The sequence below is a fragment of the Mauremys reevesii genome, linkage group 18 (genome assembly GCF_016161935.1).
Source record: "Mauremys reevesii isolate NIE-2019 linkage group 18, ASM1616193v1, whole genome shotgun sequence".
Classification (NCBI taxonomy): domain Eukaryota; kingdom Metazoa; phylum Chordata; order Testudines; family Geoemydidae; genus Mauremys; species Mauremys reevesii.
In genome coordinates, this window is record NC_052640.1 from 20,952,095 (window position 1) to 22,022,500 (window position 1,070,406).

The 1,070,406-nt window shown below is 44.1% G+C and overlaps 30 protein-coding genes and 7 long non-coding RNA genes across 154 annotated transcripts in view; 18 read left to right on the forward strand and 19 right to left on the reverse strand.

Annotated features, from left to right (window-relative positions):
- Window positions 1–13,943: 13,943 nt before the first annotated feature.
- Window positions 13,944–92,479, reverse strand: SLC5A1 (solute carrier family 5 member 1). 19 transcript variants are annotated; one of them, XM_039505571.1, is made up of 20 exons: window positions 92,420–92,479; window positions 87,687–87,816; window positions 73,031–73,142; window positions 69,723–69,856; window positions 61,479–61,581; window positions 56,978–57,049; window positions 51,036–51,101; window positions 43,030–43,134; window positions 39,926–39,985; window positions 39,452–39,556; window positions 33,732–33,837; window positions 33,424–33,504; window positions 31,335–31,555; window positions 30,470–30,605; window positions 29,555–29,662; window positions 28,551–28,701; window positions 27,700–27,868; window positions 19,526–19,741; window positions 18,460–18,562; window positions 13,944–16,086 (listed from the first exon to the last, which is right to left on the reverse strand). In XM_039505571.1, exons 10-20 carry the CDS (start codon window positions 39,545–39,547, stop codon window positions 15,869–15,871), a joined length of 1,605 nt encoding a protein of 534 aa, XP_039361505.1. In that variant the 5' UTR covers window positions 39,548–39,556; window positions 39,926–39,985; window positions 43,030–43,134; window positions 51,036–51,101; window positions 56,978–57,049; window positions 61,479–61,581; window positions 69,723–69,856; window positions 73,031–73,142; window positions 87,687–87,816; window positions 92,420–92,479; the 3' UTR covers window positions 13,944–15,868. The 19 variants fall into 19 exon arrangements, with proteins under 19 accessions (XP_039361505.1, XP_039361494.1, XP_039361492.1 ...); XM_039505560.1 differs by lacking the exons at window positions 51,036–51,101; window positions 92,420–92,479 and adding exons at window positions 91,883–91,949; window positions 92,055–92,116; XM_039505558.1 differs by lacking the exon at window positions 51,036–51,101 and having other exon boundaries at window positions 73,052–73,142.
- On the forward strand, window positions 32,704–54,018 carry LOC120386341. The gene is made up of 3 exons (XR_005589667.1): window positions 32,704–32,942; window positions 51,653–51,726; window positions 53,922–54,018. It is a non-coding gene; the product is annotated as an uncharacterized LOC120386341 (long non-coding RNA).
- Window positions 92,480–116,665: 24,186 nt separating the features above from the next.
- Window positions 116,666–128,300, reverse strand: YWHAH (tyrosine 3-monooxygenase/tryptophan 5-monooxygenase activation protein eta). The gene is made up of 2 exons (XM_039505183.1): window positions 127,834–128,300; window positions 116,666–118,117 (listed from the first exon to the last, which is right to left on the reverse strand). Exons 1-2 carry the CDS (start codon window positions 127,918–127,920, stop codon window positions 117,461–117,463), a joined length of 744 nt encoding a protein of 247 aa, XP_039361117.1. The 5' UTR covers window positions 127,921–128,300; the 3' UTR covers window positions 116,666–117,460.
- A 9,327-nt stretch (window positions 128,301–137,627) lies between these two features.
- Window positions 137,628–156,548, reverse strand: LOC120385884 (anomalous homeobox protein-like). 8 transcript variants are annotated; one of them, XM_039504406.1, is made up of 11 exons: window positions 156,339–156,548; window positions 155,524–155,543; window positions 153,359–153,403; window positions 152,950–153,223; window positions 152,082–152,206; window positions 151,726–151,849; window positions 148,768–148,954; window positions 147,402–147,537; window positions 146,722–147,032; window positions 142,297–142,384; window positions 137,628–139,228 (listed from the first exon to the last, which is right to left on the reverse strand). In XM_039504406.1, the coding sequence occupies exons 4-11, from the start codon at window positions 153,196–153,198 to the stop codon at window positions 139,222–139,224; spliced, it is 1,227 nt and encodes a 408-aa protein (XP_039360340.1). In that variant the 5' UTR covers window positions 153,199–153,223; window positions 153,359–153,403; window positions 155,524–155,543; window positions 156,339–156,548; the 3' UTR covers window positions 137,628–139,221. The 8 variants fall into 8 exon arrangements, 7 of the variants coding, with proteins under 7 accessions (XP_039360340.1, XP_039360338.1, XP_039360341.1 ...); XM_039504404.1 differs by having other exon boundaries at window positions 152,950–153,220; window positions 156,339–156,547; XM_039504407.1 differs by lacking the exon at window positions 155,524–155,543 and having other exon boundaries at window positions 152,950–153,220; window positions 156,339–156,547.
- A 957-nt stretch (window positions 156,549–157,505) lies between these two features.
- Window positions 157,506–220,104, reverse strand: DEPDC5 (DEP domain containing 5, GATOR1 subcomplex subunit). Of its 14 annotated transcripts, XM_039505639.1 has the most exons (45): window positions 220,033–220,102; window positions 218,816–219,637; window positions 217,899–218,027; window positions 216,885–217,002; window positions 215,699–215,786; window positions 215,014–215,060; window positions 214,540–214,625; window positions 213,902–213,985; window positions 213,100–213,149; window positions 210,383–210,452; window positions 207,451–207,529; window positions 207,028–207,089; window positions 205,811–205,880; window positions 203,706–203,778; window positions 202,757–202,860; window positions 202,390–202,464; window positions 201,545–201,679; window positions 200,816–200,877; window positions 200,644–200,717; window positions 199,328–199,397; window positions 198,377–198,413; window positions 197,482–197,602; window positions 195,990–196,213; window positions 193,070–193,273; window positions 192,269–192,404; window positions 189,966–190,063; window positions 186,441–186,506; window positions 184,678–184,861; window positions 183,173–183,333; window positions 181,982–182,099; window positions 181,648–181,815; window positions 180,389–180,608; window positions 179,355–179,488; window positions 176,706–176,814; window positions 173,892–173,954; window positions 171,989–172,140; window positions 171,039–171,116; window positions 170,488–170,620; window positions 169,311–169,419; window positions 168,628–168,855; window positions 164,095–164,264; window positions 161,080–161,251; window positions 159,650–159,710; window positions 158,733–158,815; window positions 157,506–158,306 (listed from the first exon to the last, which is right to left on the reverse strand). In XM_039505639.1, exons 4-45 carry the CDS (start codon window positions 216,940–216,942, stop codon window positions 158,011–158,013), a joined length of 4,812 nt encoding a protein of 1,603 aa, XP_039361573.1. In that variant the 5' UTR covers window positions 216,943–217,002; window positions 217,899–218,027; window positions 218,816–219,637; window positions 220,033–220,102; the 3' UTR covers window positions 157,506–158,010. The 14 variants fall into 14 exon arrangements, with proteins under 14 accessions (XP_039361573.1, XP_039361578.1, XP_039361577.1 ...); XM_039505644.1 differs by lacking the exon at window positions 217,899–218,027 and having other exon boundaries at window positions 184,678–184,834; window positions 195,990–196,210; XM_039505643.1 differs by lacking the exon at window positions 217,899–218,027 and having other exon boundaries at window positions 184,678–184,834.
- Window positions 220,105–220,165: 61 nt separating this feature from the next.
- On the forward strand, window positions 220,166–250,839 carry PRR14L (proline rich 14 like). 5 transcript variants are annotated; one of them, XM_039505659.1, is made up of 13 exons: window positions 220,167–220,346; window positions 221,130–221,243; window positions 221,409–221,526; window positions 223,652–223,717; window positions 223,876–224,411; window positions 228,924–229,005; window positions 233,347–233,412; window positions 233,695–239,461; window positions 244,261–244,329; window positions 244,863–245,031; window positions 245,652–245,758; window positions 247,531–247,602; window positions 248,458–250,839. In XM_039505659.1, exons 5-13 carry the CDS (start codon window positions 223,911–223,913, stop codon window positions 248,732–248,734), a joined length of 7,110 nt encoding a protein of 2,369 aa, XP_039361593.1. In that variant the 5' UTR covers window positions 220,167–220,346; window positions 221,130–221,243; window positions 221,409–221,526; window positions 223,652–223,717; window positions 223,876–223,910; the 3' UTR covers window positions 248,735–250,839. The 5 variants fall into 5 exon arrangements, with proteins under 5 accessions (XP_039361592.1, XP_039361593.1, XP_039361588.1 ...); XM_039505654.1 differs by having other exon boundaries at window positions 233,347–239,461; XM_039505655.1 differs by lacking the exon at window positions 220,167–220,346 and adding an exon at window positions 220,571–220,645 and having other exon boundaries at window positions 233,347–239,461.
- A 3,847-nt stretch (window positions 250,840–254,686) lies between these two features.
- On the reverse strand, window positions 254,687–278,508 carry LOC120386386 (melanotransferrin-like). Of its 7 annotated transcripts, XM_039505676.1 has the most exons (20): window positions 278,359–278,508; window positions 277,410–277,481; window positions 275,863–275,965; window positions 273,114–273,257; window positions 271,903–272,066; window positions 270,510–270,609; window positions 269,121–269,297; window positions 267,925–268,087; window positions 267,747–267,811; window positions 266,896–267,053; window positions 264,488–264,674; window positions 264,190–264,338; window positions 263,162–263,252; window positions 261,925–261,984; window positions 260,809–260,991; window positions 259,574–259,730; window positions 258,570–258,652; window positions 257,037–257,221; window positions 256,420–256,606; window positions 254,687–255,526 (listed from the first exon to the last, which is right to left on the reverse strand). In XM_039505676.1, the coding sequence occupies exons 4-20, from the start codon at window positions 273,169–273,171 to the stop codon at window positions 255,486–255,488; spliced, it is 2,208 nt and encodes a 735-aa protein (XP_039361610.1). In that variant the 5' UTR covers window positions 273,172–273,257; window positions 275,863–275,965; window positions 277,410–277,481; window positions 278,359–278,508; the 3' UTR covers window positions 254,687–255,485. The 7 variants fall into 7 exon arrangements, with proteins under 7 accessions (XP_039361610.1, XP_039361609.1, XP_039361607.1 ...); XM_039505675.1 differs by lacking the exon at window positions 275,863–275,965 and having other exon boundaries at window positions 277,414–277,481; XM_039505673.1 differs by lacking the exon at window positions 275,863–275,965.
- Window positions 278,509–278,545: 37 nt separating this feature from the next.
- On the forward strand, window positions 278,546–318,728 carry PISD (phosphatidylserine decarboxylase). Of its 6 annotated transcripts, none has more exons than XM_039505681.1 (9): window positions 278,546–278,668; window positions 282,846–282,943; window positions 286,442–286,552; window positions 294,031–294,206; window positions 311,744–311,980; window positions 312,588–312,726; window positions 314,411–314,557; window positions 316,375–316,535; window positions 316,912–318,728. In XM_039505681.1, the coding sequence occupies exons 1-9, from the start codon at window positions 278,619–278,621 to the stop codon at window positions 317,134–317,136; spliced, it is 1,344 nt and encodes a 447-aa protein (XP_039361615.1). In that variant the 5' UTR covers window positions 278,546–278,618; the 3' UTR covers window positions 317,137–318,728. The 6 variants fall into 6 exon arrangements, with proteins under 6 accessions (XP_039361615.1, XP_039361617.1, XP_039361616.1 ...); XM_039505682.1 differs by lacking the exon at window positions 278,546–278,668 and adding an exon at window positions 280,824–280,873; XM_039505684.1 differs by lacking the exons at window positions 278,546–278,668; window positions 282,846–282,943; window positions 286,442–286,552; window positions 294,031–294,206 and adding exons at window positions 300,505–300,717; window positions 301,654–301,783; window positions 306,261–306,494; window positions 309,233–309,398.
- A 94-nt stretch (window positions 318,729–318,822) lies between these two features.
- SFI1 (SFI1 centrin binding protein) lies at window positions 318,823–372,820 on the reverse strand. Of its 5 annotated transcripts, none has more exons than XM_039505662.1 (35): window positions 372,669–372,731; window positions 371,721–371,775; window positions 369,991–370,099; window positions 368,503–368,682; window positions 367,570–367,641; window positions 364,874–364,984; window positions 362,831–362,925; window positions 360,066–360,183; window positions 359,725–359,827; window positions 358,131–358,287; window positions 355,656–355,817; window positions 355,139–355,209; window positions 353,219–353,311; window positions 352,540–352,637; window positions 351,732–351,798; window positions 350,998–351,128; window positions 346,243–346,324; window positions 345,828–346,006; window positions 345,500–345,575; window positions 342,970–343,065; window positions 342,443–342,519; window positions 340,544–340,646; window positions 339,911–340,007; window positions 337,202–337,362; window positions 336,652–336,726; window positions 335,925–335,999; window positions 335,347–335,523; window positions 330,317–330,579; window positions 329,559–329,654; window positions 325,912–326,194; window positions 324,979–325,132; window positions 322,173–322,271; window positions 321,948–322,071; window positions 320,769–320,880; window positions 318,823–320,323 (listed from the first exon to the last, which is right to left on the reverse strand). In XM_039505662.1, the coding sequence occupies exons 3-35, from the start codon at window positions 370,074–370,076 to the stop codon at window positions 320,216–320,218; spliced, it is 3,981 nt and encodes a 1,326-aa protein (XP_039361596.1). In that variant the 5' UTR covers window positions 370,077–370,099; window positions 371,721–371,775; window positions 372,669–372,731; the 3' UTR covers window positions 318,823–320,215. The 5 variants fall into 5 exon arrangements, with proteins under 5 accessions (XP_039361596.1, XP_039361597.1, XP_039361595.1 ...); XM_039505663.1 differs by lacking the exon at window positions 372,669–372,731 and adding an exon at window positions 372,317–372,493; XM_039505661.1 differs by lacking the exon at window positions 371,721–371,775 and having other exon boundaries at window positions 369,991–370,096; window positions 372,669–372,820.
- On the forward strand, window positions 372,556–375,254 carry LOC120386389. The gene is made up of 3 exons (XR_005589697.1): window positions 372,556–373,079; window positions 373,197–373,302; window positions 374,781–375,254. It is a non-coding gene; the product is annotated as an uncharacterized LOC120386389 (long non-coding RNA).
- Window positions 375,255–376,324: 1,070 nt separating this feature from the next.
- EIF4ENIF1 (eukaryotic translation initiation factor 4E nuclear import factor 1) lies at window positions 376,325–414,388 on the forward strand. 7 transcript variants are annotated; one of them, XM_039505665.1, is made up of 19 exons: window positions 376,325–376,480; window positions 377,554–377,672; window positions 386,193–386,266; window positions 387,955–388,082; window positions 388,932–389,227; window positions 391,565–391,766; window positions 393,771–393,967; window positions 397,639–397,774; window positions 398,129–398,308; window positions 400,684–400,913; window positions 403,526–403,597; window positions 404,080–404,263; window positions 404,798–404,877; window positions 405,435–405,574; window positions 406,632–406,716; window positions 408,600–408,732; window positions 410,981–411,313; window positions 411,611–411,775; window positions 412,478–414,388. In XM_039505665.1, the coding sequence occupies exons 2-19, from the start codon at window positions 377,580–377,582 to the stop codon at window positions 412,717–412,719; spliced, it is 2,970 nt and encodes a 989-aa protein (XP_039361599.1). In that variant the 5' UTR covers window positions 376,325–376,480; window positions 377,554–377,579; the 3' UTR covers window positions 412,720–414,388. The 7 variants fall into 7 exon arrangements, with proteins under 7 accessions (XP_039361599.1, XP_039361600.1, XP_039361603.1 ...); XM_039505666.1 differs by having other exon boundaries at window positions 411,626–411,775; XM_039505669.1 differs by having other exon boundaries at window positions 400,684–400,877.
- A 1,448-nt stretch (window positions 414,389–415,836) lies between these two features.
- On the reverse strand, window positions 415,837–424,532 carry DRG1 (developmentally regulated GTP binding protein 1). Its single transcript, XM_039505688.1, has 9 exons — window positions 424,335–424,532; window positions 423,840–423,963; window positions 422,720–422,895; window positions 421,572–421,641; window positions 420,247–420,416; window positions 419,658–419,788; window positions 419,263–419,430; window positions 418,020–418,142; window positions 415,837–416,906 (listed from the first exon to the last, which is right to left on the reverse strand). The coding sequence occupies exons 1-9, from the start codon at window positions 424,374–424,376 to the stop codon at window positions 416,807–416,809; spliced, it is 1,104 nt and encodes a 367-aa protein (XP_039361622.1). The 5' UTR covers window positions 424,377–424,532; the 3' UTR covers window positions 415,837–416,806.
- A 12,976-nt stretch (window positions 424,533–437,508) lies between these two features.
- On the forward strand, window positions 437,509–461,460 carry PATZ1 (POZ/BTB and AT hook containing zinc finger 1). 8 transcript variants are annotated; one of them, XM_039505696.1, is made up of 8 exons: window positions 437,509–438,900; window positions 440,767–440,830; window positions 444,356–444,391; window positions 444,973–445,044; window positions 447,971–448,142; window positions 457,703–457,775; window positions 458,522–458,644; window positions 460,011–460,179. In XM_039505696.1, the coding sequence occupies exons 1-8, from the start codon at window positions 437,639–437,641 to the stop codon at window positions 460,042–460,044; spliced, it is 1,836 nt and encodes a 611-aa protein (XP_039361630.1). In that variant the 5' UTR covers window positions 437,509–437,638; the 3' UTR covers window positions 460,045–460,179. The 8 variants fall into 8 exon arrangements, 7 of the variants coding, with proteins under 7 accessions (XP_039361630.1, XP_039361631.1, XP_039361632.1 ...); XR_005589699.1 differs by having other exon boundaries at window positions 437,516–438,900; window positions 457,638–457,775; window positions 460,011–460,148; XM_039505697.1 differs by lacking the exon at window positions 458,522–458,644 and having other exon boundaries at window positions 437,511–438,900.
- Window positions 461,461–463,382: 1,922 nt separating this feature from the next.
- On the forward strand, window positions 463,383–484,535 carry PIK3IP1 (phosphoinositide-3-kinase interacting protein 1). Of its 3 annotated transcripts, XM_039505113.1 has the most exons (12): window positions 463,383–463,520; window positions 466,512–466,627; window positions 467,435–467,530; window positions 472,929–473,020; window positions 474,085–474,147; window positions 475,656–475,813; window positions 476,380–476,629; window positions 477,375–477,491; window positions 477,663–477,779; window positions 480,374–480,562; window positions 480,707–480,785; window positions 483,075–484,535. In XM_039505113.1, the coding sequence occupies exons 7-12, from the start codon at window positions 476,563–476,565 to the stop codon at window positions 483,280–483,282; spliced, it is 777 nt and encodes a 258-aa protein (XP_039361047.1). In that variant the 5' UTR covers window positions 463,383–463,520; window positions 466,512–466,627; window positions 467,435–467,530; window positions 472,929–473,020; window positions 474,085–474,147; window positions 475,656–475,813; window positions 476,380–476,562; the 3' UTR covers window positions 483,283–484,535. The 3 variants fall into 3 exon arrangements, with proteins under 3 accessions (XP_039361047.1, XP_039361048.1, XP_039361046.1); XM_039505114.1 differs by lacking the exon at window positions 475,656–475,813; XM_039505112.1 differs by lacking the exons at window positions 463,383–463,520; window positions 466,512–466,627; window positions 467,435–467,530; ... (1 more) ...; window positions 474,085–474,147; window positions 475,656–475,813 and having other exon boundaries at window positions 476,013–476,629.
- Window positions 484,536–485,706: 1,171 nt separating this feature from the next.
- LIMK2 (LIM domain kinase 2) lies at window positions 485,707–528,623 on the reverse strand. 4 transcript variants are annotated; one of them, XM_039505427.1, is made up of 16 exons: window positions 528,450–528,623; window positions 523,019–523,118; window positions 507,143–507,278; window positions 504,897–505,006; window positions 501,996–502,184; window positions 501,291–501,396; window positions 499,745–499,941; window positions 498,710–498,896; window positions 495,424–495,510; window positions 494,471–494,602; window positions 494,094–494,150; window positions 493,817–493,882; window positions 492,610–492,784; window positions 489,905–489,960; window positions 488,015–488,172; window positions 485,708–487,718 (listed from the first exon to the last, which is right to left on the reverse strand). In XM_039505427.1, the coding sequence occupies exons 1-16, from the start codon at window positions 528,463–528,465 to the stop codon at window positions 487,562–487,564; spliced, it is 1,929 nt and encodes a 642-aa protein (XP_039361361.1). In that variant the 5' UTR covers window positions 528,466–528,623; the 3' UTR covers window positions 485,708–487,561. The 4 variants fall into 4 exon arrangements, with proteins under 4 accessions (XP_039361363.1, XP_039361361.1, XP_039361362.1 ...); XM_039505428.1 differs by lacking the exon at window positions 528,450–528,623 and adding an exon at window positions 527,605–527,626; XM_039505429.1 differs by lacking the exons at window positions 523,019–523,118; window positions 528,450–528,623 and adding an exon at window positions 514,730–514,797 and having other exon boundaries at window positions 485,707–487,718.
- Window positions 528,624–530,478: 1,855 nt separating this feature from the next.
- Window positions 530,479–549,435, reverse strand: RNF185 (ring finger protein 185). 3 transcript variants are annotated; one of them, XM_039504943.1, is made up of 7 exons: window positions 549,236–549,435; window positions 541,102–541,333; window positions 539,251–539,269; window positions 538,423–538,535; window positions 537,805–537,859; window positions 535,243–535,360; window positions 530,479–533,083 (listed from the first exon to the last, which is right to left on the reverse strand). In XM_039504943.1, the coding sequence occupies exons 2-7, from the start codon at window positions 541,281–541,283 to the stop codon at window positions 532,986–532,988; spliced, it is 585 nt and encodes a 194-aa protein (XP_039360877.1). In that variant the 5' UTR covers window positions 541,284–541,333; window positions 549,236–549,435; the 3' UTR covers window positions 530,479–532,985. The 3 variants fall into 3 exon arrangements, with proteins under 3 accessions (XP_039360877.1, XP_039360878.1, XP_039360879.1); XM_039504944.1 differs by lacking the exon at window positions 549,236–549,435 and adding an exon at window positions 545,601–545,747; XM_039504945.1 differs by lacking the exon at window positions 549,236–549,435 and adding an exon at window positions 543,549–543,671.
- Window positions 549,436–552,065: 2,630 nt separating this feature from the next.
- Window positions 552,066–557,725, forward strand: C18H12orf43 (chromosome 18 C12orf43 homolog). The gene is made up of 6 exons (XM_039504942.1): window positions 552,066–552,276; window positions 554,085–554,130; window positions 554,862–554,960; window positions 555,782–555,855; window positions 556,209–556,299; window positions 556,626–557,725. The coding sequence occupies exons 1-6, from the start codon at window positions 552,129–552,131 to the stop codon at window positions 556,993–556,995; spliced, it is 828 nt and encodes a 275-aa protein (XP_039360876.1). The 5' UTR covers window positions 552,066–552,128; the 3' UTR covers window positions 556,996–557,725.
- On the reverse strand, window positions 554,781–577,131 carry HNF1A (HNF1 homeobox A). 4 transcript variants are annotated; one of them, XM_039504936.1, is made up of 10 exons: window positions 576,772–577,131; window positions 568,970–569,169; window positions 567,880–568,066; window positions 566,989–567,227; window positions 565,415–565,572; window positions 563,116–563,317; window positions 562,028–562,219; window positions 561,606–561,727; window positions 561,109–561,250; window positions 554,781–555,621 (listed from the first exon to the last, which is right to left on the reverse strand). In XM_039504936.1, the coding sequence occupies exons 1-10, from the start codon at window positions 577,104–577,106 to the stop codon at window positions 555,407–555,409; spliced, it is 1,992 nt and encodes a 663-aa protein (XP_039360870.1). In that variant the 5' UTR covers window positions 577,107–577,131; the 3' UTR covers window positions 554,781–555,406. The 4 variants fall into 4 exon arrangements, with proteins under 4 accessions (XP_039360870.1, XP_039360869.1, XP_039360872.1 ...); XM_039504935.1 differs by having other exon boundaries at window positions 565,415–565,617; XM_039504938.1 differs by lacking the exon at window positions 554,781–555,621 and adding an exon at window positions 558,128–560,183.
- LOC120386101 lies at window positions 563,264–587,783 on the forward strand. Of its 5 annotated transcripts, none has more exons than XR_005589531.1 (6): window positions 563,264–563,375; window positions 570,572–570,691; window positions 578,535–579,130; window positions 584,343–584,460; window positions 585,270–585,392; window positions 586,775–587,782. It is a non-coding gene; the product is annotated as an uncharacterized LOC120386101 (long non-coding RNA). The 5 variants fall into 5 exon arrangements; XR_005589528.1 differs by lacking the exons at window positions 563,264–563,375; window positions 570,572–570,691 and adding exons at window positions 573,872–575,454; window positions 585,105–585,158 and having other exon boundaries at window positions 576,703–579,130; window positions 586,775–587,783; XR_005589530.1 differs by lacking the exons at window positions 563,264–563,375; window positions 570,572–570,691 and adding an exon at window positions 573,872–575,454 and having other exon boundaries at window positions 576,703–578,591; window positions 578,990–579,130; window positions 586,775–587,783.
- Window positions 587,784–592,302: 4,519 nt separating this feature from the next.
- Window positions 592,303–739,930, forward strand: SPPL3 (signal peptide peptidase like 3). Of its 4 annotated transcripts, XR_005589526.1 has the most exons (15): window positions 666,807–666,928; window positions 686,132–686,220; window positions 690,302–690,421; window positions 692,937–693,015; window positions 694,867–694,979; window positions 712,308–712,414; window positions 713,438–713,601; window positions 719,145–719,344; window positions 720,474–720,583; window positions 721,377–721,541; window positions 725,151–725,536; window positions 730,092–730,205; window positions 732,207–732,327; window positions 736,058–736,277; window positions 737,963–739,930. XR_005589526.1 is itself a non-coding variant. In XM_039504941.1 (11 exons), the coding sequence occupies exons 1-11, from the start codon at window positions 592,732–592,734 to the stop codon at window positions 721,446–721,448; spliced, it is 1,155 nt and encodes a 384-aa protein (XP_039360875.1). In that variant the 5' UTR covers window positions 592,303–592,731; the 3' UTR covers window positions 721,449–722,726. The 4 variants fall into 4 exon arrangements, 2 of the variants coding, with proteins under 2 accessions (XP_039360875.1, XP_039360874.1); XM_039504941.1 differs by lacking the exons at window positions 725,151–725,536; window positions 730,092–730,205; window positions 732,207–732,327; window positions 736,058–736,277; window positions 737,963–739,930 and adding an exon at window positions 592,303–592,754 and having other exon boundaries at window positions 666,851–666,928; window positions 721,377–722,726; XR_005589525.1 differs by lacking the exons at window positions 725,151–725,536; window positions 730,092–730,205; window positions 732,207–732,327; window positions 736,058–736,277; window positions 737,963–739,930 and adding an exon at window positions 721,640–722,726.
- ACADS (acyl-CoA dehydrogenase short chain) lies at window positions 739,653–752,366 on the reverse strand. The gene is made up of 10 exons (XM_039504939.1): window positions 752,236–752,366; window positions 751,389–751,552; window positions 747,569–747,718; window positions 747,233–747,344; window positions 746,692–746,843; window positions 746,088–746,258; window positions 744,380–744,517; window positions 744,009–744,104; window positions 741,463–741,519; window positions 739,653–740,487 (listed from the first exon to the last, which is right to left on the reverse strand). The coding sequence occupies exons 1-10, from the start codon at window positions 752,279–752,281 to the stop codon at window positions 740,335–740,337; spliced, it is 1,239 nt and encodes a 412-aa protein (XP_039360873.1). The 5' UTR covers window positions 752,282–752,366; the 3' UTR covers window positions 739,653–740,334.
- Window positions 752,367–753,768: 1,402 nt separating this feature from the next.
- UNC119B (unc-119 lipid binding chaperone B) lies at window positions 753,769–763,361 on the reverse strand. The gene is made up of 5 exons (XM_039505808.1): window positions 763,110–763,361; window positions 761,017–761,130; window positions 760,206–760,317; window positions 759,737–759,909; window positions 753,769–758,792 (listed from the first exon to the last, which is right to left on the reverse strand). Exons 1-5 carry the CDS (start codon window positions 763,315–763,317, stop codon window positions 758,680–758,682), a joined length of 720 nt encoding a protein of 239 aa, XP_039361742.1. The 5' UTR covers window positions 763,318–763,361; the 3' UTR covers window positions 753,769–758,679.
- Window positions 763,362–763,444: 83 nt separating this feature from the next.
- Window positions 763,445–770,364, forward strand: LOC120386466. The gene is made up of 3 exons (XR_005589728.1): window positions 763,445–764,806; window positions 769,536–769,640; window positions 770,241–770,364. It is a non-coding gene; the product is annotated as an uncharacterized LOC120386466 (long non-coding RNA).
- Window positions 766,597–785,443, reverse strand: MLEC (malectin). Of its 3 annotated transcripts, none has more exons than XM_039505806.1 (5): window positions 785,273–785,443; window positions 777,787–777,965; window positions 775,618–775,794; window positions 775,387–775,444; window positions 766,597–773,670 (listed from the first exon to the last, which is right to left on the reverse strand). In XM_039505806.1, exons 2-5 carry the CDS (start codon window positions 777,949–777,951, stop codon window positions 773,441–773,443), a joined length of 630 nt encoding a protein of 209 aa, XP_039361740.1. In that variant the 5' UTR covers window positions 777,952–777,965; window positions 785,273–785,443; the 3' UTR covers window positions 766,597–773,440. The 3 variants fall into 3 exon arrangements, with proteins under 3 accessions (XP_039361740.1, XP_039361741.1, XP_039361739.1); XM_039505807.1 differs by lacking the exon at window positions 785,273–785,443 and adding an exon at window positions 784,151–784,281; XM_039505805.1 differs by lacking the exon at window positions 785,273–785,443 and adding an exon at window positions 784,626–785,226 and having other exon boundaries at window positions 770,296–773,670.
- A 12,230-nt stretch (window positions 785,444–797,673) lies between these two features.
- Window positions 797,674–832,055, reverse strand: CABP1 (calcium binding protein 1). Of its 7 annotated transcripts, XM_039505801.1 has the most exons (8): window positions 831,323–831,355; window positions 814,351–814,468; window positions 808,594–808,770; window positions 803,192–803,222; window positions 801,864–802,007; window positions 799,828–799,937; window positions 799,085–799,232; window positions 797,674–798,273 (listed from the first exon to the last, which is right to left on the reverse strand). In XM_039505801.1, the coding sequence occupies exons 2-8, from the start codon at window positions 814,393–814,395 to the stop codon at window positions 798,248–798,250; spliced, it is 681 nt and encodes a 226-aa protein (XP_039361735.1). In that variant the 5' UTR covers window positions 814,396–814,468; window positions 831,323–831,355; the 3' UTR covers window positions 797,674–798,247. The 7 variants fall into 7 exon arrangements, with proteins under 7 accessions (XP_039361735.1, XP_039361732.1, XP_039361734.1 ...); XM_039505798.1 differs by lacking the exon at window positions 814,351–814,468 and having other exon boundaries at window positions 831,323–832,055; XM_039505800.1 differs by lacking the exon at window positions 831,323–831,355 and having other exon boundaries at window positions 814,351–814,546.
- A 48,598-nt stretch (window positions 832,056–880,653) lies between these two features.
- POP5 (POP5 homolog, ribonuclease P/MRP subunit) lies at window positions 880,654–883,311 on the forward strand. The gene is made up of 5 exons (XM_039504632.1): window positions 880,654–880,793; window positions 880,871–881,013; window positions 881,820–881,969; window positions 882,716–882,799; window positions 883,031–883,311. Exons 1-5 carry the CDS (start codon window positions 880,774–880,776, stop codon window positions 883,138–883,140), a joined length of 507 nt encoding a protein of 168 aa, XP_039360566.1. The 5' UTR covers window positions 880,654–880,773; the 3' UTR covers window positions 883,141–883,311.
- A 1,491-nt stretch (window positions 883,312–884,802) lies between these two features.
- RNF10 (ring finger protein 10) lies at window positions 884,803–908,577 on the reverse strand. 2 transcript variants are annotated; one of them, XM_039504631.1, is made up of 17 exons: window positions 908,024–908,577; window positions 898,539–898,741; window positions 896,866–897,065; window positions 895,540–895,630; window positions 894,198–894,382; window positions 893,981–894,117; window positions 892,542–892,702; window positions 891,715–891,849; window positions 891,268–891,517; window positions 890,891–891,024; window positions 890,324–890,441; window positions 889,818–889,919; window positions 889,107–889,241; window positions 888,245–888,345; window positions 887,860–887,920; window positions 887,563–887,721; window positions 884,803–886,428 (listed from the first exon to the last, which is right to left on the reverse strand). In XM_039504631.1, exons 1-17 carry the CDS (start codon window positions 908,184–908,186, stop codon window positions 886,352–886,354), a joined length of 2,412 nt encoding a protein of 803 aa, XP_039360565.1. In that variant the 5' UTR covers window positions 908,187–908,577; the 3' UTR covers window positions 884,803–886,351. The 2 variants fall into 2 exon arrangements, with proteins under 2 accessions (XP_039360565.1, XP_039360564.1); XM_039504630.1 differs by having other exon boundaries at window positions 891,268–891,520.
- A 4,310-nt stretch (window positions 908,578–912,887) lies between these two features.
- COQ5 (coenzyme Q5, methyltransferase) lies at window positions 912,888–923,912 on the forward strand. 3 transcript variants are annotated; one of them, XM_039504582.1, is made up of 7 exons: window positions 912,889–913,109; window positions 913,948–914,097; window positions 915,887–916,111; window positions 920,510–920,616; window positions 921,622–921,710; window positions 921,951–922,062; window positions 922,693–923,907. In XM_039504582.1, the coding sequence occupies exons 1-7, from the start codon at window positions 912,941–912,943 to the stop codon at window positions 922,792–922,794; spliced, it is 954 nt and encodes a 317-aa protein (XP_039360516.1). In that variant the 5' UTR covers window positions 912,889–912,940; the 3' UTR covers window positions 922,795–923,907. The 3 variants fall into 3 exon arrangements, with proteins under 3 accessions (XP_039360519.1, XP_039360516.1, XP_039360518.1); XM_039504584.1 differs by lacking the exon at window positions 912,889–913,109 and adding an exon at window positions 913,207–913,360 and having other exon boundaries at window positions 922,693–923,909; XM_039504585.1 differs by lacking the exon at window positions 921,951–922,062 and having other exon boundaries at window positions 912,888–913,109; window positions 922,693–923,912.
- Window positions 923,913–925,366: 1,454 nt separating this feature from the next.
- DYNLL1 (dynein light chain LC8-type 1) lies at window positions 925,367–930,493 on the reverse strand. The gene is made up of 3 exons (XM_039504596.1): window positions 930,338–930,493; window positions 928,764–928,901; window positions 925,367–925,696 (listed from the first exon to the last, which is right to left on the reverse strand). Exons 2-3 carry the CDS (start codon window positions 928,893–928,895, stop codon window positions 925,559–925,561), a joined length of 270 nt encoding a protein of 89 aa, XP_039360530.1. The 5' UTR covers window positions 928,896–928,901; window positions 930,338–930,493; the 3' UTR covers window positions 925,367–925,558.
- Window positions 930,494–930,626: 133 nt separating this feature from the next.
- Window positions 930,627–932,761, forward strand: LOC120385965. The gene is made up of 2 exons (XR_005589459.1): window positions 930,627–931,908; window positions 932,659–932,761. It is a non-coding gene; the product is annotated as an uncharacterized LOC120385965 (long non-coding RNA).
- Window positions 932,762–945,746: 12,985 nt separating this feature from the next.
- SRSF9 (serine and arginine rich splicing factor 9) lies at window positions 945,747–958,451 on the forward strand. 3 transcript variants are annotated; one of them, XR_005589450.1, is made up of 4 exons: window positions 945,747–946,210; window positions 949,012–949,181; window positions 956,906–957,035; window positions 957,464–958,451. XR_005589450.1 is itself a non-coding variant. In XM_039504587.1 (4 exons), the coding sequence occupies exons 1-4, from the start codon at window positions 945,996–945,998 to the stop codon at window positions 952,502–952,504; spliced, it is 702 nt and encodes a 233-aa protein (XP_039360521.1). In that variant the 5' UTR covers window positions 945,769–945,995; the 3' UTR covers window positions 952,505–952,885. The 3 variants fall into 3 exon arrangements, 2 of the variants coding, with proteins under 2 accessions (XP_039360522.1, XP_039360521.1); XM_039504587.1 differs by lacking the exons at window positions 956,906–957,035; window positions 957,464–958,451 and adding exons at window positions 950,944–951,116; window positions 952,361–952,885 and having other exon boundaries at window positions 945,769–946,210; XM_039504588.1 differs by lacking the exon at window positions 957,464–958,451 and having other exon boundaries at window positions 956,906–957,194.
- GATC (glutamyl-tRNA amidotransferase subunit C) lies at window positions 954,660–959,186 on the reverse strand. 2 transcript variants are annotated; one of them, XM_039504589.1, is made up of 5 exons: window positions 958,974–959,186; window positions 957,980–958,030; window positions 956,325–956,491; window positions 955,339–955,442; window positions 954,660–954,915 (listed from the first exon to the last, which is right to left on the reverse strand). In XM_039504589.1, exons 1-5 carry the CDS (start codon window positions 959,130–959,132, stop codon window positions 954,857–954,859), a joined length of 540 nt encoding a protein of 179 aa, XP_039360523.1. In that variant the 5' UTR covers window positions 959,133–959,186; the 3' UTR covers window positions 954,660–954,856. The 2 variants fall into 2 exon arrangements, with proteins under 2 accessions (XP_039360523.1, XP_039360524.1); XM_039504590.1 differs by lacking the exon at window positions 957,980–958,030 and having other exon boundaries at window positions 958,974–959,163.
- TRIAP1 (TP53 regulated inhibitor of apoptosis 1) lies at window positions 959,175–964,626 on the forward strand. Its single transcript, XM_039504597.1, has 2 exons — window positions 959,175–959,482; window positions 963,734–964,626. Exons 1-2 carry the CDS (start codon window positions 959,336–959,338, stop codon window positions 963,815–963,817), a joined length of 231 nt encoding a protein of 76 aa, XP_039360531.1. The 5' UTR covers window positions 959,175–959,335; the 3' UTR covers window positions 963,818–964,626.
- Window positions 964,627–967,728: 3,102 nt separating this feature from the next.
- Window positions 967,729–971,244, reverse strand: LOC120385961 (cytochrome c oxidase subunit 6A1, mitochondrial). Its single transcript, XM_039504598.1, has 3 exons — window positions 971,140–971,244; window positions 969,753–969,892; window positions 967,729–968,761 (listed from the first exon to the last, which is right to left on the reverse strand). The coding sequence occupies exons 1-3, from the start codon at window positions 971,240–971,242 to the stop codon at window positions 968,675–968,677; spliced, it is 330 nt and encodes a 109-aa protein (XP_039360532.1). The 5' UTR covers window positions 971,243–971,244; the 3' UTR covers window positions 967,729–968,674.
- Window positions 971,244–990,126, forward strand: LOC120385963. The gene is made up of 5 exons (XR_005589456.1): window positions 971,244–971,663; window positions 974,184–974,308; window positions 974,774–974,897; window positions 977,352–977,496; window positions 989,970–990,126. It is a non-coding gene; the product is annotated as an uncharacterized LOC120385963 (long non-coding RNA).
- A 31,199-nt stretch (window positions 990,127–1,021,325) lies between these two features.
- LOC120385962 lies at window positions 1,021,326–1,032,242 on the reverse strand. 5 transcript variants are annotated; one of them, XR_005589452.1, is made up of 4 exons: window positions 1,032,160–1,032,242; window positions 1,023,897–1,024,040; window positions 1,022,584–1,022,767; window positions 1,021,326–1,021,679 (listed from the first exon to the last, which is right to left on the reverse strand). It is a non-coding gene; the product is annotated as an uncharacterized LOC120385962 (long non-coding RNA). The 5 variants fall into 5 exon arrangements; XR_005589454.1 differs by lacking the exon at window positions 1,032,160–1,032,242 and adding an exon at window positions 1,026,267–1,026,402 and having other exon boundaries at window positions 1,023,897–1,023,972; XR_005589453.1 differs by lacking the exon at window positions 1,032,160–1,032,242 and adding an exon at window positions 1,025,875–1,025,940 and having other exon boundaries at window positions 1,023,897–1,023,972.
- MSI1 (musashi RNA binding protein 1) overlaps window positions 1,023,437–1,070,406 on the forward strand; it is a 51,640-nt gene continuing 4,670 nt past the window's right edge. For 4 of the 13 annotated variants that reach the window (XR_005589449.1, XM_039504569.1, XM_039504570.1 and 1 more), the window contains exons 1-13: window positions 1,033,200–1,033,320; window positions 1,036,120–1,036,170; window positions 1,038,141–1,038,275; window positions 1,039,697–1,039,737; window positions 1,040,132–1,040,213; window positions 1,040,337–1,040,421; window positions 1,045,540–1,045,581; window positions 1,047,551–1,047,643; window positions 1,061,063–1,061,111; window positions 1,064,468–1,064,550; window positions 1,065,144–1,065,261; window positions 1,067,063–1,067,143; window positions 1,068,451–1,068,507. Coding sequence is in view for 12 of the 13 variants with exons in the window: in XM_039504569.1 (XP_039360503.1) it covers window positions 1,033,202–1,033,320; window positions 1,036,120–1,036,170; window positions 1,038,141–1,038,275; window positions 1,039,697–1,039,737; window positions 1,040,132–1,040,213; window positions 1,040,337–1,040,421; window positions 1,045,540–1,045,581; window positions 1,047,551–1,047,643; window positions 1,061,063–1,061,111; window positions 1,064,468–1,064,550; window positions 1,065,144–1,065,261; window positions 1,067,063–1,067,143; window positions 1,068,451–1,068,507 (1,036 nt within the window). In the remaining variant the exon portion in view is untranslated. Of the gene's footprint in view, window positions 1,023,608–1,023,901; window positions 1,024,029–1,033,199; window positions 1,033,321–1,036,119; window positions 1,036,171–1,038,140; window positions 1,038,276–1,039,004; window positions 1,039,209–1,039,696; window positions 1,039,738–1,040,131; window positions 1,040,214–1,040,336; window positions 1,040,422–1,045,539; window positions 1,045,582–1,047,550; window positions 1,047,644–1,061,062; window positions 1,061,112–1,064,467; window positions 1,064,551–1,065,143; window positions 1,065,262–1,067,062; window positions 1,067,144–1,068,450; window positions 1,068,508–1,070,406 lie in introns of those variants that run through there. The other 9 variants (XM_039504574.1, XM_039504575.1, XM_039504577.1 and 6 more) reach the window with 8 other exon arrangements.

Genomic DNA, 1,070,406 nt, shown 5'->3' on the forward strand with positions numbered 1-1,070,406 from the left:
GCCATCCACTTCCTATTACTGTTGTGACCAAGCAGCGACATTTCTCTGCCTCCTGATGCCACAGAACTTTTGTACTTAAGACCCAACAGTGCCACTTCCCAACTCTCCCCCCTCCCCTGTCAGGGTCCCAAGAACCAGCACTTTCTGGACCCTCTCTCTGCTACAGGGCTACACAAGAACACAGGACAGGTCTGTCCCCCAAGCCCCTCGTACACAGCTCTGTCCAGCCCGGAAAATCACACAATCAGAGGAGCTTCTCGCAACATTGCGACAGCTCCTCCTGCGGGCTCCAAAATCCTGTGACTCATAATCAGTTCATGGGAGTTGGCCTCACTACAACATTGCCTTCCCCTGGCTGCTCAAAGGGGGTGCCATTTACCCCCCACTGCTCCCAGGATAGGGGGAGGCATCATTCCCTCCCTTCCATCTCTCTCCTGCCCATCACTGTCCTCTGTTTCCCTCTCATCCTTCCTCCAGCCCCCAATGCTCCCAGCCCCCCATTCCCCTGCAACCACTAAATCTACCTCCCTCTCCCCACCTATCTTTCACAGTATCCCTGTTGCTTCTCACAGCTCCCTTGCCCTGTCTAGCCCCTGAATGATAGCGTGGCAGCCATTTTTCCTGTGGGCTGGCTTCGACCTCCCTGAAAACAGCGAGCAGTGGCAGCCATCACTGAGGGCAGCCTCTCTTCCATATGCAGAGAGCCTGTTGGGAAATGGCGACCACCTTGCTGGCTTCAGCCCCATTGACAGTAACAGAAGATGGTGGCCATTTTGAATGAGGGAAAATCCATGAGTTGGAGCCTTTCATCATGTTTTCCACAGACAGGTTAAAAAAAATCGCGTGATAAAATCATGAGAGTTGGCAATATTGGGGATATTCTGTTGAGAGCAGCTGCAGAGAGACATGTTCCTGCAGCAGCAAAGGTGTTAACTATCACGGCCTTTCATGGGCAATCTTAATTCTGGCATTAGGTAACTTTCCTGGGCTTGACCTCGCAACCTTAATCTTCTTTTAATTTGTTTTTAACGCAATCTCATGACATTTGCCTTAGTTTCCGTGGTAGGGTTCCTAACAGTCCCTTATTACAAGGGACGTCCCTTATTTTTTCATCTCTGTACAACAAGCTTGGAAGTTGCTGAGTGCTGCAAAAAGCAGCCAGAAATACACCTGGCAATGTAGGTAAATACGCATAGTATTAGTATTAATACTAATCATGATAATACTAGGAGGATGGGTGGAGCAGGGGTGCTAAGAAAACAGTCCCTTATGTTTGAAATACAATGTTGGCAAATCTATAATCCACGGTGTGTGCGTGCCCAGTAGCTCGGGTGGGGAGTGCCGGGGAGAGGAATGCTGCTCCCAGGAAGTCGACAGCCAAGGCCAGGCTCAGCCTTGTCTCCCCTGTCCCTCTAGTTTGAGCAGTAGAGGCCTCTGCCGCCTCAGGGGAGTTATTGCGGCAGGTGACTGGATGGCCGCCAGCACACCTTCTCAAAGGAGGCAGCAGAGAGAGAGAGAGAGAAGGATTACATTGAGGATGATGGACTGGTTAAGCCCAGAGAAATGGAGCTAACCTAACCAATGAGGAAGATGCTTGGAATAGGCCATTATCTACCATCCCCAGTTAAGGAGGGAATAGCTGTGTTGGGAAGAAAGGAAGAACCAGCCACTGAAAGGACGTCCATTTTGGTGAGCTTGGGTGTCCCATGCCTGCATGCAGGGTCACCCTTGAAAACTGGCCTCTGGGTACTTGGCAACAGTATTCCTAAATTCACTCTGGTCCTTGTGGAAAGGAGCTCTCACTTTGTAGGTTTCAGCTGGGAAAGCCCCCAAACTAGTTTAGGACTAAATTCATCTCCTAGCTGTCTAGCTAAAGCAGTAACTTCTAGATTTCTAACTAAAGCAGAAATACTTATTGTTGCTAGACCAGGAGTTCCTGCTTGTTTTAACCTACAGTTGGGTTTTATAAAATAAGAAATGAGGAGTTAGGATTTTTTGAATTATTTTTATATAGTCTGTACCTGTTCCCTGAGTCTCTCCATTGGGAGAGATACCTCAGAGGTAGAAGCTGTATAATTTGGGTAGTAAAAATATTTCTGTATAATTTTGGTTAAAAAAAATATTCTATACAACCAGCTTAGGATAGCAGGGACCTTGACCGAAACAGCCTTTGGTTTGTGAATAGTAAAACTTTCATGGAAGTTAGTGGTTAAAAGTAGGTGAAGATAAAATGGCAGGCCATCTTTATTTCACACCATCTAGTTTATTGCTTTTCTTACTGGCACCTTTTGAGGTGCCAGTACCAAAACTTCTGCATTCCTTGTGCAAGTTACACGGCACCCCTTTTGTACATCCAGTGAATGCCCTATTGAAGCAAGTTAATCTACTTACATACTGTTTTCTAACCAATTTACATCTGATATGTAATGTAAACCATCACTAGTTTAACTGCAGAGTCTGGCCCATTGTGTTCATGAGGAATTTTTTCTTCGCATCTCAGCTTCTCCTGCTTCATCCTGTAGTGAAGTCAAGAGCCCGTGTTTAGACGTTACAGGCTACTGGCATAAAAGTTATTCTGATGTAACAAATTCAGCATTAGGACTTTACTTCAGGATCAAAAAGGAAGAGACGATTGGGAGTAAGAGAGGATTCACTGCTTTAAACACAACTGATCTCTTTCTGGATATTTGAAACATACCCCAAAATTATTAATCAGTGTGAGAAAGTTCTATTTCCTGGGCAATAAGAAAGGGGGGGAAACATAATAAGCACTTACCAGGTGTAAGAGAAAGCTACACCTACCAGTTGCAAAATGGCTACTATAGTAGTACTGCAGCTGTTTGGCTCTGCCAAATTTAAAAGATCAGCCACAGAAAGGAATGCTGGGGGAAAAAATCCTATAAGAGAGCAATCCCGAGGAGTGGAGATTTAGTGTAAAACTAGGAAGTCACTAATGGAATGGGGACTGCTTTGATCTTATGCAATAGTGGCAGCTACAACACTAATGGATTATTCGCTCAGCTCTATTAACCTCTCTAAGCCCAGTTGAGTTTATGAGAGCTGCTATTAGTGTTGTCTGCATCATTGGAGTTTTTATTTTTGTGTGTGTATATATATATATATATATATATATACATACACACACACATACATATACACACACACACATTTCGTTTCATGAGCCTTTTTCTATCATAGCACAATCACAGTGAAAGTTAGGCCACTGAACTTACTTTATCCTCTTTGCTCTTAAAACATCAAGACAAAAATATCACTTTATTCCATGGGTACGTATAATGTGAGTGTTAAAAAATTGATGTTTTATTAATATAGTCTGACAATTTTGATTTTATGCCTTAATCTTCCAAATGTCATAGGGGAGAAAATATGGGGTTTTTGTTTGTTCATTTCAAGCAACATAAGAACACATATTGTAATCCTGTGAACTAGAGGCCCCCTCAACTAAACCTTGAGTATTCCTGGGAACCACACACACTTCTTTTTTCTTTTAAAAAAAGAGAGCAATCAGTTAAACACCCATTCTGAAGAATAAGGCTGGCTGTTCCATAAATGCCACTATGTTTTTGTAACCATGCTGTGACACTCTCATCAGACCTGGTTACAACAAATACAGTTGAGTTGGTTTGGTTTTGTTTTGTTTTTTTAACAATATAACTGTCTCTCATCTGTATTTGTGCATCAACACCTATTATGCTGCCTAATTCTGTCAGTGCATTTTAGGAAAATGCAAGCAGTTATTTCACACTGCCTCAGTAAAGAATTGAAATCCTAGAGAACATGCACACAGAGCAGGATGAGCAACGCATGAGGAGTGAACTCTAGAACGTTGCTCAGAGAACTAGGGAAAAGGACTGGCTAACCTGGTTACTCAAACCTAGTAAGGGAGTCCCACCTACATAATAAAACAACATTGTTTTGGTTACAGGAAGAAAATCATGTGACAGCCTAGGCCACTAACAAGGACATGATTAGCTGATATGGGTAGTAAAGAGCCATCTATATCACTAACTAGTTTCAAAGTTGATTAAATGTTAAAGTGTAAATGGGATTTAATTCAGCTAATGCCAAGCCAGATGCTTTACTAATTTTTGGACCCTGCCACAAAAATATCACATGACCTAGTTCAGGGTACCTGTCATGTGGACATAGTCGGATCTGTTTAATGATGTGAGAAATAGTTATTACTTTTCTGATTACAATCGTTCTTTTTTGACCGTCATAACTTAATCATGTTCAACTTCTCAGCAACCTCCATCATAGTTACAGATTAAGTTTGTCCCCCTGATATGTGGAAGCAAATTTTCAACCATACAACTGGCCTCCAGAGGTGTATGCCAATTTTTGAAACATGTAAATACAGTAGTTAGTTCCCCACTGTCTAAAACATGCAGAGAAAAACAAACATGCCTGTATTTTTGTGAGCACAGACATTTACATGTGCAAAAATAGATGCTTAGAATTTGAGGTCAGTTCTGAAAATTTGCCCCTTGGTGTGTCTGTTGGACAATGTGATCCATAGCAATTTGGCTGGCTCTAGTCATGGCAAAAACATCTTTAGAAATGGTTTCTCTCCTTTCTCAGTGTTTGCTATACTGCATGATAAGTAGGAGTTCAGAGGAGAAATAACTCCATCAATGAAATGGGTTTGAGGTCATGGAGAAATAGGGGAGGTTTTGAGCAGTAGTGCTTACAGGGTTGGATTGTATATTATTAAATAAATTATTCATAGGATTAAACTCTCAAAATATATGTCCACTCTGATATGGGACTCTAGCAAGAGTTGAGTTTCTGCTGAGCCATCAAAAATAATCATGTGAGCTGCACCTCTGGAAAGCTGTTTCTTTCTGAAATTATGGCATTAGTTTTGTTGGCTGTAATTTAAAAAAAATATTTGATGGTAGGAAATGTTTGAAGTCTAAGGAAAGTGGAAAATGATGGCCCAAATTAATAGATAGCACTTTTCAATGCTCTTCATTAACTAAAAATGACAATTGAAAAAGCTGAGTTCTTCCACTGTACTTTTTTAGGGAGTAAATTCTGCTCACAGTTACGATTGTGTAAATTTGGAGTAACTCACATAACTAATTGGGGTTATTCCGGATGTACATGAGAGTAAATGAGAATGGAATTGGGTCCTCTCCTATCATATGCTGTGTATTTCTTCCCTAATCTGAATTTCTAGGGACCACATGGGATGAGAAAGAATTTCAGTCTCTTTGCTCTTGAGTCCAGAGTTTCCCTACTGTACTTGTCTTATCTTAACGATAAACTGAAATTTGGACTATAGCCACTGTTCTTCGAATCTGGAAAGATTACTGAAGAGGGTGAATTTTGAATATGGGCTATAAAATATAGGCCAAATTCTGCTCTCAGGTATCCTGAAATAAATCCGGAGTAACTTCATTAAGGGCAATGGACACAAGGCCAGTATCCCTTGGGCAGGTCATTTTCACTACATCAGCAGCTTTCCTTCCCTTACTATTTTTCTCCCCCACACAGTAAAACATTTCTAGCTCACAGTGAGATTCAGTTGTGCCTTCAGCCAGCAAAACCTCCCTCTATTGTTTCAAAATCACAGCTTTCCCTCCTCCCTTTCTCAAATTCCTTCCTATTCAGAAAACAGAGGAGAGTTATGCTAATCCTTAATCTGATTTAAGAGAGCCAGAGAGAAATGCTGAGCATTTCACTTACCTCCTCATGGCCAGGCAAGCAGGAAGCCTCCACCTCTTCAGTTCATCAGTACAAATGTTCACATCCACTAGAGCTTCCCTGTCTCTCCTGTGGCCCTTTTTCACATCAGTATCTAGCTGGACAGCAGCTGCAGAGGCATAAAACCAAAAGCCCAGGTGATGGAGAAAATTCGCTTGTTTCCATTTTCTTCTTTAAAAAAACAAATAAACAGAATCACTTGTCTGTGTCCCGTGGTCCCCTGGAGTGAGACAGGGAGGTGTTTAGTGATCACACAGAAATAATAGGACTGGGGGAGTTTTTTGGTAGCTGTAGTGGGAGGAGTCAAAGGCAGAGAGCTTTTTTTTAAGTCAACAGAAGGTGGGGGTACACTAGAGTTATCACTAGGCTGGTATTTGACCAGCCTGGCTGGGTTTTTATTATGAGTTTGCCAGTTACCAGGAAAAAAAATGTAATCTGCCAGGGTATTTTACATGGGTCTAAATATTTGCTTTATCATCCCAATATACTGGGATATCTAATGTTAAAAGTTTGTGTGCCCAGCTAATGATACTGCAGTGTTCCCAGTTATGCAGTTTAAGCAATAACAGATCAAAACTGTTGAAAATACAGCCGCTGGCTGCCCACTAAAACACAAGCACACTGGGCATGTGTGAGAGAGAGATTAAATCAGAGTGAGTAGACCTCCAACGTTATCAATCTTATCTATATGTTTTGCCTCTCTAGACAGAGCTTGGATTGTCACGTGCTCTCCAATGGAATAGCTGGGAATGTGCTGCTGCTTAGGAAGAGGAAAGACAGTGCTGGAAGCATGCTCCTTGGAGCACTTCACTTTCTCCTCTTTGCTCTGTCTGTCTGCTAGACAGGTCTCATTGTATAAGGAGCTAGGTCCCTGTTGTATTGCACACACATTATATAATACACATGCACATACACACACTGTACTGCATACTTTACCTATGTACGTACACACACACACACACACACTTTACTCTTCCATTTTTTTCTGCAATTGGACAGACATGCAGGAAATCAGCACCAGGCTAGATTAGTGTTGATTATTTTTATTAATCATTTTACTGTGCATATTTCTTTCTAAGGCAGTGATGCTGTAGTACTAGACTCCGCTTACATACATTTTAGAACAGTTCCCTCGAGAGAGAACAAAATTCAGTTTAGGTAAGGGGGGGATATGATAGAGGTCTATAGAATCATGACTGGTGTGGAGAAAGTAAATAAGGAAGTGTTATTTACCTCTTCTCATAACACAAGAACTAGGGGTCACCAAATGAAATTAATAGGCAGCAGCAGGTTTAAAACAAACAAAGGATGCATTTCTTCACACAATGCACAGTCAACCTGTGGAACTCTTTGCCAGAGGATGTTGTGAAGGCCAAGACTATAACAGGGTTCAAAAAAGAACTAGATAAATTCATGGAGGATAGGTCCATCAGTGGCTATTAGCCAGGATGGGCAGGGATAGTGTCCCTAGCGTCTGTTTGCCAGAAGCTGGGAATGAGCGACAAGGGATGGATCACTTGATGATTACCTGTTCTGTTCATTCCCTTTGGGGCACCTGACATTGGCCACTGTTGGAAGACAGGATGCTGGACTAGCTGGGCCTTCAGTCTGACCCAGTATGACTGTTCTTATTTGAGAATACATTTATTTTTCTGTTTCTTGCATTTTTCCTTCTCTCTCTCTACTTCACATGTATTTTCTTCTTTGACTTTCCTTCCGCTTTGACATTTTCTCAGTGTTTATCCCTTTTACATATATAGAATTGACAGACCATTGCACTTCTTTCACAGATAGTCATTGTCTAATATCAACATCTTTCAATCTTCCATTTACATTAAATAAAGAATTTCATTGCCATGTTAATGCCTACATTAATAAACAAGGAAAGTAATGAGTAGGATAATGACCTTTTCTTTAATCCTCTGTAGCTGGCCAGAGAGACTTTTCATAAAGATGCATATAGCCAGGGGCGGCTCTAGGCACCAGCAACTCAAGCTGCCTAGGGGCGGCAGGCGCAGGGCGGGAGGGTGGGCGCGGGCATGTGCTGGCCGGAGGTCCGCGCGGCGCACCGGCCGGACACCGCCGGCATGACCGCGGCGGGCGCGCGGCGCGGCTGGACCTCCTCGGGCTCGGTTGCCGCTCCCGCGGGCATGAGCCGAGCCGCGCGCCCGCGGCCCGCCGCTCCCCGGCCCCGCGCCGGGAGGTTCGCTGGCTCGGCTGCCGGTGGAGCCTGCCGTCCATGCCTGCGTCCGGTCGGGTCCCCCGTCCCGCTGGGTGGACCTGCCGGGGAGCTCAAACGCGGGGGGAGGGACCCGCCCGCGCGGGACGAGAGGGGGCGCAGCACACCGCGCTGCCTGGGGCAGCCTATTTTCTAGAGCCGCCCCTGCATATAGCATATTAGTAGCCTCAAATACTATGTGGTCCTCCTGCCCAGGTCAGTAAGGCCTTTTCTTAGCCATATTTCACCACTGGTACATCTCCAGTGGAAATAGCAATGGTGGAAGCTGTAGTGTAGACAGGACTTGGGAATTTTTAATCAGCAAGTACATCTAGACTACAAGGTGGTAAAAGCACATGAGTCCTGTCTACATTACCACTTTCACTATTGGTCTCACCAGTTGAGCTGCACCATTGACGGAGTTTTCAGATGTAGATACGGCACAGAAGCAAGAATATATAGAAGCACAGAAGCACATAAATAAAAGGCAAGCATTGAATCGCAGAGTAAAAGGGACATTTTTCCCCCAAGCTGTAGGCTTTGTCTTCTTCAGCATTGTTTATATTAGAAAGGTTTGCCAGTACAGCTATACCTGCTATATCTCCTAGCATAGACACAGCTTGGGGGGTGGAGGGAATCCTTTTCCCCATATTACTTATACCAATTCCCCAAACAGAATATGTTATGCCAACTAAAACACGTTTTTTCCTGTATCATTGCATTTCCATTAGAGCTCTTGTCAGCATGGAAGAGTCATAAAAACAATCACATCCCAATCAACATTGTTATACCAGCAAAAGTTTTAAGTGTAGTTCTACCAAGTCTTAGTAAAAATTATGATCACTAACAAAAAATCCTGGGAGATTATTGCTAGAACTTTTAAATATTGCAAGGTACATGTGTATTAAAAGACAATGAGCAGTTTTGAAATCTTACTCTTAATTAATTAGTCTCTTACAGTTGGTATGGGTACTTCCACCTTTTCATGTTCTCTGTATGTGTAAATATCTTCTTACTGTATGTTCCATTCTATGCATCTGATGAAGTGGGCTGTAGCCCACGAAAGCTTATGCTCAAATAAATTTGTTAGTCTCTAAGGTGCCACAAATACTCCTGTTCTTTTTGCTGATACAGACTAACATGGCTGCTACTCTGAAACTAGAAATAATGTTTTGCTTTTAGTTTTCAATATTCCTTTTCCTTCCCATTGTACACAAGGCATTTCAACTACAATGCCAAGGGAACGCAACCACAGAACAAAGTAAAAAAGTCAGTTTCCAGATATGTGAAAGGACAGTACATGGATAAAGGAACCATAAAAAAGTGTGCAGGTTAATCTGCTGTTCCATAAAGAACAAATACTATAGTTATTATAGAAGCTGTCACATCACTTGGTAGTGTATCTTCACAATAGTACATTTGAGAAACAGCACCTATAACACTAACCAACTTTCAAATCAATTATAGTATCATCTACAATGCTCTATAGGATCATCTTTCAACATATTTTCTCCAGATTGTATTATACACAATGTTTCTCCAGATTGTGTTATACACAATGTTTGCTTTTGAACATTTTGAGGGAAGAGACACAAGGGTAGGAGACTGAATATTAAAAATGAAGCAGTTGAGGCAAATCAACATTGTGGCAGCTCTCTGGTAACAATTTTAGTTTTGTTGTGACAGTGCAACAGTATGGGCACTATTCATATCTCCCCAAATGTTCCCATACAAACTCATCTAATACAGGCAAGAAGAGATTCCGATTCCCTTTGCTGAACACAAGCAAATCTTTCCCTCAGCTCTACCTCCTCCTGTAAACAGGAAGTCTTCACTATGGCATTGTCCTTTTGAATTGATTCCATCATAGACACTCCTGCTCCCACAATAATTTTAAGGAAGCTGTAGATGGCTCTTACAGGTGATTAAATGCTTAAGTGAATCTGGGGAATTTAATAACCACAAAAAACATCTATTGTTAGTAGATTTCAGTGTTATAAAATGTTATTCGGAGTATATGCCCAGATTTAAAAAAATCCCTAAACCCACAATACAGGTTGAAAACTTTTTGTCCCTTGAGATTGCTGGAAGATTCTGTGCTGCTGCCTTCTTACTCATTCCATAAGTGTCATTTTGTGGGGTGAGAGTCAGGGTGAATAACTGTTTGAAATTGCCATCTATTTGAGATGATGCAACTGGACTCTTTCACCTCCTAATGCCCCCATTTAGGGCAGGCCAGAATTTTACCCATATTGTCAATAAGAATTTTGGTGTCAGTCTTAAGGGATAATGTTTAATTAGCAAGATGTAACTGAAATCCTTCTCTTGTTGTATACCTGGTATGCAGTATGACGGGGTCCATACTTGCCCAAGTATTTCTTCATCTTTACATTGCCATTCATTGACCGAAGTTGAATCCTTGCTTGTTTACTGTCATTTTGGGGAAGAATCAGTTTCTCAGGCGAATCAAAATTCAAGAAGAATATAGAATTCATATATGTTTAGTTTCAAGGTAAATTCTCATAAAATAGAAATATGTTAGTAGTAGTAGTAAAATCCAGTAGGGTTGTTTTTTTTAAACTTATTTTCACTGACTTTATTGCACATGAACAAGAATAAAAACAGTGTAAGGACCAGAGGTATCCCCTCACTTTGCCTTTTTTATATTTCAAAAGTTAGTTACAAATAGTTTCATTTCATTCAACTTTCTATCTAGTATCCTCTTTTTAATGAGTAATTTTAGCTCTGGATTAGTATATGTAGAAAAGCCTGTGATTTTTTTTTTTAGCACATGAAGAATTTGACAGAACATTTAGAAAAGAATACAAGTATCTGTATTTTTATTTTTAACCATTTTTCCTCACATGAAGTAGTCTGAATAGAATCAGACACAGATGACTGGATTCTGATATTTATAACTTTCAGTGATATTGCTGCTCTGATAGCACTGATTTCAAGATAAGGGAAGACTGCATGAATGTCCTTTCCTGAAGGTCATATCTGCCTGCCTTCAGAAGGTGGGATCCCTGTTAGGGTGAAGTTTTTATCTCAGTCAGGATTTCACATTTAGGCCCTGATCCTGCACCATTAAAGTCAGTGGGAACTTTGCTGGAGATCAAGTCTCACTTAGTCTCACTGTCAGGTTTGACAGCGAAAGACCAATTTTGAGGTTTTGAAGCCAGATGTCCCACGTGGTACTGCTAATACTATCAATAGGCTAACTGGGATGTCCTTTCTATTTCTGTATCTTGAAATCAGGTATCCCATGAACAAAATGGAACATAAAGCTGTTTCTCTGAACTGAATGCATCTGCAGATCAATGACTATGTTGAGTAAATTTTTTTTTAATTGCATCTACATCTCCCAGTCATTGAGTCAAATACCAGATCAACATTCACCACTGTAGCCAAGTCTATAGTAACAAGCATTAAATCCTGCAGCAGGTGGGAGCTGGCCTAGAGCTCTGAAAGATATGCTGGCTTTAGCTGTGCAGTTAACATTACATAGCAGTTTTCACTTATCATAAGTTTCATGATAGAAGCCTCATGAGCTTCATGATAGCCACATGACATTCTGATAAGTAAGCTGGACTAATGCTGGCTTGGTAAAACTACCATTAAGTGGATACATAATTGGTTAAACAACCACAAACAAAGAGTAGTTATTAATAGAATGATGTCAGATTGGAGTGAGGTCTCAAATGGGGATCCACAGGGATCTGTTCTGGGTCCAGTGTTATTTAACATCTTTATTGATGACCTGGATGTTGAAGAGAGAACATACTGATCAAATTTGCAGATGACACAAAGCTAGGGGGCGTTGCAAACACTTTGGAGGATAGAGATAACATTCAAAGGGGTCTTGATAAATTGGAGAACTGGGCTATAGTCAACAAAATGAAGTTTGACAAAGACAAATGTAAGGTGCTACCACATGTACAAATACAGAATGGGGGATAACTGGTTTGGTAGCAGCACTGCTGAGCAGGATCTGAGAGTTATGGTGGCTCACAATCTTAACATGAGTCAACAATACAATGCTGTTGCAAAAAAAACCAAGTGCAATTTGGTTTATTTAATAGAGGCATAGCATGCAAGTCACAGGAGATGACAGTACCACTCTGCTCGGTGCTGGTTAGGCCTCAGCTGGAGTACTGCGTCCAATTCTGCTCACCAATGTATAGAAAGGAAGTAGAGACATTGGAAAGAATCTAGAGGTGAGCGACAAAGATAGTCAAAAGGGTTGGAATGCAAGCCATATAAGCAATGAAGACTAAGGGAACTAGGTATGTTTAGTTTGGAAAAGAGGAGATTAAGGGGGAGGACATGATAGTGGTCTTCAAATACTTGAAAGGCTGCCACAAAAAGGATGGAGAAAAGTTGTTCTCTTGCCACAGAGGGCAGAACAAGAGGCAATGGGTTCAAACTATAGCATAGCAGATTAAATCTCAGGGAAAACTTCCTAACTGTAAGAACAGTAGGACAATGGAATAAACTGCCCAGGGAGGGTGTGGAAGCTTCTTCACAGAGGTTTCCAAAAGAAGGCTGGATAGCCATCTGTTTTGGATGATTTAGAGCCAACAAATGCCGCATCTTGACAGGGGATTAGACTAGATGATGCTTGCCGTCCCTTCTAGTGCTATGGTTCTCTGATTTTATAGAAACATGAGCCCTAACTCTTTCAGAGGACAATATCTGTGAACAGAGATTGCAAAGAAATGTAATTCTTTGTAAAGCACCCAGCCTTCAAAATGACAGCACCATTGTGGAGCTGCTTTGATTTATGGAAACATTTTGGAGAACATTGTAAAAAAAAATCTGCAAATTCTAAATTATGTTTTTCCCCTCTTATTTACTAATGAAGACAAATGTCTGAAGACAAAATCCTTATCCCTAAGGAACAACTACAGCCATTCAGCACAACCCAATAGTCAGTCACAAGATAGTAATAATTTATAACATTTTAAAGCTTATTCATGGTATTTTCTTTTTTAAAACCAACCTTAAGTTTTATGTTTATGTAATACACCTCTACGCTGATATAACGCGGTCCTGAGGAGGCAAAAAATCTCACTGTGTTATAGGTTAGACCGCATTATATCAAACTTGCTTTGGTCCCCCCAGTTCCTTGTTCCCTGACCACCCTCTCCAAAGACCCCCTGTCTCTAATCACCCCCAGGACCCCACCCCCTACCCAACTTCCCTATCCTGATTGCTCCAACCCCTATCCACACACACACACACACACCGCCCCCTGACAGGCACTCACCAGCAGTGGCGGGAAGCGGAGCAGCCTGGCCCCAGCCAGCTCCACTCCGCCATCTCCCAGCTGCGGCACTCCACTTCCCACCGTCAGTGAGTGCATGGAGGTTGGGGAAAGGATGCCCCCCTGCACTCACCTGCGGCGGGAAGCAGAGTGACACAGCCCCAGCCCGCTCTAGTTTTCAAATGTCTCTCTCTGCACTTCCCAGTCTGTGATTTCAAAAAGCTTTATTATTCAGCCGGTGTGGAGAAATGGTGGTAAAAAGCAGCAAAGAGCCTGACGACAAAGAGTACCCAACAAGGGGGTCATTCCATGGCATAGGCTTCTCAGCTGGCTGGGGAAACCATTTGTGTTATTTTTGCCTTTATCTAAATGGTCTCATCATTTCAGTGTTTTCAGTTTAGTTACAAATTGTAGCTAAAAAGGAGCTGCATCATCCACAAGAAGGGCTCATTGACCAGTTTCTCATCCGCTACAGCAACCATAAGAACAGCAAAGTACGGACATTTCCCAGATATGCAAATGATCAAGATTGAAGACATCTGATTTCGCCTTTTGATCAAGAAACTTTTTTTTATATTTTACATTTTCTATTGTGTTATACAGAGAACTCTTGACTTTCCGGTCCCCAAACACATTAGAAACATTTTAATACATACAAACAACCTTCATAATTAATGAAATATAATGAATTCCATAACATAATACAATGACGACTGTTAAGATGCTCCCTACTGCTCTATTTATTGTAAGACTGTTGGCATTAGAATTCAGATTGTATTGATGATTTGGCACGATACAGTACATGTCAGGATACTGCAGGGAAATAGAACATTATACTGAAGATCCTAATGAAGCTACATGCAGTAAGAGGACAGCACATTTTGCTATGGACTCATCTGAATATGCTGTCAGAAGACAGTGTATCACGAAAGTAATAGGGATTTGCAGGAGTGCAGCATGCTTCAGAAAGACTGTATTGGTTTGCTTGTTACATGTTGCAGCACAGTGCAGTGTGCTGTAGAATACTGCAGGAAGATGAGATGCATGTTACACTGAATTGAGACATTGCAGGAAGCTGTGGTACACGAGGCAAAAAGGATTGTAATACAGATTAGCTGCAGCAACTGGGAATTTCCGATGTGCCTTCTCTGTATCTATGCCTCCTTGGGAAGATGAATTAGGTGGTAAAAAATTCTGGTTTCACTTTTCAGCCTGGAACTGCTCTCCATAGCTTCTTACTAGTCTCTGAGACCCAAGCCATGGTCATTGCCTAGGAGTTGTCAACTCTTACTGAAACTATTCTGGGAGATATTTTTTTCCAACATGTCAATGTCATTTTCTTAAAATATCCTATTAAAATCTCCTGGATTCCTTTTAGTAGTCACCGGGAGATCAATGCCAATTCTGGAAGACTCCAAGCCAAACCTGGAGGGCTGGCAACCCTATCATTGCCTCATCAAGGTCTCAGCCTGGTTTCTCACTCCCAAACAAGGTGAAGACAATTGGAATGGTTTAGATGATGTCAGAGCAGTGAATAGTGTAATAGTCTTACACAGCATGAATGAAATTTCTTAACAAAACTGTCAGAGAAGGAAGATTCATAATTTGGCAGGAAAAATACTGTAATGTCTTAGTGTACTTGGTAGCAAGACACAAAGCCAGAATTACCAGGTAGAAAATCCACTAACTAAGAAGGGGAACTAAGAGAACACTACTGCCTTCCTTATAAAATGGAGGTCCACAGTAAATGTAAATGGAGTCTAATTTTGACACATCATGCTAGGGAATCAAAACTACCATGAATATATTTTTATAAATAAAGCTTTCACATTCAAACAGATTCATATTAAACTAAATGCTCAGATTGCATTAGAACCTTTAAAGCTAATCTTGAAGAGTCAGGCATAACCACGACTCTTATTAGGGCTGGTCAGACTTAAGTTTGCCTAATTTCAAACCCACTCAAATAGCACAAGTTAAATTCAGATGGTACTGGGGTTCATATTCCACTCAGAAGAAAAAGTGATAAAAGAGGAGAGAAGAAAAAATCCACTAAAAACAGTGTAATGTATGGAACAGATAATGGAAAGAGAAAAGGGCTATTAAAAATAGCGATAGTATCAAAGGAATACATCAATAAAATGTCATCCAGGGGAACTCACCTAAGGCTGCCTTTATTTTGAGGGGATTCATTTATCCTAAACCCATAGCACAGCTCTTCATATAGCTGAACTTAAAAAAAAAAAATCACCTTGGGAAAATGGCCAGAAATTTTTGCCAGTTCCCCAAAATAGTTCACAAAATCATGAACTCCATGCAGCTCATCCAGCCCTGGTTCTCATATTCTGAAATTGAGCTGTGAAATGTATTTTGTAAGAAGAGAGATTTATTGAATTCTCCCTGATGTACTGGATTGAAATTCTACCCTTTGGGACTTTAGTATGCCTGCTCTTTAGCCAAAAGATGTTTAATTACCACTATATAACCAATGAATAAATCAATGTATTCATACAATCTGACTGTACAAATCTCATAAGTATATCTAACTGTATCATTTAGAAAACATAATTTATTTTGAAGAATACAGTGCAATTTCAAAAGGAAAAGGGACTAGAGTTAGACCTTCATGTAAACTCTGGAGTGTGAGAAGAGATTTATGCAAAGAAGGCATGACAGAATACAGCCACGGTCAGTAGAATGATGCCGTTTATGTTCACAACATTTCTCCAGATTGGCTTCTCGGAAGTGTCAGTCAGTTTCTTCTCCATTGCTTCCTGCTCCTCTTTGCTCAATTTGGGACCTTTTTTCTGATCTAAACCACAGAACCAGTTGTAGGCCTTCTTACAGCATCCTTGCTCTTCATCACCTTGTTCTGTGATAGAAAAAAATAGCACAGTGGTCAAGTAATGTGGTGTGTGTGGCTCCATAAGACTGGTATTAAAACAAGGTCTCAGTGATGCAGAGTATTCTTTAGAAAACTGTTTTTCAAATGTGGCCACTATGGCCTTTTCTTGCAGCCACAGCCTCCTGTGCTGTGATGGGGGTTGGGGGTGAGGGGCACAAGGCAGTGGCCCCTCTCCCAGGGTCACTCGCAGTGGTTGGGCCCTGCCCCCCCCCAACCCCCAGAGACCCAAACGCTGGAGGTGCAGGCAGCTGGTGAATTCCTCACTTTCCCATAGTGGGGTAAGGGAGGCAGGCTTTGGCCACAGGGCTTCGTGCTCCATGCACATGATGGCAGGTTCTGGTTCCAGTCTCCGGAACCAGACTCGCCACCCCCACAATTGTTCCTGGGCCCCATTGCCTCCCTGCCCACGTCCCCATCCAGGGCTTAATTTGTCCCAGGGCTTGTGGGGGCTGAGTAAGTCTGCTGTGAAAAGTGATATTAACAAATAGTGTAATAGTCACATACAAATATCACTTTTCACAGCAGAAGACTTGCCAGAAAAGCAAAAGAAACGACAACAAAAAGACAAGAACATGCAAAGCACCTTATTTGCGTTTCTATTCTGTTTAGGTCCAGTAAAGAATACAGACAACTGTAAATTATTTTTATTATTGAGTCTGAAAAAAACCCCTACATAAATAAAATACAATGATTTGGACATGTATATGTGCATATTTATTTGTTTTTCCTAAAGTTAATTAAATATTTTAGGGAAAATTGCCAGCACAGCCATCAGCAAGAATTGGTGGCCGCACTCTGAGGCCACCAAAAAAATTGTTGTGAGAACCCCTGCTTTAGAGCCTCTTGTAACTGAAATAACAGCTCCAATTTGTGATCTTAATGATGAAAAATGCCTAAGGAGAGATGGGGGTGTAGAATCAGATCAACATGATGATTCCATGGCAGACATGCAAAGTGAGTCATTTATGATCATCAAGTAACTCTGTAGCTATTGCTAATAATTTTGAACCCTACAAACCCCTGTGCTTTCCAGTTCACTAATGGTTTGTTCTCAGCAGTGATATAGTTTAAAATACTGGTAGCTCACAAATGCTAGAAATCACTAAGTTGATTCATGCACATTATAAATACTTAAACATACAGGATTGAAAAGTGTTGGGTACAGAGTAATAGGCCAGATCTTCACCTCCTGGCCCTCCCCAACTACACCTCCTTATGCGTTGTGCTGCTTTGCAGTTGGGGAGAGAGGAAGGGGCCACAGGGAGCCATCTGGGGCTCCCTGGGTCAAGGCTGCACAAGGACAGCCCTAATTTACACCAGTGAACAATCTGGCACTGCAAAGGTCTGCTCTGCCACATCCACTCTCCTTCCTCATTATGCCTTGCCTCCAACTTGCTCCCTCTTTCCCTTACATGGGGTAAAGTTAGGGAGGGCAGCTGTGTAGGAGGCAGCTCCAACTTTCTGCTTGCAGAAAGATCTCCTGCCGGGGGGGATTCTCCACCAGCTATCTCTGGCTGATTTAAGGCAACTTTCCCCTGCTTACATGGTGCACACAGGCCTTAGAGGATAAAGACACCGGCCATGTCTCTTCAGCCTGAGATTGAGAAGTAGGTCGCTGATTTGTGAAGGGTTTCTCTGCTTAATCAGATGTTGGGTTTTTTTTGTATTATTGACAAAGCCCTGGCAGGGATGATTTAGTTGGGGATTGGTCCTGCTTTGAGCAGGGGGTTGGACTAGATGACCCTCTGAGGTCCCTTCCAACCCTGATAGTCTATGATTCTTTTTTATTAAATGGCTGAATTCACCGATGCTTTCAACCTTGTGGAAGTGAGTTTTGTGTCAGAGCCTGGAGCCAGGCAAAGTTTTGTGTAAATTTCCCAATGCAGTTCTGGCAAAACACCTTCACCCTGCTGTGCACCACCTTCATTGTTTCAAAACCTAACCCCTACACACCACTTCCAAATGCATCTTCATTCTGTCCTTTAAAGTGTAAGGCCCACACACAACTCTTGCAACCACATCGCTCCTGAGCTGTACCACCCCAGTTTGTTTTAGCCCTGGGCTTCTCACCTAATTATATGAAGGCTTTTGTGCTGTGCACAAAAATCAACTGGAACTAGATTGTCATTGTGTAATTAATTTCACCACAATCTACACCAGACCCAATTAATAGACAGTGGTGAAAAATTTGTGCATTAACTTTACCTACTGGCCCTTTAGCATCTGAGTTTTCATGGGAGTATAGGGCACTTTCACTGTTTCTTCTGTACTGAAGTTGGGAACCTCAAATACACTGATGGCTTCCACAGATCGTAAATGAGAATGTTATTTAGAAATCACCTGATACATCGTCATTGCTCTCAGGTTCCTCAATCTTCTCATTTGCATCCAGGTCAATACGTTCCTCTTTGCTGTTCCGAAGAGACCAGCACAAGCGGTAAAGCTGCCATTAAACAAAATGAGTTTACAATGCTGCAAGCCTTAGAATGCTGAGATCAGCACAGGATTTGGGGGTCTCATGAATGTTTGCTAAATAATACTCAGGGATTATTAGGGATCTCGTAAGACTGGGGACAGATAGTGTAGGAGACTATTCCTCTTTCCCTTTCTTAACACCTTCATCCCTTAAATCTTTGTTTGCTACAACGCACAGTATGCACCACCTATTGTGTGTCTCTCTCAGAAATCAAATTCCCTTCTTATTGTGTATTTTTGCACTACAGTAGAACCTCAGCATTACGAACACCTCAGGAATGGAGGTCGTTCATAACTCTGAAATGTTTGTAATTCTGAACAAAACGTTATGGTTGTTCTTTAAAAAGTTTACAAATGAACATTGACTTAATACAGCTTTGAGAGTTTACTAAACAGAAGAAAAATGCTGCTTTTAACCATCTTAATTTAAATGAAACAAAGAAACAGTTTTGTTACCTTGTCAATTTTTTTTTTAAATTAACACTTTTAAGTAGTTCACATTGAATACAGTACAGTACTGTATTTGCCCTTTTTTTTTTTGTCTTTACTGCTGCCATATTGCATACTTCCAGTTCCAAATGAGGTGTGTGGTTGACTGGTCAATTCATAACTCTGGTGTTTGTAACATTGAGGTTCCACTGTATATAATGTCTTCACGGTGTTAGTAGTTACAGAGTACTCTCCAGAACATTTGTTTTCCTAGCAGTGTGCGCTTCATTTCCAGAGATATCTGGACCAAGGAATAATTTGAGAAAGATGCAAAACTTCTCTCTGAACCCAATTAACTGGAAGGATCCTATATAATGTGTATAATGTAAAATTCCAGGGTAGAATATACTTAATGCTACTTTTACAGTGTAAATTAAAGTGATCAGTTTCATAGATCTCCTCTAGCTCAGGGAGCAGGAGAGCAAGAGACAGTGATACTCACATGTACATCCGGAATGGGTTTAGTTATCAGTGAGACGCTCAAGATGATGATGACGGAGATCCCAAAAAGGATTATAGCAAAGTATAAATAGTGAATTCCACAAATGATCATTGGACAATTGCTGGGGTTTACACAGCTGCCAGTTCCATAGGCAAATTCTGTAATCATTCGAGACAGCCCAATGACCAGCCCAATGACCAAGCCCCAGAAGGCACCCTGCAAAAGAAAGTGACAGGCAGATTTATCAGAAAGCTGTTGTGGATATGTAAATACATTGCCTTCTTTAACCTACTAATGTCAATGCAATGTGCACTACTGCCAGTGGACACGTGAGCAACCTACATCACCAAGGGATTAAGAACAGGGAGAACATAAGCCTTCTTATTAACCAGAAGCAAACCAGTTATTAAATTGAACTCCTAATGTAAACGCACATCATGTACTGGCTAGGAAATCAAGAAAATCTCCAAAAGTCTTTGAAAAGGTCAAAGTGCTTTTCCTGGCTTTAAAAATAATTCTTTTCTTTATATAACCGCACCTTAGAACGCCGCCTCCCTCCCCTACAAATGTAGGGTGACTGCAGGGTGGCTTGGGAGCATTAGCCTGTACATGCTACTATGTTATTGAAGGTTTGCCTATGAGTGCCAGGTTACTGGCAAGAGCAGCAGCACTCCAGTGTTTGTTTTGAAAAGAAATTGTTGCTCAAGAATTACATGAAGTTTGCACTCAGACATTAGAAGAAAAGGCTCTGCAACCTTGACATGTCTCAATAAAATTGCTAGGAATGCCCTGTCCCAGCTCTGCATGAGATTCTTTGGCCTGTGATATGAAGGAGGTTAGATGAGATGATCACAAAGTTCCTTTCCGGCCTTAAAAATCTATTAAATCATTACAATCCTCTGCCCCCACAGCACAGCTCATTCAAGCTGGTTTTGAAGTTTGCAGAATGTCAGATGAGCTTCTAGAATTTTAGATCCTTATCTGAACCAAACCTTTGAAAAGAAGGTTACTCATGCTATGCAGTACCTGAGGTTTTTCGAGACGTGTTTCCCTACAGGTGCTCCACTTTAGGTGCAGTAGCATCCTTGCGCCTGGGATTGGAGATCTTCAGTAGCAGGGCCCGTTAGGCCGCACATGCACTCCTCCCCATTTCATGCCGAGAGTGGCGTCTATATAGCACTATGTGGTCCAACTGCTGTCAGCTCCTTCTCTACTGCAAAGTCAATGTTTGAACTCTGAAGCAGAGGGGAGGAGGGCGAGTAGTGCAGCACCCATAGGACACACATCTCAAATAATCTCAGTTACTGCATAGGGTGAGTAACTTTCTTCTCTTCAAGTAGTGTCCATATGGGTGCTCCACTGTAGGTGACTGTAGAGCAGTGCCCATAGTTGGAAGACTGGGAATGATCGCTACTGAGGACAACAGGTCTGTGTGTCCTAGCAGGGCACCTGATGCTGCGTTGTGGGTGAAAACATAATGATGACTGAAGGTGTCTGTGGACACCCAGGTGGCTGCCTTACAAATGTCAGTAATCAGTACTGTATTCAGGAAAGCTATTGATGTGGACAGCAATCGAGTGCCAGATGGGGGCTGAAGTTTGTGATGTTGGTAGCAAAGGTGGATGCACCCTGAGATCCATTTCAAAAGATATTTGGATATTGCTGAACCTTTTGATCATTCAGCGATAGAGAGGAATAAATGTGGTTATTGTCTGAACAATTTGGTTCTGTCAAGGTAGAAAGCTAGTGCCCGTCTGACATCTGACCTTGGGCTGATTGCTATGTGGCTCAGGGAAGGAGGAGGGAAGGTGGATAAGTTGGTTTGGATGGAATGAAGGTGGTACCTTGGGTAAGAACTACTGGTGAGATCATAACGTGACCTTATCTTTATAGAAGATTGTGTACGGGAGGATATGCCAACAGGGCACCAATTTCTCCTACCCGTCAGGCAGATGTATTCTTTATGAGAAACAGTTTTCATGGATAGGTGCATGTAGGAGCAGGAGACCATTGGTTCAACTGGGGGCTGGTGATACAGAGTAGAATGAGGCTGAGATCCCAAAGTGGGGTGGGGTCTCATACTTCAGGGTAAAGGTTTTGGAGACCTTTAAAGTCTTTTTGTCACTGGGTGGGTAAATACCAACTGCCCTCTATCTTGGAGTGGAATGCAGTAATGACGACCAGATGTATGCAAACGGATCTTGTGGATAGCCTTAATCTCTTGTGTTCCAGGATGTAATCCAGAAGGACTAGTAAAGAAGTGGCAATTGATGGGATATGTTTGGTGTTGCACTAAATCCAGAACTTTTTCCATTTCTGTAGGTACGTATATTGAATTGTCGAATATCTGCTATTTAAAAAGAATCTCCTTTACACCTTCAAAACAGGTTACCTTCGGATCCTGGAACCATGAAGGAGCCAGGCCTTCAAATGGAAGTTCTAGATTTGGATGGAGAATCTGGCCTGTCTCCTGAGAGAAGAGGTGTGGTGTTGACTGCAGGGTAATCAGTGGACAGACTGTCATGCACAAGAGGTTAGGATACCAGATCTGTCATGGCATGGGGCTCCGAAGACGGCTCTCGCTCATTCCACTTGTATCTAGTTGAGCACTTTGAATGGTAGGGGAAAGGGTGGGAAAGCATAGAGGAGTGGTGCATCCCACAAAATGTGAAAGGCATCCCCCAGAGATTGGTGACCTAGACCTGCTCTTGAGCAAAATTGTAGGCATTTGATGTTTTGGGGAGTGGCAGACAGATCTATGTTCAGGAATCCCCAGCGACTGAATGTGTGTTGTAGGGTTCTTGTGTCCATCTCCCACTCGTGTTCTGTGAGAACCTCCCGCTCAGTGAGTCTGCCATGGTGTTTAGGTGTGTAGGTATGTGGCAGAGATGTCGATGCCATGTTGGATAGACCAGTTCCACAATTTCAGAGTTTCTGTACATAGGGATTGGGACCTCTCTGCCTCCCTTACACCCCATCTGTTGATCTAGAACATGCAGGTGGTGGTGTGCATCGTTACTCTTATGGTCCTTTGTCGATTATTGGCAGAAAGTGTCAGCATGCACATAATTCTAGAAGGTTGATGTGCAACATGGATTCTGACAGGGACCACTTGCCCTGTACTGTGTGAGTTTGTAGATGTGCTCCCCATCCAAACAGTGAGGTGTCAGTTGTCAATATCAAGGACAGTGTTGGTTGGAGGAAGGGAACCCACATGCAGACATTTCAGGGTTGCATCCACCAGTCTAATGAGTCTTTGATCTTGATTGGTATTGAGAGCAGTGTGTTTAGGCTATGTCTGTGGGGTACGTACGCTGTTCGTAGCCATCCCTGAAGACAGCGCATGTGCAATCTTGCATGTTTCACCATGAACTTGGCCACTACAATATAACCAAGCAGCTATTGACAAGTCCCGGCGGAGATCCATGGGCAGGTTCTCACAGTGGAGATGAGGGTGATTATTGTGGAAAATCTGTGCACTGTGAGAAACGCTCTGGCCTTTATAGCATCCAGTTGGGCCCCAATAAATTCCAGATGCTAGGCTGGCATCAGTATCAATTTTTGTATGTTTATTTGGAGGCTGAAGTCTGAGAAAAGGTTCATCTGGAGGGAGACATGAGGAGACAGTCGTCTCCGTATGGAATATTACAATCCCTTGTTTGCAAAGGCGTCACCACCACTGCGAGGACCTTGGAAAATATCCTGGGTGCCATAGAGAGGTCAAAGTACCTTTTATTAATGATGGTCAGACCCCAGATGAAATCTGAGGAATCGCTGTGGGAAGGGTGATGTGGAAGTACGTGTTTTGGAGGTTGAGTGCCCAGTCCCCCTGTTTTAGTGCTGGGATTATTGTTGATAGTGTGACCATCTTGAAGCATTGTAATTTGATGAACTTGTTGAGGGTTCCTCAAGTCTAGGATAAGTCTCCACCTGCTGGGTTTCTTTTGGATCCAAAAATAGTGGGAATAAAAAACTTTCCCTCTGTGTTGGAATGGGACCAGTTCTATAGCACCCAGTTGCAGAAGGCGGTTTATTTTCTTTTTGTAGAAGGTGTTTGTGAGAAGGGTCCCTGAAGAGAGACGGGGAAGAGGGGTCGGTGGTTAGGAGAGAGGAACAGAATAGAATACCCCTTGCTGATTATTTACATGACCCACTTGTCAGAGGTAATTTTTCGCCATGATGGCTAGAATGGGGTCAACCAGTTGCCAAACTGAAGGATTACTGGAGATGGTTTCAGCAACTGGACCAGGGGAGGCATCTCAGGGCCTTGACCACATTTTCAAAATTGTTGTGTAGAGGTGGATGGGTGGGGTGTAGTTGCTTGTGCCAATGTCTGTCTGTGCTTGGGAGGTGGTCTCGGTCACCTGCATTGTGTATCATAAAGCTATTGAAGGGTGGAATGTGGAGGTTTAGATCTTGGAGTAGATTGATATCTACCTGTCTTCTCTTCAGCACTGCTGTATATATGCCAGGAGAACTCAGTGTCACTCTAGAATCCTTTAAAGAATGTCAGGAGTCATCAATATGCTCGGCAAAGAGTTTAGATCCTTCAAATAGTAGATCTTCCACTATGGTCTGCACTTCCCTAGGGAACCCTGAGAGATGGAACCATGAGACTCGTCTCATCACTACAGATGCCGCAATGGAGCGGGCCACCATGTCCGCAGCATCCAGAGAGGCCTGTAGCACCGTACAGGCCAGAAGTTGTCTTTCCGCCACCTGCTCCTTTTAGGAAATGTTGACTGACCTCATGAAACTTGGAATAGTTCATATGGTTATATTTAGCTAGGAGAGCCTCATAATTAGCAATTCCTCTTCCTGTCATAAGGGGCTGTCCTGGAACGGTTTTGTCATCCTTTCTCCTGCACCACATTGACTATGAGGGAGTTTGAAGTAGGATGAGAAAATAGGAATTCCATGCCCTTAGCAGGGACATAGTATTTCTCATCCACTCACTTGCAGGTAGGGCGGTTTGCCAGATCAACTTGTCCGGGTCCAACAAGGCCTCGTTGATCGGAAGTGCGATCTTTGCCAATGTGGAGGACTGCAAGATGTCGAGCATCTTGAGCTTTTGTTCTCTAACTTCCTCCAGGGGGATCTGGAGAGAATCCACAATCCTGGGGAACAGTTTGTGGAACTGTTTAAAATCATCTACTGATGTTGGAGGTGATGGCATGATGGCCTCATTGGGGAAGGACGAGGAAATGTGGGCTGGTGATGTAACCTCTTCCTCTGTTTCTTCATCATGCTCCTCTAGCAATTCTGGTTCAGAGAAAGAGGCCTACAGTCTGACAAGGACAGAGAGTGTATTTGTCCCTGTCTCTGCTCTGCACATGGTTTGGGAAAGTGTGACCTATATGCAGCCCAAGGCCAGTGTAGGGGAACAGGCACCTGGGGCTGCATCCAGGTGTGTCCATAACAAGGACTTGTGTCATTTCTGGTCTCTAGGTATCTAGGGCAGTAGTATGATTCTGTGGAGCCCTTTGAGATGATCGTGGGATGAGAGGCATGATGGAGTACTCCTCCTCTTTTTCCTCGATGGAGAAGGGTGGAGCGGTATTCGATGGTGAAGGAGAGCGGTGTGTGACAGATGTATCTCCAGGGGAGAGGCGTGGACTGTTGGGAGCTTGGTACAGAAGAGCGGTGATTCTGGAGTGTCAGAGAGGATCAGGTCTCTCAGGTAGCGGAACTCTTGTGATACCAGCAGGAGCATCATCGGTATTGATGGCTATATATGTATTTGTGCAGACATAATGGATAGCGATGGTGCAGATGTTAAGTGCCTTCTGTTGAACAACCAGTAGATGGCGCCAGGGGCTTAGTGGGCGCTAACGCACTCAAAGTCATTGAGGGAGATTTTAGATCTGTCCCTCTCAGTCCCAAGTGATTGTGTGTCTATTTGCGGTCCTGCCCTCTTAGGGCCCTTGGATCTCAAGAGTGCTGGGACTAGAGGTGTCTGGGATGTCACAGGAGCCAGGTCTCGCCCCCAAAGATGTCGAGGCTACCGACCTCATGGGAGTTGCCTTTTTCCAAGGTGGCTCCTTGGTGAGTGAGTTGGGGCCCGTCTCTTCTCTTGATGGGGAGAGTGAAGATTTTCTTTTTGTGGTGTATGGTGAGCAGGGGTCGGCAGATGACCATGCTGATGGTGACTACCATGAAGGAGAGGTATTGGGGCCAGGGTCAGAGGCTAGTCGCAGTGAGCTCTCCATTATTAACATTTTAGCCTCAATTCACGGTCCTTTCTGGACCGAGCCTTCAGTTTGAGACATTTTGTGCATTTCTGTGGTATGTGCCTCTCACCCAAACAGTGTGCACTATCAGTAGCCATCGCTCACTGGAATTGCCTCATGACAGGAGAAGCACCTCTTAAACCTGGAAGATGTGGGCATAGCCCCAGGTAGGCAGAGCTACCCAGTAGGGACGGGCATAGAAAAGGAAACCTATGCTAATCTAAAAACAATGGGGAGGAAAGAGCCAAAGGAAAAAAGATATTTGTTGTAAGAGGGGGTAAAGGGAATTTTAAATTTTTTAAGAAAGCAGCTAATAACTAAGAAATAGTAGTGAAAACACTAGTATTATGAAGGACAATAAAGACATATGCAAGACTCTGCTAAGGATTCGGTCACAGACCAAGGCAATTGAGATGGAACTGAGGGCAGTTGGACCACACAGCACTGAATAGATGCTGCTCATGGTGCAAGACTGGGCCTGTATGGCCCAACGGGCACTGCTAGGGAAGATCTCCAATCCCAGGTGCAGGGACGCTACCGCATAAGGACACTACTCAAAGAACCACCATCAGAGATTTGTCCTTCCCCATCCATGTGTTTACCCTACCTCCTAAATACAACAAAACCAACAGACATACAGAGCCAAAGTCACTCCTGGAGTAAGCAGATGTAGCCCTCTGATTTTAGTCAAGTTGCACTCATTTGAAGTAGAATTTGGCCCATAGGCTAAACAGGAGACAACTAATGGTACAGAATTAAATATCCTGCTGGAAATTTTCGAGTTTGAACACATTTTATTTTGTGACTATTATTGTTAAATGGTCAGAAAAACCACAGAAATATATTGGAATAAGACAAGGTGAGACACTCACTTTACAGTAGAAATAAGAATCTTTCTGAAAAGTCTAATCTGGAAGATACTAATAAAAATGGAACTTTGATCCAGACAGTGCTTCAAATTTCTTCAGCTTTTACTTGATCCCAGTATTTTTTCTAATTAGGAGTGTGCTTTGGACCAAATGCTGAGGATCTTACTAATTCTTAATCCATTTTTCTTCAGGACCTCAGGATTTGATCCATTACATGAGATTCAACCAAGCAGTGACTGGAAATGGAATATCCCTGCTTGGGAAATATCCACTACTTCTACCGTTAGTATATCCACCAATCTCCAGAGAAAGGAGTCAAAGTAACTAGAAAGCTCCAACCCCACCTGGAAACAGTGTTATATTGTTTATCTATTGGCTTTCCTCACCATCCCATCTGTGCACTTCACAAACATTAATGAATTTATCCTCATGGGGACCATAGGCAAGTATTATCCTCAACATTACAAGTGGGCAAATTGAGCTACAGAGCTATTATTGGAGTGATTTTCAGAGGTGCTGAGCGCACAGTTCCCACTGATTTCTAAGGGAGTTGTTCTGAGTGCTCAGCATCTCTGAAATTCAAGCCGGCAGTGACCTGCCTAAGTTCTCACAGGGAGTCTGTGGCACAACTGGGAATAGAACCCAGATCTCATGAGTTCCAATCCAGCAGCTTAACCAGAGGACTTTCTCCTTCCTTGTTGAGGCCTACCGAACCCACGGAGAACCTAGAAGGTTGCAATAAAGCACTGTTTCCCAGAAATTATCCCTTCAACACAAGTCACAGTGGAAACAGTAGGTGGTTCCAGCTTCACAGCTGTCTAGGAGCCAATGAAGTCCAACAAAGTCCATGCACATTTACATATATGTGGTGGAAGAGGAATATGAGGATTCCTCAGCTGAGCTAAGAGCCCCTCAAGAATTCTGCTTTGGACCTCAAGCACTGGCCTGTAGCGGAAATAGCCTCAAAGAAATTGAGAATCAAATTGAAACTAAGAAAGGGCAGTTGTTCCAGTGCACAGATGAATGTCTTTTGTGAACTTCTGCACACAGAGCTCTTCTCCTAGCCTGTACTCACCTCCTCATTGACCCTCTTACAGAAGATAGCAAGCAGGAAGACAGCAGCAATGGGTGGCCCCAGGTAGCTGGTGATAGACTGTATATAATCAAAGAGCTGCCCGCTCTGAGCTGACTGCACCACAGGAACCCAAGCAATGCTGATACCAATTAAAGCTAAGATAAATAACCTGCAAATACAGCCAATCAAAAAATCTGTTAGCCACCTATTTATAAACATCAATCAGAAATACAGAAATCACAATGAACCAATCAACAATTTAACAATTCATTGTGTTATTCAACCAGCATTAAAACATCAGCAAAAAAAAACAGTAATCAACCATCAGCACTGGGAGTAGGGTGGGGTGGGGCTGGGGGAAGCAACCAGCAATGAGATCTTACCAGATCCCTTAGCTCTTAGTCAACCCAAAATGAGACCTCTGCTATCAAAATAATAAATCACCTATAATAGGAAGTCATCTATAAATACAGCTATCAATAAAACAGCAGAGAGGGATGAATAAAAGAGAAATCAGCGCATAGCTAGTGAATATTACTGATGCTGTAGCTTTGTCTGACTGGCATCTTGGAATGAAATTTAAATAGATCCCCTGGGATATCTTTAGGGAATAGACACCTCAGATTAATCTTTAAATAAGAAACATGGCTGGAAACTACCCCACAGAATATCGAGAAAGACACACATGGGATTAAGCTGTCAGGCCACAAGAGGTCACTGCTGCATCACATGCATTCAGTGGAAGGTTGTTCATCCAGGCACTTTAAGGTGAACTTTGAAGGGTGCAGTCCGTGATGGCTCCAATATTTCATTAGGTTCCTAATGCTGGGAAGGGGGGCAGTAACACTTACCTCCCAGCCAGCATGAGCTCTTTCTCAGATGCCCGGGTTCGTATTTTGGTGTAGATGTCCATGGTGAACAGAGTGCTAGCACTATTAAAAATGGAAGTCAGGGAGCTCATGAGAGAGGCCAACATGACTGACAACATCAGACCTCGCAAACCTGAAACACAGAGAGAGACACCACCTGAGCTGGGGAGGGTCAGTCACTGGGAATGCTCCATAAGTGACATCTCTGAGTGCATGGTCTGACCTCCCCAACCCAGCTATCTGTTAGTAAATGAAGCATGCCCAGCTTATGACAACTTCATGGTACCCTACTGCAGATGGAAGGTAATGGTGCCTTTTAGGTCAGGAAGCACAACATTTTCAATACCACATAATACCCAGGGTGGGCTGTTAGGAGATGGATAATGGCTGAGTGTATTTACTCAGATAGGAGTCCTTTGTGTACAACGTGAGGGGTCAGAGACACCCCCCCAAAAACACAATCTTGTTGTTTATACTGCCTGATTGGACTCCGGGTCAGTGGGAGAGCAATATCCCCAAGGGGGCTGCACTTTCTCTTCCCAGTCCAGTGAGTTTAGCAGAGGGACTGCAAGCATGTCCCTCAACAGAGAGATCCTGGCAGTGGCCGCCTCTTAATAACTGGCAACTGTAGGCCAGATTTATTTCTCACACTAGGCTAACTCCAGCAGCATCTTACTGCCTCATGTTTGCAAATAAGTAACATTGTCATGGCTAGGCTGTAACCATCTGGCATCTATGGTCACATTGATCATAATGCTTGGCATGTACAGGAATAAACTGTATATTGGAATGATCTAGGGCCTATGATAGCTGAGCCCTGATAACTCAAGAAACTAGTGATGTCAAATCGACTAAATAAGAATGCAGGCCCCAAGTTCTGGTAGCTGAATTCCAGCCCTGGGACCTCTCTCCCCGTCAACAACTAGCTTCTATTAATCTGCCATCCATGTTTTACCCACAAAAACTCTATCACAGCAACAGCTTACCATTCGGCATAAGGTCCACCACCATTTTTGGATAAGCAACATTTGAACAGCCAACTTTGGTGCCACAGTATTTCTCACATTCTGAGGGCACAACACAAGCCACCGTATCTGAAAAAAAGATAACAAGACAGGGTTACCTGGGATCATAGCAGCAAGTTACCCAAAAATCAAGAGTACTTCCCAAACCCATTTCCATGCTAAACCACTGGATTTAGTTGCCGGATATCACCCTTGGCTCTGCAGTTGTGGGAAGGAATTCCATTCCTGCATCACTTCTTTCCTAGCTGGGGAATAGTGATGTTGCTGAGGTCAAGCCACCAAAACTGCATCCGCAGAACTGCACAGGAAGTCGGGACTGAATAATGTGAGGACTACAAAACTGGGACCAGAGCAAAGTTAATGTGTGCTCTGAAAGGCCCTCTCCAGCTCAGACCACCTGCTCTCCTCTGTTGTTGTACACACATCTCAGTGGAGAGGGAAAAAAACAACTGGTATTGTGCTCACACTGAGCTCAGGCAGCATGCAAATCACAGGCACTTCCATGAGCTGGGAACACTTCTCTCTGGGATCCAGGCACCACTCCCTCTGCCCTGTGAAGTCTGTCAGTCACAGACAGGAGTGTTTCCCACCCTCTCAGAGCAGGAATGCTGTAACAAATTCCAACAAAGAGGACACACCCTCTAGGATTCCTGTCCCCACAAAGGACAGTAAGAGCATCATCGGGAGCCCTGAGCAGGGGAAGGAGAAAGAGCCCTGTCTTCTTACTTTGTGGGAAAGGCTGGTCTGTGTATGTGTTTTCATGGTCTGAGTCAGGAGAGGGACTGAAGGAGCTGGAGCAGGACAGCAAAGAGAAAACTGAGTGGGGCTGGAAGAGGAATGAGAAGAGAATGAGGGGGCTACAGTACTAGGTCTTACCTGTGTACAGAATTCGACTGATCATCCCAGGCATCACCATCAAAAACATGGGCAGCAGCTTCAGGTACCCACACAGGACACAGCCGGCCTTCACATGGGACATGTTCTTGGCTGAGAGACATCGCTGAACAATAACCTGTCAATGAGACAGTAGATGTGAATGACTCCAGTTCTGTCACCTACACATGATTCCGGGCACAACAAGGCACAAATGACTCTATTTCAACTGTATTCCAGCAAGAAGTCTTTGCTCTTGCTAGTAATTACAAAAATACAAGGGCATTTAAAGGCTCGATAACACATTTAAATGGTTAAAAGTAAATACTCTATTGTCTAACGCAGGGGTCAGCAACCTTTGGCATGTGGCTCACCACAGTAAGCACCCCGGCGGGCTGGGCTGGTTTGTTTACCTGCCGTGTCCACAGGTTTGGCCGGTCACGACTCCCACTGGCCGAGGTTCGCCATCCCAGGCCAATGGGGGCGGTAGGAAGCGGTGGCCAGCACATCCCTCAGGCCATGCCGCTTCCCGCTGGGAAGCCAAGTCTATACCCAGATTGATAAAGGTCATATTTTTAAAATTGGACCCTCAATGTTCATCCACAGCATGTTGCAAGAAAGGGGAGGGGGAGACTCACATACACAGCATATGTCCAGAATGGCATGAAAAAATAGTAAAGGAACATACACATCCTATTCACTTAGCATAGAAGAGGCTGAGACTCTAAAAGCTATAGAGGAAAAAAAAATTTCCTCTCAGGAGATAATCGCCATTTTTATGGCACAGGGTTGGGATGAGAGAGATCAATCCAACTACACTGCAAATTTTAGAATGCTCTGAATTTCCCAGATGTTGCCTTTACACTACCTGATCTGTGCACCAGTACCACAAAGCAAGGATGCTCAAGCCAATGGTAAGGCCCGGCCATGGTAGATCTCCAGTGATCGGGTCTCGGAAGATGTGGAAAGAATCTGCCCGAGGGGTGTAGCATTTTGGGTCAATGGTAATGTTTCCATATGAGGTGTTGCTTGGAATTGCTTGCATATATTTCTCCATAAAGGTCTCATATCCTCCTACTTTGGCAAATGCTGAAAAACAGAACGTAAAGACCCTATCATGGTACTGGACACTTGAAATTCTTGATGGAGCTGAAGAGTCCAAGGAGAAAACTCCATGCCACCAATGACAGGTTTCAGAGTAGTAGCCGTGTTAGTCTGTATCCGCAAAAAGAATAGGAGTACTTGTAGCACCTTAGAGACTAACAAATTTATTGTAGCATAAGCTTTTGTGGGCTACAGCTCACTTCATCAGATGCATGTAGTGGAAAATACAGAAGGAAGACACACACACACACACACACACACACACACACGGAACATTAAACAATGGGTGTTACCATACATAAGGAGAGTGATCAGTTAAGGTGATGTGTTGTCAGCAGGAGAGAAAAATAACTGTTTGTAGTGGTAATGAAAATGGCCCATTTCCAGCACTTGACAAGGAGATACAAGGATCTGTGGGGGGAGAGGGGGGGAGATAAGCATGGGGAAATAGTTTTACTTTGTGTAATGGCCCATCCACTACCAGCCAAACTGGACAGTCTCTACATAAAAGAATAAATGGACACAAATCAGACGTCAAGGATTATAACATTCAAAAACCAGTTGGAGAACACTTCAACCTTCCTGGCCACTCGATTACAGGCCTAAAAGTCGCAATATTACAACAAAAAAACTTCAAAAACAGACTCCAATGAGAGACTGCTGAATTGGAATTAATTTGCAAATTGGACACCATTAAATTAGGTTTGAATAAACACTGGGAGTGGATGGGCCATTACACAAAGTAAAACTATTTCCCCATGCTTATCTCCACCCCTCTCCCCCCACAGATCCTTATATCTCCTTGTCAAGTGCTGGAAATGGGCCATTTTCACTACCACTACAAACAGTTATTTTTCTCTCCTGCTGACAACAGCTCACCTTAACTGATCACTCTCCTTATAATGTGTATGGTAACACCCACTGTTTCATGTTCCCTCTGTGTACATATATCTTCCTTCTGTATTTTCCACTACATGCATCCAATGTAGTGAGCTGTATTGTATGCTACAATAAATTTGTTAGTCTCTAATATGCCATCAATGTGATAAACCTGCCCCAATAGAGATCAACATTGTCAGAAACAAAGAATGTGCTGTGAAAACTCTCATTAGCAAGAAGCCACACTGGCTTTCCTTCTCAGGTTGCTATGGAGCTCTAAAAGATTCCTTTACACTCCACTGTCCTTCCCATGCCCCAGACCCAAGCTTCCACTTTGTCAGGTATAATATCTCCAGGCTCCCTGACCCAGCTAAGGACCAGAGGCAGCGTCCACCTGATTAAGTCAATCTGAAATATTGTTTATTGTGAAGAAGGGGGACAGCTTCATTCAGTGAAAAGTTTACACAGAGGAAGTCCAATTAGAAGCCACAAGGTAAGGGGGAGGAAATTGCAGCCTCACAGGACTTTTCTACCTCCTCTTGATTAATTATGTAGACTGAGCCCTAAATACCAGGGTTCTGTTTCACAGGATGGATTGCATTTTAGTACCTACGATATCACATGGACACCTGGGCCTCCTATTCACAACAACCCAGCCCCTATTTTGGGGAGTTCTATAGGCTGTTATACAGGAGGTCAGAATAGATGATCACAATGGTCCCTTCTTGCCTTGGAATCTATGAATCTCCTCTCCCATTGTCATTGGAATTACATCCCTATGGCAACTATAGAACTTGGGCAGGATGACAGGAGGGCTTAGCAATGTCGCTCTTCTCCATCCCTGACAAATACACGACGCAACGGGCGTTCCTTAGCTGTTAACCTGTTAGGACTCGACAATGCTGGATCCACTTCCACAGGACACTGGGGGCTGTAGCTGATCATTCCAGCTCTCGTTCATCAGATTTACTTACCAAATCCTGTGAGAATACAGGATCCCACCAGCATGATGATCGTCTGTAAGGTGTCTGTGTAAATCACAGCAGCAAGGCCACCTAAAGACAAAGAAACGCCATTATGTGAGCCTCTCTGCTAATGCCTTCATGGGAATTGGCCTCTCCTTGACCTTCCATATCTCTCTCTCTCTCTCTCTCTCATATGCACATACACCTTTCCCCTTTCATGCTCTCATTTCTTCCCATTTACTCCCCGCTTCCATTTTCATATTTCTGGATCCCCTTTTAACTTGTTTTGAATGTATCAATCTGTTCCACAAACTCACCTGTGATAGTGTAAAGACCAGTAATACCCAGCAGTATGATTATGGCCAAATAAAGATTCAACCCCATGGCTATTTGGATAAATATAGCTCCAGAGAATATATCTGCCTAATAAAAGGAAAGATGACAGTTTAGGGAATGCTTAAGATAAAAATAACATTTCTATTAGTATCTATTGCTATCCTCCCCACCCCAAAGCACTGCACAAAAAAATAAAAGCATATGCAAAATAAAGACAAATCCTGTCTCCTTGGTCACCTAGACCTGCTTTATTTTAACTGCCAGCTGCTTTTTGAAGTTCACTTCTTAGTCTCTGTACTTCTTACAATAGTTCCCAGAAATGGGTCAGTTATTCCCTCCTAGCCAAATCTGGCTACCCACTCCTCCAGGCCTGTGAAGTTATATATGGGGAAACAGTTCAGCAAAGTTCTTAAATCCCAGACCATGCTAACACCCAAGCCTTTTGATAATCTTTACATTATATCCAGGAAGAGTTTTGTTAAATAAAGACAAAAGAACCATTTATGTCTTTGCTTTATGCTATTCTTCACACCTCACCTTTCCAGTTCAACACAGATGTTTGGTATGACTGCCCAGTTGAGGACAAACAGGAATAAAAGGCAACACCTTACTTAACACAAGTTCCATGAATATCTGTCAAAGTAATTAGCATTCAACTGGCCAGCTGGAGAAACAGTTAGCTCTTGCGCTTGTATAAGGACATGGATTTTGCAACTTCATGAGTAAATCCTGGGATTGTAGTTACCAACACAGCTGCACCAATGCAAACTCCTAAAGTAGACATAATTTGAAATCAGAGTAACCAGTTCCAATCCAATTCATGCCTCACCAGTGTAAATCATATCTCTGTTAGGGGTTGGCAAGTGCAACATGCTGCACCAGTGCTAAGGCGGGTAGGGGGGATTTTCCAAAGTGCCTACATGTCTTAGGAGCAGATGTGTCATTAAAAGTCATGTCACTGAATTTGTGCTCCCAAATCACTTAGGTGCTTTCGAAAAACCTCACCCTAAAATCCCAGGGCAGACAAAGCTTAAGAGGGATGTTTAGTCATCAGCTCTTCTGGATTTTAGGGCAAACATTTTTTCAAGGAACACAAAGAGTGCCATCTAGTCAGGTATTCTGCCACAAGGAGAGGGGTAATATAAGTCACGCATCTGGCTAATTGTGCCATGCTGTACATAACACTACTTAGCACATTTTACCTTTAAAGCTCTTTACAATCAGTAAGTAACATATCCTCCTGACTTCCCAGTCAGCCAGGCAACTGAGCATCATCCTCCGCATTTTACAAACAAGGAAACTAAAACAAAAATATTCATGGGCACTCGGCCTACATAGCTGGGCAGATGCTGGAGGAAGAAAACCTCTCCCCCAGGCCACTGAGGAAACTCCTCCTTGAGACTGTCACCACCTCAACCCCCCTTCACTCCTCCTGCCTTCAGGGCAAGGAGGAGACTTGTGCAGCTGCAGATCCTCCAGCCCTGCTCCCACCACCAGCCACTGCATGCTCACATACAGAGTCATTGTGGAGCTGAGCTGTGCACCACACAGGGTGTGAAACACATGCACGGTCCCACCAACAAATTCTGCCTCTGCCTTTGCCATCTGCAGCCATGGAGGCTGGGGTTAAGATGCAGGATTTTGTAGAGTGTAATCCTACAGGCTAACTGTGAGACCATGCCCCTTTAGGGGAGAGGATTCCTTCCTGACCCTCACAGCAGATCAGCTTATGCCCCAAAGCTTGAGGTTCATTTATTTTTAATATTAGCTTAGTTTGCATGGCTACTAATATTACTGGTCATAAAATGATCCCGCAAGGAAACATAGTTAATTATTTAACATCCTGAGCAATATGTAAACTCCTTGGCTTCGTTGAATCACCTTCCGAGTTCACCTCTTCTACCTCCCAGTTACATTAATTTACTACTGATATTTCCTTGTTACCCTATTAACTCTCTTTTATGGATACCATTAAAACCTTATCCTAGCTCTGTTTTTTGCATGGAGAAGATTTAGTACATTCAAACAAAACACATCACTCCCGAGCTATGCACACGTAATTCAGGAAACACTAGGCAAAACTACAATGACATGAATGTCCTTTTACAACTACCATTACATGCCAAGAACTCCAAGGAACACTTGCAACACATTTACCGACTCGAGTTTTAAATTCCTTCAGACTATGGGGGAGCATCCAGTTACTTGTTTCACCAGATACTTAGTCTTAATTTAGTCAGTTACTGGTCACCAATGCCTTGCTACACCGCAAGAGCTTCTTAAAATTGCCCATCTTTTCTACCACTGGTACAGCCCCACTGGTGACAGCAATGGTAGAAGCGCTAATGGTTTGCAGCTCCAACCCTGAAAGCTACCATGGGAACAGCTCACACAGCAGTGACACCATGGAACATACATACAATATGGGACATTACATATGGTGTTTGAGATTTTGCCCAAAGTGGCGTAAGTGAGGAAGCAGCATGTAAAAAGGCACCATGGATGCAAGATCCTTCTGAGATGCAAATATAAATTGCATCAGCACTGTGACTCAAACTGTTAGGTGTGACTTGCTAGCAAGTGTAAGGAAAGCTGTCCTTTCAAAGCAGGATGACAAAAGCCTGAGGAACTGCAAGGCAGGGAGCGTCTGCAAAGGCAGCAGCCAGGGAAGCAGCATGCAAATCTCTGAAATCTCTTGGAATGTCTTGGCTCACGCTGTGTCTGTCTCTGGCACCTAGTGTGAAAGATTCCCACAGAGCCATGTGCAGCTTGTTTGCCATCCTGCATATGCCACCTGCAATGATGCACAACAGATGTATCTACATAAACGAAACCTCTTATGTACAAGAGCTCGTGTCCACTGTCCCTCTCTATTTATCCTTTTCCTGGTAACATGCTGGACTGATGGGCACTTGGCCACACAGCATGGTGTGCTGCCCACGCCAGATAGCTCCTTGCCACTGCAGCGGGCATACCTCCCAGCCCCTTGCTGTGCAGCAAATACACCTGAATTTCCACAGTGGTCACCACTGGACAAGCTATAATTGGAGTGGCATTTGGACTGTGCTGCCCCTCTTATTCCGGGGCACGTGGGCCATTCTTTGGGTTAGCTGGGTCCACAACTTTGTTGATGGCTGGTATAGCTCAGGTGGAACAATCCCCTAACTTACAGCAAGTTAATTTAATGCCTTTCCCCTCTTACACCACTGCACGTGATCTTATCCTTTTGGCCTAGACATGCCCCCTTTCTCTGCAGGCCATGATCCTTTTCTTCCCCCTGCTCCCCCCACTTACACCTTCCTTTCAACTTTTACATGATTGGGCTGGTGCATCTCAATGCTCATGCTTTGCCCAGTTACACAGCTCAGGGGTGTAGGCATAACTGAACAAGATGCCATTTACAGCACTACAGGATTTGGCTTTTTAGTGATCAAGATGCTATCCTGCACCTTCAAAGCTCTCTGCCTCCTCTCATTTCCTCCAATTCCTTCATTCTACCTCTCTCTCTCCTCTGTCTCCTTCACCCAGTCTAGACTTTATGTTACACCATACGCTTGACACAATATTAATTTGCACCGTTCACCCTCCCCTTCCACCAAGCAGATGCTAAATACCCACCTATTCCATGAAGCATCACAGCTTTCTGGTTTGTGCTCTATTGTATCTGCCACAGCTTTAGTTCATCAGCAAGCTGAGGGTGGTGTCTTGCACACTATTGTACACTAACAGTGCTTCATAACTAATAAGAATGGAGATTGAGTCCTAATAAACAGAATACTGTGTGTACATCCAGGGAAACTCAACATGTAAATCAAACCTTCAGTTCGTTCTTGAAGACAAATCCTGTCCCCTTTTCTACAGCTGCAGAGGGCCACAATGCAGCAGAAGCATTAGGTGCATTCAATACAGTGACAAATTGTGAGGCACTCAGATACTACAGTAATAGAGGCCGTACAATTACCCAGGAGTCAGACAGACAGAGGAAGAGTGGTTCTGCTGTATCAGGAGAAGGGGCATAGTCTGGGGAACTTATGCAGGAGACAATACCCCCGAGTGCCAGAAAACAGTTCCATAGTGGCTCCCTGGGAGTACTTATGCAGCTCTGTTTGTGGGCAAGGTGGGATGATTGTATGGTGGAGCCAGACTGGGACCAATTGATGTGTTGCTGTATAGATCCACCAGCCATTGCCCTGCTCTGCCCTGAAAACGGAGGGTGCAAGAACATAAGGGCAACTTCATTTTCAGGTCTGTAATAACAGCGAGTGAGTGGAGCCCCTCCATTTGCTTGGGAGGAGGGTCCCTCTGCTGGAGTTGATGGAAATCCCCAATGCAAAGTATGATATGTACGTTGGACACACATGGAGGAAATTTACCCATAAAAAGGGAATTATTTTTGTGAATCTGGCATGTAGGTAGCAAGTGATTGGGATCATACATAACACAGAAATATAGATATAGGTTTTGGATTAGAATGATGAGCCATTGATCTGTATGGATTCACTCCACATCTGCTAGAGTTGCAGGAATAATACCATCCCCTGTGAAATGGATGCAGCATTTCCAATTACAACTGCATACAAAAACAGTTATGTTGACAGCTCCTCACTGAAATAAACAGAATGCAAAATCCAACTTGAGGTTTCCTGATAGTCGCAGCCTGTTTAATTTGTAACCCTGATAAGAATCAGTTATCGTAGGAGAATGAGAATGAGAGCAAAAGGCCAGGTCTTTTAGGTTAAATTGTACTATTCACTCAGCTCCTATGCAGAGGGCAAAGAGTAAACTTCCATGGCAACTGCAGGAAAACAACAGACTCAGGTCTGCTTGACCTGTGGACTTGTATGGAGATTTAATGGTTTCAAAAAGGGAGGAAAATCACAGCTCCCTTTGCTACTGCTGTGCCCTCGTTAGCCACACTTCATAGCTCAAGCTGATCCACAGAAAGACTCTCCTCTGCCTTCCCTTTCTTCCCTTGCTTTTCTCACTCCCGTATTTTCTAACCCCATCTCTCTGTCTCTTCCCCCCATCTGCCTTCCTCTCTCGTTTCTCACTTTTGCTTCATTAATACTAACAAGCTGCATGTTCAGCTGAGGATACCGACGGAAGGATGAGTGTGAAAGGCCTCTTTTCTCCCACGGGAGCCAAAGGGAGTTACTCATACCCTGTGGCAGGAGAATCTAGCTCAGGAGTCAGAATGGGAGACCTTGGGCCCAGATGGTACACAGGAAGCTCTAAAACTAAATGCTTAAATGGGTGAGCGAATGTTCCTGGGTAAGCAGCAGCAATAGTTACCCTTGGAGGACGAAGGCAGAGAACTGGGTACTAACTCTAATAGCTTGGAACCTTCTCTTCAGTTATCACTGATGCCTGAGATGTAGCATACTGTATAGTACAAGGCTCCAGCCAGCCTGACCTGTTCCAGAGGAGAGCACATGTGGAAACAAAATCCTGGGAAAAGAAAGCTAAATCATAACCACCATCTAGAGAAAGAGTCCCCTGGTATAATCCAACAGGCACAGACACACAGAGCTGTAGAGCGGATTTGGATGGTCAGCACTGCTAGATGGACGAGTGACAACATGGAAAGAGTTTTTTATCTGAGACAAGTGAACCAGACAGGTAGAGAGATTTCATACAAGTGTAAAATAATAATAGATAGGAACTTCACTTAGAACAGAGGAACTGGAAAAGCTTAACTCACCGAGATCTTGGTGAAAATATAGAGGAGCAGAGAAAGGACTGACAGATACATCTGAATCCGTCGGCCGCCAAACCGCTTCTTGAGATACTCTGGCATCGTCACCACCTGCAGAAGAAGAGGGAGAAGAATTCAGACTACGATCAACAGACACAACTACTATAGTTCATCAGCAAGCTCTGCCACCCAGAAACCACACTGATAAGTGCACTAGAAATTAAGAAGGCCAAGGAGCAGCGGCCTCCAAGAAACACAGAAAGGCAGAGTCAAATGCTGCTCATCTTGGGATCTCAAAGACAAAGAGACCTTGTTGTTTAAATATATACAGACATAACATATGTAGCATGCCTGACACATCCAGGTCTCTCTTCCCTTTGAGAATGGTTTTGTGACGGTGTTAGACCCCCACACACAACAAAATGAAACAAAGATTAAAACAGGGAACCATAAAAGATATAACCTAGTGTCCATACTTACCCCAGCCTTGATGTAGATGGGCACAAACAACCAGCCAAGAACAACCACAAATATCAGGGCCTGTAACCAAGGAAAGAACAGCTGAATTAGCCTCTGGTCCTGTCACCAGCATTTTCCAAAGCCACGTATCAGGCTGAATGCCAACTATAAACATTGCAGTGAGTAAAATAGTGGCCAGCCTCATTCTTTCTACCTGCCTAGCATTTTACGGTCGGAACTCCAGGGGTGAAATCTTGGCCTTATTGAAGTCAATAGGTGCTAGAATTTCACCCCAGGTGTCCAACATAAGCACCTGAGGAAGAGTCCCCCACTGCAGCAGACTTACTGGAGTATCAAAAAGAAGATTGCTTTGGCATTTGCCCCATGTCTGTCCATGGGGAAATACATTTGTAGTGTGTCTAACACTGGTCTTAAAAGAGCAGGTGTAGACAACATGGTGGTTAGAATACCTGCAGCCCACAGAAGCCTTTGTATGGTGACAGATGACTATTGCCATCACCAGGAAATTTTAAGAAAGTCTAGCACTGCCCCGGTCCCCTTTACTTAGTCCCTCGATCCAGTCTCCAAGCAGCAACCAGTACAGGAAACATTCCATCCCCAAACCCAAGTGTGTTATGATCATGTCTCATCTGTGATTAGCTTTGCTAGCCCTGGGTGTTGGAGAGTGGAGCTTACTTCCATACCCTTGTCACCCATCAGACTAGCCCACTTCTTTAGATAAAATGCAGGAGTAATTAACTGCCTTCTGCAGTGTGGTTCAGTTATAGGATCACAGAAATGTTGGGTTGGAAGGGACCTCAAGCCCAGCCCAGCCCCATCCACTGAGGCAGGACTAAATATACCTAGACCATCCCTAAAATCTAACATAAATCTCTCTTGCTGCAAATTAAGCCCATTGCTTCTAGTCCTACCTTCAGCGGACAGAGAAAAATTGATCATGGTCCTCTTTATTATGGCCCTTAACATATTTGAAGACTGTTATCAGGCCCCTTCTTGGTCTGCTTTTCTCAAGTCTAAACATGCCCCTTTTAAAAAAAAAAATTCTTCACAGATCAAATGTTCTCAAATCTTTTATCATGTTTGTTGCTTTCTTCTGGACTCGCTCCAGTTTGTCCACATCTTTCTTAAAGTGTGGAGCCCAGAACTGGACACAGCACTCTAGCTGAGGCCTGCTTATGAGGTGGCTGCGAGCATTATAAAAGATGTACTATATTCTCATGTATAGAACTATAGACTGTCAAGTATGGTAGCTCTGTTAAACTATATACTGTATATTCTGTGCATCAGATATTTTGTTGTCAATCATACATTATAATTTTTCTGACAATGTTAGCAACTTGTTTTATGCAGAGCTGTGCACATTCAGACAGATAAATACAGGTCAAAATGCTGCTCTCAGAGCTGCGTGCTAGATCTCTCATCCACACACTAGTTCTTTATTGCAGATCTGAAGTTCTGCTCATATATCAAGCACAGGCTATGCTAGAGATATTGGACCCAATTCTGCTCTCTTACACTGGTGTAAATCAGGAGTAACTGTACTGAAGTCAATGGAATTACACTGACACAACGCCAGTATAAATGAGAGCAGAATCGAGCCCAGTTCTCTCTTTTGGTAAGAGAATCAGTGTGGATCCAAGAGCAGCATTTTTCCTGTGTATGTTAGCATGTTTATCAGTTCCATTGTGTTGCAAGTATTGCAATGAGCTAACTAGCTGGCTTGTGTCTGCATACATGTAGATGTGTACACAGGCATCACTGTCCTCTACTGGACAGAATCAAGACGATTCAACCATGTGTCTAAGGCTGCATACTACTATCAGTGAGGGGAGAGTCTCCCCTTTAGCGCAAGCGGTAGAGTCCTGTACTTATGAAAGAGGATCTGGATTCTATCCCTTCAGATGTCATGAAGATCCAGTAGCATTGGTATGGAGCCTGGATTTGTTACAGCAGTGGCAGCAGAAAATAATAAAAGGTGACAGCTAAACTAACTGATTCCAATGTGTGCATTTCTCTCAAGTGAGCTTCTACTCCCTTCCCCATGCACAAAGAAGTTCAGAACTATATGGGGACGTATTTCATACCCAACACACAACTCTATTTTTAAGAACACCTAAGGAGGGGCTTGCAATGGAGTGCAACAGTCAGGGGGCACGGCCAATAATTCTTCCAGCACCTAAGGATCCAAGGGAAACAACAGGGCTGGATCCCAAGGATTGTGCTCATCCATGTTCCCCCCCTCACGACGGGTCATCCCAGAGCACCAGGTAAACATCAAAATGCTCTGCAAGGAGCTGACCTCATAGTAGCTGTGCCCCCAGTTCCTCTCCAGGGCAGCAGTAACATGTGATGCAAATTGCACCTTATGACCTGCTGATCTAAGAGGGGAAATACAGCATAAAGGCAGCGTTCCGCAACTCCTGCATCTCCTCCTGGTGCACATACTAAGTCCATGGAGGGCTACAGATAGACTGATTGGGGAAAGGAGGCACATTATCTTACCCTTTTCCAAACCCTTACGGCCCTTCTGCCAATTCCAGGCAGTAGTTGTAGTCATTTTAATCAAGTGAGGTGTTTGGTTATAGACAGGATCTGCCCCCAGCAGGCTGAGAACAGAACACCACTGATAGCGGATTACGAGGTAGCCTCTGAACTCCTTCGCAGCTGTCCCTTCATGGGAGGGGAATGAGAAGACAGAGAAGGAGAAAAGGGCTCTTGGGATGAAGAAAGGAGTGAAGACAACATTGAATTCCTCACTGCTGGGAAGAAAGGAAAAACGATGACTCCCCCCAACTCCTACACACCAATCTCCCAGAAAAATTATGCAAAGGAGATCATGGTTTCCTAATATAGCAATGGGCTTTTCTTTCCCCACTAGCTGGACTGGAGATGGGAGTGGGGAGAGAGGCTGGGGGAATGGGAATTGACACGAAGCGTTCTTGTGGTGGGTGGTTCTGCCAGTCGCCAGCCCTGAGGGAGGCAGGTGCTGCTGGGTGAGGCCTCTGACAACATTAGAGTGAGTTGGATTTTTAGACAATGTGGACTCACCTGATCTCTTTGGATACCCCTGAGGTTACAATTTTATTTAAATGTGTACCACTTACGTTCCATTCGAATCCTCCAGTGGCGATTCCTCCAGCCGCTCCTGTGCCTGCCAAGCCCACAAAGTGCCCACTGCCAATGTTACTGGCAAACAGAGAAGCACCAATCTGGAAACAGAGAGAAGAACAGACTTGGGTCATTGATCCTGGGCTCAGGACAAATATCTTCAAAACTCGTGCTTATTTAGTGTTTTCAGACTTCCTGTGTGTCATCACTTAGGGATCTGAGTGCCTGACAACCTTGAAGATCCCCCAATATTTTCTCCTCTTAAAACCCAACATTGCAGCCATCATCCCTACAAGCCAGGAGGACGTAACAGGATGTTTCATATTAACTCATCCAGAGGGGAAACTGGTGAATGATAATACTCCCTCCTCCACTGGAGGTGAGCACGTGGCCTCCACCCATACAGAATTATGACTCTTTGGCAAACTTGTCCAACACACACATGGGTGATGTATTCCAGAATGAGCAGCCAATGGTCTAGGCCAGAGGCCCTGGCAGCTAGGGCAAAAGGCAGATGTGATATGTCTAACCTGCTCCAAGGACAAGTGGCTGATTCCTCAAGGAAAATCAGATACAACTCTTTGGATTTAAGATCCAAAAGCCATTAAGGCCGGCTTGTGTCTCCAGTGGGAAACACCCTTTTTACACTTGGTTTGCTTTCGTCAAGGGGGCAATAGGTTAACTGAATTAGATTCTTGCAGCTGCTATCATAGGTACAGCACTGCACCCAAGGGCATCTGCAGTACATGTGAGCGACACCTGATCAAGGATTTGCAAATGAGGAATGTTGATATCTAAGACCTGTACACATTCTGTATCAATCCCACAGAGAGAGCAACTGCTGATTGGAGAGATGCCAAAGAAAGAGAAAAAAGTTAGCGCTGTATTAAAAATAGGCAACAGAGATTCACAGGAGGGAGATCATACCTAAAATGTCTCATTCTTCATCAAACAACTCAAAGAGACAATGGAAGAAGATGGAGAGAGAAGCTGTGAACATAATTTCCCTGTATTGAGAGTTTTGGAGGCAGCAAACCATGATTTACAAGATCAGGAACTGAAGTATTAGAGGTCAGACGCTTGAATAAGGGGTGGAAAATGACTGGCTTGGATATTGCAAGCAGAGGGTACACATGAGCTGCAGTGATTAGAAATTAAAAAAAGACGGTCAGTGAAGTGTTTTTCCCCACTCCTATTTGTTCTTCAAGATCTAGGAGAGACACAGAGAAAAGGAAAACTGTAAAAAGAGGAAATAAAGAAAGAACAGTGTATAAGGGAGGGGGTCTGAGTACTGACCAGTTGCTACTGCCCTTTGATAATTAAATATAATAATCACCTCTCATATCTAATATAGACCATTCATGTTAAAGGATCCCAAAGGGCTTTACAACACATATATAGAGCTCCTGTTATTAACATACTTTCCTCAGGAGCGGTGCCAGGGTTTTTGGCGCCCTAGGCAGAGGTCCTTCCGCGCTCCTGGCTGTTGGCGGCAATTCTGCGGCGGGAGGGTCCTTCCGCGCTCCCGGTCTTTGGGGCACCTCGGTGGCGGGTCTCAGAGCGAGTGAAGGACCCACCGCAGAATTGCCGCCGAAGACCCTGAGCGCGGAAGGACCCCCCGCCGCCGAATTGCCGCCAAGGGTGGCAAAATGCCGGCCCCCCAAATCCTGGCACCCGAGGCGACCGCCGAGGTCACCTAAATGGAAGTGTCAGCCCTGACTTTCCTCATCCACTGTACAGTCAGTTGGAATAAGTTTACATATCTATTGTAAGAGGGAGAGAGACTCCGTGCCTGCCACTGAAAGAAAGGTTGTAGGGTCCTGGGGGTCTGAAAGGTAGGGGAGGCAAAATCCCCCAAATCCCTAATCACTGCAGTGAGCTCTGCAGTGTCACAACAAAAAATAACTACATCTTCAATCTTAACTTCAATCTTCTTTTTTGAAACTCATGTGGATAGGAGGCAGGGGCGGCTCTAGGCACCAGCAAAACAAGCTGGTGCCTAGGGCGGAAAAATCTAGGGGGCGTCCCCTGCGGCCGGGGGGGGCGGCAGGCTGGGCCGGGGGACCTGCCGCAGTCATGCCTGCGGGAGGTCCACCGGAGCCCCGGGACGACTGGACCTGCCGCAGGGATGACTGCGGAGGGGGCGCTCGTCCCGCGGCTCGGCTGGACCCGCGAACCATCCGCAGCCGCGGGAGGTCCAGCCGAGCCACGCGGGACCAGCGGTCCCTCTGCAGTCATGCCCGCGGGAGGTCCGCTGCTCCCACGGCTCCGGGGCGCCTCCCGCGCATGACTGCTTGGGGCGGCCAAAAACGTAGAGCCGCCCCTGATAGGAGGGGGGATTTTAGTATAGAAATTAGCTACCGAAAATGAGTCTTATATTAGTGAGAATATGTCAAAGCCAGGAATACACTCTACAGCTCCTGACTGCCAGTCCTGTGCTTTAATCACTAGATAGTTCTTCCTCCCACATTTTATATGTAAAATATGCCATGCATGTAACAAACAGAACAGAGAATTCCATAACTTCTTTCCCTATCCCTATTTTCCCCTCATTTCTTCATTGTGATCTCATATTTTCTTCCAGTCTTTGTGTGAAGGAACAGCTCTCTCAGAACTACACGGAATTTCTGTGTTTGTTCAATCGTAGATTTCCTCACATTTTTCCGATCAGTCTTGCCATCAAGAAACTTAACCTCTTTGTGACATCATATCATAGTAATGATCTGTGATATAACAAAACACTAGTGACATCAGTGAATGAGTCAAAGAGGAAGGGCAGGCTAATTATAAAGATGAAAGCTCCTTCATGTGGCCAAGACTATAACAGGGTTCAAAAAAGAACTAGATAGGTTAATGGAGGATAGGTCCATCAATGGCTATTAGCCAAGATGGGCAGGGATGGTACCCCTAGCCTCTGTTTGCCAGAAGGTGGGAATGGGCGACAGGGGATGGATCACTCGATGATTACCTGTTCTGTTCATTCCTCTGGGGCACCTGGCATTGGCCACTGTCAGAAGACAGGATATGGGGCTAGATGGACCTTTGGTCTGACCCAGTATGGCCGTTCTTATGTAATGTTCTTAAAGAGAAAGGATTCGTTGTCCCCATATACATTCAATCCTGGACTTCCCCTGTGCTTTCCTATCAGGGCCCCAGAGTGAGAATTAAGCTTTTATCTTCCTTCGGACCTGTGAAAACATCTAAGAATAACAGCTCAGCAATGACATTACATGCCAAATTCTGAGAAACTCAGATCATCTACAATTCTCACTGATGTCAATGGGAATTGTGAATGCCCAGTACCTCTCAGGATTTGGCCAATGGGCCTGATCATGTTTCCATTGAAGTCAGTTGCCACTGCCTTTAATGGGAAAGGAGTCTCTAAAAGAGAGAACAATGTTAATGTCTTTTAAAAAGAGAAGTAGGCAGGCTTTTTCCCCTCAAAGAGAGATTTTAGCCGCACCACCAGCAACTGGAACTCATTGCTGAGAAGGCTGGCTTCTGGTCAAATATGAATGTTTTTTATCAAAACTTTATTGCTCTACTTGGGGGAAATTCTACATCTTAACCTTTACCTCATCATCAGCTGTTGTTCACTCAATCCGCTGGAAATAAATTATTAAACCTCATTCTGAGTTATTAGGAATGCAGTCATCAGAAATTATTAACCACATTATCCTCTGATTCTCATTAAATCTGTTCCTTCCACCCTAGCTCCTGCTTTAAAAGCTCAAAATAGCCTTTTTAACAGTCACACTGCACTTTCAACAGCTTCAGGTGACAAAAGCAGCCAATGAAGAACCCAAAATGACAGCTCCAGCTAGTGTGCCTGGAGTGCCCCTAAATGTGGGGCACATTGGAGCACTCACCCTCACAGGAACATTTCCAGCTTTACCCAAGCAGTTCTGTATTTTCTTTGTTGATTTTTAAAGAAAAATACAAAGCCAAACAAAAACCAATGCAATTAGCAAAAGATTTCAGTTAACACAACAGTCATTATTCCTGGTTTCAGAACAAAGCAATGAAAATATTACAAATCTATTGCTTTGTATTCTGTTTCTCTCTCTGATATAAGAAAGACCCTTTGCTGGAGGATCATAAGATCAGCGTATATTACTTACAAATGTAATTACGTATATATATATATATATATGTGTGTGTGTGTGTGTGTGTGTGTGTACACACACATCTTTGAATTCAGAACTGTGAAAATAGATTTCCATTGTTTGCTCCAATACTTTTGTAATTTGTAGCAAGAAAAAGTTCTGTGTTTGAGGTTAGGTGATGGTTGGCAGCATCTATGGCAGTTACTATGATTAAGGGTACATTTATGTCACAGAGGTCATGGAATCCATGACTTCCAGAGACCTCCCTGACATTTTCTGCTTCAGCTCCTGGAGCCCTGGGACTGGAGCTGGCAGCCAGTGGGACCCCCACAGGGATCCAGCGAGGGGCGACAGCTTCCTCAAGGTCCCCCTGCAGGATTCCAGTACAGGCAACAGCCTCCCCAGGGGGCCCTCCTCAGGGTTCCAGCAACAGATGATAGCCTCGCAGGCGTGGGGGGGAACCCCACAGCTCCCAGCCACCATGGAGCTGCAGCAGCAAAAGTCACAGACAGGTCACAGCTTCCGTGAATTTTTGTTTATTGCCCATGACCTGTGTGTGACTTGTACTAAAAATAATCATGACAAAATCTTAGCCTTAACTATGATTAGCTAAACTAGAACATATACGTAAAGCAGGTGTCTAAGGGATTCCACTTAATATTTAGAGCTGGGATCTTCAAAGGAGCTTAATTCCCTTAGGCTGCTTGGTCAATTCCAGCCTTGTTGTAGAAACATCTTAAACATCAAGAGCTGTACAAGGTAGAAAAACTGAGACTTAAACTTTGGATTGTCCCCAACAGGGCTGGATACTGAATCTGATCAGTCAGAGTAGGTGGGTACTGTAATATAACCCTGCATTAGCTAAAGGATTCTGATCTATTTTCCAAGCTACTCTATGTTTCCATACAGTTGTTCCTTCATGACAGGGCCAGCATTACAATTTTCCGGAATCTGGCCATTAATCACCTCCCCTTATTTCAGAGGTATGACGAGTTAGACCGGGTGTGGTTTTTTCTTTTTTCCCCTGGACTGATCTAAGGGTATGGCTACATTTGAGAGTTGCAGCGCTGGTGGAGGCTTTCCAGCACTGCAATTAGTAACTGTCCACACCTGCAGGGCACATCCAGCGCTGCAACTCCCTGGCTGCAGCGCTGGCTGTACACCTGGGTCTGCTTGGGATATAACGATTGCAGCGCTGGTGCTACAGCGCTGCTCGAAAAGTGTGGCCACACACCAGCGCTGTTATTGGCCTCCAGGGTATTAGGAGATATCCCAGAATGCTTTTAACTAAATTACTCTCTTTGTTTTGTTATGCTTCCTCTCTTTGTTTTGTTGTGAACTCGGGGCTCCGGGAGCTGCTTATCTAAAAAACAAACACAGCTCCTGTTTGCTGTGATCAATCTGTAACTGACTGTGAACAATCAAATGAGATAACCCACTACCTTGATGTGAATGAGGCAGGCAGGGGGATGAGTGTTTGCTTGAGGATAGAAACAGCCGGGGCAGGGGGGAGAAAGGGAGTCCGTTGGAGCAGCTGCTTATCTGGTCTGCAGGCTGTTTGCAGTTAAGAGTAAGGAGTTGGGAAATTTTTCTGATTTTGCAAGGCAGGGAGCTGATACACAGTGTCGACTCCAAAAATCCACTCTCTCTCTCCCCCCCGGTCCCTGTCACACTCCACCCCACCCCCCTCTTTTGAAAAGCACGTTGCTGCCACTTGAACGCTGGGATAGCTGCCCATAATGCATCACTCCCAACAGCGCTGCAAATGCTGCAAATGTGGCCACACTGCAGCGCTGGTAGCTGTGAGTGTGGCCACACACCAGCGCTTTCCCTACACAGCTGTACGACCAGCGCTGTAACTCCCAGCGCTGCAACTCTCAAGTGTAGCCATACCCTGAGAGATACAGAGCTTGCACAGGCTGCGAGGCCCTGAGGATACACTTGCTCAGCCCGCTTCCCTGCTGAGGGAATAGCAAGGAGTAGGGTTCCCTCCACCAGTTAGCACTGTGAGGGCTTGGCTACACTTGAGAGTTACAGCGCTGGTGGTGGCTTTACAGCGCTGTAACTTACTCCCCATCCACACTGGCAAGGCACATACAGCACTGTATCTCCCTGGCTACAGCGCTGCATGTACTCCACATTGACGAGAGAAATAAAGAGAACAGTGCTGCTCTTTCAGCACTGGGGTGCCAATGTAAACAGTGATTAATCTTACTACGCTGTAACTGACTTCTGGAACCTTCCCATAATGCTTTTTAAGTAAAGATAACATTCTTTGTTTTGTTGTGATGCCTCTCTTTGTTTTGTTTTGAACTCGGGGCTCCCGGAACTGCTTATCTAAAAAACAAACACAGCTACTGTTTGCTCGAGCAGAGGGGGATGAATGTCCACAGCTAGTGTTTGCTTGAGGAGAGAAGGGGGGAGAGAGGGGTAGGGGAAGGGGTTGAAACTTTTAAAATGATTGAAGGTTGGTGCTGCGTATCTTCAAGTCCTTAGAACTTGCAAGGCAGGGAGCTGACACAGTGTCAGCGCCAAAAATCCACTCTCTCTGTCTCCCCCACACTCCCTGTCACACTCCACCCCACCCTCCTCTTTTGAAAAGCACGTTGCAGCCACTTGAATGCTGGGATAGCTGCCCATAATGCAACACTCCCAACACTGCTGCAAATGCTGCAAATGTGGCCACACTGCAGCGCTGGTAGCTGTCAGTGTGGCCACACTGCAGCGCTGTCCCTACACAGCTGTATGAAGACAGCTTTAACTCCCAGCGCTGCACAGCTGCAAGTGTAGCCAAACCCTGACTCTATTTCAGGAAGGATAGCCTGGAACTAGGAGAGGGCAGGAGGGTTTGCAAAGGAAGGGGTCAATTGTTCAGCTAGTGAGTGAGAGTGGAAAGAGAGGAAATGAAAGATTAGAGGAAGCAGGGGGACTGGTGGCAGGGAAACAGGGTAAAAAAGTGAACTGGGAAGAGAGGAGGAGAGGAAATGTGGAACATTAACTAGTTTAAAATCTTTTGACAAGGGCTCACTATTCAGGAAATTACCATCAGGCTGCAGCTATATGAAAGTAACTATACTTTACATGTTATTCATTAATCTATTCACCTTATTATTTTCATTCACTTTTTGATGCCCAGAAGTCCTGGTGCTTGCTGCCCCCCAGGCCTCATAAAGAGACTTTGCCTAGCAGCCTAAATGAAAAATTCCCTAGTCCCTACAGTGTGATATACATACCACTCCTCTCCTAACCTCATGCTGGGCCTCTTTTGGTGGTGACTTGACCGTTGTGGAATGAAACTGGTTCTTCTACTTCATTCTTTTGGGACACAAGTGTATGAGTTCAAATCTACAGCTCGCCCCACCCTTAACCACTCGGAAAACCTGCATATTGCTTAGCACCTCTGTAAAATCTCATTGTATATCTATCAAGACTCAGCTCCTTGAGAAAGGAAAGCAGGTTTGCTATTCTGCTGCCCTCCTAAGGGCTCCATATGTTCTACATTTTGCATTTTAAATGCCACACAATTCTTTAAAAGAGATGGACATGCATCTCTCAAGAATCCTAGGCTTTATTGCACTGTGTAATCACCTGTGTCCCCCTTACTGAAGTGCAATTATTTACCTCTTCAAACCTTCAGTTGTTTAGGCATCTCACTGGGATTTCATATAAGCATGATGGGTGTGAGATCAACACAGCTGCTGCTACTTGCTAGCAAGCCAGCTTGATACTTTACCTTTCCACTCTTAGATATGCAGGCACCAGACCCAATGCCTCCCATCTTGGGAAGAGGCATCCCACTGAAGGGCTTGGAGAAATCTATAGGTGTTTGATTTACTTCATTTTTTTCTTTCCTATGAAAGCTTCACTTTGATTGAATGTATGGTTGGTCTTTTTACCTTGAACCATCATCATTGTTCACCCTATCTCTTGCCCTGTGCCAAGATTAAAACTGTCCACATCACCTAGGGACAGGAAACAAAATATTTATCCCCAGTAGCCACCCCTAGGCTGCTTACAGTCCTGCTAAATTCAACAAACAGGCAGAACTTGGAGTATACAATAATCCTCTGGACACAATGATCAGAGAAACCTATCCAGTGGGCAAGAGCGAAGCATGGCCATGTTAAACTGAAGTGAAAATTACCGGAATGTCCCAGTTCTCTCCCTTTTCTGACTGCTGAATGTTACTCATTTACTGCTGCCCTAAGCCTTGGCCTGTCCAGCCCATAGGTTAATATGTCACTGATCCTGAATGGGAGAGCTAATTTAATTTCTGTTTTAAGGGTAACACACAAACAAGTCTCCATATATTTCCCAGTTACCATTAACTAAACTCTTCATGTTTAACAATAACTTCTGATCCCTAGAGAATTTATGTTATTTGGTTTCTCTGCTCCTTTAATACTTATTCCTTAAGAATAGATTAGGTTCTGACATTTCTTTGTGAACCAGAGCTCCTTGGTATTTGAGGCCCTGCCTTGACATTTTTATTATTGTGTATGTTTATTTCCAGGGCCCTGTCAATACTGAGAGATTGGCCACATACCCAGGATATCAAGATTTCTGTTTGTATACTTCCCTACACTGGTAAGACAATGTACTGTCTTCAGCCAATTATCTAGCTGAACTCCACCCTTCTAACTAAGGGGTGGGGTAAGGAAAACTCAGTTTCCACGGTCAAGGGTTATGATGTTGAAAGTTGGCTTTTGAAAGGAGCCACAAGTAGCTACAACCAGGGGCGGCTCTACAAAGTAGGCTGCCCCAAGCAGCGCGGAGCGCTGCGCCGCCCTTCCCCAGTCCCGCGGCGGGTCCCCTCTTCCCGCGGCTCCGGCATCCTGGGGAGGGCGGCATTTCCACCGGAGCCCGGGACGAGCGGACCTGCCGCAGTTATGCCTGCGGGAGCTCAACCGGAGCCGCGGGAAGACGGGACCCGCCGCAGGCATGACTGCGGCAGGTCCGCTAGTCCCGGGCTCCGGTGGACCTGCCGCAGGCATGCCGGCGGGAGCTCCACCGGAGCCAAATGACGCCCTCCCCAGGATGCCGCCCCAAGCGGGCGCTTGGCCCGCTGGTGCCTAGAGCCGCCCCTGGCTACAACTGAAGTAACTGAGGTAACCTTGAGAGCTAAGGGTTACCAGGTCCAGACACACGCACTGATTGTCAGAGCCTTAGGCACATGGGACCCCAGTAACGAGCGAGTGCTGAGAGAATGTGGAATCAGTCAACACTACACTCGGTTGATGCGGCAACTCATGGTGTCGGACACCATCAGGTGGTCAAGGGACATCTACATAGAATGCACCATGGACATCGGCAATACCAGGAAGGATGGGCTCAAATGCCGAAGAGAAGCACAGTCAGCAGCAGCGGCTCTAGGTATTTTGCTGCCCCAAGCACGGCAGGCAGGCTGCCTTCGGCGGCTTGCCTGCGGGAGGTCCCCGGTCCCGCGGATTTGGCGGCACGCCTGCGGGAGGTCCGCTGAAGCCAGCGGACCCTCCGCAGGCATGCCGCCGAAGGCAACCTGCCTGCCACCCTCGCGGCGACTGGCAGAGCGCCCCCGTGGCTTGCCGCCCCAGGCATGCGCTTGGCAGTCAGGAAAGTAAGAAATACTTTCCTCATGGATTGTATTTTCTAAATGGACAACCAATCTAATTCTCAATACTGAGGGACAATCTCCACTCATTGATATATTTTGCTTTCCACAACCAAATCTCTGTACAACCTTTCATGAGTGATGTACCCGAGTATTCGGCTTCTAATATCTAAACTGTATTGTTAAATCTATGCACCTAAATTTGGGTTATTGCTGACTACGTACTCTATGTATCATATGACTTTTAAAAACTAACTTTATAGTTGTGGATAATCTAAACACTATACCCAGATGTACAGACACTCTTTTCCCAACCTATGTATTATATAATTTTTTTAACATTAGGTTAAGCCTTTTATTGGACCAACTTCTGTTGATGAGAGAAACAAGCTTTCGAGTTTACACAGAGCTCTTCTTCCAGCCTGGGAAAGGTGCTCCCAATCTCACAGCAAAATGCAAGGTGGAACAGATTTTTTAGCATAAGTAGTTAGCACATATTCTAAGGGACATTCAAGGTAGAGTGGCCCGTTAACACCTCTGCAGTCATAGGACATACATGTCTTTCCTGAACATCTGTGCCTAAGGGCTTGGCTACACTTACAAATTTGCAGCGCTGCAGCAGGGTGTGAAAACACACCCTCTGCAGCGCTGCAAATTGCGGCGCTACAAAGCGCCAGTGTAGTCAAAGCCCCAGCGCTGGGAGCCGCGCTCCCAGCGCTGTCCGTTATTCCCCACAGGCAGGTGGAGTACGGACAGCGCTGGGAGAGTTTTCTCCCAGCGCTGGCGCTTTGACTACACTTAGCGCTTCAAAGCGCTGCCGCGGCAGCGCTTTGAAGTTTAAGTGTAGCCATAGCCTGAATCCCCAAGAAGAGGCCACAGCTTCCATCGCCTATGGGAATGAACCATGGACCTCTGGCAATCAATGAGAATGTGAGTTAATGAGAGGATTCAGTGCAACTATTGAAGCTATTGAATCCAATTAATCTCTGGCACTGCTGACTTAAGGGGAGCAATACTAAAGGATTAATTGGGCCCACAGACTGGATGGAACAGCTAACCAGTGCACACTCTGTGCCTCATCCTGGTAAATGCCAACCATCCTCAATTCCCATTAAAGTCAATTTTTAAACCAAATATTTGAGCCAAAAGTGGGCAGGTTTTGCCTATTCAACTGCATTATCCCCCTTTACAGTCAGAGAAACTAGACACAGAGGAGAAAGTGACTTGTCCACTCACACAAGCAAGACAGTGTCAGATGCCAGATTTCACTCCAATTCATCTGACTGAGGTAATAACTTTTATTGGTAATATCTTTTATGTTATTACTTCACCCATCTTGTCTCTCTAATATCCTGGGACTGACCCGGCTACAACTACCTTGCATATAGCCCCTCATCTAGTCTACTAGATCACAGCTGTACCATTAAAATTAACAGATTCATATTACTGTTCCTATCAGGAAGTTCTCCTGGAGAAGCCACAACTAGAAACTTCTATGCATGTGGAATCAACAAAGAACAGGGAAAAAACACCATCCTCATTTCTTTTCTTAATCCTCAACCTATGCCCATAGCTGCTTGGTATAGCAGGGAACATGATGACAACTGAAGCATGAAATTAATCCAATGGAAATTTAATTTCTATACTAAGTTATTAGAAATATATTTTCTTCTGTTCTCTGTTGCAGAAAGCAATGAATTGATTAAGCAATTCAAAAGGAACTAGTATACTATGGTAGGAAGGGTCCATTTATAAAGCAACATCCAAATCTACAGACTTGGGAAATAACTCACCCAGGTTTCCCTGGAACATCCTCACATGGTTATAATCACACATGGCACTGCCCCAGGGTGAAAGAAGGAAGTGGCACTTTTCTAAAATATTACATATTGCATTAGCTGTGCCAGCATGAAGCTGGTATTTCCTGCTTTGTTTGAACTTTTTATGTTATTTTTCCTCCTGGGAGGCTCAAGCCCCCCTCCCCCACTCTAAAACCAGGAAAAGGGGTTTTCAGAATCTCTCACTCCCTTGAGCAGATAAGCCCTCCACAAGAGTATTGTTAATGTAAGTGTTTAACTAGGGATTTGAGAGCTTGCCATATCTTTTGCTTTGGTGCTGCCAAGGGTGCGGAGGAAGACATTTCCTGTTAGGTCAGAGGGAGGTATGTAGGTGTTCCAAAGTGAAGGACTAATGAGAATGTAATCAGGAATGTAGCTCCTCAGCTGCACTGAGCTCACAGTGTAGCAGAGAGGCAAAGATGGCTCTAAGCAAATGTTAATCCTAGAGACAATTCTGGCAGTACAAGATCATCCCCTCTGGCCTCCGATACGCCTCCTACATGGACAAGGGGCTTAGGCGATGTAAAGCTGGCTATATTGCTTTATGTCCCTGGGGGACTCCCCTGTGTCAGGGGAATTCCCAGCTGCCCCTTTAGGGAAGCTTCAAGCCTCCTTTGTTCTTTAAAATAGTGCAAAGGGGCTCACCGAGGCCTGACGGTCTAACCCATGGTGGTCTTGCGCTTGTAGACACTGGGCTGGATACCCCCACTGCCTTGCACCTTGTGTTGTCATTTGCACCTGAATGAAGGTTGTTTTATACTCACTGTTCACAGGTATAAAGAATTACACAAGATGCAAAACAGCAGAGGATCAGGTCTAGTGCATTTACAGTCAGTCACGCAGGGGTCCTGACTTACCACTATTATCCATTTTCATGGCAGTGTCACTCCATTGATTAAACAAAACAAGTTTACCTTAAAATAACTTTGAGATTCTCTATTTCACAATGGTTTCTATTAGGACCTGAATTTTCTCAGGCCTAATCTACTCATGAGTTCCTCCTCCTGCTGGGAAATACAATGCTTTTATCATTACAATGGCAGCCCCAACTCCTCCCCAATTCAGGCAACACTGAATGGAGACATTGAAAAAGGGGCAGGAATTTCTGAAAGCTTTTTTGAAAATTCCTACAGTCAGTAAATATTTATTTAGTTCTCTAAGCCCCCAATCACGTCATTGGATTCACATGGACAGAGCCCTGCATCAAATTCCTCTCAAGTGCAAAGGTCCTGCTGCATGGGTCCAGTTGCAGGATCAGGGGTAGGTTTTATAACAAATCACTGAAGTTTTCCTTCCAAGCTGAACTGGAACGATGATCACGAAAGTACCATATTAGTGACACCTAGACAATTCATCACATTTGTCTAGAAGATTTTCTTCTTTGCAAGGAAGTTTCATTCACTAGAGAAAGTGTGACCTAATGGAAAAAGCACTGGACTAACTCAGGTGACCTGGATTCTAGTCTCAGCCCTGCCACTGGCTGACCTTAGGCAAGTCACTTCTCCTGTCTGTGACTCGGTTTCCCCATCTTAAAATGGGGATAAAAATACTTATCTCCTCTGTAAAGTGTTTTTAGATATGCAGCTGAAAAGTACTATTATTATAAATGTAAACTCTGATTTATCATCAGTAATTTATTATGATACAGTCCAAGGTTCTCTCCTTGCAATGTTACAACAAAGGATTAGATTGCACAGCCACATAAAGGCAATACAGCAGGACCAAAGAAACCACGCCTACAAATCATTTCCTCCCTATACCTTGTACCTAACAGCAATCACCTCATACGAGCCAGGCGCTCAGTGGAAAACTTCAGTGTGTCCAGAGAAAATAGTAACTACACAGCATTCAATAAAACGCTGAAGTGATCAAGTGATGAGCAGCCAAACATTGTGTGGGGTATGGAGTGAAAGTACAGTTCTTTTGTGCGTACACACACACACACACACACACACACACACACACACACACACACACACACACACAGAGTGTGTATTGCCAGGGGCGGCTCTAGAAATTAGGCTGCCCCAGGCAGCGCGGTGTGCTGCGCCGCCCTTCCTCGGTCCCGCGGCGGGTCCCCAGCTCCCGCGGCAGGTCCACCGGAGCCCCGGGACGAGCGGATCTGCCGCAGGCATGACTGCGGGAGCTCCACCGGAGCCGCGGGAACACCGGACCTCCGCTTGAGCTGCCGCAGTCATGCCTGCGGGAGGTCCAGCCGAGCCGCGGGACGAGTGCCCCCTCCGCAGTCATGCCTGCGGCAGGTCCGGTCGTCCGTGGCTCCGGTGGACCTCCCGCAGGCATGACTGCGGCAGGTCCACCGGCCCAGCCTGCCGCCCTCTAGATTTGGCCGCCCTAGGCAACAGCTTGGTTTGCTGGTGCCTAGAGCCGCCCCTGTGTATTGCAGACTTACTGGCCACCACACCATGCTCCGTCCAGCAAGGAAGAATCCACCCACAGTCCCTCGGTTTGTTGAGAGCATGGCCTGGAAAGAAAAAAAAAACTGGTTAAAATGTTCAGCTTTAATAAGCCAACTATAGCCTGATGGCATCAACAACCAGGGCAGCGATGAGAAAGAAGAATCAATCAAAAAGGGCCAAGGAAGAAAGAATCTGAAGGGAATAGCATGACCTGACAATGACTGAGCAATGATTCTTATATCAATCTATAAATTAACCAGTCAAGCTTTATCGCTTCAACTTTCATTACACGAAGCCTGCAAAACCCAAATCTAAACACCGCACATGTTAAAATACAATGAACTATACAATACAAATAAAACACAAGAAATGCATCACTAACCAAGGGCCTTGCCGGCAAACTGTCACTCATAGGAGCACTCACTCCTTCACGTGAGCAGGCCTCAAAACTGCTGATGTAGTGAGTTTTATGTTCATGCACTAGAGATGCCATACCTAGCTTTCTTACTCAATACTAGCGTGCTCCAGAGTTTCTCTGCAGGAATCTACTGCATGGCATTTAAACTTTCCTGTTGTGATAAGCTCATCAAGGTACCTGCACTTATTAGCCTTTCTTCACTTCCACAGAGTAGCAGTTAAGAATTACATTCCTCGCTCTCATTTTATATGTCAGGAGTGACTTTATGGAAAGTTTCCCTCACATTTTTCACAGGGCCTGATCCAAAACCCTTTGCAAACAATGATTCTTTGGATTGGGCCCGGAGAGGGTGTGAGAAAAAGTGAGCCAGATCATTGATCCTAATATAGAAGAAAATAAAACAAACAGGGGCATGTTTCACTACATACAATAGTTGAATCAAGAGACACGTTTAACATTAAGCTTCTTAGAAACTATTCAGAACTACAAACTTCAACGCTCCAGTGCCTGACATGCCACCTACCAGCAGCCAATTCAGGGCCCAACCCCCCCGGGCCCGCGCCAGCCCCCCCCCCCACACACAAGCCCTAGCGCGCGCCTCCGCGCGGGGCCGGGTGGCAGGGCTTCAGGGGGCCTGCAGCCCAGCAGGGGGCAGCAGCCATGGCCTGGGCCCCCAGCAACCACTGCTGCCCCTCCCCCAGGCCTCTGGGGGGGGGGGGCTAGTCTGGGGCTCCCAGCTTTATGCCCTCCTCCCCCTGCTCCCTGCCCCCCTCTGCCTGCCCTGCTGGCTAGCCCCTGCTATTTTGCCAGGCTCCCAGGGGAAAAAGGCCAGCCCCCCAGGCCCTTTTGCTGCCCCCTGCTGCTGCTGCTACCCTGGTGGGAGGGGAGGAGGGAGAGGGCAGCTGCTGGGAGGAGGAGTGGGCCCCTGTAGCACCCCCCTGCCTGCCCCACCGCCGCCTGCCTGCCCTGCCTGCAGCCAGCCTGCCCCCTGCGCCAGCCCCGCCTGCCACCTGCCCCCCTCCCCTGCCCCTGCGCCCCGCCCCCTGCCTGCCCAGCCCCAGCCCCAGCCAGCCCGTGCCCAGCGCTGCCACCCTTGCCCCACCCCCCTGCCAGCCTACCACCAGCCAGCCAGCCCCACACACCCCCCTGCAGCCAGCCCCCCCCCCCCCCCCCCCCCCCCTGCAGCCCCCCCCCCCCCCCCACCAGCCCCCTGCCTGCCCCCCCCCAGCCCCCCAGCCCCCTGCTGCCTGCAGCAGCCCAGGCAGTGCACCTGCCAACAAGGAGGGGGCAGGGGGGGGGGGGGGGGGGGGGGCCACACACCCCACCACAGAGCAGAGAGAAAATGTGAAAAAATGAAACAGGGGTGGAGGGTGGAGGAGGTCTATATAAGAAAAAGAAAAACCCAAAAATCCCTAAATCCTATAAAAATCTGGACATCTGACAGCACACCCCACCCCAGACACACACACACACACATGAAGCGGAGCTCAGTTCTAGTTCATTAAAAAAAAAAAAAAGAGTCTTTTTTATCTACATCTGTATTTTCCCAGACATGTCCAGCTTTTTTTTTTTTGGTTCTTAAATCGCCAGGAGGGAGGAATTTTTTAAAATACGGACGTATATTGGTACTAAAAAAAATAAAATATACATACACAAGCCCTTCTTAAAAACTTTAACAGAATACAAAGAGAAAAAAATTTTTTTTTTTTTTTTTTTTTTTTTTTTTTTCATGCTGCCCCGCCAAAAAAAAAAATCAATTTGGGCCCCGCACTTCCTAAAGCCGGCCCTGCCTACCAGCCCTATTCTGCCCTATGAGTTTATGTTACAAAGAATTACAGTCAATAACAAATTACAATAATCATACTTCAGGTCAGATTGTACCTTTAAGGCACAAGCCTGGCTCCCTCCCAGAGCCCCCCAAGATGCGATGGAGGCATTTCTGCCACAAACACTCCTTAGAGGAGAGCATGTTGCACCCTTTGAGTCAATGGACAGCTTGGCTGGCTAGAGTGGGCTTATGAGGGTTGGGGGGACTCCTGGTCCTGCCTCCTCCCCATTCTTCCCTGCTCCTTTGAGGTTGCTTGCGCCCCAGGGTGCACTAGGAAGAAGCAGTGCTCTCATGAAAGGTCTGGGCCCTCAATTGTGTTTTGCTCTGCGGGAGGTGGCAGGGGGAATAAATGGACAGACTGTCTGGTACAATCCAACCCTTGGCATCCAATACACTCAGCCAGAGGTACAGGTGCAGGTACTTCACATCTTCAAAGTGCTGAACAAACATTAACTAGTTAATAGACCTCAAAATTAATCACTTTTCAAAACTGTCAGGCTGCTAGTGTGAAAGATTTTGCCTGCAGCTGCCTGCTCTGTTCTATGGCATGGACTCCTGGGTTATTTCAGGGGAGTGCACAGGTCACTGAGGGGCAGGTTTCCCTGACTCATTCTGTTAACTGCTGGCTCTTTCCTCAAGGCACTAGCAGAATTTTTCAAAAGGACAGTCTCTGATTTCTCCTCAGATAGAATACAGACACTGTTCCTGAAAGGGATATCAGCTCTTTAATCTAGTGACACACAAGTGTTTTCCGCTAAGGTAGCATTAGTACAAATACTATCTGTCCTTTTCCTTTGAACCGTGCAGAATCAAGACTTATTCTAATAGGACAATATCTGCCTTTCACCTATTCGGTGCAAAAGAATTCTCTTTCAGGCTGCAGTCTCTGTACTTCCCTCTGCATCATCAGCATGCTTCAGGAGGAGGCACCATCGTATCTGGGCTTTAAACAGAAAAGACCCTGCACCAGCAGCACTTGTCCTCACTGAGATTTGTTCCTCCTCAGTGTCTAAATGCACCTGCTCTCCACAGTGCAGTCCTACTGATGAAAAGTTGTCATTCTCCTGTGTCCAGACCTTGTCTGTGCTCTCATCCATTTCATATCCATCCTGCAGCAATGCCCATCTCCCGCTCCATTACCATCTCTCCTCCGCCTTTAGCTCTATTCCAATCCACACCATTTACAACTCAGTCCAGTACTCACACCCACTTTCCTACCACAATCAACCCCACTGCAATCCCCATTCACCCCACCTCTCACGCTTCACCCCAACTACTACTCCATCACAAATTCCCATTTGCAGGCTCCTCTGCTCCATCCCCACTCACCATCCCATTCCTATTTTCACCCCTACTCTGTTCTTTACCATGTCCCCACTCTAATCTGCTAAAAATGTCTACTTCACCATTATCCTGATCTTCATCCATTGGCTCTCTCCTATAGTCCCTTCCCCATCCATACCTCTCCCTCACCTCAGCCCCATCTATTCTCCCCTCCACTACCATTTCATCATCTTCACCCCCAGTCCAGATCTCATACCAGGTCCTGCTGCCCCACTGAAGCCCAACTTAATCCCCATCCTGCCACCTTTCACCCCATCCCCCAGTTAAGCAGCAGGCAATTTACACAATTATAGTTTTAATATACGAAGCCATTCTCCTAAAACCCAATAAACCACACTTTCATTAAGAAAGAAAAATCCAGACATACCCATAGTCCCACTGCTAGGACTACCACAAAATAGATGACTATAACTGAGATGTCAGCAGGGTTATTGATTTTTTCGGAGGAGTCCATCCTGCCTGCTTCTCCAGCGGCTTTCCTCCTTGGCTTTCCTCCTTCTTCTCGCCTTATAATGTCTCTCACAGACTTCAGGTTAATGATAAACCCCTGTCGTCCCCCTCTGTCTTGTATAATATATAACTTTAGATTCACTTGTATGGGTACAAAGTGAAGCTGATCCTCTTTCCTTAGCTGTGACTGTCTCCAAAAAACTGCTCTCCTATTACAGCTGTTGCTGATTTCAGAGCCAAAGAGCGACCCGAATTCACATCCCCTGATGAAGGTGCTCAGAGTTGTTGCAGACGGAGAGCAGGTGTCTGGGAAGGAGTGAGCTGTGGAAGGAGTGGCTTGGACATAATATACCCAGTGTATGCACCTCACTGTTTGCAGATACTCTTCCTGGATAGGTTGTTCCTGTAAATCTGGTCATGGAATTAATTGTTTCCTTGAGAAATTGACACTTACCAAGCCCAAAGAAAGAGTGACTGACACTTAGGGAAACCCCACAGTTCCATGAGCCATCCCTCATTCCAGCAGGAATACACAATGGAGGTACAGCCCAGCATTTCTGGAACAAGACAATAGGAAGCCACTATTACATCTAGACCTTTATAGTGTTGTGTCTCAGACATAAATTTGAGATACAGAAATGAATGCCTCCCTCTCCCCTGCCCCCTGCAGTGTTCAAAACCAGGATTTTTGTTCTGCCCACTGTGGCAAGCTATGATGTTCTAATTCCAGATTTGAATAACCCCCAACATTTGGTGTTGCTTACATATGGTCTCATATGCAGTTATTTATTCTTTCTTGGACTTGAAAATTAGACCAAACAAAATGACCTGATGCAAAAGAGAACTCAAAGATGTGGGGCAGGCTGTGATTGTCCATGGAGCTTCTAAGTCACTCAGAAACAGCCCCTGAAAAGGGAAGTTTCCTCAGATCCCTGTGATCCTCTCTCATTGAGCAGGAGGTGGATATCACAGCCAATATCAGAGGGGTGCAGGAGACATAGGCAATAGACAGGTGTAAGAATTTCAAGGCTCTTGGGATATCTGAAAGTCTGTCTCCACCTTTGCTTTACCCCACGCAATCATAATTCATTTACAGTTCAGTAGGCTGCCAGCCAGAAATTGATTGCCACGTTATATTTACCCTAAAGAGAATGAACAGTACAGAACATACAAAGCATTGTGATCTTGTACTGGTTATACATCATTGATTTCAGTGGAATTACTCCTGATTTTCAGAAGTGCAACTGAGATCTGACCCTCTGTTAGGGAATCCTTTCCAAGGTGTAATTATCCTGTAACATTTTGCTTTTTTATTATTATTAGTAGTAGTAGTAATAGTAGCTAAACAGAAGCATATCTATATGTAAAATACCATAACAAATTACCATTAATTTGAAGTTATAGTGTAAAACAAGAACTCCGTCTTTCTCATCTATACATTGCAATGAGAAAGGCACCTACAAATTTCCTACAAAATGCTATCCTCTGATAATTTAGGCACCTCTTCAGCACAGACTTTTATTTGGTCTACAGACAGGCAGTGAAAATGCTATTTGTAAAGCCAATAGGTGAAAAAAATAACCCTAAGAGCTGCTTAGCACCCACAATTCCCATTAACTTCAACCTTTCCTGTTGTCTGCTCTAGAGAAAAAGGTCTTATTTACTAACCCTAATTACCAGGCAACAGTTTGTCTAAGGTAGGCTGTTGCTGACCTTTCATACAAAGGCTGATGCAAATGGATTCCCATGTGTCCTTGTAACAAATGGATTGTTTTAATTTTCACTCATTCTTAGTTCATGAATTGAATCCCAGTTTCAGCTACTGTAGCCACAACAAACTTTAACATAAGAAAATAGTAGGTTGTGGAGCACGTGGGCCTGATTCTCCACTGCCTTGCCCCCTGAGTTGTCATCCACCCCTGTGCAAACCATCACTACAGAGACTGTAAGATGCTACTACTGGCATAAGTGAGTGGGAAATTCTGCTTTACACCCACTGCACACACTTTGGCCAGGTCTAGATGATTCCACAACATGCAAAGACAGGAGAGACTCAGACCCCAAGAATAAATAATCACACAATTCACATCTTTACCTGTGGCGGCTGTATTGGTTTGGTTCTGCATTCTCCATGTCAGGTACAGACATAACTGGGACACTGATTACAGACTGGCTGTGAGGTAAACACAATGCTTGTGCCTCCATATCCTCATACCTGCAGTTCATCGGGAATCCCACAGAGGCGTTGTACTCGGCACTATGTCAGCACAGCACAGCCCCTCTCACACACAGCACAGACAAAGTCAGCCTGTGGAATTCACTGCTCCGGGCTGTCAAACACTCAGGTACTCTAGCTCAGTGTTTCTCAACAACCGGTCCGTGGACCGGCGCCGGTCTCAGATTTCCCTGACACAGCTTAGGAAGGCAGCAAGCCTGTTCCCGGCATCAAAAAGGTTGAGAAACACTGCTCTAGCGGGTTTTAAAGAAAAGATTGGCCAACAATCTTTGTACTTATGCATGCACAGATACAAGTAACTAAACTTCCTGCTGCAAGGTGAGAGCTTCTCAGCAGAGGGCAAGAAAGAATCTCTTCCACCACACACTCCTGAGCAGGGCATTCACAACTAGCTAGGTGCATTATTGGTGTCACGGAGTTCACGGCAGTCACAGAGTCCGTGAGTCTACCGGGCCTCTGTGACTTCTTCAGCTTCAGCTGTCAGCAGCTGGAGCCGTGGCTGGGGCTGGAGCCAGGGCTCTGCTCCCCACAGTAACACAGCCCCATGGTGGGGGCCGCTGCTGGGGCCATGTGCCCCTCTGCCCCACAGCCAGGGCCATCCTTAGTGGGGTGTGGGACCCGAGACAAACCCCACTCCACCCCTTTCCCCAAGCCCCTGCCCCCAGCCCACCCCTGCTCTGCCTCTTTCTGGCTTCTGCCCCTTCCCCCGAGAGACAATGGAAACTGGTGGGACAGGGCAGGGCGCAGCGCGCTGGGGTCGCTGCTGCCGCTTCCCACCGGTGAGTGTGGGCCTGACCCCCGCTGCCATTGCCAGGCCCTCTGCTAACTCCCAAGGGCAGCCTGGCCCCCTGCACCCTAACCCCACCTCCCCGGGCCGGCCTAGCACCCTCCCGCACGACACACACACAGAGCTGTCCCTAGGGTACGGCAATTCAGGGCGGCCGATACGGGGCCCCGCCAAAGTGCAGGGGCCAGGCTGGCTGCCTGAATTTGCCGTCTCGTAGGGATGGCTCTACCCGGGGCTTGCGCCGAGGGCTGCCGCCAGGGCCGTGCACCTCTGCCCCACAGTGGGAGCTGCAACTGGATCTGTGCGCCTCTGCCGCAGCTTGTCCAATTATTTTCAGTAAAAGTTTTGTTTGTTGCCCCTCACCTGTCTGTGACTTTTACTAAAAATCATTGTGACAAAATCTTAGCCTTAATTATTGGACATTTTCATCTTCCTGAAGTACCAGCTCCAAAACTGGGCACTACTGGAAGCAGGATACCAGACTTGAGTGACCAACAATCTGATTCACTATGGAAAATCCAACATTCTTTTCTATGGGGCCAATTCAACTCCCTACGTCTACGGGAGACTTTCCACTGATTTTAATGGGAGTGGGATCAGTCTAGAGAGACTATATCAGCATAACACGCAGAACCGGAAAAATGTCCTGAGCCTGAAACTCAGCTGTCACACCATCCACCACTGCTAACCCTGGTTCGGTTCCATTCTGTGTTTACAATATTAGGAAACCTAGTATACATGGTAACTGGGGCTGCAGGCATTTTTAGGTCCTTGCTGATTACATTTGCACTCAGTAGGACTGGATAAAATGCTGGTGATGAATCTACATTATGGTTCCCAATGTGCTTCACCATTTGAGAAGAAGCTGCATTCGCAACAGTGGGAAATTTTCTAAACAGGACACTAGAGCAACCAGCACACACTTAATACCTCCCTCTTTTTATTTGTATTTGTGTTCATCCATTACCTGATTTATATCTCACTAAGCTCTACACCTTCCATAGACTAGCTCAACTGCATGATTTTAATCCATGCCTACACTTCATTATTATATCCCCTATCCACTTTCACCTGACCGGGGTAAGTGCTGAAGAATAACACTCCACAAATAGTCACTCAAATTTTTACATGAATTTGCTTTGGACACACAATGTGTTTGCTTCCCATGAATATTTACGTTATTGAATAATTGTTAAATAGTGATAACCATTGACAACAGTTAGAACAAGGGCTGCAAAATCTTTTTCCACAAAGCTCAGCCAGCGAGGCAATCCCAACCTGTTGCACCTTCTAACAGGTCACTTTTGCATCCCCACACAGCTTTGCTTGTCCATTGCGAACGTCATATGCAACAGCAGTGTTATTTCATTCCTGGACCCCAGACAGTTCTGTTGATGCCCCTTGTTTCTCTTGACTCAAAATGCCTCTGCTAGTCCAATCTTCAGGCCTCTCTCCTCAGCAGATAATTATTGCAATGAATAGTGTGGTAGGCATGTGATGTAGATAAATAGCCACAAGTGTGAAATACATGCTTGTTGATAATATTGCATTTAACAGTGTACATTGATGTAGTTTTTCGGTGGGGATTGGAGCCCACAAAAAGGATTAACAGCACTGCAGATGCATCTAGTTGAGGACTGAGTTGGTTAACCAATGAGAATAAATTCTCTTAAACATGCTGTACTAGTAACAGCAGACGCTCAAATCCTTTTGCTGATGAGGAAGGTTCTATGAGATAAAATGGGTTTCTTGTTGCAATGCAAAACAGTCACAGGGAAGGCAGAGGTGAAAGTAAGCCAGTATGGTCCGGTCCAGCGTACCGGCAAGAGCCAGTACACCGTGCTGGACTGCACCGGCTTCCGCGGCGGGGATTTCAAGGGCTCTGGGCTCCCTGCAGAGTCCTTTAAATCTCGCCCACAGCTCGGCGCCCGGGCTGTGGCCGGGATTTAAAGGGCTCGGAGCTCCCGTGGCTGCGGGGATCCCAGAGCCCTTTAAATTCTCCCCCGCAGCTCCAGCAGCCGGGCTGGGGTCAGAATTTAAAGGGCCCAGAACTCCATGGTGGCCAGAGCCCCGGGCCCTTTAATTTGCCCCTTAGCCCCAGGGGCTCCCAGCCACCTCTGCAGCTGAGAGCCCTGGGTTGATTTAAAGGCCCTGAGGCTCCCAGCCACAGCCGGTGGCCCAGGGCCTTTAAATCTCAAGATGCACCGCCTCTTCTGGCTGAGGCCACGCCTCTTCCGGATGAGGCGACACACCCCTCAGGACTCCTGCAGTTCTGGTAAATCCTGTAAGTTACTTTCACCCCTGAGGGAAGGTGACACACCTGCCCAGCCCTGGGAAAAATCCAGGCACTTTGGACCGCAGGTGGCTGAGGCTGGTGCCCTCCCAGGTACACGCTCTTAGGAGAGGACTTAATGTTCTGGGGAGGAGTTCTGACACAGTCTTACAAGAGCTGGCCACCCCCAGACTAAAATGTCAGATCATCCCTTGTTGTTAGCCTTCCTCCTGAAGGTGGCAAATGATGCTGAAAATAATAAGTAAAATAAATGATAAAACACAAGCAAAAAGAGAATTTTACTAGTGATGAATTAGATTACCTGAAGCCCACAGATTACCTTCATGTCAGAGAGGTAAACAGCTGATACTTTGAACCATCATCCCACGTGAGGAAGCCTCCAAAAATGGAATTATTCAGGATGGGAAGTGACAGGGCTTATTCTCGGGAGTGACACTGGAAATGGCATGGAAACGGGCATCTCCACTAAGCTTCTTCTTACTTCACTCTGCAGTAATATATTCTATCACGGTAGAGAACTCATCAATGGCATCATCCCTCTTTATACACAGTGGCATATATACAGTGGATAAGGGGCAAACCAAGCTGAAAACATGCAGATATTTTACTCCCATATGCAGGAAGCCATGCAGCAGGTTGGTATATTCCCTTCTCTCCATTTCCTGGTTGAGTCTTTATCCATTTTTAATAATATTGAAGTTTATTTAAGGAAACTACCCTGGGATGGTGCTGAATGCAACATATCACTAGTACTAATCAGGAAGTGTCTGGAAGTGGACAAGACAGGAGTTCATAGGCTTCCAATGGGTTTCGCTGAGATGGCTCTAATAATATGGCAGCTGAAGGACAGCAGATGTGGAGCACTTATTGTCACTTCTCTAGTGCTAGGTGTTTACACCTTTGTGCAGTCTTGTTTATTATGAGCAATATTTGAATTTGACTAATTTGAGCAATTTCACAGAAGGGGAGCAAAATGATGACAGTTTGAAAATTAAACCCGTGTGAGGGATTTTAAAAAATAGAAATGTATAGTTTAGCGAGAATGGAAGACAGTAACCCTTGTCTAAAAGGATGTCAAAAAGAAGATTGGGCTCATTTATCCTCATTAGCTCAGAAGAGCAAATCAAGAAGCAACAAGCTTAAGTTATGCACAGGAAAAGCTTAATAATTACGTCACAGTTTTAAGATCTGGACAACAGGTGAGGTTATTTCTTTTCTGGGAGAGAAATGAATGGCTATGAACACAGAATACTGTATTTCTAATCTAATTTTCAACCAAGTATCTATCGTTGGATAGGGCTATTGGAGGACAAAATCAGAGTGCAGTTTATAAAGCACAAATGTAGCACAATTGAATTCAAACAAGCAGCTATTTTCAAACCTTCAGCCAATTAGTGATCTCCACCTATCTATGCGTTTATAATGTGCCCATCTCCATGGTATCTGAGCATTACCAGGATTATAAAAGCAAACAGTACAAAGATTGTATTCTGCCCAGGTGACATCCTGAGAAAACAAGTGAGATAAAGCTGTTTTTTGTTTAGTTTATTAATTCATTTTTATTTTAGTTTTCGTCATTTGTCATTTTCAGGGGTTACTGTGGGAAAGCTAAGAACAAGAGACGGAACTGGCATTTCCATCTCAGAGTGCTAAATTTTACAAGACTATGTTCTAACTCCTCCCTAAGAGATTAAAAATCCCAGCCCAAGAGTATGTGCCTGGAATGGCAACACCCTCAATAACCAAAGGGCCAAAGCAGCTGGGTTTTTCTAAGGGCTGTGCAGGGGTGTCACCCGCCTTGTCTGTTTCACATTGCAACATAAAACCTATTTAAACTCAGTGACCCTCCCTCTTAAAAACAAGAGCATGAGTGTCTTCTGTTACCAGTACATCACGTTTCAGAACACTCAACAATTAACCCAGGGGTTCTCAGACTTTTCTACTGGTGACCTCTTTCACACAACAAGCCTCTGAGGGCAACCCCCCTTATAAACTAAAAACACTTGTTCATATATTTAACACTATTATAAATAGTGGAGGCAAAGTGGGGTTTGGGGTGGAGGATCACAGCTCATGACCCCCATGTAATAACCTCACAACCCCCAGTTTGAGAACCCCTGAATAACCCAACGGGACACTGAACTAGGTGCATCTGCAGTGGCTGATAATACTTTCCATAGGCTCTCTTCCCAACCTAAAATATGTTTCCTGATGAAGTATTATAGCAATAAATGGGAATTTGCCACTTCTGTCACAATTACAAGAACAACTAAATAATGGAAAGGACTACCAAGAATGGATGCAGAATCACCATCACATCACTCACAACTATGTCTATGAGGGATGTTTTAGGAATAATTAAGTCTCCACTGATACAATACAGGGCAACAAAGTCTAGTAGATGATTTTCTCAATGTCCCTTCAACCCTACATGATTCCCTGATTGTTATAATAATGAAAACACCATTTACTGGTAGTTGGATTTTGTTTGAAATAAACAATCAATCATTCTAAAACAATGTATGGCGCCGCTCCTGTGGAGCTGCTTTGATAGCTCTAGAGCCGTAAGCAGTAGCAATTATATTATTATTATTATTTATTACATTTGACAGTTTTATTTGATTAAAGAAATCTCAGAAGGAAATGGAAAATATAATCTGCTAATGTATGAGTCTGATAGCTATTATTTGCTCTACAGAATCCTTGAAACATTTCAGCTAGCCTCTTATTTGTGCTTTGTTTTGAAAATTAAAAGGAGATCTGAACAACACTGCTATCTCCTTGAGGTGCAAAATTTTGAAACCTATGGGAAAGCTCTAAGCTACAGCAAACCCTTTTGGGGGTGGGGGAGAAGGTGGGATAGTGAGAGAACCAGAGGAAAGACTATTAGATGAGTATGAATTAGAACAGGTAGTAAGCACATTTAATACACGTTAAATAATTGTTCCAGCAGCGTAAAGGCCCCAGAAACAGCCCTCAAGGATTATCCCCAACATAAGGGAGATCCATGGCAGCAGAGCTAACAGAATGGCCCCAGATCACCTATCACTCCAGAGGTAGAAGAGTCCACAGTTAGACAATATATTAAATGATCAAGCCACAAGTTTTATTAGCTTGTCAGTAGGACTTAGAAGAGACAGACGGATGGACTGAAATTGAAAACAAGAACAGCAGACCTATCCAAACCAAAAGAAGAAAGGAAGGAACAGAAAGAGAGAGGAGCACAGCAAAAAGGAAGAAATCTTCTTTTTGTTCTTTTGGATTAGAAGTAAGGATCACATTTGAGAGACTGAGAATTGGGAATAATGAACAGGGAAGAACCTTTGCGTACTGAATGAAAACCTTATTAGCCGAATCTGGAAATAAACGTTAGCAAACTTACCCCACTGTCCAGATGTTTCTTTCAGCTAGTCCCCAATTTCCTTACACATCCAGAACAGAAAAACAAATGTTTCACACTAAGTGTAGTTTGGCATGTAATAGGGTGATATATAAAGTATCAATCATTAAGTCACACTGAAAGAAAGAAATTATACACATTTCTATATGTTCAATACCATTTACAGACTTAATGCTGGATTTGTAAAGCTAATCACCTGCTCTTATCTCAGAGAAAAATAACAATATAGTCTGCTAGCTAACATGCAGAGTGTTTTGCAGATCCCAGACTATCCCAGCATGGATACCCTTCTTAACAGGTGGTGACGTGACAGAAGCCAGAGTAGCTACCTGCTCTGGTAATCACAGAGGATGTGGACATAACATGAAGATTCCAAAAATACTGATGATCACAAGAATCCTCAGTGACCCTGGACCAGATCCTGAGAGCCTCAGGCAACCCTCCACTGAATTACATAGTAGTTTTGCCTCAATAAAGACTCATTAAAACCTGAGAGGAAGGAACATCGCATTGACTCCTGAAGTGAAGCAATACAGTGATTAATCCAAGAGATCAGCCCTGTGCTCTACTGCTAAATTCTTGAAGTAGAAGGAACCAGTGGATCCCACAGAACTGACTCTGTAAGAGGCACTTGGGATGACAAATATTATAGGCTTTTTAACACAGCAAAGAGTGACCTCATCTGAGTAAAGCAATAGTTAATCTGATCTCTCTGATTTGAGAGTGCCCAGTTACATAGTATGTGTATGAATGTGAGTGTCTCTATGAGTGTTTTAGCATGGAAATGCATGTATAAGTGTTGGCATATGGATTGGTGAAAGTCTTTCAGAGACTGTAACTGAGGCAAGAGTAAGTTGTTTATGTTCTATGGGTGTGCATTTGACAATACCAGTGTACAGGAAGTACTCCATCCTCCCAAATGAAAGGCAAAGCTTATGATTAGTCTCTCTCTATGGTCCTTTCTATACTAGGGACATTTTAAAAAATGTCTAACTGTTGCTACTACTAATCAAGCTCACCTAGTGTTGGCAAGGCTGAGAGCCCTGGTATAGGCAGACTGTTGGTGTTTTAAATGTTAGGTTTAAACTTCTGCTTAGAGCTCTTCTAATTGAAACAGTGGCAGCAGCAGCCATGGAGCCTTCTGTGTGCTCCCAGTGTTGCTGGGAGCTGAACCAATGCCAGCAATGGTAGGAAAAGTGGAAAATGTCCCTAGTATAGATAGAATCTATGGATTTCTTATAAAGGGGCAATGAGGATCTGACATGTTCTAACACACACAGCTGTTGTGCTCATGCACAATAAAGAACAAACCTTCTGGCTGGTAGCTGGGCCCTCCCTTATTCCCACCCATAGATGGGATCCGTTGGTAGGAAGGGGAAGGAACACACACAGCAGCTGTAACCACTGGGATGCACAAATCAGCAGGGAAAAGCTGGAATGTACTCAAGAGCACGCTGGTTTCTAAGGGCCACATCTTCCTCTAAGTCAGTGGTCCCCAAAGTGTGGGGCACGCACCCCTAGGGGGCATGGAGGAGAGTTCAAGAGGACACAGCCGGGCCCAGGCCAGCCCCCATTGGCAGTGGCGAGGGAGTGCCACCCAGCCCCACTCTGCCTCAAGCTCTGCTCTGGCTCTGCCCCAGCTTTTGGCCTGAGCCTTGGCTCCTGGCTCCCAGCCCAGCCACAGCTCTGGCCCCCTTACCTCTGCCCGTGTCCGCCCCCCCCCCACCCAGGAGCTGGGGGGGCCTCAGCCCCACTTCCAGCCCTGGCTCCCAAATGTAACTCCCAGAGTGAGGCCCAGACAGGGGTAAGGTGGGGGCGTGATGTGAAAAGTTTGGGGACCACTGCTCTAAGAACTAACAGCCCAAAACAGACAGCAATCCAGCTTAACTGCCTAAGAAAGAATTCCTCCCTCCATGTAGAGACACTATAGGAGGCTTTTCCAGAAGAAAGGAGATGTGGCTGGAGCAATGTTACACTTTGGTTATTCCCTACAGCTGGAAATGTGATTTGTGGCCACAACCCCCTGAATCTGCTCTATGTTGTATCAGGGTCCAAACAACCCTCTGGACAGCCATAGGATTGGAAGGGAAGAAGAGTGGTGTAAAATCATTATTGCATCATCCGCTCCCTTGCTCCTCACCTATGTCAGGCACTGCTCCAGTGCTGCTGAGGATCTGGGCTGTAGCCTTTTATTGTATTTAAAGTGAACATAGTGATGTTGTATTACACCATCACGGGTTCAGCTCCAGATGCTACAGTTTCAAGCTCAATAGAGTGAAATTGCCTCTGGCACGTCTCTCAAATTTGGAGGCTCTAGGAACACACAGAGTCCAAGGATAATGACCACAGACACAATCACAAGTACAAAGTACTATGTGTATGACAAGCTACATTAAAGCAATAAGTAAAGTTACAATTACCCATTCATATAGAAATCCTACAAAAACCTATGCAATAATTATAACTGTAGTTATACTCATATCCTCAAAGCTATTCTAGGGTCCGATGGACCTCTCACTAACTGATCATCAGTAGAGGGATAGTCCCTGCTGGGGTTTTCACAGGGATATTCCCTTGGGTCTTCCCACTCTGACAATACTGTATACAAGAGGATTCTCTGGTTGGGTAACTCTGACTAATTCTGTAATTCTACATCTAACACCCTATGCATATGCATTAAGGTGTCAGCCCTCTTTTCCTTATCTGTACTTCCATACCCCATGAATATTGGGGTGCCCTGTTTTTCATAGGTTGTTTGTAGTTCCTCTTATTCTCCTTAGCATCTACACATGACATATACTCTACGGTCAAGACAGACATTCAAAGATGTTACAATCAGGTTTCTCGTTGTCTTGGACAATACATTGTAACCTACTGCAATACATTTTTTCATAACCTCATCTATTCACACATCTTATGCGGTAACCTTGTGACCTTGTTGGCATAGGGTTATTCCTAGGTCACTCAACTCACATTAAGTATTCTTAAGCCTATGACAGTCTGGCTAATCTAAAATCTGACAGGTCTCAGCCTGTAGGCCTTGTGTTTCAGCCATGCTTTACTAATATTATACTTCTATATTCCTACAATTTAAATCTATTCAGCATACATTGATTGTACATGAAATAGCATATAAATTGACCATAACATCACAAAGTTCATTTTATCATCCATTTATCATTGCACTAATTGGCTATAGCCCCTAAGTCTATCCAAAGAATGGGTGTCATTTCTAGTCCTGCAAATAATATCCCTTCTAAGAAAGGACTCCCTTTTGCATCTCAACTTACTGTCCATTGCCGATGATGTACCTGTTTCTCTCAGAAAGTACTCTCTCCAAAGAGTAATGGTTTTCATTTGTCAGATGCATTGCTCACTTTCCAGATGACTTCCAGAAGAGACCTATTTTTACATCAGGACACATATTACATTAGTCAGTTCACAGTAAACAACAACATTGTGTAGAAACAATAACAAAATTGTGTATGGGAAAACTAAGCCAATTTGGTAGGGCGGGGGGCTGGATGGAGAGGAACTGAGGAACCTCCTGAGATTACATCATTTTTGTTTACTAATAACCAAGAGCCAAGGCTGCCATATCTCCACCATATTGATTCAAGTCATCCAATTTCCCTCTCTAAACCAAGAGAAGGAAGCTATTGGGCCTCATTGGGAAATAGAAAACAAATTTCCATTAAAGCTTGTACAGGTAACAGGACATAATAGGCCTACCTGTCTCCAAGGTAAAACCACCAACACAGGAAAGAGTCTGAGACTCGTATCACAATTTAACTGGGTCAGGCAGCTCATTAAACAGCCTGAAAGCTCAGAACCCCGTGAAATTTTTGGCCCGAAACTGATGTGACAGGTCATAACTAGACCTGGCCAATCTTCATCTTCTCCGTAGCAGTACTTATTGTATTACTTGCATTTCATGTTGTAATTATTATGTATTTAGCTGCATCTTAGAACACTTAATCACTTGTGACGGAAAACTTACACCCATAAATTTATTACACCAGACATAATAGGCTTCCAGAAATTTGCATAAGCAAAGGCATCCAGAAGATGTAAGAGCTATTAAACATAGCTCCTGAAAGTCCAGAATACAGACAAGAATACTGCCAAATGAGCTGAGTATTAACATAACAAGGAAGTTAAGTATTTTGATGACAGCTTCCTAACATACACGCCCACAAGATAGGAAGATCGTTAGCCACACATGCTGATACAACAGCCTTTGCAAATTTCCCAGTTTGAACTTCTGTAACAGGGGAGATGGGTATTTCTAGATAGTGTGCTGCATTCCAAAGGGTGTGTAAAATGTTGAACAAGTTAACGCATCATGTCTTTGTTCACAAATGCTAGTTTATAGGCCAAATCCTGCAGATCTTTCAGGCAAAACACCCATTAAACCAATGAGAACCTTGTTTAAATAAGGATGGGAAAAAAGAGTTTAGGGTTTGGCCCACATATTGGATTGGCTTTTTATCTGAGCAGAAACTGAAGGAATCAAGCCATACTGCAGTGTCATGGTTTGCTCTTTCTGGGCTTAATCCTGAAATCCTTACTCACCGTTTTCTTAGCCTTTACTCAGGCCAGCATTTTCTGGAGCAATGGGTATTTTGTCTGAGCAAGGACAGAGCTAAGGTGACTATGGACTTCAGGATTTAACCCGTGAACAGCCCTAGTGTATTGCTTTATTCATTCTAAACACTTTGAGCATCACTTGGAGCCCAAGGTTACCTATCCCAGTTATTGCACTCTGTAACCTTCTTTAGCCCTGAGGGACACTGGTGAAAAGGAGATATTACCTACCTGTACAGTAACGGATGTTCTTCGAAATGTGTAATCTGTGTACATATTCCACAGCTGGTGAATGCACATCCAGTGCACACATGTCGGAGAATTTTCTAGCCAGCACTATCTATTGGGGCAGCACATGTAACCCTTCCTTTCCTCATTCACTTCACAAAAGGTACAATGGGCAGAGCTGCCTCATCACAACCAGTTCCTTCACCTCCACAGGAGACTGACATCAGGACTCTGAAGTAGCAGGAATGGCAGGTGGGCTGTGGAATACGTATACGGACTGCTCATCACAAAGAACAACATCAGTTACTGTACAGCTAAGTGACCTCTTCTTTCTTTGACTGCTCATCTGTGTACATATTCCACAGTTGGTGACTCCCACGCAGTACTATCACTGGGGGCAGGTACAGGAAGTCTCTGTAAATGTAGACTGTAACAGAGCTCTTCCAAATCTTGCAGAGTCCCTGGCTACATTCACCAACTTGTAATGCTTCATAAATGTGTGACCAGGTCACTGTTTTCCAAATATCCTCAATTGGCAAGTTTGCTGCAGAGACCACGAAGGTGGAGTGTGCCCTGGTGGAGGCAGCTGTCACTCTGTCAGGCAGCTGCCTACCTGCTAACCAGTTATATGACCTGTTGCATTGAGTAATCCAGTTTGATATTCTTTACATAGACATGGGCCGTCCTTTGATTCTCTCTGTGTAAGCAAGAAACCACCTGGGAGACTTTTCAAAGGCCTTGTCCAGTCCAGGTAGAATATGGCCCAGTGGATGCCCAGTGGGTGCAGCCTCTGCTCTGCTCTCCCAGCATGAGGCTTGGGGTGGATGATCTTGCTGGTGTGGAATTCAGACACAACCTGGGGAAGAAATCTGGGGTGTAATCTCATAGAAACTTTGGAGACTCTTTGGACACTATGAATAACGTGGCTCAACCATCAGAGTCTGCAGTTCCTGGCCCTCCTGACAGATGTAATTGCCAAGAGAAAGGACACTTTTATGGCGAGATAGGGCAGTGAGCCCATAGCCATAGGTGCAGAAGGGGCATCCATCAGCTTTGAGAGGACCAGTTTAAAGTCTCACACTGGGGCCATGTCCCTGACTGGTGGGTACAGTATCGAGATGCCCTTCAGGAACCCCTTTGCCATCAAGTGAGAGAAGACTGAGCACTGGTCACTTGGTGGGTGAATCATGGAAATGGCCACCAGGTGAACCCACAGTGAACTCAGAGAGCCCAGAGTTCTTCAGGTGCAGCAAGATCTCTGGTATCCCAGAATGTAAAGGGTATATCTGGTGCTCTTGCACCCAGCGGGTGAACCTCATCCATTTAGAAGGCTAGCTGAACCTAGTGAAATCCTTCCTGCTACTAATAAGGATCTGATGAAAGGCTCTTCTCCACTAGTGTCAACCAGTGAGCAGCCATGCTGTCGAGTGGAGGGAGCTGAAGTTCGGGTGCAAGACTGAGCCCTTGTTCCAAACTAGGTCAGGGATCAAGGGTAGAGGGATTGGCAGTATTCTAGAGAGGTCATGGAGATCCCTGAACCACATTTGGTACAGCCAACCCAGGGATATCAGGATTAATCCAGCTTTCTCTTGCCTGATCTTCCACAGCACTTTGGGGAGCAGGGGAATGGCAGGGAATGTATAGAACAGTCCACTCATCCATGTAAGGAGAAGAGCATCAGAGAGAGAGCTGGGACTGTGCCCCCTCCTGCACGAACAGAAGCAGCAACACTTGTTTTTTGCCACTGTTGCAAAAAGGTCCAGCGATGGGGAGGTTCCCCACATAGAAGATGTCCTGAAGGATTCCCTCATGCACTGACCACTTGTGAGTGTTCTGAAAGTATCTGCTCAGGCCATCTCCCTTCACACTGTTCATCCCTGGGGAGGGACTGCTGTCACGGTAAAGTCCGAAAGCTGGAGGGCCTCCTGGCACAAGACCTGAGACTAGCTCCCTTCCTGCCTGTTTAGATAGAAGACTGATGCCATATTGTCCAGCATTACCAAGAAAGGCCAAATATTATCTGTATATGGACCTGTATTCTAGAATATTTATGCATAAAGCTGTCTTCATAATTGACCACAATCCCTGAACTATGAGACTGCCATAAGAATCCCCCCATTTGAACATGGAGGTTTCCGTGATCATGGTTTCCCTGGGCAAACCGGGGCTGTATGGGTCCCCCTTGCAAACAGTGCCAGGGTCCTTTGATCGGTCTAGTGACTGAAGGGAAATGCATCACTCTGCCTAGGTAATGTGTCTTTTGTGTACTACCCAAGACAACATCCCTGAAGTCACCAGAAGCAGAGCCTTGCCTATGGGATAAGAAATGTACATGCCACCATAATACCCAATAGTCTGAGCCAGGATCTTACTCACATCACTGGCTGGAACAGCATGCGGAAACAGAGATTGTAGATAAGCAGTTGTCTGCATGCAGAGTACAGCCCCAATCAACTTTATCTGCCATGTAGGTGTCAACAGGGACTTCTTCTCATTCAACAGCAGGCCCATACACATGTGAATAGCTAGAGAATAATGTAGGTCTGGACTCAAGATACTGAGTGGCGCCTGACCAGTCAGTCGTCTAAGTAGGGGAACACTTGGACACCTGACTTTCTGAGGCAGGCTGCCACCAACCATAAAAATAAGGGCCCTGCAGAGAGACCGACAAGTAAAATACAGTACTGGTAGTGACTGTCGTCCAGCACAAACTTCAGGAAGTACTTGTCTGCAGGGTGTATCATGATGTGAAAATTTGCATCCTTGAGGTTGAGGGCTGCATACCAGTCCTTCTGGTCTAGGGAGGGATGATAGACAAGAAAGAGACCATCTTGAACCTGAGTTTCTTGATACAGGTGTTCAAGACTCTGAGGTCCAATATTGGTCAAAGCTGCCCAGTCTTCTTGGGAAAGGGGAAGTACCTTGAGTAGAAAATCCTCTATACCACCCAAAGGAAAGAGGGGGTGCACTTGTTAAAGCAAGCTTTTGTTGGAAGGGTCTCTGAAGAGGGATGGTGAAATTGGGGGGCAAGGGAGAGGAACTGAATGGCATAGGCTCTCTGGACCAAATTCCAAAACCTAGTGGTCTGAGATGATGCTGGACCAGGCCTGGTGGATGTAAGCCAGACAGTTGCTGAATGGAAGGGAGGGCAAGGATAGCAGAATTAATTGTGTGCTGTCTTCAGGCACCGAATCAGATCTGCTGCCTAGTCAATGCTGAAACAGGGTGGTACAACTGAGAAGTAGACTTCCCCCGTGGATTTTATTCTCATGGGCTTCTGCCTGTGGCCCAGGGGCTCAGACAGCCTATACTGGAAGAAAGGCTGCTACTGATAAGGTTGGGGACTGAGATGACTTCTTTTGGAAGCCAGGGCATAGACCTCCAAGGATCTGCAGGTGGCCCTAGAATGTTAGAGGGATCTCATTGCTCTGTCAGTCTTCTTGTGGAAGAATGAGCAGCCCTTGAATGGCAGGTCCTCAGTAGTCACTTGTCATTCTTTCAGTGTGCCTACTGAGGCTAGCTGGGGGAGCTGAGTGGCGTGACCACTGTTGCCGTCATCCTGGACACAGTCTACTGTGTCCAAGACAGTTTTTTGTGCAGTTCTGGCCAGCAAACAACCATCTGCCAGGATAGTTTGGAAATCATCCCTGCAGTCCTACAGCAGTTTGCCAATGAATGATTGTAAGACATACCAGTTAGATGTGGTCATATTTTGCCAAGACTGCCTGGTAGTTTGAGATCCTCATCTGGAGGCTCAAAGTGTAGTACGATTCCTTCCCCCCAGCAGGTCAAGCCACTTTGCCTCCTTGATCTTGAGGATTGTTTGATAACCCTGATGGATTCTTTTATTGGCCATCATCATCATTAGGGATTCTGATACCTGGTAAAATCAGAACTGTTTATAGCTGGTAGTCAGGACCTGGTACCACATTTCCGTCCATTTGGACATTGGTGCCAGTGATGCTGGTTTTCACAATAGGGCTTTCATAGGCTCCAATAGCCCCTCATTGATCAGGATGGCTATGCATCCCAGCACCAGCAAGTGTAGGATATTGAGGAATAAGTATCTCCAAGGCCACTGCTACCAGTCTCATGAACTCTTGGATTATCTTGCAGTCCTCAGCGGTAGCTGACAGATCTTGAAGCAGAGCATCATCTGGAGGTGACAGGGTCATGAGCAGCAGCATCTGTCCTTTGCCCTGGACCCACTGGAGCCACCTGCTCCTGGCTCTGGTCCCAAGGATGCAGAGGGGACATGTCAGTCTCTGGCACAGGGGTGACTGTTTGCATCATAAGTGCGGTGGAGAGGCTGGTCCCAGGTAGTCCTGCGATCCCTATGGGACCCACATGTTCCACAGGCCCCACAATGTTTGGTATCATATTCCACCCTCAGCTGTGGTTACACACCTCTTATTTCCCTGGGCAAGATCAAATTTGCTGAGCCTTGAACCCTGACCAGGCATGGCTGACTACTTTCCTGAGAGTTAGAAGATGAGAGAAAGAACAGTCTTTTAGGAAGCGTGCTGCTTGCACCATAGGCGTAGGGAGGCCCTGACTGGATGGTGGAACCACCAAAGTCACTGGGACCAGGAACCTGCACTGCGTTGGGGTGAATGTGGGTCCAGAAGTCACACACAGGTCATTGTGGAAGGTACCACATGGGAGCTGGTGCTGTAGGCAATAGAATGGCCAGCACCAGAGTCAGACTTCTACCCAGTACCACACTTGCCAGTGATTTTTCTGACTGCCTTGGTACTGAGGAGGCTAAAACAGCCATGGCATGGCTAGGCAGGGCCTCTATTGTGGACAGATCTGCTCAGCTGATATTGGCTTCAAAGTGCTCAGGAAAGTTTTCCTAAGTTTTGAGACACTCAACGTCTGACAGCCTGGTAGCCTTATGTGGCCTGGAAGCCAGATCCAGGGAGGCTGATTTTTACCTCTTCTCCTTTTAAGACTTGTAATCTGAGATTGATCCATCTGTGCTTCCCAGACGAGGAAGCCACAGGCCTTAGTGACCCTTTGTCTGGTTTTGAAGTTGATGCTGGGACAGATTTCAACTGCCTCTGGTCCTCCACAGATCCAGGCATCTGGAATCTGGGGCCAGAATTTGCTCTCACCACCAACTCCATGAGGAAAGCCCTCTGGTGTACCTACCTCTAGTGTTGTGTCTGCTTCAAGAAGGACCTGCAGATTTCGCTGCCTCACATGACAGGAAGTTCTTAAAGGCTGGAGACTTGCCATGGTCAGTATGGGCAAGATCTGCACCTGCGACGGCTCCACCCGGGCCCATGCCCTAGGCTTCAAGGCGCTCCACAGCAGCCCTCCTACTCGTCACGGTGTAGCCCCCACGGCTCTCATTGCTGGCAACAGCCGGGTACGGGCCTGGTGCTCCAGCACCATCCATTTTCAGGGCTAGTTGATTCGGCAGGTGAGTTGTTACACACTCCTTAGCAGATTCCAACTTCCATGGCCACTGTCCTGCTGTCTATGTCAACCAACACCTTTTGAAGCCATCGCCCGTCCCTTCGGAACGGCACTCGCCTATCTCTTAGGACCGACTGACCCATGTTCAATTGCTGTTCACATGGAACCCTTCTCCACTTCAGCCTTCAAAGTTCTCGTCTGAATATGGTGGCCGATACCACCAGTGACGATGGGGAAAGGAAAGAAGGAAATCTAATTTTAAATTTCTAAGGTATTAAAACAAGCTAATATAAAAACATTTCCAATTGTCTAATTCTCTCCTTCCCCGTTTTTTTGTTTTGTCATATTCTAAAGGTTCTTCTAGAAACCCTGGCCCTGATCCTCCTCCGACTTACATTGACTTTACACTAACATGACTGCACTGTCTTCAGCTGAGTTAGTCCTGATTTATAACATACGTGGAGAATCAAGCATTCAATACATTATTGATGTGAGGGAGAAAACACACCAACGCCTCCACTCCCATTTGCTCTATCCCAAACAGAGCTAAATGTCTTGTAATTTCCCATTTCACCCTTTCATTCCCCAGACACATTGTTTCCATTAGCTGGAAGAACGCAAGACTATTTCATTAGGGTTTTCACAGCACTAATAGAGAAAGAATGTTTACAATCACATTTATTTCTTATAAATTATGCTTTTGGAGTTTAATGGCTCAGGTTTCCTTGGCAACACTTCATTTGCTGTTTCAATAAATTTTGCATATGTGTTGGGTAAAGTAGCCAGCCAGAGATCCCAGTTGACAAGGTTATGGTATATTTGGCACCTGGAGAAGTGGTTCATACTTTGGCCAGCTGAGGGCCACACTGGCAACTTGGCAGGGGGAATGAGAGCCTCATCTAATTTTTATAAAATGGTGCAGATTGCAGATCCCTTTAGATTGAACATAGTGAAGGAGTCTGTGGGAACCATCAGTCCCAGCATGCAATGCTCTCTCGATCAGAGCAAAAGTCTGTAGTGTAGAACTTCTAGCCTACTCTGACCTACAGAGAAAAATCAAGCCTCCTAACCTTGCTTCATTTCACTCCTTAGGCCTCCTTGTTACTAGCGAACAAGCAAAGACCTTCTTTGAACAAGATGTTTCTTCAAGTTCTGAAAAGATCATAGGGCCTTATCCTGCATTAATTTAAGTCAAAGGCAAAATTCCATGGATGTCATTGTCAGGCTAATGAAGGATAAGCCTTGGCACAATCATCTGCAGTGTGCCATTCTTCAGTGCCTCACCTTTCTGTTTAGCAACAAAGATAAAGATACTGAAAAGCTGAGAGGAGACACAGAATCAGGCGTCTGTGTGGGTGTCAGCAACATACCTCTGTTCCCAGTCTTCCCTGTGAATTTGCCTCAACCCTTCTTTGGAGGGGACCAAACTTAAAAATAAGAGAAGAGTTTAGTTTCCGTGTCCTTACGTTCCTTGGCATCCCTGCAGACTCTTTATGGGGCCAGCAGTTGTCATGATGGTGGTTTAAATGATGGTAGATGAAGGCCGGTGATTGTTTTAGGAATACGGACACCTACACCTGTCTACCAGAAACTGAACTGAGGCTACCCAATTATCTCACGTATGATTTATAAACAATTAATCAGCCATCAGATGACAAGGACTTCAAATCACTACCAGCATGGACTGGATTTGACCTAGAGAGTTGAAAGGCTACTGCAGAGGTAGAAGACACTTTGAGCCATCCAGTTCCCTTTGTTTCTGTTATATGTTCCAAAGAACACTGTGTCCATGTGCAGTACACCCATCCTAACATAGCATTTTTCCCCATCATAAGCCCACTACAACACTCCAATAGAATAACAGGTGTGAGGGTAAGGGGGTTCCTTCCTATCTGAGCTGGCTACATTGCTCCCGTACATGAACACAGTATCCCTAATATTTTGTTCACTTCAAGGAAAATCATGTGGTTAATCCATCAGAATGACCCCATGAGCATCTTCTGGCTGAACTATATAGACACTTGGAAATAAATAAATCTGAGAATAATGTAAAAAATAATTTAAAAAAAGGACTAAACTTGCAGATGGAGAAAGTAGCAAACAAGCTTTGTATTAAATGGAGCTGGAGGCGGGCAGGTAACACTGAAAAAGTGACAGATGTGTGTCATGTTCCTAGGAATAAGTAATCTAATTTGAGGGCAGATAAATGCTGAAGAGATAGCTTAATGGACTTTAACCTCCATACCACAGCATAAAAGAAGATGTGGTAAGATGAGGCCCTGAAACATAAACCCATGTATCAGAGAACTGGTATGAGACCTAAAGCCTGAACTAAAATAATGGTCAAGACTGCTGACATAAAGCAAAGTTAAGCTGTGAGCCAGAGGCATGCCCTGCTCACAGAAGTTGGCAGGAAGGCTGATGTTGCAATTATACACATACCTAAAAGGTACTAAGCACTAGTGCCAGGATGGTACCAGAACATTATGGTACAAACACATTCCACATAGATAACAAGGAACATGCTCACCCATCCTAAAGACAGGGATAAAAGGGTAATATGATGGATAGAGATGTTTTGTTCAAACCAACATGTACAAGGTGAGAGGCAGCACCTAACACGTAGAGGGGTTGTATCTCTATACGTTGGGAGTGATGTGTAACTTGTTTGTACCTGTGTATTAAAAAGTGTACCCCAGAAGAGTTGTCTTTGTCTGGCCTAGGGGGCAGTGTTAAGTCCTGCCACTGACTGAGCCGGTCCATTGTTGGGGGCACATATTCGTAGTATGTCCTGTAGAGTCTGCGGGAAACTATTACTGTGCTTCGTTTGACAATAAACCTGTCCGAGTGCCTTCGTACCTTATTGCAGTCTGTGATCATTGGGGGTTCTCTCGGGGTCTGCTGTGTCAGTGATCTGCAGAACTGGGGCAGCACACAGAGGGAACACAAGCACGCAGCCGACTGTTATCAACACTGAACAGAGCAGAGCACCACACCGGTGACGTCTGGTGACAGAATACAAGTGTTGGAACAGGGAGTCTTTCATGGAAGGTGTCAGATAATTAGATCATTTATACTCTCATATTGTTGTTCAAATGGTGTCATCTGATATAACAAGGTAAAAGTGCTGCCACTTGCCCTGTATAAACCTGAATAGCAGTGACAGGCAGCATTCTACACAGCACCCACAGCTGCAAGGAGCTCTGCCCTAATTCTGGGCTCAGCGGGAGCTTGGAGGAGCTGACCCGCAGCACGGCTAATCGGGGAGTGGAGCTCATTGGCATGAAAGCTTAACCTAGACTTTCGAGGCTTGTTTTCACTAGAAAGTTCGGCCACATTTGAGGACTCTCATTAACGAACCTGAAGTTAAACACGACTTAATGGTCAGCGTAGACCAGGGCTGTTGGGTTTCAGATCATGCCAGCAGGTTGTGAGTAAACCTTACTGAAACCAGCATTACCTATGACCAGCTGACTGCAATTAGCCACACGACTTGTCCCCATCTACACTGACTGCAAAGTTATGTTCTACATCACAGAAGTTAAAGCAACTACTCATGTTTGTGTGCTAAACTGACCTAATTTTCTAGTGAAGAAAAGTCCCCCTCGGTTAGTTAGCTGTGGGCTCTTGATTAGGTTTGATTGTTACAGACCTGTGGAGGGGCAGGTTCTTGATGACCCTATAGAAGCTGTGTATGTGAATAAATTGTCTGGACTATTTTGTGCTGAGCTCAGGCTATATCTCCTCCCTCCAGCCCATCTCTCTCCCCCCCAGATACCCCAGAATTAATACTCTAAATCGTGCTTTTTGGTAAGGTCCAAGCAAAAATGGAGAATTACCTCTTGCAAAAAATGGATGCATCTCTTTTGGGAATGGGGGAGGTTATTAGGCTCTTTAATCCTAAAATATAAAGTATGGCCTTCAGTACGGCCAAGATTGGGGCAAAGATACTACACTCACCAACTGATCGTGGGTATAGGCAGAGTCTCTCATACCACTGACAATTCCACATCTATTGGACTCTATCTATTACAGGAAATTAGTATCCTTCTTCCTGTAATAAAAGCTACTAGATGTATTTGAAGAGAATTAACTAGATCCACATGATTCAGGCCTTTATTACTTGCTGAATCAATAGACTCATAGACTAAGGTCAGAAGGGACCATTATGATCATCTAGTCTGACCTCCTGAACAATGCAGGCCACAGAATCTCACCCACCCACACCCGTAGTGTGTGCAGTCTGTCTTTCTGATAGAGGGAAACTAAAGATGTGAAAGTTCATATGGCAAAAGCATTATGTGGGGCTCTTCAGGGAGCTACAATGCTAACCCATATCTTGTTTACAGAACTCCATACAAGTTATTCGCAGACACGTCAGTCAATTTTGGCAGAGGTATAACATATAATCACTGTTATAGTTGATGTAACTAGGCTAGATTTGAGAGTCACTTCTAAGCCCTCATCTTTTGGCAACAGATTGATTCTTGAAGATGCCAACTACAGCCATCTCCACTGTTTTTTGGATATACACTTGCCCCAGCTGAAGACAATATGGGAATAGAATCGGACATTTAACATCTTGGAGGACCACTGTGATGAGGCTGAATGTCAGACACACCACTTCTGACCTCCAAGGTTAGGCTCATATAATCAGGGGTGGCTCTAGGAATTGCGCCGCCCCAAGCAGGGCGGCACGCCACGGGGGGCACTCTGGCGGTCGCCGGTCCTGCGGCTCCGGTGGACCTCCTGCAGATGTGCCTGCGGAGAGTCCGCTGGTCCCGCCTGCAGCCCTCCCGCGGCACGCCGCCCCAAGCACGTGCTTGGCGCGCTGGGGTCTGGAGCCAGCCCTGCATATAATAAAACTTATTTTGACAGTACCCCAACCAAAATACATGAAGTGGGAAGCAAAGATGCCCTGTTGTCTGTTGAAGATATCAAGCATCTATACTTCTTTGGTACATCTGCTGTGGGAATGCCTTTTGGTAAGATTTCTCAGGAACATAGGTTCATAGACTCTAGGACTGGAAGGGACCTCGAGAGGTCATCAAGTCCAGTCCCCTGCCCTCATGGCAGGACCAAATACTGTCTAGACCATCCCTGATAGACATTTATCTAACCTACTCTTAAATATCTCCAGAGATGGAGATTCCACAACCTCCCTAGGCAATTTATTCCAGTGTTTAACCACCGTGACAGTTAGGAACTTTCCTAATGTCCAACCTAAACCTCCCTTGCTGCAGTTTAAGCTCATTGCTTCTTGTCCTAACCTTAGAGGCTAAGGTGAACAAGTTTTCTCCCTCCTCCTGATGACACCCTTTTATACCTGAAAACTGCTATCATGTCCCCTCTCAGTCTTCTCTTTTCCAAACTAAACAAACCCAATTCAGTTTGGAAAAGAGAAGACTGAGAGGGGACATAATAGCAGTTTTCAGGTATAAAAGGGTGTCATCAGGAGGAGGGAGAAAACTTGTTCACCTAAAAATAAATAAAAATTTTAAACTAAACAAACCCAATTCTTTCAGCCTTCCTTCGAAGGTCATGTTCTCAAGACCTTTAATCATTCTTGTTGCTCTTCTCTGGACCCTCTCCAATTTCTCCACATCTTTCTTGAAATGCGGTGCCCAGAACTGGACACAATACACCAGTTGAGGCCTAACCAGCGCAGAGTAGAGTGGAAGAATGATGTCTCGTGTCTTGCTCACAACACACCTGTTAATGCATCCCAGAATCACGTTTGCTTTTTTTGCAACAGCATCACACTGTTGACTCATATTTAGCTTGTGGTCCATTATAACCCCTAGATCCCTTTCTGCCGTACTCCTTCCTAGATAGTCTCTTCCCATTCTGTTTGTTCCTTCCTAAGTGGAGCACTTTGCATTTGTCTTTATTAAAGATGTGGGCACAAGAATCAAGCTCATGCTCAAAGTGACTTCTGCCCTCTCTTACTTTATTTTTGCTGGCAGCAATCTTTAAATCATTTAGATTCAGATTCTGTCAACAGATGGTTCCTCAGAGCCTCACCTGTAAGCAAAAGACTGGATCCTCAACACTGGAAGGTGACAACAGCTCCAAGATCAAAAGAATGGGAAAATGAAACAAAGAAAGATGGCAGATTTGGGGACAGCCACTTATTAAAGCCTGGACAGTCTCAATAAATTAAAAACAAATAGTTTATACTTTGGGACTTTTTCACAGGAATTGCTTCTGGTGCAATAGAACTGTAAAACTTAACTAGGTTTGTCTGTGCTATGCTGTAGACATCTGACTGATCACCTTTTCTTTTTCCTCAAATAGCAGCACATGGACCCTTTCTTCTCTTTGTTCTTCAGCTGGCTCCCTCTCAAACTTAACTGACTTATTCGCCAGGGAGGGAAGCTCTGCAATCTATGCTTATCTGCTTGGTTTGTTTACCAGAAACAATCAGAAACTTTAGTCAGAAAAAAACGGTGTTTAACTGTTGCATTTGAACAAGAGAAACAGTGTAAAGATTATAAAATGAATGGAAACCAGATCTGAAAGACAGGTGGAAAGAAAGGGGATAGAACTATTAATAAATACAACAAAACAATTAGCGTGGGGAACCTCCTGTATTCAAGGTTAACTGAATAAAATAGGTGTGAGTAAATGCAACTTGTACTGAAACAACAGAGGGAGCTTAGGTGAGGAAAAGGAAGAATGGAAGAAAGCAGAACTGTTCCAAATGGTGAGTCTGTTTAAATGAACCTGTTTAATCTCTTTCACCACACAAACACGAGCCTGATGCATGCAATCAAGATTGCTGTCATTGTGTCATAACAAGCCTTGCTGAATATCAAACGTAAGATCAAATTCATCCGCTTTGGCTTCAGTGGAAGTACACTAGGGATCAATCTGGTGCATTAGACTACAGCATGATCAGCTGTAAAACTCAATCAGCAACTTTCAACAGTGAGTGCAGCCTCTTTGAAGCCTGCAGACTGGGGCATCAGTCACAAAGGTTCAACAGGGAACAGTAATACTCTTCTGTGCAGTAAATCAGCTTATCACGGTTCTGCAGAGGGGCCAGAGCACAGAAAGTTTCCAGTGAAAACAGCACTGATATTGCAGAGCAGTTTCACCAGATGGATAAATAAATCAGCAGCAATGTTCAGTCCCCATCCTTCCAGCATCCATGGGTAGTTTGATTTCCTGACAGGCTCCACACACTGGGTGCCTCAGCTCATTAGTCTCCTACCTTTCCTTTCCTGAAGTAGGCAGTTTGCTCGTATTGTTTATGGAGCACAACACTGTGCTTAGTACTCTACAAACATATAAAGAGGCATAGTCCTTGCCCCCGAAAAGCTGACTTCGTAAACTTCTTTAGCAATTATTTTCACCTAACATTATACTATCAGATACCATGGTTAAAATATACCAAATCAATTCCACTCAGTAGACAGAAGTGGTCTGGTCCAGTGTATTGGGAGGGATAATGATGCTAATAACCCTGCTTTGTAAGGCACTTTTCACTCTATATTATTAGATACTAAATTAATCAATCTATATATTGATGACCCTTATGGCTTTTTAAAAAATCACCCCTATAAATATAAATATATCAGAGCCTTTCCTGTCCATTGCAAGGCAAACACCCTGCCTTCTTGCATCCATTCCCCTTTATGGGTACAATAAGTCTCACAAAGCCTATCCATTCATCTCACTCTCTCTTTTTCTGATCGTACTTACTGTGCCTATTAGCCATTATCACCATTTTACCAGATGAGCAGGTCTTGCATTTGCACTTCACGAGGGGGCCAGCCATTGGTTACTTTAACTTCTTCACTGTCATCTTGTCTGGATTCCTCTCCTCCGGACTCTACATGAGATAAATGAAGAAATTAATCCCCTTGGCCTATGGCAGCTTGTCAACAGGCCTCTGGCCTGCGAGCTCCCCTGCCCACCTCCAGCACACTACCTGAGCAGGCTGCACATTCACCTACTGTTCCATCTCTGAACACCACCCAGAGCCTCTTTTTTATGGATAAGTCTAAACTGCAGTCATGAGGTATAACATACCAAGCTAGTTTAAATCTGTCTCTTGCTGAGGCTCCGGCTGAAACTTTTCCCCACACCTGCTCTCTATGCACACTCTATTCCAGGCCCCATTAAATCACAGGACTTTCTCATCAACCTCCTCCCTGCACTGGCCAAAATGGCCATCTAGTTATGAAGGAGGATTTACAGGCTCTCTAACGTCTCCTTTTCCATTCCCTGGTCATTTCATGCATCTGGGCAGAGACTCCTCTGGGCTACATTCACAGTCTCCTTGGACTCCTTCATGGAGAAGTGGACATTTTTGGGGATACTGAGCAGAGAATCTCAATCTGCTTCCCCTGTTTCACACCTTTGACCCACTCCCATTTCATGATCCATTGTCCGTGTTCAGTTTATTCCTGGCTCTGTGGCCCCTTCTCCACATCCTTCCAGGATTTCAGATAGGCTAGCACCTTTCATGATCACTAAATTCACTTAAATTGGGGATTATCCCTGCTGACTGCCAGACACTTCCTTCCAGCCCCACCCTGTTAGCATACTATGAGTCAGTTACAGCTCTTCCACCCAAGAGATTGCTGCATGTATGCATGTAGTTGTAAAGCATTTGGAATCCTTACAGATGAATTACACTCTGGAAATGTAAATTATATTAATACCATATCTGAGCAAAGGATATATTTCTGAACTAAATGTTTTAAATATCTAGATTCAGACTTAGCAAACAGTTTTACAAATATCTTTCAAATTTAAAAGTGTGGCATCTACAGAGCAGTTTCTGTGCTTAAGTCACTTAAGATGCCAGAAGAACTATCCTTGATTTTACTAGCATAAGACCCCAGATCTCATTTACAGGGCACAGTACAGACTCAATGTAAAAACAAAGTACTCCACTAGGTGGCAGTATTGCCCAGTAAAAGCTGAGTTGCATCATACACAGAGCAAGCTATCTGCTCAGCATTGCTGCATGCTACTTCTCACTCCCAACTCCCTCTCCTCAGGGTTTTACTAACCCCGGTCCCTTGTGCTTCCTAATTGCTAGAAAGCAGCGTAATCTCTTATTAGTCTGACATCTCTGGTTATTAGTATCTGATTGTTCCTGGAGGGCTGGCTGTCCTGTACCCAGTAATAAAAGAGGACATGGGAAGGGGGCACACGAGGGATGCAAAGCTGAGCAATAAATCAGGCCTATTTAGAAACTCTACAGAAATCTTTATAATTAGTGATATTGAAATGGAATTACCTCGGCCAATGAGGACCCAGGAAAGCTGTACAATTATAGACCCACATAACCCAATTATGCAAGTCCCTGATGTCTGATTGGCTGAAGGGGACTGATTTGCATATTGAGTCTAAGGTTATTTCTCAACGTCCCAATATGCAAATACTTGTACTCTGATTGGATGAAGACAATCATAAAGCCAATGAACACTCAAACCCAATCACAAGTTTCTACACTACACCTTTCATAGCAGGAACCCTGGAATCCTACACAAATCTCAGGGGTCCCAAAATTATCCTGTTTTGAGCTCTCAGATCAGGCTTGCCACTAGTGGCAATGTTTTCTCCAATGGAATTCCTGTTTCCAGCTCAAAATGCAATAAAATTAGTGTGATTTTGGGTTTTTAACTTAGCACATGAGTTCTCAGCCTCCAGGAGGGCCATTAACCATCCTCTCCGTACAGCTAGATGAGAGGAGGTATCCCAAAACTATGTGAGGAAGGGTCCAAATTTTTTTTTCTGATGTAACACACCATGGTATGAAAAAAATTGAGAATCACTGGCCTGGAGATGTTGGGAGTTAGACACAAGGCTTCAGGGTTCACTTTATCAGGACACAAAAAACTGCATACACTTCACTGGTACTTTGTTTCTGCTTGTTCTCCATATCAGGGAGTTTGGTAACTGATTATTTTGGTAGTTATTTAACTGAGATGACCTCTTTATCAAGACCCTCTCCTCTGCTCCTTTTGAGGATGCAGCTAGTATGGAACAGAAGATCTGAGTTGCATATACATATCTTGGCTCCGTAGCAGATGCAGAGAAGACAGAAATTATGCTTATTAGCTAATGCTTCTGGCAGATTTCTGCAGCTGCTTAATGCCACTGAAACGCAGTAGCTTGCAAGCTATAGTTTCTAATAGAGCTCTGGAAAATTTGCACAGACATTAAGAACAGAGAATTTGTTCTGCTGTCGTGTAGAGTTAGTTACTCCTATGACTACATGGAGAAGAAGAAATTCTTTTGAAACACAAATTGGCTAGAGAAGCAGCTTTCATAATAGTGTCTACAGGCAAAACATACGCACTGCTATACCAGAGCTACTCACATGCACGTACATACACACACACCTGCCATGTGATGCCATTCCTACCACACAGCCACATTCCCATGCACACTCAAGTGCATTCACACACTGTCCCACACGAAATCTCACACGTCTCTGCATTTATTCAAATGTACACGCACATAAGCACACACCCCTGCAAACACTCCTACACATATACACATTCACGCATACTCAAGCCATAGGCACCAGATCTTTTGATGTCCATTGATAACGTTAGAATTTAAGTCCTTACCTGAAGGACTTGGTCCAATGTTTTCCCAACAAGCCATATATGGTCAATATTAGAAGAAGATCCATTCTAACAGAACATTCAAACAGCATTCTGAGTCGCATGCTATTTTGGAGCAACAGGCTCAAGCCACCCATTTTACCTGGACACATCAGCCTCCCCATCCATTCATGTCTCCAACATTAACAGTTTTGTTTGGTGAGACAATGGGTCAGCTTCTCAGGCTTCATAAGGCACTTCTGTCTAATGGAGCAAAAACTGGCTTACGTGTTCATCTGAAAAGGGCAGAGGGAAATCCTCAGATGGCATATAGTTTATTCCATGCCACTCCCCTGCATAGCCTTTGGCTTAAGGGAATGCTGCAGTGGATTGTATTCCAGTGATTCCTCAGGTGCCACAACAAGTCCCTGTGGACTACTGCAGGTAGCTGTACATTATTTACTGCATTTATTGAAGCTGCTTTAAATTATTTTGGAGGCCAGGCAGACCCAACAATGGAGAAGCACAAAGATGGTATAAAGTCACCTTTCCTAGCCCCCAGGTCTTGCACCAAGCACAGCTTCGCCAGACCCAAGGACTGAAGCCAATCTTACCACTGCAGGACAGTATCAACTTAAACATATCTCCTACTTTGGCACAAACACTTATTGGCTGGGTAAATCTACATAATTTATCTACATTATGTATTTATAATATGGCCATTTATATATCTGAGTGCCTCCCAAACTTTAATGCATTTATCTTCAATTCCCCTGCGAGGTAGAGCAGTTCCATTATCTCTATTTTACAGATAGGGAAACTGAGACACAGAGAAACTAAGTGACTTTCAAGAGGTCACAGAGTGTTATTGGCAGAACAGGGGAATCAAACCCAGGTCTCTGACTAGCACCCCAACCACTAGACAATTCTTTTCCTCTTTGGCTGGCTCAGTCTTTGGCTCAGATGAAGTCTTATTTGCTATTTTTGGTCATTTGTTTCTGCGGGAAAGTTCGTCTCAGATGCTATGCGGGTTGGTCACAGAGATTCCTAGCTTTTTACATATTGTCCTGCTGGGCTGATTAAGGCAGAGGCCAGATATGTTGCCTGAGAAAATGCAGTGATTCAGTGCTTCATCCAGGATATCAGAACAATCCTCTCTCTCAAACCTTTTCCCCAATTACTTGACCATATTGTATTTTAAAGTTCTGAACTCCTGCAAACCTAATTCTGCCTGCTACACCTTTGTGGTGTTTTCCAGAAGGGATTTCACCTGGAGTTGGCCATTATTGACCTATAATGGCTGCATCTTCCTTTTTGTTTAACCTGTTTCACCTTTCATGTTAGACATTTCCTGGAGCTGCTGGAATTACTACGGTATGTTCCCATCATCAGTGATAGACTGGAAACAGAAATGGGGAGGCAGAAAGGGGGGAAACTCAGATTGCTGGTTGAGGTACAGAACTATATCCCCCTCAGCCACATGCAGCTCACATATGTAACATACCATAGATATCTGTGTGGTCAGTGACTGGGCTGGATTATTCATCATGGAAATGAGAGGAACCTGACAGCAAGAGAGGATGGACAGAGCAATAAAGATAAGAACCCTTCCCAACAGGGAACACAACTGGACTATAGCTTATTCCACTGTTATTATGGCCAGATGCTATCTATGGTGACAGGCACATTAGGAAATACATGAGAGAACATAGATAAGCTGAGATGAGTCTAATTGAGTATTGTATATCAAGATAAACTGAAAACTGAGATTTTTGAATCTCAGGCAGCTTCTTTTTCACACACACACACACACACACACACACACACACACACACACACACACACACACACACACACACACACCCCTACCTCTCTCTCCTCCTTAATGGGAAGTTTTCCTGATGTGTGTCATATGACAGCCCCTGTTCCCCGCCGCAATCACCCTAGCAACTGTCTCCAGTACAATGACATCACGCCATCTCCTAGGTAACAGTTCCTAGTACAATGACATCATGACATCACCATAGTGATGCTCCATGAGGCCAGGGAGAAAATATTTTAAGTGGGTGGATTGTGGGGAGGAAAGCAGAAAGAGGCTTCTGTTGGGGGAAGCTGGATAAAAGATACCTAGGGAATGGAAGATAAAGCATGAGACTTGTGAGGAGAAAGAAAAGGGAGGAGGAAGAGGAGAGGAGGATGGGGAATGGAGTGGAAGTTTGGGGGAGGAGGAATCTAAGAACATTTTATGTAAAAACAAATAAATAAATCACACAATAAAGACACTCTGATCAACCTTAACCGATAAATTATTTAAATCAGACTGTGGCTTGAGATATTGGAGCGGAGTGAGGAGGGGCCACGCAGCAGCAGGAGTCTCCACAGAAATTGCGAGAATTCCTCCAGGAAAGCGCTGACTGGAATGGGAGCGTAGTCACCCACAGTGCAGCAAGTCCAGTGCAGAGGAAGGGCTGCGTCACAGTCCTACCCTTGACCATCTCCTCTGGGGAGCTAATGTAGCAGTGACATTAACCTGACAGTACTCATACTCCTAGGCAGGGCAACAGAGTGAAAGTTCAGTTGTCCTCCTCTCCTTACCCCTAGTGCATCCATGCAGGACCAGCCACAATCTGGCCAATTATTGCTAAAAATGTCCTGTTTCCATTGACCAGAAGCCCTTTCAGACCTCCACAGAGAGGGGAATAAAGAGGTTAGTTGTCCCTCTTTTCTCTTCCTTACCTTTCTAGATCTTTTCCCCCCTACTTACATATTTTTCAATGTTTGGGTTTGTTGAAAGTTTAACCTTAGTTCTGAATTAGCTTGCTTGTTAATTCTGGATAGTCTCAGATAATGGGTAATATTGACAGCAGCCTCTTCAAGCTACAGATGTAAACCTCATGGGGAAAATTGCTTACCCTGGCACCTGGAACTCTTGATACTAAGTGATACCACAGAGTGCCATCAGTGTACACAGCCTTGTGCAAAAGACAAAGAACAAATAACAGGTCCCTGCTTTCAGTCTAAAGCAAATAGGACAATGTCCTTGAATAAATTTTAACTGCATCAAGAGTTAGGGCCACCATAAACTTGCAGAACCCCAAGAAGTCCTGACTTTAGCTTGGAGACAGAAAAACAACAATAAAACATTTGTTTCTTAGTTCTGGGCTGACTTTGTGTTGTGTTGCTGTTGCATTGTGTTGTAACATCACAACATGATGCAAGAACATGGCAACAAATCACAACACTTTGGATATTCATGTTCTGAAAAGTAACCTCGTCGTGGAAGCTAATTAAAGAAAAGATCCATTTATCCCCTCAAGCTTCTGAGATAGCAGATCCTACCTGTTTTTCAGTCTAGTGAGCAGACACTGTGATAAAAGCCATTTTTAAAGTGATGGGTTAAGAATGAGTGTGTGCACATTTTTCTAGCCATGGAGGGCATAATAATAGCACTAAAGGCAAGGCTCTCTCATGACTTGAGAAAATTCCAGCTCAATTTCACACTCACACACACAGAGCTAATAAGGTTTCTGTTCAGCTATGTGCCCTGAAGATGCCTCCTCCACCTTTCCTTCCCACACGAGGGCTTAACAAAGGACAAGAAAACTACCAAACAAATCTGCAATATGATAACGTGGCTGACTTCTTCGACCAAAAGGGACACAGTTCATTTCTGGTCATTAGAGAAACTCAAGTCACAGAATTCAGATCCAGATTTCAACTACCACCAAAGTTCAGGACTTTTGGGATCTGAAGTTTTGGTTCAGGCTGTGGGTTTGGATTTCAAACATGCCCAATGAGAGAGAGATTGTGGTGGTGATGGTGGGGGTGGGGGGTTTAGAAACAGGTTTTGGTTCAGACCTAACTCACAAAAAAGCAGAATGGAAATGTCAGTGCTATTAGAACTTGTGAAAATGTCTATAAATTTCAACTGAAAGGAAGATGGGGGGTTGGGGATGAGCATATCAGATGTTTTGTAGCAACAATCAGTAACTAAACAACTTTACATCCCTCTGAACAGGTACTCCTGCACCAGACCATTATCATTTGAATTGCAGCAGTGCTTTTAACATACTAGGCACTTTCAAAACACACACGCACACAGGCAAGTGTAGTATAGCCTGGCTCCTATGAGCAGTGCATTTTGAGAGACAGCCCTACTGCAGTAATTCCCACAAGAGTCTCATTGCGAAACTCTGCAGTCATCAGGCTGGAAATATTCCAGGCGCTTAATCACAGGCAGGGTGAGAGTGGAGAGAAAGAAAATCTCACAGATAAGCAGCAGCACAAGGATGGAGATGGGGAATGATGGAGAAAAACAGGAAAAAGATAGGGGGAGAGAAAAGGGAGAAAAGAAAATCTCACATACTGTTGATGAACAAAAACAAACACCCTGTCTGAGAGACAGGGGCAGGAAAGCAGGGCCAGCTTCAATTCAGCAAGGTTATTTTTGAAGGCTCTCATTGTCTCCCTCCCTCCCTGAAAAATGCACTCAGAGAATAGCAAATTACACATGCCCCATGTACAATTCATGCCTCTCATACAAACTGAGAGTTCTCTTAGAGTTCTCCTAGCCCAGCCTATCACCCATGGTTTTCACAAGTTCCAAAAGCTGCCTCTGCAGAAGGAAAAGTAAAACGGAGATAATCTTAGAGAGCCCAGCACCAACGCGAAGGGAGAAGAATGCAAAAGAGAGAACAACAAGTGGGAGAAAGGGGAAAAAACATGTTTGACAGGTTTGAACTGTAAGGCTGCAGCAGCTGCATGAATGGAGACCTATGTTTCATTCCAGGCTGTCATATCTCCAAAAATAGGTATTTTTAAGGATACAGAAATGGTGGCAAAATATAAGCCAGTTTCAGTTTTACTGCTGATTCCCTTAGATTTTGAGTTCCTATAAAGACAGACAACACCCCACACGTGTACATCTAAAAATCTGCCAAAGGTTCAGCTCCTAGGTGGTGAGGAGAAATGGGCTAACCAAAGAAAAGAAAATTCACTACAAGGTTCTTTTAACTACATTTTCTTAACTAATTATAATAATGAATAATATATACAAATGCCTAATAAGTTAAAATTACCATGGCAAATACTACATTTTATATTTGCACATATAGGTATAATGCAGCCATTAAGTATGAGCCAAATTCTGCTCTTATTTACAACAGTGCAACTAAGCAAAATTTGGTCCACTAGATATCACAGAGAAAAATCCAACTTTACAGGTATGAGCAACATCAATTTAGTGTGATGTATTAATAAAGCCTAATAAATGTGGAGACTCAAAGCCTCCTTTATCAGTTGCTACAGTGCCTGTGGAGTTTTAAGTACATAGGAAATGTGGGTATATGATGCTACGAGTTATTGATTTCTTTTTTTTCAGTAAATGTGTATTGCAGTAACAGAAAGCATAGACTCCAGAGAAAAAGCCATTCTAGTTGGAGATTAGCACCCAGACATAATTGTGACTGGCACTGGGATAGATGGATGAAGAATTTGTAAAGTTTCCCACCAGATATACAATGCCATCAGCACTTCCTATTAAAGCCACAAGCAATCATTAGAAATGTTTTGGGGGAGTAAGCAATATACATACCATACAAACAGAATAAATAAGCATTTCACACATGATTAAGACTGAAATACGAAGCTAAACTCAAAACCATCTCTGACACTCCCATTGTGAACCTTCTGCAACTGATACTAATCACAGTGACACTTCATGGCACAAATTTTGTGTCATGCCTGTGTGACATATTGTGGAAACATATTGCATGAAGGTTATGAATAGCTATGTATCACTGTGGGCCAGGGATTATATGTAGCTCCAAGGGGAAGAGTTGCCAGAAGTCTGTCAAAAAATAAAAACAGTGGGATGATTAAGGTGCATCACCCTAGGTTATAAACACCTCCAAAACACCTCCTTGGCTTATAAACACCTAAGGAGGCATGCATATACTGTTTCATTTCCCCACCCCCACAAACAGGCAAAAAGGGCTTTTGATTTTAAAAGGCTAGGTTTAAACTGACTCAGATCCTTCTTTCTGAACCAGCAAGTGGACAGGGGCCTCTAGCTAAGGTGGACTCCAACCCTTCTGCAAGGGTTGGAAAGACTTTTGCCTAATACGGCTCCACAAGACTGATGGATGACTCCAGGTATGTTTAGTGCGTGTCAATTTGTTTACTATTTTAATTACGTTTCTATTAATGCATTTACCTTATGAATATAAATATGCTTGCTTACAAAGACATGTGGTAACTTGTAACTATGGGCAATACACAGTTCATAGCCCTTTTATACTGTTCATAATCCTTGGAGAGAGAGCAAAGGACAGGCACTGACCTTTTTAGGCAGTCTGGTTTGATGGGTATATCACAGTGTAAGGCAGAGAGCTGTGCAGCCTTAAAACCCCCTATCAAAAGGGAGAGATGTGGGTCTCCACCCAAGAGAGGTGACAGCTGGGAGCCAGAAACCTTAAGTGGATGTCCTTGAGGGTCCCTAGGGGGGGAATAGAAGTGTGGTTACCCTGTAACTGTAACACCTGTTATTTGCAGATTCTTTCATCCTCAGAAAGGCTAAACTGACCAGTTAAATATTGTAAATTCCAGGCTCTCTACATGTCCTACTGACTGAGAAGAACATGCCTGCAACAAAAGATTGCAGGACAAAATAAAGGTAGGACAGGGTGCTGACGGTCTGATTCTGATTTCATTTATACTGTGTAAGGGCTTTCCTACACTTGGAAGTTTACTGAAATAGCTATTTTGGAATAATTATCAATTCCACTTTCAAAGTGGAGTAAGCTAAAATCAGAAAAAGGCACTTTTACTCTGGAATAAGAGTGCCCACACAGGGAGCTATTCCAGAATACCTATTTTGGTAAATTTCCAACTGTGAACAAGACTTTAAGGACTGATGCACTGAAGACAATGAAGTTACACATCAGTAATACAATTAGTCTGAGATCAGATTCAGGCCCTAACATATCTCATTATGGAAATTTTGTTTCTGTTAAAAACTCACTCAAATCAAAAGAAAAAGCAGCAGCTCTGAGGATATTACCCTGAAAAGATACGTAACATCTCAAGCTTAATTATCTATATCATATGAAATTGCTTAAAATTTTAAACTAATTTATCTGTCTTTTTTTGCTATTTGTTCACATTTTGCATGTCAATTTGGGCAAGAGAAACTTAAAAATTTCACTCATTTTTTTAGTTGGTTTTTAGTCAATTTCACTTTCAACTTCTCATTATAATCCAATATTGGCTTTGAAAAACAAGGAAACCTTTGGTTTTTTTTGTGTAGGTGGGTGGGGAGGGGGTAAAACCGTTTCCCTTGGAATAAAAAAAGAAAGGCAGGAAATTATGTTTGTTTCTAGTTATTATTTATTTTTTTTTAGAACGAAGCCTACACATTTGCCATCAAAATATAGCCTGACAATATTGCTAAGATACCCAGCTACTTGGGCAGGCAGACCCCTACACCTGCGTGGAGCTCCTCTGAATTCAACGGGGTTCCATGCCGCTGAAGCAGTCCACACACATGATGTCACTTGCATGATCAGAGTCTTGTTAGACCCATAAAGTCAAACTTTCCCCTCTAGGTTATGGCTGTGCACCTTGTCAGAGTTTCAGGCCAGTAGTTGGCCAGCTGTCACCAAATATCAAAGAAAAGCTCAGGCATGGAAATTGGATAAGGGGCCTGTTGAGTTCATACCCCTTATCCTTCAGTTTCTAACCAGAACAGATAGATAAGCCTAAAACTGCACAATCAAATGTTTTTACACTCAATCAGGAAAATGAAATCGCTTATCTGTTTCTTTTCCCATCTGAATGTAGACGTTATGGGATTTTTCATAAATCCCATGAAATTTTAGATACAGATTGCCTTGTATTCCAGTGAGTGGCACTGGTTCATAAAATGAGGCAGAATAGCACTATGTTTGTAAACTTGAAATACTGTTGATTTTTATTATAAAGACATACTTTTTACAATTTCTTGTTATGTTTGATACAATGTTAACTACAAAAACAGAAGAAATGTTAATTCAAGGAAAGAGAATTGCTAGGGCAAATAACTGAAAACCAAGAGAACTGCAAGACCTCAGATATGGAAGCCAGGACAAGTGTTAACTCAAGATATCAAACCACTTTTGTGCACTAATGTTGGCAAATTCTTTTTATTTACTGGTATCATCAACCAATATAACAGATGAGAGCCAGCATATATGTTCCTTCCCTAAGGACATGCTGGATTTCCAACATGGCTACACTAAGTCACCATGCTGGCCAACCAGCAAAACGTTTGGGAGACAGGTACACTATTTCCAGGCAAACACACTCATGCCTCCATCTCTGAATTCAGGCTGCAGAAACAGTAATGTGAGATCTTTACTTCAGCACTGCTCTGGTTGCTATGGAGACAGGAAGCTGCTGCAGATGGTCCCTGATTGTCTCTTATAGTCCTCACAACATTCAGTCCCTGGCAGCATACATCAAGAATTCACATATTCTGACTAAAGTATTGAGGTCCTCATTCGATTTATATTGAGCCCTCTCTCAGGCAAAACTCTCATTGAAGTATTGAGAATGTGCTGGAGTATAAATTAAGGATGCCAGAATTTGGGGTCTCTAGTATTTTTTTTTAAAATACAGTAAACATGGAGACTATATGTTATTTTCTCGTCCCAGATGGAGCACTTTCTCTGTATTTAATACAGCAGAGCCAGTGAATCTGTTTTTATGCATTTCCACCAGCCATTGCCCCTTGCAGAGCTGGGCTTCAGGAACCATTGGCACTACTGCAATGCTGCAATACTGATGCTGCAGCAACAGAGCTCAGCCTGGGGTTAAAATTCAGAAGTTTAAATTTAGTTTCAGATTTTTTAAATGCCGTAGATTTTAAGTCCTACTAATACATGCTCAGTTGGAATGGAGGCATTGGCTCAGACATTCGCTTGCGCCATTCAGAACTCCACTCAATGCAACCAAGTGGGGTGCAAAAGTGGCTATGCAGCCATACGTGCACTCCCCCAATCACTAGGGCTTTCTCAGGTTCCTCTAAATTATGTTGGCTTACAACACCATCTCTAAGGAGCCATTATGCCAACAACAGCAGCCTAAACCACAACATGCTCCAGCCACACACACTCCCACCCATGAAACGCCCTCTGCATTAGTGGAAGCTAGGAGAGTGCAGTGTGGAACCTACTTCACCTGCTGTGCACCAGCTAGGGATACCCCAACACTAGCAGATTCCTCACAGCTGCCCTGTTTGGACAAGCTTTATGTTCCCTTTGCAACACTGAAGGTGTGTAACGGTGTTGGAGCAGGGTCTAGGATCCAGCCTGTTGACTGCGGTGTGTCTTGAGCTACACAAATGTCTCATCAAAAAATGAAATTCACCTGGAGTAATGGTTACAACTACTGAAAGTATCACTGTGGTTTTTGAGGTTTCCAGTATGATCCTACTGGAACACATGTGGAACCTGTGGCTTTGTTTATTTCTTCCCTTAGACCCATTACCAGACAGCTTACCAGAACAGTTCAATTACACCTCTACCCCAATATAATGCTGTCCTCGGGAGCCAAAAAAATCTTACCGCGTTATAGGTGAAACCGCGTTATATTGAATTTGCTTTGATCCGCTGGAGCGCGCAGCCCCCCCCCCCCCGGAGCTCTGTTTTACCGCGTTACATCCAAATTCATGTTATATTGGGTCGCGTTATAGCAGGGTAGAGGTGTACTAGCAGACTGCCCCCAAAGTGGGTTTGACCATTTTCAGTGGATGTCACAACACACCAAATATAGTTCACATTCCTTTAAATACAAAATTGTAGGCATGTAATCCTTTGGAAAATGGTCTATAAGAACAAATGCATATATGTGCCAGTCATTAGATTGTAGATATTACCCTGCCACACCTTTCACCATTAATATACTCTGGGCTGTACAGCCAAATACCAAGCAAGAAATAAGCTCTCATGTGGCCACAGCTTCTAAATTGGATCAGAAGAATTTATCTGCAATAGTGAAGTCTGCTAGAACCAGATATCACAGCTATCCAAAACATACTTCAACTACTGATGGATATTCCAAACCTATGGCATTTAATATCAGTTGCAGAAGTGCTGCCAGTGGAAGCTGATGTTTGCAGGAACCATGTCATACCATTAACCAATCAGAGCTTGCTGATGCTGAGGTCTGATTACAAGAAATACCTCTGGGAGTGGTACTTATGGCAATGGTAGCATGGATACAACATTACCTGACTTACCTGGGGCATCTGAACACCACAGAATTTGGATGTTAACCATACTATTCAAGCAAAGCTGCTTCACCATCCACTCAACCATCTGGAACTCAGGATTATTAACGGATAGATGGAAGGGTTTCTTGTATATTAATTCACATACCCAGCCTTTCATTTGATTGTGTCTTTAGATTGTAAACCCTTCAAGACAGGGATTCCCTTTTGTCTTTGTTTGTTCAGCATCCAGCACAATGCAGCCCCAATCCTGACCGGATCGTTGTGTGCTATGTTATAAAATATTTACTACTAGTAATAATGAATAGAGAATGAAAGACAAGGGAGAAAAACCCAAACACACACACAATGTGGCAAAATCTAGTGACAGATAACCTAGCCCCTTATGGAATTAGGAATGTCTAAATGCAGTCATATCCAAACGTTATAGAGGAAACATTAAATGACCAGAAAACAACACATATGTAAATACCATCCTTCACACTCATGCCCAACACTAATGTGCAACTAACTATAGAATATTTAAGACATTATCAGCTATAATAAGCGTATCTTTAGCCTTCCCATTTATGACAAGAAAGAATAAGCATCTCTAATCGCAACAGTGGCTCAGTCATGTCTTGGTTCCTATTGCCTCTAGTTTTCAACTGGGGGAAATCTAATAACTTGTTGATTCTAACTGTAAAATCCATCAAAGAGACTCCTGCGGGCAATGAGGGTGAGAATCCTGGGCCTTGATCCCAAATCATAAATACTGATAGCCACGTGTCCTAGATTGATACGTGTCCCTATCAAACTAAGTTATTCCCAGCCACCACCCTAGATCTCCACAGAGCCTGAAATGTTGAAGTCACAGTGGGACATACCCACACATTCTTGTATCTGCTCACAATTTGCTCCTTCCACAAGTTTTTACACTTTTTCTTCTACATTATACCTTATGCATGGACACACTTCCTGAACTGATCCATATCCTTACCTTCAAATCCCTCCTCAGGACTTACTTCTGCTATGACCCCTACGACAAATCAGACAACATATGAAGCTAGGCTGAAGAGCACTTGGGAAAAGTCAATGTTTATGGAACTAAAAACAAAAAAGCAAATATACATCAAATGGCATGTTTGATTTGTTTTCCTTCGCTTTCCCACCTTTTTATGCTGCTTGTACGATTGTAAGCTGTCTGGGGCAGACACTCCGCCTACCACTCTGTTTGAACTGGGCTTTGACCCCAAATGGATCCTCTGGGGCTTGCTGCAATATAAATATTAAATCATTTATTGATATCAAATATGATTTCCCAACTGAGTACTTAATATGTCACAGAGGCATACCATACTATATCATTTTCTCTAACACAAAAACCTCTAGCAGTGACTGTTTTTCAAGTTGGTGATCCCATGTGAGGCATATAACATTTACTTTTCTAGGAAACACTTGAACATCTAATTAAACTCTATCTTCTGAACAGCAAGCCTTATGAAAAACTGAAGCAGATTGGAATTATGCACAATTTCCAGTGGGAGTCAACTTTTACTGTGTCTAGCTTGAATACCAATGCAGAGTATGCTTGAAATAAATATCCCACCCTACTGCATAATCTCCTTAGTAGTTTTCATGCTAACTAAATTGTGTTTTGTTTTCTCTTTATTTTGCAAATGTGCAACAGGTTCAATCCTTTGGCCAATTTCTAGACTTAATTACACATTACAATCAGACATTAATAAAACTTTCAAAGATTTTGCATGGTTCATGTATAAGATGTGTGTGCATGGCCAATTTCAAACAGGGACAAAATATGTCATTAAGATTGGTGCATCAAACTGCATCAATGAAAGAACAAGAGTCTTGTATAACAGCACCACTAGATGTGGAGCTGGTAGGCTTTTGTAGCATGGCTTTTAACCCCTGTGCATGTGTCCAGATTGGACCACATTCTTTTTGATATTAGAACACTGCAAGAGAAATCTTGAACTCTTATGAAATTTGGAGATGGGCATATTTCATCCTCTAATCTTCCTTTTCATTTCCATTTATAATTACCCGCTTAACATAAATCCCTCTTTTATATTGCTAATATAAACATTTCTGATGTAAAAGCAATGTTTCCAAGCTTAGATTTAAGTAAACACAACAGAAGGAAGATAGGGCAAGGAAAACAGTTGATGTGCGGGTAGTACACTGAACAGGGAATATTCTTTGTCTTATGACATTTATGCCTAGCTAGATGGGCCTTTCACCTAAACAATTATTGCTATTTATATTGCAGTAGCACACAAAAGCCCCAGTCAGGATTGGGATCCCATCATGACAGGCTGTCAAGGTTCCTCCCCAACTCTGAACTTTAGGGTGCAGATGTGGGGACCTGCATGGACCCTTCCAAGCTTAATTCCTAGCTTATATCTGGTAACTCTGCCACCAGCCAAACTTCCAGTGTCTGGCACACTCCCTGTCCCCACCAAACTTTCCCCTCCCTGGGCTGCCTTGAGGCTTTTCCACCAAGTCCCTGGTGATACCGATCCAACCCCTTGGATCTTAACACAAGGAGAAATTAACCATTCCCCCGTCCTTTCCCCCACCAACTCCTGGTGAGTCCAGACCCAATTCCCTGGGATCTTAAAACAAGAAAGAAAAAATCAATCAAGTTTTTAAAAAGAAAGCTTTTAATTAAAGAAAGAAAGGTAAAAATTAGCTCTGAAAAATCAGGATGGAAAATACTTTACAGGGTAATCAGATTCAGATAGCCCAGAGGTACCCCCTCTAGCCTTAGGTTCAAAGTTACAGCAAACAGAGGTAAAATCCTCTCAGCAAAAAGGAACATTTACAGGTTGAGAAAACAAACATAAGACTAACATGCCTTGCCTGTGCTACTTACAAGTTTGAAACATGAGAGACGGATTCAGAGAGATTTGGAGAGCCTGGATTGATGGCCCTGGAGGTTTTTCGCCTTCCTCCGAAGCATGGGGCAGGGGTCGCTTGCTGGTGGATTATCTGCTACTTGAAGTCTTTAAATCATGATTTGGAGCATTCAACAGCAGAGTCAAGGGAGAGAATTAGTTCAGGAGTGGGTGGATCAGCTTATGTGGCCTGCATCTTGCAGGAGGTCAGACTAGATGATCATAATGGTCCCTTCTGATCTTGAATTCTATGATTCTATGATGTCTGGTCCCTCTCAGTCCCGAACTGAACGAACAACCCACAAAACAAAGAGCACAAAACAAAGACTTCCCTCCACCAAGATTTGAAAGTATCTTGTCCCCTTATTGGTTCTCTGGTCAGGTGTCAGCCAGGTTTACTGAGCTTCTTAACCCTTTACAGGTAAAAGAGACATTAACCCTTAACTATCTGTTTATGACACAGGCACTGTACAAATACATAGAAAGACATAGCCTCTGCCCTGAAGAGCTTAAAATCTAAACAGAAAAAAACAAATGGAGAGGGGGCCGGATACAACTAGCAAAAATGTTGGAGATACTAGTTAATGAAAAACAGTCTCAAACACAGTAAAAACATGAAACACTATAGCATATAGTACCTCTACATACATTATGTTAAGTCTAATAAGCATGCCACTACCCCGAAATTACTACACTGATTGTAACCCTTCTATGTCAAACAAAAGTCAAAGTCAAAGACAAAACAAAATAAAACTGAAAAGCTGGGGTTAGTTATAAGCACAATAGAATAAGACAAAAAATCAAACAGATAGAAAAAAGGCAAATTATGATTTTTTTAAACACATATTAGGCCAGTATTATTTTTTTAAGACTAGAACTAACAAAATCTAATGGCCAAGCGTCTCTCTGACCATTTGTCCAAAAGCTGAACCTAAAAGGGAAATCATTTTAAGATTGCCATGCTGCTAAGCTACAACAGGAAACCAGGATAGGATCTACTACTACTTCTGGGAATTCACTTACTCCTGAGGGCAGTCTGTGCCAAAAAAATAAAAATTCTGTGCACAATATTTCAAAATTCAGTAAAATTCTGCAAATGTTGTTTGTCAAATAAATGTGGAGGCACCAGCATGGCACTGGGGAATACAGGCCACTGGCTGCACAGAGGTAGATCGCACTGCAGCGCCCCCTTGGGACATGGCTCAGCAGTGAGGTTGCACCCACCCTGACACAGCGCAAGGACCAAGCCTGCCCCAGAAACCCCCCAGAGCCCTGCCCCTCCATGCCAGGTGCACTAGGTGTGGGCAGGCAGGCTCAGCCGGGCAGGATCCAAGTGTGGAGGGGCTTAGTTTGGGGGGGATGCAGGTGTAGGTTGAGAGGGTTCTGTGTGGGGCAATCTGGGTGTGGAAGGCTCAGTGGGGGATCTGGATGCAGGGAGGATCTGGATGCACAGGGGCTTGTTGGGGGATTCTGGGTGCAATAATAAGAGACTCTTCAGGGAGAGTTCAGGTGAAGGTGGTTGGGGCTCAGCAGGGCAGGGTCTGGGTGTGGGAGAGGATAGAGTTCGGCAGGGGGGTTGGTGTGGGGGGTTCAGTGAGGAGTGGTGCTGGGGGAGTGGGGCTCAGTGGGGGGGGGATCCAAGTGGAGTTTGTTGGGACTCAGTGGAGTGGGGATCTGGGTGCGGGTGGCTTGTTGGGGTGGTCCAGGTGCAGGGGGAATAGGGTTCAGCAGAGCTTCTGTGGCGGGGGGGAGGTGAGACTTGGTGGGAGGGTCTGGGTATGAGGGGGGTCTGGATCATGGGGGTTGAGCAGCTCCCCATACTGTGATCCCCTGCAGCTGAGGAGCGGTGGGGAGTTTGCACAGCTTCCTGTAGCCTGGGGAGAAATCTGGGGGTGGGTCTGAGGAAGAGGAAGTCCCATCTTCCCCAGCCCAGCCAGGACTAGCAGATGAGCCTGGTGCAGGGTAGGAGCCACCAGACGGGTCTTCCCCAGTCCCACCCCCTCCCGCTCCCCCACAGTGATTTACCTCTCTGCCAGCTGCCCTGGGCACCCAAAACGTACTGCTGGGGAGGGTTGCATGACTGCTTGTGTGGCTTCCCTTTGCTTTCCATCAGAAAGTAATTTTTCTGCGGGGAAGCAAAGAAATCTGTGAGGGACATGAATTCTGTGCATGCACATTGCCGCGTACTTTGCACAGGTGTAATTCGCTGTCCACTACCAAAAGAGCCATGGACATAATTAGAGAGAACCTGAGGTGTTTTGAGTTTGTTGCCCAGAAAAGTTGAGAAATACCATTTTGAATGAAAAACTTGGTTTTCAAATATATTTTTATAAGAGATGTGCACTTCTTACCTTTCAAGCTTTTGGGTGGCTGAGCTGTGCTTAATGACTAACCTAAAATAGTTTTAAGCCTGAAGATGTTTCTAAATGATTGTTGTTCATCCATGTATGTTTTTCTTTCATTATCAGAAGAAACTTATCTTTTTCTCTAATAAATCTGCCCATTCAGCTGAGCTCTGAGGGAGCTTATTGGTTAAGAGCTAAAACAAAAGTATATTTCCTGAGCAAATCCTCCTATGGATGCCTCGAATTCCAAAACTAGAATCTATTTAGATTTATGTTAATAAATTTTTTAAAACATTTTGGTTTCAAAACTGATGTGCACAAAGCAATAGCTGAATCATAGCAACATAGTTGGAGTTTAAATGATCAGCCCCACCATCATTACTATGACAATGAAGTAACTATCTGAAATAAGCCACACATAAAAAGAGTCTCTGCAACATTCATGGAGCAGCAGTAGACAGTATTCTGCTGCATTATCCGCTGTTACAGCCTGGCCTGGCAACCCACTGTACAGTCACCAGTCATTTGCAAGTGGACCTAATTGCTGGGTCACATGTGCTGCTAAAGCAACTGGGTCTGGATAGGGTCTACTCACTGTTTCCAGCTCTGGGTCTATAGCAGTGGTCTCCAACCTTTTTACACACAAGATCCCTTTTTGAATGGGAGTGCAACCCAGGATCTATCCCACCCCTTCCCCAAGGCCCAGCCCACTCCACACACCCGCTCCACTGCTCGCTCTCCCCCACCCTCACTCACTTTCACCAGGCTGGGGCAGGGGGTTGAGCTTTGGGAGGGAGTGCAGGCTCTGGGATAAGGGGTTTGCAGTGTGGGAGGGGGCTCCGGGCTGAGCCTGGGGCTGGGGGTAGAGGTGCAGGAGGGGGTAAGGGGTGTAAGCTCTGGGAGGCAGTGCAGGGTGCTGGCTCTGGGAGTATGGGTGCAGGAAGGGGCATGGGGTGCTGGCTCTGGGAGGGAGCTCAGGGCTGGGGTAGGGGCTTGGGGTACTGGAGGGGGCTTGGGGTGCTGGCTGTGGGAGGGGGCTCAGGGCTGGGATGCAGGCTCCCACTGGGGGGCACTTACCTTGGGCAGCTCCCAGTTGGCAGTGCAGGGGGCTTAGGCAGGCTCCCTGCCTGCCTCGGCTCCACTCAGGCACATCGGCACCTCCTGCCCCTCATGAGCCAGGCCACCCCCCCCACACACCTTGCCAGCCACTAGTGCACCACGTGGGCACGCTGATCCTGGAAGGGGCCAACATGCCCCTGCGGGGTGCACGTGGCTCTGTGTGCTGCCACTCTCTGCAGGCACTGCCCCCACAGCTCCCATTGGCCACAGCTACCCATTCCCAGCCAATGAGAGCTGCAGGGGTGGTGCTTGCAGGCAGGAGCAGCATGCGGAGACCCCTGCCCCCTCCCCTCCCGGGGGCATGCTGGCTGCTTCCTGGAGTGGCATGGGGCTGTGGCAGGCATGGAGCCTGCCTAGCAGCAGCCCCACTGAGGTGCTGTGGCTGGAGATTGTGATAGACTGGGAGAGTCTCCGTGATCGACCGGTTGGTGACCACTGGTCTATAGGGTACACTCCCAGGCTCAGACCTCCTGTTTGACAACGACCCTCCTTGAGCCACAGCTGCTCAACCACTTTACACCCCTCCCCGCCTCAAATCAATGTTTGAGACATCCAAACCCTCCTAGTCACTTATCCAAATTTCCCCAGAGCTCCACCTAGGCTGTTGGCTCTCCGGGCTTCTAGATTAATGCGTATGGGGAAAATACGAACGGAAAGCAAAGAACACTGGCTTAGCAAAGCAATTGCTTAACTGTAGTCAGTTTACTGTTAAAAAGCACTGAAGAGTTACAGATCTTTGAAAAACAACAAGGTCTGAATTACACTTTCCAATTCCAAGGTTTGTCAGCATTTCAGGCTGGGCAGTATCCCTCCTGTCTTTAATCCTGAACTTCCTGCCTACTTGTGGCAGTGGTTGGCCCTCTGCACAGAGCATCACCCACTTTTAAAAGGAGTCTCTGTCTCTCTTGCCATGTGATCCACGTAGCATGCATGTCCCGTCCCCCTATGGACTCCGATGTAGAAAATCCATTGTTCCATGGGGATAGGCCAGTAGTTCAGAGACAGAGTCAATGGCCCTAGATTGCCATCTTGAAGAACTATCACCAAGAAGCCATCAAAAAGGTGTCTAGCCCTTTTCTTGGATAGTGCATTGTCTGGAATGCATTACAATAAGTTGCCATGGACAAGTTTATATATGTGATATGTGCAGTAAATAATACAAAATGCAGTTTATAATTGGATATAGACGCATCCCACTGTCACACCCATCCCTTATGTGGTGGGGGTGTCACATGTTTAAAGGTAGAGGCATAGCTACTTCTTGCCACCTTGTCCTTATGTTTTTTTATAAACCTTTTTTAGAAATAAAAGTGTTGCAGATTGTGTGCATAGCCTTTATCTTGTTTAAGGTTTCCCTCAAATTGACAGAACCTGCCTTTGGTCCTGGAAAGTTACTACACACCTGTTCCCTCCACATCTTTCCCAGTAAACCTATCAACACAGGAAAACAAATAGCTTCTATTTATTGAACCAGGTGGAGACAGTCCAGCAGAACAGATCTCTCAGAACTTCAGCTTCTGAATGACTTTTATGGTGACAAAACATTTACAAACTGATAGAGCCTTCTCTCAAAGATCAGCAAAAATAATAAAAAAAACTATACATTTTGCCCTCCTAAACATGTAGCCATTGGGTGTGTCTGGTGATTTGCAAACCCCTTCAAATAAACACAGAAAGCCAATATTGAAATTGGATTTTCAGTGACCTTTTCTATGCTAGAGAGATAATCCCATACAGTGGAACAACAAATTTATCTAAAAGTCCTGAGTTTGATACTTGAAAGTCTATTCTACTCTATTTTACTGGCCAGTGGCATTAGAGGTAGCATAGTTTATATTAGATGGCTCTTCTACTAAATGAACTAGATTCAGATTTCAGTTATACCAAAGTAAAACCAGACTAACTCCACTAAAGTCAAAGGAGTTACTCCATTTACACTGTGAGATCAGATCTGATCTAATATGTCCACCAATTTAAGCATCAGCCAAAGTATCAAGATATTAAAAAGAAACATTACAAAATGGCAGTTTTAGTAACTAAGAAGTAATATCAGATTTGAAAAATACCAAGCTCGCTAATTTTCACTTTTGACCCTTTGGGTCACTCAGCAATTGTGCTTTTAATTTTCAAAGCTCTTTACAAACATTAACTAAATAACCTGAAGAACAAAATCAAATCAGTGATAGGGAAAAATGATTTATTTAAACAAAAATAAACTAAAATTAGGATTATGGCTGTTCACAAGAACTACTCCAAAGCATGTTGCCTCAATTGGCTCTTGCCTCGTACGCTTTGATTTAAAGTTTTTTTCATCATAAAAGTTTTCAGACATGCAAAGATTCACAATTTTATATCTTATTTTGAATGCAAAATGAAACTGAATTGTCATGTAGAGCCAGAGACAACCTTGTTGGCCTTCAAGTTCCCTACTATTAGAGTATCAAAAAGATTTTAAAACAGTAATCAAATGTGCATATTCACTCCTTAAAATAGATGATGATCAGTCATGTGATAACATCTGGCTCACGAATCCAGTGTAATATCACATACGACAAAATGAACTATCAAATAAAACTAAGGAATTCGTTTCTTTTGGGAGCAGCAAACAGAAGGCTGCATTGGTAATGCATAACATTTACAGAATAACTAACCCTTATATAATTTATCAAGTCTGTCCCTCACCACAATATTCTTACCAACAAGAGTGAAACTTTCGAGGACTATTGTCCCAAAATGCACTTGTTGGACTGGTTGTCACTCACTCACTAATTTCTGTGCCTCTGATTCATGAGTCACCCAGGGTGTGGAGAACTATTAAAACAAACAAAAGAGAAATTGTGCTTTGATATTCTAGTATAATATGAATGGAGACTGGCAATGCAAAAAGATATTCCTTGCACTCTTCAGTACTTAAAGCAATTAGATTAACTTTATGTAAAGACAAAATCAGATTAATGCTTGAACTGTGGAAACCGACCATTTCCCCATCAGTCATACCACAATGAACCTGCCTTCAGTATTTAAATATGAAGAAAGCATGTTGGAAAGTGACTTCAGAGGATCACACCCTCCTTGAAATACTTTGGGGAGAGTTACCAACAAAATCAAAATATCAGAGTAACAAACTTGGTGTGACCAAAGCAAAATATTTCACATTAAAGCAGCAACTGTAGTAAAGGTGTCACATACAGGAGGGCTGCCAAGAGACTGATCTTTATTTCCTGTTCCCAGTCACCCAAAATCAGATCAGGATTACAAAAAAAAGTATACCCCTGTCACACAGTGGGATTCAGTAACCATTGATTCCAGTGTTTATTACAGCAATATACTTTATGTTCTGAGATTTTAAACTTTGGCGAAAAGTGGTTGTTTTTTTTTAAATTAGCTGTAACTATCCTTTGGATGGCTTTTATAGCTATTTGTCAGCTCAAAATATATCAAACGCAGCCAAATAAGGCATTTCAGGGGTATGGCAACAATTCCAGTAATTAAAGGAAATGTGAAAGGGGTAAGGAGCATAAATCAAAACTCCAGATCCTAATGACTGTGTAATTTACTCCAAGTACACCACTGACATGGGACAAAATCCTTAGAAGAGCAGACTAGAACAGAAGTTCTCTCTATAGCCAGGGAGCCACATCCCTTTACCTTTCATATCCTAGAAAAATTATCAGAGCTGACATCAGGCAGGTCCCATTCAGAGCTGGTCTACACAAGGAACTTATCCCTGAGAGACATAGCTGTATTAACGTGTGAAAAATCCACACCCGAGAGATGTAGCTAAAACCAACAATCACCAGTGTAGACAGTGCTAGGTCAATGGAAGAATTCTTCATTGACCTAGCTACAACTTCTCCAGGAGATACAGCTGTGCTGCTGTAGCATTTTAAAGTGTAGACATTCTCTTTGTTCAAATATTTTACCGTATACATAGAGTTGTATGACCCTTAGAGGACTTACAGACCCTCACAATCACATTGTGAAACTGAATGACCAGGTGCTGTGGAATAATACTCTGGTTGCGTGCCATTACCAAGGAAACATAGGATATAAATTCTAGAAGCTAGCTCTGCAGAGGTGAATGAAAAGGCAATTAAGGTCAGTTTTGGAACAACCTTTGATGAGAGCAAAACAAAACCAAATTTTTTAGTACACTGAAGGGCTGAGTACTTAGCCCAAAAAGGCTGAGTCATCTTGCCAAAGACTGAAAAATATGACAAGTTACATGTTGTACAGTATGGTCTATCATGGGATCCAACTGTCAAATCTCCACACAAATTGAGGAATGTAAAACCATCAGAGTATTGGAATTATATATGAGGAAAGAGGTAAGAGTTATAACTCAAAGTCGCACGGGTTTCCCACCCGTAACTACTTACATGTTGGTTCAAAATATTTTGTTTCCTCCAGCATGTTTTATTTTTTTTGCTATTGTTGCATTCTTGTACCATGAACAGTAATATTGGAACCTGTAAATAAGAGTAATAATTTATGTTCACCTACCTGGCGGAAACTATTATAAGTAGCTATAGTAATATAGACAAGAGAACAGACTATTAGGATTACCTTTCAAATATGCTATTTGGTATTCAGAGGGATCCAAAGAGACTACCTTTAGTAGAAATAAAATTCTGAAAAAAAAATTTGGTGACTGCTAAAATTTAGACTATTCTACCTTCTAGTAAAAATATCCACCTAAACCAATGTTTTCAGGCTGACATATTAGTTGCTGTCCTTTGTTATTCATCTTCCCACAAAATATTGTATGGACACCTAGCCCCATAAAGAAGGAAATACCTGGAGATCCCAGGGCTTATAGTCTTGGAATCCAATGACTGGGTGCTTCTCTAGAGTCTCATCTTTAACCTTGTATTACTCAAAGTTTATTACTTATAACATTTTATATTGTATTTTAAATTTCATATTTATAAATTATAATTTTATATCAAATACCTTGCAAACATGGATCTCCAGAAGAATCCTCTTTGTTAATGAGACTGTAACAAAGGAAGTCTGGTCTGGTGGTGCACACTTTTTTTTAGCAATCTTATTCTCCTTAATCATTTTTCCCTTCCTACTATCAAACATATTGCTTAGCTGCTATTTGCTCTTCTCTGAAGTTATTTCACTGGATTCCCACACATGGGTCCTGAATTTCTAATGCGATACAGGAGGGAATTCTCATAGCCCTTTAGGTTCCTTGCCCCCCTTAAAGTATTTGCCAGCATACCTTACACACAGACCAAATTCCACTAACTTTTCTCTATCTGAAAGCATAAGCATGAAGAGACCCCAGTGAGCAACTGACCTTTAGGTAGGCCCCATGCAAGTGGCCTGGATGATCACATCTACATGTTATTCTTATGGACATGGTTGTGAATGTTAATCACCATTGTAAAATGCTGAGGAAATACCACATTGTGCTAGCTTGTCAGAAAGAGAATCATATCTCAGTAAGGCACCTAATTATTTTCTTGATATATCAGTGAATGGTGGATGTCTATAGTACCTTATTCCTCCAGACACTGGCTCTTTAACATATAAAACATTGCAAAGCCAGGAAAAGAGTTTTTGAAACAAACAAACAAAAAATAAAAAAATCCATCTATCCCAACACCCTAAGAAAAAGAAAGACTCAGAACTAAGACCCCCTTATATCCACATGGAGCTTTAAGTACTTCATGTTTTTCCATACTAATCTCTTCAAAAAACTGTACTATTACACCCGTAGCCCCAGATTTGGCAAAGATCGGCACATACGCTTAATTTCATACACTGTGCACATGCAAAATTAAGAATGTGTGCAAATCTCTGCAGGATTGGGAACCTAAAGCAGAGTATCTGATAATTGCTGTCTTTTGTTGCAATTTTTAAAGAGAAAAAAGTGAATATGATACATAAAAGGGAATGGTCATTATAAAATGTAAGTTCCTAGGCATTTATATTAAACCACAAGCCCGGCATTTTTGGATCACTTATTGTCAGATCTATGCAGTGGTAGTTGCCAGGGTCAGCTTTTACACTCTGGATGAAGGGTATGCTTTTGGAAGAGAACCACAGTGTGATTTGGGGAGGTATTAATAAAACAGTCTATATTACACTTTAGAGAGACTATTACACGAGAAGGTTCAAGCATAAATGTGATTTGTAGTGGAATCTAAGTTTTAATTCTCTCTCCTTTAAAATAAATATTTGTTTCAGATGCACATTACATTAGGTTTGATGTTTTTGCTTTATTTTGGACAGCAGTGCTAAAATAGTTCAGTATTTATGGGTGTAGAGAGATCTATACAATATTTTCCAAACAAAACAGGATAGAAATATATGTTGCCTTACAGGTGGAACACAGAGCATCCAAATTTGTTTTTTCCCTGGTACCCACTGCCGCTGCCACCTCCTCCTCCCTCCCTTCCTCCAATAGGTATGCTTAAGGATTTCAAACTGGCCCCAAATGTTACAGAATATTTGGTAGGTTACATTATCATCAGTTTTCACCCACACCTTAATTCTACATTATAATTTAAATTATGTTCATTACATGCATTTTTTAAACCAACAACCCCTTTAGTATGAGCAGTCTTTCACCTCCATCCATCATCCTGCGCAAATGTTGAAGTTCACCATAGTGGGCAAACAACATTCCCAGGACTAATATGCAATTCGTGCCAGATGCTGAGAGGTCCATGTAAGTAAAGACAATATGTATGCTGTCTCTCTTTGGATAGACAATGGCAGCTCTGTTCACCTATGAATAGACTGTAGCCCAACCAACCAATATTATGGATTTGAGTATTAGAGACTGGACTGTCATGCGGAGAGGCTAGAAACATGAGTTTTTATCTAACAGAAGTACAACGTTGGAGAGTACTTTAGAAAAGTTGTTCAACAGAAAGAATAGTTGCCCACCTTACATTAACATGGTTCTTAGAGATATGTTGCCCACATGGATTCCATGACCCACCCTCCTTCCCTGCTACTACAGAGTCCTATTCCTTTGGGATTCTGTATGGCTAAAGGAAGAACTGAGGGACAGTTCGGCCCATTCTGCACTCTGATAGGGAGGCCCAGCTCCGACAGACATTGCGGGCCAAAAAAAGTATGCAGCCCAAGAGTGACCATATAGACAACACATCTCAGAGAACCACGTTTACCATAAAGAGAATGGTGAGAAATGGGCGTACTGCTTAGACTACAGGACAGCCCTACCAGAATATTGTCTTGAAAAGGTGTGGACCAAGCCCTAAATAGCTGATCTAGATTTCAGAAATAAGGATATCTGCCAAACAGACAGTAGAGGCTGACGGAACTCCAGTGGAAAGTGCTGATGTGGTTAGATGGATCAAACCTGGCTAACTCATAACATGTTCTTATGCAGTGATCGGTTTCGATAATTTATGTTACTGCCTGACCCTTAACCCTTTCAGCAAATGAATGCCAGTGTGTTCCTGAATGATTTTGTCCTGTTACAGTATCATAATACCCTTAAACATCACATATTTGTTGTAGTAACTTTCCCCACAGTTGGGTGAAGCTTGAAGACTAGATGAATGAATTGGTTCATATGGAACTCAAACAAGTTTTGGGCAAGTACTTGGCATGAGGCCTCAGAATAACCCTGTCCTTATGATACATTGTATAAGGGGGCCCTGCCATGAGGGCCCAATTCTCCCCTACCCTTCAAATTGATGAAACAGCTGCCAAAAAGCCAGTCTTCATTGGTAGGTAGTAAAGGGAATAGGTGAGTAAGTTTCTAAGGGCTCCAACACAAGGATCCATCAACCCTGTTAATATTACACTGAGGTCACAAGAGGACCAGGAAAAAAAAATTTCATTTGTGAAATAAAGCACCTAGATGAGAACCTCATGGAGAAAAACAAGCATGTCTAAATTAAGAATAAAATGAGTTTTTTAAATCAATGGTTTATACAATTCCCTGAAAACTGAGAACTACTGGATGTAATTTATAGAGGCTTTGAAAAAGGTTTTGATAAAGTCTCTCACAAGGTCTCAAAAAATAGTTACCCAAGGGCATTCCTTTAGTATTTGAAAAAAAAAAAAAAGTGATTTTCCCCATATTCCTGCAAATGTTTAAGAAGCATCACCACCTCACACATACCCCTCTCCTGTTCACAGCCCTATTTTCCCTGCAGCCAAATTGATGCCACACAGAGTATTCACACACCTTCAATTATAGTCTTCCACTGTCCAAGGTAACTCTTGCAGGAAGTACTCTTCAATCCCTATAAGGCTGCTACCTTCCCACATAACTTCTTAGAGCACGCCTTCTCCCTCCTCACATTGCTCACAGAGATGACCATACAGCTGCTGTCTCCTCCTGGAAACACTTGTAACCATTTTTAATAGCTGCATAGCATGCAGTTATAACAGTATTACTTGTATTACTAATGTTTTTAACTGTAGCGTATGAAGAAATGGAGGTGTTTTTAATACTGCAACAGATAAACAGCTGACAAAGTGTAATTGAACTTGGTAGGTTTTAACACAGAAAGGACATAGGACGAAGCTGCTCAGAACAGCAGCTGTTTGTGAGACGACCACAGCCTTTCACAGTAGAAACTGGGTGGGTAAACTATGATACTCATCAGCTGAATATTCCTCCCTCTACATAGGACATTGTTAGCTGTGAGCAACTGGTGAGAGAAGCAAGGTATCAAGCAATTCCTGAGACGTCTGTGGCTGACTGGCCAGTTGCTGAATCAGAAAAAAAGGTTTATTCAGCCAAGACTCAGCCAGCTCAACTCCACTCCAGAATGGGACTCTGCTGCCTAGGGCTCTCAGGAACTGCAGAGGCTGGCTGGACAGCACAGTGACCTCAGGCTGAAGTTAAACCACAGGGTGAGGGGTGATGGCCTGTTATGGATAAAAATGTGTCTGAGGTCAGAAAAGAACATGACTAAATAGGTTAATGCAAGAGCACACAAGGAATCACATATTAACTAATTTGTAAGTGGAGATACAGCAAATGAGTTAATTTGGGGGATCAGATTTAGGTTAGTTTGAGAGGAACTCCTTAAGATCCAACACTAATTAAGCAACATGATTGCATTTTGTTTGTATAGACAAGTGTAAGATAATGCTATGGTTTCTGTTAAAGAAACTTAATTCAAAATTCATTAATGGGTATAAGCAACTCGGTTGTAATTTCTAAGGAAAAAAATGTATAAGTCATCATGGACAGAAGCAGTACATACATGTCTTTTCTTACCTAATTAGTATGTCAACAAGCAATACTCTTTAGAATCTTGTAAACATTGACCGGCAGGCTTGAATTACAGCTGAACTAGCAAGCTACTGCACTGAATACGCAATTGGCAGCCCCACTGGGATATAGGTGAGCAATGTTACATATTTAGTTTGGATTGCTACATTTTCTTCAATGTATTTAGGACTGTATTTGCAGGCTGGACACCTCTATAAATCTCCATTCTTATGAAAAGATGACAGGACAGCTCATGTAGAGATAATATTTCCGAAGCAGCATTTTATTTTATTCATTTAATTCCAAAACATTAAATTTAGAAGTCTGGCATCTTAGAGAGTCATCCATCTTAACATGGGCTAACACTGACATGGTGCTGTCAGAATACACAGACAACTAAACAGCCAAAGAGTTTACAAAAAATAAATTCATGATATTTCAAAACAACTGCAAAAAAGGTTACAAGTATCAAAACTTTTAAGTAGATGCATTGCATTAAATGAAAGTCTGTGCACATCATAAGTTAAAGAGGCAAAAAGCAAGTTGCTACCAAAACCTCACATTCTGAACAGTTTGTAAACTGATAAATAGAATTAAGTTGTCACTTCACATCAGCTTTTTAACTGTTTTCATTGGTTGAAAAAGTTTTCGGGGTGGCTAATTTGCTTTGCATGCACAAGATGTACTGCTCAACAAAACACTATCAGCTCATTTCAAATGGAAAATTTAAGATTAGACTTTTGATTAATTCACTTTCCATTATTCTTGCCCATATTTGATAATCAATAGGCAAACTAAAATGCCTCTTTAATATGCATCTTTCTGCACCATTCAAGTGCAACTATGATAAACAGGGCAGATCAATCAATCAATCCAGCAATGCTCATGAAGACTTATCCAGAACTGCCTCCTGATAAAGAGGACTGCAGATCTGAACAGCTGTGCTGACAATACAGATATGCTTAGCACTAGATATTTAGTGAAACTGTGGCAAGGAAATATCGTGGGATGGTGATAATGGGGATGGTGGAGTGGATGAAGAAGGGCTGGGACGAAAGCTCTTTAGTTATTGCCCTCTCCTGCTTCCTCATCCTGCTGGTCACTTGTCCAGAGAGTGAGGTTGTCTCGAAGTAATTGCATGATAAGTGTGGAGTCCTTGTAGGAATCCTCATTTAGTGTGTCCAGCTCAGCTATGGCATCATCAAAGGCTTGTTTGGCTAAAAGGCAGGCCTGCTCAGGTGCATTCTGGATTTCATAGTAGAACACTGAGAAGTTGAGTGCCAACCCAAGCCTTATCGGGTGAGTGGGCTGCATGTGCTCTTTGCTGATTTCAAAAGCCTCTTTATAGGCAGCCTCTGAAGCTTCCACAACACTGTTCTTCTTCTCACCAGCAGCAACTTCTGCCAAATAGCGGTAGTAATCTCCTTTCATTTTCAGATAAAAGACCTTGCTCTCATACTGGAAGTCATTGCAGTTCTTGATCAAGAACTTATCTAAGAGGGCCAAAACATCATTGCAGACTGTCTCCAGCTCCTTTTCGATCTTCTCCCTGTATGCTTTAACTTTTTCCAGCTTCTTCTCATTCCCATCCGCCATAGTTTTCTGCTCTATGCTGCTGATGACTCGCCAGGAAGATCGTCTAGCCCCAACAACATTCTTGTAGGCTACAGACAGCAGGTTTCTATCTTCATTGGAGAGGGGCTCATTCAGCTCAGTCACCTGCAAATATACACAGAAAGATCAACTTAAAATAACTTGGCTTTGAGGAAGAAGAAAATGCAATCATTCAATATGACTAATTTAGAAACTGCAAGAGGAAAAAATTCCTCCTAGACATGATGGCGTTCTTGTTCACTTTAACAAAAACTGAAGACCTGAGTGCAAGTCAATTCCTTTAAAAAAAAAAATCACATTTCACTTTAAACTTTACCATACCATCTCCCTAAGGTATTTGTAAACATTTATACTACACTTTTAAGTCTCATCAAGGAGACTTAAGAACAGCCACTGAACAGTGTGCATCTAACTGGCAAGATGCAGAAGTATTCAAGAGGAAGACAACTGATTTGGAAACTCTTTCCAAAAAGGCAAATACACTACATACTTTTCCTATTGAATTCAAATGTGTTATACTGCCCAACAGCCTAGTGGAAGTACAGGACAGTGCCAGACAATTCAGTTCCTCTCCATATTCAACCCTGCTGTGGGGTCCTAGGTGCATGCTGAAGAAACGGTATGCTCAGCCACTGGAGGAGAACTGGGTTGTACTGCTCCACAACATGTCCTTCACTGCACCTTCGGGACTGTAATTCACACAATCTGATTAAAATTTGTCCTGTTTTCAGCTAAAATGGTGGTTGCAACCCAGGATTTCAAAGCTGGGCAAGGGAAGAAATTATATAAAATGGAGTAAATTGGAAGTTCAAAAGATAGAGGAATATTCCTTGGGAGTAAATTAAAAACACATATTGCAATAATTACACAATGAATTGTTACTGACTCATGAACCTTCAGTAATATTTTTAAATATCACATTTATAATACATTTGATTCACTGCACTCTACTACAGTTTGTGAAAACAGTTTCTAGACTCTATAGATTAGGATTAGTTCTATTTTAGCAAACAATTGGAGGTTCTAAATTGGGGGGTGATTCTTGGTGAATGCAAGTGCTTTGACTTATCTGAGTCTACAATACTAAGCATATTTCATTAGCAACATCATATTAAAAATTTGTGACAACTGTGGAAAAAAACCTAATGTGGCAAAGGAAAATCGTTGCTTCCCATTGCCAATGAGATGAAGCCAACATGATATCATAACTATTAAAAGAAATTTAAATATTTACACTGCAATATACAGGCATGCTACAAATAATGAAATCAGAAATTTAAATTTCTCCTCGCCAAATTCAAGAGGATAACTTCTATTTCTAGAGTACCACAGTAACAAACTATTCAAGAATGGTGTCTAACTTTTCAGATATAAAATAGTTCATCTTAATGAAAAATTAGAATTCTAAATGTGGTGCAACCATTATTGCCATGAGAACCTCTGTAGAGACAGTAACTAACTTCTTTAATATGTGCTTGCTACCCATTCCTCCATACAGCTCAGTGACTCAAAGTCTAAGAGTATGACAGGGAGCAGCATTTTCCAAGGCAACCTAGGGAAAGCTAGGTTCCCAAGAACCAATTACAGTCCTCTTTAATGACATCTTCATTTAAAGAGACAATTTGAATGATAACCAAAGCAAAACTATTTGTTGTGCTTGCTATTTAGAGAAACTATACACCATCTTTAGCCTCAGTTCATTGTATCTATAGCATATTTCTTAAAGCTAACGTAACCCATCAGCTGTCCAACTTCTTTCCATGCCCATGCTTCTCATGCTCCTGCCTTTCTCTCTCCCTCCCGCTTAGTTTCTCTCTACTTTCCAAGGCCTTTCTTTCCACTTCAAACTTAAGCATCCCTAATTTCCCACAACTGTGTTTTTAAATTTTCATTATGCAATGTGAAAGTTGAAAATAAAGTGCATTATAACACATGGATACCGGACAGCAAATTAGTACATATTAATTACAAAACCATTTGACAAAAATAACTGAAGAACTCTCCCTCTCCAATCACAACAGAAACTCAAATTATGTACATACCCTCCATTAAGCAAAAGGGTGAGTAACTAGACTACTTAGAGGACTGGTGCAAAAGTCAAACTGACGATCAGACCAACACAGGAAAGCTCATAGCATCAAAAGACCTCAACTGAGAACTTTCCTCCAAACCCCTGGCAACTAACAACCTTTAAAACTGACTTAAGTGTCTCAGTGGATCTTAATTTTCACATAAAGCATCAGTCTACACAACAGCCAGGATCCAAACCACACTTGGTTTTATAGCTCAAAATGAACACAATTTATTATACCTACAAGAAAAATATCAGGCTGTGCAACTTCCAGAACACAGGTCTAACATGCTCCACACAAGAAGCACCAGTTAGTAAGCCACTAGATTCTGTATCACCTGAAGCTCCAAAAAGGTGTTTAGCACAAACAAGTCACAAGCATGAGGCTAAATGGGAGCATGTATTACACAAGAGGAAGGTTGCACCTTCCTTACCAGAGGCACCAGTGAGGAAAAAAAAACATTATCCAGGATCTTCTCACAGATAGGCACCTAATGGATTTGATTAAAAGACTGAACTGGGTATCACCAGCACATATGGCTACATAGCTCAAACTGTCTTAATATTTCTCCTAGTGGCCTATTATGTACTGACCAGGAGGAACTGACAGAACAGAATCTAGTGGTATACCACATAAGCAGCAACCTCAAGGCAAATAAGCAGTTTCCTCAACACCACTCTCTGGAGATCTTTTAAGTCATTTCTGCAAGCAGGTCAACTGGAACAGAGGCTGCTGAAAGATATAGAAGCAGCAGTATGGACATCCAATTCATATCCATCACTGTAATGCCACTAAGCAAGGAGACCAGCAGTGTCTTTGTATCATACTCCAATGCTACATTAAGTGAGGGGTTTCAGAGGAAATCAGAAGATTTTGTTCTGCCATACATACATTTCAAGATTTTTTTTCCTATTAAAGGAAATTTAAGAACAGCTTGGTAACTTCAACATCCCAAAAATAGTATGACAAATAGGGCTTGCTTTCCACACAGCTGTTCTATAGATACAGTCCCTTTGCAAATCCATACTGGGGAAGTCATGTGGCAAAACATGCAATTCCCACAGTGAGTGCAAAGCCAGGGTCATGAAGGATAATTAGCATTCAAGTTGAAAGAGGCAAATACCTTGACTTCTTGTAGAAAAGATATTAAAAAGGTGATTTAAAAAAAAAAACCTAAAAAACATTGTGGGTACTTTTTTGCTGCTTTATGATTTATTAAGGTAGCCTGAAAGGGAAGGCGTTTTTGTTAATAGAAGATTAGTTCTGACCCTTTTTTCTTTTTCTTTTTAAAATGTTAGAAGTTTTCTGTCCTAGGAAGACTACAGATGGTGGAACAAGAAATAGGATTTTAAGATTGCAAGTATCAAGGAAGTGAAACCTGATTAACTCAGTTATTTTTATTCTTAGTTCAGAACTGTTACCACCACCAGTTTTCTCTCAAATATTGTGGTTAGAGATCATTATCAAGGATTCAGCACCCATTCCTTTAATTAAGGGAAGAGAGAACTTCCAGAATACATCTGAAACCTGCAGTGTGTGAGAGAGAGAATGAGAGCTTTCAGGATGTCTTTATACATCAAAAACAAAAAAAGTACAAAAAAGAAGTTTCTTTTTTTCCTTTTTCTTTTTTAAACAGGGTACCTTTAACTATCTCACCCAGTAGTGGTCTCAACACCACTTCCCATTTGCCTTTGTCAGACATGAGAGGTATGGAATCTTGTAGGCTGTATGCTGAAGCTATCTATGCATCACCATGAATCTTCAACCTGGAATCATATTCTGAAAATATGTTTTAGATGAGGAATACATACAAGTGAAAAACAAACCCACACCATTCCAAAATCTGTGTGTTCCATGCCCCCCCCCCTTCACCACAGGGTTATAATCAGATTAGTTTCATGTAGAAACTGACATTGACATGATTACCTTCAAAATAGGCGTTGGCACATTCACCTCTGTACACAATGGTGACTACAATACAGTATGTGGTACATACAGTGCCTTAAACTCAGTGTAGAATTAGTGACCATACACTGTTAAATCTCAACAGAGTTTTGGAAAGATCTGTTTTTTTAATCGGGGCTGCCTGGGTGGAATAAAACTACACTGTAACCTCAGCTCTTTAGCCTGTCAGTTGTCTACAACTGAGGAAAAGGGACTCACGATCTGCAACTCAGCAGTAGCTCATGCTAGGGGGAGGCTATTCAGTGTACTGAGTTATTTCAGCACTGCTCTTGTTCTGCTCATGGCAGGAGTTCTCTACAGTGTTTCTCAATCTTTCTGATTCCAGGGACCAGCTTGCTGCCTTCCTAAACTATGTAAGGGAAATCTCAGGGACTGGCACTGGTCTGCGAAGCATTCCCTGAGAAACACTGCTCTACAATTTCTGAAGAAGCACTCCCTGCCTTCCCGTGATCAACTGATGGGTACCCCTCCTTTGTAATGTAGCCGTTGCCCTATGTCCCAGAATATCACTTTTTTCTGTCAATTTTCTTTTTCCTGCACAGTTTTCTCATTTGTTTTTGGAAGGGGTTTTTTGCACTATTTTATTGTTCACTCACTCTGCTGTCCATTCATTTAGAAGGCTACCTGCAACTCTGGATGGGTGGGTATCTAACAGGAGTCTCAAGGTTCCAAATCACATTACTCCTGTAGTTTGCTTCAGTGAGAGAAGTAGGGTGTTGCAGGCCTGCATATTTAAGTTTCTTCAGTGGCCAACCGTATTAGGGTATACTGTGGGAGAAGGTGGCTGTCACTGTGTAACCTCCTGCTTTACCCACTGCAGGAATAAATTTTCATTGGTGATGGATGATACACATTTTGATGTAATGAAGAGGTCCATGGCAATGCAGACAGCTTCTCAACCTCACCATCTCCCACACGTGGTTGAAAAACACTGAATTGAAGGACAGAAGGCAGCTTTTCTTCCCCTATACCCATAGCCATCTCTTGCTGGAGGTGGAGGGCTCTTGGGCTTTGCAGTTGGTAAACTTTACCTATTACCTGATAGTCAACAAAAAACATGCTCTCACATTACTATGGTACAAGCCACAGCAGTGCTAGGAATAAGAAAAAGAGCCACTGACAGTGTGTCTTCATGCAGTTAGCTCAGGTTCTTACTTAGGTGTGCTCTTAACCCTCCTCCCATCCACATAAAATTGGAAATTTGACCAATCCAAAATTAACTGGTCAATTGCCCAGTCATGCTTGGTCAGATGTCAAAAATGGTCAAATATTTTCAAGCACTAGTTTATTAGAACAGTATCAACAGTAACAAAAGGAATAAGACTTTATGGTCTCCAATAAGATTAGCCTCAGATAGATAGTTATACCTCATTTACAAAAAACAAGTTACTTAATGGAGTTATTTTAACTCAGAAAAATGCAAAACAATAAAATTCTAACACACTCCCCCCAAAGAAAAAAGAACGGCACCATGATGCAATCAAAAAGATAGGTTGGCACCTATATCAGGACATTCTTGCTGAATATTTGATGGTCAAATAATAAGTGGTCAAGTAACCTTTTTGACTATTCAACTGACCACCTTGCCAAGCCTACTTCCACACAGAAAATCCACTCACCTGAGTCTACCTGTGCTTTCAACTCAGGCTAGCTGGCCTGTCTGGGAGTGTAGATTAAAGTACAGGTGCCGATTTAACTCAGGCTGGTAACTGCCATACTGTGCAGTGGTGACATTGACTAAATCATGAGTACTGACAGTTCTCTAATGTCTTTCTACAATTTGACTCCCTTCTCCCCAGGTCTGACCAACTGGACACCCAAGTTCTCCCACAACTGACTCAGAAAGAATCAGAGAGGCTCAGCTTACCATAGCATAAAGAACATGGGATGAGACCCCAAAAGTCCTAGAGAAACACAGGTGACAGCATCATCAGGGAGAACACAGTAACCTGGGTATGGCTTTGCGGTGTGGCTGCTCACACCTGGGCAAGGCTAACTTGGAAGCTAATCTCACGAGTTAACTCTGTATTGAAAACATACCCTTAGTATCAAACCAGCACAAAGCACTAGACAGTCTTGCAGCAGGCAGGGGTAGCACTTAGATCAAAAGCATCCCTGCTTCTCCACACACACAGTACTACCAAAAACGGACAATCACTGGAAAGAGAAAAGAGCCAGATGATGTAATACTGAAAGTGCAAGTCTGTCAAAATTCTTTAACACCTTATATGAAAGAGGAAATTTCAAAAGCTCCCTACAAATTAAGTTAGAGCCCTATTATATTATTTTTATTTCTTTATATGTATAACTGAAAATGGTGTGCATACCATATTCATTAATGTTATATATTTTCTTTTCATCTGCAGTGAGCCTTGGCAAGGAGTTCAGTATTCCACATATCACACAAGTATTACTCAAGATTACTTCCTCTCAAATTAATAACTCAGTTCTACTTACACTAATTTGAAATGAATAAGTTATTAGATATGGTCACTATGTTGCTACATTAAATAGCAATACAGACTAATCAAAATCTTGAGCAAAATGCACAGGAATTCATATATTTTGAGTTCTACAGCTCATGTTGTAATACAGCAGAACAGCTTAACTCCTTTTTTTCATACCATTTCTGAAATTCATTTGAACAAAGCAGCATTTAATGCAATATTGCTTCTTCATATAATTGTTCAAACGTCACAGACATGTGAAGTGCCATATTTAAAAGTAAATAAAAATATGCTTTTAGTATACCTGGTTTTTTTTCCACAGCTATGGCCTGTTCCTGTTCTCTGTATAATAATTAAAAACGTCAATACGGAAGTCCAGCACAAGAAGTAATGTTAGTTTGCTGGAGCCCTAGAGAAGGGTTTACTTAAATGAATGTACCACACCCTTTGGCAAAATACCATTTTACAGAGGTACATTTAACTGTATTTCTCATGGAGGGAACGTTAGGGTTCTGAAAGAAAACCGAACTCACTGTCTATGTCACACCGCAGTCTTTTATCTTCCTCTCCTGCTACTCATCATGGTAGGTGGGAAACAGCTGGCATTCAGCCAAGAAGAAAAACTCAACAGCAGTTAATGATTGTACTATTACTTTAACAAATATACAGTATTTCCTATCAGGTTTAAATTATTAGAATTTCTACTTGAACTAGCTTTTTACAAAACTACCATTAACTTGTAACATACTGCTAAAGTCTTTAGTCTATTTGGCAGAAAACGTGGGATGTATTTCTCCCACTATACACAAGTTTTTTTGCATCCTCATATCAAGAAATGTCTTAGTTTAAGACTATTCACATCAGTTTACATTTGTGTGTGTAATTGTCAGATAGCAAATATTTCCCTCTGTAAATTAGTTTATTTATTATTTTTTTTTACAGGGGTAGGGCTACTTTAAATGATAGAAGCTTTTTGTTTAGGTTATATGTACTAAAATTAGAGGAAACATTAGTTGTGTGTAATTGTAAGAGCCCACATAACACATTGTCTTTCACATAAAAATGTAAGCTCCCACTCTTTCCCCCAAACCTGCCCAAAATGTAACTTCTAGAACATCCTTGTACATCATGTTTTAGAATGAAAACCTGCAAAAAAAGTATCCAGCTAACCAACATTTTATTAAAAATATACTTGGAGAAACTGGAGTTAACTATTTTTGTATTCAAGGAATAACTACAGTTTTCATCATTTGTAATAAAGTGGAAACATTTTAACTTCCATTTTAGGTATGTTTATAATTGTTTATGTGAGGTATATATTAAAGATGCAATTAGCACCTTTGTCTAAATTCAATGCATTGAGACAAATATTGAAGTTAGAGCCCTAGAGGAACTGCATTGTCATATGCATTATTGGAGGGTAAAGGAAATATGGAAAGTGAAGGCAAATGATTTTGAAGCAGGATGGAATGATAAAAAATAGCAAAATATTTTTAAATTTAAAATGGTCTATTAGACAAACACTAATTATCTGCAGCATTTCCTGAAAGACGGTAGCTCCACTCTGCTTTTGTTTTCTAATTTCATGCATTCCAATATTTGAATAGGAAATTTTAAATAGTAAAAATATTTCAGCTGTATTTTTATATTTCTAAATTTATTCCAATTTTACAAAGTATTTCCTGGATCACCAATAGACTTCACTAAAACCTGTACATAGGCTTGGACAAGTAAGTATTTTTTTAGAATGAGCAATGAAAGGTATTTCTAAAGGCAGAGTCATTCCCATTTCAATTAGCAAATCTAGTAGTGCCATTAATATAAATTTCTCACTTCAAACATAATAGCTCTGTTACAGACATATCCAAGAGCACTTTTGTGTAAGAATTCTATTAGCCATAAGAGGTTGTGCTGTATGAGATTACATACAAAGCAGACCATAAAAATCAGTACCAAACAAAATGAGAGGTTTTTGAATTTTTATTTTAAAGGCATGTGATATTAACAGAGTCTGATGTATTATAACATTTTGGATCATGGATGGATTGATTTTGTTATAATATGAACTCCACATGAAGCCCAGTTCTTTGGGGCAGGGACTGTCTATTTAGACAGCACCATTGCACAACAGGGCTATGAATTGGCTGGGCATCTGGGTGCTAACACAATACAAATTAATATGATCATAAATAAGAATTAGGTAGAGCAGACATGTTCTGGAAGGATATTGAATGTTAATTTAATATTTAATTTTTAAAAGCTAAAATACTCTTCATGGGATCTCACATATAGTTTAGACCTGAGAAGTTTGGTTTGCTAATTTATTATGTGTTCAGCACAAGTTACTGTTAAATGCTTCATTTTAATTTAAAGGTTTAATCTACCTTTAAATACTATTTGAATGCATTTAAGTATTCAAAATTATGTGCAGATTGTAGGCAATACAGCAAGCAAATTCTTCTACTGCCTTGAGAAAAAGAAAGGCATGCCTTGAAGGATCTTGGGCTGTGAGTGTTTATGTTCCTGGATGCAGCTATTACACGATCTTTGAATGAAAGCTCCCCAGGTTGGTGGGTAAGGCCTCCTCCAGTTATGCCTTCTTGATGCCATAGAAACATCTAGAAAGGAAAGGGTCGTCTTGCCATGTTAGGCTTCTCCAGACCCACCTCTAAGCACAGAGACTGACCGGGCCATACATACAGCACCATCAGCCTACGCCTACAGCTTTAGGACTGGTCCCAGGTTACCTGGAGGCGCTAAACCAACACTCCAAGGTCAAACCCAGCATCTCCGGCCCACCCCGGAGGATGGGGGGGGCCCTGGGCCGGCGTCAGACAGGGGCGGGGCAGGATCGATGGGGAAGAGGAAGTCCCCCCCCGGCAAATGAAGGACAAAAGCATTATGCCATCCGCTTGCCCCGGACACGCGCCGCTGAGAAAGAAAGAGGAGAGGCACCCGAGCACACACCCTCTGTGAGGAAATGTCAAGAGCGTACCGGGGCGGGGGCTCACACACCGCTGCCGGAGAGCGGAAGGGCAAGGGCTGGACACCCCGCTGCAGCGGTGGGGAATGGACCAGCCCCCTCCACTCCCAGCTTTGCCGAAATAGATCCCAGGCGCCCCGCGCCGACTCACAAGGCGCCACCCATGATTCTTGAGGGGAGACAGCAGCGAGTGTGCCGTGCTACGGGACTCCACTGCGCCCTGCTTCCCTCAGGTGGGACCCAAAGGCCGGCTGCATCCTCCCCCCCACACCCCGGGGCCCAACTCCGCCTTTGCCCAGCTTCCCGCTTTCCTTCCGCGTGGGACCCGCAGCCAACACCTTGCTCCCTACTCACCGCCTTCATGGCTGAGGCCATGTCGTCGTATCTTTCCGCCTGCTCGGCCAGGCGGGCTCGCTGCAGCAGCTGCTCTCGGTCCCCCATGGCCGCTTCCGTAGTGACTGCCGGGCTGGGCACTCAGCGGCACCCCTCTCACGCGGGGACTAAGCGGAGAGTTCGCGCTTCACGGGTTATCTAGCGCGCGAACGCGCTCACTCCGCGGCCGTTGGCGCCTTGCGCTCAGTGACCGTCGGGCTTTTCGGCAGCCGTTGGCGCGTCGCGCTCGCGGGGCAGTGGTGGGTAGGTACCTCAGTGCCTGTGGCAGGGGGAAGATCGCGCGCTCGCTCTGTTCCCTCACCAGCGTGTACAGCTCGCGAGTCGCGCCTCTCTCTCCCCGCTCTGTGCCTCGCGCACTGTTGCCGCCTCCTGCGCCTGCGCCCTGTGAGGGCAAGAAGGGGGCGGAGTTGAGGAGACCGCAGGGGAGGGGAGGAGGCGCTGCTCCCCCGCGTTCTATTTCTAGCTGACGTCACTTACTATAAATAACCACCCCAGGACGCGACTGGTGCAAACGCATGCGCACTACGAATGCTGCATTTTACTGCTGCAAAGGTGGAGGTGGGAGAGAGGGAGGGGGTAGTGCAGAGCAGCTGAGGAAAGGAGGCGGTGCTGGGGCTGGCCTGCTGCCATGCATACACACTATAGCTATAGCACTAAAAGTAGCTGTTACTAACCCCTTGAAAGCAAGGGCCTGGCTGCCATGAAATCCACTGACCGCTCCAGAGAATCCCCACTAGTCAATGTCCAGGCACCCCTCAGCTGGTGGCTAATACCTCACAAGGTCACACAGCAGTGTTAACTGTATGCCAGCAGCAATCATACAACACATCATACCTTGCCTTACAAATATGTGTGATTTTTCTCCTATGTACAATTTTGCTGGGTGTAGAATGTTTCTATGCACAGCCATCGCCTAGGTGGTATTTTCTCCAATGCGTGATTTTACCTGTGCATTATTGGTATTGTGTATGAGAAATAGAACACAGAGTTCTCCCTTCAATATAAGCTTTGTATTTTTCACATTACCCCCCCCACACACACACACACACTTCACTGAAACTTGTGGTCACTGTAAACGCTGCATACCAGCTATTATGACCCTCCAATAATGGGAATATGCCAGTAACATTATGCTGCTTAAGTGATGGCACTAATTTATATTTTAGTATATATTTTATTTCATAGTATTAGATATTTACAGAATTGACAAAGTAAATGGTGTACATAAAAACTACTTCTAGATGCTGGCAGAGCCTGCAGAAATGTTAGCAACCACATTGTTCATTTGCAGAAATAAAAATTAAAATAAATAAATATCAACCCAAATATATATCTTGTCTATCCCTGAAGCTCATTGTAGTCAGGGCAGACCAGCAGTGGATTGTTATCCCACTTCATGCTTCCGAAAAGCTCAGTCTCATTCATTGCAGTGTCGTTAAAAGGGTGTGTGCTTATTCCCTACCCACTCCCCAAATATGCCCATTTATCACTTTCAAATATATATACCGTACAGTTTTTTAGTATTCTGTTGGGGCTGCATTTCCTGTAGTAAGTGGATACAATATTCTTCTTCTGTTCACTTAAATAGCTCTGCTGCCGTAGCACTTCAGTATAGACAGTCACTACAGTGACAGGAGGAGTTTGCCTATCAGCATAGTTAATCCATTTCCCCAAAAGACAGTAGCTAGGTCAATGGAAGAATTCTTCCATTCACCCAGCACCGTCTACACCAGCAATTAGGCTGGCATAGCTCCATCTCTCCGGGGTGTGATTTTTCACAGCCTGGAGAGATGGAACTATGCCAAAGTGAGTTCCAAGTGTAGACATACACTGAGGCACACAAAGTTGAAAAGTGTCCAAGGTGTCTCAGAAAGTGAGTGACAGAGCTACTAGACCACACTGCCTCCCTAAAAATGTAGGGTGACATCCAGGCTTTACCAACAAGAATGGGAAAAGCTCATCCATATGAGTTATAGGGAGGTGGTGAATTCTGCTTGCATTCATGCCAAGTATAATCCCATTGTTTTCAGTGGTATTTGCACTGTTGTAACCAAGAGTACAATTTGGTCTATTAAGTCAATCTTAAATTTTAGCCTTAACTCCAAATTCCCTAGGAGTTTAGGTTAGACCCTTAATGTTAATTGTAATATTGTAGTTAGTTTTAAAAAGGACTAGATAAATTTAATGGCCAGTAACAACAAACTGTAATTAGGCATAAAATATGGGTGATAAAAATCTTATGTTTAAAGATATAACATTGTCAAAAGTATTTTGACTTGTCCCAATGTGGGCCCAGCCACCCTCAACGCCACCCTCATTACCATCAAGGCACTGGATCGGGATGAAGGGCCCAATGGCACAGTTGCATATGCCATCGCAGAGGGGAATATCGTGGGCACCTTTCACATAAAGGTCTCCTCTTCAGGAGGCTGCCCTCCGGCAGTGCCCACTACTCCTTTCTCACCCCCCCTTCTGGGGTCACAGCACTCCTTTGGCTTGCACCTGCCACGGGGGCCAACCACAACCCAAAGTTTAGCCCCTCACTTCTGGGGCAAGTTACAGTCTGTACTGGACATGCTCCTCCCCAACCAGGTGCAGTGCAAGGGAGAAGGCGGGGGGGACACCCAGGCCCACCCGCTACTCTAGGTCCTGACCTAAGGACCCTCTAGCAGCAGCCTCTCCGCCCTCCTTCTCCCCGCCCTTGTCTGCCTATCATCCCTGGGCCACTTCCCCTTGGCTCTTGCACCTTCCTGGCCCTTTCTCTGGCAGGGGCCTGCAGCCTAGCAGGTGAGCTCTGGTCTGTTACCTCACACTCCCCTGAGCCTGCCCAGCACTGCTCTAGCTCAGGTGCTATGCCTAGGAGCCAGTCCTCTTCCCTTGCTTCTCAGGGAGAGACTCCCCTCTGCTCTGCTGGGCAGCTCCTTCTATCTGGGCTGCCCCAGTAGCTGCCTCCTAACAAAGCCTCGCCCTAATTAGCTGCAGGTTTCCACAACCTCCCTGGCTGCTTCTGCCTCACCTGCCCCACGACACATCTTTTCCCATGAATTTACAAAATGGCATGTCACATGATGTCAAACATCACTCCTTTAAAATCAAAGACCTTTCCGAGTCGGACAGTGGCAAAATCGGTCAAGATTTTATCTAGCATGTGGATAGCTTGATTATAGCCAAAGAAGGGACAGATCATTGATTTAAAAACACACAAGCTATTTGGGCAGGAACTGTCGTTTTGTTAAACATATGTACATAGCCTAGCACAACGGGGCCTCAGTCCCTAATGGGGGCCTCTAGGAGCTACCACAATACAAATAAGAAATAATCATTAACATGTCACTAAGAACTTGGTGCACTGAGATTCATTCAGTCACAATATCCAGGGGCTGAATTATGAACCCCTTGAAAAAATGAGACTAAACGGAGATGCTGACAGACCCTTAACCAGAGCATTACATGTAGCGTACCATGCTGCAGAGTGCCAGGGCTTCCCACGCAACTCAGACTCCAGGCATTTTGCATAATGCTGCAGAGCTCCAGGGTTCCCAGCAGAGCTCAGAAATATTGTTCTTATAAAATGGGATTCAAAGTTGTTGGCATGGTTACCACATAGACAGGGATTTATAGCTGGAGAGATTGGACATTTATGGTGCTGAGAATCTCACCACCACCTAGGGCAGCACCAGTACCTTGTTGGAATGTCAGACAGCTGTAAAGAACTGACATGCCACACGGGGCTGGCAAGAGTCCCTTGTTAAAATGTCATTTGTCCTCACTGCTCTGCTACATACTGGAGCAATAGGAAGAGCAAAGCTGTCTTAGATCAGTTTCTTTCATGTTACTGACATGGAGCAGGAATGGAGTGCAGCAGATGGGGGCAGAGCTGCAGGGGCCATTGGCAAGGAGGAAGCAGGTGGCAGGGAAAGCTGCCAGCACCCCCTCCCAGAACCATCTTCTCTCTCCCTCATTTTGCTGCAAGGCCAACCTCCTTGGTTGCAGGTGGTAAGAGGCTCTGAAGCATCCTCTTCCTTCCCTGTACCCTTGAGGGCAGCTGGAGAAGCAGATTGAACAGTGGAGGCACACACTTCTGCATGCCCTTTGGGTCATGGGAACACCGCAATGGCAGCCTAAAAGGTTCCTGCTGCTGACAGCCTCTTCATCCCTGGAGCAAGCAGCCCTCCGTCTGTCCTCCCCCTGCAGTAAGGAGACCTTTTCCCCTAGGGATTCTGATAAGCAGAGAGAGGAAAAGGAGCAAAGCACTGAGGAAAGGAGAGTGAAAAGAGGCGGAGTTATCAAGTGATGGGCAGGTGAAGCTAACTAGCTCCCCCCCCCGTGAAGAATCTGAATTTGCCAGGAAGTAAAGAGGGCAGAGGGGTGAAGAGAGCGAGAGAGGGAGATGATGAGGGTCTGAATTGGGACATGTTGGGGAGTTCACCTGGGACTAGGGGGACTGGGTGATACTATGATGATGGACTGTACAGTATAGCAGGCTAAGAGCCACCATTTTTACTGTATTAAAGTGAGAATTTCACATCAGCGAGGGCAGAATGCTGCAAGCAATGGTCGGGTCAAAGCAGAAGACAGGAGGGGGCATAGTTTAAGTATCACACAGAAAAACGGAATCTCTCTCAAACTAGGAAAGACTGTAATTCAATCACATATTTCTAGTCAAGCCATACATCCCATTTTAACAACCCGTAGAGTCCCCTAAGCAGTCATGGTATGGTTTATAATTCATCATATTTCACCTTGATCATAATCTGTAAGCCATTTGCATTGAAACGTCCTCACAACTGAAAAGGATGGAATAGAGTGAAGCATGAGAAAGATTATGCTGGGTTTGACACAAAAGCATTTCAGTCGTGCTGTGAGAACATATTCAGCAAATGTGGGGAAGTACTCAAGAGAGAAGGGAAGTGGATTCTGCAAGATCAATGAGGCTATTACTCACTAAGGTAGTGGGAAGGGAGGTCTGTATAGTATAGTGAAACCTGCCTGGGGTCATTGCACAATATTCAATAATGCTGAGTATTTACAAAACAGTAGCCCTTTGCGTGTTCAAAGCACTATCTCATGCCTGGACAATGATAAACACCCCTCACAATGTGAAATACAATATTCTCAAGCACTTTTCACTTCAGAGTCTAATGAAGAATGAGCACTATGTTTGAATAAAAGATTATGGCTGTGATTTCCCTTGCCAGAATGATTCAAAGATATGCACAGGGAGCTGTGAAGCATACTCAGTAGTGGAATGTTTGTGCAATGGCAAGCACATCGCAGCTAATGCAAAGCAGCTTTATCTTTAACTCTTAGAGGGCTGGTTCAGACCATAGTGCCCTCCACGGTCCTGTCGAGACAGGAAATTAAAAAAAAAAAAGTCACGATCATGTAATTAATCAAAAGTAACTAATTAGAGATACAGGAATAAATAGGAAAACAAGATAAGTTGTCATCACAAAAATTCACTAGAACACACTAGAGAAGAATAGGAAAGAAAAATCTTCCGTCTATAATCAGTAAACATCAAAAGGGAAAAAATTAGGATATTTTACGTGTTTTTCCAGCGGGGCTGAGGATGTACAGCTTCCTTTGGCTTCATATACAGTTTCAGTGTTCAGCATTTCTGAAATCAGGTCCAAGGTGACTTGGGTTGGGCACCCAAAACTAAAGCACTAGAAATCAGTGGCCACTTTAAAAAAATTGGCCCACATCTTTCACAAGAAATAATTTTTATGGCTGTTCAAACCTTACGATCTATTTTGAGTCATGAAAGACCTTAGGGATAAGATGAATGAGGTGCAGAGACAAAATGAAAGTACTACACCCTACATTTTCCAAAATGGCTTCTTATTTTAGAGGCCCAGCTAGAGTCACATGGTGCCTGATTTTTAAAAGTGCTCCTCTGAAAACGAGGCCAAAGTTGACTCAAACTGAACACCAAAAATTGAGCACTGAGTGGCCACTTGAAAATATTGGCTTTGGAAGCTGCCTCTTCTGCCATTTGTTTAGGATAGGTCTCTGATCAACCATTTCAATACGATTGCTGGCAGAGACTGCGCAGGGGACCCAAAGCAGGTAAATCTATTTCCTATATAATTAATTCTCTTTGGTGTTTGAGTTCAGTAGATTGAGTTCAGAGAAACTTTTCATGGGCAACTGCTGTGCAAGCCTCCTCAAACTGCCGGGTAATGTACTTCATTCCTAACCCCGAGGACCACCTTTGCAAGCAAGGTGACAGCTCAGTCTCCATGTCCCACTCAGTCCTTGGCCTCTCTGCTGGGACTGTCAGAGGTGCTGATTGTGGTGGCTGTTTTTTTGTTTTTGTTTGTTTTAAGAAATGTGGATACTTTCCTATTTGGAAATGGATGGAAACCACTCGTCTCGTTGCAGAGTGACTACTAATCAGGATTTGCAGAAGTTGCTTATGGCAGATTTCCATCTTTTTTTCCATGATCATTTAACACAGTGGGTACGCAGAGACTGGGTTTTGTTCTCTGGGGTCATACTTACATTTTAACACAGAAATGCTGTAACTTTGGTTTTTCGATTTGGGGCAAAATCTTTCCTTTGCTAGGCTGTGCCATGTTATAAGGGTGGAGGAATGATAGCAGTACCAGCACAGAGCAGAGCAGCAACATGCTCAGCAGCACTTCTTACTGCTGCTCCAAACAGAAAGACCACATACACCCATATCCACAGCCTGCTACATATGGCAGCATATGCATGGAGGAGGGAAGGACCTGGCTATTCCCAAAACAGGTGTAGCACACTTCTTGGGTCAACATTGTGTTAGCTGGGTCCTGGTCTAGCACTGAAGGGAGCACAGGACTGTAATCCTACCCTGCTGTTGCACAGGTGAAGATTTTCTTTGCATTCATTTTCCTTCGAGCACACCCACAGTAGGCAGGACAGGATTTTGCCCTGGTTGGGCTACTCTGAACCTGTTTAGTTCTGCACTCCTGTGGTTTCTATTGACTGTATTGTATCAACAGGCAAAACCTTTAGGAAACCACAGCAAAATATCAGGGCTGTAAAGCACAGGAAACTAGAACAAGGCAAGATGCAAAGTGGATGATTTTAATACTGACCCAGATAGTGCTAGATAACGTCATTTAAATAATTTCCCTGCCTTCTCCCTTAAAGACTAACTCCTCTCAGCACTACTTTTTGTAGGGCAGGGAGGATCAAGCAATAGTGGTCACTGATGTACAGTGCTGACTCATTGGCTTTTCTTCTATACCCTGACCATGGATCCAGTCTGCCAGCTTACAGATGGGGAAACCATCTCTGAACTCCACTCTGCTCCCAGGAGGTCAACATGAAAAGCCAGATCCTTTGAGACTTTCTGCAAGAATGTCTTTTCCAAATACCTGTTCAACTGCACTTAGCTCCTCAAAATCTCTCATAAAAATTCAGTATTATTGAGGCTACATGATGCAAAGACTGGCTGGGGGTCAGATTGGGGTTCTGCTTCAGGCACCTGACTTCATGTGTCTTGCAGATGAATATGAAGAACACACTTTTTTGATTTGTTGGGTACAATAGACCAAGACTTAAATGATCAGATAAGAGAAGTAATAAAATATTTCATCTGGGAAATGACCTAGAAAATTCAATTGTCCTCTGAAGAGCACTTGTACCAAATTTGGAAACTTAATTAATTAATTAAACTGTGAAACAGAGCGGTTTTATTCCTGCTTTAAGAGCAAATTGTCATGTAAATTTCACTATGGAGTAGCTACCAGTGCCTCCAGATAGTCTACCTCAGGAATTCTGAGGATTTGAGCTTCATTCTTGCATCACAAATAACCCCCTAAATTCTTGGATAGTTTTAAAAAAATAAAACAATACAAGGTGGACAGCTGTTGTAAGGTAAGAGATCAAAGGATAATTGCCTCCAGCACTCAAGAAGTATGATCTCTCAAACAACTGCATGCCTTGGCATGTTATTTCTCTTAGAAAATGGTGTCTTTAATTGTAATCAATAAGAATGTAGGAATTGCTACACTGGGTCAGACAATGGTCTAATAATCCAGTGCTCTGTCTTTGACAGTAGCCAGTACCAGATGTTTCAGAAGAAGGTGCCAGAAATATGCCTCACTACGGCACAGGCATAATTTTCCTTGTAATTCAAGGCATTTCTCCTCAGTAACAGTGATATGGAACCCTCCACGGTTCCATGCATATACATCACATACCACAGAATGACTGTATCATAGATAATGACATCGGAAGATTATTCTGTTGGGGTAAATGATAAAATACCTTCTCTGGTGTTCTATGTCTACATTTACCAGGATCCCTCATGAATGGGGTAACAGAAGGCCATTTCAACTCTGGATTTTACACCAGAGTCACTGAGATCACAATGGAGCCCTTTGTTCACACTGGAAATGCCTGTTATAAGCATCTTCTGGACGTGCGTGCTTATTTTTCCATGTCTTGTGAAGATTCCAGCATTTCCTCCAGAATATGCTTATTTATTCATTTGCCACTTGCACATTAGATACACAAGGGACGTGCCCATTGCTTTATTGTTCTTGTAAGATACTGCAGCCTAATGTATCTGTCAGACAGAGCCATCTTCTGCTGTTGCTATGGCTCAACAGCATGCTACAGCCAATTGCAAAGGAGATGGATATATTTGTCTCTGTTGCTAAAGGCAGACCAGGATCCATACCCAATCAGGAGGCAGAAGGAAGCAGGACTGAGACTTGCTTTGAAACATCAGCTCTCTAAAGGGACCAGCATTTTCTTCTCTGCATTTTATTATTTATGTAGTTTTTAAGAACAAGAGGCCTGTGGCAGCCCTTCCATGCTGCAAGACTATTCTACACATGAGAGGGATGGGTTAACTAGCCAGTGTTGAAAATGACAGCACAAAGCCAGTCTGTTACAATAGGAAGAACACATTTCAAAATGACTTGAAAGAGGCCCTCTGCCTCCACTACATCAAATGACTGCTTCCTTCCTGACCACATATACACTCCAATTCATCTAAATCCCCCTCATTAAAAAACAACAACAATCTCATATAGCCCCCTCCAAACACAAGTGTCTCAGATGCAAAAGGTTTGGAAACCAAGTTAGAAAAAGCAATCAAATGCCAGTGCAGGTACTGAGACTTTGGTAAGAACCACAGAGATGGACTCCTGAGGGAGCTGCCTGCACACCCTGCAGTAGCACAAATATATGCTTAGAAAGACCCCCAGGCTCAATGTAGAGACCCCAACTGATGGAGAACGTTCCACAGCCCTTTGTAATCTGCTCCAGTGCTTAATTCCTGTGCATGTCATTTCCAGTTTGAATTTTTCTAACTGCAGCTCCCAGACATTTGATCTTGGTCTGTGTTGGTCTGCTAGATTAAACAGCCCCCAAGTACCTGCTCTTCTGCCGTGATCAAATCACCTCTTACCTTCTCTTTGATAACACGGCTGTTCTGCTTCTCTCTCAGCTCCAAACCCAAACAGCCCAAGTGAAACTCAGGGCATGTCTACAGTGCCCGGCGCTCAGACTCCGGGGGTGCAGACAGCAGGGGGCACCAACGTGCTGTGCTGTGACTCCCCCGCACTGACGCTGCGGGCGGGAACTTCCAGGCCCTGAGTTGGCACTAATGTCGTTCTCTGAAGCCGAGGGAGGGGGGTGGCCTTCAGAGCCCGAGCTCCAGCCTGGTGGAATTATGCTTTTTAAAAGTCTTTTTATAAGCACATAATATTCTACTCTGTGGAAAATGAACCATAGAGAGAGATGTCCACTCATAACCTTTATTTGCAAAATTACTTCATTACAAGAGAGTCAATGTGGACATCAGCCTTCACTCTGGGCAAGGAGGATCCTCTTTTGTGATCCACAATCTTTTTAAAAAAAAGTACACAATTGTGGTAAATACTTAAAAAGCTAAACAATGATTTGCCCCTCAGTGTTTTTAAGCCTGGGTGCAAATGAACTCCCCTCCCCTATTTCTCTCACAATTTCCATTTTCTAGCTCCGGGATGAGATAAAAGGAAAACCGTAGGGCTCCTGATCTGTGATATAACAAAAAAAAACACAATGGAGAGGAGGCAGAAGCAGATGGCTTGGAGGCTGGTTTGGGAAAAAGTATCTGAACAGAGGAACTGTTAGCAGTGTACTCCTCTGATCAGAGCTGTGAGGAGCCTCAGATATTTGCCCAAAATTCAGGTATTAGACTTCAGCTGAATACAGTTACCAATTTCTATTAGAGGCCACATACTCCTGCAGTCTGAGGGAATCTGGGGCTGCACAACCCAAAAGCTGCTTTGCAAGGTACTTGGGGACATACAGGGCCTGCTTCTCCACTGCCCTGCACCTCAAGCTGTCAATGTGTACCTGCAAAATAAACGCAAAGTCAATTTAATATGCTACCAAATGAAAATGGCAGTGTTCTACATTCACTTTGTACAGGTGTAAGTGCAAGGCAGTAGAGAATCAGGCCTTCATTTTCACTCTTCTGCAGACTGTGGGAAAGGCAACCATTAGGACCAGTTGCAGAGCTCCTGTCCAGCTGGAGTTGGGAATTCTAAATGTGGACTGAAAGAGTTCAGATGTTCCCACCCTCTCCATTCCTCTGACCTTCATGGGGAATTCAAGGTCCACCTGCTACTGGGCCCTGACACTCTGGCTTTCCCCATCTCATCCTCTATAATACAGTTTTGTTGGGTGCTATGAATTAGATAGTGCTCCAAAATGTGCGATCTGTGGCACTATGGGATTTGGAGTGCCCCAGAATTCATAGCACAGGCGAACTGCAGAGGTGGGAGGAGACAGCTTTGTATCAAGGCTCAGCTAGGTCCCAAATTCTCCAGCCGTAACAAACCCACAGGGCATCCACACTGTAGATGACATTTCTGAGGTTTTACTCCCTTTGAACTGAGGGGCTTTTTACACAACAACATCAATAACAACAATAGAGGGACCCAGAACCATCTCGTCCAGATACACAGTTACGAATATGGGGTGACCTGAACAATTTAACTTCCATAGAACCAGTGACTAAATACTTGCAATGGCTACGCAGTTTCAAATTGTCCCAGTTAAAGTCTGTGATCTGCAAGAACCACAGGGAGCATTGCTTTTGTTTGTTACTTTTAAAACTCTTGAGAAAACTGTAGCCAAAATGAACTTGGTAACAATTAGAAAGGTCTCCTTGCCCAGTTAACTACATTGTGTTATCGGACTGCCTCTTTTGGCAAGAAAGGGGCAATCACTGCAGAACCGCAGACCATCATACAAAGTCTCACTGTGCGAGTTACATCCGACCACCGACTGAGAATTCAAAGAGTAGCCACGCTGCCCAGAATGTGTCGCTGGTCATGGGATCGCTTAGTGGATTCTCTAGCCCCTGAAAGACAATAAAAAGACCACGAGCTTCATTGTATACTTCCTTTAAGGATGTAATTACCGTCTGCAGAGGAGCTCCTATTTTCCTTCTTGAGCAGAGATAGGAGAGCACAGATGTGTGTGTGAGTACCGGGGTGACAATGGGGTATATGTACAGAGGGGGCTGAAAGCAAGAGGAATTCTTGTTCCATTTCCTGAGTACCGACAGGGCAAGTCATCACACAGAATGAGAAAGTGAAAGGGAAAAACTGTTTACCCACAATGTCTCCCTTGCAGATGGGAGAAATGTGAAAGCTCTAGCAACAGAGAGACCGTGAGCCCTGGAAATCTTAGAAAAGACTCATTCATCATCAATGTCCAAAGCTTTCTTACTCATCTGGTTCATGTTATGGCTGTAAAAAGGTCATTTTCCAAGATAAAGATCTTCATCCTGCCACTCTTAGAGGCTCAAAGGGTGTTTCTGTTACTGTCTTCAGAGCTGCAGCTGCCTCCCACAATAGGGTTAACAGACATTTAAAAATATATTTTCAAAACATTTGTTCCAGCACATTATCAGTATAAGAAAAACAGAAACTGATGCTAAGTGCTCTCTATGCTAATAAATCTGAGGCCAAGATATAAATGTGACAGGTAGTTCAAGATGGATATCAGATGGAAATTTCTTAGGTTGTACTGTTTATTATCATCCAATTCAGAAATGCGTCAACCACAACTCTTGGCACAATGAATTTCTTGCTGCCATCCTCAGGGATGTTGCAGCCTTAAAAAGCAGTGTTAAAAAGCAGGTCATCTAGTAAGGAAACTAACTCATTTGTTTTGTTTACTATTTCCTATCGCAGCATTGCTTTCTGCTTCTATAAGATGGCTGTTACGGGGGAAAAAATCCCTTTTCAGGGACAGTAAGAAACATTTTGTAATGAATGTCATATCTAAAATGCTAATGACACTGGGAGAATAGTTTCAAACTAGGGATGTAAATATTGTTTTTAAAAGAACCTATTTAAACTATTCAAATATCGGTTAATGGTTTGATCGTTAACAAGTTCACAATCTACCCCACGTATATGTTATCTTCGTCATTTTTCAGAGGCCGAACTAGCCTAGTACTGGCACCCAAGTGAAGATTTGTGCTTTAAATGTATTATTTTTGACCTGACTGGGTCCCTTGAAAGCCGCTGCAGACACATGGCAAACAGGCCAGCAGGAGGGGGTGTGCAAATGGATGCAGTGATCCCCAGAGCCCCAGCCTGTACAGCAGCCGCGGGAGGCCACGGGGACAGTGGGGCTGGGTGCCCAGACACACCCGTGCCAAGCACACAGAGAGTCCTGAGGGAGCACGGGCTGCAGCTCTCTGAACTGTGTGGTTAGGGGGCCAGGGACAGGCTGTGGCACCATGAGGCAGAGTCACACGCTCACATATCGGGTCATGCCAACAGCTTGGGTGGAGCCTCATGCGTCCCCTCCCTTCCCTTCCTGGTTGGTGACAACTGAGTTGTCATAGTAACATTAGAACTCACAGGCTGGGAAAGTTCCGCTTCTGCAGCCCCATCCCATTATGTGACACCCCCACCCCCAACCCAGTGTTAACTGCAATATATTAACAGTGAGACTAATACTTACTGGTTAACCATTTAACCATTTAATATTTCATATCCCTAATTCAAACCATACAGCTGCTGCGTAGAAGGTGCATACCATTTAAGCATGCACAATCTAGGGTGGTTAGCTATACACAGTTCTGTGCAGACCTCCTACAGTGTGCATAAACAGTGAGTTAAATGATATGTTATAAGAATACGGGCTGCTGGATCAGCAGCTACAGTGACACATGTTTAATTTAACGAGGGTTGGATAAGCAATTTACGTGAAAGAAAATCCCTCTCTAGTACTTGGTGGACACTGCCCAGGGAATTGACTTCTGACAACTTGCCTAGATTGGGTTTGAAGACCTAGGGGCAGAGAGGTGTCTCTGAGCATTAAAAGGAGAATTGCTAGGACATGAATCAACATCTTTAATATGCCACCAGGAGCTAATCCTTCCTGAATGCCTACTGGACTCTGTGACTAAATAATGGGACTGAGCAACAGGGGATTCCCCATAGCAGGCTTCTCAGTCAGAGACCCAAATTGCTCATCGGCTATTTCCATTTCAAGGGTTTGCCTCTGAGCATGCAAAAGCCAGTAAGCAATGGACAGCACTAAAGGAGTCTATATTCTTCCTAGGAAGAAATCTTATCACGCTGTAAATATCCTGAGATTACAGGCAGTGCCCTAAATATCCAAGTCAATGTGCATGAATGTCAGAGCCAGGCTAGCCTGCCTTACATAGGATCCAAGACCTTTAAGGGACACAGGAATCAAGGTAATAGTAAAGGAGAAAGGAGAACACTAGTCACACCTGCCTCACAGCTCTCAAAAAGAAACACTCCAAAAATGTACCAATATCTTCACTTTCTTTTATAGGCTGGGACATGATGTCATGGCTGAGGGAGGAGCTAAAAACAAAGAGATAAATCCCACCTGTACTGAGGGAGAAATCCAGTGGAAATTAAACCTTAGACATTCAATGCTCAATCTCCTAAAGAAAATGCCACCTTGTAAAAGGCTGTGGCTGGAATAGCTAGATGGCTCCCTTGCAAGGAAGGCTGGATTTTCTGAAGAGCTCAGCTCCTATATGGAGTTCAGCACCCCCTTTCAAAAGAGCCCAGCACCCAACATGCACTGAATGTGCTGAGCTCTTCTGAAAATGAATGGGAATTATGAGTGCTCAGCATCTATCAAAATCAAAACACTAAGTTATGTGCTTATACCAATTTTGATGACTAATTTTAGGCAGCCACATTTGAAAATGTTGGTCAGGGGAGGGGACCTACCTCTGGTGGGAGAGCATGGAAATAGAATACTTTTTTTCAGCACATCCTAATAACATCAGCAATGGGATATGCTGTTGTTACCTGTCCCATCATGATGATCCTTAAAGAACCCCCCTACTTTCTACGTCACATCTCCATCAGGAGAGGATTACGCTCCAGATGTCTCTTCCTTTGTAGGTTGGGTGCATTCTCTTACCTCGCTGTGTCCCAAGGCCTGGATTTCCTCCAGATGGGATGTGGAAACTGGTGGGCACTGGGATTTGCCAAGCACAGCCTGAGGGGAACTGGAAAAAATATCAGAACAAGTTAGTTCACATAAGAACCTGGGATCTCCTTGTGTTCCTTTTGCAATCATGCACAATCCACCATTTACTTTAGCCTCCCAGCAGCAGGTCTGGAGGAACGTTTGCAGGAGAAGGTTCTGTGCACATACTGGTGGTGAGCACTACATAAACCCACACCCCCTCCCCACCCTTATTAGAATGATTAAACAGATCCTGCAGTGAGAGTACTGTCACTGCCAGGAGTGCTAAAGAGGGCTGGCACATAGATTCCAGATTTTGCTTATGTACCCAGAACACACTCTACAGCAAGGAGATATCTACCAAGGATTGTGTCTATCCTGGAGAATATGATAAAAACAATGATTTTAGAGTCAAAATACACAGCTTTTGGAACTAACCAAAACATCCTCAGTGCCGCCTCTACAGTCTTTCAAGGCCTCTAGCAGAGAGTCTCAGATCTCAGCCTGCAGCTTGCCCCTCATCCAGACTTCACATCTGGGCTTTCCCAAAGGTCAGAACAGAAATGCTGGCTATGCTCAGAGCCACAGGTGCTAGGGAATGCATCTCTCCCTTTCTCTCAATAACCATCTCAAAGTCTCAGAGGTACATCCAGATCCTGCCTGCTGTGTTTGCAGCACTGTCCATCCTGCTCCCAGCAACACTCCTCACTGTCACTTGGCTTACAGCAGATGCAGAGCAGAGGACCCATTGCTAGAAGCATTCCCAGCAGCCTGAGTTAGGGTCCCAACAATGCAGGCAGCATCCACAATTTGCAATGAGCATCGAAGCATTTGTATATCCTATACCAATATGCTGTCTGTAATATCCAGGTTTTCTTGCTTCATGGGGGTGAGTGGGCTTTTGTTTCAAATGCCCATCACTAGGGAGTTTTGCTCTGCATGAATCATGAGCTGTGCCAAATTTCACTCACTCCAACCAGAGGAGGAAGGAGGATACAGCAAGGTTGGCCATTGCTTGGGGACCCACACAGAGCCACAGTTTACTTGCTGGACACAACTTGTCCCACCCAGCAGCATGACCAGATAGTCTGATTCCCTCCCCCACACTCCTTCCTTGCAGCCCTGGGCCCTGCAAATCACAAAGCCGGATTTGGATACAGTCCAGGGGCTTAAGACAGACTATGAACAGATGCAGGAAATCTGCAGTTGTTCTAATGAGCTTTCAGGCTGAGTCCAGTCAGGGTGAGCACCTTTACAATGAGACAGAAGCAGACTGAGGCTCCCTCGGTTGATCTGTAGATCTGTCCCTGTAACTGTCACCAACCAATTAGGGATAGAGGGTGATCTAGTAGTGAGACCATGTGGTTGGAAGTCCATTCCAGGCACTGACAGCATGTGACCTTGGGTAATTCATGTCCCTCTCTAGGCCTCATTTTTCTCATCTGTAAAGTGGGGACAATGCCATTGACCTGCCTTACAGGGTGTTTGAGAGGCTCCTTTCATTAATAGCTGAGATCCTCAGATGGAAGGACATAAGTGTGATATTATTATTCATTACTGTTGTTCTAATTGAGTGGAAGGAACCGGAGCTTTTCTTCTGAGTCAAAGATTAGCTGGGGTTACAGTGGCCCACCAAGCACAAAGATTTTCCCCTCTCACCATTGGGCCAGATGTCCACTGATTAGCAGTCTAGCCCATGCCAATTAAGGACAATCCTCTGTGGCTTCCAGTCTCCATGGGTAACATTTTCAAAAGCACCTAAGTGACTAACGAGCCCCTAAGTCCCACTGGCTTTTAATGAGACTCAGGTCCCTAAATGCCTTTTGAAAATTCTACATCTTGTGCCAATTTCAGGACTCTCCTGGGAGAAACTGAGGCAGGTAATAAGTCAATGTACAGCAGTCGCAGCAGGGACAGGAGAAGAGGAAACTAACTCTATCCTCATGACTAGGTGTCCTTGCAATCAGCAAGTGTTACCATTGCCAGGAGTATGATAAGGAGGGATGGCATGCAGCTTCTTGACACTGGCTATGTACTCAAGTCACATACTGAAACAAGGAGACATTTACCATATATTTCCCCTAATTGCAGAACATATTTTAAAAATAAATATGATTCATTCTAGAAACAGAACATACGGTTTTAAATCCAGCCAGAACGTCACCAGCGGCTCCTCTATGATCCTTCTTGAATGTTAGTTGCTATTTAAGACTGTGTGAATCCCAGAACTCAGCCTGCAGCCCTGCCCCATTGTGTCTATTACAATCTCCAGGCCTGGGCAATCCCAAACCACCTAATATAGGATATTTGAAATGCTAGTCCTAGCATGAGCTGCAGGCACCAGGCCAGCTGGGGAAGACAGGAAAAGTATCAAGATGTTTCAGCAGGGGACTGGGAATGAGAAGTTTTGAGTTCTATTCCCACCCCTCACACTGACTCCCTTTGTGCCCTTGGCAAGTCACATAACCTCTCCATGCCTCAGTATCCTCATCTATAAAATGGGGATAATAATGCTTACCTACCTACTAGGACTTCTGTGAGAATTAATTACATAGTGTTTGATAATGTCATTATTACACAAATGGTAAAAAAAAAATGGAGGAGAAGGGCTGGGATAGGAGGTTGCGGCTTCTATTTTGTCCTGCAGGTCAGCAAACAAAAGCAACTTCATGATATTTGCTCTGTGGCATCTACTGCTATGTAACATCATGATGGTACCAGGACATTTTTGCATCCCATGAGCTGCAAAACCTGCAGGGCGAAACCTGCAACAATGAAACATCTGGTACAGACAGAAACCTTGGCGCAGAAGGAGACAGACGGCGCAGCTGGAGTTCAGGGGCTGCCACCTCTGATAGCCTGCTGTATGGAACAAACTTGTCCTGATGCTGTGCATCTCCAAAAGCTATTTCAGGTTGATTCACAGGCTCCATAGACCCTACTGTCAGGATTGAGGATGGGCCCATCACAGTCAGGATGTGTGGCATCCACTGTTAGAAACAAGCTGGGCAAGCAGTTCAGATGCTGAACCCAGTTCAGATGGGGGTGGGAGGAATGGATTTGCCCCTTCTTGTACAAGACTGGGGGCCTGATTCTCCTTTGCCCTGCACCATGTGGAGCCGTTTACGCTGCACACAGTGAGTGCAATTATGTAGCATTTCACACCACTGGGCACAGATGAAGACGTCAATACAAGGCCAGGGCAGTGGGAGAATCAGGCCCCCAGAGTGGGAAGTATCATCACTGCTCCCTACTCAAAGGCAGGGAGGCTGGAGACCAGGGAAAGGACTGATCACAGACCTCCATTCTCAGTTGTCCTCCGCTCCCGTTACCTGTCGGGAAGGATGGCTTCCAGGGACCCTAGCTGTCCTTCTCTAAGCACGAAACTTTCAATCTCTAATTCTGCCTGGTGACTGATGCTTTCTGAACTGGCCTCAATAGAGCCACCTTGAGGGACCCTGCTCATAGAAGCTCTGACACCTGCTGGAGTAAATGCCAATGTTAAGAGAGCTGCAGATAACAAGGCTCAGCCCACAAACCCAGCCTTCCTCATCAGAGGCTGCGTGACTGACGCACCACAATCCCACACCCGCAATTATGGCCAGCCACAGTAATTAGCTGGCACCTAGCTGCTGCACAACTGGCTGCTCCTCTCCCCACCTGCTTCCATCCAACTTCCCTTCTCGGCTCTGGAGACATGAATTAATGTGTCCAAATGAGACCATTCCAGAGAAGGGGGAGAAGACAGGGGGAAGCTGCAGGATCAGTGAACTACATGGGGTGAGACAGGATGGAGCAAGTGAGAAGGCAGGGGAAAGGAAGGGAGAGGTACGAAAGACAAAAGGAGGAGTAAGGACAAAAGAAAGTGAAAAAGGGGGTGTTTCTGAAGGACTGGTACTCTCTGCTAGCAGGAGGGCTTGGGTACCCTGGAGTGACACACAGGCTGGAGGTGAGAGCCTGCTGAGAGGGATTGCCTAGCCAATGCCAGGGCAAGCAGCACTCGGCTGTTGAGAACCAAGGGGGTTTAAATCCTTAAAAGCCAGCAGCCGAGTAAGGTGAACAGCGAACAGCTGAAGGGAGTTGGCCAGAGGAGCAGCTAAGGCGTAAGCGTGGCTCCACAGAAGTGGCTGGAGGGCCAGCAGCCCGAGCAAAGGGGTACAGGGGTAAAAATAAACCCACGTCAAGTCCAGTGGTCTAGATTTTCAGACTTGCTCCCTGACCTGTTGGGAGCAGGACCCAAGAGCTCAGGTTAAGCCCAGCTCCCCTGCTTGTCACTAGACAGAGGAGCTGCCCATGGAAGCAGGAAGGTCTAAGACCAAAAAAATCAAGGAGTTTTCAAACCAACAATGGCTCTGAACAGAGGGCAGTTGCACTAACCTGCTGTACCAGGGCTCCACAGGGGGCACTGGCTGCTTGCGCCGGAGACTCCTTCTGCACTGGGAGTTGGCTGCCTTGCGTCCAGATGTTCTGTTTGGAAGGGATGTGAGCCACAGGAGCACAGGACAACGTTCTCCAGACAGGGGCTAGTGGCAGTGTAACTTGACGTCTGTCTGGTCTCCATGGTGGCAGAGCTAAGGCTTAGTCCGTGCTCAGTCTTAGTGCAGAAAGCTGCTGGCTCTTCAGTGTTGAGAGGGGTCACTGAAGTTTTAGTTGACCTCATTTCCTGTAACTCACTGCTCTGCAGAAAGCTGTGGTGATACAGAGAATGAGAGTATCTTTACTGCTCTACTAAGAGCATCATCATCTCTTAATGGGAGAGAGTGCTGCTCAGTACCGATACCAGCTCCACCCCAAGCCCCCTCTCTCCTAGAAAGGAGTCACTGCCCACTGAACCCCGGAGCACCAGTCCAGGAGGATGGGGAGTTTGTGCCAGCTGCTCAGAATGGCTGAAGCTGATTTGGGGGCACTGATCACTCCCATCTATGAAAGGAGTCAAGGCTCCAAACTGGTCTCACTGGGCACTGCCAGCTTGATGGGAATGTTAGTCCTGTGCGGAAGGTTAAAGTCACACCGTCACTGCACTTCTGCTAAAATGATGAGTCTCCCTCATACATCACCTGGGTTCCAGCAACTTTGAAAAGGTCCCATCAGCAGAACAGTCCAGAACCGCAGCTGAATGCTCCCACCCAGGACCACAGGGCCCAAGGGTAATAATCTCTTTCTGATCTGAGCCAACGCCTGCATGAAATGCCTCTGCAAGACATAGAACAGGGCCGGTAACACGAGACTCCTGGGAGCCCTAGGGTCAGTACAGTTGTGATGCCGAAAGGAAACTAACAAAGGTTGGTGCTAGTGGGCAAATACAACAGGGCTCTCCCCATCGTTATTAATGATTGAATTCTGGTTATGACCCTGGAAGGGTGCACTGGAAATGCTCAGGTTTGGTATTGAGTTTTACTGGAGTGAATTGCGGGTCCAGGGTCACATGTCTGCACTGGGCTACCCTACTTATTAGCTTGCGGAGCGGGATTCCTCTACTTATTAACTATTATTGTGTTGCTAGCAACTCTTAGTATTCATGACCGAGATAGGCGCTTTGCATCCAGTCCAATCCTTGATAAGGCATTTGGGTAGCGTGAGAGATGTAGGTGCAACCTTCTGATTTTCACTTCCCAGGTTGGTGAAGGGCAAGACATTAGGAAAGTGACATGCTACATCCATGGAGGTGTGGGGTTGGAAGGAATCAGATGCCAACTTCACCAATGCATGAGCACTGTCAACTGCCATGACACCTGCTATACCCTCTCCAGAGTGGTGTCTACCATGGTAACAGTTGGATGCAGCAGTAGGGAGCAACTCTGCTATAACCCTTTTGATACCCACTGTGTCAACAATGATGCCCAACAGGAATAGAGTGCTGCAGGGAGGAGGTGACTGATACACTCCCTATTTCCACACACTGATGGCTAAGGGGGGTTCCAAAGAGGATGGAGCTAGGCTGTTCTCAGTGGTGGCAGATGACAGAACAAGGAGCAGTGGTCTCAAGTTACAGTGAGGGAGGTCTAGGTTGGATATTAGGAAACAATATTTCACTAGGAGGGTATTGAAGCACTGGAATGGGTTACCTAGGGAGGTGGTGGAATCTCCTTCCTTAGAGGTTTTTAAGGCCTGGCTTGACAAAGCCCTGGCTGGGATGATTTAATTGGTGTTGGTCCTGCTTTGAGCAGGGGATTGGACTAGATGACCTCCTGAGGTATCTTCCAACCCTAATATTCTATGAGTCTGTTATTCTAACAGCGCAAAGGGGAGGCCTGTGTATCAGAGCATAATCCTGCCATGTCTGCTTGATTCAGTAATGCTGAGTTACTGATCCCAAGGAAGCAGGGGTAGCTAATAGTGCCCCTCTGTTTATCATGAGATGATCCCAAAACAGGCTTCCTTTTGCCTGGACCCACATCCCAAGCCTACTGGGAGGAGACCAACCTGCAGCTTGTGGAATGCAGGATCCACTATCAGGCTGATGTCTTGCTTGGTGAGTTGAAGGCTCCTCATCGATTGAGCTGATGAGCTTTTCCAGCCGACTGAGCCGCGTTTTTTGACGACGACGGTAATTGGCAAACCAGTTATAGACCTGACTTGGCTGCAGGTTCATATCCTGAGCCAAACTCTCCTGCAAATCCAGGTAACCACGGGAAAAAGAATAAACCACAACCAAATAACCATGCTCGTCCCTCCAGTTTCCAAAAGCAATCAGACAATATGAACTTCCAGACCATCATGCAGGTTCTTGGAAAAACATGCATGGCTCCCACTGATTGATCAGCTCATAAGGAGGAAGAGAACAGAAAAAGTTAATTCTCCCTTTACATCCTATTTGAGAAAGGGAACCCCAAGAATCCCAATGGGTTTTTGCCTTATTTGTAATTTAACTGATATAAATAACCAACTAATGGAAATAAGCACATTTTTAAAAGTGAAGGTAATTCACCATTGGAACACAAATTACTGGGCTCAACACAGGAATCACTGGGTGAAATTCTGTGGCCTGCCTTATGCAGACTAAACTCTCATAATGGTCGATTCTGGCCTTAAAAAATAATCTACGACAGGTCTGTAAAATCTCTGGTGTATCTCTTTAAAATCTCTACATTAAGAGAACATTTGATTTAAACCATCAAAAGTCCAGAAATGCCACAGTTAAGGTTGCACATATAACCTTTACTCTTCTCCCTTGTATATATTCATTACTATAATCTTTCATTAAATGAGCATAGATTTCTTAACTACAGCATAACATTTTTTTCTATGTTAGATACATGTGTAGCATCTTGTAATATATTTTCATACTTTTAAATTTACTATATTATTATTGTGATAATGAAACTATGTCTTTATTGATTTTGGCTATTTATATAATAGATTTTCTTCTCTCTCAAGTAAGTAATTTAATAATTTAGTCAACATACATGTATTATATATTTTCTTTTCAATCAGAAGTGCAACCTTCCTGGGCTGTAATTCAGGGAACAAGGAAGTTAACTACAAGGCTAATTTAGTCACAAACTTGGGGGCCTTATACATGCTAGCAAATTTCACTATTATTCTATGTTGTTATATTTTATCAGCGGAATACTGCGTAAGAATAGCTTGTTCTGTGCATTGCATAAAATAACTTTAAGAGACTCAAAGTAGTACACATGCACATATCTAAGGCTGCAGAAAAATTATCTATAATATTCAACTACTTGATAAATTACATGATCATGTATCATAATGCCCACACTCAACAGGACAATGTTATGGTCTAGTGTGCTACTTTCCACTGTCATTTCCTGACTTTTAAGTGCTTAACTGAGCAACCGTAGCACTCTCTTAACACAGATTTTTGTAAGTTGCTGCTGTTTTAATGAAAAATATTTAAAAAAAACAAAATTCACACCGCAGAACTAAGCTAAATATGCCCAGAATAACCTGTTCCCCATAAACCTTGGGGGCTTGAAGGAGGGAGCACCTTGTGTGAAAATTTTAGGAGCGCTGCAGTTTTTACCTTATAAAACAGTGAATCAGACAAGGATTCCTGCCAAGTCCTGGCTCATTCAGAGGCCACTTTCACTACATTTGTCTCTGTCCAGCTAAGCTAGATGCACATATGCACAGGGCTGACTATCTTGGCTGCAAACTTTACAAGTCTAGCAAGAAAACAAAGGGCTTGGCTACACTTGCAGGTGTGCAGCGCTGGGAGTTACAGCTGTCTTCCTACAGCTGTGTAGGGAAAGCGCTGCAGTGTGGCCACACTGACAGCTACCAGCGCTGCAGTGTGGTCATATCTGCAGCATTTGCAGCGGTGTTGGGAGTGGTGCATTATGGGCAGCTATCCCAGCGTTCAAGTGGCTGCAACGTGCTTTTCAAAAGAGGGGAGTGGGGTGGAGTGTGACAGGGAGCGTGGGGGAGACAGAGAGAGTGGATTTTTGGAGCTGACGCTGTGTCAGCTCCCTGCCTTGCAAGTTCTAAGGACTGGAAGATACACAGCACCAACCTTCAATCATTTTAAAAGTTTGGACCCCTTCCCCCACCCCTCTCTTATTCACTAAATGCAAATAGCCTTCAGACCAGATAAACAGCTGCTCCAAAACGGACTCCCCCCTCCCCCGCCACGCCGTGTTGCTTCTCTCCTCAAGCAAACACTAGCTGTGAACATTCCAAAAGAATCCCCCTGCCTGCCTCTGCTGGAGCAAACAGGAGCTGTGTTTTGTTTTTTAGATAAGCAGCTCCGGGAGCCCGGAGTTCACAACAAAACAGCAGAGTGGCTGAACAGGCATTCTGGGATACCTCCGAATACCTCGGAGGCCAATTACAGCGCTTTTGGTGGCCACACTTGCGGAGCAGCGCTGCATCACCAGCGCTGCAATCCTTATACCCCAGGCAGAGCAGGAGTATAGCCAGGGAGATGCAGCGTTGTATGTGCCTTGCAAGTGTGGACGGTGACTAAGTTGCAGCGCTGTAAACCCACCACCAGCGCTGCAACTCTCCAGTGTAGCCAAGCCCTCAGTGTACTTTTAAATGGGTTATAACTCAGTCAAATCACAACCAGTTAGCACCAGAACACCTACAGTGCTTCTTAGTGATAGCTATTTCCCTGCCAAATTTCACCCAGCCATTTCCACACCTACAGCTGTTAAAACACTATTATAACAGGGAAGACTTTTTCTCCCACTTCTTTGCTCCACAGAACAACTGAATTTATTTTCCTTAAGCTTAAAAAAATATTAAAATGCCCTTTGGGCAGCGATCAAACATGAGAAACTTCAGTCCAAACTGACTGAAACAAGGGATTAGATTGGAAACATTTAGGTTGCCTTGATCACAGTAGTTGCTGCTGTTCCTGTGCAAGGCAACATTCAGCAACAGCCTATGTAACACTGTGACATATAGCATCCATACCCGCTGATCCTTGTTTGGATTCATTGTCACGTTTGCAGCAAATCTGTGCAGCTTTTGGCGCACTCTTTCTGGATAGTTTCGATTCTTTATGCCTTCAGGACACAGGGAAACTGGTGGAGGATTCCTGTGCAAAAAAGAAAGTATAATCACCAAGGTCCCAAAACTGTGCCATTAAACTCAATGGAAGTTTTGCCATTGATTGCAATAGGAGTAGGCCAAAGTTTCAAGCTAACGGTGAAACCTGTTCCCCAAGAAATGTCCATCTTAGGGTGCGAATACAGCCTTTTAGTTTCCATCCACCACACCCCCAAATCACAGTAAAGGAAGAGCACCAGATCATCCCACTGCCAAGGTACCTCTTCCTGCACCGGAATTTCTGCACCGGTGTCAAGGAATCTATGTGGTGTTTCTCCATGACTTTGTGGTAGTGGATCTCATTCCAAAGTTGCAGCAGCTCCTTCTTTTCCTTCGCCCTGCAACACTAAGACAATGGCAGGGCTGAGCACACCCTCTCCAGACAGTCAACCAATGACTTTTACAGAGGGGAAAAAAAACCTCAGCATCCTGAAATGTACTGAAAGGGATTCACACTGGATCAGCTGAGTTGGTAGCATTCCTCAAAAGTATGAGTCTCTGGCATGGCCCACTGTTACTCCTCTAACCTGCACAGGACACCTCGTGCCAGAAAAGAGCTCATTATGCACCTATTGCCTTTTTTAAAAAACGGTGAATTTAGACCTGGTGAATGGTCCTAAGCCGACAGCTCTGGAAACTAAAGTCTCTTCTCTCCACAGAACACACACAGCATGATCACTGGCAGCCCAAGCTTCCTCACACCATCCCACCCATGGGCTCAATCCTACAAGTGGTGGAGCACTCAGGACCTGATTCAGCAAGACACTTAAGGACGTGGTTGGTAAGCTTTAAGCACAAGAAGGATCCCAATTCCAATGGGAACTGCACTTGTGAGGTCCCTGGAGTCTTTTACATTCCAAAAATTACTTTCTTTTACTAACAGATGTTTTGTCCATGATTTCCCTACAGAGCTCAGCATTGTATACTGCTCCCTCAAACTCCTCAGGGACCCCAACAGGCTAGTCTCCTACTTGTTGTTGCTGTAACACTGATGTTCTGACCCCTGACATGTATGTTATCATAGCTTGTCTAACACCACTTCCTGCCCTCCCTGTAGTTTCACTGAAGTGACCAAGAACACAATCCTACCTCCAGGAGTCTGCAGGCTGTGTCATGCTGACCTCTGTGGATATGGACAAGCACACAGGCTCGGACTACATTGATGTTGGTGAGGAAATATTCCTGAAGCTTGCACCCCATCATTGCCTCAACCAGCTTCTCCAGGCTGGGAGACATGCTCTGAAGATCGTGGCAGAGTTGTCCTGCTAGATCCAGCAGCTTGGCCTGTGGAGGGTCCTTGTTTTTATTTTTATTAAGCAGCGCCATGAACCGCTTCATGCTTACATTCCTCTGGACACCTCTTCTATGCAACAAAGAAACAGCATCTGATGTTTGAGCTGCTAGATGAACACTCCCCTCCCAATCAAGACGCATTGCTAACTTCTAATTCTAATTACTATATGTTAAAATACTTCGCTGCACTTCTATAGCACTTTACCTGAGTTTCTCAAATTACAAAGAGTAATTAAGCCTCTCGATCCTCCTGTAAGACAAGCAGCATTCCAGGTTTGCAAGTGGGAAAACTAAGGCACAGAGAGGTGCAGTGACTTGCCCCAAATGACAAGACAGTGGAACACTTTGTAATCATCCAACTTAGAGAGCAAAGGCCCTTTCTTGCTAAAATACAGGGCAAATGAGCATCAGTAAAAGTTAGAGAGAGCAAATACATTGAATATGTGGGATCTTTAGAATAATTATTTATAAAAATGCTCCTCCCCCAAAACACTTAGTCTGCTACATAAGTATAACCACCATCCAGGTTGAGCAAAATCTAATTACCTAGCAGAATGGAATAACTAAAACCTCAGTCCGGATAGGTGAGATCAAGTTACTTACTGCCCATTGGAGCATATAAAATTCCACAGTGCAATAAATTACAGGCACAAGTGACCTGTAGCTGATTCACTGGTCTCTTGTATTCTTGTAAATGCCATCCAGTGGTAACGGCTCTGCACACTGGACTTTGGAAGAGGTACCTACAGAATTAGCCATATATGCTCCTCTTGAAGGAGAGGATAGAACTGTGGTTCTCAAGCTGTGGCTTGGGTCCCCAAAGTGTGTTGCAAACCCATTTTAATGCGGTTGCCAGGGCTGCCGTTAGACTTGCTGGGGCCCAGGGCAGAAGCCCAACCCCCACTGCCCAGGTTTTGGCTTTGGCCCCTCCCCCCGGGCAGCAGGGCTTGGATGGGGGCTCAGGCTTCGGTCCCCCTGCCTGGAGTCCTGGAGTAATTTTTGTTGTCAGAAGGAGGTCACAGGGCACTAAAGTCTGAGAACCCCTGGGACAGACTGCAACTGGCTAAGAGACAGAGAAGGAGTTTAGCTAAGTAGACCAGACCAGTGGTTCTCCCGGGAAAGCCCCTGGCGGGCCGGGCCGGTTTGTTTACCTGCCGCGTCCGCAGGCTCGGCTGATCGCAGCTCCCACTGGCCGCAGTTCACCGCTCCAGGCCAATGGGGGCTGTGGGAAGGGCAGCCAGCACATCCCTCGGCCTGCGCTGCTTCCCGCAGCCCCCATTGGCCTGGAGCGGGGAACCGCAGCCTGTGGGAGCCACCATCGGCCAAACCTGCAGACACGGCAGGTAAACAAACCGGCCCGGGCCGCCAGGGGCTGTCCCTGAACAAGCGACGGACGGGCTTTGAGAACCACTGGACTGGACCACGTGGGCAAGTCATCCATTGCCGACCCTCAGGCTTTGCCTTCACTGCAAAAAAGGTGTGGTTTTGCATCGAGGTGGCCATCTCACTGTATTAACCTAGTAGAGATAAGGCACGGGTAGTTGATCTCAGGTTTCACTGAGGTGAAAACTTCAGAGCCTGGTCTCCACTAGGACTTCACATTGAGATAACGACACTGATTTAAGCACACACTTTTTACTGCAGTGAAGACAAAGCCGTATGCCTTTTCTTGATGAGGAAAAGGGTGTATTTTTAAATTTGTTAACTAATCTGTGTTAAAATCCTAGCAAAGACAAGGCAGTTGTAGGTTTTAAAACGTATTAGCTGGTCAAGGTAAACCCTGGCATTTAATCATTGTTGGCCCATGCTTAAGTCTTCTCCCGCCCCTTTCCCCCCACCTTTTTATGTAAATGATGCCTTTATTTGGCTGCTTAGCATTAGTTTTATTGTTAATCTATTTCTTGAAGATTAGGAAATTCTACTGTTGAGTTTACCTTGACTAGCTAACATGAGTTAAAACGACAACCTTGTCTTCACCAAGATTTTAACACAGGTTAGCTTAACATGGGTTAACAATGCACTTTTTTTTTTTTCTAGTGAGGACAAAGCCCTAGTTGCATTGACAGTGGTTCTGAACTGGGAGTCCAGTTTTCATTTTCAACCTCAAGTCAGACAGGAACAAATCCAACACCCACTGAAGTCAATAGAAATCTCTCCACTGACTTCAAGGGGCACTGGATCAGGCCCTCAGCACGCACAGGAATTTTAAGTGCTGATTGGCTCAGCAGCCTTGTCCTTGAGGTAGGGACATGCAATATCCATACAACAGATTAATTTTAACAACTCATCTTGGCTCCAGAAATAATCAGGACAAACACTTTATCATCAGACAACCACACTGTCGATCCCAGTTGTCCTTGAACAAGTCACCTTAAAATGAATTTCCTAGCCTGCAAACAATAGGTGAACATTAAAATACAAAACCAAAAGCATATAAAGGCATCACTTAAAAAAACCCAAAACACACAGGTGGACAGGTGGGAGGAAGAAGTCATTCTACACGAGCCCACAGCAATTAAAACCGACTGCACATCTGAAATTGTGTTTTTGAATATGTGCAAAGTTGTGAAAGAGTGGTATGGGGCATGCCCAGGGGTTGGAAATCCCACACGCCGTGGGCCAAGAAGAGTCTCCCGGGCACAATGGGGAAACCCCTACAACACCCGTGGTGTGACAGCGCTAATACTGTTCTGATGGAGGCTTATGAACTTCCCATGTGATATCCACTACATACAAATGCAGCTGTGAAAACTCCAGGAACTCGGGATAAAAAGGCCTTCTCTTCTCCCCTGGCTAACAGGCCGAGCACACACCCACCGAGGCCGGGGCATGGCAGAGTGGTTAAGCTAATGCCAGCAGGAGAAGCCAGGGGACTCAGGCCGTTACACGACACCCAGGCAGAAGCCCCCCAAGGTGTCTGGAGGGGTCTGGAACAGCACTTTTAAAACCTCTTTTCCAGACGCGTTTCAGGTGCCGGCAGAAGCTGCTGCGCTGCGGCCCCTACCAAGCCCGCCTCCCCCAGCCCCTGCCCGCTCTCCCCGCAGCGAGGGCACGGGCCGGCGTGCGCACCCCGCGGGTCCCGGCCGGGGCGGGCTGCGTTGGCCCCGGGGAGCCGGTCACTCGCTGCCCGGCCTCGAGAGCCCCCCGGGAGGCTGAGCCGCCCCAGCCCGCGCCCCGCGCTGTACCTCCCGAGGGCGGGCATCGGCTGCCGTGGCGCCGGCCGGGCTCCGAGTCCCAGCGGCGCCAGGCGCTGCCGCGGGGAGGAGCTCGGGGCCCCACCCCGCCCACGCGGCGCCCGTGGGCCGCGCCCCGGGCAAACACCCACTGCAGGACCGGCGCTGGGGCTCTGCACTCCGGCGAGCGCTCCTGCTGCCGACCGATTGATTCCTGGCACAGCGCCCGTAACCGCTCCAGGGCCCAGGGCCAGAGCGCTCGTCCCACCCCACAGCACCCCCCCAGTGCTGCAAGAAAAGCAACGCACGGGCTAGTAGAGGCGGCGCAGCATTTTCATTCAAAGTTAGGTTTCTGAGGGACTTACAGTCTAAACATATTACAGTGTAGACTGGACCTTCCAGAAATAAATAGAGCTGCTGAACGCTAGAGACCAACAAATAGCTGTGACGGGGTGGTCTCATTTAAAAAAAAAAGGGGTCGTTTATAAACCTTTAAGTAAACATTCCAATGTGATTTGCTTCCCCCCTCCCCACACACTTCCCTGTACATATACAATAGCCACTTAGTGTAACTAAGCTTTTTTTTCTATGTAAAAGAGGTACTTTTCATAGTAATCCAGTTGAGTAAACTAGGTGACAGCAAGGTATGTGAATGGTAGGAGATAACTTTAAAAAAAATCATCTAATAGGAATCAGACATGCACTGGTAATTACAATACACTTAGATGAATTAAATGAAGAGGGTGGTAGGCAGAGTACTATCTGATATCAGATATAGTCACTCAAACAATGAGTCTCGGATACAGAAACTTTTTTGTGATAAAGACACATTTTTGTTGAAACAATGTTTATGATCTTTCTCTCCTGTCTGTTCACAATCTTCCTCATTCCTGTAATCAGCTGCATCTTATGTTTAGCTGTCATTGATTTCTCCCTAGACTTGGATCCTTGCCTACAGCAACCGATTCCTTGCTCCTGCAGCATGACACACATCTCTGGGTCCAGAGCCCAGAACAGCAAGTCCTGAAATCTTAAAGGGCAGAGACCCACTTCAACTGAAATGTAAAGTAACTGTGACCTTTTCATGATCATTAAAGCTTCATGCTTGCTATAGGAAAGAACTTCCTTCTCTATTTTACTCACTGCCTGAACTATGGCAGAACAACATTACACGTTTGATTTTCTGCATTTTTTTATTTAATATATTAAAACATATAAACACTTACCATGACTGTATATTACAGTGTATCTTACATATGCACACAAACATACACGCCAGAGATGTGAGGCATGATTTTGCCTGACATGTCACAGGCTTACAACATCTGGTCATTTCCAAAGATCACAGAAATGTATGGTGACCTCTTCCCTGTAACAAACCCCGGGTCTCAAAGTCTTGCCTTCACTCAGTTTAGCTGAGTTCTGGCAAGTAGGGGATGCAACTATTTGAAGCATGGCTCTGTTCAAGTGATCAGTATTGGTGGGATAGGAGTGGCCCTGGGATATAGTCTCTTCTCCCAAAAGCCAACTCAGATTCTATTGATTATCAATAGGAATACTGCTCAGATTAGGCTGGGTTCCAAGGTAAATTCACCCTAAGAATGGTCTTATCTGGTTGTTCTCTGCATCTTCTTCCTCATCACACTCCCAAGCTTTTAATTTTCAATCCGGCAGATGCACTATCTCATGGTGCACTGGCATGCATCTTATCCAGACAGCCAGTCCAGAACAGAACGAGCCGGCCATCTTTGTTCCAGCAGAACTCTGTGAAGTCTTTCAGCAACCGATCTGCAAACTTCTCATCCCCTGTGGCACTGGACCGCCATGTTTTGGTCAGCATGGTATTGTAGGCCCAGTTGTAACCAATGCGCTCTTCACAAAACATGTTCTGATTGGTTGAGCTGGTGGAGTTGCGCCGCCGTCGTTGCTGCCCACAGGAAAATTTCCGCTTGGAGTAAGGCAGCTGCAGAGAAACCGTCCCTGTAGGAAATGGACAGGAGTTTAATCTGTGGTCAAGTCTAGGTCCTACCATTGTCAGCTGACCCAAATGGTTTCTAAAGGAAAACTAGACTGAGTTTCATTTATTGTCTCGGGTAGCAGGTAAAGATGCACTCAGCATTACCTCACTGCTACCTGCAAGGGTAACGAGGCTCAGAGATTCCTTAAAGCAGGTACTCAACCTGCTGCTTTTTACTAATGGCAAAAGTAATAATGCTTTATACTTATTGTAGGACATGACTGGTCTCTCCACTGCTTTCTGTTTATGCCCCTTTGTCCCAGTTGCTACAGCTATTTGCCAGCTGATCAGTGCTACTGAAGGAGAACATTGGAACTAGGAGTGCAAGAATGGCTCTCCCTTGCCTATAATCCCCCCATGGCTCTCACTGCCTACCAAGCATTGCTTACCTGTGACATGGATGTACTGGGGTTTGTTCTCAGATGGGAAGTTGAATGCAGAGGCAGAGTATTTATCTTGCACAAATCCAAATCTGGGGAAACAAACACTAGAAAGAATGAGGCTATTCCTGTTGGGACTCCTACAATCCATGGGATGGGAAAGGGGGAGAAGGGGGTCGGGGGGTTATTTCCCCAACACATATGCACATCCTTCTCATGGCCCAAAGGGAAGGAGGCAAAGAGGGGAGGAAGGGATCCCCAGATTCTCCAATCCTGTTTTTTCCTGAGCATGGGGGTGGGGTTGGTCTCCTAGCTAATGTATGAAGCAATGGAACTGATAACCCAATCTGGGATGTTATCTGGCAGTCTGTTAAAAGGGCCCGTTGTGTGTGCGTGCGCATGTACACACATACAAAATTAGGAGAAAGCTACAGAAAGGCTTCCGGTATGGTGCATCAAGTTATAGGAATTGTTTGGTTAGGCTGGACAGTCCTGTCAGATGTCTAGTACTGCTTTGGGAACACACAGTCCCCTCTGGGCTGAAGAAAACACCATTTTGAAGCAAGAAAAGGTCCATTCCAAGAGCCAGCTTCTCTATGATAGAAAGAGAGCCTGAGTTAAGCACTATGAAATCAACTGCCAGCCAGGGACCACATTGAAGGCTTTGTGAAGATCCATAACAGGATGTTACACAGCCAGCCAAAGGCAGGAATGATCGGCACTGGGAAGCTTACTTGTGCCTTCCAATGACCTCCTCCACCCTTACTGGCCTGTCTCACTAAGCAGTGTTCAAAAGAACACCTTCAATTCCTCCTCAAATTGTTCCCGGCCTCTCACTACAGGTGTCAGATCCCAGTTACCTGCTTATTATCAGTCACTTAACCCAAAGATCTATTTAACTCTCATCTACCCTGCTCAGCACATACCTGTGTGCAATTGCCTCCTGGAGCAGATGCATGCGATCCCAGTAAGTTTCAGGTTCAAAGCCTGAAACAAGAGAACCAGACAAAGGCCAACTGAAACCATTTAATCTTTACCAACCCATAAGAGGCTTTCCCAGGCCAACTCCATTGTGTGCTTCCCCCTATTCCTTTAAACCACCTCCTTTGGTCCTATTTTATCTGTCAGCCCTTGCCCTGAACTCCCCGCATCCAATTAAGAGGGTTTTTTTAAAAACACCAACAGTTGATTCATAAACCAACCCTGGATTTGGCTTTCGTGACCCTGGAAGGAACATACATAAAACAGTAAATACATAGGATTTGAGAGGGGCAGTTTCACGGTTTGTTGCTCTTGTGATACTATCGAAATATTGTCCCATGTTTCCACTTTGCCCACCTTTGGGCATCAAGATCATCTTCGTTTTGGCAATGGGAAAGGCCTGGGGTTAAGACCAACTAGCCCTCCATGAGGGTCCCTAACCCCAAATCATGAATACATTTTTATTTAGTGAGGATCAGAAAAAAGATAAAAATGAGCGTGACCACCATTTTGAGCACCACAGCATTAAAAATAGCCTGTTTAAAGCCAGTGGGGCTACACCTGTACCACAACCCGTACAGAAATTCATTGTTCTTTCTGCATTTACAGTCAGACTCCAGGAAGAGTGTTACCAGGGGTGAGAACAATTTAAATCAACAAAATGACTTTTTAAAATTTGTAAACCGTGTTCCTTTTCAGATCATCCCTCTGCACCAGCTGTATGATGGATCTCTCTGTGCTGGGACCCATGAAACTCTAACCTCTGGACAAGGCTTACAGTTGAGGCTTATCACAATAGCGTCACTAGGGAGGGAGAGGTCATGCTGAAGAAAAAAAGGATTGCCGTTCCTAGCACTTAATCTCATGAGCAAACCTTCCTACCCAGAATGTAACCATGGCAACAAAAAGGATGCCAACCATGGAAGCCAATGTAATCTCAGAGAGGAGGGAACGAACAAACAAATGCAAGATACAACTGCAGACTGGCTAGTGGGAAGGATGGGAGCTGCTGGCAGAATGGGCTTTTATAATTTTGACAAAATGACAGCAGGGTAACTACCTGATATGGTTTCTATAGGAGCATTCAGCGTCATGGCAACAGAGGAGAATGAAGGACATGGAACTCTCCCTGATGATGGGCACCTCTCACTACCAACATGATGCCGTGGTGTGTGCCAACTGCCCTGAAGTACAGCTTCCCTCCACATCTTTCCCCCTTCATGCTGAATGAGCTGTATCCTTAACAGTAGATGGGGGAGAATGTAATGGCAGGCATCTTATCCAGCCAGTGAACATACCGTAGGTGTGATTCACATCCCAGGGAGAGTTCTCCCTGCAAGAAGGTACCCAAAGCTGGCTGGGGAATATTTCTTACCATCAAACAGATGCTCACTGCCCTCCTTCAGCAAGCAGCTAACATTGAGTGGGATGAACAACTGTGCTCGAAGTGGGTCTCCATATAGGTAACTGGGCAATGCAAATGGACCCTCCAGGACTGGAACCAACAAGAAACCACAGGATGTAGCTTTCCGATGCCAACCCTGAACCTGTGAAGGGATTCAAATAATGAATCACATCATGTATAGCTGCATGGAAAGGAGTACTTATGTGCATAAGAGCAATTTGTCTCGCCAAAAACAAATCAGACATGCTCAATTACCAAGGGGCTTTGCCTGCTTTGCATACTGAGCATGCAATCATCTTCATAAGCAAAGCAGCACAGATAAAAAAAATACAATTTTGAAATCTTGTAAGGCATGCCACATAAATCAGAATGATCAATTAGATCAGGCCGGTGCAGAGAAGCTAACTGAATTCTTTGTATCAGTCTTCACTGCAGAGGATGTGAGGTAGATTCCCCAACCTGAGCCATTCTTTTTAGGTGACAAATCTGAGGAACTGTCCCAGACTGAGATGTCATTAGAGGAGGTTTTGGAACCAACTGTTTAAACAAACAGTAATAAGTCACCAGGACCAGATGGTCTTCACCCAAGAGTTCTGAAGGAACTCAAATGTGAAATTGCAGAACTACTAAGTGTGGTATGTGACCTATCATTTAAATTAGCTTCTGTACCAGATGACTGAAGATTTCTAATGTGACACCAATTTTTTTAAACGGCTCCAGAGGTGATCCTGGTAATTATAGGCAGGTAAGCCTAACTTCAGTACCAGGCAAACTGATTGAAACTACAGTAAAGAACAGAATTATCAGAGACATAGATGACCATGATTTGCTGGGAAAGAGTCAACAAGGCTTTTGTAAAGGGAAAACACGCCTCACCAATCTATTAGAATTCTTTGAAGGGGTAACAAACAGGTGGTCAAGGGTGGCCCAGTGGATATAGTGTACTTGAATTTTCAGAAAGCCTTTGACAAGGTTTCTCACCACAGGCTCTTAGGAAACTAATTAATCATGGGAGAAGAGGAAAGGTCTTCTCATGGCTCAGTAACTGGTTAAAGATAGCAAAAAAGGGTATGAATATATGGTCAGTTTTCAGAATGAAGATAGGTAAATAGTGGTGTCCCCCAGGGATCTGTACTGGGACTAGTGCTGTTCAACATATTCCTAAATGGTTTGAAAAAGCAGTAAACAGTGAGGTGGAAAAATGTGCAGACGATACGAAACTACTCAAGATAGTTACATCCAAAGTAGACTGTGAAGAGTTACAAAGGGATCTCAGAAAACAGGGTGACTGGGAAAAACTGGCAGATGAAATTCCGTGTTGATAAATGCAAAGTCATGCACATTGGAAAACATAATCCCAACTATACATACAAAATGATGCACTCTAAATTAGCTGTTACCACTCAAGAAAGATCTTGGAATCATTGTACATAGTTCTCTGAAAAACTGCACTCAATGTACAGCATCAGAATATTAGGAACCATTAGGAAAGAGAGAGATTATAAGACAGAAAATATCATAATGCCATTATATAAATACACAGTACGCCCACACCTTAAATACTGTGTGCACTTCTGGTCACCCCATCTCAAAAAAAGATTTATTAGAATTGGAAAAAGTACAGAGAAGGGCAACAAAAATGATTAAGGATATGAAACAGATTCCATATGAGAAATTAAAAAAAGACTGGGACTTTTCAGCTTGGAAAAGAAGTCGGTCGGGGGGGAGGGGGTGGAGAATATAATAGAGGTATATAAAATCATGAATAAGGAAGTATTATTTACTCCTTTACACAACACGAGAACCATAGGTCACCCAATGAAATTAATAGGCAGCAGGTTTAAAACAAAAACAAAAACTTCTTCACAAAACACACAGACAACCTGTGGAACTCATTGCCAGGGGATGTTGTAAAAGCCAAAAGTATAACTGGGTTCAAAAAAGAATTAGATAAGTTCATGGAGGACAGGTCAATCAATGGCTATTAGCCAGGATGGTCACGGATACAACCCCATGCTCTGGATGTCCCTAGCCTATGGGTGCCAGAAGCTGGGAGTGGACGACAGGGGATGGCTCACTCGATGATTGCCTGTTCTGTTCATTCCCTCTTCTGTTCATTCCCTCTGACGCACCTGGCACTGGCCACTGTTGGAAGACAGGATACTGGGCTAGATGGTCCACTGGCCTGACCCATTATAGCTATTCTTATGAATGCACTTAAAATGGGATGTTTCTAAGGAAACTGATTTAGCCTGATTACAGTGAATGGCCAAGGACTGCTTAACTGGAACAAAATTTCCATTTGAAAGAGGATCTACGTGACCAATGCTGAGAGGTTGAATGGGCAGTAAAAAGTCTGGGATTTCAAGCCAGTCTCTTGATACAGAAGTTGCCAAATAACAAAAAGAAACAAAGTTAAAGTAAACAGCAAATGTAGAGAATAGTTTTTCTTGTATTTTTATCCTTGGTGTTGTCAGTGGGTTTTTAAAAAGCCTCTTTGCTGAACTGGGACAATAGGCTGCCTACCCAAGGGGCTCCATTAAATCGTTTTCACTGCTCTTCATTTTAAAATTCAAGGCAGAGTGGGTTAAACTGTGCTAGCTCTCTGCACAGGGTCAAAGCCTACACACAGTGGCTCAAGCAGGACTTAAAATGATACCTTGGCCTCATGCTGGCCCTCTGCACAGGGTGAATTTAACCCATTAGAAGTAAGAGAATGCTACAGCTAGGATAGAGTGACTAAACACTGATTTATAGCAATGATAAGAGACACTCAAACTCAGCAACACACATCCATAGCAGTGGCAACAATCAGCAAAATTGTCCTTCAAAAAAGATACAAACTTCACTCCACAGCATCTGTCCTAGCACTTTTCACTGGCTTCCCACTAATTGCCTTGCTGAATTTCCCTGCAGACTCAGGTAAGGACAAACATTTAATCAGCCTGGCAAGTTTGAGAGCATCCAGGACACAAGGACCCTTACCATCTCAAAGAGAACAGCTGCTGTTACTGCCATCCAATGCAATTTGATCTCGAAGGCAGCATTCAGCGAGAAATTGCCATGGTAGTAACAACTGCACCATTCCAGGCGGTCAGTGCGGTTATTCACATCCACATCCAGCGTCACTGTCCGCTGCTCGGGTACTGTGGCAGCTATGCAGATATGGAGTCAAGAGTTTTTTTAAAAAATTTATCCAGGAGGGGGAAGGGGAGAGAAAGAAAATTAAAATGAGACATTAGTTTTAGGCATGGGTTGCTTCATCCGCCTGCCTTGCATTTCAGGGACAACAAAAATAGTCCAAGAATCTTGCTAGCCTAAATCACAAGAATGAAAAGGAGAAGAGAATTCCACCCACACCAGGGAACTCTGCTGCCCCAATTCCTTTCCTCCAGAAAATATTACTCTAAACAGTCCAGTGACATCTAAACTGGGGTAGACAGGGACTCTCTCCTCTAGGAAGTGAATCAGTCCCTGAACCTACTAATTAAAAGTGGAGCTGTTCTATAATTTAGTAGTATTCCAGTGTGGAACAGAGGGTGCTATGGAGGGCTAACCGTGTAACATTTGCCTCTGAGGCATTCCAATTTGATGATAATGTTCTTTACATATCTCCATATAAATCACAACACTGCACATTTTTACATCAGAGGAGTATTCCAGAGTCCTACAAAAGTGGTCTGCATTAATGCAATGTTAAGGCGGCACATTAACATTTTTAAAAAGGCAAAAAACCAAAAAGGTTCCTATAGCATTATCATCTTTAGCTTATTGCATTTAGGTAACATTCTTTTCCTTTTTTAAATTAGTATTTTTGTAGTGCCTAGGGGCCCCCTCCAAGATCAGGGCCACATTGTGTGAGGCCATATAGTACAGTCACATAGTAAAAGAAGGTCCCTGACCCCTAGAGCTTGCACTCTAAATTAGTGAGGGCTTGTCTACACTTACAACTAACTCGGCATTGCTGCGATCAATGCAGTGGTGTCGATTTAGCGGGTCTAGTGAAGACCCACTAAGTCAATGGGAGACAGCTTTCCTGTCCACGAAGAGCAAGGTAAGTCAGCGGGAGAGTGTCTCCCGTCGACACAGTGCAGTGTAGACACCTCTGTAAGTCAACCTAAGTTACATCAACTTCAGTTACGTAACTGAAGTAGCGTAACTTAGGTCGACTTACAGCTTTAGTGTAGACCAGCCCTAAAACACAACGGGTGGGAAGGGAAACAGAGGCACAGGAAGGGGGAGGGACTTGCCCAATGTCACACAGCAAGTCAGCAGCAAAGCCAGGAATAGAACCGAGGTCTCCTGACTCCCAGTCCAGGGCCCTACCCCTTAAACTAGGCTGCCATTTCTTGTTTTTCTTATTACATGACTTAGTTTAATATGTTTCTATGCTGTTCAATATTGGACATAAAAACACCAACGATATGCACTATGGCTGTGTTAATATTGCTGTGACATTTCCCAAACTGCATATTTGAACTGTTTTTCATTAACTGTTTGGTATTTTTAAAGCAGAGAAAAGGAATTGCTCATATTTTGTAATCTTAGCATTTAAAAGTTCCCAATTAAGTTTTGAAATTCACCCCCAAGATGGAGGGAATTGGGGCAGAGGCAGAGTTCCCACTTTTGCTTCTGTTCTAATTTGTCTGGAGACCATTTTCTGGGAGGCTGGTTAACAGTGCAACATCCTATTGTTTATGCTGCAATTACTTTAGCTTGGCAACGGAAAAAGAGATAGAAATAAATAATAATAAATGCCAGAGTGGTCATCTTGGAGAGCACCATGCAGATGCTCTTTTGTAAATAAGTCTCATCACTTCCTGGCAAAAATTTATCTCCTCCAACTCCCATCTAGGCCAGGTATTGTCAGACATACCAAACGTCTTATTCTTTTATTTTTCTTGCTGCTTTTTACTCAGATATCACTGAAGATGCACTGTTGTGGGTGGCTTGGGGGCTCATCTTAACGTTACAATACCAGCTTTTCAGGAGCCATGCAATGTAACGTAAATGATGAACCACCACAGAAACCCAGTTTGGGATGTTTGAGGGCAGCATCCCAATAGGAGGTAAAGCAGAAGCAGCTCAATCAGTAAGGAAGGCAGGTGCTGTCTGCCAGCGCAGCTGCCAGACACAATAATACACCAGCCAATTTGTATAAATTAGCACACGCTGAAGAATGAACTCCCTGCTCCACTGCTAGATGGTTCTGCCTCCAAGTTACTGGTAACACAGGACTCTCCATCAAGACTGCCAACTGTCTTGTTCTACCTTACCCGGTGCCTCTATTCACAGACCAAACAACTGGAGGCAAATCCCCATAGGAGCACTCCTAACAATCCCAAAACTTCAAAACTATGACTGGATTAGCATCTTAAGCGTCTCTAAATTTAGGAGACTCAAATGGGTTCTTAGAAAATGGTCCTAATTTGACGTTATAATAGAAGACCTCTGACTTTCCATACACTTGGCTGATTTTAAGAGAACTCACCTGCTTCCCAACTGTGTCTTGTACCAGTATTAACTAATGAGTTATAGTTCACATTGGAGAGGAGCAGACAGGTTATTCTTCAACCACAGATTAACTATGTACATGATTATAATTACTAGTGTAGCATGCATTGGTATAAATCATAAGGGACAAGATGACGTATATCACAGATCAGATTTTCATTGGGAAGGGAAAGGGGACAATCATCAGGCAAGTGACAGGGAAGTTGGCAAGGATAAGGATTTTACGGGTACACAGAGCTTGTTCCAGAGCTCCCAACACTTGCATGCTGTTTCATATCACAGGCTGACATTTAGGGAAGGTGGAGGAGGGGAAGAAATCAAATGCAGCCAAAGCCAAGAGAGGAACAAATGAAGTCACGTGGACCGGCTGCCATTGGGGTTAGTAAAGCTTCCTGCCTCAGATGTACTGGTAATGTTTTTGGAGTGTTTAGATGAGAAACAGCACTGAAGTGGCACACAAACTTGTTTCCTTCTGAGAACAGGAAACACCACATTGTTTACTGTAGGAAAATCCAGTCATCCTTTAGAACAAACCATAATGGACAACAGCAGCAGTATGGAAGCGCTTTTCATCCCAGGACAGCAAAACTGATTACGGATCATTATCCCCATTTTATGATGGGGAAACTGAGGAACAGAGAAGTGAAGTGGTTTACCAAAGCTGCACGGTGAGTCAGACATAGTGTCAAAAGCAGAACCTAGGTCTCCTGAGCCTCAGTCCTCTGAACCACACACTATCTGGACACCAGCGTGGGCTCAAGTTCACCTGGCTCATTAATTATGCCAATAAGGTTTTGTACTGGCCAAAATGATAGCTTTAGTGTGTAGTAGGTAAAGAGCCTCCTGCTCACATGGTAGCTTAAGATAATAGAATTGTTAGCTTATTGTTCTAGACCCCTCCCCTCATTTTTCTATTTCTTATGCTGTTCCTCTTCGAATAAAGCTTTCAAAAATATAGACAGATTACCATAGCTTCAGATTTAGAAGATACAGTTACTATACAAGAAGAAGGGTGATGTCACTTCTCTTCAGAAGTGTCAAACATATAATAGAAGAGCATTGGGGATTCTCTCTTTCTAATTTAGATGGGACTTTATAAGATGCATCTTATAAATCTGAAGTTATGGCAATGACTTTTCTAGCATGTTTTACAGGGAACATATAGCATATGGCAGGAGCAAGTGACTCAAGCTGGCCTAGAAATGCAACAAGATGACAAAGCACACATATTAGGACATATAACTAGTGAGTTTCACTGGCTGTTAGTGGTAGAAAAGGCACCATCTGGTCTCTGTGGCACTCCAGTGAGAAGTGCTTTACAATGGAAGGAGATTTCAAGATTGGATAAGGATACTCACTCCCATTGCATGCCCTGATGTTCCAGATTCAAAACCCCAGTTCATTCACACTGCTGGTATCTTTTGTAATTGTGGCCCCAGGTGTCTGACCTGGAGTTCTTCCCCATTACTCAGGGTTTCAGCCTAGACTGATGCCATCACAGTCTCCAAGTGTCACAGTACACAGGACTCTCCTACACTCCACAGGAAGAGCATCACCGGGCTCTTGCCACCGGCAAACACTTGTTGAGCAAGTGTTAGACTTTAGACTTAGTTAAGTGAAGTTTTGGTGCTCTGTTGTTCTTACATGTCATCATTTTCATGTGCACAGCAGGGACTGAATTCCATCATGTGGTTCTGAAGAGTCACACCAGCTCCCCATGAAGATGGGAGATGAGTATTAGCTCTTCCTCAAACTCTAGAGGAAGGTGGGAATATTTTACTTTTTTGCTTTTAGGTAACAAAGAGTACAGTTTGTTACTCTCAGCCAGTGAAACGCATCCCAGAGACATGACAATGAGACCACCTGCATGACAAATGTACGGCCAGCATGAGATCTGCAGCCTGTTACTGGTCCACGTGAGATCATACCCTTGGGTTGGCTGCTATTCCCCTTCAAAACTACTCCCTTGTACTTCACCAGATGTCATCTGTGTTCCGCATCTACCTAATAGTGCGGCTGCCTGGCTCCGTCCTCCGAAACTGCGGCTAAAGGAACTGTGCCTACTTGCATAAGAGGCTGGGCGGCTGGGAAGCCAGGGCAGGAGGAATGCTGGGATTTCTGAGTGCAAGAGCTCTTCTGCCACAAATGCCACCTCAAACCATTTCCTCTGGAAAGTGGAGAAATCGTCCATTGCTGCTGTGTGCCACATGGTGGGTGGCTGCTGCATACCCACTGGATAAAGGCAATGGGAAAGAGTCATCAGGCAAGAACAAGGACCCCTTAACACACAAGGCTACCATTACACTTCCTGAGTTTCTAGAGCCTAGGTTCAAAGGGAGCTGGAGATCTCACATTTGTCCTCCGATTCCCATCCTATGAGTTGACAGTTCAAGGAAATGTGGTGATCTTTTCTAAAGGGTATGTGGTGAGGAGGATGGGGAGAGTTGAATTGTCCATCTGTCATTAAATTACCCTTTATTTTTTGGTGTTAAATTCACAAAGGCTAGGGCATCTTTGGATCCCTATACACTATCCCCCATCCTCCAAACATTTATTTAAGAGTGCTCCCCTTTCAAATCTCTTATCAGGATACACTTCTGCTGCAACACCTACAACAACTCAACAAAATTCAAGGTCTACACTGAGGGGCAATAGGGGAAAGCTCAGTAGTTACATAAAAGTCTGACCTCGGTCTGGCTCCTTATCAACGACAATCTTGTAGAAGTAAAACCCATAGATGAAGGTGCGCAAGGCCTCTCCAGATGCGTGAACAATCAGCTGCTCATCCAGCATTTTCTAAAGAAAAAACAAATGAAAAGCAGCTTTCAATGGTGAATTGGGGCTTTGGGGTGGGAATGGGGAGACATTAGGAAAGTGAGTCTTTCCTTTGGAGACATTAAAGGTTCAAATGTCTCACCTGTAAAGATGAGAACGGCAGCAGTGCTTCCCTAGACGTGCCGAAAACACAGCAGGCTAGTAGGGAACAGGGTCAGAAGTCCTCATCTTCCAGATAAATTGTATTTTGTCCCTTCGAAGTTCCCTACTAACTAGTCTCTTTCCAATCTGCCTACTACCTCCAGCGTTTGCCCTCTTACTTATGTGCCTTTGTCTTACATATGGGTTTTCAGGGAGCTGCAAGTAGCCATCACGTGGCTTCAGGGCTCAGAAAGGTTCTAGGATTCTCTGTGCTAACTGGTGTGGAGTCTCAGTAGAAGTGAATTCTAGAGCATTTCTGAGCCTCAAAACACAAACCCTGATGTGGTTCAACAGGGAAGAGAAAAAACTACCATATGAAAAAAAAGAAAGAGAGAGAGAGTGTGTGTGTACGTACTTATTTAAGTATCCTTGAACAGAACAGTTTTATACTCACTGTTCTCGTGACAGCTCCAGTACCCACAGCAGTTAGAAGAAAATACAACCACACTGCAGTGACTTACACTCCTAGCTAAAATTAAGGCTTTTGGTAATCACCAGTCAGTGTGATATTGTATGTAAAACTGCCACCATCACACCAACAGGGACAAAAATGCAACACCTATTGCACATCATCATGCTGCTCTGTGATAGGACATCTAAAATCAAACCATTGAAGAAAATATTTTTTCCAGCCAGTATCTGACTTACAAAACAAACATTGTTGCATATTTATTGTGATCTCCATCTCAAGCGAACACTTATTGGGGGAAGGAAAGGTATAAAAACCTGGTGAAAGTGGTCACATTTCCTTATACATACATATTAGTGAAGACACTCTTGAAAAATATATTAGTAAGAGGATTTTAAATAAGAGAGAGAGAGAGAGACTTTCCCCAGTGAATGGGACATTTCTGGCTCATCCACCTGCCCTCTTGTCAATTCTCTCACCTGCATGATGTCAATGGCCATAGCCTGGGTCTGCACCCCTTCCAGGTTGTTCACCAGCCAGTGGACTACCTCAGCACTGATGAAACAATACGGAGAGAGGCCCTTCTGTTCAGAGAGAAGCTGGATCCCTGTACTGAATCCCAACAAGTTAAGCATGTAATTAACATGAACTGAAGTCACACAGAAACACAGAAAAATTACTACTGCAGAATGAGAATTCTGAAGTTCTCTGTAGCTTGTGTACCGTTAGTCTCTGAGACTGCAGAAGTTTGTATTTTGCAATGGAGAAGGCTCCTAAATTACTCCCTCTACAGTGATTCCTGCTTAGGCACACCTGGGACTGCAGCACCTGAACTCTGTGCAGCCACATTTGTACCTTAATTTGTACAGTGACTCCTGCTGGGAGAGGCTAGAACTGAATAATACAAAGATTGCTAAAGAAAAGCTATTCCACCATAGACCATGAAACTCTTCCATTGGGTGCCCACCCATCAAATCCTGCTTCAAAGCCTCACAGTGAGATTTTAGGCATGTTTTGACTCAAAACTTACGTGGGGTGCTTCATGGCTTCAAGAATCTCGATCAGAGTGGAGGAAGAAGTCAGGGAGCTTGCAGAAGACTGCTGAGAGCTGGAAAGTAAATAAAATTGTGTTTAACAGTCCTGTAGCTGCCAGTCTAGTTTGGCAGATGTTTAGGAGAGCTGCTGTTTCTTCTCTTCACAGCAATAATTGTTCCATGTTTTATCTTCGGTTGTTGGCGCATGTGCCAGTAATTTGCAAAAGGGAGGAGAGTCCACGCATGTAGCTCTCGCCTCAGGAAACCTCCTTAGTGAAGCACAGAGCAAAGGGGAGGAGTTAGTTACCTTTAAGGAATAAACAGAGATGACTAAAGAACAGGTGAAAGCTGTAAGCACATTTTTGCACTGGATTTACTCATGCTATACAAACCCAACTGAATGCACTGTAGTTCAGAAGCAATTCAAAACACGCCATTTTAAAGATACTAACATGGGAAACAGGTGCTACTGTAGTTTATTTTTAATACCACTTCCCCCACCGTGTTTCACCACCAGATTGGAACCCTTGGATTCCAACAACCCACTTGATCCAACTATGCACTGGAGGGACCCCTTTCTCCTCACAGAAGAGAAGGTATTAATTTCCATGTCCATTCAAACCCTGGCTTGGTGCTCTGCTAATAGACCACAAAAAAGTTCTGGAAGGAGCAGACTGTTGGGGTGAGGGAAATCAGGCTCATGCCCATTCAGTGCTGGACAACTGGGCTAGAAGACTGGTTTTAGCGCCACTACTCAAGGACAGCATTCTTCATCTAAGTCACAGAACATGGTCTTCAAGTGACATGTGCCTTCCAGTGCTGACACATGACATGAGCACAGCACATACTGTCCTATGTTTCCTATGCTAAGTACCCCCACCCCTGTTACCAGCAAGAGGAATGTATTGAACAGACTATCGTTACAGAACTGCTGTGCTCTTCTTACCTGTTCTCAATGGAGCCAGTTGTGGCATATCCCTGGTCTCCTACATTCTGAGAGCTTCCAAGGGGCTGAGTGCTGCCCCTATCAGCTGACTGGCCTGTGTTTATCAACATGTTGCCATCTAGGGCTGGAGGAACCGTCTGATCTACAGAGACCTGTAAGGAGCGCAACATAGCAACACCTTTATGTAATTCACAGCACAATCCTTTTTCCACTACCCCAGCCTCTCGTAAGCACCCCAGCTCAGACTCTTCCTGGCGCAAGCAGTCCTTTATGCAACCATACATATACAACAAAAGACAAACACAGTCTTGTTTTGATCAGAGCTACTGACAACTCTGCAATTCGTTACATCAGTGTCCCAAATTGACCCAGATTAACATAAAGATCATCAAGTAAGCAGCAACCGTGCTAAGAGAACTGGTGGCAAGGCAGCAAAGCTGGCTGCAGTCTGATATTTTCAAATTTTAAAACGAACAAGAAAGGATTTAGATTTAAGAGAATAAGCACCACCACACAGCCATGGCAACTGATAGAACAGGATCTCAAGTCACTGAATGGAAGCGATGAGCAATTTAGAAGATAACCTCAGCTCTTCCTCTGAGATTGAAGCATGTGAATTCAGCAGAGGGATTGCAGCTTTCATTATGCAAAACAAAACAAAGCACACCCATACACACATCTCTCTTTCTCTCTCTCTAAAAAGAAGCCATAATCCATCTATCTTTGATTTTTTTTTAGGGTAGTATCGGGAGACTGATTGGCACTCGCCCACAGCCATGTCACTGAGTGATACTACAGGACACTTTCCTCCCGCAGGAACACTTGTACTAGACCATGGCAGACTGAATAGTTAGCAAAAATTAACATAAAAGCCTTTCAGAAAGAACAGGAATGCAGAAAGATTCAGCAAAAGACAGGCTGTAATTATCAGCTGCCATCTGCCATTAACACATATGGCTTAGGGAAAGACAAATTATGTAAAAGCTACATAAGAGGAGTGGGTGAGGGAGACGAACGGCAGAGAAAGTCTAACTCAAACAGGTGTACAATTAGGGTTGATCTGCCTTTGTGATTCCACAGTGCCCAGATTCAAGCACAGGGCCTGACTGATGGCATACAGCTCCTCTTGGCAGGGAATTTGATGGAAGATGACAGACAGTTCGGGGGGGTTGGAGAAGGCTTTACTCTGTGTCACCTCTCCCCACTGCCACCACCCAAGCTCTCACACTTTGCAAACTGTGCCCTTTCGAAACAGCCAAAAGTGGCAGATGTTCCATATTGAAGTTACAGCACATTCATCCCTCCCAACCCCAGAGCTGGCTTGGACTAGCAGCACCCTCTGAGGATGTATTACCCTGTAACCAACTACTAAGGAGTGCGCAAATGGCATCTGACACTACTACCCCATGAGACCACAGTGAATTCCACAATGTTTTCATCCCTGAGTGACCTAAGAATTCTAAGGTGGCACCTTGACCTGGTTCTCTACAGCACCAGCTATCAAGCAGATACCACAGGAGATATTTAACAGAAAATTAGACAAGTAAGAGCTATTGCCATCCTTGTTTAGTGAAGGAAGGTGGAAATCAGGAACTTACTAACGACGTGAAAGGAAAAGTTTGGAGTATTTGGCAAATAAAGAACAACAAGGAAGAGTACAGGAGTATCCAAAACACAATACAAATACAGAGCTGTGGATGGAGATAAGTGCATTTACCAGCAGTCCCTTTATATTAATTACTCTCCTTTTAGTGCAATGCACATCTCACCACTGCAGAAACCAGTGAGCACATGTGGTAATTAGCCCAGGCCTAGTTTCCTCAGTTACAAATTCAGGATCTGAGGTGCACTTCATTGTTTCAATCCAGATGCCAGGGATGGGAAGATCTGATTCAAAACTGACCTGTGGGTGGAAGGTCGAAGCTGTGCGTGGGCTGCGAACAAACTCCATAAAGAAGGCCCCATCCTGAAGGCATCGGAGGAAGTAGAAGCAGTAGCAGCGGCAGCAGTGACAGGAACAAGGAGGTGAAGAAAAGCAAAGACAGTGTTGTGCAAATGTGCAGTCACCACAGGGAAGGAGTGAAAAACCAAAAAGACACCTCCGTCCAGATAGGCAGGCACATCAGAGTTCAGAGCATCAGCAGACTCTGCTCTGAGACATTCTGCCTCCTTGTTACAGATGCCCCAGTCAATCAGATTAGACCATCACACTGATCAGGGGCCTGTCCAAGCACATGCAGCTCTGAGCACAGCCTCAAATTCTATTACGGTGCAGGGGAGAGGGAGAGAAATTCACTGTGGAGAAGCTATTTCACCAATGTCAAAGCATGCACAAATTAAATGGGCACTCCCCCTCCTACACACATACCTGGCATGGACTCTTCCCTTGCTGCTAACCAAGGACTTGTGCCAAGATCCTCCTCCCACAAAAGATAAAGCAATCGATCCTCTCTAGGTTTTCATTTGTGTTTCCATTCTTTGTTGCCTTCTTTAGGCACAAGCCTTTCTCCAGTCTGAAGTTACTAAGCTGGGCCTGTATCTGGGGTACATGTACACATGACTTATGTCCTCAGGAACTTCACTACATGGTTATAAACCTGGCACCTTCTTTGGTGCAGGAACATGGCAGGTGAGCTGTGGCCCCAAACACACATGCTAATGCAAGCAACTTTACAAACTGCCAGGTGTTCCCCAGATGGCTTTGGACCAAGCTAACTCATCATGCTAACCACTCATGGTTGTCTGAGAACTGCCTGCTGAGTTGATCCACCATAGTGTCCTGCAGCCTGGGAAGGTACATTTTGGTGTGACTGACTCAGAATGCTCCCTTTTGTCTGTTGATATAACACACAGCTGTGGTCGTGTCTGTCAGCACTTGGATTGTTGATCCTGGGGGTAGCAGCAAGGATCCCTTGCATGCCAGGTGGATGGCTCTGAGCTCTAGGATGTTTATGTGATGCATGAGGTCATGTATTCCAGAAGTCTGAGACATGCTCTTATTGATGTTTTTGGGTGAGTCTGAAGTTGCTTGATGAGGTTTGCTATTGTTCGGAATCTTTCATATACAAATGGAAACATTTAATTGTAACCTGTGAATGTGAAAATACCTGTTGCTTTCTTTAAAATCTCTGTTTGTAGGTATTTATAAAAAAAGAGTTTATCACTGGAGTATCCAAGTACTGCCAGTGACTGATGAACTTGTCTGAACTCTACACTAAATCTTCCATGAAGGACAGATTTTAACATGGTTACTTTTTGATTATGGCCAGCAGCATTTGTGCTTAGAGCAAGGTCTCCTACGTAGCATGTGATAAAATACTTTGCCAATGGAGTCAGCAGGAATCACTGACAGCCAAGCTATTCCTTCCTCCATCTGTAGAGCATGCTGGTTCCCCATATCACTCTCCTCCCCCGCGTCCTGCTATGCGAAATCCCAGCAATGGTGCAAAAAGCAGTGTGGTTTTTAAACTAGGGAAGAGGAGTGAAGAAGTGCAGGTTACTATGCAGTAGAGGTTTAAGATGAGATTTTATAGCACAAATTAGGGTCTGAAGGTTTGCAAATGTACTTCAGTCTTCATATTCGGCACCTAGCTTTTCCAAGTTTAAGTGTATTGACCCTCTCCTCTCAGGCAGCTCAGTGAGGTCCATGTCTCCGAATTAGTGAAAAGGTCAAAACTTCAGAGCCAGTTCAACTGACAATACAAACTACATTCAAACGCAGATCTTTATGGCGATGCTGTATATGCCCTGGGTACTGTACCATTGACACGTTCTTAATGGTCAGTACCAAGGTACCAAAGGGGCCCTTCTCAGGCTGTTGGCTGCCCCTCGACAGTTAATCCCGAGACAGGTCAGACTTATGAATCTTGTGTCTTGACTCAGTAGGAACCTGTGCCTCAGCTCTGGAGCAGTGCTCCTTCCGACCCCATCAGATGTCATCAAAGCCAGAACGGAGGCAAATAACGGGAGCTTCTTGGTCAACATAGCTCTGGAGGCTTAGGGTGGAATCTCAGCTCCCCGGGGCTCTTGAGAATGACAGACTGGAGGACTGAGGTCTAGAGTGAATCCTTCCTTTCAGTGTCCAATGAGCTTGCAGAGTGCTCCAAGAGGCACAATTTTAAGCAGGTTTTTCTAACTTTGAGTTTGCTTAGAAAAAGAGGTGATATATGGTACATCGCTCAAGAATATGTCCCTCTCCTAAATAAAATAGGCACTTAAAGAGCCCATCATTAAGTGGCATTGAAGCTTCCCACAAGAGGCAGGTTTCAAACCTCAGAGATTTAGCTTCTGCCATTTTGCCAGAGCCCCTGTATGGGGCTGTGTATGTGGTGTTTCTATCTTAAAACCTGAACCTGTCTAAAATAAAGCAAAACAAGTTGTGTGTTGCCAACGGGCAAGACGACTAACTTAGCACAGTGCATAGAGAAGCAGGCCAATGCTGCAAGGGTTCTATCTGGCTGCCACAGGTGTTAAGAATGAACTGAGGGACAGCTGGACCTGCCCCACCCTTTCTGCCTTTTTGTGGGTGGAGAGATGCACAAGGACATCTAGGATGCAAAGCAGCAGCCCCAACAGAAGTTGCTAGCTTTAAAAATATCTGACCTCACATGCATGGCACATATGCGAATCAAGAGTGTACAATCACTCCAAGAACTCTGTTAATTTCAGAAGAGACTCTCTCAAGTATCAACTAGAGACTGGGCCAGAGTGTTGTTACCTTGCGTGGGCTGTCCACATAGGTGGGAGTGATGGCAATGCTCCCACTCTCAGCAGGTTGGGAAGAGCTCTTCCCAGAAAGCATTGCTGCTTGCTGCTCCCCCAGGGTCCTAAAACAAAGGATCAAAAGCCATAAAGATTGTATGGTCCAACCTGGGACACCATGTAACACTGGCTGAAAACTATTGTTTTGGGAGGAAGCATTGCTGTGCTTTCTAGAGACAGATGCTTTCCCACGCACTCAAAGGGGTCTAATCAGATTAGAAAAGAATGATTTTACCCCATATACACAATACCTTGGAGTCCTGAATCTATTAACTGCTTTTCCTAGTGCACAGTAGTTGCTGCCCTCTGAATATGTTCAAAGCTCTCCACTAGTACACTAGCATCAAACTCCTTGTTTTCAGTGGTATATCTGGTACCAGCTCTCTTGGAATTTACTCACCATCATTCCTAAATTATTGCTGGTAACATATCTACTTAGCCTCAGTTTTACAGCCATTTTAGGCAGACACTTTTGTGCAAATGCAGCTATCATAGAGCACTTTCCATAGGGATTTGCAGAAGGAATAGTACTAGAATTTAAAAAATGCGACTAACTCTGTTGTCTTATGACGGGAGTTGTTAGAGTGAAAATCTCCTACAAGTAGCTGAGCATTTCGTTTGTTTTTAAGAGGAAAATGGCAGTTGGGGCTGCCAAAATATATTATTAATCTTTTTTTTTCCCCATGAACCTATAGACTATTTCTGCCTGAGCTAATGAATCTCAAATATGGACATTCAGTCAAAACAGAGCCAGTATGAACTGACACAAACATTTTTGAGATACAGAAAAGAAGATCACTTGACATTTCATGAACAATGAACAGGTGCTTGCCCCCATCCCACAATGTATTGCTAAGCCCAAGACAAAAACAGAGGGAACAGGTAACTAGGAGGTTTGAGGCCTTGCTTATGCTGAGTTGTTAGCGACCAGTGCAGCCACACCCATACCTAATCTTTAGTGTAGATGTGATTTAAAACAAGGTAGCTCAGTTTCTAAAATGCACCAATATAAATAGCACTGCACCAGCGCAAGACATGTCCATTCTAGAGGGTTTGCACTGGTGCAGCTACACCGGTGGCTGAAATCTCAGGTGTGGACAAGGCTTTAGTCTTGCACCACAAAATCAAACACACTGAAGCTATTCCAATAGAGAAGGAAGGCAGCTCACAAAGCTAGCATGCAAACATAGTTAACCAGTAGTGTCTCCTACAGTGTATGAGCTGTGGCTTCAAAAATCCTTCTGCAAGACTCATCTCCCTGCTGGTGTCACCTGCTCAAGGACTTGAATTAATTCTCTCCTCATGTGGGAAGGTGCATGCGAGTGTGTGCGTAAAACTGATTAGCACGAGTGGGCGTTAACAAGGAGTTAGAATGTCTGTGATAATGGGACTTACTCTCAAATCCACCCACAGCACTGAGAGCAAAGCAGACTCTAGTGTGATCACAAAGTGGAATTTGGCATAACACCAGCAATTCCCTGTTTAGTCTCTTTCCTCCCTGTACGTTATATTTCCTGAGTTGAAGTAACTTTCCTACCACCTCCTCTGAAGTGTTTTAGTTCATAATGAAGATTTTGAATATTCTAACAACATTAATCAGGAGTTTCCAAATAAATTCGTTATGTCATTAAAGATCTTGGTTTTCATCCATAAAGATCTCTACGGTTTAGGATCTGGTTAGCTTAGAAACTGCCTCTCTCCCACACACCCAAAGGACAGATCATCTGAGGAGCTATGGCTGTCAGTCATAGATGGGTACAACCAGATTGGAAGCCGGTTGTCTGCAACAAGGGTCTGGAAATAGTTTTGTTTGCACTGACATTGCTACAGCTTTCTTGCTAGCTTAGTCTTAATATATCACACACATTCCCATATGATGCTTAGTACCCTCAGAACAGTAACAGTAATGGATATAAGCATGAACATGAGCTTCATTACTGGAATGTGAGTGTAGTTGAGAGACCTGCTGTTGTCTGATGTTATAACTCAAGGGTGTTAATGATATATTACTGGACTCGACAAACCATATCCCCAAACATTTTATGAACAATTCTATACAAAGTAATGTTATACTGACTGTGTTGTATCCTACCAGCTGGATGGTAGGATCTCAAATGTGGAGCTCAATCCTTCTGAACTGTCAGTGTCAGAGATGGTCATCCTTCAGAGCCTAGTGCAAGGCTCATCTTTTTAGCCAAGACTATGCTGGGTAGATCTAAATGAAGGCACTTCCTTACCACTTCCTCCACTTTCCTTATTTCTCTCATAGTGGGTAGGTGATTCATTCGGGGGCAGGGCCAGTATTGTTGCCCGCAGCAAGTGATACAAACATGTTTCACGTGTGATGCACCAAGATATTATGGTGATGATGTCTTTGTAAATTACTAATATAATCTTATCTCTTTGCTACCCTTGCACTTGTACAGATGTAACATACCCTGTCCTACTGAAAAGGATGCCATTTCCCCACTGTTGTAACTCCTCTCAGGGAGCAAAATCTGAGGTGCTTCCTTTGTTTGATGATAAATTCCCCAATGTGCTGAAGCCCGTGCCAGGTGGGTGCTCTGTGATAAGGGTGTTTATTAACTGAAGCGTTCAGACTCACTTCTGACTGGCTTCCATTTCTAACAGGGCTGACAGAGCTGAGGTTCCCTTCTTCCCAACAGGAGGCCCAGAAGGCTCCAGAGAGTGAGAGGAGATTGGGCCAGCCATCTGCAAGCCTTTCATAGCAGCCCCTTTCTAAGTAAAAAGGAACAGAAGAGGAAACAATGAGTCAAGGTCTTCAAGGTTCAGCTGATCAACAATAAAGTCACACCTGATAACAGTGATAATAGTTTGGAGACAGCGCTTAACAAAAGAGCAAGGGCTTCTCTACACGGGGAAACTGACTAGAATAGCAATTCCAGAGTAGCTCCCCATCGGGGGACTTTTCCAAAATAAAAGTGACTTTGTTCTGGAATAATTACTGTGCTCACAAAATGGAGTAATTATTTCAGAATTTATTCCAGAACAGTATCTCCACACAGGCGAGTTATTCTGAAATAGGTATGTGGTTCATTCTCCCCCTTGCAGACAAAACCTAAGATGGGAAAAATAATTAGACCCCCCTGAACTAGCAAAGTTACTAAACATACTCTCCTTCATTTATACATTTCCTAAGCAGCACAGGACTCCTTGGGTGAATTTCATACACCTGTAAGCAATAGCTAATAGTATTGGCCATTTGGTGACTCTAAAAGTATAATTATAGACAATGGATCCACCGACCTGTATGACTTCCTTTACCCGAGCTGCTGAGTGCAGCACTCAGCCTGCTCAGTTCAGAAAAGTAAATCGTTTCATTCCATAGAGGACGAGGATCTTCTGAGCATCATTCCCTTAGGAGCAGGATGCACAATGCCCCCACATCCACCATTGCCACAGTACAAAGCAGTGAAAGAGTCCATCACTGGATGGTGGTTCCCAAATATCAGGCTTGTTTCAGCAACAGACTGTCTCTGAGCAGAAAGCAATGAAGCCAACAGGCGTAGTGTACAGTACAGTACTGCTTACTGCAATGCCAGTCAATTGGGAACGTTACTAGAGGGCTAGAAGTGCTTCAAAAATTCAGCCTCCCACCCCACTACAACACTGACTCACCCTGATCATCCGGTCTGATCGATGGCGCCGACGAATGCGATTCAAACCCTCCACAAAGCGGATGAAGCCATCCAAGAGCTGCCATTCCTCTTCATCAGAGCGGGGCTTGTCTCCATACACATCACAGTGTGCTTCACCTTCTGTAATGCGCTTTGTGGCACTGATGCAGGCTGGGAGCAGCAGAAAGCGCGTCCTCCAGAATTTCAGTGACTCAATAAGGCTGGAGGAAGGAACATGGTGGACAAATTAAAAAAGCAGAGAGGGTACAGCATATCTCTCAGCTGTGAATGAGAGATTCTATACAACATGGTTGTGTGCCAACTTGCTTAGAGTCCAACAAGTAGATTACAATATCACTGAGTTACAACTGCAAAGATCACCACGTCCCCACTGCATTCCCACTTCCATTAAAATCATGGATGTAAGCGAGTATTAACTCCGTTAATTGATCTCATGGCTGTGCCATTAGGCATCAAAATGACCTACATATGATGGGGCATTCAGCAGGATGAATGTCAGTGGGAAGTATTTACCACCAAGCATGTTGAAACACAGTACATAATGTCACATGGACCTTCACTTTTAATGTAACGCATTAGGCAATGCTGTAACAAGGTTCTACTGTAAAAAGCAAAAGGAAAATAAATGTCAGAGATACAGGCTAAGGCACAGAGGATTTCAGTTGAGACTTGAAATGAGATGGAAAGATACAAGGAGGCTGGTTCACCCAACAGACGATACAGAGGAAAAGGCGCTCAATACCTTTGGGGATACTCTGTGAAGGGACAAAGAGAAGGCCAGTTTTAAAGTCGACAGAGGGGAGGGAGTAGAGTCAAGCAAGGTCTGTAACTTGAGCAAGTCCACAGAAGGTTTTAAAAGCTAAGGAAAGAAAATTTGAATTGTATCTAGAAATGAATGAGAAGTCAGGGAAACTGTCCAAGGATGACAAAATGTCATCATACTTTTTTGCATGCACGGGGGATGGAGGAGGGTAAGAAATAGATCACAAATACCAGCATGCATGAGGCTTTGCACCAAAATCAGGCAATGCAAAAATGGTGCTATGTAAAATTCAAACAAGGGTAACAGAGCTGATAATAGCATATCAATGAAAGCAGGTCAAACACTCCCTCAAGTACCATGTCACCAGAGCTATTCAAGCCTTTACAGAGAAAAATGTTGGGTCAATTGTAGATCAAAAGGAAAAAAGAAAAAAAATAGGACACAGAGCAATCAGGATGGAAAATGAGATCTCTCACCTGAAGTCTTCAGAGCCAGCAGAGCAGATATACTGATCCAGGTAATTCCACTTGTATTCTTCCAGCCGCTCGTGGGAGAACTCGACCCAGCAGGAGACAAATTCAGAGTCAGAGTGTGAAGGGCACAAGCTGTAGGTGTAGTTTATCTGAGCAGACTCATAAGGATACCTGACAAAGACAAAGCAAGCCTCACCAATCCTGGCACTATCAACGGCAGCTCCTCCTTGTAACAGAAGGCACTGAATACAGTCATCCAAGCAAATACAGGTAGGAAGAGAGAGAGCAAGTCTGCTGGACAGGTGGTGCTAACTTACTTGACTGGAGAGATACTCACTTTGGCAGATATCGAGTGACTGTAATTATTTTGTCCTTCAAGATGACTTTGTGGAACGTGCGGCCCATGCTCAGCCAATATTGATCCTCCTCCTCAGGCTGATTTCGTGATACAAGGCCTATAAGTAATGCATAAAGAGAACATCTTTCTGTTCACCTATGTTAATAGTCACAGCTTGTTGCACAAACTGCACCTATACTGTAACATTCCATGAATGAGACTCCAAACACAAATTGAACCAAGCGTCATCTTTAGTACCATTTCTTTGAGGAAGGCTTGCTCAGCAAGATCAGCAGCAGACATGCTGCAGGAAGTGTTGTGCACCTAATTGATGGGCTAGTAATTTCAGCATCATTTTCCATCCTTCTCTGTGCTTCGTTTCTGGAGCTAATCCCTTAATGTGTTGTTTTTCCAAACGAGTCTCACCATTTAAGCCTCTGCTTCCCACCCAAAACCACAAAGGGTAATAATTCTCGTTCCTACCCTCACACATTCACCTCCCTCAAGCCTCCCCTTAATGATGTCTTTGGGACAAAGTTAAAGTAACATCATTTTAAATCAAATCCTGTATTTAGACTGTGATTCCAACAAGGGAAGTGGGACCGCATTACCCCACATAATCTAGAGACCATCTACATTGGGTATTAAACTGCGTTAGCTGAAGCATGGTTTTAAGACAGTTCTGGCTAACCTTGCCCACTCTGGCCTGGACACAGCCATTTTTAAGTCATGTTTCAAAAGACTTATTCCAGACTAAAATTGAAAAAAAAAAGTTTCAAAAATAGCTGTACTTGTTCTACAGTGACTAGGCAAATTGTATTTAAACCTGTGTTAGCCCGAACTATGTTAAACTGGCTCACCTACATATTTCAAACCCCAGTGGGTACAGGGCCCATTTCTTATAAGTCTCCAAACAGAGTTCAGAACTGCTTTCCTGGATACACTCTACCTCCCCAACCCCATATCCATCTCCTGCAGTCACAGCTGACTCTCCATTGTCTGCACTTGTGCTGCCCCCCATCTGGAAATCTCTCCCTCCAAGTAACCAAATCACATAAGACAAAGTAAAATGTGAAGAGAAAGAATGAGTCTGACTGATCACTGTGGAGGCTGTTGGGGGAAGAGGAGTGAAGGAAAGATAGGACAGAATTTATTATGGAGTAAAGGAGCTACAAAGCAGGTGACACTCACCTCGGCTGTAGAGGGGGCTGCTGCTCAGAGGGGGTGGTACAGTGGTAGTTGGTTTCTGTGGTTTGGGATGCACAATGATTTGATATCCTTGCATGAGACGCTGACAAATGAACTCCTCAAACACTTGTTGGGCTGTCATCTGCACACCTTCCTCATCTCTCCTGAGCACAAGGGGTTAATCACAAGACCAATCAGCGTAAGGAACTGGCCACACACCTGCTCGTTTCCACTTTTCCCAATTGAGGCCTTATTACTGCAATGGAATCTGCACAGGTGGAGCCTTGTGCCTGCACAGATCTACTTGCAAGATCCGGATGTAAGACAGCTGCATTTCTATTGCTTCTATCAACAGTTCATGGGGATGGATATTACCAAACTGTCTGGAAATATTAGTTGGCATTTTGCAAACAATTCTGAAGCTAGTGAGAATAAGAGGCATTATGACCATCAAGATTTATTTACAACAGCAGCAGTTAAACTTCTGACAACTGTATTTTTCAGCACTCGTACTATTTAGCAAATATAGTCATAATGATATTCACTTTTATAAGACTTTCCATCAGAGAGTCTCAAAGCAGCTCGGTAACATGAATTAAAACTCAAACACCTTTAAAATGGTGAGAATACTTTCCTTCCTCAGAAAGGGGTAATTTAAGGCACAAAGAGGTTAAAAGATTGGCTCATCATTGCCAATCAGCAGGAGAGCTGAGAATAAAACCCAGAAGCCCTCACTCCTGGTGCTCTGCTGTAGCCAACAGCCCCTATATTCCCTTCTTCTCCTGAATACCGGTATCCTGCTCTTAAAGGGGCAGACATGTCTCCAAGCAGATTAATTTACTTTAATAAAGCCATTTATTATACCTTCTAAGTGCCTAAAGTGTAAGATTTTAGCCTCTCATTGTGAGAGGTTTTATTCCTCCCTAACAGGGCAGTAGCCAACATAGCTCTGTTTTGTTACTTCATAGTTGGTGGGAAGTTTCAGAGATGTTGAAAGGAAGATGCATGGTTTCGGGGAGAGTATTCTGCTATCTGGTGGCTACTGCAGAATTGCAAGAGAATCTCAGAGTGTCTTTTGGTTTATCACAGCACGATGATTTTCCTTCCAAAATTCTCTCAACAAAGCATCTCTGGAAATGCGATGGAGGAGTGTTTTTTTTGTTTGTTTGTTTGTTTTATATAAAGAGATACTCAGTATTCCAGGACATTTATCACAAGAAATATGGGGGTTGTATTTTTTTTTTTGGTAAATAAACAACCATGTCAAGTTTTGTACCCAAACTAATTTCTAAATTTCTACAACTGACAGATGTTACCAGTGGACAAGGTGCAAAGCTGTCATCTAGAGAGAAAGGCTATCTATTCCACCACCAACCATGTTGGCAACTCTATATATTGTATGAAAGTCACAAAATGTTCATCTTCCACCAGATTATCCCTGCCTGGGATTATCTGGAACCTTTTGGTTCAATGCAACAAACTGTACAAGAGGACGTGTTGGCACAAACCTGTCAATGTCAGCTTCTGGGAGCAGATCATAGCAGCCCTCAGTGTAGTCATTCTGCAAGCTCTGGCGGTCTGGGAAGTAGTCCGTGGTGAGAGGAAGGCATGCCGGAGTTGTGAGAGATTTCCAGTCCACCCCAACTGTACAACAGAAGCCTGGCACTACGGGGGGAGCAGACAGTGTCAGAACTGCCTCGTTGCATCACGGGGAGAAGACAATGGGGGCACGTGTGGTCACGCATGAAAAATTAGGGGTGGGGAGGGAGAAGGAGGACGTGTGAAGAGAAGAAAGTTGGAAAGAAAGGTAAGTATAAGATATGAATGAAAGTCACCAGCAGGTTGGATGGGGAGGGAAGGAAGGCGAGTAAGAGAGAAAAGGGGAGGGAGAGAAAGACACAGTTTGTTAAACAATGCAGTGCACATGCTAATTCAATCCCATCATGCAAATGGGATTCAAAGTTAATACCTTAAAATTATCTGTTGATTGTAAGCTAGAGCTGAAATAGCTGCTGTGCTGCTGAGGTTACTGCAGATCAGGTGCAATTTCATATTATTAAACATATAAAGAAAAAAATCAACATTCCAAGTCTGGACAAGCAAATCAGACCAGCTCCTCCTCCTGGATGATTGTAGGAGAGGTTGGTGAGGGAAAGAATAACAGCCTGTTTCTGGAATAGGTAGCATACAACAGCAGAAAAGAGAACATTTCTACAGTTATAAAAATAGAAGACAGCCAGTAGAGGTGGGAAGAAAGAAAAAATTGTATCTTGTAACCTGCTTTCCCCCCACACCCCTCTAAATTTAGGCTATTGTTGTAAGATTCTGGAGATCTAAAACACAGAAAATTCAACATCAAATAATATACATCAATCATCATGCCTGAATCAACCTGCCCTAAGAGCTCTGGGCGATTACTGTTACATAAATCATTGTTGCACAGATCTCATCCATAAAGCTGTTTCACTTTACCTTAAACATTTTATTTTAACATTAATGAGGGGGGAAATATTGTTGCAAGAAACTGATACAAGACAAACTGTTGCAAGAAATGTTCTCTGAAGCAGAGTCATGCCCTCACTCTTGTAATAGACGGAGGCATATAAGCTTCAGTAAAGGGTATCTTGTACATAAAATGCTGGCCTCCCTTCTCTTTCATTAGATTGTCCAGCTGGCACCAAACAGAACCTTTATGGTTCAGAGGCAGATCAGGAGAATCCAACAGCCTCTTTAGCTCTTTACGTAAAAATTATGGGAATTGAGGAAATGACATAGCTATTGATTTAATTAATTCTTAGACAGGAACAAGTAAAGCCATAGTATATAAGGGCTCTACAGAGAGCCACTGACAATCACAGGAAAGCAGAATGTAAACCTGACTGCTGCCACATACTCAGGGCATAACTACACTACAGCTGCAGTGCCATAATTTAATGCTGCATCAATGGACGTGGTTTTTCCATCAATGAAGTTAGATTAACTACACTGATGGAAAACTCTCTCTGAGAGGTGGTAGCAAGGCAATGGAAGAATTCTTCTGTCGACCTGCACTCTTTACACAGGGGGTTAGGTCAACCTAACTAGAGCGCTCAGGGCGTGAAATTTTCCCCAGCCCGTAGCAACATGGCTACATCGGTCTGATTTTTATGTGTAGACCAGGCCTCACTAGACTCCCAACTCCTTGCTCACCAACCCCTAATGCCTTTGCATATGCACACACCCCAGCCCTTGTCAACCCAGGCCTCCTGCCCAACCCTCCCCTCCTGCTTACTTGGATCCAGAGAGGTGGAAACAGCATCTTCCAATGAATCTTTGTTCTGGGTTTTGAGGTTCATCCCTATGAAAGGCAGACATGTATTTTATTACAAATCATTTGTGCATAACATTCATTCCTCTTCCCTCCAAGAGAAATGCACACAAACGTGCGTAAAGCTCAAAGTAATTGTATAATGCCTCTCCCCACCCTCAAGATATTTAGGGCATTGCATAACAAAGTATGTAAATACAGCCAACACATAAAAAGCCACCATCTTTAAATTCAATTAAAGTGGTCCAGTACTAAAATGGATACCATGGTGATGGGCAGCTTTATAAATGCTTGCAATAAACAATAATTGAGAGCGACCCATAATTATTTAGCTTGCTAACCTCTAGATTTCACATTTAAAGGCTAACCCAATTTTTCCTAAATTGGGCACTTTTTTTGAACACGCAGGATGTTTCTATTAGATTTTTTTCTTACTTAAGGAAAAAAAGTGAGACGAATTAATACATACAGACTGTATCGAGGAAGATGTTAAAGTTAGTAAAAACAAACAATGGAAACTGCCACAGAAATATTTATATAGCAAAAGAGGAAAAATAAGATTTACTACAGAGTTCAAATAACTTATGAGAGTAGATTATGGGGATTCAAGGTAGCCCAGATGTTTTAGACACAGACTACCAGTGTACATGCCTTTCTGAGAAAAAAACAGATAGAGCTATACTGGCTGAATCCAGAGGACCACCAGGCTGCCTGGGCACTTACTGAGCTGGAAATTTGGAAAGCGATGACCCTCTAAGAATTATTGCAATAGATTACATCTGCAAAAACAAACCAGTGCTAAAATATCTTTAAGTGGAGAATATTTGTGGGTGATAAAAGTAACCAAGGTGCTGAAAATATGGACAATCATTTATAAACTGTACTTTCTGCACCATTCTAACATAAAGGGGAAAAGAGACAATATACCCATGATCAAGAAGGAAAAATTACAACTGTTGTGGGCATTTTCAGATTTTGAGCCAAATTTTCCTCTCTGTGCTAGACTTGATCAAAATTCAGAGGGGTAGCCGTGTTAGTCTGGATCTGTAAAAGCAGCAAAGAGTCCTGTGGCACCTTTATAGACTAACAGATGTTTTGGAGCATGAGCTCCACGAAAGCTCATGCTCCAAAATGTCTGTTAGTCTATAAGGTGCCACAGGACTCTTTGCTGCTTTTACTGATCAAAACTAACATTGAGTTAAACTGAGTTACTGTAGATTTATGCTAATGTAACTGACTGCAGAATTTAAACTTTTGTGTTTAACATCTTAACTATAGTGTCAATGATATGAAATGGACTCATAGTTCAGATGACTTGGAGAACGCATACTGGGAAGAGTTTCTAAATATTCACAGGGGCTGTTTTTATAAAGTTGGAACCCGCTGCTTTTCTTGGATATTCATTTATTGGATAAATCATGTTCTCTACATTATATAGCAATTACTGTAAGAACAGATGGGTTTTTGATTCCATGATGATGGCAGGAAATCAGAAGAGGAGGCAAGGACAAGTTGCCATTAATCTTACATCAAACCCGTTAATGACATCCGCCATCCACTTAGGAAAATGCAATAAGACTTGTTTTCTCTAAACTGTCATCTGGCATCTGCTGGACAATACAGATAACATGTTGAATGCCAATGTAAATAGTTGGGGTAATTTTTTTACTAAGGAGGCACATGTTGCAATACCTGAATGTACTATACTTTAGGCAGGAGAATGATGCCCCGATGTGATTCACTAAAAATCATTGTTGGAAAGATCTGTTCTGAATCACAGATGACTCATACCATAGGAAATGGAAAGATATAGGCTGGAGTCACATCCATGAAGTACAGGAGTACTTGAGAGAGTTCAGTTATGAAGAGATGCTAATAGGGAATTTTAAGAAGCATGATAACTGTAGACATAATTTTCTCTATAAATCACATATGTAGTGGCTGTTACAGGGGTTTTGAGGCTTCTCAAAACAATACAGTTGAAAAAGGAAATAAATTATTACTAGGAAAAATTATATATTCTGTGCATTCATGTTGCACAAATTATATACAGTATTTGAGGTGCAACAACTACCAGACGCAACAACTACCTGAACAAAAATATGAAATCAACTTGGAAGATAGAAAAGTAAGGTAAGAAAATTAACCAGGAATTCAAATGAAATTCAAATGTTCAAATTAAACCCTGGGAAGGACATGAAATAGAAATTAATTTACAGTGGACTAGTTAACTGATATGGATTTCCACACAATTATAGCTGCAAAGAAATGTTTTTGGCAGTAAGTTTGCTAGCAAATTGTTTTGGACACTGTGGTGTGTGGAGGGATGTGTATAGTAAGTGCAAAAATCATAACTATACATTGGAAGGCAAAAACTCAAAATGAACCTGTGAAATCAGAAAGAAGAGAACAAGGGGAGTCTAAAATACTCTGTTCAAAGTGTTGGGAAATTCTACCATTGATCACGTTTCATCTAAATAGTAGATGATACTTTGAAAAGTTGGGCCACAAACAGATAGTTACTGCAACAGAATGCTTAGTTTGGCAAATCTGTTTTTACTGGCTTTAAGAGAGTCAGAAGAAATTTTCAGTACCTGAAATTTTCAGTAATTTTCAGTATAAGAGAGACTCCTAATAATCTGCAATTTAATGTTTAAAAGTGCATCTTATTTCCTCAAGTACAGATTCTCATCCAATTGTTCACACAGGCCCAAATCCAAAAAAGCAGCTGATTACATAATGTGATCTTGTTTAAAAATAGGCACATGCTTAACTGTTTAGTTGGATCCGGGCCTTAAAGGCTGTAAAAAGCTCTGCAACCCAGCATCTACAGTTCAAAATGGAAAACCTTATTTACAACTTCTCTCAAAAGCCTCTAGCTCACTACTAATTACCACAGACTTTATTCTCTGAGAATTACTAGAAAGATGGAATCATCTCAGACAAGCAACTCAGATATTTTAATACATATTCAGATTCATTTTGCTTTAACCCAAGAAGGCGAACACTCAATATATAGCACAGTAAAGCACATCATGGAGCATTAGAGAAAAGTTTGATCCAGTCCCACCCACCATGTCTGGACACCAGATTTTGCGTTAATGGAACAGATTACCTTACTTTCAACTGAACACACTGTAAGAGATTATTTGTTAAGCACAAACAAACAATGGACATCTTTTCTATACCAAGACATTTATAAAATGTAACTAGAGGAGCAGAAAGACAGATACAAAACAATGAGGGGATAATGGACATTAATTGCTTAATGTACAGTTGTACATTAGTTTGGAACTATTAAGTGCTTAGTGTTATTCATCACCTGTATCCTGTAGCTCCTGGACCCACCCATGTTCCATGGTTCCTAGCTCTGTTACTTTGTGACGATTATCCTCTTACATAGCATCCTCCCACAGCTCCATATCACTAGTCCTTTCATACTTCTATTTAAAATCCCCAAGCCTGCTGTGTTGACTAGTACTTTATTACCTGCACCATTACAGCCGACCAAACTGCTTGAAAACTCATCCGTTCCACTGAAGCTCAGGAAAGAGATGCTGTCACCTGGATGACGAGAAGTGATGTGCCTGGAGAGAACAAGATGCTGGCAGATTGGTTCATTACAGAGAAACAATACCCCCTCTCAGAGTTAGGTCAAGTCTTTTAATCAAAACTCAGATGCAAAAGCAACCTGGGATCTAAGCTCAGCCTTTGGTGAATCAAGGCTCCATACAACACACAGGGACCAGGACAAACCTGGAGGGATCTTAGGAGATTCTGTACCAATGCAGAATATTGATCCCTATAATTTGGTACCCAATCTCCAGCAGTGACCTATACTATATTTTCACAGGATAATGGATTTCATAGGTAACTAGCTACCCACGCACCCACTAGGAGACAAATACAGCTAAACAAGGATGAAGAAGATTCCCATGTTATGCACAGGTCCAACTTTAAAAAATGGAAATTCCAACCAGGTCCAAATTTATCATGGATCTATATATGTTCAATAGGGAGGAACCAACTGAAACTATGCGAGTAGGAAAGCCTGATGTTAGTGACCATAATTTAACATGTAAGGAAAGGCTTCATATGAAGTATCATGCAGCGTTTATAGATTTCTTTTTTAAAAAGCAAAATTTGGGAATGAAAACTTGGTAAGCGTAGAGTAATGGGAATATTAAAATCCATCATGAGTGGGAGGAGGCTAGAGAATTGTAAAAGACATGATTGTTTAAAAGGTGAGACTAAAGCTTGTCTGGAAAAGAAAATTGCAAAGAAGAATTAACCAGTGTGACTTCCTGAAAAACTAATTAAAGATTGGAGGGTGAAACAATGCTGTACTGGAAATAAAGAAGGGAGAGGAAACTAAAACAATGAGGGTCAATCAAAGTGAGGGCTTGAAGTGAAATGCCAGAGCAGCAAAAAGTAAAAGTTAATGTCAGCCAAGAGATGAAAGGGGAACAATATGGACTTTTACAAAGGGTATGTCTACACTACTCGCCGGATCAGCGGGCAGTGATTGATCCAGCGGGGGTCAATTTATCGCGTCTAGTGTAGACACGATAAATCGACCCCTGAGCGCTCTCCCGTTGTCTCCTGTACTCCACCGCCGCGAGAGGCGCAGATGGAGTCGACGGGGGAGCGGCAGCAGTTGACTCATCGCAGCGAAGAGACCACGGTAAGTCGATCTAAGTACATCGACTTAAGGTATGTTATTCACGTAGCTGAAGCTGTGTAGCTTAGATAACTCTCTCCCTCTCCCCCACCCCCCAGTGTAGACCAGGCTAAGACTTAAGAGAAAGTATTGCTTGAAAGGAAACAGACCCATTAAAGTTAATGACGGAGGAAAGAGATTAAATTAATGATAATTCTAAAGTGATTAAGTTACTGAACATTAAAAAAATTTAATGAAAAAAGTGAAAAACATGGATACAGGAAATAATAAAGACCTTGTTAATAGAGATGTAGCTAAAAAGCTAGTAAGGGAATACCTTGGTGGGAGGAGTCGGGGAGGATAACTCCACAGCTCAGCAGATAGACCCATCACTAGATCTAGGCTAACTTCCGAAAGAACTTAAAAAAATAAATAAATCACATACATAGTGACTACTGAATGATTTAGCTCTCTCAGGGGGCAAGATGCAGTGACTATGCTGATACTGCACGTCTGTGTAAGCTCCCAATACTGTTTGGTGCACTGAATGAGATTTATAGGTAAACAGAAATCTTTAATTTAAGAACAGCTAGCCATTCTTACAGGCAGTCCAGATCCGTACCCTGTCAAACATGGCTTTATTTCTCACCAGGTCTCAGTAGTGGGGGAAAAGAGGGGTAGGGCTGAAATTGCTTAAACAGTACTATAAGGCAAAGCCTTTTCCTATGCTCGAAATATACTTCTCTGGAATGGCAAGTTACAGCTTTTGAGATAGCAACTGCTTCCCTGCACTAAGCAGTAAGGCAGTTATTGAAGGCCTGGGGCACCTGCCATGGCCATTTCCTGGATGATCCCAGGGGCGATCACTGGCCTGACTATGGGTCTCAGACATTCAGCAAGAAGTAACCTAAGTATGGATGGACTGTGGGAAAATAAGCCCTATTTCCATGCTTGCTCCTGGGGCCTTATGCCTGACAATAAAAATTATGGCATAGGTACACAGAGCTGACACTGCATACTACAAAATATGTATGTCCTGAACCTTTATTTTCTTTATCCGATACGTGGCTAGCCTTTCACACACTTTTTTTTAAAACTCAGATCAATTTCTTTACTTGGGGGATGGCCTTACCTGCCAGTTGCCTCATGGTAGGCTAGCTCCAGCAGCTCAGCAGAGGAGTGCGTCAGATCCCGCTGCCCGTTGCCCTGCATTTCTGCCATGTTCTGACGAGTTTGGTGGTGGATCTGGATTGCTTCTCCTGACGGACCTATCCAGTTATATATTTATCAGTCTCACCCAATCTTCTCTTGTTGTGTTAGTTTTCCCCAATTCACCCCCAACTCTTTCTCCACAGCAGAAGCACCACTAATTGATATGGAAGACTACAATGTCCCTTGGAAATTTTGTAAGACACAGTCCTCTCAATCTGCAGGAGGTATCAAATGAAATACTGAAGATTCTCATTCTAAAATACAGAGACACTTTTTGGAAGGCCTTTTTACAAGACTCAAGGCAAGCTGGGCATAGTTCAGATTTTGAATCTCAAACCTGGAACATAAACGTGTGCACTTCCATAATAATTCACTTATTGAGCTCAGTCACAGCCCCGCCAGAATCTCCTGTCTAGTAAAGGCCACCAGAAATTCCCATCTGCTGCAGACAATAAAAAAGGAGAACTCTGGGCTTCCATATCCTCCATCTTCCATAAACTTGCTCCATGATATCCAAGCACTGTGGACACTAGCAGATGACAACATTCTCAAGAGACAACAGGGCATCAGGCTGTGTCAGTACTTGGCTCAGTCCCCACTGTGCTGCATTCTACCTCAGGAAACCAGAACAGTTCACTCTGCCAGCTTATCTAGAGGGGTGCCCTCCCCATATTAAAGCTCAAAGCTTTAACAGTTTCAAAAAACATACTATAAGACTCACCCACAGGAAAAGTGTGCATCCAACGCCTCCTATTGGATGTGAGTTTCATGGGCATGCGGGATGGTGCAAAGGGATTTATTAATGCCCGCTGTGGCGTATACCCCCCAGGACGAATGTGCAGCATGGATTCTGCACTGCCTACATGAAACCTCCCTGGTGCGCTGGAGTCTCGCTGCTGTGACTCTAGCATATTCTCAAGGACATCTGCAAAACACAATTTTCAGTTAACATAAGACCAAACTAGAGCCACACAAAAGAGGGTGCACTACTTAGTAAAACAAGGGCCACTAGGACAAGTGGGGATGTGCAGAGGAAGGCTGAAGGAGGCAGATGGTACTAATCCAGAAATTACACTATAACTGAGAGTACAGACAGGACAGAACCAGGATTTTCTGCATTTAAAAGCATTAAAGTAGGAAAGCCAGAGAGGAAGCAATTTCTAAACAAGCCATGAAGAACTGTTATTTCTTCCTATTTTTCCAATAATAAACAAGGGGTTCTCACCCAGAACTCTAGACATTCCTGACAAGTTATAACAAAATACTGATGAAGCAGAAATTTAAAGACAGCAACTGCAGCAAAGTTATAGGAGATTGGGCAAAGGGGAGATCTAAGGAAGTAAAGTACTCTATTTTTTAAAAAAATGGGCAGTTTCAACCATTGAAAGAAGAAGTGGTAAGAATCATTACACTACAGCATGCTTGCACCACAGGATACAAGATCTTGGTGAGCTCGTTTAAGTCACTACTATCTGATGCACAGCACAAAAGCATCTATTTAGAATTAAGTGTAAATGAAGGAAAGAAATGAAGGAAGTGGTGAGGACTGGAGAACACAGAAGAAGTGTCTTAGACAAAGGCACCTAAGGGAAAGTTAGTGAAGAAGTTAAGAAAACGAAAAGGTCCAGACTATGCAAGAGGAAACTCAAGGCAATAAAAGTGTGGAATGCAGAGGAAACTGCAAACAACAATGAAAGAGGATATTTAATAAGAAAACAGAGTTCCCAAAAGCAGTAAAACGAAAGATCCAATTAAAGAAGAAAACAGGTGTGACAGAAATACAAATGGAAGAGCTAATAGAATACATCCTGGGCATAGTTATAGCAAAAAAATGAGATGGGAGAAGAAGAAGCTTAAGACCCTACCCATATGGGGCAGACACTCCTGTATCAGGTTTAGCGAGGCAAGAGGGATAGTTTCCAGGTTACAGAAGATGACATACATTGATATCCATCAGTAGGAGCAGATGGGCTCCACTGCAGAACTCTTAAGAACCTAATAATAGCTAGCTAGCTTATATAACCCTTTTCATCCATAGATGAAGTACATTACAAAAGGTAAGTATCAATTATCCCCAGTTTACAATGGGTAAACAGATTCAGAGGGGAGGTGACTTGCCTACGGTCTCACAGTTGGTGAGTGGTAGAAATGGGAATAGAATCCAAGTCTTTGACCCACTCCCTCAGTACAGTCCCCCCCAGATATTGCTTTACTTTTAAGGAAACTATCTGAAATACCAGCATCTTTATTTATATATTGCTTGATATAGGGAAAGTACTGGAGAACTTAAGCTGCTAAAGCAGTAGTAAGTTTTTAATAGGAAAGGAGGCAGTTACAGGCCAGCATGTCCAACTCCTATCACAGGGCAGATACTGGTGTCAGATGAGATGGCAAGACCTCAGTGAAAAAGAAAACATAAGCAGCCTTCATTAAGAGCAGATTGAGTTAAAAAAAATCTGACTGATTTCTTCTAAAGAGCTTCAAAGTACTGGTGAAGGGTGGACAGAGAGTGCAATTTACCTAGATTTCAGCAGGGCTTAGGAGAAGGCACCACATGCTGTCAGAGGACGAAATTAATAAAAAAGGGCAGGCACCAGTGCTAACATAGCAAAATGGCTCTGTTAGCTGGCAGGAGGAAGAATCCAGAAAGTTATAGTTAATGACAGTAAATCCTCATGGAGACAAGTTGCAAAGGGGGTCCCACAGGACCCACTGCTGAGAACAATTGTATTATGCAGATCCATAAGTGGCTTGGAAAATGAAACATTAGTTGCACATATCCACATCACAGATGATCCAAAGGTAGGAGGGGACACAGAAGAATAAAGATCTCCTAACAGGGAAGGGAAATGGGCAGATCTGTGTCAATGCCTATATAGGAAAAAGAACGAGGAGTTCTTGTGGCACCTTAGAGACTAACAAATTTATTTGAGCATAAGCTGTCGTGGGCTAAAACCCACTTCATCGGATGCATTCAGTGGAAAATACAGTAGGAAGATATATATACATGAAGAACATGAAAAAAGTAAAGTAAAACAAAACCTATTTCCCCATGCTAATTTTTTCCCCTACTGTTACTCACACCTTCTTCCCAAATGTTGGAAATGGGCCATCCTGATCATCACTACAAAAGTTTTTTTTTCCTCCTGCTGATAATAGCCCACCTTGATTGATTACTCTTGTTACAGTTGGTACAGCAACACCCATTTTTTCATCTGCTCCGTTATATCTTCCTACTGTATTTTCCTGCATGCATCCAATAAAGTGGGTTTTAGCCCACGAAAGCTTATGCTCAAATAAATGTGTTAGTCTCTAAGGCGTCACAAGGACTTCTGTTCTTTTTGCGGATACAGACTAACACGGCTGCTACTCTGAAACCTGCCTATATAGGGTGAGCCAATAAGAACACAAAAGGGAACTGGACGAGTATAAAGGGACTGACAGCACTGAACTCAGAGCGCAGAGGTGTGCACTGTGGATAAACACATTTTCAAAGCTGTAACATGAATGCTGAAGTGAAAATTGCCCCCTCTGTGCTGCTTTGGAAGTGACTGACTTGAACTCAGGACCTCTCTCTTCCTACCCCAAAACCAATGCACAGCGAAGGGACTTCCCTATCTCCATTCGTGCCTCAGTCTGACCTCGGGTGCTGGTGTAGCCCAAGGAGCTGCTGACTTCGTATTGGTGCAAATGAGGCCGTGGGATCATCAAGATGTTGGAGATCTTCCCCAGGGAGCTGTCATCGGAAGCTTGGCTCCTCACCTCCTCTGGGAGCAGGGTGCGGCTCTGCACGGAAGGGCTGGACGAGACATCATAAGAGCTAGAGCTCTTCCTGGTGCGGCTCTCTCTTTCCCTCGCAGACCTACTGAAGGATACATAGGCTCAATAGCACTGAAGTGAAATCCCACTTCCTGGGCAAATCAAGAGGATCCAACAGCTTCCCACTTATCCAGGAACCTGTAGACTGATAGCTGAATCCAAGCATAGTGCTAAAGGGTTAGTGTCACCATCTTTGAATATATGGAGTTCAATGGCACATTTGCCTTCCCTGGCTAGCATATTAAATAGTTATCCAACAACACAGGATACTGAACACTAGAAATCTCCTAGCTAGGCCGCAGTGCTCCAAAGGAAGCCTGCTCAGCACCTCCCACAATTCTGCAGCCATCAAGCCAGCCATGGCATTGATGGGATTTGGAAGGAACCAGGCCCAGCCCTACACAGCTAGAAAACCAGACTGGCCAAGGAGTTCTAGAGCTCCCTTAAAATTAAATTAAAGGTCTTTAAAAGGTACTGGCATCTTTCCAAGCTGAGCTCTATCAGCTCAGTACATGAGTGAATGAATCCATGTATGCAGATGTTTGTGTACAAAGCTCCCCTAGACCAATACAATGCCTCCCAAGCCCTGAAGCAAAGATATAACTGACGACATGCTGAAGCAGCCCCATTAGGCCCATCTTCATGAAACTGCACCAGGAACTTAGGGAGATTGAATGTAATTAGCCAAAAAAAAAAAAAGCATCTGGCCAGGACATCAGGATGAATACCCTACTCAGGAGGAATGCTACAGAAATTTTCAGTGACCCCATCGTCATGCGCTCTATTTCAATTCACATCCAGAAATTAACCCTTTCAGTTGTTAAGGGATTCTACACCCCTGACCCATCCTGTTTGGTATCATCTCAGAGGACAGAGCACCAATCTCTGAATGACCATTTCCACTTCCAGCAGCTCCGATGTGTTCCTCAAAAGTCATCCAAGTATGAAATCAGCCTAACCATGTTTAGCTTGCAAAATCTGACAGGAGCACAGGAAAAAGAGAGATGGCTACAATAATTTTTCTGTTTGAACAAGCAAGCAAAATTTAAATTGGATGGAAATATATTGATAGTTATTCCTTTTACTTGCTCCCATAGCATTAGTATGGCTTCACAGTAGCATGGTGCGAGGGCCGCCAGCAGGAAGCTCACTGATACCAGCTGAAAATATTAGTTCTAAACATTATTCTGAGACAAGTTTTAAGCTCTTGGTGTTCAGCCTTCCCCATCTTTCCCAAGAGCATTTTATATATGTCAGCAAATGCACTGAAGTGGTGAAGCTGAACCAGAATCAGTTTGCTTAAAAGCTTCCTACCTGAAAGTGGTACAGCGCTGGGCTCGGGATGGGCCAGGCAGTCTGAACACTTGGGCATCATAGCCATCATAATCAACTTGAATGGGAAGGGCATTCTCAGCATCTTTAGGAGCCCCTAATGCTGGAACACAGAACATTTAATACTGGAGTCTCTTTTATAATTACTGTTAAAGATCTGAGATTGCTGGACAAATTAGAAGCAGCCAGCTATCACTTCAGAGACAAGGAACTGTCCGCAAATATATGGTAAGGAACCGCATAGAGGAGTCTCATGTATAGAACAACTGAAACAGATCCATTGGCTCAACTGGGAAAGCAATCACCTGGGAAGCAGCGATTTAGACCCACTATTAATTCCTCCCATACATTCAGTCATTCGCTGACAAGTCTTCCTATTTGTATGAGGTGTTGTGACCACCTCCAACCAGGATGTGCAGGTTTGCAGAAATGACCTCATGTGTAAGAACAAAATAACTCCCCCTTCTGTTCACACGCACATTCCTGAAAAAAGGTGGTATTGCAGCATGAAAGCCAGAGATTATGTAATTCTGTATATAAGGCATTTCTAGCACCTCAAGCACGGCAGTCAAGGCCCATCCCTCCCTCGAGCCACACTGCTGGAGGGCAAAGGCCTATACATCAACTTGACACCATCTCCTCTAGCCACTGACAAGCAGTCAGGGCTAAGAACCTACCCCATTGATCACATGCCAGGAAGTCAGCTTAGATACCTATACCAGCAGCCCAGGGCACAAGTCTTGTTTTGCTGCCTTTTGCCACAATTAGCCCCTTTTCAGTCCCATCAATAGTGGTTTCATTGCACTTTCATTGCCTTGTTAGAGTCATTTATTGTTTTTTAAAATCAACTGGGTCATTCCAATACTGAATTACTCACAGGGGTCTCGACCGTTTTTCACTTTCTCTGTCAGCAACTGGAGGAGCAGACACAGGAAATGTGATAAAGAAAATAAAACAGGTCAGCATGTTCCAAGGAAATTTGACCCCACAGTGACTGAGGGTCAGATTTAACACTTGGTATCAGACTACAGGGTTTATTCTGCTGACTCAGATCAGGCAGCCAGACCATCTCAGTGATGCAGAAATTTGACACCCAGTCACAACCCCCACAGACATTTTTTTCCTCCTCCCCAGTGTCCCTTCTCCCTCAAATTTTCCAATGATAGACAGAGGCTTTCTAATATCCCATATTAGCTAGAACAATTCACTTTTAAATACCATGAGCTTCCCTTCACCCCATACTGGGAAGCGCAAGTCTTCAAACTAGCCCCACTTTCATAATCGCTATCACACCAAGGGTACATACTGCAAAGTAAGGTGTAACCAGTGTGGTACTGGCATGGGTAACAGTAGAAATGAGGATATTGCAACATGGGCTTCCATACAGGCTAGCTGGTCAAGTACAAGCCTGCTGGATACTCTGGCTATGTACTTGCGTTCTGGCCTGTGCTCGGTTTCATGACACCACATCTACACTGCTATTGTTACCTGCACTAGCTAGATTAAAGCTGGCGTGCGTATGCCTACACCATGCTATTACACATTAATTTCCAGTGCAGATGTACCCCAAGAATCACAGCTTTGAATTCTGTCACTAGCACAGAATCCAGTTAGTCACCACTGACAGAGCTAGGAAAGGGCTCTGAAGCCTGGCACCAAAAAGAATTACAAGTATTTTTTGAACGATAAGGCGGCTCCTTAGGTCACAATTGAATTAATATGGACTAGGGGCCATGTGGAAAAGACAAGGACTGAACACCATGGCTCAGCTAAGGAGACATCAGTTTGTCCAGATGACAGGAAGAAGAGATCCCAGTGACCAGCCTACCTTCCTTCCTGCCAGTTTAATCCGTGGGGTGAAGCTGTTACATAGGAGCTGGCTTTTGGATGTGTAGAAACTGGAAAGGAAAAACAAAAGCTTGTTTAGTTAACTTTTAGGAAATGAACATTTTAAATAAAAGTGTTGAGTTTGGGTTATTTTCTGCCTGACCAGGCTGGGGCAAATGGAAGGATTTTGAGCCAGGCTCTTTCTGGAAAAGAGATGAAGTAGACATCAGGAAAGATTTGGATAGATGGTTACAAAGGCACTTTAGGTCAAGAAAAAGCTGGAATCTATAAAGCCCCACCCTTAGACTCTCAAATGCAACTTAACTCAGAGTTCACCTCAATAATCTAACAACTGAACTCACTCATTCCCTTCCTCTTTCTCCAGAAAATTGTTCACTTCCGTTAACTTTTGCAAGATGTGATGCTACGTGCCATTGGTGACTCTCTCTCTAATCGACTTGCCCCTAATGATAGCACCATAATTGTTTATAAGCTACTCCCCACCCAAGCTTCTCCCATCTGAATTTGTAACCAGTCAACTATTTGCGATAATGTGTATCCTGCAGTAAGAAAAGATTCAGATGAGACGTCCTAGAGCACTCTTTCATATAAGGCAAAGAGCTATCAGAAGTTCAATCTACTTGGACGGACAGAATATGACAGAATCTGTGTAAGTGGTTACTGGTCAAGACACCCAGGCATGCAGAGACATGAAGAGGAAACTTACCTATGCTAGCAGCAGCTATATGGATATTGTTGAACGTGTGCACGTGTGTGTGTATGTGTGGTGGGGGGTAATTCAACCCCTGGCCCAGCCTCTTATTGTCAGAGTACTTAACAAAAAGATACTTGAAATAATGGAATATAACCATACCATGGCTTGGTGGTTGAGAACATCACACTACAGCCCTCAGTGTTTCACTAGGATCATATGCCTGCTCCAGTCTTTACCCACATCAGACCCATTTTCCTTACCCATAACAGCTTATTCAGGATTTACTCCTGAGTTGCTTGAAGTGATCTGACCAGTCCAGTCTGATTTGCTTAACTTCCTGCATTTGCCTAACAAACTTCAAAGACAGAAATGAGTCCGCTGGACATGGAGCCTCAGCAAGACTCCTTCCTTTACAAGTTGTTCTATAACCTTACAAAATTTTGTATGTATACACTTTGCTCTACCTGTGCTTTGCATGCATAGCAGGAGAAACTAACAACATGGAATGAAATGAAGAATTCAGCAGGTCAGTAGAGAAGAACATGCAGCATGAAGGCTCAGCACTAGCTGATATTTACCTATAACCCCAACAACACACCTACCTATGGTTTATCCAGTGTGGAATATTGTAGTCATCTCCTAAGCGAGAATCTCCGGGACCACTGCGATTGTGCAGCTAAGAGAAAAGAGTTCAAAGATGCAATAATTACTGAGAGTTTTGGCCAGCTAGTCTCATAATAAGCAGCACTTTCAGGGGAGCCAAGATTCTGTTACCTTGAAGAGTGGAACAGCATGCAGTGGTTGCTCCCCCATGCACACTAAATCTACACCAATCCCTGAAAACAAAGAACAAAGGGGTTAAGCCACATACGATCCAGAACTGTTGCTGCTGGCCTAATCCAAACAGGTCATATGTCTGAGTTAAAGTTACATAAATCTGCTATTTTTGAACCAAATTTTTAAATCTGATTACAATAAACTGCTAATGATCCCATGCTTTCTTCGCATTAACTACCATGAAGCAGAAGCAGCCTTCTTTATAAGCAGGCTGCTCTTTCTAGTCTAGTATTTAACATAATGCATTTGCTTCCACGACAGTGATCTGCAATGCCAAAAATGATAGAGAGCACAGGTGTGCCCAGATGTGGTTATTGCTTTGGTTTACCCATACAGAGTGCAGGAAGGGAGATATGCATTAGTCAAGGGGAAACTTTTCCTATCAGATAAAATTGTCTTTCAACGGAAAGTTCCTCATGGCCTGATTTTAAGAAGTGCTGAGAACTAATTTTTAAGAAGTGCTCAGCATCTCTAAAAATCAGCCTATTACTGCACTTAATTTGGAAATAAGTTTTCCAGCTATAAACTGTCTTCGAGATGGATACAGGACCTTGCGATGGTGCCTTTTGGAGAGCTAAGGGAAGCAATGGACCTGGATGAAATTAAGGTTGTTTGCATACACAGAGATTGTAAAACATTGCCAGTTAGTTAGGAAAACTATTCTACCATTATCTATCATGCGCTGTTTGGTCAGGATCATGAGGAGACGGTCCACTTCAAACACACCCACCCCAGGTGTGATAACCACAGACATCTGTCCAGTCCGGTCAAAGTTGCGGTTTATGTAATGCTTGTCAAACACTATGAGATAAATCAGAATCAAGGAACAGACATATTTTAAAATAAAATTATGTTAAATATTTCATGAGTGCTCAAGAAATAACTAACTCACTACTGATGGTGCTAGGAAGCAACCTTCCCCAAACACGAGCGCAGCCGGTTAGTGGCTACAAGGCCATGACCAAAAATGTTTTCCCCCTGATTTTGAAAGACATGGTGGATTGGCAGTAGAGGTAGGAAGAAGGGCAAAAGATGATGGGTATAGGCATGCATATACATGGGTGCCTGTCCTGTCTGCTAGAGTTTGCTTTATTGCCACTTAGAAAAGATGTCAAACACAGTGAGCAACAGGATCAAATAGTATGATATGCCTCTCTACAAAAAAATAAAGCCACCACATTATGGTGACTGGAGGACTCTGATGTATAGAAGCCACACCGATACACATTAGACAAAGGAAAATAAAATATTTAATGCAGACAAAGCTTTGCAGTTGGTTCCAAGAACCTAAACTGCCAAACTTCAGATCTTTCATTTTTAATACCAGTTCTCACTGAAATAAATACAGACTAGTTACTGTTGAATGAAAGACGTGACACCTTAAATAGTCTTCCCCTCCTTGCTTTCACAGGTAGTGCTAGGCAAGCAGCACTCCACAGAAATCTATTGGCTGTAGCTTTCTGTGGTCCCGCCTCTCTATACTTTGCACAAGTTTATTCTTCACTACTCACCATTGAATGAAAGATTTATGGCCTCCAGGTAGTTCCCTTGTGCTGAGGTAGAATTATACCCTGCGGGGAAGCCATCTGGACAAGAGATTGAAAGAAATAATTTCATTTTTAATATATGCAGACAAATGGACATTTCCTACACTTTAGAGTTATTCCCACACCTCTCCCTTATACAGAGTCAGAACTTGTGCTTCCCAGGCCATCTCAGACAGAGCCACAAGAAACTGGAAGCAGCAAGAATGTCATTTGTGGCATAAGCATTGGAACAGGCAACCTCAGTGTAGAGTGTTGCTAGACCCAGAGCTAGAAGCTTTGCAGCTAAGTTTCATTTAAAAAAAACAAAACAAAACAAAGAAGATCTCCCTACCTGCCTGTTCCAATCGCACCAGCACCGGGTACTGAATAAAAAGTTTTTTAATGGTCACAAGCAATGACGTCCACTCTTCTCGTCTCTCATTCTGTACTACAACCCTAGGAAAGGAACATAACTTTTGAGGACCATAGAAGGAAGGAGAGCATGAGGCTTCTCAGAGGAAGTTTTAAGAGGGAGAGAAGGATGCACAAGTTACAGCTTGAGGAAATGAATGATAAAGAGGAGAGTGGATATTTCTACAACTCTGTCTCCCAGGTGAGATAGCTATGACACATCCATCTTATTATGTGTATTAGCATCCATTCATACCCACAATGTGCTAGGTGCTGTACAAACATCAAGGCAGGCAAGGTCCCTGCCCTGAAGACCTTACAATCTGTGGCTTATACAAGATCTTACATTATAGCCTACATGTAGGAGAGAAATATAGTAACATGTTCTATGTTTAATATGAAAAAGCATCATTTCTTTTTAAAGGAGGAACTGGCATTCCAAGCTAGACCAACTTTACCAGCTGAGGAAAGCTTCAATAACCATATCCCATCCTGATCAGCAGACACAGGACTCAAATACTTAACTGGAAATATAATCAAAGTTTCAGCGCTGGCACCCCACAAAGGGTTCATCTATCCTTTGGCTACTCAAAAAAGTAAACATTCTAAAGACAGCCAAGTCTTACATAAAATGCTACCAGTAGCACTCCAGAGAAAGCCCTACAGCCTCTGAAGTTTGTCATCGATTTCTGTAACTAAGTAGCAGCAAATGTGAGCGTGGGAAGAACTGGTCAATTTGTCAGGACTCAGAGAGCGATGTTTCTCATTGTGCTAAGATCTTGCCCTTGTGATGTATTCTAGCAAGAAACATGTCTCATCAATAAGAATTACATATGCGTTTGTTCAAAAATATCCCTTAACACACAAAACTGTCACAGGGGAAAATATACTTGTAGAAATCTTCATAAAATCTTCCCTCGTGATCCTCCCGAATTGAGGCACGGTGTATCTCAGGAAACTCATCTGAAATGGAGAGGAAAGCAAGGATGAAGATGGTTCATTCAGAAATCTGAAGGGGGCCCCCAATACGCTTACTCCCTTTTTTAGGGAAGGGAAGTTATTTCTAGAGAACATCTAAATCTGCAAGGAAAAAAAATCGGCTCTCTCTGACAATATTAAATTTGGTTTAAAAATGAAGTCACAGGGATCTTTCTACAAGAGTGAGTACTTTAGGAACAATTTGCATATAAGCCCTACATCCTTTCATGTATCGAGGGGTAGCCGTGTTAGTCTGGATCTGTAAAAGTGGCAAAGAGTCCTGGGTCTCAAACTCAAATGACCACAAGGGCCACATGAGGACTAGTACATTGGCCCGAAGGCCACATTACTGACACCTCCTCTGCACCACCCTCGGCCCCACCCCACCTTCCATGAGGCTCCGCCCCTGCCTCACCTCTTCCCACGCCTTCCCTGCCCCCATTCCAACCCCTTCCCTGAAATATCCACCCCAACTCCGCCCCCTGCAGGGGCTCAGGGCAGGGAGTTGGGGTGTGGGGTGCAGGAGGGATGAGAGGTGTAGCAGAGGGTCAGGGCAGGGCATCAGGGTGCACGAGGGGTGCGGCAGGGGGCTCAGGGCAGTGGGTTGGGGTGTGGGGTGTAGGAGGTGCTCAGGGCAGGGGGTCGGGTGCAGGGTGCGGCAGGCAGCTCAGGGAAGGGGGTTGGGGTGCAGGAGGGGTGTGGGATGCAGCAAGGGGTTCAGAGCAGGGGGTCAGGGTGCAGGGTACGGCAGGGGGTCAGAGTGCAGCAGGGGGCTCAGGGCAGTGGGTTGGGGTGTGAGGTTCAGGAGGGGCTCAGGGCAGGGGGTCGGGAGCAGGGTGCGGCAGGCGGCTCAGGGAAGGGGGTTGGGGTGTGGGATGCGGCAGGGGACTCAGGGCAGGGGGGCAGAGTGCAGCAGGGGGTCGGGGTGCAGTAGGGGGCTCAGGGCAGTGGGTTGGGGTTCAGGGTACAGCAAGGGGCTCAGGGCAGGGGGTTTGACTGCAGGAGGTGGCAGGGCAGGCACGCATCGGGGGCTGGGCAGGCACCCTGCCTGCCTGCCCGCCCTGCCCCTGCGCCACTCCAGGAAGCGGCTGGAACGTGGGGGAGGAGAGGCGCAGGGGTTTGTGGATGTTGCTTCAGGCACCGTCCCCAGTATCTCCCATTGGCCGGGAATGGGGAACTGCGGCCAATGGGAGCTGCTGGGGGCGGTGCCTGAAGCAACATCAACACACACCTCCGTGCCTCTCCTCCCCTACCTTCTTTCCGCTTCCCGGAGCGGCGCAGGGGCAGGCAGGGAGCCTGCCCTGCCCCGGTGCGCGTCGGGCCGGAGCCGCTCTAGGTAAACTCTGGGGGAGGGGGGGGGGGGGCCGTGAGGAGCTTGCGGGCCGCAGAAAAATAACCTCACGGGCCGCATGTTTGAGACCCCTGTTATAGACTAACAGACATACTGGCGCGTGAGCTTTCGTGGGTGAATACCCACTTCGTCGGATGCATGTTAGGTTTTTCCTTAAAGGATTCACACAGGGACTGATCAAGCACCCACTGTGTATGGCATGGACTCCTTTGGACAGAGAGTGCATCCACCTAACACAAAGAGGGAAGCTGTGCTCACCTTGTGAAATATACTTGAGTTAAGGTACAAGAAAATAAGGTTCTCTACAAGTTTACAAATACACTGATCCCTTCTCTTCCCCACCATTTCTGAGGAGAACAAGGACTTAACAGAAATCATAAAAACAGACGCAGAGTTGTACAAGTTGTACATATGCAATATGAAACCATGGAAGACAGAGGAATGTCTGCATCTCCTGAAGCATCCATGGTCATTGATACTCCCTGCATAATACATTCCTAATGAACTACAGAACAAAGTACCCAATAATGAAATTAAGTTCTCCACTGGCACAAACTACTGTTAGCTAACACCAGCCTCCAAGAGATAAGGGGGACAGACTAAAGGCAAGAGTATAGAAAGAGGTGTGTGTGTGGGGGGAGAAAATATTATTCAATAGCTTCTTACCTATGGATTTTGCATCATAAAAAGTTCTAGAAAATAGAACCACTGTCACCTCATGGCTGCAGTTCTTCTCCTGTTCAAGAGAAATAGAAAGAAGTGGGTGGGGAAAGAAAAATAGTTCTTCTCCCTGAAATCACATACTTATCAGTAACTAATGGTGCGCACACACAAAAGAATAGGGAGCAGAGATTATCACAAACAAAAGGAGAGCAAACACTGATACACCTGTAGTAAACAATGCACAGGGTTTATATGGCTGTGCAACACTGCTGTGTAGGTCCTGTAGTGCCAAGCTACAACAAATGGCACTAATGAGCTGTAGAGAGCACCTTGACCAGATCGCCCAGTCTCCCTTCAGAAGGGAAATATGGGCCCAGGTGAGGAGTGAAGAGAAAGAAACACTGAGCTATCCAATAGGATAACCAGAGGGCAACTTCTCATCCTCTCCCCTCATTCCCAACATGAAAACAAAATATACTCACAATAAAACAGACATCTCACATAGCTTCCAGCTGCATAAAGTCTTACACGGCTCCTATCAATTTCATAACATTGCCAAAAAGCAGCATGGAGATGAGACAACCCTAACATGCACACTCCTTGCCTCCTGGACACCTGGCAATGTCAGTCACACTTTGCATGCATTTGACATTTTCAAGATTTAGGGCTCTTGAGGATTTAAATGTATCCTTGCCCTCTAATTTGTTGATTTCACATTCACTCCCATCTTAAGTGTCTTATTCAAGATTGCTGTGATTTTCTTATTTAAACTCAACTTTTTGGTGCCAAGGCCCTTGTTTGTGAAGGTCCATGGCTAAGGGAGTCATGGCCACTGGAAATTACAATTGATAACTCTGTAAATAATAAATAAATAAATAAAAATCAGGTCTTAACTTTGAATAGTCAGCTTGTGGCTCTTTTTAAAGACGCTATCAGCACATTAGATAAACAAGTGATACCGGAGAATGGACAAATACACCTCTACCGCAATATAACGCTGTCCTCGGGAGCCAACAAATCTTACTGTGTTATAGGTGAAACCGCGTTATATCGAACTTGCTTTGATCCACCGGAGTGCGCAGCCCCGCCCACCTGAAGAGCTGCTTTATCGTGTTATATCCGAATTCGTGTTATATCGGGTCGCGTTATATCGGGGTAGAGGTGTACATGGGATGACTTGTTCTTTTAGAAGCAGGCTCTATACAAAATTGCAACAGTACCTTCCATTTGGTGAAAAGATCAGCAAGGAAACCGTTCACAGCTTTCTCAAAGTACAGGTCCCCTGTAAAAAAAACCAAAACAAAACAAAAGCAACACAAAGGCATCAGAAAGCTGCCATTTTTATTACACACAAACCCACACACACCCTTGTTTTGAGGTAATTTTACCTTGAGGGTTCCAGTACAAAAAGTTGTATTAGCATCAGGGCAGCCCACCTTACAGGCATTAAGAGTCACTACTGATGTTACCAGAGAAAGGAACATGGCAAAACGATAACAAGCAGGGCTAAGGTTTTAGGTGATGGAAACAAAAGCACAGCTTTGGTGTCAATGGCAACTGACCCTAACTTCATATTTCCAATGCACTGTCTATGTACAAGGTAGGACATTTAAATCATAAGTGAGAAAAAGTTATCTACATACCATAGATGTCAAAGTCCCACATTTCACAGCTCATCTGGATAAAGATGTAAACCATGGCTGAAGTTGAGCGGAACACCACCTACCAAGGAGCGAGAGAGAGTGTCAAGTGGTGACATAGCCTTATGACACCTTCAGCAGGTATTAACTAGAAGGAAGCTGTCTAGCTCCTGAGCACTTATCTCAGCATTCTCTAACACGGGCATTAACTATTAAGCTACACATAAGCTCTGCCTACTAGACAGACAGCACTGCAGTCACTTCTGAGGGGTTTGCTTTTCAAAGTCCTGTGCAATTCTTAATATAGTTGAACTCATTGCACTGACGGTGTTAATCGTGTGATTTATGGAATTTGTTCTTATTCCCCACATCCTTCATAGCCAGCAGCATGTGTCACCATTAATTTGTGAGCAAGCAATAATGAAAAGGAACTTCACTTAAAGCAGTGAGTCTCAAACTTTTTTTTACTGGCGACCCCTTTCACATCACAAGCCTCTGAGTGCAACCCCCCCCCCCCCTATAAATTAAAAACACTTTTTATATAGTTAACACCACTATAAATGCTGGAGACAAGCGGGGTTTGAGGTGGAGGTTGACAGCTTGCAACCCCCTATGTGATGACCTCGCGACCCCCTGAGGGGTCCCGACCCCCAGTTTGAGAATCCCTGACAAAGTATGTTAGTGAATGGGGCAGCACATTGTCCCTTGGTAAAATTCCATTTTGTTCAGAGTTTACATTTCAGCATCCGTGTTATCCTTTCTGCCAGTTCAGAAAACAAAAAACAGTTAATAAATGCTTTGTGCTAGGGCTGTCAAGTGATTAAAAAAAATTAATCACGATTAATTGCGGTGTTAAACAATAGAATATCATTTATTTAAATATTTTTGAATGTTTTCTCCATTTTCAAATATATGGATTTCAATTACAACACAGAATACAAAGTGTACTTTGCTCACTTTATTTTTTATTACAAATATTTGAACTGTAAAAAATAGTATTTTTCAATTAACCTAATACAAGTGCTGTAGTGCAATCTCTTTATCATTAAAGTTGAAGTTACAAATGTAGAATTATGTACAAAAAAACCTCTGAATTAAAAAATAAAACAATGTAAAACTTTAGACCCTACAAGTCCACTCAGTCCTACTTCTTGCTCAGCCAATTGCTCAAACACTTTTTTTTACATTTGCAGAAGATAACGCAGCCTGCTTCTTGTTTACAAAGTCACCTGAGAGTGAGAACAGACATTTACATGGCACTGTTGTAGCTTGCATCACAAGCTAGTTACATGCCAGCTGCACTAAAGATTCCTATGTCCCTTGATGCTTCAACCACCATCCCAGAGGACATGCGTCCATGCTGATGACAGGTTCTGTTCGATAACGATCGGAAGCAGTGCAGACTGATGCATGTTCATTTTAATCACCTGAGGTGAGATGCTAACAGCAGAAGGTGGATTTTCTTTTTTGGTGCTTCGGGTTCTCTAGTTTCCGCATCAGAGTGTTGCTCTTTTAAGACTTCTAAAAGCATGCTCTGCACCTCATCCCTCTCAGATTTTGGAAGGCACTTCAGATTCTTAAATCTTGTATTGAGTGCTGTAGCTATCTTCAGAAATTTCAGATTGGTACCTTCTTTGCATTTTGTCAAATTTGCAGTGAAAGTATTCTTAAAACGAACAAGATGTGCTGGGTCATCATCCAAGACTGCTATAACATGAAATATATGGCAGAATGCGGCTAAAACAGAGCAGAAGACATACAAGTGCCCCAAGGAGTTCAGTCACAAATTTAATTAACGCATTATTTTTTTAAAGAGCGTCATCAGCATAGAAGCATGTCCTCTGGAACGATGGGTGAAGCATGAAGAATATAAATCTTTGCGCATCTGGCAAGTAAACATCTTGCAATGCCAGCTACAACAGTGCCATGCGAACGCCTGCTCTCACTTTCAGGTTACATTGTAAATAAGAAGTGGGCAGCATTATCTCCTATAAATGTAAACAAACTTGTTTCTTTTAGCAATTGGCTGAACAAGAAGTAGGACCGAGTGGACTTGTAAAACTTTAGAGCCTACATTGTTTTGTTTTTGAATGCAGCTATGTAACAACAACAACAAAAAAAAGCCTACATTTATAGGTTGCACTTTCGTGATAAAAGAGACTGCACTACAGCAGGAGTTCTCAAACTGTGGGTTGGGACCCCAAAGTTGGTCACAATCCCATGGCTGATGTTGGCCCTGGGCCCCAGCAAGTCTGAAGCCCAAGCCCCACCACCCAGGGCTGAAGCCCTTGGGCTTCAGTTTTGGCCCCTCTGCCTGGGGGGGGCAGGGCTTGGGCAGGCTTGGTCTTCGGTCCCCTCTCCTGGAGTCATGTAGTAATTTTTGTTGTCAGAAGGGAGTCACGGTGCAATGAAGTTTGAGAATTGCTGCATTACGGTACTTCTATGAGGTATATTGAAAAATACTATTAATTTTGTTTATCATTTTTACAGTGCAAATATTTGTAATAAAATAATATAAAGTGAGCATTGTACACTTTGTATTCTGTGTTGTAATTGAAATCGATATATTTGAAAATGTAGAAAAACATCCAAAAATAATTAATAAATTTCAATTAGTATTCTATGGTTTAACAGTGTGATTAAGTGTGATTAATTTTTTTAATCGCTATTAATTTTGAGTTAATCGCAAGAGTTACCTGCGATTAATCGACAGTGCTACTTTCTGCTCATCACAACCTCAGTCCAAAGAAAAGAGCAACCAAAGGAGATCATCAAATAGAGAGAACTCCAATTTCATACAGTAACATATTAAACATCAAAACTGCTACCAAACCACTAATATGGCTACAGCCAATGGCACAGTGACCAGACACTGGTTTGGAAGCACTGAAACATCAGCTGAAAGAAAGGGAGAAAAATGTTTTAAAGATCCTACCCGGGTATCTTCACTGATGTACCCACATGTGACTTTCTCACTCTTAACCCATAGCTCACCCACTTGTGCCCTATAAGCAAAACAAAAAAAAACGAATTAAACGCAAAAATAAGCTTTGTTAAAGAGGAGCTGGTATGGAGATTAAAGAACTACATGCCGTGCTCCAGCTAGAGATACGACTAACATTGCAATTGGGACTTGAATATAGCCCTTAACGGACTGTGAGTAAAATCCATCGAAACAAAACATACTTTAAATGGCTGCCCCTACGTGGCACCAGTGCCAAGTGACCTCCCACTGCAGCTCCCTACCACCACCACTCCCTCTTATCACCTCAACACCAATCCAAAGGAACCCCTCTTTTGCCCCCTCTCACCAAATCTCGTCACAACAGTATTCCATTACCACCAAATACCAAAGGCAAACTACGTGGCATTCACCTACACCAAATGAGATTTGTCCCATCACTAGCTCCCTCTTCAATTAGATCAAGTCACCAAATGACATAAAGAAGACCATTTAAGTGTGGAGCTTTAAGGTCTATTGCATACTGCTCAGAATTCCTGCCACAGGTTTATTTTTATTTATTTATTATCAAGTGCAATTCATTCCTTTTAGTTCCAGATCAGAAATGAGCAGCCTGCACTTAACCCATGAAGTGATCAAACAAAGAATTATGCCACTCAATCAGTGTCAGAACACAGTGACACAATGAAAATTCCAGGGTGGTATAAACCACAGCGTAACCATGGGAAATAGGCTTTATGGCTCTCTTGGAACAGAAAGTGCTCAAGATAATTTCAGCCACAGTAAACAGCTGACATACATTCAGTTATTCCTGTAATGAAGCCCAGTGTTGCTCAGACAAACAGGTCATGTCTCATTTGGTACACTTCCCTCTGCCCAGGAAGTAAAGGAGGTTAGTGATCAAACAGCTCCAGAAGACTGGAAGAAAGTTAATGCTGTACCAATATTTAAAAAGGGTATATGGGATGACTTGGGTAGTAATAGGCTTGTCAGTCTGACATTGATCCTGGGCAAAATAATGGAATGAATGATACAGGACTCAATTAATAAAGAATTAAAGGAGGGTAATATAATTAATGCCAATTCACATGGGTTTATGGGAAATAGATCCCAGCAAATTAATTTGATATCTTTTTTTATAAGATATTAGATAAGATAAGATTAGAAATTTGGTTGATAAAGACAATAGTGTGGATTAATATATTTGAACTTTTGTAAGGCATTTGATGTGGTACTGCACAATATTTTCATTAAGAAACTAAATGATACAAATGTAGCATGGCACATATTAAATGGATTAGAAAATAGGTGACCGATCTCAAAATGTAATTGTAAATGGGGGACACAGAGAGGATATGGTTCCAGTGGGGTCCTGCAGGGATTGGTTCTATATGATTTAACATTTTTATCAGTGACCTAGAAGAAAACATAAAATTATCATTGAAAGTTTGCAGATGGTGCAAAGAATGGGGGGGGATGGTAAACAATGAGGAGAACAGGTCACGGATATAGAGCAATCTGGATCGTTTGATAAACTGGGCGCAAGCAAACAAAGAATGTAAACCATACTTACCAGATGAGGAACTTTATCCTGGGAAGCAGTGACACTGAAAAGCACTTGGGGGTCATGGCCGATAATATCAGCTGAATATGAGCTCCCAGTGTGATGTTGTGGCCTACAGGGCTAGTGGGATGCTTGGAAACTGTGCAACCTTGAGTAGGAGTAGAGAGGTTAAATTATGTCTGTATTTGGCACTGGTGCAATTGCTACTGGAATACGGTATCCAGTCCTGGTGTCCACAATTCAAGAAGGATGTTGATAAATTGGAGAGGATTCAGAGAACAGCCATGGGAATGAATAAAGGATTGGAATTGGAGAATATGCCTTAGAGTGAAAGATCCCAGGAGCTCAATCCATTTAGCTTAACAAAGAGAAGGGTAAGGGGTCACTTGATCACAGTTTTTAAAGTATCTAACAGGAGTGAACAGAAATTTGATAACTGAGGGATCTTCAACCTCCCGAACAACGATATAACAAGAATCTATAGCTGAAAGCTGAAGCTAGACAAATTCAGACTAGAAATAAGGCTCAAATTTTTTAACAATGATGATAATTAACCACTGGAACAACTTGCCTAGGGCTGTGGTAGAGTATCCATCACTGGTAATTTTAAAATCAAGATTGGATGTTTTTCTAAAAGATATGATCTAATTCAAATAGGAATTAAGTCAGGGAAAGTCCCATGGCCTGTGTTATTCAGAAAGCCAGACTAAATGATCACAATGGTCTCTTCTGGCTTTATAATCCACAAATCTATTAAATAGGTAAATTGGGGAGAAAAGGGATTGAGATAGAAAGAGGGAATATACTAGGGAATAAGATATTCCAGAAATTTGAGTCCAGAAAATATACCTACCCTTTGTTTGTTCTCATATTGGGTGTGCTGAGCTCACTGATTTAATGGCAAAGGCACCAACAGATGAGTTTTCTGTACCTGGGCAGGATGGCTAAAAGCAGCAGCTTTCTGCCTTGACATTTTAATTAACTAATGGCTAGAAGAATTAAAAATATGGTATACAAACCCCCAAAGCATTTCTCCTTTCAGATACTTGTTCAGCCAAATATCTCTACATATAAACACTTCTCTACCTCTACTCATAAGAATAAATCAGGACAATTCAGCACTCACCGGATACCTGCAAATTCCACCTTTTGGGTGACATAGGCACATGTGCTGACCTAAGACAGAAGAGTTATAGATGATGGAAAAAGCAATAACTCTCAAAGAACTAGAATGATTCACAGGAAACAGTTGTTAGAACCCTGAGACCCTGATCCCACTCCCTAAAGTCCACCTTAAAAGCTGGAGGCTGCTTAGCACATTTACAATTAACATCTCAACCCAGAGAGTATTCTGCTGGGGCTTGTGTAGGTAAATAGACATAGTTTAATATAGCAGAGAGCACCTGAGCAAGAGAAACAGCTATTATTTATCTGGTATTCTGTTCATCTGATTGGACACTGGCTGCTCTCCAGAATACAGAAATGTGGGAATCCTCAGCTGTTGTCTAACAAGTGGCAATGTCATGAAACAGTTAATTCTAGCGCATTTTTGGCTGACATTCACTTGGACCCAACCTCTCCCAAATACTCTTTGTTCAGTCAAAAGAATTTAGAATATGATGAACAGCCATTAACACTGTTGGGTACCAGTGATCCAGGGAATGAACACTATTTTCCAGAAAAAAGTTGTGAAGCAACTTAATTAAATACTGTAATAGCAACTTAATTAAATACTGTTACATACAGTCTCACTTCAAGTCCCACTCACTAGTGCATGGAAAGGAATGAGACAGATTTCTCAGAAGCAATTGCCCTTGAGCTTTTCCTCAGTGCTCCATAGCTCTGCATGATAACCATGTTCATGCCTCGTGAACAGTGAGAAAAGGCAGTGTCCCCTCCATCCCACACATTACAACCATAGGCCTTACCAAGCTTTTTTTCAGTCGCCACATATCCCCACGCCCAATGTACTGATCCTTAAAGGTCAGCTCCACCAGGTCAAGAGTCACATCCTTAAAAAGGAATTGGTACATAGATTTCAGTGTGTGTTCCCAATACAACACTCTCTTATATGACCTCATGTTACATGAAAGGCCCTTTCAAAGCAAGTAAATGCTCTTAAGAGGGAAGGCCTAACAGTACAAATACTTAAAAAGCTCATATGGCTGGAATGCAGGGACAATTGTGAGTGGCAGGCTGGCATATTCTGGGGATTAGCGAAGTTCAAAGTAAAGATCTAAGCACACTCTCCACCCCCAATGCTGATCTGAAGCACAAGAGAAAATACCATTTAAAAAAAAAAGGGGGGGGCTTTATTCTAACTCTAAGGCAAACAAGATATCTGAAGGACTCCCATTTGTGCTAAATTAGGGGTAGTCAATAGGCAGACCATGAGCCAAATCCAGACCACCAGATGCCTTTGAAAAGACCCCAAAATCTTTTTATTTACTTATTATTGTTATTATTTTCTCTGGAGTCTGGACCTTGACAAAAAAAATTGACTGCCCCTGTGCTAAGTGCTGAGGCAGATGGAAATACTGTTATTCACGGTTGTAACATTACATACCTTTGGATCAACAACATTCACATGGACATCCTGGTATGGTCTCAGTCGGAATACCTGAGCTACAGTCTGATCCACACTTATAGTTTCTGCCATAAGGAAGAGAAAAATGGGAGAATACTTATTCCCATTTAATCCATCTCTTGCTACAGCCCCAATGAGAGAACAGGCCCTGCTTATGGACATACAAAGCAAGCCATCATTTTGACAATACATGTTAGATCTAGGTATCCCCGTTCCACTTGAACAGTGTGAATGGAAAATGCCATTTGTCCTGAGTCTTCCAAGCAGTTTGCTGCAGATAGCAGGCATGCAGCCCCCAACTGATCCACAAGAAAAGCAGAGATTTGACAAGTTGCAATAAGGAGAGTCATTTAAAAAAAAACAAAACAAAACAAAAAACTAGAAATTGTGGTTAATTTCATTGTAATTTCATCTGTTAAGCCTTAGTCACATTACAAGAGTCTGGAGTCTTACCTTTTTGCAAATCTTCCTTAAGTGACTTCACTTGCAGGAGCAGAGGGCTGGAACACAAGAGAGAGAAGGTGAACGACGACATGGAGAAACCAGCCACCTATCCTGCTGTCACCATGGAGGGTTTGAATTCCTCCATCACAATAAAGGCATCTAGTTATACTGCACAGGGGATAAACTAGAGCATTAACAATACTCACCTAGCAGAAAAGGTACTCAGAACCTGACAATTTCTAAGAGAAAAGTTAAAACATCCCTTCCCCTTGATCTGATCAGCCATTACCGTTCTTTACCTTAAAAGAGCTAATTATTATTATACAAACCTCTTCCTCAGGAAGATGGGATTAAAGTACCATGGCTATGTAACAGCGACAAAGAAAATAAAGGCCTGAGGAACTACTTCAAGAACAGCTGCTACTTATCCCAAGTATGGCCAGCAAAGCCTCTAATGCCACATAACATGGAACACGTCAGACTACAGAAGGCGGCCATTTGATAAAGTCACTCCTTTATTTCCTTTCAAACAGAAAGATATAGCTCTATGTTGCAGTAAAATATCTGTATGGCATACCCAGTGGTCCCTCAGTGTCTACTCACTCTTCAAGTTGTTACACACTACAGGAATGGAGAGATTAGTATTTTAGGTGCTTCAGCTACACTTGGTGATATTAGCAGAAAGACAATTCACCTATACTCATCATTAGGGTGTGCAATCTCAACAACATCTCCCAGCTTGATGTGAAGAAACACTTTGGGGTTCATCATTAATTCGTCATCTGGAAGACAAAGATAGCAATTCAGTGAGGCAGCCTCCAATCAACAGATGAAAATGAAAACGCAGGAACTTATGCACTGTAATATGCTGCACATCCATCTGTTAATGTACCATTCAGTACATCCTTCACACAGTAACTACTCTGACCAGACTGAAGAGGCAGGATAATTCTGGGGAAAAAAGACCTTCCGCTGTTCTATTTCATAGGATTGTCATACAATATTTGTTTGCGAGAGGAACCAGTCTTGGCTTAATACCCAAAATCTCCACCCTTCTTTTCTTTTTCTCAGTTTTAAAACGTTGGTGGGGGTACAGTGAATTATAAAGGACTATTAACAGAACTTAATTAATATGCTGTGATTGTGATTCCAGAGTGACAGTGGGTAAACAAAACAAAGAGGCTGGGCAACTGAGCATCTAAGTCTCCAGAAAGTACATTTATGAAATGCTGTTTTTGAATCCTATGTAACTTTTGGCCTACTACATAACCATGACTTTTAACAAGGCAGCAGTGAGAGCTGTCTGATCAGATTTTTCTCAGGAACACTTCAATAACTTTTCTTGACTGGCCACTAGAAATCAGTCCTGGACAAATGAAAGGCTCCATTTGCACACATCCTCAACAAGAATAAGGTGGAAAACCCTACACAGAGCTCCTAGATCCTGCCAGTGGGACCCACAAACTCCGAGTCCACACATATCCATGTGCAGCAATACTAGTGGGCCACTACAGCCTCTCCCAATTCTGTGGCTAAGCAAAAGGCAATAGGGATAGCAAAAAACGAGGACAAAATGACAAATGAAAAGCAGAAAAGGTGTCGAAGATATTTTCTGTCACAGAAGCTAACATTTTTACTGTAATCTGGCACTTGTGGATTTTCATTTGTATTCGACTATCAATGGGCTTTCCACCTTCTGACTAGTAACACTGTAGGTTACACAAAGGCTAATCCCTTAATATTTTGTTTAAAAAAGCCTAACAAAAATGGAAACCAGCTTTGTCACTGTTAAATTAGAAATATTATGGAGAACTGCTGATTATATCACTGTTCATGAAACCAGCAGCCCTAAAAACACTTATGACCCAATGGATACTGACCACTGCCCCCAAAGCCCTTCTTATGTATGACGAGTTTGTAGACCTTGTTGGTTCTCATTTTGAATCCTGGTTCTTCTCAGCTATTCCAAGTAAATAGGACAGATGACATCTTGTCTCCCTGGTAAGTAAAAAGAAAAACAAAACAAAGAAACTCACCTCTTTCTTTATTATAAAACTCTTCAACAGCTCTACCATTCAAGAGGAAACCTTAGAGGCAGTGGTTCCCAAACTGGGGTTTGTGAACCATGTTACAGGGGGTTCTCAGGGAAAAATTCCCTAATGGTGGACAGAGCTGTCCCTAGAGACTCTGGGTAGCACGGGGCCAGCAGCACGGAACCCCTGGACTTCCAAGAGCTAAGCAGATCACAGCAAGTGTATCTATCACACTGAGGAGATTTAAACTTCAAGACTACTTATAAGAAATGGAAAGGGAGGTGGATATTTTTTGCTGTTTTTTAAATTAAATAGGCAGCTAGTACTGTTTTTTAAATTATTATGAAGAACAAGTTTAAGCTTTGTTGTAACGTGCATTGTTTGCCTGGACTGTTCAAGACCGGAATGCTTGTATTGGAGGAACTCTTTGAGTTGGCTTCTTAAATACCTTCATGCTGTTTCACATTTGATACTCCTTGATGAAACATAGGAGCCTTGTCTTATAACAGACTTATTCAAAGTGATACAAGCTACGAAAGTGAGATCTTAGAAGACTGTTGCCATTTTCATAATGTAATAAAAATACTGTAATGATAAATAAATAAATAATGATAAATAGTGTGAAATAAGCATGTCATAAAAACAAATTTTATATTTCCAAGATCATGCTTTTATAATTTATACTCAGGTAAAGGAGAAACTCCCTGGAAATATTCATTTTTAGCAGGGGGTTCACGAGACACAACATTTTAGTGAAAGGGGTTCACAGGTTGTTAAAGTTTGGGAATCACTGCCTTAGAGGTTCCAGTCTCACAGAGCAACACCAGCAACACTAATGCTCCACAAACAATGCACTTGTACCAATTCCATAGCTGCCTAAGATTTCCTATTTGTCAGTATGCTTCACGCTGGTCACTTCAGACTTCACAGTCACTATTATGACAGAATTTGGGTCTTTCACATGAAAAAGGCAGGACGTCACACCTTGAACTAAAGAACAATTTATATTAGCTGTTGACAGTACAACACAGTTCAGAAGCACTTTCTCTCTCACAAACTCACACACTCATACGATCCAGAATGTAAAATTCAAGCCTAACTCTTTAACCAAAATGCTGCAGCTTCTCTGAGCTGCAAACTCTCCATAATCCCACAGATCAACCCTTGCCCCCCCCTACCCTGCCATGACAAAACCTGGGGTCAATACCTCATCTCAGTGACACAACCCACTGCAGAATGACAACCCCCCGAACAGCAAAAGGACCCCAGCCAGCACTGCCCACGACTCAGACAACTACAGTAGCCAAGGAATCAACAATTAAGGGTGTCAGATCTCCTGCGGTCCAAGGCGCCACCCTGCCCGTGGGAATGAGTCCCCCGTGGGAGCAGACACTCCCCAGCAAACAGAAACATAGAAATGAAGGGATAGAGGGGACCCGGTCCAGTCCCCCTGCGCTGAGGAAGGACCGTGTAAACCTACTGTCTCCATCCCTGACAAGTGTCTCTCCGCCACCTCACCCCAATGCAGTGACCATGCCTGAGGGTGGACCCATCCCCATCCCCTCCCCCAAAGAGAAGATGCGCCCTCCCTAGATTGTGTGTGTGTGGGGGGAGGAAGTAAGTCCTCCCATCCCCATGACAACCACACCCCCAGAGGGGAGGCAAAGTCCCCTCCTCCCCGCGGAGGACGAGATGAGTGATAGGCAAAGAAACCCCCAAGCCAAAAGCTACGGGGGTGGGGGAAGGGCAAGAGCAGGCCCCGGCGACCCGACTCTTACTGGTCCTGGCGGCGGCTCGAATCAAGGCAGGGGGCGGCTCCCGAGAAGAATCACCAGCACGGCCCAGAGCCGCCTCACTTCCTCATCCGGGGCTTGCAGAGAGAGCGCGTGTGACGTGCCTCCCAGCGCGGCACCATAGAGACGGGAGGGGCGAGAGGGGCTTCCTCAGCCAGGGTCGCGTCGCGTCACGGCGGTAGGCGGGGCCCGTGGCGTGGGGAGGTCATCCCCCTTTCCCGGCTCGGCTAGTAGTAGTATAGCCATAACAACATGCTATTTGGTGGCATGCTATAGTGGAACACATGCCAACTCCTGCAATAAAACAAAATTTGTCCTGTTGTACTCTGCATTTGTGGATGAAGAGACATCAACAAAGTTAAAATCCATGCAAAATTTGACTGTGCATTTCTCAGAAATGGACAAAGAAAGGCATGAAAACTTTTTTTTTTTTTTAACATAGCCACTCATGTTCCTCAGAAAAGATACATCACGTACATCCAGATTTAGGCTCTGATCCTTTTCCCATTGAAAGCAATGGCAAAATTCCTATTGAGTTGAAGCAGCAAAGAGTCTTGTGGCACCGGGTTGTGTCACTGAGATGAGGTATTGAGTTGAGTGGGAGCAAGTTTGGACCTTTATCTGAGACTTCACATTTATTATTTATGTGATTAATTTGAACAAGAGTATTGTCAGTATACGGCCTAAAACTTCCAGAAGCATCACAAAGGGAGCCTTGTAGAATTAGCTTTAAGAAGCAAGCTTTGAAAAAGGAAACAGACTTGTGATCAAAATGCTCTGCTACCAGTTACCACATCATGCTAACTCCTGTAAAAAAATTTAAAATTGAATATTTAGTTTCAACCTAACAACCAGATGGTGCTTACTTTTAATTAACAAGTAACAATATCCTGGCCTAATAAATTAATTGGGCCTTCAATGTCAGACTTTATTCACCCCACCCTGGGGTTATTTTATATTCTAAACTGTAAACGCTTTCTAGTTACCCCATTAAAGCAGTCAAACAGGCCACACCCATGGCTGTAAAGTTCTAGAATAACTGATATTATGAAGCTAAATGCTTGAAGCTGAAAAGTGGTTTTTACCCACAAATGCTTATGCCCAAAGAAATCTGTTAGTCTTTAAGGTGCCACCGGACGCCTCACTGTTTCTGTGGATGCAGCCTAACGTGGCTACCCCTGATACTTGTCTGAGTCTGTCACCTGGGCGCTGCGAGCGAGGGAGCGAGCTCCGAAGGACTCCTTCCCGCCGCCCCCGGGCCAGGCTCTACTACTGCTAGCCGAGCCGGAACAGGGGGATGACCTCCCCACGCCACGGGCCCCGCCTACCGCCGTGACGCGACCCTGGCTGAGGAAGCCCCTCTCGCCCCTCCCGTCTCTATGGTGCCGCGCTGGGAGGCACGTCACACGCGCTCTCTCTGCAAGCCCCGGATGAGGAAGTGAGGCGGCTCTGGGCCGTGCTGGTGATTCTTCTCGGGAGCCGCCCCCTGCCCTGGTTCGAGCCGCCGCCAGGACCAGTAAGAGTCGGGGCGCCGGGGCCTGCTCTTGCCCTTCCCCCACCCCCGTAGCTTTTGGCTTGGGGGTTTCTTTGCCTATCACTCATCTCGTCCTCCGCGGGGAGGAGGGACTTTGCCTCCCCTCTGGGGGTGTGGTTGTCATGGGGATGGGAGGACTTGCGCCCTCCCTAGATTGTGTGTGTGTCGGGAGGGGGGAAGTATCTTCTCTTTGGGGGAGGGGATGGGGATGGGTCCACCCTCAGGCATGGTCACTGCATTGGGGTGAGGTGGCGGAGAGACACTTGTCAGGGATGGAGACAGTAGGTTTACATGGTCCTTCCTCAGCGCAGGGGTACTGGACCGGGTCCCTTCTATCCCTTCATTTCTATGTTTCTGTTTGCTGGGGAGTGTCTGCTCCCACGGGGGACTCATTCCCACGGGCAGGGTGGCGCCTTGGACCGCAGGAGATCTGACACCCTTAATTGTTGATTCCTTGACTCCTGTAGTTGTCTGAGTCGTGGGCAGTGCTGGCTGGGGTCCTTTTGCTGTTCGGGGGTTGTCATTCTGCAGTGGGTTGTGTCACTGAGATGAGGTATTGACCCCAGGTTTTGTCATGGGGAGGGGGGGCAGGGGTTGATCTGTGGGATTATGGAGAGTTTGCAGCTCAGAGAAGCTGCAGCATTTTGGTTAAAGAGTTAGGCTTGAATTTTACATTCTGGATTGTATGAGTGTGTGAGTTTGTGAGAGAGAAAGTGCTTCTGAACTGTGTTGTACTGTCAACAGCTAATAGAAATTGTTCTTTAGTTCAAGGTGTGACGTCCTGCCTTTTTCATGTGAAAGACCCAAATTCTGTCATAATAGTGACTGTGAAGTCTGAAGTGACCAGCGTGAAGCATACTGACAAATAGGAAATCTTAGGTAGCTATGGAATTGGTACAAGTGCATTGTTTGTGGAGCATCAGTGTTGCTGGTGTTGCTCTGTGAGACTGGAACCTCTAAGGTTTCCTCTCGAAATGTAGAGCTGTAGAAGAGTTTTGTAATAAGGAAGGAGATGAGTTTCTTTGTTTTGTTTTTACTTACCAGGGAGAGAAGATGTCATCTGTCCTGTTTACTTGGAGTAGCTGAGTAGAACTCGGATTCAAAATGAGAACCAACAAGGTCTACAAACTCGTCACACATAAGAAGGGCTTTGAGGGCACTGGTCAGTATCCATTGGGTCATATGTGTTTTTAGGGCTGCTGGTTTAATGAACAGTGATATAATCAGACGTTTTCCATAATATTTCTAATTTAACAGTGACAAAGCTGGTTTCCATTTTTGTTAGGCTTTTTCAAACAAAATATTAAGGGATTAGCCTTTGTGTAACCTATAGTGTCACTAGTCAGAAGGTGGAAAGCCCATTGATAGTCGAATACAAATTAAAATCTACAAGTGCCAGATTACAGTAAAAATGTTAGCTTCTGTGACAGAAAATATCTTCAACACCTTTTCTGATTTTCTTTTGTCTCATTAAAGTGGACCTATTCAGGCTTGTTTGTAAATAGTTTTGTTTTTACAATTTTATTTTACATTGTTAGCTTTTTGCTGGGCCACTTTCTAGATGTTGCAACAGGTCACAGGTTTGGGTGACCTGGGTTCTAGTCCTGTGTCTGCAACTGACCTTGTTAATGTGACTTTGGGGAAAAGGTGGTGTAGATGACTGGAATATGCTTTTCATGTGCTGTAAAACCGGACTTGAAGAAAATAAATCTGGATTGTTTTAGCAAATGGGTCCTTCTTCCTACCTTTGGTAAATAAATGCTAAAATTCTGCAGCCTCTCAGCTGTCTTTTTCTTACAGCTGATATTGTCATTTTAAAGAGAGAGAAAAATCAGGGTCTGTAGAATTTAACCCATATGTTTTTATTACCAGTTCTTGAGGAAAGAAGCCATGCCTAGTGTTTGTTTAACTTGTATATGGTCAGTGTTTGTATTTGTCTATAGCTCATTAGTGTACTGAGACCATATTATGTTGTTTTTCTTTAAATTAGCCATATGCTGGTCAGTATTGTTAGAAATGGTGCAAGTTTTTGAAGATAAAGGTTTTAAAAAAATTTTGAGCAAAATTCCTCCTCCCCTATTGTGTTTTTTTTTTTAAAGAATCCTGGGAATTTTAGTTATGTATAGCATAGACATATTGAGCTAGCAGAACTGATGGATGTTCATCTATATTTCTGAGCTGTGTAAAGAGCAGCAAGATCAACATTTGAGTAATAGGATTGGGTTTTATTAACCTTCTTTTGGCTGTTAGCGGAGTGATTGGTGCCACCTGACCTAGCTTTGTATAGAAACTCTCAATGGAGATTCATGAGCATGTCAGTGTTAAGTACACCTCTACCCCATTATAACGCCACTCAATATAAAATGAATTTGGATATAACACGGTAAAGCAGCGCTCCGAGGGGGCGGGGCTGCGCACTTTGGCGGATCAAATCAAGTTCGATATAACATGGTTTTTCACCTATAACGTGGTAAGATTTTTTTGGCTCCCAAGGACAGTGTTGTATCGAGGTAGAGGGGTATATTGTATTCTTGCATCAGAGCTCTTTAATTTTTATTTTTTTTAAAGTGACCCTTTACTTAATGTAGTTCAGAGAACTTGTGGCTGACCATGTTGTGGTCATGCTGACACTATGGTTAGAACTGTACTAGCAATAACTGTGTTTGAGCATGGCTATTGCTAGCATAGTATTGGTCACTGAATACTGATGAGTTGGGCTCTAGGCTGTAAGATGAATCAAAGGTTAACTTTAGATAACAAACCTAGCGATAGCACCATCTTTTTCCTCTCTTATAATGGGGAAGTCACAAGGAATGGCAAGTGATAGTGCATGTGTTAGGATGCATTTTCTTGTATGGCTTTTCCATCTAAATAGAAAAATAAAGGAAATTTGACTACCATCAAACTGGCAGGATGTTTGACACCCTGCTTTAGGTCCACAAGTGCTAGTAAATACTTTTTCTCTCCATTTCCTCTCTTCCCATTTCTTAGACGCCCATACACTCTACAAAGTCTTAGTTTTAGGCTAAGAAGTGATGGTAGGGGAGGGAGAAACTGCTGATGTGAGAAGAGAGGAATAACCTTATTCATGGTTTGTGTGGCACTTACTCTAGCGCTCAGTAACTATAGAATCACTTTCTTACCAGGAATTCATTTAGAACATACTCTTGTTGAGAAAACACATTTGAAGCACTTACCCTTTTATTTTTTTGGTTTAAACTTTTTATTTAGGGCAAAGTTACAATAGAATGTTGACATACTACATTTTTTTTATATTACTTATTCAGGCTCAGATTAATATTCAAAGAACCTGGCTGAACATTTTGGTTTGCTGACTGAGGAGGAATCCTACTGTGAGTGCCTTTTGAGGACCAAACTTTCTAAATATCTGTCCCCTTGTTGGTGCTTCTCGGGCATATGTGCCTTTGTCCCAGACAATAACAAAAACAATGATTACTTTTGTGTATGTGTGTGTGTCTGTGTAGTGATTTAGTGTTGTCTTTACTTTTAGGGTGAATTTAGAAAGGCACAGTCTTCAGCTGCCTGATGCTATCATCTGGAGTGGAGTCCCAAGAGAGAAGCCACCCACATCCCCTTGATTCCTCCATGTCTGCTGTGGTACAGGAATTGTACACTGGACTGCCAGTCAGCATCTCTACTGAGCTTACTGCTGGGTCTGATCCTAATGTTAGACTAGATACAAAACCTAAAGCATCAACACTTGTGCTAGAACATAGTAGCAGTTTGCTATCTGAGTCCCCCAGGATTAGTGGGGTGGAAAATTGCTCCCAGGAAACTGATAACCTGGATCATGGGGACAAGCTTACATCTGATGGGCTGGCGGGATCCCTTTCTGAAGAGTCTTTGGAGGCTGGAAACCTTGCTGAGAATGACGTGGCCAAAGGTGGAAGCTTGGGGAAGCAGGACACTTGTCCTAATGGGAGCCAGAAGGAAGAGAGACGATCTGCGAAAGAAACACAAGATGCCGAGGAAGAGCTTGCTGGATGTTGTTCTTTAGCCTCTGAAGAAAAGTGGTGGTTGAGACAGGTAAGAAAGAATACCATTTATTTTAACTATTCTTGGATGTTTTCTACATTTTCAAATATATTAATTTCAATTACAACACAGAATACAAAGTGTACAGTGCTCTCTTTATATTTATTACAAATATTTGCACTGTAAAAAACAAAAAAAATGTATTTTTCAATTTACCTCATACAAGTACTGTAGCGCAATCTCTTTATCATGAAAGTTGAATTTACGTATGTAGAATTATGTACAAAAAAAACTGCATTCAAAACTAAAACAATGTAAAATTTTAGAGCCTGCAAGTCCACTCAGTCCTACTTCTTGGTCAGCCAATCACTGACAAACAAGGTTGGTTACAGTTTACAGGAGATAACGCTGTCTGCTTCTTGTTTACAGTGTCACCTGAAAGTAAGAACAGGCATTTGCATGGCACTGTTGTAGCTGGCATTGCAAGATACTTACATGCCAGATGCGCTAAAGATGTATATGTCCCTTTCATGCTTCAACCAACATTCCAGAGGACATGCTTCCATGCTAATCATGGGTTCTGCTTGATAACGATCCAAAGCAGTGCAGACCAACACATGTTCATTTTCATCATCTGAGTCAGATGCCACCAGCAGAAGGTTGATTTTCTATTTTGGTGGTTTGGGTTCTGTAGTTTCTGCATCAGAGTGTTGCTCTTTTAAGACTTCTAAAAGCATGCTCCACACCTTGTCCCTCTCAGATTTTGGATGGCACTTCAGATTCTTAAATCTTGGTTCGAGTGCTGTAGCTATTTTTAGAAATCTCACATCGGTACCTTCTTTGCATTTTGTCAAATCTGCTGTGAAAGTGTTCTTAAAACGAACATGTGCTGGGTCATCATCCGAGACTGCTATAACATGAAATATATGCAGAATGCAGGTAAAACAGAGCAGAAGACATACAATTCTCCCCCCAAGGAGTACAATCACAAATTTAATTGGCGCATTATTTTTTTAATGAGTATCATCAGCGTGGAAACATGTCCTCTGGAATGGGGGCCGAAGTGTGGAAGGGGTATACGAATGTTTAACATATCTGGCGTGTAAATACCTTGTAATGCCAGCTACAAAAGTGCAATGCGAATGCCTGCTCTCAATTTCAGATGACACTGTAAATAAGAAGCAGGCAGCAGTATCTCCTGTCAATGTAAACAAACTTGTTTGTCTTAGTGATTGGCAGAATAAGAAGTAGGACAGAGTGGACTTATAGGCTCTAAAGTTTTACACTATTTTGTTTTTGCGTGCAGTTACGTAACCAAAAAAATCTGCATTTGTAAATTACACTTTCACAATAAAGAGATTGGACTTTCAGCCCTTGTATGAGGTGAATTGAAAAATACTTTTTCTTTTGTTTATTATTTTTACAGTGCATATATTTTAATAAAAAATAATATGTGAGCACTGTACACTTTGTATTCTGCATGGTAATTGAAATCAATATTGAAAATATAGAAAAACATCCAAAAATATTTAATAAATTTCAATTGGTATTCTATTGTTGTAAGTGCGATTAATCGTGATTAATTTTTTTAATCGTGGTTCATTTTTTTGAGTTAATCACATGAGTTAGCTGCAATTAATTGACAGCCCTAAAAATAACCCTTCACAAATGCCAAATGTCCCTCTTCCTAACTGTTGAGGAGGATACATTGTAGTCTAAAATGTCATAATACAGGTAACAAAACTAGCCATTATGTGGTCATGCTATTGGTACCAGATTAAAATAACTAGCAGTGCTAGCTGTTAAGTGATGTCATATATGGTTTCAGCATATGTCTTAAGCACAGTCTCTGCAGTCTGCCGTATCTTTCAACTCAGCTCTTCAGTAACTGGACAGTGGATCAGTGTCTCTATTTCCTTTTTCAAATAATAAGGCTTCTCGGCTCATATGTTGTTTGTTTGTTTTTTCCCCCTCTGGCAGACATTGACATTCCAATTATTATTCCAAGGCAAAAAAGGTTGTGAGTTTAGAGATAAAATTGAAATTAACACTTCATTGGGGAAAACCCCTACAAACATTGAAAGCCCACGAAAGCTTATGCTGAAATAAATTTGTTAGTCTCTAAGGTGCCACAAGTACTCCTGTTCTTTTTGAGGATACAGGACACGGCTGCTACTCTGAAACATTGAAGTGTTGTTTTAAAAAAAAAAAAAAGTTTAACTTGAAAATTCTGTGTTACAGGTTTTACTATTTGGTACAAAGAATTCCAAACACTTGAAAGTATGCAAACACAGTAAATGAGAAAGTTTAGTTAAAGTAAGGAACTGAAAATTGAGCTTCTACCAGGAAGTAAACTTCAAACTTAAATTTCTGAGAAATAATTGTCTCTCCATAATGTGGTCATATCAAAGAAACCTAAATGTCATCATGTCTTTATAATACGTATTAAGGTGGTGTAAATGTAATAGATGCTCACGTAACTTTACAATTGCATCTGCTGTTTTCTTTCTCCCTGAGCAGAATCTCTCCCCAAAATCCCCTATCATTTTAAAAGTTTGTGAGAGAGGAGATTTAAGTCAAAGCTTGGTAGTAATTTAATTTTATAAAACCACACTTCATACTTTTTATATTACTTGGCTTTTTTGCTGGGGGTAGTGAACAAAAAACTATTTTTCCTAGTAGCAGAGGTAATGGGTACACAAACTACAAAGCAAATAGTAGGTGTTGTACTAGAGATATATTTAAATTTAGCATGTTTTCAATGGGAGACTGAAATTGGTTTTGAATTTTTATTTTTAAACAAGGATTGTGCTCCACCTCAATATAATGCCACCCTATATAACATGAATTTGGATATAATGCGGTAAAGCAGTATTCGGGGGGGCGGGGCTGCACACTCCGGTGGATCAAAGCAAGTTCAATATAACACAGTTTCACCTATAACGTGGTAAGATTTTTTGGCTCCCAAGGACAGCGTTATACCAAGGTAGAGGTGTATTAGCAAATGCCTTCTTAAATGTACAGTGATATGTGACACTTAATATTGCTGTTTGACCACAAATTATTATTAGAGTATTTGGTTGAGAAAGTTATAGTTAAGGTTGAAGAATGGCTCAACACCTCCTGTTTCATGTGCTCATAACTTCCTTAAAATATTCACCTTTTTAATTACATTTTTTTTCATGACTGGTCAGTTGTCAAAGATCAGATTTTGGGATTTTTTTCTAAAGTTTGTGTGTATTTGTTTTTTAAGTTTGAGTTAAGTCCCCATATCCATTTTTGAGCCAGGCAAGGATGAAAAAAGATACGAGTTCTAATGAAGATCCTGTTTAGGTCAGAAAGAACGTGTTTTCCATAGACTTTCACCTGGAGCTGCTGTCTCCTTGCTCAGCCATTCTAGCTTTCTTATTCTCTCAGAATTTTGTTAATTTTGAGTGAGTGATCAATGATCATACATCCATTTCAAATATCCAGCATCCAAGTAGTGAGACCTTGAGAATGTGTAAAATTTTGAAATGGATGACTGGGGCGTGGGTCCCCGGACTGCTCATTCACTCCCCTGGGTGGAAAATAGGTCTTTAGGCAATTCTTGACTGAGAAACAGGTCCTAGGGATAATCTTCCTTGTCCTGAGAGAGAGATGGATCCCCACTCTTCTCCCTTATCCCTCTAACCATTACAGGGAGAAACCAGTGCCTCTGTTATATGCAAATTTTGTGAACTGTCCATATTTCAGTAGTGCATTTAAAGGAGTGTGTAGTTCTTAGAGACAGTAGTATAGTAATTACAAGAAATGAACCTATAGAATGTGTGCGCTTGTGTGTTTCCCTTCATCCTTCAACAAAAATGTAGGAAACATAATGCAAAAAACTGTTAATGCAATAGCAAGTTTGCACAATTAAAGTAGTCAGTCAGAAAATGCTGAAGTTACAGTTTGGCAGGAGAGTTAACTAGCCTACATCATAGAAACCAGTAGTACAGTGAGGAGGGTAATATTTTCTTGCACGTTTTTCATCTGCACAAGGGATTCCACAGAGAGGGATTATAATAATTGGTTTGGGGTTTGATGAAGGATTACCATTCTGTTTCATATTGGGATGCTTTCCATTGTATTTAAATTCACTTACTGCTTTAGTTGCTACTTTGGCAAGGCTTTACTGATGCAGAGTTTAAATCTTCTCTGGAATTGTCTCCTCCTGAGGATAGGAAAGACTAATGCAGTATCTTCAACAGTGAGTGGATTTAAAAAAAAAAAAAAGAGGAAAGATGTGATGAGACAGTGGGTCAGAAAGGAAGGAGAATTTCTCATATTAAGTGCTTATGGTTCAATTACTTGCTGGTATTACCACACTTGTAAGTGTGCTTATGGTGTACGTATGACTTTCTCCCTCATTCCCCCCAAAAGCCTAGCATGTTATGTGGTCTGCTAATGCGTACTGCATCCAGAGTTAGGACTGGCTGAACAGGTACAGTCCCTGGAGTCTAGGAATAGTCTCTGAAAACTATAATTACCAGTTAGTCTCAGGTGTTGCTGCTATGGTGGTGACTTGTTCCTTTATTTCAGGAGAAGCCTCAGATAAACCGAAGTGGGGGAGAATTTTCAAGACTCTGCTGCACTGAAATGGCAAGCCCTCTGAAGAGTAAAGGTGCGTATTTCAGTTGTTCAGCTTTTTTCCTTCAGGATCTTCTTTCATTCACAGAAGTGCGTGAATGATTGCATGGATAGCTCCTCTGTTCTTTTTGGTAGTGCAAGTTATTGCCCTGTTCGTTTAGAACAATAGCAAAGCTTAATCCTGTGTTCTCTCCTGGCCATGTGCTGATGTGATTGAAATGCTCTGATGGAGGGTCCATATTTGGTAGTTCTTAGTCTGAAATACTTGTTGACTCCAGTGCAGATGCTCTTGTTAGTAATTATTGTTTGGTTTTGAGAAATAAGGTAATACAAAACTACATGAAAATGTTAACGGTAGAGATGTGCAAAAGAAACAATAATTGGCTGACTCAATCACCATCTAACGCTTTAGAATATGCAGTTTCCAAAGTGAGAGGGGTTTCTGCCCTAATTCTTAGTCCTCCTGTTAATGATCCGCTCCTGTACACTTCTGTCCACAAATGCTTTGATCACTTTGCCTGCATCTGATGGCTATTCTCTCTCTTTCTCTGCACAGCAAACAGGCATGTTGTGACTCAGTTTAACGCCAGGATTCTGGAACAACCATATTTTGATTTCAGTCCTGTGTTTTTTGCAAATCAGTCCTGTATCTGTTTACAGCTGCTGTTCTGTGAATTACTGGCTTTCAGACTGAGCATAAAACAAAACCAAGAAAAGACCAGCCATAAGCAACACATCAAGCTTGTGCTTGCGTGGAGACCAGTTTTCAGGTCTTGGTCTCTGAAAGTATGGAAAAAGTCTTCAAAAGTTTGAGCAAATACTGTTCAGATGTTTTTGAGCATAAAGAAATTGAAAATTCTTTTCCAAAACTTGTGACCTCTTTTGAACAAAGCTATTGTTGAAATGACCAGAAGCAAACACAAAATGAAATTTGATGTGGAAATAACTCTCGTTAAGTGTCTTTGAGTGTTGTGGTGCAAAGAGTTTCGGTTTGAAAATAGTTTTAGAATTCCATGCTGCACAGTATATTTTACCAAGGAGTCTTATTAAATTAATAAAATGCCAGCTAGAAATACTGCTTCATTGTACATGTGTATGGCTAACCTACTAACACAAGGAAGAACGCAATGAAGAGATTAGGGAGGGCTTCTGCACATTTTGCATGGCACCAAGGCCGGGGCCTCAATCATATAAGCCTCAGAAGGTGCTTGGGACAGGGAATCTAGTGGTGTTAAACCAAATAGCTTCCAGATTATGGAATTTGCTTGTTGCCATTTTTTTTAAAAGTCAGCCAGTCTGCTAACTCTTGGATGGGAACCGCTGGAAGCAGCGGCCAGTATGTCCCTCGGCCTGCGCCGCTTCCAGCAGCTCCCGTTGGCCTGGAGCAGCGAACCGCGGCCATTGGGAGCCGCGATTGGCCAAACCTGCGGACGCGGCAGGTAAACAAACCGGCCTGGTCCACCAGGGGCTTTCCCTGAACAAGTGGAGGAACAAGTTTGGGAACCACTGTTCTAAGGTGATATGCTGTTGTCAATCAGGCTGAGACATGATATGACTATACATCTTTATAACACTGTCTTATACGAGGACGCTTTCCTTACAGTAGCTGTCATTTCTAATACCCTAGCAATATACATAAGTTTTATGAAAGTGCTTAGTAACATCAGTAAACTTTTTCAAACAAGATGAGATCTATGTCTACTCCTTGCTGGATGATTTGCTTATATCTAAGAGTGCCCTCACAGAGAATAAGTGGAAATGGCTCGCCAGTATGCAGCTCAGTATTTAGATAAGAACAGCGTTGTCATAAGTCAGTACAAGAATCAGTAGATGCTGGAAGAATTGATCTTTCACTGTAGAGTGTGAATGGATAGCAAGAGCCACAAAGGGCTCTCTGCAGAGGAAAGAGCTTGGATGCGAAACACACAGCCAAAGAGGTCCCTAACTATAAAAAAGCCAAGGACGGTTGTTTCTACTACGTGTCATGCTGTTGGGCAAGACTCTATACATGAAATTGTCAGTTTTCTTCTCTAATTGCCCTGGCATATCTTATCAATTTATCAACCTGTGGCACCTAGGTTCCAGGAAAGATGGCTAAGTCTCTGTGCTAATGGCTAAAGAACAATATGTATCTAGCTTGTCACAGGATTAATGAGCCAGAACAGCATTTTGATAACTGTAGATGCCACCTGAACAGCTGGGGTGTGTGTGTGTGTACACACGTATACACACACACACACACACACGTACACACACGTACACACGAAATCAGTACAAAAGGTGGAAGGATCCATGACAGGTGCTCATAACGTGAAAATCTACTGTCCTGGAAAGCTGACTCAGCAGACAGTTAATATACACAAGAAGTGGAGTCTCAATCTCCAGATTATTATTTAATTGCAAATCAGGTTTTTGGGTGCACTCTTGCTGGATTTAGTCATGTCAAGATTGAGCAACAAGACACACAGATTCCTCTCCAGGAGAAGGAACCACAAGGGTACAGCAATTGACATCCTGTCCAAGAGATGGCTGAAAAACCTTTCTGTATGTCTTGCGACCTGTATTCATACTCTGCAAAATGATACAAAGCCAAGGTGATTCTGATTGTTCCTTAGTGTCCAAAGAGCCTTGGTCTTCTGACCTGATCAGTCTATTGGTCTATCTGCCCATCTTCTTTCCCTGCAGGAGAGATTATGCAGTTGGGGGTCCAGTTCTGAACATGAGCCAGAAAAATGCAGTTTAGCTGCATGACACTTGAAGTAATTGAAAAGGGAAGGCTGGCCTTCTACACCACCTTATCTACATCACATGCAGTTGCCCAACAGTCTGTATTCTAGAGCCTGGTCATGGGTTCAAGTACCAATGGAGGTGCAATCATGCAGTACTGTACAAGTCAAGGCCAAAGATATGTTCTGAAGTCCCTAAGTCAGGGCTTGACAATACGTCTAAAATATCGGACTTTAAAATCCCACATTGCAGCACTAATAGTGCACTGCATTCAACAGAAAATAGACTTCACTCTATCCTGACACCGGAAGGTTCCCCAGGACACCTTGGCTAAGTAATTGTCTACATGTGTATGGAATACAGCACTTGTATCCAATACTCTGTAGATGTCAAAGGGCACTCAAAATATACAGTTCATCTCAGTGCAGTCTGATGGAATTTGTAAGGCACACTTGAACCTCTATCAATATGTTTACTGGTTGTATAAGATAGACCTGCAAGCTTCATTGGATGCTTCCTTTGGCGGAAGAGTTCTGCACGCGGTGGCACTTCAGGGATTAGGTAGTGATGGAGAATAAATAGAATGCTAAGTGTGTTCATGGAGCGATACACATAGACATCTTTGGCGATCTTAGTGATAACGTGCTGAACACTTATATAAAAGGGGCATGGATTCCCAATCCAGAAATATCAAACTAGAAAAATTTTACAAATGAAATGAATTGAAGGAAGCTAGTTGGCACAGAAGTAGAGGCTACTAAAAGGAGAATGCACTAAAGGAAGTGGTTAGAAAAGAAGATACACATGGAAACAGATTTATTAAAATATTCAGAGGTGAAGCTGAGGCACTCCTTTTGTTGTAGAGAAAGAAGAGGCATTAGTGAAGAGATTTAAGAAAAAGAAGATGTAATCAGACTGTTTCGGTATTGAAATGGACTTGGACAATCTAATGGGTCTCTTCCACTTCAAGCTTCTTACTTTTAACCTTGGTAACATTTGGATAGATTGGAAGAGAGAAAGGGAATAAAAATACAAAATGCTCTTGAAATAGTTGCTCCATTGCAAAATTTCATTTCAACTGTGCATACATACCTTCCCCTAGTTCCTTGTCTGCATGAGAACGGTAGTTGGTAGTACAAAAGTTATAGTAGGAGGAGACTTTTTAATCTTCTCTCCTGTAATACAATTAAGAGAGTATAAATTCATTCAGTTTTGAAACAGCTTACTCTGTCCCACCAGATAATTTAAATACACATCTTGTCTACTTCCCAGTCTTCTAAATCTGTACATATTTTAATTTGCTATTCATCATAGAAAAATGCTACTGAAAATAAGCACTGCCACTAGTTTGATAGAACTCATATGACCTCTGGCTCTGAACTCATGAATTACAGTGATCTGGAAATTCAGAATATTGGATCCATACCTGTTCGGTTTAATATCCATGCAAATAGGTTACAGTTAGGATTAAAATAGAATTTTGATTCGTTTTAAAGTAGACTGGTGGTGGGGTTTGTCAAAGTGATTAAGTATCAATTAGCAAAAGTGTGCTGCTCATAATTGTATATTAAGTTCAGAAGAAAGTCAAATGGAAGTTTTTTTTTAATTTAGTGTGCAGTTCTGATTTTATTTATTTTTTCTTGTGCAGAAGAAAACCAAACAAATGTACAGGTGACACCTGAAATTCTGCCAAAGTCAACTGAAGAAGTACAAGGTATGAAGGCTGATGGGACTAGGATATTTAGTAAAGCAGGACACAGGAATGACAGAGTGAGTAAAGGTCTTCCACCTGAGAACAATGAATGCCCAGATATAGACACTATCGCGGCCAGTGGTGAGGTTTCAGAAACCAACACCTTAGTTCCCTTAGAGCCTTTAACAGTTGTGGAGACTGGATCAACAAAAGAACATCCACAAGAAGAAAAAGAATATAAAGGATTAACAGCCTGTACTACAATGTCATTGACCACAATGGGTTGTGCTATTTTTGATTCAGAGACTGGAGAAGTAGAGTTGACTAGATCAAGCCATGTTAATGAAACTAATGCAGCACCTGCCAGTTACCAGATTTACCAGCAAGATGAAGAAAACAGCCCTCATAACAGGGATGTTCCTGTATCTAAAAGTAGTGTTGAAGTTGATATGCTTCTCTCAAAAGAAAGCTCTGAAGCATTATGTGGTTCATTAAGAAGTTTGTGTAGTCTGGAATCTGGAAATATGCCACTGGAAGACAACACCACTGAGATCTGTGAAAAACAGGAGTATCTTGCTGAAGAGAGAGAATGCCCAAGCTGTGATGGTGATAGTCAAAGAACTGAGTTTCTAGAGAACTGGATCTCCAAACCTGTGGTGGAAGAACAGCTCTCTCAAGTGCAGAGTGAAGAAATGTCCAGTGATGAGGCTGAACAATTGGAAATGGATAGTTGCACTGACCATTCATACAACTATGGTTATGGGAAAGTTGCTGAAATCCAGAGAGAAACTGCTATGAAGAACAGTTGTGGCATGGATAGTGGGCATGATATTCAAGAAAATGTTCATTCAGAGAGCTCTAATTCGCCAGTTCCTAGTTCTGTTACTTCATCAACTGAGGAGTTTCCAAAAGGAGATTTAAGAATCTCTTCAGAAATTAATAACTTGAAAAAGGATGGGGACCAGTGGCAAATATGTATTAATGATGTATGCTGGGGTGATGTAGTAAAACAACATACAAAAGAAAATGGAACTCTATTGGTGGAAACAAAAAACATTGTCAGTATTCAGACTGGAGATGTGCATACATGCTCTAAAAATATCTACAATAAATATGCAAATTCTCCTCCCACTGTTCATGATTTCCTGGACTATGGCTCCAAGGTAGGTGAAGTTTCCCTTGAGGCACAACTGTTTGAAAAGGAAACCAACAGCAGTTCAGTGGTAGAAGATCTGAACAACAGTTTTGGTAAAGCTCCAGAAGCAAATAATGTTAATGTCAGCCTTCCTACATGCAAAGAAACTAACTTTGCTTACACACGAGGTGAAGCTCTTAGTTGTAATGCAGAAAAATCAAGAGTGTCTCTTGGGGTTATAAGTGAACTTTCTTCTAGTAATGCTGATGCAGTTTCAAACAGAGATGTGTACCTGGACAGGCTGTCTAAAAAAGAATCGATCATTTCTTCTGAAAAACTGGAGGCACAACATGCGGGCCTTCTGCTTCATAAAAAGGAAGAATTGTCTTTACTAAATCACAGGAGTTTCAGTACTTCTAATATAGCAAGTAAAGGTTCCCAGAAGAGCATGCACTCTGCACTTGGGGATACAGAGATGATGGTCACTGATTTGGAAAATGAAGAAAGTGACATATGTACTCATAATGACCAGTGTTTAAAAGACCACTGTTCAGCTGTCAAGACCTGCTTCATCTTATCAGATAGTACCAGCTTGGATAATACTACACTGAACAAGGATTCCTTTAAAGCGCAGGCTAAATCAAAGACTGAAGAAGTCAATGGCTTGGAAACAGGAGACTTACTTATACATAATGATAAAAAGGCAGTTAAGCCTCCTGAGGAGAACACTCATGTAGCATGTGAATCTGTTCCTTGTGAAGATAGTTGTAATTGCAGCAATATGTTTCAGTATATGGCAAATCGTACTTCCACAGCAGAAAAGCTATTGCATTCAGCTTGCACTCCAGATAAGTCCACTACTAGATTATCAAACGTGGAGATTTCAAATACAAATATCGAAGTAGAAAGCTCAAAACTCTATGATGGCCATAGTGAAATAACAGAGGAAAGGCTAGATTCTGGCACCAGAGAGAGAACTTCTGATACAGATAAGGGACAAGAACAAATTAACTCTTGTGAATTACAGAAAGATGAAATTGATAGAATAGAAACTGTGGATAGTGTAAAGGCTCATAAAGGCAGTCACCAAAATGAGACTAGTGAACAGTCAGTCAACAGAGATTTGAAAAAAAACATATTTGGTATCCATCTTGAACTTGGCAACACAACAGTAGTCCTGGGAGAAGAACTAAAGATGTACAAGAAGACTGTGTTACCTTGTGAATACAATCTTTCCAAAGGCACTACTTCAAAGAGTGACACAGACTCCGGCATCCCAAGTCATGAAAAACATTTGGCCCAGTCCTTTGACTTAGAATTGTCAGATTTTAAACATTCAAAGCAACCAAATGAGACCATTTGTCAGGTGGAAAATCAATATCTTGCATGTCAAAGTAAGCTTAATGGGCCAGTTTCATACAAACAAAATGAAACCCAAGTAGCCGATGAAGTTCTGGAGTTCCAACAGTATGACTTAGACATCTCAAATAAGCAAATATCGAACACTGGTGTACGAACTATGACAAGTTCAATGGATGAACCTAGAAGATCTGTCCGCTTCAAGGAAAATGAATCATTAACTCTAAAGAAAGATGAAGGCACAACTTCATTGGTTCATGAGTCTTTAAGCGAAAAGAGATTTCAAGGAACTTTCAAAGATGTAATGGTGGATAACACTTCCAATAGTACGGTAGATACAGACTGTTCAGAATACACAGATTCCATCAGTGATCTATCGGAAGGGGAGAAAGTAGAATTAAAAGAATCTGATAATGTAGGTAGCAGTACAAGGGAAGATCAAGGAATGTTCAAAGGAAATATGGTGGGTTATAGTTCTTCCAAAAGTCTGGTAAATATGGACCATTCAGAATACACAGACTCTATCAGTAGTGCAAAGGAAGATAAAAAAGAACGTACAATATTGGCAGAAAATACCAAAATTTCTGCATTATTGAACATGGGCAACTTGGTTATGGGCCCGGAAAATAAAATTAAGACCGTTGTTGAATCCTTTTCTGTCTCACAGTCAGCCTTCAAGAGTCTTTCATGTGCACCAGAAGATATGACTCCTGTTCCAGAGATCACAAATGAAACATGCTTACTGTTGGATTCTTCAGTAAATCATAGAATCATAGAAAGAAATAAAGCTTGTCCTCAGCCAGAAATTGTGACTTTTACAGTTTCTGATGGTCCAGAGAGAGTGAATCCAGTGCAGTCTGAAGAGTTCTGTGCGAACCAAGAGCTTTCCAGTTTGAAAGGTGTAACTTCAAAAACACTTTTGGCTCAGAACTCAGAAATCTGCCTGCCTCAAAAAGATGAGCTGCCTGCATCATCGGAGAATGCACAGATAGTTGACCAGGATTCATCTTCAGCAAATGCCCTCTGTAATGACTATTCTGCTGTAGAACCTCTTGAGCCGATAGACTCATTTGAGAGAAGAGCTGATGGCAACGACAGCGCATCTGAAGAGAGAGAAAAAGCAATTAGCTCCCTAAATGATGCAGTTAAACTAGAAGCGTGTACGGCTTCTCGTGCTCACAGCAAGGGGAGGTCTGTAAGTGCAGGGGTTAGTGAGCCAATTGTAAAAGAGATGGATGTAATTTCATCAGACAGTATTGATTGTGTGCCGAAGTTTAAAAGACCATCTGTAGAAGACCAGAGGCAAAGTGCAGTAACTGCAGAAAAAATAAAGATGCCAATGCATTCCATATTTGACCATAAAAATTATTTAGGAGTTTTGCTAGAAGACTTGAAATTTTCTGGTGACAAAGTTAGAAGCTGTGTGCCTCTGAAGGCTGAGCCTTATGAAGAGCCTTCACAAGCCTACTCTACTGAACAGATCCCAGAATGGAGTTTGAATAACGTTTCAGAAAAAGGAAAAACTTATGTTAAAGATCACTCAGAATTAGGAGATGTCAAGTTGCTTTCAGAAATCGTAGACAATAATGTGCAATCTAAAGACTTAGTTAACAAAGAAACGTCAGAAGTCCATTATAACACAATATGTAGCAATAAGCTGTCAAAAAACGACACAGAAACACCTTTAAAATGTCTCAATTGCTGTGAAGTGTGTCTGCCATGTGAATTAAGTTCACAGAGCAAAGACAACAGGAAGGAGGTTATAGGAGACGAAATGAAGATGCCAAATGACTCAATCAGTGCAGAAAATGAGATGTCTGATGCGGAGAGAGTGGACAAAATAGGTGAATGTCAAACTGTTAAGCGAAAGATGTGTGAGGAGACTGAAGTACATCCAGCTCAAAACATCCTACTCTGTGTGGGGCAGGCACAGCAAATAAAGGAGTCAAAAGACCAAGAGAAAGCAAAAATCCCATTGCAGGAGAGTGTGGTGTTTGATTGTAAGGCTTTAGATAGTTCTTCAGATAAACTGGTGACATCTTCAAGAGTCATGAAAACTGAAGGTCCTAGAGAGCAGCTCTTCGCTGTCATTAGCAGTATAAATGATAGTGACAATAAACAAATATACAGCACTTTACAAGAAGCCAAAAGGCCAAAGATTTCCGAGGAGGAGGATGATAATTCAGAGCATATGAAGACTATGGACTCAGAAGTGGAAAGCCTGAGCTTTCATTTAGGGACCCCCTTTGAATTGTCAGCAGATAATACCCCTTTCATTCCTGTTTCTCTCTCTCAACCACAAGCTAAAAGCTTTGCTGGGGATGATGAAATCCATGGTGCCTTTGGAAGTACACACAAACTAAGAGGACTTTTTTCATTAAAGAAGCAGCCACGAAGGAAGGTTCCCACAGCAGATGTGCTCAAAACTGTAAGAAAAAGTAACAAAGTTAAAAGCTCAGCTTTTATAAGGAATTTGTCTGAAACTGTTCCTATGCAAGAACACAAACTCCTCAGCTCTGTATATTTTGTCTGTAAACCATCAGTAATGGAAGCAGAAATAGCCATGAGACTGGACCACATGTCAAAGCAGAGAGCCAATAGGTGCAGTTTGTTGAACAGCTTGAAACTTAGTAAATGTACCAAAGAACCAACACTGTTAAGCAGGCTGTCTACTATGGCCAGTAAACTACTGGCCCCACCCAAAAGCATCCACAGGTTAAAGACTCTGCAATGTTCCTCTGAACATCCAGTGGTTGAAAGATTCAGTCAACTTAGATCTAAAAAGCTACTGGAAGTTTTTTCATGCATTAACATGAAGTTAAACTCTCACCAGGCTGATGGCTTGTGCGCCAAGATGTTCAACCTTCAGCCGTTGGCACTTTATCCTGTAGACTCTGCCAAAATACACATTTTAGACTTGAGTAGTAACATTCCCTCATCAGTCTTCAATACCCCCATTTCCCCAATTTCTTTTCACATAAAATTGGACTCTGATTCTTTGATAAATCTCAGGGGGATTACATCCCAACAGTGTGTACCTGATATACCAGCTTTAGGAAAGACACCATTACATCCATCACAGCCTTCAAAATGGACCTTCTCTTTCCTCCTATCCCAAAGCTGCTCAGGTACAGCAGCTTTCAGGGAAGACACTAATCTCAGTAAGGAGCTGCAGTCTTCTGCTCTATCTCTAATAACCACAGAGGCTGTAATCCCTAGTCAAGACATTAGGAGAAATCCCATAGCTAAAAGAAGAACAGGGTGCTCCATGCTTGGCCTTCACACAGTGTTAGCACTTTCTTCCCCTGGATGTTACAGGATCTGGACAAGAAGAAGAAATGTAACCAGTCGAATTCCTACTGTCCAGAGACTGTTTATGTCACAATTCACACAGGGCTTGAAAGGGTTAAGGTCTCCAACTTCCGTATCAGATGACCTCTTCTCTTCATTGCCCTACTCACTGGGCAGGGTACTTTCCATATGGAGCCAGCATGGTCCTTCTGCCTGTCCTTCCGAATTCACTCCTCTCCATCCCAATCACTGCAAGTGGCAGCCAAGTCTGGGCATCGAGAACAGGTAAAATCCATCAACTTCTTTCTGAGAATAAATACATAGTGTATATAGTTGCAGCTTTTGGGGAGGGAGATGGGTATTAGAGCTTGGAGTAGAGGGTCAGTTTCTGGTACTTCCTGTTTAACCTTGCACATTCCACTCAGGAAATGGCTCAATAGAAGACACTTCCATACAGAACCATCTCTGTTATCTGAATTTGAGTACGTTTTCATTGTTTTCTTTAATAATCTCCTCTTCTGGCAGAACCGCTAACTCTTCTTCTTCTCCCTCCCTGCAATACATACACACCATGCACTAGAATATATATTGCAGAAAAGTGAGCTACTTCACTAACTCTGTTCTAAATGACTGCAGAGCCACTGGATTTTTGAGGTAGGAAAGTTTTTCAGACACCGAAGCTACCAGTCTAGCTTGAGCCATGACAAGATGGGCTTACGTGGCTTTGCAAATTCCAAATCTGAACAGAGAGGAATAATTGTGGTGCACTCAGTTAAACTTTTAATTGCATTCTAATGAATTGTTCTACATCAATTTTAATTGTAACCTGTTCTGTATAACTATTCCTGTTGACCGTTCTGCAAGATGCACTGTTAGCATAAATAAGAGCAGCTCCATTGAGATCGCTGATGAATTTTGGCCTTTTTATCAAACTAAATAAGAGTGAGAGAAGAATAAAGACTGTTTTGGTTTTTTGCTGCTAATTGCATGAAAGGAAGGGTGGACTTGTTAAGGCGTTACATGGGGAATGAAGAGAGATGGGACCACTGGCTCTGCAGCTGCTGCAAGCTTCCTGCCTGACCTTTCTGTGCCTCAGTTGTCCCATCTATAATATAGGATAATTCTGCTGCCTAACTTCACAGGGATGGGCTGTTTGAGAGGTACTCAAATACTACAGTTATGAGAACTATAGAAAAGCCTATAAATTAAAATAGATAAGCTGATGAATTCTCTTGCCTACCACTGTGATCTCTAAAGAAATGTTGAACCTGGCTTCTCTGTGTCCCTGTTTGGTGTAGGCAAAGATTTTGCTAGATAACTAACTATATACATTTCACTATCTGTGATCTAAGACTCCTGAGGTTTAAAGCGGCCCTTGCTGGCCAGAGCTAATCAAGTATTCAATCCACTGATGTAAATTCTCTTGGTCTACCAAGGTCTTGACAAAACCTTCTATACCAGTTCAAGTTTAAATTATAAGCTTTGGAACTTTTTAAATAAAACTCCTAGGGAATAAAAGAATGGAGCTAAATAGTGTCCTATGGAACCAATTTTATAATCAATCATCCTGTGGACCTGTGATCTCTCTGCCAGACTTTGTGAAGCAATATTTCAAGTACAGCTTTCTATAATATAGATTCTTAACTGTGTTAGAGTGACCAGGTCCAGGTCCAGTTTGAGAACTGAACAGAGTTGGTAACTCTTAATCACCACCACTAATTGTAAGAAAAACATAAACCCTTTTTAAAAATTGACATCTGTGTATCAGGTGAGTTTTTAGTCTCTTGAGTTGAGAGATGTAGCACTTGGCATGAGAAGCTAATGCTGAATGCAGCACTTGATAAGCTAGTTTTATGGGCATCAGTCTGTCTTCCCACTCTTTTTCTCACATAAGTCAGACTGTCTAACAGGCTATGCTGTGATTGCAGACTATCAGTCAGTTAACATAAGTGAAGATTTAATCCCTGCATCTAAAGGCCAATTTTTAAAAAATCACTATGAAATGTTCTTTATTACTAATGGAGAGAAGCCAAGTAAAATCTAAGTACTTCTCTGGACAGATAACATGAGATTGAAATGCAGTACGCTGTCCCTAAAATTCAGTTCAAGAAATGTTACACTCTTAAAGTGAGAAGAAATTGTGGTTGACTTTTCTCTCTCACTCACAGCTTCTTTAAAGAGAAGTTATTGGAGCATGCTATAATAGCTGGAAAGGGTGATACTCAGTGAACTCTCAAGTAGAGTATTGAGCAAATTTTGCTTCTAAACTAGACAGTGAAAGCGACATTTTGAAGGATTTGGTCATAAGACAATGTGGGAGGAAAAGCCAGTTGAAATGTTTAAAACAAACTGTGAAATATAATTTTAAAAATTTAAAAACGCAAAACATGTTAAATATTTGGGTAAACTGTTCATTTTTTAAAAAAGGTGTGTAGTCTCTAAATTAGACAGAAGTGCGAGGGGGACTGATTCTTGTATTCAAACAATCTTTCATAAAGGAATTGCTGCTGCTTTGTGGAGAAATATATTTGCTACAATTTATGCCACGGTCAAGTAATCATCTCTTTGCCCACACTTAATAGGATCAAAAATTTATTAAGCTATTCTGATGAGGATGTGTGAATATCAGGAAAGGGTATGACATGTACGAGTGTCAGCAGCACTATCAATCATAGCAGTCCTAAGCTTCACATGAATCTTTTCTTGTGATGAGAAAGTTCCCTTCCAGTTGGATTCTTTCACTTCGCTTTGGCTTTTTCATAACTGAGAAGGCAGTGAACATTGGAATATTTTTTCCTTCCTGTAAAGCTGTTGCTACCAGATAGTGATCAGAATTTTTACTTTAAGCAAAACCTTTTTCCACATTACTGCCTTTCTGAGACTAAACTTTTAGCGGAGTGGAATGTTTTCATCATTCTCACCTGCATTTTTACTGCATGAAGCAGAATATTTTGTTACCAGCAGGTGAGACTTCCATGCACATACAAGTTCAAATTCTAGCACTGCCAGACTAGTAGTGACTAGAATACTGGTGGATAGGAAGCACTGTACATGTGGCACTTAATGATAAATGTGGTAAATAAATTCATCGGGTATCTATGTAAGTGTCTTTCACGCCTACTGCTGCTATGCTGTCTGCAATCTACGGCAAAAGTATATACGCTCCTTAACAGACAGATTGGAATATATGGAAAACAAAGTCTCAAGCTTTCTACTTTAGTAGGGTTGAATATATTTAGCTAGGTACATGGAGAGAACAGATAAGGGACTTGGGTCTGGTGTACACTACAGAGTTAATTTGATGGAAGTCTGCTTATGTCAACATAACTATGGAAGTGTCTACACTTAAATTTTGCTCCTTCCAATGTAACTGCTCTGCTTGCTGACTTAATAATTCCACCTCCACTAGCAGTGCAGAGTCACATTGACACTGCGTCGACCTAAGTACATTAACTGTATGTCTACACTGTCACTGCGTTGCTTACTTTGATTGTTACTGGCTTTCAGGAGTTGTCCCACAGTGCCCTACACTAACAGTACAATTGATACAGGCACCCCTGGTGAGGACACACACCACCGACACAAGGAGCAAAGTGTAGACATGCAGAAGTGATGTAATTACTGCGGTTGCTGTATGCCAATTTAGGTTAGGTTGACTTAATTTTGTAGTGTAGACATGACCTTAATCTTAACAAATGAAGTCAAAGCAGTTCCAGATTACTGAGTTATTTAATTTTGCTTGTGTGTGTGATGTTAATAGTGCACATACGAAAAATAGAAGCTTAGCGTTAGAAGATCCCAAACTGCTGTGTAGGTCTTCTTCCTATAGATCTGTGTAGCCAGTAGTCTTTATAGAAAAGACTTGGATATTCCCATCAATTAAGAACATTCCAACAGGAGTTAGAGGGGATGTGGAGTTAATCTTGTGGAAGATTAACATACATGCTCTAAGTACTAAGAGGCAGGATTGACTATAGCTCTCTCTTTAAAGTTCCAACAATCTGCTTTATTAATTTACTCTCCAGTGGTTGGGCTGTCTAAGAACCAATGGTTTAAAATAAAGATCCAAGTGGAGAGATTGCTTTGTTTGAAGAGATTGTCTAAGAACAAAATCTGATTCTAAATCTTACCCCAGATAAAGTATAATGTAGGGTGATAGTTATCCTTGTCAAGCTAAAAGCAGATGAGGGGGTTTATGGCCAACACATGAGAAGTGCACCTGTTGTTCTCATGGGAGCTGTCTGCATTTGTCTTAGGATTGTGTATAACATGCATTCTGCAAACAGAGGTCCTGAACGGTGTGCAGATCATGAAACTTCATGTCTCAGATGCAAGTGGCCACCTCACTATGGGCTTGACTCCATGCAGTCCGGAACACATTGCTCAGTGCTCTCCCCTCTCAGTGGGAGTACTCAGTGCCTCCCAAAATCAGGCCCTCTGTACAACTAATTCTTGTATGTTATAAAAATTGTTTACTTCTACATAGTAGAAACTCTCCCATTTTTCCTTTTGATTGATTTCATTTTAAACCACCTAACGTGTGTAGAAAAGGGCAAGTGGTTCCTTTCAAGGAAGGAGGAAAGCGGTTTGTGTGAGACACATCCCAGAGTGGTCACTATCAGACTTGTTTGGCCACCATGCTCCTTTTGTTTGGCAGACAAGTCTGTCAGGGCTTATTTTTTTGTTACTTTAGATTTACCTTTCAAACAAACACAAACAGCTTGGAACGGAGAACCCAGGCTCTCTTGAAAACACCTCCAGCTTCCATACTAAAACAAGCTTCCTCCCCTTCTGGAATTTTTCTGAGTTTCTTCATCATACTTTTCAGTTAAGAAGTGAAAATAGAAGTATTTCCCTCCTGGATAATTTGTCAATGAATCTTAGACACTAATGACAAATGTAGGTTGCTGTCATGTTGGTTTTTTGGGGGGATGGGGTGGGGTAGAGAGAGGGTAGTTTGACATGTCTGACATTTCTTTGCTTCCTTGGAGTCTAGATTATACTGATGAAGTCTTTCCTCCCCTTTTATGGTGTAGTCCTAATTTAGCTGTCTTTTTGTTTGTTTTTTGTTCTTTTTGAACTAGTTATGCCATGTTACCACACGTGACTGTCCAGGGAACAGAAGCTGCAAGGACCACGGGTGCTGAGATAAGGTAAGAGTCTTACCCTGTAATATTTGTTACACATGGTGGGAATGTGAGTTTTTCCCCATTCTGGCAATCTGGCTTCTCAGGTTTTGGTAGATCCCCTTAAGGGTTTGTCTGCCAAAACCTCACCGTAACACCGATTCTGAATGAGTGTGTTTTCATATATACACACAACAGTAGATGACTGGATGTAGCAAATGTAGATAATCTTTAAGCCCTTCTGTGCTGCTTGTCATGAAGATGCATGAAATTATTGTGGTCCATTTTTTCACCCCAGATACTTTATCTTGTTCAAGAGCTGGACTTCAAACACTGGTATTTACTCACATGTATCTTTGGTGCTTATGTGGGAGACCAATCTCTTTTTAAATATATCTACTGAACAAAGCAAACAGTTACAGCAATCCAGTCAAGGTTCTAATTTATAATATGTCCTAGATTCTAGAATGCTGTCACAATAAAAATCTGGCATTAATCTAAATATTCTCTCTTCATCGCCCTCTTTTTTTTGTCTGTTTTTCCCCTCCTCAAATTTATAGGCTGGAACGTTCACTCTGTGATTTGCTACCAAAGTCTTGCACGTTTCTGGAATCAGCAATATCTCCGCTCAGGCTTTCAGTACCTGAATTACAGGTCCATCCCTTTGATGAACTCGATGCTTCTCTCCCACTGTGTCCCACATCCCAGAGTGCCACCAAACTGAAAAAAGTGAGTGGCTTCTTGTCTTCATTAGTGGAAGTAGGCAGGCAGCCAGTGTTTGTGCATACAGTAAAATGGTGGCTTTGTTAACCTAGAAATCTAGTGTTGCACTGCAACTAGACAAGGATTAGGGTTTAGGTCTGAGCTTGGACCTTCGTTCCCCAGGCACACAAGATCTGGATCACTATAGCTCCTTGCATTCCTCTGGTCTATGCTACTCCTGCGTTAATTGGGAGTAGCTGCTGCTGAAGCAGAAAGAGGTAAGCAAAACATAAAGGGATAGAGGGCCTATGAGAGGAGAAGAGAGTTCGGAAGACTGCTTTCCTCCTTACCTTTCCCAGAAAGCCCTTGATATATTGTACTGACAAACACTAGCAAGATTCATTGATTTGATTTTTTTTTTAAAGCCAAATGGGACCTCTGTAACCATCTAGTCTGATGTCTTAAGTCATAGAATTTGTCCCTGTGATTCCTCATCAAGCCCAGTAACCTGTGGTGGAAATAGAGCATTTCTTTGAGAAAGACAACCAGTTTTGATTTAAAGAAACTCAGTGGTGAAGCTGCATCACTCTGTCACTCTCCTTGCTCCTTTATTTTATATTTTATATTTCTTTCTCTTCGTCCAAAAGGCTGAGCCAGAGAAGAGGCCAAAGAGAGTTTCTCAGATCCGGATCCGGAAAACTGTTCCCAAGCCAGATCCTAACCTCACTCCCATGGGACTCCCCAGACCAAAAAGGTGAGATGTCTCTCCTAAATGGACAGTGATACTGGGATCTGCTACTTCTAAGATGTGTGTCCAGCACTGTAGCATCACCATTTACATTCTCTCTACTTGCCCAGTTAGTCTTTTCCTAGTTAGATGGTCTTGGTATTCAGTTTCTCCATAAGCCAAGGTTAAGAGCTGGGGGTATGTTGTCTGGGTAGAACAGGGTTTCTCAAACAGGGGTCGCCGCTTATGTAGGGAAAGCCCCTGGCGGCCGGGCTGGTGTGTTTACCTGCCCCGTCCGCAGGTCTGGCCGATTGTGGCTCCCACTGGCCGCGGATCGCTGCTCCGATTGGCCTGGAGCGGCGATCTGCAGCCAGTGGGACCCGTGATCGGCCAGACCTGCGAACAGGGCAGATAAACACACCAGCCCGGTCGCCAGGGGCTTTCCCTACACAAGTGGCGACCCCTGTTTGAGAAACCTTGGGATAGAAGAACGAGGAGGTACATAGCTGTCTCCAAACAAACAGAATGTAACAGAGGACAAAGATCAATTTTCATCAATCAGAAAAGAAAGAACTAGGAGTAATGGACTTGAACTACTCCAATTAATATTTAGGATAAATATGAAAAACTTTAGAAGTAGCAATGGAATGAATTGCCAAGGTAAGAGATGGAATTCCCCTTACAGTGTAGTCTTGAATAACTCAAATAGACACAGGTATGTTAGAAATAAATCAGTCCTGCTACAATTCAGAGAGAGAAAACTGATTACCTTCTAGAATCCCCTACCAACCCAAATTCTGAGGTTTTTTTGTCTTCAATCTCAATTTACCTGACTGTCCAACAGGATGTAGGAAAACCAAAGTTGAATGTTAATTTGGGCAGGCTTTATGTCAACTACATACACAACTTTTCCAATGTACTTGAGTCTGACCTGTTCTAGTCCAGTGCCACTGCTGAAGAGCAGAAGTGGCAAATTGGTGGATGGTTGAGGATAACAGGTTTCTTCAGAGATTGCATTTGAAATTGCATCATTGTCTATAGTCAAATTTTAAACCAAGTCTCAAGAGATGAAATCCATTAATTAATCTTTTGTGCCATTGAAATGTTTTTTTCCTCCTCTCCATTTTTCATAACTAGGGATCTACTTAAATTGTGGAGCAATCACACATTTTTCGTGGGTTGGTCATGGCATAAATAGCAAATTTCATGGATGTGTATTTATGCCATGACCAACCTACAAAAAATGTGTGATTTCTCTGCAGTGTTTCTCAAACTGGAGGCCCCAACCCAAAGGGGAATTGCAAATCTATTAGGGGGTTGCAGTATTGCCACCCTTACTTCTCCAGTGTTGCTGCCTTCAGAGCTGGGTGCTTGGGCAGCAGCTGCCGCTCTCTGCTCTGTCTTCAGAGCTGGGCAGCCAGAGACCAGATTTCATGGACATGATTTTCACAGCCACGAATTTGGGAGACCCCTATTCATAACCCAGAAGGCAGTGACCTGTGAGGGTATTTTATATTTTGCTTTTAGGTATCATTGTTTAGAAATGTCACTTCATGCTGGGAGAGGCATTCATCCTTGCAGAAATGCCAGGTCACAATCCACAACTTCCTGAAGCACCATTTGAAAGGTTCATCAAAACTAGCTTCTCAGATCTTTCTAAAACTCATTACAAATTAATTAATGAAGTTTGAGGAGGGGGAGGAAAACCACATTTTCCCCATGTCAGGTTGCCTGTATAGGGGAAGATGGTTCTGAAATTTTCCTGGCTTCGTTGCTTCATTCACTACTTGTTTTTCCAGGCTGAAGAAGAAAGAATTTAGTTTAGAAGAAATTTACACAAACAAGAACTACAAGTCCCCTCCAGCGACCAGGTTGGTTACATTCACCAACAGGTGGGGTGAGGGATATGTAATTGAACTGGTTGGAGATATGAAACTACAGGTCTTTTGGAAATAAAAAGAGACAAATAAGCACCCTTCAAAACAGAGTTGAAATGATGGCTCTGATTTGAACTGCTGAAGAGAGGTAATTCAGAAAGCAGGTTGAAAATCTGTCCTTAATATCTGTGACTGATTGGGTACAGGAAGTTTACAGTAGTAGAAATTGAGAACTTATAGATGTTGAAGATTTAAATGTCACTTTTTTGTATTTACCTTTTATTTGCGTTCATTGTGCAGCCAATGTACAGTACCCATTATTTCCCAAATTCAAAAGCAAACAAAATATTCCAAAATTATACTGACATGGAATATAGGGTCTGGACAAACCCCTCCGTGCAAAATACCAAGAATGCTGCTTTACAGACAATTTAACCCCCCCCCCTTTAAAAAAAAATCTGTTGTCTAGGTCTAAATGCCTCTGTTCCTTAGGATAAATATGCCTCTGTTCCTTGGTCTGCACTTTTGGACTAAAATGGGCAGAGGGAGCTTCCACCTGCATATCTATGTACCAACAAGAAACTATCCAGGAAATATACTAACAGTTGGGTGATGTGAAACTGTTTCTAAAGAGAAGTGGTCATTGGTTAGAAGCATGAGCTCCAGATAAGTTTGCATGCGAGAGGCCCTGGAAGGCTCATTGAATTGAAGAATCCTAGAAGTTAGAGATGTTAAAGGCCTGAGTCATATAGTCCATTTCCCTGATGGTGCAGGATGGTTCCTTTCACTTCTGTGAATGAAGAAGTATGTTACTCTGATATTCTAACTTACACCCTTTGCCCTTCCCAGGTGTCTGGAAACCATCTTTGAGGAGCCCAAGGAGAAAAATGGATCCTTGATCTCTATCAGCCAGCAGAAGAGGAAGCGGATTCTGGAGTTCCAGGACTTCACTATTCCCCGGAAGAGGAAGGCACGTAGCAGAGTCAAAGTGGCGGGTAGTTTCACCCGGGCAAAAAAGGCTGCACTACAGGGCAGAGAGCTAGATGCCCTCCTGATTCAGAAACTAATGGACCTTGAAGCCTTTTTTGCAGAGGAGGAAGAACGGGAGCAAGCATCTGGAAGCTGATGGAAGCATCTAGTAGGAAATGGCTCAGTTCCTTTAATGCTTTGATCTGCTTGGGAGGGATCTGCCGATTTCTCCAGACCTTGCCAACCACTCAGTTCTAATACCTGATGATTATTTGTTGGCTGTCACCCTCTTTGAGGTGCTAGAGTGTGTGTATATATATATATTCCCCTGCATGAGTGTAGCACAGCCAGGAGGCATGCTATTCCTCCCCAACTTCTTTAGAAATTGTGGCTAATATTTAAACACCTCCTGCAGGTGGGATAAGGAGAGTGAAGGAGGAAATAGTACACCTTCAATGACACTAGGATTCTAAATACTCCTGAACTTTTGCATATTCATTTGAGTCTGCTGTTTACTGCAGTGGCTTGTCAAGACAACTTGACAGAGGTAGGTGAGATGAATTCAGAGAGATGAATTTAGGGAGGTGGGTTCTTGAGATACTACAAATTTCAAAAATTAAAGAAAAATAGTTTGTTTGCTTTTAATTACTTCCATGTCTGTGCCCAGAAGTTTTCTTCTGTGATTCAGTTGCCCTTCCTGCACTCAGTCAGCAGCAGCCATACAGGACCAGGTCTTAAATAAGCTGCACTTTGTATGTGTTTTTCCTTTATTTGCTGCATGAAAGGCGCCTTTTACTGTTACTTACCTTGTTTTTTTTAATCACACGTTAAGAAAAATGGCGCTAAATGCTAAGTTCTAACAAATTGTAGAGTGGATTTGTTAACCTGGTTTGCTGGTGCTTTGCCTTTGGAGGGAGGGGGAAAGGTAGGAAGTAGCAGAAGGCTATTACTAATGTTCAGTTAGTGGGACTATGCTCAGAGACATGGCACCAGAAACTTCAGTGTGAAGTTTATAGTCTTTTTAGCAGTTTTAATTCTGACAAGAATACTAATTTGATCTCAAAAAGCCAAGCAGATTTTTCTTCATCTCATCTTTCTACCATTGCAACTTAGAATTCTAGTTTGGGATAGAGCTTCACATAGCTTATATAATTAGAGGTTCAGTATACAGCAGTGCTGTACTTAATGGCTAGTGTTGTACAAAGAGATTCACTCAAGCCTCCTAATGTATAGAAAGTGTGTGTTTTGTTTTAATACTTAAGGCCATTCGTAATTTGAAGTAGCACTGGGTAGTCTCTCAGCCATACTTTTGAGGACCAGTGTTCCCCTCTGGGATCCTTACTTGAAGCTGCAATTCAGGTAATTTCTGTTCTTCAGTGCCTACAGGAGTTATTCAGGCAAAGCTTAATGGGATGCTGTCATTGCTGACATTCTCAAAGTTTAACAGTTCCATTGTTTCTTTTCCCTGCCACTTGCAACTTGCACTTTTTTTACCTATGTGCCCCTACAGCAACTTTCTATTTACCTCCAAAATCAGTGTGTACGTCAGACATCTAGTGAGTGAGCTTTCTGACCCAGTCCAAACATGGGTTGAGGATACCCTGCTATCTTTTTTGCTGCTCTGCCAGCTTTGTTGTTAACCTGACAGAGAACTTAAACTGACAAGCCATCTGTTTTAAATTCAAGAACTTTGAACAGGCAGGAAATGTTAGATGATTGTACTGTGTGACTTCAGTGAATAATATTCTGGGTTTGTTTTGTTCCCAGCTCATTTGCTGGGATTCTTGCACTGTTTACACCCTTGTTTTGGGAGTTGATCATCTTTACCCAGTAAGGAAAACTGAAATAGAAATGCAAACCACCGCTTTGGCTGTTTTATGCTGGTGGAGGCAAAATTTGGGCCTATTGACATACCATTTTGGCTACCACTGTAAAGGTCCGTTTGATCCATTGAGGCTACTAAATGATACCTTAGTCAGTCCTCCTCATATTATGAAAGGGATCCCTGAAAATAACTAATCACACTACTGTGGATATTGCCTTCTGAAATATTTTTTAAACTCCCCGTACATTCATGACATCAGCACAGATATTGACTAACTGGAAGCTGAAGTAGGGGACTTCGCTTTCATTTTTATGCCACAATGTGGGATTTCATGACACACTATTACAAAATAAATTAATACTGATGTGGAATTAATGCTAATGAGGGATCTTCTGGCTCTATGGTGGAGTTGGGATGTAACCTCTGTGGGAGTTTGTGAAGTGGGTGGGTGGGTGGGGAGAAAACTCAGGTCCAAGCAGGGTTCTGCCCGCTTAGCGTGTGCTTTGAAACATTTAATTTGTTTTTTACCTTTTGTTCTTTGCTTCTTTCCTCTCGGTCTTGTTTATTGTCACTTTGAAATAACATTTCACAGAAAGCTCTTTTTGTTGCTACAGCAGAGAGAGGCACAATGAAAATATTCAGCTCCATTTCACTTACAATCGGTGGAACTGTTCATGTCTGTGATTTCCCTAATGTACCACATTCCCAAGGATTTTTGAGAACTCTAACACTGCAGCATTATCATGATCAAGGGTTTTTTTTATAGCTGTGTAATGAAGGTATAAGCTAATCTAATTTCCCCGCCCCCCCTTTCAGGTAGTCTAACTTTTAATCATGCTTTTGTGCTTCTCCACAACTTTCTGTTCCTGTTTGCAGTGCTCCTGGAGCAGCAGCCTTGCTCTGAGTTTTGGTTGTGGCTTATACTGGGAGGGACAATTGTGCAATGATTGGGTGTCTTAAACTCCAATCTGAGCTGCTTCTGTCCCATATAGTCTTTTTATGAGAGAAATGTGGAGGATGCAAACTTTTGGATATTGACATGCTTCTCTAGTGTGAGGAAGTGTACGCTTGCCTTTTCCTAAGATGGAGCCACCCAAGTGAGGATTTTTTTTGTCATATGGAAAAGACCTTGTACATATGGCTCTGTGAATTACTATAAATGCATTTAAAAGGCGAATTTGCAGAGCTGTCCCCATGTACTCTGTCAGATGCTCAGCTTGCATTGCTGGGCTCTTTCCTGAGAAACTTAGCTGGCTGGGGATGGACGGGGTTTTTATTTTACCTAAATCAAAGCTTAATGTTCTCATCCAGCTGCAAACCAAGCAGCAAAAGGTACTGGATGCATATTGAGGGGGCTCTCATGACTCTGTATCCCCAGGATTGTGTACACTTGAGTTCTGATGCTTTCCAGATGTGGTTTTTGGCAAGCCATTCTCATTTACCGTATCCTATTCAGAGTTGGGTTCTGTGGTGTGGTAGATGTCAGTCACTCTGCTGGAGAGTGGATGCTAACTGCCTGAATGAGATGTGTGTCTGATATTATCATATTAATAAATAGCTCAATGGAAACTTGTACTCTTTTTGTAACATTGGCCTCTGTTATGCCTCTGCAGATTAGTTTCTGTTCAATAGTTTGTGAATCTAAAATTCCACTGATTTTTTTTTTCTTTTGTGTGTGTGTGTTTTTAATTTATGGAAATAAATTTTTTTTGACAACCTTTCAATTGTTTACTAAAGACTTTGGGTTTTTATCCCTCAAATACCACCCTAATTTTGTGTCTTAAGTTAGTTCAGGTTTCTCACCTGTGAACAGGGGATAATATCTGTCTCTTAGTGGAGCTGTGAGAATGAATTCATTGTCTGTAAAGTGTTTTGAAATCCTTGAATAGAAGTGCAAATAGTGCTTCTCTTTAGCCAGTAGCTGTGTAGGCTACTGTGTAACATTTTGCGTACACATGTGATGAAGAAACTGCATGCAGGCATACAATGCAGACAAACGAATCTTCAAACACCACCTTGGTGCTCAGGTAAGGGAATGTGTGATGGTTTCTTGGTCCTAATCTTTTCCTGTTTATAGAATACCCAACAACACTGGCAAGTGCAGGATGGTCTGCATAAATTCTGTATTCTTTCCCCGTCTGATTATTCCTATTTTTCCTTTGCTCTCTCCTGTCCAAACCAGAGGCTCCATGTTGCAAGCACCAGCATGCCAAAGAAGTCACCGATTAGCTGGGGTAGCTGCTGAGTGTTGCACTGCGCCTCCTGAATATCACTGCTTCTATGTAGCTTTGCTACCCCAAAGACGGTGGGGGAGAGAACTGGGGAATTAAACACAGGCCTACTACACTATACATAGCAGTTACTGTTGGGCGACAAGGTTAATCTCTGCAAAGTAGTAAGGTATTGTAAGACACTATGGGACACTGAACAGTCAGACCGAATGCATAACCCACGAGAGATTAGAAACAATTGACTAGGCCTGCTCTTTATATACTACAATCTGGAAGAAACCAGGCTGATGACTTCAAACTAAGATTTAATCACTTTGATATAAGAGATGTATTGCTCTAAAGTTTTGTGTCTAGTCATTCCTGCAGAAAATACAGCCATCCAGCATTCTGGACAGACCCTAACTACATATAAAGATGTTGCTGGTAAAACAGAACTTGTAGTTGAAGTTGTTATGCTTTTTAATTGTATTAATCCTACATTTGACAGTTGTCTTATTAATGTTTTCTACTAGTTTATGTATTCTCAGCTGTGGAAGTCCCCTCCTGGGTTCAAATTGCAGTACTGCATCTGTCCAGTAGATGGTGTGTGAACTCAAAGGAAGGGAGCAAGAGGAAGCCTAAACTTGCATTAATTATGGTGAAATGAACAGATTCAGCCCAGAAGCAGGATCCTGTGTACTCTGCAATTCAATGGCTGCAGTATTTGACACCTTTCCAAGGTGCCCCAGACTTCATCATTTTTGCTGCAGCAAGATGCGCTTGGTTTGGTTTCCTTGTCATGTTGGGACTCAGCTATAGTCAGCTTTCCCCAGGAGGGCAAGTGAGTTGGATTACAGTGCATGCTCCCTGCACTGTTTCATCAAGCCAGGCAGAATGGAGCCAGGGAACAGGGGAGCCAGAAGTGGAGAAACTGCTTGGAGACCAGCACAGCTGCCAGGGCCTAGAAAGCTTTGGGGACACACGAGCTGATAAAGATGGCTATAAGCTTCTCTCTTCCTTAGAATGTATGAAACAACCTGGAGAACATCACAGAAGAGGCCTGGAGAATACAGCAAAAATGTAGAAATTCTTATCAACAAATTTTAATATCCATCAGTATTTTTGACTAATGCTTCATAGTCAAATACTCGGTGACCAAAAAAAGGTGAGAGATTTTTAGCAATGATTATTTTCAAGTTTTGTGTGTGGGGTTTTTTTTGCTATGCTAAGTGGCATGGCTCCCATGACCTCACATCCTGTGCTGTTCTCCAGATAATGCACCAGGCTAGCCTTCACTTCTTACTCCTCCCTTGGGTAGTTTAGGGTAATGTAAACTCAGTGGAAATGGGAGGGGATGGAAATGAAGAATATTTCATAGCAACAGAATATGTTCATCTTGTTATCTGATCTAGGAGTTCTTGCTGCAGAATTTGATGAAATGATGTTGCAGAGAACACAAAGATCCCTGTCCAAGAGTAATGTCCAGACCAAGGGATGTCCTCTGTTATGGGAAACAAAAATTACAACTAATGAAACTAACTTTCTCTCACAATCCCTACTTAAATTTCCCATCATCTGTCTGAAGAGGACTGGCTTGGATTTGTTTTGCCACTCTTAATATCCTGCTGAATGGTGATGGTCTCTGCACCCTGGGCTAATGAGGCTGCCTGTGCAGCACTCCCAGCCCATTCTAACTAATGAAGAGAATGGGTCAGGAATCAACCTCTTGCCTGGTAATGTACAATGGTTCCACAAGGTTGCAACTGAGTTCTTAAAGTTAATGTGAACTATAATGTGTCACAAGACAACACTCTTTTTCAGAGACCTTGCACTGTGTTCCAGCACCTCCTCTTGTAAAAAGCACACAGTTTAACCATATACATTGTGAGAAGGTTCCCTAAGGTTTGGATGAACACAAATTAGATTATTCTCAGTCATGAGAAATACCTTGTTAAGTACTGCTGATTTGGACAAGAATGGGAACTCCATTGTTGTTCCCTTCCCACCATCCCCACCTCCTGTTAAGAATATAGGAACCTGGTTCTGATGGTAGAAACTTACTCATTCTAGATTGTTAATTTGCTAAGGGATAAGTGCAAAATGTATTGATTCATTTGGGACACATTCTTGGTTGGTCATACAAACAGAAGAGAAATAAACCCTTCTCTATTCATAGCAGACATGGATACACTTATTGCTTGTCTATGCTAGATGTAAATATATAGGTCTTGTGTAGTGGCTAACTATAGCAAGATCTATGCATATAAAAGTAATGTTGCAGTTACCTCAGATAACAAGTTGTTTTAAATGGAAATGTAGTATAAAGAAAACATGTTAGGGGAATGAGGCAATAACCTCTGTTACGTACATGGTCTGTAAAGGGAGGAATAATTCCTAGGCCCAATGTGGCCTACAGCGTGGCCTTTGTCCTTCTTATAAAGATGCTGAATTGTGAGGGTGGGGAGTGGGGTTTAAACTGGAAATACTGAGGAGTTTTGATCTTAATTGCTGGTGCTGCTTTTCTGATACCACTGGCCCAGTCTCAAGGTTTGCTGTCTGATCTGTACTGCTCTACATGATGCCATGCTCCACACCAAGTGGAGTGAACGTTGGTAATAGGCAGCGCTTCTGCATAGGAAAAGGGAGTGACATCTGAGCAGCATTATCAGCATATATATTAGTAGGTGCAAGGTAACTGCAAGGTTCAGTTTTTTTCAGTATTTAAATGAGGTCTCTCTTGCTTCTATGAAACAGAAAATAGCCAGTCTCAAGTGGTGAAAATCCTCTTGACATCTCTTGATTTCAACTTGGGTGGCGGTGGTGGATGTCTTGTGGAACTTCTGTGTGTTGCGTTTGTAGATATGTCTGCATATCTAAGATGTGCAGATATCCTGTTTGCAGAATTCTAAGATGTCTATAAATCAAAATACAGTGTTTTAATTAAAACTCTCAACTATAAAATTACAGTTTTGTCTGAACAATTCATACATACTGCACCTAAGGTCAGTAAAACTGAAATGCTAGTATGAATCTTTTTATTTTCAGTTTGTTTACTCTGCCTTTAACAGCATTTTATATATAGTTGGCTTCATTGGTTTTGTTGATGGCCAGTTGCATGCCTTGATATTGCTCTCAGTAGCTTTGTACAAGATTTTTATAGTAATTTAAAATTCTCCAGCCATACTATTGAAAAGAGTTTGTTTTTTAATAATTCAGTGTGACAGTGTCCCTTTTAAAGGCAAAATAAAAATTTTAACTGTAAAAAACTGACCTCTCTCCCCCAACCTTGGCATCTCCAAGAAATAAGTGACTCTCTTTTTCCTACCCACCCCCCAGCCACAGAGCTGGTCTGTGGAGATCAAGAGGCAACAAGGGGCAAAATCACAACTGGTATAAATGGACCCGTCTTCAATAAACCTGTGCTTGCTTTACACTATCACTGAATTTAGCCACAAGATTAAACTATAACCTGCTTAGCTATTCACTGTACTGTATTCACTGTCTCTCCATAGTGTGAGAATCTTTTAAACCGTGCAGTCAATGGGTGTTACTGCAGAAGTGCTGTGTCTACTGGGAGCTGATGGCAACGATTATTTTAACAATGTTGTCTGTGAGGAAGCTCCATAGAACACTCACATACCAGTGCCCATGGGCAGAGGTTGCTGTAAGGAGTTTTGGCTTTGGGGGAACTCCCTAGCAGAAGTTGAACTAGCAAAAATGAGTGTGTCAGTAGGGAACTGACAGTTACTGTCCAGGCATGCTTCTAAGGTTGTGTGTTCTAGCTCAACATGAACTACATCACATTACCTGCATGTGTGCAGTTAAACACAGATTCTGCCAGCTGAAAGAAGGGCTCTCCAAGAATTGACTGATAGCCCAGGTGACTTGTGTGAACAAGATACTGAGTAGCATCTTTAAAGAGCAGATCACTTTCTCCATACTTCTGTGAGTGAAATAGATGGAACCTAGAATCCAGATTTGTTTCCAGAGTTTCCTTAACAAAAAAGAAAAGAAGAAAAAACTCAGAAAGCAGAAAACAAAATAGATGAAGCGGGTGAATTTTCAGCCATGTAGCAACCTCACATAGAGAAAGATGTGTAGGATTCAGCTAGTGCTAGCCTTATTTGGGGCTCTTGCAGTCTCCTCCTGCATGTTAACTCATTGTCTGTTGCAACACCACAGAGGCTTGTTTCTCAGCAAGAATATGATCATGATGTAGGAGCTACTGGTGCTGAAACTCTCCTTTAGTGAATCCGAATGGTCTTTTCATTAGTCTCCTGTGCAGTCTTAAACCTTTAGTGCTAGCTGTGGAGGTACTTTTATTTCTTATTTTGTTTGGAAGGTTTTGGACTCTGGACCTTGATGGGGTTTTCAGTAGTGTGTAACCAGAACAGGATAACAATCCTTTCCATCTTCTGCCTTACCTGGGATTTCATCAGGAAGCCATAGATCTTGGTGGTAGTCACTGGTCGAGTCATAACTATGTTAGGAGGAACAGGACCGAGGTTACAGTCTGCCCAGTCTGTGACTGCGACACGCCTTCCATCCAGACACAACAGCTCAAAGTCATTTAGGGTATAACCCATAGCCCAACCTGAGCTTTGCAGAGCTGTAAAAGAGATGGAGAGGCAATAGAGTTTAGCTCAGTAAATCCTGTGTCCACACCATCAGCTAGATCTCAGTTGAGACATGGTGAAATCCCATGCAGAGTATTAGCATTGGAAAGGAAAAACTCTCAGTGCACTGTGTCCAAAAAGTACAACTTGCCCCAGTCATCTATAGAGGATGTATAGTGGGCACATTGGAGTTTCTGTAGGGTGGCTTTGTATTTCAGTGACTGTAGGCTGCGACAACTGCAATGTATATCAATGCCAATCAGCCCATCAATCCATCTTAACTTGCAGCTGGAAAGACCTCTTAGAGAAAAGGTAATTCAGTCTCTATGACCATTCAGCCATTAACTGCTCTGCAGAAACTGCTAATCGGTGTGTATGTTCTAACAGAGGTCCAATTCCTTATGCAGACATGTATCTCTTCAGAAAGACTATGCAGTGTCTTACAAACACCTTTCTCTGGCATTTAGACTGCAGAAATTTCAATGTGCTTTTGGGAAGACTCTATTTAGTGGTTTGTAAGGCCAAATGAAAAGGAAATTTCCTTTTCTCCTTCCCGCCCCAGGCTGTGATCTGTTTTATCTGCTATTAAGATTGGCAAAAGGAGTGTTTGGGGGTTTCAGAGCTTTTCTATTTTAAGCTACTCTAACCAAAATTGACTTTCATTTTAAAACATGCCAATTGTCAGCCCTTCTGTCCGTTGTACTGCTCTGCTTTTTGCCATTTCTACAGTAACTTAGTTGAGAACTTAGACAAGTAGCTAATTTCACATGGACAGTAGTGAGATTTTGTAGCTATTTATATGCACTGTTCTTGTGTCCAAAATATAACACATGATAAAGTCAGATCAGTTCTCTTGTCATGTAGAGTCTGTAGGAGCCACAGAGCATTTCCCAGCACAAACAACGGTTTTACACTTCCACATATAATGTGGTATCTCTTACCTTACTACCCCGATTTTCTTCACTTTCTGGTCAAGCATAAGGGTATACAACTACTACTACAACTAGACTAGCCTCTGGACAAGGCTGTGACGGCAGGGGGAATCAATGGGTCTTCTGAAGCTATTAAGGGGCCTTTTTCCCAAATGGGCACTTTCCAAGTCTTGTTTCTCCCTATCTTCCTGCTGTCACTGATTATTTCCCTCTTTCCCCCTCAAACTAAATTGTAATTTAATCTTGTGCTTTATTGGAGCATTCAAATGCAGATTTTAAACCCAGACAAAACAGCTGCATGCTCAGATTAGACCTATGTATGTGGATGTTTTGGACTCATGATCATTGTGTGGGAAGAAACTTTGGTACCAGCTGAAATTCTCAAAGGATGGGACAAACTGAATCTCACTCTCAATATTCTTGAGCAGGTTATGATGTTCCAGGACAGCCACATCCCCAAAGCTCCTTCCACTGGGACTGCCGACTAGACACCTAGTGCAAGGGAAAGCAATAGTTTGAGAGAGCAATATCAGATTGAGAGACTAGAACTTCTGGGAGCAGTAGATGACTGAAGGTTTTGGATACTAATTTGAGTCTCGTCTAGGTCACTGATTGCCAAAAGCTACCACCATATGCTGAAACAACTGGATAATCTATGTGTGAAATGAGTTAGTGGTCTCAGTGCTGGTCTTGGGGAACGAGTGTCTCTTACAAATAACTATTTGCCTCCTTGCTGGCAATCTCAGCAAACAGGCCAAAGTCTCAGTGGGCATGGAGACTGAATAACCTCCTCAGTCCTAAAGCTGACTCCCAAACTGGAGTTGAGGCATATTGGCAGGGCAGTATAAAGAAGCTTGCAATACCATATTGCATCTGGATTTCTGTCTCTAGGGCTGCCAAACTAATACTATTCAACTACATTCATTGTAAATACAGAGATTGGAACATTCTATTTATGCTTTCTCTGTCTCCAGTTTATTTTATATTCTCTTTCCATTAGGTGGTAGGATTGATTCCCTCCCTACATAATTGCCTTTCATATCCTGCACTACTACTTGCTCAAATTCCACACCAGTTGTGCCAGCTGACCCTGTGGAGCAACTATTACCCCTTCAGTTGGTCTCCGAGTAGGCTTGGGTTTGGGCACCAAGTATCATTAGTGGATTCTGAGTTAAGAATCACTATCTTGTCTAGTTTGTCATTAGAAATGGCTATATAACTTTTAAATCGCCAGCCAGCTGAGCAGTCCCATAGCAATCACAGTTGAAATAAAATACGCTGACCCAAAGGCAATCTTTATGGTCACCAGCTTTTAAATAAGAGTCCTTCCTAGGAAACCTGCAGGCAAAATAAATGAGCCATATCTGGGTCATGCTTTTATGCTGCATCCTTGCCTCAAACAGAGGGACTTACCTGAGCGCACCCATGTTTCCATAGTAGCGTTCGTTATGATTCGCAGCACACCTGCTGGACACTTTCGCCCCTTCCATCTCACCATCTCCAATACAGACTTTGCATAGGTTCCTGGCTGCTCCTGGCATACAACCCTTCCAAAAGTAACTCTGGTAAGCTAAGAGAAGGAAGAGATGAGGTTAGTCAATGTGGGGCATTTCAAAATATGTTCTTTCCTAATACAGGACAGGGACTGCTACTGTATTTCTCCATGGTGTTCACACCTCAGCTGCTAGAAGAGGGCCTCACCCTCCCTGATTGAATTAACCTCATTATCTCCAGACTGATTCTTGCCTGCATATTTATACCTGCCTCTGGAAATTTCCATTACAGGCATAGGACGAAGTAGGTATTCACCCACGAAAGCTTATGCTCCAATACATCTGTTAGTCTTTAAGGTGCCACAGGACTCTTTGTTGCTTTTTACAGATCCAGACTAACACGGCTACCCCTCTGATACTTGTATTTCTCCATTGTAAGACAGTTTGCATTTCCCGAGCTTGTCTCCTTGTCTCACCCAGCTACTAACATTAGAGGACCAGACTCTTTATCCACTGAGTAGGTATGCTCTAAGACCTACCGTAAAAGAGTTCACAAATTAACTCCTCCTTGGGTGAGGGAGAATGGCAGATAGCAAATAAGTAAAACTAAACCTTGCAGGTGAGTAAGGCTGTCTGTGTATGTGGGGGAATACTGACTGCATCACATTACCTACAGACAGGGATGCTGCTCACCTACCAATAGCTGGAAGTTTTAATTAGCCACTTAACTGAGGGCAGTTCAGTTCCTAACACTTGACCCATTAGACAGAATCCGCCAACCTTCAGAGCATGGTGCAAGACACTTTGGTCAGGTATTAGATTATGGGTTTTAAAGCTGGCATGGAGGGCAGTTGTTGGGGAGGATGGGTATCTGTCTCTTATAGGCAGTATTTAATATTTTTAAACATACTGTGGTGATAAGCACATTATAAATAATTTCAGATGTCGAGGTTAATTAGCAGTGCTCCCACTAGAAATCCTTTAGACCAGGAGAGTATTCTGGAGGGACATAGTGGAGCAATGGTGAATGTCATAAGTAATGTGTACGAATGACTGAAGTCTTCCACTCTCTCCCCCTCCCTCCCTCCTTCTTTCCCAGACCCCCTTGGCACCATCATTTTGTCCACTTGGTAGATATTCTGGTGCAGTCCTTACCAGAGCCGATATCACAGTTCACAGTGTTGTTCTCCAGAGCCCCCACTGTGTACCTGGAGAGGAGCAGCCACCCCCCAGGACTGTACAGGTGACTGTGGCAGGAACGCCGTCCCCTCAGGTTATGGATATTTACATGCCCGGCATTCTTCTTTGCCAGGGCTACAGCGTAGACAGGTGGCAGTACTGTGTGACAATGACAACCACCAGTTAGACTGAGACAGCAAGACATCTTGGATGGACACAATCTCCATGTTAAAAGTAAGTTTTAGAACCGGTTGTATCCTCCCTAAAATTATACTCCTGCCTCCCCTTCCCTTGTCCTCTGTACTGAGCTCTTTCAGTTGCAGGAAACTGAGAGCTGTATTGTCTTCTGGGCCACAAAAATCCAGCCCTGGCACTGCTGCCTGGGACAGTGAAGCCTCTAGCCCCCAGACCGAAGGATTCTCCTCCTTCCAGAACCAGTGCGCGCACACCCCTTATGCTAGTGTTAGTCTCAACAGCTGCAGCTCAGGGCACGGTACCATCACTACCTCTACGTACAGCAAGAACTCCTCTTCATGTCTCCTAACCTTCCTCTATCCCTAATAGAGCTTTGTTTGAAAGGGTTTGGGTTTTTTGGCTGAAGTTCAAGCGTCTGCTGCATGACATCATCACAGCTCAGTGGGGGTAAAGTATGAACCAGCAGAGCCCTGCAATTGCTGTTAGCTGCTCTGCTGAGTAGTTGGGAGTCACCTCACTTTCACAGGTCTTAAGAATCCTGTCTTATCCCAGCAGAGTTGCCTGAGGCCTGGTCTACACTAGGGAGGGGGATCGATCTAAGCTACATACTTCAGCTACGTGAATATCATAGCTGAAGTCGACGTACTTAGAGCTACTTACCGCAGTGTCTTCACTGCAGTAAGTTGACAGCTGACACTCCCCATCGACTCCGCCTGTGCCTCTCACTCCGGTGGAGTACTCAGTGGTCGATTTTATCACATCTTCACTAGATGCGATAAATTGACCCCTGTTGAATCAATCACTCCAGAGGTAAGTGTAGACATGCCCTGAGCATCCTGGTGGAGCCACTTCACTTAATTTAAAGTAGAAACCCAAACCTCAAAGATCCTCCATTACCTTTATCTGCAAGGTGGGTCAGCTTCTTTGTTCTCCCAGCAGCTGGGGCACACCCCTCTCCTGGGCAGGAGAGACAAGCAAGAGCAGAGTGACGCTTGAAAACCCAAAACCATATATACAAGAATTGGTGACTGGCTGCTCAGTGTGCACTGAGCATGTACTAGATACCAACATAATCACTAAAGAACGCCACACGTGTATACGAAAGATGCATGTGGAGTGTCTAATCAGGGGGAGGAGGGATGGCCTATTCCAGGGCTCACATTGCCAGCATTCCCGCCATAGAAAAATGCACTCATGAAGTGCACGTGGCTTGTGGGTCAGGCAGTGAGCATTTACTCAGTCAGGGGATCTAACGACACTGACTGTTATTGAGACAGAGGGACTCTGCTCAACTAGACGAAGAATTAGAATATGGGAATCTTTTCTTCCTCATACCCAAGTATCAAATCATGGACTTCTCCCTTTCCCAGCCATGTTGGATCAGAGAAGGGTTTAAAATCTGCCACATTCCCTGTTCCCAAAATGGATGTGGTGTCATGGATGTCACAGGTGCAGAAAAAAGTTGTTTTTCCCCCCACCTCCCTCCACCCACCACTGAAGATATGTCTACACTGTAATAAAAGACCTGCAGCACAGCTGAGGCTGGTTCAGCTGACTTGGGATTTGGGGCTAAAAAATTGCAGTGTAGATATTTGGTTTCAGGAGGAGGGTCCCAGAGATCAGATTCCAGCCAGAGCCTGAATGTCTACTCTGAAATTTTATAGCCCTGCAGCTTGAGTCAGCTGGCATGGGCCAGCCACAGGTCTTTCATTGCATTGTAAATTTACCTCAAGAGTTCCTGGGGAGATGCAGCTTCCTCTAGATTTTGGTTTCTCAAAGCTAAGAATCTTGCACCCCATCCATTAATTTCTATAATCCGTTGCATTTACAGCATTTTATCCAAGGCTTCTGAATCACTTAGAGACTTGCAGCACCTCTCTTGCGGCAGGGCAGTATAACTGCTTCCTTTTATAGGTGGAGAAACTGAGGCATGGATTAAGCGACTTGCCCAAGAGCTCACAGCCAGTCAGTGGAAGAACTAGGAAGAATAGTCAGATCTTTTGGCTCCCATCCCCCTGCCTTTGTAGCTAGGCACACAGCTATGTGGCAATTTTACCAGGTTTTTAATGGTAGCTTGTGCTGCCTTTTTTTTTTGTTCCCCACCCCCGGGATTATCGTGGAACAGAAAACTCACCATAACATTCTGCAGCTACTGAGACCAGCCCACATATCCCTGCAATGTAGGCATGCGTGGCATCCAGCGTGGCTGCATCGGCCTCATTACTCTGCCAACAATATCCGAGAGTAACACGTGGGACTGTGACCAATATTGCAACCCCATGCAGTATCTTTGGGGACCACTGTATTACATTTACGCATGATTGTGTTCTACTCCATGAAGGAGGGCTACCACCGTTTCTTTAGGAACTAAAAACTGTAGGGGGTGATTAAGGTAAGTCACTAAGATGAAAAAACTCTAGCGAGGTACCATCCCCTGGGGAACCTTGTGTAGACTAATTCAATCCTGTTTTTCATAGATTCAAACAAAAAAAGGCTTTTGGTGTCAGAAGGCCGAGTGTGAACTAACTTTCAGGCTTCTTTTAATTCATAAAAGGGCAGGACCTTGTGGAAGGGTTGGAAAAACTTTGGCCTACTAGGACCAATAGGTGACCTCTAATAAGCTGTTAGCATACATATAGGAATGTGTGTTGGTTTTTATACATTTTCCTCTAGTACTTTTGCCTAAAAATGAATGTATTTTGCTGTGTGAAGGCTAGTTGATAACTGCTATACACTGTTGTGTAGCCTATGGAGAAAGGTTAACAACAGATACAGGACTACAAGTCAGACCTGCTGGAGGAATCACAGTGAGGTGCAGAGGGACTGCAAGTGTAAACCCTCTGTCTGGAGGGAGAGATGCAAAGAGGTGACGGCTGAGAGCCTGAGACCTTAAGTAGGTGCCCTTGAAGACCAGGACAGGTGGTGTCAAAGGTGCAGTTAACCCTGAAATTGGGACAGTGACCATTTAGAACCTGCATAACCTATGTAACTGAGTGCCTATCTCTCCCATACCCCAGTAGCTGGGGGGGTCCTGAGGACCTCTTGGTCTTATTCTCTGCAGTGCTTCTGTTGGTTGGTTTATCTCCATTGCCCCCAGGTGTTTGGGACAAGAACAGACATGCCTGTGCCTTGCATTCCTGTTTACTCCATATAGGTTCTTACCTTGATCAACTCAATGCAGTTGGTCATTGAAGCGGCTTGGACACAGACCAGGGGGTCAGATTTGATGTTCAGGGCCCACTCTTCACACTTGCGGAGCTCAGCATTGCTGATGCAGCACCAGCGTACCACACTGTTGTCCAGTGAGCTCCCTGCAGCAGCAGAAAAGAGAGTGCAATGGGGTTAGCATCACCCATGTACTGAGCTGTCTTTACCAACTGGCTTCTTTGGGTCTATTCATGTCTCCCCCTTGCGAGGGGGTGAGGGCCTCTTTATCCCATTCCCTTGGGAGAGCTCTCACCTTCATGGCCTAGTCCCTTCAAGAGGGCTACGTAGTCCAGGCCAAGGATGTGGGAGATCTCTGCTTTGTCCTTGAGCAGCTGCAGGTGCTGAGTGGCATCGCGGAACAGCAGGTTCTTCCCCCTGAATGGCACTGAAGTGAAGAGCTCAAACTTGGCCCTTTCTTTTCCATTCTGCCCAAAGAGATGCTAGGAAAAGTACAATGGCTTTAGCTGTAGAGATGCTGCTTGTCTCCTCTGTGACTAGCAGCCTTGTTGCTACACCTCGTCTGTCTAGAGTCATGGCAAGTATGGAGTGATCATAATGTAGTACTCAGAACTCTAACACTCGCTGGGATTAGGGAAAACCCTCTGTGCATCTGTCTTAGGTGTTGGTTTCCATCCCTACATGGTCTGGGACCCAGTTATTTGAGGAACTGCTGCTTCTCCTGTCTTATCTGGATGATCATGATTTGCTTTGATGCTCATTTTCTGCTCCAGTAGGGGAGCCTGCTGTCTGCAACTGTCCAGGCAGGAGCTCCAGGCTACAGCATAATATGTACCTGTTTTGGTTAAATTATTCACTTACCCTGGGCTATTTCAGGGGCAGGATATGGAGGTTTGTAAGAACTTTCTTAAATCTTATGTAGATGGTGTTCAGTTTTGAATTAATACGAGATGCCTGGAGGTGGAGGCAACAAGCATTATTTATCCACTAGGAAATGTAAATATGAGGATGGAGAAGTAATCAAGGGCTTGCACCCAGAAGTCCCTGAACCATATGACAAACTGAATAATTCACATTGGTGGGCACTTGGAGGTTAAAGGGAAGGAGACCTTGTTTGTTTCTTCTTTCAATTTGAGTGCCCTGGCCTCTCCCCGTCCACTGCTCACTCCTACCTGAGCTTCTAGGAGTGAATCAGATTAGAGCTAGAGGAGACCTAGCTATCTCCCCAGGGCCATGGCAGGATGGTTCCTCAGTCAGTGCTTTGTGCCTTGTAATTTTAAATATCTCCAAGAGATGGCGCTTTGGTCACTTTGCTTAGGAGACTATTCCAGAGTCTAATGGATGTTGCTGTCAAGAAGATTTTCCTGATATTCATCCTATAGTTTCCCTTGCGTAATTGTTAGCCAAGATTCCTTGTTACTCTTACGTAACTCCTCCCACCTGGACAACAAGGAGTCCGGTGGCACCTTTAAGACTAAATGCTGAAGAAGTGAGTTTTTTTTTAACCCACGAAAGCTTATGCCCAAATAAATCTGTTGGTCTTTAAGGTGCCACCGGACTCCTTGTTGTTTTTGTGGATACAGACTAACACGGCTACCCCCTGATACTCTCCTCTCACCTGAGCATTTGCAGTCTTAAGTACTCAGATATTGTTACTGCCCCCTATTTACTCATCTCCTAGTCAAGCTATACACCCAGTGCCTGCTTCAGTGCATCAGCAGAGCACAGGGGATGGTCTGTGGTGGGAGAAACCTGACCTGGAAGGGATAGAGCTTGGGACTGTAGCACCATAACCCCATTGTTCTATTTGGGGGGGATGGGAAGAGAGATGAGGAAGAGATACCTGCCAACTAGAGGGCATAGCCCGCAAAATGGCTGTGGCTGGGCAAAAGACCTAGGAGACTCACTAATTCTGTGTATCCCAGGAAGACGCTGCCAGAAGTTGGCTGAAGTTTAAAGCTCCCCCACGGGTGAATCTCCCCTCTGAGTGCAGCTGCCCCTGTGAGCAAAGAAATGGCAAACTGCATTTCCTGCGCCCACAAGGGCGGTCCAAGCCCATACTATTAAATTACATCCTCCTAATATATGGCATTACTGCTTTCCAAGCACTTACCTCTTCAATATGTTTCAGATTATTTTTCCCTCGGATTTGAGTCCAGGCTTGGAACTGGGAATTGAGACTCCTTCCCAGAGGCCCCAGTCAGGATCAAGCACTGATTTTAATACATGCTGTACAAAAATGGTCCCTTCCCCAAAGCCTTTAGGCCCAGAGCCCCATAGATATTTAGGTACCTAACTCCCATTGACTTCAGTGGGAGTTAGATACCTAAATATGTTTGAGGATCTGGACCTTACTATCTAACCATCTTCACCCTCCCCACATTAATAGCAAATGGAGGGATGTAGCGAGAGCGAAGATCTCTCCAGATTTACACTGAGCACCTGTTAGTATCCTGGAGAGCAGAGCGAGACCTCCACCCTTGCCCTCTCTCTCTCCTAGATTGTATTACTTTGATACTCTGATCTAACTTTAAAGGCTGTGCGCACTCACCCTCTCTCTCCAATAGCCTTTGGAACTCTCACCGGGGTACCTGTCCTAGATGACAACGTTGGATGTCCCAGAACAACCTCAACACCTGCAGTCTAGCTCATTCCATCTACACCCAGAGAGGGCTTAGAACCTCATTAGCAGTTCCAAATTACCTGGATCAGGGTGAGGAATTTCTTGGTGATCTTCTGGAAGTTGTGGCGGCTGATGATGGCACGCCCAGGCCCACGACCCAGGTTACAGGTGCCATAGGCACTCAGCTTCGCTGTGGATCCATCAGGACACAAGAGCTCATATTCCTCTTGATCTGAATCTAAAACAACAGGGCAGCTATCAAAGCTGTGAAGTGAAACGCAGCCTGGCAGAGGAGAGACAGCATTTTTCAAGGGAGCCTGATGCAAGTCTCAGTGCCCAAGCAGGACAATAAATGCCAACTGTCAGCAGAGAAGATTTCTCTCTGTGCTGCTCCCCTTACCAAAGAGATGTTCAAACACAAAGACATTGGCTGGGGAATTTGAAATGCTTTCTGAGAAGGAATAATTTAAATGTTCTTTAAAGAAAAAGAAGCTGCTAGACCCCTTCAAACAACTGACCTTGGGAATGTGATGCAAATTTTTGGTCATGTAAAAAGCCTGGCCAATGAAAACTGCTCCTCTAGCAGAAGTACCCATAGAATTTTAAAGGATTCCTTATTATATACTATCAGCCATGCTGTCTAAATAGTGACTTCTTCAGCCAGCTGAGAGCTAAAGCAATAATCAAAAATGGAAAGCTTTGGTGGTTCTGACAAGGAACATCTCCTGTGAGCCGCCACCATTCCCCTCCTAGCCGTCCACTCTCCATTTCCCTCTGACTCTTGGAGATCTGAAGCATACCCTCAAGAGCTGCTTGCCTAGATTAAACTCAAACTGGAATAGATAATGCATCAGGCATCTTCCCCCCAAAGCATCCATGTAGAAAAGAATACAAGTTGCAGGCCAACAGAAATCGGAGTACTTGGATTTACCTGTGCCATTCATTATTGTTAAGTGATCTAGGAAAGCAACATCTGCTACTCCATTCTTCAAGCACCTGCAGAGAGATTAACACAATCCATTAGCACTTAAACCTGCTTTTCTCCTCCTGCCATCCCTTCTTCCCCCCCAAAGCCACTTCTAATGCAAGCAGAGTGGGGATGAGGTCACCTGAAGGCTCCCTCAGAGTCGTAGAAGGGCTCACTGCTGCTGGTGTCACAGAAGTGGTTCTTGTTCCTAACGTAGGATTTCGGTCCTTGACAGAGAGCACAGAGCTGAGGGGAGGTGACGCCAACACCTGGGATGCAGCTGGCATTGAAATACTGACTGATCACTATAGACATAAGAAAAACAGTCAAGTGGCAAAGGCTGGAAGAGATAACAGTAGCATTCCTTACGTGCTACTTGTAAAAAGATATTAGTCTCCAGTAGGGCCAGCTTGGTTGTCTAAGCTTCAGGTATGAAATACTTCCTGAAACTACAGAGTCAAATCCTGGTTGGGTCAAGTCCATCTTTCTCCCTTCTGAGGGAGTTAAATTCGGTTTTGTGCACTTACTGCATGGGAGCCCCTACCCTTAAAAACAGGGCCCTGTCTGCTCTGTGTGTTCATTAAAGAATCTGTGGCACTTTCTGTAAGAACCTGGAGTCTTTGACCAGCCTCCGCTCACTGTTGTGTACTTGCTATACCACAGATGATTGCTACTCTCCACCCCAAAGGTGGCTGCACTTCACTGGTGCTGGGCAGCCACAGGGGGGAGGGATAGCTCAGTGGTTTGAGCATTGGCCTGCTAAACCCAGGGTTGTGAGTTCAATCCTTGAGAGGGCCACTTAGGGATCTGGGGCAAAAATCAGTACTTGGTCCTGCTAGTGAAGGCAGGGGGCTGGACTCGATGACCTTTCAAGGTCCCTTCCAGTTCTAGGAGATAGGTGTATCTCCAATTATTATTATTTTTTATTATTAGGCTCCAATCCTCCATTTGGTGAGATTTGAGTGAAGAATCAGGCCCATCATTTGTCAAAGGCTTTGGGATCCTTTTGGAATTAAAGGCACGATAGAAAGGTAAGACGAAGAAGCTACTGGACAATGCTTCCCTTCCCCCAGCCTCCCATTGAATACAGAACACTGGTGTTTCCTGTTGCTCTTGCTAACACAGCTTTTCTGTTGTGTGAGGGATCACTGAAAAGGCACTGTCAGAAGAGGGCTAGCAGCAAGTGGCTAAGGTTCCCCAAGTGGATATTTGGTCCACCAACCCAGAGGCTCTTTGGTCTTGGTGTGTTCCATATAGTTCAGTAGGTGTTACACCTGCCACCACTTTACTCAGGCAGGAGCTTGGCCCCGAGGCGTCTGTCACCGTCCACTCACCCACCTTGGCTCAGAGGCTGATCCTCATCCCAGAGGAGCTCATTCCTAGCCAGGAGGAAGCCCAGTGGGATGTTCCAGCCTGACGTCCACCTGGCTCCATTGTGGCAGCTACGCACCCCCCTTAGCCTCTGGATGCTCAAAGTTCCTCGTCTGGCAATGGCCACAGCAAACACACAGTTCCCTAATGATGGGAAAGGGGAGATGCAGGAATTTAACTGTCGCTTTCATAAACTTAGGACAACTGCGGCAGTGCACAGTGATGCGAGGATCTCTGTGCCAGGGCTAAGGAAAAAGTCTCAAATAAAATGTAAGAAATGCAGTTACCAGCATAAGCCAGGAAAGGAGAGTTGGGCCGAAAGGAACATTCTGTTGGTTACGTCATTGCCCAGTTGGCCAAGACCCTACTGCCTAGCCAAGAGCTACCAACATGCAAAGCAAGGAATATAGAATTTAGAGATGGAAAAGGTCTATTAGAAAATCCAGTCCATCTATCCAAGGCCAATATAGCCTTCTTGCTATGAAACACTACACTGAGCATTTGTGCCATCTAGTTTCAGATTCTGCAACCAGTGGGGCTTCTGGCTCTTGCTTACCTTCTGAATCTTCCACAGCCTAATACCTCTTAATTCCATGATGATTCTGATATTCAGCCAAATATTTTTCCCTTCCTTAATTTCATCCCATTTCTCTCAGTTTCTTCCCCAGATATCACTCTAATTCAACTCTCTCCTTTGGGTTTATTCCCTTCAGATCTTTTCAATCGTATAATTTTAGTTTTGGCTGGGCCAGGCTTTAGTTCTTACTCCTTCCTTGTAAGTCAACGCCCACCCACCCACTGCTCAGTCCTGTCGCTCTTCTTCCTCCCATTTGTCAATGTCTTTGGTGAGGGCTTTGTGAGAAGGGGGAAAGGTAAGGATGTATCTTCAGTCTATCTGCAAGGCTTGGAACTCCAGTATGCAGTGGGAAATGGATCTCCAGAGACAGAGGAAGGGGTGGGTTATAGGTACTGGGGGCAGGATTGGAGGATGGAAAATGTTCTTTAAGTGCAGGATATTATTGACATTTATCTTGAAGTGCTTTACAAACTTGTATTAAGCCTCTCAAACCCCCTCTGCAATAGGTGAGAGCTCCTCAGTTAGAGCTACTGAGGCACAGAGATGGGACAAATTAATGTTACGTAGTGAGCTACTGTCCAAAGCAGGAATAGAATCTGACCCCCTGCTCTAACCACTACAGATACTTTCTCTCACCGAGGATAGGATTGACTCTCCTCTACTGCTCTGGGCTGTCGTCATCTTAGAGTTATCCACTGTAGTGCTTTCTCTGTTACTCTCTTTCTCCATTAGGTTACAGTGAAGGTATTTTAGAAACAGGTGTTTGGCTGCTAACCTACCTTCCTCATAGATCTCCTTTGCCACCACAGTTAGACCGTACAGCTTCACAGCAGAATAAACATCTCCAGCATCCAAGGAGACAGCATCTGCTTTATTCACCTTTTTTTTTTTAAAGAAAAAATACATTTAAGAGAGTCCCTCTGTCCAGGGGAACAATGAGTGACATGAAGACTAGACCTCTCACCACAGACTTTTCACAACGCTTTCTCAGTTTTGGTTGGATCCCTGTTTCTCAGCATGGTGGAATGTCAACTTGAATTGATTGTCAAATATGTAACATGTCTGTGTCAGTACTCATCTTGCATGAAGCCTGAGTATTCTTCACAAGCCTAATGTGGCAAGATGACATCCCTTCTCCACCTTTCCTTTGATCCTTCCACCCCAAGGATGAAACCCTGGTTCTGCGGAAGTCAATGGTGAAAATTCCCATTCACTTCAGTGAGGTCTGGATTTCACTCCAGATCATTCTTTCCCCCCCACCCATCCACAAATAGTGGCTGAGTATTCTCCTCACCATGCATCCCCAAAAAACGTTCAGACACTTCTAGGCTGGGTTCCTTCTTTATTCATACTATCTGCAGCTCCTACTAAGTATAGCTTTATCATTTATTAACAAGGAGCTCAGGAGTGAATGAAGAGGTGGAGACAAGGTTCTTCTCTGACCTCAGGACAAGTTATTTTTTTCCAAGTCAGAGCTGAATGAGCATGAAGACTGAATTCCCTTTTCCCAGTCAGGTTTCGGATGCATTAGCGAAACTGTACTATTAGGAAGGCCAGGGCTATATTTTTCCTTTCTCCCCAGAGGAATTTGTCCTTAAATGCATATAGCACTACGAGAAGCACCATCCCATCAGTGAAAGTTGTCTTAAACCTTCAGTCACTTTACTGCCTCATCTCATATAAATTATAATTCAAGGATATTTTTATTTGGAAAAAGGACAGCTCTTTGGTTCAGGAAAGATTAACTAGAGGTTAAAAATGGGGAAGAGCAGAAAAATTGTTAAATATAGTTGAACTAGAATTGAAACCTAAAAGCCAAGGGGACTTTTGGTATGTCGTCATGATTTAACAGCTGTAGGGAGGAGACAGGTTTTGCTCATTTGCTCCCACACAGCTCTTACTTATTTCATTGGGATTACAAAGGTGTATCAGAATCGCTGTTTTGGCTCATCATTGGCTGTATCACTGATAAGTTATTTTTATCACCTAGATTCTTCTTGCCTGCCCAGATACTGTGTAGTTTGTCACAGATGAAATACCATCACCATGATTGCCTAGATTTCACTTCCCTATGGATTCTATTTACTAGTAGTTATACCCCCTCCATCCCCCACACTACAGAAGAACTAGACTTGGGGTTAAGATAAACTCTGGGATTCTCTACAGACTCACCCTGATCTTGTCGATACAGTCATGAGTATTTTGAGCTCTGATGCAGGAAACCCTAGCAAAGGAGTTTATCGTAGCCAGAGGTAGGACAGCCAGGAGTGTTTTAGATAACTCAGCACACTTCCTCTGTTCCAGGTCAGACAGGGTGCACCATCTGAACTTCTTCCCTGCAGGATCAGAAGGCAAGATACATGCTCTTTAAATGGGGAGAGGGAGATTCAGAAGGGACATGGAGGGAGGAAACTGACCATCACTGATTTTATTTTTTCATTCTTTAACAGGAAAAAGTAGACTTTTCTAGGGTCAAAGTGCCCAAGGGAGGAAAGTCTCATATTTAACTGGAACAGCATTTCCTGACTATTTTCCCTATGACTACCCCTTCAGTGCTAGGATTCTGTTTTCAATAGTGAGAGGCCCACATTAAAGCACCAGATCCAAAAACAAAACAACACAACCACCTGATCTAAGGGTGTGTTTGAAATCTATATTCCGATCAGTAGTCATTTGCAAAAATTAGATACTATATATAATATGCTGAACCAAAACCCTAGATCCAAACACTACCAAAACTTTGGGCTTTTGAGATCATGATGGGCATTTTATGGCTTGGGCCTGTTTCTAAGACGCTCCATTCCAAATATACAAAGATTATGTCTACACTACAGCAGCACAGCAATGGGATTGTAGCTGTTCCGCTGTAGCACAGAAACATAGATGCTTTCTACATTGGCTAAAGGAGTTTTTCTGTCACTATAGGTAATCTATCTCTCTGAGAGGCAGTAACTAGATTGGTGGAAGAATATTTCCATCCACCTAGCTGCATTTATGCTGGAAGTTAAGTTGATATAACTGTGTAGGTAGGTTGACCTAAATTTTAGAGGTAGGCTAGGCCTAAATTGTTTCACTGTGTTAGGGCTAGAGAACAAACAGGTCCCATCATCTATTCAAAGCAAACAACGTTGCAATAAAGTGCCAAGGAACAGCTGCATTAAGCTTTTTCAAGGCTCACTAATGAAGTCAACATGTGCCACAGATCAAACAGGGAGACTAATACCAGATGTATACTGAAGTAATCAGAATAGACACAGACCTAACAGCAACCATTTTGTACCATAAGAAGCAAAAAAAAAAAACAAAACCCAAGGATTAAGTACCTGTGAGTTCATGTTCTGATGACTGTTGCCCTTCTCCCTCCCTCTCTGCACCAGTCTTACCTGAAGAGAGCAGGGTGCAGGTAGCTAGGACAAGTATGGTGGCTGTGGCTGCCTTCATGATGACAACAATGCAGCAGTAATCCCACTGTACCCGAAGCCTTCTCTTCTTGTCTCATACCAGGGATTCCAAAGCAATGACTGGAGCTGCTGACCGAAAACAAAGGGGGTTAGGCATCAGCACAAGAAACCAATAAAAACAACGGAGAAGACTGAAAAATGAATGGTGTGTCTGAGCAGGCAGAAGGAACGGCAGCCAGCCATGAGGTGAGAGGAGGATTAAGGAGGCGCAAGAGGCCCTATTCCTAGGCATAGATGGAAAGCATTAGTGTATTTTATACTCTACCATGTGCAGGTCTCTCTTGGAGGTACAATCCTGACAACCTTCAGGCAGACACAACGTGGGAACATGCAATATCCTGGTGCCTAATTTTTTGCTGTTCAAAGGCTTCCAGCAGTAACTTTAGGCTCACAACCACCACATGGACCTTGAACAGAACTCATTAGTTGCCTTGTCTGTGCTTGTGAGTCTGTACTTTAATGTTCACCCTTTTTACAAACTAGATTTTGTACAAAGTATGTCTTGTGCAGTATCATTTGAAAAGTCATCTGCTGAACACTACTGTCCTGGTAAAATGTGTGTGGCAACATTGTACCTCAAGTTATAAAGTTCTATTGTATAAGACATGTTCCAAGTCTGGGGAAACCACTTCAACCAGTTCCCCAGAGACAAAAGGCTAGCCAACACCTAAGCTAGGTGTCAACATAATCAAATGGACTATCACCTGGTTAAGAGGCCATTCTTCGTCAGGCAGAAGGGTCTGAGCAAGAAATATACATCTTGGTAATGGAATGGCTGGAGGTTCCCTTGCAAACAGACTTTCTGTTGCCTGAACCCTAGCTGGAGATGAGTCTCAAATAAGAGAATTGCTATAAGAAATGGCAGCAAATTCCCCAGATTCTCTCTCTTCCTTTTCTCTCTGCCCCCAACATCCACAACGTCTGAAAGACAAGGAAAGGAGCACTGGACTGGGGGAGGGGTTCTGGCTGAAAGGCATCCAATAAGACTGCAAAACCATCTGACGAAAGACACATTTTGCTTTGAATTCACTTAGCTTTTTAAGTGAGATATTAGTTACATCTTACCTTTTATTTTCTTATAGCCAAATTCTGACTTTTATGCCTCATTACTTGTAATCACTTAATCTTTTGGTCGTTAATAAACTTATTTTATTGTTTTATCTAAACCAGTGTGTTTGGATTGAAGTGTTTGGGAAACACCATTTGGGATAACAAGATTTGTGCACATCATTTTCTATTAATGAAATGATGGACTTTCTATGAGCCTGTATTGTCAAGGAGGGTACTGAGCAGTACAAGACTCACATTTCTGGGGACAAGTCTGGGACTGGGAATTTGCTGGTTTCCATCTGTAATATAATTCAGGAGTGGCTGGCTAGAGCCCTCGTACAATATAGCTGGGAGTGATTTACATGCTGGAGACTGAGAGAGAGCAGACCTGGAGTGGTTAGTCTCACAGCGAAGCAGTGTAAAAGTCATCCCAGGCTGGAGAATTGAGGGGACACAGCTGTCCAGTGGTCCAGACAGTACCCTGGATAATGTCACAGTGCTCCAGGAAGAAGTTGTGGTGATTAAATTTAAATCTCTGTCCTACACCTACCTGGCATTGTCTCACTTTGCAGCTTCCATTCTAGTATAGCAGCATGAGGAGTTATTAATTCAGGATGGTGCTTTTCATCTGTAAAGTACTTTACAAATAGTAAGAACCCGACTTTTGTGCCTGTCTTTTCCGGTGCAGTTATTTTGATTGCATATGCAAATTGGATATTTGGGTATGCAGAGTAATTAAACATGTAAAGAAAGATAATTGTGTAAAAATATCTGCATATCTGGGGCTTTTGCTCTTTGAAAATCAGCCAGTGTGATTAATCCTCACAATTTCCCTGCATAAGTATACCAGTAGTTGAAGACTGTTCATGAGAACAGCACACACTCTGTACCATGAGAAATAAATTAAATCTGTGCCATTGGTAAGATAAATACTGTAGTCACAAAAAAACAGATCTTTAGTAAAAAGCATTGAAATAAATACATTTTTCTGAGACACTGGGAAAACGCTATTTTTTTTTTTTTTTTTGCTTTTAAAATGAATAGGTCTCTCCCTTTTCACTGGACATCTATGCCTCTGAGGTAGGTAAGAATTATCTCAATCTCACAGATGGGGAAATTGAGGTTGAGACTTGTGTGGTCCAGGGGTCTGAACATCTCTGAGGGCCACTGCCAAAAATCATGTTTTTCAAAAAATGTTTATACATGCTATATAGTTACAAATAACTCTAATAAAAAAGGCTCAGATTCTCAAAGATATTTAGGGTACATCTACACGACAGCTGCTACATAACCTCAGTGGTGGCACTGTACCTGTGCCACCATGGCCCTATAGTCTAGATACTTCCTGCACTGATGGAAAAACCCTTCCATCAAGGTAGTTAATCCATCTCTCTGCGAGGTGATAGCTACATTGATGGAAAAATTCTTCCATCAACCTAGTTGTCTTCATAGGGGTTAGGTCAACATAACTATGACTTTCAGGTCATGACATTTTTTACAGCCTTGAGTGATATAGCTATTCAATCTAATTGTTAACTGTGATTAGTCTCCTGAATTACCTTGAAATTAAGAGCCTGCATACCTTTTGAGATCTGGGCAAAAGTGATTTCCTTGTGCTTACCTGGGCATTCAGGCTAGAGCCGTTGCTTTTACTTACTTTCCTGTCTTGCTGTTTCATGTTATAGCATGAATGTCCTCCAAATCTAGGTTTCTCTGTATTACGGCTGAGGGGTGAAAACATTATCTAAAGTTGTATTCTCCTTTCTCTGAGCACTTAGAATGAAGGGTTACCTGTTAGTCATCCTAGAAGGGATATGATTAGCCCTATTATTTGCACACTAGGCCATCATGCCTACATTAAAAACAGAGTTTAAGCAGAGGTGTATATCACTCATTGTCACAGAACTGAGCTGGTGCATAAACTATTGCTAATAGGGATTTCTTCAATACCCTTTCCTATTCACTGGCAGGGTATGGCACATATACTCCAGTTCCTGTATTCTGGAGAAAAAAGGCTAAATCCTTAGGGTTGGTTTGTTTGTTTGTTTGTTTTCCTGCAGTGACCCAACCCCCAGCCATGGACTTTCCCAGCACACTTTCTTCCCTCCCCACTAATTCATTTTCCCCAGTATTCCTTCCCCCCCCCCATACATTCCCTCTTATACTCATTCATTTTCCTAGTGCTCCTCCCCTTCCACATTCCCCACTTACTCCTTTTGCACTTCTACATTGGCACTACACTGCTCCTTTCTCTATTCTTAAGACACTTCCAAGACACATACTGTAATGCATTTGTTGCCTTGTAACCTTTCCCATGGTCATGGTTACAAGACTAGCTCCACCTCTGAACTCTCTCGGGTCTCTGCCCAGTCTCAAATCTCCCATCTTTCCTCCTCCTAGGGTAGAATCACATGGTTTTTACCACTCTGAGAGTGGGGCCCTGGCCTGCAGTGTCCCATGTATTGACTGACCCTACCAAAACAGGTCTGCCTAGGCTCACATGTGGATCTGCTCTTTAGAAGCTCATACCCAGCAGTGAATATATGGACCAGGTTGCAATCCTAACTCAAAGTGGTGTTTAATCTAAACAGTATGAAGAAAATATCACACGAGGAAAAAGGATTTTAAAGCAGGAGGTCTACACACACATCTATTTTGCCGAGAATTATAACTGCTGGAGTTTGGGTGTCAGTCTCAAAAACCTGTACACTGCTTGGGCAAGTGCATGTCTCTTAATCCTCCTGGATCTTTTGATTCCCATCCTCCACAGGGCCTGAGTCACTCCTATAGCAACCTGTGTGGCAGGTCCAACAGGCGATAAATTATGACATCAAAATTAATGGCTTTTGGATTGTATCTCAAATGTTTGCTGAGATATGTATCCACCCCCACGCCTTTCCTGGGTACCCTTCCTGACAATCATGCTATTGCATCAACTACAAACACTAGGTATGACAATTATCAAGTCAACACATAATATTAATTCATCATTACAGGCAACTCCAAATCCCTCACACACACCTCTCTGACATACATCTTGTATTATCCTTATTTCAGCTGCCTCCATGCACGCATGAAGCAAGTTTTCACATGCAGGTTGTTTTTTTGGTTTTTGTTTTTTTTTAAATGCTCATGTGATGGCTAACTCTAATCTTTAGCATTACTCACCTACTTGAGTCTTTGCTTCCCTGGCCTCATCAGACCAGCTCTCCATGAAGGGATGGGATTTTCCCCCCAGCTCTGTAAGGTGGAGAGAGTTATAGTATAGTTACTGTATGTCCTAACAATAATAGTGCTAGTAATTGGTGCTGGCGAAAGGGGACCTTTTAAGAAAGATTCAATATAATAGTCTGTACTTTAGAGAAATAACAGATGGGAGATACACATTAGGCTAAATTAGGGTGACCAGATGTCCTGATTTTATAAGGATAGTCTCAATATTTGGGGCTTTTTCTTATATAGGCACCTATTACCTCTCTGTCCCCCATCCCAATTTTTCACACTTGCTATCTAGTCACCCTAAGCCAAATTGATTCCTGACATAACTGCTCACTTTAAGGGACTGGATCAACTGGGCCCATCTTGCATGGTACTTTTATAGACAATTTAAAATGTTCTTGCACCTTTGACACCCTGGGCCTAACTGAGCTGTGATGCTAATGATTTACTGCTGTTCCTAGTAAAGTCATACCTCTGAGACACGGGCTGCATTTGGCTCCCTCCGTTTAAAGAAGATGGAGATGAGGTATTTTCAGTGCAGATATTAGTTCTGTAATAGTGAAGATGCAGGGAGCTGGGGGGGGGGAAATGTAGCTTCCTTGGGGCTGCTTATGGCAAATGTTCAGTTCTGCAACTCTTTGTTGTGATGTTGAAAAAATAGACACTGGAAATGAAATTATGCTAATTGCTGTTTAAGCTTGGCCAAGGAAAGAATATTAATCACCAATGTAGAGTAACATTTCATGTCACAGGAGCAAACACCCTTTAGGGCTCAGGCTACGGTGATATGGCAGATGGACTTGTGAGTTCTCGTCCCAGCTCCCCCGCTCACTCGCTACAGCGTGACAATTACAGCCCCTTTCTGCCCCATGTTTTGTACAGTGGGGCTAATACTTACCCAGCTCCAGGAGGAAGGGCGCAGGGTGGTTCTGAGCCCTCAGACGAGTTTGCACAATGGCCTGCGCCTGTAGGGCAGAGAGAGAGAGAGGGCAGGGAAAGGCAGAACGTTACTGCGCCCTCAGGCAGGGACAGCCCCGCCCCCTTGTGGCCTGCTGCGCTCCCACGGGCCGCCGCCAGGGGGCGGTGCGAACACGGCCCCTCCCCCTGCCTGCCTCCTGCACCCCCTCCCGAGCGGGGCGTGCGGCAGTTCGCTGCAAGATGGCGACGGCCATGGAGCGGCTGTGCGGGGCTGCGCTGCGGAGGAGCAGGTAGGGGGAGGGGCCCGCTGAGGCGGGCGGCTCTGGGGGGGAGGCGGGCAGGTGGGCACCCGCCTCCCCGGGCAGGGCGGGTGGGGAACCGTCCCAGCCCGTGCTCTGGCAGCCGGAGGCGGGTCCGTGCCCTCGCTGTCACCTGGGAGACCCCAGCACGTGTCGCGGTGGGGTGGGGGCATCAGATGTCCCGATTTTATAGGGACGGGCCCGATATTTGGGACTTTTTTTTAGGGGCTCCTATTCCCCCCCCCCCCCCCGCCGTTCTGATTTTTCACACTTGCTGTCTGGTCACCCACGGTGGGGAGAGTGGAGATGGGCTCTGAACCCGCCCGCCTCCAAAGCTGCTGAGGGCAGAGGGGCTGGGCACCCCCCTCACACACACACACACACACACCTACACACGTCCCTCAGCTAGGGTCAGTGAGGGCAGAGGGACTGGACACCCACACCCACACACACACGTCCCTCAGCTAGGGTCAGTGAGGGCAGAGGGGCTGGGCACCCCCCCACACACACACACATCCCTCAGCTAGGGTCAGTGAGGGTATTGGGGCTGGGCATACACCCCCCCACCACATCCCTCAGCTAGGGTTAGTGAGGGCAGGGGCTGGGGCTTGGCACACTCCCCTGCATTCTTCGGCTTGGGTCAGTGAGGGCAGAGGGGCTGGGGGTTGGCACCGCTCCCCCACATCCCTCAGCTAGGGTCAGTGAGGGCAGAGGGGATCTGAACTCAGCCTCGCTCCTTCATCTCCTTCCATACAAACAACTCCTCTCAGCTCAGATACATTGGGAGTGAGTCTGAACATGTGTGTTCATTGCTACACTTCAGTTATCGAGGACAGACAAGTACATAGGTTCTAGTTACTGAGGGCAAAGTGACAAGACTGATTTACTGACAAAAAAAAACCTCCCTTAACCTACAGTTAAGTTTGCCCCATTGTGCCTTTCCGGACCAGAAGACAAGAGTTCAGCAAAACTCAAACTTGTGAAAATCAGGCAATTCAGAGTTAAGCACAACCCCAACTCTGCTTCCCGGGATCTAGCAGTAGCCCTTACATGGACTCCAGCTGCATTCCCTGTATGAATGGTGGCAGGATTATGTGGACCAGCTTGGCAGAGATCTGATTTATTAAATGAGGCTACTTGGGGGGCTGTACCCCTCAAGGGTGTGTGTGATCCAGGGAAAGAGGTGCCCGTGCACCTTGAGAGATTCAGCACTGTGCTCCCTTGAGTAGCTTGTGTAATTGGCGGGGCACAGGAATGTTCTTGCCATGGGGTGTTAGCAGTTAGATGGGAGATGACTGTGGGTTTAATGGCAGACAAGTGAAAGCACAGTGTTGGATAGCATGTGCATAAGGCACGGGGTATGCTTCTTGTGGAGTAGGCTAGTTTGAGTGTGGAACAGCTATAGGTTGTTTTTGCACTATGCTGAACAGGAGCTGAATGCAAGTATGTGCTATGGCTGTATAGGAGCATTACTCAAAGATGACGGAGTTGCAGCTGTGTGAATAAAAACCTTAACTCTTCATTTCCTGGTTTTCAGAAGGTTGAGTTTTGCTGAATTCTGTGTTCTGGAAAGGTATGGGATACCAAAGGGCAACGGTAACTCTGAGTTAATGAAGCTTTTTGTCAGTGAATTTCCTAGTGTGTGTGTTGTTGTTTTTTAACAGGAAAATGTTGTTAGTAGGAGTTAGTGGTCATTAAAGCTGTTACCATGTAGATTTGCCATTGAGATCCTGCTATGGCCAGGTAATGGTGATAATACCAAGCTCTTAACTCGTAATTTTCATCAGCATATTTCAAAGAACTTTGAGGAGGGAAATGTTGTTATCCCCATTTTACAGATGGAGATATTGAGACAGAGACAGGGTAAAGTGACTTGGCTAAGGTAATCCAGCAGGCCAATAGCAGAGCCAGGAATAGAGCCCAGGATTTCTGAGTCCCAGTCCACAGTTCTTTTGACTGGGTCACATGGTTGCTGTGTGATTCTTAAATGCCCCCTGCCTCCTCTGTATGTTTTGTTATAGTGGAATGAGGATAAATAGTCAAACATTTACATGTTTGAGTTTGTAGATGCTAACAGGGTCACTTATTGTATAAAAATCAAGGTTTTTAGGGGCTTTTATCAGAGCTTTTCCTTACCCACCCACCCCCCGGGGGTCACACGATGGTGAGAAGGTGTCTCCTGGGCCTGAATCTGTTGTAAGTGTTTTGGCCAGTATTTATAACTGTATTGTTGAGGGTTATAGAATATAGCTGTATATGCTTATATCTGTACTTTGGATGTAACCAACACCAAGTGGCCTTTGGGACTAATAAAGGAATGCTTATGTGACAATTAAGTCATAGTAAACCTTAAACTTACAAGGAAAATATTTTCCAACAAAGTGGCTACACTATGGCCAAATCTACACTTTAAATGTTGATTGACCTATCTGTGTTGCTCAGGTGTGTGAAAATTTTGCACCCTGAGCACTGCACTGAGGTTGACCTAAGCCCCAGAGTAGACGCGGCTAGATGGGTGGAAGAATGGTTGTGTCAACCTAGGTACCACATTTTGGAGAGGTGGATTGACTGCACTGATGGAAAACCACCTTCCATTGATGTAGGAGTCTACACTACTCAACTATCACGGCACAGCTTCAACACAATAGCTATGCCGTTGTAGTGTAGACGTGGTCTATGGCACTACAGCATCATAGCTGTGCTGCTGTAGCACCTGTTGTATAGACGTGGCCTCAGTTTATACACAATCAGTGTGGGACAAGAGAGAGCCTATTCTTGGGTGTCCTTTGGAGAATTTTAATAAAGGAGATGTGTCCTAAGTGTAAAGTCTGTAGATGTGTAGGACTCTGTCCTAAAGTCAAACAGTTATGAGCCCTCCATTGATCAGACTGTGACATGCACATAAGGAAATGACAACTTATGTAATCAAAAGACTCTAGTTGGTGCAATGCCTTGTAGCGTATTAAGACACTTTTGAGTTCAGTGTGGTGTCAAACTAAAAAAAACAGAGATTTTAGAGAGAGAGCTACTGAGACATATCACTCATGGCACCCACATTCACGGGATGAGCAGGTTGTACTAGCTTCTGCAAGAGCGCCGCCCTTCTCAGGAGGAGAAGCTCATTAGCACTAGAACACTTGGCTCTCATTTTCCAATAACTTAGGCCTGTAGTCCCATCCAGTGACCAAGCTTCAAGAACATGTTTATTCACAGACTGTGAACAGGCATATTTATCCTGTTCCCCATCTCAGATGTCTCCTCTTCAGATGCATAGTTGTGGAAAAGCTTAAACTGTAAATTTTAAATGTGTAATTCTTGAGAGAAGCTCTTCACTGTGCTGGCTTGTTAAGAGCTTCACTGTGTGTGTTCAGAGCAGCAGAACCACTTGGCATCACGGTTCAAGAATGCGCAAAGTAACAGGTTTCAGGGAAAGAGAGAGAGAATCTAAGCTCTGGATAGTCCATGGAGTGATTCTAAAAATAAAGGGACAAGATGTTTCACAAGACCCATAATAGACATGGACCCTCTAACCTTTATGTTTGAGTCTGCATCAAATGAGTTGTCACTGAAAGAAGTTCCCACGTGACAGCTGTTTACTGACCTATTTGAGATTAAATGTTTCTGGGGCCAAATGATCACACCACAGAATCTACCAACAGAGCTGGCAAGAGGCCATTTGAATTGACCACGGTGACTGAACTCCTTTCTCCATTGTAAACATTCCCTCCAGATCAAAGTTGATGCATGTTGGCAAGTTTCCAGAGCCTGTGTTCTCTCTCTGGCATGATACAAATAAACTCTTATTAACTTCAGAAGGAGTTATTGGTATCTGGTAGGGGCGAATCTCTGTAAGAGCATTAATGTAACTTGAACACGAATTGATATTTTGAAAGAAAAAAATTCAAGATAAAGCGGATTAAACATTTAAATAACCCAAATCTTGTGAGAGAAGTTGACACAATTTCCTAGAGATGGTGGAAAAACTGTTAGAGTAGGCTAGGAGGTAATGGGTTCAGTAGGAATTTCATTATAATCTTTGAGATCATTTCTTATTTGTGGGTCTGCTTCTGAATATTCAGCTTATCTAGATGTATTTGTTTAATTATATACACTTACATGGTAAAATATGTCCATATTTAGACACCTGTCTCTTTTGTGTTGTATATAGTGTGCTGACTGACTGTCGTTTCTCTTGGCACAAGAACCTCTCTCTGAGGAAGACTCTGGTCATCTGGAAACAGCCACCTTTCAGAACCTTTTTCACTGGTATGTGAGGGATCTTTTTCTCCTATATATTTTCAGTTGCAGGGTTGCTAGTGCTGTCTCCAAATACAGCAGTTCAAAGCTGAAGTAATAGGTGATTACAAATAGGTAAGTCTTGTTGGGGGTATGATGGCCTAGTGATTAAAGCAAAAGACCAAATTAAGAGACTGCAATCAGTTTCTGAGTGTACCATGAACTTATTGTGTAACCTTGCAAAAATCACTCAACTCTTATATGTGCCTCTGTTTTCCTATCTGTAAAATGAGAATATTTACCCATCTCATAGGAGTTTTGATAAGGCTTAATTCTTTGAAATCTTTGGATAGGAGGTACTGTAGCAACACAGAGTATTACATTAGCATGTTAAATGAAGGCGAATTGGTAATAATAGAATCTCTTTTTTCACTGTTACTTTAAATAGGGATGTAATTGGTATATACATACTCAAAATATTGTGTGTATATTGCTCTTGGAATCAGTGCCTGTTTCCAACGTAGTTCATCACATAAAACTGGCAAATCTCCACTTCTCACTGTAGAAACTGTCCATGCAGAAGATAGGTAAAACTTTGATTGAGCTCATATTGGCTAATACTCGGGAAGGAGAATTTTTAACTTAAGCAGCAAGAGTGTTTCAGACAAATAGTCTGGACCTCTATTGTAAGCTTCCCCAATTATGGCAAACAACTTCCTTTCTCTTGCCCCTGATCTGCCATTACCTGTGGAAGGAATAGATTGAAATGACAGCAATTCTAATATCCTGGGACCAACACAGCTACAATAGCACTATTCAATAGCTACTCAAGAGAGGTTTCTCCAGAACACTGCTCAACCTCTGCTAAAGCAGGAAAAGCAGAATTGATCTCACTTTCAACCATGCAGGGGGATGTTTCCCCAGAAATTAGAAATACTTTTGTTGGGTGGAGTTGAGGGTATTTTAGTTACCTGGAAATCTTGACTGCAGCACATGGTTTTTGTTTTGAGTTGTTTTTCACACTCTTTAGTCCTTAGGATCCTCAAAGCTTTGCATCACAGCTGCCTTCCTTTCAATCTGAGGATGATAGTCATGGTTACAGAGCTAGCTGCACTTCTTACCCCTCTCTGGCCTGTGAGTGCAGCCAACTCAGGTCTTGGTTCGCTAGCCCTTACCTCTCTCTGAGTGGAATCTTGTGATTCTCCCAATCTTAAACCTGGTTCTAGGGTACAATATTGTGCATCAGCCATGCTTACCCAAGCAGCTCTGACTGGGTTCAGTACCTGCAATTCTTTTCTTTGGGAGCTTGTTCCAGTGGTGAGTAGTGACCAACCAGACGTCTTAAACCGAAGTATTGTTTTAATATTAACAGGAGGGACAAAGTATCACATGAGAGGATTTTAAAACAACAAAAGATCGACATCCATGTCCATGTTAGCTAGAGTCCTAGGCAGGCTTATTTTACCCCAGACTCTGAACCTCTGGAAACTGAGTTCACGTTAGCTCTTCCTCTGTCCTTTGAGGGGTTGCCTCTTTAAATCCAGACAAACTTCTTTGTGGTGTCTGCTCACAGGCTTTGACCGGCTGCCCCAAAACCAGGTTGGTGAGCTCTGGAAGGTGTCAAGCTATATATAGCATCAAAGTGAACAGCTCTTGCATTGTCTCTTAAATGTTTGCTGGGAAGCGCATCTCAGGATCTGCACAATCCCTAACAATACTGTTATTAACTTACAACCATACAGTAGACATCACAATAATCAGGACAACACATAATATTCATAACTTATCACAGGCAATTTCAAAATCATCTCAAGTATCAATTGCGCTTCCTCTGGAACTCACTGATGTTATTTTTTAATCTACCAGAGATGATACTGTTGTTAAGGCAAGGCACTCCCTCTCTTTCCCAGGAGCTGTGTGGCTCACTGCAGTTTTTTTCATCTTGGTGAGTGGGAGGCTGGGTCTCAAACATATATCTGCATAGCAGGATGGAGCGCTAACCACCAAGCCGTAGGAACCAGGTGTTCCAGATTTACCTCTTTTTCTAGTTGGGTTGATTGAAGCACAAGGAAATTAAGATATGCAAATCAAACAACAAGCTAGTGTCCGAATCATTCTTATTACACAGTATCTTCCTAGCTCCTAAGCCTTTGCTCTAGAACACATTTCCTTTTAAATTACTAATACAGGGCCATTAAGTGTACTCTAGGGAATTTTTAAAGGGCTGGTATTGGCAATGTCCTATTTCCGCAAATACTGAAGCTCAAAACTGCTATTCTTTTGATACCTGTTTTAGAACCAGTCAAAGTAATTGAGTCAGCATTTTGTAAGAGACTTGGAATGAGGTTGGGTCATTAATGAGTAAGTCTCATCTTTCTATAGACTGGTTTCATTATTTGTTCTGACCTTCTTTGATAGGTAATTGCTTGTGAGTACCTGTGGCAAAAAGGCTGTGGCCCAAGAACCAAGCCAGGTCTGTCTATCTTGCAGGTCTTGCTGGACAGAAATTGTGAAGGTGAAGGCGTTTGTATGGATGCATACTGAGCTCTGTGTAATAGCATAATCATAGATAATAAATCTGACGCTAAACCACACCATTTTAACTAATATGAAATCTTCTGAGATGATAGTTTTGAGTTTTACGCTGTGAAGTGAATGATTTAGTATGGGAACATCAGGCTTAACGTATCCTGAATAATATGAAGAAAAGCAACAGAGCTTAGCAGATAGATTAGCAGGCTGAAACCTGTTTGACTTTTATCTATTGTTTTGGTTTTTTAAAATACTTCCCTCAAAACAGGACATAAATTGTGACCTTGAAGTCAAATTTCAGCCATGTGATAGCTATGTAACAAGTGGAAGGATTAAATACAACTTAAGGTTGATTAGAACTCCAAGTTATTTGTAGCCTTAACGACTCTGAACTTGGGAATCAGGGCAGGGCTGAGGGAGGGACTGTTGCCTTTCCAGTGTAGAGTTGAAATCCAGCATAATTTTCCATGCAGCTGGAGCAAGGCTTAAGACGCAGTGGCATGTACAGAATGTTTGCCCTCCTAGTTATGCTGCCCATCTGGCCATGGCCCTCTCACTTTGAGGGCAAATATTACAGTTCGTTTTCATATAACTGTTTATTTAGGAAAAAAAAAACAGGAGTACTTGTGGCACCTTAAAGACTAACAAATTTATTGTAGCATGAGCTTTCGTGAGCTAAAGCTCACTTCTTCGGATGCATAGAATGGAACACACAGACAGGAGATATTTATACATACAGAGAACATGAAAAGGTGGAAGTATGCATACCAACAGGCAGAGTCTAATCAATTGAGATGAGCTATCGTTAGCAGGAGGAAAAAAAACTTTTTGAAGTGATAATTAAGATGGCCCATAGAAGGTGTTTATTTAGGAAGTTTGATAAATCCTTGCCATATAAATATCAGAAACTAAATGATCATTACAATTGTGAGCTTTTTTATTGTGTTTAGAGAAACGTTATGCAGTAATATAATAATCAAATCTCTCATTAATAAGGTGTCACCATATTACAGAGTGAGCCTCTTAGCACCATCCAAGATGTGTTGTTTCTGGTGATTTTATTAAATTCAGTGAGACTACTGACTCTACTCCTATTTATCAAACCAGGCAAGTATCAAACATTAATATTTAAAAATATTGGACAGGTGTGCTGTTTTTTTTCTGCAGGCAAATGTACGTGAGAAAAACATAAGAATGGCCATACTGGATTAGAGCAATAGTCCATCTAGCACAGTGTTCTTCATTACAAGGCCCGCGAGCCAGTGGCAGCTCCCATCGACCCTAAGTGCGGCTCCCTAAGTTCCCTCTAAGCTGCGCGGCCGCACAGCAGGCTATAAATGGCTGCACAGCAGCTCTAAAGGGCTATGCAGCAGAGACCTGGGGAGGGGAGCAAGTTGGACCTTGAAGGGCTGCTGTGGGCCTCTCCCCCAGCCCTGGAGCTCCTTTGCTGCCTGCTGGCAGTGGGGAGAGAGGGCTCCTTCTCCAGAGCTAGCTGCTGCCAGCAGGGAGAGGGCTGGGGGTTGTTCTCAGCCTACCTGCACCCCAAACTCCTCATCCTCAGCCCCACCCCAGAGCCCCAGCCAGAGCCCTCACCCCCACACCTCACTCTCTGTCCTACCCTGGGCCACCTCTCACATTCCAAACCCCTCAACCCCACCCCATGTGGCTCTCTCATTGAATTTTTTTGCCAAAGTGGCCCACACTTCAAAAATAGTGACGAACACTGATCTTAGCCCATTGTCCTATCTTCTGACAGAGACCAGTGCCAAATGCTTCAGAGGGAATGAACAGAACAGGGCAATTTATTAAGTGATCCATCCCCTGTCGTCCAGTCCCAGCATCTGGCAGTCAGAGGCTTGGGACAACCGGAGCGTGAGGTTGTGTCCCTGACCATCTTGGCTAATAGCCATTGATGGACCTATCCTTTGTGAATTTATCTCATTCTTTTTTTAACCTAGTTATAGTTTTGGCCTTCACAGCATCCCCTGGCAATGAATTCCACAGGCAGAGTGTGTGTTATGTGAAGAAGTACTTTTGTTTGTTTGTTTGTCCAAGAATTGAATAAATAGCAACCAGATATCTAAATATCTATTTGTCTTCTGTCTACTTTGTTGAGTATGTAATTGCTGCGTTAATTTCCCCATAACTACCCATTTTTTGAACCATTCCTCTAGTTTTGGACGCTTTTTGTTTTTTCCAATGAGAGGTTCTCAGTAGTCTAGCAGTTACTAGCAGATGGAAGATTAATTCTTTTGGGTGTGACTGGGTCCACAAGGAAGCCCCAGGATCATTTGGTAATAAATATCCAACAACTTATGATTAGTAATCCAATATTACATTCCAATGCCCTCTAACAATTGGACTTGTCCACCATATATACATAAAATCTTTCTACCACAATTTCTCCAGCATTTATCCTCGTTTAGTCTATACTTATATTTTTAACCTGACTGGTACCTCAAGTACCTCTGAAACAGTATCTTAAAGAAATTTTGTTTTAGTGTGCTACAGACTGAGGTTGCAGGTCCTCTTTTCCAGTTCAAACCCCTTTCCTCTAGGATAGTTTTTCTATCCAGGTCCTTTTCCCAGCATGTCATATATGGACTTTTTTCATTAGGAAAGCTGTCTGCAAAGATTGATATAAATTAGATTTTTGAGGAGGGCTTCCTAATCATCCAGAAGCCATTGCTTCTATTAAAATTAGCTTTCCGTATAAAACAAATTTTCTAGACAGTCGAGAAACATAATACCTAATTTGAAGGTACTAGTACCATGGGAGAGTGGACCAGTTAAAGTTAATTTTGATTTCTAAATAAGTTTAAAAAATTCTTTGGTGAACAGCTGGTCAACCATGTATGTATTTGATGTCTCTCCCAGTTTTTAAAATTCTCTGATTCATGGGTTGAGTTAAAATATGGATTATTTGCAGTGGGTGTCACTGGCAAGGGAAAAGAATTTATTTTATCTCTAGTTCTGTCCCAAACCTGTAGGATAGCCTTTGCCAAAGGATGTTTATACATTTCTGAATGGGGTGATTCTTTTAAAATAATCCATATTTAATTAATTAATTAATTTAATTAATATTTACACAGCTACAATTTTCTTGTTCAATAAAGTCCCAGTGTTTGGTGGAATTCGAGCACTCCCAGTCCACTATTGCTCTGTACAGTTCACCTTTGTTCTGGGTGGGTGGTGGTGGAGGAGGAGGAGGACGAAGTGTTGCAGCAGGGTCGTATGTCCTGCCCTGTGTCCAGAGAAGGAAAATTCCACTTCTCCTTGTTTGCTGACCCCGATTAAGAGGTTAGAAGGGGTCTGAAACAACCTATGAGTTTGATCTTGTCTGTACAGAGTTCTAACATTAATCTGAAGACCTAAACTTATTCAGATGCTGTTTCCTCTTGTTTAAATCTGCCTAGACACAAGCTTTCCTTAGCTCCTTGCTCAGCTCACTGCTGAACTCCCGTCACTCTTAATATCTTTAGGGAACGGGATGTTCAATTGAAGTCACTGGCAGTATCAGCTGCACTGAACATGGCACTGTTGCCAAAATAAGTAACTAATTTCTGCAATCTTGTCACATTGGAGTTTGAAAACCTATTTTGTCCTTTACGAGGAGATGGAGGTTCATCCAGAAAAAATAACTTGACTTAGGCACAGCATGTTACACTGCCATTCCAGAGATCAAAGGTTAGATCCCACATTTCCTGAATTAGAAGTACTGTGGCACTTGTGCTGGGGAGTGTGGAGAAGATAAAACTTCCAGTCACTCTTGAGCAAGTTGAATTCAAGGTACTAAATTTTTACCCATGAAGCTCTAAATGGTTTGGGATCTGGTTACCTGAGAGAATTTCCTCCTCATGCCATACTATCACAGTTGAAATCAGTAGAGACTCTTGAACTGGAGTCTCCTGGATATAAATAGGAGGGAGCTCTTCTCTGAGAGATGCTTTGACTTTGGAACTCGCTACCCTTTTATTTCACCAGAGCCTAGATTTGTTAACTTCTGGGCACACTGCAAAGCCTCTTTTTTTTTTCCCCTTTTGGTTTTAGGGGAGGTGGGCAGCTGTGTGTTAGAGGGCTTTGATCGATATCTTTTTATCTATTGGACGTTGTTCATATTTATTTACTAAGGCAGGTGCCCTGAGCATAGGATGGGTGGCTATAGATATTTTTATAAATTCAAAGAGAGAAATAAATGAGACTTTTCCCCTCAAACATCTAACAATTCTAAATTTTCCCCATCCTTTACTGAATATCCTCCTCTTGATGTAAACTTTTTTCCTGGAGCTTCAGAACCTTTTTGCCACATTCTTTATTTTTTTCCCAGAGCCGGGAGCAATGGAGTACCCCAGGCCAGCAGTGGCCGGGAGCTTGGGAGCCGTAGCTCCCGGCCACCGCAGGCAGCGGCAGAGCCCTGCAGCTTCCAGCCTCAGCAGGCTGAAATCATGGAGGTCTTTGGAAGTCACGGATTCCGTGACCTTCGTGACAAAGTGGTAGCCTTAATTATATGTAAAGACAGATTTAAGTTTATGTGCATAAAAATGAAATTAAATAAAGTAAACAAGACTTCAGTGAGGCAAAAACTTGATAGATGGGTCCTGTTATCAAGTTTCCTTTTTTAGTATAAGCACTGAAGGTTAGTAGAGCATCCAGACACTAAAAATGATGCATACTAGGCTAGTGGTTTTTTGCTCATGGTTAAAACTTCACAGATTTTGATAAACCATCTTACTGTTGTGTTGCCACATTACTAGAAAGGGATTTGGTCCTTTTTAGGTGCCTAATGATTCAATATTCTTGTTTCTTAAATAATGTGCTAGTTTGTAAGGGATCCCTAACCTCAGGGCTCAGTGCTACTTGTTGACTTCAGTGGGATCAGGAGCAGGCCCTTTGTGTTTGATTCTGGTTCATCCACTCCTCAGACTAATGCTATGGACATGATACCCAGTTCTTTGGCAAATTGATTCTGAGACCTTGTTCCTCGGGCAGTGCTTCCTAACTCCCCACTGAGTCTAGTTCATCCACACCCAGACAGATTTTTTCCTTTGGTAGTTCTTTCCAAAACCAAGTGATTCTTATTCATTAGTGCTGCCTCTTTGATGTGGTACATTAATGATGTGGTATCAGATTGGCTGCAGTATGAATATCAGAATTATCAACACATTTTAAAATACCCAATTAGCCTAGTAGGCCTGGGTTTTTTCAACTTTTTTGTTATAAAGATTTTGGGAGGAGAACACTTTCTGCTGTCACTTTCCCTCATTTGTTTTGTGCTGCTATTGTAATGTACTGGTATTAGCATTCCTTATTATTGCTCTCTCATTGTTGCTCTGTAACAATGCAGCATAGAAGTATCCTCCTTGCCAGAAAATGGAAACATTGCAATGTGTAAGGCTTTGTTTCTTGTGCAAGAGGAGCTTGCCAATTAACAATTATTATTAGCAACATTAGTGGTTCTCAATGTTTTCCGTACCATGACCCAATGCTACAACCGAAAAAAGTTTCGGGGACACCCCTCCTCCCCTGCCTGCATCTAACCATAGGGTTTCAGGATCCCCCTTACCATCTAGCCATGAAAGCTATGGTGGTTGGGAGCTCTGTGGTGAGAACCACAAAGTTATATTATACTGTAATTCTATATAATGCCTTGTTTCTGTCTCCAGCAGCTGATTATTCACTGTAAAACTTCTAATATTTATCCATAGTGAAGTAGCACCTCTTTGAGGGACCCCATATATAAAGATAGAAAATAAATCTAAAATACTGTGATGTGGAGCTGTTCGTTCCTTGCCCAAGATTGGGCAATGTACCTTGTTAATATGAGTCACGATGATCCAGCCTAGATTGGTGATTGATCCTCATGTATGAGGCTATGCTTTCTTACTTTGTAGTAATTGATCTCGACGACTAATGGTGCTGATTTCCTCAAGGCAGGCTCCTTTAGTCCCAGGTCCCATTACACAAGTATATATCAGACCATGTGCCCAGCTGACAAGGGAGAATAAAGGTACAGACTATTTGAAGAAGGGAAGGCAAATGCAGAAAAAAGATAGTTGTAAACCATAAAAGAAACCCAGGGGGCTATATAAATGGAAGCTATGAAAAATAGATGATGTGAAGAGCAGACAAATTGCAGGAAAGGTAGAGTAGAGGAAATGAATACAAAGCCAAAGATGGAGACAGGGAATCAGAAAAGCAAATGAAGCATAGGCAAACTGTGTTGGAGGGGGGCAGCAGGAGGAGTAATTACTCCTGGGGGAATTCTGTGCCACTGTGCATGCACAGAATTTATGTTCCCTGCAGATTTCTTTGCTTTTCCACAGAAAAAATGACTTTCTGACGGGGAAGCAAAGGGAAGCCACAAGAGTGGTCATATGACCCTCCCCAGCAGTATGTTTCAGGTGCCCGGGGCAGCCAGCAGAGAAGTAAATTGCAGTGGCAAAGGGGTGGGACTGAGGAAGACCCGGCTGGTGGCTCCTACTCTCCGCCAGGCTCAGCTGTTAGTCCTGGCTGGGCTGGAAAGGACGGGACTTCCTCTTCCCCTGCACGGCATTTGGGGCCATGTCCGACCCACCCCCATATTTCTCCCCCGGTTGTAGCTCTGGAAACTCACCACTACCACTACCACCCTTCCTGCACCTATCTCTCAGCTGCAGAGGTGGGGGGATCACTGTACAGGGAGCTGCTCCCCCATCCACCCAACCCCTATGCAACCAGACCCCGTCATACCCAGCCCATCCCGGGAGCCTCACCGCCCCCCACCCAGAACCCCCCATGACAAGCCCCACTCCCCTTGCACCTGGACTACCCTGACCAACCACCTAGATCCCCACCCCACTGAGCCCCACTCCCCCGGCATCTGGAATCCTCCCACTGAGCCCCCCTTACCCAGACCCCCCTGCCGAGCTCTATCCCCAGATACACCCAGACCCCTCCCCCCCGCTGAGCCCCAACCACCTTCACCTGGACCCCGCTGCACAGTTCCATTACCATTGCACTCAGAATCCCCCAAGAAGTCCCTGTGCATCCAATCCCCCCTGCACCCAGGCCCCCCACTGAGCCACGTGCACCTAGATTGCCCCACACAGCCCTGTTAACCCACACCTGGATTCCCTCACACTAAGCCCCGCCACACTTAGATCCTGCCTTGCTGAGCCTGCCTGCCCACACCTGGTGCACCTGGCACAGAGGGGCAGGGCCCTGGGGTGTTTCTGGGGCAGGCCCAGTCCTTGCGCTATATCAGGGTTGGGTGCAGCCTCACTGCTGAGTCCGTGTCTGGGGGGGAGGAGACGGAGGTGCTGCACAGTGATCTCCCACCTCTGTGCAGCTAGTGGCCTGTGCTCCTCAGTGCCATGCTGGAGTCTCCACATTTATTTGACAAATAAAATTTGCAGACTTTTAAAATATTGTGTGCAGAATTTTTAAATTTTTGGCACAGACTGCCCTCAGGAGTAATTACAGTAATGCATATATCAAATGGAGGGAGAAAGATGGGAAAGAGCATTTAAATGTGGAGTAACATAAGAGCACATTTAAAAAATCAAAGAAACAAAAACCCTCCATAGCCATTGCAGTTTGTTAAACGCTTCCATCCTGCACACACTGGGAGCAGCACGTTGAACAACTATGTTCCTTATTAGTGGCGAGTATCCCTGTCTGTCACAAGGGAGATTGGGGTTCAATTCACCAGTGGGGAGGCTGCCCTTGGAGGTCAGACTAGGGTCCCTTCTGTTCTAAAGTCTATGAAATAACAGCCTTACTTAAATGTGTTTGACGCTAGCTACAAGGTGCCAGTGCAGCTTCCCTGAGCAGTGTTGACAGGATTGTATCGCTGAGAACTGTGCTAACCAAATGATATTCTAGATCCCCACTTCCTAGTGGGAGGGGTATAATACAGTTTGATACCATCCCTGTCTGCTTTGGAGAGGGAAATTGTGTAAGCAGTAACCATATTTAAATATTTTTGTAGTTAGAACAGTTAAGTTTCTGGTGTAGAAAGAGCCTTCATCTTTACATTTCTGCTAGAATTCAAGTGTACTTCCCATCTAAGATGTTTGCTGGAAATGGGATCAGGTGACATTTACCACTCCAGTGGATATTTAAAATCCAGGGAGGAATTCTCGATATGATCTTTTGGTTTTGGTCAGTATCATGCCAGCGTCAGCCTTCAGCTAACTTCTCGTGATTTGTCTGTTTAAAGTTTGTACTGGATTTGTACTGGAAATATTGTCAGCTCCTTTCCTCATGCATCAATAATGGGTGCTATTTTCACCAGGCCCCAGCCAAACAATCTGAGAAAACAAGATTTTCTTGATTTCCAGAGTGTCTTCTGTTACAGAGGTTGGGGATCAGCGATACTTTTAAATCTCAAGTCATGCTTTCAGGAAGTGGCTGCTATCAGCAGTGACCCATCTTTATGTATGTGCATCCTCAGTAACAGGACCTTGTATGCATCTTGTGTGTCAGTGGGACATGACTGCATGCATCTATAACATTCTCAGTATCTGATCTGACCTTCCTCCCTTATAACTTCGTCTTTACTCTGTAGCTGCCCTGTGTCCTAAAGATCTGCCTCTTCTTGTTAGACAGGAGAAAGCTTCACGCTGCACTGGTAGTGCGAACATTCCGACTGCGCCCCTTCCACTTTCTGGTGGCCACAGGTGGGGGATATGCAGGATACAGACAATATGAAAAGTACAAGGAGGAGCAGCTGGAGAAACTGGGCATTGAGATACCAATCAAGCTTGCAAGCGAATGGGAGGTAAGATATTTGTGATGGGTTTGTACCACATGCCACATTTTGCTACATACTTTTCTGCTTCCTTTCAACAAGGGGAAAAATTGGATTGTGTTCTGTTACCAGAACTGACAGAAGACATAAAGCGTTTTTCCACACCTCCCAGTCCTGTTTGCTAAAGCCAATGTAATGACATGTTAAGAACTGTAGGTGTCTCTCTCTTCTTAGTACAGCCAACACATTTCTTCTAACAATTGTAACAGATGCAGCTTGGACAGTTTAAGTCAGTTTCTTTTTTACTTGTTATCTTAGTGATAGAATTTAAAGATGTTTCGCTGGCATAAAGCATAAGGCGTGGGGTTTGCAGCGATTCTAAAGGAATTTCAGTTCTTGTGCTCAGTAGAAGAAATGTTCTCATGTCCCAGCCTTGGAGTACTCTTACAATGCTAGTGAGTTGGTAGCATATCTGAAGATTTAATGCACTTTGAAAAATTTGCTAACGGTTGAGTATTGAAATGGAATCTAGCATAAAAGCCACACAAAGCCATCAGCAGCTAATTTTTTATTAAAACAGGAAATACAGTCAGTGTCCATCAGGGGTAGGAAACCTATGCCATGTGTGCTGAAGGCGGCACGCGAGCTGATTTTCAGTGGCACTCACACTGCCCGGGTCTTGGCCACCAGTCCGGGGATATCTGCATTTTAATTTAATTTTAAATGAAGCTTCTTAAACATTTTAAAAACTTTATTTACTTTACATACAACAATAGTTTAGTTATATATTATAGACTTATAGAAAGAGACCTTTTAAAAACATTAAAATGTATTACTGGTACGCGAAACCTTAAATTAGAGTGAATAAATGAAGACTTGGCACACCACTTCTGAAAGGTTGCCAACCCCTGGTATATGTTACAGTAGTGGCATTCTGCAGTTACATATATGAGCATTGAAAAACATTTTGTGATGAGTTTATTATCCTAGTGGATAACAAGTATGTCTACAGCATGTGAAGGAGATTGCTCTGTCTAACCCCTAAACAAAAGAGTGGGAATCAGGAATTACTGGTTGTGTTCTCACTTCTGCCACTGAGTTGTAGCATGATCTTTGGCAAGTCACATAATCCCTCTATGCATTCATTTCTTCCCCTGTGAAAGCGTGGGTAATTCTTGTTTGTCTCACAAGAAAGTTGAGGCTAAATTAATATTTGTGAAAAGCTTTGAGATCCTTGGATAGGGAGTGTACCATGCAAATGTGACTACTATTCAGAATTAGTATGAAGGCAGTTCTTATCTAGATCCCTTGTGAACATCTGCTGAGAACTATTTCCTGCAGAAGAATATCATCTTACTCTCTAATGATTCTTGCTCATCCACACCATTAAGGAGAGCTTGTCCCTTCAAAGGTGGTTCCTTCTCTACTCTAGTGATTGTAGATCTTTAGTGTTGTCACTTTGTCTTTAAGTTGTTGTGAAGCTGAAGTATGAATATCAGGTGTATGGACGTGTTCTGTAGTACCCTAAATGACCCATTAAAAAAAAATTACACAACCCCATTAAAGAACAGAAGATTACAGAACATTAAATACATTATACAGTTCCACATTGACCAAACAGTTTATAATGTATATGTTAGGTTTATTTTGTTGCAAAACATATAGGCAGCTAGTTACAAACTGCTTTATTCACCCCACCCGTTTTCTGTTTTTGAGTAAATTTGGCATTTCTGAAAATGAGGGTCTGATGCCAGTGCAGGACATGCTCCTCTGCCTCAATCTGACCTGTAGCATCCTTCTGTTCCTCTTCCATTTCTGAGTGCTTGGTCAGTTGTGTTTTGGGCATATGTATATTAGGGACTAGACTGAAATCCCTAAACTGACTTTTACTTGGGACCCAAATTGGATTTGATCTGAAGAGTCCAGATGTGAGAAGTTTGGACTGTAACAGTTTGTGAGGAATTTATCTGTGATCTATCTTCCATGCTTCCCTTTTCCAACCTGCTTGAGCTTATTTAGAATAGGGTTAGTAAAATATTTTGTGGCTTTATGTACCATAAATGGGACTTGTAAGTTTCTGCTGCCAAATGGGAAATACCTGGAAAAGAGAGAAACAATTTTCAGACTTCAAAGAGGGTGTTACAAACAATGGAGGGTTTAAACAAAATAATAGCTGTATTGTGTCTTTCACTGGAAACTGGAGCATCTACTTTTGCTGACTTGTGGTTTTGCATTATTTTCCTTCTGTGCATTTTTGGCATCCCTGGAGGCAAACTTGGCAAGGGAGAGAAGAGGGTTATCTCCTTGTTTATAAGACCAGGGGATGAGCCCGCAGACAGTTTAGAGAGAGAGAAAACATGGATATGAGAGGTTTCAGAGAAGCAGCCATGTTAGTCTGTATCCGCAAAAAGAACAGGAGTACTTATGGCACCTTGGAGACTAACAAAATTATTTGAGCATAAGCTATAGCCCATGAAAGCTTATGCTCAAATAAATTTGTTAGCCTCTAAGGTGCCACAAGTACTCCTGTTCTTTTTATGGATCTGAGAGGCATCTGAAAGGCATATGAAAGAAGCTGCTGTGCATACCCCTAACTTCTGAACAGTATTGGTCTTCTGCTGCAGTTTCCTAATTCCACAGGTCCTGGGTTGTGTGTGTGTTTGAAGAGACATAAGTCAGACTATCCTATATTGTGTTCTTTGACCTGACAATTCCATATAGAAAGAGATTCACTTCTGCAGGAAAGGCAGCTACATAAGAACATAAGAATGGCCGTACCGGGTCAGACCAAAGGTCTATCTAGCCCAGTATCTGTCTACCGACAGTGGCCAATGCCAGGTGCCCCAGAGGGAGTGAACCTAACAGGCAATGATCAAGTGATCTCTTTCCTGCCATCCATCTCCATCCTCTGCCGAACAGAGGCTAGGGGTAATAGAGAGCTAGAGACGTAATATATTCAGGGAGTCTCTCCCTAGTCTAGGTCAACTTATTGTGGTGTCTGTGGTCTCCGAGGTGACCCATACACTATTTTGACACAGGGTCAGCTGTCCAGGGCCAGTGATTGTAGGGGTAAAATCTAATCTCTCTGTACATACATGGCCCCCCATCACCATAATGTCTGCCCCTCCCAAGTATCTAAAAATAGTTCCTGTTTGTAGTGTGGCCCAAGGGCTAACAAAAGCAGCTCATAAAAGGGGCACCATGAAGAATAAAACTCCTATTTAAAATGCTGGACCTATATTTTTTTCAATTAAAATATATATTTATATATAACTGGCACAAAAGCAAGACCCAGTTATTTTTATCACAAATACAACAGCATATGTTTAAATGCTTTGTGGTCCTGACTATAGATATAAACATACAGGAGAATAAATATGTAGCTTAATACTAAACACTGACACCAGTATGTGTTGACACACAATTCTAGTCACAATATTGTGATAGTCATTATATAAATAGTAAAAATAGATTCAAACAATTGTCTAATTTCAAGTATTACAATAGTTACTTTAAATACAATTATTTTTATCCTCCTTCAATATATGGGTTTCCACTGAGGAAGATTCACCTGATGACTTAACATTATTCGTTTTTTTGCTTTGTATAAGATGAATCCATTGATCAAGGTAAAAAATAAATACCTTCCTAAAATCCTAGCGTTTGCTAGGATGTCACATTTTGAATTCTACATCTAGTTGTTTTAATTCTTGTACCTAAAGACTTAAATATTCTCCTGAAGTGAAGTATTTTGGGTGATAACTGGCAAAACGCTTATTTTTTGTGCTAGGTTTGGTGAAAACACACAGGTAGATATGGTCCCTTGTGAAAGAGCTTGGTTTTTAATTCTGTTTAAGTGTATATATTCATGCACAATCAGAAATAAATTTTAAAATAATTATTCCTACTTGAATTCTTTTAGTATGTAACTAAATATAATGTCAATATTGATTCATCTTGATCAACAAAAAAGTAGAGTTGGAATATCAAAGAATGAAACTGGGTAGAAGGAATTTCTTCTCTCTGCCTCAAGTATATTTTGAAAACTTTCATACAGGATGTATGATTAATATTTGTCACTAAATGAAGGCTTAAATATCGTTTTCAAGGGTTTGTTGTCGTCTTGTGATTTTCCTTCATCAAAACATTAAATCAGTCCTGAATGGAAGAGCTGTATGTCACATGTAGTTTCTTTAAAGCTGAAATTTTACGTATTTCATTTGTTTTTTCACCACTGATGCTGCACATCATTGAAACTAAGACAGTCATTTTCAGTAACTGGTTCTTATGCACTAGCACAGTACTGGTTTGTTTGAGGATATCACTGCAGTAAAGTTGATGCTGTTTTTCAGTTAATTTTATTTAAATATGCAATTTTTTAGTGAATTTTAAAGATCATGAAAATATTTATGACAGGAGAACAGGGAACACTTGGTTTCTGGCATGGACCTTTCTTTATAACTTTCCTGTGGCTTATAGCTTGAACTGATTAATTTATTAGTATGTCTCTTGCTGTGATTACTAAAAGGGATTAGCTTTCATTTAATTAGATGAGGCAAAGCAGAGAGCTCTCAATGAAAGAGGTAGATATTTATCATATAGGTGGAAGAAGGAATTTGAGGCAGTAAGCGCAAATCTATCTGGGAACATTTCCTGGCCAAGGTCTCTGTGTGCCTAGTATCCTGGATATATAGTATCCAGGAGCAATTCCACTCGCTTCCTTCTCTGTTGATACTGTGGCATTGTTGATATACAGATAACATAATTTACACAGGGAAACCTTGGCCAAAGAGTGAGTTTGGATAAACAGTGTGACAAGATGAGTAGAGTTTAAATAGAGAGCAATTCCTTACTGCTGTCCGTTATTTGCTTCCACAATTCTTATCTAATTTGTTTTGCAATACTATTTTTTGTGTAATGGTGGCTGTCATAGTATGAGTGGCAAAAACCAAGTAAAGATGGAGCTTTAGAGAGAACCCAGTGAACCTTAGGAGGTGGCACTAGTTTATAGTGACATCTGATATTGTATGTGGCAAATAACAGGGTGAAAACCAGCTCTGCTAGGGGGGAAGCTTAATATCACAGCCCAAGACTTTTAAAAAATAGAGGCCTAAAGTTAGGTCCCTAAGTTCATGTTTAGGGATCTGTTTGGTGCTCACCACTTTTGCAGATCGGTGTTTCCTACTGAGGTGGATGGGTAGCACAGGGATAGTTCTGTAGTGCTGCTTGTGGACAAGTGAGGCAGCGTTACTCAGTACCATTTTAGTAAGGCAGCACGTGGTGTAGTAGTAATAGTATGTTCTGTGATGGGAGATCCTGAATCATAGACCAGGATATCCCAAGAAAGAATCCATGAAAAATCCTCCACCTGTGCGACTCCATGCTCTGGCTCTTCTGCCTGTGCAGAGTGAAATCCTATCCCTAGACCAGATGGCCTGTTACATGTCATACTTTCTCCTCTGTTTTTTTGATGCCTGAGTGCTGTATGGACATATGTCTAATTATACAAAAGAAATTTGATTTCTTGTAGCATTGATCAGAAAATTTCAAAAAGGTTCAAATTTCAACGGGGGAGAGAGGGAACGATGGGGTGGGGTGGCAGAAGTTTTGCCTGCAATTTCCCCTACATTTTTCAGCTAGCCTAAGATGATGTAGAGTTCAATGTCACCTTCAAACTGTGTTTTCAGATGGATGGTTTTTGCTACAGTGTCTCTTCCGTTGCCCAAGACACCTTCTGTTGAAATGTGTGTAACTGGGACTATTGAGCAATCTAAATGTTCTGAAGGGTTTTCTAAAACTGTATGTACTCTTTGGCTGGAAACATGTACATCAGCGTTTCTGGTAACGTCAAGAAACAGCAACAGAAAATTCAAACTGGATCATTTTACATACATGCTCTCTGCTATCCAACTGGTATCAAATGTTATCCCTGGTCTGGAGAATTGCTCTGTAGTGAACATTTTCTGGTGCTTTGTCCATATAATTTTTAAATTTCCCAAATAATATGGTTGTTTGGGAGACTGTTCCATGATCAACCAACATTACTGTCAGAAACTTTCCCTGGTATTCACCCTAAACTGTCTTAATATGTTTTCAGTTGGTGATTTGTTAAGGGAGGCCTAGATACTATCTCCCAAGCCCCTGATATGAGTCTGCTGTTTTGTAAATGCACTTCTGGGAAGCCATCTGGGGAACTGAGAGACTATGTTGTCATGCAATCTTATCCCCCGTCCTTTTTAGTTTCCTTTCAGTTTTTTCTGCCTTGTCTCCTCCTCTTAAAGGGGAAAAAGAGAGCCGGGGCTTTGTGGGAATGCAGATGCTTTTGATGATATTGAGACGTCCTTAACAGTTCCCACCCTGGAGTCTGAATGGCTGAAACATGAGCTGGACAGGAGGACCAGCTGCATCATGCTGCTTTCTTAAAGCAAAGAGCAGGTCAGATCAGATCTAGTAGACAGACTGCGAGCCAGCCAGCCATTGGGGATCTGAGAAGTTATTCTCCTGGAGTGTTTTAGAGGCTTATTTTGGCCAACAGCTGCAGGTAAAATACATATACCTATTGTGTGGAAGGGAAATAATTTGCTGGTATATTATAGTAAAATGTATTTTTTCTGCTGAAGGGTGTTCACCACATTTACTAAATTTAGTGTATAAACTGTTTAAAAACTATAAATGTGAGAGATGATTGTTTTGTGACTTGTTTGACATGAGAAGAGGATTACAGCTCAGAAATCCTGATGAACTAACTGAACATTTTTTGCAATATCAGTGGGTAGTTTTAAGGGTATAGAAAGTTGCATAGGCAGCTGGGTTAATACTTTCTTTCTATTCAGAGCGGGTGTGTGGGTAACAAAGAACACAGATTGCTTTAAGTTTAACCCTCTCTCTTATTTCTGTGCCTTTCAGCATGCGTAGACGCAGCTTCCTTTGTCTAGCAGGGTGCTGGGTTGGTCGGATTCAGTGTCAGGCCAGAGGGCTGGGATTTAGTATTATTCAAGGACGTAGTGACTGCTGGGTGCAGGGTGATCATGATTGGGGTCTGGTGGCCTGTTGGGTTTAGTGGTGGTCTCACAAAATCATTCTGCTCTCCACAGAAAGCCATCCAGCTGAAAACAAAACTATCTCAAGTTTCACATTCTTGCTGAGCTTGTTCTGAAGAAGAGAGTAATACTAAACTCCACAGCATGTAGCTCTCCACAGTACAGCAGACTCCTACTTAAATGTAGTGGGTACATCCAGCTTCACTGGCAGGAAACGGGAAGAAGTCGTTTAGAACCGGAAGGTCACAATCAGCTGATCTTGGAAACAGGACCATGGTTTGGGGCTAATAGGATGGGCGTGTGGACACATCAGTGCATGTGATTTCTGCAGGGCACGGATTAGGGTTTTTTCCTCCCTCTTGGTGCACCAATCTTCTGTGCATTTGTCAGGAACACTTATGTGGGTTACATTCCATTGTTTTGTTCACTTGTCTTAGAAAACCCAAACAAAAAAGCCAGGTCAGTGTCACATTTCGGTAGATTAAAAACAAGAAATCTGTGAAGGAACTGAAACAAGCTTCATTCAGAGTCAGCCTCCGCAGTTGCCAGGAGTGCTGTACAGCCAAGGTAAGCACTTTTAGACTTCCAGACCACCAATTCTTAGTCACTGTTTTCTTGGGTTTTCAGGCCAAATGAAAAAGGAATTGGTGTGTTAGAAATCTCTCAGTTCTGCTGATCTGAGGAACCAACACTTACAGAGTTAATAGTCCCTTTTTAAAAGAAGTGTTTGTTCAGTTAGGATTGTGTGTAGGTTTCTGAATTGTATGTGAGGCCTCACAGCTTCTTTGTTCAGTTTCCAACTCAGGATTCTAGAGCGCTTAACAGAGCTTTCCTTTTTAGTAGGAAGGTCTAAAACAACCATTTCCTCCCCCCGCCCCCCATATGCTTCCATTTTAGATGTCTGTATCCTAGAAGGGAATTGGCTTTATGAACATCTTGGGTGAAAGGCATTTTATCAGATAGCATATGAAATTAAATATACGTATAGAACCATAGAGATGACTATATTACAAAATACTTAGAATGCCATAAATGTACATGTTGCTTTATGAAAGTAGATAAGACATGTTTCCTTGCCCCAGAGAAGAGATCAAGGATTGTTTACCAAAAACTTTGTGCAGTCTTTAGAGCTGAATAAACAAATGTTTTATGGCCATTCTAAATAGCTGATTTATTTCTGTTTGTTGAGAAGTTCAACTATCCATTTAAAGGAAGCTAATTACACAAACCTTTCTCTTAGAAGGGGGAATTACAGGAAGCCTGTTTGAGATAAAAAATGGGCAAGAGAATCCTCGAAACTAGAGATGGAAAAAAGACCTGCTGTATCAGGGCATCTGGTACATTTCACAGTCAGTGCCTAGACACTCACAAAGAGAGTTAAGGTTTACATATGTGCCAGCAGGAATCCAGGGAGTGAAATATACAGCATTAAAAATCATGTGACTGCTAAAACAGCCAATCCACAGTTGTTTCCCTAATGTCCAAAAGCAGTTATTTGGTATGCTCTTAGAATAGCAGGATCTCCTGATTGATTGGCTGTTGAGGAAGCTATTGTTTCTCCTGCCGGATTTCTGCAGAATAATAAAGTGGTGAGGAAGGAAGAGAGATGATACTTTTTTGTACATATAAGTTTAAACAGAAGATATTAACAGTGGCCAGGGGAAAGGAATGAAACTGTTGATGATAAACTAATACAGTCACTATCAGCGGATCTCCTCTGTATAATAGTGTGATGTGAGTCTCAGAATACCCCTGTCTTTGCTGCTTGATACTTCCTTTTGTTCCACTTTTATGGCTTGTGCTTAACCATACAGCTTTCCCCAGCAGTATGTGTTAAGTTAGACCATCCATTTTAAATGGCAATACTGTTAACAAGTGAAGGAAGTGGGGAGGGAGAGGCTTCTAACATCCAGACTGGATGATTCTAAACCCAGCCCCGCGTGCTCATGTCGTTTCAGTTTAATGTACAGTTGTGTGTTTAATCCAGTCTCTGATTCCTGTAAATCCCCAGGCTTAGTGTTTTTGGAGTCCTGAGGGAAGGGCTTGGAGAAATAATAAGACGACGAGTAATTAAACGGGGTCACTGGATATGATGCTTATGTGAACTGATGGAGCAGAGTGGAGTTGCATAGCTGACAGATTAGCTGTTTGTTATTAGATAATTCTCCTCAGGGGATTTATGGTGCACCTGCATTACTTCCTTTATTCACTTAATATGCATTCTGGATGAGTTCAAGGAGGTAGGAGTGGTTTGGGGCTGAAGCCCCGGACTCCCCATAGAGAAGAGTTAGAGAAGTCTGAGCCCATCAGTGGAGCTAGTAGGAGGGGCTTTGCAGCACTGTCCTGAGATCTGAGAAGTAGTTCAGGTGTAAATCCATCACATTCATCCCTCAGCAGAGAGAGGGGGATTCAGTAACTGATGCCCAATCTCAGTTTGGCCAGTCCCTTCCTTCGCCCTTCCTCAGAACACTTGGGCTGAGGGTAGGGTTGGCATGGTCCACGATCCAGTCATTTCCCCTTTCTTCCATTGCAGGCATCTTTAAATTCTGAGCAGCCAAACCCTGCTGTATCCTTAATCCTTCCTGTGCAGTAGCTGCTGACATGGCAACTCGCCATGTATGTTTGTATGTCAGTATTTAAGTAGGTCTCAGCCAAGAGGAGGGGCAGGCTCTCATCCATGGGTGATAGTCAGGTATTTGCGTCTTGGTGAGTGTAATGGGGTCCGTAGGACAGAACATGAAAGAAATGTAAGGCTTCTTACTTAGAGGAGATGAGTTTTGTGTAGCCATGGAGAAGTATGGTTTATATAGCACTGAAATCCATCTCTCTCCCTGGGAACTTCACCTAGGAAGGTGAGTCTATCATGACATGGTTTTGCCCCAAAGTGGGTAGCCTTCACCACGTGTGCCCTTTCCATTAACTTTATCTGGATTTACAGTAGTATCAACATGAAACAATGGAATTATATTTTAAATGTTCATTCACTTCTGGGGTGCAGGTTGGCTGTTCAATTCACTCCACTCTTTTGTAAAATCTTGGGGAAATAAACCCCTGCCGCCTTGATCTAGGATGTGGTAAGTTCTTTGAAAGGAGAGAGCTGTTTGGGCTGTTTCCACTGAAATAGACTGTGCTGAAATGTGTATTTACCTCACATGCTTTTGAAGGAAGAGTAGAATAAATGGTGAGTGCAGTCCCTGCATGTCTGGAATGTGAGGAGGAGGAGAAAAAGTTTGTTAGACAGCACTGTTCGTCTCCTGGCCTTTCTGTGCCAGTGCTGTATTTTTTCCCTTGTCACAGATTCTGGAACTTGCATGCATGCTGAGCATTTCTTGTGATCTTGGTGGTGAAAATGATTTCCACTTTCGTCTGGTTAAGTGTTTTTAAAGGGACACTGTTGATTTAAATCACACTTCTGTTGAAAATTTGCACCTGTTGTTATTGCTAGGAAATGACAGAAAGGAAATGTTTCGGCTATTTTTCCAGCTTTTTCTTTGTGAATTTTGACATTTTCCCTGTATATAGTCAATTTCCCCTTTCCATCTGGGTATTTCACATAGCAACAGAAGAGAGAGAAGCATTGTAAAACATAGGACAGCATGATTATAAAACCACGAAAACTGGCAGGGGATCACAGGACGGGAAAAGGGGTAGGCGTAGTGCCTGGAATTATTTTTAACTCTTTTTAAAACTAATAAGATTGTAATTTACTAGTATCCCTTTAATATACAGTTGCAAAAAATCAGTCTATACCTGACTCTTGTAACAGATCTGTGATAAATAATTTGTCTCCAAAACGTTTCTATTAAATGAATTTCCTCCTGAAAGGTTCTCTCAGGCTGGCACTAAACATGGTTCCAAATATTGCCTCTCCCTCCCATTTTCTCTTTTTCCCTCAGCACAAGATATAACGTCCTATCCAATCTTGGGTTAATGCAGCAAAGTGGTTATTGGCTCACTCCACGTCACTTTTGTGGCACTAGCAGGGTGGGCATGCTTTGGAGATATTAAACTGCTGTCTACCTTAGTTTTGACTTAAAACATTAGTGTTTAACCATTTTGCTTAAATATTGAACCATAAAATATTTCTGGTATTGGACTTGACACAGAAGTCAGGTGTAAGCTCAGTTCTGATCTCTGGGTTCCTGTTGCTGCCAGTTTCCCTCATTAGTAATCCAGGCGCAGCCAAGAGACACAGGAATGCCCATTTTTAGTCAACAACTTTCAGATATAATTTGCAATGTGGAAGAGAACTTCTCACCTGAAGAATATTCCGAAAGCTGTACCAGACAAAATGGGTGTGCAGCCTTCAAGACTGCAAAAATCCCTCTTGCCCCCATGGTACTGGCGGTTTGGGTTCTGCTGGATGTAAAAATTGCTGAAGTATTGCACACTGTATAAAGCATCTATTGAACTTCTGCAGAGCCTGTTTCTCAAGCTGGCGGTGGAACTTTTGTTTCATTGCAGGGATGTATGTCTGTAAAGGAACGTTCTTTCCCTTTTTCTGTCTTGGCCTGCTCCCTTGCTGGACAGTGTGGGATGGAAAAGGTGTTCCTGAGATGGGTGTTGGTCTCTAACTGGACTGTATGAGTTAGAAAAGCTGTTCCCTCCCTTTCCTCTCCTCTGTTCCCAGGCTGGATGGTGTGAGAAGGAAAGGGTTTTCTGGCAGAGTGAGTGTTTGCATACACATCTGCTTGCTCAGTAGCCCAGAACTGATCTAGCCGCAGTTACTGCAGTGCAGAATTGAAGCAATGAGTTATCTCCCTCCTCCTCTTCTCCGCCATTCCTCCTCCTCCTCCCAGCCTCGCATTCAGGCTGGCTCTTGGGATAACTGTGCATGGCTAGCGGGCTGCAGTTCTGATAATAGTGCATTAGTTCCTAGCAGCCTGAGACTGCAGGGTGTTTGTTTGGGAGTTGAGCTTCGATGGCAACCTTGGCTAGAGAGGAGCAGGGGCTGCTTGTAGGCAGAGGTTGCTTTTATCTCGCACAAAGCTGCTTTTGTAGAGGGTTGCTGAAGTGTGACACAATGCCTGTTTGTTTGCAATAGCTGGGAACCTCGTAGCCGAGTTGCAAGTGGGAAAGAGACAGAGAGGGAAGCCGGAGACAAACCAGCGGGGGAATTAGGAGCTGTGACGTCGTGTCCTCCCTCCTGTGCCGAAGCGAGCAAGGGAAGGGGAGGTAGAGGAAAAAAAGAGAGAGACTGAGACTTACGACCGACCGCCATCCTGATGATGTGTCAGTCAAACACCCTGCAGGGACCAGATCTGCACACAGGGAAATGGTGAGATGCTGTAAAGCTTTATCTAACCCTCCTCCCTCTTGCTACAACCTCCGCAAAGTTAAAATTCATGTCCGAAGGCTACGTTCAGGGAACAGCGGCAGCTGTGCCGGGGAGCAGCACCCGCAACTGGAGAGTCCAGGCCCAGCTGGCTCTGCTGGGGGCACACCAAATAGGAGAGCCCGTTTCAGGTACTGTTTGGTGTTTTCTGCTTTGCAGGATGGCGACTGAAGGGAGAGATGAGGAAGGGAGGGTAGATGGGCAGAAGGAGTGACCACCAGCTGCAAAGCCTTTGTTTGGCCTAATTACTATAAATCTCCTTATGCGCTGAATTGGCAAGGGAGGGGTTGCTGCTGTACAACAAGAGAAATGAGGCAGTTTCCTTTCTCTTCTGGTCCCCTTCTAATCAATGGGAGAGCAAAAAATCTAGAGAGGGAATCCTCTAAAACCAGGCCAAGACGGTGGGAAGGAAGGAAGGGGGTTTTAGAGCAAGCTGCCAGGATGCAGCTCTGCAGGGATTGGTTCATGATCGTCTGCAGTGAAGGGAGGGAGAAGGAGATGGGAGGGAAGAGCAATACCTTGTCCTCCGAAACTCTTGGAGAGGCCATCTCTCTGTCAGGCTCTTGGGCCCTGGCGGATGAGAGGGAGGAGGAGCTGCAGGTGAGTTCTCTCTGATTCCTGTGCTGTGCGCTGGTCTTGCCTCCCGCTGTTGAGGCCTGCGGTAGCGCTGCTGAGACAATACTTCAGCTACTCAGGTCTGTCTTGCACTCCAGCACACAGCCGTTCTCTGGCTTTGGCAGAAGTAACGTTAGCCTAGAGTAAACCGGTGAGCCAAAGGCACCATCTTCAGCCCACATGGTGATAGTAGCAGCTGCTATGGGGATGTTTTAATTTTTCACCCAAGTCCCGAAAAGGGCAGGTTGTCCCTTTCTAGTCTCCCAGCTCCTTTCTGTCTTGGAGAGAACTGTAGAGCATGTTACAGCTCAGTCTTCAAATCTTCCCATCCTGCAAGGGATGGGAGCCATCTTCAAACTAACTTGTAGCAGGAGCCTTCCCCTTCCATCAGCATGCACATACAGTCATGCTCAGTGCACTATGTCCCCTCCAGAGATGCAGGGAGAAGAATTGTTCCCCAGCAGTTAGCACAGTGCCAAACAGACCTGGATGTTTTGTCCTGAGTCGGGTGGACATTAACCTAATGATGAGACCCAGAAAGTATTGAGAATGAGGCTAAGCATAAGGTACCCTTGGGAGACCGCAAGAGAAGAAAGGAATAAGAGAGTTTGCCCAGGGAAGACTCAGACATAGCATCAACTGGAGCAATGAGATGTCTCATGGAAACAGGAATGGCATGTGGAGCTTTTCCATGCTGAGTCACTGGTTCAGTTCTGGCCCAGGCTGGTAATGACCACAAGTCATAGTCTGTCAGCCGTCTGATGGCTCTTCATGTGAAATGAGTTTGTTCTCAATTCAGGCATCTACTTCACAAGAAAACCCACCTAAACACAGTTGCTTAAGAGGCCAAAGTTTGAATGGGCCATAGATAGTAACTACCCTGCTGCACTAGCAGTATGTGTGTTAGACAGATGATACAAGAACTAAGTTTGAGGTGCCCAATAAGGAATGTAAAACCTGAAAGGTGCCTTTTGACCTCCGTGCACACTGCCCAAATAGCTAACTCACAAATCCCACTTCTGTTTGTCTCTGAAGTGTTAAATAGCTGGCCAGATGGAACCAACTGCTAGCAGGCCTGCTGCAGGAGTACTTCAGTTTGTCCCCAGTGGCTTTTGTGATCCTTTATAGGACTTAGACCCAATAGAGTCAGGGTACGGCCAGCTGGGTACTATCTAATGTTGACAGCTTCTGCTGCTGCCTGTTTCTGGGGCTCACCTAGAGACCAGGAGGTACAGGCATGATTCCCTCTTGCTGCTGCTCAAGACAGGCAGGAGAGAGAAGGAAGTATATACACTTCCCTTTCCCTTAGCAGCAGCACATTGTGCTTATGGTACTGCAGCTGTCTCTCCCCCAACACAACGCGAGCCTAGGATTAGGTCAGTTTCATCCCACTGTTGCATGTAGGAACAACACTGTAGATCGAACTTCCGAAATGCAGGATTCCCATAATGCCAGACCTTGTTAAATCCTGGAGCCAGAGACGACATTGCCCTGGGTTTGTGGCTGTTTGCTTCACTGGAATATCATCTGTTCTTTCCTCAGCACTTACCTAACACTTTTGCCCTAAACAGGGATTTTATTGCTAGCTTTCAAAGTTCTTTACTGTGCTGATCACTCTAACTCTCCAAGAGCGGGAGAGGGTACCGGCAAATGTTTCCTCGCAAGTTGCTACTTCTTTCAAACACCAGAAGAATAAGTTGCTGGGTTTTCCCCCTGTTGGTGTTCCATAACATATTGTGTATGTTCTAGCGTTAGCTGGCTGGACCAGTTGCAGCCTTGTTTTCACCTGTATCTCAGACTTTGTTTAATGCAAAATGTTTTGCCTTTAATTAATTTGCCAGTAGGCATGAGTAATGGAAGTTGTCCTGTGCCAATGAACCCCAGGCAGCTCATATTCGTTTTTGAAGTGACCTGGTCCTGTATTTTGGGAAAGGAGCAGGTTTGAACCAAAGTCAGGGAGCAGGGAGTTGCAGAAACACTGACAAGCATTGAACAAACTCTGTCAGGAGCTGGTGTTTCTGAGGCTGAGTTGGCTGACCCTCTTGTGTGTGTGTGTGATCCTACAGGTTGCAATTCCCCCAGCTGGCCCTGAGGCGGAGGTTGGGCCAGCTGAGCTGTATGTCTAGGCCTGCTCTGAAACTCCGTTCTTGGCCTCTGACTATTCTCTATTATCTTCTGCCTTTCGGTGCTCTTAAACCCTTGACCAGAGTGGGATGGAGGCCTATGAGCAGGGTAAGTGTGAGCAGGTCTCTACTTTGTAACAACCCTGTGAGCAAATATTCTGTTATAATGGAGGGAGGCTGGCAGCAGGGGGAGAGACAGGCAGCATGGTGCTGATGGCTGATATTAAAGCAGAACTGCAGTTCATACCTTCCTCTACCACAACTGTCTGGTTTTTTTCTTTGTTGTGAAGCTTTAGGAATTATGTAATTCTCCTTTCAGAGACAGATGATGAATTTCCAGGAGCATAGAATTTGTGTATGATCCCCTAACAAACAAGTTCCCAACCTGGGGAATCAATGGAAACAGCTGCATTCATTCAGACAGTAATACCCACAAATATCAGGATTAGGGCTAAGGCAGACCAAGCCTCTTCTCCATCCCTTTCCATGGACACATCCATGTAGTCTCTCCTTTGCTGCAATTTTTGTGTGAGACTGGTTGGCTGTTCAGTTCCTTCTTGGGTGCCTGGAATCCTGACTGCCCAGAGGATGTACTAATGCAGACATCCTGGACTCAAACTATGAAATTTAGTTTTAGTACATGGACCTGCATGCATCTGATTACAGTGTGCGAACATCATCTAGACATTGTTACTGCAAACTTATACAAATGTGCCTGCTCTTGAGAGGATGCCATTTCGACAGCTATTGCATTAAACAGAGACTATCAACTTGAAACCCCATCACTTGCAAAAGTGAAGTATGTATGTATTTTCAGGCGCTGCACCTGTCCCCAAGTTGTCTTGCCAATTTTTGCAGTTTTGCAATCACATTTTCCTATTTTTTTTAATTTCTGTAACTGTGGGGAAACCACACAAATAGGTGAAACTGTTTCTACAGGGATACCATGAAACTGACTCTGTCCAAGGCCTGTCAAATGTGCAAAGTGTAAACACGAGAAAAAACGGAGCAATATTTCTCTCTAATCCTTCTATTGTCATGGTCTAAAGTGTTACCTGTAACAATAGTTGGTTTAAAACGTTTCAGTCTGAAGTAAGATTAAGCTGGCAATCTCTCCCTCTCTCTCTTTTTTTCAAATGGTTGGATTTTATTTGTAAGCATCATCCATAGCACAGTCGAAACTCAGAATACTGAACTGGTCTGAGTGAAGGTGAGTTGAGTGGAGTATCATCCATTAGCAGGTGAAATAAATTTGCTTAATAGAACAAATAGGCTAAAGGACTAGCTCTGCAGAGGAGTCTGTTCGTATTTATTGCTACGTTCTGCAGGTCCTAACATTGAGGGATACCCTTAGAGTAGAGAATAAATAGTGCCTCTTTCTCTGATGAAAGAAACGAGAGAACCCTTTTACTCACAGAGTTGGAATTAGCCAGCCACCCTGTTCTGCAAACTTTTACCAGAGGTTTGCAGAAAACAGCTTCCTGTGTAAAACTTAGAGGAAGGCTGGAGCCCTCTGAAATATCTTTGAGATTACAGCATGCTCTCATGAGCTGTGTGGGTGATACCAAGTACCACAAACAACAGGTGAGTGAGTTTTTTGGAATTGCCCAAACACTAAGGCTTGGTGCACACGCAGTTCTTGTACTGATAAAACTATCATTTGTGGTGTGATTAATTTTTTGTTTGTTTCTTTGACCACTATAGTTACACTGGTATAAGCCCTAGTGTGGGCACAGTTATGCCAGTAGAAAGGTGCAATATATGGATATAGTTTATTTGTCTTTATGGTAATAAGCTACACTGGTATAAGCACAGTGTAACTGTGTCCACGCCAGAGGAGTAGTATTGCTTTAACTATACCAGTATAGTAAAAAGCAGTGCTCCTTTTATGTGTAGACAGGGCACTTTATAATTCCAGAAATAGATGGGCTTGGGAGAAGCAACACACTAGGCATTGAAATGCAGACAGAAATGTATTTCTAAGTCAGTTTTCTTTGGGTTGTTCAAAAAAATAAATATATTAGTAATGTTTCAGTGCCTCCAATTAGTGCTGTAAAAGAATGTCCCAAATGCACTGCTGCTCTGTGAGCCTCCTGGGAGCAGTTTCCACTAACTCGCATATGAAGCTTCAGCATACAAGGGAAGAGGGTGCATGCATTGTAGCTGCCCTCCATGGTACCTGGCTGGCAGGGCTCTTGTGCTGCGATTGGAAGGGTTTACATTGAGCTCCATCTGGTCCCCCATCCCTATACATCAGCATGAGGGCACGGAGGGTAAGGTTCTGGTCTTGTTTTATTGAAGACTTTAGGGTAATTTCATCCTTGGTGTAACTCCACTGAAGTGAAGGGAGTCACAGTAGGAATGAATTGGATTCTTCCATTTTGGGAGCGAAGGGACGAAGGGCTGAGCAGCAGAAAGAACAGAAATAGCATGGTGTAATTCCTTTCTTTCTAGGTTTCTCTGTACAAATCGGTACCAACACGACTGCTTTCACGAGCCTGGGGTCGTTTGAACCAGGTCGAGCTGCCTACCTGGCTCCGGAAGCCTGTCTACAGCCTGTATATCTGGACATTTGGAGTGAACATGAAGGAAGCAGCCGTCGAAGATCTTCATCACTATAGAAACCTCAGCGAGTTCTTCCGCAGGAAGCTGAAGCCCCAGTCCCGGCCAGTCTGCTGCTATCACAGTGTGGTGAGGAGGAGGGAACAATGTTTATTTTGTTCCAGTGGAGCTACACACTGATGTGTAAATGTCCCCATCCCTCACCTTAGAATGTGTGCTATGTCTGTAGGCCAAAACTCTGAATATTGGGCTGGCCTGAGTGGAGTTGTGGGTCTATCACTCACCCCTTTTCTGTCTGGGTTGTTGCTCTTGGTTACACCCATATCCAGCCTGTCTATATGGCAACAGATCATGGCCCTAACTGAACTACTTGGTTGGGGTGGGTAAAAGTCCAGCCTGACTTATTCGAGGCACAGGACTAGACCAGGCACTCTCATTGAAAGAGAAACCTGTCAGTCCCTGTAGTGGTCACAGCATTGGCATTCACTCAGAACAAATGATGGTCTTTCTGGATCACACTTATGGGCCTTCCTATTTGCCTTTCTGGTCTATGAAAATATCAAAGGTCCGAAACAAAAGGAGGCTAGGCTTCTCCCATTGTGGGGGCGAGAGGTTATAGAAAGGGAAAGAGATGTGAAATTTTGGGTTCAAGTGATCAGTGGACTTGTGTTTCTGATGGCTAAGCCTGAGGGATGCATGGATTTTCACTGCATTTTACTTTTTTTGTTCCCTGTAGATCAGTCCCTCAGATGGAAAGATTCTGAACTTTGGACAAGTGAAAAACTGCGAAGTGGAACAGGTGAAGGGTGTCACCTACTCGCTGGAGTCCTTCCTGGGGCCGTGCACCAGCACAGAAGACATGCAGTTTAGCCAAAGTAAGTTGCCTCTTAGCCTGTTTCTGTCATTTCACTGTTCCCAGTAATTGCAGGGAGGGGGTGAATCATAGCTATCTGCTCTCAAAGCTTTGCCAGCAGCATAGGCAACTCTGCTTCATTATAGCTCAGACTGAGGAATAACATGTGGGGTGTAATGTTCCATGTTGGATTCCCCAATCTCCTCAGTAGCCTGTCCCTCTCTTGCAGCCTCAGCCTCTGATTCAGCCCTTTCCTCTACCTCTTAACTTTTCAGTTCCCTCAAGTGCATGGTGATCTTGGGTGGATTCTGGGTAATGTCAGGGTCTGTGACCATAATGAGGCTGCTCCTGCTGGGAGGCTGAAACATGCCCAGACGTTTGGCTACCAAAAACCGAAGGAACTACTCTACTAGACCCAATGTATGCAGTAGCAACACTCCCCCCCTCCCCGCCCCCCCTCCCCAAATGGAGACTGATCTCTGCTCTCATGCCTAGAGATCTGCCTTTCAGGTCAGCGCTGTGCCTGCTCTGTGGAGATAGAGCTCTGTCTTCAAGGCTCTTGGGTTGGGTGTTAAAGCTGTGTCTGGGCAATATGCCACAGAAAGAAGCGCTTTCTGAAAGCTGCAGGATTGTTTTCGTAATGTTTATGCAAATGCAACTAAAGCATTTTGTAAGCTGGGATGTTACCGCAACTTCTGACAGCACCCCAATAGTTCTGAGGTGTCTTTTAAGACAAATGCTTTGCGTTTGATGAGACTCCGTCTCAAGCCCCTGCTGCTTTGTCTGGGGACGCTGGGGCTCTTTAAAGTTCTTTGGATTCTTCTGGGCTTGGACTTCAAAGATGTTTAAAATGTAGCTGTGTGTTAAAGGGACACGAGCTTTTTAAAATGCTGATTCTTGGCCTTGAAGCACTATCTTTCAGAGCTTCCTGTAGCCAAGATGGGCCTTCGAAGAGGGACATGCAGTCAGCTTGAATTGTCCCCGAAGTAATAGGGAGCAGGCAAAGGACAAATTGATAAGGCAAATCCCCATAGAGGGGGATGCTCTGTATCCCCCTCTACGATCCAAGTATCAGCCTCCAGTTTATATGAAATATTAGGGGTTAAGGAACCCTGTCAACTCAGCTTGGCGTAAAATGTATATTTTTATAAAATAAAATTTGCCAGAAGCCTTCTCCTGCAGCATTTACACAACCCAAACACTGACAAGTCTGATTTCACTGTCCAAGCTGAGGGAAGTGGAAAAGTGAACAGCATCAGCAGTGAGAAGTAAATTAGATTTCTGTAATTCTTCCTGTTTTAATAATCTAAGGGTTGTTAATAACGCAAGAAAGAAAATGTTTGGTTTATAGTTGCAGAAGGTGTGGCCTGAGAGCTCAACACTGAAGACATTCAAGGAATTAATTCTAAGGCTGACTCATCTCCTTACCATGTATCCTGAAAAGGATTTTCATGGTCTCAACAAGCGTGTTCACTGAGGGTGATTACATGTTTGGAATTCTATTGCTGATTCATCCATGTAAGCTCTCTTGCCAGTGAATGCCCCCAGAGTCACTGTGTGGGCTGTAGTTAGTGATCTGCTGTTAACATTGGTTTTCTGAGTATTACGGTAGCACATTTCCCATTGGAGACTTGTCACACAATACGTTCTCTCATAGATTCGTTTGTTCTTTTTAACCTCTTTTGTCTTCTGCTATCCCACTGCAGCCTCATCCCACAACTCATTCCAGAACCAGCTAGTCACAAAGGAGGGGAACGAGCTCTACCACTGTGTCATCTACCTGGCGCCTGGGGACTATCACTGCTTCCACTCACCCACTGACTGGAGAGTGTCGCACAGACGCCACTTCCCAGGTAGCTTCTACTTCCATAAGTAAGAAGGGGAAACAGAGCAGGTGTAAAAGCAGGGGGATTACTGAGAGATGCCTCAATCAGAGCACCTGAATTGTGATGTGCTAGAGAATCAGAGGGCAGCAGTTTGTCATAAAAAACACTCTGAGGATCATGCTTCCCCCAAATCCTGAATACTGTGCTCATGAATTTCAGGGCTTAGTCTACCAATTTAACTCAAATCATCAATGCTGAAGCTGAATAACTTGGTCTCTCAACTAAACACAGAGGTGTAGGGAGACCCAGATGTGTTGCCAGCCGACTTTACTGAAATGGCTGTTCAGAGCTGGAAGAATGCCAGTCAGCATCTTGAGAGGGAACAAGGGCATTCCCCATCCACCCACCCACCACAGTAAACTGCCCTGATGCTGCTAAATAGAGGATGCCCTAGAGGGGCATCTGATTGTTGTGGATAACCCTGCACATCAGAGACTCAGAGGATGACTAAGCACAATCACTTGATTGGAATTGGGGTTATGGAGTTTTGCCCTCTCCTTCGCAGACAGTCATGCTCCTTAGGCCAGCAGATGGAAATTCATTTTTTTAATTACCTAGGAACAAAGAGAGGAGTTGGACTTGGTTTCGGTTTCAGATGCTATGTGTGAGAGAGAGACAAGACCTGGCAAGAAAGTTGATCTGCCAAGCTTCAGCGTGAAGCTAAGGTTTGTGGCTGAGTAAACCCTTTTAGCCAGGGGTTTCTTAGGGAAATGCTGCCAGGAGATCCATTGTAATAGAGCAATGTGCATAGGAGTACAGGCTCTAATGAAACATTCTAATGCACTCTGTGCTCCCCTGGATTGTGTGACAGGGTGGAAACCTTTAAGGTTCCTATTGTGATTCATTTTCTTTTGGGATCCTAGATCCATTTATTAATCCTTCATGTTCACATCTGGCCAGCTACGGTGACTCAGATCTGCAGTACTGCAGAACCACTTTGTCACACATTGCAAAGGGCATTGGAGAGGCTGGGGGGGTTAGCTGGGGTGGTTTTTTTTCCCCCCCCGTAGCTTTGGTGAGGCAGCCCAATGAGCTCATCCCTTAGATATAAAGACTTTTGTCTGCGTCCTTAGACTTTAGAGGTAGAGGTGTAGTCAGATCTTAGTCAGCTCCTGTGGAGCACTCAGTAATCCAGGCTCAGAAGGAGGCGTATTATGTTTTGAGTTCATTAGGGAGCTGGGTTCCTCCTCCTTGCCTGTTTGGTGATAGCAATGTTTTCAGGGCATGTAATGGTGATGCTGTGAACTCTGAGATGGCATTAGGGTGAAATAGTGTGGTCTGAGCCCAGGGCAAAAACTAATTAGGTTGATACATCTTTTGTGGAGGGATGTTAATATGCCTTAGTTTCTGGCATAAATATTTTCCCTTCATTCAGCTCCTGTTGTTTCTAGGGGATGTAGCAGGACCTCAGACATGCTGGATGATAGAGCAGCTCTATGAGCTAAAGAACACTCGTGTGTTATCTGCTCCCCACCTAGTATATCTACAGTGGAGCTGGAAGCCTGGGCACACTCCCAGCTGCAGTGTAGACATACCCTTAGTAACAGTTCTGGTTTTGCTACTGCCCAGCTGGAGGCTTTACTTGCTGTGCACAGTGCAATAGAACCTCTGTGCATCTTCTGATCCTTCATATTCTTGGTAATACTTAGCATTTGTCTCACTTCTTAGAAATGAGCTTTAATCTGGCCTTTCTTGTTGGTCTCTAAACTATTGTGCCTTAAATCTATCAAAATACTGCTGCAAGAACAAAGAATACTTCATCTTGTTCTTCCTGTTTACTACAGGCTCCCTGATGTCTGTGAATCCTGGTGTTGCCCGCTGGATCAAGGAACTCTTCTGCCACAATGAGCGGGTTGTACTTACTGGTGATTGGAAACATGGCTTTTTCTCCCTAACAGCGGTAGGAGCCACAAATGTTGGCTCCATCCGCATCTACTTCGACCGGGTGAGTGGGAATCCTGCCTTTGAAGTCTCACTTTGCTAATGAGTCAGTGGTACTATATAACTCATGTGAGGAAACAAGGCATAGCTAATTAATTATTTGATTTCCTCATAACTAATAGCAAGCTAAAGTTAAAAGTCAGAAGATTTCTACCAAGTATTACTCAATTGGCACTACTGTTCATTAGACTAATGTAGTCTAGGACCAGGATATGAAGGAGGTGTCTGTTGTACAGATCTTTTCTTCCACTTTGTATTTAGCACTGTTGCATGTTACTATTTGAAACTGTAATCCAGGCATAGGGAGTTGTCAATCCTAGTAAATGGACAGAGCATACTAAAATTCGCAAATCATATTCCTTTCTCTCGTCTCGCTGCAGGATTTGCGTACTAACAGCCCCTGTTACTCCAAAGGCTCTTACAATGACTTCAGCTTCATAACCAACAATAACAAGGAAGGCATCCCCATGAGGAAAGGAGAACATTTAGGGGAGTTTAACCTGGGCTCGACCATTGTTCTGATCTTCGAGGCACCCAAGGACTTCAACTTCCATCTCAAACCTGGACAGAAAATCCGCTTTGGAGAGGCTCTGGGGTCCCTTTAGAAACTACAAGAGGATTTTGTATACAAAGGAACTCAAACTTCCAAGAAAAATGTTTCACTAATGGAAACTATCACTCAGCAGGACCTGGGTGAGGAAAATATCCAACAACACTGCTGTGTAAAACTGGGGTAGGAGTATTTGCCCTATATCACATACCCATGCTGAGAGCAGTAAAATAATCAGATGATCCATATACATATCAGGTACAGATGCCTTTAAGAATGTTGACCAGGGTGGTTTCTATCCCATCCTGTGCCTATAGTCTTTCACACTCTCCTCTTCAATGTGTTGCAAACGAGTTACATTCATACAGAGCCTGTAGGTCCTTATCGGGGATGGGGGAAGGCAGAGAGATTAGCTACCTTTAAAGGGACACTGATAGGTTGACCTAGACCCAAGGTTCCAGTGCTGTAAAATGTGGTTTTCAAACTTGCAGTCCCCAGAAGTGTCTAATGCAAACATGACATCGAAGTATGGAAGCCAAGAAGTCAAATTGCCTAGTCTTACTTTCATTGTCCAACCTAGGTGAAATGCACAATGTAAATTAATGGCATCAGTGCTGAAACCAGTAAATTAGATTCAAATTCTGTTTAATAATATACTGGTAACAGGTGTGGAAACTAATTTTTAAATGCCTTTTAACCTGTTATTGTCCCTTTAAAACTGGACTTTGCACTGTATTTTAAACCTGAAAACACTGTGTCTACATTCCATGTGGTTGAACTTGTCATCTTTTTGAAAAAAGTGTATTTTTTTAGCTTGCAGCAGTCAGACTGGTGCACATTCTTCTCCCAATCCATAGTTTTATTTTTTGCCATTCCAGGCCTTAAGGATTTTTTGTTTATATGAGTGGTAATTACTCTCCTCAGTCACCCAAAAACTACTGAGAGATTAATCTTGTGACATAAAACAGTAACAAGTGGTTTGGGGTCTGCTCCCTTCTCATTGCATGGGGGAGTTTCCATCAATACAGAACTCCTTCTCCGTTGCAGTGGGGATGCAGCCAAAGTATGTTTCCCCTTCTGCTGTACAGATGCTGCTGCTTATTGTGTTGTCATAACCTTCAGGGTCTGACATTGAGGTCTTGATGTGGGAATTTCTCCCTGTACAAAACAATTTGAAATACATCAGGGCTTATAGTTTAGTGCACGGAGTGAAATGCCATGGGCATTGACTGTGTATTAAAAACCATTATGGACCTTTGGGGCAATCCAAGCTTGCTCCCCATGTGCACTAACTTGTTTTTCTAGCCTTCAGTGGACTTGCAAATATTTGTTTAACTTACCAAAAAAAGCCAAGCCTCCATTTTTCTTTTGCACTCATAGCTGGTAGAGAGAAGCTGGGGCTGAGTGCTCTGCAGCTTCATCCTGCAGCAACTTTAGTCTCTGTTAATTCATGCCAAGAAGGGTTAGATGGAAATAGTAACAACCTCCTTCACTAATGTAGGGAACATGACACTAAGAATAGGAGTTTTAAGCTTCACGTTACCAGTAATGGGATTAACTGCAACTGGTGCCAAAAGGGTTGGGAGTAACTCACTTCTCCTGCAATGTATTGCTTGTTCTTACTGAATAAATTCTATTTTGAGCCAAGGAAGTCGTCTGCCTGTAAGTGAATGGGACACCCTGAGCTTGAAGGAATGGACTAGCTTATCATCAAACCTGGCCCTCCCAGCTTCCTGTGAGGTCATCTACTCTTTCCCAGCTTGAGGGGGAGCTGGTGGTTTCTTTAAAGATCTGCCTGCAGTTCCAAGGGGATCTTCTGAAACAAACTTTTAGAATGAATTAAAAAGGAGACTGAGCACTGTCTACCTTTGATCCTGTAAAGGAAAGTCTGTCGCCCCTGGATGTGCTGGAGAAAACAGAATCAAGTGTGGACAGCTGGCCAAGCCCTATACACTTAACTTGTCAGTAGAGAAGGAAAGACGTGCTCAGTGTCTGGTAATATAGCCTGCCAAAGGCTCCTAGGATGAGCTTGATGATTTAGCCCTGTCTTGGTCAATGTAGGAGAGAACTAATCCTTTGGCTCCAAGAGTCACCATTTCCTCAGATTAAATGGGGGCTGCTTAAAATGGCTCTTAGTCCCCCACACCCACCCACTTCGGTCAGCCCCTTAGTGCTAGGAAGTTCAGAACTTGTGTTCTTATTCCAGCTAGGCACGAATTTCTTAAAAACTTGATGTGAAATGCATGCAGACATCATCAGCCCTTAGGGTTGAAGCTATGACTAATTACCCTTCAGGTGCTAGAGGCTCTGCGAACAGCACAAGCCTGTTGCAATGGGGTAGAGGAAGAAAGATTGAATCTCTTCCTCCGCTGAGGCCTTTTGTCTTAGTTGTGGTCAAAACAAATCTAAGTTTTAAATTCCTCACTCCTCAGCCATCACAGTATCTGAGCACCTAGTTCTAACGGGCTGAGAGAAGTTGCTACTGTTCTCTTTACTATGAATGTGTCAAACAGATCAGTCTGCACCAGGTCAGCTCTCTTTGTAATGGTCTTAGCACTGTGGAAGCTTGGCTGGCTAGCAGGAGTGTCTTACCCACTGATCAGAGGAAGTAAAAGCAGGGTTTCTTGAGAATACCAGCCATGCTGTAAGTTTCTCCAGCAGAGAGAATCCATTTAATTTTTCAAGTGGAACACTAGCACAGTATTTCTCTATGTCACACTGTATGATTTATCAACATTAACTCTGAATTTCAAACATTTTAAAATAAGTCTTCTCAGCATTGTTTAGCTTCTTAATAAGCAGGGGAGTTTAAATAGATACTATAGTGATGGGCTCTATGAATACTCAGCTAAGGACTGTGATGAGTGCAGCTTTGAGCTGCACAGCAGAGTGTCCTGTTTCTTATCACAACTATGGTAAATAAATGAGGTAATGTCTCCCATATGCATGCAGCAAAAGGAAACAGACATTTAACTGGTAGAGTGGTTTGGTTTACTTCCCTTCACAAAAGTTAGAGAGGACATACACCTACTGTACGTGATCTCTGACATCAAAAGCACATAATCAAAGATCTAACAGTCAGTCAGCCCATTCTACCACTGAGCATGAACAACCCTTCCAAGGTTTTAGACTTGTTACATATCCAAAGCAGTGCGAATGTCCTCCACACGGGTGATGTAGCTCTGCAGACAATGTCTCCCTTCTAGCAGCACTTTGGTGAGAGCGTTGATCTGCACCTCCAACTATGAGAGAGAATGAAGGGAAGATGAACAGGCTCAATGACTAGTGAAGTCAGGAACGATTCATTCCAGCAAGTTGAGGCTGGAAGCATTCTGATGCTGTTTGGTTGAACAGCTCTCGCACTACCCCACTTGAATAGAAAAGTATCAAGTGACAGGACTGGCTTACTCCTTGGGCAGCTGTAGTGTGGTGAGAAAAATGTGAATAGTTTAATCGACTTTGTGCCTTGTTTCTCACTAGCCCCTTTGCTTCGAACAGTTTACCCATCATCCTATTACTAATCTCCCACAACTGCCTCCTCGTGCCTTCAGCCTTTGTTTCACAATCATCCAAATTAGACTAAATCCGTTCAGGGCACGTTCCATTTCTCTGTGCGGTACCATATGTCATAATCTTTACTCAGTAACTGTGTGGGACTGGCCTTCACACCACTACTTGTCCACATACCTGATCCAGCTCTTCTTGAACTTGCTGCGCAACATCGTGCTCCACTGCCCCAGTGCCCACAGTGCTCATTTCCAGCCACTTGTGCAGAATGCGCGCCTGCCGCCGGCATGACCTGAGGGAACAGGTTAAATGGGGCCTGTTCTGAACAGGATCACAGCAAGCTAGGGTGAGACACGGAAGGCTCGTTTGCATCAATAGTTGTAGAGGCCCAGGACACTCACTACCAGCAAACATTGATGGGAAGGAATTCAGCGTCACTGCTCTTTCTAGATCATTTATAAAAGATTGCGTTTACAGTGCCTTTTAGCAGTCAACATGCAATGCCTGGCTGCCAGGTGGGGAGGTATAAGTACTTAGGGATGAAACCCAAGCCACAGCATATTAGCTGGAAGCTGGGTGGTAAGAGCCAGTTTAAAATAAGTTTCAGGAATATTCTAAACATTAGGCACCATCAGACCCACTGTAGGAAAAACTGGCTTCACCACTGCCATATAAGGGACCCATTTTCCAGTCTTTGGGCTCTGGATGTTAGAAGGAAAATGGTGAGAAAGGGTCCTTGGAGAATACAAGAAAGGTTGGGTGTTCCTCTCCTGCTTTTGGTCCACTGCTGCTGCTTTCCATAGCAGTAGGTTCCCCCTTAAAGTCCTGTTCTGCTCTGAAATGTGACTACAATCCCACTTAGGGTTATAGGTTTGTGTCTAATTAACTACTTACTTCAACGTTTTTCTAACTGCCTATTCTACAAAATCAGGCTGGGATCTGAGAGCCAAGCTGGGGTTTTTACTAGGAGTCTGAATTTATGAGGAGGAGAGTCTGAAGACGACATTCTGACTCAGTTATACCAATTCAACTCACTGATTTCAGATTATGCCCTCAGTGTCACCGGTATAGCTACACTTCCTTCAGTGGTTGCTACAGGTAACAGTAAACAATTGCCAAGGATGCACAAAAAGGTAACTCCCTCCAAGCTGTAGTGGCAGTACAGGTCTAATAGGAGTAAACAAAAAAACCACAACTCTTATTCTCTTAGGTCAGCAGATGTTACTGAACAGGCCTAGGAGACAGATCTGCTGAGTAAGAATGTGTCACTTTTCAGAGCAGAACTGTACTTCCATATAAAATACAACACTGGATTAAGAGCACTCAGTGAGGCTGGCTAAAGGGGACTTCACTACATACTTGAGCTCCTGCTTCCTATCGTGGTAATGCTGCATTTGCTGTCGGATGTGTTGGAGCTCTGCTTCCAGCTGTTTCTGCAGCTCTGTTCCCTCTGTGGAATAGCCTTGCCTCCTCTGACTTTCAACTGAAACCAAACACAAAGCACACACATGATGATGTGGTTGAGGTTCTATTTCCTGCTTCTTCCTCTCTGGGAAACAGACAGGCTTGTAAGCAAAAACTTACCACTGTGCCGTGCCTGTGGGTTCTCATTGCTATCATGTGATGCGTTGCCTCTGTTGTAATAACTGGAGCCTGAAAGACCTACCCCACTTGTGTGCTTGACTGTGGAAAAGTGGATAAAAGTTTATAAAATGATCCAATCACCTCTAACAGTAAGTGTTGATGGGAAGAGATAATGAAAGTCCAACTCAGCCTGTTACATAAAATTGCTTGTAAGAGTCAGCAACAATTAAGACAGACTGAATTAGTCCAAACAAAAAGGCCGCCTGCTATAAATCAGCGACTATGTTATGTCTGGTAAACAAAAAAATGGGAGACTGGAAGTCAAACAGAAAAACTTGTCAGAATTAGGCCTAATTGGTGAGCAGAACGACGAGAAGATGGGCTAGTTCGCTCATTACTTGACTTTTGAGGTCCTTTAAAAAAATAAAAAATAAAAAAAAAAAGACTTTGGGGGAGGATTGAGATGGGTGAACTAAAGGGAGCAAGCTTCATATCATGGCTTCCACTCATATCGCCTGAGACCTCAGGATCCTTTGGGACACCATTGGCCCTTCACTCTCTTGATTTCGAGATGGACACAGATGACATCACCATGTCCACTAGCTTTGGCTAAATTCCAAATACCACCTGAGGTGTAAAACTTTGGTTCTGGCTTTCACCTATTCTCTCATGCATCATTTTCCTCCTGCACCTTATTTCTTCTGTTTCCTTTTGCGTCTTTCTACTAAGAGTCTTTCTTAGCCTGCCAAGACTGCCACTTTTGCAACAGTGCTGTGAGCCTGTGACCAGAGAGGCAGCTAAAAGCAAAGCCTGATGCTGGTACAAGTTTGCCAGGCCTCGGAGTGGTGTGCCACATACTGGGCCTGTGTTTCTCCAGCAGCAGGGCTGTAAGTAAAATTCAGCACTAGCGACAGAAGCTGCACTTTCTCTCTGTACTGTTCTTTTCTCTCCCTTTTAGTGTGTATCTGTCCTGTTTGCAAGGAACCAGGATCAGACTTTAAAACTAACTATAGCTCCAGCCCTTCTCAACTAATTTTCTCTATTTCCCCCCAAAAGGACAAGTTATTACCATCTAAAAGAGACTGTCAAAAATGGGGGTGGGCAGAGTCCTTATACAAACACTCTACAGCCAAAGCGAAAGAGAACAAGGGATATTGTTAAAATGAAAGGCTTCATATATTACATACATTTCAAATGCTTTAACTGTTTTGACTTTTTCCTCTATCTTTAATAAAAGGTTAAAAAGATGTTTAATGGTGTATTTGGCCTGGTACTAGGCAGGCTGAGGTTTCTGTATTCAAAATGCTGACCCTAGTTTGACTATTTAGTGTTGCACAGTGACAGGGTCAAGTAAACGCCTTTAACTCTCTGAGCCTATTTATTCTATCAAAATAGACACCACCCCACCTCTAGCCTCTCTTCCCGGGCTAACAGCAGAGTGGTTCTTCACCTGTGACTGGAACATGACCCACAAGAGGTTAAAGGAGCATGGGCCAAGATTTCCAACATACAGTACCCTACAGAGCCTGTACTAGTTACTGTTCATTTGACTCACTCCAACTTCAACTTGCGTATGCATGAGTTGTAGGGTCCTTCAGCATATGGCTGAGCAGCACTAAGGATCTGTGGTTTTGGACCTGTTATCATGCTTTGGGCCAGGAAGAACAAGCAGCAGATACGCACTGTACAATTTACATTAGGCGGAAGCACCTCACCCCAATCCTATGGAACATTTAGAACCTGTATTTCATGCTTCTAATTAAAGGCAGATCCTGGCCGTAGTGCAGACAACCACTTTGAACTGCTCACTACGGTTCACGTAAAATTTGGCATTCGATCTAAGCACTGCTGTGATGAATGCTATAATGTGTCACGTGCTTCCTTGACTATCCCTCTCCCTCCATTGGGTTCTCTCCTTAAAACCCAAAGCTGTGGTTTTAGCTGCACACTTGACCTCTTTTCCCTAGCCCTTACCCTTGTTGGAGCCCTCACAGTGTTTTCGATGCCTTTGATGGTAAGCAGTACTCCAGAAACTACTTGTATCGGTGAAATTGTTCCTTGCGTTATGGGACATCTTCTCTAGCAAGTTCTACCATTCTATGAGGCAGGGAGGAGTATGTATTTGGGTTATGCTGTATGAACTCCCCGGCATTAAAATAGGCTCTGCTCTTGGTCTCTCTGGCCAGGCTAGGCCCTAGAGCAGTGGTCCCCAATGCGGTACCCGCGGGCGCCATGGAGCCCACAGGAGCATCTTAATGCGCCCGCGTCCTGGCCCCCGGGAGAGCACCCACCGAAATGCTGCCCAATTTCAGCGGCATTTTGGCGGGGACGCCTCTCGATGACGACACTTGTCGCCAACAAGTGATGTCATCGAGAGGCGTTGCCCCCGAATTTCAGCGGGGACGCCTCTCGATGACGTCAATTGTTGACGGCAAGTGGTGTCATCGAGAGGCATCACCGCCGAAATGCCGGCGGGTGCTCCACCCCCATGGTAGTCCTTTGTCTAGCACCTACCAGACGAAAAGGTTGGGGACCACTGCCCTAGAGGTTCCCACCCTTCACTTCTGGAGAACCTGTCTCTCAATTAATCCTCTGAACACCCTGGAGCATAGAAAATTGTATCACTTGTATCTTCCCTTTCAAAAAACAAATGGCTGACTTCTTCCTCCAACACACAGTCAGCTCCCTCCCACTCAATGAGCAGGTAGCTTTGCCTCTTCCCCAACCCAATCTTGCATATACTGGGGGAGGCTTTCAGTGCTGCCAGGTCAGGGATGGCTGCTGTAATTTAGAACTGAGAACATACCTGCAGTTTTTGGCCTGCTCTCTTTTCCTGTGGCAACTTCAGGCAGCAGCAGATGTGCCTGTGAGTTTGGCTGCTTCCTCTCCTTCCCCACAGTGGCCTGTTGAGGGTCTTGGAGAAAAGTTTCCAGGTGACCCTTCAGGGGCTGACCTTCATTCTACAAAGCCAGGCGTACAATAAGGTGACACAAATACAGCCATCTCACCTCTCGGCTAGGATTCGGGTGAGCAGGGCCACAACAGGACTCTCTGTACATGGCCTAACATACTAAGCCCTCCTTCCACTGAGGGGGACCCTGGATTTACTTGGTCTCCACAGGTGGCTGTAGTCAGCCTTGCTCCTTACATGATATTTCATGAAGTCAGAGCTTTCCCATCCCTTCTGGAAGGGTAAACAACTCCTCTCCCTTCTGCAATAGAGCAGAGGAATTTAAATGCTGTTCAAATGTTTGCAGAATCCCATTCCTCCCTTCCCCTCCATTTGTTTGCTAAAGAAACCTGCAGGCATACAAGCGGCGGCTGAATTTAGTCAGTCTCAGTTAGATTTCATCTGGCTGTAGCTACTCTGAACCCTTTGATAGAGCAGCACTCTCAGATGTCAGCAGCTAGTAATGACACCTTGCTGAGAAGGGGACAGGACCAGGAAAGACGTGAATTCTAGTGCAATACCCCACACATCCATTAGCCAAAAAGCAAATTGTTGCTTCAGATTGTCACTGCAGTGACTGTGGCAAGTGAAGGAGAAAGGACTGATGTGCATTTGCAGCCTATCAATTATTATCTATTGATCTATTAAAAAGGCAGGACCAGGAGCTAGAGGCGGCACAGGCCAGCTCAGGCAAGAAGGGGTGGGAGCTTTGGAAGAAAGTCGGATAGTAAAGCTGCATCAGCCAACTCCACTTGTCCGGTATTCTAGTTACTTCTGCATGAAACTCACCTTTTCTGATTCACATCTTAAACGTGACGTGAAGGACGAGGGAGGCAACAGCACTGGCTTTGGACTAGTCTGAGCAGGATGGCATGTGCCATGTGTCCAAGATGGTACACAGGTTAGAGGGGTAGGCACAGAAAGGGGGCATGAGGAGTAACTAGTGCTATCCATCTGGAACAGCTGATTACAGCTGCTTTGCTCTGTTTGAATTGAGGCAAGTAAGGCCCCAGCCTGAGCAGGATGTTTGTTCATGGATATTTGCGGCAAAGGCACCTCTGGTACCTCCAGTCTAGAAGGGGAAGGAAAGGGAGAAGGGTTTGTTACTTTCCAGCCAGCCCCATATTCTTCTTTATATTCAATCCAGAATAGCCAGAAGGGGAACACATAGTTATAACCATTCACCCTAGTGGAGGTTAATCCACTGTAAAGAGTCAGACAGCCTGGTAAGCCACTGAAAAATACCATATACGTTGCTTAGCAACACTGCCTTCAATCTGTGGCACAGGATCATAAGAAACTGTGCTGCTCCTGCTATGAAAAGCACTGTTGCTAAGGGACAATAGCAACCTGGTTAGGATCCATGTTAAGTTCTTTAACTGGCATGTAACGGTATGAGTGTAATATAATATCTCATTGAAAGGTGACAGGGCCAGAAAGAGATAATTAACTCACAGACTAACCTGACCCATGGCCAAACTTTAAAAACTGGTTAGGAAGATATGTCAATGAATAGAGCTTTGAAATGCAAGTCTGCATTGTTAGAGGTAGAAGGGTAGATGTTTGCTCAGGTTTTGTAATGTAAGCAAACAAGTCTTGTCTATTGCAATGGCTTTAATTCAAAGATCAAAAAAGACATATTAACATTTAGGAAGATACTTGAGTAAAATAGTATTATTGTCTGTGTGTCTCTTTGAAGGTTGTGGTAACCTGTATCTAAACTGTTCAATGGATAAATTACCCTGTGTTAATTGCCAGGATGTTTGGGAGAAGGAGTTAAGCCTATTGTTTTCTCAAGCCAAAAGGCTGCTGAAAATGTATAAGAACCCTGGGACATGATCCTACTTCATCTCAGATCTGCTTTGGGTTTCAAGAAGGGGAAACCTTAAGCCATAAGGACTGAGATCCCCAGTCACTGACTGGAGTCACCCTGAATATGGACATTGGACTATAACCTATGGACTATTTCTAAAAGGACTTTTGGCAACTACAAGCTCATCTCTAGTAGGTATCTAAACCTCAAGAATTGAAGTCAAGTCTGTATGTATATTGATCTTTTAACCAACACACACACACTTCTTTTTTAATAAATTTGAGCTTAGTTAATACGAATTGGCTAATAGTGTGTATTTTGGGTAAAATCTAAGTTATAATTGGACCTGGGTATGTGGCTGATCCTTTGGGATTGGAAGAACCTTTTCTTTTATATGATGAGATACGGTTTTCAGTAATCATCATCGTATTTGACAGGTGTGTCTGGATGGAGGCCTGAGGCTGGGCACTTTAAGGGAACTGCGTTGTTTGGACTTCTAAGTAACCAGTGAGGTACTGTAGAAGCTGTTTTGTGCTGGCTTGGTAAAACTAAGTATTGGAATATCCACCAGCTTTTGGGGTTTGTCTCCCCCGTCCTGTTTGCAGTTCACCCTAATTGAGTGACCTCAGCTGGCTCCCACGGGCAGCACTGTCACAAGGCAGCAAGCCTGGAAGAACCAACACAATCATTAACGATCAAAAAAGCAGCAGATAGAGATGGTGCCTGGCAGTGTTTCCTCTAATTTTTTACATCCATGTGCGGAATGAATTTTGTTATGTGCACCAGCATGGAGGTGATGTGTGACACGTCACCTTCATATTGGTGCAAATAACAAAATTCATGTGGGGGCAGGGCCGAGTTCGGGGTGCAGGAGGGGGCTCAGGGCTGGGGCAAACGGTTGGGTGCAGGGGGTGAGAGCTCCAGCTAGGGGTGAAGGCTCTGGGGTGGGGCTGGGGATGAGGGGTTCAGGGTGCAGGAGGGGGCTCAGGGCTGGGGCAGATGTTTGGGTGCAGGGGGTGAGAGCTCCAGCTAGGGGTGAAGGCTCTGGGGTGGGGCTGGGGATGAGGGGTTCAGGGTGCAGGAGGGGGCTCAGGGCTGGGGTATGTGGGGCGGGGGTGGGCTCTGGGGTGGACCAGGGAGGCGGGGGTTTGGGTGCAGGCTGTCCCAGGGCTGTAGTGGGGAGAGAGAGAGAGGACTCCCCACAGCCTGCTCTCGCCGCAGCAGCTTGGGGCCGGAGGAGAGGTGCCTCTCCCCAGCTGCAGCAGCTCCAGTGGGGCTGGGCTGGGCCGGGCCGGGCCGGGCCAAGGGAGGGGCTCCTCTCCCCTCCGGGGCAGGTCCATGCTGGGGGAGAGGCATCTCTCCCCGCCGCACCCTGAGCCCCTGTGCAGGGCTTAATACTGGAAGCTGCACGGCCTGGAATCTCCCCTCCTAGAGCATTTTAACCTGAACCTGTTGACAGCATCTTTTTTAAAAAGGGTAGTGTTCAGGGAGTATATTTCTACATCATTTTGGTCCCAGCAGTGGGGACCTGCCCCAGGTTTAGACAGCACAGAGAATGGAGAGAGAGAGAGTTCTCTGAACTGCAGTATCTTCCCTCTCTCTGACGCTGCACCACTAGCTATAGAAGTGGGGTTTCTAAAGAGAGCATGGAAAAGAGCCTACTAAATACTTTCAATAAGGTTTTCCTGTTGAAAACCTTTTGCTTCTACAGGAGGTGCAGCTTCAACCCATTCATTTCTGAGAGAAGTGATCTCATAGCTAGAGCTAGCACTGACAGCATAACAGGTGGCTCCTTGAGCATCCTTAGCACTGTAAATCACACGCAGAAGAGTGACTGCAAAAATGGTAACTCCTTGCTCAGCAGCTCTGCACCCTGCGGGGCCTCAGGGTCAGCTCTGGTTTGTTTATTGACTAGGAAATAATTCTTACTCCTCTTAGCCCTGCAGAGCAAATTCAGCCAAGACAGGGGGGAGCAGGGGTCTATTCTAGCTCACACCTCATTAACAAAATTGTTGATGAGGTTCCAACGGCAAGGCCAAAATTCAGTTCCATTCGGATTGTCTGGTGTCTCGGGGCAAATGAGGGCAGGGTTTAGGATCCATTAGCCAGAAAGTAGCCAGTGTGACACTCAGATTCCATGTTAAGCTGCAGGGCAGGCAGTTAGGAAAAACACCTTTTGCTTGTAAATTGAGCCCACAAATTCTGGAACTCATTGAGGCTCCGAACACAGACAGCTCCAAAGCCTTTCTGTGCAGACTCTTTGCAGAGTAGAACTTGCGCCTCTTTGGGGGACACACTGTGTTTTAGATGAATTCAGTCTTTCCCTCAAATTTATGTACTGGTGAAACTAAGCTCTTAGCACATGGTAGGTTAACCCCTCTGACTGCTCCATTATTCTGTTCCCTTGTGTAAGCAATCTGAAGCTTTTCGTGTCACTGTGCTGCCCTTCATATTGCACAGAAGAGACGTCTATGTAAAGTAAGATCTCAACACAACTTAATACATTTCACAGCTCACAAGGTGGTAATTCAGTTAGCATGGCAGGAGCACAGAAAGAGGGTCATTGCAATCACCACTCCAATTAGATTCTCCTCCCCTACTTTTAAAGGGCGAGTGTTCTTACTCATCGAAAGGTATCCCCAACAAGCCCTCTCTCTCCAGAGGCTGCAGCAGGAAGTCAGGTCTACGGGGCTGTAGTCTTGCCTGGCGGACTGCGTTTCTGGGAAAACAAGAAAAAATTAGGCAATGGCTAAGATCCCAGGGACTCCTGTCCTTGACTGAGGCAGCTTTACAAAATCCCCCCTCCCCAGTCATTCCCCTGCCCACACAAAATGCACTCTCAGCATGAGATCACCAGCAAGCTTGGCAAGAGATTTTTAGGGAACAGCTTTCAAAAAGCACATAGTTCCCCTTTCCCATAAAGCCGGGGAGAGGACTGACTGATTTCAGCACAGCTAACACCAAGCACTGTGTGGCTTAGTGGCAACTCTGGGACCTCACTGTGGTCAGATGAGTTTCATGGTGGTAATATTTCTATCCCTGCACCACTTTGCAGGCATTCCTGTGAGAGCTCCCACTTAGAGATCACCAGGACCCCAGTAATCCATTGCCATACAGTGAGGAAGTTCCATTGGGAAGTCATTAAGCTGGGCTAGTAATGGGCTGACAAAGAAGAGTCATGAGTCCTTCCATTATTCATGGGCAGCTGTATACATTATGCAGCAGTTCTATTATAACTCAGCATTAACGGACATACCGTGCAGCATCAGGAGGGAAGGGGAAGTTGTGTGGAAATTCACAGCAGCCACTGTGGGATTTAAGAAATGAACTCAGAAATGCAATGCGAGCGTAATGCAGGATGTGCTGAAACTTGACACTCACAGCTCACTAAGAACTGAATCCCCAGCAGCAAGGAGGAACGGCAAATCGTCGCTCTTCATGGGCTGCGGCACAGGGCACAGAGTCACTGCCTTTGCTGCGTCTCCTCCTGCCCCAGGGTGGGCATCAGGCATGGGCATCTTAAATGTCACCCTCTTCTTCAGAGAAGGCAGAGAGGAGTGAGGCTTGTCCAGGTTCCTGCAGAGAGCCTTTCGTTTCCACAGCATGGCACAACGATACACTGTCTGGTGAAGGCTGTAGGCTGCCTGCCAAGCAGAAAGAGAATCAGGTCATTTGACGGATTAGAGTAGGGGGGAAGCAGCAGCATGCCACCCAGGAAGGAGGCTTCTCCAAGGAAGGGATGTCCTTGGGAAGTAGCAATGGATAACAGGATGGTGTTTGGCTGCTGGGTTTGCCCATAAGCTCTGGGTCTAACTGACTGCCATATTTAGGGTCAGGAAGGAATTTTCCCCCAGGTCAGATTGGCAGAGACTCTGCAGCATGGGACACGGGTCACTTGCAGGTTTAAACTAGTGCCCATGGTGGATTCTCTGTAACTTGAAGTCTTTAAATCATGATTTGAGGACTTGCATAACACAGCCAGAAGTTATGGCTCTAATACCAGAGTGGGCGGGTGAGGGTCTGTGGCCTGCAATGTGCAAGAGGACAGACTAGATAAGGGATGGCCAAGCTTACTGACCCTCCGTGCCACATACGACAATCTTCAGAAGTTCGGGAGCTGACGCGCATCTGCTGGGGCTCAGAGCTTCTGCCCCACAGGAAGCACCTGCCAGGGTTCGGGGCTTCTGCCCCACTCCTGCTGAAGCCCCAAGCCCAGGCAGGTGTGCCCTGCAGGGCTGAAGCCCCTAAACCCCCCTTCCCACTGGGCAGAAGCCCCTGCCCCACCACCCTGCTGCAAGGCAGAGATCCTGAGCTTCCTCCAAAGTCTGATAGGTGGAGAATGGTGGGGGCCTCCACGAGCCACACTTTAACTGTAAAAGAGCCGCATGCGGCTCGCGAGCCAAGGTTTGGCCACCCCTGGACTAGATGATCATGAGGAGACCGTCTGGCCATACTGGGTGAGACCAAACGTTCATCTAGCCTAGTATCCTGTCTTCTGACAGTGGCTAATGCCAGGTGTCCCAGAGGGAATGAACAGAACAGATAATCATCAAATGATCCATTCCGTCGCCCAGTCCCAGCTTCTGGCAAACAGAGGCTAAGGACACCATCCCTACCCATCCTGACTAATAGCCATTGATGGACCTATCCTCCATGAACTTATCTAGTTCTTTTTTGAACCCTGTTATAGTCCTGGCCTTCACATCCTCTGGCAAGGAGTTCCACAGGTTGACTGCGTATTGTGTGAAAAAATACAACCTTTTGTTTGTTTTAAACCTGCTGCCTGTTAATTTCATTTGGTGACCCTTAGTTCTTGTGTTATGAGAAGGAGTAAATAGATTCATAGATTCCAAGGTCAGAAGGGACCACTGTGATCATCTAGTCTGACCTACTGTATAACACAGGCCATAGAACTTCCTCAAGATAATTCCTAGAGTGGTGGTTCCCCCCCACAGGAAAAACAAAAACAAAACAAAAAAACCACACCACCACCTAATTTTGATTTCAAAATCGTCAGTGATGGAGAATTCATCATCACCCTTGGTAAATTATTCTAAAGGTTGATTATCCTCACTGTCAAAAATTTACCTTATTTCCAGTCTGAATTTGTCTAGGTCGTACTTCCAGCCTTGGATCATGTTATATCTGTCTTTGCTACACTGAAGAGCTCATTATTAAATATTTGTTCCCTATGTAGCTAGCACTTCCTTATTTACTTTCTCCACACCAGTTATGATTTTATCTATCATATCCCTCCTTAGTCATCTCTTTTCCAAGCTGAAAAGTCCCAGTCTTATTAATCTCTCCTCATACGGAAGCCGTTCCATACCCCTAATAATTTTTGTTGCCCTTTTCTGAATCTTTTGCAATTCCAATATCTCTTTTTTGAGATGGCGCAACCACCTCTGCACGCAGTATTCAAGATGTGGGCGTACCATGGATTTATATAGAAGCAATATGATATTTTCTGTCTTATTATCTATCCCTTTCTTAATGATGCCCAACATTCTGTTCGCTTTTTTGACTTCTGCTGCACACAGAGTGGATGTTTTCAGAGAACTATCCACAATGACTCCAAGATCTTTTTCTTGAGTGGTAACAGCTAATTTAGACCCCATCATTTTATATGTATAGTTGGGATTACGTTATCCAGTGTGTACTACTTTGCATTTATCAGCATTGACTTTCATCTGCCATTTTGTTGCCCAGTCACCCAGTTTTGTGAGATCCTTTTGTAGCTCTTCACACTCTGCCTGGGACTTAACTATCTCGAGTAGTTTTGTATCATCTGCAAATTTTGCCACCTCATTGTTTATCCCTTTTTCCAGATCATTTATGAATATGTTGAATAGAACTGGTCCCAGTACAGACCCCTGGGGGACACCACTATTTACCCCTCTCCATTCTGAAAACTGACCATTTATTCCTACCCTTTGTTTCCTATCTTGTAACTAGTTCCCAATCCATGAGAGGCCTTTCCCTCTTATCCCATGACAGCTTACCTTAAGAGCCTTTGCTGAGGGACCTTGTCAAAGGCTTTCTGGAAATTTAAGTACACTGGATCTCCTTTGTCCACATGCTTGTTGAGCCCCTCAAAGAATTGTAGTAGATTGGTGAGGCATGACTTCCCTTTACAAAAACCATGTTGACTATTTCCCAACAAATTATGTTCATCTGTGTGTCTGACAATTTTGTTGTTTACTGTAGTTTCAACCAATTTGCCCAGTATTGAAATCAGGCTTACCGTCCTGTAATTGCTGGGATCACCTCTGGAGCCCTTTTTAAAAATAGGCATCACATTAGCTATCCTCCAGTCATTTGGTACAGAAGCTGATGTAAATGATAGGTTACAAGCTACAGTTAGTAGTTCTGCAATTTCACATTTGAGTTCCTTCAGAACTCTTGGGTGAATACCATCTGGTCCCGGTGACTTATTACTGTTTAGTTTATCAATATGTTCCAACACTTTCTCTAATGATACCTCAATCTGGGACAGTTCCTCAGATTTGTCACCTAAAAAGAATGGCTCAGGTCTGGGAATCTCCCTCACATCCTCAGCCATGAAGACGGATGCAAATAATTCATTTAGTTTCTCTGCAATGGCCTTTTCATCTTTGAGTGCTCCTTTAGCATCTCCATCGTTCAGTAGCCCCGCCGGTTGTTTAGCAGCTTCCTGCTTCTGAAGTACTTAAAAAAAATTGCTATTACTTTTTGAGTCTTTGGCTAGCTGGTCTTCAAATTCTTTTTTGACCTTCCTAATTATATTTTTACACTTCGTTTGCCAGAGTTTATGCTCCTTCCTATTTTCCTCAATAGGATTTAACTTCCACTTTTTAAAAGATGCCTTTTTGTCTCTCACTGCTTCTTTTACTTTGTTGGTTAGCCAAAGTGGCACTTTTTTGGTTCTCTTATGTTTTTTAATTTGGGGTGTGCATTTAAGTTGAGCCTCTATTATGGTATCTTTAAAAAGTTTCCATGCAACTTGCAGGGATTTCACTTTTGGCGTTGTATCTTTTAATTTCTGCTTAACTAATTTCTCATTTTTGTATAGTCCCCCTTTCTGAAATTAAATGCTACAGTGCTGGGCTGCTGTGGTGTTTTCCCCAACACAGGGATGATAAATATAATTATGTTATAGTTGCTATTACCAAGTGGTCCAGCTATATTCACATCTTGGACCAGTTCCTGTGCTCCACTTAGGACTACATTAAGAATTGCCTCTCCCTTTGTGGGTTCCCAGACTAGCTGCTCCACAAAGTAGTAATTTAAGGTGTCAAGAAACTTTATCTCTGCATCCCGTCCTGAGGTGACATTTACCCAATCAATATGGGGATAGTTGAAATCCTCCATTATTACTGATTTTTTTTTTTAATAGCCTCTCTAATCTCCCTGAGCATTTCACAGTCACTATCACCATCCTGGTCGGGTGGTCGGTAATATAGCCCTACTGCTATATTCTTATTAGAGCATGGAATTACTACCCATAGAGATTCTATGGTACAGTTTGGTTCATTTAAGATTTTTACTTCATTTGATTCTACGCTTTCTTTCACATATAGTGCCACTCCCCTACCAACACGACCTGTTCTGTCCTTCCAATATATTTTGTAACCTGGTATTACTGTGTCTCATTGATTATCCTCATTCCACCAAGTTTCTGTGATGCCTATTATATCAATATCCTCATTCAATATGAGGCACTCTAGTTCACCCATCTTATTATTTAGACTTCTAGCATTTGTGTATAAGCACTTTAATAACTAGTCACTTTTTAGCTGTAATTGAATGGAACTCTTTTTCATTTGACTGTTTCTCATCAGATCCTACCCGTATTTTATCATCTTCAATCCTCTCTTCCTTATAGGACATAGAGAATCTCCATTAATAGATCCTCCCCCAAGAAATGTCTCTGCCCAAACCACATGCTCCTACGCACCTGCCAGCTTTCCCCCAACCCTTAGTTTAAAAACTGCTCTACGACCTTTTTAATTTTAAGGGCCAGTAATCTGTTTCCATTTTGGTGTAGGTGGAGCCCATCCTTTCTGTATATGCCCCCCTTTCCCAAAAATTTCCCCAGTTCCTAATACATCTAAATCCCTCCTCTCTACACCATTGTCTCATCCAGACACTGAGACCCAGCAGTTCTGCCTGTCTAAGGGACCCTGCGTGTGGAACTGGAAGCATTTCAGAAAATGCTACCATGGAGGTCCTGGACTTCAATCTCCTACCTAGCAGCACCTGTCTGAAGTGTTACAGACCCCGCTGAGCAAAGGGACAATGAGGCTGCTGGGAGATGAGGACAGAGTGGTATCTCTATATCAGAGAAGCAATGAACATAAAACCTGAAATCCCACTTCGCTTCAGGGCAGGTGTAGTGCCCAGGACAGAGCAATGATGTGAGTCTTGTTTACCTTCAGCTGGTACTGGGCTTGAAGCTGTCCCCGTAACTGTTTCATGCCAGCCATATACGTCAGGATCTGGGTCACACCCTCCTTCAACAGGGCAGCACGGTAAACCGCTACAGCTTTTTCAATGCGGCCTTTCTTCCGCTGCCGCTCCAGGGCAAACCCCAGCCAGGCATCAAACACCTGCAGCAAAAAAGAAGAAGGAGCAGCAAGCTGCAAGAGCATTGCTACAAGAGTTACTGCCTCTCAGAGGAGAGAGACCTAGGCACCAAAAACTCCCCCTGCAGACCATAAGTCCCTCCACAGGACAGTAACATCCAGAGGTGTATCATGGCTAGTTTCTGTACTAAAGGGGTGGGGGACAGGGTGAGGAAATCAGCTGGAGTTAGACAGAGGAGTCCCAGGCCAATGGTTTTTATCAGAGGAGCATCAGGGACCAAAGATACCCAGCACCTCAGAGCAGCACAGGGAGCTCTGAAGATGAAACAAAGAGGAGAAGGTGCTCCCTGGCCCATCTGCCAGGGGAGCTGACCATACATGCATACACAGTGCAGACTCCAAAGTGCACCATATGCACACCTTACCTTCCCCTGCAGCGAGAGTGACCAATGCCACAGTGCCCGCACTGTCTCCTGCCGTTCCCATTGCTTCTGTGCCAGCTGTTAACAAAACAAATCACACAGCACCTGGTTCAGCGGTTAGGCATGTATGTGCTATACCCCAGAGATCCCAGCAGAAGATGAAGTGATGTGATTTACAGAGGCGATGGAGATTGCAGTGGGAGAATGCATCAGCTCCCTGTGCCTTCAACTCCTTCGTAAGGGTCACACACACTGCATGTAAGCTCAGAGAAAGGCCCCACCTATGGAGCGGCTGAAAGGCATTAACCTTTCAGTTTTGAAAGCAAAAGGATTAACTCTTTAGCCTGCAGGGCTGCCTCCCATCACCCATGGGACATTTCCACTGGCCACAAGAAAGAGCTGCTGAATATCATTCATTGGAGGTGGCTTTTTCTTTAAACATTGCCAACCCTTGCACACTGCAGCCGACACCGACACCCAGTGCAAGTGGGTGATGGGAATTTGAGTGAACTCCATCCCTTGTCTTTAGGCTGAGAGGGTTACCCTAAGGCCACAGGGATGGGTGTACCTCATGCTAACGGAGCCACCAGCCCAGAGGATATTTGGACACAAGCTTCCTTACACTCCCCCCATATCGCTGTATTTCAGTGCCGCAGATGGAGTCTGAAGGAGAAAGTTGGACAGGACCAGCAGGAGGCTCAGTGCCTGTCTCTGTGGGATAGTGACTCACCTGTCTCTTCCAGCAGGAAAAGCAGGTAGAGCAGAGTCTCTGAGCCATCAGCTGGTCTCCCCGTCTCTGCAGGAGCTGTCATGGAATCAGCACAATAAGTCATACTGACAGACACACACCACTTATCTGGGCCAGCTGGCAGAAAAGCAGAACAGGGACCCACCCATAGTAACCTTTCATTAGCATTAATGACAGCCAGAGAACATCAGTATGACACCGCTCGACAGTCCAGCCTTTGGCAAATATGCCTGAGCCCAGCATGGATTTCCCTCACCAACAGCCCACACAGGGCAATCCCAGCCCTTCCCAATCTCCCCTCCCAAATGAGAATGCTCTCCACTCCCTTCTCCCGAGGGCTTTATGCTGTGACAGGTGATGCACAGAGATGCCAACTCCTCCATGTTGCACAAGGCTCCCACTGCTCTCCAGCTTAGACTGTGGAAATGAAATCTGTCTGTAAAAGTGCCCCTCTAAAGGGGCATCTGCTGCGGAGAGGGCTTTCTCCCTCAGACTAGAGCTTTCACCTCTCACTATCCCTGCTCCTTCTCACCATCTTTCCTATGCACTGCAGATGATACTGCTTCCACTTTGCCAGGCACTCTCGCAGCAGTTGCCTCTGGTGGTGCTGAGCTGCAGTGTCTAGCTGGACTCTCAGCACCAAGGACCTCATGGTGAATTCCTTCCAGTGAAGAAACGTGGCCCTTAAATGCACTGTTACAAGAAGAAACCATGAATCAAGGAACCAGCAGGATGCCCATTTCTATCTCAGTCAGGAGCACCCAAGAAACCAGCTTTTTAATCTCCAGGTTTGTTTGACAATATTTCTCAGTGCCTACGATAGTATTTCACCCAGAAGGAAGAATGGTCTTGTTGTTAAGGCATAGGATAGGGAGTCAGGAGACCTGCAATGTCTTTCCAGCTCTGCCAATAACTTTAGTTATGACCTCAGACAAGTAACTTGACTTCTGTGCCTCAGTTTCCTCATCTGGAAAATGGGGATAATACCACCTCCTACCTGTAAGTGGCGGGGCTGTAACATTAAGTCAAAAATGTATAAAGTATTTTGTGAGTCTTGGACGGAAAGCATTATTAATCCTAGTTACTTTTAATTAGGGCTGTCGCGCGCTTAATCACACTGTTAAACAATAATAGAATACCATTTATTTACATATTTTTGGATGTTTTCTTCATTTTCAAATATATTGATTTCAATTACAGCACAGAATATAAAGTATACAGTGCTCACTATATATTATTATTTTTTATTACAAATATTTGTGCTATAAAAAACAAAAGAAACTGTTTTTCAATTCACCTCAGACAAGTACTGTAATGCAATCTCTTTATCATGGAAGTTGAACTTACAAATGTAGAATTATGTACAAAAGAAAAACTGCATTCAAAAATAAAACTATGTAAAAGGTTAGAGCCGAGAAGTCCACTCAATCCTGCTTTTTGTTCAGCCAGTCACTCAGACAAACAAGTTTGTTTACATTTGCAGGAGATAATGCTGCCCTTGCTTCTTATTTACAATGTCACCTGAAAGTGAGAACAGGCGTTCTCATGGCACTGTTGTAGCCGGCATTGCAAAATATTTATGTGCCAGATGCGCTAAAGATTCATATGCCCCTTCATCTTCAATCACCATTCCAGAGGACATGCGTCCATGCTGATGATGGGTTCCGCTCGATAACAATTCAAACCAGTGCAGACTGACGCATGTTCACTTTCATCATCATGAGTCAGATGCTACCAGAAGAAGGCTGATTTTCTTTTTTGGTGGTTCGGGTTCTGTAGTTTCCGCATCGGAGTGTTGCTCTTTTAAGATTTCTGAAAGCATGCTCCACACCTCACCCCTCTCAGATTTTGGACAGCACTTCAGATTCTTAAACCTTGGGTCCAGTGCTGTAGCTATCTTCAGAAATCTCCCATTGGTACCTTCTTTTGCTTTGTCAAATCTGCAGTGAAAGTGTTCTTAAAACGAACAACATGTGCTGGGTTATCATCTAAGATTGCTATAATATGAAATACATGGCAGAATGTAGGTAAAACAGACCAGGAGACATAATATTCTCCCCCAAGGAGTTCAGTCAAAATTTAATTAACATTTTTTTTAATGAGCCTCATCAGCATGGAAGTATGTCCTCTGGAATGGTAGCAAAACCACGAAGGAGCATATGAATATTTCGCATATCAGGCACGTAAATACCTTGCAATGCCAGCTACAAAAGTTGTCACTTTCAAGTGACATTGTAAATAAGAAGTGGGCAGCACTATCTCCTGAAAAGGTAAACAAACTTATTTGTCTTAGTGATTGGCTGAATAAGAAGTAGGACTGAGTGGACTTGTAGGCTCTAAAGTTCTACATTGTTTTGTTTTTGAGTGCAGATATGTAAAAAAAATCTACATTTGTAAGTTGCACTTTCACGATAAAGAGATTGCATTATGGTACTTGTATGAGGTGAATTGAAAAATATTAATTTTATCATTTTTACAGTGAAAATATTCGTAATAAAATATAAAGTGAACACTGTACACTTTGTATTCTGTGTTGTAATATAAATCAATATATTTGAAAATGTAGAAAAACATCCAAAAATAGTTAATAAATGTCAATTGGTATTCTATTGTTTAACAGTGCAATTAATCACAATTTTTTTTAATCGTGATTCATGTTTTTGAATCGCGGGAGTTAATTGCAATTAATCAACAGCCCTACTTTTAATCAAGATTTGCCTGAACCTCTTGGTATTTGTTTGGCCCTCATCACTGTACTGTTTGAGCTTCTCACAACCATTAATTAATTTTATCTTGACAACACCCCTGCGAGGAGGAAGTGTTATCCCTATTTTAGAGATGAGGAACTGAGGCTCAGGGTAGATTTAGTGACTGGTCCAAGGTCACACAAGAAGCCTGTGGCAAATTGCTTGAATCCTGGGCCACTCTCCTATCCAGTAGACCATCTCTTCTAGCCTAGGAACAATCTCTTAATTTGTACACAGCTAGTCAACCCATGAACACCCATTACATTGCAGAAAACCCTGTAGAACAATGTCACTACCACACAGTCTTCATGACAGAGCCAGTTCATCTCATCTATGCAGAGCAAATACATGGTTGCCTTACAGAGATGTGTGCTTCTCGGTTCCACACACGAAAAAATGAGTGTCAGAAGTCATGCAACAAAGCCACACCCTGCTCTAACACAGTGACCAGGTCCTTTGGAGAGTGCTTTACATTCCTCGTCCCCGAGGCTCACCCATATCCAAACACCTTCTGGCCTGCCTCAGAGCTTCTGCCTCCTGCTGACGGCAGTACACCCGCAGACAGGTAGCGTCCCTCCACTGGAGTAGCACCTAGGGAGTCAGAGCAGAGGGACAGGATACAAACTAATACTGCAGGACTCTTTGGAGGTTAGAATTGAAGTCAAGTGCCTCCCATCACCAGTACCACAAGTGCCGCCCATCACCCCATCACACAAGTGAACTGAAGCAGGTGTGGGAAAACCCTCTATTAAATTCTGGGGGAAAATTCTATGCCCCCCGAGCAGGGTTCCTAAGAGCAGCCGTTCAGCCCGTATCCCCTTTGAATTTCTTGAAGGGGTTTTCCTCCACACAGCCAAAGCTGCAATGCTATTCCCTTCCAGGAAATGGAATAGCGAAAAGCTGTGGACTCCCTCACAGCCAGTGCCGGCAGAGACTCCTGCTGAGATAGGCTGGGACTCAGAGCAGCAAGTTCCCCAGCTTCTGCATCCTTCTTTGTAGTGGCTCCTATGTGAAGCTGTAAGCTTCCCCCGACTAAGTACTACTGTACTATTCCCTGAAGTGACTCCTGTTGGACTAGTTCTACTTCTTGGCTAAAATGGCCTCCAAGTCCCCTACACAGATCCCACCTTTGAGAGAGTTGATCTCCTGTAGTGCAGTTCTGCCTGTACAGCTTTCTTAGCTTCACCCACAAGGGCAACAGTATTTTCTCTCCAGATACTCAGCACTTGTCTAAGGACAAAGTGGGAAACAGAAACCTAAAGATCAACAGTGATTTTCACCACATACTTTTCCCCTCCTCTTGGAAGCTGGCTCGACCTTTGGCACCTTTCCATTCATGAAGAGGAACCCTAAAAATTGCTGTATCCACAAACCCACCTTTGTTTCTAGTGTCTTAAACATAGCCAAGCACCTGACATCATGCCTGAAAGTGCAGCCAGGCACTGGAAAAAAAAAAACCAGCAGCAAAATACAGTTCCCAGTTGATACAAAAAACTAAAGTGACTGCAGATAATGCAGGGTGACCAAGGCCCTTCCTGGGCCTGCCACCTGTAAGAAACAAGACAAACTATATCTGCTCCAAGAGCACCATCACTTTAAGATCATAGCAGAGTCCATCCACTACAAGGACAGGATGTAGTTTAGTAGCCAATATGTTTATTGGGGTCTGATCCTACGTTTGTTCTGAGTTGTGGCTCCAGCAGGCACCACAAGAACAGTTCTGCCACAAGGAGAAGGCTTTGAAACTGAACAACAGATGCTTTAAGAGACTTGTGCATAACGGGCAAAGTCACCCAGGGATTTCTTGATGCCAACTGGCACAAAGAGGGATCTGCTGGGATATATGCACAATAGCTCACCAAATGGTGGCATGTGAAGTCTCTCCTGAGAGACAATAGCGCTCTGGTCATCATTATTGCAAAATGCATGTAAGGATAGTAGTTAAGGAGTTATGTATCTCTATGGAAAATTATGTTCTTAAGGTCTTGGAGTTAAGGCAGGTCACCAGGATGTGACCTACGTCGGAGATGTTCCTTTCAGGCAGGAGGCAGCAGACACTTCTCTCTCTGTATGGTCATTTGTATACTGTACGCCTCACACTCTATGCCTACTTGCATACTGAACCACAGGCAAAAGAAGAGATTGTGAAATCTACAAGATGAAAAACTGTGGGGGGGAGGGAGATAGGGAGCCCTGTTTATGAATAAAGACAAAGGATGGGACTGGTATGTGTTTGGGGGTTGGGGAAATATACGGGGGTCTTCCCTAGGAGGCAAGTTGACACTGTGTGTCATGAAAGGAGGGTCACTGCCAACCTGGCTGTGAAGCACTGCAAGGATGAGCGTTACTCTACGAGACTTGAGAGCATCTAGTTAATTAACTCTAAGATCTAGAATATGTTATGATTTTATTTCATACATAACCAAATGTTTTCAATACTTCTATTATTTCAATCTCTATGCTTTGTTAAATAAACATATACTGGATTTTACTATAAACATATCTAAATGCTAGTGTGTTCGGAGGGGCGGTGATCTGAGGTGGAACTAATAAACTGAGGTTTACTGTTTTGTTGGAAGCAGCAAATCTGTGAATACTGTGAGTGTGCAGTGCACCCAGGGCTGGACACACCAGGGAGACACTGGGAGGGCTCGAGGGTTGGAGTGTGCCCATTGCTAGCCTGTAGAGAGACAGAGGGGCTGGTGGGGCCTAGAAGGGAATGCTCATGTTGCCCGTGGAGCTGGGGAGCGGACCCTTGAGAGGCACAGGCAAGGCTTACGCATGCTAAACGCAGGTGGTAGCGAGGTGCCTCACAACCCTACGTATCCACAAGAAGGTCACAGCCAGCATCGAGTCCCATGAGAATGTTACCATTCCTTTTAGGTCAGCTGAGATGCAGAAAAATGATGACGCAGGGGAGAGTTAGTTCTCAGTGTCAAAAGTTCAGGGATTACTGAATGTGCCAGTCAAGGAGGTCCAGGGCAAGCTGCTTCTTTCTAGAGTTGCATGGGGAGGGGCAGGCTTACCGCAACAGCGCCCTATTACGCTCCTCATCCTTTTCATCGACTTGGCGTAGAATGCACTGTATGTTTTGCTGGTAACTCTGCAAGGAAAGCAGGGTTGAAGTGAGACTTCCCCTAGCTGTTAGGAACACTATGGTGAGGAGTTCTCTGGGGAACTCTCAGCAGCAGCTGTCCAGGAGCAGATGCAGAAGCTGCACCCACCACAGTTTAGCACTCCTCTTGTTACTGTCAATAGGAATTATACATTAGCAACATACGGTTTGCCATCCTGAGTGACTGGCAGCTATCTACATCTCACATATATACAGCCACACAAGCCAGGAGAGACCTCAGATCTCTGTACTCCAAAAACACAGGGCTCCACCAATGGAGCTCAAGGGAGACTCTCCAGTAGCGGTAGCAGCATTAGGCATCATACTCTTTGTGTGGACCCTAAAGTCAAACACATACACAGATCTGGCATTCCCTCCTCAGAGTGGTGGGTGCAGACACAGCAAGCTTCAGCAATGAAGCGAACATAATCCTCCTACCTTCCAGGCAGCCAAAACCCTGGCCAGCAGTGAATGCTGATAATACATGTCTGCTCGCACCAATGTCTTCCACTTCTTAGACCGATGTCCCACATACTACAAGCAAAAAAGAAAATCAGACTGTGTGGGAAGAGAAAGAGAAGTTACCCGCCTATGATCCCCAACCTCCAAGGAAGCATCACTCCCATAGAGCAGCGTAACAGGGTCTTACCTGAACTGGCACCAGACCTTGCTGCTGCCTCAGTTTCCCCCTTCAGGTACTCTAACTTGCACAAGAGCCTAGGGGGCAGTTTAACACTCCCCCCCCCCCTTCTTGGGGGTTCATCTATTAAAACAGTTCCAATGTCACCTTAAACCAGAACCACTCTGTCCCGCACTCCACAGTTTCTTCATCCCTTTGCTGGGCTCAGCTGCTCATTCCAAAACCCAGGTTCTGCTGCATGGTATAGCCTCAAGTGTCTTCTTCTCGAGGCTGTTGTTCCCCTTACAGCTTCTGCTCCCACCTGTCACTGCAGGTCACTTCAGTCAGGCCTTTCCCTATGACTGGTATGGAAAGTCCTTCCCCTTCTCCTCTTTGACCCTGGTCCCCTCTAGATCCGCTAAGAGCACTTCCCTGATGGGCTGTCTCCCAGGTACCCTTGTATTGTGGCTTCAGGCCCCAGTTAACTGTCAGATCTCTCTAAGCAGGAGAGCTCTTCCAGGCCTACTCCAGACTCTGCTCATCTCTGGAGAAACTTCCCCATGGCCTTTCCTAGCCCCGACCTTCCTCCCTCTGACAGACAAGGCTCTCTCTCATAGGAAGCCACAGGCTACTGTCACATGATTCCTGGTCTCATCACCCAACCACCAAACCAAGCCTAAATCTAATACCTGGGATCTGATGACAAGTCATACGTAGGGCAGAGCCCAAATAAATTAAAGGTCCAGGCCTCCCCCCATGGCTCATGAGATACACCTCACTAGCAGTAACAATGGAGCTGGCGAATACTCAGACGCCAGGATTTATTTAATAATATAAGGGTAATTTAGGGAAAAGGGACCCTGCAATCAGATTGTTCAAAAGAAGGGAAGTGCAGTGCTGACTTTGTTCCCCTCACATGAAGAGGACACAAATCTCTGATTTCCTTATGGCTTACTTTGGTGCCAGTTAACAAGACAACAGAAACCCCACTCCCACCTATGACCCCCCCAGCAACACAGGTCTGATAGCCCTGCTTCTCCAACCACCAGATCAGCAAACCTTTATATTCTGGGAAAAAGCTATCATCCCTGAGGCTGATATGCCAAACAGCATATGACCCTCCTCGTGAAACGTGGGCCCCAAGGAAGGCTGAACACAAGAGACTGAAATTTTCAATTTTTGCTGTCTGTCAGCTGCTCCATATCAAGTGGCAGGACAAGATCAGAAACTAGGATATTCAGTGCCAAACCCAGCAACCACCTTCATCAGCACTGGTTTGGTTTTGGTGGCTTTCTTGCTTTGCACATATTATAGGAATGAAAAGGCAACAAATTTTGTAGTGCATGTACCAAGGAATGCCGCTACAAGGCTGGCATTCATGTGGCACCAAAAGCTTTGGTGGCACTACATGATTGCTAGTGATGGACATAAACTGAGTACGCAATCAGACCACCTTAAGAACCTTATCAGAAATTGATCCAGGTGGCACTCAATTTGCAAGGAGGCCATGAGCCTTTGGGATTTGCAATGGGGATGATGATATGACCCTTCTCCCACTCAATGTATCTGGAGCATGCTAGCTGGGCTGCTACTTCCAGCCAGCAGCGTGTATTGTCCTAGAATCATTGCAGCAGTGAGAGAGCACTAGGCTCCCGTAAAGGGTGCACCAGGGTGCCCTTGGAGTAACAGTCTTTATTGAAGTCAGGCTGGTTGAAACAGCAGTGGACATGCTTTTTGCTAATATCCCATTCACAAGAGACGGGAAGAACGGTTACAATCAGAAGGTTGCCACAAGGTTCTGTGAACTGGGGATAATGTTTAATGCAGGTACCAATCATCACAGAGCTAGAGATTGGTGTAATATTTAACTATCGTCTTTCTAAAAAGGGTTATTTAATAAAAACCTTCCTGAGAACAGAAAGCACTGTGTGGTATTTCCCAGGAGTTCCCCTCAGGGACTGGAGCACTTAAGTGATGATCTGGGAAGCACAGAGAGTGTACTGGTCGGGGAAGTCTTCACACACACATTCATGTAATAGTCCCAAAACCACAGTCTGGGTAACACCACTGAGCCACAGGCCTGCCCTCCCCGCCTCTGTGAGCAGGGGAGCAATGCAGGACAAACAAAGAACTTCCTCTCATCCTCCCACACTATTCCTACTCCTCCCTTATTGCAGTGTTTTACCTCTCCTTGGAGAGAGCAGCCTTTGGTTAGGGTAGCCCACGACTAACTAGTATTACGACCATACAACGCCTTTGATATGGTGTCTGCTAAGCAGCTAAATGATGAGCACAGGTGATCTATAAATAGAGGAGGATTCAGAACTCTCTACCTGCTCCAATTCTCACCTTTCTCCACTTGCCCCAAGACCACTTCAGGCACTTTGAATAGTGAAACCTAATAGCTTTCACCTCCTTGATCCTCCTAAAGGAAAAACAGACCAGACAGTTCTCTTACTGACCCAGACCTGTTGTGCTTTTCTAGCACCAAGCCTGAGTCCACATTTGCTATTGTGCTGGGAAAGTACATGTATTAAATATGTAAACATTTAGGATGTGCTAACAGCTTCTAAAACATGTTAAGGGACAGTGTTGGTGTGAATCAGAAACTCCTTTGTGAAAGGGGCCAATTTTGAGACTGAATCAGGATCAGTCTCCCTTTCAAGCTGCCTCTTACTCTGATCTAATCTCCTGAATGTTCTTCTTCCAAAAATGGAAAGTTTTCCGCAGCAGTAGGTGGCAGTAATGATCATGGGCAAGAGCCGTGCTCTCTCGCTCCTCCAAACACACCACTGTTCTCCTGCGCCAGGAGCACCAGAAACGAACCAACACCTGCTGCTTAGAGTGAAGAATGGCCTGCAACAGACAGGAGAAAATTGGTGAACTCATGATATGGGCTGTAATGAGCAGCAGGGCAAGCTTCCTCAGAGGTGGTGATGGACCCAGGGAATCGTCTCATGTGGTCTCCAGCCACTCAAGTGGAATAGCAATGGGTGGAAACCCATCTCGTGCTGCTCATGTTCATAGGAGGTGATCAGGAAACTGTTCCATCTATCCCCTTGGTGAAGTCCAAGGGAAAGTGCTGCATTTACCATTCTCTCTCTCGTACGGTTCTCTCGATGCTGACATGCACTCAGCCACCACGTGTCAAATACCTGTCTCATCAACAATTCCCTGCAAGCAAGAATGAAGAATGTCAGTGGAACCAATGAATCCTGTCTAACATCTAAGGGACTGGCCTTATGGGCTCTGATGACAATGCCAGTCTGTCCAAATTTAAACCATTTGTTAAGCAGTTGCTTAGATTTTATAGCATCAGGCAAGACTGTTTTAGAAGTCAATTACACCTCTTTATTCCATGGATTTTTAAAAAATAATTAATTACACACACAAGTATACAGTCCATTCCACTGCTCCTTGAAATCCCACTTAGACTACTGAATGGTAAGAAAACATTTATTGTTCTGCTGAATTTGCTAGAATTCCCTATTTCCACACAGATTATTCTAATTTCCAGTTCCCTCATTGACAATATATCTGAAAGAAAATGATATAATATAACCTTGTGCTTCTTCTTCAAAAGCTATAAACACAGCCCTGCTACCTCCACACACTGACAGACCTTAATCTATGATTTGTCATATTTAAAGACAGACACAACTTCTTTTCTTTTTCTAAAACATGTCAGTGGTTTGAGTTACAAATTTAGCAAATGTTGTAAAATGGACTTGCAGAAAAATATCAAGACAAAAACGTATAGGAGGCAGAATGGTCTAAGCACTGGACCAAATGGCCTCCTGTGATCTATTCACTCCTCTGCCAATGCCTCAATGTGTAACCTTGGGCAAATCATTTAATCTTGTTGCCTCAGTTTCCTCCTCTATAAAATGGGCTAATAGATTTGCCTGCCTGCCTTCCTTGCAAGGGTATATGGGGATATGTTTGTAAAGTATTTCAAAACGTAAAGCAGTGATTTCCAAATAGTGGGTCCTAACCCACTAAGGGATTGGGTTATCTGTGCCCCACAGATGTGCCCCCACCCCAGCACTCTCACTTCCTCTGGGCAGCAGGCAGCAGTGTGGGGAGCAGGATCCGGACAGCAGCAGCAATGCAGATAAAGTCAACAGAGCCAGCAAGCGGACAGTCAGCAGCCTGTCCCAGCCCTGTGCGTGCCCTGGAAGTGCTTCCACCTGACCCTCACTCTCACTTAACATAGGCAGCAGCCTTGAGAACAGGGTGCAGACAGCAGCACAGAGAAAGCACCCCAGGGCACACACGGGTTGAAGACTGGCTGAGGACTGTCCACTTGTTGGCTCCAGTCTCTTCCTCTGCTCTGCTACTGCCACCCAGACCCTGCTCTCACTTCCCCTGGACAGCAGGCAGCAATGTGGAGAGCGGGATATGGGCAGTGGCAGCAGTGTAGAGGAAGTGGCTGGACCAAGCAAGCAGAAAGTCATCAGCATGGTAGCAATTGTGGCCTGGCTGCAGGGAGAGAGGGGCCAGCTGGGGTTGCAGGAGCAGGATGAGCTGAGCAGGGGACTTGGGGGCAGGATGGGACAGGGCCAGGCCAGGCCAGGGATGGGGGAGCAGGGATGTTCCCCTCACCTTGATACAAGAGAAGACTGGGATTGTGTGGCCCCCTTGCTGGGAGAGGAATCTGTTTTTTTGGAGTCTGTTTCAGTAAAGTCCCCAGATATGAGAGGATCTTGGAGATGCTAATTCCTTCCCAGCACAGAGACAGCCTGGAAGGCTCTTTTGTGTTTTCTGTGGTAGCCTGTCTTCCACTCTTACTTGAGGGAGTAATGGGGTGTAGCAGGAGCCCTATTAGAGTTCTCTAGCCACAAGAGAGGACAGGGCTGGGAAAGTAAGTGCAAGGGGCTGGGGAGGGGGTTTTTCTTTTGTGTTTCAATTAATAAAAGATTAAAAAATAGTAAACAGTAACACACAGACACACACACCCACACACACACCATTCGTAATGGTGGGTACCCAGAAACGACAAAATGCAGTTGGTGGATCCCCTTACTAAAAAGTTTGGGAACCACTGCCGTAAAGCACTATATATATCTATATCTATGGAGGAGAGATCTAGGGGAGGAGTAATAACACTATACATGACACACACACATTGCCCAACTGATGTGAACATTTACCAGCCCAGAAGCTTAGGCAGCAGCCCAACTGGAACGGCACCAATCTCAGACTGAAACAGCAGTTCCAAGGAGGAGCTGTTTCCAAAACTCTTTAACCTGGATAGACTTCAGAACCTGCCAACAGGTCCCAGCCCTTCCCTAACCTCAACACAACTGGAAGATGACTCAGGGCTGACCAGGTAACTTCTGAACAGGAGGCTACTGCAGTTTATTAGATGTTTTCAAAGGTACAAACAGCAATTTAATAGGTTGAAAATCAATAGGGTTTAGGCGTGTTGTGATGGAGGGTGTTGGTGGCTGCCAGCAAGCGTGTTTAATTTAGGGGCAATCGCAGACCTTGTTGAAGCTGATGGTCACGCTACCCATCTTTCATTCAGACTAAATGAAAGTAGTAATTAAGATCTTTAAGGAGTAAACAACAGAAGGTGCCACCCATGGCCCTGGATAGCATGGGAACGCCACAGCAATAACTAACTCAGGGAGAATAAGATGGTATCCATAGACTGATTGCAAATGCAGGGGCTGGGACACTGAGTGGTGGAGCTGTGTGTGTCAGAAGGAGACAAGATCAGAAAGCGAGATAAGCATTGGTGAGTGTGGCCCTAGGAGGAAGCCAAGAGAACTTCTTCTGCACACAGAACTGTTTGGAAAGCAGGCTTGGATTTTTGGACAAGGACACTGCCTCTTGTTTGTTCCTTGTTCCCTGCGTTCAGGGCAATGAGACTGCGTGTACTTTTTTTGTAAATAAACATAATTGCATCAAACAAATACCTGACTCAATAATTTTCTCCTCCTAACTGACACAAATCAGGCCAGGCCCCAAATATTGGCTAACCATTCAGGTCAAGGGGCAACATTCACTTAACAGTCATTTGTGCCTTTAAAAATCTTTCCCCATATGTTCAACCCCTTTTCTGGCTGAGGAGGCACAAGCTACGTATCAGCAAACAATTTTCCTTTAATCACCTCATTCAGACTCCTGAGCTAGAAAAATACAGGCTTAGGGCCTGCTCTTTATTCTGATCTCCAGTGTGCCACAGCTGCACTCCGATTTAGCCAAAACAAACTCCTCTAATTGCTTTCAGAAGAGTAGCTGCCCTCATTACTCAAGCCACCCTCCAAACCTACATGTGTGTCTCCTAGAAAGCAAGGTATCTTCTAAAACAGTACCAAGGCGCTTTGTGGCTTGTTTTTAAGCTGTGCAGCCTGGCTTTTGATGGCAGAAATTCATCAACCTAAGACGTAATCATTTCTAGACCATAAAAATAATTTAAAAGCCATCTGGGTTCAGGGCCCAGGCATGCTGGGAAGGAGGAGTCAGTGTTAAAAAAGATGTTTTTCTTCTGACTTAAAAGGAAAAATGCTTCCCAGGAGGGAGTCCATTGTAGGAATCTAGGTCTGGACACAGCCCCCCTTTAGAGAAGCTGTGCTGCGTCATGTGCTTTCTAATCAGAAAATTGAAGCGATGCTTAAGTTTAGTTGCATCACACTCCTGCCAGCTCAGAGTCAGGACTGAATTCATGCAAACAATAAGAGCCCACAAAAGTTATTTTAAAATCTCTAAAGAGTAATATTTTTCTCAGTTTTTCCCCCTATCATTACAGAAGTGAAAAGATGATAACAATGTACCAAATAAATATAGCATTGTATATCCTCAACCCACTGTACAAATCATTAACCAACCACCACAACACCCCAGTGAAGTAGGCTAGTAATTTCATTATCCCTACTTTACAGGTGGGAAAACTGAGGGACAAGTAAGTGGCCTTTCAGAGGTGATGAGCACCCACTGCTTCTGTTTATTTCATTGGGGAGGGGGGTGCTGAGCTCCTCTGGAGAAGGAAAGCCATTAGTGACATGCCAAGGCAACAGTGCAAGGACTTATCTATACGGAAACTAGAAGCAGAATAACTACATTGGTTGGAGGTTAGTTATTTTAGTGCAAGTCTGCAGCTGGATACTTATTTCACTGTGACCAACATTGATTTTTACTCACTTCAGTTATACATTTGGGGCTTGTCTATACACAGAAGTTGCTCCGGTTTAACTAAAGCTGTGATGTTGTGATTTAGTTAAAATGAGTACAAATTTGCATGAACACTGCACTAGTTTAAACTTGGCTTATAGCAGTTTAGCTTGCTCATGGTAAATATTGTCCCTGGTAAATAACAGGAGCCAACTGAAATGATGTAAACTAGCTTTAAACCAATGCAGAGTGCCCATGCAGAAAGTTGCATCAAAGTAAACAAAGGTGTGAATTGCAAACAATGTGATTACAGTTGCAGTGGTTCCAGTTTATGTGCAGACAAGCTCCAAGTCAGTGTCAGAGCCAAAATGAGACATCACGGGTTCCTGCCTCTGTCTCATCTCAATTCACTAGACCACACTGCCTCTCAACAGCCAGATTCTTTCTGTTATCCAAAATAACATTACTATTTATTCAACAGCCTCTGAGCATTCCCACCTGTGAGATTCTGTAACCCTTAGTGTCAAGATGCAAGGGAACAACATGTAGGAAGGCGCAGAGGCAACTATTGAAGAACGACAGGTTCCAGTAAGTCACCTTTTCTTTTCATGGGGTGACCTAAGTGGATTGTACAACACATTTTAGTCTTAGTTACACATGGCACTGGTTGCTGCAGCCCAAAGCACATACTCTTTTTAAAGTCAGTCCGTAAGAACAATCCACTGTACCTATGAAAGCATGATGCCGTTTCCTTCATCTCTCTCCACCAGTGTTGATCGTTCTTAAACCTCTTCCAGGCCTGGAAGGTGACAGGCAAGATCACTCTTCCATAGTGACTGTCAGCTTTGGCATATTGCATCTAAAAAGCAAATGACAGGCTTGGTTTCATTTCAGAACAGTGCTCCCTACCCAAGGGACTACCACAACAAGGCCATCTGAACTAAACTCTCCTACTTCAGGGTATAACAGTGTTATGTGTACCTAGCTTTTGGGGTTTGTTTCTAGTCTTTATAAAACTCTGCTCCACACTTCTCACAGGGAAGGTGGTGGAAAAGCAATCCCACCCAACTAGCTCAACAGTTCCAGCTCATTCTGGAGGCTGCACTCAGAACAAATTAATATTTCAGAACAAGGCTTACAGTGTAGGCGCTACTGGAAACTAAACAATAATAGTAATAATGATCATAAATCAACTTCCTGTCATAAATCAAGGCTTCCTGTCCTTCCTAGAAACTCCAGCAGCCAACATTAGCATGCTTTGGTTCCCAGAGAAGTGCCCTGACTGGCTCATGTACAATTCTTTCAACAAGCTATTGATCAGATAGGACATCATTTTATCCTATGAACCTGCTGCACCACAGAAATGACTGGCACACTCACCCATCCTTCATCCTCCAGCTTTTAGAATCATTTGGGTTGAATCTCGTGTAAGAGCTACTTAAACATGACAAATACTCCATACCTGCCTGTGTCTTCTCCACTTGGCATTCCTTAACCACAACCTGACAGACTTGTGCAGAAGCGTTACCCTGAAATAAAACCCAACTATTCAGCAAACAGCCTCCCTCTAGTTGAAAGTACAGCTCTGGACCTGGACAGCTCCATATAACTTAGTTTCCTGAAGAAGTCAGTCTCAATCAGGAAATAATTGTGTTACCTTAAAGTGCTTTAAGTATGCCATACAGATTCATCCCACCCACCAAAAGAAAGGCAACAAAAGCAGAAGTTACATATTTATTTAAAAACACAATCTAGTCAGGTACAATTTCAAAAAAGTTTCTACTGCTTCATAATTATGCACTCAACCCTGGAATAAGTATCTTCACTGGGATGAAAGAGGAATTTAGCCTCTATGGTAGTCAACAACATCTACCCAAAAATGATCTCTCCCACTCTAGGCTCCTATGGTGATAGCACTCATGTAGACAGGGACCATGTTTTACCACCCTATTTTCTAACCCTGCTCAGTGCAGGTCTATATAACCTGGTGGCAAAACTGCCTATGCCGTGTCTACATTAGTGCTCCCATCACTGGTGGGAGATTTTTTTTTTTTTTTTAAAATAAGTGAACCTAGACAAGGCTTATGGCTTACCAACGTCAATTTCCCTCCCATGTTTCTTAAATGAGGTATGGTTCAGAACTAGACCACTCTTTATAATGTGCCAGGACGATCTCACGCATCAAAGTATTACCAGATTTAAAATCAGAACCAAGAGCTGGTGAGTTCCAGCTCCTTAGTTGCATCTGAAAATATATTTCCCTGAAGTACCTGTAGTGGTTGCGAGCTGCTAGTGTCAGGGACCGCTGATGCTCTTCCTCCTCCTGTTCTAACCGACACTTCCAGCGATTCCAGAAGCTCTGCAGCAGCTGGAGCAAAACAGAAGAGATGGAAAAACTCAGGTAGCAAGAGCGGGAGAATCCAAAAGAATGACGATGCAGATGTTCTGTTAATACATTCTGGAGGGAGAGTTCCTTAAAGAACACTGTGCTGCTATACAAAACAAAGCAGTCTAAAAAGCCTGATGCAATTCTGTTTTCTTCCAGCTGCTCTGAATGTCTTTAATGCAGACCTGGAGTCCTCAAACAATTGAAAATAGAAATGTTGCTACATCCAGGCGCTGCTATAATGGGAACTCTGCTGAGCTTATTTGAACCACTTCACTCTCCTTGTCACAGGGTTACAGCCAATTGTTCCCTGCATACAGAGAAAAGCTATAAATCTTCTTGGCTACAAAGGGGTTCATAATGGGGCTGTATGACAACACATAACTAGGCCAATATGTCTGTGACTGACCCTAGACTTACACAGGAGATATTTTCTGAAATTGCTGGTAGCAAGGGAACAATGCAACTGACTAGAGAACACTTTGTGGGAACAGGTGAGAGAAGGTGGGAAGGTTCAAGGAAAGGTCTCATATAAAACACAGCATAACACAAATTAAACCCACCATTACTTGATACTGCCGATGAGCCAAATTTCTTCTCATTTGCTGGAGACGAGCATTTATAATGTTCTTCCGCAAGGCATTAAACCCAAAGTGCTGAGAAAACAATCAGCAGAATTTTACTTACCATTCACTGTGTAGCCTGAATAACCAAGCAGCCAAGAGCTAATTTCCCTTGGGACATCTGCTCCTTACAGATAGCCAAAGCTGGGCACGCAGAACCCAGCTTTGTTGCTACTTGTAATGGTCAGTCTTACTGCCGTGTCATGGATACATAGCCGAGCCTCAGGCTCCCTCCCCCTGGTTGGAGAGTTTAGCTCTCCAGCTAAATTAAAAACCTCTCCCTTCCTCGGGTTTCTTCTTGAGTCATCCAGCTCTCTCCCTTGCTCTGTCAGCAATCACTGCCCAGGCCCCTTCCCACACCCTCTCTCAATGGAGAGATCAACAGGTCCTGCCCTTTCCCTGTCTGACTGGAGACCCACAACTTGCTCCTACCCTGAAGCAAGGGAGACTCACAACCTATCCCTTCCCAAGATCTCTCTGTACTGGGAAAGGGGATCTTAAATACTGCTCTCCCCTCTCCCAGCTCTTTACTGACCTCTAACTCTTATGGTCTCTCTGAACTACAAATCCCAGAATGCCTCAATTCTGGGCTGAACTGGGAAGAATTATGTGCTGAGAATGTACCCTGCCTTAAAAGGCCAGCACTTCCTGTTACACTACCTACTACCTATTTCCAAAATATAATCTCACTGCCTTTAGGGTCATTTTTTTGATGATCAAAACTGCCTCACACTACAGAATAATATCTTCTCCAACAAGCCAGAGGCCCTGTGAATGCCAGAGAAGGAATTTATTTATGTTGGGACATGCGAGTGCTTTCACAGTGAAGGGGCCAGGGAGCGCATGAGGGACCAATTGGTCTGAGTCAATTTGCTTCTTGATTGGAACAATAACTTGATTTGCTCTTTATTGGAAAGATATGTCTCAGATGAGATTTCCCATCAAGATATGAGTGTCAGTCCTCTATCATATTAAAGTTAAGCGACAATGTGGACACAAGAACAAATGGATATCACTGACCATGAAGTTTAGGTATGAAATTAGATGGTTTCTAACCATCAGAGGAGTGATGTTCTGGAAAAGCCTTTCAAGGGAAACAGTGGTGGCAAAAAACCTAACTGCCTTCAAGACTGAGCTATGTTTATAGAAGGCATGGTATGATGAGACTGCCTACAATGGTATGTAGCCAATCTGCAACTGCTAGCAAAATATCTCCAATGGGCAGTGATGGGACACTAGATGGGGAGGGTTCGGAGTTACTACAGAGAATTCTTTCCCAGGTGTCTGGCTGGTGGGTCTTGCCCATAAGCTCAGGGCCCATAAGCTCAGGGTCTCACTGATCACCATATTTGGGGTCGGGAAGGAATTTTCCCCTGGATCAGACTGGCAGAGACCCTGTGGGGTTTCACCATCCTCTGCAGCATGGGACTTGGGTCACTTTCAGGTGTAAACTAATGTAAGTGGTGGACTCTCCATTACTTGAAGTATTTACATTATGATTTGAGGACTTCAGTACGTCAGCCAGAGGTTATGGGTCTATTACAGGAATGGGTGGTGAGGTCCTGTGGCCTGTGATGTGCAGGAGGTCAGACTAGATGATCACGATGGTCCTTTTCTGGCCTTAAAGTCTATGAATCTGTCTTCTCTACACACAACACCCTGAGGTACAGAGAGTTTGGTGGATTCCATGACAGTCTGAATCTGTGCATCTAGTATCTGAGCTGAACATTTCATGGAAGGAAATACTATACATGACACACTCACCATCAACATGAACACACATGTGGCTAGGTGCGGCTCTGGGAAATCATTCCAAATAGCCTAGATTCCCTCTCACCTGAAATATTACAAAGCTCTTACCAACAGATGGTGCCGGTGATGCTTTTCTGCAAGCTTGTGCTTCCAGGTCTCTTCCATGCACAGTACAACATCTGTCATCAAGTTAAAAATAAAGTATCTTTTATAGACACACACAACACACCCTCTTCTTCAGGCACAGGCACTGAATTCCAGTCCACAATTGCTTTAGCGTTGGGTTTTCTGCACTGGTATGCACACAGAGACATTTTGGTAGCAGCAAAGCTGTTAGAGGCTTCACTGGTTTAAAAAGACGCATCTCTTGTCTACTGTCAGCAATTCCCTGCTGCCATATCCTAGTCCCTACAGGTTTTTACTTAATGTGTTCCAAGTGCTAGTCTTGCTCCCTTCCAATGCCCATTCACTATGGACTAACCTGTACCTTTCTAATGAACAAGTGCTTCTCAGTCCAACCATGCCTGACCCAAATGCTGCTTCTTGCATTATTGCTCATCTGCCCCGTCCACCTGCAGGAGTATCTTGAACCTGGCATCTCTATGGAAGCATACACAAAGGATACAATGCTTCCAGTGTGTGAAGACTCTCCGTAAGGTAACCCTTGCCGCTAGCTCACCAATGCACTCCTGGTGGATTTGCATGCTTCTCCTGTGCTCCCAGGCCCGTCGCCAGCCAGAGAAACAGTGTTGGAGCACACAGACTTGGTAATGTTGCTGAGCCAGCTCTAGAACAACAGACACAAATTACACGTCATTTGTGTCAGGACAAGGCAATGACATGCAAACTCTAGGCTCTCAAGTGACAGACTCTCTAGTACCAGCAAGGGATGATGGGAATTTTACCAAGAATTTTACCACCACCTATTAGTTCTGGTTGGTCAGGAAACACATTGTTCTGGTTTTTCAGGAAACCCTTGCAGGAACTGATACTAGCTCTGAAATTGGCTTCATACTTCTTCCTGTCAGGTACCCCAATCAGAGTACACGTTACAACGTGTAAGCTTTGGTCAATACAGCAATTTCCTTTCTAAGACCATATCCATCCTCTTATTCATCCATCCATCCACAATAAGGCAACAGCATTCTGGATGCGTCAGTACACAAACCACACAATCCTTGCTAGCCCAGGCCATAGCTCTTCAGCTGCTGAACCACCAAACAGAAGCATCAAAGCGTCTCCTAAAAAGGAAAATATATCAACTTCTCCTATCAGTGGCAATGAGTTGTTTAGATAGTGAAGCCCTATTCTGTCCCAGCTCTCCATTCAAATATAGTATCTATCTATAAAACGTGGAATAAGGATAAGCCAGGGAATTATAGACCAGTCATCTTAACTTCAGTACCCAGAATGATAATGGAGCAAATAATCAAACAATCAAATTGTAAGCTCCTAGAAGAAAATAAGGTAATAAGTAACAGTCAACCTGGATTTGTCAAGAACAAATCACCAAGCTACTATCCTTCTTTGACAGGAAACAAGCTTTGTGGATAGTGGGGAAGCAGTAGATGTCATATATTTTTACTTTAGTAAGGCTTTTGATACTGTCTCACATGACCTTTTCATAAACTAACTAGGGAAATATAGGCTAGATGAATCTACTACAAGGTGGGTGGACAACTGGCTCATAAACCATACTCAGAGAGTAGTTATCAATGGTTCACAATTGAGCTGGAAGGGCATATTGAGTGGGGTCCTGAAGGGATCTGTCATGGGTCTGGTTCCATTCAAGTATCTTCATAAATTATTTGGATTATGGCACAGAGAATACACTTGTAAAGTTTGCAGACGATACCAAGCTGGGAGGGTTGCAAGCACGTGGAGGACAGGATTAAAATTCAAAATGATCTTAAACTTGAGAAATGGTCTGAATTAAATAGAATGAAATTCAATAAGGACAAATGCAAATTGCCCACTTACTGAGGAATAATTGTACAAATACAAAATGGGAAATGACTGCCTAGGAAAGAGAACTACAGAAAAGGATCTGGGGGTGATCTCACAAATTAAATATGGGTCAACAATGCAGGGGCGGCTCTAGCTTTTTGGCCGCCCCAAGCAGTCATGCGCGGGAGGCGCCCCGGAGCCGCGGGAGCAGCGGACCTCCCGCGGGCATGACTGCAGAGGGACTGCTGGTCCCGCGTGGCTCGGCTGGACCTCCCGCGGCTGCGGACGGTTCGCGGGTCCGGCGGCTCCGCTTGAGCTGCCGCAGTCATGCCTGTGGGAGCTCCAGCCGAGCCGCGGGACAAGCGCCCCCTCCGCAGTCATGCCTGCGGCAGGTCCAGTCGTCCCGGGGCTCCGGTGGACCTCCCGCAGGCATGACTGCGGCAGGTCCGCCGGCCCAGCCTGCCGCCCCCCCCGGCAGCAGGGGACGCCCCCTTCATTTTGCCGCCCTAGGCACCAGCTTGAACAATGTAATATTGTTTCAAAAAAAGTGAACGTCATTCTGGGATGTACAGCAGGACTGTTGCAAGCAAGACACAAGAAGTAATTCTTCCACTCTATTCAGCACTGATAAGGCCTCAGCTACAGTACTGTGTCCAGTTCTGGGCTCACAATTCAGGAAAGATGTGGACAAACTAGAGAAAGTCCAGAAGGGAGCAACAAATGATTAAAGGCTAGAAAACAATGCCTACGAGGAAAGATTGAAAAAACTGGGCTTGTTTAGTCTGGGAAGAGAAGACTTGGCAGGGGACACAATAACAGTCTTTGAGTACATAAAAGGTTGTTACAAGAAGGAGGGTGATAAACTGTTCTCCTTAACCATCGAGGACCGGAAAGAAATAATGGGTTTAAATTGCGGCAAGGAAGATTTAGGTTAGACATTAGGAAAAACTTCCTAACCGTAAGGTTAAGCACTGAAACAAAATACCTAGGGATGTTGTGGAATCTCCGTCATTGGAGGTTTTTACAAACAGGTTAGACAAACACCTGTCAGGGCTGGTCTAGATAATATTTAGTCCTGCTTCAGTGCAGAAGACTGGACTAGATAACCTATCAAGGTCCTTTCCAGTCCTATACTTCTATGATTCTCACTCACTGTCCTGATGCTTCTTTTCTCTTTGAAGCTGCAGGTGCCCGAGCCAGGCCTTCATGCATCTCCTCAGCTCCCAGTGCTGATGATGATTCACTGCCCAGGCCTCCTTCTGCTTGTCATGCTGGACGTGCAAATACAGCTCCATCCACTGTAGCCAAGCCTGACAATACAAATGAGAAAAAATGAGGAGGGTCAGCCAAGAATAAGCAGAGGAGAGCAAGGGAACGTTGAGGGAATGGGCAAGACCAGAGGAAGGGGGAAAGGAAGCACAAAGGAAATGGAGAGGGAGAGCATATCAAATAGAGACCAGGAGACAGAAATAAAGGAGCTACGGGGAATGAGATTTAGTAATCATTTATGTTCAATTCTGCTGGTCATTTCCAATCTATTTAGGCCCGGACTTTCATTAACCTCCTCCTCCTTCCCTCTCGTTCCCACCCTGGCTTTCCCTTCATATACAACCAAACTCCTCTCACCTTGTCAACAGCACTGAGCTGTTTCTATACCCAAAGCAGACTGCAGCGTGGAAGGTGAGAGGGAACAGGGAAATCCAGGGTCAGTCTTACAACAGCCTGAGAAATTGTAAGTTACACTACCATTTCTTCCTTTTAAAGGGCAGAATGCTACTTTCTGGGAATTAGTAATGGGCTCCCAAGTACAATCTTTTCATTTAAAGGAGATGAAAGAGGCTGGTATCTAATGTCCTAAGAGTGTTTCCCAAGTCATGGGACCAGCCTTCCTGGCAAAGTGCTGATCCCATGCAGGGTTGCCATCTATCAGTCAGGCTAGAAGCAAAGACTACACTCTAGTGGGAAGAGAGCAAGTGCCTTGTTCTAAACCCATGACAGCAACTGCCACCCCTCCAGGGAAAGGCGGAACAATTCCAGGGCACAGGAAATAAAATATATCGTCTTGACAAATTATTTTCACTTTGGATTTCACAGAAGATTAACTGTCCATTGTACAGTGTCCTACAGTCGCTTCGCGTCTGCTGGGTAGTGAACGTAAATGACCCAGTGAGGAAGATAAGATGACTGACTCCTTTTGGCCATGTGTTTGAAACATACTAATAAAAACCATTTTCCTCCATCTCTTATTTATCGATTTGTTTTAAAGTGGGGAGCTCTTTGGGGCAGAGACCACGTCTTGTCTTTTTAATTACTCTATAAAGCATTTGCTATCTTCCTGGGCATGGTGTAAAGAATCATAATAATTCCCTCTGGCCACGCAGCTCCTTAGAAATAAATTGAAATCTAGAAAAGCCTGGATGTTGCTTTTATACCTGCATTGTAGAGAAGAAGGGTGTTTGAGGACCCCATCTGGAGAGAACCTGGGGATGGTTCTATTTTGCCTGCACCACTGAGAAGCAGTTCACAGGTAAGATCTTGCCTGGGGAACTCACACCTGCATGCACATCTGGAGGGGTAAGGCCAAACCTATACCACGCATCACCCACTCTGTAAACATCCTTTCATTAGGAGGTACCTCAGTGTACAAAGGGATTATTGAGGGTGGAGAATTCTTTATTCATTTGCTAGCTATTACTCACAGCCATGTGTGATCTCAGGTATGAAGGGTTGGGGTCTGAAGGACTTACCCGAAACTGCAGGCTCTGGGCCCAGTGCTGCAGAGCCAGAGTATTCATCTCACGGCCAGTACACTTCTGGCGCAGTCGTCTTGTCCACACTCTCCACGACACGCTGCCAAAAGCATTTAAGACACATTAATTCTGCAGTCTGGGGTGAGGAACAAACCTCCTATCATCAGGAAAAGCAGGGCTCTACATACATGTTACTGATGCACTGCCTTCTAGATGGAGTCATGTGGTCCTTTGAGGGGTAGGGGAGAAGGCAGCTGAGACAAAATCATCACTATGAACCAGGAAGATTCAGCGTGAGAGCAGACCATGAGATAGAGAAGGTGTTTGTGGTTTCTCACCGCAGAGTGCTTGTTTCCCTGAACGCCAGTGCCTCGGATCGCATCCTATGCTTGGTCTTGCGAACATCAATGTAGATCAGCCAATGCTGCCATGTCCAGCGCAGTTTCTGCTTCTCCGCTGTGCACAGCAATGGTCATAACATTTTTTTAAAATGACATACAAGGATTTGGTATTTTTAAAATCATTATCAGCCTTACATTGTCACCTATTGGGAAAGGCTAAAACCGCAGCCATTCCAAGAGCTGGGGTTAGAGAGAGAGGGGGGGCACAGATAAGCCTTGTCTGCACAAGGAAATTGTCCAGAATAGCTACTCCTCAATAGCTCCCTGCATGGACACTCTTATTCTGGAACAAGAGTGTCCACATGAAGACTTACTGCAAAATAGCTATTGCACTTTAAATTCATATACTACTTAATTCCAGAATAATTTATGTAGACAAGCCCCTTCGAGGATGCCAGAGCAATGGAGATGGGTTTAAGATAAGATCTGAAACATCAATAACTTCACATAACCCACAAGGTATAAAACAAAACACTGTTTAATGACTTTGTTCAGGCTGCACGATTCCTGTGGGCACATACTGCAGCTTCAGATACAGTTACTGAGAATGCTGAGGAAATATTATTTGTATAGCAGTAGCTGCCTAGCTGCCCATCACTGACCTATTGTGCTGGACTCTGTACAAACATAGAACAAACCAGCGCTTGGCATCTTTTTAAATCTTCCAGCTCTCCTAAGAGTATGAAATACTCAGCATATCTGGCTTATTGGACAAGATTAAAATATAATATCTAGTTCTTTATATAGCGCTTCATCAGTAGTTCTCAAAGCACTTTACAAGGGAGTATTAGCCCCATTTTAATGGGGACATTGAAGCACAGAGAGGTGAGAATAAGAACATGCCCAAGTTCAGCAGCATAGCCAGGAACACAATACAGGTTTCCTAAATCACAGTTCAGTGGTCTATCCATTAGGACAAACTGCCTCCCTCTCAATCTCTTAGAACAAGCCCATAGCCCAAGACTGACGGTGTTGATTTGGACTATTATTAATGCGAAATGACCCAAAGTGTATCTTTCCCCAAACACAAGCTGGTTAATTTTATGCTATTTAATATTTCAAATCAAATAGAAAACTTAAATCTTTCTATAGCAATGTCTTCCAAAAATCTACTGAGCCAAGATCTAACATATCTTAAAAGGGATTACTTCTTTTTCACTTTTTTACTAATTAACGGGAGGTTTATTATTTTTCTTTGTAAGCCAAATCATTTGTGTTAATTTGATATGTGGTATTAACATTTAAAAGCATTGCTCAGAGCTACTGGCATAAGTATTTCCTCCTCTTCAATGTTGTAAATTCTAAGGTTTTATAATCAACACCTCAAGATGCAACCCTACTCCCATTTTCACAAATTGCATGTTAACGCCTGGCCTCCTTACTTGGAGATGGGAAAACAAATATTTTACATGTATATGATTTCCTTCCATCCTGAAGGATCCCCAAGTGCTTTACAAACTACAGCCAGGTCCTAGTCCCAGTACCTGACCAAATAAACTGGCTTGGGGTAGAGGCATCTGCAGCAGTCGGGAAGGACAGAATCCTTCCTCACTCCTGGCCTCACTTTACAGTTGCCACTTGGCCTAAGGGACACATTTACTTCCACAACTGCTAGGACTTCCCTCCACAAGAGGGTAGATGAGTCTCTTTTGAGTTTACTATACCCGACATTAGGTGCCAGTTTGTAACTTTCCAGGGTTGCACACATATACAAACACCACAGTTGTCAACTAACCTCCCACTGGACATGCAGTATGGGACAGAAATCTTGACTTCAGCTTTAAAATATGGTCATTTACCACTAGATCTCAAAGGAATCACTCTATCTTTGTCTGTAGTCACTGGAAGTTGAGACCATTACAGGCAAGTGGGGCAGGTATTTGCAAAGAAAACTCTCTTTCTCCTCCAGTGCATCTAGAATATGTATCCCCTTTGCATGTGCGATTCCCCAGCTGGGTTTCATAGCCATGGTAGACTAGAGAACATGTGCACTAAAGCAGGGTGCACTTAGGAGCTACAAAATCCAGGACTCAACATAGCGCACGTCAGAACTCTATTTCACTGTGAAAATGTTATGAGTTTCATTTCACTCGTAACATGTGTTCTGAAAAGAGAGGGGACTCAGGATAAGGTGGGTAAAAATTAACATATGCACAGAGAGGAAGCCAGAGCTGACTCCTACATCAGCTGAGGGGCTGGGGAACTCCACCAATAATTTGTTCTAGTGAAAATACCCATTCAAATACATACCGTACCAATGATCAGACCCACACTGAAGAGCAGACAGAGAGTCTGAAGAGCAGATAGAGAGTCCCTTAAGCTTTTTCACTGGCATCCCTAACTATCTGTATAGCTGCACAGTACAATGCATCAAAAGCAATCTCCCCTGCTAGCCTTAGGTAGACAACCATCTGCACATAAGAGTCAGAGATTCCAAGGCCACTGTGATCATCTAGTCTGATCTCTTGTATTACACAGGCAACAGAACTTCCCCAAATAATTCCCAGAGTATAACACCCAAGTTTGATTTAAAAATTACCAGTGATGGAGAACACACCACAAGCCTTGGTAAATTACACTTGCACACAGGAGTCAGGGAGGTAAATAAACACACACATGCAGGGAATAGAGATTTGTTCACAAACATCCCTTGAAAAACTGACATCTATGTTTAAGAAAGCTGCTCCCCCTTCCCCTCTCACCATGAGCCTCTGCGACACAATACTTGCTCCTCTTTTCTCGCTGCTGGCATATAAATGTCTTCCAGGCTTGGAATATCAGGTTGTACAGGAAATATCTGAACAACAGATATTAGAATTGGATAAGATACAGAGAAGGGCAACAAAAATGATTCAAAGAAAATAAGGAGATATTAAAAAGACTGCCAGTGTTCATTTTAGAAAAAAGACTAAGGGAGGATATGATAGTCTATAAAATCATGAATGGTGTGGAGAAAGTGAATAAGAAAGCATTATTTTACCCCTTCACAGAAGACAAGAACCAGGGCTCACACAATGAAATTAATAGACATGTTTAAAAACAAACATAAGGAAGTATTTCTTCATACTATACACAGTCAACCTTGGGAACTCATTGCCAGGAGATGTTGTGAAGGCCAAAAGAATAACTAGATTAAAAAAATAATTAGATAAATGCATGGAGGATAGGTCCATCAAAGATATTATCCAAGATGGCCAGGCTGCAACCCTATGCTCTGGGTGTCCCTAAACTCTGACTGGACTGAATGACAGAGAATGGATCACTTGATAAGTTGCCCTGTTCCATTAATTCCTTCTGAAGCATCTGGCGCTGGCACTGTCAAAAGACAGGATACTGAGCTAGATGGACCATTGATCTGACCCACTATGGCCATTCTTATGTTCACATGTTAAAAACAAAAGAAAAAAATCCATCATAAGCCTTGATCCAATCTAGCCAGTTCCTGTACAGCAGACCTGGTCTCAATTGCTCTGGAATGGTCAGGAGAGATTCCTATCACACAGAGCAGCTTCTAGTGAGACTTTACAGTCAGATTTTGAAAGGGAAGTATCTTGCAGCACAGAATCTGGACTTTTTCTTCTGCCATTCAATGGAAAAGTCATGGTGGCACAAGGAAAGTGAGGCTTCCTAACATCCAAGGGGGAAAAGTTTTGGATCAACTTTGATTGCCCTTTGAATAACCCATTCTGCAAAGGCAACATCTTCACAGAGATATTTTTAGCGGGTGTGTGTGGCCTAGACTCTCAATCACTCATCCATCTGTGTTTCAGTCTACCTCTAAATAATTACACTGTCCCATACTGAGACATTAAAAACAAGAGGATTCTGAAAGCTTTCTCAAACTGAAAAGGACTGCACAGAGACAGCATGTAAAAAAGGGGACAGAACTCTTAGGGTATCCATTAACTCCTCGCTCTCTGAGACAAAGTGAAGAAAAAAGAAACCCCTTTGTTCCTACGAACAATAGCCAAAAAAGACTTGTGAGAAAGAGAGAAGAGTACAAGAGGCTTTGATGTTACAGTAAGATGTTGAGGGGAAGGTATAAAGGGATGATGAGGTTACTCAGGATATATAAAAGCCTCTTGAAAAGGAAACTTAATTTGTCCCATCATACAGCAATATAAGCAGAAGAGGATCTAGAATGCCTGTTTCACTGCTAATGGGCTCAGAGTTTCTGCCAACATGGAAGATAATCTGGGAGCAAGACGGAAATCAAGTTCCCAAATCTTAGTCAACATGTGAGCAGTAGACAAGAGGCATGGCAACTACTCTGCGTTTTGACACAATAAAAAAAGAATACAAAAAAGACAAGTGTCCAGCTGCTCATTTGTTCCTTCCTTCCAAGTCAAATAACAGCATACCTAAAGAGAACCTGGCCACTTAGAAGACGAGAGAAATATCAATATGAACATGTTCAGAGTGATCTAAATTAATTATTGATTCATGGAAATCAGGACATTTGATTCATACAAGGTGAACAATACTCCGAAGACACCTGAGCTGTGACATCTGATTTCATCTTAGGACAAAGAAAGAAAAATGTACTGTTTGTTGGATGAAGGGTAGCACTAAGAAAGGAAGAAAAAGTTGTAAATAATAAGTGAGGAAAGCATTAATATTGGCCTTACCTCACCTAACAGTATTGCTGGGGTAATTTGTTTACTGACATACACACCATCCTCCAAGACCCAGGGAGGATTTCTCACACAGCTGTGAACACAACAATACAAGGAGATTTCACAGACCTGTAATGGCAGTCAGCTCTGACGCTAAGCTTCCACTCTCTGCAGACAATCCACCATTCCTCCTTCCACTCGCCAAAGGTTTTTTGCAGAATCTTCCGATCATAATGACATCTATACAGTTGAAAGATTTTGAGGATGGGAAGATTTGTAAAAATATCTTAGTCAATAGCAAATACATTTTAAAGGAGACTGGACCTCTCCTTTTTCCAGTATTAGCTGCTTAATCCAACTTTGTCTAACTACATAACAAAACTTTGCCCTTCTATACCACATTTAATCTGAGAATCTAAAAGTGCTTTAAGATACAATTATCTGAGCCTCACACAACCCTTGTTAATAATTACCCCCCTTTTAAAATTGAGAAACAAAATACAGAGAGGTTAAGTGACTTGCCCAAGATAACAGTCAGTTGGTGGCAGATCTGGGAATATAACTCATCTCGAACCATTAGACAACACTCTGCGACATTTACATTTCTAGTCAGTCTTGTTTGGTATTGGTTTGTGTGAATGTTTTTTCCAAAAGCTAACTTTTGTTTTAATTTTTTAAAGTATATTTGTAACTAATTTGGATTATAGGTTTATATTTCTCTGAAATATACCCACTGTGCTCCATGAAACAAATTATTCTGAATTTAAAATTCCAAAAAGGGATGATTAAGCACCTTAGATAACATTATTTCTACATGCACCATGTGCTATTAGTGGGGCTGCTTATCCACCTTTAGTTGCCATGTACAAAGGTTTATGAATGAGCTACTGCCTCTAAGTTTATTTACCTAATCCTTTAGCACAAGCCATAAAGGTTTTTTCTTTTAGATCTAGAGATCCTGGGTTCAATTCACACAGATAACCAGGCCAGCAGATGGTGTTACATGAACATTCATGTTAATGCTAAACTAATAAAAACTCAGATGGGATGAGATTTTGAACTAAGGAACTGGGGCTCAGATGAGGGATTTCAAAGAACAAGATTCTCTATAATTAGAAATAACAATGACCAGTATATCTATTGTCCCTACCTGAGATAACTCAATTCTGATTTCACTTAAACATTACTCTGGGGAAATGATCATTGGCCAAAATGACATCACTAATATTCTGAAAAATTTAAAGTCGCACTAGGTGCAAATGTGAATAATTTCCTTGTGTTTCTCATCCACGTACATTTTTCATAGAGATTAGGAAAATGGAAAGATCAACTTAAGAACAGGTAACAAACAGAGAGAGATAAGCAAACAACGGGCCCAGTCTTGCAGCCTTTGTTCATGGGAAGAATCCCACTGAGTTAATGGCGCTGTTCAAATGTGTAAGGACTGCAGGATCAGGCTCAAAATGACCGCCCGCCCGCCCCCCCAAAAAACATATATTACAATTCAAAGCTACCTACCCTATCAAACCAAGCTGCTAAGCCATTCCAAGAACTCAAGCAGGAAAAAATGAAAGAGGCATAGGTTATTCTTTCAGATTGACTGAATTGTTAAAACAACAGGAGGGTGGTGAACCAGGGCAATGTGGGATTTGGGCAGACCTGGCACTATCAGTGGGGCAAAAGGGACATTTTGTTCCCCCAAATGATCTTCAAGAGGCCCCAAATTATTGTCAGAAAGGCCAAAATATGTACAATATGTACAGCCTTCATCCTTTATTTAAATTATCAATCATAGCAAAATACTGACACAGTAGCCAAATTTCATTTTTTAATTTTTAACATCCAAGACTTTCCAGGGATCTAACTACCTCCTTGGAAGGTAAAATAACAACATTCAAAGGCCCAAAAATATCCACTTGCCTCCCCCAATAATGTGACCCTAGACCAGGTCCTGGATTTGGGAACAATATTTTTTAATTTAAAATAAAGTTATTTTGGTTTAATTTAGCTGGCTGAGCTCTAGATTTCAAAAAGGGCATTTTCACTCATTCACCAGACTTCTTATACTGGATCTGCACATTGCCAAGCAAGTAATTCACACCCAATATGTGGGAGGAAGAGGGGAAGAGTTCTATTCTGGCTCACAGGACAATTCGTGTTCACCAGCTAATACAGTCTTGGTAAGAATCTATATTCCTCATAGTGGAATGAAATGGGATGACTTAAGGCCTGATCTAACTCATACTGAAGTCAATGCAGGTCTTCCACTGTCTTCAATGGGAATTGGATTATGCCCGTAGAGCAAGGACAAGCAAGAGTGGACACACAAATTAAAGCAAAATAGGAAGAAATTCCAAAGAGAGTGTTGCTTTTTCAATAGTGATTTAAAACCAAATTATAGAAGCTCTATTGCTGTAGCAGTTCAAAGATCAAATATACAGAGCATCTGTGAATACACATTAAGAATAGCCTTGTATACTGCAGGATGAAGTGAACTAAATGATCTTGGGACTTTCCCACCTTTACTGTCTATAATATTCTAATTTTAAAAAACGTATACAATGAAAATGAAAGGCCAAATTCTACTCTCAGTTTCATTGGTGTAAATCCCACAAATCAGCACTGAAACCAGTGCAATTTCTCTGGATTTACAGTTAAAGTAAAATTTGGCCACAATTATTTAAGAATAATATTCAGAGACAGTTCTCAAATAATTTCAAAGGGCATCTGCAAATATTTTCCTGCAAAGCAGGTATCCCTTTGCTTAGCTATACAAATTCTCAGCCATGTCAAGGTAGAATCTTACTACTTGGAGCTTCAAATACCTGGCTTTGGAAGGAAGAACTTGTCCAAATGTCTTTTTCACCCACAAATAGAGGAACTTCCGGGCCAGATGCCTGGAAGACAAACACAGGTTAGTTGCCTTTCTGCATTTTTGTACTCCATCTCTTAATTCCAGGCAATGGTTTTGGAGACTCAGAAGCTTGATACATAATAACTACAATACACAACACTAAGGTCCCAATCCTTATACACACATTTAACTTTAACCGTCTGAGTTGTCCCATTAACTTAGGCATGTGTACCACTGCAAGACCAGGGACGCACTTAGCTGGGAAATCCATGTAGACAAGATGTCTCCTCTGGAACCTATTTACACCTAATGATACTAAATAACAATGATGGTTGCTTAATTGGGATGCTGTCAGGTGATTTAATGGAGCTTAGGCCCTTCTTTGTTTTATTTGCATGGTGACTCTATCTGATCCCATAACAGAATGGCTTTTTCTAAACAATTTGTAGAGTGGGTCTTAGATCACAGAACTAAGAGCTAAAATGCCTGGCTAGATTCCTGTAATTATATTCTATTCGTATGCATCTTGTTCACTACTAGTTATTTACATTTTCCTACAGGATGAACAGCAAAAGATATCAAACTCCTCATAAAGCAAACCATTCAAAATACAGAATCAGCCACAGTGAGAAGGACACTCATAGTACTACTTTGTATTTAGCAAGCACTTTTCCCCTGGAAATCAAGAACAGTGGGTATTATTAGTCCTATTTAACAGATGGAGAAACTGAGCCACAAAAAGGATAAGTGACTTTTCCAAGGTCACTTTGCAAATCAATGGCAAATACGAGAGTAAAACCCAGGTCTCATGACTTCCAGTCCCCTGTTCTAACCACTAGAAAATGCTGCCTTCCTTAGTAGGATTAAAAAAACAAAACATACAGAGCACAGCTTTCACTATCACCTGATACGGAGTTCTTTTAACCTCCCACCTCGGTTCCAGGTGTACGTGACCCGATATGGAACCAGATGACTCCCATTCCAACATTGATTCCCACCAGGCCGGGGAGTAACAGATCGTCCAAATCCATGGACTTTGGGAGTATGCAATTTCTGGGCTGCATCTGTCTTGAAAGATCTTAAACTTAAAAGGAAAGAGAAAAAGAAATATCACGTGTAAGGTCAGATTCACAGTTAGCAGATGTTAGTGTCTATGTGACCTCATCCATACAAAAGTATCACACTAAAAATCATATATAAAGTTAACACCTGCAGGCAGTATTTTTAAAAGTTTCATTTGATTAATTTTCATGCTCAGTAAACTGTCTCCTGAAATTTCTCAGCCATTCCCCAAAAGTTGCAGTAACACATGGTGATGGGAGCACAGTGGTTCAAGTGAAATCATCCCATTAATATTTCCTCTTTCTTTTAAAGGTGACATGGAAAAGAAAGAACGTTGGTTTGTGTTCTCTTTCACTTCGTTAATATTTATAAAGACCTGAAACTTTTGTGCAGGTGGGTTTAAACTTGTTGTTCTGCTTATTTTTTACCTTCTGAATAAAATAATAATATTACCACCTAGTACTTTCTTACCTATTTTTGCTGAAAGATTCCTACTTGAGTACTGAAGTGGGAGCTTTCTCAACCTTCAGCTAAAGGGCAAGAAGTATTTAATCTTTCACATAAAAATCCTTTCTCCTAGCTGTGCGCAGACATGTGAGATAAATATGTTTTTCTTAAATAATTAAATACTACTACTAATATTAATAATAGTTTTAAGAAATCTGACTAAAAATCCCTTCCTGTCTCTTAGTACTTGTGATGTCACAGTCCTATTAATTCTCCAGTGTTCCATATAGTCTTGCAGGAAAGATGGGGCAGATGAGACCTGAATTTCTGAATTGAAAAACAAGCAGGACAAAAAATGAACTTTTCTGGAAAAAAACAATTTCAGACCTTTATTCATCATAAAGAAGCCAAACTAGGCAAAACATTTTTCCCCTTTGCGGGTCATCTTTAAACAGTCTGTCTTAGTCAAAGTGCAGTTCCATTCTGAAAAGTGACTTTAAAAATGGTGTTATGGGATTCCATGTTTAACATTCCTGATTGACTTTATGATAACAACCACAATTTAAGACCAGCTACAACTTGTTGAACCAGTTGCCTCCAAGTTTCCTTCCCAGAAGCAAACACCGCCACCACCCTCCAGATTTGAACATTAGAACCATAAACACATTCCTGAGCTCCCCAATAGGCAACAGCGGCTTCATCTATATAAATAAAGTGGAACAACTTTTGAACGGACGTCTATAAAACATTGTTAATAGCATCTTCCGAGTGAAATACACAGGTAACACAACTTTATTTAGATCCAATGGAGTTGGATTGATAGAAAAACAAAATAATATAACTGCATCCTTTAACATGGGAGTGCCTATCCACCATTCCTCACCTGCCCTTGGATTTTTTCTCCATCTTTCCTCCAATCTTGGGTCCTCTATAATCAAATCCACTACTCTTTCTGCACTGGAATCTCATGTGTTAGCAGTCAAACACCTCTGGACAATATATAAGAATTATTTTGAGTTATTTTTGGTGAATCAGTGGTGCTCATATGACACGTACATTTTGTATAATCTCTCAGGTGCACCCCAACCACTTCTCACGGAAATAAAATAGTACACAAAACTTCTAGATATTCAGTCAGTCAGAATGATAGACTGCTGAACATTCACAACCCTCTGATTTTATAAAATTGATCTCAATGGGTCTATTCAGTGAATAAATGTCCAAATATCATGATTAGGTCCTATATATGCATTTCTAATGTGCCCATCTCCATGACATCTATGTGCTCAACAGACTGGTTTAGTCAAATGATGCTCAGAATTTTTAGTGACACCTGGTCCATATGTATCAGTATCACAAACAATTTGATGTATTTTGTTGATTGCCCATATACAAAGGAACTGAAAAATATGAAGCATGAAAGAACTTGACAGCGGGATATAAACAGAGCAATATGATTGGCTGATACGGATGTCACACCATATTGATAATGCCCAGTAAGTACACAAGTCTAATTTGTTTTCCTTATAATAATAAGCTGCATTTCTTAAAACAGTGAATTTATAGAGGATTATTCTGTTTCTCAGGTGATTAAAGTCAAGGAGCCTTTGGATTTGTGTTTTAAAGAAACATCAAATCATGCCAGACACATCATACTTACTGTGACTTATTGCTCTTTGAAAAAATGACTTTCTTAAAGCAGAGCAAATGATCTTTGTTACAGACTATTAGCTTGGAAAAATTAGGGGGGTTTTGTGGTTTTTTTGCCTCCTTAGAATGGGTGCTTTGTTTGCTGTTGCTTTTTTGCAATACAAATTTCAAGGCTAATTTTGTCCAGTTTTGATTAACAGAAAAATACCTCCCAGATTGCGACCTTTTATTTCAAATTTTAACTCACAAGGAATAGTGTATGCTAAGTTTATAAACCCCATGGCACTCAACAGTTATGATGAAACACTGAGACACCCTAATGATAACATCAGTCAAGATTACTTAACTCTTGAGACAACAAGGGATGTCTAAATAGAACTGCTGCTATATAACCAAATCCTGGTATTTATATGAACCTAGGTCCCAGTATCTAGACATACTAGTTATGAGCCAAGATACAAGGAAACATAACAGGTGAAAGTGCTTCAAACACAAATGAAGAAAATGGAATACCAAATACAACCCCTGATCCTGTAATGAATTCTGTGCAAGTGGATCCCTAGCCAGCACAGAGTCTGACTAAAATTAATTCAGCTCTGAAGCTGCAGGGGTCTATCTCCACAGAGCACACTGTAGGATTAGGGTCTAAAAGAAAAGTTTCTCTGAGCAAAGCATGAAAGCTTGGAATTAAAGGGACATTAAGGCCCCAATTCTGCAAAGTGATATGAGTGAAGATGGACCCCTGTCCCAATTAAGAGAGTCACTGAAGTCAATGGGGCTCTGCCCACAGTGAACTCCTCATGGGATCAGGGCTGAAAAATCTAAATATACTCATTTTCAATCAAACTTTCATATTATATATATATATAAAAAACACACATACTAAAGAACTACACAGTAATGCAATAAACACAATTAAGATGTTATGTTTGGGATCCTGGCTGTAACATAATAATAGTAACCTATCTACTACAAAGATATTTGTATTGTGCTGGTCTCTGTGGTGTTTGTACTTTCCCTATTTAAAGAGCAGTAAAACATTAATAACAAAACTAGTCTAATGATTTATATGGACCAGACAGTTCTTGGGAAGGGCAACTTCTCATTTTGAATTCCAATCCCATTCGATTTGTGAGAGTACACAAATCCCCTGTAATCTCTACTTCCCCTGGCACTACAGGGAAGTGTCATAGATTCAGAACAATCCTGTTAATATGGCAGACAGTCCCTGGGAGTCCGGGTTCCTCTGGCCCAGAGTCCAGCATCAGAATCCCCTCACTTTCATGTGCCTTTCTCTTTTCATACCCAGAAAAGGATCTGAAAGGTGGGAGAAGGGAAGTTCATGGCTTCACAGCCCAAGCTCAGCCCTACTGTATTCCTTAGCTGCTTTTACAAGTAACCAGGAACACTTGTGGGACCCCTACGTTTTACAGGAGACCATGTGCAGACTCAGCAGTTAACAGGATGGCTAGACTCCCCAGTTACAAGGCAGAAACAGGGAGGCAGAGTACAACTCACAATCCCATAACCCACTCCTCCAGCAGCAGGACCAAGATTACCTTGACAGGGGACCAACTCGCTGCTCGATCCACCAGTCTACCAACGGGGGCCTGAGGAAGACTCACTCTCCTAGACCCACCCCCCCACAACTGTGGGGCAATGGAGCCGGGAGGAGAGGGGAACTCACTGCCCTAGAGCCAACCCCCCCCCCCCACACACACACAGCTGTAGGACCTGGAGGGGGCAACTCACTCCCCTAGAGCCCCCCCACACACACACACACACACACAAACTACGGGACGGGAGAGGGTCAAACCACTGCCCTAGAGCCCCCCCCCCCGCTCCGTAACTAGGGGAACAATTGACGGCCGGACCGCACCCCCCCACCAGTGGGCAACTCATCTCTCTCACAGCAGACACCATGCGGAACCGGGACCAGCCCGTGTCCTAGCGGCTCCTCCCGCGGAGTCCCCAGCGCAGCCTCCAGGCCCGCCCGGCGCACCGCCTCTATCACCATGGAGACGAGCAGCAGCAGGACCCCAGCCCGTATCTCTGAGCGATGCGGTCCTGCAGCGGCCTCTAGCGCCTGGGAGGGGAATGGGGGAGAAGGAAATATAGCCCAGGCTCATCACGTCCCCTTTGCTTCCTCAGTGCATGCCAGCTCCCGCATGGCTATTTGGTATTGTGAATGATAAGGCCCAGCAGCCACGGGGCGAAGGACATGATCTTAAACACCCACGTCCTGCTCTCAGTAACCTCAAACAATCCCATGGCACATTCTCTGGGAGCACCACTCAGAGCATGTCCCCACTCCAGCAGCAGGTTAGGGGTGCTATATGTAGCCAGCTAATAGCACTTATAACCCTTCACCTTCAGCACTAGATGAACTAATCCTTACAACACACCTGCAGACCTAACCATTATCCCTCTTTACCTCAGGTACAGAGAGACAAGATCAATCAGCCAATGGCAGAGGTGGGAAGAGAGCACGTGTGACTAAGATGCTCTAGGGACTTTGGGGATGAAAACTGCTATACTAATATAAGTAAGTTATATTATTATTTAGTTATTAGTTGTTATTGGTTTTGAGAGGACAGGTAATTTTGAATGGCTTTCCTTGCTAATAATCTACTTCTTGTGACCAGTGTCCTTTCTTCTAAGCTTGACAATGTCCCTCTCAGACCATTTGCTAAGCTTGATCTCATTTGCCAAGCTCGTTCATGAACCCAGAGATCTCCTGTACTTCAATACGGGCAAAGTTCCCCAGGGTTTCTGCCAAGAGAGAAGCCATCTGTCAGTGTCCAAATCAAGAATTTTGTGGCCCTGTGCACATTGGCAACTGAGGGAACCCCACCTTCCCTGCCACCAGGTGGATGGGAGGACGAGAGAGGGTGTTGGAGAGCAAGCCTCCCCACACTCACCCTGCAGTGACTTCTGTCTTTTAGTGCTGGCGCAGCTCCCCACTCCTGTTTTTTGGCTCTCTCCATAGTATGTAGGTAGGGCCCTCCACTGACCCCTCATCCCCTTCCTGCCCCACTGTGTGTGTGAGAGAGAAAGTGCATGTGTCTGGTTTGTTTTGGTTTTCCACCAGTGATCAGAGGACTTCCTGAGGTGGGGGCCCTGTACAAGTGCACTGAGTGCCTTTGGTTAATCTGGGCTCACCTTCTATAGCCATCTTCATGACATTGCTTTGAAACTTGCTTTTTAAGCACAAGACATATTAAAAAATGCAGTCCTTATGTAGACAAAATTCCCATTAAAATAAAATTATCTGCATGAGAACTGCAAAATCAAGTCTAAAATCAGCCTAAAAGGGAGTAGTATATCTTGACACAGTATTCCATTGGATTAGTCATCTTTTGCCATAGCTGTAGAAAGAGGAAAATACAGTCCTTCTTATATATTGCTGCTGTATGAAGTGTGTGGCTATCTCCTGATTTCTAAGGTGTTATAAGAAGTTACAAAATAGCATTTTAGCTTAGAATGCAGGGATATTTACAAAAGCTACAGTTAAACTAAACAAGTTTGCAATCAAAGTGTGTATCTAAAGTATTTTACAAAGTAAAAAAAAAAAAGATCCACGGATACCTGTTAGTTATCTATTCTAATAGTATATTTGTTCCAGTCCTTCTTCCTCATTACACGTTTTTTCTTATAGAAAGCTGACTTGAATAGAATTTCTGCTAAGAAATTCAGCAGGACTCCAGTTCCTGAATATGTTGTACATTCACCATTATTTAAAAAATTCTAAATCTATATGCATAATAATAAATGAATCTTTGTACATAGACAGTCATTAAAGAAAACCCTGGTTAAACTGTTATTTTTAGATTAAATGCTTAGTTATTTTAAAGTTCACGAAAGGTGCCAGTCTATTTGACAGCCCTGGAGAATTTAATCAGACATAATATACCTGAAGCAAACAGCTATAGTACCAATAATGGCAAGTACCCTGATTATCCTGCCCTAATTTGTAAAATCTATCATGTCTCCCTTCTAACAAATATCCCCCAATTGACTCAGTTTCAGACTTTCCCAACCCTATAAGTTCTATGTGGTTCCAGATATCTGCCTCAAACCTCACATGTATTAGGCTCTGATCCTGCACTGAGAACTGCACAGCAGGTGGACCCTGACAACTGAGTGGAATCCCAGGAAAGACAATGGGTCTCTGTGCAGACACAGGGTCTACCTACATAGTTTCTCAAAAAGACCTTACTTTATAGTGGGCCTTTCAAAATACTATACCCGGTAGAGATCTTGCTTAACCCTCAAGTACGACAATTGGAGCAGTGCTGAAGAGGTCATCATCCTGCAATAAGCTAATTAAGGTGGACAAAAGGTGGATCAGCCTGGCAAACTTGCTGTACATGGAAGGTTTCAAGTGGAGTCCATTTTAAATGTTTGTTTAAAGGTATCACTGACTTGTAATGTAAGAAATCTTCATATAATATTGTTTAATTCTACAATAAAAGTTGATGTGAATGTATTATCTAATATAGACCTTCTGTTTAATTGGAAAATAGTTGAAGATAGTGACTTTTGCCCCAATAATGCAAGTTGCTCCACATAGTCAGATCCCTGTACTTATGTAGAGTTGCCTCAACAGGCCTCCTGTTCTGAAGTTTTCACAATTGGGACCCTAAACGAAGTTCTGTGGACATAGGGGGTCCACTTACCTGGAGCTCAATGCAAGATCAAGGCCTCAGATGCTGTTAATTGAACATAGTCTTAAAAAGTTCTATAAACAAGTGTTGGAAACATATTCTCTATTTCTTGCTAATAGCATAGGTGTACCAGGAGACTGAGAATAAGAATGATTAAGTAATACAAATCCCTGTTCTTATTTTTCTCCTGTTATTATGTAGACATACCAAATTTAACTGATTTGAGAAGGGAAATGCCTCATTTTTGATTGATTTAAAGGGTAGTGTTTAAAAGGTGTCTTTGATGAAGAATGATTTTGTATATGGGTCCCTGGCAGGTGAGTATAGTGCACATGACCCTCTTCCCCCGCAAAAAAAACGCCCCACATACAAACAACAAAAATAACCCTGTGCGGGAACTAAGCACTCACGCTGCCTAATAAGTCTCTATCAGTTTGTGTGCACATGGCCCTTAAACCATACCCCCTCCCCCGCAGCATGGGCTCCATGGGCACCAGCTTCCATCACAGGGCTGGCCGGTGATAGTGCCTGAGGAGTCCTCGCAGTTCGTCAAACCATCCGTCTCCTATGGGTCTGTCTATAAAAAAAATCGGTACTAGGCCATGATTCACTTTTGAAGTTCGATAGACGGAGACGAGAAGTCGCCATACGGCGGGGGGCTCTGCTTTTCAGACAGGCACTACAGCCGAGAGCCCCCGGGCCGGGCAAGCAGGCCGCGCCTGCGCGGTGGCTATTAAAGGGGTGAGGGGTGGGCTCCAGAAAGCCCCGGTTACGGTGGCTGAGAGGAGACAGAGTGCGAGAGTCGGGCAAATCGGGAGAGGGCGCGCGAGCGAGCGAGCTGGAGAAGGGAACGGAGGGGTGGGGGAGTAGCGGCGGCGCGAGCCGGGGGCGGGCGAGCGGCGGGGCGAGGAGGGAGCCGTGTGTGTGGAGAGCGCGGCGCGGGGCGCTGCTGGGAGGGGGGAGAGAAGCCGGTCACTAGGGCTAAGTAACGCCGCGGGCGGCGGCAAGGCCTTGCGAGGAGCTGAGCGCTCTGGAGGGGACCTCGTCTTCCGCACAGTGAGTATCCTCTGTACCCGGGGCGGGGGACCCCTACTGCCAGGTGAGACGTTACCTGCGCCGGTGCTTCGGCGTCCCCGCTCGCCACCGGCGTGTTGGTGGCTGGGCCCAGTCAGATAGGGCGGCCCTGGGTCGCCTTTTCCCCGTCCCCATCCCGGACGAGGGCCGCCACACAAGTCGCAGACCTATCGCTGTGTGCGTCAGGTCACCAATGGGGCAGGTAGAGAGGGGTTGGCACCTGCGCTGGCGGGGCTGGTCTGTCTGGTCTTGCCAGCCATGAGGCTGGGGGCGCCTCTCCGCCTTGTCAGCTGTCTAGGCTTCCCAACCGCCCCTCACGACGAGGGACAGCCCCTATTTGTTCGTCTCTCTACAATAAGAAGTGCTGCCAAAAGCAGCAAGAAATACCCCCGGTGAATACAAGGCCTGTTAACAACGATCCCGATTGTGATAATATCGGGAAGAGAGGTGGGGCAGGGGTGCTAAGAAAACAGCTTCTTATTTTTGAAATAGGGTTGGCAGCCATACAGAAACAGTGGCACTGGCTCCCTGTGTAGGACTCTGTTGGCTCTGCAAGCCATGGCTTGGAGGCCCAGGCCCCTCCATGGTATGCATGTGGGTCCACTGTCCTGCATGCCCCAGAATGGGATGCAAGTGGCTGTCATGGCATCTAGGTTGCATAGGCATCTAGGACTTCCCAGCCCGAGGGAGGGGGCTTCCTAGCCAGTCTTTCTCTTTCATTTCATGAACTTCCCTTCTGTACTCTGGTTCTGTCCCTGTGATAATCTCTGTTGTGCTAAAGAGCTGGGTCTCTGAACTACAAAGGTGTCTAGGCTTCTATGATTAATTAAAATTTGTTCTAGAGCTGTTAGTTAAGATATTTTACTGCCAGTTGTAGTTTAGGTGCACAAAACAGCCAACACATCAAACAGTAAAAATATATTTTGTGGCATGTACTTTCTTATGTTAAATGTAAATTGATGACACTTCCATGGGCAGTAAGGAAGGTGTACACCATAAAAGCCTTCAGCTGTATTGTCTATTTTATTAACATAATTCTTTTTTTTTAAAATCAGGTCCATAGTCAGGCTTTCAAGTAGCCATGGACAAGAGAGGGACTATAGCAGAAATTGAAAATGGTGACACTTTCCTTGACTTGAACAGAATAACAGTAAAATCTCATCGTTACACAAAAGTAAGTTAACTTTTCTTTTAAAATTGTATAAATTCAGTGTTTATGAAGCACTTAGATTAAAACTGATCTTTTTTGGGGAGAGGGGTGGAGGAGGAAGACCTGTCCTATGTTCCTCCTAGGCCTTGTCTAGAGTAGGATTTGAAGGTGTGCTATAGCTATATATTAGCTAGCATCTTTTAAAGGCCTAGTGTAAACAAGGAATGCTGTCTTAAATAGGTACTACAGTGAGGTGATGGTGTCCATGTGCCTCACAACATGTGCTAAACTGATCAAGTTGAAGCCTGTGCTTGCCCTCCACTATGCTTTAAAATGTGTGGGCAAACATGTTATCTATCATGTGTGTTAGCCATCACATGTCTTAAATTCTAGTCTGGTCAAGGTCCAAATGCACGTCATACCAAACATGGAGGAGAGTCCTTCTAGGAGGAAGGATAGTGTAGTGTCCTTGGAATATTTAGTTCTCATGTGTATAGCTGTATCAAACATGGCTTGTAATACATAAAGTATACTCAGATGCCTTGTGCAGTGAATACAGTTTCAGAACTTATGAAGTGAGTTCAGTTGTGAAGCAGGGGAAAGCTGAGTCCCTACATAAGACACTAACAGATATTTAAATTTGGAAGAAATTTTCAAGTATTGACACTGTCTTATAGTTATGATGGCTTAAGCTTTATAGTTCTCACCATACTCTTATTGGTTCATGCACTTGCAGACTATCCAATTCTTGTATATTAGAGGTAAACTGGTAGCCCACTTCTGTTAATGTTGGTATTCTGCATTGGCAGCACTGCTGAAACTGTTTGTTTCACTGTGGGAAGACATGAGGAAACTGTTTTGTTTGCTATGGTGATTAGGATTTAACTATGTTGGGTGCTGTGCAAACAGATTAAAAAGATGTTTCCTGCCCTGGAGAGCTTACAATCTGAATATAAAACAAATCCCAACAAGTGGATTTCATAGATAAAAGGATGCAATTTCAAGAGAGAGGCCAAGGGTAACAGATAAGAATGCAGTTACATAGGCTAGATAGTATATGATGTGAGTTGATTCAATTACTCTTGAAAATATGTCTCAATTTTAAAACACAGACTTTTATTAATCTCTTCAAGGTTTTTGTTAAATGTACTCATCTCGGTTAAGTGAAAGACTAGTGTCTTTCAGCATACCTTCTAACACTGACTCAATGTAATATAAAAAACAAACAAGACTTGTACAAAGAGATCCTTGCTTTTTGTTAGACCTTAGATCCTTTTACCCTCAATCTCCATTGGCTTTACTTGTCTGCAGATCATTATGCTCAGTTATGTATGAAATGTTGCCATTCTTTGTGATGGGAAAGAACTTAAAGTGAGGGACTGAAATGTTGGGATGAGGCAGGGTTATTGGTTTTACATCATAATGACTCCAACTGCCAAAACAATTTTTTTGAGCAGGGAGGTGCAATTAAGCTGCTTAAATTTTGTGCATGTCTTCCCCTCAATCTTTAGTTCTGCCAGTGTGCCCAGTCCCCTTTGCTGTTCCCTTTCTCAATAGTTTGAGATGGCCTGTATATTGGGGTGGGGGGGGCAAGAGTGCAAAGCATAGTGGTTTTCTCTAAAACTGAGTACTGTATGTAGCTTCCTTCAGATTCTGGTAGATGCATATCATTTGTTGGGCCTGAGGTGGCTGATAGTCAGCAAGGTACAACTTGTCCAAAAGCTAAATGTGTGCCTCTGCCTTGCTCCCGGTTCCTGCTGGCATGGGAAACAAAAATCCAAACTTGGTCCTGAATCCTGATGTGTGGGACCTAGACTGCTAATGCCCTGGAGTTTCACTCCTCTGCCCCAGGAGTGTGCTGCCACTGCTTCTGCGTTCCCAGCACCAAAAGTAGTAACAATGAAATATTAATTTCTCTGGCATTTCTGTGCCCCTCACTTTGATCAGGATGCAGTTGTTAAACTAATGGCAAGATACTTCTAGTCTGATTCAACTGATATTGCAGTTTTAAGTGGCGATTGACTTCTGTCCTCACAAAGTGAGGAAATGGTAAATTACAAGAGACTTTTTAACCCATTAAAAAATCTTAAGTTATCTGTTCTCTGAAGTAAAAGGATTTGTTCTAGGGTTTAGCTTGTTAGCAGAGCACCTTAAATCCATGTAAAAAGCATAATATGAAGCAAATCACCAGGTTCCAAACTAGTCTGAACCACTGATGGTCCAGAACACTTAGTGGTGGTTTGTGGAGAATGGCTATTTATTCTAGTTTCCAGCTGCTGGGAGCATAGTTTAATGTGATTTAATATCTGCCATGTAAACAGTCACTGCAAGCCCATTACATAATTACAAATGGGAGGGCTGCATAGTGACGAGTGGGAGGGCAGTTGGTCCACACATCATAAAAGCTCGCAAACCCTTTGATCTAATTTTTTTCAAAAGGTGACCAGTGTAAGTTTTATAACTAAAATGTAGTTTTTAGCAATAATTAACACTTAAAATTTGTGTTCCAAGTGCTGTGCAGATAATAATCCTTACCATCACTAACAGAAATGTAAGTATTATTCCCACTTTATAAATAAGGGAATTGAGGCAGAGATGAAATTGCATCTCAAAGGCTGCATAGTCAGTCACTGAAAGAGCCTGGTCTAGAACACACATGCTCCTGACTACCAACCCAAGGCTCATTATTATAGCTTTATGGTGTCTCATGCTTTGTCTAAACCAGTAAACTAAGTAGCTGCTTTTGAACTTTGCATTCATAGAGAACTCAGCAAACTCGTACTGTTCAGGCCTGGTCTACACTTAAAATTGAATTGTGGATTTTTTTTTTTGCACCCCTGAGCAGCATACCTATGTTGACCTAACCTCTAGTGTAGATGCAGCAAAGTTGACTGAAGACTGCTTCCGTTGACCTAGCTACTGTTGCTCAGGGAAGTGGTGTTCCTGCACTCATGGAAAAAACCCTTCTGTTGATGTAGGCCGGATCTACACTACAGGATTATGCTAGCATAGCGGTGGTGCTATATAGTTGTACGTTGCTATGGATGTTACCCAGTAGGCTAGACAGTCTTTAGTTGATATCAGCTTTAGATATCAAGTTGTATATTTTGGATCTTGCTGTGCTCAAATCTTCATTTTTAGGTGAATAAGGTGTTAACTTTACAGCCCCAGGTGTTTTTTAGTATTTCTAATTTGCTTAAACTTAATATTGGCTGTCAGATGGCTCAACGCTTCATTGTCCACACAGACTGCAAATCTTTTTTAAATCCACTCATCACTAGCCTCAAGCATATATTAAAAAAAAAAAAAGAATGGCCATATTGGGTCAGACCAGTGGTCTGTCTAGTATCCAGTCTTCCGTCAGGGGCCAGTGGCACATGTTTCATAGAGAATGAACTGAATAGGTCAATTATCAAGTGACCTAATCAATTATCAAGTGACCTGTCATCCAAGCCCAGCTTCTGGCAGTCAGAGGTTTAGGGACACCAGGGTGTGCAGTTGCATCCCTAACCATCTTGGCTAATAGTATTTATGGAGCTATGCTACATGATTTTATCAAATTATTTTTTTGAACCTAGTTACACTGGTGGCCTTCACAACATCTCCTGCAATAAGTTCCCTAGGTTGACTGACTGGATTGTGTGAAGAAGCACTGAATCATTAGATGCTAGGGAGAAGTTTCCTTTTCAGGCTAGCTTGGTGCTGCATGTCCTGGCTACTGCTAGGATCTTTATTCTTCTGGCTCTTTCCTGCTTGGTACTATCAGTTTGTCTCCCTGATTCCTGAACTAAAACAACTTGGGAAGGAAGGTTAATCAGAAACCAACACTGTCAGTGCCTCAGTGATGTAAATTGCTGTCCAAAGAACTGATGCTGCTCCTTTGTGCTTTAAATGGAGAAAATCAGAAATAGATGTTAGCTGGTCTTCTAGTTTTATCTTAAAGGTAACTTCAGAAAGTGTGCCGTAGACTGTGTGGTGTTTTTTTAGCCTAATATTAAAGTAGAAAGACTTAAATGTGTGGCATATATTCATTCTACCCAATGCTGAATTCTGAATAACTACTGTACAATATTCACTTATAATATAAACAATATATCTAGAGAGGACTTGGTGCTGTTTAGAGGAATGACCAGGTTTAGAGTTAAGATCTTCCAAATTTTAATCCCAGCTCTGCCTCCATTTAATCATTAAAATTGGGATAAAGCTTGTCTGCTTCACAAGAGTAATTGTTTAGTAAATCTTTTCACAGCACGTTGAACATAAAATTATTACTGTAAACCTAGCATGAAAATTACTTTCCTGCCTTTTTACAATCACTAATGATACTAATGTTTGCCCCCGCAGGTAAATGAGTAAAATTTTGGAAAGCTGTTATTAAAAACTTACTTTCTAATGTACTGTACTTGCTGTAGTCTCACAAGTTTCACAACATGCTGTAACTAAGAAAATATGGAAGAACCTGGAAACAAGTTGTAGGTCCACATGAAGGAAAGGCATCTAGTGTCAACTGTAACCTTGTTTCTGGCTGAGTAAAACCATCCCTTTAAGTTTAGATAATAATCTAGCCCTATGTGACTGGAATAGTTGTGAAATGTGTGAAAACAGCTAAAGTTAAACATTGCAAAAATTAAACATTTGAAGAGTAATAGGCTAAAAATTTAGCTTTATTTTTAGGTGGTATACAGCAGCACAACTTGAAACTTTATGTGGAAGCAAGGAATACACTGAGGAATTGCCTAGTAACTGAATGAATGAGTAAAAATTGACTTGCCATGCACTCAGTCTTTCCCTTCAGACTTTTTTTAGCATTAATTTTCAGCATTAATTTTCTTTCAAACATTCAATACTAAAAATCTGAAGGCCAGAGTTCTTTGTTTCACAATTCTCAAATGTGGTTTAGAACAGCTTTGGGGTTCCAGAACATGTGAGACACTCCCTTTTTTCAGAGTAAACTATCTACTTGCCCATTAGCTGTCAAACGTTTAACTAGTAAAAAGAGCTCCTCTTGACCTCTCAGGCCACGTCCACCCTGTAGTGCCTATGTCAGTTTCTGCCAGTGTACAAGCGCGCACACACCCCCTCCCTCTGGTTCTCCTCCCCCCCCCCCCCCCCCAAACAACATTGTCTATGCTGACAGAAGCACTCTTCTGTCAATTAGCTTAATCTGTGCTGGGGGTTGTGCTGGCCATGGGTATAGATATTTTTCCACACATTTGACATAACTTAAACCAACACAACTAAGTGTAGACCTAGCCTCTGAGTCTATGTCAAGAAAAAGGCCAGTCTTGTGCATTACTTTAATACCTTTAAATCTACATTAAAAATAGTCTTTGATCAAATCTGTTCTTATTTGAAAAGTCTATTTGATTTTCTGTGGAGTACCAGAATCCTACTTTAAATAGATGAAATCCTGTGACCATTCTGGCCATTCAGTTAACCTAGTATCCTTGTGCTGGCACAAATATTGGATTGATCAAGACAATGGGAGGTCTGGTGATACGCATTCATGAATGGGTTAGTTTTAAGCAAATTCTGTGCAACTTCAGTGGCCTGTGTTGCTAGTACCTATTCAATTAACTTGGTCCACAGAGTAAATTCAGACTTCTGTCCTCTTCTCCCTCTGCTTATCTTTGATTATAATTAGTTGTTCTATCTCCGCTAAAGGGAATTTTTGGAATACTCCTAGTAGATAATGGACTTAAACCTTTAGTACAAACTTTAAAAGTTGCTGTCTCTTGCTTCTAGTATTCCTGTATAATCTGGGCTGTAAAAATTAATTTTGGTGGATTTACTTGCAAAATGCAGACTAAAATAAATTAAAGTAGATCCAGTACAATTTGGAGCGGGGGGGGGCATGAACTGAAATGCATAAGTATTTGTGTAGGCTAAAACCCAAATATCTAAACATTTAAAAAAAAATTCCATCAAACACAGATGAGCTGCCCAAGAGTAATTAATGCAGTTAGAGCTATCAAGCTGCCTTAGCTAGTATGTTAAAGGTATCCTTGCTAACAACAAGAACAGGGTGGATTTGATTTAAATCAAATTGATTTAAATCACTAGTCAGGAAGTCTCAATTTAATCATGGATTTCTACATAAAAGTGCATTCTTGTTGGTTGTTACCAACCTGAAGATCCTGCATGTTCAGACATGTTCCTTTAATCTTCAACAGAGCTTCCTCCTGAGAAGGAACACTTCTCATGATGTTTCATTTGGGCAACCAGGCCTTGCATTTCTTTGTTGCACTGTTTGCATTTTGCACACATGCCTGTCTTACCCACAGGTAGAGGAACTTCATTAAAATATTCCCAAACTGGGTCTCTTTTATGGCCTGCTGCCATTATAGGTTTTCCCTTCTAGTGAGAGAATGGTATGGTAGATCTTCAATCAATGAAGACTACACTCAGAAACACCTCAAGACTTCTGGAATATGCTGCTCAAACAGTTTTGCTCTTGTTTCTACTGCCTGTCCCTCCCTTCTCGCATTATCTCCAGACTTCTTCTCCTTGTCCAGATCTGTTCTGCCCCAACAATTCATTGAACTTGTTGAAACTTTGCACTTTTAGAGAGAAGTAAAGGATTGACTCTGTGTACACAACTTTGCAGAGGGACAATAGGGTCGAGGTCTGTTGTTTCTCACCTATTTATTTAAAAACATTTTTGCTGTTAACAGCAAAAATGTTATCTCTGAAGAGACAAAGCCACAATTTGAGAACTGCAAAACTAAGCATCTCTGATGGTATCTTCTAGACTGAGCACTGAGTCCCATTGGCTATCTAGAAAGATTAACCTAAATCTATACAGAAGCCCCTGGAACTCCATAAGATTGGGTCCCTAATCCGTGAACTATTGGAACTCATTTACAAAACTTTTCCTAAACATTACATGAATATATTGTCTCATACTATAGAATTAGAATGTATAATCTGTATTCCATGATGAGATCTTTGAGTTAGTTTTAATTAGGATCACTATCTTTAGATAAGTTTTTTCCCCTCAAAGCATTTTATCAAAAAAATTTGGTTTAAATAAAAAAATTGGATTTTTTCATCTTTATTTGAAAAAAATCATTGATTTTTTTAATCCACCTTGAACAAGAATGTTTTGTCCCTCTTCCTCCCCTCCCCCCAAAAATACAGAACACTGAAACTCTTCCAGAATTTTTGATCTCTACTAAGAATTTAGAACTGTCTCAAATTTCTTTCCAGGATATTTGTAGTATTTTAAAAAATCCTTGTATTGTGCTTCAGCAGAGGGCTATAACTAGCCTCAAGTTATTCAAGGATTTGCATCTCCCAAATATGTTTCTAGTCCACTTAAAATTAAATGTTTGTTTCCTGCAGTTAACAAAGTTTCACTGCTACAGCTTGTCTTCGTTAACTTTGAATCCATATGTCCCAAACTCTAGTTTTTTGCTTTATCGTGGGATGTGAATTATTTGCTCCTAGCATCAATAGCACATAATCTGTTTTAAAATAGCTCTGAATCCTCTTCTTCAACTCTTCATGTTAAAATCAGTTCTCTGAACAAATTGTCCAGTCGGCATCATAATGGTCAGAAAGTCATGGTCCCTCAAAGGATAAACAATTTCAGAGTTCCCATTGGATTGGCTTGTGGCAACACTGTACCACCTAATGCTTAAATATCTCATTTGACTCAAGCCCTCCCCAGCATCTAGACAAATCAGTTTGGTCAAGAGCAACAACAAGCTGCATCTGTCACCAAACCTAATGTTATCCTTTGTTTGGGAATGCCATCTGTTAGATATGTCTCATGTTACCTTTCCAGAATACTAAGCTGTCACTTGTGTCCATGGGCAGAGAACCCTTAAATTCCACTGAAATGTCAAATACAGATCTGCATTTTTTCTTTATGTATAAAGTATAAGTTAAATAAAGGTTTATGTGAAGAACAACACAGCAATTGCTATGTTTCTACTTTGTCAATTTGAGGCAAGACATAATGAATCCTACAAATACCCAAAATAGCTAGTATCTTAGTCTTTTATCAAAGTTCTAATCTATTGGCAATCCATCAAAAGAATGAAGGAATACATAGTTTCTATGTGCACAGTATTGCTTCAGTTAGGGGGCTTTCATTGAACTGAAGTTAATTTTTCTTGATTCAAAACTCAAAATTGCAATTTTGGTTTGAACTGTGACATCAGTCAAACTTAAATTTTACTAAAAAATTTATTTCTATATAAGGAGTTTAGATCTAATCTTAAATTAATCCCTCTATAGTTGAAAGGATCTTATGGCTGTGCAACAGGCCATCTAGATATAGCTTGTGTTGGCAGGATGACAGCACTGTTGCAGCTGAAATAAAAAATGGACCTGTTGGTAGAATCTTTCAAGTCTTGCAGTAATGGTAGTTGAATTGTACTTTGAACAAAAAATCAGATCAATATTTTGGGAAAACATTCTGATTATTTAACTTCATCTATAGTTAAATAAACCTGTATGCTCTGGAACAAGTTTTGCTTTCTGTTTATATTTTACCCAGGTGAGAGTCAGAACTAACTTGCATCTTTTCCTTTCTAGGAAGAACTCTTGGATATTAAAGAGCGTCCCCACTCTAAACAGAGGCCTTCATGTCTTTCTGAAAAATATGACAGGTATTTTCTGGTCTTAAAATAAACTTGACTTATTTTAACTGGATAATCTTTTTAAAAATTTCACAAGAAAAACCCTTAGGTTCAAAAGTACTTTGTTTGTTAATGCAGTTAAGTCCCCTACCAAGGTTTGTTTTAAGCTAATGCCTTTCAGAAAATAGACATAGAGTGGGGTAGTCTGAGCAAAGTATCTTTAGCTCTGTAGCTGGTATCTATACTACTCCTGTGTATGTTTACATGGTGTATAAATTGTAGCAAGAGAAATGCACCAGAGGATAACTGTACATATGACAGATATTACAAGCTTACAAAAACTAGACTTTAGGCAGGGAAACCCTTTTCTTTCACTTAATATTGCCTTTCTCTCTGGTCCCACAGTACCTGCAAAAGGACTTTTCTCAATTCTTAGAGCTGTCTAGAGGCAAAGTTGGGTGTACCCAAGTTTAATATAGCTGTCCTAATACATCTGGGTTGAAATCTGAAACATAGCACTACTTGCCACAAGGTTTTGTCAAACTACTTCTGTGAGCCAGATAAGCATCTAGGTAGAATGAGAGAGATTGATTTAAGTCCAGGTGTTGATGGTTAGTTTGCACTTGTCACTACAGTCATTGGTGGACATTATTGAATATTGCCTTTCCTCAGCTGCAAAGACTCCTTTGTATAAATTCCTTATACTGATCTTCTATTGTTCGATACTCCTCAAAATGGCTTAGTTAGTACTTTCACTTATTGCAACATCTAAGGTGTAAAATACAATTAGATTAAACTTAGAAAGAACAAGGCAAACTGAAGCTGTGAACTCCTAACTGAAGAGTAGGTAAATTTTAAGATAAGACAGTGGTGCATCAAAAAGGAGAATTATTGGGCTTTGAAATTGTTTGCAGTATGAACCAACGACACTTTTTTCTTTTCTTTACTGATTTTTGTTGGCAACATATAGCAATGATTTATGGCATCTTTGATTTCTCATTTCATTCACTTTAAGATTGATGGCACATGCATTTCTGGCTTGTACTATGAATGATTTGCTCAAGAGGGATCTGTATAGTGGTAAGATTAGTGTCTTAACATGTCTCCTAGGCAAATGACAGAATTGTAATTGGTGTGAAAGGAAGCCCTGTTAACATATAACATTGGAAGAGAACAAATCTTATTCTTGGAAGATAAATTGGGAATGGAACCTTCAAGTGTGAACTCTGTTTCATGCTACTTTGCATATTTAGGATATATACCTGTGCTATCTTTATACTGATATTTGACACAACTCTTCCATATTTTCCTACCTTCATAAAGATATCTAGAATACCATGTAAATGGGCCAGTTTGAGGTAGGAAACTGGATACAGCCTTGAGCTGAAAAGTCAGAAGCACAGATTACTAGTCAGAGTGCAGCCCTTCTAGCTTAAGTATTACTATAATGGATTAGTATCAGAGGGGTAGCCGTGTTAGTCTGAATCTGTAAAAGGGGCAAAGAGTTCTGTGGCACCTTATAGACTAACAAACGTATTGGAGCATGACATGCATTCGACAAAGTGGGTATTCACCCACGAAAGCTCATGCTCCAATATGTTTTAGTCTATAAGCTGCCACAGAACTCTTTGCTGCTTATAATGGATTAGTGGCTTAAAGTACAAATCACTTTAAAAAAAGTGTCTTTAATAAAGGGTTTTGTAATTTTATTTGCATAGTGATGGAGTTTGGGACCCTGAGAAATGGCATGCATCTCTGTACCCAAGTTCAGGGCGAACCTCACCAGTGGAAGGGTTCAAAAAAGACTTGGATTCAGATCGGACGTCTCTCATGCGCAGGATAGTTGGTGAGTGCACCATTTTTACAATATGGGGTGCTCAATAAGAACCTAGGGTAGTGGCAAAATTATTCCCCCTGGTTTACTGTGGTGGTATAAAACTGAGTGAGGGAAATGTTAGATACAATCTGAAGGAAAGAGGTCTACAACTACAACTTTAGCAAAATCTCAGTTGCTTTAGCAACAGTGGGAATGCTAGTGCAGACTGGCCATAGTTGTCTTACCACTGTGTAATCACCTTCAAAGAAGGTTCAGACTACCTTGTTCTGTTCTCTTTCTCTCTCACAACCCCCTCCTCCCCCCCCCCCCCAAAAAAAAACAAAAAGCACCAGCAGCTGGTCTATCCTAGTGCTCTTACTAGTGGAAATACACTATTGGATTTTCCCTGTAACTGTTTGACGTTAAGGCCTCAAATTTGTTTGTTCTCCCATGAGACACTTGGCATTAAAGGCAATAATTCCTCAATGTCTGTCTGTAAATAAATAAAACCCTTCCATGTTCTAATTTCGTGTTGATCTTTTTGGATATCATTCCATCAATATGATAAATTATAATGCTTCACTTCTCATCACACTTTTTGTGGCAGTACTTTGAGGTTAGAAGATTCAAGCAAGGAACTACTTGGAAATGATTATGGCTTTATAGACCTTTATTATTATAAACCATTTTAACTTAAACACTTTGTATTTCTCTAGGTATGGGAAAACATCTGTTTTCAAGTACTTGTAGCTAAAATTTGAGTATATTCCAGTGTTTTACAAATGGGCTCAGTAATTCCACTGGCTACTTGTCAAACTTTCATGTTAATCTGTTCTCAAAGTAACAGCTTCTCTAGAACACTACTCTTCCAATCTGCAGATCCTAGGGAGCGGGTGAAAGAAGATGATTTGGATGTAGTCCTAAGTCCCCAAAGGCGAAGTTTTGGAGGAGGCTGCCATGTGACTGCAGCTGTTAACTCACGTCGAGCAGGGAGCCCTTTGGAGAAGGAGAATGATGGTGTTCGTGTTATTGGTGGACGTAGGATTGGAAGTGGGAGAATCATGTCTGCCCGCAACTTTGATAAAGACCACCGGGGTGGTGAAAAGGACATGCGTGATTCTAGAGATGCAAGGGACAGAGATCGTGAGAGGGACTACAAAGACAAGCGTTTCAGGGTTTGTTCTCATGGCCGTGTTTTCATAGTAAATTTAATGATGGGGTGGTGGGGTCTCCGCCTAGTCAATGCCTGGTCTTTCAGATGGTGGTAACATTATGGCAATAACCTGTGAGTGAAACAGATGACTAAAGAATTTTTGGTGGTTCTGGTACCCCAAAAGTTTCATAGTTCTTGCTCCATCAGAATAGAACTCTGCCTAGTATATAGTGTTATATGGCTTGAACAGAATTTTTAGTCTTCTGTAGAAGGTGACATGCTCTCTTGCCACAGTTCTTTAAGAAATCCATTTCATAACTTAACTGGAAGCTGTTTCTTACCCATGTTAGGAAGTGACTTGTGCCCTGAAATATGAGCATGTGTCTATATCTTCCAAAACTTGGTTTTAATCCTTAGAGCAACTGTGGATATTAATATAGGTGTCCAGTCCTGTTAAGCTCTTTACCTCCATAGTATCTTATGACCGTGAGTTCCACAGGCTAACTGTTCATTGTGTGAAAAAGCATAGTCTTCTAGCTGTTAAATTTGCTGCCTTTCAGCTTCACTAAATGTCCTTATGTGTCTAATTGACTATTCTCTTAAATAGGATAAAAGATTACAATTCCATATAGTTAAGTATCACAGGACTCTAGATTAGGTCTAGCATTTAATATTAAACACATTCTCTCAAGTCATTAATGATTCTGCAATACTAAATTGGGTAGCATTGCAAATACAGCTGACAAAAGTAATGCAGAGGCCGAGTCATGGAGAAATAGGCAGAAAAAAATTCTCCTTGGAGGTGGGGAATACAAACTAACATATCTGGGGAACAAGTTTGCATTGTAATATGGCAACAAACAGGGTGGATTTAAAAAAAACCCTAAATTAGGTGGGTTTTTTAAATCTAGTTAATCGAAAAAGACAATTAACTTAACGTTTAAGTTTAGCAATCTTACAATCGAAGTTAAACAAAAAATAAGCATGGTTGCTTTCAAGATGTAAAGAGTCAAAATGCTGGACTGGTGAAACTTGCTGGGTAAGCATCTGGAACCAGAGTTTGAAGTGCTAAACCAGCTTTTTGACAGCAGGAGCTTATGAAGATTCAGAGAACACTTTTTGAGTTCATTCAGGTAGTTCAGTTGAATGACTAGTTGATTCCAAGTTATGAGGAGTTGAAAAAGCAGGGAAGTTAGTTTTTTCTTCCAATCTATGAATAAAAACTGGGTGTCAGAGGATGAGACTTACTAGTTAGAAAATGTTTGAAGGAATTGGGGGTTTTTTGTTTTTTGTCACCATCAGTTCAGTTTTATAACTAAAGATTATATTTCCATTGTTTAATCAGTTTTAAATGCAAAACACATTTTGATGAACTTTTTCTTATGTATCAGCACACTTGAGCTTTATTTAAAATGTTGGTTTTATGCTTAATTGAATTTATTAATTTCCGTCCAAATACAGCTTAATACAAATAACAGTAAAATTCTTTATCTAATAACATTTCTTGTTTAATGTTCCCCTTTTCTAATGTAATAAATAACTATTCTAACTGTTTAGATGTATATAGATACCAAATTTAGTGCATAAGCTATATTTAGTTGCAAATCAGCATGTTTTAATGGCTACCAACCAATGAGAATGAACCTCTTTCATGTTTTCTGTTTGTACTTTAAAATTTATTTAAATCCAGGTTTCCTGCTTGCTGATTTAAATGATTGACTTAGATCACTTTGATTCAAATCTAGCAAAAAAGCCACACAATTTTAAGGAGTACAAAAGTATGCTAGTGCAGAGTGAATAGTTTCTGGCCCTAGTAGTGTGACTATAGCTCATCTGAGTACCTCATTACCAGAAGTATATTGACAAAAGAGCAACAAATGATATGGGGATGGAGAATAAGAACTAAATGTATAGTTTGTCAAAATGTATTAGGGGAATGTTACTGTATATTCTTTGAACATCTGCATAAGAACCATGGGGTACAGGTGGGGGGCGGGGAGGAAACTACTTAAAACTCTAACAACCTAAACAGGAGTATGAGAGAATTAAGAGTAGGTGATGGGACTTAAAAGTTCTGTTAGTTTGTCAACTGTATACAATTGATCTTGCTTTTAAGTAGCAGAAGCTCACTGATGTATTTTAAAATTAGATAGAATGTTAAAAAGTACACTGAGCTCATTGGCAGGGAGATGCATTAAAAGACATAATAGGTTCACTCCATCTACAATTTCTCTGGTCTGAAAACCTTTAAAATGGAACTATTTATGAACCAATAGGAAGAAAACTGAAACTCTGGAGAAACACTCACACTAACTTTTTTTTCTAACTTCCTTCTCCATGCTATAACTACCAAATTCAGAGGGAATTTGGGGATAGTAAACGTGTCTTTGGGGAACGTAGAAGAAATGATTCCTACACTGAGGAAGAGCCAGAGTGGTTCTCTGCTGGACCCACAAGTCAGTCTGAAACCATTGAGCTCACTGGCTTTGATGATAAAATATTAGAGGAAGATCATAAAGGGCGAAAACGAACAAGACGACGCACAACCTCTCTGAAGGAAGGTATGTAACAGCCAAATTGGAATGGCAAGAGGGGTTCTCTTGGACTTAAAGTTGGAAGGCAAACTTTGTGTGGTAAGACTAATAGGAAAGGCTACAATTTTGTCATGACTATTTTTAGTAAGTCATGGACAGGTCACGGGCAATATTCCAAAATTCACAGAAGCCATGACCTGTCCCTGACTCTTACTGAAAACATCCCTGACAAAATGGGGAGGGAGGAGGGTCCAGCACCCTGCCCCCTTGCCCACAGCAGCTAGGGGAGAGGGGCTCTGGAGGGGGTCTCAAAGTCAGATTCCATGACATAATTGTAGCCTTGCTAATGGGTGTATAGATGGGAAAACTAGAACAAATGTAGCAGTCTTGGATTTTTAACTGAACAGCATTGAGGGCTGCAATTGTATCATGCTTTCCCAAAAACCTCAGTCCTCCATGGAGTAATGATAAACTATATTGGGTTGGAAAATGTGCATCCTATGACCTTGGTTTCTGATCATTCTAGAGCGTGGAACTTAAGGCAAGTTTTAACAAACTTTTTGCTGTGAAAATAACAGTATCCTCTGGCAAATCTGGAAGTGTCATAATGTGGTGGTGGTCATGAGGTAAACCATGTGCAACCTCTCAAAGGGGGAGAAGATTGTAAGATTCTTGCAGTAATACCTTTGCCTGATGATCCTTTGGGCTAGCATGCAAGCTACCACCTGGACTACATCTGTCTTTGCTATCTAGTTATTAGATATTGCTTTGGTGGAAGCGTCACACAAATCTGAGAAGGCTGCAATGGTTGTGGGGTTGGAACAGCCATATTCATTATCCTTTCCTAGCAGGAGCACTGGGCATGCTGCTTTAATAAAGTGTACTTCATAGCAAAATGCCAGGCCCACAGCAGTGGCCTTGTAGAGACCCGAGGATTTTCTGAACATTCAAAAACCTGCCTGAAGTGAATAATCTCCCTATGACTCTGTACTAACTTCTCTAGCAAACCACATAGCCATAATTCACTACTAAGAGAACTAAACTGTAGACATGACTGAAGGGTGGGGAGGAAATTATGTCTTCTAACCTTCGATAGAGTAGGATTATTGCAGCTCTGTAAGGGACACAGTCAAGTTTAATGATCCAGAAGAGATTTTTCTAAGTACTATAAACTATACAATACTTGTGCATTTGACAGCACTGCAGTCACTTTACTGCTTCTTCAGAGCACTCCTGTAAGAAAGCTAAGTCTCAGATGTTGTACAATAGACTATGTAAACAAATAACTTTTTTTTGTTCAGTGGTGGACTGAAAGAGCACAAATAAATGCACAATATTTGAGAGGTTCTTGGTTGCTAAAATGATAGAACCATAAGTACCTAAATAGAATATTTATAATCATGGCAGATGCCAATCCAGATGATGCCCTTACAGGAATGGTCCTTCCCAGAGGGAGGAAAGTAGCAGGAGCTAATTTTCCCCCCCATGGACACCCCACCTCAGACAAGAGAGAGTGGCGGTTGCCAGCATAGTGCAGTGGGCGAAGAGGCCAGACAACTTGTGGACGCTTTCAGTAACAAACGTCTGGCTGTTTTTTGGTTTTTTGTCTATTTTTGTGGAGTGGGCAGGGTGAAGCAGTAAATACTGGAGCAGCAATGATGCAGCAGGCTTGTGGGGACACCTGAAAAAAGACAGCTTGTGGTAATTCGATAAAGCTGTTTAAAAATAGGATTTGTACCTCATTTGTATAGTGATTGAAGTAGATGAAACAGTCTAAAATCTTAATGCCAGGGATTCTTGTATCTGTACAGAGCTTACTTAGCACAATGAGTCCCAATTCCTATATGTGCTCTTTGTGTGCTGCTTGCAACATAAATTAGGTTAAATTCATGCAGTTAGCCAGATCAAAGTCTGGAACAAAAGCCATGTCTGAACCCCATCCTATGGATTAACCAGTAGATAATTCTCCTCTGGAAGTGACTGTGGTCTCCTAATGAGGAGCAATGAACTACATTTCTTGCATTCTCAAAGGACTAGAATGCAATGGTGGAGTGGCAGAAGAGGATGAAGTGCAGTCTGTCCTTGCCCATGAAACTGCAGCGGATCAAGAAGTTCCCAGGGAAGCTGTTCTACAAGAACCAGCTCCAGGAGAGTTTGACTTCAATGAATTCTTTAACCTGGATAAGAGTGTTCCTGGTTTGGCTTCGGTGAGTGACGTTTTAGGCCAGGTATGTACGTGTGGCAGAAGCACCATCTTTAGCTACAACTGTCTCTTTCTGAACTAAAATTACTTTTTGTTATGGAAAAGTTTTTTGGACTTTTTTATATGAATACTCAAGATTTGGGGAAACTTCATCGTCCTGATTTGTCAAGTGAAGTACATATTGTAGCCCGTTTCAGTAAAACGTTAAGATGTTGCTTCTAAAATCAATTTTTCTTCTTGGATCACTATTTCAATCTCTGGGTTTAAAAGAAGCACTTACTATGTGGCACAACTTAATTCCTTACTTTTTCTCACTCTTTTGGTAAAGGCTGCATGAGTTAATATTATGGATCTCTTTTCTAGGAGTCCCAGAATTTGCAGGGAATGGTTATGGTGGAGCTAACAATTTCCAGTCAACTTTTTTGGTTGTATTTCCTTCAGACACTGTACTTGGGTTCAAAATATAATTCACGGTCTTGTTTTTCTAGTCTATTGGAATATATCTGTCTTAGTTATGGATTCTCAAACTCTTCAGAATAAGAGGCAGACAACCTCTGAACTGTTGTACAGTAGAGGAAGAGCCTGTTCTTCAAAGGCTGATTTTTTTTTTAACATGATTGATTCGAGTTGAATCCAGTTAATGGATCATATAGCTATATAGCAGATGCTGTAGTAGTAGTATGTCTCATACTTAATTGACAGGGCTTATGGCCCAACGTGGCTTCACCTTGAAGGAATGTCCAGAAGCACTGTTCTATGTAAAATGCAACTAACCAAGCCCCTATGGGAGGTACAAGGATGGATACCAAAAGTAATAAGGGTCAGATTATAGGTTGAAGGAGTATGAAGCTGTGCCAATAGCATTAGCCTGCCCTGTGGTTCTGAAAATCTTCACTTAACTAGAACTAGATTCCTTTCTGTAAGAAAATCTGGAGTAGCTACTGTGTTTTGATAATGGACTGACAACACAAGTAGAGAGATGTTTGATTAAATGTGCTATTCACATATTGGTGCTATGTTGCTGAGGTCCATAAACTAGTTGGTCACTAAGCAAGTTAATTTTGGAAGGCAAAGCTTGTGGTGCAAATGGAAATCAACTGTTAACACTTTCAATACTGAATCACTTGGAACATAAGAACGGCCATACTGGGTCGGATCAAAGGTCCATCTAGCCCAGTGTCTGGTCTTCTGACCGTGGCCAATGCAAGAACAGAAAAGGTAATCAAGTGATCCGTTCTGTTGCTCATTTCCCAGCTTCTGGTAGACAGGCTAGGGACACCACCCATGCCCATCCTGGTTAATAACCATTGGTGGACCTATCCTCCATGAACTTACCAGGTTTTGTTTGTGGTGTGTCTTGTTTGTTTGTTTGTTTGTTTAATCCTGTTCGTCTTGGCAGTCACCATTTTCTGGCAAAGGGTTCCACAAGTTGACTGCATTGTCTAAAGAAATACTTCCTTTGTGTTTAAACCTGCTGCCTATTAATTTGATTTGGTGGTCCCCTAGTTCTTGTGTACTGATACATTTTTATTTTGGCTTTTGACAGAGGCTGCAGTGACAAGTAGTCTTGGCCTGCAAATCATGGACCAATATCTTGTCTATAGACTGGCAAAACCCTCTTCCATAACTGTCTCTCTAAAAGGTCATAAACTGCAACTGGCTCATTTCGTTACGAGTTGCCTTTCCCTCGTGTCACTGTAAACCAACTAGTACTTGTGACTTAAGAACAAAATAAGTAATAGGCTGAAATACTACTTCATAAAAGGCCAGCAATAGTAGAAATTACACATCCATATTTATTTCTGCCCCTCCCAGCATTGAACCAACTAAACTACTTGGGATGAGGAACAATCTCCCCCAATTCACTGGTCAGAATTAGATCAGGTGATGTTGCAGAAGGATTTGAAAGGGATAGTGAGATGGTGGTGGTTTTCACAGGGGGGAGGGGGAGGAGTAGAAATTTGTTTCCTTGGAAGTGGAAGTATTGAAACAAATTATCCTAAATAATAAGTAAGTGAATAGGCTGCAAAACGCAACCACTGGGGCTTGAAAATTGAGTCCTGGCTTAATATTTTGTGTGATAGGAACCAACTTTATTGCTATAATTCACGATACCTGCAGAATATACTTACCTACTTATAATAAAGGTAACTTTCTAGTATAATGTAGGGGAAGGCCTTCAACTAAATTTTCTTAAATGGTGCATCAAACTTAACAGAGGGCAGGAATCTTAAGTCTCTAGAGGTGGTGACAAACCAGATTGTCTGGTCTGTGAGCTTTCAGAGCTATTCAAAAGCAGAAACTTCAGTGACTACATGGTAGGAAAACTAGTATTCCAGTTTTCCAGCTGCCTAAAAATTTAAAGTCTTGTGCACAATGTTGTGCTCTAAAAGCTATTCAACTATTAGCAGCTGTCCTGTCCATAGGCATTCTTGTGAAGATTACTTTCCCAGTGGTACCATATATAAGTATATGAAATGGATAAAGATATAGAGTGGTTACTGTTCAGGTTCTTCCAGCTCAGTTTTTATCAACTTTACATGTATGATCAAATGGCATCAGGATGCCAACCACAAGTAAATGGTTTCATGCTTCGCTCATCTGGCAAATTGAGTTTCTTCTCATCTTGCACTGAATGAAACACCAAGGAAACTAAACAAAGTATTGTCTACACAATGAATGAGGTCCCACACTGTGGGACAGTTAAGGTTGTTCGGGATAAACTTGACTCTTTTGGGACTCTGGCAGAGATTTCTTGGAAAATTAACTTATACCAGTCACAACATGCATTAGTGAAAACCAGCTTGCAAAATGGAAGTGCTTTAGCTTACATCATTTAAAATGGTCTCTTGCCACATATCACTCCTTCTGAGCTACTTGTAGCGACCAGTGTAGAACTGACAAGGTGGCTTACGCTGACAGTAGTGTTAGAATTGTATTTAGCTGTTCAGGTTCTAAAAAGCTTCAGTTAAACTGACTATCGCTAATCTCCAAGAATGAATGAACTCTCTACTATTCTCTTTTCATTAAAGTAAGATAGTTCCTGTTTGTCAAATATTGGTAGCAGAACTGAAGGTGATTGGATAACCAACATGGTATAGCACAGGTGGTGGTATAAGCTCCATACAGGGTCTTGTCAGTATGCCTTTTCCTCTCCCAAAGAACCACTTCGAAGTGTTGGAGTATCTTTCTTCACTTGGGCTTACCTCCTCTGTTTCTGCAGAAGATACAGTATTTTTATGTGGGCTGCTCTTCACTTGAACTCCTATAACAGTGCTCATCCTAGGTCATTGAACACATCCATATTGTATCAAGATTCTGGCAATGGAATATTCATCTGTCAACTGTTCTGATAGACTGGAATTTGCAATAATAGCTTAATCAGACAATTTCAGAATATAAAATATGGAACAGGCTTCATTTTGTACAGATAGAAAATGCATGATTGATTATACCAACACACTGGTTACACAGAAATATGGTGCGACTTCTAGGGGGTGGGGGTGGGGAGGAGAAACAAATGGTATCTTAAAACCTACTCCAAATCAAATATTCTGGGAGTGTAACATCAGGTCAGCAGCAGCAAAGGAATTTTACATATTATACAGTAAGTGTCTCTCTTGTATATCAAACCCTCCCATTCTTTCTCCTGTTAAGACTGTTGTCTAAAACTTTATTTTTTTCCTCACAATATAGATGATAGAGGATGTGCTGGGGGAAGGTTCGATGTCTTCTAGCAGGTTCAGTAGGTGGTTCTCTAATCCTAGTCGTTCTGGAAGTCACTCTAGCAGCCTGAGATCCACACCACATGAAGAACTGGAGAGGCTAGCAGGTAAAATTGTTTAACTTTTTGTAGTGTCCTTTCATCTCTGTACTCATGTCTTCACATTTTTCCCTGTCCATTCTTTCAGTGAGAACATGGTAGATAAGGATATAAGGTAATTAACTTTTCCACAGTTTAATAATTCAAAAAAATGTCCTTTTGGAAGTAGCTGGAGTATACAGCTTCTTAGTCTCGTCTGCAAAAGGTCTCATCGCTTCTCACTCTACTTTCCAGCTGATCCCAGGCAGGGGGTGTGAGTCGTGGTTTTCAGTGAAGTATTAAGCTTAGTAGCCAGTATGTAGTCATCTTGAGACATTTAGTTGGTAAACTGATGTGGCAGTGCTCCTGGTTTTGCTGTTTCAGGTCTAGAGCAAGCCATTCTCTCCCCTGGCCAGAACTCTGGAAACTACTTTGCTCCCATTCCACTGGAAGACCATTCTGAAAACAAAGTGGACATCCTTGAGATGCTACAGAAAGCCAAAGTGGACTTAAAACCTCTCCTCTCAAGTCTTTCAGCCAACAAGGAAAAGCTTAGAGAGAGCAGTAAGTGCCTCTTCAGATATTGTGGCGTTCCTGTGGTGGCATTCTGGAAAACCTTTTGCCTTGAGATCTGGCAAGCCTTGATTACTGAGGTTCAGAAGTAGGAAGTACTACAAGTTTACTTACACTTCAGAAAACCCACTGGCCCACAAATCTGTTATGTTGAAACCATCACTGACTCTTTCCATCCTAATCATGGGATGACATCAGCAGGATTTTCATCATGAACATGCTCGTTAGCCTGTGCTACTTCAATACATCAAGATTGTGCAAATCTTGGTGTGTAAATGAGTTTCCAGCTTTACTGTTCCTGGCATCTAGACTGGTCTTCACATTAAAGACAGTGGTAAAATGTCAGCAGTCCTAAATTTTACTTGACACTTAAATTCCTATTATGCAGCTCTTCCTAAAACTTGCACCATGAGTTATTTTTGCCAACTACCTGTATGCTGGATCACAAAGTGATCCTGGAAGTCTCAGTATCTAAAATGGGACCAATGAAAGGTTTGCATGCTTTCAGGTCTGTCAGGGCCCAAAGCAGTTTTTTCAGGTATATCTGGTAAAAATTTCCCATAAACCATTTCAGGAAACTGTACCCAACACTTCTGGCACAATAGTCTAAAAGTTCACTTAAGTCTTCAAAGAATTGTGGCTCAAACATGTTTTCAGTAGCAGCTTTACTAGTGAAAAGTAACTCCAGTAGTGTAGGAATGCAACACAGGATTGGAACTGACTTCTTTATCAATTTCTGTATCAGATGTTAAACCAATATCAAATTAAGAAGGGAATTGATTCCTTCCATAGTGCTTCTATTCTACTGAAGTCAGATGTAACCTTTTCAATGTTAATTCTAGTAAATAGATTCAGTGCCAGTTTTAACTAGGCACAGGTTTAAGTGCATGCACACATTGCCAATTTGCATGCTCGTTGGGCCTGTTGCATGTGCATATGCAAACTGAACAGAAGTGCACATACTGTTGTGAAACTTGAGGTTTAATTGCCAAATTTTTCAGTCTTATTGGCAAGCAGCATGTATTGCCATGTAAACTTTAAATTGCTGTGCTGAGCAAAGCTTGAAAGGCTGCCTGATTTGAGTGATGGAAATATGGAGGAACAGGAATTCATCCGACAAGTATTGCAAACACTTCTGACCAGCATCCCAGTTTGGGGAGCAGGAAGTGCCTGGTGAACATTGGAGGAAAGCTCTCCCCAATTTGGCTTACAAATATTGAACTAAGTCTGAATGTTGAATTCTGCTCAGACTTCTACCTTTACCACGACAGCCTTCTAACTGTTAAATATTCATCACAGAACAAGGATAAAGACATAAAAATTATGGAGCAGACTTCCTTTCACTCATGTCAAAGTACCTGACATGGGGGTCCCCAATGATAAAATACTAATCAAGCACTTGAGAAATTATTAGTGTTTTTCTCTATTCATTAATCTGTCCTCCAGCATTCAGCTCTTTTCCTCATGCCCTGTAGTGCATGTCAGAATAGTGTGATGTGATGTGCTGTCCCTCTCCTGCCTCATGGTCATATTTCCAGTAAGTCTACTTGTTTCCAGACCAGCATCTCTTACAGAAACCCATTGGACATTCCTGTCTCTTCCTTCCTTATTCTTCAAGGTACCCATATATGTTGCCATCTGTTCACATCAGTGCATAACGAAAGGATGTCAGGCACTGGTATACAGAGAAAATAAGCAGTACTTACTGATGCTTGTTCCTTATTTTGTTGGTGTTTCTAGAAATCTTTCCCATGATCCATAATGCCTTTTAGTTTTCTCTGGGAAACTTAAGCCCAGTTGAAAATGTGTGCAGCTCAAATTCTAATCATGTGATTGTCTAAAGTATGTAGACTTCCAGGTATGTATTTTCTCTTCAAACAATAGCCATCACTTATATGGCTGTAAAAGTCTGGTTTCCTGAAGTATAAGACAAATTATAATCTATGCATACTTGTAACACAATAGCAAATGCCTTTATTTAAATCTACAAGAATCTATATTTAAAAAAAAAAAATCCTCACTAATACATTTGCTGACTGTACTTCCTGCTAAGAATCCACTGTCTGTCAAAACTGCAGAATGAAATGTCTTCCCTTCCTAAACTTCCAAGTCCCAAGAGAAAGGAGAGCTAAAATTAAAGATGCTTGTAAAGACTGTGCTTATAATTGTTCACGGCTCAGGTTATTTTTAATTTGAATGAGAATATTGTAATGTAGCTCAAACAGTGGTTTGAAACAAAAGTGACAGCCAGAACTAGCTTCACATATTCATGGCACATGACCAGATCCCCCACCCCTTCTATGCACTGGTGCATATGCTTGTAAAGTGAGCACCTAGTTTAACTGTCTTCCCCTTCCACTTCTCAGCACATTCAGGAGTTGTACTTTCAGTGGAAGAAGTAGAAGCTGGGCTAAAAGGTCTGAAAATGGACCAGGAGGGGAAAATTGCTACTCCATTCATGGCACAGCAGATGGAGGAAGCACTGAATGTGGCTGGCTCCAGACAGCTCAAGAAAGATGGAGATATGTCTGCATTTAATAAACTAGTCAGCAGCATGAAGGCAAGTGGGACTCTACCATCACAGCCCAAGGTCAATGTAAGTAACAAATTCCTGACACGACTAAAATATAAATGGATCCCTGACAAGATACAGGAAATGAACTGGAAGCGCCTCAGCATGACTCTCCTGATTTCATATTAACCATTGGTTGGATATGAGGGGGTGATGGTAAATATACTGGCTTTGAGAATGAAATTGGTAATAAGTGAGATACTGGCAACTGGACCACTTTATTTAGGGGATCACTGACCAGAAGAGGTATGTGCATGTTTTCCAGTTTAGTCTGTAGCCAAACACCATCTAAGAGTGTCTGGTAGTTAAAATGTAATAGTCTTGTGTCTAATCAGGTGCTAGACTTCACAAGTGGACCTCTATTGAAGATTTAGGAAGACTGCTCAGTCTGACCCACAAGCTAATAGGCAAAGTTCTAGAACTTGCTTGACAAAAAGATCACATCTCGTGCTACAAAAGAATTGGCCATTTTGGTTAGGGGAGAAGGTTTATCTCTGCACTTAGTATTAACCCTTCAAGGTATAAGTTGCCCAAAAAGTTAGCTTTCTGTTGAAGATTTATTTCTGTTGCACATCGCACAAAGCACATGTGTTAATGACTTCATAGAGAACGCTAGCTAATACTGCATTGTTTCCTCTTTGTATTAGTGGAAGTGTTGGGGCAGTTTCCCCAGTAGAAAAATGGAGATCAATTGGGCTTCCTGCAATACTTCAGATGACAGCAGTAATACCGTACTTGTAATAGTTGGGTGCTCTGAAACCTCTTGACTTCAATGAGTATTTGTACAATTGTGATAATACAGATACAGTATATAATACTAAGACTTGTGCTAGTTTAAAATTTAACATACATCTTTTACTTTAATGGAGTAAATTATGACCATCTCCCACATGAGGTAGACTGAGAATTGTACTAGAAACTTAATCTTTCAGAAAACAAGTGTGATCTCTATATCCAGTAGGAAGTATTGATGCATTATTGTGGCTTCAGACTAGAAATGCACTTTAAACCAATGGATCTTTATTGTAAAAAATGGTGGCAAAAGTTTTTAATATGGAGTTTTAAGAATTTCTATTTAACTTCAGATCAAGTGTCAGTTGATAGGTTGTTTTTTTTAATTTCCAGCCTTGCAAACAACCTGGAATTTCATAGTCAGCTTCATTATTTTTCTTAGCCTGTGAAGTCTTGCTAGTGATTAAATTATGCCCTTCACTGTACCTGTCCAACTTCTAACTTTCAATGCAGAAGCGTATATGAAGGCAAAATTTAGTGAGTGGGGTTTCAGAAGTGTAACTTGAGGTGTGAATTTGGCCTATAGAATTATTGCTGTGAGCCTGGTTTTATAGTCAGGTTTATTTTGCTAAAATGGCAAAACATGGTGGAAACTGAGCATAGTTAATCTGGAAGGCACTGAGACACATATACAACTCACTGTTACTATCTTTAGACACTTCTTAAAGGAACCACACTATATTGTGCCTTAACAAAATTCAGTTGTCTAATCTAGTCCAGTGCAAACACTCAAACTGGTGTACCTGGAAGGTTTGGGGTTTGACTTGTAGGTATCTAAAGACTCTTGGAACAAGAAACTTTCCATGCAAGTGCAATAGAGGTTTTCCTACACTGTATAAATGCCCTCATTCAGTACTGGTCTCTCTGCTGGAATTGGATGTTTCTCTGAGATAATGGATTGCACAAATTAAGAACGTGAGTGAGCATGATAGTTGTAGGAAAAAGGAGGGCTTTTTCATGTCCCAGTCTATTAAACCCTTTGATTTCCCAAATGTTGACAATTATCAAGGAATATAGTCCTGTATAGTTACAAACTTTGTAACCTATATCTTAAATGAAAATTGCTTAGTAGTTTAACAATTTCAACATAATTGTCACTCCCACATATTGGAAAGAGATGAGAGGGCGAGGTTATTTTGCTATTATGTATTTTTTTTGCTGGACTACTCATTCAAGCTTCAACATTATTTGATCAGAAGCAAACTGGGTGAGTAGGAAGACTTTTATAGCAAGGAATGTCAGGCATCTTAATTTATTTCATCACCTGGTTAATTTTTACATCCCCATAGATTACCATGCGAGCATCAGGATAATCAATTTTGTGCATCAGAAATGGACTCAGTGTTCTAGATCAGATCTTGTCTTTTTTTCATATGGTGGACTGACTCCCCTGTCACCCACAATTTCCTATCCTTCTTATGGCAACTATAGCATTAACTTATGACGTTCAATAAAGTATTTCACAAATTTAGCTACAGTACCTTATGCAATTTAGCAGATAGAAGCTAGTAAAGCCTACACTGTGAGAGCACTCAATGACACTGTTTAGAAAATCTGTTGGACCTCAGTCAGACTTACAATCAGCAGTTTTAACTTGGACCCATCTGAGCTGGTTAGGTAGCAGTGCTTATCAGAAGACTTACATTATGAAATTATAAATATCAGTGGAATATGGTGGTTTGACTCTTAATGAAGTATGTACTAGGATCTTTATCACTACAGCTTGTGGTGGATGTCTCCTCGGTTATGGGAATGGTGTGGTTTCTGAGCCTCTATTGTAGTAATCAAATATTTACAAAATACCTGCAGATGTGAGAAACTGTATTTTGTTTTTTAATTCTTAGCAAAGCCTTGAAAGCCACTTGCTGTCTCCTCCTGAGATCCCAGGCCAACCTCTCCCAAAGAACATTTTGCAGGTATTTCTTTGAGACTGTCACATTGAAATGCTCCTTTACTCTTTTTTTCTGTGTGAGAAGCAAAAGATCATTCCAAAATGGGATTTTTACACATGTATTGTGGATTGCAATGGGGATATTCAATAGTCCAGATTTATTCCCACCAGACAGAAGTGGGGAAAAAAATGTATAGGAGAGATGACCTGCTAAATCACTGACAAGATTGAGAACTAGCCATTCAAAAATAGTGACAGACAATTGTCCAGAGTATTGGAACAAAACTTCACCCTTTCCATGCAGTAGAACTCTCAGATCACTTTAATTTTACTGTTTTTAATAGAACAAACATATGAGGAAAGAGGCTGGATGGGCCATCAAACTTAGTCTGTCAAGCTATTTAGTATGTGTATAGCTGTCAATGTGGCACAAGTACTACTAGTCTGCAGATTGTATGAAGACTATAGTCAATATTTATGACAGCTATTCATTACTTTTCCTCCAAGGAACTTCTTGGTCCACCCATTGCCAGACCTGCTTCATCCAATGTTCTTAGTGGCTTGATAGGTGGCTTGGAACCTGCAGCATCTTTGCTGAGCCAAAGAGCACCTTCCCCTCCAATTTCACAGGTGTTTCCAACTCGGGCTGCTTCTGCAGACTACCTCCGTCATAGGATCCCCTCACCAATTGGTAAGACTGCTTCTAGCATGCAGAACCCTTCTTATAGGGAAGAGAAGACAGATTTCTTTTGAAGTGTCAATTTTTAAAGCTGAATTCAGAGAATCACTTTGGATAGCATGATCTAACACTTAATGGGTGACCACCTTAAGGGCCACCTGTCTCCTCAAAGAATTCCATCTGCTGCTGATGCAAAATTCTGAAAACTCAAACTGACTGACTGGGACCTTGATAGTACTGCAAATTAAAGTAAAATTAGTCTTCATACTGGAGATCACAGTGCTATGAACAAGAAAATAGTTTTTCAGGCACTGGCTGGCACTTTGTAGTGCAAAAAGCATAGCTTGCTTCCCAGGGCAGCTGAGGCAAATGCCTTCATGCTTTGTATAGCTCTGTAAGTATGCTGGAGTGGTCTTGAGGCACTTCAAAAGCAATCCCATCTAGCCACCTTTTAAATCAAGGAGGGTAACTGGGGAGGGGGCTGGAGTCAACAGAAGATAAATGTCTGTTCTAAAACTTGTAGTTAAAATTGTCGTCATTCTGTAGGTTTTGGACCAAGTTCTCAGCAATTGCTCAGTGATCCATTTCAGGGGATGCGGAAGTCAATGAGTCCAGTTGCTGCACAGGTTAGATTCAGTGATTTCTGAAACTTAAATATTTATTAAGCACCTCTTTACCCATTTCTTGCAGGACCTAGTGGGAATGTAGGGGGTTTGAATAATGGAATGCCAATTCTTTCATATTGGCAGTTACATGAAGATACTACTTTAGTTGAATCAATCCTTAGCTTTGAAGCATGATATTCAGCACCTCACTCTTACACTTGTGGGGGGGGGGGATGTGCTTCAGCCTTGGATCCTGAGAATGCACTTGCCATCATTTCCAGTCTGATAACACTGTTGGTGTGCCCAGTGGGCCCATTCTAAAATGCCTTTAGAACTGTGTACTTTAAAAAAAAGTTTTTTGCAAGAGTGTATTGAGATGAAATGGAGACAGTAACTCGGTGTGAGTTTAATTTTCAGAGAAACTTATTAAAATGTCTGCCACTCCTGTTGACTATGTAGTTGTGAATTCTCTCACTATTCAAACCTTTGTATTTCCCTATATGGAATAGTGCAAGATCTGGGATAAAAAATAAATAAGCTTCACTGAGATTCTAATGCCTCCTCCTCCTTGACTTCAGATGAGTCCACTGGAGATGCAGCAAGCTGCCTTAGAGGGACTAGCTCTACCACATGATTTAGCCATGCAGGCAGCAAATTTCTACCAACCAGGTTTTGGCAAACCACAAATGGACAAAAGCAGAGATGGCTTCAGGAACAGGTGATATTCTAAAAACTTGCTTGACTGGAAAACACTTAATTCTGATAGTGTGTGCCTTTCACCTTTTCTGTGCCCTATTCCTTTTCAGTGGTGCCAATAGCTCATTATCCTTCCTCAATAATAGATGCAGTTTGTACTTAGGCTAGAACAGGTGCCTTGAAACCATATTGCCAGAAAGTTATATTGGCTTATGGTGTGATGTAAAGAGGATTAATGTGCCGGACTAGAAAATAGGATTTCAGAACTTATGTCGTGGAAGATAAAGAAACAGTCCTACTAAACATCATATGAAAAACCTGAACTTGAAATGGCAGCTGGTGTGTAAAACACCTTGTTCTTGTGGCTCAGTGGCTGTGCATTGCCATAGGCCAAAGTAATAAATAAAGCTGATCTTGGAATTTGCTTTCTAAGCAACAGAGCTCAGGCATAGCATGAAATAGATCTTTGTGAGTAAACGGGCCATCCGCTTTACTATATAACCTCTTAGTAGGTGACTTATGTAGTCAGAGCAATGTCCACTTTGAAGGCTGGTTGTCTAGCATCTTGGCTGGCTTTCATGGACAGAGGTATATTGTTAAACACCCTTTACAGCAAAGCACCCATTTTGAGAGCCTACTTTAAATGTAATTAGAACTTGTAGAATAAGAAGCCAAAAAAAACCCTAGAACTACCGGAAGATGCATGACATTTTAAGCTTATTCAGAAGCGAATGGCTATAAAGACCAAAAATACTGGAATAAAAATTGAATCTACAGTCCTCCTTTACCCACAAAAGTGAAAATAGTGATAGGAAAAATCAGCTGTACAGGCTTTTCTTTCTTGAACAGCACAATGACTAGTTATTTCCTGCATCAAAACAATGAATTGATTATTGGCATTTAAATGGCAGTGTGATCTATAAAGGGTGAACTTTGGAAATACTGTATTGATACCTGGGCAGTCACTAATTTTGGTATATCTTAAATTGTACCTATTTTTAGCATCAAAGGGTGAAAAGCAGGATTACCAAGACACTATAATGCTGCCTTGGCCTCTTAACATTCATGTCTGTTCATAGGCAGCAGCGAGTGACTAAGTCTCCGGCACCAGGCCACAGAGGGAATGCATCTTCTCCATCCCCTGCTGCATCCATCACTAGTATGGTCAGTACTTGCATCAATGTTAATTTTCCTTAATATGGAGAGGAAGAGGGTTAACTTTAAAGTAGCATACTAATTGCCATTCTTGAAATACCTTGTAGTTGTAAATAACTTATGGTCGGATTAATGCAGTTTGAGAATAACTATTTGCATTCAGATGGCCATATACAATATGGTCATCCAAGGGTTAGTCATTCTACTTCCTTAACCTCATTTGGATTACTGCTTAGATTTCAAACAATGTCCTCAGCCTCTCATATTGAAAACATAATTTTAAGGATTAACATGAAGGTCTGAATTTTCAGGACTAGTGATTTTAGGTGCCTTAATGTTTAGAGTGCTCAACTTGGTGTGACACCCCCACCCCCCAAGAAAATACTAAGCACTTGCGCTCTATCATAGAGGTGGGCAAACTACAGGCCACATCCGGTCCACAGGACGATCCTTGAGCTACTGGCCGGAGAGGCTAGCCCCTGGCCTCTCCCCTGTTGTCCCCCTCCCCCACAGCCTCAGCTCACAGTGCTGCCAGCACTCTGGGTGGTGGGGCTGCAAGCTCCTGCCGGGCAGCACAAGGGCATGGCTGGCTCCAGCTGGGCAGCACAGCTGCCAGTCCTAGTGCTCTGAGCAGCATGGTAAGGGGGTGGGGAGCAGGGGGGTTTGGATAAGGGGCAGAGGGTCCCAGGGGACAGGGAGCAAGTGGGGGATGGTTAGGGTTCAGGGGAGTCCAGGAGGGGGAAGTTGGGAGAAGGAGCGGGTGGGGGCGGGGGGTTGGATGGGTCAGGGATTCTGGAGGGGGGGGGCAGTCAGGGCAGGAAGTGGGAGGGGTGGATAGGGGGCAGGGGTTAGGCTGTCTGGGTAGGCAAAGCCTTCCCTACCCAGCCCTCCATACAGTTTCAGAATTCTGATGTGGCCCTCAGGTCAGTTTGCCCACCCCAGTCTATCAGATTGTGAGTTGAGAACCTAGAATCATAACTACTCTTGAATTTGGGCCTTCAGTAGAAACATTAAGTGGCAATTAATTCAGCTGAATTTATATAAGACTTAAATGTCAAAACCTTTATTTTTGTTCAATTGTGGATTAACTGATCACAAAACTACTTTCATAGATTTAAGAGTTTAAGTAAAATATGCACTATAGAAAAGTCCCCCTTGATAAAAGGACAGTCCCCCAGCTGGTCTGCAGAGCACTTGCTGGTGGCCCATGGCAAGAACTCTAGCCACCACATTCTGGCTCTTTCAAGCTGCTGCATCAAACAGCTAAAAATACACCTTCCTAATTGGTTCCATGTAAGCAATTGTTATAGTTGCAACACAGATGTTGTGTAATCGGGAAGGGGATGTGCCTTTTGTGAGAATCTAGGGGCCTGTCTACACTGGGAGTTGATCACTGAAGGTGGATTAGAGCTAAACCAGAATAAGTCCTTCTTGTCACCACATAGTTATTCAGGAATAGCTACTGTGCTTTAAATTCATATCCTCTCTTAATCTGAATCTTTCAAGTGCAGATAAATCCTTAAGTATAGACAATGAGAACTCTTGTTCTAATAACCTCTGGGCTCTTCTGGTATAAAGTAAACTCATGCACTTCTGCAAACCTTGGGTAAAATGAGATTTATAAGAAAAAGTAAAAGTGGAAAATAAACCTGGAATAGTGAAGACAAGCAGAAAATCTTGGGGTTGGGGGCTCAATTACATTAGACATGATGGGAAATTTTGACTTTAGGTGAGGAATGTTTATTTGGAGAGAAAATATGATTTACTGGGATACATGTGACCTTGTGCAGAGTTGCAAAAATTCTGCATTTGCACACTGAATAGATATAATGCCTAATACCTTATACTAACTGTTCTGGGTATCATTTGCTCACAATCCGTTCTCTTCACAGCTCTCTCCTTCCTTCACACCTACCTCAGTGATTCGTAAGATGTATGAAAGCAAAGAAAAAAATAAGGAGGAGCCAGTTTCTGGGAAAATGAGAGCCAATGATAGTAAAGATGAAGGTCAAAGGACACACGAAGGTACTGTAATGGCTTTGTTCTTGAAGGCAGATTCACCAATACACAAGGCTAGATTTAAAAAAAGCTGTGAATTCCTGCTCCTTAAATTCAAGTCTGGTCCTCTAAAGTAGTGTTAAGACATTCCCAACCTCCAGGACCATGTTTATGAAGGTGTACTTCAAACTTCCTGTACCTCCTTACTAGGGAGCTAGCTTACCTCTCCCTGAGCAAAATTCCACTCCTGTGGGCTTTGATAAACTCCCTTTTCCTTAAGGTCAGATCCTCTTGGATACAGTTGCACAGTGGTGTCTAAAAGGATGACCTGAAAATCTAAATGCTGATGGCTTAGACTTGCAAACAGGGCTTTTTGGCCTCAACCCTGTTAGAAAAGGGTACGTTGGTTCAGTAGGAATTGTATTTTTTTTACCATGTTAGACACACTTCCATCTCTTCCTTATTTGAGAAGAGTTCTTGGATCAGATGCAATCTAGAACTCTTAAGACTGCCCTTAAATTACTGCTCTGCCAGTTGAGCTTTCATTGTGCACATCCTTGTCACCTTACTTAACTTCTCCTCTGGACATCCTTTAAGAAATAGTCAACCAATTGCTATTTTGAGCAATTAAAAATAGCATGGTAGAAGGGTAAACTGGAAATGAGAAACTTATATTGTGAAGATTCTGCAACTGCCTCTGACCAGTTACTAATGAAATAATGGCCCTTTTCTCTACTCCCTTTGACAGTCATTTCAGCTGACTAAATATAGCATGGTAAAAGATCGCTTTCTAACTCGCACAGTGATCCATTAGCAGTTTTTTTTGATAACTCAGCTGCACCTTGTAGGATTTATATGGTTGTAGAACCAGCTTCAAATGCAATGGAAGATTGCAGGAGTGAAGGGGGTTATAATGGCATCAAGAGCCAGACAAGATTTATTTAAGATGAATACCTGGGTAAAACATCTACCCCTCACACATTAAATTCTAAAATACGTGTCAAGATGTAAATAGCCTTAGAGCACCTCTTACTCAGATGTTTCTGCCTCATATAGTTAGATTCCATCCACTGATTAACTTTGTAACTTGACTATAAAATTGAGCTGGGATCTGAAGTAATTGTTAAACCACTAACCTTAAAACTGGCATGAGTATAGACTGATGGAGGACTGGGCTTAGAGGTTACTGCAGTGGAGGAGTGTACTCTGTTGGGAGAGGAGAGACCTCTAAGATCTGAAAAGCTGCAGCTTGGTTCTCTCCACCTTCACTAAACATTAGTGGACATGGCATCCTCAGTTGACACTTCCCTTGGTTATCAGGATATGCAGGAATTTCCTCCTGTATAACCAGCAAAGAATCCTGTGGCACCTTATAGACTAACAGACATTTTGCAGCATGAACTTTCGTGGGTGAATACCCACTTCATCCTGTATAACTACTACTATTCCTCAACACACTTGTTGACCCTTCTTCATTTCTACTTTCTAGCAGTTAAATTTTTATGGAGGTTGGCTTACTAGATGAGCAGCTTGTCTTGCCTGTAAATCTCATCTTTGGGGAAACTGATAATCCTGTGCGCTTTTTTTCCCCTTCTCCCCCCCAACTCTAGAAATATTCTGTGTGGTTGTGGGTACCTCAGTCTCCAAGTGGCTAAGGATTGAGTGCTAGGAAGTAAGGACTGCCTCCAATTTGCATGTGATTAATTCCAGTAATAAGACTGGATGTCTATTCCCAAGAATACAAATTTACTTCTCTTGCCAGTATCACTTTGTCAAATCTAGCTGTATCTCTAAATTGTAACCTGACAACTAGATTTCCAGGCATGCTCCTCTAGCAGTACAGACTGCATCCAATCCTGGAGCTATAAAGGGCATTGTTAGTATGCTCATGTAGCTAATCTGAAGAACCTGGGTTTGAGGGATATCACTTGTCCTGAACTAGATTTTTAGACATAGCCTGTCTGTTTCAGCATAGCTTGTCAGTGTTTCAGCATGAATTGAATGAAGCTGAGACACTAACAGTGCGCTTTTTTTAAAACTCAGATACTGACTCCTTTCTTATCATTGCCTCCTCCACTTTCCTTTGACTTCAGAAGGAATCTAGGAAAGATGAGGGAAGTGGTAGGAAGACATCTGACTGAGCTCAGTCTCTCGTATATCTTCCAGACTTGTAATTGATAGTCTAGCAAATACCATACCTAGCTTTAAGACATTTCTGCCTTTTGTACATTGCACAACTAAATCAGATTTAAGTCTTATTTTAATTTGACTACAGATAACTTACTATCAGCTGGCTTGGTGGAGAATGCAGACCAAGATACTTCACCTGCTATAGGTTCCAAACTAGCTGCATTGCAACGTTCTGCATGTTCTACACCGCTTTCTCAGCCAAACCGTTGCACCAAAGAACAAGACTATAGGCCTAAATCAACTGGCAGAAAGACTCCTACAACAGCCTCCCCTGTACCAGGGTCTCCCTTCCTTCGTCCTGTTCACCAGGTACCCCTTGTACCAATTGTACGACCTACTCATCAACTCCATCCAGGATTGGTCCAGAGGATGCTGGCACAGGGGATGCATCCACAACATCTTCCTCTGCTGCAAGCAGGTAATCCTTTTACTTATACCACTTAACTGCAAGGGTGAAACTTCAAAATAAACTTGTTCATGGTTTCATAAGAAGCACTAACACCCTTACATAATGCTAGACTAAGATGTGTGGTGGTTGCCACAAATAGGCTGTTTTCCCTATTACAACAAATGCCTTTCATAAGACTGACAGTACTCTCTCAAACCAGCAATTGCTAAACAAGTGTGCCTTTCAAATGAAGCTCCTTGCTTATATTTCTGACTTTATTTAAAAAAAGAAGTAATGAGCCTCCCCACAACCTTGTCTAATCAATAGGTATGATTCCTCCAGGGGTGGACTTGTCTCACATACAGGGAATATCTACTCCCATCCTGGGCCAGCCTTTTTATCCATTACCAACAGCTGGCCATCACCTCTTAAACCCACGCTCTGGGACACCTCTGCAGCTGGCAATGATGCAACAGCAACTACAGCGATCAGGTAGGTTAAACAAGAGAACCCAAGATACTTAGTGTTCTAGACCTGACTAATCTGCACCCTAGGAACTTTGTATTGTCCCATGTTCAATTAATGAACTTAACTAACTGAAGGTACCTGGTAGCATACAGATATGGTTGAAACTTTCAAAGCTGTCTAGGAAACTGTCATCCATGAGAACTAGGCTTCAAGGGAGAATGTAAATTCCCAAGATAGCTTTGAGAGTCTGAACCTTCCTTTCCACTTAACTGTAGCATGACTACTCTCTCCCTGGATCATTGGGTAACTTTTTTTTTTTTTTGCCTTCAGCTGATGGAGTGGGTTTTTAGCCTCCTGTGGCACAATTAGTGCTTCTACCACCTACAGAGGCTGAGCAGCCTCTTCTTCTCTACCTTCTCCCCCACCTTTTTTTGGGGACCTCAGATAACTCACAACTTATTACTCATTTAATCTTTGACACTCATGCTGATAGTCTTTCAGCTGAGATCTGGATGTGGTTCTCTAGTCAATGTCCTGAGTTGACAAATGCTACTGCAGTGGCATCAATATGATCAACATGCAGTTCTTAGCCTAGGAAAATACTGAACCCCATAGTAGCTCACATTTGCCCTGTCCAGTTTCCATATTAGCTGTTGATTCACAATTCCTCTAAAACTGAAAAAGGGTTTCCTGGCCTTAACTCTACTCTTTTCCTACCTCAAATAGTTCTCCATTCTCCAGCCTCTGGAGCACAGGGGTCTGCTGTTGGTGTGCAAACCACCCCTCAGAATGTGCCATCTCGGACTGGACTGCCTCATGTACACTCACAGCTTGAGCATCGCACCAGCCAGAGAAGTGGTTCTCCTATTGGCCTTGCAAAATGGTTTGGTTCAGATGTTTTGCAGCAGCCCCTCCCTTCCATGCCATCCAAAGTCATCAGTGTAGATGAACTGGAATATCGGCAGTGAGCAGTGACCTCTAGGAGGATGGGTAGCTGTTTCTTTAGACTGGAAAAAGAGTCCTGATAGTATACATTGTGCTTCACCTGTTTGTTTTGGGGCTTTTATTTTTAGCACTGTGTGTGCAGAACTTCGAGACTAAAGCACATGGCACCTGTCCTGGTCTCCATGTCTGGGTCAAGACTGAAGGATCCATATGGCTTGGACTATGAAGCCTGAAGACATTTAGATGCAATACAAAGCCAGTTTAATCCTGGAAATGTCTATTTTTTTTTTTGTAAAATATGTGAATGAAGTGCTGACCTCCTCTGGTGTAGAGGGAGCAGCTAAGGATTCCTCCTGCAGAAAATTAAATGTATAGACCCTTGTGTACAAACTTGTGTATAAACAATCTTTTGTATATATACCTAGGATAGCTTTTTTGAACCTATACAGCTGTACATAAGAGTAGCTGATAAGTTTGAGCTTTAGTTGTGCCTATGGTTTGGATGGCTCCATTGTACATGTGGTACTTATTTGTTTAAGATTAAAGTTGCAAATGCCAAGTGTGCGAGTGAACAAGATGAAGCTGATTTCTTCTTGCTGTTTCTCACGTCTCCCTCAGAGCACATTTCTCCTTGTCTTATGTAATGTGCAGATTCAGTGTAGCTAAAGTTAAAGTAAAAGCCCACAACTGGCTCCTTGTACAACAAATGTCTGATTCCTTGTGGTTTTTCCATCAAAGGTGGGAATAGTTTAGTTTCTTGAAACTCTTTCAAAGATGAGATGTGGTGCAGTGATCCAAAAGGGTCAGTCCTTTAGTCTGCAGTCCAAGACTCCGCACACTGCTCCATATTTAAGGTAAATGCATCCTGTATTGATTGTCATAGTGCTCACAGCAGGGTTGGCTCTGGTCCTCTTGTTTAGCTGCATTATTGTTTTAATTTGGATCTTCCAAAGTTAAAGGTCAACTTGAGCCTTTAACATTCTTACCCTTCTTCACACCCTCAATTCTGTACATTAGCCATAGCATGGAACAAGGTACTATAGCTATCTCCAGTTCTACTTGTAGAGGGGAGTCCCAGCACCCTGTCCCAATCTAGCATGCATCTATTGATGCAGTTACTGTGAAATCTGGCTGTTTTTTCTTGTGTTTTGAGGGGTGAGGCTGTTCTGTGAGCCTATTGTGTATATTTGTTTTTAAAATGTGGCTTTTTTTAAAGCCTGTGCTGATTATTTTTTTTCTGAACAGCTAGTGTGTGTGTTCCTTCCATCTTTCTACTGCATGGTTCCTGCATTCACTCTCACTTGGAGTCTAGTACTATTGTCTTACATGCTTTTCAGATGTTGTTGTAATCTTTATTTTAAAGATGAAAGCAAACTCCAAATTCTCACCAGGATTTGCTCTTCCCTGAATGCAAAACCAGCAGCAGGAAATCACTTGACTGAACTATAAACAGCCAACAAGCTGTAGGAAGTTCAGATAAGTAGAGACTTCTGTGCAGAAAGAACAGGTGCACATCTTTAATGTTGAATCCATTAGGATAACCAATATTTAGTATAAAGTCTCTCCCTGGTTATTACTCATACTTAAGGTCAATGTAAAACATACAATCACAGCTCATCTTTGTAAAACTTTTCATAACTTTTTAACTTGACACTTCCCAATAGCATTCTGTAAATAAAGTCAATTCTACCAGCTTTCTGTCTCAACTGCTCTAACAGAACTGTCCTTCAGGTGACAGCTGCCCTGTTGCTGTGACTTGCTTCTTGCCATGCTATTCCATGGGTATTTAAGCAAAAATATTTTCTGAAGTGAGTAACTCTGTAGGTAATGGCTGTAAACCAGTGCCCTAACTTGTAATTTCCAAATGCAGTAACAAGTTCCTTTCTAGTCTGTATTTGACTGCCTTGTAGTTATGCTGTAAAAGTAAGTTCTGTGAAGATGTCCTCTTGCAATAGGATTACATTCATTGTTCTGATCTGAATAGTGCAATGGTATAGGGACAGATATAAAAGTGGGCTTACTTCAAGCTATGAATGTAGCTTCAGGAAGTCAAGTGCCTCAAGGAAGTCTTCCTTGGTCAACTAGCACCAGCAACCAAAACACCTAGTTCAGCCCTTCCAGTTGCCAAGGCTGTGCTAGCAGATGCTTATTGTTAATAATTTTCAACAGTTCAGTTTTGGAACAATATCTATAGTATGAGGGAAAGGCTAGCTGGAGCTATTGGGCCTCCATGGGCATGGGGCCCTGATTGCTACTGCCTAATGTTGGCCCTGGCATTTATAGGCAGAAAAACAGTTGTGGGACAAGTGCAGTGTGGAGTTCTTATAGCATGGGGAGCACAGCTCAAAAGAAAGGTCAAGAACCCCAGTGTAGAACACAGCAGGCTACTGAATCCTGCACTGCACCTTAGTCTTTGATTTAAATGGTTGAACTGGTGCCATAGTACAGGGTAGTTTCCCCAGGTCACCTAGACTTTCTTGGGGAGGGGGAGAGAGAAGAATCAGGGGGAGGGGAACTTTCACCACTGTCCTGCTTTGCAAGCCTTAAGCTAGTGTCTAAAGTATAGAGAGGATTGTAGGTACTCCAACCCTTCTCCAGAGCAGTACAGTAAAGTATTTGCTTGAATTAAAGCTTTTACATTGTACAAATGGGCTATCAGGAACTCTTGTGCACTTTCAAGGAGGCTTTAGTTCAGGGGGCTGGCAGCATTCACTGTAAACAACCTAAATGCAATGGTAGTCTCATACCTATCTCCAGGTATTTACTACTGTTGTATGTAAGACAGCTATAGACTATGAATATTGAAGAGCCTAATAGACAAACCAGTAAAATCTCATATTGCATCTGGCATAGTCCTAGTCCTTATCTTAACCAGGACAAGCAACTACTGTAATGTCCTTCCATGCCATAGGCCTTCATGGTGAGGGGAACTTGTATAACTCTATGCCAAATTACTAGGGAAAGTGGTTATCCTAAGTGACTCACCTAGATGACTGTCACTGAAGGGATTCTACTACCTTCACCACAACCATTAACTTGCTTTTAGGTACACAAGAAAGAATGAATGCTAGTGGAAGCTTTATCTTGTCTCTTGATTACCAAGCCCACATACAAATTTAACATATCTAAACTCAATGCTGAGTGCTCCTTCGTTATAAAACTATAGCTGAGATATGCATCACCACTGGTCATTCTTTAACCAGTTTGTTTGTCTGGCATTAGGTAAGTTCCAGGGTGCTTTTGCTTCTAGAAAGGTAGCAGTAGCAGGCACAGTAGGCCAGCTGAGTGCTATATTTCTACAGTGCACCTGGATGATGACAGTGGATGGTAAAATTGACAAACAGTTCTACTTTTGTAGAAGGAAAACTTCCATGAACTTACTGCATTACAGGACAGAAGTATTCCATTAACTAAAACCATTTTTTTACACTACATAACCTAATGCTTCTCTCATGCTTAATCTTAGTAGCAATTTGTAGATATCCCTAGAGAAACTAGTCATCCTTTACATCTGAAAGGAAAACTGACTTTCAGAAGAGACTGTGCTGTAATGTCAAGTAGCAGAATTTAGCTAAATGGAGAAACATTACAAGAATCTCTCTGCACCCTGTAATCCACAGCTATTTATTCAATGCACCACTACCTCCCCCAGCAACCCTAGACAAAGCCCATTCTGTTACTACCCAAGCAGAACTTAAGTAGACAACAGAAAGTGAAATGTAGGTCAATAGCCCTACCCAGTAGCATAATTAAATATTAGTATGGGGTAACAGCCCTCAGCCTTCTGTATCACTGAGCTACAGCCAGATATGAGGAATCAGCTATTAACCAGAGCTGCAAGGCATAAAGCCTTAAATATTTAAACAAACACCTTTTATGAAGGCTGGTAGAATCAGGACTTCCTACTCTGAAAGGAGGGCTCATGGCTGCTGCATTGGTAAAGAATCAAACATGCCTATAGTGATAGAGTGCCAAGGATATAAAGTAAGCAACTATTAAAGTAATCTTCCCCCTCCACTTAACAAGGTCTGGTCTTTAGCACTCAAAGCTGAGCAGCAGGGAAGAAAGTGACATTAAGTCAGCCACCAGGGCAAGTTAACAGGAACAATTTTATTTCTTCACAATCTGAATGACATCCTCATCCTCAAGTGTGTGATCTTTGCCAACTTTCTGCGGATTGTGTTTAACAGATGAACCCCAGACCAGTGCACTGAAGGGAAGAGAGAAAAAATTAATAACTTACAAGGCAAGGAAGTGCCACACAGTACCCTGCTTACTATGACAGGTGCTAGTCTGTATATAGAAAAGGTAGCTTTATAAAAAGCTACCTTTTGCCCACATACAAGTACCTGCTCCTTTGTCTCAACTCCAACTGAAGAACAGAAGCAGCCACACCTACTATTAAGCAAGCAAAGCAAAACAGCTCCTTGTACAGATATGTACTTTACCTATCATGCTGCAGATTATGGTGGTTTTTGTGCTTTTAAACATATATAGTCCCAGAAGAGAATTTCACAAGCAAGCCAGAGACCAAATAGCAAAGAAACAGGGCTTCTACCACTATTATTCTATGGTTAGATTTAGTGTGCCCTCTAATTTTTCCCACCTATGTGCTGAATGAATTGTTAAGTGCACCAATATGGAAGTGATGTGACATATCACCTTCATAATGGTGCACATAAAATTAATGGGGTGGAGTCCCAGGAATTGGGCAGAGGGTTGGGGTGTGTGGGGGAGGTGAGGGAACCAGCTGGGGGTGCAGGCTCTGGGGTGCTCCAGGGCTACAGCAGAGGGAGAGAGGACTCCCCCACCACTCTCTCCCCACAGCAGCTTCTTCGCTGTGGGGGAGAGGCACCTCTCCCTGCCCCAGCAGCTCTGGAGGTGGGGCTGCGGGATAGGCACCTTCCCCCTCCACACAGCAGGTCCAGGCCAGGGCTGAGTGGGTGCAGGCAAAGGGTCACCCCCATAGGCACCCACAGAGAAAAATTAGGTGGTGTTGCTCAGCAGCACCCACTAGCAGCCAAGCTCCTTCTGCCTCCCATCTGCCAGCAGCCCCACTTACCAACTCTTCCCCCTCCCTCCCACCCACCCACCCACTGTGAACAGCTGTTTTGTGGCATGTAGGAAGCTGCGGGGGAAGCAGGGAAGATGCAGGGTGGGGCCAGGGGGGAGAGAGAATATCAAGCACTCCCCAGCTAGAGGGGAAGTTGGCACCAGGTTCCAGCTGGGTGGGTTCCCTGAGTGCCTGCATGGCAGGGGGGGAACAAAAGAGGGTTACTGCATTTCTGGCATATGGTAACCATCTTTTGCAGACAGTACTTACTACTTAAATTCTTTAATGAGATTTTTGTGAATCTTCATACAAAAATCCTCCACTGTGGTCCTGGAGTCAGGAAGCACCACAGGAGAAGTGTAGTCTGGTAACTGTCCTTTAGGTTTGGTGTAGCTGCAATACAGAATGAGCAATCACCCAATAACAAGCACTACCTCCCTTCCTCCCACCACATCCTTTTAACACAGCAGGGTCTTGTTTCCACACCACCCTAAAACACATCTTGAACAATTATTCTTGAGACTGCAGTGGGAGTCCTGTTTGGTTTTTTGTTGTTGTTTTGATTAGTTCTCCTCCTACTAGAAGTAAGGCAGGGGTAGGCAAACGTTTTGGCCTGAGGGCCACATCAGGGTTGTGCAACTGGATGGAGGGCCGGGTAGGGAAGGCTGTGCCTCCCCAAACAGCCTGGCCCCTGCCCCCATCCGCCCCCTCCCCACCTCTTGACTGCCCCCCCTCAGAAACTCAAACCCATCCAACCCCCCTTGCGCCTTATCCTGACTGCCCCTAGCCAACCCCGTTCCCTGTCCCCTGACTGCCCCAACCCCTATCCACATCCCTGCCCCCGGACCGGCCCCGGGGACTCCCACCCCCTATCCAACTGCCCTCTGCTCCTCATCCCCTGACCACCCCCGCATGGGACCCCCTGCCCCTAACTGCCCACCGGGATCCCACCCCCTTATCCAACCTCCCCTGCTCCCTGTCCCCTGACTGCCCTCCCAACCCCGATCCACATCCCCACCCCAAGAGGCCCCCCGCGACTTCCACTCCCAACCCTCCCTGTTCCCCATCCCCTGACTGCCCCTCAGGGCCCCCCCCACCTTACAAGCAGCAGGAGCTCGTAACCGTGACACCTGGCCAGAGCCAACTGCGCTCCCCACACTGCCCAGTGGGAGTGGCAGGACAGAGTGTGGTCTGCCCGGCGGCGTGGCCAGGGACTAGGTTCCTCAGCCAGTAGCTCAGGGGCTGGACAGGATAGTCCCAAGGGCTGCCGTAGTTTGCCCACGTCTGAAGTAAGGCAACACAGATCCCAACACTGAGGAAACAGCTCTCGTCTGTTATCCCAATCGTACAGCAGACAAACTGCATGGCCTCTGATTTACATATCAAACAGATTTTTGATGACAACGTTCTGTACCTGCTTGTAGGAAGCCATTACACCTAAAATGGATGAATGAGGACTCCCAGCTAATCCTCTACCTAATTATGCAGAAAATCAGCAGCCATTAGAACTCACATTCGCACCAGCCTCAGGTAGTCCCAGATTCTCTCCAACAGATCATCAAAATTCCAGCGGTGGTGAGCAGAGATTGGTACACAGTGTGGCACCTTGTAAATGATATCCAGTTCTTCAATGGATATCTGGTCAATTTTATTCAGCACATAAATACATGGGATATAAACTCTGCAAAGAGAAGGAAATGGGGTGATATGAAGATGTCAGCAACACCCAAAATTACTTCCTTCTACTTTTATAAGAAAAAGCATCTGAGAGTGGGTATGAAACGAGAACTAGTGAAACTGCATCAATATCTTGGCTTGTACTGGAAATAGACTGTAGGATAGCATTTTTGTAATTTAAACATAGGCATGCTAATCACGCAGTAGGATTTCCACGCCCTGACACAGTACCTGTTTCCTTCAACAACGTCGATTAGGTCATCAGCAGTGGCATCGCTGCGCAGTGTGACATCAGCATTGTGAATTTTATACTCTGCTAAGATGCTCTTCACTGTTTCAGCATCTAGCTCACTCTGGGGGCACTGTATACATAGACACAATGTTAGATAGGGAATGGAGGAGTTTACATTCAGTCAGCTATTACAATTACTGCTGCTAGCTCCTAGCACAAACTGTATTCTGACCAGAAATAATTAATATATTGCACATCACTGGAGTGGATGCTTTTGGCATAGATGGCTTGGGGACAGTGGAGAGGAACCTCAATTCATGGCATTATCTTATTGATCCCACTTGTCCCACTAATGGCTGTAGTAAGATGTTTTCAGAAGCAGCACTTCCATTCACTTAGTTATGACAAGCACTGCCTCCAGAAGGTCACTGCAGCAAGAATGAGCACCCCCGATACAGAAGGAAGACCATTTCCTAATCACAGAACCAGTGCTTCCAGATTCTCCATTCATGGCAGAAGCATCTTCCTAGAATCAAGCAGCTTTCTGAATCCCTCATCATAACAGCCTGTTGCAATTTCCATACTTACAGTAGCTGTGAGGTTGATGCCACCTTTATCTTTCTTCTTATAACCAATGTTGGGGGGCTTACTGTTCAGCCGTATTCCAAAGCCCTCCAGTTCATTCTCAATTATCTTTTTGTGTCCCAGTGGTTTCAGTACATCCAGAACAATCAGAATTAGGTTACAGGTTCGAGCAACTGAGGATCAGAAAATAAAGTTCCTCAAAAGGGTAAATTCACACACGCTTTCAAAAGCACAAAACTGCTAGAAAAAAAAAAAATCCATCAAAGTTGGTGACAAGATGAGATACCATCAGTGGGCTGAACCCTACCTACGTTGGTAGCAACTGCAATTTAGTTACCATCTGAATTTTGTTCAGAAGTCTGTAAGAGCTAAATTTCTAGTCTCAGTCTATTTCCTGATGTTTACATCACATAAAAATTTCAAAATCTCTGAACTATAAGGTTAAGGTCAAAAGGGACCACTAGATCATCTAGTCTGAACTTAAACCTACCTAGTTAATACCCTGGATAGCACACCGAGAGGCCAATGATTGAATGGCCCTGAAGAATCAAATTATCTTTTTACCTCTAGAAGTAATAACTGAAGTCAGTTGGGGAAGCAATGTGGGGAGCATTTACTCCCACTATCCGAGCTGTACTTCTAGTTTAACAGACACTTCAATCTTCAGTGTCACTAAACTGACATGTTAGGTGAGCAATAAGTTATTTCATGGCTGAATTTAAGACGAGTCAGGTGTCATCTGATGAAGTCAGTGAAACCCATGGGAACCAATAAGGAATAAGTCATGTCACATTTTTAAAGCATCACTATATTTTCTTGGCCTATAATCTATTTGGTTTTTCGCTACCAATTTAAGTGTTGGTCAAATAATGTCACCTAATGCAGATGTTAGATTCTTTAGGTCAGAGTCTAAGTGGCTGAAATAATCCTGATGTCTATGTTTTGGTACCACAATAATAGACATAGGAAACAAGTGTGAGAGAGAAATTAAAAACAGCTTTGTTTAATGTGAAATTGTGTCTGCCTCTGAAGCATTGGTGTACTTCAGGGCAGAAGCCATAATGACACAAAGAACAATCAGGCAATCTAGTCATGCAAGTGGAAAATAGCTACACCTCCACTGTCTACAACTTACATAACTCCATCATAAAAGAAACCAATGCTTCCACGACATTAGAAATACTGACAGCAGATATCAGGATTTCCAGGGCCCAGAAAGCAATCTCAGAGCCATACAACCACCACTCTAACACCTGGCCTTTCCACCAGCACGAAAGAGAATGGCTAAATTGGTGATTGACTGCTTCCTCCAGCCCTGCAACACTCACCTGCAATGACCTGCCGGCCTCTGCCTTTCCCATCTTTAGCTCCCTCAATAATTCCTGGGAGATCAAGAAGCTGTGTGTTTAGAAGAGAGGAAGGAAATCCATTATGTACAGAATGTCTCTCTTCCCACAAAGGAACAAGACCTCCTCCCACTTCTAATATTTACTGAATCTATTGGTGAGCTCAATAAACGATGATAGACAATTATTTCCCCTTTGACTACTACACATAGCTTTCATAGATTCCAAGGCCAAAAGGAACTACTGAGGTCACCTAGTCTGACCTCCTGTGTAACGCAGGCCCCATAACAATCCTCAGAGCACAGCTTTTAGAAAAATCATCCAGTCTTGATTTAAAAATTGTCAGTGATGGAGAATCCACCACAACCCTTGGTAAACTGTTCCAATGGTTAATTACTTTCACTGTTAAAAATTTACACCTTATTTCTAGTCTGAATTTGTCTAGCTTCAACTTCCAGCCACTGGATCGTGTTACGTCCTTCTCTGATAGAATGAAGAGCCCATTTTCAAAAATTTGTTCTCCGAGTAGATACTTATACGCTGTCACCACTTAACCTTCTCTCTGCTAAACTACATAGATTGAGCTCCTTGAGTCTATCACTACACAGAATGTTTTTTTAATCCTTTATTCATTCTCGTAGCTCTTCTCTGAGCCCTCTACAATTTATCAACATCTTTGTTGAATTGTGGACACCAGAAATGGCTGCAGTCGCACCAGGGCCGAACAAAGAGGTAAAAGAACCTCTATACTCCTACTTGAGATTTGTCCACCCAAGGATCACATTAGCCCTTTTGGCCACAGCATCGTACAGGGAGCTCGTATTCAGCTGATTATCCACCACAACACCCAAAACTTTTATTCCCTTTCTGTATTGGTGGAATGAAACATGGTGATTTGTATTATATGAAATGAGGAAGAATTCCCCTGCTATAGGGCTTTCCCTCTGAAGCACAGTGAGAAGTACTGACAACTGCTTAAAGTTAAAACTCAATAAAAGGTTTTTAAGGCGTGTTTTCTCAAAACATTCCCACATACTACTTTACCTCTAACTTATTAACAGCAGACTAGATGGCTCAGCTACCACCAGGGCCAAGCTATATATCCCTCCTTGTGAGCAAAACATTCTCACCTGTATCTTTGCTCCTTTGTATCTAATGACTCCAGGCACAGTTGTCAGTGTGGTGAACTCATATGCTGCCACTTCAGAATACACACCAGCAAGGTTACTCAGCAGAGTAGATTTCCCCACTGAGGGGAAACCCACAAACCCAATTCGGGCATCACCAGTCTTTGCAACATCAAAACCTACAATATAAACAAAAATTAACAAGAAAGTTCAAAGGTCCTCTGATTTTGGAGAGGAGGCCCATTAGTATGACATATACTTTCCAATGGGAGGAAGTGTAGTCCATGTACCTTTACTATGGAGGCACAGCCTACAGGCTACCTCAGGTGAATATGGAGTACTGATTATGAGAGATGTACCTAACATGGACTATACCTTCACATTTAAAAATTGGGGCTACTGCAAGGTGCTCCATTAATCGCCACTCTCAGGTTTCTGCTAATGCAGCCATTTCACTAAATCCTAAATAAATCTACATACCAAATATCTAGAGATTAAAGCAATTTCTTTCTGAGGCTCTGTATCTAACAAAGAAAAAAAAGTCTCAGAATAGTGGTGACAGCTACAGTGAGGAACCATCTCCTCCCCCCCACACACACACTTTGCAGCAGCACCACACTACAATTTTAGCAGTTAGCTAGAGTGGATCCAGTGAGTCTCTCCACCAGCAATGGGGACAACCCTCCCAGTTGCTGTGCACACATACCCTAGGACAGGCGTCGGCAACCTTTCAGAAGTGGTGTGCCGAGTCTTCATTTATTCTTTCTGATTTAAGGTTTCGCATTTTAACATTTTTAGAAGGTTTCTTTCTACAAGTCTGTAATATTTAACTAAACTATTGTTGTATGTAAAGTAAATAAGGTTTTTTAAATGTTTAAGAAGCTTCATTTAAAATTAAAATGCAGAGTCCCCCGGACCGGTGGCCAGGACCCAGGCGGTGTGAGTGCCACTGAAAATCAGCTCGCGGGCCATAGGTTGCCTACCCCTGCCCTAGGAAAAAGTTCGGGCATCCAAAGGTCACAGACACCCCTTTCGTTCAGCTACCGCCACACGCTGCCCCGGAGACGGGAAGTGACATCTCTGGAGAGGCGCGCTAGTGCGCTGCTCCCCAGGGGCTACCCACCTTCCCCGGGGCCGCCGCCGCCGCCTCCTTTCGGGGTGATGAGCTCCCGCCGCAGCTTGGCCAGGCGAGCCTTCAGCAGCCCCAAGTGGTGCGCCGTTGCCTTGTTCTTCTGCGTCCGGGCCATCTGCACAAGGTGACACCGCAACGCTACTGACCAGCGGGCGGGCGGGCAGCCGGGGGGACGCCAGGGCTCGGGTGGCCCGGCCGCGCGGCCCCTTCTGCCCGAGGAGCCCCCGAGCAGGCCGGAGAACCCCGGAGTCCGGATCCCCCATCAGCAGCCTGCGGGGCCGTCACCTCGGCGTGGAGCCCGGCCTCCCGCAGGGAGCGCCATGGCCGCCGCACGGCCGCCTGGGGTCGGGCCCGGGCCCGGGAAGGGGCAGCAGCCGGGCGCAGCGCCCTGCAGGCCGGGGGACGCACAGCTGGCCTGGCCGGCAGCTCGGCTCTCCCGCCCAGCCCGTCAGCGGGGGCCCTCCCGCGGGGGGGGAGGGGGGTTACCTCAGCCTCTATCTCCGCGATCTTGGCCAATGTCCCGCTCATGCTGGCGACGATCCCCGCCCGCTCAGCGACCAGCTACCCCGACCCCGCGCCTCAGACCCACCACTGCGCAGGCGCAACGCTTCGCGGGAGCCTGGCAGCACTCGCGAGATTCTACCGGCTTCCCCCTACATGCCAACGAGCCGGCCACCTCCTCAAGATAGCCCCGCCCACTCACGAGCCAAGGCCACGCCCACAGATCCACCCACTCTGGCACATCACTCCGCCTCTCTCCAAAGCCGCCACTTCCAGAAGAGAGCCCCGCCCGCACACGCAACTGCGCCCTAACCCCGCCCCCTCAGAAAACTCCGCCTCTCCAACCCGAGGAGGACGAGCCTCAATGTCACAGAGCTAGTGGAGCTGCGGCCTGAGCGCCATAGCGCCCCCTAGGAGCCAGCACCGCCCTCTGCGCCGCGCAGCCTCCCCAGCCCGAGGCCTCACCTAACCCTCAAGGCATAGGACCTGGGTAGCCTGGCGCGCTGCGCTGTCTGCAGTGTGGTTAGAGGCTGTGGGCCACACCGGAGATGCCCAGTCAGAACACTGGAGGGAAGCTGCCCCACCTGTTCCCACCTTGGCTCAGTCCCCAACCTCCTATTAGGTGCCTTTGCTTGGCAACCTGCACGGGGAGGGGGGCATGGAAACAAGCCAGCCTACGAGCAGCTCTAGTTGCTTCAGAGATATTAAGAGAAAATAAAACATGTTCAAGGCTTTCCTCTTCCCTACCAACTAGGCCTGGCTGGAAAGAGGCTGGGGAATCACGGTTGCCCATTGCAAGGCAGATGATGCACCACAGACCTCCCAGTGTAACTAAAAGCATAGGCCACTACAGCTTCAGCTAAAACTCTAGCTGAGGAGACTAACAACTCATGTCCTCTGCAGATTACAGGCCCGGTGGGTTACACAACATTCAATCAGGAGTCAAGTGCCAGAAAATTATGAGTCTGGGGGAAAACATACTCCTATTTCTATTATGGCTGTTGTTTGTATTACCAGAGTACCTAGGGACCCTAGTCATAGACCGGGACCCCACTCTTAGTTCTTCCTCCTGCTGCAATTCCAAGGCAGTAAAACTGACAATTTGTATGAGGGAGATTTCAAGGATGGATGAGAGAGATTTTAAATGTCTCACTGAAGCACACAGCAAAATCTTTCTTCATCAAAAGATAATGGTTTTAAAACTACAAAAGGAAGACATCTCCCTCCATATGAGTGACATGGTGGATCTGTAAATCTTAACAGTAAGCAAAAAGGTGGAGCAGTGCAGGCTCTCTGGGCCCTAAAAAAAAGGCCGCCTTGGCTGTATAACCCTCCCTAGTTTGCCAAATAAAGCAAAGGAAATTCTCCATGGAGAAAGGGAGCTTGGAGCCTGAGAAATCCCCTTCACAGTTCAAGGTAAGAGGGTAGGGCAGCTGTAGCTCATATATATATAAAACAGATCAGATTGGGTAAATAGTGGCTGCTTGGTGGAAGGAAAAGTTACTAGCCTTTGAAGGGGAAGCTCCTAACCATAGATACTTGTTTCATTTATTGTGTATTGAAATTTTTGTTTTTTAAGCAGTCCAAGGAACTGAGGGCTTTACAAAGAGGGGTTATACTAGCTCTTAAAATAAATCTAAAGTACTACCTAAAAGAGGATTCCCACCCACCTCTTGCCTAATAAGTATGTTCTGTGGTTCTTGTGGAGAGACCTGTGGGCCTCTGATATACCACAAGGACTTAGTGCTACACAAAAACACAATCCGAACTTGGGGTGTCTCCCCACAACTCTGACCACATGATACTTCCTGTCCTGTTTACAAAAAAAAAAAGTCAATAACCATCCTGAAAACATAATTACTGAGACTAACATAGGGTGACCAGACGTTAAGGGGAAAATATCGGGACTGTCGCGGGGGGGCTTTTTTTTTTTTTTTAAACACTCACCCGTCCAGGACTTTGGCGGAGAGCCCTTCAGTCGCGGATGGTCTTCAGCGGTATTTCAGCAGCGGGTAATAAACCTTGCCGCCAAAGACAGAAGCACCCGCCGCTGAAATACTGCCAAAGACCGTCCGCGACTGAAGGATTCTCCGCCAAATTGCCACCGAAGACCAGGAAACAAAATATCGGGACAAATGGCGTCCCAAACATACTCTGGTCAGGACGTGGGACAAACTCCTCAAAAATGGGACAGTCCCGATTTTATCAGGGCGTCTGGTCACCCTAGACTAACAAAACAACCAACCCTCAGGACCAAATAATTCCTAGTTCCATTACTGGTGTAAAACATAAACCAACCTGTCCAGTTGGTTCTAAACTGAAGTGCACATATTGTATCTAGCTAAAAACTCACCCCTTCCTAGGTTTTGGTTTAATTAACAAAGATACTAACACTAACAATAGATCTCTGTTTAAGCTTGTTCCTCAGGCTTAGTTGCTCCTAGGGTTCCTACCTCAAAACTGCTTAGCCCAGACCCTCAGAAAGTCTCTCATCTCTCTTATGTCCAGGGGAAATAAGGAGCTACCTGCCTCTGAGCTGGCAGAATCCTCCTAAGCCTTTCCCAACAGGATCAACATCTCCTAACAGTAACAGGGCATGGTGTTTCAGGCAAGCACCACCAACCTACAACTTAATCTTTTACAGTGCAGCAAGGCTTATTCAAAGCCTGACTGATAACGGGTTATACATAGAGTCATATATTTTTCTCTTTAGTGTGAAGCCCCCCTAACAGGAAATATATTTGAATAATTAAATAAAAATAAATGACTGGGAGACTGTGTGACATGTGGAAATGGACAAGTGTAAGAATGGCAGTTAGATGATGGGACATCTCAGAAAGTGACTGATTGAGAAGTAAATAGTTGGGAATGGACAACTGGAGGCACAGTTGGTATTAGGCCCTAGAGCATGATTGCTAGAACTGGCCAACTGGGACAGAGCGGTCAAAAATTGAGAGGATACTATTAGAGCACAGAGACAACAGAAGGGGGCTTTTGAAAAGGTGAGAGACTGGGAACAGGCAGGGTGGAATGTTAACAGAAAGCTGGATATAGTATCAGGAGCACAATATTAGGGGTGTGAGGAAAGAAAAAGGGAGAGAAGAAACCAATAGAACCTGGGAGAAAATGAGGAGAGAAAGAGTCAGAAAGACACTGAAAAATCCACCTGAAAGTCTGACTGAGCCCCATATTATCTCCCTGCACTGAGGATGTGAGTTGCTGCTTTGCCTGCCTCTCTTCTTTTGTTGTTTTTAATAGAAAAACAAAACTTTTTTTTGCTGAGAAAATTCTGTTCCCTAAGCCAGTTAGTTTTGATTAATGTAAATGGGTTCAGGGTGATATCCCCACTACTGAGGTAATTATGTAACATGATCAACCTCTCATCTCGCCCAGTGCCTAAATATGGGAGACAATTAGGGATGCAGACCCAAAATGGGAAACAAAAAATAAACAACTATCTTTAAGTTGAGTAGAAATTGGACAGTGTAAATAAACTGTCAAAAAATGTTCTTTGCAATATTTTTCTAGCACTGTTGGTCCCAGGATACGAAAGAGACAAGATGAGGGATAACTTTTATGGGACCAGCTTCAGTTGGTGTAAGGGAAATCTTTCAAGCTCCACAGAGTTGTTCTTCAGCTATAGAGAGGTAACCAGAGTTCAAAACTAAATACAAGGTGGGACAGATTGACCCCCTTATGCTTAACAATGTCTTTTCCACACACAGAAGTTGGTCCAATAAAATATATTACTTCGTCCACCGTGTCTCTCTCATTGTGTAAAATCTCAACTTCTCTAATCAAACTTTATCAATAATATAGGGTAATGAAAACAAGATATCACAAGTGTAGGTGGGGAGCAAATTTGTATCTGAAATAACAGATGTCCCTCTATCAAACAGCTGACAGGTATTACGCGGTATGGTTTCAGTCATGACTGCTAGAATAAGAAACTGTGAGACATATAACCACATGATCAGGTACACAACCACAGCCCATTAGGGTCATGAAAGAAAAAAATCAGAGCTGGAATTTAGAAGATCTGTTTTCTCTTCTCAACTCTACCATTCACTCTCTGTGTGATTTTTGGGCAAGTCACTTCCCCTTTCTGTGCCTCAGTTTCACTTGCTGTACAACAAGAATAATGCTTACTTGCCCTACAGCAGTATTGAGACTTAATTAATTAATGCCTGTATGGGACTTTAGATCCTCAGATGTAAGATATTCAGATACTACAGCAATGAGTAGGATAGCACAGATAGGTGATATGTATTATATGCACACAGGTTTTACCACATCTCCTATTCTAAACAATCTTAGGGTACGGCTTCACTACCCGCCGTATCGGCGGGTAGCAATCGATTTCTCGGGGATTGATATATCGCGTCTTATCTAGATGCGATATATCGATCCCCGAACGCGCTCCTGTCGACTCCGTAACTCCACCAACCCGAACGGCGGTAGCGGAGTCGACATCGATCCCGCGCCATGAGGACGGTAGGTAATTCGATACAAGATACTTCGACTTCAGCTACGTTATTCACGTAGCTGAAGTTGCATATCTTATATCGATTTTCCCCCGTAGTGTAGACCTGCCCTTATTCTTAATAGGCTAGATCCCAAGGTCATTACTCAGGTAAAACTTTTACAGAAGCCAATTTAAATTTTTTAGTAAATTAAGTAAGTATCCTAGGGTTTGGGGTGACTGGTGTAAAATGCAATGACGATTGTACGATTATAAAAGTAATAATCATGTCAATGACTGTAGTCTCTGCCTTATTTATAGTCAATGCAAAACTTATTTTTAAAGGAGCATTTTTTGTTAACTAATTTCTTCAGGTATATGACTGTTTTCTATAACTGTAAAGGCAAACCCTTAATGAAAAAAGTAGTTTATTCACAGTGCTGAAAAATACTCCCTTTAACACAAGGACCACTCTGGAAGCTCACAATGCAGTGTTACAGGGTTCCACACATTAAGGTGCCACAGGATTCTTTGCTGCTTTTAGGGTTCTGTAGTGAACCTAACAATTTAGGTAAGTCCTGCGGCACAAGGCCAAAAGTTGTCAGCCTGCTCAGCACCATAAGAAATGAAGGTGTGCCACTGTAGTTACACACACTGTCATGTCTCTTATTGAGTCTAATCCTTCATGCCAATTACACTCAGTTAATGATTGATACATTTTCCTACTCAGAAGAGCAGATAATCTTCATGTCTTGACTAGTTAATCTGTAAATGTCAGACATTAAGCTCTGTTGCCTACTTAAATTACTATCTAACACATTTTATGAAATGGAGAAGATCTATCTAGAGGCAGTTTGGTTGCCCAAGGATGCCCAATTCTTGGTGTGTTCAGCAGTTAGACACTGGATTAGGAGTCAGAACACCTATATTATATTCTAGGGTGACCAGGTGTCCGTTTTTTGACTGGAACACCAGTCAGCACTGGTGACCGGGCCCTTGACTGTCTGGTTGGCGGCACCATGTAAAGGAGCTAGCAAGCTCTCTGATAGCCTCCACGCCACGCTGTTCTCAGGATGCAGCCAGCATGTCCACCCTCCGGATCCTATGCATAGGGGCAGCCAGGGGGGTCAGCACGCTACCCCCGCCCCAAGCACCGCACTCACAGCTCCTATTGGCCAGGAACTGCAGCCAATGGGAGCTGTACAGGCAGTGCCTACAGATGGGACAGCACGGAGAGCCGCGGGCTGCACAGGAGCTGAAGTGGGGACATGCTGTTGCTTCTGGGAGTTTCTTGAGGTAAGTGCACCCACAGCCTGCCCCCCTCCCGGGCCCCCACCCCAACCCTGATCCCCCTCCTGTTATACCAATATAATAAAAACCAGCAGGATCTTATTAAGAGGGATAAGGCAAAGATGCCACATTTATTGTAAATACCATAACAAAACAAAAAACAATGTTTTTCTACTTGTTTCTATTACTACTTATTCCTTATACATACATACACACACACACACACATATTCATTCACACAATCATTCATTCAGGTTCTGTATAGATGTTATAGTTACCAGCCTAGATGTTGCTCATGCCAAGTTACTGGCCAGGTATCTTGGTCATGAGGATGGAGCCGAGTCTGTGTCAGATGCATCTGATGCTCTTGGAGGCTGGCAGCAGAACCATAGACTCAAAGTTCTTATTCTTTAGAGTCCAGTTTTATAGGGATTTTTCCCTATGTTAGTTCATACGAGTTGCTTCATTTTGCTGTTGCTAAATCAATCAGCAGGTGGCTGGCTTCATGTTGTTAGATGTTTTGTTTTTCCTTCCTTTGAGGTGTGGTGGGTGGATTCCAGTTTGCCCTCCGGGGGTCATCTGGTTGATCCCACTTGACACCTTCTTCAGCCAACACTGAATTCTTCAGGCTGGTAACTCCCTAACCATTCATTCACATACATTCTCTAACTTAATCACATCTATTTCACTGTCTCTTTACCTTTTGGGGTGTGACCAATTTATGTGAGACTCCCTGTCTTTTAACAATCAAAGATAAAGTGAGATGAAAATTTACGGAGGGTGGGGGTCTCTATTTATACACTATAACAGCTACTGTTTTGGCTTACTTAGAGTTAATTAATGTTTAACAAGTTTTATACAAAGTATTTCTTTGAGCAGGCTTCACACAGACACAGCTGGTGGCTTGCAGGTTAGAATCACAAATTTACTTTTAACATAAACCTTTAGTTATAAGGCATCAGTTAACAATAAGTCATTTTTCATATAAACCATGTTTAATATAAACCTTCTTTAATATCCCTACACTCCCACCCTCTGAACCCCTCAGCCCCAGCCCCACTCCCGAGTCTGCACCCCCAGTCGGAGCCCTCACACCCTGCCTGCATCCCAACCTCTCAGCCCCAGCCCAGAGACCCCTGCCGCCCTCCGAACCCCTCGATCCCAGCCCAGAGTACCCTCCTGCATCCCAAACCCCCTCATCCCCAGCCCCACCCTAGAGCCTGAACCCCCAGCCGGAGCCTTCACTCCCCCAGCACGCCCTGACCCCCCTGTCCCAGCCCTGATCCCCCTCCCTCCCTCCCTCCAAACCCCTCAGTCCCAGCCCGGAGCACCCTCCTACACTCCAAACCCCTCATCTCCAGCCCCACCCCAGTCTGCACCCAGTCAGAACCCTCACACACCCCCATGCCCCAGGCCCCATCCCAGAGCCCCCTCCTGCATCCCAAATCCCTCATCCCCACATCAGAGCTTGTACCCCCAACTGGAGCCATCACTCCCCTCCACACCCCAGTCCCCTCCCACACCCTGAACCTAGGTTGACCAGATGTCCCGATTTTATACAGACAGTCCCGATATTCAGGGGTCTTTCTTATATAGGCATCTATTACCCCCCACCACCATCCAAATTTTTCACACTTGCTATCTGGTCACCCTACCTGAACCCCTAATTTATGTCCCCACCCCAGAACCCACACCCCCAGCCTGTACCTCCTCCCACACCTCAACCCCCTGCCTTTTCCTGGAGTCCCCTCCCATACTCCAAACCCCTTGGCTTCACCCACCAGCCCGCAGCCCCCTCCTGTACCCTAAACCCCTCATCCCTGGCCCCTCCCCAAAGCCCGCACCCCCAGCCACAGCCCCCACCCCCTTTCGCATCCCAACCCACTGCCTCAGCCTGAAGCCCCCTCCCACACTCTGAACTAATTTCTGTCCCCACCCCAGAGCCCACACCTCCAGCCGAAGCCCTCACCCTAGCCCCCGAGCCATCCCAGTGAAAACGAGCAAATGAGTGAGGGTGGAGAGAGTGAGCGATGGGGTGGGAGTGGGGATGGAGTGAGCAGGGGCGAGGCCTCAGAGGAGGGGCAGCGCAGGGCCAAGGTGTTCGGTTTTGTGCGAGTAGAAAGTTGGCAACCCTATTACATTCCCATCTCTGCTTCCTGTTTTTAAATCTGGTCACTCTTGGACTGGATGGAGTGATCAGATATAAAAACTGGTTTATTCCACACAGTTAACTGGAAATAGAGCCTTTCCGCTCTAAACTGTTTGGAAACACAGCAAGGAGGGATAACGTGAGGAAAGAAGGGAGGATGGAACACAGGGAGAAAGAAAGGGTTTGTATCTAAGATGGACGCTCATGGCCATGTCGGATCAGCTTTTTGGGCATTTGAGAGTAAAAAGGTTTTGCAATCAATGCTCTAGCGCAGCAGTTCTCAAACTTTAGCAACCCGAGGGCCTCCATTTTGATTTTTAAATTTCCGGGGACCCCCCCTGCTCAGCCCTTGCCCCACCTTCTTCTCCGAGGCCCCGCTGTGCCCCACCCCCTTCCCTGAGGGCCACACTTACTTCTGTGCTGTTGCTGGTGGGGCGCTGCCTTCAGAGCTGGACATCCGGCCAACAGCCGCCGCTCTCTGGCTGCCCAGCTCTGAAGGCAGCGCAGAAGTAAGGGTGGCAATACTGCAACCCCCTAAAATAACCTTGCGACCCCCCTACATCTCCCTTTTGGGTCAGGACCCCCAATTTGAGAAATGCTGGTCCCCCCCATTAAGTCTGTATAGTAGAGGGTAAAAGCACATAAAAGACCAGATTTAATTGGGGGAGATGGTCTGTGATGTGTTTTTCATGGCCCTTAATTTGGTAGGGCCCTACTAATAAGTAATGAATGCTGAATTCATTGCCCATTGGAACAGTGGTATTTGACAGGAGTTAAATTTCACTGAAAACTCAGGAAAGTTATTATTAGTTCCTAAAACTGAAAATATGTCACCATATAGTATATTAAATACTTACTATATAGTTCTGTGAAACAGAATTAAAAAGTAAACAAGTCATATGACTACTCATTATTATACATTACTCAATTGTCTGTGAGGGATTACTCCGCTAACATGTTGTAATCTATGTGGAAAAATGTCCAGCTAACTAGTTTAAAGATGATCATAACTGAACCAACACCACAAGGTGCAGAGCAGCCTCAAAAGCCATGAGAGTTGAGGATGCTCTAGTTACCCAGCAGGACCCAATTCTACTCACCTTATTTAAATTTGTGGGTCCCATTGATTTTAATGGGTATACTTGTGTGAGTAAAGTGACCAGGAACTGGGTCACTGTGACATGTGCTGTGTACAGTACATCCATGTACTAAGACTATGTTTATTATTAAAAAGCTAATAAAACTCCTCTGTGCTACTATTCAAATAGAGGATATAGTGCTTGAGTTGGGACCGGGCACCTGAAGAGAAAAAATAATCAAAAAAGATGTAGGGAATGGGAACAACACAGGAGCAGGAAGAGAGCAATAGAGAAAAGTTGGATAAAGTGGATGAGAAGAATTTTTTCTGCTGAGAAAAAGATATTGAACAAAAATAAATAACATAATCGAGAGAGAGATTTAGAGAGAACATGACAGAGAAAGAAAATGGACTGAGAGATCAACTTGGAAAAGCAAGTGAACTCCCTGCACTGAAAACTAGTTATTTGTACTCCAGTTAGTACATTATCACCAAGCCAGTAATTTGCTGGTTTTGATGAGGGTAAACAAGTTACAGGGTGATAACACTTCTAATAAGGTACTTACACAATGTGGTGTGGGGAGGTAGACTGCAGCCACCACTTCAAGAATAAAGAACTCAGTCTTCCGAGTCTCAAGCCAATCATGAACAACTTGTCTTAAATATAAATTTTAATAAATTGAGTTAAATTATATCAAACATGCCTTATTCAATAGCTAATTTGATACCTAGCTATCTAATAGTACATATCACATCTCAAATGAGGTAGCCTGAAATATATTTAACCTTCCACTGTTGATACTATAAATCTGTCATGTCCAGACACCGTAGTCTCACATGAACTCTTACAAATATTACAAATATATAGAAAGCAATGTAAATGGGTCAAGTATCTATTCTACTGTGAGTGGCTAATCCTTTTTAGTAAAAGCATATTTAGCTAATAAATATTAAGTGCAAAGCTCACAAAAAGAAGTAATATATGGAGCATTTGTTAACTGATTTAAGTATCTATCATCTATACATAGTAATATTCCTCCTCCCCCGAATCTTCAGTCTCTGGGCTTATTCTGGTTTAAACAGCAAGAAAGCAGCTTTCTGGGTGATATGCCTTTAATAAAGGGAATAAAATATTGAATTCAGAAAGCTCCAAGACAGTTGGGAAGTGGCAGTTGATCAGAGGGAGGATTGAGTGTGGAGACTATAAGCTAGCGAGGGGAGGGTTGATGGCTTGTGATTGTGTATGTTTGGGACAGAACAAGCTTGGGATAGTTGACTTGAGTAGCAATTAAGTGATCACAGTTAATAAAGACAGAACATGTATGTATTTTAAATCCATATTAGCATTAAGAATAAACTGCTTTACATTTTACATTAGGGTATTTATGAGAGGTGCTTTAACAGCTGGAGAGACCATAAATATATGAAGGCCAAGGTATTAGGAGTGATAGGATGAAAATAAAATAGATTAGATCCCAGCCTTAACACTGCAAGAGTAACCTCCGTCATGTAAAAGAGGTGAAGATGCCAGTTAAATTGCTGTGCTGCTCTTGGGACTGCAGTAGTCTGCAGGTGATGATCTTTAACAGGCACAATACATTAAAGAATATGAGTACGAAGAATGCTAATCCAGTGCACTATTTAATGGAAAGAATGGCTGGCTTCACTTTCCACAAACACCACCACTTTGGTGCTGAATATTTAACTTTCCGTACAAATAGCAGGAAGCATGTTTTGGGTGATGCCCCTTTGCCGGAAGAGATAGAATGTTGGAACCAGAAGGTTCCATGGGAGTTGGAGAAAGGTCTTCTGAAGAAAGTGGAGTGTCTGCAGCAGGAATTCAGCTCCCCTCCCCCTTAAAGATTAGAGACAAAGAAAAGGCAGGGGGGAATCGTAATAGGAAGCTGGGTGAGAAGAACCGTGTCTGTGAATATGGAGCTGAATAAAGCAAAAAGCAAAATAAACCAACAGAGGAAAAGACACAGAACTGACTACAACTCACCAGAAAAGAGAAGAGAGTTCCTGATGATCTCTTTGTACTATGGATGTGAAGCCTGTGAATTGTTGCCTGACATGTATTCTTAAATACAAATATTTTGTCCTCACTATATCGAGAACTCTTGTTTCTGTGACAGGCAAACAGATCTGGAGAACAATACTACTAGCATGTAGTATCTATGCAACTTGAGTATTTAAAGTGGATTTGTCACAGTTGCAATCCAAATAGATCACCTAACTGCATGTGTGTATATGTAATATACACAAACCTTGATCCAGTGGTAAAAAGCTACACTGGCAATAATCTGCCTTCAATGTAGACAAGCAACTCCCACTGACAGCAACAGAAATACAGCACACGGATTGAGGGCACTATATGGCCTTAAGTGTTATTATAACAACTCCGTTTTGGAAGCTGGAAGCTTGGTGTGCTAATTTGCACATCAATACCCAGAATGCTCTTTCAGCTCCTCCACTATTTTATACATGTGCTCTGGTCTGAGCTCTGGGGGAAAAAACCTGAAAGTCTGCAATGTTCTTTTGCGCACAAAATTCCATATTTTCTCTAGTATAACATTTTAAATGAAGAAACCATATTTATTAATTGATCTGGGATTTTTTTTAATACCATATCTAATTTAATTTCCCAAGTGTAGAAGAGAACACTTGAAGCCTGTGACTTTTTAAATACTTTCTTAGAACAAAATGTGAACTTAGTGGTGGAAGTAGGGGGAACGTGCAAAAACAAACTGCTGTGGCTACCCACACCAAGACTGAACAAGTCAAATTTCATCTAGAACTGAATTATTGTGAAGCCATTAAAATAGGATTTTATGATGGAGAGACCCTGAGGGCACAAGGAAGCCAGTCCAGAGAAAGCCCCTTATTAAATCCAAGTAGTGAGAGCACTTGGCATGCTTCGCTCAGGGCCTGAGGAACCCAGCCTCACTGTGGAGGGAGCCTTGCATGGACCCATCTTGGGGGTTGTTCAGCTCCACGATCCCAATGGTCAGCACAAAGCTAAACCGGGCAGTCCAGGTTTCCCCAACATGGAGGGACGCGGGGTTGTGTAATCGGCAGACTCGTGCAGCTCCCCCACCCCCAGGGCAGCGCTTCCCCAGTTCCTCTCAGGAGGGATTTTTGTCCTGGATTGGGAGTGAACTGCTGTACTCCTTTTCTCCCCCCCCCCCTTGTGCCCAGCTTTCTTGCCCACACGGAGAAGGGGGTGCAGTGAAGGTCTAAGTGCGTGGGGTAGGGGGGGCGTTCTCTCTGCAGCCCCTGGCCCCTTTAGGATCAGCTTTCCTCAGGCGTGGGGAGAATAGGTGGGGGCCGCTCTGCAGCGAGTCCAGGACGGAGGGTTTGCATTGGACGGTTTGCGCTTGCGGGGGGGTTGATACCGCTGGCCCCCCCTCCTCCTCCCCTCTGCGGGCGGGGTGGTTGGGGGGGGGGGGGTCGAGCGGCAGCCTGGTGGTTGGGGGGAGGGGGTGAGTACAGCCCCCTCCCCCCCATATGCTTCGGGCGGGGGCCTTGCTCCTGGCTCGGCATTGGAGGATCTGTGCTGGGGAGGGGGGAGACTGCAGCCCCCAGCCCCCGCGGGCGGGGGTGGGGGCTGGCCTGCTGGCTCTGGCTGCTCTTGCATTGGCGGATGCAGGGAGGGAGGGGGCAGGACGCGGGGGTGGGGAGCCGAGTGGCTGGAGGGGGGGGTCTCTATGAAAAGGGTGGGGGGCGTTAGAACCCCAGAAGAGAGGAAAGTTTCCGACGCTCCTGGTGCGGGTGCAGCGAGGCAGGCGGGTCCGGGGCCCGGCCCGGCGGCGGCGGCGCTTGGTCGGGGAGCAGCAGCCGGGGGGCCCCCGCTGGATTTTTGTCGGGGGGGGTGGTATCGCCCCCCTCCTTCTCCTCCCCCCAGGGGTGAAAGTGCAAGAGGAAGTGCAGCCGCTGCCATCTTTCCTCCGCTCCAAACACACAGGGACGGACGGAGCCGGCAGCCCGGAGCCCCCTCCCGCCCTGCCCGCTGCAGCCGCGCCGCGCGCCCCTGCCCGCTGCGGCCTCCGCGCCTCGTGGCGGCCGGGCCCGGGCGGAGCTCGCGCCGCATCAGCTGCTGCCGCTCCAGCTCCGTGCTGCGCGCGCGCCCTCCGCCGCCTCAGCCTTTTGTTTCGCCCCCAAGCTCTCAATCCCCTCGCGCTTTGCAGGCAGCGCGCGCCGCCGCCGCCGTCGGGCCTGGACAGCCGCGGGGAGGGGGAGGAAGCGGCGCGCGCCGCCGGGCAGCCTGAGAGCGAGCGCCGCCTGCAGGCCGCCGGGGGCAGCGCAGCCCCATGGAGCGGGTGAGCGAGGCCGCCGCCTGCGGCCCGTCGTCGGGCTGCTACACCTACCAGGTGAGCCGGCACAGCGCCGACATGCTGCACGGCCTCAACCAGCAGCGCAAGAACGGCGGCCGCTTCTGCGACGTGCTGCTGCGGGTGGGCGACGAGAGCTTCCCCGCGCACCGGGCCGTGCTGGCCGCCTGCAGCGAGTACTTCGAGTCGGTCTTCAGCGCGCAGCTGGGCGAGGGGGCCGGCGGGGGCGCGGACGGGGGCGCCGCGGAGGCCGGGGCCGGCGGCGGCGGGGCGGCCGCGGGCGGGCGGGAGCTGGAGATGCACACCATCAGCTCCAAGGTCTTCGGGGACATCCTGGACTTCGCCTACACCTCGCGCATCGTGGTGCGGCTGGAGAGCTTCCCCGAGCTCATGACGGCCGCCAAGTTCCTGCTCATGCGCTCCGTCATCGACATCTGCCAGGAGGTCATCAAGCAGTCCAACGTGCAGATCCTGGTGCCCCCCGCGCGCCCGGACATCATGCTCTTCCGCCCCAGCGCCGCCGACCTGGGCTTCCCCCTCGACATGACCAACGGGGCCGGCCTGGCGCCCAACGGCAACGGCATCGCCGGCATGCCCGAAGACGAGGCCACGCGGGCCGCCCTCACCGCCGCCCAGTCCTCCTTGCCCGTCCTGCAAGGCGTCGACCGCCTGCCCATGGTGGCGGGGCCCTTGTCGCCACCCCTACTGGCCTCGCCCTTCCCGAACGTGGGGACCAGTGCCCCCACTTTGGGCACCAAGAGGGGCAGGGGGCGGCCCCGCAAAGCAAACCTCTTGGACTCCATGATGTTTGGTACCCCAGGGGGCCTGCGAGAGGCTGGCATCCTTCCTTGTGGCCTCTGTGGGAAAGTGTTTACAGACGCCAATCGTCTGCGGCAGCATGAGGCTCAGCATGGGGTGACCAGCTTACAGTTGGGTTACATAGACATCCCACCGCCAAGGCTTGGTGAAAATGGGGTGCCTGGTCAGGACGATCCTGATGCCCCCCGAAAGAGGAGCAGGACAAGGAAGCAGGTGGCCTGTGAGATCTGTGGCAAGATTTTTCGGGACGTGTACCACCTGAACCGGCACAAGCTGTCTCACTCCGGCGAGAAGCCATATTCTTGTCCAGTGTGTGGGTTACGGTTCAAGCGGAAAGACAGGATGTCTTATCACGTTCGGTCTCACGATGGCTCTGTGGGAAAGCCCTACATCTGCCAGAGCTGTGGAAAAGGCTTCTCCAGGTAAGAGGACATTGATGTGGAATGGAAAAGACCAGAGGGTTATCTAGTTCACCTCTTGAGGACCCGTGTAGAATCATCCCTATACTGTTAGTTTTAAATACCCGCAAGGGATGGGGCTTTCATCGGGTTTTTTTGGGAGACTATTTTACAGTCCTATAGAAGAGTTAACTAGTAATTAAATCACAAAATGGGGAGTTGGATGAGTCCTGCGTAACATTCCCAGTTTTGTCGTAGACTTGGTGTGTGACGGTGGGCAAGTTACTCTTGTGTCAAATGGGTATTGAAATAATTGGGTGTTCAGAGGCTTACTTATGGGTTGTGAAGTGATTTGAAGTCCTCCACTGCAAGTTGCTATTGAAGTGCAAAGTATTAATAGATTTTAAAATGACTTTTTTCTGATGAACAGTCTACATTTTCATTGTCTTAACTTCACTCCATTAGTCCTAGTGTGTAATCACCCACGTATGAATGAAGAGTTGATATTTCAAAGTCTGCGGCAACAGTTCTCTTTAATACATGGTCTTTGTGTCCTTTGTGTTTACAGCATCCTGAAGGGGATCCTGTTTCTACCCTGCAGCATGCATAAGATCTGTGCATTTAATGTGGCTATTTGTTGTCACTTAAGTGAACGCCCACAAGCAAGTGGATCTTTGATACTGCCTTAATATGGCTTGTGTGTATCTTGTGATTTGAGTGCTCTCATTGAGTTCAGAAAACCAGGGCCTAAATGTTTAAGGGGGAACAGTGAAAATGTCGACATGCCTTCATAAAATAAAAAAACTGAAAAATAGAGAATCTTTTTTTCTCTAGTCTTCTAGTTTTGGTAATCTTAAGTGGTATACAAAAGTGTGTAAACAAAATAAATCAAACAGAAGTGTGATGTTTAACTTTACAGTGTGCCTTTAGTTCAAGGATTGATTCAAGGGGCATCCCTGAAGTCCCTAGGGATGTACTAAGAGTTCAAACCTTTGACTAGTCTTTCCAGTTAAACAGCCCCAGCCCACTTGCCCAGGCATCAGGTTTAACAGCTTAACTGTGGAGTTAACTCGTCTTCTGTCTCCAGAAAATGAATTCCACCCAGCTCTCTCTGACTGGCTGAGACTTGAAAGCTGGGGGAGGAGAGTTGGAGAATTAGTTTCCAAGCAGCTTTGGCCTCCTACAATGAAAAGCTTTCTTCCCACCCAGAGAAACACCCACTAGGAAAATCATTAGCTATTCAGGCTTCCCTCCTTCAAAACAAGCTTTACCAATCGCTGGGAATGAACTAACTTCTTTCAATATTTATTTGCTCTTCTACAGCACTTCTAGCTGAGGCCCTCAAAGTACTTTACAAACATTAATTATGCCTCACAGCATAGTTGTGAGGGAGGACAATATTTTTCCATGTTATATATGAGGAAATTGAGACACAAAAGTAGAACTTAATGCCAAAATTTTCATACTGCGGTGCCTAAATTTGGATCCCTAAATGCATATTTGGACACCTAAATCAAAGTGGCCTGACTTAAAAATGCTCAGCACTTTTGACACTGAGGTCACTTTGGTTCAGGTGTCCAAATATGAATTTAGAAGTCCAACTGTGGGCATCCTAGTATGAAAACTTTGACCTAGATCTCCTGAGTATTCTGATCAGAAAACAGTATTTCTTTGCAGAGGGATGGCAGGATATTTATCAGAATAGAGCTCTGACCGTTTCTGAGAAGTAAAATATAATGGGTTGCTTGAATGAACTGGAGCCCAGACACACCAGAGAAAACTTTTCTTGGAGTGGATGCAAGAATGGCTTCTATTTTTAATGTTTGTTTTCAAGTATATGTATGTGGGTGTGTCTGTATACATATATAAATACATATATATTTTTTTAAGGCCAGACCACTTGAATGGGCACATCAAGCAGGTGCACACGTCGGAGAGACCTCATAAGTGTCAGGTAGGAGCAGAGGGATAAAAGAGGGTTTATATCTTTTTATTTAAAAAAAGACAATGAATGTACATGTGTGCAAAGAATGATCAAACATTGATAGAATTGTGTGAACTGAGAGAAATCATGTTTGTAACTAATCATGTTCAACAAACTGACAGCCGCTTTACATTCCTCTCTCTACCCTCCCCCCACCACGCCCTGTTGTCATCTCCTGCTGCTCTGGTCCTCCTGTCTCCCCTCCCCCTCTACCAGATGTTCTTCCTTGCTGCTCTATCCCAGTCCCACCCTGGAAACCTTACCCTGCTGCTTTGTCCCTAGCTGTCTCAAATGATTCCCCTTTTTCTCTTCTGTAGTTCAGTGGCCACTAACAAGAGGCTCAAATTCTGGCTTTAATTTTTTAATATAATTTCAAACATAGTTGATAATTTAACTTCACTTGCTGTGAAGCTCTTTGTATCACGTAGCCTTCAGAACATTGCACTGAGCAAAACTGGACGCTTTTTTTCAGCAAGGACATGGGTGACATCAGCACAGTATCCTTTGAAATGCAATATCAACTTTCATAGTTCTTTACAGTTAAACAATAAGTCTTCCATTAAGGTTTAAAACCAAATCAAGATTGACCTTTTATAATCCATTTGCGGGGCGGGAGGGAGAGTAGTTAACAGGTATCTGGGCAAAACAGTTTCCATTATGACCCCCTGTCTTCAAACGCTTTTATGGTAAATTTCTGAAATATTTGCTTCTTGGGCCAATATTTTCCATGCTTGGTGTCTGAAGGAAGGTGAATTTTACAGGAAGTTGGAGCAAAATCCCTTCAGTTTTCTTTGAGGTCAGTGAGGGTGGGGGAGAAATTTTTCCATTCTAAAAAATTCTAACCCCATCCTGTCTGACTGTTGCCTCTTAACCTGCATTTTTCTGTCTCCTGACACATGCCCCTGTTTTTCTTCCAAATTGTGGGGGATTGTGGGATGTTTTTGCAGTTTAAAGAAATCCAGTGAGCAGATTTTCAGAGATGTAGAGCACCTAAAGCAGGGGTGGGCAAACCTTTTGGCCTGAGGGACACATCTGGGTGGGGAAATTGTATGCAAGGCCATGAATGTAGGGCAAGGGGTTGGGATGTGGGAGGGGGTGCAGTGTACAGGAAGGGGCTCAGAGCAAGGGGATGGGGTGCAGGAGGGGGTGCAGGGTGCAGGAAGGGGCTCAGGGCAAGGGGTTGGAGTGCAGGAGGGGGTGCGGGGTGCAGGAAGGGACTCAGGGCAAGGGGCTGGGGTGTGGGAAGGGGTGCAGGAGGGGGTGCAGTATGCAGGAAGGGGCTCAGGGAAAGGGGTTGGGGTGGGGGGGGTGCAGGAGGGGGCTCAGGGCAGGGGGTTGGGGTGCAGGAGGGGTGCGGCAGGGAGCTCAAGGCAGGGCATTAGGGGCTCAGGGCAGGGGGTTGGAGTGCAGGGTGCAGGAGGGGTTTGGGCTCCTGCCCAAAGCCACTTACCTCAAGCGGCTCCAGGGTGGCAGGGGCACACAGTGGAGCTAAAGCAGGCTCCCTGCCTGCCCTCGCCCCGGCCCTGCGCTGCTCCCGGAAGAGGCCAGCATGTCCGCAGTGGCTCCTGGCGGTGGGGTGGGGCAGGTGGCTCTGCCTCGCGCTGCCCTCGCATGTGGGTACCACCTCCAAAGCTCCCATTGGCTGCGGTTCCCCATTCCCGGCCAATGGGTGCTGTGGGAGGTAGTGCCTGCATGCGAGGGCAGCACATGGAGCCCTCTGCCTCCCCCCATCCTCCAGGGCCACAAGGACGTGGTGCCGGCCGCTTCTGGGAGTGGCGTGGGGGCAGGGCAGGCAGGGAGCCTGCCTTAGCCCCGCTGCGCCATGGGGTTGACAATCCCATGGGCCGGATTGAAAGCCCTGACAGGCTGGATCCGATCTCTGGGCCATAGTTTGTCCTTCCCTGACCTAAAGGCTCCTATTGACCTCATTGGGAGTTGTGGGAGCTCAGTACCTTTGAAAATCAGGCCATAGGGCCTTCAAGCTAATTAAACACCTTAAACCTATCTAAAGTCTTAAATTGGCTTAAGTTTCTTAAGATGATATAAGTCTATAGATCAGGTTAAATCAGAAAAATTCCCAAACCACAATTTTTGTAAAAACAAGGTGACTAGTTGTATGTAGTGAGGATGCCTTAAAGATTTTAAAAAAATGCACACTTAAGTGTGTGTTTGTGTGTGTGTGTGTATAAATATCTATATATAATATAGATATTCATACACAGGTATGGACATGTGTACTTAGCCTAAAGTGCTAGCAAAAACTCATCAATCTTTGGCCAGCTGGTGTGATGCTTACAGAACGTGTGCAGTTGACTAATAACACTGATAAGCACTAATTGTTAAGAAACAGATACATTTTCTTTCATTTAGGAGTATTAAATGTAAACAACTAAATTCATGCAAATCTAAGGGTGCATTGAGCACTCAAAAGTTAAGGTTCAACACACAACCTTAACTCTGCCCTTTACATATTTGCATTACATGAGCACAGTTTCTTAGAATAATCTCCTATCTCTAGAATTGTAGAAAATGCCGCAAGATATTGTATAAGAAAATGGTATAATTAATGGTTATTAAGATAGTGACAGAAAGAATTAAGATCGGGAGTTCAACAGTAGCTTGTGCTTGACTTTTGAGTGCTGAATTGTTCAAACTTAATGTGGCCATAATAATTAATATAAATAAGCTGTAGAAGATTTGTTGAATGCCTACTATCTTTGCAAAAACTACTTGACAGCACCCTGTCAGAATTATAACGTTTCTCTGCATACACACATACAGAAGTGTGTTTGTGATACACACCACAGAAAGGATATTCTGGAAAACAGTGCTGTAAATTTGTTTCAAATCTAAAATGTATACTATATATACTAATGTGCCTTTCATTCTAGTTATCTCCTGAGAAATAACTTTCCCTCCCATAGAATTATCTTTCCTAGTCACCAAGTTTGGGCACTGAGGCGCAAAATAGCTCAATATTGGTATGTTGTTTCTCCATACCTCACCATCATTTTTCCTTGATTTCACTTGAAAATCAGTGAAGCTGTTTTAGCTCCCCCTAGTGGCAATTAGAGCGCCTTTGAGAATTCTGTTGTGTACAAATGACAAGGATCCTTGAACAACCTTAATTACAAAAGAGAAGTATTGTTTTGGCAAAGAGAAAAATGTTTTCCAGGCTCCTCTGTTTTAAAGATATTCTTCAGAACTGTGCTGTACAATCTGTCACTTACCTGAGTCCCTACATGCATCTCTGCAAACCTGCGAGGCTCCAAGGTCATATCACAGCACTGTGGCTTCTGGGCCATCAACAAAAACATAACCTCAGGGCAGCTGAAATGAATCTGTGGTGAGGAGATGGCCATCTGCTAAATGCTACTTATACAGGTCACTGTTAGGACTGGTCAGCGCACAACACTGCACCTACCTCACTTAAAAAGAGAGCTTGTCTCTGCAGACAAGCACCTGATTGCACCTTTTCCCTTCTTCTTAAAACAGACTCCGAATGGGGAAGGAAGCCCTCTACAGAGCCAGGTAATCTGAGAAATCAGATCCAATAAGTTGCTTTGGTGTCCAAGGCAGACATCAAATGGAACTCTGGATACTTTTCTCCCTGGTAACATTGGAATTTTTTAAATCTGTCAATTAAGTGCTTGACATGGGAGAAAGGGTAAGTCAGTTTGCTGGCCATAATGGGATAGTTCAGGTTGCTGCCCTTGGGGCCTGACGTGGGATTGAACCTGAGCTGCTGGGTTGATGACTTTGTAGGGATTGGTACTAACGTCAGGCTGCAGGGTGGGAGGAATGATGGTTTGAAAGTAATGTGGACTGAAATAGCAGGGAAAGATGGGGGAGAGAGATCAGAGGTTCATTATTTCTCAGGGAAGAAGGAACAGCTGACAGTCCTAGGTAACATCTGTCAATTTAAATAAACAAGAGAAAATACAAGTTGTTAAAAATCAAGCTACATTTATTTGAAAAAAAAAAACAACAAATAAAAACTATTTATTGAAATTTACCTAAAATTGGCATTCCAAATCCAGTGCTTTTCCCCTTGATTTCAATGCAGAATGAGTTTCTTCCTGTCCTAATTTCTCTTACTTCCTGCCTATTAGCAGGAAAATGGCAGCCATCCTGGAATAAGCTCAGAGACATCCACAGCCATAGAAAAGTTGAAACTTCAAGAGGTATTTCTTAAACAATGTTATTTTAAACTTTTTTATATATTCTTTTTTGGTCTATTTATCTACTTATGCAATGTTTGATAGGAAAGCACTGGAGTTTTCCTTTATTATTAATAACAATTAATAATAAATACTTCGCACTCATTTAGCACTTTACATCTTTAAAGCCTTTTACAAACATTAACTAATATTAACTGTAAGAGGTTTTCTCCAAACCTGGTCCTGTCTCCCTTGTATGATTCAGCTAATCTGGTTCGTGCTTACTCAACTGGACCCTTATTTTTGTTCTTTAGACTTTTTTTTTGCATGTCTGATCAATACATAGCTTATCCAGGAATGGACTCTCTAAAAATTGGCAGCAAGACTGATTACCAAACAGAAATATGATTGTATTACCCCCACCCTAAGCTTTCCACTTGATATGTTCAATGTAGGATAGATGATAGACACAAATCCTCATATGTTAGAATTAAAGCTATGTCATTGAACTGGTGCCCACATATTCCGAATGCATTTATACACAAGCTTGCTGTCACTTGATACTGAATTATTGGTGATGGAGCTTTTGACTTTCATGCTCCGCTGCTCAGGAACACACGTTATCTTTACCTCCAACAGGTTGATTTGTTGTTGGAATCCTTACTTAAAGACTTATTTGTTTCCAGTAGCATTTTGCTAAATGAAAGCTACACGTATTTTGCTCAGCGCTGTGTCCTGAGAGTTCATATGAGGAGAAATCTTTCTCTTTCATGTTAAAGAAATTACCTTTTTTCCCTTCATTGTTTGTGATTTATAAGTTTTTCTCTAGTGAGGTCAGTGAAATTCCATATATCACAGCAATCCATGTTTGTATCACTGTTTTTTAAACTATATTAGGGATTGGTCCTGCAAGATACTGAGTGTCCTGTTTGTTGCAGAGTACCCTCAACTTCCATTGAAATAAAGTACCGTATATACGCGTTCATACGCTGAATATTTTTGGTAAAAAAGTGACGCATCAAAGAGCGGGGTTCGGCTTATAAACGGGTCTACACCAAAATTTGATGATTTTAAACTCTATGGAATCATTGAATTGAATATCTAATACATTGTCATGTTGTTTACCTGGAGTGTTCACAGGCATGGAGCCGCTCAGCTCCCTGTGGCCGCGGTTCACCGTTCCCAGCCAATGGGAGCTGCGGGAAGTGGCACACCACTTCCTGCAGCTCCCATTAGCTGGGAACGGCACTGTGAGCTGAGGGGCTCCATGCCTGTGAACGCTCCAGGTAAACAAAATGTCCCAACCCGCCAGCGGCTAACCCTGATGGGCTGGGACCAAAGTTTTTCAACCCCTGAAATATAGGGTCGGCTTATGAAAGGGTCATACAGGTTTTGCTATTTTTACTTATCCATCTTGGGGGGTCGGCTTATAAGCGAACGGGCTAATGAATGAATATATACAGTACTTAGCACCTCACAAGATGGACCCTTTAGGGCCTGATCCAAAGCCTACTGAAGTCAGTAGGTGCCTTTCAAATAACTTCAGTGGGCTTAGGATCAGGCACTGAGTGACAGCTATGTAAAGTTCTACAGATGTACCTCTATTGTATTGCCAGTTTAATTTATTTTAAGCTACTGTGTTGTAATTGCAGTGCAGTAGTTAAGTTGATATCCTAACAAAATCTACTTTACAGTGAAACAGCTGCCTAAAAAGTAAACCACTACTTCTGAAAAGACAAAAAAATCATTCCCTAGATCACTTATTGGGTTTATATAATCTCCTAGGGAGCTGTGGTATAAACCAGGTGTCTCAATATTTCACCTAAAGGGTGCTGTGGTACAAGCCAATCACGGCACAACCTTGAATTTTGTTACTTTCATCCAGCTGGACTGGTCGCTCTGATATTTCTGGTTTTCTCTGTCCTCCATTTGTGAGCAATGTGTTCAGATTGTATTTTTTTTTAATGTAACATGTTGGTAAAGATTTGACTTGTTTCATGTATATGTTAATGAGATGATCAGCCTTGCAAAACTGTCAAAAACATACTAGCCCAAGCATAAAATCTGCTTGCCTACACTCTGTGATTATGGTGGGGATGGATGTCTCACTCATCTATCAAATTATTCTCCTGGTGTGAATGGGCAAGTTGAATTTTGCAAGGTTGACATGTATAGTTATAATGATATGTTATTGTTTTACCCTAAGTTAATCTTGTTACGTAATAGTAACTGGAGTATGACACCATAACAGGGATCAAGTTATCCACTGTAAACAGATTACACAGTGCCATTCTGAGGTCTCTCTGCACTATGGATGCCAACATGGTTCTCCTTCTGTAGTGCCCTCTGTGATCCTGTCAATCCAACCTGACTTTCTGGTCTCTGATGCTTTGTTTATACATCATTGGGAGTCCAAGGGGAAATCATAGAGACTAGAGTCAAATTGATGAGATCACAAAGTGAATGCAGGAAGGAAACAGGGGGATTGATGTAAACCTGGCTTATGTGACTATGATGTCACCATAAAATAAACTAGGATAGACTCTGATGTGCTTGGAGTGGACTGTTCAAGAAGAACAATAGCAAATCTATTTACGTTACCAAACATGACTTGTGAAATTTTAATAACGCAAATTTCAATGGGGAGCTGAGGCATTTCAGATCTGTGTTTTTTTTAACTCACATTTTACAGACTGTATTGTTTTAAACCTTCTTTCTTTATGTCAAGTCCTAATCCTGGTGCCTGCTCCTTTTTGAGCAGTAACATTGCATCCTTTGCAGTGTGATGGTAACTTGGATTGCCTGTTGGGGGAAGATTAACTCACGATTGTCACTTGTGTCCATGTGCAGAGTCTGAGAGTCTTACAGTGGGGGTCACTTAGTGTAGATATGGATATATAAACACTTGCAAAGGATTTGGTGACTCACACTGTCCTCCTTCTGCCTGCAGACCTGTAATGCTTCCTTTGCCACCCGTGACCGACTGCGCTCACACTTAGCATGCCATGAAGACAAAGTTCCATGCCAGGTGTGTGGAAAGTACTTGCGGGCAGCATACATGGCAGATCATTTGAAGAAACACAGCGAAGGACCAAGCAACTTCTGCACTATCTGTAACCGAGGTAATGATGAGCTGTCTCTTTATTTCAGGGGGATAGTGCAAGGCAGAGACAGCGCTAAGCTCTGTAATGCTGTCTGCAGCAGGAAGTGATCATACCATAGCTTCCCTTGTTGTTTTCCTCCTTGAACAATAAACATCTTGGAATAGATGGAAGTATTGGCCTGGCCTTTGGACATGACTAGGTGTTTAATATTCCATCTCTGATGAAGTTTAAATTAAATGCAGAACCTAGCATTTTTGGATGGATCTACAATTTTTTGCCAAATTCCCCTCCCACATCCCTCCAAAGTAACCAGTTCCTGCTTGCCATGACACTATTCACTGTGCACCTGCTCACTATCACAGGGCTGGACTAATTACCCTGGGGAGGGTCTGGGAGAAGATTCTTTTTAGGTTCATTTTACATAAGTATATGTGATATCCTGATCCCCTCTTAGCCTCCTGCACTAGAAGTGGAGCTCAGCTGCTCTCTCGTTTGAACCCTGGCAATTGCTTTGTGCTGGTTTACATTTACAAAGGTTGGCTTTGTAAGAAAAAGAGCCAGAAACAAACTTTAATTTATAAAGCAAACAAAGCTAAGCTTCTCCATTACGTATGTACTTTCCACAAATTGGGGAACAAGGCCTGCAGATTTAGGTAGTGTGGGACCTGCCGGTAGGCTATGAATAAACAGAACAAAGTTTCTGGAAGAAAGAAGCTAAAGGGTAATGGAATCTTAAGACCAGACTGACTGATATCATGAGACTCTTAAAACACTGAATTAAAGACGCTACTTCAGAACAATGCTGTAGATTGCAAGAGAGACATGCAGCTGGTGCCAGGTGAACAAAAAGAGACTTGTGCATGTCTGCACACTTCTGTTAGCAGCAGTGAAATAACAACTGGTTTTCAGGGAGGATGAAAAGATACCTACTAAAAGATTTCCTTGGATAGTCCATCTGTGTAGGAAGCATTAGAGTTAGTGATTAGGAAAGGGTTCAGAGATAGTGAAAGAGAGCAAAAGGATTCCCAGAATGAAGAGGTAGGATTATAGAGGGACTCCTGACATGCAAGGAAAGGACTGATCCAGGTATTGTATCAAAAGCACTGTATTTTCTGGTCTCCAGAAACATTTGTCTCCTACTTCACATATCTAGATGGTCAGGGTTCTGTGCAAGCAATAAACCTGTGTACAACACTTTACTAATTTTTGAAGTGTACCTGCTAGTAACTGGTAACAATTATTACAGGTAAGGGATGTTTCTGCATGGAATGAACTTGGTGTTGGATAAAGTAAATCCTGTTAGGTTGTTGAATGGGTTGGTTTCATGTGTGGGAACACCTTTTCGTGTGTTGGAGGCAGCCACTGTTAGTTATGGGACTGCCTTTTGGTTTTGCTGAAGGGGTCTATTTTTAGTTCCATTTTCCAATTGAAGGGAGCTGATATCTATTGAGAGAATATAGTTGGGTTGTTAGAGTAGGTAAAGATGAGTAAAGAGCAACTTGCTAAATTATGGAAGAGCCATTGTCCACTGTGGAAACACCTTTTGGGTCCTTAAAGTGAGTTAAGCTTTTGCATAGAAACACCAGTTTGCTACGAGATCCTCAGGGTTCTTAAATTCCATGGATTTGGATATTAAAATGAATATAGGCTTTCTTCAAGGAAGGAGAGCCTGACTTCTGAATAACTTTTCTTTAACTTATCCTGACAACTCTTGCACTGAGATTCAGAAGCCCCTGATCCAAGCTCTCTGCAGCTATGCCCTCAATCAAACATTGAAAATTCATTAATGTTAACTGGAACTGGAATATTTCTTGTATTTGAGAACCTAGGATTCACCCTAGCAGCCACTGGATGTCACTGCTGCTCCTCAAAAATCCAACCAGGAAAACAAAGGCATTGGTTTGGCCATCAAACAATGAAATGATTAATAAGGGCTATTTACACGATACGGTTTTAAGCAGAAATCTAAATCAAATGTAAGCTTGTGTGTAAGTGTAAGTGTAAAGGTGGAGGGGTCTGATGAGCATCCAAGATAGCAGACAGCTTTTAAAGGTGCTGCTTTTTTTTCTACACTTCACTGACTTCATATGCTTTTTCAGAGAGAAAGATTAGGCTGTTGTGAACTTAAATTTCTACCAGCACCTACAAATAATAGTTAATCTGTTAAAGACTGGCCATCTGCAGCTAAAATTCAAGGAAATAAGCTTATTAATCTCTTAAATAAAGACTGATCTTGTTGAGCAAGTATGGCATCATATGCTAAAAACTCAGTGGGATACTTATTGCTTAAAAGTGACATGGATAAGAAGTTTGAAAGCCCTAGTTCAAGATGTTTGATGACAATCAGTAGACAATGTGAACTGTTCTGTTTAGAAGTCCTATAAACTGCAGACCACTGAGAAATGAAATGCACTGGAAAATTTCATACTAAGAAACCATGATAGAGGTTCATGTCAACAGAATCTGGAAGTTTTTCTTCCTCCCTGGAGGTGATGATTGTGCTAAGGGTAGTTTATTTTTATCTTCCCCTTTAAATGCGTTTTGGTGCACTGCTTCCTTGGAATGGTAACTTAAGTAATGCTGGCTATCATAACTGTAGAGCAAGAAACAAAGATTTTAAAAAAAATTAAATTAATCTGGGGCCAGATTCTGGCCAAGCTTGGGCAGCCAAGGAGGAATAAAGCAAGGACTCTTGGGTGGATGAGGAAGAGGTTCTTGTGTGTACAAATATATTTTAGTGTTAAAGTGAGGAGGGCAAATATGGGCTTAATTTGTTGCTTTATTCTGACAGACTGAGAGGTTTTCTATGGAAACTAGTGATGTGCATCTTGCTGTCCTAAAGGTATAGGGGACACTTCCTGGAATTTGGAAGGAACAGTCACAGATCTGTTACACACAGACACCTAAGGCATCTTTATCAATCCTGGTTTAAAATTTTTATTTTTTTTTACAGTGGGAAAAATATGATCTTCAGAAATCACCACCTCCAAGTCAGTTCATGGAGATTTCTATAATTAGGATGTTAATGCTAAAAATGATTATTAGCATCCATAATTTAATCTTGTTTACTCTGGGAAGCTGTACTTTCTGGGAAGGGGTTTCTGTAAAGGAGTTGTGCAACAGAGGAACTGTAATACCTTAGAAATCTAAGTACTTAGAAAACACATTGTCAGTATCTCTGTTTAGTGACTGGGACTCCTCTCTCTCTCTCTGATGGGGCAGCCATTTTGCTGATACTTGTCAACAGGGGCTCCATTTGATGATGCAGAGTAGGGTTCAGGTGGTTTTGCCAAAAGGAAGTATTGGACACTGAGATTTAAAAGGTGCTGTAAGGAAAGTTCTGTAAGTTCATTTTTAATATTGGTTTGTTTAACTGAACAGTTAATACATCAACTCTAACTTAATTTTCATAAACTTATTTTTTATTAAAATATTATTTCTAAAGGCAAATTAATTGTATTTAGTTCATCAGACTGTCAACTGCTGCTTCCTATCTAATTGTTACATATTTTCTCTTATTCTATTCTAAGATCCTTAGAAATTTTATGTATTGGTTTAGGTTGGGTTAGGCTCAAAGGAAGCTAGAGGAGATAAGCATCCAACACCCTTAGACTCCTTTGACAATCTTAGCATTTATTTTTTTTAATAAGATATAGTGATTAGAAAGTGCAACATAAGACAGACACTTCCTGTTAAGTACATGTCCAGTTTCCATGCTACAGGCATCCCATGAGTCAACTAATGCCACAGGTTCTGCTCCTGGTGGACTCATCTTCTATGTAAGGTGTGTTCAGACTGAGAATTATTTTGATAGAAGGATGAATTATTTTGATAGAAGGATGAATTCTTGCCTTTCTTCCTGCTGGGCTTGAAGTGATTGGTAAAGGCCAGGGGCTGGAGGTATTTGCCAGCTGATCTAGCTATATCCAGTTTAGACTGAACGGGGCACATCCTGCAGTAGTTCTTGGGAGAGTTCATTACAGACAGAACACTTCTGTTTGGTAGGAGGTAGTCTACTTCCTTCCTGTTCCTGTGCATGTTTGAAAGGCTTAAAATGGTAAGAAGAAGCAGGATCTGCTCCCTGGGGCTGTGAAACATGTCTGTGGACAGGGCAGTAGATTTATTTATTTATTTATTTATTTATTTATTTATTTTAAAGACTCTTTAAATCTCACCTTGGTTTGTTTTCAAGAAGGGTTTAAGAAGTGATGGATTATTCCTTGGGAATCCTCCACCTCTCTTGCTAGGATAGACACGTACCTATTTATAATTCTGGCCTTATGTAAATCTTGGACTATGATCTTTCTCAAGATCTGATTATGCTAAAAATCTCACTTTATCTTAGCTGCCTATGAAGTAACTTTTATTCATACTGCTTTGGTAGAAGTTGGTGGTTCACCCCTCATCTACCAAGTGCATAGAAGAAATCCAGGCACTTTACAGGAAATTTTCACTATATAAACTTTCATTGTATAAAATAGTGTTTCCTGCAGGTGAAATCACAGAACTCACCAAAGACTACCATGTTATGATTGTTCCCAATATAGATCCTTTCTTTTTTGTGAACTGCAGTGAAACATAAAAACATAAGAATGGCCCTACTGGGTCAGACCAAAGGTCCATCTAACCCAGTATCCTGTCTTCTGACAGTGGCCAGTGCCAGGTGCCACAGAGGGAATGAACAGAACAGGTAATCATCAAGTGATCCATCCCCTGTCACTCATTCCCAACTTCTGGCAAACAGAGGCTAGGGACACCATTCCTGCCCATCCTGGCTAATAGCCATTTATGGTTCTATCCTCCATGAATTTATCTAGTTCTTTTTTGAACGCTGTTATGGTCTTGGCCTTCACAACATCCTCTGGCAAGGACAGGTTAACTGTGCGTTGTGTGAAGAAATACATCCTTTTATTTGTTTTAAACCTGCTGCCTATTAATTTCATTTGGTGACCCCTAGTTCTATTGTTATGAGAAGCAGTAAAGAACACTTCCTTATCTACTTCTCTACACCAGTCATGATTTTATAGACTTCAATCATATCTCCCTTTAGCTGTCTCTTTTTCCAAGCTGAAAACCCAGTCTTATTAATCTCTCCTCATACAGAAGCCTTTCCATACCCCTAATCATTTTTGTTATCCTTTTCTGAACCTTTTCCAATTCCAATATAGCTTTTTTGAGATGGGGCGGCCACATCTGCACGCAGTATTCAAGATGTGGGCGTACCATGGATTTATATAAAGGCAACATGGTATTTTCTGTCCTATTATCTATCCCTTTCTTAATTATTCCCAGCATTCTGTTGCTTTTTTGACTGACTCTGCACATTGAGTGGATGTTTTCGGAGAACGATCCACAATGACTCCAAGATCTCTTTTTTTGAGTGGTAACAGCTAATTTAGACCCCATCATTTTATATGTGTAGTTGGGATTATTCTTTCCAATGTTCATTACTTTACATTTATCAACATGAAATTTAATCTGCCATTTTGTTGCCCAGTCACCTAGTTTTGAGAGATCTTTTTATAGCTTTTTGCAGTCTGCCTGGGTCTTAACTATCTTTAGTAATTTTGTATCATCTGCAAATTTTGCCACCTCGCTGTTTACCCCTTTTTCCAGATCATTTATGAATATGTTTAATAGGACTGGGCCCAGTACAGATCCTTGGGGGACACCACTATTTACCTCTCTCCATTCTGAAAACTGATCATTTATACCTACTGTTTGTTTCCTATCTTTTAACCGGTTACCAATTCATGAGAGCACCTTCCCTCTTATCCCGTGGCAGCTTATTTTTGCATAAGAGTCTTTGGTTAGAGACCCTGTCAAAGGCTTTCTATAAATCTAAGTACACTATATCCACTGGATCCCCTTGGTCCACATGCCTGTTGACCCCCTCAAAGAATTCTAGTAGATTGGTGAGGCATGATTTCCCTTTACTAAAACCATGCTGACTCTTCCTCAACAAATTATGTTCATCTATATGTCTGACAATATTGTTCTTTATTATAGTTTCAACCAGTTTGCCCGGTACTGAAGTCAGGTTTACAGGCCTGTAATTGCCGGGATCACCTCTGGAGCCTTTTTTAAAAATTGATGTCACATTAGCTATCCTCCAGTCATCTGGTACAGATTCTGATTTAAATGATAGGTTACAGACTACAGTTAGCTGTTCTGCAATTTCACATTTGAGTTCCTTCAGAACTCTTGGGTGAATACCATCTGGTCCTGGTGACTTATTGCTGTTAATTTATCAGTTGGTTCCAAAACCTCCTCTAATGATACCTCAATCTGGGACAGTTCCTCAGATTTGTCAGCTAAAAAGAATGGCTCAGGTTTGGGAATCTCCCTCACGTCTTCAGCCGTGAAGACCGATGCAAAGAATTAATTTAGTTTCTCCGCAGTGACCTTACCGTCCTTGAGTGCTCCTTTAGCACCTCGATCGTCTAGTATCCCCACTGGTTGTTTAGCAGGCTTCCTGCTTCTGATGTACTTAAACAAAACAAAACAAAAATGCTATTACTTTTTGAGTCTTTGGCTAACTGTTCCTCAGATTCTTTTTTGGGCTTCCTAATTGTATTTTTACACTTCATTTGCCAGTGTTCATGCTCCTTTCTATTTTTCTCACTAGAATTTAACTTCAACTCTTTAAAGGATGCCTTTTTGCCTCTCTCTGCTTCTTTTACTTTGTTGTTTAGCTACAGTGGCTCTTGTTTGGTTCTCTTACTATGTTTTTTAATTTGGGGTATACATTTAAATTGAGCCTCTTTAAAAAGTTTCCACGCAGCTTGCGGAGATTTCACTTTTGACACTGTACCCTTTAATTTCTGTTTAACCTAATTTTTGTATAGTTTCGCTTTCTGAAATTAAATGCTACAGTGTTGGGCCACTGTGGTGTTTTTCCTGCCACAGGGATATTAAATTTAATTATATTATGGCCACTATTACCAAGCAGGCCAGCTATATTCACCTCTTGGACCAGACCCTGTGCTCCACTTAGGACTAAATCAAGAATTGCCTCTCTCCTTGTGGGTTCCAGGACCAGTTGCTCCCAGAAGCAGTCATCTAAGGTGTCAAGAAACTTTATCTCTGCATCCCGTCCTGAGGTGATGTGTACCCAGTCAGTATGTGAATAATTGAAATCCTCCATTGTTATTATTGAGTTTTTTATTTTAATAGCCTCTCTAATCTTCCTGAGCATTTCACAGTCACTATCACCATCCTGGTCAGGTGGTCAGTAATATATCCCTACGCTATATTCTTATTATTAGAACATGGAACTTGTATCCATACAGATTCTATGGTACAGTTCGATTCATTAACGATTTTTACTTCATTTGATTCTATGCATTCTTTCACATATAGTATCACTCCCCCACCAGCACAACCTGTTCTGTCCTTCCGATATACTTTGTACCCTGGTGTTACTGTATCCCATTGATTATCCTCATTCCACCAAGTTTCTGTGATGCCTATTATATCAATATCCTTATTTAATACAAGGAACTCTAGATCACCCATTTTATTATTTAGACTTCTAGCATTGGTATATAAACACTTGTATCCTTTTAGCTGTCTGCCATTATGCGAAACACAGACTTTAAAACAGTACTTATCACAGAAATCTCTGGCAGGCTGAAAATAAGTTCCTACTTCATAATCCTATTTCACAGTTTGGTTCTGAGTTTGCTATATTGCAGTATCCACATACTTCTGGTACAAACATTGTGAAATAAGGGAAGAAGGTTTCTATCCCTAAGTAGCTTGCAGCCTAGTTGGAAGTGTAACCATCACATCTTTATGATATGCCAATTTCACTCACAACCCAACTTTGATTCTTTCTTCATTTGCTGTGAATTTTAGCAGAGGAAGGATGTGTATTTTCCTTGTCAATGCGATGTACTCAGAATCACACTTTGAGTCCTTGGAGAAATCTTATTTCAGAGGAATATATCCTTCCCTTCAGTGCTTTTGACAACTGATTTGGCCAAAACACAACTACTCTGTTTTTTTTAAAAGTGAATATTTTTGCTCAATCACTGTTGTGGTTTTCTTGATGGATCCACAATGCTGTCTCCATATTCTGATTCTCTGCAACTCAGCGGCTCTCAGGAGACAGTCCTTGTTCTACCCCAGAGATAAAAGCAGCCTGTCCGCTTCCTTTTTCTTCTCCAGCGGGTTGCTATGAGAGTTCTGTAATTGGGCTTGTAACTAAATCCTCTGAGATCGTAAAGGATTTATGATGCATTATTCATTCAGAACTTCAGGTTCTAGTGAAAGTCTCTGCATAGTAAGGGCCATTCTGTAAGAAAGGTATGGGGATTTTTGCTATGAAACAGAGTTCAGTTTAAAATCATTACCTGGAGTAACTGACTTTGTTTTGCCTATTAAGGCCTTGTTTATGTTAGAAAGTTGCGCCACTATAGTTAAAGCGGGAGAACCTTCCTACTCGGGATGCATTCATATCAGCATATAAAGGTGGTTTATACCAGGATAGCTATCCCTGTATGGGAAAGGGAATAAGCTGTACCTGTATATGGTACCTTTATACCGATATAACTGCACCCACACAAGGGTTTGTACTGGTATAACTATGTCGGTTTAAAAACAAACAAAAAAAAACACCTCACCAAACCAACATAGTTATACCAGTACAGTTTTCAAGTGTAGACCAGGCCTGTGTTAGTGGGCAAAATGTAAGTCTCTGTCTCTCTCTCTCTCTCTCTCTCTCTCCTGTACATTTGTTTTTTGTTGTTGTTGTTACTCAAAAAAAAAAAAACAAAAAAAAAAAACTGCTCATGTGACTGTACCAGTGGATCTTATGCCTCATTGTGATTCTTACAAGGAAAGGTTTATAATATGAAAGTATCACAATGATATCAGTTATTGATAAGTACCACAATAAATCTTTATTGATAAGGTTGAAAGATTCCTGAAATATCCGGCCTCTTATCATCCAGTTATGGGCCTAATGAGCCTCAGACTAATTGCCACAACTTCTGAAAGCTAATGAAAGCGTGCTTACAAAAATATTTGAGACAAATTATCACATTACAGGGAAAGGTGAAGCAGGTGAACCCCAAAACATGAGCCCTTCTTAAAACAGTAGGAATGTAGCATGGAATTACTGGCAGGTTCTAAATAACAGTCATGTCTGTAATTTCTCTTAATATGTTCTCTTACAATATACTTGGCATAAGCAGAAAGTTTCAGGACTTTGCTTTTGCAAGGCTGAAGGATTCTAGGGTGTCGTCTTCTTTGCAGTAGCTTTTTCTACACACATGCATGCACAAGTTTTGTTTTCCCCACAGAACCAGTGGAAACCTATTTCACATTTGATCTTTAGTCAGATCTAACACAAGGGTCCTACTTCAGCATGTTTTGGGTAGCCAGAAACTAACTTAGTGTGAGTCTCTTAAGGGAGACTAGGGGAGAGAGAGAAGGATAAAAGGAACAGGGAAGGCAGATGTGTGTCTTTGCTGGTGGCAGGATCTCATCTCCTTTTATCTTGTTTAGGTTTCTCCTCTGCCTCCTACTTAAAGGTCCATGTTAAAACCCACCACGGTGTTCCCCTTCCCCAGGTCTCCAGGCACCAGGAGCCCATCCCGAATGGGGGAGCAGCGTTCCACTGCGTCAGGACCTATGGCATCAAAGGCAAGCGACTCCCTGCTCTGCACTTTGCTTCTTTGCACAGGACTTTGTATTGTGGGGGGCTGGGCTGGGCATGGGAAAGGGGAGGAGGGAAAGATGGGGAAGTCCTAAGGAGAAGCTTAGCAAGAAGTGGAGAGGTTACATAGAGCTCATTTCTATAGTGTGTGCAAGGATCTCTCTGGGTACCTTACTGGGGACAGTAGGTAGAAGTATTTCAACTTTTGGTAGCTTCCTTCACTTTATAGAGGAGAAGACCTGTTAGGTCATCCAGCTCCTCTTCCTGTGAGTAGATTGTGCTTGAATCTTAACTGAGAGGTTGTGAGTTGGGAAGGATAAGCTGATAGCTCAGTCTAGAATCTGGTACTGCCAAGATTCCCAGTTGCTCTTGAGATGCTCCAAGACTGATTGCAACTTCTGTATAGCCCAATTTCTGATTCCCATGGAGGGAAAGTCAGGAAGATGCTTCTCTGATAGGAGTCATGACAGTCCATTTATTTAAGCTCAAATAGGTGAGGCACCACATAGATATTTTTAGTTAAACTTTTTTTTTTTGTTGCCTCTCTTACGCTGTGGTTGAGAAGAAGGATAAAGATATTGACTGCTTCTTTTTAGATGTTGCTAATATTTAGTTTTGCTTTTGCTTAAAGTAAGTTATCTTTTTCAGAGTGGTTAAAAGTATTTAATTTGTAAATATCCTCTGTAAAATTAGTTATTAATATGTGTACAGTAACTTCCTTTTTGCCTCTCAGTTTTGGACCATCTGTATCCTTGGTCGAAGCTGGAACAGCAGAAAACCTCTCTCTGATATCGGAAACCATGGCTGTCCCAAAAAATTGGGGTTACTTTTGCCCTGGAGATCAGAACAGAGCTGAGTTAAGCATACCCTGTGCTCTGTCTTGTGCTGATGGGATGTCACAGTTGTGTAGCTTTCTTTCTATGGAAGTCCTCACAGAGTTGCTACAGAAGCTCCTTGGTCATGGGTTGTGTGCCAATTTAAAAAATGTTTCTCCCCAGTGGGATATTGATTTCATGCATGTCCTGTTTTGATTGCTAATGCTCATTCCACAGAAAGTCTGTTTTATGAAACATGGCCTTTCAGGATTAGGAGTAGAATGGTTTGTATTCTGAGATTTGTTTGGGGAGTACGTCTGGGTTTGCCATGCTCATACATATGCCATGAGAGAGGATCATAGAAAAGCCTTCTTGGTACACTGCCAAAATAGGTTGGGGAACACCCCAAACATACCAGTGACACGGCTAGGGTATGTGTTGAAGTAACTGAGAGTAATGCACTTTATTCTGAGAAGGAGCCTCTTGAGACTATATTAGAACTGCATCTCCAGGAACAGAGCAACCCCTACTCCCAGGCTGGGCTATTGGTGATGGAATAGTTCCAGGTTTTTTCACCTGTTTCCCTAAACCGTTGTGCACTGTGATTCTACCCAGAAGTACCTGCTTCATTTCAGTGCTGGGTGAAGTGACCCAAGCATCTAAACATGCATGATAATATCTCCAGTAGAACCTCAGAGTTACAAACACCTTGGGAATAGAGGTTGTTCATAACTCTGAAGTGTTCGTAACTGAAAAAAACGTTATAGTTCTTTCAAAAGTTTACAACTGAACATTGACTTAATACAGCTTTGAAACTTCACTATGCAGAAGAGAAATGCTGCTTTTAACCATCTTAATTTAAATGAAACAAGCACAGAGACAGTTTCCTTATCTTGTCAAATCTTTTTGTAAACTTTCCCTTTATTTTTTTTAGAAGTTTACATTTAACACAATACTGTACTTGCTTTTTTTTTTTGTCTGCTGCTGCTGACTGATTCCATGCTTCCGGCTCCAAATTAGGTGTGTGGTTGACCGGTCAGTTCGTAACTCTGGTGTTCATAACTCTGAGGTTCTACTGTACATTTATATAGTGTCTTATGTCTCAAAGGGGGCACCATAAGGGCACTATATAAATGTAAGAGGATATTATGGATACCGCCACTATCACTACAGATCTATAATATAAACTTGGAGTGCTGGGGGATGGAGCATGTCCAGGCTATGCAGAAGAGGGACCCACAGGGGCACAGTGCTTCATTACATGGAAGAGTATATTAGGTCTGTAGCATTCTGTCATTTTGGGTAATAGTGAATCAGCTGGTGACTGCACATTTTACTTACAAGCATTTTAGAATAGCACTCTTGGGGGATAAGGTTCTGAAAACTTGTCTTGTTGTTTTTCCATAGAAGGCCAGAAATGCTCACATTCGGACCCGATTGAGAGTTCTGATTCCTACGGCGACCTCTCTGATGCCAGTGACCTCAAGACTCCTGAGAAACAGAGCACCAATGGGTCCTTCTCCTGCGATATGGCAGTCACCAAAAACAAAATGGAGCCGGAGGGAGAGAAGAAGTACCCCTGCCCTGAATGTGGCAGCTTTTTCAGATCCAAATCTTATCTGAACAAACATATACAGAAAGTTCACGTCAGAGCCCTTGGGGGCCCATTGGGGGACCTGGGTCCTGCTCTAGGGTCCCCCTTTTCACCCCAACAGAACATGTCTCTTCTGGAGTCATTTGGGTTTCAGATCGTCCAGTCAGCATTTGCATCATCCCTGGTGGATCCAGAGGTCGACCAGCAACCAATGGGGCCAGAGGGGAAATGAGACCAGTTTAACCTTAACAAAACAAAGCAGCCGTCTGGTTATACCTATAAGACGCTGTGAATGAGAGAAGAAATAATGAAATTTGGTTCTATAGTTGAGAAATTTGTATTCATTTTAGCTCCCCTCCCTGTCTACCCTCCTTAAACCTTCTTTAGGGAAAAGAAGGCTTCTTGCCTGACGACCTGCAGAAAATCTGCATGACCCTGAATGAGAGATGTGACCTAAAACACCACATGGAGTGCCAGAGCTCCAGTATGGTCTTTTAGAATAAATAAAAGCCACCAGTGGTGGTCAGAATTGTAAACAGCCCTAGTGACCCAAACGTGGGGAACTAGGTTTTATGCCTTTGCCCTCTTTCCCCCCCCCACCCCCCAAAAAAACACAGTAAGTTTTTTACACACACCCATTACTGACTGCTCATAACGTAAACAAAACCCTGTGGTACCTAGCAGGTAACGGTGCAGATGTCCTTTTAAAAACTGATTTTTAAGAAGGCAAAAGAATTTGGACCTTTTCTGCCATTTGTGAGGCTGTGAGTGCTGCAGCAGGAACTAACCTGCTGAGGAAAAATCACCATTCAAAACAGGTTGTTTTTGTTACTTTTAACCATTAAACTTGCTGTCAGGTTTTTAATTCTCTATTATTATTATTATTTTAGGACCTGTTGTAGTGAATTGCTACTGAAAAGCCAGAATAAGGCGATATACAGAGCGCTCTTAAAGCAGCAGTCACGTTAGGGTTAGTATTAATTTTTTTTAGATGTATCATAATTAATAACTTGGCTAGTTAATTGTTTTAAGTCTATCAAAGAAATAGTTTTATCAAAAAAAAAAAAAAAGGAAGAAAATACCTGTGTGGTCTGGTTGGTTGGTGCTCATTTGATGTGTGGGTACCTAGAAGATGAACATGGTCAGCATCCGGGTAAATTATCTGTACCACTGACTTGTTTAGTGTGAATAAACCCAGGGTTCACAGAGTGATTTTGAATTAATCGGATTGGACTGTATTAAAGAAGTTAGTATGTTACTTTACATCCCCTCGTTTTGTCTGGTTTTTGAGCAATTTAGCCACCTATCTGCAAGGTGTGCAGCTGAGATCCAGGAAATGGGACACTGGTCCTTCTCTGAGATGTGCTTTCAATGACCTGGACCTCTTGGTTCCAATACAGCACTCCTGATTCCCCTTTAATCAGGTTTTCACATGGCAATCCTATTTTCTTTTCTTCTTCTAGAGAAGAAATGTTTCCACCCTCAAAGGGAGGGACCCAGATCAGAGCACGCCTCAGAAGAAAAAGCTGATATAAAATGTTACGGAGTTGATCTCTAGAGCATTGGACGCTGTGTTATAGATGATCACAGATGCCGATGTAGAGAGGCTGAATATCCCTTTCTAGCCTTCCCACATTTAACTTTGATGAAATTTTTATGTACCAAAAACCGAGTGTCCGGACGATTTAGTGAACTCAACGCTGCATTAGGAGTCCGGAATCTCCTGAGTTCTAATCATGGTTCTGCCACTGATGCTCAAGATCTTATAGTACAAGTCACTGAACCTCTGCCTTAACTCCCCATCTGCAAAATAAAGGTTCCTTACATCACAATAGTGTTGCAAGGATTAACCTAATGAAGGTTTATACAATGCTTTGGAAATGCCAGGTGCTTAGGTACATGCTAAGTATTACTAGATCTGCCAAACTAAGGAGCCGGAGACCCACATCAAATTTGCATACGGTGGAGAAGATGGCTGACTCCATCTTTAATGCAGCACGGTGCTGGATCAAGATGTAGCCTTGCATGCTGGGATCTGCACTCTCTGTGGGTCGCACTTTTGTGTTAAAGATGAACACAACGGTGAGCTGCTGCGTAAAATTGTCTGTGCTGTGCTTGATTGCTCCTAATTTAAACTCTGTAGCTATAATGTAGCTGAAATAAGACACATTTTCTTGCTATTTTTCACCTGTGCCATTGCCATAAAGCCTCATGGGTGGGGTTTCTTCATGATTTTGAGCGCCCTCCTCCAGCCACCAAAAAGTCCCCAAAATCATGACTTCACTCATGCAGGAAGTTGTTCTTATATTTTGTAAAGTGAACAGTATTGAGTATTCTAAACCAAAAGACAGATATTCTGTGGCCCATTTTGTACAATGCAAGCCCCACCCAAACAGGTGGGCTGGTGTCACACACTGTTGATATGAAATTGACAAATTGCTGCTAATTTTGGGGGCAGATTGTTCTCCTCTCCTCCCATCTGCCCTCCCAAAAAAACCCCACACAAACAAAAACAAAAAACAGTGTCTTCATTTAAAGAAAAAAAAAAAGGTTTTAAAACCAAGTGGCTCAGACAGAGTTGTTTCTATTATTGATGTATCGATCTCTAGAGTTTACCTTATTTTTACATTTGCTGACCAGTAAAGAAGCAAGATTTTGGCAAGGTAATAAAATATCTTAAAATCTTACTAATCCAGGCTTTGACCAAACAACTCTTGTGATCTGCCAAGGGTTTCACCAGGAGCATGTCAAGATATAGCCGGCTTTCCAGTCAGCAGAAGGGTAAGCCAGGATCAGAGATTGGCACCTCCAGTCATCCTCACTCTTATTGATTATCCACACTGGAGGACTTGGGAGGAAGTAGGCAGGAAAATGTTGATGAAGGATGTAAACTGAGTAGTGTGTTTGGCAAGAGCTTTGTTGACAATTTGGGAATCAGCTTGCTGCTGGACTTGAGCTGGAGGAGAGAGGGCAGTTAACAAAAGTGAACGTAGCATATGTGTCTCCATTTATTGTTTCCATGAGTACTCCGAGAGGGCACTCTGTTCACAATAGGCATAAGCCTAGGGAGAAGTTCAGACAGTGGGCCAAATTCATTCAGATTTCCCTGGAGTTATGGCTGGGATGAATTTTGGCCAGTTGCATCAGAACTTTATTTTGAGTGCTGCAGAACTGGACTTGATGTCATAAAAGGTGTAGAGCTTCTTTTAAAAAGGGAGGATTCTAAAAGCATCCCCATGTATTCTTCTTATCAAAGGGACTCTTAGATTGAAATTAAATGAAAGCGACTTGCTTCCCAGGCCAGTGGACATGAAACCTATTAGGTAGGAGGTTAACAAACCTGTAATGATTGTTCTAACTGGTCCCAATGTGCATGGGAGAGATTTGTGCTGACGTGGTGGCTGGGGTGGGCTTGTTAATGTAGAAACCAAGCAGCTCGCCAATAATATTTTATGGTTCCTTGCATCTTCTGGGGCAAATTGTTAATTTCAGATGAGGTGTATGTTTTTTTGGTGTGACACTGCTGGTTTAAAACAATTCTGTGTGATTTTAAACTTGGGAAGTATGTACTTCTAATAGAACTGAAAAGATCTGGACAAAAAAATCACCTGATGAGTGTTTCTGCATGATCTTGCAGTGAACACAGCTGCACTCTGGGCGCCTTACCCAACTTTTTCTATTTTCCTTCCAGTTGCTGAGTACCCATATTTGTGTAAACAAACTCTCCTTTAGAAAGAGCTTCCCTTTCCTTCCCACCTTCTTTGGTGAGTCTACAATCCTGTTTTTGAGATTTCACAATTCCTTCCCGAGAGACAGGGACTGACATGCCATAAACACTGGATCATAATGGCATTCAGGCATTAGGAGGAGACTAACGAAAGGAAAAAGTTCAGTTATACATCAAAGTGAGATATTTGTATTGCAGTAGTGCCTCCAGCCTCCTAACCGATTGGAAGTGCATACGAATGTAGCAATGGTCCACGCCCCAAAGGTCTATATAACAAAGATAGATACGGGGTGAAGAGAGGGCACATTATCACCATTTTATAGGTGGGTAACAGGCATGGATTAAGGATCTAATTCAGCAAAGCACATTAGTCTCGCTGAATCTATGCCTAAATGATTTGCCCAAGGTCACACAGGAAGTCTGTGGCAGAACTAGAAATTAAACCCGGGTCTCCCAAGTCCCAGTCCGGTGCCTTAACAACAAGAAGAAAATACATGGGATAAAACAGGTAGAGCAAACCAGACTTTTTATTTCCTTAAAGCACAGCAACAGGACTTTAAGGTGGTGAGGATTCGGTGTTCATACCAGTCTTTGGTCTAACTGTAAATGCCTGGTGACAGTATTGAACCTCTTTTCTGAGTGTCGGTGGCTTAGGAAATATGTTTTCTTTCCCCATTGTTTCCTAACAGTTGTCACTCCCTGAACTGAATGTCCTCAATAATTAATTACTTGAAATAGAGGAATCATGTGACTGAATGATCTAACTCTTCAGCTGATTGTATTAATAACAGGAAAACTAACCTAGATTTTGTAGTGTCTGTCGTAACTTGTTAACGTCTTGCTTTTCCTTAAACCTCAGTTCTTAAAATGTAATATCTGAACTTAAGCCGGTGCCTGTCTTAAGTCTGGAGGGTGATGCAATCTGCAGCTTTAATGTAAAAAGAGAAAGTACTTGTGATGCCAAAGTACATTTCAAAAGAACTAATTTCTGACCTTGAAAGGATGAGTAAAATGCTCTGGGTTTCACTACATACAAAATGAGTCAAGCCAAAACAGGGGAAGTTACAGATTGCCCCCACCCCAACAATGAAACAGAAAAGGCTTCTTTTCATTACCCCCTAAAAATAAAACTGCATGTTTTCAATTGTTCAAGGTGACAAAATCTGAGAGACGTGCCAAACTATACTGTGGAGTGCATTGGCCTTACCACTATGATGAAACCCTTCACATCAGTTAAGCAGGCTCTGTACCATTACCCTTTTGCCTAGGCACTGTGCTGAATTTTGATTTTGAGTGGAGTAATATTGACTCTCTGAACCCGTATACCCAGTTCTGTCCCAGAGAGGAGGAGGAACAAATCAGCAAGGGGGGGCGTGGGAGGGGGAGTGATACTAAAGCTTAGATGAAAACTAGAGTTGTCTGGACATCCCCTCCTGGGCCCTGCCTTTTTCCATTTGCGCAAACCTCCCTTTCAAAAGCAAGGCCCCACTAGGCCCTGTGAGTGATCCACAGGAGTTGGTTTTCGCAGTAATCTGCTAGTTACGGGGTTCTCAAACTTCACTGCATCGAAACCCCCTTCTGACAACAAAAACTGCTTCACGACCCCAGGAGGGGAACTGAAGCCTGAGCCCACCTCAGCCCCACTGCCCCCGGTGAGGGGCCAAAGCTGCTCTGGGCAGGAGGGCCAAAGCTGAAGCTTAGGGGCTTCAGCCCCAGGCCTGGGGCCTGCAACCTGAGTCCTGCCACCCAGGGCTGAAGCCCTTGGGCTTTGGCTTCGGTCCTGGGCAGTGGTGCTTGGGCTTCAGCCCCAGGCCCCAGCGAGTCTAAGCCAGCCCTGGCCACCCCATTCAAAGGGGGTTCCGACCCACGTTGGGGTCCTGACCCACAGTTTGAGAACTGCTGTATCTAGTCCATGTTCCTCTGAGAAGAAATGTGATCAGTATTCAAAGCATGGGACTGGGAGACTTGAGATCCTGAATTGTAAACCTGGCTCTGTCATTGATTTGCACTGAAGCTGTGGAATGCCGAGCCCCTTCAGCTCCCATTAACACCACTCTTAGCACCTGGGATGATCAACTCTTTACCCTCTTCCTAGATTTCATTCCCCTTCTATAAAACAGGGTCTGGGAACCATACTTCATTGGTGTGTTGTGGAGACTGATCAGTTAATGAGCCAAATTCTGCTCTCTTTCATCTGTTCAGCACCCTGGACTTCAGGTGTCATGGATAAAAAGTTGGACAAACATTGGGATGCAGTCTTTTCTAAATGTGCAGTATTTAAAAGCTGTCTGGCATTACTGATGTGGTCTTTGGGTCCAGCTGAATGTAGTTTTTCCTGGGTGGCCTTTGCAGTTTTGCAGACCTAGAAGTGCTCTGAGAGATGTTCACTGCAGGAAATAATTGGTGCCTAATTGACATTCCAGTGACTCCCTTGGGCTGGAGGGTCCCTTTCCTGAAGACACTGGCTGATGTATAACCGTCTAAGCTACCTGCAATCATGTAGTAAACACACACCTCTGGTATGTGCTTTGTATGATAAATTGGTGTCTCATTCTTGCTAATTGCTTTCTGGCTGCTTTATCAACAGACAGGTACCTTCTCCAGGCAGCTTTTATGAGCTCTCTCCAGAATTGTCAGGCTGACTCTGCTAACTGTTCGAACCCAAGGGCATGGATTGGGAGAGACTTAAGTCAGACCACAATGGTAAGGCAGAGAGGGAACGTTGCTGCAATTAATGCTGATACAGGGTGTATTAAGATGAAAAGACTTTTCTCAAAAGTCCTGAACAGTGAATGGCTGATGTATGGCGTGAGGAGGGTAAATCAGGAAAGCTGGTACAGTAGGTTTCTTCTGATGCAGTGGCATATGGAAGAGATGGTGCCTTGGAAGGGAGGGAGCAGAGAAGCTTGTCACTGGCTCTGGATAGCCCCAATCCTGCTGCCCTTGAATTTCGCCACTATCTTCAATGGAAGCAGGAGGTGAGGCTTTGATAAGGATGGGTGACTCTCTCCCTGCTTGAATTAAATTTCTTGCCTATTTATAGGTCTACCTCTATTGAAACCGAGCCTGACTAGCCACCTCAGCTGTCTTAGGGACCCATTTGTATCAAGCAATTACTTTTACTCACCTATTTTTTTTCTATTGTGTGTATTTTTTGTATGTTCTGTTGGAAGTTGAGGCCTCTGTACAAGGGAGTACACACTGATTTTAAATGGTAATAAACCAAAAGAGAATTAACCCTGCAGGGTGCATGCGTTTATTTTCTGGAGCCGGACTATAGAAGCCCAGGGTGCAGGGAGAGACGGCCTGTATGTTTCATAGTTCTGAATTTCCCTCTTTGCAGAGACAGCTCCTGCCAGCCTGACAAAGGCTTCTCTTGCTGTCGTCACAGGATTGTGTGAGGGTTGTGCTGTCCTGAGCAGCATTGTGTACATGTTTGGATGGGCTTATTTTGAACACACATAATCCTTTCTCTGTGCCTGCTTGATTAGATTTCTCTAACTCCTTCAGGAGAAGGTGACCCAGCAACAAGTGTCTGTGTGAAAGAGCAGCTGCAATCCATTGGCCATCCCCACTGAATACCAGGAGGAGAGTGAAGATGAAAGGGTACTTTTAAAATAAATATGCTTTTATTTAAGAAATAGCCCTGCAGCCTTCCCATGTCAAGTGTTAGCTAACTAATTGAGTGCACTGCATCCTACCCCAGTGTCTCTATTTTGTAAGAAATAGTATGGTGAGGCAAGGTAACACTACCTGTCCCACTGAGAAAAGGCCTTTCTGAATCCTTGTGGTCTTCCTCATACAGCAGCTAGGGATCTTCACTTCACAACTAGAGTTGCTGTTGAAGATGGCAAACTCTTTGACAGGGTTACTGGCCTCGTGGATGGGTGGGAAGCAGTACACGTGATATGTCTTGATTTTTAATAAGACTTTTGACACAGTCCCATGCAATATTCTCATAAGCAATGTAGGGAAATGTGGTCTGAAATTGCATTACAGTAATGGGGGTGCACAAGTGGTTGAAAGACCTTACCCAGAAAGCAGTTATCAATGGTTAGCTATCAGACTGGGAGGACATATCTAATGGGGTCCCTTGGGTCTGTCCTGGGTCCAGTAGTCAGTATTTTCATTAATATCTTGGATACTGGAGTGGAGAGTGCACTTAACAAAATTTGCAGATGAGACAAAGCTGGGAGGGGTTGCAAGCACTTTGGAAGACCAGATTAAGAATTCAACACTACTGTGACAAATTGGAGAACTCATCTCAAATCAACAAGATGAAATTCAATAAACACAAGTGCAAAGTACTTCACTTGGGAGGAAAAAATCAAATGTACAACTGCAAAGTGGGGAATAACTGGCTGGGTGATAGTGCTGCCGAAAAGCATTCGGGGGTTATAGTGAAACACAAACTCAATGCGAGTCACCAATGTGGCGCATTTGCAAAAGAGTCTAATATTCTGGGTTGTATTAACAGGACTGTTGTATGTGAGACATGGGAAGTAATAGTCCTGCTCTACTCGGCGCTGGTGAGGCCTCGGCTGGAGTACTGTGTTCAATTGTGTGAGCCCTCCTTAGGAAAGATGTAGCTAAATTGGAAACAGTCCAGAGGAGAACAACAACAACAACGATAAAAGGTTTAGAAAACCTGACCTATGAGTAAAGGTTTAAAAAAAAAAAAACCCTGGTCAGGTTTAGTCTTGAGGGGGGCCATGATAAATATAGGAAGGGCTGTTTAAAAAGGGGATGGTGAGCAACTGTTCTCCATGTCCACTGGAGCTGGGACAAAAATAAATGAGCTTCATCTGCAGCAAGGGAAATTTAGGTTAGAAATTAGAAAAAACTTCCTAACTAGAAGGGCTGTTAAGTGTCGGAACAGGCGTCCGTGGGAGGTTGTGGAATCCCCATCACTGAAGGTTTTTAAGAACAGGTTAGACAAATACCTGTCAGGGATGGTCTCGGTTTACTCAGTCCTGCCTCAGCGCAGGGGGCTGGACTTCATGACTTTGTGAGGTCCCTTCCAGCCCTACATTTCTGTGATTCAATGAAACTCAAAACCAGAATTGCAGAGGGAGGTGCTCTCATGCTTGCAGGGCTGGCTTCTGCATGTTTGTAGTGGCTGCAGAGAGGTTGTATGTATTGTAGGAGTTATAAAATGTGCTGTCTCTATATGTCTGTGATGTGCACAATTGAGGAAAACCAGAGACATTTGCCTTTCTGCAAGGACAAGACTAGGGCAGCAGATAGGCAACAGCTGTGGAGGATGAAGCTGGGAGGGATGCCTGGGGGAGGGGTTACCAGGGAAGATTGCGACTGCAGCTCAGGTGGTTGCACCACAAGTGCAGCAATCCGTTCAGCTCCATGTTGATCCCAGTCCATGCCTACTGCTCCTCAGGTCGGCCCTGCTGCCTGGGCAGTCCCTGGCCACTGCCCCGGACTCACACTGCAGCCACCGCTTTAACTCCACCATGTCTCTGGCAGTGCTGCCAGTGTGTGGGCAAGGAGCCCGATAGCGAGGAGCTCCTCTGGAAAGGTCCAAGGGGCAGACTGGCGGGTGCAGGGATTGCTGGGGGGGTCAGGTGGGGGTGGTGCGTTTTGAGGGGTGAGTGCGGGGGGGGGACTGGGCAAGGGGCCAGGTGGGGGATAGCAAGATGGTGCCAGGTTAGGCCAAGGATCCAGGTGCAGGGCTGAGGTAGGGTGGCAGTGATAATGTATTTTGCCTTTGTTGCAAGATCTTTACTTTGAATGTCAAGTCCAAATTGGCAAGCAATGGCATCTGAGACTGGAAAAATATATCTGCCACTTTCAGCAGTCATGAAAAATCTCTTGATCACATTTAATCATTCAGATGTGTAATGGACTGCAGGGGAGATTAAACTGTAATAGTTGATCAAAATAATCAGTATATACTTAGTGTGTAAACAGAACACTGGCATAATGTTCTGCATAGACTTGTCGCTCTTACTTGGACACTTGCTGTTCAGATATGGCTCTTCCAGGCCATTCCGACAGGCTGTAGGAACCAGGTAATGGAAACTTCCTAAAATTTGTGGAGTTGATAGTTCTGTCTGATGACATTATGAAATAATTTCTGCAAAGAATAACGTCAAATAGTCCTGTCTTCATTACATTGGGGGGAAAAAAATTTAGAATGAGCTAATTGACCTTTTGGCATCAGAAATCAGAGGCAAAATCTTATCCATGGTGAAGGAATCAAAATATTACTTAGTCGTCCATGGTTGCACACTGGCTAATAGCCAAGCGGTAGACATGTCTATGATTGTAAGATTTATTTCCATAAGATCTGGAAAAAAAGTGTAAATGTGAAAATACAGGAATGCTTCTTAGTATTTGTGAAACTGGATGATTCAAGTGGTGCAGGCATGGCAGAAGTTCTTCTCCAGAAGTTAAATAAAATGGGACTGCCTCTTGCAGATGTGAGAGGGCAACACTGTGACAATGGAGCTAACATGAAAGGGAAGAATAGCGGAGTGTAGAAACAGATGCGTGAGCTTCTCTTGAACAGTTTTTGTGTCCAGTAGCACCCATTCTATCAGCCTGGTATTGAGCAGTGCTGCTGGCTGTTGTACCGAAGGCGTGAACCTTTTGGGGGTCATTCAGGCTATTTTAATTTATTTTCAATCCGTTTGTCAATGGGATATTGTTTTGAAACACACTGGACACTCTGGTATTACAGTGAAACAACTGCCTGTAAGAAGATGGAAAAGCAGAGTTGAAGCAGTAAGAGCCATGAAGTGTTAAGCTGGAGAAGTGTATGATGCATAGCTATCCGGAGCTGATAATGCAACACTGGTTGGTACCTCTGGAGCCAAATCTCATGCAGAAGCATGATCCATTGCTGAACAAATGCTTACTTTCAAATTTCTGTGCAGCTTAGTGGTGTGGCATTGTATATTGTCTGAAGTTAACATAGCAAGGAAGACTTTATAAGCGGCAGAATTTTACCTGCATCAAGTAATCAAACAGTTAGCAATTCTACAAGATTCCTTGCAAAACTATGGTTCCAATTACAATTTTGCATCTGTACCTGCTTGAGAATTAGCAGAATCACTTGGCATGTAGGGAAGGCTGCAGAAGAAATCCAACTCTGAAGTTGAAGGGAAAAAAAATTGGCTACTAGGCTCACAATGAACCAGGTGTCATTAGAGAAGTGAAACTGTTAGTGTTACATTTGGGTTGGGGAAAGATGGCACCAGGGGAGGCCTAAGCACTCCCCAGGGCTCAGACACACAGCACCAGCCTTTAAAATGTGAGGCAAGTTTCTCCAATATAAGAAGATGCTAAACAGCAGACAAAGAGGAGGAAATATGAGAACAATTCCTTTAAAAAAAAAAAAAAAGTGGAAAAGTATTTCTAACTTTCAGTTTCATTGTTGGGGAGATGCCAAAGTGGCGAGCGAACTGGGGTGTATGTGGGATGTAGGGAAAACTGGATCTAAAAAATTAACATTCATAAATCTTGAGCTCTTGACTTCAAGGCCCGTGCTTTCACCCCTTAGATCACGGTGCCTCCCAACTAAAACCATGCTGCCTTCCTCACAAAGGCATTTCTCCTCCACCCTTAAAGAGACAGGCTCTGTTTTTCCAGCAGTAGCCTAGGTTGGGAAATCACCCCCTCCTCCGTCAGCTGTGCCTTGTGCCTAATAACACAGCTAGGGTTTGGTGATATCCTGCCATGACACATAGCAAGTAAAAACAACAGGTTATGTAATCCAAGCAGTTTTGTTATTTGTGTGCCTGGCCCAGAAACCAGGAAGGAGGAGTTCTGACAAGGACAACAGTAATCTAAATTGAGTCTGTTACAAAATAGACCAGCATGAATACAAATAACTCTGGGTTGTTTGCTTGCTTTGGTGATGAGTGGTACTGATTACCATCGTGGTAAAATGCTGTACAGATTATCACAAGAGAGGCCACAATAGAAAGATGTAGCTGTCTGAAGGGTTCGATCATGCTGGGGGTTGTGTCCTGACTCCAAATGCATTCAGCACTGACCCCTTTGTGATGGAAAAATATAACTCCCCCTTCAAGCCCTGCAGTCACCCACAGGGGCTACTTTGCCCTCCTCTGAACCACAGGACCCAGATTACACTGCTAGAGCCTCTAGCCTTTCATTATATACCATGCAGAAAACTCATCAGCGAAGGCACTCTGAGTAAGTAGAGCAAACTCTCTGAACCTGTCCAGACCAGTTCAAATATCAGAGCAGGTTGTTTTGCTCCTGCTGACTTCCTTGTTAGTCCTGGAGGCTCTGGCTGTCACTTACTTGGCAGTAGCTCCTGCTCTTGGATTGGAGGGGGGAGGGGAGAGCCTTTTCTTTACCATGCCAGCAGGGAGATCCAGCAATGGAGTCAGAACTTTCACTCCCTCTCTCCCCTCTGACCCGTAATACATGGTTTCGCTCTCTGGCTTGTAATTCTGCTGCTCCACATTGGCCCACAACTTCATAAACTCCATGTGTAGTCGGAGCCCCCTTGTCCCAGTCCTTGTGATTGACTCCTCATCATTTTTGTAAGCCAGAAATAACGTGTTGGAATTTGTTTCTGTCCCCTGGAGCATCTTGTAAGGATGGGTTTGTTAGGTGAGAAACCCTGACAGACACTGTTTTATGATCGAGCTGGGAGTAGGAATGGTTTGCAGAATTATCTGCATTTTACTTGTAAGTACTTAAGAACACTTAGTATACTTGTTGCTTTCTGTCTTCGGGGCCCTTTCCAAACATTGCCTCATTCTCACAGCACCCTGTGTGGCAGGTAAGCTCCACTGTTGTTTTCATAGAATTATAGGACTGGAAGGGACCTCAAGAGGTCTTCTAGTCCAGACCCCTGCATTCAAGGTAGGACTAAGTATTATCTGACCATCTGTGACATATCTTGGTCTAACTTGCTCTTAAATATCTCTGACAGATTCCACAACCTTCGAAGGCCATTTATTCCAGTGCTTAACTACCCTGGAATATTTCTTTCTTTAAACTTTTTATTAAGTTTTCCCACAGGTGAAGAAGTAGAACAAAGAAAACCAAAGGGACAGTCTGGAAGAAGAAAACATCTGTGACAGTTTGGTCTGCTACTATAAGGTAAATACCATAATATCAGCCTGTACAGACAATGTCTGCATTTGGGGATACAGATATATCAATGGAAGGAAGTATTTTGTAGTGGTTAAAGCACCAAACTGCGTGCAAGACAGAGATGTGACCAGAACCTAGATAAGGGATTCACAATGCAAACTTGAGAAAATCACATAACCTCTCTGTCTCCATTTTCCTATCTGTAAAATGGCATACTGATGTACCTCTGTGAAGTGCTTTAAGATCCTTGACTGAGAAGTGCCATGGATATAGCACAGAGGTATCCATCCAATAATCAGTGGAACACCTCCTTTTCAAATAAAGTCTCTAGAAATTAACAGAAGCTCTCAGCTGCAAGAGCAGAGCAAGTAGATTCAACCCATTCCTAATGAGCAGCACAGCTTTTAATTCCCTTGTTCCCCCCCTCTCTGGAGTTCCATGGCATCTCATTAGACTTTGCTCTGTCAAACTGCAGGGCCTAAATCTGCCCTGGCACCCCAGAAAAACTGGAGATAAAAGGAAAAAAGAAATGTGTACAAGTCAGACAGGTGGAAAAGGCTATTGTGCTTTCCTGGTAATGTGAGAGCTTTTGAGTCCATCCTAGACTCCCTGATTTGACTGCAACAAAGAGTTCTGTGGCACCTTATAGACTAACAGATGTATTGGAGTATGAGCTTTCGTAGGTGAATACCCACTTCGTCAGATCCTACAGCCTTAGTCAGAACTTCTACAGGCTTCAGTGAAAGTGCTGCCAGAAATAAGACCTTGGAACCTGGCCCAGCAACAGTCTGTCCCCACAGTAAAACATAAAGCAATTAAACAGAGCAGACATTTCAGCTAGTGGGAACCAGTACTTATGCAGCTTCCTTCACCAATGATGTCAAAGTCCTTTAAAGCAGACTGAGTACTAATATACCCATTTTACAGGTGGTGAAACAAGCCCCAGGAAGCTTAACTTCACCAGGATCATGTGGAGAACCAGTAGAATATATACTTGCTGGATGCCCAGTCATCCATTATCCACTAGACCTTGTAGCCTTCGGGTGTAAAAATACTTTTCACTCTTTTAGCGGCTTCCAGGTGATGATTCCAAAGCATTTTATAAGCACTGATCTTCTCAACATCCCTCTAAGGTAGGAAATCATGATTAACTACCCCTATTTTATAGAAAGTGAAAATGAAGCACAGAGGAGAGAGTGGAGTGCCCAAGGTCACACACAAGCTCTGTGGCATAGCCAGAAATAGAACCTTGTATTACTGTCTTATGCCTTAACCACAAGCCCATCCTTCCTCCCTAGACCTTTTTAGAGACTTTCTCCCATCCAGAAGGGGTGAATACTTTAGCTCGGGGTAGGCAACCTATGGCGGCACGTTAGCTGATTTTCAGTGGCACTCACACTGCCCGGGTCCTGGCCACTGGTCCAGAGGACTCTGCAGATTAATTTAATTTTAAATGAAGCTGCTTAAACATTTTAAAAACCTTATTTACTTTACATACAACAATAGTTTAGTTATATATTATAGACTTCTACAAAGAGACCTTCTAAAAACGTTAAAATATTACTGGCACACAAAACCTTAAATTAGAGTGAATAAATGAAGACTTGGCACAACACTTCTGAAAGGTTGCCAACCCGTTTTAGCTGATTGTTTTTCATTTGTCTATTTTAAACATATTGTCTGAAATTGCTACAAAAAGGTTGCATTATTTGGATAGAATGCCTACAGCGGAACCAACACTAACAGTATTTTTCAGGGAGTTTTCACCTCTTATTCTCTGCTGTGAGCATGTCTCCAGAAAACTAGGACCAGAGCCACAGATTCTAAATTATGTGGGATTAAATAAAGAAAAAACAGATGAAAAGCAGAGAAGCTCCAGGAATTGATGTCCTTGAGGTGAAAGCATAGCCTGTGTGTTAGTGAGTGCCACCAGGTTTAGTTACACTGTTTGGGATTTCCTGCTTACTATGGCAAACTCAGAGGAACCCAAATTAGGAAATAAGGGAGTACACCTTGGTAGTTACAGGTGAATAGGGAGCCCTTCATGGGCCATCTTCCCCCTGTGTACATTTCTAAAAGAGAGAAATTCTTCCTCATATCCAGACTAAAGATGGCAGGATTAGGATCCTTGGGGAAACCAAAGATGTCATGAATATGGAGGCCAAGGATTCAGATTGGTAGAGGTTGGAAGGAATCACGCATGAATATGTAAAATGGGGCCTGTGACCCATCCTGTAGCTGAAACCAGGGAAGCTACACTTGTGAGACAAATTGTTGTTTTCTCCCTCTATTAAGCTGTTGGAGTTAATGAAGGTGTTTATAGCTATAATTGCTTGTTATTACCAAAAATATTTACCTTACTCCAGCAGCTCAGGTTTGTTTCCAATATACAAATTAATTGCACATGATTAAGATCAGGATCTTGTCTAAAAGGTGCCAACCTGGGTCTCTCTCTACCATGTTGTGCAGACACGTTCTGTCACTGATTTCAAGGCTGTAGGAAGAAGCTGAGACAGGCAAACACATGTACCCCAGTTGCAATAGTACAGTATTTCTACTTTGCAAATACCCTTCCCTCAGATCCCATAGCACTGCAGTATAAGAACCTGAATAGAATAACATCCACCCTTCCTCACTCTAGAATCATATTTTTCTTCAAACCCCCACTTCTATGGCACTACTCCTGTGGGATAGCAAGCATGGCCCTTCTGTAGCTGTCATCGCACTGTTACCAATCAATCCACTAGACCAGCAAAAAACATCAAATGGCCTTGTTTCATAACATGCATTGTCACACAGGTAAACTTGATTTCCTAACTCCCTCAGTGGGTGACTAGTAGCACAGAGGGATTTATTGCTGAAGGTGGGAAGGGGATGGGTCTCTCCATCTCTGAATGGTGTGTGTATTCCTTGGTGTGTCTGTGGGTGTAGGCCTAGGGATTATTATCCCCGGAGAGATTGCAGCAGAGGGGAGCCTGTGCTGCAATCTGAGAGTGCTGTGAGGGGAGCCGCAGACAGAAGCTCACCACCTCCCCATAGGCGGGAGGCCAAAGGAGTTGAACCGGCTCCACTACGCCTGTGTGCACGCAACAGCCACGGAGGGGTTAAATGTGATTTAACTCCTGCTATAACTGGTTCCTGGGCGCCCCTCGCCGATCCCAGAATCGTGCAAAACCTTCGGAGGTCAGGGGACGTGAAAGCCCAGGTTGCCGGAGTTTGCCCTAGTGCTTCTGTTTCACCGTTTATATTTTATTAGTGAATCCTCGAAACTCTCCGAGCCAGGGGTCGGGCACACAGACCCTGGGGCTGCCTGCTCCGCCACTCTCTGCTGCAGCTGTTTTCTCTCGCTCTCGCTGCATGTTTAGGAGCCAGACTCTAGAGAGGAGGAGCCTTCGCTGCAGTGAGCTACAGCCCAGCCTGTTTACCAAGAGAAAATAACAAGACCAAAGCAGGGGCCGAGGCCAAAAAGGAGCGAGCAGCATTCCCAGATTGCTGAGACTTCCACGGCTACTTCTCCAGCCTTCGCTCGTGCCCGGATTGGATCAAGGATGCTGGACTGGGTGCAAGCTTTGCTTCTCGGCGCCGCGCTGCTAACAGCAGCGTCTGCCACCGAAGGTGAGAGCCGAACCCCCCCATCCCGCACACACGCACCGAGCTCCCCGAGCCTGCATTGCCCTGCTGTGGGGCAGGGGTGTCTTATTCCGGATGGTTTCGGAGAGAGGGACTCCGAGCTCCATCTTTGTTACCAGGAACAAAGGCAAATCTCAGCCTCCTGAAAACCCTTCTGCCTCTGCCAGGGGTTTGAGATTGTGGCACATAAAATAAGTCCGGTCCTCTTGAGTGCAGGGACAGCGTGACCTCCCGAGGTCCCTGCCAGCTCTGGGAGTCTAGAAAGGGTAAAGAGGACGTGACGGATCTCAGGACGCAGGGACAGCGGGGGTGCGGAAAGTGGAAACCATGGATCGGGTTGTTGTTACTACTTCCAGCCCGGGAGAGGGGAGCTGCCGCACGCCTCCGAAGGGGTGGCTCAGGGAAACGGGGGGGAGATGCTGCCCTACGTTTGCAGATCAGCGGAGCTGGTCGCCCAACCCTCCCCTTCTGGGCAGTTTGAAGAGTTGCTTGGCTCTGCGGAGAGACTTTCGGCCCCCATTTTAGAACAGTCTGTTCGCCCCCATTCAGCTCGGAAATGTCATGGCGTCCGGGGAGGGTGTTCGGGGCTTTGATGTTTTAAAGGTGCCTTGACGGAAGAGGCGAGAAGACAGAGGCCGGGGGCGAGAGGGGGCTGGTACCAGGGGGTGCCGCTGGGGGCTACAAAGCGGGCGCAGTTTCAGGGCCGGTAGGGCTCTCTCGTTCTCTGCAGAATGTGTCCGTGGCAATGGCGTTTCCTACCGGGGCAGCCAGCAGCTCACCTCGAGCGGTGCCCCGTGCTTGAACTGGCTGGCGGTGCGGAGAAACCACAGCGCCGCTCTCCTCGCAGGTAGGTGCGCTCGGCTGCCCCGCCGCGGGGGCGGTTGGGTTTGGGGGGGGCGGCTCCAAACAGCTCCTCAGTTGTGTTACTACCCGTCCCCCCCCCGTGTGTGTCTCCCGGGCTGGGGGGGGGTGCAAGCCCAGCCCCTGCCGCGCATTAACTGTCTTTCCCGGCCCCCAGTCTCCGAGGATCACAGCAGCTGCCGGAACCCCGACGGCGCTGCGGCCCCCTGGTGCTACGTGAGCGGCGAGGCCGGCATCCCGGAGCGGAGCCCCTGCGACATCGCCCCCTGCCCAGGTGAGCGCGATTCCGCCCGGCGCTGGGCTCCCCGCGCGCTTCCCCGGGCTGGCGCGAGCCCTGCTCCCCCCTGCCCCAGTCGGGGGTCCCCCCCGCTGCGGGGCCACGTGCCCGCTGCTCTCCCCGCGTGGGGTCAGCGGGGCCAGGGCACGTGCGCCGGGGGAGCGCGTCGGGTGAACAACGAGGGGGTGCAGTTGCCAGTCCCCACCCCTGCTGCAGCGGGATTGGCTGCCCTGTTGCCAAGCTTCTAGGGGCTGCTGATTGGTCTCCCGTTTTGGGGTGATGTCATCCCAGCGGCTCTAGCTCGGCGTGTAAACAATTTAACCCCGCCCCCAGGGCGGGGCTGTCCCCGCCCCCTGCACGTGGAGTGAGCCGCCCAGCCCCGCTCTTTCCAGGGCACCCTCCGTGACGTCATGCTGGCCCTTCCCGCGTGTGTCTCGCGCCCCAGAGCGAGCCTCTGCGCAGCCCCCTCCCCACCAGCCCCTAGTCCCACGTGGGTCACTGCAGGGAAAGGCCAGGTCAGGGTGGGCAGCTCAGGTGTCACAAACTGGAGGGAGCGAAGAGCAGCAGAATGTCAGGGACTGTGAGGCTCAGGCACCAGCTTGTGGGGAGCTTCGCAAACAGCTGCGGCACCCGTGAAACTACAGGGGGCTGGAAGCAAAGATTAAACAAGTGAAGCTATCCAGAGTGGACACAGTGGGATTGATAGGGGGACAGGCTAACCACCTACAGGTATGGAGAGGAGTTGTCTGATGGGAGAATAATTAGAATCAACAGGAAGAAATTAAGAAAGGGAAGAACTGGTATACCAGGAAGATATCCCTGATAGAGGTGTTAGAGTGGGGAATAATCTGTTTAGGACTATTCCAGGGAAAATGTTAGAAGATGCACAATACAGAACACATCTGCACTGATCCTGTCTGAACTATCTGCTTGTTTACTCTCCTCTCTAATGTCTAAGAGTCTGTGCCCCAAAAACCTCCCCTAGGCACCCCCATCTTTCATTTCAAAATTTGTTTTGGTTAAAAAAACGTTCCCAGAGAGTAGTCATCTGTGGTTCACAGTCAAGCTGGAAGGGCATAACAAGTGGGGTCCTTTTGTTCTACAGGAGAGCGTGTTCCTCCTTGCATGTAGTCCTCCACCCCAGGCAGGACAATACTAGGTAACCCAGAATTCTTGCTTCCCTCAGTCTTCTCAGTCCTCCTACCCTTGGACTGCAGCTCATTAAGGACAAAGCAGAGCAGATGTTCCCTGTTTATGGCTCTTTATTTAAAAGTCCTAGGACTGGGGAACTGCCTGGGATTGGGAGCCAATATGCTGAGCAATTGGCGCAGTTGCCAGGGAGCCAGCCATTTTGTCAGATTAAACCACCTTCCCTGCTGTGGTATGTCTGCCCGGGGAAGAGGCTGTCCCATTGCTTTCTCTCCCCAGGCATAGCCCCTGCCAGATCCTGTTCTCATTTTTTTTCTGAAAGACACCGTGTGAAGTAACATCCCTCTGCAGAGGGACCTTTATTTCCTGGTGGTCTCCTGCCTGTTACTAACCCAAGACCCCCTCCCCCCGAATCACATAATATTTTTTTTCTAAAAGATATGCTATAGTTCAAAGAGAAATTAATTCAGGGAAGTCCTGTGGTCTGTGTTATATGGGAAGTCAGTCTGGCTGATCACAGACTCAAGGTATTGAACCAAAATGCTCCAAGGAAAAATACCTAAAGGAAGGAATGTTGCCATCATATGTGTGGGATGGGGGTTCTGAGACCCATAGAAAAGATGTGGTGGCTTTCAGTCATGGCAGCATATTGAGTGGGGGGGGGTCTCCTCCAAAAAGGTAGTTTTTCTTGTCTAGGACTAGCCCAGACAGGGAGTAGAAGCGTGTCCTGCTGGTATGGTCTTCGTTATTTCACTGTGGTCATATGAAATGGAATATGAAGATTAGTGAGCCACATGGATGATGTGAAAGGTTTATATTGCCAGTGCCCTGAGCTGACACCCCCTTTAGCTTTTGTCAGGAATATGAAACGTGAGCTAGATGGTGGACCCAGAGTGAGTGCTCCCCCTCTTCCCTTCACTCTTTCACAAGGGCTGTTTGGTAGCAAGCTGTAAATAAGAGAGTGGTGATGGATTTAAATTCTTTCATAGACCAGTCCCACGCAGGCCTTTCCTGCTCAGTAATGTGCTCCTGCAAGAGTTCAGTATGGGGATATTGATTAGCTTGGTCATTTCTGTTCAGCGTGATTTTTTTTCTCTGTATATTGAGCTATAAATGGATTTACCTGGTGGCCCTTTGATTAATGCTCTGGGTTCAGGTCTCACCTCTGTTCTCTCACTCCTATTTTGGTGCTCTGCTCTGCCAGTTGCCTAGATTGCTCTTGACCTTTAGCAGCAGTTGAACTGAAAAGTGTGTGTGTGTGTGTTTTCTCCCATCTGTGGGGAGGCATTGTAACATCTAAGGGGGAGTGGGACTATGTGTCAGTCTAAGATGAGGGAGGTCCCAAGGTTCTGGGTCTGAGATGGGTTTGTGCCCCATTCACAAGATAGCTGTTGCTATGAAACTTTGGTGACACATTTTAATGTATTTTTTTCCCCCAACAGTTGATACCTCCTCCACAGAGACTCTGGTCCCTACAGTTGTGGCTGAGGTTTCTCAGGGGATAGACCAGGTATTTGAACCAGCTGATACTTTACCAGCCCGGAGCGAGGCAGCTGCTGTGCAGCCCGTCATTGGGATCAGTCAGAGAGTCCGGATGAAGTCCAACGAAAAGAAGGACTTGGGGACATTAGGTATGACCTCCAGGAACACTCTGTAGATTCCTCAGTGGGACAACAACAGGATGTTTCTTTTCTGAACCCTAAAGCCACTGCTGTATACAGAAGCTGAGCTGCTGCCTTGTTCCTAACTTTGTCGCTTCTGCTCCTTCTCCACAGGCTATGTGATGGCCTTCATCATGATGGTGATAATCATTGCCATTGGAGCTGGCATTGTTGTGGGCTACATCTACAAAAGGTAAGTAGTCTCTGGATCAAGAGTTTGCGTTGTGGCTGTGATACAGGCCTATAAAAGTCAGGAAATTCTGAGCTACTATAGATAACACCTAAGTCCCAGTTCATGCAGGACTCTGAGAAGGGTAGGCTCTTATACATTGGTGGTGGTGCTGCTGTGAGATCTGGTCTTGTCATAGCCTTGATGGAACTCATTTAAATACAGAGGTATTAGGTCCCATAATAACCCCCCGTTCTCCCAGGGCCAGTGGAGGAGCCCACTCCCCTTGAAGTATAGCCTCCAAGATGCTGCACCATATAGTTCTATATGTCTTGATTGATGGAGCTTTCACCACTTGGTTTCTGAAAAGTGTCACAGGGCAAGATTTATTAAGCTTCCATTCCATTATTGCAAGTCAGAGGCCCTTGGCAGGGCTGCAGTTATGTAGACACATAACATAACACATAGTGACTAATCTGCCTATGATTCCCCAATATGGACCTGCCAGCACATCTGCGAGTCACAAGTACTGGCTACTCTGTTAAAGCAGTGGGAGTTAAGTACCTCATAGGATTAGGCCCTAACACAGTGAGACAGTAATAACAGCTGTATTTAAAAACAAACACCCAAACCACAGTAACCTGCCCTTTGTTCTGTGTCTTCCCCAGGCTGAGCCCACTCTTCCCCTTCCTACTCCTAGCAGTCTAAGCCAGCTCTCCCTTTTGTGTTTATACCTTCATCTATTTGAGTGAAAACAGGGTAGAATCATAATTCTTTCCCTTTCCTAAATTTGTCCTTTGAATTGCATGGCCCCGTTAGCCTGACAGCTGCACATACTCAACTCCCCTTCAGTTCAGTCAGACTTACATGTGCACCTGACAGGCTGATCGGGCCTGCAGTTTGTTGATAGTATTCCAGACAGACATCCTACAGCCACAGAGCGATTATCACATCCCTGCTTTAGGGCTTAACTCTTGTAGCTAGCGGCCAACCTCTCCTAGTGAAGCAGGCTGAGCCAAGTCCTTACATACGATGTATCAGCAAGCTTGGACAGCAGAGACTCCCAGCAGTGTTACATAAGGTTAGAGCACGAATCTAGCACTTGCTAATGAGCGTGATGGAGGGGGCCAGTGCAGGTAGATAGAGAGGACTGGCGGGGGAGGAGGGAAGAACAAACGTTAGACTGCACTAGACCTGCCTGGCAATAAACCCTGGAAGCTGTTCTAGCCTCTTGGAGCTGGCTACTCCAGGGCTCAAGCAAAGGATAGTCTGAAATGTAATTTCTGATCCACCAGACTTCAATTGAATTGGGGCCTGGCTCTGCCAGGACTGTGTTTGCTGTGAGATTTGGATTTTGGGGAGGCTTGACTCTTAGTAGCCCCTCCCTTAAATCAAAATAGCCCAAGTTCAAGCTTCAGGCAGGGTCAGCACTGGATGCTTCAGTTTTTCCCCTTTTCAGCTCGCCATGTTCAGGAGCATTGGCTTCCCGGTTAGAGTTAAATTTTGCATGTAGCACTTGTCTTAAAAAAACCTGGTTGGTGTCTCATTAACTAAAGCACTCATTACCTTTGCTATAGAGTTCAGTAACTGTCACTCATTTTTTTTAAAAAAAGCCACTTCTTGGCACCAGACACTGAAGACGTGTCACCTTCCTTGCTGTCATGTGAGGGGTCAGGTAGCTTGGAGAAGCAAGTCTCTTTGGAACACAGCAGGCACATAAAATCATTACATACCTACGCTGAGCAGTGCCATTAACGCAGTTTGCTTTCTGGAAGATACTCATTGCCTAAAGCATGTGTTTATCCCTCCTCACCTGTGCAAGTGCCAGCCACCACCCAGAGCTCTTGCATCCTTTCCTACCATTCACCGTTAATGGCTTCTCTAAACATTGGCAGCTCCTGCTTTGACTCAGCAGTCCTGCATGTTACAGGGACTCCAGACAGAGCCATAAACTAAAATCCAGTTAGCTGCCACATGTTGTTTCCATATCTACTGTCTGGGCCTTGAGTCTAGTGCCAGGTGGGAGCAGACTGGCTTTAACCTCCATGATGGTGTAAGACTAGATGAACCAGTCAAAAGCAAGGAGTGTTGGAAACCTCCCCCCCCACACCGCACCTGGCTCGGTTTGCTTTCAGCTCTGTAGTTCAGAGTTTGGGGAAAAACCCAGCACCTCACATTCATGTTAAAGGCCTGGTCTGTTGTTGGAGCAGTAGCTTCTTCCCTTCTGCTGCAGCTCCTTTGGGCCAGAGCCCACGTGTAGGGACTGACCTTACTGCAGTCAGCACTCAGAGCACCTGTTCTGGTTCTTTCTAGGGGCAAAGACTTGAAGGAGCAGCACGAGCAGAAGGTTTATGAGCGTGAAATGCAGCGCATCACCCTTCCACTTTCTGCCTTCACGAACCAGGCCTGTGAGCTTGTGGATGAGAACACGATAGTGGTACACACCAACCAGACCCCCATAGAGGAGGCACATGATGGCAACGCACCTCTCATGGGCCAGGCGGGTACTCCTGGTGCCTGAGGAGCTAGGGCCAGGAGAGGCACAGGTTGAAACGATTGAGGCTAAGATCCCAGTCTCTTGTTTTGGGAGTGGGGGTTCATTTGTGTTTTTTTTGTTGATGAATTCCAGCAAGTGACAGGACTTGGAGATGCACTGAAATGGGGGCTGTTCATTTTGTGGCTAGCAGGACTTGTTTCACTTGAGGACTGGTGCAATGTGCCATGCTGGCCCCACCTCCTGTACTTCAGAATGGGAACTCCCCGCATCCTCTTTTTCTGTTCCTCTCCCTTTTGACCAGTGTTACATGCATTTCAGCCTGTACTCTGACACAGCAGCAGTATCAGAGGGACTGGTGGGAGCTTTACAGCAGGGTTGTGTAGAGACTTTGAATGTACTTTTATAGGAGAAAAGCTGTTCTGTGCAAATGTCTTTTAGAGATGGGGAAGAGTCAACTGACAACTATCAATATGGGCACATGAAGAGCTCAGGTTCAGCTAGGAGACAGAAGATTTTGGTTAAAGGGGAGGGAGACAGCCCCCAATGCATTGCTTAAGAGATCTCTCTCAAGATACTCTTAAAGCAAAGTCTTCCAGTGCCCAGGACACATTCCCCACTCTCTTTGGCTGGTACGGAAGAGCCTGGTTCCAGAGCATCGAGCTGGGCTGTCTGCTAGGGCAGAAATATTTCAGAAGTGGAGGGAAGATAGACAACCCCTCAATCAGCTTCAGGCAGAACGGCCAAGTACTCTTTGCTGCTTAAAGGGATAGTAGCCATTTCTGAATTCCTTTCAGACTTTCCCCAGGGATGTGTATTTCCAGCAAACAAGAGTTTAAGCCAGTCCTAGGGTGAATGCAAGTGGAAAGTGCTTGAGAGAAGGACAAGCCAGCTGCACTAGTGCAGGCACATCAAGGCCTTGTGCATCCTGTTCTGTGTCCCTTGCACAGGCTGCAGGAGAGGTCACGCTGTAGGGGCTGTTTATCCAAAGGGGCCAGTTTGGATAAAGATTTTAGGGCAAGTGTATCAGCAAGAAGCACTTGTCTGTTCATAATCTGTGTAGGACTAATTCAGAGAAATGCACAGCCCCATTGCTGCAGCAGGGTTCAAGCCATCCAAATAAGGTTTTCTACCCACTTACTTTAAGGGGACTTACTGAGCAGACATTAAGGGTTGATGTTTATATGGTTCAGAAAAGGGATTTTTTTTTTTAAAGTCTTTGAATACCATTTCTTTGTAAATATTTTAAATACCTCAAAATAAATATGCAGATTGTGCTACATTGTATTAAAGCTTAAAAAGGAAAATAAAAAGGTTCTGTGGAAACTTGTGTGGGCTTCAGTTGAAGTAGCTGCTCACACCTAGGAAGCGTGAGCAGCTCAGCATGCCTTTCTGAACACCGTTCAGTTCATTCTGGGTATTTAGCTGCACGAGCCGGCTAACAGCATTATTCAAACCCAGGCAAGGCCCCCTACCCCAAACTGCAAAGCAGTGAGAGGAGAGAATAATTAAGGCCATTGTAGTTCACCCATTGCTCCATTCAGAGCTACAACCCCATCCTGCATAAGAGAGAGACAGCCACAATCACCTCCACAATTCAGAGAACATGCCTTCACCTCTTGCTAACACCATGGGATATTGACTCTGTAGACATACTGGCAAAGTCTAGCATTAGAATGGAGCAGAGCATGCCTAACAAAGCAGCTGTCTATTCACAAGCCCAGAACAAGCTACTGTGACTAAGCAGGCTGGGCCTGTGGAGAGAGGATCTAATTATTCCTTTTCTGCTCTGATGGAAGTGGATTCTGCTTTACTTCCTGCTCAGAGGCAGCTGTGTTGCTCCTGCTCTTGCTTTGGAAAGGCTGGTGTAAACACAGTCAGAAGGTTACAGTGGCTGGCATGGATTAAGAGGAGGCAGCACAGCTAGAGTTCAGGTGATTTCAAAACTGGCAATGGCAAATGCCTTTTATTTTTAAAGTCTACGCCTGACAGTAGCTGCTGTTACTGCCACCTGTTCCACTGCCCTAGCTGAAGGCACTGCTGTAGAGGATTTACAGATAGGTCAGGCATCAGATCCTAACCTTCTACAAAGCCCTTGCTCAGTCAAGTCAGTCTGCAGAAACCAGTCTGATGTCCCTGGTGATACTCTGAGTGAGGGGTCCCGTTGTGTGGCAGCCTCATGTTCTTTCATAGAATATCAGGGAGATCATTAGTCCAACCCCCTGCTCAAAGCAAGATGAATTCCCAGGTTTTTTTTTAAACCCTGGTTCCCTAAATGGCCCCCTCAAGGATTGAACTCTCAACCCTGGGTTTAGCAGGCCAATGCTCAAGCCACTGAGCTATCCCTCCCCCCTAAAGCTCCAAATGCAGACAAACAGCCTTATGGCCCTAGGGTATATTTATTGCTTTTAATTTAGTCAACAAACATTGTGCTGTGCAATCACACTGAGTTAAGACTCCCCACCCACACACCACCCAGGTCACCCTCCCTTGAGTTTCCCCATCCTACTAAGTAGTAGGAAGAAAGTCCTGTAACAATCAGAATGCCTGAATCCTCCGTACCCAGCTGACAACTCCCCCACTGGCTCACAGTACAGGATTTGTTTCTAAAACCACCACCATACAAATTAAACACAACCAACTTAGACAGACATGAGGGCTGGTCCCATGTAATTTCTATGGCCAGGCTTTCACATATTCCCAACGCCTTAGGGAATAGAGGAACAAACATTAACACATTCCTCACTAGAAGATTATGGGGTTGCAAAGGAGAGCAGAGACTGAATCCAGTTTTACCAAGAGGGCATGGAACTCAAGTGGACTCAGCCAGCCAGCCTTTGACTGGGTAGCACCAACCACATATTACTAGGGAAGTTGTTTCCTTCCTCCTCCATTTCCCTCTAATGCCCCAGTTCAAAGCTCCAGTGACTATGCTGCTTCCTTCCCTCTCCAGGCTCTCTGTTCCCTCCATGCATGGCACGACTCTGGAGAAGGATTCTGTTTGGAGAATGAGACCAAGTTCTGTGTCAGGGGCTCCCGAACAGATAACTGAGTGGCAGAGACACTTATGGGACTCCCCTCCACTGCAGGTCTTTCTGGAGAAGTACAGTAATAGCTACTGAATTATGAATCCTCCAGCTAGTACACTCAGAGGACAGAAGACATGAGACTCCAATTCACTAGCATCTGTCCTTGCCCTCAAATTCCTTCCGCTCATGAGGGTTATCCATCTCAAACACTCACCTACTCCAAGCCAAATGCTTCAGCATAGAGCTATTCAGCTCTCCACCAAGTATATTCTGCCACCATTATGAGACATGTATCTCACTGCACCAGGTCAAATGCCCAGAAACAGGCACAAGCTCTTGGGGGACAAGACTCCATGTGTACAGCACATCAGGATCAGAGTGCTGCTGCAGTTCTGGGCATTCAGACTTGTGTCCTTTTGCCTGATCTGAGGTCCCAGGCTGGGGGACTGGTTGTGTGGATTCAGTAGCTGAAGGTGTTGATAGAGTTGAAAGCATACCTGGGAACTACTCAGTCTCCCCCTTCTTATCCTCTGGACTCGGATCACAGCCTCATTCACATCAGGAGGGTGAGCAAAGCCCAGTTTTCACTGGCTGTAGTGTTTCTGATCGGGGCCTTGGAGGGTGAACTACACTAACCGAGACAAATTCTACCCACAGACATGATACCACAACCATTTTGTTCAAGCTCCCCTCAATTCCTAGAGCTTCTCTCAACCACTAGGCAGCTCAGGAACTCCCACCCTGGCATGTAGAAAAGCAATGGAGTCCCTGACTGAGCCCTTTGCCAGGTGCCTGGTTTTCCCAGTTCTAGTGTATTCCAGGTCATCCAAGGAGAGCACAGTCACTAAAGTCTGGGACAAGTGATTCCAGAAAAGCAGTTCCTAACAAAGGAGACTTCCTATAGTGATTCCCTTCCTGGCAGATAGGCCAGGACTATTTCACAGCTTACAGTCACATATCAAGTTCTAAGGCACCACAGTGATACAAGGCCAGACAGGCCCCAAAGAATTGTGTTTTCCCCTTTGTGTTGAGCAGCTCTCCTTGGCGCAGCAGGCAGGAAATAGCCCTTTCCACTTGCAGAATGTGCCATAAATCCACAGTGAAACCAGGAGATCAAACAGACATGGCGGTTTAGTTTCATGGGGGAGGGAGAGGTGATGCACCAAGTATGCAGTTGGTGCCCTCTGAATGCCCTGCAGGTGGCCGAAGTACATCTCCCCTCCATGTCACTCGTATGGGATCCAATGAAAAGTAGCACAGATCACAGGATGGGCCGCCTAGGTTGTGTTTTCAGGTAGCTTGTCACGGCTCAGCCCATACTGAGTGCTCACATTGTGGTCCAGCTCCTCCAGCTCGGAAGGGAGGGGGATGCCCAGTTCTCCCAAGTAGAGAGAAAGGGCTTCAAAGGAATCCTCCAGCTTTGAGAACGGGGGCCTAAGGAAGAAGTGATAAGACAGGTAAGAGAGAGGGGGTCAACAGGACAGCAGCGGACTAGCTCCTGGGACAGTGATGGGGAAAGGAAGACAGCAGCAAAAAACTCCTCCATGAAGTGAGGACACAGCAACCGAAATGCCCTGGATATTAGTGCACACCTGCCATCCCACTCTGACCCACTTCGCAGAGCAACACCTTCCCAGTGGGGGCAGGAGGAGAGGGCATCCTCCAGCCTGAGAGAAGCAAAGATACAAACTGAAGAGAACCAGAGATTAGACCCAGGCCTCACCCCTTACCTGCTCTCTGGTTCCAGCCTGCAGCAAATGGCAGCCAGAGGGAAGAAGGCTGGAGGGCAATCGGCAGGAACAAACTTCTCCCAAAACAGCTTTACATTGAGGCCAAAATCCAGTGTGCGAGGGAGGCAGTCAGGGTCAGCATACACCTGCCCGATGATCTAGAGGGGAAAGAACTGCTCAGGTACAGCGATTGTAGCAGCAGGGACAGCAGCTGAGGGCTAGATGGCGGGGGCTGCTCAGTCTCTAGAGCTAGGCTGGCTCCCTGGAAACATTACAATTCATGTCTGATTACAGGGCAGGGGGAGCAGAGCTAGAATTGTACCAGTCCCCCGCTACAGAAGGGCTTGTTGCATGAAGGAGGATCAAGGCGACACCATTTAATACAGGTAAACCTCACAGGCAGTACAGGGGCTGACCCTAGAAGTCTCTCCCTGCTATGGCAGAGGAAAACCAAGCCCAAGTTCAATCCCCCCATCCCTAGGGTATTGCTGGAAGGAGTATGGTACAACCTTAGCTTTAGTGCAGATTGTGCAGTGTCCTAGCCACTATCAGTCCATGCACTGAGGTAGGAAGCAATTCCTCTGCTCCCAGGGTATTAACATCTCACAGCATGCACATAGCCCTCCATGCTGTCATTATGCTATCAAACCCCTCCTCCCCCAACACAGCTCGCATGCCAAGGAGCTGGGGGAAGGCAAGTGGGGATTTGCAGTGAGCTCTGAAGTACATTGCAGGAGCAACAGGAGGGTGACAAAGGAGGGAGGGAAAGAAATGGTGCATCAAACACATTATTACAGAGACCAATCAAAAATCTCAGAAAGGAAACCCCAGCAGCCTTCATACATGCATTCCGTCTCTGACGCACACTTCCCAACGCATACTTGTGTTATTTCTTGGTACTGCCTGCAATGCACATATATGTTCTCTGTAATTTTATTCTTTCAAAGTGCTGTTATTTTTTTGACTGGTCTATGCATTTCATAATTTTATTTCTCTCTTGGGCTTAAACTTAATTGAGTAGTGAGTTCTAAAATACCTAACCTGTCCTGGCTGGAGTAATTATCCCAATGGTAACTTTTAACAAATAAATATATATCATATCTAGGTTTTTTGTTTCTACTGGTGGCGCACATCACCTCGATACTGGTGCACAAAATTAATTCTGCACTTGGATGGAAAAAATTAGAGGGAACATTGGTTACCAGAACAGTATTCTAGATGAGTCGGTACCATTCATGCATATGACATTTTTTCCATATTCTTCACCCAAGCATTAAGAGGAAAACTCCAATTCGGGTCTCCCTGCCACCCCTGATTGCTCTCACTTCTATACACATTGGGTACTTTAAAAGGCTGTGCTTTCCTTTAGGAACAATCTGTACATAACGCACATCTGGCTGGTGTTGCAAGGGAAGGAGGTGGGGAGAAGTTTTAGGCACACAGGATATTGGTTCTTGGATCTATATCAGACATTCATACCATGGAGAAAAGAGATGGCCTATTTTCTACATACAGCAGGAGTGGGGCAGAGAAGTCGCTGTGCAGCCAGACCAGGCATATTCCTTCCAGAAGCAGGATCTGCGAACTGAGCCCCACTTTTCACCTTCAGACAGATTTTGACCACCTCTCTAGTGTCAAATCTCACCCTTACAAAGGCCCTGAATTACCGTGGCTAATTACAGGCTGTTGTCAGAGTTGTACCGGTGTGGTGCTCTGCTTTCTCCTTGTTGATGCCCCATCTGTCTGTTTAGTCTGCACAATCCCTCATACGACTGGCAGACAGTTTTCATTATCCAATTAATTTAGGCCCCTTATGGGACAGGACCCCGGTGATGTTTGGAAGCCCGCTTGCTCAGACCCACTAGATACCCAAGCGTGGCCTGGACTTACCTCACAGAGAACAATCCCAAAAGAGAAGATGTCCACAGTCTCATCATAACTCTGCCCTGCAGGAAATACAAGACCGGCGACTTTGTGAGCTAGGGGTGTTCCTAGTGCAGTCAGGCCGAATAGCATCCCATTGTGCAGCAGCCTATATGCCAGCCCCAGGAAGGATTCACAATCCAGGCCCAGGCAGCCTAGCAGGCCAGCGAGTGCTCCGAAGTGGAGTCAAGCACAGCCGTGCTCAGCCAAGTAAAACATGACTTCTCAGCAGCATCCTGGTGAGGGTGGGGGAAGAGGTGTCCCTGCCTGCACAGATGCACTCATGCCCATTTTACAATGCTAGATTTGTTTCCCAGGCAGAGCTGGGTTTAGTCACTGATGTGGGGAGCAAGAGGGTTTCTAGCATGGCAAAGTAGCAATTAGCATGTACATCTAGAGCAGCTGCATCTAGTTTCAGAGCCTGGTAGCTGCTCCCCGCATGGCTATTTTGCAAGGAAATGAGTGGAATAAAAACCAATTGTGTCTTATGTTCAATGCCCACCTTAGCTGTTCTTTAGCATTCAGGTACAGGCTGGAGTAGCCAACAGCACTCCCGCATTCCATGTTTCTGAAGGGATTGCTCTGTGAGGGCAGAGCTCTCTGGTTTTCACATCACCAGCCTTTGCTGAGCATTTCTGATTAACTGTTGTGGTGCTGGCTTAAAGTAGCAGTGAATAAATTCACTTGGTGGCTCCACACTTACTGGATGCAGCCTGGAAAAGTCAGGTGTATTCCCCACTGCAGTAATGGAAGCATGTTACTGCAAGAGTGAGGCACAAGCAGGATTCCAGGCAGCAGAATAAAGCTGTAAAGTTTCCATGGCAACTTTTCTTGACAGACCACTACAAGGAAGTTTGTGCACCAACCATATTCCTGCCAGAGCCTGGGAAATGGGGACAGTATCTTAGCTGGATAATCACCTAGAGTAAACACCATCCAACAACAGTTTGGTGGCTTCAGTTATCACAGGAGCCTCCACCATAACTGGCATTACCCACAGATTGCAGAGAAGGGAATGGGCCATGGAGCTGAAGGACTGCTTAGAAGGAGGTTAGTTCAGATAGAACAAGAAGCACAGTGGAGAGGCAGGGGTGGAAACGGCAACCGCTGTAGTCAGTCTGTAGCCAAAAAATGTCCATCAAAATCAGCTCTTTCACTGCCATTACGCACACAAACAATTCATTTCCATAAGGCCTATAATACAGCCCAGTTTCAAGGGAAGAAAAATGGTGCTCAAGGGAGGAGAAAGGGTTCTATTGCAGAGTCCTAAATGGCCCCCAGGGTTCAAGTGACTGCTGATGTCAAATCCAGAGAGCCTTTGCCATTCACACTGACAGTCCTTCCAATGCATTTCCATGGTATGCTAAGCCAGTGCTGGCTGCCCAGGAAGCTGGATGCCCAGTTTCTGCTGCAGTGACTGCAGAGGTAATAAATTAAGTGCTAACGATCTCAGACAGCAGAGGGCTGAGACAGGGAAAGCAGGCCCCTGCGCTGAGACAGGATCCACAGGGCTGGGCTCTCCAGGCAGAGATAGAGGCCTCCCTCCACAGCCAGGAATGGAATTGTGGCAGGGCCATGTGAGTGTTGGATCTGGGAAGAGCCCCGGTATCCCAGAGCAGATTATCTTGGGGGCACAGCTGGCAGTTTTCTTGGCAAGTGCCAGGCATGCTATACATTAGCATCCCTGCATCACTACTCTAATGCCTTGGAAAGCAGGATAACCCTTTGCCAGGCTCCGAAGGGCCCAACAGCACAGAGCTCAAAGGAAGAAGAGGGCAGCATCGAAAGTGGTAGCAGAGAGCAGCAGGATAGGGAGGGTAGAGGCCATAAAACCAGAGTCTTCCCTTTCCCAAGAGATTCCTAAGAACAGCCTGATGTTGAAGTCAGCTGGGCAATACTTGATAGTGCAACCATGCCCCTGTTTGCTCTTTCTGGAGGATTTAGGGGCAGTTCTACTTGTTCATGTGTTTGCCTTGCAGCCATGCCCTGGTCACATGGAAGCCCAATTCACGAGAAACAGCTGAGTATGCATTCTCCCCTCACTCAGGTCCCACACAGGCAGCAGGTCCCATCGGGGACATGTGTTTGCCCTTAACCCAGTGCCAGGGAAGATCTGCCCCTCAAGACATATAGCCACTGCCCTCCCCACTCTGAGTGGGGGGGGGGGGGGAACCACGCAACAGCCGGATTCCCCTCTAGTGTTGGACAGACTAAACATTACAAGTTTTCCCCACAGTTCTATTGTACTTCATTTCTATGAAGCACAGCCCATTCACTGCATCCCTAAGGATGTTAGAGACACAAGACTGAAGTTAATTTCAAAGCCAGCCGCATTGTTTCAAGCCTCTTGTTTGTTGCCTCCAACATCTGGATGATAGCAGGTATAGGCCCATTACCTCTCCCAAAGAATCTTGACAAATCTCAGGAATAGGCTCCCCATTTCCTGCTGCTTACATTACTGGCCGCAGGGAAATTTAGCAGGGCTGATGTGCAAGGTAAAGCACATCCACCAGATTTGTTGACAAGAAAGAAGCTTGTGTATTAGAAGGTTTAGAGCCCTAGGCAGCTAATAGATTTGATTGCTACCAACAGCTGGAGTTTCCAATAATCCTGTCATCCCTACAGCAGTGCCCTGAGGTAGCTCCTCACCTGCCACAGTATGAGCATCTTACCATTTAACATCTCCGGCGCCATCCAGTATGGGTTCCCGACCACAGTATAGCGCTTCTTCCTGTCGCTCTTGCGTAGAGTTCGCTTCTTGACAGATGGCTTTTCCAGGGTGGGTTTCTTTCTCTCTTCCACAATCAGCCGAGACAGTCCAAAATCAGCAACCACCACAGTGTTATCCTAGCCAAGGGATTTAATCACAAACAACTGATTCCCCCTCAGCTCCTCCCAGAGGTAACTCATTAGCACCGAGTGGCTATATTTCCTGTCACTTATAAACTGCACATGAAATGTAACAATAGCAGCAGCTGTGCAGGCAGGCAATAAGGAAGCCTCCTGCAGCTAGCTAGTAGAATGCAGCGACCATGGGAGCACAGCAGTCTCCCAGGGAGTAGGGGGATTAGAGGTAGAGGGAGACAAGATCAGATAGGGTGAGTAAGGAGAGAAGACAGCCCATGAGTCTTCATGCAGGCATCCGACGAAGTGGGTATTCACCCACAAAAGCTCATGCTCCAATACATCTGTTAGTCTGTAAGGTGCCACAGGACTCTCTGCTGCTCGTGCAGGGAAGGAGTTTTAACTCCATTAACTTTCTTACAGTTGCTATAATGCATTTGGCTCTCTATCCAGCTTATCTAATTCTACCCAGAAGTCTTTCCTAGCAAACACACTGCTCAGATTTGACCTTGGGGGTTGCGGCCCAGAGGTAGATCCGATATTCAGACTAAGGGGACACAGAGTCAGGGCTGAGGGAATGAAGCCCACAGCTGAGATCTCATAGCATATTAAAATAGAGAGAGCGCCCCCAGGATTCTTGGGGAGTTAGTGAGACAAAATGAATGATCAGAGAACAAACAAAAAGGGACGGTAGGTGCAATTTATGGACAAAGGTCAGGAGAGCCAAGTATATAGCTCAACTCAGCAACAGCTAGTGGGGAAGAGGCTACAATAGAGTATAAAGGGTTTAGAAATGGGAGAGGACTCAAGGGTGTGACCAGGATTAATGGAGTGAAAGTAAAAGATTAGGCTGTGGAACTTTCATTTATGGGGACATTGAAATGAAAACTGGGATACATGCTAGAAGGCTTACAAGACGGGATCGCCTCCACGCTGCCAGGGAGAGTAACTAGAAGGTCTAGTGTGTCCATGGAAGCTAACAGTACATGGAGAAAAGCAGAGGGAGGAGAGGAGAAGGACCATATACCAGCTCACCAGTTTGATCAGACAGTTATGCGAATTCAGGTCTCTGTGGATGATACACATGGAGTGCAAATAGGCCTGAAACAGAGGGACAGGAAGCAGCGTTAGAGCAAGTCTCGTGAATACATCCTTTGGAGTTAACTCCCTCAAAACATTGGTATAAGCATTCAGTATTTCCCTAACTACCACGCAGCTTCTGCAGGCCATTATAGAACATACTATTACATCAGCCCTCCATGCTTCAACCCAGAATCCTGCAGGAGCAGTCTCAACAGAACACTCAACTCACCATTCCTGAAGCAACTCCTTTGGCAAAGCTGACCTTCTGCTGCCAAGGAAAAGGGTCCTGCAAAACAATGACAACTCCTGAGTGATCAGGTCTCATCGCACTAGCTGGCCACCTCCTGCTAGAACTGGAGAAAGATGATATAGTCCTGGAGAGCAAGATGCTCTACCTACAGGCCAGCTACAGCATGTGCAAAAGCAGGGGAAGCTTCCCTTCACCTGGAGGAACCAGCTTCAAAGGAGAGATGACATTCCAGCTCATTGGGCTCCTTGTGGACACTCAGCAGCAGAAAGACAGTGTTGTGTAGCCAGGGCACCTGTTTCACACTGGCCAGAGAGCCATCAGGATGCCCATACATGCTCCAGGAGGCATTTACTCACTGCGTTGCGGAGGAAGTCCTTTAGAGTCCCCCCTTCAATGTACTCCGTGAGAAGGTTCAGCTTCTTGTCCTTGTACAGTACACCAATGAACTTCAGCACATTGGGGTGATCCAAACTGCGCATCACTTTCACCTGTGGAGGCAGAAACATCCCCCCCACACCCCCATGAAAGATTGGTATAGGCCTTCCTGAGATTCTCAGGCGCTTTACTTACTAGTCCCCGCACTGGGAGAGAAGGGGCACATACCGTACGTGGAGCCCCACTGCACCTCCCAGAGGTATCAGAAGAAAGTCCATTCAAAACCCAACTTTAAGACAATTCAATGCTCATTGTTGCCTCTTTTGTTTCCATTATTACTTGATTCTTGAAAGACAGTGATCAGGCTGGAGAGCCCCAAGGCTGGTTATGGTTTAGTTGACAAGACTTCCACACTGCAGCTAGTGTGCTGTATGACACACTTCAGGCCAGAAGAGAAGCATTCAGGTATTTAGGAAGCTGCTTTTCAGAGAAGCCTGACTTTGGGGAACGAGGAAGGCAGCCATTCAATAGGTTGATTTAAAAATTCCCTTCTCTGCTGTAACTAAGTGGAACATCTTCCAGCTCTTAGTCTCTGAGTCAGCTGTTCCCTATTAATGTTTTATACTGGAAAGCTCGCTGTACAGGACGCATCCTACGTTTTACACTTATATTCACTAAGCACAGTTCAACCAAATAGCCTCTTAGACTCAGAGTGCCTCTTAGACTTCCTATTCATTGATTTTCAATAAGTCATCTTCATTTTCTGAATAAGTCAGTCATGTTTAATTGTGACATGTTTCCAACCAGGTCCGTTCTTCCCCCAACATGCTGCTTCCCTGCTAAGATCGCTGGTATGCATTACTACCAGGGGCAGAGAGGAGCTTGAATCCCCACACAACTGGCTCCCTGGCCTTACTTGAGATCTTGCTCCTACCTCTGTCAAGAAAGTCTTCTGTGTTTCCTCATCACAGCGAATCAGCTCCTTCATCACCATCACCTTCCCTGTTGCTTTGTGCGTTACCTGTTGGATACAGACACTGTCACAGCAGGAAGGAAAGCCCCATGAAACCTATAGATGCTTTAGAGCAGGGTTTCCCAAACTGTGGGTCACATCTCCCTCCACCCCTGACCGGGGAGAGGAGAGGAAATTCAGACAGACCAGGTCCAGGGAGTTGCAGGAAATTGCCACAAAATAAAAAAAGTTTCCCATAAGATTCTGTAAGTTGAAAGTGATAAAATAGACACACAAAAGGCCCATTGTGGTGTGGCCCTTTGAGTCCACATTATTGTATCCCAAGAACCCCCGTTAGTGGTTCAATTTTAACCAGTGCAGAATCTGAGTGTGTGCTGCAGGCTGCTAGAGCCTCTGCTGACAGTATTAACCCTGCACCTGCGTGTGCCTGGAATTACCTTAAACCATACAAGCACAATTAAACAAACATGAAAAGCAGGTCCCCATGCACACAAACCTTAACCAACCACTTCAGCCTCTATTAGTGCAATTACTGAGGATGCTTCCCTTTTTCACGGGTCAAGAAGAACAACTAAGCAATTCTCACCAAGTCAATAGATATCCCTGCTGTCATGTAGCTTCCAGCAAGTGATAGGTTTCTGATGGGCTTATTGAAAACTTGTTCTTTTGAAATGCTGTGTGGAGATGCACAACTGGAGACTGTTTAGTTGCGACAGCAAGCAGTCAAGGTTCCACATTCGGTGTGAAAAGTGTACTGCAATCTCCAAGGATGGCACCAAGGTGACGACACGTGAGACAGTACCTAAAAAAGCCTCATGGTTTCACTGTGTCACACACACCACCATGCTCTTAAATGCCTGAAAACTGTGCCAGGTCCTTCATGAAAGCTGTTGAAGTCTTATCCAATGATTCTTGGCTTTTTTTGCATTGCTCTGTGAGGATCTGGGTGCCTTTTAACCAGCAACTCCTTTCACACTGAAATCAGCCTGACTCTGGATTTAGAGCATGACTGCAGGTTTTCTGGAAGAACTCCTCCTCCTGCCCACTCCTTCAGTAATTCAGCTTGGGTGGCAGAGTCTACCTCACTTAAATTTCGGGGCACCTAAACAAGCTGATCTCCTCTTCTCTCAGAAGAGAGAAGATAAATGTTCAGTTCACAGAGAACAGGGTAGAAGCTTTCAACGGAACATTTGGAAACTGGTCTTAATCTCAGAGAGGAAACTGGAAGAGCTTTCCTGTTTCATACTTTGTGGGAACTGAAGAACCCAACAGAAACCCTCAGGCCCTCAACTCAGTATTAAAGAACATGAGTTCCATCTGCAGGACTATTCTCCTGGTGACCCAGGAGAAAAGCAGTGGATCAACCAATCTTCATCATGCAAGAAACTGACTCAGTAGTGCTGACTTGGCTATTAAAAGACAAGCCTCTTTTGGGAGACCCTGAAACTTACATTAGCCAGGAGCTCAGGTTTGGGGGGTTTGTGAAGGAGTAATTCTGCTGTAGTTGCAGAAGCCATGGAAGTTCTCATAGATAGAGGATGAAATGCAGAGTCCAGCTTTGCTTCAATTACAATTATAAAGAAAGTATAACAACTGACTGCTGATCAAAAGTAATCTCCCCAGCTGAAAAGCACATAGCACATCAATAAAACAGACTCAGATTCACAATTACAGGGTCCTTTTTGCACCTCTGTTTTGTAAAGCTTACTAAATAATTTCTGGTATGTTGTGGCTACAAAGTGTCACTTACTCATGTTTAGAGTTCAAGATCTTGGGGGACAAGAATTGTAAAGAACATTAGTCTGGAAAGGGACCACGAGCTTGGAGAATCTGGGAAACGGGTCTACTGGAAAGACCGGATTCAGCCTTGACACCAGTGCACACTAAAGGTGAGCAGTAGAATTCAGCGCTACTCTGATCTAGGTGGAGTGTGAAAACCTGGAGACTCTGGCGCATCCCTTCTCTAGCTCCTATCCTAACGTTAGTCGAGTGCCGAGGAGCACTATGCCATCACCTTCCGCAGAGAGACGTAAGTGTCTAAAGCACAGTGACAAAGGCAAGGGAAGTGAAGGGAAGTAATGAAGACAAATAAATGGACTCTTTAGGCTGGTATAGCAAACAAACTTAAGAACAGTGCTGTTATGGAACTCACTGAGGAGATTTTATCTCCCAGTGCATGCACCAACACGAGAGGAAATGCCTCTGTGCTGTTAACCCCACAGGGATGCAGATGGCAAGACATGCTGCAGAGGAAAAGGTTCTGCTTACCTGGACATGCTATTTGTCTATGAGCAGAGAAAAGAAATATGCCAATTAGTATAGTACCATATCAAAGATTGAACACCTAGCGCTATGAATCCCAGAGCACACTGTCATATTCCCAAGGAAGCACAGGAGGATGATTGATACAACAGTGGTTAAGGAGAAACTGATTCCCACAGCATAGTGGGATGGAGCTCAGGGTACTCAAGAGCTCATACTGGTCCTTGAAAGGTAGGTAGTGTTCAGGAAACTGACTCAAGGATCAGCTATAGTAATACCAGACATCTGAGCAGACTGCAGAAACTCCAATTATGGGGGTCAGGAGGAAATCTGTTGATGCAGAATGCCAAGGAGGGAGCACCTGAAGGGTCCACGCTCCATGGCTAAGATCAGACAGTTAATACAGGGAATAGTAGAGTTACCATTGCAGGAGCTTTTTGTCCTCAAAGGGACTGCTGCACAGATGTGGTCAATACTCAGGGGAGTCGAGTTTGACTGTTAAACAGTTTACCACAGTAACTGTCACTGGATCCCTTACAAGTCCCAGTCTGTCTAGCACAGACTCTTGCCCTGAGGGAACTTAACAATACTGAATTGGGAGATTGAACGGGCACCTTCACGAAGACAGTTCATGTAACAGTGAGTCCTCCCCCTGTCACCTTGACAGAGGTGTGACCCATTCACTCTGGTTATAAACAAACACCTCAGCACACTAGATGCTTGTTAGACAGGCTGCAATTTAAACAGGACAAACTCTCCAGCAGAATGTAAGCCATCTCTCCAGGATACCAGCTACACTCAAGCTAAGAGAGAACTGTGAATATGGTGAAACAGCCAATCAAGCTCTCAGGCCCAGCACGCTACTGCGAGGGAAATAAAAGTCACTCGAGATTTTGTTGTGATGTCTGAAAGTTTCTGTAGAAGGTATATCCTGTAACTTGGGAATTTGGCAGTAAGTTCATGGGTCAATGTTTTGCCCACTCACCTTGATAGCTTGTCCAAAGAATCCTTTCCCAAGTACTTCACCATGTGTCAGATCACAGGGCCGGAAGATCTGCTGGGAATAGCTGGAGGAGGAGCGCAAAGATTCAGAGCGACTGATGTCACGGCTCAGAATGAGAGGTTCCTTTGGGGAGCTGGGTCCAGGAGACTTGGAAATACTGTTACTTCGCCTGGAGAGTGAAAGCAACTGGAAGATTAGGTCAGCTGCAAGGAAGGTCTATTACCCTAAATGAGTGCATGCTAGTAACCATCCAGCTCACTAGTTTCCCACAATTCTGCAGATGTGGAAGGTGCTGCAGCATGTACCCAATGCTGCAGAGTCACTTTCAGTGTTAAATTCCTGAGTGAGCCAATAGCAATGTCAATGCTGGCCAGCCTCCACAGCTGCACATCTCTATCCATTTGAATTCCGACTTCCACCTTACAAGGAACAACTCCTGATCGTTCTGAGCAAGGGATTCAGGTGTCATGGAAGTGATACGGGATGATCTGCAATTTTTGTAAGATGAAGGAAGTTGGTGGGGCAGAGGACCCCAGTATGGGGAGGGCAGGTTTTCTAACACTGAAGACCCAAGCCTCACTTAGCAGGGGCCAGTCCCTGAGGGGTAAGCTCTCACCACAGCCATCTAAGCCTGGCAGAAATCTGACTTTTCAATTTATTTCAAGTGGTTAGCAGATTTAGAAACCACAATTCAGCCTTTATCAGTCTAAACACTATTAAACAAGCCAGCCCGAAGGGGAGGTCATAGAGAATGACTGAAGGGATCTGCAACGTCATCTCCTGGGCAATGCTTCATTCCAAGCTTGGCTTGGCCATGACTCAGTTATCTGCAATTGCAAGACTGTGCATTGTACAGCCCAGGCTCTAGGGCATGCTAAAACACACACAGCTGGATGAGAGGTGACAGGCCGTGGTGGTATTCTCATAGTCTAGAAAAAGAACAGTCATTTCTCAGACAATTTGCAGCTGCTGCTCTAGAAGCACTAGCTGCAGTGCAGTTTTCCTACGGTTTGGTACCTGAGGGAGCGCCTGTTCAGTGTTCCTTCCAGATTCCCCTTAATGTCCAAAGGGGAAATGGAGCGCGAGGTGGTGGTGGTGTTTACATGGGTGGGGAGCCTGGAGTCCAGACGCAGTCTGTCCAGTCGCTGAGAGACAGGGTCATGTTCTATGAGCAGCTGAAGTGTCTGGCTTGTCCTGCGAATCAGGTCCTCCACCTGAACACAAATCCAAGGGCAGGGTAAGAGCCTTTGAAGGGGACCATTGTAAAAACCATGAAGCCACCTGAATGTCCTTCAGGCTAGAATCTACAGTGCCTCAATCGGGTCACTGTGGCTGTGGTTTAGTTACACACAAGATAACTGTCCACCACACCACTCTCAATCTAGCAACAGGTAGCTCTTCATTCTAGCTAGATCCTCTTCTGCTCTGATCAGCAACAAGAGACCCAGCTCACTATTTTCCTGGAATGAGGCCACGTTCTTCTTGGACTTGCTTTCTTCAGTGTATGTAGATCGGGGTAGGCAACCTATGGCACCGGTGCCGAAGGCGGCACACAAGCTGATTTCCAGTGGCACTCAGACTGCCTGGGTCCTGGCCCCTGCCTGGGTCCGGGGGGCTCTGCATTTTAGTTTAATTTTAAATGAAGCTTTTAAAACATTTTAAAAGCCTTATTTACTTTACATACAACAGTAGTTTAGTTATATATTATAGACTTATAGAAAGAGACCTTCTAAAAGCATTAACATGTATTACCAGCACACGAAACCTTAAATTAGAGTGAATACATGAAGATTCGGCACAGCACTTCTGAAAGGTTGCCGATCCCTGACGTAGATCATGCCTAACACTGATCAATACACTTTTATAAGGGAAATGTAAAGCTACCCAGGTGTCTAAACCCAGATCTAATTATTCTGCTTTAGAAGAGGAGGCTCAAGGTATTAGCTAACACGAACAGCAGACAAAAAGGGTTTGTCTAGCGACCGAAAGGGTAGCCTAATATTGTGCACTGAGTTGAATGTGATTAGCTGTATAAAGCATTTAATACAGTAAATGCAGACAAATCTGTCACTTGCTACACCATACACAGCTTCTAGATACTGTCTCACTTGACCATGCCTGGCAGCTGTCCTCTCTCAAAACAGGTCTGCCTGATGATATATGTAGTACTCTGCCTTCAACAGTCATTTGGTCCAACTCCTTCCCTTTGAGACAACTTGAACTCCAGGCTTCTTTAACCACCTACCAATTGTTGATGTACACCTCCCCTATTCTAAACTGCTTCCTAATTTACCCTCTCCCAATACCTTCCCCTCCCCGATGGAACTTAGATGCTGACTCCAAAGTAAGAGGCAGCAAAAGCTTATTCTTGCATTCACAGCCAGTGGATTGTACTGTAATACAAATCAATGAGAGCATTACAGCCCCACGCAATAGGCACTGCTATGGGAGAAGATTGTAAAAAAGTCCCAAGGTAGAAGGTGGGGGGGGGAGAGAGAAGGGGGAAAAAAAAATCAGTCTGGAGTATAGACTTCAGGATTACTCAAGATAAAACTATACCTACTTCCTCCACTTGTAATGTGCGAATAGGGACTCCATTGATTTCCAGGATCCGGTCTCCAGAGTGGATGGCATTTTGGACATCTGGACTAATGTGTCTTCTGTTGACTCTAAATGAAAGGAAAGAAAGGGTCATGCTGGAGAATCTGCCTAAACACAGATTACCAGAAGTTCAATGGATCTCTACTACCCAGCAAGTGTTCTTCCCTTTTAGGATCCAGAAATAAGTGAAGTGTTCTCAGTCTGCTAATGTGAGATAACACTAAGCTGTGATGGCAAGTGTTCTCTGAGGTGCCCAGACCTCCGCAAGTTCGGCGAATAAAGGGTCTTCTCATATACCCACAGGAAAAGGAAGCAAACAGTAGCCAAGCCATAGGGAAAGATAACTAGTTTCTTTATTTGTTACGGCTATAACCCCATAAGTGATTTCTGGGCAGTGGAGAATCCCTGCCCTGAATCACAGCTTAAGTTAGCCACAACAACGTAGGAGAACAAAAAACTGCCCAGCCAAGAAACACTCATGGTTTCATCTGCATCTCATTCCTACCACATGTGGTCACTGAATGAGAAATTCCATTTCAGCAACTGGAGAGATTCTCATAGAAATAAAAGTTAGTCAGAAGCTACCACTTTCCTTTGCCCAGATACCTCTGCACAATTACTGAATTGTGAACAGCTAATGCAGCTATTATGGCCTCTTCATACTCACTCTTTCACCTGGACACTGGTGGCATAGCTGGAGCAGCCACCTTCGACAGCCACAGAGATCCCTCTCTTGCCATCAGTGGCTGCAGGCATAGAGATGAGGGTCAGCGTGTATGGTAGCTGTTCACGCAGAGATTCAGTGGAGAGAGTTTCTATCATTGGCGTCAGCACAATCTGGTTATGGCATTTTCCACTACAGAAAGAACAGAGGAGAGTCACTGGCCATTTCCCATCCCTTCTTGCCAACCTATGTAGCCGGATCCTGTTACCCTAAAAGGTTGGAACAATGCTATTATCATCAACTATCAAGGCTTCAAGCAGTGCTCCCTGACCCCTAGAAATGTACTTGATCATTCCATTCTGGTGTTTACAGATTCAGATTCCATGGCCAGAAGTGACCACTGTGTTCATCTAGTCTGATCCCCTGTAAAACCAAGATGATAGAACTTCCCCAAAATAATTCCTAGAACATACAGGATGTTTTTCTAAATTTTTCTCTATTTAAAAATAGTTAGGAATGAAGAATCCACCACTCTTGTTGGTAAATTGTTCCAATGGTTAATTACTCTCACTATTTACACCTTATTTCCAGTCTGAACTTGTCTAGCTTCAGCTTCCAGCCATTGGATCACATTGTACCTTTCTCTGTTAGACTGAACAGTCCATTATTCAATGTGATCCTCATGCAGATACTTAGGGCTGGTCTACACTACGGGGGGAAATCGATCTAAGATACGCAACTTCAGCTACGTGAATAACGTAGCTGAAGTCGAAGTATCTTAGATCGAATTACCTACCGTCCTCACAGCGCGGGATCGACGTCCACAGCTCTCCATGTCGACTCCGCTACCGCCGTTCGGGTTGGTGGAGTTCCGGAGTCGACAGGAGCTCATTCGGGGATCGATATATCGCGTCTAGAAGAGACGCAATATATCGATCCCCGAGAAATCGATTGCTACCCGCCGATACGGCAGGTAGTGAAGACATAGCCTTATAATCAAGTTACTCCTTAACCTCTTCTCTATTAAGAAAGAGATTTAGATCCTTTAGTCCATCACGATAAGGCAGGCCTGGACAACTCGTAAAGCAGCAAGGGCCAGATTACTCCAAAGAAAACAGCTGCTGAGGGCCAAAACCCACCGCCCCACCCCCACCTGCCCCACGGAAACAAACCCTCCTTCCCCAGTGCTGCCCTGCCGAAACAGCGGTATTGAACCTTGGTAATGTTATAGCGGGCCACTAAGGTAGTATAAGGTCACAGAAAAATGCCTTTTTGTTAGAAGTAGAATAAGATCTTCCCCCCACTTTGTAATCAATTGCCCTGTTGAATGAATGAGGTGTGAATGAGGAAGGCAGCACCTCCAGACAGCAGCAATCCTTGGAGAGGGGATGGGAGCCAGACCAGATCAGGCCCAATGCTGCTATAGAGACGCCTCCACGGATGTAATGGGCCAGTGGTAGCCACTCCATAGTTCAGACTGATCCTAACTTACAACTAAGATCCATTTTTAACTTCCATGTAACTTCTCCAAAAAATTACCAGAGCCCCTGAGCTCTCCTAGGCCAGGTAGGATTTGTCGGGGAGGATTGGTAACCTTCAAAAAAGGGGTTTTGCAATTAAGGTATTTCACAAATATCCATCATTCCCTTTCTGAACATTTTCCTAGCTTCCTACCCCCAAAATGGCTTGGCCCCAAACACCAGGTGTCGGGCTCAGTCAGACAGGGGCCTCTGGGTGTTACTGGGGGAGAGCTGGGGGAAATCACAAAGACCTGTGTCATGTTAATAACACTGACTCTGTAAATTATTTAAACTGCCCTTCTGCTGAGTCCTGGCTCTGCGGCAAGGGCTGCTCTGCAGAAGAAGAGGTGAGGGCCTGGATTGGGTGGGATGTGGCTAGGATTCTTGGGGGCAGGGCAGGTGGGGTGGTGAGGAACAGGGAAGAATGATATGGCTGTGGGGTTGGATCCCTGAACTGTTCATTTCTAGACTGTCCTGCCTTTGAGTTTTTAGGGAAGTTGTCAAGTATTTCTAAGTGAGATTTGTTGATGGGCTTTTAACTGGGCTCCTCTAAAATGTTCAGCTTAACTCTTCAGCTAACGAAGTGGTTCGGATTTATGTGCAGTATGTCATAGTTCTCTCTTCTCTAACGCGGGGATAGACATTTGATTTGATCCTGTCCTCACTTTGCCTTTGCACTGCTGGGGACAGACTCGGCTGCAAGGTTCCCAAAGTGTGGTGGGATTGAGTCCAGAGAGCTGGGTGCGTGAGATAGAAAGAAGCTAAATATACATTTAAACATCCTCCTAAGGTGGCTTTTCCTCAGAAGCTGTTGCTGCCCACCACTGCCCGCCTGCTCGCCTCTTCGCCCCCTCCACTCACCTACTCACCCCCCGCACTGCCCACCCTCTCACTTCCTCAGCCCCCCCCCACAGCTCACCTGCCCCCCCACTCACCTCCTCAGTTCCCGCCCCCACCAGCTCACCTCAGCCCCCCTCCCGGCTCACCTCAGCCTCCCTCCCCTGCCGCCAGCCCACTTGCGTGGCCTCTTACCTTCTGCTGCTGGCTCACTCTCACTCTCCAGCCTGCCACTGGCCCCTTCACCACCCAGCCGGCCAGCCAGCCATTGGCTTGCCTACTCACCCCCTTGCGGGCCGCACAGTGAGCCGACGTGGGCCACATGTTGTGCAGGCCTGTTATAAGGCATGCATTATGATCCTTTAATCAATCTCATGGCTCTTCTCTGAACACTCTCCAGTTTTACAACATCCATTTGTGTTTAAGCCACACAGACCCACTAGACAGAATGGGGAAGTGATTTGCATGTACAGCAGACAATGGAGCGCGCAGTACCACAGGATCATTTTAGCAGGACAGCAATGGAGTGTCATGTGCCCGATCTTACCAGTAGAGTGTGGAGTGTTGTACTAGCGCATACGTGTCTCCATCTTCAATGATTACTTTGCAACTCATGCAAGCAAAGCATTCAGGATGGTACTTGTATTCTCCAGCCACCTACACAGACAGGCAGAGGAAGTTCTGATCAAGGAGGGAACACTGTTAAAAAGGGACTCGGGGAAGCAATAACTGCACCTATTAACAGTAAATCTACATGGACTCCAAGACTAAGCAGCGTTAAATACTGGATAGAGCAATGCAAATCCACCCTGCCTTTCCTAAACCCCCTCCCTCTCTGCCTTGGTTACAATACACTGCTCTGAAACAAGTGCATCAACATAAGACACTGAATGTAGCCCAAGTCCCCTCCTCCCCATATATTTGGTAGCGTTGCTAAATTTTTTTAGCCTGGAGCAAAGTAGGTATTTGAGCGAATACTAGACTCCCCACTAGTTATGATACAGGTAAGAGCAGATATTAAGCCTTAACTGATAAATCTGAGAGATGATTTTGCAAGACTAGTATTAATGCACAAGATTCAGCTACTTCCACCAGCTACCAGAAAGCAGAGATGAGTCTAATGGGACACTTAAAAAATTGGCTTGTTCATATTCCATAGTTTGCAATAGTTCTTATATGAGACTCTTCCCTACTGATGAAATTTTGGCAAAAATTCCATTAATGGTGAGAATTCATCTGCACTATGTTCACTAGCAGATGTCGGTACTGCCTCCAGAGAGCGTTAGTTAGCTGGTACACAATATACTGCTTTTATTTAGCCTACCTAAATATTGGAAACTTTTCATTCATGGCAAAGATTGATTTAAGAGGGTTAGGATTTCCTTTTTGGTGGGATATTTGGGGCAGGACAATATTGTGTTACACCTAAGCATGCGAGAGGTGCTCAATCATTTAGAAATGCATGAGGGACTGTGGCTCTGCAGCCAGCCACTAGAGGGCTTGGAAAGCTATTTTAAACATGGTGCCATTTTATTATGTAGCTTCAGAAATGCTTCAGTCTAAGCCTACATCTACACTACAGCACCGTAGCACTTCTGGTGAAGATGCTCTAAGTCAGGGGTTCTCAACCTTTTTTCTTGCTGAGGCCCCCCGCAACATGCCATAAAAACTCCACGGCCCACCACTGCCACAACAACTGTTTTTCTACATATAAAAAACAGGGCCAGCATTAGGGGGTAGCAAGCAGGGCAGTTGCCCAGGGCCCCACCAAGCTCAATTGCTCAGGCTTCGGCTTGAGCCTTGGGTGGCGGGGTTCAGGGTCCCGGGCTTCAGCCCTGCATGATGGGGCTTCAGCTTTCTGCCCTGGGCCCCAGAGAGTCTAACACTGACCTGCTTGGTGGACCCCCTGAAATCTGCTCACAGCCCCCCAGAGGGCCCTGGGCCCTTGGGTGAGACTGCCGCTCTCAGCTGATGGGAGAGAGTTCTTCCGTTGGCTGAATAACTCCTGCCTCCATGAGTGCCAGTATCTATGTCGATAGGAGAAGCTCTCCTGCCAACCATAGCGTTGTCCACATTGGTGTTAGGTCGTTATAACTTACGCCGCTCGGGGAGCGGATTATTCACACCTCTGAGCGACGTAAGTTATACTGAAGTAATTTGTAGTGTAGACACAGCATAAGACGGCAAACTGACAATTGCAGCCTTTCGTAAGGCAAAGAAAAGTGCAGCCCCTCACTGGATACGAGGCTAACTGTTCTAGAGGAACTTGAGTATCAGGCGACAGCAGAGTCTCAGTTCCCTGAACATCACTTTCACTGATGCACAGCTTGGGGGCAGGATGGGAAGTGTTTTGCCTCAGCTTGTTCAGTTCTATGCATTTCAGCTGCTTGCCATCTTCCCCAAAACATGCCTGGTCAGGGGCGGCTCTAGGGATTTTGCCGCCCCAAGCACGGCAGGCAGGCTGCCTCCGGCGGTTTGCCTGCGGGAGGTCCACCGAAGCCACGGACCCTCCGCAGGTAAACCGCTGGAGGCAGCCTGCCTGCCGCCCTCGCGGTGCCGGCAGAGCGCCCCCCGTGGCTTGCCGCCCCAAGCACGCGCTTGGTGTGTTGGGGCCTGGAGCTGCCCCTGTGCCTGGTCCTCACACCCCTCCTTCACAAGTTGGCCATCTACATCCCAACAGATGCATAGATCGTGCATACTTTTAACACTTCATATCAACAGTTGAATTCTAAAACTAAAACCCCCAGCCTGCTGCAGTTAACAGGCCTAGGAAGAAAGAGACAGAGTCCTTACCATCACAGGTCCAGTCATCAGCAAAGAGCAGCCATGGCAAGATTCCCCAAATTTCCCCCAGTAGTCTTTGTGACAATAGAGCTTCCCATCCTTTTCATAGTACCAGTTAGTGAGGGGGTCCTGGCATTCAGAGCACCTAGAAGATGACAAAAGGGACATGCCTAGCAACAGTTCATCATGGACTGCCCCAGTAAGAGTTAGTTTTCCTCCAGCCACAGTCTTTAAAAATCACCCCAAGCAGAAGGAACTCTGTACTGAGCAGGAATTCTGCTCCTGAATTTTTTGCGTAATACATTATCCTTTGAAGAATGAGCTTCACAAGACATTTACCCTTTTAAGCTCAATGTTTATTCACAGAGTGGTGGATGCTGCAGGTATTCTCTCTCCTTCATGCTAATAACTGACCCCAAGGAAAGATTTGGTACTTCTAGAGCATCTTCCAGCCAAGGGTTTCAATGCTCTTCAGACATAAATTTAGCCTTAAAATCCGTGTGAAGCAAGCAGACAAATATAATCAGCCTCATTTTACAGATGAAGAAATAGGCACAGGATTGAACAATTTGTTGAAAAGGAAAATCTGCAGCAAAAATACTAAATTGAATCCAAATCTGCAGGCTCCTTGTGCTGCTCCTTAAGCACATGACTTATGTTCTTAGCAGATGCACTGGAGTAGAAAGAAAGATTTTTCTTTTAAATGTTCCTTCCCCCTTTCCTCAGTTTGCATCATGTGACTTTCATTGAGCTAGGAGGCCTGTACAGGTGGTGGTGTTGCTGAAAAATGCATACTGAACACTCCCTGGGGCCCAGGGCAGTACACATTCAGCCCTCAACCTGAGAAGCAAGACTAGCCATTCACATGATCATGCACAGCACTAGACAGATTAAGAGAATACCTTGAATCATTTAGGAGTAGCAACAGCTTTGCTAACATGATATTTTCCTTAAGATCCGTAAGGCAGGCATTGGGCGGCCTCAGAATTAGTAATGGGATAAAATCTTATCCAGGCTGGTAGTGACCAAAACTATCATCTACTCGGTGTCCCTAGCCTCTGTTTGCCAGAAGCTGGGAATGGGCAACAGGGGATGGATCACTTGATCATTACCACATTGTTCTTTCCCTCTGAAACACCTGGCATTGGCCACTGTTGGTAGACAGGATACTGGGCTAAATGGACCTTTGATCTGACCCAGTGTGGCTGTTCTTATGTACTTGCAATTTTAGTCCAATTCACAGCAGGTATGTCTATAGCACTATTGGCACTGACTGACTCCCTTGGCAAAAGAGGGGCCAAAGCCGGAAGGCTAATCTACACTTAAAACACTACAGGGGCACAACGGCAGCAGCACTGCTGTAGCATGTCAGTGTACCCACTCATTACGGTAACAGGAAGGGTTCTCCCATCACCATAATTAATCCACTGTGTGGAGAGGCGACAGCTAGGTTGACAGAATAACTGTCAATCTAGTGCTGTGTACACCAAGAGTTAAGTCATGTTAACTACATCGCTCAGAGGTATGGCTTTTTACATACCCCTGAGCAGTGTAATCAGTCGACCTAACTTTTCAGTGTAAACCAGCCCTGAGACTATGGAGACAAATACTCTCTCACCTCCTAAAGATAATCTTCCCAGGTCATTGGGAAGGAAGCTACTACAGTCACCTTGCAGATAGACTCAGACCCATCAGTGTCATTCTGTCATCCTTCACACAAGCACTACCTTAACACACTTCTTGGAAGTTTAAATTAATTTGTGCTAAGCTTCCACTGGGGAATTCCAGGTAGTAGAGATAAGATTGGAATGTGCATACAGAGGGGAGAACCAGATTTTGCCTCAACACGGAAATCCGCTTTCATTCCAATTCACATGGATGCAGAAGGAACAAGGTGAAATTGCTTATAGATAGCCAGTGGTTTGAGGGAAGTGACTTCATTGTGAGGTATTTGGAGCCATTTCCCCCACTATGGATGAATCAACTCCTCCTCCCAAACTAGATTAATAGTTCATGAATGTTGTGAAAGTAGAGATTCTCCCATCTTGGGGAGCTGCAAATCCTTTTCCCTCATGAGGGGACACAGCTTTGATATGTGCAATAGGCCCTGCCAATTTCATTAGTAGGAGGAGAGTCTTTGTGCCTTAAGATGCACAGTGCATTTGTTATTACAACCTCCAGACCTGGGGCACTTCAGGAGTTACACCCTCATAATGGTATGCATAAACTCCACCTGCAGGGCATCAGAACAATGTCTTTCCTTCAGCCGCTAGCCTTCGGCTTTCATTTGCTGTAAGCATCCCTGGCTGAATGATCAAGGGGGTGGGCGGGAGAAGAGCAAGTGGTGACTAACAGCAACACACTGCAGGAATATCTAGTTTAACATGAGCAAATAAGATCCTTCAGAGTTATCCCACCTCCATGTGTATGCCTGTACCAGTGTGTAAACTGAGAGCTCGATTACAGCTTAGAACAAGCAAAGCTCCATGATCAGACCTGCACTTGAGAGGGAGACAGTAATATTGGAGGGGACAGGAAACACCGACACAGCCACTTAAAAGTTATACCCAAGTGTTGAAAATACCCAGCAAGGTCACAATTCAGAGACCACTTTTCCTTCATGTAATTCCCCAGTTTCAGTAAGCGCAACATGGCTGCAGCTCCAGGCAGTGCTTTGCTGCTCCCCTGGTATTACTTAGACTGGACCCACTGTTAAAGTTTAGGCGGATGTAGCTATATTATTCAGGGGTGTGAAAAATCCACACCCATGAGTGACCTACATATGCTCACCTAAGCCCCGATGTAGACTTGATGGAAGAATGCATCCGTCAACCTAGCTACCATTGCTTGGGGAGGTGGCATTTCCACACTGATGGAAAAACCCCTTGTGTCACTGTAGGTTTCATCTACACGACAGGGTTATGCTGGCTATGGTGCCATAGTTTTATGCCACTGTAGTCAATACTACAGGGGCATGATCTTAAGGAGGGGGCCTACAAGGTGCTCCCCTACCTTCCCCATACCACTTTAGCAATTGATCCCAACCCTACGACACCAGTTTGATTAGCAGTTTCTACCAGGAAATAGGAACTCTAGATACTGCTGTTGCAACACATCCATAGTAAAGGGAAGGTGAAAAGGGGTGGAGTCTGTAAGCAGTCAGCTCTTTGCTATGTGATTAAACAAATCTGGGCAAGATAAATTTGCAGCTAAAGGCTCAACACCCCACCCAGAACAATGAGGCAACAGTAAGCGTGTCAGGTCTCAGAGACACAAGACTTTGTTCAACGGTGCTAAACAGCTGCCTCTGTCATGAGTCATTGTTGGCAAGAAGAACCTCACTGAACACCACACCGCAACGCAGCCCCTTCTGCCACCATTACACTTTATATGTTCTAACAAGGAAGATGCTTTAGATTTCTCTAAATCTGAAAATTTGTACACAGCATAGAGCTGGTCAACAGAACCAACCCTTTGACTACAATCCATGTCCTTGGCCAGGCTACAGAGGCACCATGTGACCCTCAAGTCCCCAGTTGGAAAGATTAAGAGGGGAGGTTTACTCATGCAAGATAGTGGGACAAACTCCCCTCCATCTCACTTGATGTGCATCAACTTTAGCATTGTTCGTTTATGGGTTCATCTTTCTAGGCCACCACATCCAGAAGCAAGGCAGATTTCACTCTTCTGCTCAGGATATGGACAATGGGAAGGTCTAATCCCAGATTTACTTTTCTCCACTGTGTTGCGAGAGTACCCAAAACATGACTGATTCCTCGGGGACTGGAAACCACCACAGCTTACACCTGATCATGTCCCCTTGCTGGCTGGCTGCTGCTAATAACCCCACTAAGTTCAGGCAGGTTCTCTTCTCACTCCATCAGGTACAACGCTTGAGCCCCAGGTAAGGGAAGTAAATCTCCATGAACAGTTCTTAATCAGTTCATTTTTCTGGAGCTGCAGAGCACTTCTCCAAACATGGGATCATGTTTGCCAAGATTCACAGGGGCTGGAACTAGGGGTGCTGGAGGTGCTGCTTGAAGCGATTTCCATCATATAGAGCAGGGGTGGCCAATCAGTGGCTTTTCAGAAGTTAACATGCAGCTCCTTGATAGGCACTGACTCCAGGGCTGGAGCTATAGGTGCCAACCTTCCAATGTGCTTGCGGGGGTGCTCATTGCTCAGCCACAGGCCCTGCCCCCACTACCCCTTCCTGTCCCCTCCCCTGAGCCTGCTATGCTCTCACTCCTCCCACTTCCCCTCTGAGCCTCCTGCATGCCACAGAACAGCTGATCAGGAGGTGGGGGAGGCACTGACAGGCAGGGCTGTCAGTGTGCAGGAGGCACTGGGAGCAGTGGGGGAGCTGATGGGGGCTGCTGATGTATTACTGTGGCTCTTTGGCAATGTACATTGGTAAATTCTGTCTCCTTCTCAGGTTCAGGTTGGCCACCCAATATAGCGGGTTTACAGTTTGGTTCAATGGCTTTCAGCACCCCCTCTATACAAATTGTTCCAGCATCCTTGACAAGATTTTTGGACATGGTTAATGGTGAGGATACTTATCTACTCCTGTAGTGTCAAAGTAGGAGATGAGGGCTGCAACAATCCTCTAGGCTTAACAAGGGAAGGTCTTCACTGCACATGTGAAATTCCCCCATCCGCACACCAGCAGACCAAACATGTTCTTGAAGAGCACAGCCACTTCTCCACAAAGTGTGAAAATCCAACACTACTGGGGTTTAGATGAACAAGGTTGGCTTGGGGCAACACAACAGGCTACCAAGGGAATAGGTGAAGTCAGTTTGGACACTGAGCTCCCATAGCTTAGAAACATCGTGGGAGCAGCATGTTCAAACCCCAGGGGAACAGATGATCCTCCAAGTGTTCTAGTGACTGATGGAGCAATGTTGGCGGGTATCCAAGGGAGCTGCAACCACCCCTACTCAGAGGGAGGGTGCCATAACATGGGCCTTATGGAGGGGGAAGAGCTGGGTTCTTAGGGATCCCCCATGCCTCCTATATTTTTCTAAAGAAATTCAAGAGGCTTTGATGCTGCCTTTGCCATCACTTACAACCATGACATGTGAACAGAGGCTTTAAACTGGTAGCTCCTACCTACTCATTTAATGATGCCACAGCCCTGCATTTAAAGGCATTGGAGCTGGTTCCATGGCAATCATACAATCAAGAACACTAATCTACAGTGACAGCCAGACAGAAGTGCATGCCACTCCATGCTCAATTCCCTCCCTTCCCCATCCATTCCTAAGACTCTAGAGAACTTTGTTAAAGCCATATTAAAATGACCATTTAGTGAATTATTTTACAAAATATATAGTCCCTTAACAGCTGCCTCTGGGAGGCTGCACCTTTGTTTACCTCACATGGGAGTGAGGGGGAAGAGGCAGCAAGAGAATTAGTGGCCCCAGGAGGAGGGCAGGTTTTACACATGAAGCCGACAGTCACTGATGTAACTGACCTGCATGCCCAAACTCCACCACATCCCATTCAGTCCCTATGCTTTAGGCATACCTCCCAACATTTAAAGTAGTCAACGCAGGATGAGTTCTGCCTCCAGGGAGTAAGAACTGCAGAGCAAGCCTGCCCCACCCTCACCCTACAGCGCCATTCAAAGCCCAGCTGCTCATCCCCCCACCCGGGGAGCCAGGCCAGGGAATCAGAGCAGCACTGACTCCACAGGCAATGGCCAGGTCAGAGTGCCCAGAGCAAGGAGCCAGGCCCACCCAGAGCAAGGAGCCTAGCCCACCCAGCCCCAGCAATTTCAACTGTGATGGGGGTTTTATGGGTCACAGTGGAACAGTCAACTCCAGAGGTCTGCTTTAGGCTTCCATGGTACTTGGAAAACAGGTCACATCTTGGTGTGGATCTGGGCGTTACTGTGTCCATGCTGCCGAGTTCTGCAACTGAGCAGGCCCAGAGATATTAGAAACTCTCACCTGCAGTCAATTTGGTTTTGGAGGATGCTAAATGGATCAGACAACAACAAGAAGCCAGCTTGACCAACGGTGAGGGGGAAAATTCCGCTCAAAGGCAAAGTCTCCTTTACATCTAAAAGGAAGCCAGCATCTTAATGAAGAGAAACCTCACACTAGCACTGAAATGGCTGCACCCTCTCAGTAAAGGCCACTAATGGATACCCCTCGTGGATCACCAGGTGAGGTGGGTTGACCCTATACCAGATAGGGTGCCCAAATAGCAAGTGTGAAAAATCAAGGTGGGGTGAGGTATAATAGGTGCCTATATAAGACAAAGCCCCGAATATCAGGACTGTCCCTATAAAAATCAGGACATATGGTCACCCTTACACCAGGTCTACATCTCCAAAGGTGGGGAAGGGAAAGAACTGGCATGCAGAGAAAAGGACACTTCCAGAACATAAACACTTCCCTAAAACTCAGCCTAACCACCTCCTCACCCAGGACCTAGCTGAATGCCCCAGAAACCTCCAGGGCAAAGAGACAACAGAAAGCATATCTAAGGTGCTACAGACAGAAGGCAGGGCATGGAAGCTCTGCTTCCACATGCACCTCTCCCATGGCACTTCCTTTAGGCAGCAGCAAGTGGAGCATGTATTTGTGAATAATTCCCATACATGTCTTTTACTAGTAGGACTCTACATACTATTACAAGGCTATGGCTCTGCCTGCACTTCCTCCCAATGGTAGGAAACGGGTTTTTAGAAGCCTGCCTGTGAAGTTAGGTCTGTCCTGTCTAAACTGGCCTGCTCTTGTTCCACAAGAGATAGGAACTTCAGTCTTGAGGATTTTAAGACTGTTTTAGCAGCGTTTTCCCAAGCCTTACTGGCCAACACAACTATGTTTGCAGGAACAATTTCAAACTTGGCTTGCTAATATGGAGAAACTAGTGCAATCAAGGCCTTGCTCTGCAGCCATCTCCTTCCTCAACCCTAGGTCATTTAAATGGATTGAAGTTGAACATTCAGACAAACAAAAGGGGTTAACATAAGCAAAACATCTGAGATAAGAGCTCATTCCAAGATAACAGGCATTTACTGTAACTATTTATTGCCTGCAAAATCACTTGATTTCATTCATTAAATATGGTCACACCCTGCTGCCTATGGATTACGTTACCTTCCCAAACTCATCCCAGTGAGGAGCATATGGCACTCAATGACCTCATTCTGTGTCATTCCCATAAACACACACGGTCTCCCTTTCTACATCTCAGGAGCTTTTCCATAAAATCCTATTATTTCTAGCTGCTGCCTGGGAGGCAGTGAGGAAGCTGACGTTTATGGTTTGAATCTGAAAGGGAGCCTGCCAGTACACACTTGGGCTGTGCACATAGGCACAGCATTACTGAACAGATATGCACACATGCCACACCCTCTTATCAATAAGAACATGGATACAGATTAGCTTTCAAGAACTCTGCCTAGTCCCCCCCACAGTTCACAAGTCAGAGCTCCTAGCTTCAGGCCTGCTGCTCCCTACACACAAGCAGCTGAAGTTCATTCCGAGAACCTCAAACACAAGGCGCCCAGGACGACATTACAGGGTGCCAAGTGGAGACAAGGCCCGGAGGGAAATAATCTGGGAGCAAAAAACTTACCGAAAGGGATCCTTGGGAGTGAAATAAGCTGGGGCAGACAAGTAACTTCCCATCTTCAAGCACTGGATAAACCGGCTCGGTCGCAAACCTGTCCAACTGCCTGTGAACAACTCCACTTGGCCAGCATGGCAGCTGGAAGGTCTCACTTCACCTTGTGCTGATTCAGGCTCCTCTCCCCTCTCTGAAACTGCCTAAGGAGTGCCAGGTCTCTCAGCCACTCATTTCTTTTCAGATCTTTCCTGGTTCCCATGGCTGTAACCATCTCCTCCTCCTCCTCCACTGAGCAGCAATTGCACCCTTGGGTGGGATAGCGTCACCACTAACCTTGCTAAAATTCGGACATTCTTGTGCGGGAGCTGGTAGAGTGCAAGAACAAACTGCTGTCAAGTTAGTTTTTCCTTCTTTGGTTCCACCCTCGAAGGCGGGAGGGGAGGAGGAGTCATCCTTTACAAAAGGAACATGGGTGGTTAGAAGCACCAAGGAAATAGACCCTTTTCACCAGGGGTGGAGCTGTGATCCAGACTCCAGAGAGAGGCCATGTGACAGACACCCTGAAAGGTTTGAAACTTCTGTTACAATAAAAGCCAGGTGTATGAACACAAAGCTCCTCTCGGCACAATGGTACTGATACTGAAGTCAAGCAAGGGCAGAATCAAATACAGAGAGTTAAGCCTCTGCTTATGTCAGATAAATGCTTATCGCAGTTTCCTAGATCACACTGGTGTGTGCACGTTCCACCCTTTACAGTCCCTCCAACCTGCTTGTTGATTCTCTGCTGCACAGTGCCCTTCACTCTGAGAGGAAGGCTAATCTGCCCCCAAAGATACAGCCTCAGCTGCCTCAGGGCAGAAAGAGAAGACCATGCCCGGTAGTTTAACCCAGCCCAGGGCTCCTGATTGGCAGTGCAGGATGTAACATTAAAACAGGTCAAAGATTGGTTAATCTGAGAGCAAACAAGTCACTCGATCCTTGACTTAAACCTGCAACTGCTGCACAGACAAACTGCTTCAGCCTGTTCTGCCTTGTCCATGCCACTGACTGAACAGTGGACAGTTCTACTCAGAGCCCTGGTCTACCCAACACAAAGCACTGGTGTTTGTACAGCGCTCTGCTGAGTGGCTAGCCTGTTACACATGCTACTGCTGCTATTAGCCCTCCCACATTTGTGCAGTCAGTAAAACCTGCCATTCTCACAAGAGTCTCAAAACCCAGCCATGCACCAGAGATGAAAGTTCCTAGATGTGCTCCGACTGAAGATCCTCCATCTCACACAGCTGACACTCTGCTCAATGGAGGCACTGGCTGCAGGTTTGACAGCTGTGGCTGGCTTTTCAACTCCATTAGAGAGCCAGGCACCTAATTTTTGTAAAGAGAAGATGCAGCTACATTTATGGGGAAAAGGAGCCTGAAACGGTCAGTTTCTCCTACTCAGTTTGATTTTTAACATAGACTGAGACAGTGCAGAAAGAACCAGGGCTGTAAAGCCTGATGCAGCCATCAATTCTGATGCAGATCTAATTCCTTCTGACATTTCCGACAGCTTCACTGCAAGCATCAATGCTGTGAGTCTGTGTCTAGGAATGCACTCCTTTCTCCCACATTCTCCATACATTGTGTGCTGAAAGTCGGCCAGGGCTCACATCCCAGTGCTCCCGTACTATAAACACCACACCATGGAAAATTGGTAAGCCCCTCCTCCCACTGCATATCACCTCCTGACAAAAGCAGTCCCCTTAATGTCGCTGTCATGGACTGAACCCCCTCTATGGTCGAGTCCACGTGACCGTGTAAATCTCAGCTCTTCAGACCTTTGAAGATTGATCCAGAGATGTGATAAGGAGCCTACTAGTCTGTGAAAGAAGCCAGCAGATAAAACCCAACTTCAAAGTAATAAAAGCAAGCCAGACAGCTAAGAAACTGGGAAGAGATTTTTGTCTGGGGTTTCCTTGAAGCCAACGGACATATATTCAATCTTCTATTTAAACAGGAAACATCTTATCAAGAAGATAATTCTACTTTTGAAACAAGTCCTAGCCATCAGACAGCAGCAGTTACTCTCCACCCACAGAATTCTGTGAACAGAGTTACTTCCCTTCTCAATTGTTTTATCACTCAATTATGAACATTATAGCTCTGATAAAAGGGTTTCTCTCAAAGAGGTGCTAATCTGTTTATTACACGTCTCAGGTTTTAGATCTGAACTCCTGGTCAGAACCACTAATCTTCCCCAGGTAATTCTGCAGATACCACTAATCTCTGCTGGACAAACAAGTTGCACTAAAGGTGAGAACATACAAGAGTGTAGAAATGCCAACGTTAACATTCCCACAGCTAAATTAGGTGGGCCACTATGCATTATGGGGTTGTGTGGCAGGGGCCAACATTTCCAACATGTGCATTTTTGAAGTCTAAAAAAAATACAAGACTATTTAAAATCTACATAATTCACATTGGTGGCCTTAGAGCAGTGGTCCCCAACCTTTTTTGTCTGGTGGGTGCCAGATGACGAGCCACGGAGAACCGTGGCGGCAGATGAGCATCCGCCGAAATTCCGCCGACAAGCAGTGTCATCCAGAGGCGTTGCCGCTGGAATATCGCAGAAAATCGGCAGCACTGCCTCTGGATGACGCAGTTTATCGGTGGCATTTCAGTGGATGCTCGTCCGCCGGCCAGTATGCGGGTGCACTTGGATGCCCTATTGGGCGCCATGGCGCCCGCGGGTCACCATGTTGAGGACCTCTGCCTCAGAGCATCTGTTTGCAAATTGAAAATTGTATCTTGTTTTGACAGGTTGTCATGAATTCTGCGTTTCTCCTGCAAGATTTGGGGACAGACTGCACTAACAAATTTGCCACAACAGGGCTGCTTTCTTTACAATGCTTTTAGACATTTGACATTAACTGTTGCAAGAGAAACAAAGAAGCCTGAACTCTGGCCTTGACGGGTAAAGGGAAAACTTCCATTTACAAATTAATTCCATCTTAAAATCACTTTCCAGGCTCCCCACTGGTTCATTTTAGATTTAGGAACTCAAGCAGATTGTTATGTTTCAGGGGTGGGTTTTTTTCCATTTTAACACTGCAAAATAACTGTCTTGGTGTATTTAAAGCAAGCTGTATACAGATAATCCCAGGGGCTCCGAATGGCAAGGGTTACATGCTGCACATTCTCAAATGCTCTGGTTTTTAAAGTGGCACTTTAGATGCCAGGAGTGGTAGTGAACAAGGCATGGACTGAGACTCCTCAGCACTTCCACCAGCCTATAAGATACACAGATCACCGTCCATGCACAGAGGGGCACTTCAGTTCATTCATGGGACTGGTAGAACACGGGGAGGAGGAGCTCTGAGCAGGCTTGGCATCTACTGGGCAAATGGGGAGGCGGTAGTGTGCCTTCTTTCTTTGTCCTGGAGGCACTCCAAGTATCTTGATCCAGACCCAATGCCTCCTTGTACTTCCAAGGCATTTACCACACAAGATGTGGCTAGCGGGGTCATATGGTATAATGGAAGGTCTGATCACAGTGATCAGCTATTGAAATATTTCAATAGCATCTGAGTGAAACTCCTGCAAGCAGCCATACCCCTCAAACTGTACAAAAAGGGGGAGTGAAGTACTGCACGTTTACTATGTTATTGCCTATCACTTCTAACTTTAAACCATATCATTCTCAAGCCGGGACAGTGACAGCTCCTCATAGGGGTACACAGATAAGCACAATGCACTAAGAATAAGCATCTGAAATAAGCAGCACCAGATGGATCTTCCTCGTCACCACCACCACTCACTTGCCCAACTCAAAAAGGCTTAAAAGGTTCCTGAATGTATTTATCTGTATGCTAAGGAGCAAGCAAGAGAAATTCTGTAATTGTCTATTACATATATGTTTCTGGGAACAGCAACATCTCTTTGTAAACAGTGCACATCTCTAGTAACAAAATGTGCACTAACACCGCTGCCCTCATGCTTCAGGGGCTTCCCAACCCATAGCTTTTGTCTATTTAGATTTAAATTTTTCAAGCAACCGTTTGCCTCATTTGTTTGTAAACCACCATGCACACTTTGGGCACAGCAAGTAATGACTTTGATGATAATGCCCTAGAAGACAACCTGAAAATAAAAGCTCAGAATGGAATATCCAACTCTACCTTATATAGAGTGGCCACCAAGATCCTGCAGCAGCTACACCCTCCCTGAGGAATTCTAACTATTCAGAAGACAGACCACCTGCAAAGTGCTTCATTGTTTTTCTAACCCCAATGAAAATTCAGGGCGACCTGTGGGCAAACGAGCACTTAGGAATGGTTTCTCTCTAAATCCGATAGCCAGAGTGAGATTCAACAGCTAAAACACCCCATCCACTGCGGAGACATCTCTAAAGAGAGACTCTCATGAGGATGAGTGGATAAAGCATTGACCTTTCAACCCTGGAACTCTACCAGGTGCTTACTGTAACTGCCAGAATATGCGGATGGAGTGGGGGCAGGAGGGGAGAAGAGAAGCATAAGAAGTGGGTAGAGATAAAAATGATGCATTTTGTAACTGCCTTTCATTACAAGGAACATGATAAATCTCAGCCCCAAATGCATCTGCAGCGCACACAAACCCAGCAGTGTTCACAAGCAAACAGCGAAAAGAAGGCCAGAGAAAGCATTAGATATCTGTCCCACGTTTTAAACTGCTCTGCTATAGTCTTTAGTTTGAATCTACCGCACAAAATGTAGCACATTAGCCTTGGAACCATCTGAAATCCTAATCCTGTCCCCACACAATTTAAATAAATAAATAAATACAATCTATTTGACCACTTGTCAGTGGAGGGTAAGCAGATTTTCTTGGAAAGTGAGGCGTTCTAAGTCAATTTCTGCTAAATTTAAGCACCCACTTAAATAAAGTTTCTACTTCCAAGATGCAGTGGTGTTTTCCTGTTTCTGCAGAAAGACAACTTCAGAACCTATTCTGCTGCTCAGAGCTTTCCCCAATGCAGAGTGAGATAAGACCGTCAGTTCACTTTTGCCATTCAGAATCCTATCAAGAATGTTGCAACTTTACACTGCTCCATGAGATAGCTATGAAGTACAATGGAGGCATGCACCAGACAACTACTCAGAAAGTGAGGTTGCAATACAATGCTATCCGCTCAGCATGTTCACAGAGATGTGTTGCTGTCCCCACTAGTAGACAGCATTAAGATATGGACACGGTTGTGACAAAACCGTACTAGGAGCTTCCCCCCCCCCACCCTGAACTTTCTGGAAGGAGGACAGTCGGAGAGACTACAGCACTCTGCATCCTTTATCACAAAAAAGTGTTTTTATCTCTTAAACCACAGAACTCATTTCAGATGGCCAGCTCACCACATTCCCTCACCTCTGCCTCCCATTTCTGCTCACCCACCACTCTCATCCAAACACACGCAATATCCCTCTGGCAAACGCAATTGTTTATACAGAAAAGCAATATCAGCGACATTTTTAGCTTTAGTATGATATTTTCAGCCAGGAACAAGGAAGGGAAACTAGCATCAAGTAATCGGCACAGGCCATTAGAAGCCTGATGTTTTACCTACTGTTGATCAGAGGGTAAGCCATCTACCTTAAGGCTATACCATGGAATAAAGTCACACTGAAGGCAACAGAACTTGTGTCCCTATGTTGCTAGGGTAGGAAGTTTAATTATGCCCAGACACAATTAAACAGATTTTCCTTCCAGTAATCCTACTGATAATTCAGACATAAGCATCAGCAAGAAGGGGACCCGACCCGACTATGCCTATTCAGATACGCCTGAAATCTAAAGGAAAGCCTGACAAATGGAAACCTGGGCAAGACTCCATGTGGCCATTGCCCCTGGGACTGAATCTCAGTGGTGGCTGGGGACATCTGGAAGCAGAAACAGGTGAAAACAGCCTTATGCAAAGGCATATCTAGAGTGGACAGATGCCTCTCCTAAAGAATATCAGCAAATAAGTCAGTAGGTTCAAGCCAAAGTACTAGCTAGCCAGACAATTTAAGATGTCCAAGGTACATATCAAATAGGAATTTATCACTTTCCTCTCCAGCCATACCTAGAGAAGATACAGAATCTATGGACACAGCCTGTGCATGCTATTCAAGAAAGGAGGGAAGTGACAGAGTTTAAATCCTTAGGGAGATGCACAAGCATCAGCAGCTACCAGCTTGAAGTGTGATCAGAAGGCTAGCCTGACTGAGGATAAACAAAGCTAACAGGCCTGGAGAGGTGCCAATCTGCATGAGGGAAATTATGTGCCAGGCGACAAAGTCAGCTAATCCACAGGAAGCCTGTAAACAACTCTCCACAAGAGCTGCCGGAACTCTCAGCTACCAGTCTTCCTACCAGTAAAGGCCTTTTAAAGTTTGGCATTGGGATATTAAGCACAAGATTAGAGACATGCTGAGCCACAGAGCGAGAGGAGAAAGGGCGAGTCAGTCAATTAAACCTGGAATTTGTTGTTTTAGTGCACAGCCCCACCCTGGAACAAGAAGAAAGGGAATGGCAGTTTCCTTGACTGTAGTTTCTCACAGTGTAGCTTAGTTCAGCACAGTAGCTTAATCAAGTGTTGTAGCCAGTCAAGGGCACAAGGCGGTAAGGGAAGCACAACATCAGTTAGACTCAGCGATTCGATGCATGTCACAGGACAGGAGAGTTTGGCATCTTTTGCTGGCATGGTCTGATTAGACTCTTCACTAGGAAATCAAGCTAGTGCACAGCACTACATCCTGCCCTTACTCAGACTTGTGCAGCCCCACCGAAGGCCATGCAGGCTGCGCAGGTGTCACTAAGGGCAGGATTTGACTGTCTCCATCAGCCCATTATGAAGAGTCCATGTGGTTCACATCCTATCCTCAAGTCCATCTGCTACGACACCACTTGAGAGCTGCCCCACACCTTGTGTAGTAGCCTGAAAGGTCACACAGCAAAAAGCACTTAGACAAGTGAAAACTAAAACCTGTATTCAAAGTTAGTTTATTCCAACAGAGCCCTATAGGCATCAGTTAGGGAAGTCTTCACTTTGAGTTGGTGCTCTGGTCTGTCATGCACATCTGAGTTTGACTACTGGTACCAAGTTGGCAGGGGCTGGGGGAGAGGGAGCCTGAGTGCTTAACCCCCAGGTTGTTTTTGAGTGTGGACAAGAGAAGACTAGAGTTCTGTGACCTTTATCGTCTGGTACTCTTTGACTGGTCATTGTCAAATAGCCTAGCATTGGAGAGCCAGGGTTCAGTGGTATAAAGTATTAGTTGCCAGTATTTGCAAACTGGGAGATTATTTAGATTAACATCTCTTATGATCTGCCAGAGCTAGAAACATTTTGCCAGCCCAATATGTTTTTTAGACACCAGTAACCAAAATGTAGGATCTTTACTTTAAAAAACACAAGACAGTAGACACTTCTCCTGGCACATATCACTCACCTCCCAAACCCCCCTTTCCCTGGGCACAGACAAAATAAGCAAGGGTGAAAGGATAAAGCCAAATGAAAGCTAGAACCTTAGGAGACTGATCAACGGCTGTTATACAACTGCTACTCACAGTGGAGTCAGCAGAAGCTGCATGTGTTCAGAATCAGGACCATTTAGAAATCCAACTAATGTAGCAAGAATTGGATAAATTGCTCAAGGAACAGATTACATGCATGAAATCCTGCTGCCAAGAGCAGAGGATTTCAAAGGCCTCTTCACTCTCTGCTGCTAGCAATGTGGTCAGAAGAGATTATGGCAAGTTGTAGATCTAAATAGCTTGACAGGGAGAAAGTATGTTTGGGGAACGCAAAACCTTCCTGCACATCAGCACCTTTTCCTGCCAATCCTCAATAGCTCCCTCAAGCCATACACATATGGCAAAGAGAGAGAGAGAGAGAACCATGGCTACTCAAACTGCCTCAACCTAGTTCAGTGGGCACTACCTTGGGATGTAGCTGAAGAGAAATATGCACCATCTCACCTATCTGCTATCACCACAAAATCAGAGCTTTCATTTTTATTTTAATCTTTGTGTGTGTGTTGTGTAAGCACCACTTCTCCAGATTGTTTCAAACAGCTATTAGAATTGCAATCTAGTTTCAAAGTGCTATGCCAGCATTAGAATATAGTAATGAGCAGGAGCACGTGATCATTCTGTAAGATTCTCCTGAGTAGGCATAAAGGTGGCAGTAAAATACTGCAGCCAGTTTAAACCCTGTAAGTGTTAATACTCAGCATACAGGCTAACACAATGGTGGATGAACACAGGGAAAAAGTAATATCTAAAAACAGGCTAGATATAACCTACCGGAAGCAAGAGCTGTGCCAAGCTTCATTAACAGTTCTGTACAGTCGTTGACCAGCTGGAATGCTGTCCCCACAGCCCAGACATCTCCAGACCTCTTCACCTACACACGAAAAGCAGAGCGTTATTAGAATGGCTACCAAACAGCATAAGCTCTCTTCACACTATCAGGCAAGAATTCCCACAACCTCTGTTAGGACAATCCTTGAGTTACGTGTTCAATGTCAACTCCTCCAGGGCTAGAAAAGTAAAAGCCAGTGCCACTGACACCCAACTCTAGAAAACGGGGGGCATTTCCAACCGGAACCTTAACACACTTGTGCACATTTGTGTCCAAAGACCTGTCTGCCTCACTACAATGGCCATCAGTGTCACTGTGCTCTGCAGTATAAAGCAGGACTCTCAGCAAAATAAATCAAGCAGTCACACTTGGTTGCCTTTCTCTCATGCCCAGAAATGACAAGGACAAACTAGTTCAGTATTTCAGCTATTACTCAGAAGCATTATATGCTAGGCTAGTATAGAAGCCAAGCTAGCATTTGCCCTACGCTAATGACTCAGAAGATTTACAGCAATTCATCTAATTAACTGGATTTCCTAGGAAAGAGAAAAGGCGATAAGGGAGAATAAAAAGGAGGTTTGTTTAAAGAAGAATAGCCTTGACTGCCAGTCAGCTCACTCGTTACCATAAAGACAAAATGGTTGAGGTAATATCTTTTATTGGACCAACCTCTGTTGATGAAAAACAAATTTTTGAGCTACACAGAGCTCTTCTTCAGGAACAGATGTTGGTCTCTTTCACCAACAGAAGTTGGTCAAATAAAAGATATTACCTCACCAGCCCCATGTCTCTAATATCCTGGGACCAACAGAGGGACATCATTATTACAAGCATTTATGCGGCCTAAAGACAATTCCAGTTGAAAGCAGCAACTGGGTTTTGGAAAAGATGAACAAATCCTATAGGCTTACTGTTTCCTGGGGTTACCGACCCTTCAGAAGCAGCTAGAGACTGGCAGAAGGATTTTAAGGCCTCTACTAGAATAGACATGATGATATGACAAGTTCCCAAGCAGTTTACAAACTTGGGCAACAAAAGGATTGTAAGGGGGGTGGGGGGGAGAGTGCTTGGTGTACAAGGGCAGACTACTTCAAGTGTAGAGGGCAGCATGGCAGAGTCATGAAGCTAGGACTAAAGGAAACTGAGGAGTTGGTGAGGCAGGTTCTGGGGCCTGCAATGTGCAGGAGATCAGACTATATGATCATGATGGTCCTTTCTGGCCTGAAAGTCTACTGATCGAGACACAAAGAGATGATTGGGAAGTGAGAGCAAAGTTTAGGTGGTGTCAAGAGTGTGGAAAGACATGTCACATAGTGGGGCAATTGTGAAAATGCACCTTTTTTCTACTCAAAGTTTTGTTCAATTGAGGTTGCATGGAAATTATATGCTAAAAGAAGGAACTCAACACTCATTAACCAAGCATTCATCTAAGAGGCCAGACTTCCAATTTATGAGCAGCCAGTTTTCAGAGACCGGGAAAGCCTGACAGAAGCTCAGTCAACCCCCCCACCACCACCTCCCTGAGCCACATGTAACAAGAGTTGGCTCCTGTTCAGGGTCACCTGCTAGCACTGAGTGTCTGCAGCAAATTAGAACTGGGCAGGGTACAGCACTGACATATGAAATGGCTCCCTGGGGAGCAAAAGCCATTTCCAAATGTCTTTCCAGTTACCACCCTCTGTGCATTCATAAAGAGTGGCCAAGGGAGCCAGAGTTTCTGCTCACTGTGTTAATTTTTCTGAGGCTCTCATGAACTGCAGGTTCCTTGTTTGCTCAAGATGTAGAAGCAAACACTCAACTCAGGGACCCTCAGGCCCAGATTCTGCACTAATCACCTCTGCTGGACTCAGAGAGCTAGAAACTAGGATGCACATCCATCTATTTACAGGTTTTGTATTCCAAATCTTCAGGATACTGCATTTGAGACACAGATCCATAAGAACACAAACACCACAGGGCTTCTACTCTTCACTAGAAAGCTTGGAAAGAAAGAAATTTAATGCCTGAAATCTAGCCTTCACATGCTTAGGTAACCAGACCAAGCAGAACAGAGCTCCTATGTTACTTTTCTCCTCAGGTATGACCAACTCCAGCAGAGACACTCCATTGTCCAATGTTGTGAATCCTGAAACACACCAGTGTCTTTTCCTCTCAACTGAAGTCTCTTTTCAAAACAACTCGAGGTATCACAGGGAGCCAGGTTTATTGCCCCATCTTGTCAATTCTTTGCCTGGTTCTCCAACATCAAGGTTTGGGATGGAGATGAAGTTGCTAGATCAAATTTTCAATCACCAGAAAAGGTTCACCAGATATGAGAAGCCAATCTAACCTGCCATGGACCTCTAGGCATAGTGCATTCTGCACACCTCAGATGAAAAGGTCAACAACTTGCTTATCAAGGACCATGAACAAATAATCTGTGCATTCATGACAGCTCAAGAGCTAACAGTTTCTACTGCACCATGTGGTAGCAGATGAGTAGAGTCATCCTGACAACCTATGGCAAAGAGAACCTGGAAGAGTAGAAAAGGCAGGGCACCACAATGGGAGAGGAGCCAAGACTAGAAGAAAAATCTGATTCTAGAAACCATTAATTAGACTTCAATAATGATTAACATTTGCTCTAGGTACTCTCCTCAAACACCCATGGGATAATCTTTCATTGAAGAACATCTCTTTCTTTAAATCACTTACGGCTTTTCTAAATATTAACAGATATTTAACTCAGTTTCCAGATCTCATCCTCAGCATTCATAATGAGACAGGAAGCTGCGAGGGATAGGAAGTCACGAGTCTCTCACCCCCAGTGCAGAGATCAATATATGTACACGTATCTAAGTAACTCAAGCCACAAACAAGACCCACCCTAACAAAAAAGGGTTAGCTAGTTTAAGTGACACTGTCCATACAAACTGAGTTAAGCTCATTTAAGCTACAAATGTATCAAATAATCAATTTTTCCTCTAGTTAGCTTTGGCTCAATACCATAAGCTGCTTTACCCCTTTCTGCTACTTAGAGTTGACCTTATTCACAGACACAATGTTGATTTAAAACCCAGGAGAAAGATGCAGAAGGCCACAGCCTCTGCTTCATTCACTTAGTATAGGAATGTGCGCTTCAGTTTCCAATAAGCCTGATGAATGTTTCAGAGTAAAGGGTGAGTCTCTGAACATATGTGCCTGAGAAGTTACACATGAGGACAAGGAGCAAAACCGTTCAGCGTCCCCAAAAGTGTAAATAAAAAATGCAATAGGTGAACTAGATTTGGACTTCCTGCGTCTGTTGGATAAAATAGTCTCTGTGCACAAGATACATGTTCTTTACATCCAGCTCCCTCTATTTAGTGCCATAAGCATACCTTGTACTGTACAAAACAGAGCCTTTGCTCCAAGGAGTTTAAAGGCACAAGTTACCACACTGTTGATAGTTAATGTGACTGACAGTCACCTAAAAGGCTCAAACAGGACTTTACAAATTCACCTAAGTTCTCAGTAATCACCTCACTTGCTACGTAATGTTAAACGGCTATTGCAATGTCAAGACTACACAACAGTTTAGGAAAGCAAGTGAAAAATTATGTATTCAGCTGAAGCAATCCCTTGTTGGCTTAGGTATCCAGGAGAAACAGAGAGGATGAAAAAGACAACAGAAGTACGTAATCAACAAAGTAGGTCATTCAACTCAAATTCCTCCAGGACAACAAGAATGCCACTGGGTGAAGGAGCAAAGGAAGTGCCTCATTGCTTAGCAGTGTACCCTCTACAGATAATCTATAAGGCTAACCTTCAGCTAGAAAGATGGTAGCTGCAATGGAATATCTCAAAGTGAAGGGAGTATAAAGCATGGGTGGAACCTCAACAACAAAGGACCCCATTGGGATTTTGCCTGTCTGGGAATGCAAGTCTCTGCGTAAAGAGAAATCAGACATAATAAAAGACCACAACTGAGTGCCAAAAACAGATTAGTCTGGATGCCTACACAGAGAAAGAGAAAGAACAGCCACTTTTGTGGAGCACTGGGACAGGAAGGCAATTCACAATGCGAGTCACAACTCTCTTTCCTTCAAGCTTTCTGTATGACTGCCAGACCAACATATCTACAACAGATCTGTCTGTATGCCCAGAAGGTCACTATGCCTGCAGGACAAGTTGGAAAATTCTGCTGAAATTTTCACTAAAGCTTCAAAAAACTGTTATAGATCAATATTTAAGACCAAGAGGGAGCTGTAATAGCCAATGAAAGAGATAAAGATTCAACAGCAATTTTACATTATCAAGTGAGACGTTTACATAGTCTTTCAACATTGTGCAAACTAAGCCTCAAGCTGATGTCCAGGTTCCACTGCCCAGAAAAGGATGCAAGAGACTGGAGAATATAAAAATATCTGCAGTCTCCACCAGTGGAGAGGAGCAGGGTCACTCTGAACTCACATGTCAGCTATGATATGCACAGCAGTTAAAGGAGCTGCACACCCAGCCTTTAGCTGAGTCATTATTAGGCACAAACTTATAAGTGACTTCTTGATACCATGCATCCACTTCTGTGCCCTGCTGTTCTGCACTCAGCTAGCAATTCACAGTCTCTCCCACTCAGCCAGATCAGTGTGCCAATGATGGAGAAAAAGCAAAAAAACTTATGGCCCTACACTCATACAGATGGCTTGGCTGGCCCTGTCCACCAAGTCCTAGAGATGTGTGGAGACTACAAGGAGGATATGAGCAGAGAGGCTATACCAGGACTCCAGGGAAGGGGTATGGGAGGGGCTCTACCCTGACCCTAGGGGGATGTGAGGGGAGGGGCTCTACCCTGACCCTAGGGGGATGTGAGGGGAGGGGCTATGCCAGGGAAGGGGTATGGGAGGGGCTCTACCCTGACCCTAGGGGGATGTGAGGGGAGGGGCTACGCCAGGACTCCAGAGAAGGGGTATGGGAGGGGCTCTACCCTGACCCTAGGGGGATGTGAGGGGAGGGGTTGTGCCAGGGCTCCAGGGAAGGGGTATGGGAGGGGCTCTACCCTGACCCTAGGGGGATGTGAGGGATGGGGTTGTGCCAGTGTCCCAGGAGAGAGGGGCTATGCCAAGGCCCTAGGGGAGGGGGCTGTAGAAGGGACACTGGGGGAGTGAAAAGAGTCTCAGGGGGCAGAGCAGCGGCCCGAGCTCCCCGCTAGCTCCTGTTGCCTGGTGCGAGCAGGCGCAGGCAGCACCTGTCCCCGCTGGGCGGGCCTGGCACGCAGAGCGCTTAGCGCCCCCGGTGATGGAGCCGCGCCCTGCAGCGGCCGGGGCCAGCAGAGCCGAGCACCCCCAGCCCGAGGGCGGGGCGCGGGGCCTAGGCAGCGCAGAGACCGGAGCTCACCCCCTCCCCACAGCCCCTCACCTGGCGGCCCCTCCATCGCCCGGCCGGGCTCGCTCCCCTCAGTGCGGCGCGTGGCCAAAGCGCCTCCACCAGGTCTCCAGACCTCGCCCGCACATGTGACGTCAGCCTCTACGGCGTGCGGGGTGGGTCATACCGCACCTGGCCCAGGGGGCCTGCAACGCCCGCCCCGGGGCAAATACCGCACCGCCCCCTTCCCTGCCGCGGGCCAATCACAGCCCCGCCCACCTCTGGAAGCCCCGCCTCTTTATGGTCACAGGCCAATCACCGACCTATCCATTGATAAGAACCCCGCCATTTCCGCACCACAGACCGCCCCTTTTCGGGTATGGGCCAATCACAGCTCGGCTCCGCCCCCTCCCACCTCCTCCCTAACGCCACACGTGCTAAACCAGCTGGGAGATTCGGGGCGGGACATGGCTGCATCCTACCGCCCCGCTCGTGCTGTGTGAGCCAGGGCAGCTGTAAAGGGGCGAAACTAAAGCAGCCCCCATCTCCAGCCCTACTCCCATCCCCAAACCTCGCTCCCAAGCTGTGCCAGCCCCCCCTGCTCAACTCCACCGCCTGGCACCACAACTGCTGCCCACCTTCTCCCCCCTTGTTTTAATCTGGGGTCCATGTTCCTTTACACCAGAGGCTCTCAAACTGTGGTTCATGAGCTCCATTCAGAGATCCCTGGCTAGTTCTCTCTAAGGTGCATGCCTGGGAAGCTGCACATAAAACAATGAATAGCCACTCACCTAATTAGTGGAGCTGCACAGGCAAGGTTCCCCTAATTAGGTGCTTGGACCCTTGAGAAGATACACATGTATGGTGATGTGGTGGCCTAGGGGGGGCAGGTGGGAGGGGACAGTGGGGTGTGGGGGGAGTTTGGGACATGCAAGGCTGTGGCAGCCAGAGAAAGAGGTGACTTTCCCTAGCTCCAGGGCTGCGGCTGTCGAGGAGAGACGGCCCTCCTTCCCAGCCTCAGCTCTGTGGCAGGGGACAGACTCTCCTCCTTCCCAGCCCCAGCTTGGGGGCTACTGGGGTGGGGGGGGAGAGAGGGCATAACCATTGCATTAGAAAGATAAGACTACTGGTATTAAAATATGAGTTGCATGCTTTTATTTGTAGAACAAAAAAAGTTAATTATTAAGTTGTTTTGTATGTACGGCTTTTATCCAAAGCGATTTACAACAGATAGCTAATCGTACAAACAACATTTTGGTCCACTGAGACCCCCAGCAATTTTCAAGTGGTCCGTGAAAAAAAAAAGTTTGAGAACCACTGCTTTACAGTGTACAATAGCAGTTTTTACTTCGCTCAACCCCTCCCCAAATTCAGGCTTTTATCATGCCGTTTATTTTTTTTTTTTGGTCTTCCTCTGAAATCTCAAGACTGCTAGTGGCGGTGAAACTTTTTCAACTATGTAAATGACATTAAAGGATGGGAGAGATTGAGTCCAGGCAGAAGTGTGAAAAGGCCATTCATGAGTCCCCACTCTTGAGCAGATTCACCCCCATATACAAGATAGTTTCCTGATTTAAAAAAATGTTAATGTCACTTTTTTTTTTAAAAAGACATAAGTAGTGAAACAAAAGGGATGCCTGCTTTTTTACTTTCTCTGTCAAAAGAGGCATAGTTCAATCTCACAGATGGTCTGTTTAGACTAGAAATAGCTGGCCTATATGCTAATACAGGTAGCACCTTCAGCTCCAAGGAACGTACTCTATGTGAAAGGATCAGTAGGTACAGAGGATATCCCTTTAAGTCTAGTCTCCGGCACCCTCAAAAACAGTTTCATTGCCATTTATCAGAAGACAGCAACAACTGGTTACTTCTTTAAGTGAAGAATACATCATGGACATGCATCCTACAGAGCAGGTGTACCAACAGCAGCCCTGATACTGCTAACACTTTCCACAATAAAACAGATATAAAATATTTTTTCTGCTACTGTGTTCATAGTAATGCCTCCTTCAGTGAAAATCCAAGTAGCACAAGGCAAGAGCATTGCACTTCCTTACCCAAAAGGAATCCACATAGGCTGAGGTCAATGTAAAACCATTTTTTATTCTAAATCACTTTCACAACAGTGAAAATTAGTGAACAGTAAAGGGTTGCACTGTATGTGCCATCTTTCTCTAACTGCAGACCATGTGCAGTCTGAATACAAGGGAGGGAAAAATGATACAATACAAAATGCACACTAAGAAAATCAGAAGCATTAACACTTAAACTATCTCATTCTTGGATTGCCAGGAAACTAATGACTCTAAATTCTGTCATTGCAGCCACTTCAGTCTTCATCCCTTCAGCGTCTCAAGAGTAACTGGCAAAATAAGCTTAAAATTTTATATTTTAAAACAAAAAAATGTTTGTTAAGTCTGGTTTAATACCTCTTTTGTTCATGTTACAGCTGAATTTCTCACTGTCATCTTCAAAGGATAAAAGCTTTGAAGAAATAATCTTCATACCAGATTACTTCTGGAAGAACACGCTCTCTTTCCTGGCATAGCAGTTTCTCAGAATAATGGTAGAAGGGAAGGAAATAAAATCCCTTTTACATTAGCAGATGAACGTTCCCTTTTCACCAGCAGGTGGAGCTGCCTCTCAATAAAACATCAAGGCAGTGAAAAAGCTTCATAATATGGCCAGTTGATGATAAAAATGCACTTAATTTCCAAAATATGCACTACAGAAGCCAATCAGAAGGGATGAAGCTCCCAAAGTGCCTGTACTGTTCGAGCAGCACTTGAACTACCTATACTCAACCAGATCTTGCATCTTGGTATATGATGGATGAGGTCAACTATTGCAGAAGCCAGCTTTGCAAAATCCTGCTTGCTGACGAGACTTTTGGGGCAGGCAAACAAAACTCCTAACTGTTCCTCCCACACCATCATGCTACAGATGGATGTACAGTTTGTGTTTAGGCAAGTAAGTGTCATTGCTACTGCTCATGGTTGTCCTGCCCGGGCACTTCATCCTTGTACATGAGAAAAAGCCTAGCTCCTGAAGCAAGTCCTTGAGTTTCTATATATTGATTTGTTTTGTCAAATATCATGATTTATTGCCCAGGAAGTCACAAAATTCCTCTCTACAGAAGGTGAGTCTCTGACTATTAGTGATCTGAGTCAAAGAAACAGCATCTCAAAATAAAGACAGAAGAGAATCCTTTTGAAAGTGTCCAGTTAGAATTAGAAGAAAGTCAAACAGAGGTAAAAAAATCCCTCATATTTCAGGTACTGTGGATCCAGAGAATCAATCAGAAACACTTTTTAAAGCTTTATACCTAACAGAATTCCATAAAAGCTTTCAGAGTTGTGGGCACAACTTCTACAACATCCTCCTCCAAGCACAAAAATATTTGTAATCTCCTGTCCTTCAAATTATTATCTTTGGTAAACCTGCAGCAGCTCGTGCACTACAGCTATTCCTTATAGGCTGGAAGCAGCTGGGCACCACCATACAGGCAATGGTCTTACACTATTCCCTACAGTGGCACCTGCTAGGCAAGTTTAGATTTCATTTTTTGCCGAAATAAATGTGTCTGAAAAGTTAACCTCAACTCACTTAATAAATCCCCATTGTGGCCTCTCCCCCCAAACAAGATGATCTCAGATCCGTAAAATGATTTTATTCAGAGTACACAATAGTCCTGGAAGTCTCACAACTTTGGAAGAAGGAGTGAGTGCAGCTACAGCAATAGAGTTATGAAGGTACTATCCATGAGTAAAGCCAAAAACAGCTGCACAAACCCAAGAAAAACAAACACTGCTTTGTCACTGAGGAACGGCACTGCATGTGGCCAGAGAGGTACTCCACTGTCCAACAACCCTACCCAAACCCATGATGAGAGAATTTTCAAGAGTCTAGCTCCAGAAAAATTCATATTATTTTACCATTTTAGGCTGAAGTTTCTTAACCCCTCCAGTTACAGCCATTCAAGTGCCATGGACTTTTCACAACTCTGGTGAGTAACAGCAGGTATAGAACACTGGTCTCCAAAGCTGATTCCATTTTCAGGCAGATGCCCTCCCAAAGAAGTCTTATTAGTGCCGCAAGATATTTCCTGGCAAGAACTGGACTTTGATATAAAAAGATTAAAGAATGTTCTGGAACTTCAGTTGATGCATTTCTTTCCCATCATGGATGTTACACACGTGATACTGATGAACAATGCAGTAGGTTCCTTTCCTCACCTGCCCACACTCCTTCAGTACCAGTGTCTTCCACATAAACTTGGCCTAGCTGATTGGCACAGGATTTCAAAGCAACGCTCCCTTTGAGAGTGAAGCTCAAAGCTCGGTCCACGGTTGTATCTGGATACCAGCGGTATGAGACATGGCTGAGGTAAGACATGCTTTTTAACTGTTATTTAATTCCAAGGTTCTGGTGCAACATGCGAGATTCCTCAATATGTTGTGGCACCACTGATTCCTGGAACCTGTGATTAGCAATGGAACCAGACACCAAAAGGTTTAAAGTGGGATGGGGGAGCAGTTTTTAGCTAGTTCAGAGACCCTGATGACCAGGAATATACAGGGTATAGAGCAGTTATGCAATCAACAGCCAGAACATGATCACCAGAGCCACAAACAGGAAGAGACGGGATAGGAACTGCTCATCCACATACTGGGGAGTCCCTGGAACAGCTGAAAAACAGGAAGGAAAACAGTTCAGTTCTTTCCTCTTCTTCAAGATGTAGTATATACTGCACATAGCATATTCACAAGTCTAGAGAGATTAGCAAGGAACCCACCAGCTGACAGACTGCTACTGGCAAAATTTCTCTGTTACAGGAATGATTCAGACTGCCTCACTCACGCTGGGAATTAGGAAGGAATTCAAAACGTCAGATCCACAAAGCAAGATTAGGTCTGGGGACGTGACCCTACTCAAGCTTGCAGTCCTCACCAGAGATTTTCAAAAGACAATGCTGAAGTAAGTCTATCTCAGCCAGGTGTTTCTACACCAGTGGTCCCCAACCTTTTCCAGGTGGCGGGCGCCGGAGGATGAGCCACCAAGGACCGTGGCCAGCAGACAAGCATCTGCTGAAATGCGGCCAAGAAGCGGCAACGTCAAGAGGTGTCGCTGCCAAAATGCCGCCGAAAATCAACGGCATTTCGGTGGCGATGTCTCTTGGTGACCCTGCTTTTCGGCGGCATTTTGGCGGCAACGCCTCTTGATGATGCCTCTTTTCAGCGGCTTTTCGGCAGATGCTTGTCTGCCGGTCAGTATGCGGGTGCACATAGAGGCCCCAGCGGGCACCATGGCACCCACAGGCACCGCATTGGGGACCACTGTTCTACACTACAAAGTTTTGCATCAGCCTTTGTCCTCCACAAGAGGAAGCTACCTCAGAATAAGCAAGTTATAAACAGACAGAAAATCTTAAGGGGAGTCTTATACCAATAAAACTAGTGGGAAGCTTAAAGGAGCTGAAAACTAAATACTGAGCCTGTAGATGAACAACAGATTTAAAAAAGGATTACTGATAATCATTAATTTCCAGAAGCTGGGAGTGGATAACAAGGGATGGATCACTTGATTTCCTGTTCTGTTCATTCTCTCTGAAGCAGCTGATATTGGTCACCGTCAGAAGATAGGCTACTGGGCTAGAAGGACCATTGGTCTGACTCAGTAAGGCCATTCTTATGTACTTATTTAACCCAAACCAGCACAAATCCACACAGTCTCTAGCTCCAAATGGACACACGCTTACGCAGATAGTACAAAGCAAGGCACAACTAATGGCCTAAATGAAGATTCCAAGGGGTATACAATTTAGCAGCCCTTTCAAGAGCTTAAGAATCCAGTTCAGTTTTCTCTCATTATTCCAAATGAAATACATGGACTGGGGCTCCTTTAATCTATACACAGTATGGCAGACTATTGGCTAAAAGATTTATCATAGGCAGCCCTGGAAATCTTGGGCTGTAGGTTTTCTGTCCAAAACAGGCAGACTCTTGCAGTTTGAGTACTGTGCAGAGGGACTGCCAAACCCTTCAGCTTTACAGGCTGTTTGGCAATCCTCAGAATGAGGCCACTGTACTAAAGTAACCCAACTGGTTTTACTCAATTGACAGCACTGAAATTAATTCACCAGGAAGTTATTTGTTGTAGCACATAGGTGATCATCTTGAAGATGAACTGCAAAGCAAAGAAAGTAGTGTCCTTGTTTTTTCTTCTTCTTTATGGTACATAAAGGCCGATAACCTTTTTTTGGGATGAAAAAAGGTTATCATATTTTGTGTATGTGGGAGTTTTCCTTCTTTTTAAAAATGCCAGAAATTCAGGTCTCAACTTCTCTGGCTTTCCTGGAGAATCTTTTGGAGGACTGGAATGGAAGCACTCAGATCACTGAAGGGGCTTTCCCAGTTCTCACCTGAGCGGAAGGAATGTTCAGTCGGACTGTTTTAAAACATTTTTTGTTAAAACCTGTTTAACCTACAATGTCACTATTGCTCTCCAGTCCTTCAGTCCTCCAAAAAGCCCTTCAGCAAAGCAGAGAGAAGTCATAAGCTGGTATTTTATAATGTAAAATCATCAGAAAAACACTTTTAAAATGTATTTTATATAATAAAGACACAGCAAAGGTTTTCCCTTTGTTGTTCACCCTTAAATGATTAGCTCTACAGTGCACCAACACTGTGTGCTCAAAAGGATGTTTCCCTACATGTTGTTTCACTGGTTTACTTGGGCATACAGACAAGTTAGTGATTTAGCAGGTTCTTTGCTTGAAAGATACAAATTAATCTATATGAAATTTATTCTCCTATGGGATTTTCCCAGAAGGTGAGATGCATAATACCTGGTGGAGGCCGCCCATCATTTATGTTGAATGCTGTGGCAAATATACCAAAGGGAAATGCCCCAATTCCAAATGACATTTGGAAGCCACCATCTCCAAACCCAAAGCCCTGGAATCCCTGCAGAGAAGAAAAAAATGGAAGTGAAACATACTGTCATTTATACTGCAAGACAGAGTGAAGCCAAATATTCCATGTCAATGGACCCCTTTAGGCTAAATGTCTGACAGTTTTCAGTTTGTGCCTGTATGGTCCCACACTTCACTGCAGCTCATGTTTGAGGGCTACAAGTTAGCAAATGCTAAATGTTTTTGTAATTCTCTCACCAGATATCTGACAACGTATCATAATTTATATCATTGGATATCACTCACTGTTTTTTTAAAAAGTTTTAATTATGAGTCAATATTTGCTATCCATCAATCTAAAATCAAAGTAACATGAAAAATTAACCAACATTGCTCCTCGGGATATATGTCAAGTGCTGTGCACAGTCACTTTAAAATTGTGTTCCTATAGCACCATAGGACGCTTTATGGGGAGGAGGGGGAAGAGTTCTTGCCCCAAGGAGCCTACAATAGGTTATATACAACATAATGTGATGTAGGAGGGAAGGAAGGGTTGCTTTATGATCCAACATCACTGACTGACTGTAGAGGGTCCAAAGCAAAATTGCAGAGTTAGTCTAGCCAAGCAGAAAGATGAAACTCCTGAATCAAGGAACATCCAAATCCTTAAAATGGGTGCAATGTTTAGGAAACAACTACACCGCTACCTTGATATAATGCCACCTGATATAACACAAATTTGGATATAACGCGGTAAAGCAGTGCTCGGGGTGGGGGGGGCTGCGCACTCCGGTGGATCAAAGCAAGTTCAATATAACACGGTTTCACCTATAACGCAGTAACATTTTTTGGCTCCCAAGGAGGTGTAGTATGAAACAAAACAATGATACTGTAAGGAATGGCTGTGGGAGAGCAAACAATTACCCTAGTGCTAGACTCCACCAATCCAAAGAAGATTGCCTTCTTGTCTCAGAATTATACCAATGGTATCAGTTCTGGAGAATACCCTAGTTTCTAGCTGTCCAGCTTTGAGTGTACACAGAACTGATCCCAGTGACATAATTCTTAGACCTAGAGTTTATGGACTAACCCCTTGATTTGATTAGTAAAGATTCTGACTCTTCTGTCTATGTTGACAGTTGTCTTGTCATCAACTCCCTACAAAAGGGGTCAGATGCAGCAATGCTTCTTTGCATGGCAGCTCCTTCAGTTTCAGAAACTGGAGAAGCAGCACCGCTGCTGCAATGTCTTTATGCCAGATTCCTCCAATTAATGGCAGCACTTGCTAAAAGGTTCTACCAAGATGCAGCAGCTGATTTAATAAGAAGGCAACGCTCTGCGGACAGAGAACTACTGAGCTCCCATTTATTCAATGTAGAAATGTTCCTCAGTCATACCCAGCAGGGCTGTTTGTTTGAAGCAATGAGATATACGAGTGCTCTCTGGAGACTTGAAGCTGAATTACATGGAAATATGCAAGTGTTTCATCAGGTCACGCTTACTTCTTACTGTCCTAGGAAACTCTGATCTATCCTGATAACTGTTCCCCATGTACAGCCTACTATTTATATTCACTGTATTTACATACCTGGGATGCTGTTTGCATAAACGTACCCCACTCCATTTGGGATGTGTATATATAAACATGGTAAAGTAATGTTCTATAGTGAAGTGGATATCAGCACACAGCAATGGTCCCACAACTTTTGAGGATCATGCCCCCCCTTACTCCTGTCCACACACCCTTGGAACTGGGAGCACGGCTGCAGCTCCGGGGGGCGGGGAGGGTGAGGAAGGAACACAGATAGGGTAAAGGGCCAAGGCTGGGGCCCCAGCCAGGGTGTGGGGTAGGCTGGTAGCTGGGACTGCAGCAAGATATGGCTCCACTCCCAGCCTTGCCCCCAGCCTCGGCTCCGGGCTGAGAATGGAGCCACGGCTAGTGGCGAGGCTGGGAGCTGGCGTGGGGCCATCAGCAGAGCTGTGCTGAGGCTGGGGCCAGACACAGAAGCAGAGCTGGGGGTGTGGAAGGGCTGGATGGCACTCCCTCTCCACCCTCCATGGAGGCTGGCCTGGACCTCATTGCGCCCCCAGGACATTCCTCCACCGCCCCTTCAGGGGGTATGCTCCACACTTTGGGGACCTTTGGCATACAGTGACAGAAGCACACACAGTGTACATTTCCAAGACACCTCTCATTTGACAAAAAGAAGAGATATGTCCAGCACCATTTTCAGAAGCACTGCACCACTTATGCGTAGGGAGCACGTTCTGATTATGAAAGATAACATCCCAAGCAACACCATACTGTATGCTTTAATTGTAAAGTTTGAGTAAAGTTAACTCGTGCTATAAAATGCTGAGGAATGCAGGCATCCACAACACAACATCAGGTACCAAGAGATGTACAATAGGCAATATAAAAGGATCTTCACAGTTGGTCTCCCTCCTCCCCAAATCCTAATCCAATCTTTCCACTTTAACTTGTGTTTTACTTACCCCTCTGTTCTCTGGTTCAGGTCTCTGTCCCTGTGGTCGTGGTGGAGTTTTTTCTCTGGAAAAGACAGCAGAGTTAGTATAAACGTAGCAATATATGGTGTAATATTAGTTTCCTGCCCTGGCCAGTAAAATAGAACAAACATTAATTGCTCTTTCACAGATGTCCAGAGACCACTGAATTGTTGCAGCAGACTTGTGTGTAGTTAGCTCACTAGCAGGAGCCAGCAGGCCCACCAGTTAGTTGAACCTCCAGTTCCAAATCCACAAAATTGAAATTCTACATTTCTGTGAAACAACATCCTTGTTACATTTCACAATCAAGGGAGCTTGAAAACTGTGATCAGCCCAATGAATGTCCTGTCCAAGTTGTCCTAGTCAGGTAATATTTTGCACAATGTGCCATCTTCAGTTAGTAATTAGTGTTCAATTCAGTTAAAATAGATTTCCACAGATAAGCAAGAAACAGGGTATGGGAATCCAGGTCCTGGGAGAGCCAGGATGTATTTGGCAGACATATCACCTCCCCTAAGTTTTGACCATCTCTTATCTGACACATCAACTGTATAATAATTAGGTTTGTCGTTTCCACAAAGAAGTGGCTGCATTTGGATTCCTTACCTGGGGTCCTGCTGTCCAGTACTACCCCTTCCATACAGAGGAATAACTTTATCTCGACTGATTCCTGCTTTACATACTGGACACACCTGCCTGTTTGGCCTGGTCTCCAACCACTACAAGAGAAAAATAAAACAAAATAAATAAGGCACCATGAGAACAATGGAACAATAACAACATGCAAATATCTCTCACACAGCCACACAAAAGCCAGCCAAATAGAATTCTACAGCTATTCTGAAAAACAAGGAGGCAAACTGCCTACCCTTTGGAAATGCCAAAGTGCCTCAGATTTGGGCAGTACTTGCTGTAGTTTAGTATAATAAACTGCTATATCACATCTGCTGAAGTGTACATTTGTAATTGGGCTGGGAAAACTCTGAAAACGACACTGCAGAAACAACCCCGCACTGGCCTGGGGAAGGAAGGACTAGTCTGGTCTCAGCTCTTGTTTCTATGATTCCAACATACACAGAGTAGGGGTGTAACAGTAAGCGTGGCAAGAAAAGTGCTTCAAGTTTTTAATCTACATACTAAGCCCTCTCGTCTGCCATATGTAAACTCTCCTCCCTGAATCACTAAATATTTGAGTGGTTAAGACCCTGAAAAAAAAGGGACTTTGGGCTTATACTTCTCTTCCTCTGGAAAAGTGGATTGCAAATTATTGCATGTTAAGTTTCATTAGTGCATTCTGGTTGCCCTGGAGAGAAGGAAGTGTGCTTAGAAAGAGAAGGGGATATTGCAGCTTCTGACAGAATACCCTAGAGGACTGAGGGGGTTATTGTGTAATAGGAGCTGATGAAAGACAAAGTAAAAAGAAAACGATCTTACCTGGTGTAAACAAGGCCAACTGTTGGTATTCCCAGGGTGATTTGATAACAGGACAGAAAGAGAAAAAGGTAAAAAAAAAAATGTAGTTAGTAACTTACACTGAGATTTGGAAAATATAGAGAGTATATTGGGGACAGCACACCTAAGGGACAGCAGAAGGTTAAAGAATCAGCAATGTCAGTACCATAACTTTGCATTAGAACAAACTGAACTTCTGAAAGTACAGCCAAAGTCAAACCTCCTCTGGCCCTTCCAGTTTTTCAATCTGACACTAGGTTGCCAAATGGACAGAAACTACATCACAACTCTTGGTCCCTGTACTCTCACCATCTAGAAGTTCCACCGCCTTAGATATCAGCACAAAAGGCATACACAAAGGCTTAAATTCATCCTTCTAGGCCTTTTTGCACAGATTCTGCTCACTGATCCCATGAGCTCATGTCCTAGGCAAAGATGCAAATTAGAAAGATGCCAACTGAATGACGTTAGGATCTTAAGAATCACATGGCTAAAATATTGGGAGAGATATGGAGAAATGTACATTATGCATCACGCTGTTAATTCTAAAATGGGCATGCAGTATGAGGAACAGAGTAGGGTTATTCTAATTTCCCCTTTAAGACACTTTACTTCAATTAAAGTCCTTGTGGCAACTTTAAAAAAGTCAAAATCAAACAAAAACAGGACACAAGATAAGACTACTTATCAAAAGACACTGCAATCAACTGCTCTCCATGTGGTATAAACAATACGCAGATTGTCCACCGAAAGACTAGACCTTCAATCCTGGTGTAAAGTCACCCCACTTAGGTGGTTTAATCAAAAAGTTGTGATCACAAGAAGGTTTCATTGTAAAAAAAAAAGCCAGATAACAAGCACCTACAGTTGATATGACGACACCAGAAACCAAATTCTACTTGCTTACACCCATGCAACCACACAGGTTTAACTGAGACCTGAATTTAATCCATAGTGTTTAAAACCCCACATAATTAGCAATGTCAACCCTTGCTAACTGTTGCATTAAGAAAAAAAAATGGGGAAAGAGGGTTATTTCCTGTATCATTCCATCTTTCAATTACACCAAAACAGTAACATTTGAGGCAAAAGATACCATTGCAGCCCACTGAAGTATTGTGGTAAAGCAGGGCAATCTACTTCAATGCTCAAACCCAGACAAGACAAATGGGAGGCATAACATTTTCACTGTGTTTATGGGACATCTGCTCACATTGGACAGACGGTGGACCTGAAGAGCTAGTGCCACTGCCATGATGGTATAGGGTAAGAAAAATAACTTCACAACAAAAATGGGCTCTCTACAACATTTCTGTCAGCACTAGCAGTGAAAAGAGGCCTGCGGTGAGGGTGCGATTTGCCTAAAAATTCCTAATTTGGACTCCAGAGCCTGCTTCAAGGACAAGGTGCAAAGCAGTTCCAGGTATGGGTGAGTTACAGAGGAATTTAGACCCAAACAGTGGATGTGTGCCAAGCCAGAAGGCATGAATGAGAATAATATTGCTCTGCCAAATTATATCAATCAAGGCTGTGCAATTCAGTTTTTAGCACAACAATCCAGAGGGCTACCAAAAGCTAAACTTAAGAAGACCAACACTAGCCTGGAGTAACTACATATTTAACAGAAAAATGGATCTGGGGGCAGAACAGTAAGTTAGCAAATTTCTGCTTACAGCATTCAATTCCAAATCCATAATCCCATTCACATTTTAAGATTGCAAAACTGGACTTTTCATCTGACATTTAACCTTGTTATATCCTCAGCTCCTGGATGATAAAAGTGTGTTTGTAAGACCCATATTCTGGCCTACCTAAGGAAAGCAGAATACTGACCAGAAGAGGTGCCCACACAGGCTGATAACCGCATCCTTGGCAGTGTCTAAACAGATGTTGCATTCAAAAGTGCTGTCCTGATTAGTATTGTCCCCAGCACCATTACTACTGCTGCTGCCACTGGTCCCTCCAGTGCTGGAGTTGTCAGTGGATGTAGATGCCGTGGGCCCTTTACTTGCCATCCTCAGGAATTAATCAGATCCAAGGTCAGTAAAATCTTCCAACTGGAATCCTATGAGACAGAGAAAAAGAAATTCCAGTTGCATTACACTGTTACATTATTGTCCTATTTGAAACTGAAAGAAGAAAAAAATATTCAGATTACTTGCCCAAGGACCATTTGGATCCCAGATTCCAACATCTAGCTGTTGATATCACCTACATTTTAAAATTCTGGGTGCACTGACTGACTAGCACATTAAACCCCAAGGCTGAAAATGAAGACAGGTTTCCCACCCCCTTCTTCTTGCAAATGTTACCAAAGAGCAGTTACTCTTTGCAAAGTGTATTGTTGATACATGTACATTTAGTCATATGTGCTCTTCCCAAAATTCAGTACAGGGCACAAATGTCTGAGCACAGCCTGAAAAGGGGTTTAACAAAGGACCATGTCAGGAGACTAAGTCACACCTTTCTTCTAGAATTCAGTGAGGTTTACAAGAAAACTAAAGAGGTCTTTTTTATCCCCATCCCACATTCTCAGGTTGAACATACGGGTCATTCAATGATTCTAGGATTTTTTTTTTTTTACATCCATTAGTTCAGGTTACCAGGAGCCCAGGAAAAGAAGGTGGACGGAAGTGATCCTCGCACCAGGGTGGATTGATTTAAATCATCAATTTTAGATGTGTTTCACATTGGTATTTTTTAGTTATTTTTCTCAAGACAGGTTGATTCTCATTGGTTGGTAAAAATTAAAACATGTTGACTTGCAACTGAATACAGCCTTTGTACTAAATTTGGTACTTCTTTTTGCTAACCATGGGATACAATATATCTATACACATTTATTTAAGCAATTATACAGTTTAATTTACATTTATGGAGATTCTTAATTTTTACATTTTGATTATGTTAGAAAAATGGTAAATGGGGTTTTTCTTATTTACTAGATAAGTTTTTTGTTTTTTTAACTTGTGATTTGTGTCAAGCTCCTTTTGGAGGTTGAGTGGAATGTACTTAAAATGCACAAACAAAAACAGCATTTTAAATTTTGGTTTTAAATAGAACTACCTTAAATGTATCGGATACATAAGAAAAAAAAGTGTATCAATAATGTTTTGCATTTTAAACTAGATGATGTATTAAACAAAGGAAGCATTATCTGTAGTTAGTGAACGGAAATGAGTGTTTCTGGTCACCACGTCATTCAAGATTTTAGAACCAGTAGATCTCATCATCTTATACCTGATTTTTATTCCTAGATTGGGAGAGGAAGACAAGTTTTTCTGCCTTTTCCTTCTTAACTTTGACTGAACTAGCTATTGAACTGAACTAGCTGAATAAACTAAAATTTAAAAAGTTACTCTGTTAGCCTCTTCTGCAGGTGCAAGAGAGTATCTGCTCTCAATCTGGTTTAGCACTTCAACAAATTTGGGTTCCAGATGCTTACAACAGTTCAGTGAGTCTAACTTTCTTTGAAACTCAGCAGCAAACATATACTGCTTAATATTTTTTGTATTTAATTTAAAATTATTTAACTATATAACAACAAGTTTAGGCCTTAGATTGTCAATTTCAAATTTACCTAATATATATTTTAAAAAAATACATTTAATTTAGTTTAAATTGAAACATTCCAATATATTTATTTTAAAACATTCTTGTTTCTTATCCACCCTTCCCTCTCACTGCTGTCATGGCCGTGGGTGGAAGTGAACAGTGAACATTTCTAGCAATTATGTTGCAGAAGCACCCAGTATACTGAGGACTGAACATCCCAGTTGTTTGTACAGCTCACATGCTCTTGACTCATGTTAATATGTTACCTGTGCAGCACATATCATCTATGTTTACTCAACAGGATTCTCTCTCTTTTTATTTCTTTCTGCTAAAACATAACTACCATAAACCTTAGTATGGGATTTCCATGACATGCGAATCCCGAAGCACTTTACAGAATGGAGGCAGCATGGGTACAAGACATGTACATCCCAAGGAATAGAGATATACTTTTATTATCCAATACAAATACCAGATGTCTACTCTGATTTTTAATCTAGTAATCAAGAACAAATCTATACCTGCTGAGTCAGTCACAATTAACCAAGAAAAAACAATTAAAAAAATAAGGAGCTCAGATACCAAGATGCTGAAAGTCTATAAATCATAGATACTATAAATCAAAGAAACAGATGATTGTCTAAAACTTTCACAAGTACACAGAAATTAATTATTTGGAAAGGGCAACTAGAACCTTTCATAAACTACTGACTGCATAAACTTACCCCACAAGTACTAAAAAGGTCACCTCAGCTTCCTGAGTAATGCTGAAGCACACATACAGAGCTGTAAAACAAAACTTCAGTATCTCCAGCTTTTATCGCAGAGTTCTTTTCATACAATGCAATTCTGCTGCAGGACTAAAAAAGTGTCAAGCCTGAGCCCAATTAAAGTATTGCATCAATGACACCACAATAGAACAAATGGGGAAGGAGAAGAGATTTATTTCTACAGAGCTTTTTCACTCAGTTACATCATTTTGCCTGGGGTCCCAGAAGGACAACTCAGCATTCACAACTACTGTGCCTTAATGCACACTGCCTCTCAGCACTGCTGACTCCCAGCATTTCACAGCATGGCTTCATTTACCCTCATCAGCAAGGCAGTTTGCCATTGTTATTAAAAAAAAATGCTTTAGTACAGGACAGGTGGAAATGTTACCAATTCCCAAACTACACATTAAAAAAAATTTTTCACTGTTCTCATGCTGCTAAAGATTCTGGCAGAAAGGATGCATTAGCTTATCTTGCTCAGATAATGAATGTTTAAATGAACCCCAATAACAAAAAAAATCCAAAACTGAAGAAAGAAGTTAATGTTTAAAGTACCAGGATTCGCTCATGTGGTATTCTGCTTGGTTTAATATTTTAGTAGGAGGAGAGATGGGGGAAGGATTAACCTCTACAGATTTTGGGATCCATAGCATGAATTTTCAGATCTGGATTTAATGTTCTTTTTAAAGCAGATTTGGTCATAATGCAAGAGAGAAACCAGATACACAAAAAGGTGTAATTAGTTCTGTTTCTGCCAATATCTTCCTTCACCCCACTTAAGCTGTCAGGTGACCCAGTTCAGCTTTTCTCCCACAAAAGCCTTTGTACTTTCTCCAATGCTGACCTATACTCCTGGAAAGAAAGACCTTCCTGACCCTGTAACTGCACCTCCTCCAAGTCTCTTCTCTATACCCTCTTTCAGACCTAATCCTGCATTAGGAATTCATCAATTAAAAAAATAATAAGATTACAAACATAATTAATAAGCTAAGACAATAACAAGTAACCTTATGAGCATGTACTGTGCAAGACTGTCTCATTCACCCACTTGTCTGTTGTAATCTCTCACTGAGGCACAAGGTGTCTTATTTAACCTAGTTTGTAATAAACTCTTTGGAGCAGGAAGGGACAATCTTATATTTATCTGTAAAGCACCATGCAGACTCCTATGGTATTGTACAAACATTATTATTTATACATTTGAAATTAAAGTGAGACAGGATTTGAGAGCCAGAGAGTAAGCAGCACATTTGCTCAATCCATAATAACTGGATCACTTATGTCCTAACTAGAACAGATTCATAAGTCTGAGAGTAAATTCCAAGATGATACCACCTTCAGTCAACCACCTGAGCTTGTTAAAAGAAATGCTAGGCAGAGAAGTACACTTAAGAAAATCAGATAAAACAGGCCAGATCCTTTTTGTATTCGATTCAGGGCTCAGATAAAGGAGACACCATAAGCACCTCAGGAGCCACTGTTGCTTTCAGGTTAAATTAAACACAAAAGTATTTATTAAAAGTGGGGAGAAAGAACTGGGTGTACAATGGTAATAATCTAGGTCAGAGGTAGGCAACCTATGGCACAGATGCCGAAGGCGGCATGCGAGCTGATTTTCAGTGGTACTCATACTGCCTGGGTCCTGGCCACCGGTCGGGGGGTGGGGGTGGGGGGAGGGCGGCGCTGCATTTTAATTTAATTTTAAATGAAGCTTCTTAAACATTTTAGAAACTTTATTTACTTTACATACAACAATAGTTTAGTTATATATTATAGACTTCTACAAAGAGACCTTCTAAAATGTTAAAATGTATTACTGGCACACAAAACCTTAAATTAGAGTGAATAAATGAAGATTCGGCACACCACTTCTGAAAGGTTGCCGACCCCAATCTAGGTTTACTAAACCTTTGTCCTTTGACCAGCTCTTCAAGGCCCAACTCACAAATGCCAGGACCATTAAAGAAACTGAAGGAAGGAGAAGGTGCAAGAGTTAGTTCTGACCTCATGGCAAGTTTTCAAAGATTTTCCACTTTTCTTCCCTTGTTCTTTGTTACCAAGACATTTCCATGAAAACAAAGTATTTGTTTCTTAAGTGTCCATCTGTTCCTGCTGTTTATTCCCCCATTTGAAATCATCATCCTCTGTGATATCACAACTGGTTGCTGTGGAAATGACTGATATCACAGTGTATTCCTACTTGACATGGGGAACAAACAGCAGGAACAGATGAACTGTTAAGAAAAAAGGAACGTGTTTTCATGCAGATGTCCTTAAATAAACAAAAAGGGAGGGAGGAGAAGATATATGAGAAGGGATATAACATGCCTCCCTTTCCGTTATCCAGGCTTTTCTGGAGCCAGTCTGGTTGAAAGAGCAAATGAATACATGAGGAGAAAGAGGGCTTTAAGAAGCAGATGGCACTCTGGGGCCTGAAGGTTCCATGGCAGTTGAGAGAACAGATGGTCTGAGAGACTGAGGAGGAAATAATAGCATGGGAGACTGGTGAGGTTTATGTGTTCATCTGTGTGCCTGCAAGAAGCAACTGAGGAGAAGATACCCACAAAATATTTAGGAAATATATTTTAAAGACAGACTGGAGTAGAGAAGTGGGGGAACGATGCACCAGGAAACGCAGGGCTGGAGCATCAGCCTGTGAAAGAGACCAAGTGTGTGGATCTAAGAGAAATTAGAGATTTTCCAGAGATACAGCAATTTGCCTCTGAAAACTACGAGGAACTTCACAAGACAAAAAGAGATCATGAAATTTTAAATTAAAGCATCCAAAAATCTCAGTGACAAAGAGCACAGATGGACAAGAATTCAGAGTGCAGGATAGAAAGCATCAGAAGATAATGTCACCTAAGTTATCAATCATATTTGTAGGGTATATAAAATGTTTAGAAGTGTTTGCTTTATAATGTTAGTTATTTCATAAATATTAAGAATAACTGCTTTCTAATTGGGCGCTAGGTCACTGACTACATATTAACATTTTTAATTATTTCTCTTTGCTGTATATCTTCAATATTAGATTTAAAGGAACACTGTCAGGTTAAAAAACCTGTATAGAAAAATAAGTTTCTTTGCTCGTTTTACTAACGTGTCACAGTGTTACATTACTGAAGAGATTACTAAAATTAAAAGAATTTTTCAAGTCTAGTTTGCTTCTCATGACAGATTCTGTTTTGTTCACGTTCTAAATTTCCCTCTGCTTGGGCAATGAAAATTTTGGGTTCACTTTCTTCTGATGTACTAGCACAATATTACAATGTTTTTGTTGCAAACATGGCAATCCAAATTATAAAATGATCAGTTTTCATTAATATTATAAAAGTTTCAAGAAAATCTCTCTCTCGACACTAGGTTTGGAAGACCCTCAGACATAAAACAAAACACAAATCTGAAACTTACGATATGAGACTTCTCTGAACTTTAAGTGTACCTGACATATGGTCACAGGTCACTTTTTCTGCAAGAACTGACGTTTGCTGACAGCCCCGTGAAAAACAGTAAGTTTATTTCCTGACATTCACAGCATGTACATTCCTGCTGAAGTAAAACTGTTAATTATTAAACATACATTTACCTAGTTGCCTCTTTATTCCCTTCCCCCATCTCCTGATAGGTTATGTTTCGATTCACTCTTTAGATAATCAGTCATGCATGTTCTATTCTCCTTTTGTGGTTTTTATGTTGCTGTGCTGTATATCCCTTTCAGTGTTAGATGAAGTGGTCCCTACATATATATATAGCCTGAACATCAATTTAAAACACCATCTTGCACATTAATCTACTATCAGGGACCCATGCAGCAATTCAGAGACACATTTAATTCAGTGGGACTCTTCACGGACCTGTGCTAGAGAATTAGAATGCAGGATTGAGGCCTAAGTTTAAAAAGTGATTTGGAATCCATTGAGAGAAAATGTGCTATCCAAATGCAAGGTACTTTGTTAGTATAAAAAACTATTGTGAACACCAAGCATGTAAAAGACAATGATAGCTTTGTTCTGTTTTATGCTCTCTCCCATCCATTAAACAGATAACAGACTTAAACAGAACTTGGAATGAAGCCTATGAACCACACTTCTTTTTTAAACCATGGCAAATCTAAGGGATAAAGAAAACTGATATAATCAGTTAGATAATGCCAGAAAAATATTCAGATGATATTAGATTATGTAATGTGTTTTATAGGATTAAATTGGTCATAAATGTACTATGTGGACTACTTAGAACTTTATAGGTTGCCAGGGGAGGTTTTATTTGAAATTAAAAAAATAAAAAAGACAATTGTTTTTATGTGGTTTAAAGCATATAACGCAATCCCAGAGGGCAATTAAAATATATCAGAAGTTACTACATTTGAAGATAACTAAAACCCAAATATGAATCTATTTATAAATAGTCACATCTTTGATGGACACTTATGAAACATTTTAGGTCCCTGGGGAGAAAAAAAAATCTAAATGTAGAGAGCGACAAATAATGTTAAGAGGCCAAAGCACTTTACAAAGGAGTGTAAATTATCCCAATTTTTACAGATGGGGAAACCAAATAATCATTTCCCTGCAGACACACAGGAACCCAGAAGCAAAAAGGAGAATAGAATCCAAGTCTCCTTGCTACTGGACTCCTGCTCCAACCATTGAGCAGTACCATCTTCCTCAGTTGCAAAAGTAAAAATCAAAGTCCCACTGTTACATGTAAACCTAAAATCTGCTATTCTATAATTCACTAAAGAAAATACAAGAGTGATCTCAGTCTATTTTGATATAATCTTAAACCATTTTGGACAAGAAAATCAAAGGATGGAATGTAAGACAAATAGAGAGAGGAATACAACACAGTCAGTCATGCGTCTGACAAAGTGGGTATTCACCCACGAAAGCTCATGCTCCGATACTTCTGTTAGTCTATAAGGTGACACAGGACACAGTCAGTGTTACAGAAAAAATGCAACTGGGACAAGCGACAGTTTACCAAATAACATTTTACAAAGAGCCACACAGGGAGGAGGAGAGTGGTTATTTCCCACCTGAATCAAGCCAGATACTGGGACTCCCTGTGCCACGTGCTAGTTTGGGAGAGTAAGCATTAACAAACTGTGATTTCCAAAAAAAGAACATGAGTACTTGTGGCAGCTTAGAGACTAACAAATTTATTTCAGCATAAGCTTTTGTGGGCTACAGCTCACTTCTTCGAAGAAATTAGCTAGGTGCCACAAGTACTCCTGTTCTTTTTGGGGATACAGACTTATGAGTTACCCAGTTAATGGTCTGAGGTAATAAAAACTAAATGTAAACCGATGTAAATTCAGTGTCTCAGTGAGGAGACACCCCCTTGCACACCACCTGTTCGCCCTCCCGCAGAGACGGGCAAACTAAGAGCGAGAGGCGCCTGCCTGAGGAGCCAGAGGTTTCGGCTTCTCCTTTCCGCTCCCGACCCCCTACTGCTAACTTGACAGGATGCCCAACACACCCACCCGACAGCCCAGCTCAGCCCCTCCCAAGCCCCACCCCACCGACCCCCTCCTCAGCCCGCTTCCCGTCCCAGGCCTCAGGCCCGCCCGCAAGCCCAGGCAGGGCCTCGAAGCCGGCCCCCGGCAGTCTCCGTCCCGTCCTCCTGGTGCTCACCTGAGAAGCAGGTGCCGCGACCCCCACAACAGCCCCGAGACTCGGACTCCCAGCTGGCTCCAATCCCCGCTCCGGCTTCTCCTCCCTGGGCCGCCGCTGTCACCTGATCCCCCGGAAACCCAGCCCCGCCTGCATTGTCCGGGACCAGCCTCTCGACCGGCACGTGGGGCCGCGGCATCAGGTTCCGCCTGCCAGGGAGGCCGGAGGGGCCGGGGGCAACTCTCATACGCCCTAAGGGCTGGGGCACGTCGATCCCACGCCCCGCGGGGAGCGGGGCGAAAGGAGTCCCGCTTCCACACCCGGGAGGGAGGAGTATGAGGGGGGAATGGAGGCTGGTTCCACACACATTGGTTCCTAGGGCAGTGGAGCAGGGGTTAACTTAAGGTTAAACACCAAACAATGGTATTGTTTCTACTAAACTTAAGGGAACTAGACCACCGCAACACGCTTCAGTGTCTGGATTCCACACACAAGGGCCTGGGGGGTGTGGGAGAAGAGTGCAGCTTCTGCACTGGTCTACATACAGAGACAGAGGAGATGGTTTAAGCCATAGTGGTTGTGTCCGTCCAGCCCCCCATCCCCTGTGGCCTTATTGTTTTTAAACAAACCATGAACTACCTATGGCTTCAGCCTGGGAAAGCAGAGGCCCTAAGAGCCAAGAAGTCAACACCAGTAGCAGATGTCTACAGCAAGATCCACAGCAAAGCTATAAACAAGCAGCCATGCTGGAATTTCCACTTGTATGCAAGTGTATCAACTAACAACACACAGTTATGATGAAGATGTGTGTAGTACCTCCAACCAAGACATCGCCACCTTCCTGGGCGGCTCCCTGGATGGGGAATTCGGATGGGAGCGACATTACTTCACTGTGGTCCTGCACTCGCAACGCCACGCGTTGCCTGGGGAAGTGCATCGGCTTCACACCGCTGGGAGTGATGCGAGGAGCTCCAGGAGCTGGGAGTCTGGGTGCCGCAGATCAGGTCTGATGACAACACCGGGAGCGGCTTCACCTGTTTCGCTGACTGGTGGTTCAGCCACCATGCCCGGCTCAACTGCATCCTGCTCAACGGAGCCCTCTGCCACGGGAACCAAGACAAGCGTTGCAGGAAGTGCGGCTACTCCAACGAGACCCTGCCCCACGTCCTGTGCAGCTGGAAACCCCACTCCAGAGCCTGGCAGCTGCGCCACAACGCCATCCAGAACCGCCCCATGAAAGCCTTCGCACCACGCCTGGGGGAGATCTCTGTGAACTGCACCATCCCTGGTACTGACAGCCAGCTACGACCTGATGTCGTCGTCACCGAGGCCCAAAAAAATAGCATCCTCGTCAACATTACGGTCTCCTTTGAGAACAGGAGACCCTGTCATTTCGAGAAGCCCGAGCTCATAAGCTGGAAAAGTACGCCCCCCCGGCCGACACCCTGAGCGTGAAGGGCTACGAGGTGTAGATAGACACCCTGATTGTTGGAGCCCTGGGAACCTGGGACCCCTGCAACAAGCGTGTGCTGCAGACCTGCAGGATCGGTCGACGCTATGCACAGCTCATGCGGCGCCTTATGGTCTCAGACACCATCCGATGGTCCAGGGGCATCTACATCGAGCACATCACTGGCCACCAACAGTACCAGGAGGCATCAGACAAGAGTGACATTGTTCTTCGACTACGAGAAAGGGACCAAGAGGCTTTATCCGTTGGATCATATGAACTGGAACCATAAACTCCCTGAACATTAAAACTCACCAAATGAGGGTCAATCCATCCTCATCATCATATCCACTAATTATACTCCACACCCGAACATAGCCACTTTATGAACTTCATACCCTCATATCTTAATGTCTGTACTGAACCATCAACCTTTTACCTCCAGTCAGGGATATTGCAGATTATGTATTCCTTATGCCACCCGATCTTAAAAGTGTAGGGCAGTGCAGTTCCTTTTGTGTTGTTTTTTTTTAACCCGGTTTTGAGTTTGCTAGTAAATTATATCAGCCTATTTGAGATCCTTGGAGACTGTCTCCTCTGTATGCACACAACAGTTATACAACTGTCAGTGACAATGCAGATTTATTTTACACTACAGTACCAATGTGTTTCACCCCCCTTGATACAGAGTAGATACTGCCTACCTGACTTTTTGTCCATGTTTTTCTGGATTCTTGTGCACCTTGTGACCCTCTTCCCATCCGCTTTTGAGAGGTAACATCCTTCCACTTAACAATGTAGGAAAGATTATCATATGAGATGGATCCTAGCAGACACTTTCTGCTCCCTCTGTGATATCTGTGGATGACTGTACATCATCAACACCTTGGTTTTGAATGCCATAAATCAATGTTTTTCACCCAGTGGCTCGTGATCCCCAGGGACTTCACAAAAGGCAACAAGGCTGGTAGCGAGATGCTGAACATTTCCATTACAATCTAAAGCAAAGAAAATCTCATCCCTGCAGTCCCTGCACACCTGTGCCTTTCAAGGTCAAGTATTCTCCGTCAACTTCTCAAAACACATGCACAAATATATAGGCTTGTCATTGATACATTTTTCACTCTTATAGTAAATGTAATCAGCTAATGAATTGTTTTTACTTTGGATAAGGGGTTGTCAACCTGAAACACAGACATAAATCTTCATAGTGTCCCTTTCGGCTAAATGATCATTCAGAAGGGATCACTGCAGAGGGAGATACAAGCATGGCCCCCCAAACCAGCCCTGCTGAGGAAGTGCTGCTCTCCACTCCCTCACCCTGTCCACCTGAGGGAGAGGCGAGGGTCGCGGGGTCTCCCCGCCAGAGCAGGAACTTGCAAACGCATGGGCTCAGCAGAGGGCTCTCGGCCCCCGTCACTGTGACCTGGACTACAAGTCCCAGGATGCTATGCGGTTTCCAAGATGGCCGCGCTCCCGGGTGGCTGTGGCGCGAATGTTTCGGACTCGGAGAGCAGCAGCAGCAGCGCGGAGGACTTGGAGCGGTTTCGCGAGGCCGCCTGGGACCCGGCTGGGCAGCGGTCGGCGGTGCTTCCGCCGGAGCCCGGCAGCGGTAGGGCAGCTGGGGGTGACACTGGGGTCCTTTGGTTTGGCGACGGCAGGCGCGACCGAGAGCAGGCCCTTCCCCTCCCATGCGTGGGCGCGGCACCCGAGGAAGCGGGGCTGGTCTCACCTGGTCAGGGGGGTGCCCTAGGCTGTCACACCCCAATTCCGTTCCTGCCTCCCTGGCCAGCAGCCGAGCCTGTGACTGGCCCACATCTCAGCAAGAGCAACCAGACCCCAAAGCAGGCGAGGTGGCTAGTCCTGGATTTTGGGTGCTGGAGGGGCGTATGGGTCAGTAGGTGGGTGCAAGCCCCTGCCCCCGACAGTGTGGCCTCTCAAAGGCAGTTCCTCCTGAGCAGCTTTATGTTTAATTATGATCGTGTCTAGAGTACAGTTGGTTTAGGAACTAATCTAATGATGAACTCAGACGTGACTCAAACAGGGATAGGTTATGTTAAAAATTTTAAAAGTGTCATATTAAATCTCATGTTAACCTGCACTCTCTGTAAGAAAACACTTCTTAAAAACAGCCTTTACAATAAGTCTGAAATAATTAATCTCAGAAAGAAAGAATTGGGAGGACTGAGGATTCTCTAACATCATGAATCATGTCTGGTGTCTTGTCTGCCTTTCTTCACTGTGCCTGACCCTTGGTGTAAATCACACAGTTGAGTTATGGATCATATTTTGAATTAAATCTGGAGAATTAATATACATAAGAAACATATTTTTGCTATGCTGGCTCCTTACTCCCCAGGCTGTCCTACCACTGTTTTGTTTTGTTTTTTTGGATAAGTGCAAAGACTGTCTTGCATGCTGTCCAAAGTCTGCTTGCTTGGATGGAGAGAGCAGAAAATCGGGGGACTTCTAAGATCCTGTCTAAACTGTGATAGCTACTGCTTTGTAGACAGGGTTTTAATACAGTATTGCCTTGTTATGGTTAAAACGTTGTTTAGTCCTGCCATGTAGACTGCATCCATCCATGTTCCTGGACCATACTAAAGCTTTAACTGTTTAGGACAGTAACATGATTTGGGAATATGTATCTTGGCTCCCTCTCTGCTGCAGAGTGAATCTTGTAATAGTTCTCCACAATTTGGATGGGTCCCTAAACACCCCTGTTTAAAAAAACCCCAAACAAACAAACAAAAACAACCTTGCCTCATATTAAACACTGGATAATGTTATTGTCTCTGCTGTTTAATCATAAAGAAGGCTTAAAATGTGGATGTTTCCTACTTAAATCAGACATAGTATCCAGCTACTCAATCCAATCAGAATTTCTGGGTAATTTAATCAGTAGCTAAATAGCCAGAAAGCTTCAGACCTACTCTATCTTGTGCCTTCACCCTGCCAGTGACCTTCATCTGTACCTCACCCTACTTCTAGGAATTTGGCAGCTTTTCTGTCAAGCTCCAGAATTCAAACTTCAAAGTTTGTCTCTGTGGGGCTCTCTGTCATAGAGTATGTGAAATATGGTACTTTCAGGGAAGGACTTGGCTTGCCTTCTATTTAGGATCATAATAGAAATAGAAAAGATATATATCAGATTCTTGCCAGAGTTGGATACTTTCCTCCAGTAGATGTTGGGTCCAATATTAAACTCATGTTGCACTATCTTAGCAAGTGGAGGTAGTCACTTGATGTGGAGTTTGCTTGAAGAATGTTTCAGATCATAACCGTATCCTCCTTTGAATGCGACCACTATTCTATCTTGCAAAAATTACTTTTACCCTGTAAAATCATCTACAGTGGAATTAGGATTAAAGGTGTTTTAGTCTTGGAGATTTCTAATCTGCCTTTGCTTTGTTTTGTCAGGTTGCTTTGGGAAGGACAAGTTACTACCAGTTCAGCCAAGTCTCAGGTATTTTTTTTGGATTTCAGAGTGCTGTTTGCGTGAAGAAAAATGAAACAGTGATTATAGGCAAAACTTGTGCTGCCTATACAGTAGTTAAGGTTACCTGATCCTTCCCATTATAAGACATTGTCTTTTGTCTATAGTTGAATACTAAGTGACCAAATATTTCCCCTGATCAATGGGGAAAGCAATCCTTGGTTTAGAAGCCTTGCAACAGAGTCCACATTCTTCTGTCTTCATTCTCAATATTTTTCTTTTTAAGCATAGTCTCCAAGCCTATCAACCTGGCAACTTTTAATAAAGTCTTCTCTCCAGGGGCAGGTTTGGAGTGAGCAGCAGCACATTGCTTTGCTGATATACCCGCAACTCTGTTCTTCAGGGACAAAGGAATGGTAGGAGCATTCAGGCTCCAGTCCTTGGCCTGTGCTGCTGAGACTCTCAGCAAAGGGTCAGTTAATACCAATTATGTTGTTGATACTTAGTGAATGGGGACATCGATTGATGCTTAGGGAATATGGACCATACTGAGACTACCCAAGCTACTTCACACATGCTAGTGAACAGCCTTCTGATGGTAGTTGCTTTTGCCACTATCAGTCTGAGCTGGATTTTAATCGATCACTTAGTGGTCTAAGGCTCTCTATCCCATTGCCAGTCCCCAGTCTTCAGTTTTAGGTGAAAGCAGCAGATGGTTACTGGGTTTGAAGGAGATCACACATTGTTTTTATTTCAAACAGACAGAAGGTGAATGACCATGACAAAGATGGCAACGAATTACAGACCACACCAGAGTTCAGAGCACATGTTGCAAAGAAACTGGGAGCAATGTTAGACAGGTAACTAGTACCAAAGCACCGCCTTTTGAGATTAAATAAGCCTTAATCAGAACCTTCCCTTGCAAGAGCAGTGTCAGTACCCTTGAGTGGTAGAAGTGGGAATCACTGAAGAGTTAAATACATCTTTTTCCATGGGAAACATCTTATATTTTGGTTTCTCTTCTTGTTTCCTACATCCCTGTGCATACTGCTGGCCTGTGACTGAGCTCCTAATGCTTGTGAACTGACCCTTGTCCTATTCTCCCATTGATAATGTAGACCAGCTGTGTTCTGCAGAGCCTTTCTTGTTAGCTTCAGTGCTCAGTGTTCTGTGTTGGGAAGGGAATAGGCAGGATTGAGATTTATCAGAGCCACCTCCATTTATGGCAAGGCTTTGAATCTGTTCAGGAAATTCCCCAGTCCACGTTTGTGATCTTTTTGTCAACTTATCCATACAACAAACAAATTCAGCCTAATTCAGAGCTGTGCGGACATCGTGGTAGGTGTTCAAAGGCTTCACCTAATTGCAGATTGCTGTTGCCCTTCTTTAATGTGGAAGTATGGCCCATGGGAACTAATGGGCCTAGAATGCAGTGTGGGTTGGCTGCTTGGACTGTTGCATATGCATAGTTTCTATGTGCCATGCTTCTGAATGAAATGGCCGTGCTCTGTGGAGATAGCTCTGAAAGTAAAAAAAAATTGAAATGAACCCACTGAGTAAAGGTTACTTAACTGCTCACCTTAATCTTGTTTAACATTTCCAACTTCTTAATGTTAGCCTGGCTGCATAAAATCGAATCCTTGTTTCCTTTCCTAAATTCAGACTGTGGTCTTCCTTCTAGCTACATCACTGTATTGGAGGATTCATCAGGTCCTGCACAGACTGCCATGCAAACAGCTGACTCTGAAGATGATGGTGAGTTCCAAGCACAGTCACTGTTGTCAGCACTCATCTAATAGCTCTCCACTGGGACAAATGTAATGAATTCTATCTGGTATTAGTTCATACAGTGCTCTAGATTAAAGAAAGAGTCCAGTAGAAGGACTTCTTGTTAATATCAGCAGGAGTTATCTTCATGTAATAGCGCAGAAAGCTTAACTAACAGCTTCTGGTTCTTCAGGCCAACGTAAATTCCATGTGAGGGTTCACACCACTGTTGCCTCATACTTGGATTGCTGTTAGCTGCTGCTACTGACTCTGTTTTATATCTTGTCTAAAATAATTTGCTAACCTATTTATTTCCCCCTGTTCCTTTTTGTGTTTCTTAGGCTTTCGCCTATTCTCTTCATCTGTTCCAGGAAATTGTGGGAAATCCAAACCTCTGCTCTCAGCCAGGAGGCGACGACCTTCCAGTTCTAGGTGAGGTGTTAGTCTGCTACTTTGTTCCAAAAAATACTCCATGCTGTGTTTCAGAGATTCCTTTTACATTTGACTTTGGAAAAATATTTTTCCTAGTGCAGGGAAACTAGGAATTTTAACTTGCATTAATTTTTCCAATGCACATAATGCATCTTAAAGGACAGCTTGGAGTACAGCCTGGTTAAGCAGTCACTGGAATACGTTTTTGAGTCACAAAAAGTCATTACAGTTATCAAGATTATGCTAATCTCAGAGTCTGTGCTTTGGGTGAATTCAGGATGAAAGAGTAACATACTTACCTCCCACTTTGCTTGCAACCCTTCCAGTGAGCTGGACAGTGACCAGGAATGGCAGAGATACCAAGAGGCTGCTGTGTCAGCAGCAGATATCTTGAAGCAAAGTGCTTTTTCTGTGATGCCTCCGGATTCCAGCCAGGTTCACAAGCAGGAGTGCACAGAGCACAACCAAAAGAAGAAAAAGAAAAGGAAGAAGAAAGCTAGAGGAGAGCATAATAGTGAACAGAAGACAGCAGGATGTGACCAGATCAGCAACAAGACTCTATCATCCATTGATGGAGAGTGCACGAGGCAAGAAGGCAGATGTACAGAGGACACAACATTGCCTAGTGTGGTGGTGAAGAAGAAGAAGAAGAAGAAGATTATCAGAAAAGAAGCGAATGATGATTCCGCTCTATGAACCACATATGGTCAGGATGGAAGAAGGATGGTGAAAAGTTAACAAAGGTAGTTCCTGCACATTGTCCTCTGCTGGAAATGTGGGGAAACAATTGGCAAAGCTTCTGTTTTAGGGGAGTCAAAGGAGTAAGAGTTTAAGTGACTGCCCTTGTTGAGGCATCCCTTGGGGAACTCCCCTTTTTCCATTCCATCACAAACCAATTACTTGCATTGCTGATTATGCAGACCTTGCACTGAAGGATTTGGGCGATACAGGGACATATTAGAGTCACCTCTGCCCTGGTCTGATCCTTCTGTGTATCCAGCCCAAATCCTGTGCCCTGGAACTAGTGCACGTGTGTGATAAACTGATTTTGGTGGAGATGGTGGCAGAAGATCAGTTCCTACTTCACCTCCCCAACACTTGCTGCCAGAACTATGGGAGAAACAGCTCCAGGCTGTGAGAGAGACTGACTCATCCATAAATATCCTGGCAAATCTTGGGGACCCACCTCCTAAAATCACCAGAAGTATGTTACTGAAACCTGACATGTTACTAATTCCCATGGAATATACACCTCTCCAGGGGTCCTGTGCAGAACTATAAAAAGATTGTGCAGTGGTGTCACTTAATTGTTATAAGCAGGTGTTTCTTTCAAAACTGTCTCCCTCGATGCTTTATTTTCATGGTATTACATCTGCCAGTGTGCAGTAGAATTCAATAACAATAAATGCCTCATAGTCTCATTTAATATAATGTTGTATGCAGACCTGCCATCTTCTTCCATTAGGATTGGCACAGCTAACAGAGGTATTACACATCATATGTGGTTTTATTGCACAATTGTCTGTAGCTATTTGATGATGCTGTAGAACTGCCAGAAATAGGTGCCTTTGAGCCCAGCATGGCAGTAACTGCATTTAAGTCCTTATTTGATCAGCCAGGTGTGTGTTGTCTCTCTGAGATGCAGCAGCAGTTTTTAGTAGTTTTCAGTACTGTTTTTACTTTCCTAATAGAGGCCTGCAGCTCTGAGATTTCAGGGAAAGACCTAATATTTGGATGGGTGGAGGAACTCAAGATGCTAAAGTGAGGAAAATATTGCTCCTTGTAGGGTCCTGGGAGTCACCCACATTTTGTGCAAGAACCCCGATATTTTTCACATAAGGAAATGCCCTGCAGGCATCTAAACTGCAATAGTGTTTTGAAAATCGGCCTGAAAATTAACCAAATACACCAACAGAAATCACATGCCTTATGGCCATCATTACAGTTATAAGTAATTTTAACTTCTGAAAATCATGTGACTTTTTAAACTTTTTTTCTGGATTCCTCATAAATTTGACTTCACTTATACTGTAAAGAGGATAAATATACAACAGTCTCAAATGGTTTTCTTTCAGTTTACTGAAAGTTAAATATATTTGCAGGATAACACAGAGTAGAGAGGGGCATCAGTCCTAGAGACAAATTCCACTGAGAGTTTCAGTTACTGAAATTAGGCTCTAATAGCTCGTAATATCAGAGTCCAGGGAACAAGTCTTCTGAATACTGGCACCAATTTATATCTATAAGTTTGTAATCATCAAATATGGTGGCTGTAGGGACACTGTCAACTTATTTGTGTAGTTTCTTTTATTCTCCATTGTTTCTTATCCTTTTAGAGGCTTGATCATATTTTCCCCTCATTGGGATTTGTCCCCTCTGCAGTGTAAATTGATAGCTTCAGCTCCATTAGAACCCCAGAAAGACTTTTATTATGGCTTCTCCTATGTTTGTTTGCAGATCATCAGTGATATGAACATATAAGCAACAAGGAAGAAGAGGAATTACTAGAAGCATTTATAACTAGGGCCTCAGGACTCAAAGCGTTCACTTATACAAATAGATCCATGGAAATCTGAGGGGTTATTCACAGGAGTGAGGGCTGTAGCATCAGGCATACAGTGAAGGGCTAAGAATTAAGAATGTGGTTACGCTATATTTATACTAAAACAATCCACCTATGTGGAGATCTTTACAGAGAAGATCTGATACATGTGAGAGAGACCAACACACACACACACACCTCTCCCTCTCTTAGAAGGGGCAATGGTGTTAGATGAGGGGCAGGGCTTAAAGAGCCTTGTTTCTGAAACGTTATTTTCAGATGTATTATGTTGAGCCACTTCTTTCTCTCTCCCCATCCCAAATGCTGACAGCACTGGCTCCACTGATCACCCTGTGGGCTGTGTGAGAGACCAAGAATCAAGCCTGCTGATGTGGAGAACTAAACATTCCTTTCTCCTAACCTTTAATTTCTGAATTTAAAACAAAGCAGAACTATTGAAAATACTCAGGCCTCTTACCCTCAAACAGCCCTGGCCTAGTGGAAGTCATATTTCTGAACCTAAATAAATTGACAGTGTCCCTTTTAAGTTAAAGAAATGGCAAGTTTTTAGTTAGTGGTTCTGTAATGAGAAGATAGTTCTCATGTCATCCCCTGGCTCTGTTTCTCAGTGTCTTTTAGCTGCAGGGCCAGTATTCGGGTTCTTGTACTGTCTGCCCCAAGAAAAGTTTCTCTCTCATTCAGTTTCCATCTGCCTGTTTGCAGCAGTGGTGGGTGTTTAAGTGGTGCTCACCTGCCATTAGCAGCTCAGTTCTGCTCTTTCCTGCAGGACCTGCTGTGGAATTGGCAGGTTTACATATATGCAGCCCAGCTAAGGTTAAGAAGAATGAAAATTCCAGCTATCCCTTTGCAATTTTGCCATAGACCATTCAGACCCTTATCCTGGTGGAAGTCCTCAATTTCTGGTCTCTATGCTGGCCATTGTTCCCTTTGGCAGTGGAAGCTAGTGGTGTCAGCCCTGTCCTCCTCTGTCATCTGGATGTGTGCTCATAGCTTCGTGCTCAAGAAAAACCTCTTCCCGTGTTTGTTTGGATGAGGGTGAGGACTTTACACAAGGCAGTGGAGAGGGGGTGAAGGCCTCCAGGCCAGGCACTCTCTTTCCTGTGGAAGGCAGCAGTGACAGTGAATCACAAACACAGATGGAGGTGCTCCTGACGGCTCAGTCATGGCAGTCGCCTGTGAACTAGTCACCATGGTTACTGAGTGGAGGATGCCATCTGTGTGGGGATGAAGGTCTCAATAACGCTGTGAGTAGATGGCAGCAAGTGGCTGTGGCTGTTGGTGGAGTCAGAGCTGTGGTAGAGCACCAGGCTGCTAGAAGAGACTGTTAAAAACATGCAGTTTTACCATGGTAGTTTCCTTCATCTGTTCCTTCTCTAATTCCGCTCCCCCTCCCCCCACTCCTTCTACATGGCATCTAAGGATTCTTCATCTCAGACACTAAGGTCTGATATTTTCCTGACATCACTGAAGAGTTAGGGCTCATCTACACCAACACTGAGCTTACAGCAAACTAGGGTGTAAATCTACCCCACACTAGCTTGCCATGTGGACCCTGCTGCAGTGTACTAAAAGTTCCATAGCGCACCTTGATCTATGCCTCTTTGAATCAGGCATAAATTAAAGCACACTGTGAAACTTCCAGTGTGCGGCAGCAGGGTCCCCACAGACACTTAGTTCATAGCAGGCTAGTGCGGGCTAGATTTACACCCCAGTTTGCTGCACACTAAGTGTTTTTATAGACAAGCCCTCACTCCTTTATCCCATTCCCATTTCATAGGCAAAGACTTGCGTGCCCAGATCCAAAGCTGTTCTCAAAAGTATCATGGGGATCAACCCCCTTGGAATTAAAATGACTCACTAATGTCCTCTCAGAGCTGGTAGGCTTTACCCTATACCCTATCCCTGAAGGAGTCTTTGCCTCTCCAGCCCTGAATGCCTTCTGCATGTTTGGCTGTGTAGGGACACCATTCCTGCCTGTGTTCTTCAATGTTAGTCACTTGTACAAATTCCACATAAGCCCCATATCCACACCCATACCTCACTTTGGATATGCTGAAAAATCCTTGCTATGGACTGTGCTTTACCGTTTCCTTTCATTAGGTCATTTTCTGTATCCCCCAGGGCCTGGTTGGAGTTCTGATGCAGAATAGGAAGCCCTGGATGCTATTTCATGTCCTACCATTGGGGTATTGGCAGATGGAGGAAGGATGGAGGGACAGTATAAAATGATAGTTTATTGGTCTTACCAGCTGGGCTTGGGGTGAGGCGATGGCCTGGCTGAAGGTGCTGAATGGTTGTGTCTTGGTTCTGTAAATGTATTGTTGGCGTCTGTGACACTGACGTGTGGATCCCGGACTCCGTATGGGTCTCTGATTCAGATGTAAACACCTGAGAAAATTAATGTTTCCTGAGCTTTGGAACAGTGCCTGGGTCAGATCTGTCTCCTATAAGCCTTCTAATAGGCATTTACATGGGCAAGCTGGATTGGAAACAGCAAGCAGGTCCTGTTTCCAAGGAAACTCATTGCTGCTTGGCAGTGCAGCAAGGAAGCTTGCTCTAATGTTCCCAGTGTTCCAGCTGGTATTGGCAAGGCGCTGGGGTGAGGAAGATTGTCCTGCTGGAGTAGCTCAGACAGGGTGCCAGATATGCTCTACTGGCATAGGCAGTATGCTATGTGATATGCAGTGCAGTTTTAAGTAGGGGAATGAAGGCATATGATAAATACCATTCCCTGCTTTGTTACCTGTTTGGTTGGTGTCAGGTTAGTCAGGGCACTGAGATTTGCTGTATCTGTTATCACCATGGTCTGGGGTAAAAGGCCAGTATGTGCATATTGGGCCACTTCAGACTTGTGGCTGTAGAGAGCTAGAAATGAAAGAAAACAAGATTGTGTGGATTCTGGAGCTCTGAGAGTTGTAACTAGGAACAGGAACAGTTAAATAAATGGGAGATCAACTTAGCCAAAGTGACACCAACATGAATCTGCCGTCAGTCAATCCTGAATCTCAGACACAACCAGTGGGACCTGGATCTAGGAGAGGAATCACCTACCCTCTTCTTCTGTTCTTCTGATAATAAACAGAGTGCTGCAAACCCAGGGGCCATCAGTTAACCTCTCAAGCAAAAGGGACTCTGGAGGTGGTGAAATCCAGTTCGAACCCTTACCATGCGGGCTCTGTATCTGGGCCATGGTGGCCATGAAGGGGCTCTGATTGATGTGGCTCTGGACCTGCTGCATGATGGGCTGCTGGTAAGATGGGTGGAGCTGCTGGGAGAACTGGACAGGCTGAAGGGTAGTAAGGCTGCTTCCCATGCTGTTTATCACAGGAACACTCTGGGCTTGGGTGGAGGCTAGGCCTGAGAAATAAAGACATGCATATTCAGTTCCTTGTTTCATCTCATCTCATACTGGGAGTGCATGACTGTTCCCTCTGCCAAAGTGGGGTCTGCAGAAATTCTGGAATGGTTTCCATAGCTCTGCCTAGTCTCCAATAGTAGTATGAGCTAGGACTCTTAGGAGCAGGGGGAGCTGCTTTACACCTGTGCCTTGTCCAGTTGTGAATGAATGAATTTAGTGTCTATGAAAGTTAAGGTCTATCAACAGTAGTTTGAGCCACATCTCGTGCAGAAAAGCACCATGCAAGTAGCTCTTACCACCAGTGCTTGTGCCTGAGCTGAGGCATCCTGTTCAGCTACAGATCACGCAATGCAATTCTGTTCAAATCTGCTGTAATCCTTCACTAGAGAGACCTTCTTTGAAAGTGAAAGTGGAGTTTAATGGCCCAGTCATTATTTTAACTTCACCTCAAACTGCTGGCAAGAGTGCTATGTGTAACTAGCCACAAATAACTAAATTTAGACTCATGGGTTTCATTTTGTTTAGGCTACCAAATAGCTGGATTTGAACCAATGACATGGAGATGAAAGGTTTTATATCCCTTTACTCAGGTTGCTTAGCTATCCATTCCCCACTTGTGAACTGTTAAGCCTCTACAGGAGCAGGACATTTTCATATCATGTGGAATGGTGCAAAGTACTAATGCTTCCGAGGAGCTCCTGACAGTCCTCATATTTGTGATTGATCCCCCAGCCATATATTTTTCCCTGCAGCCTCAAAGCTTTTGGCTCAGGAAATGGGAGACATTTAAAATGATCATAGATCCTTTTTTCCCTTTCTGGAAATCCTGATAAACAGGATGTGGGATAGAAACCACAATGAGCCCTCCAACTTCCCCACATTGTTCATTGCTCACCTATTACCAGGGTGGAGGCCCCTGTGTTGGTGAATGCTGGTGTCAGGGATGAGGTCTCACCAGCTCCAATTGCCATAACACCAGGCAGTGATGCCATGATTAGATTCTGGGTTTGCTGGCTCAACGTGTGTGGATTTTGCTCTAGGCTGTGCAAAGCGGTCAGGGTGCTGACAGGAGGGAGAGGTCCCCCATGAGCAGAGATCTGGCCATGAGGAAGAAAGAAGAGCTGTGAGAGTGCCATCTGCAACAGCTGGAGTATGGTGAGCACTTTAAAGTTCCAGTCTGTGATCAGTTTCCCACCCAGCTTCTGACAGTTTGGAAGGGACTTAATTTAGCTGAGTATAGTTTGTATGCTGCCTCCATGCTGATTGATTAACTATTAAAGAACACTGTCACGGTATTAACAATAGCACTTTGCCCTGGTCAGTCTCCTCCCATCTGAGAATCTCAAAGTGCTTTACAAACATTTGTGAATTTAGCCTCCGTTCCCATATAGTGAAGTATTATCCTCAGTTTACATTAGGGAGGGAAAAATGAGGTACAGCGGTCCATCCATTTACCCTATTGCTGCTTAATGTTATTAAAAATCCCATGCAAATTTTTATGTATAAAAAGTTTCAATGCTTTTTTTTTTTTTAAACATATTAAATGTTCAGCTTTAGCAGCCTAACACTTATACTTGTTTAGCACTTTGTAACTAGGGACCTCAAAAGGCTTTACAAACTTGAACCCTCACAACCCCATTAAAGGTAGATATGAAGTTCATTTTAGAGTTTGAAAAGTGAGGCACAGAGAGGCTAAGTGACTTAAAAGTTGGTTCAAAGTGGAGGCTAGAACTCATGAGTCCTTCCTTTCTTAGGGCTTCTCTACACTCTACATAAGTACGCACCAGAGGGGTGTAAATTCTAGTGTGCGTTATTGCAGGGTTGCTTGTTACAGAGAGTATCGGAGGGGTAGCCGTGTTAGTCTGGTTCTGTAGAAGCAGCAAAGAATCCTGTGGCACCTTATAGACTAACAGACGTTTTGCAGCATGAGCTTTCGTGGGTGAATACCCACTTCTTCGGGTATTTCTGGCTAGTGGGTAGAGCAGGACTTTCAGTTCTAGACTTGGTTCTGTCACTGACTGAATTTGTGACCTTTGTCAAGTCATTTAACCTGTCTGTGTCTCAGTTTTCAAACTCTCAGATTAACTTCATAATTCATATCTACCTTCTAGTGAGGTTGAGGTTTTAGTCCGTAAGCCATGCGAGGTCCCTAGTTAAAAAGTCCTATAAAAGTATCACAAGTGTTAAGCTGCCAAAGCTGAATACTTAAGAGATTATATAGTTAAAGCATTGGAACTTCTTAAACATAAACATCTGTGTTGATTTGTAACAAGATTAAGGAGCAATAGGGTAAATGGTTGGACTAACCATCTTGACAGTGTCCCTTTTTGTACACAGCAGCAAAAGGAGATTTTCAAAGTCTTGTGGAAAGACTTTTCCTTCACAGGAGTGACCAGAAAATCAGCAAAGTGACTGGGTGACTGTAAAGATTTTAATTGGATTAATGAATTGAACTTTGCCCCAGGACAGCTATGGACCAATAGAAACTTCTTGCTAACAGGTTTTATACGTCACGTACAATCCAAGGGAACTGTGCAAACCAGCCAAGAATGATCAGTCATATAATCTTAGCATAGTGATACAAACCACATGAGAGAGAGCCTAGTTAATGAAAGATATCCAAAGGAGATCTGCCTCAAGATGAATATGATTAGGCTGGTACAATCCAGATTTACTGTACAAGATCTATTGGTAGGAATTATATGTAAACTGGGTCTGTTGCACCTAACTTTTACAAATGGGTCAGGGAAGGTAACAGGTCCCTGATTTGTTAGACCCACTGGATTCTTTTCAGCTATCTTGCTGAGTGTGGAGTTCAATCAAAAGTGAGTGGTAATGGAAGGAGTCTGATAGTAGGAGAGGAACAGACCTTTTGGGATGGGGAGGTTAACGACAGGTGTGTCATTAGATGTCTTGGGCCCTGTTTTCCTATTGAAAGGTGTACCATACTGTTTTGATTAATCCCAGGGCAGTAACTGGATAGGGTAGTCCTACTCAGTCCTCATGCTCCCAGTACCCACCCCCACCACTAGGTGGCATGGTGTGAGAATCCTAAGAATGCTTTTGGACTTGGTACTGCTGTGGAGTGTTAACAGCATTCTGGAAAATATCATTTCTGAATATTGTCCTCTGGAAACCCTTCTTTGTTTCCCTGACATCATGGAATCACCTGGACTAGGGTATATGTCACTCACCAGCTTAGTGTCTGTGCTCAACAGGTTCTGGCTTGGCTCCAGTCCAGGGGGAGAGACCTGATGAAGAATGGTTTGGGTGGTCACCATGGAGCTGTTCCCATGATGATTGCTGCTGGAAGACTCTGCCTCATTGGCTGGCTGCTGATTGTACCTCATTCCTATGTCAGAAAAGGAGAGACTTGGTTCCCACAGATGAGGCTGATCTAGTAAATTAGGACAAGCAATAAATTCAATTCCCTTTCTAGGCCTTTGCCTTAGAAGTGCCAGGTGCACCGAGGCAGCCCTCCTTCACTGGTGCTGTTTCAGAGCTGAGAGGGTGTGTGGACTGAGCATGGTACTTGGAAACCAAGAACACCCCAAAATTTTAATCCTCCCAGTAGCTTGCTGGGTGGCCTTGGACAAGTCATCTCCTAATGTACCAGCTTTGTGCAGGGCTGAGTATTGCCATGGGGAAAAAAGCTGTGTAGCTAAGTTGGTTAGAAATTATTCCTGGGAGTAAATATAGACGGGAAGGGAGTCTGGGTGATAGCATCTACCCCAAAGTGAGAGGGAAACTCAGTCTTCCAGGTTCACTCAATCCTGGGCTTTCCTGGCCTTACCAATAGACCCAGATGCTTCCTTGGCGAGACCAACATGTGTCAAAGGGAGAGGGGAATTCTTCCTTCTAGCCTTTTAAGTGGTAGGCTTCTCTATTCTATTGTGTCAAGGGAGATTGCTAGTAACCTCTTACTCTGAGAGGGATGATGGAATTTCCACCATTAAATCCCTGCTCTAGCACTGAGGACAGTTTAGATAGCAGCTTTATTCCCTTCCCTGCACAGAGGGGGAGTTTGCACTTGTGCTCTAGTTGCAGTGTCTCTTGCAGCCCTGGAGATCAATGATGATTGGTACTGCTTCACTAACACACTGGCATCTCAAGGACTTTTGCCTAGAAACACGAAAAAGGACAAAGCACCTGAGCATTACATAATAGAAAAGTGAGCTTGTTGAATGCAGGTACTTGTCACTTGTTCATCTGGCTACCACAGAGAAAGGAGGCGGAGATGCCATTGTCAGTTTTCATAATCACTGAAAGCAAAAGAATCTGTTTTGGCTTGCTGAGGCTACAGGGGGTAACTTTTCCTAACTCCTAACAATTCAGCCAAGAATGTTTGTGTCTCTGACTTATGGCAGTTGGAGGCTCCCAAAGAGGGAGCCGTGTGTGTGAGAAGAAAGGGTAGACGCAATTAACCTCTGATACAAGGTAACAGGCAAGCCCTTGAAATAGGGATTACTGACTGCTGTTCATCAATACGGGGCTGTGACAGAGCAATGAATAAGAACTGACTGTAAGGCACTCCCTCAGCATTGAGCTTCCAATGTCCTCTTCACTCCACTTGTCACCCTTCTCCCCTCATCTCGTGCATGCAGAAATATCCCTTTATCACCTACACTCGCATCCTGTGTAAACCCCACATCAGTTTGGCTCTCCCATCTACTGATCAGCTTCTGAAGGGACATGCTTCGAAATGGCCTCGGTGCCTGAACTTGCAGGCTCACTGGTCTCAAACTCCCTCTTTGTAGTCAGTACTCACCGTGGACTTTGCTTGGCGAGATAGCAGGCGTTGGCTGAAGGGAGGAAGAGTTGTGAGAGGTAAGTGAGGGAGCAGAGCTGGGCTGCGGCCCACTGTAGGTATCCATGGCTAGCTTGTGCCGAAAGGCCTCCTCCTTCCTACGGTTGGCGAACCAGTTATAAACTCTCACCTCGGTGACCAGGTTTGAGCCCAGACCTTGGGCCTGGGATGGGGAGACGCCACGCTGAATGCACTCTGCCCTGTCAGGAAAGAGCACAGGAAGGGCCTTGGTGATCTCATAGCTGTGTTAGGAAACACTTTCTGTTTGGTGAGCTGGAGCACTGTTGAATGATTGATAGCTCTGACTCCCTAATCAGCTAATATGTGGTATGGTGACTCCTGGGACCAGGCAGGGTCTCCATAACACCAGGCCCTTGATGATACACTCATGGAGTGTGGGGGTGGGGTGGGAACACGCTCAACAGCCAAAGGTCTGTGTGGGTGTGTGGTGTGTTCATGACTTTGGTGTCTGTATGCATGCATGGTCACCCGGTAAGCAGAGGCTCAGGGCAGGATGAGCAGGCTGTTCTGCACACAGTGGGTAGAGAGGCAGAGCGTTGTTGGAGCCCAGGACTGGAATAACAGGCAGTGAGAGCTCAGTGCTGGAAGCTTGTTCTATAGCTGGCTCTAGCCAATCATTCTCTAGCTTTGTCTGTGTATTGGGATTTCACTACACAGCGTTTTGCAAGTTGTATCCCAAAGAAAGAACAATAGGAGATCTCAATCCACTGCTACCCCATTGCCCTTACACAGAGCAGAGTATGGCTTCTGGCAATATAGCAAGAGCACACAAAGGCCCATTCCATCCCTCTCTTTTCCCCTCCTCCATCAACACTGGAGACCCTCCTTCACCTGTTGCACTCCTCCACCAATGCTTCTCTCTCCTCCTTGCTTGGGTTCTTCTGTCTCTCATAAGCTTGGAATAGGATCTGTTGTGAGGCAGGACCCCACTTAAAGCGGTTTCTTCTCCCTTTCTTGGTGGGCAGGTCATCTCCCATGGGCTCCTCTGCCACGAGTCCCTGACCAGCATGGGTGAACTCTGGAAACACAAATAGGCAAGGGGCTTTGCTTGCTGATAGGATGTTTTTGTAACATTCTCTTGCTTGGAATTCATCTGGCTCAGAGCAACTTACCCTCACTCAGCGTCTCCTACTATTGATCAAATGCAGGTGCAAAATCTAGATGAGATGTAAATAAAGCTCTATATTTGTCTAAAATGGGTAAGATCATCCCCACTGGGACCATCGGATATGTTGCATCTTGATTCCTAGTGTGAAGCAGTGAAACAGAACAAGCAGCAGGAGCTGGGGTGGATGCAGCTCATGTAGAGTCCAACCCTCTAGGCCCAACTAAAGGCCAAGTTCTTAATTTTACTAGGGGCCCATCTAATACGTATAAAATGAAACCGATTACAGCCACATTCGTTCGTATGGAGGTGGAGGTTGCAAAGGCTATCGTTTTAAGCGTGTATTTGTAACACGCTGGCTTAGTATGCGTGAGAGATGGTATCCCACTCATGGCTGACCCCAGAGCTACAGCCTGCTACTTACTCATGGCTAAAGGAATTACTTCTTTAGATGAAATTGCAGAAAACTCTTTTCTAGTGCTGAAGGTCCTGGGTTCTATCACTGCTGGTGATCAGCTATGCTGTCTGTGCTTACATAAATGCACTTCATTGGGCAGTGCCCCATCTTGGTCCAAGTCAGTGCCCCCACTTGGATATACTGATAGATGAGAGCTGTAGCCTGCTCTCCACCTTTAAAGAAGTGAGTGGCTGCAGGCTCCTTTGTGCAATTTGGCCACCCCTGTTGAATGGTGACATGGACTTGTCTAACCTTACAGATTGGAAGGGCCCCACTCCCCTGTCTTCCACACTGCAGATGAGGGTAGGGGGAGCTATAGGACACTAGAGTTAGGAGAGATTTGCTGTTGCTGTACTTACGCTGTGCCACCTCTCGCTGCTTGCGGACGTACCAGGTGTAGAGGGCAGCTCTCTTCTGGGTCTTCATGGGTGTGCCTTTGTTGAGGTGCTGTGAGAGGTGAGACTGATTTAAACCCGTAGTGTCCACCACCTCCCTTTGAGGGATGTTGTGCTGCTGGAGGTAGGATTTCACCATCTTTGCTACTCTCCAGGGATCCTCTCTAGAAGGAACAGAAAATGCACCTCATTAAAGATAGAATTCTTGTCTTTGTATCCAGGTTGCACAGAAGGGATTCAAGGAATGTCAGCCAGCACTTCTTGCATGAAGTGTGGGTACCAGAAGCAATGAGAGAAGTGAATCCTCTGTTCACACTTTGCCTTTGAGGCAGGTAGGATAGATTTAGTATGCTGCATAATAGCCATTCATCTCTCCAAGGAAATCTCTTGTTCAGTGTGACACTCTATGCAGTGGTCTGACCTAACCTCCAAGTTAAATGACTTACTTGCCTAAATCATTTAATGAGTATTTTTGATAGCCCTGGAGACTGAACTCCTTGGAGTAGCAGTGGTGACATTTTCCTCTATGCCATCCTTCCTATGTAGCTCAGTTCTGACCAAGAGCCTATCACCTCTGGAGCAGTGGGAAAGGGATAAGGGGTGGAGCAGATGATGTCCCATATTTCAGGGTTCCATTTCTCACAGTGCTGTATGTTCTGGCTCTGCTTTTCAGTTTCAGAAAGTGGGTCTCTTTTTCTCTGCTTCCGTGTCTGTGAGGGATGTGTGCTCACAGATAATGTAATGTACTTTCCTAAACTGGGTTCACTTTAATATCAGACCGACTCATCCTCACTTGCATTCTGACTCTGGCTCTGATACAGCTTGGGGTAACCCACTGCTGAGCGGCCAAGAGAGAGAGCAGCTCCAAACCCAAAATAGCTTGAAATGATTCTACAATATATACTCATGCACATGTGACTCCTGTACCCAGGGATAGCTCAGTGGTTTGAGCATTGGCTTGCTAAACCCAGGGTTGTGAGTTCAATCCTTGAGGGGGCCACTTAGGGATCTGGGGCAAAAATCAGTACATGGTCCTGCTAGTGAAGGCAGGGGGCTGGACTCAATGACCTTGAAAGGTCCCTTCCAGTTCTAGGAGATAGGTATATCTCCAATTATTTATTTTATTTACTTAACCATATACACCACACGCATGTCCTTGCACATATGGCACTTTACATATAGATAAGCACACATCTGCTCTTTCAAATTTTCCATTTTGCATCTATGTACTTACAGGAAAAAAATGAACACCTATTTACAATCCCAACCACTCCACTGTACAAGCCAAGAAGGATAGAACTGTGCATGAAAAAACCAAAATAGTAAACTGACCTTGGGAATTTCATAATGGTTGTAAATCTGATAAGGTTTATCAGAACGTCTGTTAAGGTTCCTGAGAATTTGAGTAACCATGGGGCTGACTAAGGGGATTGTGATTAAATTTTGGTGAGTGGTTTGGGTTTGACTAAACCTGAAACTCAGTAGAACTTGGAAGATCTGAACCAAGCAGTGTAGAACCAAACATGAACAACCCCTGAGTTGAGGAAATGTCTGATTTCTTTGCAGATGTAACATGGAGCTGCCCTCTGTGTTTCCAATGTGAAATGCCTGAGGGACTGACTGGACTGGATGTGATCCCAACACGGTATAGATAATGTTGATGTCCTCTCCAAATACCAGTAGCAGGTGAGTGGAATAAGAGAAAAATACCCAGGAGTATGGGGAAAATACAGCAGGACAGTTGGGGGTGGAGGGCGAGAGAGCAGCCTGAGCACTAGCTGCTTTGTTGACTCTGTGGGTTGTCAGAGGCTGAAAAGCGATAAGGAGGACAAAGTCCGCACCTGTTCTCTCAGCGCAAACACCCTTATCTCTGTTCCTGCTGCAGCCTCTTCCACAGCAACCAGACAGTCCAAGGAGCAAGCTCAACTGCAGTTAAAGTGTGACAGGAGGCTGAGACAGGGCCAGCTTTCTGGCGAAATCTCTTTTCTTAAAATGGCACCACTGGTTCCTCTCTGATGGTGGAGCTGTGCCAAAATGCTCCGTTTTCCACCCTCTCCCCTTGTACTCTTCAAAGACCCCAGATTAGGGCAACCCATCTAGCCTATTTTTCCCATTCCTGAGCTTTAAGCAGTTGGTGTTTACTCTACTACCTCTTGAGACAAGGGCTAATCTCCTCCCTATTGTGGTCTCTCTTCATTCAGCCTCTATGAATCTAGCCTGCAGCTGAGCCCTGGGCACTTTCCTTCTTTAAAGAGATACCCAACAGCCCCAAGCTGGCCCAGGATTCTGTTGTACAGTGATAGATTAGAAGATGCTTAAGGGCAAGACTTCTGCCCTGTCTTTCAGATCATGTTTCTGGGTCATCTAGTGAAGAAAGGGAGGGGCATTCATGATCACCCATAGACGCTTCTATAACGTTTTGACTTCCTTCCCACTTGGCATCTGAGCCACTTACTTACCTCTCTCTCTTATCAGAATTCCCAGCTCTCTCTGGCAGGAAGAGTGGAGAGGTACTTGGGAGACAGAGACTCACACTCTTTCATAGTTGAGAACACTATGGGGTGCCAAGGTAGAGAGACATTCCCAAGGTGTGTCTACAATTCAAGTGCATCTGCACTTGAGAGCTGTTTACAGCATGGATGTCCCTTAACACAGGTAAAGGGTAGTTTCATGGTGTAGCATAGATGATGCCTTAACTGGGTCCACATGTACTGTCAAAGCCAAAGCCTTAATTCCTGTGTAAAGAGACCTCATTATCATAGGTTATACTGTAGAGCAGACTGTGTTGCTAGGTCAGTTGAACACTCTCACAGACTATCACTTATCCTCATAGTGCTGCCTGCAGTGTCCTTCACCATAGACACAAACACCAGGGGTGAAATCCTTGCCCCACTGAAGTCAATGGAAAACTCTCTTTGCCTTCAGTAGGAGTAGGATTTCACTGCAGGGCCAATCTTCCTCACCTTACTTGAGCAAAATGCCCAATTAATTTAGTGAGTCAGGACGGCAAAAAGGTCCCAGCTTTGTTCAACATCTGACCACTTCCTGCCTCATTTTGGCTTCAGCTTCCCGTTCTTCCCAAGTACAAACTCTACCCCCATTGCTTTACCATTCTTCAGGGGCTATCTCCAGATTTTCCTTATCCTCAGATAATAGACTTTTACTCTTTCCTTCCCATCTTCTAGGTCCTGGTCTCTTGCCTTCAGCTTCTCCTTGTCCCCTGAGCATAGGCTCTCTCCCTGGCCCTATACAACCTCTGAGGCATGGGGTCCTATCTCTTCCATTCCAGCTGCTCCCTTCCTCAGTTGTGAGGTTGCTTTTTGAGGGCGTTTTCACCTCCCTTTTGTTACTTGAACAATAAGTAACCCAGGTAGTTAGTTATAAACTCAAAGGGAACAAGAGGCTAGTTGATAATTTATAGCAACATCTCAAATTTAAATGGAAAGTAAATATCAAGTTGTTAGCATTAAAGAAAACCCAATCCAGAGAGCTGGGGATGTAACATTCAGGGGACCTTCTCTCTCCTTCAGTCTTCCTGATTTTTCTTCCCAATCTTTCTCTCTCTCTCCCTTTTTTTTGTCCTCTTTCTGTCCATCCTCTTTCCTTTATTCTCCACCACCTCTCAGGGCAGCACAATCTGATCGTTTTCAGATTCCCTTGTGCCAAAGATCTGATTTGATCTCTTGGAGGCAGGTTCTGAATTCCTCCTGCTTTGAACTGGAAAGGAAAGGAGGTCCAGAGCTTTGAAGTGCTCAGGATCATCCCTCCAGTCCTTTTCATTGAAGAGTGCGAGACATCTATCGCGGATTTCAATGCACAGACTGGACCTGAGATAGGCAGAGAGCAGGGAAGGTAAGACTAACCTCAGCATGGTTGTTTTCATTTGAACTTTGCTTGGTTTGCCTTAGCTTGGCCTATACAATCAGATGCTGATATAAAAGGGGTGTTATAGCTTAATCTCAGGGCCCCTCAGCAACCAGCTTCCTGGGGGAAGGGGCTGGGCCTTTTACCTCTACAGCTCCCTGTTTCCTCTTCAGAAAATATGCCCAGAAAATCTTATCATCTCAACCTCCCTCTTTCCTTGTGGAATTCTACCCTTTACCCTAGAGGGAAAAATGGCTATACCTAGCCACAGGTAACAGCAGCCCTTATCCTGCCTTCTCATTATACATTCACTGCATACCCCTCACCAATTGAAGTCTGCTCCTTCCCCTGTCCCCCACCAAAGACAATCGGTACTCTGTCTTCTCCATAGGGAATAGCTAATAATTGCCCCCATAGCCTTCCCCCCACAAATTAATTAATTTACTATTGACTTCTCCCTCCAGTTCTGTCCTTTGTGGAGTGAATTGAGGCATTTCCAAAAACACCTACGTTATTTAGGATTGTGGGTCCCATGGAAGAGCAATGAGACTTGTACTTCTGAATCACTTCTGAGGTACTCTTGAAAATCCCATCCCTTATCTCTCTTCTGGGATTCACAGTGTAGTGGGTGAAGGGCTGGCCCACTAGCTCCTCACTAAGGAAACCTCCCCATGGATTGCATACTCAGTGTATTCTGTAGGGGCAAAGGGTAATGGACTCCAGCAAGTGAACTTAGAGCTATGTAAGGGGGCAATTGCCTCCATACTGGATTTATTCAGTGTAATATAGCAGTTCACAAACTGCTTCGCAGGATCACTAGTGTTTCACAGAGCACATTCTAATGGTCTGCAGAAAGGTGACTGGTCACATTGTGATTTTTCTCCTTGTTTGCAGGCGGTACATCAAAAGCACAGAAATATATTAAACATTTGCCTATGTTACTTTCCCATGTAAACAAGTAAGTTACTGTGACCATGAACAGGAGGAGAGGTGTCCATAAGACAATCTTTTGGTTGAGATGTGGTCTACAATAGTCTGAAAACTGCTGGTAACACATAAGGGGATTTCTGCACTTTCATAGTGCCTATGTATTTGAATACTACAAAATCATGCACCCAGGTTTTTGAGCAACCATCAATTTGCAAGCAGAGAAGTTCTGTTCTGCATGCCATTGTGCTAGGTGAGCAAGGCTGCTCTCCTTCCTTGTGTCCCATCTGGTGGGAAGTGATTTCTATAATACACCATTTTGTACTATGTATAATATATATTGACTTCTTATCACACCTCCAATCCTGTTCCTTTGTCAAGTGAATTGAGGCATTTTCAAAAACACCTAAATTATTTAGGGTTATTTATATATAATATAAATTATTATTTTATTATTCTAAGGACCATCAAGACTTCTTCTATTAAAAGGTTTCTTTCCTGAAGGGGCTTCTTATTTGTTAGCTATTGCTTGCCCATTATCGGTCTCTGATATTGACCCAGATGTTTTTAATTTACTTCCCCAAACACACAATTGCTTTTTAAAATTGTGCAGAAAGGCAGAGATTTTGATCAGACCTGTCTATCCACTGCTCCCATTTAGGAGACATTTTTAATGGGTTTGGGTCAATATGCTCCATGCCTTGTGGTTAAGACACAGGACCAGATTCCAGAAGACCCTCCTTCTATTTCCAGCCCTTCCACCAACTTCCCATGTAACCATGGCTAAGGCACTTAACCTCTCCAGTGCCTTAGTTTCCTCGTCTGTAAATGAGGATGATGTCTCATTCACAGTGTGTAAAGAGCTTTGAGATCCTCAGTTAGAAAATGCTGAAGAAGTGCCAAGCATTACTGTAAAAATGTGGTATAGAAATTAGTTTTGTGCTGAAACTGACAGAAACCACAGGGCAACTGGAAAGAATGGGAAGATCAGAAACCAGAGTTTATGCCAAGGTGAAGGGAGATGTGGGGGTGAAGTACCACACTGGATCCCCAACTCCTGGATAGGAATTCCCTCCAGTTGTGAAATTCTCTTTACCAGAACACAGTGGATAGAGTTTAATTCCTGCTTCATCCATTCATTAAAGAGGGGATAAAGCCAGGTGCTCTTCTCTAGCTTCCATGGCTTTCCCTAGAGAGAGGCACCTGATAAATCATCAGAAGTTAATGATCAAAAAGCTTATCAGGGTCTTTTCGTTTATAAATTTATAAGACAAAAGAGAAATAATAAAGCCATTGGATAATTAGTAACTAGCCAGGGCCCGCCCGGTGCAACTGGAGCTCAAACTGCCCCAAGATCTCTACACAGGCTTAGGGAGAAGAGAGAGAGAAGGAGATGGGTAAAAGCAATGTGAAAGAGAGACAGACAGACAGACAGACACTCACAGACAGGTAGACATAGAAACAGGGTGATGAGAGACAGAGAGAAGTGGTGGGGGGATAGGAAAGGAGGATCTAAGGAAAACAGATATAGAACAGGGGAGTTGGAACAGCAAGGGTGTAAGAAAGAGGGAGGGGGACAAAATTAAAAGGCAAAGACAGGAAAGGGGTTTATTGGATGGAAAAGAAGATTGAATTACGGGGAGCATCTTTCCTCTCAGGTAAGTGCTATTCCAGTCTATTTTCTTCCTTCAGCTACTGTAATGTGATCAGCTCCAAATCTGCCCAGACTCTCTAGAGGTCAGGCAATAGAACCATCCCCGCTTAAATATTACAATGAATATTAACCCTTAAGTACTGTACTATCTCTCTATCTTGGGGCTATTGCTGGGGTTTTGTGCGTACTTTTTCTTGTTATGTTTTGTATTAATATCCTTTCCCTATAAAAAGGAATGGCCACAAAGCCAGTAAATCCTCTAACTGGAGTTTAATTTTCCCCCAAAAGATTGTGAGTGGCGGTTTGAGTCTCCAGAACATCAGTCACCCTGTGCCTCCTGTCTGCTCCTAATCTTGGAGAGTAGCTTCAGTGCAGACAGATGAGATTTTGTGGCTAAGGATTTAATTGTGTTAGGTGGATTTGAAGGGCGATATCCTGAACTCCTTGCTCAGGCAGACCAGCCATTGGAATCCCTAGGATTCATGTCGCTGAGTTAGAATTGCAGGAACACAATTCTGATTCTGTCTATGGGCTTACTGGAGTGAAATGAGAGTGATTGGTTCAGGAAGCTCATATTTTTTGGCTATTAAGAATAAATAATTGCATGTTCAGGCAAGTCATACAACAGTAGTCTGTAGACTGCACACTTGTCTATATTCAGTGTTCATGATGGGAGATGGAGGATAGAAGGGTATGTTGACCTGGATTGCCAACCAATTTGGCTTGCACTTCTTCATCTGAAATTCCCACTGAAATCAATGGGAGTCTTACATGCACAAAGACATGAAGATCAGGCTCTCTTAATTTGTCTCTACTGACAAATATTTGACTCTAGCTAAAATAAAAATATACATCTCGGTAAAAATGGCAAGGGAATTTAGGAGTGTTTTTCCCTCCTATGATGAGAATTCCCACACTACATGATGGAAGTTAATAAGATGGCTTCTTTTCTTATTTTTTTCTAACAACTGAAATGGTGGCTTCTGTAAAAACTGACAGCTAAAGCGACAGAAGTTGTAGAGCTCCCAGATTTTTCCGAAGTCCTTGTTTCCCAGATGATATTAGCACTTTTAATATGTAATTGGGCCCCATAGCACTTTGTGTGTGCGTATTTTTGAACTGTCTTTGGAAGGAAACTGAACATTATTAAGGAACGTGAAGCTTATCAGTTCAGTTTTGGGGTTTTGGGTCTGGCATTGATGGGGAGAATCTCTGCACGCTTAGATCAACTGTAAACCCTAACGTATTTCAGGGAATAGGTGAAGGAAAGAGAAATAAAGGAACGGAGAGCAAGAAGGGGAAAGGAAAACCATGTCCTTACTGTAATAGTCTCTCCACCACAGCCTTCTGGTGAGCAGCCTCCTCTGGACTTAGGTTTTCCAGCTCCTTCATTATTGGAGGGGTAAATTCCTCCCCATCGTCCGAGGTTTCCTCCTCGGACATCCTGGATTCCTCCATCCCATTGGACAGATTGGGAATTTCAGCACAGAGTTCCCCTTTTTCCGCCTGGATGGCACTGATGGCACGCTGGCTTTCACTCTGGAGGGCATAGGGGTCCACTTCCCCGAGCGCTTTGATCAGGGTCTCCTTGGTTAGCCCTGACTCCAGCAGTGCTCCCAGCAGCTCCACCTGAAGATGACTCAGCTTAGAGACCATGGTCTTCAGTCTGGTGTCCCTTGGATTTGAGTTTCAGCACGTTCTGCCTTCAGCCTTCCCTACACCATGTTCCTGAGGTAATACACCCAACTGTCAGCAGAGTGGGAATGGCATAGACTCCCGCCTTTGCACCCCCCAAAAAAAACAAAATACAAAAATGAGCCACTTCAGACCCCCCACGACTGTCCTGAGCCAGTGCTGATAAAGGGACCCTTGGCTATCTGTTTACATTGGAGCAGTGTAAATTCTCCAAGGTTCATATTTATCCGTGTGCTTAGCAAGTTACTGAACTTTGGACTTCAGCACTGCAGCAGCAGTTCACAAAGTGCAGCGGGGGGGAGGGGAAAAGGTAGGGAGCCAGAAGAGAAAAGGAGAGTAAAAGGAATGGACAAAGAAAAAGCCAGGATGGGAGACAGATAGAAAAGAGAAATGGAAAGAAAATTGAATGAGAAAGTGAGAGCGGAGAAGTCTGACTGGTTCTTGGCCCTAGTGGTTAAGAACAGGGATAGGCTTGAGGAACCAGAAGCATGGGGCTAAGCCCCACCAAAACCTTTGGGTTGGGAATTAGCGGCCTCCGCAGCTTGGCCAATCTTTGTGTACCACACCCCAGGCATCAAGTACAACCTCTGGATTTATTCTAATATTCCAAGATCTACCATACTCTCAAAGAGCTCCCATTGACTTCAGTGGGACAGGCTGGGGCACTAAATGACTGCTGAGCCAGTTCCCCACATTGACACTTACCTGTCCCCATTTCTCTTCATTGGAACCTACTGCCTTTATTATTCTTTTGGTGAGTGCTCACAGTGTGTACTCTTTATAAAGGAGACATGGGGCCTGCCCCACTGAATTTATAATCTAAGCAGGCAAACAAAATAAACATGCAAGCTGTGTTCTGGGTATTGGTGCACTTCTATAGGTTCCTGGCTTGCCTACAACTGCTCCTCCTCTCCCTATGAGTGCCACCTACAGTGACTTCATTTATCAACACCATAGTTTTACCCCATTGATACTAACCTGTTTTAGGGATCTACTCCTAACTGTTGGATGTCTTTTTTTAAAAGATCTGCACTAGTTAATCCCAAAAGGTATGGGCTTGATGCAGGAATAACTTGGTCAAATTCTCTGCCCACTGTTGTATAGGAAGTCAGATTAGATGTTAATAATGGTCCCTTTTCACCTTAACACTTGTGAATTAATGTCTCTGCTCTGATTGGCTAACAGAAGGCATAATTAAAATTATCAACTTGTAATAGTCTAATCTCCCAATACTGATTTTATAGCTTGTGCCATCTTGACTGGGAATGGATAATTGTTTCCCCTGTGGGAGCAGAGAGGGGAGGATTTTAACCATAATGTTTTACTGGGGGGGGTCTTTGTAGATTCTCTCCCGCACATTTGTCTCCCTTTTGTATGTTCCCCTCTAAGGCTCAAGATGAGGAGGACTGGATGGAGCTCCCTCCACAGCCCAAGGACCGAGCAAAGGTGATGCTGCAGAGTGACCTGGGGCACTCCCTTCCCTTTGGGGGCTTCCCAAGCCTCACTCTGTAGAGGTTCAATTGCACATTGAACCAGCGAAGGACAAAGCTTTTCAAAATGGATCCCCGTTATGACAACACAACAAGCTGGGCCAGTTCTAGGCATGGGCAAGGAAGGTGCCCTTACCAGCAAGTTCCGAGGGTATTGGTGGTATTTTTTTCTTCCACTCGGCTGCCGTCTGTTTTTCTCTGGTGTTTGTTTTCTTTGGCCACAATAGGGGCACTAAAAACATTTTCTGCCCTGGCCAGCAAAATCCTAGGGCTGCTTCTGACAACAAATCATCAGTGGATTGCTGGGTCAGCCCTTCAGCAGGGATTTTCACTAACAGTTTGCCTTTGTTTCAGATGTCGTTTGCTCCAGAAAGCACCTCCTCCCCTTGGCATAGGTTAGAATACACAAGTAAAGTTAAAATGGCTAACCTGAAGTCCTGGAACACAGTCTCAGCCTGGTTAAAGGCACAGCATACTGTAGTCTGAGCCCCAATTGTAAGTTTGGAAAGCTTTTGTTGTCATTACAAAACCCAGCTGTGATGCATGTAGCTATGAAACTGCAATCCCCTCGTTTTCCGTGTACTGCACCTATATGTCTGTAGGACCTCTGTGTACAGAGACAACAGCCATAGTATCAGAGGGGTAGCCATGTTAGTCTGGATCTGTAAAAGCAGCAAAGAGTCCTGTGGCACCTTATAGACTAACAGACGTATTGAAGCATGAGCTTTCGTGGGTGAATGCATGCATCCGATGAAATGGGTATTCACCCATGAAAGCTCAGGCTCCAATACTTCTGTTAGTCTATAAGGTGCCACGGGACTCTTTGCTGCTTTAACAGCCATAGTGTTCTTGCTGTTCTTTCATGGGGTGTTTTCCTTAAACTAAAATAAATAATTCAGACTGAAAATGTATTTTTATTTTAAGAATGTTTGTATTTGTTGTCTCAAACATACAACAAAATAAAGAGCAGATTGGACAACATCTAGCCCAAGAGAGTTCACATTCTGATCAAACAACGGTGGGTGGAAAACTTTAAAGGGAAACAGATAAAGTTTCTGTCCGGTCTATGGTGCTCCTCAGTATTTAGGGAAAAATACAAAAGTACTGTAATTATTTTTTTAAATGACAGTCCTGATTTGGAGTGTAGGTTTATGGTGCAGGCATTCTCTTTGTGTATAGAAAAATATAACATTAATTAAAAGGACTCTTTCCGGTTAAAAAATGATGGGTTACATTTTAGCTACAACCTGAAATAATTTCATAGAGTTTAAGGTCAGAAGGGACCTAGTCTGACCTCCTCTATATCACAGGCCACCAACACCCTGGAACCCAAATGAGACCTAAGTATTAGGATCCACAGAAGACTGCCAATCTGACCTGTGGGGAAATTCCTTCCCAACCCCACATATGGCGATGTGTTAGAATCAGTCAGCCAAACACTTGAGAAAGAGAATGCTTGGAATTGGTGCCCCCTCAGAGCTCTGGCCCACCCCAGTGATGTCCCATTTCCAGCCATGGTCATCCTTGATGCTTCAAAGGAAGGAGATAAAAAAATACTCACAGAATACATTGGGGATGGGGGAGAATCCCTTCCTGATACCTGTCAGTTCCCAGCTGAAACCCAGACACAGGAGCTTCAGGAACATATGACATAAACCAGAAGTGAGGCCTACTCCCACCATCACAAGCAATCCTATTATACAGTTCTCATAAATTTGTCTAGCTCTCCCTTAGAACTAATTAAGTTGTTTGCACCCCCAACTTCTGTTGGGAGGCTGTTCCAGAACCTCACCCTTCTGATGGTTAGAAACCTTCTAATTTCCACCCTGAATTTGTTCATGGCCAATTTTATATCCATTTGTTCTTGTGCTGATTTGCAAAAAATAAATAATGAACCTAGACTAGTCGAGTTCATCATTGTTTCCTATAATTTCACTTTCTGGTTCATCTCTATTACAAAGATGCTGGAAAGGAATGTTATTCTTTAAAATAAACTTTGTTCTTTGCAGCAATAATAATAAAAATAACCGTGGAAATATTTTTTAGGTTTTGTAAAAATGAACTTTTTCTAATCCCAAATGTGGGCTCTATTTTGACCTACAGTACCTCTTTTAATATAAATGGAAAATTATTTCCTGGGCAATTAAAATATAATAGTAAATTTAACTTCTGTTTATTAGTTTCACTTTCAGACGGTTATGCAACTATCACAGTGGTGTTAATGTCTGGGCTGCAGTCACTGCAGAGGAAGAGTTAAATCCAAACAAACTCCTTCTACTGTTTCTTTTTAAGATCATTATATCAATATTAAATTTAGTAAAACTTACTTTAAAATCACAAACCCACAAATTCTAGACTTAATTTGACCTGACACTTTTCCTTTCAAAAATTGAGTTTGGGACAATAGGAACAATGCTAGGAAGGCCCCAGTGTGAGATGGAGATTCTGGGACTGCCTCATGTCATTGCAGGAATCTTTCTCCTTCACTGCATTTTCCTACACTAAAATGGGTTATTCTGTATCTGTCTCATTCTTACTAAAATAAAAAAACAACCTTCAGGTTCCATATTCATGGTATGTGGGAATAAAATGAGGAATCTCTCCTCCGAATGGATTTGTTATGGTGCAGCCAAGTCACAGGAGCCCAAGTTCCCGTCAGCATCAGCACTTGGAAATTGTAGGGAGTTCAAGGTTTTGAAAAACGATACATTAGCAGTCTCAGATGCCTTCATTTGTGGACCTCAAAGTGGTTTACAAACATTAATGAATTAAGCATCACAATTACATACCCTGAGAAGGTAGATGAATTAAAATAATTATGTAGCATTTTTCATTGGCAGAGCTTAAATTGCTTTATGATGTGGGTATTTTGCAGATGGAAACCAAGGTACCTAAAGGTTAAGTGACTTTTCCAGGGTCACGTAGGAAACATGTTGCAGAGCCATGAATAAAGGCCAGCTCTCCAAGCCTTAATCACAAGATCATCCTCCTTCCTGCCATTGGGGACTCCTTTGAGTTCAGATGCCTAATAAAAATATGAACCGACACTGACCATATCAAGATTGCTGCTCATGTTGGGGACTTGAAGTCTTGTGTGACACTGTCCAATGACCTGCTCTGGCTGAGGTCTGGAGCAGAGCTGGTTGGGTTTTGAGAAAGCTATCTCCACTCCTTATTCATCAATGCAAAGGTGATTGTGACCCACAGTCTTTAAATGTGCAGGAATAAAGAGTAAGCAATGTCTTGGGGAAACTCCCTATTTTCTGGTGAAAAAAGGTGACGAGCTACCTCTCTGAATGGCGACCATGAACAGAGCACAATCCTGGGAGATTACGTGTGGGATTCCAGAGAACAATTCAGGGGTACAGCTCACATTTCCAATGGACAAATACAATTATCACAGTTGTGTCCATTTGGTCGGTTTAGGTGGGAAGTACTGTAGCAATTAGCACCTCTTAGCAGACTTCACACATACGGCATTATCAGTTTGGATGTAGACTTGACACAGACCAGGAGCAAAGTGTAAACCGGCCATTGGCATTTTTGGCACTACTGAGAGCCTCTGAAGGGGTATAATAGCCCCACACAACCTTATTAAACCTTTCACAGATAATGCAATGTGCATTCTTTATTTTTGTGAAGAGGGGAAGGTTAATTTACAGTGATTGAGACCAATTTTTTTAAAAAGATACTTTCTCTTTGAAGGATTTAAAAAGTCTTCTGATCTTTCATGAATACATCTGGGATTTATGTTCCCAAGTCCTGCTCTATATCATCATACCATGAAGATGGTGGCTTCCCATTTGATTGTGAATTATTCTATTTAGTTCTATTTAAGACCTTAACATTTCTCCGTCGCACTTGTAAAGTGCCTAGTATAGTACACCTCTACCTCAATAGAATGCTGTCCTCGGGAGCCAAAAAATCATACCGCGTTATAGGTGAAACCGCGTTATATCAAACTTGCTTTGATCCAGCGGCGTATGCCGCCATGCCCCCTCCCCCCGCCGGAGCACTGCTTTACCGCGCTATATCCAAATTCGTGTCATATCGGGTCGCATTATATCGGAGTAGAGCTGTAGTATGTTTCTCTTAATCTTTTTAGAGTTTGCTTCTCTGTGTAGTGTAGTGTAATGACCTCACTATTCTGTGCAGCATAGAGAATTATCTTCTGTATTACACAGCAGCTTTCCTTGAATTGAGTACTTTGGGCACAAACATACCTGTCCAGGAAGTGCCCCCATTTCTTCTGAACACCACCTAAGCTTAGACACATTTGATTTCTTGGTTGCTTCTTGGGAAGAGCCCGCTCTTGACAAGAGGTGCCAACATCTGGGCTCATTACTGAAAGACACAAGTGAGGAAGATATTATCCAATACTCTTTCTTTAAAACCACAGGATACAGCTTCTTGATGCACCGAGAAACCATCTCCCAGCTAGTCCTGGTCCCCCTTGCAACCTCCAGACATGGAAAATTTCAGAATGGCTGCATCTGAAGGCCAGTTGGAACCTTGGTTTTATATTTTATATTATAAAATATTAAACCAAAGGACTTACTACTTTTAATCTTTCAGAGGTACCTATTCTAAACTCCAGATGCCTGGACAAATAATTAAAACAAAAATTGAGGGTAAACATTCTTAATATAAAAACGTTACTGCCTAAAAGCTGTTCCCTAACATAATCCATCAAATCACAGATAAACTAATAAACAGTTCAGAACCCCATTAAATAATACCCCACCTCAAATCCTCCCTTCCTGAACAACCCAAGAGAAAAGATGAGCTCTGCAACTTGTCCTACAGCTGACATACTGGCTCTATCAGACTGCGAAGCAAGAGGGCAGTGGGGAAATGTCTCATTGACAACCTCACCAGCAGTGCTCTTTCTTTTAAATTAAGGGTTTGCTAGATCAGGTACCTCTGATTATTGCAACTGGGTGCAGTATCCCATGAGGACATTATAGTTGTGGCATAGGTTAAAGGAGGAGGCTGCAGTGCTTTACTCATCTAAGTTACAGTCCTACTAGAACAAGAACTAAAATGTACAGTGGCACAGATTTGGACAGGAGAGATTCCTGTGACTTAATGGCATGGCACCTGACAGCTTTTGCCATAATAATGAATGTTTGGATGATAAGGACTTGTTTTTGCTGCATCGATGTTCTTGTTTAATATAAATGTTCAGTGTTTGCGGACTTCTTTATCTGAAATAATTGACTTACTGAGTTGTGAATTACTTGATTAATTTAGTCGGTAATGTGAACAAAGTTACCATGCCTCATATGATGTTTGCAGCTCTACTAGTGAAAGGAAGCTTTTAAGATTCAGAGGCTCAAAATGACACTTGTCTGTTTTTCTGATATCTATTTTCAATCTATTTTATTGTTTTCCATGCCTCTTTTTTTTTTGCAAAATTAATTCACTACTCTTTTCCTCCTAATTATGAATAAATGTAGTTACAGCAGCCGAGTGCTTAAGATTAACCCTTCAATGACAAAATAATATGAGTAACCCTACAATAATAAAGAAGCTTGCTCAACCCAGTGCACATAAGCAACTTTACATGAACAAATCAGTGTGAATTCATAAAGGAGAAATAAAGAAGGAAGCAGATTTTAGGTTCAAGCTCCTGTATGTATTTTTTTAAGGGTGAGATAAAAAAAATGACATCTCCTTTCTAAAGTTCTGTGCATGTTACTTTCAGATAATAATGAATAATCTCCTTCACTCCCACCCAAACAGTGGACAAGACAGTGTACTGCATGGGAGTTGTCTTAAAAGTGTTGAATTGCTGGCATTTCCTGACAGACTTTTGGAACAAGGTGTGTCTCCTGTATCTTGAATGAAGCATTCTGTTCTACTGATCAATAATGCTCTTGTTTTAATTAACCATTCTAGTAGTGTTGCTTTTGTCAAGAATATTTAATAAAGAAGTTAACTGTGGATTAGCAGTCAGTGCCACGACATGAAAATACAATGTGGGGGTGTTATATAAGTATTATTCTTATTTTAGAGCTATATGCTATATTATTTTAGAGATATATGAATTCTGCTTTTTACGGCCATCTACCTCCTAAATCAGAAGGTTGAATGAATAGACTTGAGAGCAAATTCAGGCCCATAACATCTGATTTGTTCTGTCAATAACATAAATTGTAACCATTTTATTGAATTACATCCATCGTATTCAACTATTCCTCTTATACGTGCTGACAAATAAACATTGCAGTTTTCTATGGCAAAGTCAGCCCCTGACTTATCCACACCATGGCTCCAATGGAGCATCTGGGGAAGGAACAAATACAAATCTTCCTATAATGAAGAGACCACCAGAGGGAGCCCATATAGTTCCCTTAGTGTAACAGCCACGCTGACATTACTACATTTTACTACACCTCTGGCAGAGTGTTTCAAAGTACTTTACTGGCATGAATTAATTTAACTTCACTATCCTTCCTCTTCCCAGATAGAAAAGCTGTCCTCCTCCTCCTAATCCCCGTTACGGTGAAAAGGAGCTATTGTAAGTGTAAAGGATGATGATTATGATGATTTGTGCCCTGGGAGCTCACTCTTAATTAACATGTGGGATTGTGAGAAATCCTGGATAACGTTTGGTTTTGTTTTTTTACAGGGTTACATGTCAGCTGTTCGTGCAAACTGTGAACACCTCACTGGATGGAAGGGGTACCAAAATACATGATTATGAAGGGAAATTCGTTTGTAGTAGAGCAGGAGAGTAAACAGCTAATTTTTGGTAGGTACCGAACCTGGAGCCTTGTCCTCAGCAGAGCAATGTCTTGCCTCTTTAATTCCCCTCGCCACGTGGTGCAGGGAGTAGTTAAGATCAAGAAAACAAGATGTTTTGATGCCCTTCCCTGACAATCCATCTCCCTAGGGAAATAGTTGAAGATCTAATGGACATTTAAAATTAGACTGGACAAAGAACTAGAAAGTATAGTATAGGGAATGACCCTGCACTGGCCTTAGGGAGATGGAGGGGACAAGTCTTATTCATCTCTAGTTTCCTCTCTCTCTAGAGGAGGAGGAGGAGGATGTGCACACAAGTATGCCATCCTTTCATTCTTTGACCTGCCTGGATAAACAGAGGTAGGAGCACACATTTAAACCATCTACAATGTTGAGATTCATATTTAAACCATCTACAATGTTGAGATTCATATTAAGATCTTGAATGCAGAAGAACCCATTGCAGCTCTGAGATAAATTCTAAGACTGGAATTCTGATTTTTGCCTTCTTTCCCTGCTCATTTCCATCCTCTCCGCTCCCCTCAAACCTCCGAAGAGCAGACAACCATTCCTGTCATGTCTCTGTCTGCAAGGTGGCCATTTCACACTAGGCCACTCTGCTCTTCTCTATTTCCATCAGTGAGGAATCAGGACTGGCTCTGTTAGACTGACATCTGATAAAAGCCAAGCTTTGTAGCTGATGGGGGAGGGCTCTTTGCTGTCACTGGTGCCATCTGATTCCCCTCTACCACCCGTTCTCTCCACTGCTGTTACCTTACTGTGCCCTGGGAGCTACTTATGCAACCAGGGACAAAGAAGGATCTTATTTGTTTGCTGCCAGCACTGAAATGGCTCTGACAGATCTAGGCACTGCAGCAGTGTATGTTCAAGGTGCGGTGCAGTGCAGTGCAGCTCACTGGAAGAGAGACTGTAATGTCAAAAGCAACGAAGAGTCCTGTGGCACCTTATAGAGTAACAGATGTATTGGAGCATAAGCTTTTGTGGGTGAATACCCACTTCGTCAGATGCATGTAATGGAAATTTTGAGAGGCAGGTATAAATATGCAGGCCAGAATCAGTCTGGAGATAACGAGGTTAGTTCAATCAGGGAGGATGAGGCCCTCTTCTAGCAGTTGAGGTGTGAACACCAAGGGACGAGAAACTGCTTTTGTAGTTGGCTAGCCATTCACAGTCTTTGTTTAATCCTGAGCTGATGGTGTCAAATTTGCAAATGAACTGAAGCTCAGCAGTTTCTCTTTGAAGTCTGGTCCTGAAGTTTTTTTGCTGTAGGATGGCTACCTTAAAATCTGCTATTGTGTGGCCAGGAAGGTTGTAATGTCAGACTCTGATATCACTGAAACTCAGAGTAAGGCTCTCCATCTCTTGCAGATCTGAGGAGATTCTGTGAAAGAGAGATATATGATAAGAAAATAATCTGGGGAATGCAAGCAATGCCCCACCCCACGCTGCTAAGAGTGAGTGCGTGCTGGAGCTGCAGAAAGCAATAAACCTGCCCTGTGAACTGGTCTAATTGTTACTGTGTAATGCTGCTGGAGCATGCCTGCAAAATCATCATGAATGTTTACAAGCCTAGGCACAAAGTCTTCTTGCCTGCTTTTATCATGTTGCCGCTGAAAATATGATGATACGTTAATTGCCCATCAGATAAAATCACGTGTGCCTCAAACTAATGTGGTAAGTAGAGTTTTTCCAGGCTGTAGAATTAGAAACCATTTCATCATGGGTGGTCAGCGTGCATGCTGCTGTTCTATGGATACCAGAATTGTTGTATGCCTCCTTCCCAGAAGAGTCCAGGAAACTAATCTGAAGAACTGAAAAGTGCTTGAAATATTGATTTACACTCCCCTCTGATAGTGGAAAAGAGCAGATTATGATGCTCTACTTTATGTAAAGACTTGTGAAAATAAATTGTTTGAACAGACTGATGCATGGTATGGTGGGAATCGCTCCCAGTGAAACTCTATTTGCAGGGCAGTAGAATTAAAAGTCCCAAATTCCTCACTGTGTCACAGTTTTCCAATTTCAGTTCTGGTAATAGTGAATTGCTACTTAGAGGGAGACTGTTCAGGGAAAAGAAAATGATTTCCCCTGAGAGGGGGTCCTGCAGTGTGTGTTTTGCAGGGCTTATCTGGGCTCCCTGCAAAGCTATTCAAGCTCCACAGACCAAGATTTTGAATGTGACCTTCTCCTCCATCCCTGCCCCATCTCTATCCCAAATTGTTCTCCCATACCTGCTGGGGTGGGGACAGGGAATGTATCAGGAATGGTATATACCAGTATGTGTTTGAGGAGGGACCTAACGGAAGAGTATGGAAATATACTGTTAAATAGAAAGAAGGAATCTGCACGGTGGCCCGGTCAGGAATGATTTAAAGAGAAAATCCCCTGCTTCTTCCCTCCCGGTGGGTAGACTGTTATCACCAGAATTGTTAATAGGGACAGGCTGTGTTCCATGCCATGTGACACTGTCACATAAGCACTAATCATTGTTTTAGCATCCCAACTTTTTCCTGGTGAAGAGAAGGGATCTTACTGTCCTGTGTTCATGCCTAGACCCACTACTTTTTCAGCAGTGGCAACATAATTAGCTCCTGGCTGTGCAGCTACTGGGTATTGATAAATGATTGTACTCAACTCTCCAGTGGTGACTGAGGCTTCCACCTGCCACAGTATTCCCCAATTGGGAATGAAAGCCGAGCAAGTGCCTCCTCAAGTATTTCTACTTCATATTTGATAGTAACAATTTTTCACAGGCTTTAGTAGTTGGATGGGGTACATGCTACTTACATCAGCTGTTCCTTGGCTTTTCCTCTACTGTCTGGTCAGGATACCTTGGCCTGCAAAAAGTTTTTGCAGGGGGTCTAGAAGTGTGGCAATATTACAGGGTTGACTGGCTCAGTGCAAGACCTCTGAGGGAAAGAGGGGAAGGAGATGACATTCCTCACTCCATCAGCTATGATGCATCTTTAACACTGTTTTCATGGCATAGATATGTGGTACTTTAAGGGTACAGATAGAGAAGGAGAAGCCCGCAAAGAAGTTCCAAATGTCATCTTATTAATACGCACTATTTTAATTGTACAGGTATTTTGGGTGCTCCCTCCTCCTCCCAGGAAAGACAAATACTTTATATAACACTGAGCTCCTATGTAATACTTTCCTTTTCCAAAGAGATTTACTATAATTAACTAATCAGTCCACCCAACACCCCTGTGAGGTAGGGAAGTGTTATCCCCGTTTGATTGATGGTGAAACTGAGACACAAAGATGTTAAGTGACTCTCCTCAGGGTTACACAGAGAGCCAGTAACAGAACTGGGAGGAGAACCCATGGCTCCCAATCCTGTTCTCTAACCACAGATCAACCTCCTGAAACAAAGCTGCTCTGTTTCAATACAATAAATAAGACTAACAAAAATATAGGTCCTGAATCCTCTCCCATCCAAATAAGATCAAGTAATCCAGCTCCTGATACTGCACTGTGGACAATGGCAGAAAGAAAAAATACTATAATTACAGTTATTAACATTATGTTAATGAGTGCAGTCTCTGCATGTACCTTAAACTTACACTATAAGGGCTATTTATTCCAGGCCTAGTTGGAGCTCTTCCATCTCTAAGGCAATTACATTACGGTCATCTGTCACGTAATACTAACTCTTTACTCTCTGCCATGTTAAAGAGAATAGTGAAAAATACTGAAAGGGTGGACTGATGTCCAAGGGCTCAAACCTGCAAATCCTTACTCAGGCAAGTAGTTTAAACAAAATAACATGGAGTAAAGTTTACCTGAGCGAACAAAGCTTGTGGGATCAGGGCCGCAAGTTGTACTCAGCAGAAGCACAATCATTCTTAGGATTCAGGATTTATCAGCAGCACTAAACAGAGAGACGAAGACAGAGAAGAGGGAAGGGACAAGTCGTATCAACAGGTGACAAGTTTTCCCCCTGACAGATGGTTTTAACATGGTGTTTGGTGTTACAGTGAGACATCCATTTAGCATTTTGTCTCAGCATGTTTGGACGTTTTGAATGTTCTTTTGTCCCCCTGCAGGCTTTCCTAAAAGAATCCTGAGCTTCTGATTTCTTTAATCTCCTTTGTTGTCTTGAAAGAAAAAGTCAAAGATGGCTCTGTAAGTGTCAGTTTTCTGTAACATACCAGGGAATGTAATTAAAGGAAAATTCTAAAAGTTCAGAATCATTGTATCAAGGACGTGATATTTATCAAGTGCCCCTCCTTTGACAAACAAACGTATTCCTCAGTAGTAGCATGTACCTATGAAGTCACATGAATTTGGTGAAACTGAAACAGCAATGGGAAAAGCTGTTGGTTTTCAAGGCTTCAATATGTATACCCATGTGTGTAAAAGAGGAAATGGAAATATAGTTTTGTGTTAAATTAGGGTGTGATCCTCCTCATCCCAGTAGCTCCACTGAAGTTAGGACTTGCAGGATTGGGCCCCTAGCTTGTTTCTTCCCCACCCCTCACCCCAGGCAGATGAAGTCTGGCCTTTGAAGACAAAAAGACAAGCTGTGTACATGCATGTGCACCCCTCTCCACTCCACAGTCCCCATAAGTGTGTTTCACTCATGTTCTCCCCCAGCACTAGAAGGACATCACTCTGCAGGTAAATTTGGGAGAGTTCCCCCCCCCCTTTTTTTTTGGACTGAAGAAACACATAGAAGCTACTACTGGATTAGCACATCCATTTTAAATGTCAATAGTGTCTTCTGTTATAAATTCAGCATTTCCAGGTAATGAGGGAGACAGAGTAGCAACCTCAGGAACTGTGAGGAGTGCAGTTATCTCTCCGTGCACAAATCCCATACCTCATCTGCATATTGACAAAAACCAAGTTGATTTGAAATAAAAGTTACATTTACCACCCCAGATTTTTAAATAAGTATCTAAACATATCCAAACCCAGCATTCAACATCAACTTCTTTTGACTGAGGAAGCTCATGAGCTCACAGGATTGAGTCCTATATCTACCCATGACTCCACCCAATGTTGTAATTTCTGGAGAAGGTGGCAACCAACCAATTACATGGCACTCTGCAAGCAGAGTGAGGGAGGTGGAAATGTGGCCAGGGAAACCAAGGAAACCTCTCACCTCTCACACTTACAAAAAGAAAAATTAGACTGTGGATCTCATTGTCATAGGATGTCATTAAGACCAAGACTTTAGAAAGATTCAAAATAATTGGACATTTATATGTTTAATAGTTAATGCTAACACATTTTTCTGACAGAATATAAAATCTCATGCTTCTGACTTTTAGAGATTAGGATGAGATTTTTCATGGGAGAGGGGCAGATTATCCCACATCTGCCTACTGTGGAGTTACTCGCACCTTCTTCTGAAGCATCTGGGTTCTGGCCAGTCAGAGATAGGATGCTGAACTAGATGGACCATAGGTCTAATTTCATATTCCAATTATGATGTTCCTAGGTATCCCAGCCCTAAATGATTAAACTGTCTCTATTACTCTGGGGCTTACAATCTGCAACATGTCAGAATAAAATATGCATAAATTAGACTCAGGCACACCCTCCCTCCTTAAAATGGATGTTACTTTCAAAAGTCTGATGTGTGGGTTCCGGTCCCAGAGTTCACCCTATTCACTACTAAAAGACTCCCTGAGATTTCCCCATTCCACTGAGCTCAAGTCTGTACCTGATCCTACCAGGGCCATTCCCGCCATACAGACTCCTAACTCCTGCAGCGAACACTTCTAGTTGGAAGGAGGGATTTCTGGCAGTCAGTCGCACTTTCATTGCCAGCAGAACTAAGTGAACTAAGAGAAACAAACCAGGTGTGTGACGGGTCAGAATTCTCATAGACTGAAAGGCCAGAAAGGACCATCATGAACATCTAGTCTGACCTCCATCACACTGCCCAGTTTTGTTCTGTCTCCACCATTTAGGGTTCGAATCAGGTACAAAACTCTCTCTGCTCCTTCCTAATGCTTTGTTTACACCGATTACATATAAAGGCGGAAGGGCTGAGAGGAGCTCCGCTCATAGCAACCCCCCCGCCAAAGGCAGGGCCACCGGGGAGGAAAGGGGGTTCCCTGCAGAGGGAGAGACCGCGCCCCCAGAGCAGCCGTGCTGGGCGGAGCCCCTTCCGCGGTGGGCTTGGCTTCTCGGGCTGAGCTGCGAGGAAGGGGGCCGGGTGCAGGCTCCACCCTACTTCTACTCCCCAGGCAGCTTTCTTGCACTGCAGGGGAAATTTAATAGCTCAGAATGAGCAGGCGCCAGTCCTGCACCCAGCCGGGATGGGAAGGGCACCTGGGATAAACAGGTCACACACACCCAGAAAGCACCATGTCCCAGCACTGAGGGGAGTGAATAGCTCAGGACTCTTCCCCCGCCCCCCGAAGGCTCCAGGTCCCAGCACTGAGAGGGGAGTGAATAGCTCAGACACCCCACCCCCCGCGGAAGGCTCCAGGTCCCAGCACTGAGAGGGGAGTGAATAGCTCAGCCACCCCACCCCCCGCGGAAGGCTCCAGGTCCGAGCACTGAGAGGAGAGTGAATAGCTCAGACACCCCCCCCCCCCCGCGGAAGGCTCCATGTCCCAGCACTGAGAGGGGAGTGAATAGCTCAGACCCCACCCCCCGCGTGGAAGGCTCCATGTCCCAGCACTGAGAGGGGAGTGAATAGCTCAGACTCTCCCCCCGCCCCCGGCAGGCTCCAGGTCTCAGCACTGAGGAGAAAACCTCAGAGTCTCCCCCCGCCCCGGAAGGCTCCTGTCCCCAGTTCTCGGGGGGGGGGGATACGTAGGCAAGTCGACCTCATCCCCAGAGAAAGCGAACAGGCTGCGCTCCCGGCAGCAGGCTCCGCCCCTCCTCCCCGGAGGGTCACCAGGAACGGAGTGCGGGCAGGCCCAGCACACAACCGCGTCAGGTTCCGTAATGCTCCTGCGCCAGTGGGCCGGCGGCGGCGGCACGTGAGCGTGTTGTGGGCACGTGACCCGCGCGACCGGAGGCCCCGCCCCCCGTGCGCGAGCAGAGTCCGAGCGGCCTCGCCTTGGAGCTCGGTACGCGGAGTTTCCCCTTCTCTTTCTCCCAGGCCAGACGCCGTCGCCGCTTCCCGGTCATGAGGCCTGCCCGTCGTCGGCGCCCGAGCACGGCCCTGTGGCGTGGCTACTGAGCAGCCCCCCCGCCGGGCGGGGACCCCTTCGCTCCCCTCCCTGCTCACAGTCGCCGCCATGTTGGGCCGGGAGCCGCAGCGGGGCCGCCACTGAGCCCCGGAGCAAGTGAGGCGGAGGAGGAGGAGCCGGGGCTTGGCCACCGCCGCGCAGCTCGGCCGCCCCGCAGCCGCCATGGCGGAACAGACCTACTCCTGGTGAGCAGCTGGGCCGGGCTGGCGGGGGGCCGGGGCCGGGCGGAGGGTCGGCGGGGAATGCGACGGACCCGGGGATGGGCCGGGCGGAGGGCTGGCTGGTGTGTGCGGGGATGTGTGAGAGAGAGGCGGCCCCCGGGGACGGGCTTGTGGCTGGGAGCCGGGGAGCAGGTGTTGTCCTTGGGGACGGCTGGGCAAGGAGCCGGCGGTGCATCTCTCCTCGGGGATGGAGCGGCGGCGCGGAGACCGGGCTGTAAGGCCCCTTTCCTGCCCCAGGGGAGCGTGTCAGAGCCCACAGGAGGCAGCGGGGAGCTCTGGGCGCGAGGCCCGTGGTGTCGGGTAAACCTGTAACAGCGGAACTGGGCGCTTAGGCCGTTTATAGAAATAATTGGGGGAGTCACCGGAGATCCTCTCTTGAACGGCTGCAAATGTAAGTAGGCCTCTGTGAACACCGAGTGCTGCGCTCTCAGCCCCTTTTGTAGCAGCTGGAGGTCCTTTTAGGTTCCTTGGGCACGTTCATGGCTATAGGTGTTACACTAAACTCCTCTTAGACCCAGAGTAAGGAGGGAAACGTTTCCTGCAGTTAAAAGGTAGTGGGTATTAATTCTTCCTAACTTTAGCTCCAGATCCATATCCGGATCAGAACATTTCTCTTGATAAGACTGTGTGGCAGAGTTTTTTCCCTGGTGAATTGATAATTATATTGTATACAGGAAATAAAAGAACAGGGTGAAGAGACCAGTGAAACAGAGCAACTGAGAATAGGGGACATTGTGTGTATGTCCAGACCCTCTGTCAGGCCTAGTTGGGATTCAAGATTTGATTACTTCCATAGTTTGCTTTTGATGATTTCAAGGATTAAGGAAAATATTTCAGATAATCTAATTGTGCAAAGATGCCAGATGAACAGCTGAATTGCCTGGAAGAATATTGCAGTACTTGCATTGTAGTGCTTTACTCTTTCACATTTTTGAGCTATTTTGTTGTTGTAAAGCCAAGAGTAGTTTTTTTGTTTTTTGAAAATTTTATGAGATTATTATTAAAAGAGGAAAAACTTGATCTTTTGACCTTAGGGTGTACCATCTGCAGAGGGGGCATTGCATTTATTCAGTTGAGCCAATGAGGAAACTTTCCACTCTAAATGCTTCTGAAAATCTTAATTGCTACCTTTGATTCCCTTTCTCGTTTAAACAGGTGTGGTTGTTATTGTTACATTTTTTTTTAGAACAGTACTAAAGATAACCACCAAAAGTACTTCAGTTTTTATTCTGAGGGAGATTAATATTTCTGTAATCTATGTACATTAATCAAGTAAAGCCGAAGATAGGAGTTAGCTGGGATTTTAACCACTTGATACATTAATAGAGCTATGGCTCTTCCTTGCTATAGCAGAACAATACATGGGTCTCAGAACAGAGTGAGTAATTTTGCTTTTACCTATATCCGTTAATATAATCTATTCTATCTGGTGTTTACACTTTATATGTAGGGCTTTAATCAACATAGTGTGGGGAATGTGGTGAGAAGAATGGTAAAGACCTAGTTCAGAATTGAACACTTCTATTTTATATCTTTTGCGCTCTTTTCTGCCTGCAAAGCATTTGATTATTCATCGTCCGTCAACAATCTCTGGATTTCTTTATATAAGTATGGTAATACAGTTCTGTACATAATCTTCTGTGGTACCAGAAGTATGTTTGTTTATTGTAAAGTAGAAAACCAGTGTTTCTTGGGAGAGCTGTTGAATAAGTGGTGCTGCTGTGCTCTTTCGCAGTTGGTGGTTCATTTCCCCTCCATGTGCTAGATCTAAGCCTCTTTTTGTGCTTTAATTGGCAGCTTTATCAGAGTGAATGGCTTTTCTGTCCCATAGGATAACACCATTTCTAGCATCTGGGTATCCTGCCTTTAACAGCAGCCAACCCCTGATGGAAAAGTGGGACAAAAAACCCCCATAAAGCACCTTCCCTACTGGACAGCTGTAGGTGTAAGGTGGGAGGATTTTTCTGACGCCTATGGGGCTTATCTTCTGTCCTGAAGCATATTTGATCCTCATCTTACCATGGATAACTATCAGTGTTAATCAGAGTCACTTAACTTTGTAAATCAAGATAATTTAAAACTCTAATTCCACTTGCATTGAAATCTGGAGACTGCCTATGTGTTATGTGAAGTATTTTCTAAAATAATTACAAAATTTGATTACAGGACACAAGCATTGTCTGAAAGGATTTTTATAAAATGAGATAATATACCATACTATGATTTTCTCAAAATGTTTAAAGATGTCAGTTGATAGAAAAGTTAATTTGTAAGTGGTGAGGACATTGTAATTTTGATATTTCACTGTTTTACTCTCTTTGTATTACCAATATAAAGCTGAAATTTTATGAAGTGTTTTAATTTTACCTGCATTTTTATTTCACAGTGATTACTTTTCTTATGTTAAGGGCCATTGTGGAAAGGAGTACTGATCCCTTTTTATCATGCCTTTTAAATACAGCAAGTGCCCTCTGACTTTTCTTCTCCAGGCTATTTCTTGTAAAATCTTCATATTTAATCCCTATCCAGAACAGTAACTGTTTTTCTTTGGGCCTTTTCCGTCTCTGCTGTATTGGATCTATCTGTCCATTTAGAAACTAGTATTTCAAAGGGGAGGTGTACCATCCTAAAAATGAGTAACAAGAATTTATTTTCTGGCATGACTATGATTAGTGTTTTCCTGGGAATGGCTAATCTTGATATGCAATGTGGAACAAGTGGCAGAAGGAAACGTTATTTTAAAAAGTGTTGAATTAAAATGCTTGCTAATGGTGAGTGGGGAAACTTTCTTCCAAGTGCCTGCAGTAGTCGAATGAAGCTCATAAGAATGTAGTTTGTTTCAGTGCTACTGCTTCAAGTTCTGACCAACAGTGAAACTGAACTGATGCAATTACCATTGAATTATTCTGGAAATTCATGAGCATCAGAGTTATGGGCTTAATACTCCTCTGGTAGAAGGTGACAGCAGAAGTATTTCATATGGGGTTAGTAGAGGCAGAGTGGGAATCTCTCCAACCTATCTTCCAAGCCAGGAAGTGGGTCTGTGTTGAGACTGTCTCATCAATCAGAAAGTTTTCCCTCTTTAGGAGCACCAAGGTGAGGGAGTGGGAAGTGGCTGTCTATCATAGTAACTGCAGGGGTTTCTGTGGCAGAGGTTAATAGGTGGTGAAGATTCAAACTTCAGACATAGAAAAGTCTATGCCAATACAAAAGAAGGGGATGAAGACAGCAGGATCTGTGGATGGTAACTTAGTGGAAAAAATCCAGCCCCTCTTTTCCTGTCAGCTTGTGGTGCAAAGAGCACACTATTCTCTCTAGGGTGCTTCCATTGGATCCTGCTTGGAAGGGAAAGTAGCATGCATCTCTTATTTGTCTCTGGTTAGCAGGTGTCTAAATGTTCAAGTCCTGATGTAACTCCCCCTTTTTCTTACCCACTCTGGAAATAGTCTGTTTGGTTTCTTGCTTTCTGAAGCCATAAAAGATTCTCCAAAACTTGGTTTATACAGAAGACGAGGAGAATGAGGATTCCTCCTAACAAAACAGAAGTATATTTCCTTTATAATTTCAGTCTCACCCTCTCCTAATAGTATGGCTAAGTGTAACATAGAACATTGTACGTCTGAATATTTTCCATGGGGATGTTGTCAGGGAGGATGAAGGATCTGAGTGAAAAAGCAGATCTGTACTCAGTCAGTAGCCTTTTAATTCTGATTTGGTCACTTATAAAGTTCAGGGTGAAGATTCAGGCAGTAGAATGGTCCCTGTATTTGGCGTCAAACTCTTGGGGTATGAAGAAGTGGTATTAGGAGGAGGCTTCTCAGCCCAATGCAGAAAAGATGGAAATTAATTTATTACTATTATTTAGGAATTATTAACAGGTTCATTAATCCTTTCCATGTAAATATTGTAACCAAAACAATAGTTACAAAACAGCCATTACAACAGCGAGATTTTGCTGAAGGAGACTTTATACAGAGATATAGTCATCAAAGCTTTCTATTTAATAGGGTGTTCACATGTTATAGAGTCAGCATCATTACAGTACCAATGATGTCATTTTTAGTGATTTTATTAAATTGAGTGAAATCTCTGATTGCACAATTAGCAGACCAGGTATGTCTGTCAAGTTTTAATATTAAAAGAAATAGGTCAGGTATGCTTGTATGGAAATTCAGTTTTGTGAACTGTCAAATGAGTCAGCAAGCAAGGTGCTCTCAAATAAGCACAAACACATAATGCCATCCTTTGTCCCATGATGATTTCTAATCAGCTTTGTGTTTATAGTGTATTTAGATTCAGAATTCTGGGGTCTGTCTTCATGTCATACGTAACTTGAGTTATAACTCAGTGTTGCCCCGAACTTAGGTCCAGCCCCCCCCCCCCCCCAAATTTCACTCAAGTTTGGTTTGATACTTTTAATTCAAGTAGTCTGGCACATCAATGGGATATACAGTACGCTATAGCTTAAGTTAGCACAGATCTTCAGCTGCAAAGAAAATCACTCTGTGCAGCTCAAGTGTTGATTTGTAGCATGGCTGCTCTCACTTCAGCTAGGCTAACTTGAGTGAGCTCTGCAGTGAGGACTCTTTGGGGGTGTGAGGCTGATTACAATAAATGAAAATATAAGAAGGTAATTTTTAATATATTAACTTTTTTAGGAGAGGAATCACAGAATATACAGGCTAAATTCTCCCCTTAATTAATCATACCACCTGAAGACTTCAGTGGGAGTTGTGCTCATATATGAAGATAGAATTTAGCTTTTACTCTTAAGTTTGTCAAGAGCTGAAATCTACAGCCAAATTCCACTGTTAACCATTGTAAATCTGTATTATCTGGCATCAGTGGAGTTGACCTATAGTAAATTTGGAATAACAAACATTAGTTATATGTACCTATCTTCGCCCTTACTGGATTGCTCATTGGTTAAATCCCTTTTCCCCTGTGCTTTGCCTTTTTAGACTGTGCACTAACCTAGGCAGGGACTAGACTGAAAAAGACTTTGGGACAAGGAGCAGGGGGTCAACTGAAGCTGGGTGGGAAGTAGTACTGGCATTTATGTAGTTAAATGATAACTCAAGGTTGTTTCCTGTTCATGAAGTAAAAAACAGTGGGGACTAAATAAATTGAGCACAGTGCAAATTTTATAATAACTTTAGCTTGGATTAATGACAGATGGCTTATATTGGCCTTGCAGCCATGCCACATTCTGCTGTGATCCTGTCTGATATCAAAACTATATAGGGATAGGTAGGACCAGTACTTGGATTCGAAATCTCCAAAAGCTGTAGATGTACTGCTGCAGGCATGGTGTTGGTGATTCTGTGGGTGGCAGTCTTCTTTGCAGATCAATATTGAGCCAGTCTCTCCCAATAGTGTTAAGGGGTATTCTACTACAACTGGAGGTGATACTGTCTGCTGGTTTAAATGTAAAAATTGAGGTCCTGAAGTCATTAAAGAGATTAAAGGAGATTGTAGGAGTATTAATGCAAGTTTCATGATCAGATTCCAACTTGAGTAAAACATTTTTCTGTCTAAATTTTCCTTGCAGTTTCCGGTTTTTAAGGAGTTATTTATTTATTTTTTTTAACTGTTGCTATGCATAGTTGAACAGTCCCTTTATTTCACCTCAATGATGAGAGTATCTGAGTGGGGAAGTGATCATTATTTACTAGAGCTGTTGATTAATTGCAGTTAACTCAAGTGATTAACTCAAATTAATCCCGATTAAAAAAAATTAATTGCGATTAATCACAGGTTTAATCGTACTTTTAACAAAGAGACTACCAATTTAAATTGATTTAAATATTTTGGATGTTTTTCTGCATTTTCATATATATCTTGTATTCTGTGTTGTAGTCGAAATCAAAGTGTATATTCTGATTATCATTTTTACAGTGCAAATATTTGTAAACAGAAGAAGTAATATTTTTCAATTCACCTCATACCAGTACTGTAGTGCAATCTTTGTCCTGAAAGTGCAACTTACAAATGTAGATATTTTTTTTTGTTACATAGCTGCACTCAGAAACAAAACCATGTCAGAGGCTACAAGTCCACTTAGTCCTATTTCTTGTTTAGCCAATGGCTAAGACAGATACGTTTGTTTACATTTACAGGAGATAATGCTGCCCTCTTCTTATTTATAATGTCACCAGAAAGTGAGTACAGGTATTTGCATGGCACTTTTGTAGCCAGCATTGCAAGGTATTTACGTGCCAAATATGCTAAACGTTCATGTGCCTCTTCATGCTTCGGCCATCATTCCAGAGGACATGCTTCCATGCTGATGATGGTTGTTAAAAAAATGTGTTAATTAAATTTGTGACTGAACTCCTTGGGGGAGAATTGTACGTCTCCTCCTCTGTTTTACCCGCATTCTGCCATATATTTCATGTTACAGCAGTCTCGGATGATGACCCAGCACGTGTTGTTCGTTTTAAGAACACGTTCACTGCAGATTTGACAAAATGCAAAGAAGGTACCAATGTGAAATTTGTAAAGATAGCTACAGCATTTGACCCAAAGTTTAAGAATCCAAAATCTGAGAGGGACACGATCAGGAGCATGCTTTCAGAGGTCTTAGAAGAGCAACACTCCGATGCGAAAACTACAGAACCCGAACCACCAAAAAAGAAAATCAACCTTCTGCTGGTGTCATCTGACTCAGATAATGAAAATGAATGTGTCGGTCCACACTGCTTTAGATGGTTTTCAAGCAGAACTAGTCATCAACATGGAGGCGTGTCCCCTGGAATGGTGGTTGAAGCATGCACATCTGTCACGTAAATACCTTGCGATGCCAGCTACAACAGTGCCATGAGAATGCTTGTTCTCAATTTCAGGTGAGATTGTAAACAAGAAGTGGACAACATTATGTACTGCAAATATAAACAAACTTGTTCAGCCAATCACTCAGACAAACAAGAAGTAGGACTGAGTAGACTTGCAAGCTCTAAAATTTTATATTTTATTTTTGAATGCAGTATTTTTTACATAATTCTATATTTGTAAGTTCAGCTTTTATGATAGAGATTGCACTTGTATTAGGTGAATTGAAAAATACTATTTCTTTTCTTTTTACAGTGCAAACACTTGTAATAAAAATAAATATAAACTGAGCACTGTACACTTTGTATCCTATGTTGTAATTAAAATCAATATATTTGCGAATGTAGAAATCATCCAAAAATATTTAAATAAATGGTATTCTGTTGTTTAACAGTGTGATTAATCGCGATTAATTTTTTTAATCTCTTGACAGCCCTATTATTTACCCTTAGATACTTTACAGGTGTATTGCATAAAATTAGTTAATAGTTTGTAAAGAACTATTGAAGAGCAAAATATTTTAAAGTGTCTGACTTCTCTTGAGACCTAAACTCTCATTGAGTTGTGAATTCCTAGATTTATAGATTCTTAGATTCTAAGGCTGGGAGGGACCATTGTGATAATCTAGTCTGACCTCCTGTATGGCACAGGCCATAAATCTTCCCCAAAAGAATTCCTAGTCAATATCTTTTTAGAAAAATATCTAATCTTCATTTAAAAGTAGTTAGTCGTGGTGGATTCTCCATTACTAGGTAAATTGTTTCAATGGTTAGTTACTCTCACCGTTAAAAATTGACATCTTATTTCCAGTCTGAATTCACTAGCTTCAACTTCCAGCCTTTGAATTGTATTTATCCTTTTCTCCACTAGATTAAAAAGACCATTATCACATTTTTTTCCTCATTTACATACTTACAGACTGTAGTAACCAATTCAGTAACCATACTGCATCCCTGTATCTTGTTTGGCTGACTTCTTTCAATTTAGTCTAATTCAAATGCTACATAGAAATGATAGTGGGCAAAAAAAATACCCCATACATTTAGAAAGTGCAGAATGGTATCTGACCAAGTGCACATCTTTCCAACACAGGTTATGCTTTTGATCAGTTACTCAAGTTAACCTTTGCTTTTGATCATTTACCATAGTCATACCTCTTTATACTTTTATCCTGAACCCAGGATATAAATGGAAGCTGCTGCATTGTGTTTTCAAACTTCTTCAGACCAATTAAAATGAATCTTCAGGATCTGCTGACACTTAGTAAGATAGCAAATTTGTTTAGAAGTGTACTATATGCATGAACTGGTTTCAGATTGAGTAAGGCCTTGGGCTTGATTGTCAGGATCTACAGTATCCTGGACAGCCTTTCTTTCCTTTCACAATGAGAAAGCAGTGGCCTTTTGGCAATATAGTTGACAAAGCCTAGGATGAAGCTTGAGATAAAGACTTAACATATTCTCTCAAAAGTGCTGAACTATGAAATGAAGTACTGCAGGAGATAAGATCGAGCAAAAACAAACAAAACTGTCTTCAGGTATGCCTCAAAGTCCATACATTGCAGGAAAGCTAAAGTAATAACTGGTGAGAAAGTATCTCACTTCCTAAAACAGTAGACTTCCCAGAACCTGGAAGAAGGGAAGGTCAGATTCTGATATGTCTTCTTTGTGAAACTAAATGACTTCTTTAATGCTTAGGTCAGGGGTGGGCAAACTTTTTGGCCCGAGGGCCACATCTGGGTAGGGAAATTGCATGCAGGCCATGAACGTAGGGCTGGGGTAGGGGGTTGGGGGGCGGGAGTGTGGGAGAGGGTGTGGTGTGCAGGAAAGAGCTCAGGGCACGGGGTTGGGGTGCAGGAGGGGAGTGGGGTGTATGAGGGGGCTCAGGGCAGGGAGTTGGGGTACAGGAGGGGTGGGGCAGGGGGCTCAGTGCAAGGGGGTGCAGCAGAGCTCAGGGCAGAGGATTATGGGGCTCAGGGCAGGGGGTTGAGGTGCAGGAGGGGTGTGGCAGGGGGCTCAGGGCAGTGGGTTGGGGTGCAGGAGGTGTGTAGCGGGGGTTAGGGTGCAGGGTGTGTGTGGAGTGTGGCAGGGGGCTTGGGTACAGGAGGAGTGTGGCGGGGGCTCAGGGCAGGGAGTTGGGGTGTAGCATAGGGCTAAGGGCAGGGGGTTGGGATGTGGGGTACAGGAGGGGTTTGGGGTGTGGGCTCTTATTTTTCACATAAAATGTTAATGTGCCTTGCTTAAAAGTGGTTAACATCTTGACAAATCTGCTGCCCTGTTGCTCTATCCTCTGTTGTTGCTTCCCAGTTGCTAGGATCAACCTGATATGCTTTCAAGCTCGACTTCAGTGTGATCGAGTGATCCAAGGGGTTGCATCCCTGACCATGTTGGCTACTAACTATTGATGGACCTGTCCTCTATGAACATACCTAATTCTTTTTTGAACCCATCCCTTGGCAACGAGTTCACCAGGTTGATTGTGCATTGTGTGAAGTACTTACGTTTGTTTAAAACTTGCTGCCTGTTAATTTAATTGAGTGACCCCTGGTTCTTGGATTAGGGAATATTATTTACCCCCTTCACGTATTCATTCGCTCTACATCGTTTATGATTTTATAGACCTCTATCATATCTCCCCTTAGTAGTCTCTTTTCTAAGTTGAAGAGTCCCTGTGTTTTTAATCTCTCCTGATGTGGAAGCTATTCCATACCACTAATTTTTGTTGCCCTTTTCTGTACCTTTTCCCTACTTTAGTGTATCTTTTTCGAGATGGGGTAACCAGAACTCCACTGGTTTAATCCAGAACTTACTAGATTATATTGTTTATACTGGGCACTATGAAAATGGGTGCCTTGTTTTAGGTGACCATAAAATATGGCTTTGGGTATTCTCAAGACAGCCATATGAATGAGATACCTAGTGCAAAGCAGCTGAGTTTTTATGAGCATACTTTGAATTCCAGACATCCAACCATGATATCAATATTGGGAATCTGGTCCCACCATTTGCCCCTGTTAACAGACCAAAAACCATGCATGTAGAACTGATCAAGTGGTGGCAATGTGTTGTCCATGTTTCAAAATCATATAGAAGCATTTTAAGTGTGACTGCCCAATCAGCATTTAGCTTAGTGCTTATTTTGATGCCCCTATCATTCCATAGGTGGTGTGACAGCATTCCAAATGCAGCACTGACCTTGGCAATGGGTAATCTCATAATTAATTGTGGTGTTCTGTGACAGCATACTACCTAGGTAGCAAAACTTCTGCATGAACTTGAGCGGAGTGTTGATCTTAATTGGGTAGAGTAGACGTGCATTCACTGCACAGGCTGGTACAGTACATCAGTGTTCTTTAAGCCGATTGTGAAACCAAAACAATTGTACGAGTGAATTGATCAGTTATAAATTGACTGTCATTAATTGAGTGAGCAACCACTGTACAGTCATCGGCAAATAAAAACTTAATGAGTAAATCTGCCACTTTTGTGTGAGAACCACAGTGTTGCAGATTGACACAGTATTTATCCATTTAAAACTGATGGAAAGTTGTTCAATGTCATGAAAAGCATCCATAAGCATAGCCAAAAAAGGATGGAAAAGAGTGGGAGCCAGTATGCAACATTGTTCGGTGCCTTGGTGACTAGAAAGAGGTCTGATACCTTGCCATTTTCCACCCCTTTGGCTATCATGGAAGGCCCAAATGACAGAAATAAACTTTGCAGGGCATCCAAAGATGAACAAAAGTTTCCAGTCCATCATGATTTACAGAGTCAAAAGCTTTAGCTAAGTTGACAAACACCATATATAAAGACCACAGTTTAGCTTCCAGCACTTTTCCTGAAGCGTACAGTCTGTGAAAATCATGTCTGTAGGTCCCTGTCCTGACGAAAATCCACATTGAAACTTGGGGAGATGGTTTCCACAAGATAGATGGTAGGTCTGTTCAGTGTGACCTGTGCAAGAATTTTCCCAGCAACAAAGAGTAAGGAAATGCCCTGGTGATTATCACAGGTTGCCCTCTCACCCATATGTTTATAGAGGTGGACCATGTTGGCATCTTTGAAATTCTGTGGCACTGATTCTTGAAGAGCCATGTGTGGTGCCTTGCATTGTGGTAGCAACCCTGCTTATAGATCTTTACTGGAATGCCATTTGGTCCAAATGCTTTCCCTTGTGACAGCTGCTTTATTGCTGTTATGGTCTCATAAGGTAGGGGCTAGTGCAAGTTTTTTTAATAGGCAGTGTGGAAGAACATTAATTGCTTCCTTGGAAATGTTGGAAGGGTGATTGAGAAGCAAACTGAAATATTCCATCAATTGGCCAAGTATTTTTTTGGTCAGTTTAAGAGTTCATTGCCATCCATTGTATGTACAGGGGTTATCCTGGGTTGTATATGGGGCCAGACACCGCACAACGCCCAGGAAAAAAGGCTTTGTTGTCAGTTGTTACTCTGCCACTTTCTTTTCCCACCACTGATTTTTAATTTGCTGAAGTCTGTTCTGAATGGTGTGTTTCTCTGATATACTGCATTCCTAGCTGCTGAATTTTTGTCTATTGTATAGGCTTGATGGGAACTATGCAATTATTTAAAGAGCGGATATACTTTTGGGGTCATTCTCATCAAACCAGTCCTGATGTTTTCTCTTAACAAATCCAAGAACTTCAGCATCCATATTATATTTTATGTCCCAAAAAATGTTTCTAGACTGTCTCAACATTCGAGGCTTCTGTAATTGAGGGAAATGCTTCCATGAGTTTGTTGGAGTTCAAACTGTTTGCCACAATTTTCCAGGCTTGAAATACTGATTTTCTTCATTGACAGTGTACATACAAGGAAGTCACTGATATGCAATCCTATTTTATAGCCTGAAAATACTGCCAGTAAATAATCTAACATAATAGAAACTGAAAGAGGTCTACGACGGTTTTGGAACGCCATTGACCTCTCCCGCACCTTTTGCAATCTTAAGAAGTTAATGTCACTTCTAGATCTGTTTCTGTCTGGGTTGGGTGAGCTTCCTTTACGCTCTCTGGCTGTTTGGAGGCTCCTGATCCTAGATGTTTTCCTGTATGTCATCTGGCACTTGGTTGTAAACAGCAAGAATAGCCCTTCCTCTCCTCCTCCCGTTCTTTAAATACTCACTTTACCTGTAAGGGTATATCTTCACTGAAGTTTATTCCAGGCTAGCCTAGTACTGGTGTAACGTTCCCACCTGTGGCCTGAGTAACTGCCTCTACAATGTTGCTGTACTGCCCATGTGCTGGGATGGATTTTTGGTGGATATTCTAGTGGTGCATTAAACTGGACTGCTCTATGAATTCATTTGCAGAGTGCACTCTCGCTTTCTCTCACCTAGCATGGAGCTGATGTCTGGTGTAATGACATGGGAACAATACTTCATTTAAACAATTTGCAAATGGAGTTAACTTTTATTAATGCAGTCAGTTCTGAAGGCAAAAGCAAACAGCATTTAGTAGTGAGAACTTTTAAGGAGAATGCCATTAAAGAATTAAGTCTGCAAATCAGTGATTTGTACTGCACCCAGTGGACTTGTCTGCCTGTCTGCAGCAGAAATGGTGCTGGTGCAGGCAAATATGGGTTTAAAATGCTGAGCCAGTGCAGGTGACTTGAGTACAGAAGAAGGGAGGAAGTAGACAAGTGCACCTTTCGGGGAGTTGTGGGATAGCATTGGAGGACTAACAGCACCCAGACTTGATTAGCCAAGTAAGCTGGTTACCAGCCTGGGCTGAAACAAAACCAGAGCTGGTGTCTGCTAGGTTGGGTTGTGTGAACGGCAGGAGTGTTAGGGGAAATGCCCAGGCAAGAGTTTGGGCTAATTTGTCTTCACTCCGACAGTACATTTGAGTTATTCCACTTCAGCTAGTCTAGCTAAAGTGAGTGCAACCAGTCTGGAAAAGAACTCTTGAGCTACTCAGTGATTGGATTAGTAGTTACTGAATTGTTATAACTCAAGCTGCCCATTGCATTACTAGCTGAAGTGTCAGCAGCATTTTAGCTTCAACCGTCTCTCCCCTGGACTAGCTAGGTCGAGTTCAAAGCTCCACTTAAGATTTTTGTGAATGTACAGGAGTCTGATTAGGAGGAAAAATTGAGTTATACCTCAAGCTAACAATGCAATGAAAATGAGTGATTAATTTCTTGGCTGTCTCTGGGCTCAGGGAAAATGTCTCTCTTCATACTTAGTCTCTTTTTTTCCTTTGAAGCCTTCAAAGATTAAATTCAGGGCTTGTCTACCCTGGCACTTTACAGCACTGCAACTTGCTTGCTCAAGGGTGTAAAAAACCACCCCCCGAGCGCTGCAAGTTTCAGTGCTGTAAAGTGCCAGTGTAGACTGGCTCCCAGCACTGCTGCACTTTCTCCTGTAGAGGTAGTGTTTTTTTTTAACAGTACTGTGGGAATGAGGCTTGGTGGGGGGCGAAGGTTCAAGTGCATGGGGTTTCATGACTTGGTTCTCGGGCGGGTGAGGCTTGGCCGGAGGGTCTGTGTATGGAGAGGTCTGGATTCATGGGGGTTGGGCAGGCAGGGGAGCAGCTCCCTGTACAGTGACCCTTCCTCCCACAGCTGAGGAGCAATGGGGACTGAAGGTGGGAAGCTTCCTGTACTCGGAGAGGTTTCTGTGGTCAGGGCTAGCTTTAGGAAGTGCGGGACCCAATTGGAACATTTTCGGCGGGGCCCTGGCAGGGATGACCAAAAAAAATAAAAAGTAAAAAAAGGGGGGTGCGGGGCTGGCTGTGGGCAGGGGGTGCAGCAGGGGCTGGCTGCAGGCAGGGGATGCGGGTACAGGGGGTACAGCCCACCCTGTACATTAAGTCCTCCCTCCCCCTGCCCACCCCACCAGGGTAGCAGCAGCAGCCCGGGGGACGGGGGCTATTTAAAGGGCCTAGGGCTCCCCTGCTTCTACCGCCCCGGCCCTTTAAATAGCCGAGGGAGCCCTAGTGAATCGTCGGGACTCCTGCAGCTATTTAAAGGGCCGGGGTGATAGAAGCAATGGGCGCCCTGGACTTTTTAAATAGTCCCCAGAGCCCTACCCCAGGGCTCCAGCAGTGGGGCTCTGGGGGAGCACCAAGCCCTCTAAATTGCCCCCCTGGGGAAGCTTGGCCACCCCAGTGCGGCGCACCGGCTCTTGCCAGTACACCGTACCGGGGCTTGGGCACAGGGGAATCGGATGAATCAGCCTAAAGCCTGCCCTGTCTGAAGGTGAGTCTGACCCAGCCCTAGCCAAAATTAGCAGCTGATCCCGGTGCAGAATAAGAACCACTGGCCAGAGCGTCCCCACCACTGCAGTGATTTACCTTTCTGCTGGCTGCTCTGGGCACCCAAAATGATGTGCCCAGGCTTCTGGGGAACGGTGTGTGACCACTCTTACAGCTTCCCTCTGCTTCCTCGTCAGAAGTCGTTTTTCTGCAAGGAAGCAAAGAAATCTCCAGGGGACATGAATTCTGCATGTGCGCAGTGGTGCATAATTCCTCCAGGAGTACCTAATGTATGTACTGAAAGCAGTCATATCTGCTCTGTTTTCTTTTTGCGAGACTAAACAAGCCAAGCTCTTCCAGTATCCTTTCATAAGATAAGCTCTCCATTCCCCATATCCTAGTACAGGGGTAGGCAAGCTATGGCACATGTGCCAAAGGTGGCACACGAGCTGATTTTCAGTGGCACTCACGCTGCCTGGGTCCTGGCCACTGGTCCAGGGGGGCTCTGCATTTTAATTTAATAAAAAATGAAACTTCTTAAACATCTAAAAAACCTTTTTTACTTTACATACAACAATAGTTTAGTTATATATTATAGACTTATAGAAAGAGACCTTCTAAAAACGTTAAAATGTATTACTGGCTCGCGAAATCTTAAATTAGAGTGAATAAATGAAGACTCGGCACACCACTTCTGAAAGGTTGCCGACCCCTGTCCTAGTAGCTCTTCTCTGGGCCCATTTCAGTTTAAATTCATTTGTCTTGAACATGGGTGACTGAAATTGTACACGGGATCCAAATGAGGTCTTACCAATGCCTTGTACGATGGCATTAATACTTCTCCATCTCTACTAGAAATGCTTTGCCTAATACATTCTAGGATTACAATTGCCTTTTTTCACAGCCATATCACATTGGTGGCTCATTGTAATTCAAATGACTTACTTTATTTTCCCCAAATCTTTTAGTTCTTTTAAAAAATTTGACTTCTGGGTAACAAAAAGCCAAAACTAAGCTGCCATTGTTCAGCAGTGTCAGCACAGGATGACTCTGAAAGAGAGAATCGGGGGGAGGGATAGCTCAGTGGTTTGAGCATTGGCCTGCTAAACCCAGGGTTGTGAGTTTAATCCTTGAGGGGCCATTTAGGGAACTGGGGTAAAAATCTGTCTGGGGATTGGTCCTGCTTTGAGCAGGGGGTTGGACTAGATGACGACCTGAGGTCCCTTCCAACCATGATATTCTATGAATCCTCCACAGAGTACTCTTGAGCCTATAGCAAAGTGCACTGAATTGGGAGTCAGCATACCATGGGTCTTTTCTCTTATGCTGACTGGTATAAATAGGTATGCTTTACAGTTTTTAGTGAGCAACGCTTTAGGTTGTCTGTCTTACAGATAAGGTAACTGAGGATCTGATGGGTTGCTTAAGTTGATTTTTAACAGAACTGAGAATAGATTCTAAAAGAACAAAATGTTCTCCATTTAACCATGCTGAAATTAGGCCAAATCTAGGATATTTAAAAAAAAAAAAAAGGCTGTGTATGTCTTTCTGTGGAAACAGGGTGAGAGAGAGATGAGAAAAATGAATCTGTTCTTCCCCAAAACAAACAGCTCTCCACTTATCTTAATTTCCTCTGGGAGGATGTTACTCCTGGATCCTCAGTGTAAGCCAGTAACAATGAGGTGTTTCTAGGGGGCAAGGAGGACCCTCCAGGGAAGGGAGAGGTCCACAGTGACAGAAGACCAGCAGGGTGTCCAGTAAATACTAGATTCCCCACCTACAGCCAAGGCAAAAGAAGCTCTTCAAGAAGACCTGTAACATTTTAACTAACACAATAGCATTTCAGACATCACATCTGGGGCAGAGAATGCTATCAGCAAATTCTTAAGTATTTGGAAGAATTACAAACGTTCATTTTACATCATAGCAAAGATTGACAACTGTATCAAATACCTGCTAGCATAAGTAACAGCAACATATTGGTGAAATATAGCCCTTGGCTGCTGGAAAGGAGGAACAGGCTGGGCCTTGCTGAGGGGTTTCATCTTTGATATCCACCTTGCACCTTTTAACTTGAACCAAACCCCCTTCCCAGCTGTTGTAAGAGTAGAAGCATTCTTAAGAGACTTATGACAGAACCTTCATTACTTCCACCCCTTTCCTGGTGTTATGAAGGAGTGGATGGTTCTGCAACTTTACGCTTCCTCCAGACACCTTTTTGGTTTTATGCATTATTTGACTGCTGCTGGTCTAGCTTTCCTAAGCAATAGCAGAATATCACCATTCTTGTCAGATTTTCTGTTGCTCTGGGGTATTGAATAATAGTGAACCTGATAAGTCTTATCAATTTGCCTAGCAGTGAAAGCTTTGACTAGCAGCAAAAGGCATTGAAGCTGTTTTTAGATTCCTGAGGACAACATTGCATCAGCATACATTTGCTTCATTTTCACTAGGCAAATCTTGCAACTATAAGGGCTAGAAACATTTTAAAAGAAAAGCTAAAATTTTGCAGGAAATTGTATACACCCCACATTCTCCTCCCTCCATCCCCCACTTGCCTGGACACTAATTCCTACCCACCAGAGGGTATCATAGGGCATGGCTACACTTGCGAAATAGAGCGCATTAAAGCAGCCCGGTGCGCTCTAACTCACGATGCAGCCACACTGGCAAGGCACGTAGAGTGCTCTGACTCGGCGTCTAGAGCGCCCCGGTAATCCACCTCGGCGAGTGGAATAATGTCTGATGCGCCCCCACTGGAGCGCCATGGAGCCATTGTGGATGCCCTGGTCTGTTAATGTCCTCTGATCGGCCTCCAGAAGTGTCCCACAATGCCTGTTCTAGCCACTCTGGTCATCATTTTGAACTCTACTGCTCTGCCTTCAGGTGACCAACCGTCAGATCCACCCTTTAAATTCTCTGTGAATTTTGAAAATCCCCTTCCTGTTTGCTCAACCAGGTGTGGAGTACTCTTAGCGAATCTTTCCAGGTGACCATGCCTCCACGCACCAGGCAATCCCCAGTGTGGAGCAATGGCGAGGTGCTGGACCTCATGACTGTTTGGGGGGAGGAAGCTGTCCAGTCACAGCTGTGCTCCAGCCATAAGAATTATGATACCTTCGGACCGATATGAAGGGACATGATGGAACGGGGCCATGACTGGGATGCGCTGCAGTGCAGGGTTAAAGTAAAGGAGCTGTGGAATGCCTGCTGCAAAGCCTGCGAGGCAAACAGCCACTCTTGCGCTGCCCCCATGACCTGCCGTTTCTACAGAGAGCTGGACACAATACTTGGGTGTGACCCCCACCTCCACTCCGAGTGCCATCGTGGACACTTCAAAGCCCAGTTCAACAAGGCAGGAGGAGGAAAGCGGGAGTGAGGGTGCTGAGGAGGAGAGACTCCTTGGAATCCCTAGATGCATGCAGCCAGGAGCTATTTTCAAGCCAGGAGAAAGGTAGCCAGTTGCGGCGGTGGCGGCCAGTGCTTGGGGAAGGACAAACACCAGAGGAGGTGCCTGGTAAGTGGCTTTTATTTTGGGAAGGAAGTTATTCGGTGCGGGCTCTTCGGGAGAGGAGGGTTAGGGCTGCATGCATGCCTAGATGCGGAGTAGAGTGTTGATGTGCTCTCTCACATTGTGGTCATCAGCCTCAGTGATCTCTTCCAAGGTCTCATCCAGAACTTGGGCAATGCGCTTGTGCAGGTTTCTTGGGGGAGCCACTGTGGTCCTTGTCCCAGTCAGGCTAATATGTCCGCGCCACTGCCGTGAGGAGCGGGAGGACCATTGCTACACACAGGCAAGCTGCATATATGGGCCAGGGCAAAAGCCACATTGTAGTAGAAGACCCTCCCTTGCTTCCCAGGTCACTCTCAGCAGCGAGATCTTCCAGGATGAACTTCTGTGGAAAATGTGGGGACAGTGTTCAGTATAGGGGCCCCCTGCAGCTGTTGGCTCTCCCCAAGGCACAGAAACCCAGAGGACAGTACAGCCATGAAACAATCAGTCCCCCTTGACCCTGTGCTTACTCACCATTTTGGGGCTCCTGTGGGTTATGTGCGCTCGCTTTGGGATGGGCAAATTATGCTATTGTGTAGACTGAGCTTGCCCTTAAGTATGGGGGAATCATTGCTCTGTCTGGTGTGAACAATGCTGCCTCTGTTAAGTGTTGCATTTTTACCTTTACAGATGCAACCTTGAGATCTCAGCCGTCCATGTTATCACTGGCCAGAAGACTGCAAAGAATTAGGAAGAGGCCATGTGGAAGTGAAGAAGACATGCTGCATGAAGTAATGCACCAGTCACTTAATGAGAATCTAAAAGCGCAGGAGTGGAGAGAGAGTGAAAGGAGGATCTGCCAGCAGAATGTGGATCTCCGGCACAAAAGCGCAGAGCTCCAGCAACAAACCATGGGTCGGCTGATAAGCATCATGGAGTGCCAAGCGGACTCGACCCAGGTGCTCATAGCCATGTAGGTGGAGCGCTACTGAGCCTGCCCCCCACCACCCTCCGCATCCCTTGTCCCAAAACTCTTTCCCTTGTGCCCCCATGTTACCTCCAATCCACTTTCCCCAGCATCCGGGTTCTTATCACCACCAGCTGCCTCCAGCACCTGTAGCTTCACCACCCAGCCCTGCAAACTAGGACCCTTACCCACTGCACTCAACCCCCATCACCATGCAGTATAGCTATCCTGAAGTGCAACACTCATTGCACAGCACTCCAGACAGAGAGGCTGAGTATGAAAACAGGACATATGCAAATCTGTGATTGTACCATTCCCCACCCCACCCCTTGCCCTTTCTGTTTACCAGGCAGTTGTGTTTCTTTTCAATAAATACATTTTCTTTTCAATAAATGGATTTTTTGGCTTTGAAAACATTACTGCATAACATAAGATACCTTAGCCCAGGAAAGCAACAGGCACTGCAAGTCAGCGTAGCAAACACAGATTTCTACTACCATTGGAACCACTGCACTTCACTCCTGTGCAGGGCACCAGACATTACTGGTGACTTTCAGCCTCAAATTGCTCCCTCAAAGCATCCCTAATCCTTGCAGCCCTGCACTGGGCCCCTCTAATAGCCCTGCTATCTGGCTGTTCAAATTCAGCCTCCAGGTGTTGAACCTCCAAGTTCATGCCCGAGTGAATCTTTCACCCTTTCCTTCACAAATGTTATGAAGGGTACAGCACGCAGATATAACCGCAGGGATGCTGTCATCGGCCAGGTCCAGCTTCCCATACAGAGAGGCCAGCAGCCTTTTAAATGGCCAAAAGCACACTCCACAGTCATTCTGCACCAGCTCAGCCTCTTGTTGAACCGCTCCTTGCTGTCAAGGTTCCCTGTGTAGGGTTTCATGAGCCATGGCATTAAAGGATAAGCGGAGTCTCCAAGGATCACAATGGGCGTTTCGACTTTCCCTACGGTGATCTTCTGAACTGAGGAAAAAAGTCCTGGCTTGCAGCTTCCTGAACAGGCCAGTGTTCCGGAAGATGCGTGCGTCATGCACCTTTCCGGGCCAGCCTGTGTTAATGTCAATAAAATGCCCACGGTGATCCACAAGCGCCTGGAGAACTATAGAGAAATACCCCTTCTGATTAATGGTCTCAGAGGCTAGGTGGGCTGGTGTCAGAATTGGAATGTGTCCCATCTGTCGCCCCTCCGCAGTTAGATGAACCCATTTGTGCAAAACCAGCCACAATGTCATGCATGTTACCCAGAGTCATGGTTCTTCTGAGCAGGATGCGATTAATGGCCCTGCAAACTTGCATCAACATGATTCCAACGGTTGACTTTCCCACTCCAAACTGGTTAGCGACCGATCGGTAGCTGTCTGGAGTTGCCAGTTTCCAAATTGCAATAGCCATCTGCTTCACCGTCAGGGCAGCTCTCAATCTCATGTGCTTGTGCCGCAGGGTGGGGGCGAGCTCCTCACACAGTCCCATGAAAGTGACGTTTCTCATCCAGAAGTTCTACAGCCACTACTTGTCATCCCAGACTTGCATGACGATGTGATCCCACCACTCAGTGCTTGTTTCCCAAGCCCAAAAGTGGCGTTCCCACATGGTGAGCATGTTTGTGAATGTCACAAGCAATCTTGTGTCATATACATTACTAGAGTCAGTATCATCATTGGAGTCTTCACTGTTTGTTTGGATCTTAGGGAGTAACTTGACTGCCAAACGTGACGTGCTGGTGAGACTCGTCAGCATATTCCTCAGCATTTTGGGCTCCATTCTCACAGACCGAAAGAGAAGACAGCATGCGCAGCACAAAAAACGTTGAAAGATGGTGCCAAATGTGGATGGAAGCACAGGGATTGCTGGGATGCAAACCGATGTATCACGGGGCGTTGGGACAGGACCCAGAATGCCCCTCCCACTCCCTTCCCAGAAGCCACAGCGCCAGAATGGGAAGAGGTGCTCTGTGGGATAGCTGCCCATAATGCACCACTCCCAATGCCGCTGCAAATGTGGCCACGCCAGTGCCCTCGCAGCTGTCAGTGTGGACAGACTGCAGTGCTTTCCCTACTGCGCTCTCCGAAGGCTGGTTTTACTCAAAGCGCTCTACATCTGCAAATGTAGCCATGCCTTCAGGCTTTTCTGTAGTGCTCGTCTGTTTTTTCTGGGCTTTGTTAGCTGCATTGTTCCAGAAGGTTGCAGCAGTCCTGGGTTATGGATGTTGGAGAGGTGGTCTGTGATGCAGCTAGATCCAGATCTGCTGATAGTAGTGAAGATCAGGATGAGGATGTGGAACTGGTATTGGAAGTGAACTGGGAGCCAGAGGAGGTGGGTAGAACATCGCTTTCAGGCCTTCTCTTGAACAGGACATAAAGGTGTGTTGGTAGACTGTCAGATGATGCACTGAAAGATTAAATTGCTTGACCAAGGTTATAACAACAGAGATGGCAATAGAACCCAGGTCTAAGCTGGTTGGGACCTTGGAGATCTAGATTCTATTCCGAACTCTGGTCAGGTCAGTTTTGGTCAGGTCAGTTAATTTCTCAATGCTTCAGTTCTCTTATCTATAAAATGGAAATAGTGTCTTTTTGCTTTAGAGATACAAGGATAAAAAGTGCACTATAAGTGCTAAGTATTAAGTTGTATTGGTGGTATTATCATGCTCTAAATAGGAAAAATGGGCTAATGCTATTCTTATTTTTCAGGCTTTCTTTTGGTCTCTTCTTCCCTCACCTGTCTGCCAGTTCCACTGTTGTGGTATGTTTTGATTTGTCAGTGGTCCCATTTCATATAATATTCAGGGGATCTATTGAGCTCTGTGCAAAAAAGAGGGATAGTTGGAGTTTTCACACTGCTAACTAATGGAATGCCATGTAATCTTGAGACGAGTCTTGCTGAAATAAATGTAAGCCCTGAAAATCTCTTTGAAGGTTCTAGGGCTATTAAGCATACAATATTCAGGATCAGAATCAGTGCTCAGAGTGCGAAATCATATGATTATATTAATGTAGGGATGGGAGGGTCCTCTACAGGTCATCTAGTTCATCTCCCCCCACCATGCTGAGGCAGAACCAAGTATACCTAGATCATTCTTGACAGATGTCTAAGGGCTTTTCTATATGAATATTTAGTTCATGGCAAGCTGGGTTGTAAATCTACCTTGCACTAATGTGCTGCACACTAAGTCTGTCTACACTTCCACTAAAAGTTCTCTAGCGTTTTTTTTACCCTGTTGAAAGCAGAATAGATCATAGTGCACTAGTGAACTTCTGGTGTATGTAAGCATGGTCCACACAGACACTTAGAATATGTCTACCTTGCAGTTAGATACCTGCGGCTGGCCCATGCCAGCTGACTGAGGCTAGCTAGGCTCAGGCTAAGGGGCTCTTTTATTGCAGTGTAGATGTTTGGTCTTGGGTTGCAACACAGGCTCTGGGACCCTGCAAAGTGGAAGGGTCCCCGAACATCTACATTGCAATTAATTGGCCCTGAGCACCATGAGCCTGAGTCAGCTGGCACAGGCCAGCTGCACGTTTTAATTTCAGTACCTTACACTGTCTACACTGCGTGTCTGCATGGGCTCTGCTGCCACACACCAGAAGCTTCCTTCTGCACTTTGTTCTACTCTGCTTTGAAACAGGGTAGGACAAAACACTAGAGAACTTTTAGTGCAAAGCGGCAGGGTCCAAACAGTGTGAGGTAGTTTACACTCCAGCTTGTTGGAAACTGTGTTTATGTAGACACACCCTAATTTGTTCTTAAAAACCTCCAATGATGGTATTCCACAATTTCCCCGGTAACCTATTCCACTGTTAACTAGCCTTAGGTTTAGAAACTTTTTCCTAATATCTAACCTAAATCTCCCTTGCTGTAGGTTAAACTGATTACTTGTCCTATCTTCAGGTGGATATGGAAAACAATTGGTCGCTGTCCTCTTTATAACAGCCCTTAACATATTTGAAGACTATTACCAGGTCAGCCCTCAACAGGATGAACTGATTTAAATCAAAGCGATTTAATTTACCTCGACAATGGGCAAACCAGAGAGATATGAAGTGCTGCTGTTTACCAAGATAGTATGTATCAGTAGAAGAGACAGGAATGGAAGCAAGCACTAGTGATATGGGCTGTCTTGAGAAAGTTGCATTGCCTTTCAGTGTGCGTGCCAAAATAGAGCACAGTCTTTGCCTTAAATTCTCTTCTTTGACACCCACAAATCAGCATAAAGTGCATTACAAAATGAATAAAATTCTGCAGTAATTGTTCTGAATCCAAGGGGTTCAGGTAGCCATTAATGCCTTATAATGGCTTAAGATCCATATGAGCAGTAAATGTCTGTGTAGCCTGATTTGGGCAATTTATAGTATAAAAAGTTTCCTAAAAACTGGGGGCATTAATGACTGAGCCAAAGTACTTTTTCTACTGCCGTTTCTTTATCTACTTCTACAATAAACATGCTTACCACATAGTGTTTAATTTTCTTTAAATCTTTGTGGTGCCAGTATCTTGAGCAGGGGCATGGTAGGCTGGGAAAGGAGGGAGAGTGAGCAGGAACCAGCTTGGCAACGTGGTGGTAGGGAGCCAATACCCGGAGAACAGTAGCTTAAATCTCCCAATGCAGCTGTATTATAGTACAGTTCATAATACTTAATGATACAGCTCCACTCTGCAGCATTTTCTGGGTGATTGTCAGTATGGCTGTTCACATGGGAGTCTCGTGTAATCTCTGAATCTGCCATATTGTACAGTTCTTGGCTGCCCAGGAAAATCTCGTGGTTGGATCCCATCCAATTTCTTGCTGTGTTGTCTGGGGTGCTTTGTGGAAAATTGTCCACCCCATCTTAGGTACAGTGATGACATTGCTAACAAAAGTGTTGTCCAGTTCCTCATAGTGTGGGCAGGTAGTGGAAGGATTAGTGGAGATCCTTGCCTTCAGGTACTTCTGCTGGAGCTCCTTTGCATTGACACGGCAATGGAGTACCCCCTCTTCTTCATTTTCTCTGATAGGGTCTTGTATGTGTCTGCATTCTGACGACTCTTCTCCAGATGGGATTGGACATGCAGGTCTCCAAACAGGGTAATCAAATCCAGGAGCTCTATGGGGGTCCATGCAGAAGCATGGGGATGGTATGGTTACTATAATGGGTATATGACTGAGTATGTGAACTCATCTCTACCTGGTCTCAAAGGGGCACAATCTGGCTGAGTTCCAGCATTTAATTGGAGAGGTGGTAAAGTCAAGATGACTGTGGGGCAGTGGAAGGAAAACAGGTACATAGATTGATCCAAGTGTGAGGCAGTGCAGAACTGCCAGAAGTGGACTAATTAAAAATATGTCCATGTGAACCTTAAAGTGAGTATACTCACTGTAAAGTGGAGCTACTCCTATTGCAAGGAGGATTGATTACTGTGCTCAAAAATGCCTCATAATTAACTTGAAAAGATGTTGAGTGCAAGGCATTTTGAGGTGAACAAACTAAAGTTAATCCAGTGTAACATCTCTTGGTATTCAAGGCCTGAGTGAGGTCAGCCCCTATAATGGGGCATAGTACCATTAACTGTTAACATTTTTGTCTCAATGTGATGGGAGAGGAGATGAATGTGCTTGTCTGGCCTAATGTAGGGGGATTTGGTGAAATAGATTAACAAGTAGAAAACAGTCCTGCAAGTGACAGCTCAGTTTTTCCATCCTACTATCTCTGGATGGCTTTACACCATAAGCAAGTTAATTCTTAATGAATATTTCAGAATTTTCTGTATACTTTAAATCTTCTTAACATCAGTATGTTTTAAAGTGGTGTGACATTTGGGGATTTAACTAATTTTAGAGGATTTCAGTCAAAATGTCCTCAGATTAAATTCTTACGTAGTATGGATTGTTGCTGAGTACTTGCATTCTATGAGAATATTCTGCAGGCTTGGTAGGCCGATGCAAAGGGAGTCCAAATTTCACATTCAAGGAGGCTGAGCCCTCCAAGCCCCCCCCCCCCCCCCAGTGTTTACACTTCATCAGAGTTCTGCTCTCTCCAGTGTGGGGATTCATCATACTTAAATTGCAATTCCATCTGCTTTTTCAATAGCAAAAGTCATCTTATGTCTGTTCTGTTCAGTGTTTTACCATGCTTGTCACCATGGTACCAGAATGCCTTCCACAGTTAAAAATAAGCAGTGACTAACCTCTCTTGAGTGGGGATCTTGTCTTCCTCTCCCCGTAGGGAAAGATTGTATGTACATGGATTATAAAATCTTTAACTTGATATACCAGGTGGTGGTACTGGAAAGGCAAGATTCAAGTATGCTTTGCATTTGTGCTGGAAAGTGATGAGCTTTGTGGTTCTAGTTCCTGTGGGATTGAGTTTTAATGTCTTGGGTCAGCCCCAGAAAAACTCGTCTCCTAACCAAACAGGCTTCACTGTTGTAATAGACTGTTTCGTAATACCTGAGGAGGAGACTTATTGATGGCAACTGAGGTCTGAGTGACATGAGCCCGGTCCATTTAGAGCTATGAAAATGAGACTGTAGACCTTACATTCAACATGGCATATACAGAAACCCATTGGAGTACAGAGGTGGTGTACTCATAGCAACCTGCTTTGCTGAAAAAGGAAGCCATTGCATTCTGCACCGGTTTTCAATTTTCATAGGGTTGATGCTTTTAAGGCAAGAGACATTGCATTGCTATAATCCAGACTGGAAGTGACAGGGTATGTATTATTGAGGCCAGGTCTTGATTTAATTCAAACTTGAAACAATACCATAGACTCTCAATGGGTAGAAATTCCATGCTTGAATAATAAGAACATAGCTGTAGGAATGAATATACTAGTGACCAGAATGGTGACAGCAGTTGTGAAATGCTTGGGGAGATCAGAAAGGCTAAAGAAAAAGAAAACCTAATAATAATGGGGGATATTAATTATCCCCATATTGACTGGGAGTGGGTCCCCTCAGGATGGAATGTAGAATAAAATTTCTAGACCACAAATGACTGCTTCTTGGAGCAGTTAGTCCTGGAACCCATAAGGGGCGAGGCAATTCTTGATTTAGTCCGAAGTGGTGGACAGGATCTGGTCCATGAGGTGAATATAGCTGAACAACTCACAAATAGCAACCACAGTGTAATTAAAATTTAACATCCTTGTATGGAGGAAAATACCAAAGAAATCTATCACCCTATTTAACTTCAAAAAGGGGAACTGAGATCCTTTTAACTTAGCTAGTTAAATGTAACAGCCACAAGAGTGAAATGCCTGCAAGCTAAATGGAAACTTCTTAAAAACACTATAATAGAGTCTCAAACTGTATGTGTATATACTTTTATTTTTATATTTGGGGGTAAGAGGACTAAAAAAAGCCACAATGGCTAAGCAGAGTGAAAGAGGCAGTTAGAGACAAAAAGGCATCCTTTAAAAATTAGAAGTCAAATCCTACTGAGGAAAATAGAAAGGAGCCTAAACTCTGGCAAGTCAAGTGTAAAAGTATAATTAGGCAGGCCAAAAAAGAATTTGAAGAGCAACTAGCAAAAGACATAAAAACTAAGAGCAAAACTTTTTTTAAAGCACATTAGAAGCAAGAAGCCTGCCAAACAATCAGTAGGGTTATTGGATGATCGAGGAGCTAAAAGAGCACCCAAGAAGACATGGTGGTTGTGGAGAACCTAAATTAATTCTGTGCATCACTCTTAACTGCAGAGGATGTGAGGGAGATCCCCACACCTGTGCCATTCCTTTTAGGTGACCGATCTGAGGAACTGTCCCATATTGAAGTGTCAGTAGAGGAGGTTTTGGGGCAAATAGATAAATTAAACAGTAATAAGTCACCAGGACTAGATGTTATTTTCCCAAGAGTTTTGAAGGAACTCATATATGAAATTGCAGAACTACTAACTGGTATGTAACCTATCAGCTAAATCAACACTGTACCAGATAACTGGAGGATAGCTAATGTAAAGCTAGTTTTTTAAAAGGGCTCCAGAGGTGATCCTGGTGATTACAGGTCAATAAACCTAACTTCAGTATCCGGCAAATTAGTTGAAACTGTATTAAAGAACAGAATTATCAGGCACACAGATGAAGAAGATATGTTGGAGAAGAGTCAAAACAGCCACAAGAGTGAAATGCCTGCAAGCTAAATGGAAACTTCTTAAAAACACTATAATAGAGTCTCAAACTGTATGTGTATATACTTTTATTTTTATATTTGGGGGTAAGAGGACTAAAAAAAGCCACAATGGCTAAGCAGAGTGAAAGAGGCAGTTAGAGACAAAAAGGCATCCTTTAAAAATTAGAAGTCAAATCCTACTGAGGAAAATAGAAAGGAGCCTAAACTCTGGCAAGTCAAGTGTAAAAGTATAATTAGGCAGGCCAAAAAAGAATTTGAAGAGCAACTAGCAAAAGACATAAAAACTAAGAGCAAAACTTTTTTTAAAGCACATTAGAAGCAAGAAGCCTGCCAAACAATCAGTAGGGTTATTGGATGATCGAGGAGCTAAAAGAGCACCCAAGAAGACATGGTGGTTGTGGAGAACCTAAATTAATTCTGTGCATCACTCTTAACTGCAGAGGATGTGAGGGAGATCCCCACACCTGTGCCATTCCTTTTAGGTGACCGATCTGAGGAACTGTCCCATATTGAAGTGTCAGTAGAGGAGGTTTTGGGGCAAATAGATAAATTAAACAGTAATAAGTCACCAGGACTAGATGTTATTTTCCCAAGAGTTTTGAAGGAACTCATATATGAAATTGCAGAACTACTAACTGGTATGTAACCTATCAGCTAAATCAACACTGTACCAGATAACTGGAGGATAGCTAATGTAAAGCTAGTTTTTTAAAAGGGCTCCAGAGGTGATCCTGGTGATTACAGGTCAATAAACCTAACTTCAGTATCCGGCAAATTAGTTGAAACTGTATTAAAGAACAGAATTATCAGGCACACAGATGAAGAAGATATGTTGGAGAAGAGTCAAAACAGCTTTTATAAAAGGAAATCATGCCTCACCATCTGTTAGAATTCTAGGAAGGGGGTCAACAAACACTTGGACAGGAGTGATCCAGTGGATATAATGTACTTGGACTTTCAGACAGCCCTTGACATCAAAGCCTCTTTAGCAAAGTAGGCAGTCATAGAATAAGAGGGAAGGTTCTCTCATGGATCAGTCATTGGTTAAAAGATAGGAAACAAAAGGTAGGAATTAAATGTTCAGTTTTCACAGAGGAGATAAGTAAATAGCAGCATTCCCCAAGGATCTGTACTGGGATGTGTGCCATTCAACATGTTCATAAATGATTTGGAAAATGGGGTAAACAGTGAGGTGGCAAAGTTTTCAGATGATACAAAATTACTCAAGATAAATAAGTCCCAAGCAGACTGCAAAGAGTAACAAAAGCATCTCTCAAAACTGGTTGGTGGAACAACAAAATGGCAGATGAAATTCAATGTTGATAAATGCAAAGTGTAATGCACATTGGAAGACATAATCCCAACTATACATACAAAATGATGGGTTCTAAATTAGCTGTTACTTCTCGAGAGAGAATTCTTGAAGTCAGCGTGGATAGTTCTCTGAAAACATCCACTCAATGTGCAGTGGCAGTCAAAAGAGCTAACAATGTTAGGAACCATTAGGAAGGGGATAGATAATGAGACAGAAAATACCATAATGGCGCTATGTATGTTCATGGTACACCCACACCTTGAATGCTTCATGCAGTTTTGGCCACCCCGTTTCAAGAAAGATGTATTAGAATTGGGAATAATACAGAGAAGGGTCATAAAAAGATGAGGGTTATGAAACAGCTTCCATATGAGAGAACTGAGACTGTTCAGCTTAGAAAAGAGATGACTAAGGGGGATATGATAGAGGTCTATAAAATCATGAATGGTTTGTAGAAAGTGAATAAGGAAGCGTTATTGCCCCTTCATGTACCACAAGAACTATGCCTATGAAATTAATAGTCAGCAGGTTTAAATCAAACACAAGGAAGTACTTTTGCACAATATGCACAGTCAACCTGTGGAACTCATTGCCAATAGATGTTGTGAAAGCCAAAATTATAATGGGGCTCAGAAAAGAATTAGACCTATTCTCCATGAACTTACCTATCAATGGCTATTGCCCAAGATGGTCAGGGCAGCAACCCCATATTCTACCTGTCCCATACCTCTGACTGTGCCAGAAGCAGGGGATGGATGACTTGATAAATTGCCCTGCTCTGTTTGTTCCCTCTGGCTGCTGTCAGAAAACATGATCCTGGGCTAGTTTACCACTGATGTGACCCAGTATGGCCATTCTTATGTTCTTAGTTTGCAGTGCAGACTTTGTCAAGACTTTACTTACTTAAAGCAGCACCTTTGTATTGCATTTGCTGGAGTTTTGTCTTAGAACTGAAAGTAATTGTAAGATTGCTGCCTTGTGACTTTTTTTACCATAGTTGTTGTTGTTAACTCTTGAAGGAAATATGAGCAGTTCTACAGATTATTACTATGAATATCAGAAATGCAATATTGACCATTAAAATGGATTTATTGCTCCTTTAAAGAGAAACATCCATGCAACAATAGTTCTCAAACTTCTGTATGGAAGAGTAATAAGGACTATTCTTCCTGTACAAAACCAGGATGTTTCTTCTGGTGTTGTAAACTGAAAGACAATTCTATTTTTTACTCATATTAACAGACCAAAGGAATTCTATTATACCTATTAATATGCTCAGATATTTGTCCTATTCAGTCCCATGGATATTCTCTTGTAGATTACCTGAGACTTGAATTCCCAGCTACCCTTTGTAGAATGTTGCCTATTTATACCTAAAAGCTTTCTGAAGCAATGATTTCTGAAATTAGCCTGTCTTATTTTAAAGCCAAATGCTTCCACAAAAGCATTTCTTTATAAAATGATTTTAGAGAAATGTTTGGGTTTGATTAAAAACAATATTACATAATTTGCATGAAAGGCTATTTTGGGAGCTGCTCCTGCAAGAAGTAGTAGTTTTATTGCTGTTGGTACAGAAGTTGAAGCAATTGTGTTGGAGTAGATTTTTGTGCTACCCCCATAACTTCAAGGAGCTGTAATTAGTAGTTGGAATGCATTGTTACAGCTTACTCATAGAAGAGATCTGAACACAGGATCAAGAGGGTGTGTCGGGTGTGTCAGATTTCACTCATCTAGTTTTGTAATAGTTGATGTAGTAGTAGTTTGTAGTGTTCTTGTGTTTTAAACTAATTTTCTTATTTGAGTAAAATTGTTAGGGGAGTGGAGAAAATAAAATCATACAAAGATGATTGTATTTTTCTGCTCCTTCTATTAATAAAGTACTAAATATGGTTAAGTGTGTCTTGGGCCAATGTCTTTGGCTTGGCCCTACAGTGGAGTTAGTCAGGTACTTCAGCACATCATCCCATTATCATGGCAAATAACTGATGCTATTAATTCAGAGTTATGGCTGAATTCTAGAATTACACAGACTTTTATATGTTATGACTTTATAGTGCACTATTGCTAAAATAACTAATTGTTTAGTGTAAGAATTAAAAGCAAACAACTTCCCCCCTCCACCCAAACTTTCATGTAAATAAAATGTACCTACTATAGGTGGTAGCAAAGATCCATTGTGACTGCCTTCTTACAGAGGTAAATACTTCATTTTGAAAGGAGTAAAGACAAACTAAAACTAAAATCAAACCAAAAGCATTATCAAACATGTTGCATTGTGCTCTAAGTTAGACAAGCTCTGGCATGCTGCAGAGAGAAAAATTCCAATGAAAGGGGCCCTTCTCTAAAATGGCCCTGATGCCAGTCCTGGAGAGTTCAACCCCAGGAACACAGTGAGAACTGCCTAGCCAATTTTAACTGTAATGATTGGATGTAGATAGGCTTGGTAGAATAGAGTTTTTTCCCCCTAATTTTGACGATTAATGACTTTTTTATTAAGATTTTATCAATTTTTATTTCTAGGAATTTTTTTAGCAGTTATTTTTACAGTGGCTGGGATAGGTTTAGGGAAGCACTGATATAAGAGCTGGAGGGATTCCCAGCATTGACAGTGTGAGTGCAGGGGCTCACTGCGAGGCTGAGGGGCCCAAGATATCAGGGTGCAGGGGAGGCTGTGGTCCTGGCCCAGTGGAGCAGAGACCCCTGGGCAGGACTGCAAGAAGGAGGACAAATCCCCTGCCAAGGGGGAGGCCAGCTTGCTGCTGAACAGTTCCTGCTTGGGAACAGTTCATTCGAAGGAAAGGGAGGAGGAGGAGGAGGAGGAGGCAGCGCTTTTGAAGCCTGGGAAGCTGAAGCATTACCTAGGAGTGCCTGAGGGTATGGCTACACTTGCAAGTTGCAGCACTGGTGGAGGCTTTCCAGCGCTGCAATTAGTATGTGTCCACACCTGCAGGGCACATCCAACGCTGCAACTCCCTGGCTGCAGCGCTGGCCGTACACCTGGCTCAGCATGGGGAATAAAGATTGCAGTGCTGGTCATCAAGTGTGGCCACACACCAGTGCTGTTGTTGGCCTCCAGGGTATTAGCAGATATCCCAGAATGCTTTTATAAATTACTCTCTTTGTTTTGTTATGCAGCCTCTCTTTGTTTTGTTGTGAACTCGGCTCCGTTGATCCCGGAGCTGCTTATCTACAAACACAGCTCCTGTTTGCTGTGATCAATCTGTGAACAATCAAATGAGATAATGAGGCAGGCAGGGAGTGAGTGTTTGCTTGACAGAAACGGGGCAGAGGGGAGAGAGGGAGTCTGTTGGCTGCAGGCTGTTTGCAGTTAAGAGTTAAGGGTAAGGGATCGGGAACATGTTCTGATTTTTCAAGGCAGGAAGGTAACACACAGTGTTGGCTCCAAAAATCCACTCTCTCTCTCGCCCGCTCCCTGTCACACTACGCCCCGCCCCATCCCACCCCCCTCTTTTGAAAAGCATGTTGCTGCCACTTGAACGCTGGGATAGCTGCCCATAATGCATCACTCCCAACAGCGCTGCAAATGCTGCAAATGTGGCCATACTGCAGCGCTGGTAGCTGTGAGTGTGGCCACACACCAGTGCTGGCCCTGCACAGCTGGACGACCAGCGCTGCAGATTTGTAAGTGTAGCCATACCCTGAGAAACTGCTCCAGAAAGGGGTAAGAGAGGAGACAAATTCCTGATAGGAAAAAGGTACTGAGTTTGGGGAAAGTTGGGCACAGGCTCAGCTTACCTTTCTAGAAATCTTTGGACTTGCTGAGAGATAAGAAAACTATGGGGAAATGGGGCTAAATATTTTAGGTGTAGATGATAAACTAAATACCCCTTTTATAAATGTTAATATGCTAATGATTGTCTGCCAGATTCCCTGTTGAGGATTAACTGGTTCACAGATAAATTGAATAGGACCCTGCAGCTGCAAACAACTTTGACAAAGGATAAGCAATGCAGATTCTGCCTCTTCCTTTTTCTCTGATTGCTACTATACAAATCACTCCAGTTTTATCCGCGTTGGGTTGTGCAGTTCATTTTCATCCTGTTCCTTGTGTTAAACTTTGGGTTTAATGAAAAGCTGTAGCCCAGAATGTGTCACCATCTCTTAATAGTTTTATCTGCAAGTAGAGCAGGTGTAACTGAGTGGTATTTTGTGGTATGCTGCATATTAAGGCTGTTGGAGAATGAAAAGTTGTCCAGTATTACTAGGACCTTTAAGAGGAAGGAGTAAATCCACTGGAGTGTCATTCCATCTACACCTTTTGGATCAGACTTTAATACAAGGTATTTGTTTGCCTGTATCAAGGCCTGATATTTGAGCCAATAAAATAATCATATACGTGCATATTTCTCCATTGCTATGACAGCAATCACTGTGGTGTCTATATATTTTGTTCTCGACTCATGTCTGAAACAAGATATGATGAAGAAAAGGAAATCTGTAGAATCCATGTGTAATGGATTGACAATAAGATGTGATATCTTGAACAAACCTTATGGAATTAAGATAAACTTTATTGAATTCAGTTAAAGGTTGAATGGGGCGTAACATCTTTGGAGTTAATTGTATTATAAATGTAAATATTTATGTTGTATTGTGCGATTACATGGAACTTCTTTAGCAGAGAGACAAGATTCATGCCATCTCTGGAAGGTCTGAGGAATTTCAAAGGTCTTTTTGGAGCATACTTGTGAAGTGGATATCCTGAGGAATCCATGAAGTGAGGGCAATGCAAATTCTCCCCCTCTGAAGCCAAACTTTTGAAGATAAGCCCTGGGGGAGAGACCCTTTGTATACTAACTACCTGCTTCTGGAAACTCCAAAATCCTCTGATCTGTTTTAAAAAGGAACTTAATATGTTATGAGTGTGCTTGTTCTGAGCTGAAGCTCCTATTAACATCAGCCAATGGGAGCTACGGGGGTGTGGTGTCTGTGGGTGGGGGCAGAGCTGCTGAGCCGTGCCTCTGCCTAGGAGCAGTTGGGACATGTTGCAGCTTGTGGGGAGCCGCCCAAGGTGAGTGCCCCCCGGATCCAGCACCCCAAAACCCCTCCTGCACCCAAACTCGCTCCCAGGGCTGGCTCTAGGCTGATTTCCCCCTGATCGGGCCCTGCGCCTAAGAGGGCCCCATGCCCTAAAGAAGAGTGCCTAACTTAGGCGCCTTTTTAATTTTTACTCACCCGGTGGTGCTCTAGGTCTTCGGCGGCACTTTGGTGGCAGGTCCTTCACTTGTTCCGGGTCTTCAGCGGCAGGTCCTTCAGTGCCATGGAAGACCCGGAGCGAAGACCCAGAGCGCCGCCAGGTGAGTCATCCCTGCCGGGGCCCCGTCGAAACTATTTGAATTGGGCCCTGCACTTCTAAAAGCCGGCCCAGCCCCACATCCCCTCCTGCACTCTGCCTAGAAGCAGCAGGGACATGTTGCCGCTTCCAGGGAGCCACACGGAGCCAGGTAGGGAGCCTGCCGGCCCATGCCAACTGGACTTCCTATGAAGATTAGAAATGTTGGTTTATAGAGCTTTCTGGTTGGTACAGGGCCGGATAACACAACTTTTACTATATTATGATGCCCTTCTCCAGGCCTCTGGGACCTCACCCATCCACCTCGAGTTCTCAAAGATAATTGCTAATGGTTCAGAGATTTTCAGCTAGTTCCTTAAGTACCTTGGGATGAATTTCCCCAGGCCCTACTGGTATAAATACATCAAACTTATCTAAATTTCCTTTCACTTGTTCTTTCTCTATTTTGTCTTTTTCTCCACCCCTTTTCCTTCCTACCCTCTAAAAAGCCCAATTATTTTGCTTCATAGTTTTTAACATCTAAAAAGATTTTTTTGAGCAAGCCCTTAATCATCTCTTTCTTAATCATGGCAACACTTGCCCTTAACAGCAGGGGCCTTAGATTTCATTAATGGGTGTAATTTCTGCACTGGCTTTTTCCAGGCAGAATCAATGAAGAATTCTGAAAGAGGAAAGAATTATTAAGATTGCATAACTAAAAACACAATAAGGAAAACTAGTCCATATCTCATATTTCTTACCTACAAAATAAGTTGTCAATTCTTTAATCAATTATTGAGCCAAGTTAGTCTGGATTAATCAGACTGGCTGCCTATTTTAGAATCTCTGTGATCACACTTCACAAAGACATGTGTGGGCCACTAAGTCCATTAGGGTGACGATGTCTTCAAACAGGCTTTTAAATTAAGGTGAAGAAACAGCCAAGCCTTTTGTCCATTTAGCCAAGTGTTAGCTAAATTCTCAATCATTAAGAAGTAATTGCCAACTATGGATTATTTGCACAAATACAACTTTCTCAAGCATGTTTCTTAGTGCCAAAGAATGACAAAAATATTCACCAGAAAAGGTACCATGAGTTTGTCCTAAAAAGATTAGGTAAAGCAAGTTTTATTGCTACTAGAAATAGTTTTAGGATGAAACAGCTTTAATCTGTTCTTCAGGAATTGCATTGTTTTAGTAATGTCACATGAGACATTAAGGGGCAACTTCCCAAATGATTGTGTTCTGTCTTTTTAAGCTTTTGATGCAGAACCCAAACCTGTCTGATGCTTGCACATATGTATGTCTCTTTTGTTCATGAGCCTGTCCGTTTTGTTTTGCTTCTGCAACTATAGTATGGGACCTGCCTGCTGAAGATTGAGATCTTTGTATCTAAAATGCTTAACTTGAAATTTAAATTATTTTTTTATTTCTGTTTGACTTTAGATTGGCTGGTTCTATACTAAATCTTTCAGCTAGGTTTTTTTGGGTGGGGGAAGATGGGGTATGAACAGCTTAATTCTTTGCTATGTCTTGTTGTAAGCCTCTGATTGATCCCAGCCTGTAACACACACAAGAAGAGATGTGGAAAGGGAAACCTGCTTCACATGCACTTCTTCCCAGCTATGGATCATGGGTGGTGATCTCTGCTGGTTTTGTGTCTCGGGAGAAAGCCCACCCTTCCCCTTGGCACACCGCAGTCCAGCCCTGAGTAGGGTAGCTCAAGCCATTCTCCCCTGGGCCAGGAGAAGGCTATGCTAAAGCGGCAGGGAGTCTTGTCAGGGAAATGACAGATGCACACTTCCATATTCACTGTGGGGATCTGGGGAAACTATTGTATAATGGAGATAAATGTGTGAAGCTGCTTCCTATTCCTGAGCCCAAGGTACTTGCTATTTTAGTGCTGCAGCAGTAATGCTGTAGCTAAGATTGAGTAATTATGTAGCATGTGTGTGTTTTCCAAGACTGAGGCAGACTTTCCAGAGTCTTTTGTTCTATCTTGAGAGGAGGCAGGGCAGGGCAGGCACACAGTTGACTTTCTGAATAATTTAACACACACACGGGATCAGTCTGTTGCCCAACCTAGGTGGTACTTGTAAACTTCAAATAATAAAATTATTCTTTGATCAGGGCCTGGAAGAAGCCATGTGTTTCTATCTTCACCTCCTGGATTTTCCTATAAACTTATGATATCAATGATACAGAATTATGGGACCCACTTCAGATATTAATGAAAAAGGTGGTGGGTTTCTCTATCACATAATGTACAGCTATTAAAGGTCAAAGCTAGTGACTTAAACATGGACAATGCTTTGATTCTCTTCTGTAAATTCCAGCTATCTGTTACTTTTTAACTATCAACAAATTAGTTTCTTGTGTATAAAATCAAATTTATTTCAAGATACTTTAAACCCTCAGCAGTGAAGTGCAATAGTATGCAAAACTTGCAGATGATTTAAGTATTTTCTTCGGAGTAGATGTTCTCCTTTATTATTTTTCACTCCCCGTGCAGTAGTTTTAATATTAAATAAATGGTGTTTGTGCATTGTATCTTGGGATGGTTTGTCTGAAAGTCTTTGTTCATTACTTTGTACATCTATAATTATCTGCATCTGTATATTAAAAAGTGTTCTAGCCAAGCCTTAATATATTGCTGCAAAGTGAAACAGCATCTGTTTATTATTATGGACACAAAATATGCTCACAAAGTTGTCACAGTTACAGGAACCAAAGCAAAATTATAACCTATCAGGCTGCAGGCAGAGCAATAAAAAGCTTATCCTCAACAAGTAACAGTTCACCCAAAATAGTCCATGCAAAAAGTGCTAATGTATTTGATTCAGTTTTATATTGAGAGATGCTCAAAGTATAACATTGGGGGTGAACTTAGATTCCTATGGTTGTCTCGATTTAATGTATCAGACCAATTCTTATATAACAGAAATTTGAAGAATTTGTTTTACAACTTAAATAAAGATAAACTTAATATACATATGAGTTGGCCTATGAAGTTCCTAAAGCTATATTGATGAGACCTGCTACCAGTCACTTTCTTCAGTTTTGTGGTATTGTTCACAATTGTGGTTGATTCTTTTGTGCTATTTGTATTCCTCTTCTGTCTTTCCAGTTGGTGGTAGTTGGATAGTCTTTCATGTTTTGATCCAGACATATGATTTTCTTACATTTAGGACAGCTAATAAAACAGGTTAACAGTGCAATATTAAACTTTTATCCATTTTCTTCCTATCTGTTTTCCTAATTTTGAATTTAATTTTGACTGTTGAAGGGGTTTCTCTTTTCCTTAGTGTTCATAAGTTCTCTAACTATCAAGTTTGGTGGCAGTGACCTTCTTCCAGCAAACTCTAAAATGTTCCACCAGATTTCTAAATAGCTTTTTTTCCTTCTCTTGTGCAGAACTCTGACTTTGAGTTAATTTTTTCTAGTACCAGAGTTTCCCCCACTCTTTCATAGCAGTCACACTTCTTCCACCCCCTTGCTATGGTAATTCTAGCAGGAACTAGGAAATGAGTGGTAAGAAAGCCACGAAGAACTCAAGACTTAACTTTTCATGAAAAAAAACCAAAAATATGAAAAGGCTATTTGACAGCTGACACATGTTATCTCCTTTATAGAATCTCCAATGGCTTTCCAAAATGTCTTAAATTTTGTTCACTTTCACCATATATGGAGAAATTCTTTCATTATGTTCTCTTCAGCACTTGCCCATCCTTGCACCATAATCATTCCATTTTAGGGGGAGTTAGATACCATTGATACAGAATTTTACCATTTTCTTTTATAATGTGTCCTTTGGTGTATGGGACCTTGCCTTGTCTGTTCTCCCATTCCTCAATTTCAGATTCCCATAGTTCTGATGTTAATGCTGTTGCTTATGGGGTGTATTTTGAAACAGTGTAAATCCATTCCACAGGGGAATTAAGTTATTTCTGGGAAGGTAAAACTACACTGTTTGCTTTCCTTGAAATAATTTTTAGTAGCAGTTTTTTCTGAGTTTGACGGATTAGCAGAAATAGAAACTGTCTATAAAGGCATCAGCACATAATCTCAGGCTTCCCAAGGGACTATGGTATTTTCAGAACAAGATGTTGCTTTAAGTACCTGTGAAGATTATTGAATGCGCTGGGAAGGATTCATCTGTGTAGTATTCCACTTTGGGTGGCTTACAAAGTGATCTCAAAACAGGAAAGAAACTGAGCAGAGTTGTAAGATTCTTCCCTGGAAGACAGTAGCAGTGGTGGAAAGATACCAGAAAAAATAAATGAAATTTTGTGAGTCTTCGCTTTTAATACTCAAGATTTTTAATTACTGTTGAGAATAGCACATTTTTTCTCAAGGCAGGGTAGTTAGTGGAGAAATTTCCCAGTATATATCTAAAACAGCAAAACCTATCTCCTGGGCCTCAGAGTGTGACTGCGTTTTACTCGGACAAAAAATGAGTAATCAACAGAAGGGTCTGAAAGACTAAACCCAACACCCTGTGATTACTGTGATTGTGAGTTGGAGAGGGACTGTGTACAGATTGAATAGACTTATGATCTTGCTGCTCTGTGATTTCTCAGAATTTTCAGATGCAGTGTGTGTGTATGTATGGAGGGTTGTTTTAAAAATGCTTTCCTATTTTAATCCCTCCATGGTTTTTCTCAATCTGTTCCAGAGAAATAAGGATGGTAGGTATATGGATGAATACGTAACATCCATTTCTATTAAGGGATTTCCTGATTCTTCTTCCCTGTGTACAGTCTACTTTAAATGGAGCTACTTCTGTTGACGAAAGGGCTTATTAAAAATTTCATCTCCCTGTCCGAATCATATAACTCTTTCTAAAATAAGAACTCTTTTTGGCCATATGAATCTCTCATTCTTTGGAGTCTAAAGTAGATGTATGCAATTTAAAAATTAATTATTTGAGGGAAAAAGTTACTTCTGTGGAAGAATACATTAGTAATCTGGGACATAAAATGTCAGTGTTTGAAAAATACTAATTTTTGGTATAATAATGCATTGTTCCACTTGAAAAATGGAGATTAATTACACCTCTACCCCAATATAACGCTGTCCTCGGGAGCCAAAAAATCTTACCACGTTAGAGGTGAAACCGTGTTATATTGCTCTTGATTTGATCTGCCGGAGTGTGCAGCCCCACCCCCCCCCCGCCCCTGGAGCACTGCTTTACTGCCTTATAGCCAAATTTGTGTTATATCGGGGTAGAGGTGTATAAGAGATTTAAGGCCCTGCAGTATTTTTGTTCTAGGTTTACCTGAAAATTCTGGAGCTAATTCCGAAAGGCTGATAATCAAACAGATATGACAGAAGTTCCCCCCTCTTTCTTATATTCTACAGCATAAAACATACCTCTGTTTGCTTTGTTTGATGCTTCAGTTTATAAAACTTTAATTTTTTTCTATCTGTTTTGGCCAAATATTTTCAGGCAGATTGAAATGTAAAAGATATCTTGATTTCTCAATGGCAAAAGACCTTATATTCCCTACATTGCTAAATCAGCAGATTCATGGTATGAAAACACTAATAAATTTCAAAACTTTAGTTACTTTGGGGACTTTTCCTCACTAAGTTGGATTTTGCAACTGAGAAAAAAAAATTTTCAACTCCGTGTCCAAGTGTTGCTTAGAGAAATTAAAGAGAGAGAATGTCATTGTTTTAACTATCTCTATAAATGAATAACTGAATAATTCTTTACTTGTAGAGTGTGAAATAACTTTCATTTCCCTTTAAATTTTGATCTTATGTATTATTGAAACATAACATTAAACTTTGCTGAATTGTGTAGCTGTTTAATAGATCTTCGATTAAAACAAGCTGTCCTTTCAAATATTGTTTGTAATCCCCCAAATTTGTAATTGACTCAGTGTTTATTGGTAAGGTAATAAAATTTAAATAAAATAAAAGTATGCAGAACTAAGGATTTCTCTAGCAGTGCTGGCTGGGGAATCAGCATTTTGGGGTCCTAGCACCTAAGGCTGTTTAGAAGATCTGGGCCTCTATAGCAGCATCAGCTGCAAATCTTCAGAATCACTTCAAGATTCAATATTTGTTGTTTGTATTACAGTAATGGGCTAGAGGCCCCACCGAAAGTGTAAAAAGAACAGGAGTACTTGTGGGACCTTAGAGACTAACACATTTATTTGAGCATAAGCTTTCCTGGGCTACAGCCCACTTCATCGGATGCATGCAGTGGAAAATACAGTAGGAAGACAGACACCCACCCACCCACCATGAAACAAATGGGTGTTACCATACGCACAGTTAAGGTGAGCTATTACCAGCAGGAGAGAGAGAACTTTTTGTAGTGGTAATCAAAATAGTCCATTAGCAGCAGTTGACAAGAAGTTGAGGAACCGGGGGGGGACACACAGGGAAATAGTTTTACTTTGTGTAATGACACAACCACTCCCAGTCTTTATTTAAGCCTAATTTAATGGTGTCCATTTTGCAAATTAATTCCAATTCAGCAGTCTCTCGTTGGAGTCTGTTTTTGAAGGTTTTTTTGGTAATATTGTCACTTTTAGGTTTGTAATTGAGTGACCAGGGAGATAGAAGTGTTCTCAGACTGGTCAAGAATTATAATATTCAAAAAGTCTGATTTCTGTCCATTTATTCTTTTATGTAGAGACTGTCCGGTTTGGCAGAGGGACATTGCTGGCACATGGCATATATCACCTTGGTAGATGTGCAGGTGAACGAGCCTCTGATAGTGTGGCTGATGTGATTAGGTCCTATGATATTGTCCCCTGAATGAATGAAAAAAAAAATATATATAGAGAGAGAGACAGAGTTGGCAACGGGCTTTGTTGCAAGGATAGGTTCCTGGGTTAGTGTTTTTGTTGTGCGGTCTGTGGTTGCTGGTGAGAATTTGCTTCAGGCTGGGGGGCTGTCTGTAAGCAAGGACTGGCCTGTCTCCCAAGATCTGTGAGTGATGGATCATCCTTCAGGATAGGTTGTAGATCCTTGATGCGCTGGAGAGGTTTTATTGGGGGCTGAAGGTGACGGCTAGTGGCGTTCTGTTACTTTCTTTGTTGGGTCTGTCCTGTAGTAGGTGACTTCTGGGTACTCTTCTGGCTCTGTCAATCTGTTTCTTCACTTCAGCAGGTAGTTGTAAGAATGCTTGATAGAGATCTTGTAGGTGGTTGTCTCTGTCTGAGGGGTTGGAGCAAATGAGAGTGTAGTGGCTGTATAGGCACTACATTTAAAGAACTAGTCTCATGGGGGTAAGATGTGCTCTTCCACAATTTCTGGAATGATGCTCAGGCATTTATTAAGGAGGCAAAGTGGGGTGAAGGGTGGGGGCAAATGGAACTCTACACATGCCCCTTTACACATCCATTAGCTGGAGCCTCTCTTTCCATCCCTCTCCCTCACTCCTGTGACACACACGTTTCGGCTGGAACTAAGTGAAGGAGAACACAATCTAGAAAAAAAATCAGGAAAAAGTCTTAGTGGTGAGATCAATTCCCCCTCCGCCCCCCCCAAGGAATGGTGGTGGAAATCTCCATTGTGATGGGATGGATTAACAATTTAATGGGCCTGATTTTTCAGACAACTTGTATGCTATTTTGTATGCAGATCTGTACAAATCAGATGTGTACATGGATGGGGCTAGATGGGTGCCTATCTTCCCAGTGCATGAGCAGATCACTGACATATGCACATCTAAGATAACCTGCACACCTCCTTTGTGTGCAAACTATCAGAAAATCAGGCCCCGTAGGTCTTTTCCTTCTCTTAATTTATTTTTAGTCTCATTGGAGAAACAAGATGTTTCTTTTAAAATAAATCAGATCTGAAATGGTTAGAAATGTAAAGGGCAATATTGTTAACGGGCTTCAGAGTTCGCACAAGGCGCTGGTTCACAGTCCTCCGAGAATTATTGTTTCTCTAAGAGACTCAGGAAGTTGCAGATATTCATATCTGGAAGATTTTACAGAAACTTTATTGAATTTAATGGCTTTAAATCCTAAAGAAACTGATGTGGCCACCAGAGAAATACTGGAATGGAGTTCTGGCTCACCTAGTGCTCTGTTGCTGAAGATATAATGTGACAGTGTCGTAACATTACATTAACATAGAAGTATAAAGAACATTAAATTAACTAATAGATATTGTTTCTTAAAGGAGTCACTGCTTCATGTGTTCGTAATTTCAGTATAGAATATAATACACATTTTAGAACAAATATAAACTGATTCAATGCTATTAATAAGAAACCTCCAATAAAGGAAGGAGGCGTCACCTGACCTGAGCCAAAGCAAGTGTTCAAGGTGATCATCCCAATTTAACACAAGATGTGACAAATGTGAATGAGATGATCCTGTTTTGTTATGTAATGTTACACTGTGCACCCTGAATGGAAGAATGAGTTTGACCTTTAAACAGCCCATAAATTCTAATCTAAGTGAAAGCAGCCTTGTAAGTTGTTTCCTTTTTTGAACTTCTAGCAACTCTTGAATTGTTCCCCTGATACAGAAATATTACACACTAGGCTTCTGTAGCATCTGACAGTCAGTTTGAGCATGTCTCTCATATAGATGGTTCTTGTGGTCATTGTGTAAAAGGAGAGCAGAAGGATAGGTAAGTAATGAAAAGAATAAACCAATTTGCACTCTGTTAAGGCTGGTTGAGTCTTCAAATTAATCTGATTTGGTAGCTTTCTGGAACATAAATTTTACTTCCAGTCCTGCACGGTGGTGGTGGCGTGTACTTTTTTTTATTGTAAGTTTTTAAATTTAAAGGGGGAGATGTAATGCTCAAATTGTGAATTTTCTATTAATAAGCAGAGCAGCTTCTAAAAGCTTTGTTTAAAGGTTATTGTATGCGATTCATATTGTAATCCATCCATGTTTCACTAAACCAACCACTACTCTGGTGGTTCAGAATAGTGGGTGCAATAGAACCTTAACCACAGATCAGACATAGTTCTGGTTGCCTAAGAATTATTGATAATAGCTGCTAGGTTCAGAAGAGAACAATTTCCTGCCCTGTCTTGTTTGTCAGGATTGAAAGGAATGTACTGGATAATGGAGTCTAAATGGGTCCAGCCTTTATTTGGGTATTCAGGAAATGGAGGAAAAGTGTTTAATGTGCAACAAATTGAAACAGTCATTCCTACGGGTGAAGGTACCTTCAGAATTCTGGCCAGTTTTGTATCTTTTGAACCAAATATCATTTAGTTTTAATGATTCCAGATCTACTTGATTCCCAAATCTTTCAACCAGGGGTCTCAAACTCAATTTACCTTAGGGCCAATGCCAGTCCTCAAATCCTCCCAGCGGGCCAATAATGTCACTGAAGATGGTATTCAGAAAAGAAAACTTATATATTGTGTTTTTTTTTCAAATTTCTTAGAAATAATAAAACTGTCATACAACTTCATACAATTCTTTGCCTGCCAGAGAGATTTTAGTTTGAGTGGTAGTCGTGTTAGTCTGTATCCGCAAAAAACAATGAGGAGTACTTGTGGCACCTTAGAGACTAACATTTATTTGGGCATAAGCTTTTGTGTGGGGAGGGATAACTCAGTAGTTTGAGCCTTGGCCTGCTGAACCCAGGGTTGAGAGTTCAATCCTTGAGGGGGCCATTTGGGAATTTAGTTAGGGATTGGTCCTGCTTTGAGCAGGAGGTTGGACTAGATGACCTCCTGAGGTCCCTTCCAACCCTGATGATGTATGATTCTGTAAGGTGCCACAAGTACTCCTCAGAGTTTTTAGTGTTTGCCAGACACCTGGCAGTGCTTCAGTTCTATCAGTTTAATATTTGGCCTCAGTGACTGAGCAGTTGAAACCTTCAGGATTGCAGCGAGGTGTGCATCAGATAGTTGCGTTCGGTATTTTTGACTTGTTTATATTCACGTGGAAAGAAGTGACGCTGCCTCCGTGGCTGACTCTGCCCAGCAACTAATGATGGTGTCGGTGTCTCTGTCTGTCTCCCCCAGCCAATGGGAGCTACGGGGGAGGGGCGTGGCTGCGCTTGTAGCGAACATTGTCGGCAGCGTGGCTGCCTGCGTCTCTCCTCCGTGGGCCGCAGTGGGGAGGTTCTTAGGCCGCAGATGGCCTGCGGGCCGGGAGTTTGAGACCCCTGCTTTAAATCTTCACAGTGTAGCCCAGAAATGCTGTTAGATGTGTTTTCAGTTGACAGTTGGAGATTTTATGTACTAAACTTTAAATAAACAGTTTGCCTATTTCCCACCATCCATAAACTATTCCATCAGAGTGGATCACTATGGATTTCTCAGTTTGGCAAAGAGAAGGGTGCACTCTTAGATCGTAAATACCATGCGCTGGTGCATGCTTTGTCATCTGTTAGTGGCTCTTAGATACTAGTCTGGCCCTCATTTCTGGAACATCCTGCCATTTCCATAATTTTGGAGGCAGCCATTTAAGAGTTGCTTTTTTTCCCCCTTCAACTCTGTCACATCTTAGATCCCACTACTGGCATGTTGCTGCAGATGCCTAAATCAGTTCCTCCGTGTACTGCATTTCCTTTGAAGAGTAGCAGGACACCTTTGTGTCTTTAAGGGAACTATTGCAAGTTGCTTCTTAGGGTGCCTTCTCTCTCTCTAGAGGACACATTGGATTTCCAGAATAGTTTGGCAAATAATTGAGGGCTGGTTGGCCTTGACCCATATACCTTTTAGATTAGTGGTTCTCAACCTATTTACAATTGTGGGCTGCATATACAGCTGTCTGTGGGCCACATCCACACACTATATATACACACACACACACTACCTGTATGCCCTGAGGATGTCACATGGGCGGCTGCTGTGTGCTGATTGGGCCACAAGTGGGCTGCAGCTGTTTTAGACAGTTGGCTTCCCTGACACCTCTCCAGCCAAAGTTAGATGTGGCTCTGAGGTGGTACTTGAACTGGTTTCCTGCCAGGACTCTACAGCCTGCAGGAGCAGTGTCTCACTCTTGCTTGCTGTTATTAGATACATTAGAGGATCCAAGTAAATCAGGCTGGTTTATTATTTCTCTGGTCAGTCTATTTGCCCTTTGGTGCATCTCCCTGGAAAGTTTAGGTCAGTAGCTGAGGCATGAAATGCATGACATGGCAGTTGTGCACTGGTGTGTGCATTCTGACCCGAATACCACTGCCTGCCTTCCTTCATAGTACTATATTTCAGTCCCCTTGGGTTGTTCAGTTAGCTCTCATCTGGAGAGCTCAAAAGATTTGCAGTTGAGGAGGCAAAGCATGGAGAACAGGTCTGCAGCAGTCAAATGGAGGAAGAAATGCATTCCTTAACAGCTTCCTCCAGAAGAGCAACAATAGCAGGGTAACCCAGTACTTAAGGGCAAGAACTGTGGAACAACCCCACCCCTCAAAAATAAATTGCATTTAAGAACACTAATTTTACGTTCTTTTGCACTAAAGTCAAGTACTGCCTTAACAAACTGATTACATTGGGTCCTATGTTCATGTGCCTTTTCCTCTATGCTAACAATCTGAACTAAGGTTCATATTTTATTACTTTCTTTATTGGCCCTGCAGTTATTAAACCTGTGCTTTTGGCACAGACAATGTGAAGCATAGTGTATTGCATCCGAAGAAGTGAGCTGTAGCCCACGAAAGCTTATGCTGAAATAAATTTGTTAGTCTCTAAGGTGCCACAAGTACTCCTGTTCTTTTTGCGGATACAGATTAAGATGGCTGCTACTCTGAAACCAGTGTATTAATTGTGCATACACCTTTGTAGTGTATCCTCATGATGCTTCCTATTTGGAGAAATATATTCCTAATTTTTCCATGAGGAACAATAGTATGTCTGTGGGTGCTCCACTTCAGGTGTGCCCCAGACACTTTTGATCAGAGATTTTCAGTAGCAGCATCCGTTCAGCCTGCGCATGTGCTGTACATCTATTTGTGCTCCACACTGTGGCTATGTAGAGCTGCTTGGGCAAACTGCCCCTCAGTTCCTTCTCAACCACCCTTTGGCCTGAGACACAGCATCTAATATACCTGCTCTAGCATAGCCTATAGCTTAGTCTTTTTAGTTTTAGTTCTTAGTGATAGTTTAGCTTGGTTGTTTACCCAATGCATTTGTTTATTTTGATAATTGTTGCATGATTTGGGGGTTTTCTATCAAACAGCTTCCTTCCAGATGAGATGCTAGCTTCAGGGTTGTGGTATTCTGGGATCCTCAGGCTTCAAATGCTGCCTCTTCTGCAGGGAGTGCATCCCAATTAGCAACGGTCATTCTCTGTGTCTGGTTGGCAATTTTGGCTGGTATATGGATGTCTCTCAGTATAAGATCTGCATATCTTTTAAAAGCAGATATAGAAGAATCAGCGATATTAAATTTAGTCTGCTCGTGCTAGAGCAAGACCTGAGATCAGGCTCAGAGAACCTCCTTGTAGATTAGCATTCAAGTGCCCTTGTGCCCTGTTGACCTCTCTATCCTGGTCACTGAAAGCTTTGGGGGATAAGATCACAGACGGTACCAATAAGACTCAAAGGAATAGGGTTTCCGGATCTTCTACCAGAGATGATTCTTCAAAGAAATCTTTTGCCTCACAGAATAACCATTTTGGAGACACAAGGTTTTGAGGCTCTAGGTTGTTCCGGTACTGGGAGTTCATTGCAGACTTTGACTTCCTCTTAGAGTTACAGTAGCAAGCATACTTCAGTACCGAAATCTCCCTTGGTACTGACTAGATATGACCGTTCCAGCGGAGACTCTAAACATTCTGCTTTGAAGAAGGCACCTTCGTACCACCTTCTGTACCCAAACCAATATATTAGGCTACTACACTGGTGTACCAGAAGATGGCAGCTTCTTCAGTACTGACGTCCACTAGACATGCACCATCTAAGCATTCAGCATCCATAGTACTGGTACTATCTCAACCACCACTGCTGTCTTTGGTACCAACACTGATCGTTTCAGAGCCCCATCCAACCTCAGTTCAGACACGCCTGGTACCCCAAATATTTCAGAGATCTGTTGTGTTTTGGAAGAGCTGGGGTCTCCATTACTAGCCAATATCAAGTGTTTGGTTCTAGGATCTTCTGGGACACTTGGGACCATATCTTTCCCTGGTACCAACCAGCTCTCTGGTGCCTGCTGCACCACACGGACAGCTGTCCCATGTTCATTATTTATTCCATCTTTGGACTGCGTTGTGTATTTGGCTGATTGTCAGATTTCTGTCCAGTGATCTCCTATCGACCATGAAAGGAACTATTCACCTGTAACCTACACTGAAAGGAAGATTTAAAAGGAGAAACAATCTTGAGCCCTGCTTCACTGGTCTGACCATTAGTGGATCCCTCTTTCCGCATCCTGTAGGTCCCGTCAGTGGCCTTTTTGAGATCTGTGTGTGTCTATCACCAGCAGTTCTCAAGAGCTCCTAGTTTAGTTTCTCCCATGGGGTGCACATACACTAGCCTGATCCTCCACTTCTTCAACAGCCAGAGCCTGAGGAGGAAACTGTTGAGGAGCAAGAGGCCAGAGCAGACCAGGTGACGCCTCAGACAAATAGATTATCATTGTCACCAGATCAGCGTGTAATGCCTCTACCACCTTCGACTGACAATTTCAAGTGGTTTCAGAAGCTTTTGAAATGCCTTGCTGATTTGCTCCAAATTCCTTTAGAGGAGGTCCAAGATTAGCAACAAACTTTTGAGTATCCTTTACACCACATCTTCTGGATGAGTGCTGTTACCAGTGAATGAGGTTCTATTGGAAACTGAAAAAAGCATGTGATAAACCCCAGTGATGGTGTCACCAGCTTGTAAACATGCTGACAAAAATATATTGTTCCAGCAAAAATCTCTGATTTTTTATTTTCCCATCCTTCACCAAATTCTTCCGTTGTGGAGGCAGTCAATGAGTATTGTAGACAACACCATACAAAGTCTACACCTTATGATATAGTGAGGAGTTTAAGGCCATTGCTAGGACCTTGTGGCTTACCTCCCTACATGCAGCCGAGACTCTGGCTTATTCCATGTCTACCACTGTCATCAGGCATTGAGTGTCTTGGCTGCAACTGTCCAGTTTCCCTACGGTGGTTCGGAATAGCACAGAAGACCTCCCTTTTGGTGGACATTAAGAATAAATTAAGTCCATAGACACATCTCTCCATACTTCAAAAAGTTTGTGGGCCACATTCAGGTCTCTTGGCATATGTATATCTGTGAACAAAAGAAAATTTAGCAGATCTCCAGCAATGCAGAGATCTTATACGATTCAGTCTTCTATTACTATAGGCAAACTGAATCATCTAAAAAGAGACGGAGGTATCAGAAGACAAAACCACCTACTGCGACTACACACTACCAACTAGCCGTATCTTCATTCAACTGTCAATTTTAATAGCTTTGGGTGAGGGCTCAGAATATTCCCACCTCAGAAATCTTCAGCTCCCCATCCTACCCGCCTCCCTGTCTTTACGGACCATCTCTCCCATTTTCCAACAGATGCGTCTTTGGAGGTCATAACACTGGGCTGCCCAATCTGGTAATAAAAGGAGATATACGAATCTCCTAGAACTGGAAGGGACCTCGAAAGGTCATCGAGTCCAGCCCCCTGCCTTCACTAGCAGGACCAATTTTTGCCCCAGGTCCCTAAGTGGCCTCCTCAGGGATTGAACTCACAACCCTGGGTTTAGCAGGCCAATGCTCAAACCACTGAGCTATCCCTCCCCCCTGTTTTACCTTCATTTCCCCGCCCCCCCAAGCAGTCCAAGTCTCTCTTCAGGGACTCATCTCACAAACACTTGCTGAGACAGGAAGTGATATCTCTTCTATACTTAGTGTAGCCATAGAAACAATTGCAGCCCTGCGTAAGGGGAATGGATTGTATTTCAAGTATTTTCTGGCCCCCCAAAAAGAATCGGGAATGGAGACTGATACTAGCTCCCAGATGCCTAAATGCCTTTGTGAAATCACAGAAATTCAGGATGGTGACTCTCGCAGCTATTATTCCATCTTTAGATTCCAGGGACTGGTTTGCAGCCTTCAGAACACATTTTCACATCACAATTCAACCTTCTCATGAGAGATCTTTGTTTTACAATTGGTCAGGATCGCTTCTAATATCAAGTGCTTCCCTTTCGCCTCTCCTCTGTCTCAATAGTATTCTAAAAGGTCATGGCAGTGGTAGCAACTTAGCTTTGGCAGATGGAAATACTCATCTTTCCCATCTCGACAATTGGCTGCTTGTAAAGACAGCCATGACCCTCTTTCACAGTTTAGGTCTTCAACAGAGCATCAGAAAGTCTCTTTTGAGCCCAGTTAATCAGAGATCCTTGATAGGGACTTTCCTGAATGCTGTAACAGCCAGGGCATACCTTCCTGCAGATAGGTTCATGATACTAATAAACCTAATTTCAGAGATTCAAATAAATGCCTCCAGCTACTGGTTCTTATGGTAGCATATACTTTTGTAACCCCAGATGCCAGGTTACATCTTCACTGCTTTTAGGGATGGTTCAAAACAGTTTATACTTTGAACAAATAGTCTGGATAGGATGGTGTCTGTTCCTCATTGGGTTCTGGACTCATTTAATTGATGGAAAGACCTGTGCAAACTATGTGCAGTAGTTCCTTTCAACCAATCTCCTCCAACAGTCACCATAACTTAAGATGTCTCTCTCATAGGGTGGGGAGCTCACCTAGGTGTGCAGAGGGCCAATGGTTTGTTCAAGGGTCTTAACTTCACATCAAGTTCCTGAAATTAGGAGCTGTCAGGAATGCCTCTGTATGTTTCGTTCCCCTCATCATGGATCAATCTGCAAAAGCCACGACTGACAACATAGCCTGCATGTTTTACATAAGTTGTCAAGGGGTCAAGATCCACGTCCTTCTGTGTCGAAGCAATAAGGCTATGGAAATGCTGTATAGCCAACCATCTTCTCATTTCAGCCTCTTACCTTTCAGGCATTCAAAACATTCAAAAGACAGTGGCTGACAATCTGAGCAGGCACTTCTCCCAAGATTACAAATGGGAATTCACTCTTGGCTTTTCAGACGCACATTTTTCTAAGCTGGGGATTTCCAGAAGCGGATTTCTTTGCAACTGCTGTCAACCGAAAGTGGAAGGAAATTGTGTTCAAGATGGGATCTGGGCCATCAGTTCCTCGGGGACACATTTCTCATTTCTTGGATGAAGGGTCTTTTCTGTGCATATCTACCCACACCTCTGCTTTTGAAGGTGCTGAACAAAATCAAACAGAACAAAAGTCATTCTTACTGCACCAACATGGTTGAGATAAGTTCTCACTTGATTTGTGTCACTACCTGTCCATTGTTACTCTTCCCCAACCGTTGCTCATGTGTTATCTCAGATCTCCAGTGAGTTTCTGGATCCCAATCTGGACATCTTTTGACTCAGCTTGGCTCTTCCATGGTTCAACCGAGGTTCAACAAGTCCTATTAAACTGCAGAAAGGTTTCTACTAGAACTATTTATCTTGACTAAAAGAGGTTTCATCACTACTGCATTCAGTGACAGCTTTCATAAATTCATTCTCCTCTTCTTGCTGTTCTAGATTATCTTTAGGAATTAAGAAAGTCATGTCTTTCTATGAGTTCTTAAAGTTCTTTTAGCAGTGCTCACAGCCTTCCATTAATCTGTGGAGGGATCCTCCATATTTGCCTACCTGACAATGGCAAGGTTCATTAAAGGGTTGATTAATCTATTCCTATAAATAAGAAATCCACTTCCATATGGGATTTTAACTTAGTCCTTCATTGCCTCATGTAACTTTCATTTGATCCACCAGCTAATTGTTTTCTGGTACACTTATCTATGAAAAAGGCATTTTTGGGAGCCATAACTTCTGCGCACAGGGTCAAAGAACTGGGGGCATTAGTGTCAGAACTCTCCCCTTAACAGTTTTCTTTTAAGGAAAAGGTTTTCTTATGACCACATCCTGAATTTTTACCAAAAATATTCTCCAATTTCCACATCAACCAGGTTATTACACTTTCCTGTGCCTGCCTCCCCCCACCAAAAAAAAAAAGTGCCACTAGTCTAGAGGAGAATCTACTCTGGACTTTAGAAGGGCGTTAGCTTTCTATGTTGACAGAAACAGACTATTTAGAAGGTCTCAAAGACTGTTAATTTCATTTGCGGAGAGATCAAAAGGGCCTACAGTTTACACTCGGACTTTCAAAATGGATTTCTGGCTGTATTCTCACTTGCTACAAGGCCGCTAATGCTCAGCCACCTTTAAGAGTGACAGCCCCTTCTGCTAGATCCCAGTCTGCCTCCATGACATTATTGAAAGATGTACTAGTGACTGAAATTTGTGAAGCTGAACTTTGTACGTCTGTTCACACTTTCTCAAAACTCTCTACCCTCCTGTGTGCTTCTAGGTCGGACGCTGTTGTTGTCATGGCAGTTCAATCATCAGTCTTAATCCAGCTTCAAAGCTCCCTTCTCTTTCTGTAGGTAGTGGCCAGAAGCCACCTGACGTTACTCCAAGAAGTGCAGTAGTTGGAGTTCTTTTGAGATGTGTCCCCCTATGGGTGCTCCACTACTGGCCCACCATCCCCTCTGCTTTGAAGTCTTGTCTGTGGGATGTTTCAATGGAGAAGAAACTGAGCTGAGGGTGGTTTGCCCCCTCAGCTCTATATATCCTCGGTATGGGGCACAAGGAGGTGTGGCGCGCACGTGCAGGCCTAACAGGCAAAGTTACCAAAAATCTCTGATCAAAGGTGCATAAGGAGCATGCATATCTGAAGTGGAGCACCCATAGGGACACACATCTTGAAGTCCAGTTATTGCACAAGGTGAGTACCCTCTCCTTCTGTGCTGCATTTGTTCATTTGATCTCTGTACTGAGGTAAATAAAATAGTTCATTTTTTTTCTTACATCTTTGTTTTAGGGGTTGTCTAGACCATAATCGGTTAATTTTAGAGTGTCAAGTTTTAGCTTATACAAGTTTTAGCTAAATTAATGGGCAATCAGTAGACTCCAGTTATAATACGAGCAAAAATTCTAGTCTAGACAAACACTTGGAGTTGGATTTTTCTCTGCCTCTGCCTGGAACTAGATACTCAAATCAATTTTTGCAAGATCAAATATGGTTTAGTGCATATCTCTAGAAGATGATCCAGCCAATAGAAGAAAGCTTCTATCTCGGACTTAAACAATGTGTTGGCTGCAAAGATTACATGCTTCTTTGTTTCTGTTTTAAAAGAACTTAGTGGAACATCCTTAGTTCGAATGTAACTGACTTTCTTTATTAGCCATCTTTAAAAACTGAAATTTTTATAGCACTTTATTCTGTCTGACTTTGATTTTTTTAAGTAGTGGTACCTCAGCCTCATCCTACCAAACAAAGTTGGATTCCAACTGTTTGCATGAGAAACTGTTTCCACATCCTACAAAGAAAGTGTTAGTTTTTACTTGAAACTTCTAATTACCCCATAGTATCATTTAAGTTTTTTTTGTTTTTAACCTTTCTTTTTTTTACTAAAAAACTGCTCCCTATTCTATTCAAATTTAAAACATATTCCTGCTCTTTAATCTACATTTGTTTCAAGAAAATATTAATAGCTTTTAAATTTCCGTGCCTGGGCTTGCCTGTCCTCATTGACAAACTTCAGGTTCACTTTCTTCCACATGCACCTCTTGCAGTACTCCAGAGGTGGCCTGTGATTTAAAAGTCCCATCTGCCTTAATCTTTTGCTGATACTGATGTCAGTCAAGTACACTTGATGTAGTTAGAGAGTGGATTTAGTTTATTCCTACTAAATTGGGAATACTGCAGAGTTTCAAAGCTTTTTCATATCCTTCATGAGGTGTGTGCATGTGGTGTTGGGGTCTTACTGTTAATTATTTTTCTATATTTAGGTATGTAGAAAAACATTAAAGAGTGACTGGGGAACTTTGATAGTGATTTTTTTTTAAAGAGATTAATTACATAATTTGTTTGCCAAAGATAACAAATGGATTGTGAGAGAAATAATGCTAGAGTTCTGTCCAGAGTTAATTCTTTAGGTGGCTGGGATGGTTTGTGCTGGTCCTGTTATCTTTATTTTAAAACAGTTACATACTTCCTTGCTATTATCCTTGGGTTTGTTCAGCTTTCAATGAAAACAAAACCATGGATTGTTTCTATGGGCTTGTGTTACAGTTCTTATTATCTGGAAGGATTTCAAGCTGATTGAAAACAGATTAGAAAGAAAGTATAAAGCATACATTTGGGGAGCTGTGGAAGCTAAACTTTGACACAGCCAAAAGCAGCTCTCAATCTGTTTTTGAGGAAACCCTGGTATTTCATGAGATGATTTGCTACCTCATATGTATGGCTAATTTTGTCCTGGTTATTTTTAGTAAAAGTCGCAGACCACTCACAGGCAATGAACAAAAATTCACGGAAGCCTGTGACCTGTCTAACTGCCACTAAAAATAAGGGTTGGGGGGGATGGAAGGGGGAGAATGACTGCGGGGTGGGGGCACTAACAGATCTGGGGCCCACGCTGCCCCTGGTGGCGGCTCGGACCTTCATCTCTGCTGCCCCAAGACACAGCTGAAGCAGAAAATGTCAATGACGTCTTTGAAAGTAATGGAATCCATTACTTCCATGACCTCCGTGACAAAATCTTATCCTTACTCATAGGCCCTATTGGAGGAAGAGAACTGGTGAAGGGGACTGTTAAAACAGGGCTGCTTGTTTAGCCATACTTTGATAACACTATCCTTTTAATTATAAAAGGTACATCCGTATAGTCCCTGTAATTCTGTAACAATAAATACAGTATGTTGACCTGGTTATTTGGATGTTTACTGTGTGGCTTGTGTTGGGTTAGAAGTTGAAATGTTTCCTATGTGAATGTTAGGTTAGTTTAATAGCAGGCTGTTGGAAAAACAAGCAGGAAAAAGTACAATAGTTTGATCTAGCCAGCCAGTCACCAAAGCTTAAGGGACAATGCAAGAGCCATTTGCTTTGATGTTCTAACTATGATGCCCTGCTGAGCTCACCTGACTAGTTTGTCAAGGGGTGTGTGTGTGTGTTCCAACCTTGGGAACAGCAGGACAAAGGCCCTGACTGGATTTAAGAGGACATACTTCCTAAATCTGGGAGACAATTAAGGGAAACAGATGGACACCGAGACCCCAGAGGTTAGAGTAACTGGGAGTGTGAGGAACTTCATAGGCTTCCCTCCAGGGGATGGTAAGCTTTTAGTTAAGAGATGATGGCATCTCTGTCTGCCTCAAATATCTACAGGGCAATGGACTATACTCAGACATAAACCCCAAACACATCGCCAAGCTCATCCATTTCGTCCTCACCCATAACAGTTTTACATTCAACAATAAACACTTTGCCCAAATCATGGGAGAAGCCATGGACACTAGAATGGCTCCCTAATATGCCAGCCTCTTTATGGGCCACATGGAGGAAGAATTTCTGGACAAATGCACCACGAAGCCAATGATATACCTGAAATACATCAATGATATATTTTCATCCTCTGGACATATGACCTAAACTCAGTTTCAGATTTCCATCACAACTTCAGCTACCACCACCCATCAGTCAAATTGTTTCTAAACACTTTGTGGCCAGAAAATTGTACCAGTTGATGCTGATACAGATAAGATTCAGCAATGGAACCTTACAGGCAAGTATTCTTGAGAAATTCATAGATCACCACGTTTACCTTCAGAGATCCAGTAACCACCCAAAATACACCAAGAAGTCTGCTATCTACAGCTGAGCACTGAGATACCACAGAATATACTCTGAGTAAAGTCCGGAATATATGCCTTAACACATTTAAAATCACCTTCACCAAACAAGGACGCTCCACCAGAGAAGTTGATAGCATTATGGAACAGGGCACTCAAATACCTCTATAGAGCCTGCTTCAATCCTGAGGGGCAGGTGGGTGGGGCGAAATACTCTGACTGTCCCACTTCTAGTTTTCACTTACTGCCCACTCTGGAACCCATGTGGGGTATCATAAAACAGTTAGAATCCAGACTTGAAGGGATCCACATACTGAAAAATCTTTTTTTGGCCTTCAAACACTCCCCCAACCACGCCAAGCTCATCAGAAGCAAGCTCCCCAAAGATCAGAACCCACCGGATCCTGCCATAACAAATGCAAAACCTGCAGACATACCGCCACAGCAATGATGATCAGTATCTCCTCCCTGCCCCCCCACAACTCACCTTTCAAAATCCATGGGATTTACACATGTCCATCACAACATGTGGTGTACCTCATCCAGTGCATACATGCCCCAACAACTATGCGAGTTAAACCAGACAATCACTACACTCTCGAATGAACTCACACAAAAAATAAGACTAAAACATCAAATCACCCATGGCCAAATACTTTTCATAAAATGATCACTCCATATTTGATCTTTGTTTTCATCCTCAAAGGAAAGCTGCACTACACCTTCAAAAGATGACCCTCAGAGCTTAAATTCATAACTGCTAGACACTACAAATCATAGTCTTAATAAAGACACTAGATTTATGGCTTATTACAACAATTTGTAACTCCCTAAAGCCCCCCACACCTTTTTTGTGGTGTCCTCTGACTGCAGAAGTGTTAACTGGCCAATTCACTTTGAATGATCTCTTGGAATATGATTACTTAAAATGCTTATGCTAAACAATCAGTTCCACCTTGTATTTAGTTGTGACACTCAGTACTTTTCCCAGACCTGAAGAAGAGCTCTATGTAGCTCAAAAGCCTGTCTCTTTCACAAACAGAAAATGGTCCAATAAAAATACTTCTACATCCACCTTTTCTCTCTTTAGTCAAGATAGATATGAGTGTAGATATGAGTGTTATGAAATCCTCTCTGATGTTATGCTTTGTTCCAACTGTTAAGATTAAATTGTATGTTGATTTAAGAAAGCTGCCTGGTCTCTGTATTCATCAAGGGTCACAGAGTCCCAAAAGGAAAGAACTGCAAGTACCGAATGCAGTTGGACCAAAAGCTGGGTAAGCATGGTTGGCAGACAGGGTAGTGTAGCCGAGGGGCTGGTGTAAGAATGTGGGAGAACTGCAGTTCCATCCTGGGAAAGGTAAAGGCCTATCACGTGGTGGGGTGCACTAATAAAAACCAGGGAGGGCTCAGAGGTGCAGCCTGTCCTGTAACGGAGACAGTCACATCATAGTTCCACCTTCCCAGGAAAAGAGAATGAAACTCTATGGTTTCTGTATGAGGTAGCTTTTATTGAACAAGTAGCATCTGCAGTCTCTTTAGATTGCTGCAGCAATTGGAGTAAACACTTCAAACTGTTGCAAGTTCCAGCTAATTTCTTAATTTAATTTGGTATCAATAGCAAATAAACAGCTGTTTGTCTAATGTGTAGATTTTGTAGTGGCCTTGTTTCTGAAATGCTAGCAAATCTGGAGGAGTGTTGAAACATCTTGCTTGATGAAAGGCCAGCTTGTTCTGAGCCAGCCAGAAAAAACATGGTCCACCAAGGTCACGTGTAATATGTTTAGCCCCTGTGGTCAATTTTTCAGATAGGATGGAGTTTTTGAACTTTCTAGCCTTGGAGCTGTGCAAGATATCTTTGTAGTATGAGACAGTTCTGAAACTGCTGATTTGATTCAGTAAATGTGTCTGAAGATTTTTGTTTTTTTTTAACATGCCTTCCCTTTTCCCTTCAGTGCCCTGATAGCAAAAGCTAAACTTTTGGGAACTGTTTTTTTAGATAGATGATGGTTTGTCTTTGGGATTATTAGTAGACAAAGTCCCAAGTTAGCATTTTGCTTGAGGTTTTTATTAGATTTTAGTTTTACAGTTTGTGACCTTCAAAGGTTTTTTTTATTGTTTTCTAATAGCCCTCAAATGCTATTGTACGTTAAGTTCACCTAAGATGTAAAAAAATACTTTTTCTGTCTTCCTCAAAAGGTGGGCTTTTGGACACTGCACACCCTTAGACTTCAGAGCTCATGTAACTCGGTGACATCTGAAGTGTGAGCTGCTCCTTGTCTGAGTTTTTTTTTCCCCCTCTCAAAACTAGGCTGAAAGGCTGTAATATACAAGATGTTGGTTGTACCAAAATTACCCTGGCTTAACTTGAATCAGTTTTTAACCCAATTTAGTTACACCAGTGCAAATCCATGTGTAGACAAATTGAAGTAAGAGTGAAGTGTAGCTTATTTTGATTTATCTTAAATTGATTCCTAATTGCCTTAAGTTAAATCAAAATAAGGCTGGGTCCATGGGAGGAGTACTTTGCCAATTTACCTATATCAGTATGCTGGCAAAGTGTTCACAGTGTGGATGGAACTTGTGCAGACAAAGCTGCTTTTACCAGAATAACTTGTTCTAGCGCCGCCCTCCCATCAGTGAAATAAGCTGTGTTGGCAAAAGTGCGTTTTGCTAGTATAGCTGTATATACACCAGTGGTGTTAGTCACATCGCATCTCATCACGCCTCTGACTGACATAGCTATGCTGCCCAAAGATTGTAGTGTAGACTTGACCGAAGTGTCTATTCATCTTTTTGCGCTAATTTAACTAAACTGGTTTAAAATAAAACCTCAAGTTAAACCCCTTTAGAGTTTAAACTCTCTCTTCTTTAACTGAAGTGCAACTACTTTTAAGAGTATAACCCAAGGCCCTGTGCACTCAGCAGCAAATTGGGCCTAAATTCTGTGGTAGTTTGAACATTCTTTGTTAGATTCATGTAAATTAAAAACTGTAGACTTTTTAGTTAAAATATGAACATCAGTAGTACATTAGTACAATAGCCAGCCTCTGTTTTTATATTAAATATATATTTTATGCTGTTACCATATTCTGCTTTTTTCTTAACTCATTGAAATGAAATGAGGTTCACTTGTCTTCAGTTACTGCTGCACACTTATTGAAGACATCACTGCATTGCCTTACACTGAAATTTGAATGTTTTCTTCATTATCAATAAGGGCTCAAAACAGTTTTTTGAAAGTGAAAATTTAAGTTCTGGAGCACAGTTCTGTACTGAGGGATGGATTCTGTGGAACAGCAGAAAGCCCAGTAATCACAGTTTAACCACATTAAAATTAGATATACAGTAACTCCTTGCTTAAGGTTGTAGTTATGTTCCTGAAAAATGCGGACTTTAAGCAAAACAATGTTAAGCGAATCCAATTTCCCCATAAGAATTAATGTAAATAGGGAGGGTTAGGTTCCAGGGAAATTTTTTTCACCAGACAAAAGGTTATAGTGTGTGTGCGCGTGTGTGTGAGAAAGAGAGCAGCTCCAAGGCAGAGGGCAGGAGCAGCACATGGTAGTGGCAGGAGGGACAGCTGCAACTGCTGGCTATGATAGCCTGCTGGGCGGCTGCTGCACAGGGCACTTAGGGGAACAGGGGGCTAATGGGGGGCTGCCGGTCAACCCTGGTTCCATGCCCCCACCAGCTAGCTCCAATGGGCTGCTCTTTCTTCAAGCAGTGGACAAAGCAGGCAGCTGCCAGACAATGTTATAAGGGAGCACTGCACAACTTTAAACGAGCATGTTCTCTAGTCTAATTGATCGGCAACATAACAAAAAAAAAATGTTAACCGGGAAGACTTTAAGTGAGGAGTTGTTATCCAAGATGTAAAGAGATACCAGTAAACAAAGCAGTTAAAAAAAAACAAAAAAAACCCCCACAAAACTGCTAAGAAATCAAAATAGGAAATTTACTACTTCAGAGCCTAGGACTGTGGAGTAGGACTTTAATTTCTGCTTGGAGGTGATATTGTGTTGACTGCTAGTGGAGTGAATTGTTTTTGATCTGTAACTGAGTTGTCCTTTGTTCAGAGAAAGAAAGGAAGGAAAATCCCCAGGTCTTTATTTGTCTAAAACTCAGAAGCCCTGGTGAGCTTGTGTGGGGAAGACATGAAACTTATGTCCAGATTCACATTTGTTTATATATATTTATAATGTGCAGTATAAAAATGTATATTTCATATGAGTATTATCCTGCAGCTTTTAAATTATTGCAGTTTAACTCTTTCAATTGTGCTTTTTATTTTTGGATTGGAAACTTATTTCCTATCAATTGCATGTGCCCCAGGAGAATTAGTTCGAAGATGTAGTCTCTTCAGTATCCATTGATTCCATTCTTCCTTCAGGAGCAGCTTGGTTATGTGTAATCATTAATGTAGTATTCTTTAGAGAGTAAAGAACTTGCACCTGGCATGTGACTGGTTTTGAAGTGGTGGCATGTCATTCTACACTGTTTGGGAGAGATGATCCCCTTGATAACATGAGTCAGATATTCTGATCCTTTCATGCAGTGGTTAGAAGTTAATCTTCTTTGTGCCCTGCATTATAGTGGGTATTCAAAACAGAACATGAAATTTGGAACATTTCCAGCTGCTGTAATTATTAAACATTGTTTAACATGTCATGTATTTGCTCTGTTGGCAAACAGTTGGGTAAACCAGAGGAGGTAGCTCAAATGGCAGCACCAGCAACAGTTTTGTCTATAAGGGTTTCTCTGAATGCTTTGCTGAATACATATTTCACTGATCATGGAAAGCGGTGTGTCTTTAAGAGCTTAGTCAGTAGCCAGGCATTCAGATGTGGCCATGATTTCCAGGATTTATTTTCCTACTGAAAGATGAGGAGGGTATTGGATTTTGGAATGGTCTGTCTAAATATTTCTGTGCAGTCTCTAGTGCTATGTAAATCTCAAGTCAAACAGATTAACTTATTGTAAATTAATGCAATGCAGTAAATCCCCATTTTTACTTTGAAATATGTACATATTCAGTGAGTCCTAACCAAAGCTCGGTGGGAAAACCAGTTTTCATTTTCAGTGGGGGAAGCCTTTTTGTGAATAAGGAGAAATTTGAGAGACACTTCTGATACTGCGAACTTTGTTTCTCAAATCTTCTGGCTGCTGTAAGCTGTCCAGATTTAACAGCCATGTGCAGTTAAGGTTTCTTGTTTGAGTAGGCTGACAGACTTATTTTGTTAATGTGATTCATGGGAAAGGCAAGCAGACTACTCCAAATTCCTTTAGATTCTAACAGGAAAAAATATTTATTTGGATTAAATGTTTAGTGCTATGGGTGCCATGTCTCTTTTTTTGAAATACGTGACTGTAGCTACAAGTGTTCAGATTTAGCTGTAGTGCAGTGGCAAGCCCAGTTACAAGCTCTTATATGCACATACCCTGAGCTTCTGAAGCAAAGTAAGACACAATTGATCAGGAGTCAGTTTGAAAAAAAGTGGTAGTTTTCCAAGCTTCACCCACAAAGTGAGCCCCACCCATGTGAACCCAAAATAAAACTTCTCATGGTAAATTGTGCAGATATTCAAAATAGGATGGTGTGTGTTGCTTGGCTCCCCTGGGCACCTTGATGGGCTCCCCCTTGGTGGAGCTTGAATATGCTGATGGGCTGTTAAGCTCTTTGGGCTTGCCTCCTCTTGATGGGGTACTGGAGTGGTATATCCCAAATGGCACATGGTTGTGGCACCAAAATGAGATGTCACTCGGAATAAATTATCCAGATCTGTAATTCTCGTCCTTGTTCCTTACATGAGGAATAAAATAGTTAATAGTTTAAACTGTCACTGAGCATGAGAGGTAACATTTCATGGAGATGAATTTGACACTTCATACATTTTGAGTCTATTGTTGCAGACTCAGTTCTGCATTGGTGACCCTCTGTTCATGTTTTTGAGGTTTTCTCTATAACCGTGACAGCTATAAATATTTTTTTAAATGGAAGCTGAGTTTCTGGAGAGTAAGCTTTAGAGAAGTGCCAGTGCAATGTATGAGCACTTATTAGCTGTTTCCAAGTTTTGCACCTGACTTAATCTTTTAGGGTATGTCTTCACTGCAGAATTAACTTGAGTGATTGGCACCCAAGTTAGTCTAACGTGGATGTGAATAGTCATACTGCAAAGTGTCTCTTTACTGGTGTGGCATTTGCCTGTATATCTCACTAGTTCTTCTGAGAGCATATCCCGTGGTTCTTTGTGCTGCAGTAATAAGACTAGTGCTAATCCTTTTAAGTGAATTATGGGAGAAATTGTCTATCCTTCTGGGAGGGTGGGCAAGAGCAAATTTGGGGAAGACACTGGAGGACTACCAGCACACAGGTGACTTAACCTGCATCCTTACTACATGTTGGGCAGGTGAAAGCCTCACTTGGGTTTTAGCCTACAGCCCCAGACAAGCTATCTGCTCGATGTTGAAAGTACTAAGATATACCCTTAGACTAGACTGTAAGTCATCCAGAGTGTTTGTACAGCATCCAGGAAAGAGGCTCTAGTTTTGACTGGGACTGTTGGGCATTACTAGCGTATGTTTATACTTGAAAAACCAACACTCCCACCCCCGAAAAACAAACGAACAAAAACGAAACCTTTTTTTCCTGATTGGTATACTCGTCCTCAGACTAAAACTGATGTTTGTCTTAAGTGTTACCAATACATTACGCCGGGGATTGGCAACTTTTGGCACGTGGCCAGCCAGGGTAAGCACCCTGGCAGGCCAGGCTGGTTTGTTTACCTGCCGCGTCCGCAGGTTTGGCCAATCGCGGCTCCCACTGGCCGCGGTTCACTGCTCCAGGCCAATGGGGGTGATGGGAAGCGGCAGCCAGCACATCCCTTGGCCCGTGCTGCTTCCCGCAGCCCCCATTGGCCTGGAGCGGCGAACCTGCATTAAGCAGTTTTCTTCTAAAATGTAGAACACCACCCACTGCATGTGAAACTTTTATTTTGTAACTTCCTTAAATGAAGAGATATTATGCAGAGTGTTGAGAAATAGGGTGGGGGTAGGGAAACTGAAAAAATTCATACTGATGAAAACACATCCCTGGTAAAAAGCTCATCTTTTGACGTGGACGAAGTATGTTTATGCTTTAGGCCAGTTGTGGTGATACTGATGGTAGGTACGGTAAGCTTTGAGTTCAGCATATTGTATGGTAATTGTGAAAAATATTTAAAATTCTGATCGGAATGCAAGATTCTCCTTTGGCAGCCCAAGGCAAGAAGAAGCACACCAAGATTTTTGGATAGTCTGTTTGCTGTCATGTGACCTAGAGAGAAGATAATCTTTAGTGTGGTCCACACAGTAAAATAGCTTTATAGGTCTTAAACTCTAGCAGTAAAAAAGAATTTTCCACCATTGGTGGAATTCAGTATCAGATTCTAGATTTCCAGATGAGGATTTTTTTGAAAGAATTGCCCACCTGCTGAGATGGAACCCATAATAAACTGCTGCCTTTTCATGTTTTGCAAGTTCAAAAAATCATGAGTGGCAAGTGCAATAGTAGAGTGATGCTTCATTTCCTCTAGTGCTTGTAAATACACACAAGACCTTTTCATCAAAAGGGAAGAGAGCCCTGGGGACGGGGTTGGGCAGAGGATTAACTGAGTTTCTCCTTCCTAGCTCTCCATTCACTTGTGAAAGTAGGATAAATCTTCCCCTGGTAACCTACTGGATGACTTGGCAAGATATGGATAATTGTCACTTCCCCAGCAGTAAGGTAAAATAGATCAGGTGATAAAAGTGGTGTCTCGTAAGTGTGGTTGTGGAATACCATTTTTGTTGAATGAAGTAAGGCCCTTTAGTATGCATTAAAGGGTGTGTAAAGCTTTGTGAAGCTGCTTCACGCATAGCCATTTTTTTCCAGAAGTTGGAATGGGCTAGTGAGCTGAACTAAAAGGGGGAACTATCTATACTTTCATGGTTGAGGATCGATAATGGAACCTACATAGTACTGGAGAGCTCTAGAAACTAAGACCCAGTGAAAAGTGAAATGATTGCAGGAATTTGAACTCTTGTAAATCTTGAGCCTAGACAATGTCCACACATTAGTAACCGATACTAGGCCCCAAAGTTAGTTTAAGGTTTCTTTTGAATGGTCTCTTTAATCTATGACTTAGGAAACAATTATCTCTTTACCGTGTGAGTGGCTATATTAAATGAGACAGGGCATGTCTGAACAATTGCAATTTCTTATATGTACCTATCTGTGTGCAAGTGGATTGTCAATGAGCAAGTCAGCTGTCAAACAATTAAAAGTCAAATCATGTTCATTTTGAGAACTCACTGGATATACCATTGTCTGAAATAAAGACTGTGGATTGGAATAAATTGTGTTTGAGTCCTTTGTAAAGCTATTTAAACAAGTAGCAGAGAAACACCTATTCAGATTTTCATCTCTGTGCATGCCACATCTTAAAATGGTTTGTCTGTTACATCCTAAAAGGATTTTAATTCTTTATTAGAATTTTTTATTACAATACTGAATAAATACTTTTGAGATGCTGAATTGCCTAACATGAAGCACTTATGCTGACCCATGTACACGTGCTATATAGTAGGCTGACCTTTTTTAAGCCAATCCAGTGAGTGGGACTTGAGAAAAGCAATGGAAACCTTATCGGAAACTGAACATTGCAATGTTGGAAATTGATATAGATGTAGGCTTTAACACAGTAGTCTAAAAATTGTACAACTATTCCGCTAAACAAAATGAATGGGCCTGTGTATTTCATTTTAATGAACACAGACTAGCCTAACTGTTATGTCTGCTTTATGTTTTAACAATTGTTTGATTTTTCCTCCTTCATCTTAAAGGTGCTCAAATACTATGGTAAGTGATATAGAAATGTCTATTAAAATAAATTACCAATTTCTGTTTTTACATGTGTTTTTGTGAACTGCAGCTGGCCTCTGCTTCTGAAAGGATCCTATTTAAGATAGTCGTTTTCCTTCCATTGTTGCCGTATTGATTATATTCAGTTATGCATACTATAAATGCACGAAAGGAGAGAACACAATGGGGATATGGCCAAACTTTTCTGTTGCTGGGTATAAGGGGCCCTGTGTGAGGGCAGTTCATATCTAATGGCATTGCCATTCAATATGCATTCTTTTTTTTCTCTTTCTCTCAAAATCCTGTTTGTCCATGGAGGTATAAGACCAGAGCGGTGGCATTTACTGCTGGTGTCATTGCTTTGTGGGATGAGGTTTTTCGTTGGATTTAGTTACACTGTCTCTGAGATATAGAGGCTGCTTAGTAGCTAGTGTTCTGTGCTGTTATTCAAGAAACCTAGATTTGATTCATGGTCCTGATGCCTTGTTCTTTGGTCCATTGTGGATTGAGTGTGCTGTAGAGACACATCACTCAACACAGATGGCAAATTGATAGGAGAGGCAATGCAAGCCATTTCCTTAAGTGACTTTTTCCATCAGTCTGGAAGCAGTGTTGACCAGATTTTATGGAATTCCTTTTAAAATCATTAGCTGGAGAGCAATGTAAGAATCAAAGGTATAAGGTTGGGGGAAGTATAAAGGGATATGTCTTTATGGCTGTCACAATGGAGGATGAACCTCTGGAGGGAAATTAGGGACATGACTACACTACAGAGTTTTGTCGACAAAAGTTATGTCAACACTCAAAAAGCACTATAATAAAAATTGGTATTTCATGTTCACACTCTCACTCCCTCTGCCAGCAGAGTGTGTCCACACTTGGGGACTAGCATCGACAGTGTGAGCAGCGCACTGTGGGTACCTATCCCACAGTCCAGCTCAACACCTTCTGCCACTAGGTCTTGTGGGAAGGTGGAGCGGATCGCAGTGCATCTTGGGACCGGGCTCAATGTCCAATGATGCGTTGCTTTCTGTCCCAGCATTCAGTGGGCTTCTGGCTTTCTTTCGCAGCATTTTCCAATGGCCCTTGTTTGCTGTGCACTCTGGTATCTTTGTGAGAAGGGATGGATCTCACACTGCTCTCCTGTGCTCTGATAACTGTCATGAAGACATGATGGATGGCAGTGCAGTTAATCATGACATTCCTAACTGAAGAAGACTCCCAGTTGCCTGACATGCCGTGTGATATGGATAGGAGCAACTTTAGATTGCTTTTGGCATTCATTGAGCAGCTGCAGAGGCTGGACTGTCGCTTTTGGGCTCAGGAAACAAGCACTGAATGGTGGGATTGTATCGTCATGCAGGTGTGGGATGACGAGCAGCGGCTACAGAACTTTTGGATGTGGAAAGCCACCTTCCTGGAACTGTATGCAAAGCTTGCCCCAGCACTGCGGCGCAAGGACACCAGAATAAGTGGTGCCGTATTGGTAGAGAAGTGTATGGCAATCGCTGTGTGGAAGCTGGCGACTCCAGACTGCTACTGGTCGGTCGCAAATCAATTTGGAGTTGAGAAGTCGACTGTTGGGACTTCGTTAATGCAGGTGTGCAGGGCAATTAATTACATTCTGCTCTGAAGGACCATGACACTGGGAAATGTGCATGAAATAGCGGATGGCTTTGCAGAAATGGGTTTCCCTAACTGTGGAGGGGCTATAGATGGCACGCACATTCCAATTTTGGCACCAGACCACCTTGCAACAGACTACATCAATAGGAAGGGGTATTTATCCATGGTGTTGCAGATGCTTGTGGATCACTGTGAGTGTTTCACTGACATTGGCGTGGAGTGGTCCAGGAAGATGCATGACACACGCATCTGCGGGAACACCGGCCTGTATAGAAAGCTACAAGCGAGGACTTTCTTTCCAGACCAGAAGATTACAGTGGGGGATGGTGTTGAAATGCCCATAGTGATCCTGGGAGACATGGCCTACCCCCTTAGTCATGGCTCATGACACCTTACACGGGAAACCTGGACAGCAGTAAGGAGCGGTTCAACAACAGGCTGAGTAGGTGCCAGATGACAGTGGAATGTGCATTTGGCAGATTAAAGGTGCACTGACGATGCCTTTATTGAGGGGTTCAGAGGGGGGGCAGTTTGAATCAGGAAGGCTTTGGGGCAACACTTTGAAAATGAGAACCAGTAATGTTTATCTTTGTGATTGTTGTTGTAATGTTACATTACATGTAGTTTTCCTAGAAAGCAGTGGTGACATTTGGGGCCTTACATTCCAGTAAGCAGGTGATTAAATTGCCTGCTATCTCAATTTGTAGAAAAGAAATAAAGGTGAGTTACCATGCAAGAACTTTGCATTTATTGCTATCATTTTGAAAGTTGTCCAATGGGGTGGAGTGAAGGGGAAACCAAGAAGTACTGGAAAGGGGAAAGGACTGTGCAGGCAGGGTGTGGTTTTCTTTTTTGTTTTGTTTTTTTGGCCAGGGTGGGGGTGCATGGAAAAGAGTTCTGAATGTGCTGCAGGGGAGGGAGGGCACCTGCCTTTCAGCTTTCCTCCACTTCTTGCATTCCCTTTTTTTTCTGCATTGAAGAAATGCAGTACCTCCAGGAACATGTCCTTTTTGTTCCATCTTGGGTGCTTTCTTATCTGGCGCAGACGCTCGGCTGGTGTGTGTAGGATGTTCCTGAAGGCCACATCTGCCGAAGCAGAAGGAACAATGCACAGAATCATGATTAAGTTCACGCACAGCATTGAAACATTTCAGTAAAATACACCTTTTGTACCGGAAACAATCACTTGCTAACTGACCCTTGGCAAGCACACATTTCTGCGAACAGCCAAAGCATGGTGAGTGTTGGCTGGGAGGCGCTTTACATGGGGAAAAGAGCACTCTGCAAGGGTTGTGGTGCAGCCAGCTACGGAAAGAATTCTAAAATTCTTCCACACTTTTCCATAGGTGGGGGTCATTGTAGCAGATACCTCACTGCTGAGGGTAAGCAGGGAAGTGAGGGTACATCTACTAAATGCTTGTGGCTTCCGCCCTGGTCCTTATGCTGCTTGCCTATGTACTGCTTTGGTCCCTGCACAAGTGATTGCCAAATGGCGCGGGAAAATTTCCAGTGGGAGAAGGAACAAAGCTGTTCTGCCAATGAACCTTCGGCTGAAGATTACCAACTACCTCCAGGAAACTTTCCTAGAGATCTCTCTGGCGTATTCCTGTGCGATCTCTGTGTGCATCAACACCCTGTTCCACTGTACTGAATAGCTAAACAGGGAAATGGCCAACTCACAGAAACAGAACCAGCCTTGTACATGTCTATACCCTGAACCCACCTCCGCACTATACGAACCACAACCACTTACGAGGCATCTCCTCTCCTGCTTCTTGCTTGTCAGACAGCAGCTTCTGAGACTGGCTTGACACCTCCAGAGTGGTGAACAGTTAGTTCCTGGCTGTCTGCCCTACTGAGCGACCATGCCAGGAGCTCCACATCGTTATCTAACTCCACCTCTTCATCAGTGACTTGTCCTCTGGGATAGGTCCTCTTCCACCGTCTCCAGGCCCACCGAAGTATTACCCGGGGGCTATTGGCGGTGGAAGTGGGTCTCCACTGAGGATAATGTCGAGCTCCTTCTAGAACCAGCAGGTCTTGGGTGCAGCACTGGAGCGATGGTTTGCTTCCCTCACCTTATGATATGCCTGCCTCAGCTCCTTTATCTTCGCTCTGCACTGCAGTGTGTCCCAAACATAGCCCTCTTCGCACAAGCCTTGAGAAATCTACCCATAGGTATCAAAATTCTTATGGGTCAAGCGCAGCTGGGACTGCACAGCCTCCTTTCCCCATATACTGAACAGCTCCAGCAGCTCCATAGTGGTCTAAGCAGGAGAGCGTCTTCTGCGATAACCTACCATGGTCACCTGGGAAGATGCATTGAGACCTCTCCACACTGAGCAAACAGGAAATGGAATTTCAAAAATTCACAGGGCTTCTAAAGGGAGGGGTGAATGGTTGTATACCTGGCTGTAGGGCAGCGGAGTGCAAACTGCTGACTAGAGCGGTCAGGATGAGCATTGTGGGACACCTCCTGGAGGCCAATTAAAGTGATAAAATCAAGCATGGTGTCTACACTGGCGCTTTGCCGACAAAAATTTTGCACAAAAAGCCTTCTCTCTCTCTCTCTCTCTCTCTCTCTCTCTCTCTCTCTCTCATATATCAGGGTGGTTTTATTTTGTCACCAAAACAGTGCATTTTTGCCGCCGAAAGTTGCATTGCAGTGTGTATGCATCCATTTGTTTTTGTTGACAAAACTTTGTAGTGTAGACAAAGCCTTAGAAAGAATAGCATGCAAGTGGGTAGTCTGAGGAATTAAAGAAATTGTACACGTTGCTAGAATGAGTAGGAATGACAGTGTTGAAAGAAGCCTTTGTTGGAAGCTCCCAAGTGGTCTGGTTAGGGGAAGCCAAATGAATGATGCTACATTACCACAGAGAGAGAAGGAAAAGAGATACATGCTTTGGACTCCGGATTGCTGAGTGGGAGGAAAAGAGCTTGTAAGTGATCTCTGCAGTTTAACTACGTTAGGTTTGCTGTTGAGATGCTTTACTAGCTGGTCAACATATTATCTAGCAGAGCAGAAAGTGTGTGTATGTACTACTGGGGATATAGAGGTTATTCACTTTTGTCCAGAATGGGGGGAAAAATTGCTTGGACTGCCTGCTGTAGCTTGTACCATGGCACATACTTTCCAGACTTAGTGTTTGAGGAGTGTGGTAGTGGTTGTGTGGCTGAATAGCTCGGTATTCCTGGAATTGTTCTGTAGGTAAATATCTATGGAGCTCTCTGTGCCAGGCTAAAGAGCTGGCTGCTTGGATTGTTGTGTAGACAAGAATGCTCTCATTGTATAGCTAGAAGGCTGACACACAGAATGTTGTAGAACAGTGCTTGCTGTGTCTCTGTCTTGGCATGCCTTTAGCAGGCTCTGTGTTGTAAGCACTTGCCCTTAAATCAGCTAGAATAGAAATGGCGGACCAGTTATTAAAATCAGCAGTGGCCCTGCAAAACTGGAAGTTCAGAATATGGTCTTCAGTCCTAGAGAAAACTTTTGGGTTGTTTTTTTGTCTGCAGATGGGAAAGTAGAGTTTATGGAGAGTATTAAATTGAACTGTGGATTTGGTAATGACCTAATAACATCAGCTTTTGAAATGCTTTATCCATTAGATTTCCTGGCAAAATCAGTGATCTTGAGTTTATTTTCAGGGCCCCTGCTAGCCTGGTTAAGTATCCTTTAAAACCCACCTTCCAGAATGTATGTTTAATTTGGAGGTATGGTAGCAAAAGAATCTTATTAAGCATTGAACCTCACCAGAAAAGCTTGTGGTACTTTTCTGAGCAGTGTTTTTTGCACATAAATCTGACACTGGACATGGGCTGGGGCAATGCTTTTCATTTGGTGTACAGCTGAGTAACGAACTACAGTACTAAACCGGAACCTTCAGAAGCCAATTACCTAACTTTGTTCAGCAGCTAGTTTTCTGAATGAGAGCAGGAACCAGGAAAGAGCTCGCCTTTCCATTCTGGACAGCCTTGTAACAAGTACTACAAAGTGCTTTTTCAATGGATATTTTAAGTCAAGGGATAACTTCTGTTTTGAGACCATGTATTTTGCATGTATAATCCTCTACTACTGTTCTGACTGCTAATCATTTAGTTAATGTGACTGACATTCCTGGTAGAGGTTCAGTGAAAACTCTGGGATGAACGTCATTGCATAAAGTTGACAATTTCTCTGACTTCCTATTACTTTTCCTGGTTGCATCCTTCTTTGAAAAAAAATGTTTAACACAACTTTGTTTGGCACGCCAGTGATATGGCTCCAGTTGTGACCTGGTTAACATTTACATATGTATTCATAGTAACCTGACTCCTGCACTGGCTAAATTAGATTCTCATTTAGATGTCTGTTCCAAATATAAATGGGTTTGCAGATTTCTGGAATTTTGAATCGTGTCCAAAAAGCTATGTAGATTATAAAATGACTCGCAGTGTAATTTCCCCATTTACTGCAGATCCTTATTCTGGGTCTAGATTAAGTGATTAAAAAATCTTGTCTCAGGGTCAAGGGTTTTAATCCATTAGCAAACTGACCAACATTTAAGATGTCAGGTTTCAGGGAGCACGTCTATACACAGGCTTGAACAATACTCTTTAACATTCCATGTCTCCAGGCTATATGAAGAAGGGAAATTCTAGTGGGATCAGACCGTATTTAGCCTTAAGGGCATGCAGATGTAGAGTGCTGTGAGTTAAATCTGCCTTCGGAGAGCTCAGTAGGGAAAGCGCTGCAGTCTGTCCACACTGACAGCTGCTTGCGCATTGGCGTGGCCACATTTGCAGCACTTGCGGCGGCATTGGGAGCAGTGCATTATGGGCTGCTATCCCAGCATGCAAGTGACTGCAACGTGCTTTTCATATGGGGGGGAGGTGGAGTGTGACAGGAAGTGTGTTGTGTGTATGTGGAGGGAGAGAAAGAAAGTAGGTTTTTGGGGGGCTGAGAGCATGTTAGCATGCTGTCTTGTAAGTTCAGACAGCAGCAGACCTCCCCCTCCTCCCCGTCTCCCTCTCTGTCTCACAGCATTCCACACTAACGGTTGCTTTGTCTCAGAGCAGATAAGCAGCCGGCTGTCAGAAACGGAGCTTTCAAATGACATATCTGCATTTCTACAGTGATTCAAAACAATGACAAGAGTGGCCACTTGACTTAAGGGGATTATGGGACGTTTCTGGAGGCTGATCAGTGCGCAGTAATGCAACACCTCGTTCACACTGATGCCCGGGCGCTTCAGCCAATGCGCACCAAGTGGTAATCTTCTTGCCGAGGTAGAGTACCAGGAGTGCTCTAGCCCTGGAGTCAGAGTGCTCTATGTGCCTGGCCAGTGTGGACGGGGAGTGAGCTAGGGTGCCCAGGGCTGCTTTAATGCGCTCTAACTCGCAAGTATAGCCAAGCCCTTAGCTAGGTGGCTATGGGGGTGTGAATTCAGAGATGCAATTAAACTGACGTAAGCCCTGGTTTTGACACCGCTAGGTCAATGGAAGGATTCATCCGTTGACCTAGCTACCACCTCTGAGAGTTGGATTAACTACAGCAACAGAAAAACTCCATTTGTCCCTGTAGTGAGTATCTATAGTATGGTGCTACAGCTGCAGTGTTGTAGCTGTGCGATTGTTGCATCTGTAGCGTAGCCATTGAAAGTTCCTTGTTTGAATCCTGTAGTGTAGTTCTCGGTGTTTCATATAGTGACTTCATGTAACCGAAAAAAAGCTTTTGAACCCCTTCCCACGAAGTAATGAAGAAAGGAAGGATGTTTGTGACTCCCTTGGACCTGTTTGGGGCTCCCCTGCTGAAAGCGCCTGTGGTAGTGGATTGTACTGGCAACATAGTAATATGGTACTGAGTCTGAGTTGTTTTTGGAACACCTTCCTAAGAAAAATGCTTATGCAGAGAAGCTGGGAACACTCCACTGTCTACTTGGAATATCGGGGAGTTGCATCTTACGCGAGGGGTTAGGTTCTGAAGTCAGCGCGTAAGGCGAAAATCACGAATAGTCAAACACGCATTGAGTGGAATGGTGGGCGGAATCGCCCGCACTACAGGTACAGTATTTAAATTGTTGTTTTTCTCTTTTTTGTTTTGTTTTGCCGAGCATGTATAGTTAAAATCGCGTAAATTAAATGCGCCTATGATGCGACTCCACTGTACATAATGCTGCTGTACCTGCAACACTGCTGTATGCGGGATGAAAATACCTTCATGGTTACTGCCTAGGGTATGGCTACACTTACAGATCTGCAGCGCTGGTAGTTGCAGCGCTGATCGTCCAGCTGTGCAGGGCCAGCGCTGGTGTGTGGCCACACTCACAGCTACCAGCGCTGCAGTATGGCCACATTTGCAGCATTTGCAGCGCTGTTGGGAGTGATGAATTATGGGCAGCTATCCCAGCATTCAAGTGGCAGCAATGTGCTTTTCAAAAGAGGGGGGTGTGGGGCAGTGTGACAGGGACCGGGGGGCGGTGGAGGGAGAGTGGATTTTTGGAACTGACACTTTGCAAAATCAGAAAATTTTCCCACCCCCTTACTGTTAACTGCAAACAGCCTGCATCCAACATACTCTCTTTCCCCCCTCTGCCCCCTCTCCCCGTTTCTCTCAAGCAAAGCAAACACTCATCCCCTGTGAATGACTCCTTTTCTCGCTGCTGGTCAAGCAAAATGCAAACACTCAACCCCTGTGAATCACGCAGGGAGGAGGATCTCATTTGATTGTTCACAGATTGATCACAGCAAACAGGAGCTGATAAGCAGCTCCTGGTAGCAACGCGCTCCGGAGGTTCACAACAAAACAAAGAGAGGCTGCATAACAAAACAAAGGGAGTAATTTAGTTAAAAGCATTCTGGGGGTATTAAGTCAATGTTCAGTTGTAAACTTTTGAAACAGCCAGAACATTTTTCTGAGTTATGAACATTTCAGCATTACGAACAACCTAGATTCCCAAGGTTTACGTAATTCTGAGGTTTTACTGTACTACCTGCTGTGGCTTTATGCCAACATAACTTGTGTCAACTGAAGTTTGTAGTGTCAACGTGGCCTAAAAATGCTATCCCAGTTCTGTTGCTGTGGTTCGTCTTATGATCTCAATGCATTATTTCTTCAGTTCCAAGTCTCTTCAAGCAAAAACAGCCAAAACCTAGCATTTCCTATCCTCTGTATGTATACTCGATCATAAGCTGGTTCGTTTATAAGCTGACACCCCCCCCCCAGATGGATAAGTAAAAAGGGAAAATTTGTATTACCCATTCATAAGCTGACCCTATAATTCAGGGGTCAGCAAACTTTGGCTCCTGAGCCATCAGGATAAGCCGCTGATGGGCTGAGATGGTTTGTTTACCTCAAGCATCTGCAGGCACAGAGGTAAACCTAAGTAAACAAAGTGTCCTGGCGCGCCAGCTGCTTACCCTGACAGGCTGGGACAGCAACTGGTGGGAAGTGTTTTGGTGTGGGAGAAGTTGATCCCACCCCTAGCCCTGGACCACCACACTCTTCCCATCCCATCCCTTCCCACTTCATCTGGGGAGGGCCAGGGGAGGATGTCTGTGGCCTGGTTGGACCTGCTCCGGTGGGCCAGGCCAGGTGGCGCGGCCGCAGCCTGCTCCAGAGCTGCAGCTGCTTCGGAGGCTCAGGGGAGAGCAATGTGGCCAGAAGCGGAGAGACTCTGGCCCTGCCTCTGCCCTTCTGTCTCTACTGGCTGTGTTGCCTCACCTTGCTCCCTCTGTTGAGGGGAGGGGCTGTGTCCCACCTCTCCCTCTCTATACCTGTTCATAAGCCGACCCCCTTCTCTGGTGCTTCCCTTTTTTACTTAACAAAATTTGGCTTATGATCAAATATATATGGTAAATAAAAAAGGCAGGGTGAGGGGGAGCATGCGAAGTAGAGAACCATACCCCCAGGCATTCTATGGTCTTTATAAAGAAGTGAAAAGATACTTTTTGTCTTTTTGCTGTTGCTCACCTTCAATCTAGTGATCTAGGAATAAACCAATTTAAGAAATGGATACATTCGCATTCTCACTTGTTATCCTCTGATGCCTTTATAGTTTTACTCTAGTATATTTAATGTATATAGTTCAGTATGGTGAAGTTGCTGATGGTACCTGTGTATTGAAGTACAAAGTAGCTGGTAACCTAGGTTATAGTAACCTCTCATCAGGTTATGATTTAATAGTGAATCTTGTAACACGGAAAGTTGTGAATAGATTTGCTTACACTTACACCAGCCAGTTATCTGGGTTTGCAGGGGTGATAAAACACTGTCATGCTAAAATATTAGAGTTGATATGTTGTACCATGTAGTTCAGATGGAGGAGATAGTCAATTTATGCATATCTCCAATAACACACCATTCATTTATTGTAGAAGAAAAATGAGTAAACATACCTAAATACTTGTTTGAGTCAGTTAGCTAGTCATCTTCCATTCATTCCTTTTTGTTTACAGTAGCTTATTGGCAATTTCTTAGCTATCAGACCTCTGAAATACTCAGTTCTAAATTTTTGTACAGGTTTTAGGAATCTTAGGACATACACATCCCCATGTTCTAGACATTTTGTTTTGGTATAATCTTACAGAGGGAAGGATCATTGTGTAAGTCACCTGAATACTATAGTAATGCAAGTGGTATAAAAACTTATATTGCCTGTACAGACAGAATTTCTGCCGCAGAGTGAAACTGAAGCAATCCAGTGATTGCTAAGTGTTCCATGTCAGGTTTTAACTTTAGAGGCATTTTGAATCCCTCATACCCTGAAAATGTGAATGCTAGACGCCCAATAGAAACTCTTGCATAAATACATAAATATGCAAAAACTTGAAATTTGTCAAGCGGTAGTATGTACATATTTAATTCTGTTAGATTGCTGCTTTATAAATTTGGCAAAGACACCATCCCTACCCCAGAGTTTGCAATATAAGCTAGACAGTACAATTCAGTCTCTTGGGGGTAGGAAACCAAAAATTAGATAGCGTAGGCATTAGGGACACAAGGCTGCTAGGAATCTTAGTTCTGTATTATAAACACATGTGGGAAGCCATGTACATATGTATTCTGAAGTCTGATTTCTCAGGAAATCTATGCAAGTAAACTGGCATTAGTGAGTTTAAGACTTGGTCCTTAACAAAATCTCCATCAGAAGTCCTATATCAAAATATTTCCATCTTTCATGTAAGGTATAATGTTATGCAGTTATGTGGGATGTAGTTAAATGCATGCTGCAGCCTGTTATCTCTGAAATAATGCTTGGTCACCATTCTACCTTTTGTGTTACCAGTTAAGTTCTATAACTAAGTACTGTTTGAGAAGGCTGTATCTTATAAAGCTAAAGCATTTTCCTCCTCCCACATGCTTTGGCAGAAGCTCCCATGTGGTGAGCTTGGCACAAGTTACCACAAGTCATATTTGATCACTGTTTGAATGCTGCAAATAATTTGCGAGTCTATCTTTGAATATTATAGGCTAATTATAATTAGTCAGCCTCTTAAGTTTTTTCTTATTTGGCATTGACATTCTACAAATAGCTACCTTCCTGACTTGTCATTCAGTGCCCTATTTGTTTTGTTAACATAAGACAAAGCGTTATCAAATGACACCCAAAAGTGATGCTCTGTGGTGACACGTTGTGCCTTTCTCTCCCCCATTCTAGGGCATATTCCCTTGTGGATTCCAGCCAAGTGTCTACGTTCCTGATTTCCATTCTCCTTATAGTCTATGGCAGCTTCAGGTAAGACTGTTCTCTAAAGCTTCTATTTATTTCAGATGTAAACTTCATGATGAACAGCATTTGTATTCAGTACATTAGTCATGTCAGTGCCTTCTTGTTAGGAGGGGGAAGACACATCTGTCAGTTAGAGCTAGACCTATTCTAGAAGATGTACCAAAGAACTGACTAATACTTAGCAGTTAGCAGTATGACTTTATTTAGTATGTGTGTTTGTTTCTGTCTTTCTCAGACTGATACTTGTTGTAAATGGACTTTAAATTTTTACTTTTGGTTCTGAGAAGGATATAAAGGAGAGGAAGAAAATGGAAGGACCTGGTGTATTTGGAAGATCAGTTTCTGAAGTCTGTAATTATGTGAAGGCAAATCCAGGTTCAAGTATGCCACAGTAGCATGAACTATGTGAAGGCAAATCAAGTATACCACAGCAGCATTTTACACTTTATATGGATTAAATTGGCCAGGGACACATTTTCCCCATCCATTTGAAACTATCTTGTAGGCTACAAAAGGATCAAAAAAGGTATTTTTGATACATAGTCCATATAGCAAAGTCACAGAGGACTGTATAACTGCTTGTCACTGTTTTCCACATGATGGAATTGGTGGTTGCTGTAACTGAAACCTGTAAAATATATTTGAATGTCTTTAAAAATTAAATTAGTTGACCAATGCATAGCAGGAAAGTTGTGAAAGTAACTATCCATTGTGTTTGGGGCCTCCAGTTTAGTTTAGAGAAACCAGTTGAACTGCGGCAGTTCAGGGAGGAAGGGAATACAGAATGTACTGCATCAAGTATGAAATGTTTGACTTCTTTGAATATGGCCAAGAGACAAGGTGTACCAGATGAACAAAATATGTAAATTCTAGTTAATTGCACCCCTGACATTTTAAAAATTATGAAAAACATGTTTGCTTTATTTATCAAGCTTGGGAAAACAATAGTACATAACTTCTTGTTACTAATAAGTCTATGGTAAACAGCCAGAAATTCACAATGAGCAACTCCCTTCTCTTCATGTGTCAGTATATTTATGCCTGCATCTGTAATTTTCACTCCATGCATCTGAAGAAGTGGGTTTTTTTACCCACAAAAGCTTATGCCCAAATAAATCTGCTAGTCTTTAAGGTGCCAACGGACTCCTCGTTGTTACAGTGAGCAATACATCACAACATCATTTTTTTTAATGTTCCAAAACCAGGTGAGAGCAAATTCAAGTCTTAAATGGTCCAGGTGGCAACCCTTAAGATAAAGGTTGCTGAAGCCCATCATACATTAAGCAAAGTTGTGTAACGCAAACAGTGATTTTTTTGCGGGGAAGAACTGGCTGTCCCTATCATTAAGGTTAGGCAGGTATTACTTGATACTCAGAGGGGTAATATTGCACTTCGGATAGTATTAGAGCTGAAGAAGCCTTTCATCAAAGAAAATGTTACAGAAGGTATATAAGCAAAAAGGGCAAAGAAAGTATGGAGAACAAATAGCCAAGTATATTAAGATGATTAACAAATATTTAAATATTCTAGGTGCAGGAGAATTTTGGACCTATCTAGCTTATGGCCGAGGGGGTAATTAAAGTGAAATCTGTATTTGTGGAGAAGTTACGGGTAAACCGTAATTCTGCTATGGTTGAATGTTTGGATTTACATAGCAGTAGAAAGGGTGCATAGCCAAATCATAGAATATCAGGGTTGGAAGGGACCTCAGGAGGTCATCTAGTCCAACCCCCTGCTCAAAGCAGGACCAGTCCCCAACTAAATCATCCCAGCCAGGGCTTTGTCAAGCCTGACCTTAGATTCCACCACCTCCCTAGGTAACGGATTCCAGTGCTTCATCACCCTCCTAGTGAAAAAGTTTTTCCTAATATCCAACCCAAATTTCCCCCACTGCAACTTGAGACCATTACTCCTTGTTCTGTCGTCTGCTACCACTGAGAACAGTCTAGATCCATCCTCTTTGGAACCTCCTTTCAGGTAGTTGAAACAGCTATCAAATCCCCCCTCATTCTTCTCTTCTGCAGACTAAACAATCCCAGTTCCCTCAGCCTCTCCTCATAATTCATGTGCTCCAGCCCCCCCCCCCCCCCCAATAATTTTTGTTGCCCTCCGCTGGACTCTTTCCAGTTTTTCCACATCCTTCTTGTAGTGTGGGGCCCAAAACTGGACACAGTACTCCCAATCCCTCACCAATGCTGAATAGAGGGGAATGATCACGTCCTTCGATTTGCTGGCAATGCTTCTACTTATACAGCCCAAAATGCTGTTAGCCTTCTTGGCAACAAGGGCACACTGTTGACTTGTATCCAGCTTCCCGTCCACTGTAACTCCTAGGTCATTTTCTGCAGAACTGCTCCCTAGCCACTTGATCCCTAGTCTGTAGCAGTGCATGGGATTCTTCCTATATTCTAGGAGACCTTAAAATTACTATTTTAAGATACAACAAAACATAAAGTACAGCAGCACAGTGCAGTATAAACCACCAGCAATAAGCCAGGAACTCTCAAACTTAAATCACCCTCCTCTTCCAGTAGTTCTCCACCTTCAAAATTCCCCCCTTAACCACCTTATCTTTTTTCTGAGGAATATGTAAAAAGGATAAGCTTTGCAGTGTGTCCTGAAGATCTCCAGATTTCGACCATTACAACCAAACTGGGGAGTGAATTCCAAAACCGAGGGGCCCTCAGAGTGCGCCCACACAATATCTCCCCCTATTCTTTTATACTAATAGGCCTTCAGCTTATCTCTGCTATGGTGGTAGTAGTATGGAACGTGATGGAGAGAAATTTCCATCCCCTTTGCTTTGCTGGTCAGGCTCCTGTAATGATTTATACAGGAAATCATCATGTGGTATTAACAGAAGCATCTAAGATATAGTTAAACTAATTAAGAAATTCAGGTGCAGTGGTAATTTGCAAGATGGTGTTCATTTGGGAGTTCATAAAGCAATAAAACACTAAGAGAACTTCTGCTGAAATAGGTAGTATTTCCTAAAACAGCACCTGTTCCTGAAGAAAGGAAGGTTACAAATATTGCACCTATCTTCAAAAAGAAAATAGTGATCCCTGAAACTATAGATCTGTGAATCGCATCTCAGTATCATATAAACTTTAAGGACAGCATAATACAGCACTTGGCTAAACAGTGACCAAATCATTACTACACTGAGTAAGCTTATACTTCTCTGAACTATTATTTTATAGAAAAATAGTGAAATAATGGAAAATGGGGAGCTGGATGCACTTTAGCTAATAATTAATTGGAAGATGGATTGTTAAATTGGCTTTTGAAAATGTTCTTTGTAAGAAGCTATTAAAATAACTGCAATTCTGTTTTGTAAAATGACTGTAAAAATGGTATTGAGGAGTTTCCGTGCTGACATAGTGCTTTAATGGGCTAGTTGCCCTGTAAAACAGCTTGTCTGTCTCCTTTGTGAAATTAATTTGTGATCTGATAGTCAGGCTGGGTTCTTCTCTTGTCACTAATATTTATCAATAATCTTGCAAGTGAGACTGTTCCCTCAGACTTTGGATTGTCTGTTTCATTTAGGCACTGGATAATGAATGTGCAGAAAGCTGGGGTGGATCAGAAATGCTGCATAGTTGTTACTGACGACATTATTTGGTTTTCAGGTTCTTTAGTACTAGTAGCAGTGTTCTGGCTCTACAATGCTGTTTTAATCACTTTTCAGAGTAGAACATTCCTTAAAGTCCTGTTATTGATCAACACACATAAATAAAGAACACTTGTACAACATAGCTACTCAGCACGGGCAGACGCTGATAGTGGTTTGTCCCAATCATCAGCATTGGAATCGGGGTCATTAAGGAGAATTGTGGAAAACTATAGAAGAATCTAACTTAACTAGTAGCAATCATATGATTTGGTGGAATGATGTTGGATAATTGTGATAAACATAAGGTAAATGCAAATTGAGAAAATATCCCATTTCAGCCCAGAAAGCTCATTTTCCCATTACCATGAATAACTAAATTTTTTGATGCTGCTAGAGAAATCTAGCTTTCTGTTTTGAGTACATGGAAGCACCTTTCTGTTGGCTGTTTTGGGCAGTCTCTTCCTGCTTAGAGAGTACTTAAATTCTCTACCCCACTTTCTAATTTTGGTTAGATTACAGCTGCTTAATTTAGGTGATGGTGACCTGACTTCTACTTAGCATGGGCTTGTCTACACTGGCACTTTACAGCACTGCAACTTTCTTGATCAGGGGTGTGAAAAAACAGCCCCTGAGTGCAGCAAATTTCAGCACTGTAAAGTACCAGTGTAGACAGTGCACCAGTGCTGGGAGCCGCATCCTTTATGGAGGTGGGTTTTTTTAGAGCACTGGGAGAGCTATCTCCCAGCACTCTGTCTTGACTACACAAGTCATATTAAGCAGCAAAGAATCCTGTGGCACCTTATAGACTAACAGACGTTTTGCAGCATGAGCTTTCGTGGGTGAATACCCACTTCTTCGGATGCAAGCCAAAGGATTCTTTGCTGCTTCTACAGAACCAGACTAACACGGCTACCCCTCTGATACTTGAAGCCATATTAAAGCGCTGCAGTGGCAGCACTTTAACATTGCCAGTGTAGACTAGCCCCATGTCTCCTTGCCTCTAATGCTGCACAAATGTGAAGTGTGCATTTTGGAAGGGCAGGGTCGAGAGTGAACTTGTGGAAAAACTCAAGTGCCAGTCTCAGTCCTTTGGCCTTTGTGACAATGCAGGAAAGGCAGGCTTTCTGTGAGGGAACTATCAAGCAGCACAGAGTTGGAAGACCTGTGATGAACAAGGCTAAGAACCAGGGGCGGCTCTAGACATTTCGGTGCCCCAAGCACGGCGGCACACCAGTCCCACGGCTCCGGTGGACCTCCCGCAGACGTGCCTGCGGATGCTCCACCGAAGCCGCGGGACCAGCGGACCCTCCGCAGGCACGCCTGCGGGAGGTCCACTGGAGCCGCCTGCTGCCCTCCTGGCAACCGGCAGAGCGCCCCCCGCGGCATGCCGCCCTAAGCACGCGCTTGGCATGTTGGGGCCTGGAGCCGCCTCTGCTAAGAACATGACAATCTGTTCAATATCTTTTGAGCAGCAGTGTATCTGTTGAGGCCAGTGCGGCTAACTCATTGTCTTCTGATAGTTGGGCGGAAGGACCTGTTAGCCACCAATACAAACTTGCCCAAAATAAAGAAGTTTTGACTAGTTCTAAGGCACCTGTCTTCAAAAGACCTTACTAAAACTATCATTATATTGTTTTGTTAGTGATTTTGAGACCACTTACATCTGACAGCAAAATGCCCAAGTTAAAGCATAAGTTGCCTACTATCTGTGGATAGTTATCTTCAGATTTTGTTCCTCTGATTTCTCTCCCCCCCCCCTTTTTTTTTTAATGGCACGATATTAGATCCTGTGTCACAGGACGTGTTTAACTAGAGCTTAGAGTACAGTTTTACAGCATTAATGTTTTCATTCATAAAGGTCTTTGAACCCTTGCTGTTTCTATCTGCAAAGCAGGGATTAAGTGTGAGAAATACAGTAATTTAAATTTAGCTGTGATAAAGAATACCCCTGGACACCCTAGAATGTGACAGTAGTGTCATAAGGAATGTGGGGAAAGTGACAGTAATACTACATTCTGTCTCTTCACATGGAGAGGGTCATTAGAATCAGGGTTGAGTCTCAAATTTTTCTGCAAATTCAGTTGATTCAGATAACAGTAGTCAGAATACAGATATTCTAGACCGAGGTTGGTGTGTTTTCCTTACATTTATTAAAAAACAAACCAACCCCCTCTTCCCCCCCCCCAAAAAAAACCCTTCCATCTTGAATAATTTGCTATAAGATAAATAATTGTCCTTTTAGAAATTTGTGAAAAATAATACATTTACTTTAGTCAGAATACTTGCTAGAAATCATTTAGCACAAGGATAACCTTTTGGAGCCCACCCTGTCTGCCAAATAATGTTCAGCAAGAGAATAGATTTGTCCTGGAAAATGGTGTAGGGGAGGCAATTTCCTTTGCTTTCTAGGAGTTAGGGGGGCTTTAAGTTTGGAAGAGGTGAGGTTCTACACTAGACAGAAAGAGAAGGGAATCTGGGCCTAGTAACCCATATTTTGTAGGAAGTAGACTTGAAATCTAAATTCCCAGTCCAGAATGAAGAAAACAGTTGTGCTGCTGGGTGACTTCAACAGAAGTGCAGTAATAGGATTAGAAAGAATTGGGTGGATGAGTAATTGGGATAAAATCCATGTGCTTGTTGGATTAATCTGGTTGAGGAGGTGCCAAGGGAAGAAAACAAATCCACTCAGAAGCTTGATTTACAGTTCATCAAAATTCACCAAAGAAAAAGTGCCAGGAAACATCTGCATGACAAAAATAGTGGCACCCAAATCCAGGCAAAAGCACATTGAGGTTCTGCTTGTTGTGGTGTGGACAGAAGGGAAGTTCCTTTGTGAATATGTACTCAGTTAAGAATTTCAATTCAAGTCCCTCTAATCCCCCCACTCCTTCAGATCTTTTGAACACTTCCCCCATCCTTACACAATTGCTTGTCATTATCCGTTTTCTCTCTTCAGTCTTCTGTATCTGTTTAAATGTTGAAGTTCTAGTGCCTCCCAAATACCACATGGAAACAGCTAAATCCTTGATCTCATCTCCCATATGAGTTAAATGGTCTAAACACAAAGTTGCACTAGGTTAATAAAAATTGGTTTTAAAATAGACTGGTGAAAACTCCTGGGTGGACATTTTTCATTTGATTTAAACCTGGCTTATATTGGGTTGAGAATGTCCACGCAGGAATTGGCACCAGTTTAACAAAATTTGTTTTAAAACTAATGTTAAACAGGTGCAATGGTGTGTGTGGCCCGAACCTCAGAGTTCAGGGTTTAACTTCATCCAGTTGAGGTTCAGTATCATGAGTTGTCTCCTCACATGTTTTCGTTAGGTACTACAGAATGCTTGATGTGGTCTTCGGCAGGATGGTACTGAAGACTGCTGTCAAACACTAAATCCTCCTTGACTATATACTGCTTTGGGAGGTCCTTTGGTCTTGTGTAGGCTATCAAAGAAAGAGGGGCGTTTTCTCCTATCAGTTTTCTAAGAGTTTTGTTAGTGCCAGTATGGGCTCATTCTTCACTTAGATTAGCTATAGAGCTATTGACAAGGTACAATGAGGCTATCATTTGAGCTGAATGTGAATTTTTAAGTTAGTTCTCTATATGGAAATGCCTTCAGAGTACTCAAATGCAATGTGAGACTGATAGACTTCTATCTATGGCAGGGGTAGGCAACCTATGGCACACGTGCCAAAGGCGGCACACGAGCCGATTTTCAGTGGCACTCACGTTGCCCAGGTCCTGGCCATTGGTCCGGGGGGCTCTGCATTTTAATGTAATTTTAAATGAAGCTTCTTAAACATTTGAAAAACCTTATTTAATTTACTTACAATAATAGTTTAGTTATATATTAAAGACTTATAGAAAGAGATCTTCTAAAAAGGTTAAAATGTATGACTGGCACACAAAACCTTAAATTAGAGTGAATAAATGAAGACTCGGCACACCACCTCTGAAAGGTTGCCGACCCCTGATCTATAGGGTATGATGTAATCAAAATATTGTATTTTCTCCATTTTATCGGCCTATTTTGAGATCTTGAAGCAAAACGGTGTTCAGCCTAACGTTACTGTCAGCTATCCTCTTCAAGCTTATCCATCAGTGCTGATATTGAACAACGGTGACAAGACAGAGCCTTGTTGAACTCCTGTGAAAGTAGGAAACCATGCTGTGTATTTGCTCTTGACCAAACACAGATTTCCATTCTGTTATAGAGCTCTTCTATGAATGCCACTGTCTTCATAGGAATGCCTCATCAGATCCCTTCAAAATTGCTCAAAGATCAGAAAGAAATCTATCAAAAATGCTGAGCATGCCTTATTAAATTCAGTCATTCTCTCAAAAAGCTGTCCCAAGGTAAAGATCTGGTTAGTAGTGGCACAACATGGTATTAAGCCACAATGAATATCCTGGCCTCTGTTTCCATGTTAATTTCTCGCATTAGCAGTGTGTATTGTGGCAGACACTTGTTTTGTGATTGACAACAGCATAATTTCTCTATAGTTGATACACCATTATCTCCCTTTTTGAACAGAGGCAGAATAAGACCCGTCTTCCAATCATCAGGGATAATTAGTGTGCCAGATGGACTGGAAGAGTGTCTGCCCAATAATATTCTCTCCTTTCTTCAGTTACTCAAGGGTCGTGTTACAAGCTCATGGGGCCTTTCCTCACTTCTGTTTAGGAACTGTAGTATGAACTGCTTCTTGGTTAACAGAAAGTGGCTTTATCAGGACTTCCTGTCTCACTTGAAGCAGAAGAGGAACACTAGATGAACAGTTGAGGAGCATCTTGAAATAATCTTCCCATTGATGCAACTGATCTTACATATTAGCTCATGCTGCCATCCCAGTTCTTTACTGGGCAAGCTGACGATTTTCAACATTTTATGGATGAGAGGAACTGTAACCCAAGCATTTGATTAATCACAGTTAACTCATGCGATTAATGTACAAAAATGAATAGCGATTAACCGCAGTTTTAATCAGACTGTTAAGCAATAGAATGCCAATTGAAATGTATTAAATATTTTTGGATGTTTTTCTACATTTTCAAATATATTGATTTCAATTACAACACAATACAAAGTGTATAGTGCTTAGATGATCATTTTTACAGTGCCAATATTTGTAATAAAAATAATATAAATTAAAAAAAATATTTTTCAATTCACCTCATACACAATACAGTAGAGCAATCTCTTTATCGTGAAAGTGTAACTTACAAATGTAGAGACCCTGTTTAGCCAATAAGCAAAATATTCTCAAACACATTAGTAAATTTTCAAAATGATATAAAGGGATTTGTCTCTGACTGATGCTAATGGGAGCTGTATGGCAAAATTATTTGCATATTGCTTTGAAACTTACCCCTACAGGTCCTAATAAAGGTCTTTTAAACACTGCTGAGAGCAAATGATGTGAGATTTAAATCTCTCCCCATTTTTGCAATGAAAGATTTAAACTTAGCTCATGAATACAAGAGGCATTATGGGAAGAAATCAATGTCTTGTGTCCCTTAGACTTTGAGCGACTAAAGCATTTGTGCAAACAAAATGGCGTAAGTGCAGTGTCTTTATAGTTGGCTTTGCAACTTGACATTTACAGAGAAGCAAGATATATATTTTGCTGTGAAGTTGCCTTAGAGAAAGGACATGCTCTCAGGGTTCATTAGAACTCATATTAATAGTACTGAGAATGAAGCAGAGGGTTCCAGAAAGACTTCTGTCTTTCTCTCCATTTAAATTAACAAACCCAAAGATCACCTGTCTCCCCCTAGGTCCAAAAAAAAGGGTGGGGGGAGTGGTGGTGGTAAAAATATCACTACACATGAGATGTTCTAGCCCATGAATCAGGATTAAGGCTTAATGTTTCTCACTTAGAAAAAAAATATTTTCAGCAGAGACACACTCGCCCAGTTCTCTTCTTTTATCCCCATATCAGATCCAGCACTGGATCATTCCGTCTGTCAAGGCTAGATGAGTACATTTACATTAGTAGTCAGTCAGTTTGCTACCACCTTTTCAATTAAACAGAGAAGGTTACTAGGCAGTATTTCCCACCCTGTGTCTGAGTACACTGCCTCTGGTACATTCCTAGTCTCCTCTGCTTTGTAAAGCTGAGGACCCAAACTCTGAGCAATATGGTTGCAATGCATTGTGCTGCTATACATTTCTAAGGTAGCTGACAAGACTGTTTTAAGAAAAGTAGTATTGCTGTGCACTGTAGCTGTAGTGCAGCCATGTATTACCATGTCATCTGTGCTGGATACTGTCACTCTTACATAACACTAAATATTCTAAAGAAACTGCATATTTTATTGTACATTTTTAATACTGAAAAACTAAGCCCATTCCCCCACCCCCTTCTCTCCCCACCTTCAGAAATCCCTAACCATCAAAATCCCTGTTCAAAATTTGGATCGGAAAATATCTCAGTAAAATATCATGCTTTGAACCCACTGGCTTGTTTGCAGTTAGACATGTGTAATTTAGAATTAGCATTGCTGTGTACTATTTTAGTCTCAGTAGGCTACTCATCAGTACAGGGAGCTTTATATGGGTGCGCAAATCCCTTCAGTTAAGTAGTCTTTAGGTTGGGGCTTACAGAGTTACAGTATATGACAAGATTGGGATTATTATCCATTATGTCACAGGTGAACCTTTAAATAGTGTTTTCCTCAAGTGTTTATATACCTACTATGATGGGGGCCTGATTGGATCCTTTAGAGTGTGTCTACATGGCACATAAATAAAGTCAATCTTCGTGGCAGTGCATCCAAGTCCAGATCTATGATGCTAAAAACAGCCACGTAAACCCTAAAGGTTTCCAAACTTTTTGCTGGCATGATGCCATTTTAAGGAAGTCTTTCCTGCATGGAGGAAGCCATTTTGAAGAGCAAAATGGTGTCTTCCGCACAATGTGACCTTGTATGTATGGCATGCAAGGTCATGCTTTATGGAGGATGCCATTTTGTAGAGCAAAATGGTGTCCTTCATATATTGTGACCTTACACACACCATACATGCAAGGCATATTGTGCAGGTCAAAATGGTGTCCTCCACAAAGTAGGGATCACTGCAACCCCATCTGCTGGTGGCATGGCCCCATTAGGGGTTGCAGCCCACAGTCTGTAAATGGCTGATGTAGATGCTTCTGTGAAGCTCAAGCTCTGAAACCCGGAGGAGGAGGTGAGAGGATTTCACAGCCAGACACTATCATAATAGAAATAATAAATAAAATAATGAGGGCCTGCTCCAGAGAAATCTTTAACTTGGGACTTCTTCGAGTAATAATGGGAGCTATCACTAGCAATGTAGAATATTGATCACTGACTGGGAGGAGGGCAACACCATTAACCACTAAATATATTCAAACCCCAATACAAAGAATAAATAAATCCCCGCCCAGCCAAGGAGAAAACTTCCAAAACTAATAGCAGTCATAATTTAATTTTTGCATGGCTTCTTCCCTGTCTGTTTTTGATCCAAATATATGCACAGATGCTCCCTGAGGACTGGATTATCTCTTTCTTTCTTTCCTTCTTTCTTTCTCAAAAGTGCAATTAACTTTTTGTCAGAGGATGCTGGGATATTTTTGTTGCATAGAACTTTATACAATTTATACTTATGATGTGGAGGCTAAGTGGTCTGAACACACTATCCTGTGTGCTTTCAGGCTTCTTGTGGGAAGGAACTGCCTTTTTATTGTCAGGTATCCTTCCTTGTGTGTAAATATGTTGGCTTCTTGCACCTGGGAGGAAAGAACTTTCTCCTAGTATGTGTGAAGATAAAACACTGGCCTCCATGTGTCCTATGGGAAGCACAGCAACTGCTGTGACACTTGCAGTCTTTGTCAACAAAACATGAAGGGGCTAAACACATGAAACTAAATGAGAAGAGCTACTTTTAAATTTCCTTTGAGGTCTGTTGTTACTGCTTATGTATTTTGGCTTTGCTGGGGAAGATAGCCTCACAATTCTCAGGTGTTTGGGGAGGCCTTCAGTACTATTTCCTTTTTGCTGGCAGCCAGCAAGTCCTTCTGTGTTGTACTGCCTTTTAGTCTAATGTAAGCAGTTAATGGTTTTAGGTCGTGCCTCTTCTTGAGTGCTGAAATTTGTGTTGAGTTTTGATTGAATTAAGCTGCTATTACTTCATTAATTGTGCCTTGTGCTGTAATTTTTAATTAATGTAGCATAAATAAATTCTGGCTGTATTGTGCCTGGTTCACAGTTCTTATTTTTCCCAAAGCCTTCAAATGTGGGTTAGTATATTGTACTCTGAGCAGAACAAGGAAAAATTTTGTGCATGTTTTCAGGAATCTCTTCAGCTGCATGTGAAACAAGTATTTTTAAAAAATTGAGCTAATACGAAGGCATTAGTGTCCTAAGAATAGTTTTCTGCAAATTTTCTGAGGCAGTGTGACAATGCAAGTTATCCAGGGTTGAAATTGAACTTTGGTAGTTGTAAAGTGCCAGCAGATTAGTCACTACTTTGGCCTTAGTGTAAACCTACAGAATGTTTCCCTGGGAGGCTAAGCCGTGGCTTAAGAACCTGGCATTAGTACTCTTATCCAAATTGTGCCGTTAAGATATACGGGGCAAGCAACTGTGTAGATTGCTTGCTGTTTCCAAGTTGGCAACGCTTGCTGACTTCTGCCTTTGGAATCCTCCCAAAAGTTGAATTTACCCAGCAAGCGAGTTTGTTTGCTGTTGCACTTTGCATTTAGTTTCTCAATATAACTTGTTCCCCAGTGGAGAACTGAATTTTTTTTCAGAGGATGTTTATTGACCTCTTCTCAGTTTTGATTTTGTTGGTAATTTTACAGCAGAGAATAAGGACAAATTATAAAATGGCATTAGGTGATTCTGCCTTTAACTGGTCGATAGCTGTGGTGATATCTTGTGATGCCTACCAGTAAGCAAATGGTGTCATGTCATATTAGCTGAAAGCGTCTTCCTAGTTAATGGCTGTTGCCTATTCAATTCACAGGTGTTCCATGTACTCTTAAAATTTTAATGTTTTAAAATATTTTCTCCAACTTTTTGCAGAAAATAGCTTTGTGCCCAAATCTGCCTCCCTTGTGTGCCCTCCACCTCTATTTTCTTCCTCCATTTTTAACTCCCAGTCCTCTTCCTGGCTGCTAGCTCTCTCCTTACATTACAAAATGGTGCTTATTGACCTCACTATTAAGGCTGCTAGGAGAGGGTCTCAATTAAGCTATAGCATTTTAAAGAAGAGAATTTTGATTTTTGGGAAAATTACCATTTGAGTTTGTTGAGCTGGTTCTCCAATGATTTGAAGTGATTCCTGGAAACATTTAAATGGAAGGAGTGTTGTGAGCCTGTTCTTGCAAGATAAATATGGGGAAGATAGCAGGGAAGCAAAAATGGGAGCATAGAGCAGAGCAATGCGGAAAAGAGGAGGTAGAGTGTAGGGCAAGGAGGGTACTTCAAAAGAGGGATGGAGAGAACTTTTTTTAAGAAGCTGAAAACAAAATTAAGTTACAAAGAAAAGATCATTCTTTTCAGTTGTTTAAATTTTGAAAATAGATTATTTCTTGGAGCAACAATATTTTAAAAACATTGTATAAACTACCCATATATACTCGTTCATAAGCTGAATTTTTTTGGTAAAAAAGTGAAGCATTAAAGAGCAGGGGTCAGCTTATCAATGGGGTCTCCACCAAAATTTGATGATTTTAAGGTCTATTGAATTGAATATCTAATACATTGTTGTTTTGTTCACCTGCAGCATTCGCAGGAACGGAGCCCCTCAGCTCTCAGTGGCCGCGGTTCGCCATTCCCAGCCAATGGGAGCTGCCGGAAGTGGCGGCCAGCATGTCCCTTTGCCTGCACCACTTCTCGCAGCTCCCATTGGCTGGGAACGGCAAACCACGGCCACTGGAAGCTGAGGGGCTACGTGTCTGCAAACGCTCCAGGTAAACAAAACGTCCTGGTCTGCTAGCGGCTTATCCCGATGGGCTGGGAGCCAAAGTTTGCCAACCCTTGAAATATGGGGTCGGCCTATGAAAGGGTTATACAGTTTTTGCCATTTTTTACTTATCCATCTTGGAGGGTCGGCTTATAAACACGGGCTAATGAACAAGTATATACGGTGTTTCTCTTTAATATTTAACATAGCTGTGGTAATCTTAGCAAGACACTTTAGTGCGTGCCCGATTCTGTAATGTCACCTCTGTTCAGGTGACTGATACTCTGCCTTCAGCCTCATACTTTGCACCACAGGTGTGACAATACTGTACTGTGCCCCAACTTGACATAATTTTATAGATACAACTTATTTATGATTTTTGTCCCACTATCTTGGATCTGAAGCAAGGTTTAAAAAGGAAAAACACAATGTCATTGCAACACCACATCTGTCTCTGAAAATCTTATGTAAAAAAAGTTCTATGCAAAAACAGATTTATTACTACTTTAACTTACCCCGATGATACATACTGTATTTTTGATAACTAGCTAGCTGTTAAATTCATAAGGTTTACAGGAGTATAGAATTGAAATCTAGGACTGAAACTTTTCCATGCTTTGCTTGAGCCTAAGGGTGAGTTTAACAAAATCTGTTCAGGTGCTCTTGAGTAATCAAAGCAGAAGAAACAAAATATTTTTAAAACTCAAAGCCTTGTCTAGGTGGTTAACTTCAGACTTCACATTTGTCTAGATCTCACTGAGAAACAGTTGGCACATGTGCAAAGCTTTAAAATGCACAGTTTCCTGCAACACTAAGGAGTTGTTTAAAAATTGCATAATTGTATAGTACAATAGGTAGATATTGGTGTGTACTAAATGTCAGTGTTTAATACCTGCAGAGTTGTACAAAAAATTAACAGGGGGTGTTTGTTCTGATCTGTTTGGGAAATACTGAAATTAATCCTTTGTTTCTAATGGAGCTGAAGTAATAAAATTTGTTGTTTGTGCACCAGGATCACTGATGATAGCTCAGCTTGGAGAATGGCTTGTACTGTTGGAAAAGTAAAGCTCTATGTAAATGCTTTGTAATTGTTAGATAATGTTAGTTTAATGCTTATACTGTTGGAAAAATAAAGCTCTGTGTAAATGCTTTTGTATTTGTTGGATAGTGTTGCTGCAGAACCAATCTAGAACTCTCACAATGCTTTTTGTGGTTCTCACAATAATGGCTTTTTGAATAAAATAAGTCAGCAACTAAATTGTGATTAACACAGTATATCAAAATAGGAGAAAGTCATTGCAAATTTAATTAGTGTTACTTCTATGTGGAACTAGATTGGATTTTCTTGTAGGGTTTATCGCTGACCCCAATAGGCCCTTAATTGAAGATCCATTTTTTCAAAGAATTTGGACAAAAAAACGGTAAATGTAAGTTGATAGATCTCAGCTAAGGCAACAGAGTAACTACATTTTTTATAAAAACAGCAACCATAACAATGACAAATATTTATGTGGGTTACAGCTGACCTGGATCCATGAGTGAAACTGAATAATATTCTTTTGTGGTAATTGTTTACAAATTTCCCTGCATTCATGTTCGTTACATATACATCTAAATAAATCATGTAGCCAATTAAGTTATAGGCTATCTAGAAACTTTTTGTAATCAAGCAAAACCTAATATATTTCCAAGAAAATTATTTGTAAACTAACATTAAAGTTGGAAATGCATAACAGTATCCTGGGGGTAGAAAATGTATGATAAGCATTATAGTTCTAAAAATGTACGTCAAACTCAAAAGTTAAGGTTACCGTTAAAGAAAGAAAAACAAACTGTGTGGAAATAGTGTTATGGTATCCCAAAGAACTTCAACTCTTTCCTCGTATTCCGATCACTTTGTACACTCCGTGTAAAGTAGATAAATGTCTAATAGGTATATCAACTGACATATTAAACCTTGGATGTCTTGCCAGTTCAAACAGGAACTTAATTGGCTGGCTGCATGTTAGACAGTGTGTGCTTTCATGACTCATTTGGGGCTATAGATATTTAAAACTATTTCCAAAATAGTTTCAACAACACAGTATAATTAGCTTAACTGAAATAAGCGACAGGGAGCCTAATAATTTTGGATGCGAAAGGATTTGATGGATGTAAAATTTTTAATGTCTTGAATGATATAGGAAGAAGATGGGATTTCAGTCATACAGGTCTTTATATATATATATATATATATATATATATATATATATATATAAATACTTATATATATATATATATATATGGAAGTATAATACCTAATATTCATTCATTTAGCCTCTCAGACTCTGAAGCAGATAAGTATTATCCCATGTTGTATATGAAACTGAGGCACCAGAGATTAAGTGATTATTATTTTTTTCTCCCAGGTCATACAGGGAGTCTGTAGCAGAGCCAGGAATAGAACTAGGGCATCAGGCCACTCAGTCTTGTGCCTCAGTCAGAAGACCAACATTGTGTTTTTTGTGATAGGGAGGATGTTATTGCTCTCTAATTAAAGGAGGATAGACTGGTGACTGGTCTTAGGTTAAGATGACGCATCCATAGTCAGTGAGAGCGATGTATACATTTGTGTGTCTAGCATGTGGCTCATAGTCATAGCTAATACTAAAATGATGTGTATGTTATGATGGAGCAGTAACACAATCATAGTTAAGATTGCATCAGGGTTTATAACTATATAATAAAATAAGGACTTAAGAATGGCCATACTGAATGAGACCAATGGTCCACTGGCTGGTGCAAGATATGTCAGAAGGAATGAACAGAACAGGGCAGTTTGAATGATCCATCCAATTTTCCAGTCCCAACCTCTGGCAGTCAGAGGTTTAGAGACACCTAGAATATGGGTTGTATCTCGACCATCCTGGCTAATGGCCATTGATGCATCTATCCTTCTTCATCTTTTTTGAACCCAGTTATACTTCTGGTCTTCACAACATCCCCTGGCAATGAGTTCCACAGGTTGATTTGTGTGTTGTGTGAAGAAGTAGTTCCTTATGTTAGTTTAAAACTTTCTGCTGCCTATCAATTTCATTTGCTAACCCCTTGGTCGTGTTTTATGTGAAAGGGTAAAAAACACTTACTTTCTCCACACTATTCATGATTTTATAGACCTCTATCACAATGGTTTTCAAACTTTTTTCTGACAATCCAGATGAAGAAAATTGATGCCCTTGACTCAGTGGAGCAGGGGATGAGGGGTTTGGGGTGTGGGAGGGAGCTCTGGGCTAGGGCAGGGGATTGGGATGTGGGAGGGGGGTGAAGGCTCTGAGCTGGGGGTGCAGGCTCTGGGGTGGGGCCGGGAATGAGAGGCTTGGGGTGCAGGAGGGGGTTTTGGGTTTGTGATGGGGCTCAGGGCTGGAGCAGGGGATTGGGGTGCAGGCTTACCTCCGGTGGCTCCTGGTCAGCGGTGCAGCCAGGGTGCAGAGGCAGGCTTCCTGCCTGTCCTGGCACTGCAGACTGCACTGCGCCCCGGAAGCGGCCAGCAGCAGGTCCGGTTCCTAGGCGGAGGCGCGCCCGTAGGCACCACCTTCTCCCTGACCAGAGAGTGCAGAGCCAGTGCGCGGGGTGGGGTCATCGTGCGGAGCCCTGTGGCCCCCCTGCGTAGGAGCCAGACCTGCTGCTGGCTGCTTCCAGGGCACGGTGTGGTGTCAGAACAGGTAGGGACTACTGTTTTTTACTGGCCAGCCTCCAGGGTCCCTCAGTGCTGAGCAAGGCGACCCAGTGCCTTGCATTCCAGTACAGTACAGATAATTGGGGAACCCTGTTATGTACCTCTCTCCACTGTGAAAACTGACCATTTATTCCTCTTCTGTGTTTTCTGTCTTTCAACAAGTTACAGATCCAGTTGCTTATCCCATGACTCCTTACTTTGCTTAAGAGCCTTTGATGAGGGACCTTGTCAAGGTCTTTCTGAAAGTCCAGGTACATTGGTATCCACTGGATCAACCATGTCCATATGTTTGTTGACCCCCTCGTAGAATTCTAATAGACTGGTGATGCCTGATTTCCCTTTATAAAAGCTATGTTGACTCTTCCCCAGCATATCTTGTTCATGTGTGTGCCTGATAATTCTATTATTTACTACAGTTTCAACCAATTTGACTGATTCTGAAGTTAGGCTTACTGGCCTGTAATGGTCAGGATTGTCTCTGGAGCCTTTTTAAAAAATTGGCATTACATTAGCTATCCTCCAGCCATCTGGTACAGTGCTGATATACCACAGTTAGTAGTTCTGCAGTTTCATATATGAGTTCCTTCAGAACTCTTGGGTGAATACCATCTGGTTCTGATGACTTATTACTGTTTAATTTATCAGCTTGTTCCAAAAGATCCTCTATTGACAGCTCAGTCTGGGACAGTTCCTCAGATTTGTCACCTAAAAAGAATGGCTCAGGTGTGGGAGTCTTCCTCACATATTCTGCAGTGAAGAGTGATGCAAAGAATTAATTTAGCTTCTCCACAGCCACCTTGTCTTAATGAGTGCTCCTTTAACACCTCAATCATCCAGTGGCCCCACTGATTAGTTTGTTTGGCAGGATTCCTGCTTCTGATGTGCTTAAAACAATTTTTGCTGTTAGTTTTTGTCTTTTGCTAGTTGTTTTACAATTTATTTTTGGGCTTACCTAATCATACTTTTAGACTTGACTTGCCAAAGTTTATGCTCCTTTCTACTTTCCTCAGTAGGATTTGACTTCCAATTGTTAAAGGATGTCTTTTTGTCTCTAACTGCCTCTTTACTCTGTTTAGCCATCATGGCATTTTTTAGTCCTATTACTTTTTTTATTTATTGGGTTATACATGTAGTCTGAGCCTCTATTATGGTGTGTTTAAAAAGTTTCCATTCAGCTTGCAAGCATTTCACTCTTGTGACTGTTCCTTTTAACTTCAATTTGACTTGCCTCCTCATTTTTTGTGTAGTTCCCTTTTTTAAGTTAAGGATTTCTTTGGTATTTTCCCCCATACAAGGATATTAAAATTTATTATGGTCGCTATTAGTGAGTTGTTCAGCCATATTCACCTCTTGGACCAGATCCTGTCTGCCCCTTAGGGCTGAATCAAGAATTGCCTCTCCTCTTGTGGGATCCAGGACTAGCTGCTCCAAGAAGCAGTCATTAATGGTGTCTAGAAATTTTATCTCTGCATTCCGTCATAAGGTGACATGTTCCCAGTCAGTATTTGGATACTTAAAATCACCCATTATTATTGGGTTTTCTGTGTGTAGTTAAAAAAAAAAAAAAAAAAAAAAAACAGGAGTACTTGTGGCACCTTAAAGACTAACAAATTTATTTTAGCATGAGCTTTCGTAGTTGTCGTCCTCCCCCACCCCCCGCATCCTCTCTAATCTCCCTGAGTATTTCTCTTATCAAGCATGGCATTTTGATCAATAGAAATTGTTATAGTGTTTGATTAATTTAAGATTTTTACTATATTTGACTCTATGCTTTCTTTCTTTCACATATAATGCCATTCCAACAGTGCAAGCTACTTTGTCATTACTTTATATTTGTACCCTGGTATTACATATCCTCTTGATTATCTGTGAAATAACTATAAAACAAACAATGAACCTCAATGGGAGTTTGAAACTTGAGTATTAAGAGTTTGCGTTGTTTCTTGCAGGTCTCTTAACATGGACTTTGAGAATCAAGACAAAGAGAAAGACAGCAGCAGCTCACCTGGATCTTTCAATGGTAACAGCACCAATAACAGTAAGTACTTTCCAACTGCTCACATTAGTCCTTCCTGTCTTCCCATTGGCCAAGCTAGTATGCTGTGTAGGCCAATCTGACGTGCAGACTTATGAACTGTGAGCCTCATAGTGCTGTTATCAAACATGCCCATGGACACTAAGAATTCAAAACATTCATCTGTACGCTATTGCATGCTTCACAGTTGTGATAGAGGTGGAAGACTTCTCTTCTTAGTTCTTTTGAACAGTTAGTATTACAAATAGATTGCAATTAAATTACATGCTTTTCTGTGGTGTTCATCACTGTCAAGTCCCTGAGTATGTCACAAGCACTGATGAATTTACCCTCAAATTTACTTAAGACATGGGGAAATAGTATTCAGTTTTACCAATAAGTAAACCTTGAGACACAGAGGTCAAATAACTTGTCCAAAGACACACAGGAAGACTGACAGAACTGAGACTACAGTCTAGATCTCTTGAATCCCAGTCCACAATTTAAAATCTGGTCTTGTTTGGCAAAGCGGTAACGCTGTGTTGCATGATTCTGTATTCCAACCTGAGTGTCTTTAACTCTCAACCTCTAACAATTTAAGTAATGTGCAGTGCTACCATGTCCCCTTTAAAATATGGGGTTCATTCATAAAGCAAAAAGAGGGTGAGTGAATAAAAATCTAACTTCACATGGGCTTTGGGTGCTATTTAGGATACAAGTAAGTTGCTCTGCTAAAATGGGATGAGCCCCAGCAAGATGCGTTGAACTCCTTGGCTTTATTATTGTTTCCTGGAGCTCAAAAGAGGCTGACTTTGAGTCCCTTCTCTGCTTTTTACAGAATGTAAAATTTTGAGTCAGTAGGCTTCCAAAAAATAATTTATAATACCCCACATAGGCCAGATATTCACATTTTAAGGGAGATTGGTAAATTAACTGTTCTGACACAGTAATTTAGTCAAGGTCTGTGGTGTATATAGCTCTGCTTTTAAAAGATGTTGTTACTTTCAGGGTGGCACCCTTGTCTGCTGTTAAGCAGTTCAGTTTGGAGGAACTTACTTCACATTTATTCATGTACTTGTATGTTCCCCATCAGTGTAGCATCTGAGACAAAGGGTTTTACTGAGTGATACTAGCTGTGCATGCTCTTAGACATTTGTTCTGGTTTTTTAATATAGTCTCATCCTTGTTGCCCGTTTTCTTTCTATACCTGAAGAGCCTACATGTACTTTCAGTCTTGATAATGACTCCTAGTAACAGATAAAGAAGTAAAACAAATATTTAAAGAGCCTATCTACATGGGGAGTCATTCTGGAATAACTATTTCTGATGAACTCATTATGTGTGTATACATACTCTTATTCTGAAATAAGAGTGCCATATTCCAAATTAGTTTAATCCATTGATACTCAGGAGAGCATCAAAGACACTTTTCTTCATAGTGCTTTGTTCTGCCACAAGAGAATAATAGGGAGCTTCTTTGTCTGTCTTGTTTGGAGCCATGTGTTTTTCTCCCAGAATAATGGTCAGCTGTCTGCCTAAGTTTAGGCCTTAAACATATTTTATGTGAATCATGATATGGCCTTGCCTACATTTCATCCTAATCCATTACAGCTCTAAGGAAGAAGTGTACCCTGCAGAGCTCTTAACATGTAGGCATTTGAGGACAGAAAAACTGTCTCTCAGAAGCTGCCTGACCCCTTTCCTAATAGATTACAGTTGATGGGAGCACTGAGTTGATAGCAAGCACTGAGAAGGCTGTTTCAGATGCCTTGCAACTTCTATGTCATAACATAAGAATGGCCATACTGGGTCAGACCAAAGGTCCATCTAGCCCAGTATCCTATCTTCTGGTAGTGGCCAATGCCAGGTGCCCCAGAGAGAATTAATAGAACAGGTAATCATCAAGTGATCCATCCTCTGTCGCCCTTTCCCAGCTTCTGGCAAACAGAGGATAGGGACACCATCCCTGTCCATCCTGGCTAATAGCCATTGATGGACCTATCCTCCGTGAACTTATCTAGTTCTTTTTTTGAACCCTGTTATAGTTTTGGCCTTCACAAAATCAACATCATCTTTCTACACATTATTACAAATGCTTAGTGCTTTCACAAATGCCTTCCATCTTCAGGGCACTTTATAAACATTAATTCCTATAACAACCCTTTTAGGTGGGTTATGGTATGTAACCATTGTAATTTGGGAAATTGAAATGCACACAAATTATGTTCCCTTGCCTTAAACAAGGCAATTATTAGACCCACAATAAGAATTTGGGAATTCATAGGTCCCAACCCCTCACATCACCACAATGTCTATTTATAGTATAATGCTGCTACCGCTTTATATCATCCAAGGTAACTTCTAGATTCAAAGCAACAGATTCTTTAATTTTTCTGTTTGACTATGCTAGCTGTTTTGAAATTACGGATCCTTGGGGTTTACAGTAAACAGTTATGTAATGTGGATGACATTGCTTCTGTGGCTATTATTGATAGGTCTTATCTTCTGATGCTTTTTTTGGTAAGGACACTGAAATGTTGGTGACTGAAAACTAAATTGTTGGTTTAAGATTTAATGTGGGCTTAATGTGTTTTGAAGCATGGAAATCTTGACTAGTGATACCAATATATCTGAGTGAGCAATCTATTCAAACATAACTTCCAAAATTAAAACAGTCATTCTTATGCTCTATGGTATACGGTATATCAGCCTTAAAAACCTCACCTTTTAAATCCTGTAATTCTACCTGATTCCGCACGTAGCAATGTTTGTAATCATTTTGGGGATACAACTATGATGTTAGACTGGGTGTGCACCCATTACATTCTGTTTTGTCAATATTGCATTGAAGACGAGTTTTTCATCAAGAATGTTATTTCTTTACCCAGATAGTTCTTCTTTGAGTGATGGTCTGTATTGTATTCCACTGAGGGTTATATGCATGTGTTTGGAGCCAGAGATTTTTAAAATAGTAGTGTCAGTTGGTCCACACATGTGCCCTTGCTCCACCTCATGGTTTTGTCCGAGGCAATAAAGGGCAGGGCAGACCGACTGTGCCCTCGGTTCCTTCTCACCATCACGTAGTCTGAGTTGAAGCCTCTTCCGTTCTCTCATCTCTTGTGACACGCTTCTCTAAAATACAGAAAAAGACTGTTTTATTTCTGTATATAGTAATTATTTTGTTATTTTTTGTAGTAGTTTTTGTGTTAGCAGTAGTAGTTTTTAGGATTTTAAGGACTTTAGGATGCCATTTTACTGGTCATCTGTGTGCCACCCCCAGCACCCATGCCTGGGTACTGGATTATGCCAAAGATGCTGGGGTTCAAGATCTGCACCTCCAGCCCTCACTTGTTGCCCTTTACTTCATGGGGGAAGCCTACATTTCATCCAGATGCAGTATCTCAGGGGTTCTCGAGGTTATTACATGGGGGGTCGCAAGCTGTCAATCTCCACCCCAAATCCTGCTTTGCCTCCAGTATTGATAATGGTGTTCAATATATAAAAAAGTGTTTTTAATTTATAAGGGGGGGGTTGCACTCAGAGGCTTGCTATATGAAAGTGGTCACCAGTAAAAAAAAGTTTGAAAGCAACTGATATAACACCATTCCTTTAAATCTTAGACAACACTGATTTTGTATAGATTAAGGTAAATAGTATGGTAAACATGAGATGGGATTGGGAATCACATTACCACAATTAATGCTAAACCTGCTGTCATTTCTTGATAGTCACAAACAACATCCTGAGCACAGGCTGCCACCATTCCCCACCCATCCCTCTCCCTGGGCTCCACAGAGCAGGCTAAGTCTGTTCCTGTTCTTTACCCAGTCCCTATGAGAGTGTGGTAAGTCTTAGTTGAAGAACCATCTTTGCATTCAGTACTGTAACCGGGCCCTGATGTATTTCCTTGAAAGTAAATGGATATCTTAGAATCAGTATTCTTCAGTCAGCAGTATAATGACCAAATTCTCTATAGAGTCCTTGGATACATCTGGGAGATGGACTACAAAAACAGACTAGGAGAGGATCTAAATAGGATATTCTGTTTTAGTATGTGTGCTGAGAAATCCCATAAATGAAACCTGTTCTATTCTTTCTCCTGCAGGTATCCAGACCATTGATTCCACCCAGGCACTGTTCCTTCCGATTGGAGCGTCTGTTTCTCTCCTAGTCATGTTCTTCTTCTTTGATTCAGTTCAAGTAGTCTTTACGATATGCACAGCAGGTGACTACATTCTCTTCTATTCATGTTCATCAGTCTCAAACAGGAAATGTTAAGCATTCTGAGTCTTGTCACTACGAATTGAAATGCATTTATGGATCATGTGATCCAAGTATATGAAAAATGTTATGACCTGACAACTCTCAAGGGTTGTAATTCTATAATTACACTATTTTAAAGAGTCTGATAAATCATTTGAATGATAAATTGGCCAAGTTTCTGGGGCGATGTAGAAGGAACATTTAGAAATAAAATGTAGTGTAAATTATAAATTAATGCCCATAACAGTGGATAGCTTCAGAATCCAGACTGTTATATTTTTCTTTCTCTTCCCCACTTTAACTCTGGTTTTCTTTTTCCTCAATGCTTTTAATTTCAGAGCGTTCTTTTGGACTTTCCCCTATTGTTTTTGTTGTTTATCCTTGTTAAATATTGAAGGCACAGCAGCAAACTATCCTCATGCAAAGAAAAGATAGGAAAAATAGTAAGAAGCTAGTTTGGCTCCACGGGGAGCTTTTTAATGACCTGAAAATCAAAAAGTTAAAACATGCACATGTTGCTAAGGATGAGGTCAAAAGAAAAGCACAAACATGTTGGGACAAAATCAGAAAGGTTAAGGCACAAAATGAGTTGCATCAAGCAAGGGACATAAAAGACAATAAAAAGAGGTTCAATAGATACATTAGGAGCAAAAGAAATATGAAAGAAACTGTAGGTCCTCTACTTAGGGGAGAAGGAGAGTTGATAACAGACAATATTGAGAGTTGGTAATGGACGATATCAAGAAGGCTGAGCGGTTTCTATTTTGCTTTATCCTTGACTTTAAAATGTAAATTGTGACCAGATACTTAACACAATATTAACGACACGGAGGGAAGGAATGCAAGCCAAAATAGGTAAATAACAGGTTAAAGACAGTATTTAGTTAAGTTAGATGTATTTCAAGTTGGCAAGACCTGATGAAATTCACCCTAAGGTGGTTATGGAACTAGCTGAAGCAGCCTCATTAGAGATTGTCTTTGAGAACTCATGGAGGATGGGTGACGACTGGAGAACCGCTAACATAGCACCTATCTTTAAAAAGGGGACCTGGAAAGATACTGGAACAAATTATTACAGTTTGTAAGCGCTTAGAGGATAATAGGGTTATAAGGAATAGCCAGCCAGCATGGATTTGTCAAGAACAAATCATTCCGAACTAGCCTAATTTCCTTGTTTGGCAAGATTGCTGGCTAGTGGATGGCAGTGGTTATATGTTAAGAGCTGTTATAAAAAAGGCAGTGATCAATTGTTCTCCAAGTCCACTGAAGGTAGGACAAGAAGTAATGGGCTTAACTTGCAGCAAGGAGATTTAGGTTAGATGTTAGGAATAATTTTCTAACTACAAGGATAGTTAAACTCTGAAATAGGCTTCCAAGCAGGGGCGGCTCTAGCCATTTTGCCACCCCAAGCACAGTGGCATGCCGCGGGGGGCGCTCTGCCGGTCGACAGTCCCGCGGCTCCGGTGGACCTTCCGCAGACGTGCTTGCGGAGGGTCCGCTGGTCCCGCAGCTCCGGTGGACCTCCTGCAGGCGTGCCGGCGGATGCTCCATCGGAGCTGCGGGACCAGCGGACCCTCCGCAGGCATGTCTGTGGGAGGTCCACCGGAGCCTCCTGCTGCCCTCCTGGTGACCGGCAGAGCACCCCCCGCGGCATGCCGCCCCAAGCATGCGCTTGGCGTGCTGGGGCCTGGAGCCGCCCCTGCTTCCAAGGAAGGTTGTGGAATCTCCATCGTTGGAGGTTTTTAAGAACAGGTTAGATAAATACCTGTCAGGGATTGTTTAGGTATATTTGGTCCTGCTTCAGCACTGGGGGCTGAACTAGAAGACCTCTCAAGATTTTATGCTACCCTGAAATCTACCCTTAAAACATGATTGAATGAGGACAATAGGTTGAGTGAGACAGGTTTAGATGGTCTGAAGATAACCCTATAGCAGAGTTTATTCCCTATTTAGGCCCTAACCATTTTGCACTTGTGCATGAGCTTGTTTACCCATGGGAGTACTGTCACTGAAGTCAATGAGACTATTCGTGTGTTTCAGTGTTAGGAGGATTGGGGCTTTAGAATAGTCCGTGTTGATATGATGCAGCATTTTGGGAGTGTTTCTTACCAGATTGCAATGTATCTTTTTCCATTATGGCTGACTGTTGGAATAATTGGACACAGTATTTTGCTTCTCTGAATGTGGCCCCAAGTGACTTGAAGACTATTAAGAAAAATGGCAATCTGTGTGTTTTCCTCTGTGACGTTTTTTAATTGTATAATATTAGTTGATAGTAAATTGAAGTGTGAACTTATTTGCACATTTCATTTATAAAAGTCCTGCAAAAGAAATCTTAGCCATAAACAGTTTTTCCTTTAATAAATGCTGTAGTTTATACTAAGATATTGTCACAAAGATTTCTCAAAGTGGGAACTGTTTGCACACAGTAGAAAATGGATCTGAATGTACTAATGTTACATTTTCTCTTTTTCTAGTCCTTGCAACAATAGCCTTTGCTTTCCTTCTGCTCCCGATGTGCCAGTATTTAACACGACCTTGTTCTCCTCAAAACAAGTAAGGACTTGATAAATCTTTTGCTTTTCTTTTGTATGCTGCATTTATTTCTCTTAATGAGATTTTTTTTAACTGGGGTTTCTGCTACTAGCACTAACTCCAGGGCTCTAGTGCAGATTGTTTGTATAGTTCTGGTTCTCTTTGCCAAAACCATGTTCCCACTTTGAAGCTAGGAAGCACAATTTCTGCCTGTCATGCACACTTGCCAGCATGGGAAATATGATACTATTGCAGGGGATTAGTGTTCTTCAGTGTTTTTCAGAAGTTTTGGCTTGCTTTGGGTGAGATTTCATTGTGCTTAGGAACTGGGGTTGGACTTTTATATTAAGCTAACACAGTTGCATTATGCTCATTAACTCTAGAGGTTTCAAAGACTATAGTGGCCTTGCAATAGCCACCTTAACATGAACGACAGCTGTTTAATGCCCTTTTTAAAATGAGTTGCTAGTCTTGCGGACAGGAGTCCGTATTGCAAAACCATCATTTTCAGTACCAGTTGATAGTCAACCCTGATAACAGCCTCAGCAGAAGAGCCAAGAATTAAATGGACATAGACCAGGATGGATAAAAATTGCTGATTTTTTGGTGATTTAAATCAGTTTATTTAAATTAAATACAGGTTTATTTTTAGAATAAACCTCTCTAAAAATAAATTTGAAATTATGACGGCCTAATTTTTAAAAGATTTTAATTTAGTATAGTACATCTGTTTTTTTAAGGTAAACAGTACATGTTTGCTGCTGAAGTTTTAAAGTAAGTCAGACCTCTGACCTGGTTAAGCACCTGAAGCAAGTATTTGTTGAAGTGCTAAACCTCCTTTTGATACTTGATACATTGATTTATTTAAATCTCTCTGTCTTCTGCTCTGTATTTGCAGAGAGAATATTTTCTTCATTTCACTTTAATCAGTTAGTTCAACGACTAGTTAATTCAAAGTTTTAAGAAACCAATTGGGAACTGAAAAATCGAGAGCTTGTTTTCCTCCTCCAATTTATTAATAAAATTAGCTGTGAGCGGATGAGATCTGCTAGTTCTAAAATCTTGAAGTACATGATGACCAGAAATAATAATTTCTACTTACTAACTACAGAAACTTCATTTGATTAGTAATTAGCTTTAAATGCTAAACTTTGTAATGTATCCAATACATTAGCGATACTTTCATTTAACTAATAAAAAAGCATTTTAAAATTGGTTTTGTATGTATTTTTAAGTGAATTCTAATTTCTATTAAAGTAGATACAAATCACAAGTAAAAAGTGAATCTAGTATATATGAAATGCATTGTTACCAATTTCTAACATAAAATATGTAAAAATTAAGAATCTGAATAAATGTAAATTAAACTATATAATTGCTTAAATAAATGTGTGGATATAGTGTATCTACCTGTTTAGCAAAATGAAGCACTAAATTTAGTGTAAAGGTTATATTTAGTTGCAAATAAACATGTTTTAATATTTACTAATGAGAATAAATCTTTCTTTAGGAAAATACCTATATACAAATGTAAAACAGGATTAAAATTGATTTAAATCAAGGTGTCCTGTTTGCTGATTTAAATAATGATAAAAATCACTGTTTTAAACTGCTTGGATTTAAATCCATGTACATGGACATAGACTAACCCTTTCATCCCTCCACTTCAGGATTTAGGCAAGTTATTTAAATGTGGATAAAGCCTTTAATTGTTGCTGCCTTTGGTACCTATTTTGTGGCAAAGAGAACTTCTCTCTGGCATCTTTCATGAATATTACTACTAATGAGCCTCGTCTAAACAGCCAGAGGTTTTTCTGTTCTTTAAATATTAAAGCATTAAATCTTTGAACTAATATGGTGTGTTGTTTCCAGGATTTCCTTTGGCTGTTGTGGACGTTTCACTGCTGCTGAGCTGCTCTCATTCTCCCTGTCTGTTATGCTTGTCCTTATCTGGGTCCTAACTGGCCACTGGCTCCTCATGGATGGTAAGTATGTGAAATGTGGGTCAAGTCCCAATTTATATATTTACTGCCAAAGTACCTTCCTGAGTCATACAAGTAAAATGTTAGACCGCACTTGGCAAACCTTTGTAAAATGTGTGGCAAGCTAATGGAGAGTCTGTACAATTGTTCACTTAACTCACATTGCTGGAGTTGTTCACTTAACTTTCATTGCAGTAATGTGGGGTTTTGTCTGTTTGCAAAACAGTATTTTTATATTAACACCTCTAAAACGCCTTTACACTTCTGGATACCTTTTAAGGAAAAACTATCGCAGTGGGCAGCAACACAAGCCACTTTAAATCAATGTGAGCTAGTGAAGATGATTAGTTTCTAGCAGTAATGGAAGGATTCTACTAGGTGTGAGGAAAAGGGACTGTATTGACTCTTTCCTGCCTTCCACCAGCAAATAGTGTTTGTGCTGGTTTGGCCAGGAGTGGCAAAGTTGTAGCCTCAGTGTTAATAGTTAAGAGAGTGAGATTTCTGCTTAAATATACAAGTGATCACTCCACACAATTCTTTCCTCCTTCATTCTCTGAGTATCTTTTTTTTTTTTTCAGTGCCTCTGATTTTGAGTGAATTGTACAGATTTTCATGATAGTCATGAATGGGATAGTGTTTTAATTTTGTTTAACTGTTTAATACATGAACATTTCCTGCTCCTGGAGACGTGTCTCGAGTAAAGGGTCAGACAGTCAAAGGCTAGTAGACCTGATTTTGTTTTTCACATAGTTGTAAAATGAACTCTTAAACTTTTCATGGCATAGATCACATCTCAATAGACTTCTCCCCACCCATTTGTGATTATCTGGAGCACCTCCCTTTTTACATCCATGATAGAATAACATCCCAGTGGCAACTTCAGCAACTGGTTACATGGAAAAATAATGCTAGGAAAGTGATTATAAATATCTAAATATACATTAAATGCAATTTAGCAGCTGAAAACAAAGAGGAAAGTTAGCATCATGTATCCAGATAGTTTTCTGCAGATCAGAGTGTTTCCTGACCACCAGTGGTCCTTAGATCATAGTTTGTGAATTTTTGTTTCAAAATAAAGATTTAATTTCTCTAAGTATACATTGTTAAACAGTAAGGAGATTTGCTTATAATGGTTTATCTGGCAGAGAGATATTAAATACCTCCTCAGACAAAAGATTAAAATCTCATTTCTGCCTCTGATTACATTGCCTAATCTCATCTAGTGAAGTGGTTTCTTGATCAGGAAGCAGCTGAAGAGTGCTTGGCCTTCTGACATCTCTCAAAATCAGTTCTGATTCCTACCATTCATGTTGATTATTTTTGAACTGATGTATGTGGACTATGATACTTATAGGTCAAGATACTTAAGTAAAACCTTCCTTCCTCAAGTGCCCTACTGCTGGCAAAAGGTAAAACCTCACCCACACAAATGTTTAATGAGAAGTGTGAGGCAATTGAAGTTGTATTCAGGTTTGTTCAGTGGAATCACTTTGATATAACTTGTTTCATACTTCAAGACAAAAGTTGCAAGACTGTACTTGGTCATCTAAGAAGTAATCTGAAATTGGTACTGGTAGAAGAAGATCTGATGATAAGGAAGGGAACAGACATTGAATAGCCTATTTTATCCATTTTCTAACTGCTGTAATCTCTCTTGTAGTTGTGTTATAAGGTCTTGTCACTTTTAGATGGCCTGATTCACATTCTGTCAATTTATACTTATGAAGACAGGCTAATGGAACAATCTGCTTCTGCCCAGCCACTTGTTTTGGTTTGCATGTGCAAGTTGATGGAAGCAGAAAGAGCTCTGGTTCTTTAGTGAACTAGAGTAGTTCCTCTCTTCTGCATTCACTCTAGAACAAATTGGTACTGGTTGAGGGAAGGTAGTTGTGGCCAGGGCCCCATTGTGTTAGATGCTGTCAATAAAGTAACACTACCTTAGTAATGTAAGAGGCCTCCAGCTTTGCATGTACTGGGGAGACAATGTAGGACGTTTTTTAGCTAAGTACTCAACACAGCATAAACCAAAGAAGGGTTGCCATGGCGTTGTTAGCATTCAGCATGAATTGTTGTTGTCCCATCTCAGCATTGGATTAATTAGTGTCTTAATCTTGTATGTAAGTTTTAGGTTAGAGCAGGGGTCTCAAACATGTGGCCCATAGGTCACATGTGGCCCGCGGAGCTATTTCCTGCGGCCCACCATAGGTGCAGACTCCGTGGGTGCTCCGGGTCTGGAGCACCCACAGGGAAAAATTAGTGGGTGCTCTGCACCCACCGGCAGCCAAGCTCCCCTCACCCCTGCCCCTCCTTCCTCTCCCCCAGTGCGCCATGTCTCCGCTCCTCCGCCTGCCTCCCAGCGTTTGGCGGCGCTTAGGACTTTCCAGGACGGAAGGGGAAGGAGCGGGGATGCAGTGCACTCAGGGGAGGAGGGGGAGAAGAGGTGGGCCCAGGGCGGGTATTTGGGGAAGAGGTTGGAATTTGGGCGGAGTTGGGTCGGGGACTTTGGGGAAGGGATGGGAAGAGGCGTGGCAGGGACAGGGCCTCATGGAACGGTGGAGTGGGGGCGGGGCCAGGGCATGGGGAGGATATTTATGCTGTCGTCATAACAGGAGAAGGTGCTTGTTTGATAGCAGAGTTGGGTGAACTATTCAGTCATTATAGCCTTCCTCATGTTTCTGAATTGTCTGCAAGCACACTAAGGTTTTTATTAATTTAACTTCAGTTTATGCATTGGCTTAACTTCAGCATCTTAAATGAGATATGTTCAAATTCAGGTACTCTATTGTACATACTTAAATAGAAATCCTATAAGAACGGCCATACTGGGTCAGACCAAAGGTCCATCCAGCCCAGTATCCTGTGAACCTAACAGATAATGATCAAGTGATCTCTCTCCTGCCATCCATCTCCACCCTCTGACAAACAGAGACTAGGGACACCACTCTGGCCTCGGGGCCCTGCCTCTGGCCTCGGGGCCCTGTGTGGGGCGGGCACTGAGGAGAGACGGGGGGTGCTGGGATGCTGCCGCCACCCCCCGGCACTGAATCCTGCCTCTGGCGGGTGCTGCTGCTGTCCTCCAGTTGTCCTCGGCCGCTGCACCAGGCTGACCATTGAGCCCGCCTGCCTCGTCCCGGGCCCTGCGAGGAGCCCGCCAGCAGTCGGATGCAAGCACTGCCGCTGCTCTACGAGTTCTTCAGCGAGGAGAACACGCCCAAGTGGCGGGGGCAGCTCGTGCCAGCCCTCAAAAAGGTTCTGGTGCAAGTCCATCCTAAACTTTCCTCGTCTGAAGATGCTTTACAATATGTTGAGGCATTAATTCTGCAGTTGTTGAATATGTTATGCCAAGCCCAGCCGAGAAGCTTTCTGGATATAGAGGATTGTGTTCAAAAAAGTTTTCCTTGTCCTGTTGATAAATGAGCAATAGCTGATGCCCGTTCTGCTATTGAAAAGAGGGAATGAAGAAATCCATTATCTCTCTCTATAGAAAAAAATCCATCCTTTGTTAAAAGAAGTTCTAGGTTATAAAATTGACCACAAAGTATCTGTTTACATAGTAGCAGTATTACCATGCATTTCTGCAGATATCTTAAAGCTGGTTAGGAATTACGTACAAAATACAAGACATTATGAAATTGCCACTTTAATATCTTGTTTTGTAATGTGTGCTGATAAGGTGTTGATGGATATGTTCCATCAAGATGTAGAAGATATAAGTGTACTAACTTTATTTGAAGAGGAGCCCTCCACCTCAGGGGAACAAAGGCTATAAAGGTCTTCTAGTTGTTGTTTTATGATGGGTTTTTTTTAAATACTGACCATATATCAAATCCTGAGATTCAGGATTTTGACTCAGAAAAACTTCATTTGTGCAACATCCTGCAATATACCAAGTACCAGCTGAACATCCTAAATTCCAGTTGGGCATGCTCAGCTCCTCAAAGGATCTGTCTCAACAGGAGTTTGCCAGATTTGTCCCGAATTATTTAGAGTGAAATCCTGGCTCCACTGAAGTCAGTGTATGGACAGCAAATATGGAGAACTTCTGTATCACACTGAAGTTAGATGGCTGAATTGTGGAAATGTTTTTAAGCATTTTTTTGCACATAGAGAGGAGATTGATTCCTTCATGAAGATGAAAAACAAGGAGGTTCCACAGCTTGCTGATTCCACTTTTATCTGCAACCTTGCTTTTCTAACAGATGTTACCAATCACCTGAATGCACTGAACTTGACGCTTCAGGGTAGAAAACAGGTGATAACACAGATGTCTGACAGTGTTAAGTCATTCAAAGTCAAGCTTACTTTGTGGGGAAAACAGATGACTGCTGGCAATTTGGTCCATTTCTCAACTCTGAATTCTTTAGGAAAAGTTGAACCCAAATCCTTGAAAGAATATGGAGATATCATTTCTAACTTACACAAACAGTTTGATATGCCGTTTAAAGATTTCAAGGCACTTGAACCACACTTTCAACTTTTTCCCACACCATTTGCTGTGGAAATTGACAATGTTGCAGAGGAAATGCAGATGGAGTTAGTAGAGCTTCAGTGTGATACCATTTTGAAGCAGAAGTATACAGATGTTGGAATTCCAGAATTCTACCAGTTTTTTATCAAGAAGGATTTCCCATGTTATTCTCTGCTTCCACAAGGGTAATGGCAATGTTTGGAAGTGTGTGTATATATGTATGTACATATGTGAACAATTTTTCTCTTCCATGAAGAGTAACAAATCTGTGTTAAGGTCATGGCTCACTGATGAACATTGCAAGCAACACTGAAATTGGTTTTGTCTCAGGATATCAAACCTAATATTGATGCTCTGGTTGATTTAAAATGCTGCCAGCTAAGTGGCCAAAAATGAAATAACTGTCAAAATTAGCACAGACTTTTCACATTACAGTTTTAAAAAAGTTACATTGACTTTTAATAGCATACTATAGTATTCTTCATTTTTTTCATTTTTGACTGTGCTAGTCACCAGTTGCACTGTGAGTTTCCTCTGAGTTCTTGGAGTTCCTCTCCATAGTAGTACTGGACTCTCTGAAGCTGATAGTGCTCAATGAAAACAACATTCATGTGGATTGGAGCTCTTCTGAAACAAATTGGGGATTTCATGGGACCAATGGAGGAATTTCAGGAAGTACAAGCCTTGAGTAAGCCTAGCTTTTTCTGCTGGGCTGCTGATTCAAGAGGAATTCCTATTGAGAGGAATTTTCTTACTTACAGATAAAATCACTTAAATTCAATGGGAATGAGGCAAATTCTTGAGGAGGGACAAAACTGTCTTCCCAGATTTGTTGGGAAGGTACCATTCTAAGGTACCTGAGCTGTTGAGAGTACTTTATGCAACAATTTGTGTTTGGGCAAGCTGTCCTTCCTGGCTGGTAAAAGCCAGTGGGGAAGGTATTGGACTATCGTTGGAGATAGTCAACACATCTTTAGAGGAGTACAGATTGCCTAGTTCAGTTAAAGAAAACTGTGCAGCAGCCGCTCAAGAAACCATAGCTTGATCCTGGCAGTCTGACTGACAATTGCCCTTTCCCATCTTCAATTTTTGGTTAAGTTTATTAAAAAGGTTGTGATGACAACTCTCACAGTATCTAGTTGCCTTATATCTCCTTGATCTTTGTCAGTCTGGTTGCTGACATAGATGGGTCTAGATGAGAGCTAGCTGATTGAGGCTCAGTCCAGAAAAGACTGAAGTGATGGTTGTGTTTGGAGGAAGTAACTGGGAGGAGGTGGTGAGAATATCTGCTCCATAAATTGAGGATGTGTCTGGCATTTGTTCAGGTTTACAAACTGGGTTAGTCTCCCTACTGCCACTAGAAGATCAGAGAGAAGCAATAGCTTTTTATCACATAGGTGGCCATGAGGTTATAATGATTCCTTTGAATATGGACGTTATGTCTCATCTATACGTTTTGTCATCTCAAGATTAGATACAGAAACCTACTTTACTTTGGGCTATACCTTTAAAATCACCTGGAAACTGAAGCTGGCAAAGTGTGTTGGGTTCTATTGATTAAGCAGAGTAGCTCACCTTGAGTGTATAACATTACCCTGTGATCTGCAGTGGCTACCTATACATTTCTGGGTAGAGTTCAAGGTGTTGGTTTTGACTTATAAAGCCCCACAAGGCTTGTCTACATGGGGAAATTGACTGGTGTAACTATATCAGAATTAAGTTATGTCAAGAGTGCTTAGAACGTATGTATAGGTGCCTTTTTAGGATGTATAAATCCAAATAAATTAAATATTCATGAGTAATATTGAGCAGGGAAGGGCCTGTTAGGCTCGCCAGCTTTCTAATAGCAGAAAACTGAACACTCTTGCCCCACCCCTTCTCTGAGGCCCCGCCCCCACTCACTCCATCCTCCCTCCCTCCCTTGCTCACTCTCCCCCACTTTCGCTCACTCGCTTATTTTCACTGGGCTGAGCAGAGGATTGGGCTGCGGGAGGAGGTGAGGGCTCCAGCTGGGGATGCAGGCTCTGGGGTGGGACCGGGGATGAGGGGCTTCGGATGCAGGAGGGGACTCCGGGCTCAGGGATGAGAGGTTAGGAGTGTGGGAGTGGTCTTCGGGCTGAGGCAGGGAGTTGAGGTGTGGGAGGGGGTTCAGGGTGTGGGAGGAGGCTTTGGGATAGGGCAGGGGGTTGGGGTAGAGGAGGGAGTGAGGGCTCTAGCTGGGGATGTGGACATTTGGCTGGGATGAGGGGTTGAGGGCGCAGGAGAGGGCTCAGGGCTGGAGTAGGGGCACAGGAGGGGGTGAGGGATGCGGGCTCTGTATGGCGCTTGCCTCAGGTGGCTCCCGGGAAGCGGCCGGGGGACTCTGCGCACTGCCTCCACCTCCATAGCGCCGATTGGCCACAGTTTCCGGCCAATGGGAGCTGTGGTGCTCCCTTGGTCCCCCCTCCATGTAGGAGCCAGACATGCCGGCCGCTTCCTGGGAGCTGCACGGAGCTGGGTAGGGAGTCTGCCAGCCCTGCTGTGCTGCCAGCTGGACTTTTAACAGCCCAGTCAGCAATGCTGACTGGAGCCACCAGGCTCCCTTTTCAATCGGGTGTTCTGGTCGAAAACTGGACACCTGGCAACCCTAGGGCCTGTAGAAGCCTTTGTCAGGAAAAGCTCTCTAGCTTTACCATTGTAGGTAAACTGCAGTCACATTTCCTTGCATGTCTCCTGTTTCTCTGTTAATTGAGTACTGGATTCTAATAAATTGATCTGATCTGATTTGGGGAGGAAAGGTGACAGTTATGGTGCTCAGTAATGCATGCAAAAGGAGCATTTACTATGCTTTAAACCACTTTTTGCCAGTGGCTTTCTCTCTGTGTACTTTGGTTTTGCCCTCCCACTCACAGTTGATCTTTTGTTTCTCTGTCAGAAGAAAGCGAAACAGATGGTGCAAGTGTGTGCTTGCATCAGTCTGGCAGGCCATTGGTCTCGGCCTGACAGAAAGGAGGGGAGAAAACACCCAACTTGTCTTGTTTTTCTGAACTCAGACAATATCTCCCTTTTTTATTTGCCATAGAGCCTTTTCTCTCCTCCATAGCCAGTTCACAGCACCTACGAAGTCTAGGTCATGGCAGTTCCTGCTAGCACACACCACCACTGTATGAATCCTGGCATCTTTTCCCCAGGGCAGTTGGCTAACCTGTTCCCAAAGTTCAGGGGTATTTTACATAATAGAAAGCAAAGTTGTTTTTCCCAGGATGATTGTTTTGACACATGACGTATGTTTGTGGGGTTTTAAAATGCTTATTTCTCAGTGTGGAGTGTTTGGAATGTTTTGGTTCTGTTTTTGCTTGGATGGCAAAATGGACTGAGGATTTAATCAGTATAACATGGCAAGCACCCGAGTACATCCTCTCAAGTATGGAAATAGCCTTCCCATGTTTTTGCTCAAATGGAGGTGGATAATGTGAACACAATGGGTTATAGACAGTAATGTCTTTTCTCATGCGTGAGGAGGATTTCGAGCAGCTTCAGAGGCATGAGGGACTATTTTGGAACTTAGCTATGCTGAGGGAATTGAGTAGAAGGTAACTTAAAGGTATTCTGCTTCAGGTTAACTCACAATCTCTCCCGAAGATACGTAAAACTGTATTTGGAAACTTCTGCTAATGTACCCAGAAACTTAAGATTTACCACACTAAGTCAGAACTTCAAGCTCAGTATCTTGTTTCTTTCAGTGACCACCAATTGTTTCTTCATGGGAAGGTAGAGGGAAAATTGCATTTGCCAACTTATGTAATACTCTGTGGTTTCTGCTTACCAGCCTTCAAACCACAGCAGTTTGATTAACCCTGCTACACAGTGACTGAAAGATTGCAGTGTTGTAACAAAGCTTAAACTATGAAGAGTCCTTGTGGCACCTTAGAGACTAACCAACTTATTTGGGCATAAGCTTTCGTGGGCTAGAACCCACTTCATCAGATGCATGAAGTGAAAAATACAGGAGCAGGTATAAATACACCTCTACCCCAATATAACACGACCCAATATAACGTGGGTTCGCCTATAGTGCGGTAAAGCTCTGACACACTCCTCTGAGCAGCGTGTTAAGGGTGCTGGGCCAGGGCTGAGGGGTTGGATAAGGGGCAGAGGGTCTCAGGGGTGGTCAGGACTCTGCTGCCCCCCCTGGAGGTCTGAGAGGCAGGAGCTGAGGGAGGGCACTTTTGGGGGCCCTGCAGTACCAGAGTGGCCTGAGGGATTAGTGGGGGGCCGGGAGCAGCCCACTCTACTTCCCTCGCCCTGGCCCCAGCCCTGTTGTTCAGGGGAGGGGGTTTGGGGGAAGGGGATCCCCCTGTATTCACTGGCAGCGGTGGAAGCGGAGCAGCCCAGCCTCAGCCCGCGGCACTCCGCTTCCCGCCACAGGTGAGTGCGAGACCTTTCCCCAACACCCCCGCCCCCCAGCAACATAGCTAGGGCCGGGGCAAGGAGAGCAGAGTGGGATGGGGCCGCATCGCTCCACTTCCTGATGCCGGTGAGTGCGGAGGGCATCCTTTCCCCAACCTCCCCACACTCACGGGCGGCAGGAAGCAGAGCAGCCCGGCCCCAGCCCACTCCACTCCACCAGCTCCCAGCTGTGGTGCTCCGCTTCCCGCTGCAGGTGAGTGCAGGAGGTGTCCTTTCCCCAACCTCCCCGCACTCACTGGCAGCGGGAAGAGGAGTGCTGCGGCTGGGAGGTGGTGGAGTGGAGTGGGCTGGGGCCAAGTTGCTCCACTTCCCACCACTGCTGGTGAGTGTCTGTCAGGGGGTGGGGTGTGTGGATAGGGTTCGGAGAAGTCAGGGGACCGGGCGCTGGGGTGTGTGGGTAGGGGGTGGGGTCCTGGGGGTGATTAAGGACGGGGGTCTCTGGAGGGGGCGGTCAGGGAACAAGGAATGGGGGGGGGGGGCAAAGCAAGTTCAATATAACGCGGTCTCACCTATAACAGTGAGATTTTTTTGTCTCTCGAGGACCACGTTCTATCAGGGTAGAGGTGTACATGAAAGGACGGAGGTTGCTTTACCAAGTGTGAGGTCAGTCTAACGAGATAAATCAATTAACAGCAGGATACCAAGGGAGGAAAAATAACTTTTGAAGTGGTAAGAGAGCGGCCCATTATGGACAGTTGGTAAGAAGATGTAAAGCTTAAACTATCTCCTTTCTAGCTGTGGAAACAGGGACCCTTAGAGTGTTACCATATCTGTGAAGTTTTACTATATATACAAAAATTGCTAAATTAACTGCGCACAAAGTCCTTAAGGATCCTTGAATCACATTCACAGCCAACAGGTCCCCATATCTAAAAATAATGAAAATCTGTCCCTGTAACAACATGCACCCACCTCTTGTGAGCACCCACCTCTGGTTGGATGGGCCTGCACTCTTTAAAGCAGTCCCAGCCCTCATACTGGGCCGTGCCCTCAGGGTTTCCTCCCTGGAAGCAATGGTTTTGCCCATTAGTCTTTTAGTCTTAGTCTATTCTGGCCTCGGCTCTCCAGTTGGGACTTCTGACAGTATGGTCCCCCTTCTGGGGGTTTACTGCTGTCCAGTCGTAGGCCCCTCCCAGTGGCCTATGCAGGGGGACCCGGGCCCACCAACTAATCCAGCTCCCCCGTCCAGGGACCCTAAGAATAGCAGCTGTGTGCTGTTATGTCCTCTTAGCAAAATTGCCTTCAGTTCCCTGGGCCACTTACCCACAGCCCCAGCCTTCACAAATGCTTTACCCTTAGCTCAGGGCCCTTCTAAGTTCAGGCCCATCAGCCAGCCAGGAGCTCTTCCTTGCTCCCCTAGTCCTTACTAGCATTGAGCCAGCCAAGAGCACTCTCTGCACTCCTTTAGCTCCAGCAAGGAACTGTCTGTTTCTGGTGCTGCAGCTACTTTTTATAGGGCCCTCCTGGGCCCTGATTGGCTGCTTCCCCTGCAGTCACTCAGCCTGCTTGAAGGACCTCTCCACTGCTCCTTTCGTGAGATGAGTGTGACAGGACCATGAGGCCTCCAATAGGGGGCCTCTGGACCTAATCCACCTTTTGCAGTCCCTCTATTAAATAATTATATATAAAACATAGAGAAACTTAGAACTCGTGATTAACAAAACTGTTTAATGTCAGATTTCTTGGGCTATTTCTGGGTGGGGGACAAAGCTTAATTTTAATTTCACTGAAGACATTATTGCACGGTTCTTGTTCCAGGGCCCTGCTCCTCATACAAGTCATGCAGAAACATCCACTAACTTGAGATTTTTGATTGTGATGCACTGGTAGCATGCTGCAACTATAGGTACCTCAGCGGTTCTGGAACCTTTCTTAGTTCCTTTCCATTTTGTGGTCGGCAAAGGAGATCCCCGCTGTAGCTGCCCAGTGGTCTTAACCAATGCACCTGTGATTCTTGTGGCCTTTTACCTCTTATGTCCTCAGATGGTTTGGTCTACAACCCAATAGAGCTTTGGCCATTTTAGGTCTGTCAGCACCCTGTCTGTTTTTGTCTGGCTAGGCACATCCTGAGGATTTTCAGTTTTTTCTGTGGCCTCGGGATCTTACATGTGTTAGGTACATTCTCCAACTTTGCTTGTTTAGTGAGGTGTTCATTCTTGGAGCCTTGGCACAAGTTGACACTGGAGCTGGACTCAGATACGCTTGCTTCCAAGCTCTGTTCTGTGGGGGTTTTCATTGGTTGTCTTCCATTTTTTAGGCCCCAGTTTACAGCTTCCAGTATCTACCCATGCCTGCAAGGCCAAACATGTAACTTCTGGGTAGAGTTACAGTTTTCCTGTGGTGTGTATTCAGCACGTACCTTGGTACCAGGAGATTATTATTGTCAGACACTATATAGAGTTTCTAATGATTTAAAACTTTAGGTGCTCTCTATATATCTTTGGGTATTGGGAGTTCACTATATGGACTAGCCCAACGGTCTCCCCTAAGGTCTAATGACCATGCAAGCTGGCATTGTCCAGGGAGATGAGCATCGTATAGTGTAGCTTGTTGCATCTGTGTAGTTTGGCACACTGGCTCTCCAATGGCCTCGAGCACTGACACGCTGAGTCATAAGACTTCAGCCTGTTTGGCGCACAATGCTTAAGGCAATAGTATCCAGAAATCCTTCATTACTGGCATCCTGCAAAAAGAAGAACATTGGTGCCTAAGGCTGTTAGTGTCAGACTTCTTAGTGCACTACAGCCATGCAGGATCTATGTATGATTGTCTGGGAAAATCAACACTTAGTGTCAGGGTGGATTTAATTTAAATAACTAGTCAGGAAGACTCGATTTAATCATGGATTTCTACATAAAAGTGCATTCATGTTGGTTCTTCACAACTCAGAGGTAGATGTAGGTTTCATTTTTAGAAGGTACACACTATAGATTTTTAAAGTTATTTATTTTGAAAACTTTTCTGATTAGTTTTACAGCTATATCAGAAAATGAATGATTGGTTATTTCATTTACCAAAGGTAATTGAAGCAGATCTTTATGAAGTCACTGGGAGGTGAAGTATCTCCAGTTCAACAGATTAATCATTAATATTTGGAGGATTTTCTTGCCATGCTGCATTAGGAGGAGAACATCACCAGCCATGCATTTAAATTGTTTTATTTAACTAAAACAACAACGTTATGTGTTCTGGATTTTTTTCTTCAACAGCAAACGTATAATATTTTAACAAAACAAGCATATTATTTTTTTGAATTTAGGTAAACATTTGAATTCTTTAAAATCAGGTTTGTTTTTGTTAAAATTGTGTTTAACTAAAATAGTTAAATGAAATATTTAAAAAAAAATTAAATTGACTGTCAGCCTGGTCAACATGAAAAACTTAAAATATTGGCTTCTGTAGTTAACTCAGTCGTCTTCACCTTCATTTTCCTGTTTGTTCATAATCTGGAAAAGAAAAACAAGCTTTCCTGCCTTTTCAGGTCCCAAACAATTTCTCAGTTTGGAATGAATTAGTCCAAAGGAAGAAAATATTCGTTCTACACTGGCAGAAGAAGCTACTGCTGTTAAAAGTGAGATTATCACTTCAACAGTCTCTGAATCCAAGTGCTTCAGTAACTTCCACCAGTTCACTGGTGTGACTTTCTTTAAAACATAATTAGCAAACATATATTTCTTGAATGGTTCACCCTTAGCTCTGACTTTTATGATAGTTGGCATTATGGAGGGATGATTGCTGAATGTCCATGTCATAGCCAACTCCTCTTCTTCAGCAGTTAAGGTTTGACTCTGGTACCGAGTATTGGGAATATTTGCAAGAAAATGAGCTGGAGATAGTGCTTGTCCCATTTGTTTTTTTTAATGCTTGTAATTTAACTCTGTCATTGCATATTTCTCTTTTTAAGATCTCACTCAGTTCCTTCCAAATTTCAACAGCGTCAGCAATAAAACAGCTATTTCCCTACATTTTGTTCAAGGGTACAGAAATAGGCTTCAAGGTACTCAGCATGTCTTCAACATTTCTCTTAAGCCCAATGTTGAGAACTTTGGCTGTGACAGTGCCATCTATTTTTTCACAATTTTGTTCACAAACTGTCATCAGATTAGGTCAGTTCTTAACATAGTGCTCAAAACAGTCCACTACTGAGTTCCATCCATCTTGTGGGAGAGTTAGCTTGGTTCCTCCAACTTTTTTCAGAGCAGCTGCTGCAAAGTGGTTGTTACAGAAGTATTTTGCAATTTCAACAACATGTCTTTGGCTAGGAGGTGCATCAAATGAGCACTGCAACTGTATGTTATTAGCTTGGGACTCTCTTCTAAATTTCTTCTCATCTTGGATACATTTACAGCATTGTCTGTGACCAAGCTGTGTACTAGACATTTGAATTTTTTTTCATAGTTTGTTATAACTTTTACTGTTACTTCTTGTAAGTATTCTGCTGTGTGTGCATTTCCTGATGTATCAAGTGTTTCTGTAAGGAAGATGTTCCCTTCTTCTGTTGTCACACAAGCACATTCAACAGGATCATTATGGACATTGCTTCACCCATCAAAACTCAGGTTAACAAATTTACCCTCTAGACTACTGGAACTCATTTACAAAACTTTTCTTAAACATTACATGAATATATTGTCTCATACTATAGAATTAGAATTTATAAACCCTATTCCATGATGAGATATCTTTGAGCTATAATGTATCTTAATTAAAACTATCTTTAGACAGGTTTTTTCCTCAAAAAGCATTTTATCAAAAAAATCAGATTTTTTTTTCTTCTAAATTGATTTTTATCCACCCTGTTTAGAGCTGTAGGCACACTGGGTCCCATGGAGAAGTCACATTGTATGAAGCTGGATCTGTTGGCCTCTGTGACTGCCACTGTCAGGTCTCCTTTGGTCCATTGTCACTTCATAAATGCATAGATTCATTTGTAGATTATAAGGCCATTTTAACCCTCTAGTCTGATATATATAGATATATAGATATATATATATAACTCAAGCCAGATCTTTTAGAAAAATAGTCTTTTCTTAAAAATTGCTTGTGATGGAGAATCCACCACAATCCTTGGTGAAGTGTTGCAGTGGTTAATTACCCTCACTGTTAAAAAAGACGTGCCCTATTTCCAGTCTGAATTTATCCAGCTTTTAACTTCCAGTTCTTGGATCTTGTTATTCCTTTGTCTGCTAGATTGAAGAGCACTCTATCAAATTTCTCTTCCCCTGTAGGTACTTACAGACTGTGACGAGATTCTCCCCCTTAATCTTCTGTTTGTTAAACTATACAGATTGAGCCCTTGAGTCTGTCACTTTAAGACATGTTTTGCAGTTCTTTAATCATTTTCATGGCTCTTCTCTAAGCCCTCTGCAGTTTATCAACATCCTTCTTGAATGACACTAGAACCTAACACAGTATTCCAATAATGGGGGCACAGTACCAAATACAAAGGAAATATTTTCCTTTACGCAGTATTTTCATTTACGCATCCAAGGATTGTATTAGCCTTTTTGGCCACATCTCCATTCTGGGAGCTCATGTTCAGCTGATTATCTCCCAAGTCTTTCAGAATCACTGCTTCCCGGGATAGAGTCCCTCATCCTGTAAGTATGACCTACATTCCGAGATGTAGAACTTTAAATTTGGTCACATTAAAATACATATTGTTTGCTTGCATCCAGTTTACCAAGCAATCCAGATTACTCTGTATGAAGCCCGTGGATTGGCACTTGACAGCTGCCAGCACGCATCTACTTGCAGTAGCTTGGTATTTGAGGTTACCAGTGCCAGGCCTCTTGCCACTCTGGCAAGCTATGAAGATAACACCTCAGCATTTGGGACTTCTGACGTCAGGCTCCCTTTTGCACACCAGCGACTGGCAAGAAAGAAACTCTGATGTCTGAGGTGGTTTGTTGAGGGCTTCTTTCAATACACTGATGTTGCTTGTAGTCAGGGATAGACCTTTACCTTCTTCCTTCCCTTCTGCATTCTAGTGTCAGTCTTTATGCAGCAGCACCTGAAGCTGTTGGTCCCCTTTTGAGTTTGAACTAACACTTTAGTGCCTGGGGATGTCAATACCATGCTCTTCAGCACTCTGACATACTTTTTTGCGTCTTAACAGTATTTCTTAAACAGCTGCAAAAATGTGTCCTGCCTTAATCTGTGAGGCTGAAGGTCTGTTTCAGCCTCAACTCAGAAACTGGGTTTTCCTTTCCTAGCCTTTGCATTCGTTTAGTGTAATTGTGGTGTCATACATGTATACCTGTATTTGGGCAGCACTAGAGGAATTAAAGGCGAATAATAAACATTAAGAATAAATCTTGACACTGGTAAAAGTACTTCCACTTCAAGCTAATTATAAGTTGAAATCCTCTTCTTAAAATAGGTATCCTTGAGCTAATACTAACCTGGGCTTTAGATAAATCTCTTAACTGATTTAAGACCGAATGTTCTTTTGTATTTACTGTCCTGCCAGGAAGAGCCTATAACTAAGTCTGCATTCTGAGTTACTGAATCCATGCTCTTTCCTTGATGCTTGTTTGTCAAATTGTTTAGCCCTGTGGGAATTGATGTTGGAAATTCGGTGGTTGCACTATTTCCTGTGAGCTAGTACTGAACCATTGCCTCAGCACGTTGATAGGAAGATTGTGCTGCTTTCAGATTAAATGTGATTTCAAGATGCTGACCACTTGTACTTAAAACTTGATGGCTTTTTGTGCAAGAAAAAGGGTATTAATTCATGTGCCTTCGCCTAGTCAAACTCCCACTCTAATAATCACATTCCTCCTGTGTAAATTTCCCCTGTATTTTAATTTAGTCAAGGGTAGTATTCACTTCCTTTTCTAAATAGCTTTTGATGTTTCTGTGCCCTGTTAACTGCTATTCCATATCTGCGGTGGTTGCTTTTCAATGAAATTATAGCTATAATGTGTTTCTTACCCCACCAGGCTCTATTACAGCTGTTAAAGTTTAATGCTTTGAGGTCCCAGGATGAACGTTGATTAAAGTGCTTATTAATTACACTACTTTAGAGTTTTACATACATGCAATTGAACCTGTTCTCAAAAGTAAAGGCAAGGCTTTGGTAACAGGAGGGCAGGAAGATGTGATAATTAGTTTCAGTTCACCTTCTTAGTTTTTCCTCCACAAAAATATTTTGCAGGAGATAGAATGGCTCAACTCCACTTTTTTGCAGTTGGCAACCCACCAAGCACACAACACACATGCTTTCCTTTTTTTTTCTTTACGTTGAGAAAGCATTCGCTTAGTAATTTTTGCCGCTTTCTGCTTGTTGGCTGCATTGCCATCTTGGTTTGGATATCATGATGACACTGAATAAAGCCAGTAGCCTATTACTTCATCACTTTCTAGCTCTCCATCCTGAACAGTCTATATGTTACTGTTCTCTAAATGTTCCTTTACCATTTTTTTGTGACAGGAATGGAGGAAGGTGGTGTAACCCTGCCTGAGCTTTTTAATTCCCTGAAGTTGAAGTTTAGATTTCCATTTTCAATTACTAAATCCAATGCATTTCTTAAACAAAAACACAAATTAAAAAAAAAAAACCAAACCCTATTATGTCTAATTTGGGGATTATGTATATGATGTGTCAAATGCCAGCTCCTAAACTATTAGGAGTTGAAGGTCATGCCATTGAAATGGTCATTCTTGCTATAAGGTCTCTGATTTTGACCTATGACTGTAATGTGACAATAATTTGTCTATTTTTAGTAAAATAAAATCTTGCTATGGGGAGAGGGTTGAATAAGTTTAGATAATCAAGGTTTCATGTGAGGGGAAATGATTAATGTTCTAGACACTATGGGATAAGTCTACAGTGCAGTTGAAGGGGGGATTGCAGCTTGAGTAGGCATATCTGTACTAGTTTCAATCGAACTAGCATAGCTAAAAATAGCAGAGAAGACATGGTGGCACGGGCTTCAATGAAGGTTGTACATGTCCACCTGGAAACAGGGGTACATTCTCACATTGCTAGCCTGTGACTTGATCTGGGTCACAGCCCACTATATCTTCACTGCTATTTTTAGATGCGCTAGCTACATAAAAACTAGCCTAGGAATGCCTGCCTGAGCTTAATCATACTTTTGATCACAGTGAGGCATACCCTGTGGGACCATGACCCTGTTGTAGATAACTGAAGTTTAGTTAAGTGAGATTGTATTAAATACCCAAGCAGGTATGCCTATTATTATGAGTCTCTGTTTACAGTCTGTCCAGTGTAGATACTGCATATATGTTTTTCTTTATTCTACCGGTCATCTCCACTGTGGGAGAGGAGACCATGGGGTCTTAGTGCTGTATGCACTAGATGACTGTCTAGCTGCAAGCATGGGCCTTCTTTACCTGCTATTGTAGTCCTGAATACTGAACAAATGATGTACTTTACTGTTTTGTAGCTCTGGCGATGGGCCTGTGTGTTGCAATGATTGCCTTTGTTCGGCTGCCGAGCCTCAAGGTTTCCTGTTTGCTGCTCTCGGGGTTACTAATTTATGATGTCTTTTGGGTAAGTTTCCATTCCTTTTAAAACACCGTCTGTCCATATTTGTGATTGGCCCTTTCATTCGTGTCAACTAACATAGTTCTAAACATAGAAAATTCTGAGCTCCAGCAAAGCCAGAGGATGAGCCCCATTAGGCCAGTTCTAAGCCTTGTTTAAAAAGTGTGCAGTAGGATGCAGAATCCTTTGCTCATTAACCATTTGACAAATGCAGAACTGCAGTTAGAGCACTTCAACCATGGCACATTATAGAAAAAGAGAGAACAGATTGGAAAACAAAAGAAAAACTGCTGCAGACTGGACTCAACATATCCAAACAACACTGAAGCCTCATGTATACTAGGAAGCTGATCTGTTACTGACTGTGGTTATCAGCATTGGGATCATTAAACCAGTTTTGAAAGTTGCTTAACTGCTGGTGGGGAAAGATCATTTTCAGCATAGTCACAGAAAGTACAACTGAGTCTTGGTGGAACAAACACACTTTTGTAACAGTGATGAAAATGGCTTTGTCCAATCTACATTAGTAGCTAACTGTTTTAATTACTGGCTCAAGGAACTACTTGCCAACAAGTGCTGGCAATGGGTCAGTATCCCATTACATGCAGGGTTTAGTAGTCTAAGAGGCTATTTGTTCCTGAATGGAAAAGTGCAAAGTTTGAGTGCCTGTGTTTAAAGAGAAGACATCCCAAATCTATTCTTTTTTTCTAGCTGTCTGTATCCTCAGTGCCTAGCCTGTGATTTTCCAATCCTTGTTCCTCATTTGCAAAATTGTGCAGCCAGTGGTTTAAGATTAATATTCCAGTACACTAGTGCCATATTCAGTCTTCTAGAGGACAACTGAAACTAAAAAATCCTTTTTTCTGAATTCTTCCAGCAATTGCTTTTATTTCCCTATCCTACAGGCAGTTCCTACATATGTATGTGTTTCCTAGTCCATTGAACAGAGCAGAAGCCAGAGTAGTGACATATTTGAGTTGCTTTCTGTTTGAAGCTTGTTTGGTCTCTAATTATTTTTCTGTTCCCTAGGTGTTTTTTTCTGCCTACATCTTTAATAGCAATGTTATGGTGAAAGTGGCTACGCAACCAGCTGATAATCCCCTTGATGTTTTATCCCGGAAGTTGCATCTGGGACCAAATGTAGGTAGAGATGTTCCCCGCCTGTCACTGCCTGGCAAGCTTGTCTTTCCAAGGTAAGAGTAGCCACTTTTATACTGTACTACAGAACAAAAGGTATCCCTCACTTTCTGTTAGCAATGAGGCTACTAAAGAATATAGCATAAGCTCCTGTTCACTTTCACTTTCTCTTCAATTATTACTCCTGGGGGAATTCTGCTCAACTGCGCAGTGCAAGATTTTGCAAAAATTAATGTTGTGCATGCAGAATCCCATCTCCTCCCCCCTCCCCCCGAAATGGGCTGCAGAGATGTTGGCTGCCACTAGGGGCCGCTGCTGGCAGAGCCCAGCTTGCAAATAGAAGACAAGGCTGGGGGAGGGCAAGGGAGCTGGAGGGTTCCCAGCAGCTGCAGTTCCCAGCATGCCCTGAAGGAAGGAGGTGGCACACAGGAAACTGTGCAAGCCCAGGACCCAGCATCAGGTTGTTTCTCCCTCTAGATCCCTGGGCTCGAGGAGAGGAGGGGAGGGGCAGGTCTGGGGAGGGGGGGAGAGCAGTGCAGCTGGGATCTGTGGGGAGGAGTGTGAATGTCTGGGCCGAGGGGGCTGCAGTTGGGCTCTGAGTGGGGGGAAGGGGTGTAAGTGTCTGAGCTGTGGGGTGGGGAATGGGTGTGAGTGTCTGGGCTGGGACGGGGGCCGTGGCTGAGCTGTGGGGAGGAAGGGGTATGAGGGTCTGGGTTGGTCTGGCTGGGCTCTGCGGGGAAGAGGGGGTGTGTGTGTCTGGCCCTCCAGCTGGGAAGGGGCAGAAAAGCAGGAACTGGTTTGTCGTAGAGGTTTCTTTAACTCTCTAATCCTGGGGGAATTTTTGTGTCTGTATTGTTAGGCATACTTGCTGACAGGTATTTTGAAATAATTAAACAAAATAATTGAAACTTGCATGATTATATAGTGTTCTGACAAATAAAATTTGCAGAATTTGGCAGAAATTTAATTGTTTGGTACGGAATTTTAGTTTTTTTGGTGCAGAATTCCCCCAGGAGTAAACAATTATCCTCCTTACATGGGAATTTGGAAATAGAATTGGTATACTGGCTTAGACCAATGGCCATTTGGTATAGTATTCCATCTCTGACAGTGGCCAATACCGGATGTTCCAGAGGAAGGTGCAAGAAACCCCATGGAGGACAATTAGAGAATAATCTGTTTTATGTAAGAATGTAAATAGGAGCGTCCCATTTATACTATGTGCACCACTTATTTTGTGTACTCTTGTCATGTCTCCGTACTAAATTAAAACAGACCAATGTTTTTAATCTTTTCATATAGATTTCCGTGCCTCTAATTATTTTCATTGCCCACCTCTGAACCTATTCTGTTTTTGCTATTTCTTTGACATAGGCTAACCAGAATAAAACACTGTATTCCAGATGAAGGACATACCATCTGTTTATGTAATAGCATTATAATTTTGGTTTGTTCTGTTTCATTCTTTAAATGATGTAACATTTTGTTTGCATTTTTGACCACTGCGGTATACTGAATAAAGATGTTCACTGAGTGGTTTCACAGTGACACACAGGTCTCTTTCATCATAGACTTTATGGTCAGAAGGGACCATTGTGATCATCTAGTCTGACCTGCACAATGCAGTCCACAGAATCCCACCCATCCACTTCAATAACAAACCCCTAACCTATGTCTGAGTTATTGAAGTCCTCAAATTGTGGTTTGAAGACCTCAAGGTGCAGAGAATCCTCCAGCAAGTGACCCATGCCCCATGCTGCAGAGGAAGGCGAAAAACCTCCAGGGCCTCTGCCAGTCTACCTTGGAGGAAAATTCCTTCCCAACCCCAAATATGACTATCAGTTAAACCCTGAGCATGTGGGCAAGACTCACCAGCCAGCACCCAGGAAAGAATTCTCTGCAGTAACTCAGATCCCACCCCGTCTAACATCCCATCACAGACCACTGGGCATACTTACCTGCTGATAATCCAAGGTCAATTGTCAAATTAATTGCTAAAATTAGGCTATCCCATCATACCATCCCCTCCATAAACTTCTCAAGCTTAGTCTTAAAGCCAGATAGGTCTTTTGCCCCCACTACTCCCCCTGGAAGGCTGTTCCAGAACTTCACTCCTCTAATAGTTAGAAACCCCTGTGCATTATCTTTTATTTGTCAGCACTGAATTTCATCTGCCAATATGCTGCCCATTCATCTTAGTTCTGTTAGGTCCCTCTGAAGATAGTCAGTCTTCCCTAGATTTGACTAACATAAATTGTTGTCACCAGCAAATTTCATGGTTTAACTCTTTGATCCATTATCTAGTCAGCATAATAAATAAATATGCATTTAATGTATTTAAATATCAATTTCAATAAATTCAATAAATAAACTAAATCTGGTGAGATAATATATGGGGAACCGGTAGCACCATTGCTAATGTTTTGCCATGTTAAAATAGACCATTCCCATTTTTTTCTTACCTCCTAGCCAGTTTCTAATCATCACAGTACTCTATCTTTGTCCCCCCATGACTGTTTTCTTACAAGACTTTTGTGAGATACTTTTTCAGATGCCTTTTGAAAGTTCAGATATCAGCTGCTTCCCTTTTTTCCACTATTTTTGTTGATCTACTCAAATAATTTTTCTAGATTAGAGACATAGTTCTATTTTACAAAAGCCAGACTGGTTTACCCTTATCATATGATCATGTAGGGGGGGGTTATAATTCTATTTTTAATTACTGTTTTTACCAATTCACTAAGGTTTGAAGTAAAGGCTTGCTGGTCTGTAATACCCAGAATCTCTCCATATGTCTCCTTTAAATTATATATGCTGCCCTCCAGTCCTCTAGGTAGTAGTTGAGTGTGCATATTTCTGGCAGTTCAGCTATTTCATTTCTTGATATCTTCCAGAACTCTTGGTCCTGGTGACTGTTTCTCTCTTAATTTAGTTAGTTCGACCACTATCTTTTTCTTGACATCCTAATCTTTGACAATCTCAGGCTTGCTACCTCAACATCTTCCATCCAGATGTCTGACTGAAAGAAATAATTTAGCTTCTCTGCAATGTCCTTTTTGTCTTCAACTGCTCCCTTAGCTCACCAGTGGTTTAGCAGACCCACTGATTCTCTCAGGTTTTTGTTGTTATGTCTTTGGCTATCTTCAAAAATTTTCATAACCTCTCTAATTTCTATTTTAAATTTAATTGTAACCAGCTATAACTTATTATCCTTCTGGTTGGATTTCCATTTTTCTGAAGGATACCTTGTTTAACTTGAATAACCTCTTGCACCTGTACATTTAATTATATATTTTTCTTGCCCTATGCTTTTTTCTTTAGGGTTTTGCCTATTTTCTGAAATGCTTATGGTTTGGTTAACTAGCCTTCATATTAAGTCAGTGGATGAAGAAACCTTCATATTAAGTCTGTTTTTTCCTGCTTTAGAGTTAGAATTGAGTCATGGAGCTGGGATGTTTTGTTTGTTTTGGTTTTTTTTGTTTGTTTTTTGGTATGATCCTTCCTCCAAGGTATTGAGCTTAATTACATTGTGGTTTGTGTTGTTTAATGGCTCAGCTATGTTTACTTCCTGAATTAAGTTTTGTGTGTAATTTAGAACCAAGTTTTGAGTAGCTTCTCTTTGTGTGTTCTAGAATTTGCCATTTTAAGAAGCAGATATTGTAGTTGAGAAATTGCTGCTCTAAACCTTGTCCTAATATGATGCTTGAAAGAGACCTGGGTGTCAGTATAGACAACTCAATGAAGATCTTGGCTCAGTGGGAACTGTGGTAAAAAAAAGTGAACAAGATGTTAGGATGCATAAAGAATGAGATCATGAATAATATAAAAAATATTATAATGTCTTAATATAAATCAGTGGTTCAACCTTATCTGAAATACTGTGTATTGTACTGGTCACCATATCTAAAAAGAGATATTGTATAAGTACAGGAGATTCAGAAGAGCAATGAAAACAATCAAGGACATGAAGAATGTTCATATGAAGAGCGCCTGGCAAGACTGGGGTGTTTACCCTAGAGAGGAGATGAATAAGAGGGAACATGATAAAAACATATAAAGCAATTAATGGTCTATAGAAGGTATATTGGGAATGTGTGTTCTCCTTGTCTCGTATCAGAGAAACTTTTAAAATAAAATTTAAAAGGTGGCAAATTTAAAGTCAATAAAAGGAAATACTTCTATATGGATAGCTCAGTGGTTTGAGCATTGGCCTGCTAAACCCAGAGTTATGAGTTCAATCCTTGAGGGGGCCATTTAGGGATCTAGGGCAAAAATCTGTCTGGAGATTGGTCCTGCTTTGAGCAGGGGGTGGACTAGATGACCTCCTGAGGTCCCTTCCAACCCTGATATTCTATGATATGCATGAATAAATAGTGAAACTGTGCTGCAGGAAAATTAAAGTCAAGAATTTAACAAGATTTTAAAAGGGATTGGCTATTTATATGGGTATCAAGAATATCCAGAATTGTTATAATTAGTGATAGCAAGAATTTTGGAAAGGATATTAAACCTCATGTTTCAGGGCTTAACCAGTCTCCAAACTACTAGAGATCAGAATGAGACCTATGTTGAAGGGAGGTTATTCCTCATCTGCCTCCTGCAAGATTATTACGCCTTCCTCTGAGGCATCTGGTACTGGCCATTGTCAGATGGGTTAGATGAATCTTGGGTCTGATCCAATACCACAGTTCCTCTGTTCAGTGTATATATAGTAGTTGAAGTCACACTTTACTATTTTTTATTCTGATCCCATTCAGCTGTTGGCCCAGTGAAGCCATAGACAACCAATCTCTACCCCCCAAGAAGAGAAAAACAAAAAAAAATTGCTCAGCTTGTGGCCCTTTTCTCTGACTTAATTAAATTGTACTTCACTTTATGAAGAAGATCTTGGGACTGATGATGGGATAATAGAAGCTTAGAACTCTTGGTCATTGGCTCATATCTGGGACGTGGCTGAAACCCATTACTGTCAGATGACTGTTTAGTGGTCTCTCTAAACTGAGGTCAAAGATTTGAATGGGCCGTAAAATGAATTGTTGTCTGATGGTGGAGTTGTTCTCTGTACCATGGGGTAGGATGTATTGATGGGACAGCATGAGGAAGATTTTGCTGCTGCTGAAAATAAGTAATTTAAATTGACAGCACTGTCAGTCCAACACCTCCCACAAACATTAAATTAATTCCAAACAGAAATAGGAAAAAAAGTTGAGCGATGCATCTGGAATTAGTGGAACAGTTTCACTCAGTGGTTTGGTGGCACAAAACCCCCCGATGTGCATCTCTTCTCAGAACCGTTAGGGCTTTTATGATCCAGAAAGGCTGATCTGTGAATTGGGATGTCCTGATATGAAGCAATAGATTCTTACTGACAGGAAATCCTACCCTCCAGAACTAAAAGATTAAACAAAACTCAAAGCACCTTATGTTGCTGTGATGATGGGATCACATGGCCTCTTTTTACCAGCTGGCAGTTTTCTTCTAGTAACCAGATCAGTTGTGCCAGGTGAAAGGTGGCCTGTATAGAAGCACGGTGGAAATAGGAATCTAGATCCTGTCATCCAATGCCTTGGGCATGCACATAATTTAAATTGTTCTGCAGTTCCACAGGCAGCCACTTCTCTATGCTGGGGATTGGAGATATTGTGATGCCAGGTCTTCTGCTCTGCTTTGTCCTGCGTTATGATAACTACAAAAAACAAGCCAACAGTGATTCCTGTGGTACTCCAGGACCTGGGAACATCTCTGGGCGTATGCAGAAGGTCTCCTATTTTCACTGCACACTCATTGGATACTTTGTAGGTAAGGAAATGAACAACTGCTGCATTGCTTACAGGAGTGGGCTGGTCATACTAGGTTACAAGATAATGAGACCAGTTATGAAGGACTTCCTCTTTTTCCCCCCTACTAATTTCCCTGGACTTTGGAATACTGACCTGAGGGAAAATCTCCTTATCCTAATCTCACCAGAAATAACTGCTTGAATTAGCAGCAGGAGGGTGAGATTGTGCCTCTTTGTGGAGGTTTGCATCAGTAGTAGGGAGGATATAGGATTTGAGGCCTGGGCTATGGAGGGAATACCAGCATTTCTAGATGGATCATGTTCCATATGGGATCTAGAAAAGAAGCCCTGATTGGTCAGAGTGCAGTTGCTTCTGTATGTATTTTTGCTTCTGTATGAACCCTTCTAGCTCAGCTTTCTGCATCTGTTACACATTTTTAATGTTAGGCTCGTAATCCTGTGACATTTCTAGAAGATACAGGAACTTTGAAATAGTCACAACTGGGAGTTATTTTTGTAACATGGCAGGTTCCCCCCTATAAAAATTCTTCCATAAAGCTCAAGGCGCATGCACATAATTTAACTTCAGTTCTCTCAAGGATAGAAAGGGAAGACCATTCCCTACAAAAAACCTATTTCCCTTCCACCCCAGCTGCCTCAGGCAAATACTTGAGAAGAGAGATGGTTCCTGACATGAGAATTCCCTACCTCAGACCTCTCATGTTTCAGTCTAGTGATTTCCAGATTGAAAACCTCAGCTGATATCCTGGAAAGTGTAACAATCCATTCTGATGCATTCATCCAACTACTTTGTTCATGACTATATAGCTATAGTTAGGTTAATCCTTGAGACTGTTAAATCTTGAAGTTGTAGTTACAACCAAGTCTAATCTTAAAATCAATTTAAATAAAATCATTATTTAATGTTTTCATATCTATCCTGGGAAGTGTAGGCACAGATAAAATGACTTGCCCACAGCTGAACAGTCTATAGAAAAGCTAGGAATGTATCCTAGGTAGATTGACTCCTAATTAATGCTTTCACTGTAACGGAACAGTGAAGGAGGAATCCAGATGTGGATAAAAAGGTAAAAACATCATATATCACCAGTGGATTCTGACCATCACTTTTTTTTTTTACTCTTTAAGGTCTGTTAACGGCAACAGTGGCTTCTCGCATCCACCGGGCCGCACAGCCTGCCCTGCTCTATTTGGTACCATTCACTTTATTGCCGCTCCTCACCATGGCTTATTTAAAGGTGAGATTAGCATGAATATAGTCTGCAGGAAGTTGTAGTTCAGCTCTGGATCCTACACAGGAAGATGTAGCAGTGTTAATGTGGAAGCAAGTTCTGTTCTTTATACTTGCAGTTGCACTGATTCCTCTGAGGATATGATATGATGTGCTGTTTGTATCACTGCCGTTAATGATAGAGTTGTGTTCTCACTGCTATAGCTATGAAACATAATTGTAGTGAACTGTTTTGTGAAGAGTGGATTTCCTATCTAGGGCACAGGATTAATCATATTTTTAAACTCCTAGCAAGCAATCTGATTCCAAACCAGTAAAGGCCATTCTGTTTAAACAAGATGTGGCTTAGTGAATTTGTCCCATGTCCTGCTCATCATGAGAGAATGAACACAAAGTTCTAAATGTGGAGGAGGGGCAGATTCTTCCTGCTTTCCTCTTTGCACAAACTGGACCTGGAATTTAAATTGAAAATGGAAGGTTTGCATTTCAGAGACACTGTTGAAATGCAAACCTACTGCTCCAAGCAGTATGGCACAACAAAAGCAGAATTCTCTGTATCACTCCCCATTGAGTTTTTCCAGCAGAAATGTCTATCAGGTGGAATTGCTTCAAATATACACAAGTCTTTGCTCTGCCTGGAAAGGATTTTCTTCCTTGTTGTGTCAGAATACAATCTTCACTACCTGTGAGACAGCAAATATGCTTTAAGATGACATACCTGACACACAGGACTTAGAAATAGTTGCTAAAATCTGTGAACTGTTTCTGAAGAGCTTTCTTTCTTCACTCCCATTCTCTAGGGTGATCTACGTCGCATGTGGTCTGAACCTTTCCACTCCAAGTCCAGCAGCTCCCGTTTCCTGGAAGTATGATGGAATAGATGGAAAGTGACTGGAACTTCTGCCTTGGTCCTTTTCTCTTAACTTGTGGTTTTGTCTCCTAAAGCTGGACTGGTACTTGGAAAGGTACCAGTTTATGGAACTTGTATGAATGGACTTTGCTTTTTTTTTTTTTTTAAATACAAAGGTTCTGGAGCTCCGTTTGATTCCTTTTCTCCCTGCAGATGTGGAATTGGGGACACTTTGTGCAACTGCAGCCACCTTCCTCTTCTCCTCCCCCTCTTTTATGGATTAGTACCAGACTGTTACTTTTGTGAGAGAGGAGGAGACAAACTTTAAACTGAAAACGGCATGAAAGTCGTTCAGAAACTTGCGAACACTAAAAGGAAAAACAATTAAGCAAATTGAAGTTTCATCAGAGAGCCCCCAAGTACTTTGGGACCAGTTTCCTGTCAGACTTCAGTTTTGGAGAGAACTGAGACAGAAAATCTGTCACTATATTCTTTTTTTGATTTATTAAATATTTCCTGTGGTGTGAGGTGACTTATTAAATCCACAGACATTGAGTGACTTATTGCAGTATACATATAAGAATTTGTTGTAGCGAGTTACATTTCCACCCAGATGTCATGTTGCAGTGAACAAGGGCACGATTTTTATACATATATATATATACAGTATATATATCTATATATATATACACACACACGTATAGATATATATATGAATAAATAAAGAGGAAAACCTGCTAAGATCATGCTATGTAGCAGTCAGGGGCTTGCTGTAATTTTTAGCATGTAGAGCAGTTTACTATGGCTTTCTTGTATATGACTCTACGATAAGCTGCTGTTTTTTCCCCCTCCACAGCTGAACCCACAGTTAAAAACCAGTGTAGTATTTGTACTGATTGTACTCATGGACTTTAGGGGAGTATTTGATTTTGATCAATGTAGCAAACTAGGGAAGAAAAAAGTTTAAACCCTTACCCTTTTCTTTTTTTTAAAAGAACTTCTCCCTTGCAGGGTTTTTAGTAGTTCCTTCTTGACCCAATGCATGTATTATAGCAGCAATTGTCTTTGTGCGTTCTGATCATAGTAATGTACCACTTGTAAATACATTTTTTCTATTTTTTTTGTATTTTTGGCATTTTGTTTCATTAGTGTGCTGTATTTTTTCCAGACCCCTGCCCCTTAAAAAAAAGAAAAAAAGAAAAAGAAAAAAATTGTCCTTTGTTGCTGTGATTGGTCAAAGTTTGTGTGTTGACTGCTTTGTACATGGGAGTCTGTTAAAATGTGGATTTTTCTAACCAAATAGTTGCGGCTATATTATTTAACTAACTGACAGAGTAACTACTTCTAAGGGCCCCAGGATTTTCCTCTCCTGCCAAGATTAAAACGTTTTGTCAAACTGGTTTTGTGGCATGCACCTATGAGCTGGTGGCTTCTGTTAGTGAACTGATTGTGGTGGCTGTTGTTGCCTGACTTAAGGGGAAACAGGATTACTTAAGAGCAAAGCATAACTTCCTTGTAGCCCCTAGGGAGCAGCAATGTTATCCTGTTTGGTAGTAGGCTCTCACTGTGAAGAGGTAAGGAAAACCCAGCAGGATTCCTGGTAATTCAGTGTGAACACACTCTTATGTATTTGTGTGACTTACTTCCTCCTACATGTGGTCTCTCCTTTGGCTGTTGACTCATCTCTGGGAAGTTACAAACAGAGAAACTCCAAATCCCAGCATCCTCTCACCGGTTGCACACTTGGATGCTGTTTAAGAGGTAGCTAATTCTTCCTTATGCATCTTTCTTCCTTATTCTTTCAGTTTAGTCATTGTGTCCTGGTACAAGTGGAACAAGTTTATAGAGTGATGGGAGATCTATTCTACCTGCCTTTAGAATAAGGGTTTGGGACTGAGGTTAATCTACAGTTTTGTCGATGGACACCTTCCTCCATTCTGGCTCAGGTTCATGAAGTTTTGGACAGATCTGTGTAGTTTGCCACAAGCAGCAGGACATTATATAAATGAAGATAATGGAAAAAATCTTTTATCTCGAAGTCTTAAGCCATAACAAGAGACACCCTCTCTTCAGCCCTGCAGATAGCAAAAATGGTAGGCAGATAGTATGGAAGATCTGTGCTCATCCACTTTTTAGGAGGGGAATATTGAAGTTCCTTGAGGAAGAATTGTGCTAAATTTGCTTCAGAGGGGGCAAATTGGGTATCAGTCTCCAGAATGGACTCTGCAGACCCACGATCCATGTTGAGACCACCTCTACTTCTCGTGATGGAACCAAATGTCTAAAGGGTTTTGTTGACTTGCAAACTGAATTAGGAACAACTATGACATTGCTAAATATTGCACCAAAACTTTGGTCTTATTCCTAGTTAGTAGGCATGTTTTTAAAAAGAAAAAAAAAATAAGATTTAAGTCTACCCACAGCGTTAGCAGAAATGAGTAATATTGACTGAAGTCATCAGTCTGTCCTGATTTAAGAAGGAATGTTGCGGTATCTTTCTTCATCAGCATGGTGGTGGGGGTGAGGCAGCTCTGGCTTTGGTCATAATAGTTGAACTCCCAAGAAAAGTAGAGGCTAGGGTAGGCCCTTTAAGAGGCAGTATCTTTCTGGGACATATTGGACAAGACTTTTCAAGATCCAGCAAAGCAATGGAAGGCCTCTCTCCCTAACAACCTCTTTCTATGGGACTGTTCTTCACAGTAATAGAAATCCAGTGTCAGGTAGAAACATAAAACTGTTATTTCTGCAAGACCTTTCCCTTGGTCTAGGATGGCCCATGTGGTTTTGTGTGATGAAAACTGTATGTGCCGCATATAGCGCAGCATTGGCTGGAGGATGCTTGTATATGAACTGCTAGGGGAGAGAGAAGAGGACTTCTGCTCCAAGATTTTGAATGTTGATATCTCTCTAACAGAATAGCACATTCCTTCCAGCCAGAGAGTGCCTTTCTCAGAAAACCACTTATCACGTAGGAAAATAAAACTTCCTTATTTTCTTCCTCCCCTCAGCTCCCTCAAAGTCCTTGGTTTAGCAGTCCTGGGAGGTGATGAGGGTAGAGGAGAGAACCTACTCCACCAGCAGTGGCATTGACCTCTGCTAATAGCCACAGAGTAAAGTAGCCAGCACGCACTTCCCAAGCCATTGGTCCTTTAAGAATGTCTATTGCTTCTGCTGTAAATAAACTGGTGCTTAGATGTTGTCAGTTCATTGAACCTTTAGTACTGTTTAGGCTGTAAAATGTGAGCTTGTTAAGATTTGTTTGACTGGATTAAGCTGACAGTGAACAGAAATAATCTATGGCTAGTAGGAGCTTTTAAAATATAAACTGTTAAGAGGATTGAAAGACTGGGTAGTGGGTTTCTCTAAAGTTTGTGGCTGCACACTGAGGTGATCCAACTTCTACTTCTCATGGAAACCTTTCCTGCAATCTCGCTGCCTCATACTACAGTTTCGTAAAACCATCTTGTCCTATATTGGACACACCCACTTCATAGCTAATAGTGATGCTTGCTTTGCACTGGAAAGGAGTCCTCTCAGAGGCAGGATCTTTATTGAAAACTTACACTGGAACAAACATGCAGTGCAGTTTAGTTAAAAAAAACCCATTGGGTACCGTGGGCCCAAGTTTTTTCACTAAAATGAAATAACGTTTAGGAAGCTTTTGTTCAGTAAACTACCTGCAGAAATAGCCTGGTTCAAAGCTTGCTTACTTTTTGTACTTCAGTTTTACCAGCACAGTTGTATATGGTCTAAAACTTTGGGCGTGTGTGTGAATAACCCAGAAATGAAGACACGTCATGTATTAAAAGGTAAGCTTTTTTTAACTCTGTGCACAGAATACTATTCTGGTAATGAACAATGTTATCAGTTGGCTATGGTGACAGTGAATTATTTTCTCTACTCCAGGTAAATCTTCCAGTTCAGTGTGTGCACAGTTGTGATCTGTAAGTATTTGCATACCTCAATTGCTGCTAATCCAGTGGCTTACACCAATTCTACATCACCTTTGGCTGACAATGACTGTCAGTAATGAATCCTGCTGAATTGGTGCTGAAAACGGTTCATCTGCTAGTGTAGAAGAGAGAGCACCATTCTCCAGCACCTTTACAGGTATCTTCCAGCAGTCGTGCTGAAAACGGTATCTGAGGGGAGGAGATGGTGCTCTGGTCAGAGTGTGCTTTTTTTGGAGTGGAGATTGTAGAAGGGATAAACATCTGGGAGGGGTAGCTGGAGAGAACAAGTGATGCATCCAAGTTCTGTACTATTCAGTAACTCCACATGACTTGCAGAAGCATGAAGTATACTTCTCCTGTAAGTTAGGACCTGATGCAAAATCCATTAAAGTAATTGGAAAGACTCCCATTGATTTCAGTGGGCTCTGGATCAGGCCAGACATTTAAGTCATCAGAAATCTTGAGTGTCATTACATAGCTGTGGTACATCACACTAATGCTCACATTCCCCAAAGAATCTTTGCATTTGGTGTCTGCAGAACAAATGTATAAAATAGGAGAATTTAGTGGAAGTTATAGTAATCGAGGCATTGCTACTTCAGTCAAGCTTTTAAAGTGTCCGTGTGTAGTCAGATTCTCTAATGATTTTTGCTTTGCAGTGATTAATTACTTTATTTGCAAGTATACAAGAGAAACTATAAAGTGCCAAAATACAGTTTGCTAACAAGATTTGGGGTGGCAGGGTTTAGTACCATAGCCACTCTTACCAGCTGGTTTAATTAAAAAAAAAACAAAAAAAAAAAAACCTAGCACTTCCTATGTCTTCTAATGTTTTGGGCTGTTGTGGGAGACAGTTTACAATGGCAATCCAATTTATAAGCACCCCATCCCATGTAACTCATAAACAGCATCCATCTGTACTTAAAGCCAAAAAAATCCCTAGCCAATAACCTTTAGACAGCTGCATTTGTATGTTTCAGGCAATTAAGGTTTTAGCAGAGTATTGTGAGAAAACCAAAATCTAAAGAGTGGGGCTGTAAAAGTCCTTACCAGATTCACTGGCATGTTTCTCTCTCACTGCTTCAGCAGTGATACTGCTCACAGTGCTCCAGACTTAAAAAACATGGACTGTGTATAAACTTTCAGTTCAGTTAGGTACAAAACTACCGATTCTGCTCACTTTGTTATACTGATTTCTTGGGGAGAATTTGATGCCTTAGGTCTTGGGTTATGAACAAATCGACTATGTTGTGAGCCTGCTGCTTTCAAAATTCAGTTTTATTCATGGGAATTGGATTAAGTGATTGTGGTAGAACCGTGTCCATTGCTATTCGCTTTCTGTGTCAGAGATGTTGTAGGCTTTCTGTACATCTGTGTTCAGAAATATAGTAATCACCAGTGCTGCTAATGTGTTTGCCCAAATTTTTATTAATGAGGCTTTGTTCAGATCCAGCCTGTCACTGCTTCATTTCCCCAGCACTTCCAGCTATTTTAAGTTAATTTCCACCTCAAGTGCTGTCAGTCTTAGGCCTCCTTTCTATCTTTACCTTTATGGTTAATATGGAAAATATGCAAAATGCATGCATTTTGCATAATGATACATCATCTCCCTAATATGATGATGCAGTTGTGACTGGGGCAGGCAAACCGCAGGATGGCTTTGGCTGTGACCAAGTGAGAGCTGGAAAAAGTCCAGCTCCTCAGCTTTGCTTTTCCTCCCTGGCCTTTTTAGATCAATTCCAGGAAAGCCCATACAAGTATTCTTTGTTATGCACAGAAGAGAAGCATGTCTTTGGACTCTAAAAGGGCTAGCAAAGGAGATGTTGAACAAGGATTAGTTCAGCATTCAGAAAAAAACAATCCTGTCATTCCTTTTCTGTGGCTAAGCTCTGTCCACCTAAAGTCGAACCTCCTTTCGACTTCCTATTGAGAGAACAGATGCAGCTATAAACACAGTGCTTCTCTAAAAGTTCTAGCACCTAATCCAGTGAATGGTCTGCATCGCTTTCTCATTGGAGGCTGAGAACTGCTGACTGGGTAGGGAAAACTGACCTGAAAAGCTGTGTTCAGCACCAGTTCACATAAGTAGGTTAAGATCATAACATACCTAAAAGAAAAGAGCAGCCTTTATTAGGAGTTATAGAACTCCAGCTATGTCTACACGTTAGTAAAAGACTCACGGCACATCTGTGGCTGGCCTGGTTAGCTGAGTCGGGCTTGCAGGGCTCAGGCTGTGGGGCTAAAAATTGCAGTGTAAACATTCAGGCTTGGGCTGGAGCCAGGTTCTGAAACCCCACCAGGGCATGGGTCTCAGAGCTCAGGCTCCAGCCTGAGCCTGAATGTCTGCAGTAGTATTTTTAGCCCCACAGCCTGAGTCCCGCAAGCCCAAGTCAATTGACCTGGGTTCTGAGGCTCAGTGTAGTTGTATCCTGAGGCTACTTAACCTATTGCTGAACTCTGGGACAGATTCACTGAAGCATAATTGCTCTTAATGCAAAATGGTTACACTTGCAAAGATGAGAGCATCACTCCTGGGCTTTTTACTTTAATATATTTTAAGCCCTTATTGTATTTTTCTCCTCTGTAAGACCAAACAAAACTTTTCCAGTTTTAGAGTAAAAATAGCCCCCTTGTTTCACTTCCTTGTGCTGTCAGGCTCTCTCTGAGCAGAGTACTTTCCGTCCTTGGCTTTTTGATCTGGCAGATTCTGTTGGCATCTCTCAAGCTTACTGTTAGGTCAGTCTGCAAGCTTCTTTGGATTCTCTGGATTTCAGAAGGCTACTCATGGTCCAAGATCACAACTAGGACCCAAGTGGTAGTTGTGTTATTTCCACCCTTTGTTTTTTAAATGGATTAAATCTATACAGTGACTCCGAGTTGTGTTAGGCCTGGTCTACACTTGGGGGGGGGGGGAAGAGATCGATCTAAGATACGCAACGTCAGCTGCGAGAATAGCGTAGCTGAAGTCGACATATCTTAGATCGACTTATCTCCCGTCTTCACAGCACAGGATCGATGGCCGTGGCTCCCCCTTTGACTCCGCTTCCGTCTCTCGCTCTGGTGGAGTTCTGGAGTTGACGGGGAGCGTGTTGGGTGATCGATTTATCGCATCTAGACAAGACGTGATAAATCAATTCCCGATAGATCGATCACTACCCGCTGTTCTGGCAGGTAGTCTGGATGTACCCCTATATGTTTGACACAGGTCTCTTCAGTGGAATCCAGAATTGACAATACAGTTCTGGACACTTTGGTTTATCTGATAGTTGACTGCATCTAAGCAGGACAATTTTTAAAGTTGGGATATTAGGATATTTAAAAACTTTGCTAAATAAAAGAATATTACCAAAAATGTATAAGATAGCATTATCTAAATGAAATTATATTTGTATACTATTGTACTATCAGGCAAAACCTGTTGGCAGCAATGTTCTACGGGATATCATTAGCATATGATGTGACTCGCACCATCCTGAACTAGGATGTCTGGAGCTGTTATGAATTAGTATGAAATCTGCTGTTTAATAAATGCTTTATACTGCTTGTTTAGCGATATTCAGCATCAGACTGTAAAGTTTCTCATTATGTGAGTCACCTGTAAGATCACATTCCTCCAGATGTCTTGAATGAACATTTCTGTTTAGAAAACACCTGCAACTTGTTAAAGCTGCTGCACTCATTCATCTGAAATGTAACCTCAGAACAGTTCCTACCCCTGTGCTTTCTTAGCCATGCAATGTCTTTAATTTTCTTCCTATTTTTGTTTTTTTTAATTAGGTTGTGTCACTGCAGCCCAAAGCATGTAAATTAATTTAAATTAATCGGACTTAAGAATCTGGGTTTAAATTCTATCTAAACAGAGTTCATATTAAATCTGTTTCCAACTGCTTGACCAGCCAGTGTGGACAAACTGGTAGAAATACAGGCTGGCCACATTATGTCCAATATTGTCCAGCCAAGTGGTGTCAGAAAAGCATTCTGTTGGCTCCCTTCTTATGCACTGTTTCCAAACTCTGTTACTAGCCCCTTTGAGAGAAGCCCATGCTGCACAGAAATGTACGGAACGACTTGGTGTCCAGTGCTACAACTGCAGGGACAGAGTTGTGCATAATGCAAACTTGAGGGGAGGTTTTTTCTTCAAGTGATGCATAATTAACCTGTCAAATGCCTGAAGTACTGTATTAAAGCGTCATCCTCCTTGGGCCCATTGGATGGGCATTCTTGCAAATCCTGCCTTTCCATGTGTTGCCTCTGATGTGGGACTTGACAGATGTCTATTCACTGTGGACACTTCCTGGGCTTTTCATTGGCAGCCCTTCTTTTTGCTGAGAGAAGGAGAAATATCATTGAAAATCATTAGACAAATACCTGTCAAGTATAACCTAGGAATATTTGGCCCGCAGTGCAGTGGGCTGGACTAGATGATCTCTCGAGGTCTCTTTCAGACCAGCATTTCTATCGTGAATTAGGAAATACATATGTGCTGCTGGATCACTTAATCAACTAAATATTGACCTCTTTTGGTGGGGCGGGGAAGGCTTCCTCTACATATGATGAAGTCTCCTGTTGAGTTTGTGGGTCCTGTGATGAGACCAAAGACTGATTTTTGGACCCTGCAGCCTCCTCCACAAGTTCCATATGTAAAGACAATTGTAAATGAATTAGTGCTGTTTTTAGCTAGTTACATCTCGCACGTCTCTCCTTGATTGCAGAAATCCACAAGCTCTCAAAATCTTCCAGTCTGAGGTGTGGCAGGGCTGCTGCTGTCAGATCTTCTCATGGGCTAAGAGCTCCCAGGTGCTGAGGTCAACATTGTAAGATTGGAGGTTGGTCTTCAGTGTGTCTTTTGTAACATTTTCTTGGTCTGCCCCTAAAACAAGTTCCAGTCTGCAGTTTTCTATAAAAATGGAATGTCTGAACTGTAGCAGTTAGAGATAGAAAAGATCTATTGGGTCATCTAGTCAAATTTTCCTGCCACTGCAGGATTGTCCATTTGCTTGTGTTGCAGTCTATTTTGAAATGTTCCAAGGGGTAGAATTGCCATCACTTCCCTTAGAGAATATTTCACAGCCTGATAGATGTTACTGTTGGGAAGCTTTTCCTGACATTTGACCTAAAGTGGTTGGGGAGGTGGGGGTTGGAATCCTTTTACTCCTAGGCTTTGGCTACACTTGCTCCCAGCGCTGGGGCTTTGACCACACTGGCGCTTTGCAGCGCCGCAATTTGCAGCGCTGGAGAGGGTGTGTTTTCACACCCTGCTGCAGCGCTGCAAATTTGCAAGTGTAGCCAAGGCTTTATTCCTTAGTTATTTTGTTAGTTATCCTCCCTTGAGCACAGAGGACTGGATTAGATGAGCTATTGTCTCTTCTAATCCTACACTTCTATGATTCCCCCATATATTATCTTAAACTTCTCTCCCTTCTTAGCTGCTTGTACCTTTCACATTTTTTACTATTCTATCCCCCACAAAGCTGTTTCTTAGCCAATCCAGTACTTGGTTAACTCTTAATCTTTTCCAGTAAATCAGTCCCTCCAGGACCTTTTTGTTATCTGCAGTTACTTTGATAATGAGGTGCCTGGTATTTAATTCTATATAACAGGTGTGGTCACATCTGTACTTGTTTTTGTGAAGTGCCTTGCACATCTGGGTGCTCAAAAATAGATACATACCCAGAGCTAGAGAAAATGCACTCTGTTTTGTGGCAGTATGTTCGTATATGCAGCCCCAAAATTGTGTTGGCTGCTGTCTTTTTTTATATTGCAATTTAGACTTCAGTTTGCAATGTACCATTGCCCTTAAATTTTTTAGTGTCATTTCCCCCATATTGAATATGATGTTGATTAGTTTTACCCAAATGATGGTAACGTGTCCAAGTTGCATCTCATTTTTTTCTAATCTTTAGGTCCAGGTCCATTTTTATTTGCTCACAGATTTTTGCCACTCCTCCAAATTTACTATCCCTTGCAAATTGTACTTGTAAATTAATGAAAATATTAAATAAGAGTGGACCTACAATCAACCCCTAATGGATAGCTCTGTTAGAATGTTCAGTTGTTACTGGAGGAGAGGACAGTGACACCGTATTTTTTAAGCTGCATTTGGGGAAAAAAATGCATAGGTTGAGTACTTAAAACATTTTAACATATTCCTGCTGTGTGGTGTCTTCAGTTTGAACATGATTAAGGCTATGTTTTAGTCACAGGTATTTTTAGTAAAAGTCATGTACAGGTCACAGGCAACAAACAAAAATTCATGGTCCATGACTTGTATTATATACTCCTGACTGAATCTTGGCTGGGGTGTGTGGGGGGTGGGATGGGCAGCAGTCCAGGGCCCCCACTAGTGCTGGGGGGGAGGGATGTTGCTGGGGGCTGCCTGGCTCCACAACTCCCTGGAAACGGTAACATTCCTCCTCCCAGTGCTTCTAGGCAGAGGCGTAGCCAGGCAGTTCTCTGCACTGCCTCCACAGCTCCCATTGGCTGTGAACTGCGGGGACGGAGCCAGCATGCAGAGTCCCCTGGCTGTGCCTACGCCTAGGAGCAGAGGGTGTCACCACTTCCGGGGAGCCCCCCTGAGGTAAGCGCCGCCCAGAGCCTCATCCCCTCCCACGCCCCAGCCCTGAGCCCCCCCACCCAAACTCCTGCTGCTGCTGGGGGCGGCAACCGGTGCAACTGGCCCAGGTGCTGCCTGAGCTCCTCAGGCGGCTCCCAGGCCAGGCGCACCAGCTGCTGCAGAAGTCATAGAGGTCACGGAATCTGTGACTTCTGTGACAAACTCACAGCCTTAATCGTGATAATGGCTTACTTTTATTCTCCTCAAACTGCAGATGAGACAATGCCAAAAAAAAGACCGAGAGAAAGGAGATGGTGCCTTGTGCAACAGTAACTTCTTATATCTACAGTGACTTCCATGTGGAGGCTCTCAAGTCCTTTATGCCCGAGACATTGGTAAGTGTTATCACCTCTTTACAGATCTCTAAATTCAGCCATGCAATAAAGTGTCTTGCCCAAGATAACCCAACAAGGCAATAGCAGTAAGGAAGGAAACCCATAATCTTGATTGCCAGGCCTCTGCTCTACCCACTGGACTATTTTATCTCCATAATGGGGGGTTCTTTAATTGCTGTGGGTAGATTTCTCTTGCTGTACATTTAGGGATTCTCTTCAGTGCAGAGTTAACTCAGGCTGTTTACTCAAATATTGCCCCTGTCCATATGCACAGCCCTCTCACACAAGGTTACTGGTCTTTTTAATCCAGACTTGTTAGTCTTCTGGGAGATATAGGTTAAAACCCAGGTGCTGCTTTCACTTGACCTGGTAACTCATCCACTTGGGTGTGAAGACAGGCCAATCCACTTGAGTGCTGATTGTCCTCTGTGCTTTCCTACAATTCCCTCGTACCCAGGAGGACAGATGACATATCCTACAATTCCCTGGGGATGATCAGTAGCTCAGCTGGCTGCAGCACAAAGAACCATGGGATAGGCCCCTAGAAATCCTAGTGACCCACACAGGTGAATGCAGCACCACTGAGGACACAGTAATTCCTGTGTGGCTGCTCACACCCAGGAGCCAATCACCGCAGTTAACTCTGCAGGGGAAACAGCCTAGCTTTTTTTAAAGAAACAGAAATGATAAAAACATCAGTGGGGTCTTCACTTCTGTGTGATGAATGCATCCACATTTAGGTGTGATGAGCCAAAGCAGCTTGTTTCTGGCTCAGTCTGAACAGAGAGACTTCCTGCTTTATGTATGGGTATACGTACTCTTCATATGGGGTGGGGAGAGGAAAAACTTTGAAAACACTAAGACGAGCAGCCTCTCCATCTATAGTTGTAGGGAAGGGGACAGAGTTTCAGCAATGCTTCCGGTGCAGAGCCAAGCTTTTATTCCTTGCAAAGCACTTCCCAAACCTAAGGCAAGCAAGAGCAGCCCAGCTGCTTTCATCTGACCAGCTCTCCCTGCCCTAGAACAAGCATGTTTGCTAATGTGTTCCTCACCTGTGTGACCAGCTCTTAAGGTTTTTGCCTCATTCCCAATAGTCTGTCTAGTAATTAATTTCCTGTTCACTTACAAGTTCAGGGGGCAAAAAGCCAAAGTCCTGTAAACCAGAATGGAAAGCGTAGCTGTGACTTTCTCCTCTCCTCCTGTGTGATCTGTCCATGACCTGACTTTCCCTTTCCAAGGCCCCAACTTTTGGGCTTTGGCTCAGCTCATAAACTGACAAATAAAACATGACTTCACACAGCCTCTTCTCAAAGGCTGGCCTGGCCCTACCTATGCTTGTTCTTGGCAGGTTAGTGCTCCCTAAGGGAGGGGGGAGATCACTCTTAAAATCCCCCTGCTGAATCTTGCAAAATTTGTTTTGTACATGCAGCAATTTTTTCCTGCTCTGTCTGTAGCAGAGACTTACCTTATGAAGCAGTTGATTGCAAACAGTAACTGCTAAGGGAAAGGAGATTTAGTAGTTTGCTCCTGTGTAAAGTCAGATCGCCATAGGAGCTGTGGCAGGCCTTGCCTGACTTTACTTCCATGGTTTACTTGCCCCTGAGTATATTCAGTTGGCCAGCATGCTGGAAATGTTCATAGTCTCGTAAGCCTGGACATGAGCTGTGTGACCGTGTTCATGTAGTTACATGGTTAGTCAGTGAGTTCTCTGAGCTGGGTCCAGCCTATCTACAGCAAAAGCTTATAATTTGATATGTTTTTCTGTTCAGCACCCACAAATGTGGGATCAGGTGTGCGGTTACTGTCCTCAAGTAGCTACTTCAACCAAATCATTAAACCATAGCTTCTGACATTGCAGCTTGTGAGCGTAGGTCTATGCTGCGATTAGACACCTGCGGCTGGCCCATGCCAGCTGACTTGGGCTAAAATTGTGGTGTGGGCTCACATGAGCTCTAGGACCCTCCCCGCTCACAGGGTGCTAGACCCAGTGCTCCAGCCCAAGCCCAAATGTCTACACCACAGTTAAACAGCCCCTGAGCTGAGACCTACAAGCCCCAGTCAGCTGGCACAAGCCAGCCATGGGTTTTTAATTGCAGTGGAGACATACCCAGAGGCCTGGTTAAACGTGTATGCCCCTCGTTGTCCTGAAGCTCCTCAGACTCAGTGGTAGCAAGGGAGTTCTGCAGGAGCAGGGCTCTTAGCAAAAATACCCTGATGCTGATCGTGGAGGCTGTCTCTTCACAGCACAGTTAGCTCAAGTTTTACCCCTAACTCGACTCCTATCCACAAACACACACACACATCTCTAGTGTGAGTGAACTGGTGCTGGAACTAGCTGGCCTGTTTGGGGTGGAGTGGTGGGAGGTGTGTTAAAGCTCAAGTGATGCTGATGTTTGAGCTAATAGTGTAGTGGGAATACAACTACTCCACAGCAGCTCATCCAGTTGTTCTGCTAATCATTGTGTGTAACTTTTTCCCTGCCATGAACCCATTTTCAGATATCCTGCTTCCCGTGACCCCACACAGCATGGAAGTTGTCATTTTAAAATGGCATCCTCAGCACAGTGTGACATGTCACACACCTAATGTGAGGTCATGCTGTGTGGAGGAGACCATTTTGTAAAATGGCATCTTCCACACATTTGGGATTGTTGCGACTCTATCCACTGATGGAGAGACCCACTTGGGATTGCAACCCATAGTTTTGGTACTGCTGATGTAATTCCAGTGTTGTTTTTAAGTGTCGTTGCTGTCAGTCAGGCCGGACAGATCAGCTCGAGTTGTACTGACTCAAGTTACCGTTTGCAGTAAAGACAAGCCCTTAGTCTCCTGTAAGAGCAACACACGATTTTAAATGTCCTGACAAGTTATAGGTGAAGATGCCTTTCTCACTCAAGTAACTAGGTTCTAGGCCATTCAGGGCTTTAAAGATTGTAAGCAACCCTCTGCACTGCATGCAGAACACCAGCATTGTATGTTCATAGCAACTTCTCTCTCTGAGGTGAACTGCTGTGTTCAACTCCAGCACATGTTTTAGAAAAGTCTCAAAGAACTGTGGCATTAATCTATCCTGGAGAGGACAGAGGTAAGGCTCTGTGTCCAGGCCGTGTGAGAGAGGGTGAGCTGCAACGTCCAGGAAAGCTGTAGGTAAAAAAAAAAAAAAAGGCATAAACTGGAAATTCAGCAGGAGAAGCAGCTTGAGAACAATGTTTGTACTGTGAAGTGGGTCCAAAAGAGGGTGCCAACCCCCTCAAACTTCCCCTTACCAAACAGCAGCATGCCTGGGCCACGCTTCTGCCACCTCTCATACATTGCCCTCGGACACTGATAAAAGTAGCTAAACTCTGGCATGTGGGGTTGATGAAGGTATGTGATGCTGAATAACTTCTGCTTATGGATGGGACTAAAACCTCTCCTGTAGCAGATATGCATGTAGATAGAACAGAAGCGAAACTCATGGTACATAACCAGTGAGAAACTACAGGAAGGAAGAGTAATTACTATTCAGAGCCCTCAGAGAGGAAAGAAGCAACTTTCTGCAAAAGCACCTCATACCCCCGCACAGTCTACAGCTGAGTCATCTAAATCTCCTCAGTGATGCTGTATGCTGCTGGGAGAGCTGAAATATGTCCCACTGCTACAGAGTTTTCTATCTGAGGATCTCAAAGCTCTCTCTACACTAAGGAAGCCTTGCCCCATTCCTGTGAGGTACATTATTCCTGTTTTATAGATGAAGAGCTGAGGCCCAGAGTGATGAAGTGACTTGCCCAACATCGCATAATGAGCACCTGATGGACAAGATTTTCTTCCCAATCAACACAGACCCTTTGCATCTGTCCATCAGTTGAAGAACATAATTAATTCCGTCGCTGCACCAATACCCACCACTGCTGGATCGAGAGAATCTGTGGACTACTGATACAGTTGGAGCTGTGCTAACAATACTTTCGGTAAGAGAAGCGGAGAGACCAGGAGTGTCAGAGGTTTGCTTGAGCAGGGATCTAACCACCACCAATTAGTGGCACATGGCATCATGCCCTCAAGTGGTATTAACAACTGTCATAAGCAATAGATCCCAGACCTCTCTGCTGGCTTTCACCTATTACGTGGCAAGAAACTCTTCCAGTTCATGTTGTTTTATTCCGCATCTAAAAATATGGAAGAACAAAGATCTGTAACTTTGAGTCTTCAGCAAGATTTGAGAGTAGGAATTAGATCTGGACAGGGTGCAGCTCTTCAATGAGAACTATGCTATGTTTGGCTCTCTTTGGTTGTAAGAGTAGAAGTGGAGTATTAGCCTGCTTGTTATAACTGAGTGGCAGGACTCTAACTGGTGTGACTTGGATGTATGGAATATATGTCCCTAGTATCTGAGGAACTTTGGCCTTCAACAGCTATTTTTAAAAAATGAATGTTTATGAAGTGACCATAACAAGCTAGAAGGGAACCGGGAGGGTCTGAATTTCATAAAATAATTGACTGATCTAAAAGGGGTTGGTGGAAATAGCTTCCTGTTAAAATTCACAGATGACACTAAATGGTGAGGAATTGCAAATGAGAACTGAATAATACTGAGGAGTTTAAAGAAGAAGTTAGAAATACAGACAAGAAATAAAACCAATTAATTTGGAAAAGTGCAAATTTAAAGCACATGGAGGAAAATAACCTGATAAGGAAATCAGAAACAGAACTTGGGAATACTGAAGAATCTGTGGGAGGAGACTGGATAGCAAATTAGACACATTTGAGAGGATATGGTTAAAAACAAGTCATTAGCAAGTATTAGAGAAGATGATAAATCCTTCTCACTGATATAGCCCTAGAATAGCTTGTTCTGTTCTAGGCACTTCAATATTAGAAGTTGCATAAAAACTTCTCTGGCCTCCCCTTATGAGAGAAGGGGGAGACACTTTTTATTTTTTCCATGCAATTAGCAGTTTCAGATGCTACACCTACCCTTGAAGCCCCCTGACAGTTTTTTTGTGGCTTTTAAAGACATGCTTTCCTAGTCTATGGTAAATATTTCCCCCCTGTTGCTGTGTGAAATGTCCACTCAACATGATTCAAATTGACTTTACACACAGAGATGTCAAGTGGACAAAGTTTTTTAAAATGGGGCGGGGGAAGAGAGCCTGCCAACAACTTGGGAGAAAAGTAGAGAAACTCTCCTCTTAACTTTCAGTTACAGTAATTTAGGAAAAGTCATTTTTGGATAGTAACGGTTTAAGTTGACTGCCCCTTGTAAGAAGTGGTATATATAGCTTCCAGTAAACAAGGTGGGACATGAGTCTATAACCATTTGGAAGTTGCCAAGAGGCAAAGATGATGAGAAATAATTTATGGTAGAACACAGGACTATAACTAGGAGAAAACAGCAGCCAGAAGACTCTTAATTCAGTCTTAAAACTGTAAGAAGGGACTTCTACCAGAGCTGCTTTGTTTTAACAGCAAGGCAAACAGACCTGTGGGTCCCAAATGTTGTAGAAATGTTTTCTACTTCCCAGTTAGAAGAAATTGGACAGTTGCACATAATAAGTCTGACAGAGTTGGAAAAGCTATAAATCCCGTAAGTCCTAATGCAAATGAGTGATTTGATTTCTGCATGTTACTAAAGCAAACCGTTTCCCTTCAACAGGCTTTGAACTTCCAGATACTACTTCTGTGTGGAGTGAACATGCAGCCTTCATTCGACTTACTTGATTAAATAGAATTTACATTTCTCTGGGATTTTTAACCAGAAATATCAGGTATGTTCCATTTCCTGCCTGGTTAGCCTCCCCATACTTCCTTTTTTGCAGTGGCTTTTGAAAGCCACAAGATTTTTTCTTAAGTGTTCAGTTGCCCCCTAGTGGGCTTCAGGGAAATAACATCCTCATAGTTTCTTATGGCCACTGTGACCAATCTGCACTAGGACATGCAAGAGCAAGAAAAAAATCTTATGGGCATGGTCTAAGACTGGAGTAACTCCACTGACTTCAGCAGAGTTACTCGGCATTCATACTGGGGTAATCGAGATCAGAATCTTGGCCTATCTTCTAGGAGATGGAACAAAGATGCTTGCCCTCATCTGTGGCTATGGCAGGGCTGCTTTCCTCTAAGTCTCTGCCAGGAAAGAAAGCCGAGGGCAGTCAAACCTTTCTCTAATCCCCAAAAGTGAAACAGCATTACGCTTCGCTAGAAACATGCTTGTGGAACTCTGGTCCTTAATAGCAGTTTTTACTTTTGTGTAGTGATCATGCTGTACCTTGTGCTGCTCCTTTCTGAAGTGCATATAGTCAGTCTGATGGCTTTTACCCCACACGCATCTGTTTAAAAACAATTTCTTCCATAGACTCCCTGGATCCCAAATGCAGCTCCCAACATCTTTTACCCATCTGTTGGTATTGTTAAACTATTTAAACAATATTCTTCATACCAGCTCAGATTCAACCTGGTGCGATGGCCCTGCCCCCACTCAATTTCCAGTAGAGCTGGGATTTGATATTTTAAATACAAAAACAATGTAATTTAACATGCAAGCTCCTGTCCCCTACTGTTTGTTGCTACTTCATGCAGCATAGTTCATGAACCTGTGCTAACAGTGAGGGATTTTGGGGGGAAAAAAGCTCTGATCCATAATACTGTCCTTCCTCTCCATAAATGGGCATGAATTACAATCTACAGCAAAATTGATTATTACCCCCACCTTTATACCATGGTACAGAACTCTTAAGTCCAGGATCAAATGAAAGAGCTCAGCTGTAGCTATCTTGCTCTACATGTGCAATGATGCCAACCCCATTCATGAAGACTAACTTGGAAGTTCACTTTCAAGAAAGAGTTACACATTAAATACATCTGTTTAAGACCAGCTGCTGTGAAACCATCTTCCCATCAAGGCTGTAGCTGGTATCAAGGTTCATACAGTGACATTTAAGTGTATGGATGGTGGGCAGATCAGTGTGTAATTAATGCAAAAATACCCCCCTCTGCTCTCTAATTTAGCCTCTCCCTTAAAAAGAATTATTCCTTGAGGTTAGTAATTAGGACCAACAGCTTTAGGCCAGATGCTGCATTCCTTTTTGAAGGGTGTTTCAAGTGTGTGCAGTTTAAAAATCTTTAGGGTAAAGAACTGCTGTTTTCACTAATATCCTAAAATGAATGAAATATAAGGTCTGATAGATTTACTTTTGGGAAGAAGTTACTGTCAAGCAATGGTTTATTGAGGTGGAGAAGGCAGTTAACTGTTCTGACTTAGTGGTGAAAAAGCATATGGGCAATGCTCTTGAGTAGATACTGAAAGTGTGCTATTAAAGCACTTGCAGTCTGTGTGGCTTTTTTTTTTAAACTCACCTTGCTTTCATCCTGTGAGAACAAGCCAGGTACTAACCCCCTTTGCTGCAGTAATTAAAGGAAAATCCATCTAATGAGAGCTCACAGCCAGCAAGGTCCAACATTTGGAATTCATTAGTGACCAAACCTGAAGAGGTAGTGTAACAATCATTCTGGGGTAGTGCAGACAGATCACCCCTTCACCAAACACAATGTTAGAAAAATATAGCCCCCATTCAGGTACTGAAATAATACTGTGAGTGTCCTGCCGCTGCATTATACCCTCACCAGGCCTTTGACATTCACAAGAAAAATACAACTATTACTTATCCCCATCATTTCATATAACTTCATTCGTTACCAAGCACCCTGTGAAGGGAACTAAATCTTAGGCAGCAGCCAGTAGGGCCAATGACTGATTCCATGGATTGTGTCTGTAAGAGAACAGAGTTGAAACTATACTGGCTTAAAATTGGGCCACACTCAGATGCTGCTGCCCCCTTTCCGCTTTCTCCCTTTGACTGTTTTGGCCCTAAACCCTTACAAAGGCAATTTGAGAGAGGGGCTTGACCAACCCCATTAAAGAGGGGTGGGTGAGTATGGATATGAGGGAATTTCCACCTCATTTCGTCCAGGGCAAAGGCTAGAAGCACTTCTGCAGTGGTTATAAGGCACTTAAGTTGATCTTGCTGTTCTTCAACCACGATATTCCTTCAGCAGCTGCCCTGCTATCACTAGTCTCTGGATCTCACTTGTCCCCTCATAGATTTCTGTGATTCGAGCATCCCGATAGTGGCGTTCTGCTGGCATTTCTGTTACGTAGCCCATTCCGCCCAGGATCTGGAGGGCCTGAAACAAAAGCAGTGAGTTTTGTCAGAGACTCCGTGCACCATGGAGACTGCCATCATGCTGCAATCCTAATGTGAGTGACCCTAGTCTAGTAGCAACCACAGGGAGGAGAGAGAGGTCATAAGGTGTATCAGTCATGCTGGTGCCTGATGGACCCCTTCTCTGTAGAAAAACTTGATCAGTCATCCAGCATACCCTGCAGTAAGCCTGATGCAAACTGTGTTGTACCAAGGATACAGCCTTGAGTTTTTTGCCCTCCCTCCTTTCATTAGGTGCCATACTCCAGTGACTGATGCTGTTATCAGCTACAGGGAAAGGCACAGAAACTGAAGTGGTGTTTGGGTAAACAGTAGCATATTTCACCAAATAACTCTACTTGGGCTTCAAGCCTGCCCTGCTGCTATACAGTTCTAGGCCTAGCAGCTGAAGGGACTTTCCACATGGGACAGAATAGCCCACAGCCTTTAAACAGATGTAAGCACCAAGGCCAGAGAGGAATTACAGCAGTGCATGGTGTATATACAAAACTTAGTTCCTCAGCAAGAAAGTTGAGCTCTTTCCTTTATATATACACTTAATTTTAGGCTTGGAGAATTAGGTTTTTAAATGTGCATATCATATACACACCAACTGCTTAAAAATATTTTCATTGATAAAATAAAAATGCTGCTTGAGAACCCAGTTTGATGTGAGGATATTTACTTACTATATTTTGACATGTTGACAATTGGTGGTATAAAGTTTTATAATCTGTCATTAAATCATTATCTAACTTTCCACAACTGACATTTAAATAGATAATAAATATCGCTATTATCCATCAGTTATAACACTACAAGTAATGTCTGGTCAAGCCTACTTATTGTAATCCAGAGAGGGAAGGCTGGACAAGCTTATCCCCCCTGGTGTGTTGGAGCAGAGACCCAGTCTCTCTTAGGCTAGTCTGTGAGTGGTGAAGAAGAGACAGATGGTTACCTGATGGGAAATGGCGGTTGCAGCTTCCGATGCAGCTAGCTTGGCCATTGCAGCTTCCTTTAAAAACAAAGATATTTTGTAGAATTTATATAGCAGGGCGCTAGTATCAATATTTGTGCACCACCTGAAACAAAACTTTGTGTACAAGCAAATGAACCAGAATTCACACCCTCTGTACTTCTCCTTATAGTCTCATGCTGGAATTTGAGCATTCATTGATAATCCCTCTCCCTCTCCAGCTGTTTGATTAGAAGATGCGAGAGGGGCTGGAGCTAACAGCCAAAGAAAGCTCCAGGACACACTGAAGTTGCCCATGCCCAGATTGCTGTATGCATGAACTTCTTTTTACTATTGGAATGTTGATTTGTTAAGTGCTTAATTATTAAATGGTCAGTGATAAGGCAGGTAGGTTGGTTGGAGACTCTGGCTGATACTTTGAATGATAGAAACAAACTTCATTTAAAAGAAAAAATGATTAGTTAAGCAAACAAGCCTACAATTATACTTGCATTCAGCAATGGAATGGTGTATTAATGGGTGATAAAAGTTGTATTGCATTCTGATGTAAAAGGCCTATTCTGTAACCTAACGGTAGCTCCTCTAAATATAGCAAGTTTTTTTTAATAACTCATTAATTAAACCTACCCATTACTATCTCTGCCATCTTTTGAATGGCCTTTTTACATAACATTGGTTCAGATATTTAAATTGTATAATTTTCATGCAATCAAATATATAACCATTTAAAAAAACCTTTAGTCAAAGTATAGGCACAACATAGCTCTGGGTCTTGTTCTCCATTCTGCTGTCTCCAACTTAAGTTAAATATAACTAAACACGATGGAAAATTAAGTAAAAAATTGGGCTGAACAATGGTCGAGAGGAAGCTGTAAAACCCCATTACACAGAAAATTATGTCCAAAGGGAGGTTTTTGCTTTATCCCAAGGGCTGGCTTATGCCCTGAAGCAAAAGGGTTTGTAGCAAATTATCCTATTTTATTAATGTTATTTTTCACACCATGCTAAACTCTTGACCTTACTGTTGTTGTTGGCAGCGAGTTCTAGATATTACTGTTAAGTTGTGAAAAAGTTTTTCCCTATATTGTATTGTCACTGAAACCCTGGACAGAAGAAAAAAATAAAAACACACTTTCCTCCATTTGTGTACTTGATTCATTTGACACCTCCTTGGCTCAAGTCAGTTTCTCCTATTTGTGTAGTTTTTTTATTTTTTTTTTTAAATATATCAGCAAAGTGGCAGGGGAGATCAAGAGCAGTAACAAACCTAAATACTTCAGGTTGATGAAATGAACAAAATGCATAATTAAGAGTATTTTGTTGGCTGGAATGTGCAGTGTAATAGTAACAGATGTTGAGGTAGCGTGACAGTAACATTTGTTTAGACTGATGTCAACTAGTTGTCCTTGCAGAAACCCTGCAATAGCTGACCAGAGTCCTTAACCTACCCTCTGTCTAGGGGTTCATTCCCTGACTTTCCATCTCAGCCAGACATACAAAGAGGTGCTACGTGGGAGGCCCTCACATCCATGCTTAACTAGCAGACATTCTAAGTGAGCTCTCCTCTGGCTCACCAGGGCTGTCAGAATCCCATGTACACTCTCACAACTCTCTGGTGCTAGCACAAGTACTGCTTTGTGATTAGTGCACCTTAAGTTACAGGGCAGGGTTTTTAACCTGATTGTCTAGCACCCTTCTACAGACATAGCCAAGCTAGCTCAATAATAGCAGTGCAGCAGTAGCAGCTGCATGGGCTAGCCCTGCATACCTGGGACCCTGGACCACAGGCTACAGTAACATCTCCCATGCACAGCACAGAGATACTGAGTTTCTATGTGGCTGGGACATGAAGCTCTGGGGTTACTCACAGGACTGAGATGGGGCACCAGGTTCAAGTTGTGAAATTAAAGAATAAGCTGGAGACTACCACCACCTTAGCATTTTAGGTGAGCCAAGATATAACTAGAGCAACTCCTTGATTTGTTAACCCTTCCAAGTCACCCATTTTATAATAAAAAAAAATCTTGCATCTGTCACAAATGCTACATAAATTAATATAAATGTTTTTTGGGAGTTGTGGAGAAGGTAAGTGGATGCAGGGCCCAGATCCAATAATAAGACCCATTCTCAGGAGGCCATCACATTCATTGGGAGGGAACAGTGCTCCCACTGCCCATGCTCACTTTGCTTTGCAAGGATCTCAGCTGCCAAGGTTATCATACTGCACCTTTCACTGGTGTTAAATTCTCTTTTAAAGTGGGAGCTGCTGAGTCAGATTGCAGGGAATCCTCTGACCTGGGCATAAGAGGCTTAAACAGAAAGGGGGATGCCATGCAATGTTTGGTGCCCTCTCTTAGTCATTTTCTGAGATTAACTAAACTAAAACACTGGAAGATAAACCATAGGAGAAACCCATGTGGTGGCTAGGGGCTGGACCAGATAACTCAATAGGGTTTCCATTGTTTAAGATTCTATGCATATGCCTCTCATTGCTAGATCAACAGCAGATTAAAGAAAGCAGGAAGTACCTTTGTGTAGGGTTTCCCATTGTCCTTCAACATGGCTGCTCTCCAGGTCAGCAGGCGAGCACCCTCCAATGCCAGTGCCATGTCTGCCAGCTTGAACTGCAATACACAGACATGTGAGGGCAGAACTCATTTGCTTCACACAGCACCTGTGTTGACAAACCTCTCAGAAACCCAAAGCATCCCCACACAGTAATGGGGAAGTACCCAAGCCAGACCTGTGTGTGTGCACGGAGGCAGCTGTAAATCTAAGTTGCTTGCACACATGGTGTTCAGAGTTCACGGTGCGTTACCTTCCCCAGACCAGGCCAGCTACTGTGCTAACGCAGCAGTACTGTCACCAGACACAGGACTATCTTCATCTTAACCCATACCTGAATAGCCTGCAGCTTAGAAATGGGAGAACCAAAGGCCAACCTCTTCTCAGCATAATCCACAGCACAGTCCAGAGCTGCTTGAGCTATTCCAAGAGCCTGCGAGGCAATCCCAATCCTGCCCGAATCCAAGGTTTGCTGAGACACACACAAATTATACATCTGTAATTCCAGTCACACCATGGGCTGAAGGGTGAATATACCTGCATTAGCCAGCAATCTGCAGTCATGTTAGCACCCCCTGGACAATCCCACAATGTATGGAAATAAAAATCCTCAGTATATTTAGGACATCCCAGATAGATACTGAGATCAGAAGAGGGGAACGAAAAGGGGAGAAAGCATGACAAAGGCAAAAATAATCTAGCAGAGGAACTGCTGTTTTGCAAAGAAAGGGGCAGGGAAGTAAAGAAATTAGACAAATGATAAAGATACAAAACTAGATTTACTTGTTCCCCCTACTTCTGTTAACAGCTCTAGTTTGTTTCTCTCTGCAGTGAACACTGGTTACAATTTCAAAAAAGGACAAGTGATTTTAGATGCCCAGTTTTCAGAAAGTGCAAAGTTCCAAACTTCTGAGCATCAGGCTCCTTTAAGGTGTCAAGTGTAACACCCCAACAAAAAAAAATCACTACTCACTTCTGAGAATCTTGGCCCAAGCCACAGCGCACTCCCTTACTCTGAAGGGGGACACAAGCTTTCCTTCCCTTGCATGTACTGAGGTGGGTAACTAGTCAGAGGCCTGTTCAGGGAGGGTCAACGCTGTGCTATGTGTCTCTCCCACACCCCAGCAAGGTACTGGCACCTTTATAACCTCTAATGAACTGAATTTTCTTGGAACAATTCCAGCACTGCACTTCATGTCAGTGTTGCTCCTTCCTTGTTCAACCAGGCAGGATTTCATTCAAAAAAGCAACATTTACAAAGATGTGGCAGTGAACATTTCTAACCCCACCCCATAAAGAGGCCTCTTTACAAGAAGGGTTCCCAGCAGAAACCTCCACATCAAACTCCTCTGTATTTGAAATTTAATTCCAGAATAATGTGTCCTAAAATTCCCTTGCACTGAGACAAGTCTGGGGATGAAAGGAAGGCTGATGGAGGCAGAGACCTACCTAAATCAAGGTGCTGATGGCTGGTGCTCCCCCAGCCCTCCAAATTTTTAACTTTTATGACGGTCTGAGAACGAATCTAGCTCATGGGACTGTAAGAGTCAACCTTCAGTTGTTATTCCAGCCCTGCCTGTAGAGAAATCATCTCTCCCAAAAGTTCAAAAGTCCTGCTACACTGCACATAATGTTCCCCAGGCATTATCTTTGTGCCAAGATTTCAGTTCCTCAAAAGTCACACATGCTCCCCAAATAAGATCTAATCTATGTCTGGGTGCACTCCAGAAGGTGTCCTCTCTGCATCAGCAAGGTATGAATTTCTGCCTCTCCTCCATAGAGGGAATTAAAGAGAAGCATCCAAAAGATCTTGTGTGTTTCCTCACAAGATCAGCAGATGTGAGATGGTGGGAGGGGAGGCTCTCCCTCTGCTTCAGATCTGCTCAAGTCCTACACCTGAGGATTGCCAGATAGGCAAGATATACTAGTGATGCTCCTCGATTGCCAAGAAGGGGTCACTACACACACCATTGGCTGGACAAGTTTATATGGATGTAGTCCTGCCCCAACCCTGTCTTCCCACAAGTCCAGCTGGTTCTCACCATAGCAATTTTGAAGCCCATCCCCTGCTGCCCCAGCAGATTGGCCTTGGGGATCCGGCAGTCTTCGAATATCAGATTGGCTGTGGAAGAGGCTCGGATTCCTAGTTTGTCTTCTTTCTTCCCCAGCGAGAGTCCAGGTGTTGGCATAGGAACCAGGAATGCACTAATGCCCTGCAATCAGATCCAGGATTTTAAAATTGCTTCCAACCTCTCATCATGCAGCTGGGCAGAGCTCTCCTGGGAAGCACATGAGGCTAATCCCAACTCATCCACCCATACAACTGGCCATGGGAAGGGAGTTGGAAAGGAAAAAAGTGATGGATCAGAGGGGAGATTAAGGGGGAATGAAATAGTCCTCCCTGCAGTAAGATCTGTTCCAGCTTCTCACAGATGAACTCAGGGCTTCATGGGATAGGCCATCCATCTACACCCCCTCTGGCAGCACTGCATCCCACACAGCCCCCCCTCCCCAGCCTTCTGAGGGGACACAGGCTTCTCCCAGCTCTTCGTTCTGAGTCCAGCGTAAGTTTATGGAGCCTTTTACCAAGATCTCCGCATGCTACTTCCAAGAGCTACATTTAAGGATATAACCCACTGAGCTCACCTTGTGTTTCTGGGATTTGTCTGTAGTGGCAAACACCACAACAGCAGAGGCATCCCAGGCATTGGTGATCCAAGCTTTGGTGCCATTCAGGACCCATTCATTGCCGTCCAGCCGTGCCACTGTGGAAGCAGCTCCGGCATCACTGCCATTTCCTGAGCAAGGCACCATGCAAAACAAAACCGAAGTATTCCTGTTCACTCATATAACCAAAGGCAAGAGAACCAATTACTTCTGCACCCCAGGGGATTGGGCCTGGGGCTCCCGAATTGGCCCCCGCACACACACACACCCACACACACGCTAGCCAATCATGGCACATCTAGTAACAGTACCACACACTTTACTGGGGGCAGCTCCATCTCACCTCTACCTTCACAGAGCCACAATAAACTAAGAATGGAAATGCCATCCTCTCGGAGGCTTCTCTCACTCCAAGCTCCCATACGCATTACAGCTCTGCTCCCTGACATTACAAAGAGGGGAATTTACAAGAGGAAACTGTTCTCTGCCATCAGCCCAGGAAGATTAACGTCCACATTACCTGGTTCACTGAGGGCAAAGCACCCTATTTTGTCTCCGCTGGTGAAGGGAGCAATCCACTGATGCTTCTGCTCTTCAGAACCAAATTTCAGTATTGGACCTAAATACAGAGACTTCAAGAAGAAAGAAGTCATGTTAATTTACCCTGCAAGAAAAAGTGAACCAATAACTCCCGAAAGTCCAGCACCATCATGACCAGGACCCATCCTCCAGGCTCAACAAAGGCAGATGTCATTCCCCATCAGCACTGATTCACACTACTCAACTGGCAGAGTAACCCCTGGCTGCTAGGACTGGTTCCACACATCTTGTTTCCCAGACAGTGGGAGGGTCTTACATTATTGACACTCATGATGACACCCGTGGATGCACAGCCCCTGCTGATCTCCTCAACAGCGATGGAATAGGCCAGGTAATCAAGCCCTGCCCCTTCATACTCCTCCGGCACATCCATGGCCAGCAACCCAAGGGCACCCATCTTCTTCACCTAGACAAGGAGAAATGGACAAGTGAGGCCTTGTCTATACTGCACAGTTTTGTCAGCAAAAGGCAGCTTTTGATGGCAAAACAGTGGAGGTGTACACATTGCAGTGCCAGTTTTGTTGAGGTGGTTTTGTTTTGTTGCCAAGACACGTAAGGCTTTTTGTGCAGAAGTTGTGTCGACAAAGAGCCAGTGTAGACACTGCCATTCGTTATGTTGATATAACTGGCCTCCCCCAGTATCCCACAATGCCTGCTATGACAACTCTGCTGCCCTGCAGGCATGCACCCCTCGAATGTCAAAGCTCCAGAAAGCTTTGACATTCTTCAGCCTGGAAAGCTCACAGAGCTGCTAGGGAAGCTGTGGGAGAACTCGGAGGGAATCACAGAACCGCAGGCAGGCAGAGCAGGTTGCTGCTCCTGGGGGGAGGGGGGTGTCCCTCTCCCCCAGGATTGGTTGTTCAGGCTGCTGTCTGAACTTAGAGACAACATGCTGACACACTCTCCCCCAACACACACACTGCATTTCTGTCTCTCCCCACAACACACACTTCAATTGGCTGGCAATCTGGTAGGATGCCCATGGAACAACACGATTGAGAAACTTGCATCATGTGATGCTGTACCTGCCTCATGAGGCATTGCAAACCCTTCTCAAAGCACAGTGCGACCAGTTGCAGAGTGGGATAGCTATCCATAGTGCACTGCTCTCTGTGTTGATGCAAAAGCTGCTAGTGTGGATGCACTCTGCCAACACAAGGAGCATAATGTGGACATGCAACAGTGGTTTAACTGAAGTATTTTAATTAAAGTGGCATAACTTTTGTCGACAAAACACTGCACTGTAGAGCAGGCCAGATAGTCTCTGCATCAGTGATGCTCTGGCAAATCCCCAATTACATACGTACAGCAACACAACCACACCACCCTCATGGGTGCACTTGAGCACATGCACACTGCAGATGTGTTCCTGTTCGTTCACATGACCACAAGCAACAAACAACTACTTCTGCACTCCAAAGCAGCAGGGGCACCTATGCACATACTAGCCAATCCTGGCATGTCTGGTAACAGCAGCACCTTCTTTACTGGGTCAGCTCCTGGGTACACAGATGTGCTATAGTGAGCCTACAGAAAGGACACACCTGCTTTTGATTCAGTGGGGGACTGATCTCAACAGTTGCTGAGCAGCCACAGCTCACAGTGACTTCAATAGGAATTACAGATGCTCAGAACTGATGCAACCCTTGCTGATTAAGGGCAAGTTACCTGAGGTTGACTACTCTTAATGCCACATGAGACAAAGACTAGCCCTGTTTTAACCTAGAACCACGCCCAACCACAATGTTTGGTTATTCTCACACTCCCTAGCAAAGCTCTGTTCATTACACTGTACAGAGGTGATTGAGGAGAAATCTAGCAGATCCAGTCCTTGCAACTATACCTTGAAATCTTTCACTCTATTTATACTGCATCCTAAAGGTAATTAAGAAAAGGGCTTTTAGTTGACAGGAGAGCAATTTTAGCTGTCTCACTGAAGTTGTCTTTACAAGGAGTTAATTATTACCAACACAATTCAAGATATTCTCCACTCTGGGTTACCCAACATGTTCTGCCTCCTCAATCCTAATCTCTTTGGGCAATAATTGTGTGTGTGTGTATCTTGTACACTGCTGAGCAATTGTCATGATTTAACAACAGGATTGATCCTGTATTTTATGACATTGCCAGGTAATTTGGCTTAACATTTAGCTACTGTAAAAATTAAACAATTTGAAATCTAGCCAGGACCTTCTCTTTATTCCAACATAAACTGTTTTGGAATTTTTAAATAAAAAGTTCCCCTTGCCTGTATTTGTCTCCCAAATATTTTGGCTCTAAGCCATTATATGAAATCCAGAAAGGGAGACTATAAAGTGACCATGAACAAATGACACTGAACTAATTTTATGTGTAATGCCATAGAATTAAATGGAAAATTTTAATAGCATCAGTGGGGGGAAATACATTAGAGTCAACGTCTTTTCAGTTGTAAGAACCTCGGGGTGATCAGTAAACCAGGGGAGGATACTCGTTTTAATTTATTTTCTTAGAGTATGACATTTTAGGTGGCCAGTAACTCAAACTGGGGAGAAAAAAATTGCCTTTTTATTTTGTGTATGCTCAGTTTGAAGCCTGTGGGCTAAGGCAATAATATTTTGCTTTCTAGCACAGCATATCTGATTTAACAATCTAGTTAGCATTTTAAGCTATCCAACTGCATTGGTACTGCAGCAAGGGATGGCTGAGCTCTTTTCACAAAAGTGAAACATCTAGACACTGGTACACCAGAACCTCAAACACTCCCTTCCTGCTTCTAATAGTCAAGAAATAAAATGTGCAGCTTCTGTTTGGCAAGATGATTCTCTTGGTAGTTTTCTTTCACTTCATCAGCTGAACTACACTCAACACATGCACATTTTATTGTTATACACCAGCTGTCCCCAACGCGGTGCCCACCCGCATCCTGGCAGCGGGGAATTTTGAAAAGGTTGGGGACCACTGTTCTACACTATTCTGCTGCAATGTGACCTGTCACCTCTTTAGTAAAGTGAGGTAATGATTTTCCAAGTCAGATGCATCACATGCTGTATTAACTACAGCAGCCCTGGGGAAAGTCGCTGGGAGAGAAGAGAAAACTCAATGGTACCACAGTCCAGAGGGGAAGACACAGAAGGGCAATTAACATGCACAATGGCTGTCATGTTTTATGGTTTTAAGCTAAATAACTGTGTCCTACAGGCAGTACAATATGATGTCTGAAAGTACAAATGCTTCTGGCAGAATCCCTTGTGTATCACTCTGAAGCTTTAGTTTATCATGCTGATTTGTACACTGGTCACATACAGAGACATCCTGATACAATGGAGCTGGAGAACAGTGTACTCAATATGATGCATCAGACATCATCTGACATGTGTGATCCAGATTTAAACTGAACATATTTTGTGCTGGGCTGGACCACGTATTGGTGAGGCTGGGGCACACAGTCATAAGAATGGCAATACTGGGTCAGAGCAAAGGTCCATCTAGCCTAGTATCCTATCTTCTGACTGTAGCCACTGTCAGATGCTTCAGAGGGAATGAACAGAACCAGTATCAAGTGATCCATCCTTTGTCACCCATTCCCACCTTTTGGCAAACAGAGGCTCGGGACACCATCCCTACCCATCCTGGCTAAAAGACATTGATGGACCTATGCTCCATGAACTTATCTAACTCTTTCTTGAGCCCTGTTATAGTCTTGGCCTTCACAACATCCTCTGCCAAAGAGTTCCACAGGTTGACTGTGCATTGTGTAAGGAAATACATCCTTTTGTTTGTTTTTAAAACCTGCTGCCTATCCATTTCATTTGGTGACCCCTAGTGCTTGGGTTATGAGAGAGTAAACAACACATCCCTATTCACTTTCTGAACACCAGTCATGATTTTACAGACTTCTATCATCTCTCTTCTTAGTCATCACTCTTCCAAGCTGAAAAGTCCCAGTCTTATTAATCTTACGTCATAGGGAAGCTGTTCCATGTCCCTAATCATTTTTACTGCCCTTTTCTGATTCCAATATATCTTTTTTGAGATGGGGTCAACCAGATCTGCACACCATCATCCCAACCCTTACGCAAATGAGTTGCACTCACCTGTTCAGCAGGAAAGCGGTGCTCCTTATCGAGCTGAGCAGCAATAGGAACCAGTTCCTTCTCAGCAAAGTCCCGGCATGTCTGGCACAGCATCTGGTGGGTCTCTGGTAACTCCACTGTCTGGTACACTGTGTGCAGCTGTCGCAAGCACCCAAATGTCAGGGCTAGAAAGTAAGGGGAGGAGATGAAGGGGGGATCCCTTGCGACTATGCCCGTAGAGCCAGGGAAGTCCAAGCAGGGAGGAATAATGGTCCAGCAGGTCCATACTGGCCTGCGGCGCTGGAGACCCAGGTTCCGGCCCTTCGGGTGAACTTTGGGCAAATCAGTCTCACCCCACCTGTCCCAAGGGGCGTGAGGCGCTCAGCCACCACGGTGAGGGGCCCTACCAGTCCCGCCACAGAAGCGCCACAGGTGGGTACAGCGCGTCCGGGCGGGACTGAGCCTCGTGCCCCCACTACAAGGGCCCAACCCCTGGCAGCGACCAGGCTGCGCAGGAGCCGGTCTGGGCTCCGCGCTCAGCGCAAACTAGCAACCTGGACGGGGCAAGTGAACCCCCTCCCCAGCCAGCGGCCGCGGGAAGCAGCAGCGGGGCGGGGAAGCCAGGGCCGCCCATGGGGGGGGGGCGATTTGCCGCGAGCCCTGGCCAGGCGGTGGGGTCCGGGTCTTCGGCGGTTGGGGGGGGGGTGTTCAGGGCCGCCGCGCCCCCGCTTTGCCCCCGAATCCTCTGGAGGCGCAGCCGCTGGCTCCGCTCCCCTGGCGGGAGGTGAGGCGAGCAGCGCCCGCCACTGCCCCGGGCCCCTTCCCGCGCTCTGCCCCCAGCGCCCGGGTCCGCTCCCCACCGACCGACCTCGGGCAGCGGCGCCGCCGCCCCGGGCTAGGAGTGTAGCCGCCATCCTGGTGCCCAGCCTACTGCGCCTGCGCCCCAACCCGCGCCAGATAGGCTCGCCTCCGCCTCATTACTATTAATCAGCAGCTTTCCATCGCCCGGGGTCCTGGGCGGAGCCAGGCTCTCAGCTCTCCTCGGGCGGGGCCGCCGGCAGCGGCTCGTGCTCGGCAAGGGGCTGCCGGGCGGCCGGCCCCAGCGCGAGACACGCTGCGGGGGGCGGCGGCCGGTGCCACGCTCGTGCTTTGCCCGCAGCCTGCCCCAAGGCCGGGCCCGGGCAGCGGGGCCACGGGCACTAGGGGCCGGCCCCGGGGAGCACAGCGCAGCTCAACCCCGGGGCGCCCTGCCAGCCTAGTAACAGCGCACCGCCCGCTCCTGACGCTAAACCTCCCGCTGCGGCTTGTGCTCTGCGGGGAGCCGCTCAGCCACTTGCTTTATTTTACGCAGAGGCAGCTGCACCTCATTAACCAGCGATCCCTTGTAACTGGCCAAGAGAGGGTGAAACAAAACCTGTAGCTAACGGGGGAACTCCCGGTTTAAGAGGCCTTACATGAGCCACAAGCTGCCCCGAGGGAGGCCAGCTGCAGAGACCAGAGCTGCGAAGTTCTAGTCATGCAGATAAAAACTCGGTCATAACCCACCTGTTTTCCCTCCCTCATGCCATATGGAGGGAAGCTAGTAGCACCTCTTTCATCCCCCCACACCCCTTAGCCAGCGGTAGCCTATATAATTTCACACTATATGATCTGAGAGTTCTCAATCTGCATTCAAAAGGTTTCCAGGCTGGGACCATATCTGCATTACCTTCCTACCAAAGTAGTGTTCCAATCCTGAGCAGGGCTTCTAGGCACTAGAGTAATAATAAACAGAAGTAAGGCTTAACCACGACTACCCTTCCCATCACGCAATGCTCCATTTGGAGGCCAGCAGCTTCAATGTGCATTGGACAGTAGAAGCCATAGTCTCAGCTTTCTTGCCAGTTATAAATCTGCACTACAGATTCAAGGTGAAACATATATAGGTTTCCACTGTTACCCAGTGTGGATCCAAAGCTAGAAGTGAGGTACTGTGTTTTAAGAGTAATGGAGGGATTGTAACTCCTGAGGGGGTCATGAGTTTATTACCTGGGGGTTGTAAGCTATCAGTGCCACCAGGCATGGGGCTGACAGCCTGAGGCCCTGTTAAATTTAATACCCCCATTTTTAATATGTAAGGGGGCGGGTCACACTCAGAGGCTTGCTGTGTGAAAGGGGCTGCCAATACAAAATGTTTGAGACCCACTGGTCTAATGTGATTCTGAACACTGGGGTCTGCCTTGTGCTGGTATAATGTGAAGTATCAGAGGGGTAGCCATGTTAGTCTGGATCTGTAAAAAACGACAGAGTCCTGTTGCACCGTATAGACTAACAGACGTATTGGAGCATAAGCTTTTTGAGTGAATACCGACTTCGTCGGTGAGTGAGTGAGTGAGCCAAGAAACAGTACTCAATCCCATTCTTGTGAAAATCCTGGTTTATTACTATTGCTTGGGACAAAATAACATTTTATACAAATAAGTCGCCTAGTTTACTCTCGACAAGGAGAGACATGACAAGACACAGTGGAATGAGGATCCAAGGTAGAAGGACAGCAGAGGAGGGAAATATCACAAGCAACTTCATTGATGCTTCTTGCATTCTCTGTGAAAAATATCTTTAAAAAGGAAAAAATATATTTCTTTTAAATCTCCACTGAACTGCTACTGTCCTTTGTAAACTAAGGGGAACCTGCAGCACCCAAGGATCATTCTTGGTTCTAAAGGGACAGACGTGGATGATATGGAGACAATATGGACCAAGATTTGGAGGGCTCCCAGGGTAAAGGGCATCATGAAGCAGAGAGCCAGTCCCAAGTACAAGGAAATGCTGGGCTTGTACAAATCTCTGATTCACAGAATGAAGCAAGTATGGATGCTGGGTTATATTTTCCCTCAGACAAACTGGTCATGTCAAGATGTAACACTACCCATGTCCTGTTACAAATACTCTGATAGGAGTGCCAAAGCTTTGGGGCATAGAGATGCATTTGCAACTTGCCCAAAACCCACATCTAATATGCCTATAAATGTACCTCATTAACAAACAAAAAATCATAAGGCCATGTAGATGACCATGATATTTGCTAGTGCTTGTATCTTCCTCGACAGATGAAGAGGAATTGCTTGTTAGACATCGCCAGCTATCCATTAGCTTTGTCCTCACCATTAAGCCACAGGGAGAGGGCAATGTTTTATGACTCCAAGAGTTACTTGAGTCGCACATTATTAGACAGCAGTCATCTGTGCGTCTGGCAGAGTAGATGTGGGCTGCTATGTGAAGAGCCCTGCATTAAGAGGGCATCACAAAGCCCAAAGCTTGATGTGACAAGATAGTGGTTCAGAAGACAATCGTTGGATTTAATGAAGTACAGAACCTGGAAGTGGAGTTACCACACTACTTGGCCAAATTCATCTTGCTGCTCCACCACTTATCACAAAATATTATTAATCACCTTCCTGATTCATTTCCACTAATGTATCCTGTTTTCAAACGTTTTGCCCATTATTCCTGTACCTTGACTAGAGAAGCAAAATGAAAATCCCAGCTCAGAGAAGCTGCAATGGGAAGAGACTTCCAGCTCTTCTCCTCTCTGATGAGAAGCACTTAAAACCATAAGGAAATACACAAAGGAAGACAGTTCATAACTAAGGGAGAGAACAGGGACAGCGATACCTGGTCATGTAACACTACGTGACCCTATCACACCAGCTGCAATACAAAATCTTCAGTCACCCATGGAACAGTTGTGCAGGAAGTTTCCTCCCCTCTCTTGCACAGCACATGGGCCTGATGCAGTCACTGTGAGAATGCTTCAGACTGGTCCCAAGAGGACAAATACTTTATGGAGTTAGTTTGTTTGCATTTTTGGCCCTTTTACTTACAGTATAAGCTTAACTCCCCACTCCCTTTCCAGCCTTGTGTATACTAACAGAGGGAGGCCAGTCTCGTACTGATCTCCCACCCACTAACTCCTTAGCCAACACTATAGAAATGTCTGCCTCATTCCATTAGCACCAGCTCCATACACACATATACCACACCAAAATGGACATCCCATTTGAAGGGGGAGGGGGAAGAATGCATGGAGTTCCTTCCTGGTTTGAGGAGCTTGTACTCAGCAGCAAACGACGCAGACTGAAGGCGAAAAGATTCTCTGCTAATCATGTTTACCAAGGGCAGGGAAGTACTCCACAGATGCTCTTCTAAATGGAGATGCTAACAGCATCCAGGAGAGAGGGAATACTGGATTATGCTCAGTATCCATAACTTCCTCTGCCTGACTAACCCTCCTAGGATAGTGTTGCCCTCTTATATGAGCCTTTTTCTCAGCATGCCTCTGGGGCTAGCCTTTTAAATCTGGAAAACCAATGCAACTGGCAGCACCTCTCTTTTCCAACTGTTATGATCTTTAGTTTTCCCTTTCTTATTGCTGAGGAGATGGCACAGTAACACGTGAGACACCCAGAGCACCAGTCCTTTCCTCTGCCCTGACTTCTGGGTGCTCAAGATGACCACTGCAGTTTGGAATGGACTCTTCTTCAGCAGCTAATACCCAGTCCCACATTTCCAGTATACTCATGCTAGGGAGATGTACTCTGCAAAACAGCAACTAGATGGCATCCAACCACTGCCAAATCCTCCTACCTACACTAGATACTATTTAAAGATTTGATAATACATCTTATACATGTTGGGATGTTTGTGTACAGAGTATTCCCTGTTGCTGGCTGAGGTGATAACACATCCCTTCTGACTACCTCATTATCCATTACACTTGGAACAAATACAAACCATCACATTCATAAGAACAAGCAAGAAGTAGTTGCTTTAAACAGAGAATTAGACAAAAGTCATATTTAAAGGCACCTGGATTTATACTACACACAAGTTCAGCTGGATTTCCCACCGGCTCCTTGGGAATAACTAGTTATCTCCTTAGACATTCCTCTCTTGAGCATCCTGGAACACATCAGGATAGAAAGCACTTTTCTGGGGAATTGTGTCCTCTCAAAAGAAGTATGATGTACTTGTGTGAGAAAGGATCTTTTAGTATCACCATGGCACAGTGCAAGGAGCTCTGGAGACAGCTCCAGCAAAAGGAGAACTAGAGACCTTTCTTAAGATACACCAGCTCTACTGATTCTAAACTACCAATCAAACAGAGTTACATGCACGTCCCTGGGGAAGCTGATGGGTATAAATGGCAGGAGAATTGTTCTTTACCTCCCAGCTTTCTAACACCACAGCCATACACACACATCTTGAGCCTGGTCACTTTTATTCTATTCATGCTCCCAAGGTATTTGTTGTGATGGTCCACAATTAATGCCCTCTCCAAAAGAAAAATAAAGGCATTTGTGGTGTCATTCATAATTAATATCCTCCCCTATAACTGAAGGTTCTTTCATGATCCTTATCCCACATTTATTCTCACCTGTTACCTTGTAGCTAGTTGATCCTCTGTGCTAGTGCTAACGCTATTCATCTCCTGCCACACAAATGGAACAATGGCTTCCTTTTATTGTGTATATATTAACAAGCCCTAAGTTGTAACATCCACATTCCTACAATTGTGATCAATATTTAGTCCTGACAAAGCAGAGTCTACTTTGGACATTACTTAGCATGACTGGGAACCAACTGCAGCCAGTGCGTGTATGGCCACAAGGTGCATTTCCACTGTCTTATTCCACTGTCTGAGGGGGAACAAACGATACTGGCACCGATCAACTTGTCTAGCATAGATAAGGCCAAGCTGTTAGACACAAGAGGCAGGCCTGATCAGCAATAGGGCTGGAGTGCGAATGAATGGCAAGGTATCAGTGGATCAGGGTATCCAATATGACACCCATATAAGCATTTCAATAGTGCACATTTGCGTGGCAGAGAGCTAGACCCCAGCCTCACTGCCACTGACATACACTGTGTCAGTGCCTGACACAAATATTTCTTCCCATCTTCAATGCCAGGTGCTACATAGGTCTGAAACATACACTTTGGTTTGGCTGCTCTAATAGCTGTAGTAATTATCTCCACAGAAGAAGTCGTAAGAAGTTTTCCAAATCTTAAATATAAATGATCCAACTAAATAGGTAAAACACTGGCAGAGGCTCAAATCCACATGGTTTAAGGATAAAATCATGTCAGTTCTTCCTGTTGGATCACCACAAGCAGCCACCTCCCAACAGTGCCTCAATGTCCTGGTCTGGGCAGCATTTAGGGCTCAGTTTAATACTAGCACAACCCTAAGCACTGGCCCAAACAACACAAAGTCGATGAGTTGGTAACACCATTGCCTCTTACTATAATACCTCTGATGTGGTATTTTAAACTCACATGAGTTTAAAAATATATAAAAAGACTGAAGTCTAGGAAGATCTGCCTGCTAAGCAGAATGTTCTTCAGGTGACTCTCCAGGTCTTCCTCCAACCTCCAAAGAAAGAGCTAAATGGACAGACATCCTACCCCCACAGTGCAGTTTGAGCAGAAAAATCTCTCACACAGATGCAGGGGAAATGAAGGTGGCAAGATTAACCTCAGCCCTAAGGCTGAGCCCCACTCATAGCCCAATTATTCCCTAACAACAGCTCAAGGAGTAGGGAGTCTGGCAGGTTGATTTAATTGCCAATTTAGTGTAATCTCTCTTTTCAAACATTCTGACCCTCAATTCGAATCCCTTGCAAGACATACTTGTAACAGATTAAGGAATCCTGGGAGTGGCCCAGGTCTCTGGAAGCAGAAGGAAGATTCCTGCACCACTTAAAGATAGATTCATCCCTTCTTGTAACTCTCCCCTTGAGGGATGGGGGAGCAGGGGTGCACACTGGGAGCCAGTCTTAGTCATTCATACAGACTGAACCACTATGCAGTAAAGAGGTTATCTGTCTTTCAGGCTCCACTGGCTACTTGGAGAAAGCAGATTCTCGTACTGAGAAATAGCTTGCCCACATATCAGCTGAGCTCTCTGGACAGGGGGCAGTTTGCCCACTGGGTGGCACAGGGTGTAACCTAACAACAAAAACCATAACATCAATAATCTGCTAGCAGAGCCTTAGATTTCCTGATCCGAAACCTAAACAAGGTACCATCAGAAACAGAGAGAAAGCCAGAGGCAAGGTACATAAGAATGCCAGGGAGGGGAGTGTTGCAGGGAGATTTCCTTTACTGTCATAAACTGCCACCTCAGCCTTCTTGCTTCATGTTTTGAGTCCATGGGTGAAGGAAAGGTTCAGCAAGAGGCCCTGGTGCATGAGACAGCAGCACTCCTCCCTTTGTGCACGTCTGGAATGGTTAGGTATAGCACAGCGTCCAGTGGACATGAACGCAATGGTTACTGTCCCCCGTTGTAGGCATAGTCAGCCTTGTTGTGCATGATCAGCTTGTTGTCCACAAAGTAGAAGCTGTCTGAACGGGTCTCATAGGGGTGTTCAACCATCAGGCGGACTGTAGGAGAGAAAGGTCATGAGTATTGTGTCTGGCACATCCCCAGGGGCAGTGCAGTTTTAGAGGAAAACAAGCATGTGGTAAAAAAAACCCTTTGTCACTTTGAAGCTCTGCCCCTAAGGAGAGGTAAGAGAAGCAAACTGGTGTAACTGTGAGAGCCTCAGGAGCTCTGCACTGGCCCACCTGTTCAGCCTATCCACAGAATGCAGGTCTTCAGGCTGTCAAAGCAAACTGGAAGAGGGTGGATCAATTTCACACAGATATTCTGGACCCTGTGTCAGGCCACAGTACAGCAGCACTGAACAAGTACATTCCTCCTCTGAGACCTGCCTGGTGTGGAGTAAGTGGAAAAACTAACGTCACTTGCACGCCCAGCTTGTGTACTCAAGTCACATACAAACTCAGCTCATCCTCCCTCTGCCAGACATACCCAGAGAGTGGCAGAGAGCGTTCAATTGTTCCTGTTCAGTCTGTCCCTCAATGGCACAGCACATCTTGTAATAAAACCACACAGGGAATATTCACAGCTTACCATCACAGATGGCTCTCCACAGGCCCCCAGAAAAGAAACAACCCCAGTCTGCAGCTGGAGGACTCAAACCCCAAACAGTGGGTGCTATGAATGTGTGTCTTTGGCCTTTAAGGGAATATTCTCTCCAAGTCACCACGGTTACCTCTTGGACTATGCATTGAGGCATTATGTGCAGAAGCCACTGTGACTCTGAGGTCACCAGCTGCCAATAAAGGAAAACACCAAACCTCAACCACACAGCATATGAAGGCAACTTGCTCAAGACTACACAGTGAGCCATCAGCAGAGCCAGAAACTGAACCCAGATCTACCTGTTCCTAGTTTCCTGTCCCACCACATGACCATCTATCATCTCAGGGAGAGAGAGCATTTGAACACAGCAGCAGTTCAGTGAGGGAGGAAGGATACCTACTGAGGTCCTCTGAGAGCTGGGGGAACTCATAGATGTGTTCACATGTGTTCCTGCTGCTGGGGATGCAGAAGCCAAAATCAAAGTCAAAGTTCTTCAGCAAGCGATCCCGGAAGTAATGTCTCTCAATCATTCGGAAGTTTGACACTGGCTTGTCTCCCACTGTAAACTCCACTCTGCAGGCATAGGGCAGGAGAAATACACCTCATGAGACCACCTAGCTCACTTCAGACTGGGAGAGGCAGAGAGCCTCAGAGCTGTAGTTATGCAGAACCTAACAATACGGCTGATATCACTGCTAAACCGAGGCAGATCTTGGAATCTTCTCTGTCACTACTAGCTTCTTTTTCATTTGTATTGTGAACTGGGTTCTCACTAGTCCATTGTTAAGTTCACCTATGAATTAACAGGGTTGGTACCTAAAGTTCCCTGGAGGCATTACTCCCCCGTCTTTGTATGAGCTTTTACTCACGTTGCACCGACTGTCCGGAGACGGAGAAATGCTGGGGTGAACTGATAGCGAACAAAGCGGCCTGCACTGGTGTCCACTTCTCCACTGTCATCCTCGTCCTCATCATCTTGCTCTAGAAGAATTTACCAACTCAGAGTTAATCTTCTGATGTTCTAGGAATAACATGCTGATGGCTTGTAGGTGGTATACAGAAACCATCCAAGGCATTGCTCAGACACCTGGCACCGCAATATCTAAGAACTGTTCTTTGATATGCTACTGGCATTAAGAAGTTAACAGACAGCAGCTTCATAGCAAACACAATTGATTACATGGACCAAAAGACCCTGCTCACAAAGATGCACGTCCAGGAATTAACTATGGAAGTACATAGATATTTGACCACTAGCCTTTTACCTCCAGGATCTGCACTCCAGTCTTCCTTTGCCTACTTACACATAAACGGATCTTTGGTGGGACTTAACTATAGAATTTGATAAACCTTGATCTAGTGTTCAGGGGGGAAAAAATCAAACCATATCAGACCACAACAGCAGCACCACAACTATGGGGCATGCAAGTCCCCCAAACACTGGGCACCATCTGTAACAACCTTGCTGAGCTGAGAAGGTAAAGGGATCTCTAAGCACAGTATTCGCATCCCACCAAGCTCACAAATGGAAAAACAGTATCAGCCTATAGGGACGACACAGGTGAACTCAATACACTATGCATAGTGAAAGATCTTGGTGTTTGGCCTGCACAGCCCCTTCCCTGCATCCCACCAGAACCCATAATATCTAGCCCTTTCCCCACTGTCAGCAGGTTCTACCTGAAGCAGAAGGCTTGGCAATTTCAAACAGCACTGTCCCTGTCTCCAGGTCCCGGATCTTGAATCTGGTGAAATCGATATTGTAGATGTTGTCCTCAGGTTTGCATAAATAATCTAGGAGATAGAGAAACATATTAGGGGGCTCTTTTGCTCACGACAGTCCAGATCAGGAGAAGAAAATATGGGCCACTAACCCATATGCCTCAAAGGTTCTCCTCTCAGGTATCAAAAGGCCTTCAGCAACATTAACTGAGCCCAAGCACCTTAGAACCTTTAGGGATATTTCCCAGAAGTTTCTTGGAGAGTTGAGGGGGGCAAACAGCAAGGAAACCAAAAAAGCAAGTTGCCAGTTAAACTAATCAAACAGCACAATGCAGTTCAGCATTTGGACTCAGTGCTGACTGAACCAAGTTACTACTACTCATATGTATATATTGTATAACTACTATAAGTTACTAGTACTACTCAGCTATATATACTGAGTGAGCTAATCCAATCAAAGAGGGAAAATGAGGCTATTTATTCAGTATGCCACAGTTTAACACAAGCACCACCTAAGCAGCATCACTCCTGCAAAAAAGCCAACAGGACAAATTGCAAAAGGGAAGGAGAGTTTGGCTCCTGCTTCATCAAAACTACTGGAAAGTGAGAGACCATCAAACTCAAGGAGTAGACTGAACAAGGCTGACAAGCAGTTTCAGGGATATTCATCCTAGATAGGCAAGTAAAACAAAACTTTGATGATCTAGCCAATTTAGGACCTGAAACCAAAAATGTAACATCTACATGGGCATGCATGTGGAACTTCACAGAAAAATCTGGGTCCCTATGGACCAATACAGTCTCAGTATTCCAGACCCTGAAAGATTTTGTCCCTCAACTTTTCTGTCTGTGTGGACAAACCAGAAAAGGTGGAATGCCTCAGTACCAAAATGGACCCAGTTGGAAAAGCAGAGATCTATCACAAGAGCCTGACAACTTCTGACTTTCAACCTTTTCATCTATCCAGCCAAATATGGCTGCTGAGAGAGGAAGCAGAGTAGGTCCTTCACCTAGTCTAGACCTAGGATGTTTTCTGGAAGGGATAGTGGGGACCCCAGGGAAGAAGTGTCCTGGACCGGAAAGAATATTGTCCCAGCAAGGTTACTTCTGGTATCCTCAGAAGAGGATATCAAGTTCTGCAGAAAGACTTATATTGGGGCCGCAAAGAGGGTAAGGTATATGGAAGGAGTGGGCAAACTATGGCCCAGAGCCTCATCCAGCACTTCAGATGTTTTAATCCGGCCCTTGAGCTCCAGCCGGGGAGCAGAGTCTGGGGCTTGCTTGCTTCAGCCAGGGAGCAGGGTCCAGAGCTTGCCTCGCTCCAGCTGCGGCCAATGGGAGCTGCAGGGGCAGTGCCTGTGGACAGGGCAGCACGCAGAGCCGCCTGGCTGCGGCTCTGTGTGGGAGCCGGAGAGGATATGTGCCGCTGCTTCCAGGAGATGCTTGAGGTAAGTGCTGCCCAGAGCGTGCATCCCTAATCCCCTCCTGTGCCCCAACCATGATCCCGATCCCCTCAGTCCCAGCCCAGAGCACCCACCTGCACCCTCAACCCCCCTCGGTGCCAGCCCAGACCCTGCACCCCCAGCCAAAGCCCTCACCCCCACCCCCAATTTTGTGAGCATTCATGGCCCACCATACAATTTCCATACCCAGATGTGGCCCTCGGGCCAAAAAGTTTGCCCCTCCCTGGTACAGGGGGTCCCTGGGGGAATGCTAATGGATGTGGGGTTAAGGTGTACGGGATCCCTCGGGGGGCATAGTGTATAGGGTTTCTGAGGGGATGATAACGGGGTCCCTGGGGGTAAGGGGTGGTGTCTTGGGGAAGGCAAATGGAGCCTCTGAGGGGCAAAGTGTATGGGGTCCCTGGAGGGGATCCTCAGACAAACGGCCACGAGGTCCCCGTGGGCCTCACACTCGGCTCTGCCGGAGGAGCCCGGGGTCGATACGCCCGCGAGTGGGGCCAGCCTCGGGGGCGCCCGGGCAGGGGGTCCCGCAGGGCGGCAGCAGCACGGACGGCCCCGCGGTGCCAGGTCCCCCAGCCCAGCACTCACTCTCCGTGACCCGGCCCAGCCCCAGGACGTGTTCGGGCCGGACGGTCTCCAGCGCCAGCAGCTCCGACTCCGAGCGGGGCAGGGCCGCCCGCGGCGCCGCGTCCCCGGAGCCCCGCCGCCCCCGCAGCCGGCTCAGCACCCCCCCGCTTCCCGGCGGCGGCTTCTTCTCGGGGCCTGGCGCCGCCACCCTCGGCCTCGAGCCGCTCATCGCCCCGCCACCTCCGCCAAGATGGCCGCCGCCTCCCTCCGTAGCTATGGGAGCGAGGGGCGGGGCGCCGGCGGGGTCAGAGGGCAACGGCGCGATGCTTGGCAACGGGGGTGGCCGCGACGCCGGAAGTACTTCGGCCCCTCTGCTCGGCTCTGAGAGCCCGGCTGGGGACTGAAGCTAAGCATGGTCCACTGCGTGCAATGCCTGGAAGGGAGACCCAGCCTGGCAACGCAGAGCCCAGCGTGCTCCGGGCGCAGAGCCTGGCCCTGAGGGGGACGAGGGATGGGAGCCCTGTGGCTCCTGCCACACACCCCTTCTCCCTAACCAGCTAGACACGGTTATTCAGCATCAGCTGCCCCCACGCCTACGTGGCAGGGATCAGCCCCACCCCCAGTCTCCCCCACTGGAAGTTACTGTGCAGAGCAAAGCACAGGAGCTGTGGGAGTCAGGACTCCTGCCAACGCTGGGCTGGCTCTGCGCCACATCGGGGCTCTCGCGCTCTCTGGGGCAGCTCAGGCATCGCTGTTGCAGGGCTGATTCCTGTGCCCTGCAGCCCCAGCCGGAGTTGGAGACCCTGAGCAGGCTGCAGCAGAAGAGAAGGTCCTTGCTCACAGAAAGGACCATTGACAGACAGAGCAGAGCAGTACAAGGATCAGGGGCAGGGTGGGCACTTATGCTTTGGTGAACTGATACCAGGGAATCAGAACCAGTTTGGATGATTTGTTACAAGAAAATATGGCATAAGGCCTATTTCTCAGTCCTGCTAAGAACAGCTTTGTATTCTGCACTGTGGATGCCCTAGTCACATCTCCTCTGCGTGCCATTCTAGACCCGAAACCCCATTCCAGCTCTGCCCCCATGCAGCCTTCCCTCTCAGGGCACAGCAGTGCGGAAATAATGCAATTTCTAAAACTAGCCCTGGATCTGCAGTACCGATCAATATGTCTGAGCACACGAGGAGGCACCTAGAGCAAATTAACATTTCAGAACAGCTTCAGTGGGGTTGCATAGATAGCATGCTAGGCTGTGTGTTCACACCTACATCTCATTCTGAACGCTTTTGCTCTGCTCAGCCCATGGCTGGTGTTCACTCATTTTAACATTTTTTTTTTTAAGTTATAGATGAAGCACCTGCTTCCAGCAGCCATAGCAGTCAGTCACTGCAGAGATTCTAAAGTGGATGAATTTAGGCTGACAATGCAGAGGCTCCTAGAAATTAATTGAAGAGATGAAAACAGCACTGCTCCCACACACAAGGCTTCAGGGACTGAATTATCCTCTAAGATGCGTCATGAGGCCCCATTTCTCCCAGTAGCTGTAGCTCGAGAGGCAGCTAAGCTATAGCCCTCAGCAAGCACAGATTTGGAGCAAATATATTACTCATTAATTTAATTGAAGAACGTATCTTCTGGGGCAGCAATTTAATTACAGAGAATGGGTAACTTCCATCCCTGAGGAAAGAGAGGAGCAGTAGCATCACAAAACAGTGGTAAGTCATTTCACTTAATGAAGTGGTTACAAGTTGTGGTTTCTTGATCTCCCAAGCACCGACCCACACAGCCAGTAGGTGTCTGAACCCTATAACTAAGGTCACAGGCTTCCATGAATTTTTGTTTACTGCCCACGACCTGTCAGAATTTTACTAAAAATACCCATGACAAGATCTTAACCCTACCTATAACTATTCCATTTTGGTAGCGGGCCAAACTAGGATACCTTCGCTCACCACACCAGCCTCCAAGTACCGGACCCAAACTCAGGCTGAGTGGCTTTGCTTTTTGCACCTCCCATCCTTCCTCTGCATGTTTATTGAGGAAGTAAGCTGCGTGGGACAGATCCAAGACTTCCAACATCTCTGTAAAGCCTCGAACACAACTATTATTCACTTCCAGGTGGTCTCTGGGCCAACAGATGGCGCTGCTTCAAAAAGAACGCAGTAAACTCCCTGCTTTTCTACCCCAAAGGAGCAAATGCCTGTACTGCAGTTGGGAGAAGCTGACAAGTAAGGCAGGGCTCTCTGCTGTATCCGAGTCTCCCTGCCCTCTCTCCTCTTTTCAGATCCCCAATAGGCTCCTTTCCCCCAATCTTACCGTCAATTACTACAACTTATCCATAGCTAAGATTGACTCAGGACACTGCAGTTAGACAATCCTACCATCATGTGGCAATCCTACCAATCATGTGGCAGCTGCTGCAGCTTCTCCTTGTGGGGCTGTGTCATTTTTACTATCAGGCACCGCAGTGACATCCTAACGCAAAGGGATCCAACAAAGATTGTTCCCCTTAGTTTTTGATAATGCTCATATGTAGGTGTTCACAAGTCACTGGGGTGAGTGTGTGCAGCTGACTTTGGTGATGGGGTCAGGGGGGCACAGGCGAGGCAAACAATGTGTATTTTAGACAAATGTTTTTGGCCCATGGATGTCATCTCTCGTAGAACTCCTTGGAGCATCATCCTGAAAAAGGGAAGAGTTACTAAAGGAAACAACCCACCATCTTCAGTTTAGTTACACAATATTAATAAGTGTCTTTTCCAACAGCCCAGTGGAAAAGGAGGAGTGCTACTCTCCACCTCCTCCTCCCTCCCTGCAGCAGGTGGCTTTGTGTAGTAAACGGATGGAGCTTTTCCTTCCCTCCTTACAGGCCCCACCTGAAATGCTGGCTGGGCCATTTAGTAAGGCCTTATCTACACATGAATACACAGCGGTAGCACTGTCCCTAGACTGATGTGATCTGCCTTACACCCAGACCTTCTTCCAGCAGTGGTTCTCTGGGCATCCCTTGTTGCAAGTTACCTTGTGCCAAATTACCCACCCAAAATCCCTGGTATTGGCCAAGAAAGTGCTGTACACTCAGCTCAAACACCCAGCCACATTAGTGCCTCCAAAGAATCCTTACAGCGTTCAGACCCTGCTGCTGAATCTTTACAGACTATCTGTTAATTAACAGCACCTGCCATGCCACATGTGCTGTCCTGTAGCTCAGGGGAAGGTGGCAACATCTGAATAAGTGGGTAACCCTGATACCCTCTCTTTGCTCAGGGCTGGGTCCTCTTTGCCCCCCTTTCTGTCTTAAGCAAAGATTGACATAGATCATAATAAACCCACGAGGCAGAATCTGCCTCCATCCTGCCTGATCAGAGCCAAGAGCCTCTTCTACAGTGGATTGTAAATGGAAACAGCTAGGCCCATCTCTGCACTTCAAGGAATCTTGTTGTGCAGTAAAAAACAAGGGTTTGGTTTTTTGTTTGTTTTTTTTAAAAGCACCAGATGCTCCAAGTGACAATATAATTTTGTTTATTTTCCTTTAATACACTGCTGGTTAAAACTGCCAGGCAGTAGATTTCAGAACATTCCCTCAACCAAACATCCTGGGAAAATTAAAAAATAAACAGCTACATGTACCAAAAATAAAATAACCCACCCACACACCCAGCTCTTCTCCCCAAAAGAACAAGTCTTTGCAAAGCCAGTCTAATCAGAAATAGACATCTGTGCTTTTAACCCAGGGCCTAAGACTGATACAAACAAACAGTCACCGCAAGTTGTTATAACACAAAGCAATGGACAGTTAAAAAAAATAAAATCCTCCTTCGAAACCCTTTAGTACTGATTACTAATACAGATGAAGATTTACCCCAAAAAGAAATTGATATTTCTCCCCATATTGCTATATCCTTCGTGGTCATTCGAGTCTTGCAGCCTTGAGTAGAGCTTGCAACTGTGTGGTTCTTAATGCTCAACAAATCAGCTGACTGCAAGAAGCCAGTTTTCCCTTAGCAAGAGGGACCTGCAAGCAGCTCATTCAGGCCTTGTCTACACAACGATATCCATGTCATGGGACCCACTTACAACACAGTTAAGAGTTGCTGTGCAGATGGGAGCCAAACATTGTCACTGTAACTGGGCTAAAGCCTTGGGCAATCCAGGCTACTTCTCCAACAACCCTGAGAACTCTACTTTTCTTTCATGCAGCCTGGAGCCACCTTACAGACTGGTTAGTTTCTTAAGCAGGAAGAGCTTGAGTGCAAGAAGTCTCCAGGAGCAGCCCTGGCCCAAGTTTATCAGCCTCTAGCGGGTGTTTTAGTCACTCCAAGATCCTGACTGAACATGCTTGGATTAAAACCAAATCGCTGTGAGAGAACAAATAAGCACACCCCTAACACACATGAATAAGAAATAACTATGGCTCAAAGATTTTGCATTTCCTAGATTCACACACACTAAGAAGAGTTTCTGGTTAAACAAGACTTGTTAAAAACTGCTCTTGACACCTGTCTGAGCTGCTGTTTCCTCACTTTCCCTGGGATTAACCTCTACCCACAGCCTCCTGAGCTTTTGCTGTTTGCTATGGATTATTCACATTTCCTGAGCAGACAGCACTCTCTCTGGGAGGGAAGAAAGCACTTCTGTATTTTTTTTTTTTTAAATAAAACACTTATTGGGGTGGAGGAGGGGGGAATAAAAACCAATGTCAGCAATGAGAGTCGTGCTGACTAGACCAAGCACAGAGTACTCCAGGGTATTTCCTTGATCTCTTCAGAAATAGTTCTTTAATATATAGCTATAAACTCTGAGTAAGCCAGAGTCCAGGAAGACAGAACCCTGGCTGCAACCTCCTCCTCACAGACCAATGCCAGAAGTTAAGTACTATCATATTCTTGGGATGAGTCTGTTCAGATCTGATGTGAAATAACCACAAGTTTCATGGGTCTGATGCATCCCCTAACCGTTATGTCAAGATCAGGAACTTGGGGCCTATTTATTAGGCTCCATCCTTTCCTGGGAGGAGTTCTCAGTTCCAGCCCACATTATATATTCCTCCTCAAGAATACATGCCTCAGCTTATTTAGAATTAATCACTGGATAAAATCTGGTGGGAACAGAGGCAAGTGTGTAAAAAAAACCCCAAACCTAGTCCCATTAGACCTTTGCATGCATTTGTTATGGAGATGTAGCAGAGCCAGATAGTGGAATTGATTCTGAGATTCCAGACCTTGCTCTCCCTGGGATTCCCACTAAGCAGATCTTTCTCCTGCCCTAATTGGCACAAGGAGCAGACAGATGCTGCAGAGGGTCTGCTACTAGCAGGAGTTTAAGAGAAGTTTTGTCCCAAGCCACTTTCTCAGAATCTGTTACACATCGAGAGTCATGCAGACTCCAGTAGTTTTCTATCCTTTTCCAAAGGGACTGTGCAGGCTACAGCTGAAACTGGACTATGTTTCCAGTGGTTGCTACTAGTCCAGTCTCAACCACAGCAAAGCCAGGGATGAAGTACTGTATTCTGCTCTTGGTTTAGAGTCCCTGCCATAATGGCCACTCTAGGGGAAGCCCTTTGCTAGCAAGGTCCTGATGCGGGATGGGGTTGACATCATGCCATAAACTACGCTACTGCTGCAGAAGCCATGCTGAGGGCCACGCTCCTACCCAAAATCTGACCTTCACCAAGCCCCTGAAAACCATGGACTGATGGGGAAAATGTTTCCTGGAAGCTCACCATCCCTCTGGAGATTTCTTTGGGGAGAACAAACCTGAAGGAGCCTGCCAGTTCCCCTATCACATCCATTACTATGCATCCAGACAACAGAAACTATCAGAGGATATTCACAAGTAGCACCGTACTTCAGCTAGGACATTCCAGAGCTTGGATCACAGAATGGTAAGATAATGCCCCCTCCTTTTAGAGGGGGAAGTGCCTGGATTAGGGACCGTCTCCTCCAGGAGCTAGATTTAAAGAGGAAACAGAAGTTCCTTAAAACAGAAGCTTCTTTCAACAGACTTGTGATCAAACCACAACAAAAAGGCACCAAAAATGAACATAAGGATTTGCTTTGGCATTCCACTTGCTTCCACCTGCAATCCCACAGGGAAAGGTTAGATATCGTTCCACTCACACAAACACTACAGTACAAAGTTACAGGGCTGGTTTAAAGCAACTAATGCCCACAGAATTCAGAGTTAAGGATGAAACAGATCCTCACTCTCCCAACTGCACTGCAGAAGAAGGACTCAGGTGTGTAAGGCTGCCTGCTATTCTGAGATCCCACACCCTAGGCACAGCAGGTGGGGAGGAAAAACAAACCAAAGAATCTCCACCTGCAGTTTGAATACCCTGGGCTGGGAAGGTTCAAGACAAGCCCATATCATCATCACGTTGCTTTTTTGTTTTTAGGAAAAAAAACTTGACTAAACCTGTTTTCTAAACAATCTGTCCCACAGAACACAACTGTCCATCCTCAGGCTTCTCAAGGTACCCGGAGCTGTGGCCTGAATGTACTCACTCCACCCTGCCCACTATTGCAAGACCGTGCACACAGGGACCAGGTCTGTATTTGCCCGCTGCTGTTTTGTTTGTGATACTGAGTTTTTACACTACCTTGGTTGTTTCTAACTGGTCCCCTAACCCCCAGGGCACTGGCCTGCATTACAGACTACCGGAGCGTAAGGCCGTGGAAAAGCTACTCCTTTAGGGAAGTAGAACAGTGGCGCAGCCGTTCCAAAGGCAAACAGCCAGCCAGAGTTTGAAACGTGTCATGGAAGCAATCACTGACTCTCCACTCATTTCCACCATGCAGCAGCCTCGCCTGCTGACTGTATTTGCTCAAGCATCCATCCCTAAATACAGATGGAAACCAACATCAGTGAAAGACAACGGCTGAACGATAAGATATTCCAACATATCAACAGAAAAATAAAGTAGCCCTAAACCACCACCACCCCCAAGCCACGTACCTCTTGCCAGTCTTAAGCAGCCGAAATGTAGATGCAGCTATGAAGAGATCTAGGCAAAAGCGAGCCACAATCAGACCTCAATATCCATTCATATGTTGGATGGGTCCCTCTGACCACCGCACCCCCCACCCCGCCCTTCAATAGTCCTTATTTAAAAAATAAAAATAAAGCACGTTTTACTTGTCCCAAAAGGATCCTTCAAATGAAGTCTGAAGCTGCCAGCAAGGGAAGGGTTGGAACAGGAAAGCAAAAAGGAAAATTGCTTTATTATAGTACCATCATGGGGCCAGACGACCCAGCAAGCAGCTAAGGGAGGGAGTGCAAACCCATGTGAGTACCTCACCCCTAGTGCAGAAGATAAGGCTTGATAACCAAGCTATGGGTAAACAGAGCAAAAAATATTCCAATTAAAAAAAATAAACTGAATTAATTTTATTTGAAAAACATAGGCTGCAACACACAGCAGAAGTCTAATGCCGTGCCGGCTACCCCTAAAGACATGCTGCTTCATTCTCAGGTGGGAGTCCAGCACAGAGCAAGTGCATTGCCACTGTTAGAAGGAACAGGGCAGGATCCGCTACCCTGGTCTTGCAGAGGAGTGGACTAATCTAACAGGCCTCTTCCATCTCTAACACCTATGATCCTAGATGCGGGCCTTTGAGCTCAAGCTGTGCAGGGACTGAGGGATGCTGAAGGAGACTTGTGTCTAAGAAATGCTGGCATCTCAGGGGATGAGAAGAGCACACTCCTCAATTGGCAGCCTTGTTGTTTTCAAGACCAAGTTCTTGGTTTGCCTAATGAATCAGGGCAGTTTGTGCTGAACCCAAGAAGTTCCTGCTATTTGATTAAGGTTCCAAACCCTGTGCTATGCTAGTATGTTAGAGTGATCAGATGGTGGCCAAAGAGATCTGGGGAAATCATAAGGTTAGACAAAATTTTCTGAGTGGCAATGCCTGTAATTAAAAATGTCCTCAAAATACACCTTTTTAATTGACTCATACATTAAAAAAATAAGCATTTAGGAGTGATAAGAGTCCAGGCGGAAACAGCTGAATGAATCTGCTAGTCCCAGGCCTCCCAGTGTTTCAGAGCTTGGCTTGCTCTGGAGATCTACTGCTGGCCTTCTCCTCCCCGTGGGTAGGTTTCATTACGGTCAAGCATTCTCTGACCGTTTTACCAACTGAACTGCTTGTGCGAGCATTAGTGGCTGACAGTAGCAATGGGAGAAAGCTCAGCTGGATCCTATATTCTGCACTGGACTTACAGAATCAGAATTGTGGTTAAACACAAAGCAGCAATGCACTTGCTCAGAAAGATGGCTGCTTTGGGGACCAATGCTCTGACAGTGTCCCTAGCTCCTGTCTTGGCACTCATGGCTGGGCAACACTTTCCACAGCTTGAAAATTAATAGGAAGAAAGTAAATGTCTTGGCTGCTGTAAATGGACTATTCATAGAGCTCCCTTCACCAAGATGCTCTGTCTAGATTATCAAAAGGCCAGGTGTGAGTTGAGCAGCTACACACACAATTGTGCTCAAAAGCAACTGATAGGAAAAGTCAGAATCCAGGCAGGAGCAGCAGGGGGATTACTTCTCAGTCAAGCTGCACAGCATGAAGCAGATGAGATGCTTGCCAAAAAAAACAGATTTAGCCCAAGGCAAAGAGAATTCTGCCCTGAGGATGGATGTTATTAGAATGAAAGCTGACAAGGCTGGTGTCTCAAGACTTAAGCTCCAAAGAATACCCTTTCCACTGGCTGTGCAAGGTGCTGGGCACTTCCTGTGAGGAAGGGAGCACTGCCAACTCCCATAAGTCAATGGGAACGGAAGCTGCTCAGCACCTTGCAGATTCAGATCTTAAGTGATGCCAGCTGCCCAAGGATCTTCAGTTCCAGATCAGGAAGAGTGTGTGGACTGCACATTGCAGGCTTCTGTTTTCCACACTGCTCTCCTGATTACACCAGACTCAGATCCAGAGCGAAGCAGCCACTCCTGCCACCCCACTCAGAGAACACATGCTCTTCATGTGGGTGCAGAGTCCACTTGCTAAGCTATCAGAGGAGGAAAGTGAACAGTGTAGCTCAGACCCATCATTAGGTGACCATGGAAGCTGACCAGACTGATCTATATCAGTTTCCATCCATTTCAGATTCTCCACAATGGATGGACACGCTCATCCTACAGGACTGAGAGGCTGGGCACCTTGGCACTTGCCAGCATCCAATTATTAGGCACATCCTGATATTCCAAAGCCTACGCAAGATAGTTAATGGTAGGTACAGACTGCAATCTCACATTACTGCAGACTGGATCAGATCAATGTAGCTGATGCAAAAGGATTAGAGGGTTATTGGAAAGTACTTCAAGGGTTGCACTACTCTGTTTTATGGCTGCCAGACTATTGATCATAGCAGGGATGCACAAGCATTGGGGGCTCAGAGCCTCCATTTTTTTGGTCACCTGGTTGTCAGCCCCTCCAGGGGAGACACTGAACACAAGAGAGGGCAAGGTGGGATGGGGCTTGAAGTGAGCCACTGTGAAGAAAAATATTAAAAAGGAAATAAAAGCCACAACTGATACAGAAACCAAACGCATCCGCGGCAGAGACACTGCAGCAAAAAGCCAGCCTATTGCAGGTCACAGCAGAACCCCCGCAGCAACGATCTAATGTTACACAATTATCAAACTAGGAAAGTCTCTCCCAACTGGTGCAGAAAATCAGGCCAAATAATTCCCTCAGCTCTTTTTGCAACTCACTCTAAAGTTGAAACCTTTCCTGGAGACCCATCAGCAAGTCTGAGCCTGTGTATCTTCAGGACAGAGAAGTATCGTGCATTTAGTTACACACATTCAGATCGCTGTTGAAAAGCCAGTCTCTTTCCCCCATAATTGTTACCCAAAGGCACCAGAACATCTGTGCACACTTCTGACCAACACACACATCTAGGCCTCACTTCAAAGGCTGTTTTTCCAGGCAACATTCAGAGAGTGCTTCCCTGCTTAGCTTCTTAAGCCGGGACCAATTATCCACCTGGACAAGGGCACAGCGTTTGGGTCACGCAGCTTCCTCTCCATGCGGGATATGGACCAAAGTTCGCCAGCATCAGCTTCCTACAGCCCAGACAGACAGCAAGGATCCAGTTTAATCTCAAGTGCCCCGAAGAGGAAGGGATGCTGCTTATGGTGCAACAGGGGAAGCCAAGGCCTCGCTGCTCGCTGGCTCGGGGAAGGCGAGCTCCCCCCTTTACCTGTACCTGCCGTTCATTCCAAATGAACTTTTTTTTCCCTTAAATTATGAAAAATATGGAGAAACTGAAAGCAATCGCATTTGGTCCGACTCCTTTCCTCCTGGCCTGCGGGCCCCTGCCACTGCATCTCTGCATGGGGCTTGCCCTCACAACCGGCAAAGGCAGAAGAGGGTAGGAATGAAGACACCAAAGGCCACCAATATAGGGAACATGAGGCTGCTGTTGTCCGAGGCGTAGGGGTTTGGTGTCCGGGGCCCTGACTGAACCCGGTTCTTATTGGCCTGTTTTTTAACGCTGGAGCCTTCTTCATACTCTTCTTCATCTTCCTCATCCTCCTTTTTCTCCAGGCCAGGGTGAGGCTGCAGCTTTGGAACATCTGTTGGAAAAGAAAGAAATTCACTACTGTGAACGTGACTTGCCCCATCCCACACCCAACCAGTTGAACAGGGCACATGGGGCACCCCATAGACTGGTACACAGTCCCACATTGCCAGGGCTCCACTCCAATACAAGCACCCTAATTCATGGAGATACTTGGATGGCTCCACTCTCAGCTTGTGAAGCAAATATTAGTATATGAATAAGGCCCTACCGAATTCACAGCCATGAAAGACGCATCATGGACCATGAAATCTGGTCTTTTGTGTGCTTCTACCCTATACTGTACAGATTTCACAGGGGAGAAAGCAGGGCGGCCGGAGAGCGGCGGTTGTTGGCCAGGCACCCAGCTCTGAAGGCAGAGACGCCACCAGCAGCAGCACAGTAGTAAGGGTGGCAATACCATACCAAGTCACCCTTACTTTTGCGCTGCTGCTGGCAGCGGCTCTGCCTTCAGCAGCTGGGTGCCTGGCCAACAGCTGCCGCTCTCCGGCCGCCCAGCTCTGAAGGCAGTGCCGCCGCCTGCAGCAGCGCAGAAGTAAGGGTAGCAGTACCACAACCCCCACATAATAACCTGGCGACCCTCCCACAACTCTTTTTTGGGTCAGGACCCCTACAATTACAACACTGTGAAATTTCACATTTAAATAGCTGGAATCATGAAATTTACTATTTTAAAAATCCTATGACTGTGAAATTGACCAAAATGGACCGTAAATTTGGTAGGGCCCTATTATGAAGAACCTGCCTGTGAGGACAGAGCGACATCACCACTCTCCAGCTTCTCATTCAGGAAGAGCTACATCATGCAAGCATATCTGCCCCATCCCAACCTCTAATGCTCCTGGCAGCCTTATAGACCCCAGGCAGGACCAAAACTTACTGCCTTGATAACCAAGTGCCTCCCAACCCGTAAATGGAGACCTATCTCACAGCAGCTTCCCCATAACCTGCCAGTGCCACTCCATGTATCCACCAAAGCAAAGCAATATGCATCCCAACCCACACCCCAGTCCTTGCTGGTCTGAGACCTGAGTTCAAACTCCCCACACAACAAGATACTGTGCTGCCCCTAGACCACAGAGCCAACCCATTGCCTGCAGGGTAGCAATCCCTGATCTCTAGAGCAGCAAACAGACCCATCATATGACAAAGATTTCAGCTGAGTGCTCTGACACACAGCAACGAGAGAGCAGGGACTCCTGCTAACCCTTCCCACAAAGCACACCCCACACAGAGTTATTCCGAGAGATTAAGTCTGGGAAAATTGCAGCGGCATCCTCAGAGCCAAGGGGGCAGAAGCCCAGTGTGGAGCGAAAGCACTAGGCCAGAAAAACTGAATGATTACTAGCTAAAGAGGTCTCCAGAGCCAGATCTTTGCAGAACTGCTCACAATGTCTAGCAGCCAAAGAATTTAGCTATAAGCCAGTTTAACCGCCACTGAGACTCAGAAAGCCCCCAGTTTTTGAATTAGACACACAACCTACTTTCCAAATGAATCAGCCTCATATACTTGGAATGAAGAACTGAGGAGACAACACACCTGTGATGCGCTAGGACAAAACTTCACAGGGGACAGCTGAGGGCGATGGGCCTGGCTGAGACAGGTCAGTTAAGGCTGCCACTATACAGAGTGCTAAACACATAGTTTAAAAGGAAATCAGTTGCCCTCCAAGCTAAAAAGTCTTGAAGGATTATTAGTTAAAAAACTTACCATCCACTGTTCCTTGCAGGATGTATAGTGCACAGATTTTTGGATTGTCGTAGTATCCCTAGTGAAAGGGAAGACAAAGGTCAATGCTGTCAAAGAAGGAATACCCCCCACCCATCAGAGTCACTTCCCCTCTCCCTATGCACATCTGCACCACGTGGCAGGGTGTGAGGGATTGGGTGGAGATGAGAGGAGAGAGAAAGAAAGGGCTTTCCCCTAGCCAGGGTTTGTTACCTTGACAAACTCAATGTGGAGCTTCCCTGTGAATGTGGAAACCTCTCCCTGGACACTCAGCTTCCCCTTCCTGATGCTGATGGGAATGATCTCGTCATGAGCTGTGCTATGTCCAACTCGGTCAAAAATGTCCAAGTCCTTCACCACCACGTGGCCATTCAAGCGCACATCAAACACCTTTGGGGTGGAAGAGATTGCAGAGAGTATCAGAGGGGAATCAGACACATGACTGAGAGGGGACAGGACAGAAACAGTCTGTGCTCGTTACAAAGCCCAGGAGACAAGAGGTATTACTACATGTGCCACCGAACCAATGCAGATTCTCTGCACATATGGCATCTGTCTCCACCCCCTTGTTGAGAAGGACCCACAGCCCCAAAATAGACCACAGAAGTTAAACAATTAAGCCCTTTAAAAATGGTTTCAAATAGACGAACCTGTATCCTGCCTCTAACACGTCTCCATAACTACTGTTCAGTACTGAGGACCGTGGGGAGTTTCATTAGGCCCTATCCTCAGAAGTACACCGCTACCTCGATATAACGCCACTCGATACAACACAAATTTGGATATAACGCGGTAAAGCAGTGCTCCCGGGGAGCGGGGCTGCGCACTCCGGTGGATCAAAGCAAGTTCAATATAACACAGTTTCACCTATAAGACGGTAAGATTTTTTGGCTCCCAAGGACAGCGTTATACCGAGGTAGGTGTACCATGCACCCACACCTCCCGTTGACTCGAGTGGGAGCTGTTAGTGCTTGGCACCTCTGCAAATTGTGCTCTTGGCTTTTTAATCCCAGTGGTCTGGTTGTAAAACAGGAGAAGGAGAGACAAGAGGGAAAGAGATGAGACCAAAGGCAGAAGAAAAGGGATGAGTTAGGTAAAGAGACTGAACAGCTAACAGAGCGGAAGCTAATCTCTGGGCTGCGGTGACTCAAGCATCACTCATAGCCTGGAATACCATCACAACTGTGTAAAGGAAGCAAACAAAAGGAAGTATGTTAGTCCTTAAATCCTACAGAACTCTATTTTGTCAGGAGAGCCACCTGTTCACATCCAATTATTTCCATCCTTCTGATAAGCCTCTACAAGCCAATGTTGCTGCTTAAAATAATCACCAAGTAGGGAAGCAGCATGGTCCAGTGGACAAGGAATCAGGACTAGGGTTCTAATTCCAGCTCTTCCATTGAGTTATTGTGTGGCCTTGACTCCCGTGTACCTCAGTTTTCCCAACTGCAAAATGGGAATCACAAAGGTGGGCAAGAATCATTAAATGCTTTGATGTCTCCAGAAGAAAGGTGCTATACAAAAGTCAAGTGTCAGTCACATTTCACTACAGAAAGTCAGTTGAAGACATGACTTCACAAACAAGTACATCCAGCTCTACTTTATATTAGAAATTGATATGGGAGCTCAGTATCACTTTGGAACGCATCCTTAGGAACAAGTTCATCCCTAGGGCAGCTCCACTGGGCTCAGTGGAACTGGTAGAGGGGGGAGTCATGAAAAATCTGGATCCTGGTTTGACTGAAAATCCATAAACTTTGTGAAAGGCCTTTGAGGGTAAGAAAAATGTTTCAGCCAAAGGACTATAGCTCATTAAGTTATGGTTAGACTCTTTGAAGCATGTTAATACTTTATTTTATTTGTAACCGTATCTGTTTCCACTATCTTTACTCAGTATCACTTATATCTCTGTTCCTAATACACTTATTCTCGGTTTTGCTATAAATTCATCTGAGTGCTGTTAAGTAAAGGGTGAATCCTCAGCTGAGTTAACAGGCTGGTGTGTGATATGCCTCTTTGGAGATAACAGACTTGGTAATTTCTGTGAGTGTCCAGTGACAGGGGCTGGATACTGCAGAGGAACACTCCACATGGAGTTTTGGGCAGTGAAGTGCACCTGAGGTTTATCTGCAAGGCAAAGTAAAGGCTGGCAAAACTTTTGAGGAGGTTGTCTGGGTGGTTAGCAGACCAGAGTGTAGGGAACTGACACAGAGGTTAGCTCCCATGAGACTCTCACCCTCCGCAGGGAGTAACAAGGTGATTCTCAGCCCTGAACTCCCCAAAGGCATGTCACAGGAACCTGGCATACACAGCCCTAGACAGAAATTAGCATCATCAGAGAGAACCAAGGAAGGATCCTGGGTCGGGGCAGACTTAGCTTACCTTCTGCTGGGACTGTGCAAAATAAACTTCAGCAAACTTCAACACCACAACGTAGTCGCCCTCTTCCTTGATGGGGACTTCATACCCAAAGGTCTCCTCGTTGTAACGCTCAGTCTGGTACAGAATCTGATCCTCTGTGTTGGACCGCAAGATTGGCAGCTTCATGCCATAGTCAGAGGCTGGATTCCAAATATAAAAATCAACAAGAATGCAAGGGTTAACTTCTCAGGCATCGGCAGAAGACAACTATAAACAACCTCCAAGGACCAATTCTCTTGAGGCCCCACAGTCCTTCCTAATTCTGACCAATGGGGGGCACTACTTCCTTTCAAGTGTCCCCATCCCCACTTTACCAACTGCCACACTTCTTTTTTTAATCCAGTACACCAGAGGGGGAGGCAAGTTGAGTAGTGGCTGGAGGAAACCTGAATCCTACAGAAACACAGTTCTGACTATCAACCATCCCCAAGCCAGTTAGCAGAGAAGAGGTCCTATTTCATGGACTGGGTGCGCTAGGGTTCCCCCGAGACCTCTTCCACTTGGATCCCCAAGATCTCAGTTCGACTCCAGTCTAATTTCTCAGCTTCCTTTATTTGGCTTATAGTAAAGCTACATTGATCAGACTCAAGGATAGGGGGTGTGTATAGAGCATACCACACATCCAGAGTTACACAGCAAATCTCTTCCCTTATATACATTTACAAATTACACTGCATCACACATTTTGAAATTGGCTTAAATCACTTTGTAGAAACCAAACCCTGTACAGCACGCACTGTCCATGCATAACTTACTCTTTACCTCAGCTTACATTCCAGGTTTATCTTATCCTTTGTTACCCTGTCCACTATAAATGGGCATTCCCCTTATTTTAGCTAGTACAGACATTGTTTCCAGCCTGCTGATCCATTTACCTCCCTAATCCTGTCTCCCAAGAAATAAGACCTCACCCATGTCAAACCAGGCCTACAGCATCAGAAGACTTGGCCATAAGACCAGACTTCTCTAGAGAAAGAGCACTTTGAACTTCTTATGTTTTAACCAACATGATGCAGTGCACAAATGAAATTAAGTCAATTTAGGACTGAGTCACCTCAGATAATATAATCCCATCCCCTGCAACTGACTTGAAATTAAAAACCTAATTACAATTTCTCCTAAAAAAAAACATTGAAAAGCCATGTTCCACCCAAGAGAAAACATGCAGGCTGGGAGAGTGTTGCATGTATTAAAGGGATCTTAATACAACCCTTTTCTTCTTGCTAATAATCCTTCAAACACCATGCAGGGAACCTGAATCAATAAGGATGTGCACACCTGAGGGCTCTGATGACCATGCAAACTACCTCATATGATTTTATGGGGTATACATCAGAGCCACGTGTGTGCGTGAGCCTTTACTTCAGTTATCTGTACACCACACAATGGAGAATCTTTGAATAATGTTTCTAGCTGCGCCGGTATCTGAAGCAATCATGGAGGTTAAATACTTGTTTGTCCTTCCTTGTTGTTTAGTATCTGTATCATAATGGAACTCAGGGGCCTCAAGCAGCATTAGAGCCCTATTGTACTGGGCACCCTACAAACACATAAGATGGCACAAGCCCCAAAGAGCTTACAATCTAAAATGCTATTCTCACTGGATGGAACAGGGGAGACTCTGGATGGCATCTGCATAGCTGGCACTTCCAGTCAGCAGCGAAAGCTGATCTAAGCTTTTAGTTGTCAGCTGACAGTTGCTATTTCCACTCCCATTTCCATGGAAACAGACATCGGTTTGGGTTGGCCAATGCAGAGTAAGCCAAAAGCTCTATCCAGTTGCCCACCACCTATGTCCAAGCCCATGAAAATGGCCAAGAGGAAACTAACACCTGTTCTACACAGTGAGGACCCTGGGGTAAGACTGCTATTGTTCTGTAACCACCAGGGACGGTCATGGAGGCTTGATCAGCAGAACCACAGGAGGTGAAGAGCTCTCACTGTTTTCACATACTGCTGTAAATACATCCCTTTTTCCAGCTACATGTTAACTAATTTATAGTAGTCCAAATAGCTCATGAACACTAGCTCAACTCCTATTTAACGCTGCAGGTTAGAGACAAGCCTGCAGAGAAAGGAAGTTTGTTGTCAGGCTGGGATAGCGACCATCAGAGTGAATTCACCCAATCACACAAATGACTAAGTTTCAGAGTAGCAGCCATGTTAGTCTGTATCAGCAAAAAGGAGTACTTGTGGCACCTTAGGCTTTGGCTACACTTGCACTTCAAAGCGCTGCCGCGGCAGCGCTTTGAAGCGCTAAGTGTAGTCAAAGCGCCAGCGCTGGGAGAGAGCTCTCCCAGCGCTGTCTGTACTCCACCTCCCTGTGGGGAATAACGTACAGCGCTGGGCAGCGCTGGGGCTTTGACCACACTGGCGCTTTGCAGCGCCGCAATTTGCAGCGCTGGAGAGGGTGTGTTTTCACACCCTGCTGCAGCGCTGCAAATTTGCAAGTGTAGCCAAGGCCTTAGAGGCTAACAAATTTATTTGAGCATAAGCTTTCGTGGTCTACAGCTCACTTCATCAGATGCATGCCGTGGAAAATACAGTAGGAAGAGATTTTTTTTGTGTGTGTGTGTGTGTGTGTGTGTGTGTGTGTGTGTGTACACACACACACACAGAGAACATGAAACAATGGGTGTTACCATACACATTCTAATGAGAGTAATCAGTTAAGGTGAGCTATTACCAGTAGGAGAGAGAAAACCATTTTGTAGTGGTAATGAAAATGGTCCATTTGCAGCAGTTGACAAGAAGTTGTGAGGAACAGTATTCCCCCCACACACATACACACACACACTGTATTTTCCACTGCATGCATCCGATGAAGTGGGCTGTAGCACACAAAAGCTTATGGTCAAATAAATTTGTTAGTCTCTAAAGTGCCACAAGAACTCCTGTTCTTTTTACAAAAGACTAATTCATGTGTATGCTGCAGTTCTTCATGATGCAATGGAAGTGGATCTGAATTAGCAGTATTTTAGTTGTGGTGAAGAATGACTGAAGCACCAAGACAAAAACAAACCATTACACATTAAAAGTAACAAAAGTAGCCACTATCTTCATTTGTTTGGCATCTGGATATGCTATAAATCCCTTAGTTATACTTTCTCCCTTAAGTCCCAGGATCAGAATTTGAGGCTTGAGGGGAAACAACCCTAAAATGCCAACCCAGGACTTTTAAGCCATCAGCAGCAGGATTTCTGCTGCAGCCATTACCTGCCCATCCACACAAATGGGAACAGAATGAGTAACTGGGGGAACTCAAATGATGGTGCAATAAAAACCGTTGAAGGAGAAGGAAGATAGCAGTTGAGCTCATGGGTTAAAGTCTTACTTGCTGAGCCTGGCACTGTGGTTGCAGCAGGGTTATTGTAACAGGTTGCTGTTCAGTGAGGCACCATGAACAAACACTCTTTTGGGAGGAGCAAACCACAACACCGTGCACTGTTTGAAAAAGAGATTGTCTCTTTGGACTTTAGCAATCTCCTTCAGGTTGCAGCTGCAAGTGTTAATCATACAGTTGTAAGTCAGCCTCACCTCAAAATTAATAATGATATTTGAACACCTACAGCTAGTGAAATACAGGTCACCAGCATATAAGCCTTTGGTGGGGCAAACTAAAAGCTTATAAGCTTTACAGAGTATCCATAGTTAAATGGTAAATTCCTCTGGGCTGTTACTTGTGTGTGAAGGGTCAACCACATCTAGGGCACTGTGTAGTAGTGACACCATCACTGCAAGGAGAGCTGCATCGATACTGTATGTTGCAGCTGTAGCAGTGATGGGCAGGAGACCCAAGCCTTGAATGGGTAGTTCACCTTGTCTGCACCACAAGAGGTACCTGTTGCTGATAATGGGTGTATCTTAGTTAACTCAGTTCTTTGTTAAACTTGCAGCTAAGTGATATTGTGCTGCCACCATTAGCAGCAGCAGGCAATTTCTACGCCACAGACAAGGCTGAGGCTTTGTCTACATTACACTTTCATTGTTAAAACTTTTATCACTCAGGGGTGTGGAACTTACTCCTGAATGAAAAAAAGTTTTAACAACAAAAATCACCAGCCTGGACAGCTGCTCTCCTGTCAACGAAGCTACTTCCCCTTGTTGGGGGTGATTTTATTTTGTCTACTGGTGATAGAGAGCAGCTACACGGCTTATCGTATAACAGCGCGGCTGCAGTGGCACAGCCGTACCGTTGTAAGGCATGCAGTGTAGACACAGCCTGAATCTGGATCGCAGTGTTTGACGCTGGGTGTCACAGTACCTGACCAGAACAGGGTTCATGTTCTTTACCTTCAGCCATTATCATATTTGAACATCCAGAAGTGGGGCAAAGGAGAACAGTAACTTGGCTCCCAAGAGACATTATTCATGCTGTGGGCAGATAAAGAAACCAGCATCTCACTTCATGAGACTTATGTGCTGACTGGCTCCTCCCCAACCCTAGAACCGAGGATCCAAAGTGCAGCTGCAACATATTCTATGTCCTACACCCTCTGGTGGATTTTTGATTTCACTGCTTCAGCAGCTACAACAGTGGTACATACCCCATACTAGTGTATCCCCATTTACTGCCTTCGCTCAGGGCACAGCTAATGTAGAATCCTGCCATGACCTCAGTGCTGGAGGTCTGCTGCCAGAAATGGTGGGTGAACTAGCAGCCACATTTTCATTTACTGTGACTTCCCATGCAATAGGTACTTGGGTTCCTCATTCACCAGCAGGTGCTCAGCCCTGCTGCCACCTAGTAGAATTCCATCACTGGGTAATGGGTGCTGCCACCATGCAACATGCAGTTCAGCTGTGGAAAGTGCCTGAACCCTGTGCTTGTCTCACTGAAACTGTTCCCAGATGGGCTTCAAACTTACAGCCCCTGCTGCGGAAACTAGAGTCTTTCTCTGGAAAAAGCAAGTTGCTGCATGTTGTTGAATGGTCAGGCTACCAAACTGGCATCACCTTTCAAGAGTAAGTTCCACTTCAGTCTGTAAGGACAGACTTCCCCTCAGATGACATTCCTGCAGTCTAAAGCAGGGAACTTGAAGTTTTACCAGGTTAAACCCTGCAAGTCTCATCCAGTAAGCAGGGAGCTACCATATTTCAGGTGAGACACTAGGCATGCTCAACAGAGGGGTTTTTTTTTTGCAAGATACAGCCAACATAGCAATCTCTCAGCTCCTGTGGGCATCCCTTCCTCCCCACCCCCCAAAAAAAGGCCTAATTTAGCAGAAGCTAAATAACTTCTTTTAAAATTATTGTTGCTGGTAAGTATCACTTTGATATTTGCAGCTTTCTGATGGACAATACAGAAAGCTCAAACAGTCTGCTCCTGTGAGGTCTGATGCAGGGTCCCCAAAGTGCTCATTTCCTTTTTCAATCTCCCGCTGGAGGCTACCCTCTCAAAAGTTGGATCAAGACTCATCTCAATGAGACACTAATGCCCTAGCAGTTTCAAGAAGAGTGAAGCCATTCAGATATGAACAAATAAGCAACTTATGCTCAGTTAGGATCACATGCTAGACTCATGACATAATCAGAGGTGGAAGACACCAACCTCCCAACTGTTCTCCCCTGCCTGCTGAAACAGAGCACATGCTGTAAAGTCAGACTCTGCATCTCTACAAATAGCTGCACTCGTGTATCCACCTGGCCAGAGAGAGTGTCATGGTGGCAGAAGCAGGTAGCTCTGAGTGTTATACAAGTGCAGTTCAGCACTATCAGCCCGGTCCTCTTCCTCATCTGGAGAGGAGTAAGGGCAGCCTTCCATTGCCACATGGCTCACAGCATGTGACATGGTACTAGAGAGTCCTGACTCCCTTTCCTTTCTCTCTTCACCCCCCTCACAAAAATGCTCCTCAGCGTGACTGGAAATTACAGAACAGGGAATGAAGGAGCAGAACGGGTACCCAGCACGGCGAGTGCTTAGGTTATCAACAGGAAAATGGCAACCAAGTCAAAGAGAAGTGTAGGGGCAGGGGAACCTTTACCGCTTTTACAGATGGGAGGAGGGTTCAACACTTGCTGGGTGACTGGAGACACGAATTGCTGAGATAGGGAACTCCTCCAGAGGAGTCCGTCCCCCTGCAGCCAAGAGCGCCAAATGGGGAAAGGAAGAGGTGAGGGGAGAGGCCAGGAGGAAGCAGGAGGGGATGGGAGGGTCACCTAGCGCACTGAGGACGTGCAGGGATGCTGTACCCAGGAGTTTGGCCCCTCAGGGCATGTTTCGGGTCTCCGGCCATGTAGTGCAGCCTGGCACAAGCCAGCAGGGCTCCGAAGTCCTAGACGGATGGAGTCGTCCCTTTAGCTCCCCCCACCCCTTGAAAGATACCTGGCTAGGAGCCGTTCCGCTGGTCAGGGTACGTGGGCAGCAGGCCCCGGTCCGCACCTGGCACCTGCCCCCAGTCGGCCACTGAGCCGGAAGCCTCCAAACAGCTCCGGGCAGGGGAGCGGGAAAGCGTCTAGGCGGGCTCCAGACGGCCCGTTAGCCATGAGGCGCGCACGCCGGGGCAGCCGGCTGGGCCCCCGGCGGGGGAAGGGTTACGTGCCCGTCAGACGCGCGCCCATCACCCCCTCACACCGGCCGCTGCATGGCAAGGAGCCTGCCCGTCCCCGGCCTGGCAGCGCGCAGCGTGGGGGTGCCACAGCCGGGGCTGATCGCACCGGGGGTGGGGGGGCAGCGCAGCAGGACGGTGCCTGACGGGGAGCGGGAAGGGGCCGGCGGGAGGGCAGAGGAGATGGCGAGAACAGATCGGAGGAAGGCGGGACGTGGCCAGGCCTCCGGCTCCCTCCCCCCGGGGCCTCACCTCGGCCCACCCGGCCCTCGAGCGGGTCTTTGCGGAAGTGGATGCCGTTCACGTCCACATGGGCCTCGCCGCCCGCGTTCACTGCCCAGATCACGTTGTCGGCCAGGCCGGCTCCCGAGGCCCCCAGCAGGGCCGCGAGCACCAGAGCCGCCCCAGGCGCCCAGCGGGCCCCGGCCGCCCCCATCTCCGGCTCCCGGCTCCTGCTCTCAGCTCAGCGCAGCCCCGCCCCGCCGCACATGCCACCCTCCTCTTCCTGCCGCGGCAAGGGGGCACCCGAACCCGCTGGCCAGACGGATGGAGACCAGCCAACCAGTCACCGGCCGTGGTCTTGAATGTTAACTACCTGCCCGTCTGCCATTGGGTATTGGAGTCACCATATTTGTATATTAATAAAATGACGAGCCAATAGGAAGGAGCCAGGACAGCAAGTTTGGTTGAGAGATAAGCAGGTAGCAGGCGGCTAAGGCTGTTGGGTTGGCAAAGGCCGGGGGAGCGGGGACTGGAGCGCCCCATGTGCGGGGAGTGGTACAAACCGACACTCCCACCCCTCCCCGAACGTCTCCTAGTCCCGAGCGGGTGACAGGTTCCTGCTCTCGCTGGGCTTTTACCATCCGCTCGGGAGGGGGGACACGGAACGCGCCACTTGCCCGAAGTGGGAGAAGCTTCTCCGCGACCGGGCCGGGCTCCTTGGGCGCGACCACTGGGACACAGAGGAGGAAAACGGCAACGCAAGGTCCCCTCAGTACTTCCTCCGCCACTCCCGGGCCAGACCGGCCCCTCTCTCTCTCTGAGATCGCGCCCAAGGGTCCCACCAATCAGGAAGCTCCAACGCGGCTGGAACGTAATGCATTGTGGGAAGGCAACGGAACGGAAGCCGGCGGATGGCTCAGCATGTGGGGGTTCCCATGGCAACCATCACCTTCCCCGTCGCCAGCGGAATGACGGGTCTTATCAGACCCGAGTCCCTCTATCTCGGGAGACGGGGATCCCCAGGGAGAGGAGGGGGCCCGTCTGGGGGCCGGGCCCCCGTAGCCTCAGGGAGGGGGATCCCCGTGTGGGGGCCGGGCCCCCGTAGCCTCAGGGAGGGGGATCCCCGTGTGGGGGCCGGGCCCCCGTAGCCTCAGGGAGGGGGATCCCCATGGAGTGCTGGGTGCAGCAGCTCTGCTCCTGGTGAAGATTCAGCCCATGGCGGGGTGCAGGGGGTGACCGGTTTCTTTTGCTGATGGAGGGGGAGGACGTTTGTGAAACGCTTCTTTAAGCGTCACCAGTTCATGTGTTGGGTGCTAGAGGTGCCTGAAAAGAATTTGACAGATGGGGCCTGGCATTTCAGGGCAGGTTAGGAAGCCACATTTTTAATTTCAGCCCCTGGTTTAACCCATAAGCGGAGGCTCCAACCCCCACTACACACAGGCAATCGCGAAATGAAAGAAAGGAGTTCATGTCTGTGTTCATAATGGACACTGTCAAGAAGCCAAGTAGATCTCATGACCCCAGGTAGGGCAGTTCCTGCAAGACATCCACTCACCAAACAACTACATGTTCAAAGGAAAACTTTTTAGATCAGGGTGTCCTCACTTGGTGTCCCACCTACACACTTCTCTCCCACTTCTTGGCATTTCTCTCTGTCCTTCCAGCTGTCTCACTTTCCTTCTTTCTATCTCTTTCCTTCATTTACATCAGCCCTCCAGTTCTAGTTTCTCTATTTGCAGAGAAACTGGAAAGGTGTAATCTGTGAGAATAATGTGATTTCCATTTTTTATGTAATCATTTATTTTATTTGTATGGACATAGAACTAGATCCTATTATCCCGATGCAGAGAACATCCTGTTAGCATCATGAGGAGACTGTAGCATCCGACCCAACTTGACTGAATTCTCTAGATGGAGTCATCCCATACTCAAACTTTTGTACTGGTGACCCCTTTCACATAGCAAGCCTTTGAGTTTGACCCCCCCCCTTATAAATTAAACACACTTTTTTTATATATTTAACACCATTATAAATGCTGGAGGTGAAACAGGGTTTGGGGTGGAGACTGGCAGCTTGCGACCCCCCATGTAATAACCTCGCAACCCCCTGAGGGGTCCTGACCCCCAGTTTGAGAACCCCTGCTTAGTTTACATCATACAGTTGCTGACATTCAGCAACCAAGCAACTGCAGCCAAGAGGAGGCATATAAATGCCAAATGTGGTTAACAACACTACTCTCAAACACATCTCACAGGTTATTCCTAGTGAGATGTGACTCTTGCTTTACAAACTTATGGGTTGCTCAGACAAGCAGGTAGAGCTTTTCTTTAAACATCAGGGCAGAGTCTGTTTAAAATGCTTTTCGTTCCATTCTCTGTTGCCACAGTTAATCCTGCCTCTGCCTGTCAATTTGTATTTGAGTGCCCATTACTATGCTGAGTAGATGGATGGGAAACCAGTTAGAGCACAAACTATACTGAAACAAGATGGGGGTAGCCACAGCCGCTGAGAGAGACTCATCAGGTAGTTTCTTTAGGTGCAGCTTTTTGTCAGATCAGAACAGTGCTTTCTTTGTGTTTATGCTTTTTATAGGGACTGTTAACCCAGTTTTAGTCCAAGCAATACATTATTCCTATGCAATGCACTGTCCAGAATCCAAGATGGCATAAACACAGGACCCAGCAAAACATATTAAATGTCTCTTGAGACTGAAGGAAGTGAAAAGACTCTGTGAATGGTGTCTACTAAGAGATCTCTGAGTTGGTGTGAGAGGGGAAGCAAAATGTCTCGGGAAAGCACAAGAGGTGGCGAGACAGGGAAGTGAAAGGTTTCTGAGGTGTTTGCAAAAAGTGAAGATACTGGGAAATCAAAGGTCTCAGGGACCTTTTCTGAGCTTCATAATAAATGCAGTTGAAAGGTGAACTGCCAGGGAAAGAAAGTATTTGTGTCCTTTACTGCTCCTTAAAGGGTTTAAAGTTATTGCACCTAATCCTCACATACCCCCCTCCCCCATATTGTGTTTTACAGAAGACCTGTTTGGTCCTCACGTGTCCTTATGTTATCCTGGAGGACTATGACACGATCTTTGGAGGACTTGGCATGGGACTTCACAGCTGAAGTTTGGATGAAACCTGATTTTTTTAACTATGTTCTTGCCCAAGGTAAATGGGGCCAAATAGCCTCATGATTTTCACATTTGCCCCAGTATGACCATTAATGTCATTCTTGTTGTGATCCTCTCTCTCTCTGTTACCCCTGGAAGTCTCAGACTGAAGCTGGATTCATCTGATGCCCTACTTGCTCCTAAACTTGCCACACTGGGTGGCTATCACACTGGCCACTTACCATCTTTTATCCTACACTTTGGCCAGAGGCACTGCCATATTTAAAAAAAAAGAGCTCCACATTCTTTTTGTCCAGTCTTTTCCTTTAATCACAACCTCAGCACTACAGATTGTAGTTGAAATTATTCTACATCTTTTCTAAAGCACCTTGAGAAGTCTTGGCAAATAAAGCCTTGCAAAAGCTGAGTTGGTTCAGCGACAGGATACTAAAGCAATCATTCCTAAGACCCGCAGAGTGTGAAGCCCCACAAATGGTATCCCTTTAACTCCTTTCATAATGGGATGAATAAAGTAGCCAGTCCTGATTTTGCATACATTGATCACTAGAGGGCAGTATGTGGTTAGAACTGTGTCCCGAAATGCTTTGCAATCATTGTCCAAAGGAATGTGGCAAGACCATGTTCTTAAAAAATAAATAAATAAATGCAGCATCTGCCTCCCCTAGAGCTGGTGACAGGCAGTGCCATCCACAAAAACACTCTGAGTCAACTCCCATTCCTGGAGCCTCATTCTCAAATGCCAATCTCTAGAAGAGGGGAAGCCCAGAACAATATAGCGGGAAACTTAGTTTTATTAGAGGTGATCTATGTGCATAGAGAAACAAATGCCTTCCAAAGGTGACACCCTTAAAAAGAAATCCTCTAAAATATGTAGGCATCTAACTCCCATTGAAATGACATTTGAAATGGAGGAAAACATGGCCATGTATCAAGGTGTAGTCAATATCAATAAGTGACTGCAGCCTTTCTACTATTCCCACTTCATTAATTACAAAACGCATTTTCCAACTCATTTTTAAAATAGCCAGCACTGTTCTAAAGGGACACCATTGTCCTGAAAATCACTTTTCCTTCTGAAAATACTGTGCCTGTTGTTAAAATTGGTATTGCTGATACAGATTAAAGATAAAATATTTTCTCTGTTTTTTTCAACGTTTTCATTGGCTGTTTGACAGCATTTTGTGTGCAGTCAGTTTCACTGATGATAGTTAATTGCACTTCCCATCTCATCTGCTAGCATGCAACATCTCAAGCACTGCTCAGGGGGATCTCATATGCTTAACCCAAGGTCCTGGCAGCAAAACAAACTGAGGAGGCATCAGGCAGGTGTGTGCCAAGAGAGGAAGGAGCGGAGAGATGGCTCTAAGCAGATTTAGTGATGTTGCTCTCTGGTCCACCCAACAGATCCTTCTAAACATCATCAGGAGAGCAGCAAACCCTTATGCTTTTTAAATGGCCTTTCCTTGCTATTGAAAGGGGACTCATTTAGAACAGTGTATTATTAGAAATAAATATTCCAAGTTGTGTCCCTCTAATATCTCTGTGACTGGGAATTGTCAAGGAATGGGATGTCCAGTCTGCTGACTGAAGCCCTAATCCTGCACACTGCTCCATATGGACTGACCCCAGAACCTGGCTCTTAGTCATGACTAAAGGACTGCTAAGCAGCACCATGAGAGGCTGGAAGCTTTTACTGTTGTTTTAAGGTTAGTCTTGTTAGTTACTAGAAAAATTGGTGAAAAAAATATTAAACCAATGTTAAATTAACTGCACACACAAAACCTAATAAATCAAACTTTCATTTTCCAATTGCAAAATGCTTTGGCCTCTCTCATGCATTGAAATAGTGATGAACACTCCCTTTTTCACAGACTTTAGTAACAAACAGGGAACATGTTTCTTGGTTTTTTAGGTATTTAAAATTTGTATTACATGTTACTGTATTTTGGTGTGTTACAGCTCTTTACCGGATGGAATCAGAATTACTCAACCGCATGTCATTACTGCTGAAAGGTAGATTCATTCCCGTTTAGTTCACACTTGTGGTTCGGGTGCAGGATCCATGTTATTTTCTCTCTGCTGCCATGAAACTTCTAAGTCCTCACTTGATTTGCTCCAATATTATCTCTAAAATTGGTTAAGATTTCAACATATGTACTAATTGAGAGATTTTTATGACCTTTGGGTAGTTCCACTGCCCATTGCTGAATAGGCACAAGCCTTGGTATTGCAAACATGGTGGTTCTTGCAGCCATTATATATGAAGTGTCCTCTAGACTAGAGGGTACCCTATTTTGGTTGTACTGTGAACGCTGCCCATATGGTAAAAGCAGGATGCTATTTTTAGAGACTCTGAATTACCCAGTTGTATGCCCCACATCAGGACAGTTGAATAACTGTTGTTAAACAAAAATGTACATGAATATTGCATGTGTGGCCTGAATCAATTGGGCCAGAGGTGACCCAGGCTAAACCTTAGTAGCAGTAAATCAGTCTAAATAGAACAGAGTACAGCAAATCAGAACTCCTGAGTCCTAATCCCAGTGCTTCTACAGACTAGTTCTGTGGCCTTGGCCCAGTCACTAACTTCTTTTTGCCTCCATTTGTCAATATGATACCTTCTATTATTTAGTGGTATTGGGAGCCTTAATTGTCTGTTTGTAAAGCTGTCTGAGATCCTCCAATGAGATACAAGCTGGCGTTGCTGGTTCCGTGATTCAGAGGACATACTCCTCAAACTGGTCCAGCAAGGAAGCTACAAGTGCTGTGGCTGTCCCAGAATAGAAAGGCTTTCTTCCCCTTTAGATTATTCTGAATCTGGCAGGAGTCAACCCTGGTGCAGACACCTATTGGGCCAGAAGGGTCCTACATGTTTGCAAATAGATGGCTCCTTCCTCAGGAACACTAGGCCATGAGTCAGGGCTGAAAAAATCAATAATTTGCTCAAACTGCAATTGCAGAATTCCTGGCTGCATTCTGTCTGTCTGCCTCAGACCAGGAGCTGCTTAGGGGGCTATGTGCAGACAGGTCTTTCTTTTGTATCTACCCTCAACTGAGTAGAAATTTTACTGCATTAAAGATATTACCTCACTCAACTTGTCTCTCTGCAGATTTTGCTGTTAAGCAAATTCACAGGAACGTCTCCAAAAGGCCATGGTCCTTGGCTCTAGCTAGCTAGGACTCTAGTCTCGGTCTGTTCCTGAGCAATCTGACTCCATCTCATTCTGCCATCTGGCCTCATTCTTTCCACATACAAGCAATCCACAGTATTCAGCTTTGAATCCAGCAAGATGGCTTTAGCCTCTTAAAGAACTGGACGGTTTACCTGTCCTAAGTTGCCTCCAGAACATCAGCGCTCTCAGCAGCACCCTGTCACCATGAGAGTGACATGGCAGTGAACAGAACGAGAGGTCTGCCCAAGCAAGCCACAGAGAGGACAGTGCCCCCGCTCTTCAGCCCCAGTGATAACGAGAGTCCTAGGAGATGTACTAGTGCTCTGAGAATTTTACATGACATTCATTGTCAAATTTTTTCCAAGTGGTAGAATAACTGGAGGGAGTCCAGGGAGTCAACTCCCAGGCATTTCAGGTTCCCGTTGGTACTTGCCACTCTGAGTCAGTGCAGATTCTAAGATCACTGCCTTCTTGCTTCCATAGCCCTGGGAAAGGAGACGCCAGCTGTACTCTGTCCACTCGTGGCATCAAGGTATGAGCTTGGGAAAGAGCTAACTTTTGTTTCTCTCCCCTCCCCCCACGCACACTTTTTGCTGTGATGATTCCAGACGTAATTTCTCATGAGTATTTCCAAGTGTCAGAGGTGAGCTATGCAGGGAGCAGGCTCCAAATAAGCTGAGCTGAGTTTGAATCCTAGGAGCTGGTGGAGGCTCATTGGGCATTAACCTTGCCCATGGCAGTACACAAGCTGTAGACAAGTCGCTCCAGCTCCCTGACGGGGACTCAGTGCACTGGTTAAATCCACATTAGTGTGTAGCTCTAGATGATATGGAGGTGATGTAACTGGGCCCCACAGCAGCGCTGCCACAAAGAAGGGCTTGTTAATATTGCAAGAGGCAGAGAAAGGCCTGATTGTGAGACATCCTTAGAAATCAGTGGGCACTCAGCATGCTTAGCACCTCTCAAAATCAAGCCCCATGATGCTGGACTCTTGCCTGCTCCTCACAGTCCTTCATGCCGATCAGGGAACAAAAGTTACTTGGGTGGCAATGGCATCACCCCCGAGCTCAGACAGACCCAGTGCCTGGATGGATTAAATCCAGTCTAATCTCCCTGCCGTGCCTGTAACCTGCTGGGTGTCCCCCAAATTCAATTAGCAAGAGAGTGAAAGCAGCCTGTCCTGGAAGAATGCCATTCTGTTAGCAGGGCAGAGGGAGGCCTCGTTAGGCTCATTTATACCGATTACAGCAGATCCTCACTAATCCTCAAGATTTCTCAGTTTAAGCTGTGAGGAGCTTGGGTCAGCAGCACAGCTTCTAAGCACTTAAATTCTTTGTATATCACAAGTTACTGTAATGAGTCATTAGCTAGAAAAGGGAAATGAAATGGCCAAGGGGAGGATAAACAAGAATAGCCTGTCTGTAAAAAAGGAAGGGGATGGTTTTGAGATATAAACACCAGGTTCAAGCTAATCTTTCCATGGGTTCAAGTCCATACAGGATCAACTGAGCCCTGAGATCCCATTGAGGTATATACACTGAGCACCAGATATTTTACTGTGTGGGGGACTTCAGCTCAAAGCACCTTCAAAGCAGAGCCCTTCTCCACTGTGCATGGACATTAAGGATCCCCTAGCACTTTTTTGGCAGTAGAGGGGTTGCCTCTGCTTCTTTAGCTGAAATTCCTTCCCGCTGCCCCAGGTGGCTGCATTTTGGTGGTGCTGTGAGTCTGAAGTTTATAAAGCACTTTGGGGTCCCCAGGGGCGGTCAGTGCCAAAAGCATGTATACACATGTTGGCCGTTATCAGTTATGATCAGAAGTGGCTGAGAAACCCTCTGACTGGCCAATCTCCGGCGATCAAAAATCATGAATCAGACCCCAAAAAATCATGAGATTAATTTTTTTTTTTATATTATGTTTTTTGGTCAGTCTTTTGATTTTTGAACTCCCCTTGCCCACCCCCTGCATGTGTGTGTGACAATTAGTGTTGTCCACCGTCCCAATTTTACTGGGAAATGTGATTTTGACCCCTGCTGGAGAAGTGCTCACACCCACATCTGCCCGTCTCCTGCCCAGCAATTACTGATGCCTCCCAACCTCCAAACCAATCCCCTCATCAGTTCTACCCCTGCAGCTCCCCTTTCATTTCTGCCCCATAAGTTCAGCCCCCCTCAGTTAAGCACATCCCCCACCTCCATCAGTTCAGCCCCCCAGCCTCATCTTCGCTCCTGCTGGGTTCTTCACCCTCCCACACACACACACCTGGAAGAGGCTGCAGCGGGAACCCCTCTGTACCCCTGCCCCTCCCCGGCTGAGTGTTGCAGGGGCAGAGTAGAGGGTTGTCCCCACTTCTCACAAGAGGGAGCAGAGCTGCTGAGCTCTTGCTGCTCCCTTCCCTCCTGCGAGAGTTGCTTCTGGGTAGCTGAGGAAACTCTTCCTACAGCAGCTCTGACTGTTGCTGGGTCCCAGGAGGCAAGTAAGGGGGCAGATAGCCAATCGAGGGGCTGGGCTCAGTCCCTCAGGCAGGGCTCAATCTTGTTAGCGGCCTGGAGCTTTTTGCCTTGTCTCCAGCCAGGCTTCAGCCCAGCCAGAATCCCCTCGCTGGGGGGCATGCCATGGCAAGACCTGGCAGCACTGCTGGTGAGGGGCCTTTGCTGGCTGACATTGCTCAGCCATGACAAACCTGAGCAGCTGGCCAGCCCATGTCAAGGCGGGGCAACCTTTGCCCGACAGAGACAGAGAAAGGGGCCTGGAGCTGGGCTGTGCTTTATGAAGGGGTTGCTCAAGCACAGCCCCTACCTCACACGTTCTTCACTTTTATCTGTAGTCCTGAGGTGCAGCCCATAGAGACACACAGATCACCATGCCTTGCTTCATTCAGTCCAAGCAGAAGGTTACACTGCATGCTGGGAGCCCCTCCTGCCCTATTGTTCTGGCCTGTGACCTAGGAAGGGGCTCACACAACTATGGAGGGTTTGTCTGGAGGAGGGGCAGCCACTGCCATCCTAATGCACCTGCTGCTGCACTCAGGGCTGGTATGTGTCACTCGGGATTGCACAGTTGCTGGTGAAGAGCATTTTTATTGGGGTTGCTTGGAGGAGATTATACAGAGACCTGGCCTCTGGTGCTTTTCTGTATCAGGCCCACTTCAGCTTCCTATGGGATGTGAATGAGCAAACCTGGCCTATTGCACCCTGCCTGGTCGCATATCACACAAGGGGTATCCCTTCCTCTGACACTGACCTTGGACCTCCTTCCTTCCTGTCTCAGAGGGAGGTGTTCCTCCTGATGGGCTGCTGCTGGGCAGGCCTCGAGTTGCTAGTGCCCTCTTTATTTCTTCTGCTTCCTTTCAATTCTAAGACTCAGCTGGCTTGGAAAGGGTCACATGTCCCTGCTATGAACAGGAGAAAGGGAAAGTGGCATATTGTTGTCTCTCCCCTCCCCAACACCACACTCATCTCTCCAGTTAAGAGAGTATCTTCCTCTGTGCCAGCCAGACTGCTTATTATTCACTGAGTAGCAGGCTTGCTTAACATCCGATTTGGCAAAAGAGGTGGGGGCCTGGGAGCTAGGTCTAATTGCAAGAGGGGGCGTTCAGCCTCCATGATTCAGTTCTCCGTCCCTCTGCTGCCACTGTCAGGTGGGTCGTTGAACCCAGCTTTCACTAATGAGGACTGAGACCATCCCATCCCCACCTGCAATAGGCCACTGACGTTGTCCGTAACATTCAGACACTACCAATTTAGATGGGAGCGGGTGCTATAGACACAAAAGGCTCTGTATCCTGTTACTAATCTGCTAAACCAGCCAGTCCCCTGACTCATGCTAGGTTTACACTTGTAACCTACAAGTGAAAGGCCCAGTGTCTTCTTCCCAATCCCTGGAGCTGTCCCCATCCTCTAGAAGCAGCACTGGAATTAGATTAATTCATGTGTTGGGCCTGTATTTATTCTGCACGGATGGTGCCTTCAATTAGTCCTCTTAAGGCCACAGTCATTTACTGTGGAGGGAGGTTACAAGCGATATTATCCATAGGAATTATCAGTAGTTCGGGTGGCTAAAACAGAGAATAGAGACCCATGGATGGGAGGCAGAACCAGGACTCAGTGGACATGATAGACTGAAACAGGATGGGGCTATCTTGAGGAGCAACATGGTCACATTCAGCTAAGGACAAAAACATTTAGAGACAGCAGCCTGAGGCCTTGGGGCTTATACTGATGAGCACAGGGCCACGGCAAGAAAGAGAGAAGGGAGACAGACGGACCCTTGCTTGTTCCATATTGTCCTTCAGGGCTATTTGGAAGCCTTCCTGGCACTGGCTGGGAGATGAAAGCAAAAGGATTATCCCTGGAATGAGATTATTAGATTGAAGATTTAATCTCTGACCCAGTCAGCACAAAAAAATAGCAAAACTCCCTGGGATTATTCAAGGTTGCATAGGGAGATAAAACCATCCCTGGGAGGAAGAGATTCTGCTGGAACCAACAGCAATTACTGCATGCATCCAGACCAGTCCTCTCTGACCTATCGTGCGGTTGATCCTGCATTGAGGAGCCAGCGGGTTTATGGGGGATGCCAAGACTTCCCTCAACAGATGCCTTGGGCTTTCGTGTCTACTCTAGCCCAACTACAGCCTCTTCATGCAGCACAGCTGTGCCCTGATGCAATCCATGGCCCCAGTGGCTCCATACGGCAGAGCTGGACTCAAAATTCACAGGTGAAATTGTGTTTAGTGATATTCTTTTCTTCCAGACAGCCCCAGATCAGAGTGAGAAAGCCTCCAATCTCTGCCATCACCAGACAGGAAAGGCACCTCCCTACCTTCCATCTGTCAGAGAGCACCCTTCCCCCAACACATGCATTGCACCTGCATCCCACAGGCTGATGCTTTGGCAGGGTTACTCTAAGCATACGTGATTATTTGTAAGCCCCCAGCAGCAGTAATGAGCAGAGAATGTGCCCAGTGAGTGAGATTATGCATTCTGGGGAATCCTGTGCAATTTGGACTCTGTGCAACCTCCATGAATGGGCTTATGTTTTTAAATAAATTAAGACAATGTCCCACCATCTGTTGCTGCAGGCAGAGGAGCCTCAGTGCAGGGGCAGGCAGCAAGCAGGCAGCCAAAGAGACAGTTACTGTGACTATTTTACCCATTCATCCAGGGGCCACATGCACGCAAACTCATTCCCATCACACACACACCCCTGCAATGTTCCTATTGCTCAGTATGCCATGCGCATGCACACTTATCACACACACATGCATGAACACTCAACACTTATGCAGGAATTCCCATCACACGCATACACAGGGGCATCCATGCACACTCCTATAAAATCGGGACATCTGGTCACCCTAATGCACACTCCTCATCACTCACACATACACATGCTGTTCCATCACTTCACACATTCCCATTGCACTTTGCGCACACACACAGGACATGCAAGCACACACACTCCTATTGCTTAGGGACATGCCTATACAAACATTCCCATTGCATGCACACATACACTCCCATCATACACATGCATATATAACTAGCTAGGGTTCTGTACTGTGCTCATCATAGCAGAATCTGTGCACTGCACACACACACCGTCTGCACACACATATCACAGGCCTGCACGTTTGCTTCAGTATTGTGTGCAACTACTTGTACATACACTTTCCTTTCACCTCTGGTGGGCACACCCACATACCTATAGTAGTACTGCACGCGCACACACAGAGATCTCTCATGCAAATAGCCATGTGCCCGCTCCCCCCCCACACACACACAAACAAACCTGCCCACACACTCCTGTCCAAATACTCTCATACATGCACACTCTCATACATGCTCCCACTGTTGGAATGTCAATTACAGACTGACTGGCACAGCAACAAGCAAACTGAAGCAAGAGAAAATCTTCATTCAGGGTATTGCGCCTTTGGGACAGACAGAATTTTGGAACCTGGCGGTCTAAGGGGAAAAAAAATAGCAACATTGGGCTAGTAGGAGGCTCTTGTATCTCAGCCCCTACCCTGGGAAGAGGGACAGCCAAGGATAAGAAAATGCTCCCAGGAGACTGAGAAATCCAGAGAGAGGGGACGATGCCCCTTGAACTGCAGGAGGAACTAGACCCAATGATCTAGTGAGTGACTGAAAGCCCCAGCCCAGAGAAATGGGGATGTGAATGGAGCAGCCCCAGCATCTGCCTGAGATACAGAGAGTGAGGGGGGGATAGGAGAATCTAAGGGAGAGCCTAAGATAAAGAGAAGGCTAAAGAGAGGGGGTATGCACCTGATGCTATAGAAAAGGGACAGGAAGAGCTTGGGGGCCAGTATCATGGTACATACTGCAGAGTCGCATACTGTGTTCTAGGGTGCACTTCTTAGTAGGCAACAGACAGACAGAGTCTCTGTATTCTGGATGACTGTACAGCCTCACACACTGTAATCCCTGGTGTAACTCCACTAACTTAAAGGGATTTCCAGCAAGGAGAAATTTAGCCAATTAAATCTTTGGTACCTGGTAGTATGTATATCTTGTGTTTGTATTACGCTGCCTGTGACTAGAATGGCTGGAGGTATCACTCACCCTGAACAGCACCCAATCACCAATCCTGCAACAAGCAGCACCTACCTCCCCTGGCTCCAGTTTGTCTCCCCAGGCACAATATGGGTCCCAAAGTAGTCTGGTTGGAGTGGATCGGTTGGCAGATGCTCCTCCCTCCAGCCCACCCTTCACCTCCCACAGAAAGGTCAGGGCTGCACACACAGCTTCAGTTTGCACATTTATCACCTTTTTTTTCCCCAAACATGTATTTGTAGTTGCTTTCAGTAAACATAACCACAGAAGACACAAGAATGTACCAGGGAGGCATAAATAACTCCAGACAGACACACAGCAAACACGGACACAGTTCACCAAGGGAATCCAACAGGTGCAGAGCGCGACCTGCTGCAGCCACCAAGCCCAGGTGGCTTTGCTTTCATCCCCCAATCTGAGAGGCTTTCTCCTTCTCTTGCTTTTCAGCAGTTGGTGGGAGAATAAAAGCAGGAGGGGAGGAGTCTAAAGTTGCAAACATCTCATGAAAACATCATGGCTTGTGCTGGCGCTGCAGTTTCCTGCTGTCGCCTTCTTGGAGGAACAGTTCCAGTTATAGGACATTATGAGTCTTTCACAGTGTGAAAGGGTGGAGGAGTGTGGGGACCACTTTGGGGCAGGAGAGGCGGATCATCTCGCACTGTCTCAAATGCATCCAGCCTATTAACCTTTGCATGGGAACATCGGGGCTAGATGCTCCACTCAGGTCTCTTCTGCCCTCACTGAGGTGCTGGTTCCTCTTCAGATGAGTGTAATCTTCAACGGGACATCATCCTAACAAACTCTGCAGCCATTGACAAACAGAGAGGCTAGAGAACACACCAACTGCACCAACACATTCCCATCCCACCTCTCACCATCCTGAGACACTATGCAGCCAACAGGAAAGCCCCACCCACACTGCTCACTAGTTTGATTTCTTTACTGATATTGGAGAGTTTACGCAACGTGTTCCAGGATCCCACTAGCCAGGGCAGTTCATAATTTGGGACACCTGCCTTAGAACAACGTAATGTCTCATTTCCACACTAAACTCTTTGCTGGACACTGACAAAGTATGTCTACGCAGCAGCTGGGAGATGTGATTCCCAACTTGAATAAATGTAAATGCACTAGCTCTGCTCGGGCTAGCACACTAAAATAGCAGTGTGGCCACAGCGGCATGGGTAGCAGCTCAGGCTAGCCGCCTGTGTATGTACCCAGGGGGCATTGAGGAGGAAACAGAAATCCACCATTGGGCTGCATGTGGCCACAAAGAGGTTTCTCTTCTGACATAGGGACAGTCTGTCCTAGTATGTGATCCATGGAGACATGCTTATCACTGAGATTCATTGAGAAGAGTTGTACAGCCAGACACCACTAATCAGGAATTTCCTACACCAGCCATCTCTCCCCCAATAGCCTTATCCTAACTAAGGAGAATCCCAGGAGATTCTGATCCGGCTGTCTCTCACCCCATTCCACAGATACCTGGGCCTCTTAGAACATAGAGATCATTTCCCTTCCTCTATTCCTGGAGCAGGGCGATGACCCAGTCTCTGATCCGAAATCCTGCCTGCCCCAGGGAAGATGGACAGTAGCTCATTCTCTCTCACCTTCAAAATCCACGTGCCCATCTCCGTTCAGGTCCACATCTCGGATGATCTCTTCAATATCCCGATGGCCCACCTGCTGCCCCAGCAACTTCTTCATGGCCTCCCGCAGCTCACTGGTGCTAATCTCTCCATCACCGTTGGTGTCAAACTGCAGGGAGACAACAAACAACAGCAGAAAGAGCACAGTCAGCTGGAGTGGACCCTGACTTGCTTTCTTGGGTACCTACAGTCTCCAGACTTGGGTCCCATGTTTTCCCCTCCTGAGTGCACATATTTGTCCATGAGGTCCCCTGAGTCCCTGTTGGCTCTCTCTTTCCTTCCTTAGGCATCTTCTCTCCTCCTGCTCTGATGCCACCCTGTTCCCTCAGGTCCTTTTCCTCTCCTCACAGACCCTATACATTATCGCTGTGCTTGGCCCATCTTCCTCCTTTGTTCCCTTTTAGGCCTTTGCTCTCCTTGTTGCTCTCCTTGGGCTCCCCTCCTTTCCATACTTGGTTTCTCTTCTTTCCTTCTCAGGGACCTCTTTACTGTATATGCTCGCTCCTCCTCCTCATTCCCCCACTGGTCTTCTCTCTTTCCTGCCTTTGCTCTCCCCTTCTCTCCACTTTTACTAGATGAGAGGGGGCACTCATCTCTCTGAGGGGGTCACACAGCACAGGGGGCATTCAGCTCTCTGAGGGGGTGATGCAGAACGAGGAGCGCTCACCTCTCTGAGGGGCCCCGCAGCACGGGGGGGTGCTCACCTCTCTGAAGGCATCACGTAGCTCCTTTACACCAATCATATCTGCAGTTTCTGCCAAAAGCTTTGGTCCCATCAGCTCCACAAAATCTTCAAAATCCACATGGCCGCCCACTTGGGACCAAGGGGAAATTTGTGTGTAAGAATTAATACGCCCTTTTTCCTTAGCCCAGCCGAGCACCCAGGGTAACACATCCACACATGGTTCCACTGGAGATCAGCCACCTATGGGAGAGTCAGGGTCTGACTTTCCAGGAGGCACAGCACAGAGAGTGCAGTTCAGGGGGAGAAGAAGCAAAGGTGGCATTACACCATCTTTGCACCCTCTGATTCTGGACAGGGCTGAAAGGGTCCTAGCTCCTCTAAATTACAGCAGGCCATCCCAAGCTGCCTATGGGCAGCAGGCAGCTCAGAATCCCCACAGCACTGTGTGCTATGGATCTGCTTCCAGCATACACCATCCCTCAGGGCTTGTGAGCGAGCAAGCACATGGTAGCCCTGCGGGTGTGTGTGAACAGCGGGAATTCTGCCTCAGCCAGTTGTATCTCCCGTATGGGCCCTATACTGCACTGGAGCAGGGGAGAAAATCTGTCCCAGAAGCTCAACACCACAGCTGGACAGGCTATTTGTAACAAGCAGTGTATTCAACAGATTAATGCATTTTCCTGTTTATGAAGTAGCTGCAATTGGTGAGGAGTTTCTCAAATTCCTACCTGTTTGTCAGATCACCAGACTGACCTAGTTATATAGCCTCTGGATCACCACACCACCTGACCTAGTTATACAGCATGTGGCTCACCACACCACCTGACCTAGTTATACAGCCCGTGGATCACCAAACCGCCTGACCTAATTATACAGCCTGTGGATCACCACGCCGCCTGACCTAGTTATACAGCCCGTGGATCACCAGATCACCTGACCTAGTTGTACAGCCCGTGGATCACCAGGCCGCCTGACCTAGTTATACAGCCCGTGGATCACCAGGCCACCTGACCTAGTTATACAGCCCGTGGATCACCAGGTCGCCTGACCTAGTTATACAGCCCATGGATCACCAGATCGCCTGACCTAGTTATACAGCCCGTGGATCACCAGATCGCCTGATCTAGTTATACAGCCCGTGGATCACCAGACCGCCTGACCTAGTTATACAGCGTGTGGATCACCAGACCGCCTGACCTAATTATACAGCCTGTGGATCACATGGCAACCAGTGCCCTGGTTATCTGCTATTTGTTATGTGTTATTTTCACATGGTACTGTTTCTGCTCCCTCTCTGGATGATTAACACTTTCTAGCCCAGGGAGTACAACAAATAATGCCTAGTGAATATTCCTGTGGGCACCATATAGCACTGCTGCAGACAGATGTAAGGACAAAGAACTGACGATAGAAGGAAGGGACACAAATACAGCCATATCCAATCACAGACAGGTTTGTGAATACACTTCCCCATTATTCCACCTTTCATGTGACAGCAGATGGACAGAGGGTAGCTCCTCAGCCCATCACTCCCCAGAGCTATCTCCTTAATACACTCACACTTCAAGCTAAACACCCCAGCACTCTGCTCCGACATAGCACCACGCTCACACCAAAGGATCTCCCTCCTTTCAACACCCAGTCTCCCTCCTCAGTGCACACCGCCTAGAGACCAGGTTCAATACAACAACATGCAGCAGCTGCACACCAATACCTTAAACACCCATATCAAGGGCAACACTTGACTGTGTACACACCAAGGGCAGTCCTATGTTGGTGTATCTGTCTCAACACATTGCTCTTATACCTCACTAACTATCTACAAACCCAGATAGGTTGGTAGGCTGGAGACAAGCAAACTGACTGATGCCCAGAGAACTAGTCAAACAGACAGATGGGCTAGCAGAGAGAGTGGGTGACAGACAGGCAGGCAGGCAGCCAGGAGAACAAAGGAAGAGGAACAGATGAGAGCAAGAGACTGACAGCTAAAGCCCAGCATACGGAGGCAGAGAATGGCAGTGACAGGGGAACATGCAAGTGAGGGGTCACACTCACAATTCATGTTGATCTGCTGGGAGAGCTCTATGAGCTCCATCTCGGTAGGCATGTAGCCCATGGTCCGCATGCAGTTCCCCAGGTCCCTGCAGTTGATAAACCCATCCTTGTCTTTATCAAACTCCTTGAAGGCTTCTCTTAACTCTGTCAGGGTGAATCCAATAAGGACAGTGTTGTCAGTGATGGTATTAGATACAGTTCCCAGAACACCCCCACAAGGAGTCAGCAGCACTCTGGGATGCTAGGATCTCAGAGATGTTCTTTAGGAAGGTGCACATTCCCCCTGCAGATTCCCCGGAGAGAAGCTAGAACTGGAGGAGCTCTGAGCTCCACCCCACTAGCACTTCTGCACCGTGCCCTACAGCAGTCCCTGCTCAGACTGCAGAGTCTTTGAATGGTCAGATAGTCAGCACTCCTGCACTATGTTCTACAGCCCTCCTGCAGGAGACAGGGCCGCCCGGGCGGGGAGGGCAGGTGGGGCAATTTGCCCCGGGCCCCACAGGGGCCCCCACGAGATATAGTATTCTATAGTATTGCAACTTTTTTTTATGGAAGGGACCCCCGAAATTGCCCCAGGCCCCTCAAATCCTCTGGGCAGCCCTGGCAGGAGATGGAGTAAATGTGATCTCCCCCAAAATCATCACTCCAATACTACACTCTACAGCCCCTCTGTCAGGATAAGGAAAAGTTATTTACTTATTCCCATAATACAAGAACTAGGGGTCACCAAATGAAATTAATAGGCAGCAGGTTTAAAACAAATAAAAGGAAGTTCTTCTTCACGCAGCGCACAGTCAACTTGTGGAACTCCTTACCTGAGGAGGTTGTGAAGGCTAGGATTATAACAATGTTTAAAAGGGGACTGGATAAATTCATGGTGGCTAAGTCCATAAATGGCTATTAGCCAGGATGGGTAAGAATGGTGTCCCTAGCCTCTATTCGTCAGAGGATGGAGATGGATGGCAGGAGAGAGATCACTTGATCATTGCCTGTTAGGTTCACTCCCTCAGGGGCACCTGGCATTGGCCACTGTCGGTAGACAGATACTGGGCTAGATGGACCTTTGGTCTGACCCGGTACGGCCTTTCTTATGTTCTTATGTTCTTAGGAGATGGAGTGTATGTGAGCTGCCCCAAAGTCAGCACTTCTGCACCGTTCCCTATGATGTCTTCTGCAGGGAGTGGCTAGAATGAGAACAGCTATGAGCTCATCTACCTAGTTTTACCCCAGATTTCCCCCCCCCCCCCCCCCTGTGATCAGTCTGGCCAGCAGTATATTTTCACTGAGCAGAGAGAAAGTGAGACATGGAGGAAGGGTCAAAGTTTTACCTTCAATTTCTTCTGGTCGCAGTTCTCTGTCCTGCAATGAGAGAACATCTTCTGTTAAACCCAACCATTTGATAGGAAAGTGGTGTCAGAACAGCACTTATGAGTACAGGCAGGTCTGGGAGCATCACGCACAAGCAAGAAAGTGACAGACGAAACAAGAAGGTGATGACATGTTTAATCCGATCTACCTGGCAAGGCATCATTCCCTTTCCTATTAGGAGGGTGCCAGCAGCTGCCTGCATACTTCTCTGTGGAAGCCCATCTCCATTTCGCCTGCTGGCCAAGTGGGCAAATAGAAGTGTTGTTCCACACCTCAGGTCCAGGGCAACACAGGCTTCTCAAAGGGACTCCAGCACTCCACTCCAGATGGATAAGCTGGCACTGAGAGCCTCCACCGTGTGCCTGTATCATTCCCCTACAGTGACTCTGAGTGGCGGAGTCTGGCACCGCTGTAGTTCGGAGCTCCTCTGAAGCTCTTACTGTATTCCCTACAGCAAGTCCTGCTGGGAATGTCTGGGTCTGGAAATAGCTGCACCACAACCAACAAGCCTATAGTGATTGCTGCTGGGAGGGAGAGCAGCCATGAGCTCTCCCAATACTGTTCCTTAGAGCCACTCCTGTAGGGAGGGACTGGAACTGTAGAAGCAGTGAGCTCACCCCAGATACAAACATTTCAAACCCAAGCATGTAGGCAGAGAAACAAAATATACAGCAGCAAGGTCATCTACAAACGAAACAGGACAAGGATTCACCATGATCAGGAAACACTGCAACTTCAAACATCCAGTTTGGTTTTGTTGTTTTCAGAGAGGGGAGGGATGTAAAAGAGTACAGGAAAACTCCAGAGACTGCATCAAGAGGAAGAAAAGATGAGTGTGGAAATGCACTGCTTTCTGGTTACTAAAACCCCCTTCTAACTCCACTCATGGCTCCCAGGCAAATCCAGAATATCTGAGAATTTGGAAACAGAGACAAAATTTCCCTTCTTGTCTTGAGTCCTGGCTTCTCCCCTCATCTCCCAGGGGTCTGCAGCCTCACCACAGGTCCCTGGAGACTGTGCCCTTGATCTGTTTCATAAGGATGAGCTCTTGCTAATTAACCGCAGGCTTCTGTGGTAACTCTAGCGGCAGCTGCCCGGAGAATACAGCAAACTAGGACACACACTGGTTTACGTCTGTGCAAAAAGGGGCTGTGCCAGAGAAATGATCAGCTTGTCATTTATAACCTTCCCAGAGGCATCTCTGTGCTGCATGGAACTTTCAGAGAGCTCTAGCTCTGCAGTTTCATCCTTCACAGATCTGGTAATTTCAGACATGTCATCCCATTTCTTCTGCTTTCAAAGACACTGATTTGTAAAAGAGTTCACACTCTTTAAAGCAGGCACAGGAGGCCTCACTGCCTTCCTATCAGTGATATCATAATGAATTACAGTAACACAGTGCTTAATCTGTGCCAGAGCTGAGCCCCCGCACCTCTGGGCTTGGCAGTTCATAGCCCCAGTATCTCTGGGCTTGCCACATCACTTATGAAAGTAAAAAAATTGCTCGAGCCCCGGCACCTCTTTCATTACAAATTAAGCACTGTTTGCATATCTCCAGCCAAGAGTCTCCAAGCTCTTTATGAACTTTAATGATCCCAGGAGTCCTTCTTGAGCGCCACCAGTCTGATCAGGAATGGTCAAGATACAGAGGTATCATCAACTCAATTTTACAGAACAGTGAATTGTCTCATGCAAGGTTACTCACTACATCTGTGGCAGCATCTGGCTGAAACACAGGTCTCATGCCATCTAGGCCTGTGCTTTAACCACTAGACCAGGCTGTACCACAGTAGATGACTGAAACCCCATTATAGCCAGCATCATTAACTCACCAGAATGTCCAAGAGGAAGTCTCAAGACTTTTTCAGCCTGGCCTCTATTTTTGCACATAGAAGCATTTGCATGTGCAGAGATGTGAGCACTTCTTTGTGTGTGCAGATTCTGTCATTGGAGGGAGCCAAAGACTGTATGTGCAAAAGAAGAGGCCACTCCAGGTCCCTTAGGAAATCTAGCCCAAATTGTAACTGGTGTCATGAGATTTTCTGTTTTAAAGTCCAAGGAAGCTCCCTTAAAAATTATTAAATAGGAAAACATCTGCTTAAGAAGAAATCAGCTGAAGCAGTGTAAAGCTTTCGGAGGAGAACATATGGAAAAAGGGATACACCTTTTCAAAGAGCTCAGGTCCTAGGAATACACTAGAGGTGATCATCAACCACTCCATCATAAGAAACTTTCTGGCATTACTTTATTTCTGTCCTATGCATGCTAAATCCTGCTGGTCTAAAGAGCCAATGAGGAGAACAGCTGTTTATAAATACATTAACTCCGCACCAGGGCTGTTGTCAGAGATGTCTGTGCTCCTCTCTTTGGAGCCTCCTAGGATATTATGAATTTCCAGGCTCTGAACATGGTGGATATAGTCACCTGCAAGCTATTTACATTCTAAATGGAATTTGGATCCAGTTCTTTACATAAGCACATATTATTTGGTAGATGTTTGTGTGCCAGTTTATACATATGTGTGTGTGCACTTGCTTGAGAATATTTCTGCATGTGTTTTAATGTGCTGGCTAATGGAATATGTGATTGTCTGCTAGTAGTTGGAGGCTGCAGAGAATAAAAACTTACAGTGAGCAATAACTAATGGTGACTTGTCTTCAGCTCAAGTGGAAGAGGATTAGGTTTTAGAACTAAAGGTCCTTGATTCTATTCCAGCTAAGGACAAGTATGTCTTTGCGTGTGAGTATATAGAACAGAGATTTATTATGGAGGGATGCCTGACAACTGGATTTTAACTGCCACGAATGTCAGACACTGAGAATGAGTTTTGTTTGACTGGAGGAACATGTAACAGTGCTGTAACGAGGGAGAGGCAAGCGAGGCACTTGCCTCAGGCGCGGAAAGCGGCAGAGAAAAAAAAAAGCCGCTGACACGGAGATATTTATAACCTGGGTGATCTCCCCCACCCCCACCTGCTGCCCACCCCCGCGCCTCCCCTGAGTGTCCCCCAGCCCGACTTGCTCCCCGCCACCCTTCCGGGCCCCAGAGCAGAGAATCCCTGTCCCTCCCCTGCAGCTCCATGCTGCGTCCCTGCAGCAACTGCTGCCGCAGGGTCCTAGTGCCCCCCATATCCACAGCCAGGACAGACTGACTCTGAGCCTGCCCTTCCCCTTCAGACCCTTTCATTTTCCAATGGGACCCTCCACCAGCACAGGGCCCCCCCCCGTCCGCAGTCATCGCTCCTGCTCTATGCTGGGCAAGGAGACAGCCCCATCCCTCACCCTCAGTGAGGCTACAGTCAGGGGCAACAGCAGGGGAGGAGGTGCACGCAGCACCCCCCAGCAAGGGAGATTCCTGGACCTGAGAGGGGCCCCTAGGAGCACATGCAATGACAGTGGTGGGGGTGAGTGTGCTGCTGGGGGGGCAGGAAAGGGGGGCTCCTCCCCCAGAGCTTACTGCTGCCAGCAGGGAAAGGACTGGGGGGAGTCCTCCTCTCTGGCTCCTGTCACGGAGCAGCCTGCCTGCACCCCAAACTCATCCCCAGCCCTGCCCCATCCCAGAGCCCACACCCTCAGTCAGAGCTTTCACCCCCCCACTGCACCCTCTGCCCGAGCCCTGAGCCCCTCCAGCACCCCAAACACCTCATCCCCAGTCCCAGACAGAGCCCTCACCCCCCACACTCCTACTCTCGCCCTGAGCCCCTCCCACACCCCAAACCTCCCAGCCCCAGACAGAGCCCTCACCCCTACTCTCTCCCTGAGCCCCTCCCACACTCCAAACCCCTCATCTGCAGCCACAACCCACAGCCCTCACCCCTGTACCCCATCCCTCTGCACCCCTCCCATCCCCAAACTCCCTCCCAGAGCCTGCACCCCAATCCCCTGCCCCAGCCTAGGGCCTGCACCCCAGACCTCCTCCCTCACCCAAACTCCCTCCCAGAGCCTTGGGCGGGTCGGGGGGCAGAGTTTGGGGGGGCAGAGCTTGGACGGGGGCGGATTCTGGGCACCACCAAAATTTCTACAAACCTGCCACCCTGATGCCCTGAGACTGAACTCTCCCAGCATTCTCAGACACATGCTGATCCCTAGGTGGCCACACTGCTGATATCCAGCACCTCCTCTCTTAACCTGTGACTCCCTCTCTGGACTGGAACTGGACTGGAACCAAAGACCATCTTGGAAGCAACATTACCAGCCCAAGCAGTCAAAAATCATGAGTTAGACCCTCCCAAAATCACAGGCTGTACCGCCACTGCTTCATTCATTCTTCGGCAGCAATTCGGTGGCAGGCCCTTCCCTCCGAGAGGGACTGAGGGACCCGCCGCCAAATTGCCGCCAAAGAAACGGCCCTGGGGGAGGGTACAATTTTATATTCTTGCCTTGGACGCAAAAATACCTAGTTACGGCTCTGACATGTAATGTACTGGATGAGTGTATGCAAGTGTGTACACCTAATCACATATATGCCTATATGTGTGTTAATAATATGGTGTCTGTGTATATGTGTTTAAGTATGTTAGTAGATATTAAATGTTTGTGTGCAGGGATATGTGCTTTATGTTACTGTGAATGTACATTATGTAAACATGTCTCTATGCATATTTGACATGTCTGTGTGTATATTTTTGCATATTTTAAGGTTGCAGGAATGGATGTGTATGTATGCATATATATGCTTGGATGGATAGAAATATAAATATAGGTGTGTGTTGTATATTAGTGGGTATATAGGTACTGATACTTGTTTGTGCATTGCTATTTGAAGGTGTGTGAACAGGTAGCTATTTTGAGGTTTGTATGTATGTGTTCTCCTGTGCAGACATGAGAGTGTGCATGGATGTGTGTATGAATCTGAGCTTGTGTGTCAGAGTGAATGTGGATGGGTATGCATCTCAGGCCATATTTGAGTATGCTCCAAATGTGGGCACCTTGATGGGACAGACAAATCCAGTGAAGCACATATAGTGGCCATTTAGGCTCTACGTACTAATCTGAGCCTCCACGTATGGGATGTTGATGTCTCACTGGAGTGTCATATTTGAACGTTGGACTTCTCAGATATATATGAGTCCGTATGACTGTGAGTGTTTCAGTGCGACTGATCTATCCATCTGTATACGTATTTCTACAATGCCTACTACCTAGGTGCCAGGGTATCTCCGCACTTCTTTCAGTTCACATGCCTGAGCATGTATGTGTGTCTGTAAGTCTGCATTTGCAGGTCTGAGGCTGTAGGTTTGTGACCTGTCGCTGGGAGAGCTCAAAGTCCCATGTATGGAGGCAACATGTGTGGCTACACGTTTGTGGCAATGTGGGCATTGTGTTTTGTATATTTCTCGCCCAGCAGGGTGTAACTTACGTACAGGCTGCCTGTTTTCTGCGAAGCCCTTCCTCAGGAAGATGCATGCTGGCCCCAGCAGGTTGTGCATGACGGCGCAGTTCTGGGCCAGCATCATGAGTGGACCTTGGTACTCGCAGGCTGACGGCCCCTCTTCACTCGTCTGAACAGCCTTATAGCAGGTCTTCTCCTCATGACGAATCTTCCCAGCCAATCAGCAGCAAGTAAACAATACAACAGAGGAAGTTACCTCCCCATGTCTCTCAGTCTTTGATCTGATGTTTTACTGGGCTGCCTGACAGAGTAATTAGCCCTAAATTTCCTTCATCTTTTCATGCTGGGTCCCTCCCACCAGTCTAGTCCAGGCTTGTATAGAAGCAGTAGGTACAGGAGTTCACTGTCAATGGCTGATAAAAGTCCAGCCAACCAGGAAGATTTCACTTTGAAATGACATCAAACTTTCTCAAAGCTGCACACATCCCTCCAGCTACAGATGAAAGGGCCAGGATAGAAAACGAACATGTCCCGTCCCTCCCATCTCCAGAGTGAATGATTTCATGTGTGGCCTGCAAGGGAATAGCACGCCCAGACATAACAGTCTGTGTCTGTACAGAAGGAGATTACTGGGAGAGAAGCTTCCGTCAGGGACCTCCACTGAACAGCAGGCACAGAACCTGCACAGAGAGACTAAGTTTGGCTTCAAGTAACTTTCAGGCAACACAGTTCAACAGTTTACAGCTCTCTATTAACACCTGTACCACAGTCATACCAAAACCATCAGACGGCCGTTTACAGTGTCAGCGAGCTGGGTTCCAGACAATTACAATGCTAATTAGTTACAATAACTGACCGAGCCTATGAGAATGTAGTCTATTCAGTCACTTACAGTCCCAGTCCTGCAGCCTTGTCTGCTCTGCATTTTCACAGACCATTCTCAAGGAGTCCACACATCCCAGCCAGTTGGGATTCCAGAATAGAATCTGAGGTTGGAGCTCCAGGCTCCACTGAGGAGCCACTGGTGTCCTTATATAGAAATGCTTTTCTCTGGCTCTGGCGGAAATGTCTCATCCTGGTATTCCCATGCAGCTATAAAAAGCCAGCACTACCCACAGGACCTTTGGTTTTATACAATAAACATTAACAATCATATTTCTGCTTCAGGAATGAGCTCCTGCTTGTACCAATGGCATTCCCAGAGTTCATCTGGGAGACTCTGTCCACAGCCATTGTCTTTTTATATTGACTCATCCCTTAAATCTTAAACTTCTTCTTTCAGGGCTGAGAAGCAGGCCATATTTGCTCCCCACTCACACTTGCTCACATTTATTGTAGCTATTTGCTGCGTCTGCCATATGTTACTCCATCGCACACATGCTTTGTAGTTTACATTTTTAAACACAGTCTTGAGACAATCTGCTCATGTAGAATGTCATGTGACTATCCACCAAAAGCACCAAGACCAATATAACACACACACAAAAATCACAAAAGAAAGAAAATAGCATAACAGGGTTCTAATTGCAATCACAGATGGGAAGGAAACCCTTCACCTGATTATACATGGCGGATGGGGAATTTATCTATACAAATATAACAGACTAACGTCAATCCACACCTGGCACATCACGGGCACAGCTAATTGTCTTGACATTTGTGTGATAATGACGTGAACATTTGTCACTTTGGTACAACATATTTTGTAAATCACCAGCTTTATTTCCCAGAGTCTTTTTCAATATATAATATGAGAGATTGAAAATATACACGTCAGGCCAAATCTGTCTCAGGGGTAATTCCACTGAAATCAAATGAAAGGTGAAAGGTTCCAAAGCCTATTCCTAATCCCTAGCTGAGCCACCTAGTCTCTCGATCTTATTATGAAGTCAGTGGAGTTTCACCAAGGATGAGATTAGCCCTTTATTTTCCTATGTGGACAGAAATCACAAGTCTGAGGAGAGAATTGCCAGGAACACAGAACAGGCTGATCCATAGAACCAGAGGTAGTGCAGGGAAAGGGAATGGGACTTCTCTATCCTAGTGTGACACCATGTGAGTCTCCCCTCGCCCCTCTGCCACTAGTGACCCAGGGTCATTTACAGGGCTCACCGAGAACTGCCCTACAAAGCACCAGTTGCTGCTGCTGCCCATTTGCGCCCCCCACCCCAATCTGGTGCTGGAAAGTCTCCCTTCCCTCCTGTGTCCCATAAACACATCAAGCCAAAGCAGAGGAGACAGCTCCTCCAAGAGAGGGATACAAGGCAAAAGGAGGCCAGCCACCTGTTAGTGGCAGAAGCAGCAACACGCAGACCTGAGTACTGATAGAAGCAAGGTAATCGTGAGGAAGGCTCAAGCCCTTCTTCCCTCCCCAATAAAAACCCACAGCTGTTCTGGGATGATACAAGCACTTGGCTGGGCTCCTCCAGGGAGGTGGCTGTAGAGCTGGCAAAAGGTACCAAACTGAGTGACTTGGAGAATGAAGCTTTCTATTTAGCCACTGTAGAGGCAGAGGCAGAAGCAGAGCAGGCTTCCCCTCATTCCCCTGCCAATGTACCTCAGTCCTGACTCTGAGGGACACTCCGGAGTACTGAGATTTATCCCATTTACACCTAGGTGCCTCTGCTGAGACTGTCAATTAGTGTCATGACAGTAGGGTTTACTGCTGCGGGGACACTGGTGCACTCTGCACGAATTAGGGGGCTACCAACGAGAGACTGGACGGGAATGAATTTTGATCATGATCAACCAGAGACAGATGTGAACCAGGGAGGTGGAGGTGAAAAGGTCCATACACCAGTCCCAAACCATATCCCCCGGGCCATCCCGTCCCTCCAGATTATTCTGAACTTTCTGTCTTGTCTACCAGAGTTCAAAGTGAGCCCGTTCCCTGCTCTCTCATCACACTTCACATCCACTATTTCCAGGGCTTCCCCCTCTGTCTAAGCTACTCAGGGAAGTCTCAGTTTGTCTGTGTAGAGATCCTCTCTCAGATCTACACAGCTTCTTGTTCTGCCTCCACAATAAAGAGAGCTGGGATCACTGCAGTGAGAGAAGCTGCTACGGAGAGTGTTTGGGTGACAGATGATTATCTGTCACTGAGGTTCTTCTGCCCTCTCGCTTCAATTTGAAATGATGCCCCCCTCCAATGTTCAAAGAAGTGCAGGAGGCAGCATCTCTGTCATGCAAAATCCATCCCTCCTCTCCCTGAGGGAGGTTTATCAAAAGCAAGAAGCCTCCAGGTTCCTCCTAGTCGTGTTAAAGTCTCTGCTTCCACTCGACAGGCCACATTTGGAAGGAACAAATGGAGGAGACCAGCAAGAAGAGGGCCCTGCTTGGCATCATTCTAGCCAAGGTGGTTCCTCAGTCTCAGAACTGGACATGAAAACTCAGTGGAGCTGGGGAGAGTGGGAGAAATCTCCCTGACAAAGTCTAGCCTATCTCCCATCTCTCCTTGCTCACTGAGTTTACCCTCAGTTTGCCAATGTCAAAACCTGAGGAAGAGAGGAGGAATGTTATACAGAGCTGCAGTCTGAGGTTATGTCATGTAATGGTCTGATCCAGTAAGGTACTCAGTGAATCCAGGCTGCAATGAGGTCAACAGCAGTGTAGGGGACTCAGCACCTCACAGCACTGGGCCCTGAGGCCTTAATATAAGGGCCAAAGTGGAGCTTGCAGAGTTCTATAATGCTGCTTGTGGGCTTCCTCATCTTTAACCCCTTCATTCCTACTCTTTGGAACTATGTGCAGAATGCATCACTTTAAATGGCTCTTAGGAATGAAGGATTAAATACAAATAAAGGTAGGGCCTAGACAGGCTACAAGATCCAGAATGCAATGCTCCATTTTGATCTAAGCAGCCAGGGCCTGCTGTACGCTGGGACCTGTATTCTCTGCAAACCACATCTCCACATTAGAGACGAGTGCAGGTACATTCTGTTCCATTTTATGTGCATTGGAGGCAGGCTGCAAATTGCCAGAATGGCCCTTTCACATGTGCAAAGTTTAGGTACTCCAGCTGGCTGAACCCCAAGTGCCTCTCCTGCTTCTTCCCCAGGGTCACACTGACCAAAGGGAGAGCTCAGCCCAGTCTAGCTGCTTTGGAATGAATTGCCTCATTACATACCCCATAAATCAGCTGGGTCTGCTGGGATGGGCTCCCTCCCGCACAGCAATGCTCTGTCATTACCAGGAAACACTCCAGATTTAACTTACACTTGTGCCTTGTTTGTGGTAGCAGAGTTTACAGCAGTGAGCTGCCCCACAAAAGTGACAAACCCAAGACCAGAAAAAATTCACTGCTAGCAAGGCCTCCACACTGTGAGCTTCCTCATGGCAGGGTCGTTTCATGTCTGGCAAGGTACTCAGTGACTCCAGGCTGCAGTGAGCGTCCTCACAGCAGCACCATTTCACTGCCGGTGAGACCTCTGCACTGTGAGATTCCTCATGGCAGTGTCACTTCATTGCCCGCGACGCCTCCCCATCATGGCTTCCTCACAGCAATGCCATTTCACTGCCAGTGAGGCCTCCATGCTGTGAGCTCCCTCAGTGCGGTGCACTGTCATTGCCTATTATGACCTTCCCCTTTGTAAGGAACAAGCAGAGCATTTCGTGGTGAATTATTATTTGGTTCAGCGTCCCCAAGTGAATTCCTTCCTCCAGATGGCCTAATGGGCACATTCTATCTCAACGCCTTCCTCATCCTGATACGCACAGTGCCCAGGGAGAGCTATTCCCATTGCCAATTCAGCCCATAGTGGCAGCACAGCTCCTAAATGTAATTAATCCCTGAACCATTCTGAGACCTAAGCACACAGCAGCCCACAAGTAAAATGCAAACAGACACACATGGCAGTACGGGTGGGCATGAATGTATACACACATGGGGCACTTACACATGAGGGAAAGAATGAACACACACACCTGAACAAACATGGCCAAACACATGCTCATACATCGGCATGCCCACATATATATGTAAATACGTGCACAAACCTGGATACATACAAATATGCAAATACACAAATATGTGAGGACATCCAAGAATAAATGCACACATGCAGGCACAAATACACATACGCACTTATACATGTGGACACGCACTCATGCATACATTTAACCACACATCCTCACTCACAGATGTTGCACGCCTATGCATGAGTATGCACACACATTAAGATATACACACGGAAATGCACACACACACAACACACATATTCATGTACTCATTTGCATACACACAGAGAGAGACATATGCTAATAAATATGTGCTCCCACATTTTCACATGCATGTCTGCACACACATAGAGAAACAACACAAACATCCACACCTTCCCTTGCACACACATTGATAGCCAGATACATCTTAACTTGCACACGTGCATACCCACACAAATGTGTGCACATGCTCACATGTGTGCATATATAACCAAATAATATGTACACAAACATGTGCCCACATGCTTGTGCACATATACATGCACCACATGCAAGTGGACAAATGCATGTATATGCACATACAAACATTTACACACATGGATGGAAACATGCCTACTCACATACCTAGACACATATTCACATACCAGCTGTGGCATTCATCATCGCAGGTTCTGAACAGTGCATTTGCATTAACAGCTCTTAGGAAAAGGACTTCTGGAGGGAGCTGAAACCTTTGCAAACAAGTCTGCATGTTCCTCCCACCTTCCCCTTCCCATCTACCCGCAACGTCATCCGTCCCAAGAAGCAGGTCTTGAAACACGCACAACGCACTTCGATTCAGGGAACATACCTTTTTTGAGAGGTTTCTCAGTGGAGACTTCACACAGTTGCCCATAATATGTTGAGTCTGCCTTTCCGATGGACTTGGTTATAAAGGAACCGAGGCAATTGATTCCATTAAAGGTATCCTTGGGAGCAAAGCAAGAAAGGCAGCACCAGTCAAATCCAAACAGCTATTGGCTGCTGGGGCTTCCCTCTTCAGGGAGCTTTTTCTCTCTGCTTCGCTCTCTCTCTCTCTCTCTGTGTGTTTTTACTTTATGTTCACTTTCTTGAAAAGATGAAGCAGGAGGAAAGGGAGGGGAGAGAAACAGAAAGAGAGAGAAAGGAAGAGAGAGAGGGAGGACAGAAAGAGGGAGGCGGAGGTATAATCTACATCAGATTAATGCTCAAATCCCTCCCACCCCCCTCAATCTGCAGTGAAGATTGTTTCACTCATGGGAGAGGGTTGATTCAGGGAAAATTAAAGCAGAGAGGCAACATAAGAAGTTATTTCAATGATGAGTCCAGGGAATCTGGCTACTTTGGGTCCACATAGCCAGTGAACATCTCATTCTGTATTTCCCCCCCCCACACACATTTCCAACTCCTCTGAGCTTTTCAATTACCAAAAAGCCAGGCTAGCTGGAAGGCAATCCATTTAGAGGCTCTGAGCAGAGACCGGAGCTCAGACCAGCACAGCAATGGACCATTTATCTGGATGGGACCTGCTCCAACTCTACAAACAACAGAAGACCTGGGAGCTGGCTCCCTTACTGCTCTTTTCCTGCTATGGCCAAAGCAAGTAGCTGAAGGTAGCAACCCAGTGCTTCTAGACCCCTCTTCACCTCCAGAGAGTAAGTTTTCATAATGAAGGAGAGATGAAGTGCCAGCCAAATGCCAGAGTCTCCGCTGCCTTCTGTAGTTAAAAAATAACAAATGGTTGGCTTTTCCCTGCACACATGTAAGCAGAGATGGGCCCAACCAAACCCCTGACAGTGCCAGTACTAGCCCATTGGGATTCCTAAGCAGGAATATTCACACACACACACACACACACACACACACACACACACACACACACACACACACACACCATATAATAATTAATAGGGGATCCCCTTGAGCTGCTTGGGGCCCGAAGCAATTGCTTAGTCTGCTTATGCCTAATGCCGACTCTGCCCCTGGATCTGGACTGATCCAAGTTCTGAGGATGTACTGGAAAAAAGTTCAGATTCCAGATCCAAATTTCATAGATCACTCCATATCTGCAGTGAGCTGAACCAAGCACTCAGCTCCAAACACCCTGGAAATCTAAGGCCTCCAACACATATATCTGAATATGAACTGTAAGCCCATCTCTCATTCTAAGCCACTTGGAGATAACAGAATCTTCCTCCTTCCCCATCACAGGGCAATGCAATACCCATCCCTGAAGCAATCAGGATTCGAGTCCCAAACAAATTTACTTCTGGCTTGAGAAGGCTGAGAACGTTCAGTCTGAAGGGGGGTTTAAATTACAGAAATGATCCACCCCCATCCCATGCAATAGTGCTTTGAATTTAATGGTGGATGCATCCTCAGCTATGAAGCCACCCCAGCTGTGGATCCACAAGAATAACTAGACCATGGAATGGAGAGCCGCTTCCATCTATAACTGCAAAGACAGAGATGATGCTGGAGCTGCAGATGTACTTCAGAACATTCATTAATCTGCTCGGAGATCTAGGAGTTCTCACCTACAGTGGAACTGCTTTACAACATTGTTCACAAGTGTGGTTCCAATTGACCCCAGGATCTTAGCCCTTGTGCTGCTGTGCTGGAGACATAGGGTTATTCCCGTTTCATGAGTTCTCACCTGTAGTATTGTAAGAATGGAGAAGGATGAACTGTCAAGGCAACAGCAAAGAAGTAATTTTTCTGCATTCATACTATCTGGCTGTAGGAAATACTGTAGGATCCCTAGGTGTGAAGAGAATTCACAGCTATTCCACAGCCCTGTGGTCTCTTCTACCAAGAGTCACTTCAAGTATTGGTTTAGGAACCCTGACTGTGATGGGAGCTGACAGCATCTTCAGTTCCAGTCCAGCATGAATTACTCCTCATTCTGCTAGTATTACACAAAGGTGAAATCCCCACACCCTATACCCAGCCTCTCAATGCCCCTTGAGTTCCTTCTCCAGCGCATTCTCTGGGACAGATTCTGCACATGGTTATACTAGCAGCATCTGAAAGACATAGGGCCTTCAAGATGGAAAGTTCACCATGGAGGAAGTGGTGGTGGCAGAAATTGGCCAGAAACTGCCTACCATCCAGGGCAAATGGGTGTTATCTATCCCTGAAGAGGGGTTTGGGCAGGGAGGATGGGGAAGCACCGATCAGGGCATCTCCTGAGCAGATTCCATGGGCAGAGTCCCTGTGGAGCCCTGATGGGAAATTTAGCATCTCTTGCCTCCACATTCCCAATCCCTACAGAACCCTTCCAGGGAGCACAGTGCTGATATCACAGCCCACCCTCCCTTGGAGTAGAGGGGGATTAGGTGGCACAAAGCTGTAATTCACCCCTCCCTGCAGCAACATCAGTGAATCAGATCTCTCTGTTCTGTTGTTTTGTGGACCACAGTTTGAGAATCACAGATGCAGGGGAAAACACAGGACCACGTGCCTGTGAAGGAGTTTGCTCCAGTCCCAGCCTCACCCAGCAGGAGAGCTAGAGGAAGCACTAGCCATGGGGGAGCTCCCAGCTCCTCCTCTCCTGTGTATGTGGCTACTGGTTCAACCCTGCACTGTTCAGAGATGCTAATGAAGTGCTGATCTATACTGGGCCAAGCTGTTGGCCGTTAATAATGTTCTTTGTCAGCTGGAACCATCTCTGGGCTCCTTGTTTATTGACAAAGTGCCTGTCTCCCTTGAGTAGAAGCTGCCACATAGCAAGAGAGCCGTCTTGGCTCCTTCCTGAGACAAATTACTCCAATTCCAGAGCAAAACTACAAGAGAATCACCTCCCTGCTGCTCATGAATCTCACTGTGACAGGCAACAATAGTGGCCAGGAACACCCCGCAATTGATAAATATCTGCCGCCTGTGTTGTCCAAGAGGGGAGGAAACGGAGCAATTCATCCAGGCTTCTATCCCCAGAGATGGCCCTGGCATAAGGATTAACCAAATCACCCAAGCTCCTCCAGGAGAAAGTGGAAAGGCAGGGAACTGCAGGGGGGACAGGACGGAAGACAGACAGAGCATAGGGCAGGGGTAGTCAATAAGTGGCCCAAGGGCCAAATCTGGACCGCCCAATGCTTTTGAACGGACCATTAAATATTTTTATTTACGTATTATCATTATTGTTGGTTTTTTTTATTATTTTCTCTGGAGTCTGGACCTTGACTATACCTTGACCAAGAATTTCGGACCTTGACAAAAAATAATTGATTACCCCTGGTATAGGGGAAGGTCCAAGAGGAGCACTTCCAGATCTGGAAGGGTGTGGTGTGTCTGGGATTAGACCCATTTTGCACTCAGGTGTGCAACATGGGCAAAATCCTAAATCTTCAACCCCTCCCTCTGTACATAGAATTCCTCTAAAGTAAAAGAAACAGAGCACCTGTCCAGCAAGCCTCCAATTTAGGATGTAGAGAACTTAAGCCAGTGATACTCAGACTGAGGCTCGTAAGCCGCAAGTGGCTCTTTAATGTGTGTCCTGCAGCTCTTTGCAGCATATGAAATTAAAACACTGTATGATTTAATTATTAACCAATCGGGATGCTTTTACTATGTTATTAGCCAACTGTAGTTGATATAATAATACTTGGTCAGTCACTTTGCTGGCTCCTGAACCACTGAGGTCTTGAGTATCGCTGGCCTAAGCATAGCTACTGATGCACATCCTAAGCAGCTGATTCACTTTACAGGCTGTGGTCCAATTCCCATTCCCATCCCTCGGCACCTCTAGTGATGTGCAATGAGATGTGGCATCAAAGCTGTCAGAAGGGGAATTAAGAAATCTGGAGGGAGGGAGCCATAAATGCAAAAAGGCCAGTTAAATCTATCTTTACCCCCTCCTCTACCTCTGAAGCTGCTGTGCCTAGGAGAAAAAGAAGCCTAGGAGTCAGCAGAAGGATCCGTGTGCACACAAGTGATTTACGTGGGTACACATCAGTGGGTGGATTTATGTGGGTGTGGGTGCAGGCAGATGTGTGCATATGTGTTTGCCCACATACATTAGGTTTTCTTTAGAAAAGTCTGGAATTGTTTCATAAAACTTATTGAAACATTACTGTGCTCTTGTGAGATTCAATTCTCGCCTGGGTTCTTGCATTCCCACTAACAATTCCAAGGATGGGGCATGGACCCTGGTTTGGATGTAGTCCGGCTTGGAGTTGAATTTATCATGCAGGAAGGAGAAACTTGCTGTGGAGACTGATCACGGCTTGGAGCAGGAAGGAGCCTGGCACGAAGGTTGGGATAGGCACAGGGTAGGGGGATGGATTAGATGACAGAATACTGTAATTTTTTCCATCTCTAGATTCTATGATCAGAAGCAATGTTGTTCTTGAGAGAGATGGAGACTAGTGAACTATGTTTTCACCTGTAATAGCAGCTATCTATTATAAGACACCCCTTCCTGCTTATGAAGAAAACATGGAACCGACACCTTAGATGCAGACATTAAAGAAAGATAAAGACTTTCTTTCCAAAGAAAAACATTGCTGTGTACTGGCTGTGATTAGTTCAGTGGCAGCTGCTAGGGGCTACTTCCAGCAGCAGAAACAGCCCCGAGAGAGATCAAAAACCAACTCAGAAACTGAGATGTGAGAGGGGAGGAGGGGAATTTGCTTTGTCAGATTGCAGACTAGCTTGGCAGCATAGAATAAAATTGTTTATACTGGGCAAGTAACAGTTTCCAGAGGACAAAGCATTCCTGTTCCTTATCAAATGTCAGGTCCCTTACAATATGTGATCTTCCATCTTCTAGGACAACATATCAGACCCCTGTTTATGACTGGAGTAACAATAATATTAGTGTGGTGGTTTAATCTCTGGTGAGAATATATGTATGAGGTTCAAACTCATCCCCAGTGGACCTCCGTTGAAGTCAATGGAGCTACCTAAGGGATGGATTTGACCTATTGTGTACTTGGAAGGTTTCACTGTTTTTTATCTTGAGAAACCCATCTGACTTCTGCCTGTTTAATTTATCCCACACATACGTGTGATTTCTATCTGCTTTGGTTTTGAATTCTTTCTCTACTTTGCCATGAATTTGCATCTGGATTGCTAGCTTTCAACCTTGTACCTACTCACCCTCCACATAGTGCTACATAACTCTGTAGAAATAAGAAATAATGCAGTCGTGTGTGTTGGATGACTTTCAACGAGCCTGTTGATTAGGATTTATTAACATCCTTGGCACTACATTGTCATTGGTATCAGGAGTCCTTCGGTTACAGCTCCCAACCACTGGTACCAGCACTGGGCCTCCAAATATCTGAGACTGGTCATCTTTCCTCCTTCTGTGTTAGGACCTGGCATGTTATTGCTGCCCATTCAGTTGTGTGTTTTCCAACCAGGAATGGAGCTTGGACTGTATTATATGCTCCAGTCAGGCAGCAGCAGGCACAGGCTGGTACAGGGAAGGTCTTAGTCTAGTAGGCAAGTACAGCTGCCTGAAGAGTTTGGGACTTTTTTTATTCTTAGGTGTCCGTTGCTGACTCATGCTGACTATAACATTATATGAGTGTTTCTCTTCTGCATTACACTAATTGGATCAGATTCAAACACAATCAGAAAGTTTGTTAACAAAATTGAACCTCCACAGGTATTTCTCATCCCTCCCAAGGTATAAGAACCCTGACCTGCAATTGCTGCTCAGGACAGTTTTATCTCTAACTGTTCAAAGAAAAGCAGTGGTCCTGAATCTCAGTTACACACTGTGGAGTGGAAATGGCCCTCTAGTTTAAACAATCTTTCCCCTCAGTGCCCATCCTTGCCCTAAACTCAGGAATAGGGGAAATGAGAATCAGTTGCACTGTCTGGAAAAAAACACGACACTGCAGAAAGCACTAATTATTCTCTGATCCCAGGGTCAGCCTGGGTCTGTACCTGGCGAGACACTAAGTGCTGCCATCAATGGTGCTGGTGACTAGACAGGTGGTGCTCCTCCCTTGGAGTCATCACTAAACCAATACCCCAGTGTGACACTGCAGATTGGTATGAGGCTGGAGGCTCCTTCATAAAACCAAGGTCCTGATCATGTGCACTCTTTCAAGATCTAATGACACATTTTGTAAGAGTCAAGGTGTTAACCCCAGTGTGAGGTCTCCTGATCAAATTCCAACTCAGGTGATCATATTCTGCCTTCCTAAATGCCCCCTCCAGTTTTTTAAGTGAATACAGGTTTCTTCTTCACTTCCTGTTCTGAACAGTTGTGTCATGTTGCTGTGCAGTGTTACATAGCTGTCACATTCTACCCCAGAGTGGAGGCTGCATATCAATGTGGGATGAAGTGATCCATTTATATCCCTTCTCAGGGTGGTTGCAAGGAGCTATATATGTGCAAAGTATGTTAAGTAAGGGATAGGTAGCACAGAGATTAGTAAATTTAAACACTTTTGATTTAATAGTGAATTCAGTCACAGGTGTATTGAGTTTGGTACAGTAGGCTACTAAACAACTGCGCAGGACCACACCAATTGTAACAGCTGTTTGCCTCTATTCCAAGAAGGGATCTTGAACTGGAATAGAAATCAAGTATCAGAGGGGTAGCCGTGTTAGTCTGGATCTGTAAAAGCAGCAGAGTCCAGCTGCTTCCGGACGGCGGGGCCGGGACGCCGACCCCGCCCGTTACCCGGGACCCGCCGCTCGCCGCCGTGCGCGGGACGTGCGCTGGGCCCCGCCGGGGGTTCCAGCGGGGGGCTTCGGGCGCGCCGGCGGGACGGGGGCGCCGCCGCCGAAACGCGGCACCCGGCCGGCCCGGCGGCGGCGCGCCCCCCGCCCTGCCCAACCCCTCCCCCCCTCCTCCCCACCCCCTCCTCACCCGCCGGCAGCCGCCCCGGGCGGCGCAGCGGCAGCCCGCCCGCCTCGTCCGGGCGGGGGCGGCGGGGCGGGGAGCGGGGCGGGAGGCGGCGGGCGAGCCGAAGAGCAGAGCCGAGCAGCCCCCCCCCCCCCCCCCCGCTGCTTGGCGGGCGCGGGTGGGGGGGCCGGGCTCGGCGAGGGGGGGCTCGCGCTGCTGGCGCTGAGGGAGAGAGGAGAGGGCGGAGGCAGGGAGCTCGTCTTTCTCTTGGGGCCCTCCCGGAGCCCGGCCCCCCCTTGCCCCTCTGGGAGGCCCTGGAGTCCAGTGGCACCTTACAGACTAACAGACATATTGGAGCATGAGCTTTCGTGGATAAATACCCACTTCTTCGGATGCATGTAGTGGAAATTTCCTCATGAGCTTTCGTGGGTGAACACCCACTTCGTCGGATGCATGTAGTGCAAATTTCCACTCCATGCATCCGACGAAATGGGTATCCACCCACGAAAGCTCATGCTTCAGTACGTCTGTTAGTCTATAAGGTGTCACAGGACTCTTTGCTGCTGGAATAGAAATGTGATTCAGGTTTATGGATCCTGCTGACTATCTGAAAGGTCACATGAATGTCACTGGATAATTAAAAGGGAGCCCAAAGTTAGCTAAGCATCTTTTACTGGATATACATCATACAGTTGCTTGTTATTGGAAATCAATACCACTGATGGCTCATCAGAGCAAAACAGCAACTGGAGCTGTGATGCCGGAAAGAACCACAGCTAATTTTGGTGACAAATACACAGGATCCGCACTGTACATGGTGCCAAACTCTTCCCTGATTTACACCTTGTGCAAGCCCATTGAGTGCAATGATATTTCATGAAACATAAGTCAAGGCAATACATAGTCCTTGGAACTTACATTGGGCTAATTTAGAGGACAAAAGATGAGCCTGATCCAGCCAGCAGGTATATGCATGTCAGAGGGTTAGATATTATGTTGTGTATTTGATGAGCAGAGCAATAATGGATATTTGTTTAGCTTAGTTTTACTTTGATGTTTTTACCAAATCCTTTAAAAATAAAGATCTATTTTAAAAATGCATCACTAACAGAATTAGTGCTCCCTGGCAGAGGTGGTGTGCACAGGAATCTTGCCCATTGTCCCTCGGTGCTTCTGTGTGCCTGGCTTCCATCCTTCAGGCTCTTTAGAAGCAATTCATGCAATAAATTCTCCCCCCTGCTGAGCAAAGGGTAGACTGCATGGATGTGCTCAAGTGAATCCGTGTTTTTCTGTGTTCATAACACACAGGGGGCTCTGTGAATATACTCTGCATATCTCTAGTGCCTTCCAGCTGAGGAGCTGAAAGACGTAAGTGAATTAAGCCTACAAACCCCACTGTGAGGTAAGTATTATCCCCACTGTACAGACAGGGAACAAAGGTACAAGCAGGGTGACTTGCCCAAGGTTTTTACCATAGCTAGAAGCAATGTGAATAGCCTGTCTCCCAATTCTGCATGTTAACCACAAGTCCCTCCTTCCTTTTCCAGTGGAAGATATCAGTCAGTGGGTGCTCAGCACATCTAAAAATCAGGGTATTATTCTTTCGGTGCCTATACATTTAGATGCCCAACTTTAAGAACTAAAATTTGAAAATGTTAGCCTTTATATGCATATAGGTACATTCATGCAGGGGCATGTGCACATTTATTGGATTGTAAGAAAACTGTATATATGAAGTTGTGTGTGTATGTGTATTTTTAAATAGAGGGAGTTGTGTTCTGTGTGTGTATCCTTCTAAGAGAGTTTTGTGTGTACATATATTTATGTGTATTCATAGAGAGTACTCTGTATGTAAACATATAAGAGTTTGTGTGTGTATATGTGTACATATATACATACATATATAAGGTGGTGTGTACACTAAATAAAATGATTTTGTTACCTGATGCAGGTTGTGTGGATACATTTAAAGAAGTCTATATACAAACATGTTGGAATTTGTGTGACCATGGGAACATGTGAATGTTTGGAAAGGATTTGTATGTGTGTGTATATTCAGCTTGTCTTTGCACACAGGGATGCATGTGTGTGTGTGTGTGTGTACCCACACAAAGGAGTGTAGGTATGAAGGCTATATATCTAGATACAGGGGTGCCCATATGTAGGTTGTGTGTATACATACAGGGATGCATGAACGTATGTATGTTGACTGTGTGTATACATACAGGATGTGTATGTGAATGAGCACACAGGCATATACTTGTGTAGTGGTTGTAGCCATGTGCGCTCTTCTTCTACCATGCAACATCTTCTGTACTAAATGTCTGTTGGATGATGAGGGCAAAGAATTATCATTGCATCCTCCGAGCTCCTGGGAGGAAGGAGCTGTTGAACTTAAATACCTCCTGTCCTGTTGGGAAGTTGAAGAGGACTTGGGGGCCGCATACCTCACAGCCTCGAGCCTCCCACAGTGCGTCACTGACTTCCTGTTCCAGAACTATTCCTAATGGTTGGTGGGTGAATCTGTGAAAGCTTGGCAAGATGGGGTCAATAAGGGGAAGAGCCCTTGGAAGACTGGGGGTGAAGGTTAAGTTAGAACAGCGTTCAGCAACCTTTCAGAAGTGGTGTGCCGAGTCTTCATTTATTCACTCTGATTTAAGGTTTCATGTGCCAGTAATACATTTTAATGTTTTTAGAAGGTCTCTTTCTATAAGTCTATAATATATAACTAAACTATTGTTGTATGTAACATAAATAAGGTTTTTAAAATGTTTAAGAAGCTTAATTTAAAATTAAACTAAAATGCAGAGAGCCCTCCGGATCGGTGGCCAGGACCCGGGCAGTGTGAGTGCCACTGAAAATCAGCTTGCGTGCCAAAGGTTGCCTACCCCTGAGCTAGAATATAAAGAAGTCTCCTAAGGAGAAACCTACACTGAGACTGTAGTGAATTCTGCTGGCCAGCAGCAGAGGGCGCCTTGGTGACACTGACAGAGCAGAACCTCTCTCACTGGAAAGTCCCATAAAAGGCAGGGTCCCCTAGAAGGGAGTGGAAGAGTCCCCCCGCCAGGGACAGAAAGTAGGGAGGGTCTGAGTGGAATGGAGCAGAGAGGAAATGTTTGGTGTAGGAAAATGAAGCAGGGAACAGGGTCCTTTCGTGAAGATTTTCCTTGGATCACAATCCTGACCTTTCCCCTGAAACCAGTGACAGCACTGGATTCATGCTAGATGTCGGTGTCAAAACCAGCTGTTTCTCTTCTGCAGGTTTGTGCTAGGCTCTTGGGACCTGCATTCTGGGCCTGGGAACCAACTCTTTCCTATCCTCTGATTCTGCACCAGGCACCCATGGTTAGGATCTCAGAGTTGTCTTTATACCAACATCCTGTTTCATCCCTTCTCTATAGTTTAACATTCTGGTCTCAGAACTGATCCTTTCTCTGCATCTGGGCTCACTCTGGATATCCACTTCTATGTCGCAGACAGGACCTCACAGACACCACAATAAATGCTGCAGGAATAATAGTCCAGTCAGAGAAAAGCAGCTGGAGAGGAGATTATGCTTCCCTCTTCTGTGTTATTCTGTGTTACCCAAGTTCAATGTTTAATCAGCTAGGAAGGAGACTTAATGGAGTCAGTGCTAATGTGGGGACTGGACTATGACCCACTGAAGAAATGCCCTGTCCCCCAAATGATTATGTAAATCTAACATCCTAAATGTGCAGCTGTTAGAACTAGTCTCCTCAGTTCACCATAAACGTTGAGATATGACTACTCATCTCCACTATAGCACAGCCTAGGACTACATCCAACAGCCTCTATCACTGCAACACAATGACATCCCCTCTGCTACAGCACAACACAGCATGCAGGGACCTCCATCACTCACACACATCTGTGTAAGACAGTCTGGGATCCGGGAACTTCCATCACTGAAATATACATAACACTCTCACTCTCTCTCTCTCTCTCTCATCATTCAGACTGAAGAGTATCCTTGTGCATTTCTGCTTGGAGGGCTCTAAGTTGTGGGCCTGATGCAGCATTCTTAGTCAGGCAACACTCCCATTCAAATCAATAGGAACTCAGAGTTCCCGGTGATGTCAATGAAAGTTTTGCCTTAGTAAGGACCTCAGGATAACAGGGAGAACAGGGAGAAAGTGCTCACTCCTTCTCTGTGGGTGGCTGGAAAATATTCTCTTGCCTTGAAGTTTCTGGCTCCTTTTGGAGAAGGGTGTTCCTTATAGCAGTTACTCACCCCTACAGCTTGGGACCCCAACCACCTGATAAGCAGGGCTAGTTCCTTTCACTCTGGTTTGATCCATGATGCACCCTGACTCCATTGCTCTTCTACTTGTAAACGCCAAAGAGATGGAAGAAGACAGACAAGGAAAGAAAAAGAAAAAGAAAAGAGGGGGCTGTAAACAAGGTATTTCTCCTCCTCCTGTTTAATGTTCATATGGTCATTAGAATTAAAACCAGATCTGGGAGTGGGACTACAGACACCAAAAAGATAAAGCCTCTCATGGCCTCTGCAGGTGGAAATGCAACAGGCCCTTTGTCCCTGGGCACTTACAGACAGAGCCTGTAAATATTTGATAGGCCCTTATGGCTTTCTCTGACCCGCATGATCCCCAGGCTATTAGAAAGCAGTTGACAGAAAACTGTGTTGGGAAATCACTTCATTAAAAAATTTAACAGCCAGGCAGGGCGTGAAAGCATTACAGCTCTGAAAACTGCCAGGTCTCACATGGCAGGATCACTTACAAATTAATATTGCATGGCAAACGCCAGGAAAGGCTCTGCTTAAAGGGCCAGTACTGTGGAGCCAACAGATCTAAACAAGAAAGAATTGGAGTTATACTACAACTGCACTGCTATCCTTGCTGCCACACTATTAGATTGCTATGCTACCAGGCTATTGCTGTACTGCTATCCTGCTGCCAGGCTACAGCTACCACACTACTGCAGCACCACCATCCCTACTGCCATGCTACTTCTGCACTGCTGTCCTGCGGGCACATTACCCGCATCACTATACCTGTCATGCTACTGCTGAAACAATGTCCCTGCTGCCACGCTAACGCTGCTGCCACACTAACGCTGCAGCGCTATCCCTTCTGCCCGGCTATCCCTGAACCACTGTCCCTGCTGCCACACTAACGCTGCAGCGCTATCCCTTCTGCCCGGCTATCCCCGAACCACTGTCCCTGCTGCGACACTAACGCTGCAGCGCTATCCCTTCTGCCCAGCTATCCCTGAACCACTGTCCCTGTTGCCACGCTAACGCTTCAGTGCTATCCCTTCTGCCCGGCTACCCCTGAACCACTGTCCCTGCTGCCACACTAACGCTGCAGCGCTATCCCTTCTGCCCGGCTATCCCCGAACCACTGTCCCTGCTGCCACGCTAACGCTGCAGTGCTATCCCTTCTGCCCGGCTATTCCTGAACCACTGTCCCTGCAGCCACACTAACGCTGCAGTGCTATCCCTGCTGCCTGGCTATCCCTGAACCACTGTCCCTGCTGCCACACTAACGCTGCAGTGCTATCCCTTCTGCCCGGCTATCCCTGAACCACTGTCCCTGCTGCCACACTAACGCTGCAGCGTTATCCCTTCTGCCCGGCTATCCCTGAACCACTATCCCTGCTGTCATGCTAACACTGCAGTGCTATCCCTTCTGCCCGGCTATCTCCGAACCACTGTCCCTGCTGCCACACTAACGCTGCAGCGCTATCCCTTCTGCCCAGCTATCCCTGAGCCACTGTCCCTGCTGCCACATTAACTCTGCAGCCACACTAACACTGCAGTGCTATCCCTTCTGCCCGGCTATCCCCGAACCACTGTCCCTGCTGCCACACTAACGCTGCAGTGCTATTCCTCTGTCACGCTAACTGTGCTCCTCTCTCCCTGCTGCTATGCTAATGCTGCACTGCTGTCCCTCTATCACACTGTATTGCTATCTCTCCTGCCACACTGCCACATTACTGCTATACCAATATCACAGTACCACACTTCTGCACCACTGCCACATCCCATTGCCATGCTGCCATTCTACTGCACCACCATCCTTGCAACATGCTGCCATGCTGCTGCTCCAACATCGAACACCAGGCTGCTATACTACTATACCACTCTCCCACCTGCATGCTGCTGCACTGCTGTCCTCCTGCCACTGCCATTCTTCCACACCACTGCAGCACTGCACTAGTATCCCTCCACCACACAGCTGCATTACTGCACCACTGCACTAATATCTCACCAGTACGCTGCCACTCTAAGAAACTACTCCTGGACCATAACAACACTGCATTAAGTTCACTGTACAAAATTGTATTTCCATAATACTGCGCTAATTTTACTCTCACTAATTCACATTCATCCTCCCCTCCAGCACTGTAGTAACATTTCACTCACTGTTTTATGGTATTACAACAACACTGCACTGCCAGATTGGCACAGCCCTGTGCTAACATCACACAGAGTGCAATTGCCATGAGACTGTATATCATGCCTTTACAATATTATATTACTCTATCATTAGACTGCCAACCTGCTACAACACTACACAAATATCCCATCCTTGAACTGCCAAAATACGCGCACACTGCACCAGTATCACTTCCTTATACAGCCCCAGGACTGTGTTGTTATATTACTGCATTGTCAGGACTGTACTATCAAGTCGCTCTGGGGCTGTACAACACCCAAGCATAAGTACCACACTAAAATGCTTTTATAATATTATGTATTACTCCACAGAGCCAACACACTAACATGTCATTAGCCTAATGTGACACCGTGGCTTATACTAATACACTATTACACCACCCCACATCTGTTTATCCAGGCACCACTCGACTACTACAGTACAGTTCGATGCACTGAAATTGCACTATTGCTCTATATACAATACCAGTGCACCTTTAGTGTAGTTAATAAAATACTTCTTTCTGCATTACCGTACCCTGACAGTACCGTGCCTTAGCATTAGCCTGCAGCATACACCATCAATGCACCACATAGTTGTGCTAGCACACCAGTTATATATTTATAGCACTTCTGTCCATGCTCTGTGTTTCTTCCTGTACAGTTACAAATCTATCTGCCTAAGACACAACTCTGGAGTCCTGAACTGCTATTTCACACTGCTACTGCAAGAATGAAATACCGTGTGAAGTCATCCCTGCAACGTTTTCTGCCTGTCTGATTGTACCATTCTGCATACGTGGCCATATCATTGCACCACTATGTAAATAGAGGAGGATGTTTTGCTTGTGTATCATTGGGGAAACACATACTGGTGCCCCTGGATCATGCTTCGTTGTTGCTGTAAATCTGCAGCATTGTGCTCCCCTCCTAATGTGCAACTGAAAATTTATTTTAACTGATTCACTCACTGTGTGATAACAAAACAGTGGGCGGGGTGTGTTAGCTAGAAGTTCCTGGACTAAAGAAACTGTTTACTGTATGGTGCTGTTGCTATCTTTTAATTACAGTGTATAATAAATGGGTGTTGCAACTCCTTTCACGCTATACTGCAATCCTGGGCATTACTGCACCCCTGTGACACTGGATCCACCCATGATTGAAACTTGGGTTCCTATAAGTATAATTTGCTGTCCTCCCCTACTACTGCAAACTCACATTTCTATCTAACTGCTAACATTCACTTCTCCACTCCTGGGATACAGCCTCCATCCCTTCTATTACCATGACAAAACTTGCACTTGCTTCTGTCCTCAGGCCTCCATCCATTCCTGAACTTTACAATTACAATTTTATTTACTTTGTGCTCCTACATCCAACTATTTCTGCATTCCATGCTGTAGCTACCAGGGCATTACTGCATTGCTGTGTTCACCCATTCCCAAATGTTCCTACTACAACCCACCCCACACTCCTGTCTTACATTATCCACTGAATGGTCATTCCATCTAAATCCTTTCAGAAAAGGCAAGAGGCAGACAGACACAGATACAGAATGTCAGGCTATGAAGAAAGATCTCTGTTTATTCACAGGCACTGGGGCTATGCACTGGGTAAAAGAGCCAGAAGCAGCATTTCATCTGTGCCCTTCTTTCTTGTAAGCAAGCCGGCATTGTTGAACTGGGGGGACTACATCTTGCAGAGTTTATGGCATGCAGTAGAAGGTGGTGACACCTGAAAGTGGGTAGGCAACACTGATATAATAAAGATGCCATTCAGAGCCAGTTTCCATCAGTGGGAAAAGGTCAGTTAAAAACTAGGTAGACAATGGCTTTTGTGTTGGGGACCCTGGTGTGGATTTATTTTGTGGTTCTGATACTTTGAGGCCATGCAGTGCTACAGAGCTAAAATCCATACTCAGTCACATCTCCACTGCTGTCAGCCAGGTTGCAGAGATGTAACTGAACAGAATTTAGCCCACAGATTTCCAAATATGCTGGTGGCATATTGCTCTTTGTCACCTAATTGAGCACTGGCACTGACCAGAACCCTGAATGTTGTTACTGAAAGACTTTATCCCTGAGTTTTGATGTCCTGTTTTGTGGGGCTGGGGGGAAATACTAGTTCTGAGTCCATTGCAACAATAATATTCATGTCCCAACAAACAAACTATTGTTGATGATGCAAAGTCCTGGGGAAGGGGAACAGGTGAGGTTTGATTTTCTTCAGTGCAGTCAAGGTTATCAGAGGTAGACAGCACTTTCTGACACTGAACTAAACAGACCTGGTGCACACTGTCCTTGCTCTTGACTACTAAGGTTCTGCTTCTCCCTTCCTCTCTCCACCACCCCAACTTGACTAGACATTTCTACAGAACCTCCCAAGCCAGCTTTGTCTATAAAACAAAACCACAAATCCTAATTCTGGTTTCACTGATCACTCTCTGTACCGGAGTTTAGCACTTCAGGCTACTGGTTTATACCTACAGTTGTGCTTCTGGGAGATTGCAGTTACATTAATCTTCCTGGAGATTACATTTCCCAGTACTGTAACATCCCATAATGGTTCTAAATGAAAATTGGAAGTGAGGCTCCCTTTGCCTCTTCACTTTTAAAGAGTAGCCCTGTCAGGGGTAATTTCATTACCAGGCGCAGTTTAAAACAACAGCTTTGCACAGAAAGAGCTTGCAAACACTGAAGGCATCTGTTCCATCTCAACACACTGACTGAGAGGGTTGCAGAATTGGGTCAGAAGGATTTTTTGTCCCCCTCCCTTCTTCTGACAGCTCTGCCATCATAAATTATTCATATTCTCATTGCACATAAATGTACCTTAAGGAGAAGTAAACATATAAAGAAAAGCAAGGGTGCGAGAAAGACCCTAATATCTGCATGTGTTTTTCAGATCAGATTATTTGACTCCTCCTCTCCCCCCCGACACAGACACAATTTAGCTCAGACAACTAGAGTGGATTTTCAGTGAGCCAAGGAGAGAGAGGGATGGGGTGAGGGGTGGGATTCATTTTGGTGCTGGGATGAAATTGAATTAATTGCCTGATATCTCTCAGAGCGCCACACACCGCGCAGCAGAGCCAACCAGAAAGAACCCTTTGTCACACAGCAGACCGGGGCAGCTGCGGCAGTGTCCGCCTCCCAAGGGGAATTCCTATAAGCCATTGATCTGACAGGGTTTGTTCTTTCATTAGGTAAGACACAAAGTGCACAGATGCCCCCCTCGCTTTATCAATAGACACTCGCAAAGCCAGCTCCCAGCCTGCACACCTGAGCCTATCCTGTGCCCGTCCGCGGTACAAACCTTCCTGCTCCACACAAACACACGCACCCTAGTTCACAATTGCAAGGAAGACGCCCCTTTAACTTTGCACCACTGTGATGCAAATGTCTCAGAGAAGTTTTGCAGAGGCAGCCAGGAAGCAGTGCATTTATAGCTGCAAGCTTATCTCTAAAGCACAGGAGGGCTCTGAGCCAGCAAGCCAAAGATGTGTAAAGGGGCAGAAAGACGCGGGTGCTGGGGGAGGATGGGAGGAGGGCAGATGTGAGACCCTCTGGTCCTTACCTGGCCAAAGACGGAGCTGAGAATGGGGTGCAGCTGGTGGAAGAGGGGATCTGGTTCCCCGGATCTGTCGCTGCTGTTGGACTTGGTGGAGTACTTGCTGCTGGATTTGGACAGAGGTGAGGAGCCTTCAGAGAGCTTTAGGGACTCTCTGCTAGACACCTCTCTGTGACCGAAGAAAAAGTCCTCCTCCCTCTCCTCCCCATCCCTCTGGGTGTGCTGCTGCTGTTGGTCCAGGCTGGGATGCTGCTGCTTGTGGTGGTGATGGTGATGTTCGTGATGATGCCTAGATGTCCTGGCTTGTTCCTTGCTGCTGCCTCTGCTTGGACCTCCTTCTGCTGGCTCCGGCTGGCTCTCACCCTGTCCATGTGACTGCTTCTTGAGCCCCTTCACTCCATTCTCCTTGACTCCTGGGTGGCAAAGTGGCCTCCTGGAACTGGGGTCCCCATGGAGCTGCTCCTGGCTGCTCAGCTCCCTCGCTGGGTACCTGGGTTGCCCTTTCCCGTCCCGGGCATGGCTCTTCCTGGGCTGGGGCTCTGCTCCTACCGCAGCCCTCCGGCTCCCCCCTGCCTTCAGCAGCGAAGACTTGGATTCGCTCTTTGCAATGGGCGAGCTCATCTCGGGGAGGCTACAGAAGCATCTTAAACCCAGTGGCGGCTGCTGTCTGGGGGAAGCTCTCCGCCCGGCAGTCCCCGCAGGCTGGAGGAAGTGCTCGTGGCATGTCCTTCAGAAATCTGCTTAAATTCAGCACCACAGCCCATGTGACAGCTCCAGACAATGGCCTGGGAAGGCACTGGCTCCGCCAGGAAGCAGGGGGCTGGAGGGCACCGTCTCCTCCTCCCCTTGCTGGCAGCCCAAGGTACCGACGCGCAGCTCCTTCAGGTGAGGCGCTCAGTCTCCTCCTCCCCTCCCCAGCGAGAGGAGCCGACCCGGGGGCGTTGGGAGCCAAGCAGGGCGCTCCGTGGCGTCTCCCACCCAGCCCGGCTGCGCTGTCTGCAGCTTCCCAGCAGGCAGGGGGAGGATGGAGATCGCTGCGGCAGCTGCATGAATTTTTAACCGGGGATCGTGTGGCGCATGAACGTGAAGGGGAGTCCGAGCGCCTGAAACCCGAATCCGTCCCTCTCGCCCACCAGGAGGGGCTGAGGGAGCCGGTTCGGTGTCAGGCAGAAAATGAGCATCACCATAAACATCCCAGGACGCTTCCCCTGTCTTGGTAACCGGCCCTCGCCGTGACTTGCAGGGGGATCAATTTTCCAAGCAGCCCCGGCCCAGCTCTTTGGTGTGAGCAGGAACTTGAAGAGAGGAAAGCGGACAGCAGAAAAGGGACTAAATCAGGCTGCTGCTAAGAAATAAAGTTTGGCACCGCTGTGGGGAAGCTCACACTGCAGGGGTCGGGGCAGGGCACTGCTGTGGGGAAGCTCACACTGCAGAGGGCAGGGGCAGGGCACTGCTGTGGGGAAGCTCACACTGCAGAGGATAGGGCACCGCTGTGCGGAAGCTCACGCTGCAGGGGTCAGGGGCAGGGCACCGCTGTGGGGAAGCTCACACTGCAGAGGTCAGGGGCAGGGCACTGCTGTGGGGAAGCTCACACTGCAGAGGATAGGGCACTGCTGTGGGGAAGCTCACACTGCAGAGGTCAGGGGCAGGGCACTGCTGTGGGGAAGCTCACACAGCTGAGGTGCGAGCTGAGTTGAAGGCACTGCTGTGAGAAAGCTCCCACTGGTGTAGTGATGGCTTCCACTGGTGCATTGCTGTGAGGATGCCGCAGCTATGAAAGTGGTAGTTAGCGCTGCAATCGGGGACTCCACATTCCACCGAGTTCTAGCAGGCATTTTCTGAGCATTGTTTTTAGGGAGCTCACACTGCTTACGTGGTACATCCCTGCCAGGGCCGCCCAGAGGGGGGGGCAAGAGGCCCTGGGCCCCCAGCCCAGGTGGCCCTTTTGAGTTCTTCTGGGGCTGCGTGGCCGGTTGAGCTCCGCGGCAGGGGCGAGTGGACCTGCCGCAGGGCATGGCTGCCGGGGGGCGCTCGTCCGGCTCTCTCCCGCCTCCCTCCGCATGGCGGCGGCGGGTCAAGCGGAGCCGCGGACCACGGCACCCGCCGCAGTCGTCCCCGGCTCCGGTCGACCTGCCGCAGGCGCTGCTGCGGAGCTCAGCCGAACAATGCCGCCATGCCCAGGTCTTTCGCGCGGCGGTGGTAGAGCCGCCGCCCTGGGGGGCCCCCCCGCCGCCGAAGACCCCGGGCCCCCGGAATTCTCTGGGCGGCCCTGATCCCTGGAATCTTAGACCTGGATCCAAACTTCTTACTGGTATAATTGGCAGGAACAAATCTCTGGATCAAAACACTCCAAAAGGTGGAGATTCAGATTCCTCATCCAAATCCCAAAGTTCTCAAAGTTCAGGAGAGTTGGAGTCAGTTGTTCAGACTATTTTAGAAATAGCTTCTTCCTGTGAACTCAGATGCAAGCCTGGTAATGGATCTGGGGCCTTGGTTCAAGGCCATTATAAAAATAAATAAACGTTTGTTTCTAAGAAATTGGTGTCTCAAGTTTTACTGTAATCAAACCCAGGACATTATTCGCAAAGGGTGACAGGTTTGAAAAGGGGCTTTAAAATTTAATCAGTTGTTGTTGGACAAAGAAAACGCTAAATGTTCCTATCAGACACATGTTCTCAGTGAGTAAAGGCCACACTCTCCCCTTCCCCAACTTTTGCATGCTGTGCTTATGTTTCATTAACAGTCCTGGAGACTGAAGGCGCTTAGCTACAGAACAGCTGCAGTGCAAGATTCTCCCACAATATGCCTCAAGTCCTCTCTAGGGTCAAGAGAAGAGTCCAATTTCTCTGGCTAATTAGTGCCAGTTGTGATAGTGGTTATTGTGATGAGGACACTTGTCCAGTAGTAATTTCCTGATCAAATCTACACTGTCATTCTAGCTCTTAATTACAGCCCACCTGCCCTTTTGTATAACTGGCTGTTCATATTTTATAATATTAAACTAAAATTGCACTCCAGAAGCAGTATGGTTACATGTATGAGAGGCAGAGTCCTCGCTAGAACTACTGTAGCTGGAGGACTCATGGATACTGAAGAGGCATTTCTGCAAGGAAGCTCACACTCAACAGCACACTGGTATGAGAATCCATAACGAGGAACTCATACAGACATTAGGTGTGCTTTGGGAAACCCATCGTGCTGGAGTTATGATATTGTCCCAGCTGGCACTGACAGTGCACTGCTGTGAGGAAGTTCACACCACTGGAGTGCTACTTGACATTGCTTGCTGTGAAGGAGCATGAAGTTATTGGGGCTATTTCTGAGGACTGTGGTGATACCACTGCCAGCAGATGGGTTATAGTTCCCTGTCTCAACCAACTGAGCACTGCAGAATTTTGAGCAGATGCCTCATTTGTGGGAAGGGAGTCACTTATGCAGGTGTGTGATTCATCGCTTTGGAGAGCATTTCAGGGATGAAGGTAAGAAACAGCTCCGCTGAGTCAATAACAATGCAGCCTAAGAACCATGTTATAGAACAGAGCAGCAAGGAAACAGGCAGCAGCTGAAACAAGTGCAGAATGGGACAGAGTGAGAGCATGGATCTAACACCTGTTGTTCACTAACCCAGGCCTAGGTCTCATCAGGGAAGGAACATGTTTGGAGAATCTGAAATGGCCCCTCCTTTCAAATTTGCGTTTAAAGTTCTTCACTTATGTCCTCTTGCAGACAATTTAATCTTGGGATCGCAGTGTAAGGCAAGAGACTGTGTGGCACTGGCTGAATACTAAAGAGCTAGCTGATCTGCAGGAGCCAAATGCCAAGGAACAACAGTGCCCAGTTACAGAGTGAACCACCATAAATCCAGCTGTTAGATGTATATGAACATCTCTCCAGAGAGAATGGATATTCTATGCCATCTGGCAGTACAAAAGAGGACAGAACAGAATCTTTGAGACACTCAGATTATATTACATAACATGCGCACTCACTTCTTCCTGAGATGGCACTAATGTCAAAGCTATTTGTGTAATTCAAAATCAGAGACTAATCCAGAAAGAGGATGGAATTCCATTCCCCAAATCATAGGCATCTCAATGTCAGCAGGTGGCACGGAGGTGCCTGTCCCATTCCAGCAGGTAATTATGAATGCAGTACTGCCTGTAAGTGGTAACAATCCTGCCCAGTCTTTATAACAATTAACAAAATCTCTTTGCTGTTGGGATCTGAATCTTTTTGCCCCTCCTTAGCACTACTGAAAAGGGCCTGGAAGAAATGGAACAGGATTCAAAGGAACCTGGGGTGTTTTATCTGTCCTAAAGGGAACTCAAAAGAGCACATTTCAGTTTGTATTAAAGAGACTACGGAGCAGCCCTGTTAAGGAACTGCTTGACAGTGAGATGAGTGAGAAATGTCCCAGGACAAGCTGTGAGAAATGTCCCAGGACAAGCTGAGGAAGGAGAGGCCATGGGCTTTGTGATTCGTTGGAACTGATCTTTCTGCAGTATTACATTTTCCTGGTTCTTGTCTTCCTTACACTTGCATTTGGAGTAACACTACCTTCTTCTATTAAAACTATAACACTCTGCTCTCCAAGGAGCACCTCCATCTGAGCATCTCAAAGTGCTTTACAAACACAACTACACGTATGGGACAGGCAGGTCTCATTCTCATTTTACACGTGGAGAGACTGAGACACAGATAAGTTAAAATGACTTTTACCCAAGGTCACATAGCAAGTCAATGACAGAGCTGGGAACAGAAGAGTCCTGACTCCCAGAAGCCCCTATTCTATCTCCTCCTGAGCATTCCTTTTCTATCATTCTCCCACATTCACGTTCAGACATTCTTCCATAGGGCTGCTTTAGCTTTGAACTCACTCACTAACCTTGTGCACTAAATGAACGCTCTCTTCTTATTAGGATCCCACCTTGCCCTGTGAAACTCATTGGTGGCATCCTGCCAGGGGATCAAGAGTAGGCCATTACCTTATTCAAAGGGATAATTCACTGCTTGGATATCTGACAAGCAGCTATGGCATTATGTATCCAAGCTGTACTGGCTATTTAATGTAGAATGTAAGTTCCTTGGGTGACAGGCCATCTCTTCCTCTGTGCTCTGTAGAGCGCTGAGCCCAATACTGTTGCTCATGAAATAGCCTCTGAATCACTCCAGAACATGCTAGACCAACTCCTGTTCCCAGGCAAGCCAATGGGCATTTTGCTACTGATGTTGCTGGAACCAGAATTTGGCTTATATGCTGCGACTGAAAAGGCATTCTGAAATGATAATGGTAGAAAGACGTTTACTGAGGATTTTTGGGAACAAGGATTCCTTTCCTGAGGAAAGTGAGATGAAACTGAACTTGTTTTAGTCTTGAAAGTTGTTGCCTTTATGGGGATCTAAGCATGATAAGAGTGTGTGAAAGGCTCCTACAAAGACCCATTTTGGTACAGGAAAGGGGTAGGAATTTAAGTTCAAGGAGTAGGGGATAGGATAGAAATTATAAGAGATTTTTTTTCTTCCAGAAGGTCATTTTTATTATAGAATCATCCATCAAAGGAAGAAGGAGTGCGAAGGATGAACAAACTGAAAGCAAAGGTGGACTAGGCAGAGCTGCTGGGTTGCTAGAGAGGGGACTTATCCCATGGCAAAAGAAGGCCCTTCACATCCACTACCTCTCTGTCTCTGTCAAATGATGATGCAGAATCACAGCGTGTTTCAATGGGAACAAGGGTGCCAAGTGTCTGCCTTCAGGGGAAATGCAGTTGGCCAAGCATGTGTCTGTCTCTAAAGGGAGCTACAGCATTGACAGCTGGAGGTTCTGTTTGCTTGACGATGTGGCGTTGTTCTTTAGGTCTTACTCAATAGGAGAAGAATAATCCCCACAGCATTACAAAGGCATTATTGTTCTGGCTGTAATCACTTTTATCAAATCCACTCCGGTTACCTACACATGCAGTGTCACTGGGAACAGAAAGCTCACTTCAGCCAGCACTAGATGAAGGGCAGCAAGCAGCCAGGAGAGGACTGAGTTCTGCAATCAAATAACTCTGAGGAGAAAAGGGACAAAAGTGGCCCCGTGGGGACTCTGGGGAGGGATGGGAAAGAAAGAGGGGTTTAGCAATCTAAGTGGCAGCAGAGATGGAAAGACAGAGACAGCAGCCTACAAGAGAGAAGAGAAAACCTACAGGAAACAGAGATAGTGCGAGAGAGCCAAGAATGATTGAGAGAGAGGAGAGAGGAGGAGGAGGGAAAAATATGAGAGAGAGAAAGTGAAGCTCTGTCTTGTCTTCTTAGCTACAGGGGATGTAGTGACGCTGCAAGGCCTGTCAGAGGGAGAATCAGGTGGTGCCCTTCTAGCAGGACAGTGGGGACATGAAACATGGGAGCAATCTTCAATGGGGTGAAGGAGAAAGATACAGGGGCAAACAGCATTTCTTGTCATGATGATGCTAGGGAAAGATGCAGACCTTTGCATGGCTAGGACCCTGTGTTGCTATCATGATGGGCCACTTAGAGCAAGAGATGATATTGCACACATCAGTGAACTTTAAACATCTTTGCAATTGGCCACACCAAGCAGAAAAGGAAATGTAAGAAATGCCCTGCCCCTCTAAGGGACAAATACAGCAGGGCTTCCCTGAGCCAAAGAGCAGGGCCTAACTTCACCCAAGCTCCAGCAAAGCAGCAGCTCACCCCAACTCAGTTCCATAACAAACCCAGGAATCTTCCTAGAGCTGCATCCTTCTGAGCTCCCTCTTACAGACCCAGCTCTAGCCCTACAGGCTGGGAAGGGAATTAACTCAGTCCTTAAAGCTGGGTTGGCCCTGCAGATCCATTCACTCTGCACTCAAAGTGGATAACTGTGGTCCTTCCTCTAGCCAGACCCATTCCCTACCAAACTGTGATCCACTTCACAGTGCATCTCTACCTAGCAGGGCATTCTGTGGCGTTGAAGAAGGGGAGGGTAAACCACATGGCAGATGGAGCAGCACATTAAGTTGTAGATTTCTGAGTCCTTGTGTTAAAAAGAATTCTTGATGTAAAAAAATAAAAGCAGTATTGACATTGCTTTATCAGGGACACGTGGGTGCCAGTCTGTGGATGGCAAGTGGAAGTTCCAGGGCAAAAAAACATGTGGTGCCAGAGAGTAAATAGGAAAGTAAAGTTCTATCAATTGGCTCATCTTTAGCTCTAATTGAGCACAACAATTAACATGAGAGGAAAAGTTTTCACAAGAGACCTCTCAATACTCTCCTTCCAGATGAGCCCTGCTCTCCCAAGCATCTTTCCTGGATGAGTCCAAGTCTCCCAGACACCCTGCTTCCTCTGGGAGCTCACAGCCTCCAGCCTCCAGCCTGTGGGAGGGTGAGGCAGTCCCAAGGAATCAGGTCATGTGATGGGGTGATCTCTTCCCCTGAAGGGAAGAGAGGAAGGCCTAAAATTACACCTGGGTCATATGAGCAGTGCCCTCTTTTCAGAGAGATAGGGGGACTCTTGAGCTGAACTGAGCAGAGGTGAAAGTATCCCTGCCTATGTGGTAAATGTCTTCCATTTTTGCCTGCTTTGGCATATTTTTAATATGTGCCAGCAAGGAAAAACTACTCTCTATTTATCACACCCTACTTACCAAACACTGAGGGGTTGCATTTGGAGGGCTTCTTGAGGGATGGAATGGGAGCAAGGATCTGCACTGGGGAAGGACCGAGGCGATTGCTATTGCCTTTATTTATAGCCTAGCACGGTGATCTTTGCTGCAGCCAGTCCATCCTTGGTAGAGGACACCTCTTGACCTTATGATAGGAAATGGCTCTTTTCTGCAACTCAGGATTCACTGGGAATGAAGTGTCCGTGTGTGCCATTTGCAGATGATGACAGATTCTTGTGCCATTTCATCTTGCCACCCCCTGCCGAGTGTTTGAGAAATTAGGACACAAGCAGTTGCTCCTTTTCATCCATTGGTCTCTCCAATATAACAACTAAAACATGAGCTTTCATCATGACACTGCAGGGGGAACTCAGTTATTACAGCAAAAGAGCTAAGGGTGTAAAATAAATAACCTGAACTCAAACTCAGATTGGATTGGTCAGAGTGATTCACTCATTATCTCTAGGCTCCAGGGCAGCTGTTCTCCCTTCATTGCAAAGATTTTACATAATGAACATAGCTAATGGTACAAAATCAACAAGGTGCCATTAGAACATAGCTCTGGAGAGACAATTTGGCACATACAGCCAATAAACAGAAATGAAAACATGAGTCTGAAAATATGGACATGCACTGACCAGCTTCAGCTTAACCCCGTTCACTGTGGGGAAGAAGATAAACCACAATAGCTTGAAGCTTCATCACCTCAGGCTGGGATCTGATCCTTAAAATCAAGGGGATTCTTGCAGGATCAGGACCTAATTCATATACGCTAAGCAGGTTTAAGTCTGTTTAGAACCTGAGAGCTGTCTAAGGCAATCCCAAGGGATTGCAAGAGGTGGTGCTGGTGACTCAGGTCAAAATTATCAAACTTGGGCGTTAAAATGATGTATGTAAAGATCTTGGCTAGGGCTCCTAAGGAAAAGTGGCCTGCAACTCCCACAGAAATCAACAAATGCTGTAGTAGCTCAGCACCTCTGAAAATTAGGTCACTTTTACTTAGGTGCCTAAATTGGATTTAGGTTCCTAACTTTAGGCACCCAAATATAGAATCATAGCGTTCAAGGCCAGAAGGGACCACTAGATCATCAAGTCTGACCTCCTGTGTAGCACAGGCCACCAACACAACCCACACACTAAACCCAACAACCGAAATAAGACCAAAGTAAACAAGACCCATAAAAAACTAGATTATGTTTCACAGGGAGAGATAGGAGGGAATAGGAAAGACCGAGATACATCAGTGCTTGAGGCCTCTGCAATCGCAAGGAAATGATTAAATGAGATATACCCAGATAATCCTGGCAAGTGACTCACACCCACGTGGTGCAGAGGAAGGCAAAAAAAACCCCAAACTCTGATCATAATATGAAAAGTTTGAGACCAGTAGATAGCCCTCTTTTCTCTGAGTCAATGCTGAACCAACACCCTATCACACTGTTAGGGGGCATTGTGCTGTTGGAGGTACCATTTTGTGCATGAAACTTAACACAAAGGCACTGAGGATTCATAGTCACTAAAAGATCCAATAATATTTTTGCAAGAGTTTGAGTACTACCCTGATTTCCTAATAGCTTGAATAGTTAATTAGCCCAGAATCTCAAAGTTATGCGATGCTTAATTACCATTAATTTCAATGACAGTTAGGCACCTAAATACCTTTGAGGATCAGGGCCATTCTGCCTAACTTTCCATTCAGTTTTAACTGAAGTCCTTGCTCACTTCTCCTCCTACAGTACTGTTATAAATACAGAATGCTTGTGGTGTCACACCTCAGAGATGGCTGCATTTCAGTGGTGGGAGAAAGATCTCTAGATATACAGTATGAAAAGAGAACTGGGATCTTTCAGGGTGAAAAGTGCTATAGAACTGGAAATTGTTATAATAATTATAATGATGTTAATAGACTGAATCTTGTGAGAGACAAATAAACCTGAGATTTGGGATGAGATTTGCCTCAGGCCATAGCTCTTATTTGGCTCCCCGTTCCCTGGGAATTTAAATCCCATGTCACTTAACTGAGCTTTCACTGAATCCTATATACTAGAGCACAAAGTGAACAATAAAGAGGATTGCATTAAGAAATATTCCACATGGGGGGCAAAAAGCACAAAATCTTTTTTAGGGACTACAACCCAGATCTGAGTACTTACTACATTTTACAGGATGGCAACACACTTTCCGAAAGAGGGTAAGAATCATTATCCATATTTTACAGATGGGGAAACTGAGACACAGGACGTTGACATGATTTGTCCAGCAAATATACCAAGACAGCAGAGGAGCTTGGAATAGACTCCAGGTCTCCTGACTTACATCCCTGTGCACTAGGCATACTCTATGCCCCATTTGCAGGCCTAAAATAAATCTTGGACACTTGCACATTCAGGTGAATTTTTTTAAATGAAGAACAAGGAACCAGGTGTTAGTGCATTCGCAAATGTCACACATTCACATACACAGCAGCACAGAGTGACTGTGCCAGCACCTTGTCAAAATGGATGGAAAATGGGGTGGCTACAAATCCTAGCAGGCAAAACAAAATCAAGAAAAAGTTCACAAAGTATTGATGTGAGGTACTTCCATTTCTGATGGAAACTGCATGATACAGAAAGGAAGTTAAATTTCTTAACATGCCTCTAGGGGGATGGATTGGATTAGAATGAAGGATCCTAATTTTTATGGAAAAGTCCTATAGAATTGAATAGAAAATAATAACCTTAGTATAGATTTTTTCTGAACCATCCTATTGAATTCTATAGCAGGGATAGCATCCTCTATTAAATTCCATAGAATGATTAAAAACCCCTCCATTGTAAGGTTGTCATTTTCTATTACATTTTATAGGGTTTTTCAAACCAATTTTTATATAACCTTATTAAATACCTAGAGAAATGTCTTGGTTTCATTGCTATTAAACTCTACAGTACTTTTCCATAAGGCAAGGAGACAAGTTTTTACAGGGGCAAATTAGCACACATGGAAAGAGTAGCTGTTTTATCTAGGACTGTATAGTAGAACATGTTTTAGATGAAAATACAACAAACAGGGCATATTTCATCTTACTAAGAAGATAAGGCACAGGCGCTCAAAGTTACCTGCAATGGCAAAAATCACCTCCCTATTTTTTTTGAGGTAGCACAAATTAGTGGATACAGCACGGGGGCTGAAAGTCAGGACACCTGTGTTCTAGTCCCCTCTCTGATCCCGTGACTTTATCTGAGACAGTTGAGGCCAAATGCTGTAATGTTTTCTCATACTGAGTGGTACCTATAACAATCAGCCCCTTTACCTCACTGTGCCTTGGTTACTTTATATGTAAAGTAGGTATCCATCTTTCTAAAGTGTTTTGAAACTGTTTTATTTCTATTTAAGGATTTCTATTTAAGTACAAAGTATTAACTATTGTGATTTTGGAAATGATTTTTTTCCTGTCTTCTTGGGCAGCATCCAAGCCAGAAGCAAGAAACTAGGCTTCTTTCAATTTTTGATGTGACCCTGATCCTAAAACTATAGGAATAGGTCCAGATCCAGTCTCCCATCCTTTTCCAAGCTGGGATGAAGGAAGCAGTTCAGATTTGATGTTCAAGCTCACCTCTCTAAATTATCTGGTTATTAACAACCCCACAGTGTATGAAAACTAAAATAATTTTCAAAATCTAATTTAGCATTCATGCTCTTTGTCTACTCTTTGCATTTCTTTCAGGCTGTACATTGAACTGAAAAGGGCAGTCACTTCACTTTGGGTATCTAGTCAGTTTCAAGTCAGCTTCACTTTCAGTTTCTTATGTACTAACTACCTCTATGCAACAATGTTTGGATTATGAACACAGGATGGTGTTGTTTATTTCTTGAAAAACTCACAACACTGTTTGCACTGGACTTTACTTAATTTTTAATTTAATAGAAACAATTATCTTGGTTTAAGGTCTTATCAAAGTTTTTTTCCTCCCTACACACCACCTAGATCTGAGCCAAACTTAATCTGACAGCATCCTATTGAAAACAAGTTTTGGTGGTGGAGTCTTTTGCTCAGGGGAAACAACAGCCTGGTTTTGAACTATCTAGTCTAAAAGGGGAGAAGGAGGCTCTGCAATGACATAGGAGTGTCCCCCATGGTCTAATAATGGGAAAACATCAAAAGATTAAGAGGCCTGATACTGATCTCACACCAGCTTGCTTCCAATGACTTCCATGGAGTTACTCATGATTTTCACCAGTGTGACTGAGAGAAGGATCAAACTCTTGGAGTTCAAGTCTAGTTTCCCTACACACCCAAATATTCAGATGCTTTACAGAAGCTCATGCAAACAACTTAAGTCTGCAGAATATGGCCAAAAACCTGGTAAGAACAGATTTTCAGTCAAAGATACCAGCTGCTGCTGTTATTCAACTATGCTGACGTAAGGACACGTATGAAAGCGCTCTGGGCCTAAAGAAAGTCTCCCAATCAGCTCCAGGAAGGTTCACATCAGTGAAGAGGCCAGTATTTGATTTTAAAGACTACTTCAATCACTCACTAAAGATGCAAATATTGCAATTGACATTTGGAAAAGGCTGGCAGCTAACTGAACCAACTGGATTCAGTACTGTAGTCAGGAAAGGAATAATCATCTTCAGGAAATTCAGAGGAAACCTAAGAACTTCAAACTGAACAAGGCTCATTATGACTGTGGACCAGCTAGGATCCTTTTCCCCTTTCCCTGGCTCAGTGCTTTGCTGGAATAGCTATAAAAATAAGTGAGCTATTTGCTCCTAGTTCCCAGGATCCCCAACTCTCTAAAACACCAAGTCCTAGGTTCTCTATCACATGCTCCCCTTCCCAAGAGCTGTCGCATATAGAAAGTTAGCGACGCTCAGCACTTTGGGAAAAATCTTCTCTCTATCTCATAGTTTCTATAGCATACCGCACATTATTATCTAAAGTCTTCCCATTAGATCTGCATAACAAGACCGCTAGAAGACTTCATGGAGTCATCTGCTCTACTCCTGTTGCTGACTGCTGCAGCACTTAAATGCAAACATGACAGCAAATCACATTCCACATAATACAGTGGGATTTTTTAAAAATATATACATTAACTGAGCTTAAACACTTGAAATGTTTTTAATGACTTTGTGCATTAAAGGCACAAGGACTAATGACAGAACGGGGAGATCAAAAGAGAGAGGGAGTTATTCCCTGGCACTCCACATCTGAAGGACTCAAGTGTGAATAAGGATGTTATGTAAGACAGATTTTCAGATGTCACCAAAATGCTTTACAGTTAAGAATTAATATTAATAAATGACTTAAACTGAAAACCTCCATCTATTAAAAGGATTAAGGCTTTGCACTGGTGTAGGGAATGCGTACAATGTCAGAGCCATCTGCAAGGCTGTGATCAAAGGCAAATGAAGAGGTGGGAAGTGTTATATTTGGCGGGGGGTGGGGGAGAAATCTCAAGCATCAATGCAAAAACCTCTGTAAAGGTCATGAGACAGAGCAACAAAAAGAGGAGAACCTGGGAGAGGAGACTAGGGTATCTTCCTTCTCTCAGGTATGTGCACTCTGTAGTCATTCTATTTATTCTATATATATGAAAGAAAGAAAGAAAGAAAATCTTCCACAGAGTGAATGAGCAGACAATCATCTCCTCTAGAGATGAGGCCATCTCTCCTGCCACTGTCCAGGAAACAGCCCGTGATGGCCTCAGCTTGTTGTTATTATCAGAGAAATGCCACTTCGTATCACATTATAATTGGGCAAACAGTACTGATTTCATTTTGAAAATATACTTTACTTACCCAGTAGATGCCTTCTGGGAGACACTAGGACTGGAGGAGCTCTGAGCTTCTCCATAGCCTCTGTGGCTATACTATTCCCTAGAGAGCCTCCTACTGGGAAAGTCTGGGCCTGCAACAAGTTCTCTCACAGGCAGTGTCCCTTCATCGTTCTCTATAGTGACTTTTGTTGATGGGAGAGCCTGGGACTGGAATAAATAACAATACTTTCCCCTTCTATAGTCCCACCCATATGAGGACCTCAAAACATTTTAGAAGCATAGATTAATTTTCACACCCACTGCTCCTGCTGTGAGACAGACATCATGATCCCTATTTTACAGTAAGAGAAACTTAAGCACAGGAGAGGACATGACCTGCCCACGGTCACATGGTGAGTCAATGGCAGAAATAGGAATAGAACTCAGCTAAGGTGATGCCATGTACCAGGCTGTAATTGCTAGTCTCATAACCAGTGCTTCTTCCCCATTCCCTGCAAAGAGTCCTGTTGAGAGGCAAGGACTGTGGAAGATGCACGTTTCCACCCAAGCAACCACCACTCCAGTACCATTCCTGGAGCACATCCCAATGGTGGTTTTATTTGTATACATATCTGTACTAGAAATACTGGTGTGGAGCAGGAGAAAGGGACACTAATTTGCCCCTGAAATGGCAGCTCTTCTATGGGCACTGCTGTGATCTAAGAGCCAGAAAGACAGCATGAGAGGGATCATCAGTAAGAAGCTCCTAAATGAAGAAATGAACTGCATTTCCCTTGGAGAGGGGGATTATCGGAATGTAACGAAAACAAGTCCCCCCCCCTCCTCCCCTGCATACACACACACCCTAGAGGCTTTTGCAAAGCCACAGGAATGGAAATAATTTAGTTTGAATCCATCAAGCATTAAAGTCCTTTCGCTGAGGGATTGAAGTGAAAAATGAGCCGTAGACGGGAATTAGAAGCTCTCCGCCTGGGCTGTCAAAAGGGATTTTCCCCAGATAGAAAACAAGCAATTGGAATTGCAGGAAGGTAAATCCCTCCTGAGCCTCTGACATGCACACATTCTTGATCTCCCCTCCATGGCCCTGACCACTCTGGGATCATGGAGACTGACCAGTGCAGCTCACACTTGGCACTTAGATCATGGCCTCTTGGGCTTAGAGGAGGTAGTTGTCAACTCCTGAGCTTTCCTGAAGAGTGTCATCAACCCTAAGTCAAAGAGAAGATGGTGAGATATGCAGGAAGTACTTGGTCTGAAACAGGAGAGGTAAATGCCAGCTTGTGTCCAGGGCAGAGAAGGGAAAATGGGCAAGACAGCTGCTGGAAAGGGTAATCCTGTGACCATGGGCCAAGGACAGCTCTGGGTACCATCTCATGGCCTATGCAAGATGAGTCGAGAAATGAAATAGCTAATGGTGTTGACATTTAATATATCATCACCAGTCATCTGAGTTCACACCTCACTGAAATGAATGGTGCAGTTCCCATCTATCAGAGATATTGTCCCAAGTTCTCTGCAGGTTCATGTAAACACCTCTGCATCAATTACTCATTTCACATTTGTTAGTTTCTCTTTGCAACCATCATAGACAGACACTGAGGCTTGGTCTACACTAGCAATTTATGTTGATATAACTACACCCCTGAGCAATGCTGTTATATAAGCCTAACTCCTGGTGCAGATAGCACTTAGGCTATGACTACACTACAGCTTATGTCGGCAAAACTTGTGTCGCTCAGGGGAGTGATTATTTCACATGAGCAACATAAGTTACACCAACATAAGCATTCGTGTGCACAGCTCTATGTTGGCGGGAGAGTTTTCCCGCAGACAAAACTTACGTCGCTTGCAGAGGTAGGTTTTTTATGCTCATGAGAGAGCTCTCTCCCGTTGGGCAAAGAACATCTTTACTGAAGCGCTACAGTGGTGCAGCTGCATCGGTGCAGCTGTGCCGCTGCAGCATTTTAAATGTAGACAAAGCCCTGATTTTTTAAAAAGTGAAAGCTGAGATTTGGAAGAAGATAGCAGCTTGAGAGATGTGCTGATCTGCCATACCATTGCCTATCAGCCCAGTGCAAGCCCTGGTCACCCACTGAAGAATACGTCTTTTCACATTTACTGGTCTCAGACAGAAACTTCATAGTTGGACATTGGGAAAGGAATGATTCCTGCAGCATCACTGCTTGGCTATTTTATAAGTGTGTGCTAGTCATATAGTTAACTGATAAGAAAACAGGGACAAGTCAGTTATTTATTTCATGGCTTCAGGGCCTAGACTATTAACAAAATGACACTGCTAATAGGGCCAATAAGCCCAGAAGGTTCAGGGTGCAATGATTTAAGGCAGCCAGGTAAGGGAGCAGTGAAGGGAGTTGGGCAGCTGGGGGAACTCTGAAGAGCAGATGGCCTGCTGGTATAGATTTAGCAGCTGTGGATGTGCCAGATGGCCTATGGAGGCACTGGCCCTATATAATGGCTATACACAGTGAAGGAGCAGTGGTCTTGTTGGTGTGAATGGACATGACAAACAAGAGGTGGGAATGGGAAAGGAGAGGAGGCCCATGGTGAAGTGATGCTTCAGAGCCAGCTGAAAAGTGCAATATCTGTGGGAAGGGGTTGCAGAATGATGCGAGCCATGCAGCTCTTTGATCTCTGAGTTGTTCCCAATATGCATGTAGGTTTAAGAATATGGTAAGGGACACACACTAAATATCAAGACAACAGGAGCTCATTGGGTTGTTGCAGACTTGATTTCAAAAGCATCTTAGAGGACAGACAAATCAAAACCATTTACTTTAACATAAAATTCAGAATCCTGAAACATGCTCAGAATCTCCATGATGTATGCCACACAAATACTTAGATCTAGACAGGTCGATGCTTATAAAATATATTTCTCTTGAACATGCTGTTCCCTGCTATTATGTGATGTGATTTCTTATTAGTCTGTGCCCCTTTCTCCGGTAATAACAACATGGGGGCGCTTTTCATCCATAGATCTCAATATGCTAAACAAAGATGGGTATCATTGTCCCCATTTAACATGTGGAGAAATTGAGGCACAGAGAGATGAAGTGAGTCTGAGGCAGGGTCAGGAAAATAACTCATGAATCCCATAAATTACAGCATTAGTTCCTATATAAGGGACACTCTAGGGTTGCCAACAGTCCCTTATTACAAGGGACATCCCTTATTTTTTCATCTCTGTACAACAAGATTGGGAGTTGCTGAATGCTGCAAAAAGCAGCAAGAAATACCCATGGTGAATATAGGTGAGTACTGCTTATTATTAATTATTACTATTATTAATAATAATAATATCAGGGGGGTGGGGTGGGTGTGCTAAGAAAACAGTCCCTTATTTTCTAACTACAATGTTGGCAATCCTACCTCAGAAGGTTTTAGATGGGGTTTCCTGTTGGTATGAAGATTGTTTGAGACCATCCAGGGAAGAAACTTGCTTCAATGACAAGACAGACAGAGTTAGGGGAGTTTGCTAGGCTCACTGACAGACAGAATGGGTGACAGCTAGATAAGTGCCAAGAGTCTGCGTTTTGTGCACATGGGTTATGGGCAGAGCCCAAGGTGGGACAAGAACACATGCAGAGAGCTGGGCAAAGGGACTGAGATAGAGGACTGGCTGAGGTCAGCTGCTCCCTGGGTGCCTCTGGAGGAACTGTAGTGTTTATATTTGTAACTGAAAAATCCCCTCCCTTTCCCTGTGTTGAAGATGCTGCTGCACTGAACCTGAAAGGGCTGGTTATAAATAGCTTCTCCCTGCAGCTCCTGAATGAGCCATTGAGGCAGAATGAGTCATCCCTGCCTGCTCTGTGGCTCCCACCAAACCAACTGTGTCAGGTTGAGTGTGGCTGCCAGGAGCAAAGAACACACTGTTCTCTCTCAAAGGGCAGTAGTCCGGGGACAGGGAGGCTAAACAAACAAATCCCTACCCCTTACCCACATGAACCCAAAAAAGTCCATGTGAGCTAGAATAATGCTTATTCCAGAGAAACTCTCAAGAGGATCTAGAAACGGAGACACTGGTGCCCTGAGCTTCTTTTGTCCATACCATCTTCCTTGCTTGCCTGGCTTTTGATAAGAGCTTGTAGCCCATTAGTTGGTGTGTGATGGAGATGATAGTGTCCCCTTATAGGGGCAAATCCTTCAGTCTCCATGCAGGAAATTTCTGCTATCCAACCCCTGATAATGGGCAGGTCAAGTACCAGGAGACCTGCCATGTACCTTTTTTCCAAGCTCTGCCTCTGCCTCCCCAGGGAAGAGACTGGAGACAGAAGCAGGGAATGACAATAGGAGACAAAGCCATCCTTGTGTTCTGCAGGTGCCCAAACTGCTAGAATGGGGAAATCTGGCCATGAGTTGCCTCCTGTTTTGGTGAGGGGAAAAGATGGACTGACACCTCTTCCTCCGGTCCTGCTGCTGGAGAGGAAGGTATCTCAGTGTGGAGTTCCAGAACTCGCATGGGATGCAGGGCCTCCAAAAGAAGAGAGGTTCCAGAAGCAACTTGCTTTGCTTGTGTGGGCCTTGTTAGTGGACAAATGGACCCTCACTAAGGAAGGGCCTGCCCCAAACACAAGATAAAAGGGGATAATGCCCTCTGAATTGCAGGAAAACAAGCACGTGAGAGAATGAGAGCCCTCACTTAGAGAAATGAGGCTATATGAATGGGGCAGCCCATGTCTGCCTGAGACATGATGAGTGATGGGGGAATTTCACAGCAGGGGCAGGAGTCAGGGGAAGAGATGGGATTAAAGAGAAGAAAAAGAATATCAGGGAGGGAGGGAATATGAATCTGATGGTGTAGGAGAGGGACAGGCAAGGTCTCGGAAGCAGATCTCCTTGGTGTGCAAGGAGCAGGACTGTGGGGAAGAAAATGAGGGTATCATGTGACACTGGACTCCTGAAATGGAGCGTTTAAAGAAACATGAACTATGGAAACTTGTTCTTCGGTTTCTCACAAATTGCACTGGATGACAGTGACAGATCTCATGAGTGACATCTGGGAAAGCGAGCTCTAACAGTGAGTGAAGCCAATGGGACCACATGGCTGTTCCCTTCAGTAATATCTGGTGAGAGAACTGAAGCCATGGTTTTGCTGGTGGTTCACAAGAGGAGCGGTACCTGTGAATAAAAGAGGGAAAACACATGGGTGGCAATGGTTAGAAAAGAAAAGAAATAAAATCCATCAGGAATGATGAGGTTCAAGATAGAATCAGAATAGTCAAGATCTCAGCTCATTCAGTTTCTCAATACTCAGTCACTCAATACTTTGGCTGAAATACAACAGAGATCACCTAGCAGTTTTCTCACTGCAAGTGGCTCCCTGATGCTGTACTGTGCTACAGCAGAGGTGATGCAGTCATGTCTTGGTGATGAAGGCTCCTGGGTGCTGTGCTGTGATACAGAAGAGCTGGTGGATGTTTTTCTAACAGAAAAAGTGATGTAGTCATGTCTCAGTGATGGAGAGTCCTGAGTAATGCAGTCATGACAGGGTGATACAATAATCCTGTTGGAATGTTTCCCACTCAGTTTTATATCAACTGCCTTTGCATTTATTCCTCCAGTTTTTAATTTACCACCAGAACAAGAAAGCCTCCTCTGTGAAATGTTAATGTCTTTGTTCTCATATAGTTTAAAACTTGACCTACTTCTGAGTTTTCCAACTTCATCATGAGCAGCCTCATCATTCAACTGTTCTAAATTCATGTTGCCTGGCAGCATTTTGTCTTTGAAGAAATTTTTTTTCTCTAAACAGAAGAGAGGCTTTCCAGAGACAAAGCACCTTGAAAAGTCCCCTACCCTCTCTCTACCCTTGCTCTTTAGTGCCTTGAAAAGTTACCCCAGCTCTACACCCATGGGCATTGGAAAGCCAACTCTCCTTCCCACTCCCACTTCTGACTTCTCCTTCTCATTATTACTTCTTCTCCTCCTCTCTGTTCCCAAGAATTGCAATGGAGAGACTGCTGTCTCTCTTGCCTTGCTTCTATGTCAATGGCTGAAAACTAAAGACCCCATTCCCTCCTTTCCACAACCCCAGCACCTACACAGACAGATTCACCATCCCTTCCATCCTCTATCAACCCAGCACTTGAAAAGGACCTATCTACATTACCATGGGCCTTTATATTCCTTACAGAATTTATGGGGTATCCAACCTATTCCATCTTAGTTCCTTTTTTCACTGACAAAAACCTTGGTTAATGCAGAGTTAAGGTTTCCCGGTGGTATCTTGTGGCCTTCCAGAATGTTGAGTTCAGCAAAACTCAAAATTGTGAAAACTAGGAAATTAAGGTATTTCCAACTCACTTCTGAAATGCATGAAAGCCAGAATTAAGGTATGCACCCACACAACCTTAACTCTGCTCCGCTGAAGCTGACAGTAACCAGTGGGAAATACCTGTATGCACTCCAGCTGCATACACTGTGTTAGGTGTAGTGCAGAAGAGCTGTGATTGTGCTAGGAGGTGATTTCAGGGACTGTGCCCCTCTGGGGTGTATGTGAGTCCCTCTCCCTGATCCCTGGCTGTGTGATCAAAGGAAAGAGATGCGTGTGTACCTTGAGAGATCTAGTATGCCTCATTTCAGTGCTGTGTCAGCAGTGGGGCACGGGTGATTGACAGCAGTTAGGTACAATTCAGTAGATGTGTTCATTCTATGGAGTAGGCTGTGTTGAGTGTAGGACAGGTGTAGGTAGCTCCTGTTCAGTACAGCACAAAGGCAGGGTATGAGTATGTGTTATGGGTGAACTGGGATACTGCTCAAAGTGGGCAGAGTCTGATAAAATAAAGGTTGTGTGGCAAGGTTCTATAGCCATGTAAATAAGAAGAAAAGAAAGAATAAGTGGGACCGGTAAACACTGAGGATGGAGTGGAGGTTAAGGATAATCTAGGCATGACCCAATATCTAAACAAATACTTTGCCTCAGTCTTTAATGAGGCTAATGAGGAGCTTAGCGATAATGGTAGGATGACAAATGGGAATGAGGATATGGACGTAGATATTACTGCATCCGAGGTAGAAGCCAAACTCAAACAGCTTAATGGGACTAAATCAGGGGGCCCAGATAATCTTCATCCAAGAATATTAAATGAACTGGCACATGAAATTGCAAGCCCATTAGCAAGAATTTTTAATGAATCTGTAAACTCAGGGGTTGTACCGTATGACTGGAGAATTGCTAACATAGTTCCTATCTTTAAGAAAGGGAAAAAAAAGTGATCCGGGCAACTACAGGCCTGTTAGTTTGACATCTGTAGTATGCAAGGTCTTGGAAAACACTTTGAAGGAGAAAGTAGTTAAGGACATTGAGGTCAATGGTAATTGGGACAAAATACAATATGGTTTTACAAAAGGTATATTGTGCCAAACCAACCTGATCTCCTTCTTTGAGAAGGTAACAGATTTTTTAGACAAAGGAAACACAGTGGATCTAATTTATCTTGATTTCAGTAAGGCATTTGATACAGTTCCACATGGGGAATTATTAGCTAAACTAGAAAAGATGGGGATCAATATGAAAATTGAAAGGTGGATAAGGAACTGGTTAAAGGGGAGACTCAATGGGTCATACTGAAAGGTGAACTGTCAGGCTGGAGGGAGGTTACTAGTGGAGTTCCTCAGGGATCGGTTTTGGGACCAATCTTGTTTAATCTTTTTATTACTGACCTTGGCACAAAAAATGGGAATGTGCTAATAACGTTTGCGGATGAAATGAAGCTGGGAGGTATTGCCAATTCAGAGAAGGACCGGGATATCATACAGGAAGATCTGGATGACCTTGTAAACTGGAGTAATAGTAATAGGATGAAATTTAATAGTGAAAAGTGCCAGGTCATGCATTTAGGGATTAATAACAAGAATTATTGTTATAAGCTGGGGACGCATCAGTTGGAAGTAACAGAGGAGGAGAAGGACCTCGGAGTATTGGTTGATCACAGGATGACTATAAGCTGCCAATGTGATATGGCCATGAAAAAAGCTAATGTGGTCTTGGGATGTATCAGGCGAGGTATTTCCAGTAGAGATAAGGAGGTGTTAGTACCATTATACAAGGCACGGGTGAGACCTCATCTGGAATACTGTGTGCAGTTCTCGTCTCCCATGTTTAAGAAGGATTAATTCAAACTGGAACAGGTACAGAGAAGGGGTACTAGGACAATCCAAGGAATGGAAAACCTGTCTTATGAAAGGAGACTCAAAGAGCTTGGCTTGTTTAGCCTAACCAAAAGAACACTGAGGGGAGATATGATTGCTCTTTATAAATATATCAGAGGGGTAACTATCAGGAAGGGAGAGGAATTATTTAAGCTTAGTACCAATGTGGACCCAAGAACAAATGGATATAAACTGGCCATCAGGAAGTTTAGACTTGAAATTAGATGAAGGTTTCTAACCATCGGAGGAGTGAAGTTCTGGAACAGCCTTCCAAGGGGAGTAGTGGGGGCAAAAGACATATCTTGCTTCAAGACTAAGCTTGATAAGTTTATGGAGGGGATGGTATAATGGGATAGCCTAATTTTGGCAATTAATTGGTCTTTGACTATTAGCGGTAAATATGCCCAATGGCCTGTGATGGAATGTTAGATGGGGTAGGATCTGAGTTACTACAGAGACTTCTTTCCTGGGTGTCTGGCTGGTGAGTCTTGCCCACATGCTCATGGTTTAGCTGATGGCCATATTTGGGGTCGGGAAGGAATTTTCCACCAGGACAGATTGGCAGAGGCCCTGGGGGTTTTTCACCTTCCTCTGCAGCGTGGGGCACGGGTCACTTGCTGGAAGATTCTCTGCATCTTGAAGTCTTTAAACCATGATTTGAGGACTTCAATGGCTCAGACACAAGTTTGATACAGGAGTGGGTGGGTGAGATTCTGTGGTCTGCGTTGTGCAGGTCAACTAGATGATCATAATGGTCCCTTCTGACCTTAAAGTCTATGAAAGTCTATGAACTGGTTCGGTGCATCCCAGGAGTGTATTTCCTATGGCTGTGCGCAAATCCCAATCCCTACTCATGTAGTATGATGGCTGAGGAAATGAATTTCATGGGTCAATTCCATGGGATCTGTTACAAGCCCAGATCTTTATTTAATAATGGGAGAGGAGCAGATTAGGCAAATCCCTGGTACTTGATGAATTCTTTAGCAACATTTTCTCACATCTCTAATTAAGGGAATTTTATTTAAAATCTTGAAAAATATTCCCTCTCCTGCTTTATTTATAAAATAAGAAATTTAGCACTTTGCTCCTTTGTTCTATTTGGAGGCTCGTGCAATTTATTTTAGATGTAGCTCAGCTGTAATCCTGTTACTTGCTGCTCAGACTGAGAGGCACGCTGCAAAAAAGGGAAAAATAAAGAGACATCACCGAAGGGAGGGAATCAATGCAGTCCCTCATAGTCTTTGTGAGGTCACTAAAGGACACAAGACTCATCACAGGGTCTCCAAAAGCTCCCTGACCTAAGTCAAACATGGGTCCTGTGAAGGCTCACAGCCCAGCTTTCCAACCCCTTGGCTGGCTGCCCTTGCCACTTCGTGGTCTCTACTGCTTCATCTTCCATCATTTTTTCTTGTGACAGAGATGACTTTGCCCAAAGATTCTGGGACTGATCCTCAGCTCATGTAAATCAGTGTAGCTCCACTGACTTCAGTGAAGTAATGCAGATTTACATCAGCTCACAATCTGGCTCTCTGTCTCCATGCAAATATTCTTTGCCTTAAAGAGAGAGGACAACAAAATGGAGAAAATATAGGGCACATATAAATAAAACTCTGCACATCTCTAGTCCTTGATGTACAGGGCTCTCAGAATGCTGAATTTAAGCATCGCAACATCCTATGAGTAAGACAACTATTATCCCCATTTTACAGATGGGTAAACTGAGACACAAAAAGGGGAAGTGACAACAAGTCAGAAGACCTGGGAAAAAGCTAGGAGCCCTAATTGCCAATTCCCTCCATTAAGCACCCCTCTAAAGGAGCTGGATACCCCAGCCTCTCACCTAATCTCTTCTATCCTATTTTAAATTTATTCAACACTTACTGCAGTGCTGCTGACCTGCCCCAGTCAAGAAGAATGGGCTGGGTACAAACAGAATGGAAGGGAGGGATAGCTCAGTGGGTTTGATTGGCCTGCTAAAAACAGGGTTGTGTGAGTTTGAGTTTGAGAGGCCCACTTAGGATCTGGGGCAAAAATTGGTCCTGCTAGTGAAGGCAGGGGCTGGACTAGATGACCTTTCAAGGTCCCTTCCAGTTCTAGGAGATTGGTATATCTCCAATTATTACCTAGAACCCTACATACACACAGGTCTCTGAACATCACTGTGGCAGAACCACAAGCTTTTTAGCTAATGCAACTGCCAGTTTTAATACAGCTGCCAGTTTGCAAAGAACACCAGGGAAGTACAGCCCACAAAGGTGGCATGCTCTTAACTTCAAACCGGGCAGAATGACAAAACACAAGGGGCTGAATTCTTCTCTTGTTTATGATGGTGCAACCTCCCATGATTCCAATGGGGTTGGACCAACGTAAGGAAGAGGAGCATTTGTCCTGAGAGGCAGGGCCGCCCAGAGGGGGGGGCAAAGGGGGCAATTTGCTCCGGGCCCCGGGCTCTGCAGGGGCCCCCAAGAGAACAGCGGGGGCTCCCACCTCCGCCCCTCTCCTGGAGCCTCAGCGCACCAAGCGCCGAGTCTCCGCCGGGGCCCCTGAGCCCTGCCCCGCTCCGAGCCGCGTCATCAGGGGGCGGGGCTGGGAGCTCTGGGCTGAGCTCGGCTCCCTTCGCTCGGCGTTAGCTCCCAGCCCCGCCCCCTCGCCACGCGGCTCTGAGCGGGACGGAGCTCAGGCCCCGCCGGGCACACGCTGCGGCTGTTCAGCCAAGGCGCTGAGACTCCGGGTGAGGAGGGAGCCGGGGGTAAGAGGTTGGGGCGGGGGCGGGGCGCGCGGCGCAGCCCGGTCTTGGCGGTAATTCGGCAGCGGGGCCCCTTCCGTTCGGGACCTGCCGCCGAAGTGCGTGCCCGAACCAGCGGTGGGGCCCCGCGCGCCAATTACCGCCGAGACCGGGCTGCACTTCAGCGGCGGGTCCCGCTTTGGCGGTAATTCGGCGGCGGGGGGGGCCCCGCCGCGGGTCTTCGGGGCACTTCGGCGGCGGGTCCCAGAACGGAAGGGCCCCCCGCCGCCGAAGACCCCCGGCCCCCAGAATCCTCTGGGCGGCCCTGCTGAGAGGACGAAGTGCTCAGGCCACTGTCCTCACTCTGACCATTGGGCAGCAAGCAGAGGCAGCTGGCAGTCAGTACTGGTGGGTCAAGCCCCAGGAGGTACAGTAATCTCTCTCTTTAATTATCAAGAAGATGGGCTGGCAGCAGGATCCTGATGGGCTATCGGGGAGGCATTAGACTCAGCATGGGGAGCTCTATGTTAGGGGAAAGGTGTGGATAAAAAAAAACAGTGCTCTAAACACATGTAAAGACCGGCTCTGAACAGACTAGTCTTTTGCAGTTTGGCATCTCTGGCCACTGACAACTCAACCTCAAACCTGCAAGGGGCATGCTCATCTCTGTCCCAAGACTGCAAGGTTCCGACATCCTCCTGTAGTTATGCAGAACAACCTCAGAGATTAAAGATTCTGGTTGAACAAAACAGTCATTTCCAAGAGAGGAAATGTAGCCTTCAAGGAGCAGCTGGAGCAATGCGGAAAGGCCTGGGCTGTCAAGTCTCCAGGTGAGAAATCAGCAATGGAAGAGACCTATTGGCAGGATTGTTCTTTATGGGACTGACACTTGTGGGTCCCCTTCTAGCTCCCTCCCCACCTGTGGAAGGCACTTTTCCCCCACCCCTTCCAGATATCCATGCCGTCTCCTGCCTATGATGAAAATTCAGGGCATGATGACCTCCTCCCTTATCTATCCATGGGTCACCACAGTCTCTGGTGACTTCCCCTATGGCCAGAAAAGCAAGGAGTGGAGGAATAAAATTAAATAATTAATTCTCCAGGGTCAGAGTGGACTATAGTTGGGCAATGGTACGCTGGCTTGCAGATCGGGGGTAAGGGGACAGACGTGACTTACTGTAATCCCTGGAAGAGCATGGCTCTACAAGGCCACAAAAACTGCCAGCCTGTTAGACTACTTAGTCCATACACTGGGAGCCAGTGCAGCATTGTGTCCTTACACCAGGATTTCTAGTGCTGTATACCACATTGTTTCAAATGCCCCAGTGTGGATTCCTGTAGAAGGCACATCCACCCTTTCAGATCACATACTTTCTCAGTTCTGCCTCAATGTGACTAGACCTGCTGTGATCTTTCCAAGCACATGGTCTAGGAGTAGAAAGCTAGCCAGACCCCCTTGGCAGGCTCCATCATAGAATCATAGAAGATTAGGGTTGGAAGAGACCTCAGGAGGTCATCTAGTCCAACCCCCTGATCAAAGCAGGACCAACCCCAACTAAATCATCCCAGCCAGGTCCTTGTCAAGCCAGGCCTTAAAAACCTCTAAGGATGGAAATTCCACCACCTCCCTAGGTAACCCATTCCAGTGCCTCACCATCCTCCTACTGAAATAGTGTTTCCTAATATCCAACCTAGACCTCTCCCACTACAACTTGAGACCATTGCTCCTTGTTCTGTCATCTGCCACCACTGAGAAAAGCTGAGCTCCATCCTCTTTGGAACCCCCCTTTGGAAGGCTGCTATCAAATCCCCCCTCACTCTTCTCTTCTGCAGACTAAACAAGCCCAGTTCCCTCAGCCTCTCCTCATAAGTCATGTGCCCCAGCCCCCTGATCATTTTTGTTGCCCTCCGCTGGACTCTCTCCAATTGGTCCACATCCTTTCTGTAGTGAGGGGCCCAAAACTGGACACAATACTCCAGATGTGGCCTCACCAGTGCCAAATAGAGGGGAATACTCACTTCCCTCGATCTGCTGGCAATGCTCCTACTAATGCAGCCCAATATGCCATTAGCCTTCTTGGCAACAAGGGCACACTGCTGACTCATATCCAGCTTCTCAGCCACTATAATCTCCAGGTCCTTTTCTGCAGAACTGCTGCTTAGCCAGTCAGTCCCCAGCCTGTAGCGGTGCATGGGATTCTTCCGTCCTAAGTGCAGGACTCTGCACTTGTCCTTGTTGAACCTCATCAGATTTTTTTTGGCCCAATCCTCCAATTTGTATAGGTCACTCTGGACCCTATCCCTACCCTCCAGCGTATCTACCTCTCCCCCCAGTTTAGTGTCATCCGTGAACTTGCTGAAGGTGCAATCTATCCCATCATCCAGATCATTAAGAAAGATGTTGAACAAAACTGGCCCCAGGACTGACCCCTAGATACCGGCTGCCAACTAGACATCAAGCAGTTGATCACTACGCGTTGAGCCCGACAATCTAGTCAGCTTTCTATTCACCTTATAGTCCATTCATCCAATCCACACATTTTTAATTTGCTGGCAAGAATACTGTAGGAGACCGTATCAAATCTTTGCTAAAGTCAAGATATATCACATCCACTGCTTTCCCCATATCCACAGAGCCAGTTATCTCATGATAGAAGGCAATCAGGTTGGTCAGGCATGGCTTGCCCTTGGTGAATCCATGTTGACTGTTCCTGATCACCTTCCTCTCCTCCAAGTGCTTCAAAAGGATTTCCTTGAGGACCTGCTCCATGATTTTTCCAGGGACTGAGGTGAGGCTGACCGGTCTGTAGTTCCAGTTGTGTTTTGACCTTCCTGATTACAATCCTGCATGCTCGAGCAATATTTTCATACTCCTCCCTAGTCATCTGACCAAGTTTCTTGTAAGCTTCCTTTTTGTGTTTAAGCTCACCAAAGACTTCACTGTTAAGCCAAGCTGGTCACCTGCCATATTTGTTATTCTTTCTGTACATCAGGATGGTTTGTTCCTGTGCCCTCAATAAGGTTTCTTTAAAATACAGCCAGCTTTTCTGGACTCCTTTCCCCCTCATATTAGCCTCCCAGGGGATCCTGCCCATCAGTTCCCCAAGGGAGTCAAAGTCTGCTTTTCTGAAGTCCAGGGTCCGTATTTTGCTACTCTCCTTTCTTCCTTTTGTGAGAATCCTGAACTCAACCATCTCATGGTCACTTTGCAGAAGATACAGTCTCATCTCATGGAATGGTCATTAGAGGGGTTTTGGAACGAATTGATAAATTAAACAGTAATAAGTCACCAGGACCAGATGGTATTCCCCCAAGAGTTCTGAAGGAACTCAAATGTGAAATTGAAGAACTTTTAAGTGTGGTATGTAACCTATCATTTAAATCAGCTTCTTTACCAGATGACTGGAGGATAGCTAATGTGACATAATTTTTTTAAAATGCTCCAGAGGCAATCCTGGTAGTTACAGGCCGGTAAGCCTAATTTCAGTACCGGGCAAACAGGCTGACATTATAATAAAGAATAGAATTCCCAGGCACATAGGTGAACACGATTTGTTGGGGAAGAGTCAACATGGTTTTTGTAAAGGGAAAAAATGCCTCAGCAATCTACTAGAATTCTTTGAGAGGGTCAACAAGCATGTAGACAAGGGTGATCCAGTGGATATAGTGTACTTAGATTTTCAGAAAGCCTTTAACAAGGTCCCTCAGCAAAGGCTCTTAAGCAACGTAAGCTGTCATGGGATAAGAGGGAAGGGCTGCTCATAGATCCATAATTGGTTAAAAGATAGGAATCATAGGGTAGGAATAAATGGTCAGTTTTCAGAATGGAGAGAGGTAAATAGTGGGGTCCCTCAGGGGCCTGTACCAGGTCCAGTGCTCTTCAAAATATTCATAAATGATCTGGAGAAAGGGGTAAACAGTGATCTGGAAAAGGGGGTAAACAGTGAGGTGGCAAAATTTGCAGATGATTCAAAATTACTCAGGATAGTTAAGTCCAAAGCAAATTGTGAAGAGTTACAAAGTGATCTCAGAAAACTGAGTGACTGGGCAACAAAATGGCAGATTAAATTCAATGTTGATAAATGCAAAGTCATGCACATAGGAAAACATAATCCCAACTATACATATAAAATAATGGGGTCTTAATTAGCTATTACCACTCAAGAAAGAGATCTTGGAGTCATTGTGGATCGTTTTCTGAAAACATCAATGTGCAGCGGCCGTCAAAAAAGCAAACAGAATGTTGGGAATCATTAAGAAAGGGATAGATAATAAGACAGAAAATACCATATTGCCTCTATATAAATCCATGGTACGCCCACATCTTGAATATTGTGTGCAGATGTGGTCATCCCATCCCAAAAAAGATATATTGGAATTGGAAAAGGTTCAGAAAAGGGCAACAAAAAATATTAGGGGTATGGAAGAGCTTCCATATGAGGAAAGATTAATAAGACTGGGACTTTTCAGCTTGGAAAAGAGACAACTAAGGAGGTATAAGATAGAGGTCTATAAAATCATGACTGGTATGGAGAAAGTGAATAAGAATGTGTTATTTACTCATAACACAAGAACTAGGGGGTCACCAAATGCAATTAATAGGCAGCAGGTTTAAAACACACAAAAGGAAGTATTTCTTCATACAGTCAATCTGTGGAACAGTTTGCCAGAGGATGTTGCGAAAGCCAAGCCTATAACAGGGTTCAAAAAAGAACTAGATAAATTCATGGAGGATAGGTCCATCAATGGCTATTAGCCAGTTCTTATATCAGCACCTGAAAATGGTCACTTTAAAATGATGCTATACAGCTGATTATATTATAGGGTCTGTGAGGAAAAGTTTTGACTGTAAATTCTGTAGGGAGGGGGACCTGTATGGAAAGAACCAAGCCCAGCTATAACATTATGGAAATAACACAAAAATGGAGTTTGCTTGGCTCAGATGGTAAGCATGTAGGCCTTATACTGCTTAGCTCACTCTCTCATTTGCTCCTCTTCCTGCATCCTTCACTCCCTTCCACACCTCCTTTTTCTAATCCCTGCTCTGTTCCCTCACCTCTCCCAGCTGCCCATTCTACTGTACAGAGCAGTGATGCACACATTGTGCACTGGCATTTTTAAAAATTACCCTGTGGTTTGTTTGGATCATATGCAGAGCAAGTACATTTGAAAAAAAGATAAAATCTCCAGATGGAGCCAAGAAGTCAAACCCAGGTGGCCAGCAGCTGGTGCCCCAATGGCATTTCCAGTTGCTTGGACATGCTGTACAGGAGTAGCAATGACTGGGGAATAAGCATTCAGAGGGAGAGAGTGCAGTGGTGCTCTGTGCTTCCCACCTAATTCTGGGTCTGATTTACAACAATCATAGGGGCCCAAACACTTGTACCTGCTGCTGTTGGTGCCTGACAGAAAGATTTTATTCCCTATATGCTGTCCACGGCCATTTTAACTTGTTCTAGGGCCTAGATCTAGTTAGGAAGATTTGTAAGGAACTAGTTTTTCCCCTCTGCATGGGGAATCCAGGGCAGGCAACATAGTGTGCAATTGCTTATATTTTCATCCTCCTATTGCAGTCTCACACCAGTCAGTCGCCATGATCAGCTCCAGTGGAGTAGAGATGTCTCAAATAAGCTGGAAAAAGGTAAAGCTATTGTGATGGTGCCCCCCATAAGGCTTTATGGAAATATGCTTATGAATATATATATGACCCAACTGGAATATGTTTTATGCTACATATGCCATGTAACATATCTATGTAAAGGTTATGATCTACTGAATCGAGTAATCCTATTTGTATGCATGTATCATTTTTTGTATTCGAAGCTATGAATATTGGCTGCACACTTGTTTGATTCTAAGTAGATTTTAGTGAAGCAGTTGGTCAGTTTCCTGAGAAAAGACCATTCTCAGTAAGAGCCCAATGAAGAAGCCCTTAAGCCAACAATGAACTTGGAAATGCCAATCCACATCTGGGCTTTCCCAGGAATGTGGCTTGGATGGTAAGGAACTCAGTCATGCATGGACATGTTACTTGCCCAGGTGACTCCAAAACTCCATTTTGTAGCTAGACTTTGCATAGGAGAAAGGAGAGGGTTTCCACCCACAAGAGAAAGTCTATTTAAACCCCGGGAGACCCCTCCATTTTGTCTTCAGATGGCTAAAGAGAAAGCCTCTCGACCCCCAAGGATACCTAAAAGGAACTGGAACAAAGGACAGTAACTACAGGGGGTGTGAGTGATTGCTGGACTCAGACTAGAAGGAGACTGGTCTGTAAAAGGAAGCTTACTGGGTGAGGTTTTTATCTGTATTCAGTTTCTTAGACATAGATTTCCATGTTCTATTTTATTTTGCTTGGTAATTCACTTTGTTCTGTCTGTTACTACTTGGAACCACTTAAATCCTACTTTCCGTATTTAATAAAATCACTTTTTACTTATTAATTAACTCAGAGTATGTATTAATACCTGGGGTGGGGGGGGCAAACAGCTGTGCATATCTCTCTATCAGTGTTATAGAGGGCGAACAATTTTTGAGTTTACCCTGTATAAGCTTTATACAGGGTAAAACGGATTTATTTGGGGTTTGAACCCCATTGGGAGTTGGACATCTGAGTGTTAAAGACGGGAACACTTCTGTAAATTGCTTTCAGTTAAGCCTACAGCTGTTAGGGGACATGGTTCAGACATGGGTCTGGGTTTGCAGCAGGCTAGTGGGTCTGGCTCAAACCAAGCAGGGCACTGAAGTCCTAAGTTGCCAGGGCAGGAAAGCAGGGGCAGAAGTAGTCTTGGCACATCCGTTGGCAGCCCCAAGGGGGTTTCTGTGATCCAACCCATCACAGCCATCTCAACTACACCTTGGACAGCGCTGACCTGCTGCTCATCAGGCTCAGCCACCAAACTTAAGGTGATCACCTGCTGAGCGAGTCCTTCTCTCCCTCTCTCTTTATTGTAGAACCTCTGCCCCCTTCTGATGTTGAAGAAACGGAAAGCAGCCACCACAACAGTGGGAGAGCCAGCTCTTGTGAAGTTTGAATGCTCTGCAGGGTTCTTTTAATAGATCCTCTCAATTTCTGTTTTAATACTGCTCTGCCTTTCACTGATTTTTCTGCACAGCATGACAAATATTTCTGGCCCTGCTGTTGAAGCTAGTCCACTTCAGCCAGGCCCTAGGGAACCACTGAACCATGGACTGGAGTGAATAGCCACTGTGCACCAGGAAGGAAGGGATGCTCAAACAATATCTGGAAAAAATTCCTTTCCTTTTTTTCCTTGGAAATCTCCTGCTTGTTTCTTTCTCACAGTTGGGCATTTTCTTTCTGGGCAATTGTGTGCTGTTGGGTCATGTGCTATTTTATATAAGTCTAATGCTTTATGTTGAAATCCAGCCCACAGCTGCATCTCCAAATCCTGAAGCCCTGGAAGGAAGCAAGCAGGACATGAGAGCATCCCTGAGGGAGCAAGATTTCCCCAGAGGAGCTGCTGCAGCAGCAAAGCTATTAATAAATGTTTGCAATCATTTAATCGCTCTGCTAAATTGCCATCATGCTCCTGCAACCTCATAGTGTCAGTGCAGCTGCCTCCCGCCACCCAACCTCCCCGTGTTCATGCATGTGACTGAGGGGGCACATCAGGAAGATGCTAACCTCTGAGGGCTGCTGCAGAGTTAGAGGGAAACCAATTCTGACAGGTGACTTTTTAAATCTCTCCTATTCAGAAGTAATCAGCCTATTAGTTACATCCATTAACCATACTTCCCCCTGGCTCTCATTTACCAGTAGGTACTGATTCTTCAAACCCAGTCACATAGCCTCTTCCTGGAGAAAAATCTACAAGTCTCTCACATCTGATCTAAGTTACAATTTGGGAGCTGGGTACCTGAGCGGCCATGTCTCTTGCCAAGCAATAGCAATGTAGCTGGAATCAGATGGAACGCTCCAACTGGCAGTCACCCTAATTTAAATGTGGAAACATGAGAGAGTTCTTAACACTGGAACAATTTTCCATGCTTTATCCAACAGAGTCCTGAATTGATGGCTGTCAGGGCACATCATGAGGCCTATATCTTCTCAGGCTTCTTCTAATGGGGTGAGCTAATTGAGTATAAATGGGCTAGAGAGGTATAAATGGGTAATGTTATTTATGATGTTCAACATTGCTCCATCAGAACAAACATAATTAATAATTTAATTATCTACTTCCGTCCTTACACATCAGACTGCATCCCTGACAGGTATCACATACAGAGCAACCCACTCATATCATGGTGGGGTTCAGTTTAAAGCTTCATCCACTCCCTCCCTCAGCCCAACTCTTCATCTTTGTCCTAATTATAAGAGCATTTGATATGATCATACTTTTAAAAAAAGTTGCTACTACTTATATAATGCTCTTATTGCTTATTAATGATTTCAGCAAGGAGAGTGAGCTGCCTTGCAATTTGGGAATTATGCAAACTAAGACTGAGCCATAGATTGCTGGGCTCCACTGATTCCTTACATGGAAGCCTGATGCATGAGGATTACCATGTAATAACAGATGTAAAGGCTTTTAGTGAATGACAGGTCTGCCTCACGTACTTAAGCAAGAAGACATGACAGGCATCACATTTTGTGGTGATTAGCCTCAGGCGCTTGTCACAGGCAGAGGACTTGAGGTGGAGTGACTTTAAACACCCAGCAAGAGTGATAATCCCCAGAACAGCATAGCCTGAAGAGTCTGATTGCTGTTAGGAAAGGAAGTTTATGAATAATAATAAAGGAAACATCAGGCTGGATATTAGTTACATGGTATCAAGCACTGACAGCCAGAAAGTGAGCCCAATTTACATACAGAGGCTTAACTCCATTGTTTAATCCGAAGGTACCTGTGCCCTAGCCTCTAAACACATTCACCTGTAGAAGAGCAGATTATGACAAGACAATTACTAAAAAAATTGAATTTGAACTTTAAAATATCCTTCGACTGCAGAATATTTTACACGTAGGACACTGTGGTACCTGTGTGGAAAGGTATAATATTCACTATCTGGAGAGTAATGTGGTATTCAGTGTTGTCAGCGGTTGTGATTTTATTGCGAGTCATGCAAAATTGGTTTTTCTTTTACTTGGAGCCCCAGGTCTCGTCATAATGTGAATTCATGAGTTTCTTGACTTTCATTTAAAAGAAAATGTAAGCCTTTAGCCCTTATGTTTGTGGAGAAATGCTTGAAGTTGTGCCCTATATGCACCCTAAAGGTTCAGAAACCAGAAGGCAAATAAAGAGAACCCCAAATGTTTAAAATCTCATGATTTGTAAGCCAATCACATTCATTTTTATTACCTAATTCATGAATTTTGAATGCTTGGGGCTGGCAATACTGGGTATTTTTATATAATAAAGTATAGGTGCTCACCCAGGGATCAGGGTTTTATACAGAGTAATGTGGTAGGTTTTTTCAAACAAGTTAAATGAGTGTTGAGGGTGACAGTGTTTCAGTGGAGGCCAGCCTACGCTCAAAACCATCATATTACACTTTCCTACCAAATATCCTACACTTTAAAAAAACATTAAAAATGGCACCCTAGTATAGCTACTTCAACTTCTGCCATGAGCAACACACAATTGAGGGAATTTTGTGTTGGGATGCGGGGTGAGTTAGAGGGAACAATCAATCTGCATCTGGAGGTAAGTCTCTAGTGTAGAAAACTCAGTGCCAGCATGTCTGGAAATAATCAGTTATTTGAGCCAACCAATTCCTCACTCCCATATAAACCTTCAACATTCATTACCACCCTGCCAAAATAGGGTCACCCCTATGTGTTCTGGAAGAGGTTTGGCATTTGGTGCTCGGAAGCTGTGGGGTTGGGACCATATAAGTAGACAAGTCTTCTGCTAGCCCTGTTAATGCACCAGTAAGTGTCCAATGTATAATTCACCCTGCCAAATGCTCAAGAGACTGAGATAACAGTGTAAGAGGAGCCACACTGTGTGAAATGCCAGCTCCTGTGGCAGTGCTGGGTGGAAACTTTGCCACCTGTGTGATTCACAGACAGAGAAAAACCTTCATTGGCTCTGGGTTAGATTCTTGACCCACTTGTGTATACTGGGTTTGAAATTAATCTGATCCACAAAATAGACTCTTGATTTGGATTTCCCATCCTAACTGTAGAGCAGTGGCTCTTAAACTTTTTTACTGGTGACCCCTTTCACACAGCAAGTCTCTGAGTGCGACGCCCCCTTATAAATTAAAAACACTTTTTTATATATTTAACACTATTATAAATGCTGGAGGCAAAGCAGGGTTTGGAGTGGAGGTTGACAACTCGCAGCCCCCCATGTAATAACCTCATGACCCCCTGAGGGGTCTCGATCCCCAGTTTGAGAACCTCTGCTGTAGAGTCTGGGTTGTACTGTAAGCATGGGGTCCCTTGTAGAGGATGGTTCTCTTTGGTTGCTTGAATTGAGACACAGGCAGCCATTAGTGCTGATGTGCAAAAAGCACATGCTGAAATGTGGAAAAGTGAGCTCTGCCAGGACAGTTGAAAAGCGAAAACAGATGCCCCTGTGGTTTAAGAGAGAAGAAACTGAATCTGAGGCATTAGTTGACTTGATGGAAACTGGTTATGTCTGGAGATATTGGGGCAAATTCATCCCTGATGAAGACATTGGATTTATACCAAGGATGAATACGGCCCTTCAAGCAACACAAGCGTGGGGACGGGGTTGGAACTCCTCAGTCACATAGCACCAACTGTTTGGGTTTCACAAGGTACTCTGGAGGCTCCAGCTTAGGTGGCATGGGATAGATGCCTTGGGTATATCACCTCTCAATTATCTCTCTGTGGGAGAGGCATCTAGCTCTCCAAGGAGGCTGCTGTGTCCATCACTGGAGACCCTGGTGTAGGACCAGCCAGCAGCAGCAGGAGTCATCCCAAGTGCCGTTCAAACTCCATCCCCTTGGGGCTGCTGGTGGAGTAAGTCAAGCAAAGGCAACAAGACTTTTTTAGTTTGTTCCTATCCTTGTGAAGTGCACAGCTAGAAAAGTGACAGCTATTTCCAACCCCTTTGACTTAAGTGCAAACACCTCTTGAAAAAACTGATAATATTAAACACATGAAAAACCCACAAGCCCTCAAAAATGGGTCAGATGTCTCCGGAGATCTCTGTCTCCAAGCTAATTACAGCAGATGCCCCCAGAAAATTGTTTCCTCTGTGCTGGACCTAATTGGGTTCTGACATGTGTCCCCATGAGCTACCCAATCAGCTCAGCAGCAAGGAAAAATGTGTGCTCATGTCCTCTCTTGATGCTTCATTCACAGGCTGCACCCCACTCTCTTTCCCAGCGGCTCTCATTTGTTGTGGTCAGTGGGATGTTGCAACCAGAATTTGATCAAAGCTGAAACAGACAGATGGGCAGCTCTCTGTCGGAGAGGGTCAGCCATGAAATTCAGATCTGTGCACCCCAACTAGTCAGTGAATGGCATACTCTTGGCACCAAGCTGACACCAGCACAAGCTGAGACCCTCCAGCTGCCAATCAGAGTCCCATCCCTACACAGCCAATCCACTGCAGCTCCCCACCTCCCTGTCAAAGGCTGTTGCTGCCCTGCCAAATCCCATGTAGCAAGCACATATTATATAAAGTCATCCCTCAATGCCTGTCCTTGTGCCATCACCCCTGAGTTGCCTTAATGACAGATGCACAGGCAAATGGTTTTCATTGCCTTCCTCATTAGGGAGAGAAGCAGTGTTGTGTGGAAGATATCACTGAGTCTGGGCTGCAGAGGCTTGACTAAGAGCTAAGAGAGGATTGTCCATCTTTCAGTGATACCAGCAGATCCATTCTACAATACGTTAGGACCCCCTACTAATATCCATATGGGAGTTTGTGGGAGGGAATCAGGGAGAAAGAATCTGTGCATTCCCTGCTTCAGAAGACTGAGCCCCTTAATGCCAACCCAAACATGATGGAGAAGGGACAGGGCAATCTATCTATAAATATGAGGTACTTAATTATATGGGCCACATTAGCACAATACCCAAGCATCTCACAATCTGAGTATTTTTTATTTACCCTCACGACACCCTGTGAGGTATGGAAGTGCTATTATCCCCATTTTACATATTGGCATATGGGGAACTGAGGGCAACGCCTAACTCCTAGATACCCTGCCACCCAGTGGAATTCACAGCCCTGAGTTAGGCACCCAGGCTCCCCGTGCATTGTATGGGAAGTATTCAGAGCCTAAGAAAGGGATTCTCAGAAGCCAGCAAGCTGAGCGGGGAGCCACCTAAGCCAGCCTGGAGTGAAATGCAGAGGAAAGGGGTAGGACATAGAGCCCAGATCCACAAGGTATTTAGGCACCTAACTCACATTGATCTGGACCTTTGGTGCCTGACAGGCAGGAGGGAGCTGCCTATCTCCATTTGGAATTCTCTCCCACGAATCCTCTCCTGAAGTAGTGATTCTCTGAATGTCAGTGCCATCTAAATATTGGGTTTAGTTGCCTAATGAGGCAGTTAGGCACCAAAGACCCTTTCTGAATCCAGCCTTAAGTGATTTGCCCAGGGTCACACAGGAAGTCTGTGGTAGAGCAGGGAACTGAACCCCAGGCTAGCACCTAACCACCATCCTTCCTCTCTAGGCTGGGGTGCTCAGCTCTCCTGAAAATAATCAGTAACTTAACATTTGCCCTTGATTCAAGAATCTCAATCTGTTACCATGGCTCATATCTCTGTTTTCTGTCCTTAAGCAATGGGTGATATATTGATACCAAGGAGTTCTACATCAGGGGATCTCGTACGAAAGCTGTCTTCCTGGACAGGCAGCCAGAGCTTCTTTGGAATTTATCCCCATGAGTTGTCCTTTGAAGTAAAGCCTGGAGGCTCCTTTGTTGGACACTTGATCAACTTTAGCAATTGCATCTGGCCTGCCCTGGTATTCCCTTGGCACTGACCAAGGTCTCAGGGTCCTGTCCCACCAGCAGGCATTGAGGAGCTTGTTCTAGATGGGAATCTCGAAGGACATTACAGCATACTGGGTCTATGGGAGTTCTCCCTATAGCATCACTCCAGCCTTACAGATGGCAAGAGGTTAAAGGGCTGCCAATTGCTGATGGAGGCTGTGTGAAGATGAACAATTTTGGAATTCCACATAATTAATTAATAACTTTCATTTATCTTCAGAGCCTTCTAACACCCCTCTGAGGCAGGTATTAAATATGTATTTTATACAGTGTATGTACACAGACTAGACTTAGATGAGATAAGTTGCAAAGTTTCCATACGGAGAACCGTGAACAATCCTACACTACGTCAACTAGTATCCTAGCCTTCTCCCTAAGTGAATTAACTAGTTTGGAATCAGCTATGCAGAAGAGCAGCTTGAGGGCTGCTAATGAGCAGTGTGTTGCCCCTCCATTCCTGCTTAAATCTCTCACTATGAAACAACTTTTCTATGTTTAATGGAAGTCAAGGCTATACAAGAGGGTGCTTTACATGGCTACCCCTCCAATATACACCAGTGAGTAAAGTATTACTATTAATCCTATTTTACACACGAACAAACATGGAGCTCAACAGTTTAGGCTCAGATCATCAAGGTGGTCTCTAATTTTAGATGTCTCAGTTATTGAAAGCCCAGCTTTAAACACCTTGAAACTGATTTTCAGACATGCTGAGCACACATACCTCCCATTCACTTAAATTGGCATTTAGGATGCTCGGCCCTATTAAAACATTTTTGCCAAAGTGGCGAGCCCAGGACCACATTTTCAGTCAGTGAAACAGCAGAAATAGAACCCAGGAGTCCTGACTCCCAGCCCCCTGCTCTAACCACTAGACCATGGCCTCTCAAACACACCTTCCACATGGCAGGATAAAGGGGAAGGGCTTTGAAGATGCTCTGAGCAACACCTTTGGCAGTTCCAGATGATAAGCCAACAAGTACAGGCCCTCTGCAGCCTAGGCAGATGCTCTCTCAGCTCTGCCACTATAACAGAAAGGGAGCAAAGGAAAAATGGGTGTTGTGCCTGTTTTAAAAAAGAAATCATAAGACATCACATCCTCTTTCACCTGAAGAAACCTCCTGTTAATTAGTGACTAGCTTGAAAGGCTAATGAGCAGCAGTGACATGTGAGCTGCTAAGCAAGATCTGCTTTTATTCCTAAGTGTAAAGGTCAGGACAGACTTGTTATTGATCTGAGGGCCCTGAGCTCAAGGGGAAAGGGTGGGAGGGGAGAGATGAGAAAGGGACCAGAAGCTGAGAGAGGACTTCCCAGCCCTTAAAATGAAAGTCTGTGCAGAAGCCAATGTGCCTGAAGAATGTGCTCTTCTATCTCAGTGACCTTGCAAAATGAGAAACAGAACAAAAAGCTTCAGGCAACAGCAGATGGAGGCTTTAAAAGGCAGTTTTAATTTTAGCCAGATTGTTTTGTATGTTCAATCATGGGGTTATTTTGGGATAAAATGTACTTACACTGGAACAAGATAAAGGTAAAGATCAAGATATTTGTCAGCCCCCCAATATACCTGGGACTTAAAATAATAACAGGGCCTCTAAATCCAAACCAATTCTTCCCACCCTAGAAGCACACCTTCAGCCCACTGAGGTGACTCTGGCAAAAGAAAAAAATTCCATTTTCCACCTTCTGCTCACTCAGTTTTAATACTACTACTATACTGCACTCAGAGCACACCCTTGATTCAAGGATTTCAAAGTCCTTGACAATCTTTAATTAAGCCTCAAACACCCCTGTGAGGCTGACAAGTATTCTTAGCGCTGCATGGAAAATGGAGACACAAAGATGTGTGTACCAGCAAGACAGCGGTAGAGCAAGGGGCAGAACTTAGATCTCCTGTTCCTAGTCCTGTGCTTGTAACCTCTACACTTGCTAGCACTTCCTTTTTAAGCCCTAACCTGCTGTTATGAGGAAGACATTTGCATTATGTCATACCACACTGCAGTCCTTCAGGGATTCCTCTCTCCTTGAGCTGCCAGCCCATCAAATGCTGATGAGTGCTCTCTCTGACCTTTTTGGGTTGGTCTGCTCAAAAGGATCCAGGTATCAGCTGCCAGGGACACCACCCAGTTGTGGAATGTGGTACCTGATCCCCAAGCTGATCTTCCCACATGCACACACACAATGATCAGAAGCAATTGACTGGAGATAGAGAGGGATGGATGCTTGGCAGGATGGGCAAAGGAGTGTAGTGTGGACATGCAAAAGCGATTTAATTACTGCAGTGGCTATATGTCGCCATAACTTAGGTTGACATAATTTTTACTGTAGGCATGCCCTTACACTTTGTCTATACTAGAACTTCCTTCAGTATAATTTACAGCTCTCAAGGGTGTGACTAATCCAGAGCAGCTCTCCCACCAACATAGCTACCACCTCTCGTGGGAGGTGGAGTAATTAATCTGATAGGAGATCTCTCTCCCGTCAGCTTAGAGCATCTTCACCAGAAGTGCTAGAGAGACACAGCAGTGCTTCTGGTGTAGATGTAGCCTTAGTCTAGAGCCAAACTAGCTGTGTCAGGAGATCATGTTTTAACATCATTTGATCTTACATTATGACCAAATAGTGTTATATGCATGTGAGAGACTCATATTAAAAAACAAAGCTCTAATATGGCTGGGTGACATGGTTATTACATGGTTTAGTTCTAGCTATACAGGAAAGATCAAACTGCATTATAACAAGGATAGAGCACTATTATATTACAACCTGACTTTTAAATTCATTACTTTAGCTGCATAGATGGGGTCAGGAGGTATTATGAGGGATGCACAGAACAGATACTCCCATCACAAAGTTGCTCCAGGTCTGCCTTCTTCCTCTCACTGGGTCCCTGTGCTATATTCCCAGCTCTGTCACTAACTCACTGTGAGCAACTCACTTAACCTCTTTGTGCCTTTGAACCTTTCTGGGACTTGAACAAGTCACTTAGTGTCTATGTATTTCAGTTTCTCCTTCTGTAAATGAGGATAAGAATAATAGGTATTAGCCAATAGTGAAGAAAACATTCACAAATATTAATTCAAACTTGAAAGTGAATTTTGATTTAACCATATTCACATCCCTTCACATTCACTGCCCATGAATATTTAACTGCCACAAATCCTCATGAAAAATTAATTTTTAAAAGTATATTATCTTGTACATTTCACATTTTGCAATGGTTTGGTTAGTTACATAAGACATCCAGTCAGGGAACAGAAACACTACCACAGGACTTATAGAAACAGACCACACAGAATAAATTGCAAACTTTGAATGGAAAGTATTTCACAGTTCACAAACTACCCTCAAACCAGGAATTTTTCCACTGGAGACATTTGTCAGTAATTTCAAATAGCAATACATTTGCTAATTCTCAAATATGTTTGCAGATAGAAAAAAAGTATAAATTCATGATGTAAATTGTTCATTGCAGTTTATTCACCCAGCTCTTCCTAATACAAATCTAATCCAACCCTATACCTCCTAAACAAGGATGGCCTGAGGAGTAATTAGGTACTATCTGTAAAGACTCTTGAAGATTAAAAGTAATTTATATACCAGGGATCAGGTCATAGATCTTGAAGTCAGCTATGAAAGGTCAGATCATGAATGCAGTTGGTAACACCACACTCAGAACCAGATGGGTCTGTTTGGAGATGAGCTTTTCTTGAAACTTTCCAGGAATGAAGTTGGGGAGATAAAAGAGACTTCAGCCTCCCCTATTCACCTTTCCAACTTCCAGGCTAATGCCATAAAGACTCATTTTTAATGTCCCTAAATGCAGGCGGATATGGAATTGAGTCACAGGAAGGTCAGAGCCAGTTTGTGTTGACTCATCCTCCTGAGGCCCTGAGCAGACACAGTGAAAACGTGAGGCACATTATGTCAGCTCCTGCAGGCCTGGCTGAGGGCTTAGGCTGCTGAGCACCAGTGTTCTGGCTGTCCGTCTCTGGAGTGGAACTGCTTAAAGGTCAAGGATGACAGAGGATGCTAGATCTCCATCCCACAAGCAGATTCATCCTCTGCCTGCTTCCATCCACACTCTGCATTTCAGGAAGTTTCAGAATAAGAAAGAGAAGGCCAGTGGGGTCCAGGATACTCTGAGATGTTTCTAATAGACTTAAACATTTTGGGGGAAGATCATTGGGTGTTAGCTAGAATATATCTAACTGCTGTCCCGGTAGAAGCTCTGACACTCACCTACGGGTAACAACTCTGGGACCTGTTATGGTAACTCTGAAACACAGTTTCTGCAACTCCCCAGAGCATGTGGATTTATATCAGCCACTTCTTGCACACTCTGTTTTATTGATGAGATGGAATCAATATATAGATTACAACTGAAGACATGCAGCCTGGTGACCTTTCCCAATTAACCAGTTTATTCTGTAACAGTCCAAGATGAAGACACATTTATAGACTGTCTTTAATCCAAAGTTCTCAAGATGTTTTACAAACTATTTACAATGTGCTTAATACACAGTACGGAGCAGGGACACTGTCACCCCCCACCCTCCTTAACATTGAGTGACTCTGTTTTGAGACACCCCAATCAAAAACAGCTTGTCTCCTCTAGCATCTCTTAAGGTCTCCCGCGGCAAGGCAACCCCTACCCACTGACACAGCAACTCTCTCAATTTAGTCTTTACCCTGAATTGCTCTCCTGCTGAACTTCTCTATCTTTGACCCCCACTTTCTCAGCAGACACTTCTCTCTCCTCATGGCTGTTTATCCCATCCTTCATCCACACAGGTGCATGAATTCAGGCTTTAACAGTTAGTGAAGTGTGTTTGTTGAACTCAGCTTTGAAAAGCCAACAGTGGTGACCAACACTATCTTCAGGGTCAACATGCCCAGTTATACTGGGTCCTGGATGTGGAAGCCATAGAGAAAACATAGCAATTGTAAATGTTCCTGAGAAGAAAGGGAGCAGATGTTGTCATAGCAGACATACCAGATCCAGGAAGATCCACCTTAGTCCTATCAGCAGGTTCAGTGGAGGTTTGCAGCTCAGCAGAGGTCAGATGCTTTGGGCATCTTCACACACTCACAGGAATCATCACATCAAGGCCTACAAGGAGCATTCTCTCATGGTTAGAAATGAACTGGAAGTTAGGACTTCTTGCTTCTATTTCTGGCTATCCTACAGACTTGTAAGTAAGTTATTTAGTTTTTCCCTGACTCAGTTTCCCTCCCTGCAAAATGGAGAGCATATCTACCTCACAAAGATGTTAAGAGGCTTCCTAATTCATTACTTCTTGTAAAGTGCTTTGAGATTCTCAGATAAATGGCATTATAGAAGGACAACATTTCATTACCAGAAAAAGTTTGATGCTCCAAGAATTTTTCCACCCAAAGCTGTAGGGTGAAGGGGTGTAAACTGGATTAATAACTATGAAGAGATTATCAGTCCCTCCATAATCATTACAAGGTGATGAAGAAATCACCAGAACAGAGCCCAGTGCAGCCAGGCCAGGGTTGTCCTGACAGTTACCTTTTCTTGGATCATCGATGCTGGTCGCAATGTTATGTTGATAAGGGTGCTGTGCAGTGAATATACTGCATGCTATCATTGTCTCCCTCAGAGATTTCTTACACTGAGTTCCCCTCTTCCAAGCAAGACAAGTGCCCTGTCGAGACCGGCCAGAGTCAGGAAGCATGTTCTAACATGAGCATTAATTGCAGATGGAACAAGGATGGCTCAGGGCTGCTCTGTGTATCTCTACCACGTCAGCAACAGTGAAGCACAAGTGACATTCTGCAGGAAATGAAGTGGGACAGGATTCTCTCTAAACACTGTTTCTCCTTTGCTTTCTGTGTCTCTCCTAATCAGCCTCCTGGACTGAAAACAGAAGCCTTTGCTGTGCACAGGGCCAAGCCCTGAGCATGCACAGTGCACATGTCCTATTGGATTACAGGGCAGAACACACTCACGCGGCCCAGTTTGTCAGAGACTCAGCTGTGTCTCTGCAGAAAGTAAAGGGAATGAGGGGGGTCTATGTGAAAGCAACCTGCGTCTGCACATTACAGTCAGAAGGCTGGGCACAGGGTTCCACCTGGGACTGTATGAGCAAGCAGATGTAACTTGAGACTTTCTGCATGGAGAGAGGGGCACCTCAGGGTGATAACTCAGGACCCCAGTCTATAGGCAGGAAACACATGAGTCTTGGTGTGTATCTAAAGCAAGAACCTGGTTGATAACACCAGAGACCTTGGTGAGACCTAAAAGTGGAGAGGACAGATCAATATCACCTGGGAGCTCACTGCATCTATAAGTGGGATGAGTTGCAGACACAGTGAATTTCCCTGAGAGCCCAGGGGATGGGAAGACTAGGTGAAATCATCTTGATACTGAAACACAAGGTAATGCAGCAGAGACCTGCTCAACACATTCCATCTCATGAGGGAAGCAGACTCCATCCATGACACAGTCAGGGCAAGAGGACACCCTCTCATCAATCCCATCACCTGTAGAGGGCAAAGGTGAAGGTCTCTCAGCAAACCCATATTGGACTCCATGCTCCCCTCAAAGCTATTCACATCACAATCTGTAACTGCCATAAAAGCTTGGAGGAAAAACATGTGATCCCAGGTGGAGGGGAGAGGAGTGAAGAAAGAAAAACCAGATCAATGGAGTTGGCATCCATTTCAGAGGGCAGGAGTTTATCATCCAGGACAGTATTTCCATTGAGTTTATCGCTGTTCTCTCTGTCTAGAATTCAGGTCATTAACGGAGATGTTTCCACACTGAATTAACAATGAGCTCCCACTTTCCTCTAAATCCTTCCCTTACAGCATGCCAATAGTTCCACATGATTTCATTCCAAGGACCACTCTGCGAGAGGGAGTCCATCCCATGAATCACATACCAGCCCAATCAGCAACTCCCCCCCCCCCAATGCTCTACCCTCCCAATCATTCATACCTAAATACTCTACCTCATCTCCCATTCCACACCTTCTCTTTCAGCCTCCCCATCCCTCTCCCAATACCAAGTCTTCACCACCTCCCAAGCACATTTTCTGCTTTCTCAGGTGGTCTATCAGGGACCAGAGTCAGACTGAGAACCACTACATTAGTGTAGCAGGAAAAAGGAGCTCTGACACTTGGATTTCTGTGGCTGTTTTCACCTGGTTGGACAAAGAGAGATACAAACCAGGACCCAGAGTCCCAAAATTCACAGGTCTCTATGCCTTCTCTAAGGAGAATCTCCAATAGCTGCTAGTAATATGGTTTTTATCCTGTGGGCTATCAGAGGAACCCACAGTCTAACATTCCATCCAGCAGGGGCAGTGCTGAGCACATACACCAGTTAGTACACAACTACAGGCGTGTTCCACAAAGCGTGTTGGAGACAGCATTGATATTCTGTGTCACTGGCTCTGGGTCTCCCCACATCACAGCCAGCACTGGACTGGAAGTGGAAAGATCCAACCATGGAGGTAGTGGCGTGGAAATCCCCTTCTAGTCATAACAAAATGTTCCCCACAGCATCTGGCCCTGTGGAAGGCTTGCTCAGGCAACCGTCTGTGACCATCAGAGGCAAGCCCTGTGAGAAGGTCAAAGTACATCAGCCCTACCAGAGTCTCCATGTGTGAGATGGATGACCATCTGGTAAGCAAAAGATGCTGATTACTGTTTTTATGGTCGGTTTTCTCTTAAATTCTTTTGTTCTGAATAGAGAGTACTTTGCTTCACAAGAGCTGGCTGGTCACTGAATAAACCCTGTTATTGACCCTGAAAGAGTAAAACTGCAGGTGCTGAGATGAAATCAGATTGGCTGAGGTGATCATGGTGAATTACAGGAGTTTGAAGCCTAAATCCCTGGTCTGGAGGAAAATGATTGCAGGATCCCACCTAGAGAAAGGTGACAGCTGGAGGCCTGAGACCTAAGTGCAGTGCCCTCAAGAGGGCCACGATAGGGTCAGAGGCACAGTTAACATGGGAACTGTGACACACTCCCATTAGCTTTAATAGGTGACAGGATAAAGCTTGCAGGATCCATCATCCATCATTAAGAGAGTGTTTCATGGTGGCAGCAAAAGGACAGAGGCCCAAAGGCTACATACAGCGGAGGGCAAGATGAGGGTGAAGGTGACTCATGTGTGATGTCCTGTGGAGCCATCTTACTCCTCAGTCTTTTATGAAACTTCCAGGCTTTGTCCAGCCCAATCTGGACTTAGTGAAGAGGGGGTGAATAGCAGAGAAGCATCTTCTTGTGTCTGCAGATCAGTAGTACAAGCACAGACAAACAGATTTTGAAGTGTAAATGAGGTTCCCCACAGGCCCAAGCAGACAGGGAAATAGAAGCCACAGGACACTGCCTTCCTCCCACTCTACTTGCTCAGCCAATTGTCTCTCTCAGAAGGAAGCAGTAAGCTTCTCTTATACGAAGCCACCAGGATTCACAGCAGGCAGCCTGGGGAGCAGAGGAAACAGGAGAGAAATGGGAATTATTTTAATGTATGTGCTGCCACTGCTGCCGTTGACTGTCAAACCAGAGACTGAAATCTAGGACTGAAACGTGTTGTGTCTCTGAGTTTCAAAGACTAGACACAGAGCTTAAGGGCAGAAAGGGCCACCAAATCATCTATGCCAGTGGTTCTCAACAGAGGGTACGTGTACCCCTGGGGGTACACAGAGGTCTCCCAGGGGGTACATCAACTCATCTAGATATTTGCCTAGTTTTAATACAGGCTACATAAAAAGCACTAGTGAAGTCAGTACAAATGAAAATTTCATATAGACCAGGGGTTGGCAACCTTTCAGAAGTGGTGTGCCGAGTCTTCCATTTATTCACTCTGATTTAAGGTTTTGTGTGCCGGTAATACATTTTAACATTTTTAGAAGGTCTCTTTCTATAAGTCTATAATATATAATTAAACTATTGTTGTATGTAAAGTAAATAAGGTTTTTAAAATGTTTAAGAAGCTTCATTTAAAATTAAATTAAAATGCAGAGCCCTCTGGACCCGGGCAGCGTGAGTGCCACTGAAAATCAGCTCGCGTGCCGCCTTCGGCACCCGTGCCATAGGTTGCCTACCCCTGATATAGACAATTACTTGTTTATACTGCTCTATATACTATACACTGAAGTATAAGTACAATATTTATATTTCAATTCATTTATTTTATAATTATATGGTAAAAATGATAAAACAAATAATTTGTCAGTAATAGTGTGATGTGACTTTTGTATTTTTATGTCTGATTTTGTAAGCAAGTAGTTTTTAAGTCAGGTGAAACTTGGGGGTACGCAAGACAAATCAAACTTCTGAAAGGGGTACAGTAATCAGGAAAGGTTGAGAGTCACTGATCTAAACCAACCGCCTATATATACCACAGGCCACTAAACACCACCCAGCCACTCCCACATCAAGCCCAACAACCAGAATTAGACAAAAGTATTACAGCTCTCAGAAGACAAAATATTATGTGCTACAAGGAGAGAACACGGGGGACTAAGGTGTTGGCAGCAGTTAGAAATGGAGTTGGTTGCAGATGGAACCTGAAAATGGAGTGGGGCTGGATGTAGTTTATGAATAAAGGACCCTCTTGCTCACTGTGCTAACTGGAGTGTCTTGCTGTTACTTTATGTTCTTGTTCTCATTCTGTTAAATTCAAAGGGCAATTGGATTGTGGGAAGCGTAACAGGCAGGATCTTGAGTTGGAGCTTGGCAGCTCTACAAGCGCAAATCAATATAAGTTAGGGAGCTGGCTGGGATCCCTTCAAAGCCAAACCCTCCCTGTCACTCAACAGGAATTGCAACCAGATGGCACGTCTCTGTTTGGTTCTTTACCAGTATAACCTGCAATAACAATGTCTCCTCATCTGCACCAGCAAATTGGTGACAGTGCCAGAGCAATGCCTGGCTCCTGCAGTAAAAGCATGGTACCCCTCAATCTCCTTTGAATAAAGTATCCTTTAGTGGGTTTAATACAAAACAGTGCAAAACAAAGGAAAGCCACAGAGAAGCCAATCACACTTCACCCATCAATGGAGCCATGGAATTTCCTGTCCAATACCATCCACATCCACCCATTGCTCAATGCAATGGAATGTCCCACTCACCGATTACCACTCAGGACTGTAGAACACCCCACTTAGTGCCATTCACACTGCGGCCATTTCCTGGAGCCACAGAGTAACCCGCCCAATGCAATCCATGCCCAGTGCCCAGTCCAATCACTCAGGGTTACAGAGTTCCCTGCCCGAGACCATTTATACCCAGGGCCTATTGCTTGGGGCCACTGACCTCCTTACTCTATGCCACCCATACATGCCTGTGATTTGGAACTCAAGCTCCCTGCCCAGTACCACCCATACTGCATTGGTTGCCATGGTGCTCACTGCCTGGCCCCATCCACTTCACACATCACAGTGGAACTCACACTGAACCTCTTTCCCTGACACTGGGTTCAGTTTCAATGACTTGATTTGAGACCCCTTTGGCTTTTCACTATCTTCATCCCAAACTGGTGTCACCACTATGGCCGAACGGGGCATGAGGTTCCCATCATACAGCGACACAGAAGATTCACCCCCCTCAAATCCAAACTGCTCCAAGCCCCAGGCTTCTGGACAGGCTTCTCTTTCAGAAATCCTTTCACTAACCACCATGCATTTGGAACTTTACTTACATATTGGACAAACTGGGATTAGAGAAACTTGATTTACATAAATCCCTGTAGTTTCCCAGAGTGAGGGCACAAAAATCCTAAGGTTCCAAGGACCAGTTCCTACTGGGAGACCATGTGTTTTTGACCCCCAGTGGCTGCCCGAACTCCATTACCAAGAAAAGAGCTGAGGGCTGCCTTAACTTTCACCTTTATCAGAAAATACGTGGATAGGGTGAGAAATCCATGCCAATCCAAGGGTGGGATCAGATCTAAGGACAGTGGGGGCAAACCCTTCCCCATCCAAAACCAGAAACATTTTCAACTTTTATTTTTTGCACTAGAACTAGACAAGCCACCATGAAATCATTTATTGAAAATTAAACTAACTTCTCTAGAGGAAAGAACTTACTTGCTAAGGGCTTGCTCATTCTTTCCTTCCTGCTTCTCAACTTTTCCTTCATTTATCCTGATGCTTTTCTTTGAGCTTTTGCAAGCCAAGTGTTTCCTCCACACGTACGCTTCTCTCCATTTCCATGTCTTTTTCTTCACCGTATTTTTCCTTACTGATTTGCCCTCTCTCTCCTCAGTCTTCCCGTCTCCCCTCTCTGTCCTAGCCTCCCATCACCATCTTTCACACCCTTGTGCTCTTACTCCCCCTTGCTCTTCTCTACTTCATTTTTCAACCAAGGTCTTCTCGCCCCACCCCCTGGCTCCACTGGGATGGGGGATTCCACTCACCCCCTCACATACATGGGATATGGCAAGAGTCTTTCAGAAGGTGAATGGGCAACAGTGGTTGTGTAGGGACCCATGGGCCAGCTGAGCATGCTATATCCTTGGAGGGACCTAGAGCAGATGTAAGCCTCTCACCGTGGAGGAGGGCCTGTGACTGGGGGGCAGAGCTCTGAGGGCCACCCACCAGCAGGGCAGGGGTCAGTGCTTGGCAAACCGCCTCCAAAAAGAGACTGGAACAGAAACAAGGCCACGGGCTGGGGGCAGATGAGGACAGAGGGGCCAAGGGCGGGGGGAGAGCCAGGGGTCTGACGGGACCTCAGTCAAGCCAGCCAGCCAGCCCGCCTTGCCCCGGCTCGCACTGGCCGGAGGAGGCGAGTGGCGCTGCGCGGTGCTCTGCTGCCACCGCGCGGGGCTAACGCTGGAGATGGGTCCTTGGGCGGGAGCGTGAAGGCCGGGGCCGTGCTACGAGGCCGTGGCCGGGCAGCCGCAGGGACCCCGCGGTGACTGGGGGGAGGGGCGGTTATCCGCCGACGAGCGGCCCTGCGCTGCCAGCCAGCCGCGTGCCTGCAGCGGGAACACGGCAAACACCAAAGCCGGGAGCCGCGCGCGCGCCACCTAAAGCCTTACGCACGAGGACGTAACATGCGCGCGCGCGACGCTCCCTCGCGGTGTTTCTTGCTCCTCCGGTTCCGCCCCTGCCGAATGTCGATTGGCTGTAGTGCCCAGAGACGACACTCCCATTGGCTGAGCTGAGCGTCTGTCTGGTTCGGCGCCCCGGGGTGGCTGGCGCGCGGCCGGAGGACAAGGAGGCGATGGTGCGGTTCAAGCACAGGTGAGGGTGAGGTCTCTGCTCCGCTCGCGCGATCACTCCCCCTTTCCCCCTCCTTAACGCGCTGCCTTGCGTTGTAGGTACCTGCTGTGTGAGATCGTCTCCGAAGACCCCCGCTGCCGGCAGTGCATCGACGAGCGGGCGGTGGGCGCGGCGGCGAAAGATGCCGTTGCCCGGACCCACGGGGACTACGGCCTGGCCTGCTGCTCCATCGCCTTCACAGGTCTCCCCCTGCCCTCGCCGTGCCAACCCCCGGGCTAGGCCCACAGGCGGGGCCGGACGCCGTTTCTCGGAGTAGTGCGCGCACACCAGAGACGGGGTCGGGGGTTGCCCATCAGTCACTGGACGTAGGGCGCGGGCTGTTTGTTTCAGTGTTACAAGGGGTGAATGAGTCTTGAAAAATCACCAACAAATGTGTGTCATTTCTGGAGAGCCCCGTTGTGCTAACCAGGGTCTCCGACAGATCCGGAATGGGTCTTTCGGCCCCCGGTTCCCAAAACACTGCCCGGGGCTTAGAATCATAGAATATCAGGGTTGGACGAGACCTCATGAGGTCATCGAGTCCAACTCCCTGCTCAAAGCAGGACCAATCCCCAGATTTTTGTGGGTTTTTTTTCTTCAAATCCCAGTTCCCTAAATAGCCCCCCCTCAAGGATTGAGCTCACAACCTCCTTCCAATCTCCGAAGAGATTAAAGTGCAGTCCCTTTGCTTGTGGCAGTTTTTCCGTCCTAGCATCCTCTGAAGTGCGTTGTTGTACCCATCCTCCTGACTGGAGGCGAGTGGCTGCCAAGTAATGAGGTTTAGGAAAAATCAGTATAAACCCTCGCTATGTCTAGTCTACAGCCTTTCATTCTGTGGCTACATAGCCAGCAAATATGTAGAATTAGTTCTGGAAAACATGAGGTTTTGCTTCACTATAAATTACTTGGAACCTCAGGTTCTGTAAACCAGAATTTCTGAAATACGATCTAATATTCAAGTGTGCAATGAAAGATCAATTGTTCTAATGAGCTGTTTTGTGTGCCCAGTGAAATATCTCAATGCCTATACAGGCATAGTTCTCTTGCGTTGCCGAAAGGACTTCTACAGGCTCCTATGGTCAGCTCTTCCCTTTGTCACTTACTTGGAGAACAGGAACCAGCGTTATTCCTGTTTCTTCAACACACTACATGTTGGAGGTAAGGTTTTCAGTAGCTCTTCTTTGGTGGCCTGTGGCATGTCTTACTAATTCCTCCTAGTGCAGCTACATCTCAGAGCTTTGAGATCTTGAATTTCTTATTACTCTTGTAATGATTAGGAGGGAAGAGCTCTGTTATTTAATATTTTTCCAGTTATATGACAGATGAAGCCCATGTAATGCCTCATGGAGGCTAGTATAAACTCACTGTTAATGGCTTTCAATAGGTCATCCAAAAGCTAAGACATTCTTCATTCTCCTATAGACTCTACAAGCTCTGCTGTTTTTTTCATTATGCTGAGTTAGTCGCTCATCTGTTCATTATACTGCTACTGCTTTAAAAGCAAAAGCCCTCCTACTTTGCAGGTGTAACTTTCTTCTCCCAACTTCACTACTTACAGCAAAGAGTGGGCCACCCCCATCACAATTTGGTAATCTGCCATCAGGGAGCTGTTTTGATCAAATCTCCAGTGGAGCAAAGTAGCAACTGAGTCTCTGTCAAGAAGTTTCAATCAGGGAGGGAAGGCTGGAGGGATAGCAAGAGTTCTTTCCTTGTTATTCAGCACTATTTCAGTAGCTGATTAATATTATAGCCTGTGATGTTCTTGCTGTTTGATCCACTACATTCCTACTTCCTGCATGAGTAGGGAGAATATAGTGTAGCAGCATTAAAATGGACTCTTGCCCTGCTTTGTTGCATCAGCCCTCTGCTAACATACAGAACTTGTGCACTTGTTTCTCCAACAGGGACAATAAGAACATGTCAGAAGTTCCTTGTTCAGTACAATAGGAAACAGCTGCTGCTATTATTGCACAACTGCACCAGTGAAGGTAAGCAGCTGCTCCATTCATACATTCTAAAAGGGGCCCTGTTACACACAGACTTTGTGTTACATTGTATGATGCATTGGTTTCATTTCTCTCCTGTCAGTCTGATTATTTGGTAGAGCTGGGCTCCTCAGTTGGTCAATATAGCTAAGTGAACTTCTTGTATTTCCCTCTATGTGAAGGCATGTTGAATAGTGACATTTTTCATTGTGTGCCTCACCCTCATTGTTGCAGAGGAAAGACAGTCCATCCAGAAGTCAGTGTTAAGCTGTTGCCTTAAGGAAGTGGAGGAGGAGCAGTCTCAAAGTGGGGATGAAGAAGATGACTGTGCAGAGACAGACTGAACATAAATCTAAAACTAGTGCAGTGCCTTCTGTGAGACAAGCAGATAACTTGCAGTTAAAAGATATCCTGGGCTTTTTGTCCTGTGCTGAGCAGATAAGGATCAAGGCATCTTGTGCCCCACTTTTTTAAACATATTTGATTTTTTGGAAATAAAGCAAAGGGTAATGTTGCTTTCTTGTAAAATCACTGTGCAGCAGCCTTAACAACTCAACTACAGCACTCTTCAGTTACTCTGTTAAGCTGAGAGTCTGAATCTCTTCCAGTCAAGAGGGGGAAATGGAGTGGCTGGATTTTTAATGGCAAGGGAGGCATAAGTAAGCTATTATCAAAAGGATTTATTTGAAGGATAGAGCAGTGTTTTTTTTTTAACAAGTTAACCTCCAACTACACCCAGCTAGGGGAATCATATCCTAATACTGGATCAGGCTTGCTTTTCTATAGCAGAAGAGATTAAACTGACTTAGTATGCCATCTTTGAGGATGGTTAAATACTGCCCTGCTTCTGTAGTATATGGTTAACCTGTTTAACTGTCAGAATAAGTTTTGAGCAACTGCTCTACTACCCTCAGCAAAACACTAATATCTACCTCTGGGTTTTGGTTGAAGTGGGCTTATAGTGTATTAATTCACACTGAGGAAATGTGCACCATTGCTGGTAGAAGAATGTGAGGGCCCCCCTCTCAAAAATGTGGGTTCCCCCCCAGTATCTGTGGAATCCTAACATTAGTAAAGTTTGGACTGCAGAACACCCGGTGTAGAGGACATCACAAATCAAGGTTAAGATATTCATAGGAGTCAGGAAAGAACAGGAGTTGGTGTAAAGTTTTATACTGATTTTTTTTCCAAAGTTTTCCCATCATTGAACTAATTCAGCTCCTCAGGTAGAAGAGGTAGTATAGACAAGGCTTCTCTAAACAAACTATTCCATGCAACCTGACTGTTGAAGTTTCTCTTGGCTGCAAGAGCAAGTAGTGGCATGTTTTCAGTAAACAAAGCAGTTTGTCCTATGTCAGATAGACACACCTACTTCATGTTAAATAAAATGGATTGCAAAGGAAGGGGTAGGTTGGACAGTGGCTTCTTTAGGAAGGCCTGAAAGGTTTATAGAGAAGTTTAGTTTTAGCCCCATCTCCAAAAAAAAAAAAATTAAAAGGGGCAACAGAATTATTAGGAGCTATAGAATAGCTTCTATATGAGGGGAGATTAACAACATGGTGACTTTTCACCTTAGGAAAGATGTGTAAGGAGAGATATGAGAGGCCTATAAATGACTGATGTAAAGGAAGTAATAAGGCAGTGTTATTTATACTAATAAAAACTAGGGGGGTACTAAAATGAAACAGGCAGCAGGTTTAAAAAACAAGTATTTCTGCACATAACACCTAGTCAGCCTGTGGAACTGTTTGCCAGAGGATGTTGTGAAGGCTAAGCCTATAACAAGGTTAAAAAAAAAATCCTCTGTGACTGTATGTCCATCAATGGCTGTTAGCCCTAGCTTCTGTTTACAAGAAGCTGGGAATGGATCACTTGATTACCTGTTCTGTTCATGCCCTCTGAGGGCATGTGGCAGTGGCTACTGTCAGAAGCTAGGATAGGGGGCTAGATGGGCTTTTGGTCTGACCTAGTATGGCCATTCTTATGTTATCAGAAAAACAAGTCTGGCAGAGGGATATTGTGATACCAAGGAAGAACTAAGGGGGCAAGGTGTAATTCTTAGACTTTTGATAAAGGGCTAGACCTCCTCTCTAGCCTATTAATCTAATATCTTCCCCTTTTTGTAGGGTGAGAGAGCTCACTGCATAGTAAGTCCTTCAGCATATCCACATGAAAAAGTAGTAAGGCACCTTGGTATTCATGATAGTTAAGGAACTTAAAGCTCCTGTCCTATAAAGAAGGCCTGCAAGCTAAAGGGTACAGCTACTTTCTTTCCTTTTACAGCCAGTTGGTAAAGGGGATCTTCTTTTTCAGGTAGTGGCTGCTCAGCTTAACTGCTAAAGTTATATTAAAAACCTTTCCAAGTCAAGCCTTAACAAATGGGGTAGAGTACAGCAGAGGACGAACTCCTGCCCCAACCCCAGCACTATAATTCCAATTGTGCATATGATTTATTGCAACTGTTTGCCTTTGCTGGTACATTACACCTACTGTTCATTTTATTTAATGAAAATCCACACCAATTAATGCATTAGCTTCAATTAAACCACAGGCAGTGCAGAATGAGACCGCTCCAATAAAAAATGTGGGGGGGGAGGGGAGGGAAGGTTTATAGTAAGATGAGCCTAGTACAATCCAACTTGCATCCCTGCATAAAACAGAATGAGGCCCCTGCCCCTCCCCAGGACAGGACAGCCTGGCTCCTTGCTGTGGGGTTAATAATTCTGCAGATTTTAGATATCACTTATTCATCTGATCTCAAAACCCACCCAGCATAGTTTTAGACTATAGGGTGGAATGTTTGCTCCAGATCATGGAGGCAAAGAAATTCTCTTTAACCTATGCTGGCTAAAAATCAGTCTTATTACTACATCCATGTTAACACAGTAACATAGCTGCCTTGTACTATAACAGTCATTCCCTAACCTTCATTCTGAAATGCAGGGAGTCCTGTATGTATTGTAATTTGAGCTTGGTAATGAGGATCTACTTTATTCCCACTCTAGAGCTAATCCTTAGGCACCAGAAGGAGTAAGTAACTGCTATTCCTGTCATTTTAAAAAGTAAAAACCCTCCTTCCTACTATGCTCTTCAGTAATGCCTGTTTCCAGTGGGAGGCAACTGCACTTGCTAAGAAAAAAGGATTTTGCTTTACAGCTAACTGCACCTACTGCTAGATCTTGTGTACTGTCTCCTCACTATACACACACACACGGTGAGTAGAGCCTCTCTGCCTTTTGAGAGGCACACCACACTGCAAAAAACTGGTAGTGCCACAGACAGCAGTAAAACACATTCAAACTGCTGATGGGCCAAAAGAGCCGACTTGGCACAGACTGGAAACCTTGGCTAAAGGGTGCCAGGTTCCAGTTTCTCTTAATACTTTGATTTTGTATAAGCCAATTGAAGGTGCTGGGAAAAAAAATGGATATCTATGGTTCCCCCCTCAGGCCTAGAAACATGGATTTAGTCTGTTCAAGCTTAAATACTTAAACTATAGCAGCAAAACAAAAAGCAAATGAAAACCAGGAGACAGAACTTTCTTGGACAGCAGCATCACTTTGTGTGGACAACTGAGGTGCTAAATAGCAGCTTCTGCTTCTGTTTCTTTCTTTTCTTGCCTCCCTTTTCCTCTGTAAAGAAAAAAGATTTATAAAAATTTTTTTGGTTTAGACTAAGCCATATTTTCCCCCCAGCTACAGTGATCTTCCCATTTCATGGTTAATAGGCTGAGGAAGAGGGTTAGTTTCAATGTAGGTACCTAGGACCTTGTTTTCTATTGCTGAGAATTCCGCCCCCCAATGCTATAGAATTTTAGGACTTTTTTAAAAGTCCAGTACTAGCCCTTGTGGCGACTACAGAGGAAGCTGTCTAAAGGTGAGAAACAAGCAATCTGATGGGTTGTTTTCTGGGTCTCTAGAGTTTGAAATAGTCAAACAGTATGAGCTATTATTGCTGTCATTTTAGTAGCTCTGAACTAACACACTTATCCATCACACTGCTGCATGATAGATTAGCTCACCTCAACCCCATTCATAAAAGTTAGAAATAAAAAGTACATCTCCTTCCCACTGCCAGAAACAGTTCTACAACAGTTGTGTCATCAATATGGAGTCTGCAATACACTGCAACTTTCGTGGAAGCATGAAACTGAGCATAACATTTAAATGAAAGGGTCTAGATATGAATTAGTTTGAAACATATATGACTATAGTTGGCTGCAGAATTCATCACTAGAGTGCCAGAGGCACAAAAAACTTTGGGGTGAGCTAGGCCCACTTTACCACATAACACCAATCCTTGCACATAGGGAGAAGCCAGCAGAAGCTGGTGCAGGATGAATACCCAAGAGACAATTGTGTGCTGTGCCTCTGAGGTCCAAGTCAGGTGTAGTCCAGGGAGAGAGGGGGTAAAGGTGGTTTTAAGCCACCTGTGCCTATGAGATTCTGGGCTTGTTGGAGGCTGGTGCAACTCCCATTGTAACTTACAGCAGCTCCATGTTAAGGCGGCCTCTGAGCAGCTCCACAACCTAGAACTGTTCAGAATGGTTCTAGTATTGTATGTTACAGTTCCATCCCCAACATAATACGCTACTACACCAGGACTTGCGCAGGACCTCACAAGCCTTATGCAGTGCCAGCACTGGGGGAAAAACTTGCCCAGCCAGTGATAGGGCTTTTATGGCCCCTGTACACTGGGAAGGACTCTTCCCAGTGTCAGGGAGCTCTGCATGTTAAACTTTAGGTAACAGACTGCTTTGTTCTTACCAGAGAGGGGGTCAGATGTGGACGGCTTGTCCAACTTCAGGAAGGCTGCCTCAATAGCTTGGCTAAAGGAATTCTGGAAGCTGGGCACAGGCATACGGTCAGAGTTGTCGCTCTCTCCATCACTATCCACTGGAACAGGAGGTGCCAGGGTATTCTGATCTGGAAGAAAGGAGATTTCTAGAAAGGCCACAGGTGATGGAAGAGTTGTGTTGCTGAGGTTGTACAAGAGCGCTTTTATTCAGTAGCCATTACAGCTGAAATTATGCCAGATAGTCACTGAAGGTCAGGTTTCCTTACCTCTTGAGTTTGAGGCAGCTTTGGGCCACATTTCTGGCTTTGCTTTTCCAACTCTCAACATCTACCAAGGGAGGGGAAAAAGCATACGTAAGAAAGCAGACCAAGGCCTGTCAGCATCCCCTCCCACACCCCCAGAAGTTGTAAGGAAATCCAGGCCGTTTGTACAATACAACTTTCAAGCCAGAAAACAGGACTTTGCCCAGTATTATGGGTCTCTTGCTAAATATTATCACTGATTAACTGAAGAGCGGAGGAACCATCCCATCTTAGCAGCCACTAGGACCATGCTTGGAAGTCTTAAATTTCAGACCAGTGAGGAAACAGCAAGTAGAATAGTCAGCTGGGTGGTCTGTTCCATATGCAGCTTTAAGGGAAGAGGATTTACCTGGGCAAATGAGGGTAAGGGAGACTCTTCTTCCAGGCTTCCGATACAGAGTGATGGGCTAGCCAGGCTGACAGCAGTTGACAATGGAGTCAAGACAGACTCTGCAGAGACAAGATTCAGTCAGTTAACAGGAAAGCTAATTACATGAGCAAAATCGCACATTTGTGCAACGGAGGAAAAAGAAGCTGGTGCCAGCCAAGTCAAACAATGCATTATAATAGCCCATAATTTTCAACTGTCATCTCAACATATCTTGTCGATATTTCAGTTCCCCCTCTGCTATTTAGCCTCTTATACAGATTGTCCCAAGATGTTTTTATACAAGGTCACTTACTAGAGAGCAAGTGACCAAGAACTGTCTCTGAATGCTGGAAAGTAGACCCCAAGATGAGATACACCTAAGGTGGTGGAGTCACTGACTTGATCCTTCTCGGGACTAACACAGGAAAACATATCCTATATTCAGTGCTAAGGGTAGCATGTTTCAGGTTACAATACACAATAAATGGTGGTTTACCCAAGGCAGAATTGAACAGTTACTTATAAACCTTCCCAGCTCCCCTTGGGAGTGGGGGTCCATTTCTTGGAAGCAGCTATTCCTTTTCCTACAAGGAGCCTCGTATTGTAAGTGGTGGCTGCAATGCAATGCTCAGACCCGGGATATAGACAAGACATAATGGAAGATGGGCAACACTTATGGAGATATATACTTTAGTCCTATTTCTGGGTGTTGAACTTTTGGATTTCACCACTAATACCCAAGGGTTCCGTGGCCAGCAATGAAAGTCTAGCTTGGTGTTCTGAGTCAAAGCCTGAGGGAGGGAGTGCATCAATCCATCTATACATTCTTCCAGCTGTTCACCTGGGAGAGAGACAGAGCTTCTGCCAAGAATGGACAAAGAGGAGCTCTGGTTATCACTGCTGATGAGTTCTCCTGAGCAAGCACTGAAGGCAGGAAACTGCTGCAGGTTCTCTAAAGCAATGTGGACCTCAGGATCTAGAGAGAAAGCCAGAAAAAGTTTAAGAACATTGCTTAATATGGAGTAATTGGTGACAGGTGTGCAAGTGTCAAGTTGTTTCAGGGGCTTTGGGAGTAGTCTCTTCCTTGAAGGGAAAGTAACAATACTGCCACCTTGAGAAAAAACACAAATAGAAGCCTTGCTGCTGAGTAAAGGCAATCCCTATGCAGATGTTTGCTCCTCCTTCACCTTTCCAGCTGAAGGGATTAGTCTGGATTTAGAGACAGAATCCTGGGAGTTACATTAAGACAGTATATCCTTTCCATGGGAAGCCCCCCCACCACATTCTTTAGCTTCAATGTTAGTTGTGCAGTTTCTGATAAACACTTATTTGACCCAGCTAGTGCAATTTATGATTTCACCATATAAGAAAAGGGTGCTAGAGAGCTACAGCAAGCCCAGTTTATGGCAAGGTTACAAGTGAATACCTATTAATCATGGCAGGCCCCCCCAACCTTCACCCCAATGTATTAACCCCTAATCTGCAAACCTCACACCTTCCCAGGATTTGAAGAGACATAGAAACCCACCAGTTGTGGGTAAGTGAGACTTACACTTGCCCTGCTTCTTATTCTCCTCCATCTCAATTCTACGTTCCCGACGCCGCTCATCACGAGCTTTCTTCTGCCGCAGGCGTTTCCTCTTTTCAATGTCATCTAAGTGTCACACAAATCATAGGAAACCAGGTGAAAGCCAATACTTGGTAAAGCTTTTTCCAGTTTTGGAGCACTATTACTAGTTGATCATTAACTTATCCATAAGCCAGTTAGTGCAGTGTCCCACCCTAGTCCATACTCTTCTCTCCCAAACCGTTTGTCTAATCCACACAAATAAAAACCTCACTTGTTGCAGACAAGTCAGAGGATTTCCTTAACCTCAGCAGGGCCATTCCTAATTCTAGCTAGGATCATCGTGAACTAGTGTGACTGAGCAGCAAGCCAGCCTTTTACATTCCTGTTATCTATTTGCCCTCCCAGCCACAGAACAGACATCCTTTCTTCCAAATTCTTTATGGTTACAGGGCATCACCCATACTGGGAAAACGAACGAAAGTACTAACCAGAAAATGTCTCTAGGGTCTCCTTTGATACAACAGGTGGCTTCAGAGCCAGTTCACAGATGCTGAACTCGCAAGTGAGAGGCAAGTGACACAGGTAACGATGACGCTGTCGCATATCCTGAAAGGAGAAAAGATATCCAATATCTTGTTGCAGCAGAACCTGCAAGTCTTTCCCTTCGCAACCATCTATGTCACCTGCTTTTTAGGAGGTGACATCACTCTCGCCCACTAAACACTTGAAATTCTAGGAAACATTGTCTTGGAAACAGTTATGCCAAGTACTCCCCATTCATCTGTTCTCAGGAAGAGGAAACAGAAGCAACACCAACGAAACCAGTCAATTCAGAGGAATTGATATTAGACATTGCTACTGCCAAAGGTGCCTGAAGTGGATCCCAACCCTACCCCAGCCTGGGAAAAAAGTGCTTCAGCAAGTATTGGAAAGTACTTGACAACCACTGTAAGTTACCATTTCCTAGTATTATCTTACCCACCATCAGCTCTTAACTGCCCTCCCTAAGAAAAAGGGCCATGATTGATAATACAAGGGAAAGCTACAGCAATTACCTCTGTCATAGAGTAGCCAGTTATCTCCACCACAGCTGCAGTGAGCTTCTCTGGACTGTTCTCCAGGCTGCCATACTCACGAACAAGACAGCGAACATTCACAGGGTGAAGATACATACACTGTCCATCCTCCGCTACAGGGGAAGAAATTCACCTGTCACTTCTCTACTTCCCACTCACCCTTAACTCCCCTGGAACTACTGATTTCTCAAAGCCATCCCCCTCCCCACAAAGTGTCAAACAAGAAGTGTTAAACTTTCTTCTGTGAAGTTCTGTTTCATAGGGGTTAATTAACAAGCTACAAATGCCTCCTCCGGGGCACTTTTTTTTGGTGAACATTTACCTCTCCCTCCAGAAACAGACTCCATTCCACTAACCTTGATAGAAATAGTAAAAAGGAGAGTTGTTGCTCAAACGTCCACTGGTGGCTGTAACTTTAGATTCCTGGTAGTTACTTTCTGATGGACTAGTTTCTTTTGTAGCACACACATCTGGTACCGCCTCAGTGTCCACCTCAGGTACCTCCTCCTCTTCTGCTTCCAGGGGAAGAGGAAAGGAGCTTCCAGAATCAGAGCAGGCTTCCACCACCATCTCTTCATCAAATGCAGAAAGATATTCCAGAATACACTGCTATAGCACAAACAGTGTGGAGTCAATATCCAGCTCACATCATCCCATTCAGAAGAACTATAATATCTGGTACACAAATGCTCTGAGAAGGGTAGATATCCTCAGTGCCTGCTCACCTTACATTAGAGTGATGAGGTGGAGTTAGATCCTAACTGTGCTTGTCCTGGGGGAGAAAAGTGGACCAAAAAACCCACCTTTTTCTCCTGGGAAGCTGCAGGCTCCCTGGCCACAGAGGGCTCCATCAGGACCAATTCTTCTACAGCTGCTGTAGCTCCTGCGACGTCACTATCGCTACTCTGGTCCAGTGAAGTTAGAGCCCTCTCTCGATGCTACAAGCCACCCCAAAGAGAACACATTTCAGTTTCTTATTCCAGGAGACTGAGATGATAAACATCAGTATTCCCTCCCCTTGTGTCTCAGATTGCCTCAGATCAAGACTTTCCCTCACCCAGTGGCCACTTCTATAATAGAGGGAGACACCAGCTTACTTAGAAAGGTCCTCTGCAGGCCATCTGCCACATACTGGCTTTGAAACAAGCAATTGCCTGCAGGTTTGGTTAAAGAATCATTATGCCAAGAATTAGCTATTCCTGATGCAAGGAGAGCCTGACTTCACCAACAGTAAGCTTCCACAACTACCTCTACAGTTAAGACAGTATTCAGAGGCTGGTGGTATTCCAGGTGGCAGAGTTTGGTCAGTAACACAGTGATTGGGGTGCATGTAGTTCTTATTCCCTTTCAGTGTTTATATTGCTGCTTTTGATCAGCAGGTGTCACCAATATCAAGCTACCTTGCCAATGTTCTGTGCCCCAAAGGAAGAATATTTGAGATTTTAACTTTTCTTTCATTACTACTGCAGATATGAATCACACATTTCCAAAAATAATCTCTATATTTAGATACTTAAGGATTCTCATCTCACTCCCCCCTAAAACCAAACCCACTGTGGATACTTAGCCTCCATTAAAAACAGTTGTCATCAAGTAACCATTAACATCCACCACAACTGAGAGTCCTCACCTTCAGTTCCTGGATAGCTGCCTCAATAAAGCAAGCTTCAGGGGTGTTCTTTTCCTCCTCGTACTGTTGTAGTAATGCTGTTTTTTCTTCCAATATCACCCACTGCAGCACTTGCTCCCTGGATGCCAGCAGCAGCTTAGAGAATTGGCTGTGCTGCTCATCTGGCCAGGGAAAGAATATCAGTAAGACATCCTTTGCAGACACCCAATGTGCAGCAAGCTTCAATTTCAAACTCTGCCATTCCTATTAAAATCTCATCTACTCTCTCATTGTGGGCAAGTCTACTAGGAAGACTAGATCTGCACATAAGCAACGTTGTTGGTGAGAAGTTACTATGATAGGAGATCAGTTTACCATAAATCCCAATAGCATGTTATGAAGTTAAGTCTCCATAAACTTTCAAGAATTTCTGCATTAGATATTTGTTTTAGTGACTTGGTCACAAACACACACGGCACATTTAAAGAACCCACAAAGGGCTTTTTTTTTAAAAAAAGGGATGGGCTTTGGTCTCTATGAAATAAGCAGTGCCTAGAAGGTTGTATCCATTAGTGCTTTAAATGTATGGAGGGGATGGTATGATAGGATACATTTAATTGCCAAAATTAGGCTATGACTATAAATAACTATGAATTGGAAAAGGTAGAGAAGGGAAGACAAAAATTATGAGGCATATGGAACAGGTCAGGGAGGGGAGGGATAGCTCAGTGATTTGAGCATTGGCCTGCTAAACCCAGGGTTGTGAATTCAATCCTTGAGGGGGCCCATTTAGAGATCTGGGGCAAAAATCTGTCTGGGGATTGGTCCTGCTTTGAGCAGGAGTTTGGAATAGATGACCTCCTGAGGTCCCTTCCAACCCTGATATTCTATGATTTTATGATCAAGCCCCAGATAGGCAATATAGTTTTCCCAGTTTCCCCCACTAGGAGATTCCACTGGTAGAATCATGCATATGCTGTTCCTACACAGCATCTCTGAAATAATCTAGCATAAACTACAGAATAAATCAAATCTAAAATAATTCACTCTGCTGCTGAGCAGAGGGGTGGGGAGGGGGACAAAACCAAACAAAAACATGGGGAACAAAGACAGAGACCAACAAAAGGAAGTAAGCTCTGCAGTGATGCACTAATATAGTTATGAAATACTGAACGTTGGCTTGTTCTGTACATTATTCTGGGATGGCAGGGCCTTGCAGCACAGAAACTAGAGAAGTATGTATGATGCAAGCTTATGGAAGGGAGTTATGGAGTAGGAGACTGCATGTTAGTCATTTAAGAGGTGGTAGTTAACTTGATCAGTATTTGAAAGCAACGTTTTGTAATCGGCCCAATATAAATGCACCTAGAGTGAGGTTTCCCCATAGCAACCAGATTCCACATCCAAGTTTTAGTCATACATGCAGCCAACGTTCCAGGAGAGTCTTCATGAGTACTCACCTCCAAGATGAATGGGGTACTCTACATTCATCCACTTGGATTTGGGCAATGCTACCAAAACACTTTTCTCCCTTCTCATTAGCTGCATTGTAATGGTATCACCAATTGCATACTGGCGTGTTTCCATAGCAACAACACTGCAATACAGGAATAGACTAAGTAGCAAGAATTAACTTTACAGAAAGATGAAGGGATTTGAATTGCCTGCAAGTCTTACCTCTTGAGATCCTTCTTGTGAATAGACCCATAACAGATGGGACATTTGCTCCAGGTTTTCTCACTCAGGGAGAGATAGTGCAGAATGCATGCCCAGCAGAAAATATGCCCACACCGGGTGATCTTGGCTGCAGTAGGTGGATACAGGCATATTGGGCAAGAGGGCACTTCATGGCTACAAATTCGCTGGATGGCCATAAGAGAAGCATAATACAAACAAGTTACTAAAACTAGAGATTATAAATTGAGATCTGTTCAGGAATTTGTTGCAATATTGGCCAAAAATATTTTTGCCTTCTAGAGAAAGGGACAAGACAGACTGGAACCTTTCCAAGAAAGCAGGGATAGTAGATTCCTTCAGTCACCAAGAAGTTGATCATATGGTTTAGCAGGAACAATGTTTTTAAAATGCACATAGGGTAGTCAGTAGAGCCATCTACAGGATATTGTTGTCAGACTCTTCAGTGTACAAGGCTTGGTATCCTAGATTAGTTTCTCTTTTCATGTGTTCGCTGACCCCCAACTCCAGGATTACTAGTATTGTCATCTGAAAGCAACTAATCTTGCAGGCAGCAGTGGACTTCTTGGTGTCACCTTATTGACTTTACAACCTAATTACACAACTAAACATCTCTGCATCTCCCAGATTAAAGAAAATCAATGAATCAGAAGAATAGACAGATGCATTTTATGTAATGTATATGTAATCTGTTTAAGATTATTGGGGGAAGTGTGCACATTCATGAGTTTCCAAAGCAGCATCAAGTTCAGGATAACTTGAAACATGCTCCCTCCCAAATGCATGCGCTGCATCATAGACTAAGAGTATCGAGAGATAGCGCTATTTTCTATATCTGGTTAGAATTCTGGGGTGCTTCAAGTAGCTACAGATTTTTGTTGTGAGGCAAAAAGACATTTGCCCATGCACAGGATAAGAGTCTGTAAAAGCATTCTACACAGCACACTTCCATCAACTCCATCCCTGTGACCTTGTCAGAAGGCTGACCACATTTCTGCATAATACTATGGGGCGGGGGGAGGAAGTGTCAGAAACACACTTAATATTCCTAATCAACTTCCATCTATAAAGCACAGAGGAAGATATCTTCTTCCTCATAATAGTCTTTGGCAGTCTTAAGCTCCTGTTATATACAGAGTCTTTCAAAAGTAATTCCCTATCAGATTCTCTTTTGTCACTCATGCAATACTGGAAGGAATGAGACTTCGTGGCAACTAAATTCACATTATGTCAAATGTAACTAGAGCAACAGGTAGGTACTTTTTTATATTAGATAGGTAGATGAAAAGAAATAAATTTAAAAAGCCATCCCATCACTACTGACCACTTGCTCCACAAAGTCCCAGTTGACCAAGGTATCTGGGTCAGCAAAGTTCACTGTATAGTCCTGCTCCTCAGACACCACAAACTGGCAGCTGGAAGGAAGACACAAAGGCATAATTGATAAGTCGCCTATTCCAACTGTGTCCAGGTGACAGCAGAAGTGGCCTTTGCATTAAGATCCTCAAGAAACCAAGTCATATGCTGGGTATGTGAAAAGACTTGGCATCTAGGCTGACCATGGCCAGCAGTTATCATCAGTGAACCTAACAGGGTTAAGGTCAGAGCCAGCACATCTTTGGACACAGTTCTTCTCCCTGCAGTTTGGCCATCCTGCCTGGAGTTCGTGTCTGAGTACAGACTAAATGAAAGGGAACTTATGCAGAGGAAACAGCTTTCTGTAAAGGAAACTATTGAAATAGGCAGAAGACAAGGCAGGAAATCACATACTATTCAGACAAGTGCTATAATAAGTCTCTATACAAATAAAGTATATTCACATTTTACCATAGTATACAAAAATGCCAATGACCACAATTTTAGCAGTACTTTTCATGGTCTTAAAGGTGGTGATCAGATACAGAAAATGTTGAACCTGCCCCAAATTAGAGAGAAAGCCATTAATACATTAGCTTGAAAAAAAAAGTTCATCTGCTAAACTGACTGACTACCTTGATTGATGCATTCAGTAAATATTTCTACACAAGTTAAAATTATTCAAATCACCTTTAAAGATAAAGAGTAACTATTACAATGTATCTGTTTAAAAACCGAAGACCTCTGCACATGAGGACTTAAAAATTCAGACTTGCTTTGATCTCAAAAGCAGCAAGTTTTAACATCTCACCGTACTAAGATGGATTGAGTTTGTTTTGTTTACACCACATTACTCAAGTTAGAAAGGAAATATGAACTACTTAAGTGGTAAAGTGACCACAGGTCTTCCTGGACCCAACAGGGTATGTTACATTTTACAGGTGGTGCTTGAATATTTGGGCAGAAGGGTGTGTTACCCTTTCCATCCTTCACACTCAGACCCTTTAACTGCATTTCCTTTGTTTTCTCTCAGATACCAATATCTCCTTTTATAGTCAGGAAAAGAACATATTTCACCCTTCTGTATACACACAAGGTAACCCGTACACCAATACTGTGGAGACAGAACTTCAGTAACCAACACAAGGGGGTGGGGGGGAGAAAAGAGAACCACCACAAACATTCAGTATAATTAAATACATAATCCCCTGACTCAATCACCTACACAGAGTGAATACATATTCCCTTAAAGCTCATTTGTATGAATGTCTAGGAGCCCTGATCTTCCACTCACTTGGCCTGTAGGAAGAGCTCTTTGTTGAAGGGTTTGTGTCCCCATTTGTTCCTCTTCCCCCAGTTGCTGTGACCATTCCCATCAAAGTGACCTCCTTGGCCACGGGGTTCAAAGGTGAAGTTCAGTAAGTGGTTCAGACTAATCTTCTTTGGACCAGAGAACTGGGCAGGGCTGAACTCTGCCCGTTGAACCTCTGCTACCTAAAAAAGCCCACCACAAAAAACAAACAAGACACAGAGGTCTGGTTAGAATTTTCTGGAAGCTGGTACACTGCAACCTATCAGCACAAACACAGATCCATTCCCTTCAGTGATATACAGGGAAATGCACTACCCCTACCTACTCACCTTCTCCCACTCCAGGTCTGAAGATCTAATACTGCAGCATTAGAAATACAAAGGAACTTGAAAGTTAAGATTGAGTAATCTTTTTCCATTGTACAAATGGAAGTGTAAAACCAACCTATGTAGTGAAAGTGAAAGCTTTATTTTTTAATCCTAAACAACTATTTTTAGAGACATGGGTAACAAAAGTTATTTTTAAAATGACAATATCCCTTTAAAGAGACAGTATTGCAAGTTTTGGATCATTCTAGAGATGTCAAGTATCAGAGGGGTAGCCGTGTTAGTCTGGATCTGTAAAAGCAACATCTAGAGATGTCATGATTTTAGATTAGTTTCCATATAGTTGAAATGGACAGAATTAGAACTCAAAATATAGAATATCAGGGTTGGAAGGGGCCTCAGGAGGTCATCTAGTCCAACCCCCTGCTCAAAGCAGGACCAATCCCCAGACAGATTTTTGCCCCAGATCCCTAAATGGCCCCCTCAAGGCTTGAACTCACAACCCTGGGTTTAGCAGGCCAGTGCTCAAACCACTGAGCTAGCCTTCTCCCATAAAGTAACTGAATACGTGACACCTCTACCTCGATATAACTCTGTCCTTGGGAGCGCAAAAAAAAAATCTTACTGCGTTATAGGTGAAACCGCGTTATATCAAACTTGCTTTGATCCACCGGAATATGCAGCCCTGCCCCCTGAGCACTGCTTTACCATGTTATATCCGAATTCGTGTTATATCGGGTTGCATTATATCAGGGTAAAGGTGTATTTGTAGATTAAATTGCTAATTTTTTTTAAAAAGGGTGTAACATGGTTATATATGCCAAGGGGGGTGGGGGGGGGGGGGGGAAGGCAGACCACTCATAGTATACATCAGCATGAAAGGATTCCTGATCTGCCTTTACTCCTCTCAAGATCACATCAAGGCTAGTCAGATTACTTTGCTAAATATTCCATAATGTGGGATTCAGAATACACAAGTGGTTGGACATAAATATGTCAGATTTAGGAACTGAAAACTGTATTACTAAGATCATTTTCATGAAGGACCTGTGTTTCACAATATGTATGTGGCCTGTCTATACACCCATTCCTCAGACTGTACTTCTGTTAGTTTCACTGGTCTTGTTATTGAAGGCATCTCAGACCAAAGAGCATCTCTTCTGAGATGTTGCAAAGTTGTTCTGATCTGGCATCTCAGCGATGTTACCACCTTAGGGTTCTTGCCCTTCCTAGCCCAGAAAGGGAACACAGGAGACCTAACTAGCAGGTCAGAGTGATCCTCTCATCCCATAAAAAGGGGCCTTGCAGACATGGCATTACAATTCTCACCTCATCTCGTCTTCCACCATTACAAGAGCTAAAAAGTTTGCAACTTCCCCCAGTGCCCCCTCTCTGAGGGGGCATCTTGTTAAAAGCTTTGCTTTTCTGTGAATTGGAGCGACGGGACTGGCTGGAAAAGTTCTCATTTTTTGAATATGAAGTTTCTCTTTTACGATTGTAACGTTGTTTGGATCCACTTGCATTCTTTCCATCTGAAAAAACAAAACAAAAAAAAGAAAGAGTCAGGCTCACAAGCTCAGTGAGATACTTCCAGTCAGGGGCGGCTCTAGGAATTCCGCCGCCCCAAGCAGAGCGGCTCGCTGCGGGGCGCACTCTGGCGGTCGCTGGTCTCGCGGCTCCGGGGGACCTCTTGCAGACGTGCCTGCGGAGGGTCTGCTGGTCCCGCAGCTCTGGTGGACCTCCTGCAGTCATGCCTGCGGGAGGTCCGCCGGAGCCGCCTGCCGCCCTGCCGGCAAAATGCCACCCCAAGCGCGCGCTTGGCGCGCTGGGGTCTGGAGCCGGCCCTGCTTCCAGTGCTTTTCTAGTGGCTGTCAAGTAATTTATGCCTTTAAGACAGCACCGCATTTGGCCTGGATCATTTGTATACCTGTCTACAGCAAGACAATACTGACTCTTATCCAGAGGTCCAAGGCTTCTCTAACTACACCAAACAACCCACAGCCAAGTACTTTTCAGGCACATTAGTATCCAGGAATCTATGCAGCAAATAAAGGAAGAGACTTCTTAGCTGCCTTGAAATAAAATGCAGCTAAGTTGCTTCTATTGTCTGGATTCTTCCTACCATGGATAGTTTCTTTGCAGAATCAGCTCCTTAATCAGCATTTACTAAAACGTACACCAAAAATCTACCACTACTCAGAGCTTATACCAAGCAAAGGACCAAAAAGACATAAGGCAGGTATGTAGCTGAACTGAGGATAGTATAATACTACACTCAATTAATTCACAAAACTAGTTTCAAGCTAGAACCAGGAACAGCCACTAGCAGGGTGTCAAGTATCAGAGGGGTAGCCGTGTTAGTCTGGATCTGTAAAAGCAACAAAGAATCCTGTGGCACCTTATAGACTAACAGACGTTTTGCAGCATGAGCTTTCGTGGGTGAATACCCACTTCTTCGGATGCATCCGAAGTGGGTATTCACCCACGAAAGCTCATGCTGCAAAATGTCTGTTAGTCTATAAGGTGCCACAGGATTCTTTGTTGCTTTAGCAGGGTGTGTTTAGTTAGAACAATGTTACAACAACAAGTAATCAAGATTGAATTTTCTAGCTTCCGGTGTTTTTCCAAAACACTCAATAGCCATCAGTTAGTTCTTTATTCTGGGAACCCATAGGCCTGATCAACGCTATAGAGTTAGGTCAATGCAAGGCAGCTTACATCAACCTAAACATGTAAGTGTGTACACTAAAGTTTTGCTCCTGTCAACGTAACTGCCCCGCTATGCTGACTTAACTCCACCTCCACAATAGGCGTAGAATCAACGTCAACATAGTTAGGTCAACACAGCAGCTGTATGGCCGATGTAACTTCAGTTGACAATTTTGTATTATAGACATGCCCTTAGTTCGTTATGTGAGTTCTCATGTCTAGACTTTGTAAAAGATACCACCATGCCTGCATTTGTCTGTCTCTAGATCTCCCACATTGGTCTATTATGTGACTTCTCTTTTTAAATCACTATTATCTTTATTTCCTTTTCTCCTTTGTGCTTCTTTCATCCTAAGCCCTATGCTTAAGGCAGTGCAATGCATCAGGCTCTTGTTAAAAACCCACTTCTTCCACAACACACCACTACCACCTTTGGTCTCCCTGTGTATTTATCTAATCGGTGTTTTAGTCAGTAAATCCCCAAATCCTGGAGGCAGGGATTGTTTGCCTAGTGAGAGTGCTGAGCACTGTTGGCATTTAACACAGAAAGCACTAGTATCAAGCACAAAGTGGTGGCTTTAATTCTAAAGCTCATAAGAATAGAAAGCAGTCAGATGTTAGTTGGGTATTCTAAATGTGTAGAAGAGTTGCTAATGCTTCCTAGACTATTACAGAGGATCTTTCCATAACATTAGAAAGTACTTCCCTCTAAAGTTCCAGTGAGTTCTTAAATGTAAAATCAGGTTGAGTCCAAACATGGTAATCCACTTCCCTGTGCATTAACCTGATAATGCCACTGATACATTTGTTTCCTGAAACAGTAGAATAAAACTAGAGCTTAATTTTCAATATCAGCCCATAGATGTGCCAATACACCCTTCCCTCTCAGAAAGGGTTATTAACATTGCATCAGGTCCATTGTGACTTATCAAATCTAATGCCTCACAATAGCATTAGAACATCAGTTGCATCTAGACCCACATATTGGGAAGTAGCAGGCTTGTGCCCCTTTTTCATCACCCAGGATTCTGCACAAGTCTTTTACGGCTAACAGGTTCCCTCCTTCCCTATTTTAAGATCATATTACTTACTGTTCCACTAACCTTGGTAACTATCTTCCACTATTACTCCTGAGCGACAGGCATCAGGAGCAACCCAACTGCACATTTATAGTAACCAAATGATCTCATTCATGTCTATTCTCCACACTTTTCACTGCAAACATTTCATTTCTCCCTCCTGAACGCCCCCAAAAAGTGTGTTCAGGGAACAGTGAGAAGGGCTGTGCATACCTCTTCATGACTGAGCATCCAGATGCTTTTTTAAAAAAAAAGCATACATAAAAAAGCAAATGTATCTTAAGACCAATTAAAGCTTTAACTTCTTAGTAGAAAGGAAATGCACAGGATGGAAATGTGTGGCCAGCACATTTTAGAGTTGTGGGGGGAAAAAAAACTAGTTTAAGAGACCTACTGCATCAGTTTTCACAGTTCAGCTTCCAGTGGAGTCACAGCTAAAACCCCATGCAATTCTGAATTTTACTTGTTAGATGTGCCTGTGATTTCCAAAGAGTGATAATCGTGCAGTAGAAGATCTTCAAAATTAAGACTAAAGCCAAACACCTTTCAGATGACATGGAGAAATAGGACGACAATAATCAATCATTAGTTAAGCAGCAGCAGGGAAGTTTTCAAGAGGCATTATTTACTGGCAAAAGTGGTGATGTACTTGGCCTAATGGCAGAGCCAAATTCAGAATTATTGAGAACCCAAACAGTTCCTACTATTGGTATAACAGCATGTCTTTGACTTGTGCAACAGTTACAGTGCACATGTGAGAGACTGCAAGTCAGCCTGACACCTTAGGGGCAGTGTTTTATCTGGAGAAGCACACCAGTTGCAGCTAAATATTCAGGGTGTAGCCAGGCCTGGACTATGGTGATTTGGACAGACTGAGTGTAGAGAAGAAGCTGTAATTTACACCACTGAGACTAGGATATCGTCTCTGGTAGAATTAAAATTCATTCTAAAGACAAGGAATGGCTATTGAATTAGCCATTTTCATAAATTAACTTTAAGAATGTCTATATGGAAAAGCCAATAGAGCTGAAGTCCATCACTGAACAGCCTTCTTACATCTACAATCACAATGCATATTCTAGACAGGTATAGACCTCCCAGGCCACAGCAATTTTGGATTTTTTCAATTCACGAGCACAAGGGGACAGAAAAATGTATCTGCAAACAAGGGGGTTGTCAGGGTTCCTTCCTCACTCTGAACTTTAGGGTACAGATAGGGGGTCTTTCTTGCGGGTCCCCAAAGCTTATTTACCAGCTTAGGTTAACAGTAAACTGCCACCACCAAGCGTGTTCCAAATCTTAGGGGAGAGCCACTTGGAACTCTAACTTCCCCCAAGTATTTCCCAAGTCCCTAACCCCCCATTTCCTGGGCAGATTTGAGACTAATCCTCCTCCTCCCCCCCCCCCCCAAGTCCTTACACCCCTTTTCCTGGGTAGGCTTGAGAGTATACCCTCACCAATTAGTCCTAATTAACACAGATCCAAAACGCTTGGATTTTAAAACAATGAAAAAACATCAGGTTCTTAGAAGAATTTTATTAAAAGAAAAAGTAAAGTTCATCTCTGTAAAATCAGGATGGAAATAACTTTACAGGGTAATCAGATTCAAAGAGCCCAGAGGAACCCCCTCTAGCCTTAGGTTCAAAGTTACAGAAACAGGTAAACCCTCTTAGCAAAAGGAACATTTACAAGTTGAGAAAACAGATAAAACTAACACCTTGCCTGGCTGTTACTTACAAGTTTGAAATATGAGAGACTTGTGCAGAAAGATTTGGAGAACATGGATTGATGTCCCGTCCCTTCTTAGTCCCAAGAGTGACCACACCCAAAAACAAAGAGCACACAAACAAAAGCCTTCCCTTCTCTTCCCCCCTCCCCACCCCCCATTTGAAAGCATCTTGTCCCCTTATAGGTCCTTTGGGTCAGGAGTCAGCCAGGTTACCTGAGCTTCTTAACCCTTTATAGGTTAAAGGATTTTGGTGCCTCTGGCCAGGAGGGATTTTATAGCATTGTCTACAGGAGGGTTGTTACCCTTCCCTTTCTAGTTATGACCGAGGTCAAGATAACTGCATAGCCTCATTCTTTTTAAATTGGGTCAGATTACTTCTTGTCAGGTGTAGCAATAATCTTCCCCCCGCAGTTGACAGCAAGGAAATTTCTCACCTTAGTACAGCAAACACAAAATTACAGCCATTATGAACATTAAATTGTCAGTCAACTCTTACCAGAACATTCCTATCACATTACATCCCTTCAACCTGACTCAATGGCTTTTAGGAGTTTCCCTTTCATCATTATAATGACGACTTTACTGCATCAGACTTGATGGTCAAGGAATGTGCCTTTTGACCAAGAATCCAGAGTGGTATAGACTCCAGACACCTTTTCTTCACAACTTTACTGGATGAAGGCAGTTTCCCCTCTTCAGGATGGTCTGCATGAAAATTCCCAAGATGTCTAAGAACCTCCAGGGTTGTAATAAAACAAGATTGAAATGAGAGAAGAGTCAGATGTAAAGCTAGAGAAAGAGTATGAATGTCTAGTCTTGCTGCAAAAGCTCATCTTAGAGGATTGCCTATTTCCCTACAACTACAGGAAAAGGGCTTTTCTTCCTTCTGATTGTTTTGGCAGGCAGCATGTCAGAAAAAAGCCTCTACTGTCCACTGTCATCTTTCTTCTCCGATATGCCTCAGTTATGGATTTTAGGGTACTATGAACTGCCTCTGGTGACCTCTCCTACCGAAAGATACAGAAGACAGCTGGATAAGTATTTAAAATAAAATTCAGAATTTTATTCCTTGGCCTAGGAAAAAAAGCTTTCAGTTCCTGTCCCTACCTCCACTTCCCAAAAAATGATTTTAATGACAAGTTGTTTTTAAAACATGTACATATCATTTCCCAACAGGCCTTCGCTACTGGTTGCCAAACAAACATCCTCACTTGAGGGGCCCTGCTGTTTGTTCCAATCTAATGAACACTTTTGAAAGCATTAATCTTGTCTAGAACTGTTAATCCAGAACCAGTTCATTTTAATGAAGCAGGGCTCATTTCTTATCGTTATCTTATTTTAACTATATGAACTATAGGTAGCACAGATCACATTTCGTATCTTTAATTGTGAGAGGTAGGGGCCCCTCAGACATTGGAGCATTGTGTTTAAATTTTCAAAGGCTGAATTCACATTTAGAACACTAGTAGTTCTATAAACTGTTTCAAGGTGCACCCTGAGCAGGAGCACAAGGTGCCTTATCCACAAGTCAGAAGTTGTGATAAAGTACTCTATTTCACCAGTCTCTATTCCAGTTTCTCAACTGTTCACAGCAAGTGACATTTTCAGAACTGCCTAGATGACTTAAGAGCTTAATTTCCACTGAAAGTCAATGGGATCTAAGCTCCTAAATCATTTAATTCTCAATTGCACCTACTTGGTATCCCTCCAGTTTCAGAGAGATTCTCAGAGTTATTTGCTGACTTACAGCTATATACAAAAGCAAGCAAGAGAGCTATTGCATCAATGCCTTTGAGACATTAGAATGGTACCTGAGTGGATATACATTCAGATGTTATACAAGATTCAGAAGTTTAGTATTTATTCAAAATGTTAAGTCAAGCATTAACACAATTTTTAAAACAGCTCAGTTTACAGCTTCATGCAATATAACTGACATTAGCTCTCCAGTCTATTCCAGCCTACAACCTGAATTCCAAGCATAAAAAAAAAGTTGAAGAAATCCTTTCAGGCAACCTTTATACCTCAAAAAAAGGTACAGCCCCCAATTTTTCCACTTTGCAGTTATTTAGGAAACAGCTTAGAAAGCTAAGTGTGAAACATTTAGACATAACAGCCCTTGGTGTATTCTCTTTGTATTAGTATATGGCCTATATTTCATACTTTTGATATGAAGTAGGAATCTTTGAGGCTGTTGCTTCCTTACTGCTTCTTGTAAAAGATAAGCCTATGACTTAATTCTTCACTCAGTCCTCCCCAGAGTCCCAGATTCTAACATATGATCTGCATTTCAGTTACATTAGCCTCCCTCTTCTGCAGCACTGCCAAGTTGGAGAATGTTCTGCTGGGGGATGGGAGAAACAAGAAACTTTCACTTCAGATTCCCTGACCAGTGCACCTTTCTCTAGGCTAAAGGGTACCAGAAAACCATGAGTTCCCACCCATGGTGGTTTATATTTCTCTGGACTATAACTGAGCAAAGCACCAGATCCCCACCATAGGAAGTAGGCAAGCATCACCAATGTGCCCCATTTTACAAATAAAAAGGATTTTATAAGAGCATTTCTGGCAGAACTAGAATGGAATACAGTTCTTCAATGACAGACCCACAATTCATCCATTCAGTCACAGTGCCTTTCAGAATAAGTTTATATACTGTACTTGGCTATTCTGTCTAATAAACCATCCTGTCCCCCTTCCCCCTACATGGCCAGAATCCCAGAACGGTTCAGTATCCTCCTCCCCCCCCCTTCCCCTGTTCTAGTAGCTGGCTCACTGAGGATAACATTTTTTCCTTTATTTCAAGTAGCAGAGGTCTGTGCTGGGAGTCTAAAAGGCCCAGCTTCAAACCCAGCTATTGACTCATGAAGGGATCTTAGTAGAACTTAGTTTTTCAGTTTTTTTAAAAAGAACCCATGTATTTGACTCACAATGACAAAACATCTTTAAAAACTGGTTTAAAGTTAAAATTAATGTCCGTTATGGTGCAGCCTAAAAAGAATGTCACACACTCCAGTTGCTTCTGTGAGAGATCCAGATCAAGTATGTCATGTATTGGCAGCCCTTCAATTTGACATATGCAGTGAAGTCTTGGGAAGAAGCTAACACCTCAAGAGTTAGAGCCACTTATTTCAACTGCCTGTGGCTACTCTTTGAAGCTTATTTCATTTCACTGGTAAACTCACCAAGGTATACATTGCCATTATGCCAACACACTTTTATAATACAATTGAGACATCAAACCACCCAAGAGGAAAGAAATTGAGTACAAGCCATCACAGCACCATTCCAATTAGACTGTATTGTGCATAGTTCTGTGTCAAAGAGTCCAGCAATATCAAGTATTGTTGCAAATTTCAATACTTAGAAACAGTCAGGACCAAACTGTCAAGAGTGTCAAGCTCCAGGAACTCCAACTGCCTCGGGATGGAACTGCTACTGCTAAGTACTTCTGACAATCAGACCCTTAGCTTAAAATAATGTAGTGCAATGGTGTAAGTGATACACAAGATAGTTTATAAACTATTAGTCAGAGAAGCTATGTGCAATAAGAGTCTAAACTGAAATGTTATAGTTAAGTACTATAGGTTCATACAAGATCCCTTTAATACGAGAGTGCAAGTGTGTCAAACATATGGCTGCAAGATTGATCCAGCCTCCCTGATGTATCTTTATGGCCTCAATGACAAACTATGCAGAAAACATTCATTAAGAGTTTTTAGTACTCATGGTTGCAAAGAAAGCCTTAAAAATGTGATCCAAGTGTAAGCTAATAAGGGCTGTCTTCTCAAAGTCTGCAGGCAGCCTGAAACAAGGGCTCCAAAGCTCAGTTACAAGGTTACTTCACCTGCTAAAAAGATGAGCAGTAAAATGAGGAAAGGAGTGGAAGTGTTCCCCCTTGGAAGCGAGAACTAGGAGTTGCTGCAGTTAAGGGAACCTGAGGGAAAGACAGAACACAAACAGGGGAGAGGGAGAGAAACAAAGAAGAATGGAGAAAAACCAAAAGGGCAGAAATAATAATAGTCCTAATGATAAGCATGTTCTCCCAAGAAGTACTGAATAGGTAACAGTGATAACGAGATGTTCAATTTCCACTTCTAATTTTGATCTAGTATAAGCCTCCTGCCAAAAGGAAGCAGTTTGTTGTGGACGGAGTAATGTATGTAACTCTAGATTTATACCCTGTCCCATTAAACGTGAGTGGAATTCAGCCCTCTCCACCAAGCAAGTTTGACACTACTCATCTTTAATTAGACCAAAGGATGAGGATTTATTATTCCTGGATTTTGGAAGAGCTTGGAACAAAGCTTTCCAATATTTAACTTTGGGCAAGTCTCAGCCTTTCCATCTGTAGTTAAGATATTGCCCCTGCCTTGAGTTGTAATTTGTAAGTTGCTTAGACATTCTAGGAAGGAAGCCACCATTCAAAAGACAGTTCCACTTCAGGTCACATCACCTGGATATACACTACACTCTTCTATTAACACCACAAAGGGGTTAGCTCAGTGGTTTGAGCATTGGCCTGCTAAACCCAGGACTGTGAGTTCAATCCTTGAAGGGGCCACTTAGGGATCTGGGGCAAAAATCTGTCTGGGGATTGGCCCTGCTTTGAGCAGGGGGTTGGACTAGATACTGCCTGAAGCCCCTTCCAACCCTGAGATTTTATGATCCTTACTCAGGAGATAATAGTTCTGCTGAAAGCTTAAGCTGAGCAGGATATAGGAAGGCCAGAAACTGACAGAATGTTTGCTTTGTTTTTTTAACAACATAGTGAGCTTAGTGCTGCCAAGAGGCTCAAGCGACAGGATGGGCTGTGACTGTCCATTCATGTACTACACAAATGGATGTGAGCAAGAAAGTTTCCTTAGACACCCCTCCCACGCCGTGTGTCTCAGTGCTAACCTAAAGAACACCTACAAGGAAGAGACGTTCAAGTTTCCAAGCTCCATTCAATGATAATACAGTAGCAATGCATGCCAGGCATACAAATCTTGGCCTCTCCAAAACTACTAGAGATGCCCAGTATGTTAAAGGCTAGAAAGAGGATAACAGTGGATCAATACTACCTGGGCTGCGGACCAACCCCTTGGACACTTAGTATCCCTGCCCCACGCCAACCTCCTGTGGGTGATGTTAACATTTCCCAGAAGCACTGAGCCCTCCGACTGTTACACAGCCCGGAGACCCATCCCACCCCTGCCCTGTCCCTCTTAGTGCGAAACACCTGCCAGCTCCCTGGCTGGAGACTCAGCTACAATATTACCCCAGCGCCCCTTCCCCCCGAGCCCGTCTCTTACCGCCTTTGGGCTTAGATTCCCCCCCAGCCGGCCCGGCTGAGGCGGAGCGGGTCTGCTGCCCTTTGCTGCCGGCCGAGGAGCCGGGGATCCCTGAGCCGCAGGGGCTGCTCTTGTCCATGTCGGAGGCTGAGGCGGGGGCCGCGCTGGGCGAGCTCTGCAGCATCAACGGGCGCCCCGACGGCGCTGGTGAGTGGACGGCAGCGGCTCTGGACTAGGGGGTAGGACGGGCGCTGGGGGAGGCGACGGGGGCCCAGGCTCATGGCCCGCCAAGGGGACCGACAGGGGCGGCGCAGCGCTGACTCGGCCTCCTTCATGGCGACATCTTCTCGCTGCTCCGCTTAAACAGAGAGAGCCGGGGAAGGCCGGGCCGGGCCTGCGGGGCTCCGGGGAAGGGGAGGCGGGGTGGCAACGGGACGAGGAGCCCCGCGGGGCCCGGCACTGGCTGCGGTGAGGGTGGTCGGCGCCGCCCAGGCAGCGCGGGCTCCTCGGCGCCGCTCCTCCAGCTACCGCGTACCGTAGCTGTTCCCCTGTAATGGCGACGAATCGCCAACAGCAAGAAAAGAACCCGGATGGAACTCATTATATAGGGAGCCGGCTGACCTAATGTATGCTGGGAGTTGTAGTTCTCTGGTGGGTCTGGGCGGATTTGGTTCGTATTGCCTATCGTAAGGCATTATGGGCGTTGTAGTTCTTAGTGTTTCATGCCATTAGTTCTCTGCGTTGTTTTGTATTACTGTACCCGAAGCAGAGCATTGTGGGAGTTGTCATTCTTTTCACATCTGAGTTGGTTTTGGGACTACTTCATGAAATCATGCAAGTGTGCAACCCCAGAATATTGTAAAGCAATTTTATGGTCTTTCACGTACAGATGAAATCAACCTGTGTTATATGCATGTTACAGAATCATAACATCACAGAAAAATACTAGAAAGACAAGGTGGATGACTGAGGTAGTATCTTTTATTGGACCAGCTTTGGTTGGTGACGGAGACATGCTTTCCAGCTACACAGAGCTCTTATATCTTTTATTAAACTAACTTCTGTTGTGAAGTGAGACAAGCTTTTGAGCTTACACAGAGCTCTTCCTTGGTAGCCTGAGCTCTGTGTAAGCTCAAAAGCTTGTCTCCTTCACCAACAGATGTTAGTCTTTTATCATACTTTTATCACAGGCCTCTTGCTTTTTCTCAAAGTAAACTATACCACTCTTTTCAATCTCTTGTCATAAAAAAGTTTTTCCTTACCCCTAATCATGCTCATCGCTTGTTTCTCCACTCCCTCTGATTCTACAGTATCTTTTTTGAGATGGAGTGAACAGTACTGAACATTGTATTCCAGGTGAGGATGAAGCACTAGTTTATACAATGACATTATAATACTTTCTGTATCATTCTCCGTCTCATTCCTTATACATCCGAACATTTTGTTCGCATTTTTTACCACAGCTGTACATTGACCAGAGATCTCTGTTGAACTGCCCACACCAATATCCTGATCCATCTAATTTAAACACTTTTAAGGTGTAGAGGTAGTTCCAATTTTTCCCTCCAATGTACATTATTTTACATTTATCAACATTAATTTCATCTGTCATCATGTTGCCCTTTCACCTAGCTTCTTTAGGTCTTTCTACCATTCCTCATAGTCCTCACTGGACATCACAAAATAATTTTATGTCATCTGCAAATTTTGTCACCTCACTGTTCACCCCCTTTTCCAATTCATATGCCTGTACTAGTATTTTAAAACTGGATGGAAAATCAAGGTATAAAGCAAAATATCAATACAGGCTGTAGTTGTTTCCATCTTGCTAATGGGTTACGTATGCAGGATTGCAGGTCATGACAGAGACTCCATAAAATGCTGCCTCCCTTGCAGGATCCAGTATCTCATAAATCTGAGGCAACACGCCCCATAACCCTGAGGGTTGGGGAGTGTCAGCTACTATCCCACGTTTCTTGGAATCCAGAAGAACCTCTGCTTCATTTTAGCATGTTAATTCTACCCCAAAAAAAGTATGAAAAGTTTTATATGGATCAACAAATTCTCTAGATGGTCTGTTGACCAAGAGGTGGATGCCTAAATACTAAGGTGATGAATCCATCAGAAATGTACCACTAGCTATCTAGATGCTTAGAAAGATAAAACAAACTTAGTACAACATTACCTTTATTTAGAAGGTTAATGTGTCTGGTCACAGTCAGGAGGTCCAGAGGAAGAAGTACATTTGTACTTTAGAGTGGTAGTCGTGTTAGTCTGTATCAGCAAAAAGAATTAGGAGTACTTGTGGCACCTTAGAGACTAATAAATTTATTTGGACATAAGCTTTCGTGGGCTAAAACCTATTTCATCAGATGCATGCAGTGGGAAATACAGTAGGAAGATATATAGATATATACACACACAGAGAGAATACGAAGAAATGGGGGTTGCCATACCAACTCTAACAAGACTAATCAATTAAGGTGGGCTATTATCAGCAGGAGAAAAAAAATTGTAGTGATAATCAGGATGGCCCATTTCAAACAGTTGACAAGAAGGTGTGAGTAACAGTAGGGGAAAAATTTGATTGGGGAAATAGTTTTTAGTTTGTGCAATGCCCCATCCACTCCCAGTCTTTATTCAAGCCTAATTTAATGGTGTCCAGTGTGCAAATTAATTAAAACAAATTTTCTCCTCCTGATAATAGCCCATCTTAATTGATTAGTCTTGTTAGAGTTGGTATGGCAACCCCTATTTTTTCATGTTCTCTGTATATATATATCTTCCTACTATATTTTCCACTGCATGCATCTGAAGTGGGTTTTTAGCCAATGAAAGATTATGCCCAAATAAATGTGTTAGTCTCTAAGGTGCCACAAGTACGCCTCGTTCTTTTTATTTGTACTTCAGTATTTCATCTTCATATTTATGAAGAAATTAGTGTTAACCTTCATGTCTGGTTATCTGCTTCTCCCTCAAGTCTCTTCACTTTCTTCCACATTGCCTCATATATATGGAATGCCCTCCCCAGGCTTGTGCACAAAGCCACCATTCTCTTTTTTAAATTATTCCTGAACATAAGAACGGCCATACTGGGTCAGACCAAAGGTCCATCTAGCCAGTGGCCAATGTCATCTGCCTCAGAGGGAATGAACAGAACAAGTAATCATCAACCATTAACCACAGATTTACTGTACGTTGTGTGAAAAAATATTTCCTTTTGTTTGTTTTAAACCTGCAGCCTATTAATGTCATTTGGTGTCCCCTCGTTCTTATGTTATGAGAAGACCCATTACTTCTGCAAAGCCATGTAAACGTAGCTAAATCATCAAGTTATTTATTTCATGAGTGAACTACTAATTTAAGAGAAGGGGTTGATAAGAAGTAAACTGTAATCAGTTGTGAACACTGCTCACTAGGGCCCTCAGCCTACAATTTTCTGCACAGGCAGAGCTGTTTGCGCTCATTGAGCCCCAGTGAAGTTAAAGGGGCTCCAAAATCAAAAAGTCAAAGGGGAAGGGCCATGCAAAATTAATTGCAGAATTGGATCTTAGTCTTATAAAATGTATCCCTTTGTCTATCTTTTTTGGTTGTGATCCTGTAAGTTGTTCTACACAAGTGGATCCCTGAGTCAATATGGAACAACTTGTAGGATCAGAGTCCTTGGACTGGATATATGTTAAGGCAGGGACTGTGTCTTTTTCTGGCTTGGGGAAGTGTGTAACACATTATTTTGGGTGCTACCACAATCTAAATAATAATGTACAAAGCTTTGGGTATTTTGTATTTTCTGTTCTAAGCTAAACAAACTTCAGTACCTAAAAGAAAAAGTCAATAAACAGATCAGACCACAATGGAGTAATAACCCACACACTCATGTACCTGACATTTGTAATGACATAATTAAATTTTAAATGCAGTAATGGGGAATGGCTAGCTCTCTGTTTCTGCTTAGGCAAGGCTTTCAGTCATGTTCAAACATGTTTTAAAAGCAGTTGTGGTTAAACTGGTTTATAAAGTTGTTTGACTTACATGTGAACATGACTATGGGCCAGATCCTCAAAGGTATTTTGGTGCATAACTTGCATTGAAATCAATAGGAGTTTGGTTCCTAAATACATTCATAGATCTGAGTCTTTATAACCATGCATATTATGGTTCTATACATTGATACAAATGTCCATGTTTGAAAAAAAATCAGCCTTAAATGAGGCCAACTAAACTTAACTAACACTTGTAACCTGCTAGAGGTTCTTTGTGAGCTATTAGAAAGTAGTACCCTAAGTGCCACTTTGCCTATATTTATTGTTCAGCTCTTACTCACCTGCTTGGTTCAGTGATGTGGATGGGGCTAGGCAACTGAATGAGGGTTGTGGGCTCTGATGTTAGATTAGAAATGAGCGCCTGAGATAATGGTGTTGATTTCAGGAGCCTGGGGGAGAGAGATGCGAAAGGCGGTGGGTTTGCTGTGCGGGGTCACGGGGCTGACGCGAAGCGGAAGATCTGGGGTTGCGGTGCGGAGCTGGAGAGAGGAGAGGCGGTGGGTTTGGGGTCGCGGGGCAGACACAGGGGGTGGTAGGTTCGGGGTCGCGGTGCGGAGAGGCGGTGGGTTCGCGGTGCGGGGTCACGGGGCAGACGCGAGGGCGGTGAATCCGGGGTCGCGCTGCATAAGCCCATTTCTCTGGCTAGGAGGCGAACGAGCCACTGGCACCAGAGATACCAGGCCCCTGTTCCCTCGGTAACCCCGAGCCTCTCGCCCCAGCACCACGTTCCCCGGGCCTAGTTTACATAATAAAACCCGCCCTCCCTGCCGTCGGGCCAGTAAGAATCACGCGCTTTATTTACTCCTCTCCAGGCAGGCTTCCCATTGGCGGGACCTGAAGCGTCACGTGACTCGGAGACGCGTTCTGTGAGTGCGAAGTTCACGCCGCTACAAAGATGGCGGCCTCCATCGGCGCGGTTGCCTGTAGGGTTCTGCACAGCCGCCGCCACAGGCAGTTGCTGTCTGTTGGTCGGGGGCTCTTCAGTGGGGCGCGGTGCCTTGTCGCGGAGGGGGAGACGCACTTCGGGTTCCAGAATGTGTCGGAGACGGAGAAAGGGGAGAAAGGTGAGGGGGGGTAGGAGCAAGGCGGGGCGACTTGGCAGGGGATCTAGCAGGAGAATGGGGACACTCTGTGGAGGGGCGGAGGGGAAGGGACTGCTGGACCGTTAAATACCCCAATGACTGGTGTAGTGTAGGAGGCAGTGCGGTCCAGTTATTGTGAAACAAAATGGACCGAGGAGACCTGGGTTCTATTTCCAGCTGTGTCGCTGATCTCCTGGTGAGAGTGACACACACACCTCTCCTCCTCCTCCCAGGCAAGTCACTTGTTCTCTCCATCTATTCTTTTTTTCTTCCTGTGTCTGGGCATTTATAATGAGAAGTCTATGCTAGGGAGTGTTTTTTGCTCAGTATCTGAACACTGCCTTGCACAACAGATCTCTGATCTTGGTTGGAAGTTGTTAGAGTTACCCTAATACAAATAATAGCTTATTTAAACCTATAATAAATGGGTGCATTCTGTAGCTCAAGGATTAGCTGTCTGAGGGATGAGAATTTCCTAGCAAGTTGATGCTTAGCTGAATGCTTTCAGGTAATCTGTCTATAAATAACTTTTAAAACAAATTGCACTTAGTTTACATGGTGTTTCCTAGATTGGGAATGTGGTGAAATGTAGGAATGTGGTGAAAGTAAATGCATGTAACAAAATATAAACTTTGTGAAGTATGATAATCTAACTAATGAAATTAAAAAAATAGGATTCTTGCCTGAGACTTTACAGGTCCATATGTTAGTATAGACATAGGAAGAGGAGAGTGAATACATAGAAGTGAACTTAAGTGGCATGCTATCCCCTGCTACCTCAAAGTGACATGTATTGCATTATAATGTAATTTTATTTCAGTTTACCATGTATTTGAAAGCGTGGCTAAGAAGTATGATATAATGAATGATTCAATGAGTCTGGGGATTCATCGGCTCTGGAAGGATATCCTGCTGCATCAAATGAACCCTTACCCAGGAACTCAGCTGCTAGATGTTGCTGGAGGGACAGGTGCACTCCATTTTATTTCTAGTATTACTATCAAGGAATACTTGCTTGAGTAAGGATTCCTTAATGGAGAGCAGAAATTCATCTACCTATAGATTAAAATGGAAAATAAGTACAGTATAGACAGGGCAAGGAGGGAGGACTACCCAGGCCTGCTCTGCCCTGGCCCCAAGTCCCAGCTTTGGCTCCCAGCTGCAGCTTCAGTCCTCCAAGGAGCACAAACAGATTACATTACGAGTAAGCGGGGACACAACATAAAAAGTTTGGGGACCCTGGTCTGGTGACTAAATAAGGGGCCTGAAGTTGGGAATACTGGGTTGTAGTCTTTGTTCTGCCACGCACACACACTATGACCTTAAGCAAGTAATTAACTGCTCTGTCCCTCAGTTTCCCTATTTGGAGAATGATGATAACTTCTACTCTTCAAGGGGCAGGGTTGAGTCTTAGGCCTTGTCTACACTGCCACTTTTCAGCGCTGAAACTTTCTTGCTCAGGGGTAGGTATGAAAAAACACACCCCTGAGCGATTCAAGTTTCAGCACTGTAAAGTGGCAGTGTAGATAGTACACCAGCGCTGGGAGCTACCCCCTTCATGGGGGTGACTTTTTTACAGTGCTGTTGCCACAACTACACAGCCATGTTAAAGCACTGCAGCAGCAGCACTTTAATGTTGGTAGTGAAGACATACTCTTAGTTTTCTAATGTTTTGAAGCACTTGAGATCCTTGGATAAAGCTGCTCTAGAAGTGCAAAGTATTACACTTATAGAAAAAACAGTTACTTACCTTTTGTAACTGCTGTTCTTTGAGATGTGTTGCTCATGTCCATTCCATGTTAGGTGTGTGTGCTCGCCACATGCATCAGTGCAGGAAGTTTTTCCCTCAGTGGTATCCATAAGGACCAGCTCTGGTGCCCTCAGGAGTGGCGTACATATTCGCCAATATAAGGGCGCCACTGGCCCCCTCCCTCAGTTCCTTCTTACTGCCAGTGACAGTGCTGGAAGCTTTCTTTACCCTCCCCACCCCATCACATTGTGTAAATAGTTCTAGATAAGTAGTTTATTTGTTCCCTTAATGACTAGCAAATAGTATTGTAGATAAGTTAGATAGTCCCCTCTAGGACTTACCCCAGGGACAAGGCATGCCCTGACCTGGGCTTCAAGCCTTGTGATCGCTGTAAAAAGTCTATGCAGATCAACGACCCTTATCAAAGTTGCTTGAAGTATTTGGGAGAAGCCCCCGTTAGTGATGTGTCACATCTGCAAGAGCTTCCAGCCAAGGACTAAAAAGTAGCGGGACATAAGCGCTCCTTGTGGAGTCGGCCCCCGAGATCAGACTCTGCAGCGAGCACAGCAGCATGGGTGCGAAGTGCGCCACTGCCACTGGCCTCTTGGCACCAGTCCCAATCCCGGGCACCTGCTAAGAAGCAGGGGAAGCACACCAGAAGAGGGCATTCCCCGACGTCCTGTATGGGAAAGGGAAAGTCCAGAGAGCAGCATAGGCCCATGCAGGGCAGCAAGCCTCTGGAGCCCGGCCAGGCATCTGCATCACCAGCTAGGCTATCTAGTCCTTCTAGGGATCCAGCAGCCACCCCTTACACTTATAGAAACTCTGTTTCAACTAACAGTAATGGGGGAAAGTGACTTGTTAATGTTTCATCTAAAAAAAAAGCTAGGGAGCATGTTAGTTCCAGTTTACCTAAATATTAGAAGTCCTAACTTCCTGTTGAATATTTAATTTTTATAATGTCAGAAAATATTCCACATTTTGCATCTCCCTTTCAAAACTAATACAGGTGACATCGCCTTTCGGTTTATCAATTATGTTCGTTCCCAGTGGGAGCACCAGATCAAACAGAAACTGAAATCCCATCAGAATTTATCATGGGAGGAAATCTCTAAGAGTTACCAGGAAGAGGAACTTAAATTGCCAGGAGGTTCCCAAGTGGTGGTCTGTGACATTAATAAGGAAATGCTAAAGGTTGGAAAGCAGAAAGCACAACATCTTGGCTACTCTGAAGGTAAGTCCTGCATTATATCACTTCTATAGTAGGTCTCTGAGTGATAGAAACTTAAATTAAAACAATCCTTATGTAGCGATAGTCCAAAATTCTACTTGCTTATTTGCCTGGAGCACTAACTGTTCTGATGGACAAATATCAGGTGTAGGTTCTTTATCCTCAACAGTATGGAAAGAGTGGGTAAGTAAGATGATGTACATGAGCTGGCCAATTGTCATGACAATTCTGCAACTGTGAGTTATACTCTCTATAGAGGCACAGTGAGTCTCTTTAATACTTGTATCTCTTTGAAAATATGAGTCTGAGTATTAATCTGAAGCCAAGAGTTTGATTCTCCTTCAAAATCATCCAGTGAGCAAAATACTGCTCTGTACACCAGTGCAATTCCACTGAATTTAGTCAAGCTGCATAGGTACAAAACAGGATAGTTTGGCCCTAAAAATCTAACTACACCACAGATCTCATAAGCAATACTTTAAAAATCAAAGCAGCAAATAAAAATGTCATGAGTCCAAAGGGGGGGGGAACCTATATAGAGATGATAATACCTCCAATAGAGAATAGGTTATAGTGCTTTTGGAATTTGAGTCATATTAAATATTTAGTTTGCAGGTCAATGGGGTAATTCAGTGAGTGATCTCTAGAAATCCTTTTGGGGACCACATTGGTCCTTTCAATCAGGATTAATTTAAGAAATAAGTAATAAATTGTGCTTGATGCACAGTATTTGTAGAATAGTTGTTTGCCCTCTCCCACTTTAATTACAGAAACATTCCTTAAATAAGATTTACTATATGTATTTAAATGTGGTATATTTTATATAAAACTTTGTTTTAAATTGGCTTTAAAAACACTGTTTAATACCAGTCCTTGTTTCAAAGTAAACTAAAAATTTATCAACAGTAACTGGAAAATACAGTCAGTCTCAACATTTGAAGTACCTTTTTAAACTTTTAAAACTTGCTTGAGAGAGTTGAAATTCTGTTCACGTTTTCATTTCCTCTTGATGAACTTTTGGGGGAGCAGTTACAATTTTTAGTGTTACATATCCCAAACCAATTACTACACCCAGCTCTCTCTGCATTCCTGATTACCTCATTGATGCAAGTAATGCGTAGAGAAATAACTGTTGGGGAAACAGATCAATGTTTTTCAAGCAGAGAAAAAATTAGCAAGGTAAAAATATTTTTCCCCCCAGGCTTATTCAAAAGAATTGCACATATTGGTGAACACCAAAAGATAATTAATGTTTCTTCTTTTTTAAGTTGGAGAAGAAAATGTGCTATACGTAGGTAAAATGATGTAAAGGAATCCTGTAGAGGGCTCGTTTTGTATTGTGTTGATGCAACACTGAATGACTTTAATAATGTCTGTGATTTCTTGCCCCACCCCTCACCCTCGCCTTAGTAGTTGCTTAAGTAAGCTGATGATTTCTCATAGAAGTAACTTGGTCATCTAGTGTAGTGTGTGACTTAGAAACTAGATAAGATAATTTGCTTTCAAATGCCTTTCTCTAGTATCAGTTCCAGCTTCTTGATTTCTTCTCCCTTACCCCGACTTCATGCCTTCTTCCAGAAGGGGGAGCTCAAAGGTCAAACACTGGCTTTCTGGCCTCTAGTTGTAGCCCGGGGGTCGGCAACCTTTCAGAAGTGGTGTGCCGAGTCTTCATTTATTCACTCTGATTTAAGGTTTCACGTGCCAGTAATACATGTTAACATTTTTAGATCGTCTCTTTCTATGTCTATAATATATAACTAAACTATTGTTGTATGTAAAGTAAATAAGGTTTTCAAAATGTTTAAGAAGCTTCATTTAAAATTAAATTAAAATGTAGAGCCCCCCGGACTGGTGGCCAGGACCTGGGCAGTGTGAGTGCCACTGAAAATCAGCTCGCATGCCGCCTTTGGCACACGTGCCATAGGTTGCTTACTCCTGTGTAGCCCATCATCTTCTTTGTTACTATAACGTGTTACTCTCCAGTGCTGATAAATAGAGAGACAATAACCACTGTGTTCAAACAAAGAAATATTGTTTTGGGGCAACTTTTTATGAAATGTCTGCATTTCATAAAATTCATATAAAGCTTGGGAGCTCCCATCTGTGGATGGAACAGGACATTTGCTCCTACCAGTATTAATCTATTTTTTAAAAATGTATATGACTCCAATATTATTTAATTCCACCCGATGATTCTTCCTTCTGTAGTCATATAGGATTCATGACCACAATTTGCTTTCTGTCATGACACTCATTCTGACATCAAAACAAATGTGTACATTTTCAGTGTTTTGTGGACTTCATACAACTCATTGCAAAACCTATCCCCACGAGTGATTGTAATAGTGAGAATGTTGCAGAAGGGAATCCTTACACTAAAACATATAGGGGCAGCCAAATAGCTGTTGCTCTTTTCTGCCATGCTAAAGATGTAGGTTCTGTCTCATTCCCCCAATCTGAAGTACTGTGGGTAGAGCATGCCTAGCTCCAGTGGGGAGGAGGAAGTCTTTGATTTAGGAACAAGTTTGTTGGCCTTCTTCCTTGTCTGATGGGGAATTGCCATGATGCAGAACCTTGAAGGGTAGCAGGAATAAACTTGAGGTGTCCTCCCTAACAAAAAGAAGAATCACAGTATGATTTAAAAATTATATATTAGGGCTGCTGATTAATCGCAGTTAACTCACACAATTAACTCAAAAAAATTAATCGCAATTAATTGCAGTTTTAATCGCACTGGTAAACAATAGAATTATATATTCTGGATGTTTTTCTACATTTTCAAATATAATGATTTCAATTAAAACACAGAATACAAAGTGTGCAGTACTTACCTTACATTATTTTTATTACAAATACTTGCACTGTAAAAATGATAAAAGAAATTGTATTTTTCAATTTACCTCATACAAGTACCATAGTGCAATCTCTTTATCCTGAAAGTGCAATTTACAAATGTAGATTTTTTTTTTGTTACATAACTACAGTCAAAACAAAACAAGGTAAAACTTTAGAACCTACAAGTTCACTATGTCCTACTTGTTCACCCAATCACTAAGAGAAACAAGTTTGTTTACATTCACGGGAGATAATGCTGCCCGCTTCTTATTTACAAATGGCACCTGAAAGTGAGAACAAATGTTCGCATGGCACTTTTGTAGCCGGCACTGATGTGCCAGATGTGCCTAAACATTCATGTGCCCTTTCATCCTTTGGCCACCATTCCAGAGGACATGCTTCCATCCTGATGACGCTCGTTAATGTGTTAATTAAATTAATGACTGAACTCCTTGTGGGAGAAATGTATGTCTCCTGCTTTGTGTTTTACCTGCATTCTGCCATATATTTTATGTTATAGCAGTCTTGGATGATGACCCAGCATGTTGTTCGTTTTAAGAACAGTTTCACTGCAGATTTGACAAAATGCAAAAAAGGTACCAATGTGAGATTTCTAAAAATAGGTACAGCATTCGACCCAAGATTTAAGGATCTGAAGTGCCTTACAAAATCTGATTGGGATGGGGTATGGAGCATGCTTTTCGAAGTCTTAAAAGAGGAACACTCCAAAGCAGAAATTGCAGAACCCAAACCACCAAAAACAAAAATCAACCTTCTGCTGGTGATTTTGATTCAGATGATGAAAATGAACATGTGTCGGTCTGCACTGCTATGGATCGTTATCGAGCAGAACCCATCATCAGCATGGACGCATGTCCTCTGGAATGGTGGTTGAAGCATGAAGGGACAATATGAATCTTTAGTGCATCTGGCACATAAATATTTTGCAACGCCGACTACAACAGTGCAATGCAAACGCCTATTCTCACTTATAGGTGACATTGTAAACAAGAAGCAGGCAGCATTATCTCCTGTAAATGTAAACAAAACTTGTTTGTCTGAGCAATTGGCTGAACATGAAGTATGACTGAGTGGACTTGTTGGCTCTAAAGTTTTACATTGTTTTATTTTGAATGCAGTTATTTTTTGTACATAACTCTACATTTGTAAGTTCAACTTTCATGATGAAGGGATTGCATTACAGTGCTCGTATTAGGTAAATTGAAAAATACTGTTGTTTTTTTACAGTGCAAACACTTGTAATCAAAAATAAATATAAAGTGAGCACTACATTTTGTATTCTGTGTTGTAATTGAAATCAATATATATGAAAATGTGGAAAACATTCAAAAATATTCATTAAAATAGTATTCTATTAATGTTTAACAGAGCAATTAATTGCAATTACTTTTTTTAATCACTTGACAGCCCTATTTTTATATATATATATATATATATATATAATATAACCTTTGCCAAAACAAAGTGAAGATTTAGTCTTTCTGAAAGTTTTCTGGGATGAGCAGCTCCTGGTATATATGTGAGTTTTTGGTTGTTTTTTTTAAGGCTTGTCCTGGGTGGTTGGGAATGCTGAAGAGCTGCCCTTCAATGACAACAAGTTTGATGTTTACACAATTGCCTTTGGAATACGGAATGTAACTCATATTGACCAGGTAAGCAGGGGCAACATGTCTTGGGATATACAGTTCTCCTGGGCTTTCTGGGCACCAAGAAAAGAAGAAACACTCCTGTATGAGGGAACCTCTGTTTCAACTTCTCGCGTGTAAAAGAAACTGGGATATAGCCCTACAGTTTGGTTGAATGAAAAGAAATTGAGGTTAATAAATATCCTGCCCTTCTAGGGGCATCATAGGGTTCAGATTTTTACCATGGAGATAAGCATGGTATAAATACTTGCATACATTTTTCTGGGAAGATCTGAGTAGTCCGTACTTAAAAATTAGAAAATATTTGTAAGCACTCTAGCAAGTAATGTCACCGATTCCAGTTGGGACCTGGTATTTTGAGATTGATTGGTTATAACTGTTCTGCCTGAGAGGATATTTTTGATCAAACTGGTAATTGCATGTAATGTTCCATGTGCTTTGAATCCCTTAAAGTGTAATTACTTGTTTACACAACTGATGACTTTCTGCATGTCCGCTTCTTTTTGCTTTGGTTTTGTAGTGTTATCTCCTATCTTCAGGAAGAAGGTGGATGTAGCTTGAAATCTTATTATGAATCTTTGGATATTTGCTAGTAGGCTGCAATACCTAATGTTTAATACCATCCTAAAGTAGGCCAATCTCTTCGCGAAAGCAACAGATATAATTTAAAAATATAATAGTGCAGCCATATTGAGCTTCTCTGACCTGAGTGGGTTGAGTTTAGCCTGGCAGAAAGGGACTTATGTGAGAATGTTACCCGATTTAAAGCATACATACAGTTTTAGGCCCACAATGGATAGGTGGGTGGTATTATTATCCAAGTCTAAATATTTTATTTTCCCTATGAAAATCCCAGGACACTTTGGTGACTTTAACCAGAACAGAGTCTTTCTTCTGCTTGGACTGTGCCCAACCCAAGGAGGTGGAACATCCATGTTTCACATCCTCATGAGATGATAATAGGGAGGGTGCTTTCCTACAGTGTGTTCATCCACTTTTGATCTCTCTCAGGCACTACAGGAGGCGTATCGTGTGCTGAAACCAGGAGGGAGATTTCTGTGTCTGGAATTTAGTCAAGTCAACAACCCCCTTATTTCCAGGTTGGAATATGTCAATTTTTTTTCTTTTCTCTCATGAGGGTTTTTCTTGAGCTGGGACAAAAACGTGGAAGAGTCCTAAGCCCTTGAAACAGTATCGCACACTTAAATCCAAACTCTGTAGAAATCCACAGCAAAGGTGATATACAGAGACTAATTAATTCCTCTTTAGGAAAAAGTTAGTCCTAGGTGGTTTTATTTTGGTGTCTGCATGTTAATCTGCGCTTCGTCTCTTTTGGGCAGGCTCTATGACTTGTACAGTTTCCAGGTTATCCCTGTTCTGGGTGAGATTATTGCTGGAGATTGGAAATCCTACCAGTACCTTGTGGAAAGCATCCGACGCTTTCCAGCCCAGGTAACAAGGTGCTCTGCTTGAACATTTAGTGTGGATTGTCACCATGGGGTCAGCTGGGTTATGGGTAAAGAGACTAGGCCTTTAAGAAGGCATATGCTAGTTTACTTCTGCTAATTTCACAATTACCCCTCCCCCCACACAAAATGACTGATGGGGATATGAGAGAGGTCTGCACAATCATGAATGGTGTGGAGAAAGTAAATCAGGAAGTGTTGTTTACCCCTTCACATAATACAAGAACCAGGGATCACTCAACAAAATTAATAGGCAGCAGGTTTAAAACACACATAAGAAAGTACTTCATACAATGCAGTCCACTTTTGGAACTCGTTGCCAGAGATGTTGTAAAGACCAAAATTTTTGGGTTCAAAAAAAAATTAAGCTTATGGAGGCTATGTCCAGCAATAACTATTAGCCAAGATGGTTAGGTATGCAACCCTGTGCTCTAAGTGTCCCTGCCAGAAGCTGGGACTGGATGACAGGGGATGGATCACCTAGTAATTGCTGTGTTCTGTTCATTCCTTCCAAAGCACCTGGCCCCAGCCCTTCTCAGAAGACAATACTGGGCTAGATGGCACATTGGTCTGACCTAGTATGGCTATTCTTATGTTCTTTATTACTATATTTCAGGATGAATTCAAGGCAATGGTTGAAGATGCAGGTTTTCTGAAGGTGGAATATCGAAATCTAACATCAGGCATTGTAGCCATTCACTCAGGTTTCAAACTGTGACCCTCCTACTTTGCAAAGCTCTTGAAGGATAAAGGGTATTTCCCCTGAGGAAGCTAAAACCTATGCAACTCCAAAAACTTCACTGCCAAGATAGACTATGGGGAGCGGGAAGACTTGGTCCCTCTGCAGAATCTAAAGCTTCAGATTTTGGGTTTCTGAAAAGTTGAAATTATGCTCTTACAACTAGGTCAGGATCTGGAATCCCTCTGCCAATTACATATTTATGTAATATGGGTCAAGTGATTCCTTGATGCCTGGTATGTGCTCACTCTCAGCTGATACCACTTTCCCAAAACCTCAGTGACTTTTGTATTGGACTTTAGTACATATCTTCTAAAGTACAGTGTGAGGATATGGCAAAAATTACACTTAAGACTTACCTAAGCTTGACAGCATATACACTAGTAATAGAACTGGTTGAAGGTAGACATGAACCAACTAGCCTTCAAACAAGATATCGCCCTATATTGTATTGAAGTAATGACTCTAGTTCAAGGTGGGTAACACCTAAAATTACAAATGTGACATGTAGGGTTTTTGTGTATTTATTTTAAAGATCTTATTAAATTTTATATATCAGTCTTTCACTTGTGTGGTAAATGTCTCACTGATTTCTGAAGACTTGTCTGTAGAAGTAGTAAGTTATTAATGTATTTCCTCAGTGATGGGGATAAAGTTCTGAAAGAATCTGTTCACTATCCTCACTTTAATTATACTGTCATGAAACAGTGCTATAATTGTGAAATACCCTACCCATCACCTTATATCATGTCTTCGAAGAAATTTTCCACTAGTTTACCTCTGTATCCTGTTAAGACTGGATCTGGGTAACTTGTCAAGGAAACTTCTGCAGTAATGAATGTGGAAAAACTAGAAATATTGTATTAAAAATCTTATTTGAGCTGCATTCTGGTAGTGTTTACTAAAGTGTGTAGTTTAATTCAATTCTTACTAGCTTCCTGGAGGTTTAGTAATCTGTAATTTGTGTTTCTATACCAGAATGAGAGTGTAGGATTGAAATGTGGGAAGTACCCAAGGGAAAAAAAATAGCTACAGAGTTGTCTAGCTCAGAATGCATAGGTGGTAGAAACAAATCATAAGCAGGCTCGATACATAGCAAGTTATTGTAATCTGCTGGTAGCTTGCAAAATGGTAAACAATCAATATAGTAGTATAAAATATCGCTTAAAGGAGCTTGGATGCTATGTGACTTCATATGCCCTTCGATAAATCACATCAGTCAGCTCTTGGTGCATCATCTGTTGTAGGACTACCACCTAATTCACTACCTTAAGTGGTTCCTGCTACAGCAGGACACTTAACCTAATCATTTAGAACTCAGGACATTGTCTGTCAAACTACCTCAACTGGAATCTAGATCAGCTCAGGTAAGTAGAGATATTTTACTCTTCCACCTCAAAAAAAAAATTTTTTCCCCAAACAGTATTGAGTATTAATTGTTCTACAGTTATGAATCTTGCTTAAGTGTTAAACATGGAAGCATAACATAATTGAACATTACTTCTATACTAATGAAGAGCATCATAAAGCCTCATGCATATTGAATAGCTGTTATACTACCATCCTTCACAGTACGATTGTTGCAGTGCTACTTCTAATGGAGAGGCTTTTAAAACAAATTAGAGCAATTAGCAGCTGAAAGCACTACCCTATTTCCCCCCTTTACCTTACCTTTTCCTGCCTTGGTACCTAATAAGGCTGGCATACCTTCTCCAAAAGCTGCTGTAACTTTCAAGTGTAGTAAGAAGTGTAGAGCAGCAGAAACATGATGGCTAAGGATTCTTGGTACTGAAGATGGTGAACATCCATAAATTTTGCAAGCTGGGGCTTTAGTCAGCATTTAAAAAGATATAGTTCCCAGCTCAAAGTTAGTGCCAGCCCTAGGGAAGTGCTTAAACATTAAGAACTACTTGTGCTCCTCACTAACATCCTTAGAACTGGTCCTGCTTACTGGGACTATAGCAGCCTCTGCCAGCACAACCCTAAAGGATCTATGTAGTATCTAGCATCATGGAATCTCTATCATAGTAACTTTTTGTAAGTGACATAGAAATGGATTAAGACTCACTGTTTTACTATTGGACAATATTACAAATATGTTCTATAAAATAGAGAAGGCAAGTGTACAGCCACTCACAGCCTTGGACCAGAACTACATGGAGATATTGCCTGTTGACAAATGGCTTAGGTGAGTGAATAAGAAAAATATGAACTTCAGATAGAGAAAAGTGTAGGCTAGCCTTACAGGAATTACAGCTCCAACTTAACTTTAGTAAAGGCAGTTGTACTTGTCTATGCCAGCAGTGAACTTTTCTATACTAGCAGCTTTAGATCAAGTTTTGGGTTAGAGAAAATACACTCACTTTATGAAATACTTCACTTGTTTCCATGGAGCTTAGTACAAATTTTGAGCTTAGTACAAGAATCAATATAGGGCTCAGTGGGATAGATGGCTATAAAACTATTAGAATAAACTCTAAAAGGTTGAGTATATCCAACAGTTTTATTAAAAAGGGAAGCAGGTTTTTGGAAAGAAAATAAATACAAGACAAACTTTTTTGCTATTTTTTATAGCAACAATGAAAACAAACTGGTACAGAGGAGTCCCTGTCCATTACCACCACAACAAAAGGCTTGAAGAGCAAAGTGTGTTCCCCAGGGAAGGCTTAAGATTTCAGTCTCTATTTGGAGTTAGTGTGCAGTCCTGGAACCGGATGCAAGTTTGGATAGCACAGTCTGTGCTCTAACCAGATTTGAAGAGGAGAATAGCAACTTGGCCAAGGTAGAAATAGATGAAGTGCTTAGTCTCATGAGTCACATAGCTGCCAAAGTTCCTTCCCACAATGCAGTGCCAAGTGGGGTTGTACTTCTTGTCAAACTCCTGGAAGAAAAAAAAACCAAAGTGCACATTACCACCATAGCAGAACTGCCTTTCTTAGACACACAAAAGTTGCAGATTTTTTGAACTGCTGTATTCTCACCTACATCTTTATATTAAGTGTTCAAACACTGAGGCGTGTGGCAGGGTAAGAACAGCATATCCTTTGCTCTGCACTAAGAGTGCAGCTTTGATAATAAGGGAGAGCTGGAATTGCTGACTTACCTTTATTGCCCAATTGCTGGTTATTATATCATGAGACAGCAGAAGTCACTGTCTTACTAGGTAGCTGCAGGAGTACAGATAGTATTTTACTGCTGTGATAGTTTATACCCTTATATTCACCCCTTTCATAAGGCGATTAAGTTTTGTACAAAGCATACTACGTAAGGCAGGGGTCGACAACCTTTCAGAAGTGGTGTGCCAAGTCTTCATTTATTCACTCTAATTTAAGGTTTCATGTGCCAGTAATACATTTGAACTTTTTAGAAGGCCTCTTTCTATAAGTCTATAATATATAACTAAACTATTGTTGTAGGTAAAGTAAATAAGGTTTTTAAAATGTTTAAGATGCTTCATTTAAAATTAAAATGCAGAGTCCCCTGGACCGGTGGCCAGGACCTGGGCACTGAGTGCCACTGAAAAAAATCAGCTCACATGCCGCCTTCAGCACACATGCCATAGGTTGCCTACCCCTGATGTATAATTTGAAAACTCATGATTTCCTGATTGTCCTGGTAAAAGGTGTGGCAAGACTGTAAAAGAAAATTTCACCATACGATATTACCAAAGACATGTTCCGGAAGGCAGTCACAAACAAGTTCTCCAGAGATAAAAGGCTAGCCAATGCCACAGCCAGGTGTCAACTAGCTCAAATAGATCACCAATCTGATTAAGTGGCCACTCTTCTGTGTGCGGGGGGGGAATATATTTTGATAAGGTAGTAGTAGGTGGCCAGAAACCTTACATCAGCTGGAGATGACACTTGCAGAAGAGAAAGGGCTGTAAGAAGAAGGCAGACATCCCAAATCATCACTCTCTACCCACAGCATCAACCCCTGAAGATGGAAGGAAGCACCACTGGACTGGGGGCTGGAAATCCTGACGAAGAGGTTCAGCCAGGAAGACTGCTGGAACTTGTGGTGAGAGACCCCTTTGCTTTGTATTCACTTAGCTTAAGTTAGGTGTAGTTGTGTTTTACCTTTTATTTCCATGTAACCAATCCTGACTTATACTTGTCACTTAATCTATTTTTCCTAAACCAGTGGGTTTGGATTGAAGTATTTGGGGAACTCCATTTGGGATAACAAGATTTGTGCATATTTTCTATTAATAAATGACAGACTTGATACAAGTTTTTTTCATCCAGGAGGGTGCTGGGCAGTACAACAAACATTTCTGGGGGGAAGTCTGGGACTGGGAGTTGGCTGGTGTTGTCCTGCAGTGTAGTTCATGAGTGGCTGCCTATAGCACTCATACAGTATGGCTGGGAGTGATTTACATGCTGGAAGCTGACAGAGAGCAAATCAGGAGTGGTTGCTCTCATAGCGAAGCAGCGTTTACAAAAGGCACCCCAGGTTAGGGAATTGAGGGGACAGAACTGTCCATCAGTCCAGATTGTACTCTGGTTAATGTTACAGCTGCCCAACTGCCACGTCTTGCAGAAATCAAGCCTGTTTACTAGGTGTAAGCATTCTCTCTTTGCATCCAAGAATCTAGCAAATCCTAATAGATCCTTAGCATAATAGCTTTCAAGCTATGGTTTCTCAACCAGCAATAGGGCAAAGCCCTTGCTAGTGATCTGCAAAAAGAATTTTGAAAGTCAAGCAGTAGAAGGAATGCATATGGAGGAGGAGTGACACAGGATCTCACAAACAGGCGCACACAATGAAAGTGCAGAGTGCTTAGGAGGCATTCCAGTGAATCCATTATGCTAGTTTGCATCACCCTAGTTCATAAGATCAGAAATGAAGATAGTGAGTTGATCCACAGAGGTAAAGATCAGACCATAATAAGCCCTAATACTCTATTCTTAAAAGAACTAGCTTTATTTAATAGACCAAATTTATTCACAAATGAGTAGTATTTTACTGTTAGACACTTTAGTCTGACTCCAAGTTTTGCTAGCCAATGTGATGACCACAAAGAGTCAGACTTGTTAAAAAGTGCTTTATACAAATCTATGCCCAGCAGTCCTGAAATTTAGAGCTTTGGGACAAGCAAAGGTATCCAGCTGTTTTGTATTTGATTATTATATTAAGCCTCTTGGCTAATTGTTTCTATTTCCAATGCGTCTGTCATCACATCCCCTCCCTCTCCACGGCCATTGGGAAGTTGTACTGAAGTTTGACAATGAGATATAGAATTGTTTTGTAGTAAATTAAACTGATGTTTCTGCTTCAGTGATTTTTAAGTGGTGCATTCCCTATAGGAAAGAAAATCTATACTTGTTTCTACATCTCAAGCAGGAGTGGGTTTTTTTTTAATAAGTTTGCTATTCTCACTGGAAATTGCTAGCAATAAGGAACTCAAAAAACAGTTTAAGGAGAGCACTTGGCTGACTTAGGTTTTATAGGTTGTCAATGACTGCTGTTTATAAGTCTGTTCCACTCAATGTAGTCTCAATTCAATTCAACCTTCCCACTCTTATGGCAGGCCAGTGTCTTCCATTAGCACTGCCAATTCAGCAAACTTCAGAAGTACGAAAAATGGTAAACTACAGTTTCCTCTCCCAACTGGGCTTAGTTGGCAACATCCATCTGCAGCTTCTCCCAACAGCTCCCCTGCTGTTAGAACAAGTATATAGCTAGGATATGAAAAAAACCCAAAGGAAAGAAAGAACAGTTACCAAACCCAGGAACAGTTATGTATGACAGATCTTCAGAAGAGTTATACAACATAAAATTACTTGGCAAATGAAGGCCTTTGTATACAACTTCAGTTGAGCTGAGCACTTAGTAAAGCTTTCTTTTCTTCTAGAGTTCCCTTCTGGCAGTACTCCTGTCATACTAGGTTCTAAAACATGCATATCCAGCAACAGAGGGAAAAGGCTATTACAACAGGGATTTACCTTCTTTATATGAGCTGCAATATCCTTCTCAATGTTGTATTTCTCCAGGGCCTGAGTGGCACACTCCACTGAATCTTGCTGCATCTCTTCAGACATATCCGCATTCTTGATCACAGCCTTTCGATCACACATGGTTACCTAGGGAGCACGCATGCGCGCACAAAATAATTTGACATGGCAGTAGGAGCATCCACCACCCAAAACTCCCACAGACAATCTGTTTAACAGGCTTGGTCTTGTACAATGCATGATTTTTATGGTTACTATCTAGTAGCTTAAGAACACTGGCCCAGCCTTAATGCAAAACACATCTCAAAGCATGCGGACATCAGCTCTACAGCCAGTGACATAAGTTATACAGACAGTGAAGTAAACTGGATGTAATTTTTCAGCTGTAGTACTTTCCTCCCTCTGTTTCAGCTGAAGTAACTGGTTTGAAAGCATAGTTAAGAGCATATTCAGTTTCACTGATCGTGATCTCTTTCCCAAGAGAGAATCTGTAGAATCACTTTTTGGCTTTTCAGCTAAACTAAAGCTTATCAGTTTAAACTGATAGTCTATATAGCCCAGTGGTTCTCAAACTTTTGTACTGGGGACCCCTTTTACATAGCAAGCCTCTGAACACAACCACCTGTATAAATTAAAAATACTTTTATATATTTAACACAATTATAAATACTGTAGGCAAAGCAGGGTTTGGGGTGGAAGCTGACAACTCGTGACCCCCTTGTAATAACCTCGTGACCCCCGAGGGGTCCCAACCTCCTGTTTGAGAACCCCTGGTATAGTCAGTATCCTCATGAGGTGGACGACTCCTAGTAGCCCTTAGTCATAATTTAGTCATAATCTGAATGCAAATAGAGACCTTGAGCAATTTAAAATACTATATACATTTTCAGGAAATTAAATTCAGAGCTTGGAATACTTTGTGAAGAAAGAGATGCTAGAAAATTCTATGTAATTTCCCTGGCACAGATAAGCTATCGAGTAGCATTCCCAGATATGCTGGCTCTTTGGGAGTGTCCATTGACAGTCCTACCATGCGTCCTCATTCTCATTTTGCCAGACAAATCTTAGTATGGGGGGCGGGGGTTAAAGCACTGAAGAAGCCACAATACTTCCATCGCACCCCCTCTTGCCCAATGGGTGGTCTTCTCCCCACCCCCCCCAGCCCAGCCAGGGCGCCCCCCCATCACCTACCCCACGCCCCCCCCCCAGCCAGGGCGCCCTCCCCCCCCCCATCACCTTCCCCACGCCCCCAGCCAGGGCGCCTCCCCCCATCACCTTCCCCACGCCCCCAGCCAGGGCGCCCTCCCCATCACCTTCCCCACGCCCACCCAGCCAGGGCGCCCTCCCCCCTTCGCTGGTTTCCCCCCCCGTACCCTCGCCCAATTGGTACTTCCACTGCCCACCCCCTGATACACACAGACTCACAGCAGCCTCCCCCTCGCCGGGGCTCACAAGAACCCACGCCCCCGGGGCGCCCTCCTCTTATCCGCTCCGTCTCCCTCCGCCCGCGGGATGAGCAGAGGCCTCTGACCGGCTCGAGGGTCCTGCCCCGGTCGGGAACTCACCGTGTGCTGGGCGGCTCCGAGCGCGGAGGGAAGGGATGGGGCGGGCAGGCAGCTTCTCAACCAGCGCTCGCTCAGCCAGCTCTCCGATGTGACTGAAAGCGCGCGGCGCCACCCCCGTAGCCTAAAGCTTCTAGCCACGCCCCTCCGCCTAAGACGCGCCCGCGTGCACCAATCATTGGCCTGTGCAACAATCTCAGGCGCACGTCATTGGCCGACAGCTACCACTTACCGCAGCTTCTTACTGTTGCGTTTTGTTTCAACCCGGCATGCATCGCGCTGGCGTCTGTTCCCATAGCGACAGGATGCGTGCTGCTGGGGCCCAAGCTCGAGGCCTGCGGCCGGGAGTGAGGAGCTTGCGGAAGCACCAGGGTTCGAGGATCCCTCCCGTAGCGTCTCATCCGATAAAAGGGAGGGGGATCCCCCCCAGGAGCAGCGATGAGGGCGGCTGTCATTGACGGGGCTATGGAGACCGTTGCTGAGGACAGGATCCCCCCCCCACCCCGTTCTCAGAGGCATGGAGAGGCCTAGGCTCAAATCCCCGCAGGGATACAAGGGCCTGGGAATACAGAAGCCTCCTCCAGAGACTGGCATGTGACGCTCCCTCTCCCCAGGAACAGGCATCCAAGGTTGTGGCCCCTTCCTTGGAGAAAAGGTGCCACTGATCAAGAGCGGTATTTATATTTAGGAGCACCTAGAGACCCCATCTGAAATTGTGCACACGCAAAGTGAGAAAGAGTCCCTGGCCCAAAGAGCTTAGAGACTAAGTAGACAAGATATACAAAGAGCGGGAATGGAAACAGATGCTGCAGGGACTTCATCATCTTGTGCAATTGTGGGGGGAATCAGATCTCTCTCTTTTGGACAGACCCAACAGTGTTCAGGGACCAGTTACCTTCCTCCAGAAGTCACTAGAGAATGAGAACTGAATTTGCAGCAGGAATGAAGCTCAGTAGGTAGTAGACAAGCATAGACCATGGAATGCTTTTAAGCTTTAGCTCATTCTCTGATCTGAAGGTGGTTAATGGCATCTGCTGAAATCCCTATGGGAACTTAAAGAATGAGAAAATACCCAGAAACGAACGTGAGGAATTTCTGTAATATTGTTATGAAAAACTATGTGTGACTCAGTTTCTCAACTCACTTTGTATTGTTACCCACTGGATATGAGCCGATTAATTTATTTCTTGGAACAGGAATCTGGGTGAGATTCATGTACAGTTGGCATATCTAGGTTGGTATGAATTCATTAGCATACCACATATGTATTAAGTTGCCTTGAAGATACAATAGAAGACCAAGGACCAAATATTAATTTCTAATACCTGTTAATCAAGTTCACTCAGAACATATGAAAACAGTGTGACTGCAGCTTGAAACAAATGCAGGAGATAAGAGCAGAAAGAGGCATTATGATTAGTTTGACCTTGGGCATAATATAGGCCAAAGAAACCCATCCAGTAATCTCTGCATCAAGACCATAACATCTGTTTGAACTCTAGCATATCTTTTTAGAAAGATATCCAGTCCTGAGGTAAAGACTTCAAGCTATGGAGAATCCACCATATCCCTCAGTAAGTTGTTCCAATGGTTAATTACCCTCAGTGCTACCTATTTGCACCTTATTTCTAATCTCAATTTGTCTAATTTCATCTTCCAACCATTTAATCTCATGCATTTTTGTGATAAAGAGCCATCTACTATCAGAAATCTTTTCCCCGAGTTGGTATTTGTAGCTTGTGACCAAGTCACCTCTTAACCTTCTCTTTGGTAAACAAAATAGATCAAGCTGAAGTTTATCACTATAAGGCATGTTTTCCAGACCACAAATAATTGCAGCTCTTTTCTCTACCCTTTCCAATTTTTCAACACTTTTTTTTTACATGTGGGCACCAAACTTGGACTCAGTATTCCAGTAATGGTCTCACTAAAGCTGTGTACAGCTATAATACTATCTCCAAGGCCGTGGCTACACTTGCAGATTTAGAGCGCTTTGGGTTAAACCAGCCTTCAGAGAGCGCACCAGGGAAAGCGCTCCAGTCTGTCCACACTGACAGCTGCAAGCCCACTGGCGTGGCCACATTCGCAGCACTTGAAGTGATATTTGGAGCGGTGCATTATGGGCAGCTATCCCACAGAGCACCTCTTCCCATTCTGGTGCTGTGGCTTGTGGGAAGGGGGCATGGGGTGTGGGGCATTCTGGATCCTGTCCCAATGCCCTATGATGCATCGCTTCACATCCCAGCAAGCCCTGTGTTTCTGTCTACATTTGGCACCATCTTTCAACGGTTTCTGTGCAGAGCACGCTTTATCTTCCCTTTCAGTCTGCGAGAATGGAGCCCGAACTGCTGCGGAACATGCTGACGAGTCTCGCCAGCACGTCTTGTTTGGTAGTTGAGTTACTGTTTAAGATCCAAAGTGACAGTCTTCTTTGCTTGTATGCGGCCTCTTCCTGAGTCTTCTCAGTCTATCAGACAGTGATAAGAATGACAGCTGAGCTCTCAAGGTTGCACCTATACAGGGAAAATGCAACACTTAACAGAGGCAGCATTGTACACACGAGACAGAGCAATGATTCCCCCGTACTTAAGGAGGGCAATCACAAAAAACATACTTTGCCTGTCCCAAAGTGAGTGCACATAATCCACGGGAGCCCCAGAAATGGTGAGTAAGCACAGGGTCCATGGGGACTGATTGTTTCATGGCTGTACTGTCCTCTGGGTTTCTGTGCCTTGGGGAGAGCCAACAGCTGCAGGGGGCACCTACACTGAACAGTGTCCTAACATTCTCCACAGGAGTTCATCCTGGAAGATATCTCGCTGCTGAGGGTGACCAGGGAAGCAAGGGAGGGTCTTCTCCTACAATGCGGCTTCTGCCCTGGCCCATACGCAGCTTGCCTGTGTGCAGCAATGGTCCCCCATCCTCGCCCAAAGAGCCCATACCTAAAAACTTCCTTCCTGAAAAGAAAGCCACTTACTAGGAACCTCCTCTGTTGTTTGTCCTTCCCCAAGCACCAGATGCCACAACTGGTTGCCTTCCTTCTGGCTTGAGAAGAGCTCCTGGCTGCATGCATCTGGGGATTCTGGGGTGTCTCCCCACAACCTCAGCACCATTGCTCGTGCTTTCCTCCTCCTCCTCCCCCCCTTGCTGTGCTGGGCTCGGAAGTATCCATGGTGGTCATTGCAGTGGAGGTGGGATCACCCCCAAGTATTGCATCCAGCTCTTTATAGAATTTGCAGGTTGTGGGGGCAGCACCGGAGCGGCTATTAGCCTTGCGGGCTTTGCGTTAGGCATTCCGCAACTCCTTTACTTTAACCCGACACTGCACCGCATCCCGGTCATGGCCCGTGTCCATCATGGCCCTTGATATGTGCCCTAAGGTATCGTAACTCCTACGGCTGGAGCGCAGCTGGGATTGCACAGATTCCTCCCAACAAACACTGATGAGGTCCAGCACCTCGCCATTGCTCCATACTGGGGATCACCTGGCGCATGGAGTTATGGCCACCTGGAAAGATGCGCTGATAGCACTCCACGCCTGGCTGAGCAAACAGGAAGGGGATTTTCAAAATTCCCAGGGAATTTAAAGGGCGGGTCTGACGCTTGGTCACCTGAGGACAGGGCAGCAGAGTTCAAAAGTGATGACCAGAGTGGCTAGAACAGCATTGTAGGACACTTCTGGAGGCCAATCAGAGCGCATTAGGCGTCCACACTGGCACCATGGTGCTCCAGCGAGAGTGCAACAAGCGTTATTCCTCTTGGGGAGGTGGAGTACCAGGAGCGCTCCAGCTGCGGAGTCAGAGCGCTCTAAGTGTCTTGCCAGTGTGGACGGGGAGTGAGGTAGAGTGCTCTTGGCAGCTTTATTGCGCTATAACACGCAAGTGTAGCCAAGGCCTGAGTCATATTTGATCTTCTCTTGATTATACATCCAAAGATACCATTCGCCCTCTGAGCCACAGCATCACACTGGGAGCTCATGTTCAGTTGGTTATCTACCATGACTCCTAAGCCCTTTCCATTGTCACTGCATTCTAGGATACAGTTCTCCATTTTGCAGTTGTGACCTCCATTTTTTGTTCCTAGATGTATGACCTTGTATTAGATTTTATTAAAATGCATGTTGTTCAAATGAACTCTCCTTACCAAGAAATGTAAATCAACCTATATAAATGACCTGTCTCTATCATTATTTACCACTGCACCAATTTGTGTGTCATCCTCAACTTTCACCAGGAATTATTTTATGTATTCTTCTAAATTATTGATAAAGACATTGAATATCTTTGGGCATAGAACAAATTATTGCAGGACCCCACTAGAAATACTCACACTGGATTACAATTCTTAATTTACAATTGCCTTTTTGCAATCTTCATATTAATCAATTTTAACCCTTTTAATATGGGCTACCTTGATTTTGTATAGTGCTATTTTTTTTATTAGAATGTCATACAGAACTAAGTCAAAGGCCTTACAGAAGTCTATTATGTGAGCAGTTATCTTTATCAACCAAATTTGTAATCTACATTAAACTTATAACAGGTTTGTTTGACAAAGGACTATTTTAAATAAAAATTCTATGTCCTTTAATTCTTTACTGATTGGGTCCCAAATCAGCCTTCCCATGATTTTGCCTGGGATTGATGTCAGCCTATTACCTGGGTCAATGTGTTAACCCCTTTTAAATACTGATATTACTTTAGCTTTTTTTCTAGTCCTTTGGAACTTCAGTGTCTCAAGATTTGTTAAAAATCAACAACAGTGTTTCAGAATGCTCCTTGGTCAATTCTTTTAATACTCTTGGGTGCAAGTTATCTGGTCAAGCAGACATAAAAATATTTAACTGTAATAGTTGCTGTTTAACATTCTCCCTATTTACTGATAGAATAGAAAGTATTTAACATTGGAAGATATTAGTACATCATCCTACTTTTTTCTAAATACAGAACAGAAATATTTATTGAATACTCATGTCTTTTCTATATCATAATTGACACTTTTACCATGTATCAGAGGGGTAGCCGTGTTAGTCTGGATCTGTAAAAAGCGACCAAGAGTCCTGTGGCACCTTATAGACTACATCTACCAATACGTCTGTTAGTCTGTAAGGCGCCACAGGACTCTTTGCTGCTTTTTACTTTTACCATGCTTATCTATATGCTGTTGGATATATGGGGTTATTAGGATTTAATTTGTTCCTGATATGCTTAAATAATTTCTTCTTATTGGCCTTAATCCTAGTGGCCATTGGTTTTTCATTTACACCTTTAGTCTGCCTTATTCATTGTCTGCATTTCCTAACTGTTAATTTGTTGTCCTTACCATCAACTTTCACATGTTTCCATTTGTTATATCTTGATTTTTTTAATGATTGCTGCTTGTGACAATCAGGCTCCAGACACCCTCAGCAGAGAACAGTGGGTCTGAATCCCAAAGAATAACCAATTGAATCAACTGATTGTACACAGTGTTATTGTGTAGAAATATATATGCCCAGTAAAGTCTTTGTGAAAGCTTGAATTGTTCTGAACTTGATGGTCATTAGGAGACAGGGCCAGTGCAAGGATATTTTGAGCCCTAGGCGAAACTTCCACCTTGCCCTCCCCCTCCCCCTCCTCCCCTCCCTCCCTCCCACCCCCCAACCTCCAAAAACTAGTAAACGTAGCATTATAAACAGCCTGTCAGAACGGGTAACGACTTCGTAATGTTTCTTTTTGACCTTTAAGGGGTTTAAATTGTTTGCCATTGCCTCTGATGGTGTCCCATTCAAAGTCTTACTATTGTGCAAAGCTAAACAATTGAGTCTTCCATTGCATCACCAGCCAGGTTAGGCAGGGTGACAAATCCTCCTTGACCCAAAGGGCCATTATCCCCTGGTAACTAATTTCTACTCCAAGCCTATAAAGCAGACTTTTAAGGTAAGTCTATTATTCCTTCAATATTACCCATGCACAAATCTCACAAAGATTCTCACTCTTGAAAGTTACCAGCCTTGTGTAGATCCCTTCCACGTTCCTCTTTGTGGGTAAGTGCCCTGTAAGACACATGTGGGGTGCAGTGAGTTTGTCAGGCCTGCGGTGACAACTGTTTGTGAAGATCAGGGCGCCCTTTGCCAAGGGGTGCTGGTGTCACAGCGAGCTTGGGGTGGCTGACAGTGTGGGGCAGGGCGCTGAGGTTGGTGGGGCAGGTAACTCACTGGGCTGGGGGGAGGCGGTGCCGGGATGGGGCAGAGGCAGGTACCTGTCAGTCTTCAGCGCTTGGTCCGCCCCAGCAGCCTCTTCACCTCAGAGTCTCCCCCGCTTGCCCAAGGGCCACTCCTCTCAAGCTCCCCGGCTGCTGCCACTGCGGCCACTCGGGAGGAAGCGGATGGGAGGCGCCGCTGCGGAGGAGACACAAGGGGTTGGGTTCGGCTGGGGCCCGCACCTGCTGGCCGAGAGCAGCAGGAACCGGGCGCCACTTGGGAGGAGCTGGGCGGCCCGAACCCAGCATGGCAGCAGCCTCTGCAGCAGCAGGGGCAGGCGGGGAGCATAGCCCGCCATGGGGTAGGAGAGGCTGCGCTGCTGCTGCTGTTTCCCACCTACACCCATCCTTCTCCTGGCTAGAATCTGACAACCTAGTGCTGATGCACAGGGGGTTAGGTTGGCTTAACTATGCTGCTCAGGGGGGTGGATTTTTCATACCCCTGAGTAAAGTCGTTAAGATGACTTAATTTTCTAGTGTAGACCAGGCCCCAGTTTTGGAAAACTAAGGCTTGGTCTACACTAGAAAATTGTCAGCTTAACTGCGTCGCTCAGGGGTGTGAAAAATCATAGCCCCCAAGAGGCATAGTTACGTCGGTCTAACCCCAGTGTGGACAGCACTAGGTTGATGGAAGTTCATTGACTTCGCTACCCCCTCTCGGGGAGGTGAATTAACTACAGCAACAGGAGAACCCCTCCCATCAGCATAGGTAATGTCTACACTGAAACACTATAGCAGCACAGAAGTGGGAGAAGGGGTTAATTTTTCAAAGTTCTTTTTATTCAGGTCATCCATTCAGCAGATCAGCTGCAGATTAGAACATGGTTAATTCACACTAATGGCAGAGAAATTAACTGAAAATTACTGAATGTTGTGAATTAGCAGGTACGTACATAAATAATAATAAAGGATGACATATCACAAAATGTGCTTAGTTAATTTATTTTGACAATGGCAGTTTGGTTTTAATTATGTACATCATAATGCTCTAGTAAATGTTCTGTTGTGTGGTTTGTAAAACAAGTTAAATCTTAGCAATGTGGCAGCTCATGACACTCTCTGCATTTAAATCTTTTCTGAGAGGTGGAGAAAAATGGACTGGGTTTTTTTTTTGGCAATTCAGCAAAGTGCAGATTAGTGAGATTCAACCATTGTTACATTTGTTATCTTTTGAATTGGCTGATACATGTGCATTTGGGAAAGAGCTACTGAACTGAACACAGGCAATGATTGCTGGTTGGAATGTTATCAGTTTACAACAGATACATCACAAGATTTAACAATGTCTTTCCTCCTGGAATCAGAAGTGCTGGGAGTCAGAGTTTTCCAGCCCATATTTGCAGACTCAATGGGCCTGATTCTCCATTCACATTGTTTGTAGCTTTCTACACCCACTTTGCGCACATTGTGCCAGATCCATACCTGGAGTAGCATGGAGCTACACTAGGGATGGATTTATCCCAGTGAGTGCAAAGTGGATATAAAATGTTATCACTGGGATGAGTGGAGAATTCTGATTTGGTAGCATTTTACCCCTCTTTGCACACGTGTTCATGTAGTCAATATAGGATAAGGTTCCAGATAAGCCGCTGTACATTTGGAAGCTTATCTGACACAGGCCTGAAGTTCACCTATTTGTAGTGGGAGTTCATGCAAAGCTGCATAAGGGCTTCTCCTTCCTGTCTGATCTCTTGGCACATGTCTAGTCCCATCTTTGCTGTTGCAACATGAAGGAAGTATCTCTGCCAGGCCCAAGGCTTTCTGTGTTACCTTGTTCCACTCTCTGCTTAAGCGCCCAACAACAGCTAGTGTTGCTGGTGAGAGTCCCATGATTAGGAATCTCTTTGTTCCCAGATCTGAGCCCTTCCCTACCCTGGCTCCCCTGTGTCTGACCAAAATAGCAACTAGCATAGGGGGCAGCATGTGAGCGAGCCCTTCGAAAAGTTGTTTGATGGGAAGTTCTCTGCAGAAATTAAAAGCTACATAAAGAGTTTCAAGAGTATTGATCCACCTCACTCTGAAATACAAATATTTGTTCATGCTAATCAAATCCAGATATATGCTCAGTGTCACCCATAAGCAACACAACTGCTTACAACTCCATGCTCTTGTGAGCTGTAGGGTGAAGGTAACCTCAGCAAAGTATGGCTATTCTCATGACAGAAAAAGGAAAAGGATTGCAGAGGTTACTTTAGAGTCTCTCAAAAGCAACTTATAGCTTGATCTCCCTTCACTTCCACTAGCAGCTTGGAGCTCTGCAAATCATAAGGTCAACTAAGGAATTCTTCCTAACAAACAATGTGATGTAACGGAACAGTTAACGGGTCAAGAAAGACTTTTTTTGCTTGTAACTTTAAAAAGCAAAATATGCTTCCCAGACCCACAACAAAACCATTGAAACAGGAACTGACTCTCTCTCTATTCACTATTGCCCCATCCAGGGAGATAGTGCAAAATGGGAGGGTTGTAGGTCAGTGAGGATCTTGTCTGGGTCCTATCTGCTCTTGATCAATTTTGAACCATGGCATGAATTCCTCAATGTATCATCACAATTCTTGGGCAGCTGGAGATTGCTTTGGCCCCCAATGCCAGTTAGGGCAGCTCTGAGGTGCCATGACCCTAGGGATATTGAAGCAGTGGGGGATAGCCAAGCATAGGGGATGCCTGGCCACATCCCCTAGCTCTGGGCTCTCACAGCAAGCAGGGGTTCTGTACCTACCAGGAAGAACCTCTCTTTGCTATGGATAGCCTTGGGGTGTGCACTGGGGAGGTGTGGCATCTGCAGTGTAGTCAGTGCCTCTTCCAACAGTAGACAGAATGCTGGAATTGTAGAAATAAACCATTCAGCATCCTGCAGTTTGATCAGCACATACTGCTATCTTTAGAAATGCCCATAAATAAGTGGTGACAGGGAGAGGTTGAACTTGCTGGCTGCAGCAAATTTCTAAGCATTCCTTAAACAATGGTGAGCTGGAAAAAAAGGGCTTTGATGATGACTGCGGGAAACACCAATGTATAGGAGATACAAGGGCTTTAAACAAAAACATGAAAGCATTGCTTGTTAATCAACAACATTAAAGTATACCTCACCCTCAGCAGAGAGCTGCAGGGAAAGGTGAATATGATAGCTAGAGTAAGGTAGGTGTCATCAAAGAAAATTGTGTAGTGAGGTGTCATGGGATTCAAACCATACATGGAATTTATTTAAATTGTAAGATCTTTGGGACAAAGGCTGATTTTTGCTATATGTCTGTCCTGTGCCACACACACTGGGGCCTGATCTGTGCTGGGTCCTTGTGGTGCTACTATTCATAGATTCTAAGGCCAGAAGAGACCATGGTGATCTAGTCCAGTGGTTCTCAACCTTTTTGGCCTCAGGGCCCATTTGTAAATGTTTATGGCCTGTCACAACCCACAAATAGTCTGTGGGTGGAGGCCCTGGATTGGTTTCAGTCAGATTCTGCCCCCCTGGGGGATTGGGTCAGGGCCATCCCTAGACATTTTAGTGCCCTACTCAGCCCCCCCGCATGGTCCCCAAGCCTCCGCAGCGGGGGGGGGGGCATCCCCAGGCCTCTGCAGGGGGGCAGAAGCAGGCTTGGGGGGCAGAGGGGAAACCGCCCCCCAGCACGAGCCAGCGGAGTGGAGCAGGTTGGGGCCAGGTCGCTCCACTTCCTGCCACCCAGTGATTGCAGGGCAGGTCCAACCCCACACTCCCGGGGTGGCAGGAAGTGGAGTGACCCGACCCCAGACCGCTCCTCTCTGTTCCCTTGGCTCCCAACCTCGGGACTTGGGGGGCAGGGGGGAACCGCCCCCCAGCACTCACTGGCAGTGCAGCTGGAAGCCGGCAGAGTGGAGCGGGCTGGGGACAGGTCACTCCACTTCCTGCTGCCTGGTGAGTGCAATCCCCTGGGATGTAGCTCCGGGGAAAGGGTGGAATGGGGGTGGGGCTGGGGCGGAGCAGGGGTGGGGGTGTTGGGGAAAGGGTGGAGTGGGGGCGGGGCTGAGGCGGAGCAGGGGTGGGAAGAGGTGGGGCAGGGGTGGGGGCTTTGGGGAAGGGGTGGATGAGGTGCAGGGGCAGCTTTCCTGGCTGGCTCAGCTGGCCAGAGGATCGGCTGGCCACTGGAGCAGCATGCAGCTGTGTAGGGCACCAGGAAATTTAGGGCACCAAATTTCCTGGTGCCATACACAGCTGCGTAGTTTGCATATGGGTAAGGACAGACCTGGTTTGGGTCATGTCTGGCACTCACCCCACAGTGATGGCTCCTGCAGCTCCTGTGGTCTGGGCTTGGCTCTCTGCTCTGGGGGTTGCAACCTCTGGGGTTGCATTGCCAACCACACCTCTGACTGGACCAAATTTGCGTGAGTGGAGTTGTCACCTGGCTCATGGGGTTGCAGTGCCACTCACTCAAATTTGGCCTACCTTGGACTCCCAGCATCATGACAGCTGGGCCAAACCTGAGTGGTGCTGGGACCCCAGAGGTTGCAGTGTCTGGATCAGGAAAGCAAGCCCAGCCAGTCCCATGGGATAGGAGCTAACTGCCACACGACCCTTTGAAACATTCTGGCAATCCAATTTTGTGTCCTGAGTCCTGACCCATGTGTTGAGAAACCCTGATCTAGTCTGACCTCCTGTTTATCAAAGGCCATAGAACTTCTGCAAAATAATTAATAGAACATATCTTTAAACAAAATCCAATTTTGATTTAAACATTGTCAGTGATGGAGAATCCACCCCAAGTCTTGGTAAATTGTTCCAGTGATTAATTACTCTCACCATTAAAAATGTATGCCTTATTTCTAGTCTGAATTTGTCTAGCTTCAGCTTCCAGCCATTGAATTGTCTTATATCTTTCTCTGCTAGATTGAAGAGCCCATTGTTAAATAATTGTTCCCTAGGTAGTTACTTATAGATTGTAATAAAGACACCCCTTAGCTTTCTCTTTGTTACATTAAATAAATTGAGCTCCTTGAGTCTGTCACTATAAGGCATGTTTTCTAATCGTTTAATCATTCTCATGACTCTTTTCTGAACCCTCTCCCATTTATCAACATGCTTCTTGAATTATTGGCACCAGAACTAGACACAGTATTCTAGCAGTTATTAATATAATCTACTGTTAGTATTAATCATTAGTATATTATAATAGTAAAGAATTATTACATAGAATTTAATGATCCCTTTTGAGAATTTGTAGGAAATCCAGGACATACACATTACAACTTCTAGGAAAATTTTGTGAGCCTACAACTTTTCTGCACAATTTGAGGAGATTCTCTGCAGGTTTAAAATAATGTAGTTCCACTGACTTCTGTATAACTATGTCAATATATATCAGCTGAGAATATAACCCATAATCTTTAAGTAACATGCCAACAAGCGTATTTTGCTTTTTTGTTGTGAGTGCTCACCACTGGAAAAAAGACCTTGCTTACTGTAACCATGTTTTTCTTCTGCTTAGTCATTCCACCAGCAAACACTGTGTTTGCTCTGATGAGCTTAACAAGAGTAAAAAAGCAGTAAAAAAACATATTTATCACTAAAGGAAGTAGATATGACTCTGAACATACAGAAGGTTGAAATCTGTGGAGAAAGATGGTACCATTTTACATAGTTTTTTTTACAGATTAGAGATACACTTAGCCATCTGTCTAGGTTTTTATACTCTGCTTATCACTAGTATCTAAACACTTTAAGAGTCAGATTTTCAAGAGATTAGCACCCAACATTTCCCATTTAGACTCCTAGACGAAGTATCAACATTTTAACAGGTTTCAGAGTAGCAGCTGTGTTATTAATTTGAACAGGAGCTGCTGTGTGCTGCTGAGCACTTATGAAAATTTTGCCACTTCAGACATGGGAACTGAGCTTTTATGAAGCTCTGGTCCCAGTTGTGGCTTCTGAATATTTTTGCAAATCTGTTCTGGAGAATGAGAAGGTACCCTACCTCTACTACCCTTTTTAACCCATCCAGTTAGCCAAAAATTCAGGGTCTTGTGGGTTCTTCTAGATAGGAGGAAACATTGGTGATGGAGTCAGGTGTTTCTTTGATGCATTCCTGTTTATTTACAAACAGCAGGAATCAAGCAAGAGACAGTGTCTGCTCACAGTTCTAACCCCTTTTCCAGTCAGCACCAGTTAGTCTAAAAGCTCTCTCTCTTTGCTTTTCTCAGGGCTATGATCCCAGTCTTGGTCTGACTATGTGTGCTTGGCTTTTTTGCCCTTGCTCTCTGGTGTTTTCTCCTACTTCTCTCAAAAACACAGGCACACACAGCTCCATCAATCAATGCCCTAGCTCCTCCTGTGTTTGCTGTATCATTCTCTGAATCCCCAGAAAACCCCTCAGCCTACATGGCCAAGATTCTGCTCAGCCTTGCCATGGAGGTCTGTGGGGGTAGGGGTGTCTATTTTTATTACTAAACAAAGGGGAATTTAACTGCTCCCTCCTTTAGTCTGATGGGAGGGGCAGATCATGCTCACCAGTTTAAATGGGGGTTTAAACCAATCCATAACAATACAATGAAGTTGAGTAAATAGAGTGAAGATGGTATTGTGGCCCTGACTCTACCCTTTCCCCGCCCCCATTCCAATCCCTTCCCCAAAGTCCCCGCCCCAACTCCACCACCTCCCTGCCCCTATTGGACCTCTTCCCCAAATCCCCACCCTGACCCTGACTCTTCCCTGAGTGCGCTGCATTTCCCCTCCTCCCTGCTCCCTCCCAGCTGCACAAAACAGCTGTTTTGCAGCGCAGGCGCTGGGAGCTAGGGGGAAAAAGCAGGCATGCAGCGCACTCAGGGGAGGAGGCGAAGGCAGAGCAGAGGCGGAGGTGAGCTGGGCGGGGAGCTGCCGGTCGGTGCACCCACCAATTTTTCCCTGTGGGTGCTCCAACCCCAGAGCATCCACGGAGTCGGTGCCAATGGTGCAGCTCACCACCGACCAGAAAACTGTCTTTTGGAAGTTTTAGCAATGCATGGTAGGACCACAGAATGAATTGCGCAGGAGTGACTGGGAGTATGGGGTCAATTTCCCAGTTTCCAACTGTCTCCATCCCATAATGTTATTTGTGGCCCATAATTTTCATGCCTTTTAAAAAAATCTCATAAACCTGTGTGTCCCTCCTTGCTGTCCCCCATATCTGAGAGAAACATGGAGTCTGCACAGTTTAGCACTGTTGTCATGAGCATTGGAAGCACAGGGCTTACAATCCTGAAGTATTTGCAGAGCCACAAGAAGAACCAAATGAGTGGGGAACCAGATGATGCCTTGGAGGACAGATTACTGTGGGGCATAGCCAGAAACAATTAAAAGTTGCTGGTGGCGTTCACGGAACAGTTGCGGATGTTGGAACACTGCTTCTGGGACTAAGAAATAAGCTATGGCTGGTGAGATTGCATCATAATGCAGGTTTGGGATGAAGACCAGTGTCTGCAGAACTTTCAGATGTGCAAAGACACATTCTTCAATCTGTGGCTGAGCTTGCCTCAGCTTTCCAGTGCAGGGACACCAACATGAGAGCTGCACTGACAGTGGAGAAGCAAATGGCGATCACACTGTGGAAACTTGCAAAGTCAGTTTTCTACCTGTCAGTCAGGAATAAATCTGGAGTCAGGAAACCCACTGTGGGGGACGTTGCAATGCAAGTGTGCAGGGCCATTAATTGCCTGGACTGTGACTCTCAATGTGCAGGACATAGTGGATAGATTTGCAGTAATGGGATTTCCCGGACAGTGGTGGAGCAACAGATGGCATGCATATCCTTTCCAGGGAGGTGGATTACCTATGCTGACTGGAGAAACCCTCCCATGAGCATAAGTAATGTCTTCACTCTGCTGCAGCCTTTCAAGTGTAGATAAGCCCTGAGTATGCAGTAGAGCTGGGAGCTGGAAAAGAATTCAGGAGTACCCACGATCTCAAACTGTGAATTACAATTTTTGCAAAACTAATAGTTTTAAAATCACTTTCCTGTCTGATATTTGTTAAAATTGAAAGGTAACATTTTAAACTGAAAAAGGGAAATATTTGTTTTCACATAATGCACAAGACCTCGACCGGATTAAAAAAAGAAAAAAGATAGGACATTTATATAGATAATGAGAATATCCAAAGTCACATTCATAGGATTTTATTCAAAAAGTTTGGAATGGATGTAAACTCTAATTTTTTTAGGACAGAAACCAGCCTCTACGTGATGGGATTAGGAAGAAACTTTCCTTTTGTAAATGTTATTTAATAGCTAACTATACTAAGGTTTCTTGCACCTTGCTTCTCTAAAGCATATGGTACTGGCCACTGCTGGAGACAGGGTACTAGTCTAGAGGGACCAATGATCTGATCTGCAATAGGATTTACATACATACGGTATAACCTTAGAGTTACGAACACCTTGGGAATGAAGGTTGTTCGTAACTCTGAAATGTTCGTAACTCTGAACAGGGCATTATGGTTGTTATTTCAAAAGTTTACAACTGAACATTGACTTAATACAGTTTTGAAAATTTACTATACAGAAGAAAAATACTGCTTACCCTTTATGTTTTTAGTAGTTTAAATTTAACACAATACTGTACTGTATTTGCTTTTTTCCCCTCTCTCTCTGCTGTTGCCTGATTATGTACTTCTGGTTCCAAATGAGGTGTGTGGTTGACTGGTTAGTTCATAACTCTGGTATCAGAGGGGTAGCTGTGTTAGTCTGGATCTTTGCTGCTTTCATAACTCTGGTGTTCCTAATTCTGAGGTTCTACTGTAAAATGTTATAAGCACATAAATACAGGATGAGGGCCTGGGATTATGGAAAAAGTTTATTTCTATTTTTGTTTGTGTGCTCCCTTAATTTGTTTGTCAGTATTTTGTGTTGAGTCAGTTTCCCTGTAGTCTTTCCCTTAGAAGTGAGCTGCAGCTCACGAAAGCTCATGCTAAAATAAATTTGTTAGTCTTTAAGGTGCCACAAGTACTCCTGTTCTTTTTCCCTTTTTTGTCTTTCATAGAACAGCAGGGGAGGGGAGAGAAAATACTTGTATTACATGGTATTGGAAAAATCACAAACATTTAAGCTTTGAATTGCTTCTGTCACTTTAAGCAAAAAGGGAAATGAAATGAAAAGAGAAGGTTGCACGTGTGCAAGAGAAAGGCCTACAACTATCACAGCCCAGGGTGACTGAAACTCGCGCCTGCGCCCTCAGGGCGAGTGGCTCTGTCCGCCTGAACTGGAAGCTTGCGCAATCGCAGTAAGATAGGCGAACTGCGAGCATGCGCAGTGCTGGGGCGCAGAGCACAACGCATGCGTAACGAAAGCTGTGTGCGGTTGCTGGCGCCTCCTCCCCTTTAAGCGGGTTGTTTAGTGTCCTCCGCCAGGAGGTAGGGACGGCTCGGCTCGGCTCGGCTCGCTGGTTCCTAGCCGCTGTGTGCACGGGCGGCGCGGCGAGGATGTCTGGCTGGGACCGGGAGATGGGCTTCGGGCCCGGGGGCTCGGGGCGGGGCGGCGCGGGGGACGGGCGGATCTACGTGGGGAACCTGCCGGCGGACGTGCGGGAGAAGGACCTGGAGGAGCTTTTCTACAAGTACGGCCGCATCCGCGACATCGAGCTCAAGAGCAAGCGCGGCCTGGTGCCCTTCGCCTTCGTGCGCTTCGAGGACCCGCGGTGAGCGGGACGGGGGAGCGGGCCCCCGGGAGAGCCGGCCCGGCCCGGCCTGAGGCGGGTGGAATCCCTCCGCCGCGTCACGGAGCCCTGGAGACGGCCCGCCCGGGCCCTCGACGGGAAACTCCTCTGCACCAGAGCCCGGGCGCGCACCCCCGGTCCCCAGGGGAGGACCTGCTGCACCTCCCCACCCTCGGCCCCGGCTGGCCGGGCGCCCCTCCCCGGAGAAGGAGCCTACTGGCCTGTTCTCTCCTAGAGGGCAAAGCCCTCTCGCACCCTTCCTGCCCCCACGCATCACTCCGCGCCTGGTGTGCCCCCCACTCCCGGACAGCCTCCATCTGTATCAGGGGAATCGCCCACTTCCCCCCCAGCAATCTTCCCTGGGAATAACTGACGGTGACGCGCGCAGCAAATCTGTGAATGGGGACCTGCTCTCCCCCCTCCGAGCTGACGGGACTCTGCCTAAGTGACATCGGTACATCATCTCTTAAAAGAACACCCAGAAACGGCCCTATCAGTCTGTTCTGGTACTTCCCAAGTCGTTTAGTTTCCCCGTTTGTATTAGTTAAAATGTGTAGATTTCCCACTTCTAAGCACTGTATAATGTCACAATTTTGTCTGCATGGGAGCAATTGTAATATTACAGGCACCAAGGTTTGAGCTTGCAGGAGAAATGAATTGATTCACTTTGGCCATGTAAATTATTGTGTGTGTGAGAGCACAGATGGATTGGGTTTGAAAACTTTAAACCCAGTATGGCTGTAGTCCTCAGCAAGGTAGATACTGCTTTGCATAACACAGCTAATAAATAATGGACAAGTATGAGGGAGGAATACATGCTCATTATTGTCCTCTTTAATGAGTTAAGCTGATTGCAGTGGTCTAGGTAACTGTCTTCTGAATTCTCCATATTTTACCTTTTTCAGGTAGCATCAAAGGGGCTTTGGCAAGCCTGGGGAATGTTTTCACAAGGTTCTAGTACCAGCAGTTACAAACAATTCGTAATGTACACATAGTCCCAGACTCTGAATTTCTGTTTATCTGACTATAAACATAAAGGTGTTATCTTCTTTGTCTCTTAACTTAAAAAAAAAAATCATTCTAGTTAATACTTAAGCACAACTCAGAAACTCAAACAGATGGTTTCCTGCAGCAATTGTAACTATTCACCTCCACCCCTATGTACCATGCAGGTATATGGTTTTGTCTCTAATATGAGCAGACTGTGGCTAAGTACAGTTATTATTGGTGAAATGCATCTGAATTTCCTAATATTGTGTTTAAAATATCATCCATGACAGTGAATAACATATCTGCATTCATTATTTTTGAATCAGGGTTTATGGACATATTGTAGATGCATCCTCAGACATTACAGAGACACCATTTTTGGCTTAGCAGAGACACTACATCACAGATTGCCCATGACAGGGAAAACAGCATCCCTTTGTCAGTTACAACACTTATTTTTGGGGAGAAGAAAACATTTAACTGAGAAAACAATGTGAGGTGGGTTTTTTTGGCTCCTTTAATGTAGATTAACATTTTTGGGGGTGGGACTGGCATAAGAGTCAGAACTATGTGACCAGCCATTTCTCCATGGACCATGAGCCCGTGTGTTAAGGACCACTGGTGGATCAGACCCAGTTTGGGAACCACACTTCTAAAGTAAGCCCATGCAACACTCAGGCAATCTAAGAGGAAGGGGTGTTCTTTATCTAGGTTATTGGGTAGATTGTTTTGTTCACAGATATTTTGTTGATGGTTCACAGGAGTTTAAATCTGTAGTCCCTCCTGCCTTTTTATAAACAAACAAACAAACACACAAATAACCCTCTCTCCCATCCCCTGTGACACTCTAAAGAGAAAGCCACACCTTGATAAGGGTGACGACAATGAGGTCCTGGTCCATGACTAGGGCTCTTAGGCCTATGGTAATACAAATATCAACTAATAACAATAGCTGCTAAACTTCTCAGGATTGGGATGCTCTGTTAATGCACCGTGTTCTCACTTATGATCTTCCAGTGTTATTTCTACCTTCCGCAATGCTTTTTGAAATTAATTTTAGAGAGAGTTTGCACACTTGTAAAGTTCAGCTTGCAAGGACTGAATTTTGAAAAGATTTACCGGTATGTTTAAATGAACAGTTATTCTGTGGTTATATATAACTTTGCAACTACTTTCAATCTTTAGTTTTCAGTTCATGCCCTTCTGCATGTGTTAGCATAGTCTTGCTGGGATGGAAAGTGAGATTAGGTCTAGGCTTTAATACAACATCAGAACGCTCTCAGGAAAACAAATATCCCTTGTATATAATTATGCAAGCCAAAACACCATAATGAGGCAGTTTCTAATAAGTGGCTTATTAGTGAAGGTAAAGTATTCACCCTCACTGCCTGCCAGATTATGAAAGAGCTTTTTTCCATGCGGATCAGAGTTCAGTCAGAATGCAGCCTTTCTGAGAAATGGCCCCTGCTTCTAAGCATTGTGGATAGGCAGAACCTGTCGGTGAATGCAAGTTAAATAATGTGATTCTCCTGTGTTCTTTGCAGTGGATGTGGCTGTAACCTGAAATAGATGGTGCACAGGAATGTAAGAGCTTGGAAAAAGCTTTTAACAATTTACAGATGTGATACACTGTTAGCTGATGAATCCATTTCAAACTCAGTCCAAAATATCCTCAAATATTTTTGCAGCTACTTTAAAACTGCAATATTTCTAACATGCTTGATGGCCCACTGAGATGTTGAGAATCACTGACTGAGCATCATTAATCACTGATTCATGTTATTTGTTTGCAGAGATGCAGAAGATGCAGTTTATGGGAGAAATGGTTATGATTATGGTCAATGCCGACTGCGTGTTGAGTTCCCCAGATCCTCCCGAGGTCGGGGTGGAGGTTTTGGTGGGGGGCTGCGTGGGAGGAATGGCCCTCCGTCACGACGTTCTGAATTTCGAGTCCTTGTTTCAGGTATGTTACCTTCCACACTTCAATTTGGCTAGGACTCATCCTAATGCTGTGCCTCATTGTATTGGGTCCTTGTCTCGCGAAAAAGGAGCTTTTCATATCACTGAAATAGTTTAAGGTTTCTTTTGTAACATGAAACCTCTTCCTGTAAAGGAGTATCCCGGTGCAGTTCCCTTTCCAGTTTGACTCGAGGAGGAGTCTTGTTGCTTTTTGGAGCACATCTTGATGAATGGTGAGCAGAAATGTCTTCATAGGGGCCAGATGTGAACTCAGCCATGGATTCTGAAATGTACCAGCGTTGTGTGAGTGGGCAGATGCGTAGAAGGAGGGAGAACTTGGGCACCATTCTTGCACGATGAAAACAGTTGGGCACTAGATGGAATGGTACCTAACATTTCATCATAATTAGAAAGGATTTGTTAGAGATCTCCTATGATGTAACATGCTCTGATAGGTGTTGACATTTTGTTCATTTAAAAAAAACCCCAAACACATGTGATCTGTGCCTCAGCAGCTCCACATGATCTACTCATAGCTGCATGATCTACTCACTATGGGAAAGAATGACTAAGGCACCATGGAAGGGAGCCCCCCTCAAGCAACCAGTGGATTCCTGAGGTGGGACTTCATACAAAAAAACCAAAGAAACAAACTGAAAAGGCCATTCAAGTAGTGAGTTGACATTAGGAAATAGGGGTGGAGGGGGCCCTTTATGGGAGAGAAATGAAAGTATGTTTGGAAGTTCTGCAATGCATATGAAATCCCAGGAGGAGATTCATTACTCCCTGACAGCGGATGCTTGGGACAGTCCATAAAAAAACATACCTGTATGTCTCTCCCGAAAACACGTTTATCTCCATGCATCACCTTAAAATACCCACATCGCCATTTCTCTGCATGCTCTTGTGACTTTATGGCTAAAAAAAATAAAACGTTCCCTGTAAGGAAGCCACTCTACTGTAGCAATAAAATATCGTCAGCATTGCAGCAGGATCTGAACGCTATCCAGTGAAACCAGGAGTACATCTCCTCTTCAGGAGCCTGGGAGGGCTGGGGGAGAATAACTGAAAACCATCTGATTTTTTTTGACATGAGCACGAAAACCTACATTGGTAAAGGGTATTGTGAAGCCTTCTTGAAAATTGCCAGGACCAGCAGTACATTAGAGTCTCCAGCGTGCTGTGGGCAGGGAAACTCAACTCTTTGCCTTCCTTTAGGTAAACATGCTGATAATTACCAGCTAAACGCATGTGGTTTTGCTCACTACCAGAGGATGAACTGCTGGAATCTCAGGACCCAAATTAATACAACTGATATGAATGGGACAAGCCAATCTTGGATGGGGAGCTGAGCTTGAGGAACCTTAAGGAAAAAAAAATGTCCTGCTTTGAGAGCAAAATCTTCATTACAGACGTACAGGGTTTGAGGGGTGGTTCTGAATTACTTTGCAACAGCACAAATAGCAGATTCCTCTGAAATCTCAGCACGTTGAATTCCAGAGAGACCCAGGGACTATCTTACTGGCAGGAGGCCCACATTTTGTACCTTCCACGGAGGGCTCAGCTGCTGGTTTTCTGGAATGGAACTTAGTGCTATTTTTTTGGATCCCTACATTCTTATTGCAGTTCTGATCCTATGGAAAAGTCACAAAGCACATTGAAGTGATGAAGCCCTTGGCCTGGCAGGGTCAGCATCCCTGGGACAGCCTGAGTAGATGGCCTTTTTGTTTATATGGTGTCTTATGTTTTGTGTTCTCCATGCTCAGGGCTTCCTCCGTCAGGCAGCTGGCAGGACCTGAAGGATCATATGCGTGAAGCTGGTGATGTTTGTTATGCAGATGTACAGAAAGATGGAATGGGTGTAGTTGAGTTTCTTCGGAAGGAAGATATGGAATACGCATTGCGTAAACTGGATGACACCAAATTCCGCTCTCATGAGGTGGGTTCGTGCCTTCAGGGGAAGAACATGTGTGTGCACAGTCATGGAGGAGCATACACTTTTTTTCCTTGTCATGCTGGTCTCAGGAGCCATAAGAACAGAACCTAGTGATAACGTTGGAGTTGGTGGTTAATAGTGACCTGTTACAATAATATAAAGGGTCCTTCCTACCTTTTGTGACACACATCCCATTGTGGCTTGGCATGTTAGGGTCTTGGCTCAGTGCGTGAAGTAACTAATATTGAATGTTTTAAAAATATAACATTTGGAAGGGGCGGGGCTCAGACAAGCCCATTTGACATAGCTGAGAGCTGTACTGTTGGCTGCACCCTTCATTACCTGGAAGCCAAGAATTTGGACTGCTTGCCTCTGACTTCTACAGGGTAAGCTAGCTTGTTGTGGTATTCTCCCTTTGGCCACAGTGGCTCACAGCCTTCTCCTTTCAACTAAGCCAACTCATGTTGCCTCTGCCAGCTGGGTGCTTTGTCAGCAAACTACATTACATTACTCTCCCAAAGAACAAGCTGGTGAACAGCTATGTTGGTTTCTATAGCTGTTTTTCCCATGCCCCAGCATGGAGCCTCTTCTTCTGGTGGTCTCCTGGTGTCTGAGCCAGTAAACCACCGCTTTTTCATTCTTGGAGCTGTGCTACTTCATTGCAACCACCTTCCAGTGGCTGAGCTGTTCTGCTCCAACCATCCCCTCAGCTGAAGGCTGAGTGTGCTTGCTGTGGAGATTTCCTTACAGAACTTGAGGTGCTTATAACATGATCATGACCTGAGAGTTCAGCCTTTCCTTACTGTGCTGAAGGACTGTACTAGTATCTATAGCTATTTCCCTCCAGCAGTTAAGGATGGACTCAGACCATTGGGACCTTCACCCTCTGGCTGTACTGGTTGCCACAGCCTCTTCCTTTGTGGTTGGATGTGGGAGGCACTTGTCCATGGTCCTCTTCTGGCTGCTGAGCCTCTGCCCTTGCAGATGATGATGGCTAGCAAGGTATTTCTCACTAGTACATGCACAATACTGTTTTGTAACGAACCTCTTCGAGGCATCAAGTGCCAGCGCAGAGTTTGACCCAAGCAGCAGTAGATGGATTTATACTGGCCTCTTTGTGGAAACTCCAGTCTTTGGTTATTTATGCTTTGGTCTTAAACTCCATTTGGTGTTATTCATATTAGTGGAGGACTGTTAATCAGGATGCAATGTAAATGTTTGGGTTTTCTTCTTTGTTTAAATTTCAGGGTGAAACTTCCTATATCAGAGTCTGTCCCGAAAGAAGTACCAGCTATGGCTATTCGCGGTCCCGTTCTGGTTCAAGGGGTCGCGATTCTCCATACCAAAGCAGGGGATCACCACGCTACTCATCCCCCTTCAGGCCATACTGATTGCATCCAACAGGGACTTTTTAAAAATGTGAACTGAGCCTCTTTTTTTGCTCGGAATTTACATTCCAAAACTGATGGATATAGTCTTTCGTAGGAGCTCTTTGTTTTTCCCTTTTATTAAATAAAAATCTTTTTTTTAATGACTTACAGTTTTTACTAGGGAAATGTTGGTAATGAAATATTTTGAACCTCTGCAGTTCAGTTTTGTTTTTGGTTTGGAAAATGTCAAGTGTACTTTTTTCCCTCCTAACTGAGGAAAAATAAGCTTGAGATTTAGCACAGTAACTATTGGTGGCTTGTCTGCAGGACGGTGATAAAAAGCAATGGAGTGACTGTATGACTCAGCCTGTTGTGTAGAAATATATTTAAATGTTTTAGTAACTCACAAGCAGTGGTTGTCTTTTGTACAATTAGAGGAAGATCATTGCATTAAGAGGAGGTGGGAGCAGGTGCAAGCAACTCTGAGGTTGTGGGCTGCTAGGTGCCTAAATATGTACGGCGAGTGGTTCTCCCTTGCAGCATCAGAACAGTGCACTCTAGAATGGCAGGTGGAGGAGGGCTGAACTGCCTGAGGGCATTTTCACATGGGATGGTATCACTCTTAATGAGCTGGCTTTCTCCCCTTTACAATAACCTAGTGAGCAAAAAAAGGGAAAATAAAATTGTGCTATAGCACCTTTTTCAGTTGGAGATCTCAAAGTGCTTTCTGCATTTATCAAGCATCTCTACGCTTATGCAAAAGTACTGCTTGTTTTACAAATGCCTAAAATTACAATGCAGCCAGAATGATTTATATGAAGTCACGGAGTCAATGATAGGACAAATAATGAAGTCCAGGAGCGATGGCTGTTCTACTAAAATGTCCTCTAAATAATAATACTTAAGAGTACTTTTCATCCATAGATCTCAAAGTGCTTTACATAGGAGGCTGGTATCATTATCTCCATTTTACGGATAGCATATGTGAGGCACAGAAGTGAAGTGACTTGCATCCAGGAGGGTAGTAGTAGAGCTGGGAATAGAACCTAGGGCTAATAAATCCCAGTCCATGGCTCTAACCACAGAGCACACTGCTTCTAGTGGAGGCTTCTCTTTGAGCTCATGGCTCACAGTGTCTACCTGGGCTACAGAAGCTTGATAGACTGCTTAATTTTCTAAAATCTGCTTTGATGTGTGACCAAAAAAGTTGTTGTGCATCTTTATTTCACACCTGACTGCACATGATGTCTAGCTTCCACGTAATGGAGTTATTTAAAATAAATGACAGTTTTGCTGCCTCAGCCTGTGATAGGAAGGCTTAGCTATGTTGGAGAATTTCAACCGTGCAAGCAATTGCAATGCTTAACACCTTTTGTATCCCGTAGAAGTGCTTTTAGTGGTGGACAGACACTGGCAGCATTACTGCAATTACACTTGCTCTGAGCAAAGCCCACAATGGTTGCATCCTGCACCAGCTCACCACGCTATCAATGTGGACAGAAAATAGTGGGACTTCATTTGTAACAGGGCAACTGGTCTTTTGAATACACTTTCATAATGGCCCTAGAATCTTTTCAGTTTTCTGTCTGAGCAAGGCTCTCCAGCCCAAAGCCATTATTTCACTTAAGAAACAAGCACGTTTCCTATACAACCTAAATACAATTTTAGGTAACTAATTTACAAGCACAAAATTGGACAAAGCACTGGATAGAGTGCAGTGTATATAGATGTGGAACAAGATGCAGTGTTGACATGGAGGTACTTGGTAGAAGCAAAAAAGTTCATAAAAATTGCAGCATCTAATAAATCAAGTGCTTTCTTAGTCTATAGGGAAAAGTAAAGTAGGGGCAAAAAGCAGTTTTATGTAGCATTCTCCTATGTGGGACTCTGGGTAAGTATCAGATCACTGAGTGACAAGATGGGAGAAGCTCCAAATGAATCTAAGTACTGGAACATTCTACTCATTCTGCTTAAGTAATTTGACAGTAAAATAGTACCAGTTTCCCTCCCGCAATCAGCAGGGTTGATGTAGGCAGCTGTTGTGTCTAGAGTACTAACTGTGCATGATATTTTCAAGGTTGACATTTGGAAAGCTTCACCAAATACAGACTAATCAGAGGCACTGAGGCCAAATTTCTAGACTTGTAAATGGCCCATAGCCTTCCACCTTTGTATATACTGGAAAAATACACCAAACCTTTAATTTCAACGTAATCTTACAGAAGAAAGGAAGGAAGAAAAATCAAATAATTAGGTGAGGGTATTATTCTTGGGATTAGACACTTGCATCAAGATACTCCACAGCCATGGTTGCATATATACCAATTGTCACAGATGACTTAAAAGCCGAAGTGGCATTCCAGACCTTGACTTTCACTCGGAGACTTGCAGAAAAGTATCTCGCTCCTCTAGCTTTGGTAAAGGGATGTTACCTATTAGCAAACAAAACAAACGATAGCATGAGACAAACTGCTCGTTATTTAGTCATTCCTACTATGAAACATACACTTGCCCATGTGGCTCACTTTAAAAACTTACAGCTGACTAGCTTTTTCCCCTGCAAAGAAGCTCCACTTTAATTTACAGACAGTTATCTCTTAGAATAGTTCAAATGTGTGCAATAACATTAGGGTAGGATAAAACCCTTTACTTGCTACACGACTACTAGCCAAGTAAGAAAGAGCTAGACACCAGTGTTTCTCCATGGGTAGCCAAAGCTATCGTTGCCCTATTTCAGTATCTTCCTGCTACTGGCCAGTGCATTCAACTGTGGCAGGTTACATCTCTCAAATCAGCTCAAGCCATCTACCTGGGCTTTATCAAGTCCAAATGAGTTGTATATCAAAAGATGGTACCTGGTGGGGCTACGAAATATTCTTCAACTGTTTCTCTGGCATTTTGCAGCAGCTCCTCAGTGCAGTTGCCTTCTGTAATGTTATCTTCTCTGAGATACAGACATCTGAGGAGCACAGGAGACTACTAGCAATTTCTGAGACTACCTTCTTTGCCAACTAAGTACAGGAGCATCTGGTACTGGATATAAAATCATGCCCCTAGAGCCAGGGGGAGATTGCCTGGCTCTAAAACAATTAACATTAATCTTCTAAACTTGTTCCAGTTCAAAATGCTATTAGCATATCTTACATAGTTCTTGCTTAGAGCCACTGGTAGGTGGGTGAGCAACCTCAACTTCCCTCCTGCCTGTCCTATAGCTCAGTTAGCTGGTCAGGCTCCACATACAACCATACAAAAGATCTATTGTAAACTACAGTGAAACCTTGGGAAATTTCCCAGTGTCCTCAAATCAGCAGGACCTTCAGCACTGAGCTGTACATGGACACAAGCACAGAAGCGCTGCATTGGACTTACTGCTCAAGATTATTGGCACTATGTAAAAAGCTGAGTGAGACAAACCCTACATGAAAGTGTACAGTCAAGCTGACTTCTTGACCAACTAAAGCTGCAGAAGAAGTGACAGCAATACAAAGTAGGCAGCCTGTAATATCAAGAGCAGCAGGGATAAACACATTTTGAAGTGACTGAGGATCTTGTTCCAGGGCATTTGGGGGACAGCATGTTGTGACATGAAGAATCCGTGCAAGATACATTAAGGAATTGGAGTACATCTTTGTTATGCTTCTGTGCCTAGTTCAGGGACACTACACAGACTCTTTTCCTACACAGAACCACATTGACGTAGAACACTAGATAAAGTTTTTGTGGAAAAGGGACCAGTTTCATAGCTGGGATGATTAGTGAAAACAGTGTTTCTGTTGAGACTATGGGTGTAAACAACTTGGTAAGTTAACAGATAAGCAGGTCACTAGCCATGATTTGTTACCTGTCCTCTAGTACTGAATCCATTGGTTCTACCCCTTCTGTGTTAACAGCATGAAGTTGATCAGCAAATTGGATTGCTTTCTCCAGCCGTTGTACACCCTCCCAGTTGCGGAAGTCAACTAGTGCCAGACGTTCCAGGTGATCAAGCACCTCCACAGTTACTTTTTTCTGCAAAAAGAAGGAAACAATCACAGATCTAGGTCCTAGAAGGAGACTGCCACATACTGATGAGTTGGTGTGGGCAGAGATGAGTAAACTATAAATATTGCTGCTAAAATTCTTTAGAGTAAAAGCATTTCTTGTTCAAGAAATAACTATTTTATTATACACCCCTACCTCGATATAACACTGCCCTCGGGAGCCAAAAAATCTTACCGCATTACAGGTGAAACCGCGTTATATCGAACTTGCTTTGATCCACTGGAGTGTGATTTCCCCCCCACACACACACACTCCCCCGGAACCACTGCTTTACCGCGTTATATCCAAATTCGTGTTATATCGGGCCGCATTATATCGGGGTAGAGGTGTATTTGAGCATCTTGATATTTTGCTGTATTTTATATTTCCTCATCTTTTTAGTGAAACCAGATTAGAAACTCCTAAAAAGAACACTGCCGAATGGATACAACAATGTAGCACAAGTGCCCAGCTGTTTGTATGAACCAGCATCCCCACTATCTTTCCCCTCCTCATTTGGTGTCTAGCAGAGGTAAGTCAAAAGAGCTGTTACTCTTATAACCAATACACACAACTCCACAAGGTAGCTGGCTAGAGCAGTGACTCTCAACCTTTCCAGACTACTGTACCCCTTTCAGGAGTCTGATTTGTCTTGAATCCCCCCAAAATTCACCTCACTTAAAAACTACTTGCCTACAAAATCAGTCGTAAAAATACAAAAGTGTCACACCACACTATTACTGAAAGATTGCTTACGTTCTCATTTTTACCTTATTATAAAATTGATTGGAATATATTGTACTTACATTTTAGTGTATAGTATATAGAGCAATACAAACAAGTCATTGTCTGTGTGACATTTTAGTTTGTGCTAACTTTGACAGTGCTTTTTATGTAGCCTGTTGTAAAACTAGGCAAATAACTAGTTTTTTATTTGTTATTTGATGTACCCCCTGGAAGACCTCTACATACCCCTGGTTGAGAACCACTGGCCTAGAGGAGCCAAAGAATGCACTACCACAGCCATTGATCTTCTCTCCATAGATCTAGCAATGTGGGGCAGATCCTTAACTTGGGTAAACTGTCATTGTTCTGTTGCCCTCAGTGGAGCCTGACAATTTATAGCAGCTGAGATCTGCCTCTGTAAGTTTGAGTGACCTATGAACTTTAATGCTATCACAAGAACACTTGATTTAAACAAATGCTGCCCCAGAACACCATAGGGTTAGTTTAATTATTTCAGTTTAATTTGAAAATTAATGACAACTTATTTTGTGTAGCTCTGTCTTCCAAGTTCTAGTCTGAACTAACATGGCAACACTGTTGGGTATAGGGTTTAGAAAACTGTCCTGAGTTTTGATTTGGAGGGATGTAATTAATTTTACCATTATTTCCTCTCAAATTTGCAGTTACTAGCTAACAGAGGAAAGTTATATTGACCAGGTCTGTTTAAATGTTTTGCTGAATTCACCATACCTCAGGGAGTGGTCTCTGTTCCACATGCTGCCATGTTGGATTCTGGTAGACCTAAAGTGGAAGAGGTAGGCAGTGATAAATATGCAACAGCAGTTTGAATATTTAGGATGAATAATCTCAGATCATAGACACATTGTCTAAAATACTTGTAAATTGATTCTATTTTGTAGGGGAAATTAGCCCTAGAGAGGAGAATGAAACCAAACCCACATATACTGAGAAATAAAGTTGAAAGATTGGCTGTAGTGATGAATCAGTTGATGCAAAACAAAATATACTTTGCACTTTTGCACCTCAGGGCATGTCAGAATGCTTAAAGGGCAGGGAAACCTACTGAAATTGTGTTTTGCTAAAGGGACAAATAAGATTGTGGTACAGAATCTAGGAGTCTAACTCCTAGTCTTATACTTTAAACATTAAACAATATTTGCTGCCTGAAACTTGCTAGCTGATTTATTACTCATGTTCCTCTTACTCCTGATTAAATTAATGTAAAAAGTGGATTATATTTTGTAATCTATTGTTTTGCAGCTTTTAATTTGACTAATAAAAATTTTGAAAATCAGATGCATTATAAACTGTCTTCTAGCTACAGTCTCCTTGCTGTATTTGTATGTGACAATACACTAAGTGTAGCCCGTTGAATGGACCCTGATTCCTGTATGTAGCTTTGGGATTTGCTCTGGTCCACAGACACATCCAGTGTTATGTATTCTGCTGTCATAATGCTAGGCTCTGGCTTGTAACTGTCACCCATTGACCATTACTCCTCCAAGGCGTCTCTTTGCTACTGTCACCGGCTGGGTGGAGGTTGGATGGGGGCAGTCGATTAAACATCCCATTCATGACAGGATCCCCGATTCTCCTTCCCTCCTGGGGCGAGTGGCTGATGTCCCACCGTGTCTAACTATAAATCCTGCACTGGATGAGACGCTGGATGCGCGACACCCATCGGATATCATGGGAGCGAACCGAGGCCGCTCCGGGGTCTCACCGGGCCCCTCCGCCGGGGGTCCCCCGCAGCTTCCTGCCGGCCGTCACTCCCTCCCGAAGCAGCCTGCGTGAAGCGGCTTCCTGGGGAAAGGCCGCCCCAGTACGAGGCTCCTCCCGAGGGAGCGCCCCTGAGGTAGCGGCCGCACCGCAGAATCCACATTCTCCCCCCCACCCCCGGACTTCCGCGTCCGGGGACGCAGGCTCAGGCAGCTGAGCGGATGTGCGTCATCGCGCTGCGCTTACCAGCGTCCTAAGAACGGGAAACACGTCAGTTAGGAACGCCGCCCTTAGCAGCGGCGGGGCCTTCGTTCTGGGGCAGGGCGGCGCGAGGCCCGGTCGCTACCCTGGGCCCGCGGCTCCGCCATGAACAGCGTGGGGGAGGCGTGCACGGAGCTGAAGCGCGAGTATGACCAGTGCTTCAACCGCTGGTTCGCCGAGAAGTTCCTCAAGGGGGAGAACGCGGGGGACCCCTGCGTGCAGCTCTTCAAGCGCTACCAGCTCTGCGTGCAGGTGCGGGGCAGCGGGCCGGGCCGGGCCGGGCGCGGCAGGGGGCGAGCTGCCATGGGGAGTGAGCGAGCGAGCGAGCGTGGGGAAAGTCCCGTCGAAGGGGAGTGCGGGGGTGGGGTGTCCTCGGGTTTCCTCTTCCATCGCTGGGGAAAGGCCTCCCCGCCCCCGCACAAACCCTGCCCCGTTAGTTGTCTTTTTTCCAAGCTGAAAAGTCCCAGTCTTATTGTCTCTTCTTACGGCAGCTGTTCCATACCCCTAATCATTTTTGTTGCCCTTTTCCAATTCAATACATCTTTTTTGAGATGGGGCAATCACACCTGCATGCAGTATTCAAGACATGGGCGTACCATGGATTTATATAGAGGCAATATGATATTTTCTTATTATCTATCCCTTTCTTAATGATTCCCAACGTTTTGTTTGCTTTTTTGACTGCTGCTGCCCACTGAGTGAATGTTTTCAGAGAACTATTCACAGAAACTCCAGGATCTTTTTCTTGAGTGGTAACAGCAAATTTAGATCCCATCATTTTATATGTGTAGTTGGGATTATGTTTTCCAATGTGCATTACTTTGCTTTTATCAACACTGACTTTCATCTGCCATTTTGTTGCCCAGTCACCCAGTTCTGAGAGATCCTTTTGTAGCTCTTTGCAGTCTGCCTAGGATTTAACTACACCTCTACCTCGATATAACAGGACCCAGTATAACACAAATTCAGATATAACGCAGTAAAGCACTGCTTGGGGGCAGGGCTGTGCACTCTGGTGGATCAAAGCAAGTTCGATATAATGCGGTTTCACCTATAACGCGGTAAGATTTTTTTGGCTCCCGAGGACAGTGTTATATCGAGGTGTAGAGGTGTATCTGGAGTAGTTTTGTATCATCTTCAAATTTTGCCACCTCACTGTTTACCTCTTTTTTCCAGATCATTTATGAATATGTTGAATAGGACTGGGCCTAGTACAGACCCTTGGGGGACACCACTATTTACCTCTCTCCATTCTGAAAACTGACCATTTATTCCTATGCTTTGTTTCCTATCTTTTAACCAGTTACCAATCCATGAGAGGACCTTCCCTCTTATCCCATGACTGCTTATTTTGCTTAATAGCCTTTGGTAAGGGACCTTGTCAAAGGCTTTCTGAAAATCTAAATACACTATAGCCACTGGATTCCCCCTTATCCACATGCTTGTTCACCCCCTCAAAGAATTCTAGTAGATTGGTGAGGCATGATTTCCCTTTACAAAAACCATGTTGACTATTCCAACAAATTATGCTAATCTCTGTTTCTGACAATTTCGTTCTTTACTATCGTTTCAACCAGTTTGCCTGGTACTGAAGTCAAGCTTACTGGCCTGTAATTGCCAGGGTCACCTCTGGAGCCCTTTTTAGAGGTCCCTTAGTATGCCATATTCTGTAGTCTCTGCATCATTTACTTGTCTTTCTCTGTATATTCTCCAGTGTTATGTTTTTCATTAACAAGAAGAGGAAACATCCTAGTTTCACTGAGGTTTTTCTTCATAGAAATATAATGAGGATATCTTTACTGGAAGTGCAGTGATGTTGAAAAGCTGCTACAATTTGTGTGCCCTATGTAACTAAGTATAGTAGGTTATTTTGAGTGCTAGGTATGTCTAGGATTGTGGGGGTGGTGTGGGGTTGAATGGCTGAAATTTCATAAAACAATGGACTTAAAAGGGCTGTCCAAAGAGGCATTATTACTTTCTTTTTTTCTTACATTGCTCATCTCACTATTGGCTCATGTACAGGGCCCAGATCCTACATGCTGCTGCAAGTGGGTGAATCCCTGTGCTATGAGCCTCATTAATTTCATTGGGGCTCCATGCAGGCATAGAGGTCTGACCACATGAACAGGGCCTAATTTTGTTTCCCCCTGATTTGGGTTCAGGCCTAATTTGTTGCCCCCTAGATCTTCATTCTTGAAATTGAAGTCTAATTGGTTGATATATTTCAGGGTCTCCTTTGTTTAAATATTGTGACAATATTTGGCTTTTTTGTTCAGTTGCAAATTATTCCATCTGTATTCCAAATAATCAAAAATTACAGGTGGTGGTACTTGCTTCTTCTGTTCATTTAAAATCTTTTGATGCCCTCTTTTGGCCTTGTTTTTTGAGACATTTACTATTACCAAACATTGATTCCAGTTGAGTTTTTGTTTTGCTGTCCTCTTACATTTGCTCATAATATGCATTCTTTTCTTCCTTATGGTTAAACACTGTATTGGTTGCTTTATATTTAATATTTCTGTTTTTCATCCTAACTGTGATTCATCCTTCAGATGTATGTGGACCAAGTATCTTACATTCTTTTACTCTCCTGGTTAGCATGATCTTATGCTCTTTTTTTGTTTAAAGTTATCTTTTTTTCTTAAGGTGTGTACCTTAATTTGATTCATTCCTTTATTTTCTTCTCTAAACTCATTTAATTTGTGGTCCCTTGCCTTTGCTTTTACATCTGTTAGCCTTTGACTGTGTATTAAGAAAGGCAAGGCTATCTGTCACCCTGTTGCATTCACAGTGTTCTGAAACAAATGATCTTGAACAAAGTTGAAAGAAAGATACTCTTCTTCTTCTATTCTAAAATTGATTGTGTGTGTTTCACCAATAGGTATATCACTTGAGTAGCTAAAATTGCTGACTGGCTACTTTCTTGCTGCTCTTCTAGTTAAGAAATGTTTTTCATACTTTCATTGACTTACAGTATATATATTACACACACGTGTTCTGAGGTCTAAAAGAAAATGGGAGTCAGATCACTTGAGAATCTCTGGGTAAAGAAAAAAGGTGTAAAAATAAATAAATAAGGGAGATGACATGGTAGAGGTCTACTATAGTCCTCCAAATTAGGAAGAGCAGGTGGATAAGACATTTTTAAATGAAGCAGACATCTCCGTATCCAAAAGACCTAGTAGTATCATGGGACTTTAACTATGTGGACATCTGTTGTAAAAGTAATATGGCAAAATACAAAACTTCCAGTTAGTTACTGGAAAGTATTGGGGACAACTTTTTTTCCCAGAAAGTAGAGGAAGTAAGCAGGACAACAGCCATTTTAGATTTGATTCTGATTTAATGGGGAGGAATTGGTAGTGAAAGTGATCATGAAATGATAGATTTCATGATTCTAAGGCAAGGAAGGAGTGAGAGCAGCAGAATAAGGAAAAAGGACTTTTTGTTAAAGTCTGCTTTTTTAAAACTCAAAGAACTGGTAGGTAAGGTCCCATGGGAAGAAAATCTAAAGTGTGTGTGGTGGAGGGACTAGTTCAGGAGTGCTGGCAGTTTCTCCAGGAGACAAACTATCCCCATGTGTAGGAAAGATAAGAATAGTAAGAGGCCAATATGGCTTCATCGGGAAGAGTGTAACAAAAATGATAAAATACTTAGAAAATTTGACCTATGAGGAAAGGTTAAAAAAAACTGTACATGTCTTCTTGAGAGAAGACTTTCTGTCAGGGCAGTTAAACTGTGGAATAGGCTTCAAAGGGCGATTATGGAATCCACATTACTGAAGATTTTTTTTAAGAACAGGTCAGACAAACACTTGTTAGGGATGTTGTAGGTTTACTTGGTCCTGGTGCAGCGCAAGGCTCTGGACTTCACGACATCTCAAAGTTCCTTCCAGTCGTACATTTCTATGATATAAAACTATGTACGTTCTTTAATCTCGCCTATAAAGCTTAATTGCAGTCACCTTTACTTATGTTTTTTTCTTCATATATACACATTTTTAACATGTAATAGTTCTTTCCTCCCTTTCTTCCATGTCCCTCCTACATAAAGCTTCATGTAGGAGGGACATGGTAAAGCTTCATTATTGACGTTCCAGTTGGAAGAACAGGCAGTCAGTGCTTTTGTAACAGTCATCCTGTCAATTTCTTTCACGCTGCATTACTCCATGAAAACTTGATCTGTTGCCTTGGTGGTTCTGCTCAGAGCACTGAGACGTCATCTTTAGGTCCCATTAGCTTCTCTTTCACTCACCGCACCAATATATGGATGAGAAGTGTTTTGGTCTAGGGCTTGAATAAATTTATCTGATGGGAGTCTTGGCTACAATTCATACTATGTTCGCAATATCTCTTTGAGCATGTCTGATGGTATGGTTTGATGGAAACCTTAACAGCAACCTTGATTGGCCTTAAATTATATCAGGCAGGGAACATGTCTTCATGTAGAACCACAAAACATTATTAAAACAAATTTGCCTTTTTTTTTCCCCTTCCCTCCTAGAAAGCTATTAAGGAGAAAGACATACCCATTGAAGGGCTGGAATTCATGGGTCCCAGTAAAGGAAAAGCTGAAAATGCCTCCTGACCTTGTTTGGGCATATTGTGCCATTACAATGACCTTTTGGACTTGGAAAAAGAACCTCACAAAGACTAGAAGATTGCCTTGGATTAGCTGCTGTTTCTGCCTGGCTTTTTAAGAAGCAAGAAGTCTTTTCTGCACTTTCTTTCAGCTAGGTTGTGTGGCAATTACTGCTTCATCTTAAATGAATGTTGTTGGTGGTCTGGCATCATGTGGTGTGTGAAAAGCCTTTTTATCAATCTATGATCATCAGTGAATGTACTCTCAACAGGGGAATATTTATTGAAATGGGTTTAGATATTAGCTGGTTTATAATCAGTTGCTTTATTTATATTATAATAGCATTTAAAATTGTCTAAAATTAATGTGAAAGGGGTTAATTTACTTTTAGGGGAGTGTGCTGCTGGATTTTTATTGGGATAGAGTTGGTTTCAGTTTTCCTGAAAACTGATGTGCTACAGCTTTGCTTCATATTGTGCAACTTTAGCAGTAGTACTTCTATGACACCACTAGAGTTGCAATTATTTTTGTTTGAACACACAAGGTGTTATTTTAATATAGAATACACATGTTAAGTAAAGTTATGCTTGACTAAATGAGACAACTGTCCAATTAAACCTGCCTGTGCCCTTTAAGATGGAAAGGGGACAGCCTGTCCCAGAAGTGAACAGGAGCAACTGCTTTCAGAAGGTACTTTCAACAGCCTCAGGCACTCTGTGCAGAGTTGAAAGGCACTGATGCAACCTTGAATTTAACTCTGTGCTACTGAATGGCTGTTGCCCCATCAATAAAGCTTCAACAGCAATTCAATTACACTTCAGTTGTCGTCCTCCAACAGGCACCCCCTACATGCCCAAAAACACTCCACAGATTAGCCTCAAAATCATGAAATTAGATGTCAGCTTAAGTTAGATACTTGAATTAGACAAGGGATTCCTGCCTTATGACACCCTAAAACAGTACCCAGCTGGCAGTTGGAAATTTGTCTTCCTGCTTTGTAATAAGAAATCTGAAAGGAGAGGGAGAAATTCAACTTTATAATATATCTCTGCATGAAAACTAATGTCCTAAACCAAAATTTAGCTGGCTGAAATCTGATTTCAAGAGTTATTGAAATTTTGGTTTAGTAATATCAGGAACTGTTGAATGGTGATCTTAGTGTAGCATGTAAAGGATTAGTCAAGAACTAAGCTTGTTTTCCAAATTTCTTTAGAGACTTTTGTTTAGCCCTCTTCCTTACAGCAATGCACCTTGCCCTCTAGCCTTCTTACTGAAAAAGACTTTTCCATAAGGAGGCTCCGGATAGTGGGTTTTTTTTTAACTCAAGTCAACCTGAAGTCTATGAAAAACAAAGCTTCCCGCTCCTGCCCCAGCCCTTCCTCCCTAAATCCCTCTGGAGATCTTCAAAAATGGATCTTTTTTTCTGCAGACCTTAATGTAACTGGAGAAAGCAAGAGGTGTGGGTGACTCAGAACAGCAATTGGTTTCCCCCTTCTCTGAGCCTAAGGTTTGCAAAAGGAGAAAGTCCCTCTGCCCCCAGAGCCTTATGAAAGAGTTGAGGGAGGGAGTTTCCTCCCCATTCACCTATCATGAGCACAGGGAGCAGCTGAAGGAGTGAGAAAAGGAGTCTCCTCTATTGATGTTGCTTCTCCTCTCCATTGGATGTGTTAAAAACCATTGCCGTTCTTTTGGACCATAGGAGGGCTTCAGTCCTTTGGAAATGAGTGAGTTAATAGGACAGGAGCTCTGTTCCTAGGCTCTAAACATGGGGGGGAAACATTTCTTAATGAGACTTTTTGTAAGAATTGGAGCTGCTTTAATACAGACCAGAGGAGAACTGCAGCTACAGTACTCTGGCACAGAGGATGATACATGAGACTTTTGACCAACCGATGAAAGCAGACTTATCTCTTGGACTTTCTGGAGGCTGCAGTGTGTCTACTGTTGTAAGTCACTAGAGTTTGCAGAAACTGAGTTTTTGTTTACTAGTCCTCATAACAATTTTAAACTCATTAAAGAAATTTCCATAACTTCAGTAAGATGGAATTAATATTTCAGCTATTTAATTGCTGTAAGTACATACTACCATTAAAAAACCTCCAAAAAATACAGTTAAGGTTGTAGTTCTCAAACGAGGTCCCTGATCTATCTTAACTGCCCCTAGTGATGCTCTGATCATAGTGAACTGTAATATTATGGTCATTGAGCTAATGAAACTTCTGAATACATAACATTTAGAATACCTTAAGGGGCTGTATGGCCATATATAACACCCCAAAAAAATTAAGAATAGCACATGGGAGCCAGTTGTTCCCACTGTCTGCAGGCTGGGCCTGATTCTGCTAGCTGTTGAGGGCATTCAGCTTCCTACAGCAAAAACTTAGATGGAATTATTTTGATCCTGTAAGGGGCTATCACCCTGTTCAAGTATTATTAGAAACAGCACTAGCTTATATTTCAGCCTCATACACCCAGACTGAGAGCTAACATGAAAAAAAACAGTATAGTAAAAGTCACCAATAAATATCAGGCATTTATATATGAAACAAGCTATAAAGCGTTTTCTTTGGAGCATTCCATGCAGAGAAAGGGAGATGGTAGGATAGCATCATTTGAGGCAGAATTAATGTCAGTTGGGAATGCTGTTTGAGATACCTCTACCTCGATATAATGCTGTTCTCGGGAGCCAAAAAATCTTACCATGTTATAGGTGAAAATGCGTTGTATTGAACTTGCTTTGATCCACCGGAGTGCGCAGCCCCAGTCCCCCCCGGAACAATGCGGTAAAGCAGTGCATCTGAATTCGTGTTCTATCGGGTCATGTTCTATCAAGGAAGAGGTGTATAACTTTCCACATTCTTTAAGGATAACGTGCACTTTAGTCCCTGGCTGCAGCTTGCACTTCACCTCAGTGAAGTGTTTTGGGTAGGAGGAAAGAGGCAATCATGCTAGTGTTAGAGTATTACTATCCCAACTCTGGAAAACATTTCATCAGGTAATTCAATTAAGCCAGAAAGTGCCTTACACTGAGCTTTAACATAGGGGGAAGCTTGCTTTAGCAACCACATGTATTCTGTGAAGATGCTGTAATAATGGGGATGAAATAAATATTGTGAAATGGGGGGAAATAGTGTCTTGTTCACTGTAGAATTTTTCTTGTATTGGCTGATCATTTGCAATTCTATTCCTACCTATCTTCTAGCTGGAGGGGAGAATAGCTGAAGCTTATTAGAGAAGGGGGTGGTACTGATCCCTGAACAGTATAAATTATATTCCCCCCAAATCAGTAAAGGGAAAAGCTATGCTTACTTCTATAACTTATTTTTATAAGGATTAGTTTACTCATGATGAGGACAAAGTCTTCAGTCCCTGCAGAATTTAGGGGTTTCTGGCCTATATTATGTTCTAGATGTAGTCAGACAGTTGTCTTTCAAATTCTGCAGCTAGAATACTCCTGAGCTGCTCTAGCTTTTAATGTTCTAAAGGCGCAGTAGTGGAATAAGACTCTGCTAAAGTGACCGGTAAGTACAGAAATGTAGTAGAAAACAAGCTGTTGCTCCATTGCAGCATCTATGTAGTACCACCATTCATTTGTGAATTAAGCTTGTTTTGTTTTAAAGTTTGCCACAATGAATGGGTGCGACCTATTCATGGAAAGTGCAGGGCCAAGAAGGATTCAGCTTTGGCTAAACTGAATTGTCTGTGTTACAGCATAGATTTGTTAATTAGTACTATGAAGTCATAACTAAAGAGCTCACTCCTATTCAAAAAGTTCTAGCTTCTTAATTGCTGTAGGATAACACTTTTGTATTTATGGTAGAATATGAAAATGCTGCTGCTTTAAAACAGACCAGTTAGAATTAAAAGGAAGCTTCTTGCACAGATGTGTTGCTTTGTTGTCCATGATGGACAGCTTAGTTTTTATAAATTTGCACAGCACCTCACTCCTAATTGCACACACAGGCCCTAATTTATGCAGTAACATACGTATGAAGCCATATTAGATTATAAAACCATTTGGCAAAATTGCACAGGGAAAACAAGGCATGAGAAGTACTGTCGGGTGTGGAACAGTGCAAATTCTTCAGGTTGCTACAATAGTAGAACTTTGCTCTGGCACAGTGTAGGAGCACTCCAGCTGGGAAAGACAGTGATGTCTACTAGAGTATATCTCTTATGGAGATGAGGTTTGCTTATGCATGCATTAGTGTTCTAAGAGTTATCCAGTGTAGGATTTCTTGCATCTTCCTTTAAAAGCAGTAGTTAGTGGCAGACTACTGACTATATTAGACCACTGCTCTGATAGGGTATGACAGTTCCCATTAAACAACTTCAGTAGCTTTCAAGAATTTTATCTAGCACTTATGCTTCTTTCAACACGATTAATGGCTTAGGGAGAAAATCAATTACAGTTTAGATCCAATTCTGTTGCTTGCATAAGAGTTTGGTTTTCTAGTATGCATTCTTACCACTAGTCTGTTATAGGCCATAAAGCAGTAACCCTTTCTACCTCTCATGGCTGCTTAGAGATAAGCAGAAATTAAATCTCTCACTACACTATTGCCTACAACACCCTTTCCAGCCACCCAAGAAGAGTTTGTTAGCCATAAAATTCTCTGTAAACAGTATTGGGAAAAGACTAGATCAAGGATTTCCAGTTCTTTACAAAGGTCCACACACAAATGGTAGGTTAAGATTTATTTATGTTAAATGACCTCCACTTCAAGTACAGGGCTAAAGGTCAGAACGCCATTTATAACTTGACAGTACAAGGAATGCAGAATATTGTTTAGATTGAGGGTCCCATACAGTGTTCTGGTCCAAATAGAGCAATGGTCCAAATTGCTGCTGTGGTCCAAGTGTTCAGTGATCCTCTTCATAGCCAGTTGGGAGAGGATTAGTATGAGGGTTGTGAAACAGAGTTTTGTTCCCATCTCCCCATGGGAAGGGCTGTTGAAAGAAGTAATTGATAAGATTGCTTGGTAACTACTTGACAAATCCGCTAAGGCACAAGAAGTCAACTCCTATAACAATGTTTGAGTCTGTACATATTACAGAATTTGGAAGCCTGAAGTAAGTTGAAGCTGAGTTTACACCCACTAGGTAACACAGCAGAACTTTCTTGAATGCTTGGCTATCACATCTTTAGAATTGTAAGATTTAATCGAGTCAGTACCGCACCTCTTGCAATGTGTACAAGCAACTGTGGTAAAAAGACAGTTAAGTGTAGAAATGAATTTGATTTACCAGTATCCCAAGACAAAACCTAAACCATGGTACTTTGAATATTAGAGGCAGCTTATTATAAATTCATTCTACTTAAATAAGTAGCAGTAAATTCAAGAACCATAAAGAGCCTGCCACTACTTCCACCCCATTAGGGTTCTTTTATCAATAGATTCAGCTAGGGATGCTAATTATTTGACATTACTTCAAGGATTCTTAGTAGTTTTCATAGCAAGTCCTCCCCTCCCAAATTGCAGTTAGCAATTTGGGAAAGACAGGGTGATCTCAACCTGACACCTGTGTGTGACCCCTTGACTGAGAACCCATGCTCCAGTCCCTTCTACCCCCTCATTCATGACAATGCCACCCTTTGATCTGCGTGAATGTAAGTTAAGGGGGAAAACTATTTATGACCAAAACCTTGATGTTTCTTATACATGCCTGAGTGTAAGAAACTTTAAGATGGAAGGGGAACTCAACATCTACATATAAACACCACAGCTGACAGCCTAAAAGCTCTCCCCCTGCCTCAACAGAAGTGAGCTCTTGATTCATTACATTACAAATGCAGATATTTTCCCATCAGTCAATTCTATTTCCCATCACTTATACCTGCTGCAAAAAAAAAAAAAAATACAAGCTGTAGTAATCTTGGAATAAATAATTCAGTGATTGGAGAAGATAAGAACATCTTTAAAAGCATTGTTGCATATACCTTGGTCCTGATGCGGAGGTGAGCATAAGGAACAAACTCTCCTCTTTCATGTTCATGCTGCATCTTTAAGTAGCAATTCAGCATGCATACACCAACACCAGGAAGAGCAACCACAAAAGACAGGATCTTCCATGTCCGAGCTAATGAAGGAAATAAAATACTGTGAAGATGGTCAACAGTACAGGTAGTCAAACAATGAGAATTTCAATGTGGTCCTGCATTTCAAAATCTGTTTTGAATTAGAATGAAAACAAGTTTTCATAATCTCTCTAAATTCTGAAAATATTTTGGCTTTGGACAAATTGAGATTTGTTTGAACACAATTTTTCAAAATTATTTTCAATTTTTATATGAAAGCAGTAGGGACATGATATAGCATCTGGTATTACATACAAAATGACAAATTAAATACTATATTCAAAAATTCTATTTAAAATTTTTTCAAAACAAATTATGTTGAAAACATTTTGAAGGGAAGTTTCAAAGTCTTCAGTTTTGTGAAAAAAAAGTTTGTTTAGTCAACCATGTTTTGGCAGAAGACTTGTAATTAATATCTTCTGATCAGCTCTAGTTAACAGTAGTTTCTGAGACAGTAGCAAGGTTCTTATACTGCACTAACTCCCTGAATATTTCCTACATCTGTGCTGCACTAATTCAGCAGACAAGCACCCTGGACAGACATCTTCCAATGCAAGAGTTTTCAAACTGGACTACCCGTGTTCTAGAAACACTTTCCTCATCAGCAAATTGATGCACTTAGAGAACTATGCAGAATGTGGCTAAGGAGGACTGGATTTGGTTGTATGGTGCATTGCATTCTCGGTGTCACTGCACAAAACAGTTACTCCGTAAGGGTTAGGATCTCTCGTGAAGTAGCCCCTTGACTCCCTTTTTCTATCCCCATGAGTATACACAGCACCTTATAAACACATGCTACAACCCCAAAAGTGCACGTACAGTACGGCCTATCTGCGTAAGGATAATTACACCAGAGTGATTACACCAATCAGGGCAAACCCTTGCAGCAGGGAAGACTTCTCTGTGCATTAGGGCTTTGCAGCAGTGTAAGCGCATCATTGCGGAGTCCCTAATGGCGGCGGGCCCTCGGACCAAGGAGGAATAATACCCTTGTGATTTCTTTACGCAAGGGGCATTCAGAGACACCCGCCCCCCCCAGCCCAGCGGGAGGGAGACGCACAGACTCAGGGCGGAGCAGGGAAGAGGCGTCTCCCCCGCCCACGGGGAAATACCCCCGGCCCAAGGACGGGCTCGAACGGCGGCTCACGGCCTCAAGCCCGTTCCCGTCTCCCTTGGCCCGCAGGCGCTTCGCTCAGCCCAAGGTCAGCGGGTCATCGCCAGCCCCGCCCGGTCGCGGCTCTCCCGTTACCTGCCCCGGCCTCCCCGTGAGCCACTGCCGACATAAGCCGCCCCAACGGGGCCCGGGGAGCGCCGGCGAGAAGCAGCCGGGAGACTCTTGCGAGCGCCGCCATCTCTACCGCTCAGGCTCGTCTGTGGGTGGGGCAGCTTCACGAATCACCGGAACAGGCAATAACCAGACAGGAAATGGGCGGGAAGACGGCGGCCTGCCTGGGACACACCATGCGCATGTGCTCCAATCCGGGCGCCAATCTACTACACCCGGACCCACGGGAGGATTGCCCCTAGACTCGTACTGAGCATGCGCCTGCTCCGAACGGGTTGTACCGCCAGGCTGACATTGAGAACTGCACTCTACTGTGGTCAAAGGCCTCCTTACTGCGCATGCGCTAATGGGAGGTCTCTCAGTCACGTGGTTCCTTTGGCGCGTCTCCTGGGTGACAGACGTTTTGGACGTCGAGCTCTCCCCGGCACCGGCTGAGAGGGACGGGCGCTGCGCGGTGTACTCAGCTAGCCGGACAGCGCCCCCGCGGGGTAGAGCCGCCGAGCGCCAGGGCTGGAACCGGAGAGGATCGTGGAGCGCGGGGGCGGTGGCTCTAGGCAGCATGGCGCGGGGAGGGGGCTCTAGAGCAGCAGGGGGGCTTGGGGCGGAAGGTGCTGTGGGCAGTGAAAGGGGCTGCTAGGGACGGGACTGGGGGTGTTCTGGAGCAGCGTGGGGGAGAGCAGTCTGGCGGGTTTCTTGAGAGGGGAGATGGTTCCAGAAGAGCACTGCGGGGTTCTAGGGGAGCAGGAGCTGAGGGAGAACGTGACTCTTGGACCTACAGGTATCAGTAGGCGGTGACGGATGGAGCCAGGTCCCCTGACTAGATGCTGTGCAGGGCTGCTAGAAAGTCAGCATGAGCTCTCACCTAGAAGGGAGTGGGGTGGGGGGTGGCAATTCAAAACCTCTTCTCTGCTAGGTGTGGCCAGAAAGTGGGAACGTTTTCTTGAAAGCCCCAGTGACCAGAGAAACAGTGGTGTTACTTAGAGCAAGGCGTTGCACGGGGAGTGACATGATTTTCAGGAAACTGAATAGCTTTGCCTGGAGGTGAGGTAGAAAATGAAAGTATGATGAGCTGTTTCCCTTTGGGCTGCAGGGAAAACCTTGCAATCAAGGTGGAACTTTGGTCTGTTCAAGCACTCTGGAAGAGTAGAAGAAAATCCTGGTGCCCTGGTTCTAGCCCAGTAAAAGAGCTCACAATGTCCACAGCTCTGTGTGAGCCACTTCTGAGTGCAGAATAGCTGCTGCATTTGCCTCTGTAGCCGCTGCTCTGCTAGGCCCTAACTCATCACTTTGGGATGTGAAGACTGCTCTGACTATGGCAGTAAAAGTACATTTTCTTAACGAACATACTCTTACAGACCTCACTGATTTATTTCTAATATATCGGTTCATGTACTGGTTCTAATGTATATTTGATTACATTAATAGAATAAATTTACAGTCTAAAAGAAGTATGCAATCTTTTGCCCCTTTTACAACTAGACAGAAGTAAAGAAGTGATTCTCATCTTTGGAGTGGACATGGATCATGAAACTTTTCTGTTTTTTTGTTTTTGTTTTATTTTCTACATCCTGTGTTTTAATTTAAAAAAAATTCTAGGCCCTGTGGTTGCAAAGAAAACATACTGAATGCAAATAGCTGCAGAACTTTAAGTCTAATAAATATATAGGGCTGGGACCTGTGTATTTGATGACATTTTCCTAAAGAATATATAATTTATACATTCTGATACTATTTGTACAATATGAAATCATCAGCTGTATATATTTTGGCCTAAAGACTGCATTCTGCGACATGGAGGTAAATCCTAAGGAATTGCATTGAAGTCAGTGGAGTTACTTCAGGCTTACACTGATGTAAACAAGAATAGAATTTGAACCATGGAATGTAAATGTCTACATAGGCCTTGTAACCTGTCCAGCCATCTTCCCTGTGCCCCTTTGTGGTCTAGGATCATGCTAGAGGCAGTCCAACTCAGTTTCTCCTCTTGGACTATTCAAATAAACTTAACTTGAGGCTTTTTCTTGGTCAGAATACCCCTCCTTGGGGACTGGGTTTATTATTATCAAATAAACTGTAAATAAACCCCTTGAACAAAGTCCATTCATAAGTCCACACAGCCCAATGTGTTTCTTCCTCCTCCCAGGCTTTCCTGTGTGGGACCTTTGCAGTCACTTTCCTACTTGGTCAGATTTTCTCCCAGCCCATCCTGCCTAGAGAGCTTTCTTCACTCTGTAGTTTCTACCACAACTTCCTGTGCACCTTCTGTCCCCTTTCAACTCAAACATCATAGTTCTTGTATACTGGAATCACCAGATTCCTCTCAGGTGGGGCTCATCCTGTAATAAGGGTTTACTTAGCCCCAGGCTCTCCAGCCCATATGTCAAGTCACCCTATTACAGGCCCTATATGGCACAATTTTTTTTAAGTATAGCATTTGGGGTTTGTTCGTTTATTGACTGAAAATGCAAAAGATTTTGGGATAGAAGATGACAAGAGAAAAAAGTCACAAACACTGCCTTCTACCTTACTAGCTGCTATTTTAGAACTAAATTTAAAAGAGAAAACCCATTCTTCTCTGTCCACCGTTGAATGAATCACTAATCCATTGTACTAAATTTCAAGGGCCAAATTTAGCCCTGCTGTAAGTGAATTCAGCTTCCACTGAAGTCAAAGGCTGTTGTGCCTGCTTACCAGTGTCTGAATTTGGCCCTGACACAGTTTTATGTGCTTAACCAGCACAGTTCCTCAGTTCTCTTCTGGGAGTGCCATTTAGTGGAGTCTGATGCCCATGTGACCTCAGGGAGAAGCCATGTAAATAGAGCTGGTACAGTTTCAAAGACTCATCAACACTGCAGTAAATTGAGAGGATTCCTGTTCTTGGTAGTACAGGTAGCAACAGAGAATAGGGAAAGTAGAGAAGCTGGGGAGTTCAAACTAAGGATAGCTGCAAGGTTTGATCTGTGTGTGAATGATGGAGAAGGAACCAGATTTTCCATCCATCCTGACAGTTCAAATGGAAAAAAAGGGATGACCACTTCCTAAGAGAAAAAGAGGTGCTGGTGTCTGCTGAAAAAAAGTCTGAGAGAAATGATGGGGCACAGAAAGAAAGAACAGTGAGGACCCAAATACACAGGTAAATTTTGTCAAGAATATTTTATTACACGGTAGTTCACTGGCTGTGTTGTAAGACCCTGTCCATTATGCTTCAAAGTACATTGCATGCCCCTGATTAATACACATTTGTACACTGAGGACTCGGGCCCTGATTCAGCAAAGCATTTATACACATGCTTAAATCTTTGCTGAATCGGGATGGGATTAATACTCTCTTAAACTCTTTGCGGATTTGGGGCCTGGATATTACAGCTCCTCCAAATACAGAACTCCCATTTGATTTCATATGGAGTTCAGAATGTGTCAGGCTTGCAGGATCAGGCTCTAATAAGAGGTTTTGACATTAATATTTTTATGAACAAAAGGTACATATTTTATAGTGTTTAAATGACTAGACCAAGATTAAGTGCTTTATTATAGTTATAAAACAAAATACCATTTGTGTAGCAAGTTCCATATAGACAATACATTCCTATATTTACAGCCAGAGAAGAGGAAGGTAAAGAAGTAACAGACATCTACCCTTTCAAACCAGACCTGGCTAACATCAGTGCTGGCCATACAAATGGAACCAGTCGAGAAAAGAAAAAGGAGAGAAACCAGAAAAGGTGAATTAGCTAAACCAACAGCAAGCTGCTCCACCATGATCAGAGGAGAAGCATAAAATGGGAGTATTCAAAGTAGCTATATGAGCCAAAGTTTGAAGATCTTAGTGCTCTGGGTAGAGTCCTAGGCCATTTCATCACAAATTCAAGGACAAATGTGCTCAGGTTTCAGTAATGTATGTTGAATCCTGATTAGATTGACATCTAGAGTTGATGTCATACCTCCCCACTTTTAAGAAACACTTGAATGCTTTTCTGTTTCAAAGCTGTTTTTTTTGTGTGTATCATGGGCACTTTTGACCTTAGGGGTAGAACCTTCCTTTTTCCTTCCGTCTCAGACCACTCCCAATGTTTGGTTTTAGGGGTTTTAGTTTAGAGAGTTTTTTAAATGTAATTATGTTTTCTAATTTCTTTATTGATGTACAGCAATCCCTGGCAAGGGGAGAGTGGCACTTTGTTAATAGAATGTAATTAGTCATTGTTCATTATTACTGATATCTTCCTCCATTAATCACATTTTTTACCAGACTTTGGGGTTCACATTTTCTTTAGGTGGCAGTTTCAATCACTTGGCATTATCTGAGTTGAATAACTCAAATAATTGCTTGTGGAATAAGAACTCTTTCACTTCCACATCAGTGGTTCATACATGGCCCACATTTGTAATAACCACAAATTGTTACCATATGATAACTGTTGGGTGGCTTGTGTGACGTGTTTGATGGGTTTCAGTTAATTATCTAGTGAACAGGTATTGACACCACAAAAACTAACCTGCTCTTGGCACCGATAGTACTTGGCACCTTTATTAATCCAGCAGATTAAGAGTCTCAAGAGACAAGGAAACTGATCTCCTCTCTAATGCTGGAAGTAATCTATCCAGTCCAGAACATAAAATGGAAGGATAGATGTGTGCTCCATCTAGTGGTTAGAGAACAGACGTAAGAGTTTGCGGTTCTAAAGTGGCTGCCTCTACCACTGATTCTCTGTTATTTTGGGCAGGTCATTCTGGGCCAAATTGGTATCAGCTCCCTTTTCTATTTGGGATTGTCATCTCTGATATAGGCTAGTATAGCCCTAGGATACCAAATATGAATCTCAAGTATCAGAGGGGTAGCCGTGTTAGTCTGGATCTGTAAAAGCAGCAAAGAGTCCTGTGGCACTTTATAGACTAACAGACGTATTGGAGCATGAGCTCATGCTCCAATACGTCTGTTAGTCTATAAGGTGCCACAGGACTCTTTGCTGCTTTTACAAATATGAATCTGGCCTTCTGTGGCTTAGCTATCCTGAATCTGATTCACTACCATATGTTCCTCCGCATTGTGCTGGTTTGACTCCATTGAAATCTGTGTATTACATTGATTTAAAATTGAAGTACTGTAGAGGTGAATCATCACTCCTGTCTGTATAAATGAGGATGATAGTTCTTATCCATATTTGTTAGGGATGTTGGGAGACTTAAAGGCCTGATTCCTTTCTCACTTACGGTCAGTGGGATATATCACGAGAAACTTCACTGATTCATAGATTCCAAGGCCAGAAGAGACCAGTGTGATCATCTAGTCTGACCTCCTGCATAAAACTTCCCCGAAATAATTCCTTTTGAACTAGAGTGTATCTTTCAAAAAATCCAATCTTGATTTAAAAATTGCCAGGAATGGAGAATCCACCATGACCCCTGGTAGATTGTTCCAGTGGTTAATAGCCCTAACTATTAAAAATGTACACCTTATTTCTAGTCTGAATTTGTCTAATTTCAACTTCCAGCCCTTGAATCTTAGTATACATTTGTCTACTAGACTGAAGAGCCCATTATCAAATACTTGTTCCCAATGTAGGTACTTACAGATTGTGATCAGATGTGGTGGGGTATACAAATCCACAATCCCACACTGTAGAAGGAGAGTTATGAACCTGCTCTGGGCCCAGGCAGCCCCTCCCCACCATACCTGTAAAGCCTGCACAAGGTAGGGGAAGAGCTTAAAAAGGGAAGCAGAGTAGCTTGCTGGAAGGGAGAAATGGGAGGTAAGATGACCCGTACTCCTGGGAAGGAGCACCATAGGAGCTCTTGTTGTTTGAGGTCTGGTAGTGCTGACTCAAACAAACCTGTAGCTGCAAAGGAGGTGACTTTTGAAGGTCAGAAACATTATTTTTGTGTTCAGTTTTTATTTTACCTTGTGGGAAGAGGGGCACTGGTAGGAAATGCTCCTGGGAGGCAGCTGCATAGCACCCTAAGGCTTAGCTGCCTATCATTGGGCCCTTGATCAGAACCTTGTGGAGAGAGTGGATCTGGACTCCCCTATCAACCTCTAAAGAGGGGACAATGACAGAAGTCTATACCTTGACAGGGAACCAAGTTGGGGAATACCCTGAAGGTGCAAGGGTCCAGGCCCCAATCCCTTGCTGACTAATGAGGACTTCCACATTATTGAACTCTTTATGTGTATCCTGAAGGGTGGACTTGGATGTGTCACCTGGCCAGAGAATGAAGTCACTAAAATGACAGCCTACCACCGAGTGGAGTTACAGTGAGAAAGGGGAATGTCTGGGAGGAAGACAACTTGCCATACCCCTGCCTGATCACTAGGCAGCACTGATGGTGAGTACAGTAACTCCTCACTTAAAGTCGTCCCGGTTAACGTTGTTTTGTTGCTGATCAATTAGGGAACATGCTCGTTAAAAGTTGTGTAATGCTCCCTTCTAATGTCGTTTGGCAGCTGCCTGCTTTGTCTACTGCTTGCAGGAAGAGCAGCCCCTTGCAGCTAGCTGGGGGGGGGCTTGGAACCAGGATGGACCGGCAGCCCCCTATCAGCTCCCTGCTCCCCTAAGTTCCCTGTGCAGCAGCTGCCTGAAATTCAGCTGTGTCCCTCCCCCCACTGCCATGTTCTGCTCCTGCCCTCTGCCTTGGAGCTGCTCCCGAGTCTCCTGCTTGCTGTGCCAGGGGGTAGGGAAGGAAGAGGGTGGCTAATGTCAGGGTGTCCCCCTCCCCCCTGCTCCTGCACCCCGCTTACCCCATCTTCCATAGTAGTCTCAGCAAGCTGATCTAATTAACAAGGCAGTGTACTTAAGGGAAATGCACATATCTCCCTCCATTCCTGCTGCCTTGCAGAGTGAGAGAGTTAACCCTTGAGGGCTCAGCCAATTGCTAGTTCATCATTTAGCAGTAAGGGAAATATCCCACCCTCTGACTCCTCCACCTCAACCAAGCTTCACAATCATCATCACTGTGTACCAGTATTAAATTGTTTGTTTAAAACTTATACTCTTGTATGTGTATATATATATATATAATATAGTCTTTTGTCTGGTGAAAAACAATTCCCTGGAACCCAACCCCCTCATTTACATTAATTCTTATGGGAAAATTGGATTTGCTTAACATCGTTTCGTTTAAAGTCGCATTTTTCAGGAACATAACTACAATGTTAACTGAGGAGTTACTGTATTCCCAGGTAATCATCTCCTTGCTAAGCTAAATTGAACTCTTGAGGCTATTACAGTACGACATGTTTTCTGATTCTTTAATCATTCTTGTGGCTCTTCTCTGAAGTCACTGGAAACCTGTCAGTGTAAAACCCCCTGTAAGTGAGAGCTTAGAAAAGAGAGACAACTAAGTGAGTCTATAAAATCATGAATGGTGTGGAAAAAGTGAATAAGGAAGCATTATTTACCCCTTCACATAACAAAAGAACCAGAAGTCATATAATGAAATTAATAGGCAACGGGTTTAAAACTAACATAAGGAAGTACTTCTTCACACAACACACAGTCAATCTGTGGAACTTGTTGCCAGCGGATATTGTGAAAGTCAAAAGTATAATTGGATTTAAAAAAGAACTAGATAAATTGATGGAGGATACAGTAGGTCTATCAATGGCCATTAGCCAAGATAGTCAGGGACACAACCCCGTGATCTGGGTGTCCCTAAACCTAACGCTCTGTAATTGCCTTGTTCTGTTAATTCTCTCTGACGCATTTGGCACTTGCCACTGTTGGAAGACAGGATGCTGAGCTAGATGGACCATTGGTCTGACTCTGGCCGGCCATTCTTCTGTTATGTAGCATCTTTGGACCTAAATTCCTGAATTTGGAAAAGCATTTTGAGCATTGGATAAAAGGTGCTATAGTTGTGTAAGGTATTATTATTAGCATCATTATGACTGTGCCTCATATTGCATGAGTTCCTCAAAGGCACAGGGCAGAGAATCAATGGACAAGGGGTTCCAGCTCTGCCACTGATTCACTAGGCTCTTCTATCTTAGAGAAACGTGGCGTATGAATCGCCATTTGGATTCCCTAGCACACTGCGTGACCTTGCAGAAGACACTTAGGCCAGTATTCTCAAAAGTGGACTGCTTTTGGGTGCTTCCATTTTTGGGCATCCAAAATGAGATCTTGGGTCTGATGTGGAAGCTACTGGGAGCTTCTCATCACCTTTTCAGAAGGGCCAACCTTTCCAGAAGGGCTCGCTACTCATAAATTGGGCTAGTGTTTCAAAAAATCCCACAATTCAGATGACTGTTGGGTGCTGAGCTCTTAAAAGTCTGACCATAAGTATCACCATGGGAGGTTCTGGGTGCTGAGCATGCTTGAAAATTTGGTCCCAGTTGTGGATACTGAGTACTGGAAAATATGCCCATGAGCTCTTCCGATAATCTGGCTTCAAATGTCTTTAATTTGTCATCCAAACATTGAGTAACTCTGAATCAAAGAAAAACAACAAGGAGTCTGGTGGCTTATGCCCAAATAAATCTGTTAATCTATTAGTCTTTAAGGTGCCACTGAACTCCTTGTTTTTGTGGATATAGACTGATACAGCTACTCCCTGATACTATCCGAATCAAAGATCACCTTTTACAGTGTTGGCTTTGATCTTTCTGGGTCTTATTTTCCCTACCTGTAAGTGGGGATAATGATGCTCCCATACCTCACTGGTGTAATGTGAGAATAAATTAATATTCCAAAACCACTTTGAAAATCCTCAGATGGAAGGCACTATACAAGTACAAAGTAGTATTATCAGGGTGTAGTATGTCTGTGTTCCACATGGTGGCAAGCTATGCATTCAGTGGGGATTTTGGAACTCCAAGGCCACTCACAAATGGCACAGTGGGATTTTCAAAGTGGCAATCTCAGTTTTGGAGAGAAATGATCAGACTTCCACAAAAGCAACCCTGTCAGCTATGGGAAGAGGTACTGACCTGACCAGTGCAGAGACCATACTACAATGATTGTGAAGTTTGACGTTTAGCCACAGAGTTTCAGGGAGCACTTCATCTCCCTACAGCTCAGAAAAATGACTAATCAGAAATAAATATTCAGTCATCCCCAAATTCTTTGTCTGTCTCGTTACCAGAGCATTGTCAGCTTTGTATGGTAAGGCAGGAGAGGAAAATGGGGAAGGCAGAAAGCCATTGTCCCTTCTCTCAGGAATGATCTGGAAGTACTATGCAAATCTTCATTTGAAGACCCTGGGAAGTGGGGGAGGAGTTTAACTGCAAACTCTGGAGGAGGGAGAGCTCTGCATCTCTGGTCACACAACACACACTCCTGCCCAGTGCAAGTAGTTAAGAAGTGGGCTGTTGTTTTTCACTGGCTGAAGAAACATTTTATGCATTGTGCATGCATGGGAGGGTTTGTTCTCATTCCCATGTGTAACTGTCCTGTGTGTTTCTCTGCTTGCTGCCTGTTGTTCTTGCAAGAGAAACTGGGGGAGTCTAATTGGGCTGGTCTACACTAAGGGGGAAAATCGATATAAGATACGCAACTTCAGCTACGTGAATAACGTAGCTGAAGTCGAAGTATCTTATATCGATCACTTACCCGTCCTCACGGCGCGGGATCGATGTCCAGGGCTCTCCATGTCGACTCCGCCACCGCCGTTCGCGGTGGTGGAGTTCCGGAATCGATAGGAGCGCGTTCGGGGATCGATATATCGCGTCTAGATGAGACGCGATATATCGATCCCTGAAAAATCGATCGCTACCCGCCGATACGGCGGGTAGTGAAGACGTAGCCTAAGAGGCATATGTAAAAGTTGTTAAATCTGTACACTTCAGTGTCCCCTCCCCAGTCTCCCTTCTCTCACCTTGTCTATATTGAACTTTACCTGAAAATCTCCCACCATTTGTTAACAGTGGTGCAACTCCTCTGATGTGAGCAGCTGTGGGAGTGCTAGTGTAGACAGCTGTTGGCATTTATGTACCACTTCATAGACAGTGTCAGTAAGCAAATGGTTAAGCTGTTCAGGAGCAATGGGGTAAAACAGTTCTATACTTCTCAAACTATCACTCTGTAGCCAGCTTCTTAAAAGCTCTCCCTTATCAGGGACAATGACAGAGTCCAATACCTGCTTTATGAATCCCTACAGTCTGCTCTGCCCTGGCTTGGCTCAGGGCTCTGTGTCACCTGTTTTGTATTAAGACAGGGTCACACTAGCTGCCAGTTTTCTGGAAACTGTGTTGGGTCCTTCTCAGGCTTCAAGTGAAGGGAAATATCCAAGACATGGAGACACATGGGTGAGCGGGGGTATCGGGGATGGAGAGTGGAGATTCAAATTGTGCATTTTCACACAAAGAAGTCCACATCAAGACATCCATGGACACCCTTTTCTGCCTGACTTTCTGATGCTCATTTTCCCTTCTAGAAGTGGCAACAGCTGCACTGTTTGTTTTGTGAACTTTTTTTTTATCAACAAACTGTAAAAATGGCCTTCAAACGAGGACAAATTAGTAAATCCCAGGACCATTTGCTCACTCCTGGATCTCAGGAGGAGATTGTGCTTTTTTGTAACCACACACATATTCACTGTTACTCTCACACATGACTAATCAGAAATAAATATTCAGTCATCCCCAAATTCTTTGTCTGTCTCATTACCAGAGCATTGTCAGCTTTGAATGGTAGACTCATAGACAAACCACTGGGTCTGATTCTCCACGGCCTTGTAGCTATTTAAGCCTGTCTGATGCAAGTGTAAAATGTTGCCATTTCAACTGTGTTGCACAGGTATAAATGACTACATTGCAAGTGAGTGAATCAGGCCCTCGTCTGTCTCTCACACACTCATACATGTGGGGCCAGATTCTGATCTCAGTTACACCCATGTAACTCCAGAGTGATTCCACTGACTTCAGTGGACACTCTCTCTCTCTCTCTCTCTCTTACACACACACACATTCCCATACTTTCACACCTGCACACACACACACACGTAAACACATACTGTTTTGAGTACACTCTCACTGCACACCCAAGAATACACATTCTCCCCTCACACAAGCGCTCACTCTTCTTCACATACATTCTCATGCACACACACACACATTCTCTCTCTGTCACACACACATCCATTCTCTTTCCCACACACACAGACATTTTAAAAAGCTCTTGTTTTCAGAAAGGTTTTATTTATAGGCCCTGCCTCTTTGTGAATGTGAAAGGGAGAAAGCCCCTCAGAGGGCTCCTTTCATGTGTAAATCAGTCCAGGCTGGGAGCATTGGGGTCATCGAGAGGAGGATTTCACTCTTAATTACTCTGAGAGAAAGCAGGCAGGAGGCTTTCTCAAGCTAAGTGTTGGTGTCTCAGACTGCTTTCCCTAGTAGAGAACAAGTTTCTCTTGTATCAGAACCTTGGGAGAGTGTTTCTGCAGAGGCCCCTTCTTCCTCCTCCAGCTGAGATGCCGCATTTATGACACTGCCAACTGGGAGCAAACGAGATCAGCTTCTAGACTGGGTTTCTTCCCTTGGGGAAAGGTTATGCTTGTTCTCACAAACAGAGCAGGTGCTCCCCGGGGACCACAGGGTAAGCTAGCTGAGTTAGTGTTGTGTGTTTATTTAATACTAGTTTTGTTTTAAGTCAGGTTAACTCGTTCACTTATACCTGCTGGATTTACTATGCACATTTACAGTCTTCCATTTGAGGGCCCAACATACTTCACATATATTAAGCTGCCAGGTTCCCCTGTGAGGCAGAGGAGTGTTATTGTACACATAGACAGGGTGGCCAGTAGACAGAGCACAGGGTTTGACCTCATGAGGCATGGGTTAGAGTCCCAGCTCAGGAACAAACCTTAGATAAGTGAATTAAATGACCTGGTGCCTCAGTTCCCCATCTGTAAAATGGGGATAATACTTCCTACCTGACAAAGATGTTATGAGGGTAAAAATCCACTGAGCACTGTGAGATTTCTGGGTCCTGTGGTGATAGGGCCCTGTAAGTACCGGGATGGATGCTGGTAAAGAGGAGGTGTGGACTTAAATGTAATTCTCAGAATGCAGAGGAGGTACTTTGCTACCCCCTCTCCATTTTGCAGATTTAGAACCGAGGCACTGAGAGGCTACATGACTATCTCAAGGTAACAGAGCAAATCAGATCACAGAACAAAACCTTGTACGTCCCATTGCTGGTGTCTCCATAAAGACAAAGCCCCTCAGTAGTAGCACTTTGCCTTCCTGCAGTACTTTCCCTCAGAGCCTCTCAAAGTGTGTTACCGGAATTAATGAACTAAGGCTCATGACACTCCTGTGACACTCCTCTCCCTTTCACAGATAGGGAAGTGAGGCAGAAAACCTGTGGCGGAGCCAAGAGTAGAACCCAGATCTCCTGCCCCCCAGTCCCATCCCTGAACCACAAGATTTTCTTCTTCAACCACACATAGATTTGGGGGGAAACTGCAAACTTGCATCAGAGATTAGATGTGTTGTCCAGCACAAACCCCCTCAAACATATCGTTTCCTTCATCTGCCAGAGTCAAATTGCCTCCTCTCATCTGCCCCCTCTTGTTCAGGTTGCCTCCACCTTTCTAGATTAGAAATAAACAGTTCAGGGACTGAAAATCAGCCCCACTCAGAATATTCATGGACTTCTGAGTACCGGGGATTTGAAATGGCAGAAACTAAGGTGGAGGGGAAGGGTTGGGCTGTTTTGTCTGGCAGCACCTGTTTGAGGAAGCAGTCCCAGCAAGCAGTAGTTGTGGGAGCCATCCCAGATGAGGTCAGCAGTCTGAAGTGTTTGAAGAGGTCAGAGGGAAATGAATGGATCATTTCTCTTGCAAATGAAGAGCTGGAGCAGCCTTAGCAGAGACCAGCATGTGGGCACTGGCAGTTTCTTTTATGAGCTGATGGAAATGGGGACTGAAAGGACTTTCCTGATGGAGTTCTTTCACCGCTTTTGTTATCATATCCCTCCACTCCATGCACTGTGAATGTATATGGAGTGAGAGTTATCCTCCCTAGCAGAGCAGAGCCAAGGAAATGGAGTGTTTAGAACTACACAGAAAACATCTGGCTTCATGGTATTCTTCATTTGAATTCCACAAGGAGCATCTTGTCTTTATGTTGTAGAACACACATTTCTGACTCTGTTTCAGAACTGCCTTTCCCGTAACCTGCATTCTAGTGTGAGAAAATTGAAGGGCTAGATGTAAAATAATGTACATAATCAAGGGAATTGGGATCAAGACACCTAACTTATTTTGACTCCATCAGTAATTTGCTGGGGCAAGTCAGGAACCTCTGTGGTTCCATTTCCTCATCAATAAAATGGGGATAATAATATTTGACTCGCTTTTTCTAAAGTCCTTTGAGATTCTTGCATGAATGATTCTGTGTAAACGCAGAGTATTTTTATTAGTCAGACATTTAAGTAGGATAGACATGTCTGTTTGTGGCCAGTTATTTTTTTCTACTCTCCCACAAATTGCTTGTTTAGGACAAGGTTGTTTCGAACAGGCACTTTCACTTCAATCTCCCACTGTTTGCTCCTTCAGTTTCTCTTATAGATCACAGTGGAACCATCTCTGATATGTGATGTTATACAGGCAGGTTATGAAGGCACAAAAAAGTTTGGCAACAGTGGTTTCAACCCGGAGAATTTACTTTAAAAAGTGACACAGGCCTCAGTTCTGGGTTATGTGTGGTCTGTACGCCATCTCTCTTTGTGGGGGATGGAAATAGCTACTGAGGAATCCCCTGGTATGAGGGATCTTCCCTCTTGGAGTACAGCTGTGGAAACAGCTCTGCACTGCTCCTTTCCCCTTGCAGCTCCTGGCTTAAGAGCTTGCTAAAGCTGTGGTCAGAGGGTGTCAGGGGAGGGAAGGCCAAGGTCAGAGTGAACTATGCTCTGGCTGTTCCTGGATGCTGTAATGGCCTATATAGGGCCATGTTAGGCAGCCAAAAGTTAGAGAATTCCCTGGTCAACTCTAAGGCTATGTCTACACTACACAGCTTTTAATGTCAAACAACTTCCACACCCAACGAGTGGTGTTAGCGTTGTCAGCAGGAGAGTGCTCCCGCCAACAGTGCGCTGTTAAAACTCGCGCTTGTCACAGCAAAACTTGTCTTTTAAGAGTTTTCTTTTTTTTTAACACCTCTGAAAGACAAAAGTTTTGTCGTTCAATTGCCAGTGTAGACATAGCCTAATTTACACCAAGGATTGGAATGGTCCCCAGCTGCCTTCATAATCCTGGGGTCTGCAAAGGTGGCCTAAAGCCACTTTGGCCATCTCATCCTGATCTTGGCTGAATTCAGCCCAGAATGGGGGCAACAAAGACAGAGACCGATTCTCCATAATGTGATGCCTTGTGTCGTCATTAACACTTCTACAAAGTGGATATAAAGTGATACATAATGAGAATGGTAGCATTTTACACTGCCTTTGCAACTGTGCCAATGAGTATGGGGTGCAAGGCACTGGAGAGTTGGGTCCAGGGAGAGTGAGATCAACAGACATGAGCTCAGAGAAATCATGTAGCAGTTTTAGGAAGGATATTAGAAAACAAGTGGAAAGGCAAATGGGCTTAAGTTTAGGTTTTATTTTTCAATCTTCACCACTTGTGAAAGATTGTTTTTAATGGCTTCTGTCTCCATTTTCTTTTAAATGCCTCAGGAGGGCTGTCCACACTTCAAAATCTGTTAGGAGATACTTGAACTGTGTGAGATGGAGCAGAGCCACACTCAGTAAGTTGCAGGAAAAAAAGACACATAATCACACTACTACTTCAGGGGAAAGCCTGTTCATTCTTTCCTAGAAACACCACCCAGGTTTCCCTTAGTATGTGTAACATGAGCCTAAAGAGAAGAAAACTGATGGTGGGATCATTCTGAAGACCGGTGGAGAGCTGCAAGTTAGGTTAAGACTGGTTTTGTCAGTGGGGGTGTGAGTCCAGGGCACCGGTTTGACAGCCAACATGGGTACACATGAAACTGTACATCTGTGCTCACATGAAACTGCCGGCCTGGCATTGTTAGGACATAAAGGAGGCTGGCAAATCATAGAACACTGGAACATGCGGGGCAAGGGGAGAGAGAAAGAAAAGACACACAGCAGTTTTTAGTAGCTTTTTACTATAAAGACAAAAGGTTCCGACTTAGCTGTTGATTCTAGCATATAATCACACAGTAAAGTGAAACGTGGAATGTGGTGTATGGATTTAACCCAGAAGACAGGTAAAAATCTCCTGCAAAACATAGAATTCAATCCTATTTGGAATATGGTTACAGAGATGTTAATAGGGAAAGCATGCTTACTTAGAGCCAAGATGTATATTTGTACATATACCATAATGCAAAAAACTTAGGCTCTGGATCAATTTGGGAAGGTAGTATGGATCATATCACGGGAGGGTGTGTGAGACATAGTTGATATTAGGGGAATATAATGGTCCCATAGATTGTGACTGATTGTATTGAAAGGCTCATGGATCATAGAGCACTGGGAGGAGGTATGATAATAGAATAGACAGAATGTTGGATCCAGACAAGCCAGGAGACATATGGAGGAGAGTAGATCTTTAGTGAAACATGCAGGAGACAGTATTGTCTCTAAAGCTCCTATGGCACCAAAATTCTGAAACAAAGGGGGATAGGTTCTCATTTGACATAGACGAGAGATTAAACATCATCTAAAAGAGAGAAGATCACTCCTGGAGATGCAAGTCTCCGAAGATCATATTGTCTCTGAAATAGGCAGGAAAGAACTTCCCTAACATACATGCAGGGCCGGCTCCAGACCCCAGCGCGGCAAGCACGTGCGTGGGGCGGCATTTGCCGGCAGGGGCGGCAGGCTGGGCTGATGGACCTGCCGCAGTAATGCCTGCGGGAGGTCCACCGGAACTCCGGGACGACCGGACCTGCCGCAGGCATGACTGCGGAGGGGGCGCTCCTCCCGCGGCTCCAGTGGACCTCCCGCAGGCATGACTGCGGAAGCTCCACTGGAGCCGCCAGACCAGCCAACCATCCGCAGCTGCGGGAGGTCCAGCCGAGCCGCGCGACCAGCGGACCCTCCGCAGTCATGCCCGTGGGAGGTCTGCTGCTCCCGGGGCTCCGGGGCGTCTCCCGCGCATGACTGCTTGGGGCGGCCGAATATGTAGAGCCGCCCCTGCATACATGATCCACAAATGCATCTCTGAAACACCCAGGATGTCTTTTACCTATGCAATTTCAAACAGAGGAGATCAAGGAGATTTAGAGAGTAGCCTGGGTTGGCCTAGGAGGTGATTGCATATGTTTGTGTTCCATGTGGCTTGCTAACATTCAGAAGGAAAAATACCTTTTCTGTCTCCTAAAAATAATAATAAAGGGCCAAATCCTGTTCCCAGTTGAGTTGATGAGCATTTTGCTATTGACTTAATTGTGAATAGGATCAGGCCTAAGCGAGGGAAGTATTTGTTAACAGTTATACAATGGAAAATTTGTTGTGGATAAATTCACATTGTTGAACAAGGATGTCAGGGTGGGATGAACTAGGTAGAGACTGAAAATGGACAGGACAGAGCAGCTGTTGCTTCAGAGAGTGCCCTTTAGCTCTCTTTCATTTAGGTTTGTTTTTGGTGTTACTGAAAATGAGCAAATCTGCTTTCTTCCCTGCAGAGATAACTGTGAATCAAAACATTTGGGGTTTCTTATGTGCTAGGGCTCTGACACAGGACATAGAAGGAGCCTGCATTTTATGTGACGGGTGGGAACATCTTTTAGCTTCCCTTCCCCAGACTAGCCCGCAGCCCTGATAGACTTTTTCAGATCTCTTCCCAACTAGTTATACTGTTCTTCCCCCACCCATCCTATTTACCTTCCCATCCAAGATGGAGTGTTTCTTTGTCCCTGAAAACTGGCAATTCATCCCAAGTGAAGCCACCTAGCTGATCCCAGAAATCCTGATTGGCACTTAGTGCCTCATTCTCAGGGGCAGTGAGGATGGGTCCTGTCTTTACCGTCTCTACTCTGATGAGGGCTTGTCTTAATTTTAAAGTGATTTTGGATTATGATAGGGTGTGAATTTAACGCACGGAAGCTATTCTGGTTAAATTCTCTGCATAGGCTAGGATTGAACTAAAATGTGTGTCTTCTTTCTAAATCCTGCACCAGCAACAGTCAGCTTGTTGTTTATGCATGTTGTTCTGCTTCCTGTTTTTTGGATTCACTGTGAGATCCAGGCTTCCTGTGAGCTAGATCCCAAGGATCCTGGTATAATACAACTTTGATAGACACTTGGCTTGATCAGCTTCTGGACTGTAAATTATTTAGAACAGGTTGGTATCTTTTATAATTGGAAAGTGCTAACCCCACTGTGGGCTCTGTGATGGGGTATCTAATGCACACCAGGCCTGAACAGGTAAAATAGGCCAGTTAGTCTTATGGGCTGCACCTAGAGGAGAGCCAGGGCCTGATGAGGCCTAATGAGTAATGAATCCCAGATTTTGGTGGAGGGGACTGAGCTAGGCCTATAAACAGAGGAAGCTGATAGTAGGAGGAGGGCTGTAGGGAGGAGTGCTGTAGTCTTTCTAGGGAGAAGTCAAGATCTAAGTGATGAATAAGTTATGGGATCCTGCCTTGGACTGTAGACTCTGGCAAGAAGCAGGGAGGGGAGGAAGTGCTAGTGGTAACCCAGAGGTGGACCAGAAAATAGGGAAGAAAGGAAAGAGCCCAGGGAAACAGCAACAGGGTTGGGGTTTGAGCAGACTGTGGTTGCTGGGTGTAAGGTCCCTGGACTGGAAACCAGAGTAGTGGGTTTCCTTATTGGCTACTGGGAAAGTGGTACAAACTTGGTGGTAGATCAGAAGACTGCCTGAGACTGCAGATACAGTCTGTCCAGTGATCCTTTGATACTCTAGAAGGAGAGAACTATAGTGCCCTGGCTGGAGGACTGAGTCATGAAGAGGGAGCATCCTGAATCCAGAGAGAGATGCTATGGGTGAGCAACCAAAGGCAGGGGGTAGTACCTGACTAGGCAAGAGCTAATCCCCAGATGAAGTCACAAGGGGGCCACAGTGGTGGGCAAACCCCATTACAGGCACTACCAGAAACAAATAAAATACACCTTTGTGGTGAAAATAAGTAATCTAGAATTTTGTGTAAAGGAGGGTTTGGGCAAAGAGGAGATTGACATTTAATCCCAAGAAGCTTGCTTGTTCATGCTGTCCCTCTGGATACCATGTCTGTGTGTGAGCAAAAGCTGACTGAGAATCCTAGCTGCACCCAGAATATGAAGATTCAGGGCAGATGGAGTATTATGCGGGGGTGAGACTCTCATTGGACACTTGAGTTGCTATGTCTAAATCCATAAGATGAGCCAAAACATTCAGACCCTATGTACATTAGGAAACTGAACCATTGATGACAAGGGGTTTCAGCAACAAGTGAACTTCCTAGTGTAGATGGGGCCTTAAATGAGAGCTCAGTGAAACCTCCACTTAGAGTGAAGTTCTTATCGAAGAAAGTGACTTCCTTATAAAGTCTTACAGGAGATATAAATGATCAAAGAAACGACCTCAGTGTTTGTATTAATGACAGTGTATCTAGCTACATGGCCTCATCATTATAATGTCTCAGCACCTCACAATCATCAATGGATTGTATCATCACAACATCCCTGGGGGTGGGGAAGAATATTGTCCCTATTTTACAGATGCGGGGATGGGGGGAACTGAGATACAGGGTAGATTTAATGACTTGCCCAGAAGCTTCTGGCTGAGCTGGGGAGTGACTCCAGCTTTCTCTGGACCATCTACTTTGCCGCTTTTCCTAGTGAAGCTGTGGGAAATAGATTAGGATAATTCTGACTTTTTTTTTTTAGATGCACCAGGGCTGAAAAGAGACAGCTAATGAATCTCAGCAGGGGAAGAAAAATGATAAGACTGAGAACCCTCTTCCTCTGCATTTTGGAGATGTGCCTTTTCAAAAATGCTTCACATCTTGTTTGTCTCAAGAATTTAAATCCAGTCTTGTATTGATCCTCTGGTAGGGAGTTTTTTTTTCCTTCTCTACCCTCAGCTCCTTTTCACACCATAATGTTTGAACAAAAGAACCTTCAAGGGCTTGCGTGTCCTCCATGTATGGCACTCCCATTTTAGTGATCATGCTCAAAACCCAAGAATATGATATACATCTAAATGAGACCCTGAACCCACATGGGGAAACAGTTCTAGCAATAAGTGGGCCAAATTCTGATGTCGTTACTCAGTGTTTTCTCCATCCTTGCTCAGACAAAACTTCAGTTGCCTTCAATGAAAGTTTTGACTAATAACTTCAAGACTTAAGGACAGGGATTCTTTTTATTTGAGAACCACATTAAAACTGTTATAAAACTATGCTGTAGTCTCTGGGGCAGAGGGTAGTCCTGCCCAAGTTGTGCTATACGCTAAACTAGTGGTTTTCAACCTCTTTTCATTTGCGGACCCCTAAAAAATTTTGAATGGAGATAGGGACCCTTTTGGAAATCTTAGACATAGTCTGCGGACCCCAAGGTGTCCACGGACCACAAGTTGAAAACCACTGCACTAAACCCATAACTCAATCTGTGTAGCACAGCTCTCAGAAAAGGAAAATTCTATCCACATTGGTCGGTGAAACTGTGCTAGAATTGTATTTAAACCCTGATGTTGCTAGTTTGGTTTGAATCATAACCTGGTCGGGTCCTAAGAGTTTGCTGAATGTCAAATGGTGGTGGCCTGGGAGTCATATCCGGCTTCTAATGCCAGATTTTTCAAAGACACACAAATGGCAGTTGGGCACCTAACTCCCATTGACTTTAAAGTCAAGTTCCACTGACTTCCACTGCGTCCAGCCAGCTACCACGTGTGCCTTTGAAAATCTCTCCCTGTGTGATTTTGGGCAAGTAACTTAGTGTGGAATTTTCAAAAGTGCCTCGAATCCCATTGAAAGTCGATGAGCCTTGGGCTCAGAAGTCATTTAGCCCTGGTCTACAGGGTGGGGATCGATCTAAGTTATGCAACTTCAGCTACGTGAATAATGTAGCTGAAGTCGATGTACTTAGATCAACTTACCGTGGTGTCTTCACTGCGGTGAGTCGACTGCTGCCGCTCCCCCATCGACTCTGCCTGCGCCTCTTGCAGCACTGGAGTACAAGAGTCGACAGGAGAGCACTTGGGGGGGGGGGTTGATTTATCGCGATCCGGCGGGTAGTGTAGACATATCCTTAGTCACGCTAGAAAATACCCCTTTAGCCTCTGTCTGCCCTATTTGTGATCATCTGCTGAAAAAGTGAAATACTGTTATTGTATGTACTTCCTCTGCTGAATAGTTCCATATCTGTATTTTATGTTTCTACCATGAGAACCTAACAGAGCCAAAGTTAAAACCAAAGCAGTTTTCCTGAGACTGTCTCTGACCTTCTTCTTCTTCTCTCCCACTCTGGTCTCCATGTCAGCATTAATTGTCCTGGCGACTGCTCCACCCACTCTCCTTTGGGAAATGTGACATCATCCTGATCACTGGGAGTTGCTTTTGCGCTGCCCAGTACCCCTGTGTGTGTTCTCTTCAATGGGACAGAAAAATTGTCTTGTACTGTCAGAGAAGCATATCCCTGTCAACTCAGCTGGGAGCATCTCTTGGGATACTCACCCTAGGTCATTTCCCTTCCCCTCTGTCTCTCTTTGACTTTTCCTGTTGTAACTCAATAAGATAATCACTCTTGCCCTCTCCCAAAGGGTTAATCTTTCCCCTGCTAATTTGACAAGTTCCTTTTTCTTTTCTTTTTTTTTTTTTTTTTTTTTTTTGAAGGATGGTTCACACCTGCTACCTGAGCCATGTAGCCTCAGGATGTCCCCCCCACCCCTAGGAGTTGGGGCTTGGACTGATCTGCATGTCTGAAAGCAAGGGAGGCGAGATCGGGCCAATAGTACTGCATTATAGTGAATCTCCCCAGTGCAGCCATGGTTAAGGATATGTTAGTGTGTCTGTTACCAGTTCTCTTCATTGGGCTGTAGGTTGGCCAATGCACCTATCTGGAGAAATGAGGTTTTTTTGATGTAAGACTGAATTTGGTTTAGATTCGTTTGTCTCTTTTGAGTTATAAAGATGCAAAAAAACAACAGGCTTTATAGTGGCAATCCTGTTGGAATTAGAAAATTACTCTGATTTTAAAATTGTATTTTGCAGACTGTTGGGGAAACTGAGAAGTAGATATAATGCCCTGCAAAGGTTCCCTCATAGAATCATAGAATATCAGGGTTGGAAGGGACTTCAGGAGGTCATCTAGTCCAACCCCCTGCTCAAAGCAGGACTAATCCCCAACTAAATCATCCCAGCCAGGGTTTTGTCAAGCCTGACCATAAAAACCTCTAAGGAAGGAGATTCCACCACCTCCCTAGGTAACCCATTCCAGTGCTTAACCACCCTCCTAGTGAAAAAGTTTTTCCTAATATCCAACCTAAACCTCCCCCACTGCAACTTGAGACCGTTACTCCTTGTTCTGTCATCAGGTACCACTGAGAACAATCTAGATCCATCCTCTTTGGAACCTCCTTTCAGGTAGTTGAAAGCAGCTATCAAATCCCGCCTCATTCTTCTCTTCTGCAGACTAAACAATCCCAGTTCCCTAAGCCTCTCCTCATAAGTCATGTGCTCCAGCCCCCTAAGAATTTTTGTTGCCCTCCGCTGGACTCTTCCAATTTTTCCACATCCTTCTTGTAGCGTGGGGCCCAAAACTGGACACAGTACTCCAGATGAGGCCTCACCAATGTCGACTAGAGGGGAATGATCGAGGGGAGGTCTCTCGATCTGCTGGCAGTGCCCCTACTTATACAGCCCAAAATGCCATTAACCTTCTTGGCAACAAGGGCACAACTTCTCGTCCACTGTAACCCCTAGGTCCTTTTCTGCAGAACTGCTGCCTAGCCATTTGGTCCCTAGTCTGTAGCAGTGCATGGGATTCTTCCGTCCTAAGTGCAGGACTCTGCACTTGTCCTTGTTGAACCTCATCAGATTTCTTTTGGCCCAATCCTCTAATTTGTCTAGATCCCTCTGTATCCTATCCCTACCCTCCAGCGTATCTACCACTCCTCCCAGTTTAGTGTCATCTGCAAACTTGCTGAGGGTGCAATCCACGCCATCCTCCAGATCATTAATGAAGATATTAAACAAAAACGGCCCTAGGACCGACCCTTGGGGCACTCCACTTGATATCAGCTGCCAACTAGACATGGAGCCATTGATCACTACCCATTAAGCCCGATGATCTAGCCAGCTTTCTATCCACCTTATAGTCCATTCATCCAGCCCATACGTCTTTAACTTGCCGGCAAGAATACTGTGGGAGACTGTATCAAAAGCTTTGCTAAAGTCAAGGAATAACACGTCCACTGCTTTCCCCTCATCCACAGAGCCAGTTATCTCGTCATAGAAGGCAATTAGGTTAGTCAGGCATGACTTGCCCTTAGTGAATCCATGTTGACTGTTCCTGATCACTTTCCTCTCCTCTAAGTGCTTCAGAATTGATTCCTTGAGGACCTGCTCCATGATTTTTCCAGGGACTGAGGTGAGGCTGACTGGCTTCAGTGTTCTTGCCCAGGACTTTAGAACAACTGGAGCGTACAGCTTGTCCTCCTTTATCCCTACCAACCCTTCGGTATTTTTGTATCCTTTTATTCGGTCATGTTTCTATTACTACAAAATGAAGGCTTCTATTTTGTTCTTAGCTCACACGGTAATGCAGCATGGATAGTGCCCAGTCCTGATCAGTGGGAGCAGGATATGGCCCTAAGGGCGTATCAGCATACACTACTCTTATTCTCCTGCGCTCCTTCCTTGCTGTGCCACAGCATGGGGAAGGAAGGAAGTAACCCTGAGTGGGAATTTGATGGCTTTCATGGGTGTAATTTAGACTCTGAGGGCCTGATTCTGATCTCTCACCAGTGTAAATCAGGGGTAACTCTACTGAAGACACAACAGTTAAAATGGGTGATAGTTTAGAATCAGAGGTCAGCACTGTGGGTGTACATTGGGTGTTGAGCATCTTTGTAAATCTGGCCACTATTTAGGTGTTTCAATGGGAGCTGAACTCTTTGGAAAATTGCAGCAATTATTTTAAGCATTGATTACATAGAATGGGCTCGATTCTGCTCTTACACCAGAGTAAATAAAGTCAGTAGTAATACTCCAGAATTACACTGGTGTCACTGAGAATACACTATAGCCCAAGTTCCAATACATCAACTTCAACTAAACCAAGTTTGCAACTCACTGAGTATTCAGGGCTTAAAAAAGACTGACCTTGCAATAACCTCTTATGTTAATGTCTGCCTCCTTTCTGCCTCGCCCCTTATAATGTGTGACGCTAGAGATGTAGGTCTGAGCCTCGGACTTGAATGCAGGAGAACGGAAAGTGTAACTTGCAGGTCAAATGTGCCCCATAGAGCTATAAAATGTGCCCCCTGGCTGCCCTTATCTTTGAAGTGTGAACAGTGACTCTGTAGTTAAAAACAACAACAAAAAAAGTCTAACTCAATAGATCAGTTCCCTGTGTGCATTCTGAGTCAAATCTGCTGACTTTATGGACAAAAATAAACATTTTACTACTATTTTACTCCTGTTAACGCAGGGATAGCTGTGCAACAAATGTAACTTGAGACAGTGAGCTGGATTCCAAATGCAGAGCTAAATTCTTCTTTCAAGTATTACTGTAAAACCAAGGGGAGAAATTGGCCTGCCATGTCTTTATTACGGCTGGTGATGCACAAGTAGAAAAGACCCCAACTTGACTTTCAGATCTGAGGGTGTGTTTGCAAGCTGGTGGTTATGGGGGTGAGGGGGAGTATTTGTGCTTACAAACTGAATGCATTGTCTACAGTCATTGAGAGACAAATGTGGAACTCCTCATTGCTCATTTTTTTTTAGTTACTTTTTAGTGTAGTACTGCATTTTAATTTGGCGGTGCAACTAGTGGAAACTACAAGTCCCAGCATGCCATGTTTCTTCTTGTTCTAAGCAATGAGGCTTGCAAGTCTCATGGGATTTAATCAGAAAAACTCATACAAACTACCTTTATCACAAGACCACAGGAGTAGGTTCTAACCTTCAGTTAGTATTTAAAGGAATAATTTCACACCAAGGCTGGTAATCTCATTCTTCCAAATCAAGTTTAGTGTGATGAAAGTAAACTTTCCTTTTCCAAGTGGTAATATATACTGCTCATGATTTAAAATAATCTCCAAGCACAGTTTATTTAAGAAGTTCATAAAACTTTTAACAGGGCATCCATAAAGTTCTTCCTGCTGCACTATCTAATCCAAAGTAGTTTAGCTCAGATTTATGTTCTGGCAGCTGTACAATAAACCTGGGCTTTACCACATAACAAACACAAAAGATTACTTTAAAAAATCTGTCCTGTTAAAAACATTAAGGATTCTTGTGATCTGAAGTCTCTCAGTTAGTTCCTTGAACCCCAAGGCATGCAGACATAGAGCCTGGGGGGTAAAACCCTTCCACCAGGATTAGGGAAGGGTTCTGTTTCAGTAGAATTTCACATAATCTTTACACTGACTGAATTTACACCTTGTGCAGTCTTTTACTCCTGTATAAGACAGTGGAGAACATAAATGTGTGGATGTGAGGGCTCACAGAGCTGAGGCCTCAAGACACAAATGGTCCAACCTGTGCCCTCACTCTCACCCATCAAAGCCAGTGATTTTGTTGTTGTTGTTGTACAGGTGTAACCAAAGGGAGGGTTATCTCAACATTTCTTAGGCTATGGCTACACTAGAGAGCTTACAGTGGTGCGGCTCTAGTATCGCCGCTCTAAGCTGATGGGAGAGAGGTGTCCTGTCAATTTAATGAATCCACTCTCAATGGGCAGCAGTAGCTATGTCGGTGGGAGACGCTCTCCCTCTGTCCACACCAGCTCTTAGGTCGGTGTAACTTATGTTGTTCAGGAGGGTGACTTATTTGCATCCCTGAGCGACATAAACTATACTTACATAAGTGGTAGTGTCAATGTAGCCTCAGACTTGAAATCCCCCAGAACTAAGGAACCTCAGTCTTTAGTGCCTAAGATCAGAAACCTCCATATCAGGGGCCAATAATCTGCTGGTTGTCTCAAACAGTAACTGTTATCTCCTCTTTAATACTTCCCACAACCTCAACTCCTGCCGGGTCACAAAATCTTGCAAAAAATATGAATTCTTCTTGAAATAAAGCATCTTTGGAAAGGGTTATTCTCGTTACTTGCATGTCCTGAGGCAACCTGATCCTCATAGGATTACTTTAGTCATGAACATCAGCCTTTTCTAAGGGTTCAGGGTCTGGTCCTGTTGACATTAATGTAGGATGCTGCAAAGTTTTGAGTTTTTCTTCTGACTGTACAGGTCAAATACATGACCTCTTAATTCAAGGGAACTGGTGCAGAGTTATCCTCTACAGCACTCCAAAACCTGGCAGATATCTCTGCATACAGAAGAAGTGGTAGATTTTGGGTTCCAGCTGCAAAGGGACAGGTGGAGGACAAAGACAAACGCTGAGCTGGATTCTTGATTCTTTGAAAACAGAGGCTTCTTTACCCTGTTCCAGTCCCTGAGTTCTGTTCTGTTGTATTCTGCAGTGAGAACACAGATTCAGCTTCCTTTTTGGTGTTTAATGCTAGCAGATGGAAATCCATCTCAACTTTCAAAAACTCTGACTGACTGATTAAGAACAAAATTGTTGGTCTGAGAGCTGGTTCCCTCTCTTCTTCTTTTCTCTCTGCAGACTGCCTTTCAGGGGTAAAGTTTCTAATTACAGGTCAGGGAGGCAGGTTTAATCACACAGCAGAGCCCTTGATGCTGCACTAGAGATTGTTATTTATACACCTGAATTAATAGGATGCAGCATTTCACTTGAGAAGAATAAGGTGGTTTTCAATTTCTCACTTTTTTTTCATGTGAAATAAACCACATTAGATTCACCAGGCTTGTGACCTAAATTACTAGGGATTTTGAGTAACAAATAACAAGCAACTGCTACAGGGACAGGGTGAAAAGAGAAGCAGGAGTTAGAGGAAGGAGGGAGGTGAGGAACAACAGAGAAAGGGGGCAGAGAAAAACATGGTGCTTCAGAAAAACAAGAGAGGGTAGAAACAGCCAGACACTGGGAAAACTAGACAGGGTGAAAAGAAAAAGACGCTGCTCCCTACGCAGTAGGGCAGGGTTGAGTAGAGCAGTAGGGTCTACAGAAATACCTGGAAAGTCTGCTGAGTTGGTCTGTGCGCGCACACAGCAAAATAATTGTTAACAAGGCTAAGAATAGGATAGCCAGCGGTGAAATGGGAGGCTGTGGCATATAATTCAGTGTTCCTCTGTGCTACAGTAAATGGAATCCATGCCTCATCAGTAGAGTCACTGTTAGCACTTGCTGGAAGTGTTTGGGTTGAAGCGCTGGAAACAGCTGATTTCTGGCTTGGATCTCTTGTAGTGTCATGAACTCCAGGGCTGCTTATTTACAGTGGCACAGGGATTAATTTTCTCATTTCTTCTGGGTACTGAATTCCTCTCACTCCCTGCCGACTTCTGTGCGTGTGTGCGTTTGTGTGTGCACGCGTGCACGCTGCTTGGGAAATAATGACACTTTCAAGGAGTCTCCTGGACACACTCTGGGTAAGAAATGGGTGATCCAGGCTCACGTGTCTGAGTCAGTGGGTTATGGAATTCAAAGCCCTCAGTAGCTCCTGAAAGCTGTGCCTTACTAGTATATATCAGACATGCCAAAACCACAAAAAAAACCTGCAGAAATTGGGCTTGTTTTTGGCTTTGTGAGTTGCTTGTTGGCTAGCTTTTGGCTTCTAGCTTGTTGCTTCTTTGTTTTGCTCGGCTCCCGGGAAGGGGGGCAAGCAGCGGCAAGGGGGGAGAGAGTCGGGGCGCACAGCAGGCCCACCACAGTCCCAGACTGCACGCCAGGGAAGATCTAGTCACATAGAGTGTTGGGGTTCTTAGGGATTGGCTTGTTTTGGCCTTGTTTTGAAATGGGATTAGCTTGATTTTTAGCTTATTGTGAAAGTCGGGGTGCTTATTTACCATGTGAAGGTTGGCAGCTGCGGTATATATCTAACACTTGTATTTTCCACTGAATCTAATGCAAGCTAAAGGACTGGCAAGGGTGTTGCAATTAGCAGATGTGTTGCATTCTATTAAAAATAATCCTTATCCACTTTTGTAAAGTGATTTTTTTTTTGGATACTTGGATGAAAAATGCTATACAATTATATCTAGGTTATGTAGGTTGGAGACCTTGTCTTCATATGTGTCTGTAAAGTGCCTTGCACACTGCTAGAGCAATGCAAACAGTAAATAAGTGCATAGTGTTTTAATGACCTGGCTTGTGTGTGTGTGTCACTTCCCTCTACTGAATGGAATCAACAGCTCAACTCCGTGTCATAGGCCTTACAGTGCTAACAGAGGTTCTCCTTTAGCTCACATGCTTTTAGATCAGAAGGATCTGAGTTCTGTCACCATTAGGCAGCCACAGATTTGCTGTAGTGGTGTTGTTTGTTAGCTGAGTAGCACAGTGTGTTCAATAGCCATGTTACACATTATTTGTGTAAATAGGGAGACGGAGAGATTTAGGGGGAGCTGTTGCTGAACAGTATGTGTGGGAGGTTTTCTGCTCCAAAAATAGGAACTTGTCAGAGTGGGAAGATTTCAGAGGGGGAGGTGACTTGTTAGAGAAAAGATTAGCGGTGATGACACGGGATGGTCATATTTCAAGGCAAACACCTGTAAATCAGTCTAATCCTGTAAGTAGCAACCTACTAAACTGAGTTCACCCTAGCAGTACAGGCCTTGTGACTCCATTCAGCAAGGCCAGAATAATCTACTCATTTCTCTCTGAGTCCGACTGGACTGCAGACTCTTCCGTTTCTCACCATATGCTAACCAGCATGACCACCATGAGGTCCTGACTGTTATGTGCTACAACTTCTAGGGAATGAAGCCAACCACACATCTAGAGTTGTTGCTGCTGCTGCTGGGAAAGAAAGAAAAGACAGGGACACCATTCTTCCAGATGGTGCCATCTTGTTGTATAATCAATATTATAACTGTTTTTCCCATGGGGAGGCACTTCCAGCCCCTTCTAGAGCCTCGAGATGGCCTTCCCCACTCCTCTATTTCATCCCTTTTCTACACCCCTCCTCCCCGTGACCCTGTATAGGGGTGAGCTTCCCTTGAACATAGGAGGCTTGAATGAACCTTTCGGTGCTGCCCTCAGCACGCCCAGCCCCTGCCGACCTGGGAGTGTGGAACCTGAGCTCAGGATTCGAGCTTGGCTCCCACTGATGGAAAACCCCATTTTGCTGCCAGCAGGGTGCTCCTTAGCACTGGTTTATTAGAATATCTGCACTGTGAGTTACAGTACATGTCCAGATAATACAGCCTGCAATTTCTGCAGTTTAAAGCACAGTTATGTCATCTGGAGATTCTGAGGGACTCCTCCAATATGAACTCCCCTGGGATTATTTGTAGTTTGCTTGTATTGCAAGTCATTGGGAAGGTCAATTTCTATAGATTTACAATAAGAATTCAAGTTTGACCTACTGCCTCAGTGTTACAAGGCATTAATGGTCTCTGTAACATTATGTGAACAAATGCATGATGGTTTTGAGTTTGTGGTGAGAATGTTGTGTGGTGATTGGAACATTGGACTAGCTGTTATCTAGCTCTTCCACTCACTGCTTGTGTGACTTTTGATGTGACTTAATATTTTCTGGCTTGGGATAGAATCATAGACTTTAAGGTCAGAAGGGATCATTATGATCATCTAGTCTGACCTCCTGCACAACGCAGGCCACAGAATCTCACCCACGCACTCCTGCATCAAACCTGTGTCTGAGCTATTGAAGCCCTCAAATCATGATTTAAAGACTTCAAGATGCAGAGAATCCCTGGGCAATGCTCTCCTTCTCCCCTGGGACAGGGACCTTCTCTGCACCTTTCCTCCGTTTCCCCTACCGTCAAAGGTTCTGCCGAAAATAAAAAGGGATGGAGCTCATGTCATTATGATTGCTTCTACTTGGCTGAGACAGACCTGGTACCCTTACCTGTCGCAGCTCGCAATGTGCCCACTAATCCCTCTCCTGGCCATTTTGTACCTCCTCTCACAGGACAGAGGATGTACCCTGCATCCCAACTTGGGGATTCTCTGCCTCGAGGCATGGCTTCTGCTTGGTTCCAACACCTAGCGAGCTTCTGCTCAAGGGAGGTTCAAGAGGTTATATTACACAGTAGAGTCATCAACACGATGTACTTACCTGCAAAAATGGTCAAGGTTTCAGATTAGGTTCATGTTCCAACAAATCTCCCCAACATCCACGACTCTTCCACATATCCTAGACTATGCATTGACCCTATAGAGACCGGGACTATCTCTAAGGCTATAACAGCTTTCAAACAACCTTTAGAGAGGTACTCAGTGCTGTCACACCCAACTGCTAAAAGGTTCTTTAAGGATATAGTAAACCTCTTCCCACAGCCTTGACTCCTACGTGGAATCTAAACCTGGTACTGAAAGCATTGACTAGGCCTCCCTTCGAACTTATGGCCACCTGTTTGCTGATGTACCTTTCCATGAAAATGGCCTTCCCGATAGTGATTACCTTGGCCAGGAGAATAGGAGAGATAGCAGCTTTGATGGCATATCCCCTCTACACAATATTTTTTTCTGGACAAGGTTATGCTCAGGCCACATCCAAAATTCATCCCCTAAGGTAAATTCCCCATTTCACATGAATCAATTGATTCACCTTCCGATCTTTACCTGAAGCCTCACCAAGAGAACAGGGAGACTATATTATATACCCTAGATGTCAGGAGAACCATGGCCTTCTACCTGGACAGGACAGAGGCCTTCAGGAAGTCCCCTCCATTGAGGAGAGATCCAAGGGCTCAGCAATATCAGCCCAAAGGCTCTCCAAGTGTGTCTCAAATTGCATCAGACAGTGTTATGAAGGTCGCATCATGACCCCTCCAGGCTCCACAAGATCTACCTCCTCATCTGTCGCCGCCTTCAAGAGCATCCCTATCTCAGATCTGTAGAGTGGCGACATGGGCGTCGGTCCACACTTTCGCGGAACACTATGCAATCACTGGGGACTCTGCTTCCATTGTCATTTTCAGGTCCACAGTGCTGTCATCTGTAACTGACACAACTTGCTGAACTTGACGTTCTAGGAGGGCATGAGTTATCACTAGGTTACATTAGTTCTGAGTTAATGAATTTTTTTGCTATTTCACTTCCTAGTTTGTTTTTTAACAGAAAGAGATGTTATTAGGAGGTCTAATTATAGTGTAGATCAGGGTAGGCAACCTATGGCACGCATGCCAAAGGCGGCACATGAGCTGATTTTCAGTGGCACTCACATGCCTGGGTCCTGGCCACCAGTCCGGGGAGCTCTACATTTTAATTTAATTTTAAATGAAGCTTCTTAAACATTTTAAAAACCTTATTTACTTTACATACAACAATAGCTTAATTATATATTATAGACTTATAGAAAGAGACCTTCTAAAAACATTTAAATGTATTACTGGCACATGAAATCTTAAATCAGAGTGAATAAATGAAGACTCGGCACACCACTTCTGAAAGGTTGCCGACCCCTGGTGTAGATGTACAGTTCAGATGTTCTTGTGGGCAGGTAATAATAATTATAATTAATACCTAGTCCTTACATAATGCTTTTCATCAGTAGATCTCAAGAAGAGACACATCATTATTCCTCTTGTACAGATGGGGAAAACTGAAGCAAAGTGACTTGGCCAAAGTCATCCAGCAGGCTAGTGGCAGAGTTGGAATACAACCCAGGTTTTCAGAATTCCAGTCTGCTGTTCTTTCCTCTAGGCCACATCATTGCTATGTAATTCCTAAATGCCCCCTCATCCTCTGTACACCTTGTTACAATGGACTGGTGATGATGGTCATGTTTGAATGTGTGTAGTTCCTAACAGAACCCGTGAGAGAAATGTCAATTATCTATGTCCAAAGAACTGACAGTTTTATTACATGGTAGTTACAATAACTTTAAGCATGTGCAAGATGACTAGTCTCTTTCCTGAACCCTTCTTCCATAGCATGTAGCCCTCCCTCCCTTACCATCATTTACAGCTCATCCTCCTCTTCCTGTCCCATTAAGCCATTAGCGTGTTAGAAGCCAAGGGTACGTCTATACTTACCGTCCGGGTCGGCGGCTAGCATTCGACTTCTCGGAGTTCGATATATCGCGTCTAATCTAGACGCGATATATCGAACTCTGAACGCGCTCCCGTCGACTCCGGAACTCCGCCACCGCGAACGGCGGTGGCGGAGTCGACGGGGGAGCCGCGAACTTCGATCCCGCGGCGTCTGGATGGGTGAGTACTTCAAACTAAGGTAGTTCGAGTTCAGCTGAACTTGCGTACCTTAGTTTGACCCCCCCTTAGTGTAGACCAGGCCCAAGTGTGCACAAAAGAATTGGAATACTGAACTTTAAGACAAGCTGTTTTTTGTTTTTGTTTTTTTTCCAGGGAGCTCTCTCATAAACCTCCTGGTCAGTTACCCCAAATTTGGATAATTAACCCTACCCAACACCCAAGCCACAGCAAATTTCAAGACAATCTGGGTACACATGAGAATTTTAGAACACTTAGGGCTTGTCTACACTTAAAGTGCTGCAGTGAAGATGCTACCTACTCTGACAGGAGAGTTTCTCCCAGCAGTTTAGGTACTCCACCCCTCCAAGAGGCAGTAGCTAGATTGACGGGAGAATTCTCTCCTTGACCTAGTGCTGTCTATGCTGGGCATTAGGTTGGTTTAACTGTTGTATTGTTCAGACCACTGAGCAACATGGTTAGATTGACCTAATTTCCTAGTGTAGACTAGACCTTAGAAGAATCATCCTTTTACACAGAAAAATCTTCTCAACTTTAACTGCAGCAGAGCTGGTGCTCTCCCATATTTATTACATTAATCAGCATTAACTTCTTTGCTAATGCAGGTTCCAGGCATAGGATAATCCTGAAAGCATAGGAGACTCAGAGATGTGAAGTGTCCCATTCATCTCGATATGATGGTCTCCGTAAATGAGAACACTCCATGGAGATGGCTATAGCCTGAAACAATAGCTCTGAGATGCATGAACTGCTCCATTCTTGGCAGTGGATGTTGCCATCTCCACTGCTGGAGAGCCTGTGATGTGCACCAAGGGGGACCAGTCTCAAGTCTTCATCCCAGCATTAGCAGTGTTTTCTTGGTGCATGCTCCTAATATGCCTGTTCTCAGCTTCACACCCAGAGGGGCAGGATGTGCCTTACATATGTGGGGGGTGGGTAGAAGGAGAGGCTCAGACACCCCTCCTCCCCTTGAAAGAAAAGAAGAACTCCCAGTTCCCATGAGGGGGCCATGGATGGGGTGGAGGTCAGAACACCTTACAGGGATTGGGGGGCCCACAGATCCTGGCACATACACAAAGGTGTGGGGAGAGGCTCAGACATCCACCCCCCAAGATCATGGCACACACTCTGGAGTCAGAACATGACCCTGACAGGTGCCTCTGCCCTTACTCTCCCCCGGTCCCTTTGTCAGTCACTCCAGTGTCCTGCCCCATCCCCTCACCATCACCTGATTCCAACTCCTTTCCTGCCCATCCATCCCCATTTATCCCCCTCTCCTCCAACAAGCATTTGCATGTGTAATTTATTTTCTTTTAAAGAATAGTTTGTGTCTACTGAATATTCTGCTGCACTCAAATTACATTTCCCCCAAATAAAAAAAACAACCACCCCCCACAACCCTCTGACAGAGGCAGATTATAGCCCCCTCTTACCGCCATTTCAGATTTCTGCATAGGGGTTGACTTAAACTCACAGTGTCTGGGTAGAACACAGGTTCAATGGCCAAAACATTCACCCTTGAGCTATTTAGGTCCTGAGACTCATTGCTGGCTTTCATGGCCTCTTGGCATATGCACAGTGTAATTTGGCACATGAGCCTTAGGGATGCCGCAAGCAGTTCTAGAACTTCTAACTGGAGAACCAATCACTTTGGCTAATAACATAATCTGATTTCCTCCAAAGGGTTAGTGAGTGGCATGCACTCTGTTGGAGTAACTCTCAAACATTTGAGACCCTGGTGCGAGGATCTCAGCCATGGTTTGATCTGTATCTGTGTAAAAAAAAACATTGCCAGAACATGTCAACTTTAAGAAAAGCTGCTGTTGTGATTTGTCTCTGGAATGCCGTATTCTTGATTTTTAGGGTTCTCTTGACAGTAGTTTTTCTTGCTGTACATGCTTTGTCTTAGTTTCTTAACTCCAGGAACTGTGGATATTAATTCCTTTAAAAGAGACTTCTTTTGTTTGTAATGTAGGCAATTTTGGTGGGGTATCAATCATACCAGACGGAAGATAGAGTTCTGCCTCTACAGTATGCTAAAAATCTATTTTAAATGTGATCCTACACTGGTTAAATGTGTGCCCAGATTCTCTAGGGTGCTTATGGGAAAGAGTACCACTTTGAGAAGCAAGATTGGCTTCGGTGAGATGCTGACATACAGCTGTCAGATAACAACTGAGTCTATGCCATTGCTATAGTAAAGAACATTTCATTTTCTAGTAGGCATAAAGACTTGCCAGTGTGATTTGCTACATTGAGATTGTGTATCTCTGAATAGATGATGCAAATTTCATCTGGGCAATATCCCCAATTGTGTTAGATATAATTACATTCAAAGTTCTTTTTAATCATTTATTTGGATCATGTCCCAAGATTCAGCTGTTTTGGATTGGGGTAGAAATTGAATTATTTATTATCAATTAGAGGCTGTCAGAGCCTTTGACACCACATCGAGCTGGCATTGTTTGGTATCTGTATTAATGATCTTACAGATAAAAGCATGAAATTATTGGTTAGGAAGCTTTTATTCTAGGCTGAGAAGGCTGGTTTGCATACTTGGCTGGATGCTTCCCCTACATCCCGTCTCATTATGGCTCTGTTTAATCAAGCCAGTATTGCATATGAAATACCTCACCCATAAATTGCTGAATTGATTGTAAGAGTAATTCCCCAATAGATGGAACCCAGTCGTGACTTCCCTTGACATCCCAGCTCAACACATTTTTACTCTTCTGCTTTGGCTGTGGTCTGTTGTGGACCTGGAACAAACTATTTTTTGACTGAGTGATTTATTTAACACTACTGGTGCTGTGATAATTTTGGATGCTGAGTTTTTGTTTCCTCAGGTTAGGGGATAGACAAGATGACCTAACAGAGGTTTTCCATCTCTCATGCATGATTCTGTTTTGCACCTTCTCCTCAGTTTTGGGTTTTAAAAATATATTTTTTTATTTGTGCATTTTTGCATTCACAAGGAAAGCGCATGACACATAAGAGCTGCAGAGACTAGTATTAATTCATGGAGGGAGTCAGTAGAGAACTCAGGATATAAGGACTAGGTTCTGCACGTCACCTCTCAGGATGCGCAGCACTAAGAGCATCCCAGGAGCGAGTGGGAGAGGGGAAATGGGACTAAGCACCTTTTGCACCTTGTGGATTCTACCTGCTTTCGGGGCCAGTATAGCCCAGAGTGGGGAGATGCTTCTGAGTGAAAGAGGAACAGTTAGAAAGCAGGGTTTGACCAGGATAAGTAGAGTCCTGAGACACTAGTTTCAGGGGGAGAATGGGACCTCTTCATGTCATAGTCCCAGACCAAACAGTCCTATTTGGGGTAGGAGGTGTGTTTTTTCCCTGGCAATTCAGCACCACACACTTCAGTTTGTTCCCCTCAAAAATGCCTGTTGCTCTGGATTCTTGCTTAATTCCTCCAACTTTCTCATGGCTGTTCTCAATTTTTAATGCTTTTCTGCTATTCACACCCCTTACAAAAGCAGGATCCTCTACCTGCCATCACAAACAAATTCTCATCAAAGCCCCTTTCTAATAATTATATCTAAGGAACCCTGAACTCATTCTCTTCAGCGCAATACTTCTCTGATAAGGTTTGAAAGGAAAGTACTTCTCCCAGCAAATAAACCTGGAAAACTCTGTTGTCCCGAGGTTACTAAAAGGTCATTTGGATCAAAACGATAGTATACGTTAATGTGGCTTGTGTAGTCGCAGCTCAGTGCAGCGCTCTAGAAAAACTACCTCCACGAGGGGTGTAGCTACCAGCTGGGGGTGTGGGCTCTGGGGTGGGGCTGGAGATGAGGGATTTGGGGTGCAGGAGGGTGCTCTGGGCTGGGATTGGGGGGTTCAGAGGGCAGGTGGAGGATCAGGGCTGGGGCAGGGGGTTGGGTCCTGGGAGGGGGTCAGGGGTGCAGGCTCCACGCGATGCTTACCTGAAGCAGCTCGCGGAAGCAACGGCATGTCCCTGCTCTGGTTCCTATGCGGAGGCATGGCCAGGTGGCTCTGCGCACTGCTCTGTCCGCAGGTACTGTCCCCACAGCTCCAATTGGCCACGGTTCCCAGCCAATGGGAACTGTGAGGGTGGCGTTTGAAGCCCCCTAGGTGCCCTTATGTGTAGGAGCCAGAGGAGGGGACATGTTGGCTGCTTCCTGAGAGCTGCACGGCACAGAGGCTAGCAGGGAGCTTGCCAGCCCCTCTGTGCAGCAGTGCCAACCAGACAGTCAATGGCCCAGTCAGCGGTGCTGACTGGAACGCCAGGATCCAACACCCAGTCAAAAAATGGACACCTGGTCACCCTAGCCTTGTGCTGTGGCAGGACCAAATAAACCTAGACCATTCCTGACAAGTGTTTGTCTAGCCTATTTTTAAAAATCTCCAATGGTGGAGATTCCACAACCTTCCTTGGGAGCCTAATTCTAGAGCTGAACTACCCTTGTAGTTAATGTTTTTCCTAATATCTATCCTAAATCTCCCTTGCTGCAGATTAAGCCCATTACTTGTCCTACTTTCCAGGGCTTTGGAGCTGTGCTCCGGCTCCACTCCAGCTCCAGGCAAAAACCTGTAGGTCCACTGCTCCGGAGCTGCTCCACACTCCAGCTCCAGGCTCCGCTCCAAAGCCCTGCTACTTTCGGTGGACATGGGGAACAATTCATCTCCGTCCTTTATAACAGCCCTTAATATATTTGAAGACTTATCAGGTCCTCTTTTCTCAAGACTAAACATGATCCATTTTTTAGCCTTTCCTCATAGGTCAGGTTATCCTCTGGACTCCCTCCAGTTTGTCCAAATCTTTCCTAAAATGTGTTGTCCAGAATTGGACGTAGTATTCCGTCTGAGGCCTCACCAGCGCAAAGTACAGTGGGACAACTACCTCCCATATCTTACATATGACACTCCTATTAATGCATCACAGAATATTACCCTTTTTCACAATTGCAGCACAGTGCTGACTCATTCAATATATGAGCCACTGTAACTACCACATCCTTTTTATCAGTATTACCACCTTGCCAGTTATTCCCCATTTTGTAGTTGTGCATTTGATTTTTTTTCCTCTTAAGTGAAGTACTTTGCACTTATATTTATTGAATTTCATCTTATTGAATTCAGACCAATTCTCTAATGTGTCAAGGTTGTTTTGAATTTTAATCCTGTCTTCCAAAGTGCTTGCAACCCCTCCTAGTTTTGTGACATCTGCAGATTTTGTAAACATACTCCATTATCCAAGTCATTAATGAAAATATTGAATAGTATCAGACCCAGGATTGACTCCTGTGGGACTGTACTAAATACGTCCTCTCAGTTTGACAGAGAACCACTGATAACTGCTTTTTTAGTATGGTCTTTAAACTAGTTGTGCACCCACCTTATAAGAATTTAATCTAGACCACATTTCTCTAATGTACCTATGAGAATGTCATGTAGGACTGTGTCTTACTAAAATTGATATATTACGTCTACATCTATTAAAATATTAAAGTTCACATTCATGGTCTTCTGGTTTCTTCCCTCTGCTCTGTACTGGTTAGAACCACTTTCATGAATGGGACAGTGAAGTCCAAATGTTATCATGTCAGAACCTGCTTAGCAAACAGAGGATGGTTGCAACCGTGGTGAAGATCACATTTTACAATTCTGCCACCTAGTGTAACTATGCATTGAGCCCCAAACACTAGCAGTCACCAGGGCCCTGACTTGTGTGGAAAATATTTAACACGCTTACTTATGTTGCACCATTCCCTTTTGCAAGCCCACAGGAAGGGAGAGATGCATTGGGGAGAAGAAATAGTATTCAAACTGGAATCCATGGCCTCGATCATCAAAGAAGTTTTTATTTTAAATGTTCATATGTGTGAAGAATTATGGAAAAATGCTATTGTAGAAGGAACTGGTAAGACCTCATATGGAATATTGTGTACAATTCTGGTCATCCAAGTTCAAGTGAGATGAATTCATGATGGAACAGATGCAGAGAAGGGCTACTAGGATCAGTGAGGAATGCTAGCCTATCCTCTAAGAGGAGACTAACAGAGCTTGGCTTACTTAGACTTGCTCTCAGAAGGCTGAGGGGGGTGGTATGATTGCTCCCTGTAAATACATCTGAATGGGCAAACACCAGAAAGGGAGAAGTCAGAGGATAATGCTGGCACAAGAACAAATGGCTACAAACTGGCCATGAGTAAACTTAAGCTGGAAATGAGAAGGCTTCCAACCATTAGAGGAGTATGGTTCTGGAGCAATTTTCCAAACAGAGGCAGGAAACTTAACTAGTTTTAAGATGGAGCTTGGTAAATTTATGGAAGGGATGATGTGATGTAGTAATCTGTGATAGCAGAGAATTGGACTTAATGATCCAGGTGGTCTCTTCTGAGACTGTGTCCGATCTTGCAAACACATGTAGAGTATTTAGACTTGTATTGCATGGACATCATGAACGTTATTTGTATGTTTGAGGTACTACTCTCCTTTAGACATGGTTTATCAGTCTTGCTGGGCTAAGAGAATATTGTGAAACTTAGTGGAGAAGAGTTACTGGATCTCGTTCGCGAAACAAAAACAAAAGGGGGTGAGTAATAGGTACAATTCCTAGAACTCCAATTACATGTTAGTAACTTTTCTTTCTCCTTCAAATACTGATGGTAAAATTCCCTCCCCCCAGAAAAACAAAACCCAAAAACCTTGAGAGGTTGATAAACAGTAACAACTCCCAGCAAAGTTGGGTTTGAGAAAGACTAATTAAACAGTAATTGCAGGACTGCTCTCTTGAACTGACCATGAGACCTTGAGGTCAAATCAACAGAGTGATGCTTCATAAAGATATGGACATATTTTCACAATAGAAGCATTATGGAGACATGCCCTAAAGGCTGCCTGAAACTTCGATGAATGTGTTCTGATACCATCAGAGAACGAAGTACCTGCTAGTTCAAAGCAAGTTTGAATGCAGGTTTTAATCCGCTTTGACAGTTGTTGAGCGGAAACAGCCTTTCCTCTGACCTTGTCATTGTAAGCCACAAATAGTCATCAGGTTTGTCCTGTTAATGGAATAACTAACAGTCTTCTGGATTCCTAAAGTATGTAACTTGACCTTCCCTGGTTGTCAGCGTGGTTTGCTGGAAAAAGAGGCAAACTGACTCCCGTGGAAATCAGTGACCACTGTAGGGTGAACTGGCGAGAGGATGTAGTACTACCTTATGCTTCAGGAAAAGTACAAAGACAACATCCTGGAATTCCCTGACTCTTTTGGCTGAAAAGTTATTGCTACTAGAAAACCAGGCTTCAAGAATTGATAACAAAGGGAACAGTCCCCTACGGGCCCAAAGAAAGAGTCCATCTACTTGGTTAATACTAAACTGAGATCCCACAAAGGCACTGCCTCACGTACACATGGAAAAACATTAGACAATCCCTTTAAAAAACTTTTGACTGTAGAATGTACAAATACAGAGGCTACTTGTGCTAGAACGAGATACTGAGCTGTGGCAGGCAGAAGAACTGTTATGGGAGTGTAATGGATGTCCTGATTTCTTGAGTATCAAAGTCATGCCAAATGTCTGAGGCCTGTGCTGACATGGGCAGTGTTTCTCTCTGTGCTGTCAGGAAAAAAAAAAATCTCCCATTTTGCTGCATAGGACTTTTTAGTCAAAGACTTAGACTCTAACAGTATCTCTTGGACTTCCTGTGAAAAGATGTGCTCTCCCAAGATCCTTTTAGCTGCATGATCCATGCTGTTAGCTGTAGAGGCTTTGGATCTGGATGAAGGATTTGATCTTGCTATTGAAAGTCTGGAAAAGAAAGAAGCACTTGCAGTTCTGCTGCCAGGTCTAGGAACTCCGAGTTCCAAAACTGTCTAGTCTAATTTGGACCCAGCAATAGTATTTGTGCTCTGTCTCATCTGATTATTCTGGTCAGCCTGGGGATTGTTGGTATTGGAGAAAATACATACAGAGATCACACAAACCAGGATGAAGTATGTGAGAGCTGGGGACAAAATATTCTTGATTGAGGGGATCTAGATATGGAGCAAACTTCCAGAGGAAATTAGGTGAGTCCAGAGTGTGACCCCCTTTACAAAATGCTCTTTGAAAAGGCCTTTTCACCATAAGAATAATGTAACACTGACACCCCTTCTACTAAAAAAACTGCAACCAACTACCCCTCCCTGCAAAACAACACCATCTTGAAACAAATCAACCAAAATTAAAATGAAAGTAAATCAAAGCTCAAAACCAAACAATTCTACCCTAAACAGAGATTTTTTTACTTCAAAAAGGAAGAGAAGCACCAGGGACTCCCTTAAGTCCACTAGGGACTTCACTATTGCTATTAGTTTTACTTGGAAAATACTTAGGTACTAGGTGATGGGCAGCAATATTAACCCAAAATATAGCTTGAGAGATCACATGAAGCAGGGCTGCAGGATTGTGTCCTTAGTGTGGCAAAGAAATTTAATTTCAGAACTCCCGGTCAGTGGAGAAGTAACCTTGATCATCAAGTCTTTATTGACCATTTATGTGGATTGTGTGCTGCTTTTCTTACTCCGTTTGTATGCAAGTGCATTGTCCTTGTCTGAAAGATGTGCTGCCAGAGGTGTGATGAGATGGTGAATGCATCATTTCTAAAGAGGGTCTACCTTGTAGCATGGGAGGCTAGACCAAGCTCCACAGTGGCAATCGAAATCACAAACTTCCATGGTGTTGTGTGGTCACACTTGAACCCCGCTCCATTGAATGTGTGGAAGCAAATCCTTGAATGCCTGACAAATTGTTTGCAGTTTTATGTAACCTCCTCTCTGAAGGGGTCCATAAACTGTGTGTTGTCATCTGGTCCAGATGTGCTCCCCACCCTGCCTTGGAAGCATCCATTACTAAGGCCACCTGGGGGGGCTTAGGGATTCCAAAACATTCTTAAACACTGTGAGGGTTGGTCCACCACAGGAGGTTGTCTCTGACATTTTGAGAAATAGCCACAATCATTTCCAGATTTTGTCTCAAAAGAACATAAAGCTCCCTCAAGCAGGATGGAGAAGGTCTCATTCTCAATCTGGCATATGTTATGGTTAGGATACATGAGGACATCAACCCTAGTATGTCTCAGAAACACAAACTGGAATCTTTGGTTGAGGCTGCATCCACTGTATAAATGAGAATCTCTTGGGAGGCAAATTGAATCCTTGCAGTCACTGAATCTGCAGTTGCTCCAATAAAATAAATCCTTTTGACTGGGGGAGTGGGGGGTGAAGGTGGATTTCTTCTGTCTTATTCGTAGAAGTAAGGAGTAGAAGAAGGAGCAATGCACTGCTTGCAATGTCTGCACTTTCACTAAATGGCTAGAGATGGAAGACTCCTGGTCATTTTTTGTGAGCTGCCACCCCAGGCTAGACATTTGGTAAACATCCTGGGGACAGTCAAAAAGTTATGGTAGAATTTTAGGCTGGAAATGATCCTTTATGATGCAGCCATCAAGACACTTCATGAGCTGGTTTGATGGCTATTTGGAGGTGAGTGATCTAGTGGTTGAGAGCCATGGGGAGAGTAGAATCCCCTTCCCCAGTTCTTGTTCATTTATTTTATTTATAGGCTTTCTATGAGGCCCATTACCATAGAAAATGAGCATCTCAGAACATTAATTAATGTAACCTCACAACACTATTGCGAGGCAGGGAACCATTATTATTCCTATTTTATGGATTGGGGAAATGATCCAGTCCCATTCTGATTTTGTAGGCTGCTGACCCCATGACTGTCCTATTCAGAAATACAGCAAGCAGGTGCCTGGGGCGGACAACAGAAAGGGGCGGCACGTCTGGCAATTCAGCAGCGGGTTCCTCAGTCCCTCCTGGAGGGTAGGACCTGCCGCCGAATTGCCGCCAAAGAATGAAGTGGTGGCGGTAGAGTGCCGATCGTGGCTTCCTTCCCTCCCCGGCCCTGGCTTGGGGCAGCAAAATGCTGGAGCCGGCCCTGGTAGAAACATGGCCTGCTGAAACTCACTACTGAGACCTAAGCCCATAGATATTGCGGCCTCCTATTAATTATCGTTTTACACCTCTACCCCAATATAACGCTGTCCTCGGGAGCCAAAAAATCTTACTGTGTTATAGGTGAAACCATGTTATATCGAACTTGCTTTGATCTGCCAGAGTGTGAACACCCCCCACCCCTCCCGGAGCACTGCTTTACCGCGTTACATCCGAATTTGTGTTATATCGGGTCGCATTATATCGGGGTAGAGGTGTATTCGAGTGTGGGAGTTGGGGAAACCTGCACTTTTGAAAGTCAGGCCACATGTTTAGGTGCCTAAATGTGGATATAGAAGCCTAAACTTTAGGCACCTGTTTTTTAAAATCTTGACCAGAAATTTTCCTTCTCATTGTTAAAACAGTCTTACAGCAATGATTAGAATCAAGTTTCAGTCTCTCACTGGGATCTTACTCTGTCACTTGTTGCCAGGTCTTCCCTTTCTCAGTATTTAGGTCACAGTCTTGAGTCTAATTGTGACTCAAAGGGGCTATTGAGTCTCCAGATCTTCTGCTGTTTACAATTAAGTGTCGCCTCCTTACTCAAGGTGCAGGTAAGGTTACTAATCCTCTTCCTGGATGCATGATGTCAAGATGCTGGCGTCTGGGCTGTTGCAGCAATGGCCATCTGGAGAGGAAGCTGCTGCTGAGATGGATGCCTGCATGTTGTCCAGCAGACTGAAAAGGCTGAGGGGTTTCTGCTTCCTGATCCCCAGCAGCCAGAAGTTCTTTGCACATCCAAGTGCTATAGAAATCAACAGTTCTTCCTTTCCTTTTGAGAGATTTAATTCAAAACACCCACTCTTTTCGTCCCTCTTTCTATGACCACATCTACACCAGGGAAATTCACCCCCCAAATCCCGGGTCATTCAACTGAAGCTGACTTACAACCCTGAAGAAACTTCTAGTAAATTTATTGTGTAGACAGGGCCTGTTGCTATCAGCTCTTGCAGTGAGAAGAAAAATATCAAACTCCCACCACTGGTTACAAAACACTGCTGGAACCAGCTCCTAGTTATTACTGTGCAGCCTAACAAACGTAGCTCTTGCATTCCTCCAGAGAGAAACCTCCCCTTGGGAGCAGCTTCTAGAGGCTGCAGGGGGCAGCACACAGGAGTTGCTGTCCCATACACTGCAGCCTGTCCTAGGTTAAGTCCTGACTAGGATGAGTAATGGAACATTATACCCATGAGAAACTGTCCAGTCTCTTTAGGTAACAACTACCTTGTAATTCTCTGCTGAAGGCTGCCAATTTCCCATAGGGAGTTGCCCTCTGAAGGCTGTTAAAAGCATGTTTCTAACGGCTGCTGTTGCCACTTCTTTTTTTTCTTTTTTCTTTTGTGTGCCCTCTACTGTGAGTTCCTTATTCTTGAAAGCGAGTGGCCTGGAATGTCAGGATTTGTACAGTATTTGCTTGTCAGACACTACCTGCCCCTGGGTCGTAGCCATGTTAGGAGAGGGAGTTGCTGTGGAGCATGGTTGCCATGTTAGGTTTAGAAGTTGCCTCAGCATACCCTTGCTTTGTTTGTGCAGGGAATTGCACTCAGGGAAACGCTGCCTTTCCAGGAAGGCAGAACCCTTCGGGGCTCACAGGAGCACACTAAGTTGGAGGCTTTAGCACAGATGGGGCTTTTACATTTTTGGTGAGCTGGAAGGTGACAAGTGAAGAAAAAGGACACAGCATTTTATTTAATTAGAAAAACCAAACTCCCTAAAACTAGCCTCCCAAGGGCCTCCGTTGTTATCAGCTTCACAAAGAGCTGTGATAAATGAAAGGAACTGAGCAGAGAAAAGGCTGCTTTCTCTTTGTGTCTCTTTCCCAGCTTCTGTTTGCTCTGCTGTCTCACTCGCTCCCATTGATCAGGCATGTGGAAACATTCCGCCTCCTGCACTCCCATTGTCACCGCCTGGTTGCCAGGCTGCGGTTGGCTTGAATAACTTCACTAAGCCAGGCCTCTCCAAAACCATGCCATCCGGTGCTCTGGATACAGAGCCAGACAGTGCCCTCCCACCCATCCCCCCCACTTTCAGGCAATGGAGGGGCACTGTGAAAAAATGTGTGAAAGAACAAGGGAGGCAATGCAGAGATCCAGCTGGAGGAATGAGGGAAAGAAGTAATTTATCCCTTAGGAAGAGGCAACAGAGGAAGAAAAGAGGCTATTTCTGGCCTGATTCTCTGTGTTAAAAGGAGTGGATAGTAAAGGATGGAGGGATGGACTCCTAACCTAAATTACCAGTGGTTAGAAGGGAGAGAGGTAGTGCATTTCCAGGCTGGCATGCCTGTGAGAACCAATAAAGTGGTGAGGTGAACTTCCAGCTTTGCTCCTCTGTGGAATGAGGAGACAGTGAACAAAACAAGAAAGAGTAAACAGCCAGTTTGTAGTTGGGAGCAATTTATAGTCAGCCCGAACATACCATCACTTCAGCAAACTAACAGCCACCCTGGCCAAATTCACCAGGGTTAGCTGATACAACTCCACCCTCTTCAGTAGAATTGCACCAGTTTAGGATAGTGACAAATTTGGCCCTGTGTCAGAGGGGCCTCTCCAAACACTCTCATGGGCTGCATCTGACAATGGGAACAGCAGCAGGACTAGTAACCACTACAGTAAGAGTTCAGACATGCCACAGGATTCTCAGTCACTCACACACGCCGTGAGCATAGGGAATGAGGGCAGCAGTAGTTACCACCAGCTGACACGTAACAAGTGATGCTCATATTGAGAGCCAGCCTTTGTCTGACTTTTGCACAGATGCATAAAGGTGAGAGGATGCAGACAGCCCTCTCCTACCTTCACCAGCCTTCCTTTCCCCCCTGTTGGACCCTTTGTGCAGCGGCAAGGCAGAATTGCAAACCTCTACTCTCTTGACTTGAGTGCAGAGATTTGCTAATTCCCACTAGGTGTTAGCAATCCAAAAGGGGCAGAGATGTATGAGGTGGGTCCATGCCCTCCTCGAAACCAGCTAGCAGAGCTGGCTAATTGTGGAGCACAACGTACGCCTCTTCTGGGGAGTTCGGGAGGGCACATTGTGTGTTCCAGTCCCACTGCAGGGCAGTGAAACTCCACACCACCTCGATGTGGATTGGTGCCTAGTAGGTACAAATTGGGTCTGAGCTGGCTACTACATTGAGCCAGATTCCTCCCTGGTATAACTCCACTGACTTCAGTAGAATTAATCCAGAGATTAATCTAGCCTATTGCTCTTAACAACGTTTCATGTAAACAAAATAGCAGTTAACAAGCAATTCTTTGCATAATGCGTACGGACTCACCATGTGCCATCTATATGGGCAAGATCCTCACCTGGTGTACATGGGCATAGATCCATTAGCTACAGTGTCATTCTGTAACCTTCTGCTGTTCTTTCCCTTCTGTTAACTGTTTCCCAGTACCTTGGATCAAAGGAACTGTATAAATAAATGTAATGTGTGGCCTGAGGGGTTAGAGCAGGAGGCTGAAATGGAGATTTCCTGAGTTCTGTTTCTGTTTGACCTTGGGCAACTTCTTAGTGCTTCAGTTTCCCCATCTGTAGAATGGGACATACTCATCTTCCAGGAGTAATGAGAAGATAAATGTTTGTCAAGTACTTTGATATCTTCAGGAGGAAGGTGCTATAGAAGTGCAGAAAAGTTACATTTTGCTTGTATGGTATCCTCCGCCTGTAACTACCTGGGAGTTTGAAGGACACTGGAACTGCTGATCTCAGATGATTAGCATAACAATCCTTGCAGATCCGGCTTCATCCTGGGGCTAAAGCCTGGCTTGTTCAATCCAATTTCCAGTCTCTGCTCTTTCTTTAGCAGGCTAATTATACCACCAGGACAGTGAAAATGACCTTCTTAAAGAGACACTGCACCTTTCCTACTTACCAGTCAAAACACATGGGAATAAAGGGTACACCATAAACAGAGTGACATCATTCAAACAAATGCACCTAGACAAAATGACAGAGACAAACCAATGGCAAAGCACTTCTCTGAAGTTCACAGTGGTAATTGATGTACTGTTTGTCAACAATGAAATTCATCTGTAAAGATCTTCCAAGGCAAAGTCCAGTGACGAGTAATTGGGGGTCCTGCATCAGACCAAGTTTAGGGAAGAAATACACCAACAGATCTATAGAGAACTGCCTCACATAGAAACCCATAACTGAGAGCACTGGGCTGGAAAGCTTCTGCAGCATAGGTTTCTGTCATTAGTCATCCTAGCCTCATTCTGTCTATGTAGGATGAAGCCCCCTCCCTCTTCCAGTATTGCTAAGTCTGTCCTCATCCGGATGGGGCACTGTAGCTCAGGAGCAGACCAAAATGCAACTCCTAGAGTTCCCTGGTGTCATAGTTTAAGAGACAGTAGCTGCATGGATTTTGACAGATTTTGTTTGCTGGAATCTGCCATTTTTGTGGCCTACAACTCTGTGTTAAAAGACACAGGAATCTGTAAACAGTTTAATTTTCTGCTAATTGCCCGTAGCCCAAGGGCTCCACGTAAGTTGCTGTTGTGGTCCTAAGAACAAGTATGATTGCTCCTGAAGATCTTGCAGGCCCTTTATTTACTCTAGCACAAATAAAATTATTTCCAGCAAGGTTGGTTTGATTGTATTATAGTAGAATCTCAGAGCTACAAACACCTCGGGAATGGAGGTTGTTCATAACTCTGAAATGTTCCTAACTCTGAACAAAATGTTACGGTGGTTCTTTCAGAAGTTTACAACTGAACATTGCCTTAATACAGCTTTGAAATTTTACTATGCAGAAGAAAAATGCTGCTTTTAACCATCTTAATTTAAACAAAACAAGCTCAGAGACAGTTTCCTTACCTCGTCAAATCGTTTTCTATTTTTTCCTTTATTTTTAGGTAGTTCAGGTACTGTACTGTATTTGCTTCTTTAATTTGTATTTTGTCTCTGCTGCTGCCTGATTGTGAATGTCCAGTTCCAAATGAGGAATGTAGTTGACCAGTCAGTTCATAACTCTGGTGTTTTGTAACTCTGAGGTTCTACTGTACACATTGGTGTTCTGATTGGCTGTGAAAAGAACTGCACAATTGTTTGAATTGTTAGAACTATGGCAGCAGACATCACACATTTTTTTCTCCATAGAAGAAAACACAATATAGTAAGATTTTGTTGCTGACCAGCAGTTTGGCCAAGGTCATCCCTGGTGGGTAACCAATTAATTCAGCAGAGTTATATTATTAAGGATGAATTTGACCTGAGGCAGCTTTTCCTTATGTGAGTGTCTATTCCTTAGTAGTGGCAAGGAAGATGCAATTTTGTAGCTTCAGGAGGATCTGGTAGGTGAAACCAGTTTAATTTGTTGGATTGTGTATGCTCTCCAAATCTCCTAGATCCTGGATTGAGAGAAAATAGCTTCCTGGAGGGAAAACCTCTCCATGTAGATGGGAAAGAAGTGTGGCCGTTATGAGCTGTAATTTAAAAAGAGGTGTGTGTGTGTGTGTGTGTGTGTGTGTGTGTTGTGGGGGGGAAAGATACCTACTGAAAGAAGAAGGGAAAATTGTCAATAGCTGTTAGGGAGGAAACCCTGACTGGGTGCAGCTGAGCAGAGCCAGAGAGCGAAAAGGGATTGCTGACAGTGGGTAAGTGTTGCTGGGGCATCGCTGAAGACATTGCTTTGTATTTTTTTTTAAATCACCATAATGGGAGCTGCAAAGGGTCACTTCGGCCATTTTGGTTATAATGAGGTGCTGTTTCCTGTCCTGAACATGGGGAATATTTAGCAGCCAAAATTGCCCTATCTAATACCGGCTTGTACCCTCTCTCCAAAGGGTGATGGACGGTAAAACTGCTGCCTATTATATACTCTGGTGCAACCAGGCAGACCAGGAACAAAACTAAATGCACAGATTGTGCAGATGCGTCAGTCACACTTTGCTCCAAAGCCATTAATGATAATTCCTGTTCTCTAAGACACCATGAAAGAGGAGAATCAGTTTCCCAATTCATGTCAGCTCTAAAGAGGCCTTTTGAACACTGGTGAATCTGATGCTGTGATAAATGATATTCTTTGTGACCGGCAGGTCTGTGGTCTATGTAGCCAGGCAGTTCAGAAGTGCCTGTGGTAGGAGCCTGATCTCACATACCATGAGGCTGTGGAAATGGTGCTTTCTATGGAAACTGCTGTAAGAGGATCCCATGTGCTGAGTGCCTCTACAAAGGCCATAAGATAACAGCAACATTTTTCAAGCATAAGAGGAAGATTTTCAGAGGTACAAGTGGCAGTTAGGTAACCATCTCCCATTGGATTTTACCACATGCAGCAGGGAGGGTTATTCATAAGCAGTGTGTGAGGGCAAAGGTTGATATTCCAGCATTGTGCTAATAAAAAAGGACACATTGAACATGCCTGAAAGAGAAAAAAAAATGACTGCAGGAAAGACTAGTACTGGTAAATGAGGGGTGTAGGGTGGAGGTAGCAAGAAAAAGGGCTTGTACACCCTGCAACAGGACTAGGGAAATGACAGAGAATAACTTGGTAGAAAAATTTACTACTTATCCTCACTGTGTTAGAGCCTCTTTGTGGACCCTGAGGAGTCTATTTTTGGAAAGATAATCATTTTAGGATGGAAGCTGCAGTATCTCTTGTCTCAGGAGCAGTGTATTGTAACAAACAGTCTGATTTTCCTTGCTGTCTACCAAAGTTGCTGTGGATGTTCACAGGGAAACCACGATAAGGACTATGGACAAGCAGGATGAACTTCAGGGACAAGCTCCTAGCTTGCCCTGTTCATGGTGAATGTGTCTGTCCAGTCCTGATGAACCAGTGTGGTTTGAAAAGACCCCGCTGAATTAGCCTGAAACTCACATGACAAAAGGTGAACTAGATTTTTCTACAGCGTGGCAGATACAAGCTCCTGTTTTAAAGGGAGAACTGAATAGCGTGAAAGACGACATCGTAAGAAATCCTCTCCCTTGTCTAACCTTGGCCAGTCAAGCTGTACACCACCTAGGATTCCTATGTCAGTATCTAACATCCCTCATTCGTTCCTCCAAAATGTGTTGAAATCATGGAAATAATTATAAGGATCAAGGCTGTCCTTTCGCATGTACCGGGTGTGTGGCTGCCCAGGGCCCAGTGCTTGTGACTCTATCAACAACCCCATCTACCTACAATCTCCCTGACTTGCTAGTCCATGTTCTACACCTCCATATTACATGTTGAACTTAAACGTGGAGCTCAGCCTTTGCTGGCCACCCTCTTTCCCCCTTGCCACCACTGGCAAGCACTTTGATCTAACCTTTCCTCTTCCATTGACAAGTACCCAATCCCCTTCCCTGATGGTAGAACTTTTCCGTTGAAAATGTGCTATGCAACTACTGAAATCTTCCTGAAAAACCCATGTGTTGTTTCAGCTCTTACTAGGTTATTCAGAACAGGAATTCTGGATTACATTCTGTTCTCCTCTTCCCGTCACCTCTCTCACATTATCCACCTTCCACCCTTGTCCCAGCAATTTCTTCCTCACACTGCGGTAGTGATTCATTATTTTGCTCTGGAGCACAGAATCGTCGATTGTGAGGAAGAGGATCTAGAAGTAAGGACATTTTAAAGCAGGAGTGGGCAAACTATGGCCCACGGCCCACATCAGGCCTGTTAGACCTTTTAATCCAGCCCTCAAGCTTGCGTGGCCGTGGGCTTGCCCGGCTCTGGTGCTCCAGCAGGGGAGTGGGGTCAAGGGCTTGCCGGAAGTAGCGACATGTCCCCCCTCCAGCTCTTACGCATAGGGGCAGTCAGGCAGCTCTCCGCACACTGCCCCCACCCCATGCACTGCCCCCACAGCTCCTATTGGCCATGAACTGCGGCCAATGGGAGCCACAGGGGTAGCTATCTGGCTGCACCTCCATGTAGGAGCTGGAGGAGGGACATGCCGTTGCTTCCGGGACTTGCTTGAGGTAAGCGCTGCCTGGAGCCTGCACCTCTGAGCCCCGCACCCCTGCCCCAGCCCTGATCCCCCTCCCGCCCTCCAAATCCCTCAATCCCAGCCTGAAGCACCTTCCTGCACCCCATCCCCAGCCCCACCTCAGAGCCTGCACCCCCAGCTGGAGCCCTTACACCTCCTGCGCCGCAGCCCCCTGCCCCAGCCCCGATCGCCCTCCTGCCCTCTGAACCCCTTGGTCCCAGCCCGGAGCACCCTCCTGCATCCCAAGCCCCTCATCTCCAGCCCCATCCCAGATCCCATACTCCCAGCCGAAACCCTCACTCCCCTCTCCTTGGCCTGGAGCCTCCTCCCACACCCTGAACTCCTCATTTCTGGCCCCACCGCAGAGGCCGTACCCCCAGCTGGAGCCCTCACCGCCTTCCAACCCCCAATTTTGTGAGCATTCATGGCCCGTCATACAATTTTTATACCCAGATGTGGCCCTCAGGCCAAAAAGTTTGCCCACTCCTATCTTAAAGCATTCAATAAAGGAGGAAATGTGACCAACAGGATCCTTCTGTGTCACAGTGGCAAGGAAGGGAAGCACTGCCCCAAACAGCATCATTCTCCTTTTCCCCCATTCCCTTTCACATTCTTCTGTGTTCCCTCTGTGTGTGACCTCCCTTCATTCTCCCTGGTCTCTCCCTTCTTCTCTTTCTTCTGCCCCTCACCCTCCTAACACTCAGATCTCTCTCCTCTCTCTCCATTACGGATCCCCCACACTCCTCATTCTCAATTTTTCTGATCCTCTCATTTAACATAAAAAACAATGAGTTGGTCCAGACTCCTAAATCTTAGGGGTGAAGTTTTAATGATATTGTCTCTTTAAGGAATCCCTAATTCCTAACACCCATCTCCTCCCCCACCTGAGAACCAATTAAAACTCAATGAATTCAAGGAGAGGCTTTTGTGCATCACATGTGCTTGACTAACAAAGCCTTCTCCAGGCTGGAATAAAAGCTTCTATTCAGCAGCCAGTTTGTTCTAATTCAAATCACTTCCACTCCAGCATCCTCTCCTTCCTTGTTCCTCACTGAGTTCCCAGGCCAAGACTGCCTGCCTGAATGTAGCCCAGCACTGAGCTTTACTCTCCTCCTTTCACTATGCAAACTTGGTCCTGTGGCAACAATCTGAGGAGCAGAGGACAGGAAGACAACTCCATGTGTGTAAGCCCCAGAGGCCGTGATAACTGATACCTGCAGGCAAAAAAAAAAAAAAAAGAGTCCTACTGCTACATGCTGCCATTCAGGAGACCCAGCTTCAGCTTCCATAGGCAGTGGGGAGACTAAGACTGTGTTTAGCTTAAGAATTAGCCCAGATTTCAACCAACTGCAGTTACATCCATGCAAAATCCCTTATGTAGCCCACCAGGATAAGTTCTACCAGTGTAAATCGGTTTTCCTTGCCTACACTAGGGGTTGCAGTGGTGCAGCAGTGTCAGTGTAACTACACCAATGGCTGCAGTAAGGGAGAATTCCCAATGAAGACAAGGTATAAGGGAGTTTAAATTTTATTCTAGTCTGCCCAGCATATAAATTACACTATCAGGGAAGCGGAGGATAACTCCTTTCCAATGCCACCCCGAACGCTCTAATGAGGTGATTTGCTTGTGACGTGAAGTATTTTTCATGTTATATTTAATTTATCTTATGTCACAGATTTTTAAATGTCACCACAACATTTGCAACCACAGATCTTTGGCCCATCTTATGTAGGAACATAATGCCCTGATCAGAGTTGGTAATTAGGCATTCTCCCCCTTGTGAAGCATTATCTATTCAATGTCTCTGTCTGTCCCTTACTGACCACTGTTATCTAAGCATCTTACAAAGTTCTACAAGTTAAGGTAACAAGGATCTCTATCTCCCACCTTCCAGCTCCCAATTGTCGGTTTTTCCCCCCCTATTTTTTGCTATTGTGAGAAAGCTAAGTTGAAGTGACTTGTACATTTAATTATTAAGGTGTCAAAGTGCAGGCGCATTCTTATTGCTTGTGGGAGTGAGTTCCAGTGCTGGGGCCAGCAGCTAAGGAAGCCCTGTTTCTAATGCTCATGAGTCTCATCCCTGTTGTTGACACATCTATAGTATCTGAAGGACGTACCTCTCATCGGGCAAAATGACGGAGCGGTCTCTTTGGTAGCTTGAGCCATTCCCATGAAGAGCTTTGAAGATTAGGGTCCAAACTTTGAAGCGGTCTTGAGATTAATTGGGGAGCCAGTGTTCTGAGCAGAGCACTGGGGTGATGTGCTGTTAGGGACCTGGGTTGGTAGCTGGGCTGCTGTACCCTAAACCAATTAGAGCTTTTTCAGGATTGGCATTTCTATTCCTAGGTACAGTGCATTGCGGTTATCAAGCATGGAGGTGAACAACGGCTATATCCCTGTGACCAAATCTGAGTCAGACAGGATGGGGTGCAGTTTCCTAGCCCACCTTTCACAGAAGAATGTGTTTTAACAAACATCACTATTTGAGTGTCCACTAACAGTGAAGCATCCAGAAGGACTCCCAGATGTATTGCATGCCAGGGATACCTTAGTTCTGAACTCAAATTTTCATTGTACTTCAGTATGGGATGAAAGCAGCTGCTACTGAACTTCATTAGGTGAGTTTTGAGTCTCCATGTGAAGAGAAATCAGTCAGGGTTAAACAAAATTTAGGGATGAGCTCAGGGTGTGTAAAGATGCAGCCTGTGCTACCAGACAAATGCAATCTGTGTCCATGTATAGTTGAGTTACCATTTAGGTAGATACTAAGAAAATCAGTGTGTTTTTTAAGTTGTGTGTCCAACCTTGCTTCTCAGTGTAATAACTACTGGACATATTAGTGAAGCATAGGTGAAAGGTAGCAATATAAATCAGCTTTGTTACATCAGTAAAAACCTCAGCAGATTTGCATTTCACTTGTGAGTCACTCTGGATGTGAGAATTTATTTGGTAGGGCTAGATCATGGCCAGAAGCCAGTGGCCCTAGAATAAGTTAATTATGAATAAGATAAACTGATTTAAGCCCACTTTAATTCTGAATACTCACGGGTTTCATGGGGTTTAAATAATCCACTTTCAATTTACACCTTCAGTTAATTTGGATATACTTTTCTGAGTGCCCTTGGACAGATAAACCCTTAGGTGAGAAGGCAGGATTACTCATTCAGAAAGTCTAACTGGCGACTAAAATTATATATAGTTTAATAACTGGGATGTACTGTAGATTGGCATCCTTCCCCAGGTTGGGCAGGGCAGTTATACTCCCAGTGTGGCATGGCTTTGGAGTTGATATTTCATGACTGAAAAGCTTACTCACCACATCCCACTGATGAGGTCCTATGCTTGTCAAATTCAGCATGAACATGATCTGCTCCTGGCATTTTAGTACTTTGTACGGCATAAAGGGCTAAATCACTGGCTATTGTCATACCTGCTCTTTGGCACTTGCCTTCACTCAACTTCTGCTGCTTCAGATCCAGTGGTGCACATTGCGATGGAGTTATGACCTGGTGATTTGATGCATGGGGACATGGGGATGAACTTGGAAGGAGACCCACAGCAGGTGAGTGGTGGACTAGTAACCAAAAATACTAATGATTGTTAGATATTAGGTTCTGGAAACTCTCAAAATGTTTTAGCTACTTTCCAAACACAGAGGAAGACAGAATCCCTATTCTGTCTTGACGTGGTCAGGTTATTGAGTTCTTGGGAATTTCCTCTCTCTTTATATTGTTCAGGTACTTTAGTGCCGTGCTAATCGAGACAAGAGCTATACACTTATCTGCAGCTATGGAACTGATTTTTATTGCCGTCTTCCTGAGGGTGTTATAGAAGCAATTATAAGCACCACCTATCAGCACTTGCATTGATGGCATGCACACAATGCTGCCTTCAATTGCTTCAGTGGAGACTGGCCACTGTGTGTCTCAATAATTTCACCTTGGTATCTAGAAGCTCTCTGGGCCTGATTCTTTATTTACTCTCTAGTGTAAATCAGGACTAACTCTGAAGCTAATGGAATTACTCTTGGGCAAAAGTGGTGTAAAGGATTACAGAATATGGCCCTCTATTTCTGGGAACTACAATCCAATTTGCCTTAGTAAAGACCAATGTTGGCTTTGTGGGAGATCATTAAGAATTAGAGAAGACTCAGGCAGGGTCTGTTAAGCTCTCCAGCATGGAGCCAGCAAATACATTGCCACAAGGCACATCAAAAATTATCATGCCATTTGGCATCTTGTAAGAGAAAAAGATCTTGATGTAAAGCCCATTCTAAAAGGATTTTCAGTGCCATGACACCCATGAGGTGTGGTGACTCTGGAAGCTGATAACCCAAGATCTTGAGCAGACAGCTTTGGTTCCCACTACAAAGCCCCTATACTTATAAGGGACACAAGATGAACCAGCTGGCCCCAGATTTTGTGGGGTTGTATGCAGTGTAAGACATGTGAAATACCAGCTAGCTCCCTCTCTACCTTTGACCAGAGCAACTTCCACCTGAGCAAACCTATGACAACCCTGGCTGCCTCCTGCTTCTCTGTGACATCTCCTCCAGCCTCTGGCAGCACTCCTCCAACTATCTGTGAGATACCGCTACTGCTGGTTACCCCTTCCATAAACTAAAAAAAAAAAAAAGTCTTTGAGGAAGGAGGCAGAGACAGAGGAAGAAAAGTAAGAATTTGAACTTGGGGAATGTGATGAGAGAACAACTAGAGAATGAGAGTGTTATTAGTTGCACTAAGATTGGTGGGTCCTATGTGTGCTTAGGTGAGCTGATGAGCCCTGTATCTGACCCCTCACATTTGAAAGGAGACTCTCTATTTTGGTCACAAATGTCTCACAACAGATAATCCTCATGCTATAAATTCATGCTGTTTGCATCATCACGTTCTGTTGGTACTGGAGAGATTATGACATTGCGACAGAAATGTGTCAATCCTCATAATATTCCTGCAACAATGGTGACCTGCAGGGACTGGCAAATTCGCTCCTCCTACTCATGTAAGAGTAGGGGGAAGATCTCACCTTCTTCTGAAGCAAGAGATAAATTGTAATAATCCCTTTATTCATATATACAACCATGGCATGGCATATGGCAATGCTAAGCCCAGCTGCTACCCCAGAGATCAAGATGTTTTTGCTGGTAGAGATGTTACCAAATAGTATATTTGGTTCTGTGCCTCTGTTTCTTTTCCCCACTCAAATGGAGTTGGGTACCCATTACTCTCACTGTCAAAATAATTCTGCATCCTAACCTCTGTTTGGATAAGCACAGCTTTGCACGACTTTCCATACAATGGCTTATGTACCCCAAAACACTTAATTCCCTCATGTATGGATAGGCAAATTCAATCCCATGTCGGCATGCAAATGGAAAAGAGGAGACAATAGAAATGTGCATAACATACCTGATTTTTCAGGAACTAACATATTTGGTGTACAGGATGATTTTTTAAGTGCTGGGTTAATTCTGGGCAACATTGTGACACTGAATGTTTCTGTTGCAATGTCATAATCTCTCCAATACCAACAGAACATGATGATGCAAACAGTATGAATTAGGTTGAGTTTTGATACCCAGCCCCCAAATTCTGGCCAGAGGACACCAGGCAAGCTGAGCTGTAGCCAGAGCATATTCTGCCAACTGATATGGACAGAAACCTGCAGGAGGATGGGAACTGGACTGATTGGATTAAAAAAAATCTTTCAATTGCTGGGAGGTAGTGAATGCTGGTGGTTCAGGGACAGTTGCAGAGAGCACTTTTCTTTCATAATTATGTTACTCTTCTATAGCACTTACTGTCCGAGGATCTCAAAGCACTTTATGCAGAACCTTGCTGTGAGGTTGGGAAGACTTTATCGGTTTTACGGATGGAGTAACTGTGCCACAGAGAGGTGAAGTAGCTTACCCAGAGTCACACAGCTAAGAATAGCACTCAGATCTAAGGACTCCCTGCCTTGTGCTTTACCACGTGACCATTCCCTCCTTTTAGGCTTCCCACTGGCTAGTTACTAAATTGTAAGCTCTTCAGGGCCGGGACTGACTACCACTCTATTTGTAGCATGCCTAGCACAACAGGGCCCCTTTTGTGGTTGGTCCCTAGCCACTACTGTAGTAAACATGCATAATAACTGATGGAAACAGGAAATGCTAACTCTGACCTCATGCAGCCTGATGAGCAGAACAATCACCTCCTAGGTGACACAGCTGAATACTCTTCACTCTGATGAACACACTGAGCTTCACCTCTGGTTCTCTGCATTTGTGTCCCTGTTTCTCATCAGTAAAATGAGTTTGATGGTCTCAATCCATTTCAAACCGGAAAATGGTTTCCACTTCAAAACAAAGTGCAGTCAGTCTGGAAGGAGAGTCTCAAGTCTGACCTAAGACTAAATTACATCTGACCCTGAGACAGGGAGGCCCCTCCAGGTCAGAGACAAGGGCATTGTCAGGACACTGGGCTCTTGCACTGTAATTAGCCAGCAAAGATATCAAATACCTCTGTTTCCAGCATTCCTGTCCTTAAAGTGACATGAACACAAAAATAACACTGTCCAAAAGACTGAACAAACTTACTGATTTCCCTCTGTTCTGCAGCAAACTATGGCTGCACTCCTAAATCCACTGCCACGGCCCTTTACTACCCCCAGCATCCGAGAATGGATTTGCCTGGCAGACTGCACAGTGTTCAGGACTCCATAATGATCAGCCATGCTGAATGCAGTTTGTAGAACTAATTGGAGAGTGTAAGGGAGATCTCCCATTTCAAGAATTCTCCTGACTTAAAAGCTCCTTTCCCCATTAACAACCCAAACACCCCCCCACACACACACACACACTCATTCTCTGCTTGCTTCAGGGACCAGAGGGGTTTTCTTGGATTCACGCTGCATACATATTTAAATGAATGGTGAATATCTGTGTTTGTAAAAATATTTCTATTGACTTTTTGGGGAGGGTAACTGAGCAGGGATGAAGAGGGATGCTTTTGCAGCTAAAGCACAAGGTGGGAGACAGAATAGCTGGGCTCTATTTCTGTCTTCACTTCAGATTTGCTGTGTGATCATGGGCAAGTCACTGAAGCCAAAATTTTAAACAGTAACCACTGATTTTCCATACCCAATGTAAGACACCGTAGGCCTGACTTTCAGAGATGTTGAGCACCTACAGTTCCCATTGGCTTCATGTGAAGCTGTGGGTGTTCAAAATCAGGCCTATGATATCTCAAGTTGGGACTCCCAAATCAGTAGCAACTTTTGAAAAATGGGCCTTTACTGCTTCAGGTTCCCCATGTGTTAAAAGTGAGTAATAATAAAAACTCAGAGGCTGTTTTCAAGGCTTGGCTCCTATTTGGAAAGCACTTTGTGATCCTCAGATGGAAGATGCTAAAGAAAGGCATAAAACATTAAATAACACGTCAAAAAAAAAAAAAAGGAAAAGAAACCACCCTAAACTAGGGCGTTTCAACTATGTAGTCAGATTACAAGTCAAATGAGACAAGATGTTTCAAGCCCGAGCATGACTCCACTAACATCAGTATAATTCAGGAGCTACTCCCCTGAAGTCAGTGGAGCTGCTCCAGTGTTGAACAGTGGGAGATCAGAATCAAGTCCTTCATTGTTTAATATATTAGATGACAGATGTGTGACACCTTTGGGACTTTATTTTTCCCCAAAAGCTGAGGGATTTACCACAATCATCCCCTGTCTCATACTATCCATCTGAAAAACTTTTAATTGTGGATTTTATATTGATTTTTCTTTCTTTTTCATATTTTAAAGAGAGAAGTAGATCATTAGGACATTTTACAGTGTCCCTTCATTCTAAGGGTATCTCCCTTGGCTCACCTGCATTCCTGGGGGCTTGGGGGAGCATGTCCCCATATACCTACTTATTTTCATAACAGCTTCACGCTGTGGGAAATGGCTTTGGACAGCTAATTTGGAAGACGGTGATGGTTGGCCTTGATAGTGCTGTGACTGCCAGCTAACTAGTGGCTTTGGGAAATATTTTGTGCCACAAGGGAATTATTGGAAAAGAAGCAGTGAATCTGCTAGTCCACTTCAGCAGCTATGGAAAGGGTTGCATGGGAATGTCATAGATGGGAAGGCTTTATCCAGGACAAAAATTCAATAAGGACCCACATGTAGCAAAACCAGCTTAGAGGAAAGTCCCCAGCAAGCAAGAGAGCAGAGAGAGAAATATAAAAGGGTTGGGAAGAGTGAGCAAGGGCAAGAATAGACAAATAGGAGGAAAAGCAAAATATTCCAAACTGGATCATAAGCAGAACAGAATCCAACCTCTTCTTCAATGAGAGTTCAGATCGTTTGGCCTTGGGTCACAGATGAGCCAACATGGCTCAGGGTCCAAGATGATTTATTGATACCATGTTAGTTCCAAACTCAAAATATTATTATTTTTTAAATCAAGATTTTCCTATTAGGAAAAGGATAGATAATAAAACAGAAAACATCACAATGCCACTCTATAAATTCATAGTATGCCCACACCTTGAATACTGAATGAGTTCTGGTCACCTCATCTCAAAAAGGATATATTAGAATTGAAAAAGGTTCAGAAAAGGGCAACAAAAATGATTAAGGGTATGGAACAGCTCCCATATGAGGAGAGATTCAAAAGACTGGGATTTTTCAGCTCGGAAAAGAGATGACTAATGGGGGATATGATAGAGGTCTATAAAATCAGGACTGGTGTGGAGAAAGTAAATAAGGAAGTGTTATTTACTCCTCATAACACAAGAACTAGGGGTCACCAAATGAAATTAATAGGCAGCTGGTTTACAATAAACAGAAGGAAGTACTTCTTCACAAAATCACAGTCAACTGTGTAACTCATTGCCAGGGGATGTTGTGAAGGCCAAAACTATAACGGGATTCAGAAAAGAATTAAATCAGTTCATGGAGGATAGGTACATCAGTGGCTATTAGCCTAAATGGTCCAGGGTGCAAGTCCATGCTCTGGGTGTCCTTAGCCTCTGATTGCCAGAAGCTGGGATGGATGACAAGGGATGAATCCCTGGTCTGTTCATTCCGTCTGAAGCATCTGGCAATGGCCACTGTCAGAAGACAGAATACTGGGCTCGATGAACCATCAGTCTGACCCCAGTATGGCTATTCTTATAATCTAAGGTTGTCCAAAGCTGTGTGAAGCATTTAAAGAGACAGCAACAACCTGCCTATTTCACATTCCCTAGCCTGAAAGCATGAGGATCCACAAAAAAGTATGAGTGAATGATGTGTATAGTGTGCTGGACCCCTGGAAAAGGTTCTTCTTTAAGAGATGATATTTCTGGTCATAGACACCTGCTCCAGTTGCACAGCTGGAGAAGGATGGCAGTTCTTTTTTCAGTACAATGTCCATTAGATGAACTTGGTCACTGTCACTTGCTTGATAAAATGATTAGGAAAATACTCTTCAACTTCTGACAAAAGCATTACAATAAGTGGTGTGGCAGACATGGGCGGGAGGAAAATTATACTGTTGCTCCCAGGCAGAGTGGAGAATACAGAATGGGTACTATATGTCTATCTTCAGAACATTCAGACTGCAGCTACAGAAACCTAAATCAACGCCATTTGAACCCAAAAATCACCTGGATCTTTGCACTCTGAATATTCTCATGGAACTTCTTTTTCCCTTCCCCCTACAAAGGGAAGGAAGCTCAGACAGTGAGTGATTGCACAGCCTGCAAAGCTGTTCCTACAGTCTGAAGATGAGGTTTTGCCTGGGAAGACACTGGTGTCTGTCTTGATTAGGAGACGATACTTGATATAAGTCATGTAACAGATACAAAGAAAATACCTTGGCAAAGCCCTGAGGAACCAGGACAGTCTGAGCTGCTTAAGAAGATTTGTGAGATGTATTTATGTCCTGGGCACTGGATTTGGTTTTAACCTGCCCTGTTACAGGAGTTTCAGCATACAAGAAGATGCTCTTTTTCTATTCACCCCTTCCTCAAATGGCCAACAGACTTTCCAAAATCTTATTACTTAAAATCTCAATGTGGCCTGGGTTGCTTTAACACCATCCTCAACATGGGAACGCTATAAAGGTGTCTAGGGTGGGATTTGTGGAGCAAACGTCCATTTATTGATGATTAGAAAGTGAGTGGAAGTGTTCAATCATAGATTGTGTTATAACACAGGTGGGGCATTGACTATATCATAAGCAAGAGTGAATGCTTTTGAGAGGGACAGAAAAACAACTTCTGCTCACTCAGAGTATGCTTGAGCGCTGCGCCAGACGTACTCTAGTCCTGCAAGTAAGAACATAAGAATGGCCACGCTGGGTCAGACCAATGGTCCATCTAAGCTAGAATCCTGTCTTCCAACAGTGCTTGGTGCCAGATGCTTCAGAGAGAATGAACAGAACAGGGCAATTATTGAGTGATCCATTCCCTGTTGTCCAGTCCCAGCTTTTTAGCAGTCAGAGATTTAGGGACACCTGTAGCATGGAGTTGCATCCCTGACCATCTTAGCTAATAGCCATTGATAGATCTATCCTCCATGAACTTCTCTAATTGTACTTTTGGCCATGACAGCATCCAACGGCAATGAGTTCCGCAGGTTGACTATGCATTGCTTGAAGAAGTACTTATGTTTGTTTTAAACCTGATGCCTATTAATTTCATTGGGTGACCCCTAGTTATTGTGTTATGTGAAGCAGTAAATAAGACTTCCCTATTCCCTTTACTCCATGCAATTCATGGTTTTATAGGCCTCTGTTTTATCCCCCCTTAATCATCCCTTTTCTAAGCAGAACAGTTCCAGTGTTTTTAATCTCTCTTCCTATGGAAGCTGTTCTATATCCCTAATCATTTTAATTGCCCTTCTCTGCACCTTTTCCAATTCTAATATATCGTTTTTGAGATGGGGTGACCAGAACTGCATGCAGTATTCAAGGTGTGGGTCTACCATGGATTTATACAGTGGATTATGACTGTTCTTGATTTATCTGTCCCTGTGCATGATCACTCAGTGCTGCTGGGGAGAGGGTAGGGAACAGCTCATATGAATCTGATCCCTCTGAACTGCTCTGCGAGGGATACATTCATGCTATTCCCAAGCACCATAATGGGACCCAGTTCCTGTGAGTGTCTGCTTCTGCTGAGCACTATGCAGAGACTATCCAAAGTACAGGAGAGTTATGCTCTTTGGGCCCAATTCTCCATTGCCCTTCACTTGGTATAGTCGCGTACATCAGTGCAAAGTGAGTGTAAAACGCTGCTATTCTAATGTGATGGCACAATGCGCGGGGCAATAGAGAATTAAGCCCATATTGTATAGTCTACTAATTAGGAATAAGAGCCATGTCCCAAGTGCAACCAACTTCCTGTCTGATTGCACATTACGAATCCCCCTTCGGTCTCCAAATCTCTCTGTTTCCCCACCTCACCACATGCCTTCTCTTTTTACCTTTTCCCACATGCCCCTTCTCTATTCCTATCTCCAGTTCTATAGGTTCTTGTATCTCAGACCCAAACTCCAGCCTCTCACTATTCCCTGCCCTGATGCGTTTCTCTTCCTCTTTTCTTTCCGTCCTTCTCTCTAGCCTTCCCATCTCTGTTACACACCCCAAACTCCCTTTCTCCCCAACCAAGCCCTCACTTTGACTCCTCTACTCCTCCCAAATCCCCTTCTGTCTCACTCAAATCCTTACTCCAAATACTTACTCATACTTGTGCTCCTAAAAAGGTGTAGGCCCGTAGCTACAGAAAACAGTGCAGAGTGAAAATGTGATCTGTGCAATTGCTTTGAGTGGTGATGGCAGGGACATCCGCAAGGAACATGAAAATGAGGTTCCCTCCCCCCATTGTGGCACCCGTACTATCTATTCTGTAATGCCTGGCTGGATGCAGGCAACAGTAGACAGATAGGGTGGCATCAGTTTTAAAAAGCCCCTCAGGCTATTGCAGAATTGCTACAAAGTAGCATGAGCTGAAGGTAGCAGAGGCTGAGAGAGAGAGAGAGACTCTCCAGCATAGGGATTGGGCAATGAAACTGTAAGTCTCTGATGTAACAAGTAGTATTCCAATTGTCACTTTTTAGAACTCTGAAGCTGATCCTGGAACTGGGGTTTGCTTATTGGCGGCAACCTTTCACTGACTGCCAAATTCAGCTAATCAGGCTTCAAAGTAGATGAGGAGAGGCCTGTAATGGGGGAAAATAGGACTGATTTCACCCCCCCAGCACCAGCTAGGAAGCAGTTCCCTACCCAAGGGCACTGAGCAATCTGGTGACGGGGAGAAGGACTGGAAGATATTCCCCCCTATACTGGGTGCTGGGCTGAGGGACTGGGTGAGAGTTACCGGGATAGCAAGCTAGGAATAAAGGTAGTACAAGAACCATCAACTATGATAAAGGTCTGTGCCAGTGGCACTTAGAGGGGATAGAGCACAGACAGTGAGGATGAGTTCAGGTAGCTTTTTGAGAGGAGGAGCAAAGACTTATTTTAATTGTTTTCATTTGCTCTTACTGTAAATGCGTGCTTGGGGCAGCATGCCGCGGGGGGTGCTCTGCCGGTCGCCGGGAGGGCGGCAGGCAGGCAGCCTTCGGTGGCATGCCTGCGGAGGGTCTGCTGGTCCCGCAGCTCCGCCGAAGCCGTGGGACCAGCGGACCCTCCACAGGCACACCTGCGGGAGGTCCACCGGAGCCGTGGGACCGGCGACCGGCAGAGCGCTCCCCGTGGCATGCCGCCGTGCTTGGGGCGGCGAAATGTCTAGAGCTGCCCCTGACTGTAAACATTTTAGTGTTTATCTTGTTTTACTAAAAATCTGGTGTAAGGGAAAGTGGAGAATATGGTGTCAGTGCAGAAAAATGTTCTCAGCTCGAAGGTAAGTACCTCTATCCTTATCTATGAAAAAGGGAATCCTGTGCACACTGCATTTTGGAAAAGAGAGAAGAACAAAGCCAGTATGGGTCTATGGCAGATGTTAAAGCACAATAACAACTTGGTAGCAACTGACCAGTCCTCAGACCTGTAAATACTCAGGGGTGTGAAACAAATAATTTAGCCTAGGCCAGGGGTAAATGCGCCCGCGTCCTGGCCGGCGGTCGAGCATCCGCCGAAATGCCACTGAAATTCGGCGGCATTTTGGCAGATGCTCGACCGCCGCCATGATCCTTCGTCTGGCGCCTGCCAGACAAAAAGGTTGGGGACCACTGGCCTAGGCTTTATATTTACTGTTTCCTCCATTTACATAATGTATCAGTCTGAGCTACACTTGAATAGTTTTTCGTCATATAGGCTGGGCGCCAGATAATAATTACATGAGTCTGTGAGTTGGGTGAATGATGGAAAGGTTTTTCTGAACTATTCTCTGTCCATCTTCCATTTCACCTCCAGGACAGCAGCTGGCGCACTGCACTTCCCTTACACAAAACTTCCTTTATGTCCTTCAAAATTCCCTTCCTCTTTGTTCTCTTACCTTGAACTCACTACTTCCTACTACCCTGCTCAGTACAAACTCCCCTTTTTGGTACCCAAATCATAAAGCTCTTGCTTTCCCTCCCACGTCAGACCTTTGTTTCCTTGTGGTGCCAGGGCCCAGTCCTGTTCACTCTTGCTTTCTGGCATCATTTGGTGTATTCTCCCCCTTTGTACCCCTTTTCCTGTTGCCATGATTCTTTCATCTGCACTTTACTTACTTGTCATGGCCCCTTTAAGCTTTCATATCCCTTCTTTGTCCCATTCTTTCTTATTCATCATTGCATTTCCCCTCTCCCATTCTTTCAGTCTTCCATCCAAATCCCTCTTCCTTTTGTGCATTCTCTTCCTCTTTTCTCAAATGCTCTGCAGCATACAACCTAATTTATAATAATCTAACCCTATTTAATGGGTTGTGTTGCAACAGAGTAAAGTTTTAAGCTTTTTCAGCTGTTCTGTTTGACTGTTACTGATGCCCAAACATGAACCAGGTCCAAATTCTATTTATCTAGGTGCTTATATGGTCCCCATAACTGTAGTGTTTGAGAGCCTAGGGCTCCTTTTCAGCCCTTCATTCTAGTTAATTAATCTTGCCTTTACATACCTAAACCACTTGCCTCAAGTCAGTTTCCACCATGTAGGAGAATGGCCAGGCAGTTTCCTTTGAGCCAGACACCAGTATGCCTCATATACTGGCCAGCAGGGAGTGTTTACCATCATTCTCTCCGGAGAGCAAGCATTATTTCCAAAGCAGGCGTGAGCATAACTGGAAGCCACTGTCAGCAGACTGGCATTGCCTCCAGGCTGGCTAAAAAGCCTCAGTTAATATTTTCCAGGTTTACATGTTCACTATCTTAAAACAAATATTACAGACCTTATTTGGATTCTCATTCAAGCTTTTTTATTAACTGGCCAAATTAAATTTAAAGCAAGGCTCTTCCCTTTACCCCTCTGCTGAAGTCTCCCACCTCCTGTGAAGAGATGGATCTCCAAAACACTGTCTCTCTTTGCCTCCTGCAATGATGGAGGAGGAAAAAAAGTCTCTGCTACTCTATTCCTCCCTCATCCTTCAATTTTTGGGTCCTGCTGCCCTTTGTGAATAACTTGAATATCTATCTGCCTCTGCTTTAAAGTTCATAGAGGAAATAATATATGGAGAGATACCTATCTCATAGAACCAGAAGGGACCCTGAAAGGTCATTGAGTCCAGCCCCCTGCCTTCACTAGCAGGACCAAGTACTGATTTTGCCCCAGATCCCCTAAGTGGCCCCCTCAAGGATTGAAATCACAACCCTGGGTTTAGCAAACCACAGAGCTAGCCCTCCCTGCTAAAGGGAAAGGTCCATAAATGGCTATTAGCCAAGATGGGTAGGACTGCAACCCCCATACTCTGGGTGTCCCTAGCCCTTGCCAGAAGTTGGGAGTGGATCAAAGGGAATGGATCACTTGATGACTGCCTGTTCTGGTCATTTCCTCTGAAGCACCTGGTGTTGGCCACTGTCAGAAGACAGGATACTGGGCTAGATGGACTATTGGTCAAACCCATTATGGCCATTATGTTGTCCTAAACACCCTTCTTCTCTGAGGCCCACAGACATTAACCCACATTAATCAAATGCCCTCTTTCCCTTCTCCAACATTATTTTGATGGGGGAAAAGGGAGTAAAACATGAGTAACACAACAATAACACAATATAATATTTAATCCTCTCTGGGTCTTCCAGTGGAGCATCCTTTATCTAGCCATCTCTTAAATAAAAAGATTATAATGGATGGAAAAAATGGTAAATTGCAGACATACATTGATGACAAACCAGTAGATTTTGCTATTGGTGTGTGTGGAACACAGTATGGAATCATTGTGTTATTGTATAGAAGCAGCTCATCTCCCATTGACACCCAAGGGAGTTTAGGATACTTACCAGCTCGAGCTCATACAATGTAACTGATTTCCCAAGAAATGGTTACAAAGTCTTTTGCTTTTTAACATTACTATACATAATTATAAGGGCCAATGTGTAGCCAAAGAAACTGCTGGCAACTTCTGCTGAGATTTTTGCCCCAATTCTGCAAATGTTGAGGACATGTCTCCAGATTTGAGAGGATGGGCATTGATAGGCCTAGTCACTCTGCAGCAACCTGTACCAGGCCTAGCAGCACTATTAGCAGTTACACTGTTGTATTTGTATTGTGGTTGTACCCACAGGCCTCACTCAGGATCTGAGCCATGTTGTGCAAGGTGCTGTACAAACATGAGGTAAGAAATAGCACCTGCCCCAGTAATCTTACAGTGTGGAAAAAAAAAAGTGCTTGGCTATTCTGGTTGGAGCTGAGCTACAGTATCAAAATTACTGCAGGGAATGGGAGTCTGGGAAATAAACCTGATAAAAGGTCAATAATGAATGGGAGTTTCTTGATATCTATGTTACCATTCCTAACCAGGCAGTGTGGCATGATGGGGAATCAGAAGATGCTGGATCCCATGCTGGATAAATTGGAGAGAGGAATGAGTATAATAAATGTTTAACCTGCATATAGAATAGCAAGGTTGGAAGGGATCTCAGGCAGTATCTAGTCCAACTCCCTGCTCAAAGCAGGGCCAATTGCCAGACAGATTTTTGCCCCAAACCCCTAACTGGCTTGCTCAAGGATTGAACCTACAACCCTGAGTTTAGCTAGCCAGTGCTCAAACCACTGAGCTATCCCTTCTCCCTCCCTATTGGTATGGTTTAGGGTTGAACTAGAGGGTGAACTCACTCAGCTTCCCAAAGTATCTGTACATGGACACATGCAGGACAGACTAGTTTGGTAGTGAGGAAGATTTGGAACATGGCATAAGTGTCAGGTTGGTAGCCTATAGTCTGATCAGTTAATTAATCCATGCCAATGTAAAATTGCACTGTGGTTTGGGCCAAGGCTCCAGTGCCTCTGAGAAAGGCAGCTGCAAAAGGAAAATATGGTTGTATTCTACCCTCAGTTTTTATACAATGCTCACTGCTATCAATGGAAGTTGAGCTGATGATCCATTGTAATACATACCCCTGCTGTTGTAGTCCTGGCCCACAGTACCTCAGTAAAAATATTATTCTGCGGTAATCACAGTCCCTTGGTAATGACAGGAGCTGGTAAAGGTGCTGTCTCTATTTTAAAGGGAGGTGCTCACTCACAGTCTGTTTGGTTAGTGATAACAGTTGAATAAAGTACCAGGAGACAAGTACTACAGTGATGGGCACAAGTACATGAATCTAGATAGAGAAAATATGTTGAGGGGGGAAAAGTTACACTAGTCTGTCTCCATTCTGGTGATTGAAAGGGGGATAGATCTCTAATCAATCATACTAAGGCGACACTGTGGTCAGGGGACTGTGCAAAGGCCTCTGTGAGGACTTCCTGGGTTCATGCTCCAGCTCTGCCTGAGACTGACTGTGTGGCCTTGGTAAAGTCACTTCACATCTGTGCCTCATTCTCTTATCTGTAAAATGGGGATAATGTTGCCCATGGATTGTGAGGAGTAAATGTATCATTTATTGCAGAGGTTCTCAACCAGGGGTCCGGTGCCCCCTGGGGAGCCCACAAGCAGGTTTCAGAGGGTCCACCAAGCCAGGCCAGTATTACAGCTGCTGGGGCCCAGAGTAGAAAGCCAAACCCCCACCATATGGTGCTGAAGCCCAGGCCCCTGAGCCTGAAGCCAAAGCCTAAACAAATTAGCTTTGCAAACCCCTCCCCCCATGTGGGGCCCTGGAAAATTACCCTGCTTGCTCCCCCTTAACACTTGCCCTGGCTTTTATATGCAGAAAAAACAGTTGTTGTGGCAGAGGTGGGCTATGGAGTTTTTAATTGCATGGGGCAGGGCTCAGAAAGAAAAAACATTGAGAACCCCTGGTGTCGTGAACACTTGTGCAATACTGTGGCTATATAAGAGTACCACAGAAGCATCAGCAGCAAGGAAGGTGTGTGTGTGTGTGTGTGGGGGGGGGGTCGTCAGCAGTCATGTTTAAATAAGGTACATGCCACAACATGCAGGTCCTGCTTCAGGCTTTGTTTGTGTCATGTGTTACTGTATGCAGTGTTAGTCCCATGATATTAAAGAGACAAGGTAGGTGAAGGGAATATATTTGATTGGATCAGCTTCTGTAGGCCAGACACACCAGCTTTTGAGCTTACAGAGGGCTCTTCTGCAAGTCTGGGACCCCTCTTATTGTCCTCAGTTTGATTTAACCCTCTCAGACTAAGCTGCTCCCGTGTGCCCTGGTGGATCAGGCTGGAGGTGATGTCCCAGGTGTGTAAGGCAGCCCTGGAGAGGAGCATGGCTCACATTCCTGCCACACTCAGGCTCGCTGGGGCATTTGGCCTCCGTTCAGGGTAAGTGAAAGAAGCGCAAAGCCAAGTTTGAGGCTGACTAACAAAGCTAAACCCACACACGGCTCTGATCCAGCCAGGCTCCCGCCGCAGGGCTCTGCACAGAAGCCTCTCGGGGGCTTTCACAGCCCTGTTTCCTTTTATGCCGCTCGGTGCCATGTTTTCAAATGTGAGTGCCTAAAGTTAGGCCGCTCCAGCCCCGTTTTAAGCCCCCACGTTTGAACAGCCCCAACTGCAGACAGCACTTTGGATCCTGCTACGCGGCTTTCTTGGCAGAAACGGCTCCGCTCTCGGACACGCTGCCGGGTCCCCCACAGCCGCGGAGACCCGCACGGTAGCTCGCCAAAGCCAGAAGCGGTTCAGCAGCCGCTTCCCCGGGGCCAGCTCCGGGCCCCCTTTGTTTCTAGCTGCGCGCACCACGCTGCCTGAGCCCCGGCAGCTGCGCCATGGCGAGCCAGGTGAGAAGCCTCCGTGCGCCGCTACAGGCTGGCGGGAGAAGGGCCCAGGTGGGGAGCGCACGCGGGGTCCCGTCCCTGCTCCTCTCCCGGGCGGGACCAGCCGCAGACGGGTCCACTCCGCGGTACTTGCCCGGCCTGGGCGCGGCGCTCGGCGAGCCCCACTCGCTGCCGTCCTCCCGGTGCAGCCGGCCCGGCAGGCAGCAGCCGGCCGGGTTTTATGCGCACGCCGGCTGCCCGCCCGCCGGGGGTGGGAGGAGCCGGGCAGGTTGTGCCCGCCGGGCCCTCCTCCCTCCCTCCCTCCCCGCCTGGCTGAGAGGGGTCGGGGGAGGGGGCAGCATGGCCTGTCCGTCCGGCCCCTTTTCCAGCGCTCATCTGCCCCGGGAGTGCGGCGCGGCGCCTCGCAGGGAGAAGAGGTCCGAATGGAGACAGACGCCAGCCAGCCCGGCCTCGCCTCCCCGGACTCCCCGCACGATCCCTGGTACCGCTCGGCGCGGCGGGGGGCGGGAGCCGGGGCCGGCCGCGCGCCTCTCCCAGCGCCCCCGGCTGCACCCGGCCCCCCGCACCACACCAGCTCGTGGCCCGGGCAGGCATGGCGGTGGCGGCGGCGGCGGCCGCTGCCAACATGGCCGATCCTGCGAGCTCCCCGGCCGCCGCCGCCGCCGGAGTCCGGACCCGAGCCCCGCTCCCCGGGCCGGGCATAAGGCCACGCGCTGACCCCGGGACCGGGCAGCCCGCAGCGCCCCCCCCCGGGGGCCGCGCAGGGTCCCCCCGTGCCCGCTCCCGAGCCTGGGCAGCTCGTTCCGCATCCGCGGCGCGCCGGGTCCGGTCCCCCGCTGGAGCCGGGCAGCCCGCCCCGCCTGCTGCCCCCGCGCTGCTCCCCTCCCGCCGCCGGCTGGCCCGGCCCGGAGCCCCGGCTGCCCCCGGCCCGCCCCGCTCCACTCACGGCTCTTTTTGTGTCTCCCACAGCAAAATGTTCATCGGGGGACTGAGCTGGCAAACCACGCAAGGTGAGGCCCGCCGGGCAGGGGCCGCTCCCCGCGGGCCCCGGCCGAACTCCGGACCGGGCACCTGCCACCCAAACTTTCCCAACTCCCCGGGGAGCGGGCTCGGGGCTCTGCTCCGCCCGGCCCGGGGCTGTTATTCCCGGGGGGGGGCGCTCTGTAGGGCTCCCTCGATGCCTCTTCCCGCGGGGGGCGGACAGCCGCGGCCGCCCCCGAACTCGTGTGTGTGTGTGTGTGTGTGTGTGTGTGTGTGGGCCGGGGGGGGGCGCGTCGCGGTTAGCCACCAGGGGTCGGCTCCGGGCCTGGGGCGCTTTCTCCGTGGGCCGGGCGGCGCGGTGGGGAGGGAGCCCCGGGGGGCCGGCGCTGGGCAGGGGCCCATGGCCTTGTGTTCTGGTTGCAGAGGGCTTGCGGGAATACTTCAGCCAGTTCGGGGAGGTGAAGGAGTGTCTGGTGATGCGGGACCCGCTGACAAAGAGATCCAGGTGAGAAGACCGGCCCTTGCTTCTCCTTTGCCCCTCGCCAGAGCTGGGCCCGACTTTAACCAACTTTCTCTCTTTTTTTCCTTCTTCCCCCCCCCCATCTCCCGCCTGGGATTCGGGATTCAGGGGCTTCGGGTTTGTCACATTCATGGACCAGGCCGGTGTGGACAAGGTTTTGGCCCAATCCAGACATGAACTGGACTCCAAGACGGTGAGGTTTCTTCTCCCATCTAAGGGGGTTCATTTGTCAACTGAGCCTCAGTGCTGAGAGCACTGATTGATTGTGGTGGTTGATTCCCGATGAGGGGTGTAAAGTATTGATTACTGATAAAGAATTATCCCACCCTTCTGCATCCTGGTGATGGTTTGTTAACTGACTGCTCTTCTGAGCTATGGATGACCAGGTATGGATTGGTTTGTGAATGTTGGAGTATTGATTATGAATCCCGGGTTATGATTTTCCATTCTGCCTACTGATTGCAAGATCCCTTTTGTGAAACTGATTGTGGCACTTTGTGAGTTGAAAAGACTGAATAGATTCAGGACTGCGCAAGAAAAAGTGTGTCCATGTGAAACTAACTGTGTCTATGGGGGCAGCTACCCCCTAAGTGGAGAGGACATAGAGAGCCTCACACTCTCATGTGGTGCCCTCTCTTAGTCCCTTATGGAAATACAGCACCCACAGCCTTTGGTAGGCTTTTCTTGTCTCTTGCGTGCACCAGTCACCTATTTTGCCATAGGTGTAACCCCTCCATGATGGGCGGTTGACCCTTACAAACAGGGCTTTGGAGTGGAGCCCGGAGCGCAGAGCAGTGGAGCTACAGGTTTTTGCCTGGAGCTGGAGCGGAGTCGGAGCACAGCTGCAAAGCCCTGCTTACAAACAGCTAGGCCTGTTCTCTCTGGTGATGCTATGGAGCAGTGGTTCTCAAACTTTTGTATTGGTGACCCCTTTCACACAGCAAGCCTCTGAGTGCGCCCCCCTTTATAAGTCAAAAATGCTTTTTTTTTTTTTTTAAATTTTTTATATTTAATACTATTATAAATGCTGGAGGTAAAGCAGGGTTTTGGGGTGGAGGCTGACAGCTTGCAACCCACCATGTAATAACCTTGCAACTCCCTGAGGGGTCATGACCCCCAGTTTGAGAACCCCTATTATAGACCCATATCTCTTTGTGTTGAGGAGTTGTTGCCTCATGCTCTCCTATGGCTTCCCCAGGATACAAATTTGCAATGACCACTTATTCCTGAAGTTTATTGTCTCCTAGTGTGCTCAGAAGTGGCCTTTGTGGGCCATCTTCTGCTTTTTGAGATATCAGTGGTGCCTCCATCCCCCAGGATGGTGCATCAGTTCTTGCAATTACAGGCTGGTTTAGCCACTTTGTGAACTTGTAGATAGTTTGGGGGGGGGGGGGTTGTGTGCGGAGTCATTGGGTCTCAACATAGACTGTCAGTTCCTGCATTGCAAGCCCTTGGCATCAGAGAGATATGTAGGATCTGTGTTTGGGGAGTGGGTGTTGGAGATCTTTTGTCTGAGTAGTTTTAGTGACTTTTGTGCTGTCAAATTCCTCTTAATACTGCCCCAGGGGTGGGGATACAAGTGGTGGGGGCACATGGAGGGGGAAAAAAAGAAGTTCCAGTTCCAGCCATGAACTAATGAAAAGTCCACATGTGTAACTTGAAGTCTAGTAAGGCAGTTCAGGCATCAAATTCTTTATCTGAGTTGAATAGAGAGAGCGGGAGAGAGACCCCTTTCTTGAGGCTTACAGCATGAGCTGCGGTGAGATTTATGTCTGTTCCTGTTTAACTGCATGGATCGTTCCCTTTGATGTATACAGGACCTTCCTCCCCATGGGAGCTCCTGGTTAAACCTATTCCAGCCGCCTTTGCAGCGTGCAGATTGCCAGGAGTCTTAAAAACCTCGTCCTCTCGTGAGAGTGGTGCAAAGTTAGTTTTGCTTTGGGGGGAGGATTATGATGAAATGTTTTGGGGTGGGAGCAGGCTTGTTTTATTTTATAGTCCATGCAAACATGGGGTCTGATGGTGAATCTGTGGGACTAGCCTAGCTCACTTTTGAAAAGGTGAGTGTGGATGTTGATGGTAGCAGCAGTCCCTAGAGTATTTCTGGGACAGAAGTGAGATGCAATCGATGGTCTCCATTCTTACCTGTCTAACCCAATGCTGCTTCTGGTCTTAAAGCAATTCTGCAATCCTCTGGCTGGGCCCAGGAAGGGGAGGGGATGGGGAATGGGTAAGGTGCTGGAGGAGAAGAGAAGGGACTTGTGGTGTAAAGAACATGTGGGGCTGGCCAGCCATTGAAATTCTCTGATGCATCTGGCTTGCTGATTGTATGTTGAGGAAGCAAGAAGAATGGTGGCAGTTTCTCTAGAGTCCTTTCTTTGTCAGGAACTTTGATTTTTTTTATTATTATTATTTTTAAAGTTTAAATCTGGGCTGAATGTTTTGGGGTATGTTGCCTGGTAATTGCTGGATTAGAATCTAAGCCTGATCTATATGTGCAGTTCAGTGGCTCTCAATTCCCCTAAAACATGCTGATTTTGTAGCCCCGTGTGGAGCCTTAGATGTGTGGGTTTTTTTATTTTTGTTTTTAACCCCTCTTTAGTTGAAAGTTTCTGCTGTTAGTCATGGACTAAATGTCACCAACTCATCTGAATCCTAACTTAGGCTTTTATAAAACTTTGTGGGAAAAGCCCAGTGTCCTGAAACTACACCCCATTCTCTGTGCTTGGTGTCTCCTGGTAAACAGCACTTGGTAGATAACGTCTGCCCAACTTGTTGCTTCATTGTTTTCTGATTCTTCCTATTGTAATTAATGTTGTTGGCCTGATTCTCTGGAGGAAACCTTGTGCCTTTCAGACTTCTCTTTGTTTGTAAGCTAGCTAGCAGCCTACAGGAGTTATTTATGGAAATGCTTGATATGAGAGTTGGCTTTGCCGTCTCAAGGTAAAAGATTTGCGTGAAGCTGCAGCCGGCTGCTGCCTTCAGTTTCTTTATGTGCCCTAGAAACAGTGATGTGTTTGAGGTTTTCTTGCTTTTGCTTTTGCTGTTTTTATTTGTGTGTGTGAAAGGGGTGCTGTAGGCATTTTCAGATTCACTATTAACAAATGTAACAAAGCTGGCACTAGAGATATGACAATTGTGCTTTTTTGAATCACTTCGTATCCCAGCTAATGGATATAGATAACATGGATAATGATGTCAGCAAGTTAAATGTAGTTATATGAGCTTACATGGGAATTAAACAGCGTTACGTGGCCTGAAAAGTGGTAATGAAGGGCCCAGTTGTGCCCTCGTTTACACTTGTGAGGTCAGTGGGATTCCATGGATATAACCATGGGCACAATTTGTCCCTAAAGGTTAGTAAATTGAAATGAAATGACAAGTACTTAAATAACACCCCTAACCACTATCTGATACTGGTTAAATTTTTTAGGACATTATCTGAGGAACTCTGAATTCCTTGTGTACAAATCTTTATCACATCCATAACTGACACTGAAGTAAAACTCTACCAGATTATTGGCTTTAGTACCAGGGATACAGGAAGAGATTACCACCACTTCTCCTTTAATTATGAAAATTCCTGCACTTGAGGAATAGCCCCCTTTTAGTACCTTGAGTCTTGTATTGAACATTCTCTCCTTTGTGCACCTTCCATTACGGGTCTGCAGTTGATTGGTCAGGCCTCGGTTTACCAGCAACAATAGCTAGTTGTGCAGAAGAATTTGCTAAATTACTGCCTACCCCCTCTAGCCAGGTGGATATGTTATCTCTACCCAGTTTATCATGCTCAGGGTAATGAAAAAATGAGGCCTGGGCTTAACTTTGCTGTGTATGAAAGCATCTTCTTGGCAGGAGCTGAATGACACTGGCTGAGAACTAAAAGACAGTAGATTATTGTTTTTGCTTATTATCTGCCATCAGCCTCTTGGTCTCCTGCCGTCCTCTGTCCTCAGAATTCACTGTGGATTTCTGCACTAGCCAGGAAGCCAGAGGATTGGAGTGGGAGGAAGGGGGAGGAGAAGGGAAAGGTGCTCAGATGTCCCTCTGAGGCACCAAGAGGGTATGTTGCTCTCTGTGTTTGGCGGTCGTAAGGGGAGGTTTATTTATGTTCTTCACTTTTGCCTCTGTTTACTTACACGCTGAGTTTATTTATGTTCTAGGTTGTGGATCAGGATGGAGGTGGGAAGGCAGAGGGGAGTGATCTGAAGAGGTACTGAGCTTTGGGTTCTGTATGATAAATGAAAGGATGAACGAAGGGAGAAAAGCCAGGCTGGAAAGTAGAACAATAGCAGTGAGAGGAGCTGGAGAGACGCAGTTTCCTTGTGGGCTGTTTGAGCTGCTGGGCTAATGGGACAAACTTCTCAGCTCCTCTCCCAGCTACAGCCTTTCCCACTGTGGGCCGAACAGACCCTCCTTTAGCACAGGGCTCTCTAAGCTGATTTGTAGATTTGGATCATTTCTGATGTAAAGGTGACATCATGAGTTGGGGGGTGTGTGTGTGTGTGTGTGTTTGGTTTTCAGTGCATTAGTATTTTCCTAGTTTAAGTTGTGGTAGTGTTAATAGTGCAGCCGTGTGTTCATCCATTGCTGACCTCAGCAGAATGTGCACCACCTGGATATTAGTGCCGAGATACAGGCACTCCAGTGGACAGCAGGTTTATTAATAAACCAAACAGATAGGTGCATCTAGCACAGTAGGATGATTGTAACAGATTGTTTTTATTGTAAAGCATAAATCCTGCAGACGGGGCAGTAGTATACTGTGTGATTTGATGACAGGAGTCTGTATTGCAACTCTCTGTCCTTGGGACTCTTCTGTTTAATTCACATCATCCCTTCTCATGTGAATCCATCCTTTTGGGGATGAAGTTCTTAGCTTTTTATGTGCTGGCCGTTTCCTGCTCCACTATTAACCAGGTGAGCTCTGTACACTTAGCCGGAGCGAAGGGGAGATTATAGAGCACTTTAATGTGAAATTGCTGGTGCAGGGTGGCCAAGGTAGAGTGTGAATACAGAGGACTGGCTAACAGAGGCTGCTAATCCCAGCCTGTGGTGTTCCATCTTGTGCTGAACTGCTGCTGCTCACATTCAGATGGAACATTGCATGCTGGGAACTGTAGTCTCCAGGGATCACAGTTCTAATAGAAGATAAAGTTGTCTGCCGTCTACTTTATGCTCATTAGGTGTCTTTCTTGGATCTGGCAAGCTATCAGTTGGGCAAAGTTTGTAGAGAGCTTACATTAAAAAACAAAATGTAGGCAATTAAAGTGTGTTCACCTGCTCTCTCTCTCTCCCATGTCTCTTTCAGATCGACCCAAAAGTAGCATTCCCCCGCCGAGCACAGCCCAAGGTAGGTAGCATGTGCAGCTTTTACAAATTGAAAAGGTGCAACTCAATGAACTTAAATCCTCTTTGTGCTTTTGTCCAGAGGATGCTGGAAGGGCATCTTGGTGCACCTGCCAGCACTGGTCCTTAAGGCTCTGATGATTGATACTCAGGCTTAGTTCCTACTTTAATGATGACCTTTGGTGCTCCACCTCTAGACTAGCATTCCGTTGTGCCTGATCTAGCTCACTATGGAGCTTTGTGATGCTCTTGTGATTGCCAGTGTGGGGTTGGAACAGCCCAATCTCCACTCCATTGTGTTTAGATCATGCTTAGTGAGTGGAGCTGATGAAATGCAGAACTCTGCTCAAGAACATAGCACCTTCTGCTCTTTGGTAGCCGGTATCCGGAATCTGTAGGATGACCTGGGCAGAGGTGTGGGAGAAAGAACTTCATTTTGTGGACTGGCAAGGTGCACACCAGCATTGTAAGGCCAGAGACAGAAGGACGTTGGGCTTGACATGCACCAGGAAGGTGGGCGCTTGGTGGAAGCGAGCAGCTGTGGGGGTTCTATCAGATGCTCAATGGGAAACTTTTAACTGCAGAGTGAAGAGCAAATTGGCAACTTGCCTTCAAAGTGCAATACAGATTTGGGGGTCTCACGTAACTGGGCGGGGGGACGAGAGCCTACAGTCTCACCCCAAGTACTGCAGCGGGAGAAAGGGCTGCTGAGGAAGAGGAGGAGAGGAGAGAATTGCAGAGTGGAAGAAGAGACTGATGTGGGGAGGAAAGCACTGGGGATCAGGAGCTGAGAACAATTAGTGAGCAGGTATCCTGAGTAACAAGCCAGGAAGCACATGGTAGGAATTGGGTTAATTCCATTAAGCAGTTTGGTGACAGAAGGTGCTTTAGTGTTAGAACAGGCTGCTCTCCAAGCCATGGAATTGCTGCGGATTAGCCCTGTGCTCCTTGGGGTTATTAGGACCATGTGTCCCTGCTAGAGCAGGGGTGTGGCCAAGAGGCTGAGGGGAGGATGCAGCTGGAGCATCAGTTCAAAGGACACCAGTGTGCCTCATCCTAGCAGCCATTGCCCCCCTCAGTTATTCCTCCTCAATCTCCTGTGGCTGGGGGGAGAGAAAGGGCAGGGTTTCTTCCTTTGCCTCCTCCCAAATGCACAAGAAGGCTTAACGGGGAGTTTCCTCTGGCTCCTTAAACCTGATGGCTTGGGAATGGGAGTGGAGCGGCGCTTGTTCCCTGTAGGACTGGACACTGCACAATTTGCAGACCTGTGGGCCATGGAGATCTCCACCTTGTATCACAGCCATGTTCTGCTTTCCCATTTCACTGCAGGGATTGGCAGGGTGACAGCAGTGCCCTGTGTGAGTGACGGGAGGGTGGGGAAGGAGATGGCAGCACTCTGTGTGTCTGCAAGGAGGTTTGTGAAAGTGGGTGACTGAACGATTAGTGGGGAAAGACTTTAACATGCTGTACCCATCCCCAGGGGGTAGATGAGAGATTAGTGGCAGTGCCCTGGCAAGTCCCACGGGCAGTTGGTGAGCTTGTGCATGCTGGGGGTTAGGGAGGAAAGGGGTAGGAGACAGCAATGTATGGTGACCACACAGCAAATGTGAAAAATCGCGAGGGGGGTGGGGGGTAATAGGCGCCTATATAAGCAAAAGACCCCAAAATCGGGACTGTCCCTATAAAATCAGGACATCTGGTCTCCCTACAGCAATATGGTGCATGTTTGGGCAGGTCTGAGATTGCACTTGAGTGATGGAGTTTCACAATATGAAATATCTGGGGCCTGAAATGTCCTCCGTTAGATACAGTGTTACATTAGGGGACTCTCTGCTCCATTGCTGCGGGCAGTCTTCCAGTGGAATACAGTGCACAGCATGTTCTTCAGCTTACAAAAGAGGAGGTTTTGGAGACAGATCTTGTTCTCTGCTAACTCTGTTTCTCCCATGAATCCCTGTCCTCCCCTTTCCCAGATGGTAACGCGGACGAAGAAGATATTTGTGGGGGGTCTCTCTGTGAACACTACCATGGAGGATGTGAAACAGTATTTTGAGCAGTTTGGGAAGGTAAGTCTGATGGGTGACATTGGATCAGGGCTGTCTCTCTGCTGGGCAGGAAGGGGTGCTTCCTGGTGATCAGGTAAACCATAGGTCAGCAAAAGGTTTGGGTGGCTGGAATTTTCATGCAGAGGGTTGTGGCCAGATGTGCCTGCCCTGTAATGATTTTGAACAGAAGCCCCTTGCTTGCTCATGGAGTAGATGGAACCTGAGAGAGGGGAGGCTGCGTGCTCTGCCCCCTCCCCTGAATCTCTCCGGAGATGCCTCTGAGGCTTTTAGTCCCATAGATTCATAGTTAAGGTGTTTGAAAGCTGGCGTCCGTTCGAACCCTAGATCTGAACTAAGAAGATAATCTGATCCAGAACCAAACTGTGTAGCTTTGGCCATTTCTGATTCTCAGCCTTATGGTTGACCCCTTTGTAACTTTCTGTTAAAACAAAATCCTTTGGACTGAAACTTCTCTTGCTGAGTCTTGGGCCAGAAGTGACAGTTTTAGGAAGCTGGAAGAAAATCTGGCAAGCAAGCTGCCCAAAGCTCCAGGTGCTTCTGCATTTTACTATAGCTGTTTTATGTCAGCTGATCATTCAAAACCAGATGGGCTCCTCTAACTCCAATTCAGTCAGTCCTCAATGAGCACACGTGCCTGTCACATGCTGGAAAACAAGTGGGGTAGAATTTGAAGTGATAAAGATCTTCCGTCTTAGCCTGTTATGCACTGGGAAGAGTGAGCATTTTGTGGTGTAATAGGTGCTGTGTAATGTTACTACTGTCACCCTGAAGGGTCCTTAAAGCACTTTATACACTTAAGAAATAATGCAAGTTATTACAGATAGGGATTGTTTTGCTCTACCGCTTCTGGGGTGGAGCACAGTAACTGTTTAATTATCAGTGCACAGAACTGTTGCACAGTTGTTTAGGACAGGAAGTGAAGGATACCATAGCCAGTTAGAACTTCTTGGGGATTTTAGGGAGGCAGAATGTAATTATCTACATTGGAATCTTGCCAGGACACAGGGATTAGCACCCTAACTTTGGCAGAAAATGCCATGAAATGTTGAATGACCATGACACATGAGACTTTAGTATCTGTGTCTCTTCTGAAAGAGGGCGCCAGCAGCAGCCCAGAGGAGGGCATAAGATGGTTTTATGGTGTGTGAATGCCTTAATGTTTGGAGAGAAGAAAATGAGTAGGAAGAGAGTATCATCACCAATCGGCTGTGTCATATCAGTGTAGCTTTCAGGAATTCTTTATCACCTATAAAGTTAGATTCTTCTACTTGGAGTGGTGCTGTCCAGTACCTTTGCTTTGTCTTGTAGAATGAATGATACATGCATCCTGGGATGAACAAAACATACATCACAGTAACTTGCAGCAACTTAATGCTTCCAGTCAGTCTTGGGAGAAAGGGGAAGTGTTCAGTGCTCTGGGAATCAGTATCCATGTTAGTCACTTTTTTCTGTATTCTACATTTTTTAGAATATTTACATTATGTAAATATTTTACATTTTTTCTGTATTCTAACACAGAAAGTAAATGTTTTGTATCCATATGTCCTGTTCCGTGGTGATGTCTCCAGAGCACCACTGCAGGAGTCATGAGTCTGCTCAATGGTCACAGAACCGTTTTGATCAGTAGTTGAAAGTCAGGGGCACACTCCTCTCTTAGCCTTAAGTTCCATAGAGCACAAATACCCTGCATCTGGTAACTGTCCCTCTGCCTTCCAAACAGTGTCACAGAACCAACCTCTCCCTTCAGTCATGTAAGACACACAGCATTTGTACATAGCTTTAATGTACTTTTATAATTAATTTTAGGAATGCACACTTCTCCTTTCTAATGTCTTGACTGTTTTGTCAGGGTTTGCCCAAGAGAGAGAACGCTACCAAAAAGACTGGCTTTAAATAATGCTCCTTTTGTCCTATGTTTCCTACTCCATAAAAGCAGGAAAAGTGCCTTTCGTGCCTGGGGAAAATGCTGTGATGGCTTGTAAGGGCCCCTTCTAAAAGGGCCCAAAAAGAAAACAGCAGAATTTCTTGCTGCCATAAGCTTTGGAGGCACAGTATTCTAGGAGACCTTCTGTGGAGGAGTGTCTAGGGCTATGTAATGTGCCTTTGAAACCTCCCTTAGAGTGGAAGCCAAGAGAGAGAACACGCACGCAGAAAGGGAATGTCCACAATTAAAAGATGCCCCACAAGGAACTGCTCAGATTGGTTCCCCGAGCTAAGGCTCCAGGTTCCTTGGACAGGGCTGGAAGGAGAGCTTCATGCAGTTCAGTAACCCTCATGGCAAAAAGGAGGAGTGCTCCAGAAAGCATCCTGCAGTTAGAGCTAGGTTAACTCTGATGTAATTGGCCTGCTCGGATCATAGGAGTTTCCCATAAGGAAGGGCCTCTTAGATCTGGGTCGACTGGATTGATCCTCTGCTTCGGAGCATCCTTCTGATTCACCTGACCACTCCAACAGAAATGCACACCCTCAGAGCTCTGGTGCGAAGGATGTCCCCATTCTCCGTGCCAAGCCCCAGCTTCTTCTCCCAGTGGGATCATTTCCAGAGAGGCTTTCACCAAAATGGTCTTCCTTTGGCCATGTGTGGATGACTCCTTGGTGTTGTGGTTCTGAGGCAAGCCTGTGCCACCCTTCAGTCTTGGGGGCTCTCAGCTCCCATGAGATCTGAGTTCAGGATGGTATGATATCCAGGTCTATGAAAAGAGTGTTCTGTACCAACCAGTCAGCTATGGTTCTTCCTCATGGGGAGCCTTATTTTAATACATCATCATCTTTGGAACCTTGTCATCTTGGAGAGCCTCGTTGAAGAGTTATCCAGGATCTCTTCCTTAGAGGTACTCTACCCCTTGTTGTGTCTGGCCCTGTGGTCCTCCCGCATCTGCGATATCTTTAGTGTAAGGAATTGAGGAGACCTCGATCTCCTCTGCCAGGAAGTCTCCTCCAAAGAAGGCAGTCTTTTTCGGGACTACCTGACCTCTGTCTGACCCCACATCCAGTAGCACCACTGATCCACAGGACATTGGTACTCTGAGAGGCAGGAACTGGTGAGGACTATCTTCTAAGGTGCCCTGATGAGACTGCCGTGACTACTATTTCCCCTCCTCTGTGTGACACCAGAGCTTCCCAGGATTTGGCAGGCAGCATCTGGCCTTTGCGCCTTGATTTGTCAGACTCCTAGATCTTTCTGCCAGTTCCCAGGGAAAGATTTGGATTGTTCTTCCAGAATCCTACCCCGAGCTCAATTGTGATCTCAGCTGCAAGTGAAATATTTAAAGCCAGGAAGTTGTCATCTACTTCTGGGGACAAGGGGCTCAAACAACTGAATGTGTTAAGGTGGAAGGTTAACTGCTAGGCAAGCCTGACACAACAAGCCTCGGAATGTGGAAGATTCTCCATCACTTTAAATCTTCAAATCAAGATTGGGTGTCTGTCTAAAAGATATGCTCTAACTCAGCCAGAAGGCATGGGCATGGTGCAGGAATTACTAGGTGAAATCCTGTGGCCTGTGTTATGCAGGAAGTCAGGCTAGATTATCACAGTGGTTTCCCTGGTGTTAAAATGTATGAACTCTCCAGCTGTCAAGGTTGCCAAGGTAGCTATTGCCAGACATAAGTTTTCTGCCTAATCAAAGGCAGGATCTTGAGCTCAGCACATTCATGAGCAGAAAAATAGAAAAACAATTTAATGAGCAAATTTGAAATTTGTGTTGCTGGGTTTGAAATGGAACCACTTTCCATTTTGATCACAATTTTTTTTTAAAAAAAATTCAAATCTTTGGGGGGAAAAAAAAGTGTTGCCACTGAGAACAAGTATATGAATGATTTTTTTTTTAAACTTCTCTGACCTTTGGCAAAAGAAGAAGTGCATGTATGGAAAATACTTGCCATTGCGCAATAATTAAGGGGAAAATCGGAGGGAGAGGGTAAAAACAACCTGCCAAAACTTCAAATGTTTGGTGTTTTGTTTGTTTGTTTACAAAAAACTGGAAAATTAAAAAAATCAATATAAAAAAGCTTTTCCTTTCAAAGAAAGGCCATTTTTGTTTTTTATTTTTAAAATGCTATGAATGAAAAACATTGATCAGCTCCCTTTATGAGGAGAAGATACAGGGATGTGTGGAATTGTTTGTTTGAGGAAGGCCAGGTGTCTAAGCATACTCCCAAAGCTTCCATTGATGTCTCAGACTGCACTATACTAGGACTTTGAACATCCTTGAGTCCCTTAAGAAACACTCTTGGCTCCAAAACTCTCATCTCCACCAAGCCAAGGTCATGGACCTGCCTTTTAAAGAAACCAACCTTTTCCCCTCTGGGACAGAGGTTGTGGAAAGGATTAAGGTCACGAAATCCATGGAGAGGTGTCTGGACTTGAACCAGCTTTTATTTGCAGGAAATAGTTTAGATTTCACAAGGGACAATTTCAACAGTCCTTCCTGGAATCAGGCTACCAGCAATAGGACTAGACAGCCTTTTTTTTAAAGTGAAATTTAAAAAAAGAAACCATCAGAGGAGGAAAATACCTTCCACCTCAGCCGGAGCTGGTGCTGCATCTAGTTCAGCAAGTGAGAATATGCCCCAGAGGACCTCAAAGCAATTTTGGAGGACCCAGATCCTCAACTTCTTCCTCTTTCACCTCACCCCTTGGGAACAATTCCCTTTTTTATTTTTAAAGGCATCTGAGTAATTTCTTTGGACTGCTGGGTCCTAGAGCTCACTGCATGGGGGTACTTCTTCCCATTCTTGACAATGAGAGAGCTCAAGCCCCCTTCCCTTTTCAGGGAGCCTTCTCATGAGGAACTTCGTGAAGAGCTCTTGGCCCAGTTAAACTAGAATCGTAGACGTGTTGTTTCCTTCTCTCAAGAAGGAATGGTGGTCTGCACCCAATTCTAGAAATTGGAACAACTGAGCAATTACATAAAGAAAATCCAATTCTGCAAGGTTTTCCCTGGAGAGATTAATCCTGACTCCTAACCCTCCAGGCTGGTTTGAGGCCCTTGACCTTCACGATGATTACGTTCACATTTTGAAAAGGAAAAAGCACAGGAAGTACCTCAGAGGTTTGTGGTAGACAATTACCAATCAGTACAAGGTACTCAACCCTTCAGGCCGGTTACAGCCCCCAGAGTGTTCACCAGATCCATGGAGGTGGCTGTGACTTGTCTGTGTTGCCTGGGCCTGCAGGGGTATCCCTAGCTAGATGACTTGCTTATGAGAGCTCAGTCTTTCAGTGAGGTGACCCATATCCTGTGCTCCCTCTATATATCTCCCAGTCTGAGGGTAAACAAGGAAAAATCTACCTTTGTCCAGCCTGGGTTCTCACCTTCATAGTGGCCACCTTAAATTCTTCAAGGGTTCTAGGTTGCCCATCACAGGCCAGGTTTTGAGATCTCATCCAGGCAGTGAACCTAGCCAGGTCCAGGCTAGAAGGCCCTGTGAGATTTTATCTTTAGGTGTTGGGCCAGATAGCCGCCTGCACCTTTGCGTTACACGCACATCCATTAGAAGGCCAGGGATGTGACCCTTGCAAGGGTAGTTAAATCATGTACAGACTAGTATTTCACAGCTGGGAAATGAGTGTTTCCCCACTCTCCTAATCAAAAATTCTTGTGGACGCTGCTGGAGAATGTCTTAAAAATAATGTCCTTCTCCCCTGCTCACGGTTGGGAGAGCACAATTTGGATCCTTAATTGTCCACAGTCCACTTCAGGGATCAAAGCTCTATGTAAACTTGCTACAGCAGAGGCTTTCAAATCCTTTCTTCCACAGATCAAAGGGCAACTGATGCAAATTTTTATTCACAACATGGTTGCAATTTACATCCCGAACAGATGGGGGGAATTTGATCACCTCCATTGTGTCAGCAGGCAACTTGTCTTGTGGCAGTTCTACATCTGGAACAAAGGGATTCCCTTTACTCTGCATCTGGCAGGCACGGAGCCAAAGATGCTGCAGCCAATGACCTGAGTCAGAGAAGCGCAGATCAAGAGTCTGAATGACCACTCATGCTGGTGGTTCATCTGATATTTGCCAGGTGTCCAAGGATCTGCTCAAGAGCAAGCAGGCACAGGCATGCCTATCAGGCCCCTTTCATTTTCACTGGGGGAAAGGGGCTCCTGTCCTCACTTTACTGTCATCCCCAGAGCAGTGAGAAGGTTTCAGCAGGACAGAGCCAGCGTGGTGGTCTTAGCACTGGCATGGGCTCAGCACATCTACTTTTTGGAGTTTCTGTCCCTGTGCATGGATCAAGTAACCATTTACTCCTCCCCTAAATCAAGCTGTGTTGTCCCAGTAGTTTGGTTAGTACACCAGGACCTCATGTCATTTCACCTAGTAGCATGGCTGTTAGTTTCCAGTTCATCATGATTTACTACATCCTGTTCCGTCCAGGGCTTTGGAGCTGTCCGGCTCCGCTCCAGCTCCAGGCAAAAACCTGCAGCTCCACTGCTCCAGAGCTGCGCCGCGCTCCAGCTCCATGCTCCGCTCCAAAGCCCTGGTTCAGTCTCTTTCTGAAGGTCTCATTCTTTGCAGCCATGGGGAAGCCTCCACTTCTGCCTTCAAAGTTCTTATTTGAATATTTGCAACTTTCACCAAGATGTCGACCTGCAGACGCTCACTCCAAAACTTTACTAGATTTTCATCTGAATCTGTCTCTGCCCATCCCTCCCCAAAGCCCCATGACTGTATTAGTGAGCTGTTAGCTGATGGGACTAGGCCATTGAAAAGGTTAAACTGTTTGTGGCCTTTTGAGGAAAAACCTGGAGGCTAAGGCATATCTGCTGAAAGGCTATCTGCGTGGATAATACTGTACGTTCAGTCTGGTGAACTGGTTTAACATCCTTCTGCCTAAACATCTCAGGGCCTACTCACCGGGGGGAGAGGGGGGCAGCTTCAATGCCATGTGCCTATCTGTGAAATCTGTAGGGCTGCTCTCAGCACTGCAGCAAGATCAAAGGCTGACTCTGGGAGGGAAGAGCTTCAATTCCTGATCAGCTACCAGAGCTCCTTAGCCCATTTCCTCAGGGAGGAGACTGCTAGCACAGCTCCCTAGAGTAGGGCTCAGCAGTAGCAATGCCATGAAGGACTAGAAGAGGGGGCTCCTTACCACCAGGTAACACTGTCTCTGAACAGGGCCATCCTTAAGATTGTTAAACAGGTGCCCCTATGCCGGCGCAGATGGTGCCCCTACGCTGGTGCATTTGGCTCTGTGAATATGGCCCCCGCCTTCTGCCTAGTAAGGAGACTGCAGCACGTGCTGGATGTGTGGGAGCCGACCTGCTCTTACCTGCTGTCCTGATCATAGGCGTGGACTCGGGGGCTGGAAAACTTAGTGGGTACAGAGCACCCACCAGCGCCAAGCTCCTCCTCTCTGCCCCCCTTCTCCTGCGCGCCGGTGGCCCCACGCTTACCAACTCCTCCCCCTCCCTCCCAGCGCTCCTGGAGCGCTGCAAACAGCTGATTCGTGGCGTTCAAGCTCCAGGAGGGAAGGGGAGGAGATGGGGAAGAGGTGGGGTGGGGGTGAAGTAGGGGTGGGGGCTTGGGAGAAGGGTTGGAGTTGGGGCAGGACCTGAAGCGGAGGGGGCGGGTCTAGCACCTCCCAGCAAGATGAGAAGTCGCACCTGTGGTTCCGGTGGTGCCCCAGATTTTGGCTGCCCTATGCAGCTGCGTATGCCTAAGGACGACTCTGTCCCTGAATGTATTTCCTCCACAAAGCCACATTATTCCTCCCTCCTCCCCATGGATTTGGTGCACAACTCCAGAGAAGGTTTCTGAAGGAGCTGGGGGGCTGCTAATGAGGGGGGATCATTATACCCTCTGTCTATAGAACGTGGGACTTGGACATGCGTATGCCCCCTAACTACCAAACAGTGCTCAAAAAGTCCCATTGCCCTGTGAGTCCTGTGGCCGAGTTCTGTGGAGGCAGTTCATTTGGAGTTGATAGTTTAACCTTTTCCTCCCCGCCCCCCCCCGGCTGAGCCTAGTAGTTGAACAAGGAGAGAGACATTATCCAATAGCTATAGAAGAAACTTAAGCCTTGAACTTCTAATGTCAGATGTTGGATCACTCCAGCCTTGACCACTAAGCTAAACGCTCATCTGCTGTGTTTCAGCCATTAACACAAATATTTATTTAAGAGGGAGAAACAAGACAATTCACCCAGCAAAACTTTTGTTAATGCCCAGTTACAGTTGTATGGAATGTCCACACCCCATTGCAACCGTATTGTTGGAACGTAAATGCGATTTTAAAAAATCAGACAATTCTGAAGTTAATTTTAATCCTTTCCCAGTATCTCTGCCCACCTTCCCGACGTGGGCTGGAGATCACACCCTGCGTTCCTGTTCCCATTGGGCAACCCCTCCTTTTCTCAGTACAAGCTCAAAATGTTTCTCTGCCTTTACACCTCTCAGTGCACGGACCAAAGAACCCCACACACCCATTGCAAACCACTTTTAACTCTGTCCCTTTCTTCATGGCCAGCGTATTCGGAGCCAGCACCAGCCTGTCCCCAGACCTCTCTCCACATCCCTACCTATCCTCGGCATGCAGAGTGGGGATCCTTTCTACTCCCCCACGTGTACACTGAAACACCCCCCTCTCCAACCCTTTCTCACATCTCCTCAACGGGGAGTTGAGACCCCCTCCTGAGATGGGCCAGAATCTCCCCATCCAGCCTTGTGGTCCCTGGGCAGGATTACAGAATGAAATAACTTATCCTAATGCATATGCACGAGAGGGCGGGCAGAGCTGATATGGCAATAGGATGGTGGGGGTGTGGTCTCTGGCTTGTGTATGGAGTGGGGGCAGGGACAGGATTCAAGTTGGTGTGGGAGCCTTAACTGAGAATTTGCCGCCAGACTCGAAATTCTTAACTATAATATTTTTATAATGGGTAGTTTTTGTGAAGGGTGTGTGTGAGCAGAATACATTCCCAACCTCATGTGTGCACTGCAATGCCCTTTTGTTGGGTGTGTGGTTGAATTTCAACAGGATTTTGTTTTACAGAGACTAAGGCAGCAAAGCCCTCTCTGGGCTGTGCTTGTTAGTTTTAGTTTTGCTGGTTGTGTGCATGAGCGAAGGAAATCTGGGGTAACTCTGCTCCTGTTCAGCCCAACGCTGTATCTGTGAAATTGGAAGAAATCAGAGGGTGGCTCTGTCCTCTAGATGACCCCCTTGGAGGGAGCTCTGGGGAGGTTGGGTGCTCCCCTTCTTCCTCCTCCACTTAGTTTTGTGAGATGGGAGAACTGTGAATCCCTCCCCTTTGATGAGAAGAGTGGGGGTTGGCTCATTGCTCCTTCCCTCTTTGGGCAAGCTTATGTTGAAATCTGGGTGGGTGGAATCTGGGGACAGAGAGGGGATGTTTGGAGGCTGGGCGTGGGGTATGGGCATAGATCTGAGCTGCTGTGCTGGGTATGCCGTGGTATGAGGTGTAGCGTTGCTCCAGCGCTGTGCGCACAGGGGGAGCGAGGTGGCCTTGAAAGGCCGTTTTGTGTGTGTCTGAGGCGGGGGGTGCAGGCTGCCCTCTCTCACACAGGCCTGTGAGGCCGGCTCCTGGTGAGACTGGCCGCAGCAGGGTGTCTTTGTGTCTGTGCTGAGCGCTTTGCAGAAGAGCATTAGAGCTCGCACTAATCTGATCCAGCAGCTGGGATTGGAGGGGCAGGGTTACCATGGTAATCAGGCCCCAAGAGAAGCTGTCCCCAGCAGCCTCTTTTGTTCAGGCCTAACTCGGCGTTGGCAAAGCTAGCGCGGCCCGGAGAAGAAAGGCTCAGGAGAATGGGCCGGGGAGTGGCAGGGATCCCAGCGGGGGCTCTGCCCAGAGAGGCACCCAACAGCCAGCCACAACAATAGCCGCCCGCCAAGGACTGCCACTCACACTTAGCGCTTGGCCACATGAACTTGGCTGCTGGGGCCAGCCGGCCCCGCTAATCCCGCCTCCCCTGCCCTGGGTTTCCATGGACACAGAAGCCTATTAAGGACACACATTAGCAGTTTGTGAGTTGAATGTGCGCCCGGTGTGGGGCTCGGAATGGCCTGTGCCGCTGGGAATGTGCTGAGGGCTGAAGGGGAGCCTGGCCGCCTGCTTTCCAGGAGCTGCAAGCTCAGCATCCTCTGGCTTCCATTCCTGGCACTGATCTTGGACAAGCCACTTTGCTGCTCTGTGCCTCGGTTTCACCATCTGTGAAATGGGACAAATAATCTTGACGCACACACCCCCGCACAGGGAGGCTGTGGGATTTATTGGTTCATGTCTGTAAAGCACCCATGCTTGGCGTTCCTAGGTGCATCTCCCTGGCAGAGTGTGAGCCTCCTGTCTGATCCCCCGGCCTTCCCTACTGACAGCAGGCGCTGGCAGCTGAGCGCACAGTTAGGCACTTCCCAGGTTTCCCTGCACTTCTGCCATATTGTCTGGATTGCTTAGTTTTTTGCTCTATGGTTGAATTCTTGCTGTTTCTTTGTTCTTGCTTATCTTCCATAATCTACCATGCTCTCCACAGGGTGGCGCTGTTTGAGTCCTGTGTTGTGTAGTTTGAGAAACCCTGTCAGGGTGTTGTTTGAGATGCAAAGTCCCTCCCTGCTCTGAGCTGCTGAAGTGAAGGGTATCCTGCAATGAGCTCCACTTGCGTTTTGTTGTGTGGGTTTTGGAGTGTTTTAGTGTATGTTGTCCCCAGGACACCAGAGCCAGCCCAGGGCCAGCACAGCTTATTGAAGTGTCCTGGGAGTTACCATGGCAATGCTAGCCTGATAACTCTTCGTGGTACTGTTGTGTGACACAGCAGGGCGATTACAAGGGAGTTTGACTGATGGGATGGGGAATTGCAAGTGGCCACCCCATGCTGGGACAGTCCTGGGCCACTCACGCTGCTCTGACAGTGCACCTCAATCCTGACGATTTGTAATGCTGGCTGAGCCAGTCCTGAGCCCCTCAGGCTGCTGATGCTCCTTAATTCTAACCCACTGGTGTTCTAGTTTGGGCCTCTCCTAAAAGAAATTCACCAGTTGTGCTGAACTGTGGGTCAATTTCCAAACTAGTCTGAGCCCATCAAACTTATTTAGCCTGTTACGTTGGAAAGATGTGACTCAGGGTCTCTAGAGGTGAAAGTCTGAGGAATCCATTTTGCTGTGTTTTGAACCGTTATTTATCTGTGAATGCTTCTGTTGATACTCTAAAAGTGCATTTGTGCTGGTGTATAAAATGGTCCTGGCCCTAATGGGATTTTGTTTGATCCTAGAGCTCCTGGATGGGAGACTCAAGATACTGAGAGAGTGCAGGCGTTGGCTGAGTTTTGTGGCACGGCTATAGCGTTCATGTAGGGGACAGTTGTTTTCAGATTGTAAATGTAACTAGGCTGCGTGGGGGCTTGTTTAGAGTACAGAGTGGGCAGTCTGACTGTGGAGGACTAGATTTCAGAGGGGATTGGCTGATTTTTAGGGGACTACTGCTAGCTCCGTCAGGACATGAGGCTTAGTTCGGGATGGTAGCTACTGTGATTGGGGTTCAAGCACTGCAAGGAGGCAGCTGCTGATTTTAGGGTGTTGCCGAGAGGGCCATGGTATTGTGCTCCATCCCACTCAGGCCCACATAACCTTAATTAACCCATGGGATCCACCAGTCGTGAAAGCTCCCTCCCCTTCCAAGCTCTGCAGGTAACAAAGACCATTGTAAAAAGTGGGTATGGCTGACGAGAGTGACAGCGAGCAGCTGGAGCATATTTCCACCCATTAGGCAACTCCCCCCCCTTCCACCTGCCTCAGCGGAGAGAAGCAGGTAGCATGGAGTGTCAGACAAAGTGTTGGTTGTCATATCTTCCATATACACTGTTCGGACCCCTTCCGCTCAACTTGGATCACTAGTGAGTTTCTCGGGTCTTGGCCCTGATGGATCTTGGGCCTAGCTGGGAAAGTTCAAGTCCCACTTGCCTGGCTGCAGTGTGGCGTGGGATGGTAGCTGAGTCCTCTGTATGTCACTCTGCTCTTTGGAGCTGGCAGATGTGGGTGGTGACACCTGTTCTTGGGGGGGGACCCAAGTGACCACATGACCCTTTCCCATGTGACATTGTGGAGGGTATTTAGTAATGGCCTCTTTCCATTCTCACTTATGGGAGAAAGGTGCCCCTTTATCTCACTGGCAGCTGAGGCTGATGGAGCCCCCTCGTCGGAGGGGGGGATGTTGGTAAGCCCCCTCCCCATCCCATTCCAGCTGCAAGCTCTCTTTTGAATGAAGCCTGGGGCTTGGCCATCTGACAGTGCCGGTTGGTAGAGATGGACTCAGCCCCTTGTGCTTCAGGCCACGGACTGCAGGGCCTTTCTGGGGAGGCAACATCTCAAGGCTGGGAAGGAGGAAAACAGGGAATTGTAAGTGGGGGAGGGAGAAATAGCTGATCCCAAGCAATGTAGGCTGCTTTGGTCCCTCCTGGCTGTTGTTGTTTGAGGCGGAGGAAGGTCCTGGCTAGCTGCTGGGTAGATACTGTTGCCCCTCCCTTGAGCACTTGCACATCCAGTTTCATAATCAGATTAAGGCAGTGGTATTAGCGAGGAGCACGGGTCAGTGGGACAGGTTTACATGGTGGTTTACGCAGAGGGGATTGGAGTGCGTTTTTAACTCTGCTTGGCCTGACTTGTAGCTGCACAGATTTGCTTCTCTACAAGGAAATACCCAGCAGAGCACAGGCAGGGGAAAGAAAGTTGCACCAGGCCCTGGTGGGGGCAGGGGGTGGAGAGGGGCCCCAGGGTGGGGGGAGGGAGATGGTTGGTGTCTGCCTCCACTTCCCCCATTCAGTAGGCAGCACTAGCTCAATCCTTGCAGTAAATTTTCTCTAATTACACCCTCCAGCAGTGGGAAACCTCACTTAGAGGAAAGCTCCTCTGGGGTGGAGGTGGCTTCCCAGAGTCCCCAAGCAGAGTTGTCTGTTGTGTCTGAGGCCTCCATTTTCCATCTCTGTGAGGCTCTTGTTCCTTCTCCCCTCTCAGGCTTTGGTTTGTGCACACGGAAACCGAGACAGTCAGTCTCTCTCTCTCTGTCTCTGTGGAGCTGCAGGCAAATTGTCCAGGGCTGCGTCCTGGCTCAGTGGGAAGGAAAGTGCCTGCCCTCCCCAGAAGATGGCTAGGTGGGAACCTGTTCCAGCACCCTAAAAGTTGGATGGAGATGGGCCTGTTGGTTCAGGCTGGGAGTCCCTGCCCTCAGTACAGTGGGGAAGCTTTAATGTGGGGGAAAATCCTGTCCCATTGTTGGGTCAGGGCCCTGGCACTTGGGGGGCCTCCCAAGGGTAAGTGAATGGTTGATTTGTGTGTGTGTGTGTGATGTTCCGCTTTGGGGGCAGGTGGGTGTCTCGTTTCTCTCTGGCATGGGGCCAGCCGGAAGGAGGGAGAGAGCTCTTTCTCAGTAATAACTTGATCTGAGCCCTTTCCTCCTTTGTGCCCCTTGCAGGTGGATGATGCTATGCTGATGTTTGACAAGACAACCAACCGACACCGAGGTGAGGGCAGCACCCTGGCAGCGTGTGTGTGTGTGTGTAAAGCTGGCAGGGGATTGCGTAATGACAGGAGCAGCATGTGTGTTTGTGGTGATGGGGGTGGAGGGGAAGCTAGTGTCCCGTGGCCAGCAGCAGGGCATGCAGGTCACAGCTGCTCTTTATCTCACCTCCCATCACCCCATCCCTTAGCATCCGCATCCTTTAGCAGAGTCCCTCGCAGCACAGAGAGCTTTTGTCCAGCCCGTTTCCTGTGCTGTAAACTTGCCGAGTGGCTGATATGTGAGAGGAGGCAGCCTCCTCCCCTCCCCAGCTACCTACGTGGCTCCAGTTGTCTGTGTGTGTCTTACCTTGTCCTGAGTAATCCGAACCCTGGGGAAGCTGACGCAAGACCCAGAAGAGTGCCTGCCTCTGACCCCTTCCTCAGCCTGGGGCTCCCAAGTCACCTTTTCGTCAAATCCCATTTGTGGAATCTGGTTACAGAGTGGGAGCCTGGCTTTGGTATTCAGGCTCTTGGGATCAGACAGGAGACCACTGAATTTGAGCCTTAGTTTTGGAGGTGCCTGATGCTCTTGTACATGTGCCCTCTAACTGGCTACCACTCTTAAGAGGACACCACAATGGTGTGCACCATCCTGAGGACACAACTACACTGTGATGGTGGCAGCCCTTTGCTGGGCCACTGCCATGTTCACGTACGTCACTAAGCACTTACACAGTGTGTTTGTTTATCTGCCTCAGACTCACACAGGAAGCACTTTCTGCTTTTGGCTCTCTCTCCCAGCCATACTTAGTATTCACACTTGCTGTCCAGGGTGCCCTTCAGTGCATCCCATTTTCTTACCGTTTAGGTGATTCTGGTTGCCTGATTTTATAGATTATACCACTCCAGCCCCACCCTAATGGGGGAGAAAAATGGCTAGCCCATAATAAATCATCAGATCCTGCACTTCTGCCCTCTACAGGAATTGGCTAGAGCAAAGTAAGCAATCATGAGAAAAGAGGGAGGGTCCTCGCATGGACCAGTAACTGATTAAAAGATAGGAAACAAAGGGTAGTTATAGATGGTCAGTTTTCACAATGGAGAGGGGTAAATAGCAGGGTCCCCCAAGGATCTATACCAGGACCAGTGCTGTTCAGCATATTCATAAATGATCTAGAAAAGAGGTAAACAGTGAAGTGCCAAAGTTTGTGGGCGATACAGAATTACTCAATGTAGAGACCTCGAAAACTGACTGCAAAGAGTTATAAAGGGTTCTCACAAAACTCGGTAACAAAACGGCAGATGAAATTCAGTGTTGACAAATGCAAAGTAATGCACATTGGAAAGCATAATCCCAACTCAACATACAAAATGATGGGGTCTAAATTAGCTGTTACGTCTCAACTAACCACAATGACTCCAAGATCTCTTTCTTATCTCAAAACATCTCTGGCAGTCAAAAAAGCAAACCAAATATTAGGAACTGTTAGGAAAAGGATAAATAATAGGACGAAAAAAATATCATAATGCCACTATATAAATCCATGGTATGCTCACACCTTGAGTACTGCGTGCCCCATCTTAAAAAGATGGATTAGAATTGGAAAAGATACAATGAAGGGCAACAAAGACAGACTAGGAGAGATTAAAAAGATGGGGGCTGTTCAGCCTGGAGAAGAGATGACTAAGGGGGGATATGATAGAGGTCTATAAAATCATGAATGGTTTGGAGAAAGTGAATAAGGAAGTGTTATTTAACCCTTCACATAATGCAAGAAGCAGGGGTCACCCACTGAAATTAATAGGCAGCAGGTTTAAAATAAACGTAAAGAAATAATTCACAATATGCACAGTCAACCTGTGGAACTCATTACCAGGGGAAGTCGTGAAAGCCAAAAATATAACAGGATTCAAAAAAGAATTAGATATGTTCATAAAGAATAGGTCGATCAATGACTATTAGCCAATATGGTCAGGGACGCAACCCCATGTTCTGCATGTCCCTAAACCTCCAACTGCCAAAAGCTGGGATTTAATGACCGGGGATGGATCACTCGGTAATTGCCCTGTGCTGTTCATTCCCTATGAAGCACCTGCCACTGGCCATTGTTGGAAGACAGGATACTGGGCTTGATGGACCACTGGTCTGACTTAGTATGGCCATTCTTATGTAGAGCATTACAGAAGGGGTAGGGAGGACTGCCTTCCTCTGAGCCATCAGGTATTGGTCCCTGCCTGAGACAGGATATTAGACTAGATGGACCAATCATCTGGTCTGGTGTTGGTAACTTCATGGCTTCACTGTAGGGTACTTCTCTTGAGTTTCCAAGGCACCAGATACCAGACCATGATTGGGGCAATATAAATTCCTACCTGGAGAGAAAGGAGAAGCTCATGGAAAGAGTCCAGTCTATCTTGGAAAATACTGAAAAATAGAAAAGTGTGTGTTTAAGTGATTTTTTAGCACTGGTGAAGTTGACTCAGCAGCCCTGGAGGCTGAAAGCTCCATTTAGCCACAGCTGCAATGCAAGCTCACTCAAAGTCCCTCTCTGCCATGCCTCTGCTCTTCCCCAAAAGGGCCACCCCTGGCTGCGAAAAGGAAGTTTGGACTCCAGAGCCCAGTCAGTCTGCTGCCAGTCTTGGCAAAGAAGGGGTCGGTTAGAGATGTGCTCTGAGCATAGGGCTGGGAGGCAAGAACTCCCAAATTTTATTCCCACCTCAGATACTGATGGATGGTGTGAATGTGAGCAAATCACTTAACCTTTCCATGCCTTGGTTTTGCTCCAGAAATAGTGATTCTGATACTTGCCTGTCACACACAGGGCTGTAAGGACCAATTAATGTACAGTTAGGGCTTTGAAATGTGCTGAATTTCACTATTTGGGATGGTGATGTTAGTGATGTGGGTGCCTGTCTATTGGGGACTGGACTGGGACCCACCAAACTCATTTCACATTGTGAACAAGCATTGGTAGGACACAATTTTGTTCATATGGCCCTCTGCTGGATTGGAACTCTCTATTGTGGTATCAGTCATTAAGCCATCTAGTTTGTCTTGGAAAAATGGCAAAGTTTAATAGACTAAATCCATCAGCAACGAGTGCCAGGGGCTTTAATGAAGGTGGGAGGTGCAGAAATGGAGCTGGGAGGAGAGAGGGAAATCTGGGAGACGACAGTGATTTCCCTGCTCCTCATATGAGTGCTGCATGCATGCAGGACTTACTGGAGACCAGAGGGGAGTGGAAGTATTGCCATGACCCAACTGGTCCACCCCACGAACCTCTGGGTTGCCTTCTCTCCTGGGCATGTGGACAGGCAGGTGGCAGGTACTGATCACACAGAGTTGTGCCCTGACCAGGAAGTGTTGCCCTTTCTTCAGGGTTTGGATTCGTCACATTTGAGAGTGAAGATATTGTGGAGAAGGTGTGTGAGATCCACTTCCATGAGATCAATAACAAAATGGTAAGTGTGAAGAACAAAGCTGGCGGTGGAGGGATGGGGTAAAGCACTGGGGCTCTGGGACTGCAGGTCAGAAGCAGATGAGACCCCTGAAATCACTGCCCCAGATCTAGGGAGGAGGTACTCAACAAGGAGGGGAGCCACTGCTGGTATTTGGAGCCCAAAAGACAATGCAATCTAACCATAATTGGGAATTGTAACTGACCCCTGAGTGCTGTACAAGTGTTAACTAAACTTCTCCCCACCCCTGTGAGGCAGGTATCCTCGTTTAACAAATGAGGACACTGAGGCTCCAAGGTTGTCTTACCGAAAGTCACAGAGAGTCAAGGACAGAACCACGGGTAGAACTTTTAGTCACCTGTTTTAACTACTCAACAATGGTGCTTCTCTAGCAGAGTAACAGGGTGGGGGAGGCTGCAGGCCGTGTTAGTGGCTGCAGGATGGGAGGCAGGCTTGGGGAGTGGTGCATAGGACAGCAAGCGCAGCGGTTCCAGTGCACTAAGGCAGCCCTCCTGTGCCGTACTGTATGTGCTCCGAGCAAACATGCTGTGCAAGTCAAGGCCAAGGTCCGACACTTTTTTTTTTCCTTGTGGCAGGTGGAATGTAAAAAAGCTCAGCCAAAGGAAGTGATGTCCCCCACTGGCTCTGCGAGAGGGCGGTCCCGAGTGATGCCTTATGGGATGGATGCCTTCATGCTTGGGATTGGCATGCTGGGTAAGCGCTTCAAAAAACCCTTCTCTCTAGCCCCCACGTCATACTTGGCAGCAGCAGTACGGGACTCTGCTCCGGGGGCAGAAGGCTTTATTCTAGGACTACGTTTCTAGGGATAATACAGTGTGGGAGGTGGCTCAGGCTGTTCAAGAAGAGATTGGATCTATGACATCAGACCCCATTTTGAAAAGCAATGCTGAAGCTGGGAGGAGGGCTGGGATCAATTTATGATCACAAATTGCCCTCTGGTGGCAGCATGGAAGAACTGTAGATGTACTGCGTATGCAGGGTTCTAGAGGTGGAGTCACAAAAAGAACAGGAATGCAGTTGGGTTGGGAGAAATGTTAACGCGTAATTGGAATTCCTGTCCAATATAATACCTATAGAACAGGATATACACTGTGACTCGACACAAATAAAAGGCTGTATATGCCCTGGTAACACAATTGGGCCAAAAGCAGAGTTTTCCACATCCACGTATATTACTACTGTCCTAGGCCAGACTGTACAATTAATGTTTGCTTCAACCGCCCCAAATACTATTAGTCACCCGTCTTCAGCGGGGCGAAGGGGAGAGTGTAATCACTTCAAATACACAGGCAGAGCGTGTTCTCTGTGTATTATCCTAATAAACAGTCTCATTGTTTTCAAGAGGGATAAAAATGTCCTTGAGAATCCAGTGGAGCCTGTATACCACTGACTTCCCTCCTTTAGGGAACCCATTCTGGGTCACAAATCAAACTGGCCACTCTGACAAGGAAGTGTCTGTGTGGCATTGTGGGGACCTTTTTTCTGTGTTCAGGTTACAAAGGAAAAGGTGTGGGGTTCCCCCCACACCCCTGATTTCCAGCCCAATTAGCTCCTTTTAGGGTCTGTGAGTCAAACTTGGTTCGTTCTTGCTTGATCGTCACCAGCACCCTGAGCCCATCCAACCTGTATTATAGGTGTGGTTAAGGTGAACAGACACACGTGTCCTTTGGGTCAGGGCCCTGGGGGGTAGTGCTGGAGGAGGAACGCTCAACCTGGCACTTGGATCCCAGCTTGGGTTGGCAGGGCTGGTAGGCAGAGGAAAAACACCTCTTTTTTGCATTTGCGCTCGGCACATTCTCACTGGAGTTGCTGAGATAAAATAGATCTGGAACCCCACAAAGCCACTTCAGATTTTAGTTTTGGGGTTTTTTGAGTAGAACTGTATTTTAAACCAGCAGACTCAAATGAGTCAGTGGGAAATCCACATACGCTTGTCATGGGAGATCTCAAATTGAACATTCAGTTCTTAGTCAGCTGCTGGTTTTCTCATGGGACTGTTTAAAGTTGGTGATTAGCTATGACAGCGTCTCAGGAAATGGGAAGACTTGTCCTAGTGATCTGTGCCAGGAACAGGCTATCTGCCTGCACGTTTTCAGCCATCTGTTCTTTCTGTAACTACTTCAGAGTGTTAGCCAGCAGCTCTATTACTAAAGTAGATGATTGACTGGCATAAATCACCCATCATCCATATGCTCCCACTGTCTCTCAGAGCCCCCTTTCAGAAAACCAGCTAGTACTTTAGTTTGTGGGACCTTGAGTTTTCTGACAGGGAAATCTACATGTCTTTGCAGGGGAACAATGTCTGGAACGACAAAGGGGCAATGTATTAAAATTCTTCCCCAGATTCCTGCACGGTGCGCACTGTGTGGGGTAACTGCTATGTTACTTGGTCCTTTCGCAGTGTGTGTTCAGGCTATGGGGAGGCAGGCAGAGCTGGAACTGGAAAGTGGCATTGTGTGCATTCGTGTAACCATCCCCTCTTCTCTGCTGGCAGGTTATCCAGGTTTCCAAGCTGCCACTTATGCCAGTCGGAGTTACACGGGCCTTGCGCCTGGCTACACTTATCAGTTTCCTGGTAAGTGCCTCTTCCTGCCTATTCGTCCAGTTTGTCCTCACACTAAGGGAAGCCTGTGGCATGTGACCCAATCTCTGCCTGTTTTACCCTTGCCCTAGTTTGGACTTCCTTTAAATCTGTGAAGGTGGGAGGTGACGGAGGCCTGGAATAGGTGGGAACAGCCTACTGGCTAGTTAGGAAGGAGGCTGTAGCCATGTGAGTGTCTGCTGTTGCTATCCCCTCACTCCAGTGACAAGAAAAGTCCTAGGTTCATGCACCCCCCCTCTCTGCTAGGTTCCTCCGTGGGGGCTGCTATTACACAGAAGGGACCTTGCAGCTCTGCCTGTCTTGCTGCCTCTGTGTGTGTGTCTGTCTCTCCACCAGAGTCGCCACCTTTCTGAAAACAGAGTGCAGGACTTGAACCCTGCTAGCTTTAAATGGGCCTGAAGTTTCCTAGGCTTCCTAAATGTGAGAGTCTTAAGATGCAGTGAGTTGTATCCTGGATCTCTTAAAGGCCCAGTAAACCCCTCTTCACAACACTGCATATTTGTACATTCCCCAACCAGCCCCATTCCTCGTCTTGAAGCCCATATGTGACCATCGCTGCCTGGTCCCTGATGAATGCCCTGCAGCCGCTCTGAGCTTTCTGCTGGCCTCCTCTCCCTCCCCTTCCCGCACAAGCAAAGAGCGGGCTGCAAGGCCACCCTATAAAAGACTGCCCTGCTGTTCTGAGGATGAGTGGCAACTCTGAGTGTCCCCTGTCCTCCTCTGCCACCCCGCCCCCAATGGATTGTGTAGAAAGGCCTGACATTAGGCAATTGGCAACAGGCTCTGGCAGCTTTCATCTCTAAGCTGCTAGTCAGAACCCAGCCTACGTTGGCGGCAACTGAAAGTAGCTGTCTGGTAGTCTGTGTGAATCCAGTTGCTGGGTCTCAGTCCTAGCGAACCAGGTGTTCATATCACAAAGCCACCTCCAGCTCAACTGGCATTTGTTGGCAGTCCTAGCTGCGAGGCCAAGGATTGGCTGGGCCAAAGAGACTCAATTCCCCTTTCAACCCTAGAGATGGTCCCTCCAGGGCAGAGTTGAGGCACGTGGTCTGGGCTGTGCCTGTTCTGGGGGTAAGCAGAGGCTTTCAGTCTCCAGTGCTGTCAATCCAACTCGCAGTTCATTTAAAATAAAGAGTCGAAGGCCGGGTGCTGCAGTGACTTCCTCCATCTCTGTCTGGCCTTGTGTTCTAGCCAGAAAGGCCCAATGCTGCTTTCTCTCTGCCAGATCCCCCGCGGGGGTGTTTTACAAGTTCCTAAGTTGTCTTACATTTCGTTTTTAGAATTCCGTGTAGAGCGGACCCCTCTCCCGAGTGCCCCCGTCCTCCCCGAGCTCACAGGTCAGTCCCACTGATTTCCTAAAACTCACAAGCTGGAAGGGGAGAAGGGGCTTTGGGTTATTCCAGTGATGTCGCTGCCCCATAGCTTGGCGCAGTGAGACTGGAAACATTCCTCATTTCCTCTTCCATCTGCACTAGCTACATCAAGGACAGGGGCTGGGGGCGAGGGGTGGAGAGGGGAACAGAACCATGCATATCACATTGGAGGAGATGAGAGATGCAGATCATACATGATGAGGGCAAGTGGGCTTGAATCCCCAAATTCTCTAGCTTCTGAACTGCTGCTGTTCCCTGCCCTGTTTTCACTCCTTATCCAGGGGTTAGCCTCTAAATCATTGATGAGAACTTGTTGCTAGCAATGTGAATTCTAAGAAATCTACTACTGTAGTCCCAGCCTGAGCTGGTGTAGTGCAGGGCACTGGACCTGGGGGAGCTTAGCGCTACCTAAGCCCCGGGCTCTCTAGGCAGGGAATGGTAGAGGAACAATGAGTGTGGTGGAGCTCCCAGCTGTACTCATCAGTAGTGGTGGTTGAGCCTGATGTAATAGAAGGGAGGATGATGAAGTTTTGCAAGGACTAGTCAGGAGTCTGAGTATTTTCCCAAATACCTGCTTCTTCCCCCAGCTCCTCAGGCCTCTGAGTTTGTGTAGCATGTATTCTTGGTGCTGCTTTTTCCGTAGGCTCTTCCTTCCATGGCCACGTTTTCCCAAGCTCTGTAGCATGCCTGGTATTTGTCTTAGAAAAGCAGCTACGTCTAGCAGTGGGCTGGCCTCCTCTTCCCTATCCACCGACCCATCTTCCATAACATCCTTTCACTCTGACACTTCCTTGACAGCGTCTGTTTCTTGAAGGACTGGATTTGTCTGTAGTGAGGATGCAGACTTCTGCAGGGAGCTTATTATTTGGAAGCTTTGCTAGCTGCAGGGGGTTTGGGGAGGATTGGAAGGGGAGTTTTCCAATGGCGCAGAATAGTGCTGATCCTCGTAGAGTGTGCACGTCGAAGAACGCTGAGGTTGGTAAAACAAATTACTCAAAGGGAAGTGGAGTGTGTTAAGTTAATAAAGCCATCCCCTGGAGCCACATATATACACCTCTACCTCGATATAACGCTGTCCTCGGGAGCCAAAAAGTCTTACCGCGTTATAGGTGAAACTGTGTTATATTGAACTTGCTTTGATCTGCCAGAGCGCACAGCCCTGTCCTCCCGCCCCCTTCCCCGGAGCGCTGCTTTACCACGTTATATCCAAATTTGTGTTCTATCGGGTCGCGTTATATCGGAGTAGAGGTGTAGTTGAATAAGCCTCTGAAATTCCACCTGTGGCTGTGATTCTGTCAGCTCTCAGACGGAGTAGGGTTGGACTGGGTCTGCATTAGAATAGAAAAAAAATGGTGTTGCAAGAGTAGCATTGATAACTCACTCAAAGGTCCTCTTCCCTCTAAGTCCACATGGGACTAGTGCCCCTGCAGCGTGCGAAGAGGCACCTCGCTGCTGGAGGAGCATAAAACACAAGTCCCGCTCATTGGAGCTCATTAGAGAGAGACTGGTACTTTTGCCAGCAGTGAACTATTAATGTTGGTGTCCTGGCTACCTGCCATGTTGGGTAATTACAACCTCTGTCCCTAGATTCCCCCCAGAATTTCAGCTGGAGATGGTGGCATTCCTCACTTCTCTGCCGGGGGCTGTTAAACAGTCACCGGGCAGCTTGTTGTCAGTGGTGGGTGCTGATTCATGTGCACACCTGGCTTGCTCCCAGGACGTTTGTGCTCCCGCAGCTCCTGCTGAGACATCTGTGGGAACTGAGGGCATTCAGCACCCTGCAGCACCAGGCCAGTAGGTTGTGAAGTGCTTCAAGAACCTTCTGGCTGAACATGGCTCTATAAATGTCAACCATCAGCAGGG

Coding starts and splice junctions, on each gene's coding strand:
- SLC5A1 (XM_039505555.1), bottom strand. CDS start 61,028: ATGGACTCCTCCGAAAAAATCAATAACCCTGCTGACATCTCAGTTATA. Junction 31,556..33,423: donor CTGTATTCTCACAGGATTTG/GTAAGTAAATCT, acceptor TCTGTTTTTCAG/CATTTGCCAAAGTAGGAGGA. Junction 18,563..19,525: donor AACCCATTCCGGATGTACAT/GTGAGTATCACT, acceptor GTTTAATGGCAG/CTTTACCGCTTGTGCTGGTC.
- YWHAH (XM_039505183.1), bottom strand. CDS start 127,920: ATGGGGGACCGAGAGCAGCTGCTGCAGCGAGCCCGCCTGGCCGAGCAG. Junction 118,118..127,833: donor TGGCCTCAGCCATGAAGGCG/GTGAGTAGGGAG, acceptor GTATATTTGCAG/GTGACTGAGCTGAATGAGCC.
- LOC120385884 (XM_039504400.1), bottom strand. CDS start 153,294: ATGCGTCTTGATTGGGAGGGGAGTGTTCATCTAGCAGCTCAAACATCA. Junction 152,207..152,949: donor CAGCCTGCAGACTCCTGGAG/GTAGGATTGTGT, acceptor CCATTGTCTTAG/TGTTGCAGGGCGAAGGAAAA. Junction 147,538..148,767: donor CTGCATTCCACAAGCTGCAG/GTTGGTCTCCTC, acceptor TATGTCTTGCAG/AGGCATTTCATGCAGGCGTT.
- DEPDC5 (XM_039505641.1), bottom strand. CDS start 216,942: ATGAGAACCAACAAGGTCTACAAACTCGTCATACATAAGAAGGGCTTT. Junction 214,626..215,013: donor TAAGGAAGATTTGCAAAAAG/GTAAGACTCCAG, acceptor TCCTTATGGCAG/AAACTATAAGTGTGGATCAG. Junction 207,090..207,450: donor GTGGGACTTTGACATCTATG/GTATGTAGATAA, acceptor TTTTTTTTACAG/GGGACCTGTACTTTGAGAAA.
- PRR14L (XM_039505658.1), top strand. CDS start 223,911: ATGCTATCATCTGGAGTGGAGTCCCAAGAGAGAAGCCACCCACATCCC. Junction 239,462..244,260: donor AGTCTGGGCATCGAGAACAG/GTAAAATCCATC, acceptor TTTTTGAACTAG/TTATGCCATGTTACCACACG. Junction 245,759..247,530: donor GGACTCCCCAGACCAAAAAG/GTGAGATGTCTC, acceptor TTGTTTTTCCAG/GCTGAAGAAGAAAGAATTTA.
- LOC120386386 (XM_039505675.1), bottom strand. CDS start 273,171: ATGAAGGCAGCCACAGCCACCATACTTGTCCTAGCTACCTGCACCCTG. Junction 263,253..264,189: donor ACTGCATTGAGTTGATCAAG/GTAAGAACCTAT, acceptor TATTGTTGGCAG/AGTAATGAGGCCGATGCAGC. Junction 259,731..260,808: donor GAACTGTGATATCGGCTCTG/GTAAGGACTGCA, acceptor TCCTTCTCTTAG/CTTACCAGAGTTACTTTTGG.
- PISD (XM_039505681.1), top strand. CDS start 278,619: ATGGCGACGGCCATGGAGCGGCTGTGCGGGGCTGCGCTGCGGAGGAGC. Junction 286,553..294,030: donor ACTCCTATTTATCAAACCAG/GCAAGTATCAAA, acceptor TCTTCTTGTTAG/ACAGGAGAAAGCTTCACGCT. Junction 312,727..314,410: donor AGACATGCAGTTTAGCCAAA/GTAAGTTGCCTC, acceptor ATCCCACTGCAG/CCTCATCCCACAACTCATTC.
- SFI1 (XM_039505661.1), bottom strand. CDS start 370,076: ATGAGATTCCAGTGCAGAAAGAGTAGTGGATTTGATTATAGAGGACCC. Junction 326,195..329,558: donor TTGGGGATACCTTTCGATGA/GTAAGAACACTC, acceptor TTCCCCTTCTAG/ACTGGAGGTACCAGAGGTGC. Junction 325,133..325,911: donor TAAGATGTGAATCAGAAAAG/GTGAGTTTCATG, acceptor CTGGCTTTGTAG/AATGAAGGTCAGCCCCTGAA.
- EIF4ENIF1 (XM_039505665.1), top strand. CDS start 377,580: ATGGACAAGAGAGGGACTATAGCAGAAATTGAAAATGGTGACACTTTC. Junction 400,914..403,525: donor CATCACAGCCCAAGGTCAAT/GTAAGTAACAAA, acceptor TTTAATTCTTAG/CAAAGCCTTGAAAGCCACTT. Junction 405,575..406,631: donor AGAGATGGCTTCAGGAACAG/GTGATATTCTAA, acceptor GTCTGTTCATAG/GCAGCAGCGAGTGACTAAGT.
- DRG1 (XM_039505688.1), bottom strand. CDS start 424,376: ATGAGCGGGACATTGGCCAAGATCGCGGAGATAGAGGCTGAG. Junction 423,964..424,334: donor TCGCGGAGATAGAGGCTGAG/GTAACCCCCCTC, acceptor CACCTTGTGCAG/ATGGCCCGGACGCAGAAGAA. Junction 422,896..423,839: donor CGGCGGCGGCCCCGGGGAAG/GTGGGTAGCCCC, acceptor TTTATATTGTAG/GTTTTGATGTTGCAAAGACT.
- PATZ1 (XM_039505691.1), top strand. CDS start 437,639: ATGGAGCGGGTGAGCGAGGCCGCCGCCTGCGGCCCGTCGTCGGGCTGC. Junction 448,143..457,637: donor CTGCACTATCTGTAACCGAG/GTAATGATGAGC, acceptor TATCTTGTTTAG/GTTTCTCCTCTGCCTCCTAC. Junction 457,776..460,010: donor CAGGACCTATGGCATCAAAG/GCAAGCGACTCC, acceptor GTTTTTCCATAG/AAGGCCAGAAATGCTCACAT.
- PIK3IP1 (XM_039505113.1), top strand. CDS start 476,563: ATGCTGGACTGGGTGCAAGCTTTGCTTCTCGGCGCCGCGCTGCTAACA. Junction 480,563..480,706: donor GAAGGACTTGGGGACATTAG/GTATGACCTCCA, acceptor CCTTCTCCACAG/GCTATGTGATGGCCTTCATC. Junction 480,786..483,074: donor GTGGGCTACATCTACAAAAG/GTAAGTAGTCTC, acceptor GGTTCTTTCTAG/GGGCAAAGACTTGAAGGAGC.
- LIMK2 (XM_039505427.1), bottom strand. Junction 507,279..523,018: donor TGGCACAGCTCTTGCTTCCG/GTAGGTTATATC, acceptor GTCATCTTCTAG/GTGCTCTGAATGCCAGGACC. Junction 489,961..492,609: donor GGCGCCGGAGATGTTAAATG/GTAAGATGCTCA, acceptor TATTTCCTGCAG/GGCAGAGTTATGATGAGACT.
- RNF185 (XM_039504943.1), bottom strand. CDS start 541,283: ATGGCAAGTAAAGGGCCCACGGCATCTACATCCACTGACAACTCCAGC. Junction 537,860..538,422: donor ACTGGACAGCAGGACCCCAG/GTAAGGAATCCA, acceptor TGTCTTTTCCAG/AGAAAAAACTCCACCACGAC. Junction 533,084..535,242: donor TGATGGGCGGCCTCCACCAG/GTATTATGCATC, acceptor CCTGTTTTTCAG/CTGTTCCAGGGACTCCCCAG.
- C18H12orf43 (XM_039504942.1), top strand. CDS start 552,129: ATGGCCGCGCTCCCGGGTGGCTGTGGCGCGAATGTTTCGGACTCGGAG. Junction 552,277..554,084: donor TCCGCCGGAGCCCGGCAGCG/GTAGGGCAGCTG, acceptor TTGTTTTGTCAG/GTTGCTTTGGGAAGGACAAG. Junction 554,961..555,781: donor CTGGGAGCAATGTTAGACAG/GTAACTAGTACC, acceptor TCTTCCTTCTAG/CTACATCACTGTATTGGAGG.
- HNF1A (XM_039504935.1), bottom strand. CDS start 577,106: ATGGTCTCTAAGCTGAGTCATCTTCAGGTGGAGCTGCTGGGAGCACTG. Junction 569,170..576,771: donor GTGGTGGAGAGACTATTACA/GTAAGGACATGG, acceptor TGTTCCTTCTAG/AGAGGATCCCTGGAGAGTAG. Junction 567,228..567,879: donor TTGGTGGAGGAGTGCAACAG/GTGAAGGAGGGT, acceptor CTTTCCTGACAG/GGCAGAGTGCATTCAGCGTG.
- SPPL3 (XM_039504940.1), top strand. CDS start 666,807: ATGCTCTGTGGTGACACGTTGTGCCTTTCTCTCCCCCATTCTAGGGCA. Junction 686,221..690,301: donor TGGTAACAGCACCAATAACA/GTAAGTACTTTC, acceptor TTTCTCCTGCAG/GTATCCAGACCATTGATTCC. Junction 713,602..719,144: donor GGCAAGCTTGTCTTTCCAAG/GTAAGAGTAGCC, acceptor ATTGTTCTGCAG/TTCCACAGGCAGCCACTTCT.
- ACADS (XM_039504939.1), bottom strand. CDS start 752,281: ATGGCGGCTACACTCCTAGCCCGGGGCGGCGGCGCCGCTGCCCGAG. Junction 741,520..744,008: donor ATGGGAAACCCTACACAAAG/GTACTTCCTGCT, acceptor TTGTTTTTAAAG/GAAGCTGCAATGGCCAAGCT. Junction 740,488..741,462: donor CAACCGCCATTTCCCATCAG/GTAACCATCTGT, acceptor CTTTTGTTTCAG/GCCCTCCAGATCCTGGGCGG.
- UNC119B (XM_039505808.1), bottom strand. CDS start 763,317: ATGAGCGGCTCGAGGCCGAGGGTGGCGGCGCCAGGCCCCGAGAAGAAG. Junction 760,318..761,016: donor TGCCAAGCCTTCTGCTTCAG/GTAGAACCTGCT, acceptor AAATTCTTCTAG/AGCAAGATGATGAGGACGAG. Junction 758,793..759,736: donor CCAGCTCTCAGAGGACCTCA/GTAGGTATCCTT, acceptor TCTCTCCTACAG/TCCGCCTGATGGTTGAACAC.
- MLEC (XM_039505805.1), bottom strand. CDS start 784,809: ATGGGGGCGGCCGGGGCCCGCTGGGCGCCTGGGGCGGCTCTGGTGCTC. Junction 775,795..777,786: donor TTGCACAGTCCCAGCAGAAG/GTAAGCTAAGTC, acceptor TCCACCCCAAAG/GTGTTTGATGTGCGCTTGAA. Junction 773,671..775,386: donor CCTGCAAGGAACAGTGGATG/GTAAGTTTTTTA, acceptor CTTTTCCAACAG/ATGTTCCAAAGCTGCAGCCT.
- CABP1 (XM_039505798.1), bottom strand. CDS start 831,937: ATGAGCTCGCCCATTGCAAAGAGCGAATCCAAGTCTTCGCTGCTGAAG. Junction 802,008..803,191: donor GCGACCAGAAGAAATTGAAG/GTAAAACTTTGA, acceptor TCACCCTGACAG/AGTTAAGAGAAGCCTTCAAG. Junction 799,938..801,863: donor CCAGCAGATCAACATGAATT/GTGAGTGTGACC, acceptor CTTGGTCCCAAG/TGGGCGGCCATGTGGATTTT.
- POP5 (XM_039504632.1), top strand. CDS start 880,774: ATGGTGCGGTTCAAGCACAG. Junction 880,794..880,870: donor ATGGTGCGGTTCAAGCACAG/GTGAGGGTGAGG, acceptor CTTGCGTTGTAG/GTACCTGCTGTGTGAGATCG. Junction 882,800..883,030: donor GCACAACTGCACCAGTGAAG/GTAAGCAGCTGC, acceptor TCATTGTTGCAG/AGGAAAGACAGTCCATCCAG.
- RNF10 (XM_039504630.1), bottom strand. CDS start 908,186: ATGCTGCAGAGCTCGCCCAGCGCGGCCCCCGCCTCAGCCTCCGACATG. Junction 894,383..895,539: donor GGGACTTTGTGGAGCAAGTG/GTCAGTAGTGAT, acceptor ATGGCCATCCAG/CGAATTTGTAGCCATGAAGT. Junction 887,722..887,859: donor AGCTGCCTCAAACTCAAGAG/GTAAGGAAACCT, acceptor CCTTTCTTCCAG/ATCAGAATACCCTGGCACCT.
- COQ5 (XM_039504582.1), top strand. CDS start 912,941: ATGGCGGCCTCCATCGGCGCGGTTGCCTGTAGGGTTCTGCACAGCCGC. Junction 921,711..921,950: donor AACAACCCCCTTATTTCCAG/GTTGGAATATGT, acceptor TCTTTTGGGCAG/GCTCTATGACTTGTACAGTT. Junction 922,063..922,692: donor TCCGACGCTTTCCAGCCCAG/GTAACAAGGTGC, acceptor ACTATATTTCAG/GATGAATTCAAGGCAATGGT.
- DYNLL1 (XM_039504596.1), bottom strand. CDS start 928,895: ATGTGTGATCGAAAGGCTGTGATCAAGAATGCGGATATGTCTGAAGAG. Junction 925,697..928,763: donor TTGCAGCTCATATAAAGAAG/GTAAATCCCTGT, acceptor TTTTTCTTCCAG/GAGTTTGACAAGAAGTACAA.
- SRSF9 (XM_039504587.1), top strand. CDS start 945,996: ATGTCTGGCTGGGACCGGGAGATGGGCTTCGGGCCCGGGGGCTCGGGG. Junction 946,211..949,011: donor GTGCGCTTCGAGGACCCGCG/GTGAGCGGGACG, acceptor ATTTGTTTGCAG/AGATGCAGAAGATGCAGTTT. Junction 949,182..950,943: donor ATTTCGAGTCCTTGTTTCAG/GTATGTTACCTT, acceptor CTCCATGCTCAG/GGCTTCCTCCGTCAGGCAGC.
- GATC (XM_039504589.1), bottom strand. CDS start 959,132: ATGTGGATTCTGCGGTGCGGCCGCTACCTCAGGGGCGCTCCCTCGGGA. Junction 956,492..957,979: donor AACAGAGACCACTCCCTGAG/GTATGGTGAATT, acceptor TTCTTTTTGCAG/AAAAAAGTAACTGTGGAGGT. Junction 954,916..955,338: donor ATATTTCGTAGCCCCACCAG/GTACCATCTTTT, acceptor GTTTGCTAATAG/GTAACATCCCTTTACCAAAG.
- TRIAP1 (XM_039504597.1), top strand. CDS start 959,336: ATGAACAGCGTGGGGGAGGCGTGCACGGAGCTGAAGCGCGAGTATGAC. Junction 959,483..963,733: donor GCTACCAGCTCTGCGTGCAG/GTGCGGGGCAGC, acceptor CTTCCCTCCTAG/AAAGCTATTAAGGAGAAAGA.
- LOC120385961 (XM_039504598.1), bottom strand. CDS start 971,242: ATGGCGGCGCTCGCAAGAGTCTCCCGGCTGCTTCTCGCCGGCGCTCCC. Junction 969,893..971,139: donor TCACGGGGAGGCCGGGGCAG/GTAACGGGAGAG, acceptor TTCCTTCATTAG/CTCGGACATGGAAGATCCTG. Junction 968,762..969,752: donor ACCTCCGCATCAGGACCAAG/GTATATGCAACA, acceptor TTCTTTCAACAG/CCCTTCCCATGGGGAGATGG.